Raw genomic sequence first — 1,109,318 nt, 5'->3', positions numbered from 1 at the left:
TTATGTGTGTGGACATGGCACAGGGTGGATGTGCTGTTATGTGTGGGGACATGGCGCAGGGTGGATGTGCTGTCATGTGTGTGGACATGGCACAGGGTGGATGTGCTGTTATGTGTGTGGACATGGCGCAGGGTGGATGTGCTGTCATGTGTGTGGACATGGCGCAGGGTGAATGTGCTGTTATGTGTGGGGACATGGCGCGGGGTGAATGTGCTGTCGTGTGTGGGGACATGGCGCAGGGTGGATGTGCTGTCATGTGTGTGGACATGGCGCAGGGTGGATGTGCTGTTATATGTGGGGACATGGCGCAGGGTGGATGTGTTGTTATGTGTGGGGACATGGCGCGGGGTGAATATGCTGTTATATGTGGGGACATGGCGCAGGGTGGATGTGCTGTTATGTGTGGGGACATGGCGCAGGGTGGATGTGCTGTTATGTGGGGACATGGCGCGGGGTGAATGTGCTGTTATGTGTGGGGACATGGCGCAGGGTGGATGTGCTGTTATGTGGGGACATGGCGCGGGGTGAATGTGCTGTTATATGTGTGGACATGGCACAGGGTGGATGTGTTGTTATGTGTGTGGACATGGCGCAGGGTGGATGTGTTGTTATGTGTGTGGACATGGCACAGGGTGGATGTGCTGTTATGTGTGGGGACATGGCGCAGGGTGGATGTGCTGTCATGTGTGTGGACATGGCACAGGGTGGATGTGCTGTTATGTGTGTGGACATGGCGCAGGGTGGATGTGCTGTCATGTGTGTGGACATGGCGCAGGGTGAATGTGCTGTTATGTGGGGACATGGCGCAGGGTGGATGTGCTGTCATGTGTGTGGACATGGCGCAGGGTGGATGTGCTGTTATGTGTGGGGACATGGCGCAGGGTGGATGTGCTGTTATGTGTGTGGACATGGCGCAGGGTGGATGTGCTGTTATGTGTGTGGACATGGCGCAGGGTGGATGTGCTGTTATGTGTGTGGACATGGCGCAGGGTGGATGTGCTGTCATGTGTGTGGACATGGCGCAGGGTGGATGTGCTGTCATGTGTGTGGGCATGGCGCAGGGTGGATGTGCTGTCATGTGTGGGGACATGGCGCAGGGTGGATGTGCTGTTATATGTGGGGACATGGCGCAGGGTGGATGTGTTGTCATGTGTGTGGACATGGCGCAGGGTGGATGTGCTGTCATGTGTGGGGACATGGCGCGGGGTGGATGTGCTGTTATGTGTGTGGACATGGCGCAGGGTGGATGTGCTGTTATGTGTGGGGACATGGCGCAGGGTGGATGTGCTGTTATGTGTGTGGACATGGCGCAGGGTGGATGTGCTGTCATGTGTGTGGACATGGCGCAGGGTTGATGTGCTGTTATGTGTGTGGATATGGCGCAGGGTGGATGTGCTGTTATGTGTGGGGACATGCTGCAGGGTGGATGTGCTGTCATGTGTGGGGACATGGCGCAGGGTGGATGTGCTGTTATGTGTGGGGACATGCTGCAGGGTGGATGTGCTGTCATGTGTGGGGACATGGCGCAGGGTGGATGTGCTGTTATATGTGGGGACATGGCGCAGGGTGGATGTGCTGTCATGTGTGTGGACATGGCGCGGGGTGGATGTGCTGTCATGTGTGGGGACATGGTGCAGGGTGGATGTGCTGTCATGTGTGGGGACATGGCGCAGGGTGGATGTGCTGTTATATGTGGGGACATGGCGCAGGGTGGATGTGCTGTCATGTGTGTGGACATGGCGCAGGGTGGATGTGCTGTCGTGTGTGTGGACATGGCGCAGGGTGGATGTGCTGTCATGTGTGGGGACATGGCGCAGGGTGGATGTGCTGTTATGTGTGGGGACATGGCGCAGGGTGGATGTGCTGTTATGTGTGTGGACATGGCGCGGGGTGGATGTGCTGTTATATGTGGGGACATGGCGCAGGGTGGATGTGTTGTTATGTGTGTGGACATGGCGCAGGGTGGATGTGCTGTTATATGTGGGGACATGGCGCAGGGTGGATGTGTTGTTATGTGTGGGGACATGGCGCAGGGTGGATGTGCTGTTATATGTGTGGACATGGCGCAGGGTGGATGTGCTGTCATGTGTGGGGACATGGCGCGGGGTGGATGTGCTGTCATGTGTGGGGACATGGCGCAGGGTGGATGTGCTGTTATATGTGGGGACATGGTGCAGGGTGGATGTACTGTTATATGTGGGGACATGGTGCAGGGTGGATGTACTGTTATATGTGGGGACATGGCGCAGGGTGGATGTGCTGTTATGTGTGGGGACATGGCGCAGGGTGGATGTGCTGTTATGTGTGGGGACATGGTGCAGGGTGGATGTGCTGTTATGTGTGGGGACATGGCGCGGGGTGGATGTGCTGTTATGTGTGTGGACATGGCGCAGGGTGAATGTGCTGTTATGTGGGGACATGGCGCAGGGTGGATGTGCTGTCATGTGTGTGGACATGGCGCAGGGTGGATGTGCTGTCATGTGTGGGGACATGGCGCAGGGTGGATGTGCTGTTATATGTGGGGACATGGCGCAGGGTGGATGTGCTGTCATGTGTGGGGACATGGCGCGGGGTGGATGTGCTGTTATGTGTGTGGACATGGCGCAGGGTGGATGTGCTGTTATATGTGGGGACATGGCGCAGGGTGGATGTGCTGTTATGTGTGGGGACATGGCGCAGGGTGGATGTGCTGTCATGTGTGGGGACATGGCGCAGGGTGGATGTGCTGTTATGTGTGGGGACATGGCGCAGGGTGGATGTGCTGTTATATGTGGGGACATGGCGCAGGGTGGATGTGCTGTCATGTGTGTGGACATGGCGCGGGGTGGATGTGCTGTCATGTGTGTGGACATGGCGCAGGGTGGATGTGCTGTTATGTGTGTGGACATGGCGCAGGGTGGATGTGCTGTCATGTGTGTGGACATGGCGCGGGGTGGATGTGCTGTCATGTGTGTGGACATGGCGCAGGGTGGATGTGCTGTTATGTGTGTGGACATGGCGCAGGGTGGATGTGCTGTCATGTGTGTGGACATGGCGCAGGGTGGATGTGCTGTTATGTGTGTGGACATGGCGCAGGGTGGATGTGCTGTCATGTGTGTGGACATGGCGCGGGGTGGATGTGCTGTCATGTGTGTGGACATGGCGCAGGGTGGATGTGCTGTCATGTGTGTGGACATGGCGCGGGGTGGATGTGCTGTCATGTGTGGGGACATGGCGCAGGGTGGATGTGCTGTTATGTGTGTGGACATGGCGCGGGGTGGATGTGCTGTTATATGTGGACATGGCGCAGGGTGGATGTGCTGTTATATGTGGGGACATGGCGCAGGGTGGATGTGCTGTTATGTGTGGGGTCATGGCGCAGGGTGGATGTGCTGTTATATGTGGACATGGCGCAGGGTGGATGTGCTGTTATATGTGGGGACATGGCGCAGGGTGGATGTGCTGTTATGTGTGGGGACATGGCGCGGGGTGGATGTGCTGTCATGTGTGGGGACATGGCGCAGGGTGGATGTGCTGTTATGTGTGGGGACATGGCGCAGGGTGGATGTGCTGTTATGTGTGGGGACATGGCGCAGGGTGGATGTGCTGTTATGTGTGGGGACATGGCGCAGGGTGGATGTGCTGTCATGTGTGGGGACATGGCGCAGGGTGGATGTGCTGTCATGTGTGGGGACATGGCGCAGGGTGGATGTGCTGTCATGTGTGTGGACATGGCGCGGGGTGGATGTGCTGTCATGTGTGTGGACATGGCGCAGGGTGGATGTGCTGTCATGTGTGTGGACATGGCGCGGGGTGGATGTGCTGTCATGTGTGGGGACATGGCGCAGGGTGGATGTGCTGTTATGTGTGTGGACATGGCGCGGGGTGGATGTGCTGTTATATGTGGACATGGCGCAGGGTGGATGTGCTGTTATATGTGGGGACATGGCGCAGGGTGGATGTGCTGTTATATGTGGGGACATGGCGCAGGGTGGATGTGCTGTTATATGTGGGGTCATGGCGCAGGGTGGATGTGCTGTTATGTGTGGGGTCATGGCGCAGGGTGGATGTGCTGTTATATGTGGACATGGCGCAGGGTGGATGTGCTGTTATATGTGGGGACATGGCGCAGGGTGGATGTGCTGTTATGTGTGGGGACATGGCGCGGGGTGGATGTGCTGTCATGTGTGGGGACATGGCGCAGGGTGGATGTGCTGTTATGTGTGGGGACATGGCGCAGGGTGGATGTGCTGTTATGTGTGGGGACATGGCGCAGGGTGGATGTGCTGTTATGTGTGGGGACATGGCGCAGGGTGGATGTGCTGTCATGTGTGGGGACATGGCGCAGGGTGGATGTGCTGTTATATGTGGGGACATGGCGCAGGGTGGATGTGCTGTTATTTGTGGGGACATGGCGCAGGGTGGATGTGCTGTCGTGTGGAGGTGTTACCGTCTGCTAGGACACTATTATGTCTGTGCTGCTCAGTGCTTAGCTATTATGTTATCTGGGAAATATTATTATTTATCTGTGTTTTCCCTGCAGTTCCCTGTTCCTCTCACACTGTATATATGTATGTATATATGTTACATGTATATACTGGATCAGGTGACCAGGCAGCAGCGTCTTCCACTGATGTGTAGTAGCGCTCCGTGTCCCCGGAGAGAGACGGAATGGGTGACATTTATGACCCCTCGGGGCGGATTCCCATGTGTCAGTTTTGTTGCGTTTTTAAATGTATCCAAAACGCCCTCCCGGTTTTCTTTCAGTAAAGGAATCTCCCCCTTCTGTCCGTTTTTCAGGCCTCTTCTACCTGTTTGTCGCTTTGGGCAGGCGCCACATTTACTATAGTCTGCGCCACAAAATTTGCTGAGGCCATAGACAAATAACTCTGCCAGTTCAGACCTGGTCTACTGGTTCCGGTTGCATTTGCACCCATATCCACTAAGAGCCCGGAGCAGCGGAGGGGGACATTTTAAAATTCCCACATCTCAACCCCCTAGTGATGTTTATACAATAAAGATCATTTTACTCAGTTTAATTGCTTTTTTAGCTCCTATCACTCAGTAATGGTCAGTGCAAAACCCCAGGGTGTGGGCGGGGCCTTTCTAACCAGACACATTATGATCCATCTAGTTCTGTGGGGTGACAGTGTGTTAGATTATTAGGGTACAGGTGTATATACACTTTCATCCGGCTTCTGTACTAACACACTGTCAGCACTGCTACATCTGTGTTCTCACAGATTTCTGCCTGCCTCCCCCTTCCCCCGGATCTTCACATGCAGCTTCTCTCTGCTCACGATGTGGTGCTGGCAGGAAGTAATGAGTGTGTGTGAGCTTCGCGCTAATGATGGGTCGTTCGCGAACGAGCCAGCACAAGGAGCCGGCTCGTTCGCGTGAACGACATGAGCCAGTTCATCTCAGTGAGCTGATGGCTCACTAACCCTGCCCCTAAACAACTCATCATGCCCCATTTAACTCGATAATATCAGGTTAAAAGTGGAGTGATGCGGGGCGCCTGACTGGCCTTTGGCTCCCTATTATATATTTAATAGGGAGCCGTTCAGTAGCCAGAAGAGCCGGCTCTTCTTAGTGAGCGGAGCCTAATGATCCAGCTCACAAAGAAGAGCCAGAATTCCCAACACTAGAAGTGACGAGTGTCTGTGAGCTCCGTGCTGCATTGCAGGGGGTGTGGCTAGAGGCACAGAGCCCTTCCATGCTGTAGCTCGTCTCCCCCTGCTCCCTCAGCCTGATGTATTCTCACTGCAGAAGACATGCTCTTTGATCTGTCAGTCATATTGGATTAATCCCTACCTTAAAGGACCTCTACCACCAGGATGAAGGATTGTAAACCACACACACTAACATACTGGTGTGGCCCCCCTCTGGCATGATCTGCTCTTCTTTAAGCTTCCTATGCCCTTGTTTAAAAAAAAAAAAGGCTTTAAAAATTATTTTTTTTAAGACCCCTTCAATAGAGGGCTTAGATTAACATGTAAATGTACTTGGTTTACAATCCTGCATCCTGGAGGTAGATGTAATTTAATTCAAACCTCCCACTCACGTCTGCAGGACTTCTCCTGAGCTGCAGCAATTGCCTGGATTGACCTTCCCCTAACTATTGGACTAATACCCACCCTCCAGGGCGCGTTCATAACGAGACGCTAGCGCATAGGGGGCGGGGCCCGGACCGATCGCATATGCGTTTCTCTGGAAATGCATATGCGATTGCCCCGAGCCCCACCCCCTGTGCATAACACGCCTCTAGCAGAACGCGCCCTCAAAGTTTCAAACATGCTCTTACAACCCATGCGTTTTTAAATGGACTGTAATTTCATGCTTTAACCCCTTAATGACCTGGCCCTTTTATGTTTTTTAATTTCTATTGTTCACTCCCCACCTTAAAAAAATCTATAATTTTTTATTACGTAAGAGCTGTGTGATGGCTTGTTTTCTGTGTAACACATTGCACTTCATAGAGATGGTATTGAATACTGCAGGCCGTGTACTGGGAAGCGGGAAAAAATTAAAATGCAGTGAAAATGGTGAAAAAAACACATTTGCTTTGTTTTCTTGTGGGCTTGGATTTTTTCACGGATTTCACTGTGCACCACCAATGAGAGGTCTACTTTATTCTTTGGGTCGTGGAATCAGGGAGATACCACATTTATATAGGTTTTATAATGTTTTCATACATTTACAAAAATTAAAACCTGTACAAAAAATTTGGGGGGGGATTTTGCCATCTTCTGGCGCTAATAATTTTTTCATACTTCAGTGCCCAGAGCTGGGGGTGGTGTCATTTTGTGTGACTTTTGATGACATTTTCAATGCTACCGTTTTTAGGACTGTGCGAACTTTTGATTAATTTCTATTGAATTTTATTTATATTTTTCAAAATGGCAAAAAAATGCCATTTTCGACATTGGGCGCTCTTTTCCGTTACAGGGTTAAACGCAGCGAAAAAACCTTATTATATCAGTTCTAGGGAAATGGGGTGATTTGAATTTTTACTTTTTTTTTATTTTTACTATTTTTCAGACCCCCCCCCTGGGGTACTTTAACCCTAGGTTGTCTGATCGATCCTATCATATACTGCCCTACCACAGTATAACAGTATATGGGGATTTTTCTCCTCATTCATTACAATGTGCAAATCGCATTATGTTACCAAACCAGTAGCAGCCTTGTAGAGGTGTACTAAGGACAACTGGAAGGGGGTTAGGCATCCGTTCATAACGTGACGCTAGCGCACAGGGGGCGGTCCTCGGCCGAAACGCACATGCGTTTTCCTGAAACCGCATGTACGTTCGGGCCGAGGACCTCCCCCTGTGCGCTAGCGTCACGTTATGACGGATGCCTAGCGGTACGTGTGACCGCAGCCTAATACTTGTAGGTGTGGTGTTCGCAGCCAAACGGGACACCACAGCCCTACCTGCCCAGGGGTCTCCTAACTAGTGGATATGCCCACCACATTCCCCTGCATGAATTTGTAAATCTAGTAAATCCAAACACTATTATGATATGCTGCACCAATTGTCTAAGGCTACATTCACACGAATGTATGGGGGACGTATATACGCCCCCCATTCACTGCAATGGCCTCACGGCGCCGGTGCATGTCCTATCTTTCGACAGAATACTGTGCCGCTCCCTATGTTACTCTGTGGAGAGGGGCGGGGGTGTGCGGCACTCTCCATAGGGACATATGGCGCACGGCACCGTATGTGCCCATTGCCAGCCTATGGGGTATGTATATGCATCTCCGTATATACGTCCCTGAACGGCCACGTGAATGCAGCCTAAAGGGTGATGCCACACATAAGGGCGCGTTCACATGTTCCGCTAGTGCCGCGTTCATAACGCGACGCTAGCGCACAGGGGGAGGAGTTTGGGGCGATCGCATATGCATTTCCAGATGAACGCATGCGATTGGGTTATTAATCGCATGCGTTTCCCGGGAAACGCATATGCGATCGACCCGAGCCCCGACCACTGTGCGCTAGCGTTGCGTTATGAACGCGACGATAGCGGAACGTGTGTACGCGCCCTCAGCGTTATGATTCCATTTGGAACGGAATCAAAGCGTGCTGGGGCGGCCCGCATCCGATCACATATATGTTTCTATGCACACGCATGCGATCGGCAATCAGCGCCCGATGTTTTGTATTGTGTAAATGCCAATAGCATGTGTGTCCATAGAAACGCATATATCATCACCCGTGGGCCGCCCCAGTGCACTTTGATTCTGTTACAAAACGCCACGTGTGCCACCACCCTAATGGCGCGTTCACACGTTCTGCTAGCGCCGCGTTGATAACGTGTCGCTAAGGCACAGGGGGCGGGACTCGGGCCAATCGCATATGCTTCGTCCCCCCCCCCCCCCGCGCGCGTTAGCAACGCGCCGCTTGTGGAATGTGTGAACGCACCATCATACATATTTTGTTGTCTTTCTGACTCCGTAATCCATGGCGCTTGACATCTTAGGGCGCGTTCACATGTTGCGTTTTGACCTGCGTTTTCATTGCGTTTTAAACGCATATACAACAGCTGAGGAGGGGTGATTTGCCCAATTACATCACTGTTAACATTTCCGTTTACAAAACGCATCGTAAATGTGATGTTAACGAATACGTTAACAACACGTTAACACATGCGTTAACATTGCGTTTACAAAGGTAAACAGTAATGTAATTAGGCAAATCACCTCTCATCAGCTGTTGTATATGCGTTTCAAACTGTTAAAGATATTACACTGGACTCAGACGCCATCTTACATATTGTCGGACATTTTAAAGGGCACCTACCACCACAAATCTACCTATAAAGGTAGATCGGGTGGTAGGTGGATGTATGGGACGTGAGGATAGCCCTTTTTAGAGCTAATCCTCACGTCCCCGCTAGCGTAGCATAAACTTTATTGCCCTAATATGTTAATTTAATTAAGCGGCTACCGGGGCGTGGAGTAGCCGGACACGAGGCTACACGGCGCGGCTACTCCACGCCCCAGTAGCTGCTTTCCCCCGCCTACCCTGTGATCTTCGGCGCGCAGCTCCTGGCAGCTGCGCGTCCTCGTCCGAGAAGCCGGAGTTCTGCGCATGCGCAGTAACTCCGGCCAAGATGCGCGATCTCGGGAACGAGGCCGGAGTTACTGCGCATGCGCAGAACTCCGGCTTCTCGGACGAGGGCGCGCAGCTGCCAGGAGCTGCGTGCCGAAGATCACAGGGTAGGCGGGGGAAAGCAGCTACTGGGGCGTGGAGTAGCCGCGCCGTGTAGCCTCGTGTCCGGCTACTCCACGCCCCGGTAGCCGCTTAATTAAATTAACATATTAGGGCAATAAAGTTTATGCTACGCTAGCGGGGGCGTGAGGATTAGCTCTAAAAAGGGCTATCCTCACGTCCCATACATCCACCTACCACCCGATCTACCTTTATAGGTAGATTCGTGGTGGTAGGTTCCCTTTAAAGACTCAGCATTCATTTCATATAACTTTGTGTAGTGATAACTAAGTTTGGGTGTTTCCCTCTGCAAACAAAGACTTAGTGCTCGCTAGCACCACCTAGTGGACGGTATCCAGGTGAACATCTGGACATTTGGTTTATGTGAAAACAGCCAACGGTTCTACATTCCTTTGTGTGCTTACATCCAATAGTGTTACATTTCCTGGGTGAGAACACCCAATTATAGTTGCTGCTTTCCTAATTACACGCCTTATGTAAAGTACCTTATGGTTTTCTATAAATGTGTCAGTCCCACAATAAAGTAACAGTCTTGTCGCTAACTTCCTGCAAGGACAGGTCTTGTCTTTCCTTCAAGTTAGTCAAATTCCAGCGCTGGACACAGACTCATTTAATTTGAAAGTCACCTTACAATGATTAGGGGTTTGAGCCCCAGATATAAATCTATAAGAATTGGCGTTTCCTGGGTGGCCATACTTTTATGGACATCTAACCATCGAGGTGACCTCCGCAAGAGTCCAGGCGGCCAGTGACCAGAACTGACAATGAGCGCTCATCGGGGTAAGTCAAGTCTATTTTTGTCTACCTTGACTATAGTTCTGTTTCACTGGCTGAAAGGGACTGGGTAAGGTCATCTCCTTGTGTGATATTATGTACTTTGCCTTACATGTCCATATATAATAGTATGTTCACTATAATTTCGGCAAATGATATCTTGTAAGGTGATGGACAGAGACTGGACGTGACAATGTATGTTGTAGAAAAAGGTCTGCAGTGCCCTCTTGTGGATTGTTGAGATAGTTCAGAAAGTTTGTGATGGTGTTGAGATTTTTGTTCATGTAAGTGCTGATAGAATCTGGAAGTTTGCAGAGACAAATTCTGGCCAAATTTACGTATCGTTCCTTCGGGATTGATGCGGCCCTGTGATGCGGAAAGGACAGTAGAGACAAGAGGGACACTGACGGGAATTTTACAGTTGAGCGTTAACGCCTTGATTTCTGAAATATTGTGTGAAGGTCTCTAATTTGTACTTACTGATAGGTAGTGGGGTAGTCTGGAGCTGTATGTACGGAGGATATCTATAGCCCTTGAACAAAATCAGGTATTCCACAGATTCCACAAAATGGGTAGTTAGCAAAGTAAGACTGTAGCTGGACACTGCAGACCTAAAAAGGCAACTGACATAGTGTCACACGGGAAAGGTAAAGAGTGGGTTAAAGGAAGTTATGAGGTATTGAATTTTTTGGGTATGTTAGATGATTCCCTGAGTGTGCAGAGGTAGGAGACAGCACTTGATGTAAATGGTGGCTGGCTCAAAGACAAAAAGTGGCACACCCAGGCAGAAGGTTGTTTTGATGTAAGTAGAGAGTTAATGACAAAGGAAAGTGGATGGGGTTGATTGCTGGAGACTTAGACCAGTGACTACGGACGGACCAGGACAGAGGGACAGGAATCCTAGAGAGTGCTCATTAAAAAAAAAAAAAAAAAAAAAAAACTTTTGGAATGCAGACCAGCACCCTCTTAGACTCCACCCCCGTATCTGGGGGTTAGAGAAGATGACACGCCCTACCATTTTTCAGTGGGGCTATCTTAAGACAGTATATTCTTTTCAAGTCCCTGAAAGTTAATTGCCTATAACTCTACACTGTAGGCTGGTTGTAGGATAGCAGCCGAGTCACCCTTGAGGCATCCTGGCGGATGTTTGAAATAAATGCCGGCAGGTGAATATTTTCACCAATTTCAAACATTTGCTAAGGGTCTTGAGTGTGCAACGCTGTTTGTTTATTTTATTTTTTATTTTTAAAACTTATTTGATCTTGACAATTGCAGAAAAATTACTAGAAAAAGTGTTGCAATGTCTCTGGTACCTGCTTTCTGGAGTTGAAAGAGTTAATCAGGGGGAGATATCTGTGCAGATGGGCTTTGTTTTGTCTTATCTGTGTCTGTGAGAAGTGGCCTTAAAGCACACAGAAAGCATCTGTGTTGAGTGGGGGAGACAGAGCTGACAATCTAAAAGACTTAAAGGAATTTGCTTGTGATAAGAATATAAAGAGACACACTCTAGGAAACGTAGACGGCCCCAACAGGGTGGGACAAGGGGGGTGGTAATGGACAAGGATGTCAGCAAGAATAGTCCCCCTCTTCTGAAAGCCCCCCCCAAATAGAGTTAGTGCCTTTCATTGTAGAACTCTTCCCTGTTGGCAAATGTTTTCCTCTCTGTGCCCCTGCATGAGGATTGCCGGTACCTATTTGCCTTTACCAGTGTAGTATTCCAGTATACCTGATGTAGATTCCCACAAGGGGGGTAAAACTCCCCCAGCCAATACCCCACGGCCCTACAGGGAGTAGACTGGCAGACTAGCCCCTTACTGGATGTTCTCCTTTTCAGTATGCAGAGGACCTACTGTTTTTGTTTGCCAGGATGCATTTATTGACCTTATGTGTTTTCTGTTCCAGAAGGGTTGTAAAGTTTCCAAAGACAAACTCCAGTACTGCCAGGAGAAGGTGGTCTTCCTAGGCCACTGCTTCTCAGCCACAGGCAGACACCTGACAGAGGGAAGAAAGCTGGCAGTCCAGAATATGCCCCTGCCCTGAGGCCCTAAGCCTCTTCACATGTTTCTAGGACTGGCCAGCTCCTGCAGCCTGGGATAAGGTCTGCCTCCAGCCTGATGTTGCCCCTTGATAATTGAATTGCCTCTTCTCCATTTGCCCTTAGTCAAGAGGCAATTGATGCATTCTATAGCCTTAAGGTGGCAAATCCTGTCTGCACCGGCCCTAGGCACATTCCACTGGATCAAACTTTTGTTTTATTTTGCACTGAGTATCTAGGCCAGGCCACAGGTGTCAAGTCCAGGAACGTGGTGGCCTCCCCAGTGGCCAACTATTAGGCCCGGTTAGACTCAGTCATGAGGGGAGCCCCTCAGGTGTCAGTAGCTGCAGCCAGCAATCTGCTCAGCAAGGCCAGTGAGTTGATCCTAGAGCCTAGACCCTAGATCACTCAGTTACAGTGCAAACCCCACATACCTTGCACAGTGTCCTCACCCAATTACAGCCCAAGCATGTGAGCCAAGGCCAGACAGCTCAGACTCCAGTGTGCACTCCTGATGCCCCAGGATACACTGATAAGGTGCACAGCTCTGAATCCTTCATTCTGTCGCCAGTCTTCCAGGATTCAGAGGGGGGGGGGGGGGGAAAGAAGGGTGATTAATGCAGATGTTGAGTTTTTTTTCTCATAGATGGCTCCAGGTCTGCAGGAGAAGACACTAATTTAACGCGAAACACCGGCGTCTCGGTCCCGATCGCAGGCGTTTCCATAGAAACGCCGATGCGATCAGGCCGAGGCCCGCCCCGGTGGGCGTGACTTTGTCTGCGTTTGTGTTTGCAAACGCAGACAAAAGCGCCACGTGTGGCGCCGGCCTTAGAGAGATCAGAGGGTGCTGATCCTAGAGTCATTAACAAATAAAGTCATAGCAAACACAAGTTAAAGGTAAAAAAGAAACGTATATGTCCTCAAAATCAAACTGACTAGGTCCTAAAACCGGAAAGCTACCTCTCATCAGGCTGTGTTCACGGGAGGCGTTTCAGTGAGCGCGTGCACACGTTCCACTAGCGTCGCGTTCATAACGCAACACTAGGCACAGGGGGCGGGGCTCTTTCATATGCCTTTCCTGGAAACGCATATGCAATCGCCCCGAGCCCCGCCCCCTGTGTGCTATCGTCGCATTGCGAACGTGACGCTAGCGGAAAGTGTGCACGCGCCCTGACGTGTTTTCATTACGTTTTGAATCAGTCCACCAAAAAATGGTGTCTTTTGCAGTAAACACATGCTTTTATGGGATGCGTTTTATTTTGATGCATTTCAAAACACAGCAAAAAACGCAAAGTATGACCATGGCCTCAGCAAATAGTAATGTAAACTGCCCATCACAGATTCTCCTCATGAGACATGACCCTGCAGGTCTGTCATATCAGCTGCTGCTGCTGCACTTTCCCGCTCGCAGTGACGTCACTATCTGCCACACACAGACCACAGTCCGAACTATTGCGCTCATTCCAAACACAACCGCGCTTTAAACATCCCGCGCTTTTTCAACCAACCCACCGACTCTGGTTGGCTACTTCGGCCCGGCCCGCCGCGTTGTCATTGGCTGCAGCCGAGTCTGCTGTGCTCTGATTGGCCCAGTCCCTGAAGCTTATATATATCGGTCAGTGTTGGCGCCGCTCATAGCTGGTGTGTCAGTGCTCGGCGCGGTTCTCTGTACGATTTCTCTCAATCATGGCGACTCCGCCAAAAAGGACGTGTTACAGCCCCGCCATGGACCTGAGCTTCCACAAGCGCTGCAAGAAGCTCTCCATAGAGGGCAACATCGGTGAGTGCGGTGTGAACGGGGCCCGAGTGTAAGCTGCGGCTTTACTGCCGGACATAACGTCCTCCCGCCACTTAACACTTTGATTTTATTGGAGCAGCGGGCTGGCGGGAAGATGTGACATTTTATAAACTTACATGATTCTAAATTATTTATATACTTGCACATTTCAGATGCCTTTTATTTATTTTTGGCTATTTATTTAGTTTTTAAGAATCAGATCTCTAGTATTTTACTGGGAAATATTGAGGCCCCACAGAAATGTGATCTTGTACCATATATTTTTTATTTTATATTATTGTGCTGAGTATCTGAACACCCTGGTTATTGTGGTTTTTTGTAGATTTTGTGGAAGTTTTTGGTGTTCCATAAGTTTCTCTCGCTTTGTTCATCCATTGGGGGAGGTTTTGGACCTGCGTCTCCCACACATATTTTGCCACTACAAAGAATAAAGCTGCATGTATAACTTTCTATTGTCTACTTAATGTCCTTTTATAAAATTCCCTTTTGCGAAACCACGGGATTGTGGTTCTCTGAGCTACAGAATCAGAGATCCAAGCAGCTAAATACATAGAAAATGCAGGTTGCAGATAAAGATCCAGCCTGTTTAACTGTTTAATGCTCTGTATGTGCAGTTCTGTAGCTCACAGAACCATAAGCCATAATGGGGTCGGGAAGATGAGCTCCAAGTGACACTAACATTGCAACCACTAAACATCACTCATCTCACAGAACCATAAGCCATAATGGGGTCGGGAAGATGAGCTCCTTAGCTTTAATATGATGGCAGCAGCGTGTTTCTATGTGCTATAGAACAGAAGATCGGGGCTTCTGAAGTGACACTAACATTGCAACCACTAAACATCACTCATCTCATGTGAAAATTCTGAGACGAGTCATATTTGCCTGACTTTGGGGTAGATATTTGGCCAGCCCCTCCCATCTACTTCTTAACTGGGCAGTTTGCAGCAGCATCATGGCCCTCATAGAGATCTAGGGCTCCTGATAAAAGTGCCGCCATGTGGTCAAGCGACTGACCTGCAAAATGTTGAACACTTATCTATTGCCATATGTATGGTGGTGATCAGCTTTCAATGGGGGTTGTGAGAAGCGCTCACCCTTCCTACACCTGGCTGTGTGGCCACATTCGTGTGCACGGGACCTAAGCCTGGGCATGTCTCCCTTTGCCCCATACAGAGAACATTGTTTGACTTCCTTTTTTTTTTTTTTTTTTTTTTTAATATCGCCAGCTGCTGGGAAATCGACTTTTGTCAGGATTCTCGAAAAAGCCAATGATGAATGGGAAGTTGTTCCTGAACCCATTGCCAAGTGGTGTAACGTCCAGACAACTGAAAACGAGCATGAGGTACTGTGACCCATCATACAGCGCAGCACATGTAGCATATTGGTGTAATACTACAGCAGTGTATGAATTTATCCAAATCCCTCAAAAATCTTGCACTCTAAAACTGTTAGCGATATAGAAGTAAACGATCCTTCAATTTGCTACAGAATAAGTGAAGCCGCACTTTGCATTTGTAGAGTAACTTCCCTTTCTGTAAGAAGGTTATAGTGCTGGGGCTGCTGTGCGACTGGCAGAGAGTCTTTGCATTATATTTCTGTATGATGCAAGGCCTCTCATCCAATGTAGTCTGAGATCTGACCAACAGACGGGTCGGTTTCCATGAGCCGCATACTCTAGTGCCGTGATGGCGAACCTTTTAGAGACCGCGTGCCCAAACTACGGCCACAACTTTTATTTATTGCAAAGTGCCAGAACGGCAATTTAAGTGGTATATTGCTACCTGTTCTACCAAAATATTCAATCATATTGGCCTCTCGAGGACAACAAAACAGTTGAAAGAAGGGCAAATTTTGACTGTTGTAGCATCTCTCTATGGTCCCCCTGTACAGGACGAAATGTGGGGCCAAGAGGAGTTCTAAAGATAATCCTCCCTTTTCCACATGGTCTACCTCTTCCTACAGTCCCACGCAATCAAGAATGTATTTCTTTAAAATGGCACTGAGAGCAGCATTTCTTGAGTCTCCTGGACTGCAGGATGTTTTTTTGAGTTCTGTTGATGGCTTGCATGCCCAAAAAGAGGGCTCTGAGTGCCACCTCGTGCACCCGTGCCATAGGTTCGCCATCACTGCTCTAGTGCACAGCTGGCCTTAAAGTTTAGGCTCTTATCAGTCTTGTCTATATAAACTTGTCATTTTATTTTTCCTATTTCTTTTCAAGGAATTGTCAACTTCCCAAAAGAGTGGTGGGAACCTCCTTCAGATGTTGTATGACAAGCCGACGAGATGGGCCTACACTTTCCAGACTTATGCTTGTTTGAGCCGTGTGAGGGCTCAGCTGAAGCCGGTGTCTCCCAAGTTGAGCGAAGCTGAGCATCCTGTACAGTTCTTTGAACGCTCAGTGTACAGTGATCGGTGAGCCTCTTATGCAAATCATCTTATATTTGGAATAAGTTTCTCAAGTGCAGGGGTGTATGACACTATTTATTGCCCATCTAGGTACATCTTTGCATCAAGTTTATTTGAATCTGGGAACATCAATGAGACGGAGTGGGCGATCTATCAGGACTGGCACACGTGGCTTCTAAAACAGTTTGAGGGTGAAATTGAGCTGGATGGGATCATATATCTCAGAGCATCCCCACAGGTACAGTTTACTTGATAAAAGGGGTTTACTCCAATACCTGTCTCCCAGATGTGTAATAACTTGTGGTCTAAGAATTGGACAATAACAAGCTGTTGCCTGCTGCATGCAATCTTTATGGGAGATGGTAGAATCTGATGCTTTGTCAGTCTTGTGGGGGTCACATGCATGCTACCTTTCCATTCAGGCTTCCTGATCAAAGTTTTTATGGAAGGGGGACTTGTAGCTTTTTTAGTTTCAATAAGATTTTATTGAATTAAAAGCATAATAGTGCCTTTCAATAGGTCATGGCATAACATCTGCCCCTTGCAGGGGGGTCTCGTGAAGTGATTTCAGAGTGATGCATGTACTACTGTATTAAACAAACTGAACAAAGACTTCTAACTTTAGAATTTTTTCATTGTATAATATTATATAGGCAGATGACTATTAAATAGAACTCAAAACATTCTTTCCATCTTCAGAAATGTATGGGTAGACTTCACTCACGAGGCAGAGAGGAGGAACAAGGAATAGAGCTGGAATACTTGGAAAGTCTGCATTACAAGCATGAGAAATGGCTGTATGACAGAACTCAACAGTAAGTTGTAATTAATTTCAATGTACAGGCAGTCCCCAAGTTGCAGACAACCCTAGTTAGACAGACTGCTCTGGCAACCTCTTAACTTTTCTTGATGTAAATAATTTGCCGAAATTTAGTCCAAAGCTACAATGATCGTCTGTAAGGAGTCTTCAATGAAGCTTTATTGGTTAATCCCTGAATTTTTAAAACCCCTTTGTCACAGGGACAAAGAAACTTGGCTGGAGTTACTCTTACAAAATGTGCCTCTTCGGATGAAACCCCACTTGAGTTTTTCAAGTTTAAATTTGTTTGCAAGTCAAAGTGTCTAAGAACTGTTCTAGTTGCCCATAGCAATTTCTGCCTTGACAACTGTGGGAATATGAAAGCCGAGCTCTGATTGGTTGCTACAGACAGCTAGGACCGTTTTTGCTCTGACACTACTTCTGCTAAATCTCCCCATAGAGCCTATATACGAGACTGCCTGTTGGATTTTGTTGCAATATCAACTGCAGTGTACATTAAAAACTTATTTTTGGTAAATCCAAGGGCTACATTTAACTTCTGGAAGGAAACAAACCTCTTGTGCAAACAATTGACTGCATGAATTTTTATTCTTAATCCTTGCCGTTCATAGACAGAGAAACTTGGTTTCACATCAATACAAGTGGGAGCGAGAGAAACCAAAAAACAAATATAAAAAAAGCATATAACTAATGGACTTGGTAGAATCTCTTTGTAAAGGGACACTAAAGAGGTTTTGGTTGGGGCAAACTGCAAAACATCTTAATTTGTTTTTGGTTTTTTTTTTCCCCCCCTAGGTTGGATTTTGAGTCTCTCCGACACACGCCGATTCTGGTCTTGGATGTCAATGATGACTTCAAAAATGACAAGATCCAACAAGAAGCATTACTTGATAAAGTAAGGGCCTTTATACAGTCTAAGGATTTCCATCATTATCAGTGGGGAGCTGGTCTTTGGAATTCAGTAAACTGGCTCTTTGATGGGGCCATGGCCTCTGTTCACATTGGTCCAGCTACCTTCATGCTGTAGGGTAGGCATACAGTTCAAGTGACTGCTGGCTGCAATGAAGAGGCTGCTGTGCTGCACCCTTTTTGTACATTTCTTTTGGTTATCGATAGATCTAACATACAGAGCAGAACTTCAACTGGAAATAGTTTTGTACAGCATGTCCTTATCGCTTTTCAGGTTCTGGGTTAGTAATGAGCTGCTGCAGCACCTGGAGACTAGAGGCCAAGGCAGGACTAGAAACTCCAACACAATGTAAAGACCAGGAAAATCTAAGACACACTGCTTAGTAGTCAGAATTAATTTGGAACTTGACAATATCAGACAATGGGCCACATGTATCACTCGTTTTTTCTGTTGTTTTTGCGCCTTTTCATTCAGGCGCACCATTTTTGTGATTAAACGTCAAATTAGCCGCGCAGCTAAAATAACCAGCTTTCCCTCATCTATCTTACCAATCCAGATGTTTTGCTGCGCCTAATGATATTCATCACTTGCAACATTTTCATTTAGGCGCAAAAACGGGCGCAAAAACACTCCAGCCCGAAGGTGGCGTTATCTGAGAAGAAAGCACTGAGCCCCTTTGCAGAAGAGCTCATTTATAGCAGCAGAGCTCAGCCAGACACTGGGACATAAAATAGATACATTAGATACATTACAGACAGGAGCTGCAGACTCTATTTACAGTTCATCACCTTCTATTTACAAAACATTCTGCAGAATCCTCAGCTCAGAGCAAGAGAGAAGAGAACTTTGCACACAGAATGTTGCAGATACGACATACAAGTGTCCCCCATGTAATTCTGCACAGAATCCCCCTCAGACACCAGTGTTTCTGAGGGGGATACTGTGCAGAATTACAGGGGTACAGCAGGAGACCAGCACTGGGGGATCCCCTCCAGGAGAAGCCCCTGCTGAGGTCGTCGCTGGGTGTCACACACCTGGGTGCTGCTGTGAGTGTTATCTTCATTCTGGGCTGTGGGAGAAGCAGAGAGGAGCTTGTAGCAGGATCACATGTAAGTGCCTGAATCTAACATTGCGCCTAAACTGCGCCAAAATTGCGCCTAAACTGTTTTAAAGTAAAGTGATTAATAAGAGTCAGGAAATTACCTTATCACAGATGGTTGTAGCTTGTGATAATTGATCATATGATACTCACTGTACTTTTTGCTCACCAGCTGTTAATGTGTGTAATATTTGTCTATCTATCCTAACGAAGGCAGCTGTTTGCCCCTGAAGGTGTTGTCTGATGTTGTACAGCTTCTAAATTGTAATTACTGAGCAGCGTGTCATGTATTTTCCTTGGCTAGTCATAAACCAGACAATGCAATACCTCTTGGCCTATACTAACGATTCTGGAAAACCCATTTAAATTCTCTGTAAGCGGTGCTGAATATTACAGGTCATGTAGTGATTTCTCTGTAACTTATCTGATTTATTTCCATTTGTCTTGTTCTAGGTGAAGGATTTCCTCATGTCTGTATAACCACTACATAAACTTCTCTCTCAAAACTTGACTTCTGGCGGCTAGCTGAGCTCTGGAGAGCAATCAAAGTTGGCATCATAGTTTACCTCCATCTAAGTGTTTTTATATATCTTTGTGTTTTTATGACTATTTAAATGAGGCGCTTTTAGCATTTTGTATATATCTGCGTGTAAATATGCGCTTCTGCTTTAGTTTTGTAGAAATCTGCTGCAAGATTGTGATTTTGTTTTATGTAGCCTAACCACTTGCTAGACGTTGTTACAGAAGTGTACAATATACATCAAGGAATTCAGTTTGTGGACAGATTTTACAAAAAAACATGCTGGATTTTGGAGCTTGTCCTCCTATGAATTGTGTGACTTGTATTTCAAAAACTCCAAAGCGTGTGTATGTGCTTCATACCATACAATATCTTCTAAGAAGGTGATCATTTTATTGCTGCATTAAATAAATACAGCGAAATACTACTAGTGTTTTACTTATTAGAGCGATGATGGTTATATGAAATGTATACAAATAAAGGGGGCCCCCATCTAGGTTCTTCCTCCACTATGACCCGTCCAGGTTATTCCCACACTTTAATTTTCAATTTTTTTTTTTTTCAAAAGATCAATGTGTAATAACTGCAGGTATTTACAATTCACTTGGGAGCTTTTTGGATACTGTCATGTTGATGCCACCAATTTCAAGAAGGGGAAACCACATTGAATGAGATTCTTGTGGAGGTCACATTTTTCTATAGTGAAAGCAGTGACAAACAGAATTATGATGTGCGAACAAAATCTAAAGACCCGTTCCTTCAAGATCTCTAACACTGTTACACCTTTATAGAAGAACCATTTATCTGTCACTCTACAAAAGTCATCAGCTTCCCACAATTCAATTTCTGAATTTCAAGATATTACACTTGGAAAATTAAAACATTTACCATGAGGAATTTACTTTCTGAGAAATTTTCCTATCTGGGCAGCTGCTGCAGAAATAGTTTAACTTCTCAATATGCAAATTCATTTCCAAAGCTACTGGGGGTGTGGACTAGCCTCTACTGACCTGCCTCTACCCACCTAAAGCATTTAAGGTCTGGGAAACGGTTCCCTAGCAGCTGGCACAGCAAAGAGCTCAACTGATGCCGAAGAAAGGTGCGATTAGTAACAGCTACTAGGGGTGTGGAGTAGCCTTTACCGCCCCCCCCCCCTGGAGCGATCTGAGACTACTCCATGCCCCCAGAAGACTTAATTAGCCCAGTCATACCATAAAGTCAGTTCCTGTGGGCAAATTCCTCCACCTAAGACTCTGATTTGGTACAATATTCTCAAATCTTCTAAACACTTATGAAATCCACAGATAAGTAAAATGGACACATTTTAGGTGGTACAGTATTGCAAGGGTGAATAGGCCTTATAGAGGAGGAAACTGGAAAAGGGCCTTGCTCCGGAGGGAAACTTTTTGGATCTCCCAACTCAATTAATGGCATCCTAATGGTCTAAATTAAGATTGATTTGAAGGGGTATTCCCATAAAGAACATTCACTGCCATTAATAAATACAGCATTTCACAAATTCCAACCGGTCTGTCATTCTGGGTGTGTACAATTTTGGTTGTCCCTGGATACGACTGTAAATTTGATAAAGATGGTCAGAATCTTTTCATGAATAGCTTCTCCTATCTGCATGCTGCAGTGCTTTCTGCCTCCTGCATTAAAGACCAGCTTGGGCACAGGCACTTCCTGTCGCTTAGCAGAGACTACCTCTTCTAGCTAGAGACAGATAAGGTCTTTATAGCAGGACTTACTTTATTTTATTGATTAGGTGAGGGAGCTGAGTGGTCATTGTGTTTTGTATCCATCTCTGATCTGTCTCGTATCTTTTTTTCTATATGTCTGATACCAGTACAATGTTCAGAAGCAAAATAAAATTATATATAAACCTGGACCCTGGCAATCTAAACACATTGTCAGCACACAGCATCTCGTAGCACAGAGGGTATCATGAAGTGTCTTCTAGAGTCCCCACCCACACTCTGGATTCTAGGGAGTGATGGGACCAAAATTGGCAACAGCTGACTAAAATTGCAAAGTAAGAGGTTTGTTTCATGGGAACCTAACTGCCTCTCCGCACCCCCTTTCGGGTTAAAAATGGTGTGCGGGGTAACTGACTGGACTGAGGCTCCCTATTGTATACTTAATAGGGAGCTAGACTTCCCATCACTTCTAAGGAGAGTCATTTCTTTCCAAGGTGGACAGGAATTTGCTGCCCTCTAATGAAATTAGCCGTTAGCGTTCATTCTCTCAGCTGTGAAACTATTGAATAGTAATTAGAGATTTTTGTTTATGGTATATTATGAACATGAATAACCCCAGAAATCTTCTTTCTGCATATAATAATACAGGCGGTCCCCTACTTAAGAACACTCGACTTACATATGACCCCTAGTTACAAACGGACCTCTGGATGTTGGTAATTTATTGTACTTTAGCTCTAGGCTATAATAATCAGCTGTAACAGTTATCACAGGCGTCTGTAATGAAGCTTTATTGTTAATCCTGATTCTTATGACAACCCAAAATTTTTTAAATCCAATTGTCAGAGACCAAAAAAGTTCTGGCTGTGATTACAATGATAAAATATACAGTTCCGACTTACATACAAATTCAACTTAAGAACAAACCTACAGATTCTATCTTGTATGTAACGCGGGGACTGCCTGTATGTTAATTGTGATTTGTGTAACTTTTTATTGAAATGTTACATGGCTGTGATTGATTTGTTTGTTTGAAACACACCCACATTTGGGGGAGGGCTTAATCTGTGGTTTCCAGATCAACCAGTGTGTATATGTGTGTGTGTGTGTGTGTGTGTATGTATGTGCTGACACTGTCTTAGCAAATAGGCTTTGACTGTCACAGCAGGTTAACTATTGCTCGACCAGGGCAGAGCCGTGATGGGTGTGGTGCAATTAAATCAATCCAAACTGCGAGGCAGCTTCCCCTGTGTTCATGCACATGCACTACTGTGCATGAACACAGGGGAAGCTGCCTCGCAGTTTGGATTGATTTAATTGCACCACACCCATCACGGCTCTGCCCTGGTCGAGCAATAGTTAACCTGCTGTGAATGACAGCTCTGCTACAGTCATCTGGGGCAGAAGCTTTTATCCCTTGTGCGAGAAACTCTGCTGTATTTCTGGTATTCCAGTCTTGGCTCCTGTTCAGACAGTTCTGCTTTCATGTACTGGTTCTTGGTAGCTCTCTGTTGTGACCTAGCTAGCTGACTATTCTTCTTTGTTTGTGTTGGTCTTGTTACGTATCTACACTTTGGTGTGGGGAGGGACTGTCGCCAAGTAACGGGCTACAATGTAGGGCAGCTTGTGTGAGCAGACAGGGCCCATTGGGGTTCTTTCCTACTTGCCTTCCCTGAACCTTGTCCCTTTATTACATAAGCCTCATGATTTCCAGTTTAGGCACCATGTAGGTATGCCATCTTTATTTTATACTTCCCCCAAGTATTCTAGTTTGCATATTTAAAAAAATAAAGGTCAAAATAAGAAAAGGAAATTGTATATATACCCAGAAAAGCGCTTTAATAAAACCTGGCAGAGCAACATAACCAGTGAAACGTTATATATCCCAGTGTTACATACAAGATCTTTTTTTCTGCAGATCCTATTACACCTGGGTTGCAAAGATGTATTTGTGCCTTCTCTCAGTATTTTCATTACAATATAATTGTGTGTTTTACATTACCTAGCTTCCCATGCTGAGTCCCAGGCTTTGCTTTGGATGCATTTAAAAAAAGAAATAGATGTTTTTGTCTGTGTTGCTCGATCTCTCCTCAGCTCTCAGCCCCCACCTTTGTGCTCCTTCACTCACCCAGGGTCAAAGCTCACAGCTGCCATCAGTGGGAGAGAGAAGAAAGGTGGAGGCTAAAAGCTAAGTGAGTGAGCAGCACAGACAAGTCACTTTTTTTTTTTTTTAATGCATCCAAAACAAATCTAACCCTGGGGCTCAGCACAGGATTGTGTCAGGAAGCCATGTAAGTTAAAACATACTATTAGGCTGCATTCACATGATCATATGGGGGATGTATATACAGCCGCAAGCTTGCATCCGTACATACGTCCCCCATAGAAGGCAATGGGCACACGGAGCGGTGCACAATGGATCGCTATGGGGTGGGGTCACTTCCGTATCCGTGCGTGCATACGTCAGTGTGCATGTAGCCTAATATTGTAATGCAAATACTGAGAGAAGGCACAAAGACATACTTGCAATGCAGCTGTAATGGACTTCTGCAACCTGTCTTTAGTGAAAATGAGGTCCCTGATGACGGGTTCCCTTTCAGTTAAAGTGTTAGTCCAGACATCATTTTCATAATTTTGGGCTGTCATGGGATTATCAATAAAGCTTCACTGCAGACAACTGGCATAACTCTTATGACCTCTGCAGCCTGGGGTCAAAGTTCAGTAAATTACCAGCATCCAGAGAGTTTCATCAGAGTAGACAGGGAGGTACGTCTGTAACTAAGGGTTGTCTGTAAGTTATGTGTCCTTAAGCAGGGGAATGTTTGTATATATTAATATATGTAAAGTTTTATGATATGGATATATTCTCTTCAGTACATGGAAACATGATCTTTTTTACCCCTCTTTAGGTGCAGAACAGAATTGGAGTTTGTCCTGGTTTCAATGAATGAGCTTTGTTTGTTGTGAATTCTCTGATGTATAAGAAGCTGGGACTTGCTCATAAAGCGCTTCCCACACTCAGAACAAGTATACGGCTTCTCTCCTGTGTGGACCCTCTTATGGACTAAAAGATTTGATTTGAGAGCAAAGGCCCTGCCACATTCTAAGCAGGGATACGGCCTCTCCCCCGTGTGGATCCGATGATGCCGAAGAAGATCGGAATTCCGCTTGAAACACTTTCCACACTGCGCGCACGAATAAGGCCGATCCACCGTGTGAATTTTCTGATGCCGGATAAGATCCGACCTCGTGATGAAACACTTTCCACATTCCGGACAAGAAAATGGCTTTTCTCCCGTGTGAATTTTCTGATGTTTGACGAGATGGGAATTGCTTGTAAAACTTTTACCGCACTGCGTGCAACAAAACGTCTTTTCTCCTTCGTGAACTCTTCCGTGGCTTACGAGATTTCGTTTTAGAGAGAAGGCTTTCCCGCAGATAAAGCACATGTAGGGTTTGTCTCCCGTAGGGTGGATCCTCTGATGCGAAACATATTCTGAAAGGCATTTACAATATTTCCCGCATGTTGTGCACAAAATCGGTTTCTCTTTACGATTTTCCGTGTTCAGATTTGACGGATGTTCGGCACAAGCACTTGCGGGCGTTCGCTTGTCACCAATGTCTTGATACAAGCCCAGCTCTTCCTTATTATGTATAGAGGAGCGATATTCTGCAGGACTAAGTCTGTCCAGGATTGTGCCATTCCCTCCCTCCCAAGAGGAAGATTCCTTCTTAATATAAGAACTATACGGTGTTGAGTTTATGACTGGACACGTAGAAGGGTTTGCAATATCTTTGAGCAGTGGCGTCTTCGTAAAACGTGTTGAATGTTTTTTCTGGGTTTCAGTATCTAAGATACTTCCTTTCTGTAGAGAGATCTTAATAGGAGACGATGAATCTTGTGTAGGAAGTTTGGATGTATAAGAATCGGCGAGGTTCAGTTTTCCTCCATCACACGAGAGAGGGTCTACATCAGTGTTAATAACTGGACAGTGCCGTGTAGGACGGGTATACATTCCCATTTCTGATGACAATTTCTCTGTCCTTCCAGGTCTGGTCAAGTTTTCAGTGAATGCTGTTGGGAGAAATAAAAGAGGAAATTAGGTCATTATATAGCAATGGTGCTGCAGCGATCTAGACTTACCATGTAAGGGTTTATATGTTGGTAATGTGTTTGTCCATTGAATGTATAAAATGGTTTTGTTTTAGATCAATGTTTTTAACAATGTTTTTGCCTCTAGATGCTGAGATACCCAATCACATTTTCATTAAGGATATCAATGTACAGGCAGTCCCCGGGTTACGTACAAGATTGGTTCCATTGTTCTTTTTTCCTTTTAGTCTGCTAAGTTCCATTAACTTTAATAAAACAGAACATAGATACAGTAATAATAATAAGAGAGAAAACTAACAACTTTGGGGATCCATTTCTAACTACGCATTAGAGACTGTGACAAAGTAGGATAAATGGATGGACCCATTCCAGATAACCCAAATTTAGCTGAACATTAATAAAGATCTACCTAATGTACGACTAAGTGATCAACTCAGTTGTAATGTTCAAAATATATGTCCATTGTTCACTAAGCAATCAAGTATGTTGTTAGGTTGCAACACAAATTACTGTATGTAACCTTATTGTTTTGTTAAAATAAATAAAAAAATACTTAAAAAAAAAAAAAAAGATTGGTTCCATTGGTTTGTACTTAAGTTGAATTTGTATGTAAGCCAAAACTGTATACTTTATAATTGTAGGTCCAGACAAAATTCTTTTTTGCCCCAAGTGACAATTGGAGTTTCAAATTTTTTTTGCTGTAATGGGACCAAGGATTATCAATAAAGCTTCATTACAGACACCTTACAGCTGATCATTGCAGTCTGGGACTATAGTAACATCCAGAGAGGTCACAGGGGGCAGAGGGGTCCGTATTTAACTAGGGGTCATCTGTAAGTCGGGTGTCCTTAAGTAGGGGACCGCCTGTACTTTTCTCCATTTTTCTCCAGACATAATACTTGGAACTGAGTTAAAAAAAAATCTTAGTTTAAATAACTGGTGGGGGGGGGGGGGGGGGGGGGGTTATCCCATTGTTCAACTTCAGTTGGTGATCAAGTATCATTGGTGATAGGGAAACCGCTTTTTGGGTCTTTTTTACCAGATCTGGGCCTCTATGAGCAGTTCTCTCCTCCTGGTTGCTTGGTTTTTGCTCTGCTGCAATGTCAGCTGTGAGATCTTATCTAGGAAGGGAGGAGGATCTTTTCAAATTATGTCCAAACAATGACATTTACCAGGGGGAAGGGGGGTACCAATATAAGCTGTAGAGACATCTCAAAGATGATCAAGAGAAATAGGGAGCTACGTAAGAGAATTCAAAAGCATGTTTCGACCATCAACAATGCGACACAAGATGCCTCAAATGGGAAGCAATTATCTACAGTAGCAAAACATTTCCTCCAAGCCCATCGGGGAAACCCAATGGGCTTACGAGTGGTGGGTCTGGACAAATTTCAACAGACTATACGTGGTGGTGATGTCACGCCAGCACTTCTGCGTTTAGAGGCAAAATGGATTTTTGATCTGACATCCTTGGCTCCGGATGGGATAAATGAGGACATGCTGTTCTCGGGTTTCTATAAGAAATAAAGGAATTGAATACACTCATCTACCATGCTCCAAGGAGGTATGATACTTCTGGTTTTTCAGGTTCTATTTTCTGTGCACCACTTCTTCACGTTTGGTCATCTTCTTTTTTGTTTGGTTTTTGACCCTTACTAGGTTTGGCACATTCTTGCACATTTGCTCACGGACCTTCCATCTGGCACTGCTCCTACTAACACCAGTTGTTCCTGGTGGCACTCGTTCACTCATGTACACATTATTATGCTACACCCGACCCTGGGTTTGTTCACTTTCACCCCTCACGTCTCCTCTCTCTTTTCTTCATGTACTTCACTTTCCCAATCCCCTCTTTCCACACTTACCTCCATCACTCCACCTTAATTTACTCACGACCTTCACATTCATCACCAGTCGTACACTCTATTCACGGGCCACTCCGGCTTTTCCCTTTTTTCCCTTTTTCTTTACTCTTCTCTGTTTCCATTCCTTTTGGCTAGGTACTCTGCCATCAAATATTATTACTCAATACATCTCTTATTTATTTATTTCCATCCGCTTTTTTCCTCCAACTTTAGGCCATCGTCATAGAGTCCAATCATCTCCCTTTCCATTCATTACCTATATGTTTCCTCGCCTGTCAGTCTACCCACCTTGTCCTTCCTGACGTACAGGGGCAAAAGAAGCAAGAATTTTTGACCACTTGATAAATTTACTAATAGGAATAGGTGTCCGTTTATCCTGTCATCATGTGTATATATATGCGCTTCCAAGTGTATGTGTGTCACGGGTGTCTGTGCATGGGCCCATGCGTGTGAGTGCAGGGTATGAATGAACATGTTTGCTTATGTATTGTATTATATCTATGCATTATCGTTATCTAGTTATTTAGATATTTATTTATTTATTGATATTTCCCATTATATAATATTCATATCTATGCCAGGTTTTATACTTACTTACTATTATTGTTATTTAGCTATTCAGATATGTATTCATTCATTTATTGTAGTTCCTCACTATATAACATTACCATTATGAATTATACTATGCACTTTAGTTTCTGGACATCTGTCCAGCTGTACTATTGCACTGACACTTTGATTGTATATCCATTAGCGTTTATACTGCAGACGTTCACATCATATTTTATTTCACTTTATCTCATTTTCTGTCTTGATCGATACAAATACACATACTTCTATTATTATTACCTTTTGGCTGGCGATATTGATGGATCGGGTATCTCTTACACTTTTTGCACACGCACGCGCGAGCACATACGTCACCGGAAGTGACGTCACTCGATCATGTGACTCGCCCTCGGCTTGCCGGCACGGACGCCGCCATGACACCAGGGCTACACACCGGCAGCGCCTTTCTCATTACAAACAGGTACTTATACACGGACACTACACCTTTTGGGCACCCCTGAGGAAGCCGCCCTTTGCGGCGATACGCGTGGGGTACTTTTCGGACTCCCTCTGGACCGTCACTTATCGGGTAATTATTTGCTTCCCAGACTTTTATGCAGCAGTTTGCCAGTTATCCTCCACCTTCATTTGATAGCCCTTGTCTGTTTCACTGCTGTTTATTATGTGCATTTTGTCTGCTGCTACTGGGGCACACCAGTTATTTCTCCATTTTAGGGCAGGTCCTAGAGGGGTCCTTTGTAGGTTGTAAGCCATTATTGCATGACTGCACCTACTATGTCTTCACCACGAAAGCACTTGTCCTGCTTTTCGTGTTTTTAATTGTTTTTATCGTTTGTCCAATTGAGTTTCCTATGTCTGTACTTATAAATAAAGGATTTATTTTTTCTTAGCTACTTGACACATGGCTCTGTTTTCAGTATCCACATTTATTATTTTTTCATGTGTGTAGCACCACTCGATGTGGTTATTTTGTTTGGATTTGATTCCGTTCTGGTTAAATCAAGAGAAATAGGGAGTCAGTGAAATACATTTCCAGGTCTAAAATCTTATTTCAATGGGAAAGTTTAGAATTCACTTTTTGATACATTTTTGAAATTCTGCTTTTAATTTAATAATAAGGTATAAATGTAATTCTAGGGTCTTTGGCTGTGTCTGACATCCAGAGATCTGGTCTTGCTCCTGCAATTGGCACGGGAGCAGAAGAAACTGCAGCAATGTCGAAAGGCTCAAGTCCTGTCCCTGCTAACGTCTTTTGTCAGTGGGTTGTAGGGATCGAGTTAAAAGGCTTGGCCGCTCTTCAACATAAGTTGCCCATGTGTCTTTACTGACTTGATAATAATCCCTGTATTGTTCATCAAGTGGTTCAGCAGTACTGCTACTTACTTTAGTGCTGTCTGCAAACTCTCCGTGGATCTTTGTTACATGTATGAGCTCTGATGAATAAGAGGAGCTGTAACAGGAAAGTTATGACTCATCCTGTTTTTCCCTGACCTCCTTTGTCAGTGAGACAGACACGCAGTGGGTGACAACATTAGAATGGACTGAAGGAGTGAGAAACAGGAAGTTGTGTGTGTGTATACAGAGGGCAGCATGAGGAGAACAGGGGAAGGCTAAAGCCCACAAAGGAGGCAATAACACAGGTACATATACAAGCAGACAAATGTCTAATGAAACAGATTTATTGAAAATTGGTCAACCCCTTTAAGTATTCCAGGTAGTGCAACTCTTTATGTGCTAGTTAGGTTTATTCTACTTTACCTTAATATATATATCTGAACCAGTTACGTATACCGCGATGCTCTATGATAAATAATGTCTACATAATGACCACAAGATAAGTCATTTCACCACAGCAACTTCAGAACCAGGACAAATACAGAACATCTTCTTACCAAATGATGTGAGGGGCGGGTGGTCCTCCATCATGAGGTCCTTGTAGAGGTCCTTGTGCTCTTCTATGTAGTCCCACTCCTCCATGGAGAAATAGATGGAGACATCCTGACACCTTATAGGGACCTGACACCCACAATGACACAGTCATCACCCAGACACATCACCCCTTGTATAATGTCCCAGCATCCCCTGCAGTGCTCACCTCTCCGCTCAGCAGCTCCAGGATCTGGTTAGTGGATTTTAGAGCCATCTGCTTCTGCACCGAATAAGGTAAAGGCAACGTGTCCGGGCTCTGAATGTCCTTCATTGCTGATTTTGAGTCTTGCTTGTTGGCTGTTACAATGTGGCCAGAATTTTTCAAAGGTCCATAATCCTGAGTAATAAGAAAACATTGATGTTAAATACTTTTAATATAATATTTTTTCAAAATTTTATCTTTTACTCATTTGAGGTACATTTTTTTAAAAGTGTGTGAGGGTATATGTGGTGGCCACATGAATGAAACCTAATTCTCAACATCAGTGTAACGGCAAAGACAATGGCAATAACAATACAAGTCTGAGGAATTTAGAAAACAGTATACTGTTCAACTTTCAACAAAAGAAAATATGGATTGATGGATACCTCAGTGTGCAGGACACTAAGACCTGATATTTAGTCCCCACTGTGAAGTGTGTTCCTGAGTGTGTGTGTATAGCAGTGCTGGGTGTGTTCCTGTGTGTATATAGCAGTGATGAGTGTGTGTCTGTATGTATGGCAGTGATGTGTGTGTATAGCAGTGCTGGGTGTGTTCCTGTGTGTATATAGCAGTGATGAGTGTGTGCCTGTATGTATAGCAGTGCTGGGTGTGTTCCTGTGTGTGAATAGCAATGCTGGGTGTGTTCCTGTGTGTATATAGCAGTGATGAGTGTGTTCCTGTGTGTATATAGCAGTGATGAGTGTGTTCCTGTGTGTGAATAGCAATGCTGGGTGTGTTCCTGAGTAAGTATAGCAGTGCAGAGTGTGTTCCTGTGTGGGTGTCTAACAGTGCTGGATGTGTTTCTGTGTGTGCACACCACATAGCTGAGTCTGTTGCTTTGTGTGTGTGTGTGTGTGTGTGTGTGTGTGTATAGAAGTGATGAGTGTGTTCCTGTGTGTGAATAGCAATGCTGGGTGTGTTACTGTGTGTGTGTATAGAAGTGATGAGTGTGTTCCTGTGTGTGAATAGCAATGCTGGGTGTGTTCCTGAGTAATTATAGCAGTGCTTAGTGGGTGGGTGTGTGGGTGTTTAACAGTGTTGGATGTGTTTCTGTGTGTGCACCACATAGCTGAGTCTGTTGCTTTGTGTGTGTGTGTGTGTGTATAGAAGTGAGTGTGTTCCTATGTGCGTGTATAGCAGTGAAGAGTGTGTTTCTGTGTGTGTATAGCAGTGATGAGTGTGTGCCTGTATGTATAGCAGTGATGTGTGTGTATAGCAGTGCTGAGTGTGTTCCTGTGTGGGTGTTTAACAGTGCTGGATGTGTTTCTGTGTGTGCACCACATAGCTGAGTGTGTTCCTGTGTGTATAGCAGTGATGAGTGTGTTCCTGTGTGCATGTATAGCAGTGAGAGTGTGTTCCTGTGTGTGTATAGCAGTGATGAGTGTCTTCCTGTGTGCATGTATAGCAGTGAGAGTGTGTTCCTGTGTGTGTATAGCAGTGATGAGTGTGTGCCTGTATGTATAGCAGTGATGTGTGTGTATAGCAGTGATGAGTGTCTTCCTGTGTGCATGTATAGCAGTGCTGCATACACATGGATGAGTATGTGTGTGTAGAGTGTGAGTGAATGTATGTAGAAGAGCTGTGTGTATGAATGAATGGATGTAGCAAAGATTATTGTGTGTATGAATGCAGCAGAGCTGTGTGTGCTGTGGTTGTGTGTGGCTGATAGGGAAATACAAATTGGTGCAAAATATTTTTTTTTCTATTTAAATCTGCACCTTATAGTCTGAAGAATATGGTACAACACCTTCAGGTCATTTTGATGGAATGGATTCTCCACATCTATGGGGTAATAGCTTGGCCAGGAAACAAGCTCCAAGTGCTGCAGCGGAGGTAGCTAGCCCTTCTCACCTCTCCTGTCAGCACATAGATGATCTCCAAGGTGAGATTCACGATTCTGGTAGTCACATGGTTCCAGCCCTTTTCCATTTCTGAAAGTCAGTGAAGAAAATCTTAATTTTCCCCTTGGTGACCGGTTTTGCATTAAAAGGGCCCAATAGTTGAATCTAAAAATATAAACAGAATATTATATAGATAAATATTGTACCAAATATTATTATTTTACATGATGATTTGATCAGGGATTCTCGGTCCTCATCTTCTTCCACGATGGGCTCCATATTGGCCTTTTTGCCATAAAACTCAACTTTGAAGTGAGATGTAAATCGGTTGTATAAAGTCAAAGTAGGAGGAGAGTTTCACATTGAAGTCAAGATGGAAAGCTCCGAACGGCTCCGGCTCTGTGATTGACATCATGCATCGGACTTCAGGAGATCTGGTTATTGATGTCTCTGGATGTAGGACCATCAATTACAGTGACGGGGCTTCCTGGGGAAGAGAGAGCTTGACTTCAGTGCTAAACTCCCCACCCCCTTGACTTTATACAACCACTGATGCCTCCTCCTGTGTGATTGATATCATGCATCGGACTTCAGGAGATCTGGTTAGTGATATCTCTGGACTTAGGACCATCAAATACAGTGAAGGGGCTTTCTGAGGAAGAGAGAGCTTGACTTCAGTGCTAAACTCTCGGCCTCCTTGACTTTATACATCCAAATTACATCTCACTTCAAAGTAGATTTTTCCTATGATTTCACCACAGCAGCCCATGATAGAAAAATGATCTGGAAGGTGTTCGGCTGCTGGACAATATACTGGTAGCGGTTTATTAGGTAAATTTCTGATGACATGTTCCCTTTAAAACAAGTCAACTTTATGAACTTTATGATGAGAGATCCCTGCATGATACAGACAGAGGATACCTTCTCCCTCTCTCAGTCCTCGGGGATGTCAGGCTCCTATCCTCGGTACATGTGAGCACCGAGCTCGCATATCAGGACAAGACAACAATGGTAGATCACCCACAATTCCCTGCAGTTGTCCGGAGGATATCAGTGTGTGACACCAATGCTATAACGGACACAGCGGCCGCCGTTACCTCGTATGACAGCAGAGACATCAACAGAACCGCCTCTTTCTCTCAGCATGCTTCCGAACCGGAAGTTTACGTCTCCATACAAATCACTTCCTGGTTGCGCGTTCCACGTTGCGTTCCACTTGACGCACGACCCTCTCCCTCCGCTTCCGGAGTCTCTTTGCCAGCTTGACTTCCGCTCTTGCGCATCAGCTGCCGATGTCATAGAGAAAGCTGCATACAGCTCAGCAGCGCCCCTTGTGGTGCTTTATCAGCAGGATAAAGGGTAAAGTCATAGGATATATAGATATGTCCTTAGATTTTGCAAATTATGTGATACTGGAAATTCTCCTTTAATTTTAGCCTTATAAGCAGTAGCTTTATTATAGGGGTTACATTTTATGGAAAGGTATTCTCCCTTTTTCAGGTACTCTACATGTCAAGATGTGACACGCATGTTGTGGTTCCCATGTGCTGGACGCCTCCTGATGTTCTCCGAGACACCTGCTGAGGCTGTCCTCACAGGAACCGCCACAGCGAGGCCCAGTAAGATCCAGGTAACTGGACTGCCAGGGACTTTTAAGGCCACGGTCACACGTTCCGCTAGGCGTCCGTTCATAACACGACTCTAGCGCACAGGGGGCGGTCCTCGTCCCCAACGCACGGGCGTTTCCAGAGAGCCGCATATGCGTACGGGCCGAGGACCGCCCCCTGTGACCGCGGCCTAAGAAGTTAGGTCAATTTGTAATAATGGAATGCTCTTTGACCTGGTTCACACAGTCTACACTTAAAATGCATTTTAAATGCAAGGGGGAGGAGCTACTCCTGAGTGCATGATCGTGTAACACGTAAACCCATTCCATCTGCAGCAACATCCACATGTTTTGTATGAAAAAAATGGAAAACACGTGGAGCTTGTTCCACATATGTTAAGGCATAAAATGCATATCCTCCCCCCTGCACAATGTGAACCAGGACTTAGGGTGATGGCACACGTGGCGTTTTGAACACGTTTTTGGCCCGTTTTTAAGTAGTCCGTCAAAAAACGCATCCGTTTTTGACAGGTTTGAGCAATTATCTTAATTCAAACTGGTCAAAAACAGATGCGTTTTTTGACAGACTGCCTAAAAAACGGGCCAAAAACGTGTTCAAAACGCCACATCTGCCATCACCCTTAGGGTGCAGTCACCGTTAACACTGCACAAATGCAGAGCTAGGGTACGAGTGTGGGCCTTTGCCCGATCGCATATGTGTTTCTATGGAAACATATGCAATTGGTAATCAGAACCTAGTGACTTGTATTTAAACAAAGACCCATGGTTCTAACTGCTGTAAAACCCAGGATATGAACATTAAAATTAATGTTACATTGCGTTTTAGTAGATGCAGTGGTAATGTAACCTCAGCATGGGATCCAGGCTGAAGCGTTTGGAATGGGTCAAGAAAACGGGACGCATCATGTGAACACGCCCTGAGAAAGCATATTAGAAATGTGTAGCGTGTACACTGTATTTTACCATTGTCTTCTATGTTTGAGACCCATCACTAACCTCTATCTGCTCTTTTGTTATTTTTATGAAGTTTTTTATTTCCACCAGAGACTGGCCGGTGTCCAGCCGTTCCCAGGCAGTTGTCTTCCTGTGTATGACAATGGCACTTTTCTTGAGCAACCTCCAGGAGATGGATAAAGAAAGGAATAAGATGGCTGAGAAGATATTAAATCTATCACTGGAGATCATCTACCTGGTGACTGGAGAGGTGAAAGATTGTCTAAAAATTGAAGAGAAACCCTCCACAGTTTTATTGATCTACTCTGTTACTAAAGATCCAGTCATGGAGGGGGAGGGAGCTCCAGCGTAAGTCAATCTACCCCGCCTTCTGACACTTCTAGCCCGGCCCACCTCAGAGTTCAGAGATGTTGGCTGTGTGTGACTTCGCTGAATAGAAAACTTGCTTCCTCATTCCCCTTCTGTCAAGAATTCTCTTCAGCGAGTCACACAGCCAACATCTCTCTCAACTCTCTCGTTCCTGAGGTGGGCCTGGTTAGCAGTGTCAGGAGACTGGGAACTGTTTAGATACTCCTGTATTGATGTATATGACATTTTTACACAGGTGCATTGTAACGAATCTCCAGAAGCCATACAGCCTCTTTCTTCCAAAGACCCGAGACTGTTGTGGCAACTGATTGCTGCTCCCCGATGACGTCACAGGGAGCAGCAATCTCAACAAGGATGTGACCCATGTGCCGCTGTCTTTTAAATGCCACCGGAGGCTCTGCGATTAAGGTGATAATACTCCTGATCGGTGCTAGTACCACTAGTATTAGTGGTGGGTGTTTGCTGCAATATGCAGAAAACCACTCCTCTGTATGACGAGGGCTCATCCCGTGAGCCGTCTTCATACACCTTTAGTAGCTTTGCATCGTACACGTGTGAAGAAGTTAATAATGTGGAACATCCTTCTTCGGGCGGTGACACACGTGGCGTTTTTAGGCCGTCTTTAGATGTGCGTTTTCAGATTGTAAAAAACGCATGCGTTTTTGACAGGTTTGACCAATTATCTTAATTCAAATTGGTCAAAAATGCATGGGATTTTTACGAGCTGAAAACGCACGACTAAAAACGGCCTAAAAACGTCATGTGTGTCACCACCCTTTAAGTAGTTTTCCTTTAATTTGGCTCACCTGGGAATGTGGTGTACACATACCCACCCCCACTCCTCTTCATCCTGACCCCGGTGGTATTCTTCTTTAATGTTGATACGCAAAGATCGCCTAGAAAAAAAGACTTCTAATTACCAGGCCAAAGTGCAGGGAGAAGATGTCTGGCGCTCCATACTGCTATTTATGCACGCCCTGCTAATTATGCACGCGAGAGCCGTGTATTCCCTTCCCTGTCTCCGCACGGGAGAGGTGGGTGCGGGGGCGTGCATAATTAATAGACGGTGCATCGGACATCTTGTCCACCTGCTAGGTGCTGCTAATAAGAAGTCCCGGCATGTAAACAATACAGAAGAGCCTTATCTTTTATGCAAATCATCGACCAAGTAGCCGCGGGAGATGATTTGCCTTACTAAAGGATACGTTGTTCTTAGGTTCTTCTAAGCTCTTAGATAAGCAATGGCTACTCCACACCCTTATAGCTGTGGCCTATCCCGCTTATAAGCGTGTCCCCGCTGCGCTCCTATCTTCATTTCAGCACTCTTAATGTGAAGCCGGAGTTCTGCACGTGTCTGCACAGTTGTTTAAAGGCAATCTGTCCGCAGTGTTGGCTAGCAGCCTTGGAGAGCCATGTAACTCACTTCTCCTATTTCACTTGATCAGAAAGGAGGAAAGGGAAGGTTTGAGGCCACTAGCAGCATTTTAGTTTATCATCTTGGCTCTCACAGACAGTGATCTGCCTTTCTGATTATATACATGTCGCATTTAAAACAAGTGAATAGTGATTTAGGCGCTGCTTGACTTACATACAGGATTACACAGTAATAAAGAAGATGCCTGGTGAGAGTGTGGAGAGGACTTACATCCCCATCACAATGCCTCACCCAGTGCTACATGATGGCAGCAGTAAACAGAAGATCCTCGACGTGACCAACAAAATCCTGGAGATGCTGAGCGGAGAGGTAAGCGCTGCTGGGAATGCTGTGAGCAGAGATGTAGCTAGGGGTTCAGCGTAGGGGGGCAAGAACCACCAAGTAGGCCCCCAACCCTAGAATACCAATGCTTTGTATTTATATACAGGAGTAATAGTGCTGTGCCCATATATGCTGGATATGAGTAGTAGTACTGTGCCCATATATGCTGGATATGAGTAGTAGTACTGTGCCCATATATGCTGGATATGAGTAGTAGTACTGTGCCCATATCTGCTGGATATGAGTAGTAGTACTGTGCCCATATACGCTGGATATGAGTAATAGTGCTGTGCCTATATATGCTGGATATGAGTAATAGTGCTGTGCCCATATATGCTGGATATGAGTAGTAGTACTGTGCCCATATACGCTGGATATGAGTAATATTGCTGTGCCCATATATGCTGGATATGAGTAATAGTGCTGTGCCCATATATGCTGGATATGAGTAGTAGTACTGTGCCCATATATGCTGGATATGAGTAGTAGTACTGTGCCCATATATGCTGGATATGAGTAGTAGTACTGTGCCCATATATGCTGGATATGAGTAATAGTGCTGTGCCCATATATGCTGGATATGAGTAGTAGTACTGTGCCCATATATGCTGGATATGAGTAGTAGTACTGTGCCCATATATGCTGGATAGAGTAGTAGTACTGTGCCCATATATGCTGGATAGAGTAGTAGTACTGTGCCCATATATGCTGGATATGAGTAGTAGTACTGTGCCCATATATGCTGGATATGAGTAGTAGTACTGTGCCCATATATGCTGGATATGAGTAGTAGTACTGTGCCCATATCTGCTGGATATGAGTAGTAGTACTGTGCCCATATATGCTGGATATGAGTAATAGTGCTGTGCCCATATATGCTGGATATGAGTAGTAGTACTGTGCCCATATATGCTGGATATGAGTAGTAGTACTGTGCCCATATATGCTGGATATGAGTAGTAGTACTGTGCCCATATATGCTGGATATGAGTAGTAGTACTGTGCCCATATATGCTGGATATGAGTAGTAGTACTGTGCCCATATATGCTGGATATGAGTAATAGTGCTGTGCCCATATATGCTGGATATGAGTAGTAGTACTGTGCCCATATATGCTGGATATGAGTAGTAGTACTGTGCCCATATATGCTGGATATGAGTAATAGTGCTGTGCCCATATATGCTGGATATGAGTAGTAGTACTGTGCCCATATATGCTGGATATGAGTAGTAGTACTGTGCCCATATATGCTGGATAGAGTAGTAGTACTGTGCCCATATATGCTGGATAGAGTAGTAGTACTGTGCCCATATATGCTGGATATGAGTAGTAGTACTGTGCCCATATATGCTGGATATGAGTAGTAGTACTGTGCCCATATATGCTGGATATGAGTAGTAGTACTGTGCCCATATCTGCTGGATATGAGTAGTAGTACTGTGCCCATATATGCTGGATATGAGTAATAGTGCTGTGCCCATATATGCTGGATATGAGTAGTAGTACTGTGCCCATATATGCTGGATATGAGTAGTAGTACTGTGCCCATATATGCTGGATATAAGTAGTAGTACTGTGCCCATATATGCTGGATATGAGTAGTAGTACTGTGCCCATATATGCTGGATATGAGTAGTAGTACTGTGCCCATATATGCTGGATATGAGTAGTAGTACTGTGCCCATATACGCTGGATATGAGTAATATTGCTGTGCCCATATATGCTGGATATGAGTAATAGTGCTGTGCCCATATATGCTGGATATGAGTAGTAGTACTGTGCCCATATATGCTGGATATGAGTAGTAGTACTGTGCCCATATATGCTGGATATGAGTAGTAGTACTGTGCCCATATATGCTGGATATGAGTAATAGTGCTGTGCCCATATATGCTGGATATGAGTAGTAGTACTGTGCCCATATCTGCTGGATATGAGTAGTAGTACTGTGCCCGTATCTGCTGGATATGAGTAGTAGTACTGTGCCCGTATCTGCTGGATAGAGTAGTAGTACTGTGTCCGTATCTGCTGGATAGAGTAGTAGTGCTGTGCCCATATCTGCTGGATAGAGTAGTAGTGCTGTGCCCATATCTGCTGGATAGAGTAGTAGTACTGTGCCCGTATCAGCTGGATAGAGTAGTAGTACTGTGCCCATATCTGCTGGATAGAGTAGTAGTACTGTGCCCATATATGCTGGATATGAGTAGTAGTACTGTGCCCATATATGCTGGATATGAGTAATAGTGCTGTCCCCATATATGCTGGATATGAGTAATAGTGCTGTGCCCATATATGCTGGATATGAGTAGTAGTACTGTGCCCATATATGCTGGATATGAGTAGTAGTACTGTGCCCATATTTGCTGGATATAAGTAATAGTGCTGTGCCCATATATGCTGGATATAAGTAATAGTGCTGTGCCCATATATGCTGGATATAAGTAGTAGTACTGTGCCCATATATGCTGGATATGAGTAGTAGTACTGTGCCCATATACGCTGGATATGAGTAGTAGTACTGTGCCCATATACGCTGGATATGAGTAGTAGTGCTGTGCCCATATATGCTGGATATGAGTAGTAGTACTGTGCCCATATCTGCTCAATATGAGTAGTAGTGCTGTGCCCATATCTGCTGGATATGAGTAGTAGTACTGTGTCCATATCTGCTGGATAGAGTAGTAGTGCTGTGCCCATATCTGCTGGATAGAGTAGTAGTGCTGTGCCCATATCTGCTGGATAGAGTAGTAGTGCTGTGCCCATATCTGCTGGATAGAGTAGTAGTGCTGTGCCCATATCTGCTGGATAGAGTAGTAGTGCTGTGCCCATATCTGCTGGATATGAGTAGTAGTACTGTGCCCGTATCTGCTGGATATGAGTAGTAGTACTGTGCCCGTATCTGCTGGATAGAGTAGTAGTACTGTGCCCGTATCTGCTGGATAGAGTAGTAGTACTGTGCCCGTATCTGCTGGATAGAGTAGTAGTACTGTGCCCATATCTGCTGGATATGAGTAGTAGTACTGTGCCCATATATGCTGGATATGAGTAGTAGTACTGTGCCCATATATGCTGGTTATGAGTAATAGTACTGTGCCCATATATGCTGGATATGAGTAGTAGTACTGTGCCCGTATCTGCTGGATAGAGTAGTAGTACTGTGCCCATATATGCTGGATAGAGTAGTAGTACTGTGCCCATATATGCTGGATAGAGTAGTAGTACTGTGCCCATATCTGCTGGATATGAGTAGTAGTGCTGTGCCCATATCTGCTGGATATGAGTAGTAGTGCTGTGCCCATATATGCTGGATATGAGTAGTAGTACTGTGCAGTGTATTTATATCTTGTTCCCACATGCACAGGATGTGATTACTAATACTGTGCTGTACCCGTATATACAGGATAGGGGTGTTAGTAATATGAAATAGTCTAATATAGGATAGGTGTAGTAGGGATGTCTTATGCCCAAAGCAGGAAAAGAGTTACAGAGACGACCTAAACAAAGAGACAGAAAACACAGAGACACACAGGAAACTCATACTTACCTTACACATATGCTCCAACTCTCCCTCGTCCTTCTGTGCTGACCAAAAAGGACCTTTGGAGGACTGTCACCGGTCCTAGAAGGACAGTAGTAATACATTTATTACCAGACAGACTAGAGCAAGTCTGTGCCTGTCACTGTATACAACTCTAGGGACACAGAGTGTAAAGCTAGGGCCCTTCACAGCTCTAGGGCCCGGAGCCACTGCCCATTTTGCTCCCCTGGTAGATACGCCTCTGGCTGGGACATTATACAAGGGGTGATGTGTCTGGGTGATGACTGTGTCATTGTGGTTGTCAGGTTCCTATAAGGTGTCAGGACGTCTCCATCCATTTCTCCATGGAGGAGTGGGACTACATAGAAGAGCACAAGGACCAGTACAAGTACCTCCTGATGGAGGACCACCCGCCCCTCACATCACTGGGTAGGAAGACCCTTTGATTTTAAAGAGAGGATTACAAAAATACATCTGTAATAATTGTGTATTATCTATTTATTCAGTCACTGGGTGTTTTATTACAGATGAGCCCCCCATGAGAAGCCCACAAGAGAGATGTCCCAGTCCTCGGTATTCCCAGGAGTGTCAAGAGGAACATCGTGATGAGCTGTGGAGTCAGGTTGATCCTATCATCTGTATGGGAATAGTATGGACATTCTCCTTTACAGCTGAAGGCCAAGGCTAAATGTTCTAGTTAAAGGGGTTGTCCGAGACTTGACAGAAAAACAAAGGTGGCCGGGAGGGGGCTGCTTAAAAAAAATAAACATGTCCTTACCTTCTGGGGCCCTCCGGGTGTCCCGCACAGGATTCGGCTTCAGGCCGGACCCAACACCCATCCGTCCCGCATATACAGTGCTGTGAATAGGGACGGGTGGGCGTTGCTGGCGGGAAGCTGAGTCCAGCGCTGCTCCGGCGGCCATGTTTGTTTACATGGCGCACGGACCGGAGCGACAGCAGTGCGGGACACCCGGAGGGCGCCGGGAGGTAAGTACATGTTTATTTTTTTTTAAGCAGCCCCATCCCGGCCACCTTTGTTTTTTTTTTTTATAAAGTCTTGGACAACCCCTTTAATAGAAAATTTGTATTGTATTATTAACTATTTATTATCTGTGAAACAACAGTTCTGGAGCATATTTTCTTTTAAAGGATATCTCCCATTAAAATCTATCATGATCAACCAGGGGCACTTACTAATAGATCCTAAAATCTACTATTGTCATTATGCTAATAATCCTGAAGGGCTCCTGGGGGAGCCCTTCCCTACTGATGCTAGGCCATTACATTGCCTCCTCCTGCTCCCTTAGTACTTTCCCCCTCCCTCCCATAGTGTAATAACCTGTGAAGCTACAGCAGGGAGGAGCTCTGGTAACACACCCATAGCCCACTGACTCATTAGCATAATTTAACAGTTGATTTTAGGACTAGGCAATGTTTCCAGCTTGTGCAGGCCAAACCCAAACGGAAACATCGGGTACGCTTAGCTCTAGTCAGACGGAGTTACACAAGACTACAACAGAGGAACAAAATTCACAGCGGGGGGTCAGCTGTATAACACAGCCGCTCATGGGCTATGTTTTTTACCATTTTTCCACCCATAAATTTTTGGATAAAATATGGCGAAACACCAGCACGTACCACAAAAGATGACACCTTACACAGCTTCATACACCAAAATATGAAAAAGTTATTGGCCCCAGTTACAGAGGGAAACGACCTTCACAAAGGGAACTGAGTATGATCAGTACTGGACCTGATCAGACCCATCAGCCCTGATTAACCCCTGCAGACCTGGTATCAGGTGACTGATGTGTCTATACAGATTGCACCAGTGTCAGCTCCTGTATTCCCTGTATATTGCTACTTCAGTGCTCTGGCTGTGCACCTTCTACCTTCTCCCCAATATTAATAATAATCCTTTATTTATATAGCGCTGAACAGAACTTGCCAAATCGATCCCTGTCCCCAATGGGGCTCACAATCTAATCAACTTACCAGTATGTTTTGGAGTGTGGGAGGAAACTGGAGGAAACCCACACAAACACGGAAAGAACATACAAACTCTTTGCAGTTGGGGACCTGGGTGGGACTTGAGGCCAGGACCCCAGCGCTGCAAGGGTGTAGTGCTAACCACTGACAGCTAGAGACCTGGTCACACTCCCACGATTAGCGGGGGAGGAGAAACTAGAGTGACGTCAGTGCTAGGACAGGATGGGGTTAAACTGTTTATCACATTAATTATTAGGGTGAAGACTTGGCTGACATTAAGCACGAGCGTGAAAAGATGGACGTAGAGGATGAGCAGCAGAGGAAAGAGGAGGAAATTCCTGCTGATTTATACACAGGTAATTGAGGGTAAGAAGGTTCTGGTCAGCAGCATCTTATGGTATTCAGTTTCTCTTGTAAAGATTATATTTTTCAGTATTTTTACGATACTTCATGTTGAGTAAAAACTCTTTATTCTCAGTAGGGGACTGCACCAGGGTCTTAAAGGAAGAAGACCATAGCATAACCCTGGATCGGAAAGAAGAGCGAATCGGGCTAGACTCCGCCCCTGGGACTCTTGTCCAAAATGTATCATCAGGCCTTCAACAGAACAAGCTCCCACGTTCTTATGATAAAGCTTTTCCTGATACATCAAGGATTTTGAAAGACACAGGTTTGAGATATTATGTGCACAAGAGACCCAAGAAGCCGTTTTCATGTGTGTACTGTGGGAAATGTTTTGTCAAGAATTCAGACCTCATGAGACATCACAGAGTCCACACGGGGGAGAAGCCCTATCCATGTTCACAATGTGGAAAGAATTTCACGCAGAAATCCAGTCTGGTTCAGCATCAGAGAATTCACACGGGGGAGAAGTCCTTCTCGTGCTCAGAATGTGGGAAGGGTTTTGTCATGAAGCCGTATCTTATTAAACATCAGCGCGTGCACACGGAAGGGCGGACGTTCACCTGCCCGGACTGCGGCAAAAACTTTACTATGAAATCTGATCTCATGAATCATCAGATCAATCACACACGGGAGAAGCTGTTTTCCTGTTTTGGATTGTGGGTGATGTCATTTCTGATCCCTCATTGAAGAACTCACACAGGGGAGAAGCCCTTCCCATGTAAATAATGTGCGTGATGTAACACAAGGGAGAAGCCCTTCCCATGTATATAATGTGGGTGATGTCACACAGGGGAGAAGCCCTTCCCATGTGTATAATGTGGATGATGTCACACAGGGGAGAAGCCCTTCCCATGTGTATAATGCGGGTGATGTCACACAGGGGAGAAGCCCTTCCCATGTATATAATGTGGGTGATGTCACACAGGGGAGAAGCCCTTCCCATGTATATAATGTGAATGATGTCACACAGGGGAGAAGCCCTTCCCATGTGTATAATGTGGGTGATGTCACACAGGGGAGAAGCCCTTCCCATGTGTATAATGTGGATGATGTCACACAGGGGAGAAGCCCTTCCCATGTGTATAATGCGGGTGATGTCACACAGGGGAGAAGCCCTTCCCATGTATATAATGTGGGTGATGTCACACAGGGGAGAAGCCCTTCCCATGTATATAATGTGGGTGATTTCACACAGGGGAGAAGCCCTTCCCATGTATATAATGTGGGTGATGTCACACAGGGGAGAAGCCCTTCCCATGTGTATAATGTGGGTGATGTCACACAAGGGAGAAGCCCTTCCCATGTGTATAATGTGGGTGATGTCACACAAGGGAGAAGCCCTTCCCATGTGTATAATGTGGGTGATGTCACACAGGGGAGAAGCCCTTCCCATGTGTATAATGTGGGTGATGTCACACAGGGGAGAAGCCCTTCCCATGTGTATAATGTGGGTGATGTCACACAGAGGAGAAGCCCTTCCCATGTGTATAATGTGGGTGATGTCACACAGGGGAGAAGCCCTTCCCATGTGTATAATGTGAATGATGTCACACAGGGGAGAAGCCCTTCCCATGTGTATAATGTGGGTGATGTCACACAGGGGAGAAGCCCTTCCCATGTGTATAATGTGGGTGATGTCACACAGGGGAGAAACCCTTCCCATGTGTATAATGCGGGTGATGTCACACAGGGGAGAAGCCCTTCCCATGTGTATAATGTGGGTGATGTCACACAGGGGAGAAGCCCTTCCCATGTGTATAATGTGGATGATGTCACACAGGGGAGAAGCCCTTCCCATGTATATAATGTGGGTGATTTCACACAGGGGAGAAGCCCTTCCCATGTGTATAATGTGGGTGATGTCACACAGGGGAGAAGCCCTTCCCATGTGTATAATGTGGGTGATGTCACACAGGGGAGAAGCCCTTCCCATGTGTATAATGCGGGTGATGTCACACAGGAGAGAAGCCCTTCCCATGTGTATAATGTGGGTGATGTCACACAGGGGAGAAGCCCTTCCCATGTGTATAATGTGGGTGATGTCACACAGGGGAGAAGCCCTTCCCATGTGTATAATGCGGGTGATGTCACACGGGGGAGAAGCCCTTCCCATGTGTATAATGTGGGTGATGTCACACGGGGGAGAAGCCCTTCCCATGTATATAATGTGGGTGATGTCACACGGGGGAGAAGCCCTTCCCATGTGTATAATGTGGGTGATGTCACACAGGGGAGAAGCCCTTCCCATGTGTATAATGTGGGTGATGTCACACAGGGGAGAAGCCCTTCCCATGTGTATAATGCGGGTGATGTCACACAGGGGAGAAGCCCTTCCCATGTATATAATGTGAATGATGTCACACAGGGGAGAAGCCCTTCCCATGTGTATAATGTGGGTGATGTCACACAGGGGAGAAGCCCTTCCCATGTGTATAATGTGGGTGATGTCACACAGGGGAGAAGCCCTTCCCATGTGTATAATGTGGATGATGTCACACAGGGGAGAAGCCCTTCCCATGTGTATAATGTGGGTGATGTCACACAGAGGAGAAGCCCTTCCCATGTGTATAATGTGGGTGATGTCACACAGGGGAGAAGCCCTTCCCATGTGTATAATGTGGGTGATGTCACACAGGGGAGAAGCCCTTCCCATGTATATAATGTGGGTGATGTCACACAGGGGAGAAGCCCTTCCCATGTGTATAATGTGGGTGATGTCACACAGGGGAGAAGCCCTTCCCATGTGTATAATGTGGGTGATGTCACACAGGGGAGAAGCCCTTCCCATGTGTATAATGTGGGTGATGTCACACAGGGGAGAAACCCTTCCCATGTATATAATGTGGGTGATGTCACACAGGGGAGAAGCCCTTCCCATGTATATAATGTGGGTGATGTCACACAGGGGAGAAGCCCTTCCCATGTATATAATGTGGGTGATGTCACACAGGGGAGAAGCCCTTCCCATGTGTATAATGTGGGTGATGTCACACAGGGGAGAAACCCTTCCCATGTGTATAATGTGGGTGATGTCACACAGGGGAGAAACCCTTCCCATGTGTATAATGTGGGTGATGTCACACAGGGGAGAAACCCTTCCCATGTATATAATGCGGGTGATGTCACACAGGGGAGAAGCCCTTCCCATGTATATAATGTGAATGATGTCACACAGGGGAGAAGCCCTTCCCATGTGTATAATGTGGATGATGTCACACAGGGGAGAAGCCCTTCCCATGTATATAATGTGAATGATGTCACACAGGGGAGAAGCCCTTCCCATGTGTATAATGTGGGTGATGTCACACAGGGGAGAAGCCCTTCCCATGTGTATAATGTGGGTGATGTCACACAGGGGAGAAGCCCTTCCCATGTGTATAATGTGGATGATGTCACACAGGGGAGAAGCCCTTCCCATGTATATAATGTGGGTGATGTCACACAGGGGAGAAGCCCTTCCCATGTATATAATGTGGGTGATGTCACACAGGGGAGAAGCCCTTCCCATGTGTATAATGTGGGTGATGTCACACAGGGGAGAAGCCCTTCCCATGTGTATAATGTGGGTGATGTCACACAGGGGAGAAGCCCTTCCCATGTGTATAATGTGGGTGATGTCACACAGGGGAGAAGCCCTTCCCATGTGTATAATGTGGGTGATGTCACACAGGGGAGAAGCCCTTCCCATGTGTATAATGTGGGTGATGTCACACAGGGGAGAAGCCCTTCCCATGTGTATAATGTGGGTGATGTCACACAGGGGAGAAGCCCTTCCCATGTGTATAATGTGGGTGATGTCACACAGGGGTGAAGCCCTTCCCATGTATATAATGCGGGTGATGTCACACAGGGGAGAAGCCCTTCCCATGTGTATAATGTGGGTGATGTCACACAGGGGAGAAGCCCTTCCCATGTATATAATGTGGGTGATGTCACACAGGGGAGAAGCCCTTCCCATGTGTATAATGTGGGTAATGTCACACAGGGCTGTATTAATTAATTCTTATTGTTCTAATTCTTATTTTTTAATAATTGAAGGTTTTTTTTCCTAATGTGAGCGTTGACATTTGATTGAATTCATCTCCCATATATAGATACATTTCTTCAGTTATTAAAAAATGTAACTGTATGAAGATGATTTTCATAAATGAAAATTAAATTTTATCCTTTACAAACGAGATATACATACCACAACTGCCGCAGAACCTCTTCATACACACCTCAGCTTCCACAGAACCTCTTCATGGGGGCAGTGTCTGGCATATATTACTGGTGGCTGGCTATATACTGGGGGCAGGCTGGCTATATACAGGGAGAAGGGGTCTGGCTATTTAATAACTGGGGGGTAGGCGACTGGCTAGCTATATACTGGGGGACAGGAAGCTGTCTGGCTATATACTGGGTGGCAGAGGGCTGGATGGCTATATACTGGGGGACAGGAAGCTGTCTGGCTATATACTGGGGGACAGGAAGCTGTCTGGCTATATACTGGGGGACAGAGGGCTGGATGACTATATACTTGGGGGCATGGGCTGGCTGGCTAAACACCTGATGGGTAAGGCCTGGCTATATACTGGGGGGCATGAGCGGGCTGGCTATATACTGGGGGGCATGAGCGGGCTGGCTATATACTGGGGTGCATAAGTTGGCTGTCTATATAGTGGGGGGCAAGAGATTAGCTGGCTAAATACAGGGGCTGGCTGGCTATATAATGGGTGGAGGCTGTGACCAATGCATTTCCCACCCTATGCTTATACTCCACTCATTAGGTTTTCCAAGTTTTTTTTGTCTTGGGCACCTCAACTTACACTCAGGTCAGCTTATACTAAAGTATATACAGTATGTGTCCCTGGGCTACAAGGGTAGTAGCCCAGAATCCCCTTGAAAACACCACCTAATGGTTAAAGGAAATCTACCACTTAGTAATGCAGCATCTAAACCAAACATACTTGGTGTTTTGGGGTTAGATACTGATCCCGGATCACAGCTTCTTTAGGCATAAAAACACTTGGTTTCTGCAGAAAATGTCTTTATACAATATGCAGATAAGGTTCGGGCGCTCTGGCCCGGCACTCACATAGGGGCTCGGTCTTGCTATGGGGCCCGCAGTGTCAGGGGGCCTCGGCATCTGCAGTATTGGGTGTGTATGTGTGTTGTATGTATATATGGTGTGAATTTACTGTATGTTCATGCTGTATTTGTGTATATGTGTGTATATACTGTGTGAGTATACAAATATGTATATTTTTTAAGGGGAAAGTGGGCCCCATTCAGAAGGGCCCTGTCTCTCCTAGTTACACCCCTGCTATTAATTACTCACGCGTCTAGCCTGCATATAGAACTGCTCTGAGGGCCGGCTCTGGTAAGAGGAGGGGGCCTCCGGAATGTGATGCACGCTAGAGGCGCGCATAATTAGTGGTTGCGCAGAGCAGAGAGCGTGAGTGCCGGAACGTGGGAACGTAATCTGCATTTTTTAATAAGACATTTTCTGGAGAAACGAAATGCTTTTTTTTTGCCTAAGAGAGATCTGATCCAACATCAGTATCTGAACCCTAAACAGCAGGAATGTTTGGTTTAGATACTGCATTACTAAGTGATAGGTTCCCTTCAAATCACTAAATGTATACAAATCTTAAAAATGTATATACTGTACTAGTAGATTTGTGCAAAAGAGCAAATAATACTTTCGAAAACGCTATCACATGATGTAAAGGCCATACAAACCCATGTGGAAACCTGCAATGTATAGGCACAAGTAAGGGGGGGGGGAGAGGACCCCACATGTATCATCACACACTGGTGACTTCCTCAGAGGTCAGTGAGAATTGCACTATAACCTGCGCCTGGAGCTATAACTAATGCACAGACTCTGGAGAGGGGAGGGGTGAGGAGCTTTTACCTCTCCTCCTTTGTCCTCTCGCACCGTAACCTGGACAAGGACACGTTCAGGTGCATTAGCCCTTATTCTATACGATAATATGTATATAACAATGCACATCCTTGATTCTTTAGTGTGGGAGGTCCGGTGACCAGGGTTTAGATACTGATACTGGATCAGTTTATCCAGAAAATGTCTTTATACAATATGCAGATTAGTTTCAGGTGCTCAGCTCAACTACTAATTATGCACACTCCTAGCGTGCATCACATTCCGGCTGTCCCCTCCCCTTTCCAGAGCAGTTCGGCTCCTGATAATGAACACCCACAGCCTTCATTTGAAACCACCCACTCCCTCCATTTCCCAAGAGCTGGTGACGTCAAGGGGAAACGGAGGGGGCGGAGGGAATGTCATGCACGCTAGAGGCGTTAGTAGCAGGGGCGTAACTAGGAGAGACTGGGTTCCATAGCAGACTTCTAAATGGGGCCCACTTGCCCCTTAACAAAAATATTTGTATACTCATGGAGTATATACACACTATATACACAAATACAGCATAAAGATAATTACAGTAAATACACACCATATATACATACAGCATATTCACTTATATACAGTCTATATGCAACACACATACACACCCAGTACTGCAGATGCTGGGGCCCCATTGTAGCTGCTAAGGCTGCTGCCTCTGTAGTTACGCCCCTGGTGGACAGTATCACGTGTTGTCCGTAAGGATGAACACTGAGCTGAAGGCACTCGATTTTTGTGAACCTGCATGAGATCCTATAGAGCAGGGGGGTCAAACTCCTTTTCACTCAGGAACACATCAGCCTTATTGTTGCCTTAAAAGGGCTGAATGGCCATCTCTCCCAGGGGCAGCCATCTCTCCCAGGGGCAGCCATCTCTCCCAGGGGTAGCCCAGGCAGCCATCTGTCGTGGGGGCAGCCATCTCTCACAGAGCATCTCTCGCGGGGGCAGCCATCTCTCCCAGGGGCAGCCATCTCTCCCAGGGGTAGCCCAGGCAGCCATCTGTCGTGGGGGCAGCCATCTCTCACAGAGCATCTCTCGCGGGGGCAGCCATCTCTCCCAGGGGCAGCCATCTCTCCCAGGGGTAGCCCAGGCAGCCATCTGTCGTGGGGGCAGCCATCTCTCACAGAGCATCTCTCCCAGGGGTAGCCCAGGCAGCCATCTGTCGTGGGGGCAGCCATCTCTCACAGAGCATCTCTCCCAGGGGCAGCCATCTCTCCCAGGGGCAGCCATCTCTCCCAGGGGTAGCCCAGGCAGCCATCTGTCGTGGGGGCAGCCATCTCTCACAGAGCATCTCTCGCGGGGGCAGCCATCTCTCGCGGGGGCAGGCATCTGTCACAGGGGCAGCCCAGGTAGCCATCACTCGTGGGGGCAGCCATCACTCGTGGGGGCAGCCATCTCTCACAGGGGCAGCCATCTCTCACAGGGGTAGCCGGGTAGCCATCCCTCATGGGGGTATCCATCTCTCACAGGGGTAGCCTAGGTATACCATTTCTCACAAGGGTCACGTGTGTGAAACTCGGTGCAATTTTCTGGCAGAATGATTTGTTGCGCCCATGAAGCTTTATTCCCTTTGCTGCATTTTAGATGAATAAACACACGTGGGGCAGGGATGAACGGCTTTATTTTAGTGTTTTCTTTACAAAGCTATTCTGGATGATATACAGGTTTTAGTGGCGCCTTTACATTTTAATCTGTTTAATTGCTGTATATTTTACAGGTTGTGACTGTCTTAAAAATGTTGAAAAGCAGATTTTTTATTTTTTTTTCTGTTTTAGTGATGATTTATTCGTGTCAACATATAACTATGAGGCGTCTATGGACTCATCTTCATCTTTGCCCAATAACCTGACAAAGTTTCCAGAAATCCCTGGAGGGGGATGGACCTGCTGCTGAAACTTGACTCCGCCCCTCATGTGACTGATCACATGACTATGACATCACCAAAGGTCCTCGAGTCTGCAGAATCCAGGAGACACGGATAAGTTGTAATGTTATTGTTTCTCGTATTTGCGATGTTTGTGCCGGGTACTTGTGTAGAATTGTATGTTTGTCTATATATATATAGGTATGTGTATTCTTATAAGCGCATGGATCTATCATATATTATAGATTTTTTAATATATATAATACAGGCAGTCCCCGGGTTACGTACAAAATAGGGTCCTTTGGTTTGTTCTTAAGTTGAATTTGTATGCAAGTCGAAACTGTATATTTTATAATTGTAGTTCCAAACAAAAATGTTTTGCCCCAGTGAAAATTTTCAAAATTTTGGCTAAAATGGGACCAAAGATTATGAATAAAGCTTCATTACAGACACCTTACAGCTGATCATTGCAGCCTGGGAATATAGTAACATCCGGAGAGGTCACCAGAGGTCACAGTGGGCAGAGGGGTCCGTCTGTGAGTCGTCTGTAAGTCGGGCGTCCTTAAGTTGGGGACCGCCTGTATACAGATGCGCATTATGGGAGAGATTTAGGACAAGTCTCATAAATCTTCATCTTTCATGCCTTAAACTTATTGATTATAATACATCGAATATTTAGGAGGGGCAGAACGGGAAAAAATGTTCTCGTGTTTTTTGTTTTTTTACAATGTCCCATCATTCAGTGGTTTGGGTTTTTTTTGGGTTTTTTATTTTTGTGGTGGTTACCAAACAAGTGTGTATTTATCTTACTTACCGTATATTACTTATTATAGGGTTTTTTTTTTCCCACAATTTCGTATATTTTAAAAAAATATTTTTAGTGCACATTGGGGCTCATTTACTAAGGGTCCGTCGGACGAATTTTCGTCGGGTTTCCCGACGATTTCCGTTTTGCGCCGAATTGTCCCGGGGATTTTGGCGTACAGGATCGGATTTTGGCGCATCGGCGCCGGCATGCACGTGACAGAAATAGGGGGCGGGCCATCGGACGACCCAACGGATTCGGACAATACGCAAGATTTAACATTTAGAATTGTGTCGCAAGAGACACGCTTACAAGCACCGGGAAGTAGAAGGTGAACTCCGGCGGACCTTGTGACACAATTATAAATGTTAAATCCCGCGCGTTGTCTGAATCCGTAGGATCGTCTGTCGGCCACGTCTGTCTGTATGAATTAATATTTTCATCTATTTGTTCTCCTTTACCACTTTTGCACGTTTTTGTCTGACCAAACCTTAAAAAGCTTTAATAATTTTCAGCCATAACTTTTTTTTTTTTTTTGCTGCTATACCTTAAAAGAATTGGTGCATAATTAATATACCATATGTGTGTTTTAATTAGCTTTTTTTTTTTCAATGTTACGGCATTGAAATTTGTCAGCCACCTAATAATACAACACCATAAAATTCAATTTCGAATGGTCCCTTCTTTCTGGACACCAACCAGGAGCCCGTGTTTTGTTGTGTTCACACTATTCAGTTGTAGTTGTAACTACTAGGACATACTCCTCCTGGCACATGCTATCAGGCGTGATATACTTGGCTGCCCTGGGGGCCTTTGTTAGATCTCCATAATGCCATTTGGCCCCCGGAAATTGCAATTTCAGGGTTTTTTTTAGCTAAAAAGGAAATTCTGGATGTAATGGTGATGTGTGTATTGTAAGTTATGTGTAAGATGTTTTTATATATCCTATGTGCAATACAGAGAGCTCTTCTGCCCTGTTGCTTCACCTCCTAGGAGAGATACAGTGAGGCCCACAGATTCCATTCCATGTGACAATTTTTTTATGTTTTTTTTTTTTTTTTCAAGAAAATAAAATCTTACAATCATTAATTTTGTGTAGGACCCTCCACAAGATAATGGTCCTTTTCCTGACTGACCCGCTGTTCGTGGACAAGGACTGGAACGCAATGGCTGAAAGGATACTAACACTGACCCTAGAAATCATCTACCTGGTGACTGGAGAGGTAAACCGTTCTGGAAATCATTTCATTGTCAGGGCAGGATGGGAAGCGGATAGCGAGCCCTAGAACTAGACTCCACAACCTGTCCCTGCCTACCTGCCGCTTGAGATCCCCGAAAGCACATTGTCCGACTCCAATGCCCTGTGCTACGTTTTATCTTTGTTTTTTTTTATAAAATCTTGGGCAACCCCTTCAACTAGAACATATAGGGGCACATTTACTTACCCGTCCCGTTGCGATCCCCGAGGTGCGTTGTCCGACGAGGATTCGAAGCTGCCGTGATTCACTAAGATCGTGCGCCCAATATCCTGCATGTGTTGCTCCCCACTCAGGTCCCGGAGTTCACCTTCTTCTTCCTGGTGCATGTAAGTGCATTGTCTGTGTATAATGCGCTGTGCGGGGAGTCACTAAGATCCTGCGCCCGATATCCTGCATGTGTCGCTTCCCCGCTCAGGTCCTGGAGTTCACCTTCTTATTCCTGGTGCATGTAAGTGCATTGTCTGTGTATAATGCGCTGTGCGGGGAGTCACTAAGATCCTGCGCCCGATATCCTGCATGTGTCGCTTCCCCGCTCAGGTCCCCGGAGTTCACCTTCTTCTTCCTGATGCATGTAAGTGCATTGTCCGTGTATAATGCGCTGTGCGGGGAGTCACTAAGATCGTGCGCCCGATATCCTGCATGTGTCGCTCCCCCGCTCAGGTCCCCGGAGTTCACCTTCTTCTTCCTGGTGCATGTAAGTGCATTGTCCGTGTATAATGCGCTGTGTGGGGGTCACTAAGATTGTGCGCCCGATATCCTGCATGTGTCACTTCCCCGCTCAGGTCCCCGGAGTTCACCTTCTTATTCCCGGTGCATGTAAGTGCATTGTCCGTGTATAATGCGCCGTGCGGGGAGTCACTAAGATCGTGCGCCCGATATTCTGCATGTGTCGCTTCCCCGCTCAGGTCCCCGGAGTTCACCTTCTTCTTCCTGGTGCATGTAAGTGCATTGTCCGTGTATAATGTGCTGTGCGGGGAGTCACTAAGATCGTGCGCCCGATATTCTGCATGTGTCGCTTCCCCGCTCAGGTCCCCGGAGTTCACCTTCTTCTTCCTGGTGCATGGGATGCAACACAATTTGAATATTAAATTCTGTGCTGAGTCTGAATCATCTGACTACTGCCCTCCGATTTCTGTCGCATTAAAGCTGGCGCCATGCGCCAAAATCCGGTCACGTGCGACACAATCCCCTTCTAAATCCCTGTCACAGCGGCGCAATCCCCGAAAACCATGAACAGTCCGACGGCTGGCAGTGCTTAGCACCTGGAATTTTACAAAAATAACAAAATAAGGGAATGGGGTCCCCTTTTCCCTTAAAAATATACGTATTTGTACACATGTGTGGATTACAATCACACACATTTATATGTGTATATACATATAGCTTATACACACCATATGCACAGATACCGCATACAGTCATATATATATGTGTGTGTACAACATAAATGCAATAGATACACTATCTTATACACACATATATCATATACACATCAGCATATACACACCCAATACCCCAGATGCCAGGGCCCCCTGACACTGCGGGCCCCATAGTAGCTGCTACCACAGTAGATACACCCCTGGGAATGTGTCTGACCAGTAATCTGCCTGCCTCTCGGTCTCATACTACCAGCTCGAGACATGACAGTCATAATACACTGCTGAACCGTGTTTTTTTTCTATAAACAGGAATTCATAGTGGTAAAGAAAACTTCTGATAAATGCGCGGCGTCCAGGAGCCAATCCCATTTAACAAAGTGTTGCAACTGGATGCCGAACCCCATGAAGATGCCTCAAAAGGAATCAATTATTAGTAATGGAAACAAAGAGGAAATGATTCTGGAGATCACCAACAAGATCCTGGAGCTGCTGAGCGGAGAGGTGAGCGCTGCAGGGAATGCTGGGACATTATACAAGGGGTGATGTGTCTGGTGATGACTGTGTCATTGTGGTTGTCAGGTTCCTATAAGGTGTCAGGATGTCTCCATCTATTTCTCCCTGGAGGAGTGGGACTACATAGAAGAGCACAAGGACCTCTACAAGGACCTCATGATGGAGGACCACCCGCCCCTCACATCACCAGGTAAGAGGAGATTTCCTTTAATTGTAGAAGATAGAGAGGTTTTTCAGGTACAATAATAATAATTCATTCAAGTCATTGTGTATGTTTTGTTTGCTGCAGATGGACCAAGCAAGAAAAATTCGCCCCAGAGATGTCCCGGTCCAATCTCTCATCAGGATTTTCTAGAGAAAGATCAGGTAGATGGAGCCAGGATCTCACTAGATTCTGTATTTTAACTTTATATGAGCTTCCAGGACTAGAGATGAGCGGAGCTGAGGGTCTGGTTTACCCGAACGTTGAGCTCAGCTGCACGACCTGGACTTATTGCCGGCCATACAGCCAATCCGGCAACTTGATGTCTGTGATTGGCCAGCTGGACACCAAAACCAGGGCTCATTTACCAGATTGGCTGTTGGGCCGGCAATATGTCCAGGTTGTGCAGTTGAACCTGAACGTTGGGTCTTCTCATCTGTATCCAGGACCTTCTGTATATGTGTAAATATTCCTTGCGTGGACGTTATATTAAGGAATAATCTGATTGGTTCAACTCAATGGAGGCAATTTATTGTTTCACCTCTTTAATCAGGGGGAAAAACCCACAAATACCAAGACAGAAGCAATTGTAGAAGAAGATGTGTTAGCATCTGGTGATCAGCCTTGTAAGGAGGAGGAAGCTTCTGTAGATATTAAGGCAGGTAAGTAGCGACCGTTTATTATGACTTCCCGGGAAATGCGACTATGAGGGGTAAAAGGGGGAAACCAGGTTTAACTTCTTAACCCCTTCTCTCCGCATCTGTTTTCCATATTAATGCCCAAGCCATTTTCCTCACCATGAAGCCAGATTACTGTTCATACCAGTGGCTTAACTAGGAGAAGCAGGGCCCCATATCAGGCTTCTGCATGGGGCCCCCCTTCTTAAGAATTATACATATTTATATACTTACACATGCAAGTTACAATCACACATTTATACACACATATAGAACATATATGTTATATACATGTTATGCTGTACAGTGTGCAGCATAATATGTATATAATGGTGCACATCCTCCACTCTTTAGTATGTCAGGTAGGATGACGGGGCCCCCTGACACTGTGGGCCCCATAGGCGGCTGCTACCACTGTAGTTACGCCCCTGGTTCATACGCACAATCCATGTGCTCTGTATAACGTGTGCTTTTCCTATAGATCAGTCTTTGACGAAGAACTTGCCTAAAGGTTGTCCCAACACTTCTGATTCCAGGGATTCTTTGGAAGAAAATAATAACCTGTGGGAGAATCAGGTAGAGATCTATCGCTCAGGTCTAGTGTCATTATTGTCGGATTCCTGTAGTTACCACTTTATTATTAAAGCTGATTGAATACGTCTCCTATTCTGTTATCATGGATGTGAAAGGGTTTATCATGATATTTGTCACAGGATTACCGGGATGTGACCTCTGAGACGCACAAAGATCACTACAGCAGCATCTGTATAGAAGCGACCGGGATCTTTGAGAGCAGCATTAGGCCGTGTCTCTCAGTCCTGTGGGGGGAGGGGTGGGCGGTTGTCAACTGTGCCGTAGGATGAATGTTCATCAAGTGATTTAGCAGTCCTTCTTATTACTTTAGTGCTGTCTGCAGACTCTACGTGGATCTTTGTTTACATGTTGTTGTGTATATCAGTACATACAGTATACGTGCAGAGACATGTCTAATAGAAGAGATTTACTGAAAAGTGGCCAAACCCTTTAATTACTTACAGCTCTTTTTACACTATCTTTCCTGCATATTAATTGTACTTGAAATATACCTATGGGCTTGGATCTGATGAAATTCTTTTGATTGAGAGTTGGGATTTCTGTTTTTGTCTTGCACAAGTAGAACCCATGCTTTCATTATCTGATATTTGTCCTGGTAGAATCCTTTTAACCTCCGCCAGTATATGCTCTGAATTTCAAGTTATTTGCTTCAACTTTTGCAACAGGTTAAAGATCTAACAACCATCAAAGTTGATGTTATCGGAGAAGAAGAAGAGACATATGTTTGGGGTCATCGATCGTATAAGGAGGAAGAAATTCCTCTAGATATTTGCTTAGGTAAGTAGTAACCACTAGACAGAATATTTAAATATTGTACATTACAGAACAGATAACGGGTACAGGTATATAACAGATTTACATGACCATTCAGGATCTAAATTGAAAAAAAGAAAGGAAGTGGGAGTCCTATTCATATAATATGAAATTTGTGGACATTGACTGCTGCCAGGTATAGAGACTACTTATTTTCTTAAAGGGATCAACTACTTGTCCCCTCTGGTAGTGGGCTTGGCCCAATGGCACATGCATTGCAACTGATTGGAAACAAGCCCCATGTGCTATGCATGTAAACCACATGTGCAATCGGGCCAAGTCCCACATATGAACGCAAGTCAACCAGAACAAGATAGGGCCTTAAAGTCAAAGGGGGAAATTTATCAGAAGTGTCTGAGGTCGAAATGCTCTGTCACGGGTGCTCCTGCGACCCATGTCGCAGGCACACCCGTGCCCCTGTCTGCTCCCCAGGACCCAAGTGGATGGCAGTCTCACCTCGCCGCGTTCCAGTTCCGGGCGTACATACCGGCTTCCGGAGATTTAAAGGGCCAGCATGTCGCTAATTGGCGCTGGCCATCTTGTATCCGTTAACTAGCCGGCCTCTTCCTACAGTCCCAGCTGGATCTTGTGCATCTTGTCTGAGAGAAAGCTGGTTCCCTATGCCTTGCATGCCCTGCTGGATTCCTGTTATGACTCCGGTTCCGTTCCTGACTTCGCTCCTGTGCTGCCTGACCTGAGCTTCCGCTACGTCCCCGACTCTGATCCCGTGCTGCCTGTCCTGACCTGAGCTTCCGCTATGTCCCCGACTCTGATTTCGTGCTGCCTGTCCTGACCTTCTGCTGTGTCCCCGACTCTGATCCCGTGCTGCCTGTCCTGATCTGAGCTTCCGCTACGTTCCCCAACTCTGATCCCGTGCTGCCTGACCTGACCTGAGCTTCCGCTACGGCCCCAACTCTGATCCCGTGCTGCCTGTCCTGACTTTCTGCTGCGTCCCCAACACTGATCCTATGCCGCCTGTCCTGACCTTCTGCTGCGTCCCCAACTCTGATCCCGTGCCGCCTGTCCTGACCTTCTGCTGCGTCCCCAACTCTGATCCCGTGCTGCCTGTCCTGACCTGAGCTTCCGCTACGGCCCCAACTCTGATCCCCTGCTGCCTGTCCTGACTTTCTGCTGCATCCCCAACTCTGATCCCGCGCTGCCTGTCCTGACTTTCTGCTGCGTCCCCAACTCTGATCCCGTGCTGCCTGTCCTGACTTTCTGCTGCGTCCTCAACTCTGATCCCGTGCTGCCTGTCCTGACATTCTGCTGCATCCCCAACTCTGATCCCGCGCTGCCTGTCCTGATCTCCTGCCTGTCCTGATCTCCTGCCTGTCCTGATCTCCTGCCTGTCCTGATCTCCTGCCTGTCCTGATCTCCTGCCTGTCCTGATCTCCTGCCTGTCCTGATCTCCTGCCTGTCCTGATCTCCTGCCTGTCCTGATCTCCTGCCTGTCCTGATCTCCTGCCTGTCCCAACTCTGATCCCGTGCTGCCTGTCCTGATCTCCTGCCTGTCCCAACTCTGATCCCGTGCTGCCTGTCCTGATCTCCTGCCTGTCCTGATCTCCTGCCTGTCCTGATCTCCTGCCTGTCCTGATCTCCTGCCTGTCCTGATCTCCTGCCTGTCCTGATCTCCTGCCTGTCCTGACCTTCTGCCTGTCCCAACTCTGATCCCGTGCTGCCTGTCCTGATCTCCTGCCTGTCCCAACTCTGATCCCGTGCTGCCTGTCCTGATCTCCTGCCTGTCCCAACTCTGATCCCGTGCTGCCTGTCCTGATCGCCTGCCTGTCCCAACTCTGATCCCGTGCCGCCTGTCCTGATCTCCTGCCTGTCCCAACTCTGATCCCGTGCCGCCTGTCCTGATCTCCTGCCTGTCCCAACTCTGATCCCGTGCCGCCTGTCCTGACCTCCTGCCTGTCCCAACTCTGATCCCGTGCTGCCTGTCCTGACCTCCTGCCTGTCCCGACACGCCGCAGCAAGTCCAATCCGCTTTTAGGCGGGCTCTGATGAAACCAGGTACCACTTAGACTCCAGGATGTCGGCTTACGTCATGGTCTGTGGTGATCCAGTGGATCCACCACCCCTGAATCCTGACAATCAGAGCTCAGCTTTCATTTTCCCACAAGCTGAGCTCTGATTGGTTTCCATGGTCAACTAGAACAGTTCTACATCAGACACTTCTGAAAAATTTCCTCCAAGATGTCTAAATACATAAAGGAAATAATTGTACTGTTATTAATGTAACAATTCTCTTTCCCAGTAGATGACTACATTTGGGAGAGTCGCCCCTCTGTTTCCTCAGCTCATGAAGTGGCAGAGAACCTTGACACACAAGATCCCTATGGGGAACATGTCATTACTCCGACTATGTCCTTAGATCTTTACAGCAAAGGTTTAGCTAATGCACCATATCATCTAGAAGGTCCTCCCTGTGACTTATTTAAGATTTCAAAGCAAAGGAAAGACCTTAAAGAAGGTAAAATATTTCCGTGTTCCGAATGCGGGAAACATTTCAAAAAGAACTCTAATCTCTCGATGCACAAGAGAATTCACAGCGACGAGAAGCCGTTTTCCTGTTCAGATTGTGGGAAATGTTTCATCCAGAAATCCGATCTTGTGACCCATCAGAGAATCCACACAGGGGAGAAGCCGTTTTCTTGTTTGGAGTGTGCCAAATGTTTTACCCAGAAATCGGCTCTTCTTGAACACCAGAGAATTCACACGGGCGAAAAACCACATTCGTGCTCGGAATGTGGGAAACGTTTTACCCAAAAATCAGTTCTCGTTAAACACCAACGAACTCACACGGGAGAGAAGCCATTTTTGTGTTTTATTTGCGGGAAAAGCTTCACCCAGAAGTCAATCCTTGATCAACATCAGAGAACTCACACCGGGGAGAAGCCCTTCTCATGTCCCGTGTGCGGGAAATGTTTTACCAGCAAGTCAGGACTTGTTACCCACGAGAGAACCCACACGGGAGAGAAGCCATTTGCATGTTCTGAGTGTGGGAAATGTTTTAAAAAGAAATCTAATCTGAATAAACACGAGAGAATTCACAGAGAGGAGAAGCCATTTTCATGTTCACATTGTGGGAAATGTTTCACCGAGAAATCACAACTTAATAAACACCTAAGGATCCACACGGGGGAGAAGCCATTTTCATGTTCGGAATGTGGGAAGTGCTTCACCCAGAGATCACATCTTCTGACACATTATAGGGTTCATACTGGCAATCATTCGCAAAATGCTGATTTTGCAGAAATCCTTTTAGAATGACATAATAATAATAAAGGTGTTTCTATTACCGGTAGTTCCCTGGATTCTGTGCTCAGTTAATGAATGTTTATGAATACAGGCGGTCCCCTACTTAAGGACACCTGACTTACAGACGGACCCCTCTGCCCCCTGTGACCTCTGGTGACCTCTCTGGATGTTACTATAGTCCCAGGCTGCAATGATCAGCTGTAAGGTAATGAAGTGTAATGAAGCTTTATTGATAATCCTTGGTCCCATTACAGCAAAAGTTGTTGAAACTCCAATTGTCACTGCGACAAAAAATGTTTTTGTCTGGATCTACAATTATAAAATATACAGTTTCGACTTACATACACATTCAACTTAAGAACAAACCTCCGGACCTTATGTTGTATGTAACCTGGGGACTGACTGTATTCCTAGCCAATCCTCTGAATAGGAAACCAAGTTCACACACGTGTTAGGTACAAGATCTCCCCTGTTCATAGCGGGCAGAATAGTACAGCAGTCTGTATTTTTTTACTTACCCGGTCCAGTCGCGATCCAGCTGCGCGTTCTCCGACGAGGATTCAGGTTCTGCTGGGATTCACTAAGGTCGTGCGCGCGATATCCAGTAGGTTTCGCTGCTGTTCCCAGGTCCGCCGGAGTTCACCTGCTTCTTCTCGGTGCATGTAAGTGCTGATCTTGCGACACATTTCGTTTTTTAAATTCTGCGTTTTTTCTGAATCCGGCGGGTTGTCTGATGGCCAAGCCCCCCCCCCCCCATTTCTGTCGCGTGAAAGCCGATGCGCCACAATCCGCTCGCGTGCACCAAAATCCCAGCGGAATAAGGCGCAAAACGGAAAAATTCTGGGAAACCCGACAGAGATGTGGCTGCGGACCCTTAGTAAATGAGCCCCAGGATGTCATTTAGTCCAGTGATCAAAATGATTATCTTTGTTACCTACATGCAGCAGTTTCTCAATTTAGCCCAGTCCTAAAGTAGCTCCTTCCCCTCCCTGTACGGACAAGACCTGTGAATCCGTCCTGTAAACAAATCTACAAAAACTACGGAAACACAGGTGGGAAGGGGCTGCTGCTCCCTGCTCACAGAGGGGGAAGTCATGTGACCTGTGTGTATGTAGCAGAGCTGAGCACTTATACACAATATAATGAGGTACAAGATCTCCCCTGTTCTCTATCAGTCCCTCCATCCCAGTTTGTGATTCTACAGAACCTTCTCTGTCTTTCTCTTCACCTCATGCTGCACCCCTTCCACTACCTTGTACTCAGCACTTTGTGCACTGTGCAGAGAAGCTATTAAAGGGGTTGTCCTTTGAAAAATACATATGTGGCCTTTGGGGGGCTGCTTAAAAAAAATTAAGCAGTACTTCCCTCCACTGTCCCTCCTGGTGTCCCGTGCTCGTCTTACCTCCACGTCTCTGGTCCGTGCTCCTGTTTGTCCACAGTGCAGCTTCTTCTCCTGTAAACAAATTCCGCCCAGCCGACAACACTCCCAGCGCAGTTTCAGATGCTGAGATGCAAATAAAAACATTTGCATTACAATATAATTGTGTGTTATAACTTACCTGGCTTTGTGACAGAATCCCCTCGTGAGTCCCAGTATGTTTCGGTTTGGATGCATTAACAAAAAACACTTGACTTGTCTGTGCTGCTCAGTCACTCCTCAGCTCTCAGCCCCCACCTTTCTGCTGGTGTACAGCTCCTCCCTCCTGCACCTTCACAGGGACAGAGGTCACAGCCTGGTGAGCTGACATCACTGGGGGAGGGACGAGTGCTTGTCTGGTTGGTTTGGTGACCTGTCGTGGCCACTTTATTTGATGCCACGACTATAGCCACAGTGAGACTCCTGTGAGGTTTAAGGGGGTTGGAGGAATGAGTCGGACGCTTTTTTCGTTAGATAGCTTCTGACATCCCAGGCTGGTCAAGGAGAATGTCCGCTCTCCCCTTTACATGGTCACATGATAAATTATATAATTCAATGGGTCAGGTGGAATTAATGAGCCTCCAAAACAATCATTGTGGAAAGAGGAAAGGGATTGGGCTGCAGCACAATAGATGAGAGTTGTCAGGCTTACAGGTCTGTAATTGCCTGGTGAAGTTCTAGAACCTTTTTAAATATTGGCCCCACTTTCACCTTGCGCCAGTCACTTGGCACTCGTAAGAGTCATTAGGGAATTGCATTTCAAGATTTCAACTCTTTATTGTTTCTGTTGATATCAGGGGAAATAAGTGCTTTTTCTTATTATATCTCAAATAACTCAGGAGAAGGACCCTGTAGATCAGTGGTGCTGAACCCATTGCACAGTGGGTGCCCAGACTGTCACCCCAGCATAGAGCTTGCCAGAGGTTCCTATTAACTACATTATATTTGATCCTTTGGTAATGAGCTAAGGGCACACTGGGTGTACGGACAGGTTTCCAAAAACATATTTTGGTATAAACTATAAACTACATTTTATGGAAACTTACTGAAGGGGTTTTCCAAGTTATTTTAAAAAAATTTAAAAATTTAATCTGCATAACTCAGCACAAATATTTAATCTATTTCTGAATGTTTTATTAGTTCCCTGCAGATACTATTTACATCCTGCAATGCTTACACACTGAGACTACAAATTCCATAAAGCTTTACTTCCATTGTGGGGAAAATATTGGAAGAATTAGTAAAAGACTATGGGGCAGATTTACTTACCCGGTCCATTCGCGATCCAGCGGCGCATTCTCTGTGCTGGATTCGGGTCCGGCCGGGATTTATTAAGGTAGTTCCTCCGCCGTCCACCAGGTGGCGCTGCTGCGCTGAAAAGCATCGGAACGCGCTGGAGTTCACCGGCTCGGGCTGAGTGAAGGTAAGTGCAAGCTCCGCGACAGATTTTTTGTTTTAAATGCAGCGGTTTTTCCGAATCCTTCAGGTTTTCGTTCGGCCACGCCCCCCCATTTCCGTCGCTTGCGCCAAAATCCCGGGGCAACACAGGGAGAATCGGCGCAAATCGGAAATATTCGGGTAACACGTCCTTAGTAAATGACACCCTATATACTGGAGTATGTGACATCACACGGTGTAATAACTGACAGCCCGCCAGAAAGCCCCCAGTAGCATACAGCCAGCCTGCCTCCTGTAGCATATAGCCTGCCAGCCCCCAGTAGCATACAGCCAGCCTGCCTCCTGTAGCATATAGCCTGCCAGCCCCATGTGGTATACAGACAGCCAGCCCCTGTAGTATACAGCTAGCCTGTCCCCTGTAATATACAGCCAGCCCACCAGCCCCCTGTAGAATATAGCCTGCCCCCAGTAGCATATAGCCTGCCAGCCCCATATGGTATACAGCCAGCCTGCCTCCTGTAGCATATAGCCTGCCAGCCCCCAGTAGCATACAGCCAGCCTGCCCCCTGTAGTATATAGCCACCGAGCCCCCTGTAGTGTACAGCCAGCCCACCAGCCCCCTGTAGTATACAGCCAGCACAGCCTCCTGTACTATATAGCCTGCCAGCCCCTGTAGTATACAGCCAGCCCCCTGTAGTATATAGCCTGCCAGCCCCCTGTAGTATACAGCCAGCCCCCTGTAGTATACAGCCTGCCAGCCCCCTGTAATATATAGCCAACCCAGCCTGCCCCCTGTAGTATACAGCCTGCCAGCCCCTGTAGTATACAGCCTGCCAGCCCCCTGTAGTATATAGCCTGCCAGACCCCTGTAATATATAGCCAACCCAGCCTGCCCCCTGTAGTATACAGCCTGCCAGCCCCCTGTAGTATATAGCCTGCCAGCCCCCTGTAGTATATAGCCTGCCAGCCCCCTGTAGTATACAGCCTGCCAGCCCCCTGTAGTATACAGCCTGCCAGCCCCCTGTAGTATATAGCCTGCCAGACCCCTGTAGTATATAGCCCACCAGCCCCCTGTAGTATACAGCCTGCCAGCCCCCTTGTGGTATATAGCCTGCCAGCACTTACAAAAAATAAACTTACATACTCACCCTTCGGTGCCCCCGATGTCGGGGCGGCTCCTCTTCTTTCTTCGGTCTTCTGTAACAGTCGGCAGAGATGCGACCGGCAGATAACACGGCCACGTCTATGCCGGCTGCTAGAGAAGACCAAAGACAAAAGAGGAGACGCGCTGAGTATCGGGGCCGCCGGAAGGTCAGTATGTAAGTTTATTTATTTTTTTTTACTTGTGTGTAAGCCGAGGTGAGGATTTTCAGCACATTTTTATACGGTATATTATTTCAGAATTCATATTTGGCGGAAAGTCTTAAACTACAACATTATAACAGGATTGGATGTTTTTAGCAATGTCAGGGGCAGCCAGAGGTTTATTAGAGCTTCTGCCTTCTCCTTTCCTCACTGCATAGCATACGGAATAACAGGAGCCGGCGCTACATATCATATCTGACACAAGCATCCATACATGATCATTTATTTATGAAACCACAGCAAAGTTAAAGGGAACCTATAACCACATTTTTCACAAATACAGCTGGTGACGGGTTCCCATCTTTCAGCTAAAAATTATTTCCCTCACATCCCCAGAAAATCAACTTTATTGTATACTATTTCAAAGTCAAAAGTTCCAGTACCAACAAGATTTAAAAATATCAGTTGGACGACTAGAACTTAGCATTGTTCTTAGGCTATATTCACAGGAGCGTGTGCCCGCCGTACCATAACGTTGGCGCTCGGGCGCACTGCTCGGCACCGCCCTTCTCCATAGAGAAACATGGCACATGGCGTCGTATTCTGGGGAAAGATAGGACATTTTCCCCGACTACAGAACGGTACGGTGCAGCATCTGTGCGGCACCGTAACGCTCCGTGCGCATGACAAATTTGCGATTTATACTTTCCCTTATGGTTCTCTCATTGAGGGAAGGGGAATCATAGAGCCCCTAAGTGCTGGAGCTTTACAGGCTGTTACACTGTGCAGAAGAACTACCCCCCTCACACTGTGTGCTGAAACATCCTCTCCTGCAGTGAGATTACATCAAGCAGAGGGAGGGGAAATTCTGAGGGAGCAGAGGGGGGGGGGGGGCAGTGTAATAGCCAGTGAAGCTGCAACACAAAGGGGCTCTGGTAACTTCAGAATTTATTTTAGTTTTGCTGTGGACATCTTGTAAATTCTGTCCCATTCATTGAAACGTAATCGATTTTAGAAAAAGATGCAGATTCCATGGACGCGTCGAGTGTAAATTCACCCCAATAATAGTTTATTTGTAAATAAATAAATTACAGAATTAATTATAACACTACAAAACAACCAGAAAATCAGTCATGAGTCTGTGTGTGAAACTAATGGACCTTTAGGCTCCACATTGCAAAAAATCTGCATGAAAATCCACATCCAGTGCACACAGTTTTTATTGTCTCTTTAGTATTGTGTGTGTGGTTTTTTTTCCTTTATGCGGCTATTTTTCCTTTTTTCTCCCCATTCCTTTAGGCCGTCTGCACACATTGCTGATTTAGTGTCATTTTTGGTGGGGAAAATCTGTAGCTTAATTAAAGTAAATGTGATTTGTGGAAAAGTAATGTAGACAATGGGGCAGATTTACTAAGGCCCTTGCGCCATTTTTTTTTTTGTCGGACTTTGCGGGTTCTTTTTGGTATAAACTGCTTGCACAGGTATATAAGAAGTGTCCGCAACACAATTATGTCCCTTCTGACCCTTCTGTGCCGCATCCGCACTAGTCATCATGGGGCGCAGATTAGGGGGCGCTTTGGCGCTCAGCCGGATAGTGCGCCTGTGAGTCTGTCGCACGTCCTATGTTAGAGGTGCGCTACAAAAAAGTTGGTGAACTCTGTGGGACCAGTAAGGGGAAATCGACAGATCCACGTTCTTCATGAATCTGGCGCACGCTGCATAATACACAGGCAAAACCACTATTGGTGCAGTTTGCACCACTCTTAGTAAATGTGCCCCAATTTTTTTTTTTCAGCGCAGAAATTGTTGCTCAGTTCGGAAAATAAAATAACGATCATGTTACTTTTCTTGTACGTTCTCGTGGATTTTTGCATGTGTTTTAATTCATTGAAGACTATGGGAGAGGGAAAATCTACATCAAATCTGCATCATATCTGCACCACGTGGCCGTAGACTATCTGCACATGTTGCGGATTCTGGGCGCATAAAACCCCCCAAAGCCTACATTACTTTTTCCAAATCACATTCACTTTAATACTACTGTATCATGCTGCGGATTGCACAATGTTTGCATACAGCCTGATAGCTTGGGCCTGATAAAAACAGAAAAAAAAATAGATGCAGAAAAATCGATATAAACAAGGCAACAAATCCGCATGAAAGACGCACATAACAACTGTGCGGATTTTCCACATGACAAACTGCAACATGTGCACGTGGCCTAAGGCCGGTGACACACGTGGCGTTTGCTGCTGCAATTTCAAACGCGTTGAAAACGGATAGTTTTTTAAAAAAACTTGCTTGCGTTTGCATTTTGAAAACCGCCATACTTGATGTGCAGGCCACGGTGTCTCTGGGAATTTGTAAAAAACGCAGCGATCTTGTTCTCCCTGCTGTTTGTGCAAGTAATTGCATGCGTTTCAAAAGGTAGCCCACAAACACAAGCGTTTTTCAAAAAAGGTGCAGTGAAAACGCACCTCAAAAACGCAGACAGAGAGAACGCCAAGTTAAGACACTTTAACCTAAAACCCATTGAAAAAGGCAAAATGCAAATATGACACGTTTTTCAAGGATGCAAAAAACACATTGAAAAAAAATTCAACAAAAACGCCACGCGTGTCACCGGCCTTAGGCTAAGGGAATTCTGCATGAAAACCTCATGTTGCAGATTTGATGCGGATATTCACACTTTACTACTACTGTATTACGCTATTGTAATGCGCACGGAATCCGCAGCCTGAGGGTGATGCCACACAGGGTGTTTTGAAACCGTTTTTGATCCGTTTTTAAGCAATCCGTTAAAAAACTCATGCGTTAAAAAGCATCAGTTTTTGACAGGTTTTCCAAATTTGCGCAATTAAAAACGGACAAAAACGGAAGCATTTCCAAAAACCGAATGCCTTTTTTAACAGACTGCTTAAAAACGGACCAAAAACGGTTTCAAAACGCCATGTGTGGCATCACCCTTAGAGGAAACTATTTCCAGCTCGCAGACTCGCTTGATTCGCCAAGAGGGTTTGGATACAAATGAAGTTGCTGATGTTTAATGAGATGAGACTTCTGAGTGAAGCATCGGCCACATTCAGTGCAGGGAAAGGGCCTTTCGCCCGTGTGAGTTCTCCGGTGTTTAGTGAGAGTCTCTTTCCGTGTGAAACCCTTCCCACATTCTATACATGAGAAGAGTTCTTCCCCCGTGTGAATTCTCCGGTGTATTACTAGATTAGACCTGCGTTTAAAGTACTTTCCGCAATCGGAGCACGACAGCGTATCCCGATCGTTGTGAACCTCCTGATGCACATCGAGGCTCGACTTCATAGTGAAACACTTTCCGCACACCAGACATGCAAAGGGCTTTTCTCCTGTGTGGACTCTCAGGTGCTGGACAAGTTTTGCTCTTTGGACGAAACCTTTTCCACATTCGGAACATGAGTACGGATGTTCGCCGGTGTGTACTTTTAGATGATTGTCCAGATTTGATTTATTTCGGAAATATTTCCCGCAATGGGAGCAGAAAAACGGCAGCTCGCCGGTGTGTATTCTCTGGTGTTTGAGGAGAGCGGTTTTTTGAGTAAAACTCTTCCCGCATTCAGAACACGGAAACGGCTGCTCGCCCGTGTGGATTCTCTGGTGACTGACAAGATTGGATTTTTTGGTAAAGCATTTGCCACATTCCAAACAAGGGAACGGCTTCTCCCCTGTGTGGACAATCTGATGGGCATCGAGATTCGATTTGATTGTGAAACGTTTCCCACACACGGGACAAGGGAATGGCTTCTCCCCCGTGTGAGTTCTCTGGTGTAAAATTAGTTTCGCTTTTTGTGGGAAACATTTTCCACAATCGAGACAAGAAAACGGCTTTTCCCCCGTGTGAATTAATTGATGTCGGAGAAGGTGGGATTTCTGCTTAAATCTTTTCCCGCACTCGGAGCAAGGATATATTTTGTCATTGTCAAGGTGATGTGTGATAATATCCAAGTTCTCCAGATCAGAGGGATCCGATGGTTGTCGGATGAAGGAATGTCCCAGTGAGGAATAGTGTTTGAAGTCGTCTTCTTCAGTGTCCTGATATAGATTTGAGTGTTGCTCAGAAGTCTCGTCATTGTCACCTTGAGAAGATATAAAATTACGTTAAATATAGAAAAAGAGCAGGAAAACGGTGGCACCAAGACTAGATTTCATTCTTATATTTTTCACTCTATTTTTTAAAGATTCTGTTGCGCATACGTCCCCCATACATCGCAATGGCCTCACTGCACCGTACAGGAGGGGTACGGCACACGTGCGGCACCGTACCATTCTAGAGCCCATAGAAAGATAGGACATGTCCTGTCTTTCTACGGAAAACGGCGCCATACGCTGTGTATTCCTATGGAGAGGGGCGGGGGAGAGCAGCGTTCCACTTGCGAGTGTGATGCAATAAACTCGCATCACACTCGCAACGCATGCTGCCTGTCTCTCCCGGCCCGAAATCTGCAAACTGGAACTGGACTGACATGCTGAGTTCAGTTCTGGTTTGCAGAGTTCGGGCAGCACGCGTTGCGATTGTGATGCAAGTTCATTGCATCACACTCGCGAGTCGGATGGGGCCTAAGAGATTTCTATATTCACCTGCAAAAGCTTCGGAGCTCTGATGTAGCGGGGAGTTATCTCTCAGGGACTAAACCCTGGTGCCACTCTGGATAACATCTACCATACAGCGGCACTGGTGCATGCCCCAATGCAACGGCCGCCAGGCAACACTATGGGAGGTCCAACCTGGCGTAGTTTTACATCAAAACCTGTGAAATGTTTGCAGGGTTTTCAAAAATTACGCAGGTAAAGGGCTGGAACGCCCTGTGCCCGCCCACTCCGCCAGCCGCTGCGTCCCTCTGCGCCCCCTCCCCACCAACATGGAGTAGTCGCTAGAATAATCACTGCATGCAAGAATTTGTAATCCCTTCAATGTTTCATTGCCCGAAAACTGTCGTAGAAGCAGTGATACATCTCCCCCCGGTGTCTGAGCGCGGCTGTAGAGACAATGGGGCTCATTTACTAAGGGTCCGCAGAGCGCATTTTTGTTGGGTTTCCGTTTTGCACCGTATTTAACAGGGGATTTTGGCGCATTGGCGCCGGCTTGCACGCGACAGAAATCTGGGGCGTGGCCGTCGGACAACCCAACGGATTCGGATAACGAGCAAGAGTTAACATTTAGAATTGTGTCGCAGGACATGCACTTACATGCACCGGGAAGAAGAAGGTGAACTCCGGGGACCTGAGCGGGGAAGCGACACATGCAGGAACTCGAGTGCGCAATCTTCATGAATCGCGCCGGACTTCATCCTCGTTGGATCGTCCGGACTCGTCGGGGATCGCGACAGGACCAGGTAAGTAAATTTGCCCCAATATGGATCCTTACTATACACAACATTACTGACCTGCGGTGGGATCCGAGGGGCTTCCCTCCTCCTTCCACAGCAGCTCTCCCCTGGCGTACTCCTCGTCATCAGCGAGATCTTCGATTTTAACTATAACTAAATCTTTACCCTAAAGAGCGACAAAATAAAAGAGAAAAGCGGTCATCCCGGAACGCCCATAGGAGGAGATATAACTGTGTATCATGTGCATCACTATCTGCAGATTGTATCGGAGCCCTACAGTAAAATTCTGGTGGAACTGCAGTCGGGTCTCGGGCCGGCGGCACCCGTGGCGTTTTGAACCCGTTTTTGGGCCATTTTTAAGCTGTCCGTTAAAAAACGCTTTCTTCCAGTTTTTCATCGTTTTTGTTCGTTTCCCATTTATCCTCATTAAGATAATTAGAAAAAATTGAGTTTTTTAACTGCTTAAAATCGGCCCAAAAACGGGTTCAAAACGCCAAGTGTGCCGTCGGCCTAAGCCCAACAAATGCAGAAAATTAAGTAATCGCTTCATTTATTTTCTACCATTCAGGCTGCGTTCACACATGGCGTTTACATTGTGTTTTTTAAAGAAGATTTGCCCAATTAAATGACTGTTAACAGTTGTGAACACTATGTTAACACATGTGTTCTAACAAAATGCCTACATTAAAGAGAACCCGTCAGGCAAAATAACCCCCTAAACTAAATATATTTTCATAATCTGCCATTAGAGAGCATTGCCTCTATCCCTTCATTGTCCCTCTACATGCCTGTAAACCTAAGCAATGAGGTCCTAAAGCTGTATGCAAATGACCTGTGAAATGTCCAATGAAGCATTAGCATATTCAAGCTGTCCACTCTATTCATGAGTGGGAGGCACAGCCACGCCCCCAGTGCTTGACTGACAGCCTGTATAATGATGTGAGGCTGTATAATGATGTGCTTCCTGGTGCTGGTGGCCACGCCCCCTGCAGCCTGTGTGTGCATGTGTGTGTGTGTATAGGAGAGATACAGCAGCTCCAGGATGCAGCCATGTTATAGCAGAACATGTCAGGTACTTGTGTAGCTGATGTCTGTGTCTCTGTGTATTAGGAGGGAGAACATGTCAGCAGGTAAAGCACAGACACCAGCAATGCTTTACTATACATTACACACAGACATGAGCAGGGGGAGGAGAGGGGAGGGGTAACAGGGGTGACATCACTGCGCCTGACCATGTGACCAGCCTCATTTACATAATAAAGAATAGATGATTTTACAATGATTAATGTATGAAATAACTAGATAAAGGCTGGGATGGGATCCTTGTGAGCTGCTCCAACAGGTAAAGGTGACAAGACTAGTGACCCAGACCTGATGACAGGTGTCCTTTAACACAGTGTGTTAACATTGTGTTAACATAGCTTTTGTAAACACAAATATTAACAGCAATGTAATTAGGTAAATCTCCTTTTCTTTGCTATAAACACCACGTGTGAACGTAGCTTCAGAGGGTGGGTGGAAATATGTGATCATGGAATAACCCTTCTACCAATAAGGAAATCTCCCATGAGAATCCATCATAAAAAAAACCAGGGACATTACTCCTAGATCCAGGCTCCGTGACTGTAATAATCTGCTTATATGTGTTATCCATGGCCTCCTTCCTTCTTGAATTATGCTAATGAGCTTGAAGGGCTCTGGGGGTGTTACCAGAGCTCCTCCGTGCTGCAGCTTCCCAGGTTGTTCCACTCCTCCTCCTGTGCTCCCGCAGCACTTCTCCCTTCTCTCTGCCTGATGTAATCTCACTGCAGCAAAGTTTTTATAAACCAGTAGCAGAGGGGCCGTGTAACAGCCATTGAAGCTTCAGCACAGAGTTGTCAAGTAACAGCCCCCAGGTTCATTAGTATAATTTTAAAAGTTGATTTTAGAAGGAAGGAGGCCATGGATAACAAATATAAGGAGATTACCACAGTCCTGGTGCCTGAATCAGGATGGATTTTGATGGTAGATTTCCTTTAAAACTACTTTGTGATAGAACAAGTGCAGTGCCTCCCCCTCCCACATCGTGTACCTCGTCATCCTGTCGGGCATCGGGATTTTCCTCTGTACTATCCCAGGAATAATGTGGACTTGAGCTCCTCTCCGGTGAATTACTATTACTGGATCCATCTGGGAACACACAGAGGCTAAACATTGCTCAGGATACACGGACAGTGACTGTATCACACATCTGCTCCCCGCTGCTTTTGTGCCCCGTGTGGCCGCACCCTGACACTGCAGCCGATGTGCCCTGTGTGGCCGCACCCTGACACTGCAGCCGATGTGCCCCGTGTGGTCGCACCCCGACACTGCAGCCGATGTGCCCCCTATGGCCGCACCCTGACACTGCAGCCGATGTGCCCCGTGTGGCCGCACCCTGACACTGCAGCCGATGTGCCCCGTGTGGTCTCACCCTGACACTGCAGCCGACGTGCCCCGTGTGGCCGCATCCTGACACTGCAGCCGATGTGCCCCGTGTGGTCTCACCCTGACACTGCAGCCGATGTGCCCCGTGTGGCCGCACCCTGACACTGCAGCCGATGTGCCCCGTGTGGTCGCACCCCGACACTGCAGCCGATGTGCCCCGTGTGGCCGCACCCTGACACTGCAGCCGATGTGCCCCGTGTGGTCGCACCCTGACACTGCAGCCGATGTGCCCCGTGTGGTCGCACCCTGACACTGCAGCCGATGTGCCCCGTGTGGCCGCACCCTGACACTGCAGCCGATGTGCCCCGTGTGGCCACACCCTGACACTGCAGCCGATGTGCCCCGTGTGGCCGCACCCTGACACTGCAGCCGATGTGCCCCGTGTGGCCGCCCCCTGACACTGCAGCCGATGTGCCCCGTGTGGCCGCACCCTGACACTGCAGCCGATGTGCCCCGTGTGGCCGCACCCTGACACTGCAGCCGATGTGCCCCCTATGGCCGCACCCTGACACTGCAGCCGATGTGCCCCGTGTGGTCGCACCCTGACACTGCAGCCGATGTGCCCCGTGTGGTCGCACCCTGACACTGCAGCCGATGTGCCCCGTGTGGTCGCACCCTGACACTGCAGCCGATGTGCCCCGTGTGGTCGCACCCTGACACTGCAGCCGATGTGCCCCGTGTGGTCGCACCCTGACACTGCAGCCGATGTGCCCCCTATGGCCGCACCCTGACACTGCAGCTGATGTGCCCCGTGTGGTTGCACCCCGACACTGCAGCCGATGTGCCCCGTGTGGCCGCACCCTGACACTGCAGCCGATGTGCCCCGTGTGGCCGCACCCTGACACTGCAGCCGATGTTTGTGATGCCTGGTCCTTACACATCGGGAGGCTGGAGGTCAGGACTCACCTCTGCTGCCGTCTCTCAGCTTTTCCTCTTCTTTAAATTCCTGTAAAACCTTCACACAAATCTCCCCGTCATCTCCTTCCGCAGCTTCATGCTTGATCAGGATCTCGCCCTGAGGCTCCTGCATTGTCACTTTCTTTTAGTACGGATTGGCTTGTTCTGTGTGGGCGACATATTTCCCAGAACCTCTATTGCGCTGGTCGCCCTGTGCACGGAAATAAGTGATGATGAGGGTTATACTTCGCTTATATCCTGCAACATTCTAACAAAGAATGACCTAGACCAGTGCTGCTGGACCTTTAAGGGTCCTGTAAGATGATAAGAGTTTTATATAGAAGTTTTGCGTTTTGTGGTCTGCGTTTTGAAACACATGTGATTACTTGCACAAACAGAAGATGGAGAACAAAAGAGGCACGACTGCCTGCATTGCGGTTTTTAAAAAAGCAAGCAAACATTTGAAAAACGCATGCGGTTTTGACAGGTTTTACCAATTATCTTAATTAAAACTGGTAAAAACGGACCAAAAACGGGTTCAAAATGCTGCGTGTGCCTCTGGCCTTAGGGCGCGTTCACACGTTGCGTTTTGGCCTGCGTTTTCATTGCATTTGAAACGCATTACAACAGCTGAGGGTGCGCTCAGGGTGCAGTCATATGTGGCGTTTTATGCACATATGTGACTGCAGCCTCAAAAACCGCATGAATTGTGTTTAGAAAAGTGATTCCAGCACAGCGGCTTCTCCCAATCACAGAGGTCTTTATATCTGTATTAGGACAAGCTCCTCCCTACTGGAAGCGGAATACAATCGCAGTGTGTGAACGTTACGTGACACAGGCTGCGGTTATGGGGACAGATAATTAGGGGCAGGTGCCCGGGCTGACAGGTAGGGGCGTGGCCTACATGACACAGGCTGCGGTTATGGGGACAGATAATGAGGGGCAGGTGCCCGGGCTGACAGGTAGGGGCGTGGCCTCCTGTGGGGGAGGAGCAGTCGGCGTTGGACAGGCATGCGGTGGGGGAGGGGCATAGCCTATGATAATGGTCTTGTCTCACGTGACTGCGGTACCGGCCACCGGCAGGACGTTACCCGCTGTGAGCGATGAGGATCCGGGAAAGGCTCATCCGACACCAATGAGCAGCGAAGACGCGAGGCAAAAGGACCTGCGCTGACGTCACAGTCATGTGACCAGACTCGTGGGAGGAGAGAATGGAGATAGCCGAGAGTGTTGTCATGGAGATGGAGTGTGAGGAGGAGGAGGACATGGGGGTGCGGGCTGTGTGAGGAGGAGGAGGACATGGGGGTGCGGGCTGTGTGAGGAGGAGGAGGACATGGGGGTGCGGGCTGTGTGAGGAGGAGGAGGACATGGGGGTGCGGGCTGTGTGAGGAGGAGGACATGGGGGTGCAGGCTGTGTGAGGAGGAGGACACGGGGGTGCGGGCTGTGTGAGGAGGAGGACATGGGGGTGCGGGCTGTGTGAGGAGGAGGACACGGGGGTGCGGGCTGTGTGAGGAGGAGGACACGGGGGTGCGGGCTGTGTGAGGAGGAGGACATGGAGGTGCGGGCTGTGTGAGGAGGAGGAGGACATGGGGGTGCGGGCTGTGTGAGGAGGAGGAGGACATGGGGGTGCGGGCTGTGTGAGGAGGAGGAGGACATGGGGGTGCGGGCTGTGTGAGGAGGAGGAGGACATGGGGGTGCGGGCTGTGTGAGGAGGACATGGGGGTGCGGGCTGTGTGAGGAGGAGGACATGGGGGTGCGGGCTGTGTGAGGAGGAGGAGGACATGGGGGTGCGGGCTGTGTGAGGAGGAGGAGGACATGGGGGTGCGGGCTGTGTGAGGAGGAGGAGGACATGGGGGTGCGGGCTGTGTGAGGAGGAGGAGGACATGGGGGTGCGGGCTGTGTGAGGAGGAGGAGGAGGACATGGGCGTGCGGGCTGTGTGAGGAGGAGGAGGACATGGGCGTGCGGGCTGTGTGAGGAGGAGGAGGACATGGAGGTACGGGCTGTGTGAGGAGGAGAATGTGGGGGTGCGGGCAGTGTGAGGAGGAGGACATGGGGGTGCGGGCTGTGTGAGGAGGACATGGGGGTGCGGGCTGTGTGAGGAGGAGGACATGGGGGTGCGGGCTGTGTGAGGAGGAGGACATGGGGGTGCGGGCTGTGTGAGGAGGAGGACATGGGGGTGCGAGCTGTGTGAGGAGGAGGGGTACATGGGGGTGCGGGCTGTGTGAGGAGGAGGGGTACATGGGGGTGCGGGCTGTGTGAGGAGGAGGAGGACGTGGGGGTGCGGGCTGTGTGAGGAGGAGGAGGACGTGGGGGTGCGGGCTGTGTGAGGAGGAGGAGAATGTGGGGGTGCGGGCTGTGTGAGGAGGAGGAGAATGTGGGGGTGCGGGCTGTGTGAGGAGGAGGAGAATGTGGGGGTGCGGGCTGTGTGAGGAGGAGGAGAATGTGGGGGTGCGGGCTGTGTGAGGAGGAGGAGGAGAATGTGGGGGTGCGGGCTGTGTGAGGAGGAGGAGGAGAATGTGGGGGTGCGGGCTGTGTGAGGAGGAGGAGGAGAATGTGGGGGTGCGGGCTGTGTGAGGAGGAGGAGGAGAATGTGGGGTTGCGGGCTGTGTGAGGAGGAGGACATGGGGGTGCGGGCTGTGTGAGGAGGAGGACACGGGGGTGCGGGCTGTGTGAGGAGGAGGAGGACACGGGGGTGCGGGCTGTGTGAGGAGGAGGAGGAGAATGTGGGGTTGCGGGCTGTGTGAGGAGGAGGACATGGGGGTGCGGGCTGTGTGAGGAGGAGGACACGGGGGTGCGGGCTGTGTGAGGAGGAGGAGGACATGGGGGTGCGGGCTGTGTGAGGAGGAGGAGGACATGGGGGTGCGGGCTGTGTGAGGAGGAGGAGGACATGGGGGTGCGGGCTGTGTGAGGAGGAGGAGGACATGGGGGTGCGGGCTGTGTGAGGAGGAGGACACGGGGGTGCGGGCTGTGTGAGGAGGAGGAGGACACGGGGGTGCGGGCTGTGTGAGGAGGAGGAGGACACGGGGGTGCGGGCTGTGTGAAGAGGAGGAGGACACGGGGGTGCGGGCTGTGTGAGGAGGAGGAGGACACGGGGGTGCGGGCTGTGTGAGGAGGAGGAGGACACGGGGGTGCGGGCTGTGTGAGGAGGAGGAGGACACGGGGGTGCGGGCTGTGTGAGGAGGAGGAGGACACGGGGGTGCGGGCTGTGTGAGGAGGAGGAGGACACGGGGGTGCGGGCTGTGTGAGGAGGAGGAGGACACGGGGGTGCGGGCTGTGTGAGGAGGAGGAGGACACGGGGGTGCGGGCTGTGTGAGGAGGAGGACGACACGGGGGTGCGGGCTGTGTGAGGAGGAGGGCATGGGGGTGCGGGCTGTGTGAGGAGGAGGAGAATGTGGGGGTGCAGGCTGTGTGAGGAGGAGGAGGACACGGGGGTGCAGGCTGTGTGAGGAGGAGGAGGACATGGAGGTGCGTGCTGTGTGAGGAGGAGGCATACTCCAATGAGCAGCTCTGATTTTTCTGGATTGATACAGAGATCGCTGGATGGGAACGTTAGGGGGTTCTGTCAGATCCTGCACACTGAGCGCCATTGGGGTCCCTTCAGCAGTAATTGAGTGAACTGTGTGTATTTTCCCTCATTGTATGAAGTGTAGCCGCCTCCTCCGCTCCACCCAGGACTGACATGTATTCGGTATAACAACTGGGGGGATTTCTATGCCCTGTGCAGAAAAAGCAAAGGGGGGCATCCTGCGCACATCACTAGGGGAAAGAATTGGTATCAACGCTAAGGCTTCGGTCCATTGTTCCTTTGTAATAGGTCCCACGTCTCTATATCCCATTGGAACTGAATTGTTGAGCAATACAGTATAAGAGTAGGAAATTAACCCTTTGGTAGAGTTTGCTCTTAATATCCCATTCAACGCCCCACTGGAGCCCCCCTCAATAGGTCCCACTCTGACCTGTCCATCAAATACCTGATGAAGGGGTGGATGCTGGTAGAACCACGCATGCGGCAATTGAAATTTTGTTTGTAATTGGTCAAATTCTTTGCATCTACCCTCTAAACGCAAATGTTTTAACGTCTTCACCCACATAAACTCTTCCAGCCGGAATATTTCTGACAAGGCTGGATTTCGCCATAGTGGAGTATCAGAGGTAAATTTGGGAATGCCTGTAATATTCCTGACCTTTGACACTGGGATAATGTTAGTTTACTGCCCATAACCCCACCTCCAAATCTCACCTCACTCTCTACTGGTGTTGTGTGTTTCGTCCATAGATTTATTAGCCGACTTGCAGAATTCGCCGATCCCTCTTCTGTATTTTGCCCCTCCCCCCCCATCCTTTAAAAGTATCTATTGTTTCAGTTGCTGCACATCTCATACCTTCACAGCATAGACATAAGTTTACATGAAGTGAGATGCTCCAGGATGGCCACTCTAACAAACCCCTCAAATATTTTCCCTACAACAGAAGTTAGACTCGCAGGTCTGTAGTTTCCAGGATTGCTTTTTGAGAGTGCTGTAGCTACACAGATGCAGAAACATATCTTGTTTAATCTCTGAACTGAAAAAAACAACTATAAAATTATGATAATGAGGCTCACTCGCTCCTTTGGCTGGCTCAGTGCTTTCTCCTCTCCCTTATTATGCACAATGTTCCAGCCTTGTCCCGCCAAGCAGAAGTAATTAATCGCTGCACCATCCCCCAGCTGCAGTGTATGGGTGATGGCACACGTGCTGCTTTGTCTGCGTAGGCAAACACAGACAAAGCCGCACCCATCGGGAACGAGCCGCCGGTGTTTTGCATTAACACTGGCGGCTCTTCCCGATCGCAGGCGTTACCATAGGTACGCCGATGCGATCGCACGTTTGCACATCTATGGTCGCCATGAGCTAGCTGGTGTCTTTGTGGCTAGCTTATGGATGCTACATGTGGATTTGTGCATGCATGCTAAGTGGGGAACATTGAATGGCAAGACGGGTACGTGCAAATGGCATCAATTTCATTACTTTTTGCACAACTTGCTGTTCTTTAACAGCGCGTTCCACGGGTGTTTTATCCTTGAATCCTGGTTCAATTAGGATTGATGAGACATTGTGAGACCAATATGACACCTAACAATTGAACAGTCCCTCACCATTGCAATAGAAATACAGAGAGAACAGAAGAGTCATACGAATGCATAAAAATAGATGTCCTTTGGCCACATCGCTCACTGACGACCTCTGCATTGTGAGCGATTCCTTGCAGAACCAGGTGATGATTGCTTCAGAACTACAAGAGGCACCGAAGTGTCATGTTAGACCAATCCAAATAATTTACAACAACGTAGACTGCGTTCTAGACATTTGGCAAGGGGACCCGACCACACAGTGGCCTCAGTGCTGGTTATTGATAAGTTTATTCATGTTGGGCTAAATGGAAGTTTGCCAACATCTGAAAACCCACCGCAAGTTTTAAGATAGACAATAATTGCACTGTTCTCCCTATTCTTGTATCTCCATCTACCCTCCATATAGATTGTGAGCCCTCACCTTGCGTCTTCATTTACCCTCCATATAGATTGTGAGCCCTCGCCTTGCGTCTTCATTTACCCTCCATATAGATTGTGAGCCCTCACCTTGCGTCTTCATTTACCCTCCATATAGATTGTGAGCCCTCACCTTGCGTCTTCATTTACCCTCCATATAGATTGTGAGCCCTCACCTTGCGTCTCCATTTACCCTCCATATAGATTGTGAGCCCTCACCTTGCGTCTCCATTTACCCTCCATATAGATTGTGAGCCCTCACCTTGTCTCCATTTACCCTCCATATAGATGGAGGCCTCACCTCGCATCTCCATCCACCACTCACCTCGCGTCTCCATCTACCTTCTATACAGATTGAGCCCTCACCTCGCGTCTCCATCTACCCCTCCCATATACATGGTGAGCCCTCGCGTCTCCATCTACCCCTCCCATATACATGGTGAGCCCTCACCTCGCGTTTCCATTTACCCCTCCCATATACATGGTGAGCCCTCACCTTGCGTCTCCATCTACCCCACCCATATACATGGTGAGCCCTCACCTCGCGTCTCCATCTACCCCTCCCATATACATGGTGAGCCCTCACCTCGCGTCTCCATCTACCCCTCCCATATACATGGTGAGCCCTCACCTCGCGTCTCCATCTACCCCTCCCATATACATGGTGAGCCCTCACCTCGCGTTTCCATTTACCCCTCCCATATACATGGTGAGCCCTCACCTCGCGTCTCCATCTACCCCTCCCATATGCATGGTGAGCCCTCGCGTCTCCATCTACCCCTCCCATATACATGGTGAGCCCTCACCTCGCGTCTCCATCTACCCCACCCATATACATGGTGAGCCCTCACCTCGCGTCTCCATCTACTCTCTATACAAATTGAGCCCTCATCTCTTTAGTGTGCATTGGCCATGTGTTTCCAATCAATAAAGCATATTGTAAGGAATGATTCAGACAACTGCTGATTCAAGTCACACGTGCTACTGCCCTGGGCAAAAATCAGCACTGCGCAGGTTTATTTGGTTTCACAAGTCTATATAGAAAAGTAGGAAAGGAGGAGCGTATAAAGCATAACAATATCAGACATCTTCTTTATTGGAGAGTTGCCGCGCTGTCGCACGTTGACTTTGCCATAGTGAATGTCAGAAATTCCTCAGCCTCGATGTTTGAGGCGTGGTCTAAGATCTCGGCTCCATCTTGAGTTCATTGTTTCTATTACAATACTTTTCAGGAAAATAAAACAAGTAGAAATGACAGGATTTGATCTATCAGCTAGGTTTACCTTAACATCGCGTCTCTATCTACCCTCCAAATAGATTGAGCCAACGCAGTGTAAATTTTTAAAGTTTTTCATAAATTTTACCCAAAAGACAAATATGTATATCATTACAAAAACGTGTTCATTCCCCATTGAGGACGCTTGTTACACCATTTTACATGTGTAATATATGTTCTTTCCACTATAATCTACATATATAAACTGCTCACTCCCCATCTAGGCCAATTATAGCCATAGCTGGTTGCTACGGGCATCAATTTGGCAGATTGGCTGTTCGGTCTCCAAACTGCTAATAAATTCGGGTCACACGGCCGAACCCGAATGCAATTGTTCGGATCGCTCATCTCTAACCACAAGTTTAAAGATCTGCCCTTAAATCACACACAGATAGTCCCTCCCTATGCCAAAGTCCAGACACGAAACAAGACAAACAGATAAACACAAAAAGGGCTGTAAATAATCTGGATCATAACTGAGACCTTGGGGCACATTTACTCACCTGTACCGTTGACGCCGGCGATCCGGAATGTCCGACGAGGATTCGGCGCTGCCACAATTCACTAAGATTGTGCGTCCAATTTCCTGCATGTGTCGCTTCCCAGTCGAGGTCCGCCGGAGTTCACCTTCTTCTTCCCGGTGCACGTGACTGCTGATTTTGCCACACAATTTGTATCTTAAATTCCTCGGTTTGTCCGAATCTGTCGAGTCTGCCCCTCCCCGATTTGTGTCGCATGCAAACCAGCGCCGATGCGCCACAATCCGATCGTGCGCCAAAATCCCGGGGAAATACAGGGCAAAAATGTAAAAAGTCGGGAATCCCGATGGACCCTTAGTAAATGTGCGCCAGTGCATCAAGTACAGAAACGCATAGTCAAGAACGTGAGACAAATACTGCAAAGAAATGTAGTGAAATTCCTGTAAAATACATATTTTTTTTAATTAGAGCTGAGAATACCGACCACCTTTTCACTATGTATCGGGTAAAAGTTACATTTTTATTTTGAGGGACAATTTATCAGTGGCATAAATAAGAAAGAAAGAAAATGCTATTTTGGTGGCGGAAATGCACAGCCGTGTGAATGAAGCCTAAGGCCGCGGTCACATGATCCGCTAGGCGTCCGTTCATAACGCGACGCTAGCGCACAGGGGGCGGTCCTTGGCCCGACCGCACATGCGTTAACAGGGAAACGCATGCGATTGATAAGCCGATCGCATGCGTTTCCCTGTTAACGCATGTCCGTTCGGGCCGAGGACCGCCCCCTGTGCGCTAGCGTCGCGTTATGAACGGATGCCTAGCGGATCGTGTGACCGCGGCCTAAGGGTGAAGACACACATGGCGTTTTTAGGCCGTTTTTGGACCGTTTTTAGTTAGTGCGTTTTCACATCGTTAAAAACGCATGCGTTTTTATCGATGTGAAAACGCACTAACTAAAAACGGCCTAAAAACGCCAAGTGTGTCTTCACCCTCAGGCTACATTCACCCTACAGTATGGGGGACGTATATACGGCCGATATACGTCCCCCATAGACGGCAATGGGCGCACGGCGCCCTACGGGAGCGGTACGGTGCGGCACCGTACCCGGGAAAGAGATAGGACCTGTCCTATATTTACCCGTAATACGGCGCTGTGCGCCATTTATCCCTATGGAGAGGGGCGGGGGTGAGCGGCGCTCACCTCCTCCTCTCCCCATGCACTGCCGTTGCTCGGTATGGGCGGGCAACGGCAGTGTAAATGTAGCCTCAGGGCGCGTTCACACGTTGCGTTTTGACCTGCGTTTTCATTGCGTTTGAAACGCATATACAACAGCTGAGGAGAGGTGATTTGCCTAATTACATCACTGTAAACGTTTCAGTTTACAAAACGCATTGTAAACGCGATGTTAACGCATGCGTTAACAAAGCGTTAACACACGCGTTTTGTTAACGCATGTGTTAACATTGCGTTTACAAACGTAAATGGTAATGTAATTAGGCAAATTACCTCACATCAGCTGTTGTATATGCGTTTCAAACGCAATGAAAACGCAACCAAAACGCAACGTGTGAACGCGCCCTTAGGGTGATGCCACACGTGGCGTTTTGAACCCGTTTTTGGTACGTTTTTAAGCAGTCCGTCCAAAAACGCATGTGTTTTTGACCAGTTTTAATTAAGATAATTGGTAGAACCTGTCAAAAACGGATGCGTTTTCAAAAAACGAATGCATTTTTGGACAGACTGTTTAAAAACGCACCAAAAACGGGTTCAAAACGCCACATGTGGCATCACCCTAAGCAGAATTTTTTTTTAATGACGTATATCAGAAAAATGTTCAGCTCAATCGCCCCCCCCCCCGCACCCCGCACCCCGCACCCCGCACCCCACCCCCCTCACCAATATCAAAAATCAACTGAAATCGTGGTCACTCTTTAACCCCGTGGTGACTGATCCAGCATTGATGCACACGTCTCTTAGAACCGTTCTAGTTTCCCATGGCAGCCAATCAGAGCTCGGCTTTCATTTTCCCACATAAAACCTGACTTGGCCCCTGAAGTGTAACCCTAACGTGATGTCAGTGCCTGGGCTGCCTAACTCCGCCCATTATGACTGATCACATGACCATGACCTCATCAAAGGTCCTGTACCTTTTCAGCCGCACAGCTTGGAGCATGACTCCTCCCCTCCTACACATCTTTGCAGGTCCTTTCTCCTCCAGGTACGTGTCACTTGCATCATTGTTATATTTTATATTGTACATCTGTAGTGATGATAAAGGTGGATACATTGTATGTGCACAATATACAGAGTATCTCTATAACCTATATACAATATGTGTATGACTACCTGTATAGTAGCATCTACAGGACCTAAGGTGTCCAGGGGCCCGGCAGATCCCCATTAGTGATGAGTGAGTGATGCCCGGCATTACTGGGTACAGCGTTTCCTCCACGTGATCAGTTTGTGGAAATGGACCTGTGCGCTGATCTCGCATACCGAGCACAGTGCAGGGGACAAAGTCCTTGCATCATAGTGGGATATGATGCATGGAGCCCCTGTCTGCCAGCGGAAATGTAACATCTGGAAGGGGCTACTCACCCCTCCCCTCTCCGTAGAAAGTCCAGTGCTGGTCGCAGTGTGGTGAGACATTGGGGCTCATTTACTAAGGGTCACATTTGTGTGCATTAGGCCTAACTTTTCAACAGTTCTGTACATTATGGTACTGACAACTGTTGTGCGGTCGTAAGAAGAGAAACTTAGTGTTTTTTTGTTAAATCTTGAGTATATACGTCAAAAGTGTTGTATACCTGAACAGTTTAGCTGCTATTTTGCTGTTGTTTTTAACCCCTTACCGCTCTGCGCCGTAGCTCTACGGCACAGAGGTGCGGGGGATGTATGAAGAGGGCTCACGGGCATATTGCAAAAACACCCTCACCGCTAATAACCGCGGTCGGTGCTTCCATTAACCTTTCTTATGTCGGTGGCATATGGGTGTCGCCATCTTTCCTGAGATCGTCACTACCCCAAATGTCATCAGGGGGCATCAATTGGTTTCCATGACAGTCTCGGGTCTCTGTCAGACCCGAGGCTGCATGGTTTCTGGAGATTCGTTATAATGAGCCAGTAGCTCACTGTAATGAATCCTATTAAACAACTGCATATACTGCAATATTTCAGTATATGGTTGGAACGATCAGACCCTCTAGGGCAGCGGTGGCGAACCTTTGGCACGTGTGCCAGAGAGGGCACGCAGAGCCCTCACTTCTGGCACGCGGGTCCTTTGAATTTAACTCAGCTTTAAGCAGTATCGGAGCCGTGCTCCGATACTGCTAAAAGCCATGACAGAGCAGGGCGCTGACACTGCCTGCTCTGTCACACTGATCACTGCAGCGCACAGGACGGTAAGCGTCCAAGTGCTGGCAGCGTAATGATGTCATTACACTGCCAGCGCTGGGCACCTTACTCCGTGTGCAGAACAGAAGAAGCCGGAGGAACGCAGAGTCTGAGGTAAGTTTATTTTTTTTATTCGGGGCATAATATACCAGCAGGAGGGATGATTTCCTGCTCGCTCCTGCCCCTCCCCTAAAACTCCGCCCGCAAGCCGCCAAAACTACCAGCACAAACTGCGCCCGCAACCACTAACTTTAGTGCACGGAGCTGGGGAGGGGTGATTTTTTTTTTTGCTTAATGAGCCGTTGTTTTCATTGTGACCTTTTGATAACTTTTTATTACTCTTTTATGTGATGTAAAATGGTGTAAAAGTGGCGTTTCAGTGTGTATAGGACTGCTGCCTCTTCCTCAATGTCACACGTATGAAACAAGTGTAGGAGTGTTGAAATGCAAATAAAACGCAATGGGAGGGAAGCTTCCTCTGATCGGGAATGTATCATTTTATTGATTCTAAACTAAACCGTCAGTTTTCAGGTTAAATTGCCGTACTGGCACTTTGCGATAAGTAATTAGGTTTTGGGTTGCAGTTTGGGCATTCGGTCTCTAAAAGGTTCGCCATCACTGCTCTAGGGTATCCTCGAGGGTCTAAGAAATAGTGGAAAAAAAACAAGTTTTTTTTTTTTTTTTTTAAAAAGGTAAAAAATTAATAAAATATTAAAAATTCAAATCCCCTCCCTTTCCCTAGAACTGATATAAAGCATAATAAACATAGAAGAAAAATTGCGGCCGTTGCCGCACGTATGCCCCCCATGGGCCAGCAATGGGCGCACAGGGCGATACGGTGCGGCACCATACCGCTCCGTACACAGGGAAAAGGTAGGATATTTCCTATCTTTCCACGTATTACAGCGCTGTGCATGGCTATGGACAGGGGAGGGGTCATCCAACCTCCTCTCCATCGTGATGAACGTTCGTGTGAATGTCGCCTTACAGAAAGAGAACTCGTCTGTATTTGTGGTATTTTATAGGATCATCTGAGCCACGACTCGTATGGTTCTCATCAGCAGTGTTCTCCTTTTAGGGGGTAGTACTATTCTTTTTGTGAAGTTCTTTGACTCCATTTCCTTTTTTTTTTTTATCCATTTTGATACCTAAAGATAAAAATTGTTATATTGAGGATGGAGAAGGAGGAAAAACGGATGACTAGGAAAATATTGAACCTCGCCCTAGAGATCATCTACCTGCTAACTGGAGAGGTGAGAGCTTCTGGACCTCAACATGTGTCCTGCATCATAGACCTGCCTGAGAAAACCCATGGCCTGAGTGCAGAGAAATATTCATTTTTAGCTATATGCAAATGAGCATTTTCCATTTCCAATCAATTTTTTTGCCCCAAAATACATACATTTTTTAATTATATAATTTCTAGGTGACTGGAGAGATGACAAATTCCTTTTAATAATAAACTAACAGAAGAGGTGAAGGGAATGTTGAAAGTGACGCCCATCTTTTCGTGCACAGGATTACGTAGTAGTAAAGAAGATCCGTGAGGAGGATGAAGGACGGAGCAGGAAGCAGGATCGCATCAGGTTGTCTCCACCCGAGAGAAACCGTTACCAGGAGATCTTGGACCTCACCAACAAAATCACTGAACTACTGACCGGAGAGGTGCGAGGGGAGGTGTCTGGATGACTTACAATGGCACTGTGTGTGTGTGTGTGTGTGTGTGTGTGAGAGAGTATTTAAATCAAAATTTAAAGGACATCTTCCACCAGATTTAGCGGTGGTAGACTGTCACCAAATGCTCATTACCTTAGGGGTTAATCACCTTTAACCTCAGTTTCTGTCTTTGTTCTATATCAGATCCCTATAAGGTGTCAGGACGTCTCCATCTGTTTCTCTATGGAGGAGTGGGACTACATAGAAGAGCACAAAGACCAGTACCAGGACATTATAAAAGTGACCCATTGGACTCCTACATCACAGGGTAAGAGCAGTTACTGTATAGATTATGATTGTGGTGTTATTATATACTACAGGTATTATAGCGCCGCTAATAGGCAAATATTAATATTACACTGACATTATATATAGGTCTACAGTATTATATTTAGAGTAACCCCTCCACAGTTACTTATTAAGGGCCCGAATCGCGTTTTTCTGTCGAGTTACCTGAATATTACCGTTTTGCGCCGTTTTTTCCCTGAATTGCCTTGTTTTTTTGGCGCACACGAACAGATTGTGGCGCATCGGCGCCGGCATGCACGCGACAGAAATCGGGGGGCGTGGCCATGTGTTTTAAAAAAAAAAAAACTGTGTCGCTTGACACGTGCTTACCTGCACCTAGCAATGAATGGTGAACTTCAGTGAACTCTGACGGACTTCAGCGCAGCAGCGACACCTGGGGGACATCGGGGGAACTGCCTTAGTGAGTCGCCGGAAGACCCGAAACCTCCACAGAGAACTTACACAGCATGGAGAATTTCATTTTCCATGCTGTGTACTGGGAAGTGCGAGAAAGATCCAAATGCAGTAAACTTGGCAGAAAAACCACTTTCGCGCCATTTTCTTGTGGGCTCTGTTTCTCTATGGAGGAGTGGGACTACATAGAAGAGCACAAGGATCAATATGAGAACATTATAAAAGTGACCCATTGGACTCCTACATCACAGGGTAAGAGCAGTTACTGTACAGATTATGATTGTGATATACTACAGGTATTATAGCGCCGCTTATAGGCAAATATTAATATTACACTGACATTATATATAGGTGCACAGTATTATATTTAGAGTAACCCCTCCACAGTTACTTATTATATACATTATTTTATATAGAATAGAACTGATAACCCCCCCCCCCACACACACACTCTCCATGAATCAACATCAGCAAATGGCATCAAGGACATTACTCATAGTTCCAGGCACCGTGACTGTGGTGATCTTCTTATGTTTGTTATCTATGGCCTCCTTCCTTCTAAAATCAACTTTTATGATTATACTAATGCGTCTGTGTTACCAGAGCCCCTCCACGCTGCAGCTTCACAGGTTATTACACTATATCAGCTCTTTCCACCCCCTTTGCCTGATACTGCAGCAAAGGAAGTTCCAGCACACAGAGGTGGAGGCGTGCTCCTGCAGTGTAATAGCCTGTGAATCTGTAGGTACTGGTAAAGCCCTTATACAGAACCCTTTTGGTTCATTAGCATATGGATAATTTTAGAAGGAAGGAGGCCATGGATAACAAATATAAGCAGATGACCACAGTCCCGGTGCCCGGATCTATGAGTAATGTCCCTGGTTTATTATGATGGATTTTGTGGTGGATTTACATATCAAATTAAAAATGTTGCAGCCATAAAACTAAAATAAATGACATCATTGTGCAGGTGGTGTGATGATGTCATTGTGCCACTTGTATCAGGGCATATAGCTGTGCTGGCGGGGGGTATCAGTCTTACCAGTACATAAAGAAACTAACTAAGGCTGCATTCACACAACCGAAGGGGGACGTATATATGGGTGCAATCTTGCGGCTGTACATATGGCCCCCCTAGGCCAGCAATGGGCTCACGGAGCGATACAGTGCTGCACACGTGCGGCACCGTACCGCTCCTATCTTTCCCCGTGTTAGATCGCCGTGCACCATTCACCCCTCCTCCTCTCCATCGCAGCAAACGTATGCCGTATACGTTGAATGTGAATAGTTTCCTAGTTTGTAGCCAAATCGAGTGCTAAAGAAGCGACATTGGGGGTCATTTACTAAGGGCCCGAATCGCGTTTTTCCGTCGAGTTACCCGAATATTACCGTTTTGCGCTGTTTTTTCCCTGAATTGCCCTGGGTTTTTGGCGCACGCGAACAGATTGTGGCGCATCGGCGCCGACATGCACGCGACAGAAATCGGGGGGCGTGGCCGTGTGTTTTAAAAAAAAAAACTGTGTCGCTTGACACGTGCTTACCTGCACCCAGCAATGAATGGTGAACTTCAGTGAACTCCGACGGACTTCAGCGCAGCAGCGACACCTGGTGGACATCGGGGGAACTGCCTTAGTGAGTCGCCGGAAGACCCGAAACCTCCACAGAGAACTTACACAGCATGGAGAATTTAATTTTCCATGCTGTGTACTGGGAAGTGCGAGAAAGATCCAAATGCAGTAAACTTGGCAGAAAAACCACTTTTGCGCCATTTTCTTGTGGGCTCTGTTTTTTTGCGCTCCAAATGACACCCTATTACATCAGTTTGCTGTACAGGGGTTAATCACCAAAGATTGCTTAGATCAGCAGACAGTTATTCACTCCTGCTCCTGGGATTATCTTATCGCTGGTGCTATAGGAATCCTCAGCTGAGCCACTTTTTAGATGCAAGGATGGACGGGTGGTGCTGTATACTGTATGATGCTATTGTTGGCATCTACAGGGTTAAACAGCTCCTTATAGACATCTTCCGCATAACTTATCACTTCGGCCATACATCCTTCTATTTGTTAATATTTTGTAACCTGGCGAAAATGTGCAGTTTTCTCTCTAGCAAATGATGTAAAATGTCAGGTATTGAGTTTATTTGCTGTATGTGTTTGCTTTCTACAGATGAAGTGAGTAGAGAAGGAATAACCAACTCTCCATATTCCAAGAATTATCCGAAAAACTATCAAAAAGTCTTACCGGATCATCGGGTGCATTATATTATTATAATCGCTATACATGAGACCTCTGGTCAGAAATGTCAACATTATTCTAAGTGTTTATATTTGGGGGAAAAAAAATGAAATACCTGTAGATACTCGAGTATAAGCCGACCCAAGTATAAGCCGAGGCCCCTAATTTTACCACAAAAAAATGGGAAAACCTATTGACTCGAGTATAAGCCGAGGGTGGGAAATTTATTGGTCACAGCCTCCCCAGTATATAGCCTGCCAGCCCCTGCCCCAGTGTATGTAGCCTGCCAGCCCCTGCCCCAGTGTATGTAGCCTGCCAGCCCCTGCCCCAGTGTATGTAGCCTGCCAGCCCCTGCCCCAGTGTATATAGCCAGCCAGCCCCTGCCCCAGTGTATATAGCCTGCCAGCCCCTGCCCCAGTGTATGTAGCCTGCCAGCCCCTGCCCCAGTGTATGTAGCCTGCCAGCCCCTGCCCCAGTGTATGTAGCCTGCCAGCCCCTGCCCCAGTGTATGTAGCCTGCCAGCCCCTGCCCCAGTGTATGTAGCCTGCCAGCCCCTGCCCCAGTGTATGTAGCCTGCCAGCCCCTGCCCCAGTGTATGTAGCCTGCCAGCCCCTGCCCCAGTGTATGTAGCCTGCCAGCCCCTGCCCCAGTGTATGTAGCCTGCCAGACCCTGCCCCAGTGTATGTAGCCTGCCAGACCCTGCCCCAGTGTATGTAGCCTGCCAGACCCTGCCCCATAGTATATAGCCAGCACCTGCCCCCCAGTATATAGCCTGCCAGCCCATATCCCCCAGTATATAGCCTGCCAGCCCATATCCCCCAGTATATAGCCTGCCAGCCCATATCCCCCAGTATATAGCCTGCCAGCCCATATCCCCCAGTATATAGCCTGCCAGCCCATATCCCCCAGTATATAGCCTGCCAGCCCATATCCCCCAGTATATAGCCTGCCAGCCCATATCCCCCAGTATATAGCCTGCCAGCCCATATCCCCCAGTATATAGCCTGCCAGCCCATATCCCCCAGTATATAGCCTGCCAGCCCATATCCCCCAGTATATAGCCTGCCAGCCCATATCCCCCAGTATATAGCCTGCCAGCCCATATCCCCCAGTATATAGCCTGCCAGCCCATATCCCCCAGTATATAGCCTGCCAGCCCCTGCCCCCCAGTATATAGCCTGCCAGCCCATATCCCCCAGTATATAGCCTGCCAGCCCCTGCCCCCCAGTATATAGCCTGCCAGCCCCTGCCCCCCAGTATATAGCCTGCCAGCCCCTGCCCCCCAGTATACAGCCTGCCAGCCCCTGCCCCCCAGTATATAGCCTGCCAGCCCCTGCCCCCCAGTATATAGCCTGCCAGCCCCTGCCCCCCAGTATATAGCCTGCCAGCCCCTGCCCCCCAGTATATAGCCTGCCAGCCCCTGCCCCCCAGTATATAGCCTGCCAGCCCCTGCCCCCCAGTATATAGCCTGCCAGCCCCTGCCCCCCAGTATATAGCCTGCCAGCCCCTGCCCCCCAGTATATAGCCTGCCAGCCCCTGCCCCCCAGTATATAGCCTGCCAGCCCCTGCCCCATAGTATATAGCCAGCCCCCTGCCCCAGTATATAGCCAGCAGTGGGGGAAGCTGGAAAGATGAGTTTTGATATATTTTTTTTACTCGAGTATAAGCCGAGTTTGGGGTTTTCAGCACATTTTTTTGTGCTGAAAAACTAGGCTTATACTCGAGTATATATGGTAGTTTCAGGTCTTTCTGATATAAAATCAATTCCATTAGGATACTGAAAGAGAACCTGTCACCAGGTTTTACCCCACTAAATTACTAGTCCCTCAGGTCAGGGATGAAATGTCCTTTCTAGAATTCCCTCTTATGTGAAATTTCATACTTTTACTTAAAAAAAAAGAGGTAAATATGACTCTTCTCACCTCATTTATACATGAGATGAGTCAAGTTTAGTGGTTGCAGGGGCAGTGTCACGTTAGAAGCCCCCATCTTCTGTTCTATTCTGACCTAGAAACATACAAATTTCATCTTTCAGATCAGGTTTATGGCTTTGTGAGCTACAGAACCAGAGATACAGACAGCTAAGTGAGCTACAGATACAAATCCAGTTTCACCTATTTTTGAACTGCCCGTCTGTCCAGTTCTGTAGATCACAGAACCATCGGATGTGCTCTGAAAGATTAGATTCTTATCTTTAATATGACACCAGCAGCATGTTTCTAGGCCCTATAGAACAGAAGATGGGGGCTTCTGAAGTGACACTACCGCAGAAACCACTAAACTTGACTCATCTCATGTGGAAATGAGTCGTATTTGCCTGACTTTGGGGGGGGGGGATTTTCTTTATAGATAAACAGATGAGATTTCCCATAAAACAGGGAATTCTAGAAATGACATTGCACCCGCGACCTGAGGGGTGTAGTAGCTTAGTGGGGTAAAACCTGGTGACAGGTGCCCTTTAAATTGACACGATTTCTTCCATTTGTTGTAATTAGGGAACAGATGTGAGTGATATCAAAGCGGAAGACGAGACAGAATATGAGATTTACACAGGGATAACCCAACTGTGTACCGAGGAGAAAATTACCCGACAGAACAGCACCGGTGAGTCATATCACTGTATGATGCAAGGATTCCCTGCACAACCCAACAGTCCTTATAGTACTGGCACTGCAGTCTGGCAGACAGGGGATCCTTGCTTCATATTTCTGTATAAGGCAAGGCCTCCGTCCTATACAATGTGTGTGTCCTCTACAGATGGATCGCTAGTGGGATGTCCCGGTGCTCTGTATTCTAGAGAATATCCAGATCAGAATCCGGACGTTCTGCCGCAGTGTAAGGTAGTTGTTACTGCTAAAATGTTGTTGTTCTCATCAGGGCGCGGTCACACGTTGCGTTTTCATAGCGTTTTGAAACACATTACAACAGCTGCGGAGAAGTGATTTGCCGAATTACCTTAATGTTAACATTTGTGTTAACAAAACGCAATGTAAACATGAGTGTTAACAGTGTTTACTTTTGAGTTTTGTTAACGCATTGCATTGTGAATATGTGCGTTAACATCACGTTTACGATGCATTTGTCAAAGCAAATGTTAATAGTTACGTCATTCGGCAAATCGCCGCCTCTCCTCTGTTGTGATGTGTTTCAAAACGCAACCAAAACGCACCGTGTGGCCGCGCCCTCATGACAATTACTAGTTGAGTTTTTTCACTTTAGTAATTTTACATCATTTGTCCCATATGTGGTGGATGGGGTCACACGTGTGAACGACATAAAAGTTGAAGACGTAACAGAAAAAGAGACGAGCGCAGGAGTGACGGAGGACGAAGTCTCTGAAGACATCACTGCTGGTGAGCGCGACTACAGGATGACAGGATTACCGTATATACCCGAGTATAAACCGACCCGAGTATAAGCCGAGGCCCCTAATTATAACACAAAACCTGGGAAAACCTATTGACTCGAGTATAAGCCGAGGGTGGGAAATGCATTGGTCACAGCCTCCCAGTATATAGCCTGCCAGCACCTGCCCCCCAGTATATAGCCTGCCAGCCCATATCCCCCAGTATATAGCCTGCCAGCACCTGCCCCCCAGTATATAGCCTGCCAGCCCGTATCCCCCAGTATATAGCCTGCCAGCCCGTATCCCCCAGTATATAACCTGCCAGCCCGTATCCCCCAGTATATAGCCTGCCAGCCCGTATCCCCCAGTATATAGCCTGCCAGCCCGTATCCCCCAGTATATAGCCTGCCAGCCCGTATCCCCCAGTATATAGCCTGCCAGCCCGTATCCCCCAGTATATAGCCTGCCAGCCCGTATCCCCCAGTATATAGCCTGCCAGCCCGTATCCCCCAGTATATATAGCCTGCCCCAGTATATATAGCCTGCCAGCCCCCTGCCCCAGTATATATAGCCTGCCAGCCCCCTGCCCCAGTATATATAGCCTGCCAGCCCCCTGCCCCAGTATATATAGCCTGCCAGCCCCCTGCCCCAGTATATATAGCCAGCCTGCCCCAGTATATATAGCCAGCCAGCCCCCTGTTCAAGTACATAGCCAGCAGCGGGGGAAGACGGAATGGTGAGTTTTGATATATATTTTTTTTACTCAAGTCGAGTTTGGGTTTTCAGCACATTTTTGTGCTGAAAAACTAGGCTTATACTCGAGTATATATGGTACTTGATAATATATGTGTTAATTTGAAATACAGGCGGTCCCCTACTTAAGAACACACTCAGCTTACAGACGACCCCTAGTTACAGACGGACCTCTGGATATTGGTAATTTACTTTATCCTTAGGCTACAATAATCAGCTGTAACAGTTATCACAGGCGTCTGTAATGAAGATTTATTGTTCCTGGTTCTTATGACAACCCAACATTTTTTAAATCCATTTGTCACCGAGGCCAAAAAATTTTTTGTCTGGGGTTACAATTATAAAATATACAGTTCCAACTTACATACAGTTTCAACCTAAGAACAAACCTACAGAACCTATCTTGTATGTAACCCGGGGACTTCCTGTATTGAAAAATAAATATCCTGCTAATAAAAAATAAAAAATTATAGCCACTCGCCTCAGGCGGCAGAAAGTTTAGATTCCCCCTAACTTGCACCACAATGTAAGATCCTAAGTCTAATAAACCACACAAAAAAATGGACTGATGAATGCCCCCCCCCCCCTCCCCCCTATATGTTTTAGTCATGGCATGGAAAACCTTGAGTGTTTTAAAAACATCTATTGTGTTTTTTTAAAATTTTTAAGCAAAATCTCTCTCCATTTACGCCAGGCGACTGCATCGAAACCGTCGCGGGAGACAATTGCGACATAAAATACGACCACATCGCGGAATATAACCGTGAAAAACAATCGACTCTTCCTTCCACCAAAAAAACTTTGGTCCTTCACGGCACAGATCTAAATCCCACATCTACTGCCCCCGGGGAATCACCGGATAATCCGCCGCACGTTATTATCCCAAATACAGATGAGGCCGGGGGTAAAATATTTCCCTGCTCTGAATGTGGGAAATGTTTTAAGAAAAAATTTATTCTGTCCATGCACGAAAGAATTCACCGGGACGAGAGGCCCTTCCCGTGCGCCGAATGCGGGAAAAGTTTCAAAAGGAAATCGAGTCTCGTTGAACATCGGATCACTCACACGGAAGAGAGACCACACACGTGTCCGGAATGTGGGAAACATTTCAAAAAGAAATCCATTCTATCGATGCACGAAAGAATTCACCGCGACGAGAGACCGTTTTCGTGTTCGGAATGCGGGAAAAGTTTTCGCCAGAAGCCGGCACTTTTTAAGCATCAGAGGAGACACCGGAAGGAGGAGCCGTATTCATGTCCAGAATGTGAAAGAAGTTTCCAACAGAAATCCGATCTGGTTATACATCAAAGAAGCCACACAGGGGAGAAGCCATATTCATGCGCCGAATGTGGGAAGTCTTTTTGTCAAAGAGCGTACCTTGTCGCGCATCGTTGGACCCACACGACAGAGAAACCCTTCTCGTGTTCTGAATGTGGGAAATGTTTTACGCAGAAATCGTTACTTGTCCTGCATCGGAGAACTCACACGGGAGAGAAACCCTTTTCGTGCTCCGAATGCGGGAAAGGTTTTCTGCAGAAAGCGGCTCTTTTTATGCATCAGAGAATTCACACGGGGGAGAAGCCGTTTTCGTGTTCAGAATGTGAGAAGTGTTTTCGCTACAAGTCAGATTTGATTGTACATGAAAGGAGGCACAGAAAGGAGGAACCATTTTCATGTCCGGAATGTGACAGGGGTTTTCGGCAGAAATCGGATCTCATTGTACATCAGAGAACTCACACAGGAGAGAAGCCGTATTCATGCTCTGAATGTGGGAAGTGCTTTACCCAGAGATCCTCCCTTTATGCACATCAGAGAATTCACACAGGAGAAAAGCCGTTCTCATGTTCTGAATGTGGGAAAAGTTTTATGCAGAAATCGGTTCTTCTTATGCATCAGAAAATTCACACAGGGGAGAAGCCATTTTCATGTTCAGAATGTGACAAATGTTTTCGTCAGAAGTCAGATCTGATTGTACATCAGAAACGGCACCGGAGGGAGGAGCCATTTTCATGTCCGCAATGTGGTAGAGGGTTTTTACAGAAATCGGCTCTTGTTGTACATCAGAGAACTCACACGGGGGAGAAACCATATTCCTGTTCGGAATGTGGCAAATGTTTTACCCAAAGATCATCCCTTGTTAGACATGAATTAATCCACAAAGGGGAGAAGCCATTTTCATGTTCTGAATGTGGGAAATGTTATAGCCATAAGTCAGCAGTTGTTCAGCATAAAAAACGAAGCCATTTTCAGACTGCGGAGCATGTTTTACCGCCGATCAGTGAGATTAAACCGACTATCATCTGAATTCTCTTTGTCTAAGTGTATTTCCTATGCTCTGACAATTGAACACCACAACTTTGTTGCAGGACGTGGCGCAGCAACAATTTTCTTTCCCTGATGGAACTGCTTCTTCTTTATCGTTGTTCTAGATAAAACTGATATTTTGGATTGATGGTCTAGCAATCATCAAAGGCCTGAATACACTGTAACAATGTGAGCCAGCTACATGGCACACAACCATGCTTACTTTCCCTGGCGCCCACTTAATTTTTTTTGCTATATAATGTGCTCGATTCCCTCCTCTATTTACAATACAAGCAATGAATATACCACCCACATAAATATATACCAGCAGGAACCATACCACACAGGGAAATAAGTGTACTGCACACAAGGCGGCCATCGGGCAGATCTAGACATCACTTATGTATAAAGATACATTCCCACGACCGTAGGGGGACGTATGTACGGACGCAAGCTTGCGCCCTTACATGCATCCCCCGTAGGCCGGCAATGGGCGCACGGAGCTATATGGCAGACTTAGAAATGGGGCCCTTTCCTCTTAATAAAAATACACATATCATAGAATGATGTTCATAGAATTTATGCACTGATATATACATTTATATAATTATACATACAGTATATACACATCAAATACTCACACATAGCATATACACACATACAGAACCCTATACACTGTATATAATGCTGCACATCCTCCATTTTGTCATCTGGCAGGCATGGTGGCTGGGCCCCCTGACAACATGGGCCCGTAGCAGCTACTACGACGTGCTGAATGCTGAAGACTTCTTGGTAGGAGGGATTAAAAAAGACTCCTGGGGGGGGGGGCGGGGTTGTGGCCTTATCCGCCCCAGTAGCCTCTAAACAAAATTTGCATATACATAAGATTATAGTTTTATAAAGTTCTGGGCCACTAACAGTTTTATTAAAACAAAAGCATGAAACTATAATACATTAAAGGAACCTACCACCCGATCTTCCTTATGAGATAGATCCTTGATGGTGGGTTTCCTTTAACAAAATTTTTACAAATGTGAGAGGTGCACTAACTTTGGTGGGATACTGTAAGAGACGACAGAATAAATGAAATATTCCAATTTGTGGTCTACAGAGTGAACCTCATAGGATCCTATATATTTTAGGTTTAATAAGTTCAAGACTTTCTAGAATGTAAGTGATAACTGGAAAAAACTCCTGTGAGCCGACGTGGTCTGTAGGGAGAACGTCCCAGGCGCTTGTAGGTGTTCCTATTAGACACTCAAAGGAGTCCGTACATTCTAGGCTCTTCAGTACAGGACTTGCCATAGTACTCAACGGGGGACATTTACTGACCCGCCCGATTTGCGATCCCCGATCCGGACTGTCCGACGGACATGCACTGTGCCGCAATTCACGTAGATCGTGCACCCAATATCCTGCATGTGTCACTTCCCCGCTCAGGTCCCTGGAGTTCACCTTCTTCTTCCTGGTGCATGTAAGTGCATTGTCCGTGAATAATGCGCTGTGCGGAGAGTCACTAAGATCCTGCACCCGATATCCTGCATGTGTCACTTCCCTGCTTAGGTCCCTGGAGTTCACCTTCTTCTTCCTGGTGCATGTAAGTGCATTGTCCGTGTATAATGTGCTGTGCGGGGAGTCACTAAGATCGTGCACCCGATATCCTGCATGTGTCGCTTCCCCGCTCAGGTCCCCGGAGTTCACCTTCTTCTTCCTGGTGCATGTAAGTGCATTTTCTGTGTATAATGTGCTGTGCGGGGAGTCACTAAGATCCTGCGCCCGATATCCTGCATGTGTCACTTCCCCACTCAGGTCCCTGGAGTTCACCTTCTTCCTGTTGCATGTAAGTGCATTGTCCGTGTATAATGCGCTGCGCGGGGAGTCACTAAGATCGTGCGTCCGATATCCTGCATGTGTCGCTTCCCCGCTCAGGTCCCCGGAGTTCACCTTCTTCTTCCTGTTGCATGTTAGTGCATTGTCCGTGTATAATGCGCTGTGCGGGGAGTCACTAAGATCGTGCGCCCGATATCCTGCATGTGTCACTTCCCCGCTCAGGTCCTCGGAGTTCACCTTCTTCTTCCTGTTGCATGTAAGTGCATTGTCCGTGTATAATGCGCTGTGCGGGGAGTCACTAAGATCGTGCGCCCGATATCCTGCATGTGTCACTTCCCCGCTCAGGTCCCCGGAGTTCACCTTCTTCTTCCTGGTGCATGTAAGTGCATTGTCCGTGTATAATGCGCTGTGCGGAGAGTCACTAAGATCCTGCACCCGATATCCTGTATGTGTCACTTCCCTGCTTAGGTCCCTGGAGTTCACCTTCTTCTTCCTGGTGCATGTAAGTGCATTGTCCATGTATAATGTGCTGTGCGGGGAGTCACTAAGATCGTGCGCCCGATATCCTGCATGTGTCGCTTCCCCGCTCAGGTCCCTGGAGTTCACCTTCTTCTTCCTGGTGCATGTAAGTGCATTGTCCGTGAATAATGCGCTGTGCGGAGAGTCACTAAGATCCTGCACCCGATATCCTGCATGTGTCACTTCCCTGCTTAGGTCCCTGGAGTTCACCTTCTTCTTCCTGGTGCATGTAAGTGCATTGTCCATGTATAATGTGCTGTGCGGAGAGTCACTAAGATCCTGCACCCGATATCCTGCATGTGTCACTTCCCTGCTTAGGTCCCTGGAGTTCACCTTCTTCTTCCTGGTGCATGTAAGTGCATTGTCCGTGTAAAATGCGCTGTGCGGGGAGTCACTAGGATTCTGCGTCCGATATCCTGCATGTGTCACTTCCCCGCTCAGGTCCCCGGAGTTCACCTTCTTCTTCCTGTTGCATGTAAGTGCATTGTCCGTGTATAATGCGCTGTGCGGGGAGTCACTAAGATCGTGCGCCCGATATCCTGCATGTGTCACTTCCCCGCTCAGGTCCCCGGAGTTCACCTTCTTCTTCCTGGTGCATGTAAGTGCATTGTCCGTGTATAATGCGCTGTGCGGAGAGTCACTAAGATCCTGCACCCGATATCCTGTATGTGTCACTTCCCTGCTTAGGTCCCTGGAGTTCACCTTCTTCTTCCTGGTGCATGTAAGTGCATTGTCCATGTATAATGTGCTGTGCGGGGAGTCACTAAGATCGTGCGCCCGATATCCTGCATGTGTCGCTTCCCCGCTCAGGTCCCTGGAGTTCACCTTCTTCTTCCTGGTGCATGTAAGTGCATTGTCCGTGAATAATGCGCTGTGCGGAGAGTCACTAAGATCCTGCACCCGATATCCTGCATGTGTCACTTCCCTGCTTAGGTCCCTGGAGTTCACCTTCTTCTTCCTGGTGCATGTAAGTGCATTGTCCATGTATAATGTGCTGTGCGGAGAGTCACTAAGATCCTGCACCCGATATCCTGCATGTGTCACTTCCCTGCTTAGGTCCCTGGAGTTCACCTTCTTCTTCCTGGTGCATGTAAGTGCATTGTCCGTGTAAAATGCGCTGTGCGGGGAGTCACTAGGATTCTGCGTCCGATATCCTGCATGTGTCGCTTCCCCGCTCAGGTCCCTGGAGTTCACCTTCTTCTTCCTGGTGCATGTAAGTGCATTGTCCGTGTATAATGCGCTGCGCGGGGAGTCACTAAGATCGTGCGTCCGATATCCTGCATGTGTCGCTTCCCCGCTCAGGTCCCCGGAGTTCACCTTCTTCTTCCTGGTGCATGTATGTGCATTGTCCGTGTATAATGCGCTGTGCGGGGAGTCACTAAGATCGTGCGTCCGATGTCCTGCATGTGTCGCTTCCCCGCTCAGGTCCCCGGAGTTCACCTTCTTCTTCCTGTTGCATGTAAGTGCATTGTCCGTGTATAATGCGCTGTGCGGGGAGTCACTAAGATCGTGCGCCCCATATCCTGCATGTGTCGCTTCCCCGCTCAGGTCCCTGGAGTTCACCTTCTTCTTCCTGGTGCATGTAAGTGCATTGTCCGTGTATAATGCGCTGTGCGGGGAGTCACTAAGATCGTGCGCCCTATATTCTGCATGTGTCGCTTCCCCGCTCAGGTCCCAGGAGTTCACCTTCTTCTTCCTGGTGCATGTAAGTGCATTGTCCGTGTATAATGCGCTGTGCGGAGAGTCACTAAGATCCTGCACCCGATATCCTGCATGTGTCACTTCCCTGCTTAGGTCCCTGGAGTTCACCTTCTTCTTCCTGGTGCATGTAAGTGCATTGTCCGTGTATAATGTGCTGTGCGGGGAGTCACTAAGATCGTGCGCCCGATATCCTGCATGTGTCGCTTCCCCGCTCAGGTCCCTGGAGTTCACCTTCTTCTTCCTGGTGCATGTAAGTGCATTGTCCGTGTATAATGCGCTGTGCGGGGAGTCACTAAGATCGTGCGCCCGATATCCTGCATGTGTCGCTTCCCCGCTCAGGTCCCCGGAGTTCACCTTCTTCTTCCTGGGGCATGTAAGTGCATTGTCCGTGTATAATGCGCTGTGCGGGGAGTCACTAAGATCCTGCACCCGATATCCTGCATGTGTCACTTCCCCGCTCAGGTCCTGGAGTTCACCTTCTTCTTCCCGGTGCATGTAAGTGCATTGTCTGTGTATAATGTGCTGTGCGGGGAGTCACTAAGATCGTGCGCCCAATATCCTGCATCCGTGGCTTCTGCGCTCAGGTCCCCGGAGTTCACCTTCTTGGTCCTGGCGCATGCAAGTGTATTGTCTTGCAACACATTTTAAAAGTTAAATCCAGCACTCAGTCCGAATCAGTCGGATCATCCCCCGATTGTCCACGCCCCCGATTTGTGTCGCATGAAAACTGGCGCCGATGCGCCAAAATCCCCTTCTAAATGCGGAGCAAAACGGAAATTGCTGAAACATCTGTGGACCCTTAATAAGTAAATGAGCCCCAATGAGACCTCAAAGAAACAAGTCCATTCTGGGCTTTTCATTGAGAATGTCTGGAATCCTTTGAGGTCCAGGTTTCTTGTACTGAAGAACCTACAATGTACATGCTGAGGAGCTCTCCACAATCCCTGTACATTCGAGCAGTTCCTGGAGGCTCTACAATGTCTGTCGTTCAACTGTTCAGCTTTTCAGATGCAGTTTTTGATGTCCAAACCAGGAGTGGAGTGAAGATAAAGGAGGAGCGGCTTCTCCCAATGATATGTTTCTCATCCATTATCACCCACACCTGCTTTTGGCTTAAAAAAACTAAACTGCATCTGAAAACCTGAACGTGTGAACGCAGCCTTGAGGTCTCTACAAATTTCTGGACTGAAACATCTGGAATGTACATGTTTCAATGGTACAATGTAAGAGCTGACTGTATGACGCGTCTATGGTGCAGCGCCCTCTACAGCTGCGCATCACTCAAGGTCCTTGACTACCTCCAACAGCACAGACTGCTGCTTGACCCCAGCAACACATGTGACTGATCACATGATCATGACATCAATAAAGGTCTTCTTCCCTCCTACACGTGACTGATCACATGATTATGACATCATTAAAGAGCTTCTCCAATAGACGTGACTGATCACATGATCATGACATCGTTAAAGGTCTCCTTCCCCTCCTACACATGTGACTGATCACATGATCATGACATCGTTAAAGGTCTCCTTCCCCGCCTATACATGCGACTGATCACATGATCATGACATCATTACAGGTCTTCTCCTATACACGTGACTGATCACATGATCATGACATCATTACAGGTCTTCTCCTATACACGTGACTGATCACATGATCATGACATCATTAAAGGTCCTCTACCTCACTGAGCTCTATCTTTATTGATAGTAATCAGGTGAGTGTGGCTTCTCTTTATTGTCCATTCCCCCTGGATTATTGCATTACTCTCCCTCCCTATAGCATATATATATATATATATGTGATGACGTGTTTATAGCTTTGTGTGTAGGGACATTATACAGTTCATTCCAATTATTCTGATCCCCAGCAGAAATAAGGAATATTAGGATCTGATAGCAAAGACGAGGAATATGAGGACAGTATCTGGAGCATCTGCTGTGTGTATGTATGTATGTATATATATATATATATATATATATATATGTCTCTTACACCCTATCAGCTACTGAGAATTTGGGGGACATTCATCATGAAGCCCCTTCTGGCACCGGCAGATACATCAGGAGCAGGGGCTGTACTAGGAGAGGCTGGGCCCCTTGGCAAACTTCTGCATGGGGGCCCCAACCCTTAAAAAATATATACATATTTATAAACATCTATCTCCTTCACGCTCTGCACCATACGGAGAGGCACACAGGGTGTATGATGAGGGTGCACAGGGTGAGCCCTCTTCATACAGAGGTTGGGTTCGCTGCATATTGCTGCAAACACACGCGATTGGCTGCCATGACCGCCTCGGTCTGCTATGCTATGTAAAAATGGCACATACTGCAATAACTTTAAAATTCTTAAACCCCCCCCCCCCCCCCCCCCCTTTTCCTTATAACTGATAAATAGTAAAAATCACAAACATGTTGGGTATCACTGCGGTATCAACATATAATAATGGTTAATACCGATGGTGAAGCCCTTAACGGAAAATAGCCAAATGTCGGAAACGCCACTTCTACACCATTGTACATCACATAAAAATGTAAGGTCACACAGTCCTCAAAATGTTAGCAATGAAAACGTCGGCTCAGGTAGCAAAAAAAAGACGCCTAACACAGATCCATGCACCGAAGTATGAAAAAGTTATTAGCGTCAGAAGATGGCGAAACAATTTTCTTTTTTCGTACACATTGTTTTAATCATTGAAAAAGTATTGAACAGCTGCGTAACTAGAAGCTGATGGGCCCCGGTCTGTGCCGGGCCCCCGACTATAATGTATGGTTTATAGTAATAGTCTTCTCATATGGGAAAGGGACACCATAAGGGCCCCCTAAACCTCTTGGGCCCGGGTGCGATCGCAACCTCTGCACCCCCTCAAGTTACGCCCCTGGTATTGAAACACAATAAAACTGATATAAATCTGGTATCACCGTGATGGTACCGAACCAAAGAATAAAGGAGACAAATCATTTGGATCGAACAGCGAAAGTATTAAAATCTGAGCCCACAAGACACTGATGCAAATGTATTTATCTGCCACTTTCACCCCATTCTTTCAGGGGTGTCGGGCTGAATGGATCGATCTGAGGAAACCTTGTATCATCCCTTCAGTGATGGAAATATCACCACCAGACAATGACTTTAAAGTAATATAGGGAGATTTATCATCCGTCTCTCAGAGCAGAACTGTTCTAGTTGCCTTTTGCAACCAATCAGAGCTCAGCTTTCATTTTCCCACAGCTGTTTATAAAATTAAAGCTGAGCTCTGATTGGTTTCCATGGGCAACTAGAACAGTTTTACCTTAGAAATGAGATGATAAATCTCCATCATAATGTCCAACAGAAAGCAATCCAAAAGACTTTCTACTAAAAGATGGCTTACCTGCATTAAACTATTAAACTCCAAGACAAACATTAGGTACAAACTGCTGGCACAGGTATTTGTTTCGAGCGCGACTGTTATTCTTCATGCGACACAAACTTCTGCAATGGGCGTTCCGGTGCTCAGTCAGATCGTGCGCCACATTTATCACACAGAGTATGTCAGAAGTGTGTCGCATTTCCAGTGTTAAAGGTGTAACAAAAAAGATGTTGGTGCCCTCTGTCGGGGCAGTGCAGGGGGCGCCAGATTCATGAAGAACGTGTGCCAGAAATCCTGAAACTGCATATAGTACACAGGACCCGGCACATAATACACAGGACCCGGCACATAATACACAGGACCCGGCACATAATGCACACGGCACATAGTACACAGGAAACGGCACATAATGCACACTGCACATAGTACACCGGACACGGCACATAATACACCGGACACGGCACATAATACACCGGACCCGGCACATAATACACAGGACCCGGCACATAGTACACAGGACCCGGCACATAGTACACAGGACCCGGCACATAATGCACACTGCACTGCTCTTAGTAAATGTGCCCCAGCGTCTGCCCTTGTGTTCTCTAAATGGAGAAGAAGTACATCATCAGATTGCTTCCATTAGTTCCTCCAGGTGTTATTTGACCTTTCCCTTTGTCTCCCTATAGAAATAATAGTTATTTTTCTGACAAAAGATGGACAAGAAGAGAAAACCGATGGCGGAGAGGATATTAGACCTCACCCTAGAGATCATCTACCTGATAACTGGAGAGGTGAGAGCTTCTGGACCCCATGTCATGTCTGGTAGAGATGAGGGGGATGTATAACATGACATCAATGTCTCTCTCCATGCACAGGACTACATAGTAGTGAAGAGGATCCCTGAGGAGGGGGCAGGGTGGAGCAGGATCCGGGATCTTATTAGGACGTCTCCTCCGCACTCACTGATACACGAGGGGAACCGCCATCAGGAGATCCTGGAGGTCACCAACAAGATCACCGAGCTGCTGACTGGAGAGGTGAGGGGTGCTGGAAAGTATTTAGATATTGGGGGACATTCACTAAGGGTCCGTCAGACGCATTTCTGTCGGGTTTCCCAAATATTTCCGATTTGCCCTGAATTGCCCCGGGTTTTTGGTGCACGCGATCGGATTTTGGTGCATCACCGCCGGCTTTCATGCGACAGAAATTGGGGTAGTGGCCATCGGACAAACCACGGAATTTAAAATTCAAATTGTGTTGCAAGACATGCACTCACATACACCGGGAAGAAGAAGGTGAACTCCTGCGGACCTGAGCGGGGAAGCGACACGTGCAGGATATTGGACGCACGATCTTAGTGAATCGCGGCAGCTCCGAATCCTCGTCGGACAACTGACCTCGGGGATCGGGACGGGTCAGTAAATGTACCCCAGTGACTTTGTTTAGTGTTTGGAAGTAGTTAAGCAAAAATGTTATTTCAAAAAGCAGTCGACATCCGGTGCCAAACCATTGAAAACATTAAACTGATTAGTAATTCTTTTGATAACTCATGTCGTTTTACAGTAACACTTGCACTTTGGAAAGATTGTAAGGGTTAAATTCTGCGCATAGTTTTATCCGTGTTTGTATTCCCCTAAATAACGAAACTTTTAACAAAACTACATACATCACTATTGATTGTAGTAAACTGTGTAAAATACTTTTTTTTAAATCTGACCTTCTTTTTTTTGCCCCTGCCTTTCTTTCTTAGTTGAGCAGTCTGTGTAAATCCGATAAGGATAATTGTAGTGTTGTGCGCCCACACCTCCTCATCCAAAAGGCCACATAAACACATTTTTGGGTTAAGTTTAATTGTTTGCCCCAATACACCAGTAAGGACATCTACAACCTCCTTCCAATAAGTTTGTAATATGGGTCATTCCCAGATCACGTGCCAGAATGAGGCAGGAGCAGATCTACATCTATGACCACCGGCATCAGGCATAGGATCGGAGTTGGATAACATTGATGGGGGATGTCTAACAGAATCCATTTATTATTTTCTGCTGGTGATGAGTATGTACGCTCCTCCAGTAATTCAGTATCCTCCTCCTCACTTGGGGATGACCGCATGGACTTCACTCTATGTGTGGCAGGGTGTTGCATGAGACTTGACCTGTAGGAGACGGGAGTAGATGGTGGAAATGAACCCTCCCAGTCACTCCTATTAGGGGGCACTTGGACCCCCTAATGCAACCCATGCCGTGGCTATAAGAACCCATAGAGACTCTGCCGAGCAACCTGGTACTTGGTCATAACCTGGTCAAATGCTAAGAGCGACGTGTCATCCCACATATCCTCTATAGTCTGCACCCTAAAAATGTAAACCTAACTCCAAGACCTGTAAGACCTGGGAAAAGCGGAGTCTCCAGAGGTGTATCGGGATGGGCTGTAACCCGCTTACTTGTCTCCAGACTGTTCTGGCCAACAACCTGGGACGAGACCAGGGGGGGGGGGGGGAGTTTAATATGTGCCACAGGGGCGTAACTAGGAGAGGCAGGGCCCCATAGCAGAATTCTGAATGGCGCCCCCTCCCCCTTGGAAAATATACATATTTGGTTACTTTTATACAGATTTATACACATTTATGTACCACACATTTATATGCTCTTACACAGATTTATACACTTTCACAGATCTGTCCCAGTAGCTGCTGACCACATGGTCCCTAGTCCTGTCCTTCTGCTTTTTCCTTCTTGCCAATTGTGTACTGTTATATACATATTAAATAAACTGTACAATGTGCAGCATAATATGTATATAATGGTGCGCATCCTCCATTCTTTATTGGGTCAGTTCAGATGACTGGGCCCCCTGACACTGTGGGCCCCATAGCAACTGCTATGGCTGCTACCACTGTAGTTACACCCTTGATGTACCACAATGAGGGGGATTAGAGATAAGAAAGCGGCACTGGCCCGCTAAATAGTATCAGTGCAGATGAGGCAGAGCTCCTATGTGTGTTTCTCCACCGTGTATGTATATTTGTGTTTGTGTGTCAGGTTCCTATAAGGTGTCAGGATATCATTATCTGTTTCTCTATGGAGGAGTGGGACTACATAGAAGAGCACAAGGACCAGTATGAAGACCTTATTATGGAACATCATCAGACTTTCTTATCAGCAGGTAAAAGGAGACATTTGTTGTTTTGTTCATCCTCCACAGCGTTGCCTCCTTAGGCTTTATCTGCAGGTCTCTCTCTCTCGTTGCAGTTGTTTTGCTCTGATTTTATACAATATGTTCCTGCATTTATTCTATAATGATGTAAATACAGTATGTGGTTACATTATGTAACAGAGAAAAACTCCGTCTAGAATGTTTGCTCCATACAGGCAGTCCCCGGGTTACATACAAGATAGGTTCTTTAGGTTGAATTTGTATGTATGTAAGTCGGAACTGTATATTTTTACACTTTTGTCCATGTAACAATTGGGTTTTCAAAATATTTTGCTGTAATGGGGCCAAGGATTATCAATAAAATTCCATTACAGACACCTTACAGCTGATCAGTGCAGCCTGGGACTGAAGTAACATCCAAAGATACTCGCCAGATGTCAGAGAGGTCCATCTGTAACTAGGGGTCGTCTGTAAGTCGGGTGTCCTTAAGTCTGAGACTGTCGGTGAAATAAATATGCACTGATTAAAAAGGATCTTTCTATACATTCAGTATTGTTATAATCTCGACAAAAAGTTTCCATGTAGTTTTACTGCAAATAAAAACCATAAACTAAATGACAGTATTGCCTATCCAAAAAAACTAACTGGAAGCTAAACAAGACATTAAAGGGAACCTGTCACCAGGAATGTCGTTCTTAGTGTCAGGTTCCAGTAGCCTCTACTATGCTGATTTTAAAATTGCCTTTGTCAGCATTCTGAATCGTTTCAGTACTTTATATAAGTTGAATTCAAATTACCTGGCTCCCTGCCAGCACCATGTGGCGAGTCCCGGGGAATGGGCGGCTGCAGCCTGTGTCTCCTCATACATTCTTCTTCTGCTCCACACCATCCCCCACCTTCCCTTGTCCGCTCAATACACATGACTTCTCGTTACCTGGCTCCCTGCCAGCAGTGGGAAGGGGGTTCCGCTGCAGCCTGTGTCAGTCTACTCTCATCCACACTAATCCAGCTCCCTCCCCCATTCCTGTCATGTGTATTGAGCGGACAGGGGAGGGTGTGGAGCAGAAAAAGAATTATGAGGCTGCAGCCGCCCATTCCCCGGGACTCGCTACATGGTTCTGGCAGGGAGCCAGGTAATTTGAATTCAACTTATATAAAGTACTGAAACGATTCAGAATGCAGCCACACAATTTTATAGCATCAGCATAGGCCATTGGAACCTGTTACCAGCTAAAAATGTCATTCCTAGTGACAGGCTCACGTTGAATGTACCGGACGACATAAATTCAGCTTTAAAAGTACAATTGTGAACAAATCTTGCAATGTGGACCATTGTGATGAGTAGCTTTGTGCATCTTCTGCAGATGAATCCAGTAAAGTAGCAACAACAGAGAGATTTTGCAATCGGAGCGATCCACTGGATGATCCGGTAGGTGTATCATAGTATCCAGTCACTAATTTAAAGTAAACCTGTCACCATTGATGTCATTTATAGCTGGTGACAGGTTCATGTGATCCATGCTATGTTGGTTTTAATAATTGCCCTTGTCCGCATTCTGAAAAAAATTCAGTGCATCATAAAACTTTATTACACATTCCAGTTGTGTGGTGAGTCCTGGGGAAGGGGCAGTTGCAGCCGCTGTCCATCTCCTCATGCATTCTTCCTTTCCCCCAGACTATCCCCCTTCCCTGGCGGCTCAATGCACATGACTGGAGATGTGGTGGGGGGTTGTTGGATGAGTGTGGCAGAGAGGAGACTGACACAGGCACACACAGGATGCAGCTGCTCCTCCTCCAGGACTCACCACATGCTGCTGGCAGGGAGCCAGGTAATGTGAATAAAACTTATATAAAGTACTAAATTGATTCAGAATGTTGACATTAAAATCAGAATAGCATAGACTATTGGAACCTGTCACCAGCTAAAAATGATATTCCTGGTGACGGGTTCGCTTTAACGTCATTTTAGTTGTCATCCCTTTTTATGTTCCGTTTTATCGGCTCTGTATTTAGCATGCACACATTTTTTTGGCCTTTGTAATCTTTTCCAATCGTCTTCTTGTACATCATGTGGTCAACTAGGTAACAAATCATCTGAATGAAATGAAAGATGAAACGATAACAGATGAAGCCGAGACCTATGCAGACGTATCTCCGCTCTGTGTGGAGGAAGAATCTCCCGCAGATATAAGCGCAGGTGAGCGATCCCCAATGTTCACTGCAAAGAGTGAAATCCATACAAATCTGTACTTTGACACCATAGACCAGTATAATTATCTACCGTGCAGGAATATTTACCCGATCGTGTGTGTTAACCCTGTGATTGCCGCCGGCAAAGCTACCAGCACATCTTTGTTTTGATTGTCACTCCATGTGACGTCATTGGGGGACGACGATCTGTCGTTATAGGTCCCGATGCCGTCTTGTCTCGCCAGACCTATTACATTTTTGCGATTTGCACATTGTAATAGAAGATGTGGCAGCACATGGTGGGATCGGAGTAGCTTTGGGGGTCTGAAAAATGGTAAACAAAAATTTTTTTAATAAAATCTAAAAGTTCAAACTACCCCCTTTTCTCTAGAACTGATACAAAAAATAAGTAAAATCATAAACATATTGGGTATTGCTACGTTCCACAATGTCCGATATATGAAAATTTAAGAACCTGCGATTCCTGGCGTTGAACCCTGGAATGGAAAATGGCGCCCGAATGTCCAAAATGGCAAATCGGCTCACTCACCTGTGCTGCGTCCCGCGATCTGGTGTGTGCGTCCCCGCCTCCTAGGACGCGTGCGCACGGCTTCTCGAGATTTAAAGGGCCATCGTGCTGCTAATTGTCGCTGGCCACATCGCAATTTAATAAATAGCTAGCCACTTCCCTTCTACCCCGCCGGATCTTTGTGCCTTGTACCTTTGAGAAAGCTTAGTTCCTGATTCCCCGTGCTCGTGTTGCGAATTCCCGTTGTGACCCCGGTTCCGTTTCTGTTTTTCTGACTCCACCCCTTGCTGCCTTCCCTGACCTTCTGCTACGTCCACCACTCTGGTCCTGTGCTGCCAGTCCTGACCATCTGCCTGTCTCTGACTACGATTCTGCTCAACGACTCTGTACTGCACCTTGGCTGCCAAAGTTGCGCCTGTGGAGAGACCTGGTGGTACCACGCTGCAACAAGTCCAACCTGCTTTGCGGTGGCTCTGGTGAAAAACCGGGTACAACTTGGACTCTGCTCCCAGGTGTCGGCTAACGTCATCGTCCACGGTGGTCCAGAGGGTCAACTGCTGCCGATATGAATCACGTAACAAAATTCCTGAGGGAGCAGATTGAGAGAGTCATTGGCTGAAGAAAAATCGTCTCAACCCTCCCTGAGGAATTCTATTCCGCTAGAAGATTGCGCTGGTGGTGCACTTTAGCAGGCATTAATTAAAAGGAACCTGTCATCAGACATTGACCTAATAAACCACTACCAGTGTGTGGTCAAACAGCGGAGCAGCTTCTAGATCATGTTTCTTCCATGGCCTGGTCTGCTGGCATCATCCAGAAAATCAGCTTGAAGTGAGATGTAAATTAGTTTTATGAAGTCAAGGAGGCGGAGAGTTTAACACTGACTGGGGAACTTTTACAGGCATGGATAGGAACAATATAGGGATAGTGGCACTGGTGTATAATAGCATTCTCATTAGTTTGGGTGGTATTTTGCACCTGACAGACGTAGGGTACATTTACATGAACACGTACTTGCCTGGGTGAGCACGCATTGGCGCGCTGGAGAGGAGGGGGGATGAGCTTTGCTTACCCTTCATCGTAAGAATCGATACCGCACGGCCTCGATAACGCATGCTACCAAATCCTTATCTTCTCTGTAGTTGTAATCTTAGTTGCTTTCCTCTGTTCTTGAGCTTTGTCCCTCTTCTACACCTGTACTCTCCTTCTCGTGTGGTCTGACCAGTGATGTACAAGGGCAAAACTATTACGAGCATCTATGCTTCTAATGGAATTGTACTTATATTTTTTTTAATTTTTTTTTATTTTTCAGAAGAATCTGGGCAAAAAAATCCACCACAGAGATCTCCTAGTCTATTGTGTTCCCAGAGTGACTCACAAGGAAATCAGAATGTCCAACATAATTATCAGGTACATGGAACAGAAATTGCATCTAAACTAAAATACAGATTTTTGAACTATGAAAAAGACTAAAAAAAAAAAAAAAAAACCTTGCTGCTCACTTGGAGTAGTTGTGCTACATAGTCGGGGGAAAAAACGTCCTCCACTTCCAAGGTGCGTGGCATTCTGGTACAGCGAAAGGTTGCTAGCACCAAAAAAATGCCGAAAAATTTTAAAAATACCATTGGTAAACACGTGATACAAACAGGTAATGCATTTCAGACCTTACTCATAGGTCCTTAATCCTACCTGAGGCATGAGGTGTGATTAAAGGGAACTTGTCACCACATTTAACACACATACAGCAAGTGACAGGTTCCCATATAGCCCTATTTACTAAAGGACAAAAAAATTGTACCCCCCATTCCCATAAAATTAACTTTATCTTTCCCGAAAGACATTTAGATCTAGCAGGAGTCGGAGGGGTGTGTCTTGCTCAAGCGGCTCCTCCCCATGGAAGCACAGAATTTCTCCATGTAGACACTGCATGTCATGTGACCAAGGTGACATCATCTAAGGTCCTTTGGTCACTTATTTTTGCAAAATCTACTCCATGTATGTATCTGATCACATGAAAGCACAGCAGCTTCCAGGAACTTCCTCTCCTCCCCGTGTTTCATAATTTCAAATATATTATAAAATGTATGAAAAGACAGCACTCCACACAAATCTAGAAGTTAAATAAAGTTGGTGGCAATGTTTCGGCTCAAAATTCCCTGATAATTTCTCAAGCCGATATAGAATATTGGAAATTTGTCGTGTAACGGGTGTAAATGCATTTTGGCTTCTTATCCTTCTGTCTTAATAATTGTCGATTATTTGTTCCATTTTATGGTGGATTAGGTCCAACGTTTGGTAAAGTTTAAGGATGATTTTACTATGGAAGAAGAATATGCAGGAGGGACCCAGCAGTGTAAGGAGGAGGAATCTCCTAGAAACATCAGCTCCGGTGAGTGAAACGGCTGACAGACGTGACTGGTAAGAATGATGAGAGTAGTCACACACACAGGGCGGGGGGTTGTACGAAGCCTTGTCCCGATCCCAGCTTTTTCGTCTGCAGTTAGCTCCCCAAACCCCACTTTGGGTGTGATGTGGCAAATGGGTGGGAGCAGGGCTGGGGGGCGACCCAGCCCACCTAAGTTACTGAAAACGGCAGAGACTACTCCTGCTTTGTAGACCAGGTTTGACTTGGTCTAAACAATTCAGACCTGAATCATTAGATCGATGACTATGAATTCTTTATCATGAATTGGTATATGGTAAGTGTATGAAGTGTTAACTGCTTAAAGGGGTTGTCTGGGAGCATCAGGGAGTGGTCGCGCATAATGTCAGGAATATGTTTAGCAGTGGCCTATATCAAGACAGGAAATGCTCTAATATTTCTCCCTAAGTAAAAGTTGATTCAAATGCTATAATCTCAATTTTGGTTGTTTGCTGGAGAATTTGGGGAACATTTACTTACCCAGTCCGGAGGAGTTTGCGGAAAGTTCATTTTCCGTGTATAAGATCGCTAAGATTGTCCATCTATAGATTCACTAAGATCCTGCACCCGATATCCTGCATGTGTCGCTTCCCCGCTCAGGTCCCTGGAGTTCACCTTCTTCTTCCTGGTGTATGTAAGTGCATTGTCTGTGTATAATGCGCTGTGTGGGGAGTCACTAAGATCCTGCACCCGATATCCTGCATGTGTCGCTTCCCCGCTCAGGTCCCCGGAGTTCACCTTCTACTTCCTGGTGCATGTAAGTGCATTGTCCATGTATAATGCGCTGTGCGGGGAGTCACTAAGATCGTGCGCCTGATATCCTGCATGTGTCGCTTCCCCGCTCAGGTCCCCGGAGTTCACCTTCTTCTTCCTGGTGCATGTAAGTGCATTGTCCGTGTATAATGCGCTGTGCGGAGAGTCACTAAGATCGTGCCCCCGATATCCTGCATGTGTCCCTTCCCTGCTCAGGTCCCTGGAGTTCACCTTCTTCTTCCTGGTGCATGTAAGTGCATTGTGCGTGTATAATGCGCTGTGCGGGGAGTCACTAAGATCCTGCACCCGATATCCTGCATGTGTCGCTTCCCCACTCAGGTCCCCGGAGTTCACCTTCTTCTTCCTGGTGCATGTAAGTGCATTGGATGTGACACAATTTAAATCCGGCGCTCAGTCCGAATCAGTCGGATCGTCCGACGGCCCGCCCCCTATTTCTGTCACATGGAAGCTGCGCCAAAAACCTGTTTTGCCATATTTTACCAACCGCTTGCACTTTTTCATTTTATTATTTCTATTATATTTTTATACTATTTCTATTAGTGTTGTATTTATTTTAATAAATGACATTAAAATCCCTTTTTATATCCCAACAGATTTATGTTCGGAAAGCTTAGTAAGACGTCTCATTTTACCGTCAGATTATGATGTAAACTATAACAACGGCGCAGAGGACATTCACAGAGAACTTTCGGATACGCCTTTTACCTCCGCCATGTCCTCCATTCTTTATAACCGAGATCCAGCAGCGGAGTCAATGAATCATCAGGAATTTTCTTCTAACCAATCACACCTTGATAATCAAAATAATGGAGAGGCGGGGAATAAACTATTTCCATGTCCGGAATGTGGGAAACATTTCACAAAGAAATCCAATCTGTTTATGCACGAAAGAATCCACAGGGATGAGCGCCCATTTTCATGTTCGGAATGTGGGAAAAGTTTTCGACAGAAATCGGTTCTTTTCAAACATGAAAGAAGACACCGAGGGGAGGAACCATTCTCCTGCTCGCAATGCGGTAGAGGCTTCCAACAGAAATCGGATCTCATTGTACATCAGAGAACTCACACGGGGGAGAAGCCGTATTCGTGTTCTGAATGTGGCAAATGTTTTATGCAGAAATCGGTCCTTGTCACGCATCAGAAAATTCATTCTGGGGTGAAGCCGTTTTCCTGTTTGGAATGTGGGAAATGTTTTACTCGAAAACAAGATCTTTTTAAACATCAGCTCACTCACACCGGCATGAAGCCCTTCTCTTGTCCAGAATGCGGGAAATGTTTTACCACAAAATCAAATCTTGTCGAACATCAAAAAACTCACACGGGGGTGAAACCTTTTTCCTGTCCTGAATGTGGGAAATGCTTTATCCAGAAGTCCGATGTTGTTAAACATCTAAAATGTCACACGGGAGAGAAGCCGTATTCCTGTTCCGAATGTGGAAAGTGTTTTGCGAGGAAATCGTGTCTCGTTGAGCATCAGAGAACTCACACGGGAGAGAAGCCATTTTCCTGTCCTGAATGTGGAAAATGCTTTAGTCATAGGTCCGCCGCTGTAAAACATCAGGTCACTCACACAGGGGAGAAGCCATTTACATGTTTAGAGTGCGGGAAATGTTTTCCTAAGAAATCCCATCTTTTGGAACATGGTATAAGCCACACGGGGCAGGAGCTATTTTCATGTTCCGAATGCGGAAAATCCTTTCATCTGGAGTCAAATCTTGTGACACATCAGAGAACTCACACAAGTGCGAAGCCTTTTTTATGTTCTGAGTGTGGGAAGTGCTTCACCAGGAAATCAAGTCTTATGGAGCATCTGAGAAGCCACACGGGGGAGAAGCCATTTTCGTGTCCCGAATGTGGCAAATGTTTCAGCCAGAAGTCGGATCTGGTTAAACATCACAGAACTCATACAGGGGAGAAGCCATATTCGTGTTCTGATTGTGGGAAGTTTTTTAGACAGAAGTCGGTGCTAGTTAATCATCAGTTAATCCATACAGGGAAGAAGCCATTCTCGTGCTCGGAGTGCGGGAAATGCTATAGCCATAGGGCGGCTCTTGCTCAGCACAAGAAGCGAAGTCATTTTAATGTTCAAACTGTAGCAAATATTTTACCTCAAATATAGCGAGTAATAATGTGGATGTTAACATTAAATTTCATCAAACCTTTGTGGTTCCGGATGGTGCATAAGCCCCTCGAGAGCTCGGCATCATCCATCGCAACCATCATTTTCTATATGGATTGACTCAAGTTGGATTACACCTACCTCCTCAGATCTCTAGACCTTGTACAAATGAATGATTTTCCTGCAAACTCTTGTTGAGGGTGTTTCTTTTTTTTTTTTAAAGGACACCTGTCATCAGGTCTGTGTCACTTGTCCTGTCACTATTTACCTGTTGGAGCAGCTCACAAGGATCCATCCCAGGCTTTATCTAGTTATTTCATACATTAATCATTGTAAAATCATAATTTCTTAATTATGTAAATGAGGCTGGTCACATGGTCAGAGGCAGTGATGTCACCCCTGTTACCCCTCCCCTCTCCTCCCCCTGCTCATGTCTGTGGGTGATGTATAGTAAAGCATTGCTGTTGTCTGTGCTGCATCCTCCTAATATACAGAGACACAGACATCAGCTACACAAGTACCTGACATGTTCTGCTATAACATGGCTGTCTGGTGCTGTTGTATCTCTCCTATACACAGACACATGCACACACAGGCTGCAGGGGGCGCCAGCACCAGGAAGCACATGGAGGAGCCATTACACCATTATACATCATATCACTATACAGGCTGTCAGTCATGTGTATAGGAGTATCTCCTGGGGGTGTGGCTGTGCCTCCCTCTCATGAATAAGCTGGACAGCTTGAATATGATAATGACTCATTGGACATCTCACAGGTCATCTGCATACAGCTTTAGGACCTCATTGCTTAGGGTTACAGGCATGTAGAGGGACAATGAAGGGATAGAGGCAATGCTCTCTAATGGCGGTTTATGAAAATAGATTTAGTTTAGGGGGTTATTTTGCCTGACGGGTTCTCTTTAAAGACTCTAATTCATCAGTTCCACTTTTGTGCTCCATCAAAATCATAACTTGTTTTCCCCATGTTTAAACCATACCGAAAAAATTTACTCTGGACCTCTAGCAGTGCTTATACTTTCATCTTTCTGCCGCAGTACTGTAAGGCTACATTCACACGAACGTGTGCCCACCCTACTGTAGCACAGCGGGCACATGTCGCCGCCCAGGAGAGGAGGAGCGCTGATCACCCCCGCCCCTCCCCATAGCGCTGTATGGCGCACGGCGCCATACACCTGGGAAAGATGGAACATGTCCTATCTTTCTCCCGGCTACGGAACGGTACGGCACCACACATGTGCAGCATCATACCGCTCTGGTACGGTGCCGTCAGCCGATTGCCGTCTATGGGAGACATATATGTATATACGTCCCCCATACGGCAGTGTGATTGTAGCCTAAGAGTAGAAATGCTGAAACACATGCACTCACAGTTAACAAGTTCAAAGAGTCTACAGTAAAAAAGGACTGTACCGCAGCAGTTGGGAGCAAATGGAAGGAACAATATATTTAAAGTGAACCCATCACCAGGATTGTAATTTTTAGCTCCTGACAGGTTCAAATATCCTTTGCTGTGCCGATTTTAAAATCCCTTTGTCAGCATCCTGACCAATCGCAGTATTTTGTAAAAATTTTTACATTACATTAATAGCTTGTGGTGAGTCCTGGGGGAAATCAGCTGCAGCCTGTGTGCTTATGTCTCAGTCTCCTCTCCACCACACTTATCCAGCCCCCCCATCTCAGTTCCTGTCGTGTGGAGGAGAGGATAAAAAGACACAGGCACACACAGGCTGCAGCTGCCCCATCCCCTGGGACTCCACACACGCTGCTGCCAGGGAGCCAGGTAATGTGAAATAAATGTTTATAAAGTACTGAAATTATTCACAATGCCTGGTGATGGGTTAGTAGTTTCCAGATTTCATTTTAAGCAAAACTAAGTAGTATCATAGTTTGTACGGAAAAAAAGACACATGTTCAACCAAGGAAGGGATTTAACATAACATAACCATCAATTTTATTTAGGTGTAAAGGCATCTAGACCCTTCTCTCCTGTCCCTGCTGTGACCAGCGCCTGAGCTCTCTGCTGTCCCTGCTGTGACCAGCGCCTGAGATCAGCTATTCCACAGATTGACAATTCTCTTAGTAAAAAAAGCCCTGTGGCCCTGATTAAACCTTGTTTTCTCCAGATGGAGACAGTGCCCCCTCGTCTTTTGATTTGATTTAATCTGGAATAACTTTCCACCATATTCTATGTATGGACCTTTCATATATTTATATAGATAAATCATGTCTCCTCTAAATAAATCTAGTTGTTTTAATCTTTCCTCATAACTAAGACCCTCCATACCCCTTATCAGTTTTGTGGCTCTACATTGAACCCTCTCCAGCTCCAGGGCCTCCTTTTTATGGACCGGAGCCCAGAACTGGACAGCATATTCCAGGTGAGGCCGAACCAATGCCTTGTACAGGGGTAATATTATATCCCTATCCCCAGAGTCCAGACCACTGCTGATACATGACAAGTTCTTGCTGGCTTTAGAGGCAGCTGACTGACATTGTGCTGTTATTCAATTTATGATCTACTAGTCACCCAGCTCCTTCTCAACCAGGGACTCTCCCAGATTTATTCCCCCAAGGACATATGTAGCCTGTGGATTATTAGCCCCCAGGGGCATAACCTTACATTTATCCACATTGAACCTCATCTGCTAAGTGGATGACCAAACACTCAGTTTGTCCAAGTCACCTGCAGCTACTACTCCCATCCTCCATAGTCTGTATTACACAACACAGCTTGTACTACTCCCATCCTCCATACACTGTATTACAGTACACAGCTTCTACTACTCCCATCCTCCATACACTGTATTACACTACACAGCTTGTACTACTACTCCCATCCTCCATAGACTGTATTACACTAGACAGCTTGTACTACTCCCCCATCCTCCATAGACTGTATTACACTACACAGCTTGTACTACTCCCATCCTCCATACACTTGTAGTATTGGGTCCAGCACGGAGCCCTGGGGGTCCAGCACTTATAACTGGTGACATTCTGAGTAGGAATCATTGATCTCTGGATCCTTCAGTTCTCAATCCAACTGCCAATGGTTCCTGCCAAACCACTAGACCTTATGTCACCCATCAGCGTCTATGAGGGACACAATATCCACAGCGGCTCCTCCATCCAGGCATCTGCTCACCTCTTCATAGAAGCAGATCAGGTGAGTCTGACAACTTCTATCCCTAGTAACCCCTCGCTGGCTGTCACTTATTACACCATGTGATGTCACATACTCCAGTATATAGTCTTTTACTAACCAATATTTCCCCCACAATGGAAGTTAAGCTTACAGGCCTGTAATTACCTGCAGATGTTCTAGAGCCCTTTTTTAAATATTGGCACCACATTCGCCTTGTGCCAGTCACTTGGCACCGCACCAGACATTAGGGAAAAATGGCATATTCCACTGGGTACAATGATGCTGTATCTCCTCCTCCTTACGTCCTCCTATGTCCATTTTTTAAATATGCATATTAACAGATGTAAATATACAGGATTTTGTTGCTCGGCCCGAGCATCGCTGGAGCTGGCGTCGGAGGATATGGCAGATGTGCACAGGGCGTCTCAGCAGTGATCTGGGGCACATGTTATAGCCATAGTCCTCATAGCTCACATGGGCTACGGTGCATAAGATGGTGTTTTTTAAGCACAAGTGTGGCCGTAAATTCACTGATGCAGCATCACCGTGTCCTGGGGAATCTGCCACTTGAGCTACTTTGGTAAGTAGTTTCCAGATGGATCATTTTCTTTAATTTACTGTAATTGCCAGTAAATTATCAGGTTTTATACTTCTATAATACATGGAGGAAATGGCATATAATGTACAGTATATCTTGTCATTTTCTCATGAACTCTTGTCTATTACACAAGAAATACAGAAAAGGTGCAAAGCTGTACACATTACAAATTTATCTAACAAAATCAGGTAGTAACTAATGTTAAGGAGATCGCACTGGTTTCGGACGCCATCTTGACTACTGTCCGCTATTTTAAGTATTAGCCGGGGGTCACGCCGGGGGTCAAGCACTGTCCAGTTAATGTCATGATTCAAACTTCATTTTTTTTGTAACCTGTTTGCTCGCCGGCCAACTGGTTCCCTTGACATTAAATGAGAAGCCAGTCTGTCCTTCACCTTTTGTTATATATCTTCTAGCGCCAGCTTATCATCTTCTTCTCAGGGAAATTAGTATGAACATGTCTGTGAATAAGGCCTATTAACCTTTTTCCGAGAATGTGCTGGTAAATTCATTATGGCCAATAGCATTACAGTATTCTTATCTCCTTTTCCACGCCCCCCATTGCTGCTTTTTTGATATATGACTGTGTTTTTGGAAAATAAACAGTGCGATTTGAGTGCATCGGAAGACCGTGTCTGCGTCTTGGGTTCGTTCTCTCCTCCCTGGTACCAGGAACCATGAAAGATTTAATTTGAAAGTCATCATGCAATGGGGGGGTTTGAGCCCCAGATAAAAATCTCTAACATTAATTGGCGACCCTTGGGTTGGGCATACTATTATGGACATCTGACCATCGAGGTGACCTCGCAGGAGTCCAGGCGGCCAGTGACCAGAACTGACAATGAGCACAATGTCTGCCTTGAATGTCAATTCTGTTTCACTGGCTGGATGGATTGGGGTAAGGTCATCTCCTTGTGTGATATTATGTACTTTTTAAATGTCCATATATAACAGTATGCTCACTATAATGTGGCAAAGGACCACTTGTATGGTGACCGACAGAGACTGGACAGTGACGGATGGTCAGACAGTCTGTGATGTTAGCTGAAGCTGTGAGATGGGAAGGATTAACCGTTAGGTGTCTGCAATGCTAGAGTGGGAGATATTCTGTTGTGATTGTCATAGTGTCAGTGATACAGTTTTGTCATTAAGGGTTACCCACAGAAGTGAATCTCAGAGATTTGCGGAGACCCGCCCTGGCCAGGTGTGCATTCAACTCCCTCCGGGGAGTATAACGGTCTCGTATGACTGTAAGAACTAGTCGAGTCTGAAGGAGAGCAACTTGGAGAGTCAGTCTGAGGACAGTGACCTGAGAGTCAGACCAGTCAGGCAGTGATCCAGTGTAGAAACCTTTTTGGACTTGGAGGGTCAGTCCAGTCAGGCAGTGACTCAGTGTAGGGTCCCTTGTGGAAGACTCCGGTGTCTAGTTTCTTTTGGGGCAGTAAATTTAAGGTATCGGCATCCGTTGTGAAACCCTCTTGAGTCTGTGGGGACAGGGTCCTTTGACAGTATTGTGGTTGTGGACACTTATGATGAGTAGTGAATTGGAATTGAGCCAAGTGCATTGCGGGCAAGGAGGGAGATTGTTTTGTTTGTTTGTTTGTCACAAAAAAAAGAAAAGGTTTGAAAGTTTTGGGATGTGTCAGATGATCTGATGATTGTATAAGTGAGAAGACTTGATCAGATTTGCAAACAGACACTAAGGGTTTCTGACTTTGATGGACGGACCAGAACAGAGTGACAGAAGTCCTTCAGAGTGCCCATTGAAGTAAGAGACAGGCGATCAAAGTTTTTGATGTGGAGAGAATTTGAGAGAAAAAGATTTTATTATATTTTCTCGGGAGGGAAAGATGGCGTCTGGAATGCAGACTCCACCCCTGTATCTGGTGGTTAGAGAAGATAACACGCCCTATCATCCTTCAGCGGTGGCCATCTTAGAACAGTTATATTCCCTTCAAGTCACTGAAAGGTAATTTACTATGACTCTACTCTGTTGGCAGCCATAAAGGCTGGTTGTGGGGCTTTCTTGTAGGATAGCAGCTGAGCACCCTTGAAGCGTCCTGGCAGATGTCTGAAATAAATGCCGGCTTTAAGTAATATTTCACCAATTTCAGACCATGGGGGCAGACTTCTGCACGGTTTGGATTGGAATTCTGTGTCTGTCTTCTCTACGAGAGAGAGTGACCTTCTGATTGTTTACAGAAGGTGGGAGGGAGCAGCGCTGCTCCGATGTCTTCTACTGACAGCCTAAAAAAAAAAACTTGAAGGAACTTGCTTGTGATACAAGAATACAGTATGATGTGATGTCCTCCTTTGTACCCCACAAACAGACCAAGCAAGAACAAGCCCCCAAACTGTATTACAGAGCCTATGACTGACTTTTTATTCCTTTCTGACTAAAAATTAAAACAAGTGTACCTGACTTCTGTTTGAGACGTTGCAGACTGGCCAGAACTTTGTAGATGGCGTAGAGCGCTGAGCTGGAGATGGTGAAGGGAGAGTCCCGTGTGTATAGATGAGATAAAGTGGAAACATCAACGACAATAGAGGAGTTCCACAGGAACTGTTTACAGCTTTAGGACACATGCGGGATGACTTGACAGTGTATTGTACATCTTATTTGTAACGGATTGTTACCAAAAGTGTTAACGGACTAGAGACATCTCTACCAGACTCTCTTCCAGAGGTATCAATAAGACTCTGACAGAGGGAACAGAGACCAGGGTCGTTAGTTTAACAGACCACGCCAAAGTAAGACTGACAAAAGTTTCAATCCTGGACAAGCCCAGCTCAAGGGGGCGTACTTCCACTTGCGGGGAGGAGACATGACTGAGGTGACTAAAGTGAGTGGCCACATTCTAATAGCGGGGGTGGTAACTAACCAGGACGTCAGCAAGCCCCCCCCCCCCCCCCAGAGAGCGTTAGCTCTTCTCATAGCAGAACTGATGTGTGACTTTCCCCTGCTAGCCCGATGATGATTTTAACCCATTCCCAGTCAAGAAAAAGACCCAAAAAGAACAGCCAGATACATGTAGGATGGTCTATGACCTCCAAGCGGCCAATGAGTGTGTTGAAGCCCAGTCCCCGAGAGTGACATATTATTCACTGTTATTGATTTGGCAAATGTTTTCCTCTCTGTGCCCCTACATGAAGATTGCCAGTACCTATTTGCCTTTACCAGTTCGATATTCCAGTATACCTGGTGCAGATTCCCACAAGGGGGGTAAAACTCCCCCAGCCAATACCCCACGGCCCTACAGGGAGTAGACTGGCAGACTAGCCCCTTACTGGATGATGTCCTTTTACAGTATGGTCTTCCTAGGCCACTGCTCCTCAGCCACAGGCAGATACCTGGCAGAGGAAAGAAAGCTGGCAGTCCAGAATGTGCCCCTGCCCCGAGGCCCTAAGCCTCTTCACATGTTTCTAGGACTGGCCAGCTCCTGCAGCCTGGGATAAGGTCTGCTGCCTCCAGCCTGATGCTGCCCCTTTAAGACTGCATTGCCTCTTCCCCATTTGCCCTTAGTCAGGAGGCAATCAATGCATTCCATAGCCCTAAGCCGGCAAATCCTGTCTGCCCGGCCCTAGGCACATCCCACTGAACCAGACACTTTATTTTATTTTGCACTCAGTATCAGTAGCTGCAGACAGCAATCTGCTCAGCAAGGCCAGTGAGTTGATCCAAGACCCTAGATCACTCAGTTACATGACATGCACAGTGTCCTCACCCAAGTACAGCCCAAGCATCTGAGCAAAGGCCAGACAGCTCAGACTCCAGTGTGCACTCCTGATGCCCCAGGATACACTGATAAGGTGCACAGCTCTGAATCCTGCCGTTCTGTCACCAGTCTTACAGGATTCAGGGTGATTAACCCAGATGTTGAGATTTTTTCTCATAGATGGCTCCAGGTCTGCAGGAGAAGACAGACGGCTCTACACTGGATATACAGTGGTCAGTGGTGCACATGAGGTAGTACACGCAGAACCACTCCCTCCACACAGGTCAGTGCAGGAGGTGAAGTGACGGCACTCAGGGAAGCGCTACAGCTGGCAGAAGGTAAAAGGGCAAACATCTATACTCAAGGTATAGTTCTGGGGTCTAAACACGACTATGAACCCATATGGAAGGCTAGAGATTTCCTCACCCCTGCAGGGACCCCCTCTAAGCATGGCACGCTGGTTATAGAGCTCATGGATGCTCTCCTACTTCCACAAGAGGTGGGGATAGTAAAAGTAAAAGTGCACGCAATTTGGTAACTCCACAAGCCAAGGGCAGGTATGTGGCTGACGGGATGGCGAAGGCAGCTGCACAGATGGAGCCCGGAGACTGTCCTGAAGTCTCAGCGGTGAGTTCTGAGCTGAAAGTTTGATCCACAGGTGTTCCAGTCCCTGGTGGCCCGAGAGTCATCAGAAGAGAAGGAAGTGTGGAGGAAAGCTGGAGCCCAGATGCCTATGGGACCTGGATGCTGGGAGAGAGGGTGTGCCTGCCCAGAGCCCTGCACCCGACAGTAAGTCAAGTAGCCCACGGACACACACACATCCAAAATGGCCGTGCTAGCGCCAAGCCGCTGTATCCCTTCCAGAGACTGCAGATGGATTTTATCCAGCTACCAAAAAGTGGTACGTAGGATTACGTGCTTGTGTGCATTGATCTCTTTCCAGGGTGGCCAGAAGCTTCTCCCATGACCAAGGCTACTGCCAGAGCCGCAGCCAAGAAGGTGGTGAGTGAGATTTTTCTGCAGGTTTGGACTTCCAGAGACCATAGAGTCCGGTTGCAGAGACCACTTCACTGGACAGGTAAAGACTCAAACCTTGTCCCTGTAGAACAGGCCCAGCACACCCCTTGCCCTTCCCAAGTTAGTGGTGGGATTGAAAGGCTAAATGCCATTAAATTAAGTTAGAGATCCAGGAGGCCATGGAAGAAACAGGGAAACCATGGCGCGAGTGCCTTCCTGCTGCCCACCATTTAGTTAGGACCACCCTGAACAGAAAGACAGATTGTCCCCCTTTGAAGTCCAGGGAATTAAAGAGAAACTCTGGGGTGGACACTTTGTCCTTCACTTTGTGGTTGGGGGATTGGAAGGGTTTCCATTAAGTGGGGGTGATATTGGGGATTGTGATTTTGCTCTTATCACTTATAGCGCGTTGTGTGGTCCCCCTCAAGTCCACCATGTCCCAGATGTCCATCCAGGTGGTAAGAACCACAACAGGAGAAGTGCCCGGAGCGGAGGAGGATGCTGCCTGTTTACAAACCTATGAACTATGGGAACTCAGTGATGTGATGTGAGTGTGCAGGCCTGTAACCCCTGAGTGACTGGCCTCCAGGGGATCTGGTGAAGAGTTAACAAATCCAGCAGGTACGGGCTTAGCCTACCTGGAGCTTGAGGAGGTCGCTCAGGATGTTACAGGCCAGTAAAGCTCTAAGGGGGGATTTGTTAAGAAGATTGCACTGGTTTGGACGCCATCTTGCATACTGTCAGCCATTTTAGATACAGCAGCCATCTTGAACCAAGAGAACCAAACAGCGGCCATGTTAGGTCTGAACTGGGAAGCTATATGGTGCAAAGTCACTATTCAAACTTCATCCAGTGTGAAAGTGTTATGACAGAGCTGACACAAGGCCAGTTAGTCTGAGAAACAGGGAGGCCTCTGAGAACAGGGAATAGTTTACACTTCATTAACCTTTTCAGAGGATGTCCTGGTAAATTCATTATGGCCAATAGCCTTACAGTATTCTATCTCCTTGTCACGCCCCTTTGATGATGAGGTTTGTCTTTTATATATGCAATTGCGGACTAATCAACTAGGAGAAGATTTTCTACATACACTAGAGACTGATGTGTGTAGGTTTGTTCTCATCCTGGTACCAGGGAGCCATTTTTGGCCATAAAAGAGTTAATTTGAAAGTCACCTGTACAACTGAAGTAAGGGTGGTTAAGCCCTAGATAAAAATCTCAGGCACTTTACTCAGACCCATCCGCCTCTATTAAATTGCCTCATGTTCATTCGCCTCATGAAATTAGAAATGGCACCCGTCAAGGTTGCCCGCTGTCTCCTCTCCTGTTTGTGCTTTGTAATGAAGCCCTGGCAGCGGCCATACGACACTCAACGGACATCCAGGGTATTTGGATACGGTACAGGGAATTCACTTTCTCACTTTTTGTGGACGATGTCCTCTTGACCTTTACCCAGCCCTTGCTATCCCTTCCCAATCTACATAAACTATTACGCCACATAATCGGGAAATAAGGTAAATTTGACCAAGACTGAGGCGTTACCTATTGACATTCCAGAGGATACCCTGGCCCAACTCTGTTCCTCCTTTAAATATAGATGGCCGACATCTGCCCTAACATACCTCCTATAACTCCTATACTACTTTGAAACTCTTCCGGTTCCAACCCCCTACACATACTAAGGACCTTCCAGGTCTCTCTGGAGTCACAAATGTCACAGAGTATCTGGACAAATAGTGACCTTACCCAAGGACAGGGGAGGGCTAGCCTTCTCAAATACTACTGTACCGCGCATCTGAGAAGGATGGAGCCCCGATTCACCCAAATGCTTTTCTATGGGCCACGGCCCCCACCCCTCCACCCTGCAGATTGCTAGGCCCCATGACCCACACTAGATCAATTTGGAAATACTGTACCTCAAAATTCCAATAGCAATCGAAACGCTCTCCAATTACTTTCTTCCTCCTTAACCCCAGCCTAAGGTCCAGCCTTGAGGGTTCAGCATCAGTCTCAGCACCAACCAAGTTTGAGATATTATGTAAAGCAGGTACTTCTACCGCAGGCCTTATATCAGCATAGGATACTCATGACGGGATGGATCTTTAGAGTAAGGGTCAATAAGTATATGGTCAAGTGGGAGGAGTTTCTGCACAGAACATCCCCCCACTCCCAGTGTGGAGCTCCATATGGGACAAAGCAGCTAAGACCTCAAAGTGCATTCAATATAAGGAAAACGAACTACTCCTATCATACCCCTGCACTTCTTCATTAGATTTACCCGTCGTCCCCTGATATTTGCTGGAGGTGTGGAAAGGGGGGAGCGGACGTACCCCATGGGCCACATTTATCACTTGTTTTTTCTGTTGTTTTTGCGCCTTTTCGTTTAGGCGCACCGTTTTTGCGCCATTTTTGCGATTAAACGTCAAATTAGCCGCGCAGCTAAAATAACCACCTTTCCCTCATCTATCGTTCAATTCCAGATGTTTTGCTGCGCCTAATGATATTCATCACGTGCGACTTTTGCATTTAGGCGCAAAAAACGGGCGCAAAAGCACCCCAGCTCGAAGGTGGCGTTATCTGAGAAGAAAGCACTGAGCCCCTTTGCAGAAGAGCTCATTTCTAGCAGCAGAGCTCATCCAGACACTGGAACATATAATAGATACAATTAGATACATTACAGACAGGAGCTGCAGACTCTATTTACAGTTCATCACCTTCTATTTACAAAACATTCTGCAAAACGCTGAGCTCACAGCAAGAGAGAGCAAGAGAAGTTTGCACAAGTTTGCAGAATTTTGCAGATACTACAAACAAGTGTCCCCCATGTAATTCTGCACAGAATCACCAGTGTCTGAGGGGGATATTGTGCAGAATTGCAGGGGTGCAGCAGGAGACCAGCACTGGGGGATCCCCTCCAGGAGAAGACACTGCTGAGGAGATCACTGGGTGCAGGGTGTCACACACCTGGGTGCTGCTGAGGAGGTCACTGGGTGCTGGGTGTCACACACCTGGGTGCTGCTGTGAGTGTTATCTTCATTCTGGGCTGTGGGAGAAGCAGAGAGGAGCTTGTAGCAGGATGACATGTAAGTGCCCGAATCTAACATTACGCCTAAACTGTGTTAAAGTAAAGTGATTAATGAGAGGCAGAAAATATACTTATCACAGATGGTTGTAGCTTGTGATAATTCTAGCAAAACAGTGCGCCCGCATTTAGGCGCAACTACTACACTTAGGCGCACAAAAGTGATAAATGTGGCCCCATATGTTTTGGACCTGTGCATCTATTATTCCTTTATGGCGCATTGTCGAAAAACTTGCTGGAGACAGTAATGGGTAGCGCAATACCCGTGGACCCAGCTACGTATCTACTCAATGGGGCTCATTTACTAAGGGTCTGAATCGCGCACTTTTGTTGGGTTTCCCGGCGATTTCCGATTTGCGCGGAATTGCCCCAGGATTTTGGTGCACGCGATCAGATTTTGGCACATCGGTTTAAATTACCATTCTTGTATGTCTTTTGCTGTTGTACTCAATGGAAAAATGGAAAAAATCTTATCAATAAAAATACAGTTGAACAAAAAAAAAAGAAAAGCGCAGCGGTACCACTGAGTGCAGGGCTTGATTTAGATTGTAGAAAGCTCCGTGCATGCTATAAGGTTGGAGAGAGAGGGGAGGAGCCTGCCTCCAGCCAATCCCCGCTCTGCATGTCAGCATGGCGGGAAACTTCATACAGAGAAGAGGGTGAACGTCCAGCAACTGAAGAGAAGCCTCAGCCTCCTCCTTATCACAAATGTGATGCAGTCGGTAATAAATGTGGTGCAGTCGGTAATAAATGTGATGCAGTCGGTAATAAATGTGGTGCAGTCGGTAATAAATGTGATGCAGTCGGTAATAAATGTGGTGCAGTCAGTAATAAATGTGATGCAGTCGGTAATAAATGTGGTGCAGTCGGTAATAAATGTGATGCAGTCAGTAATAAATGTGATGCAGTCAGTAATAAATGTGGAGCAGTCAGTAATAAATGTGGAGCAGTCAGTAATAAATGTGGAGCAGTCAGTAATAAATGTGGTGCAGTCGGTAATAAATGTGGAGCAGTCGGTAATAAATGTGACGCAGTCGGCAATAAATGTGATGCAGTCGGTAATAAATGTGATGTAGTCGGTAATAAATGTGGAGCAGTCAGTAATAAATGTGGAGCAGTCAGTAATAAATGTGGAGCAGTCAGTAATAAATGTGGTGCAGTCAGTAATAAATGTGGTGCAGTCAGTAATAAATGTGATGCAGTCAGTAATAAATGTGGTGCAGTCAGTAATAAATGTGGTGCAGTCAGTGATAAATGTGATACAGTCAGTAATAAATGTGGTGCAGTCAGTGATAAATGTGGTGCAGTCAGTGATAAATGTGGAGCAGTCAGTAATAAATGTGGTGCAGTCAGTAATAAATGTGATGCAGTCAGTAATAAATGTGATGCAGTCAGTAATAAATGTGATGCAGTCAGTGATAAATGTGATGCAGTCGGTAATAAATGTGGTGCAGTCGGTAATAAATGTGATGCAGTCGGTAATAAATGTGATGCAGTCAGTAATAAATGTGGAGCAGTCAGTAATAAATGTGATGCAGTCGGTAATAAATGTGGAGCAGTCGGTAATAAATGTGGAGCAGTCGGTAATAAATGTGATGCAGTCAGTAATAAATGTGATGCAGTCGGTAATAAATGTGGAGCAGTCGGTAATAAATGTGATGCAGTCAGTGATAAATGTGGTGCAGTCAGTAATAAATGTGGAGCAGTCAGTAATAAATGTGGAGCAGTCAGTAATAAATGTGGTGCAGTCAGTAATAGGTTTGATACTGGCTGGAATACAGCTGGTGAGTCCAAACGGCATGACGAGATACTCGAAGTGTCCATCACAAGTATTGAAGGCGGTCTTCCACTTATCACCTTCGCGGATGCAGATGAGGTTATACGCCCCACCTAGGTCTAGTTTGGTAAAGAGCTTGGCTCCACGTAGGCGGTCGAAAAGTTCAGTGATGAAAGGCAATGGCTAGCGATTCTTCACAGTAATTTTGTTAAGGCCGCGATATTCTCCTTTTTGGTCACAAAGAAGAACCCTGGACTTGTGTATGCAGGTTCTCCTTCATGTAGGAACCAATAAATGCCCAACCATCCTTATCCAAGTGGCAAGACACGAAAAACACAATTCAAAATATTTAAACCACAATAGGAGTCTTACTATATGATGTAAAAATATCAGTTCTTTATTGCAACAACAATCATAAAAAGCAAAAATTTATCATCTCACAAAATAAGTAAAAAGCAGGTGAACTCCGGCGGACCCCGGTGCAGAAGTGACGGATGCAGGAACTCGGGCGCACGATCTTAGTGAATCGCGGTAGACCCGAATCCTCGTCGGACAACGCACCGCGGGAACGCGACAGGACCGGGTAGGTAAATCTGCTTCTATCAGGCTGCACAGTAAGTTATATTGTAATGCAGGAAGCATTAGAGAAAGCAGAAAGACATCTGTGCACTGCAGGTGTCTTGGGCTTCTGTAACCGGTCCTTAGTGAAAATTAGGTCCCTGGTGACAGGTTCCCCCTAATGCTGTCTGTTTATCTTTTCTACTTTACAAATCTATTGAAGTCATCTTAGTTCTACCTTTCCAAATGTGTTTCATTGAGCTAAGTCTGCTATGGGCATGAGGCACAATTTATGATGATACTGAAAAAACTGAAAAATAGGTGTGGAGGGGCCACATGTATCACTAGTTTTTTCTGTTATTTTTGCGCCTTTTCATTCAGGCGCACCGTTTTTGCACCATTTTTGCGATTAAACGACAAACTAGCTAAAATAAGCAGCTTTCCCTCATCTATCTTACCAATCCAGATGTTTTGCTGCTCCTAATGATATTCATCACTTGCAACTTTTCATTTAGGCGCAAAAACGGGCGCAAAAACACTCCAGCCCGAAGGTGGCGTTATCTGAGAAGAAAGCACTGAGCCCCTATTTACAGTTCATCACCTTCTATTTACAAAACATTCTGCAAAACCCTGAGCTCAGAGCAAGAGAGAAGAGAACTTTGCAGAATGTTGCAGATACTACAGACAAGTGTCCCCCATGTAATTCTGCACAGTATCACCAGTGTATCTGAGGGGGATATTGTGCAGAATTACAGGGGTGCAGCAGGAGACCAGCACTGGGGGATCCCCTCCAGGAGAAGCCCCTGCTGAGGAGGTCACTGGGTGCAGGGTGTCACACACCTGGGTGCTGCTGAGGAGGTCACTGGGTGCAGGGTGTTACACACCTGGGTGCTGCTGAGGAGGTCACTGGGTGCTGGGTGTCACACACCTGGGTGCTGCTGAGGAGGTCACTGGGTGCTGGGTGTCACACACCTGGGTGCTGCTGTGAGTGTTATCTTCATTCTGGGCTGTGGGAGAAGCAGAGAGGAGCTTGTAGCAGGATCACATGTAAGTGCCCGAATCTAACATTGCGCCTAAACTGCGCCAAAATTGCGCCTAAACTGTTTTAAAGTGAAGTGATTAATAAGAGGCAGAAAATTACCTTATGTGATAAATGTGGCCCTAGATATTCTAAAAAATTGAAAAGAAAACAATAATCAAGTTATCCAATTCATTTATGTTCAGCACAACATCTAAGATGAAACCTTCGCTGTGGTATGAACATTGACGTGGCTTCGCTTTATGTGTTGAGCAACCGCGGATCTATGGTTATAACATTTCCCACATTGTGGACATGAAAACGGTTTCTCCCCCGTGTGGATTACTTGATGTTTAATAACATCCGACCTGTGTCTGAAACATTTCCCACATTGTGGACATGAAAATGGCTTCTCTCCCGTGTGAATTCTCCGATGTGTCACAAGGGTAGATTTATGTCTAAAACATTTCCCACATTCTGGACAAGTATAAGGCTTCTCTCCCGTGTGATTTCTCTGATGTTTGACAACATCAGACTTATGTCTAAAACATTTTCCACACTCCGAACATGAAAATGTCTTCTCTCCCGTATGGATTACTTGATGTTTAATAAGATCAGACTTTTGACTGAAAAATCTGGTGCACTGTGGACATGAAAATGGTTTCTCTCCTGTGTGCGTCATCTGATGTATAGAAAGCACCGATCTTTGCGTAAAACATTTCCCACATTCAGAACACGAATATGGCTTCTCTCCTGTGTGAGTTCTCTGATGCGTTAAAAGAGAGGATCTTTGTGTAAAACACTTCCCGCATTCAGAACACGAATACGGCTTCTCCCCCGTGTGAGTTCTCTGATGTGCAACAAGATCGTATTTCTGTAGAAAGCTTCTACCGCATTCTGGACACGAAAACGTATCTCCCCTCCGGTGCTTTGTTTGATGTAAGAGAAGATCTGATCTCTGGCGAAAACTTTTCCCACATTCAGAACATGAATAGGGCTTCACCCCTGTGTGAGTTCTCTGATGTGTTACCAGTGTTGATCTTTGGGTAAAACACTTTCCGCATTCGGAACAGGCGTACGGCTTTTCTCCTGTGTGAGTTCTGTGGTGTGCTACAAGATCGGACTTTTGTATGAAACACCTTTTACATTCTGGACACGAGTACGGCTTCTCCTTCCTGTGTCTCCGTTGATGTATCATCAGATCCGATTTCTGACGGAAACATTTCCCGCATTCTGAGCAGGGAAACGGTCTCTCGTCTCTGTGAATTCTTTCATGCATGGATAAAATAGATTTCTTTTTGAAATGTTTTCCACATTCTAGACACGGAAAAATCTTTTCTTTGGTGTCTTCAGTTTTTGGTGGTTGACTGGATAGAGGTTCCTTGTTAGGAGATGGAGCTCTGCTGGAAAGTTCTGAGAAGATGTTGGATGTAAGAAATGTTGAAGATTGTTGGTCACAATTATCTTGTGTGGTGCAGTCATCTGAAATAGAAAAAGGATTTCGTTCAGTTGAGAGCTGAGGACAAGTCACATGTTGTTTTTTGAAATGCATCCAAACCAAAGCCCAACCCCTGGGTCTACACAGAGGATACAAGGTAATTTATAACACAAAATTATATTGTAATGCAAATACTTAGAGAACGCAGAAAGACAATGCAATGCAGGTGTCATGGGCTTCTGTAAAATTAGTCTTTAGTGAAAATTAGGTCATCTGAAATAGAAAAAGTATTTAGTTCATATCAAACATCCATCCCCGGCCTCCGATGAGTGTATCCTCAAGGATTTCATTGTCATTTAGTGATGTAATTGTCCATATAAGGACAGTGGGGCAAATTAACTTACCTGGTCCTGTCGCGATCCCCGAGGTGCGTTGTCCGTCGAGGATGAAGTCCCCGGAGTTCACCTTCTTCTTCCTGGTGCATGGAAGTGCATTGTCCGTGTATATTGCACTGTGTGGGGAATCACTAAGATCCTGCGCCCAATATCCTGCATGTGTCGCTTCTCCGCTCAGGTCCCTGGAGTTCACCTTCTTCTTGGTGCATGTAAGTGCATTGTCCGTGTATAATGCGCTGTGCGGGGAGTCACTAAGATCGTGCGCCCGATATCCTGCATGTGTCGCTTCCCCGCTCAGGTCCCCGGAGTTCACCTTCTTCTTGGTGCATGTAAGTGCATTGTCCGTGTATAATGCGCTGTGCGGGGAGTCACTAAGATCGTGCGCCCGATATCCTGCATGTGTCGCTTCCCCGCTCAGGTCCCTGGAGTTCACCTTCTTCTTCCTGGTGCATGTAAGTGCATTGTCCTTGTATAATGCGCTGTGCGGGGAGTCACTAAGATCGTGCGCCCGATATCCTGCATGTGACACTTCCCCGCTCAGGTCCCCGGAGTTCACCTTCTTCTTCCTGGTGCATGTAAGTGCATTGTCCGTGTATAATGCGCTGTGCTGGGAGTCACTAAGATCGTGCATCTGATATCCTGCATGTGTCGCTTCCCCGCTCAGGTCCCCGGAGTTCACCTTCTTCTTCCTGGTGCATGTAAGTGCATTGTCCGTGTATAATGCGCTGTGCGGGGAGTCACTAAGATCGTGCATCTGATATCCTGCATGTGTCGCTTCCCCGCTCAGGTCCCTGGAGTTCACCTTCTTCTTCCCGGTGCATGTAAGTGCATGTCTTGCGACACAATTCTAAATGTTAAATGTTGCGCGTTGTCTGAATCCGTCGGGTTGTCCGACGGCCAACCCCCCTCCCCCCCCCATTTCTATTGCACGCAAGCCGGCGCAGGTTCACCAAAAACCTGGGGCAATTCGGAAAAATTCTGAAAACCTGACGGAAATGCGTCCAAGTGACTTCAGCCCGGGAATCACCCTGAAAATCAGTAGCAGCCAATCAATGACTACTGTTGATGTATACTCCTCCTTCTTTCAAGGGGAAGGGCTGGAACGGGACAACGTATCCTACTGTATGAGCATATAGTGGGATATGTCACACCCCTCCATTTTAAGGGTATCCTCCGGACATATCCTTACAATGAGAAGCTATAAAGTTGTGTGAATGCAGACTAAGTAGGTGAAGCTGCTAGAGGGGGCTTTAATATGAGGGGGTGCTGGGGGGGCTCAGTATCAGAGGGACTACAAAGCGAAATGATGGGGGGGACACAATATAGAGGGAAATGGAGGCACTTAGGGAGAAATCATGCTATAGGGGGAGTAAGAGGCAGAGCAAAATGTGTGGCTTATAGAAAAAAAGCTTTGTGCCACATTTTTGTCTCTACTTTATGATGGGTCCAGCCCCCAATTCATAAACTGAACAGAAGATATGTGACTTTACTTTTTTTTTAGCATTCATTAGTAATCACTCACCTGTACTGATATCTCTAGGAAGGTTCTCCTCCTCCTTACACAGCCGGGCTACACCCACAACTGTCTGCTTTACTTCAGTCATTTCTTCAAGTTTAACGATTGTAACCTACAGTAATAACAAACAATATACCGTTAAGACAGATGGATAAAAGGAACCTATCAGCAGGAATGTCATTTTTAGCTGGTGACAGATTCCAATAGCCTATGCTAAGCTGAATTTAAAAAATGCCTTTGTCGGCATTCTGAATCTTTTCAGTACTTTTTAATAGTTTTTTTCACATTACCTGGCTCCCTGCCAGAAGCATGGCTTTTATCTCTAGTTTACAGTGTTGGGAGAGAAAGCTCAATTACACAAACTTCTTCAGGCCAGCTGCACACAAACCCGTATGTCCGTCCGATCCCACGGAATGTACACATCTGTCAGAATGGGAGTCCTTGTATCATACTGAAATATGATGCAAGGACTGCAGACAGGAAGGCCTGGCATTATATTTCTGTCCCGTCCAGTCCATATTACAAAATTTACTCTCATCATCGAGTGATTTCTCACATTTTGACCCAAATTTCTAATTTTGGTTATTATTTTGTGCTTTAACCTACCTGACGATCCAGCGGGGAATGAAACTTGGTACACGGAGGGCTGGGACATCTCTCTGGTATTTCCTCCTTAATGGATTCTTCTGTAGAAGACGCAGACGGTGAGTGAGAAGAAAGTGTGAATCATTGTGCATAGAGAGGATGCAGGTAATAGAAGTGCACACAGTCAGGCTGGAGACATAGTAGCACGACCATCAATGGTAATAACTAGAGTCAATGGGGGTTATTTACTAAGGGCCCGATTCGCGTTTTCCCGACATGTTACCCGAATATTTCCGATTTCCCCTGAATTGCCCCGGGAATTTGGCGCACGCAATCGGATTGTGGCGCATCGGCTCTGGCATGCACGCAACGGAAATCGGGGGGCGTGGCCGAACGAAAACCCAACGGATTCGGAAAAACTGCCGCATTTAAAAAATAAAATCTGTTGCGGAGCTTGCACTTACCTTCACTCAGCCCGAGCCGGTGAACTCCAGCGCGTTCCGATGCTTTTCAGTGCAGCAGCGCCACCTGGTGGACGGCGGAGGAACTACCTTAATGAATCCCGGCCGGACCCGAATCCAGTGCAGAGAACGCGCCGCTAGATCGCGAATGGACCGGGTAAGTAAATCTGCCCCAATGAAACTTCTGATCCCTGCTATTTAGTGACTGCATCATCTACGGAGCTTGTGACACGCAGGACCCCTCAAGGCCACGCAAGGTCAAGTAATTATTAAACGCACAGGTTCCAGGGAGACCCACTCCGGTATGACAACACTTGTCCCCAACAGTTGAAACTCCTCTTTCACTCGCCTTGTGACTTTGTCACGTAACAAAAATAGACAATGGTGGAAAAATGTGAGCATCATATGAAATGACATTTTAGAGAATTATTGGTCCTGATTCCACATCTGGATATGGCCTCTATATACTTCCCCCTCTCACTGTGAGCATTTACAGCAGGCAGAGAGAGGGGGAAAGTCCTGAGGGAGGTGAGACAGTGTAACAGCCTGAGAAGCTACAGCACTGAGGGACTATGGTAATGCCCCCCAGAGCCCTTTTGGCTCATTTGCATAAATATTTTTTAGAAGGAAGGAGGCAATAGATAACAAATATAAGATTATCACAATCATGGGTTCAAAAAATGTTCTCCTCCTACCTAGACATCTTGCACTCTGGTGGTCCTCCATCATAATGTCCTGGTACTGGTCCTTGTGCTCTTCTATGTAGTCCCACTCCTCCAGGGAGAAATAGATGGAGACGTCCTGACACCTTATAGGAACCTGACACCCACAATGACACAACAATTATTATGACAAAAAGTCAACCAGAAAATGATTGAACCCTCCAGGCATAATAACCATCGCATAATAAGACTAAACTTACTGATTTTGGGAATAGGAGTGGATCAGGCCTCTACTATAGGAGATCAACTCCCATCAAAAACAAATACAGGCAGTCCCCGGGTTACATACAGGATAGGGTCTATAGGTTTGTTCTTAAGTTGAATTTGTATGCAAGTCGGAACTGTATATTTTATCATTGTAACCCCCAGCCAAATTTTTTTTGGTCTTGGTGACAATTGGATTTTAAAAATGTTGGATTGTCATAAGAACCAGGAATAACAATAAAGCTTCATTACAGACGCCTGTGATAACTGTTACAGCTGTTTATTGTAGCCTAAGGATAAAGTACAGTAAATTACCAACATCCAGAGGTCCGTTTGTAACTATGGGTCGTATGTAAGTCAGGTGTTCTTAAGTAGGGGACCGCCTGTATATCTGGTCATTTCCTCAGTAAGCTGGTGGTCCATGCAGTATTTTTGGGGGTCAGGTCCTTTTGTAGCTAAAGATCACGATCACAGGGACACAGCCAATCAGTTTTCTCCTAAGATCAAGGTCCTCGGTTTTCTATATTCATATATATGTCTAATATACTGATATATGAACTCCCAGGCCACTTGCTTGTTGTGTGTCCTGCGAAAGCTAAGGTCAGGTAATACCAACAATAGGTGATGATGGTCTTTAGGGAAGAGGTGCAGCTTCAACTTTTTAAAAAAAAAATCACATTTCTAAGAGTATTACAGTAATTTACAGTGTGGATCCAGGGAGGCTGATGCTGATTAGTCCGATTGGGAAAGCCCCACAGAATTGGGCTAACCCCTGGATGCAAACCTATGTAATAGTGTGTAGGTGGGGGGTGTATGGAGAAGGCTCAGGGGATGATATCTCTCCATAAAGAATGGGTGTTTTCTGCATATTACAAGCAAAACCTAGTGCTGAAACCTGTGATAAGTGCTGGCACTGATCTTGGGTGTTCTGTCCCCCAGAATATCATTTTTGGCTGGTGACAGGTACCAAAAGACTATGCTATGCTGATTTGAAAAATACATTTGCTAGCATTCTGGATTATTTCAGTAGTTTATATTAAGTTATTTTACATTACCTGGCTCCCTGCCAGCAGCATGTAGTTAGCCCAGGGGGGGAGCAGCAGCCTGTGTGTGTCTGTGTCTCCATCCTCCTCCCGCCCCGGCCTGCTGAATGCACACGATAGAAAGGGGGTGAGGGAGCTGCATGAGTGTGGAGGAGAGGAGACTGAGACACAGGCACACACAGGCTGCAGCTGCCCCTTCCCGGGACTCATCACACGCTGCTGGCAGGGAGCCATGCAATGTAAAATAACTTATTAACAACTATTAACAATGATTCAGAATGCTGCCATTTTTTAAATCAGCATTGGGTGTTGGAATCTGTCACCCGCTAAAAATTACACTCCTGATAACAGGTTATATGCCACCGGCAAAGCATGAGGATCCATTGCCTTGTCAGCCTGGCAATGTCATTTCTGATAGTCTGTTACAATCATCAGTAAAATCTGTCAAATACTGCAATACAAGTGTGTAACCCCCAAGGGTTAAAATCACCTCCTTTCCCTATAACTGATAAAAATAAGCAATAATAATCCGAAACACTAGTTATTGCCACGTCTCGGCTTATCAATATATAAAAACAGTTATTCCAGGCGGAGAGCCCTGTAACAGAAAATGACGTCCAAATGTCTGAAACGCCACTTTCTTGCAATTCGGAAAAATGGAAATAAAAAAGTGATCAAAAAGGTCATACAGCCCCACAAAGGTCATACAGCCCCACAAAGGCCATACAGCCCCACAAAGGCCATACAGCCCCACAAAGGTCATACAGCCCCACAAAGGTCATACAGACCCACAAAGGTCATACATCCCCACAAAGGTCATACAGCCCCACAAAGGTCATACATCCCCACAAAGGTCATACAGCCCCACAAATGATATCAATGTAAACGTCATTTCATCCTGAAAAAATTGGGACAATAGACAAAGCTCCATACATCAAGTGTGTCAGAATATGGCAAAATGGTGAGCGACGTAAAAACAGGGCCCACCAAAAAATGGCGCAAAAGTGTTTTATTCTTCAAGTTCCCTGCATTTGGAATTTCTTTCCTGCTTCCCACTACACGGCATGGAATATTAGATACCGTCCAATAGAAAGTACAATTTGTTACACAGAAACAAGACCGCATAAAGCTCCGTACATGAAAGTGTTATGGATTTTTAAAGAAAGAGCAAAAATTGAAAAAACCATCAGAAACTACGGCATGAAACCTGGAAGTGTCAGTAAGAAGTTAATCTAAGTAACTCTGCATCAATAAAGCTCCTTCTCTTAGCAGGACAGATGACGGATGTCCCACAGTCAGCATCCAGTAGTGCCAAACTTTTTCAGTGTATTACGTTTTGCATAGATATATTTCTCCAAATTTATAGTGTCATCGATATGCATTTTTTAAATACGTTTTGGTATCGCCGTCAATGGTAAATCAGTGACATAACCTAATGCACCCCAAAGGAGGGTTCTGAATGGTAATGGCAAAGAGCCAGGTTAAAAACTTTGATCCAGAAATTGTTCCAGAACAGTTTGCCTCCTCATCTGGACAGCAGGGACGGTGTGTATGCCTGTGCTATGTCATAGTAGGGACTGTCTCTAGCACGTCTTTCCATACCTCATCTGTGATCATAATTGTAAAAAATAGATTGCTTGTACAGGTGGTCCCCTACTTACAGACAACCCATAGTTACAGACGGACCCCTGTGACCTCTGGTGACCTCTCTGGATGTTACTATAGTCCCAGGCTGCGATGATCAGCTGTAAGGTGTCTGTAATGAAGATTTATTCATAATCCTTGGTCCCATTACAGCAAAAAATGTTTAAACTGCAAATGTCACTGGGGCCAAAAATTTTTTTTGTCTGGATCTACAATTATAAAATATACAGTTTCGACTTGCATACAAATTAAACTTAAGAACAAACCTCCGGACCCTATCTTGTACGTAACCCGGGGACTGCCTGTATATGTTGCTCTAATCTTTTATGCTTTTTGGCATAAGGTCCAGGACTGAAATATCTTGGGACTCTTATTATTCCATAGAGATTAATTCCCATTCTCAGATACAACCCCTACTCCCCCAGCACCCCTCACCTCTCCAGTCAGCAGCTCGGTGATCTTGTTGGTGAGGACCAAGATATCATGATAGCAGTTCCCCTCGTGTATCAGTGAGTGCGGAGGAGACGTCCTTACATGATTCTGCTTCCTGCTCCACCCTGCCCCCTCCTCAGGGATCCTCTTCACTACTATGTAGTCCTGTGCATGGAGAGAGACATTGATGTCATGTTATACATCCCCCTCATCTCTACCAGACATGACATGGGGTCCAGAAGCTCTCACCTCTCCAGTTATCAGGTAGATGATCTCTAGGGTGAGGTCTAATATCCTCTCCGCCATCTCTTCTCTCTTCTTGCTTCTCCTTAATGTTTATTCAGCAAAGACTTTTTGGTTTGAGAGATCAGAGAAGGAAAGATAACTTCCAGTAAGTGGGATACTTGCACGTCCTGTGTGTTCTGTATCCACTCCTGCTTTTGGTTATCAGTCCTGAGGCTTTTCATCCTTCTGGCAGATGAAATGAAGGGGGAAACCAAACACTGGCAACGTCTATGGAGATTCACAATATTCCAATTACAAGAGCACAACAACAAGTCTCACCCACCAATAACATTAGTAAATGCAGGGTCCTGGAAGCCCCCCCCCCCTGATGATCATGTGATCAGTCACATGTGCGGCTGGAGAAGGTGAAGGACCTGTGATGATGTCATGCATCACATGTGTGGGAGGAGTCAGTCTCCATGTGTAGTCTATCATGTGTCTTGTATACTGTCTCCGGGCGGTTTCTCACTTCTATTTTTCAGACGGGGGGAGGCTGTTTGTTATGTGAGGACATTATTTAGGACGTACTTGATCTTACAGGGGATTCACTTAAGTGCACGACCTGAGTTATATCAGAATGTAGCATCATAGAACATGCCCTTGAAATCATCATCTTCTGCCATCTCTAGCAATAGCAATAGGCAGGTGTGAAAGTCTAATTCCCTTCTGGAGACTTTCGGCTTTCTTCTCTGTGTCCTCACCTCGTGTCTCCATCTACCCTCCATATAGATTGTGACCTCACCTCATGTCTCCATCTACCCTCCATATAGATTGTGACCTCACCTCATGTCTCCATCTACCCTCCATATAGATTGTGACCTCACCTCATGTCTCCATCTACCCTCCATATAGATTGTGACCTCACCTCATGTCTCCATCTACCCTCCATATAGATTGTGACCTCACCTCGTGTCTCCATCTACCCTCCATATAGATTGTGTCCTCACCTCATGTCTCCATCTACCCTCCATATAGATTGTGACCTCACCTCATGTCTCCATCTACCCTCCATATAGATTGTGTCCTCACCTCCTGTCTCCATCTACCCTCCATATAGATTGTGTCCTCACCTCCTGTCTCCATCTACCCTCCATATAGATTGTGTCCTCACCTCGTGTCTCCATCTACCCTCCATATAGATTGTGTCCTCACCTCCTGTCTCCATCTACCCTCCATATAGATTGTGACCTCACCTCGTGTCTCCATCTACCGTCCATATAGATTGTGACCTCACCTCGTGTCTCCATCTACCCTCCATATAGATTGTAACCTCACCTCGTGTCTCCATCTACCCTCCATATAGATTGTGTCCTCACCTCGCATCTCCATCTACCCTCCATATAGATTGTGTCCTCACCTCATGTCTCCATCTACCCTCCATATAGATTGTGACCTCACCTCATGTCTCCATCTACCCTCCATATAGATTGTGACCTAACCTCCTGTCTCCATCTACCCTCCATATAGATTGTGTCCTCACCTCGTGTCTCCATCTACCCCCCATATAGATTGTGTCCTCACCTCGTGTCTCCATCTACCCTCCATATAGATTGTGGCCTCACCTCGTGTCTCCATCTACTCTCCATATAGATTGTGGCCTCACCTCATGTCCCCATCTACCCTCCATATAGATTGTGACCTCACCTCGTGTCTCCATCTACCTCCATATAGATTGTGTCCTCACCTCATGTCTCCATCTCCCCTCCATATAGATTGTGACCTGACCTCATGTCTCCATCTACCTCCATATAGATTGTGTCCTCGACTCGTGTCTCCATCTACCCTCCATATAGACTGTGTCCTCACCTCGTGTCTCCATCTACCCTCCATATAGATTGTGTCCTCACCTCGTGTCTCCATCTACCTCCATATAGATTGTATCCTCGACTCGTGTCTCCATCTACCCTCCATATAGACTGTGTCCTCACCTCGTGTCTCCATCTACCCTCCATATAGATTGTGTCCTCACCTCGTGTCTCCATCTCCCCTCCATATAGATTGTGACCTCACCTCGTGTCTCCATCTACCCTCCATATAGATTGTGTCCTCACCTCATGTCTCCATCTACCCTCCATATAAATTGTGACCTCACCTCATGTCTCCATCTACCCTCCATATAAATTGTGACCTCACCTCGTGTCTCCATCTACCCTCCATATAGATTGTGTCCTCACCTCGTGTCTCCATCTACCTCCATATAGATTGTATCCTCGACTCGTGTCTCCATCTACCCTCCATATAGACTGTGTCCTCACCTCGTGTCTCCATCTACCCTCCATATAGATTGTGTCCTCACCTCGTGTCTCCATCTACCCTCCATATAGACTGTGTCCTCACCTCGTGTCTCCATCTACCCTCCATATAGATTGTGTCCTCACCTCGTGTCTCCATCTACCCTCCATATAGATTGTGTCCTCACCTCGTGTCTCCATCTCCCCTCCATATAGATTGTGACCTCACCTCATGTCTCCATCTACCCTCCATATAGATTGTGTCCTCACCTCATGTCTCCATCTACCCTCCATATAGATTGTGTCCTCACCTCGTGTCTCCATCTATCCTCCATATAGATTGTGACCTCACCTCGTGTCTCCATCTACCCTCCATATAGATTGTGACCTCACCTCATGTCTCCATCTACCCTCCATATAGATTGTGACCTCTCCTCATGTCTCCATCTACCCTCCATATAGATTGTGACCTCTCCTCATGTCTCCATCTGCCCTCCATATAGATTGTGACCTCACCTCATGTATCCATCTACCCTCCATATAGATTGTGACCTCACCTCATGTCTCCATCTACCCTCCATATAGATTGTGACCTCACCTCATGTCTCCATCTACCCTCCATATAGATTGTGACCTCACCTCATGTCTCCATCTACCCTCCATATAGATTGTGACCTCACCTCATGTCTCCATCTACCCTCCATATAGATTGTGACCTCACCTCATGTCTCCATCTACCCTCCATATAGATTGTGACCTCACCTCATGTCTCCATCTACCCTCCATATAGATTGTGACCTCACCTCATGTCTCCATCTACCCTCCATATAGATTGTGACCTCACCTCAGGTCTCCATCTACCCTCCATATAGATTGTGTCCTCACCTCGTGTCTCCATCTACCCTCCATATAGATTGTGTCCTCACCTCATGTCTCCATCTACCCTCCATATAGATTGTGACCTCACCTCATGTCTCCATCTACCCTCCATATAGATTGTGACCTCACCTCGTGTCTCCATCTACCCTCCATATAGATTGTGACCTCACCTCGTGTCTCCATCTACCCTCCATATAGATTGTGACCTCACCTCGTGTCTCCATCTACCCCCCATATAGATTGTGTCCTCACCTCTTGTCTCCATCTACCCTCCATATAGATTGTGACCTCACTTCATGTCTCCATCTACCTCCATATAGATTGTGTCCTCACCTCGTGTCTCCATCTACCCTCCATATAGATTGTGTCCTCACCTCATGTCTCCATCTACCCTCCATATAGATTGTGACCTCACCTCTTGTCTCCATCTACCCTCCATATAGATTGTGACCTCACCTCGTGTCTCCATCTACCCCCCATATAGATTGTGTCCTCACCTCATCTCTCCATCTACCCTCCATATAGATTGTGTCCTCACCTCGTGTCTCCATCTACCCTCCATATAGATTGTGTCCTCACCTCATCTCTCCATCTACCCTCCATATAGATTGTGTCCTCACCTCATCTCTCCATCCACCCTCCATATAGATTGTGTCCTCACCTCTTGTCTCCATCTACCCTCCATATAGATTGTGACCTCACCTCATCTCTCCATCTACCCTCCATATAGATTGTGTCCTCACCTCGTGTCTCCATCTACCCTCCATATAGATTGTGTCCTCACCTCATCTCTCCATCTACCCTCCATATAGATTGTGTCCTCACCTCATCTCTCCATCTACCCTCCATATAGATTGTGTCCTCACCTCTTGTCTCCATCTTCCCTCCATATAGATTGTGACCTCACCTCATCTCTCCATCTACCCTCCATATAGATTGTGTCCTCACCTCATGTCTCCATCTACCCTCCATATAGATTGTGACCTCACCTCGTGTCTCCATCTACCCTCCATATAGATTGTGACCTCACTTCATGTCTCCATCTACCCTCCATATAGATTGTGTCCTCACCTCGTGTCTCCATCTACCCTCCATATAGATTGTGTCCTCACCTCATCTCTCCATCTACCCTCCATATAGATTGTGTCCTCACCTCGTGTCTCCATCTACCCTCCATATAGATTATGACCTCACCTCATGTCTCCATCTACCCTCCATATAGATTGTGACCTCACCTCGTGTCTCCATCTACCCTCCATATAGATTGTGACCTCACCTCATGTCTCCATCTCCCCTCCATATAGATTGTGTCCTCACCTCGTGTCTCCATCTACCCTCCATATAGATTGTGACCTCACCTCGTGTCTCCATGTTCTTCCTGGAAGGTATATAATTAGGGGGAATCACTCCTGGACTGTATATTATAAGGGGGGTAGAGGGTTCCTGCATAGTATATTATAATAGAGTGGGTGCGTTCCTGGACCATATAAACATTGTCTAGTAGCCTCCAATTGTCCAACAGTCTTCTGTTATTATAACTGATGAGCTTAGCAGTGTAATAGCTGAAGTAACTAGTGAGAGGGGCTGCTGTGCTACATATTATTTACTAGGGACGCTGCTGTCTACATATGGAAGAAGCCAAAGATCACTGTGGCCAAGGTAGAGGTACAGCTTCAGCGGGCAGTCTCAGAGTCAGGCAGGTAGTCAGGACAGGCAGCAGAGATGCAAGGTCAGCGTACAGGTCCGGAGTCAGCAACAGGGAACCAAGGCAGAAAGGAGCAGGAACAATAGCAGGGAACAGGAAGCCTTCTCTTAGGCTAATGAGCTCAACGATCCGGCGGGGAGTAATGGGAGCCGCCAGTCTTTATGGGAAACCCGGAAGTGCCAGGGCCAATCAATGGTGTGCTTTGCCTTTATATCTTCGAGTGTTGTCTGCACCCTAGGGATCGGGGAGGCGCACAGGAGCCTGGAGAGGCGAGCGCGGGCCGGGGGCGCAGCACCACAGAGAGGGGCAAGGGTGTGCCCACGATCCGTGACATCTTTCATCAGTCTGACTGAAGGTGGATGGTAGCACTTACAGGCTCGCCGGGTGATGCCATTCCTGGAACTGTTTGTAGTAAGAACAGGAAGAGTTTGGTTGGTACGGGTCAATGGCATCCCAGCTCGCTGGCGTACTACTGAGTCTCCCACATTGCACCAGTGGTTGGCACGGGTCAACAAATTGCATAGAATGGAGAGTCTCTAGAGCACGGGTGTGAAACGGGCCACTAGAGTACAGAAAACCTGGTCTTACTGGAAATCTTTCATTGCCTCTTCTCACTTCCAGGAGCTGACAGGTGAGATATCCTTGCAGTAAGGGCCGAGTAAAGCTCACACGACCTCAGGTACTAGGTGGGGGAGGGGGGGGCTTCCCCCTGTTCCTCCCTTTCTCTCTCCCCCTAATATCCCCATACTTTTAATCTTGGATCTTGCAACTCGATATCAATGCGAATAAGCCTAAGATGCGAGGCTGAAGCCTTTTGAGGATCAGGCTATTCTTACGTTGTTCAGCTTATTGTCTTTCCTGTGTATGTGATGTTTCTGTATGTTTATTGAAAAATTGAATAAAATTTAATACATAAAAAAAAACAGGTTTTACAAATATGTAAATTAGCCGAAGGCCAGTGACGTAGAAGTTGATGGGCCCCAGTGCAAAGTCTGTGCCGGGCCCCCGACTATAATGTATGGTTTATAGTAATATTCTTCTCATATGGGAAAGTGACACCTGAAGGGCCCCCTTAACCTCTTGGGCCTGGGTGCGACCGCAACCTCTGCGCCCCCAAAAGTTACGCCCCTGCCGAAGGCGCTCAGGCTGTCGTTACTTGAGCACCTCTCAGCATGGCCTTCTTTTAATTTGTTCTCGCGCAGCTGCCTGCTCCCGCCCTAGGAACTGGGGCTTGGGGAGAGCGAGGCGTGAACTCTCTACTAGCTGCTTGGACGGGACAGGCAGGACTTGCAGGCCGGGGGGTGGATAAATTAAAAGATGGCGATGCCGAGAGGTGCTGAGGCGACGCTACCCTGAGCGCCTCCAGCTAATCCTGTTAATGATCCTGGTCTTACTACGAACAGTTCCAGGACCGGCACCACCCGGCGAGCCAGTAAGTGCTTCCACCTAACATCAGGCACCATAAATGCATAAGAGACTGTTTAATTTTTTTTCTTTTTCTTTTATTTTTTTCTGTTATACCCTCCATTTTAGAAGAACCTAACAGAACTGTTGCAGATGTGACCTGAGCCTAAATGGCCAGATATGTGTCATCACCTCAAGTCATAGACAAGGCAGTAAAAGTCTCTCGGGAGCAAATTTAAGGAAAAAAGGTCCTTAACATTTTCTTAATCCCATTGATTTCCTTTGACACAGTCTACAGTCTGAACATGAACGTGGCTTCGTCTCTGATGCTGAGCAAGAGCCGATCTCTGCTTATAACATTTCCCACATTGTGAACATGAAAACGCTTTCTCCCCCGTGTGGATGAACTGATGTTTAACAACATCCGACCTGTGTCTGAAACATTTCCCACAATCCGAACACGGAAATGGCTTCTCCCCTGTGTGAATTCTCTGATGTGTAACGAGGGTCGATTTTTGTCCAAACCGTTTCCCGCATTCGGAGCATGAAAATGGCTTCTGTTCTACGTGATTTCTTTCATGTTTTACAAGATCAGACTTCTGGCTATAGGAATTCCCAGATTCGGAGCATGTATATGGCTTTGCCTCTGTGTGACTTCTCTGATGTTTCACAAAATCAGACTTGTAGCCGAAACACCTCCCGCATTCTGGACATAAATATGGCTTCTCCCCTGTGTGGCTTCGGAAATGTTTAACCAGATCGGACTTGTGGCTAAAACATTTGCCACATTCTTGACATGAAAATGGCTTCTCCCCGGTGTGAGTCATTTGATGTACGGTAACGCTTGATTTTCTGGTGAAGCGTTTCCCACATTCGCTGCATGAGAAGGGCTTCACGCCGGTGTGAGTGATACAATGCTCCATCAGATAGGATTTCCTACTGAAACGTTTCCCACATTCTGAACATGAAAATGGCTTCTCCCCGCTGTGAATTGCCCGATGTTTGACAAGATCTGACTTCTGGATGAAACATTTTCCACATTCCGGACATGAAAATGGCTTCTCTCCTGTGTGAGTTCTCTGATGTTCGACGAAAAGCGATTTCCTTATAAAACATTTCCTACATTCCGAGCATGAATACGGCTTTTCCTGTGTGTGATGTACAATGAGATCCGATTTTTGTTCACTTTTTGGCTTTTCTTTTTTGTGCCTTTTCTCGTGTACAATGAGATCTGATTTCTGTCGAAAACCTTTCCCACAATCTGGACATGTAAATGGCTTCTCCCCTGTGTGAATTCTCTGATGCATAACAAGGACGGATTTCTTTGTAAAGCATTTCCCACATTCAGAACATGCGTAGGGCTTCTCTCCCGTGTGAGTTCTCTGATGTACAACCAGGTCAGATTTTTGTTGAAAACCTTTGCCGCATTCTGAACATAAAAACGGTCTTTCCCCTTTGTGTCGGCTTTGATGTTTACAAAGATCCGATTTCTGTCGAAAACTCTTGCCGCATTCTGTACACGAAAATGGTCTCTCGTCCCGGTGAATTTTTTCATGCATTGATAGAACGGATTTCTTTCTGAAATGTTTCCCGCACTCAGAACATGAAAATATTTTGTCTCCTGTTCTTTGGCTTCCAATCTGTGACTGCCCAGATGAAGGTTCCAGGTAAGTAGTGGGATCAGTATGTAGGTATCTGCTGTAAAGGACTGATGGTACATTTGTGGTGGGTTCTCCATGACTATCGCCTGTGATTTTACTATAATTTATTTCATTTTTTGTAGATAAAAGGATCTGTTCTGGAAAGTTTATGCTGCGGTCATCTACTGGGGGAAAAAAAAAAACAGATTTTATTTCATCTTTTGCAAAATAAAAAAAAATTGATATTTTAAAGGGAACCTGTCATCAGGAAGGTCATTTTACAGGATAATAAATTACAATAGTCTCTGGAACCAATCATCATGTAAAAATTACCTTCCTGATGACAGGTTCCCTTTAAAACCTTCTTACTCAATAATTGAAACAGTGTGTGACTCACTAAAGAGAATTCCTGACGATGGGGGATGAGAGAGACGCCTGCTGTGTTGTGTGTGACTCACTAAAGAGAATTCCTGACGATGGGGGATGAGAGAGACGCCTGCTGTGTTGTGTGTGACTCACCGAAGAGAATTCCTGGCGAAGGGGGGGTGAGAGAGACGCCGGTTGTGTTGTGTGTGACTCATCGAAGAGAATTCCTGACGATGGGGGATGAGAGAGACGCCTGCTGTGTTGTGTGTGACTCACCGAAGAGAATTCCTGGCGAAGGGGGGATGAGAGAGACGCCTGCTGTGTTGTGTGTGACTCACCGAAGAGAATTCCTGACGATGGGGGATGAGAGAGACGCCTGCTGTGTTGTGTTTGACTCACCGAAGAGAATGCCTGACGATGGGGGATGAGAGAGATGCCTGCTGTGTTGTGTGTGACTCACCGAAGAGAATTCCTGGCGAAGGGGGGATGAGAGAGACGCCTGCTGTGTTGTGTGTGACTCACCGAAGAGAATTCCTGACGATGGGGGATGAGAGAGACGCCTGCTGTGTTGTGTGTGACTTACCGAAGAGAATTCCTGACGATGGGGGATGAGAGAGACGCCTGCTGTGTTGTGTGTGACTCACCGAAGAGAATTCCTGACGATGGGGGATGAGAGAGACGCCTGTTGTGTTGTGTGTGACTCACCGAAGAGAATTCCTGACGATGGGGGATGAGAGAGACGCCTGCTGTGTTGTGTGTGACTCACCGAAGAGAATTCCTGACGATGGGGGATGAGAGAGACGCCTGCTGTGTTGTGTGTGACTCACCGAAGAGAATTCCTGACGATGGGGGATGAGAGAGACGCCTGTTGTGTTGTGTGTGACTCACCGAAGAGAATTCCTGGCGAAGGGGGGTTGAGAGAGACGCCTGCTGTGTTGTGTGTGACTCACCGAAGAGAATTCCTGGCGAAGGGGGGATGAGAGAGACGCCTGCTGTGTTGGGTGTGACTCACCGAAGAGAATTCCTGACGATGGGGGATGAGAGAGACGCCTGCTGTGTTGGGTGTGACTCACCAAAGAGAATTCCTGGCGAAGGGGGGGTGAGAGAGACGCCTGCTGTGTTGTGTGTGACTCACCGAAGAGAATTCCTGGCGAAGGGGGGATGAGAGAGACGCCTGCTGTGTTGGGTGTGACTCACTGAAGAGAATTCCTGACGATGGGAGGATACGAGAGGAACTGACTCTGTTTAGTCTGACTCGCCGAAGAGGGAGGAGGGAAGAAGAATATCTCTTCACCATCACACACAGCCAACATCTCTCTTACCCCCCTAATTCTCTGTTCCTTTAGGAATTCTCTTCAGCGAGTCACACACAGATGTGTGGTTTGTGGGATGGGGGGGGTCTCTGGTTGCCTTTAGGAATGTAAATGGAGAACCTACTATCAAGTCCCACAAAAAAATATATATAACAGTCTTATAAATATGTTTTCTAAATATAAGTCAGTATTGTCCTTATACGAACATATAGGGACCATACAGGATATTATTTTGGAGGTCGTTGTAACATTTTTCATAATTGACACATGATATATTTATAAACTGTGATTTCTGCCTCATTAATGTCCCCCCCTATGGGCATTCTCCATGCTGCAGCGCTCAGTGTAGTGGCTAAAATAATCGGAGAACACACAGAGGATGGCGCCGTCTTCCCTCTTCATTGCCGTTTATCAGGTGCTGATAGGTGGGAGTGCTGGTTATTGGAGCGTCAAAGAATTATTATAAAGTATTTCATGGACACGTTTGCATGGAAATGGCTTTTTTTTTACTTACCATTGTTGACATCTGCATTGATTTCCTCCTCTTTGCAGAGTTGGATGACACTGATATCTGTCTCTTCTTCTGCTGCAACTTCAACTTTAATATCACTCACATTGGTGACCTAATTACAACAGATAATGGACAATTAATATAATGCGTGTTAGAGACGCAAGGGGGGGGGGGGGGGGTTACAAGGTCACCCGAGTTCACTAAAAGTGCATGGTCACACCCGATGTTACTATCTTGTTATTATTATTATTATTATTATTATTATTATTATTATTATTATTATTATTATTCTAAATGATTACCCGCCCCTTCCTGGCGGCACGGTGGCTGAGTGAGTAGCACTTCTGCCTTGCAGCGATGGGGACCTGGGTTCGAATCCCAGCCAGATCAACATCTGCAAAGGGTTTGTATGTTCTCTCTGTGTTTGTGTGGGTTTCCTCCGGGTCCTCCGGTTTCCTCCCACAATCCAAAACATACTCTTAGGCTGTTTAGATTGTGAGCCCCATGGGGGACAGGGACCGATTTGACATGCTTTGTGCAGCGCTGAGTAATCTGTGTGCGCTATATAAATAATAATTATTATTATTACAATAAAGCTTTTATGCATTGTCCGTGTATAATGCTGCCTGTGATTTCCTTCCTTGGCTGAACTTTGAGGAAATGTGTTTTTTGTTCATCCTGACTTGCTATGTACGGCTGGGTTCACATCACGTTTTTGCAAACGTTTTTCCCTGAAAAAAAAAAGGTTAGAAACATGTGCTACTTCGTCTATAGACATGACGGACGCCCAAACAGTGATTGATGACGGCAGCGGTTTTCACCAGAGCCCGCCGCAAAGCAGGTTGGACTTGCTGCAGAGGGGTACCACCAGGTCACTACACAGGCGCGGTGGCAGCCAAGGTGAAGTACAGAGTCGTGGGGCTTGAGGCGAGGTCAGGACAGGCTGGAGGTCAGGACAGGCTGGAGGTCAGGACAGGCTGGAGGTCAGGACAGGCTGGAGGTCAGGACAGGCTGGAGGTCAGGACAGGCTGGAGGTCAGGACAGGCTGGAGGTCAGGACAGGCTGGAGGTCAGGACAGGCTGGAGGTCAGGACAAGCTGGAGGTCAGGACAGGCTGGAGGTCAGGACAGGCTGGAGGTCAGGACAGGCTGGAGGTCAGGACAGGCTGGAGGTCAGAACAAGCTGGAGGTCAGGACAGGCTGGAGGTCAGGACAGGCTGGAGGTCAGGAGAAGCTGGAGGTCAGGACAAGCTGGAGGTCAGGACAGGCTGGAGGTCAGGACAGGCTGGAGGTCAGGACAGGCTGGAGGTCAGGACAGGCTGGAGGTCAGGACAGGCTGGAGGTCAGGACAGGCTGGAGGTCAGGACAAGCTGGAGGTCAGGACAAGCTGGAGGTCAGGACAGGCTGGAGGTCAGGACAGGCTGGAGGTCAGGACAGGCTGGAGGTCAGGACAGGCTGGAGGACAGGACAGGCTGGAGGTCAGGACAAGCTGGAGGTCAGGACAAGCTGGAGGTCAGGACAAGCTGGAGGTCAGGACAAGCTGGAGGTCAGGACAAGCTGGAGGTCAGGACAGGCTGGAGGTCAGGACAGGCTGGAGGTCAGGACAGGCTGGAGGTCAGGACAGGCTGGAGGTCAGGACAAGCTGGAGGTCAGGACAGGCTGGAGGTCAGGACAGGCTGGAGGTCAGGACAGGCTGGAGGTCAGAACAAGCTGGAGGTCAGGACAGGCTGGAGGTCAGGACAGGCTGGAGGTCAGCACAGGCTGGAGGTCAGGACAGGCTGGAGGTCAGGACAGGCTGGAGGTCAGGACAGGCTGGAGGTCAGGACAGGCTGGAGGTCAGGACAGGCTGGAGGTCAGGACAGGCTGGAGGTCAGGACAGGCTGGAGGTCAGGACAGGCTGGAGGTCAGAACAAGCTGGAGGTCAGGACAGGCTGGAGGTCAGGACAGGCTGGAGGTCAGGACAGGCTGGAGGTCAGGACAGGCTGGAGGTCAGGACAGGCTGGAGGTCAGGACAAGCTGGAGGTCAGGACAAGCTGGAGGTCAGGACAGGCTGGAGGTCAGGACAAGCTGGAGGTCAGGACAAGCTGGAGGTCAGGACAGGCTGGAGGTCAGGACAGGCTGGAGGTCAGGACAGGCTGGAGGTCAGGACAGGCTGGAGGTCAGGACAAGCTGGAGGTCAGGACAAGCTGGAGGTCAGGACAGGCTGGAGGTCAGGACAGGCTGGAGGTCAGGACAGGCTGGAGGTCAGGACAGGCTGGAGGTCAGGACAAGCTGGAGGTCAGGACAGGCTGGAGGTCAGGACAGGCTGGAGGTCAGGACAGGCTGGAGGTCAGAACAAGCTGGAGGTCAGGACAGGCTGGAGGTCAGGACAGGCTGGAGGTCAGGACAGGCTGGAGGTCAGGACAAGCTGGAGGTCAGGACAAGCTGGAGGTCAGGACAGGCTGGAGGTCAGGACAGGCTGGAGGTCAGGACAGGCTGGAGGTCAGGACAAGCTGGAGGTCAGGACAGGCTGGAGGTCAGGACAGGCTGGAGGTCAGGACAAGCTGGAGGTCAGGACAGGCTGGAGGTCAGGACAGGCTGGAGGTCAGAACAAGCTGGAGGTCAGGACAAGCTGGAGGTCAGGACAAGCTGGAGGTCAGGACAAGCTGGAGGTCAGGACAGGCTGGAGGTCAGGACAGGCTGGAGGTCAGGACAGGCTGGAGGTCAGGACAGGCTGGAGGTCAGGACAAGCTGGAGGTCAGGACAAGCTGGAGGTCAGGACAGGCTGGAGGTCAGCACAGGCTGGAGGTCAGGACAGGCGGAGGCAGGAAACAAGGCAGAAGGTCACATCACTATAACGCAGAAGTGCACAACTGGAAAGCTTCGCTCAGGCACGAGGCTGAAAGATCCGGCAGGGGACACAGGAAGGGGCCGCATTAACAAGGAAGGCGGCCGGCCAGCAATCATTGGCGCGCTCGGCCTTTAAATCTTACAGAGACGGAGCGTAGGGACCGGCGCTGGACCGAGGACAGGTGAGAGAAGCTGCTGCTGGCTTGGAGGGGCACCCGGAGGCACACAGGGGCGCCTGCAGGAGCACCCATGACAGGCCACATGCACACAAAGTGCCGAGGCAGTGCAGCCGCATCCCCTGCACCACAGCTACAGCAGAAGGGGTTTGCAAATTGACTCTGCAATGCAAGAACTAATGAATCAAATGAATCTGCCCCACAGCAGTGTATTAGCCGCAGAATATAAAGACACTAAATTAAACTCCACATTTCAAGAGAAAATCTTAAAATAATTGCATGAATTCTGTAAAGCGTTTTCAGACTTTCTACCTTGTGATCCTGTTGGATATTTAAACTTTCCTCTTCATTGTCTTTGTAGAGTAGAAGGCCTCTCTCTGGTGCTTCTTCCTTACTAAATGTATCTGCAAAAGACGTACAGGTCAAAAAGTCGTATCTGTATCTGCGCCAGAAAACGGTGAATACCGTAATGTTATATCTGTGTTATCAGCAAAACCACTCAGCTCAGGGATTAACCAACATATGATCCTGCATCAGTGTAGCTGCAGCATTCTCAGGGTATGTTTGCTTCATACTGCATCAAATCCTTTAAAGAACACATCATTTTAATCAGTATTTTCTGTATTTCTTATTACAGAAAATTTCTTAAAGGGAACCTGTCACCAGATTTGAAACTTGGTGGGAGATGAAATGTCCCGCAAATGTGACTCTTCTCATTCCATTTTCACAAGAGATGAGTCAAGTTTAGTGATTGCAGGGGTAGTGTCACTGTAGAAGCCCCTATCTTCTGTTCTATATCACTCAGAAACAGGCTACTGGTGTCATTTTAAAGATACAATCTCTTCTTTCAGAGCAAGCTTATGGCTTTTTAAGCTACCACGCACCTACCACAACCTGCAACCACGCACCTACCATTACCTGTTACCACGCACCTACCACAACCTGCTACCACGCACCTACCATTACCTGTTACCACGCACCTACCACAACCTGCTACCACGCACCTACCACAACCTGCAACCACGCACCTACCATTACCTGTTACCACGCACCTACCACAACCCGCTACCACGCACCTACCATTACCTGTTACCACGCACCTACCACAACCTGCTACCACGCACCTACCACAACCTGCAACCACGCACCTACCATTACCTGTTACCACGCACCTACCACAACCCGCTACCACGCACCTACCACAACCTGCAACCACGCACCTACCATTACCCGCTACCACGCACCTACCATTACCCGCTGCCACGCACCTACCATTACCCGCTGCCACACTCCTACCATTACCCGCTACCACGCACCTACCATTACCCGCTACCACGCACCTACCACAACCTGCTACCACGCACCTACCACAACCTGCTAACACGCACCTTCCACAACCTGCTACCACGCACCTACCATTACCCGCTACCACGCACCTACCATTACCCGCTACCACGCACCTACCATTACCCGCTACCACGCACCTACCATTACCCGCTACCACGCACCTACCACAACCTGCTACCACGCTCCTACCACAACCTGCTACCACGCACCTACCATTACCTGCTACCACGCACCTAACACAACCTGCTACCACGCACCTACCACAACCTGCTACCACGCACCTACCACTACCATGCACCTACCATTACCCACTACCACGCACCTACCATTACCCGCTACCACGCACCTACAACAACCTGCTACCACGCACCTACCACAACCTGCTACCACGCACCTACCACAACCTGCTACCACGCACCTACCATTACCTGCTACCACGCACCTACCACAACCTGCTACCACGCACCTACCACAACCTGCTACCACGCACCTACCACAACCTGCTACCACACACCTACCACAACCTGCTACCACGCACCTACCATTACCTGCTACCACGCACCTACCATTACCTGCTACCACGCACCTACCATTACCTGCTACCACGCACCTACCACAACCTGCTACCACGCACCTACCACTACCTGCTACCACGCACCTACCACTACCTGCTACCACGCACTCTCTCACTAATAATCTTATTATGGATTTTGGCTTGTGAAGCTCATTAGATGCTGCTCTAATCATATGTGGGAGTCTCCAACTTTAGAAAAGTTTTAAAGCGTTTCAACTTCAATACAAATTCAACTTACAGAAACAAACATACAGAATCTGTCTTGTATGTATCCCAGGCAGTGTACACTTACTAGGGGAGTGGTAAGTCTTGTGATTTTCCATGAGAATATCCTCATACAGATCCCAGTGTTGCTCTATGTAGTCCCACTCCTCCATAGAAATATGGACCGTGACATCGTGGCACCTTATAGGAACCTAAAAAACACAGATACACAACATGTAACCATGAAAAGGAGCAGCAGCAGAATATTTTAAAGATCCCACAAAATTCCTAGAGGTGTACTCCATGCTTCTTTTCTTAATAATGACTTGTACATTATTGATAATGTAGGTTAGTGTTGGGTAAGACAATGTGACGGGCATCCCCGCCACGTTATTCATGGTATATTTTGAACCAAAGGGTTATAAAAATGCCTTTGTCAGAATTGTGCATCATTTCAGCAGCGTGTGGCGAGTCCTGGGGGAAGGGGGTACAGCTGGACCCACCAAACACTGCTGGAAGGTAGCCAGGTAATGTGAAATAAATTTTATAAAGTAGTGGCAGTATTTACAATAGTGAAAAGGCATTTTTAGAATCAGAATAGCTTCAGCTATAGGAACCTGACACCTACGACCGCAACTAAGGATTTTTGTGGGGCCCCCCCCACCGGTGTCCATTCCCACATTGATACATAACATTATACACTATTTTATTTTTTGACCATAGCATTTTTGAGCCATGACAAGCTAGACTCTGGAGGTGCCCACTCAGTATATAGATAGCCCCTGCACGTGCCCCCTAGTATATAGATAGCCCCTATATGTGCCCCCTAGTATATAGATAGCCCCTGCACGTGCCCCCTAGTATATAGATAGCCCCTGCATGTGCCCCCTAGTATATAGATAGCCCCTGCACGTGCCCCCTGGTATATAGATAGCCCCTGCATGTGCCCCCTAGTATATAGATAGCCCCTGCATGTGCCCCCTAGTATATAGATAGCCCCTCCACGTGCCCCCTAGTATATAGATAGCCCCTGCACGTGCCCCCTAGTATATAGATAGCGCCACTAGGCCACAGTCAACAGCAGACGCCCCCCTTTAATGAAATGTCCTCCCTGATGCCCTCCTTTAATGAAATGTCCTGCCAGACACCCCCCTTTAATAAAATGTCCTCCCCAACGCCCCCCTTTAATGAAATGTCCTGCCATACGTCCCCCTTTAAGGGGCCCTTGAACACAGTCCCACTAGACCACCCCATGATGGCGGCCCTGCCGTCACCAGCCTAAAATAAAATTTTAAGGGGCAACTAAAAATCTAGAGACAAGGAAACTAGTCATCTGTCCTAAATTTGCTCTTCTTAGATGGGTATGATAAAGAGAAAGGTAAATCACAGTGTGTTCTGCTTAAATATATTGCCTCTAAGATAAATTATTACACAGTTTAGAAAACTGTACAATATAGCACAGTAACCCCTTAATGACATGCAAGGTACTGGGAAAAAATATAAAAAATAAAAAATATATTAATATATTCTCCCCAATGTGTTATGCAGAAAACAAGCCTTATACTGCTCTGTACAAAGAAAAAGTTGTGGATTTTTAAAGGGAGGGCAGAACTTGTCATATCTCACCCTATCGAGCTTTGATTGACTCCATATTTGTATCCAAGACGACAGACAACCTAGGAGGATGATTCCCGCCATCACTCACCTCTCCAGTCAGCAGCGCGGTGATCTTGTTGGTGAGGTCCAAGATCTCCTGGTTCCGCTCATGTATCAGTGAGTGCGGTGAAGACAATGTGATAGGATCTTGGTTTCTTCTCCATCCTTCACCCTCCTCGGGGACCTTCTTCACTACCATGTAATCCTGTATATGGAGACATTGATGTCACTTTATACATTCTCTTCCCCCCTACAGTCATGCCCTTATTACATGTCGTGTCTCTTATGTATTATCAGACACGGATGACTGGCATATTGGATGGGCCTCGCTCCCAATTGGCCGTAGGGCTGCACCGATACCAGAATTTTGAGTCCTGGAGAATTGGAGGGACCACAAAGAGATAAGCACCAAACATAGGCGCCAATGATAAAATATGATAGGACTCTCACCTGATGTCAGGCGAATATCAGCCTTAAATAAGTACAGTGGCAGCCAGTCCAAAAGAATCCAAAGAACCAGGAACCCAGAGACTGGGGACTGGCGGTCAGATGTCCAATGGATCACTGAAGACTCGTCTGTATTATGATGATTTATTAAGGAAAAGCGACGCGTTTCAGCTCCGAACCGTAGCTTTCATTAGGCCATCAGTTGCCTGATGAAAGCACCGGTCGGACCTGAAATTGCTGTCTAATTCAAAGGATTCCCCGACACTTCTATTCCCCTGCAGACAGCTAGTCGGAGAGTGTGACGCGGCCAGGAGCCTGCATGTGTCTATGTGGCTACTTGGGAGGCTCCGTTACTATATTAGCTAATGTGAGGCCACGGTTTCTATATTGTCTACTATGGGAGCACGGTTTCTATATTGTCTACTGTGAGGCCACGGTTACTATATTAGCTAATGTGAGGCCACGGTTTCTATATTGGCTAAGATGGGACCACGGTTTCTATATTGTCTACTGTGAGGCCACGGTTACTATATTTGCTACTGTGGGGCCACGGTTACTATATTAGCTAATGTGAGGCCACGGTTTCTATATTGGCTACTATGGGAGCACGGTTTCTATATTGTCTACTGTGAGGCCACGGTTACTATATTAGCTAATGTGAGGCCACGGTTTCTATATTGGCTAAGATGGGACCACGGTTTCTATATTGTCTACTGTGAGGCCACGGTTACTATATTTGCTACTGTGGGGCCACGGTTACTATATTAGCTAATGTGAGGCCACGGTTTCTATATTGTCTACTATGGGAGCACGGTTTCTATATTGTCTACTGTGAGGCCACGGTTACTATATTAGCTAATGTGAGGCCACGGTTTCTATATTGGCTAAGATGGGACCACGGTTTCTATATTGTCTACTGTGAGGCCACGGTTACTATATTTGCTACTGTGGGGCCACGGTTACTATATTAGCTAATGTGAGGCCACGGTTTCTATATTGGCTACTATGGGAGCACGGTTTCTATATTGTCTACTGTGAGGCCACGGTTACTATATTAGCTAATGTGAGGCCACGGTTTCTATATTGGCTAAGATGGGACCACGGTTTCTATATTGTCTACTGTGAGGCCACGGTTACTATATTTGCTACTGTGGGGCCACGGTTACTATATTAGCTAATGTGAGGCCACGGTTTCTATATTGGCTACTATGGGAGCACGGTTTCTATATTGTCTACTGTGAGGCCACGGTTACTATATTAGCTAATGTGAGGCCACGGTTTCTATATTGGCTAAGATGGGACCACGGTTTCTATATTGTCTACTGTGAGGCCACGGTTACTATATTTGCTACTGTGGGGCCACGGTTACTATATTAGCTAATGTGAGGCCACGGTTTCTATATTGGCTACTATGGGACCACGGTTTCTATATTGTCTACTGTGAGGCCACGGTTACTATATTTGCTACTGTGGGGCCACGGTTACTATATTAGCTAATGTGAGGCCACAGTTTCTATATTGTCTACTGTGGGGCCACGGTTACTATATTTGATACTGTGGGGCCACGGTTACTATATTTGATACTGTGGGGCCACGGTTAGTATATTTGATACTGTGGGGCCACGGTTACTATATTTGATACTGTGGGGCCACGGTTACTATATTTGCTACTGTGGGGCCACGGTTACTATATTTGCTACTGTGGGGCCACGGTTACTATATTTGCTACTGTGGGGCCACGGTTACTATATTTGCTACTGTGGGGCCACGGTTACTATATTTGCTACTGTGGGGCCACGGTTTCTATATTGGCTACTATGGGACCACGGTTTCTATATTGTCTACTGTGGGGCCACGGTTACTATATTTGATACTGTGGGGCCACGGTTACTATTTCGACTAAAGGAAAAAGAACAGTATTAAGTTTGTGATAAAAAGGTGGAGGAGGTGATGAAGTAAGGAACCTAAAAAGTTTTCTAATACAGCCGTTTTCTTTGCACATCCCATTTGTCTTTTTTGAATATGAACCTAAAAAGTTTGTGATGCTAAATCTGCAGAGTCCCGCAGATGAAGAAAATGAAATAAAACTCCGTTGATGAAAACATCATTTGTACGTTACCCGATTTACAGTATGTGCTGGTATTAACCCTGAGTTGACAATTCTCACACATCTAAGTAGTAAAATTGGTTCTGGTACTGTCCCCATGTATAACGTCTTGTTATATTAGTGATTTTAAATGATCTGACGTTTAGGGCATAAAAACTCTAGAATAGATCATTGGGGAGACCACAATCTCGCAGACCTATGGTAAATCTAAAACTTATGTATGCAATGTGGTGTAGAAGTATAAGATGAGAAACTAAATTGGGGGGGGGGGGGGGGTAGCAGCCACATTACACTGGGAGAGAGGGGAGGAGAAAGGTGTTACTCCCCCACAAGTACCAAGAAATTCCGGGACTATTGCAATATAGATCATTTTTAGAGTGGACCCCTAGAATGAATTAGAGGGGTGGTACTATGCACCTTAGTCCGGTTCTGTGTAACATGATTACAGGCGGTCCCCTACTTAAGAACACTCGACTTACATACGACCCCTAGTTACAAACGGACCTCTGGGTATTGGTAATTTACTGTACTTTAGTCCTAGGCTACAATAATCAGCTGTAACAGTTATCAAATGTATCTGTAATGAAGATACCTCTCCAGTTATCAGGTAGATGATCTCTAGGGTGAGGTTTAATAATCTCTCCGCCATCTCTTCTCTCTCCTTGTCCATCCTTAGTTTGTCATTCAAGAAACAACTTATATAAGAAACTAAAAGGGAAAAAAAAGCAAAGAACAGGTGACAAATTCAGATTTCACATAAATCCCATCCATACACAGAAGATAAACATATAAATTGGGGAGATTTAGCAGAAGTGTCCGACTGAAAACTGCTCTAGTTTCTCATGCAAACCAATCAGAGCTTAGCTGTAATCTTATAAACCGCTGTGGGAAAATGAAAGCTGAGCTCTGATTGGTTGTCACGGGCAACTAGAACAGTTCTGCTCTCAGACACTTCTGATAAATCTCCATTGGTTGCACATGGGAAAGTTAGTTCTTGAGGAGAAACAATTTAAAGATGGCTGCTCTGCTTTCTTTTTTTTTCAAAATATGGGAAACATTCGATCCTGCCATTTTTTTTTTTTTTTTGCATTGAAATTGAAAACGTGTTCATGGTCTTGTCATAACTTTTAATTTTGGAAACAACTACTTTGTATGATTGGTAGATGCCATGATGATGCTTGTTTTTATTAGCCCCCGTTAGTTCACTGTTGTGTATTATTCCTCTTGGTGGGCTATTGGACACAACCACCTTACTGTTCATGACAACATTGCATGAGAAAACCTGAATGTTGGTCGTCTCTGTGATTGAGTTCTGTTCTCATTCTCCAGTCTTGATATGTCGTTAGCCTCTGGACTAATCAGATGGAACTGTCTTGTAGGATCCTTCAGGAAATATTTGAAAATACACGGGTGCCACCCGGGTGCCTCAGGAAGCCACATATTAATTAATCAATTAAAATACTAGGCTTTCTGAGGCACTCGGTGACATAGCCTGAGCACCCCAGGGTAATTAGCATAACTGTTAGAACTCTATTATATTATATTTAATAAAAGAAGTCCAGAGGAACATCATTCCTCAGGAACATCTTATTAGCACCCGTCTAGCATCAGTAAACTAATGGTAGAAGTCCTTTATTATGCAGGTCAAAAAATGTGGAACTTAAAGGACATTTACCACCAGGATGAAAGACTGTATGCAAATGAGCCTGAGGGGCTCCAGGCTCCATTAACACCTATGGAGCCTGGAGCCCTTCAAGCTCATTTGCATGCAGTCTTTCATTCTTGGTGGTGGATGCACTTTAACTATCAGTAAAATGTTATGATCACTCAATGTATCTGTTGTAATACATAAGCATGAAATTGTATATTTACCATGTGCGTATGCGGCATCTGTTCTGCACATGTGTCGTTCTGCATCTTTGTCCTTTCAGCATACAAAAGATCTGCGATCCATTAAAGGGGTTGGTCCCATTAAATACATCTCTATCAACTATATACATCTATATGCACCTGTGTCTTTGTCTCCTTTGAAAGCTGCAGTCTTTCCCTGTTCTCAGCATGCTGCCCTCTGCAGACTTTCACAACTGCCGTCTTTCTCACTTCTCTAGGTCCTCCATGTCACGTCACCCTCTGTGTCTCTTCTCACAGTCTGTCCACACTGATGAAGACAGGAAGGGGGGAGGGAGAGAGAGCAGGATGAGTCATACCTCTGCTGGAGCTCAAAGATATAAAGAGAGAAGCATGGTCTGCACACAATAGAAAAGTAAGTAGCAGGACTGCTGAATCACTTGATGAACATGCAGGGATTATCTACAAGTAAAGGCACGTGGGCCAACCCCTTTAATAGATGTATAGAAGGCCTGTTTTCCAGTCAACACCTCTAGGACATTCTGTTTTAAATTTTAAAATTTTAGGGAAATCAACCATTTGAAGAAAAAATATAGAAATACTCACCTCCGCTCCTCTTGATGCTAGTTGGTCCCCGGGTTGTCAAGACTAGCGACATACAGAGCCGGGATCAACATCAATAGGAGCGGAGGGGAGTAATTCTACTTTATTTTTGTTTTTTTTTCCAAATGGTTGATTGCATTTCACAGTATCTTCTTCAATCAATCACCTCCTCAACTTCTTAGATGTGAATTGAAAGATGAGATTCTCATCTTCAAACTTATACCAGAACCATGGTGACACCTGCTACAGAGCCCAAGACATAAGCACCTAAACTGATGCTCCTTCTCCAACCCAATTCAGATGCCCATATATTGGGCTTTATAGTACTTAGAACCATGGTTCTGGTATCAGGAGCTCATCCTGGATCTGGGATCTCATGAAATCCTGCCAACAAAACTTCCTTAGATGCAGAATATTATGTTTTGATAATTTATAATACAAATCTATGAATAATAAAGTATAACATTGTATTATAGGCACAGTCTTCACATATACATTACTACACATTACTATATACACATCATATACAATCCTACACACAATACACATGGCCGGTATACAATACACACATCGTATGCATAAAATGATCATCCGCATAATAATAGTATATATCCTCACTAGTGACGTAGAAATTGCATAGAAGGATACAGGACGGTGTGAAGGTCATGTGATCAGTCACGTGAGCAGGATGAGGCTGAAGGACCTTCGGTGATGTCAGACGCATGTGGGAGGAGTTTCCGTGCAGTGTTGCCGGTCGGAGCTCCGTGCTCTTCCGCGCCTGCGCTGTGTATAGAGGGACTGTGTAATGCCCCCTTGTGGACACCATGTATTATAACTTCCTAATGCAAGTAACATCTAACACCCCCATCCCTTATAATATCCACATTTATGCAGCCCCCCATCTATCACATCCTGACCTCCTCCTTATCACAACCTGACCTCCCCATCAGATCCTGACCTCCCCATCAGATCCTGACCTCCCCATCACATCCTGACCTCCCCATCAGATCGTGACCTCCCCCCTTACATCCTGACCTCCCCCCATCACATCCTGACCTCCCCCCATCACATCCTGACCTCCCCCTTATCACAACCTGACCTCCCCCTTATCACAACCTGACCTCCCCATCACATCCTGACCTCCCCATCACATCCTGACCTCCCCATAACATCCTGACCTCCACCCCACATCCTGACCTCCCCCTCACATCCTGACCCCTCATCACATCCTGACCCCCCCCTATCACATCCTGACCTCCCCCTTATCACAACCTGACCTCCCCATCAGATCCTGACCTCCCCATCACATCCTGACCTCCCCATCACATCCTGACCTCCCCATCAGATCCTGACCTCCCCATCACATCCTGACCTCCCCATCACATCCTGACCTCCCCATCAGATCCTGACCTCCCCATCACATCCTGACCTCCCCATCAGATCCTGACCTCCCCCCTTACATCCTGACCTCCCCATCACATCCTGACCTCCCAATCACATCCTGACCCCCCCCATCACATCCTGACCTCCCCATCAGATCCTGACCTCCCCCCTTACATCCTGACCTCCCCATCACATCCTGACCTCCCAATCACATCCTGACCTCCCCATCAGATCCTGACCTCCCCCCTTACATCCTGACCTCCCCATCAGATCCTGACCTCCCCATCAGATCCTGACCTCCCCATCACATCCTGACCTCCCCATCACATCCTGACCCCCCCATCACATCCTGACCTCCCCATCACATCCTGACCTCCCCATCAGATCCTGACCTCCCCATCACATCCTGACCTCCCCATCACATCCTGACCTCCCCATCAGATCCTGACCTCCCCATCACATCCTGACCTCCCCATCAGATCCTGACCTCCCCCCTTACATCCTGACCTCCCCATCACATCCTGACCTCCCAATCACATCCTGACCCCCCCCATCACATCCTGACCTCCCCATCAGATCCTGACCTCCCCCCTTACATCCTGACCTCCCCATCACATCCTGACCTCCCAATCACATCCTGACCCCCCCCATCACATCCTGACCTCCCCATCACATCCTGACCTCCCCATCAGATCCTGACCTCCCCCTTACATCCTGACCTCCCCATCACATCCTGACCTCCCAATCACATCCTGACCCCCCCATCACATCCTGACCCCCCCCCTTATCACATCCTGACCTCCCCATCACATCCTGACCCCCCCCTTATCACATCCTGACCTCCCCATCACATCCTGACCTCCCCATCAGATCCTGACCCCCCCCCTTACATCCTGACATCCCCATCACATCCTGACCTCCCAATCACATCCTGACCTCCCCATCAGATCCTGACCTCCCCCCTTACATCCTGACCTCCCCATCAGATCCTGACCTCCCCATCACATCCTGACCTCCCCCCTTACATCCTGACCTCCCCATCACATCCTGACCTCCCAATCACATCCTGACCCCCCCCCCCATCACATCCTGACCTCCCCATCACATCCTGACCTCCCCATCAGATCCTGACCTCCCCCCTTACATCCTGACCTCCCCATCACATCCTGACCTCCCCATCACATCCTGACCCCCCCATCACATCCTGACCTCCCCATCACATCCTGACCCCCCCCCCTTATCACATCCTGACCCCCCCCCCTATCACATCCTGACCTCCCCATCAGATCCTGACCTCCCCCTTATCACATCCTGACCTCCCCATCACATCCTGACCCCCCCCCCTATCACATCCTGATCTCCCCATCACATCCTGACCTCCCCCCTTACATCCTGACCTCCCCATCAGATCCTGACCTCCCCATTACATCCTGACCCCCCCCCTTATCACATCCTGACCTCCCCATCACATCCTGACCCCCCCTTACATCCTGACCTCCCCATCAGTTCCTGACCTCCCCCCTTACATCCTGACCTCCCCATCAGTTCCTGACCTCCCCCCTTACATCCTGACCTCCCCATCACATCCTGACCTCCCAATCACATCCTGACCCCCCCATCACATCCTGACCCCCCCCTTATCACATCCTGACCTCCCCATCAGATCCTGACCTCCCCATTACATCCTGACCCCCCCCCCTTATCACATCCTGACCTCCCAATCACATCCTGACCCCCCCCCCCCATCACATCCTGACCTCCCCATCACATCCTGACCTCCCCATCAGATCCTGACCTCCCCCCTTACATCCTGACCTCCCCATCACATCCTGACCTCCCCATCACATCCTGACCCCCCCATCACATCCTGACCTCCCCATCACATCCTGACCCCCCCCCCCTTATCACATCCTGACCCCCCCCCCTATCACATCCTGACCTCCCCATCAGATCCTGACCTCCCCCTTATCACATCCTGACCTCCCCATCACATCCTGCCCCCCCCCCTATCACATCCTGATCTCCCCATCACATCCTGACCTCCCCCCTTACATCCTGACCTCCCCATCAGATCCTGACCTCCCCATTACATCCTGACCCCCCCCCTTATCACATCCTGACCTCCCCATCACATCCTGACCCCCCCTTACATCCTGACCTCCCCATCAGTTCCTGACCTCCCCCCTTACATCCTGACCTCCCCATCAGTTCCTGACCTCCCCCCTTACATCCTAACCTCCCCATCACATCCTGACCTCCCAATCACATCCTGACCCCCCCATCACATCCTGACCCCCCCATCACATCCTGACCTCCCCATCAGATCCTGACCTCCCCATTACATCCTGACCCCCCCCCTTATCACATCCTGACCTCCCCATTACATCCTGACCCCCCCCCCCCCTTATCACATCCTGACCTCCCCATCACATCCTGACCCCCCATCACATCCTGACCCCCCCCCTTATCACATCCTGACCTCCCCATCAGATCCTGACCTCCCCATTACATCCTGACCCCCCCCCCCTTATCACATCCTGACCTCCCCATTACATCCTGACCCCCCCCCCTTATCACATCCTGACCCCCCCTTATCACATCCTGACCCCCCTTATCACATCCTGACCTCCCCCTTATCACATCCTGACCCCCCCCCCTTATCACATCCTGACCTCCACCCCACATCCTGACCTCCCCCTCATCACATCCTGACCCCCCCTTATCACAACCTGACCCCCCCTTATCACATCCTGACCTCCCCATCACATCCTGAACCCCCCCCCTTATCACATCCTGACCCCCCCTTATCATATCCTGACCCCCCTTATCACATCCTGACCTCCCCATCACATCCTGACCTCCCCCCCCACATCCTGACCTCCCCCATCACATCCTGACCCCCCCCCCCTATCACATCCTGACCTCCACCCCACATCCTGACCTCCCCCTCATCACATCCTGACCCCCCCTTATCACAACCTGACCCCCCCTTATCACATCCTGACCCCCCCCATATCACATCCTGACCCCCCCCCTTTATCACATCCTGACCTCCCCCTTATCACATCCTGACCCCCCCCCCTTATCACATCCTGACCCCCCCCCCTTTATCACATCCTGACCTCCCCCTTATCACATCCTGACCTTCCCCTCACATCCTGACCTCCCCCTTATCACATCCTGACCTCCCCCTCATCACATCCTGACCTCCCCCTCATCACATCCTGACCTCCCCCTTATCACAACCTGACCTCCCCCCATCACAACCTGACCTCCCCCTTATCACATCCTGACCTCCCCCATCACATCCTGACCTCCCCCTTATCACATCCTGACCTCCCCCTTATCACATCCTGACCTCCCCCCATCACATCCTGACCTCCCCCTCACATCCTGACCTCCCCATCACATCCTGACCCCTCATCACATCCTGACCCCCCCCCCCTATCACATCCTGACCTCCCCCTTATCACATCCTGACCTCCCCCTTATCACAATCTGACCTCCCCCTCACATCCTGACCTCCCCATCACATCCTGACCTCCTCTCCTCACATTATGGACTTTCTTGTTTCCTTCCCCTCATATTGTGGCCCCTCTTCACCTCCCTCTTACATTGTGACCTCTCCTCCTCCCTGTCACATCCTGACCTCCCCATCACATTATGGCCCAACTTCATCTCTCCATCACATTGTGACCTCACCCTTATCACATCGAGGCATCATTGTGGCCCCTCTTCACTTCCCCTTCACATTGTGGCCCCTCTTCACTTCCCCTTCACATTGTGGCCCCTCTTCACTTCCCCTTCACATTGTGGCCCCTCTTCACTTCCCCTTCACATTGTGGCCCCTCTTCACTTCCCCTTCACATTGTTGCCCCTCTTCACTTCCCCTTCACATTGTGGCTTTTCTCATCTCCTCTTCACATTGTGGCCCCTCTTTTCCTCCCCTTCACATTGTGGCCCCTCTTCACCTCCCCCTCATTTTGTGGCCCCTCTCCACCCCTGCCCATCTTATTGTGACCTCCTCCCCATCACATTGTGGTCCCCTCACATTCTGCGCCCCGGACATCAGAGAAGAAGCTGTAGGGGCAAAAAAAACCTCTGGGAGACATCTGGGAACTGTGAGATTATTTTCCGCATCCGGTGCTGTGATCCCGGGAGACAGCAGAATTGGGAGCCCCTGACTGCTGCAGGAGAGGCTCCAGGGGTGCTGGTGGGTGCCCTGGGTGTTGGAGACAGCCACGACAGGGATTTCCTGCACCCTGGAGGGAGTTCTGTGACTTCTCTTTGGAACAATAATCTTTCTGGTGTAACACTTTCGCTCTTTTTCACTCCAGGCTCAGTTTTGGACTTCATAAACTGCACCTGAATGTGGAACGCAGCCTGACCATGTAGGAAGAGCTGGTTTCAGATATTTCCATGATAGCCTTGTGTGAGGCCTGCCCCTGTAATACCTCTTCATGCTTTTTGGATGCATACTAGCAGTTACTTGCAATTGTTCTCCTCCCCTCACATTGTGGCCCCTCTCCACCCCCCCCCCTCACATTGTGGCCCCTCTCCACCTCCCCCTCACATTGTGGCCCCTCTCCACCTCCCCCTCACATTGTGGCCCCTCTCCACCTCCCCCTCACATTGTGGCCCCTCTCTACCTCCCCCTCACATTGTGGCCCCTCTCCACCTCCCCCTCACATTGTGGCCCCTCTCCACCTCCCCCTCACATTGTGGCCCCTCTCCATCCCATTGTGGCCCCTCTCCACCTCCCCCTCACATTGTGGCCCCTCTCCATCCCATTGTGGCCTAACCTACTATTCCTTACACTGTAGCCTCTTCACTTCCTTCCCCTCATATTGTGGCTCCTCTCCACCTCTCCATCACATTGCGCCCCCCAGACATCAGAGAAGGCACATAAACTTTTTGTACACAGGGAAGAGGAGACAGACGGGACCGGCAGTATTCTATCAGCTTTTCACGGTCCGTGCAGATAATTTTATGAATATGTTTTTTTACCCGGTGTGAATTCTCTGATGTTCAATAAGACACAATTTTGTTGCAAAGCGTTTTCTGAACATAAATATGGCTTCTCCCCCGTGTGAATTCTCTGATGTGCAACAGCAGCTGAAACCTGGGTAAAGCATTTGGCACATTCAGAGCATGAATACGGCTTCTCCCCTGTGTGAATTTTCTGATGAATAACAAGACACAATTTCTGCATAAAATATTTTCCACCTTCGGAACATAAACATGGCTTCTCCCCTGTGTGAGTTCTCTCATGTGCAATAAGGTCGGATTTCTGATGAGAACCTCTCTCACACTCTGGACAGGAAAATTGTTCCTCCCCTCTGTGCCTTCTATGATGTCTAAAAAGAACTGATTTCTGGCGAAAACTCTTTCACAATGATGAGAGACCTTTTCAGTGCTCCGAATGTGGAAGTCTTTCATGCATTGACAGATTATACTTATTCTTAAAATGTTTTCCACATTCAGAACATGAACTCTCGTCTATGGGGTTACCTTGGTTTTCAGTAAGATCAGATTACTTTCTAAAGTATTTTCAACTTTGAGTATATGGGAATATTTCATCTCCTGTAATGCCCCTTTGCAGGTGGCCATGTGTCGTACAGCCGGGTGCAGGAGAGAGAATGGGGGGGGGGGCACAGTATGAAGGGGAGCTGCTGGGGGCACAGAATGGAGGAGAGCTGCTGGGGGAGGAGCACAGTATGAAGAGGAGCTGCTGAGGGCACAGAATGGAGGGGAGCTGCTGGGGGAGGAGCACAGTATGAAGAGGAGCTGCTGAGGGCACAGAATGGAGGGGAGCTGCTGGGGGAGGAGCACAGTATGTAGAGGAGCTTCTGGGGGCACAGAATGGAGGGGAGCTGCTGGGGCAGGAGCACAGTATGAAGGGAAGCTGCTGGGGGCACAGAATGGAGGGGAGCTGCTGGGGGAGGAGCACAGTATGAAGGGGAGCTGCTGAGGGCACAGAATGGAGGGGAGCTGCTGGGGGAGGAGCACAGTATGTAGAGGAGCTTCTGGGGGCAAAGAATGGAGGGGAGCTGCTGGGGGAGGAGCACAGTATGAAGAGGAGCTGCTGAGGGCACAGAATGGAGGGGAGCTGCTGGGGGAGGAGCACAGTATGAAGAGGAGCTTCTGGGTGCACAGAATGGAGGGGAGCTGCTGGGGGAGGAGCACAGTATGAAGGGAAGCTGCTGGGGGCACAGAATGGAGGGGAGCTGCTGGGGGAGGAGCACAGTATGAAGGGAAGCTGCTGGGGGCACAGAATGGAGGGGAGCTGCTGGGGAGGAGCACAGTATGAAGGGGAGCTGCTGAGGGCACAGAATGGAGGGGAGCTGCTGGGGGAGGAGCACAGTATGAAGGGAAGCTGCTGGGGGCACAGAATGGAGGGGAGCTGCTGGGGGAGGAGCACAGTATGAAGGGAAGCTGCTGGGGGCACAGAATGGAGGGGAGCTGCTGGGGGAGGAGCACAGTATGAAGGGAAGCTGCTGGGGGAGGAGCACAGTATGAAGGGAAGCTGCTGGGGGCACAGAATGGAGGGGAGCTGCTGGGGGAGGAGCACAGTATGAAGGGAAGCTGCTGGGGGCACAGAATGGAGGGGAGCTGCTGGGGGAGGAGCACAGTATGAAGGGGAGCTGCTGAGGGCACAGAATGGAGGGGAGCTGCTGGGGGAGGAGCACAGTATGAAGGGAAGCTGCTGGGGGCACAGAATGGAGGGGAGCTGCTGGGGGAGGAGCACAGTATGAAGGGAAGCTGCTGGGGGCACAGAATGGAGGGGAGCTGCTGGGGGAGGAGCACAGTATGAAGGGAAGCTGCTGGGGGCACAGAATGGAGGGGAGCTGCTGGGGGAGGAGCACAGTATGAAGGGGAGCTGCTGACGGCACAGAATGGAGGGGAGCTGCTGGGGGAGGAGCACAGTATGAAGGGAAGCTGCTGGGGGCACAGAATGGAGGGGAGCTGCTGGGGGAGGAGCACAGTATGAAGGGAAGCTGCTAGGGGCACAGAATGGAGGGGAGCTGCTGGGGAGGAGCACAGTATGAAGGGAAGCTGCTGGGGGCACAGAATGGAGGGGAGCTGCTGGGGAGGAGCACAGTATGAAGGGAAGCTGCTGGGGGCACAGAATGGAGGGGAGCTGCTGGGGGAGGAGCACAGTATGAAGGGAAGCTGCTGGGGGCACAGAATGGAGGGGAGCTGTTGGGGGAGGAGCACAGTATGAAGGGAAGCTGCTGGGGGCACAGAATGGAGGGGAGCTGCTGGGGGAGGAGCACAGTATGAAGGGAAGCTGCTGGGGGCACAGAATGGAGGGGAGCTGCTGGGGGAGGAGCACAGTATGAAGGGAAGCTGCTGGGGGCACAGAATGGAGGGGAGCTGCTGGGGGAGGAGCACAGTATGAAGGGGAGCTGCTGAGGGCACAGAATGGAGGGGAGCTGCTGGGGGAGGAGCACAGTATGAAGGGAAGCTGCTGGGGGCACAGAATGGAGGGGAGCTGCTGGGGGAGGAGCACAGTATGAAGGGAAGCTGCTGGGGGCACAGAATGGAGGGGAGCTGCTGGGGGAGGAGCACAGTATGAAGGGAAGCTGCTGGGGGCACAGAATGGAGGGGAGCTGCTGGGGGAGGAGCACAGTATGAAGGGGAGCTGCTGAGGGCACAGAATGGAAGGGAGCTGCTGGGGGAGGAGCACAGTATGAAGGGAAGCTGCTGGGGGCACAGAATGGAGGGGAGCTGCTGGGGCAGGAGCACAGTATGAAGGGAAGCTGCTGGGGGCACAGAATGGAGGGGAGCTGCTGGGGGAGGAGCACAGTATGAAGGGAAGCTGCTGGGGGCACAGAATGGAGGGGAGCTGCTGGGGGAGGAGCACAGTATGAAGGGGAGCTGCTGAGGGCACAGAATGGAGGGGAGCTGCTGGGGGAGGAGCACAGTATGAAGGGAAGCTGCTGGGGGCACAGAATGGAGGGGAGCTGCTGGGGGAGGAGCACAGTATGAAGGGAAGCTGCTGGGGGCACAGAATGGAGGGGAGCTGCTGGGGGAGGAGCACAGTATGAAGGGAAGCTGCTGGGGGCACAGAATGGAGGGGAGCTGCTGGGGGAGGAGCACAGTATGAAGGGAAGCTGCTGGGGGCACAGAATGGAGGGGAGCTGCTGGGGGAGGAGCACAGTATGAAGGGGAGCTGCTGAGGGCACAGAATGGAGGGGAGCTGCTGGGGGAGGAGCACAGTATGAAGGGAAGCTGCTGGGGGCACAGAATGGAGGGGAGCTGCTGGGGGAGGAGCACAGTATGAAGGGAAGCTGCTGGGGGCACAGAATGGAGGGGAGCTGCTGGGGGAGGAGCACAGTATGAAGGGAAGCTGCTGGGGGCACAGAATGGAGGGGAGCTGCTGGGGGAGGAGCACAGTATGAAGGGAAGCTGCTGGGGGCACAGAATTGAGGGGAGCTGCTGGGGGAGGAGCACAGTATGAAGGGAAGCTGCTGGGGGCACAGAATGGAGGGGAGCTGCTGGGGGAGGAGCACAGTATGAAGGGAAGCTGCTGGGGGCACAGAATGGAGGGGAGCTGCTGGGGGAGGAGCACAGTATGAAGGGAAGCTGCTGGGGGCACAGAATGGAGGGGAGCTGCTGGGGGAGGAGCACAGTATGAAGGGGAGCTGCTGAGGGCACAGAATGGAGGGGAGCTGCTGGGGGAGGAGCACAGTATGAAGGGAAGCTGCTGGGGGCACAGAATGGAGGGGAGCTGCTGGGGGAGGAGCACAGTATGAAGGGGAGCTGCTGAGGGCACAGAATGGAGGGGAGCTGCTGGGGGAGGAGCACAGTATGAAGGGAAGCTGCTGGGGGCACAGAATGGAGGGGAGCTGCTGGGGGAGGAGCACAGAATGAAGGGAAGCTGCTGGGGGCACAGAATGGAGGGGAGCTGCTGGGGGAGGAGCACAGTATGAAGGAAAGCTGCTGAAGGCACAGAATGGAGGGGAGCTGCTGGGGGAGGAGCACAGTATGAAGGGAAGCTGCTGGGGGCACAGAATGGAGGGGAGCTGATGGGGGAGGAGCACAGTATGAAGGGAAGCTGCTGGGGGCACAGAATGGAGGGGAGCTGCTGGGGAAGGAGCACAGTATGAAGGGAAGCTGCTGGGGGCACAGAATGGAGGGGAGCTGCTGGGGGAGGAGCACAGTATGAAGGGAAGCTGCTGGGGGCACAGAATGGAGGGGAGCTGATGGGGGAGGAGCACAGTATGAAGGGAAGCTGCTGGGGGCACAGAATGGAGGGGAGCTGCTGGGGGAGGAGCACAGTATGAAAGGGGAGCTGCTGAGGGCACAGAATGGAGGGGAGCTGCTGGGGGAGGAGCACAGTATGAAGGGAAGCTGCTGGGGGCACAGAATGGAGGGGAGCTGCTGGGGGAGGAGCACAGTATGAAGGGGAGCTGCTGAGGGCACAGAATGGAGGGGAGCTGCTGAGGGCACAGAATGGAGGGGAGCTGCTGGGGGAGGAGCACAGTATGAAGGGAAGCTGCTGGGGGCACAGAATGGAGGGGAGCTGCTGGGGGAGGAGCACAGTATGAAGGGAAGCTGCTGGGGGCACAGAATGGAGGGGAGCTGCTGGGGGAGGAGCACAGTATGAAGGGAAGCTGCTGGGGGCACAGAATGGAGGGGAGCTGCTGGGGGAGGAGCACAGTATGAAGGGAAGCTGCTGGGGGCACAGAATGGAGGGGAGCTGATGGGGGAGGAGCACAGTATGAAGGGAAGCTGCTGGGGGCACAGAATGGAGGGGAGCTGCTGGGGAGGAGCACAGTATGAAGGGAAGCTGCTGGGGGCACAGAATGGAGGGGAGCTGCTGGGGGAGGAGCACAGTATGAAGGGAAGCTGCTGGGGGCACAGAATGGAGGGGAGCTGCTGGGGGAGGAGCACAGAATGAAGGGAAGCTGCTGGGGGCACAGAATGGAGGGGAGCTGCTGGGGGAGGAGCACAGTATGAAGGGAAGCTGCTGAAGGCACAGAATGGAGGGGAGCTGCTGGGGGAGGAGCACAGTATGAAGGGAAGCTGCTGGGGGCACAGAATGGAGGGGAGCTGATGGGGGAGGAGCACAGTATGAAGGGAAGCTGCTGGGGGCACAGAATGGAGGGGAGCTGCTGGGGGAGGAGCACAGTATGAAGGGAAGCTGCTGGGGGCACAGAATGGAGGGGAGCTGCTGGGGGAGGAGCACAGTATGAAGGGAAGCTGCTGGGGGCACAGAATGGAGGGGAGCTGATGGGGGAGGAGCACAGTATGAAGGGAAGCTGCTGGGGGCACAGAATGGAGGGGAGCTGCTGGGGGAGGAGCACAGTATGAAAGGGGAGCTGCTGAGGGCACAGAATGGAGGGGAGCTGCTGGGGGAGGAGCACAGTATGAAGGGAAGCTGCTGGGGGCACAGAATGGAGGGGAGCTGCTGGGGGAGGAGCACAGTATGAAGGGGAGCTGCTGAGGGCACAGAATGGAGGGGAGCTGCTGAGGGCACAGAATGGAGGGGAGCTGCTGGGGGAGGAGCACAGTATGAAGGGAAGCTGCTGGGGGCACAGAATGGAGGGGAGCTGCTGGGGGAGGAGCACAGTATGAAGGGAAGCTGCTGGGGGCACAGAATGGAGGGGAGCTGCTGGGGGAGGAGCACAGTATGAAGGGAAGCTGCTGGGGGCACAGAATGGAGGGGAGCTGCTGGGGGAGGAGCACAGTATGAAGGGAAGCTGCTGGGGGCACAGAATGGAGGGGAGCTGATGGGGGAGGAGCACAGTATGAAGGGAAGCTGCTGGGGGCACAGAATGGAGGGGAGCTGCTGGGGAGGAGCACAGTATGAAGGGAAGCTGCTGGGGGCACAGAATGGAGGGGAGCTGCTGGGGGAGGAGCACAGTATGAAGGGAAGCTGCTGGGGGCACAGAATGGAGGGGAGCTGCTGGGGGAGGAGCACAGTATGAAGGGAAGCTGCTGGGGGCACAGAATGGAGGGGAGCTGCTGGGGGAGGAGCACAGTATGAAGGGAAGCTGCTGGGGGCACAGAATGGAGGGGAGCTGCTGGGGGAGGAGCACAGTATGAAGGGGAGCTGCTGACGGCACAGAATGGAGGGGAGCTGCTGGGGGAGGAGCACAGTATGAAGGGAAGCTGCTGGGGGCACAGAATGGAGGGGAGCTGATGGGGGAGGAGCACAGTATGAAGGGAAGCTGCTGGGGGCACAGAATGGAGGGGAGCTGCTGGGGGAGGAGCACAGTATGAAGGGAAGCTGCTGGGGGCACAGAATGGAGGGGAGCTGCTGGGGGAGGAGCACAGTATGAAGGGAAGCTGCTGGGGGCACAGAATGGAGGGGAGCTGCTGGGGGAGGAGCACAGTATGAAGGGAAGCTGCTGGGGGCACAGAATGGAGGGGAGATGCTGGGGGAGGAGCACAGTATGAAGGGAAGCTGCTGGGGGCACAGAATGGAGGGGAGCTGATGGGGGAGGAGCACAGTATGAAGGGAAGCTGCTGGGGGCACCGAATAAAGGGGAGCTGCTGGGGGAGGAGCACAGTATGAAGGGGAGCTGCTGAGGGCACAGAATGGAGGGGAGCTGCTGGGGGAGGAGCACAGTATGAAGGGAAGCTGCTGGGGGCACAGAATGGAGGGGAGCTGCTGGGGGAGGAGCACAGTATGAAGGGGAGCTGCTGAGGGCACAGAATGGAGGGGAGCTGCTGAGGGCACAGAATGGAGGGGAGCTGCTGGGGGAGGAGCACAGTATGAAGGGAAGCTGCTGGGGGTACAGAATGGAGGGGAGCTGCTGGGGGAGGAGCACAGTATGAAGGGAAGCTGCTGGGGGCACAGAATGGAGGGGAGCTGCTGGGGGAGGAGCACAGTATGAAGGGAAGCTGCTGGGGGCACAGAATGGAGGGGAGCTGCTGGGGGAGGAGCACAGTATGAAGGGAAGCTGCTGGGGGCACAGAATGGAGGGGAGCTGATGGGGGAGGAGCACAGTATGAAGGGAAGCTGCTGGGGGCACAGAATGGAGGGGAGCTGCTGGGGGAGGAGCACAGTATGAAGGGGAGCTGCTGAGGGCACAGAATGGAGGGGAGCTGCTGGGGGAGGAGCACAGTATGAAGGGAAGCTGCTGGGGGCACAGAATGGAGGGGAGCTGCTGGGGGAGGAGCACAGTATGAAGGGAAGCTGCTGGGGGCACAGAATGGAGGGGAGCTGCTGGGGGAGGAGCACAGTATGAAGGGAAGCTGCTGGGGGCACAGAATGGAGGGGAGCTGCTGGGGGAGGAGCACAGTATGAAGGGGAGCTTCTGAGGGCACAGAATGGAGGGGAGCTGCTGGGGGAGGAGCACAGTATGAAGGGAAGCTGCTGGGGGCACAGAATGGAGGGGAGCTGCTGGGGAGGAGCACAGTATGAAGGGAAGCTGCTGGGGGCACAGAATGGAGGGGAGCTGCTGGGGGAGGAGCACAGTATGAAGGGAAGCTGCTGGGGGCACAGAATGGAGGGGAGCTGCTGGGGGAGGAGCACAGTGTGAAGGGAAGCTGCTGGGGGCACAGAATGGAGGGGAGCTGCTGGGGGAGGAGCACAGTATGAAGGGAAGCTGCTGGGGGCACAGAATGGAGGGGAGCTGCTGGGGGAGGAGCACAGTATGAAGGGAAGCTGCTGGGGGCACAGAATGGAGGGGAGCTGCTGGGGGAGGAGCACAGTATGAAGGGGAGCTGCTGAGGGCACAGAATGGAGGGGAGCTGCTGGGGGAGGAGCACAGTATGAAGGGAAGCTGCTGGGGGCACAGAATGGAGGGGAGCTGCTGGGGGAGGAGCACAGTATGAAGGGAAGCTGCTGGGGGCACAGAATGGAGGGGAGCTGCTGGGGGAGGAGCACAGTATGAAGGGAAGCTGCTGGGGGCACAGAATGGAGGGGAGCTGCTGGGGGAGGAGCACAGTATGAAGGGGAGCTGCTGAGGGCACAGAATGGAGGGGAGCTGCTGGGGGAGGAGCACAGTATGAAGGGAAGCTGCTGGGGGCACAGAATGGAGGGGAGCTGCTGGGGGAGGAGCACAGTATGAAGGGAAGCTGCTGGGGGCACAGAATGGAGGGGAGCTGCTGGGAGAGGAGCACAGTATGAAGGGAAGCTGCTGGGGGCACAGAATGGAGGGGAGCTGCTGGGGGAGGAGCACAGTATGAAGGGGAGCTGCTGACGGCACAGAATGGAGGGGAGCTGCTGGGGGAGGAGCACAGTATGAAGGGAAGCTGCTGGGGGCACAGAATGGAGGGGAGCTGATGGGGGAGGAGCACATTATGAAGGGAAGCTGCTGGGGGCACAGAATGGAGGGGAGCTGCTGGGGGAGGAGCACAGTATGAAGGAAAGCTGCTGGGGGCACAGAATGGAGGGGAGCTGCTGGGGGAGGAGCACAGTATGAAGGGGAGCTGCTGAGGGCACAGAATGGAGGGGAGCTGCTGGGGGAGGAGCACAGTATGAAGGGAAGCTGCTGGGGGCACAGAATGGAGGGGAGCTGCTGGGGGAGGAGCACAGTATGAAGGGAAGCTGCTGGGGGCACAGAATGGAGGGGAGCTGCTGGGGGAGGAGCACAGTATGAAGGGAAGCTGCTGGGGTCACAGAATGGAGGGGAGCTGCTGGGGGAGGAGCACAGTATGAAGGGAAGCTGCTGGGGGCACAGAATGGAGGGGAGCTGCTGGGGGAGGAGCACAGTATGAAGGGAAGCTGCTGGGGGCACAGAATGGAGGGGAGCTGCTGGGGGAGGAGCACAGTATGAAGGGAAGCTGCTGGGGGCACAGAATGGAGGGGAGCTGCTGGGGGAGGAGCACAGTATGAAGGGAAGCTGCTGGGGGCACAGATTGGAGGGGAGCTGCTGGGAGAGGAGCACCGTATGAAGGGGAGCTGCTGAGGGCACAGAATGGAGGGGAGCTGCTGGGGGAGGAGCACAGTATGAAGAGGAGCTGCTGAGGGCACAGAATGGAGGGGAGCTGCTGGGGGAGGAGCACAGTATGAAGAGGAGCTTCTGGGGGCACAGAATGGAGGGGAGCTGCTGGGGGAGGAGCACAGTATGAAGGGAAGCTGCTGGGGGCACAGAATGGAGGGGAGCTGCTGGGGGAGGAGCACAGTATGAAGGGGAGCTGCTGAGGGCACAGAATGGAGGGGAGCTGCTGGGGGAGGAGCACAGTATGAAGGGAAGCTGCTGGGGGCACAGAATGGAGGGGAGCTGCTGGGGGAGGAGCACAGTATGAAGGGAAGCTGCTGGGGGCACAGAATGGAGGGGAGCTGCTGGGGGAGGAGCACAGTATGAAGGGAAGCTGCTGGGGGCACAGAATGGAGGGGAGCTGCTGGGGGAGGAGCACAGTATGAAGGGAAGCTGCTGGGGGCACAGAATGGAGGGGAGCTGCTGGGGGAGGAGCACAGTATGAAGGGAAGCTGCTGGGGGCACAGAATGGAGGGGAGCTGCTGGGGGAGGAGCACAGTATGAAGGGGAGCTTCTGAGGGCACAGAATGGAGGGGAGCTGCTGGGGGAGGAGCACAGTATGAAGGGAAGCTGCTGGGGGCACAGAATGGAGGGGAGCTGCTGGGGAGGAGCACAGTATGAAGGGAAGCTGCTGGGGGCACAGAATGGAGGGGAGCTGCTGGGGGAGGAGCACAGTATGAAGGGAAGCTGCTGGGGGCACAGAATGGAGGGGAGCTGCTGGGGGAGGAGCACAGTATAAAGGGGAGCTGCTGGGGGCACAGAATGGAGGGGAGCTGCTGGGGGAGGAGCACAGTATGAAGGGAAGCTGCTGGGGGCACAGAATGGAGGGGAGCTGCTGGGGGAGGAGCACAGTATGAAGGGAAGCTGCTGGGGGCACAGAATGGAGGGGAGCTGCTGGGGGAGGAGCACAGTATGAAGGGGAGCTGCTGAGGGCACAGAATGGAGGGGAGCTGCTGGGGGAGGAGCACAGTATGAAGGGAAGCTGCTGGGGGCACAGAATGGAGGGGAGCTGCTGGGGGAGGAGAACAGTATGAAGGGAAGCTGCTGGGGGCACAGAATGGAGGGGAGCTGCTGGGGGAGGAGCACAGTATGAAGGGAAGCTGCTGGGGGCACAGAATGGAGGGGAGCTGCTGGGGGAGGAGCACAGTATGAAGGGGAGCTGCTGAGGGCACAGAATGGAGGGGAGCTGCTGGGGGAGGAGCACAGTATGAAGGGAAGCTGCTGGGGGCACAGAATGGAGGGGAGATGCTGGGGGAGGAGCACAGTATGAAGGGAAGCTGCTGGGGGCACAGAATGGAGGGGAGCTGCTGGGGGAGGAGCACAGTATGAAGGGAAGCTGCTGGGGGCACAGAATGGAGGGGAGCTGCTGGGGGAGGAGCAGAGTATGAAGGGGAGCTGCTGACGGCACAGAATGGAGGGGAGCTGCTGGGGGAGGAGCACAGTATGAAGGGAAGCTGCTGGGGGCACAGAATGGAGGGGAGCTGATGGGGGAGGAGCACAGTATGAAGGGAAGCTGCTGGGGGCACAGAATGGAGGGGAGCTGCTGGGGGAGGAGCACAGTATGAAGGGAAGCTGCTGGGGGCACAGAATGGAGGGGAGCTGCTGGGGGAGGAGCACAGTATGAAGGGGAGCTGCTGAGGGCACAGAATGGAGGGGAGCTGCTGGGGGAGGAGCACAGTATGAAGGGAAGCTGCTGGGGGCACAGAATGGAGGGGAGCTGCTGGGGGAGGAGCACAGTATGAAGGGAAGCTGCTGGGGGCACAGAATGGAGGGGAGCTGCTGGGGGAGGAGCACAGTATGAAGGGAAGCTGCTGGGGTCACAGAATGGAGGGGAGATGCTGGGGGAGGAGCACAGTATGAAGGGAAGCTGCTGGGGGCACAGAATGGAGGGGAGCTGCTGGGGGAGGAGCACAGTATGAAGGGAAGCTGCTGGGGGCACAGAATGGAGGGGAGCTGCTGGGGGAGGAGCACAGTATGAAGGGAAGCTGCTGGGGGCACAGAATGGAGGGGAGCTGCTGGGGGAGGAGCACAGTATGAAGGGAAGCTGCTGGGGGCACAGATTGGAGGGGAGCTGCTGGGAGAGGAGCACCGTATGAAGGGGAGCTGCTAAAGGCAAAGAATGGAGGGGAGCTGCTGGGGGAGGAGCACAGTATGAAGAGGAGCTGCTGAGGGCACAGAATGGAGGGGAGCTGCTGGGGGAGGAGCACAGTATGAAGAGGAGCTTCTGGGGGCACAGAATGGAGGGGAGCTGCTGGGGGAGGAGCACAGTATGAAGGGAAGCTGCTGGGGGCACAGAATGGAGGGGAGCTGCTGGGGGAGGAGCACAGTATGAAGGGGAGCTGCTGAGGGCACAGAATGGAGGGGAGCTGCTGGGGGAGGAGCACAGTATGAAGGGAAGCTGCTGGGGGCACAGAATGGAGGGGAGCTGCTGGGGGAGGAGCACAGTATGAAGGGAAGCTGCTGGGGGCACAGAATGGAGGGGAGCTGCTGGGGGAGGAGCACAGTATGAAGGGAAGCTGCTGGGGGCACAGAATGGAGGGGAGCTGCTGGGGGAGGAGCACAGTATGAAGGGAAGCTGCTGGGGGCACAGAATGGAGGGGAGCTGCTGGGGGAGGAGCACAGTATGAAGGGAAGCTGCTGGGGGCACAGAATGGAGGGGAGCTGCTGGGGGAGGAGCACAGTATGAAGGGGAGCTGCTGAGGGCACAGAATGGAGGGGAGCTGCTGGGGGAGGAGCACAGTATGAAGAGGAGCTGCTGAGGGCACAGAATGGAGGGGAGCTGCTGGGGGAGGAGCACAGTATGTAGAGGAGCTTCTGGGGGCACAGAATGGAGGGGAGCTGCTGGGGCAGGAGCACAGTATGAAGGGAAGCTGCTGGGGGCACAGAATGGAGGGGAGCTGCTGGGGGAGGAGCACAGTATGAAGGGAAGCTGCTGGGGGCACAGAATGGAGGGGAGCTGCTGGGGGAGGAGCACAGTATGAAGGGGAGCTGCTGAGGGCACAGAATGGAGGGGAGCTGCTGGGGGAGGAGCACAGTATGAAGGGAAGCTGCTGGGGGCACAGAATGGAGGGGAGCTGCTGGGGGAGGAGCACAGTATGAAGGGAAGCTGCTGGGGGCACAGAATGGAGGGGAGCTGCTGGGGGAGGAGCACAGTATGAAGGGAAGCTGCTGGGGGCACAGAATGGAGGGGAGCTGCTGGGGGAGGAGCACAGTATGAAGGGGAGCTTCTGAGGGCACAGAATGGAGGGGAGCTGCTGGGGGAGGAGCACAGTATGAAGGGAAGCTGCTGGGGGCACAGAATGGAGGGGAGCTGCTGGGGGAGGAGCACAGTATGAAGGGAAGCTGCTGGGGACACAGAATGGAGGGGAGCTGCTGGGGGAGGAGCACAGTATGAAGGGAAGCTGCTGGGGGCACAGAATGGAGGGGAGCTGCTGGGGGAGGAGCACAGTATGAAGGGAAGCTGCTGGGGGCACAGAATGGAGGGGAGCTGCTGGGGGAGGAGCACAGTATGAAGGGAAGCTGCTGGGGGCACAGAATGGAGGGGAGCTGCTGGGGGAGGAGCACAGTATGAAGGGGAGCTTCTGAGGGCACAGAATGGAGGGGAGCTGCTGGGGGAGGAGCACAGTATGAAGGGAAGCTGCTGGGGGCACAGAGTGGAGGGGAGCTGCTGGGGGAGGAGCACAGTATGAAGGGAAGCTGCTGGGGGCACAGAATGGAGGGGAGCTGCTGGGGGAGGAGCACAGTATGAAGGGAAGCTGCTGGGGGCACAGAATGGAGGGGAGCTGCTGGGGGAGGAGCACAGTATGAAGGGAAGCTGCTGGGGGCACAGAATGGAGGGGAGCTGCTGGGGGAGGAGCACAGTATGAAGGGAAGCTGCTGGGGGCACAGAATGGAGGGGAGCTGCTGGGGGAGGAGCACAGTATGAAGGGGAGCTGCTGAGGGCACAGAATGGAGGGGAGCTGCTGGGGGAGGAGCACAGTATGAAGGGAAGCTGCTGGGGGCACAGAATGGAGGGGAGCTGCTGGGGGAGGAGCACAGTATGAAGGGAAGCTGCTGGGGGCACAGAATGGAGGGGAGCTGCTGGGGGAGGAGCACAGTATGAAGGGAAGCTGCTGGGGGCACAGAATGGAGGGGAGCTGCTGGGGGAGGAGCACAGTATGAAGGGGAGCTGCTGAGGGCACAGAATGGAGGGGAGCTGCTGGGGGAGGAGCACAGTATGAAGGGAAGCTGCTGGGGGCACAGAATGGAGGGGAGCTGCTGGGGGAGGAGCACAGTATGAAGGGAAGCTGCTGGGGGCACAGAATGGAGGGGAGCTGCTGGGGGAGGAGCACAGTATGAAGGGAAGCTGCTGGGGGCACAGAATGGAGGGGAGCTGCTGGGGGAGGAGCACAGTATGAAGAGGAGCTGCTGGGGGATGGGCACAGTATGAAGGGAAGGTGCTGGGGGGACAGTATGAAGAGGGCCTGAATTTGGGGAAAATCACTATTTTAGGGGCGCCCAAATGTAAGTGGACCACAATGTGACAGGAAAATGGGGGCCACTAAGGGGTGAATTATAGGTGACCATGACAGCATAGGGTCATATAAAGACCTAAGGATGTCTAATTTTAACTCATCACTTACAATGTGCGATTTAGCCATGTTGACTATTTCCCATCACATTGCGCAGGTCTTGTAGCTGCTCTCAGCTCTTGTTGCCTTTCCCTTTTTTATTCAATGTTTGAAATATTTGGTTTCCCTTCATTCCTGTAGTTGTTGCATCTTGTAGGGGGGGAAAAAAACAGAGAAACAAAATAAACAAGAAAAAAAAAAAAAAGAAGTAGTGACCCTATGTCACCGGGGGGCATTTACTGGACACAAACTTGTTAAAAATGTATTTTTTAATTTCAGTCTTTCAACAAAAATGCACAAAACTGCAGCATGAAAAGAGCGTAATAAAGCAGAATAAGATGGACCAGCTCCACAATGAGTGTATAGACTGGATGCTTACAATCAGTCATTTTACAGGCCCTTACAATTAAAGGGCACCTGTCATCAGGTCTCTGCCACTAGTCCTGTCACCTCTTCCTGTTGGAGCAGCTCACAAGGATCCCATCCCAGCCTTTATCTAGTTATTTCATACATTATTCATTGTAAAATCATCTATTCTTTATTATGTAAATGAGGCTGGTCACATGGTCAGAGGCAGTGATGTCACCCCTGTCACCCCTCCCCTCTCCTCCCCCTGCTCATGTCTGTGTGTAATGTATAGTAAAGCATTGCTAGTGTGTGTGCTGCATCTGCTGACATGCTGCATCCTCCTAATATACAGGTGAGAGACACAGACATCAGCTACACATGAATCTGACATGTTCTGCTATAACATGGCTGCCTGGAGCTGCTGTATCTCTCCTATACACACACACACATGCACACACAGGCTGCAGGGGGCATGGCCACCAGCAAGCACATCATTATACAGCCTCACATCATTATACAGGCTGTCAGTCATGCACTGGGGGTGTGGCTGTGCCTCCCACTCATGAATAGAGTGGACAGCTTGAATATGCTAATGCTTCATTGGACATTTCACAGGTCATTTGCATACAGCTTTAGGACCTCATTGCTTAGGTTTACAGGCATGTAGAGGGACAATGAAGGGATAGAGGCAATGCTCTCTAATGGCAGTTTATGAAAATATATTTAGTTTAGGGGGGTTATTTTGCATGACGGGTTCTCTTTAAACTTTTCCTTGCAGACTGTTTCCATAGGGACTGCATAAACAACTGCGGCTACCATCGGGACCTTTAGCTTCCTGCATCTTTCCTCTGTAGAATGGGAAGTGTTTATTTGAATTTTTTGATAATTTTGCAAGTTGCTTGCATTTTAATTTTCCTTCTTTGGGTTGACCGGTATATGTGGGAATTTGAGTCCCTACAAAACATGGACACATCTTTGATGCCTGTGCCCCAAAGGGATCAGTGCAAACTTTTTGGCTTGCCTTTTTCTTTCATTTTTGAGACTTTTCCGGTGCAAGTGCAGTGTTTCCCGAGTAACCACCTGAATCCAAGGGTGAAAAGTCCAACTTTTTTAAATCGCAGCCAAAATTAAAATTGGCAAGTATTGGAAAGACCCTGCCCCTCCACCTCTTGCAGAAGTAATTAGTCCACACCCTACATAAGATCCCCAACTTCCTAAATAACTGGGATTTATGGCTAAGCTCGATATACAATACTATGAACGTATAACGATGCAATATTTATACGCTTATCATAATCTCGGTACAATATCACTCGTCGCCAAGTTAACGTTTTCTTGGTTTTTCTGTTTTTACTGTTCTTTTTAGTGTTATTTTGATATTTCCTGTACAAGACAAATGGAAACATAATTGCTTTAAAGTACCGTATATTCCGGCGTATACGCGTATAAGACTACCCCTTTTCCAACGAATACAAAACACCGGTAAAAATTTAAATTATGCCCCCCCTCCCAGAAGCCATAATTAATGTCCTGCCCCTCAGTAGCCATAATTAATGTCCTGCCCCCCCCAGTAGCTATAATTACTGTCCTGCCCCCCCCAGTAGCTATAATTAATGTCCTGCCCCCCAGTAGCTATAATTAATGTCCTGCCCCCCAGTAGCTATAATTACTGTCCTGCACCCCCAGTAGCCATAAATAATGTCCCCCACCACCAAACAGGGCCCTATATATTTAAGCTAAATAAAAAACATAATTCTTACCTTATCCCGCTCCTCTTCGTGCTGCCTCTCATCAGGGGATCCGGCGCAGGCGACGGCTGATGACGCGTCTGCAGGTCAGGTGCCGGGTCATAGACCTCAGCAGACCCGGCGCAGGCAGACGCGTTACATAGCCTGCATCAGCAATGGGGTCGATGGTGGGTAAGTAGTGTGAGGTGGGTGGGACGGGGGCGGATCGGGGGCGGATCGGGGGCCCGTTCTAATTTTGAATTATGACAGCTCCGGCCACTCCCTGATCCAGCGCACAGACCAGATGCAGAACAGTCCGTGCGCTGTAACAGGCAGGCCCGCGGCTGTCACAATTCAAAACATCTGCCCGCAGTGCTGCCCCGAGTTATCAGCGCAGCGCAGGGGGTCAGGTGCGGGCCTCTGATTGACCGGCAGCGGAGCTTCGGTGGATCGCGGGAAAGGTGATAAACATTACCGGCGTATAAGACGACCCCAGACCAGACAGAAGATTTTTAAGTCTTCAAAAGTCGTCTTATACGCCGGAATATACGGCAATTTATTACACTCGCATGTAACATTATTCCTGGAAAAATCTATAAAAAATGTAATGTTCGAAAATTGCGACTTTTTTTTTTGAAAAGGTGCAAATTTGGTCACAATCTACGGCTGCCCCGGACTACGCTACCCTGACTTTTGTTTTAAAAAGACGCAAATTCACTAAAGGAAAACCTGCCAGGATACATCTGACCAGCAGAAAAGCCAAGAAAATTCCACAAAAAACAAAGGGGCACTTTGTCCCTTTGTCTTTCTGCAAGGTGTCCCCATGGCCACACATACCACCTTTGCTGTTGCTGGTCTAATCCAGATGCCCCAAGGTCCCTCATCACCAATCACCTTATATACTCGAGTATAAGCCTAGTTTTTCAGCACAAAAAATGTGCTGAAAAACCCATACTCGAGTCAAAAAAATAAATAAATCAAAACTCGCCTTTCTGGCGGCACCCGTAGATCTTCTGTGCCATCCATCCGGTATTGTTGTGCTGCACGACGGGGAAGGGGGGGCTATATACACTGGGGCAGGGGCTGGCAGGCTATATACACTGGGGCAGGGGCTGGCAGGCTATATACACTGGGGCAGGGTCTGGCAGGCTATATACACTGGGGCAGGGTCTGGCAGGCTATATACACTGGGGCAGGGTCTGGCAGGCTATATACACTGGGGCAGGGTCTGGCAGGCTATATACACTGGGGCAGGGTCTGGCAGGCTATATACACTGGGGCAGGGTCTGGCAGGCTATATACACTGGGGCAGGGTCTGGCAGGCTATATACACTGGGGCAGGGTCTGGCAGGCTATATACACTGGGGCAGGGACTGGCAGGCTATATACACTGGGGCAGGGTCTGGCAGGCTATATACACTGGGGCAGGGGCTGGCAGGCTATATACACTGGGGCAGGGGCTGGCTGGCTATATACACTGGGGCAGGGGCTGGCAGGCTATATACACTGGGGCAGGGTCTGGCAGGCTATATACACTGGGGCAGGGGCTGGCAGGCTATATACACTGGGGCAGGGGCTGGCAGGCTAAATACACTGGGGCAGGGGCTGGCAGGCTATATACACTGGGGCAGGGGCTGGCAGGCTATATACACTGGGGCAGGGGCTGGCAGGCTATATACACTGGGGCAAGGGCTGGCAGGCTATATACACTGGGGCAGGGGCTGGCTACATACTGGAGAGGCTGTGACCAATGCATTTCCCACCCTAGGCTTATACTCGAGTCAATAGGTTTTCCTAAGTTTTTTGTGGTTAAATTAGGGGCCTCGGCTTATACTCGGGTCGGCTTATACTCGAGTATATACAGTTTATGAATGTAATTGGTCCATTTTAGGCTTTTTCTCCATTAGTCCTTGGGCCATTTATCCACAACAGCCTATCGGAGCGTCTCATGCGATCATTCGTTCTCAACACTCTTTTCTCTAGCTTGTCCCTTCCTTACTTTTGGGGATCAGTATCTGTGTATAGCTCCCTCTTTTGTTTCCTAGCCAACCCATATAATGTTGTGTGGGGGCGAATCGAACATTTCGCCTAGTTCTGCACCTTGGCCTTGGCCGAGCTCGGCTCCCGGATAACGATGCGAGATTCCCTTAAAAACCAGCTGGATATAAAACAGGACTGAAAATGAACAAACTTCTCCCGGCCTCGGGTTCTCCTGTTCTCCTTTCTTCGGAGGAGCGGCTTAGTCCTTGAACTTGTGGCGCGGTGCCCGACCCTTCAACCTTCAGCATTTTCAAATTGGCCGAATCTGCAGAATAAAAAGATCTAGTTTGGAATTGCACTTTTGTCAGTGTTATTTATATTTTACTCTCATCGACATGCGTGTGCTAACGGACTGGCTTTACCTGTAGCTTTTCTTTTCGTCCTTGTGCGTTACATAATCTGTGCGTTTCTTACACAAACATTGCCTTTTTTTTCCCAAGTCCTTTAATCTTCTGGCCCAGTTTTTGGATATGGACAAATTCACATTCGATTTCACTGGCAAAGCATTAGCATTACTGTATTTTTCGGAGTATAAGGCGCACCATCAATAAATGCCTGCTAAAATGTCTAGGTCCATATATAAGGCGCACCTGATTATAAGGATGAATGAACAGCAGGTGGCAGACCTGTGCACTGTACAAGGCAGCTGTTGTCTGTAAGTACGGTTCATATATAAGGCGCACTGGACTATAAGGCGCACCTGATTATAAGGATGAATGACCAGCAGGTGGCAGCCCTGTGCACTGTACAAGGCAGTTGTTGTCTGTAAGTACGGTTCATATATAAGGCGCACTGGACTATAAGGCGCACCGGATTATAAGGATGAATGACCAGCAGGGGGCAGACCTGTGCACAGTACAAGGCAGCTGTTGTCTGTAAGTACGGTTCATATATAAGGCACACTGGACTATAAGGCGCACCGGATTATAAGGATGAATGACCAGCAGGGGGCAGACCTGTGCACAGTACAAGGCAGCTGTTGTCTGTAAGTACGGTTCATATATAAGGCGCACTGAACTATAAGGCGCACCTGATTATAAGGATGAATGACCAGCAGGTGGCAGACCTGTGCACAGTACAAGGCAGCTGTTGTCTGTAAGTACGGTTCATATATAAGGCGCACTGAACTATAAGGTGCACCTGATTATAAGGATGAATGACCAGCAGGGGGCAGACCTGTGCACAGTACAAGGCAGCTGTTGTCTGTAAGTACGGTTCATATATAAGGCGCACCTTTGATTTCTGAGAAAATCAAAGGATTTTTTGTGCGCCTTATAGTCCGAAAAATACGGGACTATTTTTTCATCGCTTGACAATGTTACAAATTTTAGTAATTTTCCCCACACCAAGTTTATCCTTTTTTTTTGGGGGGGGGGGGGGGTTCTCACTTACCGTTGTTGGCTCTTCTCTCTGATCTGGTCACACTTTGGGATCTGACTCTGCCGTTTTCTTGTCTGTAGATATGAAATATATTAATAATATACTTGCACTTGCCAAACTGCTCACTCTTTTCGCATTGTTTTAACCCCTATTTTCGCCCCTAACTTACCCAAGGCGATTTGGCGTCGGATTTTGCCAAGCATGCGTTTTTCTCGCACCTTTAAATCCGAGTAACGTTTCTGGATTTGCCGGGGACTGTGGTGGGTGCCAAATTCCTTGCTTAAGTGGCGTGCTAGGTTTTGCAAAATTGACGCTTTTTTACAATGCGAATTCCTTTTCGGCAAATCTTCATAGCCGTGGTAATCAAGGTAACGCACAATCTCCTGGAGTTCCTCTGGATGGAAAGCCTTTGCCCTTCTGGTTTGTCCAGACGCGCTTTCACCTGCAACTGCAATTTTAGGGAATTTAAATTTTACGAACCCTGTGTGTTGGCGATGTTGGCACTTTGGTGGAGGGGGACAGATTTGTTCAGTAATCCGCTCACATTCGTGTGAAAAGTTCTGCTCGATTTCACTGGTGAATTGTCCCAGATCGGCCCTTGTCAGTTGTTGGTTGACTTCCTCTGGTTGATCATCTGTGCCGATTGGCTGCAGGTTCAGGGTCACTATTTCCTTCACGTTCGGTCCAGAATTCTGTGATTGGAAGCATGGCAATATTTTACTAATTTTGGCAATTTTTACTACACCATGTTTGAACCCTTTTTTGGAAGATTGCTTTGTTTTCTCACTTACCTGTGATGGCTCTTCTCTCTGGTCGGTCACCCCTTGGGATCTGGCTTTATCCGATGGTTCAATTGGTGCCGTTATCTCGCCTGTAGGTTTGGAATATGTTGTTATTGGTTTCTTTTTTTGCATGTACCCAGCTGCTCACATTGTTCCGTTTTTAGCCCCTTTTTTCCCCCTAACTTACCTGAAGCAATACGTCGGCGGATTTTGGTAAGCATCTGCATCTCTCGCACCTTCAAATCCGAGTAACGTTTCTGGATTTGCCGAGGACTATGGTGGGTGCCAAATTCCTTGGTTAGGCGGCGTGCTAGTTTTTGCAAAATTGATGCTTTTCTCCAATGCACGTTCCTTTTCGGTTTATTTTCATAGCCGTGGTAATCTAGGTAACGCACAATCTCATGGACTTCTTTGGGATGAAAAGCCTTTGCCCTTCTTGTTTGTCCAGATGTGCATTTACCTGTAATTGAAATTTGAGGAAAGTTAAATTTCGGGAACCAAAATTTGGGTAAGTTGATTCTGGTGCAGGGAGCCGTTTGCCCCGACCCTCATCACCCACTTATTTTCATTTTGGCCAGTAGCCATTAGGTTTTCCCTGCTGCCACCGGTTCCGGTCTCTACTTCCTTTGGTTCACTTTTTGGTTTTGTGGAATAAAGGAAATTTGGTAGTTGGTCTTCTTTGGTCAGATTGTTCCCTTTTGCTTTGTCTATTCCCTTGGTTGTTGTTTTTGAATGTTTTTATGTTTTTGTTTGGCCCTTTATTTATCCCGTCTTTGCTTGTTCTTGTAGTGTTTAATTTGTTAACAGTTTTTCATTTTCTAGTTTTAGGGGATCACTTCGTTTTTGGCATTTAGGTCCCTGCCTTTTATGGGTTTTTTTTAATTTGGGGGGGGGGGGGGGGTGTGTGGAATGTTGGCCTTTGTTGGGTGTGTGGAAAATATACGGTAATATTTCGTTTTGTGGGTTGTTTGTTTTGTGTGGTGGACATTGGTCTGCCTCTTGTTTTTGTGTACAGGCAGTCCCCGGGTTACATACAAGATAGGGTCCGTAGGTTTGTTCTTAAGTTGAATTTGTATGTAAGTCGAAACTGTATATTTTATAATGGTAGATCCAGACAAAAAAAAATGTTTGCCCCAGTGACAATTGGAGTTTCACAATTTTTTGCTGTCATTGGACCAAGGATTATCAATAAAGCTTCATTACAGACACCTTACAGCTGATCATTGCAGTCTGGGACCAAACTAAAGCATCCAGAGAGGTCACCAGAGGTCATAGTGGGCAGAGGGGTCTGTCTTTAACTATGGGTCGTCTGTAAGTCGGGTGTCCTTAAGTAGGGGACCGCCTGTACTAGGTTCACTTCCCTGTGGGGTTGGTGGGTTGCTCCTCTAGTTTTTTAGGTGGATTTTGGGGAATACTGGCATCTGTGATTTATATGTTGGGGCATTCTGTCGTATAGACTAAAAGGCAGACCAAAGCTACAAGTATGAAGCCTCCATTGAGAACGGGAAAAAAATTAAAATGTCCAAATTAAACCAGAACAATCATTGGATCTAGTTCTAGTTCCAACTTTGCAATTTTCGCATTACTGCTTCTAAACAACTAACATCTCCCTTTGAAACTGTTCTATGGAAACATCTTTCTCCCTCAGTCCGTCTCACTGTCAGACACAGAGTCAGGGGAGGGAGCAGGATGAGTCGTTCAGCCCCTCCTATTCATCAGAGCTCAAGCATGTAAACATTTATATACATATAACCAATTTATAGCAGCGAGTATATTCCTCCACATCAGATGGTGATTGTGATGCTTTATTTTACCCTATCCAGGGGGTTGAATAACAAATCAATTAGAATTTGCATATATCAAATGTATCCCTTTTCTTACAATGTGAGTTGCTTTTTGGCAAATCTTCATAGACATGGTAATCAACACACAATCTCCTCGAGTTCCTCTTTTCCCTTCTTGTTTGTCCAGCTGCGCTTTCACCTGCGGAGCTCAGGCATGTAAACAAAGATCCAGGGAGAGTTTGCAGACAGCACTAACATAGATAGCAGAGCTGCTGAATCACTTAATACATGAATGTTCATCAAGGCAGTAAAATTGCATGGGGAAACTTATATAAAAGAGCGGTCAACCCCTTTAACACCCTAGAAACGTGGCCCTTTTTCGTTTTTGCGTCTTTATTTTTCACTCCCTACATTCAAAAAATCTATAACTTTTTTATTTTTCCATGTAAAGAGCTCTGTATGGGCTTGTTTTCTGCGTAACAAATTGCACTTCATAGTGATGGTATATAATATCATGTACTGGGAAGCGGGAAAAAAAATTCTAAATGCAGTGAAAATGGTGAAAAAACATATTTGTGGGCTTGGACTTTACGTCTTTAACTGTGCGCCCCAAATGACAGGTCTACTTCATTCATTGGGTCAATACGATCACGAGGATAACAAATTTGTATAGGTTTTATAATGTTTTCATACATTTCCAAAAATTAAAACCTGTAAAAAAAAAAAAAAAAAATTTCTTCATTTTGCCATCTTCTGGCGCTAATAACTTTTTCATACTTCGGTGTACGGAGCTTTGGGTGGTGCCATTTTTTGCGACTTATGATGCTTATATTTTTAGGACTGCGGGGGGCGCTACGGGGAAAAAACACTTCTCTTGAATTTGTTCTGTCTGAAATGTCCGGAAAATGATTTCTTCAAAGTGGTCCAGCCACAGTTGGAGGAAGTGCCTCTGGGTATATTTGTGCATTTTTTGCCCTGCATCCCAAGCAGGCATCATGTCATCTTTTCACCCTCTCTAATATGTACCATATATACCCGAGTATAATCAGAGACCCCAATTTTAACACAAAAAAATGGGAAAACCTATTGACTCCGAGGGTGGGAAATGCATTGGTCAGCCTCCCAGCATATAGCTTGCTTGCCCCTGACCCCCAGTACAGGCGGTCCCCTACTTAAGGACGCCCGACTTACAGATGACCCCTAGTTACAGACGGACTCCTCTGCCCCCTCTGACCTCTCTGGATGTTACTATAGTCCCAGACTACAATGATCAACTGTAAGGTGTCTGTAATGAAGCTTTATTCATAATCCTTGGTCCAATTACAGCAAAAAATGTTTAAACTCCAATTGTCACTGGGGCCAAATTGTCTAGATCTACAATTCTAAAATATACAGTTTCGACTTACATACAAATTCAACTTAAGAACAAACCTCCGGTCCCTATCTTGTACGTAACCCGGGGACTGCCTGTATATAGCCTGCAGCCCCTTTCCCCCCCAGCATATAGCCTGCAGCCCCCCCCCCCCAGCATATAGCCTGCAGCGCCCCCCCCCCCCCAGCAGGTCCTCTTCTATACATTGATACTTTCGGCATCAGCTCCGTGTCCCGGCACTGTCCGTCGCAAGCATTATGACGTCATGATGCCTGCGTCGGAATGAGCAGGGACACAGAGCAGATTCTGGAGCATCGATGTATAGAAGAGGACCTGCCGGTGGTGGTGGGGCGGGGGCGGGGGTGAGGGAAGGTGAGTAAGTTGTTTGTTTTTTTACTTGACTCGAATATAACCCAAGGTGAGGTTTTTCAGCACATTTTGAAGGGTGGCATACATTGGCACACCAGGACATCACCACCGCACACAAGCTTGAGTTGTCGCCCCGAAGCAGAAGAGCCCACGTCCCGGTCTGAACAGAAGAAGCAGAGAAAATACACTGATGTAAAGAGACCCACACAACAGACCCAAAAACTGGACAGAACTGGCACCGACTCCAACTGTGACTCGATGTAGAGAGATTTCTGCGGGAGGAGAAGCTGAAGGAGATGAAGAAGGAGAAGAATAAACACGCCCCTCGTGACTCGGGGAGGCTGCCGGCAGGGAGCTTTTTTAAAAATTAATTTAATAAAAAGATATAAATTTTGGATTTTTATAATAAAAGCTGAATGGGACTTCTGTGGCAACACTAAGCTCAATGGTGGAAATCTGTTAAGATGTCCCCTTTAAGACAAAAACCAGACTGTATCCTTGGATACGACCACCTCTGCTGGGTGATTGCACAAAGAAACAAAAGGTTTTTGTTCGCGAAATGTCCGGGAGTTACTGCAGGTCCCACGGTAATGATCGCTGGATCCAGGAGGTCAGGCAGGGCTCAATAGCGCATGTCTGGCCACTGCTGTCGGAGTGCGGGGTGGTCGTATCTGTGGAAGCTTCTTAGGCACATTTATGAAAAATTATCTTCACACAGGAAAAATTTTTTTTTAATAACATCCAATTGAAGAAATGTTTACATATGGCAAATGAATTACATTAAATGTGACTGCCCAGATGGGAATACCCCCATTTAAAGCCGTTTGTATGTTATGAGTTTAATCAGTCTGGTGGCTTGTAATTGTGACGTAAAAAACCCTCCTTTCACATCCTATTAATTATCAACGCAGAAACTCTAGGAAAAGAAAAAAAAAAGGAAAATCTGAATGTCCAGAAGGGAAAATCTATTTCATTAATTGAATTCATCTCGCATTTACCAGCATTTCTTCAATTGGATGTAAAAAAAAATAAAAAAACCTTCCCCATAAATGTAGCCACGTTGTCCCTTAGAAATGATATTATCCATGGCCACACAGAAGCTATTGAGGTGCCAGGACGAAGGTGGGATATGTAGTAACTCCCGGCCATTTCATATGAATAAACGTTCAATCCCTCCAGCAGGAGTGGTCGTATCCAAGGACAAACAAACTTGTTTTTAAGGAACAACATCTTCATAAAGGGTCAATTTTACTTTAATAACATCAAATTGAAGAAATGTATTTATATGGAAAATGAATTCAATTAAATGTTAAAGGGATTGTCCGAGATAATTAAAACTTTACTGGTGGGGTTAAAGTCCCTTGATGCTTCCGTGTCCAGTGCCGTCGTCCATCGCTGCCATGTCCATGTTCGTTTACAGCGGCACGGCAGCTCAGCTTCGGCAACTTCCGGCAACCTGGCATTGTTGGTAGGTCGGAGCTGCCATGCCCTGTAAATAAACAACAAATAAACAATATGGGCGGCGGCGCGGGACACGGGAGCGCAGAGGGGCGGTTTATCGGTTTATAGAGGAGCTCAGTCTCTATTGTGCTGTTCAATTTAGCCAAACCTATCATCAGCAATCTACCTATGGAGGCAAATACCTAGTGACCTTCTAAACCCTAATCTAATTTTCCCTAATACTTTTTAAACTAAGCTACACTTTATCTAGCTAATATGCAAATTTTCGCCAGTGTCTACTGGGGGGGGTGTAGTAGCCTCTCTGGGCCGTTGGAACAACTGCTACTCCACACCCCAGTAGCCTCTGCGATCCCTCCTACCTGCACGCCTTGGCGCACTCCTGACGCTATTGCTGTGGTCCTGGATGCTTCGGAGCTCTGCGCATGCGCAGGGGCTCTGGCTCACGACCAACAGGCATGCAGCTTTGCGTGTGCTCTCTGAAGCCAGAGCTACTGCGCATGTGCAGCATCCAAAAGAGCTCGGGACGCAGAAGTGCCAGGGTGTGTGCTGAGGGCATCCAGGTAGGAGGGACTGCAGAGGCTACGGGGCGTGGAGTAGCACAGAAAGCCTCTGCCGAAAAGTTTAGATTAGAAAGTAATGGATTCCTGATTGTAGGTTTCCTTTAAAAGATTTAGTTATACAGATGTCAATTCTGTCTATAACAATTAATCCAATTTATTTTCACACAATACTACCGTATTTTTCCAGACTATAAGGCGCACCTTCAATAAATGCCTGCTAAAACGTCTAGGTGCACCTAATAATAAGGATGAATGACCAGCAGGTGGCAGACCTGTGCACAGTACAAGGCAGCTGTTGTCTGTAAGTACAGTTCATATATAAGGCGCACTGGACTATAAGGCGCACCTGATTATAAGGATGAATGACCAGCAGGGGGCAGACCTGTGCACAGTACAAGGCAGCTGTTGTCTGTAAGTACGGATCATATATAAGGCGCACTGGACTATAAGGCGCACCTGATTATAAGGATGAATGACCAGCAGGTGGCAGACCTGTGCACAGTACAAGGTAGCTGTTGTCTGTAAGTACGGTTCATATATAAGGCGCACTGGACTATAAGGCGCACCTGATTATAAGGATGAATGACCAGCAGGTGGCAGACCTGTGCACAGTACAAGGCAGCTGTTGTCTGTAAGTACGGTTCATATATAAGGCGCACTGGACTATAAGGGGCACCTGATTATAAGGATGAATGACCAGCAAGTGGCACACCTGTGCACAGTACAAGGCAGCTGTTGTCTGTAAGTACGGTTCATATATAAGGTGCACTGGACTATAAGGTGCACCTGATTATAAGGATGAATGACCAGCAGGGGGCAGACCTGTGCACAGTACAAGGCAGCTGTTGTCTGTAAGTACGGTTCATATATAAGGTGCACCGGATTATAAGGCGCACCTGATTATAAGGATGAATGACCAGCAGGTGGCAGACCTGTGCACAGTACAAGGCAGCTGTTGTCTGTAAGTACGGTTCATATATAAGGCGCACTGGACTATAAGGCGCACCTGATTATAAGGATGAATGACCAGCAGGTGGCAGACCTGTGCACAGTACAAGGCAGCTGTTGTCTGTAAGTACGGTTCATATATAAGGCGCACTGGACTATAAGGCGCACCTGATTATAAGGATGAATGACCAGCAAGTGGCAGACCTGTGCACAGTACAAGGCAGGTGTTGTCTGTAAGTACGGTTCATATATAAGGTGCACCGGATTATAAGGCGCACCTGATTATATGGATGAAGGACCAGCAGGTGGCAGACCTGTGCACAGTACAAGGCAGCTGTTGTCTGTAAGTACGGTTCATATATAAGGCGCACTGGACTATAAGGGTCACCTGATTATAAGGATGAATGACCAGCAAGTGGCAGACCTGTGCACAGTACAAGGCAGCTGTTGTCTGTAAGTACAGTTCATATATAAGGTGCACTGGACTATAAGGCGCACCTGATTGTAAGGATGAATGACCAGCAGGTGGCAGACCTGTGCACAGTACAAGGCAGCTGTTGTCTGTAAGTATGGTTCATATATAAGGCGCACTGAATTATAAGGCGCACCATTAATTTTTTAGAAAATCAAAGGATTTTGCGCCTTATAGTCCGAAAAATACGGTATATCAGAGGTCAAATTTCTGCGCCACCCTGAACATTGAAATGACTTCTCTTCTTGTGCTGAGCAAGAGTTGATCTATGATTATAACATTTCCCACATTGTGAACAAGAGAATGGCTTCTCCCCTGTGTGGATTACCCGATGTTTAACGAGATCGGCCTTCATTCTAAAGCATTTCCCACATTCTGAACATAAATATGGCTTCTCCCCTGTGTGAGTTCTCTGATGCTTAACAAGGTCAGACTTATGGCTAAACAATTTCTCACATTCTGAACATGAAAACGGCTTCTCCCCTGTGTGAGTTCTCTGATGTTTGAGAAGATCAGATTTTTTGCTAAACCATTTCCTACATTCTGAACATGAAAATGGCTTCTCTCCTGTATGGACCAGATGATGTTTAAGAAGATCATATTTCAGGCTAAAACACTGCTCACAATCTGAACATGAATATGGCGTCTCTCCTGTGTGGATTCTCTGATGTTCATAAAGACTCGATTTCCTTGTAAAGCATTTTCCACACTCAGAACAGGAAAATGGCTTCTCCCTTTTGTGAGTTACATGATGTTCAAGGAGATAGGATTTCCTAGTAAAACATTTGCCGCACTCTAAACATGTAAATGGCTTTTCCCCTGTATGAATTGCTTGGTGGTTAATGGCGGCGGACCTATGGCGAAAGCTTTTACCACATTCTGGACAGGAAAATGGCTTCTCTCCCGTGTGAGTTCTCTGATGCTCAACGAGACACGATTTCCTCGCAAAACATTTCCCACATTCAGAACACGAATGTGGCTTCTCCCCCGTGTGCCTCTTTCGATGTATCAGGAGATCGGATTTTTGGCGAAAACTTTTCGGACATTCTGAACATGGAAATGGCCGCTCGTCTCTATGGATTATTTCGTGCTTAGAAAGATTGGATTTCTTTCTAAAACCTCTTCCACATTCAGAACATGAAAATGGCCGCTCGTCTCTATGGATTTTCGCGTGCATGGTTAAAATAGATTTCCTTTTAAAACTTTTTCCACATTCAGAACAGGTAAATATTTTTCCCCCTTTATCTCCTGTACCGTGTCCAACCTTCTGTGATCGATGACCTGAAGGCTCCTTATGACCGGCGGGGTCAGCGTATCGACCTCTACTGTTGTGGACTGATGGGATCGTTGTTAGAAGGAGTGTGGACTGATCTTCACCATTGTCCTTGGAGACATTGTTACATTTTACTGTATGATGCGGAGTCTCCAGGACATCTGTAGTGCAGCCACCTGTTGAAAATATAAAAAAAAGGGTTTTATAAAACCAAAAAGTAGACATTTTATTAAAGTTCTGATACAAATCAATGATCAAAACATGGAGGACATCAATCATAAAGGATACAGCATACAAGTCATGCACTTTCTGCCTGATCCTTGAAATTTTAATAAAGTATTGAATAGGTCTTGACCAACAAGGGGAGAGAAAAAAGGAACTGGCCGGCACATCCACACGTCACACAATGATCTCCTGCCGCTATTCTACATTATATAACAGTGGTGGCGAACCTATGGCACGTGTGCCAGAGGTGGCACTCAGAGCCCTCTCTGTGGGCACCCAGGTCCTCAGCATAGAGTTCATAAGACAGGACACATGGCCTCCTCCTGCAGTCCCAGGACATTGAGGACTATTTTAAAGCAACACATCCTTGGCTGCCTGGGACTGCAGGAGGAGTGAGAAGTTGTGGACAGAGCTGGATTATAATTCGATCTCCTGCCACAGGCCCTGCATTCTTCTTGTACAGGGGACCCTGGAGGGACGCTACATTAATAATCTGAATTTCTCCTCTTTCTACTGTATTGATGTCCTCAGGATGCCAATACGATGAAAGCTTTGACAAAGCAGTGAGCAATAAGTTATTGCTTAAATTGTCGTGTTGGCACTTTGAAATAAATTAGTGGGTTTTTGCTGTCGTTTGGGCACTCGCTCTCTAAAAGGTTCGCCATCACTGTTATATAACAAACTCCAGGTTCTTAGTTACATTTTGATCAAATTGTATAAGCCGCCAACCACTTCACGGTGACCTCTTTATGGCGGGTCCTTAGGCTATTATGTGCGGCATCACATGGCGTCCACCACCGCCGCAGCACAGCGCCGGCAGGGACCAAGACCCGGGTTGACCCCCAGCACCCATAATGGCAGGCATAGCCCCCATGGCTCCGGGTCCCCAACATGAGCCCATCCTGCTACGGTACGGCGGGCACACGTCATGTGAATGTAGCCCAAGGAGAATTTTTTAATGAAGTATATTAGAAAAATATTAACAACTGCCACCCCCCCCCCCCCCCCCACACACACACACAATATCAAAAAATATCTTAAATGACGTTACTCTTGAAGCATGGCTGAACATGAATATACATAGATGGGGAGTCAACTTTACAAATGGACTGTGAAGGTTTTAAGGCATGGAAAATAACAATTTATGGATAGTTGTCCTGCTGTATGATCACAGTTTTCAAAGAAATGTTTAGTTAGTGTAGGTTAAGTGTAACTGACTTGTTCCTTTTAGAACAAACCTTCAGAACCAGGGAACTGCTCATACATCATTTTACTATATTAAAGTGAAAGCTGACATTTTATCTACATGAGATGTGCACCAGGAGATACCTTAGGGGTCACAAACAAAGATGTGGATGTTGCAGGCGCACCAGTGTACCTCCGTGCACCCCCTTTCGCCAGCAGGTGCACTTACCTCGCCACACTTCCAGCTGACGGTCTCCTCGATCCAGCGCGTGCGTCGTCTGTCCGAGATTTAAAGGGCCAGCACACTGCTAATTGGCGCTGGCCACCTGGCGGTCTATAAATGGCGGCCTCTTCCTTTATGCCCTGCCGGATCTTTGTGCTTTGTGCCTGAGAGAAACCTCTGTCCCTATGCCTTGTGATTGATTGCTGAATTTCCATTATGACCCCGGTTCTGCTCCGGACCTCGCTCCTGTGCTACCGGTCCTGACCTTCCTCTATGTCCTCGACTCTAATCCCGTGCTACCTGTCCTGACCTTCCGCTATGTCCTCGACTCTGATCCCGTGCTGCCTGTCCTGACCTTCCGCTATGTCCTCTACTCTGATCCCGTGCTGCCTGTCCTGACCTTCCCCTTTGTCCTCGACTTTGATCCCGTGCTGCCTGTCCTGACCTTCCGCTATGTCCTCGACTCTGATTCCGTGCTGCCTGTCCTGACCTTCAGCTATGTCCTCGACTCTGATCCCGTGCCGCCTGTCCTGACCTCCTGCTTCTCCCAGGCTACGATTCTGCTGTACAACTCTGCACTTCACCTTGGCTGCCACCGCGGACAAGGTCACGTCTCTGGAGCGACCTGGTGGTGCCACGCCGCAGCAAGTCCAACTCTGGTAAAAACCGGGTACCACTTAGACCCCGCTCCCAGGTGTCGGCTTACGTCCTCGTCCGTGGTGGTACCGAGGGTCCACAACTCCTGAACCGGACACTGGACAAAACTAGATTTTTTTATTTACCCTCAGATAAGAGAAACAAACTTCAATTATCTGTTATTTTCACTTTTTTTTGAGTGCAAAGTTTGAGGAGTAAAAAACAAAAAGCAAATTCATTTTCCAAGTTACCATTGGTCTGTGATATTGTACTAGATGAAGGAGCCTATAGAACAAGTTATACTATGCTTAATAAGTGATTTTCAGTTTTCGATAGTTATCCCTTACCTTCTATAGTAACTTTCTCCTCCTTACACTCATGGGAACTTACACAGTCCATAAACGTCTCTTCTTCGAGCGTCACATCTTCAATTTTGATAATATTTAGATTTGCAACCTTATTCCCCCAAAGAAAGAACAAAGGATTGGGGCGTTGAAGAAAGAAGACACGAGAATTATTATTATTATTATTATTATTATACATTGTGACCAGTAACTATAATGTATATCATGAGATTCAACAAAATTAGTAACCAGTAACCGGGTATAATAGAGGATTTCGCCATTTTAATCATCTCATTCATACTTTAACAGAAAACAAAATACAGCTTAACCCTTAAAAGGCTTTAGTGACCAGTTTTTTACTGAATTTTCATACTTACATAACTTCCTTCTTTGTGCATTACCTTAAAAAAATTGCAGTTTCTATTTATAGGAATATCCCGGAAAAAATGGAGCAAATATGGAGATGTTTTTTTATAGTGTAGTGTAGAGGGATTTTCTAAAGATTTAGAAATATTTATTATTATTTTGTGTTTGTGGGTTTTTGCCTTATAATAGTTCCATGAGGGGACCTCTATAAGACTCCCCAATAAGAGGAGGAAGTGACCCCTTGCAGAGGCAGTGATCACGTGACCAATGGTTCTATAGAGCTGGCGGCAGTGGCGGCTTCTGTAGTAACTGCACAGAGCTACGCCAGCGTTAAAGGAAACCTATTAAGGTAGATCCGGGGGTAGGGGCATCTTACATATGTAAGGATAGTCCTTTTAGGGCTCATCCTTTACTCCCCTCTATCTTTTCTAATCTTTCTAATCTCAGGGAATATGCAAATTTTCTAAAGAGGCTACTGGGGCGTGGAGTAGGCGGAGCTGAGGCTACACGGCACGGCTACTCTACACCCCAGTAGCCTCTTTGATCCTCCTACCTAGACATCTTCAGCGCACAGCTACAAGGAGCTGCGCGCCCTCGCCCGCGAAGCTGGAGCACTGCACATGCGCAGCGCACAGGCCAGCGACTGCGCAATCTCAGCTCCAAAGCCGGAGCTACTGCACATGCGCAGAACTCTGGCTTCACGGACGAGTGCACACAGCTCCATCTACCTGCGCGCTGAAGATGTCTGGGTAGCAGGATCAAAGAGGCTACTGGGGCGTGGAGTAGGCTCCGCCTCTTTAGAACATTTGCATATTACCCTGATTAAAGATTAGAAAAGATAGAGGGGAGTAACAGGTAGATCCGTGGTGGTAGGTTTCCTTTAAGCAGTAGAGCAGCAGCAGCAGTCAGACCTCACAGGTCCTGCTCCCGTGATTAGTGGGAACAGAGGCAGCCAGAGACCCTGGAGAGAAGGCAGAAGGAGTTAATTACTGAGCAATTACAGCTATGTACTTAATACAATCATGTGACCGCAGGGTCTGAAAGTGTTAATCAGCGCTGCTGGGTCTTATCAGACATCAGCCCCCATACTGGGTCACTTCCCCCTGTAAGTGGGGCTTTTATAGATGCCCAGGGAAAAGCTAAATAAAAAAAAAAATAATAAAATACAAATGTCTTCCACTTTTCCACCCCCTAGAAAACTAAAAATGAAAAAAATAAAAACTCTTTAACATTTGTTACCTATGCGTCACGAAACAAACACCACAAACATTTTTTTAAGGTAACAAACAACAGTAAGAAGTTATGGCCCCTGAGCCACTGCAAACATTACAAATATGCAAAAATTCCCCCGGTCCTTAAAGGACACCTGTCATCAGGTCTCTGCCACTAGTCCTGTCACCTCTTCCTGTTGGAGCAGCTCACAAGGATCCCATCCCAGCCTTTATCTAGTTATTTCATACATTATTCATTGTAAAATCATCTATTCTTTATTATGTAAATGAGGCTGGTCACATGGTCAGAGGCAGTGATGTCACTCCTGTTACCCCTCCCCTCTCCTCCCCCTGCTCATGTCTGTGTGTAATGTATAGTAAAGCATTGCCAGTGTGTGTGCTGCATCTGCTGACATGCTGCATCCTCCTAATATACAGGTGAGAGACACAGACATCAGCTACACATGTACCTGACATGTTCTGCTGTAACATGGCTGCAGCCTGAAGCTGCTGTATCTCTCCTATACACACACACACACAGGCTGCAGGGGGCGTGGCCACCAGCACCAGGAAGCACATCATTATACAGCCTCACATCATTATACAGGCTGTCAGTCATGCACTGGGGGTGTGGCTGTGCCTCCCACTCATGAATAGAGTGGACAGCTTGAATATGCTAATGCTTCATTGGACATTTCACAGGTCATTTGCATACAGCTTTAGGACCTCATTGCTTAGGTTTACAGGCATGTAGAGGGACAATGAAGGGATAGAGGCAATGCTCTCTAATGGCAGTTTATGAAAATATATTTAGTTTAGGTGGGTTATTTTGCATGACGGGTTCTCTTTAAATCCTTTTCTGGTCTCCTTATGGTTTTTCCAGAATTTTGATCTTATGAACTCATATCAGATTGGTTATAGACCATCAAAATCCATCATGATAAACCAGAGCCACTTACTGATAGATCTACGCACCAGGACTTGTATTTGTTATCCATGCCATCCTTCCTTTTAAAATCAACTTTTAAAATTATGCTGCGGTTGTTACCAGAGCCCCTCTGTGTTTACAGCCTGTTTTCAGCCTATTACAGTGTGCAAGAAGCACTTCCCCCCCCCTCACACTGGGAGCTGGAACTTCCTCTGCTGCAGTAAGGTTACATCAGGCAGAGGGAGGGGGAAGTGCTGAGGGAAAGACAGTGTAACAGCCAGTGAAGTCACAGCAAGGAGGAGCTTTGTAACACACTTTAACTTAATTATAAAAAGTAGATTTTAGAAGGAAGAAGACCCCAAATATAAGAAGATACCACAGTCCCGGTGCCTGAATCTATGAATAAGTGTCCCTGGTTTATCAGGATGGAATTTAAAAGGGAGATTTCCTTTAAGCTTTTATACAGGCAGTCCCCGGGTTACCTACAAGATGGGGTCTGGAGGTTTGTTCTTAAGTTGAATTTGTATGTAAGTCGAAACTGTATATTTTATAATTGTAGATCCAGACAAAAAAAATGTTTGCCCCAGTGACAATTGGAGTTTAAACATTTTTTGCTGTAATGGGACCAAGGATTATCCATAAAGCTTCATTACAGACACCTTACAGCTGATCATTGCAGTCTGGGACTATAGTAACATCCAGAGAGGTCACCAGAGGTCAGAGGGGTCTGTCTGTAACTATGGGTTGTCTGTAAGTCGGGTGTCCTTAAGTAGGGGACCGCCTGTATTCTGCTCATATCAGTGTCTGGGAAAAGGGACGCAGAAGCAAAACCTGATTGAACTGAAGAAAGCGCTTTCTTCCATAACCCCCCCAGGGTCCGGGCTGCAGCATCAGGTCCTAGTTCAATGGATAATTGATAATATCAGAAATACCTGAGAACCTTGTGACACATTCTCATGTTCCTCTGTATAATCCTCCTCATACGCACGACTCGAGGTCTCTGGTGTTTCTTCCTTAATTGATTTATCTGTAAAAAAAAAAAAAAAAAACACAGTCACAGAATATAAATGACCCATTCACTTAATTTAGTTGCTAAAATCTTAAAACATCATAAAAATGGAAAGGTAGTTGGAGGTTCTTAAAGAGTATCAGTCATTTCAGATGATTTGTGATAGTGGGGGTCATTTATTTACCCGGTCCTGTCGCCATCCAGCGGCGCATTCTCCGACGAGAATTCGGGTCTTCCTGAACCACTCAGCTCAGGGATTAACCAAGATTTGATTCTGCATCAGTGTAGCTACAGCAGTCTCAAGGTATGTTTGCTTCATAATGCATCACATCACATGGTAGGTTTCCTTTAACCCCCAGAATTCACCGTTTTATATATTGACAGATTGTTAGATGTGGCGATACATGTTTATGAGTTTCACAGTTTATTTTTATATTAGTTCTAGGGAAAGGTGATGATTTTTAGGTTTAGGTTTTTGACTACTATTTTTCAGACACCCTAGGGTATTTTAACCCTAGGTTGTCTGATCTATCCTGCCTTACTACACTATGGCAGTCTATGGGGATTTTGCACACGATATGTTACAATGTGACTTGTAATTGTATACTATAATACATCTTCAGGAATAACAAGTCTTCAGTTCTGATAAAGACCTGAGGCTTTCATGGTGACTTGGCATTGCTCCCCTATGACAAGCCAGGGGGTGTTGGTCAAAGCCAAGATGGCGGGGCCCATGTACTGGCTGTTACGTCGATTTGCACCAAGGGGTTAAAGACATAGGGGCACATTTACTTACCACTCCGAGTCGCGATCCCTGATCCGTACAGTCCGACCATGATGCACTGTGCTGCGATCCACGTTGATCCTGCGCCCGATATCCTGCATGTGTCGCTTCCCCGCTCAGGTCCCCGGAGTTCACCTTCTTCTTCCTGGTGCATGTAAGTGCATTGTCCGTGTATAATGCGCTGTGCGGGGAGTCACTAAGATCGTGCGCCCGATATCCTGCATGTGTCGCTTCCCCGCTCAGGTCCCCGGAGTTCACCTTCTTCTTCCTGGTGCATGTAAGTGCACTCTCCGTGTATAATGCGCTGTGCGGGGAACCACTAAGATCGTGCCCCGATATCCTGCATGTGTCGCTTCCCCGCTCAGGTCCCCGGAGTTCACCTTCTTCTTCCTGGTGCATGTAAGTGCACTCTCCGTGTATAATGCGCTGTGCGGGGAGTCACTAAGATCGTGCACCCGATATCCTGCATGTGTCGCTTCCCCGCTCAGGTCCCCGGAGTTCACCTTCTTCTTCCTGGTGCATGTAAGTGCATTGTCCCTGTATAATGTGCTGTGCGGGGAGTCACTAAGATCCTGCGCCCGATATCCTGCATGTGTCGCTTCCCCGCTCAGGTCCGCTGGAGTTCACCTTCTTCTTCCTGGTGCATGTAAGTGCATTGTCCGTGTATAATGCGCTGTGCGGGGAGTCACTAAGATCCTGCGTCCGATATCCTGCATGTGTCACTTCACCGCTCAGGTCCCCGGAGTTCACCTTCTTCTTCCTGGTGCATGTAAGTGCATTGTCCGTGTATAATGCACTGTGCGGGGAGTCACTAAGATCGTGCACCTGATATCCTGCATGTGTCGCTTCCCCGCTCAGGTCCCCGGAGTTCACCTTCTTCTTGGTGCATGTAAGCGCATTGTCCGTGTATAATGCGCTGTGCGGGGAGTCACTAAGATCGTGCGCCCGATATCCTGCATGTGTCGCTTCCCCGCTCAGGTCCCTGGAGTTCACCTTCTTCTTCCTGGTGCATGTAAGTGCATTGTCCGTGTATAATGTGCTGTGCGGGGAGTCACTAAGATCGTGCCCCGATATTCTGCATGTGTCGCTTCCCCGCTCAGGTCCGCCGGAGTTCACCTTCTTCTTCCTGGTGCATGTAAGTGCATTGTCCGTGTATAATGCGCTGTGCAGGGAGTCACTAAGATCCTGCGCCTGATATCCTGCATGTGTCGCTTCCCCGCTCAGGTCCGCTGGAGTTCACCTTCTTCTTCCCGGTGCATGTAGGTGCTTGGCTTGCGACACAAATTTAAATGTTAAATCCTGCACTTAGTCCGAATCCGTCGATCGCCTGACGGCCCGTCCACCAATTTGTGTTGTGTGAAAGACAGCGTGATTGCGACACAAACGGGACATATAGTAAATAAGCCCCATAGTTAGGAATATGAGCTGTTGAAGCCAATTCCCAGCTTATTCCTTAACTGTCTACGTCTCTGGCTCTGTAGGTCACATAACTTCTCTCTAATGTCCTCCTGCTCCTATGATCCCTATCGCTGTTCTTTTGTATTCATAATAAATGGTGCCCAACTGGTCAGAAATGTTATCATTATGGGATCATTGACACTTCTCTCATCACTCCAGTGTCTCCAGTTTGGTAATGCAGTTTCTTTCTATGGTGATGGATGATATCGTCCACTCTTACCTGTATAGAGGTAATTTTCCAGAAACATATCCTCATACAGATCCTTGTGTCCTTCTATGTAGTCCCACTCCTCCACGGAGAAATAGATGGAGACATCCTGACACCTTATAGGAACCTGACAAACAAAAAATAAAAACTCAGTGGGGAAAATTAGCCGTCTATAGTAATCCTGAATATGCCTGATAATTTGGTGGTGTCTTAATGCTATTATTTTTATGACTTCTATATACTACTAATATGGAATCTCTAAGATAGCACAAATTACGATTACCTCCGCACAAGTTACGGGGGCCGGATCGTCTCCACGACAACCCTGGGGTCCAATGAAGGACCCCTGGGCTGCTTTGTCCGAGTACCTGCTGGGTCCTGCTAAGCATGTGCTATGAAGGACCGTTCTAATCCACTGCCACTGATCAGTCCCAGAGGCGGACAAAAAATGTAATCTTAGGACCTCAGTCAATGCAACATAGAACCTGAGATCTGTTACTGCAAAATCTCCTCTCCAAAAGACAATAGTCGCTCCTTCCCTTCTGAGCCCTGCAGTGCCCCCCCCCTACAGCAGTTTGTGATCACGTGTGGGATATTACTGCACTAGGAGAATCTGGGTAACAAACTATAGCAGTGATGGCGAACCTTTTAGAGGCAGAGTGCCCAAACTGCAACACAAAACCCTTATTTATCGCGTGGTGCCAACCAAAAATTGAAGCAGTAACTCATTGCTCCCTGTTCAACAACTTTCAATCATATTGGCCTCCTGAGGACAGCAACACAGTAGAAAGATGGAAAATTTTCATCATTTTAGCTTCTTTCCAGTGTCCCTCTGCACACACAGAAAAACGCGGGGCCAGCGAGGGGTCCTCCAAAAATTAATCCAACCCTGTCTAATTCTCCCTCTTCCTACAGTCCCAAGTAGCGAAGTCAGACATCTTTTATGTTGCTTGGAACTGCAGGACGATTCTTTGAGTCCGGTCTGGTGTGCTGGGGCGATGGCCCGGGTGCCCACAGAAAGGGCTCAGAGTGCCATAGGTTCGCCACCATCGAACTATAGGGTGCATTTACTTCTTAAATCCCTTCTAAAAATTTAGGGACCAAACAAGGTTTTAATGGAAAAAGATTTTCACTTACATGAGACAATTGTGGGGAATTGCTCTGGTAGTTGACAGGTAGCAGTGCAGGAAGCAGTGACACACGCAGGTTTAAAAGTCCAACTTAAGTGTTTATTCACACTTGCAAAACAGAACACAAATTCAGCCTTGGTTTAGGCACATGCAAAAACATTACAAAAGTAATTCCTGCCCGGCTAGGCGCTGTCTAATACAATTGTCGGACCCTAGCTATCCGGGTACCAGGCTGCCTGGCACACGCTCTTGGCCAGCAGCAAGACAGGAGACCCTCAGTTACCTTTGCTGTGAGAATGCAATCTCGCTTTCAGCTCTCCAGGTAGGGCCTCTCCTACTGCTTCTGGCCTGCAGACTAAATCAAGCCCTAACGAGGCCTGTGACCCGCACCTGTGGGCTATACAAAAGCCCAGGACCGAAGCCCGGGTGGAGTAGGAGTCCCACTACCAGCCTACCCCTACTCCATAATAAGCAGGCCCAGTACGGACATTACAAATGTGTCTGTGTTAGCTAGGCCAACACAGACAAAACAGACTATTCCTGCTTATCATGTCTGCATTAACCCTTGGGTTACTGCAGACAAACCCAGGGCTTTTACCACATGTATTTCATCTGCCTGTAGGACAGATAGCGGTTTTCCCACACAATACCTCTTACTTTCTCACATACCCTCCCCCTCAGTTCAGACCCACCGGGGCGAACTCCTGACATTAAGCAATGCGTTCGGGACAAGGCATCCGCATTGCCCTGTAGCTTCCCGGCTCTGTGCTCCACCGTAAAGCTGAAATTTTGGAGGGACAAGAACCACCTAGTGACCCTGGCATTCTTCTCCTTAGTTCTACTCATCCACGTGAGAGGAGAGTGGTCAGTTATTAGACGGAACCGTCGTCCCAGCAAGTAGTACCGTAGGGACTCTAATGCCCACTTTATCGCCAGACATTCCTTCTCTACGATACTGTAATTTTTCTCTGCTGGCGTGAGCTTCCTGCTCAGGTAGGTAATGGGATGTTCTTCTCCATTCACCTCCTGAGACAGGACAGCTCCCAGCCCTACATCTGATGCATCCGTCTGCATAATAAACTCTCTCTTGAAGTTTGGCGTAATGAGGACGGGAGATCCACACAATGCAGACTTCAATGCCTGAAAAGCACCTTCTGCTTGTTCATTCCACCGCACCATGACAGGCCTTTTACCCTTCAGCAGGTCTGTCAAGGGAGCGGACACGGTGGCAAAGTTTGGTATAAACCGTCTGTAGTACCCGACAATGCCCAGGAACGCCCTGACTTGTTTCGTGCTCACTGGTTGAGGCCAACCCTGTATAGCGTCAATCTTGTTGACCTGAGGTTTAATTATACCTCGACCAATCACATACCCCAAATAGTGTGTCTCCTCCATTCCCAGCGCACACTTCTTGGGGTTTGCAGTCAGGCCCGCTGCCCTTAGCGAGTTCACTACGGCCTGTACCTTGGCCAAGTGACTCGCCCAGTCTTGGCTGTAGATGATAATGTCATCTAGATAGGCTGAGGCGTATCTCCTATGCGGCTTTAACACTATGTCCATTAACCGTTGAAAGGTAGCGGGGGCCCCATGAAGCCCAAATGGTAACACAACATAGTGAAAAAGGCCCTCAGGGGTAACAAAGGCTGTCTTTTCTTTATCCCTATCTGTCAGGGGTACCTGCCAATATCCTTTAGTTAGATCCAGGGTGGTGAAGTACCGAGCACTCCCTAGTCTCTCAATAAGCTCGTCCACCCGGGGCATGGGGTAGGCATCAAACTTAGACACCTCATTCAATTTTCTAAAATCGTTGCAAAATCGCAACGTCCCATCCGGTTTGGGAATTAGAACAATTGGACTGGCCCACTCACTGGTATCTCCAGCTATTCACTCTTTGAGCGCGTAGATGCTGATCAACTCCTAGTCGGGCCAAGATCTCTGCCTTTACCTTGGAGTAGTCCCGGGCATACTCCTCGCTCAGGTCGTAGTATGCCTGCTGGGGATCAGCGACGAGGAAGGGGGCCAACACCTCTGCCCAGTGCTGCTGTGGCAACCTCTCTCGGGTGGCCACCCTCTCAAAGCCTGTCAGATAGGCCTCCACATCATCCTCGGCGGTCATCTTGGTCATAGCTTTGCGGACCTCTTTCCTGGCGTCCTTCACCGTCATTGCTGGGACAGTCCTTTGCTGAGCAGCGGTCAGGGCTGTTACCTGCTGGAGCAGCAATCTGTTTGTCTCTTGCTGCTGCACGTTGGACTGGACAAGCTGCTTGATTAACTCCTCCATGGCTGTGGCTTGCAGCTTCAGTGCTGTCCAGGACATGCACTAGTGTATACTTCACTGCACTATGCCCGCATCCTCCACCATGTGTGGGGAATTGCTCTGGTAGTTGACAGGTAGCAGTGCAGGAAGCAGTGACACACGCAGGTTTAAAAGTCCAACTTAAGTGTTTATTCACACTTGCAAAACAGAACACAAATTCAGCCTTGGTTTAGGCACATGCAAAAACATTACAAAAGTAATTCCTGCCCGGCTAGGCGCTGTCTAATACAATTGTCGGACCCTAGCTATCCGGGTACCAGGCTGCCTGGCACACGCTCTTGGCCAGCAGCAAGACAGGAGACCCTCAGTTACCTTTGCTGTGAGAATGCAATCTCGCTTTCAGCTCTCCAGGTAGGGCCTCTCCTACTGCTTCTGGCCTGCAGACTAAATCAAGCCCTAACGAGGCCTGTGACCCGCACCTGTGGGCTATACAAAAGCCCAGGACCGAAGCCCGGGTGGAGTAGGAGTCCCACTACCAGCCTACCCCTACTCCATAATAAGCAGGCCCAGTACGGACATTACAAATGTGTCTGTGTTAGCTAGGCCAACACAGACAAAACAGACTATTCCTGCTTATCATGTCTGCATTAACCCTTGGGTTACTGCAGACAAACCCAGGGCTTTTACCACATGTATTTCATCTGCCTGTAGGACAGATAGCGGTTTTCCCACACAATACCTCTTACTTTCTCACATACCCTCCCCCTCAGTTCAGACCCACCGGGGCGAACTCCTGACATTAAGCAATGCGTTCGGGACAAGGCATCCGCATTGCCCTGTAGCTTCCCGGCTCTGTGCTCCACCGTAAAGCTGAAATTTTGGAGGGACAAGAACCACCTAGTGACCCTGGCATTCTTCTCCTTAGTTCTACTCATCCACGTGAGAGGAGAGTGGTCAGTTATTAGACGGAACCGTCGTCCCAGCAAGTAGTACCGTAGGGACTCTAATGCCCACTTTATCGCCAGACATTCCTTCTCTACGATACTGTAATTTTTCTCTGCTGGCGTGAGCTTCCTGCTCAGGTAGGTAATGGGATGTTCTTCTCCATTCACCTCCTGAGACAGGACAGCTCCCAGCCCTACATCTGATGCATCCGTCTGCATAATAAACTCTCTCTTGAAGTTTGGCGTAATGAGGACGGGAGATCCACACAATGCAGACTTCAAGGCCTGAAAAGCCCCTTCTGCTTGTTCATTCCACCGCACCATGACAGGCCTTTTACCCTTCAGCAGGTCTGTCAAGGGAGCGGACACGGTGGCAAAGTTTGGTATAAACCGTCTGTAGTACCCGACAATGCCCAGGAACGCCCTGACTTGTTTCGTGCTCACTGGTTGAGGCCAACCCTGTATAGCGTCAATCTTGTTGACCTGAGGTTTAATTATACCTCGACCAATCACATACCCCAAATAGTGTGTCTCCTCCATTCCCAGCGCACACTTCTTGGGGTTTGCAGTCAGGCCCGCTGCCCTTAGCGAGTTCACTACGGCCTGTACCTTGGCCAAGTGACTCGCCCAGTCTTGGCTGTAGATGATAATGTCATCTAGATAGGCTGAGGCGTATCTCCTATGCGGCTTTAACACTATGTCCATTAACCGTTGAAAGGTAGCGGGGGCCCCATGAAGCCCAAATGGTAACACAACATAGTGAAAAAGGCCCTCAGGGGTAACAAAGGCTGTCTTTTCTTTAGCCCTATCTGTCAGGGGTACCTGCCAATATCCTTTAGTTAGATCCAGGGTGGTGAAGTACCGAGCACTCCCTAGTCTCTCAATAAGCTCGTCCACCCGGGGCATGGGGTAGGCATCAAACTTAGACACCTCATTCAATTTTCTAAAATCGTTGCAAAATCGCAACGTCCCATCCGGTTTGGGAATTAGAACAATTGGACTGGCCCACTCACTGGTATCTCCAGCTATTCACTCTTTGAGCGCGTAGATGCTGATCAACTCCTAGTCGGGCCAAGATCTCTGCCTTTACCTTGGAGTAGTCCCGGGCATACTCCTCGCTCAGGTCGTAGTATGCCTGCTGGGGATCAGCGACGAGGAAGGGGGCCAACACCTCTGCCCAGTGCTGCTGTGGCAACCTCTCTCGGGTGGCCACCCTCTCAAAGCCTGTCAGATAGGCCTCCACATCATCCTCGGCGGTCATCTTGGTCATAGCTTTGCGGACCTCTTTCCTGGCGTCCTTCACCGTCATTGCTGGGACAGTCCTTTGCTGAGCAGCGGTCAGGGCTGTTACCTGCTGGAGCAGCAATCTGTTTGTCTCTTGCTGCTGCACGTTGGACTGGACAAGCTGCTTGATTAACTCCTCCATGGCCGTGGCATGCAGCTTCAGTGCTGTCCAGGACATGCACTAGTGTATACTTCACTGCACTATGCCCGCATCCTCCACCATGTGTGGGGAATTGCTCTGGTAGTTGACAGGTAGCAGTGCAGGAAGCAGTGACACACGCAGGTTTAAAAGTCCAACTTAAGTGTTTATTCACACTTGCAAAACAGAACACAAATTCAGCCTTGGTTTAGGCACATGCAAAAACATTACAAAAGTAATTCCTGCCCGGCTAGGCGCTGTCTAATACAATTGTCGGACCCTAGCTATCCGGGTACCAGGCTGCCTGGCACACGCTCTTGGCCAGCAGCAAGACAGGAGACCCTCAGTTACCTTTGCTGTGAGAATGCAATCTCGCTTTCAGCTCTCCAGGTAGGGCCTCTAAATCAGACCCTAACGAGGCCTGTGACCCGCACCTGTGGGCTATACAAAAGCCCAGGACCGAAGCCCGGGTGGAGTAGGAGTCCCACTACCAGCCTACCCCTACTCCATAATAAGCAGGCCCAGTACGGACATTACAAATGTGTCTGTGTTAGCTAGGCCAACACAGACAAAACAGACTATTCCTGCTTATCATGTCTGCATTAACCCTTGGGTTACTGCAGACAAACCCAGGGCTTTTACCACATGTATTTCATCTGCCTGTAGGACAGATAGCGGTTTTCCCACACAATACCTCTTACTTTCTCACACAATGTAAATACTTTCCATAAAACATCTGTGGTGGTAAAAAGCTCAACATAAACTTTGACAAATTCTACAAACGGTCTAGGATCCCGTGCGTTTAACCCCTTTCACGCCATGGTCAAGCATAACCACGCCGTGTAAGTATGTCCTCCGTGGCTCTGAACCCCCTGGTGAGCTTACCGGGGGATCCGATCCCTTCTGCCGCAGCCCCGGGGTCCAGCGAGTGCTCAGAGGCTGCCGGCTCCTCTTCACGCCGGGTTCCACCTCCTGGCAGGACCGGGCTGTAAGTAAGTGAGCATGTACACTGTACACTGCAATACAAGTGTATTGCAGTGTAAAGGCTTGAACAAGTGATCGGATGACCACTTGTTCAAGCCCAAGTCTTGTTCAAGACCCCTAAAATTAATTATCTATACATTGTATCTCACCTCCAAATAACAAGCCTCATATGTTCCCATTACCAAAAAAATATTAAATTTATAGCCTGTACAATGTGACAATACAAATCTGCTGTGAATGGCGCTGCTTTGATCCTTGTACCTGTACAGCAGTTTACCACCACATATGTGGTGTCGTTACACTTGGGAGAACTTGGGCATCAAACGTTGCAGAGCGTTTCATCACTTTATTTATTATGAAATTGTCAGTTTTGGCCTAAATGAATGTACCATATATACTCGAGTATAAGCCTAGTTTTTCAGCACAAAATAATGTGCTGAAAACCCAAACTCGGCTTATACTTGAGTAAAAAAAATATCAAAACTCACCTTTCCGGCTTCCCCTGCTGCTGGCTATATACTGGGGGGCAGGTGCTGGCTATATACTAGGGGATATGGGCTGGCAGGCTACATACTGGGGGGAAGGTGCTGGCTATATACTATGGGGCAGGGTCTGGCAGGCTATATAATGGAGAGGCTGTGACCAATGCCTTTCCCACCCTCGGCTTATACTCGAGTCAATAGGTTTTCCCAGGTTTTTGTGGTAAAATTAGGGGCCTCGGCTTATACTTGGGTCGGCTTATACTCGAGTATATAGAGTATTTCCCCAAAAAATTCTAAAGTTTCTAGATCGCACTTCCATTTTGTTCTAACCCATTTGAAAAACTTAAAGGGTCAATAGACTAAACAGAAGTTGTTTTACATACGTTGAGGGGTGTAGTTTATATAGTGGGGTAATTTATGGCGTTTTACTATTATTTAGGCTTTTCAAAGTCACTTGGAAGCAGAGTTGTCCCTCAAAATGTGAGTTTTAACGATTTTCACGAAAATGAGAAAGTTCTGCGCCTCATAACATCCGAGAAAAAGGAGAGGAAGCATAAAATATCATCGCAACATGAAGCAGACAATCCGGAAATGTTACTTATCAAGCTTTTTGGGTAGTTTTACTTCCTGTCTGGAAAGCAGAACATTTCAAACTTGAAAAAATGAAGAATTTTTACGAACTTTGGCCAAATTTAAACTTTTTTTCAGAACGAAACGCAAAACTTATTATTTAAATTTAGCAACTAACATGAAGTACAATGGGGCTCATTTACGAAGGGTCCGAATGCCGCACTTTCGTTGGGACAACCTGACGGATTCGGAAAAAACGCGGAATTTAAAAAAGAATTTGTGTCACAAGATCGGCACTTACATGCACCTGGATGAAGAAGGTGAACTCAGCCGGACCTCGGCGCAGCAGCGACACCTGGTGGATATCGGGCGCACGGACCTTAGTGAATCCTGGCAGACCCAGGATTGCGACTGGACCGGGTAAGTAAATGTGACCCACTGTGTCACTAAAAAATCTCAAAATCACCTGGATATGTTACAGCGTTCCGAAGTTATAACACATGTCAGATTCTAAAAATCGAGTCTGGTCATTGAGCTAAAAACAAGCGCCGGTGATAAGGGGTTAAACTACTATTAGATATCATGAATATATCATTGTTTTATATCGTTATAACGTATAAAGGACACACTGTCCTGCCTTCTTGGCGCCATCACTAGCACCATATATAGTGCATATCCTTATACAAAGCAACAATATATATCCAGAAACCTCCCTCCCGGCACCCCTCACCTCTCCAGTCAGCAGCAGCGCGGTGATCTTGTTGGTGAGGTCCAAGATCTCCCGGTTCCGCTCATGTATCAGTGAGTGCGGTGAAGACAATGTGATAGGATCCTGGTTCCTGCTCCATCCTGCCCCCTCCTCGGGGACCTTCTTCACTACCATGTAATCCTGGATATGGAGACATTTACGTCACTTTATACTTTTCATACACATTTCCAGTTATGACCTTGCTTTATTAAAGGGGTTGGCCACTCGTCTACAGGAGTTGCCCATGTGCCTTTACTTCCTTAACCCCTTAAGGACGCAGGGTTTTTTCCGCTCATTTCTCACTCTCCATCTTCAAAAATCCATAACTTTTTAATTTTTCCATGTACAGAGCTGCTTGAGGCTTATTTTGTGCGTAACAAATTTTACTTTCCAGTGATGTTATTTATTATTCCATGCCATGTACTGGGAAGCCGGAAAAAAATTCCAAATGTGGAAAAATTGAGAAAAAAAAACCCACGTGTGCATCACGTTCTTGTGGGCTCAGTTTTTACGACTTCCACTCTGCGCTCCAAATAACACGCCTACTTTATTTTTTGGTTCGGTGCGATTGCGGTGATACCAAAATTATGTAGGTTTTATTGCGTTTTAATACATTTTCAAAAATTAAACAAATGTGTACAAAAATGGAAAAAAAAATTTGCCATCTTCTGACGCTAATAACTTTTTCATACTTTGGGGTACGGAGCTTGGGGAGGGGTCATTTTTTGCGAAATCAGTTGATGTTTTCGTTGCTCTCATTTTGAGGACTGTGCGACATTATGATAATTTTTTATTACATTTTTTATGTCATGTAATAAGGTGTAAAAGCCGCGTTTCGGACATTTGGGGCGCCATTTCCCGTCTCGGAGGTCACCGCCGTCAATAACCGTTTTTATATTTTGATAGATAGGGCATCTTGGGACGCGGCGATACCTGATGTGTCGGTGATTTTTACTGTTTAATATGATTTATATCAGTTCTAGGGAAAGGGGGGAGATTTGAACTTTTAATATTTTATTCTTTTTTTTTTACATTTTTTAACCTTTTTTTTTCACTATTTCTTAGACCATCTAGGGTACATTAACCCTAGGTGGTCAGATCGTTCCTACCATATACTGCAATACAACCGACCGCGGGTCGCAATATACAGCAGAGCCCATCTCTGTATGAAGAGGGCTTAGCCCGTGAGCCCTCTTCATACACCCTTCACAGCTCCGTGGCGGATAGATCCGTCACAGAGCGTGAAGGGTTAATAATAAACCCGGAATGTTCATCAACTGAGGCAACAGTCCTGCTACTTACTCTAGTGCTATCTGCAAACTCTCTGGATCTTTGTTTACATGCCTGAGCTCTGATGAATGGTAGGAGCTGTAGCAGGAGAGTTATGACTCATCCTGCTCCCTGCCCCTCCCCTCTTCTTGTGTCTGTCATTTGAGACGGTCTGTGAGACACAGTGAGTGACGCCATGAGGACAGGCACAGAGACATGAAGTTGTGTATATAAGCAGAGGGCAGCACGGAAAGACACAGGTGATATACATGCAGAAATATGTTTAATGGAAAAGATTGAAAAGTCGCCGACCCCTTTAAGAGTAACATGTGATTTCATGTGCGGAAGTTCTCACCTCTCCAGTTATCAGGTAGATGATCTCTAGGGCGAGGTTTAATATTCTCTCAGCCGTCAGTTTTCTGTCCTTGTCCATCCTAAGGAGAACAATTTGGTAAAGACCCATTATTTTGGAAGGGGTCAGGAGAGCCAGGCACATAAGGAAGTGAATGACATTCATTTTGTAAGTGGCTCCACATATCACACCAAGCCATCAATTAAATCTAGCCATCCAATATATGCAAATCTATATACAGTATATGTAGATGTTACATACAGAAGTGGTACCAGCACCCAGTGCGGTTGATGTGCCGATTCTTGCGCTCCAATACAGTGGGGCTCATTTACTTACCCGGTTCTGTCCCAATCCAGCGGCACGTTCTCCGACAAGGATTCGGGTCTTCCGGTGATTCAGCAAGCACGTGCGTCCAACTTCCCGCAGGTGTCGCTTCTGCGCTGAGGTCCACCGGAGTTCACCATCTTCTTCCCGGTGCATGTCATTTTAAGACACACTTTGCTTTTAAAATTCCACGGTTTTTACGAATCCGTCGGGTTGTCCGGCGGCCACGCACCTGATTTCTGTCGCATGAAAGCCGGCGCCGATGCGCCACAATCCAATCCGATCTTGTGCGCCAAAAACCCGGGCAAATCGGAAATATTCGGGAAAACCCTGATGGATTCGCGTCTGCGGCCCCTTAGTAAATGTGTCAAAGTCAAAGTTTATGAATTAAAACTCATACACACTTATTTCAGAAGGTTTATTGTTCATCTGTTTCTCGTTACCTTCACTGCAGTTCGCGGAGTCCACCAACTTTGGTCGCACAAATTGTTCCTTTCCCAGGATACACCCACTAATAACAGTGCCATATAGTAGTGGAACAAAGACCTTATAGCTTTACTGAGCTGGGAAATACTGGTCTTATAATAATGTGGTAACACTGACCCTATAAGCTCCAGTTCTGTCACAATTCATTTCAGGCTCAAGTCTTCTAGAGGGCGTGCGGCCATCCAAAGCGCCCAGTTTGGTTCCTGTGCTGTACATATAATAGGGAGAGGAATCTGAAGCCCTACAAGCCATATACACCAGTGCCAGGGTATTAGACTGAAGTTTGCCACCAGATACAATGAATTTGGATCATGAATTTCAATCTCTCCATAAGGAGAACACCTACTGTCTGACCCTAGTCAGCAGCCTCTCACTCAGCCAATCCAGTTCCCTACACTGTACTGACGAGGCAAAACCAGGTGGAAACAGCGCTGTCTACAGTCACCAACTCTGGTTCTTCTTCAAAACGCAAAAATCTTTCGCCTTGAAGACTGGAGGATTTCTGCAGATTAAGCGCAGTGTTGTTCTTTTAAGAACACAGAGCAAGCACTCGCTTAGATCTAGATTCACCTGAAGAGAACCGGAGAAGAACAAGCGCCTCGAGAAGAAACTCTGCTGGGAAGATTTGCATAGCTCCGCACCCTTCTTAGAAGCCGAGCAAAGCAAGCCTCCCTGGAAGTTCTTCACACCTCCGGAGCAAGCCTGAAAGAAGCCATGGCCTCTTCAAGCAAAGCCACCGGAACAAAGAAACAGAAGAAAAGCAAGCACACCCAGGAAGAAAGGATGGAAGAGGAGCCCCAGGCCCCAGCGGCTGCTTCTACCCCTGAAGCCTCCTCCTCTGAGCAGCAGCCTCCAGCGGCTAAGCAGACCAGCCAGGAGCCCCCCAAGCTCCCGCCCTACATGAGGGACACGGTGGCGCTGCGACTGAAGGAGGTAGACGGAAGGGTGCCGGACATGACCAAGGAAGTGTTCTGCAAGAAAATGCTGCTGGACCAGGGGGTGAAAGCCTCGGACATCTTCGGAATCCAGGCCATGGTCACCGGTCTCTTCTACGTGACGTTCATCTCGGTGAACGTCTGCAGAAGGTACTGGGAAGCGATCAAGGCGGCGGCCCCGGACTCTCCCTTCTCCAACTTTGTCGGCAACTGCTTGCTGCAGAGGGAAGAGAGGAAGATTACGGTGTCCATGTGGAACCTCCGGACCCCCGGAAGCGACATCAACACCCTCCTCTCGAGGTACTGCATAGTGGTGAAGGAACCGGCCAAGATCCTGAACTGCTACGGCCTCTGGATGGGTAAGTGGACGGCGACCGTCCGGCTCCTGCCGGACCCGGAAGCCAAGGACGGACTCAAGCACCTGCCCCAGTCCTTCACGCTGGGGAACTCCTACGGCCTGATTTTCTACCCGGACATGCCGCGGACCTGCCGGAAATGCGGACAAGAAGGGCACGTGATCAAGGCCTGCAAGGAGGAGGCGTGCAAGAACTGCCGGGTGACGGGCCACGTCTCTAAGGACTGCCCGAGGAGAACAACCTGTAACCTCTGCGGACTAGCTGGACATCTCTACAAGGATTGTCCAGAGAGGAAAAGGACCTGGGCAGACGTCGCCGCACTGGCTCCGGCCAAGGGCTTTGAAGCTCGGACGCCCGCTGTGTCGACACCTCAGCCCAGGAAGAAGGCGTCAAAGAATGCGAACAAGCAGTCGGAGGCGCCAAAACCCAGGTCTGGTAAGACAAAGAAGGTGACACCTTCCACCTCCCAGCCCTCCCTGACCTCCCATAACCCTCCCTCCCCCCTCTCCCCAGCTGAGATTGCCATCCCCTCCCTAGCCAGCATCTCAGAAATTCTGTCACCAGCCCCTAGGGCAACACTCCCGCCCCAGTCCATCCCCACCTCCTTTGGAGAGGCGGCACTAATGACCTCCTCCCCCGCCGCCTCTCCTCTTGCCATGACAGAGACAAACTTCCCCTACCTCTCCCAGGCCCTTGTCTCCAACCCTGTCTCCCCAGAGCCAAGTCGGCGGAAGAGGAAACAGAGGGACAGCCCCGTCAGCGACTCCACCAGCAAGAAACCGCTGGAGGAGGCGGCGGAGCCGCCCCAGGCGGCCGAACAGGACGCAGAAAAGGAGGAGTTCTTCGAGGAGATGGAAGCCGGTTTCAGGGAACACTGCCCCCTCTCCAGCTCCATCGACCTGACCGCGGAGGAACAGCACCTGGACGAGGTGCTGGAGAACCTCAAAAAGGTCCCGGACGGAACCGAAGGCAAGCCGCCCGACCGGACAGGTAACTAAGGCGGTATCGTCCCAACCTAACCCTCTTTTTCTTCCCTCATGATGGCTAACCTAACCGTTTTTTCCATCAATGTTAGAAGCATTAGAGATAAGTTTCGTTGTCAGACTGCACTAACTTACCTTGCCTCCCAGTCGTGTGATGTTTACATGTTACAGGAATGTGGTATCCCCTCCTCTAGGTCCTACGACCATCTGGCCAGGGGCTGGAGTCACGGTCCTTCCTACTGGTCCGGTGGGGGCGATTGCAGGTCTGCTGGTACCGCCATCCTTCTCAGGGGGAGCGCTTTCACGCTTGATTCCGTCCAGGAGCTAGTCTGCGGCCGACTTCTGGTCGTAGACGGCTCCTGGGCGGGTGAGCCCGTGCGGCTCTTCAGCGTGTACGCTTCCCCTGACAGGGGTGAGCGACTGGAGCTTTTCCAGAACCTCAGGCCGCAACTCGCCACCACTAGGGCAGTGGTGCTGGCCGGCGACTTCAACTGCGTCATAGAGGAAGAGTGGCGCAAGCTGGACGCCACGTCCAAACTGCTGATAGAGGTAGTGACGGAAGCATCCCTGAGGGACGCCGTCGGGGCCGGCTCCGTGAATTACACTTGGAGCAGCTCCGACGGCGCTTCCCGTTCTAGGATTGACTTTGTGTTCACCTCCAAGGCGATCAGGCAGTGCGGGTCCTCCACGGTCCCCTGCTTCTTCTCCGACCACAGGGCGGTGCAGGTAAGGTGCGCCCTGGGCCACGGCTTCCCGCCGGGCCCGGGCTCCTGGAAGCTGAACTGTGCCCTGCTGGCTGAGGAGGGAGTGCAGGCGGAGCTGAGGGACATCTACATGGTCCTGAGAAACGACAAATGTTTGTTTGAAACTGTAAGCGAATGGTGGGAATACGCTAAAGTTGAAATCCGTTCTTTCTTTCAGGACAAAGGCAGGCGGCAGGCGGCCGCGGCCAAGAGGGGCCTCAGAGACCTCCAGCGCCAGCTGAGATCCCTGCAGGACCTCCAGCGCTGCGGCTGGGACGTCAGAGAGGAGCTGGAGGACACCAAGAAGGGCCTGAAGAGGCACTTTGAGGAGGAATCCAGGCGAATCATCTTTCGTGCCAAAGTGGACAACCTGGAGAAGGGTGAGAAGTGTAACTCTTTCTTTTTCAGGAAAGTCCACGCAGGCCACACGCCCCTGAACGAACTACGTGACGAAAGCGGATGCGTGCAGAGGGGGAAGAACGCCGTCATGGGAGTCGTCAGCGACTTCTACGGCGACCTCTACTCCCGCAAGCCCACGGACGACGAAGCCGCCGAGAGGTTCCTGTCAGGTATCGCTAACACCCTCGATCCTGCAGGTGCCGAGGCCACGGACGCCCCTCTGACGGCGGCCGAGCTGCTCTCTGCCGCTAAATCCTTCAGACCCGGCAGGACCCCGGGCGGTGACGGTCTCCCGGCCGAGCTCTACGTAGCGCTGGGGGACCTCATCTGCCCGGACCTGTTGGAGCTCTACGGGGAGATGGTGGTGGAGGGTAGGATGCCGCCGTCCCTGAGGCAGGGACTGATCACGGTCTTGTACAAGCACAAGGGAGAGAGATGCGACCTGCGGAACTGGCGTCCCATCTCTCTGCTCAACGTGGACTACAAGATCCTGGCCAAGGTGCTCGCCAACAGGCTGAAGGGAGTCATCGGAGGGATCGTTCACCCGGACCAGACCTGCGGCGTTCCGGGCCGCCGGATCGCGGACAACCTGGCCCTGGTGAGGGACACCTTGCACTACGTCGGAAGCCGCCGCGTCCGCGCGGCCCTGGTCAGCCTGGACCAGGAGAAGGCCTTCGACCGTGTCTCTCACCGCTTCATGAGCCAGGCCCTGCGCAGGTTCGGGTTGGGTAAGACGTTCTGCTCCTACGTTGAACTAATGTACCTTGATATCCACAGCTCGGTGCTGGTGAATGGCTGGAAGACTGACCCCTTTCCTGTGCTTTCGGGGGTCAGGCAAGGCTGCCCTCTTTCACCCCTTCTTTTTGTTTGCGTTATAGAGCTGTTCGCAGAGTCTATCCGGCAGAATCAAGGGATCAGAGGGATCACCGCACCTGGACCAGGGCGCGACGAGGTCAAGTGCTCGCTGTACATGGACAACGTGACCGTCTTCTGCTCCGACCGGAGCTCGGTGACGGCGCTCGTCCAGACCTGCGAGGAGTTCGGACAGGCTTCGGGGGCAAAAGTCAACTGCGGGAAGTCGGAGGCCATGCTTTTCGGAGACTGGCAGCTTGCTTCTTCTGCCCCCTTCCCCTTCACCATTCAGCAGGACTTCATGAAGGTCCTGGGGGTTTGGTTCGGGAAGGAAGGCGCAGCCCTGAAGACCTGGCAAGAACGCTTGGCCAAAGTCAACACCAGAGTCACCCTGTGGAGCCTCAGACAGCTCTCCTTGGAGGGGAAGACGCTCATCCTGCGTAACGAGGTGCTGCCCGTACTCCAGTACGCGGCCCAGGCGTGGCCGCCCCCGGCCCCCGTCTGCAAGGCCGTTACCAGGACTGTTTTTCATTTTGTTTGGGGCTCAAAGATGGACCGGGTCAAGCGAGCGGTCATGTTCAAGGAGCCAAGTAAGGGGGGCAAAGGTGTCCCCGACATCTCCACTTTGCTCTGGATCTTCTTTGTTTGCGACTGCGTGCGCAGGACCCTGAGGAACTCTGCAAGGTCTGCGGGAAAGTCCATGTCCCGTTTCTTCCTCCTGCCCCTCTGGAGGGGGCTGGGCTGGGACAAGTGGGACAGCTCCATCCCTTACAACTGGGACGCGCCCTGGTACTACGGCCAGGCCGTCCGCTTTGTGAGGGAGCACCAACTGGAGGGACTCAAGCCCGACCTGTGGAAACGAAGACCGTGCACAAGCTCATCCGAGCCAAAGACTTGTTGGAATTTGTCCCAGGAGTCACCCAGGACACGGCCCAGGCGGTCTGGGCCAACGTGTCCTGGGCCCGACTGCTCAACAGGCACAAGGACATCTCGTGGATGGCCATCCAAGGGGGGCTGCCCCTGCGGGCCGTCACATATGCCCGGAGACTGAGCAACACCCCCTATTGCCCCAGGTGCCCCTGGTCGGAGGAGACTCCCCTGCACCTGTTTTGGGGGTGCCCCTTTGCTCAGAGCCTGTTGGACACCCTGGAGCCCCATTTCCAAGACTCTGTGCCAAGGAGCTCCATGACCCACCAGGCGGTGCTTTATGGGCTGTTCCAGGGCACTCATGCCATTGAGGATATCCAGGCCGCCTGGCTCCTTATAAATTGCTATAAGGACGCCATCTGGTACGCCAGGAGACTCCTCACTTGGCACAAGACAGCCTTGACGACGCCAGATTGCTACAGACTTGTCCTCAACAGCCTGCTGGATTACTCCCTAGCAGGGAGACAATGACAAGAAAGAGAAGCCCCCTTCACAGGAAGCTCCTCCCCCCTCTGCTGAGGTATACCGAGCAGCGGCAATGACATTACATTGCCTCAGTAGGAGTCAATGTCTTATCTGTGTGAGGACACAGTAAGAGCAAGACAGGATAAAGCTTAGCTGGACTTAGACCCCCTGCTGTGAGCTAGGATCGCCTCCCCAGGCCCCCACCGCCTCCCTCAGGGAGAATCCAGGCGAAAGCCGCTTTTTTTGGACTTTGCAAGACATCTACACTTTGCACATGTTCAGGACTTTTGTATGAAATGCTGGACTTTGCTTAGATTAGGTGTCTTAGGAATTGCAGGCTGTGTTTATCTGGCAAAGGCCAGAAAACACTCACTTTCCACTAGATTTGGACTTTTACAGGGGTTTCTGGGTCACGCATACATTATGCAAACGACCCAAACCAGGAAGTGGACTTTTTGCTAGGTTCCCTTCCTTGTTTTTCCCCCTTCTGTGTCTGTCTTTCAATAAAGCTTTGGGCAAGTGTTACCCCCACCCCTTCCCCTTCCACCCCGCACCCTTTTCCGTTTTTACACTTTGTCGTCGCCGTAAGTGAGATGCAATGCGTGTTTAGTTAGGTCAATTGAGCGAGCTGTGTGCTAGTATAGTGTTTTCATGGCACAGTTGAGGATTATACTCCTGTGTGCTGTCAACACTACGTGTGAATCTTAATTTATTGTATATGTTGTGTTGCGGTCTGTGCTGCGACACAGTATACGCTGTATGTCTGTTGAAATGTATGTAACTTTGACTTATGCTTATTCAATAAAGTTGTCTACAGTTAGGAGTCTGTTCCTTCTGGAATAGATATCCTGGCTTGGCCTAATCCCACACCATGTTATTAGACTTCTTGTAGGCCATGCTTGGTGTTAAAGGGGTTATCCGGGTTTAAAAAATTTCTTATGGCCGGGCTGGGGAGGGCTAGTTAAACATAATAAACATGTACTTACCTCGTCCGGCACTGCTGATGTCCCGCGCCGCGGTCCCTTCAATCCGTGCCCCTGTTTGTTTACAGGGGCACGGAAGCCGCGCACAGGGAGCTTTCGGTCCGCGATGTGGACGGCTCCTCCCATCCGTCCCTATCTCTCCGCGTTGTAAGCGCTGGGAGATGGTGCACATGGGAGCATCCGGCCGGCCGGAAGCTCCCTGTGCGCCGGTGTAATGACACCGGCGCACAGAGAAGACCGGCCGTGGCACGGGACATCGGCAGCACCGGAGGAGGCAAGTACATGATTATTGTGTTTAAATAGCCCTCCCATAAGAAACTTTTTAAACCCGGATATCCCCTTTAAGGGGCTGCATTACTAAGTAGCAAAAGGAGGTATTGTTTTCCATTTAACCCCTTGTAAAACGTTTTTGCATACTTCCCACTAATCATGAACTCATTGTAGTTTTTAAATTAGTTAACGAAAATTGCCAGAATGTCTGAAGGTTATTATTACATTACAGGCTGGCCCGACCAGAAGATCCTTTCGAACTCTAGGGGGAGGCCACACGTATACCAGGGCTATGGCAGGAGCGAGAACCAAAGAAGTTCCTTTCTCAAAAAGCTGTTTTGGTCCTGTATGTAGGTAGGTAGTAAGGGTCAAACAGGCTGTGGCAAACAAATCCTATGTGGCAGCAGGTTTATGAAGAGGGCTCACGGCTGACCCCTTTTCATACACACTATCTGAATAATGAAGAAAATATCCACCGCTAACACCCTCCATCAAGGAAATCTACCATTTGTTTTTAGGCATTGTGAACCAAACATACCTTTCATACATGGAATCAAATGGAAATTTCCTTTAAATGGCACCGCTAGCAAGTACAATTTGCTTATATGAAGCTTTGTATATGGAAATATGAAAAAAAACCTTATGGAATTTTAAAAAAAGGGGAGTGAAAAACGGAAAGTTTGTTTTCCGTATCCAATCCTGGAAAACATGTTCGCATGTAACCCCTTAACCCCTAGTATGTTGGCATGTAGCAATGGGTGTATAGAGCCAAGGGCACACTGGCTAAGCCCTCTCTATTGCCGGCATGTAACAGCCAGTGGCGGAGGGGCGCTGCCATCTTGCCTGTAATCTCTGCGCCCCATGACGTCATCAGGAGTGACGATCCATTGCCATGACAGCCTTAAACCCGAGTAGAGAAGAACGTAGCACACATCCCGTGTTGAATTTTTAAATTTTCATTTAATTCATATCTTATACTTTATAGTTACAGCTCCACCACAAGGTTTATGAAAATCATGTACAGGCGGTCCCCTACTTAAGAACACTCGACTTACATACGACCCCTAGTTACAAACGGACCTCTGGATATTGGTAATTTCCTGTACTTTAGTCCTAGGTTACAATGATCAGCTATAACAGTTATCACAGGCGTCTGTAATGAAGATTTAGTGTTACTCCTGGTTCTTATGACAACCCAACATTTTTAAAATCCAATTGTCACAGAGACCAAAAAAGTTCTGGCTGGGATTACAATGATAAAATATACAGTTCCGACTTACATACAAATTCAACTTAAGAACAAACCTACAGACCCTATCATGTATGTAACCCGGGGACTGCCTGTATTTGTAACAACAGATCATAGAGTTTCTTTGGCGACGTTTTGGTCCAAATCGACCTTTGTCAAGCACGATCTGAAAGGTCAAGGGTAGCTGTGTTCTGGCTCTGGTGGAGAGAGGACAGCCTTAAACCCGAGGACTTGTCATTTATGAAGATTTGTTACAATAGTATGGCCATATATGGTAGATCGATCAGAGAACTTAGGGTTAAAGTGCCTTATTAAAAAAAAAATTTAATGAATGAATGAAATAAAAACTGATATAAAAATCAGTAAAAATCATCTGTTCCGGAGTGTGACAAGCACGAGTGTTACCATAAAGCAAAATGGCAAATAACAAGGGAAGAGAAAGGAAAGAGTGCAAAGAAAAAGAAACAAATCTCCATTATCAAAACTCAGCAGAACTAATATCTGTTTTTCTGCTTACCATCCATCCCTCCCTCCCTCAGTGTCCTCCCTCCACATCAGCTCTCCCATCACCGCTGTCCTCCTCTCATGCACTTTATGTCGCTGCCTCGTCACGTGACTTGGGGTGCGGCTGTACCTACTCAAACTTGTGCTCAGCTTTCACTCAGGACACAAATAGAGCATAAATCCACTCTTGCTTCACTAGCAGTCACCTTGTTACACCACTAGACATGCACGCTCAGCTCTCTAGCAGACACCTTGTTACACCACTAGACATGCACGCTCAGCTCTCTAGCAGACACCTTGTTACACCACTAGACAAGCACACTCAGCTCCCTAGCAGACACCTTGTTACACCACTAGACATGCACACTCAGCTCTCTAACAGTCACCTTGTCACACCACTAGACATGCACACTCAGCTCTCTAGCAGTCACCTTGTTACACCACTAGACATGCACACTCAGCTCTCTAGCAGTCACCTTGTTACACCACTAGACATGCACGCTCAGCTCTCTAGCAGTCACCTTGTTACACCACTAGAGATTCACGCTCAGCTCTCTAGCAGTCACCTTGTTACACCACTAGACATGCACACTCAGCTCTCTAGCAGACACCTTGTTACACCACTAGACATGCACACTCAGCTCTCTAGCAGTCACCTTGTTACACCACTAGACATGCACGCTCAGCTCTCTAGCAGTCACCTTGTTACACCACTAGAGATTCACGCTCAGCTCTCTAGCAGTCACCTTGTTACACCACTAGATATGCACACTCAGCTCTCTAGCAGTCACCTTGTCACACCACTAGACATGCACACTCAGTTCTCTAGCAGTCACCTTGTTACACCACTAGACATGCACCCTCAGCTCTCTAGCAGTCACCTTGTCACACCACTAGACATGCACACTCAGCTCTCTAGCCGTCACTTGTTACACCACTAGACATGCACACTCAGCTCTCTAGCAGTCACCTTGTTACACCACTAGACATGCACGCTCAGCTCTCTAGCAGTCACCTTGTTACACCACTAGAGATTCACGCTCAGCTCTCTAGCAGTCACCTTGTTACACCACTAGATATGCACACTCAGCTCTCTAGCAGTCACCTTGTTACACCACTAGACATGCACACTCAGCTCTCTAGCAGTCACCTTGTTACACCACTAGACATGCACGCTCAGCTCTCTAGCAGTCACCTTGTCACACCACTAGACATGCACACTCAGCTCTCTAGCAGTCACCTTGTCACACCACTAGACATGCACGCTCAGCTCTCTAGCAGACACCTTGTTACACCACTAGACAAGCACACTCAGCTCTCTAGCAGACACCTTGTTACACCACTAGACATGCACACTCAGCTCTCTAGCAGTCACCTTGTTACACCGCTAGACATGCACGCTCAGCTCTCTAGCAGTCACCTTGTTACACCACTAGACATGCACACTCAGCTCTCTAGCAGTCACACAGCTAACCAAACTTTACAAGGCAGAGCATACAGGGACCAAAATTAAAGAGAATCTTTAATTAAAAAAGGCGTTTAGTGCTTCCAAATAAAGATGTTGAAATAACCCTGTATACACACAGTACATGTACATCTATAACCCTGTATACACACAGTACATGTACATCTATAACCCTGTATACACACACAGTACATGTACATCTATAACCCTGTATACACACAGTACATGTACATCTATAACCCTGTATACACACACAGTACATGTACATCTATAACCCTGTATACACACAGTACATGTACATCTATAACCCTGTATACACACAGTACATGTACATCTATAACCCTGTATACACAGCACACGTGCATCTATAACCCTGTATACACACAGTACATGTACATCTATAACCCTGTATACACACAGTACATGTACATCTATAGCCCTGTATACACACAGTACATGTACATCTATAACCCTGTATACACACAGTACATGTACATCTATAACCCTGTATACACACAGTACATGTACATCTATAACCCTGTATATACACACTGTACATGTACATCTATAACCCTGTATACACACAGTACATGTACATCTATAACCCTGTATATACACACTGTACATGTACATCTATAACCCTGTATACACACAGTACATGTACATCTATAACCCTGTATATACACACAGTACATGTACATCTATAACCCTGTATACACACAGTACATGTACATCTATAACCCTGTATATACACACAGTACATGTACATCTATAACCCTGTATACACACAGTACATGTACATCTATAACCCTGTATATACACACACAGTACATGTACATCTATAACCCTGTATACACACAGTACATGTACATCTATAACCCTGTATATACACACACAGTACATGTACATCTATAACCCTGTATACACACAGTACATGTACATCTATAACCCTGTATATACACACACAGTACATGTACATCTATAACCCTGTATACACACAGTACATATACATCTATAACCCTGTATACACACAGTACATGTACATCTATAACCCTGTATATACACACAGTACATGTACATCTATAACCCTGTATACACACAGTACATGTACATCTATAACCCTGTATACACACAGTACATGTACATCTATAGCCCTGTATATACACAGTACATGTACATCTATAGCCCTGTATACACACAGTACATGTACATCTATAGCCCTGTATACACACAGTACATGTACATCTATAACCCTGTATACACACAGTACATGTACATCTATAACCCTGTATACACACAGTACATGTACATCTATAACCCTGTATACACACAGTACATGTACATCTATATAACCCTGTATACACTGTACATGTACATCTATATAACCCTGTATACACTGTACATGTACATATATATAACCCTGTATACACTGTACATGTACATCTATAGCCCTGTATACACACAGTACATGTACATCTATATAACCCTGTATACACACAGTACATGTACATCTATATAACCCTGTATACACTGTACATGTACATCTATATAACCCTGTATACACTGTACATGTACATCTATATAACCCTGTATACACTGTACATGTACATATATATAACCCTGTATACACTGTACATGTACATCTATAGCCCTGTATACACACAGTACATGTACATCTATATAACCCTGTATACACACAGTACATGTACATCTATATAACCCTGTATACACTGTACATGTACATCTATATAACCCTGTATACACTGTACATGTACATATATATAACCCTGTATACACTGTACATGTACATCTATATAACCCTGTATACACTGTACATGTACATCTATATAACCCTGTATACACTGTACATGTACATCTATATAACCCTGTATACACAGTACATGTACATCTATATAACCCTGTATACACACAGTACATGTACATCTATATAACCCTGTATACACAGTACATGTACATATATATAACCCTGTATACACTGTACATGTACATCTATATAACCCTGTATACACACAGTACATGTACATCTATATAACCCTGTATACACACAGTACATGTACATCTATATAACCCTGTATACACTGTACATGTACATATATATAACCCTGTATACACTGTACATGTACATCTATAACCCTGTATACACACAGTACATGTACATCTATAACCCTGTATACACTGTACATGTACATATATATAACCCTGTATACACTGTACATATATATAACCCTGTATACACTGTACATGTACATCTATAACCCTGTATACACACAGTACATGTACATCTATAACCCTGTATACACTGTACATGTACATCTATAACCCTGTATATACACACACAGTACATGTACATCTATAACCCTGTATACACACAGTACATATACATCTATAACCCTGTATACACACAGTACATGTACATCTATAACCCTGTATATACACACAGTACATGTACATCTATAACCCTGTATACACACAGTACATGTACATCTATAACCCTGTATACACACAGTACATGTACATCTATAGCCCTGTATATACACAGTACATGTACATCTATAGCCCTGTATACACACAGTACATGTACATCTATAGCCCTGTATACACACAGTACATGTACATCTATAACCCTGTATACACACAGTACATGTACATCTATAACCCTGTATACACACAGTACATGTACATCTATAACCCTGTATACACACAGTACATGTACATCTATATAACCCTGTATACACTGTACATGTACATCTATATAACCCTGTATACACTGTACATGTACATATATATAACCCTGTATACACTGTACATGTACATCTATAGCCCTGTATACACACAGTACATGTACATCTATATAACCCTGTATACACACAGTACATGTACATCTATATAACCCTGTATACACTGTACATGTACATCTATATAACCCTGTATACACTGTACATGTACATCTATATAACCCTGTATACACTGTACATGTACATATATATAACCCTGTATACACTGTACATGTACATCTATAGCCCTGTATACACACAGTACATGTACATCTATATAACCCTGTATACACACAGTACATGTACATCTATATAACCCTGTATACACTGTACATGTACATCTATATAACCCTGTATACACTGTACATGTACATATATATAACCCTGTATACACTGTACATGTACATATATATAACCCTGTATACACTGTACATGTACATCTATATAACCCTGTATACACTGTACATGTACATCTATATAACCCTGTATACACTGTACATGTACATCTATATAACCCTGTATACACAGTACATGTACATCTATATAACCCTGTATACACACAGTACATGTACATCTATATAACCCTGTATACACAGTACATGTACATATATATAACCCTGTATACACTGTACATGTACATCTATATAACCCTGTATACACACAGTACATGTACATCTATATAACCCTGTATACACACAGTACATGTACATCTATATAACCCTGTATACACTGTACATGTACATATATATAACCCTGTATACACTGTACATGTACATCTATAACCCTGTATACACACAGTACATGTACATCTATAACCCTGTATACACTGTACATGTACATATATATAACCCTGTATACACTGTACATATATATAACCCTGTATACACTGTACATGTACATCTATAACCCTGTATACACACAGTACATGTACATCTATAACCCTGTATACACTGTACATGTACATATATATAACCCTGTATACACTGTACATATATATAACCCTGTATACACTGTACACCTGCTGTGTACAATCTCCATACTCTGTGGAAATACTGACCTCTTATTTCTTGTTTTCCATTTCCATTAGACCTATAGGACCTGTGATGACGTCATAGTCACGTGATGCAAACAGCCACCTGTGTGGGTGGAGTCAGGCTACGGATTGTGCCACTTGATAACGTAAAGGACCTGTGAAAGATGTCAGGACCACGTGATCATCCACGTGGGGGGGGGGGGGAGTCACACCAGAGGCTGCTGTGACCCTGGTGTCCAGTGATGGCGTGTGCCAATACAAGCAGTAACTTATTGCTCTCAGGTTCCAATTGTATCAGCATCCAATATAGAAGTAAGGAGGAGAATTTTGGATTATCATTGTATCTTCCATTCACTGTCCCTCTGAACAGTGGTGCGCAGGTGCACAGTTGCCGAGCGCGTATCATGGTGCGCCGAGCACGTATCATGGGGCGCCGAGCGCGTATCATGGTGCGCCGAGCACGTATCAGGGGGCGCCGAGCGCGTATCATGGGAGCGCCGAACGCGTATCATGGGGCGCCGAGCGCGTATCATGGGACGCCGGGTACGTATCATGGGAGCGCCGAGCGCGTATCATGGTGCGCTGAAGCGTGGTTAAAATGTAAAGAATAAAACGGTTTATAAGGAATACGGCGGTTTCTGCAAATAACGAAGTTATGCTCCGGCATCCGCTCACCCTGACCTGGTGCAAGGTATTTCAGGGTTATAACTGCCATTATAAAGTGGAAGGTTTCCTTTAATGCAATGATATATAAAGAGGGATCTTCTCAGAGATTATTATTGTAATTATGGAGACAATTTTTATTATTGTTATTAATCATCGTCTCCATAATGACAATAGTAATCTCTGAGAAGATCCGTCTCTATGTATCAGTGGGTTAAGTCTGTGTCACAATGTAACAGTAACAGCTCTTACTTACCAAATACCAAATTACCTGCCAGGTAGAGGCTCCTGTCTCTATGGCATCGGGTCTGGGGTTCGAATGCTGGGCAAAAAATTATTTAAAGGGGTATTCCAGGAATCAGCATAATTCATATACAAATGGGTCCTTATATGTAATTAGTTGCTATTTAAAATTTTGCTCCCGTTAGTAGAAAAATGCCGGTGACATAGACTGTAATGAAGAATTAAAATGCTACCGGCCCTTTAATCAGTCCGTTAATTTCCTCCGCGCGGGCATGAAACCTGACGTCCACCTTCTTTACCTGACTTTTTTTTCTTCTCCTTATTCTAGTCTGTTCTGTACAGACTACAATTAAGGTAATGTAATGGGAGGAATCAGTAACACAGTGGGGGTCATTTACTAAGGGCCTGAATCGCGTTTTTTCGTGGGGTTTCCCGAAAACTACCGATTTGCGCCGAATTGCCCCGGGTTTTTGGCTCACGCGATCGGATTCTGGCATGCACGCGATGGAAATCGGGGGGTGTGGATGTCGGAAAACCGGACGGATTTGGAAAAACCGGCATATTTTTTTAAAAAATGTGTCGCTCGACATGCACTTACCTGCACCCAAGATAGCTTGGTGAACTCCGATGGACTTCAGCGCAGCAGCGACACCTGGTGGACATCGGGCGCAGTACCTTAGTGAATCGCCGGAAGACCCGAATCAGCGTCCGAGAACCCGCTGCTGGATCGCGAATGGACCGGGTAAGTAAATCTGCCCCAGTGTGTCCCAGGTATCTGGAGCAGGGATCTAATCTCTTTCCGAAGTGTTTGGCTCTTTATATCTCTGGTCATGTGATGTCACACAGGTGCACAGCTTGTTATATCCCTGGTCATGTGATGTCACACAGGTGTACGGCTCATTATATCTCTGGTCATGTGATGTCACACAGGTGCATGGCTCGTTATATCTCTGGTCATGTGATGTCACACAGGTGCATGGCTCGTTATATCTCTGGTCATGTGATGTCACACAGGTGCATGGCTCGTTATAGCCCTGGTCATGTGATGTCACACAGGTGCAGGGCTCATTATATCTCTGGTCATGTGATGTCACACAGGTGCAGAGCTCTTATATCTCTGGTCACGTGATGTCACACAGGTGCATGGCTCGTTATATCTGGTCATGTGATGTCACACAGGTGCATGGCTCGTTATATCTCTGGTCATGTGATGTCACACAGGTGCATGGCTCGTTATATCCCTGGTCATGTGATGTCACACAGGTGCAGGGCTCATTATATCTCTGGTCATGTGATGTCACACAGGTGCAGAGCTCGTTATATCCCTGGTCATGTGATGTCACACAGGTGCAGAGCTCGTTATATCCCTGGTCATGTGATGTCACACAGGTGTATGGCTCGTTATATCTCTGGTCATGTGATGTCACACAGGTGCATGGCTCGTTATATCTCTGGTCATGTGATGTCACACAGGTGCATGGCTCGTTATATCTCTGGCCATGTGATGTCACACAGGTGCAAGGCTCTTTATATCCCTGGTCATGTGATGTCACTCAGGGGCACGGCTCGTTATATCCCTGGTCATGTGATGTGACACAGATGCACGGCTCGTTATATCCCTGGTCATGTGATGTCACACAGGTGCACAGCTTGTTATATTCCTTTTCATGTGATGTCATGCAGGTTCTCAGATCATTTTATTCCTGGTCATGTGATGTCACACAGGTGCATGGCTCGTTATATCTCTGGTCATGTGATGTCACACAGGTGCATGGCTCGTTATATCTCTGGTCATGTGATGTCACACAGGTGCATGGCTCGTTATATCTCTAGCCATGTGATGTCACACAGGTGCAAGGCTCTTTATATCCCTGGTCATGTGATGTCACTCAGGGGCACGGCTCGTTATATCCCTGGTCATGTGATGTCACACAGGTGCACAGCTTGTTATATTCCTTTTCATGTGATGTCATGCAGGTTCTCAGATCATTTTATTCCTGGTCATGTGATGTCACACAGGTGCATGGCTCGTTATATCTCTGGTCATGTGATGTCACACAGGTGCATGGCTCGTTATATCTCTGGTCATGTGATGTCACACAGGTGCATGGCTCGTTATATCTCTAGCCATGTGATGTCACACAGGTGCAAGGCTCTTTATATCCCTGGTCATGTGATGTCACTCAGGGGCACGGCTCGTTATATCCCTGGTCATGTGATGTCACACAGGTGCACAGCTTGTTATATTCCTTTTCATGTGATGTCATGCAGGTTCTCAGATCATTTTATTCCTGGTCATGTGATGTCACACATCTATTACTGGGAGGGGCTAGTGGGGGGACATATATGGGTGGAGGGACATCCATTGAAGAGGAGGCTCTTGGTGACATCAATTGCTGGGGGACATTATAGACCTCAGTTTAGAAATAACTACCAAAAGAACATGAGACTTGCCACATCCGTTATAAAACATATAAATTTATTGTTATCTCATTAAAATGAACAAAATCAACAATACGGGTGAAAGCCTAAAAGCAAATGCCGGGGCCGCAGGACCATACAAATAATACATAGTATAGACAAGTGCACAGAAACCGAAGTACAGACCAAAAATAGCCATAAAGTGCAAGATACAACCCATAAGAGGGCAAAGCGTATTACCTGCGATGAAATAACGGACCGCGCTGCTCGGCACCAGCCCCGACGCGTTTCGGTCACAGACCTTTGTGAATCTGGGAGATTCCAACCACATTAAAAAGGGCCCAATCATAGATCCAGTATAATGTAGACACATGTAATGGTCACAGGCGGTAGAATTATTTTTTCTTCATTTCGCTGGCTTCAATGCATATTTCTTCGAAACAGTAAATACTGAAAAATGGTAAATACCCGTCCTTTTCCTTTGCCTGAAGCCTTTGAGTCTTAGGGTGATGCCACACATGGCGTTTTGAAACCGTTTTTGGTCCGTTTTGAAGCACTCTGTTTTTGTCCGTTTTTTATTGCGCAAATTCGGAAAACCTGTCAAAAACGGATGCGTTTTTTATTGCATGCATTTTTTAACGGATTGCTTAAAAACGAACCAAAAACGGTTTCAAAACGCCGTGTGTGGCATCAACCTTACTCATTGAAAATTCATTGGGGCATATTTACTAAGGGCCCGCAGACCGCATTTCTGTCGGGTTTCCCAACTTTTTATGTTTTGCGCCGCATTTAACAGGGGTTTTTGTCGCACGCAATCGCACCGGCTTTCATGCGACACAAATCGGGGGACGGGCCGGCAGACGATCCAAGGGATTCGGACAAACTGCAGGACTTAACTTTAAAATTGTGTCGCACTTACATGCACCGGGAAGAAGATGGTGAACTCCGGCGGACCTGAGCGGGAAGCGACACATGCAGGATATCGGGCGCACGCTGTAAGCGAATCACGGAAGCTGTGCGTTCTTGTCAGGTAAGTAAATGTGCCCCTTTATGTTTGGTTCCGTCTGATTTTTGCCCCAGTATCTCCTGTTCTTACTGTCAGTATTGGTGTGGGGTGGCATTTATTTCGAGGGCCACAAAGCCCATGTGCTCTCCTGTAATATGTGATCATGGAGCAGAGCGTCCGGTTGTTATCAATGTTCTCCTGTAACAGTATGTTTGTGATCACATGATGCCTCCATGTAGGATGGGGAGGAGTAGAAGTCCCTGTGCAGGATACGCCCCCTACGACTCACCAAGTATGCCAAGTAAGATAACAAAGTTGATTTTATGGGGATGTGAGGGAAAAAAAAAATGTAGTTTACTAGGGCTCTATCGGAAGCCGTCACAGCTGAATTTGTGAAAAAATGTAGTGACAGGTTTTCTTTAAATAGTTTTGAATGATAACAGTGTCGGCTCTGCTGCATATTGGTGAAGCTGAATGATGAATATAATATGATGCATGGATTTCCGCCCTTGGCGGCCCTTGTGGTCAGTCTATGACACTGCACTTTCCAAGTTCCATGATCCCTGACATAAGTACGGTAGGTATAGACTGGGAGGCCAACATCTCTTTTGGAAAGAGGTAGGTGTCTCTATATATTTCACCACAAGGCTAAGAAACCAGGGTAGTCTTCTGGAAAGTTATGAAGTGTGGTCAGTCTTGTAGCTCCCAATTTCAATAGATCGCCGAGATATCAGGAACTTCTGGAATGATGATCTGTGGGAAATGTCATATTTACAAAGCTATTTACCTACCGGTGGGCAATGGCAAGAAAGGTGACATGTTTGGTTTTTCAAGCTCTAGAGAAGATAAGAAATCGTAATTGCAATGCTTGACTACATGATGAAAAAACACTATGGGGCACATTTACTAAGGATCCACGGACCGCATTTCCATCGGGTTTCCCGACTATTTCAGTTTTGCGGAACATAGGGGTTTTTGGGACACGTGATCAGATTTTGGTGACTTTCATGCGACATAAATCAGGGGGCGCAGCTGTCGGACAACCCGGCTGATTCGGACTGAGTGTGGGATTTAAAATTCAAATTGTGTCGCAAGACAAAGCACTTACATGCACCAGGAAGAAGAAGGTGAACTCCGGGGGACCTGAGCGGGGAAGCAACACATGCAGGATATCGGGCGCACGATCTTAGTGACTCCCCGCACAGCGCATTATACACGGACAATGCACTTACATGCACCAGGAAGAAGAAGGTGAACTCCGGGGACCTGAGCGGGGAAGTGACACATGCAGAATATCAGGCACAGGATCTTAGTGTCTCCCCACACAGCGCATTATACACGGACAATGCACTTACATGCACCAGGAAGAAGAAGGTGAACTCCGGGGACCGGAGCGGGGAAGCCACACATGCAGGATATCAGGCACAGGATCTTAGTGACTCCCTGCACAGCGCATTATACAGGGACAATGCACTTACATGCACCAGGAAGAAGAAGGTGAACTCCAGGGACCTGAGCGGGGAAGAGACACATGCAGGATATCGGATGCAGGATCTTAGTGACTCCCCGCACAGCGCATTATACACGGACAATGCACTTACATGCACCAGGAAGAAGAAGGTGAACTCCGGGGACCTGAGCGGGGAAGTGACACATGCAGGATATCGGGCACAGGATCTTAGTGACTCCCTGCACAGCGCATTATACACGGACAATGCACTTACATGCACCAGGAAGAAGGTGAACTCCGGGGACCTGAGCGGGGAAGTGACACATGCAGGATATCGGACGCAGGATCTTAGTGACTCCCCGCACAGCGCATTATACACGGACAATGCACTTACATGCACCAGGAAGAAGAAGGTGAACTCCGGGGACCTGAGCGGGGAAGTGACACATGCAGGATATCGGGCGCAGGATCTTGTTCAATTGTGGCAGCTCCGAGTCCTTGACGGACAACGCACCTCGGGGATTGCGCAGGGACCAGGTAAGTGATGTGTCCCGATGAGGTTCTTCATTTCAAACAACAATCAAACAGAAGCACCCGATGAAAACTTTTAATGCATTTGACTTCCCTGGAGCACAACATCTGAAGGTAAAACACTTTCCGCTGTCTGAACATTAAAATGAATTTGCTTCTTATGATGAGCAAGAGTTGATCTATGATTATAACATTTCCCACATTGTGAACAAGAGAATGGCTTCTCCCCTGTGTGGATTACCCGATGTTTAACAAGATCGGCCTTAAGTCTAAAACATTTCCCACATTCTGAACATAAGTATGGCTTCTCCCCTGTGTGAGTTCTCTGATGCTTAATAAGATCAGACCTATGACTGTAGCATTTATCGCATTCTGAACATGAAAACGGCCTTTCCCCGGTGTGAGTTCTCTGATGTTTTATAAGATCAGAATTTTTGTTAAACCATTTGCCACATTCAGAACATGCGAATGGCTTGTGCTCCGCGTGGTTGATGCAGTGTTTGACAAGGTCGTATTTCAGGCTAAAACACATCCCGCATTCTGAACAGGAATATGGCGCCTCTCCTGTGTGGATTCTCTGATGTTCAATAAGACTTGATTTCCTTGTGAAACATTTACCACATTCAGAACAGGAAAACGTATCCTCCTTTTGGTGATGCACTCGGTGTTCCGTAAGATAAGATTTTCTTGTAAAACTTTTCCCACAGTCCAGACACGTAAATGGCTTTTCCCCTGTATGAACTACTTGATGGTTAACAGCAGTGGACCTATGGCGAAAGCATTTCCCACATATAAGACATGTAAACGGTTTCTCCCCCGTGTGACTTTTCTGATGTTCATTAAGACACGATTTCCTTACAAAACATTTCCCACATTCCGAACAAGAATATGGCTTCTCTCCTGTGTGAATTCTCTCATGTTCAACAAGAAGTGCTTTCCTAGTGAAACGTTTCCCACATTTGGAACATGGAAACACTTTAGCCCCTTTATCATTCCGTTTAACACTTTCAGAAGAAGAACATTCCTTAGGACTGGACGGATGGATGTATAGATCTCTGCTGTGAAGGTCTGATATAAGGAGCGGGGAAGGATCTTCACTATAGTCTTCTGAGAAATTGCTATATTTTACTTTATAATCTGGAGATAAGAGGAGATTTTCCTCGATGTCTTTGGTGGAGTCATCTGAAATTATAAACATGTTTTCTTTAATATTTAGCCAATCTACATAACTTGCATGCTTTTGTTTTTTTTAATTAAGTTTTGATATTACATACATAGTCACAAAAGACAGACATGAAAAAGAAATAAATACAATAAATATCAAGTCCCCCCCCCCCCCCAACCTTCCTTGAACACTACGGCACCTAACTAATGCGCCTCAGTGATGGTTATGTCATTAGGCCTATCTGGATTCTATTTCCTCCAATAACTTACCATATGCACTCGAGTATAAGCCGAGGCCCCTAATTTTACCACCGAACACTGGGAAAACCTATTGACTTTATTATGAGTATATTGAGTATGTAGCCAGCCAGCCCCCTGCGTTATGTAGCCAGCCAGCCAGCCCCCTGCGGTATGTAGCCAGCCAGCCCCCTGCGGTATGTAGGCAGCCAGCCCCCTGCGGTATGTAGGCAGCCAGCCCCCTGCGGTATGTAGGCAGCCAGCCCCCTGCGGTATGTAGCCAGCCAGCCCCCTGCGGTATGTAGCCAGCCAGCCCCCTGCGGTATGTAGGCAGCCAGCCCCCTGCGGTATGTAGCCAGCCAGCCCCCTGCGGTATGTAGCCAGCCAGCCCCCTGCGGTATGTAGCCAGCCAGCCCCCTGCGGTATGTAGCCAGCCAGCCCCCTGCGGTATGTAGCCAGCCAGCCCCCTGCGGTATGTCGCCAGCCAGCCCCCTGCGGTATGTAGGCAGCCAGCCCCCTGCGGTATGTCGCCAGCCAGCCCCCTGCGGTATGTCGCCAGCCAGCCCCCTGCGGTATGTCGCCAGCCAGCCCCCTGCGGTATGTCGCCAGCCAGCCCCCTGCGGTATGTCGCCAGCCAGCCCCCTGCGGTATGTCGCCAGCCAGCCCCCTGCGGTATGTCGCCAGCCAGCCCCCTGCGGTATGTCGCCAGCCAGCCCCCTGCGGTATGTAGGCAGCCAGCCCCATGTTTGCCCAGCACATAAAAAAAAATAAACTTACATACTCACCTTCTGACATCCCCGATGCTCGGCACTGCTGTTCTTCTGTCTTCTCCGCAATGCTCTCATCACCGCGGCTCCTCTTCTCTATGCTGTAGTAGCCAGCAGAGACCCGGCCATACAGTGACACCGCCGCATCATAGTGAGCACCTGGCATAGCCTCGCCTCTGCCAACTACTGCAGCATAGAGAAGAGGAGCCGCGGTGACAGGAGCATCACGGAGAAGACAGAAGAAGAGCTGCACCGACCATCGGTCCCGGAAGGTGAGTATGTAAGTTTATTTTTTTATAGACTCTTGGCTTTTTTGGCTGCTGATAGATTCCTATGGATCTTCTGAGGTCATAATGAAATAGACAAAATCAGGAGTCTATTTAAAAAAAATTTTGTTTTATCTTTTTAACTTTGACCAGTAGCTTCTTATGAATGGACAGCTCCAAAAACTGTGGGTGGTGTTTGCATTTGTTTTTTTTCACATTTTGAGCAAAATTTCAGATTGTTTAAATTGTCTGTCCACATTAAAGACTCTGTGGACTGTGTAAAATTGTATTTCCCTCCATATCTGGGAGTTAGTTGCTCCTCTTATCATATTCATACCTCTTATCATCCTTTGCAAAACATTCCTTACAAAATTTCCTCCTTCCACTTAAAGGAAACCTACCACTCTAAAATGACATTTATAAGCCAAAAATACCTTGCACCAGCTCAGGGTTAGCTGATGCCGGAGCATATCTTGACTATTTGCATAAACCGCTGTAGTCTGTGTAAAACATTTTTAATCGTTATATTCAAACCCCTCTTCGGCGCACCACTATATAGCTGGGCGCACCATGCGTGCGACCGTGCGTGCACCTTATTATGAGGTGCCGGAGAGCTGGTGACATCACCAAGCTCTCGGGCACACTTGCGCCTGCGCAAAATCTAATTTTTATCGCGGCCGCTTCGAACGTCCGCGCGCATGGTGCGCCAAGCACAAATTGTGGTGCGCCGAAGAGGGGTTTGAATATAACGTTTTATAGCGGTTTATGCAAATAGTCAAGATATGCTCCGGCATCAGCGGGTGCAAGGTATTTTTGGCTTATACATGTCATTTTAAAGTGGTAGGTTTCCTTTAAGGCTGGTCTCTTTGTTGTTTAGAGATATCAAATTGATATAGCGAGTTTATGATTTGGTGTGCTTAATAGTTTTTCTACTATCAATTTAGATAGCTTAACCTGAGGCTATCCATAGAATAGTCAAAAGATGATTCTGAATATTGTAATAATTTAAAAAAAAAAAAAAAAACACTTCTGGAAAAAGTTAATACATCAGCTTAATCCTGTTTAAAAGATCAAAGTGTAGCTGTAAAGTTTATGCAATAGCTGAAAACTAACATTTTTTCCAATGTACATTTATCAGCTTATTACAGCCGTTTGCCTGCTATTGCTCTGCTTTCTGCCGGCCTCGGCCCCTCTTCCTTCATTCTGGTTGGCAAGAAGAAACAGAAGATAACCAGGAGGAGGTAAGGAGTGGGGCTATGCAATGTGCTTGTTATGTCTGTGCTAGTGATGGGAAGTCCGGCTCGACTTAGTGCGCTGGACCATTAGGCTTTGCTCACTAAGAAGAGCCGGCTCTTCTGGCTCCTGAACAGCTCCCTATTACATTATATAATAGGGAGCCTCAGTCCAACTATTCCCCAATTCCACACCACTTTTAACCCGATTTTATCGGTTGAAACGGGGCGTGGTGAGCCTTTAATCAATGGATCCCCAAACAAAAATAGCACGGCACACAGATCACATCCATTTGAAGTCCGTTTTTACTCTAATATTCACAGGCAACCAGCTTGGCTGAGCAGAAACTACATTAGAAAACCATAGTTTTTTTTTTTTTTTTTCTGCAGATGTGGAAAAAAACCAAAACGGATGCAGATACAATACTGAACATGGACATCACACAGCAGCATTGTTTGTGGACGGGCCCATCCAAATAAGCTCTTAGTATGGATGTGTGGATGAAACTGCCTTTGAATTCATCTGTCCACATAGGGTCACAGCTTTGTTGTGAGTCACTAAGGCTGCATTCACACTGCCATATGGGGGACGTATATACGGACTATATATGTCCCCCATAGACGACAATTGGCGCCCCTACGGGAGTGGTACGGTGCTGCACAAGTGCGGCCCTCGTACCCCGTGAAAAGATAGTACATGTCCTATCTTTGCTCAGCATACGGCGCCGTGTTCCTCTATGGAGAGGGGCGGGGGTGAGAAGCGTTAACCCCCTCCTCCTCTCCCTGGCGCCGGCGAATGCCTGCCATGCTACGGTATGGTGGGAAACAGCAGTGTGAATGCAGCCTAACTCTGAGGGCCTGAGATTCTGTATGCTGATTAGCTGGACTGCTTGAGCATGTGAGCAGAGCTCAGCATTATGGGAAGTGAGGGAAGCTGCTCTGGCCTCAGTTCTATTAGCTGATTCACAACCAGAAGTGCCCACCTATTGGAGAGGATTTTAGGCTGGATCTCAGGCTAGGAAGAAGCCAGCAGTATGATAGAAGTACCGTTGGAATTGTTGTCAAAGGCTCTCTCCAGTTATACTAAAACTATTTTTATTTTGCCAGGTAACTTCATAGTTATGCTTTACATATACACATACATTTATGTGCTGTTACATATCCACATGCCTTCTCCACCAGATATGTGTTAATGCCGATACTGTTGTATAGGTGCTATGACTGGATATTATACCTGTATGATTGTATCCTTTTACTTGTATGAGTAGTTTTGGCTTAAATCCACACGTAACACAGGAAATCCTGTGCTTTTTAAAGAGAAACCAGCACCGATGCTACTCCTATACGTTAAAGGAGTGAAATTAATTGTGAATCTGTGACATTATGGATTGAAAAAATCTACAGCATTCTGTAGTTGTTTTACCACAATTTTACTGTCACTGTTGCGCTCATACTATGAGATTGGGTAATGTAGAGGGTGACGCTTGCAGGGGAGCAGGAGGACAATTTCACATACAGCAGGTTTATTCCAGGACATTGTGCAGCTGCCCCACTCATCATCTATCTGCAACATAAATGGCGCTGACAAAGGAGACTGTAGAATGAAAGAAACAGCACAGACAAAATCAAGATATTTTCAGTATCTAATAACTCACCTGTGTCCCTGTTGGCAGGAATTTCATCCAGCTGGGTTATATTCACGTATGTCTCTTCTTCTCCCGTTACGTCTTCAACTTTCATAACCTTATTCACAAAAGAAATAATTACAAACTGAATTTCATGGCTCCAACTAAAGGAACATATTGATCAACTTATTTAATATCAGGAATCTATCTATTAAGGGAGATCTGATGGTAGGGCCCTGATATTTCTTTCCCACATCCTGTAATACTTTCTAAAATAATCTACACCTTATCTACTTAAAGGGGAACTACCGTCATTGTGCCTTCAATTTTTTTTTCCCTCCAATGTTATGTACTATGCATCTGTGGAACTACCAGCCTCAGATATATCTTTTAAAAATGTATTTCTTAGAGTTACTCTCTCTTATTGCTGCCGACCTCCAAGATGGCCGCCACACCATGCCTTGCTGCCAGTGCTCACTCACGAAGTGCACTGTGTGGCACCTGGCTGCGTGTGTCGCTTCCCGCACGCATGATCCCTCCTATAAGTAGAGGGAAGTGTCCTCCCCTCGCTGCTGTAAGCGGTCAAGAGCAGAATTTTGCATTAGTCGCGGGCTCGTTCCCAACTCGTAGCACACATGCGAGCGAACGCGAAAGCTGGCAGGGAAAACGCTGAGATCACCAAGCATGCACGACAGAAAATGGACTCGTATTCCCTTGGAAATGTAAATGTATACAAAGGGTGGTCTGTTCTAACATATATTTTATATCTTTATAATGTTTGATGACTTATCATTTGTTAGGTGTACAATGCTGCAGTAGTGTGCCCCTTCCGGCAGAGGCTTCTCCGGGGCCTGGGAGCAAAATGCTACTCCGCACCACAGCCGCCTTTGCATTCCCTCCCTCTCTGAGCTCCTTCCACTGCAGCTCTGCGGGTGCACAGTGTATGCACAAAGCTCCTACAGAGCCAGGACCGCAGTAACAGGAGCGGGCTGAGGACATGCAGGTAGGAGGTACGGAGGGCATGGCCTTTGCTCCCAAGGCCTGGAGAGGCTACTCCACTCTCCACTGGCCTCTGCTAAAAATTAGCATACTATCTAGATAAAGTGTAGCTTAGCTAAGAAAGTATTATAAGATTAGGGAATAGTAGATTAGGGCTTACAACAGTGGTGGTGAACCTATGGCACGGGTGCCAGAGGTGGCACTCAGAAACCTTTCTGTGGGCACTCAGACCATTGACCCCAGCACAGAGTTCACCAAACAGGACCAAATTCAGCAAACCTTCCTGCAGTCCCAGGCAAATTAAGAGATGCTGCTCTTGGCACTATTTTAAAGTGACACTTCATTGGCTGTTTGAGTGAGAAGGTGTTGATAGAACTGCAGTATCTTTCTAGGTCATCCTACTGGACCCACCACTCTTATTGTACAGAGAGACCCTTTAGAGAAGCTACAATGATAGTCGGAACGTGCCCTCCTTATTTAAGAACAGGTAGCAACAAATGGAACGCAGTATCAGATTGGTGGGGACCTCTATCAGAAGTCATAGTACAAAAGAACACAGACACAGCAGATGAAATCTGTGTACACGGTGGGCATGGCGAGCCTGTGTTGTGGGCAGACCTGTGCTGTGCGAGACAGCAATACAACCCCAATACCCAGTGTCCCCTTCACCTACCTCCGATAATCACCTTCCCTCTGCCGTCGGTGTTGGTTCTCACTGTGTCCATTACCCGTCATTACACATGGTGGTTGGAGTGGCAAAGGGGGCCTCCCAATATTGGGTATGGATGGCTGCTCTCACTTACACGAGTCTAGAGAGTATTGCCGGCTCCACTTGCTGCCAGTGGCTGGTGATTGGCCCATGATCGAGCTTACTCTTCTGGACGTGTCAGCCAAAGAAATTCAGAAGAACTGATGGAGGAGAACATGCGGAGGCCAAAACGCATGACTAATGACGGAGAGCAAGTCAGCGAGTCAGTTCATCTACAGTCTTCCACCTCAGCGAACATTCACAAGACCGAACCAGCTCACAGTACCCGCTCACCACATTGTGACCCAGCCAGGCAACGACTCCCGGCTTTTTATGGAGATGAGAGGTGTGACTCATGTACCAAAGCAACAAGCACAATTCTCAGATAGACTTTTCATCGGGACTGATCCATTGCCACCCCTGCGCTTTCTATTTTTGTGTTTCTGTTTTTTTGTCCTTATCATAACTTAAGTTCTCCACTTACACAGATGTTGGAGAGCGTATTTTCTATGTACTTCCAAGTGGCAACATTTAATAGAATGTACCGGAAACTGGAAACAAAATTCCAAATGATGTGAAAATTATGAAACACTTTGGGGCAGATTTACTTACCCGGTCCATTCGCGATCCAGCGGTGGATTCGGGTCCGGCCGGGATTCACTAAGGTAGTTCCTCCGACGTCCACCAGGTGGCGCTGCTGCGCTGAAGTCTGCCGAGGTCCACGATCCTATTCCTGGTGCAGGTAAGCGCGAGTCCAGCAACACTTTTTTTTTTTTTTTTAAATGCGGCGGTTTCTCCGAATCCATCGTTCTGCCACGGCCCCCGATTTCGGTCACGTGCATGCCGGCGCCGGTGTGCCACAATCCCGGGGCAATTCAGGAAAAATCGGCGCAAATCAGAAATATTCGGGTAACACGTCGGGAACACACGCAAATCGGGCCCTTAGTAAATGACTTTGTGTGGACTCTGTTTCTATGGCCTTCGCTGTATGCAGCAAATTCATTTTCATTGTTTCGGTCTAGTGCCGGCGGCAGTCAGGGGCAGGTGTTTGCTGTGTTATACAGCAGACACCGGCCGTGTATGTTGAGAGCAGGGTTGATATCAATGCAGTTTATAGAATAATGACTTATCTTAACAATTTTTCACTGATGACCAAGATGGTAATACTTATCAAACATCTGCAGATTACAGATGATTTACAGTATTTCATAATTACCTGATAATCCTGGGAAACATTCTCATTGTCCTCTGGATAATCGGGATAATATGGAGGACTACATCTCTCTGGTGTTTCTTCCTTCCTTCCTGTAAAAGACATACACATAGTGACTGACTTCATCCGCCCACATATAATCTATCACTACCTTCGCCATCCCAGGGGTGTACATAATGCTAGAATCGAAACGTCGCGCCTGTTATGCCTGGATGATATGTGAATAAAGCCTTTTGGCCACATTTATGCAGGTTTTATTGCGTTTTTAGACATTTTCAAAAATTAAAACAAATGTGTACAAAATAGAAAAAAAAAAAAATGTTGACATCTTCTGACGATAATAACTTTTTCATACTTTGGGGTACGGAGCTGTGTGCAGGGTCATTTTTTCTGAAATGAGGCAACATTTTCATTGCTACTATATTGAGGACTGTGCAACATTTTGATCACTTTTTATGTCATGTAAAATGGTTTAAAAAATTTTTTTTTTAAATTTTCTTTTTACTATCTTTCTTTACTACTTTAACCCAAAGTTTTCTTATTTATTCTACCATATACTGCAGTCATACTACAGTCATCACACGCTGTCTGGATGGGGCGTGTAAGATGTATTTAGCCGTATGGCAGTCGTGAAGGGGTTAAAGATAATGGTAATCGAATGGAAAGCGCTCTTTGTGTCATAGTTACATCTTCCCTGCATGTTCTCCTTGGTGACGTCATGACTCTTGTCAATTTAAAGGGGTTTCCCCACTAACTAAAGTTAGGCCCTATCCATTAGCCGCTCCGAGTAATACAACAGACGGCCGCGCATGATCGTTCCGCTCCATTAGTCTCTATGGAGCTGGTGGAGATCAGTGGGCGCAGCGCTCAGCAATTTCCGTCAGCTACATAGAGATTAATGGAGCAGAAAGCTCATGCGCGGCCGTCACACACACAGTACAGGCTTTCATGCCTCATGATATTCTGAGTTCAGTAGCAAATGTACCGTACTCGACCAAAGGGCTGGAGGATGAAGCATTATTTTCATTACCAACTGATATTACCTGAGTATATAAGAGCCAGGGGGGTTTCCTTAATAATGTCTTCATACCGATCCTTGTGCTCTTCTATGTAGTCCCACTCCTCCAGGGAGAAATAGATGGAGACGTCCTGACACCTTATAGGAACCTGACACCCACAATAGATACAAAACATGAAGGTCACTAATGATGGTCATACAGATACCGACCCTTATAAAGGGAAACAGAATGGTAGTCGGGCAGAGAAAGAACTGATTGATATAGGAAAAATGTACTTCACGTAAAACGTTCTACTGCATGTAGTTTATGATGAAGTATTTTGAAGCTTTAAAGTGTCAAATGGTGTCAGAAAAGTTACAATACAAAGAAAAGTATGTAACTAAAGCAATCGGCTGCCATTTAAAATTCATTATAAATGTGGGATTTGCACATTGTAATGAATGAGAAGGAAAATCACCATATACTGCCATTGAGTAGTATTGGCAGTATATGGTAAGATATACTTTAACCTAGGGTTAAAAGTACCCTAAGGGGGTCTGAAAAAAAAATAGTAAAAAAAAAAATAATAAAAACTAAAAATTCCCTAGAACAGATATACCTTATATACTCGAGTATAAGCCTAGTTTTTCAGCACAAAATTTGTGCTCAAAAACCCTAACTCGGCTTATACTCGAGTCAACTAAAAACATAAAGACAAAACTCACCTGACGTCACCCATAGGTCCTCTTCTGTCTGAGACAGAAGAGGACCTATCGGGGACGTCGGAAAGATGAGTACAGTGTTATTTTTTTTCCTACTACAGGGGCTGGGCAGGCTGTATGCTACAGGGGCTGGCAGACTATATACTGGGAGGCTGTAACCAATGCATTTCCCACCCTCGGCTTATACTCGAGTCAATAGGTTTTCCCAGTTTTTTGTGTTGAAACTAGGGGTCTCGGTTTATACTCGGGTCGGCTTATACTCGAGTATATACGGTAAATATGAATAGACTAAAAATAGAATAAAACTAGAATAAAAATCCTAAACACATTAGGTATCGCCGAGTCCAAAAATGTCAATGATCAAAATATAATAACGGTTTTTCAATGCTTTTAAACCCGTAACGGAAAATAGCGCCTAAAGTCGGAAATTGCCACTTTTTGCCATTTTGTAAAATATAAAAAAATTCTATAAAAAGTGATCAAAAGGCAACATAACGGTGGAAACGTCACCAAAAGTGGCAAAAAAATGACAGCTCTGAAGTAACTGAAGTACGAATAAGTTATTAGCGCCAGAAGATTGAGAAATGAAGAATATTTTTTTGGTACAGGTTTTAATTTATGTAAATGTATGAAAACATTATAAAACCGATACAAATTTATTATCCCCGCGATCGCACCGACCCAAAGAATAAAGTAGACATGTCATTTGTGGCGCACGGTGAAATCCGTAATATCCAATCCCACAAGAATACGGCACAAATGTGTTTTTTTTACCAATTCACTGCATTTGGAATTTATTTCCCGCTTCCCAGTACACAAAATGGAAACAAAAACGGGATAGGGCCAAACTTGCTGATCAGTGGGGGTCTCTGTGATCGCGAGAACGGGGGTCCATGAGCTGCACATGACCGTTCTGTTCCATTAATCTCTATGGAGATGACGGAGATCAGTGAGCGCAGCTAATCAGCTCCATAGAGATTAATGGAGCAGAACGGTCTGCTCCATTAGTCTGACTGAGCAATGAGGGACAGACCCCTCGTTCTCGCGATCTGTGGGGGTCTCAGCGCTGAGACCCTCCTACACTGATCAACAACTTAGGTCCTATCCTGTAGATAGAACCAAACTTTAGTTTGTTGGAAAACCCGTTTAAGTCTCCACATGCCTGCATGGCGGCCTTACTATAAGGAGAGCTCTTGCTTCCTAATTACTGACATGTACACCCCTCACCTCTCCAGTCAGCAGCTCGGTGATCTTGTTGGTGAGGACCAAGATATCATGATAGCAGTTCCCCTCGTGTATCAGTGAGTGCGGAGGAGACGTCCTTACATGATTCTGCTTCCTGCTCCACCCTGCCCCCTCCTCAGGGATCCTCTTCACTACTATGTAGTCCTGTGCATGGAGAGAGACATTGATGTCATGTTATACATTCCCCTCATCTCTACAAGACATGACATGAGGTCCAGAAGTTCTCACCTCTCCAGTTATCAGGTAGATGATCTCTAGGGTGAAGTTTAATATTCTCCTGGCCATTTGTTTTCTGTCCTTCTCCATCCTTAGTTGATCAATCAAGAAGTAACTATTTTCTAGGTTATAAACCAGAGGAAAAGAGGGAGTATGTTATTGATCATATGCCCACATGCATAGGAATAGAGCTACAATTGTAACTATTTTGAAATACTTCTATGACCACAACTTCATTTTGTAGCACTGCATAATACTAGAGCCTAAGGAAGTAACATGTACATACTGCTCTCCATGTTGTATTTGTTGGGTTTGTAAAAAAATGTTCAATAAAAATATCCAATTTTTTTTAAAAAAAAGGGGTTGGCCACACTTTTACATATGTTGTGCCTTCACTGCACTGTAGATAATACCTGAATGTTCATCAAGTGATTCAGCATTCCTGCTACTTACTCTAAGGCTACATTCACAAACATGTATGGGGGACGTATATACGGCCGACGTATATACGGCCGATATACGACCCCCATACACTTCTATGGGCTCACGGCCCTGTACAGGAGCGGTACGGTGCAGCACACGTGCGGCACCGTACCGCTCCGTAGCCCGGGGAAAGATAGGACATGTCCTATCTTTCCCGGAATTACGGCGCCGTGCGCCATTAATTCCTATGGAGAGTGGCGGGGGTGAGCTACGCTCACCTCCTTCTCCTCTCCCCGCGCTGCCGTGTGCCCGCCGTGCTACGGGGCGGCGGACTCACGGTATTGTGAATTTAGCCTAAGACTGTGATTCTTTATTTACAGAATAGGATGAGCTGCAGCAGGAGAGTTATGACTGTGTCTGTCAGCGAGACCGACTGCGAGTAGAAAGATACAATGGGTGACATCATGAGAACGGCTAAGAGCAGTGAGTAGTTATGTAATATGCAGAGGGAGGTGAGGAGAGGGAAAGGCTGAAGTTCTCGCAGGAGGCAAAGTAACAGACACATGTACATGCAGAGACATGTCCAATGGAAGAGATTTATTGAAAAGTGGCCAATCCCTTTAATACTTTAGGTTAAACTGATGGACCTGCATCTCCTTCCAACCTTAAATACTATGATATTATGAAATAACATTTGGAAGAACGCTAAAAACGTATCATTTAGTTTAATTATATAATAAAGGAGTGCTTCCCAAAATAACACTCCAATAACACCATACCAGACGTGAGTGAATAAAATACATCATCAAATCATAAATTTAAATCAAATTTATAAACCTATGGAGGCCTGGATTTGGAGACTCCCCCCAAAACTAAAGTGGCTGAACCAACTGCATGTTTTTACAGCGCCTCCAGCTGTAGTGTACCCCTCATAATAGCCAACTGACTGGCTGTAGTGCTGACACCATAGCAGCGCAGAAACAACAATATACAGGGACTTTATACTATGTAGCTTTAAAGTAAAAATAAAAAAATTCCTCTGTGATGGGTAAGTAGAAATCTATTTACCTATAGGCGTAGGATTATAAATAGGGTAAAGGTTATATGATAAATCATAGAAACATTACGTGACTGGTTCTAGAATATACAAATATGTATAAAGTTGCACAGATCTGTACAATAATAACATTGTATACAATACTGACCGCCTACTTGCTGCTTCCCAGAGAGCTGCAGGACCTTTGATGATGTCACAGTCATGTGATCAGTCACATGTATGGGAGGAGCTATGCTCCAGAGTTTGTTACCGGAAGTCATAAAAGGACCTTTGATGATGTCACAGTCATGTGATCAGTCACATGTAAGGGGGGTTTCTATGCTCCAGAGTTAGTTACTGGAAGTCATTAAGGACCTTTGATGATGTCACAATCACATGATCAGTCACATGGTCGATATTTTTTTTTGGTGTATACAGCACTAGTGATGGGAATTCCGGCTCTTCTTAAGGAGCTGGCTCATTAGGCTCCGCTCACTAAGAAGAGCCGCATGCCAGTCAGTCACCCCACATCAATTTTAACCCGATATTATCGGGTTAAAGGGGGTGTGGTGAGCCATTTAGGGGCGTTTAGAGCCGGCTTATGTCGTTCACAGGAATGAGTCGGCTCTCTGTGCCGGCTCGTTCGCGAACACCACATCACTACAAGGCACAAGCTTTCTCAGTATAGCTGTGTGAAGGCAGAACAAATTGTAATTCCCAGTGCGATTATCTTACCTGGTTATAGAACCAGGAAAAAAAATCCAAATGTGGTGAAATTGACAAAAAAATGTGTTGGGGACTTTGTTTTTATGGCTTTCACTGTGTGTGCTCCAAATGACACCTCTACGTTACCCGTTGCTTCGGGATACTTAATTTATATACAGAGCCTTGCGAAATTATCCCCCCCCCCCCCCTTGGACTTTTCTACCTTTTGACACATTTCAGGCTTCAAAGATAAAGATATAAAATTGTAATCAATTTGGTGAAGAATCACGTGGGACACAATTGTGAAGTGGAATTTAATTTATTGGATATTTTACAAACTTTTCATAAAAAATAATAAACTGAAAAGTGGGGCGTGTAATATTATTCGGCCCCTCAAGCCCTTATAGTGATTACAGCTGCAGGCGCTTGGGGTATCAGGTCTCTAGCAGTTTTGCACACAGAGAGACCCAAATTCTTCGGGTTCTTCCTTGGAAACATCCGGAGCTCCGGGAGGTTGGATGAAGCGTCTGTGAGCAGCAGTTTTTAGCTCTTCCCTCAGATTCTCCATTGGATTCGGGTCTGGATGTGACTCGTTCTAACACCTGGATTCGGTTATTTGTGAACCTTCCATTGTGGATTCTGCTTTATGTTTGGGATCTTTGTGTTGGTGGAAGATAAATCTCCGTCCCAGTCTCAGGTCTTCTGCAGACTCCAACAGGTTTTCTTCCAGAATGGTCCTGGATTTGGCTCCATCCATCTTCCCATCAATTTTAACCATCTCTCCCCCCCCCCCCCTTCCTTCCTTGCTGAAGAAAAGCCCAAACCATGATGCTGCCCCCACCTGGGGTGTGTGACAGTGGGGATGGTGCCTCCACCATGTGTGACAGTGGGGATGGTGCCCCCCGCCGTGTGTGACAGTGGGGATGGTGCCCCCGCCGTGTGTGACAGTGAGGATGGTGCCCCCCGCCGTGTGTGACAGTGGGGATGGTGCCCCCACCGTGTGTGACAGTGGGGATGGTGCCTCCACCATGTGTGACAGTGGGGATGGTGCCCCCGCCGTGTGTGACAGTGAGGATGGTGCCCCCCGCCGTGTGTGACAGTGAGGATGGTGCCCCCCGCCGTGTGTGACAGTGGGGATGGTGCCCCCGCCGTGTGTGACAGTGAGGATGGTGCCCCCCGCCGTGTGTGACAGTGGGGATGATGCCCCCGCCATGTGTGACAGTGGGGATGGTGCCCCCACCATGTGTGACAGTGGGGATGGTGCCCTCCACCATGTGTGACAGTGGGGATGGTGCCCTGACAGTGGGGATGATGCCCCCACCATGTGTGACAGTGGGGATGGTGCCCCCACCATGTGTGACAGTGGGGATGATGCCCCCACCATGTGTGATAGTGGGGATGGTGCCCTCCACCATGTGTGACAGTGGGGATGGTGCCCCCCGCCATGTGTGACAGTGGGGATGATGCCCCCGCCATGTGTGACAGTGGGGATGGTGCCCCCCGCCATGTGTGACAGTGGGGATGGTGCCTCCACCATGTGTGACAGTGGGGATGGTGCCTCCACCATGTGTGACAGTGGGGATGGTGCCTCCACCATGTGTGACAGTGGGGATGGTGCCTCCACCATGTGTGACAGTGGGGATGGTGCCCTCCACCATGTGTGACAGTGGGGATGGTGCCCCCCGCCATGTGTGATAGTGGGGATGGTGCCTCCACCATGTGTGACAGTGGGGATGGTGCCCTCCACCATGTGTGACAGTGGGGATGGTGCCCCCGCCATGTGTGATAGTGCGGATGATGTCCCCACCATGTGTGACAGTGGGGATGGTGCCCCCACCATGTGTGACAGTGGGGATGATGCCCCCACCATGTGTGATAGTGGGGATGGTGCCCCCCGCCATGTGTGATAGTGGGGATGGTGCCTCCACCATGTGTGACAGTGGGGATGGTGCCTCCACCATGTGTGACAGTGGGGATGGTGCCCCCCGCCATGTGTGACAGTGGGGATGGTGCCTCCACCATGTGTGACAGTGGGGATGGTGCCCTCCGCCATGTGTGACAGTGGGGATGGTGCCCCCACCATGTGTGACAGTGGGGATGGTGCCCCCACCATGTGTGACAGTGGGGATGATGCCCCCACCATGTGTGATAGTGGGGATGGTGCCCCCCGCCATGTGTGATAGTGGGGATGGTGCCCCCCGCCATGTGTGATAGTGGGGATGGTGCCTCCACCATGTGTGACAGTGAGGATGGTGCCTCCACCATGTGTGACAGTGAGGATGGTGCCTCCACCATGTGTGACAGTGGGGATGGTGCCCCCCGCCATGTGTGATAGTGGGGATGGTGCCTCCACCATGTGTGACAGTGGGGATGGTGCCCCCGCCATGTGTGACAGTGGGGATGGTGCCCCCCGCCATGTGTGACAGTGGGGATGGTGCCTCCACCATGTGTGACAGTGAGGATGGTGCCTCCACCATGTGTGACAGTGAGGATGGTGCCTCCACCATGTGTGACAGTGAGGATGGTGCCTCCACCATGTGTGACAGTGGGGATGATGCCCCCATCATGTGTGATAGTGGGGATGGTGCCCCCCGCCATGTGTGATAGTGGGGATGGTGCCTCCACCATGTGTGACAGTGGGGATGGTGCCTCCACCATGTGTGACAGTGGGGATGGTGCCCCCCGCCGTGTGTGACAGTGGGGATGGTGCCCCCGCCGTGTGTGACAGTGGGGATGGTGCCCCCACCATGTGTGACAGTGGGGATGGTGCCCCCACCATGTGTGACAGTGGGGATGGTGCCCCCCGCCATGTGTGACAGTGGGGATGGTGCCCTCCACCATGTGTGACAGTGGGGATGGTGCCCTCACCATGTGTGACAGTGGGGATGATGCCCCCACCATGTGTGATAGTGGGGATGGTGCCTCCACCATGTGTGACAGTGGGGATGGTGCCCCCACCATGTGTGACAGTGGGGATGATGCCCCCACCATGTGTGATAGTGGGGATGGTGCCCCCCGCCATGTGTGATAGTGGGGATGGTGCCCCCCGCCATGTGTGACAGTGGGGATGATGCCCCCACCATGTGTGATAGTGGGGATGGTGCCCCCGCCATGTGTGACAGTGGGGATGGTGCCCCCCGCCATGTGTGATAGTGGGGATGGTGCCTCCACCATGTGTGACAGTGGGGATGGTGCCCCCACCATGTGTGATAGTGGGGATGGTGCCTCCACCATGTGTGACAGTGGGGATGGTGCCCCCACCATGTGTGACAGTGGGGATGATGCCCCCACCATGTGTGATAGTGGGGATGGTGCCCCCCGCCATGTGTGATAGTGGGGATGGTGCCCCCCGCCATGTGTGACAGTGGGGATGATGCCCCCACCATGTGTGATAGTGGGGATGGTGCCCCCGCCATGTGTGACAGTGGGGATGGTGCCCCCCGCCATGTGTGACAGTGGGGATGGTGCCCCCCGCCATGTGTGATAGTGGGGATGGTGCCTCCACCATGTGTGACAGTGGGGATGATGCCCCCACCATGTGTGACAGTGGGGATGGTGCCTCCACCATGTGTGACAGTGGGGATGGTGCCCCCACCATGTGTGACAGTGGGGATGATGCCCCCACCATGTGTGATAGTGGGGATGGTGCCCCCCGCCATGTGTGATAGTGGGGATGGTGCCCCCCGCCATGTGTGACAGTGGGGATGATGCCCCCACCATGTGTGATAGTGGGGATGGTGCCCCCGCCATGTGTGACAGTGGGGATGGTGCCCCCCGCCATGTGTGACAATGGGGATGGTGCCCCCCGCCATGTGTGATAGTGGGGATGGTGCCTCCACCATGTGTGACAGTGGGGATGGTGCCTCCACCATGTGTGACAGTGGGGATGGTGCCTCCACCATGTGTGACAGTGGGGATGGTGCCCTCCGCCATGTGTGACAGTGGGGATGGTGCCCCCACCATGTGTGACAGTGGGGATGGTGCCCCCACCATGTGTGACAGTGGGGATGGTGCCCCCGCCATGTGTGACAGTGGGGATGATGCCCCCACCATGTGTGATAGTGGGGATGGTGCCCCCCGCCATGTGTGACAGTGGGGATGATGCCCCCACCATGTGTGATAGTGGGGATGGTGCCCCCGCCATGTGTGACAGTGGGGATGGTGCCCCCCGCCATGTGTGACAGTGGGGATGATGCCCCCACCATGTGTGATAGTGGGGATGGTGCCCCCCGCCATGTGTGACAGTGGGGATGATGCCCCCACCATGTGTGATAGTGGGGATGGTGCCCCCCCGCCATGTGTGACAGTGGGGATGATGCTCCCACCATGTGTGACAGTGGGGATGGTGCCTCCACCATGTGTGACAGTGGGGATGATGCTCCCACCATGTGTGACAGTGGGGATGGTGCCTCCACCATGTGTGACAGTGGGGATGGTGCCTCCACCATGTGTGACAGTGGGGATGGTGCCCCCGCCGTGTGTGACAGTAGGGATGGTGCCCCCGCCATGTGTGACAGTAGGGATGGTGCCCCCGCCATGTGTGACAGTGGGGATGGTGCCTCCACCATGTGTGACAGTGGGGATGATGCCCCCACCATGTGTGATAGTGGGGATGGTGCCCCCCCGCCATGTGTGACAGTGGGGATGATGCTCCCACCATGTGTGACAGTGGGGATGGTGCCCCCGTCATGTGCGACAGTGGGGATGGTGCCCCCTCCATGTGTTACCGTGGGGACGCTGCCCCCGTCGTGTGTGACAGTGGGGATGGTGCCCCCCACCATGTGCGACAGTGGGGATGGTGCCTCCACCATGTGTGACAGTGGGGATGGTGCCTCCACCATGTGTGACAGTGGGGATGGTGCCTCCACCATGTGTGACAGTGGGGATGATGCTCCCACCATGTGTGACAGTGGGGATGGTGCCTCCACCATGTGCGACAGTGGGGATGGTGCCCCCACCATGTGTGACAGTGGGGATGGTGCCTCCACCATGTGTGACAGTGGGGATGATGCTCCCACCATGTGTGACAGTGGGGATGGTGCCTCCACCGTGTGTGACAGTGGGGATGGTGCCCCCGCCGTGTGTGACAGTAGGGATGGTGCCCCCGCCATGTGTGACAGTAGGGATGGTGCCCCCGCCATGTGTGACAGTGGGGATGGTGCCTCCACCATGTGTGACAGTGGGGATGGTGCCCCCACCATGTGTGACAGTGGGGATGGTGCCTCCACCATGTGTGACAGTGGGGATGGTGCCCTCCACCATGTGTGACAGTGGGGATGGTGCCCTCCGCCATGTGTGACAGTGGGGATGGTGCCCCCACCATGTGTGACAGTGGGGATGGTGCCTCCACCATGTGTGACAGTGGGGATGATGCTCCCACCATGTGTGACAGTGGGGATGGTGCCTCCACCATGTGTGACAGTGGGGATGGTGCCCCCGCCGTGTGTGACAGTAGGGATGGTGCCCCCGTCATGTGCGACAGTGGGGATGGTGCCCCCTCCATGTGTTACCGTGGGGACGCTGCCCCCGTCGTGTGTGACAGTGGGGATGGTGCCCCCCACCATGTGCGACAGTGGGGATGGTGCCTCCACCATGTGTGACAGTGGGGATGGTGCCTCCACCATGTGTGACAGTGGGGATGGTGCCCCCACCATGTGTGACAGTGGGGATGGTGCCTCCACCATGTGTGACAGTGGGGATGGTGCCCCCCGCCATGTGTGACAGTGGGGATGGTGCCCTCCACCATGTGTGACAGTGGGGATGGTGCCCCCCACCATGTGCGACAGTGGGGATGGTGCCTCCACCATGTGTGACAGTGGGGATGGTGCCTCCACCATGTGTGACAGTGGGGATGGTGCCCCCCACCATGTGCGACAGTGGGGATGGTGCCTCCACCATGTGTGACAGTGGGGATGGTGCCCCCGCCGTGTGTGACAGTGGGGATGGTGCCCCCACCATGTGTGACAGTGGGGATGGTGCCCCCACCATGTGTGACAGTGGGGATGGTGCCCCCCGCCATGTGTGACAGTGGGGATGGTGCCCTCCACCATGTGTGACAGTGGGGATGGTGCCCTCACCATGTGTGACAGTGGGGATGATGCCCCCACCATGTGTGATAGTGGGGATGGTGCCTCCACCATGTGTGACAGTGGGGATGGTGCCCCCACCATGTGTGACAGTGGGGATGATGCCCCCACCATGTGTGATAGTGGGGATGGTGCCCCCCGCCATGTGTGATAGTGGGGATGGTGCCCCCCGCCATGTGTGACAGTGGGGATGATGCCCCCACCATGTGTGATAGTGGGGATGGTGCCCCCGCCATGTGTGACAGTGGGGATGGTGCCCCCCGCCATGTGTGATAGTGGGGATGGTGCCTCCACCATGTGTGACAGTGGGGATGGTGCCCCCACCATGTGTGATAGTGGGGATGGTGCCTCCACCATGTGTGACAGTGGGGATGGTGCCCCCACCATGTGTGACAGTGGGGATGATGCCCCCACCATGTGTGATAGTGGGGATGGTGCCCCCCGCCATGTGTGATAGTGGGGATGGTGCCCCCCGCCATGTGTGACAGTGGGGATGATGCCCCCACCATGTGTGATAGTGGGGATGGTGCCCCCGCCATGTGTGACAGTGGGGATGGTGCCCCCCGCCATGTGTGACAGTGGGGATGGTGCCACCACCATGTGTGACAGTGGGGATGGTGCCTCCACCATGTGTGACAGTGGGGATGATGCCCCCACCATGTGTGACAGTGGGGATGGTGCCTCCACCATGTGTGACAGTGGGGATGGTGCCCCCACCATGTGTGACAGTGGGGATGATGCCCCCACCATGTGTGATAGTGGGGATGGTGCCCCCCGCCATGTGTGATAGTGGGGATGATGCCCCCACCATGTGTGATAGTGGGGATGGTGCCCCCGCCATGTGTGACAGTGGGGATGGTGCCCCCCGCCATGTGTGACAGTGGGGATGGTGCCCCCCGCCATGTGTGATAGTGGGGATGGTGCCTCCACCATGTGTGACAGTGGGGATGGTGCCTCCACCATGTGTGACAGTGGGGATGGTGCCCTCCGCCATGTGTGACAGTGGGGATGGTGCCCCCACCATGTGTGACAGTGGGGATGGTGCCCCCACCATGTGTGACAGTGGGGATGGTGCCCCCGCCATGTGTGACAGTGGGGATGATGCCCCCACCATGTGTGATAGTGGGGATGGTGCCCCCCGCCATGTGTGACAGTGGGGATGATGCCCCCACCATGTGTGATAGTGGGGATGGTGCCCCCGCCATGTGTGACAGTGGGGATGGTGCCCCCCGCCATGTGTGACAGTGGGGATGATGCCCCCACCATGTGTGATAGTGGGGATGGTGCCCCCCGCCATGTGTGACAGTGGGGATGATGCCCCCACCATGTGTGATAGTGGGGATGGTGCCCCCCCGCCATGTGTGACAGTGGGGATGATGCTCCCACCATGTGTGACAGTGGGGATGGTGCCTCCACCATGTGTGACAGTGGGGATGGTGCCTCCACCATGTGTGACAGTGGGGATGATGCTCCCACCATGTGTGACAGTGGGGATGGTGCCTCCACCATGTGTGACAGTGGGGATGGTGCCCCCGCCGTGTGTGACAGTAGGGATGGTGCCCCCGCCATGTGTGACAGTAGGGATGGTGCCCCCGCCATGTGTGACAGTGGGGATGGTGCCTCCACCATGTGTGACAGTGGGGATGATGCCCCCACCATGTGTGATAGTGGGGATGGTGCCCCCCCGCCATGTGTGACAGTGGGGATGATGCTCCCACCATGTGTGACAGTGGGGATGGTGCCCCCGTCATGTGCGACAGTGGGGATGGTGCCCCCTCCATGTGTTACCGTGGGGACGCTGCTCCCGTCGTGTGTGACAGTGGGGATGGTGCCCCCCACCATGTGCGACAGTGGGGATGGTGCCTCCACCATGTGTGACAGTGGGGATGGTGCCTCCACCATGTGTGACAGTGGGGATGGTGCCTCCACCATGTGTGACAGTGGGGATGATGCTCCCACCATGTGTGACAGTGGGGATGGTGCCTCCACCATGTGCGACAGTGGGGATGGTGCCCCCACCATGTGTGACAGTGGGGATGGTGCCTCCACCATGTGTGACAGTGGGGATGATGCTCCCACCATGTGTGACAGTGGGGATGGTGCCTCCACCGTGTGTGACAGTGGGGATGGTGCCCCCGCCGTGTGTGACAGTAGGGATGGTGCCCCCGCCATGTGTGACAGTAGGGATGGTGCCCCCGCCATGTGTGACAGTGGGGATGGTGCCTCCACCATGTGTGACAGTGGGGATGGTGCCCCCACCATGTGTGACAGTGGGGATGGTGCCTCCACCATGTGTGACAGTGGGGATGGTGCCCTCCACCATGTGTGACAGTGGGGATGGTGCCCTCCGCCATGTGTGACAGTGGGGATGGTGCCCCCACCATGTGTGACAGTGGGGATGGTGCCTCCACCATGTGTGACAGTGGGGATGATGCTCCCACCATGTGTGACAGTGGGGATGGTGCCTCCACCATGTGTGACAGTGGGGATGGTGCCCCCGCCGTGTGTGACAGTAGGGATGGTGCCCCCGTCATGTGCGACAGTGGGGATGGTGCCCCCTCCATGTGTTACCGTGGGGACGCTGCCCCCGTCGTGTGTGACAGTGGGGATGGTGCCCCCCACCATGTGCGACAGTGGGGATGGTGCCTCCACCATGTGTGACAGTGGGGATGGTGCCTCCACCATGTGTGACAGTGGGGATGGTGCCTCCACCATGTGTGACAGTGGGGATGATGCTCCCACCATGTGTGACAGTGGGGATGGTGCCTCCACCATGTGCGACAGTGGGGATGGTGCCCCCACCATGTGTGACAGTGGGGATGGTGCCTCCACCATGTGTGACAGTGGGGATGATGCTCCCACCATGTGTGACAGTGGGGATGGTGCCTCCACCATGTGTGACAGTGGGGATGGTGCCCCCGCCGTGTGTGACAGTAGGGATGGTGCCCCCGCCATGTGTGACAGTAGGGATGGTGCCCCCGCCATGTGTGACAGTGGGGATGGTGCCTCCACCATGTGTGACAGTGGGGATGGTGCCCCCACCATGTGTGACAGTGGGGATGGTGCCTCCACCATGTGTGACAGTGGGGATGGTGCCCTCCACCATGTGTGACAGTGGGGATGGTGCCCTCCGCCATGTGTGACAGTGGGGATGGTGCCCCCACCATGTGTGACAGTGGGGATGGTGCCTCCACCATGTGTGACAGTGGGGATGATGCTCCCACCATGTGTGACAGTGGGGATGGTGCCTCCACCATGTGTGACAGTGGGGATGGTGCCCCCGCCGTGTGTGACAGTAGGGATGGTGCCCCCGCCATGTGTGACAGTAGGGATGGTGCCTCCACCATGTGTGACAGTGGGGATGGTGCCCCCGCCATGTGTGACAGTGGGGATGGTGCCCCCGCCGTGTGTGACAGTAGGGATGGTGCCCCCGCCATGTGTGACAGTGGGGATGGTGCCCCCGCCATGTGTGACAGTGGGGATGGTGCTTGTGGCAAACTTTTAACAAGACTTTCTATGGATATCTGTGAAATGGCCGGACTCTCCCACCTCAGCTGCAGATCTCAGCAGTTCATCCAGAGGGATCAGGGGCCTCTTTGCTGCCTCTCTGATCAGTCTTCTTGCTTGAGATGAAAGTTTAGAGGGACGGCCGGGTCTTGGAAGATTTGTAGTGGTCTCATACTCCTTCCATTTTAATATTATTGCCTTTACACGGCTCCTTGGGATGTTTATATTTGTGAAATCTTTTAGTATCCAAATCCGGCATTAAACTGTGTTCCTTGGTCTCCGTGATACAGAACCCTGAGGCTATCACAGAGCAGGTGGATTTATACCGAGACCTGATTACACACAGGGGGATCATAGTTATCATCATCAGTCATCTAGGACGACATTGGACCATTCACAGATCCTCCCTGAACTTCTGGAGAGAGTTTGCTGCACTGAAAGTAAAGGGGCCGAATAACATTGCTCTCCCCACTTTTCAGTTTTTTTTTTTTTTTTTTTTACAAAAGTTTACAATATCCAATAAATTTTATTCCACTTCACAATTGTGTCCCACTTGTTGATTCTTCACCAAAAAACTACAATTTTATATCTTTATGTTTGAAGCCTGAAATGTGGCAAAAGTTATAGAAGTTCAAGGGGTTAAATTTTACTATATTCTGAATAATAACTTTTTCATACTACAGCATACAGACCCGTGTAATGTGTTATTTGTCGCCGGGATCGGATGACATTTTCATTGCTATTTTGGGGAATGTACGACCTTTTGACCAAATTTTGTTCCATAAACTTGATGTCCAGAGCCCAGCTAGATTCCCTCTCATGCTATTATCCCCGATGCTTTTGAAGCTATTGATAGGGTGAGATGGCCATACATGGGGGAAGTCCTCTGCAGTTTTGGCCTCAGGATCCAACTAAGCATTAGAGTAAATGGCACCCTTTCCACCATTAGTCTTTTTACATTCTATTGAGCCCGGAGGAATGCAGATATCACAGGCACCGACAGTTGGAGTCTTTCTTCAGTTTTAAATGGACCCCACAAAGCATTAAAGGGGTGTTCCAGGAATCAGCATAATTCATATACAAGTGGGCACTCAAAATATAAGCTAATGTGTAATTAGTTGTTATTTAAAATGTTGCTCCCCTTAGCAGAAAATGCTGGTGACATAGACTGTAATGAAGAATTAAAATGCTACTGGCCCTTTAATCAGTCCATTAATTTCCTCCGCGCGATCCGTCGCAGAAAAGAAGATGGCCGCTGGTCACATGTCAACATCACATGTCCTGTACCTGCCTGGGCAGGGTCATGTGATCACCACTACGTTTGGCTGTAGTGGGTTGGTTGCAGTGCATCCAGTATGGCCAGTGTGGTGTGGTGATGGCCAGGGGCGGACTGGGAATTTAAAATGGCCCTGGAAAAAACTATAAAAGTGGCCCCATTTTATGGGCGGAGTCAAAACAAGTAGGTGTCGTCAGATAATGTGGGTGGGGTTATAACAGACAAATTGTTGGTAGATGGCCTTAATGCAAAACAAGAACATCTTTTGCTAGTAAGTGAATCTAATGTGCAAAGAATGTGACCTGTCGATCAGTAAATGATGCAAACACACAACCCGATCAGCCTTATATAACTTTCCCCTGTGCCATACATGTGCAATTCGGAGAAAGAGTAGATTGATACTGCCTCCTATGTACAGGAATATAACTACTATAATACTGCCCCCTATGTACAAGAATATAACTACTATAATACTGCCCCCTATGTACAAGATTATAACTACTATAATACTGCCCCCTATGTACAAGATTATAACTACTATAATACTGCCCCCTATGTACAGGAATATAACTACTATAATACTGCCCCCTATGTACAGGAATATAACTACTATAATACTGCTCCCTATGTACAAGAATATAACTACTATAATACTGCCGCCTATGTACGGGAATATAACTACTATAATACTGCCCCCTATGTACAAGAATATAACTACTATAATACTGCCCCCTATGTACAGGAATATAACTACTATAATACTGCCCCCTATGTACAAGAATATAACTACTATAATACTGCCCCCTATGTACAGGAATATAACTACTATAATACTGCCCCCTATGTACAGGAATATAACTACTATAACACTGCCCCCTATGTACAAGAATATAACTACTATAATACTGCCCCCTATGTACAGGAATATAACTACTATAATACTGCCTGCTATATACAAGAATATAACTACTATAATACTGCCCCTATGTACAGGAATATAACTACTATAATACTGCCCCCTATGTACAAGAATATAACTACTATAATACTGCCCCCTATGTACAAGACTATAACTACTATAATACTGTTCCCTATGTACAGGAATATAACTACTATAATACTGCCCCCTATGTACAGGGATATAACTACTATAATACTGCCCCCTATGTACAAGATTATAACTACTATAATACTGCCCCCTATGTACAAGATTATAACTACTATAATACTGCCCCCTATGTACAGGAATATAACTACTATAATACTGCCCCCTATGTACAAGAATATAACTACTATAATACTGCCCCCTATGTACAGGAATATAACTACTATAATACTGCCCCTATGTACAGGAATATAACTACTATAATACTGCCCCTATGTACAGGAATATAACTACTATAATACTGCCCCCTATGTACAAGATTATAACTACTATAATACTGCCCTCTATGTACAAGAATATAACTACTATAATACTGCCCCTATGTACAAGAATATAACTACTATAATACTGCCCCCTATTTACAGGGATATAACTACTATAATACTGCCCCCTATGTACAAGAATATAACTACTATAATACTGCCCCCTATGTACAGGAATATAACTACTATAATACTGCCCCTATGTACAGGAATATAACTACTATAATACTGCCCCTATGTACAGGAATATAACTACTATAATACTGCCCCCTATGTACAAGATTATAACTACTATAATACTGCCCTCTATGTACAAGAATATAACTACTATAATACTGCCCCTATGTACAAGAATATAACTACTATAATACTGCCCCCTATGTACAAGATTATAACTACTATAATACTGCCCCCTATTTACAGGGATATAACTACTTTAATAAGACATATATACACAGAATCGAACACAGAAAAAATCAGTATTTATCATATACAGCTACAGAAAACACATGAGATCCTCACCTATTGCATCCAGTGACATCAGGTGACGTGTCCTCGGATTGTTCTCGTTCCTCATCTTCTCCATTAGTTCCACCATCTCCTTGTCTCTTCCTCCAGGTACACAGCTTTCCTGCAGAGTTTACCACACAGACGTCTTATGTTCTGCACTTTCCCATTGTCCCTTCTTCTGCTACCACCAATACTGTGCCCTAAATACTGTAATAGAGCCCCCTACAATATTAGTACCACACAAATAGTGCCCCATAATGTAACACACTGTAATGGTAAGGATAATTTATTTCTTCTTTCTCTCCTTTAAACCCCTTAACCGCCCCACCACGCCACCCCAGTATGGATAGAGCTCCTACTATGACCCAGTCATAAAATTAATGCCCCCAGCCTGCCTCAGAAAAAGAATCAATGCCCCCAGCCTACCCCAGACATAGAATTAATGGCCCCAGCCATAGAATTAATGGTCCCAGCCTACCCCAGACATAGAATTAATGGCCCCAGCCTACCCCAGACATAGAATTAATGGCCCCAGCCATAGAATTAATGGTCCCAGCCTACCCCAGACATAGAATTAATGGCCCCAGCCTACCCCAGACATAGAATTAATGGCCCCAGCCTACCCCAGACATAGAATTAATGGCCCCAGCCTACCCCAGACATAGAATTAATGGCCCCAGCCTACCCCAGACATAGAATTAATGGCCCCAGCCTACCCCAGACATAGAATTAATGGCCCCAGCCTACCCCAGACATAGAATTAATGACCCCAGCCTACCCCAGACATAGAATTAATGGCCCCAGCCTACCCCAGAAATAGAATTTATGCCCCCAGCCTAAACCAAACATAGAATTAATGGCCCTAGCCTACCCCAGAAATAGAATTCATGGCCCCAGCTTACCCGGACATAGAATTTATGCCCCCAGCCTACCCCAGACATAGAATTAATGGCCCCAGCCTACTCCAGAAATAGAATTATGACCCTAGCCTACCCCAAACATAGAATTAATGATCCCAGCCTGCCCCAGACATTGAATAATGTGCCCAGCCCGCCCCAGAAATAGAATTAATGGCCCCAGCCTACCCCGGACATAGAATTTATGCCCCCAGCCTACCCCAGACATAGAATTTATGCCCCCAGTCTACCCCAGACATTGAATAATGTGCCCAGCCCGCCCCAGACATATAATTAATGCCCCATGCTTGCCCGACATAGAATAATGTGCCCAGCCCGCCCCAGAAATATAATTAATGCCCCCTGTCTGCCCCAGACATATAATTAATACCCCCTGCAAGCCCCAGACATGGGATAATGCCCCGCCCCAGACATGTAATTAATGCCCCCTGCCAGCCCCAGATATAGAATAATGTCCCCCCCTGCCCCAGACATATAATTAATGCCCCTGCCTGCCCCAGACATAGAATAATGCACCCCCCCCACCCCAGACATATAATTGATGCCCCCTGCCAGCCCCATATATAGAATAATGTTCCCCCCGCCCCAGACATATAATTGATGCCCCCTGCCAGCCCCAGACATAGAATAATGCCCCCCCCCCCGCCCCAGACATATAATTAATGCCCCTGCCTGCCCCAGATATCAATAATGCCCCCCCCAGACATATAATTAATGTCCCTGCCTGCCCCAGATATCAGTAATGCCCCCTGCCAGCCCCAGATATCAGTAATGCCCCCTGCCAGCCCCAGATATCAGTAATGCCCCCTGCCTGCCCCAGATATCAGTAATGCCCCCTGCCAGCCCCAGATATCAGTAATGCCCCCTGCCTGCCCCAGATATCAGTAATGCCCCCTGCCAGCCCCAGATATCAGTAATGCCCCCTGCCAGCCACAGATATCAGTAATGCCCCCTGCCAGCCCCAGATATCAGTAATGCCCCCTGCCTGCCCCAGATATCAGTAATGCCCCCTGCCAGCCACAGATATCAATAATGCCCCTGCCAGCCCAATATATCAATAATGCTCCCTACCCATACATAGAATTTATGCCGTCTGCCAGCTCCACATAGATAGAATAATGCCCCCCATTCTATCATTCAAAAAAAAAACAAAAAAAACATAATACTCACCTCTGGCGCAGGTTCCATCCTGTCTTCCCTCGGTCTTCGCCGGTAGCTTGGTGTAGAGGCGCGGGATAGTGACGTCACTGCTCCGCGCCTCCACACCAAGCCGCGGAGCTGCAGGGAGGGCCGGACAGCTGACATGTGGTGAGTGTCAGCCTCCTCCAGGCTACACAGGTCGCGCAATTACGTCAATTGCGCGACCTGTGTAGCTGCGGGTATACACAGACGCAGAAGCAGCGGTGCTGCGCTGCGTCTGTGTAGCGATTAATAGTACCTGCATCGTACGATCGTACGATGCAGGTACTATAGGTCAAATCAAAAGTTGAAAGGGGGGAGTACGGACCGGCCCCGGACAGGCCCCAGACTGGCCCAGGACCGACCGGCCCACCGGGAAAATTCCCGGTGGGTACAATGGCCAGTCCGCCCCTGGTGATGGCAGTTACACATCATTACTATGGTAACAGCGCAAGAAAACCTGTTACATCATCACTGGGGGCAGAGCATAAGTGGTAGGAGGAGTTACTGAGAACTAAAGGATCATGGAACTTGTAGTTTCCAGTGGCGGCCATCTTAGTGATAACTCCACCTACTTTAGAGAGGTCATAAATTTTGTAAATCATAAAATCATATTATTTAAGCTCCGTTTTGTGACTAATGACATTGAGTATTGTTACATTCATTTATTTATATCATCAAGGGTTTTTGTGTCAGAAGTTCATATTCCCGGAATACCCCTTTAAGTACCTGCCTGCGGAACTCTCTAAACTCTATGCCGTGAATTTGACCATATTGCTTAAGGGCGTCTAGGGCTCTAGATTGTCTAAAGGGATTTTCTTATGGGTGAGTTTAGAGTTACCACATTGTGGCCCATCTGGCCATGTTTCTTGACCAGTGTTGCAATGCTAACCTGAAACCCTGGGCCAGTCTGGAGCAGTCCTTCACCCCTCTGCCTTTACAGGTAGGACCGTGGCATGACTCGACCAAAACGACATCTATGAACGTTCACCCCGCGGTTGGGAGAACCTTTAGTTGTCAAATGGAGGAACGTCTCCTGACATTAAATTCACCCAGACTTCTCCCCAGGATGTGAAGATCTTGTCTTCAGACAGTGGAGAAGGGCTGGCTCAGTTTAGAGCTCAGTCGCTGGTGCACATTACGGACTCTCTTCCCCTTGAATATAGAGCCTGTCAACTGAGGCATTACTTTACCCCCTGGTTCTCAATTCTCCAGGAGAAAGCCTTTGAAAGCGCGTGCTCCGCTTCCGGGGATCTTCACCACATTCTATCTTCTGCTTACTCTTAGTTGCAAACTATCCCAGGCGACCCCCAGGTGGGAATCTGATCTGAACATTACCTTGACAGAAAACTAGGATATTTGAACTTTGCCATGGCACATCCTTGGCTTGCCATGGCTCTCGATACCAGAAAGCAGCCTATAAGTTATCGTCTAGATGGTACAGGGTGCCCACCAGATTACATACCATTTTCCTGCAGGTGCTTGAGATGTGGCGAAAGGGGGATACCTTCTTGCACGTGTTTTGGACCTGTTGTCTGCTTTGACCATTCTGTTAGGAGTTATTTCTCAGGAATGCAGAACTTTGATCACACTGAACCCTCCTCCATCACTGTGATATTCCGGCCAGGGTCTAAATTTGCAACTTTTTGATTATCGCTGCAAGATCTTGCATCCCAACCCTTTGGAAGCAATCTTCTCCCCCCCAAATAGCAAATTGGATAGCCATGGTCTGTGAAAAATTCCACAAAACTTGCTTAACTTTTCTATACCTTACTTTCCCATCCTATGCTGTCCTTTACCACATTTATCATACTATTCCCTCCTTGGGAATATTTGGCCCTCTTGGGTCCCTGCGGGGACATGGAGCTTGCTTCATTTTTCCTTAGTATTCATTAAATGGAGGGTGGGCAGAGCATGGCTGTATGTTCTTTATCTTAGATGACTCATTGTTATAATATATGATGAAAGATGTACCATTATTTGTTCTTACCATTGTATACTTTTATACTTGTCTGCCTCTTTTGTCACAATCTCACAAAATGAGGAGAATTATAAAAAAGAAAAACTGTCAATGCAAATCTGCACTGAATGGCGAATCTTTCCTTCAAAGCAAGTTTCTATACAGCAGTTTACCACCACATATGGGGTATTGGCACCGTACCACTCCGTACCCTGTGAAAAAATAGGACATGTCCTATTTTTTCAGGGCATACGGCGCTGTGCGTATCCCTATGGAGAGGGGCGGGGGGTGAGCACACAACGGTCGTGTGAATCTTGCCTAAACATGTCGAGAATCCTATATATAAAATGTTTATATTATAAAAATATTCCTATTGTATTGCTGTATGTTTATGTAAATAGTGGCCATAATAACTTTTTATTTCTACTTCAGTATAGCTTTTCTCTTTCTTAATGCCCTCAGTGTACTGATCAGAATGATACTGATGGACAGATGATGTACTTCCCGAAACAGGAACGAACCTGACGAAGGTGCTAGTTATTTATATATATATACTCGTGTATAAGCCGAGTTTTTCAGCACAAAAAATGTGCTGAAAAACCTAATCTCGGCTTATACACGAGTTAATTAAAAAAAAAACACTCACCCTCCGGCTCCTGGTCCTCGGCGGCAGCTCCCGATCCTCTGCGGCGGCTTCTCTCTTCGATCTTCACGTGCCGGCAGTCGCGTCTATGCGACTTGCCGGCGGGCGCACAATATGATGTAGCGGTGTCGCCGCTGATGACGTCATCAGCGGCGACACCGCCGCATCGCACTGTGCGCCCGCTGGCAAGTCGCATGGACGCGACTGCCGGCACGTGAAGATCGAAGAGAGAAGCCGCCGCCGAGGACCGGGAGCTGCCGCCGAGGACCGGGAGCCGCCACTTCAAATCAAAGGTGAGTATCGTCGGAGGGTGAGTATTAAGTACTAAGTATTATACTGAGGGCAGGCTGTATACTTTTTGGGGCAGGCTGTATACTTTTTGGGGCAGGCTGTATACTTCATGGGGGCAGGCTGTATACTTCATGGGGGCAGGCTGATTGTATACTACTTGGGACAGGCTGTATACTACAGGGGGCTAGCTGGCTGTATACTACACCCTCGGCTTATACTCGAGTCAATAGGTTTTCCCTTTTTTTGTGGTAAAATTAGGGGTCTCGGCTTATACTCGGGTCGGCTTATACTCGAGTATATACGGTACTTACTACAATAAAAAGATTTAATGGTAGAGAATACGCGCTGAGAATGTGGAATCCATTTACTTGCTAATCCAATTCATTTACCTCTACGGGACTGACCGATGGACGCCAACTCCTCGTGGCTCCTGTACTCCACTGGCAGCTCTTCTCAACCATTATAGCCACAGGCTCGATAAACCAAGATAAGGCACATTTGCCCTTGAATACATTTGAGTCTTTGCGCCCTGTGTCTCTCTTCCATCCCTCCATTCAGTGAAATCTGTCCATCTCTGCCTTTGTCTTCCAAGGTTAGAACCACTTATAGTGGCATAGGTCAGGTTTGAAAAAAAATGGGCCGTGTCCGGAAAGTGAAAAATGGCAAAGTCTATTGCATAGCCACGTGGTTAGGAGGAATTGCAGTGCGGCAATCTTCTTTCTGTCCTGACAGATCCAATTGACTCTGCCCTCACTTCCCAGAATGCCCTGTGTTCTTTTATTCAGTAATTCATTAGCAAATCCAGTGAGAGGCTTACAAGTAAATCCAGTGCACAGTGCACATGCAGGATGTATATACTGACTAGCCTGGCAGCTTTCATCAAAAGGAGAAGTATGGAACTTGTAATAAGTGGAATAAATCATAAGTAAAACAGCAACATAAAGTTACATAAAGTGGCATGTAGCGTGAGCACTAATGGTTAATAGCTTCTCTGCACGGTGCATAAAGTGCCGGATACAAGGTAGGGTAGGGGATGAGGTGAAGAGACACAGAACAGAAAGTTCTCTAGAACTGGGAGGTCTTGTACCTCACTATTCTGTGTAGGAGACATCTGTATTCACAGCACTAAACACACTCAGCTCTGCTACATACACAGAGAGTACAGTCACATGATTTCCCCCCCTTCTCTGTGAGCAGGGAGCAGCAGCCCCTCCGCTCTACCACTCTATATATTGTTTACAAATGTATAATTCATAAGAAAAGAAACTTGGATTAGGGAAAGATAATAGGCAAAGTTGTTCGACATCCAAACTGCTTTTGATTTGTGCAAAACAAATGTTACAGCTGTGTCCAAACAAATATTCTGTCATCAATATACAAAGTTTTTAACATTTTGTGTTACATCTTTTGGTAAGTGCACTAAAACAAGTTTTTAAATAGCTTTTATTTTAGGACGTGCATCACATGAAGTGAAACTCGATCGATGTGATTAGAGTGATACAAAATTTATATTGCTGTTTATGTTTTACTACTTTGCCCAAAAAATTTATTAAAAACATAATTTTATTCCCATATTTGGAGAGCTCTACTAAACCATGCAAAATAGTGAGAATTAAAAAAAATAATAGAGTTTAATTGGTATGCATAAAAAAAAAAAACTTACAGCGCCCAGGAACAAACACAGTGCTCATTTAATGGGACAGTTTTAGCCTAATTGCTTCTAATTAGAACCTTTCAGTTTGGAGTACCCCATAGTATACCAAACATGAAGGCAGAACTATACACTGCCACGCCCCCAAATTATCTCCTGCCCTGACAAGGGCAGTCCCACCAACTGTACCCTACAGCCCGCCTCCCCCACCCTGACGTGTTTCTTTCGGACGCTAATGGAGCAAGCAGAGGGCTCACAGGTCCACGCCACAGTGGCTTATGGAAATACCAAGAAATATTATGGAAATTACCAAGTACTGGCAGCCCGGTGATTGGAGTGTAACATGTGTAAGCTGTCTGCCTTATACTCAGGGATAGACGGTCTGCCATGCGATCCCTGTGTGGTCGCTACATATGATTGTACAGGGTATGTACTGTCCCTTTAAATTGGCACTGTTGTGATATAGGGGTTTTACACTGTTTGTTCCCCCAAGGGGGTGTTGGTTCAGTTATTGTCCTCCCCCTTCCCTCAGCCTCTCCCCTGCTCACTCCCTCGCTTACGTCTCATTGGAACTGCCTCCTCCCCGGGCCTAACCGCACGCTGCTGGCAGGGAGCAGTTAATGCAAAATAACTCATTAAAAATCTATGGAATTATTTAGATGCACCACAAGGGGATTTTTTAAAATCAACATGACGTAGGCTACTGGAACCGATCATCAAGTAAAAAAATGACATTCCTGAAAACAGGTTTCCTTTAAGTTTAGTGCTTTGTTTATAGTGAGGTACAGGTGTCTGTCAGATGTGACTCACCTGTGCAGTTCAGGGAACTGTCGACCTAAATTTGATGGCTTTTTGCCATGTGGGCGGCACGGTGGCTGAGTGAGTAGCACTTCTGCCTTGCAGCGATGGGGACCTGGGTTTGAATCCCACCCAGGTCAACATCTGCAAAGAGATTGTATGTTCTCTCCGTGTTTGCGTGGGTTTCCTCCGGTTTCCTCCCACACTCCAAAACATACTGGTAGGTTGTTTAGATCTGGCTGCTTTGTGCAGCGCTGCGTAATCTGTGTGCGCTATATAAATAAAGGAATTATTATTTGATTTAAAAAAAACTTCTTTAACTTTGATGACTAGCTTTTTGTTGTTAGATAATTAGCACTTTTCGATGAAGCCATTTTGGAGTCCTGTCCTGTGTTCTGAAAGCAGGACCGGAAGCTCCGTGGTTATATAGTATTTACTCTGCTGCACTACTGACATTCATAATTATGACCCCATGTTTGAGGTGATAAAATATTTGCTACAGTCTGAACATTAAAGTGTTTTCGCTTCTTATGTTGAGAAAGCGTTGACCTATGATTATAACATTTTCCACATTCGGAACATGAAAATGGTTTCTCCCCTGTGTGGATTAAGTTATGATTCACAAGATCTGACTTCTGGCTAAAGCATTTCCCACACTCTGTACACGAATGCGGCTTCTCCCCCGTGTGAGTCTTCAGATGTTCAACAAGAAAAAATTTCCGTGTAAAACTTTTCCCACATTCAGAACACACATATGGCTTCTCTCCCGTGTGAGTTCTCCGATGCATAATAAGGCCTGATCTCTGGGTAAAACATTTCCCACATTCTAAACAGGAAAACGGCTTCTCCCCAGTGTGGATGACCCGATGAGCAACTACTTCGGACCTCGCGCTAAAACATTTCCCACATTCTTTGCATGCAAATGGCTTCTCCCCCGTGTGAGTTCTCAGATGTTTTAGAAGAAGTGATTTCCTTTTTAAACATTTTCCACATTCAGAGCATGAAAATGGCTGCTCCCCCGTGTGGGATCTCATATGTTCAATCAGATACGATTTCCTCGTTAAGCATTTCCCGCATTCACAACATACATAAGGCTTCACCCCGCTGTGTATTCTCTCGTGTACAGTCAGATCCGTCTTCCAGCGAAATCTTTTCCCGCAGTGCGCACACGCATAGGGCCTCTCGTCCGTGTGAATTCTCTTATGCAGCGATAAAACGGATTTCCTTGTAAAAAATTTCCCACATTCCGAGCATGGATACACGCTCCCCTCCTTCTTTCGCACTCTTTTCTTCCGGACAACCGGTGATCGATCAGATTCTACACGGACGTCTTCCAAGATACTTTGATATTTTCTTTCATGATCTGGACATAAAACATTTTCTATATGATCCTTAGTGCCGTCCTCTACACAAAGCGAGTATCTTAAAAGTTTTCTACATGAAACTTTCTATACAGTGATTACAACATAAGTTAGGGCAGTGATGGCGAACCTTTTAGAGATCGAGTGCCCAAAATGAGACCCAAAACACACGAGCTTTTCCCAAAGTGCCAACACAGCAATTTCGGCAGCAACAAACTTATTGCTACCAGAATCTTTGAGCTCCAATCCGACCCGGTCCAGACCTTCTCACTCTTCGGACAGGACCAAGCAGCACAGGATGGGTCACTTCAAAATAGCAGGGCACTATTTGGACTGCCGGAGACTGCAGGAAGGTGCCAAACTCGGTGCCTGGGAGACAGCCCGTGTGCCCACAGAGAGGCCTCCAAGTGCCATCTCGGGCACCAGTGCCATAGGTTCGCCACCACTGACTTAGGACATCAACGATATCAACACCCAAAGGGCACATGCAGGGTACAACAAAATGGTTGGAACGGTAGAATATCTCACAAGGTACACATCGGATTGTAAAACTAAAGATATTTAAAAGTCTATCCAATGATACCACACTCGGCCCCCTGGGGGGCAACTTAAAAAAAATCCTAATTGGGAACACCCATTTTTTATTGAAGTTTCGGATTCCCCAGAAAAAAAGTATATTGATTTGACCTTGGTCTATTTCAATTTTGGTGATCAATGGTGCCGTAATCAGCAAAAATCGAAATGTGTGCAAAAACGGGGGAAAAGAGGGACCATTTCAGAACCAAAGTCTGGAAATAGAGGTCTGAATTATTTGTCTAAAATTCAAGCACTTAATGTAGCTGTAAAGTCACCGACAAAAAAATAATGTTCCCGCGGCTGGAGAAAGCCTTTGATAACAATTCTAACGCTGCCTGTATCATGCGGCCGGCATCTGCCTGAGATATATCTCGTATATATATATAAAATTAGATTCAGCTAATTCTGATGTGGGTGGGCACTTCCTGGTCGTGACATCAGCTCACCCTACTGAAGCCAGGAGAAGAGAGCATGTTTGTAATTGGCTGATTTGAAGCATGTGATGAGTCACATGCCTGTGACATCACTACAGGTCCTTTGCATCAAACTAAGTACTTTCAAATAATGCAGGACCGCTCATCTGTAACTGGCCGGGCTGAAGCATGTGATGAGTCACATGCTTGTGACATCATGTCAGGCCGTACAGACTATCAACAAGCCTCCTGTTATCTCTATATTGTTTCCCATGGCAACCAGAAAGCATGACAAATGGAGATTTGCCTGAGGGGAAAAGGTAAAACCCCTGCTAGCAGGTAAACACCTGCAGATAGTAAATTAGAGAATTGCTTATTTTTGCTCAGTGCAGAGTTAGGCAAAATGTTTTTAGACTTTACAGTTGCACTTTCAAAGCTTTGTAGGCAACGACGAAGATCCCCATCATCAGAAGGGAAGAGACTATAGTTAAGCATCGCTCCGATGTGTGTGAGACGGGGGACTTACGCTGCTTGTGGTTTCTACATACAAAAAATTTTATTCCCCCACCTCACGCACAGGAAAATGAAAACACACGGCCGACTTTATCACTGGATAAATATTCATTAAATATTTGTCAAATTGTTTTGGGGTTTTTAGCCATTTTTTAGCCATTTTAAGATTTTAAAGTTGCCCAGCCCCACTCCCAGAGGGTGAGAGTAGGGCGGCAAGTTTGGTATCATTGGATAGATTGTTTTTTTTTTGTGTATTTTGCAAGATATTCCACCATCCCAACCATTTTGTTACACCCTGTACAAGAACAGGGCCACCACCTAAGTGTCTGATTTGGGGTCATTAGCATGAACATCCCCTGTAACAGTCAATACAGCGTAAGATCTGAAGCACAAATGATCTGCATTGGTTTGCAGAGACCTGCGAATATTCAGACAATAAATCCACTGTGTGTGAACATATCCTAATAGGGAATAACGGGAGGACCTTTTTATAGTTCAAAAAAATATGTAAATGAGGAGATTCTTTAAAGGGGACCTACCACCACGAATCTACCTATAAAGGTAGATGGGGTGGTAGGTGGATCAATAGGACTTGAGGATAGCTCTTTTAATTGCTAATCCTCACGTCCCCGGACTGTTTCGTGAACTTATATTAAAGGTTTATGCTAATTTTGTTATGAGGCTACTGGGGTGTGGAGTAGCCGCAGCTGTGGCTACACGGCGCGGCTACTCCACGCCCCAGTAGCCACTTTACCCCTCCTACCCACAATCTTCGGCGCGCAGCTCCTTGCAGCTGCGCGCCCTCGTCCGGCGATCCTGCCGTCTGCGCAGAACAGCAGGCCCGCGCCTGTGCGGTCACTGCTCCAAAACTGGCGCGGGCCTGCTGTTCTGCGCAGATGGCAGGATCGCTGGACGAGGGCGCGCAGCTGCAAGGAGCTGCGCGCCGAAGATTGTGGGTAAAAGGTCTATCCTCACGTCCTATTGATCCACCTACCACCCGATCTACCTTTATAGGTAGATTCGTGGTGGTAGGTCCCCTCAAAGGTTCCGTTCACATGTGGCGTTTACATCGTGTTTTACAAAATGTTAGTGTTTTGTTAACATATCTGTTAACAGCAGTGTCATTGCGCACATTTTCTTTCCTCAGCTGTTATATCGCATTGTAACACATGATGGAAATGCCACATTTCAGTATTTTAGGGCAATCACTCACCAGTGCCGCCATCTATGAGGCTTTCCTCCCCCTGCGCTCCTGCACAGGTCCTTTCATCTTCCGTCATGTGTTCAACTTTCACATCACTCAGATCTGTAACCTAATTCACCACAAATTGAACAAATTGATTTACAATTAAGATGACAAGAAAAAATCTAAAAAGGTGCAAGGCAAACAAACAATTCAATTATAGAATATCTAAATTATGTAGAAGCGATGCTTCAATCTCAGATTTTTTTTGTATATTTATGTAACATCTCTAGAAGATAGCGGTTCTACCCTTAGGCTGGGGGGACATGTGGCGTTTTGAACCCGTTTTTTTGGCCGTTTTTAAGCAGACCGTTAAAAAACTGCATGCGTTTTTGACCGGTTTTACCAATTATCTTAATTAAAACAGGTAAAAAACGCATGCGTTTTTTAACGGACTGTTTAAAGATGGCCCAAAAACGGGTTCGACACGCCACGTGTGCCGCCGGCCTTAAAGTGCGGTCACACATTGCGCTGAGAATGAGATTGGTAACCAGCACCAGGTGTCTTGTATTGTTAAAATACACCACACCGGGTGCTGGTTACCAATCCCATGCTTTTCCATCTAAACACATATGCAATCGGGCTGTGGCGCGCCCACGTACACTTTGATTTAATTTCTAAACAGAGGCGATTTGAACCGATTTTTGGTCCGTTTTTAAGCAGTCCGTCCAAAAACACATGCGTTTTTGGCCAGTTTTAACTAAGATAATTGGTAAAGCCCGTCAAAAAATGCATGCGTTTTTTTGACCGGCTGCTTAAAAACGGGACCAAAATGCGTTCAAAACTCCATGTGTGGCATCACATTTTTGGATTGTTTCAAAGCATGGGTTTTTAGTCCGTTTTAAAAACGCATGCGCACGTTTTCCATGTGTTTGGCTGGTTTTTATCTGTTTCACAGCTGCCTACACTTCTAGAAATGGAGATAAACAGGTTCAAAGCAGCCAAACGCAGGGTTAACATTAAAAAAAAAAAAAAAATCGTGTCCTAACAGACTGAAAACGCATGCTTTAAATTGGTCCAAAATCGTGTCGTGTGGCATCACCCTTACATCTGAATGGGAGCCTAGGGGTTCTCCAATCATTCTCTGTCTGCATGGAGTGACCAGCAGCCGGCTCATCAAGCAGGACTGGAGCCGTATCAGATATCTTATACATTTCTGATAAATTGTAATACCAGGTCATTCTTACTACCTGATGATCTTGTGAGGAATTGGGAGTTCCCTCTGGACAATAGTTGGCGCACAAAGGACTCGGACTCGGCTCAGGTGTTTCCTCCTTAATGGATTCATCTGTTAAAGACACATCGGGGGAAATGTATCAATCCGTCCAAACCAGAAAACTGGAGTCACCACATTTATGGAGGGTTTTCCAACTTTTTGGAAAAAAGGGGTTTATATTGTAACTTGGGTGCGTGGCCGGACAGAAAATATCCGGTGCACCAGAAAATTCTATTTTGTACATAGCAAACTAGACCAACTAAGGGCGATGCCACATGCTTTTTTTGACCGGTTTTAATTAAGATAATTGGTAAAACCTGTCAAAACTGCCTGCGTTTTTTAACCACCTGCTTACAAAACGGACCAAAAACAGGTTCAAAACGCCACATGTGACATCACCCTAATAGGAGGTGCAGGACTCTCCAGGCTCAGTTCACGCTACCAACCCCATTCCTTACCTCCATAAAAAAAAAGTTAAAAAAAATTGAGGTTTAATGTAGCAATTAAAATTCCTGTTCATCCAATGGTCATCCATTATGTTCTGTTATACAGGCAGTCCCCTACTTAAGGACACCCGACTTAGAGACAACCCCTAGTTACAGACGGCCCCCTCTGCCCCCTGTGACCTCTCTGGATGTTACTATAGTCCCAGACTGCAATGATCAGCTGTAAGGTGTCTGTAATGAAGCTTTATGGATAATCCTTGGCCCCATTACAGCAAAAAAAAAAAAAAATGGAAGTCCAATTTTCACTGGGGCAAAAAATGTTTTTGTCTGGAACTATAGAGATATAGATTTATACAAATTCAACTTAAGAACAAACCTATGGAACCTATCTTGTATGTATCTGTACATCCATTTTTTTGGGAACAGAGAAAAAAAGCACTGCAGTTAAGAGAGCCACCAGCTGACTGAGGGGAGCCGGCTCCCGTCGTAGACAAACAAGAGTCGGCTCTTAGAACTAGCTTGTTTGTGAACGTCACACAAAGGAGACAATCCAGCCTAGTTAACCATTAGGTCCAGGGCTGTAAAATGTTCCTACAATTAAGGATTACTGCAGTAGAAGCAAGCCGATAGACAGACCTGCCAGCCATAGAAGCAGCTGTTGCCAGCCTGTAATCTGAAACTGTTTTCCATTAAACTATACGTTTTCCCCATATTACTCCAGTGCCTCCAGTGTGCACCCCTGGCCTGCCGCCAACATCTAGAGCCTCCCTTGATGGCAGAAGGGATTGACCACCGTTATAGACAAGGAATGCCCCAGGAGGACCATCTGACATGCTACAGCCTCCCCCTCGTTTGCAGGCCTAGGACGGTTGAGGCCTAGTTTAGGACTAAGCCACCGTGACACCGGCCACAAGGCCACTATCAAGCCAGAACCCCAAGTCCAACCCAGGAGTGAACCTGAAGTTTCAGCTGTCTGCAGCGAGCCCCCTTACACTCTATCCAGTATATCAGGTTATTGTTTTTAGTATGTGGGTTCTCCATGCAGTGTTTCACCACCATACTGACATCTGGTATCAAGAAACACAATTTTTAAGTGTCAAGGTCTAAGCTGACTGCCCCCCTGATGCTGCCCTCCATTATGCTGCAGATGGTGTTGCCTGAGTCAAGAGGCTCAACTCGCCTCATGGCTGCTGCATCCCTGGTCCTACCATCTAATTGCCGCCATCCACTGTCAGTCTCTGATGGGGCAAGTTGCACATGGAGATTTTGACCATTTAGGAGCAGGTATGTAGTCCTATTCACAGGATATTCACAAATATTGACCTAGGACCTATAGAAAAAAAAAAGTTTGCATACAAAGGACATATAAAGACTCTTCTTACCTGTATATATTATAGTGTTATGACTTTCTATTACAATATCCTCATATACATCCTTGTGCTCTTCTATGTAGTCCCACTCCTCCAGGGAGAAATAGATGGAGACATCCTGACACCGTATAGGAACCTGACAACCACAATGACACAGTGTAAACTGCAGTGTAAATTTCACTGCTTTCATTTCAAAGCAATTTACATAGGACAACACCATTCACAGTGATGGCTGGTTTTTTTCTATTGGTTATCATTATGTAAAGGGAAACTGTCCGCATGATCCAACTACTACTCTTAAGGTAAACCTAGCTGATAGATCAAATCCTGTCATTTCTACTTGTCTTATTTTCCTAAAATGTACTGTAATAGAAACAATGAACTCAAGATGGCGCCGAGATCTTAGGCCGCACCTAAAATTTAGAGGCTGAAGGAATGCGGGCGTGACGTCAACGTGCGGCAGCAGGGAAACTCTCCAATCAAGAAGATGTCTGATATTGTTATGCTTTATACATTTTCCTACTTTTCGACTTGTGGACCCAAATAAACTTGCGCAGTGCTGATTTTTGCCCAGGGCAAGTCTTGCATCAGCAGTTGTCGGACTCATTTCCTTATGACCGTGCATTTAACTGTTTTGGAACACAACAATTGACACACTATAAAGAGGATATCTTAAATCCTACCCTAACACTAGAACTAATATGTATAAGATAGCATGTATAACCGAAGGACATATCTATGTGTGTGTGTGCATTATATATATATATGTGTGTATGTGTGTAGTGTATATATGTATTTTCAAGTATAATGTGCGGGGAGAGGATATCTGCAAGGGTTTTGGTATATGAGGGTCCAATATAGTTTGCACCAGGGCCCATTGGAGTTTTATGACTATGAACAGAAGGGTGGCTGCACAGGCAGGGGCGTAACTTTAGGGTGTGCAGAGGTTTAGGGGGCCCTTATGAGAAGACTACTACTATAAACCATACATAATAGTCGAGGGCCTGGCACCGACTTTGCACTGGGGCCCAACAGCTTCTAGTTACGCCACTGTGCACAGGTGCACTGCTCCCAACACAAAGCTGTGGAAAATGCATCATTTAGTAAAGTACACAGTTTAGGCTATTTTTAGTATTCCCATGGATTTAAAAAGAGATTGCACCTTCATTCTATCCAGCAGTATCAGGGAAACCATAGACCATGCAGAGTCCGACAACCCTGCTGGGGATAAAAATCCTTACATCATAGAAATATTTGATGCAAGGAGTCCCTGCTTCTTCACTAAACAGCAGTGATAAACATGATTTTAAGCTGCAGTTTACTGGGGACCAAGCATCTTTTTGCATCATATATCGCTATGATGTAAGTGTCACGGGGGCTCCTGCGACCCATGTTCCCCCTCCAGCCAGCAGCAGCCTCACTTACCTAGCCGCGCTCCAGTGACGATCTCCTCGCTGTCTAAAATTTAAAGGGAAAGCGCACCGCTAATTGGCGCTGGCCACCTGACAACCTATAAATGGTCAGCCTCTTCCTGTGACTACTGATCTTTGTGCTCTATGCCCGAGAGAAAGCTTTGTTCCATGCCCTTTGCAAGATTTCCTGTTGTGACCTCAATTCTGTTCCTGACTTCGATCCCGTGCTGCCTGTCCTGACCTTCCGCTACGTCCCTGACTGTGATCCTGTGCTGCCTGTCCTGACCTTCCTCTACGTCCCCGACTCTGATCCTGTGCTGCCTGTCCTGACCTTCCTCTACGTCCCCGTCTCTGACCCTGTGCTGCCTGTCCTGACCTTCCTCTACGTCCCCGACTCTGATCCTGTGCTGCCTGTCCTGACCTTCCGCTACGTCCCTGACTCTGATCCTGTGCTGCCTGTCCTGACCTTCCTCTACGTTCCCCAACTCTGATCCTGTGCTGCCTGTCCTGACCTTCCGCTACGTCCCCGACTCTGATCCTGTGCTGCCTGTCCTGACCTTCCGCTACGTCCCTGACTCTGATCCTGTGCTGCCTGTCCTGAGCTTCCGCTATGTCCCCGACTGTGATCCTGTGCTGCCTGTCCTGACCTTCCTCTACGTCCCCGACTCTGATCCTGTGCTGCCTGTCCTGACCTTCCTCTACGTCCCCAACTCTGATCCTGTGCTGCCTGTCCTGTCCTTCCTCTACGTCCCTGACTCTGATCCTGTGCTTCCTGTCCTGTCCTTCCTCTACGTCCCCGACTCTGATCCTGTGCTGTCTGTCCTGAGCTTCTGCCTGTCCTCGACCACGATTCTGCCTCACGACTTTGTTCCTTGTCTTGAGCACCAAAGGGGACCAAGTTGCAACTGTGGAGCGGCCTCATGGTGCCACGCTGCAACAAGTCCAACCTGCTTTGTGATGGGCTCTGGTGAAAACCAGGTGCCACTAAGACTCCACTCCTAGCTAACGTCATCATCTGCGGTGGTCCAGTGGGTCCACTACCCCTGGTGCCTGACTATGCTGCACTATGGTGTGAGCTCTGCATGGCCTTCACACTGAAAACACCAGTGTGGTACTGCCCTTATCCTGTGGAAATGTTAAATACCCCCCCCCCCCCAAAAAAAAAAACCCAACAAGCTTCATATAATTCATTGGCTTCACATACAAAGCAGCAATAATGATCTCCCTCCCGGCACCCCTCACCTCTCCAGTCAGCAGCTCGGTGATCTTGTTGGTGACCTCCAGGATCTCCTGATGGCGGTTCCCCTCGTGTATCAGGGAGTGCGGAGGAGACGTCCTAATAAGATCCCGGATCCTGCTCCACCCTGCCCCCTCCTCAGGGATCCTCTTCACTACTATGTAGTCCTGTGCATGGAGAGAGACATTGATGTCATGTTATACATCATAATGTGACACGATATCCAGAACTGCTCCCCTCTAGATGAGCCAGAAATATGTTCGGTTTAGGTGGTGGAACCCGAACTTAAGCTCATCTCTACTCACCTCTCCAGTTAGCAGGTAGATGATCTCTAAGGTGTAGTTCAGTATCTTGTGAGCCGTCCGTTTTCTCTCCTTTGGCATCTTTTATATGTCAGTCAGAGAAAAAAACCTAAAAGGTCAATAAATAGTTTAGTAAAAGTTGTAAAAGTTTACACTACACCCTACAATTACGGCCTCTTTCTAATCATGTGCAGTGAAATGAGCCACCTAACAATCCCCTACAGCCCCAGTATCTAATGTCCCCCACAGCCCCCAGCATATAATGTCCCCCACAGCCCCCAGCATATAATGTCCCCCACAGCCCCCAGCATATAATGTCCCCCACAGCCCCCAGTATCTAATGTCCCCCAACAGCCCCCAGCATATAATGTCCCCCACAGCCCCCAGTATATAATGTCCCCCACAGCCCCCAGTATCTAATATCCCCCACAGCCCCCAGTATCTAATATCCCCCACAACCCCCAGTATCTAATGTCCCCCAACAGCCCCCAGTATATAATGTCCCCCACAGCCCCCAGTATCTAATATCCCCCACAGCCCCCAGTATCTAATGTCCCCCACAACCCCCAGTATCTAATGTCCCCCAACAGCCCCCAGTATCTAATATCCCCCACAGCCCCCAGCATATAATGTCCCCCACAGCCCCCAGCATATAATGTCCCCCACAGCCCCCAGCATATAATGTCCCCCACAGCCCCCAGCATATAATGTCCCCCACAGCCCCCAGTATATAATGTCCCCCACAGCCCCCAGTATATAATGTCCCCCACAGCCCCCAGTGTATAATGTCCCCCACAGCCCCCAGTGTATAATGTCCCCCACAGCCCCCAGTATCTAATGTCCCCCACAGCCCCCAGTATCTAATGTCCCCCAACAGCCCCCAGTATCTAATGTCCCCCACAGCACCCAGTATATAATGTCCCCCAACAGTCCCCAGTATCTAATGTCCCCCACATCCCCCAGTATCTAATGTCCACCAACAGCCCCCATTATATAAAGTCCCCCACAGCCCCCAGTATATAAAGTCCCCCACAGCCCCCAGTATATAAAGTCCCCCACAGCCCCCAGTATCTAATGTCCCCCACAGCCCCCAGTATCTAATGTCCCCCACAGCCCCCAGTATATAATGTCCCCCACAACCCCTACTATATAATGTCCCCAACAGCCCCCAGTATATAATGTCCCCCGACAGTCCCCAGTATCTAATGTCCCCCAACAGCCCCCAGTATCTAATGTCCCCCACAACCCCCACTATATAATGTCCCCCACAGCCCCCAGTATATAAAGTCCCCCACAGCCCCCAGTATCTAATGTCCCCCAACAGCCCCCAGTATCTAATGTCCCCCACAACCCCCACTATATAATGTCCCCCACAGCCCCCAGTATCTAATGTCCCCCAACAGCCCCCAGCATATAATGTCCCCCAACAGCCCCCAGTATCTAATGTCCCCCACAGCCCCCAGTATCTAATGTCCCCCACAGCCCCCAGTATCTAATGTCCCCCAACAGCCCCCAGTATATAAAGTCCCCCAACAGTCCCCATTATATAATGTCCCTCAAAGCCCCCAGTATATAATGTCCCCCACAGCCCCCAGTATCTAATGTCCCCCAACAGCCCCCAGTATATAAAGTCCCCCACAGCCCCAGTATATAATGTCCCCCACAGCCCCCAGTATCTAATGTCCCCCAACAGCCCCCAGTATATAAAGTCCCCCAACAGTCCCCATTATATAATGTCCCTCAAAGCCCCCAGTATATAATGTCCCCCACAGCCCCCAGTATCTAATGTCCCCCAACAGCCCCCAGTATATAAAGTCCCCCACAGCCCCCAGTATATAAAGTCCCTCAAAGCCCCCAGTATATAATGTCCCCCAACAGTCCCCATTATATAATGTCCCTCACAACCCCCAGTATATAATGTCCCCCACAGCCCCCACATGGGATAGGGCCTAACTTGCTGATCAGCAGGGGGTCTCAGTGCTGAGACCCCCACAGATCTCGAAAACACTCCATCAGAGTAATGGAGCAGACGGCCCACCTGACCGTTCTGCTCCAATAATCTCTATGAGCACCGGCTCAATAATTTCCTTCAGCTTCATAGAGATTAATGGAGCAGAACGGTCATTCACGTCCGTCTGCTCCAATAGTCTGACGGAGCGACGAGGGGTCCGATGGACAATCCGTTTTCGTGATCTGTGGGGGTCACAGCACTGAGACCCCCACTGATCAGAAAGTTAGGCCCCTTTCAATGGGTAGGGCTCAACTTGTTGTCGCGGGAAAACCCCTTTTAAACTTGATCAATATAAAAATGCAGCCCTAGGTCCAATAAAAGTTCACCTCTGGCCTAAATCCTTAGATCAGGAATAGAATAGACGGACACATCGGACACTTCATAATGTTATCCTATGAAGAAATATTCAGTCCTTACAGCATTGTAACTCCGATTACAGGCAATAGACTCAATCCTAGTGGTGCATGAACATGGGGGGGTCTGTAAAACAAATAATGGGTGGTGGTCACATTTCAAGAACTGCATCCTGGTCCATGGGAAGCAACAGAGTCATAAATAATTTAAGCAGTCCCTTCTTTATCACAAAGAAACACAGGGGCACATTTACTTACCCGTCCCGTCGTGATCCCCGAGGTGCGTTGTCCGCCGAGGATTCGGAGCTGACGCAATTCACTGAGATCGTGCACCCAATTTCGTGCATGTGTCGCTTCCCCGCTCAGGTCCCCGGAGTTCACCTTCTTCTTCCTGGTGCATGTAAGTGCATTGTCCGTGTATAATGCACTGTGCGGGGAGTCACTAAGATCCTGCACCCGATATCCTGCATGTGTCACTTCTCGCTCAGGTCCCAGGAGTTCACCTTCTTCTTCCTGGTGCATGTAAGTGCATTGTCCGTGTATAATGCGCTGTGCAGGGAGTCGCTAAGATCGTGCGCCCGATATCCTGCATGTGTCGCTTCCCCGCTCAGGTCCCCGGAGTTCACCTTCTTCTTCTGGGTGCATGTAAGTGCATTGTCCATGTATAATGCGCTGTGCGGGGAGTCACTAAGATTGTACACCTGATATCCTGCATGTGTCGCTTCCCCGCTCAGGTCCCTGGAGTTCACCTTCTTCTTCCTGGTGCATGTAAGTGCATTGTCCGTGTATAATGCTCTGTGCGGGGAGTCACTAAGATCGTGCGCCCGATATCCTGCATGTGTCGCCTCCCCGCTCAGGTCCCCGGAGTTCACCTTCTTCTTCCTGGTGCATGTAAGTGCATTGTCCGTGTATAATGCGATGTGCGGGGAGTCACTAAGATCCTGCGCCCGATATCCTGCATGTGTCGCTTCCCCGCTCAGGTCCCTAGAGTTCACCTTCTTCTTCCTGGTGCATGTAAGTGCATTGTCCGTGTATAATGCGCTGTGCGGGGAGTCACTAAGATTGTGCTTCCGATATCCTGCATGTGTCACTTCCCTGCTCAGGTCCCCGGAGTTCACCTTCTTCTTCCTAGTGCATGTAAGTGCATTGTCTGTGTATAATGCGCTGTGCGGGGAGTCACTAAGATCGTGCGCCCGATATCCTGCATGTGCCGCTTCCCCGCTCAGGTCCCTGGAGTTCACCTTCTTCTTCCTGGGGCATGTAAGTGCATTGTCCGTGTATAATGCGCTGTGCGGGGAGTCACTAAGATCGTGCGCCCGATATCCTGCATGTGTCGCTTCCCCGCTCAGGTCCCCGGAGTTCACCTTCTTCTTCCTGGTACATGTAAGTGCATTGTCCGTGTATAATGCGCTGTGCGGGGAGTCACTAAGATCCTGCGCCCGATATCCTGCATGTGTCGCTTCCCCGCTCAGGTCCCCGGAGTTCACCTTCTTCTTCCTGGTGCATGTAAGTGCATTGTCTTGCGACACAATTTTGAATGTTAAATCCCGTGCTCAGTCCAAATCAGTCGAGTTGTCCGATGGCCACGCCCCCTGATTTGTGTCGCATGAAAGGCGGCGCGAATGTGTTAAAATCCGATTGCATGCGCCAAAACCCCCAGTTAAATGCGGCGCAAAACGGAAAAAGTCGGGAAACCCAACGAAAATGCGGTCCGCAGACACTAAGTAAATGTGTCCGAGTAAGTGTTTGGTCCGTGAAATGGGGCCACCATGTATGTTTTAGGGACTAAATATTTGTTTGCAATTCTGCCCTTACAGAGATTAGACCTTTACAGTCAACTGGAGTTTTAAAGGTGATGCACTGCAGATTGCAGGGAAGTAATATGCAAATATGTTTTCCAGGGTGGGATAAGGATAATTGTGGAGGTCATTTATCTGAAGTTGGGAACTTGCAACTTTTACAACTTTTTCCCTACAAATCAAATGCTTAAAGGAAACATGTCACCAAATTTTCACTAATAAACCTAATAACAAGTTAAAATAGCACTATATTAACTTGTGCTCACACTGTACTTAACTAAAAAAAAAATGCATAGCTTCTATTCCCAGAAAATTAAGTTTGTAAGACTACCTGGCTGAAGTAGGCTTATTACTGCATCCGGTGACAGGTTCCCTTTAAAGGAAATCTCCCATTAAAACCCATCATTATTTCTGGTTATTTGTGTTATTCCTGGCTTCCTTCAATCTAAAATAAACTTTTACTATTATTTTTATTATTATGTTACTCAATGCTGCAGCTTCACAGACTTTTACACAGTCCCTTCTCTCTAAGCACTACTCCCTCCTCCTGCCTAATGTCACAGCAGCAGAGGAGGAAGTTTCATCACAAAGCAGGAGGGGGAATTGCTCATGCACAGTGTAACAGCCTGTGAAGCTGTAGCATGGAGGGGCTCTGGTAACACTCATTAGTATGTTAGAAGGAAAGAGGCTATGGACAACACATGTATGAAACTACAGAAAAATTATGCCATGCACTGAAAATACAAACCTCAAATATTTGTTAATTTATCAACTAAAAATAGATGTCAAAGTTCCAAAGGCAAGATTTTTTTTAAAGGTTTTATTTATGCATTTAGAAAATAAAGAACTTTACAAACGAACAAGCAGTGATTAATTGTACAGAGATCCCCAACCGCCTTGACCAAATTTTCCCACACATTTCCGACTTTCATAAAAGGATTTGGAAAAGGATGGACGTGGCTATTGTCTAGGTTCAGCGTTGGTTTTTCAGAAGAGTAAAAATCTAAAAAATATTTTGTCATAGTGGTCCCCAATGACACCCAACAAACATACCTGAGAGCCAGTCACAGCAAAGAGCTAAGAGAACCCCAGACCAAAAACCAGACACCCTTGGACAATCCGAAACACAATGGAGAAATGTTCCCACAACGGAAACATAAATCCGATAGAGATGCAAAATATATACCATGCAAAACTGCAATTGAATTAGGAAGTCTCTGGCACTAACCACTGAGTCACACAAAGTACGTCCCCACTTCTTTCCAGTCCTCCATACACCACTTGCTGCAGGACTGGAGGACGTAGACTGGAGCAATGTATAGTCCGGCGAAAGTATGTTGTCCCTGTCTGATGTTGCGGTTTGGGGTCCGGAGGAGTGTACGTCATGCTGTACAAGTGCAATGTAACTCCCTGACTCTCCAAGCTTCAGGGGCTCTTCAGGGCTTGGGAAGGGCCAGAGCCCAGAGGAGCCCCTGAAGCTTGGAGAGTCAGGGAGTTACATTGCACTTGTACAGCATGACGCACACTCCTCCGGACCCCAAACCGCTCACCAACATCAGACAGGGACAACAAACCAGAGTCAGCTGCGTGTAAGTGACCCAAGAACCTAACCCAGGCTCTTGCCCAAATACCAGCACAAGGAAGAGATTGCAGGTGTGTAAAGTTGGGATTAGCCCAAAGATGGGCTCGAAGAGAGTATGACCCTGAGCCACGTGTGCAAGTTTCCACACCCTGGCCACCGTACAGGGACATTTCTATTTCATAGGAACCCATGAGACCACCTGCCAGAGCCATAGCTGCATTACTCCAGTGAGCATACACTAGCTGAGATGCTAAGAAGTATAAATTACGAGCGGCCATACCCCCCCGTGCCAATGGAGCCTGGAGCAAGGCAAGACTAAATCGAGGCATCCCGCCCTGCCCATATAAGTGCCATAGAGTGCTGTCCAACAACTGGATCATACTTTTTGGGAGAATAATTGGGCATACATGAAATAGGTACAGACAGTTGGGGAGATAAGTCATTTTAAATATATTAATCCTCCCATAGAGAGACAAAGGCAAAGACTGCCATGAACTCAGCTGTTTCTCAGTCTTTGCGGGTCTAAGTTCAAAGCTTTGAAGCCTTGATGATTACGTGAGACCTGAATTCCCAAATCAAAGGCAAGATTTATATGGAAAAAAACCCATATTTTATGGACGTTACCTTTGACATATATTTTTTGTTAATTATTTAAGATTTTGACGTTTGTATATTTAGTGTATGGCATCATTTTGTCTGTAGGTTAAAGGAAACCTACCATGTGATTTGATGCATTATGAATCAAACATACCTTGAGAATGCTGTAGCTACACTGATGCAGGATCAAATCTTGGTTAATCCCTGAGCTGAGTGGTTTTGCTGAAAAAACTATTATAAATATGATAACGAGGCTGTGGCTGCTCCAGTGCTTCTCCTAACACAGTGATGGCGAACCTTTTGGGGACCAAGTGCCTAAAGTACAACCAAAATCCACTTATTTACTGTGAAGTGCCAACATGGCATGACATTGCTACCTGCTCTTCCACATATTTTAATTGTATTGGCCCCCTGAGGCCACCAATACAGCTGGAAGAGACCCTGTAGCTTCCCTCCAGGGTCTCTCTGTAGATAAAGAATGATGGGTCCAGTTGGATGACCTCCAAAGACATTGCAGTTCTGTCAACACATTCTCACTTTTCCCGCAGTTCCAAAGAAGTGTCACTAAAGTTGCCTGGGACTGCAGGAAGATTTGGTCCTATTTGCTGAACTCTGTCCTGGGGCGATGGTCTGAGTGCCCACAGAAATGGCTCTGAGTGCCACCTCTGGCACCCGTGCCATAGGTTCGCCACCACTGTCCTAGCACATTAGTTATACACTGAACCAAAGGATGATGTAATCCCTGAAGGCAGAATAATCAATTGCTGCACCATCCCCCAGCTGCTGTGTATGAGTGCCCCAGCTCAGGTTGATTAGTCCTGTGTGGACTAAGCTCTGTGTAGAATAACTTGGAACTTGTGCAATCATGTAATCCAGCTTTCCCAAGGTCGTGAATGTTTATAAAAATAAGATGGTAGACTTCCTTAAAGTGTTAAGGTAAACCTAGCTTATAGATAAAATCCTGTCATTTCTACTTGTCTTATTTTCCAAAAATATACTGTAATAGAAAAAATGAACTCAAGATGGCGCCGAGACAGAAAAGTTTTGAAGCTAAGGAATGTCAACATGAGGTCAATGTGCGACAACAAGGAAACTCTCCATTCTCTGAGAACCTGATTTGTTATGCTTTCTATGCTCTTCCCTGTCTATTTCTTTTTCCTATTTTTCTATATACCGTATTTTCCGGGCTATAAGGCGCACTTAAAAGCCTTGGATTTCATTGGAAATCCAAAGTGCGCCTTATAGTCCGGTGCGCCCTATGTATGGCGCTGGGCAGCGGACTCTAATTACATAGGTCCCCGCTACCGGAGACAGCAGATCTCCAGCGGGAACTGCAGACCACGCGGCACGAACAACTTCTGCCGCGTGGTCTGCAGTTCCTGCTGGAGATCTGCTGTCTCCGGTAGCGGGGACTTATGTAAGTATGGTCCGCTGCCCTCCTCCACCTCCCCCTCACCTTCCCCACTCACCTTCCCCGCGTCGCCGTGTCTCTTCTCCGCGTCGCGTTCCGTCGCGTCGGGTCTCCGCTCCGCCCCCGGACCTCCGCCACACACCCGGACCCCGCGCCTTATAGTCCGATGCGCCTTATATATGGAATTATTACATAAATAAGGCGCATCGGACTAATGCGCCTTATATTCCGGTGCGCCTAATGGCCCGGAAAATACGGTAGTTTTGTGAAGCCAAATAAACCTGTGCAGTGCTGATTTTTGCCCTGGGCAACATCATTGGACAAATTGCTGATGCAAGATTTGCTGAGTCATGCTTTGCATGCTTATTGATTAGAAACATGCAGCCAATGAATCCTACCCCAACATAAATAACCCATTCCAAACATTTGCCTACGTCTGCTTGGGCACAAACAGAAGCTAATATCTTACTGGGATTGCAGATAATTTTGCAACTTTTTCAAACGTCCACATCCGGATTCTAAAGTATTATCATTATCAGGCGCAACACGTTGAGCTTTCGGGGTGATTGAAAAGGTTGTCCACTTTCAGCAAATATTTTGTGTAAAGAAAAACTACTGATGTTCCAATATCCTTTCTGTATCGATTCCTCATGGTTTGCTAGATCTCTGCTTGCTGTCCTTCTACAAATACTTCTGTAATCTGTCCATGTGATGTGATGGAGGTGCACATCTCCTATTACTCTCTGTGATGATAACGGCTCCTACACCTGCGCTTCCATCACATCACATGGTCAGATTTTTGTCCGCTTGGAGCATGACAGCAAGCAGAGATCTAGAAAACTATGAGGAACTGATACAGAAAGTATATTGGAAAATTGGATAACATTAACTGAAGCCAATTTAAAGGGGTTGTCCACTTTCAGCAAATATTTGATATGGTTTATCAGATTGGCTGTCCGGGGTTGAGAGGCTGAACGCAAACGTCAGGTCCGCTCATCTCTAGTTAAGAGGTTAAAGGACACCAGTCATCAGGTCTCTGTCACCATCTCTGTCACCACTGCCTGTTGGAGCAGATCCCAGCCTTTATCTAGTCAATTCATACATTAATCATTATAAAATCAACTTTTCTTTATCATGTAAATGAGGCTGTTCACATGGTCAGAGGTAGTGATGTCACCCCTGTTACCCCTCCCCTCTCCTCCCCCTGCTCATGTCTGTGTGTAATGTATAATAAAGCATCGCTGGTGTCTGTGCTTTATCTGCGGACATGCTGCATCCTCCCATACACATGTGAGAGACACAGACATCAGCTACACAAGTACCTGACATGTTCTGCTATAACATGGCTGCCTGGAGCTGTTGTATCTCTCCTATACACAGACAGGCTGCAGGGGGCACCAGCACCAGGAAGCACATGGAGGAGCCATTACACCTTTATACCTCACACCATTATACAGGCTGTCAGTCATGTGTATAGGAGTATCTCATACACACACAGGCTGCAGGGGGTGTGGCCACCAGCAAGCACATGGAGGAGCCATTACACTATTATACAGGCTGTCAGTTAAGCACTGGGGGTGTGGCTGTGCCTCCCACTCATGAATAAGCTGGACAGCTTGAATATGCTAATGACTCATTGGACATCTCACAGGTCATTTGCATACAGCTTTAGGACCTCATTGCTTAGGTTTACAGGCATGTAGAGGGACAATGAAGGGATAGAGGCAATGCTCTCTAATGGCAGTTTATGAAAATATATTTAGTTTAAAGAGAACCCGCCAGGCAAAACTAAAGTTTTATCACACAAAAGTAATTTTTTAAAAATGTTTTAACATAGGAATTTCTGCTTTCTCTGAGGGTGCGGTCACACATTGCGTTTAAAAACGCATTGCAATAGCTGGAGAGTGATTTGCCTAATTAAACAGCTGCTAACACCTGTGTTTACAAAACGCACGCGTTAACATCGCGGTTAACGCATGCGTTTTGTAAACACAAGTGTTAAGAGGTGTTTAATTAGGCAAATCACTCTCCAGCTATTGCAATGCGTTTTTAAACGCGACGTGTGACCGCACCCTTACACAGATGCCTAAAAAAGGGTTAACAAAAAAAAAAAAAACGTTACTAAACAAAGCGTCAAATATTCCAGAGATAAAGAAAAGTAAAAAAAACAAAAGAACACACAACATACACACAGGGTTAATAATGCCACATGCTGACAGTTACTATATATACACTTATACAATGTAACAATGATACAAATCACAGTGATCCCCACTCACAGATTCTCTAGTGCTGTAAAGGACCTTGAATGATGTCATGATCATGTGATCAATCACGTGTGTGGGAGGAGTCATGCTTTTGCTCACTTTTTGAGAGGATAAAAGACCTTTGATGACGTCAGTATAATCATGTGATCACCAAAAAAAACTAATTTTACTTCTTTCACACAGAAGTTGTGAGGCCCCTAGAGGCCAGGATGGCATATAACATACTGATACATCCTTTCTCTTTTAAATGGAACAATAAAATATAAGAAAACTGTTAAACATGAAACAATAATAAAAAAAAAAAACCGTAATAAGTCTATTGAGGGGTAATCCTTGAGGCCGACTTTTTATCATCCTGCCGGCTCATGTAACATCTGAGTGTTCTTCTGATACTGTCACACTGGGGCAGATTTATTTACCCGGTCCATTCGCGATCCAGCGGCGCGTTCTCTGCGCTGGATTCGGGTCCGGCTGGGATTCATTAAGGTAGTTCCTCCGCCGTCCACCAGGTGGTGCTGCTGCGCTGAAAAGCATCGGAACGCACTGGAGTTCACCGGCTCGGGCTGAGCATTTTTTTTCACGCACGTTTAAATCTCGACATGCTCTACTTTTGACATGGTCAAGACAATCTCCTGCAATTCTCCCGAGCATCAGTATGGGGAAGAAAGGTGATTTGTGGCCTGTGAACGTGGCATGGTTGTTGGTGCCAGAAGGGCTGGTCTGAGTATTTCAGAAACTGCTGATCTACTGGGATTTTCACGCATAACCATCTCTAGGGTTTACAGAGAATGGTCCGAAAAAGAAAAAACATCCAGTGAGCGGCAGTTCTGTGGGCGGAAATGCCTTGTTGATGCCAGAGGTCAGAGGAGAATGGGCAGACTGGTTCGAGCTGATAGAAAGGCAACAGTGACTCAAATCGCCACCCGTTACAACCAAGGTAGGCAGAAGAGCATCTCTGAACGCACAGTACGTCCAACTTTGAGGCAGATGGGCTACAGCAGCAGAAGACCACACCGGGTGCCACTCCTTTCAGCTAAGAACAGGAAACTGAGGCTACAATTTGCACAAGCTCATGGAAATTGGACCGTAGAAGATTGGATAAACGTCGCCTGGTCTGATGAGTCTCGATTTCTGCTGCGACATTCGGATGGTAGGGTCAGAATTTGGTGTCAACAACATGAAAGCCTGGATCCATCCTGCCTTGTATCAGCGGCTCAGGCTGGTGGTGGTGGTGTCATGGATCCATCCTGCCTTGTATCAGCGGGTCAGGCTGGTGGTGGTGGTGTCATGGATCCATCCTGCCTTGTATCAGCGGCTCAGGCTGGTGGTGGTGGTGTCATGGATCCATCCTGCCTTGTATCAGCGGTTCGGGCTGGTGGTGGTGGTGTCATGGTGTGGGGAATATTTTCTTGGCACTCTTTGGGCCCCTTGGTACGAGATCCACCCATCATGCCAACCCCCCGAGCATCGGGACAACCCCAGGTTAGAAGATGGTAAGATTTGTGGCTAGCATGACATCATGTAGAGATAATATAGTGTGGCTATGCCCTTTGGTGTTATCTGTATTGTTAGGTTTACCGCTTGAAACTTCAATTTTAATAAAATTGATTGAACATTAGAGGATACAATATCAGTGGAGAAAAAGCAGAGACTGATGTACAATGATGGCACAAGATCTCATCTAAAGGTAAAAAAATGCCCACAATGTTGGGGTATGAAAAGACTCCTGTTGCATCACAAAGCTCTTTCAGCGTAAGCTCCGTGTCCCCGTTTATCTTTAGTGCTCCCCCAGTTCTTCTTTTCCTTCTCTCTCTAGATCCCGGTCACTGTTGTACACCGTTCATTATATTTTGGGGTGTGGGGGAGATCCAGGTTCATTCTACTTATGAGTGAGAAAACAATATTAAAGCAGCATTTCACTTATTTTTCTTGTACACATTTTAGGGATCTACTTTTAAATATCTTATATAATTTATAAGGGGAATCTGTGAGTTTTTATTTAAAATCTACCTTGAAAGCTTCTCCTGGCCTCTGTAAAAGTCTTCATCCTTTGCTATACTGAATGTGTGATGTCTGCACTCTCCCTGCTGCTGCCTACATGTATGTTTATAGCTAAATCTTTCCCAGTAAGTAAACTATTCATTCTTTATGTATTTAGCCTGTCATCTCTGATGGCCGACATCGTCCCTTCACACACTAGCGATCTGCCGGAAGAGAGGAATCGGATAGGGTCATCAGAAGTCACTGTGTGTCACAGGAAAATTTCAGATTTACAATGACATTTTATAGTAAATCTTTAGCTTCCCTCTGACTGTGACACACGGTGACCACTGATGACTGACTGTCCCGTCTCTTCCGGCAGATCGCTAGTGTGTGAAAAGACGATGTCGGCTGTCAGAGCTGACAGTCTAAATACATAAAGAATAAATTGTTTGCTTAGTAAACGTGGGCCGATGTGTAATGTCTGCACTCTCCCTGCTGCTGCCTACATGTATGATTCTAGCTAAATATTTCCCTGCACTAAGGGCCGTTTGACAGTTTTCTGTCGAACTTTGCCTGTTCTTTTCAGTGCAAACTGCTGGCACGGGTATTTAAGAAGTGTCTGAGATCCAAATCCTGAATCTGGCGCCCCCTGCACACTACACAGGCAAACTGTGTATATTGCAGTTTGCACTGCTTTTAGTAAATGTGCCCCATTGTCTTCATTCACTATAGCACAGGATGAAGACGGCTAGTGCATAGCAGGACAGGTGAAGCTTTCAATGTAGATTTTTAATAAAAGCTCACAAAATCCCATAATAAACTATATTAGAAAAATGTTTGAAACCAGCAGGCTGCAGCCAAAATAACTTACGATATAAAGCTGTATACTTACCTGCAGCACTCTTCCTCTCCCCGTGGCTCCAGCTTCTTCTTCTCGCCACAGCTTGGACAGCAGAACATCTATGACACGGGGGCTACATAAAAGAGAGCACTACAAAGGAGGGCCTACAGCAAGGGAAAAGGAGGGCCTACAGCAAGGGAAAAGGAGGGCCTACAGAAAAGGGGGCATTTTAGTTTAGGGGCTATGGATGGTTTTAGATATGGGGTATTTTTTTTTTACCAGGGACCATGGGTTAAGGGGGTTCCCCGACCTGGTCCTTAGGAAAAAATTTTTGGGTGCAGTCGGTCCCTGGATATAAGAAGGTTGGGGACCTCCCTAAGACATATAAGAAAAATAAGTAAAACGACGGTTACACTTTAAGTAGCCATTCACCGTGAGTGAAGAACCTGATGTCGCAAAAGTCCTGTCTTGTTCCGAAAACATTTGCCACATACTACACAAGGATACGGCCTCTCTCCTGTGTGAATTCTCTGATGTTCCACAAGATCAGATTTCTGAGTGAAATGTTTCCCACATTCTGAACACGGATACGGCTTCTCCCCGGAGTGGAATCTCTGATGTTTAACAAGGTACGATTTCTTAACAAAACTCTTCCCACATTCGAGGCATGGATAGGGTTTCACACCCGTGTGAATTCTCTGATGGGTAATGAAGTACGTCCTGTGCTTGAAGCGCTTGCCACATTCTAGACATAGAAATGGCCTCTCCCCTGTGTGACTTCGCTGGTGCTCAATGAGAGAAGACTTCTGGTTAAAGCCTTTGTCACATTCGGAGCACATAAAGGGTTTCTCTCCTGTGTGAGTTCTCTGATGGTGCTGGAGTTTGGCTCTTGTAATAAAACATTTCTCACATTCAGAACAAGGAAAGGGCCTCTCTCCTGTGTGAATTCTCTGATGCTCAACAAGACCTGACTTCTTGCCGAAACCTTTCCCACATTCAGAACACGGATAGGGCTTCTCGCCCGTGTGGCTCAGTGTGTGCCTGGAAAGCAGCGATTCATAAATGAAACATTTGCCACATTCTGAACACGAAAAGCGTTTCTCCCCCGTGCGATTGGGCTTATCCGAGGAAAGTGCTGCCCACGTGGCACCGGCCGGCGGCTGACCACGGATTACATCTATAGTGGGAACGAAGGTTTCTCCAGGTGACAATTGCTCGGTATCTTCTGCTTTAACATTTGGAGATAAAGCAGATTTCTTGTTATAGACATCTGCAAAATATAATATGGGTTTGGGTAATTTTTTTGCTCTATTGGAACAGAATGACAATGTTTACAAGTTGCGGTTCAGTATCAGCGGACAGTCACGTGGTATGCAAGGCCAGGAGATACTGACTGCTCATTACCTTCAGAAGACAATATAAGAATGACTATAGCAGTACATTGGTTCAGCCCAATACACAAGAGAACATTCAAACCTACTAACCCTGGTTCTGCAGGTACTGACCCGAGGCCATAACCGGTGTAGAATTTACTTATGTAGAGAGAAACCCCATAGGGATCGTCTCATACATGGGGGTTAGCTCCATAGGGATCGTCTCATACATGGGGGTTAGCTCCATAGGGATCGTCTCATACATGGGGGTTAGCTCCATAGGGATCGTCTCATACATGGGGGTTAGCTCCATAGGGATCGTCTCATACATGGGGGTTAGCTCCATAGGGATCGTCTCATACATGGGGGTTAGCTCCATAGGGATCGTCTCATACATGGGGGTTAGCTCCATAGGGATCGTCTCATACATGGGGGTTAGCTCCATAGGGATCGTCTCATACATGGGGGTTAGCTCAATAGGGATCGTCTCATACATGGGGGTTAGCTCCATAGGGATCGTCTCATACATGGGGGTTAGCTCCATAGGGATCGTCTCGTACATGGGGGTTAGCTCCATAGGGATCGTCTCGTACATGGGGGTTAGCTCCATAGGGATCGTCTCGTACATGGGGGTTAGCTCCATAGGGATCGTCTCGTACATGGGGGTTAGCTCCATAGGTTGCGCAGGGTCACTTTTCCTTAAGATGGGCATGCGTTACACCATGGTGGGGTGAATTTCGGATACACCTGAATGAGTCAGGTTGAGGTCACACCCCAGATCTGCTCACTTTTATCCAGGCAGTTTCTGTGTTTGAAAATCACCGCTTTGTGTGGAAGCATCTGGTTCATAGTTTATACGGTTGAAAAAAAGAAACATCCATCAAGTTCAACCAAGGAAGGGAAGGGATTGGATGAAGAAAGGATTTAGGGCAGTGGTGGCGAACCTATGGCACGGGTGCCAGAGGCGGCACTCCGAGCCCTTTCTCTGGGCACCCGGGCCATCACCCCAGCGCACCAGACAGGAATTAAATAATTATCCTGCAGTTCCAAGCAACTTGGAAGCAAAGATCCTGCTTTCAGTGATATATTAAAGTGATACTTACTTCACTACTTGGGACTGTAGGAAGAGGGAGAATGAGTAGACAGGGCCAAATTATCTCTGAAGGACTTCCTGCCGGCCCCATGATTCTCTGTGTACAGAGGGAAACTGGAAAGAAGCTACAATGATGCAAATTTTCCTTCTTTCTACTGTGTTGGTGTCTGCAGGAGGCCAGTATGATTGAACATTGTTAAAGGACAGGGAGCAATATGTTACTGCTTTAATTTTTGGTTGGCATCTTGCGATAAATGAGGGTGTGCGGTTGCAGTTTGGGCACTCGGTCGCAAAAAGGTTCGCCATCACTGATTTAGGGGAAACAATTCTATATAACATAACCATAAATGGTATTTAGGTGTAAAAATGCATCTAGACCCTTCTTGAAGCTCTCTGCTGTCCCTGCTGTGACCGGCGCCTGAGCTCTCTGCTGTCCCTGCTGTGACCGGCGCCTGAGCTCTCTGCTGTCCCTGCTGTGACCAGCACCTGAGCTCTCTGCTGTCCCTGCTGTGACCAGCGCCTAAGCTCTCTGCTGTCCCTGCTGTGAGCAGCGCCTGAGCTCTCTGCTGTCCCTGCTGTGACCAGCGCCTGAGCTCTCTGCTGTCCCTGCTGTGACCAGCGCCTGAGCTCTCTGCTGTCCCTGCTGTGACCAGCGCCTGAGCTCTCTGCTGTCCCTGCTGTGACCTGCGCCTGAGCTCTCTGCTGTCCCTGCTGTGACCAGCGCCTAAGTTCTCTGTTGTCCCTGCTGTGACCGGCGCCTGAGCTCTCTGCTGTCCCTGCTGTGACCGGCGCCTGAGCTCTCCGCTGTCCCTGCTGTGACCGGCGCCTGAGCTCTCCGCTGTCCCTGCTGTGACCGGCGCCTGAGCTCTCTGCTGTCCCTGCTGTGACCAGCGCCTGAGCTCTCTGCTGTCCCTGCTGTGACCAGCGCCTGAGCTCTCTGCTGTCCCTGCTGTGACCAGCGCCTGAGCTCTCTGCTGTCCCTGCTGTGACCAGCGCCTGAGCTCTCTGCTGTCCCTGCTGTGACCAGCCCCTGAGCTCTCTGCTGTCCCTGCTGTGACCAGCCCCTGAGCTCTCTGCTGTCCCTGCTGTGACCAGCCCCTGAGCTCTCTGCTGTCCCTGCTGTGACCAGCCCCTGAGCTCTCTGCTGTCCCTGCTGTGACCAGCCCCTGAGCTCTCTGCTGTCCCTGCTGTGACCAGCACCTGAGCTCTCTGCTGTCCCTGCTGTGACCAGCACCTGAGCTCTCTGCTGTCCCTGCTGTGACCAGCCCCTGAGCTTTCTGCTGTCCCTGCTGTGACCAGCACCTGAGTTCTCTGCTGTCCCTGCTGTGACCAGCACCTGAGCTCTCTGCTGTCCCTGCTGTGACCAGCACCTGAGCTCTCTGCTGTCCCTGCTGTGACCAGCACCTGAGCTCTCTGCTGTCCCTGCTGTGACCAGCACCTGAGCTCTCTGCTGTCCCTGCTGTGAGCAGCGCCTGAGCTCTCTGCTGTCCCTGCTGTGACCAGCGCCTGAGCTCGGCTATTCCACAGATTGACAGTTATCATAGTAAAAAAGCCCTTTCGCCTCTGGTGATTAAACCTTGTTTTCTCCAGACGGAGACAGTGCCCCCTCGTCTTTTGATTTGATTTAATCTGGAACAACTCCACCATATTTTTTGTATGGACCATTCATATATCTATATAAATTAATCATGTCCCCTCGTAGTCGTCTCTTTTCCAGACTAAATAAATCTAAAGCACATTATTAGTTCCATAAAACTAAATGGAGTTATGTAGAGAGTTTAAGGTAACGCTGAGAAGGAGCTTTCCACCATTATTACTCACCTGGGTTGAACTCTACAGGAATCTTCTCCCCCTCCCACTGCTCATCACCTCTCACATCGGTCTCTTCTTCCGATTTAATCTCTATTTTAATATAAGCCAGATCTTCCCCCTGAGTCAAGAGAAGACAGGTGTAGAAATCTTATATAACCTTCTGAGGAACCACCAAATCCAAATGTGGGAGAGATTTATGAAGATCAACTTTTTCACAAAGTCACACATTTAGGCAAAAAGTCCCTCCAGTTCCCTCCTGACGTAAAAAAAACAATCCACTATGGTAAATACGATATACAAAAAACTTCTGTCTAAATAACGGACACAAGAAGCATATGCCAAATAATAACCCCCTCCATCTAGATATGAAGAAGAGGCCTTCACTCCACCTGATCATCCTGGAGGACATGTTCATCTTCTTCTGTGGCTCTTCTCTCGCTGGATTCATCTGTAGGAGACAGAGTGATGATCAGATGATGAAGGTAACCCTGCAACGCTCATCTATTACAAGCTATGGCGGCCTTACACTGCCCATAGTCGCTCTTATACATCTCCTCCTCTTCATCTAGAACTTCTACCTTAATATCGAGTAGATCTTCACTCTAAGCAGACAAAGTGGACAATAGTTACATTTTGCTCTTGTGACTTGCGGACAATCATAATGTAGTTTTCTACCTGCTGGTAAAGTGGGACGTCACCATTGTCCTCTGGATGTCCTGTAAGAAGTGGCTTCCCGGATACATCTGTAGGAGACACATAGTCATCTTACAATACAATGTAGTTACACTCCATGTTACTGATAATAGGACACAATACAAGGCAGCCACAGATAGAAAACGAGTGTTGCAGAAATAATCGGAAAGGCAAAGAATATCTGATGACTTTCTGGGGATGGAAGGCGCTCACACCCAGAACTTACCTGAGTGAAGTTGGCCCCCCCCCCACCTTGTTCAAATCAAACAAAATTGGTGTCAAACGTTTGTGCAGCAAAAATTTTCAATTGTGCCGCTATCGTTTTTAAGATTTTAATGAAAGTTATCAGAGGTCAACCAGCCTCCCCCCCCCCCCCCCACATTGCCCAAACCAAACAAAAGCTGGTGACAATCAATTCTGCGACATTTGTGCTGCTCAAATTTTTGTTTGTGCTGCTTTTGTTTTGAATATATGAACAAAAAATTAAAGGTCAAAAGTTCAAGCAGCCCCCCCCCCCCACACACATTAAAACAATCGAACAAAACTGGTGTCAAACGTTAGTGCTACGTTTGTGCAGCAAAAATTTTCGTTTGTGCCGCTATCATTTTTAATATATTCATACTTTTTTCCAGAGGTCATCCGAGGTCATTTCTTTGAAAGTACGATGTGTTTACTAGCTCCCCCTGGTGATCAAACCAGGGAAGTGTCACTAGGTTTGTTTTTTACCAGTTCATCCTAAACACCTTTAACCTATGTAAACACCGGAACATACCTTAAAAATGATAGCGGCACAAATGAAAATTTTTGCTGCACAAAAGTAGCACTAACGTTTAAAACAATCGAACAAAACTGGTGTCAATGTGGGGGGGGGGCTGCTTGAACTTTTGACCTTTAATTTTTTGTTCATATATTCCAAACAAAAGCAGCACAAACAAAAATTTGAGCAGCACAAACGTAGCAGAATTGTTCGGTCCCAGTTTGGTTTGCTTTGGGCAATGGGGGGGATGGAGGGGCTGGTTGACCTGTGATGACCTCTGGACACTTTCATTAATATCTTAAAAACGATAGCGGCACAAATGAAAATTTCTTCTGCACAAACGTAGAACAAACGTTTGACACCAATTTTGTTTGATTTGAACAAGGGGGGGGGGGGGGGGGCAACTTCACTCAGGTCCAGAACTTGCCCTGCATCTTGCCACTATTCACACCTTGCACGTTTCATCAGGTGCTAATAATTGTTCTTAAACAAGGTCTATTGCAAAGGGTTAATTGTGTATTAAAATTACACAATACACCCCAAGACGTCCTAACCAGAAGTTGCGCTGATGGAGGGGATCCGCAGCTCGTGTTGGTCTGGACGCTGCGGGCACTTCACGCTATTTCTCGTGATGTGCTAACAACATCCTATACTCACCCCTCTCTGGCGCACCAGGGCTGCCACCTGCCTCTGTATTACAAAGACATCCCCTTTAACCTCTTCACGCTCCACACAATACATGGGGTGAGCGCTCAGCGTACAGAGGTGGCTGCATATTGCAGCAAACACCAATCACTAATACCCACCATCGCTGCTTGTATTAACTATTTGCCACCATTTAGAAGACACCGGGGCCTGGGTACCTCCATCTTGGTGGAGATCATCGAACCCTGTGACGTCATCGGGGAGCAGTGATTGGTTGCTATGTCTTTGTAAGACCCAAGGCTGTTTCGCATCTGCAGATTCGTTACAATGCACCTTTGGCTCATTGTACTGAATTCAATGTAAAAACGCCATATACTGTAATATAACAGTACAATAGTATTAAAGTGTATGGTAGAAATGATCAGACAATCTAGGGTTAAAGTGCCCAAGAGGGTCCAAAATATAGTAAAAAAAAAAAAAGCAATAAAATAAAAATTCTGATATAAAGCTAAAAAGTGAGGCGGCGGGGGCGGGACCAGGTGTAGCAGCTGGATACATTAGGAGGCGGAGCCACAGCCAGCGCCTGATAATTGCCCCTCCATCAGATGGAGACACAACCACTGCCATCACTGCTACCAATAAGACTGACCCTGCAGAGAGCACAGAACACAGCAGTGTGAGGTCTGATTACACATCTTTCCAGGGAGAATACATAACACTGGCTGCAGAGAGCACAGAGCACAGCAGTGTGAGGTCTGATTACACATCTCTCCAAGGACAATACATAACACTGGCTGCAGAGTGCACAGAGCACAACAGTGTGAGGTCTGATTACACATCTCTCCAGGGACAATACATAACACTGGCTGTAGAGAGCACAGAGCACAGCAGTGTGAGGTCTGATTACACATCTCTCCAGGGACAATACATAACACTGGCTGCAGAGAGCACAGAGCACAGCAGTGTGAGGTCTGATTACACATCTCTCCAGGGACAATACATAACACTGGCTGTAGAGAGCACAGAGCACAGCAGTGTGAGGTCTGATTACACATCTCTCCAGGGACAATACATAACACTGGCTGCAGAGAGCACAGAGCACAGCAGTGTGAGGTCTGATTACACATCTCTCCAGGGACAATACATAACACTGGCTGCAGAGAGCACAGAGCACAGCAGTGTGAGGTCTGATTATGAATCTCACAACACTGTCTGCAGCAAACACATGAAATAGAAGCAGGCTATTTAGTGGTCTATCATGGTTAATTTGTCTCTTACCCAGGGATGTGATGGGCTGGTGGTTCTCCATCAGGAGGTCTTTTTTATAGATTCCTTTATCCTTATAATGAAAACACAAAGAGATTATTACATTTAGACAGCGGAAAATGAGAAAGAAGAAGAAGGCAGGAACTACCCTGGAAGAGAATAGATCTTCATATATCTGCAATGAAAGTTACCAAAACAGATGAAAACCTCTTCAAGCCAGAGGTGGAGGCTGGTAAGAGGTGCGAGAACATAAAGCAGGCGCCTCCTGTATTACTGATTACACTCACCTTCTCACACTCTACTACAATGTGGCTGTATACCTGTCGTACACACACACACAAACACACACTCAGCTGTATACCTGTCGTACACACACACTCAGCTGTACACATGTTGTACGCACACACACGCACGCAGCTGAACACATGTTGTACGCACACACACGCACGCAGCTGTACACATGTTGTACGCACACACACGCACGCAGCTGTACACATGTTGTACGCACACACACGCACGCAGCTGTAAACATGTTGTACGCACACACACGCACGCAGCTGTACACATGTTGTACGCACACACACGCACGCAGCTGTACACATGTTGTACGCACACACACACACACACAGCTGTACACATGTTGTACACACACACACACAGCTGTACACATGTTGTACACACACACAGCTGTACACATGTTGTACACACACACACACACACACAGCTGTACACATGTTGTACGCACACACACGCACGCAGCTGTACACATGTTGTACGCACACACACGCACGCAGCTGTACACATGTTGTACGCACACACACAGCTGTAAACATGTTGTACGCACACACACGCACGCAGCTGTACACATGTTGTACGCACACACACACACACACAGCTGTACACATGTTGTACACACACACACACACAGCTGTACACATGTTGTACACACACACAGCTGTACACATGTTGTACACACACACACACACAGCTGTACACATGTTGTACACACACACACACAGCTGTACACATACACACAGCTGTACACATGTTGTACACACACACACAACACAGCTGTACACATGTTGTACACACACACACAGCTGTACACACACACACAGCTGTACACATACACACAGCTGTACACATACACACAGCTGTACAAATACACACAGCTGTACACATGTTGTACACACACACACAGCTGTACACATGTTGTACACACACACAGCTGTACACATGTTGTACACACACACAGCTGTACACATGTTGTACACACACACAGCTGTACACATGTTGTACACACACACAGCTGTACACATGTTGTACACACACACAGCTGTACACATGTTGTACACACACACAGCTGTACACATGTTGTACACACACACAGCTGTACACATGTTGTACACACACACAGCTGTACACATGTTGTACACACACACAGCTGTACACATGTTGTACACACACACAGCTGTACACACACACACAGCTGTATACATGTTGTACACACACACAGCTGTATACACATGTTGTACATACACGCAGCTGTATACACGTTGTACACACACACAGCTGTATACATGTTGTACATACACACAGCTGTATACATGTTGTACACACACACTCAGCTGTATACAAGTTGTACACACACACAGCTGTATACATGTTGTACACACACTCAGCTGTATACAAGTTGTACACACACAGCTGTATACAAGGTGTACACACACACAGCTGTATACATGTTGTACACACACACAGCTGTATACATGTTGTACACACACACAGCTGTATACAAGGTGTACACACACACAGCTGTATACAAGGTGTACACACACACAGCTGTATACATGTTGCACACACACTGTGTATAGAGATGTTATACATAGACAGGACACTTATTGTTCTGTGGCTGCAGTGATGTCACACGTACCCGGCACTGCTGGAGGGGAGCGCAGGACCTGCGGGATGTCACAGTCATGTGATCACAACATGCAAATAGGCGGGGCGCAGGTATGAAGTGAACTATAGGAGGAGGCAAAGGACCTGTGATGATGTCATTGTCATGTGATCAGTCAGATGGAGATTACAGGCTGCAATGTACTCCGGAGGGAGGAGAAGCCTGAGCACAAGGAGGAGGGTACTTTATGGCTCCTCCCCCAGCACAAGGACCTCAATAGTGTCCAGCAGGTGGCAGTATCGCACTGCCCACATTTACTGTAGTGTATACAAGGACGTGTAATTATAAAGTGTCTGCACCAGTTTTCTGGTACTTTGTGCTGATACAATGACCAGTGGTGTAACTAGAAGCTGATGGGCCCCAGTGCAAAGTCTGTGCCGGGCCCCGACTATAATGTGTGGTATATAGCAGTGATGGCAAACCTTTTAGACGCCGAGTGCCCAAACTACATCCAAAACCCACATATTTTTTGCAAAGTGCTGATGCGACAATGTAAACATTACTCCCTGCTCTATCACAGGATTAAATTGTATAGGCACCTGAGGACACGATACAGTACAAAGAAGGAGAAAAGGCTTTGGTTATCATTGTAGCTTCCTTCTAGGGTCCTGGGACTGCAAGAGGCCTTGAGTCCTGTATGGCAAAGTGTGCGGTGGGGTGTTTGCCCATAGAGAGGGCTCTGAGTGCCCATAGAGAGGGCTCTGAGTGCCACCTCTGGCACCCGTGCCATAGGTTCGCCACCACTGGTTTATAGTAATAGTCTTCTCATATGGGAAAGTGACACCATAAGGGCCCCCTAAACCTCTTGTCCCCTGGTACCCAGCACAGAAAATCGCTAGGAACAATAAGAGGGGAAACTGCTGGGGAAGCACAATAAAAAAGGGCACAAATAATAGGGGGAACTGCTGAGGAGGGGGTACAAAAAGAAAGGGACCTCCTGGGGGCACTATAAAAGGGGGACCTCTTATGCACGCCTCATCTTTCTATTCACTATTTCATTCATGCATATTGCATGGGCCACATGCCATCTTGCCAAGGATCGTCGCTCCCAGTGACATCATCTTCCGAAGACCCGAGGCTGTTTTAACGCTTTCATTACAACGTGCTATCAGCACATTGTAATGAATGAGGAGGAAGATCCCCATATACTGCTACTGTAGACAGACAAAGTACCCCTGGGGTCTGAAAAATAATTAAAAGAAAAAAAAAAAAAAGTCCTCTACTCACATTGAGGCAACATTTATCTGTTCATTAGGGAAACCTTTACAAAGGCTACATTCAGACGACCGTATGGGGGATGTATATACAGCGACCTATATACGTCCCCCATAGGCTGGTAATGGGCTTGCGTCGCCGTACCGTACTGTTCAGTAGCAGAAAAAGATAGGACATGCCATACCTCCCTATGGAGAGGGTCGGGTGAGCAGCGCTCACCTCCTCCCCCTCTCCCTGGTTCCGACATGTGCCCGCTGTGCTACGGTACGGCGAGCACACGTGTGTCTCAATGCAGCCTAAGAGTGGTGCAAACTGCACTAAATGCGGTTTGCTTATGTATAAAGCTCGGTGCGCCAGATTCATGAAGAACGTGTGCCAGAAATCATGAATCTGTCTCTATCCTGCACTGGCCCGACAGAGTTTACCAACTTTTTTGTGTGCACCTTTAAGATAGGGCGTGCAACAGACTTTGCATGATAAATCGGGTGCACGGTCCGACTAAGCGGAATGACCTCTAAACTGTGTTGCATGATGGCTAGTGCAGCCACGCCACAAAAGGGTCACGAGCGACACAAATGTGGTTCAGGCACTTCTTAAATACCCCTGTGTTACAGGTGCTCCTGCGACCCATATCCTGGATCGCAGCCGCACTTGTGTGCCTCCCCGTGCCCCCTCTTGCCTGCAGCAGCTCTGCTTGCCTTCCTTGGCTCCAGCGGCTGTCCCCGCACTCTGGCCTGCGCATCCCCGCCTTCTAGTGCATGCGCCAGCTCTCTAACATTTAAAGGGCCAGCGAACACCAATAATTGGCGCTGGCCGACCTCCTGTCCTGATAAATTGCCTGCCCCTTCCTGTGTCCCCTGCCAGATCTTTGAACCTTGTGCCTTCGAAAAAGCTTGTTCCCTATGTCCTGTGCTTTTAAAGTGATTTCCAGCTGTGACCTTGATACCATTCCTGACTTTGCTCCCGTGCTGCCTGTCCTGACCTTCCACTACGTCCCCAACTCTGATCCAGTGCTGCCTGTCCTGGACTCCTGCCTGTCCACGACTCCAACTCTGCCTTACGATTCTGCACCTCGCCTTGGCCACCACTGCGGTACCACGCCGCAGCAAGTCCAACCCTCTTTTTAACGGGCTCTGGTGAAAATCGGGTACCACTTAGACTCTGTTCCCAGGTGTCGGCTTACGTCATCGTCCGTGGTGGTTCTTTGGGTCCACTACCCCTCAAACCTGACACCGTGCAATGAGTTTGCACCTAAAAAAATTTGCAAAGTCCGACAGAAAACCGGCGCAGTCTTTAATGAATCTGGGCCATTGTGTAAAGCAAGGGACTCTTTAACTTTAGTGTCAAAGAGAAGCATTTCTGTTTGCAGTGACCCGACCTGCTGTAATCTATGGCCAAGGTGCTTAATGTCCATTTTAATTTCTGACTAGTCCTGTGCAATAGGGTTGAGAGCCTGAAAAATGATTTTGGTAATAAAGCCCCTTAAGGTAGGTACCTGTGGAGCTTCATCTCCTGTGCCCGAGAAGCCTCCTGCACTCTGAGCTTCAGCACTGTGGTGTGGCGGTGTGCAGCTGCTGGTGCCATCTTGGGAGCGCGAGCTGACGAGGTGAGTTTTTTTGAAGATATTTTTCAATGTCTGCTGACTGCTTCGTCTCTCTTGCAGTGTCCGTAGCCTTTGCTCTAGCTATCCAAAGATTTGCCCATTTTGCAGCTGGTTGCATGGGCTAGTAGTGGGCCGTGAGGAGCTCTCAGCTAAGCGTCCAACGCCATGTGGCCAGGCTCCGCCCCTTTTATTGAATTTTCTGTATTGATGACATTATGTATTCCACCTTATTTTAATTTACAGTATAAGTATTTTGTACCTGATGAAGGGAGCAGTATACCCCCGAAACGTGTTGTCCATGCACATGGATAAAATAAAAATACTTGTGATACGAGAGCAGCGTGTCTTGAGCATGAGTACGAGAAAATGATTGTCTATAATAATAATAATAATAATTCTTTATTTATATAGCGCACACAGGTTACACAGCGCTACATAGAGCTTGCCAGATCAGTCCCTGTCCCCATGGGGCTCACAATCTAATCAACCTACCAGCATGTTTTGGAGTTGGAGGAAACCGGAGGACCGTGAGGAAACCCACGCAAACATACAATCTCTTTGCAGACGTTGACCCTGGGAGTTAGAGCCCAGGACCTCAGCGCTGCAAGGCTGTAGTGCTAACAAGTGAGCCACTGTGGTGCCCTCATTAAGTGATGGTATATTAACGTTTATAGCTGTAGAGGTTGGCAAAATATGGAGCCAAAAAGTTAAAAGTTAAAAACATTGTTACCCTTTGTATTGTTCTGGTGCTGTATTTCTGTAAAGAGAACAGGGTGCTATCCCTGCATCTGTTGTTTTTACCCTGGATCTGGACTTTTGTGGGGAGAGATCACAAATCCCAGCGGGCACAGCGATGCCAGTGCATTAGACCAGAACATTACACAGGATTAAGCTAGGGAATAGTAAGAAACAGTCCATAGTCAGAGCAAAACAGCAAAATCAAGAGAGTTCAGAAGACGGGAGCTCAGGTCCTACAAAAAACCTTCACGCTTGTGCAACTATTAATAGGGGCAAAGTCTATTCCAAGGTTATGTTTTTTATGTATTAAATAACCCAAACTCCCAGAGCACTGGTCAATCTGACAGCCCAGACAAGAGGCCCAGGGTCACTCTGGATGAGCCACAGAGATCCTCAGGACGACCATTAGTCGTGTCCTCTACAAAAAATTTCCCTTATGGAAGAACAGAAACATCTTTGAAAGCTACAATAAGTCTTGTTTGCTGTTATTACAAAGCTGTGGGGGGACATTAAGCATATGGAAAAGGAGGCTCTGAGCAGAGGAGGCCAAAATGGAACATGATGGCCGCATGATGCTTGGGGAGCCAGAACTTCTGATTTGAAGTTGAAGCTTAATCGTGGAGGAAATCGTAGAAGAGGCTACAGAAGACCTAAGACGGGGTCCACTTTCCAACAGGATGACCTCCCTAACCATACATACAACGGCTTCATTAACAGTCTCCAACCAATGTGACTAATAAAGAGTTTCACTGCATAGAAAAAGCTTCATCCTCTAAATGTACAAGGAACAAAGGGGGAACCTCCAGCCTCTAGATGTACAGAAAAGAATTGGGGAACCTCCAGCCTCTAGATGTACAGAGAAGAATGGAGGAACCTCCAGCCTCTAGATGTACAAAGAAGAATGGGGGAACCTCCAGCCTCTAGATGTACAAAGAAGAATGGGGGAACCTCCAGCCTCTAGATGTACAGAGAAGAATGGGGGGAACCTCCAGCCTCTAGGTGTACAGAGAAGAATGGAGGAACCTCCAGCCTCTAGATGTACAAAGAAGAATGGGGGAACCTCCAGCCTCTAGATGTACAGAGAAGAATGGGGGAACCTCCAGCCTCTAGATGTACAGAGAAGAATGGAGGAACCTCCAGCCTCTAGATGTACAAAGAAGAATGGGGGAACCTCCAGCCTCTAGATGTACAGAGAAGAATGGGGGAACCTCCAGCCTCTAGATGTACAGAAAAGAATTGGGGAACCTCCAGCCTCTAGATGTACAGAGAAGAATGGGGGAACCTCCAGCCTCTAGATGTACAAAGAAGAATGGGGGAACCTCCAGCCTCTAGATGTACAAAGAAGAATGGAGGAACCTCCAGCCTCTAGATGTACAAAGAAGAATGGGGGAACCTCCAGCCTCTAGATGTACAGAGAAGAATGGAGAAACCTCCAGCCTCTAGATGTACAAAGAAGAATGGGGGAACCTCCAGCCTCTAGATGTACAAAGAAGAATGGAGGAACCTCCACCCTCTAGATGTATAAAGAAGAATGGAGGAACCTCCAGCCTCTAGATGTACAAAGAAGAATGGGGGAACCTCCAGCCTCTAGATGTACAGAGAAGAATGGAGAAACCTCCAGCCTCTAGATGTACAAAGAAGAATGGGGGAACCTCCAGCCTCTAGATGTACAGAGAAGAATGGAGAAACCTCCAGCCTCTAGATGTACAAAGAAGAATGGGGGAACCTCCAGCCTCTAGATGTACAGAGAAGAATGGGGGAACCTCCAGCCTCTAGATGTACAGAGAAGAATGGGGGAACCTCCAGCCTCTAGATGTACAGAGAAGAATGGAGGAACCTCCAGCCTCTAGATGTACAGAAAAGAATTGGGGAACCTCCAGCCTCTAGATATACAGAGAAGAATGGGGGAACCTCCAGCCTCTAGATGTACAGAGAAGAATGGAAGAACCTCCAGCCTCTAGATGTACAAAGAAGAATGAAGCCTCTACATGTACAGAGAAGAATGGGGGAACCTCCAGCCTCTAGATGTTCAAAGAAGAATGGGGGAACCTCCAGCCTCTAGATGTACAGAGAAGAATGGGGGAACCTCCAGCCTCTAGATGTACAAAGAAGAACGGAGGAACCTCCAGCCTCTAGATGTACAAAGAAGAATGGAGGAACCTCCAGCCTCTAGATGTACAAAGAAGAATGGAGGAACCTCCAGCCTCTAGATGTACAGAGAAGAAAGGAGAAACCTCCAGCCTCTAGATGTACAAAGAAGAATGGGGGAACCTCCAGCCTCTAGATGTACAAAGAAGAATGGAGAAACCTCCAGCCTCTAGATGTACAGAGAAGAATGGAGGAACCTCCAGCCTCTAGATGTACAGAGAAGAATGGAGGAACCTCCAGCCTCTAGATGTACAGAGAAGAAGGGGGGAACCTCCAGCCTCTAGATGTACAGAAAAGAATTGGGGAACCTCCAGCCTCTAGATGTACAGAGAAGAATGGGGGAACCTCCAGCCTCTAGATGTACAAAGAAGAATGGAGGAACCTCCAGCCTCTAGATGTACAGAGAAGAATGGAGGAACCTCCAGCCTCTAGATGTACAAAGAACAATGGAGGAACCTCCAGCCTCTAGATGTACAAAGAAGAATGGAGAAACCTCCAGCCTCTAGATGTACAGAGAAGAATGGGGGAACCTCCAGCCTCTAGATGTACAAAGAAGAATGGGGGAACCACCAGCCTCTAGATGTACAAAGAAGAATGGAGGAACCTCCAGCCTCTAGATGTACAGAGAAGAATGGAGGAACCTCCAGCCTCTAGATGTACAAAGAAGAATGGGGGAACCTCCAGCCTCTAGATGTACAGAGAAGAATGGGAGGAACCTTCAGCCTCTAGATGTACAGAGAAGAATGGGGGAACCTCCAGCCTCTAGATGTACAAAGAAGAATGGGGGAACCTCCAACCTCTAGATGTACAGAGAAGAATGGAGAAACCTCCAGCCTCTAGATGTACAGAGAAGAATGGGGGACCTCCAGCCTCTAGATGTACAGAGAAGAATGGGGGAACCTCCAGCCTCTAGATGTACAGAGAAGAATGGGGGAACCTCCAGCCTCTAGATGTACAGAGAAGAATGGGGGGAACCTCCAGCCTCTAGATGTACAGAGAAGAATGGGGGAACCTCCAGCCTCTAGATGTACAGAGAAGAATGGGGGGAACCTCCAGCCTCTAGATGTACAGAGAAGAATGGGGGAACCTCCAGCCTCTAGATGTACAAAGAAGAATGGGGGAACCTCCAGCCTCTAGATGTACAAAGAACAACGGGGCAGATTTACTTACCCGGTCCAGTCGTGATCCTGCGGTGCGCTGATTCGAGTCTGCCGGGATTCACTAAGGTCGTGCGCCTGATATCCTGCAGGTGTCGCTTCCCCGCTCAGGTCCCCGGAGTTCACCTTCTTGGTCCCAGTGCTGACAAATTCTTGCGATTCAAATCCGTCAGGTTGTCCGACGGCCACGCTCCCCAATTTCTGTCGCGTGCAAGCTGTTCGGAACCTTAGTAAATGAGCCCCAATGGGAGAACCGGCTGCCTTTAGATGCACAAAGAAGAAGTGGGAAATCGTGCAGCCTCTGTATGTGTAAAAAATAATTGGGGAAAACTTCAGTTCTTTACTCATTTTCCTCCTGGAACTCGTTCTCTTAGTAATTTTTCTTTAACCCCTTATCACCGACGCTTGTTTTCAGCTCAATGACCAGACTCGATTTTTCGAATCTGACATGTGTCACAATAATTGGTTATAACTCTGGGATCCTTTAACATATCCGGGTGATTTTGAGATGGTTTTCTCGAGACAGATTGGATCACATTTACTAAGGGTCCGCACACCGCATTTCCATCGGGTTTCTCGACTATTTCTGATTTGCGCTGCATTTAACAGGGGTTTTTGGCGCACACAATCGGATTTTGGTGCAATCGCGCCGGCTTTCATGGGACACAAATCGGGGGCGCGGCTGTTGGACAACCCGACTGATTCGGACTGAGTGCAAGATTTAAAATTCAAATTGTATTGCAAGACAATGCACTTACATGCACTGGGAAAATCGGAAATAGACGGGAAACCCGGGGGAAATGCGGTCCGCGGACCCTTAGTAAATGTGCCCCCTTGTGCTTCATGTTAGTTATAAAAGTTAACTGATAAGTTTTGCGTTTCATTCTGAAAAAAAAATTAAAATTTGGCAAAATTTCTTAGAAATTCAGCATTTTCAAAGTTTGCAATGTTCTGCTTTCCAGACAGGAAGTTAAACCATCCCAAAAGCTTATTAAGTAACATTTCCGGAATGTCTGCTTTATGTTGGGATGATATTCTATGCATCCTCTCATTTTTCTAGGATGTTATGAGGCGCAGAACTTTCAAATTTTCATAAAAATCGCCAAAACTCACATTTGGAGGGACAACTTAGCTTTCAAGCTAAATAATAGTAAAACCCCATAATTTACCCCACTATAGAAACTTCACCCTCAACGTATGTAAAATAGCTTCTATTAACCCCTTAACGACCTGGCCCTATTTAGTTTGTTCATTTCCATTTTTCATGCATTTTTCCATGTACGGAACCGTTAGACGGCTTGTTTTCTGCGTAACAAATTGCACTTCATAGTGATGTCTACTTCAAATGACATGTCTGCTTTATTGTTTGGGTCGGTACGATCACAAGGATTACACATTTGTATAGGTTTTATAATGTTTTCATACATTTACAAAAATTAGACGCAGCGATACCTAATGGGGCACATTTACTTCCTGTCGTGAACCCTGTTGCTCGACGATCATGGCCTCTGGCACGATTCACTAAGATCATGCGCCCAATATCCTGCATGTGTCGCTTCCCCGCTCAGGTCCCCGGAGTTCACCTTCTTCTTCCAGGTGCATGTAAGTGCATTGTCCGTGTATAATGCGCTGTGCGGGGAGTCACTAAGATCGTGCGCCCGATATCCTGCATGTGTCGCTTCCCCACTCAGGTCCCCGGAGTTCACCTTCTTCTTCCTGGTGCATGTAAGTGCATTGTCCGTGTATAATGCGCTGTGCGGGGAGTCACTAAGATCCTGCGCCCGATATCCTGCATGTGTCGCTTCCCCACTCAGGTCCCCGGAGTTCACCTTCTTCTTCCTGGTGCATGTAAGTGCATTGTCCGTGTATAATGTGCTGTGTGGGGAGTCACTAAGATCATGCACCCGATATCCTGCATGTGTCGCTTCCCCGCTCAGGTCCCCGGAGTTCACCTTCTTCTTCTTCCTGGTGCATGTAAGTGCATTGTCCGTGTATAATGCGCTGTGCAGGGAGTCACTAAGATCCTGCACCCGATATCCTGCATGTGTCGCTTCCCCGCTCAGGTCCTTGGAGTTCACCTTCTTCTTCCTGGTGCATGTAAGTGCATTGTCCGTGTATAATGCACTGTGCGGGGAGTCACTAAGATCGTCCCCCCGATATCCTGCATGTGTCGCTTCCCCGCTCAGGTCCCCGGAGTTCACCTTCTTCTTCCTGGTGCATGTAAGTGCATTGTCCATGTATAATGTGCTGTGCGGGGAGTCACTAAGATCCTGCACCCGATATCCTGCATGTGTCACTTCCCCGCTCAGGTCCCTGGAGTTCACCTTCTTCTTCCTGGTGCATGTAAGTGCATTGTCCGTGTATAATGCGCTGTGCGGGGAGTCACTAAGATCCTGCACCCGATATCCTGCAAGTGTCACTTCCCCGCTCAGGTCCCCGGAGTTCACCTTCTTCTTCCTGGTGCATGTAAGTGCATTGTCCGTGTATAATGCACTGTGCGGGGAGTCACTAAGATCGTGCACCCGATATCCTGCATGTGTCACTTCCCCGCTCAGGTCCCGGAGTTCACCTTCTTCCTGGTGCATGTAAGTGCATTGTATGCGATACAATTTAAATGTTAAATCCTGCGCTCAGCCGCAAAAAAGCCACCGCGATTCGTGCACCACAACACCCTTTTAAATGCGGCGCAAATCGGTAATCGTAGAAACATCCGACTTTTGTGCAGTCCACGGACCCAATGGGGCAAATTTACTTACCCGGCCCATTCGCGATCCAGCGGCGCGTTCTCTGCTCTGGATTCGGGTCCGGCCGGGATTTAAGAAGGTAGTTCCTCCGCCGTCCACCAGGTGGAACTGCTGCGCTGAAAGTCATCTCATCGCGCCGGAATGCACCACCTCGGACCAGGTGAAGGTAAGCGCTCCCCAAGCGACATTTTTTCGGTTTTTAAATGCGGCGGTTTTTCCGAATACGTCGGGTTTTCGTTCGGCCACGCCCCCCCGATTTCCGTCGCGCGCATGCCGGCGCCGATGCGCCACAATCCGATCGCGTGCGCCACAATCCCGGGGCAATTCAGGTACAATCGGCGCAAATCGGAAATATTCGGGTAACACGTCGGGAAAACGCGAATCGGGCCCTTAGTAAATGACCCCCAATGTGTTTATGATTTTTACTGTATATCTATAATTATATCGCTTTTTTTTTTTTACTATTGTTCAGACTCCCTAAGGTGATTGATCCTATACTATACTATACTAAAGTATGGCAGTGTATGGAGATTTTCCTCCTCATTCATTACAATGTGCTAGCACATTATAATGAAAGGGTTAAAACGAGACAGGCTTGGGTCTTCGAGGAGTGACGATCCTCGGCAAGATGGTGGCGTCTCTTTAAAGCCACTGGCAGAAGCCCGGCATAGCACCCCGTGAGCCCTCTTCATGCACTGGGACCCAAAGTGCGCCGTACTACTATGGCGTGCGTCATGAAGGGGCTAAGTCTTTTAACCCTTTAATTGTTTCACCTGGGTTTAAACAAAATGGAAGTGACATTTAAAAACTTTTGAAATTTTTCGGAAAATACATTCATTTAGGCCAAAAATGACAGTTTCATAATGAATAAAATGAGGAAATGCTCTGCAAAGTTTGATGCCCAAGTTCTCCTGGGATTTGTGTTGTCACATTATACAGGTTATTATTTGCCTTATTTATTTAGTTTTTCTTATCTTATCAAAACCAATATTGGAGAAAATCCCTTTTTTTTTTTCCCCAACAACTTTTCAGCGGCAGAACTTCTGTATTTTTCTGTTGTCAGATCTGGTTGAGGGCAGTTGTTCTTTTCAGTTGTATTATATTAGGGTGTGTAACTTTTTTGGATCACTTTTTAGAACATTTATTGTGAAGGTTTCTCATGTGTTTTTTTTTTTTTTACGCCGATCACCGAGTGGGTTCGATATTGTTTTATATTAATTGTACAGATTGATACGGACGCAGTGATACCAAATATGTATTTATTTTGTGTGTTTTATATACTTTATTTGGATTGTACGTGTAATTGGGCTGATTAGGGGACTTTTTATATTATTTATTTAATTATCATAAAATTATTTTTACGTTTGTTTTTTTTTTTTGTTTGTTTGTTTCTTACATTTTTGTACAATTTTCCAGACTTGGGCTTGAACAAGAGTTCATCTACTCGCTTGTTCAAGCCCATACACTGCAATACAAGTGTAAGTAACCGAGCTGACGTTGAGGCTGATGCTGCGCATGCTCAGTTACATACAGAAGAGAAGCCGGCAGTCCTGGGGCACACGCCAGACCCCGGAGCTGCCAGAGGAAGGATCCCCTTTTAGGCACAAGAGGGGGGTCACGGACGATGGGGGACACTTACACTCGCGGTCATGCTTGACTGTGGTGTATAAGGTGTTAAACACCCGGGATCAGAGTTTTTCCAGAGTGTTAGGGCCCAGTCTGGGATGTGATGTCCCAGTCCGACACTGGTACCAGAGAGACCCGATGTCCTGTAATCTTCTTCTGATGCGCCGCCGTAGAAAGGCTTTGTGTCAGAAGTACCCTTTATGACCGACGTAGAATGGGGCAGTCATTAAGGGGTTAAATCAACAGGTAACATAATCTGCTGCACCATTTCTACATGTTACATTGTTGTCTGACAATGGAACTGAAGAGGACAATAGAATACGGAGTCAAGCGTGACTAGAAATCCTATCTGCACTAGAAACTTTGTGCTTGTGGCTTCTGTTCCTTCCTCCCCGTCCTTGTAGATGTGAGTGGTTGTGTGCAGCGCTCCCTCCACCCTCACTCCCTCCCGCGCTGTCACAGCCTCCTCAGCTCGCTGGGTCCTCTAGTCATTCCAGAGACAAGGATGCGAAGAGACGACAAGATCCCCCTGCGAGGTAAGGGGGAAGCTCCGGAGGACACACTCGGATAGTACTGGATCTAAGATGGGGACATTGCTACACTTTATATTAGATGTTGTACAATGTCTTCTCCAAAGAAGGCAAAACTTTATTGAGGATGGGCAACTGGTGCATGAGACCAATGGTGGGGACCCGAGGAGTGGGAGAGGGGGCTGTCAGCCAGGGGGTGTAGTATCCCAGGTACCCAAATATTTTATAGAGGGGATTCAGATTATTACGAGACAGGAGAGAGTTGGGACGTTATTTCCTAATGTGTAGAGTCTGGGAGCGGACAAATTACTGGAAGTTATAATGTTATTACAATATTATTATATTATATTATATTATTATAAAACACCCTGAGAGGATCCCGAGTCTTGTGTGTCTGTGTCCATACTATATTTATAGCGAGTCATGAACAATGCGTGTCCTGGTCACATCCTCATCGTCTTATCATGTCACCCATTCATACATTTTACCCCTGCTTAACTATTTAGTTGTCTTTAATATTGATAGTCAGAACCCAAATGGACCTTAATAAAATCAATGGGTGCGTATAGGGGGAGAACTGCCGGCCATTAGTCTTATATGTACACTTGTACATATGTTATATGTTCTATATAGAGGGGCACATTTACTTACCTGTCCATGGCGCGATCCCCGATCCGGACTGTCCGACCGGAATACTCTGTGCCGCGATTCACTAAGATCGTGCGTCCGATATTCTGCATGTGTCGCTTCCCACGGTCAGGTCCCTGGAGTTCACCTTCTTCTTCCTGGAGCATGTAAGTGCATTGTCCGTGTATAATGCGCTGTGCGGGGAGTCACTAAGATCGTGTGTCTGATATCCTGCATGTGGCGCTTCCCCGCTCAGGTCCCCGGAGTTCACCTTCTTCTTCCTCGTGCATGTAAGTGCATTGTCCGTGTATAATGTGCTGTGCGGGGAGTCACTAAGATCGTGCGCCTGATATTCTGCATGTGTCGCTTCCCCGCTCAGGTCCCCAGAGTTCACCTTCTTCTTCCTGGTGCATGTAAGTGCATTGTCCCTGTATAATGCGCTGTGCGGGGAGTCACTAAGATCGTGCGCCTGATATTCTGCATGTGTCGCTTCCCCGCTCAGGTCCCCGGAGTTCACCTTCTTCTTCCTGGGGCATGTAAGTGCATTGTCCCTGTATAATGCGCTGTGCGGGGAGTCACTAAGATCCTGCGCCCGATATCCTGCATGTGTCGCTTCCCTCTCAGGTCCCCGGAGTTCACCCTCTTCTTCCTGGTGCATGTAAGTGCATTGTCCGTGTATAATGCGCTGTGCGGGGAGTCACTAAGATCGTGCGTCCGATATCCTGCATGTGTCGCTTCCCCGCTCAGGTCCCCGGAGTTCACCTTCTTCTTCCTGGTGCATGTAAGTGACGTGACTTATCGTCCGGCTTCTCATGTGTAAATTGTAATCTGGATTATGTGGGATGCACAAACCGAAACCTTAAGGAAAGGGAACATCTAAATGGAACAACTAATCCAGAATGTATCCGAAAGGTTTGAATGTCAGAAATGATTTTATCTTAAACTATTAGCAGATTTACCAATGTTTTTAGTTGTAATTTTTGTTCTTCTGAAGATTTCTTAAGTATATTGGGTATAAAATAGTGCCGACACCTGATCATGTGTAGCCATTTGCACCATTTTCTCCTATAATATCTGTGACTTAAGACCTGAAACGCGTCAGCTGGCATCCATTTCTTTATGTATTGTGTCTGTGCTGCCCGTCTTCATTCGATGAATAAAGTGTTACTAAATTTTTAACCAGATAAAGTGAGTGCCGATCTGTCTTTCTACAAGTTTCCTGTTTAACAAGGGATACAAAGACTTCCCCTTGTGATTGTGCACCTCAATGTGAGCAGGATCATTGCCTTTTTTTGATGGCTCTGAGATCTCTGTATTCACCCCCATGACTCCACCTGTAGCTTCTCTTGGTGGCCTCTACCAGCATTGCACATCTAGAGGCTGGAATTTTTTGCCTATTTTTCATTTTAGCACAATCACATTGGTGGACAGCAATTTTCCTTTCACACCAGAGATTCTCAATGTGAATTAGGTCTGCACTGCGACTAGACATTGCACACATGAATCCGCTGTGATGTAGACCCTTCCATTGTAGCTGTAGTCGTATGTTTATGGGGTTGTCCTGCTGGATGGTGGAAGTCTCAGGTCTTCTTCGGCTTCTAGAAGGTTTTACTCCAGGAATGTCCCATATTTAGTTCCATTCTTGCTCTGAGCATCTTCCTAGTTTCGGCTGAAGCTCCCACCAACATGATGGATTCCCCCACGATGGAGATGTAGACAGGGGAATGTGCAGTGCTCCCCCCACATAATGGGTTTGGCTATATTAGTTGTGGTCTCCTCCGAGCCTCTTCTTCCACTGTACTTGTTGTGCCCTCTAAATAGGTCAGCAATACTTATGGCTTCCAGTAACTGTTTCTACTTGCCCCATAAAGGGCATATTTGTGAGGGACATGACTAATAGTAAACCTATAGACAGATTCAGTCTGCAGATTCGGTGTAAGTTGGTGGTGGGTGGCCATGTCTTAGTAGGTTAGCAGTTGAGCCAGACTTCTTCCAATTACAGATGATGGATTGAACACTGCTCCGAGTCCCCTGCAGTACTCTGTGCCACAACTTTATCTCGAATCTGTTGATTCGATGCAACCCATGGTATCAGGGCCGGATTAAGGGTGGTGGGGGCCCAAGGGCTCGAGCCCCAGGAGCGCCTCCCTTAATCCGGCCCTGCATGGTATGTACCCAAGCTCAAGGGGAAAGACAGGTTGAGGTATTGGCCCACTAGAGCACTTTTGGTGCTCCCTGGATCTGAACGAACCATAGGTCCAGAAAAAAAGTTTGTGTTAATTTACATGTTACCCTTAACCTGGTATTGATCATTGGCCAAAAAAAGCCAATCCATTGCTAGGTGGAGGAGTCAATGTTCTGTACTGAACTTCCCTTCCATGGAGGTTTTTTTGGTCATAGTCTAGATTGTATGAATACTTGCTGTGCTGATAACTTGTATTAATTGTTGCATTTATTTTCTTCTTCTTCCTTTCCTCCTGCATTTGTCTGTTTTCCCCACCCCCTCCAATCCATCATAGGCTCCCTCCTGCACCTCCTTGGTTTTTTCCTCCTCCTCCCCCTTTCACTTTCTTACCCCTTTTCACTTTCCCCTTGTCCTTCTCTTTGTACGTGTTATCCCTCTCCCCCGACCGCCAGCTGCCAATCACACAACCTATCCCGTGTGCCCTCACCTCTACCCAGACAGGCACGAAGAGTCTTCCTGCAAAATAACCAGATCTCTGCTCTTGGCCCAGGGCTGTTTTCTCCATTCACGTCTGTACTTTGGCTTTTTTCCAACCGTATTTCTGTCCTGCGTCCTGGGACATTCCAAGGTTTGGAGCATCTTGAGGAGCTAGACCTGGGCAAAAATCCCAACTTACCGCCTCTTCAAGCAGATTCCTTCAGTGGCCTCAACTCCCTGCTGTCCCTGCACTTGTATCAGTGTAATATCCAACGACTACCTGCCGAGCTGTTCCGAGGCCTCAACTCATTGCGCTACCTCTACCTTCAACACAACCGCCTGACAGGCCTGCCGGTGAGATGCATGCTTATGTCTACTGTCCTTGCGCTCTTCTACCATAATGTCTACATTATACATAGATTTTCTGGTTTCACTTCAACTTCTGATACTTTTCTCCTTGAGGAACGGCTGGATTTATCATGAAACTGCTGTTCCCCTCCCCAAATATAGAATCTGTACCAAACAAAAATGCATCATGGGTCCCTAACAAGATCATCTATAGATCATCAATATCATCTATCATCACAAAGATCGCCTATAGATCATCAATATCATCTATCATCACAAAGATCACCTATAGATCATCAATATCATCTATCACATCAAAGATCATCTATACATCATCAATATCATCTATACATCATCAAAGATCACCTATAGATCATCAATATCATCTATCACATCAAAGATCATCTATACATCATCAATATCATCTATCATCACAAAGATCACCTATAGATCATCAATATCATCTATCATCACAAAGATCACCTACAGATCATCAATATCATCTATCACATCAAAGATCTATAGATCATCAATATCATCTATCATCACAAAGATCATCTATACATTATCAATATCATCTATCATCACAAAGATCACCTACAGATCATCAATATCATCTATCATCACAAAGATCACCTATACATCATCAATATCATCTATCATCACAAAGATCACCTATAGATCATCAATATCATCTATCATCACAAAGATCTATAGATCATCAATATCATCTATCATCACAAAGATCATCTATAGATCATCAATATCATCTATCATCACAAAGATCTATAGATCATCAATATCATCTATACATCATCAACATCATCTATAGATCATCAATATCATCTATCATCACAAAGATCACCTATACATCTTCAATATCATCTATCATCACAAAGATCATCTATAGATCATCAATATCATCTATCATCACAAAGATCTATAGATCATCAATATCATCTATCATCACAAAGATCATCTATAGATCATCAATATCATCTATCATCACAAAGATCTATAGATCATCAATATCATCTATCATCACAAAGATCACCTATAGATCATCAATATCATCTATCATCACAAAGATCATCTATAGATCATCAATATCATCTATCATCACAAAGATCTATAGATCATCAATATCATCTATCATCACAAAGATCACCTATAGATCATCAATATCATCTATCATCACAAAGATCATCTATAGATCATCAATATCATCTATCATCACAAAGATCACCTACAGATCATCAATATCATCTATCACATCAAAGATCTATAGATCATCAATATCATCTATCATCACAAAGATCATCTATACATCATCAATATCATATAGAATCTGTACCAAACAAAAATGCATCATGGGTCCCTAACAAGATCATCTATAGATCATCAATATCATCAATCATCACAAAGATCACCTATAGATCATCAATATCATCAATCATCACAAAGATCATCTATAGATCATCAATATCATCTATCATCACAAAGATCATCTATAGATCATCAATATCATCAATCATCACAAAGATCACCTATAGATCATCAATATCATCAATCATCACAAAGATCATCTATACATCATCAATATCATCTATCATCACAAAGATCTATAGATCATCAATATCATCAATCATCACAAAGATCATCCATAGATCATCAATATCATCAATCATCACAAAGATCATCTATACATCATCAATATCATCTATCATCACAAAGATCTATAGATCATCAATATCATCAATCATCACAAAGATCATCCATAGATCATCAATATCATCTATCACATCACAGATCACCTATAAATGTGTAGCCTGGTCGTGTTCCAAAGCTGATATTACATTTATCTGTGATTAGAAACCAAATACAAAAGGGAGGAGCAGGAAATGCTATAAATCCAGCGGTACACAAATTATCAGCAGTGATATCCAAACTATCAATTTATGCTTCGATTTTACCAAGCATAGAAGCAAAAAGTCTTACTTTTTGAAACTGGGGTCTCTCTGTCTCTGTCTGTCTCTTTGTCTGTCTGTCGCTCTCTCTCTCTATCTATCTATATAAGTGACAGAACCAGGGAAAGTGTTGCAGTGTGTGTGTTCCCCCAGGTTTCTGTCCCAGTCTGTCGGACCTTGCTGCTGGAGTATGGGGGCGCAGTCACACGTGACAATCGGCTTTGAGGGGGGGTTTTGGTGCAGTTTTGTTAATGTAACAGGTGAAAGACATTTATTGAACAGGTTTCCCTTTCAAAATCAAACTCAACCGTTCAGCTCATGTCTTTTACCTGTTAAATTAACAAAACTGCGCCTAAACCACCTAACAACTGATTGTGTGATGCAGCTGTAACTACAACATGTGACCGCACCCAGAAGAGATGGGTTTGATCCCTACTCTACGTAGTCATTCCCGGTAATTGAGGTGATTGGGGCTCTGGGGTTTGGTTCTAGAATGCCATTGCTGTGTTTGTGAAGCGACACACGGGGCCAATGTTGGAGGGTCAAACTGAGTAGTTGCCCAGGGCCCCCAAGCTTCTAGAGGGCCCCCTGACAGGATTCATCAATCTGACTGTATCTTCAGTTTTTAGGGGCTGGGGAACAGCAGTTGCAGTCTGCAACATCTAAAAGACCTCTGGCTGACAGGATCCCGGCAAAGTTCTGCTATCATTGTGTACGGCCAGCACCTCCCTGTCCTGATGACTCCGTGGGGACATGTATCTTCATTTCTGCTTGTTTTTTCTTAGTTTTTTTTTGCGACTTTTGCTGTCGTTTCTCAAGGATACCTTTGTCTGCACCTTGTGCCTTATCTTTGTTTTCCAGACGTCACATGTAACTTTTCATTTATGTCTAATTCTTCTCCTTTTTGGGGACTTTTTGGGGACAAAGCTGCACCTGGTCCAGGGCAGGTGCAGAAGAAGTTTTTTTTTTTTCTCACGGACCCTGTTTAACATGTAAATTGTATTTAAAAATTTTGCTGAAAGTTTAGGATGTTTTTTTTATTTACATTTTTGCAATTTACAGTTTATTGAAATTATTGATTACCCTATATACTCGAGTATAAGCCTAGTTTTTCAGCACAAAAAAAAATACTGGGGAAGCTATGACCAATGCATTTCCCACCCTCGGCTTATACTCGAGTCAATAGGTTTTGGAAGCATTTTTCTGCCTACACTTTCAACAATGAAGAAGAAATGGTATCACACCAACCAAACACAGGGTAACACGTAAAATATGCAGGGTAACGGGACGTAAGTGTGCCCCATAGTGTCTTATAGAGCAATAATAATAACTGTCTGATCGCCTAAATTTGCGCCTAAAAATGACGGCAAAATACACATAAACGTGAAGGAAACTGTGTAAACGGTAGGCCACGCCCACTTGCGCCATAGTCGGGATAGTCGGAAACTCTCTGGCGCAAACTCATTATAAATGATCTGCAACAATTCAGCAGATACGATAATACATGTCCCCCATAGTGTCTTATAGAGCAGTGATAATAACTGTGTCTGATCCCCATAGTGTCTTATAGAGCAGTGATAATAACTGTGTCTGATCCCCATAGTGTCTTATAGAGCAGTGATAATAACTGTGTCTGATCCCCATAGTGTCTTATAGAGCAGTGATAATAACTGTGTCTGATCCCCATAGTGTCTTATAGAGCAGTGATAATAACTGTGTCTGATCCCCGTAGTGTCTTATAGAGCAGTGATAATAACTGTGTCTGATCCCCATAGTGTCTTATAGAGCAGTGATAATAACTGTGTCTGATCCCCGTAGTGTCTTATAGAGCAGTGATAATAACTGACTGATCCCCATAGTGTCTTATAGAGCAGTGATAATAACTGTGTCTGATCCCCATAGTGTCTTATAGAGCAGTGATAATAACTGACTGATCCCCATAGTGTCTTATAGAGCAGTGATAATAACTGTGTCTGATCCCCGTAGTGTCTTATAGAGCAGTGATAATAACTGTGTCTGATCCCCGTAGTGTCTTATAGAGCAGTGATAATACCTGTGTCTGATCCCCGTAGTGTCTTATAGAGCAGTGATAATAACTGTCTGATCCCCATAGTGTCTTATAGAGCAGTGATAATAACTGTGTCTGATCCCCATAGTGTCTTATAGAGCAGTGATAATAACTGTGTCTGATCCCCGTAGTGTCTTATAGAGCAGTGATAATAACTGTCTGATCCCCGTAGTGTCTTATAGAGCAGTGATAATAACTGTGTCTGATCCCCGTAGTGTCTTATAGAGCAGTGATAATAACTGTGTCTGATCCCCATAGTGTCTTATAGAGCAGTGATAATAACTGTGTCTGATCCCCATAGTGTCTTATAGAGCAGTGATAATAACTGTGTCTGATCCCCGTAGTGTCTTATAGAGCAGTGATAATAACTGTGTCTGATCCCCGTAGTGTCTTATAGAGCAGTGATAATAACTGTGTCTGATCCCCGTAGTGTCTTATAGAGCAGTGATAATAACTGACTGATCCCCGTAGTGTCTTATAGAGCAGTGATAATAACTGTCTGATCCCCGTAGTGTCTTATAGAGCAGTGATAATAACTGTCTGATCCCCATAGTGTCTTATAGAGCAGTGATAATAACTGACTGATCCCCGTAGTGTCTTATAGAGCAGTGATAATAACTGTGTCTGATCCCCATAGTGTCTTATAGAGCAGTGATAATAACTGTGTCTGATCCCCATAGTGTCTTATAGAGCAGTGATAACTGTGTCTGATCCCCATAGTGTCTTATAGAGCAGTGATAATACCAGTGTCTGATCCCCATAGTGTCTTATAGAGCAGTGATAATAACTGTGTCTGATCCCCATAGTGTCTTATAGAGCAGTGATAATAACTGTGTCTGATCCCCGTAGTGTCTTATAGAGCAGTGATAATAACTGTGTCTGATCCCCATAGTGTCTTATAGAGCAGTGATAATAACTGTCTGATCCCCATAGTGTCTTATAGAGCAGTGATAATAACTGTGTCTGATCCCCGTAGTGTCTTATAGAGCAGTGATAATAACTGTCTGATCCCCGTAGTGTCTTATAGAGCAGTGATAATAACTGTGTCTGATCCCCGTAGTGTCTTATAGAGCAGTGATAATAACTGTGTCTGATCCCCATAGTGTCTTATAGAGCAGTGATAATAACTGTGTCTGATCCCCGTAGTGTCTTATAGAGCAGTGATAATAACTGTGTCTGATCCCCATAGTGTCTTATAGAGCAGTGATAATAACTGTGTCTGATCCCCCTAGTGTCTTATAGAGCAGTGATAATAACTGTGTCTGATCCCCGTAGTGTCTTATAGAGCAGTGATAATAACTGTGACTGATCCCCGTAGTGTCTTATAGAGCAGTGATAATAACTGTCTAATCCCCATAGCGTCTTATAGAGCAGTGATAATAACTGTCTGATCCCCATAGCGTCTTATAGAGCAGTGATAATACCAGTGTCTGATCCCCATAGTGTCTTATAGAGCAGTGATAATAACTGTGTCTGATCCCCATAGTGTCTTATAGAGCAGTGATAATAACTGTGTCTCATCCCCATAGTGTCTTATAGAGCAGTGATAATAACTGTCTGATCCCCATAGTGTCTTATAGAGCAGTGATAATAACTGTCTGATCCCCGTAGTGTCTTATAGAGCAGTGATAATAAATGACTGATCCCCGTAGTGTCTTATAGAGCAGTGATAATAACTGACTGATCCCCATAGTGTCTTATAGAGCAGTGATAATAACTGTCTGATCCCCGTGGCGTCTTATAGAGCAGTGATAATAACTGTGTCTGATCTCCATAGCGTCTTATAGAGCAGTGATAATAACTGTCTGATCCCCATAGCGTCTTATAGAGCAGTGATAATAACTGACTGATCCCTGTAGTGTCTTATAGAGCAGTGATAATAACTGTGTCTGATCCCCATAGAGTCTTATAGAGCAGTGATAATAACTGTGTCTGATCCCCATAGTGTCTTATAGAGCAGTGATAATAACTGTGTCTGATCCCCGTAGTGTCTTATAGAGCAGTGATAATAACTGTCTGATCCCCATGGCGTCTTATAGAGCAGTGATAATACCTGTGTCTGATCCCCATAGTGTCTTATAGAGCAGTGATAATAACTGTCTGATCCCCATAGTGTCTTATAGAGCAGTGATAATAACTGTCTGATCCCCGTAGTGTCTTATAGAGCAGTGATAATAACTGACTGATCCCCGTAGTGTCTTATAGAGCAGTGATAATAACTGTCTGATCCCCGTGGCGTCTTATAGAGCACTGATAATAACTGTGTCTGATCCCCATAGCGTCTTATAGAGCAGTGATAATAACTGTCTGATCCCCATAGTGTCTTATAGAGCAGTGATAATAACTGACTGATCCCTGTAGTGTCTTATAGAGCAGTGATAATAACTGCCTGATCCCCGTAGTGTCTTATAGAGCAGTGATAATAACTGTCTGATCCCCGTGGCGTCTTATAGAGCAGTGATAATAACTGTCTGATCCCCGTAGTGTCTTATAGAGCAGTGATAATAACTGTCTGATCCCCATAGTGTCTTATAGAGCAGTGATAATAACTGTCTGATCCCCGTAGTGTCTTATAGAGCAGTGATAATAACTGTCTGATCCCCATAGAGTCTTATAGAGCAGTGATAATAACTGTGTCTGATCCCCATAGTGTCTTATAGAGCAGTGATAATAACTGTCTGATCCCTGTAGCGTCTTATAGAGCAGTGATAATAACTGACTGATCCCTGTAGCGTCTTATAGAGCAGTGATAATAACTGTCTGATCCCCATAGAGTCTTATAGAGCAGTGATAATAACTGTGTCTGATCCCCGTAGTGTCTTATAGAGCAGTGATAATAACTGACTGATCCCCGTAGTGTCTTATAGAGCAGTGATAATAACTGTCTGATCCCCGTGGCGTCTTATAGAGCAGTGATAATAACTGTGTCTGATCCCCATAGCGTCTTATAGAGCAGTGATAATAACTGTCTGATCCCCATAGTGTCTTATAGAGCAGTGATAATAACTGACTGATCCCTGTAGTGTCTTATAGAGCAGTGATAATAACTGACTGATCCCCGTAGTGTCTTATAGAGCAGTGATAATAACTGACTGATCCCCGTAGTGTCTTATAGAGCAGAGATAATAACTGTGTCTGATCCCCGTAGTGTCTTATAGAGCAGTGATAATAACTGTCTGATCCCCGTAGTGTCTTATAGAGCAGTGATAATAACTGTCTGATCCCCATAGTGTCTTATAGAGCAGTGATAATAACTGTCTGATCCCCGTAGAGTCTTATAGAGCAGTGATAATAACTGTGTCTGATCCCCATAGTGTCTTATAGAGCAGTGATAATAACTGTCTGATCCCCATAGTGTCTTATAGAGCAGTGATAATAACTGTCTGATCCCCGTAGAGTCTTATAGAGCAGTGATAATAACTGTCTGATCCCCATAGAGTCTTATAGAGCAGTGATAATAACTGTGTCTGATCCCCATAGTGTCTTATAGAGCAGTGATAATAACTGTCTGATCCCTGTAGCGTCTTATAGAGCAGTGATAATAACTGACTGATCCCTGTAGCGTCTTATAGAGCAGTGATAATAACTGTCTGATCCCCATAGAGTCTTATAGAGCAGTGATAATAACTGACTGATCCCCGTTGTGTCTTATAGAGCAGTGATAATAACTGTCTGATCCCTGTAGTGTCTTATAGAGCAGTGATAATAACTGTCTGATCCCCATAGCGTCTTATAGAGCAGTGATAATAACTGACTGATCCCTGTAGTGTCTTATAGAGCAGTGATAATAACTGACTGATCCCCGTAGTGTCTTATAGAGCAGTGATAATAACTGACTGATCCCCGTAGTGTCTTATAGAGCAGTGATAATAACTGTCTGATCCCCATAGTGTCTTATAGAGCAGAGATAATAACTGTGTCTGATCCCCATAGTGTCTTATAGAGCAGTGATAATAACTGTCTGATCCCCATGGCGTCTTATAGAGCAGTGATAATAACTGTGTCTGATCCCCATAGTGTCTTATAGAGCAGTGATAATAACTGTGTCTGATCCCCATAGCGTCTTATAGAGCAGTGATAATAACTGTGTCTGATCCCCATAGTGTCTTATAGAGCAGTGATAATAACTGACTGATCCCCGTAGTGTCTTATAGAGCAGTGATAATAACTGACTGATCCCCATAGTGTCTTATAGAGCAGTGATAATAACTGTGTCTGATCCCCATAGCGTCTTATAGAGCAGTGATAATAACTGTCTGATCCCCATAGTGTCTTATAGAGCAGTGATAATAACTGTGTCTGATCCCCATAGTGTCTTATAGAGCAGTGATAATAACTGACTGATCCCCGTAGTGTCTTATAGAGCAGTGATAATAACTGACTGATCCCCATAGCGTCTTATAGAGCAGTGATAATAACTGTGTCTGATCCCCATAGCGTCTTATAGAGCAGTGATAATAACTGTCTGATCCCCATAGTGTCTTATAGAGCAGTGATAATAACTGTGTCTGATCCCCATAGCGTCTTATAGAGCAGTGATAATAACTGACTGATCCCCGTAGTGTCTTATAGAGCAGTGATAATAACTGACTGATCCCCATAGTGTCTTATAGAGCAGTGATAATAACTGTGTCTGATCCCCATAGCGTCTTATAGAGCAGTGATAATAACTGACTGATCCCCGTAGTGTCTTATAGAGCAGTGATAATAACTGTGTCTGATCCCCGTAGTGTCTTATAGAGCAGTGATAATAACTGTCTGATCCCCGTAGTGTCTTATAGAGCAGTGATAATAACTGTCTGATCCCCGTAGTGTCTTATAGAGCAGTGATAATAACTGTGTCTGATCCCCGTAGTGTCTTATAGAGCAGTGATAATAACTGTCTGATCCCCGTAGTGTCTTATAGAGCAGTGATAATAACTGTCTGATCCCCGTAGTGTCTTATAGAGCAGTGATAATAACTGTGTCTGATCCCCATAGCGTCTTATAGAGCAGTGATAATAACTGACTGATCCCTGTAGTGTCTTATAGAGCAGTGATAATAACTGTCTGATCCCCGTAGTGTCTTATAGAGCAGTGATAATAACTGTCTGATCCCCATAGTGTCTTATAGAGCAGTGATAATAACTGACTGATCCCCGTAGTGTCTTATAGAGCAGTGATAATAACTGACTGATCCCCGTAGTGTCTTATAGAGCAGTGATAATAACTGTCTGATCCCCGTAGTGTCTTATAGAGCAGTGATAATAACTGTGTCTGATCCCCGTAGTGTCTTATAGAGCAGTGATAATAACTGTGTCTGATCCCCGTAGCGTCTTATAGAGCAGTGATAATAACTGTGTCTGATCCCCGTAGTGTCTTATAGAGCAGTGATAATAACTGTCTGATCCCCATAGTGTCTTATAGAGCAGTGATAATAACTGTGTCTGATCCCCATAGTGTCTTATAGAGCAGTGATAATAACTGTGTCTGATCCCCGTAGCGTCTTATAGAGCAGTGATAATAACTGTGTCTGATCCCCGTAGTGTCTTATAGAGCAGTGATAATAACTGACTGATCCCCGTAGTGTCTTATAGAGCAGTGATAATAACTGACTGATCCCCGTAGTGTCTTATAGAGCAGTGATAATAACTGACTGATCCCCGTAGTGTCTTATAGAGCAGTGATAATAACTGTCTGATTCCCGTGTAATGTCCCACATGTATAGGTTGGGGTGTAATGTACCGCATGTATAGGGCGGCGTGTGATGCGGCACATGTATAGGGCGGCGTGTGATGTGGCACATGTATAGGGCGGCGTGTGATGCGGCACATGTATAGGCCGGCGTGTGATGCGGCACATGTATAGGGCGGCGTGTGATGCGGCACATGTATAGGGCGGGGTGTAATGTACCGCATGTATAGGGCGGCGTGTGATGCGGCACATGTATAGGGCGGGGTGTAAAGTACCGCATGTATAGGGCGGCGTGTGATGCGGCACATGTATAGGGCGGGGTGTAATGTACCGCATGTATAGGGCGGCGTGTGATGCGGCACATGTATAGGGCGGGGTGTAATGTACCGCATGTATAGGGCGGGGTGTAATGTACCGCATGTATAGGGCGGCGTGTGATGCGGCACATGTATAGGGCGGCGTGTGATGCGGCACATGTATAGGGCGGCGTGTGATGCGGCACATGTATAGGGCGGCGTGTGATGCGGCACATGTATAGGGCGGCGTGTGATGCGGCACATGTATAGGATGGCGTGTGATGCGGCACATGTATAGGGCGGCGTGTGATGCGGCACATGTATGGGGCGGCGTGTGATGTGGCACATGTATAGGGCGGCGTGTGATGCGGCATATGTATAGGGCGGCGTGTGATGCGGCACATGTATAGGGCGGCGTGTGATGCGGCACATGTATAGGGCGGCGTGTGATGCGGCACATGTATAGGGCGGCGTGTGATGCGGCACATGTATAGGGCGGGGTGTAATGTACCGCATGTATAGGGCGGCGTGTGATGCAGCACATGTATAGGGCGGCGTGTGATGCGGCACATGTATAGGGCGGCGTGTGATGCGGCACATGTATAGGATGGCGTGTGATGCGGCACATGTATAGGATGGCGTGTGATGCGGCACATGTATAGGGCGGGGTGTAATGTACCGCATGTATAGGGCGGCGTGTGATGCAGCACATGTATAGGGCGGCGTGTGATGCAGCACATGTATAGGGCGGCGTGTGATGCGGCACATGTATAGGGGGTCGTGTGATGCGGCTCATGTATAGGGCGGCCTGTGATGCGGCACATGTATAGGGCGGCGTGTGATGCGGCACATGTATAGGGCGGCGTGTGATGCGGCGCATGTATAGGGCGGTGTGTGATGCGGCACATGTATAGGGCGGCGTGTGATGCGGCACATGTATAGGGCGGTGTGTGATGCGGCGCATGTATAGGGCGGCGTGTGATGCGGCACATGTACAGGGCGGCGTGTGATGCGGCACATGTATAGGGCGGCGTGTGATGCGGCACATGTATAGGGCGGCATGTGTTCTGGCACATGTATAGGGCGGCGTGTGATGCGCCACATGTATAAGGCGGCGTGTGATGCGGCACATGTATAGGGCGGCGTGTGATGCGGCACATGTATAGGGCGGCGTGTGATGCGGCACATGTATAGGGCGGCGTGTGATGCGGCACATGTATAGGGCGGCGTGTGATGCGGCACATGTATAGGGCGGCGTGTGATGCGGCACATGTATAGGGCGGCGTGTGATGCGGCACATGTATAGGGCGGCGTGTGATGCGGCACATGTATAGGGCGGCGTGTGATGCGGCACATGTATAGGGCGGCGTGTGATGCGGCACATGTATAGGGCGGCGTGTGATGCGGCACATGTATAGGGCGGCGTGTGATGCGGCACATGTATAGGGCGGCGTGTGATGCGGCACATGTATAGGGCGGGGTGTTATGCGGCACATGTATAGGGCGGCGTGTGATGCGGCACATGTATAAGGCGGCGTGTGATGCGGCACATGTATAGGGCGGGGTGTGATGCGGCACATGTATAGGGCGGGGTGTGATGCGGCACATGTATAGGGCGGCGTGTGATGCGGCACATGTATAGGATGGCGTGTGATGCGGCACATGTATAGGGCGGCGTGTGATGCGGCACATGTATAGGGCGGCGTGTGATGCGGCACATGTATAGGGCGGGGTGTGATGCGGCACATGTATAGGGCGGCGTGTGATGCGGCACATGTATAGGGCGGGGTGTGATGCGGCACATGTATAGGGCGGGGTGTGATGCGGCACATGTACAGGGCGGCGTGTGATGCGGCACATGTATAGGGCGGGGTGTGATGCGGCACATGTACAGGGCGGCGTGTGATGCGGCACATGTATAGGGCGGCGTGTGATGCGGCACATGTATAGGGCGGCGTGTGATGCGGCACATGTATAGGATGGCGTGTGATGCAGCACATGTATAGGGCGGCGTGTGATGCGGCACATGTATAGGGCGGCGTGTGATGCGGCACATGTATAGGGCGGGGTGTGATGCGGCACATGTATAGGGCGGCGTGTGATGCGACACATGTATAGGGCGGGGTGTGATGCGGCACATGTATAGGGCGGGGTGTGATGCGGCACATGTACAGGGCGGCGTGTGATGCGGCACATGTATGGGGCGGGGTGTGATGCGGCACATGTATGGGGCGGCGTGTGATGCGGCACATGTATGGGGCGGCGTGTGATGCGGCACATGTATAGGGCGGCGTGTGATGCGGCACATGTATGGGGCGGCGTGTGATGCGGCACATGTATAGGGCGGCGTGTGATGCGGCATACGTATAGGGCACATCCATAGGGTGGGATAGAAAGCTTCTAAACGACCCACACCTATGACAATCCTGGGGCCGGGGCGAGTAATAAGTGACTATACAGTCGGGACCTGTGCTGACAGGGGTAGCGTTACATGCCATTAATAAATTAGGTGGAAAGTTGAGCTCCGGTGACTGGGGATGTGAGACACAAAGTCCTCAATGATTTATATTTAATGACCTGATGAGGGAGAAATGTTCTGTGATGTGACGAGCGGCCACAGACTCATAAATATCCTCCCAGGCAAACGAGTAAAGACCTGGGACTCGTGAGGGTGACTGCGTTCACTTATTCAAATCCCTAAAAACTGAGCCCCGAACAGGAAACCCGAACCAATAGTCACTTAAAATGTAACTTTTATTATATCGGCCCCGGTAAAGTCTGCATGACATTACAGCAGAAACTTTTTATTATAACATGTGCAGTCAGACATCCATCATCCCTTCTCCTAGCTCCCAGAAGGCCACACCCCCTAACTTCCTGTCACATGTTCTCATGTATGCTTCCTGTATGTTACATCACCCCCTTTTTTTTAATGAATAATAATCAAAATAATAAAACAACATTTAAAAACTGCTAAAACAACTGAAACTTTAATGTTGCAATTTAAGTCATTACTGGATAAGCAGAATCTAAACCCCAAATTCCGCCTCCTCAATGGCGCAGATTTACTTACCCGGTCCATTCGCGATCCAGCAGCGGGTTCTCCGACGCTGATTCGGGTCTTCTGGCGATTCACTAAGGTGGTGCGCCCGATGTCCACCAGGTGTCGCTGCAGCGCTGAAGTCCGTCGGAGTTCACCATCCTATTCCTGGGTGCAGATAAGTGCCTGTCGAGCGACATTTAAAAACAAAAATAAATACGGCGTTTTTTCCGAATCCGTTGGGTTTTCCGGCGCCAACGCCCCCGATTTCCGTCGTGTGCATGCTGATGCGCCACAATCCAATTGCGTGTGCCAAACACCCGGGGCAAATCGGTGCAAAATGGTAATATTCGGGAAACCCGACGGAAAAACGGGATTAGGGACCTTAGTAAATGACCCCCAATGAGTCTAGATGGGGCTCTTCTTTCTCTCACTGGATAACGTCTAGGTCAGTGATGGCGAACCTTTCGTAGATAGAGTGCCCAAGCTACAACCAAAACCCACTTATATGTCACAAAGTGCCAACAAGACAATTTAAGTGGTAACTTATTGATCCATTGCTGTATCATAGGTTTAATCGTATTGGCGTCCTGAGTTCATCAATACAATAGAAAGATGATGGAGAAATTTGGATTGTATCTTCCCTCCAGGGTGCCCTGAAGAGGAAGAATCAGAGGACCCAGAGTGGGAGTTCCAATGACAAACCATCTCTATCCACACCTTCTTGTTCCTCATGTAGTCCTGGCAGCCAAATAGCGCTGAGCTCGGCACGTCCTGGGCTGTATTGGATCACATGAGAAAGCCTTAAGTAATAGCTGGCAACCTCTGTGTTGGAGTGAAGGCCTGGGTGCCCACAGAAAGGGTTCCGAGTGCCACCTCTGGCACCAGTGCCATAGGTTCGCCACCACTGGTCTAGGTTGTTGAAGAACACTGTTATCTGAAGAGCTGGACATGTCCTGTTGAGAACTGTCTATGTGGGTCTCAGAGGCTTCACCAGGCATTCCAGGTAATAGAATGTCCCTCTCGCTCAGCGGTGACCATACTCGCTTTCTTGGCCGTTCCATGGAGTTCTGCTGGGTCATACATTGGACAGGTCTTGTTGTTCTGTTTGTGACACTTTGTCACCCCTCTCTATAAAAGATGGCGGGGAGTGGCGTCTCTTGTCTGCATACTGTTTCATTTTCAGCTCGTTGTGGAAGTCTCATGGTAGATTCATCAGGAATGATGTGGCTGGTCACATCAGGAATACGGATACAAGGAGTTCTGTTGAATAGTAGGTGGGCAGGAGCAGCATTAGTAGTTGAATGATTTGTACTCCTATAGTTTCAGTGGTTTGTTCTCCAAGTAAGAGGCTTTAGAGGGTTTTCCCATCTGGGCAGTCACATTTAATTAAATTCATTTGTTATATGTAGACATTTCTTCAGTTGGATGTTATTACAAAAAATTTTCCTGTGTGAAGATAATTTCTCATAAATGTAGTCATGTTGTCCCTTAGAAACGAGATAGCGTCCTTGGTTACGACCACCTCACATTTTGGCAGCGGAGGCCAGACATGCGCTATTGAGCCCTGTCTGACCTCCTGGATTCAGCGATCATTACTACAGGACGGATGTGGGACCTGCAGTAACTCCCGGACATTTCATATTCAGAAACTTTTTGTTTCCTTGTGCAATCCCTCCAGCAGAGGTGGTCGTATCCAAGGACGCAGTCTTGTTTCTAAGGGACAACATGGCGACATATATGAGAAATTATCTTCACACAGGAACATTTTTTTAAAAATAACATCTAATTGAAGAAATGTTTATATGGCAGATTAATGAATCTTTCCACAATCCCATTTGCTTGTGGCCAGCACAGTGTTAGCTTTCGGTGCGTGAACCCCAGATATTCAGAGAACCGTACAAATGTATGGCCATTAAATGGAGGTCCATTATCTGTTTTGACTACTCTGGGAATACCATATGCTGAGAAAATGTTGGCCAACTCTGGAATTACACTGTTTGCTGGAGTCGGAGAAATAAATGCAATTGCAGGGGATCTTGAATATTCATCAATTGCTATAAGAATGTATTTCCCATAAGGCAGTGGCCCAAAGATATCAACTGCTATTTCTTCCCTGTAGGTAAAAGAGACATTTGTAAGGGCTCAGGTTTTGATGATTGGGTCACCAGCTGATCCATGTTTGGGAACCAGACTTTTTCACTTAGGCCTCTTCCACACTAGCGTTGCGTTTCACGTCAGGGTGCAATGCGTGAAAAACTGACGTTTTGGCTGCGTTTTTGTTCCATTTTTCCTTGGAGTAATTAGCGTTTTTGCGTTTTTCACGCGCGTGTTGTTAGCGTTTTTTTTTGCGTTTTCGGCGCATTTTTCACGCGCGAGTCAATGGGAGACTCGAGCATTTTTCAAAGGGACCATGGTTTGGGATTAAAATGGGTTATTTAATTAAAAAATAATGTCTTCTGATAAGTTGCAAACATCTGCGATCTATTCTTCACTGTTCCGCGTGTATATTATCTCCCGACAAGTTAGCAGATGTGAAGAACAGTGAAGAATAGAATAAAATCATTGTACACAGTGAAAACAGTGACCACAGGATCATTTAAGAGAAAAACACAGTGCAGAACACAGTGCAGAATAGATTACAGATGTTCGGCACATCTGCTTACTTGTCGGGAGATACGCGCGGAACGGCGCGAACAAAATAGCATGTGAAGAACAATATATATGTGTGTGAAGAACAAATTGCAGATGTTTAAATACATCTGCAATGTGTTCTTCACACATATATATTGTTCTTCACATGCTATTTTGGCCGCACCGTTCCGCGCGTATCTCCCGACAAGTAAGCAGATGTGCCGAACATCTGTAATCTATTCTGCACTGTGTTCTGCACTGTGTTTTTCTCTTAAATGATCCTGTGGTCACTGTGTTCACTGTGTTCACTGGTTTTATTCTATTCTTCACTGTTCTTCATTGTGTTTTTTTAATTAAATGCTCGATCGCGAGCAGGGGAAATACTGTTATTCTGGTCACCTAGCAACCCTTACGTTTAAAACGCATTGCACTCGCATTGCACTTGCAATGATTGCGAGTGCAATGCGTTCTTGATGCATCTCCATAGACTTGAATGGGGCGTGAAAATTGCGCGTGACTCGCAAAAATAGAGCATGCTGCGATTTTGACGCGCGTGCAAACGAACGCAAGCACGCGCGTCAAAAACAACGCTAATGGAGAAAGAGCCATTGAATACAATGGGACAGAGTGCAATGCAAGTTCTGCGCGTCAAATGCACGCGCAGAACTCGCGCGTGAAAAACGCCAGTGTAGAAGGGGCTTTAGAAGTTTCTTTGTGCCAACTATTTCCAGGTGCCCTTCATGAGCAATCTGTATTCAGGGGCGTAACTAGAGGGGGTGCAGAGGGTGCGATCGCAACCGGGCAACCGAGCTTATGGGCCCATAAGGTGTCACTTTCCCATATGAGAAGACTAGTACTATAAAACATACATTATAGTGGCACAGACTTTGCACTGGGGCCCTTCAGCTTCAAGTTACACCAGTTTCTGTATTACGGAGTGACGCAATGTTTTGGGAACATTGGGGCACATTTACTAAGGGTCCGAACACCGCACTGTCGTCGGGCTTCCCGAATATTTCTCTTTTGCACCGAATTGCCCCGGCTTGCATGTGACGAAATCGGGGGGCATGGCCGTCGGACATTCCGACTGATTTGGACAAACCGCAGAATTTAAAAAAGGATTTGTGTCACAAGATCAAGCACTCACATGCACCGGGACGAAGAAGGTGAACTCCGGCGGACCTCAGCGCAGAAGAGACACATGCAGGAACTCGGACGCACGATCTTAGTGAATCGTGCCGGACCTGAATCCTCATCGGACAATGCGCCGCAGGATCATGACGGGACCGGGTAAGTAAATGTGCCCCAATCAGTTTGGTGCCTCTAAGAATAAGGTGCTCCCCTGTGACTGACAGATCTGCTCTCACACATGAAAAGGATTTGAGCTCCTTGAGACTTATTTCAGGATCCGGAAATTTTGCTTTCTGAATCTCATGCCATTTGCCATTCTGAATATTGTGTATCAAGGCACAGAGGGGGACATTAATCATAGGGGGTCTCAGGTTCGCCTATTTTTGCGCCTGGTTTGCTCTTCTTTTTGGCTCCTGATCTATGATGGATCTGGTTCTGCCTTAGTAAATGCACTTTGGAATTGTCTCATGTCCTATTCATTTGCGCCTAAATTAGCGCCAAATTTGTCTCAAATTGTTAGATCTCATTTGTGTCCAATAATGAAAGGAGACTGAGAAAATGTGACAGAACGTTCAGGGCTTCATCTCTGCACAAAAAACCTATCATTGTGATGTAACTGCAGGGACTAAAAGCTACAGAGATGGAAAAAAAAAAATAATAATTCTTGCTGAAATGAGTCTTTGCCTTTTTTATTATAATTTACATGAAATGGAGACTGATAATATTCTCAGATCTGTACAATAAGACAATAATCACTCCCAGAGATGATCCCATAGACAATAATCACTCCCAGAGATGATCCCATAGACAATAATCACTCCCAGAGATGATCCCATAGACAATAATCACTCCCAGAGATGATCCCATAGACAATAATCACTCCCAGAGATGATCCCATAGACAATAATCACTCCCAGAGATGATCCCATAGACAATAATCACTCCCAGAGATGATCCCATAGACAATAATCACTCCCAGAGATGATCCTATAGACAATGATCACTCCCAGAGATGATCCCATAGACAATAATCACTCCCAGAGATGATCCCATAGATAATAATCACTCCCAGAGATGATCCCATAGACAATAATCACTCCCAGAGATGATCCCATAGACAGTAATCACTCCCAGAGATGATCCCATAGACAATAATCACTCCCAGAGATGATCCCATAGACAATAATCACTCCCAGAGATGATCCCATAGACAATAATCACTCCCAGAGATGATCCCATAGACAATAATCACTCCCAGAGATGATCCCATAGACAATAATCACTCCCAGAGATGATCCCATAGACAGTAATCACTCCCAGAGATGATCCCATAGACAGTAATCACTCCCAGAGATGATCCCATAGACAGTAATCACTCCCAGAGATGATCCCATAGACAATGATGAAGTCGTTACTGGAGAAATGTTACATTATAAAACTGCTCCGAAGTATTTTCCATGTTGCATGGAGGGAATTCTTCATTTGGGAACCTAAAATGTATGTTTTTAGTAATGAAAAGGGAAGTTTTTTGGAAGTGCAGTTGCTCATAGTAGGTGCATTTTTGCACCTTTTTTTGCGCCTTTTTAGGCGCAAATTTGTGATAGATCCCGTGCAAACATCGGTATAGCAGCCGCTCACTATGTCAGATAGTACCGTATATACTCGTGTATAAGCCGAGATTTTCAGCACAAAAAATGTGCTGAAAAACCTCGCCTCGGCTTATACACGAGTCAATGATAAAAATAAATACATTAATACTCACCCTCCGGTGTCCCCGATGTTCCTCGCGGCTCCCGATGGCTTCTTCCCTCTTCACTGGCCGGGAGATCGCGCTGGCCGTCGCACACTGTGATGCGATGCTGTCGCCGCGGATGACGTCATCGGAAGCCGCGACGAACATCGGGACAACGGAGGGTGAGTATTAAGTTTATTTCTTTATATGTATGGGGACTGTGCTGTATACTACTGCAAGGGGACTGTGATGTATACTACTGCAAGGGGACTGTGCTGTATACTACTGCAAGGGGACTGTGCTGTATACTACTGCAAGGGGATTGTGCTGTATACTACTGCAAGGGGACTGTGCTGTATACTACTGCAAGGGGACTGTGCTGTATACTACTGCAAGGGGACAGGCTGTATACTGCAAGGGGGCAGGCTGTATACTGCAAGGGGGCAGGCTGTATACTACATGGGGGCTGGCTGTATACTACATGGGGGCTGGCTGTATACTACATGGGGGCTGGCTGGCTGTATACTACACCCTCGGCTTATACTCGAGTGAATAGGTTTTCCCAGTTTTCGGTGGTAAAATTAGGGGTCTCGGCTTATACTCGGGTCGGCTTATACTCGAGTATATACGGTATGTCTTTCTGTATTTGTTAACCCTTTACTGGCATGTGAAATGATACATGGATCTGAACTGTTGGGTTTGTGTTGTACTAGTATAACTCCCAGTCCCACTGGACTCGCATCTACAATCAGTTCAGTGCTCAGACCAAAAAAGATGATTCCACCATACAATGATCCAATACTAATCAATTTTATTGACGGCTTGACAGCTGAAACGTGCGTCGGGGTCATTGTGCGGCTCCCTCTATTATGGGTAGGGACACTTGTATTTCTAGGATATTTTACTATTTGTAGCATCAAGTGCTGTTATCATTACACCTTAACCTGTATATTTGTCCCAAGAACACCCGACTTACAGACGACCCCTAGTTACAGACGGACCTCTGGATATTGGTAATTTATTGTACTTTATCCTTAGGCTACAATAATCAGCTGTAACAGTTAGCAGAGGTGTCTGCAATTAAGATTTATTATTAATCCTGGTTCTTATGACAATCCAATGGTCTGAGTGCTTTTTGCATATTCCACATCTTTTTATATGTACTTTCTTTTGGGCCACAGCACCTAATAGCAAACATTTCTTTGTTTGGTTTAATCAGTTCTGTGTGTAAAGCTGGATCAAAATAGCACATTGGGGCTCATTTACTAAGGACCCGAATCACGTTTTTTCGTGTGAGGAAAGTCTTTTCCACGTCGGTAACATTTCTTTTGTTTCTGAGTTCTCTTTTCTGCTGTGGCTTAAAATGTTATGTTATGTATCTGGGAGACGTCACCTTTTCCCTGATGATCTGCTGATGATGTGGCCTGATGATCTGCTATTTCTATGGCACGGGCCATGCTTTATCAAGTTATCCAATGATTATAAGAAAGCAGTTTGCAAGGACCGTATTGACAACCTGTTAAGAGAGGAGAAATCCTCCTTTATGGACGAAATGAGGACCTTTATTAAAGGACAAGTCCAATGTTCATTAGCATCTCCTATAGCTAGCCTCATACCCCAAGAAGCCTTGCAAAAAGGGCAAAGGGTAGATTATATATCAGAATCTGAGGCAGAATCAGGAGAGGGATAAGTCAAAGATTCTTTAGATTTGGAACCTGTTCCATCAACATCGGCAGTAAAGATGGAGTCGGTCCTTATTTGTATCAGAGGATCTGGACTCATTGCTTTAAGCTATGAATGATACTCTAAAAATCAATGACCTAGAGGAACAAAAGTCCATCCAGGATGAACTCTTTGGAATCCTAAAAGCAAAGAAAAAAGGTGTTTTCCCCATTTAATAAAACTTTAAAAGAATTAATTCTTGAAGAGCGGAGAGATCCGGAAAATAGAATGTCATTATCAAGAGAATTCAAAAACTGACTGTCCTTTGAGACAAAAACATGAAACTCTTTCCCTAAGGTAATGTCCAAGTTACTAAAATCGCTAAGAAAACAGATCTTCCCTTTGAAGATGCGATAAAGCCTAAGGATCCCATGGACCATAAGGCAGATAGTCTATTTAAGAAAACAATGGAATCGGCCATGTGGAGCTTGAAGTCCAATACTGCCACAACATCAGTGGCACTCGTGCTTTTTTTTCTGGCTGTCAAAGTTAGAAAACAATATCACCGAGAGATGTACTTTTAGGAACCATCCCCACACTCAAGTCGGCGTCTGCCTTTGTCTCTGATGCCTCAGTGGAAGGAGTGAGATAAAGCACGAAAGAAGGGGCACTTTCAAATTCGACTAGGAAATAACTCTGGTTGAGACAGTGGAATGGAGACTTCAGGTCAAAATCTAAGCTCTGGGGGGTTCCCTTTGAAGGGGAATACCTCTTTCGACAGGAGTTGGATACCATCCTCAAAAAAAGCAGCCGTTATTCCTCAAAAGAAAACCCAACGGTTCATTCAGAATGATCTGCAACCTGAAAAACAAAAATCAATACATTCTATACAGAAAATTAAAAATGGAAATGGTGGGTTTGGCGATTACTCAGATCCACCCAGAAGCATCCATGTGCACAATCGATCTACAGGATGCCTACTACCATGTACCGATATATGGAACATCCCAAAAATTTCTCAGGTTTGCGATATTCAACCCAGAGGGAAATATAGATCATTACCAGTACAAAGCCCTTCCATTTTGGATCTTGTTAGCTCCGAGGACCTTTTTAAAAAGAGAGAGTGGCCTATTTGAGAACAAAGAGTAGTCATAATACCATACTTGGACGATCTACTAATTATCACAAGAGCAGAACAAGAGGTAATCCAACACACAGACCTTACTATTGCTACTCTCCAATGCTTAGGCTGGATCATAAATTGGAACAAATCGGGATCCCAGCAGGACTGCTACATTGCTTGGCGTCTCTCTGGATTCATCACTCCAAATGTCCTTCCGTTCAGAAGAGAAGATGCTGAGAATAGCTCAGGAAGTATCTGTTCCATAAGAGGTGCGTTGAAACTGTTGGACCAGTTAACAGCCTGTGTTCAATCAGTACAGTGGAGTCAAGCCCACACCCGTAGGCTACAAAACTGGATATTGAGTACCTGGGACAAAAACCCAGCTCATCTGGATCAGGATGGGGTGCCAAATTCAATTAGACCTTTACCCAGGGGCTATGGACCCTATCGGTTCAGGCCCGTTCTTCGGAGCTGTGTGGAAAGACCTGAAAAAAACCTCGATCTACTCCTCCTGTCAGAGAAAATTTTCAATTGAGTGGTATACAACATTCGGTCTCTATCAGCAGTTCACCTGAAAGGGGAAGAGAACAAGATAGCAGACTATCTCAGCAGGAGTCTATCGACCAGAACGCATAGTGGTTAAAAAAAACGAGGTGTTCCAACATTTAACACAGAAATAGGGGGTTCTGGAGATAGATTTATTCGCTACCCGAGCCAATTCGAAAGTAAAGTCTTTCTTGAGATACCGGAATAAAGGAAACTTCCAACAATTGGCGCAATTTTGGACGCTAAACCCTTGGAATTTACCAAGGGATATAGCAGGCACTCTGATCTCACAGACCAGTACAAAGGTAAAAATGCTATTTCTGTGCCCAGTTTGTCGTGCCAAGGTCCTGCCACTGTGGAGAGTCAACCGTATAGTTCTTTTGTTGTGGTTATGGATATTAGGAACAAGCTAAATGTGACAATTTTTTTTCTAGAACTATAACATGGCTCAGGAGTGAGACCCCACCAGACACATATGAGGCCTAATATGGGCATCTAAACCGATAACAATGTCACCTCATTCTAGAAACTGCACCCCTCAAGGTTATCTTCAATGGATAAACGTCAGAGCTAATAACAGATCCTGCGCAAATCTTCACTTCCCAAATGTCACCCATATATGCCAAGTCCAGATTGTGTCACCAAATATATCCCCCATAATCTGTTACAATTATAACAAATAATATATAATGTATAGATTAACAGCTTTACTGCCATCCACAATATCCTTTTCCTCCTGGTGTGGTGGCATTTGCTTAGACTCACCTCGTACCTCCTTGTATATTTGCAACACCCCTGCCGATGCAAGGAAGAGTGGTTGTTGCGAATACGTCCCAATCAGTAGCTCGCAACCTGTGTGGAGTCTGATCAACCCCACAGCAGGTCACTACGCAACACGGGGAACACTGCAGTGGTAGATCCTGTCTGGTAAGGCAGGAGTTAATTGTTTAATGTGATGTCAATCCATCAGCCAATCACATCTGTTCTAATATTGTATTGTAAGCTGGGATGCAATTGGAGGAGTAACCACCACCTGACCAGCGGGAGTAATAAAACCCCTGGTCAGGAAAGTTCTAGAGTGAGTCTGACAAGAGTCAGACTCACTCTGTATATATCAGAGTCAGTCAGTCAGTCAGAGCAGTGAGACAGTAGAGCTCTGAGGAGTTAGAGAGAGTAAAGGGGTATCATCCTACCTTCAAGGGTAATATCTGAAGTAACCCAGGACAAGCTGAAGCATCCTACTAGGACACAGCTACCTCCCAGCCTGCCCTTGCATCCAGGCTGGTGATCAATCCCTGTGGTTCCCTCTCCAAGTGCATCCCCAGCATTCTATCATTGTCAAGATTCATGTGGCACATTATCCCCTGTTCCTGTTGGTTCCAATAAAGAACTGTAAGTTACTTTTGTTCAAAGACTGCCGTCTGGTCCCTGCTACTACGGCTGTCACCATCACGGGCACCCTATCAACTACACAGGGACTACTCCAGAAGCCAAAGGGTTGCCCCAGGAAGAACTACTACAGCAGCCTCTCCCTTATCATTTCTTGCCAACACCACCTGCTGGATACTGCCAGGCTGTAGGACAGCCCTCTGGTCCCCATACCAAGCACCATGACCACAGCGTGCCCTAGGCCGCAATCGCCAGCCACTCAGGTATCCCGGGCCCCGGCTGTCTCCAGGCCCCAAGAGAAAAGGCTAGGCCCCAGTGGGAATGTTGCATATTTTATTAGAATACATCATTATCCATGTTTTCCTTCTGTATTGGTATAGATTATCCCGTGATTAATTTACTCTGCGGAACAGATTTTTTTTATACTTTACTGTGAATCTTCCTCCATACGTTTATTTGATACTATAATCACTGCAATCTGCTTCTGCTTTTGATCATTGTTACTACGGTGACACTATGTACCATAAAGTATATTTCATACCATATGGAATTAATTATTTGTATGTTTTGTTATCGTGCCTGACAAAAGCGAGATATTGCCGAAACATTGCACAGAAATTTTATTTTGTTGCAGAAACAATAAAATGAATTTCTGTATATATCATGTCAGGAATCTAGATTATTGATGTTTTACTTGTATTGCTAGATAAGACCTCATTCTTCTAAGAGGCTGAACTTTTTTAGTTTTTATTGTTGTTGGAGCCAATTCAGGGCTTGTTTTTTTGCGGGACAAGTTGTACTTTTAAATTGTCATCACATTGGGATAAATGTAGCTTTGTGATCAAATTTTATCCAGTTTTATTTGGTGAGACTGGGTTTGAGATAATAATTTTTTTTTTTTTTTTGTCCTTTTTTACCATTTGTGTTCAGTAGTTATTTTATTGTACAGATTGTTGCTGATGCGGCATTTGGAGAGTGTTATTACAGTATTTTAAATACATTTTTGTAAGTTTTTTTTTAAGATTTTTGGTCTAAACGTGGGGCAATCTTCTAGTCACTTGCTCAGACTAATGCAGTACTGATGTATTACAATAGTCATCCTATGCAGATGCATCGGCCTTCTTCTGCCTCCATTCTATGCCACCCCAGGGGGCAGTGATGCCGTGATGTCCTGGCAAGTCGGATTAGGAATCATAGATGCGAGGAGAACTTAGCGCATACCACCTCTACATGCTCCCCAAAGCCAGGAGTGAGCTCCCCTGAGCCACAAGTGAGTCCCCCTGAGCCAGAAGTGAGCCCCCCTAAGCCAGGCTGCTTTGAAGTTTGTGGCACCTTTTCATGTGTGTATTTCATGGTCTGGACCATTTTCATGAACATTATGTGATGGCGTCGGATGCTCTTAGTTGATCCAATCAGTTTTCAGGCTGTGACGCAGTTGCTTCTATTTTTGTACATACACCACCTCGCCCCTCTAACTGCACAGTATTAAAAAGACAAATAAATACATGTAAAGCAAACCAGGTAGACAGTAACTAGACCCAGTTCCCGGCTGACCCTTCCTATTGCCTGGCCCCCACTAGGCAGGAGGTAGACAACTAGAAGACGACCCCTCCTTATGTCTTATTGTGACAGCGATGGCAGGAGAAAACCATGACAAATATCCAATAAATCAATCCAATGAAGACATGAGAAATACAGGCCAGAGATCAGATACCAGCAGTTTATCAAATACACAAAGAGAGCAATGTGAACAGGGCTTTACATAAGTTTGACCGCCAAAGAGTGTAGCCTGTGCTGGACACTTATAGGTAGGCTAGGCTGCACATGGAAAGAGCATGCAGAGAGTTAAAGGGGTTTTCCAACAAAGAAAGTTAGGCCCTATCCATAGGTGATGAGACCCCCACAGATCATGAGAACAGGTCCTTCCATACAAGAACCCCTAGATATTATTATATATGTAGTGTGTTTTGAGACCAACACACAAAACAAATCACCAGGCACGTGTGTAACATATTTTCCGTTCACCGTTCTACCACTCAAACCTCCGCTAAAAAAAAATGAACAGAGGTTTAACGCAGTCGGTTTTTTTTATGTCATCCATGATCTTCAGTTTGAGATTCTTTGTTCGTTTGTTTTTCTGACAGAGAAAAATTACTGCAGCCCACAGTCTATATACAGCACTCACCCCCACGGTCTATATACAACCCTCCACCCACCCCCACAGTCTATATACAGCACTCACCCCCACGGTCTATATACAACCCTCCACCCACCCCCACAGTCTATATACAACCCTCCACCCACCCCCACAGTCTATATACAACCCTCCACCCACCCCCACAGTCTATATACAGCACTCACCCCCACAATCTATATACAACCCTCCCCCCATCCCCACAGTCTATATACAACCCTCCACCCACCCCCACAGTCTATATACAGCACCCACCCCCACGATCTATATACAACCCTCCACCCACCCCCACAGTCTATATACAGCACTCACCCCCACGGTCTATATACAACCCTCCACCCACCCCCACAGTCTATATACAACTCTCCACCCACCCCCACAGTCTATATACAGCACCCACCCCCACGGTCTATATACAACCCTCCACCCACCCCCACAGTCTATATACAACCCTCCACCCACCCCCACAGTCTATATACAGCACCCACCTCCACGATCTATATACAACCCTCCCCCCATCCCCACAGTTTATATACAACCCTCCACCCACCCCCACAGTCTATATACAGCACCCACCCCCACAATCTATATACAACCCTCCCCCCATCCCCACAGTTTATATACAACCCTCCACCCACCCCCACAGTCTATATACAGCACCCACCCCCACAATCTATATACAACCCTCCCCCCATCCCCACAGTCTATATACAGCATTCATCCAGTTTATATACACCGACCACCCATCCCAGTCAATATACAACACCCATCCCCACAGTCTATATACAACCCTCCACCTGCCCCAACAGTCTATGTACAACCCTCCACCCACCCCTACAGTGTTTATACAGCACCCACCCCCACGGTCTATATACAACCCTCCACCCACCCCCACAGTCTATATACAGCACTCATCCCAACGGTCTGTATACAACCCTCCACCCACCCCCACAGTCTATATTCAGCACTCAACCCAACGGTCTGTATACAACCCTCACCCACCCCCACAGTCTATATACAGCACCCACCCCCACAATCTATATACAACCCTCCCCCCATCCCCACAGTCTATATACAGCATTCATCCAGTTTATATAGACCGACCACCCATCCCAGTCAATATACAACACCCATCCCCACAGTCTATGTACAACCCTCCACCCACCCCTACAGTGTTTATACAGCACCCACCCCCACGGTCTATATACAACCCTCCACCCACCCCCACAGTCTATATACAGCACTCATCCCAACGGTCTGTATACAACCCTCACCCACCCCCACAGTCTATATACAGCACCCACCCCCACAATCTATATACAACCCTCCCCCCATCCCCACAGTCTATATACAGCATTCATCCAGTTTATATACACCGACCACCCATCCCAGTCAATATACAACACCCATCCCCACAGTCTATGTACAACCCTCCACCCACCCCTACAGTGTTTATACAGCACCCACCCCCACGGTCTATATACAGCACTCATCCCAACGGTCTGTATACAACCCTCACCCACCCCCACAGTCTATATACAGCACCCACCCCCACAATCTATATACAACCCTCCCCCCATCCCCACAGTCTATATACAGCATTCATCCAGTTTATATACACCGACCACCCATCCCAGTCAATATACAACACCCATCCCCACAGTCTATATACAACCCTCCACCCACCCCCACAGTCTATATACAGCACTCATCCCAACGGTCTGTATACAACCCTCCACCCACCCCCACAGTCTATATTCAGCACTCAACCCAACGGTCTGTATACAACCCTCACCCACCCCCACGGTTTGTATACAACCCTCCACCTACCCCCACAGTCTATATAAAGCACTCACCCCCACGATCTATATACAACCCTTCACCCTCACAATATATATACAGCACTCACCCCCACAGTCTATATACAACCCTTCCCCCCATCCCCACAGTCTATATACAGCACTCACCCAGTCTATATACACCGACCACCCATCCCAGTCAATATACAACCCCCACCTCCACAGTGTATATACAGCACCCACCCCCACGGTCTATATACAGCACCCACCCCCACAGTCTATATACAGAACCCACCCCCACAGTCTATATACAGCACCCACCCCCACAGTCTATATACAACCCTCCACCTGCCCCAACAGTCTATGTACAACCCTCCACCCACCCCTAGAGTGTTTATACAGCACCCACCCCCACGGTCTATATACAACCCTCCACCCACCCCCACAGTCTATATACAGCACTCATCCCAACGGTCTGTATACAACCCTCCACCCACCCCCACAGTTTATATAGAGCACTCAACCCAACGGTCTGTATACAACCCTCCACCCACCCCCACGGTTTGTATACAACCCTCCACCTACCCCCACAGTCTATATAAAGCACTCACCCCCACGATCTATATACAACCCTTCACCCTCACAATATATATACAGCACTCACCCCCACAGTCTATATACAACCCTTCCCCCCATCCCCACAGTCTATATACAGCACTCACCCAGTTTATATACACCGACCACCCATCCCATTCAATATACAACCCCCACAGTCTATATGCAACCCTCCACCCTCCTCCACAGTGTATATACAGCACCCACCTCCACGGTCTATATACAGCACCCACCCCCACAGTCTATATACAGCACCCACCCCCACAGTCTATATACAAACCTCCACCTACCCTCAGTCTATATACAGCACCCACCCCTACAGTTTACATACAACCCTCCCCCCATCCCCACAGTCTATATGCAACCCTCCAACCACTCCCACTGTCTATATACAGCACTCACCCCCACGGTCTGTATACAAACCTCCACCCACCCCCACAGTCTACATACAGCACCCACCCCCACAGTTTACATACAACCCTCCCCCGACCCCGACAGTCTATATGCAACCCTTCACCCACCCCCACAGTCTACATACAGCACCCACCCCCCCAGTCTACATACAGCCCTCCACCTGCCCCCAAAGTCTTTATACAGCACCCACCCCCACAGTCTACATACAACCCTCCCCCGACCCCGACAGTCTATATGCAACCCTCCACCCACCCCCACAGTCTATATACAGCACTCACCCCCACAGCCTACATACAGCCCTCCACCTGCCCCCAAAGTCTTTATACAGCACCCACCCCCACAGTCTACATACAACCCTCCACCCACCTCCACAGTCTATATGCAGCAGTCACCCCTACAGTCTATATACGGCGCCCACCCCTACAGTCTATATACAACCCACCGCCCACCCCTACAGTCTATACACAGCGCCCACCTCTACAGTCTATATACTATATAGCAGCCTGGTAGCATCATGTGGTAATTAATAAAATACATTTAATACTTACCTGCCTGTTTCCACATTGCTGCCATCTCCTCTTCTCTCAGCTCCATGCAGGGACTTGGGCCTGTCCCCCATAGTGTACAGAGCAGGCCAGACAGACAGATACAGCACTCCAATAAGGGAACAATCTAATTTTTTTTTCAACAAAGTTATTGTAGTGCTGCAACCTCTATACACATACAATACAGCTCCACTCACTGTTTATAGGACTACTATCTCTGGTATTACAGCTTAACCCCTACATGCTATTGGACATAATACTGCATCCCTGCGGGAAGATACTTCTGGCACTGGCACACTCTATTACGTCCCGCTTCTAGGTCCGCTAACGAATGAAGCCGGCACCAGAAGCAGCAGCTGTCAGCTGTATATTACAGCTGACACCATGCTGTAACACTCTCAATTGGAGCCTCCTCCGATTGCTGACCCCATACAGCCGCGGTCACCCATGACTACAGCGTGTAGGGTTCTATCCCCCTAAGAATCTTGACCCCCTGTTCCGCTTACCGGGGGTTCCGATCCACTTCTGGGCAGCCCTGGGGTCTGCCGAGTGCCCCAGAGCTGCCCGATGTCTCTGGCAGTCAGATGCCTTCCGGATCTTACTGTAAACTGTGTGCGCACCGCTAGACAGCTTACACTGCTCTACAATGTATTAGTATCGTAGAGCAGTGTATTGGACTTGAACCAGCAACCAGAAAAAAATACATAAAATATAAGCCCCTAAAATAACACTTTCCCATGCAAACACTTAATAAAGTATAAAAAACCACAAATACACAACCCCCCCCACATATTTAGTAATGTAGTATTGACGCGTCCGTAACAATCTGTAGGGTCTGAAACAGAATCGTTAATCATTTTTAATTAATGCCCTAAAATAATTTTTAATTCATGCTCTAAAAGTGATTTAAAAAGAACAACTCTTCTCACAAAAAACAAGCCCTTCTCCAGAATCGTCAGACGAAGAATAAAAACGTTTTGCATCTGAAAAGAGGATGATGGTAAAATTTAACATTTTCTCTAAATTACTTTTTATTTAGTAAAATTGGTAAAATTGTGTTTCTACTCCATTTTTAAAGACCCTCAGACTAAAATTAGTCGCCTTCCTAACTAAAGTTTTTAAGACTTTCTTTGTCTACTCTCTTCCTGCTTCAGTCGCTTATGGCATCTATCTCTGTCATACCTAATGTGTGCAGAGCACCATACAGTGTGCACTAATTACTGCCCCCATTTCTCCGAAATTGAATATTTAAATTGTATTCCAAACTCCTAGCCAATCAGTTGAGGGCAGCCCTCCATTCTGGTAACCAAGGAGATCAGGTAGGTTTCCTTCGAGGGAGGGAAGCTCGGCACAACACCAACAAGACTTTACTGTTAATCTCTAAGGCCAAAACTGCCACACAGCCGATCTGTTTTCCATCAGTGGATGCCAAAAAAGCGTTCGACCATGTGCACTGGAGCTCCTTATGGGCAGCTCTTGCCCCAAATAGGCGTGGGACCCAGGTTTATTGGTATGGTTAGGGCTCTGTACTCAGACCCTACAGCCCAAGTCAGTCACATCCTCAAAATGGAGATGATGCCCACCATCGCCACTCTACATCCAAGCAGAGGGTGAACCAGGGATTGAGCTTACCCATCCCAATCTTGGGACCGTCCCATGGCTATGAGCGGATCCTCTCTGCTCCCGTGTGAGTCAATGCGGACCTCCAATCCTGACATAGTCATCAACAACTAGCCTCTTATGTTAGCTGTGATGTGGACACTAAATTTGGATCATCCTAAATTGCCCTAGAGGCCCTTTTTTGGTCCTCATCCCCTCCTGAACATGTGTTATTCCCAAATATATGATGAGTCTTGATGAGTCTTCTTGAGGGCACCCAGGGTTAACATCCAACTGGGAGACAGAAATGTTGGTTGAACTTACTGATGCGGAATGGGAGAAAGTCTTTTTTTTCTCTGCCACAGAATACCCCGGCTCTTTAGCGCTCAGGAGAAGAATTATAAAGTGTCCAGGTGGTGCCCTCTTACGCTTCACAAAATTAATCTGGAGGTGTTGGAAATCTGTTGGAGGAGCGGTGCGGAGATGGGATCCATGTAGCACATTTGGTGGAGCTGCCCGGGAATCCAACCCTTCTGGAAATGGTGTTTGATACCTATAACCGGGTGACTGATAAGACCATACAGTCATGTACTCCAGTGGCGCTCCTCCCTGTGTTTCTGGGCTCCATCTCTTCTGTTAAAAAGGTAAATTTTTCACTCCCCACTTCAAAAAACTTTTTTATTTTTCCATGTACAAAGCTGTGTGAGGGCTTCTTTTCTGCCTAACTGATTCATAGTGATGGTATTTAATATTCCATTCCGTGTACTGGGAAGCGGGAAAAAAATCCAAATGCAGTGAAATTGGTGAAAAAAACCGCATTTGCGCCATTTTCTTGTGGAGTTGGATTTTACGAATTTTACTGTGCGCCTCAAATGACAGGTCAGCTTTATTCTTTGGGTCGGTGCAATTACGGGGATAACAAATTTGTTTTATGAGATTTTTCATACATTTACAAGAATGAAAAGCTCCTGTAGATATTTCCTCATTGCAAGGGCTAGGCATAAGCCCGGATCTAGGAATCTAGTGTATCTTTGATTAAATCAATCGAAGTCTACTAGACTTTGGTGTAAGTGTGAGGTTTTTGTTCTGCCTTTAAGGATCACATGGAAGCCCCCCCGGTGTCTGTGACGACCAAGGTACATTATTATGGATCAGTGCTAATTATATAATATTTAGAGCAGAACCTATTGTTTTAAGAGTGTTGGATGCAATACCTGATCTATGTTTCTCTGCCAGGAACTCTAATGCTTTCCATATACAGTATATCGACCGATCCTTGTAACCCCGTCTCGGTCTGCTGTGTTCTGTTAGCTCTGGGTATCTGAACAGCCTATTAATTGCGCAATCCACATCAATTGCGGAAATTGTTGTAACAGGTCCAGTGGACCCTACATGCATTCCGCTGTATTCCCCAATGGGATTTTCCTGTGTTACCACGGCCTGGACTGCCAAGATGGATGGAATAGGACGAAGATAGAAATTTTCTTCTCCTGAATTTTCCTTAGTGTGTGTGTGGAATTAAATTGGGCGGAGGGAGAAAGGCGTGTAGGCCCTGGAGACCGTGCCACGGAGAGAGGATAGTGCATCCACTCTCCATGCCAGTAGAGACCACGTTCTCACCGCAAACACTTTAGTCTGTGCTATGGTTTCTAAAGCGAACAGATCTATCTGTCACTGACCCGACTAATGAGTCACTTTTGAGCAACCTTGTTCCTTTCTACTGCCCAATTCCATAAATCTAGGGCCCAAGCATTACTGCCTGGCTCGTGTCCCCCCCCCCCACCCCCCCATTTTGTTCACATACGCTATTACTGTTTTGTTGATCTGTAGTACAATAGTCTGATGGGGACCCGTGATTGTTATCATATGAAGGCACACTTGTCTCGCTGCCCTTAATTCTAATACATTTATGCAAAACGTTATTTCCTCGTCTGACCATGTGCCCCTTTATTATGCCTTTCGCTGAAAAGGCTCCCCAACCTGAGAGGGAGGTGTCTGATGCTATAACCAGATCCGCATAATCAAAGGCTTTGGAAATAATCAGGGAGGAGCTGGAAGTTCCTCCCATCATTGCAACTCTCCTCTTACTGGGTGAGTGAGTCTCCTCCGTACGTTCCATCCTATCCCTTTCCTTAAATGGGAACATAACCACATTTGTGATTCTCTGCACCTGGTTGGAGCTAGTAACCCAGATTGTACGGCTATTAATCTTCTGATTAAGCCATTTTCCTCAGTGTGATAATCCGGCGTTTGACCTGTCCCGCCAGCCTCTGGACCTCTGCCCATTTTTCTCTGAGCACATTCGGGTGAAATAAGTCTGTGCTTATGTGAAAACCCTAAGAATATTAGGGACTGGGTAGGATCTAACACAGATTTATTTCTGTTTATGTGGAAAACCGTCTTCCTCAACAAGTCTAATGTCATGTTTCGGTGAAGAGTCAACTGGACCGGATGTAAATAGAAAATTAGTATATCGTCAAAATATACTATGCATAGGATGCCTTGAGACCTCAAGTGTGATGGGTTTTACACTCGTGTGAACGTATATACCAGTGGTGGCGAACCTATGGCACAGGTGCCAGAGGTGGCACTCGGAGCCATTTCTGTGGGCACTCAGGCCATCACCCCAAGACAGAGTTTACCAAATCCACCAAGTCCCAGGCAACTTAAGATAAGCTGCTCTTAGCGCTATTTTAAAGCGACAATTCATTGGCTGTTTGAAACTGCTGGAAAAGTGAGAAGGTGTGGACAGAACTGCAATATCTTTGGAGGTCATCCTGCCGGACCCACCGTTCTTCCTGCACAAAGAGACCCTGGAGAGAAGCTACAACAAGAGTCTGAATTTGCCCTTCTTCTTTCAACTGTATTGGTGGCCTCAGGCGGCCGATACAATTGAAAGATGTGGAGCAACAGGTAGCAATAAGTTACTGCTTAATATGCCATGTTGGCACTTCATGGTAAATAAGTGGATTTTAGTTGTAGTTTGGGCACTCAGTCTCCAAAAGTATCGCCATCACTGGTATATACGCATTCGAGATGCCGAACACATCACATTTAAGTGATAGATGTGGTCTTTCCAATAGAATTGAAGTAACCTTCTGTGTATTGGGGCAATTGAGATTGTGTGGAAAGCATCTTTTAGGCCTATTTTACAAGAAACGTGTCTTTCTCTAATAAAAGCCTCAAGTCTGTTATACTTTCCGTTTCCGAACTTTTTAAAATCGCGTTCGGCATCTTAAACTGTATGTTACATAAAATGGATTCTAGTCTATCTGGAGTACAAGAGGTTCCAACAATGGACATCAAAGCTGGATCAATATCTGGTGCAATCAGGGCTTGTGTATCAACGAATGCCGATATGATTGCGTAACACTAGATCATCCTCCTTCACTAGTGTATTCCTGGAAGCCAGACTCTCAAAATCTCGGATGTCTGAGGATTCTGCTATGGCCCAGCGCTGGTTTAATAGTTTATTGGGAAGGGATTTTCCTGCTAGTCCCACTCTGGTCATTTGTATTTCTGTCAGGCTTCAGGGGTAGTGGACTCCCAGGACCACCGCGGACGATGACACAAGCCGACACCTGGGACCGGAGTCTAAGTGGTACCCGGTTTTCACCAGAGCCCGCCACAAAGCAGGTTGGACTTGCTGCAGCGTGGTACCACCAGGCCGCTCCACAGGTGCGACTTTGTACTAAGGCGAGGTACAGAGTCGGTAGGCAAGTTAGTGGTCGGGGACGGGCAGGAGGTCAAGACAGGAGGCAAACGTTTAGAAGCGGAGCAGAAGGTCAGGCATCGGAAGAGCGTAAACGGGAACAGGCCCGGGTCACAAAGGGGAATCCAATTACAAGCACTAGGCACAGGACAAAGCTTTCTCAACGGCATAAAGCACGAAGATCTGGCAGGGAATGAAGGAAGACTCTGGCTTTTATCTATTTCCTGAAAAGGGCCAGCACCAAGCGCCCTCTGCTTGGTCCGCGTGATTCCCCCCCCCCCCCCCCCCAAACTCACGCTACACAGGCGCCTCAGGGATGTAACTGTCCATATATGTCAGAGGGTAGAGACCACACTGGTAGGGTCATACTTTTTTTGAGTTTTCTTGTATTTCTTGTAGCTTTTGTTTTTGAATGCTTACCTGACACCCTATGAACTGGCATATAGAACACAAAACACACAAAATCTTCCAAAATATTCTGTATTTCTCTTCACTTACATCAAAATCAGTGTATATTAACCCCATACAATGTGCCAGACAGCAGGGTCCATTCCATTCAGGGAGTCCATTCCCTGATATGAGGTGGCAAAGACTCTTCACTTAGCTGTGGCCGATGTACAGAGACAATGGCTTGTTTCCTCACACTGCGGTGCTCTGAACTCTCTGCAGACAGTGTTAGGTATTGTCTCGGGAACAGATGTATGATCAAACAGTTCTGTATGGTGTTAGTAGCAGCAGGATTTATTTTCTAGGTTTGTAGTTTCCCCAAGTGCAATGGAGAAGTGTCCTCACTCCTCACACTGCTGTGCTCTCTGCAGCCACTGTTCTGTATTGTCCCTGGAGAGATGAGTAGTAACCACAGCATTGTGCATGTAGTTAGCAGTAACAGGACTGCGACTCATGGATTGTGGCTTCCCTGCCAGTTTTTGAGTGGAAGTTTTCAATCAGGGATCGTGCTACAGCTTTTACCTGGAGGGGCTGTGGGGTAGGCCAATGCAGAGAGCTCAGAGCACAGCAGTGTTATCATACAGCTCCACCAGAAATTGTATTCTCATTCTGCGGGCGGGAAGCTGTGTACAGACATATTTTCTGTGATTAAATCGATGTACACCGTGTAACCATGACTCCTTGTGCTCAGGAGGGAGAGAAGGCACCATAAGCCAGGTTTTCATGGAGTGTTCCTTTAAGAGCGGCTCTGCCAGCTGCTCCATTAGACTGTGATTCTATATGTGCAACAGCATGTCAGTGATACATTCTCATATATCTGTGTATGCTGTCATATCCTATATATAAACCGCTTACTTTCCTAATGTGAGATCCTCCTACCCCACTCCTTCCACCACCTGTTACTTCTTGGTTGCGCTTATTAATTACTCCAGATGCTAATCACGGCTTCATCTCTCTTTCTAGGATGGCTTGTTCCGTGACCTGTCCAACCTCACCCAGTTGTTTTTGTATGGAAACCTGTTACAGTCTCTCCCAGCCGGCACCTTTGTCGGTCTCTCGAGCCTGGATCGTCTGTTGCTTCATAGTAATCGGCTTGTGACCGTCTCTCCGGCGGCTTTCAGTGGTTTGAGCAGCCTGACGATACTCTTCCTCTTCAATAACAGCCTGCCTTCCCTCTCCGGAGACTGTTTGCGCTCCCTGCCGTCTCTGCAGTTTTTGCGTCTGAATGGGAACCCGTGGCATTGTGACTGCAGCTGTCGATCACTGTGGGGTTGGTTTCGCTCCTCACCAGGGATATCAAGCTCCCCAGTCACCTGCTCCTCTCCAATAGCTCTCCGAGGAAGAGACCTGCGCTCTCTTGAGGAACGGGATCTACGGTTCTGCAGCTCTCATAACCCTATCCCAACAGGAAATCTTTCGGGTTTATCCTTCCCACCTAAACCTTCATCATTTTATAGGGGTCAACCGGGGCCTAATGAGAATGAAATTACAGAGTGGGAAGATAGGATAGAGGAGGAGGGGGGAGATATCGGTGACCGTTCCAATGCCGGTTGTGGTGGAGGGAGTCCAAGCTTCATACTGGTGTTGGCTTTGCTCAGGTGGAATGTGGAAATAGACTTCTGACCTACCTAAATCCTCACAACAACCCTTACTCCCTTCTTTGTGAACGCTTTCTGACAAATAAATTCTATATATTTATATCGGTGTCTGTGATGATTAATTGAACAGCTTCTCTGCGCAGGAGAAGACCACACAAGACTACAGTAACTCCACAAAGCATCAGTGTAGACCTCCAGGTCATTTATCAGGTTGCACCGCTGTTTTGAATCATCATCTCCTAGGCCAGAGATGCCGAACCGTTTAGAGACCGGGTGCCCAAACTACAACCAAAACCCACTTATTTACCATGAAGTGCCAACATGACAATTTATATAGTAACTTATTGCTCTCTGTTGTTCCACGACATTCAATCGTATCAGCCCCCCGAGGCCACCAATACAGTTGAAAGCAGGAGAGTAAATTCAGATATCATTGTAGCTTCTCTCCAGGGTCTCTCTTTACAGGAAGAATCGTGGGGCAAGCAGTAGCACCTCCAAAAATATTTTGGCCCTGTTCACACCTTCTTTCGCCTCTTGCAGTTCCAATCAGTCCGGATAGGTTACCTTAAAAGAGTGCCGAGACCTGCAGCTCAATTGTCTAGGACTGCAGGAAGATTCAAGTTCTGTCTGGTGAACTTTGTCCTGGAGCGACAGCCTGGGTGCCCAAAAAAAGATCTCCGAATGCCACCTCTGGCACCTGTGCCATAGGTTCGCCATCACTGACCTAGGCAGACCTGAGAAATACAGGTGGTCCCTTACTTCAGAACACCCAACTTACAGACGACCCCTAATTAAAAACAGACCTCTGGTAATTGGTAATTTCCTGTACTTTAGCCCTGGGCTACAATAATCAGCTATAACAGTTATCAAAGGTGTCTACAATGAAGCTTTATTGTTAATCCTGGTTCTGATGACAACCCAACATTTTTAAAAACCAATTGTGACAGAGACCAAAGAAAATTTGGCTGGGGTTACAATGATAAAATATACAGTTCCGACTTGCATACAAATTCAACTTAAGAACAAACCTAAAGAACCGATCCTGTACGTAACCCGGGGACTTCCTGTATAACTTAAAGCTGCCTGGCTTCAGTCCAAATCTTTATCATGCCCCTCAGCCATAACACTGGTCACTGGCCATACGTTACGTGGCACCATGTGGTTTTCCCATGTAGGGCCACCCCACTGCAAATGGAGCATTACATGGAACTGGTTGTTAGGTTCTCCCATATTTCACAACTCATGATCGTCTGACCTTTACCTTCCATTCTGATAATAAAGGTCATGCCTCATATTTAAACATTGCCCTCATATTTCAATTAACCCCTTCTGATGGGTTTTCACGATATTTCGGTCTATTGGGTCAGATGATGGCGACACGTGGTGGGTAGTAACACCCAAGGCAATGCCCTGCAGTTGGTGTCCTGTTCTCTGGGGCCTAGTATATTGTATTATTTATGGATGTTGTATACTATTACTGCACGTCAGCCTGTGACAGGAAGGCCACGTATAATACAGACAGCAGAAGAAAAACACTTCCTACACCGTGTCCTTCAGTTACCTGTCCTATCCATTCCTATTTGATACTTCTACTATTATTAGCTGGGAGCAAATGGAAAGTGGCGACTGAGAGCAACACTCAATATCCACAATTTTCCAGGGCTAATTATTTCCTCATGCCACCATTTAACAAAAAAATTCCAAAAATAACAAAGAAAACACTTGCACCATGTTATTCCAGGCAACTCCGTTCACAAAGCTTCTCATATCATCCCCTGTGACGCGGCAGAATTTATAAAATTGGGTTGACGCTACCAGTGGAGGCAGTGGGCATCCTCTACACTTAGAGGAGAGGCGGTTCTACCATCACCATAGACAGGGGGCATCCTCTACACCTAGAGGAGAGGAGGTTCTACCATCACCATAGACAGGGGGCATCCTCTACACCTAGAGGAGAGGAGGTTTTACCATCACCATAGACAGGGGGCATCCTCTACACCTAGAGGAGAGGAGGTTCTACCATCACCATAGACAGCGGGCATCCTCTACACCTAGAGGAGAGGAGGTTCTACCATCACCATAGACAGGGGCATCCTCTACACCGAGAGGAGAGGAGGTTCTACCATCACCATAGACAGGGAGCATCCTCTACACCTAGAGGAGAGGAGGTTCTACCATCACCATAGACAGGGGCATCCTCTACACCTAGAGGAGAGGAGGTTCTACCATCACCATAGACAGGGGGCATCCTCTACGCCTAGAGGAGAGGAGGTTCTACCATCACCATAGACAGGGGGCATCCTCTACACCTAGAGGAGAGGAGGTTCTACCATCACCATAGACAGGGGCATCCTCTACACCTAGAGGAGAGGAGGTTCTACCATCACCATAGACAGGGGGCATCCTCTACACTTAGAGGAGAGGCGGTTCTACCATCACCATAGACAGGGGCATCCACAACACCTAGAGGAGAGGAGGTTCTACCATCACCATAGACAGGGGGCATCCTCTACACCTAGAGGAGAGGAGGTTCTACCATCACCATAGACAGGGGGCATCCTCTACACCTAGAGGAGAGGAGGTTCTACCATCACCATAGACAGGGGGCATCCTCTACACCTAGAGGAGAGGAGGTTCTACCATCACCATAGACAGGGGGCATCCTCTACACCTAGAGGAGAGGAGGTTCTACCATCACCATAGACAGGGGAATCCTCTACACCTAGAGGAGAGGAGGTTCTACCATCACCATAGACAGGGGTATCCTCTACACCTAGAGGAGAGGAGGTTCTACCATCACCATAGACAGGGGGGCATCCTCTACACCTAGAGGAGAGGAGGTTCTACCATCACCATAGACAGGGGCATCCTCTACACCTAGAGGAGAGGAGGTTCTACCATCACCATAGACAGGGGGCATCCTCTACACCTAGAGGAGAGGCGGTTCTACCATCACCATAGACAGGGGGCATCCTCTACACCTAGAAGAGAGGAGGTTCTACCATCACCATAGACAGGGGGCATCCTCTACATCTAGAGGAGAGGAGGTTCTACCATCACCATAAACATGGGGCATCCTCCACACCTAGAGGAGAGGAGATTCCACCATCACCATAGACAGGGGGCATCCTCTACACCTAGAGGAGAGGAGGTTCTACCATCACCATAGACAGGGGCCATCCTCTACACCTAGAGGAGAGGAGATTCCACCATCACCATAGACAGGGAGCATCCTCTACACCTAGAGGAGAGGAGGTTCTACCATCACCATAGACAGGGGACATCCTCTACACCTAGAGGAGAGGAGGTTCTACCATCACCATAGACAGGGGGCATCCTCTACACCTAGAGGAGAGGAGATTCTACCATCACCATAGACAGGGGGCATCCTCTACACCTAGAGGAGAGGAGGTTCTACCATCACTATAGACAGGGGCATCCTCTACACCTAGAGGAGAGGAGGTTCTACCATCACCATAGACAGGGGGCATCCTCTACACCTAGAGGAGAGGGGGTTCTATCATCACCATAGACAGGGGGCATCCTCTACACCTAGAGGAGAGGAGGTTCTACCATCACCATAGACAGGGGGCATCCTCTACACCTAGAGGAGAGGAGATTCTACCATCACCATAGACAGGGGGCATCCTCTACACCTAGAGGAGAGGAGGTTCTACCATCACCATAGACAGGGGGCATCCTCTACACCTAGAGGAGAGGAGATTCTACCATCACCATAGACAGGGGGCATCCTCTACACCTAGAGGAGAGGAGGTTCTACCATCACCATAGACAGGGGGCATCCTCTACACCTAGAGGAGAGGAGGTTCTACCATCACCATAGACAGGGGGCATCCTCTACACCTAGAGGAGAGGAGGTTCTACCATCACCATAGACAGGGGGCATCCTCTACACCTAGAGGAGAGGAGGTTCTACCATCACCATAGACAGGAGGCATCCTCTACACCTAGAGGAGAGGAGGTTCTACCTTCACCATAGACAGGGAGCATCCTCTACACCTAGAGGAGAGGAGGTTCTACCATCACCATAGACAGAGGACATCCTCTACACCTAGAGGCGAGGAGGTTCTACCATCACCATAGACAGGGAACATCCTCTACACCTAGAGGAGGGGAGGATCTAATATCACCATAGACAGGGGGCATCCTCTACACCTAGAGGAGAGGAGGTTCTACCATCACCATAGACAGGGGGCATCCTCTACACCTAGAGGAGAGGAGGTTCTACCATCACCATAGACAGGGGCATCCTCTACACCAATAGGAGAGGAGGTTCTACCATCACCATAGACAGGAGGCATCCTCTACACCTAGAGGAGAGGAGGTTCTACCATCACCATAGACAGGGGGCATCCTCTACACCTAGAGGAGAGGAGGTTCTACCATCACCATAGACAGGGGCATCCTCTACACCTAGAGGAGAGGAGGTTCTACCATCACCATAGACAGGGAGCATCCTCTACACCTAGAGGAGAGGAGGTTCTACCATCACCATAGACAGAGGACATCCTCTACACCTAGAGGCGAGGAGGCTCTACCATCACCATAGACAGGGGCATCCTCTACACCTAGAGGAGAGGAGGTTCTACCATCACCATAGACAGGGGGCATCCTCTACACCTAGAGGAGAGGAGGTTCTACCATCACCATAGACAGGGGGCATCCTCTACACCTAGAGGAGAGGAGGTTCTACCATCACCATAGACAGGGAACATCCTCTACACCTAGAGGAGGGGAGGATCTAACATCACCATAGACAGGGGGCATCCTCTACACCTAGAGGAGAGGAGGTTCTACCATCACCATAGACAGGGGGCATCCTCTACACCTAGAGGAGAGGAGGCTGTACCATCACCATAGACAGGGGGCATCCTCTACACCTAGAGGAGAGGAGGTTCTACCATCACCATAGACAGGGGGCATCCTCTACACCTAGAGGAGAGGAGGTTCTACCATCACCATAGACAGGAGGCATCCTCTACACCTAGAGAAGAGGAGGTTCTACCATCATCATAGACACGGGGCATCCTCTACACCTAGAGAAGAGGAGGTTCTACCATCACCATAGACAGGGGGCATCCTCTACACCTAGAGAAGAGGAGGTTCTACCATCACCATAGACAGGGGGCATCCTCTACACCTAGAGGAGAGGAGGTTCTACCATCACCATAGACAGGGGGCATCCTCTACACCTAGAGGAGAGGACGTTCTACCATCACCATAGACAGGGACATCCTCTACACCTAGAGGAGAGGAGGTTCTACCATCACCATAGACAGGGGACATCCTCTACACCTAGAGGAGAGGAGGTTCTACCATCACCATAGACAGGGGACATCCTCTACACCTAGAGGAGAGGAGGTTCTACCATCACCATAGACAGGAGGCATCCTCTACACCTAGAGGAGAGGAGGTTCTACCATCACCATAGACAGGGGACATCGTCTACACCTAGAGGAGAGGAGGTTCTACCATCACTATAGACAGGAGGCATCCTCTACACCTAGAGGAGAGGAGGTTCTACCATCATCATAGACACGGGGCATCCTCTACACCTAGAGGAGAGGAGGTTCTATCATCACCATAGACAGGGGGCATCCTCTACACCTAGAGGAGAGGAGATTCTACCATCACCATAGACAGGGGGCATCCTCTACACCTAGAGGAGAGGTGGTTCTACCATCAGCATAGACAGGGGGCATCCTCTACACCTAGAGGAGAGGAGGTTCTACCATCACCATAGACAGGGGACATCCTCTACACCTAGAGGAGAGGAGGTTCTACCATCACCATAGACAGGGGACATCCTCTACACCTAGAGGAGAGGAGGTTCTACCATCACCATAGACAGGGGGCATCCTCTACACCTAGAGGAGAGGAGATTCTATCATCACCATAGACAGGGGGCATCCTCTACACCTAGAGGAGAGGCGGTTCTACCATCTCCATAGACAGGGGGCATCCTCTACACCTAGAGGAGAGGAGGTTCTATCATCACCATAGACAGGGGGCATCCTCTACACCTAGAGGAGAGGAGGTTCTACCATCACCATAGACAGGGGGCATCCTCTACGCCTAGAGGAGAGGAAGTTCTATCATCACCATAGACAGGAGGCATCCTCTACACCTAGAGGAGAGGAGGTTCTATCATCACCATAGACAGGGGAATCCTCTACACCTAGAGGAGAGGAGGTTCTATCATCACCATAGACAGGGGAATCCTCTACATCTAGAGGAGAGGAGGTTCTATCATCACCATGGACAGGAGGCATCCTCTACACCTAGAGGAGAGGAGGTTCTATCATCACCATAGACAGGAGGCATCCTCTACACCTAGAGGAGAGGAGGTTCTACCATCACCATAGACAGGAGGCATCCTCTACACCTAGAGGAGATGAGGCTCTACCATCACTATAGACAGGGGACATCCTCTACACCTAGAGGAGAGGAGGTTCTACCATCACCATAGACAGGGGGCATCCTCTACACCTAGAGGAGAGGAGGTTCTATCATCACCATAGACAGGAGGCATCCTCTACACCTAGAGGAGAGGAGGTTCTACCATCACCATAGACAGGAGGCATCCTCTACACCTAGAGGAGAGGAGGCTCTACCATCACCATAGACAGGGGACATCCTCTACACCTAGAGGAGAGGAGGTTCTACCATCACCATAGACTGGGGGCATCCTCTACACCTAGAGGAGAGGAGGTTCTACCATCACCATAGACAGGAGGCATCCTCTACACCTAGAGGAGAGGAGGCTCTACCATCATCATAGACAGGGGACATCCTCTACACCTAGAGGAGAGGAGGTTCTACCATCACCATAGACAGGGGGCATCCTCTACACCTAGAGGAGAGGAGGTTCTATCATCACCATAGACAGGGGAATCCTCTACACCTAGAGGAGAGGAGGTTCTATCATCACCATAGACAGGAGGCATCCTCTACACCTAGAGGAGAGGAGGTTCTATCATCACCATAGACAGGGGAATCCTCTACACCTAGAGGAGAGGAGGTTTTACCATCCCCATAGACAGGGGGCATCCTCTACACCTAGAGGAGAAGAGGTTCTGTCATCATCATCATAGACAGGGGGCACCGACTACACCTAGAGGAGAGGAGGTTCTATCATCACCATAGACAGGGGGCATCCTCTACACCTAGAGGAGAGGAGGTTCTATCATCACCATAGACAGGGGAATCCTCTACACCTAGAGGAGAGGAGGTTCTATCATCACCATGGACAGGGGAATCCTCTACACCTAGAGGAGAGGAGGTTCTATCATCACCATAGACAGGAGGCATCCTCTACACCTAGAGGAGAGGAGGTTCTATCATCACCATAGAAAGGAGGCATCCTCTACACCTAGAGGAGAGGAGGTTCTACCATCACCATAGACAGGAGGCATCCTCTACACCTAGAGGAGAGGAGGCTCTACCATCACTATAGACAGGGGGCATCCTCTACACCTAGAGGAGAGGAGGTTCTATCATCACCATAGACAGGGGGCATCCTCTACACCTAGAGGAGAGGAGGCTCTACCATCATCATAGACAGGGGACATCCTCTACACCTAGAGGAGAGGAGGTTCTACCATCACCATAGACAGGGGGCATCCTCTACACCTAGAGGAGAGGAGGTTCTATCATCACCATAGACAGGGGAATCCTCTACACCTAGAGGAGAGGAGGTTCTATCATCACCATAGACAGGAGGCATCCTCTACACCTAGAGGAGAGGAGGTTCTATCATCACCATAGACAGGGGAATCCTCTACACCTAGAGGAGAGGAGGTTTTACCATCCCCATAGACAGGGGGCATCCTCTACACCTAGAGGAGAAGAGGTTCTGTCATCATCATCATAGACAGGGGGCATCGACTACACCTAGAGGAGAGGAGGTTCTATCATCACCATAGACAGGGGGCATCCTCTACACCTAGAGGAGAGGAGGTTCTATCATCACCATAGACAGGGGAATCCTCTACACCTAGAGGAGAGGAGGTTCTATCATCACCATAGACAGGGGAATCCTCTACACCTAGAGGAGAGGAGGTTCTATCATCACCATAGACAGGAGGCATCCTCTACACCTAGAGGAGAGGAGGTTCTATCATCACCATAGAAAGGAGGCATCCTCTACACCTAGAGGAGAGGAGGTTCTACCATCACCATAGACAGGAGGCATCCTCTACACCTAGAGGAGAGGAGGTTCTACCATCACCATAGACAGGGGACATCCTCTACACCTAGAGGAGAGGAGGTTCTACCATCACCATAGACAGGGGGCATCCTCTACACCTAGAGGAGAGGAGGTTCTACCATCACCATAGACAGGAGGCATCCTCTACACCTAGAGGAGAGGAGGCTCTACCATCACCATAGACAGGGGACATCCTCTACACCTAGAGGAGAGAAGGTTCTACCATCACCATAGACAGGGGGCATCCTCTACACCTAGAGGAGAGGAGATTCTACCATCACCATAGACAGGGGGCATCCTCTACACCTAGAGGAGAGGAGGTTCTACCATCACCATAGACAGGGGGCATCCTCTACACCTAGAGGAAAGGAGGTTCTACCATCACCATAGACAGGGGGCATCCTCTACACCTAGAGGAGAGGCAGCTCTACCGTCACCATAGACAGGGGGCATCCTCTACACCTAGAGGAGAGGACGTTCTATCATCACCATAGACAGGGGGTATCCTCTACACCTAGAGGAGAGGAGGTTCTATCATCACCATAGACAGGGGGCATCCTCTACACCTAGAGGATAGGAGGTTCTACCATCACCATAGACAGGGGGCATCCTCTACACCTAGAGGAGAGGAGGTTCTATCATCACCATAGACAGGGGAATCCTCTACACCTAGAGGAGAGGAGGTTTTACCATCACCATAGACAGGTTGCATCCTCTACACCTAGAGGAGAAGAGGTTCTGTCATCATCATAGACAGGGGGCATCCTCTACACCTAGAGGAGAGGAGGTTCTGTCATCATCATAGACAGGGGGCATCCTCTACACCTAGAGGAGAGGAGGTTCTACCATCACCATAGACAGGGGGCATCCTCTACACCTAAAGGAGAGGAGGTTCTATCATCACCATAGACAGGGGGCATCCTCTACGCCTAGAGGAGAGGAGGTTCTACCATCACCATAGACAGGGGGCATCCTCTACGCCTAGAGGAGAGGAGGTTCTATCATCACCATAGACAGGGGGCATCCTCTACACCTAGAGGAGAGGAGGTTCTACCATCACCATAGACAGGGGGTATCCTCTACACCTAGAGGAGAGGAGGTTCTATCATCACCATAGACAGGGGAATCCTCTACACCCAGAGGAGAGGAGGTTCTACCATCACCATAGACAGGGGAATCCTCTACACCTAGAGGAGAGGAGGTTCTATCATCACCATAGACAGGGGAATCCTCTACACCTAGAGGAGAGGAGGTTCTATCATCACCATAGACAGGAGGCATCCTCTACACCTAGAGGAGAGGAGGTTCTATCATCACCATAGACAGGAGGCATCCTCTACACCTAGAGGAGAGGAGGTTCTACCATCACCATAGACAGGAGGCATCCTCTACACCTAGAGGAGAGGAGGCTCTACCATCACTATAGACAGGGGACATCCTCTACACCTAGAGGAGAGGAGGTTCTACCATCACCATAGACAGGGGGCATCCTCTACACCTAGATGAGAGGAGGTTCTATCATCACCATAGACAGGAGGCATCCTCTACACCTAGAGGAGAGGAGGTTCTACCATCACCATAGACAGGAGGCATCCTCTACACCTAGAGGAGAGGAGGCTCTACCATCACCATAGACAGGGGACATCCTCTACACCTAGAGGAGAGGAGGTTCTACCATCACCATAGACAGGGGGCATCCTCTACACCTAGAGAAGAGGAGGTTCTACCATCACCATAGACAGGAGGCATCCTCTACACCTAGAGGAGAGGAGGTTCTACCATCACCATAGACAGGAGGCATCCTCTACACCTAGAGGAGAGGAGGTTCTATCATCACCATAGACAGGAGGCATCCTCTACACCTAGAGGAGAGGAGGTTCTATCATCACCATAGACAGGGGAATCCTCTACACCTAGAGGAGAGGAGGTTTTACCATCACCATAGACAGGGGGCATCCTCTACACCTAGAGGAGAAGAGGTTCTGTCATCATCATAGACAGGAGGCATCCTCTACACCTAGAGGAGAGGAGATTCTACCATCACCATAGACAGGAGGCATCCTCTACACCTAGAGGAGAGGAGGTTCTACCATCACCATAGACAGGGGACATCCTCTACACCTAGAGGAGAGGAGATTCTACCATCACCATAGACAGGAGGCATCCTCTACACCTAGAGGAGAGGAGATTCTACCATCACCATAGACAGGAGGCATCCTCTACACCTAGAGGAGAGGAGGTTCTACCATCACCATAGACAGGGGACATCCTCTACACCTAGAGGAGAGGAGGTTCTACCACCACCATAGACAGGGGGCATCCCCTACACCTAGAGGAGAGGAGGTTCTACCATCACCATAGACAGGGGGCATCCTCTACACCTAGAGGAGAGGAGGTTCTACCATCACCATAGACAGGGGACATCCTCTACACCTAGAGGAGAGGAGATTCTACCATCACCATAGACAGGAGGCATCCTCTACACCTAGAGGAGAGGAGGTTCTACCATCACCATAGACAGGGGACATCCTCTACACCTAGAGGAGAGGAGGTTCTACCATCACCATAGACAGGGGACATCCTCTACACCTAGAGGAGAGGAGGTTCTACCATCACCATAGACAGGGGGCATCCTCTACACCTAGAGGAGAGGAGGTTCTATCATCACCATAGACAGGGGGCATCCTCTACACCTAGAGGAGAGGAGGTTCTACCATCACCATAGACAGGGGGCATCCTCTACACCTAGAGGAGAAGAGGTTCTGTCATCATCATAGACAGGGGGCATCCTCTACACCTAGAGGAGAGGGGGTTCTACCATCACCATAGACAGGGGGCATCCTCTACACCTAGAGGAGAGGAGGTTCTACCATCACCATAGACAGGGGGCATCCTCTACACCAGGGGTAGGGAACCTATGGCTCGGGAGCCATATGTGGCTCTTTTGTTGGCTGCATCTGGCTCTCAGACAGATCTTTAATAAATAGTGACGGCTGCTGTGTCTCTTCACTGGACTGATCACTGGACACCGGCACACAAGCCTGGGTCAAGGAGAAGAGCCTGGGAGCGATGAGGAGCTTGCTGCAGGGAGCGCTGGTAAGTAAATGATCTTTTTTTTTTTTTGTTTGCTGTGACTACCTATCTACTGGGGGGCATGTGCTGGGGCTACCTATCTACTTGGGGGCATGTGCTGGGGCTACCTATCTACTGGGAGTATGTGCTGGGGCTACCTATCTACTTGGGGGCATGTGCTGGTGCTACCTATCTACTTGGGGGCATGTGCTGGTGCTACCTATCTACTGCGAGTATGTGCTGTGGCTACCTATCTACTGGGAGTATGTGCTGGGGCTACCTATATACTGGGGGAGTGTGCTGTGGCTACCTATCTACTGGGAGTATGTGCTGTGGCTACCCATCTACTTGGGGGCATGTGCTGTGGCTAACTATCTACTGGAAGTATGTGCTGTGGCTACCTATCTACTGGGAGTAGGTGCTGTGGCTACCTATCTACTGGGAGTAGGTGCTGTCGCTACCCATCTTCTGGGACTATGTGCTGTGGCTACCCATCTTCTGGGACTATGTGCTGTGGCTACCCATCTACTTGGGGGCATGTGCTGTGGCTACCCATCTACTTGGGGGCATGTGCTGTGGCTACCTATCTACTGGAAGTATGTGCTGTTGTTACCTATCTACTGGGAGTATGTGCTGGGGCTACCTATCTACTGGGAATATGTGCAGGGGCTACCTATCTACTGGGAGTATGTGCTGTGGCTATCTACCGGGAGTATTTGTTCTGGCTTCCTATCCACTGGGAGTATGTGCTGGGGCTACCTATCTACTGGGAGTATGTGCTGGGGCTACCTATCTACTGGGAGTATGTGCTGGGGCTACCTATCTACTGGGAGTATGTGCTGTGGCTACCTATATACTGGGGGCATGTGCTGTGGCTACCTATCTACTTGGGGGGGTGTGCTGTGCCTACCTATAAACTGGGGGACATGCGCTATGGCTACCAATTTGGTAGCCGTCGGTATTTATAGGAACCCGGGAAGTTGGCAGCGCCAATCAGCAGTGCACTGGCCCTTTAAATCTGCGAGTGCCGGCCAGCCAGGACGGGAAAGGGGTGGGTTGAGTGAGATCGGAAAGGGGCGCCGCCACGGAGAGGGGCATGGGATTGTCTGCGATCCAAGACTTAGATCGCAGGGGCACCCGTGACACTGGGACTACCTATCTACTTGGGGGCGTGTGCATATGGTACGGCTCTTACGGAATAATATTTTAAAATATGTGGCGTTTATGGCTCTCTCGGCCAAAAAGGTTCCTGACCCCTGCTCTACACCTAGAGGAGAGGAGGTTCTACCATCACCATAGACAGGGGACATCCTCTACACCTAGAGGAGAGGAGGTTCTACCATCACCATAGACAGGGGACATCCTCTACACCTAGAGGAGAGGAGGTTCTACCGTCACCATAGACAGGGGGCATCCTCTACACCTAGAGGAGAGGAGGTTCTACTGTCACCATAGACAGGAGGCATCCTCTACACCTAGAGGAGAGGAGGTTCTACCGTCACCATAGACAGGGGGCATCCTCTACACCTAGAGGAGAGGAGGTTCTACTGTCACCATAGACAGGAGGCATCCTCTACACCTAGAGGAGAGGAGGTTCTATCATCACCATAGACAGGGGACATCCTCTACACCTAGAGGAGAGGAGGTTCTACCATCACCATAGACAGGGGGGCATCCTCTACACCTAGAGGAGAGGAGGTTCTGCCAGCACCATAGACAGGGGCCATCCTCTACACCTAGAGGAGAGGAGGTTCTACCGTCACCATAGACAGGAGGCATCCTCTACACCTAGAGGAGAGGAGGTTCTATCATCACCATAGACAAGGGGCATCCTCTACACCTAGAGGAGAGGAGGTTCTACCATCACCATAGACAAGGGGCATCCTCTACACCTAGAGGAGAGGAGGTTCTACCGTCACCATAGACAGGGGGCATCCTCTACACCTAGAGGAGAGGAGGTTCTACCGTCACCATAGACAGGAGGCATCCTCTACACCTAGAGGAGAGGAGGTTCTATCATCACCATAGACAGGGGACATCCTCTACACCTAAAGGAGAGGAGGTTCTACCATCACCATAGACAGGGGGCATCCTCTACACCTAGAGGAGAGGAGGTTCTACCATCTCCATAGACAGGAGGCATCCTCTACACCTAGAGGAGAGGAGGTTCTACATCACCATAGACAGGAGGCATCCTCTACACCTAGAGGAGGGGAGGATCTAACATCACCATAGACAGGGGGCATCCTCTACACCTAGAGGAGAGGAGGTTCTACCATCACCATAGACAGGGGGCATCCTCTACACCTAGAGGAGAGGAGGTTCTACCATCACCATAGACAGGGGGCATCCTCTACACCTAGAGGAGAGGAGGTTCTACATCACCATAGACAGGGGACATCCTATACACCTAGAGGAGAGGAGGTTCTACCATCACCACAGACAGGGGGCATCCTCTACGCCTAGAGGAGAGGAGGTTCTACCATCACCATAGACAGGGGGCATCCTCTACACCTAGAGGAGAGGAGGTTCTACCGTCACCATAGACAGGGGGCATCCTCTACACCTAGAGGAGAGGAGGTTCTACCGTCACCATAGACAGGGGGCATCCTCTACACCTAGAGGAGAGGAGGTTCTACCATCACCATAAACAGGGGGCATCCTCGGCAATAGGGGGAGAATACCTGTCCCTACCCTTGGCAATAGGGAGAATACCTGTCGCTTCCCTCGGCAATAGGGAGGATACCTGTCCCTATCCTCGGCAATGAGGAGGATACCTGTCCCTGCCCTCGGCAATGAGGAGGATACCTGTCCCTGCCCTCGGCAATGAGGAGGATACCTGTCCCTGCCCTCGGCAATGAGGAGGATACCTCTCCCTACCCTCGGCAATACGGGGAGAATACCTGTCCCTTCCCTCGGCAATAGGGAGGATACCTGTCCCTACCCTCGGCAATGAGGAGGATACCGGTCCCGACCCTCGGCAATGAGGAGGATACCTGTCCCTGCCCTCGGCAATGAGGAGGATACCTGTGCCTACCCTCGGCAATGAGGAGGATACCTGTGCCTACCCTCGTCAATGAGGAGGATACCTGTCCCTACCCTCGGCAATGAGGAGGATACCTGTGCCTACCCTCGTCAATGAGGAGGATACCTGTCCCTACCCTCGGCAATGAGGAGGATACCTCTCCCTACCCTCGGCAATGAGGAGGATACCTCTCCCTACCCTCGGCAATGAGGAGGATACCTGTGCCTACCATATGTAGGGGAAGGACACAGAGTATCTGTATCAGAGATTCAATAATCCCTCATAGGAGCCATCCAGTGGTCCTGCTACCACACTACCCAAGTCCACATCCAGCCACCAACCTACGCACACAGTTGGAAGGGCAAATAATACATATGTGGAGCTGCCCTGCCACCAACATATTTGTGGCCTAGAGGAGGTTAAAGGGGTTCTCTGCTTGCTGTCCTGCTATAGAAAGCTTCTATGTTTAGTCCCAGTGGATACAAACCTGTCCCTGGACATGTGATGTCAGGCAGGTGCGCGGCTCGTTAGTATCACACGGCTCTGATTACTCTCTGTGACAATAACGACTCGTGCCCGGCGTGTCCATCACAGACCATGGACAGATTTCTATCCACTGGAAGTAAACACAGAACCTTTCTATAGCAGGGCAGCAAGCAGAGGTCTAGAAAACTACAAGGAATTGCTACAGAAAGTTTATTGGAAAATTGTATAACATTTCCTTACACAAACCGTATACATTTTTTGTTGTTAATGGACAAACCCTTTAAATTGTGGAACACCGCCGTTAGAAGGACATCGTCTAATCGAAAGCAATATGGGTTAGGAGTGGAATAGACATTTAGGTACATGCTTCCTTATCATCTGGAGCCACACTGCACGTGTTTGCCTAGTGCCCCATTCATAGGGTAACTGGATCATATCCAATTCTGGGAATATCATTATGACAATGTTTTGGGTTCACAGCGATGACACAAGCCGTGGCCTCCGTACAATATTTCTCCTTCCTACTGAGTCGTCTGCTATACGGAGCAGATCGGTGATGGGCAGCTTGTGCCGATCGCCCGTCTTGGCTCGTTCAGCACCTCCAGCACAGACAGGCGAGACAGGGCCACTATGGTTCCCATCAGAGGTTGTGACAGAGACGAAGGAAGAATTAGAGAAGGATGTAGAGATTTTGGCACAGAACGAGGCGCAGAATCTGCCTCAGAAAAGTCGTTCTCTCTGCTAACAAGCAACAGATGGTGTGAAGGATGAGAGATGGCGCGGGGGAAGAGGAACAAGCAGGAAAACAAGGCCAGATTTAAAGGGCCTGTAAAATTGTGGTGAGTAAGGGAGAGACAAACATGAAAAAAGAGATGGTAACAAAATACCCCCCAAAGAGTTAAAATAAAGACAGAAAACAGAAATCCAAGGCAAAGACAGCATCAAAAACGAAGGAGGAGCAGGGAGCAGTCTGCCATCAGACGGCACAACTGAGTCATTAGCACCGATAATATGATATAATTAGTGGAGAGCACATACACGATAATCTGGAGACACGCTATACAGGGCAGCCTGCGCACCTCACACCGGACTAGCCATAGAAGGCCATACTAACAATCCTGCCACAGGTGGCGCCCTCTGCTGGAAGGGGGGGGGGGGGGGTGAGGCATCACATGCACTGTGTTACCAGTGCCCAGACTGTCAAACTGCCTAACTAATCAGATTCTGGGTGCTCTGGTCTGTGCAGAGGTTACAGGCTGCCCCTACAACCGGTCAATGTCCTGTGCAGCCAGAGGTATTAAGGTGAAGGATTTAGCTAGGGAACAGCCCTCTATCCCCCTCTTAACCTGGCCCCATATTCTTCATCCTCCTGTGACCCTGGCCCCCCTGTCCTCCATCCTCCTCTGACCTTGGGCCAACCTGTCCTCCATCCTCCTGTGACCCTGGCCCTCTGTTCTCCATTCTCCTCTGACCCAGACCCCCGGTCCTCCATCCTCCTGTGACCCTGGCCCCCTGTTCTCCATCCCCCTCTTAACCTGGCCCCCTATCCTCCTGTGACCCTGGCCCCCTGTCCTCCATCCTCCTCTGGCCCTGGCCCCCTGTCCTCCATCCCCCCCTGTCCTCCATCCTCCTCTGACCCTGGCCCTCTGTCCTCCACCGCCCCCCCCCCTGTTCTCCATCCTTCCCTGACCTTGGCCCCTGTCCTCCATTCTCCTCCGACCCTGGCCCCCCTGTTCTCCTCCGACCCTGACCCCAGGATCCCTGTGTCTGAACTCCAGAGATGCAGGAGGGAGATGGGAGTCACCTATCACTGCAGCCTCCAGCAGTCTGGGCTTTACGGAAGAGTCTGGAAGCCTCTCCTCAGTGTAAGACACATGAAAGCCGCATACAGTGTGCAGAACACATGAAGGATCCCGGACTATGAGGAGTAAGACTCTCTGCTCTGATGAGATGAAGATCGGACCGTCTGCTGATAATTCTAAGTGGTGGAGAAAACCCGGCGCCGCTCATCACCTGCCAAATAGAAACCCAGCAGCGACACATGGGGGGCAGCATCAGGCTATGGGGGGGACAGGACCACCGGGTGTAATGGAAGCAAAGATGAGTGCGGCCAAGTACGGAGATTTCCTGGATGAGAATCTCTTCTACATATATGGCTGTATATAATATAACAAACTGTGGCTGCATATAAATGAACTGGGGGGGGGGGCATCTAACATACACCTCAGCCCGCACCAGCCACGCAGTCCCATCTAACATACACCTCAGCCCGCACCAGCCACGCAGTCCCATCTAACATACACCTCAGCCCGCACCAGCCACGCAGTCCCATCTAACATACACCTCAGCCCGCAACAGCCACGCAGTCCCATCTAACATACACCTCAGCCCGCACCAGCCACGCAGTCCCATCTAACATACACCTCAGCCCGCAACAGCCACGCAGTCCCATCTAACATACACCTCAGCCCGCACCAGCCACGCAGTCCCATCTAACATACACCTCAGCCCGCAACAGCCACGCAGTCCCATCTAACATACACCTCAGCCCGCACCAGCCACGCAGTCCCATCTAACATACACCTCAGCCCGCACCAGCCACGCAGTACCATCTAACATACACCTCAGCCCGCACCAGCCACGCAGTACCATCTAACATACACCTCAGCCCGCACCAGCCACGCAGTCCCATCTAACATACACCTCAGCCCGCACCAGCCACGCAGTCCCATCTAACATACACCTCAGCCCGCACCAGCCACGCAGTCCCATCTAACATACACCTCAGCCCGCACCAGCCACGCAGTCCCATCTAACATACACCTCAGCCCGCACCAGCCACGCAGTCCCATCTAACACACACCTCAGCCCGCACCAGCCACGCAGTCCCATCTAACATACTCCTCAGCCCGCACCAGCCACGCAGTCCCATCTAACATACACCTCAGCCCGCACCAGCCACGCAGTCCCATCTAACACACACCTCAGCCCGCACCAGCCACGCAGTCCCATCTAACACACACCTCAGCCCGCACCAGCCACGCAGTCCCATCTAACATACACCTCAGCCCGCACCAGCCACGCAGTCCCATCTAACATACACCTCAGCCCGCACCAACCACGCAGTCCCATCTAACATACACCTCAGCCCGCACCAGCCACGCAGTACCATCTAACATACACCTCAGCCCGCACCAACCACGCAGTCCCATCTAACATACACATACACTCTTGCAAGCCAGGTAACCATGGTCACAAGGACCCAGACCATTACATTAGACTAATATATGCAAGTTCTATATGTATATTTCGATATTACTATATTATATTCAAATGATGAACATCATCTGTGGTCTGGTTGGATATACTTAGCAATGGTTGGTTAACTTATCAAGTTTATATGAAATATTGTTCTTGTGTACCATGGCTGCGGCTTATGTAAACTTTGGTCTCTCCTGAAGCGACAACTTTTAACATATGTTTTTATGAATTTGGATCAATAAAATATGTTTATTAATTTTCTACAATTTTGTGCATGTTATTCCTTTTGTGTTCTTTTTTGTAATGTAACATACACCTCAGCCAGCACCCGCCACGCAGTCCCATCTAACACACACCTCAGCCCGCACCAGCCACGCAGTCCCATGTATGCATGTATACAGCCACTTACCTGTAAGTTCTCTCTTCTCCACGTGTAGTTTGGTGTCATGAGGGGAAGGGGGGGGGGGGTTTGGGGTGGGAAGCAAGATGGTCGCGGCCCCGGAGCACGCACCTCAGGAGCCCTGCCTGTAATCCAACCCCATATACCTGCCTGTATTATGCTCTGGACGACTATGCATCCTCTATGCCACCCCAAAAGACAAGCAGTGAGGGGCACAGCACATGTAGGATCTGCTGCTCTATTAAGGTAGGGAAATGGGACCCCAATACTGAAGATCACAGGGTCTCCCATAAACTCCATGGGGGAGATTTATCATCAAGTTTATGATTTAAAACTGTTCTAGTTGCCAATCACAGCTCAGCTTTAATTTTATAAACAGCTGTGGGAAAATGAAAGCTGAGCTCTGATTGGTTACTTCTGATAAATCTCCCTCCATGATGGTAAGTTAGAGCAGTATATGGCAGCATTATGCGCACAATACTTTATACTGCTAAAGCTGTAAAGCCCTGCGGATAAATGCAAGCCATGCTGACACCTAGTGGTTGGTGGAAATCCTGCAATCATTCCTTTCCATGATTATTTATGTATCTCCGAAATGCATTGAGACCCATACGGTTTACTATACGAGTACAGTCACATTACAAGGTCACCGGCTGTCAAATGTCTACATGAAACCAAAAAGATACAAATCAAAAAGAGATTGGTTTATTGTACAAAAATAACATTTAATGTCCAAAAGTGAAAACTGAGGATATTATAAAGTGCCATTACTTGAGAGGAGGGGCACTATGCCCAGCACCTAAGACCAGTGGTCATCCAAAGAGTACAGGAGCAGTACAGACAAGCCGCCCAATACCAGCAGGGACGCCATCTAAGAGCGCTCTGCCAAGCCCCCCAGCTGGTGAAACCTCCCCGCCAGACGCCTGGTGGTCTTACGCAATGTAAGTGAAGACACAGGAATCTGGAAGAGCAGGAAAGCCGTCAGTATACCATGTGCGGCTCGTTCTAGAGGCAGCGGCTCCACACCAGGATCACACAGGAGAAAGAGGAGCAGAGGCAGCTGCAGCAGGATGCTGAGGAGCCAGAATCCAGCCAGCTCAGGGACCTGCAGGAAGACAAACTATATTAATGTGTTGTGCACACCCTCTCACCTGTAGTCAGTGCGGAAGGTTAGTTAGTTAAGGTTGGGGCAATGGAGCATTTGTCCTAATGTAACTTCAAAGGAATATGCTGCACCCCTGTAATCTGGGGCAGGCAGGCGCAGAATGGATGTTATCCGGGTACATGTGACTATGCTGCCGCCAGTATCCCGAGGCAGGTACATGGATGTTATCCGGATACAAGTGACTATGCTGCCGCCAGTATCCCGAGGCAGGCATGTGGATGTTATCCAGGTACATGTGACTATGCTGCCGCCAGTATCCCAAGGCAGGCACATGGATGTTATCCGGATACAAGTGACTATGCTGCTGCCAGTATCCCGAGGCAGGTACATGGATGTTATCCGGATACAAGTGACTATGCTGCTGCCAGTATCCCGAGGCAGGCACATGGATGTTATCCGGATACAAGTGACTATGTGCCGCCAGTATCCCGAGGCAGGCACATGGATGTTATCCGGATACAAGTGACTATGTGCCGCCAGTATCTTGAGGCAGGCACGTGGATGTTATCCGGGTACAAGTGACTATGCTGCTGCCAGTATCCTGAGGCAGGCACATGGATGTTTTCCGGGTACAAGTGACTATGCTGCCGCCAGTATCCTGAGGCAGGCACATGGATGTTATCCGGGTATATGTGACTATGCTGCCGCCAGTATCCTGAGGCTGGCACAAGGATGTTTTCCGGGTACAAGTGACTATGCTGCCGCCAGTATCCTGAGGCAGGCAGATGGATGTTATCCGGGTACAAGTGACTATGCTGCCGCCAGTATCCTGAGGCAGGCAGATGGATGTTATCCGGGTACATGTGACTATGCTGCCGCCAGTATCCTGAGGCTGGCACATGGATGTTATCCGGGTACATGTGACTATGCTGCCGCCAGTATCCTGAGGCAGGCAGATGGATGTTATCCGGGTACATGTGACTATGCTGCCGCCAGTATCCTGAGGCAGGCACATGGATGTTATCCGGGTACATGTGACTATGCTGCTGCCAGTATCCTGAGGCAGGCACATGGATGTTATCCGGGTACATGTGACTATGCTGCCACCAGTATCCCGAGGCAGGCACATGGATGTTATCCGGGTACATGTGACTATGCTGCCACCAGTATCCTGAGGTATGCACATGGATGTTATCCGGGTATATGTGACTATGCTGCCGCCAGTATCCTGAGGCAGGCACATGGATGTTATCCGGGTACAAGTGACTATGCTGCCGCCAGTATCCTGAGGCAGGCACAAGGATGTTTTCCGGGTACAAGTGACTATGCTGCCGCCAGTATCCCGAGGTATGCACATGGATGTTATCCGGGTATATGTGACTATGCTGCCGCCAGTATCCTGAGGCAGGCACGTGGATGTTATCCGGGTACAAGTGACTATGCTGCTGCCAGTATCCTGAGGCAGGCACAAGGATGTTTTCCGGGTACAAGTGACTATGCTGCCGCCAGTATCCTGAGGCAGGCACATGGATGTTATCCGGGTATATGTGACTATGCTGCCACCAGTATCTTGTGGCAGGCACATGGATCTTATCCAGGCACATGTGACTATGCTGCTGCCAGTATTCTGAGGCAGGCACATGGATGTTATCCGGGTACATGTGACTATGCTGCCGCCAGTATCCTGAGGCAGGCACATGGATGTTATCCGGGTACATGCGACTATGCTGCTGCCAGTATCCTGAGGCAGGTACAAGGATGTTATCTAGATACAAGTGACTATGCTGCCGCCAGTATCCACGTGCATACATCGGGATGTTATCCGGGTACATGTGACTATGCTGCTGCCAGTATTCTGAGGCAGGTACAAGGATGTTATCCAGGTACATGTGACTATGCTGCCACCAGTATACTGAGGCATGCACATGGATGTTATGTGGGTAGATGTGACTATGCTGCAGCCAGCATCCTGAGGGAGGCACATGTTATGCAGGTCCAATATCATATGTCAGCCTCTTACCTTTTCTTGCAGGTTTCCGCTGTATCCAAGGTATAAGCGAATGACTTCAATGACAGACATCAGGATCAGGAGAGTGACCAGGATGAACTTATAGTGATCAGGGAGGAGAATGTACTGCAGAAAACAAAGCAACAAACCTGCATCAATATCCAGAGTCTTAACAGATGAGGAACAAATCATTCTGCTCCAGACAAGATCTCACATGGCCAAGAGTAAGAGAGTATCCCCCAGTTACTTCCTTCCGCGAGCCAGTGTAACAGTATAAGGCAGTGATGGCGAACCTTTTAGAGACCGAGTGCCCAAACTACAACAAAGACCCGCTTATTTATCACAAAGTGCCAACACAGAAATGTAATTTATGATTTATACACCCTTCTTTGTCACAGTTTCATTGATATCAGCTCCCTGAGGACACCAATAAAGCAGAAAATAGTCCCAGGTAGCACTGTCACTTTAAAATAGCTCTGCGCACAGCAAGTCCTGGACTGTCTGGGACTGCAGGAAGATACCTGGAGTCCTCTCTGGTGATGGCCTGAGTGCCCACAGAAAGGGCTCTGAGTGCCACCTCTGGCTCCCGTGCCATAGGTTAGCCATCACTGGTATAAGGACTCCTTGTATAAGATACATGTCATAGCTGGACATGTATTTGGAGTTTTACTTGGTTTTTTTTGCTTTTTTTTGCAGGATTTTTCACCTATTGGGAATTTTTGGGTGCATTTTTGCGAGTATGCCAAGGTCTAGTGAAGATACAGTGCTGCGGTGTTCCTAAATATCTCTCCAAGAGAGAAGTTTTCTTTGTTTTGAGTTTTTTTTTTCTACAGCAAATGAGTCTAGCACTTGGAAGGTTATTGCATACCCCCATCCTCCCTTTTATACTTTTATGTCAATTTTTTAAACAAGTAAAGAAATTCTTATGAACAGTACGATGCTATTAAAATACACAGAGCGGTGAAGACAGGGAAGCAGTGAGGACTACTCCGCTGCGAATCCTCTTGTAGGCTTTTAGTCGTGTATTATGTATCGTGTGCTGCACTTTATGTACATGTTCAGAGATACAAGGAAGGGATGCATAAACTCATCTTGGAGTGACCAGATCAGGCCTCCTGGGGGCTACACAGCCTTTTCAAACCACTCATTGATTCAATATTACCCACCATATACTGGAAATACTTCGTCATGTGACCTTAAAGGAAACCTACCTCTTGCAAATGGTCATTCTGACCCACACTAACCTGCACATAAGTGGAGCTGAGCTGGTGCAGGCACATATTTTGGTTAAACGAATAACAAAACGGATGGATTCTAACTATAGATTCTTAACTTTGCTAATAATTTTCTTTGCGAGGCTTCATTTTTTTTTGTCTAGAAATATATAAAAAAAATTAATAGGGGGGGGGGAAGGTGAGGGCGGAGGCTGCGGGGACTTTTGCCGCTCCTTCCCCTCCCCCCATTTGTTTTGTCCAGAAATGAGAAAAAAAAAAAAGTGAGGTTCCCCCTATTTTCAAAATTAGCCAGATACAAAAAAGCAGCAGCCGTCTGCCATTACTGAGCTGGGATAGCCCTCTGTTTCAGCACAACAATAACAGCCTGCAGCCGCCCCACTACCAAACCATCTAGAGACGCTCAGGGACGGGTATGTAACCGGCTCTTCCCAGCACCCCTGGAGGTGGTGGGTGCTGGAGTAATGGTATTGGCATTAGGGTCAATTTGCCAAAAAAACCCAGAACAGATACATTTGAGGTGTATGGAGACAGAAAGTCTAGAGTGGGGCGCAACTACACACTTGTGAACTCTGAGATGAGCGGAGAGCGCAGGAAGGAGGAGATTTCATGGAGGATTGGTGAGAGGACAGGAAGATTACAGAGACGGGTGATGGAAAAACACACATGCACTTCACCACAACCCCCCACCACAACAGCCAGACGCAGATGTTTAACATACGTGTGACTGGTGCAGTGTATTCACACACGGCTGTAACACTGCACTATACATCAGATAGGAAACCCACCAGTCTAACACAGACACCTGTGCAACCCACTGCCTAATGATAAATCTCCCCCATAGACATCTGCCCAACCCACTGCCTAATGATAAATCTCCCCCATAGACACCTGCACAACCCACTGCCTAATGATAAATCTCCCCCATAGACATCTGCCCAACCCACTGCCTAATGATAAATCTCCCCCATAGACATCTGCCCAACCCACTGCCTAATGATAAATCTCCCCCATAGACATCCGCCCAACCCACTGCCTAATGATAAATCTCCCCCATAGACATCTGCGCAACCCACTGCCTAATGATAAATCTCCCCCCATAGACATCTGCCCAACCCACTGCCTAATGATAAATCTCCCCCCATAGACATCTGCACAACCCACTGCCTAATGATAAATCTCCCCCCATAGACATCTGCACAACCCACTGCCTAATGATAAATCTCCCCCCATAGACATCTGCACAACCCACTGCCTAATGATAAATCTCCCCCCATAGACATCTGCACAACCCACTGCCTAATGATAAATCTCCCCCATAGACATCTGCACAACCCACTGCCTAATGATAAATCTCCCCCATAGACATCTGCCCAACCCACTGCCTAATGATAAATCTCCCCCATAGACATCTGCCCAACCCACTGCCTAATGATAAATCTCCCCCATAGACATCCGCCCAACCCACTGCCTAATGATAAATCTCCCCCATAGACACCTGCACAACCCACTGCCTAATGATAAATCTCCCCCATAGACATCTGCGCAACCCACTGCCTAATGATAAATCTCCCCCATAGACATCTGCCCAACCCACTGCCTAATGATAAATCTCCCCCCATAGACATCTGCCCAACCCACTGCCTAATGATAAATCTCCCCCCATAGACATCTGCACAACCCACTGCCTAATGATAAATCTCCCCCCATAGACATCTGCACAACCCACTGCCTAATGATAAATCTCCCCCATAGACATCTGCACAACCCACTGCCTAATGATAAATCTCCCCCATAGAATCAATCATCATCACTACCTTTAACTGAAGAGTCATCACATCACAGATCCACCAGAACGGGAAATAACACGTGTTGAAGTAGAGAGACATCTGCAGAGGAAGACTGGACACGATGTCCACCTCTAGAAGAAACAAGAAAACCATCAGTCATAACACACAGTCTACAGACACACAGGGGGATCCTACGTGGCCACACACAGTCTACAGACACACAGGGGGATCCTACGTGGCCACACACAGTCTACAGACACGCAGGGGGATCCTACGTGGCCACACACAGTCTACAGACACGCAGGGGGATCCTACGTGGCCACACACAGTCTACAGACACGCAGGGGGATCCTACGTGGCCACACACAGTCTACAGACACGCAGGGGGATCCTACGTGGCCACACACAGTCTACAGACACGCAGGGGGATCCTACGTGGCCACACACAGTCTACAGACACGCAGGGGGATCCTACGTGGCCACACACAGTCTACAGACACACAGGGGGATCCTACGTGGACACACACAGTCTACAGACACACAGGGGGATCCTACGTGGACACACACAGTCTACAGACACACAGGGGGATCCTACGTGGACACACACAGTCTACAGACACACAGGGGGATCCTACGTGGACACACACAGTCTACAGACACACAGGGGGATCCTACGTGGACACACACAGTCTACAGACACACAGGGGGATCCTACGTGGACACACACAGTCTACCTGACACTTAGGGGGATCCTACGTGGACACACACGGTCTACAGACACACAGGGGGATCCTACGTGGACACACACAGTCTACCTGACACTAAGGGGGTTATTTATCATTGTATTCCTGAGCTTTTTTGCCTTAAAAAAAAGCGTACAAAAGTCACATTGAGGGTTTTTATAGGGACTTTTCTATGACTTTTTAGACCCCATGACCCGGACAACGAGGATAAATTTGAATGGCAATAGATGATGTGCATTTGTTATGGGGCTGGATGACTCTCCAAGAAAGTAAAAAATTTATTTTATTGTATAAAATAACCGATAATAAATAAAAAGAATAAATTAATCAGAACTACGCGCATCGCACTCGGGCTGAGCGCTTCATCTGGTTCATATTACGACTCCACAACACAGTGATATATAAGGTGTAGGCATAGGTCACACAAGGTCACAAGTGGTATGACCGTTTCCAGTCAGCACTGATTAGACAAGCAGGTATGACCACCATACATAATATAAGTAATATGAACAAATACAATAGATTGTGTAGTGTTGGTTTTATATATTAAGGCAGCGCAGTTGGATTTCTAAAATGCTAAACATTTCGGCTCTGCCGGATCTAAACGCTACGGACTTGAGCAGAACTGTATGGGATTACAAGTATGGAGGCTGTCTGTGGTCAAATGGAAACTACTACTACGGAAGCCGATGTGGACCAAAAAGAAACAGAAGTGAAGTTGGGGCGGCATTGAGAGATCGGAGCAAAGTCTGATGTTAGCTGGACAAGATCGCTCTGTTAGAGAATCGTTTCGTTGGCTTCATTAAGCCCTGCAGGGGATGGTGGATTCAGTTTATAGATCCCGTACACTTTGCGTCTGCAGAGTGTCTGGAATCTATTAGCCGTAGGTTTTCTGGTATATAATCTATAGGGATAACAGATATGGGAAATTTTATTTTTGGGTGTCGTGATGCACAATGTTTAGATACTCATGATGTTCTCCCTATGCTTCTTGAGACGGCTCTGTAGGGATTGAACAGTTCTGCCTACGTGTTGTAGATGGCAAATTTTACACTCAATTAGGTATATTACATATTTGGTTTGACAAGACATTTTACTATTATTAATAGTAATTGTTTCTTTTGTATTGTGGGGCCTGAAAGAAAGACCTGTTATTATAGATCTACACATCCATTTTCTTTACTAGCTACAGTTGGTTTGTGCCGTCTCATAATACTGGGTGCTAAAATATTTTTTATGATAGCAGATTTTCTGTATGTGACTCTAGGGTGTTTTGGCAGATAGTTTATTAACCCCTATGCACACCTGGACGTTATAGTATGCCCCTGCCGACACAGCGCTCAACAACCCGGGGAGCTAATTGCATGACCGCGGCGTGTAAGGGTCTTCCCCCTATGGATCGGATCCCCAGTGCCGCTTACTAAGGGATCCGGTCCTCTTCTGGGCAGCCCCGAGGTCTTCCAAGTGCCCCGGGGCTGCCCAATCTTCCAGGTCTGACTGTAAACCGTCTGCATGTCTGACAGCTTACACTGCTCTACAATGAATTAGTATTGTAGAGCAGTGTATTGGACTTGAACCAGCGATCAAAGCATCAGAGCAGTGCTAGTTTGTATAATTAAAAAAAGTTAAAAACACTAAAGTTTAAACATAAGAATAAATAAAAAATAAATACATAAAATATAAGCCCCTAAAATGTCACTTTCCCATAAAAAACTTAATAAAGTATAAAAAAAAAACCACTAACAAAACCCCCCACATATTTGGTATTGCCGCGTCCGTAATAATCTGTATAATAAAACAGAATCGTTACTGGACCTTCACGGTAAACGCCGGAAAAATACCCGGAAAAAAAAGGTAATTTTTCATTTAAAAAATGCTCTAAAATGTGATTTAAAAAAAAGTGTTATGCACTCTAAAATAAGACCACTAAAAAGAACGACTCTTCTTGCAAAAAATAAGCCCTTAACCAGATTTGTCAGCCGAAAAATAAAAAAAAGTTATGCATATGAAAGACAGTGATACTAAAAATGTACAACTTTTTCGCCTAATTACTTTGTATTCATTAAAAATGGGAAAAATTATTTTCAAATAAATGAGGTATTTTCATAACCGTGGTGACCTATAGAATAAAAGTAATGCACTATTTTTACGGTATGGAAAACGGCCAAATAAATAAAACATAAAAAAATTGATGATTTTCATTTCCTCCACCAACAAAGAGTTAATAAAATCTCACCAATTAGCTATAGATGTTCCAAAATTATGTACCACAAAAGTGCATCTCATATGGCAAAAAATAAGCCCCAATAGGTCCACAATAATAAAAAAACTAAAAAAAATTATAGCCTGTACAATGTGACATAGAAAATCTGCTCTGGATGGCGGCTCCTTCCCTTCTATGCCCCTCCCCCTGTTCTATGCCCCTCCCCCTGTTCTATGCCCCTCCCCCTGTTCTATGCCCGGCCGTGCGCCCATACAGCAGGCACCACCACATATGGGGGATCGGCACTCGGGAGGAATTGGGTGTCAAACTTTGTGGAGCCTTTTTTCATTTAATCCATTGTAAATGTTTAATTTTCCACCCAAAATGAATGTATTGTCAAAAAATATTACAATTTGCAGACCGCACCTCCGTTTTGTTTTAACCCCTTTAAAACACCTAAAGGGTTAAACAAACTTCTTTAAAGTGCTTTTCCATACGTTGAGGGGTGCAGTTTCCATAATGGGGTAATTTATGAGTCTCACTATTATTAAGGCCTCTCACAGTCAATTAGAAGTTGAGCAGGTCCATATAAATACCGGTTTTGGTGATTTTGTGAAAAATGGCCCCAAATTCTGAGCCTCATAACATTCTAGTAATATATGTGGAATCCTAAAAAACCATCCAACATAAAGCAGACATTTGGGAAATGTAAGTTATGAATTAATTAGGGCGCTGTGACTATCTGCATCAAAAGTAGGGAATTTAGAATGTTGAAAATAAAGAATTTTACAAAATTTTTGCCAAATTTTTTTTTTTTTCATAACTAAACACGAAAGGTTTCCAAATTTTTAAGGTCCCGTAGGGGTTAACTTTCTTGGAGAATCATCCAAACTTGTCTCAGGAAGATCCTACACTATAGGAGCGCCTGTTATATCTCCTATCCGGGCAATGAGGAGACATGGAGGGGCCCAGTGACCCCTGACCCCCGGGCCTCTCCCTCACCGGTCTCCGCCGTCCCCCGGCTGCCATGCGGCTGTGTCCTCCTCACATCACTGAAGACAGTCCGGGTCACGGAGTGGAGGCGGCGGCGGACGGTGGGAGGCAGCTCCATGCTGCGGCCTCGGGGATTCTCCACACAACACACGCCGCTACCATAGCAACTACCCCATCCGGCCACAAGACCAGCACTGCGCCTGCGCACTTCCGTAAGGGGAGTGCTGCAGTGTCAGATCGGTCACGTGACTCCCGCTCCTCCATCGCCGTTGGGACAGGCTAGCGATGACGTCTTATACATGACATCATCAGGTCACCGGTGACGTCATCTGTGCGGGGGTCCATAAGGTGACGCTCTCCGCCATATTTATACCTTTATCTTCATAAATGAGCTGGTACCTCCCGATGACTATTTATGACGTGTCAGGTTTCCAGGATGACGTCATTTCTGACTCTTCTTATGTTTAGAATTTTCAACTTTCTTTGTCCCTGTATTATTTTCTCATAGGACAGAAGCTACTATAGGGCACCCCATCCTATGGGGCACAATGTACTACGGGGCGCACCGTACTACGGTGCACGATGTCCCATAGGGCACCCCATCCTATGGGGCAAGATGTCCCATAGGGCACCCCATCCTATGGGGCACGATGTCCCATAGGGCACCCCATCCTATGGGGCACGATGTCCCATAGGGCACCCCATCCTATGGGGCAAGATGTCCCATAGGGCACCCCATCCTATGGGGCACGATGTCCCATAGGGCACCCCATCCTATGGGGCAAGATGTCCCATAGGGCACCCCATCCTATGGGGCAAGATGTCCCATAGGGCACCCCATCCTATGGGGCAAGATGTCCCATAGGGCACCCCATCCTATGGGGCAAGATGTCCCATAGGGCACCCCATCCTATGGGGCAAGATGTCCCATAGGGCACCCCATCCTATGGGGCAAGATGTCCCATAGGGCACCCCATCCTATGGGGCAAGATGTCCCATAGGGCACCCCATCCTATGGGGCAAGATGTCCCATAGGGCACCCCATCCTATGGGGCAAGATGTCCCATAGGGCACCCCATCCTATGGGGCAAGATGTCCCATAGGGCACCCCATCCTATGGGGCAAGATGTCCCATAGGGCACCCCATCCTATGGGGCAAGATGTCCCATAGGGCACCCCATCCTATGGGGCAAGATGTCCCATAGGGCACCCCATCCTATGGGGCAAGATGTCCCATAGGGCACCCCATCCTATGGGGCAAGATGTCCCATAGGGCACCCCATCCTATGGGGCAAGATGTCCCATAGGGCACCCCATCCTATGGGGCAAGATGTCCTATAGGGCACCCCATCCTATGGGGCAAGATGTCCCATAGGGCACCCCATCCTATGGGGCACGATGTCCCATAGGGCACCCCATCCTATGGGGCAAGATGTCCCATAGGGCACCCCATCCTATGGGGCAAGATGTCCCATAGGGCACCCCATCCTATGGGGCAAGATGTCCCATAGGGCACCCCATCCTATGGGGCAAGATGTCCCATAGGGCACCCCATCCTATGGGGCAAGATGTCCCATAGGGCACCCCATCCTATGGGGCAAGATGTCCCATAGGGCACCCCATCCTATGGGGCAAGATGTCCCATAGGGCACCCCATCCTATGGGGCAAGATGTCCCATAGGGCACCCCATCCTATGGGGCAAGATGTCCCATAGGGCACCCCATCCTATGGGGCAAGATGTCCCATAGGGCACCCCATCCTATGGGGCAAGATGTCCCATAGGGCACCCCATCCTATGGGGCAAGATGTCCCATAGGGCACCCCATCCTATGGGGCAAGATGTCCCATAGGGCACCCCATCCTATGGGGCAAGATGTCCCATAGGGCACCCCATCCTATGGGGCAAGATGTCCCATAGGGCACCCCATCCTATGGGGCAAGATGTCCTATAGGGCACCCCATCCTATGGGGCAAGATGTCCTATAGGGAACCCCATCCTATGGGGCAAGATGTCCTATAGGGTACGCTGTGGTATGGGGCACAATGTACTATAGGGCACGCTGCGGTATGGGGCACAATGTACTATAGGGCACGCTGCGGTATGGGGCACAATGTACTATAGGGCACGCTGTGGTATGGGGCACAATGTGCTGTAGGGCACGCTCGGTATGGGGCACGCTGCACCATGGGGTACACTATAGGGCACATCGGAATATGTGACACGCTGTAGTATGGGGTTTAAAAATTATGTACCATATACAGTCAGGGCCATAAGTTTTGAGAATGACACAAATATTATATTTTCACATGATGTGTTCCTCTGGTCTGTCAGATGTTTATCACATACAGAGATACAAGTGCAATCATATTATGGGGAGCAGAAGCTTTTATTGTCAGGTAGGAGGAGTTACTGAAGCGAGTCAGTATCTGCAGGACCTCTCCTTCTTCTCCAGGACCTCTGCAATTCTCCCTGGCAGCTCTCATTCACCTCCTGCACCAGATCCTGACTGATCGCCGTCCATTCCTGCACAATCACTGCTGCATTCTGTCACAATGTGTTGGGTTTTTGTTTGTCCCCCGTCTCCTGATGATTGACCACAAGTTCTCAATGGGATAAGATCTGGGGAGTTTCCAGGCCATGTCACACACAGCCCGCACCCCCCCATGTCACACACAGCCCGCACCCCCCCATGTCACACACAGCCCGCATCCCCCCATGTCACACACAGCCCGCACCCCCGCAACCCCCCCCCCATGTCACACAGCCCGCACCCCCCCCCCCATGTCACACACAGCCCGCAACCCCCCCATGTCACACACAGCCCGCAACCCCCCCCCATCTCACCAACAGCCCACACGCCCCCCCATGTCACACACAGCCCGCACGCCCCCCCCCCATGTCACACACAGCCCGCACCCCCACATGTCACACACAGCCCGCACCCCCACATCCCCCCCATGTCACACACAGCCCACACCCCCACCATGTCACACACAGCCCGCACCCCCACATCCCCCCCATGTCACACACATCCCGCACCCCCACATCCCCTCCATGTCACACACAGCCCGCACCCCCACATCCCCCCCCATGTCACACACAGCCCGCACCCCCACATCCCCTCCATGTCACACACATCCCGCACCCCCACAACCCCCCATGTCACACACATCCCGCACCCCCACATCCCCCCCCATGTCACACACAGCCCGCACCCCCACAACCCCCCATGTCACACACATCCCGCACCCCCACATCCCCCCCATGTCACACACAGCCCGCACCCCCACATCCCTCCCCATGTCACACAGCTGCCTCTTCCTCATCTCTCCTCCTCAGCAGCACATGGCTACTGCCGCCTCTCCCCGGGATCTCCAGGCTTCCTGTGTATACTCTAAAATTGCTCCTCCCACACAGGAGCATGGTCACATGGTCATGACGTCATCAGAGGTCCTTTAGACCACTAGGAAATAGCATCTACCGTCCTAGGTTTGGTATGTACTATTTCCCTCATGCCACTCTATATTATATGTCTGCACGTATACCAGGTGTGACCTAATACAGAGCATCCCCTGTAACACTATATACACAGGACTTATCCACTGCTGCCCCCCATATACACAGGACCTGTCCACTGCTGCCCCCCATATACACAGGACCTGTCCACTGCTGCCCCCCATATACACAGGACCTGCCCACTGCTGCCCCCCATACACACAGGATCTGTCTACTTCTGCCCCCCATACACACAGGAACTGCCCACTCCTGCCCCCCATATACAGGACCTGTCCACTGCTGCCCCCCATATACACAGGACCTGTCCACTGCTGCCCCCATATACACAGGACCTGTCCACTGCTGCCCCCCATATACACAGGACCTGCCCACTGCTGCCCCCATATACACAGGACCTGTCCACAGCTACCCCCATATACACAGGACCTGTCCACTGCTGCCCCTCATATACACAGGACCTGTCCACTGCTGCCCCCCATATACAGGACCTGCCCACTGCTGCCCCCCATATACACAGGATCTGTCCACTGCTGCCCCCATATACACAGGACCTGCCCACTGCTGCCCCCATATACACAGGACCTGCCCACTGCTGCCCCCATATACACAGGACCTGCCCACTGCTGCCCCCCATATACACAGGATCTGTCCACTGCTGCCCCCATATACACAGGACCTCTCCACTGCTGCCCCCCATATACACAGGACCTGTCCACTGCTGCCCCCATATACACAGGACCTCTCCACTGCTGCCCCCCATATACACAGGACCTGTCCACTGCTGCCCCCCATATACACAGGACCTGTCCACTGCTGCCCCTCATATACACAGGACCTCTCCACTGCTGCCCCCATATAAACAGGACCTGTCCACTGTTGCCCCCATATACACAGGACCTGTCCACTGTTGCCCCCATATACACAGGACCTGTCCACTGCTGCCCCCATATACACAGGACCTGTCCACTGCTGCCCCCATATAAACAGGACCTGTCCACTGCTGCCCCCATATAAACAGGACCTGTCCACTGTTGCCCCCATATACACAGGACCTGTCCACTGCTGCCCCCATATACACAGGACCTGTCCACTGCTGCCCTCATATACACAGGACCTGTCCACTGCTGCCCCTCATATACACAGGACCTCTCCACTGCTGCCCCCATATAAACAGGACCTGTCCACTGTTGCCCCCATATACACAGGACCTGTCCACTGCTGCCCCCATATACACAGGACCTGTCCACTGCTGCCCTCATATACACAGGACCTGTCCACTGCTGCCCTCATATACACAGGACCTGTCCACTGCTGCCCCTCATATACACAGGACCAGTCCACTGCTGCCCCCATATACACAGGACCTGTCCACTGCTGCCCTCATATACACAGGACCTGTCCACTGCTGCCCCTCATATACACAGGACCTGTCCACTGCTGCCCTCATATACACAGGACCTCTCCACTGCTGCCCCTCATATACACAGGACCTGTCCACTGCTGCCCCTCATATACACAGGACCTGTCCACTGCTGCCCCCATATACACAGGACCTGTCCACTGCTGCTCCCATATACACAGGACTTGTCCACTGCTACCCCCATATACACAGGACCTGTCCACTGTTGCCCCCATATACACAGGACCTGCCCACTGCTGCCCCCATATACACAGGACCTGTCCACTGCTACCCCCATATACACAGGACCTCTCCACTGCTGCCCTCATATACACAGGACCTCTCCACTGCTGCCCTCATATACACAGGACCTCTCCACTGCTGCCCCCTTATACACAGGACCTGTCCACTGCTGCTCCCCATATACACAGGACCTGTCCACTGCTACCCCCATATACACACAGGACCTGTCCACTGTTGCCCCCATATACACAGGACCTGCCCACTGCTGCCCCCATATACACAGGACCTGTCCACTGCTACCCCCATATACACAGGACCTCTCCACTGCTGCCCTCATATACACAGGACCTCTCCACTGCTGCCCTCATATACACAGGACCTCTCCACTGCTGCCCTCATATACACAGGACCTCTCCACTGCTGCCCTCATAGACACAGGACCTCTCCACTGCTGCCCCTCATATACACAGGACCTCTCCACTGCTGCCCCTCATATACACAGGACCTGCCCACTGCTGCCCCCATATACACAGGACCTGTCCACTGCTGCTCCCATATACACAGGACCTGTCCACTGCTACCCCCATATACACAGGACCTGTCCACTGCTGCTCCCATATACACAGGACCTCTCCACTGCTGCCCCTCATATACGCAGGACCTCTCCACTGCTGCCCCTCATATACACAGGACCTGCCCACTGCTGCCCCCATATACACAGGACCTGTCCACTGCTGCTCCCATATACACAGGACCTGTCCACTGCTACCCCCATATACACAGGACCTCTCCACTGCTGCCCCCATATACACAGGACCTGTCCACTGCTGCTCCCATATACACAGGACCTGTCCACTGCTACCCCGATATACACAGGACCTGTCCACTGCTACCCCCATATACACAGGACCTCTCCACTGCTGCCCTCATATACACAGGACCTGTCCACTGCTGCCCCTCATATACACAGGACCTCTCCACTGCTGCCCCCATATACACAGGACCTGTCCACTGCTGCCCTCATATACCCAGGACCTGGCCACTGCTGCCCCCATATTCACAGGACCTGTCTACTGCTGCCCCCATATACACAGGACCTCTCCACTGCTGCCCTCATATACACAGGACCTCTCCACCGCTGCCCCCATATACACAGGACCTGTCCACTGCTGCCCCCATATACACAGGACCTGTCCACTGCTGCCCCCATATACACAGGACCTGTCCACTGCTGCCCCCATATACACAGGACCTGTCCACTGCTGCCCCTCATATACACAGGACCTGTCCACTGCTGCCCCCATATACACAGGACCTGTCCACTGCTGCCCCTCATATACACAGGACCTGTCCACTGCTGCCCTAATATACACAGGACCTGTCCACTGCTGCCCCTCATATACACAGGACCTGTCCACTGCTGCCCCCATATACACAGGACCTGTCCACTGCTGCTCCCATATACACAGGACCTGTCCACTGCTGCTCCCATATACACAGGACTTGTCCACTGCTACCCCCATATACACAGGACCTGTCCACTGTTGCCCCCATATACACAGGACCTGCCCACTGCTGCCCCCATATACACAGGACCTGTCCACTGCTACCCCCATATACACAGGACCTCTCCACTGCTGCCCTCATATACACAGGACCTCTCCACTGCTGCCCTCATATACACAGGACCTCTCCACTGCTGCCCCCTTATACACAGGACCTGTCCACTGCTGCTCCCATATACACAGGACTTGTCCACTGCTACCCCCATATACACAGGACCTGTCCACTGTTGCCCCCATATACACAGGACCTGCCCACTGCTGCCCCCATATACACAGGACCTGTCCACTGCTACCCCCATATACACAGGACCTCTCCACTGCTGCCCTCATATACACAGGACCTCTCCACTGCTGCCCTCATATACACAGGACCTCTCCACTGCTGCCCTCATATACACAGGACCTCTCCACTGCTGCCCTCATAGACACAGGACCTCTCCACTGCTGCCCCTCATATACACAGGACCTCTCCACTGCTGCCCCTCATATACACAGGACCTGCCCACTGCTGCCCCCATATACACAGGACCTGTCCACTGCTGCTCCCATATACACAGGACCTGTCCACTGCTACCCCCATATACACAGGACCTGTCCGCTGCTGCTCCCATATACACAGGACCTCTCCACTGCTGCCCCTCATATACACAGGACCTGCCCACTGCTGCCCCCATATACACAGGACCTGTCCACTGCTTCTCCCATATACACAGGACCTGTCCACTGCTGCTCCCATATACACAGGACCTGTCCACTGCTACCCCGATATACACAGGACCTGTCCACTGCTACCCCCATATACACAGGACCTCTCCACTGCTGCCCTCATATACACAGGACCTGTCCACTGCTGCCCCTCATATACACAGGACCTCTCCACTGCTGCCCCCATATACACAGGACCTGTCCACTGCTGCCCTCATATACCCAGGACCTGGCCACTGCTGCCCCCATATTCACAGGACCTGTCTACTGCTGCCCCCATATACACAGGACCTCTCCACTGCTGCCCTCATATACACAGGACCTCTCCACCGCTGCCCCCATATACACAGGACCTGTCCACCGCTGCCCCCATATACACAGGACCTGTCCACTGTTGCCCCCATATACACAGGACCTGTCCACTGCTGCCCCCATATACACAGGACCTGTCCACTGCTGCCCCCATATACACAGGACCTGTCCACTGCTGCCCCCATATACAGAGGACCTGCCCACAGCTGCCCCCCATATACACAGGACCTGTCCACTGCTGCCCCCCATATACATAGGACCTGTCCACTGCTGCCCCCCATGTACACAGGACCTGTCCACTGCTGCCCGCATATACACAGGACCTGTCCACTGCTACCCCTCATATACACAGGACCTGTCCACTGCTGCCCCCCATATACAGGACTTGCCCACTGCTGCCCCCCATATACACAGGACCTGTCCACTGCTGCCCCCCATATACACAGGACCTGTCCACTGCTGCCCCCCCATATATGCAGGACCTCTCCACTGCTGCTCCCCATATTTACAGGACCTCTCCACTGCTGCCCCCCATATTTACAGGACCTCTCCACTGCTGCCCCCATATATACAGGACCTCTCCACTGCTGCCCCCATATATACAGGACCTTCCCCTGTTTGCCATACACTGCAGACATAGCTGATATATCATATATAGGAGAATTATTACCTCAGGAGATCATGTAGTCACCATGTCTCCTCATGCATCTGCTCCAGTCACCTCATACACTGCAGACATGGCTGATATATCATATATAGAGGAATTATTACCACAGGAGATCATGTAGTCACCATGTCTCCTCATGTATCTGCCCCGTCACCTCATACACTGCAGACATGGCTGATATATCATATATAGGAGAATTATTACCACAGGAGATCATGTAGTCACCATGTCTCCTCATGTATCTGCTCCCAGTCACCTCATACACTGCAGACATGGCTGATATATCATATATAGAGGAATTATTACCACAGGAGATCATGTAGTCACCACGTCTCCTCATGTATCTGCCCCAGTCACCTCATACACTGCAGACATGGCTGATATATCATATATAGAGGAATTATTACCACAGGAGATCATGTAGTCACCATGCCTCCTCATGTATCTGCTCCCAGTCACCTCATACACTGCAGACATGGCTGATATATCATATATAGAGGGATTATTACCACAGGAGATCATGTAGTCACCATGTCTCCTCATGTATCTGCACCCAGTCACCTCATACACTGCAAACATGGCTGATATATCATATATAGAGGAATTATTACCACAGGAGATCATGTAGTCACCATGTCTCCTCATGTATCTGCTCCCAGTCACCTCATACACTGCAGACATGACTGATATATCATATATAGAGGAATTATTACCACAGGAGATCATGTAGTCACCATGTCTCCTCATGTAGCTGCTCCAGTCACCTCATACACTGCAGACATGACTGATATATCATCTATAGGAGAATTATTACCACAGGAGATCATGTAGTCACCATGCCTCCTCATGTATCTGCACCCAGTCACCTCATACACTGCAGACATGGCTGATATATCATATATAGAGGAATTATTACCACAGGAGATCATGTAGTCACCATGTCTCCTCATGTATCTGCTCCCAGTCACCTCATACACTGCAGACATGGCTGATATATCATATATAGGAGAATTATTACCAGAGGAGATCATGTAGTCACCATGTCTCCTCATGTATCTGCCCCCAGTCACCTCATACACTGCAGACATGGCTGATATATCATAGATAGAGGAATTATTACCACAGGAGGTCATGTAGTCACCATGCCTCCTCATGTATCTGCACCCAGTCACCTCATACACTGCAGACATGGCTGATATATCATATATAGAGGAATTATTACCACAGGAGATCATGTAGTCACCATGTCTCCTCATGTATCTGCTCCAGTCACCTCATACACTGCAGACATGGCTGATATATCATATATAGAGGAATTATTACCACAGGAGATCATGTAGTCACCATGTCTCCTCATGTATCTGCTCCCAGTCACCTCATACACTGCAGACATGGCTGATATATCATATATAGGAGAATTATTACCACAGGAGATCATGTAGTCACCATGCCTCCTCATGTATCTGCTCCCAGTCACCTCATACACTGCAGACATGGCTGATATATCATATATAGAGGGATTATTACCACAGGAGATCATGTAGTCACCATGTCTCCTCATGTATCTGCTCCCAGTCACCTCATACACTGCAGACATGGCTGATATATCATATATAGAGGGATTATTACCACAGGAGATCATGTAGTCACCATGTCTCCTCATGTATCTGCTCCAGTCACCTCATACACTGCAGACATGGCTGATATATCATATATAGAGGAATTATTACCACAGGAGATCATGTAGTCACCATGTCTCCTCATGTATCTGCTCCCAGTCACCTCATACACTGCAGACATGGCTGACATATCATATATAGAGGGATTATTACCACAGGAGATCATGTAGTCACCATGTCTCCTCATGTATCTGCCCCAGTCACCTCATACACTGCAGACATGGCTGATATATCATATATGGAGGAATTATTACCACAGGAGATCATGTAGTCACCATGTCTCCTCATGTATCTGCTCCAGTCACCTCATACACTGCAGACATGGCTGATATATCATATATAGAGGAATTATTACAACAGGAGATCATGTAGTCACCATGTCTCCTCATGTATCTGCTCCAGTCACCTCATACACTGCAGACATGGCTGATATATCATATATAGAGGAATTATTACCACAGGAGATCATGTAGTCACCATGTCTCCTCATGTATCTGCCCCAGTCACCTCATACACTGCAGACATGGCTGATATATCATATATAGAGGAATTATTACCACAGGAGATCATGTAGTCACCATGTCTCCTCATGTATCTGCTCCCAGTCACCTCATACACTGCAGACATGGCTGACATATCATATATGGAGGAATTATTACCACAGGAGATCATGTAGTCACCATGTCTCCTCATGTATCTGCTCCAGTCACCTCATACACTGCAGACATGGCTGATATATCATATATAGAGGAATTATTACAACAGGAGATCATGTAGTCACCATGTCTCCTCATGTATCTGCTCCAGTCACCTCATACACTGCAGACATGGCTGATATATCATATATAGAGGAATTATTACCACAGGAGATCATGTAGTCACCATGTCTCCTCATGTATCTGCCCCAGTCACCTCATACACTGCAGACATGGCTGATATATCATATATAGAGGAATTATTACCACAGGAGATCATGTAGTCACCATGTCTCCTCATGTATCTGCTCCCAGTCACCTCATACACTGCAGACATGGCTGACATATCATATATAGAGGGATTATTACCACAGGAGATCATGTAGTCACCATGTCTCCTCATGTATCTGCTCCAGTCACCTCATACACTGCAGACATGGCTGATATATCATATATGGAGGAATTATTACCACAGGAGATCATGTAGTCACCATGTCTCCTCATGTATCTGCTCCAGTCACCTCATACACTGCAGACATGGCTGATATATCATATATAGAGGAATTATTACAACAGGAGATCATGTAGTCACCATGTCTCCTCATGTATCTGCTCCCAGTCACCTCATACACTGCAGACATGGCTGATATATATAGAGGAATTATTACCACAGGAGATCATGTAGTCACCATGTCTCCTCATGTATCTGCTCCAGTCACCTCATACACTGCAGACATGGCTGATATATCATATATAGAGGAATTATTACAACAGGAGATCATGTAGTCACCATGTCTCCTCATGTATCTGCTCCCAGTCACCTCATACACTGCAGACATGGCTGATATATATAGAGGAATTATTACCACAGGAGATCATGTAGTCACCATGTCTCCTCATGTATCTGCTCCCAGTCACCTCATACACTGCAGACATGGCTGATATATCATATATAGGAGAATTATTACCACAGGGATCATGTAGTCACCATGTCTCCTCATGTATCTGCTCCAGTCACCTCATACACTGCAGACATGGCTGATATATCATATATAGAGGAATTATTACCACAGGAGATCATGTAGTCACCATGTCTCCTCATGTATCTGCTCCAGTCACCTCATACACTGCAGACATGGCTGATATATCATATATAGAGGAATTATTACCACAGGAGATCATGTAGTCACCATGTCTCCTCATGTATCTGCCCCAGTCACCTCATACACTGCAGACATGGCTGATATATCATATATAGAGGAATTATTACCACAGGAGATCATGTAGTCACCATGTCTCCTCATGTATCTGCCCCAGTCACCTCATACACTGCAGACATGGCTGATATATCATATATAGAGGAATTATTACCACAGGACATCATGTAGTCACCATGCCTCCTCATGTATCTGCTCCCAGTCACCTCATACACTGCAGACATGGCTGATATATCATATATAGAGGAATTATTACCACAGGAGATCATGTAGTCACCATGTCTCCTCATGTATCTGCTCCCAGTCACCTCATACACTGCAGACATGGCTGATATATCATAGATAGAGGAATTATTACCACAGGAGATCATGTAGTCACCATGTCTCCTCATGTATCTGCACCCAGTCACCTCATACACTGCAGACATGGCTGATATATCATATATAGAGGAATTATTACCACAGGAGATCATGTAGTCACCATGTCTCCGCATGTATCTGCTCCCAGTCACCTCATACACTGCAGACATGGCTGATATATCATATATAGAGGAATTATTACCACAGGAGATCATGTAGTCACCATGTCTCCTCATGTATCTGCTCCCAGTCACCTCATACACTGCAGACATGGCTGATATATCATAGATAGAGGAATTATTACCACAGGAGATCATGTAGTCACCATGTCTCCTCATGTATCTGCACCCAGTCACCTCATACACTGCAGACATGGCTGATATATCACATATAGAGGAATTATTACCACAGTAGATCATGTAGTCACCATGTCTCCTCATGTATCTGCCCCCAGTCACCTCATACACTGCAGACATGGCTGATATATCATATATAGAGGAATTATTACCACAGGAGATCATGTAGTCACCATGCCTCCTCATGTATCTGCTCCCAGTCACCTCATACACTGCAGACATGGCTGATATATCATATATAGAGGAATTTGCAACATCCCCCACCGGGGCCTAGCCTTTTTTTTGGGGCCTGGAGGAAGCCGGGTCCAGAATACCAGAGTGGCTGACAGTTGCGGCCTAGGGCGCGCTGATGTCACGGTGCATGGTATGGGGACCGGAGGGCTGTCCTTCAGCCTGGCAGGTCTCCAATACGTGGTGTGTGCAAGAAATATGGAGGGAGAGGCTGATGTACTGGTTCTCCCTGGGGAAACCCTTGAGTGTCTGTAAGATAAGTCCCTGGGCAATGGATGGGGAAGTATGTGGTGGTAACAGCTGTATCCAGGGGTCAGACGAAGGCAACGTTGTGCAAATCAGCTTACAGTTATTTATTGAACAGCGGACAGCAAGCAAAGGGCCCAAATGGTCAAACTGCAGAATTGGATAGTGGGATAATAGAATAGAATAATAACTTTATTATCCCCATAGGGGAAATTATTGTCACTGAAAAGAGCGGCATGTTGTTACATAACTCCTCTGATTCGGATAAATACACACACATACAGATAAACATGTATAAATTACAATATAAAAATTAAAAAGAACATCAGCTAAGCCAATCACAGAAGGGATAAAAGAGAGCTTAAATCTGTTAGTTTTACATTTAAGCTAAAGAAACCTGTCACTAAAAGTTCTGCGGCGCCCATTAGGAAGGGTTAAATTCATTACTTAAAATCAAATCCATTTTTGGTCAACATTCTCGAACATAAAATTGTTTCCCACTTTCCCAACGGGGCACCCACGATGGTGCTCGGTACTTACAGCTTACCCCTGCCATTCTAAATGGTAGGTTTCCTTTAAGACAAAGGGTCACATTTATTTAGCTGGTCCTGTCGCGATCTCGTGGTGCGTTGTCCGACGACACAAATCCTTTTTTAAGTTCTGCGGTTTGTCCAAATCCATCGGGTTGTCCGACGCGCCCCCCCATTTCTGTTGTGTGAAAGCCTGCGCCGATGCGCCAAAATCCGATCGCGTGCGTCAAAATACCGGGGCATTTCGGTGCAAAATGAAAATTGTCGGGAAACCCAGCAAAAATGCGCCGACAGACCCTTAGTAAATGAGCCCCAATGTGCTCCCACTGCACAGGTGGTAGCACCTTTCCAATCACACTCCAGCTTACAATTCAGCCACAAAATTGGATAGTTTTTTTTAAATTTGAGCTTTTCTCTAAAAAGAGCTTGTAGGGGTTCAACATTGGCTGACAGTGCGTCATCGGGGAATCTAGAGAGTATCAGGTATCGGAAATTGGTATCGGAAATTGTTAGTGGCTTTTAGATTGCATATTACCTGGTCAGAGTTGGCTCTAGAAGCAGTACATGAGGCCAGACACTCCGGAACATGAGCCAAAGGTATCTATGAGTTGAATTGCTCTGGGGAGCAATATAATGCGAGGCGATCTTCTGTCTCTGTAACCTTGACCCCTTTGTAATGCGGGTCTGCTCTAATACGTAGGGTCAATGGGGCAATAGCCAGATTTATCAAAAGGGGCAACAAGGAGCACCCCTGACGGGTGCCCTGTAGAAGAGGAAAGTAGGAGGAGCACTGACCGTTTTGTCACCTGCATATTTAGGCTAGCTGCATAATATTACTGGCCTCCCACCTTAAAGGGAACCTGTCACCAGGGGCCTCATTTTCACTAAAGACAGGTTGCGGAAGTCCTTCACACCTGCAGTGCACAACTGGAGAGGGCCACCATGACCACCTACCTGGACCTCAACATAATTATAGCATTCGCTTTCTAAGTTATTATTGCACGCCCTGACACATTGTATGGACAGAAGGCCTCTGCTGTCCCCTCTGTGTATTGTCCCTTTTAAATACAGAACACCTTCTGTTGCTATATACTTATCTCTTCTGTTTCACCTATATGTAGGAAACCCTCACTGTCCTTGTAGAAGGTGGTTTAGAACATTACATTTTTTGCTTGTCCACCTCCAAGCTTTCTCTCCCATCTCCCTCATAGTCATACGTGGTTGGTTGAAAGTTTACATGCACTGAATGAATAAAATAAGCTTAACTCCCCCCCCCAACACGTTCTGTTGGAGGCACGAGTACACATCAGATTGTTACTTAGACCTAAAAATGTCAGATTTAGAAATGTTTAAGCTAAAATGTATGTGGAAATTCTGATAACATGTCTGGACATTCAGGCTCCTGCAAGAGAACAGTCATTGACACACTTCATCCAAAGATGGACCAAGAAAGAGACACCGAGAAAATATTAAACCTCACCCTGAGGATCATCTACCTGCTGACCGGAGAGGTAAGGGATTCTGGGTAATATATCACATGACATCACTCTTATCTGTAGTAATAACACAGGACATGACCGGAGAGGTGAGGGATTCTGGGTAATATATCACATGACATCACTCTTATCTGTATTAATAACACAGGACATGACCGGAGAGGTGAGGGATTCTGGGTAATATATCACATCACATCACTCTTATCTGTAGTAATAACACAGGACATGACCGGAGAGGTGAGGGATTCTGGGTAATATATCACATGACATCACTATTATCTGTATTAATAACACAGAACATGACTGGATAGGTGAGGGATTCTGGGTAATATATCACATGACATCCCTCATATCTGTATTAATAACACAGAACATGACTGGAGAGGTGAGGGATTCTGGGTAATAGATCACATGACATCACTCTTATATGTATTAATAACACAGAACATGACTGGAGAGGTGAGGGATTCTGGGTAATATATCACATGACATCGCTCTTATCTGTATTAATAACACAGGACATGACTGGAGGGGTGAGGGATTCTGGGTAATATATCGCATGATATCAGTCTTATCTGTATTAATAATCCGCAAGCATAGTATAATTTCGCCTAATTCCCCTGGGCCCCCCTCAGGCCTCTGTCGCCCATGCTACTATATGCATAGGCCCCAGGGAGGATAGAGTAGCTCTGTATGCAGACAATATGATACTGTTCCTTTCTAATCCCTCCACTTCCCTACTAAGAGCCATTGCTATCATTGATAGCAATGATTTGGCGAACTGGACCAAATCAGTCTACCTGCCACAAGGAAACTGGGTAGATGAGGGGTTTGGGGAATGTATATAGTGTTATTCATCTGGATCCCTCTATACACAGGATTACATAGTAACAAAGAAGACTTCTGATAAGTCTGTAACCCCCTGTGTATCTGGAGGATGGAGGAGGCAGAGCCCCATCATGGAGCCTCCATCACTGACCCCTGAGAGGGACATGGAGCAGAAGATCCTGGAGATCACCTATAAGATGATAGAGCTGCTGAGCGGAGAGGTGAGCGCTGCAGGGAATGCTGGGACATTATACAGGGGGTGATGTGTCTGGGTGATGTGTCTGGGTGATGACTGTGTCATTGTGGGTGTCAGGTTCCTATAAGGTGTCAGGACATCAGCGTCTATTTCTCCCTGGAGGAGTGGGACTACATAGAGGGACACAAGGACCAGTACCAGGACCTCATGATGGAGGACCACCAGAACCTCACATCTCTGGGTAAGAGGAGAATTTAAAGTAAAGTTAAAGCACGTTTCATGGTGCGCCGAGCACGTATCATGGTGTGCCGAAGCGTGCTTGAAATATAAAGAATAAAACAATTTAATAAGGAATACGGCGGTTACGAAGATATGCTCCGGCATCAGCTCACCCTGAGCTAGTTCAAGGTATTTGAGGGTTATAACTGCCATTATAAAGTGGTAGGTTTCCTTTAAGAGGTCAGGTATGAGTGCTTGTATATTACCAGAGAATTGGGACACTTGAGTGTTTGGGCACTTGAGGTTCTATGTGGTTACATGTAATGATATGCACCTGGGGCTTATAACCCACATGTAACACATGTCCCTTGTTGAGAAGGATCTAGTAGTACTTGTAGATCATCAGCAAAGACAGCAGGATCTTTTCATGTAATGTAAGAAGAATGGACCCTCAGGGGTAGGGATGTAATAGTACCACCCTCTGGTGGAGCTGGTTCTTTACTGTAAGAGCTTTGGATGTGTAGAATAGTCTCCTCAGGAGCTGGTTCTTTACTGTAAGAGCTGTGGATGTGTAGAATAGTCTCCTCAGGAGCTGGTTCTTTACTGTAAGAGCTGTGAATGTGTAGAATAGTCTCCTCAGGAGCTGGTTCTTTACTGTAAGAGCTGTGGATGTGTAGAATAGTCTCCTCAGGAGCTGGTTCTTTACTGTAAGAGCTGTGGATGTGTAGAATAGTCTCCCCAGGAGCTGGTTCTTTACTGTAAGAGCTGTGGATGTGTAGAATAGTCTCCTCAGGAGCTGGTTCTTTACTGTAAGAGCTGTGGATGTGTAGAATAGTCTCCTCAGGAGCTGGTTCTTTACTGTAAGAGCTGTGGATGTGTAGAATAGTCTCCTCAGGAGCTGGTTCTTTACTGTAAGGGCTGTGGATGTGTAGAATAGTCTCCTCAGGAGCTGGTTCTTTACTGTAAGAGCTGTGGATGTGTAGAATAGTCTCCTCAGGAGCTGGTTCTTTACTGTAAGAGCTGTGGATGTGTACAATAGTCTCCCCGGAAGTTGGTTCTTTACTGTAAGGGCTGTGAATGTGTAGAAGAGTCTCCTCAGGAGCTGGTTCTTTACTGTAAGAGCTGTGAATGTGTAGAATAGTCTCCTCAGGAGCTGGTTCCTTACTGTAAGAGCTGTGAATGTGTAGAATAGTCTCCTCAGGAGCTGGTTCTTTACTGTAAGAGCTGTGGATGTGTAGAATAGCCTCCTCAGGAGCTGGTTCTTTACTGTAAGAGCTGTGGATGTGTAGAATAGTCTCCTCAGGAGCCGGTTCTATACTGTAAGAGCTGTGAATGTGTAGAATAGTCTCCTCAGGAGCTGGTTCTTTACTGTAAGAGCTGTGGATGTGTACAATAGTCTCCCCGGAAGTTGGTTCTTTACTGTAAGGGCTGTGAATGTGTAGAAGAGTCTCCTCAGGAGCTGGTTCTTTACTGTAAGAGCTGTGAATGTGCAGAATAGTCTCCTCAGGAGCTGGTTCCTTACTGTAAGAGCTGTGAATGTGTAGAATAGTCTCCTCAGGAGCTGGTTCTTTACTGTAAGAGCTGTGGATGTGTAGAATAGCCTCCTCAGGAGCTGGTTCTTTACTGTAAGAGCTGTGAATGTGTAGAATAGTCTCCCCAGGAGCTGGTTCTTTACTGTAAGAGCTGTGAATGTGTAGAATAGTCTCCCCAGGAGCTGGTTCTTTACTGTAAGAGCTGTGGATGTGTAGAATAGTCTCCTCAGGAGCTGGTTCTTTACTGTAAGAGCTGTGGATGTGTAGAATAGTCTCCTCAGGAGCTAGTTCTTTACTGTAAGAGCTGTGGATGTGTAGAATAGTCTCCTCAGGAGCTGGTTCTTTACTGTCAGAGCTGTGGATGTGTAGAATAGTCTCCTCAGGAGCTGGTTCTTTACTGTAAGAGCTGTGAATGTGTAGAATAGTCTCCGCAGGAGCTGGTTCTTTACTGTAAGAGCTGTGAATGTGTAGAATAATCTCCTCAGGAGCTGGTTCTTTACTGTAAGAGCTGTGAATGTGTAGAATAGTCTCCGCTGGAGCTGGTTCTTTACTGTAAGAGCTGTGAATGTGTAGAATAGTCTCCCCAGGATCTGGTTCTTTACTGTAAGAGCTGTGGATGTGTAGAATAGTCTCCTCAGGAGCTGGTACTATACTGTAAGAGCTGTGGATGTGTAGAATAGTCTCCTCAGGAGCTGGTTCTTTACTGTAAGAGCTGTGACTGTGTAGAATAGTCTCATCGGGAGCTGGTTCTTTACTGTAAGTGCTGTGAATGTGTAGAATAGTCTCTGCTGGAGCTGGTTCTTTACTGTAAGAGCTGTGAATGTGTAGAATAGTCTCCCCAGGAGCTGGTTCTTTACTGTAAGAGCTGTGGATGTGTAGAATAGTCTCCTCAGGAGCTGGTTCTTTACTGTAAGAGCTGTGGATGTGTAGAATAGTTTCCTCAGGAGCTGGTTCTTTACTGTAAGAGCTGTGGATGTGTAGAATAGTCTCCTCAGGAGCTGGTTCTTTACTGTAAGAGCTGTGGATGTGTAGAATAGTCTCCTCAGGAGCTGGTTCTTTACTGTAAGAGCTGTGAATGTGTAGAATAGTCTCCTCAGGGGCTGGTTCTTTACTGTAAGAGCTGTGAATGTGTAGAATAGTCTCCTCAGGAGCTGGTTCTTTACTGTAAGAGCTGTGGATGTGTAGAATAGTCTCCTCAGGAGCTGGTTCTTTACTGTAAGAGCTGTGAATGTGTAGAATAGTCTCCTCAGGAGCTGGTACTATACTGTAAGAGCTGTGGATGTGTAGAATAGTCTCCTCAGGAGCTGGTTCTGTACTGTAAGAGCTGTGGATGTGTAGAATAGTCTCCTCAGGAGCTGGTTCTTTACTGTAAGAGCTGTGGATGTGTAGAATAGTCTCCTCAGGAGCAGGTTCTTTACTGTAAGGGCTGTGGATGTGTAGAATAGTCTCCTCAGGAGCTGGTTCTATACTGTAAGAGCTGTGACTCTGTAGAATAGCCTCCTCAGGTGCTGGTTCTTTACTGTAAGAGCTGTGATTGTATAGAATAGTCTCCTCAGGAGCTGGTTCTTTACTGTAAGAGCTGTGGATGTGTAAAATAGTCTCCTCAGGAGCTGGTTCTTTACTGTAAGAGCTGTGGATGTGTAGAATAGTCTCCTCAGGAGCTGGTTCTTTTCTGTAAGAGCTGTGATTCTGTAGAATAGTCTCCTCAGGAGCTGGTTCTTTACTGTAAGAGCTGTGAATGTGTAGAATAGTCTCCCCGGAAGTTGGTTCTTTACTGTAAGAGCTGTGGATGTGTAGAATATTCTCCTCAGGAGCTGGTTCTTTACTGTAAGAGCTGTGAATGTGTAGAATAGTCTCCTCAGGAGCTGGTTCCTTACTGTAAGAGCTGTGAATGTCTCCTCAGGAGCTGGTTCCTTACTGTAAGAGCTGTGGATGTGTAGAATAGTCTCCTCAGGAGCTGGTTCTTTACTGTAAGAGCTGTGGATGTGTAGAATAGTCTCCCCAGGAGCTGGTTCTTTACTGTAAGAGCTGTGAATGTGTAGAATAGTCTCCTCAGGAGCTGGTTCTTTACTGTAAGAGCTGTGAATGTGTAGAATAGTCTCCCCAGGAGCTGGTTCTTTACTGTAAGAGCTGTGGATGTGTAGAATAGTCTCCTCAGGAGCTGGTTCTGTACTGTAAGAGCTGTGGATGTGTAGAATAGTCTCCTCAGGAGCAGGTTCTTTACTGTAAGGGTTGTGAATGTGTAGAATAGTCTCCTCAGGAGCTGGTTCTTTACTGTAAGAGCTGTGGATGTGTAGAATAGTCTCCCCAGGAGCTGGTTCTTTACTGTAAGAGCTGTGGATGTGTAGAATAGTCTCCTCAGGAGCTGGTTCTTTACTGTAAGAGCTGTGGATGTGTAGAATAGTCTCCTCAGGAGCAGGTTCTTTACTGTAAGGGCTGTGGATGTGTAGAATAGTCTCCTCAGGAGCAGGTTCTTTACTGTAAGGGCTGTGGATGTGTAGAATAGTCTCCTCAGGAGCTGGTTCTATACTGTAAGAGCTGTGACTCTGTAGAATAGCCTCCTCAGGTGCTGGTTCTTTACTGTAAGAGCTGTGATTGTATAGAATAGTCTCCTCAGGAGCTGGTTCTTTACTGTAAGAGCTGTGGATGTGTAGAATAGTCTCCTCAGGAGCTGGTTCTTTTCTGTAAGAGCTGTGATTCTGTAGAATAGTCTCCTCAGGAGCTGGTTCTTTACTGTAAGAGCTGTGAATGTGTAGAATAGTCTCCCCGGAAGTTGGTTCTTTACTGTAAGAGCTGTGGATGTGTAGAATAGTCTCCTCAGGAGCTGGTTCTTTACTGTAAGAGCTGTGAATGTGTAGAATAGTCTCCTCAGGAGCTGGTTCCTTACTGTAAGAGCTGTGGATGTTTAGAATAGTCTCCTCAGGAGCTGGTTCTTTACTGTAAGAGCTGTGGATGTGTAGAATAGTCTCCCCAGGAGCTGGTTCTTTACTGTAAGAGCTGTGAATGTGTAGAATAGTTTCTTCAGGAGCTGGTTCTATACTGTAAGAGCTGTGAATGTGTAGAATAGTCTCCTCAGGAGCTGGTTCTTACTGTAAGAGCTGTGGATGTGTAGAATAGTGTCTCAGGAGCTGATTCTTTACTGTAAGAGCTGTGAATGTGTAGAATAGTCTCCCCAGGAGCTGGTTCTTTACTGTAAGAGCTGTGAATGTGTAGAATAGTCTCCTCAGGAGCTGGTTCTTTACTGTAAGAGCTGTGAATGTGTAGAATAGTCTCCTCAGGAGCTGGTTCTTTACTGTAAGAGCTCTGGATGTGTAGAATAGTCTCCTCAGGAGCTGGTTCTTTACTGTAAGAGCTCTGGATGTGTAGAATAGTCTCCTCAGGAGCTGGTTCCTTACTGTAAGAGCTGTGGATGTGTAGAATAGTCTCCTCAGGAGCTGGTTCTTTACTGTAAGAGCTCTGGATGTGTAGAATAGTCTCCTCAGGAGCTGGTTCCTTACTGTAAGAGCTGTGAATGTGTAGAATAGTCTCCTCAGGAGCTGGTTCTTTACTGTAAGAGCTGTGGATGTGTAGAATAGTCTCCTCAGGAGCTGGTTCTTTACTGTAAGAGCTGTGGATGTGTAGAATAGTCTCCTCAGGAGCTGGTTCCTTACTGTAAGAGCTGTGGATGTGTAGAATAGCCTCCTCAGGAGCTGGTTCTTTACTGTAAGGGCTGTGAATGTGTAGAATAGTCTCCTCAGGAGCTGGTTCTTTACTGTAAGAGCTGTGAATGTGTAGAATAGTCTCCTCAGGAGCTGGTTCTTTACTGTAAGAGCTGTGAATGTGTAGAATAGCCTCCTCAGGAGCTGGTTCTTTACTGTAAGAGCTGTGAATGTGTAGAATAGCCTCCTCAGGAGCTGGTTCTTTACTGTAAGAGCTGTGAATGTGTAGAATAGTCTCCTCAGGAGCTGGTTCTTTACTGTAAGAGCTGTGAATGTGTAGAATAGTCTCCTCAGGAGCTGGTTCTTTACTGTAAGAGCTGTGAATGTGTAGAATAGTCTCCTCAGGAGCTGGTTCTTTACTGTAAGAGCTGTGAATGTGTAGAATAGCCTCCTCAGGAGCTGGTTCTTTACTGTAAGAGCTGTGAATGTGTAGAATAGCCTCCTCAGGAGCTGGTTCTTTACTGTAAGAGCTGTGAATGTGTAGAATAGCCTCCTCAGGAGCTGGTTCTTTACTGTAAGAGCTGTGAATGTGTAGAATAGTCTCCTCAGGAGCTGGTTCTTTACTGTAAGAGCTGTGGATGTGTAGAATAGTCTCCTCAGGAGCCGGTTCCTTACTGTAAGAGCTGTGAATGTGTAGAATAGTCTCCTCAGGAGCTGGTTCTTTACTGTAAGAGCTGTGGATGTGTAGAATAGTCTCCTCAGGAGTTGGTTCTTTACTGTAAGAGCTGTGGATGTGTAGAATAGTTTCCTCAGGAGCTGGTTCTTTACTGTAAGAGCTGTGGATGTGTAGAATAGTCTCCTCAGGAGCTGGTTCTTTACTGTCAGAGCTGTGGATGTGTAGAATAGTCTCCTCAGGAGCTGGTTCCTTATTGTAAGAGCTGTGGATGTGTAGAATAGTTTCCTCAGGAGCTGGTTCTTTACTGTAAGAGCTGTGGATGTGTAGAATAGCCTCCTCAGGAGCTGGTTCTTTGCTGTAAGAGCTGTGGATGTGTAGAATAGTCTCCTCAGGAGCTGGTTCTTTACTGTCAGAGCTGTGAATGTGTAGAATAGTCTCCTTAGGAGCTGGTTCTTTACTGTAAGAGCAGTGGATGTGTAGAATAGTCTCCTCAGGAGCTGGTTCTTTACTGTAAGAGCTGTGGATGTGTAGAATAGTCTCCTCAGGAGCTGGTACTATACTGTAAGAGCTGTGAATGTGTAGAATAGTCTCCTCAGGAGCTGGTTCTTTACTGTAAGAGCTGTGAATGTGTAGAATAGTCTCCTCAGGAGCTGGTTCTTTACTGTAAGAGCTGTGAATGTGTAGAATAGTCTCCTCAGGAGCTGGTTCTTTACTGTAAGAGCTCTGGATGTGTAGAATAGTCTCCTCAGGAGCTGGTTCTTTACTGTAAGAGCTGTGAATGTGTAGAATAGTCTCAGGAGCTGGTTCTTTACTGTCAGAGCTGTGGATGTGTAGAATAGTCTCCTCAGGAGCTGGTTCTTTACTGTAAGAGCTGTGAATGTGTAGAATAGTCTCCTCAGGAGCTGGTTCTTTGCTGTAAGAGCTGTGGATGTGTAGAATAGTCTCCCCAGGAGCTGGTTCTTTACTGTAAGAGCTGTGAATGTGTAGAATAGTCTCCTCAGGAGCTGGTTCTTTACTGTAAGAGCTGTGAGTCTATACAATAGTCACCTCAGGGGCTGGTTCTTTATCATAGTATATACGGTTGAAAAAAGACACTTATCCATCAAGTTCAACCAAGGAAAGGAAGGGACTGGATGAGGAAGGGATATAGTGGAAACAATTCTAAATAACATAACCATTAATGTATATAGATGTAAAAGGGCATCTAGACCCTTCTTGAAGCTCTCTGCTGTCCCTGCTGTGACCAGCGCTTGAGGCAGGCTATTCCACAGATTTACAGTTCTCACAGTAAAACATAATTTTAATGAGAGCTATGAGTTTCTTCTTCAGGAAAAAGTATTTCTTGTTGATCTTATAGGTTGTGAAACATGTCAAGGGAAACGTAATTGGATACAATTACAATTAAGATATATTTTGTGTATCCCTTTATCCTTGCCCCATTCCTTGGTTAAATCCGATGTATTTATCTTTTTTCAGCAATAAAATGTAACAATTCATTGATTCAAGGGATAATTTATACAGTAGAGCAATAGAGATTGCTATTATTATCTGGGCTATGAATGTTGCATATAAACTATACATTTCCTACAGAAGGGTCCAGTGGGAGAAATACACCAAAAAGATGTTCCCATCCTCCGAATTCCCAGGATTGTCCAGAAGGAAAGATCGATGTCCCGTGGGATGAACAGGTAGATGGCGCTGAGGTCTTTGGGGGTATTTTGCTGGTCCAGAATATATGTCATGCATGACGTGTTGGTTTTATCTCTAGTATTTTCTTCTATGGGAGATATCACTGATCACAAAAGGCCAGCATTGGCTGCTCATGCTCTCTGACGCTCCATTCTGACGCTCCAAAAATTATTTTCCGTGTGAAAATTAGAAAAAACATTTTTTTAGTCACCTACATCTTGTGTTCTGCAGCTAGAACTGTTCTTCTGATTTCAGAATAAAGTGGGGAGTGTTTTCTTTCACATGACATCAGGTCTGTGTTGAGGTACAGGCGTGTAAACTCATATTTGGGAATGCGGGCTAGAGATCCCTTTCCTACTTTTTTCTTTAACAGTCTTTCGGTTCTGTAGCTCACTGCAGCACAAGCCTGACATGAGATTCTTATCTTTAATCCAATAGCAGAATCGTGGGCCTAGTTGCTATAGAACCCAAGATAGAGGCTTCTAAATTTCAATCCCCTAGTGATGTTACACAATAAAGACCATTTTTAACCCCTTAATTTACTATGTTAGGCTAAATTCACACTGCCGTGAGCCTGCCGCACCGTAGCACGGCGGGCACATGGCAGCGCAGGGGGATGAGGAGGAGGAGGGCGCCGCTCATCCCCGCCACTCTCCATAGAAAGTAAGGACATGCCCTATCTTTCCCCAGGCCACGGAGCTGTACGGTGCCGCACGTGTGCTGCACCGTACCGCTCCCGTACAGGACCGTGAGCCCATAGAAGTGTATGGGGGACATATATCGGCCGCATATACGTCGGCCGTATATACGTCCCCCATACTGTAGTGTGAATGTAGCCTAACTCAGTATTATTGGCTGTTCAGTCCCTGGAACCCTTGGACGCACAGGAATCCTCCACATCCCAAGCCGTTCTTGCACAGATACAGTCGAACACTGCCAAAAATACTGGCTGCCAGTGCTGCCATAACTGCTGCCAATCTCACTTTTAGCAGTGGTCTGTTCACAGCTATGATTCCCCGGCCCCCTGGCTTGCTGGAACAGTATCATCGGCCCCTCTATACGCCAGTCCAGCAGAGAAGTCTCTAAGTCTTGCCAGGTAAACTTAGAGGAAGTGTTGGTCAAACATAAGTCATAGACTCTGTCATAGGATTGGGGGTTTGTCTTTGCTTAGAGTCTAACTCTGTTGTTAAGTTTAAAGTGGAGGACAGGGGAGACATCTACACCGTCTTAGAGTGTCACTAGATGGCATGAGCAAGGCACACTGCATTCCTTTATCACAAGCAGAATTCCCTCCACCTTCCTCTATACTCCAAGCCTGCATTGTCCGCTGTCTGAGGACAAGCATTACAACACTCAGCTCCCCAAATCTCCCTCTTCAGCATGGACTACAGGCTCCAAAAGTAATACAAGGGATACTGAAACACCTTTTTACACATGGTAATGTTTCTATAATCGTCAGAATCAAATTAGTTTTAACTGTACCATAAGCAAAACAAACAACAAAACTGCCCACTCCAAGAATTCTCTCAATAAAAATCTTGAATCAGTGAAAATATTCACCTTTTGCCGGCTTTTATTCCAGACATCTATCAAGGTTCTTCAGGGTGTTCAAATACAACAAAAAAATCTTTCTATGCACATCTGAACATTTTTGGATGATCAGATACAACAAACCCCAGTTCTTTCTATTCTTTCACCACAATGCTACCAGCCTTCATGTTCCATCATGTCAACTTTGTACTTTTCCATCATTCCTACATAACTCTCACCCTCCACAATGTCACTGTCTACTTACATGAAGCCAACTGCACGTCTTTCACGTGAGACACATGAGTCGACTTCCTTTGTCCGCAGTGTCCTTTGTTCAATTTACTTTGTTCACCACCCATCATGAATGTCTACACTACGATATTCTCAAAGGAACCAGTCCCCACAGACACAGAGGCTTATCAATGGATGACAACAGCTCAATTTACTAACCCCCCAAAAACTAGACAATTGAGACTTTCACAGAAGACTTTATACCAAGTCGCTGTCCTTCAGACCCTACTAGTTTTTACAGTCCCACAAGGCCCTTCAGACACCCAAGGTCTCTGCAAATCTCTAACCACTATGGGAAACCCAGATGGCAAACATCATCACAGACAATATGACAGTCACCAACAGAATATCCCACGCTCTGGTACTGCGGACGTCTAAGGGTTACTTCCTCCTTCCCATCTCACAGCTTCAACTAACATCAGTCAGTCACTTTCCGTGGTCATGTGATGTCACACAGGTACATGGCTCCTTATATGCGCTGGTCATGTGATGTCACACAGGTTCATGGCTCGTTATATGCCCCAGTCATGTGATGTCACAAAGGTGCATGGCTCGTTATATCCCCAGTCATGTGATGTCACACAGGTGCACTGCTCCTTATATTCCCTGGTCATGTGATGTCACACAGGTGCACTGCTCGTTATATCGCTGGTCATGTGATGTCACACATGTACATGGCTCCTTATATGCGCTGGTCATGTGATGTCACACAGGTACATGGCTCCTTATATGCCCCAGTCATGTGATGTCACACAGGTACATGGCTCGTTATATGCCCCAGTCATGTGATGTCACACAGGTGCACTGCTCCTTATATTCCCTGGTCATGTGATGTCTCAGAGGTGCACGGTTTGATATATCCCTGGTCATGTGATGTCACACAGGTGCACTGCTCCTTATATTCCCTGGTCATGTGATGACACACAGGGGCATGGCTCGTTATATCCCTGGTCATGTGATGTCACACAGGTGCACAGTTTGATATATCCCTGGTCATGTGATGTCACACAGGTGCACAGCTTGGTAAATCCCTGGGCCTGTATTTATTGAACCAACTATGATATAACCTTTAGTGCCCGCAAAGTTCTTGAAGCTGCTGTGGACAGAGCCGCTACCTCCTTCTTGTTACCATCATTACTGACCTTTCTTCTTTCCATGGAATAACTACAATTTCTCTTTCAATTCTCTTTGACTCAGGATGAAAATCTCTTCCACATTAAAGTTGAAGTTATTGAGGAAGAAGAAAAGGTGGATTTGAAGAAAGAGGAGAGTCTCATTAATGCAGGTGAGGAAATGGTGGAAAGAATCCCCACGGCAGGTCAGGAGTTGCTGGGGGTGTGACCAGAGCCCCTCTGTGCTGCAGATTCACAGGCTGTTACACTGCGCAGGAGCACTCTCCCTCCCACTTCCTGTGCTGCAGTGAGACTGTGTGTATATATAAGAAGGAGCTGCAGGAAATGGACCTGTACCAGGAATGCCATACAAGGGCGAATGCCATAGATTAGCGGGGCTCAAATGAATATACAACCATCTGCTCATAGAACAGACATTACCAATAAAGAAAAATAATTGAGCACTAATGGTAATAATAAAAACAGAATATTTATTTAGTACAATTAAAAATAGAATATAACAAACCAAGGTGATTACGTAGCAAACATATACGGGTGCCGGGCAGCGAGCACATTCAGTAATCTATAATATATGAATAACAAAGTGCGCAGTGCATGTAGCTGATCCTGAGAGGTGATAGTATCAAAACATCAAAGAGCAAAGCATAATGGTGTATACCTTGTATCCGGTGACAATAAAGTGCATTAGGAGGACGCTGCCCAGCACCTCCCCGACACGTGTTTCGTCCCCTATAGGGCCTTGTCATGGTGTGGTGCTGAGGAAGTGCGGACAGGTTATAAACTATGAACTGGGGGCACGCATAGTGTGGGAGGATATGCTGCACATGTCCGGCAGCTTGTGCGGATACGTGGGCGGGACAAACGCAACATCTGGAGCAGCCATGTGATCCGGATGATGCGATGACCAGCCGCCCGCGCACGCAGGCTCATGGCGGCCACCGAGCATGCGCACAACCCACCAGCGAGAGCGGGCGCCATGTTGGAAATGGACAAAAGGTAATGCACCCAACCAGTGTTGGAAGGGGAGCGAAAGGGCCATAGGTGATATAACATGGAATAAGGGCATGTATACTGACCGAAAAATGGGAATAAAGTGCTGATTGCTAAAAATGGGAGGACATTAAAGTGACAATTGAACAAAATAGGATAAATGTAGAAAGTCCAAGTGTACATAAGTGTGAGTCACTAGAGAATACTGGCCCACTACAGATTATTCTAATCAGTAAAAAAACACATTTATGCATTTATAACCTTTTAAGCCTTAAAGTGTCAATACAAAAATTTGTGCATAGTACATAAGAATATATAAAAATTACACAATGGGATAATGTATGGATGTGTGTAAAAATAGAATAATACTGTATTACCCAATCTGCAAGGAGAGGCAGAGTAACCCACGCAATGTGGGTGCATGTGTGGCAGTGTGAGACTTGCAAAGGATCTGGAGGGAGAGCTCCTCCACCTCAAGTATTCCACCTTATCTTACTGACCTACAGGTCCATTTCACAATTTAGAATAAAGGGTTTGCTTGTGCTCCTCTAGTCCAGTCCCTAAGTCTGTCAAGTAAGAAGCTCTTTACCTGTTCATACGCTGTCCTGAGGAAGTGTCCTGAGGTTAGATCGTATTTAGCTGCCAGTTCTTGAAACGTTAACAGTCTTAGGGTGTTGGGGTGTAATAGGTTGCCTGACACTTTTAGCCCTTTGGCCTTTCAGTGTCAAAATAGGACATTATCCCTAACCTTGGGGAAATTCTAAATGATCCCATAGGGGCAGATATCTTCTTGCTAGGAAAGGCATGTGCAGCAGTTTCTACAGACCTTCTAAGTGGCTAGGGTATTGGCAAAAGCAGACTGCCTCTGAGCGGTTTAGGCATGCATGCCAGGTGGAGTAAAGCTGTCAAAGAGGTTGGTTGTGCCAGTCCCCTCTCCAGTTCTGTGTTAGATTTCTCCCCGATCCAGTCCAGGACATGCCGAAGGAGGCAGACCAAGTTAGATTTCTTCCCGATCCAGTCCAGGACATGCCGGAGGAGGCAGGCCAGGTTAGATTTCTTCCCGATCCAGTCCAGGACATGTCGGAGGAGGCAGGCCAAGTTAGATTTCTTCCCAATCCAGTCCAGGACATGTCGAAGGAGGCAGGCCAGGTTAGATTTCTTCCCGATCTAGTCCAGGACATGTCGGAGGAGGCAGGCCAAGTTAGATTTCTTCCCAATCCAGTCCAGGACATGTCGGAGGAGGCAGGCCAGGTTAGATTTCGTCCGGGTTCCAGTCCAGGACATGTCGAAGGAGGCAGGCCAAGTTAGATTTCTTCCCGATCCACTCCAAGACATGCCAAAGGAGGCAGGCCAAGTTAGATTTCTTCCCGATCCAGTCCAGGACATGCCAAAGGAGGCAGGCCAAGTTAGATTTCTCCCGATCCAGTCCAGGACATTCCGAAGGAGGCAGGCCAGGTTACATTTCTTCCCGATCCACTCTAAGACATGCCAAAGGAGGCAGGCCAAGTTAGATTTCTTCCCGATCCAGTCCAGGACATGCCAAAGGAGACAGGCCAAGTTAGATTTCTCCCGATCCAGTCCAGGACATGCCAAAGGAGGCAGGCCAAGTTAGATTTCTTCCCTAGCCAGTCCAGGACATGCCAAAGGAGGCAGGCCAGGTTAGATTTCTCCCCAATCCACTCCAAGACATGCCGAAGGAGGCAGGCCAAGTTAGATTTCTTCCCGATCCAGTCCAGGACATGCCAAAGGAGGCAGGCCAAGTTAGATTTCTCCCGATCCAGTCCAGGACATTCCGAAGGAGGCAGGCCAGGTTAGATTTCTTCCTGATCCACTCCAAAACATGCCAAAGGAGGCAGGCCAAGTTAGATTTCTTCCCGATCCAGTCCAGGACATGCCAAAGGAGGCAGGCCAAGTTAGATTTCTCCCGATCCAGTCCAGGACATGCCGAAGGAGGCAGGCCAGGTTAGATTTCTTCCTGATCCACTCCAAAACATGCCAAAGGAGGCAGGCCAGGTTAGATTTCTTCCTGATCCACTCCAAAACATGCCAAAGGAGGCAGGCCAAGTTAGATTTCTTCCCTATCCAGTCCAGGACATGCCGGAGGAGGAAGGCCAGGTTAGATTTTTTCCGGGTTCCAGTCCAGGACATGTCGAAGGAGGCAGACCAAGTTAGATTTCTTCCCGATCCAGCCAGGACATGCTGAAGGAGGCAGGCCAAGTTAGATTTCTTCCCGATCCAATCCAGGACATGCCTGAGGAGGCAGGCCAAGTTAGATTTCTTCCCGATCCAGTCCAGGACATGCCGAAGGAGACAGGCCAGGTTAGATTTCTTCCCGATCCAGTTCAGGACATTCCGAAGGAGGCAGGCCAAGTTAGATTTCTCTTGATCCAGTCCAGGACATGCCGGAGGAGGCAGGCCAGGTTAGATTTCTTCCCGATCCAGTCCAGGACATGCCAAAGGAGGCAGGCCAAGTTAGATTTCTTCCCGATCCAGTTCAGGACATGCTGAAGGAGGCAGGCCTAGTTAGATTTCTTCCCAATCCAGTCCAGGACATGCCGGAGGAAGCAGGCCAGATTAGATTTCTTCCCGATCCAGTCCAGGACATGCCGGAGGAGGCAAGCCAGGTTAGATTTCTTCCCGATCCAGTCCAGGACATGCCGGAGGAGGAAGGCCAAGTTAGATTTCTTCCCCATCCAGTCCAGGACATGCCGGAGGAGCAGGCCAGATTAGATTTCTTCCCGATCCAGTCCAGGACATGCCGGAGGAGGCAAGCCAGGTTAGATTTCTTCCCGATCCAGTCCAGGACATGCCGGAGGAGGCAAGCCAGGTTAGATTTCTTCCCAATCCAGTCCAGGACATGCCGGAGGAGGCAAGCCAGGTTAGATTTCTTCCCAATCCAGTCCAGGACATGCCGGAGGAGGCAAGCCAGGTTAGATTTCTTCCCGATCCAGTCCAGGACATGCCGGAGGAGGCAAGCCAGGTTAGATTTCTTCCCAATCCAGTCCAGGACATGCCGGAGGAGGCAAGCCAGGTTAGATTTCTTCCCAATCCAGTCCAGGACATGCCGGAGGAGGCAAGCCAGGTTAGATTTCTTCCCGATCCAGTCCAGGACATGCCGGAGGAGGCAAGCCAGGTTAGATTTCTTCCCGATCCAGTCCAGGACATGCCGGAGGAGGCAAGCCAGGTTAGATTTCTTCCCAATCCAGTCCAAGTTTGGAGAAGGTCCTTTGCCAGGACCGATAGGGGGAGTGTCTCCCATTTTTTTCAATATGGCTCCAATTGTGCGGTTAAGAAGAGGGAATTGATCTGGTAGATCTGCCTATATGGACTCCCACATACTTTAAGGAAGTATGGGTGACTCTTACAGGGAGATGTGTAATTGGCCAGGGTTCAGTCCGTTGTAGCAGGATGGTCCATATCCACATGTATAAGGTGGTGATAGGTTCCCTTTAAGCTTAAGCCCAAACCAATGATTACACAACTGTTCTTTTTTTTTTCTAGATGAGGACCACGGACACAACAACTTTTCATACACAGGAAACGAAAATAAGATCTCACATAATTTACTTGGAGAAACCAAATGTCTATGTTTAGGATGTGGGGAATGGTTTACGCACAAGTTCACGAAAAAAACTCAGATTGGAAAGATATCGATTCAATGTTCGCATTGTAATCTGCAAAACCCAGGTTCTGAGGAACATCAGAGAATTCACACAGAGGAGAACTCATTGTCATGTTTGGATTCAGGCCATGGCCTTATTACCAAGAAGCTGCATCTAGAACATAAGAAAACCAACAAAATGAAGGCGCTCTTCCCATGTTCAGAATGTGGGAAAACTTTTACCAAGAAATCAAATCTGGTACAACATCAAAAAATTCACACGGGAACGAAGCCGTTTTCATGTTCTGATTGTGGGAAATGTTTTGCCAAGAAGCATGGTCTGGATTATCATTATTGGACTCACCTGGGGGAGAAACCTTTTCCATGTCCTGAATGTGGAAAATCTTTCACCCAGAAATCAGATCTTGTCAAACACAAGAGAACTCACACACGAGAGAAGCCATATTCCTGTCAGCAATGTGGGAAATGCTTTACACAGAGCTCGGATCTTTTTAAACATCATAAGATTCACACGGGGGAAAGGCCTTTTTCATGTTCTGAGTGTTTGAAATGTTTTATCAAGAAATCAGATCTTATCAAGCATCAGAGAATTCACACAGGAGAGAAGCCATTTTCATGTCCGGAATGTGGAAAATCTTTTGCCCAGAAATCGGATCTTGTCAAACATTATAGAATCCACACTGGGGAGAAGCCCTATTCATGTATGGAGTGTGGCAGATGTTTTGCTCTGACATCAAGTCTCGTGAAACATCAGAGAACTCACACAGGGGAGAAGCCATTTTCATGTTCAGAATGTTGGAAACGCTTTACCAAGAAGACAGCTCTTATTAAGCATCAGAGAATTCACACCGGGGAGAGGCCGTTTCCATGTTTGATATGTGGGAAAAGTTTTACCCAGAATCCTATTCTCATTAGACACCAGAAAACTCATGAGAACTTGGAGGTTGTGCCCAACGACTTAGATAGTTCATCAGTTGAGGTGAAAATCGTGGGATAAGTGGTCACTTCTGTACATTCATTTGTCATACTGTGTTCAGCCTTTTGTCTTGGGACCCGCTGTAAGTCTTGCATTGTACTCTACCACTTTGACCAATAAAGAAATGATGAGAGGAGTAGTACACAATGAGGATGACTACTTTAATACTGGAAAGGACTGGAAAAAATGTTTAATTTGTAGTCAGTGTAGTTATGAGTTTTTATCCTTCTGCTCTTGTACGGTAAGAAGGAGCTACGGTATATGTGGTAAATGTGATACCGATGCACTGAGAAGTGAGGTCATAGAAGTCTATGGAGGAGGCGTGCGGGGGCGTAGAAAATCCTACAATATTCCAGTAGATTGTATCAGTATAGATCGCTGAGACCCATATCTTCTCAGTGGTGTCCGCTCTCACTCCTCTGCTTTTCCCTGGGTCATATTAGTGCGAAGTAGAGGAGATGAGCGGCCCAAACGAAAATTTTTGCTGCACAAACGTAGCACTAACGTTTGACACCAGTTTTGTTTGATTCGGTTGATGTGGGGTGGCTGGTTGAACTTTTGACCTATACATTTTTGTTCATATATTCAAAACAAAAACAGCACAGAAAAAAATTTGATCTGCACAAACGTAGCAGAATTGTTCGGCAGCAGTTTTGTTTGATTTGGGCAATGTGGGGGGGGGGGGCTAGTTGACCTCTGATGACCTCTGGAAACTTTCATTAATATCTTAAAAACGATAGCGGCACAGACGAGAACATAGCACAATTGTTTGACACCAATTTTGTTTGATTTTAGCAAGGTGGGGGGGGGGCAACTTCTATCAAATACAGACAAAACACAGATACATATATTTTCTAAAAGCAATTAAAAAGTACAAATATGCACCCAACAAAAACGGAAACACCTTTGAATCCACCACCCCTATAGCCCTAGACATTAAACCGTCTGGTAGTTCCAGATCAATTAATCACAATAGATATAACACAGGGAAATATTGTACACGATGGTACTTGTTACTGGTATACAAGCGGTCCCCTACTTAAGAACACCCGACTTTCGGACGACTCCTAGTTTCAAACGGACCTCTGGATGTTGGCAATTTACTGTACTGTATGCCCTAGAGGTATCAGAGGTGTCTGCAGTTAAGGCTTATTACTAATCCTCGTTCTTATGACAACCCAAAAGTTTTAAAATCCAGTTGGATTGTCTGTGGTTAAAATTATAAAATTTACAGTTCCGAGTTGCATACAAATTCAACTTAAGAACAAAGCTACAGAACCCATCTTGTATGTAACGTGGGGACTGCCTGTACAACAAAAACATCACCTTTTAGATAAGCAGCCACATGAGCGAGTCTCAGTCAAGAATCAAACATAACACATGAAATTCCTATAAAAGGTGTAGATTTATATTTATTTAGGATTGTTTTAATTATATTTACATTTTTTTTAAAGCTCACCGTTTTTTGTTTTCCTTTTGTTTTTGTTTTTCACTTCTGTATCTTTTTTGATGTTTCCGTGTAATTGTATGAATCAAGTTATCTTTGGGACAAATTGGGGCACATTTACTTACCCGGCCGACGGAGTTCACCCGAGTAGAATGTCCGACGACAATGCACTGTGCGGGGAGTCACTTAGATCGTGCGCCTGATATCCTGCATGTGTCACTTCCCCGCTCAGGTCCCCGGAGTTCACCTTCTTCTTCCTGGTGCATGTAAGTGCATTGTCCGTGTAAATGCGCTGTGCAGGGAGTCACTAAGATCCTGCCCCCGATATCCTTCATGTGTCGCTTCCCCGCTCAGGTCCCCGGAGTTCACCTTCTTCTTCCTGGTGCATGTAAGTGCATTGTCCGTGTATAATGCGCTGTGCGGGGAGTCACTAAGATTGTGCGCCCGATATCCTCCATGTGTCGCTTCCCCGCTCAGGTCCCCGGAGTTCACCTTCTTCTTCCTGGTGCTTGTAAGTGCATTGTCCGTGTATAATGCGCTGTGCGGGGAGTCACTAAGATCCTGCGCCTGATATCCTGCATGTGTTGCTTCCCCGCTCAGGTCCCCGGAGTTCACCTTCCTCTTCCTGGTGCATGTAAGTGCATTGTCCATGTATAATGCGCTGTGCGGGGAGTCACTAAGATCGTGCGCCCGATATCCTGCATGTGTCGCTTCCCCGCTCAGGTCCCCGGAGTTCACCTTCCTCTTCCCGGTGCATGTAAGTGCATTGTCCATGTATAATGCGCTGTGCGGGGAGTCACTAAGATCGTGTGCCCGATATCTTGCATGTATTGCTTCTCCGCTCAGGTCCCCGGAGTTCACCTTCTTCTTCCTGGTGCTTGTAAGTGCATTGTCCGTGTATAATGCGCTGTGCGGGGAGTCACTAAGATCCTGCGCCCGATATCCTGCATGTGTTGCTTCCCCGCTCAGGTCCCCGGAGTTCACCTTCCTCTTCCTGGTGCATGTAAGTGCATTGTCCATGTATAATGCGCTGTGCGGGGAGTCACTTAGATCGTGCGCCCGATATCCTGCATGTGTCGCTTCCCCGCTCAGGTCCCCGGAGTTCACCTTCTTCTTCCTGGTGCATGTAAGTGCATTGTCCGTGTATAATGCGCTGTGCGGGGAGTCACTAAGATCCTGCCCCCGATATCCTTCATGTGTCGCTTCCCCGCTCAGGTCCCCGGAGTTCACCTTCTTCTTCCTGGTGCATGTAAGTGCATTGTCCGTGTATAATGCGCTGTGCGGGGAGTCACTAAGATCCTACGCCCGATATCCTGCATGTGTCGCTTCCCAGCTCAGGTCCCCAGAGTTCACCTTCCTCTTCCTGGTGCATGTAAGTGCATTGTCCGTGTATAATGCGCTGTGCGGGGAGTCACTAAGATCCTGCGTCCGATATCTTGCATGTGTCACTTCCCCGCTCAGGTCCCTGGAGTTCACCTTCTTTTTCCTGGTGCATGTAAGTGCATTGTCCGTGTATAATGTGCTGTGCAGGGAGTCACTAAGATCGTGCGCCCGATATCCTGCATGTGTCGCTTCCCCGCTCAGGTCCCCGGAGTTCACCTTCTTCTTCCTGGTGCATGTAAGTGCACTCTCCGTGTATAATGCGCTGTGCGGGGAGTCACTAAGATCCTGCACCCGATATCCTGCATGTGTCTCTTCCCCGCTCAGGTCCCCGGAGTTCACCTTCTTCTTCCTGGTGCATGTAAGTGCACTCTCCGTGTATAATGCGCTGTGCGGGGAGTCACTAAGATCGTGTGCCCGATATCCTGCATGTGTCGCTTCCCCCCGCTCAGGTCCCCGGAGTTCACCTTCTTCTTCCTAGTGCATGTAAGTGCATTGTCCGTGTATAATGCGCTGTGCGGGGAGTCACTAAGATCCTGCGCCCGATATCCTGCATGTGTCGCTTCCCCGCTCAGGTCCCCGGAGTTCACCTTCTTCTTCCTGGTGCATGTAAGTGCACTCTCCGTGTATAATGCGCTGTGCGGGGAGTCACTAAGATCGTGTGCCCGATATCCTGCATGTGTCGCTTCCCCGCTCAGGTCCCCGGAGTTCACCTTCTTCCTAGTGCATGTAAGTGCATTGTCCGTGTATAATGCGCTGTGCGGGGAGTCACTAAGATCCTGCGCCCGATATCCTGCATGTGTCGCTTCCCCCCGCTCAGGTCCCCGGAGTTCACCTTCTTCCTAGTGCATGTAAGTGCATTGTCCGTGTATAATGCGCTGTGCGGGGAGTCACTAAGATCCTGCGCCCGATATCCTGCATGTGTCGCTTCCCCGCTCAGGTCCCTGGAGTTCACCTTCTTCTTCCTGGGGCATGTAAGTGCATTGTCCGTGTATATTGCGCTGTGCGGGGAGTCACTAAGATCGTGTGCCCGATATCCTGCATGTGTCGCTTTCCCCCGCTCAGGTCCCCGGAGTTCACCTTCTTTTTCCTAGTGCATGTAAGTGCATTGTCCGTGTATAATGCGCTGTGCGGGGAGTCACTAAGATCCTGCGCCCGATATCCTGCATGTGTCGCTTCCCCGCTCAGGTCCATGGAGTTCACCTTCTTCTTCCTGGTGCATGTAAGTGCATTGTCTGTGTATAATGCGCTGTGCGGGGAGTCACTAAGATCGTGCGCCCGATATCCTGCATGTGTCGCCTCCCTGCTCAGGTCCCCGGAGTTCACCTTCTTCTTCCTGGTGCATGTAAGTGCATTGTCCGTGTATAATGCGCTGTGCGGGAAGTCACTAAGATCGTGCTCCCGATATCCTGCATGTGTCACTTCCCCGCTCAGGTCCGCCAGAGTTCACCATCATTTTTTTCTCAGCTGTTCTTAACGCACCCTAAAAGCCACATTTCTGGATAGTGTGAACACCTCCCAAGCCAGTGGGCTGGTAAATCTCAAACTAGACACAAAATGCACAGTGTGAATACTTCCCACCTCAGTATAAATCAAAGGCCGAATACATCACTAAGTGCATATTGTGACTACTGGCCCACATACCGTGTCAGTAAATGACAGGTATAACTACCTAACATCTAATGTGAATGCTGCCCAACAGAACGCAGCGATTATTTCTACAGGTAAAATTAATTGTTGCGCACATGTGTGAACAACTCCCACTCCAAAACAATGTGTCCAATAATGGGGCACATTTACTAAGGAACGTGCGCCGGTTTTCTGTTGGACTAAGCACGTTTTTTTTAGGTGCAAAGGGAACCTATCACCAGGGACCTCATTTTCACTAAAGACAATATTACAGTATAATTGTGTGTTATAACCAGGGGCGTAACCATGAGATGCAGGGCCTCATAGCAGATTTCTGAATGGGGCCCCCTTTCCCAAATATTTGTAGTACTCACACATGCGAGCTACAATAATACATTTATACACTCATGTGGACACATATAGAGCATATACAGGCACATAAGGTGCCATATACAAACATACAGCATATATGCACACATACAGTATATAACACACCATACACATACAACATATACACATCACAGATACAACATATATGCATCACATGTATGTTATATACATATTATGCTGTACAATGTGCAGCATAATATGTATATAATGGTGCACATCCTCCACTCTTTAGTATGTCAGGTAGTGGGCCCCATAGTCATGGCTGCTACCACTGTGGTTACACCCCTGGTTATAACTTACCTTGCACCCTGACAAAATCCTGGGGTAGTCACAAGTCAAAACAACATGTGACTTGTCTGTGCTGCAGACTCCTCAGCTCTCAGCCCCCACCTTTGTGCTTCTGTACAGCTCCTCCCTTCCCCACTGATGTCATCTCACCAGGCTGTGATCTCTGTGAAGGAGCAGGAGGGGAGGGGCTGTACAGGAGCACCAAGGTGGAGGCTAAGATCTGAGGAGTGAGTAACATGTTGTTTTTTTAAATGCATCCAAACCAAAGCCTATGAGAGAACTTATCTAATAAAAGTGAGTGAAAATTTTAAAAGCGATAAAGGAGATCCAAACCTTTAATCAACACCCAGATTTCAATACCCGAGAAAAGAAACTGCTAAAGAACATTCATACGCTGACTAATGAGATTAAAGAGAAAAAACACAAGACAAGACTTTGAGTCAGGACAGATATATTTCACTAGAAACATAACTAGGAATAAACCATCAACTGGCCAAAGAAATTATTACACGGATATTTCTGAATCCGATTTCTCTGGATCTGAAGATCCTAGGTCCGACACCCTGAACAGACAACAAAAAGGAGGAACCAAACAAAAAAAATGGAGATCACCCCACCACAAATATGCACATGTCAACCAGTACAAAATTACTCACAAATGGAAACCAACATCAACAAATTCAAGCTTCCTTGATTGGCGAAGCTGGCATCCGCACAGTTTAAAGAAGGGAATACCAGTAGGCCAATACTTACGGTCCTACTTGTACAAATAAAGCCACCTTTGACAATGAATGCACCCTCAGGCCCACATTGTCAGGGGGCCCCAGCAACCAACCTGACAAACTGAAGAGTACATCTTTGTACATCATAATATGTATATAACTTATATGTGATGTGTATACGGTGTATGATGTCTGCATATACTGTACAGGCAGTCCCCGGGTTACATACAAGATAGGGTCTGGAGGTTTGTTCTTAAGTTGAATTTGTATGTAAGTCGAAACTGTATATTTTATAATTGAAGTTCTAGACAAATTTTTTTCTTTTGCCCCAGTGACAATTGGAGTTTCAAAATTTTGCTGTAATTGGACCAAGGATTATCAATAAAACCTCATTACAGACACCTTACAGCTGATCATTGCAGCCTGGGACTATAGTAACATCCAGAGAGGTCACCAGAGGTCACAGGGGGCAGAGGGGTCCGTCTGTAACTAGGGGTTGTCTGTAAATCGGGTGTCCTTAAGTAGGGGACCGCCTGTATGTGTGTATATATGCTGTGTGTATATGTCACCGCATGAGTGTACAAATGTGTTCTTGTAACTCGCATGTGTGAATATACAAATATGTATAATTTTTAAGTGTGAAGGGGGGGCCCCATACCGAAGCCAGCTATGGGGCCCTGCCACTCCTAGTTACACCACTGACACTGAATATATAAGTTCTCCAAAAACGTAATTAATGGGCACAAAGGCTCTCAACCCCTTCTTCAATAAATATAAACACAATTAATGTAAATGAAGGTTCACCTATATACAAGGTAAACAAAAACATTGTGATGATAAAAATTTTGATGCATCGCTTTCCCCACAAAAATCCATACTATGTATAAAAACGTGATAAAAGTAGACGAGCATCCTAAAGTGTAACTTTGACAACTGGAATAATTAATAATGCCAATGCTATCCAGAATACGAGATACCATCAAGTGCGGACTGTCTTGACATGGTATGTGGACAGATTTTCAATGCCGCGACTCGATGAATATAAACGATAAAAAAGTAAAAATATAAGACGAGCACATCACCATATCTAAAATATGAAATAACACGAAATACAGACCAGTGTCAGACTGGGTTTCCTTAGGCCCACCAGAGAAAATCAATCTGGGGGGCCACTCTTCATTATCCCCCAGGAAATATACTCTAGCAGCCTTCAAATTATGTTGTTTCCTGATGCACCTCTGGGGGCCCACCGGAGGATCCTCTGGTACCCTGGTGGGTCAGTCCGACACACTATACACAGCAATTCAAGATATGGTACTTACCTAGTAATCATGTAGAGAAACAGCGAACATCAAGTTCAGAAGTACGTGTGTATACCGCTCTGATATGGAGAGTAGATATATACACTCACCGGCCTCTTTATTAGGTACACCATGCTAGTAACGGGTTGGACCCCCTTTTGCCTTCAGAACTGCCTCAATTCTTCGTGGCATAGATACAACAAGGTGCTGGAAGCTCCTCAGAGATTTTGGTCCATATTGACATGATGGCATCACACAGTTGCCGCAGATTTGTCGGCTGCACATCCATGATGCGAATCTCCCGTTCCACCACATCCCAAAGATGCTCTATTGGATGAGATCTGGTGACTGTGGAGGCCATTTGTGTCCAGTGACCTCATTGTCATGTTCAAGATACCAGTCTGAGATGATTCCAGCTTTATGACATGGCGCATTATCCTGCTGAAAGTAGCCATCAGATGTTACAGGGTACATTGTGGTCATAAAGGGATGGACATGGGCAGCAACAATACTCAGGTAGGCTGTGGCGTTGTACCAAGGGGCCCAAAGACACCATGACACCACCAGCCTGAGCCGCTGATACAAGGCAGGATGGATCCATGACACCAGCACCACCAGCCTGACCCGCTGATACAAGGCAGGATGGATCCATGCTTTCATGTTGTTGATGCCAAATTCTGACCCTACCATCCGAATGTCGCAGCAGAAATCGAGACTCATCAGACCAGGCAACGTTTTTCCAATCTTCTACTGTCCAATTTCGATGAGCTTGTGCAAATTGTAGCCTCAGTTTCCTGTTCTTAGCTGAAAGGAGTGGCACCCGGTGTGGTCTTCTGCTGCTGTAGCCCATCTGCCTCAAAGTTGGACGTACTGTGCGTTCAGAGATGCTCTTCTGCCTACCTTGGTTGTAACGGATGGAGATTTGAGTCACTGTTGCCTTTCTATCAGCTCGAACCAGTCTGCCCCATTCTCCTCTGACCTCTGGCATCAACAAGGCATTTCCGCCCACAGAACTGCCGCTCACTGGATGTTTTTTCTTTTTCGGACCATTCTCTGTAAACCCTAGAGATGGTTGTGCGTGAAAATCCCAGTAGATCAGCAGTTTCTGAAATACTCAGACCAGCCCTTCTGGCACCAACAACCATGCCACGTTCAAAGGCCACAAATCACCTTTCTTCCCCATACTGATGCTCGGGAGAACTGCAGGAGATTGTCTTGACCATGTCTACATGCCTAAATGCACTGAGTTGCCGCCATGTGATTGGCTGATTAGAAATTAAGTGTTAACGAGCAGTTGGACAGGTGTACCTAATAAAGTGGCCGGTGAGTGTATATAGCAGGCGTAGACATTTGTGCTTGGCGGACATTGTAATGAAGAATCCATTGACATGCGCAGACCATCCCGATGTGCCGAATCTAAAGAACAGAAGTTCGGTGACATGCGCAGACCAGCTGGACCTATCGGGAGATCGAGACAAGTAAGTCTTACCGACATGCGCACAAACCCATGGATTGTGGGGACATTCGCACTACATCATTTAGATTTTACGAGAGAATAAGATGACTCGCATGTGCAAAAGCCAGGGAAGAGGCAAAACATGTTGGGGGGGGGGGGGGGGTAATAGCTTATGAATTTTAGATACAATGCGTGTGAGGAGAAATGGACACAATCAGCGTGTAAGAAGCTCTGTACTGCAGACAGCATTAGCTGTAGGAAAGGCTTAAAGGAAACCTACCATGTGATTTGATGCATTATGAAGCAAACATACCTTGAGAATGCTGTATCTACACTGATGCAGGATCATATCTTGGTTAATCCCTGAGTGGTTTTGTTGAAAAAAACTATTATAACATTCAGGACCGTTGGAAAGCTGGGTCAGCATGGCTGTCTTGATCAACACTGAGCTTGCAATTACAATTGGAGGCTAGTCAAGCATGACTAATCAACCTGAGCTGGATCACTCATACACAGCAGCTGGGGGATGGTGCAGCAATTGATTATTCTGTCTGGCAGGGAGAACAGTGATTGCATCATCTTCCCCTGCAGAGAAAAAATCACAGGCTAGGAGAAGCGCGGAGCCAAGCGCTGAAGGAGCAAGAGAAGGGACAGAGCTTCATTATCATAATGTTATATCTGTTTTATCAGCAAAACCACTCAGCTCAGGGATTAACCAAGATATGATCCTGCATCAGTGTAGCTGCAGCATTCTCAAGGTATGTGTGCTTCATAACGCATGAAATCACATGGTAGGTTTCCTTTATAGCATGCAACAAAGTATCAGTTTTTATTGGAAATGTGCATCTTAAGTTGTTAATATGTGTCCATAGTATCTTATAAGTAGATTTCATTTCACAGAACACAGAGTTTAAAGGGAACCTACCACCACGAATCTACCTATAAAGGTAGATGGGGTGGTAGGTGGATCAATAGGGCGTGAGAATAGACCTTTTAAGGGCTAATCCTCACGTCCCCACACTTTTTGGATAACTTTTATTAGCGAATATGTAAATTTTTTTAAGAGGCTACTGGGGCACGGAGTAGCCGGAGCTGAGGCTACACGGTGCAGCTACTCCACGCCCCAGTAGCCTCTTTGTTCCTCCTACCCAAAATCTTCGGCGCGCCCCCATCCGACGAACTCGTCCTCATCCGACTAACAGGCCCGCGCCTGTGCAGCTCCTGCTTCAGAGCAGTGACCGCATGCGCAGACAGCAGATTTGTCCGACGAGGGCGCACAGCTACGGGAGCTGCGGGCCAAGGATTTTGGGTAGGAGGAACAAAGAGGCTACTGGGCCGTGGAGTAGCCACAATGTGTAACCTCAGCTCCGACAACTCCATGCCCCAGTAGCCGATTAACAAAATGTACATATTCGGCTAATAAAAGTTATCCAAACAGTGCAGGGACGTGAGGATTAGCCCTTAAAAGGTCTATCCTCACGTCTTATTGATCCACCTACCACCCCATCTACCTTTTATAGGTAGATTCATGGTGGTAGGTTCCCTTTAAGCCTCTGTTTCTTTACCTCTTTTAATACTAAGCAGCCAACAGAATTATTTTTTTTTAACACCTTCACGACCGATCCTCATTTGTGCCTGAGTGATTATTTAAATGACACTTTTTATGCATTTATATTTGTTGTTATGACCTTTGAGACACCAACTTGCTCCTCCTTTTTTATTTTTTGCATTATTTAAGATTGTCTATACTAATATTTTTAAAGTGTTATACGGAACCGTTTTTTTTCCAAATTATTAAATTATTCTCAACTATAGTATTCATTTGTACACTATTATTCGATCACACTTTCCCATGTTCATACGCTGAGGGTGCATGTACTTCTGCAAAGTGAGAGTCTCCCGCAGCTGGAGGAGGGCGCACTTCAAACACCGATATCTCCTGAACCCTTACACATCAAAACCCGATGTCCGAGGAAACAGGAGAGTCTCCCCTTTAATATGAGCTCAGGATTGTGCACTGATGCTTCACAGACCCGGAGATATCATGTACTAATCTAAAATATGTAATTGTCTTGTATTATTTGTCAATGTATCTCTGGTACAGTGAAGCCTCCATACACAATACATACATTATATTAAAGGGGTGATCTTATTAATCTGCCACAAAAAAATAATGTTTTTTTTTTAAATTTTTCCTGGTTCCGGAGATGTAGTGGTTATATCCATGTGTAGCCCTATGGCAGTCGTGAAAGGGTTAATGGACCTTGATGTTACATTGTCACCCGTTAGTTGGGCAGGTATATGATGTTGTGATGTTTAAATGTTAGTGTGACCATTCCCCTGCATGAACTACACATGAGATTAGTAGATTTTATCTATCTACTAATAACCGTATATACTCGAGTAGAAGCCTAACTCGGCTTATACTCGAGTCAATAGATTTTCTAGTTGTTGTTTTTTTTTTTTTTCAAAATTAGGGGTCTCGGCTTAGACTCGGTAACGGCTTATACTCGAGTATATACTGTATGTGTTTTTTATGTCTCTTTTGCCTGGCGTCATCCCTTGACAACGCGCCAGGGTTACACGCCGGGTAATAGTTTGTCCCTCTGTCCTTCACATTTTGGCGATTATTTCTTCATCACTGTATGTGCCAGCGCTTGTATGACCTTGGGCTCTTACCCCCTGTATGTACAATGGCACATGGGCAGGTAAGTGTAGCCTGCATTACTGCTTATATTACTTCTATACTCACCTGGTTACTCAGGACCTATCACCTGGCATCTTCTTTTTTTTCTCTTTTGGAGATGGATTCATTTTTATAGACATTTTATTATTTTCATATGTAATAAAGATAATTTTCATAATTATTTTTGACACCTTGGTTATTTCCTCTTTCTTAGTTTTTTTTGAATTCTCAGTGATATCTGAAGAGGCTTTATCTGGTGTATGTCACATGACATATCAGTATGATTACTGTATGGTTACTTTTTCATTTTTGGTTTATATCTATCTATCTTATATTTATCTCCTTTCTATCTATCAAATATCTATCAACCAATCATCTATCTATCTCATATTCATCTATCTAGCTCATATCTATCTATCTATCTATCTATCTATCTATCTATCTCCTATCAATCTCATATTCATCTATGTATCTAGCTCATATCTATCTTATATCCATCTCCTATATATGTATCTATCTATCTGTCTCCTATCTACCGATCTCATATTTATGTCTATCAATCATTTCCTATCTATCTAGCACTTCAGCACAGCACATGAGGGGACAGCCTGAAGACTTGGAGAGTCTCTCCTGCCATTTCCTGCTGTGGAGTGTGAGGTGATGAGGAACCTTGAGATCTTCGTAGGAATTGAATCAAAATGGAGGCGAAATTTAGAATGGTCAAATTTTGACCAGGGCTCCCCCTCCTCCTTCCCTGAAGGGCTCACCAGTCCCTGTGTGGACGCTCAGTGCATCTGCTATAATTCCATTCTAGTTGCTGTTTGTAGTTCTGCGCAGGACACTGAGATTACTGCTGAGAGCAATAGTTCCTCCTCTTTTACCGTATCAACACCTACATCTGGTAACTCTGTGCACTGACCGGGCTCTGTGTCACTGGGGAGAGTGTCAGGGTTAATGGCAGCACCAGAGGTGCGGTATATGGCATTCTCATGTGTCCAGAGGGTGTCTGTGACAATGAGACCAAGCTGTCCTGGTGTACCCCTGGGGCCGTGGCGGTGAACCTATGGCATGGGTGCTAGAGGCCGCACTCTGAGCCCCGTCTGTGAGCAAACGCCCCAGCACAGGGTATGCCAAACAGATTAGGACTTGCCCCACTCAGCGCTATTGAAGTTATAGGGTCACATCCTAAGCTCTGGGATCAGATCATTGGGGCTCCCGGCCCCCGCCCCATTCTTCCTGCACTGGGGGCCCTGAAGAGAAGCTACAAAGACAAGCGGAATTTTCCCTCCTTCTGGTGAATTCAATATGGCGATACCACTGAAAGCTGTGGGAATCGCTTCAATTGGCAGATTGGGATTAATAAGTGGGTTTGGGGTTGCAGTTCCCTGCCCTATGGGGTGCAGAACGTCACAGAACATCGTGTCCTACAGGAAAACCATCATACAATATTATTTATACACGGCACTGATACAACTGGTTTGATGGAGATTAATACAAAGTTTCCTTTATTTCCTTTGAATTTAAATAAATTTGAATATTTCAATCCTCACATAAAACATGGAAAGACGGTGGGAGGATGGATGGCATTTGTACTGGGGGGGTCTTCTGGATAATGAATAAGTTCTACTCCCCAGTAATACAGAGACTTAGTGACAATGTTGTGTCTGATTGAAGTTCTGTTCCTTGAGGCAGCAGGATTAAGGGACCAGATGTAGAACTTCTGGACGGATCGGAAACGCTGAGTCCTAGATTTCATCCAGTAAATCCCACCCACAGGGACAGGACAACATGGCCTCAGCTATGGGTAACCAGCACTTGTTCTGCCGTCATTGTGATCAGGTATTGTATGATTCCTCTGGTGATGGGCAAGACTCGATTTCCTGGTAAAACACTTCCCACACTGCGAACACAAGAACGGCTTTTCCCCCGTGTGAGTTCTCTGATGAATCCCAAGCTTGACTTTAGTTATAAAAGATTTCCCACATTCAGTGCACAAAAATGGCTTCTCCTCTGTGTGAATTCTCTGATGGTCCAAGAGATCCGATTTCTGGGTGAAGCGCTTCCCGCATTCAGAGCATGGATACGGCTTCTCTCCTGTGTGAAATCTCTGATGTTTAAGAAGATTTGATTTCTGGGTAAAACACTTTCCACATTCGGAACACAAATGCGGCTTCTCCCCTGTGTGAATTCTCAAATGTTCGACAAGGACCGACTTTTGGATAAAACCTTTTCCACATTGAGAACATGCAAAAGGCTTCTCCCCTGTGTGGATTCTCTGGTGATCGCGGAGCTTGGCTTTAGTAATAAAACATTTCCAACATTCTGAACACGAGAAAGGTTTCTCCCCTGTGTGAGTTCTCTGATGTTCGACGAGACCGGATTTTTTCGTAAAACATTTCCCACATTCTGCACAGGTGAGGGCAAATGGTTTCTCCCCAGTGTGAAGGGTTTTGTGCCTCAAAAGAAATGATTTCCGTGTAAAACATTTCCCACAATCTGAGCATACAAAGGGCTTCTCCCCCGTGTGCGTCCTCTCGTGTTGGTCCAGCCCCGATTTACAGGTGAAGCACTTCCCGCATTCGGCACAGGAGTAGGGCTTCTCCCCTGTGTGAATTCTTTGGTGTACAAATAGATTGGACTTTTTTGTAAACTGTTTCCCGCATTCACCACACTGAAACATGTTCCCCTCTCTGTGCCCCGTCCTAGGGAGAACAATCTGTGAGTAATGGGTAACTTCATGATTTGGGAGATCAGGAATCCCTGGGTGTTCATTAGTGGGGAGGAGGTCTTCAGAGAATTGCTGCACAACATCTTTCTCCTCTGCTTTATAGGTTGGAGATTCACGGAAGTTTCCTCCCAAGTTGTTGCCGAAATCATTTGCTACAATGAAAAGCACGGATTTCATTACTTTACAACATGTTCTATAAGGTAATAAAAAATGAATTAACATCTTACATTGGCAAATTTGGAAGAAGAGTGCGGAGGTTTTTGATGTGGTTCTTACAGGTGATAAACTCCTTATTATTAGGTTTTGCAAAAAAAAAAAAAAAAAACAGGTGTCAGAGCCCCTGAGGCTACGGTCACACGTGGCGTTTAGCGCATGCGTTTCAAAACGCATTGCAACGGCTGAAGAGAGATTTGCCCAATTAGGAGGTTGATCTATATATCGGACGTGATCTCTTCCTGGTTCTGTGACGTCACCCGGTCTCACGGAGCGGGTCGGCATCGCTAGTCAACGCCAACCCGATGACATCACAGGACCAATCAGATTGGTCGTGTGACGTCGATTGCCGCTCTCCAACATCGCCGGGAAACCAGGGTTATGAATAATGGAGATGTCCCTGGATGTAGAATTTCTTTATTTCCCTGATGCACTCTCACAGCTTATACATCATGCCGCACCTTCACTTCTAAGCCCTGCCATGTACCAGCCTGTAGATTATTGCCCCATATGGGGTATTGCTGCACCTGGCAGAACCCGCATCATGATTTTTGGGGTGTTTGTCTCCCGTGGCAGGAGCGGGGCACAAGATGACATAATGGATATTTTGTACTGTGCATTATCCATTATCCCTAAATTAATTCATGGAGGGATGTAGTTTTCAAATCGGGTCAGTTCTCAGGGGTTTCTACTGTACTGATCCCTAAGGGCATCTACAAATGCATCATGATGCCAAAAACAAAAATATTAAAGAAAAAAAAAAATATGTACAATGTCTGTGCTTCACTTTGTATTACATTTTAGCCAGGATCTTAGGGGTTAAAATGGTCATACAACCCTAGATAAATTCTTTGAGGGGTACGCTTTCCGGAAATGGGGGTCACTTCTTGGGGCTTTCTATTGTACTGGTACCTCAGGGGCTCCCCAACACCAATCTAGTGAAAAGGGAGCTCCAAAAGCTATAATTTGCTCATACTGAGCCAATCCTGTAGATTATTGGCACATAGGGGGCACTGCAGTACTCTGTACAACCCGCAGAATGATTTTTGGAGTGTTTGTCTAAAGTGGCATGATTTGGACACAATGGGGGTCATCTACTAAGGGCCCGATTCACGTTTTCCAGACGTGTTACCCGAATATTTCCGATTTGCGCCGATATTTCCCTGTATTGCCCCGGGTTTTTGGCGCATCGGCGCCGGCATGCACGCGGCGGAAATTGGGGGGGGGGGGGGGTGGCCGAACAAAAACCCGGCGGATTCGGAAAAAACGATGCATTTAAAAAAAAAAAGTGTTGCTCGGCACGCTCTTACTTTCACTCGGCCCGGCTTGGTGTACTCCAGTGCGTTCTGATGCTCTTCAGCGCAGCAGAGACACCTGGTGAACGTCGGAGGAACTGCCTTAGTGAATCGCCGGAAGACCCGAATCCACCGCAGAGAACGCGCCGCTGGATCGCGAATGGGCCGGGTAAGTAAATCTGCCCCAATATATTTGGCACCAAAATGACATATTTGAGAATAAAATGAAATTTTTACTCTGCACCATTGACCTTGTATTACATTTTACATGTTTGGAGTTAAAATGCTCACTACAGCCCCAGATAAATTCTTTGAGGGGTCTAGTTTCCTAAATGGTGACATCTTTGGGGGGTTTCTATTGTACTGTTACTTCAGAGGCTCTTCAAGTAAACTGTGGCACCACAAAACATTTGCAGCCAAATTGGCCTTCCAAAAACAGCAGCTGACATCCACATGTCTGGTATTACCGTACTCTAAAGAAGCAGGGAAAAAATTTGGGGATGTATACTTACCTCAAATTCCTTCTGAATGTGTCCATTATAGGGCTAAATGACAATCTTAAATAAAAGTTTGAAATTTCAAAATTTCCAATCCATTTTTGTTTGCTTCCAGAGAAAGAATTACAGGGTTAACAGACTTCTCAAATGCTGATTTGAAAAAACTCTCAAAATCACAGGGATATCTTAAAGTGCTGCAAAGTTATAACCATAGGAAGAGACACTGGTCAAATTAAAAAAAAAAAAAAAGGACTGAGCCTTAACGTACCATCAGGCTGCCTCCTTAAGGGGTTAAATAGCTGTTTACATTTGTGTTTACAAAATGCACAAGTTAACACAATGTTAACATGTGTTTGTGTGTGTGTTAACAGTTGCGTTTTGTCACCACAAATGTGAACAGCTATTTAATTAGGCAAGTCTCTCTTCAGCTGTTGCCATATTTTATACGACACGCGTGGCTGCACCCTGAGGCTCTGGTAACACGTGGCGCTTAGATTGCGTTTTTGAAATGCAATTTAACTGCTGAGGAGATTTGCCTAATTACACTGCGATTTGTAAATGCAATGATAACGCAATGTTAATGTAGTTAGTTAAAGGGATTTTCCCATCTGGGCATTTAGATTTAATTTCATTCATTTGCCATATGTAAACATTTCTTCAATTGGATGTTATTAAAAAAATGTTCCTGTATATTTATGAGAAGATAATTTCTCATAAATATAGTCATGTTGTCCCTTAGAAACAAGATGGCTTCCTTGGATACGGCCACCTCACATTTTGGCAGCGGTGGCCAGACATGCGCTATAGAGTCCTGCCTGACCACCAGGATTCAGCAATCATTACCACAGGACGGCTGTGCGACATGTAGCAACTCCCGGACATTTCATATACCAAAAACCTTTTGTTTCTTTGTGCAATCTCTCCAGCAGAGGTGGTCGTATCCAAGGTAGCTATCTGGTTTATCTTCACACAGGAACATTTTTTTTTTAATAACATCTAATTGAAGAAATGTTTATATATGGCCGATTAATGAAACTGAATGTGAGTGCCCAGACGAGAGGAGAACACCCCTTTAAGTCTCCTGTTAACAGCAATTAAACTGCATTTCAAAACGGACCGTGAACGCAACGTGTGAACCACATGGAGACCGAGGGATAAAACTCTAGTATTTAGTATACAGGGACCCCTCCTGGACACTAGAAATCTACCTCACGGGTTAAATTGAATGGTCTGTAAATACAAAACAAGTAAACTCCTTGCAATCCTCATAAAGCCCTTGTCCCCTACCCCGTCCAGTCTGCGCCTAGAGATGCCACCTACTTCCCCTTCTGCTTCCCGTGGTCACGACTTTGCTTTGGAAATCCCACGAGTCGTTGTCCATTACCTGCCCCCCTCCCGTGACCTCGTCTTGCCAGCTAGAAGCCTCTGAATTCCCCTGGTTATCACTCACCTCCAGGAATATACACTGGGATTTCCTCCACCTCGTCAAAGGTCTCTCCACCCTCCGCCTTTACTTTACTGTCCATCAGTTCTTCCCCCTGAATTCATGTACAAATAAACGGATCGTCATAAGAAGCCAAACCCAAAACGTGGTAGAGACCTCAGCGCCATAAACCATCTACCTGATGATCCGGAGGAACATCTTCAGGACAGTCGTGGAGATGCAGAGGATGGAGACATCTTTCTATTGGATTTCTTTCACTCGCTCCATCTGTAGACGACACGTACAGAACAATGATGTCCACGGATCAGGTGGTTTATGCTCAGAATGTGATAATTTAGTGGTGAAAATTCTGACTTTCATGTGACAAAATGAGCAATTTCTCCAAGAAGATGGATCACATTCATGGTGGTCACAGAACACCTGGCCCGGGTTGTCAGTGCCCCAGTTTTTTTAGACCAGTTCATGGCCAAATTTACCAAAACTGTAATGTAACTAGAAAATAGTGGGGGTCATTTATTAAAGGGCCCGAATCGCTCTTTTTCGTCGCGGTTCCCGAAAATTACCGGTTTGCGCCGAATTGCCCCAATTTTTGACACACGTGATCGGATTGTGACGCATCGGCGCCGGCATGCATGCGACGGAAATCGGGGGCGTGGCCGTCGGAAAACCCAACGGATTCGGAAAAACCACGGTATTTAATGAAAGCAAAAAAAGTGTCGCTTGACACGCACTCACCTGCACCCAGGATAGGATGGTGAACTCCGGCGAACTTTGGCGCAGCAGCGACACCTGGTGGACATCGGGCGCACTACCTTAGTGAATCGCCGGAAGATCGCTGGATCGTGACAGTAAGTAAATGTGCCCCATGGTGTTTCAACGGATAATTTTTAGTAGATCCCCAAAATGCGTTTATAGAACTGGTCTCTTCGTGCAGAAAAAAAAGACACCTATGCCCACAATATCTGCGCCTCCACAAATACGGGTGTCCCCTTCAACTGCCTCTCTTACTACTTACACTGCTGCTCCGTCTCCTCCATGTCATCTACAACTTCAAGTTTAACATGAAACACATCTTCCCCCTAAACAGAAAAGCAAGAAACAAGGAGAAGTACCAAATTATTGGACCTGTGGTAATGATAATTAATGACGTGAAGACCTCCACTCCATCCACCTTAGGATCCTGCAGAAGATTGTGGTCATCCTCCTGGGGATACAGAAGACATCTCTCTGGTGGACTTCTCCTGCAGTCATCTGCAATACCAAGAGGAATTTATCAGAAAGGCCCCCACTAGGACTTCTGGGCCCCGGCCAGGACAAGGGATGTAAAGAGATTGGGCAACATTTCTCGTAGGCAGGTGGGGAGCGCGTCAGTGCAGGATGTTCCCCCAGCGCCTGGATGTATCAGTAGGATCCCGGCAGCAGAGATGCATGGCGCCGCCGGGGCACTTCCTGGTGTAGAACTGTGCCAATGCCTACGCCCAATCAGGGCAGAGCACCTCATGCCGGTCCGGAACCTCCCCTGGCACACCCAACTGGTGCAAAAGGGGAGAAGTCGCCATATCGGCCTCAGCGACAAGAACTGCTATTTAAACTCAACTTGAATGTCTGTTTTCAAGCGCATGAGCTGCGGTACACTACATAGGTAGCACCAGAACCCGGGGTACGCTACACAGGCAGCACCGGAACCCAGATTACTACATAGGTAGCACCAGAACCCAGATCACTACATAGGTAGCACCGGAACCCAGATTACTACATAGGTAGCACCGGAACCCAGATTACTACATAGGTAGCACCAGAACCCGGGGTACGCTACACAGGCAGCACGGGAACCCGGATCGCTACACAGGCAGCACGGGAACCCGGAGCGCTACACAGGCAGCACGGGAACCCGGAGCGCTACACAGGCAGCACGGGAACCCGGAGCGCTACACAGGCAGCACGGGAACCCGGAGCGCTACACAGGCAGCACGGGAACCCGGAGCTCTACACAGGCAGCACGGGAACCCGGAGCGCTACACAGGCAGCACGGGAACCCGGATCGCTACACAGGCAGCACGGGAACCCGGATCGCTACACAGGCAGCACCGGAACCCAGATTACTACATAGGTAGCACCAGAACCCAGATCACTACATAGGCAGCACCGGAGCCCAGATCACTACATAGGCAGCACCAGAACCCAGATCACTACATAGGTAGCACCAGAACCAAGATTACGGCGTTTTCATTGCTTCCATTTGTGGGACTGGACATTTTGATTACTTTCCGCTTCATGTGAGTGTTATTTTCCAGTATGTTATTCACTTCCAGGAATATCTGATTTGATATATAGATAGATTGGGACTTTTGGGACATTTTTACGGTATATTTTATAGCAGTTACAATGTAAGGGGGTGATTTGAACTTTTGGTTTTTTTAAATTTTGTATAAAAAAAGAAAAGTAAAAAAAAATGTATTTATTTCTCAGACTCCCTAGGCTACTTTAAGCATAAGTTATCTGATCAATCCTACCATATACTGCCTTACTACAGTACAGCATATAACAGTATATGGGGATCTATTACAATCTGCTACCAGCAAATTGTAACAGATGTTGAGAAATGACAAGTTCTCTGGTCTAATATAGACCCAAGGCTGTCATAGCCATGGATTGTCACTCTCTGATGACATCACAGGGAGCGACAATCACAGCCAAGATGGTGGCGCCCATGTGCCACCCGCAGCTTCGCTGGTAGCAGAGGGCACATTACTGGGGGCAGAGGGAACATCAATAAGCAAAAAAGAGCATTCCGAAAGGATGCACATCACATCTTCTCTGCTTCACCCCTGCTCTCAGTATAATGTACATGAGAAGAAAACTGCCCATTCAAGTCTCCTCTTACCTGGTGACGTGAGGTTCTGGTGGTCCTCCATCATGAGGTCCTGGTACTGGTCCTTGTGCCCCTCTATGTAGTCCCACTCCTCCAGGGAGAAATAGATGGAGACGTCCTGACACCTTATAGGGACCTGACACCCACAATGACACAGTCATCACCCAGACACATCACCCCTTGTATAATGTCCCAGCATTCCCTGCAGCGCTCACCTCTCCGCTCAGCAGCTCTATCATCTTATAGGTGATCTCCAGGATCTTCTGCTCCATGTCCCTCTCAGGTGTCAGTGATGGAGGCTCCATGATGGGGCTCTGCCTCCTCCATCCTCCTGACACACCGGGATTGCTATTAGGGGCCACACACTTGTTAGATGGTTTCTTCACTAAAGTGTGATCCTGTGTAAGATAAAATCATTCCCTGATAAATACTTTCCCAGAATCCCTCACCTCTCCAGTCATGTCCTGTGTTATTATTACAGATAATAGTGATGTCATGTGATCTATTACCCAGAATCCCTCACCTCTCCAGTCATGTCCTGTGTTATTAATACAGATAATAGTGATGTCATGTGATCCATTACCCAGAATCCCTCACCTCTCCAGTCATGTCCTGTGTTATTAATACAGATAAGACTGATGTCATGTGATCTATTACCCAGAATCCCTCACCTCTCCAGTCATGTCCTGTGTTATTATTACAGATAATAGTGATGTCATGTGATATATTACCCAGAATCCCTCACCTCTCCGGTCATGTCCTGTGTTATTACTACAGATAAGAGTGATGTCATGTGATCTATTACCCAAAATCCCTCACCTCTCCGGTCATGTCCTGTGTTATTAATACAGATAAGAGTGATGTCATGTGAGATATTACCCAGAATCCCTCACCTCTCCAGTCATGTCCTGTGTTATTACTACAGATAATAGTGATGGCATGTGATCTATTACCCAGAATCCCTCACCTCTCCGGTCATGTCCTGTGTTATTAGTACAGATAATAGTGATGTCATGTGATCTATTACCCAGAATCCCTCACCTCTCCGGTCATGTCCTGTGTTATTACTACAGATAAGAGTGATGTCATGTGATATATTACCCAGAATCCCTCACCTCTCCAGTCATGTCCTGCATTATTATTACAGATAAGAGTGATGTCATGTGATATATTACCCAGAATCCCTCACCTCTCCAGTCATGTCCTGTGTTATTACTACAGATAATAGTGATGTCATGTGATCTATTACCCAGAATCCCTCACCTCTCCAGTCATGTCCTGTGTTATTAATACAGATAAGAGTGATGTCATGTGATATATTACCCAGAATCCCTCACCTCTCCCGTCATGTCCTGTGTTATTAATACAGATAAGAGTGATGTCATGTGATATATTACCCAGAATCCCTCACCTCTCCGGTCATGTCCTGTGTTATTAATACAGATAAGAGTGATGTCATGTGATCTATTACCCAGAATCCCTCACCTCTCCAGTCATGTCCTGTGTTATTAATACAGATAAGAGTGATGTCATGTGATATATTACCCAGAATCCCTCACCTCTCCAGTCATGTCCTGTGTTATTAATACAGATAACAGTGATGTCATGTGATATATTACCCAGAATCCCTCACCTCTCCCGTCATGTCCTGTGTTATTAATACAGATAAGAGTGATGTCATGTGATCTATTACCCAGAATCCCTCACCTCTCCAGTCATGTCCTGTGTTATTAATACAGATAACAGTGATGTCATGTGATATATTACCCAGAATCCCTCACCTCTCCAGTCATGTCCTGTGTTATTAATACAAAGAATAGTGATGTCATGTGATATATTACCCAGAATCCCTCACCTCTCCGGTCATGTCCTGTGTTATTAATACAGATAAGAGTGATGTCATGTGATATATTAGCCAGAATCCCTCACCTCTCCAGTCATGTCCTGTGGTATTAATACAGATATGAGTGATGTCATGTGATATATTACCCAGAATCCCTCACCTCTCCAGTCATGTCCTGTGTTATTAATACAGATAAGACTGATGTCATGTGATCTATTACCCAGAATCCCTCACCTCTCCAGTCATGTCCTGTGTTATTAATACAGATAACAGTGATGTCATGTGATATATTACCCAGAATCCCTCACCTCTCCAGTCATGTCCTGTGTTATTAATACAAAGAATAGTGATGTCATGTGATATATTACCCAGAATCCCTCACCTCTCCGGTCATGTCCTGTGTTATTAATACAGATATGAGGGATGTCATGTGATATATTACCCAGAATCCCTCACCTCTCCAGTCAGCAAGTGGATAATCTCCAAGGTGAAGCTTAATATCCTATTGGTAATCTTCTTTCTGACCCCGCCCCTCCTCATAGCTTCAGGCTTCAAACTCTCCATTCATGATGATGCACAGGATGCTTAGGATTACTGTGGGTATAATACAGAGAAGAGAATGCTGTGACTTTTTCCCTATAATGATGCATCTGTAGGCCTCTCCCTTCACTGTGCTGAAGAGATAGAATCACATGGAAGCAGCACTGTCCACAGCCTCTCCCTACACTGTGCTGAAGAGATAGAATCACATGCAAGCAGCACTGTCCACAGCCTCTCCCTACACTGTGCTGAAGAGATAGAATCACATGGAAGCAGCACTGTCCACAGCCTCTCCCTACACTGTGCTGAAGAGATAGAATCACATGGAAGCAGCGATGTCCACAGCCTCTCCCCACACTGTGCTGAAGAGATAGAATCACATGGGAGTAGCACTGTCCACAGCCTCCCCTACACTGTGCTGAAGAGATAGAATCACATGGAAGCAGCGATGTCCACAACCTCTCCCGACACTGTGCTGAAGAGATAGAATCACATGGGAGCAGCACTGTCCACAGCCTCTCCCTACACTGTGCTGAAGAGATAGAATCACATGGAAGCAGCGATGTCCACAGCCTCTCCCCACACTGTGCTGAAGAGATAGAATCACATGGAAGCAGCGATGTCCACAGCCTCCCCTACACTGTGCTGAAGAGATAGAATCACATGGGAGCAGCACTGTCCACAGCCTCTCCCTACACTGTGCTGAAGAGATAGAATCACATGGAAGCAGCGATGTCCACAGCCTCTCCCCACACTGTGCTGAAGAGATAGAATCACATGGAAGCAGCGATGTCCACAGCCTCTCCCCACACTGTGCTGAAGAGATAGAATCACATGGGAGCAGCACTGTCCACAGCCTCTCCCTACACTGTGCTGAAGAGATAGAATCACATGGAAGCAGCGATGTCCACAGCCTCTCCCCACACTGTGCTGAAGAGATAGAATCACATGGGAGCAGCACTGTCCACAGCCTCTCCCCACACTGTGCTGAAGAGATAGAATCAAATGGAAGCAGCACTGTCCACAGCCTCTCCCCACACTGTGCTGAAGAGAGAGAATCACATGGGAGCAGCACTGTCCACAGCCTCTCCCCACACTGTGCTGAAGAGATAGAATCACATGGAAGCAGCACTGTCCACAGCCTCTCCCTACACTGTGCTGAAGAGCTAGAATCACATGGGAGCAGCACTGTCCACAGCTGGGAATCTGCTCCTTATGTATTAGATGTTCTGGTCTGGCTCACACTTAGGCTATATTCACACTGCCGTTGCCCGCCCGCCCGTACCGTACCGTAGCGGGCAACGGCAGTGCACGGGGAGAGGAGGTGGTCAGAGCAGCTCACCCCCGCCCCTCTCCATAGCAACCTATGGCGCACGGCGCCGTATTACGGGAAAAGATAGGACAGGTCCTATCTTTTTCCCGGGTACGGAACGGTACGGTGCCGCACGTGTGCGGCACCGTACCGCTCCCGTAGGGTGCCGTGCGCCCATAGAAGTGTATGGGGGACGTATATTGGCCGTATATACGTCGGCCGTATATACGTCCCCCCTACGTTAGTGTGAATGTAGCCTAATGTTACTGCAGCACAAGGTAAGGAAGAGGTAACGCTTTCCCTACACCCTGAAAACCATGTCTGCAGGTTTACTCCCTGCACGGCTTTCACAGTACATAAACAAATAGCAGGACCTCCATAAGGAGAGCAGGAGCCTCCCTGCAGGTCACACACAGCTCACACAGTCATCCCCCACTCATATGTACCTGCAAGACGGTCATGTGATCAGGAGCTGTCTGATGTCACCGTCACGTGATCAGGAGGGGCGTGGCTCCTTTACATAGAGGATACCGGGTAGAGACAGCAGTGACCTGGAGGGGGCGGGGCTGCGCTGTGTATGGTATACTGTGTAGAGACAGGAGGACTTGAGTGGTGTCACCGTCATGTGACGTAGAAGGGGCGGGGCTACGCTGCGTAGAGGATACTGGGTGGAGACAGCAGGACCTGAATGATGTCACCGTCATGTGACCAGGAGGGGGTGGGGCTGTGTCACATTGTGTCATCATGGAGCAGGCGGTACTGAGCTCCTTAACCATCTGGAGAGTCTGCAGCTGCTGCAGAACAGCTTTACAATCCATCCTATGTGATGTTATTGCTGCTTAGAGTTTCTGTGTAATTTCTTTCCATATGAGAACCTGGAATGAGCAGAATGTGCGCTGCGCACCACATGGCAAGAAAATAACAGGCGCTAGTTTTCCTATTTCTGCCACTTAATACATTTAATTTGCTGCATTTCTCATTGGAGTAGTAAAGCATCTAAGTGCAGGAAGCAACCGCTGCTGGGAGGTAACTTCCCTGACCAGTAAGGTACGTTCCGAGTGTGATGCAATGAATTCGCAAAGCGCGCTGCCTGCAGTTCCCGGCCTGGGCACTGCAAACCGGAACTGACATGCTGAGTTCATCGCATTACACTCGCAAGTGTGGAACGGGCCTTACAATAACACATTGAGGCACATTTACTAAGGGTCCGCGCACCGCGTTTACGTCGGTTTCCCGACTGTTTCCGCTTTGCGCCGCATTTAACAGGGGTTTTTGGTGCTCACGATCGGATTTTGGCACAATCGCGTCATGCGACACAAATCAGGGGCGTGGCCGTGGGACAAATTGTGTCCCAAGACATGCACTTACATGCACCAGGAAGAAGAAGGTGAACTCCGGGGACCTGAGCGGGGAAGCGACACATACAGGATATCAAGTGCACGATCTTAGTGTCTCCCCGCACAGCGCATTATACACGGACAATGCACTTACATGCACCAGGAAGAAGAAGATGAACTCCGGGGACCTGAGCGGGGAAGTGACACATGCAGGATATCAGGGCATGATCTTAGTGACTCCCCGCACAGTGCATTATACACGGACAATGCACTTACATGCACCAGGAAGAAGAAGGTGAACTCCGGGGACCTGACCGGGGAAGCGACACATGCAGGATATCGGCGCATGATCGTAGTGACTCCCCACACAGCGCATTATACACGGACAATGTACTTACATGCATCGGGAAAAAGAAGGTAAACTCCTGGGACCTGAGCGGGGAAGGGACACATGCAGGATATCAGGCACAGGATCTTAGTGAATCGCACCGGACTTCATCCTCGTCGGACAACGCACCTCGGGGATCGCGACAGGACTGGGTAAGTAAATGTGACACATAGAGCTGTGGAGGGAAGCGGCCGGTGACGGATCACCTGAGAGTGACCATTCCAGAGGAGCCAAAACATCCGAGGTCTAGGGGCGCCCACAACCACATTACACCCGGAGGCCTACGCTATGTGACCGAGTGACACATAGAGCTGAGGAGGGGAGTGGCCGGTGACAGATCACCTGACAGGTCTAGAGGAGCGGAAACATCCAAGGTCCAGAGCCCCCACCACCTATATTACAGCTCTAGGCCTCTGCACATGATATGACACATAGAGAAAAGACCCGGTCATAGCTAATATCACCACATTCTTCTGTGAATTTATGATCCGTCTTTGAGGAACCAGCCCGGGCGTCATCTGCTGAGACCGGCCTCCTGAACTTGTACCAAGGGAACTTATTTGTCGGTGACTATGCAGTTCAATTCCGTACCCTGGCTTCTGAGCTAGCCTGGAATGGTCGCTGTCTTTAAAAAGGGGCTTTATGGGCAGGTTAAAAATGCAACGTCTGCACGAGACCTTCCTACTGCTCTGAGTGATATCATCTAATCTTTTACTGTTGATTCTGCATGTTGATATTTCTAGGTGTGGTACACAGTGAAAATCAGAATATGTGAGAGGCAAAAATTATATCTGTCAGGATTCGGGCTGAGTGGATCCTCTGGACCACCGCGGGAGGTGGTACTAGCCGACACCTGGAAACGGAATCTAAGTGGCACCTGGTCTTCAGCTTTGGGACAGGGAGACAGTTTCAAGTTTCGGCCTTCCTGGATTCCGGCTCTGCAGGAAACTTTGTGGATGCTGCCCTGGTCTCTCAGTATCGCCTTCCTGTGGTCTTGAAAATCTCGTCTGTCAGTGGGCAGATCCTCTGTGATCCAGTCCATTACTGCACCGAGCTTCAATTTCTGCAAGTTGGGGCATTGCACGAAAGAGAGACTATCATTTTATGTGCTTCCCTGGTCCACTTCTGTGATTTTGGGCCTCCTGTGTGCTCGACTAGTAGACTGGGGAGATTCTTTGTCAGGGCCAAGAGTGCCAATCCCGCTGTCTCATGGCTCTCCATCCAGTGTCCAAGTCTCTGGTGGGCCTCCCCGCTTCTTTTATGGACTATGGTGATGTCTTTTTGGAGAAGTAAGCAGAGATTCTCCCCCCACTCCATCCATTTGACTGTCCCATTGAGGTGCTCCCGGGCACAATTCCTCCCCGAGGTCGGGTGTACCCATTGTCTGTACCAAAAACAGTGGCAATGTTGGCCTACATCAAGGAGAATTTGCAGAAAGGGTTCATCTGCAGGGCATCTATTCCTGCCGGTGCTGGATCCTTTTTTGTGGCCAAGAAAGACGGGTCTCTCCACCCTTGCATTGACTACCATGGCCTTAATAAAGTTATGGTAAAGAACCACTACCCACTATCCTTCATCACAGAACTCTTTGACCGCCTCCGTGGGGCCAAGGTCTTTTAATTTGTCTACCATCCGCAGTCTAATTGCCAAGTGGAAAGAGTTAACCAGACTCTAGGCCGCTATGTCCGCCATTTTGTTTCTGCCCATCAGGACGACTGATCCACTCTGTTGCCATGGGCGTAGTTTTCTTATAACTCCTTGGACTCTGCTCTGCTCCACACCCTCCACTTCCTCTATCTGTGTCCTCGGATGTTCCAGCTGTGGAAGAGTTGGTTTGGGATCTGAAGTCTATCTGGGAGCAGACTTGACTTTCCTTTCTATGAATCTGCTCGAACCAAGACCCAGGCCAAGAAGAACCACAGGCCTCCTCCCATCTTCTCTCCAGGCGACAAAATCTGGTTATCCTCCAAGTATGTCTGCCTAAAGATCCCTAGCTACCAACTTGGTCCGCATTTCCATGTGTCTCTCCTCAAGCCAGTCATCCTGAACCGCTTCTCCCAGCAAGTTCCTCCTCCTGCTCCTGAAGCTCACTCCACCTACGTCTTTGAGGTAAAAGAGGTTCTGGACATGAAGACGGTGAGAGGTAAGTGGCTCTTCTTGGTTGACTGGAAGGGGTACGGGACTGAGGAGAGATCTTGGGAGCCCACAGACAATGGTCTCCTGCAGAGATTCCTCCAGACCAAGAAGAGGGGGAGGCTGAAGGGGCGGGTACTGTCGTGGGTACTCCCGCGACCCACGTCTCAGGTCGCGTTCTCACCTGTGTCCTTCTTCGTGCTCCAGGGGCCCCCGTACCTTCACTTACCCATCCCCATTCCTGCTCTGGCTCCGGCGGTCGTGCAAGTGCGTCCCCATCTCCTAAGGCGTGCACGTGCCAGCTCCCAAAGATTTAAAGGGCTAGCACAGTGGTGATTGGTGCTAGCCATTCCCAGCCTCTCCTTGCACACCCCGCTGGATCTTTGTGCCATTGAGAAAGCTTGATACCTATGCCCTGTGCTGATTTCCTGATGTGACCCCTGTTCCGTTATTGACTTTGATCCTGCCTGTCCTGACCTTCCATTACGTCCCTGACTATGATCCTGTGCTGCCTTACTGACCTCCTGCCTGTCCCCAACTACAATTCTGCTATACGACTTTGTACTTCACCATGGCCACCACCTCGGACAAAGTCACAACTGTGAAGCGTCCTGGTGGTACCACGCTGCAGTAAGTCCAACCTGCTTTGCAGCGGCTCTAGTGAAAACCGAGTGCCACTTAGACTCCGCTCCCAGGTGTCTGCTAACATCATCGTCCACGGTGGTCCAGTGGGTACACAACCCCTGAATCCTGACAGTACATTTGGTTGTACTATTTGTATATATATTTTAGCATTATTTTGTTGTATTTATACTTTTGTATATACCCAATATACTTCGGACATTATCTGAACCTGATTAAGGGAACGATCTGTTCCTGAAACGCATCTTATTTGCTTTTACTCCGCTATACCTTCTGAAAAAATCTGGTATTTTGCTGATACCTAAACATCAATCTATCCAATCTCCTCTCAAAATATACAATGATGAAGTTATTTTGATCTTCGCGTGCTGTGTGTATATATTTTTCACGCTCAGTTTACTCAGTTGGTTACAGGTTGTTGCTGCCCAGGAATCATTGTTGTGGCTGATGATTGGCAGCTTCCTATGTAGTGTTATGTGTGTAGTACTATGTATCTATGTATGTATGTACAGTAGTGTTATGTGCTGTGTGTAGTGTTGTGTTCTCTGTGTAGTGTCATGTGTGTAGTGTTACGTGCTGTCTGTAGTGTTATATGCTGTGTGTAGTGTTGTGTTCTTTGTGTAGTGTCATGTGTGTAGTGTTACGTGCTGTGTGTAGTGTTATGTATTGTGTGTAGTATTCTGTGTGTAGTCTTATGTGCTGTGTGTAGTATTATGTGGACAGTGGAATGTGCTGTGTGTATTATGTGCTGTGTGTACTATTATGTGTGTAGTGTTGTGTACAGTGTTATGTATGTAGTATTATGTGTCTAGTGCTATGTGTGTAGTTCTATGTGTGTAGTGTTATGTGTGTAGTATATTATGTGCTATGTGTATTGTTGTGCTTAGTGTTATCTGTGTATACTATGTGTGTAGTGTTAGGTATGTAGTATTATGTGTGCTATCTTGTGTGTGTAGTATTATGTGTTTTGTGTAGTATTATGTGTTGTGTGTAGTATTATGTGCTGTGTGTAGTGTTATGTGTGTAGTGATATCTGTGTAGTGTTATCTGTGTAATGTTATGTGATGGGTGTAGTATTATGTGTGTAGTGTTATGTGCTGTGTGTAGTGTTATCTGTGTAGTGTTATGTGCTGTGTAGTATCATGTGCTGTGTGTAGTGTTATGTGTTGTGTGTAGTATTATGTGTTGTGTGTAGTGTTATGTGCTGTGTGTAGTATTGTGTGTAGTGTTACGTGCTGTGTGTAGTGTTATGTATTGTGTGTAGTATTCTGTGTGTAGTCTTATGTGCTGTGTGTAGTATTATGTGGACAGTGGAATGTGCTGTGTGTATTATGTGCTGTGTGTACTATTATGTGTGTAGTGTTGTGTACAGTGTTATGTATGTAGTATTATGTGTCTAGTGCTATGTGTGTAGTTCTATGTGTGTAGTGTTATGTGTGTAGTATATTATGTGCTATGTGTATTGTTGTGCTTAGTGTTATCTGTGTATACTATGTGTGTAGTGTTAGGTATGTAGTATTATGTGTGCTATCTTGTGTGTGTAGTATTATGTGTTTTGTGTAGTATTATGTGTTGTGTGTAGTATTATGTGCTGTGTGTAGTGTTATGTGTGTAGTGATATCTGTGTAGTGTTATCTGTGTAATGTTATGTGATGGGTGTAGTATTATGTGTGTAGTGTTATGTGCTGTGTGTAGTGTTATCTGTGTAGTGTTATGTGCTGTGTGTAGTGTTATCTGTGTAGTGTTATGTGCTGTGTAGTATCATGTGCTGTGTGTAGTGTTATGTGTTGTGTGTAGTATTATGTGTTGTGTGTAGTGTTATGTGCTGTGTGTAGTATTGTGTGTAGTGTTATGTGCTGTGTGTAGTGTTATGTGCTGTGTGTAGTGTTATGTGTGTAGTATTATTTGCTGTGTGTAGCATTGTGTGTAGTGTTATGTGCTGTGTGTAGTATTATGTGTGCAGTATTATGTGCTGTGTGTAGTGTTATGTGCTGTGTGTAGCATTGTGTGTGTAGTGTTATGTGCTGTGTGTAGTGTTGTGTGTAGTATTATGTGTGCAGTATTATGTGCTGTGTGTAGTGTTATGTGCTGTGTGTAACATGTGTGTAGTGTTATGTGCTGTGTGTACTATTATGTGTGTAGTGTTATGTGCTGTGCGTAGTATTATGTGTGTAGTGTTATGTGCTGTGTGTACTATTATGTGTGTAGTGGTATGTGTGTAGTGTTATGTGTATTATTGTGTGTAGTGTTATGTGCGTAGTGTTATGTGCTGTGTGTAGTATTATGTGTGTAGTGTTATGTGTAGTATTGTGTGTAGTGTTATGTGCGTAGTGTTATGTGCTGTGTGTAGTATTGTGTGTAGTGTTATATGCAGTGTTGTGTGTGTAGTGTTATGTGTGTAGTATCATGTGCTGTGTATAGTGTTATGTGCTGTGTTATGTGTGTAGTATTATGTGCTGTGTGTAGTGTTATGTATAGTGTTGTGTGTGTAGTATTATGTGCTGTGTGTAGTGTTATATGCAGTGTTGTGTGTGTAGTGTGTAGTATCATGTGCTGTGTATAGTGTTATGTGCTGTGTTATGTGTGTAGTATTATGTGTGTAGTATTATGTGTGCAGTATTATGTGTAGTATTATGTGTCTAGTATTATGTGTGCAGTATTATGTGTATTGCATTATGTGTGCAGTATTATGTGTGTAGTATTATGTGTGTAGTATTATGTGTGCAGTATTATGTGTCTAGTATTATGTGTGCAGTATTATGTGTGCAGTATTGTGTGTAGTATTATGTGTGTAGCATTATGTGTGCAGTATTATGTGTGTAGCATTATGTGTGCAGTATTATGTGTGTAGCATTATGTGTGCAGTATTATGTGTGCAGTATTATGTGTGTAGTATTATGTGTGTAGTATTATGTGTGCAGCATAGCATTATGTGTGTAGTATTATGTGTGCAGTATTATGTGTGCAGCATTATGTGTGTAGTATTATGTGTGCAGCATTATGTGTGCAGCATTATGTGTGTAGTATTATGTGTGCAGTATTATGTGTAGTATTATGTGTGCAGCATTATGTGTGTAGCATTATGTGTGCAGTATTATGTGTGCAGTATTATGTGTGCAGTATTATGTGTGCAGTATTATGTGTGTAGTATTATGTGTGTAGTATTATGTGTGCAGCATAGCATTATGTGTGTAGTATTATGTGTGCAGCATTATGTGTGCAGCATTATGTGTGTAGTATTATGTGTGCAGCATTATGTGTGCAGCATTATGTGTGTAGTATTATGTGTGCAGTATTATGTGTAGTATTATGTGTGCAGCATTATGTGTGTAGTATTATGTGTGTAGTATTATGTGTGCAGTATTATGTGTGCAGTATTATGTGTGCAGTATTATGTGTGCAGTATTATCTGTGTAGCATTATGTGTGCAGTATTATGTGTGTAGTATTATGTGTGTAGTATTATGTGTGCAGTATTATGTGTGCAGTATTATGTGTGTAGTATTATGTGTGTAGTATTATGTGTGTAGTATTATGTGTGCAGTATTATGTGTGCAGTATTATGTGTGCAGTATTATGTGTGCAGTATTATGTGTGTAGTATTATGTGTGTAGTATTATGTGTGCAGTATTATGTGTGCAGTATTATCTGTGTAGCATTATGTGTGTAGTATTATGTGTGTAGTATTATGTGTGCAGTATTATGTGTGCAGTATTATATGCTTTGTGCACTCCTGTGTTGCCTCCTCAGATTCAGCACTGCCTGACTCCTCCCACACAAGTGACTGATCACATGACGATGACGTCACTGCAGGTCCTGTATCCGCTAGCTCTGTGTGTACTTCCGGGGCGCAGTGCGGGTCATTGTGTGACTTGTAGTGCTTCTCCTGTACACGGGGGCGGCCTGTGCTGTGCAGTGTGCACTCCATTCCTCCCGCGGACAGGGGGCGCTGTTACTGGAGTCCAGTCCTCAGCTCCGGAGAGCGCAGTGTCACCAGCAGCAGAGCTCAGCGTCCTCCATCACTGGCGGGCGGAGAATGGACAGAATACAGAGTCCTGCGGCGGGAGAACACAGGTAACAGACTGTGCCCAGAGCTGTGAGGAGAGAGAGGGGTAACATGGGGAGAGAGAGGAGGGGTAACATGGGGAGAGAGAGGAGGGGTAACATGGGGAGACAGAGGAGGGGTAACATGGGGAGAGAGAGGAGGGGTAACATGAGGAGAGAGAGGAGGGGTAACATGGGGAGAGAGAGGAGGGGTAACATGGGGGGAGAGAGAGGAGGGGCAACATGGGGGGAGAGAGAGGAGGGGCAACATGGGGAGAGAGAGGAGGGGTAACATGAGGAGAGAGAGGAGGGGTAACATGAGGAGAGAGAGGAGGGGTAACATGGGGAGAGAGAGGAGGGGTAACATGGGGAGAGAGAGGAGGGGTAACATGGGGAGAGAGAGGAGGGGTAACATGGGGAGAGAGAGGAGGGGTAACATGGGGAGAGAGAGAGGAGGGGCAACATGGGGGGAGAGAGAGGAGGGGTAACATGGGGGGAGAGAGAGGAGGGGTAACATGGGGGGAGAGAGAGGAGGGGTAACATGGGGGGAGAGAGAGGAGGGGTAACATGGGGGGAGAGAGAGGAGGGGTAACATGGGGGGAGAGAGAGGAGGGGTAACATGGGGGGAGAGAGAGGAGGGGTAACATGGGGGGAGAGAGAGGAGGGGTAACATGGGGAGAGAGAGGGGAAACATGGGGAGAGAGAGGAGGGGTAACATGGGGAGAGAGAGGAGGGGTAACATGGGGAGAGAGAGGAGGGGTAACATGGGGAGAGAGAGGAGGGGTAACACGTTGGGAGAGAGAGGAGGGGTAACACGGGGGGAGAGAGAGGAGGGGTAACACGGGGAGAGAGAGGAGGGGTAACACGGGGAGAGAGAGGAGGGGTAACATGGGGGGAGAGAGAGGAGGGGTAACATGGGGGGAGAGAGAGGAGGGGTAACATGGGGGGAGAGAGAGGAGGGGTAACATGGGGGGAGAGAGAGGAGGGGTAACATGGGGGGAGAGAGAGGAGGGGTAACATGGGGGGAGAGAGAGGAGGGGTGACGTGGGGAGAGAGAGAGAGGAGGGGTGACGTGGGGAGAGAGAGAGGGGAGGGGTGACGTGGGGAGAGAGAGAGGGGAGGGGTGACGTGGGGAGAGAGAGAGGGGAGGGGTGACGTGGGGAGAGAGAGAGGGGAGGGGTGACGTGGGGAGAGAGAGAGGGGAGGGGTGACGTGGGGAGAGAGAGAGGGGAGGGGTGACGTGGGGAGAGAGAGAGGGGAGGGGTGACGTGGGGAGAGAGAGAGGGGAGGGGTGACGTGGGGAGAGAGAGAGAGGAGGGGTGACGTGGGGGGGGCAGAGAGAGGAGGGGTGACGTGGGGGGGGCAGAGAGGGGAGGGGTGACGTGGGGGGGGCAGAGAGGGGAGGGGTGGGGGGGGCAGAGAGGGGTGGGGGGGGGCAGAGAGGGGAGGGGTGACGGGGGGGCAGAGAGGGGAGGGGTGACGTGGGGGGGGGCAGAGAGGGGAGGGGTGACGTGGGGAGAGAGAGAGAGGAGGGGTGACGTGGGGAGAGAGAGAGGGGAGGGGTGACGTGGGGAGAGAGAGAGGGGAGGGGTGACGTGGGGAGAGAGAGAGGGGAGGGGTGACGTGGGGAGAGAGAGAGGGGAGGGGTGACGTGGGGGGGGCAGAGAGAGGAGGGGTGACGTGGGGGGGGCAGAGAGGGGAGGGGTGACGTGGGGGGGGCAGAGAGGGGAGGGGTGACGTGGGGGGGGCAGAGAGGGGAGGGGTGACGTGGGGGGGGCAGAGAGGGGGGGGGGGCAGAGAGAGGAGGGGTGACGTGGGGGGGGCAGAGAGGGGAGGGGTGACGTGGGGGGGGGCAGAGAGGGGAGGGGTGACGTGGGGGGGGCAGAGAGGGGAGGGGTGACGTGGGGGGGGGCAGAGAGGGGAGGGGTGAGGTGGGGGGGGGCAGAGAGGGGAGGGGTGAGGTGGGGGGGGGCAGAGAGGGGAGGGGTGACGTGGGGAGAGAGAGAGAGGAGGGGTGACGTGGGGAGAGAGAGAGGAGGGGTGACGTGGGGAGAGAGAGAGAGGAGGGGTGACGTGGGGAGAGAGAGAGAGGAGGGGTGACGTGGGGAGAGAGAGAGGAGGGGTGACGTGGGGAGAGAGAGAGGAGGGGTGACGTGGGGAGAGAGAGAGGAGGGGTGACGTGGGGGGGGCAGAGAGGGGGGGGGGCAGAGAGGGCAGGGCTGACGTGGGGGGGGAGAGGGGGCTAGTGGGGTACCTGTAGATATGTGAATGGGGAGGGGCGGTTATCACATGATCTCACGCTGGTCCATGTTGTGTCTTTGTGCTTGGACACATTTAGTATTTATGAACCTAATACTCTGACATCTCTCTGCAGCCTCAGCCCAATCCTGACCAAGCACCGGAATGCAACAACGGAGAGGATCCTGGACCTCACCCTGGAGATCATCCACCTGCTGACTGGAGAGGTGAGGGATTCTGGGTGATAGATCACATGACATCAGTCTTATCTGTATTAATAACACAGGACATGACTGTAGAGGTGAGGGATTCTGGGTAATAGATCACATGACATCACTCTTATCTGTATTAATAACACAGGACATGACTGGAGAGGTGAGGGATTCTGGGTAATAGATCACATGACATCACTATTATCTGTATTAATAACACAGGACATGACCGGAGAGGTGAGGGATTCTGGGTAATAGATCACATGACATCACTCTTATCTGTATTAATAACACAGGACATGACCGGAGAGGTGAGGGATTCTGGGTAATAGATCACATGACATCACTCTTATCTGTATTAATAACACAGGACATGACTGTAGAGGTGAGGGATTCTGGGTAATAGATCACATGACATCACTCTTATCTGTATTAATAACACAGGACATAACAGGAGAGGTGAGGGATTCTGGGTAATAGATCACATGACATCACTCTTATCTGTAGTAATAACACAGGACATGACTGGAGAGGTGAGGGATTCTGGGTAATAGATCACATGACATCACTCTTATCTGTATTAATAACACAGGACATGACTGGAGAGGTGAGGGATTCTGGGTAATAGATCACATGACATCACTCTTATCTGTAGTAATAACACAGGACATGACCGGAGAGGTGAGGGATTCTGGGTAATATATCACATGACATTACTCTTAGCTGTATCAACCCCTTAATGTAATATGCCGTGTTAGCATGAGGCTGTGGGAAGGTACTAACGCTTCTGACACATCTGTACATAGAAGCTGACGCTCCGCTCGAACCCTCACTATTGGAGATAACTGAGAATCGCAGGTGTTAACCCCTACCACGCCACGGTCAAGCATGGCTGCGTGTTGTAAGGGGATTGTGTCTCATTCCTCCTGGATCAGGCCCCTCGTGATCTTACCCAGGGTTAGGGTTTAGCCCCGGGGTCTGGATGTCCCACGGCTGATTACTGCCGCAGTACTAATGTAGTAGCTTCATAATATCATCGAATGTTCATGTAATGAACCCTTTTCTATCCAGGACAATCTGAGAACACGCTTGTTCTCTGATTATAATTCGTAAATGCTTTTTTTTTTTTTTTTTTTTTTTTTTCGGAAATTGAGTGAAACGATGAACATTCCATCCTCTTCGCCTATTGTGGCTACATATAAACATCACGACCCCCATCGTGTCCATAAAGTTACACGTAACACGAAATACACACGTTCCTGAATAATGTTTTTATTTACACCCATGTTATGATCTTCGTACTCAAATTCTTATGAAGCGCGGAGGGTTCTGTTATTGTGCAGCCAATACAATGGCGCGCGTCTAAATGACCTGAGTGAAGATGAACACCCCCCCCCACCACCACCACCTTGTTCAAATCAAACAAAATTGGTGTCAAACGTTTGTGCAGCAGAAATTTTCATTTGTGCCGCTATCGTTTTTAAGATTTTAATGAAAGTATCTAGAGGTCATCAGAGGTCAACCAGCCCCCCCCCCCTCCCCACATTGCCCAAATGAAACAAAACTGGGACCGAACAATTCTGCTACGTTTGTGCTGCTCAAATTTTTGTTTGTGCTGCTTTTGTTTTGAATAAATGAACAAAAAATTATCTTTTGCCCTGGACCATTCCTGCAGTAGCCGCTCTTCCTAACCAGACTAGAAAAGCCTTTTCTCGATCCTCCCCTGTATTTCCACCACCCAACTCCTCCACTAGAACATCCCACTGAGCCAGTACCTCTTCATACGCCGATCACGTGCCCTCAGCCAGAGACCCTCTTATCAGCTTCCCCGCGCTCGAAGGCTATCCCCCACAGATGCGACGGGCAAGGAATCCCCATGTCTTCCGCGACCGGAGCCAGCTCCCGGAATCGATCCCACTGCAATGGAGATAAAGCGTCAGCATCTGAATTGTTCACACCACCAGGTCCTCCCGTATCTCCTGCCCCAGTCAGACAAAATCGGCGCCATCTTGCGCCATCCTCTCTCGTGCTCCACTCCGGAACGCCACACAGGAGGAGATAGGGCTATGTTCTTCAGCTATCCACCTTACTCCAGGGGATCTTAAGTTTTGCACCCCACCTGGTACTACATGAGCCCTCTATAAGCCCTTTGAACCCCTTTGTTGATGGGCCCTGCTATATATTAACCCTTGCAGGCGGAACTGTGTTTAAAGGGGTTATCCGGGTTTTAAAAATTACCTAGGGCCGGGCTGGGGAGGGCTAGTTAAACATAATAAACATGTACTTACCTTGTCCGGCGCTGCTGATGTCCCACACCACGGTCCCTTCGATCCGTGCCACTGTTTGTTTACAGGGACACAGAAGCCGCGCACAGGGAACTTCCGGTCCACGCTGTGGCCGGCTCCTCCCATCCGTCCCTATCTCTCAGCGTTGTAAGCTCTGGGAGATGGTGTCGCATGGGAGCATCTGGCCGGCCGGAAGCTCTCTGTGCGCTCTTGTAATGATACCGGCGCACAGAGAAGACCGGCCGCGGCGCGGGACATCGGCAGCACCGGAGGAGGTAAGTACATGTTTACAATAGCCCTCCCCAGCCGGGCCATAAGAAATTTTTTAAACCCGGATAACCCCTTTAAGGACAGCTGCTGCACCATTCCAAGTGTGCTCTGGACTTTATCTCTGCAAAATACTGGTGACCAAGTTTGCGAAAGAGCTGGCTGTTCCAATGTAAACTTGTTACCCAAGTGGATGAGCTACGGCAGGACTTTGTTATATGGATATATCACATGCATTGAGCCAAAGAACGAATCACAGAAACAGAGCGCAGAATATCTGAGGTCGAGGATGTCCAGAGGCCTACGCCAAGACAAATTAGTGATCTCCGGCGTCACATGTCGACAGAGCCGATGATCTGGAAAACCATCTAAGAAGGAACAACGTCCGGGTGGAAGTCTTTCCCGAAAAGGTCGAGTGGACGGACCCTGTATCCTTTTTTTAAAAATTTGCTCAAAATTATGCTGCCAGCAGATACCTGCTCTCCGGTTTTTCCAGTAGAAATGGCCCATCAGGTACCGTCCCACCCTGGGTCCCCAGGGGGCAATCCAAGACCCTTCTTGGCCCGGTTGCTGCATTTTAGGGACAGACACTCTTTACTTAGGGCGGTCCGCGCTAAGGGAGGAATTCTGTACACTAACAATAGAGCGCCCTTCTACCCAGATTTCTCTGCATCGGTAACAAAACAGTGGTCGCAGTTTACCAAAGTTCTTGCTCACCTCCGAGACAAGGGATATAAATACTCAGTGATCTATCCATCAAGGCTTCGTATTGTAGTTGGTCAAAAGACTTGATTCTTCACCTCACTTGTTGAAGCCCTTCACTGGGGCGATGCGGCCACTCGGCCGGTGCTGGGAGGCGCTCACCTCCTGAATGAAAATGGACCAATATCCTTTGTGGTCTAAATTTTCCTTTTGGGGTTGTTTACTCTATTCTGGTTGTATCTGTCATGTTTTTGGTGGATTGTCTGTCTTTGTGGTATGGAAGGATGATTGTTTGGTTGCTCAGGTCTCCTTCCCTACATCCATTTCCCTTCCATTTATATGACTACCATCAAAATTATGAGCTGGAATGTTAGGGGCCTCAACTCCAAATTTTAAGCGGGCCTTGATCTTGGATGTTATTAAACAGTAAGCCCCTATAGCGAGTGTCTGATTGTCTAAGCGTCAAGGTTAATTCCTGTGTAGCAAGTGATTTGGCTACAATATTCTGATTTCCTTCCTGAAGCCTGTACAGTATACCACATGTTACTTATGACTGTTACTTCATGATGTAATACTACTGCTGTAATGTGGTGATGAGTAAGGAGTAGCCGGCGGTCTTGTTATTCAGTTTTTGTTTGTTGTACTTGTACAAAAAAAAATTTGAAAAATTGCAAAAATAAAAACTTTTTTTTTTTAAAAAGAGAAGAGTGGGCTCCCTTCCTACTCTCCAGCGCGCCCCTGATCGTGTCAAATCGATAATGAACACTTACCTAAGTACTTGCGTCTGGTCCAGCATGTGCCTCTCATCACACAGTACAGTGCACTGCCGGCAGCGCCTCGTCATTGTAGTCTCCTGTAGCATTGGTCGTGTCAAACCTGAGGGTCACTTGTGTCTATTTTCTGATATTTCTTAGGGTTTGTTTTCATACACAGGGTTTCACAGTCGTGAGAAAGACCTCATGTGAGTCTGATGCCCCAAGTAGTTGTCCCGATGTGCCTGGAGCAAGCAGCAGGAGCCAGAGCCCCATCATGGAGCCTCCATCACTGACATCAGAGAGGGACATGGAGCAGAAGATCCTGGAGATCACCTATAAGATGATAGAGCTGCTGAGCGGAGAGGTGAGCGCTGCAGGGAATGCTGGGACATTATACAGTATTATACACAAGGGGTGATGTGTCTGGGTGATGACTGTGTCATTGTGGGTGTCAGGTTCCTATAAGGTGTCAGGATGTCAGCGTCTATTTCTCCATGGAGGAGTGGGAGTATATAGAAGGACACAAGGACCAATACAAGGACGTCATGGAGAACCACCAGAACCTCACGTCACCGGGTAAGAGTAAAAAGTATTTTAATGGTGACCTGGTTACACCCTTTATCCGACCCTCACATAAACATATTGGCCTAGATCTAATATTTTGGCTGTGCCAGTTTTGTATCACGGCTACTCTGTGTTGACAAGACAGAAAACTGTGCACTTAAAGGGGCATGTTAGCAGTTAGTTGGAGTTTGCAACACATTTAATACAGCAATTCAACATAATTGTGTCACACCCTGTATAGTAAAGATGGACCCCAAAAAATGGTTCACACATCCGGAGCACTGCGGGGGCGCCAGATTAATAAAGACTGTGCCCAGTATCCTGTAATCTGCTGCACCCTGCACAGCAACTGCACAGGAGGGGCGGAACATGGTACAGACTGCACAGGAGGGGCGGCACACGGTACAGACTGCACAGGAGGGACTGCACATGGTACAGACTGCACAGGAGGGACTGCACATGGTACAGGCAGCACAGGAGGGACTGCACATGGTACAGACTGCACAGGAGGGACTGCACATGGTACAGACTGCACAGGAGGGGCTGCACGTGGTACAGACTGCACAGGAGGGGCTGCACGTGGTACAGACTGCACAGGAGGGGCTGCACGTGGTACAGACTGCACAGGAGGGGCTGCACGTGGTACAGACTGCACAGGAGGGGCTGCACGTGGTACAGACTGCACAGGAGGGGCGGCACGTGGTACAGACTGCACAGGAGGGGCGGCACGTGGTACAGACTGCACAGGAGGGGCGGCACGTGGTACAGACTGCACAGGAGGGGCGGCACGTGGTACAGACTGCACAGGAGGGGCGGCACGTGGTACAGACTGCACAGGAGGGGCGGCACGTGGTACAGACTGCACAGGAGGGGCTGCACGTGGTACAGACTGCACAGGAGGGGCGGCACGTGGTACAGACTGCACAGGAGGGGCGGCACGTGGTACAGACTGCACAGGAGGGGCGGCACGTGGTACAGACTGCACAGGAGGGGCGGCACGTGGTACAGACTGCACGGGGGGGGAGGGGGGGGAGCACAGTCTGCAGTTTTCCTGATAAATCTGGGGCATTATCTTTTTGTGCCGTCTCCTACAGATGGATCCAGTCATGGAAATTCTCCTGAGAGAAGTCCAAGTCCTCTGTATTCCCAAGACGGTGCTGAGGACGATGAGAGTTCAGCTGAAGATCTTCAGGTAGATGGCTCTGAGGAGTGTTGTGTGAGATGGAGGGGACTCCCTTATTCAGTGCTGGGTTGTCAGCCGTTACATTACTAATAGTTTAAGCTGTGTCCCAGAACGACCATAATGATGTAGACATGTGGCCGGTCTATAATGACATCATGTAGAGTATCACCGTGTATAATTATCTGCAATATTCTGTCCAGGGAGAAGATCTGATAATAAAAGTTATTAAGGTTGAAGAAGAGGAGTATATGGACGAGGATGTTCCCACATATATTCCCACAGGTAAGGAGCGGTGGGTTTGCTTGGGTTGTTACAGGTAATAGTTCTGTTACTTGTAAGGCCAGTGGTGGATGTGGCCTGTGTTGTGCTGAGCCGTCTTGTTCCCCGTGTGCATAGACCCCGAGACATATGAGGAAGGCAATGAAAGTGTAATACACTAAGGGCAAAAGCTCCAAGGATCCTAGGTCCAGGCTAAGCTCTCCCCTTTATATCTCTCCGGGTGCCGGGGTCTCTCTCCTCTGTAACTCTCTGGGTGCCGGGGTCTCTCTCCTCTGTAACTCTCTGGGTGCCGGGGTCTCTCTCCTCTGTAACTCTCTGGGTGCCGGGGTCTCTCTTCTCTGTAACTCTCTGGGTGCCGGGGTCTCTCTCCTCTGTAACTCTCTGGGTGCCGGGGTCTCTCTCCTCTGTAACTCTCTGGGTGCCGGGGTCTCTCTCCTCTATAGCTCTCTGGGTGCCGGGGTCTCTCTCCTCTATAGCTCTCTGGGTGCCGGGGTCTCTCTCCTCTATAGCTCTCTGGGTGCCGGGGTCTCTCTCCTCTATAGCTCTCTGGGTGCCGGGGTCTCTCTCCTCTATAGCTCTCTGGGTGCCGGGGTCTCTCTCCTCTGTAGCTCTCCGGGTGCCGGGGTCTCTCTCCTCTGTAACTCTCCGGGTGCCGGGGTCTCTCTCCTCTGTAGCTCTCCGGGTGCCGGGGTCTCTCTCCTCTGTAGCTCTCCGGGTGCCGGGGTCTCTCTCCTCTGTAGCTCTCTGGGTGCCGGGGTCTCTCTCCTCTGTAGCTCTCTGGGTGCCGGGGTCTCTCTCCTCTATAGCTGCCCGGGTCTCTCTCTGCTACAACTCTCCGGGTGCCGGGGTCTCTCTCTGCTACAACTCTCCGGGTGCCGGGGTCTCTCTCCTATCTCTGGGTGCTGGTGTCAGATAATGGTGGTTGTACTAGTTCCCCCGGGTCGCCCTCTGTATATAGCGTCCCTCCAAAGTGTGCAGGGAGCAGCCCCATTACATAAACTCTACCTCCCTCCCGTGTGAACAGGGAGCAGCAGCATCACATGAGCTCCACCGCTCTCCCTCCAGAGTGAGAAGGGAGCAGCCCCATCACATGAACTCCACCTCCGTCCCTCCAGAGTGAGCAGGGAGCAACAGCATCACATGAGCTTCCCCCCCCCTCCAAAGTGGGCAGGTATCAGCCCCATCACCTGAGCTCCACCTCCCTCCAGAGTGAGCAGGTATCAGCCCCATCACCTGAGCTTCACCTCCCTCCAGAGTGAGCAGGGAGCAGCCCCATCACATGAGCTTCACCTCCCTCCAGAGTGAGCAGGGAACAACCTCATCACATGAGCTTCATCTCCCTCGCTCCAGAGTGAGCAGGAAGCAGCTGCATCACATGAGCTCCACCCCCTTCCCTGCAGAGTAAGCAGGGAGCAGCAGCATCACATCAGCTCCCTCTCTTTCCAGAGTGAGCAAGTATCAGCCCCATCACACAAGCTCCACCGCCCTCCCTCCAGAGGGAGCAGCAGCATCACATTAGCTCCACCTCCTTGCGTTCTAAGTAAACGGATAACGCAGAAGATGTATACTTACAGTATTCACTGCCAGCCCCCACACAGAGCCCGATGGTGTTTGTTATGAGCAGGTTATAGCAATAAAAAGCCAAATTATCCAAGAAGTCATCACTAGAGATCGCATGGAATATGTGAGTATTAAGAGCTTGTGTTTTCTTGTCTCCTCTAGATTTTGATGGATTCGACAATACACCAGATTATGACGGAGATGAATACATTTCTCCACAGCTTCATCCACAGGTTCACCCGGAACTTTATGCCAATGAATGCCAGGCTTTTGCACATTATTCACAACAAGACCTGGACACGAGTCCATTCATGTGCTCGGAATGTGGAAGATGGTTCAGCCAGAAATCGGATCTTCTCAACCACATGAAGCTCCACAGTGGAGAGAAGGTCTTCTCCTGCCCGCTATGCGGAAAGTGCTTTACCAAGAAATATAGCCTTCAGATCCATCAGAGAATCCACACAGGAGAGAAGCCATACTCGTGTGCACAATGTGGGAAATGTTTTATCCAAAAATCAGACTTGGTTAAACATCAGAAAATCCACACGGGGGAAAGTTCTCACACGGGAGAGAAACTGTTCTCTTGTATGGAGTGTGGGAAATGTTTTACTAAGAAATCGGGTCTTCAAATGCATCTGAAGGTCCACACAGGAGAGAAGCCGTACGCGTGCTCCTACTGCGGCAAATGTTTTATCCAAAAATCGGACGTGATCAAACATCAGAGAATTCACATGGGGGAAAAGTCTTACACGGGCGAAAAACTCTTTTCTTGTATGGAGTGCGGAAAATGTTTTACCAAGAAATCTGGACTTCAGATACATAAGAAGATCCACACGGGAGAGAAGCCGTACGCGTGTTCCGAATGTGGCAAATGTTTCATCCAGAAATCCGATGTGATCCGACACCAGAGAAGCCACACGGGGGAGAGGCCCTTTCCGTGTTCTGAGTGTGGGAAGTGCTTTAAGCAAAGCTCGGATCTTTTCCAGCATCAGAGAATTCACACAGGGGAGAAGCCATTCATGTGTTCTGAATGCGGCAAATGTTTCATCCGCAAAATCGACGTCCTTCGACATCAGAGAATTCACACAGGAGAGAAGCCATATTCCTGTCCCTTTTGTGGGAAGTGTTTCAGTCATAATTCAGATCTTATAACTCATCAGAGAGTTCACATGAGGGATCACCCGTTCCTGACATATAATCTGGGTCCGTGACGTTCCGTTGTTTGCAACGGCTGGGATAATACATGGCTTTGTATAACCCCCCTGTGACCTTAATGTTCATGTATTTACTTTTATGAGCCACATTTTTTTTATTATATTGTGTGTGTGATGTTCCGCAGTCCCTAGCGCTACACAAGTTCAGCTTAGTAATGTTCTCACAGACACCTGGGCTCAGGGAGGACATGAGAGAGAGTGGTCCATGCGACCTCCGGTGTGATACAACACTCGTTCACAACCCTGAACGGCTGAAAGACTCCTTCCACTCACCTCTGGAGCGAGTAGAACTGCCTCCAGCTCTCGTTAGATATAAACCAGTTTGTAAGGGGGTTATATTGGGCCAGAAGCCAGCCCAGGTAGCATATATATATACATACTACCTGGGCTGTCTTCTGGCCCGTTATCCGTTATATTTGAGAACACAGACATGTGGATTTTTGGAACAATGCAAGTTTAGGTTATTTAATTGCCACAAGGGCGAACTAAACAAACACTATACATACGAGTAATATATATATATATATGTACAATGTACTGCGTTACAGGTGTAGTAAGTCTCAGCAAGTCATTAGAAAGTTACTGTATCACTGGGGGAGGGGTGGCCAGCGGTTACAGGCTTATTCCGTGATTGTCTCTGTGTTGGACACCCCCGGCCTGTCCCTGGGATGTTGCTATTGCTCCTTATAGGTCCAGTCATTGATCCTTCAGAACACAAGATGAGTCAGAACTGGTCCATAGAGCCACAGATCTATGTATTTCGGATACGTCCAGGGCTCCTACAGTACATTGGAACATGTCCAGGGCTCCCTGTGGAGTTCCGCTCATCTGAGGATTCTAGAATAAATTGGGACCCGGCATCCGGGGTCTCTGCAGGACCCAAAATCCTATATCCATTGCCAATCTCTGGATCTGTACATGTGGCAGGGAGGATATGTCGAAGCATTTGGGGAGGAGTAGATCTACGATGTCCAAAACGTCCTAAAGCTGAAGAGGTTGTTAGTTAGGAGATAATTAGGCAGATTCTTCATTTGAATCCATTATTATTGTATTTATTGTGTATCCTCCATGGAGAGGGGACGGGCTCTTGGGTCCACGGCTTTGGGAAGATTTTTATTTTTACATTGCCCTACAGAAAACCTGCAATGATTGGTTGCTATGGGCAATAGTATCATGGAGTGCCCCACTGTGACTTCTTCATGGGAATTGCTTAGTGAATGTATCTCTATAATGCCTGTGTATATAGATGTATTGTGTCTTGTGTATTTATATCTAATCTATCAGTAAAGCATGGAAATGGTTTTCAGTAAGTGATATGTGACCAATGTGACATCAGCTCCTCCCATCAAAATCATTTTACCAAACATTGTTTTTTTTTTTAGTTTGTAAGGAAAATCCTGCTGTATTCCAGATATGTGTATTCCAGCCTGTACAGCGTGTGTCTATGGAGGCTGCACAAGCTCACATCTAATCTCCCTGTGTTTGGTTACACAGCTCTGAGAAGGGAGGTCTAACCCCTTCACTACACTTTGATAGTAACATAGAAGTTATGATACTAAGGGGCATTTTTCAGTCTGTTTCTCTACAAACTAAGCATTAATAATAATAACTCTTTATTTATATAGCGCACACAGATTATGAAGCGCTACATAGAGTTTGTCACATCAGTCCCTGTCCCCAATGGGGTTCATTATCTAATCAACTTTCCTGTATGTTTTGGAGTGTGGGAGGAAACCCACGCAAACTCGGAGAGAACATACAAACTCTTTGCAGATGTGGAACTGGTTGGGACTTGAACCCAGGACCCCAGCGCTGCAATGCCGTAATGCTAACCACTGAGCCACCTAAGCATAATTTCTTAATGAAGTATATTGGCAAAGTGTTCACAACCCCCCCCCCCCCCTCGGCCCTCCCACCCCCCAAAGATGGTAGAAATGAAAAGGTCAGCTCGTCCCGCAAAAACGACACCTTACACAGGTCCATACATTAAAATATGATAAAGTTATTGGCATTAGAATAGGGTGAAACAAAGACAATTTTTTTCTTACTAAAGGTTTTAAAATTTATTTGATATCTCCATGATTGGAGTGACCCAAAGAATAAAGCAGAGGTACAGTGTACGGCAAAGAAAATAAAAAGAACAATTTGTTACACAGAAAAAAATAGATTTGTGAAGGTGAAAAGCGAAATACAGAAAAAGTCCAAGAGGTTTCCGCAAACTGATTCTCCCTATTATCCCCCATACCTCCATCTTCATTTATACTGTACCCACCAGTTGTGATGAGGGGGGGGGTCATGATTCCTGAAAAAAATAGACTTGGCATCGGTCGCTGTGTGTATGTCAGGCAGGCTGATAATTATGCACGCCTCCAGCGCGATAGTTACCTCTCTCTCCCTTCCAGAAGCTGCTGGTGGCGTCATGCTGGAGGCGTGCATAAGAAGCCAAGAGCCCCATGTCTGACACACACAGAGAACCTGAGGCCAATCAACATCTTTTTTTTTTTTTTTTTCCGGAATCCCGGTGTGTCAAACCTAAGACACCGATGAGTAAACGGGCTACAACGTGAGTGCTAGATCTTCTTTAATGTCACTGTTACTGCGCTAAACGATGGTCTGGGTGTTGGTGAGTGGATCCGACCAGCACTGTCCGTGGTAACGGAGGCAATTAAATAATTGTCCTTTTCCAGGCAGTGGGAGGTACGGTGTGTGTTCCCAGAAGGAAGAGACCAGAGTTAAGGCATTGGTCATTTACGATGCAAAGGGTTCCTGAAGTTCCATCGGATTGTCTTAAATAAGCTCCACCTCTTTTGTGCAAAACCCTCCAATAGCAAGAACGTCTCAGCCACGGGTCGTGGAGCAGTCATTACCTCTCCTAGCTGGTATTCTGTGGCCAACCCCCTGTCTCTGCCCCAGTTACAGACATAGTGCAGTTTGCACTAATTTTAGTAAATATGCCCCTAAGTGTGGCTTACCTGTGTATAGTGCAGGAGGCGCCAGATTCATGATGTCTTGCGCCTGTTTTTCATGAATCTGGCGCCCCCTGAACTGGTGCACCACTTTTTTTTCTGGTCTATCTATAACTTGGGACGTGTGACACAATTATTTAATTTTTTTAAAGATTTTATTTTTCAGTTTTCAAGAATACAACCGCGCACAAAGGCAAACACCCGCCTCCGGGAAGTACAAGGTACAATCACGGAAAATAGGTTATCGGCATGAAAATATCAACATAGGATCAAAGCATCAACCGGTGATGCAGCAACAGAAGAGATATTTGCCCCCACAGGAGGCACCCCCTCCCCAAGGCGGAGAACACACATTGGGGCTCAAATACTAAGGGTCCGAACGCCGCATTTTTTTCGTCGGGTTTCCTGACTATTTCTCTTTTGCCCTGAATTACCCGGAATTTTGGCGCACACGATCGGATTGTGGCGCATCAGAGGGCGTGGCCGTAGGACAACCCGATGGATTCGGAAAAAAAGGCAGAATTTGAAAAAGGTAATGTGTTGCAAGATCATGCACTCACATGCACCGGGAAGAAGAAGGTGAACTCCGGCGGACCTCGGTGCAGCAGCGACACCTGCAGGAACTCAGATGCACGACCTTAGTGAATCCCGCCAGACCCGAATCCTCGTTGGACAACGCACCGCGGGATTATGACTGGACCGGGTAAGTAAATGTGCCCCATTCACACCTCACACATACGGAACTACCCCTCCTCCCCTCCCGCAGCAGTCTGGGCTGTTACCCACACATTCCAGATTGAAGAAAACCTGGAGTACCTCTAGCCGTGTCAGTGAGTTTATACATCAGAAGTTCCATATTAATCAATGAGGAGATCCATTTGGCCAACATTGGGAGCGTAGGAGGCTTAACTTCTTAAATACCTGTGCAAGGAGTTTGCACCTAAAAGAACGTCTAAAGTCCAAACAGAAAACCTGTGCAAAGCCCTTAGTACATGTGCCCCATACAGTTCCCAGATGCCCAATAGCTTGTGGGGAGTTTGAAGATGTGGACACCGGACCATCTACCATGATGATGCTGAAACCAAAGGGCTGCAGTAAGGGATTGGCGGAAGAAAATGACGGGGTAATGGAGGGGTAATGACGATGTCCTAGACCCAACATGACTCAAAGGCAATGATAGTTCGGAGGAAGAGCTGGTGGTCACAAAGCCCAGGCAGCCACTAGTATCACAGGCAGGAATGGCTCTGGTGCATATACTTCCACCACCCAGGATTGCCCTTCCCAGCTTTGTTTTGAGTTCTCTCATAAAGTAATTTGCAAATTCAGGGAGATTCAAGTAAAATCACTGAGCATGGCATAGGGCAGTGATGGCGAACCTATGGCACGCGTGCCAGAGAGGGCACGCAGAGCCCTCTCTGCTGGCACGCGTACCTTCTCCCCAGCCTCATCAATGATACCTACCCCTGCCGGGTCCCAGCACTCTGTTGACCGCTCGACCCCGGCTACCGCTGCCTGCTCGTTCGCGCCTGGCCCACCCTGCTGCCTGCAGAGTCGCGGGGTCCCGATGCCTGCTTGTCCCCGCCCTGCTGCCTGCAGAGTCGCGGGGTCCTGATGCCTGCGGGGTCCCGGTGCCCGCTGCCTGCGGGGTCCCGGTGCCCGATGCCTGCGGGGTCCCGGTGCCCCATGCCTCCTGCCTGCTCCTGTGCTCCGACGTCACTGCTCCTGTGCTCCGAGTCGCGGGGTCCTGATGCCTGCGGGGACCCGGTGCCCGCTGCCTGCGGGGTCCCGGTGCCCGCTGCCTGCGGGGTCCCGGTGCCCGCTGCCTGCGCTAAACGATGGTCTGGGTGTTGGTGAGTGGATCCGACCAGCACTGTCCGGTGGTAACGGAGGCAATTAAATAATTATCCTTTTCCAGGCAGTGGGAGGTACGGTGTGTGTTCCCAGAAGGAAGAGACCAGAGTTAAGGCATTGGTCAATTACGATGCAAAGAGTTCCTGAAGTTCCATCGGATTGTCTTAAATAAGCTCCACCTCTTTTGTGCAAAACCCTCCCAATAGCAAGAACGTCTCAGCCACGGGTCGTGGAGCAGTCATTACCTCTCCTAGCTGGTATTCTGTGGCCAACCCCCGGTCTCTGCCCCAGTTACAGACATAGTGCAGTTTGCACTAATTTTAGTAAATATGCCCCTAAGTGTGGCTTACCTGTGTATAGTGCAGGAGGCGCCAGATTCATGATGTCTTGCGCCTGTTTTTCATGAATCTGGCGCCCCCTGAACTGGTGCACCACTTTTTTTTCTGGTCTATCTATAACTTGGGACGTGTGACACAATTATTTAATTTTTTTAAAGATTTTATTTTTCAGTTTTCAAGAATACAACCGCGCACAAAGGCAAACACCCGCCTCAGGGAAGTACAAGGTACAATCACGGAAAATAGGTTATCGGCATGAAAATATCAACATAGGATCAAAGCATCAGCCGGTGATGCAGCAACAGAAGAGATATTTGTCCCCACAGGAGGTACCCCCTCCCCAAGGCGGAGAACACACATTGGGGCTCAAATACTAAGGGTCCGAACGCCGCATTTTTTTCGTCAGGTTTCCTGACTATTTCTCTTTTGCACTGAATTGCCCTGGAATTTTGGCGCACACGATCAGATTGTGGCGCATCAGAGGGCGTGGCCGTAGGACAACCCGACGGATTCGGGAAAAAAAGGCAGAATTTGAAAAAGATAATTGTGTCGCAAGATCAGCACTCACATGCACCGGGAAGAAGAAGGTGAACTCCGGCGGACCTCGGTGCAGCAGCGACACATTCAGGAACTCAGATGCACGACCTTAGTGAATCCCGCCAGACCCGAATCCTCGTTGGACAACGCACCGCGGGATTATGACTGGACCAGGTAAGTAAATGTGCCCCATTCACACCTCACACATACGGAACGACCCCTCCTCCCCTCCCGCAGCAGTCTGGGCTGTTACCCACACATTCCAGATTGAAGAAAATCTGGAGAACCTCTAGCCGTGTCAGTGAGTTTATACATCAGAAGTTCCATATTAATCAATGAGGAGATCCATTTGGCCAACGTTGGGAGCTTAGGAGGCTTAACTTCTTAAATACCTGTGCAAGGAGTTTGCACCTAAAAGAACGTCTAAAGTCCAAACAGAAAACCTGTGCAAAGCCCTTAGTACATGTGCCCCATACAGTTCCCAGATGCCCAATAGCTTGTGGGGAGTTTAAAGATGTGGACACCGGACCATCTACCATGATGATGTTGAAACCAAAGGGCAGCAGTAAGGGATTGGTGGAAGAAAATGACGGGGTAATGGAGGGGTAATGACGGTGTCCTAGACCCAACATGACTCAAAGGCAATGATAGTTCTGAGGAAGAGCTGGTGGTCACAAAGCCCAGGCAGCCACTAGTATCACAGGCAGGAATGGCTCTGGTGCATATACTTCCACCACCCAGGATTGCCCTTCCCAGCTTTGTTTTGAGTTCTCTCATAAAGTAATTTATTTGCAAATTCAGGGAGATTCGAGTAAAATCACTGAGCATGGCATATGGTGTACATACGGGACTATACAATGAGTGACCTGACAGCAGCGAAACAGTTACATGAACTGTATAGTCTGTGTGAACACTAGGATTATCAGCTTTCCTGCTGTGTAGATATGGTCTGAAGAGCAAGGCTGGATGTAGGGGGCTGCAGAGGAGTGAAGAGTCTGTGACACAGCTTAACGTGCAGAGAGAGACAAAGTGCAGAATCACAGACATATGGAGGAACTGAGTGAAACATGGGAGTTCTATTATTTGCAGGAGACTTCTGTATCCACAGAGCTGCACAGCCACATAGCTCTCCTCCTAGCTACACACAGAGGGCATCACATGACTTCCCCCAGTGTTAGCAATGAGAAGCATCTTCCTCCTCCCTCCATACTGTGAAGGAGTAACAGCCCCTACCTACAGCTGTTAGAATCCATCCATGAGCTAACAAGCTGCGGTCTGACAGAGATAAGCAGAGCCAGGTAAGACACATACTTCAAGCTAAACTAAGGAGGATAGCAAAGGAACTGCTAAACATAGGTAATGAATGTAATAGGCAAATAGTTGTAACAAATGAATCTGAGTTGCACTTTAATACAAATCATAAATATAGTCAGCCAGATCCCTGAGGTACCTGAATGGCTGGCGGAGCGCGGCCTAGTGCTTGTCGCTAGTCGTGGTGCTGAGTACCAGGGGATAGAGGTGTCATCCACAGCCTGATAGGTCTCTGACAGGAGGAAGCACAAGGAAGGAAGGAGAAGCTGAAGGAATCGGATGTTTCTCCCTGGGGCAGCCACCATGTAGGTGTAGGGACCCCTGGTGTAGGGACCCCTTGGTGTTCTCAGCCATATACAGGGATCACTCAGAGACAAAGAAATTCAATAATTCCACTTATAGTTTATTTGGAACCCGGCAATGGCCAAAACAATTGGGAAGAGATGTCCCAGGTTACTTCTAATCTCCCTCCACCATGACCCCCAGGTTATTCCTCATCTCCCTCCACCATGACCCCCAGGTTATTCCTCATCTCCCTCCACCATGACCCCCAGGTTATTCCTCATCTCCCTCCACCATGACCCCCAGGTTATTCCTCATCTCCCTCCACCATGACCCCCAGGTTATTCCTCATCTCCCTCCACCATGACCCCCAGGTTACTTCTAATCTCCCTCCACCATGGCCCCCAGGTTATTCCTCATCCCCCTCCACCATGACCCCCAGGTTACTTCTAATCTCCCTCCACCATGACCCCCCTGGTTAGTCCTCATCTCCGTCCACCATGTCCTCAGGGGGCCCACGCTCTCTGTTTTTAGTTTCTTATAGTCTATATACTTGAAAAATAATTTGGGATTATTTTTACTTTCCTTGGAAATATTTCTCTCATCTCCCTCCACCATGACCCCCAGGTTATTCCTACTTTCCCTCCACCATGACCCCCAGGTTATTCCTACTTTCCCTCCACCATGATCACCAGGTTATTCTTACTTTCCCTCCACCATGACCCCCAGGTTATTCCTACTTTCCCTCCACCATGACCCCCAGGTTATTCCTACTTTCCCTCCACCATGACCCCCAGGTTATTCCTACTTTCCCTCCACCATGACCCCCAGGTTATTCCTACTTTCCCTCCACCATGATCACCAATGGCAGGGATCAATATCACAGGACCAATCCTTTTGATCCTGACACATCCCACTGCAAAGCGCATTCTACTCATCGCCAGGCGGAACATTGGGGTGTGAAACAATATGTCTGTGCTCCAAAAGACCATGATTTGGGGCTTTTTTTTTATCAGTCCCATTAAAAGTGCTATGCCCCAAAATTTCTCCATCTCTGTTGCAATGACAGTGGCTCACCTGTGGGGTTGTGTGTAAAAAGAATTGGGGTATTGGGCAATATGTTCCGCAGCATAGAGATTGGTCTAGGACACTATCAGACCAATTAGGTCATCACTAAAAAAAATCTTAAAATAGTCCACTGGTCTGAGCCCTGCCGTGTCTATGTGTATCCACGGACTGTCCGTAAACCTAAACCAGGGACCAGAAGCCCCGGACACTTCTTCAGCACTAGTAACCAAACACAATGTTCATTGATAAAACTAATCGGCGATAATTCATATTTCCTTATAAAAGAAAGTAAAAATCTAAAAAATGTGCAGTCTTGAGGTACATGAAAACATATATAATAAACATATAATCATATAGATGTATATACAAAGCTTCTCAAAGTAAACTAAAAACAACCTAATACCAGATAAAATAAGTGTCATCACGATTTCTTAGAAGCCTGAAAGATATAATATTCTTATATGTGGACTCACTCGGGCACATTTACTTACCCGGTCCTGTCGCTATCCCCGAGGTGCGTTGTCCGATGAGGATGATGTCCGGCGCGATTCACTAAGATCATGCGTCCGATATCCTGCATTTGTCGCTTCCCCACTCAGGTCCCCGGAGTTCACCTTCTTCTTCCTGGTGCATGTAAGTGCATTGTCCGTGTATAATGCGCTGTGCGGGGAGTCACTAAGATCCTGCACCCGATATCCTGCATGTGTCGCTTCCCCGCTCAGGTCCCCGGAGTTCACCTTCTTCTTCCTGGTGCATGTAAGTGCATTGTCCGTGTATAATGCGCTGTGCGGGGAGTCACTAAGATCGTACGCCCGATATCCTGCATGTGTCGCTTCCCCGCTCAGGCCCCCGGAGTTCACCTTCTTCTTCCTGGTGCATGTAAGTGCATTGTCCGTGTATAATGTGCTGTGCGGGGAGTCACTAAGATCCTGCGCCCGATATCCTGCATGTGTCGCTTCCCCGCTCAGGTCCCCGGAGTTCACCTTCTTCTTCCTGGTGCATGTAAGTGCATTGTCCGTGTATAATGCGCTGTGCGGGGAGTCACTAAGAGCCTGCGCCCAATATCCTGCATGTGTCGCTTCCCCGCTCAGGTCCCCGGAGTTCACCTTCTTCTTCCTGGTGCATGTAAGTGCATTGTCCGTGTATAATGCGCTGTGCGGGGAGTCACTAAGATCGTGCGCCCGATATCCTGCATGTGTCGCTTCCCCGCTCAGGTCCCCGGAGTTCACCTTCTTCTTCCTGGTGCATGTAAGTGCATTGTCCGTGTATAATGTGCTGTGCGGGGAGTCACTAAGATTGTGCGCCCGATATCCTGCATGTGTCACTTCCCCGCTCAGGTCCCTGGAGTTCACCTTCTTCTTCCTGGTGCATGTAAGTGCATTGTCCGTGTATAATGCGCTGTGCGGGGAGTCACTAAGATCCTGTGCCCGATATCCTGCATGTGTCGCTTCCCCGCTCAGGTCCCCGGAGTTCACCTTCTTCTTCCTGGTGCATGTAAGTGCATTGTCCGTGTATAATGCACTGTGCGGGGAGTCACTAAGATCGTGCGCCCGATATCCTGCATGTGTCGCTTTCCCCGCTCAGGTCCCCGGAGTTCACCTTCTTCTTCCCGGTGTATGTAAGTGCATTGTCCGTGTATAATGCGCTGTGCGGGGAGTCACTAAGATCCTGTACCCGATATCCTGCATGTGTCGCTTCCCCGCTCAGGTCCCCGGAGTTCACCTTCTTCTTCCTGGTGCATGTAAGTACATTGTCCGTGTATAATACGCTGTGCGGAGAGTCACTAAGATCCTGCGCCCGATATCCTGCATGTGTCGCTTCTCCGCTCAGGTCCCCGGAGTTCACCTTCTTCTTCCTGGTGCATGTAAGTGCATTGTCCGTGTATAATGCGCTGTGCGGGGAGTCACTAAGAGCCTGCGCCCAATATCCTGCATGTGTCGCTTCCCCGCTCAGGTCCCCGGAGTTCACCTTTTTCTTCCTGGTGCATGTAAGTGCATTGTCTGTGTATAATGCGCTGTGCGGGGAGTCACTAAGATCCTGTTCCCGATATCCTGCATGTGTCGCTTCCCCGCTCAGGTCCCCGAAGTTCACCTTCTTCTTCCTTGTGCATGTAAGTGCATTGTCCGTGTATAATGCACTGTGCGGGGAGTCACTAAGATCCTGCGCCCCATATCCTGCATGTGTCGCTTCCCCGCTCAGGTCCCCAGAGTTCACCTTCTTCTTCCCGGTGTATGTAAGTGCATTGTCCGTGTATAATGCGCTGTGCGGGGAGTCACTAAGATCCTGTACCCGATATCCTGCATGTGTCGCTTCCCCGCTCAGGTCCCCGGAGTTCACCTTCTTCTTCCTGGTGCATGTAAGTACATTGTCCGTGTATAATACGCTGTGCGGAGAGTCACTAAGATCCTGCGCCCGATATCCTGCATGTGTCGCTTCTCCGCTCAGGTCCCCGGAGTTCACCTTCTTCTTCCTGGTGCATGTAAGTGCATTGTCCGTGTATAATGCGCTGTGCGGGGAGTCACTAAGAGCCTGCGCCCAATATCCTGCATGTGTCGCTTCCCCGCTCAGGTCCCCGGAGTTCACCTTTTTCTTCCTGGTGCATGTAAGTGCATTGTCTGTGTATAATGCGCTGTGCGGGGAGTCACTAAGATCCTGTTCCCGATATCCTGCATGTGTCGCTTCCCCGCTCAGGTCCCCGAAGTTCACCTTCTTCTTCCTTGTGCATGTAAGTGCATTGTCCGTGTATAATGCACTGTGCGGGGAGTCACTAAGATCCTGCGCCCCATATCCTGCATGTGTCGCTTCCCCGCTCAGGTCCCCGGAGTTCACCTTCTTCTTCCCGGTGCATGTAAGTGCTTTGTCAGTGTATAATGCGCTGTGCGGGGAGTCACTAAGATCGTGCGCCCGATATCCTGCATGTGTGGCTTCCCCGCTCAGGTCCCCGGAGTTCACCTTCTTCTTCCTGGTGCATGTAAGTGCATTGTCCGTGTATAATGTGCTGTGCGGGGAGTCACTAAGATCGTGCGCCCGATATCCTGCATGTGTCGCTTTCCCCGCTCAGGTCCCCGGAGTTCACCTTCTTCTTCCCGGTGTATGTAAGTGCATTGTCCGTGTATAATGCGCTGTGCGGGGAGTCACTAAGATCCTGTACCCGATATCCTGCATGTGTCGCTTTCCCCCGCTCAGGTCCCCGGAGTTCACCTTCTTCTTCCTGGTGCATGTAAGTGCATTGTCCGTGTATAATGCGCTGTGCGGGGAGTCACTAAGAGCCTGCGCCCAATATCCTGCATGTGTCGCTTCCCCGCTCAGGTCCCCGGAGTTCACCTTCTTCTTCCTGGTGCATGTAAGTGCATTGTCTGTGTATAATGCGCTGTGCGGGGAGTCACTAAGATCCTGCCCCTGATATCCTGCATGTGTGGCTTCTCCGCTCAGGTCCCCGGAGTTCACCTTCTTCTTCCTGGTGCATGTAAGTGCATTGTCCGTGTATAATGCGCTGTGCGGGGAGTCACTAAGATTGTGCGCCCGATATCCTGCATGTGTCACTTCCCCGCTCAGGTCCCTGGAGTTCACCTTCTTCTTCCTGGTGCATGTAAGTGCATTGTCCGTGTATAATGCGCTGTGCGGGGAGTCACTAAGATCCTGTTCCCGATATCCTGCATGTGTCGCTTCCCCGCTCAGGTCCCCGAAGTTCACCTTCTTCTTCCTTGTGCATGTAAGTGCATTGTCCGTGTATAATGCACTGTGCGGGGAGTCACTAAGATCCTGCGCCCCATATCCTGCATGTGTCGCTTCCCCGCTCAGGTCCCCGGAGTTCACCTTCTTCTTCCTGGTGCATGTAAGTGCATTGTCCGTGTATAATGCGCTGTGCGGGGAGTCACTAAGATCGTGCGCCCGATATCCTGCATGTGTGGCTTCCCCGCTCAGGTCCCCGGAGTTCACCTTCTTCTTCCTGGTGCATGTAAGTGCATTGTCCGTGTATAATGTGCTGTGCGGGGAGTCACTAAGATCGTGCGCCCGATATCCTGCATGTGTCGCTTTCCCCGCTCAGGTCCCCGGAGTTCACCTTCTTCTTCCCGGTGTATGTAAGTGCATTGTCCATGTATAATGCGCTGTGCGGGGAGTCACTAAGATCCTGTACCCGATATCCTGCATGTGTCTCTTCCCCGCTCAGGTCCCCGGAGTTCACCTTCTTCTTCCTGGTGCATGTAAGTGCATTGTCCGTGTATAATGCGCTGTGCAGGGAGTCACTAAGATCGTGTGCCCGATATCCTGCATGTGTCGCTTCTCCGCTCAGGTCCCCGGAGTTCACCTTCTTCTTCCTGGTGCATGTAAGTGCATTGTCCGTGTATAATGCGCTGTGCGGGGAGTCACTAAGAGCCTGCGCCCAATATCCTGCATGTGTCGCTTCCCCGCTCAGGTCCCCGGAGTTCACCTTCTTCTTCCTGGTGCATGTAAGTGCATTGTCCGTGTATAATTCGCTGTGGGGGGAGTCACTAAGCTACTGTTCCCGATATCCTGCATGTGTCGCTTCCCCGCTCAGGTCCCCGGAGTTCACCTTCTTCTTCCCGGTGCATGTAAGTGCATTGTCCGTGTATAATGCACTGTGCGGGGAGTCACGAAGATCGTGCGCCCGATATCCTGCATGTGTCGCTTTCCCCGCTCAGGTCCCCGGAGTTCACCTTCTTCTTCCCGGTGTATGTAAGTGCATTGTCCGTGTATAATGCGCTGTGCGGGGAGTCACTAAGATCCTGTACCCGATATCCTGCATGTGTCGCTTCCCCGCTCAGGTCCCCGGAGTTCACCTTCTTCTTCCTGGTGCATGTAAGTGCATTGTCCGTGTATAATACGCTGTGCGGAGAGTCACTAAGATCCTGCGCCCGATATCCTGCATGTGTCACTTCCCCGCTCAGGTCCCCGGAGTTCACCTTCTTCCTCCTGGTGCATGTGAGTGCATTGTCTGTGTATAATGCGCTGTGCGGGGAGTCACTAAGATCCTGTTCCCGATATCCTGCATGTGTCGCTTCCCCGCTCAGGTCCCCGAAGTTCACCTTCTTCTTCCTTGTGCATGTAAGTGCATTGTCCGTGTATAATGCACTGTGCGGGGAGTCACTAAGATTGTGCGCCCGATATCCTGCATGTGTCACTTCCCCGCTCAGGTCCCCGGAGTTCACCTTCTTCTTCCTGGTGCATGTAAGTGCATTGTCTGTGTATAATTCGCTGTGGGGGGAGTCACTAAGATTGTGCGCCCGATATCCTGCATGTGTCGCTTCCCCGCTCAGGTCCCCGGAGTTCACCTTCTTCTTCCCGGTGCATGTAAGTGCTTTGTCAGTGTATAATGCGCTGTGCGGGGAGTCACTAAGATCCTGTTCCCGATATCCTGCATGTGTCGCTTCCCCGCTCAGGTCCCCGGAGTTCACCTTCTTCTTCCTGGTGCATGTAAGTGCATTGTCCGTGTATAATGCACTGTGCGGGGAGTCACTAAGATCGTGCGCCCGATATCCTGCATGTGTGGCTTCCCCGCTCAGGTCCCCGGAGTTCACCTTCTTCTTCCTGGTGCATGTAAGTGCATTGTCCGTGTATAATGTGCTGTGCGGGGAGTCACTAAGATCGTGCGCCCGATATCCTGCATGTGTCGCTTTCCCCGCTCAGGTCCCCGGAGTTCACCTTCTTCTTCCCGGTGTATGTAAGTGCATTGTCCGTGTATAATGCGCTGTGCGGGGAGTCACTAAGACCCTGTACCCGATATCCTGCATGTGTCTCTTCCCCGCTCAGGTCCCCGGAGTTCACCTTCTTCTTCCTGGTGCATGTAAGTGCATTGTCCGTGTATAATGCGCTGTGCGGGGAGTCACTAAGATCCTGCGCCCGATATCCTGCATGTGTCGCTTCCCCGCTCAGGTCCCCGGAGTTCACCTTCTTCTTCCTGGTGCATGTAAGTGCATTGTCCGTGTATAATGCGCTGTGCGGGGAGTCACTAAGATCCTGCGCCTGATATCCTGCATGTGTCGCTTCCCCGCTCAGGTCCCCGGAGTTCACCTTCTTCTTCCTTGTGCATGTAAGTGCATTGTCCGTGTATAATGCACTGTGCGGGGAGTCACTAAGATTGTGCGCCCGATATCCTGCATGTGTCGCTTCCCCGCTCAGGTCCCCGGAGTTCACCTTCTTCTTCCCGGTGCATGTAAGTGCTTTGTCAGTGTATAATGCGCTGTGCGGGGAGTCACTAAGATCCTGTTCCCGATATCCTGCATGTGTCGCTTCCCCGCTCAGGTCCCCGGAGTTCACCTTCTTCTTCCTGGTGCATGTAAGTGCATTGTCCGTGTATAATGCACTGTGCGGGTAGTCACTAAGATCGTGCGCCCGATATCCTGCATGTGTGGCTTCCCCGCTCAGGTCCCCGGAGTTCACCTTCTTCTTCCTGGTGCATGTAAGTGCATTGTCCGTGTATAATGTGCTGTGCGGGGAGTCACTAAGATCGTGCGCCCGATATCCTGCATGTGTCGCTTTCCCCGCTCAGGTCCCCGGAGTTCACCTTCTTCTTCCCGGTGTATGTAAGTGCATTGTCCGTGTATAATGCGCTGTGCGGGGAGTCACTAAGACCCTGTACCCGATATCCTGCATGTGTCTCTTCCCCGCTCAGGTCCCCGGAGTTCACCTTCTTCTTCCTGGTGCATGTAAGTGCATTGTCCGTGTATAATGCGCTGTGCGGGGAGTCACTAAGATCCTGCGCCCGATATCCTGCATGTGTCGCTTCCCCGCTCAGGTCCCCGGAGTTCACCTTCTTCTTCCTGGTGCATGTAAGTGCATTGTCCGTGTATAATGCGCTGTGCGGGGAGTCACTAAGATCCTGCGCCTGATATCCTGCATGTGTCGCTTCCCCGCTCAGGTCCCCGGAGTTCACCTTCTTCTTCCTTGTGCATGTAAGTGCATTGTCCGTGTATAATGCACTGTGCGGGGAGTCACTAAGATTGTGCGCCCGATATCCTGCATGTGTCACTTCCCCGCTCAGATCCCCGGAGTTCACCTTCTTCTTCCTGGTGCATGTAAGTGCATTGTCTGTGTATAATTCGCTGTGGGGGGAGTCACTAAGATTGTGCGCCCGATATCCTGCATGTGTCGCTTCCCCGCTCAGGTCCCCGGAGTTCACCTTCTTCCCGGTGCATGTAAGTGCTTTGTCAGTGTATAATGCGCTGTGCGGGGAGTCACTAAGATCCTGTTCCCGATATCCTGCATGTGTCGCTTCCCCGCTCAGGTCCCCGGAGTTCACCTTCTTCTTCCTGGTGCATGTAAGTGCATTGTCCGTGTATAATGTGCTGTGCGGGGAGTCACTAAGATCGTGCGCCCGATATCCTGCATGTGTCGCTTTCCCCCGCTCAGGTCCCCGGAGTTCACCTTCTTCTTCCTGGTGCATGTAAGTGCATTGTCCGTGTATAATGTGCTGTGCGGGGAGTCACTAAGATCGTGCGCCCGATATCCTGCATGTGTCGCTTTCCCCCGCTCAGGTCCCCGGAGTTCACCTTCTTCTTCCCGGTGTATGTAAGTGCATTGTCCGTGTATAATGCGCTGTGTGGGGAGTCACTAAGATCCTGTACCCGATATCCTGCATGTGTCTCTTCCCCGCTCAGGTCCCTGGAGTTCACCTTCTTCTTCCCGGTGCATGTAAGTGCATTGTCCGTGTATAATGCGCTGTGCGGGGAGTCACTAAGATCCTGTACCCGATATCCTGCATGTGTGGCTTCCCCGCTCAGGTCCCCGGAGTTCACCTTCTTCTTCCTGGTGCATGTAAGTGCATTGTCCGTGTATAATGCGCTGTGCGGGGAGTCACTAAGGTCCTGCGCCCGATATCCTGCATGTGTCGCTTCCCCGCTCAGGTCCCCGGAGTTCACCTTCTTCTTCCTGGTGCATGTAAGTGCATTGTCCGTGTATAATGCGCTGTGCGGGGAGTCACTAAGGTCCTGCGCCCGATATCCTGCATGTGTCGCTTCCCCGCTCAGGTCCCCAGAGTTCTCCTTCTTCCCAGTGCATGTAAGTGCATTGTCTTGCGACACAATTTGAAAGTTAAATCCCGCGCTCAGTCCGAATCCGTCGGATCATCCAATGGCCCGCCCCATAATTTCTGTCGCATGAAAGCAGCGCAGCCGCCCCACAATCCGATCACATGCGCCATAATACAGTTAAATCCTGTCACAGCCGTGTAAAACCTGAAAACGGCGGAAAGTCCAACGAAAGTGCGCCCACAGACCCTTAGTAAATAAGCCCCTGTGTTTTTAAACACCAAGTAGCACGGCTACATCAGTTTTACAATTTATTATAATAAAAGCGACGTTCTAACAATACTCAACCTGTGGGCGGTTTTCCCTGCCAATGGCAGTGTCGTGTAAGATTCAGTACAGTGTAGGACGTCTTCAAGGAGGTGTCTCTGTAAGCACAATCTTATGTAAGGAGAACTTACCCTTAGCCCAAAGCCTCTCACTCAGCCAAACCAGTTCCCTACACTGTACTGAAGAGATGCATCCACATGGAAACAGCACTGTCTATCATTGGGAATCTGTTCCTTCTGGAATAGGTAGACTGGTTTGGTTTTAACAACACATCGGGGGTCATTTACTAAGGGCCCGATTTGCGTTTTCCCAACGTGTTACCCGAATATTTCCGATTTCGGCCGATTGTACCTGAATTGCCCCGCGATTTTGGCGCACGCGATCGGATTGTGGCGCATCGGCGCCGGCATGCGCGCGGCGGAAATTGGGGGGCGTGGCCGAGCGAAAACCCAACGGATTCGGAAAAACCGCCGCATTTAAAAAAAAAATTGTGTCGCGAAAATTTCACTCACCTTCATCCAGGATAGGCCGGTGTATTTCGAGGCATTCCAGCGGACTGCAGCGCCACCTGGTGGACGGCGGAGGAACTACCATCATAAATCCCGGCCGGACCCAAATCCAGCGCAGAGAACGCGTCGCTGGATCGCGAATGGGCCGGGTAAGTAAATCTGCCCCATCATGTCATTAGGCTTCCTGAAAGTCATGCTTGATGGTAAGGGGGCTGCCTACACCATAGGAAAAGAGGCGTGGTTTTCCTTTTTCCATCTAGGAAAACTTATATGCATATTTCCCAGAATCCCCCAGTGCAACATTGGCTCTAAGTCTCCACACACCTGCAAGGCCGCCTTCATCGGCAAAATCTCCACAAGGAGAACTCTTAACTCCATTAATTACAACTCCGTGGAAGGAGAATCATTTAGAGGTTTTTATTGACTCAACTGTAACGGTTCCTTCTTCCCATAGAGAAAATTCTGAAACTGGACACTTCCTAAATAAAAAGGGAGGCTGCGTAAAAGTTACATATATGTGAGTTCACCCCCTGGGGGACAGGGGTCGGCTGGTCCAACACTGCATCAGCATAGAGAAGGGGGGCTGAACACCCCATTTATGGGGAGAGTGACTAGAAGAATCAATAAATATCTGTCTCCGGGTTATACCCCACTAAACTAGCACCCCCCCCCCCCCCCATCAGTTAGGGGATAAGGTGCATTTTAAAATCCCTGTGAAATCTCACCCATTTACTTTACATAAAATTCTTCTCCAAAGTCGGGTGAATACAAGTACAGAAGAGTCATGTGTTATCAGAAAAGAGCCACTTTTAGAGGCTGCACGGGGAACGTCAATTCAGACTCCCCCATTTCATTTCTATAAAGATCTAATTTCACCCTTTTTTTTTTCCAACCACCTCTATATCTGGTTGTGTCCATCACAGAACTTGAAGCCTGAGAAAATGTGATCAATAAGATTCTTATCTTTAGTACGACATCCGTTGCGAGGACTGAAGAAAGTGTCTGACTGGGGGTGTATGAAGTGGTATTCCCCCTGCAGCCTCTAAACTTGACTCATTTCTGGTAATAAGATGACTCTTTGGGGGTGAGATTTAGTATAACTGAGGGAATTCTAGGAAGGATATTTCATATGCTACTAGAGGGGGCTGCAAGTTTACAGAGAGGCCCTGAAGTGATTCCTCCTGTATGTAACTTGGATCACAGCATCATCTACATGAAACGTGTAAGGCATACAATAGCAAGCCCGCACATATCAGTCTCTCCTTCATGGAGAAAGCTACAGGGGCATCTCACAGCCTCTCTGATGTTCAACGAGATTCGCCTTCCTGGTGTAACATTTCCCACATTGAGAACAAGAAAATGGCTTCTCCCCCGTGTGGATTCTCTGATGGGTGACGAGATTAGACTTGGACGTGAAGCATTTCCCGCAGTTGGAGCAGGAGAACGGCTTCTCTCCCGCGTGAATCTTCTGATGTTCATCGAGGTTACACTTCTTGGTGAAACACTTCCCGCACTCGGGACAAGGAAACGGCTTCTCTCCCGTGTGAACTCTCTGATGTTTCACGAGGTTATACTTCCACGTGAAGCATTTGCCACACTCGGTACACGAGTACCACTTCTGTGCCGTATGGAGGCTTTGATGCTGCATCAAGTCAGATTTTTGGGTGAAGCGTTTCCCGCACGCGGTGCAGGAGAACAGCCTCTTCCCCGTATGGTGACTTCTTTCGTGCCTAAAAAGTTCCGATTTCCTGGCAAAACATTTTTCACACTCGAAACACGAAAATGGCTTCTCTCCGGTGTGAATTCTCTGATGCTCAACAAGATTGGACTTTTTGGTAAAGGATTTTCCGCAATCGGAACAGGTAAAAGGCTTCTCCCCCGTGTGGATTCGTTGGTGTTGAATAAAGTCACATTTCTGGGTGAAACACTTCCCGCAATCGGAACATGGAAACGGCTTCTCTCCTGTGTGGATTCTCTGATGTCGCATAAGATTGGCCCTTTTCTTAAAGTACTTCCCGCACTCAGAACATGGATATAAGTTTGCAGCAATGTGATTTGTGCTCGAGTCAGGGGAGCGCTCCTCATCATTTGGGGGATTGTGTGGCGGATCTTCTCTGTCTAGAGCTGGGGACAAATCCGTCCCGATCTCCACTGGGACCTCCTCCTCCTTTACCCGCTGGTCATCTGCCATATCCATCTCCTCCTCCTCTTCCTCCATAACTTTAATATCAAGTAAATCTTCATCCTTAAAAAAAATAATCATTACTAATTAGTTTCAACAGAAATGTGGCAACGGCCAAACTCTTATACTGCACCAGCATCTAACATTAGAAAACCCACTACCAAACATCAGAAACTATGGACATCTTCCTCCCTCTCCTGGTAGATACCTTCCCTTCTGGTGGCCCAGGGAAAGACTTCATTACGTTAAAGGGCATCTACCACCAGGAGGAAGGACTGTATGCAAATGAGCCCGAGGGGCTCCAGGCTCCATAGGTGTTAATGGAGCCTCTCATGATCATTTGCATACAGTCTTTCATTGTGCCTGTAGATGTCCTTTAGCTCAATCTACCTGATGGGAGATTTTTAGGTAATCCACTCCCTCCGTATAGTCAGTTCTTCCTGTTTCCAGACTCCTTATCCTACCTTGCGCTGCACATTGTGGACCAGTTTGGCGATCCTGCTTACCCTGGCATGTAAAACCAGTGGACCAACCATGGCAGTCATTACAAAGTTCATCCCTTCTTACCCTTCCCCTCTATAGCTAATACCGGCCCCCGGCAGTCATGCGTCTCGCTGTAGTGACATCAGCAGGGAGGACACAGGAGCCACTGCTTCTACCCCATTCATAGTGATATTGGACAGGCCTTTCGGGTAGTAGTACCTGTGGATCTAGGTGGATATCGAGATCATCTTCTTCTTCTAGATCATCGGGGGAATACAAAGGGCTTGGACAGATGTCTTGCAGGTCTTGATTTGTCTTTGAGGATCCATCTACAGGGGGCACAGATACTATGAGTATTAGGGTGACCCTCATAGTGGAGCGATGTGACGCCGAGGAGTGAACCTGGCACCAAGTAGACAACATTAGAAAGTGGAGGAGGAGACTCCATAAACTCATATGGTCCTACATCTGGAAACACAAGAAACCTCGCATACAAGCCAACATCCTGTTCCAACCAGTAAATAAAGGCGGACTAGGCTGCCCCTCGGTAACACAATACTATAAGGCCAGCATACTAGACCAACTAAAGCCCATCTGCTCCTCTGACAATAAAAAACACTGGATCAATATAGAAAACAGCCATTAAAGCGTATCTCTACAGCCTATCCATCTTCGCCTCACACCCCAAACCCCCACTAGCGACTATAGCCGCAATGGTCGATATATGGACAAACCTCTCCAAATCCCAGACCCTAAGCATAACCCCCACAAGATGTTCCGATCAACAGCCTATCTGCAGGTATACATAATCCTGGCCCTATATCCTGGCTACCAGGAGACTCAAGAAACCTGGGAGATATTACATCACAAAATGGGAAACTAAAAACAATAGAATCCCGAACTCAGGATATCCAAACCACAAGAATAAACTGGCTACAATATCACCAAACCACAAGAATAAACTGGCTACAATATCACCAAACCACAAGAATAAACTGGCTACAATACCACCAAACCACAAGAATAAACTGGCTACAATACCACCAAACCACAAGAATAAACTGGCTACAATACCACCAAACCACAAGAATAAACTGGCTACAATACCACCAAACCACAAGAATAAACTGGCTACAATACCACCAAACCACAAGAATAAACTGGCTACAATACCACCAAACCACAAGAATAAACTGGCTACAATACCACCAAATCACAAGAATAAACTGGCTACAATACCACCAAATCACAAGAATAAACTGGCTACAATACCACCAAACCACAAGAATAAACTGGCTACAATATCACCAAACCACAAGAATAAACTGGCTACAATACCACCAAACCACAAGAATAAACTGGCTACAATATCACCAAACCACAAGAATAAGCTGGCTACAATATCACCAAACCACAAGAATAAGCTGGCTACAATATCACCAAACCACAAGAATAAACTGGCTACAATACCACCAAACCACAAGAATAAACTGGCTACAATACCACCAAACCACAAGAATAAGCTGGCTACAATATCACCAAACCACAAGAATAAACTGGCTACAATACCACCAAACCACAAGAATAAACTGGCTACAATACCACCAAACCACAAGAATAAACTGGCTACAATACCACCAAACCACAAGAATAAACTGGCTACAATACCACAAGAATAAACGGGCTACAATATCACCAAACCACAAGAATAAACTGACTACAATACCACCAAACCACAAGAATAAACTGACTACAATACCACCAAACCACAAGAATAAACTGGCTACAATACCACCAAACCACAAGAATAAACTGGCTACAATACCACAAGAATAAACGGGCTACAATATCACCAAACCACAAGAATAAACTGACTACAATACCACCAAACCACAAGAATAAACTGACTACAATACCACCAAACCACAAGAATAAACTGGCTACAATATCACCAAACCACAAAAATAAACTGGCTACAATATCACCAAACCACAAGAATAAACTGGCTACAATACCACCAAACCACAAGAATAAACTGGCTACAATACCACCAAACCACAAGAATAAACTGGCTACAATACCACCAAACCACAAGAATAAACTGGCTACAATACCACCAAACCACAAGAATAAACTGGCTACAATACCACCAAACCACAAGAATAAACTGTCTACAATACCACCAAACCACAAGAATAAACTGGCTACAATACCACCAAACCACAAGAATAAACTGGCTACAATACCACCAAACCACAAGAATAAACTGGCTACAATATCACCAAACCACAAGAATAAACTGGCTACAATATCACCAAACCACAAGAATAAACTGGCTACAATACCACCAAACCACAAGAATAAACTGGCTACAATATCACCAAACCACAAGAATAAACTGGCTACAATATCACCAAACCACAAGAATAAACTGGCTACAATATCACCAAACCACAAGAATAAACTGGCTACAATACCACCAAACCACAAGAATAAACTGGCTACAATACCACCAAACCACAAGAATAAACTGGCTACAATACCACCAAACCACAAGAATAAACTGGCTACAATACCACCAAACCACAAGAATAAACTGGCTACAATATCACCAAACCACAAGAATAAACTGGCTACAATACCACCAACCCACAAGAATAAACTGGCTACAATACCACCAACCCACAAGAATAAACTGGCTACAATACCACCAACCCACAAGAATAAACTGGCTACAATACCACCAAACCACAAGAATAAACTGGCTACAATACCACAAGAATAAACGGGCTACAATATCACCAAACCACAAGAATAAACTGACTACAATACCACCAAACCACAAGAATAAACTGACTACAATACCACCAAACCACAAGAATAAACTGGCTACAATACCACCAAACCACAAGAATAAACTGGCTACAATACCACAAGAATAAACGGGCTACAATATCACCAAACCACAAGAATAAACTGACTACAATACCACCAAACCACAAGAATAAACTGACTACAATACCACCAAACCACAAGAATAAACTGGCTACAATATCACCAAACCACAAAAATAAACTGGCTACAATATCACCAAACCACAAGAATAAACTGGCTACAATACCACCAAACCACAAGAATAAACTGGCTACAATACCACCAAACCACAAGAATAAACTGGCTACAATACCACCAAACCACAAGAATAAACTGGCTACAATACCACCAAACCACAAGAATAAACTGTCTACAATACCACCAAACCACAAGAATAAACTGTCTACAATACCACCAAACCACAAGAATAAACTGGCTACAATACCACCAAACCACAAGAATAAACTGGCTACAATACCACCAAACCACAAGAATAAACTGGCTACAATATCACCAAACCACAAGAATAAACTGGCTACAATATCACCAAACCACAAGAATAAACTGGCTACAATACCACCAAACCACAAGAATAAACTGGCTACAATATCACCAAACCACAAGAATAAACTGGCTACAATATCACCAAACCACAAGAATAAACTGGCTACAATATCACCAAACCACAAGAATAAACTGGCTACAATACCACCAAACCACAAGAATAAACTGGCTACAATACCACCAAACCACAAGAATAAACTGGCTACAATACCACCAAACCACAAGAATAAACTGGCTACAATACCACCAAACCACAAGAATAAACTGGCTACAATATCACCAAACCACAAGAATAAACTGGCTACAATACCACCAAACCACAAGAATAAACTGGCTACAATACCACCAACCCACAAGAATAAACTGGCTACAATACCACCAACCCACAAGAATAAACTGGCTACAATACCACCAAACCACAAGAATAAACTGGCTACAATATCACCAAACCACAAGAATAAACTGGCTACAATATCACCAAACCACAAGAATAAACTGGCTACAATATCACCAAACCACAAGAATAAACTGGCTACAATACCACCAAACCACAAGAATAAACTGGCTACAATATCACCAAACCACAAGAATAAACTGGCTACAATACCACCAAACCACAAGAATAAACTGGCTACAATATCACCAAACCACAAGAATAAACTGGCTACAATATCACCAAACCACAAGAATAAACTGGCTACAATACCACCAAATCACAAGAATAAACTGGCTACAATATCACCAAACCACAAGAATAAACTGGCTACAATATCACCAAACCACAAGAATAAACTGGCTACAATATCACCAAACCACAAGAATAAACTGGCTACAATACCACCAAATCACAAGAATAAACTGGCTACAATACCACCAAACCACAAGAATAAACTGGCTACAATACCACCAAATCACAAGAATAAACTGGCTACAATATCACCAAACCACAAGAATAAACTGGCTACAATACCACCAAACCACAAGAATAAACTGGCTACAATACCACCAAACCACAAGAATAAACTGGCTACAATATCACCAAACCACAAGAATAAACTGGCTACAATATCACCAAACCACAAGAATAAACTGACTACAATACCACCAAACCACAAGAATAAACTGGCTACAATATCACCAAACCACAAGAATAAACTGGCTACAATATCACCAAACCACAAGAATAAGCTGGCTACAATATCACCAAACCACAAGAATAAACTGGCTACAATACCACCAAACCACAAGAATAAACTGGCTACAATATCACCAAACCACAAGAATAAACTGGCTACAATACCACCAAACCACAAGAATAAACTGGCTACAATATCACCAAACCACAAGAATAAACTGGCTACAATACCACCAAACCACAAGAATAAACTGGCTACAATATCACCAAACCACAAGAATAAACTGGCTACAATACCACAAGAATAAACTGGCTACAATACCACAAGAATAAACTGGCTACAATATCACCAAACCACAAGAATAAACTGGCTACAATATCACCAAACCACAAGAATAAACTGGCTACAATATCACCAAACCACAAGAATAAACTGGCTACAATACCACCAAACCACATGAATAAACTGGCTACAATATCACCAAACCACAAGAATAAACTGGCTACAATACCACCAAACCACAAGAATAAACTGGCTACAATACCACAAGAATAAACTGGCTACAATATCACCAAACCACAAGAATAAACTGGCTACAATACCACCAAACCACAAGAATAAACTGGCTACAATATCACCAAACCACAAGAATAAACTGGCTACAATACCACCAAACCACAAGAATAAACTGGCTACAATATCACCAAACCACAAGAATAAACTGGCTACAATACCACCAAACCACAAGAATAAGCTGGCTACAATATCACCAAACCACAAGAATAAACTGGCTACAATATCACCAAACCACAAGAATAAACTGGCTACAATATCACCAAACCACAAGAATAAACTGGCTACAATACCACCAAACCACAAGAATAAACTGGCTACAATACCACCAAACCACAAGAATAAACTGGCTACAATACCACCAAACCACAAGAATAAACTGGCTACAATACCACCAAACCACAAGAATAAACTGGCTACAATACCACCAAACCACAAGAATAAGCTGGCTACAATATCACCAAACCACAAGAATAAACTGGCTACAATATCACCAAACCACAAGAATAAACTGGCTACAATACCACCAAACCACAAGAATAAACTGGCTACAATACCACCAAACCACAAGAATAAACTGGCTACAATACCACCAAACCACAAGAATAAGCTGGCTACAATACCACAAGAATAAACTGGCTACAATACCACAAGAATAAACTGGCTACAATATCACCAAACCACAAGAATAAACTGGCTACAATATCACCAAACCACAAGAATAAACTGGCTACAATACCACCAAACCACAAGAATAAACTGGCTACAATATCACCAAACCACAAGAATAAACTGTCTACAATATCACCAAACCACAAGAATAAACTGTCTACAATATCACCAAACCACAAGAATAAACTGGCTACAATACCACCAAACCACAAGAATAAACTGGCTACAATATCACCAAACCACAAGAATAAACTGGCTACAATACCACCAAACCACAAGAATAAACTGGCTACAATATCACCAAACCACAAGAATAAACTGGCTACAATATCACCAAACCACAAGAATAAACTGGCTACAATATCACCAAACCACAAGAATAAACTGGCTACAATACCACCAAACCACAAGAATAAACTGGCTACAATACCACCAAACCACAAGAATAAACTGTCTACAATACCACCAAACCACAAGAATAAACTGGCTACAATACCACCAAACCACAAGAATAAACTGTCTACAATACCACCAAACCACAAGAATAAACTGGCTACAATACCACCAAACCACAAGAATAAACTGGCTACAATATCACCAAACCACAAGAATAAACTGGCTACAATATCACCAAACCACAAGAATAAACTGGCTACAATACCACCAAACCACAAGAATAAACTGGCTACAATACCACCAAACCACAAGAATAAACTGGCTACAATACCACCAAACCACAAGAATAAACTGGCTACAATACCACCAAACCACAAGAATAAACTGGCTACAATACCACCAAACCACAAGAATAAACTGGCTACAATATCACCAAACCACAAGAATAAACTGTCTACAATATCACCAAACCACAAGAATAAGCTGGCTACAATATCACCAAACCACAAGAATAAACTGGCTACAATATCACCAAACCACAAGAATAAACTGGCTACAATATCACCAAACCACAAGAATAAACTGGCTACAATACCACCAAACCACAAGAATAAACTGGCTACAATATCACCAAACCACAAGAATAAACTGGCTACAATACCACCAAACCACAAGAATAAGCTGGCTACAATATCACCAAACCACAAGAATAAACTGGCTACAATATCACCAAACCACAAGAATAAACTGGCTACAATACCACCAAACCACAAGAATAAACTGGCTACAATACCACCAAACCACAAGAATAAACTGGCTACAATACCACCAAACCACAAGAATAAACTGGCTACAATACCACCAAACCACAAGAATAAACTGGCTACAATATCACCAAACCACAAGAATAAACTGGCTACAATATCACCAAACCACAAGAATAAACTGGCTACAATATCACCAAACCACAAGAATAAACTGGCTACAATACCACCAAACCACAAGAATAAACTGGCTACAATACCACCAAACCACAAGAATAAACTGGCTACAATACCACCAAACCACAAGAATAAACTGGCTACAATATCACCAAACCACAAGAATAAACTGGCTACAATACCACCAAACCACAAGAATAAACTGGCTACAATATCACCAAATCAAAGCAGCCCTCAATAAATCCCAATTCAACTTCAGCACAGAAAACACAGACATTACAAAATTATTAATATCTTCCGACACCAAACAAAAAGGACTGTCCACTTTTTATAAACTACTAATAGATACCCAATCAGAGGCTATGCAGTCCCACCTGAACAAATGGTCTGACAAGCTGGAGACTACAATCAGTGATAAACAATGGCTCCAGGCATTCAGAATTCCGCCAAAAGTATCCAGATGTATTAACCCTTTAGAAAACACCATAAAAATAAGATTCAGCTGGTACTACACCCCACACAGATTGTCCCAAATCTACCCAGACAACATCCAAACTTGCTGGCGTTGTCATAGCGACAACGCTGACATGTTACACATTTGGTGGCGCTGCAACCATATAAATAAATTTTGGAAAGCCATTAACGATCTGCTGACTAAAATATGTATCTTCCCAATTCAGCTATCAGCTTTGGAAGAATTCCCCCATACCCACCTAACAGTGATCACTCATGTACTTATTGCAGCCAAAATCAAAATTGCCAAATATTGGAAAGACCCCGCCCCCCCCCCCCCCCCCCCCCGCCTCTGGCAGAAGTCATTAGCTCAATAAATGAAAACTGTCTATACGAAAAAACCATCGCCCACTGTCTACATACGATCCCTAAATTCCTTAACAACTGGGATATATGGCTCAGCTCGTCATACAACACCATCACTGTATAACTATGCAATTCTTTCCATACAACCCCTGCAACTCATTGTACATTCACATTTGTCGCCAGGTTTATGTTCCTTTGGTTATTTGTTCTCTCTTTACGGTTTTCCGTTCTACATTGGCTTACTGATATTTCCTGTACGAACTATGTATAACATCCGAAACTATTTTTTTATGATTGCATTTTATTGAACATGTATGTATCATTACTCCTGGAAAAATCAATAAAAATTAAAGGGGTTTTCCCATCTGGGCATTCACATTTAATTAAATTCATTTGCCATATGTAAACATTTCTTCAATTGGATGTTATTAAAAAAAAAATGTACCTGTGTGAAGATAATTTCTCATAAATGTAGCCATGCTGTCCCTTAGAAACGAGATGGCTTCCTTGGATACGACCACCTCACACTCTGGCAGCGGTGGCCAGACATGCGTTATAAAGTCCTGCCGGACCACCAGGACTTAGCAATCATTACCACAGGACGGCTGTGCGACATGTAGCAACATCCGGACATTTCATACACAAAAACCTTTGTTTCTTTGTGCAATCCCTCCAGCAGAGGTGGTCGTATCCAAGGACACAGTCTTGTCTCTAAGAGACCATATCACTACATTTATGAGAAATTATCTTCACACAGGAACATTTTTTTTAATAACATCTAATTGAAGAAATGTTTATACATGGCAGATTAATGAAACTGAATGTGACTGCCCAGACGAGAGGAGAAGACCCCTTTAATGTTCAAAAAAAGAAAGTGGAGGAGCACAAACCTCTTCAAGACCAAAGTCTGGAGACCTCATGATATGTAGGAGAAATCTATACTGGTGCCAGGACTAGACTCACATCACAGGACTGACCAGGAGAGGCTCTGCACCAACAACCAAGTCAGAGAGGAGTCCTCTAGCTGTGCGATAGGAACTTCGCAGTCTGGACCCCATGATGTAATATGTATTAGATTGACCCCATCAACACATCCCTATCACAGAAAGGCTAACAATATGTGGACCGCACAATGTAGCTCACTATTATAGAGGAGAATAGCAGAAACCAATAGCAACACCTTAAAGGGGCTGGTCCAATCGTTTTCATTAAGCGCTAAAAACTCTCTATATTGTGTCCAAAGTGATGAAACAAATAATTACTGAAATATATATTATAATTGACAGATTATATCACAGATCTATGAAATATTATTTTTTAGAAGACGATTTGGAGACCGGATAAAATGTCTACAAGGAAAGATGTCTATAAAGCTCCGCCGGTCGTCATGTGGGAGCGGAGACAGGAACTAGCACCAGACGCTGGAAAAAACTAAAGACTACGATATAAATAGAAGGCGGGAGAGGAATGACAGCAACGTGCAGGAGGTTTATCTCGAGCAAGAAAGGAAGGGTTGGATGGGAACATGTCCCTCTGTAGGTGCTACCCACCCTGCTGGTCAGCAATCATGTACATCCACCCCATACACCTGTATGTATTACCCATTCTCCCCAGGACCGTCCTCCTCCTCACCCTGCTGGTCAGCCATCATGTACATCCCCCCCATACACCTGTATGTATTACCCATTCTCCCCAGGACCGTCCTCCCCCTCACCCTGCTGGTCAGCCATCATGTACATCCACCCCATACACCTGTATGTATTACCCATTCTCCCCAGGACCGTCCTCCTCCTCACCCTGCTGGTCAGCCATCATGTACATCCACCCCATACACCTGTATGTATTCCCCATTCTCCCCAGGACCGTCCTCCCCCTCACCCTGCTGGTCAGCCATCATGTACATCCACCCCATACACCTGTATGTATTACCCATTCTCCCCAGGACCGTCCTCCCCCTCCCCCTGCTGGTCAGCCATCATGTACACCCCCCCCCCCCCATACACCTGTATGTATTACCCATTCTCCCCAGGACCGTCCTCCCCCTCCCCCTGCTGGTCAGCCATCATGTACACCCCCCCCCCCCCATACACCTGTATGTATTACCCATTCTCCCCAGGACCGTCCTCCCCCTCCCCCTGCTGGTCAGCCATCATGTACATCCCCCCCATACACCTGTATGTATTACCCATTCTCCCCAGGACCGTCCTCCCCCTCCCCCTGCTGGTCAGCCATCATGTACATCCACCCCATACACCTGTATGTATTCCCCATTCTCCCCAGGACCGTCCTCCTCCTCCTCACCCTGCTGGTCAGCCATCATGTACATCCCCCCCATACACCTGTATGTATTACCCATTCTCCCCAGGACCGTCCTCCCCCTCCCCCTGCTGGTCAGCCATCATGTACATCCACCCCATACACCTGTATGTATTACCCAGTCTCCCCAGGACCGTCCTCCTCCTCACCCTGCTGGTCAGCCATCATGTACATCCCCCCCATACACCTGTATGTATTCCCCATTCTCCCCAGGACCGTCCTCCTCCTCCTCACCCTGCTGGTCAGCCATCATGTACATCCACCCCATACACCTGTATGTATTCCCCATTCTCCCCAGGACCGTCCTCCTCCTCCTCACCCTGCTGGTCAGCCATCATGTACATCCACCCCATACACCTGTATGTATTACCCATTCTCCCCAGGACCGTCCTCCTCCTCACCCTGCTGGTCAGCCATCATGTACATCCACCCCATACACCTGTATGTATTACCCATTCTCCCCAGGACCGTCCTCCTCCTCACCCTGCTGGTCAGCCATCATGTACATCCACCCCATACACCTGTATGTATTACCCATTCTCCCCAGGACCATCCTCCTCCTCCTCACCCTGCTGGTCAGCCATCATGTACATCCACCTGTATGTATTACCCATTCTCCCCAGGACCGTCCTCCTCCTCACCCTGCTGGTCAGCCATCATGTACATCCCCCCATACACCTGTATGTATTCCCCATTCTCCCCAGGACCGTCCTCCTCCTCACCCTGCTGGTCAGCCATCATGTACATCACCCCATACACCTGTATGTATTCCCCATTCTCCCCAGGACCGTCCTCCTCCTCACCCTGCTGGTCAGCCATCATGTACATCCCCCCCATACACCTGTATGTATTACCCATTCTCCCCAGGACCGTCCTCCTCCTCACCCTGCTGGTCAGCCATCATGTACATCCCCCCCATACACCTGTATGTATTACCCATTCTCCCCAGGACCGTCCTCCTCCTCACCCTGCTGGTCAGCCATCATGTACATCCCCCCCATACACCTGTATGTATTACCCATTCTCCCCAGGACCGTCCTCCTCCTCACCCTGCTGGTCAGCCATCATGTACATCCACCCCATACACCTGTATGTATTACCCATTCTCCCCAGGACCGTCCTCCTCCTCACCCTGCTGGTCAGCCATCATGTACATCCCCCCATACACCTGTATGTATTCCCCATTCTCCCCAGGACCGTCCTCCTCCTCACCCTGCTGGTCAGCCATCATGTACATCCACCCCATACACCTGTATGTATTACCCATTCTCCCCAGGACCGTCCTCCTCCTCACCCTGCTGGTCAGCCATCATGTACATCCACCCCATACACCTGTATGTATTACCCATTCTCCCCAGGACCGTCCTCCTCCTCACCCTGCTGGTCAGCCATCATGTACATCCACCCCATACACCTGTATGTATTACCCATTCTCCCCAGGACCGTCCTCCTCCTCACCCTGCTGGTCAGCCATCATGTACATCCCCCCCATACACCTGTATGTATTACCCATTCTCCCCAGGACCGTCCTCCTCCTCACCCTGCTGGTCAGCCATCATGTACATCCACCCCATACACCTGTATGTATTACCCATTCTCCCCAGGACCGTCCTCCTCCTCACCCTGCTGGTCAGCCATCATGTACATCCACCCCATACACCTGTATGTATTACCCATTCTCCCCAGGACCGTCCTCCTCCTCCTCCCCACCCTGCTGGTCAGCCATCATGTACATCCACCCCATACACCTGTATGTATTACCCATTCTCCCCAGGACCGTCCTCCTCCTCACCCTGCTGGTCAGCCATCATGTACATCCACCCCATACACCTGTATGTATTACCCATTCTCCCCAGGACCGTCCTCCCCCTCACCCTGCTGGTCAGCCATCATGTACATCCCCCCCATACACCTGTATGTATTCCCCATTCTCCCCAGGACCGTCCTCCTCCTCACCCTGCTGGTCAGCCATCATGTACATCCCCCCCATACACCTGTATGTATTCCCCATTCTCCCCAGGACCGTCCTCCTCCTCACCCTGCTGGTCAGCCATCATGTACATCCCCCCCCCATACACCTGTATGTATTACCCATTCTCCCCAGGACCGTCCTCCTCCTCACCCTGCTGGTCAGCCATCATGTACATCCACCCCATACACCTGTATGTATTACCCATTCTCCCCAGGACTGTCCTCCTCCTCACCCTGCTGGTCAGCCATCATGTACATTCCCCCCATACACCTGTATGTATTACCCATTCTCCCCAGGACCGTCCTCCTCCTCACCCTGCTGGTCAGCCATCATGTACATCCACCCCATACACCTGTATGTATTACCCAGTCTCCCCAGGACCGTCCTCCCCCTCACCCTGCTGGTCAGCCATCATGTACATCCACCCCATACACCTGTATGTATTCCCCATTCTCCCCAGGACCGTCCTCCTCCTCACCCTGCTGGTCAGCCATCATGTACATCCCCCCCATACACCTGTATGTATTCCCCATTCTCCCCAGGACCGTCCTCCTCCTCACCCTGCTGGTCAGCCATCATGTACATCCCCCCCATACACCTGTATGTATTACCCATTCTCCCCAGGACCGTCCTCCTCCTCACCCTGCTGGTCAGCCATCATGTACATCCCCCCATACACCTGTATGTATTACCCATTCTCCCCAGGACCGTCCTCCCCCTCACCCTGCTGGTCAGCCATCATGTACATCCCCCCCATACACCTGTATGTATTACCCATTCTCCCCAGCACCGTCCTCCTCCTCACCCTGCTGGTCAGCCATCATGTACATCCCCCCCATACACCTGTATGTATTCCCCATTCTCCCCAGGACCGTCCTCACCCTGCTGGTCAGCCATTATGTACATCCACCCCATACACCTGTATGTATTACCCATTCTCCCCAGGACCGTCCTCCTCCTCACCCTGCTGGTCAGCCATCATGTACATCCACCCCATACACCTGTATGTATTACCCATTCTCCCCAGGACCGTCCTCCTCCTCACCCTGCTGGTCAGCCATCATGTACATCCACCCCATACACCTGTATGTATTACCCATTCTCCCCAGGACCGTCCCCCTCCTCACCCTGCTGGTCAGCCATCATGTACATCCCCCCCATACACCTGTATGTATTACCCATTCTCCCCAGGACCGTCCTCCCCCTCACCCTGCTGGTCAGCCATCATGTACATCCCCCCCATACACCTGTATGTATTACCCATTCTCCCCAGGACCGTCCTCCTCCTCACCCTGCGGGTCAGCCATCGTGTACATCCCCCCCATACACCTGTATGTATTACCCATTCTCCCCAGGACCGTCCTCCTCCTCACCCTGCTGGTCAGCCATCGTGTACATCCCCCCCATACACCTGTATGTATTACCCATTCTCCCCAGGACCGTCCTCCCCCTCACCCTGCTGGTCAGCCATCGTGTACATCCACCCCATACACCTGTATGTATTACCCATTCTCCCCAGGACCGTCCTCCTCCTCACCCTGCGGGTCAGCCATCATGTACATCCACCCCATACACCTGTATGTATTACCCATTCTCCCCAGGACCGTCCTCCTCCTCACCCTGCTGGTCAGCCATCATGTACATTCCCCCCATACACCTGTATGTATTACCCATTCTCCCCAGGACCGTCCTCCTCCTCACCCTGCTGGTCAGCCATCATGTACATCCCCCCCATACACCTGTATGTATTACCCATTCTCCCCAGGACCGTCCTCCTCCTCACCCTGCTGGTCAGCCATCAAGTACACCCACCCCATACACCTGTATGTATTACCCATTCTCCCCAGGACCGTCCTCCTCCTCACCCTGCTGGTCAGCCATCATGTACATCCCCCCCCCCATACACCTGTATGTATTACCCATTCTCCCCAGGACCGTCCTCCTCACCCTGCTGGTCAGCCATCATGTACATCCACCCCATACACCTGTATGTACTACCCATTCTCCCCAGGACCGTCCTCCTCCTCACCCTGCTGGTCAGCCATCAAGTACATCTCCCCCATACACCTGTATGTATTACCCATTCTCCCCAGGACCGTCCTCCTCCTCACCCTGCTGGTCAGCCATCGTGTACATCCCCCCCATACACCTGTATGTATTACCCATTCTCCCCAGGACCGTCCTCCTCCTCACCCTGCTGGTCAGCCATCGTGTACATCCCCCCCATACACCTGTATGTATTACCCATTCTCCCCAGGACCGTCCTCCTCCTCACCCTGCTGGTCAGCCATCATGTACATCCCCCCCCCATACACCTGTATGTATTACCCATTCTCCCCAGGACCGTCCTCCCCCTCACCCTGCTGGTCAGCCATCATGTACATCCACCCCATACACCTGTATGTATTACCCATTCTCCCCAGGACCGTCCTCCTCCTCACCCTGCTGGTCAGCCATCATGTACATCCCCCCCCCCATACACCTGTATGTATTACCCATTCTCCCCAGGACCGTCCTCCTCCTCACCCTGCTGGTCAGCCATCATGTACATCCCCCCCATACACCTGTATGTATTCCCCATTCTCCCCAGGACCGTCCTCCTCCTCCTCACCCTGCTGGTCAGCCATCATGTACATCCCCCCCATACACCTGTATGTATTACCCATTCTCCCCAGGACCGTCCTCCTCCCCCTCACCCTGCTGGTCAGCCATCATGTACATCCCCCCCATACACCTGTATGTATTCCCCATTCTCCCCAGGACCGTCCTCCTCCTCACCCTGCTGGTCAGCCATCATGTACATCCCCCCCATACACCTGTATGTATTACCCATTCTCCCCAGGACCGTCCTCCTCCTCACCCTGCTGGTCAGCCATCATGTACATCCCCCCCATACACCTGTATGTATTACCCATTCTCCCCAGGACCGTCCTCCTCCTCACCCTGCTGGTCAGCCATCATGTACATCCACCCCATACACCTGTATGTATTACCCATTCTCCCCAGCACCGTCCTCCTCCTCACCCTGCTGGTCAGCCATCATGTACATTCCCCCCATACACCTGTATGTATTACCCATTCTCCCCAGGACCGTCCTCACCCTGCTGGTCAGCCATCATGTACATCCACCCCATACACCTGTATGTATTACCCATTCTCCCCAGCACCGTCCTCCTCCTCACCCTGCTGGTCAGCCATTATGTACATCCACCCCATACACCTGTATGTATTACCCATTCTCCCCAGGACCGTCCTCACCCTGCTGGTCAGCCATCATGTACATCCACCCCATACACCTGTATGTATTACCCATTCTCCCCAGGACCGTCCTCCTCCTCCTCACCCTGCTGGTCAGCCATCATGTACATCCACCCCATACACCTGTATGTATTACCCATTCTCCCCAGGACCGTCCTCCTCCTCCTCACCCTGCTGGTCAGCCATCATGTACATCCACCCCATACACCTGTATGTATTACCCATTCTCCCAGGACCGTCCTCCTCCTCACCCTGCTGGTCAGCCATCATGTACATCCACCCCATACACCTGTATGTATTACCCATTCTCCCCAGGACCGTCCTCCCCCTCACCCTGCTGGTCAGCCATCATGTACATCCCCCCATACACCTGTATGTATTACCCATTCTCCCCAGGACCGTCCTCCTCCTCACCCTGCTGGTCAGCCATCATGTACATCCCCCCCCCCCATACACCAGTATGTATTACCCATTCTCCCCAGGACCGTCCTCCTCCTCACCCTGCTGGTCAGCCATCATGTACATCCACCCCATACACCTGTATGTATTACCCATTCTCCCCAGGACCGTCCTCCTCCTCACCCTGCTGGTCAGCCATCGTGTACATCCCCCCCATACACCTGTATGTATTACCCATTCTCCCCAGGACCGTCCTCCCCCTCACCCTGCTGGTCAGCCATCATGTACATCCACCCCATACACCTGTATGTATTACCCATTCTCCCCAGGACCGTCCTCCCCCTCACCCTGCTGGTCAGTCATCATGTACATCCACCCCATACACCTGTATGTATTACCCATTCTCCCCAGGACCGTCCTCCTCCTCACCCTGCTGGTCAGCCATCATGTACATCCACCCCATACACCTGTATGTATTACCCCATTCTCCCCAGGACCGTCCTCCTCCTCCTCTACCCTGCTGGTCAGCCATCATGTACATCCACCCCATACACCTGTATGTATTACCCATTCTCCCCAGGACCGTCCTCCTCCTCACCCTGCTGGTCAGCCATCATGTACATCCACCCCATACACCTTTATGTATTACCCATTCTCCCCAGGACCGTCCTCCTCCCCCTCACCCTGCTGGTCAGCCATCGTGTACATCCCCCCCATACACCTGTATGTATTACCCATTCTCCCCAGGACCGTCCTCCCCCTCACCCTGCTGGTCAGCCATCATGTACATCCACCCCATACACCTGTATGTATTACCCATTCTCCCCAGGACCGTCCTCCCCTCACCCTGCTGGTCAGTCATCATGTACATCCACCCCATACACCTGTATGTATTACCCAGTCTCCCCAGGACCGTCCTCCTCCTCACCCTGCTGGTCAGCCATCATGTACATCCACCCCATACACCTGTATGTATTACCCATTCTCCCCAGGACCGTCCTCCTCCTCCTCACCCTGCTGGTCAGCCATCATGTACATCCACCCCATACACCTGTATGTATTACCCATTCTCCCCAGGACCGTCCTCCTCCTCACCCTGCTGGTCAGCCATCATGTACATCCACCCCATACACCTGTATGTATTACCCATTCTCCCCAGGACCGTCCTCCTCCCCCTCACCCTGCTGGTCAGCCATCGTGTACATCCACCCCATACACCTGTATGTATTCCCCATTCTCCCCAGGACCGTCCTCCTCACTCCTGCTGGTCAGCCATCAAGTACATCTCGGCCTCCTCTTCATCCTCCTCTTCTTCCTCCTCTACAACTTCCACTTTAATATCAATCAGATCTTCACCCTAAATAAAGTAATTGGAGACAAATTATGCACCTTGTTCTTGTAATTGCAGTGAAAAATGTTTTATTCATTAAAAATCATGTATCGAAAAGTTTATTTACATACAACCTTAATGGCTTAATTGTGAAAGCCTTAATGGCTTTAGGGGGTGTAAAAACAATTAAGAGCTTATACTTGTCTCTCCCCGCTACCCCCCCCCCCCCTCAGCCGTGGTGTCGTCATTCACCAACGCCCTCAGTTTGTATGAGGCTGCCATAGCTGAATACACTGTCCATGTGATACCACTGTATACTGCTGCTGTAGCTGAATGCACTGTCCATGTGATACCACTGTATACTGCTGCTGTAGCTGAATGCACTGTCCATGTGATACCACTGTATACTGCTGCTGTAGCTGAATGCACTGTCCATGTGATATCACTGCTGACCTCTGTATACTGGATTGGGCACCCTGACATATAGATTATCTTTGCGTCCTCCTGTCTTTAATCCTATTCTCAGGCTGAGTCTCCATAGTTTTCCCACTTCTGGCTGTGTCCTGTCCTCTTGCTGCCACCGGCCATGTACTGGAGTTTCTATAACGCAGACTGCTGCCGGTGTTTCCGTCTATAGGTGACACATCCCCGGTCCGTTGGTGCTGGTGATATGGAGCATGGTCATCACTTCCTGTGATATGTAGTCTCACAGTCGTCTGTAATCTAGGCCACACAACAGGATCCTCTCCCTCCAGCCTCTTCCACCTGCCCTAGGACACGCTGAGGACAAGGGAGTCCTTCCTTCTCTCCCGCCTCAATGTTCCTGGTGACCCAGATACAAGCCGGGGCTAACATGATTATCACAAGAGTCACCTACCTGATCATCCTGCAGGACCTCGTCCTCTGATGGTTCCTTGGCGCACAGAGGACTGCAGCACCTTCTCAGCGAGTCACCTGTATACAGACATATGATCACTGTTGTTTATGGCAACTATGACACTACTCCGTCCTTCTGATTGGGTTCATGCTCTGCTCTTACCCAATGATGAGAGGGGCTGGTGGTCCTCCATCATGACGCCCTTGAAGAAATGCTTCTAAATTCTCTCAGTTCTACAAAGAGACACAGACAGTGACATCCTGACACCCACAATGACGCCATCATCACCCAGTCACCACGGTGTCCTGGCAGTGCTCACCTCTCCCCTCAGAAGTTCTAGGATTTCGGTGGTAACCTCCAGGATCTTCTACTCCATGTTCTTCTCATGTCCATGGACTGATGTGGATGAAGACAGGAGGACGCCTGCTGGGGCTTACTCTCTGGACATCTTCGTCACCTTTGAGTATCCTGTGTATGGGGAAAGACCTTCTATAGTGAAACATGATGAATCTGCACCTATACAACAGCCCAGGACCCCATGGTTAGGGCAGAAGTGATCTCTATAGATGAACGTCATGGCCACCGGAGCCTCCTGAGTGTAAGAGCCGAGGGCTGTGCCCGTAGGTTCAGCGGGTACACGACGCCACGCAGGGGTAAACAACGTCACACGACGTCACACTGGGGACACAACGTCACACTGGGGACACGCGACGCCACGCAGTGGGTACACAATGCCAAGCAGCGGGTACACGACGTCACACTGGGGACACACGACGCCACACAGCGGGCACACGACGCCACACAGATAAACCATGCTATAAATTCTCAGGATAAAGTAGCAAAAGAAGGTGAGACCTGAGAAAAACAGAAAGGAATTAGAGACTTATTGAACAAATTATAACAACATTATACCCCTAGTCCCAACAGTTACAAGACCTTTAAGGACACGTCTATTCTGGCTCGGTCCCTTGTTGGGGGAAGGAAGGGGGGGGGGGCGCCCTAAGTATTGCGCAATATGATGTGTAATCCACAGGTATATAGGCCTCGCTCCAGCTCTGCATATTAGACAGACTGAATCCTCCAGTGATAAGGTGTAAGAGGTTTTTATGTAATTAGTCTATTACTTTGTGGTCTCCGTAGGTGCGACCAGCCGTCCTTACACGTCATTGGGGTCTCTCTCCCTAGAAGACTTCTGCTGCCATCAGCTGAGACCTCCACCCAGCACACAGCCCTCTGCACCCGCTCAGCACCCGCTCATCTCCCAACTAAGTCTCTTTCACTAACACCTGACTTCCTGTTAAGCAATGTAATATCTTACCTTCAATGGGGGGTCCTCAAAATCGTAAACCCTGCACACTGCCGGCCTTGTAGGAGTCCAAAATGTCCCAGTAATCACCTACAATCACATTTACATACATTAATACATACATTGTACTTATGGCAGGTGCTTCCTCTGCTGCCACCCCACTGACCACAGTTGGCTACTACAGATACAGCAATACAACCTTACATGAGCGCGATGGGTCGCTGCACCATCCGGGCAATGGATGAGGTTTACACCAGAATCTCATTTCAGAACGATGACCAGGAGAAGATGGACCTCACTACAGCCTCACAGATTGCTCCAGATGTTCCCATCTACTAGTAGACCATGATTTAACGTGTCTGCTCCATCCGTATAAGACCAACCTCCAGTCCACCCGGAGCTGTCTCCTACAAATACACCCGCAGGTTATAGAAAGAGGAGCATAAAGAGTAATATGGGGTATATGAGGAGGTGTACATGGAGTAATATGGGGTATATGAGGACGTGTACATAGAGCGTATGAAGAAATATGAGGAGGGGTATATGGAGGAATATATGCAGTATTAGGGGATACATAGAGTATATATGAGTGTTATATGGAGTAATAGGGGTAAATGAGGGGTATATGGAGTAATATGGGGTAAATGAGGAGGGGTAAATGGAGTAATATGGGGTAAATGAGGAGGAGTATATGGAGTAATATAAGGTAAATGAGGAGGGGTATATGGAGTAATATGAGGTAAATGAGGAGGGGTATATGGAGTAATATGAGGTAAATGAGGAGGGGTATATGGAGTAATATGAAGGTAAATGAGGAGGGGTATATGGAGTAATATGAGGTAAATGAGGAGGGGTATATGGAGTAATATGAGGTAAATGAGGAGGGGTATGGTATATGGAGTAATATGAGGTAAATGAGGAGGGGTATATGGAGTAATATGAGGTAAATGAGGAGGGGTATATGGAGTAATATGAGGTAAATGAGGAGGGGTATATGGAGTAATATAAGGTAAATGAGGAGGGGTATATGGAGTAATATGAGGTAAATGAGGAGGGGTATATGGAGTAATATGAGGTAAATGAGGAGGGGTATATGGAGTAATATGGGTAAATGAGGAGGGGTATATGGAGTAATATGAGGTAAATGAGGAGGGGTATATGGAGTAATATGAGGTAAATGAGGAGGGGTATATGGAGTAATATGAGGTAAATGAGGAGGGGTATATGGAGTAATATGGGGTAAATGAGGAGGGGTATATGGAGTAATATGAGGTAAATGAGGAGGGGTATATGGAGTAATATGAGGTAAATGAGGAGGGGTATATGGAGTAATATGAGGTAAATGAGGAGGGGTATATGGAGTAATATGAGGTAAATGAGGGAGGGGTATATGGAGTAATATGAGGTAAATGAGGAGGGGTATATGGAGTAATATGAGGTAAATGAGGAGGGGTATATGGAGTAATATGAGGTAAATGAGGAGGGGTATATGGAGTAATATGAGGTAAATGAGGAGGGGTATATGGAGTAATATGAGGTAAATGAGGAGGGGTATATGGAGTAATATGAGGTAAATGAGGAGGGGTATATGGAGTAATATGAGGTAAATGAGGAGGGGTATATGGAGTAATATGAGGTAAATGAGGAGGGTATATGGAGTAATATGAGGTAAATGAGGAGGGGTATATGGAGTAATATAAGGTAAATGAGGAGGGGTATATGGAGTAATATGAGGTAAATGAGGAGGGTATATGGAGTAATATAAGGTAAATGAGGAGGGGTATATGGAGTAATATGAGGAAATGAGGAGAGGTATATGAGTAATATAGGATATGTTGAGAGGGTATATGGAGTAATATGAGGTAAATGAGGAGGTATGGAGTAATATGAGGTAAATGAGAGGGTATATGGAGTAATATGAGGTAAATGAGGAGGGGTATATGGAGTAATATGGGTAATGAGAGAGGAAGGATGGAGAATGGTAATTGAGGTAATTGAGGAAGGGGTATGAGTGTATGAGGGGTATATAGTAAGTATAGAGGGATGAGGGGAGATGAGAGATGTGGTAAGGGGTAGCTCTACTCTGCAGCGGACACCGGCTCTATGAGAACCAGGGACAAGGAGGGACAGAGACATGAAGACAAGTAACAAAGGGCTTCAACAACATGGCCACCGCGCCCCTGCCTGATGTACCGTGAATGCCGCCCTCTATATGTGACAGCAGCTGTCACCATTATTATCCCGCCCGGCGGATCTCCTCCAACCGAAACCAGGGAGAGCGAGACTTATCCCGGACCACGACAACATGGCCGCTGGTAGTGTAGACAGCTGTAGTGATCACCAATCTGTATCATAAGAGGGCTAAGGATGAGAGCTAGCTCTGCATGACAGATCCTTCACGTCTGCTCAGTGTGAACTGAGCCCTAGCAGCCTCCACATAACAGGAGGAGGTATAGGAGGAGAGGACTACAACTCCCAGCATGTCCTGGTTGTTATATGATATCAGAGGACATTACAGGAGAAGGTATAAAAGAGGACTACAACTCCCAGCATGTCCTGGTTGTTATTATATCATGTCAGAGGACATAACAGGAGGAGGTATAATAGGAGAGGACTACAACTCCTAGCATGTCCTGGCTGTTATATATGATGTCAGAGAACATTACAAGAGGAGGTATAAGAGGAGAGGACTACAACTCCCAACATGTCCTAGCAGTTATATGATGTCAGAGGACATAACAGGAGGAGGTATAGGAGGAAAGGACTACAACTCCCAGCATGCCCTGGCTGTTATATATGATGTCAGGGGACATTACAGAAGGAGGTATGAGGAGAGGACTACAACTCCCAGCATGTCCTGACTATTATATATGATGTCAGGGGACAGTACAGAAGGAGGTATGAGGAGAGGACTACAACTCCCAGCATGTCCTGACTGTTATATATGATGTCAGGGGACGGTACAGAAGGAGGTATGAGGAGAGGACTACAACTCCCAGCATGTCCTGACTGTTATATATGATGTCAGAGGACATTACAGGAGGAGGTATAAGAGGAGAGGACTACAACTCCCAGCATGTCCTGGCTGTTATATATGTCAGAGGACAGTACAGGAGGAGGTATAAGAGGAGAGGACTACAACTCCCAGCATGTCCTGGTTGTTATTATATGATGTCAGAGAACATTACAAAAGGAGGTATGGGAGGAGAGGACTACAACTCCCAGCATGTCCTGACTGTTATATATGATGTTAGAGGACGTTACAGGAGGAGGCATAAGAGGGGAGGACTACAACTCCCAGCATTTGCAGGTTGGTAGGGTAACTATCTCTCCTCACTCTCAGCTCTGCGCTGAGCTCCACCCCCGTCACGTGACTGATCACATGGAGGTGACATCATCACAGGTCCTGCAGTGTCCCGGATCTCAGGCGCAGGTGTGTATGATGTGCGCTGCGCAGGTTGTGTGTGTAGGGGGCGCTCTCCTGTCTGCACCTGATGCACATGAGGGTCACAGTTATGTCATGTACAGGACAGCACTTTCTCTATGCGGGTGATACCTCAGTAAGTATGACTCTGCTGAGGTCTCTCTAATAACAGAAAGGTACATTACATGCTGCCCCCTGACCTCTGCTGCCCCCTGACCTCTGCTACCCCACTGACCACTGCTGGCTATGACAGAAAGGTGTTAGGACCCAGGACATGGCAGCTCGCTGTGTATGGGGGGTGTAGTCACAGAGAGGTCAGAGCACCCATGCTGACCCCTGACCACTGCTGGCTATGATAGAAAGTTGTCAGGACACACAGGACATGGCAGCTCGCTGTGTATGGGGGGTGTAGTCACAGAGGGGTCAGAGCACCCATGCTGCCCCCTGACCACTGCTGCTGGCTATGATAGAAAGGTGTCAGGACACACAGGACATGGCAGCTCACTGTATATGGGGGGTGTAGTCACAGAGGGGTCAGAGCACCCATGCTGACCCCTGACCACTGCTGGCTATGATAGAAAGGTGTCAGGACACACAGGACATGGCAGCTCGCTGTGTATGGGGGGTGTAGTCACAGAGCGGTCAGAGCGCCCATGCTGACCCCTGACCACTGCTGGCTATGATAGAAAGGTGTCAGGACACACAGGACATGGCAGCTCGCTGTGTATGGAGGGTGTAGTCACAGAGGGGTCAGAGCACCCATGCTGACCCCTGACCACTGCTGGCTATGATAGAAAGGTGTCAGGACACACAGGACATGGCAGCTCGCTGTGTATGGGGGGTGTAGTCACAGAGGGGTCAGAGCTCCCATGCTGACCCCTGACCACTGCTGGCTATGATAGAAAGGTGTCGGGACACACAGGACATGGCAGCTCGCTGTGTATGGGGGGGGTGTAGTCACAGAGGGGTCAGAGCGCCCATGCTGACCCCTGACCACTGCTGGCTATGATAGAAAGGTGTCAGGACACACAGGACATGGCAGCTCGCTGTGTATGGGGGGTGTAGTCACAGAGGGATCAGAGCTCCCATGCTGACCCCTGACCACTGCTGGCTATGATAGAAAGGTGTCAGGACACACAGGACATGGCAGCTCGCTGTGTATGGGGGGTGTAGTCACAGAGGGGTCAGAGCTCCCATGCTGACCCCTGACCACTGCTGGCTATGATAGAAAGGTGTCAGGACACACAGGACATGGCAGCTCCCTGTGTATGGGGGGTGTAGTCACAGGGGGGTCAGAGCGCCCATGCTGACCCCTGACCACTGCTGGCTATGATAGAAAGGTGTCAGGACACACAGGACATGGCAGCTCGCTGTGTATGGGGGGTGTAGTCACAGAGGGGTCAGAGCGCCCATGCTGACCCCTGACCACTGCTGGCTATGATAGAAAGGTGTCAGGACACAGGACATGGCAGCTCGCTGTGTATGGGGGGTGTAGTCACAGAGGGGTCAGAGGGCCCATGCTGACCCCTGACCACTGCTGGCTATGATAGAAAGGTGTCAGGACACACAGGACATGGCAGCTCCCTGTGTATGGGGGGTGTAGTCACAGAGGGGTCAGAGCGCCCATGCTGACCCCTGACCACTGCTGGCTATGATAGAAAGGTGTCAGGACACATAGGACATGGCAGCTCGCTGTGTATGGGGGGGTGTAGTCACAGAGGGGTCAGAGCGCCCATGCTGACCCCTGACCACTGCTGGCTATGATAGAAAGGTGTCAGGACACACAGGACATGACAGCTCGCTGTGTATGGGGGGTGTAGTCACAGAGGGGTCAGAGCGCCCATGCTGACCCCTGACCACTGCTGGCTATGATAGAAAGTTGTCAGGACACACAGGACATGGCAGCTCCCTGTGTATGGGGGGTGTAGTCACAGAGAGGTCAGAGCACCCATGCTGACCCCTGACCACTGCTGGCTATGATAGAAAGGTGTCAGGACACACAGGACATGGCAGCTCCCTGTGTATGGGGGGTGTAGTCACAGAGGGGTCAGAGCGCCCATGCTGACACCTGACCACTGCTGGCTATGATAGAAAGGTGTCAGGACACACAGGACATGGCAGCTCACTGTGTATGGGGGTGTAGTCACAGAGGGGTCAGAGCGCCCATGCTGACCCCTGACCACTGCTGGCTATGATAGAAAGGTGTCAGGACACAGGACCTGGCAGCTCGCTGTGTATGGGGGGTGTAGTCACAGAGGGGTCAGAGCGCCCATGCTGACCCCTGACCACTGCTGGCTATAATAGAAAGGTGTCTGGACACACAGGACATGGCAGCTCGCTGTGTATGGGGGGGGTGTAGTCACAGAGGGGTCAGAGCACCCATGCTGACCCCTGACCACTGCTGGCTATGATAGAAAGGTGTCAGGACACACAGGACATGGCAGCTCGCTGTGTATGGGGGGTGTAGTCACAGAGGGGTCAGAGCACCCATGCTGACCCCTGACCACTGCTGGCTATGATAGAGAGGTGTCAGGACACACAGGACATGGCAGCTCGCTGTGTATGGGGGGTGTAGTCAGAGAGGGGTCAGAGCGGCAATGCTGACCCCTGACCACTGCTGGCTATGATAGACAGGTGTCAGGACACAGGACATGGCAGCTCGCAGTGTATGGGTGGGGTGTAGTCACAGAGAGGTCAGAGCGCCCATGCTGACCCCTGACCATTGCTGGCTATGATAGAAAGGTGTCAGGACACACAGGACATGGCAGCTCGCTGTGTATGGGGGGTGTAGTCACAGAGAGGTCAGAGCGCCCATGCTGACCCCTGACCACTGCTGGCTATGATAGAAAGGTGTCAGGACACACAGGACATGGCAGCTTGCTGTGTATGGAGGATGTAGTCAAAGAGGGGTCAGAGCACCCATGCTGACCCCTGACCACTGCTGGCTATGATAGAAAGGTGTCAGGACACACAGGACATGGCAGCTCGCTGTGTATGGGGGGTGTAGTCACAGAGAGGTCAGAGCACCCATGCTGACCCATGACCCCTGCTGGCTATGATAGAAAGGTGTCAGGACACAGGACATGGCAGCTCGCTGTGTATGGGGGGTGTAGTCACAGAGGGGTCAGAGCGCCCATGCTGACCCCTGACCACTGCTGGCTATGATAGAAAGGTGTCAGGACACACAGGACATGGCAGCTCTCTGTGTATGGGGGGTGTAGTCACAGAGGGGTCAGAGCGCCCATGCTGACCCCTGACCACTGCTGGCTATGATAGAAAGGTGTCAGGACACACAGGACATGGCAGCTCGCTGTGTATGGGGGGGTGGGTGTAGTCACAGAGGGGTCAGAGCCCCCATGCTGACCCCTGACCACTGCTGGCTATGATAGAAAGGTGTCAGGACACACAGGACATGGCAGCTCGCTGTGTATGGGGGGTGTAGTCACAGAGGGGTCAGAGCGCCCATGCTGACCCCTGACCACTGCTGGCTATGATAGAAAGGTGTCAGGAAACACAGGACATGGCAGCTCGCTGTGTACGGGGGGTGTAGTCACAGAGGGGTCAGAGCGCCCATGCTGACCCCTGACCACTGCTGGCTATGATAGAAAGGTGTCAGGACACACAGGACATGGCAGCTCGCTGTGTATGGGGGGTGTAGTCACAGAGGGGTCAGAGCGCCCATGCTGACCCCTGACCACTGCTGGCTATGATAGAAAGGTGTCAGGACACACAGGACATGGCAGCTCGCTGTGTATGGGGGTGTAGTCACAGAGGGGTCAGAGCGCCCATGCTGACCCCTGACCACTGCTGGCTATGATAGAAAGGTGTCAGGACACACAGGACATTGCAGCTCGCTGTGTATGGGGGGTGTAGTCACAGAGAGGTCAGAGCGCCCATGCTGACCCCTGACCACTGCTGGCTATGATAGAAAGGTGTCAGGACACACAGGACATGGCAGCTCGCTGTGTATGGGGGGTGTAGTCACAGAGGTGTCAGAGCGCCCATGCTGACCCCTTACCACTGCTGGCTATGATAGAAAGGTGTCAGGACACACAAGACATGGCAGCTCGCTGTGTATGGGGGGGTGTAGTCACAGAGAGATCAGAGCACCCATGCTGACCCCTTACCACTGCTGGCTATGATAGAAAGGTGTCAGGACACACAGGACATGGCAGCTCGCTGTGTATGGGGGGTGTAGTCACAGAGGGGTCAGAGCGCCCATGCTGACCCCTGACCACTGCTGGCTATGATAGAAAGGTGTCAGGACACACAGGACATGGCAGCTCGCTGTGTATGGGGGGTGTAGTCACAGAGGGGTCAGAGCGCCCATGCTGTCCCCTGACCACTGCTGGCTATGATAGGAAGGTGTCAGGACACAGGACATGGCAGCTCGCTGTGTATGGGGGTGTAGTCACAGAGAGGTCAGAGCACCCATGCTGACCCCTGACCTTTGCTGGCTATGATAGAAAGGTGTCAGGACACACAGCACATGGCAGCTCGCTCTTTATGGGGGGTGTAGTCACAGAGGGGTCAGAGCGCCCATGCTGACCCCTGACCACTGCTGGCTATGATAGAAAGGTGTCAGGACACAGGACATGGCAACTCACTGTGTATGGGGGGTGTAGTCACAGAGGGGTCAGAGCACCCATGCTGACCCCTGACCACTGCTGGCTATGATAGAAAGGTGTCAGGACACACAGGACATGGCAGCTCGCTGTGTATGGGGGGTGTAGTCACAGAGGGGTCAGAGCGCCCATGCTGACCCCTGACCACTGCTGGCTATGATAGAAAGGTGTCGGGACACAGGACATGGCAGCTCCCTGTGTATGGGGGTGTAGTCACAGAGGGGTCAGAGCGCCCATGCTGACCCCTGACCACTGCTGGCCATGATAGAAAGGTGTCAGGACACAGGACATGGCAGCTCCCTGTGTATGGGGGGGCGGGGGGTGTAGTCACAGAGGGGTCAGAGCGCCCATGCTGACCCCTGACCACTGCTGGCTATGATAGAAAGGTGTCAGGACACACAGGACATGGCAGCTCGCTGTGTATGGGGGGAGTAGTCACAGAGGGGTCAGAGCACCCATGCTGACCCCTGACCACTGCTGGCTATGATAGAAAGGTGTCAGGACACACAGGACATGGCAGCTCGCTGTGTATGGGGGGTGTAGTCACAGAGGGGTCAGAGCACCCATGCTGACCCCTGACCACTGCTGGCTATGATAAAAAGGTGTCAGGACACACAGGACATGGCAGCTCGCTGTGTATGGGGGGTGTAGTCACAGAGGGGTCAGAGCACCCATGCTGACCCCTGACCACTGCTGGCTATGATAGAAAGGTGTCAGGACACACAGGACATGGCAGCTCGCTGTGTATGGGGGGTGTAGTCACAGAGGGGTCAGAGCACCCATGCTGACCCCTGACCACTGCTGGCTATGATAGAAAGGTGTCAGGACATGGCAGCTCGCTGTGTATGGGGGGTGTAGTCACAGAGGGGTCAGAGCACCCATGCTGACTCCTGACCACTGCTGGCTATGATAGAAAGGTGTCAGGACACACAGGACATGGCAGCTCGCTGTGTATGGGGGGTGTAGTCACAGAGGGGTCAGAGCACCCATGCTGACCCCTGACCACTGCTGCTGGCTATGATAGAAAGGTGTCAGGACACACAGGACATGGCAGCTCGCTGTGTATGGGGGGTGTAGTCACAGAGGGGTCAGAGCACCCATGCTGACCCCTGACCACTGCTGCTGGCTATGATAGAAAGGTGTCAGGACACACAGGACATGGCAGCTCGCTGTGTATGGGGGGTGTAGTCACAGAGGGGTCAGAGCACCCATGCTGACCCCTGACCACTGCTGGCTATGATAGAAAGGTGTCAGGACACACAGGACATGGCAGCTCGCTGTGTATGGGGGGTGTAGTCACAGAGGGGTCAGAGCACCCATGCTGACCCCTGACCACTGCTGGCTATGATAGAAAGGTGTCAGGACACACAGGACATGGCAGCTCGCTGTGTATGGGGGGTGTAGTCACAGAGGGGTCAGAGCACCCATGCTGACCCCTGACCACTGCTGGCTATGATAAAAAGGTGTCAGGACACACAGGACATGGCAGCTCGCTGTGTATGGGGGGTGTAGTCACAGAGGGGTCAGAGCACCCATGCTGACTCCTGACCACTGCTGGCTATGATAGAAAGGTGTCAGGACACACAGGACATGGCAGCTCGCTGTGTATGGGGGGTTGTAGTCACAGAGGGGTCAGAGCGCCCATGCTGACCCCTTACCACTGCTGGCTATGATAGAAAGGTGTCAGGACACACAGGACATGGCAGCTCGCTGTGTATGGAGGATGTAGTCACAGAGGGGTCAGAGCACCCATGCTGACCCCTGACCACTGCTGGCTATGATAGAAAGGTGTCAGGACACACAGGACATGGCAGCTCGCTGTGTATGGGGGGGGGGGGTGTAGTCACAGAGGGGTCAGAGCACCCATGCTGACTCCTGACCACTGCTGGCTATGATAGAAAGGTGTCAGGACACACAGGACATGGCAGCTCGCTGTGTATGGGGGGTGTAGTCACAGAGGGGTCAGAGCACCTATGCTGACCCCTGACCACTGCTGGCTATGATAGAAAGGTGTCAGGACACACAGGACATGGCAGCTCACTGTGTATGGGGGGTGTAGTCACAGAGGGGTCAGAGCACCCATGCTGACCCCTGACCACTGCTGGCTATGATAGAAAGGTGTCAGGATACAGGACATGGCAGCTCGCTGTGTATGGGGGGTGTAGTCACAGAGGGGTCAGAGCGCCCATGCTGACCCCTGACCACTGCTGGCTATGATAGAAAGGTGTCAGGACACACAGGACATGGCAGCTCGCTGTGTATGGGGGGTGTAGTCACAGAGGGGTCAGAGCGCCCATGCTGACCCCTGACCACTGCTGGCTATGATAGAAAGGTGTCCGGACACAGGACATGGCAGCTCGCTGTGTATGGGGGGTGTAGTCACAGAGGGGTCAGAGCACCCATGCTGACCCCTGACCACTGCTGGCTATGATAGAAAGGTGTCAGGACACACAGGACATGGCAGCTCGCTGTGTATGGGGGGGGGGGTGTAGTCACAGAGGGGTCAGAGCACCCATGCTGACCCCTGACCACTGCTGGCTATGATAGAAAGGTGTCAGGACACACAGGACATGGCAGCTCGCTGTGTATGGGGGGTGTAGTCACAGAGGGGTCAGAGCGCCCATGCTGACCCCTGACCACTGCTGGCTATGACAGAAAGGTGTCAGGACACACAGGACATGGCAGCTCGCTGTGTATGGGGGGTGTAGTCACAGAGGGGTCAGAGCGCCCATGCTTACCCCTGACCACTGCTGGCTATGATAGAAAGGTGTCAGGACACACAGGACATGGCAGCTCGCTGTGTATGGGGGGGTGTAGTCACAGAGGGGTCAGAGCACCCATGCTGACCCCTTACCACTGCTGGCTATGATAGAAAGGTGTCAGGACACACAGGACATGGCAGCTCGCTGTGTATGGGGGGTGTAGTCATAGAGCGGTCAGAGCGCCCATGCTGACCCCTGACCACTGCTGGCTATGATAGAAAGGTGTCAGGACACAGGACATGGCAGCTCCCTGTGTATGGGGGGTGTAGTCACAGAGGGGTCAGAGCACCCATGCTGACCCCTGACCACTGCTGGCTATGATAGAAAGGTGTCAGGACACACAGGACATGGCAGCTCACTGTGTATGGGGGTGTAGTCACAGAGGGGTCAGAGCGCCCATGCTGACCCCTGACCACTGCTGGCTATGATAGAAAGGTGTCAGGACACAGGACATGGCAGCTCGCTGTGTATGGGGGGTGTAGTCACAGAGGGGTCAGAGCGCCCATGCTGACCCCTGACCACTGCTGGCTATGATAGAAAGGTGTCAGGACACAGGACATGGCAGATCGCTGTGTATGGGGGGTGTAGTCACAGAGGGGTCAGAGCGCCCATGCTGACCCCTGACCACTGCTGGCTATGATAGAAAGGTGTCAGGACACAGGACATGGCAGCTCGCTGTGTATGGGGGTGTAGTCACAGAGGGGTCAGAGCACCCATGCTGACCCCTGACCACTGCTGGCTATGATAGAAAGGTGTCAGGACACACAGGACATGGCAGCTCCCTGTGTATGGGGGGTGTAGTCACAGAGAGGTCAGAGCACCCATGCTGACCCCTGACCACTGCTGGCTATGATAGAAAGGTGTCAGGACACACAGGACATGGCAGCTCGCTGTGTATGGGGGGTGTAGTCACAGAGAGGTCAGAGCACCCATGCTGACCCCTGACCACTGCTGGCTATGATAGAAAGGTGTCAGGACACACAGGACATGGCAGCTCGCTGTGTATGGGGGGTGTAGTCACAGAGAGGTCAGAGCACCCATGCTGACCCCTGACCACTGCTGGCTATGATAGAAAGGTGTCAGGACACACAGGACATGGCAGCTCGCTGTGTATGGGGGATGTAGTCACAGAGAGGTCAGAGCACCCATGCTGACCCCTGACCACTGCTGGCTATGATAGAAAGGTGTCAGGACACACAGGACATGGTAGCTCCCTGTGTATGGGGGGGTGTAGTCATAGAGGGGTCAGAGCACCCATGCTGACCCCTGACCACTGCTGGCTATGATAGAAAGGTGTCAGGACACACAGGACATGGCAGCTCGCTGTGTATGGGAGGTGTAGTCACAGAGAGGTCAGAGCGCCCATGCTGACCCCTGACCACTGCTGGGGCTATGATAGAAAGGTGTCAGGACACACAGGACATGGCAGCTCGCTGTGTATGGGGGGTGTAGTCACAGAGAGGTCAGAGCACCCATGCTGACCCCTGACCACTGCTGGCTATGATAGAAAGGTGTCATGACACAGGACATGGCAGCTCGCTGTGTATGGGGGTGTAGTCACAGAGGGGTCAGAGCGCCCATGCTGACCCCTTACCACTGCTGGCTATGATAGAAAGGTGTCAGGACACACAGGACATGGCAGCTCTCTGTGTATGGGGGGTGTAGTCACAGAGGGGTAAGAGCCCCCATGCTGACCCCTGACCACTGCTGGCTATGATAGAAAGGTGTCAGGACACACAGGACATGACAGCTCGCTGTGTATGGGGGGTGTAGTCACAGAGGGGTCAGAGCGCCCATGCTGACCCCTGACCACTGCTGGCTATGATAGAAAGGTGTCAGGACACACAGGACATGGCAGCTCGCTGTGTATGGGGGGTGTAGTCACAGAAGGGTCAGAGCACCCATGCTGACCCCTGACCACTGCTGGCTATGATAGAAAGGTGTCAGGACACAGGACATGGCAGCTCGCTGTGTATGGGGGATGTAGTCACAGAGGGGTCAGAGCGCCCATGCTGACCCCTGACCACTGCTGGCTATGATAGAAAGGTGTCAGGACACAGGACATGGCAGCTCGCTGTGTATGGGGGATGTAGTCACAGAGGGGTCAGAGCGCCCATGCTGACCCCTGACCACTGCTGGCTATGATAGAAAGGTGTCATGACACAGGACATGGCAGCTCGCTGTGTATGGGGGTGTAGTCACAGAGGGGTCAGAGCGCCCATGCTGACCCCTTACCACTGCTGGCTATGATAGAAAGGTGTCAGGACACACAGGACATGGCAGCTCGCTGTGTATGGGGGGTGTAGTCACAGAAGGGTCAGAGCACCCATGCTGACCCCTGACCACTGCTGGCTATGATAGAAAGGTGTCAGGACACAGGACATGGCAGCTCGCTGTGTATGGGGGGTGTAGTCACAGAGAGGTCAGAGCACCCATGCTGACCCCTGACCACTGCTGGCTATGATAGAAACGTGTCAGGACACACAGGACATGGCAGCTCGCTGTGTATGGGGGGGGGGGGGGTGTAGTCACAGAGAGGTCAGAGCACCCATGCTGACCCCTGACCACTGCTGGCTATGATAGAAAGGTGTCAGGACACACAGGACATGGCAGCTCGCTGTGTATGGGGGGTGTAGTCACAGAGGGGTCAGAGCTCCCATGCTGACCCCTGACCACTGCTGGCTATGATAGAAAGGTGTCAGGACACACAGGACATGGCAGCTCGCTGTGTATGGGGGGTGTAGTCACAGAGAGGTCAGAGCGCCCATGCTGACCCCTGACCACTGCTGGCTATGATAGAAAGGTGTCAGGACACACAGGACATGGCAGCTCGCTGTGTATGGGGGGTGTAGTCACAGAGAGGTCAGAGCACCCATGCTGACCCCTGACCACTGCTGGCTATGATAGAAACGTGTCAGGACACACAGGACATGGCAGCTCGCTGTGTATGGGGGGGGGGGTGTAGTCACAGAGAGGTCAGAGCACCCATGCTGACCCCTGACCACTGCTGGCTATGATAGAAAGGTGTCAGGACACACAGGACATGGCAGCTCGCTGTGTATGGGGGGGTGTAGTCACAGAGGGGTCAGAGCACCCATGCTGACCCCTTACCACTGCTGGCTATGATAGAAAGGTGTCAGGACACACAGGACATGGCAGCTCGCTGTGTATGGGGGGTGTAGTCATAGAGCGGTCAGAGCGCCCATGCTGACCCCTGACCACTGCTGGCTATGATAGAAAGGTGTCAGGACACAGGACATGGCAGCTCCCTGTGTATGGGGGGTGTAGTCACAGAGGGGTCAGAGCACCCATGCTGACCCCTGACCACTGCTGGCTATGATAGAAAGGTGTCAGGACACACAGGACATGGCAGCTCACTGTGTATGGGGGTGTAGTCACAGAGGGGTCAGAGCGCCCATGCTGACCCCTGACCACTGCTGGCTATGATAGAAAGGTGTCAGGACACAGGACATGGCAGCTCGCTGTGTATGGGGGGTGTAGTCACAGAGGGGTCAGAGCGCCCATGCTGACCCCTGACCACTGCTGGCTATGATAGAAAGGTGTCAGGACACAGGACATGGCAGATCGCTGTGTATGGGGGGTGTAGTCACAGAGGGGTCAGAGCGCCCATGCTGACCCCTGACCACTGCTGGCTATGATAGAAAGGTGTCAGGACACAGGACATGGCAGCTCGCTGTGTATGGGGGTGTAGTCACAGAGGGGTCAGAGCACCCATGCTGACCCCTGACCACTGCTGGCTATGATAGAAAGGTGTCAGGACACACAGGACATGGCAGCTCCCTGTGTATGGGGGGTGTAGTCACAGAGAGGTCAGAGCACCCATGCTGACCCCTGACCACTGCTGGCTATGATAGAAAGGTGTCAGGACACACAGGACATGGCAGCTCGCTGTGTATGGGGGGTGTAGTCACAGAGAGGTCAGAGCACCCATGCTGACCCCTGACCACTGCTGGCTATGATAGAAAGGTGTCAGGACACACAGGACATGGCAGCTCGCTGTGTATGGGGGGTGTAGTCACAGAGAGGTCAGAGCACCCATGCTGACCCCTGACCACTGCTGGCTATGATAGAAAGGTGTCAGGACACACAGGACATGGCAGCTCGCTGTGTATGGGGGATGTAGTCACAGAGAGGTCAGAGCACCCATGCTGACCCCTGACCACTGCTGGCTATGATAGAAAGGTGTCAGGACACACAGGACATGGTAGCTCCCTGTGTATGGGGGGGTGTAGTCATAGAGGGGTCAGAGCACCCATGCTGACCCCTGACCACTGCTGGCTATGATAGAAAGGTGTCAGGACACACAGGACATGGCAGCTCGCTGTGTATGGGAGGTGTAGTCACAGAGAGGTCAGAGCGCCCATGCTGACCCCTGACCACTGCTGGGGCTATGATAGAAAGGTGTCAGGACACACAGGACATGGCAGCTCGCTGTGTATGGGGGGTGTAGTCACAGAGAGGTCAGAGCACCCATGCTGACCCCTGACCACTGCTGGCTATGATAGAAACGTGTCAGGACACACAGGACATGGCAGCTCGCTGTGTATGGGGGGGGGGGGTGTAGTCACAGAGAGGTCAGAGCACCCATGCTGACCCCTGACCACTGCTGGCTATGATAGAAAGGTGTCAGGACACACAGGACATGGCAGCTCGCTGTGTATGGGGGGGTGTAGTCACAGAGGGGTCAGAGCACCCATGCTGACCCCTTACCACTGCTGGCTATGATAGAAAGGTGTCAGGACACACAGGACATGGCAGCTCGCTGTGTATGGGGGGTGTAGTCATAGAGCGGTCAGAGCGCCCATGCTGACCCCTGACCACTGCTGGCTATGATAGAAAGGTGTCAGGACACAGGACATGGCAGCTCCCTGTGTATGGGGGGTGTAGTCACAGAGGGGTCAGAGCACCCATGCTGACCCCTGACCACTGCTGGCTATGATAGAAAGGTGTCAGGACACACAGGACATGGCAGCTCACTGTGTATGGGGGTGTAGTCACAGAGGGGTCAGAGCGCCCATGCTGACCCCTGACCACTGCTGGCTATGATAGAAAGGTGTCAGGACACAGGACATGGCAGCTCGCTGTGTATGGGGGGTGTAGTCACAGAGGGGTCAGAGCGCCCATGCTGACCCCTGACCACTGCTGGCTATGATAGAAAGGTGTCAGGACACAGGACATGGCAGATCGCTGTGTATGGGGGGTGTAGTCACAGAGGGGTCAGAGCGCCCATGCTGACCCCTGACCACTGCTGGCTATGATAGAAAGGTGTCAGGACACAGGACATGGCAGCTCGCTGTGTATGGGGGTGTAGTCACAGAGGGGTCAGAGCACCCATGCTGACCCCTGACCACTGCTGGCTATGATAGAAAGGTGTCAGGACACACAGGACATGGCAGCTCCCTGTGTATGGGGGGTGTAGTCACAGAGAGGTCAGAGCACCCATGCTGACCCCTGACCACTGCTGGCTATGATAGAAAGGTGTCAGGACACACAGGACATGGCAGCTCGCTGTGTATGGGGGGTGTAGTCACAGAGAGGTCAGAGCACCCATGCTGACCCCTGACCACTGCTGGCTATGATAGAAAGGTGTCAGGACACACAGGACATGGCAGCTCGCTGTGTATGGGGGGTGTAGTCACAGAGAGGTCAGAGCACCCATGCTGACCCCTGACCACTGCTGGCTATGATAGAAAGGTGTCAGGACACACAGGACATGGCAGCTCGCTGTGTATGGGGGATGTAGTCACAGAGAGGTCAGAGCACCCATGCTGACCCCTGACCACTGCTGGCTATGATAGAAAGGTGTCAGGACACACAGGACATGGTAGCTCCCTGTGTATGGGGGGGTGTAGTCATAGAGGGGTCAGAGCACCCATGCTGACCCCTGACCACTGCTGGCTATGATAGAAAGGTGTCAGGACACACAGGACATGGCAGCTCGCTGTGTATGGGGGGGTGTAGTCACAGAGAGGTCAGAGCGCCCATGCTGACCCCTGACCACTGCTGGGGCTATGATAGAAAGGTGTCAGGACACACAGGACATGGCAGCTCGCTGTGTATGGGGGGTGTAGTCACAGAGAGGTCAGAGCACCCATGCTGACCCCTGACCACTGCTGGCTATGATAGAAAGGTGTCATGACACAGGACATGGCAGCTCGCTGTGTATGGGGGTGTAGTCACAGAGGGGTCAGAGCGCCCATGCTGACCCCTTACCACTGCTGGCTATGATAGAAAGGTGTCAGGACACACAGGACATGGCAGCTCTCTGTGTATGGGGGGTGTAGTCACAGAGGGGTAAGAGCCCCCATGCTGACCCCTGACCACTGCTGGCTATGATAGAAAGGTGTCAGGACACACAGGACATGACAGCTCGCTGTGTATGGGGGGTGTAGTCACAGAGGGGTCAGAGCGCCCATGCTGACCCCTGACCACTGCTGGCTATGATAGAAAGGTGTCAGGACACACAGGACATGGCAGCTCGCTGTGTATGGGGGGTGTAGTCACAGAAGGGTCAGAGCACCCATGCTGACCCCTGACCACTGCTGGCTATGATAGAAAGGTGTCAGGACACAGGACATGGCAGCTCGCTGTGTATGGGGGATGTAGTCACAGAGGGGTCAGAGCGCCCATGCTGACCCCTGACCACTGCTGGCTATGATAGAAAGGTGTCAGGACACAGGACATGGCAGCTCGCTGTGTATGGGGGATGTAGTCACAGAGGGGTCAGAGCGCCCATGCTGACCCCTGACCACTGCTGGCTATGATAGAAAGGTGTCATGACACAGGACATGGCAGCTCGCTGTGTATGGGGGTGTAGTCACAGAGGGGTCAGAGCGCCCATGCTGACCCCTTACCACTGCTGGCTATGATAGAAAGGTGTCAGGACACACAGGACATGGCAGCTCGCTGTGTATGGGGGGTGTAGTCACAGAAGGGTCAGAGCACCCATGCTGACCCCTGACCACTGCTGGCTATGATAGAAAGGTGTCAGGACACAGGACATGGCAGCTCGCTGTGTATGGGGGGTGTAGTCACAGAGAGGTCAGAGCGCCCATGCTGACCCCTGACCACTGCTGGCTATGATAGAAAGGTGTCAGGACACACAGGACATGGCAGCTCGCTGTGTATGGGGGGTGTAGTCACAGAGGGGTCAGAGCTCCCATGCTGACCCCTGACCACTGCTGGCTATGATAGAAAGGTGTCAGGACACACAGGACATGGCAGCTCGCTGTGTATGGGGGGTGTAGTCACAGAGAGGTCAGAGCGCCCATGCTGACCCCTGACCACTGCTGGCTATGATAGAAAGGTGTCAGGACACACAGGACATGGCAGCTCGCTGTGTATGGGGGGTGTAGTCACAGAGAGGTCAGAGCACCCATGCTGACCCCTGACCACTGCTGGCTATGATAGAAACGTGTCAGGACACACAGGACATGGCAGCTCGCTGTGTATGGGGGGGGGGGGTGTAGTCACAGAGAGGTCAGAGCACCCATGCTGACCCCTGACCACTGCTGGCTATGATAGAAAGGTGTCAGGACACACAGGACATGGCAGCTCGCTGTGTATGGGGTTGTCTTTAATTTGCACATAAGCACCATAGAGCAAGAGAGGACAACATGGATCAGATGGATTAGTATTATATTGTGTGGCTGTCCTGCTAGAAACCTCGTGTCTACCCTTTAAATGAACCCTTTAAATGAACTTTGGACAGAATAGAAAGTCCGCTACTTTATTAGGCTTGATGTAATTATGTTTCTAGATCAATTCTGGAGCAGCAATTATGGAACAGGACATGGACGGGATGACCAAGAGTATATTGGACCTGACCCTGGAGATAATCTACCAGCTCACTGGAGAGGTAACATACAGTATAAGGGGAATAAGGACACGTGGGGTTGGATGATATAAATGTGTATTGTCATTGTCATCTACAGGATTACACAATTGTCAAGAAAACCTCCAGTAAATGTTATCCCCGTGTGTCTGGAGAAAGGTTCAAGCTTGAGAGAAAGAACGAGCAGAAGATCCTAGAACTGACTAAGAAGATCCTGGCGCTGCTGAGCGGAGAGGTGAGCGCTGCAGGGAATGCTGGGACATTATACAAGGGGTGATGTGTCTGGGTGATGACTGTGTCATTGTGGGTGTCAGGTTCCTATAAGGTGTCAGGACGTCTCCATCTATTTCTCCCTGGAGGAGTGGGACTACATAGAGGGACACAAGGACCAGTACCAGGACCTCATGATGGAGGACCACCAGAACCTCAACATACCGGGTAATGGCAGACTGTAATTGATAGTTATCATGATTTTCTAAGACATAGGGGCACATTTACTTACCGGTCCTGTTGACGGCGCCGATCCGGCGAGTATTTGGAGCTGCCTCGATTCACATAGCTCGTGCTCCCGATATCCTGCAGGTGTCGCTGCTGCGCCGAGGTCCACCGGAGTTCACCTTCTTCTTCCCGGTGCATGTGAGTGCTGATCTTGCAACACAATTTCATTTTCAAATTCTGCGGTTTGTCTGAATCAGTCGGGTTGTCTGATGACCACGCCCCCCCCCCCCCCCCATTTTTTTGTCGCATGAAAGCCGATGCGCCACACTCCGATTGGGTGCACCAAAAAACCCAGGGCAATTCAGCGCAAAACGGAAACATTCAGGAAACATGACGGACCCTTAGTAAATGTGCCCCATTGTATTCATTCGCTCTCTGTCTTCTACAGACGGATCTGGTAAGAAAATATCGCCGGGAAGATGTCCTGGTCCAGTGGGAGATCAGACTGATCTACAGGATGAGCAGGTAGGTGAAGCTGAAGGCTCTTCAGATATGGTATGAGACGTTCAGCATAACATCATATGTGGGTCATTTTCCTACTGTCCTCAGCATTGACCATCAATGTCTCCGAGTGCAGCATGGACACCCAAACTTTCTTAGATCAGTCCCTGTAGAGCAGCAGAGCCGTATAGAGACTGATGGGCTACGGTGTCATCACCCTCGCCCAACAATCCCCATTCATTAGGCTCAGGCAGTGGTGTCTAGTGGTGGTATAAACATGTTACCATTTTACTCTCTACTAACTTGAGTTTTACTTCTTGAAGTCGAATCCAGGCGAAGACTTGATGGACATCAAAATTGAAGTTGTAGATGAGGATGAAGAAGACGTGAAGGAGGGTCAGCAGTATCAGGACGAGGACATTCCTGTAGGTGTCAGCCCGGGTGAGTCTCCAGCACATAATCTCTTCTCCAGTATGTGACGTATCTATAACAGCTGGGGCTTTCTCTCTCTCCAGAAGTATTAACCCTTAATGGAGGAGCACACGTTTTATGAAACTCAATCAAATATGTTTTTCACTGCTGTCGTATATTGGGTCCATGGAGGAACGAGGCCACCAGAATAGATTTTATAGGGCGCGGCACTAGGGTGACATTTTTAATATTTGATAGGTTGAAATTTTGTCTCGGGAAGGGGGGAGGTGTGAACAAATTTCTAATTTCGTACGACTATGAGCACTCAGTGTTAACCCCTTTCTGCTCTCTTCCTGGCTGGAGTTCTCACTGAGCATGATTTAGTTTTTTTTTTAAATACTTTCCTTACAAAGGAAAAGAAACTAGACGTTCAGGGCAAGAAGATCTGTCAACCTAAAAAACCCAGTTTTACCCTTGAGACACAGAGTAGAACAGCCACCAGTTTGCCGCCACCTACCCTGTAGCTATGTACAGTGGGTCTGGTGGATGGGATTTCATCATATCCCATCCAATGGCTGCAGCTTTGGACGTAATTGCTGCAGATCTCAATCTTTGAGGAGAAAGTCTAAGACCGCGCAGCGCCGCCCATTCCAGGTGATATCTTTGGTCTGTGTTTTTAGCAAACCTTTCACTCCCAAAACACCTTGTGCTGAGCTCAGTTCTACATGTGGTCCATATGATTCGGCCTTGCTTTTAACAGTGATTGAGCCAGTCAAAGATAAAATGTCTACTTCGCCGACTTCATTGACTTGCGCATAGACAGAAAGCTGTCAATCAAGTTGATACAGAGGGAGAAGAGCTGAAGAGAAGGCGCCCATTGGACACTTGTCTCTGTGTCAAAATTGGGCTTTAAGTGAAATTGGTGATTTCCCCTTTCAAAACAAGCAGAGCGATGCCCATATTTTGCTGATCACCTATTTCTCCTGCAGCTGTGAAGTGTGCAGAGCCTAACCTCTTCCTGTCTTTGCCTTAAAACTGAGTCATTTATAAGTTACCCTCACATCCCATGATGCTTTGTATTCTTTCATGAAGTAACCTGTCAGCAAATATAGTAAGTAAAACCATTGAATTCTGCATAGTGTCTGTATATAGGAGGTTATCGTGACTAGTCTGGCATCTTTTATCACATGGAATAAATAGTTGGAACCAGCAATGAAACAGTTACATAAAGTGTATAGTCTGTGTTATGTGAGGTCTAAAGGTTAATAGCTTCTCTGCATGGTAGAAGGTGGGGGAGGGAGCTGCAGGGTCTATGATGCAGCTTGAGGAGTGAGACAGAGAAAGTTCAGTTGAAACAGACTGGAGGATGATTTCGGTATCCACAGAGCTGCACAGACACAAGGCTCCACCTCCCTCCACGGTGAGCAGGGAGGAGCAGTTAGAATCTATCCAATTTCTTGTGTAAACCAGCTACAGTCTCACAGAGATAAGCAACCTAGTCAAGAGAGACAGCTACTGCAGAGACCGGCTAAACTGAGGAGGATAGCAAAAAGCTTTATTTTGAGATTGAGTGTAGATTGATTTCTTGTCCGAGCACCATTATTCTTGTTGGGACCTGACTGTGTAATTTATACTCCAAACTTTGTTTAATTTAATATAATGGCCTCCATTCTGACAATCCAAAAACATTTGCATGAGAGATGTTTTCTTCTTTTATCCTCAGATTCGGAAGAACGTCTCAGTACGACAAAGAGGATTTCGGGAGAAAACTTGACTCGCTCCAGTTTACATCCACAATGTCTCAGCAGGGATCCATTATCTTACTCTAATATGGGAGGAACTTCTCAGCAAACTCCATGTTATAGAGAAGGTAACAACATATTCCCATATTGTCAGCCCAAGGATAGTGGTGGAAGCGGCCAGCCCTCTGCGTGGGACGGCTATATCATAGAACATCAGAGGTGTCACACGAAAGACGATGGACAAACACACAGGCCACATCTACCGAATCCACCGAGGGCAAACATGGGGCCACCCCAGTTTTTATGTCTGGAATGCGGGAAGTGGTTTACGCAGGAATCAGACCTTTTTAAACATCAGAGAATCCACACGGGAGAAAAGCCATTTTCGTGTGCAGAATGCGGGAAATCTTATGCCCAAAAATCGGGTCTTTTTGAACACCAAAAACTTCACACTGGAAAGAAACCATTCTCCTGCTCAGATTGTGGGAGATGTTTTACACGAAAATCGAGTCTGGTTGAACATGGAAGAATTCACACGGGGGAGAAGCCCTTTGTATGCTTAGAGTGTGGGAAATGTTTTACCTATAAATCCGGCCTTAGTGAACACGAGAAAATTCACACGGGGGAGCGGCCATTTTCGTGTTCTGTATGTGGGAAGTGCTTTAACAAGAGAGCGGTTCTGGTTAACCATCTGAGAACTCACACAGGCGAGAGGCCATACCCGTGTCCTGAATGTGGCAAATGTTTTACTGATAAGTCGGTTCTTGTTAAACATCAGAGAATTCACACAGGGGAGAAGCCATTCTCCTGTTCAGAATGCGGGAGGTGTTTTACCCAGAAATCTGTGCTTGACAAACATCAGAGAATTCACAAAGGGGAGAAGCCCTTTTCCTGTTCAGAGTGTGGAAGATGTTTCACCCAAAAATCTGTTCTCATGAAACATCAGAGAATTCACACCGGGGACAGGCCCTTTTTATATCGCAATATGTGAAATATTTTACGTACATGTTACGTTTATTAAGACACAAGATTCTTACCATATAACAGTCACAGCAGGTCCTTAAAGTGTAACTCCAATTTCTCAATGATTTCTACCAAGTTCTCATTTGTGATCCCTCCTTGCAAAACAAACAGAACGATTCCCGTATTGTGCTGCTTGACCCTCCGCTTTCCAGAGTTTTCTGATCTGAAGCCGTGTGTCAAAAATCTTTCTCAGCAGCAGTGAAGTGGGCGGAGATTAACCTCTCATGATACCTTGTGTTCTTTCTTGCAGTAACTTAGCAGCAAATCAAGTGAGATGTTTTCAAGTAAATACACTGAGCTCTGCACAGTGAGTACATTTAGGATTCATATAGTGACAGCTTTCATCACATGGAGGAGCATACAGCATTGAATAAATAGTAGAAACCAGCAGTGAAATAGTTACATGGAATATATATAGTCTGTGCTGTGTGGGCACTAAGGGTTAACAGCTTCCCTGCTGTTTAGAAAGTGTCCAGAGAGCAGAGGCTTTGGAGAGGAGGCTACAGAAGTGTGTGTGTGACACAACTTTGAGGTGCATAGACACACGGAGAAAGTTCTGTAGAATTACAGACTGGGAAGGAGGAAGCCCTTCTACCTCACTATTCTTTGCAGTTGTCATCTGCATCCACAGTTCTGCACTGACACATGGCTCTCCTGTTAGCTACATCCCAGGATTAACCTCTTAGGACTCACTCTCCAATCCAAGACCTTCCCCGCCATGCACAGGGAGTAGGCAGCATCACATGGCCTCCCCTTCCATCCAGAGTTAACCAGGAACACGATACGGTCTCGTAGAAAGGAGCAGCGCAGCCAGGGGAGAAAGCTACTGCAGGGACGGTATAACTGAGGAGGATAGCAAAGAAACTGCTGGACATAGTTAATGAAAGTAATAGGCACATTTTTGAACCTGTAGAGTTGAATAGACTCTTCAAGCCTCGTCACAGTCTTCAACACTTTTTTTTGGCGTGATGAGCCCCACAGAGCACAGGACATGTGGTGAGGGATGGCCATGGACACGTGGTGAGCAATTGCCATGGGCACGTCGTGAGCGATGGCCCTGTGGGAGCGATGGCCATGGGCAGGTAGCGAGCGATGGCCCCGGGCACGTGGCGAGCGATGGCCCCGGGCACGTGGCGAGCGATGGCCCCGGGCACGTGGCGAGCGATGGCCCCGGGCACGTGGCGAGCGATGGCCCCGGGCACGTGGCGAGCGATGGCCCCGGGCACGTGGCGAGCGATGGCCCCGGGCACGTGGCGAGCGATGGCCCCGGGCACGTGGCGAGCGATGGCCATGAACATGCTCTGGGCAGCTACATTTCAGTAGAATGTGAAGGGTTAAAAATGTCTGTATCTATGAAGCTTCTTCATGGACATGAATAAATGCAAGCAAATCCAGGACTAACCTGGCCGTGGAGACGACTTCCCATGTCTTCTAATATTTCTTTCCTTTATGTGTTTTCTTCTCCCATAATATTATGAAAGTGCTCGGTCAATAATAATATGTCCATATGTAACGTGTATTCTGTAGTCATGTCATAAAAATATCAATAAAATGTGAAATACACTCCGTAGGCTCGGGGGCCGGAGCATTCAGCATCTCAGGGGGGTCATTTCATATGCTGCCGATATCTGCAATTCTTATCATACGTCACTTCAACTGCCAGAGACACAATGTAAGAAACATCCAGAACGTCGTATTGTGTCATCTCAAGGCTTACTATGCATTTTATTGCATGAAATATTTGATACAATAGAAGAACAGAACTTAATATTTGGTCCAGATCTTTGTAGTTCTTGTAATTTGGACTACAGCCGGGATTGTGCCGCACTTCTCCGCAGATCTTCTCCAGGCCACATGGAGTTTCAGCTCCTCCAAAGATTTCTGATTGGGTGTCCGATCTAGGGACTGGCTAGACCACTCCAGGACCTTGAGATGCTTTTTAGAGAATGGCTCCTTAGTTGTCCTGACTGTGTTTTGCGTCATTGTCATGCTGGAAGAGCCAGCTACAAGCCATCTTCAGTGCTGGAGGGAAGGAGATTGTTGGCCAGAATCTCCAGAACATGGCCCCAAGGAGGAGGGAGTAACACAGACAAGGTACATGTTGTTTTTTGAAATGCATCCAAACCAAAGCCCAACCCCTGGGACTACCCCAGGATTTTGTCAGGATGCAAATGCTTAGAAGAGGCAGAGAGGCAGATGTGCGGTGCAGATGTGATGGGGCTTCTGCAACCTGTAATTCTTTATTAGATACAGATACAATGTCGCTGTGATAAAACACATAACTGTATGTATATGGCGGCTGCATCTGAGGGGACTCTTTGTGGCGGTCACCGCAGAGTGTATAAGCGCAATGCACACATCAGGCTTAAAGTTCATGAAATCTTCTCTATTTTAATTCATGCCATAAAAAATGCGTATGAAGCCCTGGCTCGGCTCTTCATCATCACCATGGAAAACATAGACCACACAGCGGAGAGTAAATATGTATCTAGTGGTGGGAATGTTCCATCCAGAAATAGTTACATAATCCCAAAAGTTGATACTTTGCCCCCATCGTTATGTGCAGGTTACAGAGTATCCAGTGGGATTGAATCCACAGTGTAAAAAAATCTGATAAAATACACACAAAAGATAAAAACACTCCGACATTATCCTAATTAAAAGAAGCTTAGAAATATTCAGAAAATCAGGGTTTCAGGTTCACAAGATCATAAGGATGATTTATTCAGTGCAGGATATGATAAACATGGCTGCACAATGCTGGGCCCCGGATGTGGGGAATGGATCTACGGAAGCCTAGATGGGCCATCAACCGTAGGGATGGCCAATTCTTGGATGTTGGGAAAGCCTTCCACGCTTAGAAACGAAGGATCCGTTCAGAAGATTTTTTTAATATATCCTCAAAATATGAAATTAAACCACGGAAAGGAGATTTTTTAAAAATTTTAAATCGATTTTTATTGAGTTTTTTAAATTTTTACAGGTCAGATGAAGATGGATGGTAGGAGACTGCATGAACTCGGGTCTGTACTTGGCAGGCGCAGCTTTAACGCAAATACAGAAAGCGCCTGTTATTCCAAGTTTGTCTGAAACGGCCTCCATCCATCTCTAGTTCACGTTATCGTGGATGAATTTGTGTAAAAGAAAAAATTGGAAAGTGCAAATATTGTGCGGCAGGTGCGACAGTAGGGATTTGGTGGATAACTTACAAACATGAGCTCATAGTCGCACCCAACTTAAATCGTTTTATAATCAATGCAGAGGTCGGGCCTTGGTGGTCCGTGGCCCCGGGTCAGTGGCTGCAGTGCACTGCAATGTCAAGAGCGTATGGCTCATGGAGATAGAAAATCCCACTCTAATTGTAATTATATTAGGAGACGCGTTTCGAACCTGAACCGAGCGTCATCCATCCATATGATGCAACGTGACATCGAGATCAACAATAACACATGGAATAGGATAATGCAGGACTCACTGGGGCACATTTACTTACCCGGCCGACGGAGTTCACCTGAAGTGCATTCTCCGACGACAATGCGCTGTGCCGCAATTTGCAAAGATCATGCGCCCGATATACTGCATGTGTCACTTCCCCGCTCAGGTCCCTGGAGTTCACCTTCTTCCCGGTGCATGTAAGTGCATTGTCCGTGTATAATGCGCTGTGCAGGGAGTCACTAAGATTGTGCGCCCAATATCCTGCATGTGTCGCTTCCCCGCTCAGGTCCCCGGAGTTCACCTTCTTCTTCCTGGTGCATGTAAGTGCATTGTCCGTGTATAATGCGCTGTGCGGTGAGTCACTAAGATCCTGCACCCGATATCCTGCATGTGTCGCTTCCCCGCCCAGGTCCCCGGAGTTCACCTTCTTCTTCCTGGTGCATGTAAGTGCATTGTCTGTGTATATTGCGCTGTGCGGGGAGTCACTAAGATCCTGCACCCGATATCCTGCATGTGTCGCTTCCCCGCTCAGGTCCCTGGAATTCACCTTCTTCTTCCTGGTGCATGTAAGTGCATTGTCTGTGTATATTGCGCTGTGCGGGGAGTCACTAAGATCGTGCAACCGATATCCTGCATGTGTCACTTCCCCGCTCAGGTCCCCGGAGTTCACCTTCTTCTTCCTGGTGCATGTAAGCGCATTGTCCGTGTAGAATGCGCTGTGCGGGGAGTCACTAAGATCGTGCGCCCGATATCCTGCATGTGTCGCTTCCCCACTCAGGTCCCTGGAGTTCACCTTCTTCCTGGTGCATGTAAGTGCATTGTCCGTGTATAATGCGCTGTGCAGGGAGTCACTAAGATCCTGCGCCATATATCCTGCATGTGTCGCTTCCCCGCTCAGGTTCCACGGAGTTCACCTTCTTCTTCCTGGTGCATGTAAGTGCATTGTCCGTGTATAATGCGCTGTGCAGGGAGTCACTAAGATCCTGCGCCATATATCCTGCATGTGTCGCTTCCCCGCTCAGGTCCCCGGAGTTAACCTTCTTCTTCCTGGTGCATGTAAGTGCATTGGTTGTGACACAGTTTGAATATTAAATCCCACGCTCAGTCTGAATCAGTCAGATCGCCTGATGGCCCGCCCTCTGGTTTCTGTCGCATGAAAGCAACGCAGCTGCGCCAAAATCCGATCACGTGCCACTCAATCCCCAGTTAAATACCTGCCACAATGGTGCAAATCCTGAAAATTTCTAAAAATCTGACAAAAGTGCGATCCACGACCCTTAGTAAATAAGCCCCACTGTATTACATCCTCACTTTTGTCTTTAATAAAGATTTTGTATTTATAATGTGACTCAGTCTTTTCTTCTATGTGTATATTCCTGACATAGATGTTAGAGAATTGCTGTTTCTCCTCTGGGCAGATGTATAGTTTTTTTCCCCCCGGTCTATTGGGGATGTCTGAGCTTTTACTATTAGATGGCAGCAGTTTTCTCTTTCTTTAATCAAACTTTTATCAAGTAGTGTATTACTCGTTTTGTCCACAAGATGTCCTCGGTTTACCAGGGGTTTCTACTGGTTGTAGTTTCCTCTTGTCCACAAGAAGTGGTGCTGTGGTGATACATCCGGTACGGCCGGTGCTGTGGTGACACATCCGGTACGGCCGGTGCTGTGGTGACACATCCGGTACGGCCGGTGCTGTGGTGATACATCCGGTACGGCCGGTGCTGTGGTGACACGTCCAGTACGGCCGGTGCTGTGGTGATACGTCCAGTACGGCCGGTGCTGTGGTGATACGTCCAGTACGGCCGGTGCTGTGGTGAGATGTCATCTTGGGGTAATGTGCAGTGATGGCAGTTACACACATCATTACTATGGTAACCGAGCAGGACAGTCGGTTACATCATCACTGGGAGCAGAACATAAGAGGGAGGTTACTGAGAACTTATGAGGTCTACTGAGGGTTTATGGGACTTATAGTTGTAGAAGGCGATCTTGGAGATAATTATCTATTTTAGCCCCTTACATTTTGTTAATCAAAGTAAAACTATTTAAGCTCCATTTTGTGATGAATGTTACTGAGTTTTGTTGTATTCATTCATTTGTAGCATTATGGGTTTTCGTATCAGATGTTCTGGTTTCCAGTCCAGGTGCCTTGACTTTAGGGGGGAGAGAAAGTCCGCACCAAAGCCGTCACACAGAAATCCAAGATGGTTTCCCTGACCCAAATTCAGAAGATCCAGGGTCGGGTCTAGAGGCAAGGGAAAGTGTATACACCAGGACCGGTAGAGATGGGTTGGACTTGTGTGAAATACTGGATTTTTGTTAATAATAATGAATCAGAGAATGTGCTATGTTGTTATCCTCAGAACATTTAAGAAACTTATCTTGGTGGGAGGAAAACCCCTTTAAGTTCATTGACAAACTGGGGGAAGACTAAACCCAAAGTGTGCACAGAAGTCAGTAAAAGTGGTGGAGGAAGTGTCAGGGTTTGGGGAATGTTTTCTGCAGTTGGAGTTGGACCTCATTCAGCTACATTGCAGACGGAATACAAATATCAGTTTCTTCCTTGCGATCATCACTCAATCTGCAAAAATTTTCAAGCAGAATATTGTCTCCTGTCACACAGCAAAACAAGTAAAGCAGGTCCTTGAAACAGATAAGACAAAACAATGAAATGGCCACAGCCCGGAGTCCTGACATAAACCCAATAGAAAACCTGTGGAAAATCCTTGGCCAAGAAACTCACAACACTGAGACTAGTGGCATCCTGTGGCCGGGGCTGAGGGTCCTGTGTAATCATTCTGATTGGTTACTGCTGGGACCTTATAGTCTCTCTCTGTGCTTCAGTCGTTGCCGTTCTCTAATTATCATCATCACTTATTATGTTGATACTTTGGTAATTGTGTAGAACCCTGTTCTAGTGACCTGGAGACCCCTTACACATCCATCACATGTTCAGCAATGGAGGTGGCTTATTATTTCTGAGAGAAACCACTGATCAGACCTTGTTCTCTCATCATTATCTCCAGTTTGTTTGCTTTTGTCTTCTCCGATTCATTGTGGTTAATCATATCGTGACTTACCTGTACACTAATAAAGCCTATCCGTGTGAGTGTAGAGCAGACATTATTAGAGCACATTCAGAGCACTGGCGAGGAGTCGATGGATGGATGGATGGACGGACGGACAGGGGTGAGGGGTGCCGTGCCCGGGTGGGTGGACGGATGGGGGTGAGGGACGCCGTTCCTGAATGGATGGACGGACGGGGGTGAGGGGCGCCCTGCCCCAGTGGATGGACGGATGAAGGTGCCCGGGGGTGAGGGGAGCCATGCCCGAGTGGATGGATGGACAGACGGGGGTGACGGGCGCCGTGCCCGAGTGGATGGATGGACAGATGGGGGTGAGAGCACCTTACCTGAGTGGACGGACGGGGGTGAGGGCGCTGTGCCTGAGTGGAAGGACGGACGGAAGGGGGTGAGGGCGCCGTGCCTGAGTGGATGGACGTGGGGATGGCACTGTGCTTGTAGAGCAGACATTATTAGGGCACATTCAGAGCGCTGGAGAGGAGTCAATGGACGGACGGACGGGGGTGAGGGGCGCCCTGCCCCAGTGGATGGACGGATGAAGGTGCCTGGGGGTGAGGGGCGCCCTGCCCCAGTGGATGGACGGATGAAGGTGCCCGGGGGTGAGGGGCGCCATGCCCGAGTGGATGGATGGACAGACTGGGGTGAGGGGCGCCGTGCCCGAGTGGGTGGACGGATGGGGGTGAGGGACGCCGTTCCTGAATGGATGGACGGACGGGGGTGAGGGGCGCCCTGCCCCAGTGGATGGACGGATGAAGGTGCCCGGGGGTGAGGGGCGCCATGCCCGAGTGGATGGATGGACAGATGGGGGTGAGAGCACCTTACCTGAGTGGACGGACGGGGGTGAGGGCGCTGTGCCTGAGTGGAAGGACGGACGGAAGGGGGTGAGGGCGCCGTGCCTGAGTGGATGGACGTGGGGATGGCACTGTGCTTGTAGAGCAGACATTATTAGGGCACATTCAGAGCGCTGGAGAGGAGTCAATGGACGGACGGACGGGGGTGAGGGGCGCTGTGCCCGAGTGGATGGATGGAAGGGGGTGAGGGCGGTGGGACCCAAGTGGATGGACTGATGGGTAGTGAGGGCGTTGTGCCCTAGTGGACAGACGGACGGAAGGGGGTGAGGGGGCCGTGCGCAATTGGATGGATGGGGTAATGGGGGCCGTGCCCGAGTGGATAGACGGGGGTAGGGGGCACTGTGCTTGTGTGCGACCATGAGGAATATTTATTTGGTGTGTAAATCAAGGGTTAGTCTAATAAGCTGCATCTTAAAGTATGAAAAATATAGAAATCTATTTTGGGAAGGCCCTTCTGCCACCTGACTTTTTCTTCTTCTCTATATGCGTCTGCTCAATGGCGCTCATCAGGTTACATCCACACGTACTCAAGAGAAACGCCACAACAAAATGTAAGATGTTATTTTGACTTTTATTCTGCGGGAGAATTTGTCAAATTTTAGGTTTTTTTTCAAATAAATAAATGCAAAATGTAAAAATCTGCCGCACACACGAAGCACAAAATCGAGGAAACCAAATTCCACAAAGAAAAATATATAACGATTACTTTTCATTGTTAAAAAAAAATAGGACAAGAATAAAAGATGAAACAAAGCGGAGAAGAGGAACGAGCAGCGAGATTGTAACATTTCTCCTATAACCTCAGCAGATACATAGAGGCACCAGATCCCACATCGGGTCTCATCGGATCAACTGTAGTGTTTAAGAGTCACAAGCGCGGAGATCTCCGAGGTCGGTGGATGGCGATGGAGGTCATGGACTCTCCTTAGACAGAACGTCTTGACCTGCAGCATGAGCCTCGATGCTCTCAGGAAACTATGATGTGTGGGACATCGATGGCGATTCCATCCAGAAGTGACATGTTGGTGGCTTTCGTAACGTAATGAGTTCCTTGATGCCGGACAAGATTTGACTTCTGGTTAAAACATTTGCCACACTCCGGGCAGGTAAAGGGTCGCTCTCCAGTGTGACTTCGCTGATGAATCTCGTACTGACTTTTACGTGTAAAACCTCGTCCGCATTCAGAGCAGGAGTAGAGCTTCTCTCCCGTGTGAATTCTCTGATGAACTACAAGATCTGATCGATGGATAAAATTTTTCCCACATTCTGAACAGGCAAAGGGCTTCTTGCCTGAATGAATCCTCTGATGTCTTACGAGATCCGACTTCTGGATAAAACACTTTCCGCATTCCAAGCACGGAAAAGGCCTCTCTCCTGTGTGAGTTCTCTGATGGTCGACAAGACTTGATTTGTGAGTGAAGGATTTCCCGCAGACCGAGCACGAAAACGGCTTTTCCCCAGAGTGACTTCTCTGATGTCTCTCCAGACGATCCTTCAGTGTGAAGCATTTCCCGCAATCGGAGCACGAGAAAGGCCTGTCCCCGGTGTGAATCCTCTGATGCTTTATAAGACCTGCTCTCTGGGTAAAGCATTTGCCGCAGTGTAGACATACAAATGGTTTCTCCTCTTTCTCTTCTTTGTCTTGTAAGCCAACATAGTCCGTGCACGTGCACTTACACTCCCCACACTCCAAACATGAAAACAGTTTTTTCTTCCCTTCGTGAACTCTTTGATGCGCGATTAAGCCCGATTTCTGGGTAAAACATTTCTCACACTCTGAACATGCAAACGGCTTCTCCCCGGTGTGAATTCTCTGATGCGCAACAAGAACCGACTTCTTGGTAAAACTTTTCCCGCAATCCGCACATGGAAATGGCCGCTCTCCCGTGTGCGTCCGCTTATGGTCCACCAGCACAGACTTCTTCTTAAAACACTTGCCGCATTCCGTACATATATATGGACTACGTCCCATGTGACATCTCTGATGTTTGACCAACATGGACTTCTTGGGAAAACATTTGCCACACTCCAGGCACAGTAAAGGTTTCTCCTCCGCGTGCATCCGCAGGTGTTTGACCAGAACGGATTTCTTGCTAAACGGTTTCCCGCATTCGGAACAGGAGTACGGCTTCTCCCCCATGTGAAATTTAAGATGTTCCAAAAGATAAGTTTTCTGAGAAAACGATTTGCCGCATTCGGCACAGGAGAAGAGTCGGTCTCCATTGTGAATTTTCTGATGTTTGAAGAGATTCTCTCGGTACATGAAGCACTTCCCGCACTCAGGACAGGAGAAGGGCTTCTCCCCCGTGTGGAATCTCTGATGCTCAAGAAGACGGAATCGGAATGTGAAAGACTTGCCGCACTCGCCGCAGTAGAACGGCCGGGTGTGGCTTCTCTTATGTCGGAAAAGATTTGCCTTCTTTGCAAAATGCCTCCCACACTCCGAACACGGGAACATTTTAAAGACTCGGCGGCTGGAGTTTTGTGTAAAACTATGAGATTTACCAGAAAGCTCCTCAGGAGACAAGGGGGCGGAGAACGGATCGGAACTGTGGCGCATGTGTAGCATCAACGCCTGGTCATAGGATAAATCTGGGATCAGGTGGTCTTCAAATTCATAATCTGGAGGTAGAAGACTCTGCCCACCCGATCCATGGAAACCTGATGGAAACAGATACTCACATTACTACAAGTAAACCTGCACAAGCCCCCCCCCCCCCCCCGTGTCCGTGGTCAGTCTGGTGTTTGTGGGGAGCCCGGTGTCTGACATGAGACTTGGGTTCCTCTGCACTTATCATGCACACGACGACACACAGCTTCACTAAATGCACTACTGTTTAACCCCTTCACTCTGATGCCTTTTTTGTGGCTCACATTTCTGTTCCCTTTTTTTTTATTTTTCCATGTACGGAGCTTTAGGGGGGCTTGTTTTCTATGTAGCACCTCCTAGTGACTGTATCTAACACTCCATTCCGTGTACTTGAAAGTGGGGAACAAAATTCTAACGGGGTGCGGCGTGCTCGTTTTATGGCTTTCACTGTGCAGTCAAAAAGACACCTCCCCCTTTATTCTTTGGGTCGGTACAATCATGGAGATCTACCATTTTTTTTCTGCAGAATGAGCTGAAGTTTTCATTGGGGGCTGTACGACTTGTTGATCAATTTTTATAGAAGTTTTTGAGTTCCAAAATTGCGAAAAAAAACGTGGCATCTTTTACAGGGTTCACTGATTGGGAATAACCAGTAGAAAGTTTGGGATTTTTGCAAATGACAAAACCTAATCTGTTTACCATATATACTCGAGTATAAGCCTAGTTTTTCAGCACAAAAAAAATGTGCTGAAAAACCAAAGTCGGCTTATACTCGAGTAAAAAAATATAGGTTTTGCCAGGTTTTTGTGCTAAAAATAAGGGCCTCGGTTTATATTTGGGTCGGCTTATACTCGAGTATATACGGTATTTCTGTTTTTTACAATGTATTTTTACTATATTTGTAGGCCCCCTAGGGCACTTGGACCCAAGGGGGCCTGATAGCTCATCCCATATTGTGCAGTATATCAGCTCCTTGGTGCAGATCTAACACTGGGGGTGATATAGGAAGAGGGTGCAGTCCTCTCCATACATCCTTCACACCATGAGGAGCTAATCCATAAAACATGATGTGAATGTGGCCTCACTGTCACTACTTTGTGCACTCTCAGAATACATACATATTCACCAAATAGGACAAGGACGCGTTTACAGGTCATCAAATGGAGCACTGAGCTACACACTGAGTGTACTTACCTGGGCTATTATCCTGGGGCTCCTCCTCCTCCTCCGTACACTGATGAGTGCCCACCACATCATCTTCCTCTATGACTTCCACCTTAATATCAATCAAATCTTCTCCCTGAATCAGTGAGTATGAATGACAATGAATGTGGGCAGGAGGCACAAAAAAAGAAACTTTCAAGAAACTATAAGTAAAAAGTAACTTGTCCAGAAGTGTCCGGGACAGACCACAAATACCTGATCATCCTGGGGGACAGCGAGATCCTCGTCGGGACAATCCTGGGGATACCGAGGACTTGCACTCGTCTCTATGAGATTCCTCTCACTGGGTCCATCTGTAGGAGATGACAGGGACTGAGTACATTGTCCTTATGTGAGGATCGGGTGATGTGGAGATAACCCTTACATTGCTGGTCAGACATCGTGTACACTTCTTCCTCATCTATGACCTCAACCTTGATATCCGGCTGATCTCCCTTCTAGAGCCACAAAGAAAGAAAGTCATAAATCCAATGATGTAACGTTACTTATTTTTAGGGAATTGGAAAGACCTCGGCTTCTTCTACCTCCTCATCCTGAAGGACATCTGGCACGGGACAATCCAGGGAAGGACGGGGACATCTCATTGGTGGAGCCCGCGATCTGTCTGTTCAAGCAACAATTGATTTGCATTATACAATTTTGTAAGATGTGATGATCAGATGATTGGGAGATCTGCACCCTACCTGCTGACGTGAGGTCCTGGTGGTCCTCCATCATGAGGTCCTGGTACTGGTCCTTGTGTCCCTCTATGTAGTCCCACTCCTCCATGGAGAAATAGACGCTGACATCCTGACACCTTATAGGGACCTGACACCCACAATGACACAGTCATCACCCAGACACATCACCCCTTGTATAATGTCCCAGCATTCCCTGCAGCGCTCACCTCTCCGCTCAGCAGCTCTATCATCTTATAGGTGATCTCCAGGATCTTCTGCTCCATGTCCCTCTCAGGTGTCAGTGATGGAGGCTCCATGATGGGGCTCTGGCTCCTCCATCCTCCTGACACACCGGGACAACTACTAGGGACATCAGACTTGTTAGATGGTTTCTTCACTAAAGTGTGATCCTGTGTAAGATAAAAACATTCCCTGATAAATACTTTCCCAGAATCCCTCACCTCTCCAGTCATGTCCTGCATTATTATTACAGATAATAGTGATGTCATGTGATCTATTACCCAGAATCCCTCACCTCTCCAGTCATGTCCTGCATTATTATTACAGATAAGAGTGATGTCATGTGATGTATTACCCAGAATCCCTCACCTCTCCAGTCATGTCCTGTGTTATAAATACAGATAAGAGTGATGTCATGTGATCTATTACCCAGAATCCCTCACCTCTCCGGTCATGTCCTGTGTTATTAATACAGATAAGAGTGATGTCATGTGATCTATTACCCAGAATCCCTCACCTCTCCCGTCATGTCCTGTGTTATTAATACAGATAAGACTGATGTCATGTGATATATTACCCAGAATCCCTCACCTCTCCAGTCATGTCCTGTGTTATTAATACAGATAAGAGTGATGTCATGTGATCTATTACCCAGAATCCCTCACCTCTCCCGTCATGTCCTGTGTTATTAATACAGATAATAGTGATGTCATGTGATCTATTACCCAGAATCCCTCACCTCTCCAGTCATGTCCTGTGTTATTAATACAGATAATAGTGATGTCATGTGATATATTACCCAGAATCCCTCACCTCTCCAGTCATGTCCTGTGTTATTAATACAGATAATAGTGATGTCATGTGATATATTACCCCGAATCCCTCAGCTCTCCAGTCATGTCCTGTGTTATTAATACAGATAAGAGTGATGTCATGTGATCTATTACCCAGAATCCCTCACCTCTCCCGTCATGTCCTGTGTTATTAATACAGATAAGAGTGATGTCATGTGATCTATTACCCAGAATCCCTCACCTCTCCAGTCATGTCCTGTGTTATTAATACAGATAAGAGTGATGTCATGTGATATATTACCCAGAATCCCTCACCTCTCCAGTCATGTCCTGTGTTATTAATACAGATAAGAGTGATGTCATGTGATATATTACCCAGAATCCCTCACCTCTCCAGTCATGTCCTGCATTATTATTACAGATAAGAGTGATGTCATGTGATATATTACCCAGAATCCCTCACCTCTCCAGTCATGTCCTGTGTCATTAATACAGATAAGAGTGATGTCATGTGATATATTACCCAGAATCCCTCAGCTCTCCAGTCATGTCCTGTGTTATTAATACAGATAAGAGTGATGTCATGTGATATATTACCCAGAATCCCTCACCTCTCCAGTCATGTCCTGTGTTATTAATACAGATAAGAGTGATGTCATGCAATATATTACCCAGAATCCCTCACCTCTCCAGTCATGTCCTGTGTTATTAATACAGATAAGAGTGATGTCATGTGATATAATTCCCAGAATCCCTCACCTCTCCGGTAAGGAGATAGATCATCTCTAAGGTGAGGTTTATTAAGTCCTCAGACAGGGAATTCCCATGCTTATCCATTATCGGGGGATCTTTCAGGATTAGGACTATCGTCTTCTGGAAAAAGAAGAGGGAGGATCTTCTGCTATGGGAACCTAAGGAAAGAGATAAGTAATATCAGATATAAGATAATCGGAACCTCGTTATTCCAAAACAACACAAGACAATGGTGGCGCTGTATGAGCACCTTCATTGCAGGACAAGCATCAGCTGTAGCCCCACCAATCAGATGCATGAAGCATTCCCAGCAAACCAATGAGGGCATCTCTTACCGGAACCCCAACTGCCCCGGGACCTTACACATTGCTCTGGAGTCTGGGGCAACATATTTCTGTGTTGTTGCAGTTACTCCTGCTGCTCAGATGGATCGGGTCTCTGCCAGTGGGTTGGGCAGATGTCTATGGGGGAGATTTATCATTAGGCAGTGGGTTGGGCAGATGTCTATGGGGGAGATTTATCATTAGGCAGTGGGTTGGGCAGATGTCTATGGGGGAGATTTATCATTAGGCAGTGGGTTGGGCAGACGTCTATGGGGGGAGATTTATCATTAGGCAGTGGGTTGGGCAGATGTCTATGGGGGAGATTTATCATTAGGCAGTGGGTTGTGCAGATGTCTATGGGGGAGATTTATCATTAGGCAGTGGGTTGGGCAGATGTCTATGGGGGAGATTTATCATTAGGCAGTAGGTTGTGCACATGTCTATGGGGGAGATTTATCATTAAGCAGTGGGTTGGGCAGGTGTCTATGGGGGAGATTTACCATTAAGCAGAGGGTTGTGCAGATGTCTATGGGGGAGATTTACCATTAGGCAGTGGGTTGCGCAGATGTCTATGGGGGGGGATTTATCATTAGGCAGTGGGTTGGGCAGATGTCTATGGGGGAGATTTATCATTAGGCAGTGGGTTGGGCAGATGTCTATGGGGGAGATTTATCATTAGGCAGTGGGTTGGGCAGATGTCTATGGGGGAGATTTATCATTAGGCAGTGGGTTGGGCAGATGTCTATGGGGGAGATTTATCATTAGGCAGTGGGTTGTGCAGATGTCTATGGGGGGAGATTTATCATTAGGCAGTGGGTTGGGCAGACGTCTATGGTGGAGATTTATCATTAGGCAGTGGGTTGGGCAGATGTCTATGGGGGAGATTTATCATTAGGCAGTGGGTTGTGCAGATGTCTATGGGGGGAGATTTATCATTAGGCAGTGGGTTGTGCAGATGTCTATGGGGGGAGATTTATCATTAGGCAGTGGGTTGTGCAGATGTCTATGGGGGGAGATTTATCATTAGGCAGTGGGTTGGGCAGATGTCTATCGGGGGAGATTTATCATTAGGCAGTGGGTTGGGCAGATGTCTATCGGGGAGATTTATCATTAGGCAGTGGGTTGGGCAGATGTCTATCGGGGGAGATTTATCATTAGGCAGTGGGTTGGGCAGACGTCTATGGGGGAGATTCATCATTAGGCAGTGGGTTGCGCAGATGTCTATGGGGGAGATTCATCATTAGGCAGTGGGTTGTGCAGATGTCTATGGGGGAGATTCATCATTAGGCAGTGGGTTGGGCAGATGTCTATGGGGGAGATTCATCATTAGGCAGTGGGTTGCGCAGATGTCTATGGGGGAGATTCATCATTAGGCAGTGGGTTGCGCAGATGTCTATGGGGGAGATTCATCATTAGGCAGTGGGTTGCGCAGATGTCTATGGGGGAGATTTATCATTAGGCAGTGGGTTGGGCAGATGTCTATGGGGGAGATTTATCATTAGGCAGTGGGTTGGGCAGATGCCTATGGGGGAGATTTATCATTAGGCAGTGGGTTGCGCAGATGTCTATGGGGGAGATTCATCATTAGGCAGTGGGTTGCGCAGATGTCTATGGGGGAGATTTATCATTAGGCAGTGGGTTGCGCAGATGTCTATGGGGGAGATTTATCATTAGGCAGTGGGTTGGGCAGATGTCTATGGGGGAGATTTATCATTAGGCAGTGGGTTGGGCAGATGTCTATGGGGGAGATTTATCATTAGGCAGTGGGTTGGGCAGATGTCTATGGGGGAGATTTATCATTAGGCAGTGGGTTGGGCAGATGTCTATGGGGGGAGATTTATCATTAGGCAGTGGGTTGTGCAGATGTCTATGGGGGAGATTTATCATTAGGCAGTGGGTCATGCAGATGTCTATGGGGGAGATTTATCATTAGGCAGTGGGTTGGGCAGATGTCTATGGGGGAGATTTATCATTAGGCAGTGGGTTGTGCAGGTGTCTATGGGGGAGATTTATCATCAGGCAGTGGGTTGGGCAGATGTCTATGGGGGAGATTTATCATTAGGCAGTGGGTTGGGCAGATGTCTATGGGGGAGATTTATCATTAGGCAGTGGGTTGCGCAGATGTCTATGGGGGAGATTTATCATTAGGCAGTTGGTCGTGCAGATGTCTATGGGGGAGATTTATCATTAGGCAGTGGGTTGTGCAGATGTCTATGGGGGGAGATTTATCATTAGGCAGTGGGTTGTGCAGATGTCTATCGGGGAGATTTATCATTAGGCAGTGGGTTGCGCAGATGTCTATGGGGGGAGATTTATCATTAGGCAGTGGGTTGTGCAGATGTCTATGGGGGGAGATTTATCATTAGGCAGTGGGTTGCGCAGATGTCTATGGGGGGAGATTTATCATTAGGCAGTGGGTTGGGCAGACGTCTATGGTGGAGATTTATCATTAGGCAGTGGGTTGGGCAGATGTCTATCGGGGAGATTTATCATTAGGCAGTGGGTTGGGCAGATGTCTATGTGGGAGATTTATCATTAGGCAGTGGGTTGGGCAGATGTCTATCGGGGGAGATTTATCATTAGGCAGTGGGTTGGGCAGGTGTCTATGTGGGAGATTTATCATTAGGCAGTGGGTTGGGCAGATGTCTATGTGGGAGATTTATCATTAGGCAGTGGGTTGTGCAGATGTCTATGGGGGGAGATTTATCATTAGGCAGTGGGTTGCGCAGATGTCTATGGGGGGAGATTTATCATTAGGCAGTGGGTTGGGCAGATGTCTATGGTGGAGATTTATCATTAGGCAGTGGGTTGGGCAGATGTCTATGTGGGAGATTTATCATTAGGCAGTGGGTTGGGCAGATGTCTATCGGGGGAGATTTATCATTAGGCAGTGGGTTGGGCAGGTGTCTATGTGGGAGATTTATCATTAGGCAGTGGGTTGGGCAGATGTCTATGTGGGAGATTTATCATTAGGCAGTGGGTTGGGCAGATGTCTATCGGGGGAGATTTATCATTAGGCAGTGGGTTGGGCAGACGTCTATGGGGGAGATTTATCATTAGGCAGTGGGTTGTGCAGATGTCTATGGGGGAGATTCATCATTAGGCAGTGGGTTGGGCAGATGTCTATGGGGGAGATTTATCATTAGGCAGTGGGTTGGGCAGATGTCTATGGGGGAGATTTATCATCAGGCAGTGGGTTGGGCAGACGTCTATGGGGGAGATTTATCATTAGGCAGTGGGTTGCGCAGATGTCTATGGGGGAGATTTATCATTAGGCAGTGGGTTGTGCAGATGTCTATGGGGGAGATTTATCATTAGGCAGTGGGTTGGGCAGATGTCTATGGGGGAGATTTATCATTAGGCAGTGGGTTGTGCAGATGTCTATGGGGGAGATTTATCATTAGGCAGTGGGTTGGGCAGGTGTCTATGGGGGAGATTTATAATTAGGCAGTGGGTTGGGCAGGTGTCTATGGGGGAGATTTATCATTAGGCAGTGGGTTGGGCAGGTGTCTATGGGGGAGATTTATCATTAGGCAGTGGGTTGCGCAGGTGTCTGTGTTAGACTGGTGGGTTTCCTATCTGATGTATAGTGTAGTGTTACAGCCGTGTGTGAATACACTGCACCAGTCACACGTATGTTAAACATCTGCTCATTTTCTGCCTTTTTGCGATGTTTTTGCGCAGGAAATTTGCAGTCACCTCAAAACCTAAAATTGAGCAAATACTTTAGAATTGAGCAATTATTCTGCTGTGCGCTTTCTCCATTGCGCTGCATCCATCTTCACGGCTGTTGGTTTTTCTTTTTCTTGTGTTCGCCCGAATCATTTCCAACCCATTATCAGACTTGTTCTTATGGTGGTGTTAAAATATACCTACTGTAAGCAGCTTCCAGAGCACGGGCCGGCTGCCCGAGGACAGCGACTCTAACTGCAGTGTGCAGCGGGGGATGTGTAGCACAACTCTGGAGACCAGTGCAGACATTGGGGCACATTTACCAAGAACAGTGGCCCTCACCTTCCGCAAAAATTACATAGACTATGAGCATCTCCTCTCCACCTATTGGCAACAAGCATGTTCACCTTCCCCTACGGTAACAAACTATTTTTTTTTTTTTTTAAAGTCTTCCAGGACCGTGCCAGCTGTGGACTACTTCGGATTCAAAGCATTAAGTTGATGATCAGCATTTTATTAATGATTAAGGAGGATGTGCCTGCGATTTTTTTTTTTTACATTTTTTTTAATTAAATTTAATTAATTTTATATATGACTTTATATTTATAGTTTGCCATGGTAGTGGTGCACAATGCTCATTACTAAGGGCTGGCCTTAGTGTTCGCCTTTTCTGACACTGATGCCAATACCATTACCCCAGCACCCACCACCTCCAGGGGTGCTGGGAAGAGCCGGGTACTTACCAGTCCCTGAGCGTCTCTAGATGGTCGGGTAGTGGGGCGGCTGCAGGTTGTTATTGTTGCACTGGAATAGTCCCCTAGCAGAGAGCTCTCCCAGCTCAGCAATGGCAGACTGCGGCTGCTGCTTTTTTTGTATCTGGCTGATTTTGAAAATGGTTGACACCATGCAGTTTTTTCGTCCAGAGAAAAAGCTGCGAGAGTTCCAGCTGCGACCATATGCAATTTTTTTCATTTTGGTTAAAAAAAAAAAAAAAAGTTGAAAAAAAGTGGTTTGAGTCCCCGCCTCTCCCCCTATTTTTCAAACCAGCCAGATACAACAAAGCAGCAACCTGCCATTACTGAGCTGGGATAGCCCACTCTTGGGGGCTATTCCAGCCACCCCAGTACCTGATCATCTATAGACCCTCAGGGACTGGTATGTACCCGGCTTTTCCTGGCATCCCTGGTGGTGGTGGGTACTGGGCTAACGGTATTGAGATTAGTCTGAATTTGCCAAAAAAAAAGGAGAACACCAAGGCCAGCCCTTAGTAATGAGCACTGTCAACTCGACAGCACCACTACCATGGCTAACTATAAAGGGTCTCGCAAAGAGAAAAAAAAAAAAAAAACTTTATTAACACATAGAAAATTTTATTTAAAACAAAAACGCAGACACAACCTCATTGATCATTTTATTTGTTCATAAGATGCTGGTCAGTGACCTAATCTTTTGAATCCGAATTAGTCCACAGCAGGCGCGGTCCTGAAAGACAAAAAAAGAAAAAAACAAAAACACACACTGTTCACAGTAGTAAAGCTATGACGCTGGCGTGAACGTCACCTCTGGCAGCCCGACCTGACATGATCTGGGGGCTATCAATGGTTGCAGCTAGTGCTCACCCCGGCGGACAGCTGCTGGAGGCTCCTCCTCCTTACTGTGGAGATGGGACATGTCGCTACCCACTGCAGCTTCACAGGGATCGGACTCTTCTCTTGGACCTGTCTAGGGGTGAATTCATAAACACAGAGAATCAGAAGGGCGGGTGTTACAAAGGAGAGGGGCTGCTCATGGGTTTATCCAGAACTACCTACCTCATCACCCTGGGTGAGGGTATGGTCTTCTCTTAGTGGCTCCTGGAAATACAGAGAACATCTCCCTGGTGGATTTCTATCACTGGATCCACCTGAAGGAGACACATTGGGGGTCATTTATTAAGGGCCCGATTCGCGTTTTCCCGACGTGTTACCCGAATATTTCCGTTTTGCGCCGCTTGTACTTAAATTGCCCCGGGATTTTGGCGCACGCGATCGGATTGTGGCGCATCGGCGCTGGCATGCGCGCGACGGAAATCGGGGGGCGTGGCCGAACGAAAACCCGACGTATTCGGAAAAACCGCCGCATTTAAAAACCGAAAATGTGTCGCATAAGGACCGCTTACCTTCACCTGGTCCAGCTCGGTGCATTCCGGCGCGATGAGTTTACTTTCAGCGCAGCAGCGCCACCTGGTGGACGGCGGAAGAACTACCTTATTAAATCCCGGCCGGACCCGAATCCAGAGCGGAGAAGCCGCCGCTGGAACGCGAATGGACCGGGTAAGTAAATTTGCCCCATTGTGTAGATGTGACGACCACAAGACGCTCTGCTCCTGACTGCTTCACAAATCACAACACAAGTCTTACCTGGTGCCGTGAGGTTCTGGTGGTCCTCCATCATGAGGTCCTGGTACTGGTCCTTGTGTCCCTCTATGTAGTCCCACTCCTCCAGGGAGAAATAGATGGAGACATCCTGACACCTTATAGGAACCTGACACCCACAATGATACAGTCATCACCCAGACACATCACCCCTTGTGTTACTGTATGAAGTCCCAGCATTCCCTGCAGCGCTCACCTCTCCGCTCAGCAGCTCTATCATCTTATAGGTGATCTCCAGGATCTTCTGCTCCATGTCCCTCTCAGGGGTCAGTGATGGAGGCTCCATGATGGGGCTCTGCCTCCTTCTGCTTGCTCCAGACACACAAGGGCAGATTCTGGGGGCCATAAATTTATCAGATGTTTTCACTAATGTGTAATCCTGTAATGAGAGAACCACAAATATCACTAGATACATTCCCAAAGAGTGATGTCATGTGATCTATTACCCAGAATCCCTCACCTCTCCGGTCATGTCCTGTGTTATTAATACAGATAAGAGTGATGTCATGTGATGTATTACCCAGAATCCCTCACCTCTCCGGTCATGTCCTGTGTAAGTAATACAGATAAGAGTGATGTCATGTGATCTATTACCCAGAATCCCTCACCTCTCCAGTCATGTCCTGTGTTATTAATACAGATAAGAGTGATGTCATGTGATCTATTACCCAGAATCCCTCACCTCTCCAGTCATGTCCTATGTTATTAATACAGATAATAGTGATGTCATGTGATCTATTACCCAGAATCCCTCACCTCTCCAGTCATGTCCTGTGTTATTAATACAAATAAGACTGATGTCATGTGATCTATTACCCAGAATCCCTCACCTCACCAGTCATGTCCTGTGTTATTAATACAGATAAGACTGATGTCATGTGATCTATTACCCAGAATCCCTCACCTCTCCAGTCATGTCCTGTGTTATTAATACAGATAAGAGTGATGTCATGTGATCTATTACCCAGAATCCCTCACCTCTCCAGTCATGTCCTGTGTTATTAATACAGATAATAGTGATGTCATGTGATATATTACCCAGAATCCCTCACCTCTCCGGTCATGTTCTGTGTTATTAATACAGATAAGAGTGATGTCATGTGATCTATTACCCAGAATCCCTCACCTCTCCAGTCATGTCCTGTGTAAGTAATACAGATAAGAGTGATGTCATGTGATCTATTACCCAGAATCCCTCACCTCTCCGGTCATGTCCTGTGTTATTAATACAGATAAGAGTGATGTCATGTGATCTATTACCCAGAATCCCTCACCTCTCCAGTCATGTCCTGTGTTATTAATACAGATAAGAGTGATGTCATGTGATCTATTACCCAGAATCCCTCACCTCTCCAGTCATGTCCTGTGTTATTAATACAGATAAGACTGATGTCATGTGATCTATTACCCAGAATCCCTCACCTCACCAGTCATGTCCTGTGTTATTAATACAGATAAGACTGATGTCATGTGATCTATTACCCAGAATCCCTCACCTCTCCAGTCATGTCCTGTGTTATTAATACAGATAAGAGTGATGTCATGTGATCTATTACCCAGAATCCCTCACCTCTCCAGTCATGTCCTGTGTTATTAATACAGATAATAGTGATGTCATGTGATCTATTACCCAGAATCCCTCACCTCACCAGTCATGTCCTGTGTTATTAATACAGATAAGAGTGATGTCATGTGATCTATTACCCAGAATCCCTCACCTCTCCGGTCAGCAGGTGAATGATCTCCTGGGTGAGATTGAATATACAGTCTCTGATCTTGTTTTTGCACCGGTCCATCTTCTGTGAGTCACTCATCTTGTTTCTCTTGTGAAGGAGACTGTGAGGAGTCTTCTCCATGTCGGCCCCGATCCTGAAGAAACATTAATGGATATACATCTCCCCAGCGCTGCAGAGGAAGGAGATCACAAGAAGATTAACAGTCTATAGTCAGTGTCCTCCTCCTCCTCCCTCTATATAGCGCACAGTCTATAGCCAGTGTCCTCCTCCTCCCTCTATATAGCGCACAGTCTATAGTCAGTGTCGTCCTCCCTCTATATAGCGCACAGTCTATAGTCAGTGTCCTCCTCCTCCCTCTATATAGCGCACAGTCTATAGCCAGTGTCCTCCTCCTCCCTCTATATAGCGCACAGTCTATAGCCAGTGTCCTCCTCCTCCTCCCTCTATATAGCCACAGTCTATAGTCAGTGTCCTCCTCCCTCTATATAGCGCACAGTCTATAGTCAGTGTCGTCCTCCCTCTATATAGCGCACAGTCTATAGCCAGTGTCCTCCTCCTCCTCCTTCCTCTATATAGCGCACAGTCTATAGTCAGTGTCCTCCTCCTCCTCCCTCTATATAGCCACAGTCTATAGTCAGTGTCCTCCTCCTCCTCCTTCCTCTATATAGCGCACAGTCTATAGTCAGTGTCCTCCTCCTCCTCCCCCTATATAGCCACAGTCTATAGTCAGTGTCCTCCTCCTCCTCCTTCCTCTATATAGCACACAGTCTATAGTCAGTGTCCTCCTGCTCCCTCTATATAGCGCACAGTCTATAGTCAGTGTCCTCCTCCCTCTATATAGCGCACAGTCTATAGTCAGTGTCCTCCTCCTCCTCCCTCTATATAGTGCACAGTCTATAGTCAGTGTCCTCCTCCCTCTATATAGTGCACAGTATATAGTCAGTGTCCTCCTCCCTCTATATAGTGCACAGTCTATAGTCAGTGTCCTCCTCCCTCTATATAGCGCACAGTCTACAGTCAGTGTCCTCCTCCCTCTATATAGCGCACAGTCTATAGTCAGTGTCCTCCTCGTCCTCCCTCTATACAGCACACAGTCTATAGTCAGTGTCCTCCTCCCTCTATATAGCGCACAGTCTATAGTCAGTGTCCTCCTCCCTCTATATAGCGCACAGTCTATAGTCAGTGTCCTCCTCCCTCTATATAGCGCACAGTCTATAGTCAGTGTCCTCCTCCCTCTATATAGCGCACAGTCTATAGTCAGTGTCCTCCTCTCTCTATATAGCGCACAGTCTATAGTCAGTGTCCTCCTCGTCCTCCATCTATATAGCGCACAGTCTATAGTCAGTGTCCTCCTCCCTCTATACAGCGCACAGTCTATAGTCAGTGTCCTCCTCCCTCTATATAACGCACAGTCTATAGTCAGTGTCCTCCTCCCTCTATATAGCGCAGTCTATAGTCAGTGTCCTCCTCCCTCTATATAGCGCAGTCTATAGTCAGTGTCTTCCTCCCTCTATATAGCGCACAGTCTATAATCAGTGTCCTCCTCCCTCTATATAGCGCACAGTCTATAGTCAGTGTCCTCCTCCCTCTATATAGCGCACAGTCTATAGTCAGTGTCCTCCTCCCTCTATATAGCGCACAGTCTATAGTCAGTGTCCTCCTCCCTCTATATACCGCACAGTCTATAGTCAGTGTCCTCCTCCCTCTATACAGCGCACAGTCTATAGTCAGTGTCCTCCTCCCTCTATATAGCGCACAGTCTATAGTCAGTGTCCTCCTCCCTCTATATAGCGCACAGTCTATAGTCAGTGTCCTCCTCGTCCTCCCTCTATATAGCGCACAGTCTATAGTCAGTGTCCTCCTCCCTCTATATAGCGCACAGTCTATAGTCAGTGTCCTCCTCCTCCTCCCTCTATATAGCGCACAGTCTATAGTCAGTGTCCTCCTCCTCCCCCCTCTATATACCGCACAGTCTATAGTCAGTGTCCTCCTCCCTCTATACAGCGCACAGTCTATAGTCAGTGTCCTCCTCCCTCTATATAGCGCACAGTCTATAGTCAGTGTCGTCCTTCCTCTATATAGCGCACAGTCTATAGTCAGTGTCCTCCTCGTCCTCCCTCTATATAGCGCACAGTCTATAGTCAGTGTCCTCCTCCCTCTATATAGCGCACAGTCTATAGTCAGTGTCCTCCTCCCTCTATATAGCGCACAGTCTATAATCAGTGTCCTCCTCCCTCTATATAGCGCACAGTCTATAGTCAGTGTCCTCCTCGTCCTCCCTCTATATAGCGCACAGTCTATAGTCAGTGTCCTCCTCCCTCTATATAGCGCACAGTCTATAGTCAGTGTCCTCCTCCCTCTATATAGCGCACAGTCTATAGTCAGTGTCCTCCTCCCTCTATACAGTGCACAGTCTATAGTCAGTGTCCTCCTCCTCCTCCCTCTATATAGTGCACAGTCTATAGTCAGTGTCCTCCTCCCTCTATATAGTGCACAGTATATAGTCAGTGTCCTCCTCCCTCTATATAGTGCACAGTCTATAGTCAGTGTCCTCCTCCCTCTATATAGCGCAGTCTATAGTCAGTGTCCTCCTCCTCCTCCCTCTATATAGCGCACAGTCTATAGTCAGTGTCCTCCTCCTCCCTCTATACAGTGCACAGTCTACAGTCAGTGTCCTCCTCCCTCTATATAGCGCACAGTCTATAGTCAGTGTCCTCCTCATCCTCCCTCTATATAGCGCACAGTCTATAGTCAGTGTCCTCCTCCCTCTATATAGCGCACAGTCTATAGTCAGTGTCCTCCTCCCTCTATATAGCGCACAGTCTATAGTCAGTGTCCTCCTCCCTCTATATAGCGCACAGTCTATAGTCAGTGTCCTCCTCCATCTATATAGCGCACAGTCTATAGTCAGTGTCCTCCTCCCTCTATATAGCGCAGTCTATAGTCAGTGTCTTCCTCCCTCTATATAGCGCACAGTCTATAATCAGTGTCCTCCTCCCTCTATATAGCGCACAGTCTATAGTCAGTGTCCTCCTCCCTCTATATAGCGCACAGTCTATAGTCAGTGTCCTCCTCCCTCTATATAGCGCACAGTCTATAGTCAGTGTCCTCCTCCCTCTATATAGCGCACAGTCTATAGTCAGTGTCCTCCTCGTCCTCCCTCTATATAGCGCACAGTCTATAGTCAGTGTCCTCCTCCCTCTATATAGCGCACAGTCTATAGTCAGTGTCCTCCTCCCTCTATACAGCGCACAGTCTATAGTCAGTGTCCTCCTCCTCCTCCCTCTATATAGTGCACAGTCTATAGTCAGTGTCCTCCTCCCTCTATATAGTGCACAGTATATAGTCAGTGTCCTCCTCCCTCTATATAGTGCACAGTCTATAGTCAGTGTCCTCCTCCCTCTATATAGCGCAGTCTATAGTCAGTGTCCTCCTCCTCCTCCCTCTATATAGCACAGTCTATAGTCAGTGTCCTCCTCCTCCCTCTATACAGCGTGCAGTCTACAGTCAGTGTCCTCCTCCCTCTATATAGCGCACAGTCTATAGTCAGTGTCCTCCTCCCTCTATACAGCGCACAGTCTATAGTCAGTGTCCTCCTCCCTCTATATAGCGCATAGTCTATAGTCAGTGTCCTCCTCCCTCTATATAGCGCACAGTCTATAGTCAGTGTCCTCCTCCCTCTATATAGCGCACAGTCTATAGTCAGTGTCCTCCTCCTCCCTCTATATAGCGCACAGTCTATAGTCAGTGTCCTCCTCCTCCCTCTATATAGCGCACAGTCTATAGTCAGTGTCCTCCTCCTCCCTCTATATAGCGCACAGTCTATAGTCAGTGTCCTCCTCCTCCCTCTATATAGCGCACAGTCTATAGTCAGTGTCCTCCTCCTCCCTCTATATAGCGCACAGTCTATAGTCAGTGTCCTCCTCCTCCCTCTATATAGCGCACAGTCTATAGTCAGTGTCCTCCTCCTCCCTCTATATAGCGCACAGTCTATAGTCAGTGTCCTCCTCCTCCCTCTATATAGCGCACAGTCTATAGTCAGTGTCCTCCTCCTCCCTCTATATAGCGCACAGTCTATAGTCAGTGTCCTCCTCCCTCTATATAGCGCACAGTCTATAGTCAGTGTCCTCCTCCCTCTATATAGCGCACAGTCTATAGTCAGTGTCCTCCTCCTCCCTCTATATAGCGCACAGACTATAGTCAGTGTCCTCCTCCTTCCTCTATATAGCGCACAGTCTATAGTCAGTGTCCTCCTCCCTCTATATAGCGCACAGTCTATAGTCAGTGTCCTCCTCCTCCTCCCTCTATATAGCGCACAGTCTATAATCAGTGTCCTCCTCCCTCTATATAGCGCACAGTCTATAGTCAGTGTCCTCCTCCCTCTATATAGCGCACAGTCTATAGTCAGTGTCCTCCTCCCTCTATATACAGCACAGTCTATAGTCAGTGTCCTCCTCCCTCTATATAGCGCACAGTCTATAGTCAGTGTCCTCCTCCCTCTATATAGCGCACAGTCTATAGTCAGTGTCCTCCTCCCTCTATATAGCGCACAGTCTATAGTCAGTGTCCTCCTCCTCCTCCCTCTATATAGCGCACAGTCTATAATCAGTGTCCTCCTCCCTCTATATAGCGCACAGTCTATAGTCAGTGTCCTCCTCCTCCTCCCTCTATACAGCGCACAGTCTATAGTCAGTGTCCTCCTCCCTCTATATAGCGCACAGTCTATAGTCAGTGTCCTCCTCCCTCTATATAGCGCACAGTCTATAGTCAGTGTCCTCCTCCTCCTCCCTCTATATAGCGCACAGTCTATAATCAGTGTCCTCCTCCCTCTATATAGCGCACAGTCTATAGTCAGTGTCCTCCTCCCTCTATATAGCGCACAGTCTATAGTCAGTGTCCTCCTCCCTCTATATACAGCACAGTCTATAGTCAGTGTCCTCCTCCCTCTATATACCGCACAGTCTATAGTCAGTGTCCTCCTCCCTCTATATAGCGCACAGTCTATAGTCAGTGTCCTCCTCCCTCTATATAGCGCACAGTCTATAGTCAGTGTCCTCCTCCCTCTATATACCGCACAGTCTATAGTCAGTGTCCTCCTCCCTCTATATAGCGCACAGTCTATAGTCAGTGTCCTCCTCCTCCCTCTATATAGCGCACAGTCTATAGTCAGTGTCCTCCTCCCTCTATATAGTGCACAGTCTATAGTCAGTGTCCTCCTCCCTCTATATAGTGCACAGTCTATAGTCAGTGTCCTCCTCCCTCTATATAGCGCACAGTCTATAGTCAGTGTCCTCCTCCTCCCTCTATATGCCGCACAGTCTGTTACCTCAGGGTTCGGTCCATCTCTTCACCTGGACCTAACCCGGAAATGTGGGCACGACTACAGGATGTTGATGACGTCACGGCCATGTGACAAGTGGGAGGCGGGGTCCGGCCTGTACGTGAGTCCATCCCTCCTCTCGGTGTCCGAGGCTTCGCGCAGCTGATCACGTGACACTGCTGTGGGCCTCCTTGTAGTGCTGCAATGCATGGCGGGAGTTGTAGTCCGAGGGCTATAAGTGGCTCTCAGGTGTGAAGGTCCCAGTGAGCGCACATTACTGGGGGCAGAGAAGAGGGCACACTACTGTGTGGGGGGGGGAGGGAGAGCACACACTATTGTGGGGGGGAGAAGAGCACACACTATTGTGGGGGGGAGAAGAGCGCACACTATTGTGGGGGGGGGAGAAGAGCGCACACTACTGGGGGGGGGGAGAAGAGCGCACACTACTGGGGGGGGGAGAAGAGCGCACACTATTGGGGGGGGGGAGAAGAGCGCACACTACTGTTGGGGGGGTGGGGGAGAAGAGCGCACACTACTGTGGGGGGGGGGGGGAGAAGAGCGCACACTACTGTGGGGGGGGGGGGGGAGAAGAGCACACACTACTGTGGGGGGGGGGGGAGAAGAGCGCACACTACTGTGGGGGGGGAGAAGAGCGCACACTACTGTGGGGGGGAGAAGAGCGCACACTACTGTGGGGGGGAGAAGAGCGCACACTACTGTGGTGGGGAGAAGAGCGCACACTACTGTGGGGGGGAGAAGAGCGCACACTACTGTGGGGGGAGAAGAGTGCACACTACTGTGGGGGGGAGAAGAGCGCATACTACTGTGGGGGGGAGAAGAGCGCACACTACTGTGGGGGGAGAAGAGTGCACACTACTGTGGGGGGGAGAAGAGCGCACACTACTGTGGGGGGGGAGAAGAGCGCATACTACTGTGGGGGGGAGAAGAGCGCACACTACTGTGGGGGGGGAGAAGAGCGCACACTACTGTGGGGGGGAGAAGAGCGCACACTACTGTTGGGGGGAGAAGAGCGCACACTACTGTGGGGGGGAGAAGAGCGCACACTACTGTGGGGGGGAGAAGAGCGCATACTACTGTGGGGGGGGGGGGAAGAGCGCACACTACTGTGGGGGGGAGAAGAGCGCACACTACTGTGGGGGGAGGGGGAAGAGCGCACACTACTGTGGGGGGGAGAAGAGCACACACTATTGTGGGGGGGAGAAGAGCGCACACTATTGGGGGGGGGGGAGAGCACACACTATTGTGGGGGGGAGAAGAGCGCACACTACTGGGGGGGGGGAGAAGAGCGCACACTACTGGGGGGGGGAGAAGAGCGCACACTACTGGGGGGGGGGGAGAAGAGCGCACACTATTGGGGGGGGAGAAGAGCGCACACTACTGTGGGGGGGGGGGGGGGGAGAAGAGCGCACACTACTGGGGGGGGGGGGGAGAAGAGCGCACACTATTGGGGGGGGAGAAGAGCGCACACTACTGTGGGGGGGGGGGAGAAGAGCGCACACTACTGGGGGGGGGGGAGAAGAGCGCACACCACTGTGGGGGGGGGGGGGAAGAGCGCACACTATTGGGGGGAGAAGAGCGCACACTACTGTGGGGGGGAGAAGAGCGCACACTACTGTGGGGGGGAGAAGAGCGCACACTACTGTGGGGGGGGGGGGAGAAGAGCGCACACTACTGTGGGGGGGAGAAGAGCGCACACTAATGTTGGGGGGAGAAGAGCGCACACTACTGTGGGGGGGAGAAGAGCGCATACTACTGTGGGGGGGGAGAAGAGCGCACACTACTGTGGGGGGGAGAAGAGCGCACACTACTGTGGGGGGGGAGAAGAGCGCATACTACTGTGGGGGGGGGGAGAGCGCACACTACTGTGGGGGGGGGAGAAGAGCGCACACTACTGTGGGGGGAGGGGGAAGAGCGCACACTACTGTGGGGGGGAGAAGAGCACACACTATTGTGGGGGGGAGAAGAGCGCACACTATTGGGGGGGGGGAGAAGAGCACACACTATTGTGGGGGGGAGAAGAGCGCACACTACTGGGGGGGGGGGAAGAGCGCACACTACTGGGGGGGGGGAGAAGAGCGCACACTATTGGGGGGGGGAGAAGAGCGCACACTACTGTGGGGGGGGGAGAAGAGCGCACACTCTTGGGGGGGGGAGAAGAGCGCACACTATTGGGGGGGGGAGAAGAGCACACACTATTGTGGGGGGGAGAAGAGCGCACACTACTGGGGGGGGGGGGAGAAGAGCGCACACTACTGGGGGGGGGAGAAGAGCGCACACTATTGGGGGGGGAGAAGAGCGCACACTACTGTGGGGGGGGGGAGAAGAGCGCACACCACTGTGGGGGGGGGGGAGCGCACAATATTGGGGGGGGAAGAGCGCACACTACTGTGGGGGGGGGGGGAGAAGAGCGCATACTACTGTGGGGGGGAGAAGAGCGCACACTACTGTGGGGGGGGGAGAAGAGCGCACACTACTGTGGGGGGGAGAAGAGCGCACACTAATGTTGGGGGGAGAAGAGCGCACACTACTGTGGGGGGAGAAGAGCGCATACTACTGTGGGGGGGGAGAAGAGCGCACACTACTGTGGGGGGGAGAAGAGCGCACACTACTGTGGGGGGGGAGAAGAGCGCATACTACTGTGGGGGGGGGGAGAGCGCACACTACTGTGGGGGGGGGAGAAGAGCGCACACTACTGTGGGGGGAGGGGGAAGAGCGCACACTACTGTGGGGGGGGGGGGAGAGCGCACACTACTGTGGGGGGGGAAGAGCGCACACTACTGTGGGGGGGGGGAAGAGCGCACACTACTGTGGGGGGGGGGGGGGGAAAGAGCGCACACTACTGTGGGGGGGGGGGGTGAGAAGAGCGCACATTACTGTGGGGGGGGGAGAAGAGCGCACACTACTTTGGGGGATGGGGGAGAAGAGCGCACACTACTGTGGGGGGGGGGGGAGAAGAGCGCACACTACTGTGTGTGTGGGGGGGGAAGAGCGCACACTACTGGGGACAGAGAAGAGCGCACACTACTGTGTGTCTGGGGGGGGGGGGGAGAAGAGCGCACACTACTGGGGGCAGAGAAGAGCGCACACCACTGGGGGCAACTAGAGGAGAGGAGGTTCTACCATCACCATAGACAGGGGCATCCTCTACACCTAGAGGACAGGAGGTTCTACCATCACCATAGACAGGAGGCATCCTCTACACCTAGAGGAGAGGAGGTTCTACCATCATCATAGACAGGGGGCATCCTCTACACCTAGAGGAGAGGACGTTCTACTATCACCATAGACAGGGGCATCCTCTACACCAGGGGTCAGGAACCTTTTTGGCTGAGAGAGCCATGAACACTTCATATTTTAAAATTTAATTCTGTGAGAGCCATACAGTATGCACATTCCTACCAGTAGATAGGTAGCCATGGCACATGTCCCCCAGTAGATAGGTAGCCCCATTACATGTCCCCCAGTAGATAGGTAGCCATGGCACATGTCCCCCAGTAGATAGGTAGCCCTAGTACATGTCCCCCAATAAATAGGTAGCCACCGCACATGCCCCCCAATAGATAGGTAGCCACAACACATGCCCCCCTGTAGATAGTTAGCCCCAGTACATATCCCCCAGTAAATGGGTAGCCACAGCACATGCCGCCAGTAGATAGGTACCCCCAGTAGATAGATAGCCCCAGTACATGCCCCCCCCAGTAGATAGGTAGCCCCAGTACATGCCCCCCAGTACATATGTAGCCACAGCACATGCACCCAAATAGACATCTAGCCCCAGCACATGCCCCCAAGTAGATAGGTACCCACAGAACATGTCCCCTAGTATACTGGTAATCACTTCACATGCCCCCCTAGTAGATAGGTAGCACCATCACATGCCTGCTAGTAAATAGGTAGCCACAGCACATGCCCCCCAGTAGATAGGTAGCCCCAGTGCATGCCCCCCAGTAAATAGGTAGCCACAGAACATGCCACCCGTAGATAGGTAGCCCCAGTAGGTACCCCCAGTAAATAGGTAGGCACTTCACATGGCCCCCAGTAACTAGGTAGCCACTGCACATACCGCCCCAATAGATAGTTAGCCCCAGCACATGCCCCCAGTAGATAGGTAGCCGCAGCACATGCACCCAGGCCCCAGTAGATAGGTAGTCACAGCACATGCCTCTCAGTAGACAGGTAGTGCAAGCACATACTTGCACCCAGTAGATAGGTAGCTCCAGCACATACCCCCAGTAGATAGGTAGTCACAGAAAAAAAGGGAATACTACCTGCTCTTCAGCAGCTTCTTATCACTCCCTCACTCTTCTCTATGACCCAGGCACCGCTGCCATCGTTGCTTAGGCAATGGATGAGTGGAGAGGAGTGGATGCTGCTCTACTCTATGACACAGGTGCTGTCACCTAAGCAACGGTGTGGCGATGGCGCCTGGGTCACACAAAGGATACAGGCAGTGGTAACATCCCTGCCTGCATCCAGTGATCATCGCTGTGTGTGTCTTAGATGTACACACTGCCGATCCCTATTAATCAATGATTTATCAGAGAGCCAGATGCTGCCATTAAAAGAGCCACATATGGCTCCCGAGCCATAGGTTCCCTACCCCTGCTCTACACCTAGAGGAGAGGAGGATCCACCATCACCATAGACAGGGGGCATCCTCTGCACCTAGAGGAGAGGAGGTTCTATCATCACCATAGACAGGGGACATCCTCTACACCTAGAGGAGAGGAGGTTCTACCATCACCATAGACAGGGGGCATCCTCTACACCTAGAGGAGAGGAGGTTCTACCATCACCATAGACAGGGGACATCCTCTACACCTAGAGGAGAGGAGGTTCTACCATCACCATAGACAGGAGGCATCCTCTACACCTAGAGGAGAGGAGGTTCTACCATCACCATAGACAGGGGGCATCCTCTACACCTAGAGGAGAGGAGGTTCTACCATCACCATAGACAGGAGGCATCCTCTACACCTAGAGGAGAGGAGGTTCTACCATCACCATAGACAGGGGGCATCCTCTACACCTAGAGAAGAGGAGATTCTATCATCACCATAGACAGGGGGCACCCTCTACACCTAGAGGAGAGGAGGGTCTACCATCACCATAGACAGGGGGCATCCTCTACACCTAGAGGAGAGGCGGTTCTACCATCACCATAGACAGGGGACATCCTCTACACCTAGAGGAGAGGAGGTTCTACCATCACCATAGACAGGAGGCATCCTCTACACCTAGAGGAGAGGAGGTTCTACCATCACCATAGACAGGGGGCATCCTCTACACCTAGAGGAGAGGAGGTTCTACCATCACCATAGACAGGGGGCATCCTCTACACCTAGAGGAGAGGAGGTTCTACCATCACCATAGACAGGGGGCATCCTCTACACCTAGAGGAGAGGAGGTTCTATAATCACCATAGACAGGGGGCATCATCTACACCTAGAGGAGAGGAGGCTCTACCATCACCATAGACATGGGGCATCCTCTACACCTAGAGGAGAGGAGGTTCTACCATCACCATAGACAGGAGGCATCCTCTACACCTAGAGGATAGGAGGTTCTTCCATCACCATAGACAGGGGACATCCTCTACACCTAGAGGAGAGGAGGATCCACCATCACCATAGACAGGGGGCATCCTCTGCACCTAGAGGAGAGGAGGTTCTATCATCACCATAGACAGGGGACATCCTCTACACCTAGAGGAGAGGAGGTTCTACCATCACCATAGACAGGGGGCATCCTCTACACCTAGAGGAGAGGAGGTTCTACCATCACCATAGACAGGGGACATCCTCTACACCTAGAGGAGAGGAGGTTCTACCATCACCATAGACAGGAGGCATCCTCTACACCTAGAGGAGAGGAGGTTCTACCATCACCATAGACAGGGGGCATCCTCTACACCTAGAGGAGAGGAGGTTCTACCATCACCATAGACAGGAGGCATCCTCTACACCTAGAGGAGAGGAGGTTCTACCATCACCATAGACAGGGGGCATCCTCTACACCTAGAGAAGAGGAGATTCTATCATCACCATAGACAGGGGGCACCCTCTACACCTAGAGGAGAGGAGGGTCTACCATCACCATAGACAGGGGGCATCCTCTACACCTAGAGGAGAGGCGGTTCTACCATCACCATAGACAGGGGACATCCTCTACACCTAGAGGAGAGGAGGTTCTACCATCACCATAGACAGGAGGCATCCTCTACACCTAGAGGAGAGGAGGTTCTACCATCACCATAGACAGGGGGCATCCTCTACACCTAGAGGAGAGGAGGTTCTACCATCACCATAGACAGGGGGCATCCTCTACACCTAGAGGAGAGGAGGTTCTACCATCACCATAGACAGGGGGCATCCTCTACACCTAGAGGAGAGGAGGTTCTATAATCACCATAGACAGGGGGCATCATCTACACCTAGAGGAGAGGAGGCTCTACCATCACCATAGACATGGGGCATCCTCTACACCTAGAGGAGAGGAGGTTCTACCATCACCATAGACAGGAGGCATCCTCTACACCTAGAGGATAGGAGGTTCTTCCATCACCATAGACAGGGGGCATCCTCTACACCTAGAGGAGAGGAGATTCTATCATCATCATAGACAGGGGGCATCCTCTACACCTAGAGGAGGGGCGGTGCTACCATCACCATAGACAGGGGGCATCCTCTACACCTAGAGGAGAGGAGGTTCTACCATCACCATAGACAGGGGGCATCCTCTACACCTAGAGGAGAGGAGGTTCTACCATCACCATAGACAGGGGGCATCCTCTACACCTAGAGGAGAGGAGGTTCTACCATCACCATAGACAGGGGGCATCCTCTACACCTAGAGGAGAGGAGGTTCTACCATCACCATAGACAGGGTGCATCCTCTACACCTAGAGGAGAGGAGGTTCTACCATCACCATAGACAGGGAGCATCCTCTACACCTAGAGGAGAGGAGGTTCTACCATCACCATAGACAGGGGGCATCCTCTACACCTAGAGGAGAGGAGGTTCTACCATCACCATAGACAGGGGGCATCCTCTACACCTAGAGGAGGAGGTTCTACTATCACCATAGACAGGGGCATCCTCTACACCTAGAGGAGAGGAGGTTCTACCATCACCATAGACAAGGGGCATCCTCTACACCTAGAGGAGAGGAGGTTCTACCATCACCATAGACAGGGGCATCCTCTACACCTAGAGGAGAGGAGGTCCTACCATCACCATAGACAGGGGGCATCCTCTACACCTAGAGGAGAGGAGGCTCTACCATCACCATAGACAGGGGTTATCCGCTACACCTAGAGGAGAGGCGGTTCTACCATCACCATAGACAGGGGACATCCTCTACACCTAGAGGAGAGGTGGTTCTTCCATCACCATAGACAGGGGCATCCTCTACACCTAGAGGAGAGGAGGTTCTACCATCACCATAGACAGGGGACATCCTCTACACCTAGAGGAGAGGAGGTTCTACCATCACCATAGACAGGGGGCATCCTCTACACCTAGAGGAGAGGAGGCTCTACCATCACCATAGACAGGGGTTATCCGCTACACCTAGAGGAGAGGCGGTTCTACCATCACCATAGACAGGGGGCATCCTCTACACCTAGAGGAGGGGAGGTTCTACCATCACCATAGACAGGGGGCATCCTCTACACCTAGAGGAGAGGAGGTTCTACCATCACCATAGACAGGGGGCATCCTCTACACCTAGAGGAGAGGAGGTTCTACCATCACCATAGACAGGGGGCATCCTCTACACCTAGAGGAGAGGAGGTTCTACCATCACCATAGACAGGGTGCATCCTCTACACCTAGAGGAGAGGAGGTTCTACCATCACCATAGACAGGGAGCATCCTCTACACCTAGAGGAGAGGAGGTTCTACCATCACCATAGACAGGGGGCATCCTCTACACCTAGAGGAGAGGAGGTTCTACCATCACCATAGACAGGGGGCATCCTCTACACCTAGAGGAGGAGGTTCTACTATCACCATAGACAGGGGCATCCTCTACACCTAGAGGAGAGGAGGTTCTACCATCACCATAGACAAGGGGCATCCTCTACACCTAGAGGAGAGGAGGTTCTACCATCACCATAGACAGGGGCATCCTCTACACCTAGAGGAGAGGAGGTCCTACCATCACCATAGACAGGGGGCATCCTCTACACCTAGAGGAGAGGAGGCTCTACCATCACCATAGACAGGGGTTATCCGCTACACCTAGAGGAGAGGCGGTTCTACCATCACCATAGACAGGGGACATCCTCTACACCTAGAGGAGAGGTGGTTCTTCCATCACCATAGACAGGGGCATCCTCTACACCTAGAGGAGAGGAGGTTCTACCATCACCATAGACAGGGGACATCCTCTACACCTAGAGGAGAGGAGGTTCTACCATCACCATAGACAGGGGGCATCCTCTACACCTAGAGGAGAGGAGGCTCTACCATCACCATAGACAGGGGTTATCCGCTACACCTAGAGGAGAGGCGGTTCTACCATCACCATAGACAGGGGACATCCTCTACACCTAGAGGAGAGGAGGTTCTACCATCACCATAGACAGGAGGCATCCTCTACACCTAGAGGAGGGAAGGTTCTACCATCACCATAGACAGGGGCATCCTCTACACCTAGAGGAGAGGAGGTTCTACCATCACCATAGACAGGGGGCATCCTCTACACCTAGAGGAGAGGAGGTTCTACCATCACCATAGACAGGAGGCATCCTCTACACCTAGAGGAGAGGAGGTTCTACCATCACCATAGACAGGGGGCATCCTCTACACCTAGAGGAGAGGAGATCCTATCATCACCATAGACAGGGGGCATCCTCTACACCTAGAGGAAAGGCGGTTCTACCATCACCATAGACAGGGGACATCCTCTACACCTAGAGGAGAGGAGGTTCTACCATCACCATAGACAGGGGGCATCCTCTACACCTAGAGGAGAGGAGGTTCTACCATCACCATAGACAGGGGGCATCCTCTACACCTAGAGGAGAGGAGGTTCTACCATCACCATAGACAGGGGGCATCCTCTACACCTAAAGGAGAGGAGGTTCTATAATCACCATAGACAGGGGGCATCATCTACACCTAGAGGAGAGGAGGCTCTACCATCACTATAGACATGGGGCATCCTCTACACCTAGAGGAGAGGAGGTTCTACCATCACCATAGACAGGAGGCATCCTCTACACCTAGAGGAGAGGAGGTTCTACCATCACCATAGACAGGGGGCATCCTCTACACCTAGAGGAGAGGAGATTCTATCATCACCATAGACAGGGGGCATCCTCTACACCTAGAGGAGGGGCGGTGCTACCATCACCATAGACAGGGGGCATCCTCTACACCTAGAGGAGAGGAGGTTCTACCATCACCATAGACAGGGGGCATCCTCTACACCTAGAGGAGAGGAGGTTCTACCATCACCATAGACAGGGGGCATCCTCTACACCTAGAGGAGAGGAGATTCTATCATCACCATAGACAGGGGGCATCCTCTACACCTAGAGGAGAGGAGGTTCTACCATCACCATAGACAGGGGGCATCCTCTACACCTAGAGGAGAGGAGGTTCTACCATCACCATAGACAAGGGGCATCCTCTACACCTAGAGGAGAGGAGGTTCTACCATCACCATAGACAGGGGGCATCCTCTACACCTAGAGGAGAGGAGGTTCTACCATCACCATAGACAGGGGCATCCTCTACACCTAGAGGAGAGGAGGTTCTACCATCACCATAGACAAGGGGCATCCTCTACACCTAGAGGAGAGGAGGTTCTACCATCACCATAGACAGGGGCATCCTCTACACCTAGAGGAGAGGAGGTTCTACCATCACCATAGACAGGGGGCATCCTCTACACCTAGAGGAGAGGTGGTTCTACCATCACCATAGACAGGGGCATCCTCTACACCTAGAGGAGAGGAGGTTCTACCATCACCATAGACAGGGGACATCCTCTACACCTAGAGGAGAGGAGGTTCTACCATCACCATAGACAGGGGGCATCCTCTACACCTAGAGGAGAGGTGGTTCTACCATCACCATAGACAGGGGGCATCCTCTACACCTAGAGGAGAGGAGGTTCTTTCACCACCATGGGGCACTCTCAGACAGGGATGTACAAGAGGTGGTTGGAGGACAAGAGGCTACAGGAGGAGGCTAGAGGACCTGGAGGCCATAGGAGGATGCTGCAGGACAGGAGGCCACTGGAGGAAACTGGAGGACAGAAGGCTACAGGAGAAGGTTGGAAAACAAATGAGGGAGGTTGGAGGACAGGAGGTCACAGTATGAGGGAGGATGGAGGACAGGAGGCCACAGTATGAGGGAGGATGGAAGACAGGGGCCACAGTATGAGGGAGGATGGAGGACAGGAGGTTACAGTATGAGGGAGGTTGGAGGACAGGAGGCCACAATATAAGGGAGATGGAGGACAGGAGGCCACAGTATGAGGGAGGATGGAGGACAGGAGTCCACAGTATGAGGGAGGATGGAGGACAGGAGGCCACAGTATGAGGGAGGACAGGAGGTCACAGTATGAGGGAGGATGGAGGACAGGAGGCCACAGTATGAGGGAGGATGGAGGACAGGAGACCACAGTATGAGGGAGGACAGGAGGCCATAGTATGCGGGAGGATGGAGGACAGGAGGCCACAGTATGAGGGAGGATGGAGGACAGGAGGCCACAGTATGAGGGAGGATGGAGGACAGGAGGCCACAGTATGAGGGAGGATGGAGGACAGGAGGCCACAGTATGAGGGAGGATGGATGACAGGAGGCCACAGTATGAGGGAGGACAGGAGGTCACAGTATGAGGGAGGACAGGAGGCCACAGTATGAGGGAGGATGGAGGACAGGAGGTCACAGTATGAGGGAGGACAGGAGGCCACAGAATGAGGGAGGACAGGAGGCCACAGTATGAGGGAGGATGGAGGACAGGAGGTCACAGTATGAGGGAGGATGGAGGACAGGAGGTCACAGTATGAGGGAGGACAGGAGGCCACAGTATGAGGGAGGATGGAGGACAGGAGGTCACAGTATGAGGGAGGATGGAGGACAGGAGGTCACAGAATGAGGGAGGACAGGAGGATTTTATGAGTGCAGGGTTTGGGTTAGAAAAAAGGTGGAGCGAGTTTTTGTCCCTCTTTCTGTCGCCCACAAGTTTGGAGTGATGCTACAGGCGGGTGCAGCATCTACACATAGGGTATAGTATGATATATGGATGTACAGTTAGTCACATGACCCCTCTGCGGGCCACACCATATAATAATCCCGGGTAATCGGATAGCTCGGGAGAGGTGACGTCACCGCGGGGTGTACGTGGGTTTGCTGTACACTGGTTGTGGAGTTTGGTCTTTGCACAAAAAATATAAACAGCGCCCTCCTGTCCGACTCCTCCCGACCGCCCTGACCACAAATATCACCGCAGTCGGAGAACCGCACAGGAGACTACGACAAGATGGCCGCCGCCCTCGCTCTACAGGTTGGTGTATACAGCCTCAGCAGTGGTAGGAAGTGACGGAAGACAGTCACAGAGGAAGAGGCTACACGGCGAGGAAGTGTCCCAGGTAAGGGAAGCATTGCTGGATGGAGTCACATCTATTGCTATGGGAGCGGCGTACTGTGCTGTCCTGTGTGTATATATATATGTATAATGTATATACAGGAGGAGGAGACTGTGCTGTCCTGTGTGTATATATATGTATAATGTATATACAGGGGAGGAGACTGTGCTGTCCTGTGTGTATATATGTATAATGTATATACAGGGGAGGAGACTGTGCTGTCCTGTGTGTATATATGTGTATAATGTATATATAGGAGGAGGAGACTGTGCTGTCCTGTGTGTATATATATATATATATATATATATATATATATATATATATATATATATATATATATATATATATGTGTATAATGTATATACAGGAGGAGGAGACTGTGCTGTCCTGTGTGTATATATATGTGTATAATGTATATACAGGAGGAGGAGACTGTGCTGTCCTGTGTGTGTATATATGTATAATGTATATACAGGAGGAGGAGACTGTGCTGTCCTGTGTGTATATGTATAATGTATATACAGGAGGAGGAGACTGTGCTGTCCTGTGTGTATATATATGTATAATGTATATACAGGAGGAGGAGACTGTGCTGTCCTGTGTGTATATATGTGTATAATGTATATACAGGAGGAGGAGACTGTGCTGTCCTGTGTGTGTATATATGTATAATGTATATACAGGGGAGGAGACTGTGCTGTCCTGTGTGTATATATGTGTATAATGTATATACAGGAGGAGGAGACTGTGCTGTCCTGTGTGTATATATATGTATAATGTATATACAGGGGAGGAGACTGTGCTGTCCTGTGTGTATATATATGTATAATGTATATACAGGGGAGGAGACTGTGCTGTCCTGTGTGTATATATGTATAATGTATATACAGGGGAGGAGACTGTGCTGTCCTGTGTGTATATATATGTATAATGTATATACAGGAGGAGGAGACTGTGCTGTCCTGTGTGTGTATATATATGTATAATGTATATACAGGAGGAGGAGACTGTGCTGTCCTGTGTGTGTATATATATGTATAATGTATATACAGGAGGAGGAGACTGTGCTGTCCTGTGTGTGTATATATGTATAATGTATATACAGGGGAGGAGACTGTGCTGTCCTGTGTGTATATATATGTATAATGTATATACAGGGGAGGAGACTGTGCTGTCCTGTGTGTGTATATATGTATATACAGGAGGAGGAGACTGTGCTGTTCTGTGTGTGTATATATGTGTATAATGTATATACAGGAGGAGGAGACTGTGCTGTCCTGTGTGTGTATATATGTGTATAATGTATATACAGGAGGAGGAGACTGTGCTGTCCTGTGTGTGTATATATGTATAATGTATATACAGGAGAGGAGACTGTGCTGTCCTGTGTGTATATATGTGTATAATGTATATACAGGGGAGGAGACTGTGCTGTCCTGTGTGTATATATGTGTATAATGTATATACAGGAGGAGCAGACTGTGCTGTCCTGTGTGTATATATGTGTATAATGTATATACAGGAGGAGCAGACTGTGCTGTCCTGTGTGTATATATGTGTATAATGTATATACAGGAGGAGCAGACTGTGCTGTCCTGTGTGTATATATGTGTATAATGTATATACAGGAGGATGAGACTGTGCTGTCCTGTGTGTGTATATATGTATAATGTATATACAGGAGAGGAGACTGTGCTGTCCTGTGTGTATATATGTGTATAATGTATATACAGGGGAGGAGACTGTGCTGTCCTGTGTGTATATATGTGTATAATGTATATACAGGAGGAGGAGACTGTGCTGTTCTGTGTGTATATATATATGTGTATAATGTATATACAGGGGAGGAGACTGTGCTGTCCTGTGTGTGTATATATGTATAATGTATATACAGGGGAGGAGACTGTGCTGTCCTGTGTGTATATATATATATGTATAATGTATATACAGGGGAGGAGACTGTGCTGTCCTGTGTGTATATATGTGTAATGTATATACAGGAGGAGGAGACTGTGCTGTCCTGTGTGTATATATGTGTATAATGTATATACAGGAGGAGGAGACTGTGCTGTCCTGTGTGTATAATGTATATACAGGGGAGGAGACTGTGCTGTCCTGTGTGTATATATATGTATAATGTATATACAGGAGGAGACTGTGCTGTCCTGTGTGTATATATATGTATAATGTATATACAGGAGGAGACTGTGCTGTCCTGTGTGTATATATATGTATAATGTATATACAGGAGGAGGAGACTGTGCTGTCCTGTGTGTATATATATATGTATAATGTATATACAGGAGGAGGAGACTGTGCTGTCCTGTGTGTATATATATGTGTATAATGTATATACAGGGGAGGAGACTGTGCTGTCCTGTGTGTATATATATATGTATAATGTATATACAGGGGAGGAGACTGTGCTGTCCTGTGTGTATATATATGTATAATGTATATACAGGGGAGGAGACTGTGCTGTCCTGTGTGTATATATATGTATAATGTATATACAGGAGGAGGAGACTGTGCTGTCCTGTGTATATATATATGTATAATGTATATACAGGAGGAGGAGACTGTGCTGTCCTGTGTGTATATATGTATAATGTATATACAGGGGAGGAGACTGTGCTGTCCTGTGTGTATATATATGTATAATGTATATACAGGAGGAGGAGACTGTGCTGTCCTGTGTGTATATATATGTATAATGTATATACAGGAGGAGGAGACTGTGCTGTCCTGTGTGTATATATGTGTATAATGTATATACAGGAGGAGGAGACTGTGCTGTTCTGTGTGTATATATATGTATAATGTATATACAGGAGGAGGAGACTGTGCTGTTCTGTGTGTATATATGTGTATAATGTATATACAGGAGGAGGAGACTGTGCTGTTCTGTGTGTATATATATGTATAATGTATATACAGGAGGAAGAGACTGTGCTGTCCTGTGTGTGTATATATGTATAATGTATATACAGGAGGAGGAGACTGTGCTGTCCTGTGTGTATATATATATATGTATAATGTATATACAGGGGAAGAGACTGTGCTGTCCTGTGTGTATATATATGTATAATGTATATACAGGAGGAGGAGACTGTGCTGTCCTGTGTGTATATATATGTATAATGTATATACAGGAGGAGGAGACTGTGCTGTTCTGTGTGTATATATGTGTATAATGTATATACAGGAGGAGGAGACTGTGCTGTTCTGTGTGTATATATGTGTATAATGTATATACAGGAGGAGGAGACTGTGCTGTCCTGTGTGTGTATATATGTATAATGTATATACAGGGGAGGAGACTGTGCTGTCCTGTGTGTGTGTATATATGTGTATAATGTATATACAGGGGAGGAGACTGTGCTGTCCTGTGTGTGTATATACAGGGGAGGAGACTGTGCTGTCCTGTGTGTATATATATATGTATAATGTATATACAGGAGGAGGAGACTGTGCTGTCCTGTGTGTGTGTATATATGTGTATAATGTATATACAGGGGAGGAGACTGTGCTGTCCTGTGTGTGTATATATGTGTATAATGTATATACAGGGGAGGAGACTGTGCTGTCCTGTGTGTATATACGTATAATGTATATACAGGAGGAGGAGACTGTGCTGTCCTGTGTGTGTATATACGTATAATGTATATACAGGAGGAGGAGACTGTGCTGTCCTGTGTGTATATATACGTATAATGTATATACAGGAGGAGGAGACTGTGCTGTTCTGTGTGTATATATATGTATAATGTATATACAGGAGGAGGAGACTGTGCTGTCCTGTGTGTATATATGTGTATAATGTATATACAGGGGAGGAGACTGTGATGTCCTGTGTTTATATATGTGTATAATGTATATACAGGAGGAGGAGACTGTGCTGTTCTGTGTGTATATATATGTATAATGTATATACAGGAGGAGGAGACTGTGCTGTCCTGTGTGTATATATATGTGTATAATGTATATACAGGGGAGGAGACTGTGCTGTCCTGTGTGTATATACGTATAATGTATATACAGGAGGAGGGGACTGTGCTGTCCTGTGTGTATATATATGTGTATAATGTATATACAGGGGAGGAGACTGTGCTGTCCTGTGTGTATATATATGTATAATGTATATACAGGAGGAGGAGACTGTGCTGTCCTGTGTGTATATATATGTGTATAATGTATATACAGGGGAGGAGACTGTGCTGTCCTGTGTGTATATACGTTTAATGTATATACAGGAGGAGGAGACTGTGCTGTCCTGTGTGTGTATATATATATATGTATAATGTATATACAGGAGGAGGAGACTGTGCTGTCCTGTGTGTGTATATATATATATGTATAATGTATATACAGGGGAGGAGACTGTGCTGTCCTGTGTGTATATATATGTATAATGTATATACAGGAGGAGGAGACTGTGCTGTCCTGTGTGTGTATATGTGTATAATGTATATACAGGGAAGGAGACTGTGCTGTCCTGTGTGTATATATATGTATAATGTATATACAGGAGGAGGGGACTGTGCTGTCCTGTGTGTATATATATGTGTATAATGTATATACAGGGGAGGAGACTGTGCTGTCCTGTGTGTATATACGTATAATGTATATACAGGAGGAGGGGACTGTGCTGTCCTGTGTGTATATATATGTGTATAATGTATATACAGGGGAGGAGACTGTGCTGTCCTGTGTGTATATATATGTATAATGTATATACAGGAGGAGGAGACTGTGCTGTCCTGTGTGTATATATATGTGTATAATGTATATACAGGGGAGGAGACTGTGCTGTCCTGTGTGTATATACGTTTAATGTATATACAGGAGGAGGAGACTGTGCTGTCCTGTGTGTGTATATATATATATGTATAATGTATATACAGGAGGAGGAGACTGTGCTGTCCTGTGTGTGTATATATATATATGTATAATGTATATACAGGGGAGGAGACTGTGCTGTCCTGTGTGTATATATATGTATAATGTATATACAGGAGGAGGAGACTGTGCTGTCCTGTGTGTATATACGTTTAATGTATATACAGGAGGAGGAGACTGTGCTGTCCTGTGTGTATATACGTATAATGTATATACAGGAGGAGGGGACTGTGCTGTCCTGTGTGTATATATATGTGTATAATGTATATACAGGGGAGGAGACTGTGCTGTCCTGTGTGTATATATATGTATAATGTATATACAGGAGGAGGAGACTGTGCTGTCCTGTGTGTATATATATGTGTATAATGTATATACAGGGGAGGAGACTGTGCTGTCCTGTGTGTATATACGTTTAATGTATATACAGGAGGAGGAGACTGTGCTGTCCTGTGTGTGTATATATGTGTATAATGTATATACAGGGGAGGAGACTGTGCTGTCCTGTGTGTATATATGTGTATAATGTATATACAGGGGAGGAGACTGTGCTGTCCTGTGTGTATATATGTGTATAATGTATATACAGGGGAGGAGACTGTGCTGTCCTGTGTGTATATATGTGTATAATGTATATACAGGGGAGGAGACTGTGCTGTCCTGTGTGTGTATATATATATATATGTATAATGTATATACAGGAGGAGGAGACTGTGCTGTCCTGTGTGTGTATATATATATATGTATAATGTATATACAGGGGAGGAGACTGTGCTGTCCTGTGTGTATATATATATGTATAATGTATATACAGGAGGAGGAGACTGTGCTGTCCTGTGTGTATATATGTGTATAATGTATATACAGGAGGAGGAGACTGTGCTGTCCTGTGTGTATATATGTGTATAATGTATATACAGGAGGAGGGGACTGTGCTGTCCTGTGTGTATATATGTGTATAATGTATATACAGGGGAGGAGACTGTGCTGTCCTGTGTGTGTATATATGTGTATAATGTATATACAGGGGAGGAGACTGTGCTGTCCTGTGTGTGTATATATGTATAATGTATATACAGGGGAGGAGACTGTGCTGTCCTGTGTTTATATATGTGTATAATGTATATACAGGGGAGGAGACTGTGCTGTCCTGTGTGTATATATGTGTATAATGTATATACAGGGGAGGAGACTGTGCTGTCCTGTGTGTATATAAGTGTATAATGTATATACAGGAGGAGGAGACTGTGCTGTCCTGTGTGTATATATATGTATAATGTATATACAGGAGGAGGAGACTGTGCTGTCCTGTGTGTATATATGTGTATAATGTATATACACGAGGAGGAGACTGTGCTGTCCTGTGTGTATATATATGTGTATAATGTATATACAGGAGGAGGAGACTGTGCTGTCTTGTGTGTGTATATATGTGTATAATGTATATACAGGAGGAGGAGACTGTGCTGTCCTGTGTGTATATATGTGTATAATGTATATACAGGAGGAGGAGACTGTGCTGTTCTGTGTGTATATAAGTGTATAATGTATATACAGGGGAGGAGACTGTGCTGTCCTGTGTGTGTATATATGTATAATGTATATACAGGAGGAGGAGACTGTGCTGTCCTGTGTGTGTATATATGTATAATGTATATACAGGAGGAGGAGACTGTGCTGTCCTGTGTGTATATATGTGTATAATGTATATACAGGAGGAGGAGACTGTGCTGTCCTGTGTGTATATATATATGTATAATGTATATACAGGGGAGGAGACTGTGCTGTTCTGTGTGTATATATATGTATAATGTATATACAGGAGGAGGAGACTGTGCTGTTCTGTGTGTATATATGTGTATAATGTATATACAGGGGAGGAGACTGTGCTGTTCTGTGTGTATATATGTGTATAATGTATATACAGGGGAGGAGACTGTGCTGTCCTGTGTGTGTATATATGTGTATAATGTATATACAGGGGAGGAGACTGTGCTGTTCTGTGTGTATATATATGTATAATGTATATACAGGGGAGGAGACTGTGCTGTCCTGTGTGTATATATGTGTATAATGTATATACAGGAGGAGGAGACTGTGCTGTCCTGTGTGTATATACGTATAATGTATATACAGGAGGAGGAGACTGTGCTGTCCTGTGTGTATATATGTGTATAATGTATATACAGGAGGAGGAGACTGTGCTGTCCTGTGTGTGTATATATGTATAATGTATATACAGGGGAGGAGACTGTGCTGTTCTGTGTGTGTATATATATGTATAATGTATATACAGGAGGAGGAGACTGTGCTGTCCTGTGTGTATATATGTGTATAATGTATATACAGGAGGAGGAGACTGTGCTGTCCTGTGTGTGTATATATGTATAATGTATATACAGGAGGAGGAGACTGTGCTGTCCTGTGTGTATATATATGTGTATAATGTATATACAGGGGAGGAGACTGTGCTGTCCTGTGTGTATATATGTGTATAATGTATATACAGGGGAGGAGACTGTGCTGTCCTGTGTGTGTATATATGTATAATGTATATACAGGGGAGGAGACTGTGCTGTCCTGTGTGTGTATATATGTATAATGTATATACAGGGGAAGAGACTGTGCTGTCATGTGTGTATATATGTGTATAATGTATATACAGGGGAGGAGACTGTGCTGTCCTGTGTGTATATATGTGTATAATGTATATACAGGAGGAGGAGACTGTGCTGTCATGTGTGTATATATGTGTATAATGTATATACAGGAGGAGGAGACTGTGCTGTCCTGTGTGTATATATATGTATAATGTATATACAGGGGAGGAGACTGTGCTGTCCTGTGTGTGTATATATATGTATAATGTATATACAGGGGAGGAGACTGTGCTGTCCTGTGTGTGTATATATATGTATAATGTATATACAGGGGAGGAGACTGTGCTGTCCTGTGTGTGTATATATATATGTATAATGTATATACAGGAGGAGGAGACTGTGCTGTCCTGTGTGTGTATATATGTGTATAATGTATATACAGGAGGAGGAGACTGTGCTGTCCTGTGTGTGTATATATATATGTATAATGTATATACAGGGGAGGAGACTTTGCTGTCCTGTGTGTGTATATATGTGTATAATGTATATACAGGAGGAGGAGACTGTGCTGTCCTGTGTGTATATATATGTATAATGTATATACAGGGGAGGAGACTGTGCTGTCCTGTGTGTGTATATATGTGTATAATGTATATACAGGAGGAGGAGACTGTGCTGTCCTGTGTGTATATATGTGTATAATGTATATACAGGAGGAGCAGACTGTGCTGTCCTGTGTGTATATATATGTGTATAATGTATATACAGGAGGAGGAGACTGTGCTGTCCTGTGTGTGTATATATGTGTATAATGTATATACAGGAGGAGGAGACTGTGCTGTCCTGTGTGTATATATGTGTATAATGTATATACAGGAGGAGGAGACTGTGCTGTCCTGTGTGTATATACGTATAATGTATATACAGGAGGAGGAGACTGTGCTATCCTGTGTGTGTGTATATATGTGTATAATGTATATACAGGAGGAGGAGACTGTGCTGTCCTGTGTGTGTGTATATATGTGTATAATGTATATACAGGGGAGGAGACTGTGCTGTCCTGTGTGTATATATGTGTATAATGTATATACAGGGGAGGAGACTGTGCTGTCCTGTGTGTATATATATGTATAATGTATATACAGGAGGAGGAGACTGTGCTGTCCTGTGTGTATATATATGTATAATGTATATACAGGAGGAGGAGACTGTGCTGTCCTGTGTGTATATATGTGTATAATGTATATACAGGGGAGGAGACTGTGCTGTCCTGTGTGTATATATGTGTATAATGTATATACAGGAGGAGGAGACTGTGCTGTCCTGTGTGTATATATGTGTATAATGTATATACAGGGGAGGAGACTGTGCTGTCCTGTGTGTATATATATGTATAATGTATATACAGGGGAAGAGACTGTGCTGTCCTGTGTGTATATATATGTATAATGTATATACAGGAGGAGGAGACTGTGCTGTCCTGTGTGTGTATATATATATGTATAATGTATATACAGGGGAGGAGACTGTGCTGTTCTGTGTGTATATATATGTATAATGTATATACAGGAGGAGGAGACTGTGCTGTTCTGTGTGTATATATGTGTATAATGTATATACAGGGGAGGAGACTGTGCTGTTCTGTGTGTATATATATGTATAATGTATATACAGGGGAAGAGACTGTGCTGTCCTGTGTGTATATATATGTATAATGTATATACAGGAGGAGGAGACTGTGCTGTCCTGTGTGTGTATATATATATGTATAATGTATATACAGGGGAGGAGACTGTGCTGTTCTGTGTGTATATATATGTATAATGTATATACAGGAGGAGGAGACTGTGCTGTTCTGTGTGTATATATATGTATAATGTATATACAGGAGGAGGAGACTGTGCTGTCCTGTGTGTATATATGTGTATAATGTATATACAGGGGAGGAGACTGTGCTGTCCTGTGTGTATATATATGTGTATAATGTATATACAGGAGGAGGAGACTGTGCTGTCCTGTGTGTATATATATGTGTATAATGTATATACAGGGGAGGAGACTGTGCTGTCCTGTGTGTATATATATGTGTATAATGTATATACAGGAGGAGGAGACTGTGCTGTCCTGTGTGTATATATGTGTATAATGTATATACAGGAGGAGGAGACTGTGCTGTCCTGTGTGTGTATATATGTGTATAATGTATATACAGGAGGAGGAGACTGTGCTGTCCTGTGTGTGTATATATGTGTATAATGTATATACAGGAGGAGGAGACTGTGCTGTCCTGTGTGTGTATATATGTGTATAATGTATATACAGGAGGAGGAGACTGTGCTGTCCTGTGTGTGTATATATGTGTATAATGTATATACAGGGGAGGAGACTGTGCTGTCCTGTGTGTATATATATGTGTATAATGTATATACAGGGGAGGAGACTGTGCTGTCCTGTGTGTATATATATGTGTATAATGTATATACAGGGGAGGAGACTGTGCTGTCCTGTGTGTATATATATGTATAATGTATATACAGGAGGAGGAGACTGTGCTGTCCTGTGTGTATATATGTGTATAATGTATATACAGGAGGAGGAGACTGTGCTGTCCTGTGTGTGTATATATGTGTATAATGTATATACAGGGGAGGAGACTGTGCTGTTCTGTGTGTATATATATGTATAATGTATATACAGGGGAGGAGACTGTGCTGTCCTGTGTGTATATATGTGTATAATGTATATACAGGAGGAGGAGACTGTGCTGTCCTGTGTGTATATACGTATAATGTATATACAGGAGGAGGAGACTGTGCTGTCCTGTGTGTATATATGTGTATAATGTATATACAGGAGGAGGAGACTGTGCTGTCCTGTGTGTGTATATATGTATAATGTATATACAGGGGAGGAGACTGTGCTGTTCTGTGTGTGTATATATATGTATAATGTATATACAGGAGGAGGAGACTGTGCTGTCCTGTGTGTATATATGTGTATAATGTATATACAGGAGGAGGAGACTGTGCTGTCCTGTGTGTGTATATATGTATAATGTATATACAGGGGAGGAGACTGTGCTGTCCTGTGTTTATATATGTGTATAATGTATATACAGGGGAGGAGACTGTGCTGTCCTGTGTGTATATATGTGTATAATGTATATACAGGGGAGGAGACTGTGCTGTCCTGTGTGTGTATATATGTATAATGTATATACAGGGGAGGAGACTGTGCTGTCCTGTGTGTGTATATATGTATAATGTATATACAGGGGAAGAGACTGTGCTGTCATGTGTGTATATATGTGTATAATGTATATACAGGGGAGGAGACTGTGCTGTCCTGTGTGTATATATGTGTATAATGTATATACAGGAGGAGGAGACTGTGCTGTCATGTGTGTATATATGTGTATAATGTATATACAGGAGGAGGAGACTGTGCTGTCCTGTGTGTATATATATGTATAATGTATATACAGGGGAGGAGACTGTGCTGTCCTGTGTGTGTATATATATGTATAATGTATATACAGGGGAGGAGACTGTGCTGTCCTGTGTGTGTATATATGTGTATAATGTATATACAGGAGGAGGAGACTGTGCTGTCCTGTGTGTGTATATATGTGTATAATGTATATACAGGAGAAGGAGACTGTGCTGTCCTGTGTGTGTATATATGTGTATAATGTATATACAGGAGGAGGAGACTGTGCTGTCCTGTGTGTGTATATATATATGTATAATGTATATACAGGGGAGGAGACTGTGCTGTCCTGTGTGTGTATATATATATGTATAATGTATATACAGGGGAGGAGACTTTGCTGTCCTGTGTGTGTATATATGTGTATAATGTATATACAGGAGGAGGAGACTGTGCTGTCCTGTGTGTGTATATATGTGTATAATGTATATACAGGAGGAGGAGACTGTGCTGTCCTGTGTGTGTATATATGTGTATAATGTATATACAGGAGGAGGAGACTGTGCTGTCCTGTGTGTATATATGTGTATAATGTATATACAGGAGGAGGAGACTGTGCTGTCCTGTGTGTATATATGTGTATAATGTATATACAGGAGGAGCAGACTGTGCTGTCCTGTGTGTATATATATGTGTATAATGTATATACAGGAGGAGGAGACTGTGCTGTCCTGTGTGTGTATATATGTGTATAATGTATATACAGGAGGAGGAGACTGTGCTGTCCTGTGTGTATATATGTGTATAATGTATATACAGGAGGAGGAGACTGTGCTGTCCTGTGTGTATATACGTATAATGTATATACAGGAGGAGGAGACTGTGCTATCCTGTGTGTGTGTATATATGTGTATAATGTATATACAGGAGGAGGAGACTGTGCTGTCCTGTGTGTGTGTATATATGTGTATAATGTATATACAGGGGAGGAGACTGTGCTGTCCTGTGTGTATATATGTGTATAATGTATATACAGGGGAGGAGACTGTGCTGTCCTGTGTGTATATATATGTATAATGTATATACAGGAGGAGGAGACTGTGCTGTCCTGTGTGTATATATATGTATAATGTATATACAGGAGGAGGAGACTGTGCTGTCCTGTGTGTATATATGTGTATAATGTATATACAGGAGGAGGAGACTGTGCTGTCCTGTGTGTATATATGTGTATAATGTATATACAGGGGAGGAGACTGTGCTGTCCTGTGTGTATATATATGTATAATGTATATACAGGGGAAGAGACTGTGCTGTCCTGTGTGTATATATATGTATAATGTATATACAGGAGGAGGAGACTGTGCTGTCCTGTGTGTGTGTATATATGTGTATAATGTATATACAGGGGAGGAGACTGTGCTGTCCTGTGTGTGTATATATGTGTATAATGTATATACAGGAGGAGGAGACTGTGATGTCCTGTGTGTGTATATATGTGTATAATGTATATACAGGAGGAGGAGACTGTGCTGTCCTGTGTGTGTATATATGTGTATAATGTATATACAGGAGGAGGAGACTGTTCTGTCCTGTGTGTATATATATATATGTATAATGTATATACAGGAGGAGGAGACTGTGCTGTCATGTGTGTATAATGTATATACAGGAGGAGGAGACTGTGCTGTCCTGTGTGTGTATATATGTGTATAATGTATATACAGGAGGAGGAGACTGTGCTGTCCTGTGTGTATATATGTGTATAATGTATATACAGGGGAGGAGACTGTGCTGTCCTGTGTGTATATATATGTATAATGTATATACAGGGAAGAGACTGTGCTGTCCTGTGTGTATATATATGTATAATGTATATACAGGAGGAGGAGACTGTGCTGTCCTGTGTGTGTGTATATATGTGTATAATGTATATACAGGGGAGGAGACTGTGCTGTCCTGTGTGTGTATATATGTATAATGTATATACAGGGGAGGAGACTGTGCTGTCCTGTGTGTATATATATGTATAATGTATATACAGGGGAAGAGACTGTGCTGTCCTGTGTGTATATATATGTATAATGTATATACAGGAGGAGGAGACTGTGCTGTCCTGTGTGTGTGTATATATGTGTATAATGTATATACAGGGGAGGAGACTGTGCTGTCCTGTGTGTATAATGTATATACAGGGGAGGAGACTGTGCTGTCCTGTGTGTATATATATATGTGTATAATGTATATACAGGAGGAGGAGACTGTGCTGTCCTGTGTGTGTATATATGTATAATATATATACAGGGGAGGAGACTGTGCTGTCCTGTGTGTGTATATATGTATAATGTATATACAGGAGGAGGAGACTGTGCTGTCCTGTGTGTATATATATATGTATAATGTATATACAGGGGAGGAGACTGTGCTGTCCTGTGTGTATATATATGTATAATGTATATACAGGGGAGGAGACTGTGCTGTCCTGTGTGTGTATATATGTATAATGTATATACAGGGGAGGAGACTGTGCTGTCCTGTGTGTGTATATATGTATAATGTATATACAGGGGAGGAGACTGTGCTGTCCTGTGTGTGTATATATGTATAATGTATATACAGGGGAGGAGACTGTGCTGTCCTGTGTGTGTATATATGTATAATGTATATACAGGAGGAGGAGACTGTGCTGTCCTGTGTGTGTATATATGTATAATGTATATACAGGAGGAGGAGACTGTGCTGTCCTGTGTGTATATATATGTATAATGTATATACAGGGGAGGAGACTGTGCTGTCCTGTGTGTGTATATACAGGGGAGGAGACTGTGCTGTCCTGTGTGTATATATGTGTATAATGTTTATACAGGGGAGGAGACTGTGCTGTCCTGTGTGTATATATGTGTATAATGTATATACAGGGGAGGAGACTGTGCTGTCCTGTGTGTGTATATATAATACAGGAGGAGGAGACTGTGGTGTCCTGTGTATGTACAGGGGGAGGAGACTGTGGCGTCCTGTGTATGTACAGGGGGAGGGGACTGCGGCGTCCTGTGCTTTGCTTGGACAGGGGGAGGGGACTGCGGCGTCCTGTGCTTAGACAGGGGGCGGGGACTGCGGCGTCCTGTGCTTGGACAGGGGGAGGGGACTGCGGCGTCCTGTGCTTTGCTTGGACAGGGGGAGGGGACTGCGGAGTCCTGTGCTTGGACAGGGGGAGGAGACTGTGGCGTCCTGTGTATATACAGGGGGAGGAGACTGTGGCGTCCTGTGTATGTACAGGGGGAGGAGACTGTGGCGTCCTGTGTATGTACAGGGGGAGGAGACTGTGGCGTCCTGTGTATGTACAGGGGGAGGGGACTGTGGCGTCCTGTGTATGTACAGGGGGAGGGGACTGTGGCGTCCTGTGTATGTACAGGGGGAGGGGACTGTGGCGTCCTGTGTATGTACAGGGGGAGGGGACTGTGGCGTCCTGTGTATGTACAGGGGGAGGGGACTGTGGCGTCCTGTGTATGTACAGGGGGAGGGGACTGTGGCGTCCTGTGTATGTACAGGGGGAGGGGACTGTGGCGTCCTGTGTATGTACAGGGGGAGGGGACTGTGGCGTCCTGTGTATGTACAGGGGGAGGGGACTGTGGCGTCCTGTGTATGTACAGGGGGAGGGGACTGTGGCGTCCTGTGTATGTACAGGGGGAGGGGACTGTGGCGTCCTGTGTATGTACAGGGGGAGGGGACTGTGGCGTCCTGTGTATGTACAGGGGGAGGGGACTGTGGCGTCCTGTGTATGTACAGGGGGAGGGGACTGTGGCGTCCTGTGTATGTACAGGGGGAGGGGACTGTGGCGTCCTGTGTATGTACAGGGGGAGGGGACGGTGGCGTCCTGTGTATGTACAGGGGGAGGGGACGGTGGCGTCCTGTGTATGTACAGGGGGAGGGGACGGTGGCGTCCTGTGTATGTACAGGGGGAGGGGACGGTGGCGTCCTGTGTATGTACAGGGGGAGGGGACGGTGGCGTCCTGTGTATGTACAGGGGGAGGGGACGGTGGCGTCCTGTGTATGTACAGGGGGAGGGGACGGTGGCGTCCTGTGTATGTACAGGGGGAGGGGACGGTGGCGTCCTGTGTATGTACAGGGGGAGGGGACGGTGGCGTCCTGTGTATGTACAGGGGGAGGGGACGGTGGCGTCCTGTGTATGTACAGGGGGAGGGGACGGTGGCGTCCTGTGTATGTACAGGGGGAGGGGACGGTGGCGTCCTGTGTATGTACAGGGGGAGGGGACGGTGGCGTCCTGTGTATGTACAGGGGGAGGGGACGGTGGCGTCCTGTGTATGTACAGGGGGAGGGGACGGTGGCGTCCTGTGTATGTACAGGGGGAGGGGACGGTGGCGTCCTGTGTATGTACAGGGGGAGGGGACGGTGGCGTCCTGTGTATGTACAGGGGGAGGGGACGGTGGCGTCCTGTGTATGTACAGGGGGAGGGGACGGTGGCGTCCTGTGTATGTACAGGGGGAGGGGACGGTGGCGTCCTGTGTATGTACAGGGGGAGGGGACGGTGGCGTCCTGTGTATGTACAGGGGGAGGGGACGGTGGCGTCCTGTGTATGTACAGGGGGAGGGGACGGTGGCGTCCTGTGTATGTACAGGGGGAGGGGACGGTGGCGTCCTGTGTATGTACAGGGGGAGGGGACGGTGGCGTCCTGTGTATGTACAGGGGGAGGGGACGGTGGCGTCCTGTGTATGTACAGGGGGAGGGGACGGTGGCGTCCTGTGTATGTACAGGGGGAGGGGACGGTGGCGTCCTGTGTATGTACAGGGGGAGGGGACGGTGGCGTCCTGTGTATGTACAGGGGGAGGGGACGGTGGCGTCCTGTGTATGTACAGGGGGAGGGGACGGTGGCGTCCTGTGTATGTACAGGGGGAGGGGACGGTGGCGTCCTGTGTATGTACAGGGGGAGGGGACGGTGGCGTCCTGTGTATGTACAGGGGGAGGGGACGGTGGCGTCCTGTGTATGTACAGGGGGAGGGGACGGTGGCGTCCTGTGTATGTACAGGGGGAGGGGACGGTGGCGTCCTGTGTATGTACAGGGGGAGGGGACGGTGGCGTCCTGTGTATGTACAGGGGGAGGGGACGGTGGCGTCCTGTGTATGTACAGGGGGAGGGGACGGTGGCGTCCTGTGTATGTACAGGGGGAGGGGACGGTGGCGTCCTGTGTATGTACAGGGGGAGGGGACGGTGGCGTCCTGTGTATGTACAGGGGGAGGGGACGGTGGCGTCCTGTGTATGTACAGGGGGAGGGGACGGTGGCGTCCTGTGTATGTACAGGGGGAGGGGACGGTGGCGTCCTGTGTATGTACAGGGGGAGGGGACGGTGGCGTCCTGTGTATGTACAGGGGGAGGGGACGGTGGCGTCCTGTGTATGTACAGGGGGAGGGGACGGTGGCGTCCTGTGTATGTACAGGGGGAGGGGACGGTGGCGTCCTGTGTATGTACAGGGGGAGGGGACGGTGGCGTCCTGTGTATGTACAGGGGGAGGGGACGGTGGCGTCCTGTGTATGTACAGGGGGAGGGGACGGTGGCGTCCTGTGTATGTACAGGGGGAGGGGACGGTGGCGTCCTGTGTATGTACAGGGGGAGGGGACGGTGGCGTCCTGTGTATGTACAGGGGGAGGGGACGGTGGCGTCCTGTGTATGTACAGGGGGAGGGGACGGTGGCGTCCTGTGTATGTACAGGGGGAGGGGACGGTGGCGTCCTGTGTATGTACAGGGGGAGGGGACGGTGGCGTCCTGTGTATGTACAGGGGGAGGGGACGGTGGCGTCCTGTGTATGTACAGGGGGAGGGGACGGTGGCGTCCTGTGTATGTACAGGGGGAGGGGACGGTGGCGTCCTGTGTATGTACAGGGGGAGGGGACGGTGGCGTCCTGTGTATGTACAGGGGGAGGGGACGGTGGCGTCCTGTGTATGTACAGGGGGAGGGGACGGTGGCGTCCTGTGTATGTACAGGGGGAGGGGACGGTGGCGTCCTGTGTATGTACAGGGGGAGGGGACGGTGGCGTCCTGTGTATGTACAGGGGGAGGGGACGGTGGCGTCCTGTGTATGTACAGGGGGAGGGGACGGTGGCGTCCTGTGTATGTACAGGGGGAGGGGACGGTGGCGTCCTGTGTATGTACAGGGGGAGGGGACGGTGGCGTCCTGTGTATGTACAGGGGGAGGGGACGGTGGCGTCCTGTGCTTTGCTTGGACAGGGGGAGGGGACGGTGGCGTCCTGTGCTTTGCTTGGACAGGGGGAGGGGACGGTGGCGTCCTGTGCTTTGCTTGGACAGGGGGAGGGGACGGTGGCGTCCTGTGCTTTGCTTGGACAGGGGGAGGGGACGGTGGCGTCCTGTGCTTTGCTTGGACAGGGGGAGGGGACTGCGGCGTCCTGTGCTTTGCTTGGACAGGGGGAGGGGACTGCGGCGTCCTGTGCTTTGCTTGGACAGGGGGAGGGGACTGCGGCGTCCTGTGCTTCTAATATGTAAAGCTGTGTATGTATGTGTTCGCTAAAGAACCGTTGCGTTTATAATCACCAAATTTTCAGGAAATGTCATAGACCAGGGTTTGAGCCAAAATTTATATCCCACGCTTTCCAAAATACACCAATTAACCACCATATACAGGAGCGATTGTCTGCTGCTGTGGATGTTAAAAGCTGAGCCGTGATTGGTTGCTTTCCTGCCACAGGTCATATGAGCTCTGAGCTGTGATTGGTTACTATAGACAATGAGTTTAAGGTGTGGAGGCGGCTGTAGGAGGGCAACAACTCAGCAGCACCAGGACCGCTAACAGGAGAGCCCCGCAAAATGACCTCATGAGTCTGCACAAATGGTTAGACACCGGCTCCATGAGGATGGTGTGAGGGCCCGGTGTCCACAGATGGGGGGGGGGGCTTGGCATTTGCCAGAGAACACCAGGATTGGCTAATTCACCACTGGCGTCCTGTGCTCTTCACAGATGAAAGCAGGTTCACACTGAGCACATGTGACAGACGCGACAAAGTCTGGAGACGACGTGGAGAGCGATCTACCCCATGCAACTTCCTTCAGCATGACCAGTTTGGTAGTGGGTCAGTAATGTTGTGGGGTGGCATTTGTTTGGAGGACTGCACAGCCCCCCATGTGACACCCATTAGGTACTGAAAATAGATCCTCAGACCCTTTGCGTCCATGGTTGCAAAGCTGATTCGGTTGGCCATGGGTTCCTCCTTTTGCAGGACAATGCTGGAGGTCATACAGGCATGTGGAGGCCCCACACAATACTGAGCCTCATCAGGAGCATGCCCAGATGTTGTAGGAAGGTCATACAGGCATGTGGAGGCAACACACAATACTGAGCCTCATCAGGAGCATGCCGAGGTGTTGTAGGGAGGTCATACAGGCACATGGAGATCACACAATACTGATCCTCATCAGGAGCATGCCCAGGTGTTGTAGGGAGGTCATACAGACACGTGGAGATCACACACAATACTGATCCTCATCAGGAGCATGCCCAGGTGTTGTAGGGAGGTCATACAGACACGTGGAGATCACACACAATACTGAGCCTCATCAGGAGCATGCCGAGGTGTTGTAGGGAGGTCATACAGGCACATGGAGGCCGCGCATAATACTGAGCCTCATCAGGAGCATGCTGAGGCGTTGTAGGGAGGTCATACAGGCACATGGAGGCCACACACAATACTGAGCCTCATCAGGAGCATGCCCAGATGTTGTAGGAAGGTCATACAGGCACGTGGAGATCACACAATACTGAGCCTCATCAGGAGCATGCCCAGGTGTTGTAGGAAGGTCATACAGGCACGTGGAGATCACACAATACTGAGCCTCATCAGGAGCATGCCCAGGTGTTGTAGGAAGGTCATACAGGCACGTGGAGGCCGCGCATAATACTGAGCCTCATTTTGTTTTGTTTTGAGCACATCACAACAAAGTTAGATCATCCTATAGTGTTTTTCCACTTTACATTTTTGGGCTACTCCAAATCCAGGCCTCCATTGGTTAATATATTTGATTTCTATTGATGATTATTTGGGGGGGGGGTTGGATGTGTTACTTGAGTGTTCCCTTTATTCTTTGTGCAGTGATGCAGTGAGACCCCAATGTGCAGCTTTCTTGGCCTCTCACTTATCAGAACGCAGCGGCCGCCTGTGACTTACAGCTCAGGCCCAGCAGGAGCTTCTAGGTGCCACAGGGTTCTTCTTGATGGATTTTCTCTTTTCTTTGCAGGTCTTGTTTCTGGACCTCTCCTACCTGCTGATCTTGGGTCCTGCAATAGACCAGGTAGATATGACTGATGCATATATCTGGGGGAGGGGGGGGGGGTCTCGAATGCAATAAGTAGTCGAAGCCGGCATTAAAATTGTTACATGTTACAAGTTTATAGTATGTGCTGTGTAATCACTGAGAGCTTACAGCTACCCTGCTGTGTAGATTGTGTCCTGACAGCAGAAGGTGGGAGTGGAGGCTGCACAGGTTGAGCATCATCACAGGACATCCCCCACCCTCCTTTGTGAGCAGGGAGCAGTAGCCCCTCCCCTCTCGGGGATAAGCAGCGCAGCCAGGGTAGACCACTACTGCAGGGACAGGATTTACTGAGGAGGATAGCAAAGAAACTGCTGGACATGGGAAATGAAAGTAATGGGCAAAGTTGATTTGCAGAAAGAAAAACAATTATTGGAGTTCCTCTTTTTGAAGTAAAATTTAATTGTTACCCTTGTGTTGGGAGGGGCTTGTACTGACCACTTGTAATGTCTTTGCAGGATGCCCGTCTGCATTGTGAATGGCTGTCCGTCCGGAGGACGGCAGAAGGAGCATGGAGTCATTGTTCACGTGTTTCCAAAAGACAAGAACATGATCCGGGCGTGGCTCGTTCAGACAGGACAAGATTTTGGAGATTTGGAGGACTTTGTGAATAAGGTTTATGAGGGGAAGAAAACGGACAGCTACCGATTATGCTCCAAACATTTTGCTCCTGAATGTTACACCCATTTAGATGGATGGCGCAAAATTCTGCGGAAAGATGCTATCCCCACCATTTTTCATCATCCGGATTTTCCGGCTGGCAGTTTAGGAGTGAATGGGAAAATTCCTGCTAGAAAAAGGCGGAAGGTGGACAGAGACGGTCACCTGGTGCCACTCGGGTTCTGTGAGCATTGCGGACAACAGGCCCTGCGCATCCCCAGGGTGGTGTCTGTTGGAGTTAACACAGAATCTGTCATTGTAAAGTGGGACCGGTCCACAAACACAGACCCGAAAATGAACAGCAGAGCCGTGGCCGTAGAACATAAAGTAAAAACCTATCGCAAAAAAACTCAGTGCAATTTTCCCTTACTCAAAAGCAAATCAAAGCTAAGAACAGGTGATGGTGGCAAAGCTTCAAACGCCAACAATAACGTGAACGCATCAGCTGCAAAAGTGTTGCCCACCACCCGGTCGCCCACGGCTCTACTGTCCTCACCTACTGGAAAAGGAGTCAGCGCACAGATTAATGTGGAAAAGAAACAAGTCTCTGGATCCCAAAATGCTCTGAAGGCCATATCCCAAGCCTCCGATTCTGTGAAATCTTCCACCATTGATGAGAATGACGAAGCCCACCACAAAAAATCCAACCAGAAACAAGACATCGCGGTGAACACAGAAGTCCTGGATCGAAACTTAATGGCTGAAAGAAAATTTATAGTTTCTGAATCGTGTCTAGATGCCTTGATCTCGATGGTGACCTGCAAAGGTCCCGGCCCATGTGGGAAGCCCATCGCCAAGATCTTCAAGAAGAGAGTAGGAACCTTTGTTAGTGTCTATGTCACCTGTGCCGACAACCACCGCACGCATCTGTGGGAAAGCCAACCCAAGCACGGCAGCATACCAATAGGCAATCTGGCTCTCTCGGCATCCATGCTCTTCAGCGGCACCACCTTTAGGCAAGTGCACAATTTATTCTACCATATGGGTCTCGATTGCATAAGAAAATCTACCTATCACAAATATCAACGAAATTACCTATTCCCGACAGTGCAACACCATTGGAAGAAGGAGCAGGAAGAAAACTTTTCGCTTTTGGGCAACTCTTCGGTCTGTGTTGTTGGTGACGGGCAGTGTGATGGGCCGGGGTGCGGCACAAGATACGGTCTGTACACGTTGATGGATGCATCGACAAAGAAAATTTTAAACTTCCGCGTTGAGCAAATGCGACCAGGACTTACACCGGCAGACTTGGAACAAGAAACTTTCCAGAAATCCTTGGAAAAGCTTAAAAAAAAAGTTGGGATCAAAATTGTATGTACCGACAACTGCATCGGCATCCGGAAGATGGTCAAAAGTGATTTTAAGACTGTGATCCATCAGTTTGACGTTTGGCACGTCGCCAGGTCTATCGGGGCCAAGATCCTTTCTGCAAGCAGAAGAAAATACTGTGATGACCTCAGCGCGTGGGTGGGCACGGTCAGGGACCACCTGTGGTGGGCTGCCAGCACCTGTGATAACAATCCAGAACTTCTTCTCGAAAAGTGGAACTCTGTGCTAAACCACACGGCAAATGAGCACTCGTGGTCCGGGAACAAACTATACCACCGCTGTGAGCACGACTCCATCCAAGAATATAATCGGAGAAGGAAATGGCTCCCCTGGGGAAGTGCCGCCCACAACTCGCTCCGAGAAATCGTGCTCAATCCCAAGTTACAGGAGGACTTGAAGCACCTCTTCACCTTCTGTCACCCAAGTGACCTAGAACTGTTCCACAGCGCCATTTCCAAGTACCGCCCAAAGAGAGGGGACTTCATTAAGGACAGCGTGAAGGCCAGGATACGATTAGCAGGTTTGCACCACAATCATAACATTCACCGGATCCAGCAGGACATCCGCAGAGCCGCCGTGAAAGCCGCCACCCTCAGGCGTCTGACTGTGTGCAGCAGGGAGAGGAAACGCCAGCTCCTGTGTGCCGTCTACGAGACGAGTAACCAAGGATTTCTACAGGAAATTATGAAAGATGTTTTGGAGTTGGCAAATGGGAACAGAGGCGTTGGAAGTGCATGATGGGAGAATCCACCACATGAAGAAACTCTTGACCACATGTCTAGATGCCTACATGGACATGACTTTCTGTAAATGATGAATTAAGGGATCTGTTGGCAGGTGTGACCATACAAAGAGTGTGAATGCAGAGGCCATCAACAAGGAGATTCCTTTAGTGCTCCAAATCCAGCTACAATCCTGGAATAGAAATGCATATGTCATAGCTTTGCTTCTTTTTAAACCACACGGGTACGATGACACATCTCTCCGGCTTTGTATGGTCGCACCTTCTGACAGATCCTTTCAAAAACAACAAAACTTGGTGGTCCATTTTGATAAAATTTTTTTCAATATATGCATATATATTTTGTAACTAAAAAATAAATGTATAGATATAATTTCTAAACAGGTTTTTAAAATTTTTTGGGATTTTTCAAAAAAAAAATGGCTGAAGAAAAAATGTGTTTTTGTCAGAAGTGGTCCCAAACCTTGACCAATGAACGATTTATGATCCTGACTGGTGATGTGCCAGGACGTGACCTCTCTCCACCAGGGGGCGCCGGTGACCTCCCAACATGATGGGACTAACCACTGACCTCATGCCACGTTTTCGGAGCCGTAGCTGATAACGTTGCTGTGTTTTTTTTGTTTTTTCATTTTGTTTACAAGATCAATTGTATTTATTAATTGCACAAGTTAATTTGTTATAAAAAGAAAAGTTGTAATTCTTAACGTTGCTTAAAGGGGTTGTTCCAAGTTTATAAGTTATGCCCTGCAGGATAAGATCATTGGGGGGGGGGGGGAGATCGTGGGGTGCCAATTCTTGTGATCTGTTCTCCGCAGACCCTTACAGATCACTTAGGTTCTCCACCACTGCCCTATTGCTTGGGTGCCATAGGTGGCACTCAGATCCCACTCTGTGGGCACCCAGGCCATTACCCAGCCATTCAGGACTCAAGACCTCCTCCTGCAGTCACGGGCAGCCTGTGCCACGGTCAGCGTTATTTTAAAGTGACTTGAAGTGCGAGATGAGTAGGTGTGGACAGAGATGGATTATTATTGAAGCCCCTTCTCTGGGCCTGTGATTCATGTTGTTAAAGGGGTGTTCCCACTTTGGAAAATTAATATTAATGTTTGCATGATGAAGAATGGTACAATTTTCCAATATATTTTCTGTATCAATTCCTCATGGTTTTCCAGATCTCTGCTTGCTGTCATTCTAATAAGAAGCTTCTATGTTTACTTCAAGTGGACAGAAATCTGACCAGGGTCACTCAGGTGCTCGGCTCATTAGTATCAGAGTAATCAGAGCTGTGTGATATAACGAGCTGTGCACCTGTGTGATATAACGAGCTGTGCACCTGTGTGATATAACGAGCCGCGCGTCTGTGTGATATAACGAGCCGCGCGCCTGTGTGATATATAACGAGCCGCGCGCCTGTGTGATATATAACGAGCCGCGCACCTGTGTGATATATAACGAGCCGCGCACCTGTGTGATATATAACGAGCCGCGCACCTGTGTGATATATAACGAGCCGTGCACCTGTGTGACCAAGGTCAGATTCCTGTGCACTGGAAGCAAAGAAAGCTTTCTATAGTATTTCAGCAAGCAGAGATCTAGAAAACCATGAGGAATTGATACGGAAAGTATATTGGAAAATTGTACCATTTTTCATCATACAAACATTAACATTAATTTTCCATAGTGGGAATACCCCTTTAAGTGGACCTTAAAGGGAAGCTACAATGATAATCCAAATATCTCCTTCTTTCTATTGTATTGTTGTCCTTGGGCCACCAATCCGTTTGAAACCTGTGCCGGAGCAGGGAGCAATAAGCCACTTTAAATTGGAACTTTGTGACAAATACGTGGCTTATGGTTGTAGTTTGGGGACCTAATCTCCAAAAGGTTCGCCATCACTGACCTAGGGACAAACTCTTTAACTTTTTGGGTCACAGATTATTTTTGTTCTTTTTTTGGGGGGCGATGAAATGACATTCGGGCTCTGTTGGCAAGGGCAGACCCACGACGACCCCCTAACTGCTGAGATGTAAGAAAGTGGCTGAAGGTTATGATGCCTGTTTTGTAATATATATGAAATACTTTTTTTCTTTTTATAAATTCATGAAATGTTATTTTAGTGTCTTATATGGCAATAAAATTTCGTTACTTCTGTAGCTGCTTCGTCATTCGGTCATAAAAGTCATATCTTAGGTGACAAGAGAAGTTCGGCCCCAACATATGTGATGCCCTGTCTAATACAGAAGATTATATAAACCAAATACCGTAGGGGTCCTGTGGCCCCTTCACCCCTTAAAGGTGTTGTCAGTATTTTAGATGTATGGGTTTTGTGTGGTATAATAATAATAAAGAGCTCATACTCTCCAGCACTTGGCTCTGGAGGCGGCCATCACTGCAACTTTGTTGTTATACGGAGATTGGATGTAATACTGACTAGTGCCTGCAACTGCTGCTGTAGCAGACACGTGGCTGTCCACGTAGCATCACCACCAGCCTCTATGTATTAGTGGAGCTTAATTGCACTACCCATGGTCAGATGTGGCTCTTACATAGTTACAGGACGTTGCGATACAGCACAATACAGGTCACATGACACATTATATTTGGGGAAGCAATTACGGTACAAAAAAATTCTACCGGTCACAATAACACATAGACACGGACTAGACAGACATGTGTAGGGGATATTGCACGAGGGGAGACGGTGCGGCGGAGTGTTGTGGTGAGCTAGTGGTGCGCTGCTGCTGGTATTAGTTTGGCAGAAGACGCACTGTCCGTAGCTCCACTTTTCCCAAGTACCGGCACTTAAGGTGCCACTGGAGCCATGGTGTAGCGTCCTTCTGACTTGCTGTAAGGCTCACTTACATTTCAGATGCTCCGATGAAGCTGCTCCTGATGCTCTTGGCTGCCAGGATCCATTACCGGAGCTCAGTTACAACCAGTTGTGCGACATGGAGCCCCTGCTGCTGATGGTCCACTTGGGGGGGGAGTGATAGTGACTGTAAGGGCAAGTTAATGCTGCAGGACTGGTTGAGAGGCGGGGGGGAGGGGGGTTCAAAAGGACTGCTTTAAGTCCTACATTCGCTCGGACCTTAAGCCTTTATTTTAGTTTTCACTGATTTGATTTCCTAGTTTTCCATAGTTATTTTACTTGTTAATCTTCTAGGGCCTTGTACGCATGTGTGGACAGTCGACCAATCCTTTTATTTATTGGGCGTTACAGAGAGCGGCAGTCCGTCCTTGCGGAAAAAATTTTGGGTTGTCAGAAGCACAGGTGCCCTGGCGTGGTGTGCGCGGAATGCTCTGGCCTCAGGTCCTGTCTGGAATAGTTCAGATCGGCAGAAGCCAGCGGGATCGAGTACTTATTATCATCAACACAGGGGCTAATGATCCCGGACGAGTTAGAGTAGGTGAGCTGATATCCCTCACGAGGCAAGACTTCTCCAGATTTCCAACATTCTATAATTCACTTGCAAGGTCTGAAATTATTCCCAGCTGTCGTTGGAGAGGGGCTAGGGATCACGATGCAATTGAAAGAGCACGAAAATCCTCAACATCAGGATTTCCAAGCAGGTGGTTTCTCTGGGCGGAGCGTTTTTTTGCCATGTAGATTTGGAAGGCGCCATCTTTTGATTGGGGACGGAGTCCATCTAAACCCTATAGGGTTGGACATTTTCCTTCTTGGCTTCGAGGGCCATTGTCTTGGCCCATGGGGGGGGGGGGTCGCAGCCACTGCTAGGAGTTAGGAGGCTTCTTTGGGCAGAGTTTAAACAGGCACAAAGGTGATTGGAAGTTGCCCACATGCCGGCATCCATTCGGGTGGAACTTACTTGGATGGGCTTACCGGCTTTATAACTGTTATTTATTAATTTCTGTTCCTGTTAAATAAAATTCTGTGGCCTCTGCACATTACCCAAAACATTTTAAGGTTCCCTGTCCATAAATGGTAGAATATGGGTGCAGGTTACAGGGTCAAGACAAAGGTTATTGGTAGGGTTTGCCATCCCTACAATCCATCGCTTCACCTGGAGAACGAATACATTGTCTAAATAAAGTAACAAGTTGTCCTCGTACAGAGACGAATAGCAGGGGTGATAGCAGGCACCCCTGCCACACACCCCTCTCCAAAGCAGAGCTGGCGGATAAGCCGCGCCCTGGTGGTGTCATCAATGACGAGAGGATTCACTGCCAACGTGGACATCCCCACATTCATAAAGATGCACCAGGAATGGATCCCGTGTGACTTGGCTGTTTCAGGGTGTGAAGTTGGTAGAGAATGTAATACTGTATTAGGCTATAATCACACACACATATGGGGGATGTATATACGTCCCCCATACATAGCAATGGACGCATGGCGCCCTGCGGGAGCGGTACAGTGCTGCACACTGCCGCCATACCATCACAATGGAGAGGGGCGCTCATCCCCTCCTCCTCTCTTCATGCGCCGACGTGTGCCCGCCGTACTACGGCAACGTCTGTGTGAATATAGCCTTACCTGAGTTTAAACGTAAAATTCACAAGTTTTGTGGCACCAAAGTTTAAGCGCTGAGAGAGGAAGGGGGCGTGTAGTTTTTCCATTACTTCTTTAATTCTCTATGTAACTGAGTGTAAATGCGCAGACTGCAATTTTTTTATGTTATTTTTTTCAAATTACTTTTCCCTAGGTGGTCTTGTGGGTGCGGTTAACCCCATAAGGACGCAGGGTATTTTCCGCTCATTTCTCGCTCTCCTCCTTCAAAAATTCATAACTTTTTCATGTTTCCGTGTACAGAGCTGTGTGAGGGCTTATTTTGTGCGTAACTAATTTTACTTCTCAGTGATGTTATTATTTATTCCCTGCCATGTAGTGGGAAGCAGGAAAAAAATTCCAAATGTGAAAAAATTGACAAAAAAAAAAACGCATGTGCATCACGTTCTTGTGGGCTCAGTTTTTACGACTTTAGCCCCTTCTACACTGGCGTTTTTCACGCGCGAGTTCTGCGCGTGCATTTGACGCGCAGAACTTGCATTGCACTCTGTCCCATTGTATTCAATGGCTCTTTCTCCATTAGCGTTGTTTTTGACGCGCGTGCTTGCGTTCGTTTGCACGCGCGTCAAAATCGCAGCATGCTCTATTTTTGCGAGTCACGCGCAATTTTCACGCCCCATTCAAGTCTATGGAGATGCATCAAGAAAGCATTGCACTCGCAATCATTGCGAGTGCAATGCGTTTTAAACGTAAGGGTTGCTAGGTGACCAGAATAACAGTATTTCCCCTGCTCGCGAACGATCATTTAATTAAAAAAACACAGTGAAGAACAGTGAAGAATAGAATAAAACCAGTGAACACAGTGACCACAGGATCATTTAAGAGAAAAACACAGTGCAGAACACAGTGCAGAATAGATTACAGATGTTCGGCACATCTGCTTACTTGTCGGGAGATACGCGCGGAACGGTGCGGCCAAAATAGCATGTGAAGAACAATATATATGTGTGAAGAACACATTGCAGATGTTTCCATACATCTTCTTCACACATATATATTGTTCTTCACATACTATTTTGTTCGCACCGTTCCGCGCGTATCTCCCGACAAGTAAGCAGATGTGCCGAACATCTGTAATCTATTCTGCACTGTGTTCTGCACTGTGTTTTTCTCTTAAATGATCCTGTGGTCACTGTGTTCACTGTTTTTATTCTATTCTTCACTGTTCTTCACATCTGCTAACTTGTCGGGAGATAATATACACGCGGAACAGTGAAGAATAGATCGCAGATGTTTGCAACTTATCAGAAGACATTATTTTTTAATTAAATAACACATTTTAATCCCAAACCATGGTCCCTTTGAAAAATGCTCGAGTCTCCCATTGACTCGCGCGTGAAAAAAGCGCCGAAAACGCAAAAAAAACGCTAACAACACGCGCGTGAAAAACGCAAAAACGCTAATTACTCCAAGGAAAAATGGAACAAAAATGCAGCCAAAAACGTCAGTTTTTCACGCATTGCACCCTGACGTGAAACGCAACGCTAGGGTGGAAGAGGCCTTTCACTCTGCGCTCCAAATAACACGTCTGCTTTATTCTTTGGTTCGGTGCGATCGCGTTGATGCCAAATTTACAGGTTTTATGGCGTTTTAAAGCATTTTTCAAAAATTAAACGAATGTGTACGAAAAAGGAAAAAAAAAATTTGCCATCTTCTGAAGCTAATAACTTTTTCATATTTGGTGCACGGAGCTGGGGGAGGGGTCATTTTTTTTTACTGTATTGCAGTACAATGGCGTTTTTGCATGTGATTCATTACAATGAGCTCATTGTAACGACAGAAACCATGCAGCCTCGGGTCTGACGAAGATCTGAGGCTTTCAAGGCAACTGATCGTCGCCCCCGAGGGAACGATGATCGGAGGAAACATGGTGGCGCCCATGCACCACCACGTTTTAAGTGCCACCGGCGGCAAAGAAGAGGTTAACACCCGCAATTGGTGCAAGCACCGACCGCGGGTGATAGCGATGGGTCTTTGCAGCGATATGCAGTAAAGCCCATCTCTGTATGCACCCTTCATAGCTCCATGGTGGATATATCCGTTGCAGGATTTTTAACCTTAAAATAGCTGGTATGGCGCTAATCCTAGTAGTGCCGCACAAGCTATTTTAAGTTTTTTAACCGCACCCACAACTCCTCCAATGTCTAATTCTACTATGAAAGCCACGCTGGAAAAGCTGAAGGGCGGCTACCATCTCCTTTAAGGTGAGCATGTTTCTTTAGGGGGAATGTTACCAACCTTGTTTGCTTTATTTTATTTGGCCTAATAATATTACACGAGGCGCCGTCCTCTTGATGTCTCCATTTTGTATTTTTACTACCAATACCTAGACTGTTATTCCCAGCATTTTTCAGTCCTTTTCCCCATTAACTTCACTTTACTGCCTTTTTTGGGTGCTTAAATTCAGGTCCGTATTGATTTTAATGGGGTTCTGGTTCAAGCTGAACTCCAGTGCATTTCCCCACTGCGATACATCATTCAATCTCTGTGCTTTAGGGTCAGGTGGTCCAATCCTACTCCAGCCTATGTAAAGGCTTGGAAATGGGAACTCAATAAGACCTTCCCTCTAAAGATGGGTCTAAAGCGAATTAGCTGTGCCCTAAGCTCTTCATTTTACACGAATCTCAGGAAAACAAGTATAACATTTTGTTTAGATGTTATATGTGGAACACTAAATCGCACTCGATCTACCCCATCAGCCTTGCTGAGCGTTAGTGATGCCGTGATGCACCCAGCACTATTATACACATTTGGTGTGAGTGCCCCCTTGCTATAGGTTTTCTGGTCTCATGTGGGGGCACGGATCATGGAATATGACCCGGCTCCCCTCTTACTACCTATGCTCCCTATTTCCGTCCCTAAAGCTAAACTTTCCCTGATGGCTTTCCTCCTAATTGCTGCCAGAATACCTTCGCTTAGTGATTTTGTTTGCGTTCCCAACTTTATGTGAGGACATAGCTACACCTGCTGCTTCCCACTCCCTTCTTTCCTCTCTATCACCCCCACCTCTGGTTCTCACGTTATATTGTTGGCTTATGTGTATATGAGATAAAGTACATTTATCTTCTATGGCTCCGTAACCATACAGGCAGCTGACTGCACAGTCATACGAAGGAGTAATTCAAGTTCTGCTACTTTTCGATGTCGTATCATCTAATAGTATTTTCCTTTGAGGACATATTGATTTTAATTCATTGAAATCTCTGTTCTGTTCAATAAAAAAAAAACTAAACTAATTTGTGTGATCGTCCATCATGGGATTTTCCTGGGTAAAGGTACCATAGCCCCAGGTTATTCCTCATCCCCCTCCACCATGGCCCCCAGGTTATTCCTCATCCCCCTCCACCATGACCCCCAGGTTATTCCTCATCTCCCTCCACCATGACCCCCAGGTTATTCCTCATCTCCCTCCACCATGACCCCCAGGTTATTCCTCATCTCCCTCCACCATGGCCCCCAGGTTATTCCTCATGTCTCTCCACCATGGCCCCAGGTTATTCCTCATCCCCCTCCACCATGACCCCCAGGTTATTTCTCATCTCCGTCCACCATGACCCCCAGGTTATTCCTCATCCCCCTCCATCATGACCCCCAGGTTATTCCTCATCTCCCTCCATCATGACCCCCAGGTTATTCCTCATCCCCCTCCACCATGACCCCCAGGTTATTCATCATCTCCCTCCATCATGACCCCCAGGTTATTCCTCATCTCCCTCCATCATGACCCCCAGGTTATTCCTCATCTCCCTCCACCATGACCCCCCTGGTTATTCCTCATCTCCCTCCACCATGACCCCCAGGTTATTCCTCATCCCCCTCCACCATGACCCCCAGGTTATTCCTCATCTCCGTCCACCATGACCCCCAGGTTATTCCTCATCTCCCTCCATCATGACCCCAGGTTATTCCTCATCCCCCTCCACCATGACCCCCAGGTTATTCCTCATCTCCCTCCACCATGACCCCAGGTTATTCCTCATCTCCCTCCATCATGACCCCCAGGTTATTCCTCATCTCCCTCCACCATGACCCCCCTGGTTATTCCTCATCTCCCTCCACCATGACCCCCAGGTTATTCCTCATCCCCCTCCACCATGACCCCCAGGTTATTCCTCATCTCCGTCCACCATGACCCCCAGGTTATTCCTCATCCCCCTCCACCATGACCCCCAGGTTATTCCTCATCCCCCTCCACCATGACCCCCAGGTTATTCCTCATCCCCCTCCACCATGACCCCCAGGTTATTCCTCATCTCCCTCCACCATGACCCCAGGTTATTCCTCATCTCCCTCCATCATGACCCCCAGGTTATTCCTCATCTCCCTCCACCATGACCCCCCTGGTTATTCCTCATCTCCCTCCACCATGACCCCCAGGTTATTCCTCATCCCCCTCCACCATGACCCCAAGGTTATTCCTCATCTCCCTCCACCATGACCCCAGGTTATTCCTCATCTCCCTCCATCATGACCCCCAGGTTATTCCTCATCTCCCTCCATCATGACCCCCAGGTCATTCCTCATCTCCCTCCACCATGACCCCCCTGGTTATTTCTCATCTACCTCCACCATGACCCCCAGGTTATTCCTCATCCCCCTCCACCATGACCCCCAGGTTATTCCTCATCTCCCTCCACCATGACCCCAGGTTATTCCTCATCTCCCTCCATCATGACCCCCAGGTTATTCCTCATCTCCCTCCACCATGACCCCCCTGGTTATTCCTCATCTCCCTCCACCATGACCCCCCTGGTTATTCCTCATCTCCCTCCACCATGACCCCCAGGTTATTCCTCATCCCCCTCCACCATGACCCCCAGGTTATTCCTCATCCCCCTCCACCATGACCCCCAGGTTATTCCTCATCCCCCTCCACCATGACCCCCAGGTTATTCCTCATCTCCCTCCATCATGACCCCCAGGTTATTCCTCATCTCCCTCCACCATGACCCCCCTGGTTATTCCTCATCTCCCTCCACCATGACCCCCAGGTTATTCCTCATCCCCCTCCACCATGACCCCAGGTTATTCCTCATCTCCCTCCATCATGACCCCCAGGTTATTCCTCATCTCCCTCCACCATGACCCCCCTGGTTATTCCTCATCTCCCTCCACCATGACCCCCAGGTTATTCCTCATCCCCCTCCACCATGACCCCAGGTTATTCCTCATCTCCCTCCATCATGACCCCCAGGTTATTCCTCATCTCCCTCCACCATGACCCCCCTGGTTATTCCTCATCTCCCTCCACCATGACCCCCAGGTTATTCCTCATCCCCCTCCACCATGACCCCCAGGTTATTCCTCATCTCCCTCCACCATGACCCCAGGTTATTCCTCATCTCCCTCCATCATGACCCCCAGGTTATTCCTCATCTCCCTCCACCATGACCCCCCTAGTTATTCCTCATCTCCCTCCACCATGACCCCCAGGTTATTCCTCATCCCCCTCCACCATGACCCCCAGGTTATTCCTCATCCCCCTCCACCATGACCCCCAGGTTATTCCTCATCTCCCTCCACCATGACCCCAGGTTATTCCTCATCTCCCTCCATCATGACCCCCAGGTTATTCCTCATCTCCCTCCACCATGACCCCCCTGGTTATTCCTCATCTCCCTCCACCATGACCCCAGGTTATTCCTCATCTCCCTCCACCATGACCCCCAGGTTATTCCTCATCCCCCTCCACCATGACCCCCAGGTTATTCCTCATCTCCGTCCACCATGACCCCCAGGTTATTCCTCATCCCCCTCCACCATGACCCCCAGGTTATTCCTCATCCCCCTCCACCATGACCCCCAGGTTATTCCTCATCTCCCTCCACCATGACCCCAGGTTATTCCTCATCTCTCTCCACCATGACCCCCAGGTTATCCTCATGTCTCTCCCCCATGTTATTCCCCATCTCCCTCTACCATGACCCCCATGTTATTCATTAGAGTGGGCCCACACTATCATCTAGGTGTCCCTTACCGGTAATGTTCATCTTCTTTCAGGTCTGTTGGTTAAGATTTGTTTTGGGAGTGAGACACAGCCCATCTCTGCTTTAGAGCCTGTAGCCAACAGCAAAGTCAGTGAAGTTTGCCATGAACCCAAACCTCTTCTTCCTACACCAGCAATGAGCCACCTATTTACCTCTCGAAGCTTATGGCCTATGTCACTGAAATGGTTTTTGGGTACGTTCCCTCTACCTCTTAATTTATCATTGAGGTCAATGTGGACCAAAACCACTGGATTCTCACCAGCCCCACCCAATAACTGGTCAACCTAATCCCCAGTATGCCAAACCCAAGAAGACTCCCTAAGACTCTTCCCCCTACCCCCCCTCCCTCCTATATGTTGGCCAAGTATTCAGACCCTCATCATATCCTGCTTGGACTACTGTAACATTCTTCTCTCCCAGATAACTCTCTAACGCCCCTCGAATCCATCCTCAACTCTGCTGCCCAGCTAATCCATCTGTCTCCTCGTTTCTCCTCTGCCTCTCCTATCCATTGCATCCAATACTAACCAAGACGTACGAAGCCGTCCACAACCGGTCCCTTCCATATACAGGCAGTCCCCGGGTTACATACAAGATAGGTTCTGCAGGTTTGTTCTTACGTTGAGCTTGTATGTAAGTCGAAACTGTATACTTTATTATTGTAACCCCAGTAAAAAAATGTTTGGTCTCTGTGACAACTGTATTTTAAAAATGTTGGGTTGTCATAAAAACCAGGATTAACAATAAATCTTCATTACCGACGCCTGTGATAACTGTTACAGCTGATTATTGTAGCCTAGGGCTAAAGTACAAGAAATTACCAATATCCAGAGGTGCGTTTGTAACTAGGGGTCGTATGTAAGTCAGGGGTTCTTAAGTAGGGGACCGTCTGTATCTCTGAATTCATCAGCCAATACCGTCCCACACGTAAACTCCGTTCCTCACAAGACCTTCAGCTTCGCTCTACTACCATCCGCTCTTCTCAAATCTGTATACAGGACTCCTCCCGTGCACCCCCCATACTCTGGAACTTTTTACCTAAATATGTCAGACTGTACCCCACCTTCCAAACCATCAAACATAACCTGAAAACCCACCTGTTTAGGGTCTCATACAATATATAGATTGTGATCCCTCTCGGGCAGGGTCCTCCTTCCACTCGTCTCCTGATCACTGTAGTTTTGTACTTGTTTTTGTCTTAAAGTAAGTGTAAAGTAAGTGTAAAGTAAGTGTAAAGTAAGTGACCCCCTTACTGATTGTACAGCACCAGGGAATTCATGGAGCTCAATAAATGAATAATAATAAAAAGCACAATAACTGCACTGCTCTGCCACCCCCCACATAGATTGTGAGCCCTCGGGGGCAGGGTCTTCCACTCCTTATCAAATCACTGCAGTTTTTGTATTTGTACAACATGTAACATGTGAGACAAATTCTAAAATCAAAATCACATTGTGTGACTTTATTAGCATGTTATTGCATGAGAGTGCGGTCACACGTCGCGTTTAACGCATTTGTTTGTGAATGTATTGTTAACACATCAGTTAATGCAAGTGTTAACATTTGCATTTTGTAAACACAAGTGTGTTGGAAGGTCTTGGAAGGTCCCACTGCTCATGTCCAGGCACTAGGTCCCCACTGACCATCAGGATGACCCAGGGGAGGCATGAGAGAACGTCATTTGGCCAGATGAGACCAAAATAAAACATTTTAGTATCAACTGGAGTTAGACATGGGTTGAGTTGCCACATATCGCATGGTTTTGGACAAAAACCTCCTTGTTTCAGTAAGAACATTAAAGATGGATCATGTCTGGGTCTTTCCGTCGCGTGCATGCCGGCGCCGATGCACCACAATCCGCGTGCGCCAAAATCCCGGGGCAATTCAGGGGAAATCGGCGCAAATCGGAAATATTCGGGTAACACGTCGGGAAAACGCGAATCGGGCCCTTAGTAAATGACCCCCAATGTGATTTTCTGGATTTTTTTTTTTTAGATTCTGTCTCATTGGTGAAGTGACCTACAATAAAAATTACAGACCTCTCGCTTCTTTGTAAGGGTGGGGGGTGGTGGGGTCGGACTCTATATTCCCCACTAGATAAGATAATGGGGCTCATTTACTTACCCGGTCCTGTCACGATCCAGCGGCGCGTTCTCCGTCAAGGATTCGGGTCTTCGGGCGATTCACTAAGGTAGTGCGCCCGATGTCCACCAGGTGTCGCTGCTGCGCCGGAGTTCACCATCCTATCCTGGGTGCAGGTAAGCGCGTGTCAAGCGACACATTTTTTTTTTTTAAATACAGCGGTTTTTCCGACACCCACGCCCCCGATTTCTGTTGCGTGCATGCCAGCGCCGATGCGCCACAATCCGATCGCATGCGCCAAAACCCTGGGGCAATTCAGGGAAAAACGGCGCTAATCGGTATTATTCGGGTAACACGTCGGGAAAACGCGGATCGGGCCCTTAGTAAATGACCCCCAATGTCACAATTAACAACAGTTGTAATAAACAGAGTATCAATTCGTAGAAGACAAATTTACCCAACGGGATGGGGGTGGGATAGACGCCAGCAAAACACAAGAAGCGATAAAACATACAACACATAAAGTTAAGATTATAATCTAACTGGATTTCAATCCCTCTAACTCTCTGTCCCAGTTTCCTCGTATTTATGACATCTCTGATGTGTGACAAGTTCAGGCTTCCTTGTAAAACATCGCCCACAATCAGAGCAAGAAAATGGCTTCTCCCCCGTGTGAATTCTCAGATGTTTCCCAAGGTCTGATTTTTGGGTAAAACCCTTCCCGCACTCTAAACACATAAAGGGCCTCTCTCCTGTGTGAGTTCGCTGATGAGTGACCAGAGTAGACTTCTGTGTAAAACATTTCCCACAATCGGGACACGAGAACGGCTTCTCTCCCGTGTGGATTCTCTGATGTTTTACCAGTTCTGACTTCATGGCAAAGCTGTAGCCACACTCAAAACAGGAAAACGGCTTTTCGCCCTTGTGGATGCGCTCGTGTCGAATGTGTTCAGATTTGTGTGTAAACCGCTTTCCACATTGGGAACATAAAAATGGCTTCTCCCCAGTGTGAATTCGCTGATGTTTACCAAGTTCAGCTTTCCTGGCAAAATGTTTGTCACAAATTGCACATGAAAAGGGCTTTTCTCCCGTGTGGATTTTCTGGTGTTCCACAAGATTAGACTTCTGTGTAAAATATTTACCGCACTCGGTGCAGGAGAACGGCTTCTCCCCGGTGTGAATTCTCTGATGTTTAAGAAAGTCAGATTTCTGCCGGAAACTCTTCCCACACACAGAACACGAGAAGGGCTTCTCGCCCGTGTGAATTCTCTCATGACGAACAAGTTCTGACTTGTGGGGGAAACATTTTCCGCAGTCAAAGCATGGAAAGGGTTTCTCCCCGGTGTGGATTCGCTCGTGTCGCGCGCGTTCCGATTTATGGGTAAAGCATTTTCCACATTCAGCGCATGAAAACAGAGTCTTATTCGAGTGTATTTGAAGGTGGCGAAGCAGGAAAGACTGAGTGGTGAAACACTTGCTACATTCAGAACAGGCGTAGATCTTGTCCCTTTTGTGATCTAGAGTTTGATTTTCTACATACGGCTGCTCTAAAGAATGGTCCCCGTGATGTGAGGAAGCGGGAGACTGATCCGTCGTGTCAATGACTTGAGATGTCACAGAGTTTTCTCCTGGGGAATCTTCGGAAAAATCATTATCTTCACTTTTACAGTCGGAAGATAACAGGAGCTGTTCATCTGAGACATTTGTGTCCAGACCTGCATCCAAAGAAGAAAAAGAAGCAGATAACATCTCATGAAAGGCAATGATCTCCATGAATGGCTCTCCCGTGGCTATCATGCTGTGCCTGAGCAGGATGTAGTTGAAGAACAAAGACCATGACTGGTTTTACATGACCATGCATAGCCAAAAAAACATGTTTCACCCGCCAGATGCAATTACCAGACCAACCGCAGCCGTGTGCAGCCAACACATCACAAGTTTACTGCATTTAAAGGGAACCTGTCAGCAGGGAACTCATATTTCACTAAAGACAGGTTGCAGAAGCCCATGACACCTGCAGTGCACATCTGCCTCTCTGCCTTTTCTAAGCATTTGCATTACAATATAATTGTGTGTTATAACTTACATTGCATCCTGACAAAATCCTGGGGTAGTCACAGGGGCTGGACTTTGGTTTGGATGCATTTAAAAAAAACAACATGTGACTTGTTTATGTTACTCACTCCTCAGAGCTTAGCCCCCACCTTTGTGCTCCTGTACAGCTCCTCCCTCCTGCTCCTTCTCAGAGGTCACAGCCTGGTGAGATGACATCAGTGGGGGGATGGGCAGAGCTGTACAGGAGCACAAAGATGGAGGCAGCCTGCAGCTCAGACAAGTCACATGTTGTTTTTTGAAATGCATCCAAACCACTGCAGGTGTCATGGAATTTTACAGTCTTTAGTGAAAAATTAGGTCCCTGGTTACAGGTTCCCTTTAAAACTGACTATGATGCATTACTGAGGGCCTCCCATCTCCACCATCTTATAATCTTCGGGCAGCACCTTGTAGAGCAGAACATTGTAATTTCCTACAAACCTTAATTATTTCTGTCCATTATGCTGTTTCCAAGATATTCCCAGCTGGGTCTGTATGCTAATGAGACAGTGGCTGTACCTGGAGCTCTGCTAAGACGCTTCTCTCTACTCCCAGGATCATCCTAGGCTTCTCCAGTCAATCTCCTGCTTATATGATAGAGGGGGGAGTGGTCCAGGCAGGAGTAGTGTTGCTCCAGTTGCTGAGGATCCACCAAATGCTCATTAGCATATGGATTCAAATAGGAATTTCACGGAAATGGCATAACGGACATGAAAGATAAGTAGATTTTGAAGATTATAGTGAATTTGTTTGCAACATTTAGGAGGTAGAAGTTGGGTTCAAACAACAGTGGTCGTTACAGGGTGGCGATAAAATATACACTGAGCCGGACGCTACTTTACTAAGAGCCGGTCGCTCCCAGGGTGGAAGAAGATAACGTATATCACGGACCTGTGCCGATATCTACAGAAATGTCCTCTTCTTTAATTTCTCTGTCGTCCAGAAGATATGCCTCCTCCTCCTCCTCCTCCTCCTCCTGCTTATCATCCTCTTCCTCTACCACTTCGATTTTGATGTCAATCATATTATCACACTGCCAAAAAAAAGTAGGTGTCTGTAAGGTGCTAGGGTACTCATGCAATAGGCAAGACCTGGGGTTAGGGTTACCTTATTAACAGGCGGAAGATCAGGACTGTCTTCTGAACCATCTTGGGATGACAGAGGACTAGGACTTCTCTCTGCTGTGCTTCTGTCACTGGATCCATCTGAAAGGAACGTTGTTCATTATACAGGGCAGATCCAGGTCACCAACAAAAGCAAGAAAAATTCTGTCCATTCATGGAACCAAGTACAGGCGGTCCCCTACTTAAGAACACCCGACTTGCAGACGATGCCTAGTTACAAACGGACCTCTGGATTTTGGTAACCTACTGTTCTTTAGTCCTAGACTACAACAATCAGCTATAACAGTTATCAGGGGTGTCTACAATTAGGCTTTACAGGCTGTCCCCTACTTAAGGACACCCGACTTACAGACGGACCCCTCTGCCCCCTGTGACCTCTGGTGACCTCTCTGGATGCTTTAGTTTGGTCCCAGGCTGCAATGATCAGCTGTAAGGTGTCTGTAATGAAGCTTTATTGATAATCTTTGGTCCCATTACAGCAAAAAAATTTTAAATTACAATTGTCAAAAAAATAATTTGTCTCGAACGACAATTATAAAATATACAGTTTCGACTTACATACAAATTCAACTTAAGAACAAACCTATGGACCCTATCTTGTATGTAACCCGAGGACTGACTGTATTGTTAATCCTGGTGCTTATGAAAAAATGTTAAAAATCCAATTGTCACAGAGACCAAAAAAAATTTTGCCTGGAGCTACAAATATAAAATATACAGCTCCGACGTAACAAATTCAACCTGCAGAACCTATCTAGTACATAATACGGGGACTGCCTGTAATCTTTTCCTAATCTATAACCGTATATACTCAAGTATAAGCCGAGACCTCTAATTTTACCACCAAACCTGGGAAAACCTATGGACTCGAGTATAAGCCGAGAGTGGGAAATGCATTGGTCACAGCGTCCCCAGTATATAACCTGCCGGATCCTGCCCCATAGTATATAGCCAGCACCTGCCCCCCAGTATATAGCCTGCCGGACCCTGCCTCATAGTATATAGCCAGCACCTGCCCCCCAGTATATAGCCTGCCAGCCCATATCCCACAGTATATAGCGTGCCCCCTGCCCCAGTATATAGCCAGCACCTGCCCCACAGTATATAGCCTGCCGGACCCTGCCCCATAGTATATAGCCAGCACCTGCCCCCCAGTATATAGCGTGCCAGCCCATATCCCCCAGTATATGTCCTGTAGCCCCTGCCCCAGAATATAGCAGTGGAAGAAGCCAGAAAGATGAGTTTTGATATATTTCTTTACTCGAGTATAAGCCGAGTTTGGGTTTTCAGCACATTTTTTCTTATAGGTGCAGATGGCTATTGCAGATATCCCAGTAACGAGAGAAAACTTTTGGAAAAAAAAATTAAAAAACATTTTATACTTGATATGTTCCCTATGAGATCACAAGTCGCTTAAAAAATACAATTTCTGGCCTACTCATTAAAGGGTTAATTATGGGGCGGCCTGAGGTGCCGTTTCCTGCATGTACAGATAGGTCTTACAGTAGTCTCATGTGAACCTGGGGATGACTCTCTGACATCTATGGGGGAGGTAAGTGGACATGTTCTCTGACCATCCCCCATAGACTTACATGGGAAGTGTTATGGGGTATGTTCTGTGTCCTGCGCCAGAGACGCATGCAGCAAGGCAGGAGGGGTGCTCAGCCATGGGTGCCGGGTGACAATGACCTGCAGCATGGTGACCATCTACTATGAGAGCTCAGTAAGCATTTATTATCAATATATTCCTTGTAGGCTCGTCCATACCTGGTGATGGGAGCGGCTGATACAGGTCGTTATCTTCTAAATAGTCATTATCCTGCATGAAAAATACACAACATTATATTAGACCAATAACAAACTAAGAAGAGACTGACCTCATCAATCAACTACAGAGAGAAAAGAAGGAAATTCCAAAAATAATAAAACCTCTCCCTATATTTATGGGATTTGTCTACGGCAGGCCATGGTTCCTTATTCCCACATATTCAACAGCTCTTACAGTAAAGAACCAGCTCCTGAGGAGACTATTCTACACATTCACAGCTCTTACAGTAAGGAACCAGCTCCTGAGGAGACTATTCTACACATCCACAGCTCTTACAGTAAGGAACCAGCTCCTGAGGAGACTATTCTACACATTCACAGCTCTTACAGTAAAGAACCAGCTCCTGAGGAGACTATTCTACAGAGTCACAGCTCTTACAGTAAAGAACCAGCTCCTGAGGAGACTATTCTACACATTCACAGCTCTTACAGTAAAGAACCAGCTCCTGAGGAGACTATTCTACACATTCACAGCTCTTACAGTAAGGAACCAGCTCCTGAGGAGACTATTCTACACATCCACAGCTCTTACAGTAAGGAACCAGCTCCTGAGGAGACTATTCTACACATTCACAGCTCTTACAGTAAGGAACCAACTCCCGGGGAGACTATTCTACACATTCACAGCTCTTACAGTAAAGAACCAGCTCCTGAGGAGACTATTCTACACATTCACAGCTCTTACAGTAAAGAACCAGCTCCTGGGGAGACTATTCTACACATCCACAGCTCATACAGTAAAGAACCAGCTCCTGGGGAGACTATTCTACACATTCACAGCTCTTACAGTAAAGAACCAGCTCCTGAGGAGACTATTCTACACATTCACAGCTCTTACAGTAAGGAACCAACTCCCGGGGAGACTATTCTACACATTCACAGCTCTTACAGTAAAGAACCAGCTCCTGAGGAGACTATTCTACACATTCACAGCTCTTACAGTAAGGAACCAGCTCCTGAGGAGACTATTCTACACATTCACAGCTCTTACAGTAAAGAACCAGCTCCTGAGGAGACTATTCTACACATTCACAGCTCTTACAGTAAGGAACCAGCTCCTGAGGAGACTATTCTACACATCCACAGCTCTTACAGTAAAGAACCAGCTCCTGAGGAGGCTATTCTACACATTCACAGCTCTTACAGTAAAGAACCAGCTCCTGAGGAGACTATTCTACACATCCACAGCTCATACAGTAAAGAACCAGCTCCTGAGGAGACTATTCTACACATCCACAGCTCTTACAGTAAGAACCAGCTCCTGAGGAGACTATTCTACACATTCACAGCTCTTACAGTATAGAACCAGCTCCTGAGGAGACTATTCTACACATTCACAGCTCTTACAGTAAAGAACCAGCTCCTGAGGAGACTATTCTACACATTCACAGCTCTTACAGTAAGGAACCAGCTCCTGAGGAGACTATTCTACACATTCACAGCTCTTACAGTAAAGAACCAGCTCCTGAGGAGACTATTCTACACATCCACAGCTCTTACAGTAAGGAACCAGCTCCTGAGGAGACTATTCTACACATCCACAGCTCTTACAGTAAAGAACCAGCTCCTGAGGAGACTATTCTACACATTCACAGCTCTTACAGTAAAGAACCAGCTCCTGAGGAGACTATTCTACACATTCACAGCTCTTACAGTAAAGAACCAACTCCTGAGGAGACTATTCTACAGAGTCACAGCTCTTACAGTAAGGAACCAGCTCCTGAGGAGACTATTCTACACATTCACAGCTCTTACAGTAAAGAACCAGCTCCTGAGGAGACTATTCTACACATTCACAGCTCTTACAGTAAGGAACCAGCTCCTGAGGAGACTATTCTACACATTCACAGCTCTTACAGTAAAGAACCAGCTCCTGAGGAGACTATTCTACACATTCACAGCTCTTACAGTATAGGACCAGCTCCTGAGGAGACTATTCTACACATTCACAGCTCTTACAGTAAAGAACCAGCTCCTGAGGAGACTATTCTACACATTCACAGCTCTTACAGTAAGGAACCAGCTCCTGAGGAGACTATTCTACACATTCACAGCTCTTACAGTAAAGAACCAGCTCCTGAGGAGACTATTCTACACATTCACAGCTCTTACAGTAAAGAACCAGCTCCTGAGGAGACTATTCTACACATTCACAGCTCTTACAGTAAAGAACCAGCTCCTGAGGAGACTATTCTACACATTCACAGCTCTTACAGTAAGGAACCAGCTCCTGAGGAGACTATTCTACACATTCACAGCTCTTACAGTAAGGAACCAGCTACTGAGGAGACTATTCAACACATTCACAGCTCTTACAGTAAAGAACCAGCTCCTGAGGAGACTATTCTACACATTCACAGCTCTTACAGTAAAGAACCAGCTCCTGAGGAGACTATTCTACAGAGTCACAGCTCTTACAGTAAAGAACCAGCTCCTGAGGAGACTATTCTACACATTCACAGCTCTTACAGTAAAGAACCAGCTCCTGAGGAGACTATTCTACACATTCACAGCTCTTACAGTAAAGAACCAGCTCCTGAGGAGACTATTCTACACATCCACAGCTCTTACAGTAAAGAACCAGCTCCTGAGGAGACTATTCTACACATTCACAGCTCTTACAGTAAAGAACCAGCTCCTGAGGAGACTATTCTACACATTCACAGCTCTTACAGTAAAGAACCAGCTCCTGAGGAGACTATTCTACACATTCACAGCTCTTACAGTAAAGAACCAGCTCCTGAGGAGACTATTCTACACATCCACAGCTCTTACAGTAAAGAACCAGCTCCTGAGGAGACTATTCTACACAATCACAGCTCTTACAGTAAAGAACCAGCTCCTGAGGAGACTATTCTACACATTCACAGCTCTTACAGTAAAGAACCAGCTCCTGAGGAGACTATTCTACACATTCACAGCTCTTACAGTAAAGAACCAGCTCCTGAGGAGACTATTCTACAGTCACAGCTCTTACAGTAAAGAACCAGCTCCTGAGGAGACTATTCTACACATTCACAGCTCTTACAGTAAGGAACCAGCTCCTTAGGAGGCTATTCTACACATTCACAGCTCTTACAGTAAAGAACCAGCTCCTGAGGAGACTATTCTACACATTCACAGCTCTTACAGTAAAGAACCAGCTCCTGAGGAGACTATTCTACACATCCACAGCTCTTACAGTAAGGAACCAGCTCCTGAGGAGACTATTCTACATATTCACAGCTCTTACAGTAAGGAACCAGCTCCTGAGGAGACTATTCTACACATTCACAGCTCTTACAGTAAGGAACCAGCTCCTGAGGAGACTATTCTACACATCCACAGCTCTTACAGTAAGGAACCAACTCCCGGGGAGACTATTCTACACATCCACAGCTCTTACAGTAAAGAACCAGCTCCTGAGGAGACTATTCTACACATCCACAGCTCTTACAGTAAGGAACCAGCTCCTGAGGAGACTATTCTACACATTCACAGCTCTTACAGTAAGGAACCAGCTCCTGAGGAGACTATTCTACACATCCACAGCTCTTACAGTAAAGAACCAGCTCCTGAGGAGACTATTCTACACATTCACAGCTCTTACAGTAAGGAACCAGCTCCTGAGGAGACTATTCTACACATCCACAGCTCTTACAGTAAAGAACCAGCTCCTGAGGAGACTATTCTACACATTCACAGCTCTTACAGTAAAGAACCAGCTCCTGAGGAGACTCTTCTACACATTCACAGCCCTTACAGTAAGAACCAGCTCCTGAGGAGACTATTCTACACATTCACAGCTCTTACAGTAAAGAACCAGCTCCTGAGGAGACTCTTCTACACATTCACAGCCCTTACAGTAAGAACCAGCTCCTGAGGAGACTATTCTACACATTCACAGCTCTTACAGTAAAGAACCAGCTCCTGAGGAGACTATTCTACACATTCACAGCTCTTACAGTAAAGAACCAGCTCCTGAGGAGACTATTCTACACATTCACAGCTCTTACAGTAAGGAACCAGCTCCTGAGGAGGCTATTCTACACATTCACAGCTCTTACAGTAAAGAACCAGCTCCTGAGGAGACTATTCTACACATTCACAGCTCTTACAGTAAAGAACCAGCTCCTGAGGAGACTATTCTACACATTCACAGCTCTTACAGTAAAGAACCAGCTCCTGAGGAGACTATTCTACAGTCACAGCTCTTACAGTAAAGAACCAGCTCCTGAGGAGACTATTCTACACATTCACAGCTCTTACAGTAAGGAACCAGCTCCTTAGGAGGCTATTCTACACATTCACAGCTCTTACAGTAAAGAACCAGCTCCTGAGGAGACTATTCTACACATTCACAGCTCTTACAGTAAAGAACCAGCTCCTGAGGAGACTATTCTACACATTCACAGCTCTTACAGTAAAGAACCAGCTCCTGAGGAGACTATTCTACACATTCACAGCTCTTACAGTAAAGAACCAGCTCCTGAGGAGAATATTCTACAGAGTCACAGCTCTTACAGTAAAGAACCAGCTCCTGAGGAGACTATTCTACACATTCACAGCTCTTACAGTAAGGAACCAGCTCCTGAGGAGACTATTCTACACATCCACAGCTCTTACAGTAAGGAACCAACTCCCGGGGAGACTATTCTACACATCCACAGCTCTTACAGTAAAGAACCAGCTCCTGAGGAGACTATTCTACACATCCACAGCTCTTACAGTAAGGAACCAGCTCCTGAGGAGACTATTCTACACATTCACAGCTCTTACAGTAAGGAACCAGCTCCTGAGGAGACTATTCTACACATCCACAGCTCTTACAGTAAAGAACCAGCTCCTGAGGAGACTATTCTACACATTCACAGCTCTTACAGTAAGGAACCAGCTCCTGAGGAGACTATTCTACACATCCACAGCTCTTACAGTAAAGAACCAGCTCCTGAGGAGACTATTCTACACATTCACAGCTCTTACAGTAAAGAACCAGCTCCTGAGGAGACTCTTCTACACATTCACAGCCCTTACAGTAAGAACCAGCTCCTGAGGAGACTATTCTACACATTCACAGCTCTTACAGTAAAGAACCAGCTCCTGAGGAGACTCTTCTACACATTCACAGCCCTTACAGTAAGAACCAGCTCCTGAGGAGACTATTCTACACATTCACAGCTCTTACAGTAAAGAACCAGCTCCTGAGGAGACTATTCTACACATTCACAGCTCTTACAGTAAAGAACCAGCTCCTGAGGAGACTATTCTACACATTCACAGCTCTTACAGTAAAGAACCAGCTCCTGAGGAGACTATTCTACACATTCACAGCTCTTACAGTAAAGAACCAGCTCCTGAGGAGAATATTCTACAGAGTCACAGCTCTTACAGTAAAGAACCAGCTCCTGAGGAGACTATTCTACACATCCACAGCTCTTACAGTAAGGAACCAGCTCCTGAGGAGACTATTCTACACATCCACAGCTCTTACAGTAAGGAACCAACTCCCGGGGAGACTATTCTACACATCCACAGCTCTTACAGTAAAGAACCAGCTCCTGAGGAGACTATTCTACACATCCACAGCTCTTACAGTAAGAACCAGCTCCTGAGGAGACTATTCTACAGATTCACAGCTCTTACAGTAAGGAACCAGCTCCTGAGGAGACTATTCTACACATCCACAGCTCTTACAGTAAGAACCAGCTCCTGAGGAGACTATTCTACACATTCACAGCTCTTACAGTAAAGAACCAGCTCCTGAGGAGACTCTTCTACACATTCACAGCCCTTACAGTAAGAACCAGCTCCTGAGGAGACTATTCTACAGATTCACAGCTCTTACAGTAAAGAACCAGCTCCTGAGGAGACTATTCTACACATTCACAGCTCTTACAGTAAAGAACCAGCTCCTGAGGAGACTATTCTACACATTCACAGCTCTTACAGTAAAGAACCAGCTCCTGAGGAGACTATTCTGCACACCCACAGCTCTTACAGTAAAGAACCAGCTCCTGAGGAGACTATTCTACACATTCACAGCTCTTACAGTAAAGAACCAGCTCCTGAGGAGACTATTCTACACATTCACAGCTCTTACAGTAAAGAACCAGCTCCTGAGGAGACTATTCTACACATTCACAGCTCTTACAGTAAGGAACCAGCTCCTGAGGAGACTATTCTACACATCCACAGCTCTTACAGTAAAGAACCAACTCCTGAGGAGGCTATTCTACACATTCACAGCTCTTACAGTAAAGAACCAGCTCCTGAGGAGACTATTCTACACATTCACAGCTCATACAGTAAGGAACCAGCTCCAGAGGAGACTATTCTACACATTCACAGCTCTTACAGTAAAGAACCAGCTCCTGAGGAGACTATTCTACACATCCACAGCTCTTACAGTAAGGAACCAGCTCCAGAGGAGACTATTCTACACATTCACAGCTCTTACAGTAAAGAACCAGCTCCTGAGGAGACTATTCTACACATTCACAGCTCATACAGTAAGGAACCAGCTCCAGAGGAGACTATTCTACACATTCACAGCTCTTACAGTAAAGAACCAGCTCCTGAGGAGACTATTCTACACATCCACAGCTCTTACAGTAAAGAACCAGCTCCTGAGGAGACTATTCTACACATCCACAGCTCATACAGTAAAGAACCAGCTCCTGAGGAGACTATTCTACACATCCACAGCTCTTACAGTAAAGAACCAGCTCCTGAGGAGACTATTCTACAGAGTCACAGCTCTTACAGTAAAGAACCAGCTCCTGAGGAGGCTATTCTACAGAGTCACAGCTCTTACAGTAAAGAACCAGCTCCTGAGGAGACTATTCTACACATTCACAGCTCATACAGTAAAGAACCAGCTCCTGAGGAGACTATTCTACACATTCACAGCTCTTACAGTAAAGAACCAGCTCCTGAGGAGACTATTCTACAGAGTCACAGCTCTTACAGTAAAGAACCAGCTCCTGAGGAGGCTATTCTACAGAGTCACAGCTCTTACAGTAAAGAACCAGCTCCTGAGGAGACTATTCTACACATCCACAGCTCATACAGTAAAGAACCAGCTCCTGAGGAGACTATTCTACAGACTCACAGCTCTTACAGTAAAGAACCAGCTCCTGAGGAGACTATTCTACACATTCACAGCCCTTACAGTACAGAACCAGCTCCTGAGGAGACTATTCTGCACATTCACAGCACTTACAGTAAAGAACCAGCTCCTGAGGAGACTATTCTACAGAGTCACAGCTCTTACAGTAAAGAACCAGCTCCTGAGGAGACTATTCTACACATTCACAGCTCTTACAGTAAGGAACCAGCTCCTGAGGAGACTGTTCTACACATCCACAGCTCTTACAGTAAGGAACCAGCTCCAGAGGAGACTATTCTACACATCCACAGCTCTTACAGTAAGGAACCAGCTCCTGAGGAGACTGTTCTACACATCCACAGTTTTTACAGTAAGGAACCAGCTCCAGAGGAGACTATTCTACACATCCACAGCTCTTACAGTAAGGAACCAGCTCCAGAGGAGACTATTCTACACATTCACAGCTCTTACAGTAAAGAACCAGCTCCTGAGGAGACTATTCTACACATCCACAGCCCTTACAGTAAAGAACCAGCTCCTGAGGAGACTATTCTACACATTCACAGCTCTTACAGTAAAGAACCAGCTCCTGAGGAGACTATTCTACACATTCACAGCTCTTACAGTAAAGAACCAGCTCCTGAGGAGACTATTCTACACATTCACAGCTCTTACAGTAAAGAACCAGCTCCTGAGGAGACTATTCTACCCATCCACAGCTCTTACAGTAAAGAACCAGCTCCTGAGGAGACTGTTCTACACATCCACAGCTCTTACAGTAAAGAACCAGCTCCTGAGGAGACTATTCTACACATCCACAGCTCATACAGTAAAGAACCAGCTCCTGAGGAGACTATTCTACACATTCACAGCTCTTACAGTAAAGAACCAGCTCCTGAGGAGACTATTCTACACATTCACAGCTCTTACAGTAAAGAACCAGCTCCTGAGGAGGCTATTCTACAGACTCACAGCTCTTACAGTAAAGAACCAGCTCCTGAGGAGACTATTCTACACATTCACAGCCCTTACAGTAAGGAACCAGCTCCTGAGGAGACTATTCTACAGTCACAGCTCTTACAGTAAGGAACCAGCTCCTGAGGAGACTATTCTACACATTCACAGCTCTTACAGTAAAGAACCAGCTCCTGAGGAGACTATTCTACACATCCACAGCTCATACAGTAAAGAACCAGCTCCTGAGGAGACTATTCTACACATCCACAGCTCTTACAGTAAAGAACCAGCTCCTGAGGAGACTATTCTACACATTCACAGCTCTTACAGTAAAGAACCAGCTCCTGAGGAGACTATTCTACACATTCACAGCTCTTACAGTAAAGAACCAGCTCCTGAGGAGACTATTCTACACATCCACAGCTCATACAGTAAAGAACTAGCTCCTGGGGAGACTATTCTACACATTCACAGCTCTTACAGTAAAGAACCAGCTCCTGAGGAAACTATTCTACAGACTCACAGCTCTTACAGTAAAGAACCAGCTCCTGAGGAGACTATTCTACACATCCACAGCTCTTACAGTAAGGAACCAGCTCCTGAGGAGACTAGTCTACACATCCACAGCTCTTACAGTATAGAACCAGCTCCTGAGGAGACTATTCTACACATCCACAGCTCTTACAGTAAGGAACCAGCTCCTGAGGAGACTATTCTACACATCCACAGCTCTTACAGTAAGGAACCAGCTCCTGAGGAGACTATTCTACACATCCACAGCTCTTACAGTATAGAACCAGCTCCTGAGGAGGCTATTCTACACATTCACAGCTCTTACAGTAAAGAACCAGCTCCTGAGGAGATTATTCTACACATTCACAGCTCTTACAGTAAAGAACCGGCTCCTGAGGAGACTATTCTACACATCCACAGCTCTTACAGTAAAGAACCAGCTCCTGAGGAGACTATTCTACACATCCACAGCTCTTACAGTAAAGAACCGGCTCCTGAGGAGACTATTCTACACATTCACAGCTCTTACAGTAAAGAACCAGCTCCTGGGGAGACTATTCTACACATTCACAGCCCTTACAGTAAAGAACCAGCTCCTGAGGAGACTATTCTACACATTCACAGCACTTACAGTAAAGAACCAGCTCCTGAGGAGACTATTCTACACATTCACAGCTCTTACAGTAAAGAACCAGCTCCTGAGGAGACTATTCTACACATTCACAGCTCTTACAGTAAAGAACCAGCTCCTGAGGAGACTATTCTACAGAGTCACAGCTCTTACAGTAAAGAACCAGCTCCTGAGGAGACTATTCTACACATTCACAGCACTTACAGTAAAGAACCAGCTCCTGAGGAGACTATTCTACACATTCACAGCTCTTACAGTAAAGAACCAGCTCCTGAGGAGACTATTCTACACATTCACAGCCCTTACAGTAAAGAACCAGCTCCTGAGGAGACTATTCTACACATTCACAGCACTTACAGTAAAGAACCAGCTCCTGAGGAGACTATTCTACACATTCACAGCCCTTACAGTAAAGAACCTGCTCCTGAGGAGACTATTCTACACATCCACAGCTCTTACAGTAAAGAACCAGCTCCTGAGGAGACTATTCTACACATTCACAGCTCTTACAGTAAGGAACCAGCTCCTGAGGAGACTATTCTACACATTCACAGCTCTTACAGTAAGGAACCAGCTACTAAGGAGACTATTCTACACATCCACAGCTCTTACAGTAAAGAACCAGCTCCTGAGGAGACTATTCTACAGAGTCACAGCTCTTACAGTAAAGAACCAGCTCCTGAGGAGACTATTCTACACATTCACAGCTCTTACAGTAAGGAACTAGCTCCTGAGGAGGCTATTCTACATTCACAGCTCTTACAGTAAAGAACCAGCTCCTGAGGAGACTATTCTACAGAGTCACAGCTCTTACAGTAAAGAACCAGCTCCTGAGGAGACTATTCTACACATTCACAGCTCTTACAGTAAAGAACCAGCTCCTGAGGAGACCATTCTACACATTCACAGCTCTTACAGTAAAGAACCAGCTCCTGAGGAGACTATTCTACACATCCACAGCTCTTACAGTACAGAACCAGCTCCTGAGGAGACTATTCTACAGTCACAGCTCTTACAGTAAAGAACCAGCTCCTGAGCAGACTATTCTACAGATTCACAGCTCTTACAGTAAAGAACCAGCATCTGAGGAGACTATTCTACACATTCACAGCTCTTACAGTATAGAACCAGCTCCTGAGGAGACTATTCTACACATTCACAGCTCTTACAGTAAAGAACCAGCTCCTGAGGAGACTATTCTACACATCCACAGCTCTTACAGTAAAGAACCAGCTCCTGAGGAGACTATTCTACACATTCACAGCTCTTACAGTAAAGAACCAGCTCCTGAGGAGACTATTCTACACATCCACAGCTCTTACAGTACAGAACCAGCTCCTGAGGAGACTATTCTACACATCCACAGCTCTTACAGTAAAGAACCAGCTCCTGAGGAGACTATTCTACACATTCACAGCTCTTACAGTAAAGAACCAGCTCCTGATGAGACTATTCTACACATTCACAGCTCTTACAGTATAGAACCAGCTCCTGAGGAGACTATTCTACACATTCACAGCTCTTACAGTAAAGAACCAACTCCCGGGGAGACTATTCTACACATTCACAGCTCTTACAGTAAAGAACCAGCTCCTGAGGAGACTATTCTACACATCCACAGCTCTTACAGTAAAGAACCAGCTCCTGAGGAGACTATTCTACACATTCACAGCTTTTACAGTAAAGAACCAGCTCCTGAGGAGACTATTCTACACATCCACAGCTCTTACAGTAAAGAACCAGCTCCTGAGGAGACTATTCTACACATTCACAGCTCTTACAGTAAAGAACCAGCTCCTGAGGAGACTATTCTACACATCCACGGCTCTTACAGTAAAGAACCAGCTCCTGAGGAGACTATTCTACACATTCACGGCTCTTACAGTAAAGAACCAGCTCCTGAGGAGACTATTCTACACATTCACAGCTCTTACAGTAAAGAACCAGCTCCTGAGGAGACTATTCTACACATTCACAGCTCTTACAGTAAAGAACCAGCTCCTGAGGAGACTATTCTACAGAGTCACAGCTCTTACAGTAAAGAACCAGCTCCTGAGGAGACTATTCTACACATCCACAGCTCTTACAGTAAAGAACCAGCTCCTGAGGAGACTATTCTACACATTCACAGCTCTTACAGTAAAGAACCAGCTCCTGAGGAGACTATTCTACACATTCACGGCTCTTACAGTAAAGAACCAGCTCCTGAGGAGACTATTCTACACATTCACAGCTCTTACAGTAAAGAACCAGCTCCTGAGGAGACTATTCTACACATTCACAGCTCTTACAGTAAAGAACCAGCTCCTGAGGAGACTATTCTACAGAGTCACAGCTCTTACAGTAAAGAACCAGCTCCTGAGGAGACTATTCTACACATTCACAGCTCTTACAGTAAAGAACCAGCTCCTGAGGAGACTATTCTACACATTCACAGCCCTTACAGTAAAGAACCAGCTCCTGAGGAGACTATTCTACAGAGTCACAGCTCTTACAGTAAAGAACCAGCTCCTGAGGAGACTATTCTACACATTCACGGCTCTTACAGTAAAGAACCAGCTCCTGAGGAGACTATTCTACACATTCACAGCTCTTACAGTAAAGAACCAGCTCCTGAGGAGACTATTCTACACATTCACGGCTCTTACAGTAAAGAACCAGCTCCTGAGGAGACTATTCTACACATTCACAGCTCTTACAGTAAAGAACCAGCTCCTGAGGAGACTATTCTACACATTCACAGCTCTTACAGTAAAGAACCAGCTCCTGAGGAGACTATTCTACACATTCACAGCTCTTACAGTAAAGAACCAGCTCCTGAGGAGACTATTCTACACATTCACAGCTCTTACAGTAAAGAACCAGCTCCTGAGGAGACTATTCTACAGAGTCACAGCTCTTACAGTAAAGAACCAGCTCCTGAGGAGACTATTCTACACATTCACGGCTCTTACAGTAAAGAACCAGCTCCTGAGGAGACTATTCTACACATTCACAGCTCTTACAGTAAAGAACCAGCTCCTGAGGAGACTATTCTACACATTCACAGCTCTTACAGTAAAGAACCAGCTCCTGAGGAGACTATTCTACACATTCACAGCTCTTACAGTAAGAACCAGCTCCTGAGGAGACTATTCTACAGATTCACAGCTCTTACAGTAAAGAACCAGCTCCTGAGGAGACTATTCTACACATTCACAGCTCTTACAGTAAAGAACCAGCTCCTGAGGAGACTATTCTGCACATCCACAGCTCTTACAGTAAAGAACCAGCTCCTGAGGAGACTATTCTACACATTCACAGCTCTTACAGTAAAGAACCAGCTCCTGAGGAGACTATTCTACACATTCACAGCTCTTACAGTAAAGAACCAGCTCCTGAGGAGACTATTCTACACATTCACAGCTCTTACAGTAAGGAACCAGCTCCTGAGGAGACTATTCTACACATCCACAGCTCTTACAGTAAAGAACCAACTCCTGAGGAGGCTATTCTACACATTCACAGCTCTTACAGTAAAGAACCAGCTCCTGGGGAGACTATTCTACACATTCACAGCTCTTACAGTAAAGAACCAGCTCCTGAGGAGACTATTCTACACATCCACAGCTCTTACAGTAAGAACCAGCTCCTGAGGAGACTATTCTACACATTCACAGCTCTTACAGTAAAGAACCAGCTCCTGAGGAGACTATTCTACACATCCACAGCTCTTACAGTAAGGAACCAGCTCCTGAGGAGACTATTCTACACATCCACAGCTCTTACAGTAAAGAACCAGCTCCTGAGGAGACTATTCTACACATTCACAGCTCTTACAGTAAAGAACCAGCTCCTGAGGAGACTATTCTACACATCCACAGCTCATACAGTAAAGAACCAGCTCCTGAGGAGACTATTCTACACATTCACAGCTCATACAGTAAAGAACCAGCTCCTGAGGAGGCTATTCTACACATTCACAGCTCTTACAGTAAAGAACCAGCTCCTGAGGAGACTATTCTACAGACTCACAGCTCTTACAGTAAAGAACCAGCTCCTGAGGAGACTATTCTACACATTCACAGCTCTTACAGTAAAGAACCAGCTCCTGAGGAGACTGTTCTACACATCCACAGCTCTTACAGTAAGGAACCAGCTCCAGAGGAGACTATTCTACACATCCACAGCTCTTACAGTAAGGAACCAGCTCCTGAGGAGACTGTTCTACACATCCACAGCTCTTACAGTAAGGAACCAGCTCCAGAGGAGACTATTCTACACATCCACAGCTCTTACAGTAAGGAACCAGCTCCAGAGGAGACTATTCTACACATTCACAGCTCTTACAGTAAAGAACCAGCTCCTGAGGAGACTATTCTACACATCCACAGCTCTTACAGTAAGGAACCAGCTCCTGAGGAGACTATTCTACACATTCACAGCTCTTACAGTAAAGAACCAGCTCCTGAGGAGACTATTCTACACATTCACAGCTCTTACAGTAAAGAACCAGCTCCTGAGGAGACTATTCTACACATTCACAGCTCTTACAGTAAAGAACCAGCTCCTGAGGAGACTATTCTACACATCCACAGCTCTTACAGTAAAGAACCAGCTCCTGAGGAGGCTATTCTACAGACTCACAGCTCTTACAGTAAAGAACCAGCTCCTGAGGAGACTATTCTACACATTCACAGCCCTTACAGTAAGGAACCAGCTCCTGAGGAGACTATTCTACAGTCACAGCTCTTACAGTAAGGAACCAGCTCCTGAGGAGACTATTCTACACATTCACAGCTCTTACAGTAAAGAACCAGCTCCTGAGGAGACTATTCTACACATCCACAGCTCATACAGTAAAGAACCAGCTCCTGAGGAGACTATTCTACACATCCACAGCTCTTACAGTAAAGAACCAGCTCCTGAGGAGACTATTCTACACATTCACAGCTCTTACAGTAAAGAACCAGCTCCTGAGGAGACTATTCTACACATTCACAGCTCTTACAGTAAAGAACCAGCTCCTGAGGAGACTATTCTACACATCCACAGCTCATACAGTAAAGAACCAGCTCCTGGGGAGACTATTCTACACATTCACAGCTCTTACAGTAAAGAACCAGCTCCTGAGGAGACTATTCTACACATCCACAGCTCTTACAGTAAAGAACCAGCTCCTGAGGAGAATATTCTACACATTCACAGCCCTTACAGTAAAGAACCGGCTCCTGAGGAGACTATTCTACACATTCACAGCTCTTACAGTATAGAACCAGCTCCTGAGGAGACTATTCTACACATCCACAGCTCTTACAGTAAGGAACCAGCTCCTGAGGAGACTATTCTACACATCCACAGCTCTTACAGTAAGGAACCAGCTCCTGAGGAGACTAGTCTACACATCCACAGCTCTTACAGTATAGAACCAGCTCCTGAGGAGGCTATTCTACACATTCACAGCTCTTACAGTAAAGAACCAGCTCCTGAGGAGATTATTCTACACATTCACAGCTCTTACAGTAAAGAACCGGCTCCTGAGGAGACTATTCTACACATCCACAGCTCTTACAGTAAAGAACCAGCTCCTGAGGAGACTATTCTACACATTCACAGCTCTTACAGTAAAGAACCAGCTCCTGAGGAGACTATTCTACACATTCACAGCTCTTACAGTAAAGAACCAGCTCCTGAGGAGACTATTCTACACATCCACAGCTCTTACAGTAAAGAACCAGCTCCTGAGGAGACTATTCTACACATTCACAGCTCTTACAGTAAAGAACCAGCTCCTGGGGAGACTATTCTACACATTCACAGCCCTTACAGTAAAGAACCAGCTCCTGAGGAGACTATTCTACACATTCACAGCACTTACAGTAAAGAACCAGCTCCTGAGGAGACTATTCTACACATTCACAGCTCTTACAGTAAAGAACCAGCTCCTGAGGAGACTATTCTACACATCCACAGCTCTTACAGTATAGAACCAGCTCCTGAGGAGACTGTTCTACACATCCACAGCTCTTACAGTAAAGAACCAGCTCCTGAGGAGACTATTCTACACATCCACAGCTCATACAGTAAAGAACCAGCTCCTGAGGAGACTATTCTACACATTCACAGCTCTTACAGTAAAGAACCAGCTCCTGAGGAGACTATTCTACACATCCACAGCTCTTACAGTAAAGAACCAGCTCCTGAGGAGGCTATTCTACAGACTCACAGCTCTTACAGTAAAGAACCAGCTCCTGAGGAGACTATTCTACACATTCACAGCCCTTACAGTAAGGAACCAGCTCCTGAGGAGACTATTCTACAGTCACAGCTCTTACAGTAAGGAACCAGCTCCTGAGGAGACTATTCTACACATTCACAGCTCTTACAGTAAAGAACCAGCTCCTGAGGAGACTATTCTACACATCCACAGCTCATACAGTAAAGAACCAGCTCCTGAGGAGACTATTCTACACATCCACAGCTCTTACAGTAAAGAACCAGCTCCTGAGGAGACTATTCTACACATTCACAGCTCTTACAGTAAAGAACCAGCTCCTGAGGAGACTATTCTACACATTCACAGCTCTTACAGTAAAGAACCAGCTCCTGGGGAGACTATTCTACACATTCACAGCTCTTACAGTAAAGAACCAGCTCCTGAGGAGACTATTCTACACATCCACAGCTCTTACAGTAAAGAACCAGCTCCTGAGGAGAATATTCTACACATTCACAGCCCTTACAGTAAAGAACCGGCTCCTGAGGAGACTATTCTACACATTCACAGCTCTTACAGTATAGAACCAGCTCCTGAGGAGACTATTCTACACATCCACAGCTCTTACAGTAAGGAACCAGCTCCTGAGGAGACTATTCTACACATCCACAGCTCTTACAGTAAGGAACCAGCTCCTGAGGAGACTAGTCTACACATCCACAGCTCTTACAGTATAGAACCAGCTCCTGAGGAGGCTATTCTACACATTCACAGCTCTTACAGTAAAGAACCAGCTCCTGAGGAGATTATTCTACACATTCACAGCTCTTACAGTAAAGAACCGGCTCCTGAGGAGACTATTCTACACATCCACAGCTCTTACAGTAAGGAACCAACTCCCGGGGAGACTATTCTACACATCCACAGCTCTTACAGTAAAGAACCAGCTCCTGAGGAGACTATTCTACACATCCACAGCTCTTACAGTAAGGAACCAGCTCCTGAGGAGACTATTCTACACATTCACAGCTCTTACAGTAAGGAACCAGCTCCTGAGGAGACTATTCTACACATCCACAGCTCTTACAGTAAAGAACCAGCTCCTGAGGAGACTATTCTACACATTCACAGCTCTTACAGTAAGGAACCAGCTCCTGAGGAGACTATTCTACACATCCACAGCTCTTACAGTAAAGAACCAGCTCCTGAGGAGACTATTCTACACATTCACAGCTCTTACAGTAAAGAACCAGCTCCTGAGGAGACTATTCTACACATTCACAGCTCTTACAGTAAAGAACCAGCTCCTGAGGAGAATATTCTACAGAGTCACAGCTCTTACAGTAAAGAACCAGCTCCTGAGGAGACTATTCTACACATCCACAGCTCTTACAGTAAGGAACCAACTCCCGGGGAGACTATTCTACACATCCACAGCTCTTACAGTAAAGAACCAGCTCCTGAGGAGACTATTCTACACATCCACAGCTCTTACAGTAAGGAACCAGCTCCTGAGGAGACTATTCTACACATTCACAGCTCTTACAGTAAGGAACCAGCTCCTGAGGAGACTATTCTACACATCCACAGCTCTTACAGTAAAGAACCAGCTCCTGAGGAGACTATTCTACACATTCACAGCTCTTACAGTAAGGAACCAGCTCCTGAGGAGACTATTCTACACATTCACAGCTCTTACAGTAAAGAACCAGCTCCTGAGGAGACTATTCTACACATCCACAGCTCTTACAGTAAAGAACCAGCTCCTGAGGAGACTATTCTACACATTCACAGCCCTTACAGTAAAGAACCAGCTCCTGAGGAGACTCTTCTACACATTCACAGCCCTTACAGTAAGAACCAGCTCCTGAGGAGACTATTCTACACATTCACAGCTCTTGCAGTAAAGAACCAGCTCCTAAAGAAGACTCTTCTACACATTCACAGCTCTTACAGTAAAGAACCAGCTCCTAAAGAAGACTCTTCTACACATTCACAGCTCTTACAGTAAAGAACCAGCTCCTAAAGAAGACTATTCTACACATCCACAGCTCTTACAGTAAAGAACCAGCTCCTGAGGAGACTATTCTACACATTCACAGCTCTTACAGTAAAGAACCAGCTCCTGAGGAGACTATTCTACACATTCACAGCTCTTACAGTAAAGAACCAGCTCCTGAGGAGACTATTCTACACATTCACAGCTCTTACAGTAAAGAACCAGCTCCTAAAGAAGACTCTTCTACACATTCACAGCTCTTACAGTAAAGAACCAGCTCCTAAAGAAGACTCTTCTACACATTCACAGCTCTTACAGTAAAGAACCAGCTCCTAAAGAAGACTATTCTACACATCCACAGCTCTTACAGTAAAGAACCAGCTCCTGAGGAGACTATTCTACACATTCACAGCTCTTACAGTAAAGAACCAGCTCCTGAGGAGACTATTCTACACATTCACAGCTCTTACAGTAAAGAACCAGCTCCTGAGGAGACTATTCTGCACATCCACAGCTCTTACAGTAAAGAACCAGCTCCTGAGTAGACTATTCTACACATTCACAGCTCTTACAGTAAAGAACCAGCTCCCGAGGAGACTATTCTACACATTCACAGCTCTTACAGTAAAGAACCAGCTCCTGAGGAGACTATTCTACACATTCACAGCTCTTACAGTAAGAACCAGCTCCTGAGGAGACTATTCTACAGATTCACAGCTCTTACAGTAAGGAACCAGCTCCTGAGGAGACTATTCTACACATCCACAGCTCTTACAGTAAGAACCAGCTCCTGAGGAGACTATTCTACAGATTCACAGCTCTTACAGTAAGGAACCATCTCCTGAGGAGACTATTCTACACATCCACAGCTCTTACAGTAAGAACCAGCTCCTGAGGAGACTATTCTACACATTCACAGCTCTTACAGTAAAGAACCAGCTCCTGAGGAGACTCTTCTACACATTCACAGCCCTTACAGTAAGAACCAGCTCCTGAGGAGACTATTCTACAGATTCACAGCTCTTACAGTAAAGAACCAGCTCCTGAGGAGACTATTCTACACATTCACAGCTCTTACAGTAAAGAACCAGCTCCTGAGGAGACTATTCTACACATTCACAGCTCTTACAGTAAAGAACCAGCTCCTGAGGAGACTATTCTACACACCCACAGCTCTTACAGTAAAGAACCAGCTCCTGAGGAGACTATTCTACACATTCACAGCTCTTACAGTAAAGAACCAGCTCCTGAGGAGACTATTCTACACATTCACAGCTCTTACAGTAAAGAACCAGCTCCTGAGGAGACTATTCTACACATTCACAGCTCTTACAGTAAGGAACCAGCTCCTGAGGAGACTATTCTACACATCCACAGTTCTTACAGTAAAGAACCAACTCCTGAGGAGGCTATTCTACACATTCACAGCTCTTACAGTAAAGAACCAGCTCCTGAGGAGACTATTCTACACATTCACAGCTCATACAGTAAAGAACCAGCTCCTGAGGAGACTATGCTACACATTCACAGCTCTTACAGTAAAGAACCAGCTCCTGAGGAGACTATTCTACACATCCACAGCTCTTACAGTAAAGAACCAGCTCCTGAGGAGACTATTCTACACATCCACAGCTCATACAGTAAAGAACCAGCTCCTGAGGAGACTATTCTACACATCCACAGCTCTTACAGTAAAGAACCAGCTCCTGAGGAGACTATTCTACAGAGTCACAGCTCTTACAGTAAAGAACCAGCTCCTGAGGAGGCTATTCTACAGAGTCACAGCTCTTACAGTAAAGAACCAGCTCCTGAGGAGACTATTCTACACATCCACAGCTCATACAGTAAAGAACCAGCTCCTGAGGAGACTATTCTACACATTGACAGCTCTTACAGTAAAGAACCAGCTCCTGAGGAGACTATTCTACAGAGTCACAGCTCTTACAGTAAAGAACCAGCTCCTGAGGAGGCTATTCTACAGAGTCACAGCTCTTACAGTAAAGAACCAGCTCCTGAGGAGACTATTCTACACATCCACAGCTCATACAGTAAAGAACCAGCTCCTGAGGAGACTATTCTACACATCCACAGCTCTTACAGTAAGAACCAGCTCCTGAGGAGACTATTCTACAGATTCACAGCTCTTACAGTAAGGAACCAGCTCCTGAGGAGACTATTCTACACATCCACAGCTCTTACAGTAAGAACCAGCTCCTGAGGAGACTATTCTACAGATTCACAGCTCTTACAGTAAGGAACCATCTCCTGAGGAGACTATTCTACACATCCACAGCTCTTACAGTAAGAACCAGCTCCTGAGGAGACTATTCTACACATTCACAGCTCTTACAGTAAAGAACCAGCTCCTGAGGAGACTCTTCTACACATTCACAGCCCTTACAGTAAGAACCAGCTCCTGAGGAGACTATTCTACAGATTCACAGCTCTTACAGTAAAGAACCAGCTCCTGAGGAGACTCTTCTACACATTCACAGCCCTTACAGTAAGAACCAGCTCCTGAGGAGACTATTCTACACATCCACAGCTCTTACAGTAAAGAACCAGCTCCTGAGGAGACTATTCTACACATTCACAGCTCTTACAGTAAAGAACCAGCTCCTGAGGAGACTATTCTACACATTCACAGCTCTTACAGTAAAGAACCAGCTCCTGAGGAGACTATTCTACACATCCACAGCTCTTACAGTAAAGAACCAGCTCCTGAGGAGACTATTCTACACATCCACAGCTCATACAGTAAAGAACCAGCTCCTGAGGAGACTATTCTACACATCCACAGCTCTTACAGTAAAGAACCAGCTCCTGAGGAGACTATTCTACAGAGTCACAGCTCTTACAGTAAAGAACCAGCTCCTGAGGAGGCTATTCTACAGAGTCACAGCTCTTACAGTAAAGAACCAGCTCCTGAGGAGACTATTCTACACATCCACAGCTCATACAGTAAAGAACCAGCTCCTGAGGAGACTATTCTACACATTGACAGCTCTTACAGTAAAGAACCAGCTCCTGAGGAGACTATTCTACAGAGTCACAGCTCTTACAGTAAAGAACCAGCTCCTGAGGAGGCTATTCTACAGAGTCACAGCTCTTACAGTAAAGAACCAGCTCCTGAGGAGACTATTCTACACATCCACAGCTCATACAGTAAAGAACCAGCTCCTGAGGAGACTATTCTACACATCCACAGCTCTTACAGTAAAGAACCAGCTCCTGAGGAGACTATTCTACACATTCACAGCTCTTACAGTAAAGAACCAGCTCCTGAGGAGACTATTCTACAGACTCACAGCTCTTACAGTAAAGAACCAGCTCCTGAGGAGACTATTCTACACATTCACAGCCCTTACAGTACAGAACCAGCTCCTGAGGAGACTATTCTGCACATTCACAGCTCTTACAGTAAGGAACCAGCTCCTGAGGAGACTATTCTACACATTCACAGCTCTTACAGTAAAGAACCAGCTCCTGAGGAGACTATTCTACACATCCACAGCTCATACAGTAAAGAACCAGCTCCTGAGGAGACTATTCTACACATTCACAGCTCTTACAGTAAAGAACCAGCTCCTGAGGAGACTATTCTACAGACTCACAGCTCTTACAGTAAAGAACCAGCTCCTGAGGAGACTATTCTACACATTCACAGCTCTTACAGTAAGGAACCAGCTCCTGAGGAGACTGTTCTACACATCCACAGCTCTTACAGTAAGGAACCAGCTCCAGAGGAGACTATTCTACACATCCACAGCTCTTACAGTAAGGAACCAGCTCCTGAGGAGACTGTTCTACACATCCACAGCTCTTACAGTAAGGAACCAGCTCCAGAGGAGACTATTCTACACATCCACAGCTCTTACAGTAAGGAACCAGCTCCAGAGGAGACTATTCTACACATTCACAGCTCTTACAGTAAAGAACCAGCTCCTGAGGAGACTATTCTACACATCCACAGCCCTTACAGTAAAGAACCAGCTCCTGAGGAGACTATTCTACACATTCACAGCTCTTACAGTAAAGAACCAGCTCCTGAGGAGACTATTCTACACATTCACAGCTCTTACAGTAAAGAACCAGCTCCTGAGGAGACTATTCTACACATTCACAGCTCTTACAGTAAAGAACCAGCTCCTGAGGAGACTATTCTACACATCCACAGCTCTTACAGTAAAGAACCAGCTCCTGAGGAGACTGTTCTACACATCCACAGCTCTTACAGTAAAGAACCAGCTCCTGAGGAGACTATTCTACACATCCACAGCTCATACAGTAAAGAACCAGCTCCTGAGGAGACTATTCTACACATTCACAGCTCTTACAGTAAAGAACCAGCTCCTGAGGAGACTATTCTACACATCCACAGCTCTTACAGTAAAGAACCAGCTCCTGAGGAGGCTATTCTACAGACTCACAGCTCTTACAGTAAAGAACCAGCTCCTGAGGAGACTATTCTACACATTCACAGCCCTTACAGTAAGGAACCAGCTCCTGAGGAGACTATTCTACAGTCACAGCTCTTACAGTAAGGAACCAGCTCCTGAGGAGACTATTCTACACATTCACAGCTCTTACAGTAAAGAACCAGCTCCTGAGGAGACTATTCTACACATCCACAGCTCATACAGTAAAGAACCAGCTCCTGAGGAGACTATTCTACACATCCACAGCTCTTACAGTAAAGAACCAGCTCCTGAGGAGACTATTCTACACATTCACAGCTCTTACAGTAAAGAACCAGCTCCTGAGGAGACTATTCTACACATTCACAGCTCTTACAGTAAAGAACCAGCTCCTGAGGAGACTATTCTACACATCCACAGCTCATACAGTAAAGAACTAGCTCCTGGGGAGACTATTCTACACATTCACAGCTCTTACAGTAAAGAACCAGCTCCTGAGGAAACTATTCTACAGACTCACAGCTCTTACAGTAAAGAACCAGCTCCTGAGGAGACTATTCTACACATCCACAGCTCTTACAGTAAGGAACCAGCTCCTGAGGAGACTAGTCTACACACCCACAGCTCTTACAGTATAGAACCAGCTCCTGAGGAGACTATTCTACACATCCACAGCTCTTACAGTAAGGAACCAGCTCCTGAGGAGACTATTCTACACATCCACAGCTCTTACAGTAAGGAACCAGCTCCTGAGGAGACTATTCTACACATCCACAGCTCTTACAGTATAGAACCAGCTCCTGAGGAGGCTATTCTACACATTCACAGCTCTTACAGTAAAGAACCAGCTCCTGAGGAGATTATTCTACACATTCACAGCTCTTACAGTAAAGAACCGGCTCCTGAGGAGACTATTCTACACATCCACAGCTCTTACAGTAAAGAACCAGCTCCTGAGGAGACTATTCTACACATCCACAGCTCTTACAGTAAAGAACCGGCTCCTGAGGAGACTATTCTACACATTCACAGCTCTTACAGTAAAGAACCAGCTCCTGGGGAGACTATTCTACACATTCACAGCCCTTACAGTAAAGAACCAGCTCCTGAGGAGACTATTCTACACATTCACAGCACTTACAGTAAAGAACCAGCTCCTGAGGAGACTATTCTACACATTCACAGCTCTTACAGTAAAGAACCAGCTCCTGAGGAGACTATTCTACACATTCACAGCTCTTACAGTAAAGAACCAGCTCCTGAGGAGACTATTCTACAGAGTCACAGCTCTTACAGTAAAGAACCAGCTCCTGAGGAGACTATTCTACACATTCACAGCACTTACAGTAAAGAACCAGCTCCTGAGGAGACTATTCTACACATTCACAGCTCTTACAGTAAAGAACCAGCTCCTGAGGAGACTATTCTACACATTCACAGCCCTTACAGTAAAGAACCAGCTCCTGAGGAGACTATTCTACACATTCACAGCACTTACAGTAAAGAACCAGCTCCTGAGGAGACTATTCTACACATTCACAGCTCTTACAGTAAGGAACCAGCTACTAAGGAGACTATTCTACACATCCACAGCTCTTACAGTAAAGAAGCAGCTCCTGAGGAGACTATTCTACAGAGTCACAGCTCTTACAGTAAAGAACCAGCTCCTGAGGAGACTATTCTACACATCCACAGCTCTTACAGTAAAGAACCAGCTCCTGAGGAGACTATTCTACAGAGTCACAGCTCTTACAGTAAAGAACCAGCTCCTGAGGAGACTATTCTACACATTCACAGCTCTTACAGTAAAGAACCAGCTCCTGAGGAGACCATTCTACACATTCACAGCTCTTACAGTAAAGAACCAGCTCCTGAGGAGACTATTCTACACATCCACAGCTCTTACAGTACAGAACCAGCTCCTGAGGAGACTATTCTACAGTCACAGCTCTTACAGTAAAGAACCAGCTCCTGAGGAGACTATTCTACACATTCACAGCTCTTACAGTAAAGAACCAGCATCTGAGGAGACTATTCTACACATTCACAGCTCTTACAGTATAGAACCAGCTCCTGAGGAGACTATTCTACACATTCACAGCTCTTACAGTAAAGAACCAGCTCCTGAGGAGACTATTCTACACATTCACAGCTCTTACAGTAAAGAACCAGCTCCTGAGGAGACTATTCTACACATCCACAGCTCTTACAGTAAGGAACCAGCTCCTGAGGAGACTATTCTACACATCCACAGCTCTTACAGTAAAGAACCAGCTCCTGAGGAGAATATTCTACACATCCACAGCTCTTACAGTACAGAACCAGCTCCTGAGGAGACTATTCTACACATCCACAGCTCTTACAGTAAAGAACCAGCTCCTGAGGAGACTATTCTACACATTCACAGCTCTTACAGTAAAGAACCAGCTCCTGATGAGACTATTCTACACATTCACAGCTCTTACAGTATAGAACCAGCTCCTGAGGAGACTATTCTACACATTCACAGCTCTTACAGTAAAGAACCAGCTCCTGAGGAGACTATTCTACACATCCACAGCTCTTACAGTAAAGAACCAGCTCCTGAGGAGACTATTCTACACATTCACAGCTTTTACAGTAAAGAACCAGCTCCTGAGGAGACTATTCTACACATCCACAGCTCTTACAGTAAAGAACCAGCTCCTGAGGAGACTATTCTACACATTCACAGCTCTTACAGTAAAGAACCAGCTCCTGAGGAGACTATTCTACACATCCACGGCTCTTACAGTAAAGAACCAGCTCCTGAGGAGAATATTCTACACATTCACAGCTCTTACAGTAAAGAACCAGCTCCTGAGGAGACTATTCTACAGAGTCACAGCTCTTACAGTAAAGAACCAGCTCCTGAGGAGACTATTCTACACATCCACAGCTCTTACAGTAAAGAACCAGCTCCTGAGGAGACTATTCTACACATTCACAGCTCTTACAGTAAAGAACCAGCTCCTGAGGAGACTATTCTACACATTCACGGCTCTTACAGTAAAGAACCAGCTCCTGAGGAGACTATTCTACACATTCACAGCTCTTACAGTAAAGAACCAGCTCCTGAGGAGACTATTCTACACATTCACAGCTCTTACAGTAAAGAACCAGCTCCTGAGGAGACTATTCTACAGAGTCACAGCTCTTACAGTAAAGAACCAGCTCCTGGGGAGACTATTCTACACATTCACAGCTCTTACAGTAAGGAACCAGCTCCTGAGGAGACTATTCTACACATCCACAGCTCTTACAGTAAGGAACCAGCTCCTGAGGAGACTATTCTACACATTCACAGCTCTTACAGTAAAGAACCAGCTCCTGAGGAGACTATTCTACACATTCACAGCCCTTACAGTAAAGAACCAGCTCCTGAGGAGACTATTCTACAGAGTCACAGCTCTTACAGTAAAGAACCAGCTCCTGGGGAGACTATTCTACACATTCACAGCTCTTACAGTACAGAACCAGCTCCTGAGGAGACTATTCTACACATTCACAGCTCTTAAAGTAAAGAACCAGCTCCTGAGGAGACTATTCTACACATCCACAGCCCTTACAGTAAGGAACCAGCTCCTGAGGAGACTATTCTACACATCCACAGCCCTTACAGTAAAGAACCAGCTCCTGAGGAGACTATTCTACACATCCACAGCTCTTACAGTAAAGAACCAGCTCCTGAGGAGACTATTCTACACATTCACAGCTCTTACAGTAAAGAACCAGCTCCTGAGGAGACTATTCTACACATCCACAGCTCTTACAGTACAGAACCAGCTCCTGAGGAGACTATTCTACACATCCACAGTTCTTACAGTAAAGAACCAGCTCCTGAGGAGACTATTCTACACATTCACAGCTCTTACAGCAAGGAACCAGCTCCTGAGGAGACTATTCTACACATTCACAGCTCTTACAGTAAAGAACCAGCTCCTGAGGAGACTATTCTACACATCCACAGCTCTTACAGTACAGAACCAGCTCCTGAGGAGACTATTCTACACATTCACAGCTCTTACAGTAAAGAACCAGCTCCTGAGGAGACTATTCTACACATCCACAGCTCTTACAGTAAAGAACCAGCTCCTGAGGAGACTATTCTACACATTCACAGCTCTTACAGTAAAGAACCAGCTCCTGAGGAGACTATTCTACACATTCACGGCTCTTACAGTAAAGAACCAGCTCCTGAGGAGACTATTCTACACATTCACAGCTCTTACAGCAAGGAACCAGCTCCTGAGGAGACTATTCTACACATTCACAGCTCTTACAGTAAAGAACCAGCTCCTGAGGAGACTATTCTACACATCCACAGCTCTTACAGTACAGAACCAGCTCCTGAGGAGACTATTCTACACATTCACAGCTCTTACAGTAAAGAACCAGCTCCTGAGGAGACTATTCTACACATCCACAGCTCTTACAGTAAAGAACCAGCTCCTGAGGAGACTATTCTACACATTCACAGCTCTTACAGTAAAGAACCAGCTCCTGAGGAGACTATTCTACACATTCACGGCTCTTACAGTAAAGAACCAGCTCCTGAGGAGACTATTCTACACATTCACAGCTCTTACAGTAAAGAACCAGCTCCTGAGGAGACTATTCTACACATTCACAGCTCTTACAGTAAAGAACCAGCTCCTGAGGAGACTATTCTACACATTCACAGCTCTTACAGTAAAGAACCAGCTCCTGAGGAGACTATTCTACACATTCACAGCTCTTACAGTAAAGAACCAGCTCCTGAGGAGACTATTCTACAGAGTCACAGCTCTTACAGTAAAGAACCAGCTCCTGAGGAGACTATTCTACACATTCACGGCTCTTACAGTAAAGAACCAGCTCCTGAGGAGACTATTCTACACATCCACAGCTCTTACAGTAAAGAACCAGCTCCTGAGGAGACTATTCTACACATTCACAGCTCTTACAGTATAGAACCAGCTCCTGAGGAGACTATTCTACACATTCACAGCTCTTACAGTAAAGAACCAGCTCCTGAGGAGACTATTCTACACATTCACAGCTCTTACAGTAAAGAACCAGCTCCTGAGGAGACTATTCTACACATTCACAGCTCTTACAGTAAGAACCAGCTCCTGAGGAGACTATTCTACAGATTCACAGCTCTTACAGTAAGGAACCAGCTCCTGAGGAGACTATTCTACACATCCACAGCTCTTACAGTAAGAACCAGCTCCTGAGGAGACTATTCTACAGATTCACAGCTCTTACAGTAAGGAACCAGCTCCTGAGGAGACTATTCTACACATCCACAGCTCTTACAGTAAGAACCAGCTCCTGAGGAGACTATTCTACACATTCACAGCTCTTACAGTAAAGAACCAGCTCCTGAGGAGACTATTCTACACATCCACAGCCCTTACAGTAAGGAACCAGCTCCTGAGGAGACTATTCTACACATTCACAGCTCTTACAGTAAAGAACCAGCTCCTGAGGAGACTATTCTACACATCCACAGCTCTTACAGTAAGAACCAGCTCCTGAGGAGACTATTCTACACATTCACAGCTCTTACAGTAAAGAACCAGCTCCTGAGGAGACTATTCTACACATCCACAGCTCTTACAGTAAAGAACCAGCTCCTGAGGAGACTATTCTACACATCCACAGCTCTTACAGTAAAGAACCAACTCCTGAGGAGGCTATTCTACACATTCACAGCTCTTACAGTAAAGAACCAGCTCCTGAGGAGACTATTCTACACATCCACAGCTCATACAGTAAAGAACCAGCTCCTGAGGAGACTATTCTACACATTCACAGCTCTTACAGTAAAGAACCAGCTCCTGAGGAGACTATTCTACAGACTCACAGCTCTTACAGTAAAGAACCAGCTCCTGAGGAGACTATTCTACACATTTACAGCCCTTACAGTACAGAACCAGCTCCTGAGGAGACTATTCTACAGTCACAGCTCTTACAGTAAGGAACCAGCTCCTGAGGAGACTATTCTACACATTCACAGCTCTTACAGTAAAGAACCAGCTCCTGAGGAGACTATTCTACACATCCACAGCTCTTACAGTAAGGAACCAGCTCCAGAGGAGACTATTCTACACATCCACAGCTCTTACAGTAAGGAACCAGCTCCAGAGGAGACTATTCTACACATTCACAGCTCTTACAGTAAAGAACCAGCTCCTGAGGAGACTATTCTACACATCCACAGCTCTTACAGTAAGGAACCAGCTCCTGAGGAGACTATTCTACACATTCACAGCTCTTACAGTAAAGAACCAGCTCCTGAGGAGACTATTCTACACATTCACAGCTCTTACAGTAAAGAACCAGCTCCTGAGGAGACTATTCTACACATTCACAGCTCTTACAGTAAAGAACCAGCTCCTGAGGAGACTATTCTACACATCCACAGCTCTTACAGTATAGAACCAGCTCCTGAGGAGACTGTTCTACACATCCACAGCTCTTACAGTAAAGAACCAGCTCCTGAGGAGACTATTCTACACATCCACAGCTCATACAGTAAAGAACCAGCTCCTGAGGAGACTATTCTACACATTCACAGCTCTTACAGTAAAGAACCAGCTCCTGAGGAGACTATTCTACACATCCACAGCTCTTACAGTAAAGAACCAGCTCCTGAGGAGGCTATTCTACAGACTCACAGCTCTTACAGTAAAGAACCAGCTCCTGAGGAGACTATTCTACACATTCACAGCCCTTACAGTAAGGAACCAGCTCCTGAGGAGACTATTCTACAGTCACAGCTCTTACAGTAAGGAACCAGCTCCTGAGGAGACTATTCTACACATTCACAGCTCTTACAGTAAAGAACCAGCTCCTGAGGAGACTATTCTACACATCCACAGCTCATACAGTAAAGAACCAGCTCCTGAGGAGACTATTCTACACATCCACAGCTCTTACAGTAAAGAACCAGCTCCTGAGGAGACTATTCTACACATTCACAGCTCTTACAGTAAAGAACCAGCTCCTGAGGAGACTATTCTACACATTCACAGCTCTTACAGTAAAGAACCAGCTCCTGAGGAGACTATTCTACACATCCACAGCTCATACAGTAAAGAACCAGCTCCTGGGGAGACTATTCTACACATTCACAGCTCTTACAGTAAAGAACCAGCTCCTGAGGAGACTATTCTACACATCCACAGCTCTTACAGTAAAGAACCAGCTCCTGAGGAGAATATTCTACACATTCACAGCTCTTACAGTAAAGAACCAGCTCCTGAGGAGACTATTCTACACATTCACAGCTCTTACAGTAAAGAACCAGCTCCTGAGGAGACTATTCTACAGAATCACAGCTCTTACAGTAAAGAACCGGCTCCTGAGGAGACTATTCTACACATTCACAGCTCTTACAGTATAGAACCAGCTCCTGAGGAGACTATTCTACACATCCACAGCTCTTACAGTAAGGAACCAGCTCCTGAGGAGACTATTCTACACATCCACAGCTCTTACAGTAAAGAACCAGCTCCTGAGGAGACTATTCTACACATTCACAGCTCTTACAGTAAGGAACCAGCTCCTGAGGAGACTATTCTACACATCCACAGCTCTTACAGTATAGAACCAGCTCCTGAGGAGGCTATTCTACACATTCACAGCTCTTACAGTAAAGAACCAGCTCCTGAGGAGACTATTCTACACATTCACAGCTCTTACAGTAAAGAACCAGCTCCTGAGGAGACTATTCTACACATCCACAGCTCTTACAGTATAGAACCTGCTCCTGAGGAGACTGTTCTACACATCCACAGCTCTTACAGTAAAGAACCAGCTCCTGAGGAGACTATTCTACACATCCACAGCTCATACAGTAAAGAACCAGCTCCTGAGGAGACTATTCTACACATTCACAGCTCTTACAGTAAAGAACCAGCTCCTGAGGAGACTATTCTACACATCCACAGCTCTTACAGTAAAGAACCAGCTCCTGAGGAGGCTATTCTACAGACTCACAGCTCTTACAGTAAAGAACCAGCTCCTGAGGAGACTATTCTACACATTCACAGCCCTTACAGTAAGGAACCAGCTCCTGAGGAGACTATTCTACACATTCACAGCTCTTACAGTAAAGAACCAGCTCCTGAGGAGACTATTCTACACATCCACAGCTCATACAGTAAAGAACCAGCTCCTGAGGAGACTATTCTACACATCCACAGCTCTTACAGTAAAGAACCAGCTCCTGAGGAGACTATTCTACACATTCACAGCTCTTACAGTAAAGAACCAGCTCCTGAGGAGACTATTCTACACATTCACAGCTCTTACAGTAAAGAACCAGCTCCTGGGGAGACTATTCTACACATTCACAGCTCTTACAGTAAAGAACCAGCTCCTGAGGAGACTATTCTACACATCCACAGCTCATACAGTAAAGAACCAGCTCCTGGGGAGACTATTCTACACATTCACAGCTCTTACAGTAAAGAACCAGCTCCTGAGGAGACTATTCTACACATCCACAGCTCTTACAGTAAAGAACCAGCTCCTGAGGAGAATATTCTACACATTCACAGCCCTTACAGTAAAGAACCGGCTCCTGAGGAGACTATTCTACACATTCACAGCTCTTACAGTATAGAACCAGCTCCTGAGGAGACTATTCTACACATCCACAGCTCTTACAGTAAGGAACCAGCTCCTGAGGAGACTATTCTACACATCCACAGCTCTTACAGTAAGGAACCAGCTCCTGAGGAGACTAGTCTACACATCCACAGCTCTTACAGTATAGAACCAGCTCCTGAGGAGGCTATTCTACACATTCACAGCTCTTACAGTAAAGAACCAGCTCCTGAGGAGACTATTCTACACATTCACAGCTCTTACAGTAAAGAACCAGCTCCTGAGGAGACTATTCTACACATCCACAGCTCTTACAGTAAAGAACCGGCTCCTGAGGAGACTATTCTACACATTCACAGCTCTTACAGTAAAGAACCAGCTCCTGGGGAGACTATTCTACACATTCACAGCCCTTACAGTAAAGAACCAGCTCCTGAGGAGACTATTCTACACATTCACAGCACTTACAGTAAAGAACCAGCTCCTGAGGAGACTATTCTACACATTCACAGCTCTTACAGTAAAGAACCAGCTCCTGAGGAGACTATTCTACACATTCACAGCTCTTACAGTAAAGAACCAGCTCCTGAGGAGACTATTCTACACATCACAGCTCTTACAGTAAGAACCAGCTCCTGAGGAGACTATTCTACACATTCACAGCTCTTACAGTAAGGAACCAGCTCCTGAGGAGGCTATTCTACACATTCACAGCTCTTACAGTAAGGAACCAGCTCCTGAGGAGACTATCCTACACATTCACAGCTCTTACAGTAAGGAACCAGCTCCTGAGGAGACTATTCTACACATTCACAGCTCTTACAGTAAGGAACCAGCTCCTGAGGAGACTATTCTACACATTCACAGCTCTTACAGTAAAGAACCAGCTCCTGAGGAGACTATTCTACACATTCACAGCTCTTACAGTAAAGAACCAGCTCCTGGGGAGACTATTCTACACATTCACAGCTCTTACAGTAAGGAACCAGCTCCTGAGGAGGCTATTCTACACATTCACAGCTCTTACAGTAAAGAACCAGCTCCTGAGGAGACTATTCTACACATTCACAGCTCTTACAGTAAAGAACCAGCTCCTGAGGAGACTATTCTACACATCCACAGCTCTTACAGTAAAGAACCGGCTCCTGAGGAGACTATTCTACACATTCACAGCTCTTACAGTAAAGAACCAGCTCCTGGGGAGACTATTCTACACATTCACAGCCCTTACAGTAAAGAACCAGCTCCTGAGGAGACTATTCTACACATTCACAGCACTTACAGTAAAGAACCAGCTCCTGAGGAGACTATTCTACACATTCACAGCTCTTACAGTAAAGAACCAGCTCCTGAGGAGACTATTCTACACATTCACAGCTCTTACAGTAAAGAACCAGCTCCTGAGGAGACTATTCTACACATCACAGCTCTTACAGTAAGAACCAGCTCCTGAGGAGACTATTCTACACATTCACAGCTCTTACAGTAAGGAACCAGCTCCTGAGGAGGCTATTCTACACATTCACAGCTCTTACAGTAAGGAACCAGCTCCTGAGGAGACTATCCTACACATTCACAGCTCTTACAGTAAGGAACCAGCTCCTGAGGAGACTATTCTACACATTCACAGCTCTTACAGTAAGGAACCAGCTCCTGAGGAGACTATTCTACACATTCACAGCTCTTACAGTAAAGAACCAGCTCCTGAGGAGACTATTCTACACATTCACAGCTCTTACAGTAAAGAACCAGCTCCTGGGGAGACTATTCTACACATTCACAGCTCTTACAGTAAGGAACCAGCTCCTGAGGAGGCTATTCTACACATTCACAGCTCTTACAGTAAAGAACCAGCTCCTGAGGAGACTATTCTACACATTCACAGCTCTTACAGTAAAGAACCAGCTCCTGAGGAGACTATTCTACACATTCACAGCTCTTACAGTAAAGAACCAGCTCCTGAGGAGACTATTCTACACATTCACAGCTCTTACAGTACAGAACCAGCTCCTGAGGAGACTATTTTACACATCACAGCTCTTACAGTAAGAACCAGCTCCTGAGGAGACTATTCTACACATTCACAGCTCTTACAGTAAAGAACCAGCTCCTGAGGAGACTATTCTACACATCACAGCTCTTACAGTAAGAACCAGCTCCTGAGGAGACTATTCTACACATTCACAGCTCTTACAGTAAAGAACCAGCTCCTGAGGAGACTATTCTACACATCACAGCTCTTACAGTAAGAACCAGCTCCTGAGGAGACTATTCTACACATTCACAGCTCTTACAGTAAGGAACCAGCTCCTGAGGAGGCTATTCTACACATTCACAGCTCTTACAGTAAGGAACCAGCTCCTGAGGAGACTATCCTACACATTCACAGCTCTTACAGTAAGGAACCAGCTCCTGAGGAGACTATTCTACACATTCACAGCTCTTACAGTAAGGAACCAGCTCCTGAGGAGACTATTCTACACATTCACAGCTCTTACAGTAAAGAACCAGCTCCTGAGGAGACTATTCTACACATTCACAGCTCTTACAGTAAAGAACCAGCTCCTGGGGAGACTATTCTACACATTCACAGCTCTTACAGTAAGGAACCAGCTCCTGAGGAGGCTATTCTACACATTCACAGCTCTTACAGTAAAGAACCAGCTCCTGAGGAGACTATTCTACACATTCACAGCTCTTACAGTAAAGAACCAGCTCCTGAGGAGACTATTCTACACATTCACAGCTCTTACAGTAAAGAACCAGCTCCTGAGGAGACTATTCTACACATTCACAGCTCTTACAGTACAGAACCAGCTCCTGAGGAGACTATTTTACACATCACAGCTCTTACAGTAAGAACCAGCTCCTGAGGAGACTATTCTACACATTCACAGCTCTTATAGTAAAGAACCAACTCTCGGGGAGACTATTCTACACATTCACAGCTCTTACAGTGAAGAACCAGCTCCTGAGGAGACTATTCTACACATTCACAGCTCTTACAGTAAAGAACCAACTCTCGGGGAGACTATTCTACACATCCACAGCTCTTACAGTAAAGAACCAACTCTCGGGGAGACTATTCTACACATTCACAGCTCTTACAGTGAAGAACCAGCTCCTGAGGAGACTATTCTACAGAGTCACAGCTCTTACAGTAAAGAACCGGCTCCTGAGGAGACTATTCTACAGAGTCACAGCTCTTACAGTAAAGAACCAGCTCCTGAGGAGACTATTCTACACATCCACAGCTCTTACAGTAAAGAACCAGCTCCTGAGGAGACTATTGTACACATCCACAGCTCTTACAGTAAAGAACCAGCTCCTGAGGAGACTATTCTACACATTCACAGCTCTTACAGTAAGGAACCAGCTCCTGAGGAGACTATTCTACACATTCACAGCTCTTACAGTAAAGAACCAGCTCCTGAGGAGACTATTCTACAGAGTCACAGCTCTTACAGTACAGAACCAGCTCCTGAGGAGACTATTCTACACATCACAGCTCTTACAGTAAAGAACCTGCTCCTGAGGAGGCTATTCTACACATTCACAGCTCTTACAGTAAAGAACCAGCTCCTGAGGAGACTATTCTACAGAGTCACAGCTCTTACAGTAAAGAACCAGCTCCTGAGGAGACTATTGTACACATCCACAGCTCTTACAGTAAAGAACCAGCTCCTGGGGAGACTATTCTAAACATTCACAGCTCTTACAGTAAAGAACCAGCTCCTGAGGAGACTATTCTACACATTCACAGCTCTTACAGTAAAGAACCAGCTCCTGAGGAGACTATTCTACAGTCACAGCTCTTACAGTAAAGAACCAGCTCCTGAGGAGACTATTCTACACATTCACAGCTCTTACAGTAAGGAACCAGCTCCGGAGGAGACTATTCTACACATCCACAGCTCTTACAGTAAAGAACCAGCTCCTGAGGAGACTATTCTACACATCCACAGCTCTTACAGTAAGGAAGCAGCTCCTGAGGAGACTATTCTACACTATCACAGCTCTTACAGTAAAGAACCAGCTCCTGAGGAGACTATTCTACACATTCACAGCTCTTACAGTAAAGAACCAGCTCCTGAGGAGACTATTCTACACATTCACAGCTCTTACAGTAAGGAACCAGCTCCTGAGGAGACTATTCTACACATTCACAGCTCTTACAGTAAGGAACCAGCTCCTGAGGAGACTATTCTACACATCCACATATCTTAAAGCACAGAACCAGCTCCTGAGGAGACTATTCTACACATTCACAGCTCTTACAGTAAAGAACCAGCTCCTGAGGAGACTATTCTACACATCCACAGCCCTTACAGTAAGGAACCAGCTCCTGAGGAGACTATTCTACACATCCACAGCCCTTACAGTAAAGAACCAGCTCCTGAGGAGACTATTCTACACATTCACAGCTCTTACAGTAAAGAACCAGCTCCTGGGGAGACTATTCTACACATTCACAGCTCTTACAGTAAAGAACCAGCTCCTGAGGAGACTATTCTACACATTCACAGCTCTTACAGTAAAGAACCAGCTCCTGAGGAGACTATTCTACACATTCACAGCTCTTACAGTACAGAACCAGCTCCTGAGGAGACTATTCTACACATTCACAGCTCTTACAGTAAAGAACCAACTCTCGGGGAGACTATTCTACACATTCACAGCTCTTACAGTGAAGAACCAGCTCCTGAGGAGACTATTCTACACATCCACAGCTCTTACAGTAAAGAACCAACTCTCGGGGAGACTATTCTACACATTCACAGCTCTTACAGTGAAGAACCAGCTCCTGAGGAGACTATTCTACAGAGTCACAGCTCTTACAGTAAAGAACCGGCTCCTGAGGAGACTATTCTACAGAGTCACAGCTCTTACAGTAAAGAACCAGCTCCTGAGGAGACTATTCTACACATCCACAGCTCTTACAGTAAAGAACCAGCTCCTGAGGAGACTATTGTACACATCCACAGCTCTTACAGTAAAGAACCAGCTCCTGAGGAGACTATTCTACACATTCACAGCTCTTACAGTAAAGAACCAGCTCCTGAGGAGACTATTCTACAGAGTCACAGCTCTTACAGTAAAGAACCAGCTCCTGAGGAGACTATTGTACACATCCACAGCTCTTACAGTAAAGAACCAGCTCCTGGGGAGACTATTCTAAACATTCACAGCTCTTACAGTAAAGAACCAGCTCCTGAGGAGACTATTCTACACATTCACAGCTCTTACAGTAAAGAACCAGCTCCTGAGGAGACTATTCTACAGTCACAGCTCTTACAGTAAAGAACCAGCTCCTGACGAGACTATTCTACACATCCACAGCTCTTACAGTATAGAACCAGCTCCTGAGGAGACTATTCTACAGTCACAGCTCTTACAGTAAAGAACCAGCTCCTGAGGAGACTATTCTACACATCCACAGCTCTTACAGTAAAGAACCAGCTCCTGAGGAGACTATTCTACACATCCACAGCTCTTACAGTAAAGAACCAGCTCCTGAGGAGACTATTCTACACATCCACAGCTCTTACAGTAAAGAACCAGCTCCTGAGGAGACTATTCTACACATCCACAGCTCTTACAGTAAAGAACCAGCTCCTGAGGAGACTATTCTACAGTCACAGCTCTTACAGTAAAGAACCAGCTCCTGAGGAGACTATTCTACACATCCACAGCTCTTACAGTATAGAACCAGCTCCTGAGGAGACTATTCTACACATTCACAGCTCTTACAGTAAAGAACCAGCTCCTGAGGAGACTATTCTACAGTCACAGCTCTTACAGTAAAGAACCAGCTCCTGAGGAGACTATTCTACACATTCACAGCTCTTACAGTAAAGAACCAGCTCCTGAGGAGACGGTTCTACACATTCACAGCTCTTACAGTAAGGAACCAGCTCCTGAGGAGACTATTCTACACATTCACAGCTCTTACAGTAAAGAACCAGCTCCTGAGGAGACTATTCTACACATCCACAGCTCTTACAGTAAAGAACCAGCTCCTGAGGAGGCTATTCTACACATCCACAGCTCTTACAGTAAAGAACCAGCTCCTGAGGAGACTATTCTACACATCCACAGCTCTTACAGTAAAGAACCAGCTCCTGAGGAGGCTATTCTACACATCCATAGCTCTTACAGTAAAGAACCAGCTCCAGCGGAGACTACTGTAAGAGCTGTGAATGTGTAGAATAGTCTCCTCAGGAGCTGGTTCTTTACTGTAAGAGCTGTGATTCTGTAGAATAGCCTCCTCAGGAGCTGGTTCTTTACTGTAAGAGCTGTGACTCTGTAGAATAGTCTCCTCAGGAGCTGGTTCTTTACTGTAAGAGCTGTGGATGTGTAGAATAGTCTCCTCAGGAGCTGGTTCCTTACTGTAAGAGCTGTGGATGTGTAGAATAGCCTCCTCAGGAGCTGGTTCTTTACTGTAAGAGCTGTGAATGTGTAGAATAGTCTCCTCAGGAGCTGGTTCCTTACTGTAAGAGCTGTGAATGTGTAGAACAGTCTCCTCAGGAGCTGGTTCTGTACTGTAAGAGCTGTGAATGTGTAGAATAGTCTCCTCAGGAGCTGGTTCTTTACTGTAAGAGCTGTGACTCTGTAGAATAGTCTCCTCAGGAGCTGGTTCTTTACTGTAAGAGCTGTGAATGTGTAGAATAGTCTCCTCAGGAGCTGGTTCTTTACTGTAAGAGCTGTGACTGTAGAATAGTCTCCTCTGGAGCTGGTTCTATACTGTAAGAGCTGTGGATGTGTAGAATAGCCTCCTCAGGAGCTGGTTCTTTACTGTAAGAGCTGTGGATGTGTAGAATAGTCTCCTCAGGAGCTGGTTCTTTACTGTAAGAGCTGTGGATGTGTAGAATAGTCTCCTCAAGAGCTGGTTCTTTACTGTAAGAGCTGTGACTCTGTAGAATATTCTCCTCAGGAGCTGGTTCTTTACTGTAAGAGCTGTGACTCTGTAGAATAGTCTCCTCAGGAGCTGGTTCTTTATTGTAAGAGCTGTGAATGTGTAGAATAGTCTCCCCGGGAGTTGGTTCTTTACTGTAAGAGCTGTGAATGTGTAGAATAGTCTCCTCAGGAGCTGGTTCTTTACTGTAAGAGCTGTGAATGTGTAGAATAGTCTCCTCAGGATCTGGTTCTTTACTGTAGGAGCTGTGAATGTGTAGAATAGTCTCCTCAGGAGCAGGTTCCTTACTGTAAGAGCTGTGAATGTGTAGAATAGTCTCCTCAGGAGCTGGTTCTTTACTGTAAGAGCTGTGAATGTGCAGAATAGTCTCCTCAGGAGCTGGTTCTTTACTGTAAGAGCTGTGGATGTGTAGAATAGTCTCCTCAGGAGCTGGTTCTTTACTGTTAGAGCTGTGGATGTGTAGAATAGCCTCCTCAGGAGCTGGTTCTTTACTGTAAGAGCTGTGAATGTGTAGAATAGTCTCCCCAGGAGCTGGTTCTATACTGTAAGAGCTGTGGATGTGTAGAATAGTCTCCTCAGGAGCTGGTTCTATACTGTAAGAGCTGTGGATGTGTAGAATAGTCTCCTCAGGAGCTGGTTCTTTACTGTAAGAGCTGTGGATGTGTAGAATAGTCTCCTCAGGAGCTGGTTCTATACTGTAAGAGCTGTGGATGTGTACAATAGTCTCCTCAGGAGCTGGTTCTTTACTGTAAGAGCTGTGAATGTGTAGAATAGTCTCCCCAGGAGCTGGTTCTATACTGTAAGAGCTGTGGATGTGTAGAATAGTCTCCTCAGGAGCTGGTTCTATACTGTAAGAGCTGTGGATGTGTAGAATAGTCTCCTCATGAGCTGGTTCTTTACTGTAAGAGCTGTGGATGTGTAGAATAGTCTCCTCAGGAGCTGGTTCCTTACTGTAAGAGCTGTGAATGTGTAGAATAGTCTCCTCAGGAGCTGGTTCTTTACTGTAAGAGCTGTGGATGTGTAGAATAGCCTCCTCAGGAGCTGGTTCTATACTGTAAGAGCTGTGGATGTGTACAATAGTCTCCTCAGGAGCTGGTTCTTTACTGTAAGAGCTGTGAATGTGTAGAATAATCTCCTCTGGAGCTGGTTCTTTACTGTAAGAGCTGTGGATGTGTAGAATAGTCTCCTCAGGAGCTGGTTCTTTACTGTAAGAGCTGTGAATCTGTAGAATAGTCTCCTCGGGAGCTGGTTCTTTACTGTAAGAGCTGTGAATCTGTAGCATAGTATCCTTGGGAGCTGGTTCTTTACTGTAAAAGCAAGGAATCAATGGGACACCTACCAGGCCTTACAATATCCTACACAATGTCCCAGTATTGCTCACCTCTCCGCTCAGCAGCTCAATGATCTTGTTGGTGAGCTCCAGGATCTTCTCCCCACTGCTCTCAGATATCATAGAGTGGGGTAGAGGCTCTATAATAGGGTTCCAGGGCCTCTTTCCTCCAGGCCCTGAGCTGTACATTTTCGCTTTACTTGAAGTTTTCTTAACAATGATGTATTCCTGTGCATCAAACAAGAGACATTGATGAGGACACGTATCATCGCCTGGTAACAATGCTAGGACTGTGTTTGGATCAGTGGCACCAGGAGATTACATGCACCCACTTGTATTAACTGCCTGCTATCCCGCAGCGCTAAGCTCATTGTGTAATCCTAGGACTGGCAGAGGCCCTCCAGGACCAGGCCCTGACTATGTCATGTACTACAACAACTAAACACTTGTATGCTGTGAGAAGTGCCAAAAGAAGAAGGGTGAGGGGCGGCCTAGAAGGTGGCTCAAAATAACAAACATCTGATCTGCGAATACTGTAACCCCTAAGGACCTGGAACAGAAATATAGGTCCAGGTCAGAAGGTTATTCCACGGTGACAGCACTGGAGGTAACATCATACCCCAGTACATCATACCCCAGCGCATCATACCCCAGCGCATCATACCCCAGCACATCATACCCCAGTACATCATACCCCAGCGCATCATACCCCAGCGCATCATACCCCAGCGCATCATACCCCAGCGCATCATACCCCAGCGCATCATACTCCAGTACGTCATACCCCAGCGCGTCATACCCCAGCGCGTCATACCCCAGCGCGTCACACCCCAGCGCGTCATACCCCAGCGCGTCATACCCCAGTACGTCATACACCAGCGCGTCATACCCCAGTACATCATACCCCAGTACATCATACCCCAGCGCGTCATACCCCTGCGCGTCATACCCCAGCGCGTCATACCCCAGCGCATCATACCCTAGCGCATCATACCCCAGCGCATCATACTCCAGTACGTCATACCCCAGCGCGTCATACCCCAGCGCGTCATACCCCAGCGCGTCACACCCCAGCGCGTCACACCCCAGCGCGTCATACCCCAGCGCGTCATACCCCAGCGCGTCATACCCCAGCGCATCATACCCCAGCGCATCATACCCCAGCGCGTCACACCCCAGCGCGTCACACCCCAGCGCGTCATACCCCAGTGCGTCATACCCCAGTACATCACACATCAGTACATTATACCCCAGCGCGTCACACCCCAGTATTAATACAGATAAGAATGATGTCATGTGATATATTACCCAGAATCCCTCACCTCTCCAGTCAGCAGGTGGATGATCTCCAGAGTGAGGTTCAGTATACCCTCAGTCACATGACTTTGGTCCATCCTCTCAGAGTCATGTGACGTTTACAGGAAGTTGCTGGAGAGGCATCAAGTGACTTCTCCCCTCCACCTGGTGAGTAATGAGATAAATATTCTTATAATAAAGAAATATCGAGCTGAGAACCTGAACACATATAATATGACATTATGTGACATTGGAAGGAGGGGGTGTCAATTGTTGTCATGGCAACTCAGGGCCTTACTGAACCCTAAGGGACGTCTTGAACAACAACTAGGTTGTGTGTGAGTTGCAATAATTGTATACCGCAACATTACAAAATGTGCATAGCTCCCAACCATCCCGAATTGGCCGGGACAATCCCGTTTTTTTAACTTTTCCCCGCGGTCAGATAGTCCCAGATATTCCCTCCAGGTCCCGCACTGGCAGAGGATTGTCCCGACTCTGTGTCCCATCTAGTAAATACTTTCAAAGCCTGAACTTGCGATACTGAATGGCTTCTACAGACATCGGGCAGGGAATCCTTTTGAGAGATGTGTTGGGTTAACAGAGAGCAGGGACCACGTCATCAGGTTCAGATCACCATCTGTCCATATATGGTCTCAACATCTCCTAGGGATTCCCCAGACACAAGGTTCAATTAAATAAATTTTTGCCTAACCCGGGATTCGAACCCCAGACCCTCTGCAGTCTGTATATATGGTGAGTGTTTGATCTCAAACCACCTCAAAAACATAAAAAATCCTAGAAATACTCACCTCTGCTGCTTTTCATCTTGATCCCGGTGCTGTCCATCGCTAGTCTTGTGACACCGGGATCACCCAGAAAAGAGTTATAATTCGCAGCACGGAGCGCAGGGACAAGATGTCCAGTGCTCCGGGCTGCTAATTTTGCACGACCTCGCATCTCCCTCTCCCATGCTGCCTGGGGCACTGGACATCTTGTCCCTGCGCTCCGTGCTGCTAATTCTAAGTTTCTTATCTAGGTGATCAAGGTGAAAAGGAGGCGAGTATTTCTAGTTTTTTTTTCTGTTTTTGAGGTGGTTGGTTTCCTTTGACAATTGGAAGCAATAAAACACCAAGTGAAACATTTATAGGGGTCTGAATACTTTCCGTACCATATTTATACACACACATAGAACATCAGTCTCCTCCCCCTGTATATATATATATATATATATATATATATATATATATACGCACATATATACATATACTGTCTGTCTCCTCCCCTGTATATATTTGTGTGTATATATATATATACACTCTGTCTCCTCCCCATATATATATACACACATATACTGTCTCCTTCCCTGTATATATATATATATATATATATATATATACACACCTGTTTATATATACGTATATATATTCTCCTCCCCCTATATATATATGTGTATATATAATTTCTCCTCCCTCCGTATATTGTGTCCCTTCCCCCTGTACATATATACACAGTCTCCTCCCCCGGTATATATGTATTTATATATGTTCAGTCTCCTCCCCTGTACATATATATACTGTCTCCTCCCCCTGTATATATATAATGTCTCCTCCCCCTTTATGTATTGCATTTTTTATGTGTATAGTCTCCTCCCCCTGTATATATGTGTATATAATGTCTCCTCCCCCTGTATATATATGTGTATATACACCCTGTGTAGCTGTGTAATAGTATGAGGTATTCTGCGCCTCCTGTGTAATGCGGGCGATCAGGAGACACAATTGCTCCCCGGTAGTGCAGCGCCCTCCTGCGGCGGGCTGAGGCAGTGCGGGTGTGAGGTGCAGGGTACATTACATGAAGTGCCGGCAGCTCTGCGATCTCTCCGCCCCGTCCGTCTTCTGAAGGATTCACCGGAAGTGACTTCTTCCATTTCCGGTCTGTGCCTGCGGCTAGTATCCTCGCTTCGCGCATGTGCGGGATGTATAGTTCTGCTGTTGCACAGATGTGGACTACATCTCCCGGCATGCAGTGCCCGCCATGATGACGTCACGGGGCCATTGTGGCTCATGGTTGGGAAATAGTTGAAACGTCTTTATACTGCAGCAGCTAAATCCCACCTCCAAACCTTTGGAGTGGTGAGGAAAGATTCCCCCTAAGCCTTTTACCCTGCCCCTTACTCTACCCCACATAGTGGCCCCTCATATTGTAGGCTCCTCTTCATACTGTGACCCCCAACAGCTTTCTTTATACTGTGACCCCTCAGCTCCCTCTCATAGTGCCCCCCAACAGCTCCTCTTTATAATGTGCCCCCCAACAGCTCCTCTTTATAATGTGCCCCCCAACAGCTCCTCTTTATAATGTGCCCCCCAACAGCTCCTCTTATAGTGCCCCCCCCAGCAGCTTCCCTTTATTATGTGACACCCTCAGCTCCATCTCAGTGTCCCCCCCGCAGCTCCCTCTTGTAGTGTCCTCCCAGCAGCTCCCTCTTGTAGTGTCCTCCCAGCAGCTCCCTCTCGTAGTGTCCCCCCAGCAGCTTCCTCTTGTAGTGTCCCCCCAGCAGCTCCCTCTCGTAGTGTCCCCCCAGCAGCCCCCTCTCGTAGTGTCCCCCCAGCAGCTCCCTCTCGTAGTGTCCTCCCAGCAGTTCCTTTTTGTAGTGTTCCATCAGCAGATCCCTCTCGTAGTGTCCTCCCAGCAGCTCCCTCTCGTAGTGTCCTCCCAGCAGCTCCCTCTCGTAGTGTCCCCCCAGCAGCTCCCTCTCGTAGTGTTCCCTTCGCAGCTCCCTTTCGTAGTGTCCCCCCGCAGCTCCCTCTCGTAGTGTTCCCCCCGCAGCTCCCTTTTGTAGTGTCCCCCCAGCAGCTCCCTCTCGTAGTGTCCCCCCAGCAGCTCCCTCTCGTAGTGTCCCCCCAGCAGCTCCCTCGCAGTGTCCCCCCGCAGCTCCCTCTCGTAGTGTCCACCCAGCAGCTCCCTCTTGTAGTGTCCCCCCAGCAGCTCCCTCTCCTAGTGTCCCCCCAGCAGCTCCCTCTCCTAGTGTCCCCCCAGCAGCTCCCTCTTGTAGTGTCCCCCCAGCAGCTCCCTCTCCTAGTGTCCCCCGAGCAGCTCCCTCTTGTAGTGTCCCCCCAGCAGCTCCCTCTTGTAGTGTCCTCCCAGCAGCTCCCTCTTGTAGTGTTCCATCAGCAGATCCCTCTCGTAGTGTCCTCCCAGCAGCTCCCTCTCGTAGTGTCCCCCCAGCAGCTCCCTCTCGTAGTGTCCCCCCAGCAGCTCCCTCTCGTAGTGTCCTCCCAGCAGCTCCCTCTCGTAGTGTCCCCCCGGCAGCTCCCTCTCGTAGTGTTCCCCCAGCAGCTCCCTCTCGTAGTGTCCCCCCAGCAGCTCCCTCTCGTAGTGTCCCCCCAGCAGCTCCCTTTCGTAGTGTCCCCTAAGAAGCTCCCTCTCGTAGTGTCCCCCCAGCAGCTCCCTCTTGCAGTGTTCCCCCGGCAGCTCCCTCTCGTAGTGTCCCCCTAGCAGCTCCCTCACGTAGTGTCCCCCCAGCAGCTCACTTTCGTAGTGTCCCCCCCGCAGCTCCCTCTCGTAGTGTCCCCCCCGCAGCTCCCTCTCGTAGTGTCCCCCCAGTAGCTCCCTTTCGTAGTGTCCCCTCAGCAGCTCCCCTCATAGTGTCCCCCCAGCAGCTCCCCTCATAGTGTCCCCCCAGCAGCTCCCTCTCGTAGTGTCCCCCCAGCAGCTCCCTCTCGTAGTGTCCTCCCAGCAGCTCCCTCGTAGTGTCCCCCCAGCAGCTCCCTCTTGTAGTGTCCCCCCAGCAGCTCCCTCTGGTAATGTCCTCCCAGGAGCTCCCTCTCGTAGTGTCCCCCCAGCAGCTCCCTCTCGTAGTGTCCCCCCAGCAGCTCCCTCTCGTAGTGTCCCCCCAGCAGCTCCCTCTCGTAGTGTCCCCCCAGCAGCTCCCTCTCGTAGTGTCCCCCCAGCAGCTCCCTCTCGTAGTGTCCCCCCAGCAGCTCCCTCTCGTAGTGTCCCCCCAGCAGCTCCCTCTCGTAGTGTCCCCCCAGCAGCTCCCTCTCGTAGTGTCCCCCCAGCAGCTCCCTCGTAGTGTCAGGGCATAGATAGCGATGAGCACTGTAGTGGTGAAGGAGCCGTCAGCTCAGTTCCCCACTACAGAGAGCAGGAGATGAAATCACACAGCATCTCCTGCTTCATGCAGCTCAGTGACTACAGCTGCCGGGAGCAGGAGACGTCAGGTGAAGACGTCACCGCTCCTGTGTCTTACAGTGAATGGCTTTGGGGTCATTACTGGGGGCTGTGGGATATATTACTGGGGGCTTTGGGGTCATTACTGGGGGCTGTGGGATATATTACAGGGGGCTTTGGGGGACATTACTGGGGGCTGTGGGGAATATTACAGGGGGCGTTGGGGGACATTACTGGGGGCTGTGGGGAATATTACAGGGGGCTTTGGGGACATTACTGGGGGCTGTGGGGAATATTACAGGGGGCTTTGGGGACATTACTGGGGGCTGTGGGGAATATTACAGGGGGCTTTGGGGGACATTACTGGGGGCTGTGGGGAATATTACAAGGGGCTTTGGGGGACATTACTGGGGGCTGTGGGATATATTACAGGGGGCTTTGGGGACATTACTGGGGGCTGTGCGGAATATTACAGGGGGCTTTGGGGACATTACTGGTGGCTGTGAAGACTTTGCAGGGGGCTGTGGCGGACATCGGAGGCTGTGAGAACATTTGGGGGACTGTGAGGACATTCGGGGGGCTGTCTGGAAATTATTGGGGGCAACGGAGGAAGCTCTGGGGACATTACAGAGTGCTGTGGGGAACTTCTTAATGGTGGCTGTGGGGGACATTACTGGACGCTATGGAGACTTTACTTAGTGTAGGTATTATTAGGTGAGGGCACGATTAGGCAGGGCATTACTTACTTTGGGGTCACATTGAGGGCAAATTAGTGTAGGTTGCATTCTTACTTCAAGATTAGGGAACATTATTAGGTGGGTGGCACAATGAGGGGGTGTAATGTAAATTATGGGGCTTCATACCGTTGTGGGGGCAGTGATTGTCAGCTTTATTATAAAGTGTGGGGGCCATAATAGGTACCATGTACTGTGTGTGTAGGGAGAATAAAGAACATGAGATGTCTGTGGGTGATCTCCACAGGGAGGACACGTGGTTGAAGAGGAGACGTGGTGATGCCGGGACCTAATGGACACATCACCTGCCGTCACTGGATGTAACAAGTAGGGATTTCTGCTGTGTTTTCTGTAGCTCTATGTGTTGTCTGTAGCTTGTATATACAGGAGGAGGCATTACTGAAAGTGATATACATATGCATTGGGGCTATTGCCCCGGATCTTTTACCACCTTAGCAACGCCCTTCGTCCTGTTCCTCGTCCTGTGTACCTGAAGATGCAGAGGTGTTCATGTTCCTTAATGGTGGTGTGTGTGTGTGTGTCCGGCTCTGATCCACCTGTTCCTTGATGTGTATTTAAATGCTTTTATCAACTTTTGATGTGTGACATCTTTTTGTGTGTTTAGTATTAATTTCGAAATAAAAATTGTTTATTTATTTAGCCCATACACGCTGGCTTTCTATTCAGATCATATATTGTTTATAGTGTGTTGGCTCTGCAATATTGTACTTTAAATTTGGTACAAATGTCCACTATAATTGATGTATACAGGCGGCCGTGTATAAAGCTAAGAGGGAATGGAGACACGGGCCTTCCTATTGGTCTCTTGCGGCCGAGCCGTATAGCGGAGTGGCGGTCCTTTTTACCGCACCGGTAGAATGCCGACGAGTTATTGAGTTGGAAATGGGGAGGAGCCTGATCCTGGATGTCCTCATGAAGGGACAAGAACTTCGCCTAATTAACATCTATGGTCCCCAGTCCAAGTGGGACAGAGAAGTGTCTCTTTATGAGGATCAAGCCCTACCTTATTCCCCAAAAAGTATGGGTCAAGGGTAAAGTGGAACATCCAAAAAATAATATGACAATATTGAAGAAAAGCCGATGTCCATAAGTAATAAATATAGCAATTTTATTAATTACATAAATACAAAGTAGGAGAGCTAAAAACAATTAAAAAAGCATCCTGGGCGCTTTACATGTCCCCATGTCCCCAGTGCGCGGCAATAAACAGATAATTAAGCCTAAACAGGCTACACTTTACATGTGTAAGGCAACATCAATACAATGTACACTATTACACTGGGACCATAATTATGGTCAAACAGATGAACAATACAGAAAGTGCCAGGGTAGCCACAGTTTACCTGAATAAAGGACGTCAGTGTTAGGCACTGGGGGCAATAATCCCCACGCGTTTCGCCTGTACCTACAGGCTTCCTCCCCTGAGGAATTCAGTACTCTCTGAGTGCCCACGGTTTGAGTGGATGAAGGGCGTTTTTATGCTTGACTGTCGCTTTCGGCAAGACCTTGTAGTGAGGATTTCAGTGGACGGAACTAGTCAGTCACTTACCAACAGACACAGCTGACTGTGAACATTAGGACAGCTCCCCCCTTCGTGAATTTTTTGGTGCTTATTAAGGGATGATTTATGGGTAAACCCTAACCCACACTGTGAACACGAATATGGCTTCTCTCCCGTATGGATCTTCAGGTGCTCCATGAGAACCGACCTCCGAGCAAAATGGCTTCCACATTCTGAGCACGAAAATGGCTTCTCTCTTGTGTGAATTCTCTGATGGATAACAAAATCGTATTTATGGGTAAAACATTTCCCACATTCTGAGCATGAAAATGGCTTCTCTCCTGTGTGGATTTTCTCGTGCCTCATAATATCCGATTTATGCGTAAAACATTTGCCGCATTCTGCACATGAAAAGGGCTTGAGTCCTGTGTGAGTTCTCTGATGTTTAATGAGAGAAGATTTCTGGGTGAAGCATTTCCCACACTGCATACATGGATAGGGCTTCTCTCCCGTGTGAGTTCTCTCGTGTTTTATCACAGCTGACTTTTGCGCAAAGCATCTCCCGCATTCCAGACACGAGAACGGTTTCTCCCCCGTGTGAATTCTCTCGTGTTCGATAAGAACTGATTTTTGGGTGAAGCTTTTCCCACAATCTGAACAAGAATATGGCCGCTTGCCATTGTGAGTTCTCTTGTGTATAGAATGACTTGAGCTGAACTTGAAATGTTTGCCACATTCGGAGCACAGGGATTTTCTCCCTCGGCCGGGACCAAACGAGGATTCGTCACAATGGCAGAAATCAGAAGGAGACAGAGATATGTCTGGGGCAATGGCTGTTTTTCCAGATGGATCATGGGCAAGATTGTCTACCGCTTCATCATTTTTAAGTCTCATGAAGGTTTCTGCAGGGAGACAAAAAAAAGTATCATTATAAATATATTTTTACATTTCTGCTGAAGATCTTCCCATAAGGCTCCTCTGATACAGTGATGACTCCTCAGACCCTCAGTGATTGTAGGGGCCGCTCTCCTGTAGTATCAGGACTACATCGTATGTGGGAGTATGAGCTGCTAGGTATAAAGCTGCTGACTGCTCAGACCCTCAGTGATTGTAGGGGCCGCTCTCCTGTAGTATCAGGACTACATCGTATGTGGAAGTATGAGCTGCTAGGTATAAAGCTGCTGACTGCTCAGACCCTCAGTGATTGTAGGGGCCGCTCTCCTGTAGTATCAGGACTACATCGTATGTGGAAGTATGAGCTGCTAGGTATAAAGCTGCTGACTGCTCAGACCCTCAGTGATTGTAGGAGCCGCTCTCCTGTAGTATCAGGACTACATCGTATGTGGAAGTATGAGCTGCTAGGTATAAAGCTGCTGACTGCTCAGACCCTCAGTGATTGTAGGAGCCGCTCTCCTGTAGTATCAGGACTACATCGTATGTGGAAGTATGAGCTGCTAGGTATAAAGCTGCTGACTGCTCAGACCCTCAGTGATTGTAGGGGCCGCTCTCCTGTAGTATCAGGACTACATCGTATGTGGAAGTATGAGCTGCTATGTATAAAGCTGCTGACTGCTCAGACCCTCAGTGATTGTAGGGGCCGCTCTCCTGTAGTATCAGGACTACATCGTATGTGGAAGTATGAGCTGCTAGGTATAAAGCTGCTGACTGCTCAGACCCTCAGTGATTGTAGGGGCCGCTCTCCTGTAGTATCAGGACTACATCGTATGTGGAAGTATGAGCTGCTAGGTATAAAGCTGCTGACTGCTCAGACTCTCGGTGATTGTAGGGGCCGCTCTCCTGTAGTATCAGGACTACATCGTATGTGGAAGTATGAGCTGCTATGTATAAAGCTGCTGACTGCTCAGACCCTCAGTGATTGTAGGGGCCGCTCTCCTGTAGTATCAGGACTACATCGTATGTGGGAGTATGAGCTGCTAGGTATAAAGCTGCTGACTGCTCAGACCCTCAGTGATTGTAGGGGCCGCTCTCCTGTAGTATCAGGACTACATCGTATGTGGAAGTATGAGCTGCTAGGTATAAAGCTGCTGACTGCTCAGACCCTCAGTGATTGTAGGGGCCGCTCTCCTGTAGTATCAGGACTACATCGTATGTGGAAGTATGAGCTGCTAGGTATAAAGCTGCTAACTGCTCCGGCCCTCAGTGATTGTAGGGGCCGCTCTCCTGTAGTATCAGGACTACATCGTATGTGGAAGTATGAGCTGCTAGGTATAAAGCTGCTGACTGCTCAGGTCCTCAGTGATTGTAGGGGCCGCTCTCCTGTAGTATCAGGTCTACATCGTATGTGGAAGTATGAGCTGCTATGTATAAAGCTGCTGACTGCTCAGACCCTCAGTGATTGTAGGGGCCGCTCTCCTGTAGTATCAGGACTACATCGTATGTGGAAGTATGAGCTGCTATGTATAAAGCTGCTGACTGCTCAGACCCTCAGTGATTGTAGGGGCCGCTCTCCTGTAGTATCAGGACTACATCGTATGTGGAAGTATGAGCTGCTAGGTATAAAGCTGCTGACTGCTCAGACCCTCAGTGATTGTAGGAGCCGCTCTCCTGTAGTATCAGGACTACATCGTATGTGGAAGTATGAGCTGCTAGGTATAAAGCTGCTGACTGCTCAGACCCTCAGTGATTGTAGGAGCCGCTCTCCTGTAGTATCAGGACTACATCGTATGTGGAAGTATGAGCTGCTAGGTATAAAGCTGCTGACTGCTCAGACCCTCAGTGATTGTAGGGGCCGCTCTCCTGTAGTATCAGGACTACATCGTATGTGGAAGTATGAGCTGCTATGTATAAAGCTGCTGACTGCTCAGACCCTCAGTGATTGTAGGGGCCGCTCTCCTGTAGTATCAGGACTACATCGTATGTGGAAGTATGAGCTGCTAGGTATAAAGCTGCTGACTGCTCAGACCCTCAGTGATTGTAGGGGCCGCTCTCCTGTAGTATCAGGACTACATCGTATGTGGAAGTATGAGCTGCTAGGTATAAAGCTGCTGACTGCTCAGACTCTCGGTGATTGTAGGGGCCGCTCTCCTGTAGTATCAGGACTACATCGTATGTGGAAGTATGAGCTGCTATGTATAAAGCTGCTGACTGCTCAGACCCTCAGTGATTGTAGGGGCCGCTCTCCTGTAGTATCAGGACTACATCGTATGTGGGAGTATGAGCTGCTAGGTATAAAGCTGCTGACTGCTCAGACCCTCAGTGATTGTAGGGGCCGCTCTCCTGTAGTATCAGGACTACATCGTATGTGGAAGTATGAGCTGCTAGGTATAAAGCTGCTGACTGCTCAGACCCTCAGTGATTGTAGGGGCCGCTCTCCTGTAGTATCAGGACTACATCGTATGTGGAAGTATGAGCTGCTAGGTATAAAGCTGCTAACTGCTCCGGCCCTCAGTGATTGTAGGGGCCGCTCTCCTGTAGTATCAGGACTACATCGTATGTGGAAGTATGAGCTGCTAGGTATAAAGCTGCTGACTGCTCAGGTCCTCAGTGATTGTAGGGGCCGCTCTCCTGTAGTATCAGGTCTACATCGTATGTGGAAGTATGAGCTGCTATGTATAAAGCTGCTGACTGCTCAGACCCTCAGTGATTGTAGGGGCCGCTCTCCTGTAGTATCAGGACTACATCGTATGTGGAAGTATGAGCTGCTATGTATAAAGCTGCTGACTGCTCAGACCCTCAGTGATTGTAGGGGCCGCTCTCCTGTAGTATCAGGACTACATCGTATGTGGAAGTATGAGCTGCTACGTATAAAGCTGCTGACTGCTCAGACCCTCAGTGATTGTAGGGGCCGCTCTCCTGTAGTATCAGGTCTACATCGTATGTGGGAGTATGAGCTGCTATGTATAAAGCTGCTGACTGCTCAGACCCTCAGTGATTGTAGGGGCCGCTCTCCTGTACTATCAGGACTACATCGTATGTGGGAGTATGAGCTGCTAGGTATAAAGCTGCTGACTGCTCAGACCCTCAGTGATTGTAGGGGCCGCTCTCCTGTAGTATCAGGACTACATCATATGTGGGAGTATGAGCTGCTATGTATAAAGCTGCTGACTGCTCAGACCCTCGGTGATTGTAGGGGCCGCTCTCCTGTAGTATCAGGTCTACATTGTATGTGGAAGTATGAGCTGCTAGGTATAAAGCTGCTGACTGCTCAGGTCCTCAGTGATTGTAGGGGCCGCTCTCCTGTAGTATCAGGACTACATCGTATGTGGGAGTATGAGCTGCTAGGTATAAAGCTGCTGACTGCTCAGACCCTCAGTGATTGTAGGGGCCGCTCTCCTGTAGTATCAGGTCTACATCGTATGTGGAAGTATGAGCTGCTAGGTATAAAGCTGCTGACTGCTCAGACCCTCAGTGATTGTAGGGGCCGCTCTCCTGTAGTATCAGGTCTACATCGTATGTGGGAGTATGAGCTGCTAGGTATAAAGCTGCTGACTGCTCAGACCCTCAGTGATTGTAGGGGCCGCTCTCCTGTAGTATCAGGTCTACATCGTATGTGGGAGTATGAGCTGCTATGTATAAAGCTGCTGACTGCTCAGACCCTCAGTGATTGTAGGGGCCGCTCTCCTGTAGTATCAGGACTACATCGTATGTGGGAGTATGAGCTGCTATGTATAAAGCTGCTGACTGCTCAGACCCTCAGTGATTGTAGGGGCCGCTCTCCTGTAGTATCAGGACTACATCGTATGTGGGAGTATGAGCTGCTAGGTATAAAGCTGCTGACTGCTCAGACCCTCAGTGATTGTAGGGGCCGCTCTCCTGTAGTATCAGGACTACATCGTATGTGTAAGTATGAGCTGCTACTTATAAAGCTGCTGACTGCTCAGACCCTCGGTGATTGTAGGGGCCGCTCTCCTGTAGTATCAGGTCTACATCGTAAGTGGAAGTATGAGCTGCTAGGTATAAAGCTGCTGACTGCTCAGACCCTCAGTGATTGTAGGGGCCGCTCTCCTGTAGTATCAGGACTACATCGTATGTGGGAGTATGAGCTGCTAGGTATAAAGCTGCTGACTGCTCAGACCCTCAGTGATTGTAGGGGCCGCTCTCCTGTAGTATCAGGTCTACATCGTATGTGGAAGTATGAGCTGCTAGGTATAAAGCTGCTGACTGCTCAGACCCTCAGTGATTGTAGGGGCCGCTCTCCTGTAGTATCAGGTCTACATCGTATGTGGGAGTATGAGCTGCTAGGTATAAAGCTGCTGACTGCTCAGACCCTCAGTGATTGTAGGGGCCGCTCTCCTGTAGTATCAGGACTACATCGTATGTGTAAGTATGAGCTGCTACTTATAAAGCTGCTGACTGCTCAGACCCTCGGTGATTGTAGGGGCCGCTCTCCTGTAGTATCAGGTCTACATCGTAAGTGGAAGTATGAGCTGCTAGGTATAAAGCTGCTGACTGCTCAGGTCCTCAGTGATTGTAGGGGCCGCTCTCCTGTAGTATCAGGTCTACATCGTATGTGGAAGTATGAGCTGCTAGGTATAAAGCTGCTGACTGCTCAGACCCTCGGTGATTGTAGGGGCCGCTCTCCTGTAGTATCAGGTCTACATCGTATGTGGAAGTATGAGCTGCTAGGTATAAAGCTGCTGACTGCTCAGACCCTCAGTGATTGTAGGGGCCGCTCTCCTGTAGTATCAGGACTACATCGTATGTGGAAGTATGAGCTGCTAGGTATAAAGCTGCTGACTGCTCAGACCCTCAGTGATTGTAGGGGCCGCTCTCCTGTAGTATCAGGACTACATCGTATGTGGAAGTATGAGCTGCTACGTATAAAGCTGCTGACTGCTCAGACCCTCAGTGATTGTAGGGGCCGCTCTCCTGTAGTATCAGGACTACATTGTATGTGGAAGTATGAGCTGCTATGTATAAAGCTGCTGACTGCTCAGACCCTCAGTGATTGTAGGGGCCGCTCTCCTGTAGTATCAGGATTACATCGTATGTGGAAGTATGAGCTGCTAGGTATAAAGCTGCTGACTGCTCCGGCCCTCAGTGATTGTAGGGGCCGCTCTCCTGTAGTATCCGGTCTACATCGTATGTGGGAGTATGAGCTGCTATGTATAAAGCTGCTGACTGCTCAGACCCTCAGTGATTGTAGGGGCCGCTCTCCTGTAGTATCAGGACTACATCATATGTGGAAGTATGAGCTGCTATGTATAAAGCTGCTGAGTGCTCAGACCCTCAGTGATTGTAGGGGCCGCTCTCCTGTAGTATCAGGTCTACATCGTATGTGGAAGTATGAGCTGCTAGGTATAAAGCTGCTGACTGCTCAGACCCTCAGTGATTGTAGGGGCCGCTCTCCTGTAGTATCAGGTCTACATCGTATGTGGGAGTATGAGCTGCTAGGTATAAAGCTGCTGACTGCTCAGACCCTCAGTGATTGTAGGGGCCGCTCTCCTGTAGTATCAGGACTACATCGTATGTGGAAGTATGAGCTGCTAGGTATAAAGCTGCTGACTGCTCAGACCCTCAGTGATTGTAGGGGCCGCTCTCCTGTAGTATCAGGACTACATTGTATGTGGAAGTATGAGCTGCTAGGTATAAAGCTGCTGACTGCTCAGACCCTCAGTGATTGTAGGGGCCGCTCTCCTGTAGTATCAGGACTACATTGTATGTGGAAGTATGAGCTGCTAGGTATAAAGCTGCTGACTGCTCAGACCCTCAGTGATTGTAGGGGCCGCTCTCCTGTAGTATCAGTTCTACATCGTATGTGGGAGTATGAGCTGCTAGGTATAAAGCTGCTGACTGCTCAGGTCCTCAGTGATTGTAGGGGCCGCTCTCCTGTAGTATCAGGACTACATCGTATGTGGAAGTATGAGGTGCTAGGTATAAAGCTGCTGACTGCTCAGACCCTCAGTGATTGTAGGGGCCGCTCTCCTGTAGTATCAGGTCTACATCGTATGTGGGAGTATGAGCTGCTAGGTATAAAGCTGCTGACTGCTCAGGTCCTCAGTGATTGTAGGGGCCGCTCTCCTGTAGTATCAGGACTACATCGTATGTGGAAGTATGAGCTGCTAGGTATAAAGCTGCTGACTGCTCAGACCCTCAGTGATTGTAGGGGCCGCTCTCCTGTAGTATCCGGTCTACATCGTATGTGGGAGTATGAGCTGCTATGTATAAAGCTGCTTACTGCTCAGACCCTCTGTGATTGTAGGGGCCGCTCTCCTGTAGTATCAGGTCTACATCGTATGTAGAAGTATGAGCTGCTAGGTATAAAGCTGCTGACTGCTCAGACCCTCAGTGATTGTAGGGGCCGCTCTCCTGTAGTATCAGGACTACATCGTATGTGGAAGTATGAGCTGCTAGGTATAAAGCTGCTGACTGCTCCGGCCCTCAGTGATTGTAGGGGCCGCTCTCCTGTAGTATCAGGTCTACATCGTATGTGGAAGTATGAGCTGCTAGGTATAAAGCTGCTGACTGCTCAGACCCTCAGTGATTGTAGGGGCCGCTCTCCTGTAGTATCAGGACTACATCGTATGTGGAAGTATGAGCTGCTAGGTATAAAGCTGCTGACTGCTCAGACCCTCAGTGATTGTAGGGGCCGCTCTCCTGTAGTATCAGGACTACATCGTATGTGGAAGTATGAGCTGCTACGTATAAAGCTGCTGACTGCTCAGACCCTCAGTGATTGTAGGGGCCGCTCTCCTGTAGTATCAGGACTACATCGTATGTGGAAGTATGAGCTGCTAGGTATAAAGCTGCTGACTGCTCAGACCCTCAGTGATTGTAGGGGCCGCTCTCCTGTAGTATCAGGTCTACATCGTATGTGGAAGTATGAGCTGCTAGGTATAAAGCTGCTGACTGCTCAGACCCTCAGTGATTGTAGGGGCCGCTCTCCTGTAGTATCAGGACTACATCGTATGTGGAAGTATGAGCTGCTAGGTATAAAGCTGCTGACTGCTCAGACCCTCAGTGATTGTAGGGGCCGCTCTCCTGTAGTATCAGGACTACATCGTATGTGGGAGTATGAGCTGCTACGTATAAAGCTGCTGACTGCTCAGACCCTCGGTGATTGTAGGGGCCGCTCTCCTGTAGTATCAGGACTACATCGTATGTGGAAGTATGAGCTGCTAGGTATAAAGCTGCTGACTGCTCAGACCCTCAGTGATTGTAGGGGCCGCTCTCCTGTAGTATCAGGACTACATCGTATGTGGGAGTATGAGCTGCTAGGTATAAAGCTGCTGACTGCTCAGACCCTCAGTGATTGTAGGGGCCGCTCTCCTGTAGTATCAGGACTACATCGTATGTGGGAGTATGAGCTGCTAGGTATAAAGCTGCTGACTGCTCAGACCCTCAGTGATTGTAGGGGCCGCTCTCCTGTAGTATCAGGACTACATCGTATGTGGAAGTATGAGCTGCTATGTATAAAGCTGCTGACTGCTCAGACCCTCAGTGATTGTAGGGGCCGCTCTCCTGTAGTATCAGGTCTACATCGTATGTGGAAGTATGAGCTGCTACGTATAAAGCTGCTGACTGCTCAGACCCTCGGTGATTGTAGGGGCCGCTCTCCTGTAGTATCAGGACTACATCGTATGTGGAAGTATGAGCTGCTAGGTATAAAGCTGCTGACTGCTCAGACCCTCAGTGATTGTAGGGGCCGCTCTCCTGTAGTATCAGGACTACATCGTATGTGGGAGTATGAGCTGCTAGGTATAAAGCTGCTGACTGCTCAGACCCTCAGTGATTGTAGGGGCCGCTCTCCTGTAGTATCAGGACTACATCGTATGTGGAAGTATGAGCTGCTAGGTATAAAGCTGCTGACTGCTCAGACCCTCAGTGATTGTAGGGGCCGCTCTCCTGTAGTATCAGGACTACATCGTATGTGGGAGTATGAGCTGCTATGTATAAAGCTGCTGACTGCTCAGACCCTCAGTGATTGTAGGGGCCGCTCTCCTGTAGTATCAGGACTACATCGTATGTGGAAGTATGAGCTGCTAGGTATAAAGCTGCTGACTGCTCAGGTCCTCAGTGATTGTAGGAGCCGCTCTCCTGTAGTATCAGGTCTACATCGTATGTGGGAGTATGAGCTGCTAGGTATAAAGCTGCTGACTGCTCAGACCCTCAGTGATTGTAGGGGCCGCTCTCCTGTAGTATCAGGTCTACATCGTATGTGGAAGTATGAGCTGCTACGTATAAAGCTGCTGACTGCTCAGACCCTCAGTGATTGTAGGGGCCGCTCTCCTGTAGTATCAGGACTACATCGTATGTGGAAGTATGAGCTGCTAGGTATAAAGCTGCTGACTGCTCCGGCCCTCAGTGATTGTAGGGGCCGCTCTCCTGTAGTATCAGGACTACATCGTATGTGGAAGTATGAGCTGCTACGTATAAAGCTGCTGACTGCTCAGACCCTCAGTGATTGTAGGGGCCGCTCTCCTGTAGTATCAGGTCTACATCGTATGTGGAAGTATGAGCTGCTAGGTATAAAGCTGCTGACTGCTCAGACCCTCAGTGATTGTAGGGGCCGCTCTCCTGTAGTATCAGGTCTACATCGTATGTGGAAGTATGAGCTGCTAGGTATAAAGCTGCTGACTGCTCAGACCCTCAGTGATTGTAGGGGCCGCTCTCCTGTAGTATCAGGTCTACATCGTATGTGGGAGTATGAGCTGCTACGTATAAAGCTGCTGACTGCTCAGACCCTCAGTGATTGTAGGGGCCGCTCTCCTGTAGTATCAGGACTACATCGTATGTGGAAGTATGAGCTGCTACGTATAAAGCTGCTGACTGCTCAGACCCTCAGTGATTGTAGGGGCCGCTCTCCTGTAGTATCAGGACTACATCGTATGTGGGAGTATGAGCTGCTAGGTATAAAGCTGCTGACTGCTCAGGTCCTCAGTGATTGTAGGGGCCGCTCTCCTGTAGTATCAGGACTACATCGTATGTGGGAGTATGAGCTGCTAGGTATAAAGCTGCTGACTGCTCAGACCCTCAGTGATTGTAGGGGCCGCTCTCCTGTAGTATCAGGACTACATCGTATGTGGAAGTATGAGCTGCTAGGTATAAAGCTGCTGACTGCTCAGACCCTCAGTGATTGTAGGGGCCGCTCTCCTGTAGTATCAGGACTACATCGTATGTGGAAGTATGAGCTGCTAGGTATAAAGCTGCTGACTGCTCAGACCCTCAGTGATTGTAGGGGCCGCTCTCCTGTAGTATCAGGACTACATCGTATGTGGAAGTATGAGCTGCTAGGTATAAAGCTGCTGACTGCTCAGACCCTCAGTGATTGTAGGGGCCGCTCTCCTGTAGTATCAGGACTACATCGTATGTGGGAGTATGAGCTGCTATGTATAAAGCTGCTGACTGCTCAGACCCTCAGTGATTGTAGGGGCCGCTCTCCTGTAGTATCAGGACTACATCGTATGTGGAAGTATGAGCTGCTAGGTATAAAGCTGCTGACTGCTCAGGTCCTCAGTGATTGTAGGAGCCGCTCTCCTGTAGTATCAGGTCTACATCGTATGTGGGAGTATGAGCTGCTAGGTATAAAGCTGCTGACTGCTCAGACCCTCAGTGATTGTAGGGGCCGCTCTCCTGTAGTATCAGGTCTACATCGTATGTGGAAGTATGAGCTGCTACGTATAAAGCTGCTGACTGCTCAGACCCTCAGTGATTGTAGGGGCCGCTCTCCTGTAGTATCAGGACTACATCGTATGTGGAAGTATGAGCTGCTAGGTATAAAGCTGCTGACTGCTCCGGCCCTCAGTGATTGTAGGGGCCGCTCTCCTGTAGTATCAGGACTACATCGTATGTGGAAGTATGAGCTGCTACGTATAAAGCTGCTGACTGCTCAGACCCTCAGTGATTGTAGGGGCCGCTCTCCTGTAGTATCAGGTCTACATCGTATGTGGAAGTATGAGCTGCTAGGTATAAAGCTGCTGACTGCTCAGACCCTCAGTGATTGTAGGGGCCGCTCTCCTGTAGTATCAGGTCTACATCGTATGTGGAAGTATGAGCTGCTAGGTATAAAGCTGCTGACTGCTCAGACCCTCAGTGATTGTAGGGGCCGCTCTCCTGTAGTATCAGGTCTACATCGTATGTGGGAGTATGAGCTGCTACGTATAAAGCTGCTGACTGCTCAGACCCTCAGTGATTGTAGGGGCCGCTCTCCTGTAGTATCAGGACTACATCGTATGTGGAAGTATGAGCTGCTACGTATAAAGCTGCTGACTGCTCAGACCCTCAGTGATTGTAGGGGCCGCTCTCCTGTAGTATCAGGACTACATCGTATGTGGGAGTATGAGCTGCTAGGTATAAAGCTGCTGACTGCTCAGGTCCTCAGTGATTGTAGGGGCCGCTCTCCTGTAGTATCAGGACTACATCGTATGTGGAAGTATGAGCTGCTAGGTATAAAGCTGCTGACTGCTCAGACCTTCAGTGATTGTAGGGGCCGCTCTCCTGTAGTATCAGGACTACATCGTATGTGGAAGTATGAGCTGCTAGGTATAAAGCTGCTGACTGCTCAGACCCTCAGTGATTGTAGGAGCCGCTCTCCTGTAGTATCAGGACTACATCGTATGTGGGAGTATGAGCTGCTAGGTATAAAGCTGCTGACTGCTCAGACCCTCAGTGATTGTAGGGGCCGCTCTCCTGTAGTATCAGGACTACATCGTATGTGGAAGTATGAGCTGCTAGGTATAAAGCTGCTGACTGCTCAGACCCTCAGTGATTGTAGGGGCCGCTCTCCTGTAGTATCAGGTCTACATCGTATGTGGAAGTATGAGCTGCTAGGTATAAAGCTGCTGACTGCTCAGACCCTCAGTGATTGTAGGGGCCGCTCTCCTGTAGTATCAGGACTACATCGTATGTGGGAGTATGAGCTGCTAGGTATAAAGCTGCTGACTGCTCAGACCCTCAGTGATTGTAGGGGCCGCTCTCCTGTAGTATCAGGTCTACAGGAGATTATCAGGTGAGAGAACATGTGGGTGTTGCCTAGAATTCACTGCCACATCATGGGGGAGATTTATTATATACATTTTCTGGGAGAGAAGGTAGATCTCCCCTTCTCCGGCAGTCCGGGCTGTGTCCCCCTTCATGACACTTTGGGTGTACACCCCGCCCGCCATTTTTAATACAGTTTCTGCCAGAAAACTAATGGAGACTATAACAGAATCTCCCCAGACCTGGTGTCCAGTTTGCGCCCAGTCTAATAATATCTGCAATCTAAAAAATGTTCAATTTTAAAAGGAGAGTTCAATACCCTGGTCTTAATAAATTCCCCAAATGTATCTGCCAGTATAAAAGCACCAAAGAGGATCTGCAAAATGTCTTTTCAATGTGTACGACCCCGAGTGCAAGTCAGGGAGCCCTCTCCATATTATAATGTACTAGAAAAAGTTAGTCAGGAGTGGGAGCTGCTTATAAAAATTATGTCCCCCTACAGTAACTTTAGAGTCTCCTCTTTGAAATGACACCAGAACTATGATTCCAGGTGCCACAGTTTAATAGAAAAAGCCATTAGTAACTGGGGCATATTGTCGGGGTCTATTTTTTTGAAGCAACATAATGGCCCGCATGTATTGAATCCCCTGCACCAGTTTTCTTTTGGACTTTGCTCATTCTTTTCGGTGCAAACTTTTTGTACAGGTATTTATAAAGTCCCGACGGCTGCTCTATACCCGACGGGACACAAGTTTCTGCACTGAAGGGGGTGACAGAATGGTGTCACATGTCCCAAGTTAAAGGGAACCTACCATCACGGATCTACCTATAAAGGTCGATCGGGTGGTAGGTCCATCTATAGGACGTGAGAATAGCAATTTTAAGGGCTAATCCTCAAGTCCCTGCAATATTTTACTCACTTTAAATTCTCTAATATGTAAATTTTGTAAAGAGGCTACTGGGGCGTGGAGTACTCTTTGATCCTCCTACCAGATGCATGCGCAGAACAGCAGGCCCGCGGCTGCACGCTCACTGCTCCAAAGCTGCAGGTTTTGCGGATGAGGGCGCACAGCTACGAGGAGCTGCGCACTGAACACATCTGGTAGGAGGGTCAAAGAGTCCACTGGGGCGTGGAATAACCGTGCAGCCTCAGCTCCGCCTACTCCACGCCCCAGTAGCCTCTTTAAAAAATTGACATATTAGGGACTTAAAAGTTATTAAAATATTGTGGGTTATGTGAGGATTAGCCTTTAAAAAGTTTTCTCCTCACGTCCTATAGATGCACCTACCACCTGACCTACCTTAATAGGTAGATCCGTGGTGGTAGGTTTCCTTTAAAGGGGCAACAACAAAAAAAAAAGTACCCCCTGTAGGAGCAGCGCATGGGGCGCCAGATTCATTACGGCAGGCCATGGCAGTATGAATCCAGCCTTAGACTAAGGTGTGGATGGTCCCTGGTGCATTAGAGCCCTGTCTATAGCTATACACTAGGACTACAAGAGGTCCTCATGGTCTCTTTATAGTGACAACCACATCCCTGTATAGGTTCAAACGTCATAAATATGGGGCATTGCAGAGCACTAAACAATCCTGGATGCTATTTTTGTAGTAAAATTGAGCAAAATCCATTAAAGTAAAGATTTTTCGAGATCGCTATTTGTAAATGGAGATAAAAATCTGCACAATTTCCTTGGGATAATGTACGTTGTCTGTGCGTCCATCACTCACCTGGGATGATGACTACAGCGATGTCCTCGGCCGTGGACTGCGGCTCTGCCTCCACCACATACATCTCCTCATCGCTGATCACATCCTCAACTTTTATCTGAATCAGATCTTCATCCTAATTTCATTATATGTGAATAATATAGTAAGTGAGGGAAAAGCACAAATCTATGACGTTCTGTGGCATCGTATTATGCAGAAGTGACTTGTGTTAGTATAGTATTATGTTCTCGGAGGTAGCCGTAGCCCGTGTAACACTCATTTCAATTAACATTAATTATTCCACTAACTTTTAAAAGTTGATGAAGTATAAACCTGGCTCCCTGCCAGCAAACTGCATTGAGACCCAGTCGTCATCATCATTATCTGCTCCCTGCCAGCAAACTGCATTGAGACCCAGTCGTCATCATCATTATCTGCTCCCTGCCAGCAAACTGCATTGAGACCCAGTCGTCATCATCATTACCTGCTCCCTGCCAGCAAACTGCATTGAGACCCAGTCGTCATCATCATTACCTGCTCCCTGCCAGCAAACTGCATTGAGACCCAGTCGTCATCATCATTACCTGCTCCCTGCCAGCAAACTGCATTGAGACCCAGTCGTCATCATCATTACCTGCTCCCTGCCAGCAAACTGCATTGAGACCCAGTCGTCATCATCATTATCTGCTCCCTGCCAGCAAACTGCATTGAGACCCAGTCGTCATCATCATTATCTGCTCCCTGCCAGCAAACTGCATTGAGACCCAGTCGTCATCATCATTACCTGCTCCCTGCCAGCAAACTGCATTGAGACCCAGTCGTCATCATCATTACCTGCTCCCTGCCAGCAAACTGCATTGAGACCCAGTCGTCATCATCATTTCCTGCTCCCTGCCAGCAAACTGCATTGAGACCCAGTCGTCGTCATCACTATCTGCTCCCTGCCAGCAAACTGCAATGAGACCCAGTCGTCATCATCATTATCTGCTCCCTGCCAGCAAACTGCATTGAGACCCAGTCGTCATCATCATTATCTGCTCCCTGCCAGCAAACTGCATTGAGACCCAGTCGTCATCATCATTATCTGCTCCCTGCCAGCAAACTGCATTGAGACCCAATCGTCATCATCATTACCTGCTCCCTGCCAGCAAACTGCATTGAGACCCAGTCGTCATCATCATTATCTGCTCCCTGCCAGCAAACTGCATTGAGACTCAGTCGTCATCATCATTATCTGCTCCCCACATGAAAACATGAGATGGCCGTGTGTCTGTATGGGGGATGTATAATGATGGCCACTCTGTGACTCCGTGCAGATTGGTGGCGGGGAGCCAGGTAGATACTTTTATCAGCTTCTAAAAGTGATAAGAAGCAGCAATGTTAATTATAAAAGCAGATAAGGAATTAGAATTAAAACAGACTATGGGAACCTTTAAAGAATCTTTATGTATGAACTGGTCAACCCCTTAGTGAGCCCCATTTACTTTACATGTTGCTAAATGACATGATGCTAGGACAATGGGGATCCCTGTATCACACCTTACTATGCTGTAACGTATGACATGATGCTAGGACAATGGGGATCCCTGTATCACACCTCACTATGCTGTAACATATGACATGATGCTAGGAGGATTAGGGGATCCCTGTATCACTCTCACTATACTGTAATGTATGGCATGATGCTAGGACTATGGGGATCCCTGTATCACACCTCACTATGCTGTAACGTATGACATGATGCTAGGACAATGGGGATCCCTGTATCACACCTCACTATGCTGTATCATATGACATGATGCTAGGAGGATTAGGGGATCCCTGTATCACTCTCACTATACTGTAATGTATGGCATGATGCTAGGACTATGGGGATCCCTGTATTACCCCCACAATACTGTAATGTATAGCATGATGTTAGGACTAAGGGGATCCCTGTATCACACCTCACTATACTGTAATGTATGGCATGATGCTAGGACTATGGGGATCCCTGTATTACCTCTCATTATACTGTAATGTATAACATGATGCTAAGAGGACTATGGGGATCCCTGTATCACCCCCACAATACTGTAATGTATGACATGATGCTAGGACTATGGGGATCCCTGTATCACACCTTAATAAAGTGCAATGTATAACATGATGCTAGGAGGACTATGGGGATCCCTAGATCACACCTCACTATACTGTCATGTATGGCATGAGGTTAGAACTATGGGGATCCCTGTATCGACCGCCACTATACTGTAATGTAGGACATGATGCTAGGAGAACTAGGGGATCCCTGTATCACACCTCACTATAATGTGATGTATGACATAATGCTAGGTCTATGGGGATCCCTGGATCACCCCTCACTATGCTGTAATGTATGGCATGATGCTAGGAGAACTAGGGGATCCCTGTATCACACCTCACTATAATGTGATGTATGACATAATGCTAGGTCTATGGGGATCCCTGGATCACTCCTCACTATGCTGTAATGTATGGCATGATGCTAGGAGGACTATGTGGATCCCTGTATCACTCCCACTATACTATATGATGCTCGGACTATGGGGATCCCTGTATTACCCCTAATTATACTGTAATGTATAACATGATGCTAGGAGGAGTATGGGGATCCCTGCATCACAACTCACTATACTGTAATGTATAACATGATGCTAGGAGGAGTATGGGGATCCCTGGATCACAACTCACTATACTGTAATGTATGCCATGAGGTTAGAACTATGGGGATCCCTGTATCGAATGCCACTATAATGTAATGTATGACATAATGCTAGGTCTATGGGGATCCCTGTATCACTCCTCACTATACTGTAAGGTATGACATAATGCTAGGAGGACTATGGGGATCCCTGTTTCACCCCCACAATACTGTAATGTATAGCATGATGCTAGGACTATGGGGATCCCTGTATCACCGCTCATTATACTGTAATGTATAACATGATGCTAGGAGGGCTATGGGGATCCCTGTATCACCGCTCATTATACTGTAATGTATAACATGATGCTAGGAGGGCTATGGGGATCCTTGTATCACCGCTCATTATACTGTAATGTATAACATGATGCTAGCAGGAGTATGGGGATCCCTGGATCACACCTCACTATAATGTAATATATGACATAATGCTAGGTCTATGGGGATCCTTGTATCACCCCTCACTATTCTGTAATGTATGACATAATGCTAGGAGGACTATGGGGATCCCTGTTTCACCCCCACAATATTGTAATGTATAGCATGATGCTAGGACTATGGGGATCCCTGTATTACCCCTCATTATACTGTAATGTATAACATGATGCTAGGAGGGCTATGGGGATCCCTGTATCACCGCTCATTATACTGTAATGTATAACATGATGCTAGCAGGAGTATGGGGATCCCTGGATCACACCTCACTATAATGTAATATATGACATAATGCTAGGTCTATGGGGATCCTTGTATCACCCCTCACTATTCTGTAATGTATGACATAATGCTAGGAGGACTATGGGGATCCCTGTATCACCCCCACAATACTGTAATGTATGACATGATGCTAGGACTATGGGGATCCCTGTATCACCCCTCATTATACTGTAATATATAACATGATGCTAGGAGGAGTATGGGGATCCCTGGATCACACCTCACTATACTGTAATGTATGGCATGAGGTTAGAACTATGGGGATCCCTGTATCGACTGCCACTATACTGTAATATATGACAGGATGCTAGGAGAACTATGGGGATCCCTGCATCACACCTCACTATAATGTAATGTGTGACATAATGCTAGGTCTATGGGGATCCCTGTATCACCCTTCACTGTGCTGTAATGTATGACCAGATGCTAGGTCTATGGGGATCCCTGTATCACCCCTCACTATACTGTAATGTATGACAAGATGTTGGGACTATGGGGATCCCTGTATCACACCTCACTATACTGTAATGTATGACAAGATGTTGGGACTATGGGGATCCCTGTATCACCCCTCACTATACTGTAATGTATGACGAGATGCTAGGACTATGGGGATCCCTGTATCACCCCTCACTATGCTGTAATGTATGACAAGATGTTGGGACTATGGGGATCCATGTATCACCCCTCACTATACTGTAATGTATGACGAGATGCTAGGTCTATGGGGATCCCTGTATCACACCTCACTACACTGTAATGTATGACAAGATGTTGGGACTATGGGGATCCCTGTATCACACCTCACTACACTGTAATATATGACAAGATGTTGGGACTATGGGGATCCCTGTATCACCCTTCACTATACTGTAATGTATGACGAGATGCTAGGACTATGGGGATCCCTGTATCACCCCTCACTATGCTGTAATGTATGACAAGATGTTGGGACTATGGGGATCCCTGTATCACCCCTCACTATGCTGTAATGTATGACAAGATGTTGGGACTATGGGGATCCCTGTATCACCCTTCACTATACTGTAATGTATGACGAGATGCTAGGACTATGGGGATCCCTGTATCACCCCTCACTATGCTGTAATGTATGACAAGATGTTGGGACTATGGGGATCCCTGTATCACCCCTCACTATGCTGTAATGTATGACAAGATGTTGGGACTATGGGGATCCCTGTATCACACCTCACTATACTGTAATGTATGACGAGATGCTAGGACTATGGGGATCCCTGTATCACCCCTCACTATACTGTAATGTATGACGAGATGCTAGGTCTATGGGGATCCCTGTATCACACCTCACTACACTGTAATGTATGACAAGATGTTGGGACTATGGGGATCCCTGTATCACCCCTCACTATACTGTAATGTATGATGAGATGCTAGAACTATGGGGATCCATTCCAGTGCTCAGCAATACTGAACGACTCACCCGAGACAATAACCCCACCATGACCCCACTGTGTGCCCCCCACCCCAACACATCTACTGCTCGGCATTTCTAATGTATCAGACCTACAAATATCACACACTCATAGACTCTCCGTCCAAAAGACTCAAAGCTCTGCTCATTGCTGCTCCACGCTGTTTGCTGCTCGTTATACCTCATGACCCGGCGCTCCGACACAAGCTCTGGCGTCCTGAGAATACATCAGCCATGTCTGCGCCGGGCTTCCATCTCCCATTTTATCTGTAAGGGACAAACACATGGACTGAATACATACATCACCTATACGTTACTGCTCATATGAGCACCCGCTGACCGCTCTACCCTTCTACAGCTGTCACTCAGGCTCCTGCTGCTAACAGTAAGTTTTTTATCTCACCTCCAGTGCTTTATCATCCCATCAGTAATTCTCTATAATGTTCTATGTTATTATTTTGCCGCTTCTGAATGGGATTAGATTGAGAGTTTTTCAGCTTTTTGTGTGCAGCATATGGGGGGCAACACGGCAACTATTCTCCAACATCTAGTGCAATACAGGCAGTCCCCGGGTTACATACAAGATAGGTTCTGTAGGTTTGTTCTTAAGTTGAATTTGTATGTAAGTCGGAACTGTATATTTTATCATTGTAATCCCAGCCAGAACTTTTTTGGTCTCTGTGACAATTGGATTTTAAAAATTTTGGGTTGTCATAAGAACCAGGATTAACACTAAGGGGCAGATTTACTTACCCGGTCCATTCGCGATCCAGCGGCGCGTTCTCTGCTCTGGATTCGGGTCCGGCCGGGATTTGTGAAGGTAGTTCCTCCGCCGTCCACCAGGTGGCGCTGCTGCGCTGAAAGTCATCACATCGCGCCGGAATGCACCACCTCGGACCAGGTGAAGGTAAGCGCTCCCCAAGCGACACTTTTTCGGTTTTTAAATGCGGCGGTTTTTCCGAATACGTCAGGCTTTCGTTCGGCCACGCCCCCGATTTCCGTCGCGCGCAAGCCGGCACCGATGCGCCACAATCCGATCGCGTGCGCCACAAGCCCGGGGCAATTCAGGTACAATCGGCGCAAATCGTAAATGTTCGGGTAACACGTCGGGAAAACGCGAATCGGGCCCTTAGTAAATGACCCCCTAAATCTTCATTACAGACGCCTGTGATAACTGTTACAGCTGATCATTGTAGCCCAAGGATAAAGTACAGTAATTACCAACATCCAGAGGTCCGTCTGTAACTAGGGGTCGTATGTAAGTTGAGTGTTCTTAAGTAGGGGACCGCCTTTAATAATACATAAGGCAGGTCGTATAGTGATCAGGAATTCACACACTGGATTAATGCTTTAACTCCTATTTTTGGGGGGGACTTGACCATGTGATCTAGGACATGGTAATATTTTACTCCCGAAGGAATATGGCAGCCCCCTCTGTGTCCACATTGAGGGGGCACCGGTGATAGGGGGAGCTCTCTGGCCAGCCAAAGTGTTTGGAAGTAGTGGTGACTATTTACCACGGCATCTGAGGAGTGAAATAACCAGGATCCGCACCGCATGTATTTATAGTGTGAGACATATACATAGGTGGTTACTGACCTGGGCTCATCTCCTGAGGGATGTCCTCCTCCTTACAATCAGTCCTCACGCTGGCGGCATCTCCTGGCACTGCCTCGGCTTTCACACCCATCAGATCTTCTCTCTAATTGGATGTGTGATAAAAATAAGCCAACGAGTACCAAAGTGTGACAAAGAAGTCATATGGGAGCACAAGGAGTGCGCAGGGGGTGCATGTAGCCGCAGGGGTCACAGCAATTACAGTCTGGATATGAATTGTGTGGATTCTTATGAAAAGCTTCAGAGACGCCGTGCTGTCACCTTTAGAGGGCTTCTCCCATGAAGGAAAGTTCTCCAACTGTAACCCCCTAGTGATGTCTATAAAGCGAATTTTTACAATATTATTGGTGTTTCAGCTCCTATCACTGGTGATGGTCATTGTAAGATCTCCAGAGTGTGAGCGGGGACTCTCTAAGCAGACTGTGCTGTGAGATGCGGTGTGCTGACAATGTGCTTAGATTATAAGGGTACAGGGTTTATCTACACTTTTACTTTGGTGATGGTCATTGTAAGATCTCCAGAGTGTGAGCGGGGACTCTCTAAGCAGACACTTCATGATTCCTCTGTGCTGTGAGATGCGGTGTGCTGACAATGTGATTAGATTATAAGGGTACAGGGTTTATCTACACTTTTATTTAGCTACTGAATAATCATTAGTATCCTACACATGATGAGAAAGATCAGATACATGATACACGTCCCCTAATGACACACTCAGAACAGATACCTCTAATAGTCAGCACTGCTATGCCTCCCCCTCCCCTGGATCCAGAGCTTATCTTGTCTGTAGAGCTGCTGGACAGAAAGTGCCTGTAGTGCTCTGCCTCCACCTGCAGTATAGGAGAACCTATCCATGAGAGGAATCTGCCAGACCATAGTCACGAGTTTATGGTCATTTAGACGGGACAGCCAAGATGTAAACACCAGGACTGATAGAGACAGTTTGGACTTATATCTGTGAAATGCTGTATTTTTGTTAATAACAGAGAATTTGTTACTTTGTTTTCCTGAGCATATTCAATAATCGTGTATTCGTGGGAGGAATACCCCTTTATAAATAATGGTGTAGAATACAGAAAAGAGGGTGGATTCCTTCGGTGTCGGGGGCAGACAAACTCATATGTCATATGAGTGCACATTACTGGGGGGGCAGAGTGCACATTACTGGGGGGGCAGAGTGCACATTACTGGGGGGGGGCAGAGTGCACATTACTGGGGGGGCAGAGTGCACATTACTGGGGGGGGGGCAGAGTGCACATTACTGGGGGGGGGCAGAGTGCACATTACTGGGGGGGGCAGAGTGCACATTACTGGGGGGGGGCAGAGTGCACATTACTGGGGGGGGCAGAGTGCACATTACTGGGGGGGCAGAGTGCACATTACTGGGGGGGCAGAGTGCACATTACTGGGGGGGGGCAGAGTGCACATTACTGGGGGGGGGCAGAGTGCACATTACTGGGGGGGGCAGAGTGCACATTACTGGGGGGCAGAGAGCACATTACTGGTGGGGGGCAGAGAGCACATTACTGGTGGGGGGCAGAGAGCACATTACTGGTGGGGGGCAGAGAGCACATTACTGGTGGGGGGCAGAGAGCACATTACTGGTGGGGGGCAGAGAGCACATTACTGGGGGGGGCAGAGTGCACATTACTGGGGGGGGCAGAGTGCACATTACTGGGGGGGGGCAGAGTGCACATTACTGGGGGGGGGCAGAGTGCACATTACTGGGGGGGGAAGAGTGCACATTACTGGGGGGGGCAGAGTGCACATTACTGGGGGGGGCAGAGTGCACATTACTGGGGGGGGCAGAGTGCACATTACTGGGGGGGGCAGAGTGCACATTACTGGGGGGGCAGAGTGCACATTACTGGGGGGGGCAGAGTGCACATTACTGAGGGGGGGCAGAGTGCACATTACTGAGGGGGGGCAGAGTGCACATTACTGAGGGGGGGCAGAGTGCACATTACTGAGGGGGGGCAGAGTGCACATTACTGAGGGGGGGCAGAGTGCACATTACTGAGGGGGGGCAGAGTGCACATTACTGAGGGGGGGCAGAGTGCACATTACTGAGGGGGGGCAGAGTGCACATTACTGAGGGGGGGCAGAGTGCACATTACTGAGGGGGGGCAGAGTGCACATTACTGAGGGGGGGCAGAGTGCACATTACTGAGGGGGGGCAGAGTGCACATTACTGAGGGGGGGCAGAGTGCACATTACTGAGGGGGGGCAGAGTGCACATTACTGAGGGGGGGCAGAGTGCACATTACTGAGGGGGGGCAGAGTGCACATTACTGAGGGGGGGCAGAGTGCACATTACTGGGGGGGGGCAGAGTGCACATTACTGGGGGGGCAGAGTGCACATTACTGGGGGGGGGCTAAGTGCACATTACTGAGGGGGGGCAGAGTGCACATTACTGAGGGGGGGCAGAGTGCACATTACTGAGGGGGGGCAGAGTGCACATTACTGAGGGGGGGCAGAGTGCACATTACTGAGGGGGGGCAGAGTGCACATTACTGAGGGGGGGCAGAGTGCACATTACTGAGGGGGGGCAGAGTGCACATTACTGAGGGGGGGCAGAGTGCACATTACTGAGGGGGGGCAGAGTGCACATTACTGAGGGGGGGCAGAGTGCACATTACTGAGGGGGGGCAGAGTGCACATTACTGAGGGGGGGCAGAGTGCACATTACTGAGGGGGGGCAGAGTGCACATTACTGAGGGGGGGCAGAGTGCACATTACTGAGGGGGGGCAGAGTGCACATTACTGAGGGGGGGCAGAGTGCACATTACTGAGGGGGGGCAGAGTGCACATTACTGAGGGGGGGCAGAGTGCACATTACTGAGGGGGGGCAGAGTGCACATTACTGGGGGGGGCAGAGTGCACATTACTGAGGGGGGCAGAGTGCACATTACTGAGGGGGGGCTAAGTGCACATTAATTGGGGGGCAGAGTGCACATTACTGAAGGGGGGCAGAGTGCACATTACTGAAGGGGGGCAGAGTGCACATTACTGAAGGGGGGCAGAGTGCACATTACTGAAGGGGGGCAGAGTGCACATTACTGAAGGGGGGCAGAGTGCACATTACTGAAGGGGGGCAGAGTGCACATTACTGAAGGGGGGCAGAGTGCACATTACTGAAGGGGGGCAGAGTGCACATTACTGAAGGGGGGCAGAGTGCACATTACTGAAGGGGGGCAGAGTGCACATTACTGAAGGGGGGCAGAGTGCACATTACTGAAGGGGGGCAGAGTGCACATTACTGAAGGGGGGCAGAGTGCACATTACTGGGGGGGGCAGAGTGCACATTACTGAAGGGGGGCAGAGTGCACATTACTGAAGGGGGGCAGAGTGCACATTACTGAAGGGGGGCAGAGTGCACATTACTGAAGGGGGGCAGAGTGCACATTACTGAAGGGGGGCAGAGTGCACATTACTGAAGGGGGGCAGAGTGCACATTACTGAAGGGGGGCAGAGTGCACATTACTGAAGGGGGGCAGAGTGCACATTACTGAAGGGGGGCAGAGTGCACATTACTGAAGGGGGGCAGAGTGCACATTACTGAAGGGGGGCAGAGTGCACATTACTGAAGGGGGGCAGAGTGCACATTACTGAAGGGGGGCAGAGTGCACATTACTGAAGGGGGTCAGAGTGCACATTACTGAAGGGGGTCAGAGTGCACATTACTGAAGGGGGTCAGAGTGCACATTACTGAAGGGGGTCAGAGTGCACATTACTGAAGGGGGTCAGAGTGCACATTACTGAAGGGGGGCAGAGTGCACATTACTGAAGGGGGGCAGAGTGCACATTACTGAAGGGGGGCAGAGTGCACATTACTGAAGGGGGGCAGAGTGCACATTACTAAAGGGGGGGCAGAGTGCACATTACTGAAGGAGGGGCAGAGTGCACATTACTGAGGGGGGGGCAGAGTGCACATTACTGGGAGGGCAGAGTGCACATTACTGGGAGGGCAGAGTGCACATTACTGAAGGGGGGCAGAGTGCAGATTACTGAAGGGGGGCAGAGTGCACATTACTGAAGGGGGGGCAGAGTGCACATTACTGAGGGGGGGCAGAGTGCACATTACTGGGAGGGCAGAGTGCACATTACTGGGAGGGCAGAGTGCACATTACTGGGAGGGCAGAGTGCACATTACTGGGAGGGCAGAGTGCACATTACTGGGAGGGCAGAGTGCACATTACTGAGGGGGGCAGAGTGCACATTACTGAGGGGGGCAGAGTGCACATTACTGAGGGGGGGCTAAGTGCACATTAATTGGGGGGCAGAGTGCACATTACTGAGGGGGGGGGCTAAGTGCACATTAATTGGGGGGCAGAGTGCACATTACTGAGGGGGGGGGGCTAAGTGCACATTAATTGGGGGGCAGAGTGAACCTTAATGAGCAAAAAAAGAACTTTATTGATCTTACCAATTGACTGCTATGAAACAGAGTGAAAAATGTTAACAGTTCTGAATACTTTCCGCACCCCCTGTATGTCTGGGATTGTGAATGTCCCATTGATTATGATAATGTGAACCTTCCATCTGAATCGCGTCCCAGCATCCCCTGCAGCGCTCACCTCTCTGGTCAGTAGGTGAATGATCTTGTTGGTGACCTCCAGGATCTTCTCGTGGTTCTTCTGGTGTAATGGGGAATCGGTGATGATGGTCTCCGCCCGGCTCCATCCTCTGGACACAGCAGAAGTCTTCACCACTGTGAAATCCTGTGTATGGAGAGACCCCCAAAAGTATCACTATATACAGTACACCCCAGGATCTGCTGCCCCATAGGACATGACGGCAGGACCTCTCCTCGCCAACACAGGACACAGTGTACATGACGGCAGCACCTCTGCTCGCCAACACAGGACACAGTGTACATGACGGCAGGACCTCTGCTCGCCAACACAGGACACAGTGTACATGACGGCAGGACCTCTGCTCCCCAACACAGGACACAATGTACATGACGGCAGGACCTCTGCTCTCCAACACAGGACACAATGTACATGACGGCAGGACCTCTGCTCGCCAACACAGGACACAATGTACATGACGGCAGGACCTCTGCTCTCCAACACAGGACACAATGTACATGACGGCAGGACCTCTGCTCGCCTACACAGGACACAATGTACATGACGGCAGGACCTCTGCTCGCCAACACAGGACACAATGTACATGACGGCAGGACCTCTGCTCGCCAACACAGGACACAGTGTACATGACGGCAGGACCTCTGCTCGCCAACACAGGACACAATGTACATGACGGCAGGACCTCTGCTCTCCAACACAGGACACAATGTACATGACGACAGGACCTCTGCTCCCCAACACAGGACACAGTGTACATGACGGCAGGACCTCTGCTCGCCAACACAGGACACAGTGTACATGACGGCAGGACCTCTGCTCTCCAACACAGGACACAATGTACATGACGGCAGGACCTCTGCTCGCCAACACAGGACACAATGTACATGACGGCAGGACCTCTGCTCGCCAACACAGGACACAATGTACATGACGGCAGGACCTCTGCTCGCCAACACAGGACACAGTGTACATGACGGCAGGACCTCTGCTCGCCAACACAGGACACAGTGTACATGACGGCAGGACCTCTGCTCGCCATCACAGGACACAATGTACATGACGGCAGGACCTCTGCTCGCCAACACAGGACACAATGTACATGACGGCAGGACCTCTGCACGCCAACACAGGACACAATGTACATGACGGCAGGACCTCTGCTCTCCAACACAGGACACAATGTACATGACGGCAGGACCTCTGCTCGCCAACACAGGACACAGTGTACATGACGGCAGGACCTCTGCTCTCCTACACAGGACACAATGTACATGACGGCAGGACCTCTGCTCGCCAACACAGGACACAATGTACATGACGGCAGGACCTCTGCTCGCCAACACAGGACACAATGTACATGACGGCAGGACCTCTGCTCGCCTACACAGGACACAATGTACATGACGGCAGGACCTCTGCACGCCAACACAGGACACAATGTACATGACGGCAGGACCTCTGCTCTCCAACACAGGACACAATGTACATGACGGCAGGACCTCTGCTCGCCAACACAGGACACAGTGTACATGACGGCAGGACCTCTGCTCGCCAACACAGGACACAATGTACATGACGGCAGGACCTCTGCTCGCCAACACAGGACACAATGTACATGACGGCAGGACCTCTGCTCGCCAACACAGGACACAATGTACATGACGGCAGGACCTCTGCTCGTCAACACAGGACACAGTGTACATGACGGCAGGACCTCTGCTCGCCAACACAGGACACAATGTACATGACGGCAGGACCTCTGCTCTCCTACACAGGACACAATGTACATGACGGCAGGAACTCTGCTCGCCAACACAGGACACAATGTACATGGCGGCAGGACCTCTGCTCGCCAACACAGGACACAATGTACATGACGGCAGGACCTCTGCTCTCCTACACAGGACACAATGTACATGACGGCAGGACCTCTGCTCGCCAACACAGGACACAGTGTACATGACGGCAGGACCTCTGCTCGCCAACACAGGACACAGTGTACATGACGGCAGGACCTCTGCTCGCCAACACAGGACACAGTGTACACGACGGCAGGACCTCTGCTCGCCAACACAGGACACAGTGTACATGACGGCAGGACCTCTGCTCCCCAACACAGGACACAATGTACATGACGGCAGGACCTCTGCTCTCCAACACAGGACACAGTGTACATGACGGCAGGACCTCTACTCGCCAACACAGGACACAGTGTACATGACGGCAGGACCTCTGCTCTCCAACACAGGACAGAGTGTACATGACGGCAGGACCTCTGCTCGCCAACACAGGACACAGTGTACATGACGGCAGGACCTCTGCTCGCCAACACAGGACACAATGTACATAACCGCAGGACCTCTGCTCGCCAACACAGGACACAGTGTACACGACGGCAGGACCTCTGCTCGCCAACACAGGACACAATGTACATGACGGCAGGACCTCTGCTCGCCAACACAGGACACAATGTACATGACGGCAGGACCTCTGCTCGCCTACACAGGACACAAGCCGTGTCCATCCTAGAGCTGTGCTGTAAAGTGATATCTCACCTCTCCCGTCAGCAGGTAGATGATCTCCAGGGTGAGTTTTAGGATCTTGTCCGCCATCTTTTCTCGGTCCAGACTCCCCAAGCAAGAATAAGGACAAAGACTGACCCGATGCACTCCTCTAAGCAGATAATAGGACATATTATTACATGGGGGAGGACAGTGCTATGAGCATGAGGGGGGACACAAGAGCTTACAGTCTATGAGGATGAGGGGGTGACACAAGAGCTTACAGTCTATGAGGATGAGGGGGGGACACAAGAGCTTACAGTCTATGAGGATGAGGGGGGACACAAGAGCTTACAGTCTATGAGGATGAGGGGGGACACAAGAGCTTACAGTCTATGAGGATGAGGGGGTGACACAAGAGCTTACAGTCTATGAGGATGAGGGGGTGACACAAGAGCTTACAGTCTATGAGGATGAGGGGGTGACACAAGAGCTTACAGTCTATGAGGATGAGGGGGTGACACAAGAGCTTACAGTCTATGAGGATGAGGGGGTGACACAAGAGCTTACAGTCTATGAGGATGAGGGGGTGACACAAGAGCGTACAGTCTATGAGGATGAGGGGGTGACACAAGAGCTTACAGTCTATGAGGATGAGGGAGTGACACAAGAGCTTACAGTCTATGAGGATGAGGGAGTGACACAAGAGCTTACAGTCTATGAGGATGAGGGGGACACAAGAGCTTACAGTCTATGAGGATGAGGGGGTGACACAAGAGCTTACAGTCTATGAGGATGAGGGGGTGACACAAGAGCTTACAGTCTATGAGCATGAGGGGGGACACAAGAGCTTACAGTCTATGAGGATGAGCGGGTGACACGAGCTTACAGTCTATGAGGATGAGGGGGGACACAAGAGCTTACAGTCTATGAGGATGAGGGGGGACACAAGAGCTTACAGTCTATGAGGAGGGGGTGACACAAGAGCTTACAGTATATGAGGATGAGGGGGGACACAAGAGCTTACAGTCTATGAGCATGAGGGGGGACACAAGAGCTTACAGTCTATGAGCATGAGGGGGGACACAAGAGCTTACAGTCTATGAGCATGAGGGGGGACACAAGAGCTTACAGTCTATGAGGATGAGGAGGTGACACAAGAGCTTACAGTCTATGAGGATGAGGGGGGACACAGGAGCTTACAGTCTATGAGGATGAGGGGGACACAAGAGCTTACAGTCTATGAGGATGAGGGGGTGACACAAGAGCTTACAGTCTATGAGGATGAGGGGGTGACACAAGAGCTTACAGTCTATGAGGATGAGGGGTGACACAAGAGCTTACAGTCTATGAGGATGAGGCTGTGACACAAGAGCTTACAGTCTATGAGGATGAGGCTGTGACACAAGAGCTTACAGTCTATGAGGATGAGGCTGTGACACAAGAGCTTACAGTCTATGAGGATGAGGGGGTGACACAAGAGCTTACAGTCTATGAGGATGAGGGGATGACACAAGAGCTTACAGTCAATGAGGATGAGGGGGTGACACAAGAGCTTACAGTCTATGAGGATGAGGGGGTGACACAAGAGCTTACAGTCTATGAGGATGAGGGGGTGACACAAGAGCTTACAGTCTATGAGGATGAGGAGGTGACACAAGAGCTTACAGTCTATGAGAATGAGGAGGTGACACAAGAGCTTACAGTCTATGAGGATGAGGGGGTGACACAAGAGCTTATAGTCTATGAGGATGAGGGGATGACACAAGAGCTTACAGTCAATGAGGATGAGGGGGTGACACAAGAGCTTACAGTCTATGAGGATGAGGGGGTGACACAAGAACTTACAGTCTATGAGGATGAGGGGGTGACACAAGAGCTTACAGTCTATGAGAATGAGGAGGTGACACAAGAGCTTACAGTCTATGAGGATGAGGGGGTGACACAAGAGCTTACAGTCTATGAGGATGAGGGGATGACACAAGAGCTTACAGTCTATGAGGATGAGGGGGTGACACAAGAGCTTACAGTCTATGAGGATGAGGGGGTGACACAAGAGCTTACAGTCTATGAGGATGAGGGGGTGACACAAGAGCTTACAGTCTATGAGGATAAGCAGGTGATAGAAGAAGACTTATATGATTCTCCAGCCATTCTTTAATGTTTAAAATATGGGACAGCGCTGTAGTCTTGTCCCTGCCAGTCCCTGTAGTAGAGATGATTGGACCTGATGATTGGGTTCAGCTGCCTGACCCAGACATGTTGCTTGTCAAACAGCCAATGTGCGGAAATAACACCCCTGGCCAATCGCAGAGCTGGCTTGTTACGGGCATCAATCGGCCCCATCCAGCCCAGCAGTATGTCTGGGTCAGGCGGTGCGCTCCTTTCTAGCGTGTAGCCTCCAGCCTGGGAGTTGAGTGCCATCAGAGTGGCAGGGACATGGAGTACGGCCACTTATCTTCTGACTATAATCTGCATCAGGTGGACGAGATCTGATTTATCATTAGTGATGCAGTAAGGCAGTCCGTACTATGTGCTGCCCCCCCCCCCCCTGTGTAGTGTGCACCATGTGCAGTTCCTCCTGTGCTGCCTGTACCATGTGCAGTCCCTCCTGTGCGGTCTGTACCGTGTGCTGTCCCTCCTGTGTAGTGTGTACCATGTGCAGTCCCTCCTGTGCAGCATGTACCATGTGCTGTCCCTCCTGTGCAGTCTGTACCATGTGCAGTCCCTCCTCTGCTGCCTGTACCATGTGCAGTCCCTCCTGTGCAGTCTGTACCATGTGCAGTCCCTCCTCTGCTGCCTGTACCATGTGCAGTCCCTCCTGTGCAATCTGTACCATGTGCAGCCCCTCCTGTGCAGTCTGTACCAAGTGCAGCCCCTCCTGTGCAGTCTGTACCATGTGCAGTCCCTCCTGTGCAGTCTGTACCAAGTGCAGCCCCTCCTGTGCAGTCTGTACCAAGTGCAGCCCCTCCTGTGCAATCTGTACCATGTGAAGCCCCTCCTGTGCAGTCTGTACCATGTGCAGTCCCTCCTGTGCAGTCTGTACCAAGTGCAGCCCCTCCTGTGCAGTCTGTACCATGTGAAGCCCCTCCTGTGCAGTCTGTACCAAGTGCAGCCCCTCCTGTGCAGTCTGTACCACGTGCAGCCCCTCCTGTGCAGTCTGTACCACGTGCAGCCCCTCCTGTGCAGTCTGTACCATGTGAAGCCCCTCCTGTGCAGTCTGTACCATGTGAAGCCCCTCCTGTGCAGTCTCTACCATGTGAAGCCCCTCCTGTGCAGTCTGTACCACGTGCAGCCCCTCCTGTGCAGTCTGTACCATGTGCAGCCCCTCCTGTGCAGTCTGTACCACGTGCAGCCCCTCCTGTGCAGTCTGTACCACGTGCAGCCCCTCCTGTGCAGTCTGTACCATGTTAAGCCCCTCCTGTGCAGTCTCTACCATGTGAAGCCCCTCCTGTGCAGTCTCTAATGTGCAGTAAGGTAGGACGTGCAGCCCCCTCCGTGCAGTTCCTCCTATGCAGTCTGTACTATGTGCAGTCCCTCCTGTGTTGTCCCTCCTGTGCCAGGTGCGTCAGGTTACCGTATCCTGGCGCAGGCTCTTGCTGAATCTGGCGCGCCCTGCACATGTGTACACGAGTGCAGCACAATTCCATCAAGTCGCAGTAATAAATGCGGCACGCGGTCCGATGACACAGAACTGGCGCAGACGCTTTAAAAATACACGTACAAACAGAATTCATGTTCTTTTCTCTGCAAAGTCCCCAGAAAACTGGTGCAGGGGCTTCTATTGATCTGGGTCAATGGTGCAAATTTATCAAGACCTCTGCACCACGTCAGGCCCCAAAATAATAGTAAATGCGAAGTTATTGCCAGCACTGGCGATTATTTGCCCCAATCCGCCACTGGCATCAAGGGGCGAGAAGGGGGGGGCCTACTCGGCCGGGAGTGGGGGAGTACTGCGCCTGTGCCGGAGCACTCGCTGCCTGGCAGGCCTGGCGTAGAATAAACGCTGCGCAGCAGCCTGCCCGATACATCAAGAGGCGGAACCCTCGGAATATGCACAAGCGCCGGCGCATGATAAATATCCCCCAATGTGTCAGAAGACAAGTCCCATTACAGGCAGTCCCCGGGTTACGTACAAGATAGGGTCCGGAGGTTTGTTCTTAAGTTGAATTTGTATGTAAGTCGAAACTGTATATTTTATAATCAAAGTTCTAGACAATTTTTTTATTTTGTTCCAGTGACAACTGAAGTTTCAAAATTTTTGCTGTAATTGGACCAAGGATTATGAATAAAGCTTCATTACAGACTCCTTACAGCTGATCAGTGCAGGCTGGGACTATAGTAACATCCAGAGAGGTCACAGGGGGCAGAGGGGGCCGTCTGTAACTATTGGTCGTCTGTAAGTCGGGTGTCCTTAAGTAGGGGACCGCCTGTATACAGACTACAAGAATATGGCGGAGGCCACAGTCCCTGCAGCATAGTCTACTATAACATAGGCTGGATATCCTCCCTCCACAAGAGGAAACACTATGTTGTGGACAGTATATGAAGAACCGCACAGGAGACAATTCACACCGAGCGGCTGCAAACTTACCCCCGGAAGTGATCAGTGCGGTCACACCTCCGGTCAGTACAATGGTCCTCGGCGCCGCTCCATCCTCTGCGACAACTGCGGATACAAGTGAGAGCGCCCTGAAGTAATATGGCGGCCAAGATGCCGGCATCCGACTGCGCGTGCTCAGAATCACCCGGCGGCCATTTTCTAGTAGTGCAGTTGCGGTCGCGGCCATTGTGTTGTAGCCAGACTCTCAGTGTTGAGGACCTGATTCCTCAGGTCTTATATGTAATGTACAGCCACCGCGTCCTGCACATTGTCCTCATACTGTTATCTCCAGAATTGTGCCGAGAATATATAACACGCCGATTGCGCTGACCCAGTGTAACCCTCACAAATCCTAATAAGATCCTGTCCCTGCTTATATATACTATATGCGTCACTGCCCCTCCAGTAGCACGGAGGTGGGGCGAGGGGGACACAACAAGAAGGGGAGCAGAGAGGGGGGGCACAATAAGAAGGGGAGCAGAGAGGAAGGGGGCACAATAAGAAGGGGAGCAGAGAGGAAGGGGGCACAATAAGAAGGGGAGCAGAGAGGAGGGGGGGGCACAATAAGAAGGGGAGCAGAGGGGGTCACAATAAAAAGAGCAGAGAGAGGGGGGCACAATAAGAAGGGGAGAAGAGAGGAAGGGGGCACAATAAGAAGGGGAGCAGAGAGGAAGGGGTCACAATAAGAAGGGGAGAAGAGAGGAAGGGGTCACAATAAGATGGGGAGCAGAGAGGAAGGGGGCACAATAAGAAGGGGAGCAGAGAGAGGGGGCACAATAAGAAGGGGAGAAGAGAGGAAGGGGTCACAATAAGAAGGGGAGCAGAGAGAGGAAGGGGTCACAATAAGAAGGGGAGCAGAGAGAGGAGGGGGCACAATAAGAAGGGGAGCAGAGAGAGGGGGGCACAACAAGAAGGGGAGCAGAGAGGAAGGGGGCACAACAAGAAGGGGAGCAGAGAGAGGAAGGGGGGCACAATAAGAAGGGGAGCAGAGAGGAAGGGGGCACAATAAGAAGAGGAGCAGAGAGAGGAAGGGGGGCACAATAAGAAGGGGAGCAGAGAGGAAGGGGGCACAATAAGAAGAGGAGCAGAGAGAGGAAGGGGGGGGCACAATAAGAAGGGGAGCAGAGAGGGGGGCACAATAAGAAGGGGAGCAGAGAGGAAGGGGGCACAATAAGAAGAGGAGCAGAGAGAGGGAGGGGGGCACAATAAGAAGGGGAGCAGAGAGGAAGGGGGCACAATAAGAAGAGGAGCAGAGAGAGGAAGGGGGGGCACAATAAGAAGAGGAGCAGAGAGAGGAAGGGGGCACAATAAGAAGAGGAGCAGTGAGGAAGGGGGCACAATAAGAAGGGGAGCAGAGAGGAAGGGGGGCACAATAAGAAGGGGAGCAGAGAGGAGGGGGGCACAATAAGAAGGGGAGCAGAGAGGAAGGGGGGCACAATAAGAAGGGGAGGAGAGAGGAGGGGGGCACAATAAGAAGGGGAGCAGAGAGGAGGGGGGCACAATAAAACGGAGAGCAGAGGGGGGCACAATAAGAAGGGGAGCAGAGAGAAAGGGGGCACAATAAGAAGGGGAGCAGAGAGGAAGGGGTCACAATAAGAAGGGGAGCAGATAGGAAGGGGTCACAATAAGAAGGGGAGCAGATAGGAAGGGGTCACAATAAGAAGGGGAGCAGAGAGAGGGGTCACAATAAGAAGGGGAGCAGAGAGGAAGGGGTCACAATAAGAAGGGGAGCAGAGAGGAAGGGGTCACAATAAGAAAGGGAGCAGAGAGGAAGGGGCACTATAAGAAGGGGAGCAGAGAGAGGAAGGGGTCACAATAAGAAGGGGAGCAGAGAGGAAGGGGTCACAATAAGAAGGGGAGCCGAGAGGAGGGGGGCACAATAAGAAGGGGAGCAGAGAGGAAGGGGGGCACAATAAGAAGGGGAGCAGAGAGAGGAAGGGGTCACAATAAGAAGGGGAGCAGAGAGGAAGGGGGCACAATAAGAAGGGGAGCAGAGAGGAGGGGGGCACAATAAGAAGGGGAGCAGAGAGGAAGGGGGCACAATAAGAAGAGGAGCAGAGAGGAAGGGGGCACAATAAGAAGAGGAGCAGAGAGGAAGGGGGCGCAATAAGAAGAGGAGCAGAGAGGAAGGGGGCACAATAAGAAGAGGAGCAGAGAGGATGGGGGCACAATAAGAAGGGGAGCAGAGAGGAGGGGGGCACAATAAGAAGGGGAGCAGAGAGGGAGGGGTCACAATAAGAAAGGGAGCAGAGAGGAAGGGGCACTATAAGAAGGGGAGCAGAGAGAGGAAGGGGTCACAATAAGAAGGGGAGCAGAGAGGAAGGGGTCACAATAAGAAGGGGAGCCGAGAGGAGGGGGGCACAATAAGAAGGGGAGCAGAGAGGAAGGGGGGCACAATAAGAAGGGGAGCAGAGAGAGGAAGGGGTCACAATAAGAAGGGGAGCAGAGAGGAAGGGGGCACAATAAGAAGGGGAGCAGAGAGGAGGGGGGCACAATAAGAAGAGGAGCAGAGAGGAAGGGGGCACAATAAGAAGAGGAGCAGAGAGGAAGGGGGCGCAATAAGAAGAGGAGCAGAGAGGAAGGGGGCACAATAAGAAGAGGAGCAGAGAGGAAGGGGGCACAATAAGAAGGGGAGCAGAGAGAGGAAGGGGTCACAATAAGAAGGGGAGCAGAGAGGAAGGGGTCACAATAAGAAGGGGAGCCGAGAGGAGGGGGGCACAATAAGAAGGGGAGCAGAGAGGAAGGGGGGCACAATAAGAAGGGGAGCAGAGAGAGGAAGGGGTCACAATAAGAAGGGGAGCAGAGAGGAAGGGGGCACAATAAGAAGGGGAGCAGAGAGGAGGGGGGCACAATAAGAAGGGGAGCAGAGAGGAAGGGGGCACAATAAGAAGAGGAGCAGAGAGGAAGGGGGCACAATAAGAAGAGGAGCAGAGAGGAAGGGGGCGCAATAAGAAGAGGAGCAGAGAGGAAGGGGGCACAATAAGAAGAGGAGCAGAGAGGATGGGGGCACAATAAGAAGGGGAGCAGAGAGGAGGGGGGCACAATAAGAAGGGGAGCAGAGAGGGAGGGGTCACAATAAGAAAGGGAGCAGAGAGGAAGGGGCACTATAAGAAGGGGAGCAGAGAGAGGAAGGGGTCACAATAAGAAGGGGAGCAGAGAGGAAGGGGTCACAATAAGAAGGGGAGCCGAGAGGAGGGGGGCACAATAAGAAGGGGAGCAGAGAGAGGAAGGGGTCACAATAAGAAGGGGAGCAGAGAGGAAGGGGGGCACAATAAGAAGGGGAGCAGAGAGAGGAAGGGGTCACAATAAGAAGGGGAGCAGAGAGGAAGGGGGCACAATAAGAAGGGGAGCAGAGAGGAGGGGGGCACAATAAGAAGAGGAGCAGAGAGGAAGGGGGCACAATAAGAAGAGGAGCAGAGAGGAAGGGGGCGCAATAAGAAGAGGAGCAGAGAGGAAGGGGGCACAATAAGAAGAGGAGCAGAGAGGAAGGGGGCACAATAAGAAGGGGAGCAGAGAGGAGGGGGGCACAATAAGAAGGGGAGCAGAGAGGGAGGGGCACTATAGGAAGGGGAGCAGAGAGGGGAAGCACTATAGGAAGGGGAGCAGAGAGGAGGGGGCACTATAGGAAGGGGAGCAGAGAGGGGGAGCACTATAGGAAGGGGAGCAGAGAGGGAGTCACAATAGGAAGGGGAGCAGAGATCGGGCATAATAAGCAAAAGAAGGAGAGCAGAGAGGGGGGGCACTGTAAGAGGGGGAGTACAATAGGAAGGGGAGCAGAGAGAAGGGGCGCAATAAGAAAGGGAGCAGAGAGGGGGCACTATAGGAAGGGGAGCAGATAGGGAACAATAAGAGTGGGAGCACAATAGGAAGGGGAGCAGAGAGGAGGGGCACAATAGGAAGGGGAGCAGAGAGGGGGCACAATAAGAGGGAGACACAATAAAAGGGGGAACAGAGAGAGGGGGACCCAATAGGAAGGGGAGCAGAGAGGAGGGGCACAATAAGAGGGAGAGCAGAGAGGGGGGCACAATAAGAGGGAGAACAGAGAGAGGGGGACCCAATAGGAAGGGGAGCACAATAGGTCACAAATTGATGTGTTATGTAATGAGAACTGCAACTTTTCAACATGCAAAACATGTGGTGCTCATTACGCAACACCATGGCCGCCATCATGGGGGGAATTGTCAACCTGCAGTCACTAGATGGGGCCCGAGCTGTCGTCCAATTCCCGTCCCTCAATAGCGATCAGCGCTGTGTGCGCCGTATACAATCACAGAGTGGAGGAAGACAAAATGATGGACGGCACTCACCAAACTTAAAAGATTCTTCTTGTCTTTATTGATGAAAAAGCACTTAAGGAGCGGTCACACGTTCCGCTAGCGTTGCATTCATAACACGATCCTAGCACACAGGGAGTGGGCCTCGGCAGCAGCTCAGATGTGTATTAAGAGGCTCTGCAGCAGCTCAGTTGTGTATTATGAGGCTATGCAGCAGCTCAGGTGTGTATTATGAGGTTCTGCAGCAGCTCAGGTGTGTATTATGAGGCTCTGCAGCAGCTCAGGCGTGTATTATGAGGCTCAGCAGCAGCAGCTCAGGCGTGTATTATGAGGCTCAGCAGCAGCAGCTCAGGTGTGTATTATGAGGCTCAGCAGCAGCAGCTCAGGTGTGTATTATGAGGCTCAGCAGCAGCTCAGGTGTGTATTATGAGGCTCAGCAGCAGCTCAGGTGTGTATTATGAGGCTCAGCAGCAGCTCAGGTGTGTATCATGAGGCTGCAGCAGCTCAGGTGTGTATTATGAGGCTCAGCAGCAGCTCAGGTGTGTATTATGAGGCTCAGCAGCAGCTCAGGTGTGTATTATGAGGCTCAGCAGCAGCTCAGGCGTGTATTATGAGGCTCAGCAGCAGCTCAGGCGTGTATTATGAGGCTCAGCAGCAGCAGCTCAGGCGTGTATTATGAGGCTCAGCAGCAGCAGCTCAGGCGTGTATTATGAGGCTCAGCAGCAGCAGCTCAGGTGTGTATTATGAGGCTCAGCAGCTCAGGTGTGTATTATGAGGCTCAGCAGCTCAGGCGTGTATTATGAGGCTCAGCAGCAGCTCAGGCGTGTATTATGAGGCTCAGCAGCAGCAGCTCAGGCGTGTATTATGAGGCTCAGCAGCAGCAGCTCAGGTGTGTATTATGAGGCTCAGCAGCAGCAGCTCAGGTGTGTATTATGAGGCTCAGCAGCAGCAGCTCAGGTGTGTATTATGAGGCTCAGCAGCAGCAGCTCAGGTGTGTATTATGAGGCTCAGCAGCAGCAGCTCAGGTGTGTATTATGAGGCTCAGCAGCAGCAGCTCAGGTGTGTATTATGAGGCTCAGCAGCAGCTCAGGTGTGTATTATGAGACTCTGCAGCAGCTCAGGTGTGTATTATGAGGCTCTGCAGCAGCTCAGGTGTGTATTATGAGGCTCAGCAGCAGCTCAGGTGTGTATTATGAGGCTCTGCAGCAGCTCAGGTGTGTATTATGAGGCTCAGCAGCAGCTCAGGTGTGTATTATGAGGCTCGGCAGCAGCTCAGGTGTGTAATATGAGGCTCGGCAGCAGCTCAGGTGTGTAATATGAGGCTCAGCAGCAGCTCAGGGGTGTATTATGAGGCTCTGCAGCAGCTCAGGTGTGTATTATGAGGCTCTGCAGCAGCTCAGGTGTGTATTATGAGGCTCTGCAGCAGCTCAGGTGTGTATTATGAGGCTCTGCAGCAGCTCAGGTGTGTATTATGAGGCTCAGCAGCAGCTCAGGTGTGTATTATGAGGCTCAGCAGCAGCTCAGGTGTGTATTATGAGGCTCTGCAGCAGCTCAGGTGTGTATTATGAGGCTCAGCAGCAGCTCAGGTGTGTATTATGAGGCTCCGCAGCAGCTCAGGTGTGTATTATGAGGCTCCGCAGCAGCTCAGGTGTGTATTATGAGGCTCCGCAGCAGCTCAGGTGTGTATTATGAGGCTCCGCAGCAGCTCAGGTGTGTATTATGAGGCTCAGCAGCAGCTCAGGTGTGTATTATGAGGCTCAGCAGCAGCTCAGGTGTGTATTATGAGGCTCAGCAGCAGCTCAGGTGTGTATTATGAGGCTCAGCAGCAGCTCAGGTGTGTATTATGAGGCTCAGCAGCAGCTCAGGTGTGTATTATGAGGCTCAGCAGCAGCTCAGGTGTGTATTATGAGGCTCTGCAGCAGCTCAGGTGTGTATTATGAGGCTCTGCAGCAGCTCAGGTGTGTATTATGAGGCTCTGCAGCAGCTCAGGTGTGTATTATGAGGCTCTGCAGCAGCTCAGGTGTGTATTATGAGGCTCTGCAGCAGCTCAGGTGTGTATTATGAGGCTCTGCAGCAGCTCAGGTGTGTATTATGAGGCTCTGCAGCAGCTCAGGTGTGTATTATGAGGCTCAGCAGCAGCTCAGGTGTGTATTATGAGGCTCAGCAGCAGCTCAGGTGTGTATTATGAGGCTCAGCAGCAGCTCAGGTGTGTATTATGAGGCTCAGCAGCAGCTCAGGTGTGTGTTATGAGGCTCAGCAGCAGCTCATGTGTGTGTTATGAGGCTCTGCAGCAGCTCAGGTGTGTGTTATGAGGCTCTGCAGCAGCTCAGGTGTGTGTTATGAGGCTCTGCAGCAGCTCAGGTGTGTGTTATGAGGCTCTGCAGCAGCTCAGGTGTGTGTTATGAGGCTCTGCAGCAGCTCAGGTGTGTGTTATGAGACTCTGCAGCAGCTCAGGTGTGTATTATGAGGCTCTGCAGCAGCTCAGGTGTGTATTATGAGGCTCAGCAGCAGCTCAGGTGTGTATTATGAGGCTCTGCAGCAGCTCAGGTGTGTATTATGAGGCTCAGCAGCAGCTCAGGTGTGTATTATGAGGCTCAGCAGCAGCTCAGGTGTGTATTATGAGGCTCAGCAGCAGCTCAGGTGTGTATTATGAGGCTCCGCAGCAGCTCAGGTGTGTATTATGAGGCTCCGCAGCAGCTCAGGTGTGTATTATGAGGCTCAGCAGCAGCTCAGGTGTGTATTATGAGGCTCAGCAGCAGCTCAGGTGTGTATTATGAGGCTCAGCAGCAGCTCAGGTGTGTATTATGAGGCTCAGCAGCAGCTCAGGTGTGTATTATGAGGCTCAGCAGCAGCTCAGGTGTGTATTATGAGGCTCAGCAGCAGCTCAGGTGTGTATTATGAGGCTCAGCAGCAGCTCAGGTGTGTGTTATGAGGCTCAGCAGCAGCTCAGGTGTGTATTATGAGGCTCAGCAGCAGCTCAGGTGTGTATTATGAGGCTCAGCAGCAGCTCAGGTGTGTATTATGAGGCTCTGCAGCAGCTCAGGTGTGTATTATGAGGCTCAGCAGCAGCTCAGGTGTGTATTATGAAGCTCAGCAGCAGCTCAGGTGTGTATTAGGAGGCTCAGCAGCAGCTCAGGTGTGTATTATGAGGCTCAGCAGCAGCTCAGGTGTGTATTATGAGGCTCAGCAGCAGCTCAGGTCTGTATTATGAGGCTCAGCAGCAGCTCAGGTGTGTATTATGAGGCTCAGCAGCAGCTCAGGTGTGTATTATGAGGCTATGCAGCAGCTCAGGTGTGTATTATGAGGTTCTGCAGCAGCTCAGGTGTGTATTATGAGGCTCTGCAGCAGCTCAGGCGTGTATTATGAGGCTCTGCAGCAGCTCAGGCGTGTATTATGAGGCTCAGCAGCAGCAGCTCAGGCGTGTATTATGAGGCTCAGCAGCAGCAGCTCAGGTGTGTATTATGAGGCTCAGCAGCAGCAGCTCAGGTGTGTATTATGAGGCTCAGCAGCAGCTCAGGTGTGTATTATGAGGCTCAGCAGCAGCTCAGGTGTGTATTATGAGGCTCAGCAGCAGCTCAGGTGTGTATCATGAGGCTGCAGCAGCTCAGGTGTGTATTATGAGGCTCAGCAGCAGCTCAGGTGTGTATTATGAGGCTCAGCAGCAGCTCAGGTGTGTATTATGAGGCTCAGCAGCAGCTCAGGCGTGTATTATGAGGCTCAGCAGCAGCTCAGGCGTGTATTATGAGGCTCAGCAGCAGCAGCTCAGGCGTGTATTATGAGGCTCAGCAGCAGCAGCTCAGGCGTGTATTATGAGGCTCAGCAGCAGCAGCTCAGGTGTGTATTATGAGGCTCAGCAGCTCAGGTGTGTATTATGAGGCTCAGCAGCTCAGGTGTGTATTATGAGGCTCAGCAGCAGCTCAGGCGTGTATTATGAGGCTCAGCAGCAGCAGCTCAGGCGTGTATTATGAGGCTCAGCAGCAGCAGCTTAGGCGTGTATTATGAGGCTCAGCAGCAGCAGCTCAGGTGTGTATTATGAGGCTCAGCAGCAGCAGCTCAGGTGTGTATTATGAGGCTCAGCAGCAGCAGCTCAGGTGTGTATTATGAGGCTCAGCAGCAGCAGCTCAGGTGTGTATTATGAGGCTCAGCAGCAGCAGCTCAGGTGTGTATTATGAGGCTCAGCAGCAGCTCAGGTGTGTATTATGAGACTCTGCAGCAGCTCAGGTGTGTATTATGAGGCTCTGCAGCAGCTCAGGTGTGTATTATGAGGCTCAGCAGCAGCTCAGGTGTGTATTATGAGGCTCAGCAGCAGCTCAGGTGTGTGTTATGAGGCTCTGCAGCAGCTCAGGTGTGTGTTATGAGGCTCTGCAGCAGCTCAGGTGTGTATTATGAGGCTCTGCAGCAGCTCAGGTGTGTATTATGAGGCTCAGCAGCAGCTCAGGTGTGTATTATGAGGCTCTGCAGCAGCTCAGGTGTGTATTATGAGGCTCTGCAGCAGCTCAGGTGTGTATTATGAGGCTCTGCAGCAGCTCAGGTGTGTATTATGAGGCTCCGCAGCAGCTCAGGTGTGTATTATGAGGCTCCGCAGCAGCTCAGGTGTGTATTATGAGGCTCCGCAGCAGCTCAGGTGTGTATTATGAGGCTCCGCAGCAGCTCAGGTGTGTATTATGAGGCTCAGCAGCAGCTCAGGTGTGTATTATGAGGCTCAGCAGCAGCTCAGGTGTGTATTATGAGGCTCAGCAGCAGCTCAGGTGTGTATTATGAGGCTCAGCAGCAGCTCAGGTGTGTATTATGAGGCTCAGCAGCAGCTCAGGTGTGTATTATGAGGCTCAGCAGCAGCTCAGGTGTGTATTATGAGGCTCTGCAGCAGCTCAGGTGTGTATTATGAGGCTCTGCAGCAGCTCAGGTGTGTAATATGAGGCTCTGCAGCAGCTCAGGTGTGTATTATGAGGCTCAGCAGCAGCTCAGGTGTGTATTAGGAGGCTCAGCAGCAGCTCAGGTGTGTATTATGAGGCTCAGCAGCAGCTCAGGTGTGTATTATGAGGCTCTGCAGCAGCTCAGGTGTGTATTATGAGGCTCTGCAGCAGCTCAGGTGTGTATTATGAGGCTCTGCAGCAGCTCAGGTGTGTATTATGAGGCTCTGCAGCAGCTCAGGTGTGTATTATGAGGCTCTGCAGCAGCTCAGGTGTGTAATATCTTGGATCTCGGATTCCTTTGTGACAGTGTGGAGTTGAGTATCAGGGACCAGGGGTAATGGACCCACTGGACCACTGCAGACGATGACGTAAGCCAACACCTGGGAGCAGAATCTAAATGGTACCCGGCTTTCACCAGAGCCCGCCACAAAGTTGACTTGCTGTGTCGGGGACGTAGCAGTAGGTCAGGGCAGACAGCAAGCTTTCTCAATTGCTATAAGGCACAAAGATCCCGAATCCCGAAGATTTAAAGAGCCATCGCACTGTTGATTGGTGCTGGACTTTTCCAGAATCCCTTATAACCCAGCCACACCCTGCCAAATCTTTGTGCCTTATAGCAATTGAGAAAGCTTGCCGTCTACCCTGACCTACCGCTACATCCCCGACTCTGATCCTGTGCTGCCTGCCCTGACCTACCGCTACGTCCCCGACACAGCAAGTCCAATCCGCTTTGCGGCAGGCGCTGGTGAAAGCCGGGTACCACTTAGACTCCGCTCCCAGGTGTCGGCTTACGTCATCGTCTGCAGTGGTCCAGTGGGTCCACTACCCCTGGTGCCTGATACTCAACTCCACGCTGTCACAAACGAATCCAAGATGGCGCCACCCGACCCGAAGTCAGAAGTTACAGGGTTGTGTCTAGGGGCAACTGAAATTGTGTACATCAGGACTGATAGAGACCGGTTGGAATTATATCTGTGAAATGCTAAATTTTTGTTAATAACAGTGAATTAGAGAATGTGTTATCCTGTTATCCCGAGTACATATAAGAAACTTGTCCAAGTGGGAGGAAAACCCCTCTAATAATAAGTCTTCACCCATTATGATCCACCTGCATCTGTGGCTACACCCCAACAAATCCAAGATCTTAAAGGGATTGTCCACTTTCAGAAAATAATTGATAGAGATTGTGTAATAAGAAAATATACAATTTTCCAATATGCTTTCTGTATAAATTCCTCTGCTTGCTGTCCTGCTATAGAAAGCTTCTATGTTTAGTCAAAGTAGAATAGAAATCTGTCTATGGTGACAGCGGTTATCATCACACGGCTCGGATTACTCTCTGGGCGCGGTCACACGTCGCGTTTAACGCACTGCAACAGCTGAAGGGAGATTTGCCTAATTAAACAGCTGTTAACACTTCCGTTTACAAAACGCAAATGTTAACCGCAATGTTAACACATGCATTAACAATGTGTTTACGGTTGCGTTTTGTAAACACACCTGTTAACAGCTGTTTAATTAGGCAAATCATTCTTCAGCTATTGCGATGCGTTTTTAAACGCGACGTGTGACCGCGCCCTCTGCGATACCAACGGCTCATGCACCTGTGTGACCACGGTCAGCTTTCTAGAGAAGGACAGCAAGCAGAGATCTAGAAAACTGTGAGGAATTGATACAGAGAGTAGATTGGAAAATGTGACAACTTTTCAACACACAACAAACAATATCAGTTATTTGCTGAAAGTGGACAAGCCCTTTAAGAACAGATGAGAAACAAGTAGTGTAGTTAATTATAGGACTGGAGGGGGCACAGGGATGTGATTTTCACCCCCTTTTTTCTTAACTCTTCGTAGATGAGGACAGGTGGTTCACTGCGGGTCCATACAAATCCCTTCCATCTGCTGCGATCACAAGACGTTACGTGGAAATACGTTTATTATTACTGCGCATGAATTGATGAGGATGAATTCCGCTTCCCGAATCTAAACGGCAGTAACTTTTCCGGGAAGTATCTCCATTCTAGGAGCGGTTACTGACCTCCGATGTGAGTACAAGGCCCAGAAGAACCTACATTTCCAGGACGGTTTCTTTATTACACTGATTGAGGTAAGAACTTACAGAGATAACATTTTACCAGAGAATTGTCCCCCGTGTATGATGTACAATGTACAACGTCATCGGACGTTACGCCAAAACATTTCCCACATTCTGAACACGGCCTCTCCTCCACGTGCGTCCTCTGATGTCTAACAAGACCCGATTTTAAGGTAAAACCTTTCCCACATTCTGAACATGAAAAGGGCTTCTCCCCCGTGTGAGTTCTCTGATGCGCCACCAGAGTTGCTTTCTGGGCAAAACGTTTGCCACATTCGGAGCACGAGAAGGGCTTCTCCCCCGTGTGGGTTTTTTCATGTTCAATAAGAACAGATTTGTAGGCAAAATACTTCCCACACTGGGCACACGAATATGGCTTCTCTCCTGTGTGAATTCTCTGATGTGCAACTAGAACCGATATCCGAGTGAAACACTTGCCACATTCCGAGCAGGGAAACGGTCTCTCGCCTCTGTGAATTCTCTGATGTCTCTCCAGATGATCTTTACGGGTAAAACACTTCCAACATTCCAGACACGTAAATGGCTTCTCCCCTGTGTGGCTTCTCTCGTGCTTAACAAGGGCCGACCTCTGCGCAAAGAATTTACCGCAGTCCGAACATGAAAACGGCTTCTCTCCTGTGTGAATTCTCTGATGCTCCACAAGAATGGAGTTCTGGGTGAAGGACTTGCCACATTGTAAACAGGGATATGGCCGCTCGTCACGGTGGATCCTCATGTGCATGGAGAGACTAGAGTTCTTCTTAAACAGTTTCCCGCATAGAGGACAGGGATAGAACCTACCGGCGCCGCCATGAATTATCTTGGAGTAAAGTTCCCTGCGATTACAGGAATCTGCTATGAAACCTCGGTCAGGAGGAAACCCGGGTATACGGGCGGCTGGAACGAGTCCTCCAGGACCTTCCTCTGCAATATTAGACTCTTCTGCTTCAAAATCCGGAAGTAAAATGATCTGTTCCTGTAAACTCCTGCCGGGGTCACCTGCCAGGAGACACGAAGGATACAAATGACTTCTGTACAGAAAACACTCGAGGGGATGGACGTTCCCTCAGCCACACAATGGTTTCCTATGAGCTTCTTCTCTATGGACCTTGTCTGGTACCATCCTCTGTAATTTATACTGGAAATATTTGACATCTGGGTGTGGCTTCTCCCCCTATTACACACCAAGCAATCAGTGCTCACTGTTTAGGGGCACATCTCCTGATATGGAGGCCCCCCAGGCCATGTCCCTAGACAATCCCGTACTATAACATCCACAGACTCCGTATTATCACAATGCGCCTATTCTGACCCAGCCCGGACAGCGCCGTGTAACGGGACATTGTGGTGCCACCGCTTACCACTCACCGGAGCTGATCTCTACAGGATCATCCTCCTCCTTACATTGCTGATATCCTTCAATACACAGGTCGTCTTCTGCCTTCATATTAGTCACTTCTTCCCTCCGATTCTGTGTGAGATGATAAAACAGAGGACAGAAGAGTCATCAAGAAACAGGACATGAAAACATGGCGGCCACCAGGTCTGAGAGCGAGATCCTGCCCATAGGAGAGGCGACACACGCTGCAAGCACACGGCCCGCCCATAGGAGAGGCGACACACGCTGCAAGCACACGGCCTGCCCATAGGAGAGGCGACACACGCCGCAAGCACACGGCCTGCCCATAGGAGAGGCGACACACGCCGCAAGCACACGGCCTGCCCATAGGAGAGGCGACACACGCCGCAAGCACACGGCCTGCCCATAGGAGAGGCGACACACGCCGCAAGCACACGGCCTGCCCATAGGAGAGGCGACACACGCCGCAAGCACACGGCCTGCCCATAGGAGAGGCGACACACGCCGCAAGCACACGGCCTGCCCATAGGAGAGGCGACACACGCCGCAAGCACACGGCCTGCCCATAGGAGAGGCGACACACGCCGCAAGCACACGGCCTGCCCATAGGAGAGGCGTCACACGCCGCAAGCACACGGCCTGCCCATAGGAGTGGCGACACACGCCGCAAGCACACGGCCTGCCCATAGGAGAGGCGACACACGCTGCAAGCACACGGCCTGCCCATAGGAGAGGCGACACACGCTGCAAGCACACGGCCTGCCCATAGGAGAGGCGACACACGCTGCAAGCACACGGCCTGCCCATAGGAGAGGCGACACACGCTGCAAGCACACGGCCTGCCCATAGGAGAGACGACACACACTGTAAGCACACAACCTGCCCACAGGAGACACGACACGCGCTGCAAGCACACGGCCTGCCCATAGGAGAGACGACACATGCTGCAAGCACACGGCCTGCCCACAGGAGAGGCGACACACGCCGCAAGCACGCGGCCTACCCAAATTTGAGGGACATTCTCCTCACGGCAAGGCCCGGATTCTGATCTTTTTGCTACGGATCCATCTGTGGTTGAGGAACAGACATCTGTAATATGTGACAATCCTCCTCTCACCTCACGGCTCCATCCTCCTCTCATAGTGATACCTGAGCTGATGTCTCCAGGACCTCCATTCCCAGGAGGCGGCTCCTCACACCTTACCGGCGTCTCCTCAGCTGCTGCCTCCATTTTAATTCCAGTCGGATCTTCACCCTGGATGCAATATTTAGAAAAGAAGCCAAAAGGAGAAATGTATTTTACTAAATCAGAATATCAGATCATAGAATATAACGCAGCGAGGGCCTACAGGAGATCTTCCATTCACTCCAGGCTTATCCGAGATGTGGAGACACAATTTCCCTGACGTGCGGCCTTCTGTCTGAATCTGATCAGAAACTAAGGTGTTCTTATTCTGTGGGCTCTGTGATCAATCCCAGAATGCCTCAGCAGACCATGTGCTGTATCTTCTCCTCGGTAAGAGATCATATCCAGCCGTGAAGGGGACATGAAGCGGCCCTCACCTCTCTGCTCAGAAGCTCGATGATCTTGTTGGTGATCTGCAGGACCTTCTCCTCATTGATTCTCTTATTGACCACTGATGGAGATGACGCGAGTAACGGGATCTGCGTCCTGCTCCATCCCCCCAGCACAGCAGGTGTCTTCCTCGTTACATTGTAATCCTGTGTATGGAGACACCTGATAATATCTATATGTACAACCTCAAAGAAAGGGCAAGTGTCACACGAGCTTCACCCGACCCCTCACCTCTCCTGTGAGCAGGAAGATGATCTCCAGGGCAAGGTCCACGACGCGCTCCGCCACATCCGATCCGTCCTTTCCCATCTCCGACAAAGAAGAAGACGATGGCGACTGAGGAGAAGACGCCAGCTCAGAGGAGACCTACTGCAAAGAGGACACGTCTCCACATCTCCATCACTGATTCCTAATCTGCATCCCCCACGACAGCGGCAACCTACGCGTCCTCCCCCACGACAGCGGCAACCTACGCGTCCTCCCCCCCGACAGCGGCAACCTACGCGTCCTCCCCCACGACCGCGTCAACCTACGCGTCCTCCCCCACGACCGCGTCAACCTACGCGTCCCCCCATAGCAGTGTCACCTACACATCCCCCATAGCAGTGTCACCTACACATCCCCCATAACAGTGTCCCCTACACATCCCCCATAACAGTGTCCCCTACACATCCCCCATAACAGTGTCCCCTACACATCCCCCATAACAGTGTCATCTACACATCCCCCCATAACAGTGTCACCTACACATCCCCCCATAACAGTGTCACCTACACATCCCCCCATAACAGTGTCACCTACACATCCCCCCATAACAGTGTCACCTACACATCCCCCCATAACAGTGTCACCTACACATCCCCCCATAACAGTGTCACCTACACATCCCCCCATAACAGTGTCACCTACACATCCCCCCATAACAGTGTCACCTACACATCCCCCATAACAGTGTCACCTACACATCCCCCCATAACAGTGTCACCTACACATCCCCCCATAACAGTGTCACCTACACATCCCCCCATAACAGTGTCACCTACACATCCCCCCATAACAGTGTCCCCTACACATCCCCCATAACAGTGTCACCTACACATCCCCCATAACAGTGTCCCCTACACATCCCCCATAACAGTGTCCCCTACACATCCCCCATAACAGTGTCACCTACCCATCCCCCATAACAGTGTCACCTACCCATCCTCCATAAGTGTCACCTACACATCCCCCCATAACAGTGTCACCTACACATCCTCCATAAGTGTCATCTACACATCCCCCCATAACAGTGTCATCTACACATCCCCCCATAACAGTGTCACCTACACATCCCCCATAACAGTGTCACCTACACATCCCCCATAACACTGTCATCTACACATCCCCCCATAACACTGTCACCTACACATCCCCCATAACAGTGTCACCTACACATCCCCCATAACAGTGTCACCTACACATCCCCCCATAACAGTGTCACCTACACATCCCCCCATAGCAGTGTCACCTACAGATCCCCCATAGCAGTAATCTGCACATACACACATGCTGCTCTGGTACCTCCAGCGCTGCGGCTCCTCAATCTATTTCCCCGGATGTTACTTCCGTTTCCATCATTTGTCTCCGTTATTGTTTAGCAGACAATAAAGACTTCCGCCCGGAGTTGATCACGTGACTGCCCCTGCGTGCGCGATTGGCTCCATTTTGCGAGAACTTCTGTCATTTTCCAAAATCAACTATGGCCGCCGCAGGATACATTCACAGACCACGCATGCGCGGCCCGCCCCCTTCAGCGGCGGCCATTTTGTTGTAGTCTCAGAATCACACAGCTGATCATGCAACGGACTAGTGCAGCTGCACCGCTACAGCGTCCCAGTGACAGGAGCTAAAATAGCATATAATGGGATTACACAGCGCTGCTTCAGGGAGACGCAGGGTGATGGCGCCGACTCTCAGGCTGCGTTCACACCTTGCATTAACATTGTCTCATTGCAATATGAATGCAGCATGTGACCGCGTTTACACTCAGCGTTTCTGTTGCGTTTTGTTATGTGACTGGAAGGAGTTGTGGTTGTAGTTATACAATGGTTCACGCAGAAGCCCTGGGGCTTGTATGGGTGCAGGAGCTCTTTACATTACAGATCGCTATGATGCAAGGAGTCCCCAGCAATGCTGACAATACAGGGCATGAGCACAGGGGCGCCCCCCTCATAGACTGTAAGCTCTTGTGTCCTCCTCTCATCCTCATAGATTGTAAGCTCTTGTGTCCTCCTGTCATCCTCATAGATTGTAAGCTCTTGTGTCATCCCCTCATCCTCATAGACTGTAAGCTCTTGTGTCACCCCCTCATCCTCATAGACTGTAAGCTCTTGTGTCACCCCCTCATCCTCATAGACTGTAAGCTCTTGTGTCACCCCCTCATCCTCATAGACTGTAAGCTCTTGTGTCACCCCCTCATCCTCATAGACTGTAAGCTCTTGTGTCCTCCTCTCATCCTCATAGACTGGAAGCTCTTGTGTCACCCCCTCATCCTCATAGACTGGAAGCTCTTGTGTCACCCCCTCATCCTCATAGACTGGAAGCTCTTGTGTCACCCCCTCATCCTCATAGACTGGAAGCTCTTGTGTCACCCCCTCATCCTCATAGACTGGAAGCTCTTGTGTCACCCCTTCATCCTCATAGACTTGTGTCACTTCCTCATCCTCATAGACTGTAAGCTCTTGTGTCACCCCCTCATCCTCATAGACTGTAAGCTCTTGTGTCACCCCCTCATCCTCATAGACTGTAAGCTCTTGTGTCACCCCCTCATCCTCATAGACTGTAAGCTCTTGTGTCACCCCCTCATCCTCATAGACTGTAAGCTCTTGTGTCCTCCCTCATCCTCATAGACTGTAAGCTCTTGTGTCACCCCCTCATCCTCATAGACTGGAAGCTCTTGTGTCCTCCTCTCATCCTCATAGACTGGAAGCTCTTGTGTCACCCCCTCATCCTCATAGACTGGAAGCTCTTGTGTCACCCCTCATCCTCATAGACTGTAAGCTCTTGTGTCTTCCCCTCATCCTCATAGACTGTAAGCTCTTGTGTCACCCCCTCATCCTCATAGACTGTAAGCTCTTGTGTCCTGCCCTCATCCTCATAGACTGTAAGCTCGTGTCACCCCCTCATCCTCATAGACTGTAAGCTCTTGTGTCACCCCCTCATCCTCATAGACTGTAAGCTCTTGTGTCACCCCCTCATCCTCATAGACTGTAAGCTCTTGTGTCACCCCCTCATCCTCATAGACTGTAAGCTCTTGTGTCACCCCCTCATCCTCATAGACTGTAAGCTCTTGTCACCCCCTCATCCTCATAGACTGTAAGCTCTTGTGTCACCCCCTCATCCTCATAGACTGTAAGCTCTTGTGTCACCCCCTCATCCTCATAGACTGTAAGCTCTTGTGTCACCCCCTCATCCTCATAGACTGTAAGCTCTTGTCACCCCCTCATCCTCATAGACTGTAAGCTCTTGTGTCACCCCCTCATCCTCATAGACTGTAAGCTCTTGTGTCACCCCCTCATCCTCATAGACTGTAAGCTCTTGTGATCAGGACCCTCCCTCCTATGACTGTTTGTAATATTATGTTGTAAATGTCATGGACTATACCAGAGCAAAGCTGTAACATTCAATTTACTACTGAATATTTCCTATAAGTCAATGATCCCCTACACATCACCCCCCCCCCCTCCACAGGGGGCGCTATACAGCTCCTGGATGCCACCGATCAGTTGCCACGCGCTGTAGATGGAGGAAGGAGCTCAGGAGACCTTGTCAGTTATACACGTTCTTTAATGTCAGACATGAGAGGCGCCGCTCCTATGTCCATGCACATAATACTGACCAGGCTACAGGAGCCTAAACCTGCGGAAACTCTACCAGTCTTTAGGTTAGGGGAAAAAAAATCTACTTTAATGTGACTGCGGAGGCCGGCGATGGGTCACATTTATGGGCCATCACTTCTATAAATCCTAGAGCCACCGGGAGGAGCATCAGGAGCTTTACCGATCCTCACACAACCCCTTTAATGGCGTAGGGTCTTTGTCCGGCGTGGATCATCTGATGTTTAATAAGTTGCGAGTTTCGGGTGAAACACTTTCCGCATTCAGCACATAAAAATGGCTTCTCTCCGGTGTGTGTCCTCTGATGTCTGACCAGCACCGAGCTATTGGTGAAGAACTTGCCACATTCAGAACACGAGTATGGCTTCTCCCCCGTGTGGATTCTCTGGTGGGAGATAAGATTGGGACTACTTCTAAAGCGTTTTCCACACACGGAACAAGCGTACGGTTTCTCCCCGGTGTGAATGCGCTGGTGCAGCGTGAGGTTTGTGCTGCTTGTGAAACACTTGCCGCAGTCGGCGCAGACGAACGGTTTCTCGCCCGTATGAGTCCTCCGGTGCTTGATGAGCGAAGCTTTCTGGTTAAACGACTTGCCACAGTCGGAACACACAAAGGGCTTCTCCCCTGTGTGAATTCTCTGGTGCGTGATCAGATGGGCGCTGACTGAGAACGTCTTCCCACAATCTGAGCAAGAAAAGGGCTTCTCCCCCGTGTGAATTCTCTGGTGCCGCACGTACAGGGAATTCTTGGCAAACGTTTTCCCACAGTCGGAACATATGATGGACTGCGCCCGTCCGTGGACCCTCTGATGTTTCAGCAGATCTGCATTTCTCGTAAAGCACTTTGGACACTCTGAGCACTTGTAGTTCTTCTGGTTGGGGGTCTTAGACCCTTGATAACACCTCCCGTTGTTCTTTATGGCGCTTCTATCTGCGCCGGGTGAATCGCTATCGTCTCCGCTACATTCATCGGTAAAAGGGATCAAATAATCGATCTGTGTGTAGGAGTCCGTGTCCTGCGCAGACTCCAGCTCCTGCTTGATGTGGGCGGAGAGATCCTGTGCGTGACTTATACTCGCCATTTCTGCATCCGGAGCGTTCTCCTCCCGAAATAAAACAGACTCCCCTTTAACACCAGGAGATGAGTGTCGCGGGGTAGGACCCGCAGCTTCGCTCACGTTAGAGTCTTTCAGATTCTCTTTCCGTGACCCAGATTCTTCCTTAACATCGTCTGGTAAATCCTGGGCCCGACTTATGACTGGAAGCAATTCTTCTTTAATAGAGAGGAGCCGCGGCCTGTACACGAGCTCGGCAGAGCCGGCACCTTCCTCCGTGTGCCCGTCCCGCGGCTTCTCTACATCAATCCCTTCTTTACGTGGAGCAGATTCTGCTTTAATTTCTGCAGAGAAATCGTCTGGAGATTCTGTTAAAAGAATAAAATCATTTACGAAGGTTTCCAGAAAAGGAGAATCATTTGCTTAAAGGAACTGTCCAGTCACGGCTGAGTCACTAAATTCAATGAGAAAGAGTCAAGCTCCTCCCCTCGGGCCCTGCATTGTTCCAGCTGTAACTCTGCCCCCTGCACGTCTTCCTGCCCTGCCCCACATTTATCCCGCTGCCTTAGACATGTTCCCACTTCTTGATAAATACAGGTGCTCACAGGAATATCAAAGATACTTAAAAACAGACAGACAATATCCCTTTAAAAGGAAATGTACTATGAAAATCCATGTCTATAAACCAGAGACAGTACTCATAGATCCAGGTACTGGGATTCTGATAATCTTCTTATATTTGTTATCAATTGCCTCCTGACTCCTAAAATCAACTTTTTATAATTATGCTAATGAGCTTGAAGGGCTCTGGGGGTGTTATTAGAGCTCCACTGTGCTCCCCCCTCAGTGCTTTACTCCTCCATCTGCTTGGTGTAATCTCAATACAGCAGTGGAAACTTCAGCACATGGTGGAAGGGATAAATTGCTGCTGCACAGTGTAACAGTCTAAGAAGCTGCAACATGAAGGCTAATTAGCATAATTATAAAAGTTGATATTAGAAGGAAGGAGGCCATGGATAACAAATATAAGAAGATACCGCAGTTCCTGGTGCCTGGATCTATCAGTAAGTGTCTCTGGGTTATCAGGATGGATTGTGACAGGACATTTCCTTTAAGGTTGGGAACTGGCTGAGAGCTATTTCTCCAGCCGTTGAGCTGAGCTGCTGGTAAAAGGGATGAGGCCCCTGCTAGACACATCTCCTTTGCACATATACAGCCAGTGACAGGTTCCTATAGAACCCATTTAACTAAATGACACCTTCTTATGCACATTCTATGGTTTCCTTCACATCCTCATAAATCTATTTTGTGTTACATTACCTGGAAACAGAGGGGGCGTGCCTTGCTTGGCTCTCCCCTCCCATCTACTCCTCCCCATGCCTTAGGCCTCCTTACTATTCAGCAGGTCATGTCATGTGACCAGGGTGATGCCATCAAAGGTACTTGTACTCTTTACATTCGCGGAATGTACCCCATGTATGCATCTGATCACATGAAATCACAGCAGCCTCCATGGACTTCTGCTCCTCCCGAACCTTGCTGGAGGCTGCTGTGATTTCATGTGCTCAGATGCATACAGCACAGTATGGGTACAGTTTGCTAATGTTAGGAGGTTAAAGGACTTGAGATGATGTCACATGACATGAATGTAACAAAAGGCAGAGCTGTCAGTCAAAGAAAAATGGGGCGTGGTTCATTGTCAGCCCAGGAGAGAGAAGAGTCAGAGCCAGAAGACATGAGTCAGGAAAGCTAATTTGCATATCAGAAAAGGTCTCCTCTTACCTACAGGTGGGATAGGTTGGTGATGCTCCGTTACTTCTGGGTCACTGTGGAGGGATGAATGACCCAAATACTTCCAGACCTGTAAATATAGACAGTTATCAGCCACCAGCCTGGCGTTACTGTGTGCCGTCCCAGCTGCGCTCACCTCTCCGCTCAGCAGATGGATGATCCGGTTGGTGAGCTCCAGGATCCTCCGCTCATTGCCCATTCCCTCTGAGATGTAGCTATGAGATAATGGCTCCAGGGGCTGGATCCCCCTCAGTCCCCCTGCGACGCAGGGAATCATGTGGTCCCCACACTTCTTCACAACCATATAATCCTGAAGATGTAACAGAATAAAGACAATTATCTGATGCCCAGAGGATTTACATCGTCTCTTCACTCGTCCGTCTTTATATTTATTCTGGATGATTAACCTCTCTAGTGCCTCGGCCACCCGCTGGCCACCACCTCCAGGACATTTCCTATCATTCACCGATTCCTTATTATGTTACCCGTTATCTATTCACAGACTTACCCGAGGACCTCACTGCACCCACCACCAGGACACAAACTACCTCAGCCTCTAACTCATCTGACACAAGGAGATCACCCTCATCCCTGCACAGGAGGAGCTGTCACAGGTAGGTACTCACCTCTCCCGTCAGCATCTGAACCACCTCCAGGGTAATGGTTATTATGTTCTCACTCATCGGACCCTGATCCAGGTACATCATCAGCCATGCAGGACCAATCACGTGGCGGCAGCCGAACAATTACCACCTGGGTGACAAAGCAGGTTACATCCTTATACAGATTATTCACTTACTGTATATACAATCATTACATACAGGTTATTATCATACAAACTACATACTATAAAACAGATCACACATCGCCCCATGTATACACCGTGTAGCATCGCCCCGCAGTCTGCGATATTATACACCGTGTAGCATCGCCCCGCAGCCTGCGATATTAGACGCCGCGTAGCATCGCCCCGCAGTCTGCGATATTAGACGCCGCGTAGCATCGCCCCGCAGCCTGCGATATTAGACGCCGCGTAGCATCGCCCCGCAGTCTGCGATATTAGACGCCGCGTAGCATCGCCCCGCAGCCTGCGATATTAGACGCCGCGTAGCATCGCCCCGCAGCCTGCGATATTAGACGCCGTGTAGCATCGCCCCGCAGCCTGCGATATTAGACGCCGCGTAGCATCGCCCCGCAGCCTGCGATATTAGACGCCGCGTAGCATCGCCCCGCAGCCTGCGATATTAGACGCCGCGTAGCATCGCCCCGCAGTCTGCGATATTAGACGCCGCGTAGCATCGCCCTGCAGTCTGCGATATTAGACGCCGCGTAGCATCGCCCCGCAGTCTGCGATATTAGACGCCGCGTTGCATCGCCCCGCAGTCTGCGATATTAGATGCCGCGTAGCATCGCCCCGCAGCCTGCGATATTAGACGCCCTGTAGCATCGCCCCGCAGTCTGCGATATTAGACGCCGCGTTGCATCGCCCCGCAGTCTGCGATATTAGACGCCGCGTAGCATCGCCCCGCAGTCTGCGATATTAGACGCCGCGTAGCATCGCCCCGCAGTCTGCGATATTATACTCCGTGTAGCATCGCCCCGCAGTCTGCGATATTATACACCGTGTAGCATCGCCCCGCAGTCTGTGATATTATACGCCCTGTAGCATCGCCCTGGGACAGCACATAAGTGAGTGATCAGGATGTAGATCTGGATGGCGCCCCCGGGTGGAGGGAGGGCCGCAGTCACCTGAGTGGCTGTGCAGATGGAGGCGGCCGCTGGGATCAGGACAGGTGGAGGTGATGCTGCCGCTGCCTCTTCTCTGGACCACATGGACCATCACCGTTACGTCTGCAGAATAATAGACACTCACGTCCGGGTCATTTACAGGTCACTTCCGGCCATGCGTGTCAAATCACTTCCGGGGAGTGCGTTCCAATTCGATATAGCGGCTAATTCCAATCCCGCAGAAGGATCCGTTGACGTCACAGAGCCACGTGACAGTTGGAAACCACGTGACTCCTTGACGGCAGCAGCTCATGCTCATGTTACCCGGAATCCGGGCAGTTACTGTGGGCGGAGTCATAGTGTCGCGCCGACACACCCACGAGGAGCTTTCACCCTGAGAAACCTGATGCCCTCGTGACCTGAATAGACTTTTATTACTTTGTAGAAGATGAAACTTCTGGCGCCAGGTCATTAGTCGGGGGTCATTCATCGTACGTATTTTTTATGGCTTTTTAAAGTTATGTGGGGACAGGTGCAGGGGATGGATCGCACCTCTCAGGAGGGTTTTTGCACCAACAAATTGCATCTGTGAAAAATTGTGATAAATCCAGTGCAAATCAGCTCATTGCGCCAAACTAGACGCACATGATGAATGTCAGACGTCTGATAAATGACCCCATTGTGTGCCCTGCGGGTGTATGGAGGGGGCTTTCCATTCAACCCTGTAAATGCCTCCGGCAAAGCTACCGCTTGCATTTAAATCACGACGGTGCGTGGACGCAGCCATACTGGATTCAATCGCCGCCCCCCTGTGAGGTAATCGGGGAAGCAATCGGTTGCATGACAGCCTTGGGTCATGCAAAGACCCGATGCTGTTTCCTTTTACACCATAAATTACAATGTGCGATCCACACATTGAAATAAATGATGCAGTAGTATGGCAGGATCAATCAGACATCCTAGGGTTAAAGTACCCCAAGGGGGTCTGAAAAACTGTAAAACAAAAAAAAAAAAATTAAATTACAAAAAACAAATTCAAATCACCCCCTCGTCAGCAGCCACCAGATACGGTCCATGCTGCGCACCATACATCGCATAGCATCTGCGCTAATGCATTAGTAATATAACATAACGGGGCTCATTTACTAAGGGTCCGAATGCCGCACTTTCGTTGGGTTTCCCGAATATTTCCGTTTTGCACCGAATTGCCCCGGGATTTTGGCGCATGCGGCCGGATTTTGGCACATCGGCGCCGGCTTGCACGCTTTAGAAATGGGGGGCGTGGCTGTGGGACAACCCAGCGGATTCGGACAAATCGCAGAATTAAAAAATGGTTTTGTGTCGCAAGCTCATGCACTCACATGCATCGGGAAGAAGCAGGTGAACTCCGGCGGACCTCGGTGCAGCAGCGACATATGCAGCTTAGTGAAACACACCAGAGCCAACGTACCGCGGGATCGCGACGGGACCGGGTAAGTAAATCTGCCCCAATGTTTTACCCCAGGATATGTCATAAATATGTGATTAATTTACTCACCACGCCCCGGCTGTGCAGAAGAAGTCAGGCGGCCATGATGCTATGTGATCTGTATGTGAGAGAGGTGGTGATACTCAGCCGTCGTGTGGGGCCCTGTAGCCATAGATAGCCATAGGTCTTTACTGTCTTGTCTACTATCAAAGTGCATAGAAAGGAAGCGGTGAAACATGGAGGAAGGTGCCCAGGTCTATCACAGGGCAGTGACGATGCTATTTACCTTGCTACATTAATACTTGCCCACCCTTAGGCCGGCGGCACACGTGGAGTTTTGAACCCGTTTTTTGGGCCGTCTTTAAGCAGTCCGTTAAAGAGCGAATTCGTTTTTTGGAAATGCATCTGTTTTTGACCGGTTTTAATTAAAATAATTGGTAAAACCGGTCAAAAATGGATGCGTTTTTTAACAGACTGCTTAAAAACGGCCCAAAAACGGGTTCAAAAGTGTGCCGCCAAGTGTTACAGCCCCACATAGGCATTGTGCCCTCCCCCCATTGCTCACACATTGGGGCAGAGCAGGGAGCAGGAGCTGGAGGAACCTGTCTGGAGTGACAGATCATGAACAGTAACACTGTGACCTGGGATGACACATGGAATGGCGAGAATAACCCATTTTGTGAAGCATAAATAGAGTAATCAACAGAAATATTCAGAGGCATCTGTGATCCTTAAAGGGGTTGTACCAAACTTTAAGGGTGTGTTCATGTGTACTGCTAACACAGCGCTAGTGTACGGGGTCTGGCCTCGGCCTGATCGCTGATTATACGCCAGTAACCAGAACCCGGTGTCTTACATTGTTTTAATGCAAGACACCGGGTTCTGGTTACCAATCGCATGCCTTTCCATAGAAACACATAATCGGTCTGTCCAAGGCCTGCATTTGTAAACGCAGCATTAGGGTGAAGACACACATGGCGTTTTTGGGACGTTTTTACTAAGTGCGTTTTCAGATCGTTAAAAACGCATGCTTTAAAAAACGCATCCGTTTTTTAAAAACGCATGCGTTTTTGTCCGTTTTTCATTGCGCAATTTCGGAAAACCGGACAAAAACGCATGCGTTTTAAAAAAACGGATGCGTTTTTTAACGTATGCGTTTTTAACGATCTGAAAACGCACTTAGTAAAAACGACCCAAAAACGCCATGTGTGTCTTCACCCTTAGGAGTATGTGTGAACGCACCCTAAGCCAATCATCTATCAATAAGGATTTGATAAGTGAGGGTCTGAATAGTGGCACAGAGATCAAGAGAACATGGGTCATCTCTTCATTCATGCGGAGGAGCACCAGATCCCAATGTTTATGGTCAGTGGGATTCTCAGGGGTTAGAACCTCAATAATCCAGAAAATATCATTTCTACAGTGTATAAAGGGGTTATCCATTAAAGCCAGGTATCTCCTAAAATAAAGCCAGAGGAGAACTTTTTTTTTAGGGTGCGTTCACACGTTTAGTTTTGTGCTACAGAAAGGCTGCTTGTGCTACTCAAAGGGTGGACGGCCTACTATTGCTTGTCACAGTGTATTATCTGTATATGTGGGGCACATTGTGGTGAGTTTGAGGCACAGATATATTTAGGAGCGCTGGGGGATATAGCTGTTATCTAGTGGACATTATATGACTGTGATTTATTTTTTGGGGACACAATAGGGCTCATTTACTAAGGGCTCAGCGGCCGCACTTTCGCCGGGTTTCCCGACTTTTTGCGTTTTGCGCCAGCTTTCACGTGACAGAAATCGGGGGCGTGGCCGTCGGAAAACCCGACGGATTCAGAAAAAACGCGAAATTTAAAAAACCAAGTGTGTCGCAGAATCAAGCACTTACATGCACCGAGAAGAAGCACGTGAACTCCGGCAGTGACACCTGGTGGACATCGGGTGCACAACCTTAGTGAATCGCCGGAAGACCCGAATCCTCTTCGGAGAACGCGCCGCTGGATCGGGACCGGGTAAGTAAATGAGCCCCACTGTGGAGATTCCAGACTCCCGAGGCCGAAGTCACCAGTTGGATAATTCTGCAGTGAGAAGTTGCCATGACGTTCTGTACCTGATGGAATTGTGTTTACCTGGAAGCCTGCACAGCCAACACATAGAGACAAAGGACTACGGTAGTTCCAACAGAAAGTGATGCCTGTGCCTATCTAATGGAAACTGCGGTGTGGAATACATTCATTACTGGTATGTATATATTTGTGGTAATTCACTGCTGATATATATTTATAAGTGCAGTATATTCATTTTTGATATATATTTATATGTGTGAGATATATTTGTTTTCATTGCTGGTAAAAATGTATACTGTCATATATACTGCAGGTATCTATGCGAATGCTACATTCAGGGGCGTAACACCATGGGGTGGTCTGGGGCTGCATCTGCTAGATAGCAAGTAGAGGGTCTATGAGGTGGAAAAATAATCAATTGTATTGTGCCTCTTTTAGGCACTTATACGGCAAGACCACATCATAGAGAACACGTGGGCATAGAAATCGGGCATAGACAAGATAGAGGGACCAAGTTCGTGCATTGAGTATTTGGGGATTACTATTGATTCCTGTCGCATGGAGTGTCGTCTGCCTTGTGCCAGGAGGTGGGGTGGGCTAGGCATTTGCTGAAGATCACCCTAAGGGACTTACAGTCTTTGTTGGGAAATGTTATTTTTCCATGCCGCATTATTCCCATGAGGAGGGTTGTCAGTAAGCGTTTGGCTATGGCGACAGCGGGAATTAGGTCTCCACATCGATTCGTAAGGTTAAAGCGAAAGGCAGGATTTGGAGGTGTGTTGGGAGTTTTTGCGGGATTATAATGGCCACTCTTTGATGTTGGGGGTGGGACACATGTGCTGCACCGTACCGCTACCGTACAGCGCTGTGAGGCCATTGCGATGTATGAGGGTCGTATATACCCTGTATATACGTCGGCTGTATATACGTCCCCCATACGTTCGTGTGAAGGTAGCCTTAGATTGTAAAGATTGACAATATCAGCATTAAGTGAATGTTGTTCTCCCTGATGAACACAGATACTACAGAAGTCATTTTTGTTTTACATACCAACCGTTCCCCAAGGTTATCTTCATCATTTCAATTATACTGTCATAGCAATCATACAAAGGATAATCCTACACTTTCATAAAGTCTTGGATGTGGGCATCCGAAAACACGAAAAGTGTCCCTGCCTGAGAATCTGGTGACAGCCCCAGAAATGTATCACTAAATATTAACTTTCTGGTTTGACGGGTCTAACCGGTGCGTTCTTAACTTAATATTGTTTGATATTAAATCTCAGGTCCAGACCTGTAGACATTGGTTAATCATCAGTGACAACTCCCAGGTTCTTGCTGCCAGCCAGAAGCTGAGAATTTTATTCCAACTTAAGAAATACTAATTAAAATGAAAGAACACTTAATGGGGCAGATATACTTTCCCGGTCCTGTCACGATCGCGTTGTGCGTTGTCCGACAAGGATTCGGGGGTCCGCCGGAGTTCGCCTTCTTCTTCCTGGTGCATGTAAGTGCTGATCTTGCGGCACAAATCCTTTTTTAAATTCCGCGGTTTGTCCAAATCCGTTTGGTTGTCCGACGGCCACGCCCCCCGATTTCTGTCGTATGCAAGCCAGCGCCGATGCGCCACAATCCGATCGTGTGCGCCAAAATCCCAGGGCATTTCACGGAAATATTCGGGAAACCCGACAAAAGTGCGGCATTCGGACCCTTAGTAAATGAGGTCCAATGTGTTCATAGGGTGGTTTTCTCGAAGGGTCCTCCTTTGAAGGAAGAAAGTGGCCAAAGTAAGTTCAAACTTAATTCCAAGATGCTACCACTGTCTATGAGAGATGAAGATGATTTATGTCATCCAGATAGACCAACTCTTAGACCACCTCTCCTGTTAGGGTGTCCCGACTCCCTTGTACTATGGACTTGACCTTTCGAAGTCACACGAAGTCACAACCTTTCACCAGAAGTAACAAGTCTTGATACATAGGAGTAGGGTCACCATTATCTTTGGCTATATTCTTAGACTCCTTTATGTTACCTATGCAGTATCAGGGGGACTTCATTATGAGAAGTAAACCATGCCAAGGCTTGTGGAGCCGGATGAAGTATGTTACAGGCCCAACGATGCCCTCCGACATCATTGAGATTATCTAATGTAGAGGATCATAATGGCGTCTCACCACACACCGGTCCACATGGAGCTTATACATCCATAAAAAACACATCTTGTATATATGTATTACAACTGGTAATGGATAAGATTGATGCAGCCAATGGCTTCTACATCTGGCAGTATCTCTCTGTATAGGTGAGGGGTAATGGCAGAACACTGGAGTCTATGGGGCCTTAAAGGGGCGTCTGACCACAATACTAAATGGTTAAGCTTGTTATGCACATTTGATATTCATTGGCCAAACATGGTGACTTGGATAGTATCAGGCAATCATCTAATGTATACAGTGTAGGGGGCAATGGGGGTCTGTAAGCAGCTTTCTGCTCTCCCACTTTCAGTTCACATACATACATACAGTATGAGTCATGAGCGGGCAGGCAAACTGTCTAAAGTGTGTGACCTGCTGTATAAGGGTTAAGTTGGGGGTCTATCTTTAGGCTAGGCCATGGGAATCATATCATAAATACACAATAGATGCAGGTCCTATGGATATGTTATAAATACTTGAGTTGGAAATACCCCTCTAAGTTACCCCACAAGTGATCTGTTTGCAGGGTATAGTTGTCACGGTTGGTCCCGCGACCCATATCTCGGGTCGCAGGCTAACCTGTGCCCCTCGCTCCCCGCAGGTGCAGCGCCAGCGCTTCTCACCTGTGCCTGCACCCGAGTTCCGGCCTTGCTCCGACGCGCGTGCCGGCCTCAGGAAATTTAAAAGGCCAGCCATTTTCCCATAAGGCTATTTAAACCTGCCTCTCCCATCACACCCTGACGGATCTTCATGCCTCAAGCCTGAGTTTGATGCCTTGTTCTATTTCTGTGATTTCCCGTTGTGACCCCGGTTCCGTTTCTGACTTTGCTCCTTTGCCGCCTGCCCTGACCTGTTGCTACGTCTCCGACTTTGACCTGTGCTGCCCGTCCTGACCTCCTGCCTGTCCCCAACTACGAGATTGCCTGCCGTTTCTGTACCTCGACCTTGGCTGCCACTGCGGACAAGTCACGTCTGTGAAATGACCTGGTGGTACCACGAGTCCAACCTGCTTTGCGGCGGGCTCTGGTGAAAGCCGGGTACCACTTAGACTCCAGTCCCAGATAGTGGCTTGTGTCATCGTCCGCAGTGGTTCAGAGGATCCACAACCTTTGAGCCTGACAATAGTGCAGTGGCCTATCTATGTTACCCAGCATTGTATTTTTCATGGCAGCTGTTCTAGCAGGAATTAAGTTTGGTCCCAGTGACCTGAAATAAAGGGGATAGGCAATCAATTCTAAAAAATATGGACACTAGTAATAAAATCATACCATGGGGTCCCAATGCTTAGGTCTCTTGGTCAATGAGGCCTTATAGGTTCTTTCTCAGATAGTAACAAAAAAAATCAAATAAGTGACTCCCGAAACAAAACAGCTTCCAAAGTTCATCATCAGCTTCTGGTCTCCACCCTACGAGACACATCCAGATGGGTGTGTGTGAGTTACAATCGTTTATATGGTAGTTTCCCAGTTTCATTGTGAGGTTATCTTCATTGATGAGAATTTCCGGTTGCAGGATTTTGGCAGATACTGCTCTATTTACTACTATGGGCTGTACACCATTATATCACTACCATCTTCTACCCAGGTGTAAATCATGTCATACGATACCCCCGAGAGTTACTGTATTGCAGATGTGTTTAAGATACAAGGCCTGATAGACTCGCATGCTGCCCATATGCCGGTAGGGCTACCTACCTTCCCGCAATAGCAAGAAGGGATTAACTGGAGAGTCTCTTGAGCTCGGACCCTAGAAGTGCGGCCCGTTTCCAAAAGACCTGGCAACATTGGATCATCTTTAAGTCATCATCGGCATATAATGCCCTGCTACGAGACGCCCCGGAGGAGACGGAGGAGACCTGAGCTTGGGGGTGTCGCTGGCTTGGAGGGGGGGGGAGGAAATCTACCCCCTCCCCCCCTGACCTCTTCAATTCCCCTTTTCCCTCCCCTCCTCCCTCTTTCCTTTCTGATCCCCCCCTTCACTCCTGTGTTTCCTTTTTCATCTATAAAATGGTTGCGATTACTGTGCCTTACCGTTTGACATTATAGACGGATGTTCGTGACTTATTGGATAATTTCAGTGAATGTCGAATTGTCTTTATCACGTAGTCGCTCCTTAAGAGCGCTGTTTGTAGAGAAAAATGTTCTATTTTTATCTATGTTTTGTTTTGTTTAGAAATGAAAAATTTCCAATAAAAACGTAATACGAAAAAAGAAGGGATTAACTGACTGCAAGATTTTATGTGGAACAGTCATGGGTACGACAGCTGCCCCATGTAGACCCAAGTCTGTCCCTATCAGTTTAGCTTCAACAAGTTTTTACTTATGGAATACAATAAAGGATGATGGCTAGAAGGCACAAGATGACAACGATCCCCATGCAGGGGGCAAAAGCACAAGTAAAATATGCAATGTATCCATGCCTTGGCACAAATAAGTGTAAAACGGCTGCACAGTCCCACACATCATAGGGAGTATAAGTAGATAGGCATCATAACAATAACCATGGTGACCATATGGCGAGTGGGAAAAACACAGTCATCAGAGAAAGAAGAATAGACAAAAGATGAGGGGAAGACACGAGGGGGTTGGGGGGGGGGGCATATGAATCCCTCCACTGAACACGGATCAATTTCAACCCACAATGAGAGATCTCTCAACATCCGGAAACACAGAATCTAAGAAGCCAAGATAACCGTCATATTGGGCAAATGTATAAAGTCAATCCACGTTTTGGTGAAGGCATCTATGTTATCTTTCCGCATCGTTGAAAAATTTTGAGAGGTCATCATCTTAACGACCCTGACCTTAACTGGGGCTACTGAAAGCAGCAGTGATTTCCAATTAGCCAGGCAGAGCTATTCGTCCCGATGTCCAGATTTGGTTCTGCCAAACATAAATGTGTTTTCGGGGACAGAAGAAAATAAGCAGTTATCAGGCTCATCTGGTGGTGGTTCATCTTCCCAAAGGACAAAACGTTTCGGCCACAGAAATTACCCGACATTGGATTCAGACAACACACAGGATTTAACAAATCAATTTGTGTCGCAACCAATGCACTTACATCTACCGGGAGGAAGATGGTGAACTCCAGGGACCTGAGCAGGGAAGCCACACATGCAGGATATCGGGTGTAGGATATTAGTGACTCCCCGCACAGCGCATTATACACGGACAATGCACTTACATGCACCGGGAGGAAGATGGTGAACTCCAGGGACCTGAGCGGGGAAGAGACACATGCAGGATATCGGGCACAGGATCTTAGTGACTCCCTGCACAGCGCATTATACACGGACAATGCACTTACATGCACCAGGAAGAAGAAGGTGAACTCCGGGGACCTGAGCGGGGAAGCGACACATGCAGGATATTGGGGGCGGGATCTTAGTGACTCCCCGCACAGCACATTATACACGGACAATGCACTTACATGCACCAGGAAGAAGAAGGTGAACCCCGGGGACCTGAGCGGGGAAGCGACACATGCAGGATATCGAGTGCAGGATCTTAGTGACTCCCCGCACAGCGCATTATACACGGACAATGCACTTACATGCACCAGGAATAAGAAGGTGAACTCCAGGGACCTGAGCGGGGAAGCGACACATGCAGGATATCGGACACACAATCTTAGTGACTCCCTGCACAGAGCATTATACACGGACAATGCACTTACATGCACCAGGAAGAAGAAGGTGAACTCCGGGGACCTGAGCGGGGAAGCGACACATGCATGATATCGGGCGCACGATCTTAGTGACTCCCCACACAGCGTATCATACACGGACCATGCACTTACATGCACCAGGAAGAAGAAGGGGAACTCCGGGGACCTGAGCGGGGAAGCGACACATGCAGGATATCGGACACACAATCTTAGTGACTCCCTGCACAGAGCATTATACACGGACAATGCACTTACATGCACCAGGAAGAAGAAGGTGAACTCCGGGGACCTGAGCGGGGAAGCGACACATGCATGATATCGGGCGCACGATCTTAGTGACTCCCCACACAGCGTATCATACACGGACCATGCACTTACATGCACCAGGAAGAAGAAGGGGAACTCCGGGGACCTGAGCGGGGAAGCGACACATGCAGGATATCGGACGCAGGATCTTAGTGACTCCCGCACAGCACATTATACACGGACAATGCACTTACATGCACCAGGAAGAAGAAGGTGAACTCCAGGGACCTGAGCGGGGAAGTGACACATGCAGGATATCGGGGCAGGATCTTAGTGACTCCCGCACAGCACATTATACACGGACAATGCACTTACATGCACCAGGAAGAAGAAGGTGAACTCCGGGGACCTGAGCGGGGAAGTGACACATGCAGGATATCGGGGCAGGATCTTAGTGACTCCAGCACAGCACATTATACACGGACAATGCACTTACATGCACCAGGAAGAAGAAGGGGAACTCTGGGGACCTGAGCGGGGTAGCGACACATGCAGGATATCGGGCGCATGATCTTCATGAATCGCGGCATTCCGGTGTACAACGCACTTTGGGAATCGCGCAGAACCGGGTAAGTAAATGTGCCCCATTATTTACTTCCATCCACATGAGGTTATCTGCAGGTCTCTCTAAATTTGACCTTTATGGGCTCACTTGGGTTTCCTAAGTATTTCTTGTATCTTGAGACCTCGCTAATATGTATTTTGTGCCTTTTTTGGCACAGTGCAATTACCCTCCATTATAGTATTTCTACAGAGAGCCCTCTTTAACCCTTTTCAGGCAATTTTGAGATTCTTTCTGATTACAAGTTGCACTTTATGTAAGTAGAAAAATGTGGGTGATATGTTTGCTTAAATGGCAACGCCAACTGTGAAGTTCTGTTTGTGCCTTCTTTTTCAGGAGCTTTTTAGATATTTCAGTTGAGTATGACTCAATGTCAGATACAATTCCACATTCAATTGGGTTGGGATGTACCATTAGGCAGGCATTGTGTGCAGGTTATTAGACTTGATGGGAATGGGCACTCTTTTACATAAATTGCCCATGTGCCTTGAAGGAAACCTACCACTTGACTTGATGCATTATGAAGCAAACATACCTTGAGAATGCTGTAGCACGGATGTTGTAATTACAAATGGAGGTAAGTCAAGACATAACTATTCAACCTGAGCTGGATCACTCATACACAGCAGCTGGGGAATGGTGCAGCAATTGATTATTGTGTCTGGCAGGGAGAACAGTGATTGGATCATCGTCTCCTGCAGAGAAAAACTCACATGCTAGGAGAAGCGCTGAAGGAGCCATAGAAGGGGCAGAGCTTCATTATCATAATGTTATATCTGTTTTATCAGCAAAACCACCCTGCTCAGGCCCTCTCTGGTAGGATCTGCTCTTTTTTTTTTTTTTTTTTAAAGACTTTTAAAATTATGCAAATGAGACTGAGGGGTTCCCAGTTCCATAGGTGTTCTGGAGCCCCTCTCAGACTAATTTACATAAAGCCCTTTTTTTCTTAATAAAAGGCATAGGAAGCTTAAAGAAGAGTGGATCCTGCCAAAGGGGGCACACACCAGTATGTAAGAGTGCTTGGTTAACAATTCTTCATATGGTGGAAGACGTCCTTTAGTAATAAACTGTTAATGTTCATCAAGTGATTCAACATTCCTGCTGCTTACATTAGTGCTGTCTGCAGACTCTCTGTGATTTTTTGTTTACATGTCTGATCTCTGATGAATAGGAGGAGCTGCAGCAGGAGAATATGACTCATCCTGTTCCCTTCCCTCTCCCTACCAGATAAGACTGACTGTGTGGGAGAGATAGAGATACAGTGGGAGATACTATGAGGACGGCCTTGAGCAGTGAGAGAGGAGGCTCTGTATATAGGACAGCATGAAGAGAACAGGGAAAGGCTGAAGCTCTCACAGGAGACAAAGACACAGACACATGTACATGCAGAGACACGTCTAATGGAAGAGATTTATTGAAAAGTGGCCAACTCCCTTGAGAGCCGTGTCGCACATCAGATTTAACCTAAAGGCTTAGACAGCTTGCTAAATCTGGTATATGAGAAATTAAGGTCTGCAATGTATTTGCATATTTACGGGACACAAAAGTCACATATTTAGGGGCTACCAGTTCTAAACTCTATATATGTATTTTATACACCAGAAAGGGACTACAGTGGATTTGCGCTGAAATGTGACTCGCATCTCCAGATCTCTTTGATGCATCGGGTGTTAGGAATAGGCGTAAAGCGGCATAGCTAAGCCTGTAGGCAAAAGTCCCAGAAAAGATGCAAATATGGTGCGAAACAGATGACACGACAATCATATGCCCGAAAGACAATAATACATTCCTAGCTGTAGTGTCAGGTTTGTGAGTCTGTGGACCCTCTGAACCACCGCAGGAGATGGTACTAGCCGACACCTGGTACCAGAGTCTAAGTGGCACCCGGTCTTCACCAGAGCCCCCCGCAAAGCAGGTTTTGGTCTTGCTGTGGCGGGGTACCACCAGGTCGTTCCACAGGTACGACTAGCCCGCAGTGGTAGCCAAGGTAGCGAAGCAGGAGACAGTAGGACTCATGTCAGGAACCTGAAGCTGGCACACGGGACAGGAACACAAGACACCTGGAGACACAGGAACACGGAGGGCTTTCTCTTCATAGGGATAGCTTGAAGATCCGGCAAAGGTCACAGGAAGGGGGAGGAACTTCTAACAGGCCAGCGCCAATTATCAGTGCGCTGGCCCTTTAACTCTTTGAGAGCCGCGGGACTTAGAGAGACCGCCACTGGAGCCAGGGGAGGTAAGTTCTGCCGGGCTTCGGGGATCGTGGGAGCACCCGTGACAAGTAGCTTCGTGCTTCATCATTCTTCTGCTTTGGAGTGACATTATTCGCTTCCACTTATGGAACCTTTGCCCAAGGAAACCAACCTTGTACCCACTTCTCTCCATCTAAAAGCTTCATGGCTGAGAACCAACCCATGTGATATCCAAGGAAAAATCTCACAAAAAGATCAAAAAAACACCTAGAGTCATACTCAAGAAGTTCGAGGGGCAACATTGAGTAAGCAATCCATTCATGATGGATCTATACATCAGAACAGATTGGTTTCCGTAGATATGTTATTCGTATCCTGAAATAATCCTGAGTTGAGGTAATTGGATGGAAGCCCAATGTGCTCCACCTGTTGCTCATGACCCGCCTACATGACTTTCCTGTCGGCCAAGATTTTATGTTACATATATATATATATATAGAAGCTCTTCTGTGTCCTTGGCCAAGACTTCCACACCTCCACCTGGCAAGACGCACTTGTCTCCTGTGTCGTGGGAGAGTCAGGTAAGATCATTTCTGGCTGTTCACATATGGACACAAAAACCGAACATGTTGTATGGACTCATGTTATATGTATATAGGCGGAACGACATCATGTGAGATATATCCATAGAACTATATCAGAGGACAGAATCTAGTCTGTATAATACAAGACATGTGACTGTGTGTAACCTCAGACTTCTCCAATGTCACACAGGTTCTCCGAATGAAGATGCAGAAAGTGTTATATCTGGTGACAGTGATTGGAGTTTTTCTCCAAATCACTGATGGTGAAATTAGCAATGGTCAGAACTGGGACACGGAGATAATGGAAAGATGTAAGTACACGTTAAGACTTGCATTACTTGGTGGAGCAGGTATCCTATTGATCTACTCATATATGTTGGACACCCCCCCCCTCCCCCCTCCAAAAGCTAGTACGGCACTGGTCCTCTTATTTTGAGGAGGGGCACTAGACCTCTTCAGACAACATTGTAGCTTTGAATGTGGGTCATGAAGTTGAGGAGTAAATCAATTTTTTTGCCGTAAGTCCTGAAGGCTCCTTGGCCACCATCAAAACCCTCCTTTCCTATCATATAAGTACGTCCTGGCCGTTAGGACTGGACCACCCAATGTATATGGTCAGTATGTGTGCTCAGCTTAGGGCTGGGCAAGGTGGCCAAACACACCTACCCATCCCTATTCCCAGTGTTGTATCATGCGGGACTGGTGGGCACGGCCCTGGCCGGAGGCTGAACACAGCGATAGAGAGATGGAGAGATCTCAGCGCTTGGGGCTGGGAGGGACCGCGGAGATAAGTACAGGCGGTCCCCTACTTAAGACCATTCAACTTACTGATGACCCTTAGTTACAAACGGACCTCTGGATGTTGGTAATTACTGTACTTGAGCCCTAGGCTACAATAATCAGCTGTAACAGTTATCAGGTGTCTGTAATGAAGCTTTAGTGTTACTTCTGGTTCTGATGACAATCAAATATTTTTAAAATCCAATTGTCACAGAGACCAAAACATTTTTGACTTGAGTTACAATGATAAAATATACAGTTCCGACTTACATACAAATTCAACTTAAGAACAAACCTGCAGAACCGATCTTGTACGTAACCCGGGGACTGCCTGTACATGGTTTTTATAACCTGCCCCATCCTGGCCACTCAAGGGGTTTTTTATACCCTTGGACAAACCCCTTTAACAATGTGCAGATCTGATTCTGAAGGTAGACAAAGTGTCAGCATTTAGGAATGGCAAAAAAAAAATTTTTAGACTTGAATTTGAAATGAGGAGATCAGTTTAAGCCAGAAACAAAAATTGGTGGTCGCTGTTTTCTGTCCCCCGACACTCATTTATAATATATCAGTCGCTTTCACGTTACAAAGTGTCACTGAACTGAGCCTCATCCGTGTCTCCTGTGATGAAGTCTCTGACTACAAACATCAAGCTCCAATTTTTCGATTATCCTTAAATTGGAAAAAAAAAAACAAAAACAACTCACCTTGCATACAATGACCCTGAGTTTCCTTACCACATTATTTGGGTTGGGTAACCCGTCCGAAGTTTATATGTTCCCATGATTTCGGTGTTTAAGGATTTGGGTGGGTCTTAGGAAGATTGCAAAAAAAAAAAACAAGGTGGAGTCCATTTCTGATAATGAGGGAGAAGATGTAGTAATAAGTGGGTGGATAATTGATGAATTCTATAAAAACAGGGAGGATGGATGCAGAGATGATGGAGTGAGATATGTCGCATCAGGAAGAATGATAAAAGCTGAGAATTCTAATGGGTAGAGGGTTGGGTGGTGGTAACTCTATTAGCCTTTATGTCCAAAAATGTAGAAGGTAATATCTAAACGTGGCCATTAGATGGGCTCAACCTGCCGATCCTAATGGGGCTGGATGAAGGTGTCACTGCAGATCAAGATTGGGCAGCTGGATTTTCTGATCCTATTGTTCAGCTGCTGCCAGACATTACACCCGACTTCCCAAACAGGACACATCCACTGATTGGCTGAGCCTTGTGCACACATGAAATAGCCATAAAGTTATTTCTCATCCGCCAGACCATCACTCAGCCAAAGATTAGCAATAATGAAATCCAACATCCTGAAAACAAAGTTCTGTATCACCAGCTGTCGGGAGAATCATATCGTTGTCTTGCACATTGGATCTCCGATCATTCATGCAAAGTTTTTTTTTTTTGGTGCTAATTTTCACCCTTTTTTAAGAAAACTTACCTTTGACTTACTACATCATTTTTCTTAAAGGTCCATGTGATAATGAAATCATAGAAGACTTTCTAGAATCTGTGGCCCAAAATTCTGCTGATGTCGAGAATGGACAAAAACTAAGGTAGATCTGAAGACCCCATCCTAATATTCTATATCCTAGTCTAAATTATGGGCAAGGTGTCTACATTTCCATTTGCAAAGACACTGGGGGTCATTTACTAAGGGCCCGATTCGCGTTTTCCCAACGTGTTACCCGAATATTTCCGATTTGCGCCGATTGTACCTGAATTGCCCCGGGATTGTGGCGCACGCGATCGGATTGTGGCGCATCGGCGCCGGCATGCGCGCGACGGAAATCGGGGGGCGTGGCCGAACGAAAACCCGACGTATTCGGAAAAACCGCCGCATTTAAAAACCGAAAAAGTGTCGCTTGGGGAGCGCTTACCTTCACCTGGTCCGAGGTGGTGCGTTCCGGCGCAATGAGATGACTTTCAGCGCAGCAGCGCCACCTGGTGGACGGCGGAGGAACTACCTTCTTAAATCCCGGCCGGACCCGAATCCAGAGCAGAGAACGCGCCGCTGGATCGCGAATGGGCCGGGTAAGTAAATTTGCCCCTTTTGTATTTCATACAACACAACACACAAAGTATTAGTATCATTTATTCCTCGTAGAACCAATAACTAAATGTACAGATGTTATTTCGGGTAAACTACTAGGGGCATTGTTAAAGCTGCCCTATGGTTTTCACACTTTATTCAATGCCCCAGGATTTCTACCAATGCAGGTTGATAGACTGATGCACAGCGGCAAAGGAACAGGCAAAAACATGGCCCAGAAACAAACCAACCTCAAGACAAATTGGGGCTTATTTACTAAGGTCCGCAGATTGCATTTCCATCGGGTTTTCGGGGATCGCGCCGCTGGAACAGGTATTTAGAAGGGGTTTTGGCGCAGCGGCACCGGCTTTCATGCGACAGAAATAGGGGGGCGGGCCGTCAGACGATCCGACTAATTCGAACTAAGAGCGGGATTTAACTTTGAAATTGTGTCGCAAGACATGCAAGATGGGGAACTCCGGCGGACCTGATCGGGGAAGCGACACATTCAGGAAATCGGGTGCACGATCTTAGTGAATCGTGGCACAGTGCATTGTCGTCGGACAATTCTTCCAGGACCTCTGGGGGATTGGGTAAGTAAATGTGCCCCATAGGGCAGACGGCTGACGGAGTTCCCGAAATACGGAGTGTCCGACGATCATGCACTGCGGCGCGATTCACTTAGATCAGGTGCCTGATTTCCTGAGTGTGTCCCTTCCCCGCTCAGATCCGCCGGAGTTCACCATCTTCTTCCTGGTGCATGTAAGTGCATTGTCTTGCGCTCAGTCCGAATCAGTCGGATCGTCTGACGGCCCTCCCCCCGATTTCTGTTGCATGAAAGCCGTCGGGATTGCGGCAAAATCCGATTGCAAGCGCCCAAATCCCCTTCTAAATCCCCTTCCCAGTGGCGCGATCCCTGAAAAACGTCAGAAAACCCGGCTGAAATGCGATCTGTGGACCCTCAGTAAATGAGCCCCAATATGTTGGATAAGCTTGGGTTGCGCATGCAGAGATGGTAGCGACAAAACATTAAAGCTATGCCATTTATTCCAACCCCCTCCCTTCATGTAATAGGAAATCTACTGCTTGACCAATCATCTATTACTAAATTTTGATTAGAAGAAGGACACAAAATTGAAAAGATAAAAAAAAACCATTGGTTGGCATCTAATACTGGGTGAAGCCTTCTATAGGGGAGGAACTCATTCATATAAAAGTCAGCTCAAAGTGAAAAGTCTATACATCATGGTCTTTGCTTGGATTTATCAATGTTCTATTATATTACAGATTAAGATTATGGCAATTAAAAACTGATGTGTGCAAGGTCAATGTCCTCGATAAATCTCCAAAGCCGGGGCAAATAGAAATCAGTATGATGTATCATGGAAGCATTCAGATCGAAAGACCAGGTGAAGGACAAGATCAGGACGGTGACGATGATGATCAACCGCAGCAGGGAATGGAAGATTACGATGGAGATGTCCAACAGGGAAATGTATATCCTCAGTACCAGCAAGGACCACAACAAGGAGCCGGAGATATTGGTCCAGAGCAATATGATGAAGATGTAGGACCACAGCAAGATGAAGATACTGGATCACTGCAAGATAAAGATATTGAGGAATTCCTAGGCAGCATAGATTTCGAACAAATGCAACAAAGTTTGGGCAATGGACAGCAGAACCAAGGTACGGATACCGGAAAACCACAGCAAGGTACGGATACCGGAAAACCACAGCAAGGTACGGATACCGGAAAACCACAGCAAGGTACGGATACCGGAAAACCACAGCAAAGTGTGGCAATCGGACACCAGCAGGAACAGGAACAGTAAGTCAAACTAAGTGATCTATGTTTTATCTTTCATTATTGGACCTCATGATGTCACAGTAGGTCTACAATCTACAACCCTCAGTAATCACCTGAATTTCTGCATTGATTTCTAATAAGATGGGCCCACAATTATATAATATTATCTATTTAGATGATAACTTTACTCCACTCACAATGGATGTCCCCTGGTCCTGTACAGTTCTCTACTGACCATATATATATATTTGTAGAGCAGATCAGAGCTAAGGCATCATGCATCATTTCCTCACAATGGGGCACATTTACTTACCCGGTCCTGTGGCAATCCCCAATCCGGACTGTCCGACGAGGATGAAGTCCGGCGCGATTCACCAACATTGTGCGCCCAATATCCTGCATGTGTCACTTCCCCGCTCAGGTCCCTGGAGTTCACCCTCTTCTTTCTGGTGCATGTAAGTGCATTGTCCGTGTATAATGCGCTGTGCGGGGAGTCACTAAGATCCTGCGCCTGATATCCTGCATGTGTCACTTCCCCGCTCAGGTCCCCGGAGTTCACCTTCTTCTTCCTGGTGCATGTAAGTGCATTGTCCCTGTATAATGCGCTGTGCGGGGAGTCACTAAGGTCGTGCACCCGATATCTTGCATGTGTCGCTTCCCCGCTCAGGTCCCCGGAGTTCACCTTCTTCTTCCTGGTGCATGTAAGTGCATTGTCCGTGTATAATGCACTCTGTTGTGATCGTGCACCCGATATCCTGCATGTGTCGCTTCCCCGCTCAGGTCCCTGGAGTTCACCTTCTTCTTCCTGGTGCATGTAAGTGCATTGTCCGTGTATAATGCGCTGTGCGGGGAGTCACTAAGATCATGCGCCCGATATCCTGCATGTGTCGCTTCCCCGCTAAGGTCCCCGGAGTTCACCTTCTTCTTCCTGGTGCATGTAAGTGCATTGTCCGTGTATAATGCGCTGTGCAGGGAGTCACTAAGATCCTGCGCCTGATATCCTGCATGTGTCACTTCCCCGCTCAGGCCCCGGAGTTCACCTTCTTCTTCCTGGTGCATGTAAGTGCATTGTCCGTGTATAATGCGCTGTGCGGGGAGTCACTAAGATCCTGCATCCGATATCCTGCATGTGCCGCTTCCCCGCTCAGGTCCCTGGAGTTCACCTTCTTCTTCCTGGTGCATGTAAGTGCATGTCTTGAGGCACAATTTGAATTTCAAATCCCGCACTTAGTCTGAATCAGTCGCGTTGTCCGACGGCCATGCCCCCGATTTGAGTTGCATAAAAGTTGATTGCGCCAAAATCCGATCACTTGTGCCAAAAACCCCTGTTAAATGCGGCGCAAATCGGAAATAGTCGGGAAACCCGACGGAAATTTGGTGTGCAGACCCTTAGTAAATGTGCCCCTGTGTTTCTGTAAGACAGACCTTCCATCCTAGTAAGTGGGACACTTATCGTTAGACCCTCTATAACTCTCCTATATTTTTTTAAAAATACATAACCTATTACTGGGTCCCATATTCAAGGCGTGGTCTCATAGAAGGGCATTGGGGTCCGTGGTGACAGCTACTCTTCATGTATTTTCCTATCTGCATGGTGGATAATACACAAAGCGCTCATGACATGAATGATACCACGGTTTTAGATTAGTTACCCTGTGCCTATACCGGTAATTGTCCAGATTTAATTAGTGATTAATGCAGAAATCCAGGTGATCCCCGAGAGATGACTCACATTTCCCTATAATGGGTCAATTGATTTACATACAGATATAAGGAAAATCTCTGATTCTCTCATTGTAAGAACTCATGTACGTGCTAACAGGACGCTGTGTATTCCTCTTATATTCACAGGTCAGGACTGTCCCAAGGCTCATCTTTAGGAAACGGGAAGGACTCTTCAGCTGAGTTTACCTTTACAATTGACGTGAATACCGGAAATCTCTCCTACTCACGGTTCGTATGAGTTCCCTCTGGACATAGGAAATGACTGTATGAGATTGTACTAAAACAGTGACTACTACTTGAAATCCGCTTGATATTCCTCATGTATAGTTATCACCGCATTTGGGCGTAATAGTCCGTCCCTGCAGGGAGATACAGCTTCCTGGACCGGTTCTCAAACTGAACGGATACCAGAAGCAGCGTGTCAGCCGTATATTACGGTGGATCTTATCTTCAGTAACACTAAAAATCCTCAAATTTGGGGGAAATAGATGTATAAAAATATGAAAATTAAGCTTGGGCACTCCTGTGAGCGTGACCCGAGCTACTCCGATGGACTATGCCGATGGAGCACCGAGTAGCTCGGATGACGCTCACAGGGGCTCCCAAGGTTAATTTTCATATTTTTATATATCTATTTCCTCCAAATTTGAGTGTGATAGACGTGTGATTACCTGAAAAGTACCTGAAGCAAGTGGTAGATTTCCTTTAAATCTTCCCAATTTGCAGCGTTTCCGGGATTTGGGGTGGGCGGTCAGGGGCATGAACACCCAGGCTATAGTCTCCACCCTCAATGCGGTGGAGAGAGGGTCAGATTAAGACGGCCCTGGGCCCTGGGATATTTGAATATTATAGCCCGACAAGTCTGGAATCACTTTCTACATCTGGTGCTAGAATCAAGAAGGGATGGAGGGTTTGTCTCTTCTGTCTGCATTCAATCTGAAGCTTCAAGATGATTGGATGACCCTGAAATGGCTCTTGTGTACACGTGTATTGAGAGCAGGAACAGAAGTACAAGGATTTCATGGGTGAAGGTCCTTCTCAGTATAAAATCTGGTGAGTGATTTGGGTGGCCTTGGGCCCCCCAGAAGGGATGCGCCCCGGGCTACCGCCCAAACCGCCTGTAATATAATCTACTTCTGTGAAGAGACTATAGACCAAGTGTGACCTGGCTTAAATTTCAACTAATTGGGGCTCATTTACTAAGGGTCCGAATAACGCACTTTCATCAGGTTTCCCGAATATTTCCGATTTGCCCTGAATTGCCCTGGGTTTTTTGGCACACGCATCGGTGCCGGCTTTCACGTGACAGAAATCGGGGGGCGTGGCCATCGAAAACAACCTGACGGATTCGGAAAAAACGTGGAATTTAAAAAAGAATTTATGTCGCAAGATCAGCACTTACATGCACCGGGATGAAGAAGGTGAACATCCGGCGGACCTCAGCGCAGCAGCGGCACCTGGTGGACATCGGGCGCACTACCTTGGTGAATCCCGGCAGACCTGAACCCTTGTCGGAGAACGCGCCGTGAGATCGTGACTGGATCCTGGTGCATGTAAGTGCATTGTCCGTGTATAATGCGCTGTGCGGGGAGTCACTAAGATCGTGCGCCCGATATCCTGCATGTGTCGCTTCCCCGCTCAGGTCCCCGGAGTTCACCTTCTTCTTCCTGGTGCATGTAAGTGCATTGTCCGTGTATAATGCGCTGTGCGGGGAGTCACTAAGATCTTGCGCCTGATATCCTGCATGTGTCGCTTCCCCGCTCAGGTCCCCGGAGTTCACCTTCTTCTTCCTGGTGCATGTAAGTGCATTGTCCGTGTATAATGTGCTGTGCTGGGAGTCACTAAGATCGTGCGTCCGATATCCTGCATGTGTTGCTTCCCCGCTCAGGTCCCTGGAGTTCACCTTCTTCTTCCTGGTGCATGTAAGTGCATTGTCCGTGTATAATGCGCTGTGCGGGGAGTCACTAAGAGCCTGCGCCCGATATCCTGCATGTGTCTCTTCCCCGCTCAGGTCCCAGGAGTTCACCATCTTCTTCCTGGTGCATGTAAGTGCATTGTCCGTGTATAATGTGCTGTGCGGGGAGTCACTAAGATCCTGTGCCCTGATATCCTGCATGTGTCACTTCCCCGCTCAGGTCCCTGGAGTTCATCTTCTTCTTCCTGGTGCATGTAAGTGCTGATCTTGCGACACATTCTGAATTTTAAATCCGGCGCTTAGTCCGAATCAGTCAGGTTGCCTGACAGCCCGCCCCCTGATTTGTATCGCATGAAAGTCGGCGCGATTACACCAAAATCCGATCGCGTGCGCCAAAAATGCGGCGGAAATAGTCGGGAAACCCTATGAAAATGCGGCGTGCGGGCCCTTAGTAAATGTGCCCCACAAGTCCCTATCCTTCTTCATAAGTTATTAAAATTACAACAACATAAACGTCTCCTATGGACAAGGTTCATGGACGCCAAGTGTTAACAGAAGAAATACTGACGAACAATGAGAAGTAATTCAAGGGCTTAAAAATTGGGTTACAAAACCCTAAAACACCAGGTGGAGAGTCTCCAGCCTGTGGGCATGATGGGTAGATTGTTTCGGTTATTTGTTGCGATGCATGACCTACCTCACTGCTGAGTTACTACCAAGGTCCCTCATCTCTCTCTTAGGATAAAGCGGAGGAGGCGAGAGCTCATGCCCTTTGAAACTGTTAAGATCAACATGGAGATAATCTTGTAAGTATAAAATATGTGCCATAAAATGCTACGTGGCACGTGGACGGTTAACTCATCGAGTTTCTCCAATCCATTTTTTTAGTGAGAAGAGTTCAGATCCAGACGTAGAAAAAAGAAACGATCAGATAAAACATTTGGTAAAGTATAATCCTGATACTTACTATTTGTAGGGATCATCTTGCCTGCAGGAGTCTCTAATCCATGAATTCCACGCTAAGGGGGAGATTTATCATCAAGTGTCTGAGGTTAAACTGTTCCAGTTGCCCATGAAAGCCAATCAGAGCTCAGCTTTAATTTTCCAAACAGCTGTGGGGAAATAAAAGCTGAGCTCTGATTGGTTGCCATGGGAAACTAGAACAGTTCTGCACTAAGAGACTTCTGATAAATCTCCCCCTGACTGTCTACCTCCAGTAGAAATGTCTTCTTTATTTATTTGGGCAACAGCCACGAGTCCTACCATGTGGATCCCTCACAATTGTTCCCTCAGAGCTAAGATTAACCCATATAGATCCCTCACAGTTGTGCCATGGGTCCTACAATTGACCCATATAGATCCCTCACAGTTGTGCCATGGGTCCTACAATTGACCCATATAGATCCCTCACAGTTGTGCCATGGGTCCTACAATTGACCCATATAGATCCCTCACAGTTGTGCCATGGGTCCTACAATTGACCCATATAGATCCCTCACAGTTGTGCCATGGGTCCTATAATTGACCCATATAGATCCCTCACAGTTGTGCCATGGGTCCTACAATTGACCCATATAGATCCCTCACAGTTGTGCCATGGGTCCTACAATTGACCCATATAGATCCCTCACAGTTGTGCCATGGGTCCTACAATTGACCCATATAGATTCCTCACAGTTGTGCCATGGGTCCTACAATTGACCCATATAGATCCCTCACAGTTGTGCCATGGGTCCTACAATTGACCCATATAGATCCCTCACAGTTGTGCCATGGGTCCTACAATTGACCCATATAGATCCCTCACAGTTGTGCCATGGGTCCTACAATTGACCCATATAGATTCCTCACAGTTGTGCCATGGGTCCTATAATTGACCCATATAGATCCCTCACAGTTGTGCCATGGGTCCTACAATTGACCCATATAGATTCCTCACAGTTGTGCCATGGGTCCTATAATTGACCCATATAGATCCCTCACAGTTGTGCCATGGGTCCTATAATTGACCCATATAGATTCCTCACAGTTGTGCCATGGGTCCTATAATTGACCCATATAGATCCCTCACAGTTGTGCCATGGGTCCTATAATTGACCCATATAGATCCCTCACAGTTGTGCCATGGGTCCTATAATTGACCCATATAGATTCCTCACAGTTGTGCCATGGGTCCTATAATTGACCCATATAGATCCCTCACAGTTGTGCCATGGGTCCTATAATTGACCCATATAGATCCCTCACAGTTGTGCCATGGGTCCTATAATTGACCCATATAGATCCCTCACAGTTGTGCCATAGGTCTCCATACAGTTTGATCCAGACTCCAGGCACATTGGGTTGAGGTAAGTATTTCTGTGTTTTTTTAATGGAGGAAGAAGATTTTTTTGACCATCTTCTGCTTTACACTGAGTCTCTGCAATCAGTATAGATAACCGTCCATTTAAGGTTCATTCTAGGTTAAACAGGACCTGTCACCCCCGAGAAATCCCCCCCACCAAATATGGGGGGAGCTGGTCTGGATTCATGAGGGGGGCGGCCGACACATCCCCTCCACGCCCCTGTCAGTCAGGGATGTGTCAGCCGCCCCCCTCATGAATACGGCCGACTGCTAGGGGACCTGTACGACGATCCGACCTCTTATTTGGTAAGAGGTCAGATCAATTCAAACTATGTTAGCACACACACATTTTAATAAAAATTGAATATATATAAAGGGGCTGGGGAGAGGATGAGGGGAAACATATTTGACGGGGGTATTTTTCGGGGGTGACAGGGCCTCTTTAAATTTTGATTTGCCTTCAGTTTGATGTCACGTAGTTGGTATAAAATACTCACCAATAGAGTGTATGCAAAATGTATGGTATATGTATATTTTAGGTCGCCGCCTACTGTATCACTTGTACCTGGAAGATCACACTATCTAGCCAGGTTGGCGTCAATCCGTTACCTAGCTACTCACTATCAGTACCCCGGCCGGGGAACGCATGCGCAGTAATTTGCCGCTATAGTTATTGAATAGTTACTTCCGGTTACACGCATATGACAACTTCCGGTCAGGTGCATATGAGAACTTCCGGTCAGGTGCATATGACAACTTCCGGTCAGGTGTATATGACAACTTCCGGTCACGCGCATACGACAACTTCCGGTCAGGTGCATATGAGAACTTCCGGTCAGGTGTATATGACAACTTCCGGTTACACGCATATGACAACTTCCGGTCAGGTGCATATGAGAACTTCCGGTCAGGTGCATATGACAACTTCCGGTCAGGTGCATATGACAACTTCCGGTCACGCGCATACGACAACTTCCGGTCAGGTGCATATGACAACTTCCGGTCAGGTGCATATGACAACTTCCGGTCAGGTGCATATGACAACTTCCGGTCAGGCTCATATGACAACTTCCGGTCAGGCGCATATGACAACTTCCGGTCAGGCGCATATGACAACTTCCGGTCAGGCGCATATGGCAACTTCCGGTCAGGCGCATATGACAACTTCCGGTCAGGCGCATATGACAACTTCCGGTCAGGCGCATATGACAACTTCCGGTTACACGCATATGACAACTTCCGGTCAGGTGCATATGACAACTTCCGGTCAGGCGCATATGGCAACTTCCGGTCAGGCGCATATGACAACTTCCGGTTACACGCATATGACAACTTCCGGTCAGGCGCATATGACAACTTCCGGTCAGGCGCATATGGCAACTTCCGGTCAGGCGCATATGGCAACTTCCGGTCAGGTGCATATGACAACTTCCGGTCAGGTGTATATGACAACTTCCGGTCAGGTGCATATGGCAACTTCCGGTCAGGTGCATATGACAACTTCCGGTCAGGTGTATATGACAACTTCCGGTCAGGTGCATATGGCAACTTCCGGTCAGGCGCATATGGCAACTTCCGGTCAGGTGCATATGGCAACTTCCGGTCAGGCGCATATGGCAACTTCCGGTCAGGCGCATATGGCAACTTCCGGTCAGGTGCATATGACAACTTCCGGTCAGGTGCATATGGCAACTTCCGGTCAGGCGCATATGACAACTTCCGGTCAGGTGCATATGGCAACTTCCGGTCAGGTGCATATGACAACTTCCGGTCAGGCGCATATGACAACTTCCGGTTACACGCATATGACAACTTCCGGTTACACGCATATGACAACTTCCGGTCAGGCGCATATGACAACTTCCGGTCAGGCGCATATGGCAACTTCCGGTCAGGCGCATATGACAACTTCCGGTCAGGCGCATATGGCAACTTCCGGTTACACGCATATGACAACTTCCGGTTACACGCATATGACAACTTCCGGTCAGGCGCATATGACAACTTCCGGTCAGGCGCATATGACAACTTCCGGTCAGGTGCATATGACAACTTCCGGTCTAGCGCTGTCATGCCGACACAGCGGCATTTCTGATTGGTTACACACATGCCTCGGAGACGCATTTAATGTGGGTGCCTTCACTCACTGGGCTACTTACCCCTGAGGAAGTCGTCTTTTGACGACGATACGCGTGGGGAGCCGGTCACCGCCTATCCTACCTACCTCTACCTGTATGCCAGTCCTTTATAGCATGTGATTCAGACTTCCACGTGGACACATGCAGTGGGTAACATCTTGACTCTTGATAGTTTACAGCTCTTTACAGTTTCTTACCAAGCACTTTATACTGAGGTAGATATATAGACATTAACTATTGTCTGGATAGGGGTGTGTTGGGGGTTGACCCACACCAGGGCCATCACGTATGAATTTCTCTGTAAAATATATTTTTTAAATGTTTTTAAATGTATGTCTTCTTTGTGTCTGTCTTTATACTTTATACATGTTGTTTAGATTTTTTGTACCTATTGCTTTATGCACATTGGTCTGTTTTTGGTGCACTCCCTTTTTTTGCTTCTTGAGACAAATTGGGGGTCATTTACTAAGGGCCCGATTCGCGTTTTCCCGACGTGTTACCCGAATATTTCCGATTTGCGCCGATTTCCCCTGTATTGTCCCGGGATTTTGGCGCACGCGATCGGATTGTGGCGCATCGGCGCAGGCATGCACGCTACGGAAATCGGGGGGCGTGGCCGAACGAAAACCCGACAGATTCAGGAAAACCGCATTTAAAAAAGAAATGTGTCACTTGGGACGCGCTCACCTTCACTTGGTCCGGGTCGGTGAACTCAGATGCTTTTCAGCGCAGCAGCAACACCTGGTGGACGGCGGAGGAACTACCTTGATGAATCCCGGCCGGACCCGAATCCAGCGCAGAGAACGCGCCGCTGGATCGCGAACGGACCGGGTAAGTAAATCTGCCCCATTCATGGTGTATTGCACTAGACCTGTCTTACATGTTGTGGCTGTGCAAACTGCTTCCTTACAATAGTACTATGCAAAATGTATAGTCACATTTCCTATGATAAATGTACTGTTTTTTCCCCTTACTGCAGCTAGAGGACGGCCTGCGCGAGTACTGGTTGGCGATGGCCTTTTGCTTACGTAAGAATTGTTCACAAATGCTTCTGAATAATGCACTTTATTTATATCCGTTAGACCGGCCCAAACTTGTCTTAGCCTTTTCATTGTATGTCTCCGATACAAGAGTATCTAATAATTACCGTATGTACTTGAGTATAAGCCGACCCGAGTATGAGACAAGACATCTCTTTCACTTAAAAACTAGGAAAACTTATTGATTTGAGAATAGGGTAGGAAATGCAGCCACTACACTTTACTAAAATGTCCAGCAGTCTCCCCTCATTAATGAAATGTCCATCAGCCTCCCCTCATTAATGAAATGTCCATCAGCCTCCCCTCATTAATGAAATGTCCTGCAGTCCCCCCTCATTAATAAAATGTCCAGCAGCCTCCGCTCATTAATGAAATGTCCATCAGCCTCCCCTCATTAATGAAATGTCCTGCAGTCCCCCCCATTAATGAAATGTCATGCAGCCCCCCCTCATTAATGAAATGTCCAGCATCCCCCTCATTAATGAAATATCCAGCCGCCTCACCAGATTAATGAAAAGTCCTGCAGTCCCCCTTAGTAATGAAATGTCCAGCAGCCTCCCCTCATTAATGAAATGTCCTGCAGTCCCCCCTCATTAATAAAATGTCCAGCTGCCTCCCCTCATTAATGAAATGTCATGCAGCCCCCCCTCATTAATGAAATGTCCAGCATCCCCCTCATTAATGAAATATCCAGCCGCCTCACCAGATTAATGAAAAGTCCTGCAGTCCCCCTTAGTAATGAAATGTCCAGCAGCCTCCCCTCATTAATGAAATGTCCTGCAGTCTCCCCTCATTAATAAAATGTCCAGATGCCTCCCCTCATTAATGAAATGTCCAGCGGCCTCCCCTCATTAATGAAATATCCAGCCGCCTCACCAGATTAATGAAATGTCCTGCAGTCCCCCCTCATTAATAAAATGTCCAGCTGCCTCCCCTCATTAATGAAATGTCCAGCAGCCTCCCCTCAATAAGCAGCTCTGTGCCCCCGCACTTGGCCTTGGCCCCCCAAAAAGAAACCTTTCCCTCCTATTCAGCCTATGAATACGTTTTATCTAAAAGAGGTTTCTCAACTTCTCCGAGGGTTACTTATGGTGTTAAATCAGGAAAACAAAAAAACCTCTAACCCCCGGGGCCCCACTTGCTCCAGAGTCCTCTCTCTGATCTCCGCTGATTCCAGATTATTAGATTATTATCTGTGTATGTAACGGCTGAGCCGATCGCTGGCCCCATATAATCCCTCATGAATGGGCACTACAGACTTCATGTCACATCCTCTAGTCCAGTGGGTCGAGAAGTCCTGGAAGAGGCTTTTCTAACTTCAAGGTTTTGTACATTTTTGTGTTTTATTTCTCAGTTATTCCTTGTATTTTCTCTTGCAGTGGGTGTGGAACAATGATCCAAAGAAAAGCAAGTTTCATGTAAATAACTGGATGAAACCAAAAATCCCTTGGTTCCCTTGGGGTGGCTTTGTGTTTAATGAATAAAATATGAAATTAATAACATTTCTAATCTGTCCTTTTTTTTGGTGGTTTTGTGTGTGGGTTCTACCAGTCATTTTGGGCTTTTAATATTTGATGACCTGTTGTTAGGACGAGGTCATTAATATAAAATTTATCAGTGGAAATGCCTGGTGTTGGACCCACAGCAGTCTCATATTGATGCCCTTTAGTAGCGGTGGCAAACCTATAGACACGAGTCTATTTTAAAAAAATTAACTTATATACTCACCCTCCCGCGTCCCGCTGCTCCACGCGGCTCCCCAATGTCCCCGCTGCCCGTCTTCTTTCTTCCCAGCAGCTCCTCTTCTTTCTTCCCAGCAGCTCCTCTTCTGTCTTCCCAGCAGCTCCTCTTCTTTCTTCCCAGCAGCTCCTCTTCTTTCTTCCCAGCAGCTCCTCTTCTTTCTTCCCAGCAGCTCCTCTTCTGTCTTCCCAGCAGCTCCTCTTCTGTCTTCCCAGCAGCTCCTCTTCTTTCTTCCCAGCAGCTCCTCTTCTTTCTTCCCAGCAGCTCCTCTTCTGTCTTCCCAGCAGCTCCTCTTCTTTCTTCCCAGCAGCTCCTCTTCTGTCTTCCCAGCAGCTCCTCTTCTGTCTTCCCAGCAGCTCCTCTTCTGTCTTCCCAGCAGCTCCTCTTCTTTCTTCCCAGCAGCTCCTCTTCTTTCTTCCCAGCAGCTCCTCTTCTTTCTTCCCAGCAGCTCCTCTTCTGTCTTCCCAGCAGCTCCTCTTCTGTCTTCCCAGCAGCTCCTCTTCTGTCTTCCCAGCAGCTCCTCTTCTGTCTTCCCAGCAGCTCCTCTTCTTTCTTCCCAGCAGCTCCTCTTCTTTCTTCCCAGCAGCTCCTCTTCTGTCTTCCCAGCAGCTCCTCTTCTGTCTTCCCAGCAGCTCCTCTTCTTTCTTCCCAGCAGCTCCTCTTCTTTCTTCCCAGCAGCTCCTCTTCTGTCTTCCCAGCAGCTCCTCTTCTGTCTTCCCAGCAGCTCCTCTTCTGTCTTCCCAGCAGCTCCTCTTCTGTCTTCCCAGCAGCTCCTCTTCTGTCTTCCCAGCAGCTCCTCTTCTTTCTTCCCAGCAGCTCCTCTTCTTTCTTCCCAGCAGCTCCTCTTCTGTCTTCCCAGCAGCTCCTCTTCTGTCTTCCCAGCAGCTCCTCTTCTTTCTTCCCAGCAGCTCCTCTTCTTTCTTCCCAGCAGCTCCTCTTCTGTCTTCCCAGCAGCTCCTCTTCTGTCTTCCCAGCAGCTCCTCTTCTTTCTTCCCAGCAGCTCCTCTTCTTTCTTCCCAGCAGCTCCTCTTCTTTCTTCCCAGCAGCTCCTCTTCTGTCTTCCCAGCAGCTCCTCTTCTTTCTTCCCAGCAGCTCCTCTTCTTTCTTCCCAGCAGCTCCTCTTCTTTCTTCCCAGCAGCTCCTCTTCTGTCTTCCCAGCAGCTCCTCTTCTGTCTTCCCAGCAGCTCCTCTTCTTTCTTCCCAGCAGCTCCTCTTCTGTCTTCCCAGCAGCTCCTCTTCTTTCTTCCCAGCAGCTCCTCTTCTGTCTTCCCAGCAGCTCCTCTTCTTTCTTCCCAGCAGCTCCTCTTCTGTCTTCCCAGCAGCTCCTCTTCTGTCTTCCCAGCAGCTCCTCTTCTGTCTTCCCAGCAGCTCCTCTTCTGTCTTCCCAGCAGCTCCTCTTCTGTCTTCCCAGCAGCTCCTCTTCTGTCTTCCCAGCAGCTCCTCTTCTGTCTTCCCAGCAGCTCCTCTTCTGTCTTCCCAGCAGCTCCTCTTCTGTCTTCCCAGCAGCTCCTCTTCTGTCTTCCCAGCAGCTCCTCTTCTGTCTTCCCAGCAGCTCCTCTTCTGTCTTCCCAGCAGCTCCTCTTCTGTCTTCCCAGCAGCTCCTCTTCTGTCTTCCCAGCAGCTCCTCTTCTGTCTTCCCAGCAGCTCCTCTTCTGTCTTCCCAGCAGCTCCTCTTCTGTCTTCCCAGCAGCTCCTCTTCTGTCTTCCCAGCAGCTCCTCTTCTGTCTTCCCAGCAGCTCCTCTTCTGTCTTCCCAGCAGCTCCTCTTCTGTCTTCCCAGCAGCTCCTCTTCTTTCTTCTGTCATGGACATGGCCATGTTATCTTCCTAGCCGGCGTATACTATGACGTCAGCAGCGGCTACGTCATAGTATACGCCTGCTGGAAAAAAAAACATGGCCATGTCCATGACAGAAAACGGGCCGCGCCGACATCGGAGGGTGAGTATATAAGTGGTTTTTTTTTTAAGTGCTGGGGGGGGGCTGGCTGTATACTACATGGGGGCTGGCTTTATACTACTGGGGGCAGTTTGGCTGTATAATACAGGAGGCTGGCTGTATACTACTTGGGGGCTGGCTGTATACTACATGGGGGCTGTCTGTCTGTATACTTCTGGGGGCTGGCTGTATACTACATGGAAGCTGGCTGGCTGTATACTACAGGGGGCTGGCTGGCCGGCTGTATACTACATGGGGGCTGGCTGTATACTACATGGGGGCAGGCTGACTGTATACTACAGGGGGCTGGCTGGCTGTATACTACATGGGGCTGGCTGTATACTACATGGGGGCTGGCTGGCTGTATACTACATGGGGGCTGGCTGGCTGTATACTACATGGGGGCTGGCTGGCTGTATACTACATGGGGGCTGGCTGGCTGTATACTACATGGGGGCTGGCTGGCTGTATACTACATGGGGGCTGGCTGGCTGTATACTACATGAGGGCTGGCTGTATACTACATGAGTGCTGGCTGTATACTACATGGGTGCAGGCTGACTGTATACTACATGGGGGCTGGCTGTAAACTACATGGGGGCTGGCTGTATACTACATGGGGGCTGGCTGGCTGTATACTACATGGGGGCTGGCTGTAAACTACATGAGGGCTGACTGTATACTACATGGGGTCTGGCTGACTGTATACTACATGGGGGCTGGCTGTATACTACATGAGGGCTGGCTGTATACTACATGAGGGCTGGCTGACTGTATACTACATGAGGGCTGGCTGGCTGTATACTACATGGGGGCTGGCTGGCTGTATTCTACATGGGTGCTGGCTGTATACTACATGAGGGCTGACTGTATACTACATGAGGGCTGGCTGGCTGTATACTACATGGGGGCTGGCTGTATACTACATGGGTGCAGGCTGACTGTATACTACATGAGGGTTGGCTGGCAGGCTATATACTACATGGGGGCTGGCTGGCAGGCTATATACTACATGGGGGCTGGCTGGCAGGCTATATACTACATGGGGGCTGGCTGGCTGAATACTACTGGGGGCTGGCTGTATACTACAGGGGGCTGGCTGTATACTACTTAGTATACTACTGTATACTAAGAGTGCTACTTTTTTTCCCTCCTTTTTGTTGTTGTTGTTCCAGATGTGCCTATGGACGCACAAAAATTAATCATCAACTACCGGGGGTGGGAAGGGGAGGGATTATAAGAAGTGCTAGGGTGTAAAATAATTAGAGATCAGTCTATTATGTATGTAGCTTTTTATGATTGCATTGTTGTATTCCTTGTCTATATATTTCAATAAAATAAAAAAGTGGATAGGAGGCAGTACAGGGTGCATAGGGGAACAGTATAGAGGGCAGTACAGGGTGTATAAATTGAGGTACAGGGTGTATAGGGGGGCAGTACAGGGTGTATAGGGGGCAGTACAGGGCGTATAGGGGGCAGTACAGGGTGCATAGGGGGACAGTATAGAGGGCAGTACAGGGTGTATAAATTGAGGTACAGGGTGTATAGGGGGCAGTACAGGGTGTATAGGGGGCAGTACAGGGTGTATAGGGGGACAGTATAGAGCAGTGATGGCAAACCTTTAGGAGACCGGGTGCCCAAACTTCAACCAAAACTCCTTATTTACCATTGAGTGCCAACTTGACAATTTATACAGTAACTTACTGCTCTATTTTGTTCCACAACAGTCAATCGTATCAGCCCCCTGAGGACACCAATACAGTAATACAGATGAAAGCAGGAGAGTAAATTCAGACATCATTGTAGCATCTCTCCAGGGTCTCTCTGTACAGGAAGAATCATCTCTAATGGCAGTTTATGAAAATATATTTAGTTTAGGGGGTTATTTTGCATGACGGGTTCTCTTTAAAAGAGTGCGGAGACCTGCATCTCATTTTTCTAGGACTGCAGGAAGATTCAATAAATAGTAGCAGAGGTACCGCACTCTACCGGGATGTGTGGTGCTCAAGAAAATTGGGATTCTCGGTCCTCTTCATACAAGGTAGATGAATTTTCGGCACACACAATGAGTTTTCTTTGCTTAATTAATTTTTATTTGTAATGAAAATATTCATAGTAATCAGCCTTCACCATGAAGTAGTTTTGTATCATAACATCTTTTTTCAAACATAAGTAGATCAACAATTAGTACGAAGGCTTCTGCCTCACCTCAACTTCATAAACCTCCACTACAAAAATAAGATCATACTTGATAAAGGTCGAGATGACCGAAACGTCGTACTAATTGTTGATCTACTTATGTTTGAAAAAAGATGTTATGATACAAAACTACTTCATGGTGAAGGCTGATTACTATGAATATTTTCATTACAAATAAAAATTAATTAAGCAAAGAAAACTCATTGTGTGTGCCGAAAATTCATCTACCTTGCAGGAAGATTCAAGTCCTGTCTGGTGAACTTTGTCCTGGAGCGACATCCTGGGTGCCCACAGAAAGGTCCCCGAGTGCCACCTCTGGCACCTGTGGGCAGTACAGGGTGTATAGGGGGACAGTATAGAGGGTAGTACAGGGTGTATAGGGGGACAATATAGAGGGGAGTACAGGGTGTATAGGGGGACAATATAGAGGGGAGTACAGGGTGTATAGGGGGACAATATAGAGGAGAGTACAGGGTGTATAGAGGGACAGTATAGAGGGTAGTACAGGGTGTATAGGGGGACAGTACAGGGTGTATAGGGGGACAGTATAGAGGGTAGTACAGGGTGTATAGGGGGCAGTACAGGGTGTATAGGGGGACAGTATAGAGGGTAGTACAGGGTGTATAGGGGGACAGTATAGAGGGTAGTACAGGGTGTATAGGGGGCAGTATAGAGGGCAATACAGGGTGTATAGGGGGCAGTATAGAGGGCAGTACAGGGTGTACAGGGAGCAGTATAGAGGGCAATACAGGGTGTATAGGGGGCAGTATAGCGGGTTGTACAGGGTGTATAGGGGGACAGTATAGAGGGGAGTACAGGGTGTATAGGGGGCAGTATAGCGGGTAGTACAGGGTGTATAAGGGGACAGTATAGAGGGGAGTACAGGGTGTATAAGGGGACAGTATAGAGGGGAGTACAGGGTGTATAGAGGGCAGTACAGGGTGTATAGGGGGACAGTATAGAGGGCAGTACAGGGTGTATAGGGGGCAGTATAGAGGGCAGTACAGGTGTACAGGGAGCAGTATAGGATACAGTACATGGTGTATAGGGGGCAGCATGGAGGGCAGTGCAGGGTGTATAGGGGGACAGTATAGAGGGGAGTACAGGGTGTATAGGGGGACAGTATAGAAGGCAGTACAGGGTGTATAAGGGGACAGTATAGAGGGGAGTACAGGGTGTATAGAGGGCAGTACAGGGTGTATAGGGGGCAGTATAGAGGGCAGTACAGGTGTACAGGGAGCAGTATAGGATACAGTACATGGTGTATATGGGCAGCATGGAGGGCAGTGCAGGGTGTATAGGGGGACAGTATAGAGGGGAGTACAGGGTGTATAGAGGGCAGTACAGGGTGTATAAGGGGACAGTATAGAGGGGAGTACAGGGTGTATAGAGGGCAGTACAGGTGTACAGGGAGCAGTATAGGATACAGTACATGGTGTATAGGGGGCAGCATGGAGGGCAGTGCAGGGTGTATAGGGGGACAGTATAGAGGGGAGTACAGGGTGTATAGAGGGCAGTACAGGGTGTATAAGGGGACAGTATAGAGGGGAGTACAGGGTGTATAGAGGGCAGTACAGGTGTACAGGGAGCAGTATAAGAGGCAGAACAGGGTGTATAGGGGGCAGTACAGGGTGTATAGGGGGACAGTATAGAGGGCAGTATATGGTATATAGGGGGGGCAGTATAAAGGGCAGTACAGGGTGTATAGGGGGCAGTATAGAGGGCAGTACATGGTGTATAGGGGACAGTATAGAGGGCAGTACAGGGTGTATAGAGGGACAGTATAGAGGGCAGTACAGGGTGTATAGGGGGCAGTATAGAGGGCAGTACATGGTGTATAGGGGGCAGTATAGCGGGTAGTACAGGGTGTATAGGGGGCAGTATAGAGGGCAGTACATGGTATATAGGGGGGCAGTATAAAGGGCAGTACAGGGTGTATAGGGGGCAGTATAGAGGGCAGTACATGGTGTATAGGGGACAGTATAGAGGGCAGTACAGGGTGTATAGAGGGACAGTATAGAGGGCAGTACAGGGTGTATAGGGGGCAGTATAGAGGGCAGTACATGGTGTATAGGGGGCAGTATAGCGGGTAGTACAGGGTGTATAGGGGGCAGTATAGAGGGCAGTACAGGGTGTATAGGGGGCAGTATAGAGGGCAGTACATGGTGTATAGGGGGCAGTATAGCGGGTAGTACAGGGTGTATAGGGGGCAGTATAGAGGGTAGAACAGGGTGTATAGGGGGACAGTATAGAGGGCAGTACAGGGTGTATAGAGGGACAGTATAGAGGGTAGTACAGGGTGTATAGAGGGACAGTATAGAGGGTAGTACAGGGTGTAAAGGGGGACAGTATAGAGGGCAGTACAGGGTGTATAGGGGCAGTATAGCGGGTAGTACAGGGTGTATAGGGGGCAGTATAGAGGGCAATACAGGGTGTATAGGGGGCAGTATAGAAGGTAGTACAGGTGTATAGGGGGACAGTATAGAGGGTAGTACAGGGTGTATAGAGGGACAGTATAGAGGGTAGTACAGGGTGTAAAGGGGGACAGTATAGAGGGCAGTACAGGGTGTATAGGGGCAGTATAGCGGGTAGTACAGGGTGTATAGGGGGCAGTATAGAGGGCAATACAGGGTGTATAGGGGGCAGTATAGAGGGTAGTACAGGTGTATAGGGGGCAGTACAGGGTGTATAGAGGGCAGTATAGGGAGGATGAGTCCTGTACACAGAGAAAAACACATCCAGCTCCCGGGTGCACTGCAGTCCCATGTGACTCCTCCAGCACTGCACTCGCTTCCTGTTTTCCGCCTGTAGTCCCAGGCCCCGCCCCTTCCTGTGACGTCACATCTTCCTGGGGCAAATCTAGTGTGGACACTGCCCTACAGTGCAGACAGGTAATGCGACTCCGAGCCGTCATCATCATCAGTGATATCATACATGTGCTGTGCTGTATAGTGTTATATATCATCAGTGATATCATACATGTGCCGTGCTGTATAGTGTTATATCATCAGTGATATCATACATGTGCCGTGCTGTATAGTGTTATATATCATCAGTGATATCATACATGTGCTGTGCTGTATAGTGTTATATATCATCAGTGATATCATACATGTGCTGTGCTGTATAGTGTTATATCATCATCAGTGATATCATACATGTGCTGTGCTGTATAGTGTTATATATCATCAGTGATATCATACATGTGCCGTGCTGTATAGTGTTATATATCATCAGTGATATCATACATGTGCCGTGCTGTATAGTGTTATATATCATCAGTGATATCATACATGTGCCGTGCTGTATAGTGTTATATCATCAGTGATATCATACATGTGCCGTGCTGTATAGTGTTATATATCATCAGTGATATCATACATGTGCCGTGCTGTATAGTGTTATATATCATCAGTGATATCATACATGTGCCGTGCTGTATAGTGTTATATATCATCAGTGATATCATACATGTGCTGTGCTGTATAGTGTTATATCATCAGTGATATCATACATGTGCTGTACTGTATAGTGTTATATATCATCAGTGATATCATACATGTGCTGTGCTGTATAGTGTTATATCATCATCATTGATATCATACATGTGCCGTGCTGTATAGTGTTATATATCATCAGTGATATCATACATGTTCTGTGCTGTATAGTGTTATATCCTCATCAGTGATATCATACATGTGCTGTGCTGTATAGTGTTATATCATCATCAGTGATATCATACATGTGCCGTGCTGTATAGTGTTATATATCATCAGTGATATCATACATGTGCCGTGCTGTATAGTGTTATATATCATCAGTGATATCATACATGTGCCGTGCTGTATAGTGTTATATCCTCATCAGTGATATCATACATGTTCTGTGCTGTATAGTGTTATATCCTCATCAGTGATATCATACATGTGCTGTGCTGTATAGTGTGATATCATACATGTGCTGTGCTGTATAGTGTTATATCATCATCAGTGATATCATACATGTGCTGTGCTGTATAGTGTTATATCATCATCAGTGATATCATACATGTGCCGTGCTGTATAGTGTTATATCATCAGTGATATCATACATGTGCCGTGCTGTATAGTGTTATATATCATCAGTGATATCATACATGTGCTGTGCTGTATAGTGTTATATATCATCAGTGATATCATACATGTGCCGTGCTGTATAGTGTTATATCATCATCAGTGATATCATACATGTGCCGTGCTGTATAGTGTTATATCATCAGTGGTATCATACATGTGCCGTGCTGTATAGTGTTATATATCATCAGTGATATCATACATGTGCTGTGCTGTATAGTGTTATATCATCATCATCAGTGATATCATACATGTGCTGTGCTGTATAGTGTTATATCATCATCAGTGATATCATACATGTGCTGTGCTGTATAGTGTTATATCATCATCAGTGATATCATACATGTGCTGTGCTGTATAGTGTTATATCATCATCAGTGATATCATACATGTGCTGTGCTGTATAGTGTTATATCATCAGTGATATCATACATGTGCCGTGCTGTATAGTGTTATATCATCAGTGATATCATACATGTGCTGTGCTGTATAGTGTTATATATCATCAGTGATATCATACATGTGCCGTGCTGTATAGTGTTATATATCATCAGTGATATCATACATGTGCCGTGCTGTATAGTGTTATATATCATCAGTGATATCATACATGTGCTGTGCTGTATAGTGTTATATCATCATCAGTGATATCATACATGTGCCGTGCTGTATAGTGTTATATCATCAGTGATATCATACATGTGCTGTGCTGTATAGTGTTATATATCATCAGTGATATCATACATGTGCTGTGCTGTATAGTGTTATATCATCAGTGATATCATACATGTGCCGTGCTGTATAGTGTTATATATCATCAGTGATATCATACATGTGCTGTGCTGTATAGTGTTATATCATCATCAGTGATATCATACATGTGCTGTATAGTGTTATATCATCAGTGATATCATACATGTGCCGTGCTGTATAGTGTTATATATCATCAGTGATATCATACATGTGCTGTGCTGTATAGTGTTATATATCATCAGTGATATCATACATGTGCCGTGCTGTATAGTGTTATATCATCATCAGTGATATCATACATGTGCTGTGCTGTATAGTGTTATATCATCAGTGATATCATACATGTGCTGTGCTGTATAGTGTTATATCATCATCAGTGATATCATACATGTGCTGTGCTGTATAGTGTTATATCATCAGTGATATCATACATGTGCTGTGCTGTATAGTGTTATATATCATCAGTGATATCATACATGTGCTGTGCTGTATAGTGTTATATCATCAGTGATATCATACATGTGCTGTGCTGTATAGTGTTATATCATCATCAGTGATATCATACATGTGCTGTGCTGTATAGTGTTATATCATCATCAGTGATATCATACATGTGCTGTGCTGTATAGTGTTATATCATCATCAGTGATATCATACATGTGCTGTGCTGTATAGTGTTATATCATCAGTGATATCATACATGTGCTGTGCTGTATAGTGTTATATCATCAGTGATATCATACATGTGCTGTGCTGTATAGTGTTATATATCATCAGTGATATCATACATGTGCTGTACTGTATAGTGTTATATATCATCAGTGATATCATACATGTGCCGTGCTGTATAGTGTTATATATCATCAGTGATATCATACATGTGCTGTATAGTGTTATATATCATCAGTGATATCATACATGTGCTGTATAGTGTTATATATCATCAGTGATATCATACATGTGCCGTGCTGAATAGTGTTATATCATCAGTGATATCATACATGTGCTGTGCTGTATAGTGTTATATATCATCAGTGATATCATACATGTGCTGTGCTGTGTAGTGTTATATATCATCAGTGATATCATACATGTGCTGTGCTGAATAGTGTTATATCATCAGTGATATCATACATGTGCTGTGCTGTATAGTGTTATATCATCAGTGATATCATACATGTGCCGTGCTGTATAGTGTTATATATCATCAGTGATATCATACATGTGCTGTGCTGTATAGTGTTATATCATCAGTGATATCATACATGTGCTGTGCTGTATAGTGTTGTATATCATCAGTGATATCATACATGTGCCGTGCTGTATAGTGTTATATCATCATCAGTGATATCATACATGTGCTGTGCTGTATAGTGTTATATCATCATCAGTGATATCATACATGTGCTGTGCTGTATAGTGTTATATCATCAGTGATATCATACATGTGCTGTGCTGTATAGTGTTATATCATCAGTGATATCATACATGTGCTGTGCTGTATAGTGTTATATATCATCAGTGATATCATACATGTGCTGTGCTGTATAGTGTTATATATCATCAGTGATATCATACATGTGCTGTGCTGTATAGTGTTATATATCATCAGTGATATCATACATGTGCTGTGCTGTATAGTGTTATATCATCAGTGATATCATACATGTGCCGTGCTGTATAGTGTTATATCATCATCAGTGATATCATACATGTGCTGTGCTGTATAGTGTTATATCATCAGTGATATCATACATGTGCTGTGCTGTATAGTGTTATATATCATCAGTGATATCATACATGTGCTGTGCTGTATAGTGTTATATATCATCAGTGATATCATACATGTGCTGTGCTGTATAGTGTTATATATCATCAGTGATATCATACATGTGCTGTGCTGTATAGTGTTATATCATCAGTGATATCATACATGTGCTGTGCTGTATAGTGTTATATCATCAGTGATATCATACATGTGCTGTGCTGTATAGTGTTATATATCATCAGTGATATCATACATGTGCTGTGCTGTATAGTGTTATATATCATCAGTGATATCATACATGTGCTGTGCTGTATAGTGTTATATATCATCAGTGATATCATACATGTGCTGTGCTGTATAGTGTTATATCATCAGTGATATCATACATGTGCCGTGCTGTATAGTGTTATATCATCATCAGTGATATCATACATGTGCTGTGCTGTATAGTGTTATATATCATCAGTGATATCATACATGTGCTGTGCTGTATAGTGTTATATATCATCAGTGATATCATACATGTGCTGTGCTTTATAGTGTTATATAATCAGTGATATCATGCATGTGCTGTGCTGTATAGTGTTATATCATCATCAGTGATATCATACATGTGCCGTGCTGTATAGTGTTATATATCATCAGTGATATCATACATGTGCTGTGCTGTATAGTGTTATATATCATCAGTGATACCATACATGTGCTGTGCTGTATAGTGTTATATCATCAGTGATATCATACATGTGCTCTGCTGTATAGTGTTATATATCATCAGTGATATCATACATGTGCTGTATAGTGTTATATCATCAGTGATATCATACATGTGCTGTGCTGTATAGTGTTATATCATCAGTGATATCATACATGTGCTGTGCTGTATAGTGTTATATAATCAGTGATATTATACATGTGCTGTGCTGTATAGTGTTATATATCATCAGTGATATCATACATGTGCTGTGCTGTATAGTGTTATATAATTAGTGATATCATACATGTGCTGTGCTGTATAGTGTTATATATCATCAGTGATATCATACATGTGCTGTGCTGTATAGTGTTATATATCATCAGTGATATCATACATGTGCTGTGCTTTATAGTGTTATATAATCAGTGATATCATACATGTGCTGTGCTGTATAGTGTTATATATCATCAGTGATATCATACATGTGCTGTGCTGTATAGTGTTATATCATCATCAGTGATATCATACATGTGCCGTGCTGTATAGTGTTATATATCATCAGTGATATCATACATGTGCTGTGCTGTATAGTGTTATATATCATCAGTGATATCATACATGTGATGTGCTGTATAGTGTTATATATCATCAGTGATATCATACATGTGCTGTGCTGTATAGTGTTATATATCATCAGTGATATCATACATGTGCTGTGCTGTATAGTGTTATATCATCAGTGATATCATACATGTGCTGTGCTGTATAGTGTTATATATCATCAGTGATATCATACATGTGCTGTGCTTTATAGTGTTATATAATCAGTGATATCATGCATGTGCTGTGCTGTATAGTGTTATATCATCATCAGTGATATCATGCATGTGCCGTGCTGTATAGTGTTATATATCATCAGTGATATCATACATGTGCTGTGCTGTATAGTGTTATATATCATCAGTGATACCATACATGTGCTGTGCTGTATACTGTTATATCATCAGTGATATCATACATGTGCTCTGCTGTATAGTGTTATATCATCAGTGATATCATACATGTGCTCTGCTGTATAGTGTTATATCATCAGTGATATCATACATGTGCCGTGCTGTATAGTGTTATATATCATCAGTGATATCATACATGTGCCGTGCTGTATAGTGTTATATATCATCAGTGATATCATACATGTGCTGTGCTGTATAGTGTTATATATCATCAGTGATATCATACATGTGCTGTGCTGTATAGTGTTATATCATCAGTGATATCATACATGTGCTGTGCTGTATAGTGTTATATCATCATCAGTGATATCATACATGTGCTCTGCTGTATAGTGTTATATATCATCAGTGATATCATACATGTGCTGTGCTGTATAGTGTTATATATCATCAGTGATATCATACATGTGCTGTGCTGTATAGTGTTATATCATCAGTGATATCATACATGTGCTGTGCTGTATAGTGTTATATCATCAGTGATATCATACATGTGCCGTGCTGTATAGTGTAATATATCATCAGTGATATCATACATGTGCCGTGCTGTATAGTGTTATATATCATCAGTGGTATCATACATGTGCTGTGCTGTATAGTGTTATATAATCAGTGATATTATACATGTGCCGTGCTGTATAGTGTAATATATCATCAGTGATATCATACATGTGCCGTGCTGTATAGTGTTATATATCATCAGTGATATCATACATGTGCTGTGCTGTATAGTGTTATATCATCATCAGTGATATCATACATGTGCTGTTCTGTATAGTGTTATATATCATCAGTGATATCATACATGTGCTGTTCTGTATAGTGTTATATATCATCAGTGATATCATACATGTGCTGTGCTGTATAGTGTTATATCATCAGTGATATCATACATGTGCTGTGCTGTATAGTGTTATATCATCATCAGTGATATCATACATGTGCCGTGCTGTATAGTGTTATATATCATCAGTGATATCATACATGTGCTGTGCTGTATAGTGTTATATATCATCAGTGATATCATACATGTGATGTGCTGTATAGTGTTATATATCATCAGTGATATCATACATGTGCTGTGCTGTATAGTGTTATATATCATCAGTGATATCATACATGTGCTGTGCTGTATAGTGTTATATCATCAGTGATATCATACATGTGCTGTGCTGTATAGTGATATATATCATCAGTGATATCATACATGTGCTGTGCTGTATAGTGTTATATATCATCAGTGATATCATACATGTGCTGTGCTTTATAGTGTTATATAATCAGTGATATCATGCATGTGCTGTGCTGTATAGTGTTATATCATCATCAGTGATATCATACATGTGCCGTGCTGTATAGTGTTATATATCATCAGTGATATCATACATGTGCTGTGCTGTATAGTGTTATATCATCAGTGATATCATACATGTGCTGTGCTGTATAGTGTTATATATCATCAGTGATATCATACATGTGCTGTGCTGTATAGTGTTATATATCATCAGTGATATCATACATGTGCTGTGCTGTATAGTGTTATATATCATCAGTGATATCATACATGTGCCGTGCTGTATAGTGTTATATATCATCAGTGATATCATACATGTGCCGTGCTGTATAGTGTTATATCATCAGTGATATCATACATGTGCTGTGCTGTATAGTGTTATATCATCAGTGATATCATACATGTGCTGTGCTGTATAGTGTTATATCATCATCGGTGATATCATACATGTGCTGTGCTGTATAGTGTTATATATCATCGGTGATATCATACATGTGCTGTGCTATATAATGTTATATATCATCGGTGATATCATACATGTGCCGTGCTGTATAGTGTTATATATCATCGGTGATATCATACATGTGCCGTGCTGTATAGTGTTATATCATCATCAGTGATATCATACATGTGCTGTGCTGTATAGTGTTATATATCATCGGTGATATCATACATGTGCTGTGCTGTATAATGTTATATATCATCAGTGATATCATACATGTGCTGTGCTGTATAGTGTTATACATCATCAGTGATATTATACATGTGCCGTGCTTTATAGTGTTATATAATCAGTGATATCATACATGTGCTGTGCTGTATAGTGTTATATAATCAGTGATATCATACATATGCCGTGCTGTATAGTGTTATATCATCAGTGATATCATACATGTGCTGTGCTGTATAGTGTTATATATCATCAGTGATATCATACATGTGCTGTGCTGTATAGTGTTATATCATCATCAGTGATATCATACATGTGCCGTGCTGTATAGTGTTATATATCATCAGTGATATCATACATGTGCTGTGCTGTATAGTGTTATATATCATCAGTGATATCATACATGTGATGTGCTGTATAGTGTTATATATCATCAGTGATATCATACATGTGCTGTGCTGTATAGTGTTATATATCATCAGTGATATCATACATGTGCTGTGCTGTATAGTGTTATATCATCAGTGATATCATACATGTGCTGTGCTGTATAGTGTTATATATCATCAGTGATATCATACATGTGCTGTGCTGTATAGTGTTATATATCATCAGTGATATCATACATGTGCTGTGCTGTATAGTGTTATATATCATCAGTGATATCATACATGTGCTGTGCTTTATAGTGTTATATAATCAGTGATATCATGCATGTGCTGTGCTGTATAGTGTTATATCATCATCAGTGATATCATACATGTGCCGTGCTGTATAGTGTTATATATCATCAGTGATATCATACATGTGCCGTGCTGTATAGTGTTATATATCATCAGTGATACCATACATGTGCTGTGCTGTATAGTGTTATATCATCAGTGATATCATACATGTGCTCTGCTGTATAGTGTTATATCATCAGTGATATCATACATGTGCTCTGCTGTATAGTGTTATATCATCAGTGATATCATACATGTGCCGTGCTGTATAGTGTTATATATCATCAGTGATATCATACATGTGCCGTGCTGTATAGTGTTATATATCATCAGTGATATCATACATGTGCTGTGCTGTATAGTGTTATATATCATCAGTGATATCATACATGTGCTGTGCTGTATAGTGTTATATCATCAGTGATATCATACATGTGCTGTGCTGTATAGTGTTATATCATCATCAGTGATATCATACATGTGCTCTGCTGTATAGTGTTATATCATCAGTGATATCATACATGTGCTGTGCTGTATAGTGTTATATATCATCAGTGATATCATACATGTGCTGTGCTGTATAGTGTTATATCATCAGTGATATCATACATGTGCTGTGCCGTATAGTGTTATATATCATCAGTGATATCATACATGTGCTGTGCTGTATAGTGTTATATATCATCAGTGATATCATACATGTGCTGTGCTGTATAGTGTTATATATCATCAGTGATATCATACATGTGCTGTGCTGTATAGTGTTATATATCATCAGTGATATCATACATGTGCTGTGCTGTATAGTGTTATATATCATCAGTGATATCATACATGTGCCGTGCTGTATAGTGTTATATCATCAGTGATATCATACATGTGCTGTGCTGTATAGTGTTATATCATCAGTGATATCATACATGTGCTGTGCTGTATAGTGTTATATCATCATCGGTGATATCATACATGTGCTGTGCTGTATAGTGTTATATATCATCGGTGATATCATACATGTGCTGTGCTATATAATGTTATATATCATCGGTGATATCATACATGTGCCGTGCTGTATAGTGTTATATATCATCGGTGATATCATACATGTGCCGTGCTGTATAGTGTTATATCATCATCAGTGATATCATACATGTGCTGTGCTGTATAGTGTTATATATCATCGGTGATATCATACATGTGCTGTGCTGTATAATGTTATATATCATCAGTGATATCATACATGTGCTGTGCTGTATAGTGTTATACATCATCAGTGATATTATACATGTGCCGTGCTTTATAGTGTTATATAATCAGTGATATCATACATGTGCTGTGCTGTATAGTGTTATATAATCAGTGATATCATACATGTGCTGTGCTGTATAGTGTTATATCATCAGTGATATCATACATATGCCGTGCTGTATAGTGTTATATCATCAGTGATATCATACATGTGCCGTGCTGTATAGTGTTATATATCATCAGTGATATCATACATGTGCGGTGCTGTATAGTGTTATATAATTAGTGATATCATACATGTGCTGTGCTGTATAGTGTTATATATCATCAGTGATATCATACATGTGCTGTGCTGTATAGTGTTATATCATCATCAGTGATATCATACATGTGCCGTGCTGTATAGTGTTATATATCATCAGTGATATCATACATGTGCTGTGCTGTATAGTGTTATATATCATCAGTGATATCATACATGTGATGTGCTGTATAGTGTTATATATCATCAGTGATATCATACATGTGCTGTGCTGTATAGTGTTATATATCATCAGTGATATCATACATGTGCTGTGCTGTATAGTGTTATATCATCAGTGATATCATACATGTGCTGTGCTGTATAGTGTTATATATCATCAGTGATATCATACATGTGCTGTGCTGTATAGTGTTATATATCATCAGTGATATCATACATGTGCTGTGCTTTATAGTGTTATATAATCAGTGATATCATGCATGTGCCGTGCTGTATAGTGTTATATCATCATCAGTGATATCATACATGTGCCGTGCTGTATAGTGTTATATATCATCAGTGATATCATACATGTGCCGTGCTGTATAGTGTTATATATCATCAGTGATACCATACATGTGCTGTGCTGTATAGTGTTATATCATCAGTGATATCATACATGTGCTCTGCTGTATAGTGTTATATCATCAGTGATATCATACATGTGCCGTGCTGTATAGTGTTATATATCATCAGTGATATCATACATGTGCCGTGCTGTATAGTGTTATATATCATCAGTGATATCATACATGTGCTGTGCTGTATAGTGTTATATATCATCAGTGATATCATACATGTGCTGTGCTGTATAGTGTTATATATCATCAGTGATATCATACATGTGCTGTGCTGTATAGTGTTATATATCATCAGTGATATCATACATGTGCTGTGCTTTATAGTGTTATATAATCAGTGATATCATACATGTGCCGTGCTGTATAGTGTAATATATCATCAGTGATATCATACATGTGCTGTGCTGTATAGTGTTATATCATCAGTGATATCATACATGTGCTGTGCTGTATAGTGTTATATATCATCAGTGATATCATACATGTGCCGTGCTGTATAGTGTTATATATCATACATGTGCCGTGCTGTATAGTGTTATATCATCAATGCGTTAGTGGTAATTGCCGATGATTACTGAACTTCTTGGGAACCATCCCTTTAAGGACGCCTATAGTTTTAGGTAACAGATAATTTTTTTTGTGATTTGCAGACACCTGATTATTAGTCGTGTCACCATCTTATATCTTCCTCTCTAGGGGTCTTCATGGTCCGACATAGGAACCAGGCCGAGCCATTAATTGTTATCGCAAAGGTCAAACAATGGACGAAAAGCCCCGGGAGATGACGGAGAGGATCCTGCAGCTCACCCTGGAGATCATCTACCTGCTGACCGGGGAGGTGAGGGGTCTGGTGACTCCATGGATTCAATCTGATCCGTAACGATCATAAATCAAGATTATTGGAGGGAGGTGGAGGCCTGGCTGGAGAGAAATCGAGCCATAATGGGGGAGATTTATCATAAGTCCATGGCAACCAATCAGAGCTCAGCTTTCACTTTCCCACAGCTGTTTATAAAATGAATGCTGAGCTCTGATTGGTTTCCATGGGCAACTAGAACAATTTTACCTCAGACACTTCTGATAAATCTCTCCCACAGATTGATTGATGATGGAGCTAATAATAAGATTCCTATCTCATCCTACGGCTACATACGCACTATGGGGAGATTTATCAGAAGTGTCTGAGGTAAAATTGTTCTAGTTGCCCATGGAAACCAATCAGAGCTCAGCTTTCATTTAATAAACACCTGTGGCAGAATGAAAACTGAGCTCTGATTGGTTGCTATTTGGAACTAAAGCAATTCTCTTCTCAGACACTTCTGATATATCTCTCCCACAGATTGATTGATGATGGAGCTAATAATAAGATTCCTATCTCATCCTACGGCTACATGCGCACTATGGGGAGATATATCAGAAGTGTCTGAGAAGAGAATTGCTTTAGTTCCAAATAGCAACCAATCAGAGCTCAGTTTTCATTCTGCCACAGGTGTTTATTAAATGAAAGCTGAGCTCTGATTGGTTTCCATGAGAAACCAGAACAGTTTTACCTCAGACATTTCTGATAAACCTCCCCATGTTGTGTAATGCCTCATGAGTATTTTATACAGAAGTCTCACATTTCCGTGTTATTCACTATATGATGGTCGCAGCTCCGTGTCACAAGTTTTCTGAAGCGGCCATATTCCTGCCCGTATTTGTGACCTGTGACTTCCCGTATAGAGACGTCTATTGATCTGTGAAAAATACTGATGCCACATGTGTCCTCCGCATGCCGTCCGTATTTGCGGATCACGTGACTGGAACAAGCCAATGACATTTGGCCGCCCTCTGCAATTTTTATTTGGAACGTAATGAAGTTTTAACGGGAGAAAAACAACACTCGTACGGAGGACAGATAGAGGCGACAGATCCGATGTTAGTCGCCCGCATAAAACCTCATCCTGCGTGGTGTTAGCCTTAAAGGAAATCAACCACTTCGAAAACATTAAAAAAAAAAATCTAGAAATACTCACCTCTGATCCTTTTCACCTTGATCCCGGTGCTGTCCATCGCTAGTCTTGTCACACCGGGATCACCCAGAAAAGAGATATAATTAGGAGTGCGGGGACAAGATATCCAGTCACGTGAGAGGTACGGGTTGCGTGCATAATTAGCAGCCCGGTGTCCCGTCACTCTGTGCTGCTAAGTATCCTCCTGAAGAGGAGCGGAGGGGAGTATTTATAACATTTTTTAAAATGTTTTTGAAGTGGTTGATTTCCTTTAAGCCTCATTCACATGCTCACCCTGACCGGATCCTGGGTGTTACACGACCTGATGGAGGAGGGCTGTGTATTCCTCACCCCTCTCCACTGAAACCCGAGCGGGGGCGAGGCTCAATCCCGTTGCAGCGAGACAATGGGGCACATTTATTAAGGGTCTGCACACCGCATTTCCGTCGGGTTTCCCGACTATGTCTGATTTGCGCCGCATTTAACGGGTTTTTGGCGCACGCAATCGGATTTTGCCGCAAATGCGCCGACTTTCATGCGACACAAATCGGGGGGTGTGGCCATCGTACAACTCGAGTGATTCGGACTGAGCGCGGGATTTAATATTCAAATTGTGTTGCAACCAATGCACTTACATGCACCAGGAAGAAGAAGGTGAACTCCGGGGACCTGAGCGGGGAAGCGACACATGCAGGATATCGGGCGCACGATCTTAGTGACTCCCTGCACAGCACATTATACACGGACAATGCACTTACATGCACCAGGAAGAAGAAGGTGAACTCCAGGGCCCTTAGCGGGGAAGCGGCACATGCAGGATATCGGACGCACAATCTTAGTGACTCCCCGCACAGTGCATTATACACGGACAATGCACTTACATGCACCAGGAAGAAGAAGGGGAACTCCGGGGACCTGAGCGGGGAAGCGACACATGCAGGATATCGGGTGCAGGATCTTAGTGACTCCTCGCACAGCGCATTATACACGGACAATGCACTTACATGCACCGGGAAGAAGAAGGTGAACTCCGGGGACCTGAGCGGGGAAGCGACACATGGAGGATATCGGGCGCACGATCTTAGTGACTCCCCGCACAGCGCATTATACACGGACAATGCACTTACATGCACCAGGAAGAAGAAGGGGAACTCCGGGGACCTGAGCGGGGAAGCGACACATGCAGGATATCGGGTGCAGGATCTTAGTGACTCCCCGCACAGCGCATTATACACAGACAATGCACTTTCATGCACTAGGAAGAAGAAGGTGAACTCCGGGGACCTGAGCGGGGAAGCGACACATGGAGGATATCGGGCGCACGATCTTAGTGACTCCCCGCACAGCGCATTATACACGGACAATGCACTTATATGCACCAGGAAGAAGAAGGTGAACTCCGGGGACCTGAGCGGGGAAGCGACACATGCAGGATATCGGGTGCAGGATCTTAGTGACTCCCCGCACAGCGCATTATACACGAACAATGCACTTACATGCACCAGGAAGAAGAAGGTGAACTCCAGGGACCTGAGCGGGGAAGCGACACATGCAGGATATCGGGGGCAGGATCTTAGTGACTCCCCACACAGCGCATTATACACGGACAATGCACTTACATGTACCAGGAAGAAGAAGGTGAACTCCAGGGACCTGAGCGGGGAAGCGACACATGCAGGATGGTGCACGATCTTAGTGAATTGTTCCGGACTTCATCCTCGTCGGGTAAGTAAATGTGCCCCACTGTGTACCCACCACACTGTGACAAAGAACCTAAGACTTCAATAGTTGGCAGAAATTGTCTTACTTACAAAGCAGCTTCTCCCAAAATGTCATCTGAAAGTCAAACATTTTAATGTACAAATTATTAGTCTAATAAATAGCGTAATGTTTTTTCCCTTGTTCCATTTTGAACAGTCCTTAACTGTGCCGCTGCAGAAGTCAAAGAGAAATGTGAGAGACAACGAGAAGATGATCCTAGAGGTCATTAACAAGATGACATCGCTGCTGAGCGGAGAGGTGAGCGCTGCAGGGAATGCTGGGACATTATACAAGGGGTGATGTGTCTGGGTGATGACTGTGTCATTGTGGGTGTCAGGTTCCTATAAGGTGTCAGGACATCGCCATCCATTTCTCCATGGAGGAGTGGGACTACATAGAGGGACACAAGGACCAGTACCAGGACCTCATGATGGAGGACCACCAGAAACAAACTTTAGTTGGTAAGTACAGGGTTTTCAGTAAATTGTGTATCAGACAAAAACTAATGATTCTAAACTTTTGTTTGTTCTTCCTCCAGACCTACCTAAAGCTTCTGCTGCTACTACGCAACGTCCATTGACTGATATTAAGGAGGAATCAATCTCATGTGATGGAGGAAACCTCAAAGGCCTGAGCCACGTCTATACATCCAATGATCTGACACAACAATACTCACCTCTCCATATAAACCATATGTCAGACTTATGTGACGGATTAAACCTTCTAAACAATCATATGTCAACAGATCCTACCCTAAATCCTGTAAAGAAAGAAAATGTCTTGTGTGAGAATGAAAACCTCACAGAAGCTAAAAACTATGTAGCCCCTGATCCTATCCATCATGATCCACCTCCTTATATTAAGGAAGAACCTACCACCTATGATGGAAGAAAGCTCATGCACCCCCAGATTTTTGCTTCCTCCAACCATACACAGCAATTTCCATCTCATATTAAGAAGGAACCAACTTCCTGTGATGGAGGACCCCTCGAAGACACCAGAGAGTATACACCCACAGATGATACACATCTGTCTCCTCTTATTAAGGAGGAACCCTTCTCATGTGATGAAAGAAACCTCAGCGCATTCACTAACCGGTCCTGTAACAGTAGTAACGCATCGACCCTCGCCACTAAACCGTTCAGTGAAGACTTTTATACGCCCTTAGTGAATTCATTCAACAACGATCCTTTCGGGAATGAAGACCACTGGAAGATCAGTAGTCAACCAGCGGATCTCAACTTGTCATTGTTGGCCTACAGCAACTGTCTAAATGACTCGAGCACAACTAGAAACAAATCGTATATATGTCTAGAATGTGGGAAATGTTTTTCCAATAATTCGCACCTCCTCCGGCATCAGAGGACTCACACCGAGGAGAGGCCTTACGAGTGTCTCGAGTGCGGCAAGTTCTTCTCCAGTAGCTCTAACCTGATCATGCATCAGAGGACACATACAGGAGAGAAACCGTTTGCCTGCAAGGAATGCGGTAAACGCTTTGCCCGTAACCCTCATCTCATCCGGCACCAGAGAATCCACACGGGGGAGAAACCCTTTGAGTGTTTGGAATGTGGAAAGAAATTCAATCAGGATTCCAATCTCCTGAAACACCTGAGGACTCATACTGGGGAGAAACCTTTCATCTGCCTGGACTGTGGCAAGTACTTCACCAGTAAACCTCATCTTCTCCGACACCGGCGGATCCACACGGGAGAGAAACCATTCGGATGCCCAGAGTGTGGAAAATCGTTCCCCAATAGTTCTAACCTTGCCAACCATCGCAAAACACATTCTGGGGAGAAATCGGACCACGTCAAGTCTCTAAGTAAAAGCTCCAACCTCGTGAACAATGAGAGAAGTCAACAACCATCATCTTACCCAGAATGTGAGACGTCTTATAGTGACCTAGTGTCCTATTCAGGAGATCCGAACGTGGACGAGGAAAATGTCTTGTTAAATTTCAAGGAATTTGCGGAAGAGACTAACAGTTTTCTGGATTACGAGATAGACAGTGGTTGGGTATAGGACTATCTATCAGGTCTAGTGTAGGCTTATCACCAGCTGAGCATTTACTACTTATCTAAATTTCTATACTATAATATAATGGTCTCCAGTGGGGTAACTAGAAGCTGATGGGCCCCAGTGCAAAGTCTGTTCCAGGCCCCCGACTACAATGTATGGTTTATAGTAATAGTCTTCTCATATGGTAAAGGGACAAATGATGGGCCCTCTAAGCCTCTTGGGCCCGGGTGCGACCGCGCCCTCTGCACCCCCTTAAGTTACGCCCCTGATGGTCTCCAATGAACTGAGTGGGTCTTAATCTCCAGACCAAAGGTCCACGACAAATGCCTAACCACATGACCAATCACAGACTAGCTGCCAGACTAAGGATGGTTGGGGGGACCAGGGTCTGTCATTCTGGTGATAAGTTGAGGGCCAGTCCAGCATGGGAAATGGATGTCAATTTCCTGGGAATATGACCAGAGAAACCCCAGTGTTCACAAGAATTGCTAAAGCTTTGACAGCCCCACCACAACTTCCTTCACATGGGGTCATTTAGGACTTCCATTTTTTTTTGAACATTGGGAGACAATTATTTATCCTATGAAGCAGCCGTAGCATCTAGTGGGGCAGTGTTTCCTGTCGGTACTACCATCTGTATGGACCTAATGGTGACCCTAAAGATGTCCTGAAAACTGCTGCATCTCTTCTTATTTCATTTTTTTTTTGTATATTTTCTTTAATAAAAAAAAAAAAAGAACCAAAATCATGCGAATGGTTATTACACTTAAAATTCTTGAGTGCTTGTGATGGTAAGTATGATGTGAGCTGCACTCCAAGAACTACCAGGGGTCTCCTGAATGAAGAAAAAAACCTTCTGCTACAACAAGAATATCAGAAATTGTATGAATAGAGATATATGACTACAGCTCTGGATGTGACTGGAGTATTAGAGATGATATAACTTAAGATTGATACTCCAGTCATATCAAATCTCCCGCTGACTGATAAATGGCTGCACACTACACCAGTGACACTTTATTACATTTTATTCATTGTCAGACAGGGAAAAAGACACATTCACCCAGTATTGCATGAGTAAAGCGCTTTCTTGTGTAGTCGCTTGGCGAAACGGCTGGGAAGTAAAATGGGCTGTCCTGCTAGTCACACCCAGAGCTGCAATCATCTATTGTTTTTTTTTAAAATCCGAAACTATTATTTCTTTAGCTTACAGAAATGTATACATTACAGAAAGCCAATGTTCAGTACACATTATTACAAATATATACCAGTACAAACACATATAACACTCCCCGGACCCCCCCTCCCCTATAACCCCCTTGGTCTGTCACCTCTCCCTTGATCCGCCACAGCTTCACACATCCTATACAGCCTTGAGTATAATAGTATATATACCCCTAACCACCCTTGCGCCCTCCCCAGATTCAGCACAGAACAACCTCTCTGCAGTTCCTCAGTTGCCAACCCCGGAAACTCCCCCCATACAGACCACTGGTTCTGAAATTTTTTGATATTTCCCCATTTCTGGTAGACTTTCATCTCCATCCATATGGTTCTATTGGTAATAGATACCACCTCTCCCAACCCTGGGGGCTCCGCATCCAACCAGTGACAAGCTATACTCTTCCTGAAATTCCTCCTCTTCCTGAATAGAGAAATTTTGCCATAGCCAAACGTTCATTTTGGGTCCCCTGCTGTCCATCCATACAACTCAATACACCAAACATAGGATCACGAGGAAGCCTTATGTTATACACCCTGTCCATTAAGTCTTCCGCCTCCTTCCACAAGCTCTCTAATACAGGATCAAAACATATGCCATCCGTCTGCTCTCTCTTCTGTACACCGAGGGCACCTCGCATCCTCCCGCAATCCCATTTTCCAGAGCACATACGGTGTCCTATACACTCTGTCTATTAAGAACAGTTGGGGTCTTCTCTGTGCAACATTGACTGATAGAATACTAGGAGAGCTCATCGCCTCCTCCGATATTTCACCAACTTCCTCCTCCCACCTCCTTTTAGTCTCTACCGTAGGATCCCCCAGGGGTTAAACACAGTGAAAAACTGTTATTATATTTTGATAGATTGGGCATTTTTGGACACGGTGATACCCAATGTGTTTATGATTTTTACTGTTTATTTATATCAGTTCTAAGGAAAGGGGGGTGATTAGAATTTTTGTTTATTTTTTTTTTTAACCTTTTTTAAATTTTTATTTTTAGTATTTTTCAGACTCCCTAGGGTACTTTAACCCTAGGTTGTCTGATCGATCCTACAATATACTGCCATACTACAGATCGCACATTGTAATGAATGGGTTAAAAACGAGACAGAAGACTCGAGGCTGTCATGGCAACCGTTCCCCGTTCCCTGATGACGCCACGGGATCGCCAATCGTCACCGCAGCTTTGCCGGCCGCAGTCATGGGAGTTACCGGTAAGCCTTCGCGGCAATATGCCGCAAAGACTTACCGGCTATGGAGAGGGCTCATCCCCTAAGCCCTCTCCATGTACCCGCACCCGACGCACGCCGTACTATTACAGCACGTGTCGGGAAGGGGTTAAAAGTCTTTTTTAAATGTGGAGCAAATATATGTAAATGCTGTTTTTTTTTGCACAACCTATTAAATCCATTACTAGTAAAATCGTAGTACACCGTATCAGGGAATGTATCAATTGTATTACATGTAATGTGGTTTACTGTGTAACCCATACAATCTGTAATATGGATTATCTAGGATGTACTAGTCGCAGGCTAAGGCTGCATGGTTTCTGCAGTTTCATTACAGCTCATTCAAGTTGGAGTTCCTGGCGTTAGTCTGGGCTGTGACCGAAAAGTTGAAAGACTATCTGGGTGCTTCCTTATTCACCATCTTCACAGGCAACAACCCCTTGGCACATCTGAACACTGAGCTCTAGAGCAGCAGTGGGCCTCCAGACTGGCCAACTTTAACTTCACCATCAAGTATCAGGTCGGCATAACCAACGTCAACGTCGATGCTCTGTCCCGTCTTCCTGACCAGGGGGGAGGGACCCTCCACGGATGCTCAGCGGGAAGACGCTGAGATGCTGGCGTTCTATGCCCGTTTTGTGCATCAAGACACCCAGAGAGTTTACTCCTTGCCCTCTGATGCAGTGCCTGCTCCGCAACAAGAAGATTCTCCGCCACCCGCAGAGAAGGACCTCTGGATGAGTCTTCAGGCTGATAGCCGCGCCATAGGAGAATTGATGGACTCTCTTTCTAGTGGGCGAGGGCCTGAAAGAATCCGTCAGCAAAGGGCTGACGGGGAATCTTCCCAACTGGCCGCAGTGGAAGGCTCTTTAGCGGGCCCCGATGCATGCTAGGAGAGGAACTTTGGATCCCATCACTTATGACCGACTGTACCAGATCGTGATCCCCAGGAGGGATGCCAGGATAGTGCTGGATATGTACCGTGACCAGTCTGGATACTTTGATGCTCAGAAGACTGAATCAAAGGGCCCCTCTACACCCAATTGTGACTGGCCGAAGCTTCTCCCGGTGCTGGTGTATCTGGACAACACCACCACCCATTGCTCCACCGGATACACCCCATACTATCTAATGTTCTGGAAATATGGCCATCTCCTCGCCAATATGGCATTGGATATGGAAGTCCCTGACTCCCAATCTCTGCTCCCCCAGACTGATTGGGTCCAGGAACACCAGAGGCGCCTGGCGGTTGCCAGAGAAATTGTAGATCTATGGGTAGAGGAGGCCTGAGATAAGCAAAAGAGGGACTTTGACCGCCATGCCTGGGCGGAGCCTCTTACCCCCGGAGAACAAGTGAGGCTGTGAAACAACCATCCCACCAGTAAGTTAGATGGGAGAGTGGGCCATACCTAGTTAGAGACAATCTCCCCTGAAGTCTACGAGATTTCAAGACCGTCCAGTACTCTGGGTGCACAGGAGCCGGCTGAAGAGATGTCTGCGTTCCTTCACCCCTGTGTCAACATCTCTGAGCCCAACACACAGTCCAAGAGACCATCTGTGTTCGTCTACCCCCAGTTTTCTTAAGCTTATGTCTGTACCCCAACTTTGTGTGCATGTCTCCACGCCAGTAAGATCCAGCTCAGAGAGGTCACCGCTCCCGCAGCAGTCCCCGATACTGCTACTACTGGAGTCTGTTGCCCCCATTGCACCTGCATCTTCAGCAGTGCCTGACACCGAGGACGATAACAACAAGACAGTGATTTTCTCCCAACAGGCACAACAGAGATCACAACGGGAGACAAGAGGGAAGGATCCTGCATACCTGCAGGAGTACCAGCTGTCCCAGCGCAAGGGTCGTAACCCTAAGAAGGTACACTTCTCGGACCCTGAGGTCCTAACCCCTTCTACAGACTCAGAGAGTGAGTAACTCCCTGATGGGCTGAGGCCCTTTTCAGGATGTAAATAGTGTACTGCTTTGATTATTCCCAGTTGGGCTGCACCCATTATCCTTTTAGAGCCAGAGACTCTCCTGGACTCTCCCTGAACTTTTCCCCAGTTATGTTATGAAAGCACCCCTCTCTACTTTTTCCTTCATTTACCAAGGACTGCCCGGAGTTTAGACTCTAATGCAGCTGAGCCCTCTGAGAGACTGATAATCACCATCTTCTTTCAAGGAAAAAAGGAGCCTCATTATTGATGTTGCATATTATGGGGCACATTTACTAAGAGTCCGCACGGCGCATTTTCGTCGGGTTTCACGATTAATTCCGACTTGCGACGCATTTCAGTGGGGTTTTTGGTGCACGCGATCGGATTCTGTCGCAATCGCGGCGACTTGCATGCGACACAAGTCGGGGGGGGGGGGGTGTTTGGCCGACAGACAACCCGACTGATTCGGACTAAGCGCGGGATTTACAATTCAAATTGTGTCGCAAGACATGCACTCACATACACCGGAAAGAAGAAGGTGAACTCCTGCGGACCTGAGCGGGGAAGCAACACATGCAGGAAAATGAACGCACGATCTTGAAGAATCGCGCCGGACTTCATCCTCCCCGGAGACCGCACCTTTGCAGATTGCGACAGGACCAGGTAAGTAAATCTGCCCCTATGCCTTTCTTTCCAGGGAAAAGACATTTCTATTGCTGCTACTATATCTAGCCATATGGTAACCAATATTATACGTTAGATTGCTCTTACCTTTAATAGGCTTTGCAGCAGAGTCAATACTGTGTCGGACCGTCTATTCATCTATACAGGCAGTCCCCGGGTTACATACAAGATACGTTCTGTAGGTTTGTTCTTAAGTTGAGTTTGGATGTTAGTCGGAACCCTATACTTTATTATTGTAACCCCAGTAAAAATAAATGTTGGTCTCTGTGACAATTGGATTTTAAAAATGTTGGATTGTCATAAGAACCAGGATTAACAATAAATCTTAATTACAGACGCCTGTGATAACTGTTACAGCTGATTATTGTAGCCAAGGACTAAAGTACAGGAAATTACCAACATCCAGAGGTCCGTCTGTAACTAGGGGTCGTATGTAAGTCTTAGGTGTTCTAAGGGACCGCCTGTATGGGTCTTTGATTATGCCAACTTGGTGCAAGGAGTGGATTACAGGACGTGACACCACCCCTTCCCTAAAGAAACAGTTGGTTTAAGGGCGATAGCTACCAACTGTAGTGTACCCATGTATGTTTTTAGTGCAACATCAACCCCAGCTCCATTAGCCAGGAACGTGGGCGGCTTGTCTCGTTCAATTACTAGGGGGTATGCAACACCCCTGTAGGTGCAAAGGGTTAGGTAGGTGTTGCAGAAGTGTTCCTCTCCATGTGAGAAGCTGTGACATGGGAGACTTAGTAAATACAGCCTGTGAATACAGTCTGGAAAGGCAACAAGTAACTATGTCTAAGTTATTAACCAATCAGTTGGCTGTATTGTAAGCTGGAGTGTGATTGGAGAGATGCTACCACCCCAGGCTGGTGCCACTCTCCATGAGCCCTCCAGTAACAGAATCTGCTGTGAGACTGTTCTGGCCCGTTGCCTGCTACCTGTTGTTCAATAAAGAACCATGAGTTAATTTGCACAACGTTGCCTCTGTCTGATCCCTGGATATGGCTGTTACCACCACGGGCTCCCCATCCATTACCCAGGGACCTATCTTACAGACACTCAGGGGTTGCCCCAGGAAGAAACAGCACATCAGCCTCTCCCTCCATATTTCTTGCACACACCACCTGCTGGAGAGCTGCCAGGCTGTAGGACAGCCCTCCGGTTCCCATACCAAGCACCGTGACCACAGCGCGCCCTAGGCCGCAACCGCCAGCCACTCCGGTATTCTGGACCCCGGCTGACTCCAGGCCCCAAGAAAAGACTAGGCCCCAGTAGGGGATGTTGCACAGGCACTGGATTGTAGGCATTAATCCTACGTATTTTGTAGCTTCCTATTATTAGTATAAATAATCTTGTCGGCCTGTGGCCATAGGTTAGTAGACACATATGCACTGGGGTCCATGGTCCGGATCTTTTATGACCCCTGCTCCCCCTATATGTTTGTGTGTAAGATGTGTAAATACTCTGTGGGGCGATTTATCAGAACTGTATGAGAGCAGAATTGTTCTGATTCCCCACAGCTCTTTGTAAAATAAAAGCTGAGCTCTGATTGGTTGCCATGGTCAATTACAACAATTCTGCTCTCTGAAAAATCTAATATATGTGTATATACTGTATGCAAGTGTACAAACATATATATGCACACGTGTCACCATAAACCATACCATACCAGAAAACAGATGGGGCATGCTCGGACTGGGGAGGGGTGAGGAGCACTCCCCTTCTCCGGACAGTTGTAGGTTACTCTCAGTCTGGATGTGTAAGGGGCATAAGGGGAAGGGTGGCCTATTCTGAAGTCTGCTATGGGGAACTACCTCTTACATCCCTGAAATTCCTATAAATTATATTTTGGTCCCTGTGACATGGTAACAAAGAGTAACAATAAAGCTTTATTGCAGACAATTCTGATAACTTTTACAGGTGATGATTGCAGCAGCAGCATCCAGAGAGAGAGGTTCGCTTGTAACTAGGGGTCGTCTGTAAGTCGGGGGACCTCTTGTATTCTTTAGTGATCATCTTCATTGATGTTTCTTACAATGTCTTCCGAGGTCACTATTCCTCATGAAACGTTCTCCACACGTGCTACAGGCGTAAGGTCTTTCTCCAACATGGAGTCTTGAATGGACGTTGAGTAAGAAACTATTGGAGAAAAATTTCCCGCACTGTTCACATTTCAAGTTCCTTCTCCAATGCGCCTTTGTATGTCCCACCAGGGATGATTTGGTGTAGAACGTTCTCCCACATATAGAACATGTCAGCAGTTTATGTTTCACCGGAGGCTCCTGGGGAGTTTGGACGAGGGCCGTGGTAAAGACGCGGGTCCCGGTTTGAAGTAACTTCTCCGCAATATGAATTCCTTGATGCGTCACCAACTCCGCCATGGACAGAAAGCATTTATTGCATTCAGAACACGCAAACTGCAGAGTGATGTTGTCACGGATTAGATTTTGTGGTTCGGGAGGATTTGGGAGATCTTCACCGACAGTAACGTGAGTTGACGGATAAGGCGGAGTGTTGCATATCCCTCCTTGAGATGGGTCCGATTCCTTACTCCCATTAGGACACTCTTGTGTTTGATCGCTGATGGTGAAGACGCTGAGGTTAGTGGGGTCTTCTCCAATTTGTAAGACCTGGTCTTCCTTGAAAGGTGAAGGTAGGGTTTGTAGCACAGCGAATAGGTTGGTGTGTTGGAGGTCTCCGGAGTCTTGTAGGACCTGGACATCCTTATGAAGAGAAGTTAGAGAATGTTCTTTAGGATCTAACAATTTAGTATATGTTTTTTCTAAAGTCACTTCGTCACTTGAACTTGCTTCCTCCTTAATACGAGTGAAAGGATATTGAGATTTATCGAGGTTTGCGATGGCTCTTCTATCGTACAAGACGGGTTCTTCCTTAATATTTTGTTGTATATGATCTTTAGGTATAAAAATATCCGGGTTTAATCTTTCTCCACATCGTTCCTCCTTAGCTTCGCGTGACCCTAGTTGAAATAACAGAAGATATTAAATCAAATATTTCAGTTTTTCTACTTACCGTATTTTTTGGACTATAAGACACTAAATAAAAAATCTTGCTAAAAAGTGGCTGCGTCTTATAGACCGAGGGTCAGGAGGATCCAGCACTGCCAGACCCTCCTGACCCCTGTAATGGAGATCGGGTGATGCCCTGATATAGAGCTGCACCCGATCTCCCAGAGAGGAGCCTCCGCACTGCTCTCTCCCTCTCCTGGGTGTCCTAAAGGACCTGCGGTGATGTCAGAATTATTTGACTGATCACATGCTTCTTAAATCAACACATACTGCTGAGAATGGGGACATGCTGCCCTGGGACAGGGTAAGAAGAAGGGGAAGAGGGTAAGTAAGGGGGGTTCTGTGTGTACAGCTGAGCTGTGTGTGCAACTGTGCGGACGATGCAGGGCTGTGTGTGCAACTGTGCGGACGATGCAGGGCTGTGTGTGCAACTGTGCGGACGATGCAGGGCTGTGTGTGCAACTGTGCGGACGATGCAGGGCTGTGTGTGCAACTGTGCGGACGATGCAGGGCTGTGTGTGCAACTGTGCGGACGATGCAGGGCTGTGTGTGCAACTGTGCGGACGATGCAGGGCTGTGTGTGCAACTGTGCGGCTGATGCAGGGCTGTGTGTGCAACTGTGCGGACGATGCAGGGCTGTGTGTGCAACTGTGCGGACGATGCAGGGCTGTGTGTGCAACTGTGCGGACGATGCAGGGCTGTGTGTGCAACTGTGCGGACGATGCAGGGCTGTGTGTGCAACTGTGCGGACGATGCAGGGCTGTGTGTGCAACTGTGCGGACGATGCAGGGCTGTGTGTGCAACTGTGCGGACGATGCAGGGCTGTGTGTGCAACTGTGCGGACGATGCAGGGCTGTGTGTGCAACTGTGCGGACGATGCAGGGCTGTGTGTGCAACTGTGCGGACGATGCAGAGCTGTGTGTGCTGTGCTTTACAACCAACAGGAATATTTTAATTGGTGTAAAATATATTTTTCCTTTTTTGGAAGGATAAATCTGGGGTGCGTCCTATAGTAAGAAGCGTTTTATAGTCCTGAAAATACGGTATATGTGGTCATTAAAATGTTTCTTACCTGTTGACATGAGGTTCTGGTGGTCCTCCATCATGAGGTCCTGGTACTGGTCCTTGTGCTCTTCTATGTAGTCCCACTCCTCCATGGAGAAATGGACGCTGACATCCTGACACCTTATAGGGACCTGACACCCACAATAGATACATTTATTATTATCGAGGAACCAGAAATAATTAGGGGATTTAATGTTGTGGACCAAAGAATGGAACCTCCTGGGAACCATTTGCAGGACATAGATTTAGAGTGATGACGTTATGGAACCATGCTGGGACCAAAGTTTAGAGAAATTTAATGCTGGGAACCAAGAATGATGGGACCATCCTGAGGTGGAGAGGTCTCCATGGCCTAGAGATTTGGGCTTGGGCTGGTGCCAGTTATGATTGGGTGGTTGGGTCTAAGAGGTCGCACAGACGCTGGAGCTCACCTCTTCCGTCAGCAGCTTAATGATCTTATGGGTGACATCGAGGATCTCTTGTCTATTCTGTGGCTCACGTATCACCGATTGACTCGTCGGTAAGTCACCATCTGTCAGCGTCCTTGTAGTTTCTCCTACAACCTGAAGATTGTTATGGACTGACCTTCCTCCGAGCTTCTTCACAACAAAATAGTCCTACATAATGAGAAAGAGCGATGACTATAACAGGGGAACCCAAGGGCACCCGGCAGGACCCCTAATACACCCGCACTGCACTGCGGCACTCCGACATGTCCCTCACCTCTCCGGTCAGCAGGAAGATGATCTCCATGGTCAGGTTTAGGACTTGCTCAGTCACGGGACTCTGCGTTTTGTCCATATTCAGTAATTTGGTAGAGGAGCGAAGACGGACCCTACAGATAAGAGAAGATTAGAAGAGGACGGTTCTAATGTTGTATCATACATGTACAGGCGGTCCCCTATTTAAGGACACTAGACTTACATACGACCCCTAGTTACAGACGGACCTCTGGATGTTGGTAATTTCCTGTACTTTAGCCCTAGGATACAATAATCAGCTGTAACAGTTATCACAGGCGTCTGTAATGAAGCTTTATTGTTAATCCTGGTTCTTATGACAATCCAACATTTTTAAAATCCAATTTTCACAGAGACCAAAAAAAGATTTGTCTGGATCTACAATGATAAAATATACAGTTCCGACTTACATACAAATTCAACTTAAGAACAAACCTACAGAACCTATCCTGTATGTAACCCGGGGACTGCCTGTATAATACACAGCGCAGCATGATAATGCCATTATGTGTGTAAACTATAACCGGGCGTAATCTGGGCGCCAGTCACCGGGTTACTAATAATTCTTAAATAATAATAATTCCTTTATTTATATAGCGCACACAGATTCCGCAGCGCTGAACAAAGCTTGTCATATCAGTCCCTGTCCCCAATGGGGCTCACAATCTAATCAACCTACCAGTATGTTTTGGAGTGTGGGAGGAAACCGGAGGACCCGGAGGAAACCCGCGCAAACACGGAGAGAACATACAAACGCTTTGCAGATGTTGACCTGGGTGGGATTAGGACCCAGTACCCCAGCACTGCAAGGCAGAAGTGCTGACCACTGAGCCACCGTGCTGCCCAACAATAGTGGTTCTGTAGTAAGTCCATAGACAAGTCCTTAGAGGCAGCGCTCCAGTAACTAAGCGAATCTTTTATTTCCAAATGTATTACTGGAAACATTTCACCTTCTCCATGACGGCATTAGCAAGTGTATGTCAGGTATTTATAGGTGACAAATTCATTATTATTGATAACAATATTGATTCTGCAGTTTAATTTGCATGTAAGTCGGATAGAGTGTAACAAAAAATTTGACCAAAAAAATTTTCACTGCAGACCCATTTGACACCTCTTACGACTGATCATTACAGCCTGGGGGGGGCATGTCGTATATACTCGAGTATAAGCCACGTTTTTCAGCACAATTGTTCTGCTCGGCTTATACTCAAGTATATTGAAAAAAAATGAAGAAATAAGATACGGCTAGTTCAAGAGGTAGAATTTTTATTTATTAAATTATTCTATACTGTTCCCTTATAAAGAATGGCTGGACCAATATACAAGTTTTTTACCTCTTGTGCCCCCCCCCCTCATCCTCATAGACTGTAAGCTCTTGTGTCCCCCTCATCCTCATAAATTGTAAGCTCTTGTGTCCCCCTCATCCTCATAGACTGTAAGCTCTTGTGTCCTCCCCTCATCCTCATAGACTGTAAGCTCTTGTGTCCCCCTCATCCTCATAGACTGTAAGCTCTTGTGTCCCCCTCATCCTCATAGATTGTAAGCTCTTGTGTCCCCCTCATCCTCATAGACTGTAAGCTCTTGTGTCCTCCCCTCATCCTCATAGACTGTAAGCTCTTGTGTCCCCCTCATCCTCATAGACTGTAAGCTCTTGTGTCCCCCTCATCCTCATAGATTGTAAGCTCTTGTGTCCTCCCCTCATCCTCATAGACTGTAAGCTCTTGTGTCCCCCTCATCCTCATAGACTGTAAGCTCTTGTGTCCTCCCCTCATCCTCATAGACTGTAAGCTCTTGTGTCCCCCTCATCCTCATAGATTGTAAGCTCTTGTGTCCTCCCCTCATCCTCATAGACTGTAAGCTCTTGTGTCCTCCCCTCATCCTCATAGACTGTAAGCTCGTGTCCCCCTCATCCTCATAGACTGTAAGCTCTTGTGTCCCCCTCATCCTCATAGATTGTAAGCTCTTGTGTCCTCCCCTCATCCTCATAGACTGTAAGCTCTTGTGTCCCCCTCATCCTCATAGACTGTAAGCTCTTGTGTCCTCCCCTCATCCTCATAGACTGTAAGCTCTTGTGTCCTCCCCTCATCCTCATAGACTGTAAGCTCTTGTGTCCTCCCCTCATCCTCATAGACTGTAAGCTCTTGTGTCCTCCACTCATCCTCATAGACTGTAAGCTCTTGTGTCCCCCTCATCCTCATAGACTGTAAGCTCTTGTGTCCCCCTCATCCTCATAGATTGTAAGCTCTTGTGTCCCCCTCATCCTCATAGATTGTAAGCTTTTGTGTCCTCCCCTCATCCTCATAGACTGTAAGCTCTTGTGTCCTCCCCTCATCCTCATAGACTGTAAGCTCTTGTGTCACCCCCTCATCCTCATAGACTGTAAGCTCTTGTGTCACCCCCTCATCCTCATAGACTGTAAGCTCTTGTGTCACCTCCTCATCCTCATAGACTGTAAGCTCTTGTGTCACCCCCTCATCCTCATAGACTGTAAGCTCTTGTGTCACCCCCTCATCCTCATAGACTGTAAGCTCTTGTGTCACCCCCTCATCCTCATAGACTGTAAGCTCTTGTGTCACCCCCTCATCCTCATAGACTGTAAGCTCTTGTGTCCCCCTCATCCTCATAGACTGTAAGCTCTTGTGTCCTCCCCTCATCCTTATAGACTGTAAGCTCTTGTGTCCCCCTCATCCTCATAGACTGTAAGCTCTTGTGTCCCCCTCATCCTCATAGATTGTAAGCTCTTGTGTCCTCCCCTCATCCTCATAGACTGTAAGCTCTTGTGCCCCCCTCATCCTCATAGACTGTAAGCTCTTGTGTCACCCCCCTCATCCTCATAGACTGTAAGCTCGTGTCACCCCCCTCATCCTCATAGATTGTAAGCTCTTGTGTCACCCCCTCCTCCTCATAGATTGTAAGCTCTTGTGTCACCCCCTCCTCCTCATAGACTGTAAGCTCTTGTGTCTCCCTCTCATCCTCATAGACTGTAAGCTCTTGTGTCCTCCCCTCATCCTCATAGACTGTAAGCTCTTGTGTCCCCCCCTCATCCTCATAGACTGTAAGTTCTTGTGTCACCCCCTCATCCTCATAGACTGTAAGCTCTTGTGTCACCCCCTCATCCTCATAGACTGTAAGCTCTTGTGTCCCTCCTCATCCTCATAGACTGTAAGCTCTTGTGTCACACCTCTCATCCTCATAGACTGTAAGCTCTTGTGTCCCCCCTAATCCTCATAGACTGTAAGCTCTTGTGTCACCCCCTCATCCTCATAGACTGTAAGCTCTTGTGTCACCCCCTCATCCTCATAGACTGTAAGCTCTTGTGTCCCTCCTCATCCTCATAGACTGTAAGCTCTTGTGTCCCCCCTCATCCTCATAGACTGTAAGCTCTTGTGTCCCCCCTCATCCTCATAGACTGTAAGCTCTTGTGTCACCGCCTCATCCTCATAGACTGTAAGCTCTTGTGTCCCCCCTCATCCTCATAGACTGTAAGCTCTTGTGTCCCCCCTCATCCTCATAGACTGTAAGCTCTTGTGTCACCGCCTCATCCTCATAGACTGTAAGCTCTTGTGTCCCCCCTCATCCTCATAGACTGTAAGCTCTTGTGTCCCCCCTCATCCTCATAGACTGTAAGCTCTTGTGTCACCGCCTCATCCTCATAGACTGTAAGCTCTTGTGTCACCCCCTCATCCTCATAGACTGTAAGCTCTTGTGTCACCGCCTCATCCTCATAGACTGTAAGCTCTTGTGTCCCCCCTCATCCTCATAGACTGTAAGCTCTTGTGTCCCCCCTCATCCTCATAGACTGTAAGCTCTTGTGTCACCGCCTCATCCTCATAGACTGTAAGCTCTTGTGTCCCCCTCATCCTCATAGACTGTAAGCTCTTGTGTCCCCCTCATCCTCATAGACTGTAAGCTCTTGTGTCCCCCCTCATCCTCATAGACTGTAAGCTCTTGTGTCACCCCCTCATCCTCATAGACTGTAAGCTCTTGTGTCCCCCCTCATCCTCATAGACTGTAAGCTCTTGTGTCTCCCCTCATCCTCATAGACTGTAAGCTCTTGTGTCACCTCCTCATCCTCATAGACTGTAAGCTCTTGTGTCACCCCCTCATCCTCATAGACTGTAAGCTCTTGTGTCCCCCCTCATCCTCATAGACTGTAAGCTCTTGTGTCACCCCCTCATCCTCATAGACTGTAAGCTCTTGTGTCCCCCCCTCATCCTCATAGACTGTAAGCTCTTGTGTCCCCCTCATCCTCATAGACTGTAAGCTCTTGTGTCCCCCTCATCCTCATAGACTGTAAGCTCTTGTGTCCCCCCTCATCCTCATAGACTGTAAGCTCTTGTGTCACCCCCTCATCCTCATAGACTGTAAGCTCTTGTGTCACCCCCTCATCCTCATAGACTGTAAGCTCTTGTGTCCCCCTCATCCTCATAGACTGTAAGCTCTTGTGTCCCCCTCATCCTCATCCTCATAGACTGTAAGCTCTTGTGTCCCCCCTCATCCTCATAGACTGTAAGCTCTTGTGTCACCCCCTCATCCTCATAGACTGTAAGCTCTTGTGTCACCCCCTCATCCTCATAGACTGTAAGCTCTTGTGTCACCCCCTCATCCTCATAGACTGTAAGCTCTTGTGTCCCCCCTCATCCTCATAGACTGTAAGCTCTTGTGTCTCCCCTCATCCTCATAGACTGTAAGCTCTTGTGTCACCTCCTCATCCTCATAGACTGTAAGCTCTTGTGTCACCCCCTCATCCTCATAGACTGTAAGCTCTTGTGTCCCCCCTCATCCTCATAGACTGTAAGCTCTTGTGTCACCCTCTCATCCTCATAGACTGTAAGCTCTTGTGTCACCCCCTCATCCTCATAGACTGTAAGCTCTTGTGTCACCCCCTCATCCTCATAGACTGTAAGCTCTTGTGTCACCCCCTCATCCTCATAGACTGTAAGCTCTTGTGTCACCCCCTCATCCTCATAGACTGTAAGCTCTTGTGTCCCCCCCTCATCCTCATAGACTGTAAGCTCTTGTGTCCCCCTCATCCTCATAGACTGTAAGCTCTTGTGTCCCCCTCATCCTCATAGACTGTAAGCTCTTGTGTCCCCCCTCATCCTCATAGACTGTAAGCTCTTGTGTCACCTCCTCATCCTCATAGACTGTAAGCTCTTGTGTCATCCCCTCATCCTCATAGACTGTAAGGACTGTAATATACCGTTATTACCTTCTAGCAGGGGGATAATATACTGCACTATTATACCGTTATTACCTTCTAGCAGGGGGATAATATACTGCACTATTATACCGTTATTACCTTCTAGCAGGGGATAATATACTGCACTATTATAGTGTTATTACCTTCTAGCAGGGGGATAATATACTGCACTATTATACTGTTATTACCTTCTAGCAGGGGGATAATATACTGCACTATTATACTGTTATTACCTTCTAGCAGGGGATAATATACTGTACTATTATACCGTTATTACCTTCTAGCAGGGGATAATATACTGCACTATTATACCGTTATTACCTTCTAGCAGGGGATAATATACTGCACTATTATACCGTTATTACCTTCTAGCAGGGGGATAATATACTGTACTATTATACCGTTATTACCTTCTAGCAGGGGATAATATACTGTACTATTATACCGTTATTACCTTCTAGCAGGGGATAATATACTGCACTATTATACCGTTATTACCTTCTAGCAGGGGGATAATATACTGTACTATTATAGTGTTATTACCTTCTAGCAGGGGGATAATATACTGCACTATTATACTGTTATTACCTTCTAGCAGGGGGATAATATACTGCACTATTATACCGTTATTACCTTCTAGCAGGGGATAATATACTGCACTATTATACCGTTATTACCTTCTAGCAGGGGATAATATACTGCACTATTATACCGTTATTACCTTCTAGCAGGGGATAATATACTGCACTATTATACCGTTATTACCTTCTAGCAGGGGATAATATACTGCACTATTATACCGTTATTACCTTCTAGCAGGGGATAATATACTGCACTATTATACCGTTATTACCTTCTAGCAGGGGATAATATACTGTACTATTATACCGTTATTACCTTCTAGCAGGGGGATAATATACTGCACTATTATACCGTTATTACCTTCTAGCAGGGGGATAATATACTGCACTATTATACCGTTATTACCTTCTAGCAGGGGATAATATACTGCACTATTATACCGTTATTACCTTCTAGCAGGGGATAATATACTGCACTATTATACCGTTATTACCTTCTAGCAGGGGATAATATACTGCACTATTATACCGTTATTACCTTCTAGCAGGGGGATAATATACTGCACTATTATACCGTTATTACCTTCTAGCAGGGGATAATATACTGTACTATTATACCGTTATTACTTTCTAGCAGGGGATAATATACTGTACTATTATACCGTTATTACTTTCTAGCAGGGGATAATATACTGCACTATTATACCGTTATTACCTTCTAGCAGGGGGATAATATACTGTACTATTATACCGTTATTACCTTCTAGCAGGGGATAATATACTGCACTATTATAGTGTTATTACCTTCTAGCAGGGGATAATATACTGTACTATTATACCGTTATTACCTTCTACCAGGGGATAATATACTGCACTATTATACCGTTATTACCTTCTACCAGGGGATAATATACTGCACTATTATACCGTTATTACCTTCTAGCAGGGGGATAATATACTGCACTATTATACCGTTATTACCTTCTAGCAGGAGATAATATACTGCACTATTATAGTGTTATTACCTTCTAGCAGGGGGATAATATACTGCACTATTATACCGTTATTACCTTCTAGCAGGGGATAATATACTGTACTATTATAGTGTTATTACCTTCTACCAGGGGATAATATACTGCACTATTATACCGTTATTACCTTCTAGCAGGGGATAATATACTGCACTATTATACCGTTATTACCTTCTAGCAGGGGATAATATACTGCACTATTATACCGTTATTACCTTCTAGCAGGGGATAATATACTGTACTATTATACCGTTATTACCTTCTAGCAGGGGATAATATACTGCACTATTATACCGTTATTACCTTCTAGCAGGGGATAATATACTGTACTATTATACCGTTATTACCTTCTAGCAGGGGATAATATACTGCACTATTATACCGTTATTACCTTCTAGCAGGGGATAATATACTGTACTATTATAGTGTTATTACCTTCTACCAAAGGATAATATACTGCACTATTATACCGTTATTACCTTCTAGCAGGGGATAATATACTGCACTATTATACCGTTATTACCTTCTAGCAGGGGGATAATATACTGTACTATTATACCGTTATTACTTTCTAGCAGGGGATAATATACTGTACTATTATACCGTTATTACTTTCTAGCAGGGGATAATATACTGTACTATTATACCGTTATTACTTTCTAGCAGGGGATAATATACTGCACTATTATACCGTTATTACCTTCTAGCAGGGGATAATATACTGTACTATTATACCGTTATTACTTTCTAGCAGGGGATAATATACTGCACTATTATACCGTTATTACCTTCTAGCAGGGGGATAATATACTGTACTATTATACCGTTATTACCTTCTAGCAGGGGATAATATACTGCACTATTATAGTGTTATTACCTTCTAGCAGGGGATAATATACTGTACTATTATACCGTTATTACCTTCTACCAGGGGATAATATACTGCACTATTATACCGTTATTACCTTCTACCAGGGGATAATATACTGCACTATTATACCGTTATTACCTTCTAGCAGGGGGATAATATACTGCACTATTATACCGTTATTACCTTCTAGCAGGAGATAATATACTGCACTATTATAGTGTTATTACCTTCTAGCAGGGGGATAATATACTGCACTATTATACCGTTATTACCTTCTAGCAGGGGATAATATACTGTACTATTATAGTGTTATTACCTTCTACCAGGGGATAATATACTGCACTATTATACCGTTATTACCTTCTAGCAGGGGGATAATATACTGTACTATTATACCGTTATTACCTTCTAGCAGGGGGATAATATACTGTACTATTATACCGTTATTACCTTCTAGCAGGGGATAATATACTGCACTATTATACCGTTATTACCTTCTAGCAGGGGGATAATATACTGCACTATTATACCGTTATTACCTTCTAGCAGGGGATAATATACTGCACTATTATACCGTTATTACCTTCTAGCAGGGGGATAATATACTGTACTATTATACCGTTATTACCTTCTACCAGGGGATAATATACTGCACTATTATAGTGTTATTACCTTCTAGCAGGGGGATAATATACTGTACTATTATACCGTTATTACCTTCTACCAGGGGATAATATACTGCACTATTATACCGTTATTACCTTCTAGCAGGGGGATAATATACTGCACTATTATACCGTTATTACCTTCTAGCAGGGGATAATATACTGCACTATTACACCGTTATTACCTTCTACCAGGGGATAATATACTGCACTATTATACCGTTATTACCTTCTAGCAGGGGGATAATATACTGCACTATTATACCGTTATTACCTTCTAGCAGGGGGATAATATACTGCACTATTACACCGTTATTACCTTCTACCAGGGGATAATATACTGCACTATTATACCGTTATTACCTTCTAGCAGGGGGATAATATACTGCACTATTATACTGTTATTACCTTCTAGCAGGGGGATAATATACTGTACTATTATACCGTTATTACCTTCTAGCAGGGGGATAATATACTGCACTATTATACCGTTATTACCTTCTAGCAGGGGATAATATACTGCACTATTATACCGTTATTACCTTCTAGCAGGGGATAATATACTGTACTATTATACAGTTATTACCTTCTAGCAGGGGATAATATACTGCACTATTATACCGTTATTACCTTCTAGCAGGGGATAATATACTGTACTATTATACTGTTATTACCTTCTAGCAGGGGGATAATATACTGTACTATTATACCGTTATTACCTTCTAGCAGGGGGATAATATACTGCACTATTATACCGTTATTACCTTCTAGCAGGGGATAATATACTGCACTATTATACCGTTATTACCTTCTAGCAGGGGATAATATACTGCACTATTATACCGTTATTACCTTCTAGCAGGGGATAATATACTGCACTATTATACCGTTATTACCTTCTAGCAGGGGATAATATACTGCACTATTATACCGTTGTTACCTTCTAGCAGGGGATAATATACTGCACTATTATACCGTTGTTACCTTCTAGCAGGGGATAATATACTGCACTATTATACCGTTGTTACCTTCTAGCAGGGGATAATATACTGCACTATTATACCGTTGTTACCTTCTACCAGGGGATAATATACTGCACTATTATACCGTTATTACCTTCTACCAGGGGATAATATACTGCACTATTATACCGTTATTACCTTCTAGCAGGGGATAATATACTGCACTATTACACCGTTATTACCTTCTAGCAGGGGATAATATACTGCACTATTATACCGTTATTACCTTCTAGCAGGGGGATAATATACTGCACTATTATACCGTTATTACCTTCTAGCAGGGGATAATATACTGTACTATTATACCGTTATTACCTTCTAGCAGGGGGATAATATACTGCACTATTATACCGTTATTACCTTCTAGCAGGGGATAATATACTGCACTATTATACTGTTATTACCTTCTAGCAGGGGATAATATACTGCACTATTATACCGTTATTACCTTCTAGCAGGGGATAATATACTGTACTATTATACCGTTATTACCTTCTAGCAGGGGATAATATACTGTACTATTATACCGTTATTACCTTCTAGCAGGGGATAATATACTGCACTATTATACAGTTATTACCTTCTAGCAGGGGATAATATACTGCACTATTATACCGTTATTACCTTCTAGCAGGGGGATAATATACTGCACTATTATACCGTTATTACCTTCTAGCAAGAGATAATATACTGTACTATTATAGTGTTATTACCTTCTAGCAGGGGATAATATACTGCACTATTATAGTGTTATTACCTTCTAGCAGGGGATAATATACTGCACTATTATACCGTTATTACCTTCTAGCAGGGGATAATATACTGCACTATTATACCGTTATTACCTTCTAGCAGGGGATAATATACTGCACTATTATACCGTTATTACCTTCTAGCAGGGGATAATATACTGCACTATTATACCGTTATTACCTTCTAGCAGGGGATAATATACTGTACTATTATACCGTTATTACCTTCTAGCAGGGGGATAATATACTGCACTATTATAGTGTTATTACCTTCTAGCAGGGGATAATATACTGTACTATTATACCGTTATTACCTTCTAGCAGGGGATAATATACTGTACTATTATACCGTTATTACCTTCTAGCAGGGGATAATATACTGCACTATTATACCGTTATTACCTTCTAGCAGGGGATAATATACTGCACTATTATACCGTTATTACCTTCTAGCAGGGGATAATATACTGCACTATTATACCGTTATTACCTTCTAGCAGGGGATAATATACTGCACTATTATACCGTTATTACCTTCTAGCAGGGGATAATATACTGCACTATTATACCGTTATTACCTTCTAGCAGGGGATAATATACTGTACTATTATACCGTTATTACTTTCTAGCAGGGGGATAATATACTGCACTATTATACCGTTTTTACCTTCTAGCAGGGGATAATATACTGCACTATTATACCGTTATTACCTTCTAGCAGGGGGATAATATACTGTACTATTATACCGTTATTACCTTCTAGCAGGGGGATAATATACTGCACTATTATAGTGTTATTACCTTCTAGCAGGGGATAATATACTGCACTATTATACCGTTATTACCTTCTAGCAGGGGATAATATACTGCACTATTATACCGTTATTACCTTCTAGCAGGGGATAATATACTGTACTATTATACCGTTATTACCTTCTAGCAGGGGATAATATACTGTACTATTATACCGTTATTACCTTCTAGCAGGGGATAATATACTGCACTATTATAGTGTTATTACCTTCTAGCAGGGGATAATATACTGCACTATTATACCGTTATTACCTTCTAGCAGGGGATAATATACTGCACTATTATACCGTTATTACCTTCTAGCAGGGGATAATATACTGTACTATTATACCGTTATTACCTTCTAGCAGGGGGATAATATACTGCACTATTATACCGTTATTACCTTCTAGCAGGGGGATAATATACTGCACTATTATACCGTTATTACCTTCTAGCAGGGGATAATATACTGCACTATTATACCGTTATTACCTTCTAGCAGGGGGATAATATACTGCACTATTATACCGTTATTACCTTCTAGCAGGGGATAATATACTGTACTATTATACCGTTATTACCTTCTAGCAGGGGGATAATATACTGCACTATTATACCGTTATTACCTTCTAGCAGGGGATAATATACTGCACTATTATACTGTTATTACCTTCTAGCAGGGGATAATATACTGCACTATTATACTGTTATTACCTTCTAGCAGGGGATAATATACTGTACTATTATACCGTTATTACCTTCTAGCAGGGGATAATATACTGTACTATTATACCGTTATTACCTTCTAGCAGGGGATAATATACTGCACTATTATACAGTTATTACCTTCTAGCAGGGGATAATATACTGCACTATTATACCGTTATTACCTTCTAGCAGGGGGATAATATACTGCACTATTATACCGTTATTACCTTCTAGCAAGAGATAATATACTGTACTATTATAGTGTTATTACCTTCTAGCAGGGGATAATATACTGCACTATTATAGTGTTATTACCTTCTAGCAGGGGATAATATACTGCACTATTATACCGTTATTACCTTCTAGCAGGGGATAATATACTGCACTATTATACCGTTATTACCTTCTAGCAGGGGATAATATACTGCACTATTATACCGTTATTACCTTCTAGCAGGGGATAATATACTGCACTATTATACCGTTATTACCTTCTAGCAGGGGATAATATACTGTACTATTATACCGTTATTACCTTCTAGCAGGGGGATAATATACTGCACTATTATAGTGTTATTACCTTCTAGCAGGGGATAATATACTGTACTATTATACCGTTATTACCTTCTAGCAGGGGATAATATACTGTACTATTATACCGTTATTACCTTCTAGCAGGGGATAATATACTGCACTATTATACCGTTATTACCTTCTAGCAGGGGATAATATACTGCACTATTATACCGTTATTACCTTCTAGCAGGGGATAATATACTGCACTATTATACCGTTATTACCTTCTAGCAGGGGATAATATACTGCACTATTATACCGTTATTACCTTCTAGCAGGGGATAATATACTGCACTATTATACCGTTATTACCTTCTAGCAGGGGATAATATACTGTACTATTATACCGTTATTACTTTCTAGCAGGGGGATAATATACTGCACTATTATACCGTTTTTACCTTCTAGCAGGGGATAATATACTGCACTATTATACCGTTATTACCTTCTAGCAGGGGGATAATATACTGTACTATTATACCGTTATTACCTTCTAGCAGGGGGATAATATACTGCACTATTATAGTGTTATTACCTTCTAGCAGGGGATAATATACTGCACTATTATACCGTTATTACCTTCTAGCAGGGGATAATATACTGCACTATTATACCGTTATTACCTTCTAGCAGGGGATAATATACTGTACTATTATACCGTTATTACCTTCTAGCAGGGGATAATATACTGTACTATTATACCGTTATTACCTTCTAGCAGGGGATAATATACTGCACTATTATAGTGTTATTACCTTCTAGCAGGGGATAATATACTGCACTATTATACCGTTATTACCTTCTAGCAGGGGATAATATACTGCACTATTATACCGTTATTACCTTCTAGCAGGGGATAATATACTGTACTATTATACCGTTATTACCTTCTAGCAGGGGGATAATATACTGCACTATTATACCGTTATTACCTTCTAGCAGGGGGATAATATACTGCACTATTATACCGTTATTACCTTCTAGCAGGGGATAATATACTGCACTATTATACCGTTATTACCTTCTAGCAGGGGGATAATATACTGCACTATTATACCGTTATTACCTTCTAGCAGGGGGATAATATACTGCACTATTATACCGTTATTACCTTCTAGCAGGCGTTGGGCTCTGTACACACTGTGGACATGATGCAGGAAGAGGCAGCGCAGACTTCTGGGAGGAGAAGTTTAGTTCCTGGCGTCACGTGACCTCGGGAGTCACATGATAAGGAGGAGGAGGAGTCAGCGTGTAACCCTTCATGTGCCACGTGGCAGCTTCTCCCCAGCAGCAGGGTCAGGATGTAGCGGTGCCGGAGAGGCCACGTGACAGGCTGATAACAGAGAGCAGTAGACTGCACACACACTACACGGGGAGATGATTGGCCCTTGTTGTGTTGATATTGGGTATTAGAGTTACTTGTCTTATACTGAGGATGAAGATAAATGTCAGAGCTGGGATCCCGCGCGTTTTATTTAACTCCTTCATGACCAGACCTTAAAAAGGTTTTTTTTAAAAAAAAAACTCTAAAGGACGGAGTTTTTTTTCACACATTTCTCGTTCTCCACCTTCAGAAATCTATATTTCTTTGCATGTTTCCGTGTACAGATCCGTGCGCGGCTCATTTATTACTTCTCAGGGAAGTTTTTTATTATTCCGTGCCGTGTATTGGGAAGCGGGAAAAAAAATCTCCGTGTGGTGAAATTGGCGAAAAACTCTTCTGCTTTATTCTGTGGTTCAGTACGATCACAGTGATACCCAATTTATATAATTTTCATTACATTTTCACAAATGAAAACAATGGGGCACATTTACTAAGGGTCCGCGGACGGCATTTCGGTCCGGTTCCCCGACTTTTTGGGTTTTGCGCCGCATTTAACTGGGGTTTTTGGCACACGCAATCGGATTTTGCTGCAATCTCGCCGACTTTCATGCGACATAAATCGGGGGGGGGGGGGCATGGCCTTCGGACAACCTGACTGATTTGGACTGAGGGCAGGATTTAAAATTCAAATTGTGTCGCAAGACATGCTCTTACATGCACCGGGAAGAAGAAGGTGAACTCTGGGGACCTGAGCGGGGAAGCGACACATGCAGGATATCGGGCGCAGGATCTTAGTGACTCCCCGCACAGCACATTATACACGGACAATGCACTTACATGCACCAGGAAGAAGAAGGTGAACTCCGGGGACCTGATCGGGGAAGCGACACATGCAGGAAATCGGGCGCACAATATTAGTGACTCCCTGCACAGCACATTATACACGGACAATGCACTTACATGCACCAGGAAGAAGAAGGTGAACTCCGGGGACGCGAAACATGCAGGATATCGGGCGCACGATCTTAGTGACTCCCCGCACAGCGCATTATACACGGACAATGCACTTACATGCACCAGGAAGAAGAAGGTGAACTCCGGGGACCTGAGCGGGGAAGTGACACATGCAGGATATCGGGTGCAGGATCTTAGTGACTCCCCGCACAGCACATTATACACGGACAATGCACTTACATGCACCAGGAAGAAGAAGGTGAACTCCGGGGACGCGAAACATGCAGGATATCGGGCGCACGATCTTAGTGACTCCCCGCACAGCGCATTATACACGGACAATGCACTTACATGCACCAGGAAGAAGAAGGTGAACTCCGGGGACCTGAGCGGGGAAGTGACACATGCAGGATATCGGGTGCAGGATCTTAGTGACTCCCCGCACAGCACATTATACACGGACAATGCACTTACATGCACCGGGAAGAAGAAGGTGAACTCCAGGGACCTGAGCGGGGAAGTGACACATGCAGGATATCGGGGGCAGGATCTTAGTGAATCCCCGCACAGCACATTATACACGGACAATGCACTTACATGCACCAGGAAGAAGAAGGTGAACTCCGGGGACCTGAGCGGGGAAGCGACACATGCAGGATATCAGGTGCACGATCTTAGTGAATTGCGGCAGTTCGGGGATCGCGACAGGACGGGTAAGTAAATGTGCCCCAATGTGTATGAAAAAAATTTCTGACACAAAAACTTTTAGACCCTTCCTACTTTCACCCCCCCCCCCCCCCCCCCCCGCCAGGCCCCTAGTTGATCCGTCAGGTGATCTTGTGAATATCAACAAACATTATTAATATTATAACAATTAACAAAACGTAAATAATAGAACATAAATTAACAAAACACATAACATTGGGAGGGATCTTTCCTGAGCGCGGAGCCGACCAAAAAGAGGACGGGAAGATCCGCGCCCGGGAATAAATATCCCCCAGCACTGCCCCCCGTGTGGCCAGCGGAAGGCACTGGCAAGGTGACTCCGGGTGGGGGGAGGTGCCAGAGAGGCCATGCTCACCTTAAAGCAACAGAGCATGGCCTGTCCTGCAACCCCCACGGCTTAGGCTGGTGACACACGTGGTGTTTTGAACCGGTTTTTGGGCCGTTTTTAAGCAGTCCGTTTAAAAAACGCATACCTTTTTTTGAAAACGCATCTGTTTTTTTCCCGTTTTAATTAAGATGATTGGTAAAACCGGTCAAAATCGGATGTGGTTTTCAAAAATGCACGTGTTTTTTAGAGGACTGCTTAAAAACAGCCCAAAAACAGGTTTAAAACCCCACATGTGCCGCCGGCCCTAAACAGCCCGCGGGTTGTGCATTCTGTATGTGATGTAAAGATATCTTTTCACGGAACCGTATCGCTCCCGTACAGCACCGTGCGCCAAATGCTGGCCTGTGGGGGACGTATATGTGACGTATATATGTTTCCGTATATACGTCCCCAGAACTGCCGTGTGAATTCAGCCTGAGATGGGATCTTCTTTCAGAAGTGGAAGGTGCCTGTGAATGATCTAATTTCTTTAAATTGGGGCCTGTATTGTGTAACCACGGTTGGAATTTTATTTATTTTTGCCTCTTGAGAATTAGTAGGTGGAAAAATAAGTTGCCTCATTGGGGCTCATTTACTTACCCGTTCGGAGGAGTTCCCCGAAAGTGCATTGTCCGAGATTGGGTGGGATAATAAGAGGGTTTTTTTTATACTGAAATTAAGTGTCTGATTGATGTTTTCCTCAATATTGTTGGAGATTAAATTTCACAGTGTAACCTGTTCAGACATATTAGGGCACATTTACTTACCCGGCCCGCAGGAGTTCCCGAAAGTGCATGTCGATGTCTCCTTTCCTGCAGCACGCCCCCTCCCACGTCCCCTTTCCTGCAGCACGCCCCCTCCCACGTCCCCTTTCCTGCAGCACGCCCCCTTTCCTGCAGCACGCCCCCCTTTCCTGCAGCACGCCCCCTCCCACGTCCCCTTTCCTGCAGCATGCCCCCTCCCACATCCCCTTTCCTGCAGCACGCCCCCTTTCCTGCAGCGCGCCCCCCTTTCCTGCAGCACGCCCCCTCCCACGTCCCCTTTCCTGCAGCACGCCTCCTCCCACGTCTCCTTTCCTGCAGCACGCCCCCTCCCACGTCCCCTTTCCTGCAGCACGCCCCCTTTCCTGCAGCGCGCCCCCTTTCCTGCAGCACGCCCCCTCCCACGTCCCCTTTCCTGCAGCACGCCCCCTCCCACGTCCCCTTTCCTGCAGCACGCCCCCTCCCACGTCCCCTTTCCTGCAGCACGCCCCCTCCCACGTCCCCTTTCTTGCAGCACGCCCCCTCCCACGTCCCCTTTCCTGCAGCACGCCCCCTCCCACGTCCCCTTTCCTGCAGCACGCCCCCTCCCACGTCCCCTTTCCTGCAGCACGCCCCCTCCCACGTCCCCTTTCCTGCAGCACGCCCCCTCCCACGTCTCCTTTCCTGCAGCACGCCCCCTCCCACGTCCCCTTTCCTGCAGCACGCCCCCTCCCACGTCCCCTTTCCTGCAGCACGCCCCCTCCCACGTCCCCTTTCCTGCAGCACGCCCCCTCCCACGTCCCCTTTCCTGCAGCACGCCCCCTCCCACGTCCCCTTTCCTGCAGCACGCCCCCTCCCACGTCCCCTTTCCTGCAGCACGCCCCCTCCCACGTCCCCTTTCCTGCAGCACGCCCCCTCCCACGTCTCCTTTCCTGCAGCACGCCCCCTCGCACGTCCCCTTTCCTGCAGCACGCCCCCTCCCACGTCCCCTTTCCTGCAGCACGCCCCCTCCCACGTCCCCTTTCCTGCAGCACGCCCCCTCCCACGTCCCCTTTCCTGCAGCACGCCCCCTCCCACGTCCCCTTTCCTGCAGCACGCCCCCTCCCACGTCCCCTTTCCTGCAGCACGCCCCCTCCCACGTCCCCTTTCCTGCAGGGGGGGGGGGGTGTGTGGCTCCTGGGCAGTACATTATATGCAGAGAGGGAAGGGGGTTGGCATCCAAATGCTTGCTCCTAGCCCATGTGCAGGTTACACTAGTCTTCTGATTCTGGTGGTTGGTCTTCTGCCTGTCTGTAGCTTGTCACCATCTTGGATAGACTTGTGTCCTGATCATTCTGTTTCCCTCTGTGTTTGTTATCCAGGGTGAGCGCTTACCCAGAGTAGGGATTGCCTTTGTGTTGTTCTTTAGGACTAGCACTGCCTGTGCAGTCAGGTAGGGACCAGGGTTGTGGGTCGCCCCTTTCTCTGTTGTCACAGGGTGATCTATGTCTGAGGTCTCCGCACTCTTATGTGTGTGAATGTCATCTTTGTTTTATATTTTAAAAAGTGCCTAAAAAGAAAGGGTCACAACGTGATGAACTGATGAGGCCAGACTCTTTGCAGAGAGTATAGATCATAATTATTAGAGTCTCTAAAACCATATGGAACAGCTGGACAGAGGGGCGTAATTACAGTGGTAGCAGCTGCTATGGGGCCCGCAGTGTCAGGGGGCCCCGGCATCCCACCTGACACTAAAGAATGGAGGATGTGCACCATTATATACATATTGGCGGTCCCCTACTTAAGGACACCCGACTTACAGACGGACCCCCTCTGCCCCCGGTGACCCCTCTGGATGTTACTATAGTCCCAGACTGCAATGATCAGCTGTAAGGTGTCTGTAATGAAGATTGATTTATAATTATTGGTCCCGTTACAGCAAAAAATTTTGAAACTCCAATTGTCACTGGGGCAAAAAAAAATAATTTGTCTGGATCTACAATTCTAAAATATACAGTTCCGACTTACATACAAATTCAACTTAAGTACAAACCTACAGACCCTATCTTGTATGTAACCCGGGGACTGCCTGTATATAACAGTGCACATCTTCCACAGGACACGTCTTGAATCGGGGGAGATGGAGAGGACAGCAGAAGGACAGGACTAGGGATCTCTTATTCCTGCCGTGTACTTCCCCCATGTGGTCCCATCTGTGTTAGTGTATAAGTGAGTATACAAATATGTATATTTTCTGAGGTGGTAGGGGGCCCCATGCAAAAGTTTGCAATGGGGCCCTGTCTTCCGCTAGTTACGCCCCTGGCTGGAGATGTAGATTTAAAAATGACTTGGCCTATGAGGCCGTTTGTTCTGACAAACTTGTTCTGTGGGGGGAGATTTATCAGAGCGTCTATGTCTGAAAACTGGTGTGAAAGCCCTGAAATAAATCGCCAGTGAGCTGCCAGTAGTAACGATTATTTCCCTTCTTCTCGCCATCTTACACTTGCTGCAGCAGGAGATCTGTTACGTACTAGAAATAAGCACCGCGCTGCCCGGCCCACCGGTACCCCAATAGGCAGGAGCCTCGGAGGGAGGGGCTTACATCATAGCACGGTGCTCAACTGAACTCCAGAAAATACAGGTGTGTGAATAAGGCCTTACAGCCGGACAATGTATACAGTACAAAGGGGGTCAGGGACCAATGTACAGTAAGGATTTATATCTATAGTAAGTGACCCAGGTGATACGTTGCTACATTCTGTGTGCAGTGTATGGGAGTCTCCAGGAACCAGCCAGAGGTAGTCAGAGTGATACATGGAGAAGTTATGGAAAGGTAGTTTTCCTGCAGCAGGTAGGTGGTCTCTCTGAAAGCCCCCAGTTCCTGTGTCATTGCTCCGATCCCCTGCAGGAGAAGGAACGGATCATGTTACCATATTTTCCGGACTATAATGCGCCTTATAGTCCGGTGCGCCCTATGTATGGCACAGGGCAGCGGACCATACTTACATAGGTCCCCGCTACCGGAGACAGCAGATCTCCAGCGGGAACTGCAGACCACGCGGCACGAACAACTTCTGCCGCGTCGGTCTGCAGTTCCCGCTGGAGATCTGCTGTTTCCGGTAGCGGGGACCTATGTAAGTATGGTCCGCTGCCCTCCTCCACCTCCCCCGCGTTGCCGCGTCTCTGCTCCGCCCCCGGACCTCCGCCACGCCCCCGACCCTGCGCCTTATATATGGAATTATTACATATATAAGGCGCATCGGACTAATGCGCCTTATATTCCGGTGCGCCTAATGGCCCGGAAAATACGGTAATTCTGCGTATGACGGATGAGCCCATCACTGCCCTCATTGTAGTCGTCTTGTGCACAAGGGACCGGGTGTCCCACCTTTTGGGTCTGATGAGTCCAGCACATCATCGCTGGAGCAGTGAACCCTAATATGGCCCTTACAATGAAGACATCACACAATCCTCTCTCATCAAGGGAACGGAGGATACGTCCATCCACGTTTATTACCAGACGTTATTATTACAGGACAAGCACCGGCATACAACGACAAATACAATGAGGTGGTCATTAAACAGTCTTTTAATAAAGACATTGTTATTTTCAATATGAAAAAAAAAAAATAACCTGAAACCGTGCAAAAGGAAAAAAAACAAAACAAAAAAAAAAACCTTGAAAACTTGGAACCGGTGTACGAGTCCCATCACAAAGTCCATGCATTTAATATCCGTCCTCTGCATTTCAGATTTGTACTGTAAAATTTCTGGCGAGGGAACGGGTCGCGGTGCAGATTTTTTATTTTTTTTTTGCGTTATTGGACACAAAAAATAATTGGCAAAATACGTATTGGTTGGAAGGACTAAAAAAACACTAACACTCAAGACTTTGGCGCAGGAACAACTAAGTTACCATAAAAGACCAACACAAAAAATAGTAGGGATTGATCAGGACCGTGAATGGTCACAGCGAGGGCCCGGTGCGACGGTAATACAAGCGCATGCTACACGTCAAGACTTCAACAGACAACAAACAGCAACATCCGGCGTCTTGTGCACATTTTAAGAAAAAAAAAAAAAATGGCTTCTCCACGGAAGAATCTTCAAGGGTCTCCAACTTGTTATCATTCTAAGGACAAGATCTGCTTTACATAATGAAAGTCCCCCACGTTTCGGGTCCCCAGGGGGCTCCTCTCCATGTGAATGGCCTGATGGACGATGAGATTGCTATTACGAGTGAAGCATTTCCCGCAGATGGAGCACGAGTACGGCTTCTCTCCTGTATGACCCGTCAGATGATTCAGAAGACTCGGTTTGTTGGAGAAGAGCTTTCCACATTCTGGACACGTCAGTCTCTCTCTTCTGTGATCTCTCCGGTGGTTGGCAAAATCCGATCTGCGGACAAATATTTCGGAGCACTCCGAGCACTTGTAATCCTTCTTCACTTGGGAGGCAGAGCCCTCCTCACCTGCCGCCTCGTCTGTTCCTGAAGACTTGGGCTGTGGCCGATCTTTGGAGAGGTGCGGCTTAGGGCTGGCCACGGCTTCCCCTTCATCGGAGACCTCTTCAATGGGCGCAAAGCTGTACTTTGTCTGGGCGTGTTTAATGAGGGCAGAGACATCCGTGTCAAAGCTACTTCCCTCGCCAAAAATAAGGAAATCCTGCTGCAGGTGGTTATCCCCGTATAGTGCAGGGGCAGGGTCTGAGTGCGCCGACGGATACGGATCTACTGGAGAAAACACGTCGGTCTCGGAGGAGGTTCCTTCTCCGCACGAATCAGTCTCTTCCTCGGAGCCATAGGGTCCATACTGTCTGCGCTCAGTGATCCTGTGCTCATCCGCATCAGCAAAGTTTCCTTCTTCATCAGACATGGACTCGTCTTTAATTTGGAAGCTTGTGTACTCGTTAGTGGATGGGTGCTCAGGCTCTGCTGTAGTGTTCCCTTCCTCGTATGACATAGGCTCCTCCTTAATCTGGACAGACGCGTTTTGTACGTATCCAGCGCTCGAGGCTTCGCTACGCTCACCATCATCGCCATCCAGCTCCGATTTTATAACAAAGGGATATTGCTGTGGTGAATTTCCCCTGGTATAAAATTGGAGATGTGTAATGTCAGGCTCCTCCTTTATACAGATCGCTCCGCCCTCGGCGTCCTCTGAGAGGACCGGATCATCATCTCCGTTTATAGGAGGCTCCTCCTTGATGGGACCAACTTTATAGCGTGGCAGGTTTTTCACAAATGGATCTGGAGGGAATGAACAAAGCCACATCAGATGCCACCTTCTAGCTCTGCATTTCAGAATCCATCCAGACGAAGAGTTCCTTACCTGGAGAGGCCTCCTTGTGAGGAGCCACCACCAAACCTTTGTCCCATCCTCCAGAATTCTCCTCCTTCTCCATACAGAAGGAGACTGTAGCGTCTTCTGGATCCTGACACAACGGATACAGTCGTTATACAAATCCTTTAAATCAAACCTGTCACCAGGAATGTCAGCTTTAGCTGGTGACAGGTTCCTGTAGCCTGTGCTGCACTTTGCCAGCATTCTGCATCATGCTGGTACTTGATGTTCACATTACCTGGCTCCCTGCCAGAAGTGTGTGGTGAGAAGGGAAGGGGCAGCCTGTGTCAGTCTCCGCCACACTCATCCAGCTCCCTCCCCACTTCCTGTCATGTGCATTGAGCAGGGGAGGGAAACAGATGGTGTGGAGGAGAGGAAGAACGCATGAGGAGACATAGAAACAGGTTGCAGCTGCCTCTCCCTGGGTAGAAAGCCAGGTAATGTGAAATAAACTTTTATGAAGTAGTGGCATAGCATCGGCAATATGTCACCAGCTAAAAATTTCTGTGGACAGGTTCACATTACAGTTGCAGCCTAATGAAGCACCATCCCCAGCAGCACTCACCTCACCAGTCAGCTGGTATATGACCCTGAAGGTCAGCTCCAGTATCTTCTGCTTATTAATAGGTGACAGCATGATGGCAGGGCCTCCGGAGATGTGTGGACTGCTGACGGGAGCAACTCTCTCACCCGAAGTCTTCTTCACCACCATACAGTCCTATCCAAAATAAAATAGAGAAGTCTATGTCTGTGTCTTACTCCACCTCCAAGATGGATGTGCAACTCCCAGGATCCCTCACCTCTCCCGTCAGAAGGCACATGATCTCCAGGGTGAGGTTGAAGAGGTTGTCAGAAACCTTGGTCCTGTCGGTTCTCGCTCGCGCCTCTGCTTGCACTTTAGTATCTGATTTTGCCTAGAAGTAAAAATTAATAAGATGAAGCAAAATAAAGATACAAGAACTGGGAACAAGAGAGAACAAATGAGACATCACTATGAGCGAGAGACACCTGACATCTCATCAAGGAACATGAGAGCGGCTAAAGAGAGAGGAGTAATGAGACATCCCCATGAGTGAGACAGAGAGACATCTCACCAGGGAACATGAGAGCAGCTAAAGAGAGAGGGGTTATGAGACATCACCATGAGTGAGACAGATCTGACATCTCACCAGAGAACATGAGAGCAGCTAAAGAGAGAGGAGTAATGAGACATCCCCATGAGTGAGACAGATCTGACATCTCACCAGGGAACATGAGAGCAGCTAAAGAGAGAGGGGTTATGAGACATCACCATGAGTGAGACAGATCTGACATCTCACCAAGGAACATGAGAACAGCTAAAGACATCACCATGAGCAAGACAGAGAGACATCTAACCAGGGAACACGAGAGCAGCTAAAGAGAGAGGGGTTATGAGACATCACCATGAGTGAGACAGATCTGACATCTCACCAAGGAACATGAGAGAACAACAAAGAGAGAGGTAATGAGATGTCACCATTAGCGAGATAGAGACATCTCACCAGGGAACATGAGAGCAGCTAAAGAGAGAGGATGATGAGACATCCGCAGGGGGGAGACTGCAGTAACACAAGGGGCACTCACCGTGTCCCCACGGTGCCGGAGCAGGGGGCTGATGACATGTTGTGGTTTGCGCTGACGCCGCATGAAGGGGTCGGCATGCAGTCTCTTACTTGGCGGCGCCCCCCACTCCTCGCAGCCCCCCTGGAACACTGAGGGCACCGCGTCTCGCTTCAGGGTCTTGCGCAGACCCCCGGGCACATAACAATCCTCAGTGAAATGTGCGGAGCAGATCCGGTAGCGCTCCCCTCTCTTGGCCTCCAGGATCCGGTGTGCAGTGTGGTCCATATTCCCGAGGTCCTGCCCGCTCTGCTCTATGCACTGCAGCCACGACCGGATCTTCTCCAGGCGGTTGGGAAAGACATGGAAGACGACGTTTGGGGAAACCTTCTTCCTGCCGGACGAGGGGCATCGCTGCACGAAGCATCGGGGCATCTTACTCCTGCAGGGACAAGATAAGATGCCAGCAGGTGCCAGGAGGGGGGAGGGCAGGGGCACAGGATGGCAGCAGGGGCCAGGAGGGGGTGGGAAGGGACGCTAAAGAGCACAGGATGGCAGCAGGGGCCAGGAGGAGGGAGGGCAGGGGCGCTACAGGGCACAGGATGGTAGCAGGGGGAGGGCAGGGGCGCTACAGGGCACAGGATGGTAGCAGGGGGAGGGCAGGGGCGCTACAGGGCACAGGATGGTAGCAGGGGCCAGGAGGAGGGAGGGCAGGGGCACTACAGGGCAAAGGATGGCAGCAGGGGGAGGGCAGGGGCGCTACGGGGCACAGGATGGCAGCAGGGGGAGGGCAGGGGCGCTTCGGGGCACAGGATGGCAGCAGGGGGAGGGCAGGGGCGCTACGGGGCACAGGATGGCAGCAGGGGGAGGGCAGGGGCGCTACGGGGCACAGGATGGCAGCAGGGGGAGGGCAGGGGCGCTTCGGGGCAAAGGATGGCAGCAGGGGGAGGGCAGGGGCGCTTCGGGGCAAAGGATGGCAGCAGGGGGAGGGGCGCTACGGGGCACAGGATGGCAGCAGGGGGAGGGCAGGGGCGCTACAGGGCACAGGATGGTAGCAGGGGCCAGGAGGGGGAGGGCAGAGCCGCTATGGGGCACAGGATGGTAGCAGGGGCCAGGAGGGGGAGGGCAGGGGGGCTTCGGGGCACAGGATGGCAGCAGGGGGGCTTCAGGGCACAGGATGGTAGCAGGGGTCAGGAGGGGGGGGGGGGGGGGAGTCCAGGGGAGCTACAGGGCACAGGATGGTAGCAGGGGCCAGGAGGGGGAGCGCAGGGGGGCTTCGGGGCACAGGATGGTAGCAGGGGCCAGGAGGGGGAGCGCAGGGGGGCTTCGGGGCACTTACCCACGCACGTCTGTGGAAGACTTCTTCATCGGTCAAGTCCAGAAGAAGCAGAGAGGTCGACAATCAGGAAGAAGCGAGATGTTCTGCGAGGACCTGAGGGAGGAGATGACAAGAGAGAACTCAAGAGGAGAAGCCAACAGACATCCAGCACCTACCACCTGCAGAGTATTACAGCCTCATAGCAGCTCTACACCAGACCTACCCTCCATCTGCAGAGTATTACACCCTCACAGCAGCTCTACACCAGACCTACCCTCCATCTGCAGAGTATTACACCCCCAAGATGTACATACAGGAGACCTACACTCTGTCTGCAGAGTATTACTCCCGCAGCATGTATATACAGGACACCAGTCCTCTGTCTGCAGAGTATTACACCCTTACAGCAGCTCTACACCAGACCTACCCTCCATCTGCAGAGTATTACACCCTCACAGCAGCTCTACACCAGACCTACCCTCCATCTGCAGAGTATTACACCCCCAAGATGTACATACAGGACACCTACACTCTGTCTGCAGAGTATTACACCTCCAACAAGTATATACAGGACACCAGTCCTCTGTCTGCAGAGTATTACACCCTGGGTACATTGGACCAAAATGAATCGGATGTTATGTGCAGATGATGACAGTCACCAGTGCAGAGTATCGCACCTGCAGGCCCCATACATCTATTTCCGCTATCTGCAGATCATTACACCCGAGTGACCTCATATCTAGCTGCAGAGCATTTTACCCCCGTGACTCCCCGCTCAGGTCTCGGTTGATGTCGCTCCCGGTGGCTCCGCCTCCTCCGTCACCTCTAACCGGAATTCCGGGTCAGGCAGGCGCCGCTGTCAGTCACGTGCGCCGCGCGCAGCCAATCCCTCTCCGCGCCCCGGACAACCGCCCTGTCGCTGGGCACGTGACCTCTGGGGAGGAGCCTGCGGGCCCATTGTGTCCTGGATGTGAAGGAACTTGCGGCCGCGCCCCCAACTACCCGACAAGAACCAATCACAATGCACCCACCGCCAACCACAGCGGACCTCCCCCTTCAGGGCGAGGCCACGTTCACACCGTGCGTTGCGTTTTTGACGCATTCTGAAGTCTTCACACGCCGAGATGACATTGCGGCCCCATTGCATTTGCTGAAACGTAACCTCAGCATGTGATCAGGGTGCAAGTCTTTGGAAAAACGCAGCAAAAAACGCAACGCATAGTGTGAAGGCAGCCTCAGGATTCTGAGGCTGCATTACCTCTTAGTGTTTTTGTAACATTTTGTAACGCATCCAAAAAATAACTGGGAGGGTTTTTGGCAAAATGTAGTTTAGAAGGAAATGGTTTAATCCTTTTATTGCTCAAATGCCTGTATTACATTTATTGCAGCTGCTGTTTGTTAAAAATCTCGACCAAAAACTGGGTAAAAGTTGTTTAGTTCATAAAAGTTTGTACCTTTTATGTGTATGAAAATAATAATTCCCACATGAGACGTATCTGTATGTCACGCGTCGGCTAAACCCTCTCCATACCAGGTGGGTGTTTGCTGCATATTGCATCAAACACCCGTGATGTCATCAGGGGGGAGCACCCATGACATAAAGAAACCTAAAAATTGACCTCACCCCCCCCCCCCCCCGTACAGTCCTTAAAATTTTCGCATTAAAAATGTTGTTAAAAGTTGCACACAATGCCACCGCCCGCAGCTCCGTGCACCGGGGGGGCAGCGGTTGGCAGGCTATATACTGGGGGGCAGGGGCTGCAGGCTATATACTGGGGATGCAGGGGCTGCAGGCTATATACTGGGGGGCAGCGGCTGGCAGGCTATATACTGGGGGGCAGCGGCTGGCAGGCTATATACTGGGGGCAGGGGCTGCAGGCTATATACTGGGGGGCAGCGGTTGGCAGGCTACATACTGGGGGGCATGGGCTGCAGGCTATATACTGGGGGGCATGGGCTGCAGGCTATATACTGGGGGGCATGGGCTGCAGGCTATATACTGGGGGAGCAGGGGCTGTAGGCTATATACTGGGGGCAGGGGCTGGCAGGCTATATACTGGGGGCAGGAGCTAGCAGGTTATATACTGGGGATGCAGGGGCTGCCAGGCTATATACTGGGGGCAGGGGCTGGCAGGCTATATACTGGGGGCAGGAGCTAGCAGGTTATATACTGGGGATGCAGGCTATATACTGGGGATGCAGCGGCTGGCAGGCTATATACTGGGGACAGGGGCTGGCAGGCTATATACTGGGGACAGGGGCTGGCAGGTTATATACTGGGGATGCAGGGGCTGCAGGCTATATACTGGGGATGCAGGCTATATACTGGGGGGCAGGGGCTGGCAGGCTATATACCGGGGGGCAGGGGCTGGCAGGCTATATACTGGGGATGCAGGGGCCGGCAGGCTATATACTGGGGGGCAGGGGCTGGCAGGCTATATACTGGGGGGCAGGGGCTGGCAGGCTATATACTGGGGGCAGGGGCTGGCAGGCTATATACTGGGGGCAGGAGCTAGCAGGTTATATACTGGGGATGCAGGGGCTGCCAGGCTATATACTGGGGGCAGGGGCTGGCAGGCTATATACTGGGGGCAGGAGCTAGCAGGTTATATACTGGGGATGCAGGCTATATACTGGGGATGCAGCGGCTGGCAGGCTATATACTGGGGACAGGGGCTGGCAGGCTATATACTGGGGACAGGGGCTGGCAGGTTATATACTGGGGATGCAGGGGCTGCAGGCTATATACTGGGGATGCAGGCTATATACTGGGGGGCAGGGGCTGGCAGGCTATATACCGGGGGGCAGGGGCTGGCAGGCTATATACTGGGGATGCAGGGGCCGGCAGGCTATATACTGGGGGGCAGGGGCCGGCAGGCTATATACTGGGGGGCAGGGGCTGGCAGGCTATATACTGGGGGGCAGGGGCTGCAGACTATATACTGAGGGCAGGGGCTGCTGGCTATATACTGGGGTAGCAGGGGCGGCAGACTGTATACTGGGGGGCATGGGCTGCAGGCTATATACTGGGGGGAAGGGGCTGCAGGCTATATGCTGGGGATGCAGCGGCTGGCAGGCTATATACTGGGGTCAGGGGCTGTTGGCTCTGTTTACTGTATATATCTATTGTGTGTACTGTTTATCTAGTGAGCCCTTAATACAATTAAATATAAAACTTAATCTGTGTTGCTCTTTTATCTAGATCCACGATTCCCTACGGCCAAGCCCCCCGATACCACCCCCCCCCCGATTTGCATGACACCAATGTGCCAAAAACCGCTGTGCAATTCAGGGCAAATTGGAAATATTCGGGAAACCCAACGGAAATGCGTCCAACAGAGCCTTAGTAAATGTGCCCCAATATCTGTAGTTAGGCGTCTTTCTTGACCTTTCATTCTGGGTGTTGCCTTTTAATATTGAGGAGTATGTTCTATCTCTTCTGTATCAATTAAAGTTATGAAGATCTAGAAGATTTCTAATTTTCAGTTTTCCATTTCTAAATGCACTCCAGTGCTCCTAAAAGCATCAGCGTTGACTGGTCAGGACACCGCCGCTCCTCAGCTTATATCCCTGTATGGCAAACCTTGGAGTTGACCCTCGCAATATCAGTCAGGCATAGAAAAAAAAACAACTCATTTGTCACTAGCAAATTCCACTCCGAACAAGATGCTTTATTTACAGACAGAGATAACGTAGTGAGAGCAGTGGTCCAAGTAGAGAAATATGGCTTCATATGGTTAACAATCTGTGATCTATACACAGAACATCCAACACACATCATCATAAACATCTCCTTTTCCAAGCAAGTCAATGCTCAACCTAATCTCCTACACAGAAGACTCACAAAATGAAGTAAAATGTAACAGTACAACAACTCGGGTTCCAGACTGCTTGGATCCCAGTTAAAGAAGAGTGAAGAAATCAGGCGAAACCTTTTTGAGGCGGAGTATATTCGATGGTGAAGTTTCGAGAATACTAGTTCTCTTCGTCAGACATGATGATGAAAATGAAAATTCACAGCATTTTATAGACACTAAACAGTGATCATCAAAGGATATTAAAAAAAACTCTAAAACAGCAGATTGATAAAAACAGGGACATCTTATTTACGACGGGACGGCAATAAAAACATTAAAAACCTGTGAGGCGAGACAAGAGAGCCCTCCCAGTTACTTTTTCTATTACTTCACTCCAGCTGAAGGGCTACACATGTGCTCAATAGGTTTGACACACAAGATGGGTCCTGTGTGCACCGAGACACATGAAAACAGGAGGAGATGCTTAATGGTCTTTCATAAAGACATGGAAATTTTCAATCTGAAAAATAAATAAAACCAAGTTATATAACCTAATGTATAGGAGAAACAATAGATAGTTACTTGCACGGCAAGAAAATTCTCCATCCCTTCCTGACTTCTAGCGCTCTCACCTTCTCCCGGAGGCTACTACTACGCTAGGAATATCGAGAAAATGATTATTTTTCGTGGATAATCTGGTGCTTGGTGAGATGGACCTTACAGACAAAGTATCGGCCACACTCTGCGCACGTAAAAGACGCCTTCCCGGAGTGAATCGTCTCGTGTGAGACCAGATTGCTTTTTCGAGCGAAACACTTTCCGCACACAGGGCAAGCGTAAGGCTTCTCCCCGGTATGGAGAGTCAGGTGGTTCTGAAGGCTGGATCTTTTGGAGAAGACCTTCCCACATTTGGAACACGTCAATTTCTCTTGTCGGTGATTCCGTCGGTGATTAATCAGTCCCGATTTCCGTGTAAAGCTTTCGGAACAGTCCGGACACTGAAAAGTCTGTGGGACGGCTTCACGCATGGCGTTCGGAGGACGCTGCAGAGGGTGATCTGATGGTGTTTGTGCTTCTGTGTCTCTCGCGTTGTCCTCTTCCTCGGAGCTAGAGCCGTCTTCGATACGAGTGAATGTATATTTGGCCTGGGCATGTTTTATAAGAGCATAAATGTCCGTGTCTAAATTGCCTTTGTCGAACACTGAATAGTTATCGCGAGAATCTTCGTTTTCACCCTCGGTATACGCAGATGAGGGGTTTTGAGCTCCGTCACACGACGCTGGGTCCACTATGTCACAATGAGAGGGATGATGCTGTGCATAATGTGTCGGGCTAGTGAGGCTTCTTCCATTGTCTGGGGTGGGCTCTGCCATGCTACCAGCAGGTGTATAGATGTCTACGAGACATTCTCCCTCATCCTTCACAAGAGGTGGACGATATCGGGTGTGATCTGTAGGGGTGTAAAGGTTGGCATCTGTGAGGTCTGCATTATCACAGGAGACAGGTTCCTCCTTAATAGGACCAGGTCCATGTTGTTGTGTATGACCCGTGGATGAATGGATATTAGGATTTGTGAGGTTTTCTTGATCACATAAGGGACATTCCTCCTTGATAGGAGGAGATGGATACTGCTGGTACTTAGGGTCACTGAAGTTTCTTCCACCAGAAGTCACAGCTTCAACCTTAATGTTACTAAACTGGTCCTGCGGTCCATGATGTGTGGTTATATGCATGTCCTCCTTTTCACATGACGATTCCTCCATAATACGGACAGATGAGGGATCGCTCAGACCATTCACCATCGTATCTAAAAATAACAAATGTAAGCGGATTTCAGCATTCAGTGTAGTCCCCTGTGTACTTACTAATGTGTATCTATACGGGAGAACTCTACCAAGAGACGAGAGGGCCTGGTGGCTGTCCGTTCTCACGTCTTTCTGATGACCCTCTACATGTTCACAATTCTGCAAAGAGAAAAGGTAAAAACAACTTGTAACACCCTGAAGATTCTATCAAACACCAACTATGGGACCTACTGCTGAGACTAAACAAGCCAGGGAGTCGCCAATCATAGCCATGACTAGGTGTGTCGAATTGACTGTTCAGCCACCAATCTGGCAACAAGTCCAGGTCACGTGGCCAAACCCAATCAGCTCTACTTGTTCTGCTTCCTTGGATACCCAATAGGCTTATTCTTTTTTTTTTTGGGTGCCTTGTTGTAAGAATGTGAAGTTGGGGCCCTGGAGAGTGACCCAAAACATATAGAACAAGGAGCTCAACCAGTTTGTTTTTCTGAGCAACGATATACAAAAGTCTATCGGCCTTGCCAGAGGAACCATCCACTACAAATCCAAGATACGATAGTAGAGATGAGAGGATTGCAAGTTTAAGGGGTTATCCGGGTCTTACAAATTACTAAGGGCCGGGCTGGGGAGGCCTATTTAAAAATAATAAACATGTACTTAGCTCATCCGGCGTCGCCGATGTTCCGCGCCGCGGACGGTCTCCTCTGTGTATACAAGGGCGCATAGGGAGCTTCCGGCCGGCCGGATGCTCCCATGCGCACCATCTCCCAGCGCTTACAACGCTGAGAGATAGGGACGGATGGAAGGAGCCGGCCACATCGCGGACCGGAAGTTCCCTGTGCGCGGCTTCTGCGCCCCTGTAAACAAACAGGGGCACGGATCAAAGGGACCACAGTGCGGGACATTAGCCGCGCCAGAGGAGGCAAGTACACATTTATTATGTTTAACTAGCCGCCCCAGCCCGGCCCTCAGTAATTTTTAAAACCCGGATAACCCCTTTCAGGTGCCCTCATCTATTGTCTCTAAAACCTTCTCTTGTAGATCATGAGGGTATAAAATGCTGCACAAGCTCTTTCCCTTTTGCCTGGACACAACACAGGGGCTCATATACTAAGGGTCCGAACGCCGCACTTTCGCCGGGTTTCCTGAATATTTCTGTTTTGCCCTGAATTGCCCCGGGATTTTGGCACACGCAATCGGATTTTGCCGCATCGGCGCCAGCTTGCACGCGACAGAAATCGTTGGCCGTGGCCGTCGGACAAACCGTGGAATTTAAAAAAGAAGAAGAAGGTGAACTCCGGCAGACCTCAGAGCAGCGTCGACACATGCAGGAACTCGGAGCCACGACCTTAGTGAAACGCTCCTGACCCAAATCCTTGTCAGACAACGCACTGCGGGATCGCGACAGGAACAGGTAAGTAAATCTGCCCCGTAGTGTCATACTATGTGTAATATCACCTCTGCCGTCACCAGCTCCAGGATCTTGGTAGTGAGCTCCAGGATCTTCTGCTTGGTACGTTTCAAGTCTATTGGTGAATCAGGTGGAGGCTCCATGATGACACTCTGGGTCCTGCTCCAACCTTCTCCATATCTAGATGTCTTCTTCACAATGATATAATCCTTTAATTCAAGAGAAACTACATATAACTAAGAAGGGAACCAACAAGAAGCATGGACATCGTATAACGTCATCACTACAAGCAGTGTCCTCACCTCTCCCATCAGGAGGCAGATGATCTCCAGGGTGAGCGTCAGGATCACATGTGGAACGTCTCTTCTATTCGGGCCCCAGTCGTAGCCTTTGCTTTTCCAGGTATTTTGTTGAAAACACTCGGTGGCTTTAGTGGTCGTCATTATGTTGGCCTACAAGTCAATAGGAGTCCATATTAGGCTGGAGCCCAGAAATAAAAATAATCAAACGTAAAGGGGGAGCGCCCACAATTATATATAAGGAAATTCTACTGTGACATTTCCAATTGGTTCGCATATTTCATCCTATTCGCAGGAGGGGGAGAGACTTCCGGAGCGCTAGGGTCCAATAATTAGGGACTGTCGCAGTTACAGGGAGTGAGTGGAGCTATTGGTCTGATATACCGAAAGCTAATGCACAGTACAAACCTACCTGTGGAAGGCGATTAGGCAGGTGGCTGGGTTCTGGGGGGACGCACAGGGCCACATCTGTAGTCACCGGTTTGGATTTCTGCCACGGACACTTCTGTGGTGGAACATCCCGGAATATCGTGGGGACGGCATCCTTCCTCAAAGTCTTCCTCAAGCCGCTGGGCTGGTAAGACTGCTCGGAGAAGTGCTCGGAGCACACGCGGAAGCGGTTGTTGGTCTTCCCCTCAAATATCCTCTCGGCCAATTCATCGATGTCACGGATGACGTGGCCGCTCCGCTCAATGCACCGCAGCCACGTCTTAATCTTATCCAGATTGTTGGGAAAGGAGTGTAAAATGATGTTCAGTCTCTTCCCCCCGTAGTTGTGGCATCGCTCAACAAAGCATCTTGGCATCTTCTTCACTTTCCGAAAAATGCGAAGCTGCGGAAAAAGATACAAGGTCACCAGGAGCTTTATCCCCTCCGAGAATAATCGTCACACCGCAAACTACAAGTCGTGTAAAGCCAAACCCCCATCTTATCCGGAACCAACCGCAGACATGATCCTTCACCTTCTACAGACACAGGGGTTATAACTGATAATACAGACCCCACACCAGGCAATAACTGATAATACAGACCCCACACCAGGCAATAACTGATAATACAGACCCCACACCAGGCAATAACTGATAATACAGACCCCCACACCAGGCAATAACTGATAATACAGACCCCACACCAGGCAATAACTGATAATACACACCCCACACCAGGCAATAACTGATAATACAGACCCCCACACCAGCCAATACATGATAATACAGACCCCACACCAGGCAATACATGATAATACAGACCCCACACCAGGCAATACATGATAATACAGACCCCCACACCAGGCAATACATGATAATACAGACCCCCACACCAGGCAATACATGATAATACAGACCCCACACCAGGCAATACATGATAATACAGACCCCCACACCAGGCAATACATGATAATACAGACCCCACACCAGGCAATACATGATAATACAGACCCCACACCAGGCAATACATGATAATACAGACCCCACACCAGGCAATACATGATAATACAGACCCCACACCAGGCAATACATGATAATACAGACCCCACACCAGGCAATACATGATAATACAGACCCCACACCAGGCAATAACTGATAATACAGACCCCACACCAGGCAATACATGATAATACAGACCCCACACCAGCTAATAACTGATAATACAGACCCCACACCAGGCAATAACTGATAATACAGACCCCACACCAGGCAATACATGATAATACAGACCCCACACCAGGCAATAACTGATAATACAGACCCCACACCAGGCAATACATGATAATACAGACCCCACACCAGGCAATACATGATAATACAGACCCCACACCAGGCAATACATGATCATACAGACCCCACACCAGGCAATAACTGATAATACAGACCCCACACCAGGCAATAACTGATAATACAGACCCCACACCAGGCAATAACTGATAATACAGACCCCACACCAGGCAATAACTGATAATACAGACCCCCACACCAGACAATAACTGATAATACAGACCCCACACCAGCCAATACATGATAATACAGACCCCACACCAGGCAATAACTGATAATACAGACCCCCACACCAGACAATAACTGATAATACAGACCCCACACCAGGCAATAACTGATAATACAGACCCCACACCAGGCAATAACTGATAATACAGACCTCACACCAGCCAATACATGATAATACAGACCCCACACCAGGCAATAACTGATAATACAGACCCCACACCAGCCAATACATGATAATACAGACCCCACACCAGGCAATAACTGATAATACAAACCCCACACCAGGCAATAACTGATAATACAGACCCCACACCAGGCAATAACTGATAATACAGACCCCACACCAGGCAATAACTGATAATACAGACCCCACACCAGGCAATAACTGATAATACAGACCTCACACCAGCCAATACATGATAATACAGACCCCACACCAGGCAATAACTGATAATACAGACCCCACACCAGGCAATAACTGATAATACAGACCCCACACCAGGCAATAACTGATAATACAGACCCCACACCAGCCAATACATGATAATACAGACCCCACACCAGCCAATACATGATAATACAGACCCCACACCAGCCAATACATGATAATACAGACCCCACACCAGGCAATAACTGATAATACAGACCCCACACCAGCCAATACATGATAATACAGACCCCACACCAGGCAATAACTGATAATACAGACCCCCACACCAGCTAATAACTGATAATACAGACCCCACACCAGGCAATAACTGATAATACAGACCCCACACCAGGCAATAACTGATAATACAGACCCCACACCAGGCAATAACTGATAATACAGACCTCACACCAGCCAATACATGATAATACAGCCCCCACACCAGGCAATAACTGATAATACAGACCCCACACCAGGCAATAACTGATAATACAGACCCCACACCAGGCAATAACTGATAATACAGACCCCACACCAGCCAATACATGATAATACAGACCCCACACCAGCCAATACATGATAATACAGACCCCACACCAGCCAATACATGATAATACAGACCCCACACCAGGCAATAACTGATAATACAGACCCCACACCAGCCAATACATGATAATACAGACCCCACACCAGGCAATAACTGATAATACAGACCCCCACACCAGCTAATAACTGATAATACAGACCCCACACCAGGCAATAACTGATAATACAGACCCCACACCAGCCAATACATGATAATACAGACCCCACACCAGGCAATAACTGATAATACAGACCCCACACCAGGCAATAACTGATAATACAGACCCCACACCAGGCAATAACTGATAATACAGACCCCACACCAGGCAATAACTGATAATACAGACCCCACACCAGCCAATAACTGATAATACAGACCCCACACCAGCTAATAACTGATAATACAGACCCCACACCAGCTAATAACTGATAATACAGACCCCACACCAGGCAATAACTGATAATACAGACCCCACACCAGGCAATAACTGATAATACAGACCCCACACCAGGCAATAACTGATAATACAGACCCCACACCAGGCAATACATGATAATACAGACCCCACACCAGCCACTAACTGATAATACAGACCCCACACCAGGCAATAACTGATAATACAGACCCCACACCAGCCACTAACTGATAATACAGACCCCCACACCAGGCAATAACTGATAATACAGACCCCACACCAGGCAATACATGATAATACAGACCCCACACCAGGCAATACATGATAATACAGACCCCACACCAGCCAATACATGATAATACAGACCCCCACACCAGCCAATACATGATAATACAGACCCCACACCAGGCAATAACTGATAATACAGACCCCACACCAGGCAATAACTGATAATACAGACCCCACACCAGGCAATAACTGATAATACAGACCCCACACCAGGCAATACATGATAATACAGACCCCACACCAGCCAATACATGATAATACAGACCCCACACCAGGCAATACATGATAATACAGACCCCACACCAGGCAATAACTGATAATACAAATCCCAAAGACAATAATAATGGACACCCTCAGGACAAAAATAACTGGAGACAACCAGAGCACAAAGATATAATAGAGAAAAGAACGTGAATGGAGACTCACGAGTATGAGCAGCAGAGGACATCTAACAAGTACTCACCTCTCCCCGGTCCTGACACTTATATGTATAGGGATGGCAGAACTATGGACCTGGTTTATATGTGTAATAATGGCCGACACCTTCCTCTCTGTATCTCCTTTATCTAAGAAAAGCTCAAAGTTCAAGAGAAAGAAAGAATCCTAACCCTAAAAATCACCTTTAAGTAGATGTATAATACACAGCTGTCTGCTTTCTATAGAATAAGCGTCTATCTGACATATACAGAGGACATATAGGGGCAGATTTATGAAGCTGTCTGAATCAATCAATCAATGAACCAATCACAGCTCAGCTTTCATTTTACCAGTGCTCATGAATATTTTAAAGCTGAGCTGTGATTGGTTCCCATCACCGCTAAGAATATTCTGACTTTCAGACAGCTGTGTAATATACTGACATGTACTGGGAAGCTTCCAAAAAATTCCAAATGTGGAAGAACTGAAAAAAAAGATCAGTTTCCTTGCTGGATTTCTCTCCACATAATCAGAAGACTCAGATACTAAAATATAACTTGGTACAGTAAAAAAAATGACTCATCTTTCTATAAGGTTTATTATTTTGTATAAAGGATCATCACAGGAAACAAAGGGACATTGCTCATAGCTCCAGGCACCGGGACTGTGGGATCTTCTTACATGTGTTATCTAAGGCCTCCCTCCCACTAAAATCAACTTTTATCATTATGCTAATAAGCTCGAAGGGCTCGGCGGGTGTTACCAAAGCCCCTCAGTGCTGCAGAGTCACAGGCTGATACAATGAGCAGAACATGTCTCATGCCTGTGCAGGAGGAGGGGAGATTTGCTCTGCTCATTGTAACAGCCTGTGAAGCTACAGCACCGGGAAGCTCTGATAACACCTTCCAGGTTCATTGCCCTTCTAAAATCTACTTTTAATATTATGGTACAGGCCATAGATAATATATAAGAAGATCCCACAGTCCCGGAGCCCGGATCGATGAGTAATGTCCCTGGTTTATCAGGAGGGATTGTGATGGGAGATTTCCACTAAATAAAGAGAATCCAACACGGGGGGAGATGTTCCTTCACTTCCATTTAATGAATGTAAAAGTAATGATACAGGAGGGGAACGACCGCCACATCTGAGGGGTTAATGGCAGAATTAATGACAGATCACACTGTCAGGTGGTGGTCATGGCCGCTGTACATAACCTCCATACATGTGTAGTGTTATACTGCCCCCTGCATTATACATGTGTAGTGTTATACTGCCCCCCGCATTATACATGTGTAGTGTTATACCGCCCCCTGCATTATACATGTGTAGTGTTATACCGCCCCCTGCATTATACATGTGTAGTGTTATACCGCCCCCTGCATTATACATGTGTAGTGTTATACTGCCCCCTGCATTATACATGTGTAGTGTTATACTGCCCCCTGCATTATACATGTGTAGTGTTATACTGCCCCCTGCATTATACATGTGTAGTGTTATACTGCCCCCTGCATTATACATGTGTAGTGTTATACTGCCCCCTGCATTATACATGTGTAGTGTTATACTGCCCCCTGCATTATACATGTGTAGTGTTATACTGCCCCCTGCATTATACATGTGTAGTGTTATACTGCCCCCTGCATTATACATGTGTAGTGTTATACTGCCCCCTGCATTATACATGTGTAGTGTTATACTGCCCCCTGCATTATACATGTGTAGTGTTATACTGCCCCCTGCATTATACATGTGTAGTGTTATACTGCCCCCTGCATTATACATGTGTAGTGTTATACTGCCCCCTGCATTATACATGTGTAGTGTTATACTGCCCCCTGCATTATACATGTGTAGTGTTATACTGCCCCCTGCATTATACATGTGTAGTGTTATACTGCCCCCTGCATTATACATGTGTAGTGTTATACTGCCCCCTGCATTATACATGTGTAGTGTTATACTGCCCCCTGCATTATACATGTGTAGTGTTATACTGCCCCCTGCATTATACATGTGTAGTGTTATACTGCCCCCTGCATTATACATGTGTAGTGTTATACTGCCCCCTGCATTATACATGTGTAGTGTTATACTGCCCCCTGCATTATACATGTGTAGTGTTATACTGCCCCCTGCATTATACATGTGTAGTGTTATACTGCCCCCTGCATTATACATGTGTAGTGTTATACTGCCCCCTGCATTATACATGTGTAGTGTTATACCGCCCCCTGCATTATACATGTGTAGTGTTATACCGCCCCCTGCATTATACATGTGTAGTGTTATACCGCCCCCTGCATTATACATGTGTAGTGTTATACCGCCCCCTGCATTATACATGTGTAGTGTTATACCGCCCCCTGCATTATACATGTGTAGTGTTATACCGCCCCCTGCATTATACATGTGTAGTGTTATACCGCCCCCTGCATTATACATGTGTAGTGTTATACCGCCCCCTGCATTATACATGTGTAGTGTTATACCGCCCCCTGCATTATACATGTGTAGTGTTATACCGCCCCCTGCATTATACATGTGTAGTGTTATACCGCCCCCTGCATTATACATGTGTAGTGTTATACCGCCCCCTGCATTATACATGTGTAGTGTTATACCGCCCCCTGCATTATACATGTGTAGTGTTATACCGCCCCCTGCATTATACATGTGTAGTGTTATACTGCCCCCTGCATTATACATGTGTAGTGTTATACTGCTCCCCTGCATTATACATGTGTAGTGTTATACTGCCCCCTGCATTATACATGTGTAGTGTTATACCGCCCCCTGCATTATACATGTGTAGTGTTATACCGCCCCCTGCATTATACATGTGTAGTGTTATACCGCCCCCTGCATTATACATGTGTAGTGTTATACCGCCCCCTGCATTATACATGTGTAGTGTTATACTGCCCCTGCATTATACATGTGTAGTGTTATACTGCCCCCTGCATTATACATGTGTAGTGTTATACCGCCCCCTGCATTATACATGTGTAGTGTTATACCGCCCCCTGCATTATACATGTGTAGTGTTATACTGCCCCTGCATTATAGTGGTGAGCTGAGGTACTGCACCTCCATGAGGTACATCCAGGAGGAGACAGTGAGCTCTCCTCATATTTCATGTCATGTATCCCCAGATATCACCCGCGCCCCCCACAATGCACCGGGGCTGCTGTCACCCCTCGCCCCGCCCTCTCACCCGTTACTATGGAGGAGACGTTTCCCGTGCAGATTGTTTTGTATCTTGCGATAGGATGTTGATGATGTCAGAGTCACATGATCCTGATAGTGTCATTGCACCATGTGACCTGCTAGTGGGCGGAGCGTTCCGAGGTTGTCCAATCAGTTGAAGCTGTACCGAGACGGAGGACACAGGACCTTTCATGATGTCATAACCACGTGACTAGTGGGGGGAATGTGGGGAGGAGCAGCGCCGGCTCCAGGGTTTAGTGGCCCCTTCGTGGGTCGCCCTCCAGTAGCCACACTGCCCTCCCCTCAAAGGTGTCAATGATAAAGATAATACATATCTCAGAGCTGTTCCAAAATTACTTGGGGATAGTGAGGATTAAAATAACCCTTTGTGTTCTTACAGAGGAAAGTAGTAAAAATGGAATAATATTTACGAAATTCCCAACAACTAATAGAAATATTGAAAAATATAAGTATACCGATAGCGGAGAACCTATATACAGGCAGTCCCCAGGTTACATACAAGATAGGGTCTGTAGGTTTGTTCTTAAGTTGAATTTGTATGCAAGTCGAAACTGTATACTTTATCATTGTAACCCCAGTCAAATTTTTTGGGTCTATGTGACAATTGGATTTTAAAAATGTTGGATTGTCATAAGAACCAGGATTAACAATAAAGCTTCATTACAGACGCCGGTGATAACTGTTACAGCTGATTATTGTAGCCTAAGGATAAAGTACAGTAAATTGACAACATCCAGAGGTCCGTTTGTAACTAGGGGTCGTCTGTAAGTCAGGTGTTCTTAAGTAGGGAACCGCCTGTATATATATCTGTGTAGCTGCGACGTTTCCTCCCTTTACACATGTATCCACAGAGAAAAGATGTAGAGGTAGTAGCTGACATCCTAAAAGATGATCTGGGATGATTTGAAAGCCTTAGTTTCTACTTACAACAATGGGGCTTATTTACTAAGGGTCCGCGGATCTAATTTCCATCAGACTTCTCGTCATTTTTGGTATTTGCGCTGCTGTGACAAGGATTTAGAAGAGGATTATGTCGCACGCGATCGGATTATGTCGCTGCGGCACCGACTCCCATGCGACTGAAATCAGGGGGGTGGGGGTGCCGTCTGACGATCCGACTGATTCGGACTGAGAACAAGATATAATATTCAAATTGTGTCGCAATCAATGCACTTACATGCACCGAGAAGAAGAAGGTGAACTCCGGGGACCTGAGCGGGGAAGCGACACATGCAGGATATCAGGCGCACGATCTTAGTGACTCCCCGCACAGCACATTATACACGGACAATGCACTTACATGCACCAGGAAGAAGAAGGTGAACTCCAGGGACCTGAGCGGGGAAGCGACACATGCAGGATATCGGGTGCAGGATCTTAGTGACTCCCCGCACAGCACATTATACACAGACAATGCACTTACATGCACCAGGAAGAAGAAGGTGAACTCCAGGGACCTGAGCGGGGAAGAGACACATGCAGGATATCGGCGCAGGATCTTAGTGACTCCCCGCACAGCGCATTATACACGGACAATGCACTTACATGCACCAGGAAGAAGAAGGTGAACTCCGGGGACCTGAGCAGGGAAGTGACACATGCAGGATATCAGGCGCACGATCTTAGTGACCCCCGCACAGCGCATTATACACGGACAATGCTTACTGTGCACTGCACATATATACAGGAGAAGGTAGGATGAAGGAGCACTCCAATATATAGTGAAAAAGAAGAAAGTTTATTCCACCATTGATGCGACGTTTCGCCTTATCATTAAAGGCATTTTCAAGCTTGAAAAGACCTGCACCCGACCTTTGCACGGTGCCGTTCCAATTTGTTTCCCTATACCTATATACAGGAGAAGTAGTACTGTGCACTGTATATATACAGGAGAAGTAGTACTGTGCACTGTATATACACAGGAGAAGTAGTACTGTGCACTGCACATATATACAGGAGAAGTAGTACTGTGCACTGCCCATATATACCGGAGAAGTAGTACTGTGCACTATCCATATATACAGGAGAAGTAGTACTGTGCACTATCCATATATACAGGAGAAGTAGTACTGTGCACTGCCCATATATACCGGAGAAGTAGTACTGTGCACTATCCATATATACCGGAGAAGTAGTACTGTGCACTATCCATATATACAGGAGAAGTAGTACTGTGCACTGCCCATATATACCGGAGAAGTAGTACTGTGCACTATCCATATATACAGGAGAAGTAGTACTGTGCACTATCCATATATACCGGAGAAGTAGTACTGTGCACTATCCATATATACCGGAGAAGTAGTACTGTGCACTATCCATATATACAGGAGAAGTAGTACTGTGCACTATCCATATATACCGGAGAAGTAGTACTGTGCACTATCCATATATACAGGAGAAGTAGTACTGTGCACTGCCCATATATACCGGAGAAGTAGTACTGTGCACTATCCATATATACAGGAGAAGTAGTACTGTGCACTATCCATATATACCGGAGAAGTAGTACTGTGCACTATCCATATATACCGGAGAAGTAGTACTGTGCACTATCCATATATACAGGAGAAGTAGTACTGTGCACTATCCATATATACAGGAGAAGTAGTACTGTGCGCTATCCATATATACCGGAGAAGTAGTACTGTGCACTATCCATATATACAGGAGAAGTAGTACTGTGCACTATCCATATATACCGGAGAAGTAGTACTGTGCACTATCCATATATACAGGAGAAGTAGTACTGTGCACTGCCCATATATACCGGAGAAGTAGTACTGTGCACTATCCATATATACAGGAGAAGTAGTACTGTGCACTATCCATATATACCGGAGAAGTAGTACTGTGCACTATCCATATATACCGGAGAAGTAGTACTGTGCACTATCCATATATACCGGAGAAGTAGTACTGTGCACTGCCCATATATACAGGAGAAGTAGTACTGTGCGCTGCTTGGATTTGTTGCAGCAGTGAGGAGGTTAACACTGTGTGTGGGCGTGGTTTGTCTGGTCACATGGACAGGGGGCGGGGCTTCCGAGCTGCTGCTCTTGTGCTCACTTCCAGGTCAGACTTTTCTCCCTGTTATTATATTGAAGAACTTTCTAGATTTCTATTTCCTTGTTCACATGTCTGTCCCGATCACGTTATTCCTCACAGCTGAGGGTTCGCTACAATTGTATCCAGACCAGAGAATCCTTTGAAAGTGACACAATCACCCGACACTGACACATTGTAGCAAACAGCATGGCAGTCACTGGTTTGGTTCCTGAAAGGATTGTATAAGGCTGTGATCACATGGGGCAGATTTGTGCATTTTACCCTGGGATCTAGTGAAGAGATCTGGGTCTTAAAGGGGCGTCCGCTACATAACACTGTAAAGCCAAAAATCTGAGACCCCCTCCCCTGCCCCCGCTCTTCTCATGGTCCCAGGATTCATTCCCTCCCCAGGAAACGGTGGCAATGCTGTTCAGCCAATCAATGGTTGTTATATGCAAACGAACATCCCCTTTAACTGTAGCAGAATTTAATTAAAAGTTCATTTCAAGGGCTTGTCCATGGCTTCTTCCTTCCATAGACAGCGCCACACGGGATTGTGGTTGGAGCTGTTATTGCAGCTCAGCTGTAAAGAAATGAGTGGGGCTTAGCTGTAAGGCCGCACACTGCTCAGGGTGGGCTTTTGGTAGGAAGCAGCCATGTTTTTAACACCCCTTTAAAGTGTTACCCTGTTTACATTTATTTTAATGTGAAAAAGAAAGGTCTGGCTATTTTCAGCGCTGTCCTCTTGTCATCCACCTGTCTTGAGTCCTGACACTCTTGGGCACATTTACTCACCTGGTCCTGTCGCGTTCCCCGCTGTGCATTGTCCGTGTATAATGTGCTGTGCCGCGATTCGCTTAGATTATGCACCCGATATCCTGCATGTGTCACTTCCCCGCTCAGGTCCCCGGACTTCACCTTCTTCTTCCTGGTGCATGTAAGTGCATTGTCCCTGTATAATGCGCTGTGCGGGGAGTCACTAAGATCCTGCGCCCGATATCCTGCATGTGTCTCTTCCCCGCTCAGGTCCCTGGAGTTCACCTTCCTCTTCCTGGTGCATGTAAGTGCATTGTCCATGTATAATGCACTGTGCGGGGAGTCACTAAGATCCTGCACCCGATATCCTGCATGTGTCGCTTCCCCGCTCAGGTCCCCGGACTTCACCTTCTTCTTCCTGGTGCATGTAAGTGCATTGTCCTTGTATAATGTGCTGTGCGGGGAGTCACTAAGATCCTGCATGTGTCGCTTCCCCGCTCAGGTCCCTGGAGTTCACCTTCTTCCTGGTGCATGTAAGTGCATTGTCCGTGTATAATGCGCTGTGCGGGGAGTCACTAAGATCCTGCGCCCCATATCCTGCATGTGTCGCTTCCCCGCTCAGGTCCCTGGAGTTCACCTTCTTCCTGGTGCATGTAAGTGCATTGTCCGTGTATAATGCGCTGTGCGGGGAGTCACTAAGATCCTGCGCCCGATATCCTGCATGTGTCACTTCCCCGCTCAGGTCCCTGGAGTTCACCTTCTTCCTGGTGCATGTAAGTGCATTGTCCGTGTATAATGCGCTGTGCGGGGAGTCACTAAGATCCTGCGCCCGATATCCTGCATGTGTCACTTCCCCGCTCAGGTCCCTGGAGTTCACCTTCTTCCTGGTGCATGTAAGTGCATTGTCCGTGTATAATGCGCTGTGCGGGGAGTCACTAAGATCCTGCGTCCGATATCCAGCATGTGTCGCCTCCCCGCTCAGGTCCCCGGAGTTCACCTTCTTCTTCCTGGTGCATGTAAGTGCATTGTCTGTGTATAATGCGCTGTGCGGGGAGTCACTAAGATCCTGTGCCCGATATCCTGCATGTGTCGCTTCCCCGCTCAGGTCCCCGGAGTTCACCTTCTTCTTCCCGGTGCATGTAAGTGCATTGTCCGTGTATAATGTGCTGTGCGGGGAGTCACTAAGATCGTGCGCCCGATATCCTGCATGTGTGGCTTCCCCGCTCAGGTCCCCGGAGTTCACCTTCTTCTTCCTGGTGCATGTAAGTGCATTGTCCGTGTATAATGCGCTGTGCAGGGAGTCACTAAGATCCTGCACCCGATATCCTGCATGTGTCGCTTCCCCGCTCAGGTCCCCGGAGTTCCCCTTCTTCTTCCTGGTGCATGTAAGTGCATTGTCCGTGTATAATGCGCTGTGCGGGGAGTCACTAAGATCGTGCACCCGATATCCTGCATGTGTCGCTCCCCGCTCAGGTCCCCGGAGTTCACCTTCTTCTTCCTGGTGCATGTAAGTGCATTGTCCGTGTATAATGCGCTGTGCGGGGAGTCACTAAGATCGTGTGCCCGATATCCTGTATGTGCCGCTCCCCGCTCAGGTCCCCAGAGTTCACCTTCTTCTTCCTGGTGCATGTAAGTGCATTGTCCGTGTATAATGCGCTGTGCGGGGAGTCACTAAGATCGTGCGCCCCATATCCTGCATGTGTCGCTTCCCCGCTCAGGTCCCCGGAGTTCACCTTCTTCTTCCTGGTGCATGTAAGTGCATTGTCCGTGTATAATGCGCTGTGCGGGGAGTCACTAAGATCGTGCGCCCCATATCCTGCATGTGTCGCTTCCCCGCTCAGGTCCCCGGAGTTCACCTTCTTCTTCCTGGTGCATGTAAGTGCATTGTCCGTGTATAATGCGCTGTGCGGGGAGTCACTAAGATCGTGCGCCCGATATCCTGCATGTGCCGCTCCTCGCTCAGGTCCTTAGAGTTCACCTTCTTCTTCCTGGTGCATGTAAGTGCATTGTCCGTGTATAATGCGCTGTGCGGGGAGTCACTAAGATCGTGCGCCCCATATCCTGCATGTGTCGCTTCCCCGCTCAGGTCCCCGGAGTTCACCTTCTTCTTCCTGGTGCATGTAAGTGCATTGTCCGTGTATAATGCGCTGTGCGGGGAGTCACTAAGATCGTGCGCCCGATATCCTGCATGTGCCGCTTCCCCGCTCAGGTCCTTAGAGTTCACCTTCCTCTTCCTGGTGCATGTAAGTGTATTGTCCCTGTATAATGCGCTGTGCGGGGAGTCACTAAGATCCTGCGTCCGATATCCTGCATGTGTCACTTCCCCGCTCAGGTCCCCGGAGTTCACCTTCTTCTTCCTGGTGCATGTAAGTGCATTGTCCGTGTATAATGCGCTGTGCGGGGAGTCACTAAGATCCTGCACCTGATATCCTGCATGTGTCACTTCCCCGCTCAGGTCCCCGGAGTTCACCTTCCTCTTCCTGGTGCATGTAAGTGCATTGTTCGTGACACAATCCTCTTCTAAATAACTGTCTCAGTGGCGCAATTCCCGATAATTTGTAAAAGCCGACGATCCGCAGGACCCTTGGTAAATAAGCCCCTCTGTGCTGTGCCCCCATGTTTGCTCTTGGGCGTCTGTAGAGTCAGGCGGTACAATCTCTGTATCTTTGGCTTTTATTTAGGTTATTTCCAGCCAAAAAATCTAAATGTGAAAACGTATGATCAGCCGTCGCCCCAACTACACGGAGGACGAGAGGAGTCACATGAACGTCGTCCTGCGTGGATTTCCTAACACTCCGAGTCACAGCAAAATCTGGGGAGATCCATCGAGGAATGTGGACAAGTGTTGGAGAACATTGACTGAATGGAGATGGAGATCCGGCAGGAGGAGAGATGCCGCCTCCATGGAGCGTCCTGGGAACATTGTACTGGAAAACGTTATTTACACATCGGAGAGACGAAGAAAGACTTTACCTCGAGGAAAGCAGGACCTCCACCGTGGTTAGAGAGTGGAGAACCTTTGAAGACCCAGGTATGTGGTGGAAGATCCAGGATTGGGTTTTATAAGTCATGGAAAGGTCTGTGGGAGGTCATCAAGGTTTCCTTAAAGGGGTTTTCTTGTCTTCTAACTACTAATGTCCTATCCATATCATTACCCGTCCTTTGATAGTTGATCCATCATCTGGACTTCACACTATCCCGCTAGTCCAAGATGTCCTCTCTGGCATAGTTTGGCTAGAAGGTCAGTGAGGAAGATTATAGTATGAGGACTAAAGCCACTAGTCATGTGATTCAATATTATCCTCCCTTTTCCACATTTAGGTCAAGGAACACGTTAAGACGAGATCCATCATCGACTCGCAAACCAAATCATGTGATAGGACACATCTCTATGCAGAAAAAAATAGTGATGTAGAAACTTTAACACAAAAAGTGTTAAACCTTTGCTTAGAGATCATCTGCCTTTTGAGAGGAGAGGTAAGGGACTGTACCCTATCATAGCACTGCTACTATATACAACTATATTCTGGCCCTATATACAACTATATGCTGCCCCCTATGTACAAGAACATAATCACTATAATACTGCCCCCTATGTACAAGAATATAACTACTATAATACTGCCCCCTATGTACAGGAATATAACTACTATAATACTGCCCCCTATGTACAAGAATATAACTACTATAATACTGCCCCTATGTACAGGAATATAACTACTATAATACTGCCCCCTATGTACAAGAATATAACTACTATAATACTGCCCCCTATGTACAAGAATATAACTACTATAATACTGCCCCTATGTACAAGAATATAACTACTATAATACTGCCCCCTATGTACAAGAATATAACTACTATAATACTGCCCCTATGTACAAGAATATAACTACTATAATACTGCCCCTATGTACAAGAATATAACTACTATAATACTGCCCCCTATGTACCAGAATATAATTACTATAATACTGCCCCCTATGTACCAGAATATAATTACTATAATACTGCCCCCTATGTACAAGAATATAACTACTATAATACTGCCCCCTATGTACAAGAATATAACTACTATAATACTGCCCCCTATGTACCAGAATATAACTACTATAATACTGCCCCCTATGTACAAGAATATAACTACTATAATACTGCCCCCTATGTACAAGAATATAACTACTATAATACTGCCCCCTATGTACAAGAATATAACTACTATAATACTGCCCCCTATGTACAAGAATATAACTACTATAATACTGCCCCCTATGTACAAGAATATAACTACTATAATACTGCCCCCTATGTACAAGAATATAACTACTATAATACTGCCTCCTATGTACAAGAATATAACTACTATAATACTGCCTCCTATGTACAGGAATATAACTACTATAATACTGCCCCCTATGTACAAGAATATAACTACTATAATACTGCCTCCTATGTACAGGAATATAACTACTATAATACTGCCCCCTATGTACAAGAATATAACTACTATAATACTGCCCCCTATGTACAAGAATATAACTACTATAATACTGCCCCCTATGTACAGGAATATAACTACTATAATACTGCCCCCTATGTACAGGAATATAACTACTATAATACTGCCCCCTATGTACAGGAATATAACTACTATAATACTGCCCCCTATGTACAGGAATATAACTACTATAATACTGCCCCCTATGTACAGGAATATAACTACTATAATACTGCCCCCTATGTACAGGAATATAACTACTATAATACTGCCCCCTATGTACAGGAATATAACTACTATAATACTGCCCCCTATGTACAGGAATATAACTACTATAATACTGCCCCCTATGTACAAGAATATAACTACTATAATACTGCCCCCTATGTACAAGAATATAACTACTATAATACTGCCCCCTATGTACAGGAATATAACTACTATAATACTGCCCCCTATGTACAGGAATATAACTACTATAATACTGCCCCCTATGTACAGGAATATAACTACTATAATACTGCCCCCTATGTACAGGAATATAACTACTATAATACTGCCCCCTATGTACAGGAATATAACTACTATAATACTGCCCCCTATGTACAGGAATATAACTACTATAATACTGTCCCCTATGTACAAGAATATAACTACTATAATACTGCCCCCTATGTACAGGACTATAACTACTATAATACTGCCCCCTATGTACAGGAATATAACTACTATAATACTGCCCCTATGTACAAGAATATAACTACTATAATACTGCCCCCTATGTACAAGAATATAACTACTATAATACTGCCCCCTATGTACAGGAATATAACTACTATAATACTGCCCCCTATGTACAGGAATATAACTGCTATAATACTGCCCCCTATGTACAAGAATATAACTACTATAATACTGCCCCCTATGTACAGGAATATAACTACTATAATACTGCCCCCTATGTACAGGAATATAACTACTATAATACTGCCCCCTATGTACAGGAATATAACTACTATAATACTGCCCCCTATGTACAGGAATATAACTACTATAATACTGCCCCCTATGTACAGGAATATAACTACTATAATACTGCCCCCTATGTACAGGAATATAACTACTATAATACTGCCCCCTATGTACAGGAATATAACTACTATAATACTGCCCCCTATGTACAAGAATATAACTACTATAATACTGCCCCCTATGTACAAGAATATAACTACTATAATACTGCCCCCTATGTACAAGAATATAACTACTATAATACTGCCCCCTATGTACAAGAATATAACTACTATAATACTGCCCCCTATGTACAAGAATATAACTACTATAATACTGCCCCCTATGTACAAGAATATAACTACTATAATACTGCCCCCTATGTACAAGAATATAACTACTATAATACTGCCCCCTATGTACAAGAATATAACTACTATAATACTGCCCCCTATGTACAAGAATATAACTACTATAATACTGCCCCCTATGTACAAGAATATAACTACTATAATACTGCCCCCTATGTACAAGAATATAACTACTATAATACTGCCCCCTATGTACAAGAATATAACTACTATAATACTGCCCCCTATGTACAAGAATATAACTACTATAATACTGCCCCCTATGTACAAGAATATAACTACTATAATACTGCCCCCTATGTACAGGAATATAACTACTATAATACTGCCCCCTATGTACAAGAATATAACTACTATAATACTGCCCCCTATGTACAAGAATATAACTACTATAATACTGCCCCCTATGCACAAGAATATAACTACTATAATACTGCCCCCTATGTACAGGAATATAACTACTATAATACTGCCCCCTATGTACAAGAATATAACTACTATAATACTGCCCCCTATGCACAAGAATATAACTACTATAATACTGCCCCCTATGTACAGGAATATAACTACTATAATACTGCCTCCTATGTACAAGAATATAACTACTATAATACTGCCCCCTATGTACAAGAATATAACTACTATAATACTGCCCCCTATGTACCGTATATTCCGGCGTATAAGACGACCCGGTATATAAGACGACCCCCCTACTTTCCTGTTTAAAATATAGAGTTTAAGATATATTCGCCGTATAAGACTACCCCTTTTCCAACGCATACAAAACGCCGGTAAAAATTAAAAAAAAAAACAGATTTGAATTTAACATGGTCCTTTTTTTAATTTAAATTCTTATGACATGCAGGTATATAGCAGGAAAACTGTCGCTCATATACATAAGGCATACAACAATTTTACTGTAAATGTTACCATACTGTACCTTAAATTTTTATTTTATTAAATATTCCGTGCCATGTACTCAGAAGCTGGAAAAAAATTCCAAATGCAGTGAAAATGGTGAAAAAACGCATTTGCGCCATTTTCTTGTGGGCTTGGATATTACGGCTTTCACTGAGCGCCCCAAATGACAGGTCTACTTTATTCTTTGGGTCGGTATGATTAAGGGGATACCAAATTTGTACAGGTTTTATAATGTTTTTATACATTTACAAAAATGAAAACCTCCTGTACAAAAATTATTTTTTTTATTTTGCCAAATTCTGGCGCTAATAACTTTTTCATACTTTGTTGTACGGAGCTGTGGGTGCTGTCATTTTTTGCAAAATTTGATAATATTTTCAATGATATCATTTTTAGGATTGTACGACCTTTTGATCACTTTTTATAGATTTTTTTATATTTTTCAAAATGGCAAAAAAGTGCCATTTTCGACTTTGGGCGCTATTTTCCGTTACGGGGTTAAACGCATTGAAAAACCGTTATCATATTTTGATAGATCGGGCATTTTCGGACGCGGTGATACCTGATGTGTTTATGATTTTTACTGTTTATTTATATTTATGTCAGTTCTAGGGAAAGGGGGCGATTTGAAATTTTAGGTTTTTTTATTATTTTTTTTTTAACTTTTTTTTATTTTTATTTATACTATTTTTCAGGCTCCCTAGGGTACTTTAACCCTAGGTTGTCTGATCGATCCTACAGTCTGGCAGTATATGGGGATTTTCCTCATTCATTACAATGTGCTATCAGCACATTGTAATGAAGGGGTTAAAACGAAATAGCCTCGGGTCTTCGGAAGACCCGAGGCTACCATGGAGACGGATCGCCGCCCCTGATGACGTCACGGGGAGCGGCGATCCCAGGTAAGATGGCGGCGCCCATGCGCCGCTATCTTTTTGAGGCTGCCGGCAGCTTTGCCGGCAGCCCACGCTGTGAAAACTCCCGCAATCGGTGCTAGCAATATGCAGCAAAGACTTACCGGCTATGGAGAGGGCTTAGCGCGTGAGCCCTCTCCATGCACCAGGACCCGACCGCCGCCGTGAATACACGCCGGGCGGTCGGGATTACCGACGTATAAGACGACCCCAGAGAAGACAGAAGATTTTCCAAAAGTCGTCTTATACGCCAGAATATACGGTACATAAATATAACTACTATAGAAGTGCGCCTATCACAGGGATGTGACACCTGTAGCCTCCTCTCCTCCAGCCTTCTCCTATGGCCTCCTGTCTTTCAGCCTCCACTTGCGGCCCTTCTGTCCATTGGTATTAAACAAAAAAAACCCTGTTACTTACCTTCCCTCGTTCCCCTGCAGCAGTCACTTTCTCTTCTCCCAGCTCTGACTGTGATGCGGAAAAAGGGGGCTGGGTCAGACAAGGGGAGGAGCTACTTCCTCACATGACTCCTTCAGACATCATGTGAATTGGTAGCAGGTAGTGATGGGAAGTCCGGCTGTTCATAGTTAGCTGGATCATTATGCTCTGCTCACTAAGAAGGCCGACTCTTCTGTCTCCTGAATGTCTCTCTTTTAAATATATAGTTGGGAGCCTCGGTCCAGCCAGTCCCCCTACACCACTTTTAACCCTATTTTATTGGGCTAATGGGGGCATGGTGAGCCGGTTAGTAAGCCAACGTCTCACTGAGGGGAGCCGACTCCTGTTATTCCTATAGCCAGTTCTTTCACAAATGACCCATCACTAGTAGCAGGGCAGATCACGCCTCCTCTTGGCCTTGATGCATCGCCTGCTCTGCAGCAATAATGTACTGGACCAGGAGGAGGCCGGACCTTGGGGCAGCCCAGGAATTTCTCCTAACCGCCCCAGGTTGTGGAGACAGCGCCCAAAACCTTGGATTGTCCCGCTGAATCCGGGACGGTTGGTGCTATGCCCATAGTCAGGATCTCTTGTTGGAAGAAAGCAGCCATGTTTTTCTACCCACAGACTACCCCTTTAACAGTGCAGAGACAAAAGTTTGGAGGAGAAGCATTCTAAGACACCGCTCTTATATGTGTCTGTATCACAGAACATGACTGGAGAGGTGAGGGATTCTGGGTAATATACCACATGACATCACTCTTATCTGTATTAATAACACAGGACATGACCGGAGAGGTGAGGGATTCTGGGTAATAGATCACATGACATCACTCTTATCTGTATTAATAACACAGGACATGACGGGAGAGGTGAGGGATTCTGGGTAATAGATCACATGACATCACTCTTATCTGTATTAATACCACAGGACATGACTGGAGAGGTGAGGGATTCTGGGTAATATATCACATGACATCACTCTTATCTGTATTAATAACACAGGACATGACTGGAGAGGTGAGGGATTCTGGGTAATATATCAGAATGACATCACTCTTATCTGTATTAATAACACAGGACATGACTGGAGAGGTGAGGGATTCTGGGTAATATATCAGAATGACATCACTCTTATCTGTATTAATAACACAGGACATGACTGGAGAGGTGAGGGATTCTGGGAAATATATCGCATGACATCACTCTTATCTGTATTAATAACACAGGACATGACCGGAGAGGTGAGGGATTCTGGGAAATATATCACATGACATCACTCATATCTGTATTAATACCACAGGACATGACTGGAGAGGTGAGGGATTCTGGGTAATATATCACATGACATCACTCTTATCTGTATTAATAACACAGGACATGACTGGAGAGGTGAGGGATTCTGGGTAATATATCAGAATGACATCACTCTTATCTGTATTAATAACACAGGACATGACTGGAGAGGTGAGGGATTCTGGGAAATATATCGCATGACATCACTCTTATCTGTATTAATACCACAGGACATGACTGGAGAGGTGAGGGATTCTGGGTAATAGATCACATGACATCACTCTTATCTGTATTAATAACACAGGACATGACCGGAGAGGTGAGGGATTCTGGGAAATATATCACATGACATCACTCATATCTGTATTAATACCACAGGACATGACTGGAGAGGTGAGGGATTCTGGGTAATATATCACATGACATCACTCTTATCTGTATTAATAACACAGGACATGACTGGAGAGGTGAGGGATTCTGGGTAATAGATCACATGACATCACTATTATCTGTATTAATAACACAGGACATGACCGGAGAGGTGAGGGATTCTGGGTAATATATCACATGACATCACTATTATCTATATTAATAACACAGGACGTGACTGGAGAGGTGAGGGATTCTGGGTAATAGATCACATGACATTACTATTATCTGTAATAATAACACAGGACATGACTGGAGAGGTGAGGGATTCTGGGTAATAGGTCATATGACATCACTCTTATCTGTATTAATAATACAGGACATGACCGGAGAGGTGAGGGATTCTGGGTAATAGATCACATGACATCACTCTTATCTGTATTAATAACACAGGACATGACTGGAGAGGTGAGGGATTCTGGGTAATAGATCACATGACATCACTCTTATCTGTATTAATAACACAGGACATGACTGGGGAGGTGAGGGATTCTGGGTAATAGATCACATGACATCACTATTATCTGTAGTAATAACACAGGACATGACCGGAGAGGTGAGGGATTCTGGGTAATAGATCACATGACATCACTCTTATCTGTATTAATAACACAGGACATGACTGGGGAGGTGAGGGATTCTGGGTAATATATCACATACACCTTCTGCCATCTTTATAGACTTGTTAGTATCTATGGTATCTGTTCACAGCGATGTTTATGCAAATGTTCTGCTTAATATTGTGAAGCAACAACTGAACCGCGACATGGAGCCTCCACATTACTCATTGACACATGAAGGAAAACATAAGAAGATCTTGGAGCTCGCCAACAAGATGATAGAGCTGCTGAGCGGAGAGGTGAGCGCTGCCGGGAATGCTGGGACATTATACAGGGGGTGATGTGTCTGGGTGATGACTGTGTCATTGTGGGTGTCAGGTTCCTATAAGGTGTCAGGACGTCAGCGTCTATTTCTCCATGGAGGAGTGGGACTACATAGAGGGACACAAGGACCAGTACCAGGACCTCATGATGGAGGAGCACCAGAACCTCATGTCAACAGGTAAGACATTTGGTCTGGTTTCAGTCCTGGTTCTATCCAAACATCTGTTTTTGTGGTAGTTGTGTCTCGCTAGTTCCACAGTCCTGAGCTAATTCTTTGAAACGTTTGTGACACTGTGACTGTAGAGCGATGACATCTGGTGCTGTCCGTGTCACAGATGGGTGTAGCACACGCAGCGATCTTCTCTGACCAACTATGAAAAGCATCTGAGATGTGCACAGCACAGAGACTATCAAGGAGTCAGGGTTATGTCGGCCAAGGCCGGGTCTTGGCTACAGATTGGTGATGGATTGGGGGTCTTCTGTTGAAATGGGGGTGAACCCAATTCAGCCTCAATAATTTTCAGTTTTAACACTTATCCTACATTTACACTGTCAATTGTGTATTTACAGATGACCGTTCTAATAAAACCCGACTACACACCGGGGAATCTGGGTCTGATTGGGAAAGTCTCAGAACCACCTGTCGAGGAGAAGACCTGCAGGTGGCCCGCCAAGGTATCACAGAGGATGATGAAAGAAAGGTTTCGGTAAAGGAGGTGAAATCATGTTCAGAAGGTGCGAAGGATGTCAAGAAGAGTAACTACAAGTATAGATCCACTGATCCTGCAAAACAATATTCTCATGTTTACATCGAGGAGGAACCATTCCCACCGGAAGGAGAAATCCATAGAGAAACACCTTATAGGCCTACAGATCATACATATTGTGTGCCTTTTCATATCAAGCCGGAACCTCTCTCATGTGGTGAGGAACGTCCCTTAGACACATCGGCGGGTAATGCACAGCACCATCCCACCACATATATTGAAGAGGACCCAGTCTTGCATGGTGCTGTAGACCTCACAGACCTCACCTTTGACCTGCCCATAGATTTTGCACAACTGCAGCCACCTACATATGTAGAGAAACCCATCTCACGTGAAGGAGTAGACCTTACAGACCCCAACACTGACTCACCCCTATATCATGCAAGACATCAGCAATCTTTTGATGTTAAGGAGGAACCTGTTTTATACAATGGAGAAGATATCACAGACCCCAAGATTGATGAACTTATAGAACAAACCCAACCTCAGCCATCTGCTCATATTAAGGAGGAACCTGTCTTATACAATGGAGAAGATATCACAGACCCCAACACTGATACACATATAGAACAAACCGAACCTCAGCGATCTGCTCATATTAAGGAGGAACCTGTCTTATACAATGGAGAAGATATCACAGACCCCAACACTGATACACATATAGAACAAACCCAACCTCAGCGATCTGCTCATATTATGGAGGAACCTGTCTTATACAATGGAGAAGATATCACAGACCCCAACACTGATACACATATAGAACAAACCCAACCTCAGCCATCTGCTCATATTAAGGAGGAACCTGATTTATACAATGGAGAAGATATCACAGACCCCAAGATTGATGAACTTATAGAACAAACCCAACCTCAGCAATCTGCTCATATTAAGGAGGAACCTGTCTTATACAATGGAGAAGATATCACAGACCCCAACACTGATGCACATATAGAACAAACCGAACCTCAGCGATCTGCTCATATTAAGGAGGAACCTGTCTTATACAATGGAGAAGATATCACAGACCCCAACACTGATACACATATAGAACAAACCCAACCTCAGCGATCTGCTCATATTATGGAGGAACCTGTCTTATACAATGGAGAAGATATCACAGACCCCAACACTGATACACATATAGAACAAACCCAACCTCAGCGATCTGCTCATATTATGGAGGAACCTGTCTTATACAATGGAGAAGATATCACAGACCCCAACACTGATGCACATATAGAACAAACCCAACCTCAGCAATCTGCTCATATTAAGGAGGAACCTGTCTTGTGCCATGAAAAAAACACAGAACCCAACCTTAAACTTATTTCATGGGTCAGAGGGAACCTCCCAGACCTTAATACTCACACTCCAAGTCACCTACAGTCATCATCGACTTTGGAGGAACCAGTTACAAATGAGGCTCCAAAAATGGAGTATACCATGGTGCTCTCTGAGGAGGACAGAAAGCATGTTCTAGACCGCACCAATGATTGCATACCCAAAAGTCCTGTACAGCAATGTCCATCTACTCAGATTATAGGCCTTACTGATGAAAGACCAAGCAACCCATCTTTAGTGAGGAGTGTGGTAATGGCGCACTTACTGGAGATGGCTCAAAGTAAAAAAGGTCTCATAAACGACATAAACTCCTATTCTCAGAGCCAGTTATGTCCTCCAAACACAACTACTATTAGCATGGAGTCCGATGTAGAATCTTTGACTAAAAAAGTTAAAGCAGAGAAAAGCTTTGGTGACATTTCCAATCTTACGAAATACTTACGAGTAAACTCTAAGAAGAAAACCCCCCAGTGTCTCCAATGTGGACAGTACTTTCTAAGAAAGTCTCAGCTGGAAGCTCATGTACAGGTCCATGTAAAGAAGACTTCCTTTGAATGCATGGGAGATCAACTAGGAGAACATCCGGAACCACAAGCTCCGTCAAATCTTCTCAAAGTTAATGAAGAAGAAAAACCATTTCAGTGTACGGAATGCAGTGAATGTTTTAGTATTTACTATGAGCTCTACGAACACAAGAAGACACATTCAGAAGACAAAAAATATCAAGGTCCCAAATGTGGGAAATGCTACAATTCACAGGCCCAGTGTGATGGACACCCAAGGACTGACGCTAGAAAAAGCTCCTATGGATGTAACGGATGTGGGAGACTCTTTTTGGACAGAGAAAAGCTTCTAACACATCAGAACCTCCACACTGGGCGGAATCCTTATGAATGTCCCGATTGTGGGAAAAGGTTTGAGTATAGGTCAGACCTAATTGTCCATCGAAGAACCCACAATGAACATAAACCAGCTGTATGCTACCAGTGCGGGAAAAGTTTTTCGACACATTCCTCGTTAACCCAACATATTGTTACTCATGCAAAGCCGACACAATGTAGCTTCTCCGATCTTGAGGAACGATCACAAACTGATTCCAAAGAGTGCCACCTTGTATCCCGCGTCGGCTCTGAGGGATCGGCAGTGAAAACATGGGTAGTAAAGGATGGCAAAAACACAATAGTAGAAAATAAAGTGACAAGCTAGGAAATTAATGACTGAATCGGACAGAACTGCAGAGTTTAATTATAGTTTTCTATATAAGATTGTAAAGTTAATAAAATATGGTTTGTAATTTTTAGCATACAATTTTCCATAACCAATATTTGACAACTTCACTAAAGAATTATGGTCTCTAACTCTACAATTAGTCAAAGTGGACTTATAAGGGGTTTTCTGGGTTATGAGTTAACCTGAGGTCAGGGAAGTTGTAAAATGAAACAAGTCATGCTCAATTATCCCCTTTCTGCCCACTAAGATCAACTCTGCTAAATCTCCAGGTGTTTGTGGCAATTTGTGTCTTGTCTCCAGAGTATTGAGTTGTTGGAGTAGGGAAGTTGGTTTAGCTGAGTTTTCTCTCTTCAATCTGACTCCATGATCAATGAACTGACTCCTGAGCTCGCACTTAAGTGCGTCCCATTTCATCGAGAGCAATTCAGGAGATAGTTCATGTGTCCGTAGGAAGGAGGCCGCTGTATCGTTGATGTCTTGGACACAAAGGGCGTCATTGAACAGGTTATTGTTAATAAGCTATGCCCAAGGGCGGAAAAAGAAAGGGGGTTTTGCCAGTGAAAGATAAATCAGGGCATGATAATACTATATTACCAATAGAGGCAGTTGGCTCCCAAGTCAGTCCCCTGTGTTGAAGAAAGAAGTCAATGCGATTGTTGGAATTGTGGGCCGGGGAGAAATATGTGTAGTCTCTATCACTTGGGTTTAGTATTCTCCAAATGTCCACTAACTTTAGGCCATGTAAATCCCTCTTAAGGGGCCCCAACTGTTGAAGCGAAACGTGACTTATCCCCGAGGAAGTATCAGACCTAGCGTCCAGAGGGAAATTGAAGTCACCTCCTACCACCCACATCCCATCCAAGAACTCCTAAAGGGTTGCTAGAATGCGCCTGCAAGCAGCCACTGGGGAACGGTTCGGCAGGTATAAGTTAGCAAAAGTGAAAGTTTGACCATGAATCAGAAGTTTAAGGAAGACATATCTACCTGCTTCGTTTATCTCCATGCCCAGGACCACGTGAGAAAGCGAACAGTGGACTGCAATGGACACTCCTTTAGAGCGTGACTCGGGATTAGTACCGTGGAACCAGGCTAAGAGGGTTATACCCCTGGTGGAAGCCCGAGAATGGGTTGTCGCAGGGTTCTGCAGGGTCCCCCTCTTCTTCGGACCCATATGTGGGTGCTAGTGTGCAGTACGTCTACTCACCTCCATAGCTAGGCAACTCCTCAATAAAACACAATTTAAATATGACTGGGGTGCCGTGAAAACAAACTTCTTACACTCCCCTCTTTCTGCACTCCCCATAATCCATGATGCTCCCCGTCACTACTGGTCTCCGTACATGGATGCTGGCGGTGCTGTCTCAAACACAGCTGCATGCCTGCTACAGTCTGAAACTCTTGCTGTATCAGGGACAAGGTTGTGGTCCAGACGGTACTGCCGGTGCTGGTGAACAGGAGAGAGGAGACGGGTTTTTTTATACAAAAAGACACGTGCCCCCCCCCCCCCTCCCCAGTATGCCCAAATACTTAGAATAATGGGACTTACACTAATATATTCTCACCTCTCACCATTCCCCTCCCCTCTTATTGTGGTGCCTTTCTCTGCTGCCCCTATCATTATCCCCCCCATCTGCTCCCCTTCCTTATTTTGTGATCTGAAAATTCTCTGTATCACAATAGCAATTCATCCAACTCTATTTAAGTTGATGTCCCTTGATATACCTCCTGCCGAGTGGGTCAGAGTCCAAAATCTGTGACGCTTGGGAGGTATCCAGGAGTGTAAAAGGTTTATTGTTTTACAGCCCCCAAAGTTATAGATAATTTTTGTATTCCTTGACAACCCTTTTAAATGCATCTGTGCAATACGATAGTTGGTCGTCTGCATCCTGCATTTCAGTGATCCACTGGCAGGTCCTGGAGTCTTCTGATGCTGGAGGGGGTGGCCTCGTCATGGAGAGCACATTGTACATCAATCTGTGATGTGCTGATATAGGACAATAATAAAAAAGGCTAGGCCCCAGCGAGAATTGAACTCGCGACCCCTGGTTTACAAGACCAGTGCTCTAACCACTGAGCTATGGAGCCAGTCACACCTGCTGCCTGAGGATTAGTGATGAGACGTCTGCTGACTGTGCAGAGTAAGACTACACCCAGTTTGCAAACAGCAGCTCGGAAACACGGAGCAGAGGCGACGCACCCCAGAATGCCTGGACCAAGGCATGACAAAACATTCCCGCAAGAGACTGCCGGACATTGAGAGGCGCGTCCAGGGAATTCTCGCACCTGTGAGGATTTTGCACAGATTACACATTGACATTTTAATACTAGTGGAAGTCTGAGCGGCCTTGTCAGTAGAGATCCAAGAGTCGATCCAATGATCACTTTTCAGGGACCGCTGTGCAATTAGGACATAATGGTGGCCGAATAGCCAGTCTGGCAAATTGAAGCTACTAGCCATGTCCATGTTTGGCCAATCATAGGGGCGTCAATTTTCTGGTTTGCCCGGCAATATGTGCAGGTCCCATAGTTGAACCCAAATGCGAATGTTGGGTCTGCTCATCTCTATTTGTCAGCATCATGATGTAAAACTTCCATTTAGAAACCTCCTGTGAGAAGCATGGGTTCAGGAGTTGTTCAAGTGAAAAAAATCCACCTGAAAAACGTAATTTATTTCACTTGATAATGGCCGGCTGCATATACCATGTTACATGGCTGAAGTTATGTCTCTGTACAGGGATACCACAACATGGCGGATGTTACCCAAGGACACCCCCTTTTTCCCTCTTTAGTAAAAGTGTTGCGTTTTTATTGCGTTTTAAGACGCAATCCAAAGTTTTGGAGTCTTTGGATTACATTTCAAAATACACTGGGGGACATTTACTATGGTGTTTCCGCCAGTTTTGTGGCGCTTTCACCGCATCTTCTGCTCTCCTACCTATTTATTAGCTGTCAGGGACAGAAAAAATGACTTTTTCCGCCTGCTCCGACTCTTCTCCGAAAAGGGGCGTGGCTTTGGCGGAGTGGAAACTCAGACACAATGGGGGACATTTACTATGGCGTTTCCGCCAGTTTTGTGGCGCTCTCACCACATGTTCTGCTCTTCTACCTATTTATTAGCTGTCGGGGACAGAAAAAATGACTTTTTCCGCCTGCTCCGACTCTTCTCCGAAAAGGGGCGTGGCTTTGGCGGAGTGGAAACTCAGACAGAATTAATATGTGTCGCAGCCATTTTTGGGCGCTGTAAACTGGCGGAAAGTAGACCAAAAGAAAACTGGTCTAGCAGGGACTGTTGGACACATTTCTGGTGCTTGGGACAGATTTTGGTCCCAGGGACAGAAAATGGGCTCGGGGACAGAAATGTCTCTGCACAGCTCTACAATATTAAATGTGTATCTTCTTTCCGAGAGCAGGTCGGTAACAAAGCCAATGCAGACACCGACACTCTAAGTAAATGTCCCCCAATTAATATGTGTCACAGCCCTTTTTGGGCGCTGTAAACTGGCGGAAAGTAGACCAAAAGAAAACTGGTCTAGCAGGGACTGTTGGACACATTTCTGGTGCTCGGGACAGATTTTGGTCCCAGGGACAGAAAATGGTCTCGGCGCCAGAAATGTCTCTGCACAGCTACACAATATTAAATGTGTATCTTCTTTCCCAGAGCAGGTCGGTAACAAAGCCAATGCAGACACCGACACTTTATGTAAATGTCCCCCATTGTGTGAACACGACCTCTGGTATGCCAGTGTTTTGCCCAGCTTCAAAAATAGCTGAGGCTACATACATGTTAACGTAGAATCAGTGCGCTACCAGTGTTTCCAACAGATAACATGCGTCCCATATATTTCTATAGGTTCATACACACGGATACCTCCCGACTTTCATAGTAAAGATGCCGTGTGCCAAACGTGCAGTGGAATTTTAGTGCCCTCCAGCTCCCCCTTACATTGTGTCCCCCCAAGCTTCCTGTTACGTTGTACCCTTCTGATGCTGAGTTCCCCCTCATATTAAAGCCACCTCTCATTTTGTCCCCCAGCAGCTCCCCTCTTATTGTGCAGCTCCTCATCTTATTGTTCCCACAGATCCATTGTTTTCGGCCCGAGAATAGACAAGAATCCAGGCGAACGTGGGTCAATGACCGGCGCTTGTGTGTGGGGTGGTGAAGGTAGTGGTTTTTAGGGTTACATTAGGAGTAAAATGAGGCAGGAGCGCCTGAATCAGTGCTGGAGGTGGATTTCCTGACATGTCTCACATACACACCTTCAAGTATTTGTGACATTTGTATTGATATGTCAATAACTGTGGCTGCAATTAAGATCATCACAGAAAAATCTAATTAATAGGATTAATATATTTTAATATTGTAGCTATAACACAACCCTTCAGAACAGAAGTTCTAGTCACTGTTGTGTGGCTAGAGAAGCTGAGGTTATGGCTGAGGGTGATGATCGCCATCTTCCTGTAGCCCTGCACTTGCTCATGCTGACCGCTAGGGGACGGACACGCGACACCATATGGTGCAGAGAAAAGCTCAGACAGGCAGAAGAGAAGGAGCTGTCTGTACTCATGTCCCCAGAACCCGGGTGCTGCTTTATGTGGGTGTAATCTGCCCAAACGTTCACCAGCGGAGGCCATTACACAGAAGTCCTATAAAAGGGACAGAAATAGAACACGGAGCTCTCCCTCTCCACCAACGGTCACATGACACCTCCCAGCATGCCCCGCACCATGTGATCGTTACTTCCGTGTACTCTCCCCAGAGTCACCGGACTGAGGGCTGAACGGAATGACGAGAGCAGGTGAAATAATGTATATATAGTAATACTACGTCATATCCTGTATAATAACGTATATAGCGCTATGTAATATACTGTATAATAATGTATAGTGCAGGGTCATATAGCGCTATGTAATATACTGTATAATAATGTATAGTGCAGGGTCATATAGCGCTATGTAATATACTGTATAATGTATAGTGCAGGGTCATATAGCGCTATGTAATATACTGTATAATGTATAGTGCAGGGTCATATAGCGCTATGTAATATACTGTATAATGTGTAGTGCAGGGTCATATAGCGCTATGTAATATACTGTATAATAATGTATAGTGCAGGGTCAAATAGCGCTATGTAATATACTGTATAATGTATAGTGCAGGGTCATATAGCGCTATGTAATATACTGTATAATAATGTATAGTGCAGGGTCATATAGCGCTATGTAATATACTGTATAATAACGTATAGTGCGGGGTCATATAGCACTATGTAATATACTGTATAATGTGTAGTGCAGGGTCATATAGCGCTATGTAATATACTGTATAATGTATAGTGCGGGGTCATATAGCGCTATGTAATATAATGTATAGTGCGGGGTCATATAGCGCTATGTAATATACTGTATAATAACGTATAGTGCGGGGTCATATAGCGCTATGTAATATACTGTATAATAACGTATAGTGCGGGGTCATATAGCACTATGTAATATACTGTATAATGTATAGTGCGGGGTCATATAGCGCTATGTAATATACTGTATAATGTGTAGTGCAGGGTCATATAGCGCTATGTAATATACTGTATAATGTATAGTGCGGGGTCATATAGCGCTATGTAATATACTGTATAATGTGTAGTGCAGGGTCATATAGCGCTATGTAATATACTGTATAATGTATAGTGCAGGGTCATATAGCGCTATGTAATATACTGTATAATGTATACTGCGGGGTCATATAGCACTATGTAATATACTGTATAATGTATAGTGCAGGGTCATATAGCGCTATGTAATATACTGTATAATGTATAGTGCAGGGTCATATAGCGCTATGTAATATACTGTATAATGTATAGTGCAGGGTCATATAGCGCTATGTAATATACTGTATAATGTATAGTGCGGGGTCATATAGCGCTATGTAATATACTGTATAATGTGTAGTGCGGGGTCATATAGCGCTATGTAATATACTGTATAATGTATACTGCGGGGTCATATAGCACTATGTAATATACTGTATAATGTATACTGCGGGGTCATATAGCGCTATGTAATATACTGTATAATGTGTAGTGCGGGGTCATATAGCGCTATGTAATATACTGTATAATGTATACTGCGGGGTCATATAGCACTATGTAATATACTGTATAATGTATACTGCGGGGTCATATAGCGCTATGTAATATACTGTATAATGTGTAGTGCGGGGTCATATAGCGCTATGTAATATACTGTATAATGTATACTGCGGGGTCATATAGCGCTATGTAATATACTGTATAATGTGTAGTGCGGGGTCATATAGCGCTATGTAATATACTGTATAATGTATACTGCGGGGTCATATAGCACTATGTAATATACTGTATAATGTATACTGCGGGGTCATATAGCGCTATGTAATATACTGTATAATGTGTAGTGCGGGGTCATATAGCGCTATGTAATATACTGTATAATGTATAGTGCAGGGTCATATAGCGCTATGTAATATACTGTATAATGTATAGTGCAGGGTCATATAGCGCTATGTAATATACTGTATAATGTATACTGCGGGGTCATATAGCACTATGTAATATACTGTATAATGTATACTGCGGGGTCATATAGCGCTATGTAATATACTGTATAATGTGTAGTGCAGGGTCATATAGCGCTATGTAATATACTGTATAATGTGTAGTGCGGGGTCATATAGCGCTATGTAATATACTGTATAATGTATAGTGCGGGGTCATATAGCGCTATGTAATATACTGTATAATGTATACTGCGGGGTCATATAGCGCTATGTAATATACTGTATAATAACGTATACTGCGGGGTCATATAGCGCTATGTAATATACTGTATAATAACGTATAGTGCAGGGTCATATAGCGCTATGTAATATACTGTATAATAACGTATAGTGCAGGGTCATATAGCGCTATGTAATATACTGTATAATAACGTATAGTGCAGGGTCATATAGCGCTATGTAATATACTGTATAATGTATAGTGCAGGGTCATATAGCGCTATGTAATATACTGTATAATAACGTATAGTGCAGGGTCATATAGCGCTATGTAATATACTGTATAATAATGTATAGTGCAGGGTCATATAGCGCTATGTAATATACTGTATAATAATGTATAGTGCAGGGCCTTTATGTAATGTATTTCTGTATAGTACTGTGTGTGTGTAAAATATATATATTTCCATTATCTTTCTCCCCGTGTTTGCTCGCTCATCATCTGAATAAAAAATATCATGTACCGGTAAATGTGGAGATCAGGATGAGATTTCTCTTCTAATCTTATACTTTTATCCTCTTCAGTAAAGGTTTTCTGTTGACTGATCTCTGATGGTGACCTCTGTGACCAGTATGGAGGTCAGGAACGAGGTGACAGAAGTCATCTTACAGATCACCCTGGAGATCATCCACCTGCTGACCGGAGAGGTGAGCCGCGTTATAGGGGGCGTTATAGGGGGCGTTATAGGGGGCGTTATAGGGGGCGTTATAGGGGGCGTTATAGGAGGCGTTATAGAGACGCCACTGATGGCTCCTGGGATTGTAGGGTTTCATCGCACTTATTTCCTCCCTATGCAGGATTACACAATAGTAAAAAAGAAATCCGGAGCACGCCTCCCCTCCACCAGCAATCCCAATATTTCCGCAGGGATGGAGAAGTCTCCACCGCAGTCCATGATCCATGAGAAGAACAATGAGCAGAAAATCCTGGAGCTCACTAACAAAATCATCGAGTTACTGAGCGGAGAGGTGAGAGGCCGGGATGTTATACGGTTACACAGGGGGTGATGTGTCTGAGCCATAACTATCATTCTGTGCACCAGGTTCCTATAAGGTGTCAGGATATCGCCGTGTATTTCTCCATGGAGGAGTTGGAGTATATAGAAGAACACAAGGACCAGTACCAGGACCACCAGCGACTTCCACCCCCTGGTAAGAAGATGTTTTATCTTTTATTTTGTGTGAATCTCATCCTGTAGGGATAATTACTGAGCACACATGAAGTACTGACAGTCATAATTATGAACAGAGGAAAAACAATTACCGTATTTTTCGGACTATAAGGCTCATTCATCCTTATAATCCGGTGCGCCTTATATATGAGTCGTACTTACAGACAACAGCTGCCTTGTACTGTGCACAGGTCTACCACCTGCTGGTCATTCATCCTTATAATCAGGTGAGCCTTATATATGAACCGTAATTACAGACAACAGCTGCCTTGTACTGTGCACAGGTCTGCCACCTGCTGGTCATTCATCCTTATAATCAGGTGCGCCTTATAGTCCAGTGCGCCTTATATATGAACCGTACTTACAGACAACAGCTGCCTTATACTGTGCACAGGTCTGCCACCTGCTGGTCAGTCATCCTTATGATCAGGTGCGCCTTATAGTCTGGTGCGCTTTATATATGAACCATATTTACAGGCAACAGCTGCCTTGTACTGTGCACAGGTCTGCCCCCTGCTGGTCATTTATCCTTATAATCTGGTGCGCCTTATAATCTGGTGCGCCTTATGTATGAACCTAGACATTTTAGCAGGCATTTATTGATGCCTGTAAGTTCAAAGAGTCTTCTTGTGAACTCTTCTACCGCTCAGTGATACCGAACGGAAAATTAAAGGCGGTATAACTTGTATTTTACAGGTGGATCTCAGAAGAAATTGTCCTGTTTAACCAGTAAATCCAACAAAACCAGTGAGGACGAGGAGATGGAAACATCAGAAAATGTAACTGAAGTTTTGTGTGATGAGGGAAGCGATTCGACATTCACCAATATTGTGGAGGAACCGGTGTCAGGTCACAGAGAAAGCTTCCGGGACCCTGATATGCATCCCCCCACAGATCATGTACAACATCCTGCGGCTGATTCTATTTCTATACCTACAGATGATACTGAGGGATCTGTGTTATATGAGGAAGAAAACCATCAAGACACGGATATGTGTGCCGACCCCAATCCTATACAACACGTTCCATCTCCCTGTATTAAGGAGGAGCCGGTCTCCTGCCATGAAGACAACCATCACATCCCCGATATTTATCCAGCTTCCCATCCTGTACAACATGTTCCATTGCCCTGTATTAAGGAGGAGCCGGTCTCCTGTGATGAAGAAGACCTTCCATTCCCCGCCGATCCTAGACCGTACGATCCATCTCCTTATGTTAAGGAAGAACCGACCTCATGTGATGAAGATCTGGCAGACGACAACAGACGTTCACTCTCAGACTATTTACAATGTCCTCCTGACATAAAGGAGGAACCCGTCTCTAGTGAGGAAGATTTTGCCGAACACCACTCGGACCTTTCCCAATATTCAGCTTCTCACGTCAAGGAGGAACCAACCTCAAGTGATGACAGGTACACGTTTGCCAGTCATACACTGGAACATCAGTATGCTTATATTAAAAAGGAACCGGACTGTGATTACAGAGGGACCAATGCCCATCCCGAGATTTACAACATTAGAAGTGTCGTCCCGTGTCCTTCTCCTTATATTAAGGAGGAACCTTCCTCGTGTGGTGGTGGTGGAGGCATCACGTACCCCTCCAGCAATGCACCCACATACTGTACACAGCAATACCTCAGCACATGTATCAAGAAGGAACCATCATTGTTTAATGAAAGAGACTTCCCGCAGCATATAAGTTATCACATAAAATGTCCATCTAAACCTGTGAAAGAGGAGACATCGTGTCCGGATAATGGCAGATATCTATCTTCTCTCCCGTGCGGGGAGCCAGTCACCAGTCATCTAAGATTCTTCAAAGAGACTACTCTTTCCTCCAGTTCAGAGCGCACACACAACTTGTCGCCTACTTCTGTCAAAGAAGATGTTGCTCTTAGGCATCCAGATGTGAAAACCGAGAACTCCCCGTCGCCCATGAAGGTCATTGTCCTGGCTCACTTGGTCGACGTCGACACAGAGGGCAGACATAATTCCCAAGGTCCGCAGTGCACCGCCGGCACATCAAGTCGCGTAAGACATGACCTTAAAGACTCGAGGTTGTCTTTTCTAAGTCGTCCTAGAACGATGAAAACCGGAGCCACGTTTGGTGACATTTCCAACCTGACGAAATACTTAAGGACTCACTCTAAAAAGAAAACCCCCCAATGTCCAGAATGTGGCAAGTATTTCCTAAGGAAAATTCTACTCAACGACCATCTAAGAATGCACGCGAAACAGAGGTCCGTGCAATGTGCCGAGGTGGCAAATATCTCCCGGACAATGTTCAACTTTTAGATCGGAAGAGACCCCCGCACCCCACCCCACAGGAGAAGGAAGGGGGATATATCAGTGTCCTGGTTGTAGAAACCAGTGTAATGAGGCGGATCTTCTTCATAGTCGCTGCAAAAAACCACAAAGAAGACAAAAAATTTCAGTTCCCTGAACGGAGATAGCATTTTGGTGGTGACTATGAGGCTAATATTTATAAAGGACTACTCCAAGTATCGGGTGTCCTCCAAAAGAACTGTCAAACCTAAGCAGAGGGTCCATGTAGGAAGTAAAGCCCCCAAGTGGAAACCTTATTAAATAACATTAAAGGGGTTGTCTGTAGTTTGTTTTTCATTCCGGCTCCTTTTGTAAGAGAACAGCCATGAAATAGCAATTCCCAATTCATTCTGTGGTGTTAAAGTTTTTCCTTTTGATGATCACAGCCGGGTGCATAACATGCATGAAACTGAAAATTCACGTCACGTCTGACAAAAAGAACTAGTGTTCTGGACTGTTCACCGTCAAATATACTCAAAATGGTATTCCTGGTTTGACAAATCTTCTGCCTACAGTAAGTAGCTATAGGTCGTTATACATTAGGCCGGAGACGCTGTATACAGAGCTGTGCACAGGGATGGCTACCACAGGGCTGTTTCCTTACAGAAGGAGTCTAAATGGGAAAATAATGAAAATTAATCTTCCTTGTTAAAGGGAACCTCCACCACGATTCTACCTATAAAGGTAGAGCGGTGGTAGGTGGATGTATGGGACGTGAGGATATCCCTCTTTAGAGCTGATCCTCATGTCCCCGCTATCTTTTTAAAACCCTAATATGTTAATTTTCTTAAGCGGCTACTGGGATGTGGAGCAGCCGGCTTTTCTCCTCCTACTCTGACATCTTCGGCGCGCAGCTTCTCGTAGCCGCACGCCCTCGTCCGGGAAGCCGGAGTTCTGCGCATGCGCAGTAGCTCCGGAGAAGTGGCCGCACAGCCTTGGAGCGGTCGTTATGCGCAGGTGATGTGAGGTGGAGTAGTCGCGCCGTGTAGCCTCATGTCCGGCTACTCCACGCCCCAGGAGCCGCTTAAGAAAATTAACATATTAGGGTTTTAAAAAAGATAGTGGTAACGTGAAAAGGGCTGTACTGACGTCCCATACATCCACCTACCACCCGACCTACCTTCATAGGTAGAATATTGGTGCTAGGTTTCTTTTAAAAACCTTGAATACACATAGAGATGGCACTCTCCCAGGTGAGACAGCTGATATCTTGTACCCCTTAGCAGTAGAAGTGGCCATAGAGCCCCAGGTGGATATTGCTTCAGTCCTCCATGCCTGTGCATGCTCGGTGCCTGGCCAAAAGGTATGTAAACACTTACCACTTAACTTACGGAGACTTAGATGCCCACAGAGCTTAGTCAAACAACAAGGTCTTCATGATTTCTGCCCTCCTTACCCTTCCCCCACAAGGATAACTTGTGTCTGAAAATTTGTCATTTGTCAACCATCGGGTTACATGGCAGCGTCATTACTGGGTGAACCCTCCACCCTAGACTTACCTTGTAGCTCCTCTTCCCAGGCAGGTGATGGACCAGCCTCAGGCCTTGCTCAGCAGTGAGCCTCTCGAGTTTACCCTCTCAGGGTTATTACTCTGCATTTTCATTGTTAACCACTATGAAAAGTAACTTTATTAGAAAATATATGATTTAATATTGGTTTATGACTTTGTCTACTTTATGTTTCATCAACAAGATCTAACCCAAGATGTACCTAACTTTAAAGGGAACCTGTCAGCACATATACAGCCAGTGACAGGTTCCTATAGAGCTCTAATAACTGACCAACTTCCCTTTATCAGCCCGGCCTTGTTAGTCAGGGTGGTCAAAATGTGGTGACAGGTCCTCTTTTACTCACTAATCCGGTACAGGGCTGTGGGGTCAGTAAGCCAAACCTCCAACTCCCACATACATGGGGCATGTCAACTAAAGCCTCCAGTGTTAGAACAGGATTAGATCAGACATCTATAGGACATTACATTATTTCTCCAAATACTACTAAAAAAAAAAAAAATATTTGGCACATACAGCCGTGAACTAATTGTAACAATTTATTATATATTTTTGGAGTTGGTGTCGGTCTCCGGCTCCCCAGCCCTGTTCTTGTGTGTGTACAACAGGAGTTACACTATTGCTTACCATTATATGTCGTATATGCAATTCCAAACGAAAGAAGATTATCCAGCGTCTCAGGGGGGTATGATCATAAAATCTTGCTTTTATTAAGGTTCCAAATAATACAAATTCTTCAGGCAAGGTACACAACCTCTTACATCATGGTTTCGCTCAGATGAGCTTACTCATGGTCATTTCCTACATACCATGATGTAAGAGGTTGTGTACCTTGCCTGAAGAATTTGTATTATTTGGAACCTTAATAAAAGCAAGATTTTATGATCATACCCCCCTGAGACGTTGGATAATCTTCTTTCGTTTGGAATTGCATCTAAGACCCGAAGTCCGTGGGGTCCAATCAAGGAAGGTGAGCTGAACTTTTTCGATTTTATTATATGTCTTATATTCATTATTTAACACATTTCTCCTCGGTGGGCTCCATCTCTAATTCTTAGTTCTTTCAGAGCTGGAACATCTAGGACTTTGCTGCAAAGTTCTGGTCTTGATTGGGGTCTGTGGCCTATGTCTCTCCGTATTCATTCCTCCTCCCCTCTCTGTGAGTATTGTTTAATGGCTAGCACCATGCCCCATGTGTCTCAACATGCTCATACACATGGCTCAGGCCGTAAGCTATACTTCAGGTCCTACTGTCCTCAGTGCGTGATTGGACCTCATACCTTGAGGACACACAGGCACCAAACCGTTTAGCACTGGTGTGAATGAGCCTTTACACTGTTTTTCTTGCAGAATGCTCTCAGCCCAGTCCAGATCGTCTCCATATTACTTCCTACATAGTTTGAGCCCTTGACTACCAGTCTAAGGACATGACATCTCCTTGGTCGTGTGAAGGGTTCCTGTCTTTCTGCTATATGCTCCCACCAGCTCTTTAGAAACGGATGACCAAGGAGCACTACACAGTTGCATCATGGGTCTGACAACAGGTAAGTATTTAGGTTTCTACTACTAAGAGATCTCAGTCGTCTTCTAAAACAGACAATTACAGATGATTGGAACAGATGTTTGGGCTGATCGTTCTGATCCAGTGTCCCTCTGGCCAACCGTAGCCATGGCTAGTTCCTAGTAACGTCTGTTTGCTAGAATGTGTCCAGGTCGGGCGGCCGAACCCAAACCTGACCATGGGGCCCGCTCATCTCTACTGATTACGACAAATGTAAAAGGGCTGCTTGATCTGGCACAATGTCAATGTCTGTATACTGGCATAGTATAGGGGCATCTCGTAACCGGCTCTAGAGCTGCTTCATATCAACCTGGCGGAGAAAGGTGCTGACATAATGTACGTACTGCTCTCCAGGCAGGAATAGCATGCTGTAATATCATACAGTAAGGTTCCCTACACAAGAGGGAATATGTCCGTAGTTGTGACCATACAGACTGCAGCCAGTGTTCATGATACCAAAAGATAACTTACCTGGAGTACAGGTAATTCTGGGCTTCAGTTTTTGGTAAATGAGCACAAATAAGTTACATCATGGTGATCACCTGTATACGGAGCGGAAGCCCCATGCTCAAGTCAAAAGCCAAGTAATGCATCACCCAAAGAAGAGGAGGTTCTACCATCACCATAGACAGGGGGCATCCTCTACACCTAGAGGAGAGGAGGTTCCCCCATCACCATAGACAGAGGGCATCCTCTACACCTAGAGGAGAGGAGGTTCTACCATCAGCATAGACAGGGGGCATCCTCTACACCTAGAGGAGAGGAGGTTCTACCATCACCATTGACAGGGGGCATCCTCTACACCTGGAGGAGAGGAGATTCTACCATCACCATAGACAGGGGGCATCCTCTACACCTAGAGGAGAGGAGGTTCTACCATCAGCATAGACAGGGGGCATCCTCTACACCTAGAGAAGAGGAGGTTCTACCATCAGCATAGACAGGGGGCATCCTCTACACCTAGAGGAGAGGAGGTTCTACCATCAGCATAGACAGGGGGCATCCTCTACACCTAGAGAAGAGGAGGTTCTACCATCACCATAGACAGGGGGCATCCTCTACACCTGGAGGAGAGGAGGTTCTACCATCACCATAGACAGGGGGCATCCACTACACCTAGTGGAGAGGAGGTTCTACCATCACCATAGACAGGGGACATCCTCTACACCTAGAGGAGAGGACGTTCTACCATCACCATAGACAGGGGGCATCCTCTACACCTAGAGGAGAGGAGGTTCTACCATCACCATAGACAGGGGGCATCCTCTACACCTAGAGGAGAGGAGATTCTACCATCACCATAGACAGAAGCATCCTCTACACCTAGAGAAGAGGAGGTTCTACCATCACCATAGACAGGGGCATCCTCTACACCTAGAGGAGAGGAGGTTCTACCAGCACCATAGACAGGGGCATCCTGTACACCTAGAGGAGAGGAGGTTCTATCAGCACCATAGACAGGGGCATCCTCTACACCTAGAGGAGAGGAGGTTCTACCAGCACCATAGACAGGGGAATCCTCTACACCTAGAGGAGAGGAGGTTCTACCATCACCATAGACAGGGGGCATCCTCTACACCTAGAGGAGAGGAGGTTCTACCATCACCATAGACAGGGGGCATCCTCTACACCTAGAGGAGGGGAGGATCTACCATCACCATAGACAGGGGCATCCTCTACACCTAGAGGAGAGGAGGTTCTACCATCACCATAGACAGGGGGCATCCTCTACACCTAGAGGAGAGGAGGTTCTACCATCACCATAGACAGGGGCATCCTCTACACCTAGAGGAGAGGAGGTTCTACCAGCACCATAGACAGGGGCATCCTGTACACCTAGAGGAGAGGAGGTTCTACCATCACCATAGACAGGGGGCATCCTCTACACCTAGAGGAGAGGAGGTTCTACCATCACCATAGACAGGGGCATCCTCTACACCTAGAGGAGAGGAGGTTCTACCATCACCATAGACAGGGGGCATCCTCTACACCTAGAGGAGAGGAGGTTCTACCATCACCATAGACAGGGGCATCCTCTACACCTAGAGGAGAGGAGGTTCTACCATCACCATAGACAAGGGGAATCCTCTACACCTAGAGGAGAGGCGGTTCTACCATCACCATAGAAAGGGGGCATCCTCTACACCTAGAGGAGAGGAGGTTCTACCATCACCATAGACAGGGGGCATCCTCTACACCTAGAGGAGGGGAGGATCTAACATCACCATAGACAGGGGGCATCCTCTACACCTAGAGGAGAGGAGGTTCTACCATCACCATAGACAGGGGGCATCCTCTACACCTAGAGGAGAGGAGGTTCTACCATCAGCATAGACAGGGGGCATCCTCTACACCTAGAGAAGAGGAGGTTCTACCATCACCATAGACAGGGGGCATCCTCTACACCTGGAGGAGAGGAGGTTCTACCATCACCATAGACAGGGGGCATCCACTACACCTAGTGGAGAGGAGGTTCTACCATCACCATAGACAGGGGACATCCTCTACACCTAGAGGAGAGGACGTTCTACCATCACCATAGACAGGGGGCATCCTCTACACCTAGAGGAGAGGAGGTTCTACCATCACCATAGACAGGGGGCATCCTCTACACCTAGAGGAGAGGAGATTCTACCATCACCATAGACAGAAGCATCCTCTACACCTAGAGAAGAGGAGGTTCTACCATCACCATAGACAGGGGCATCCTCTACACCTAGAGGAGAGGAGGTTCTACCAGCACCATAGACAGGGGCATCCTGTACACCTAGAGGAGAGGAGGTTCTATCAGCACCATAGACAGGGGCATCCTCTACACCTAGAGGAGAGGAGGTTCTACCATCACCATAGACAGGAGGCATCCTCTACACCTAGAGGAGAGGAGGTTCTACCAGCACCATAGACAGGGGAATCCTCTACACCTAGAGGAGAGGAGGTTCTACCATCACCATAGACAGGGGGCATCCTCTACACCTAGAGGAGAGGAGGTTCTACCATCACCATAGACAGGGGGCATCCTCTACACCTAGAGGAGGGGAGGATCTACCATCACCATAGACAGGGGCATCCTCTACACCTAGAGGAGAGGAGGTTCTACCATCACCATAGACAGGGGGCATCCTCTACACCTAGAGGAGAGGAGGTTCTACCATCACCATAGACAGGGGGCATCCTCTACACCTAGAGGAGAGGAGGTTCTACCATCACCATAGACAGGGGGCATCCTCTACACCTAGAGGAGAGGAGATTCTACCATCACCATAGACAGGAGGCATCCTCTACACCTAGAGGAGAGGAGATTCTACCATCACCATAGACAGGGTGTTAAGGTAAACCTGCTGATAGATCAAATCCTGTCATTTCTACTTGTTCTATTTTCCTAAAATCATTGTAACAGAGACTTCATTATAAGATGGCGCCGGCATCGTGATCATAACGAAAACAATTGAAGCTAAAGAATGTCAACAAGACTTCAATCCTGACGTCAATAAGAAACAGCAAGGAAGTTCTCCAATCAAGAGACTACACGAGCTGGGAATTCTCCGCCCCTTCTGCTTCTTCCATAATTTCTATATAGTTTTGTGAAACCAAATAAAGTTCTAGCAGTGCAGATTTGCCATGGCCATGATCGCATGAGTGAGATTTAAATCAGCAAATGTGTCTGAATTAATTTCTTATGATGTGCACACATGCTTATTGATTAGAAACACGCAGCCAACGCACACTAAAAGAGGATGTCTTGAATCCTACCATAACATTGGAGGCACTGCTGAGATTTCGCGATCAGGATGACCAGGACGCCCCCTCGTTCCAGCACCGTTTGCAGCCTCGGGGTCACCACTTCCCGACTGGGTCTGATCAGCCCACGATCACGGTAAGTTTCAGATAACATATGTTAACCTGTGACTTGCCTGTGACTCGGGGAGTGGTGATACCTGTGGCTGTAGACAGCTGGGATTGGAGGGTAAATATGTATAGCCACCTGGTGTCCTGCATCGGGGTCTGAATTGTTATATAGCTCTGTATGAGAAGTGCCTTGGCTGCTGTGTGTATGCGCTTTGCTGAGCCAGAACAGAAAGGGAGGGGGGGGGACGTTCGAAGTTCATATAGAGAGGAGTATAGCGAAGCCGCAGTGAAGATCAGACATATGGCCGTTAGAATTAGGAGAAAAAGGACGGATGTCTGCACACAGACATAGGCCGCCAGAATAAGGAGAAAAAGGACGGATGTTTGCCCGCCAAACATAGGCCGCCAGAATAGGAGAACGGGTAAAGAACGGGTGTCTGGGGATTTGACAGGAATTAGGAGAAAAAGGGAGATCGTTAAGCGGGGACCTTCTGATAAACCTCTAACCGACACGCAGTGAGCTAAGTCTCTATAACTGGTGATCGGGGAGCTTGAAGGTCAGACCTTCTGATAAACCTCTAACCGACACGCAGTGAGTTAAGTCTCTATAACTGGTGATCGGGGAGCTTGAAGGTCAACCCTTAAGCCGTGAGCAGCTGCACGGTAAGGGTCTCGGACAAATTATGCTGCGGTTTCGGAATAGAAAGGACGTCCTCCCAGAGGGAACCACTGGTGCGCTAGCGATAGTTCAGTGCAAAGAAGGGAAAAATGTAGGTAGACAGAAGATTGGCTTGATGTAAGTAGACAGAAGGCGGTAGAGTTAAGTAGGACTGATGGAAAAGTGCAAAGTTGATATAATGGGACATAAGGGCTGGTAGCATGTGCTGGAAAGAAAAGTAATAGTGAAGGTTTGAGAGTTTTGGGATGTGTTAGAGGATCTGATGATTGTACAAGTGAGAAAACTTTGCAAACAGACACTTAGAGACTCTGACTGACGGACGGACCAGGACAGAGTGACAGGGATCCTTCAGAGTGCCGTTTAAGAAAGAGACAGGCGATAAGGGACATTTCAAAGCTTTTGATGTGGAAAGAATTTGAGAAAAAGAGATATTATTATATTTTCCTTGGAGTGAAAAATGGCCCCTGTAATCCAGACTCCACCCCTGTATCTGGTGGTTAGAGAAGATGACACGCCCTACCATTCTTCAGTGGCGGCCATCTTAAGTCAGTTTATTTTTCAGTGGCGGCCATTTTAAGTTATATTCCCAAGTCCCAATAAGTTGATTGCTGTTGGAAGCCATAAAAGCTGTTGTGGGGCTTTGGAGGATAACAGCTGACCATGCTTGGGGCGTCTGCTAGGGGTCTTGGAGTGAGGGATGGAGGTTGTTTGAGTATTATTCAAATTTATTGATCCCGACAATTAGAGAAAAATTACTATAAAAAGTGTTGCAATGTCTCTGGTACCTGCTTTCTGGAGTTTAAGGGGTTAACAAAACGGTGGGGGCTGTTGGAGCTGCGTTTTGTTTTGTGAAGACATGTACATGGCCTTGACGCTGAAGTTCTCCAAAAATCTTGGGCTCTGTCTGAGCTGTGTTATCACTTTGTGTTCTGTTCTGACCTTGACGCTACAGTAAGCTGAAGTTGTTTACAGAAGGGGGCAGATCGCTGCATTTAGACTTCTCCCTGACAATCTAAAAAAGACTTGAAGGAATTTATTTGGTTGTGGAAGAAGAATACAGTATGATGTGATGTCCTCCTGTGTACCCCATGAACAGACTAAGCAAGAATGAGCCCCCCAACTGTATTACAGAGCCTATGACTGACTTTTGTTCCCTTTTGATTAAAAACCATCTTAAGTGTACCTGGATTTTATTGAGACGTTGGAGTCTGGCCAGAACTTTATAGGAAGCGCAGAACACTGGACTGGAGATGTGGTGGAGGGACTCTGACATTGACATACAGAGGGAATAGAGGATGTTTCACAGACCACGCCGAAGTGAGACTGACAACATCTCCGGAAGTCTCAACCGACCAACCCAAGTGGGTTTTGCGGGGAGGAGACATTACTGTAGTGAGTGGCGGAGACGGCCCCCACAGGGCAAGACAAGGGGGGTGGTTACGGACAAGGATGTCAGCGAGAACAGTCCCCCTCCTGAACGCCCCCCCAGACAGAGTTTTCGCCTTTCATTGTAGAACTCTCCCCTGCTAGTCCGATGATGATTTTAGCCCATTCCCGGTCAAGAAAAGACTCTGAAGCCCAGTGGTCCCTAGCCCAAACTGGCAGCAGTCCCTGAGAGTGACATATTATTCACTGTTATTGATTTGGCAAATGTTTTCCTCTCTGCGCCCCTACATGAAGATTGCCAGTACCTATTTGCCTTTACCAGTTTAGTATTCCAGTATACCTGATGTAGATTCCCACAAGGGGGGGTAAAACTCACCCAGCCAATACCCCACGGCCCTACAGGGAGTAGACTGGCAGACTGGCCCCTTACTGGATGTTCTCCTTTTCAGTATGCGGAGGACCTACTGTTTTTGTTTGCTAGGATGCATTTATTGACCTTATGTGTTTTCTGTTCCAGAAGGGTTACAAAGTTCCCAGAGACAAACTCCGGTACTGCCAGGAGAAGGTGGTCTTCCTAGGCCACTGCTTCTCAGCCACAGGCAGATACCTGACAGAGGGAAGAAAGCTGGCAGTCCAGAATGTGCCCCTGCCCTGAGGCCCTAAGCCTCTTCACATGTTTCTAGGACTGGCCAGCTCCTGCAGCCTGGGATAAGGTCTGCTGCCTCCAGCCCAATGCTGCCCCTTTCTGACTGCATTGCCTCTTCCCCATTTGCCCTTAGTCAGGAGGCAGTTGATGCATTCCATAGCCTTAAGCTGGCAAATCCTGTCTGCCCCGGCCCTAGGCACATGCCACGGAACCAGACCTTTTATTTTGCACGGAGTATATAAGCCACAGGTGTCCTAGCCCAGGAACGTGGTGGCCTCCCCAGTGGCCCACTATTAGGCCCGGTTAGACTCAGTCGTGAGGGGGGCCCCTCATGTGTCAGTAGCTGCAGCCAGCAATCTGCTCACCAGGGCCAGTGAGCTGATCCTAGACCCTAGATCATTCAGATGCAGTGCAAACCCCACATACCTTGCACAGTGTCCTCACCCAAGTACAGCCCAAGCATGTGAGCCAAGGCCAGACAGCTCAGACTCCAGTGTGCACTCCTGATGCCCCAGGATACACTGATAAGGTGCACAGCTCTGAATCCTTCGTTCTATCACCAGTCTTCCAGGATTCAGAGAGGGGGGAGAGAAGGGTGAGTAACGCAGATGTTGAGTTTTTTCTCATAGATGGCTCCAGGTCTGCAGGAGAAGACAGACGGTTCTACACTGGATATACAGTGGTCAGTGGCGCACATGAGGTAGTACAAGCAGAACCACTCCCTCCACACAGGTCAGCGCAGGAGGTGAAGTGACGGCACTCAGGGAAGCGCTACAGCTGGTGTAAGGTAAAAGGGGCGAACATCTATACTCAAGGTATAGTTCTGGGGTCTAAACACGACTATGAACCCATATGGAAGGCTAGAGATTTCCTCACCTCTGCAGGGAACCCCTTTAAGCATGGCACGCTGGTTAAAGAGCTCATGGATGCTCTCTTACTTTCACAAGAGGTGGGGATAATAAAAGTAAAAGCACACACAATTTGGTAACTCCACAAGCCAAGGGCAAGTATGTGGCCGACGGGATGGCGAAGGCAGCTGCACAGATGGAGCCCGGAGACTGTCCTGAAGTCTCAGCGCTGAGTTCTGAGCTAAAAGTTTGATCCACAGGTGTTCCAGTCCCTGGTGACCCAAGTGTCATCAGAAGTGAAGGAAGTGTGGAGGAAAGCTGGAGCCCAGATGCCGATGGGACCTGGATGCTGGGAGAGAGGGTGTGCCTGCCAGGAGCCCTGCACCCGAAAGTAAGTCAAGTATCCCACGGACACACACACATATCCAAAATGGCCATGCTAGTGCTCATAAACCATAAGTGGTTTGCCCGGGCGTTACTACCCCTGTCACTAGACTAGTGAAAGCCTGTATAGTCTGTGCCCGCCACAACCCGGGTAAGGTGGAAAAGACCCCACAGAAGGTGACACCCAAGCTGCTGTATCCCTTCCAGAGACTGCAGATGGATTTTATCCAGCTACCAAAAAGTGGTGCGTAGGAATACGTGCTTGTGTGCATTGATCTCTTTCCAGGGTGGCCAGAAGCTTCTCCCATGACCAAGGCTACTGCCAGAGCTGCAGCCAAGAAGTTGGTGAGTGAGATTTTTCTGCAGGTTTGGACTTCCGGAGACCATAGAGTCCGGTCTCAGAACCCACTTCACTGGACAGGTAAAAACCTAAAGCCTTGTCCCTCCTGGGTGTAGAACAGGCCCAGCACACCCCTTGCCCTTCCCAAGTTAGTGGTGGGATTGAAAAACTAAACAGCACTCCTAAGTTAGAGATCCAAGAGGCCATGGAAGAAACAGGGAAACCATGGCGCGAGTGCCTTCCTGCTGCCCCCTATTCAGTTAGGACCACCCTTAACAGAAAGATGGGATTGTCCCCCTTTTGAAGTACTTTTTGGCTGTGCACCCAGACAGGGCCCCTACTACCCACAGATCCTATAATTGATGGCAGGAACCCAGGTGGAACATGCCATACAGTTGAGCCAGGCCTTGAAAAAGGTCAGCAAAAGTGTTTCTGATTCCTTTTTCAGATGCAGACAGAGACCTCAGGATGCATAACCTGAAGCCTGGAGACTACATGGTGGTAAAGAGACACCAGGGAGAGAGTCTGGAGCCTCGCTACGATGGTCCTTTCCAAGTCCTGCTGACCAGTGCCACGTCTGTGCAGCTAGAGGGAAGTCAGCATGCTTCCACGCTTTCTATTGCAAACTTACTTATTCTTCTTGCTAGCTGGTCTCTTCTAACTGACTGTATGCTCAGGGGCACCCCAACCATGACTATCACTGTAACTATAGGGGTGACCAGGATGCCCCCAGGGTAGGAGACTTTACCTACGGTTGGTGCAACACGACAATGACCTTCTTTAACATTGACAGCACAGATAACCCTGTATTAGCAGTGTCTGATGTGTACTGGATTTGTGGGGATAGGAGAGTCAGGTCAGGCCTAGAGGCTGGGAAGGTGAGTGTACGGTGATAAAACTTGTGCATTCCTTCCTCGTGATCCCCAGGGATAAGGTTGATCAGACACATAAAGAAAAGGTGGAGAATCCCAAATGATACTGGAGGTCTGAGAGAAGTGCCTAGATGACAACGTTTATATGGATACAGTGGGAGCACCAAGGGGGGTCCCAGATGAGTACAAGGCCCACAATCAGATATGGGCAGGTCTAGAGTCCATTATTCCCCAGATTGCTATGAGCAAAGATATTGGTTGGGTAACTGTTTTTATTGTAATCAACAGAGATTTGTGAATTATATCCGAGATGCTTTCCAGAACCGCATGGCTTTGGACATGATCCTTGCTGAGAAGGGAGGAGTCTGTAAGATGGTGGGAGTGGCTTGTTGCAAGTACATCCCGGATGACATCGCCCCCTATGGATCCATTACCCATGCACTTGAAGAGATTGAAGGGCTGTCCAGGGAACCCAAGAGAAACTCGGAAGTGGACGCTATATCCTTCACTTTGTAGTTGGGGGATTGGAAGGGTTTCCTTTAAGTGCGGATGATATTGGGGATTGTGATTTTGCTCTTGTCACTTATTATGTGTTATGTGGCCCCCCTCATCAAGTCGACCTAGTATCATGAGTATCAGTAGTTAGACAAGCCAAAGACCCCTTACTCAAGTTACCTAAATTTGCATAATTAAGATATCCCTCTAAGATTAACCCCTGAAACATATCAAGCAGCCCCCTGGAGTAGGGAGAGGTAGAGTAGAGATTTGATTCCCATATGTGAAAGTCCACTAAATGGGGGCGCACCCACCAGGGGTCTGCTGTCATCCAACTGGTGAAGAGGAGAGCGAAGCACATATGGGCAGATCTATAGGTCCTTCTAGACTAAGAGTAGCTGAGAGAAATTCCAGGATTTAGGGGGGACTGTTAAGGTAAACCTGCTGATAGATCAAATCCTGTCATTTCTACTTGTTCTATTTTCCTAAAATCATTGTAACAGAGACTTCATTATAAGATGGCGCTGGCATCGTGATCATAACGAAAACAATTGAAGCTAAAGAATGTCAACAAGACTTCAATCCTGACGTCAATAAGAAACAGCAAGGAAGTTCTCCAATCAAGAGACTACACGAGCTGGGAATTCTCCGCCCCTTCTGCTTCTTCCATAATTTCTATATAGTTTTGTAAAACCAAATAAAGTTCTAGCAGTGCAGATTTGCCATGGCCATGATCGCATGAGTGAGATTTAAATCAGCAAATGTGTCTGAATTAATTTCTTATGATGTGCACACATGCTTATTGATTAGAAACACGCAGCCAACGCACACTAAAAGAGGATGTCTTGAATCCTACCATAACAAGGGGACATCCTCTACACCTAGAGAAGAGGAGGTTCTACCAGCACCATAGACAGGGGAATCCTCTACACCTAGAGGAGAGGAGGTTCTACCAGCACCATAGACAGGGGAATCCTCTACACCTAGAGGAGAGGAGGTTCTACCATCACCATAGACAGGGGGCATCCTCTACACCTAGAGGAGAGAAGGTTCTACCATCACCATAGACAGGGGGCATCCTCTACACCTAGAGGAGAGGGAGCTCTACCATCACCATAGAAAGGGGGCATCCTCTACACCTAGAGGAGAGGAGGTTCTACCATCACCATAGACAAGGGGAATCCTCTACACCTAGAGGAGAGGCGGTTCTACCATCACCATAGAAAGGGGGCATCCTCTACACCTAGAGGAGAGGAGGTTCTACCATCACCATAGACAGGGGGCATCCTCTACACCTAGAGGAGGGGAGGATCTAACATCACCATAGAAAGGGGGCATCCTCTACACCTAGAGGAGAGGAGGTTCTACCATCACCATAGACAGGGGGCATCCTCTACACCTAGAGGAGAGGAGGTTCTACCATCACCATAGACAGGGGGAATCCTCTACACCTAGAGGAGAGGAGGTTCTACCATCACCATAGACAGGGGGCATCCTCTACACCTAGAGGAGAGGAGGTTCTACCATCACCATAGACAGGGGGCATCCTCTACACCTAGAAGAGAGGAGGTTCTATCATCACCATAGACAGGGGCATCCTCTACACCTAGAGGAGGGGAGGCTCTACCATCACCATAGACTGGGGACATCCTCTACACCTAGAGGAGGTTCTACCATCACCATAGACAGGGGACATCCTCTACACCTAGAGGAGAGGAGGTTCTACCATCACCATAGACAGGGGACATCCTCTACACCTAGAGGGGAGGAGGTTCTACCATCACCATAGACAGGGGTCATCTTCTACACCTGGAGGAGAGGAGGTTCTACCATCACCATAGACGGGGGACATCCTCTACACCTAGAGGGGAGGAGGTTCTACCATCACCATAGACAGGGGGCATCCTCTACACCTAGAGGAGAGAAGGTTCTACCATCACCATAGACAGGGGGCATCCTCTACACCTAGAGGAGAGAAGGTTCTACCATCACCATAGACAGGGGGCATCCTCTACACCTAGAGGAGAGGAGGTTCTACCATCACCATAGACAAGGGGAATCCTCTACACCTAGAGGAGAGGCGGTTCTACCATCACCATAGACAGGGGGCATCCTCTACACCTAGAGGAGAGGAGGTTCTACCATCACCATAGACAGGGGCCATCCTCTTTACCTAGAGGAGAGGAGGTTCTACCATCACCATAGACAGGGGCCATCCTCTACACCTAGAGGAGAGGAGGTTCTACCATCACCATAGACAGGGGACATCCTCTACACCTAGAGGAGAGGAGGTTCTACCAGCACCATAGACAGGGGAATCCTCTACACCTAGAGGAGAGGAGGTTCTACCATCACCATAGACAGGGGGCATCCTGTACACCTAGAGGAGAGGAGATTCTACCATCACCATAGACAGGGGCATCCTCTACACCTAGAGAAGAGGAGGTTCTACCATCACCATAGACAGGGGACATCCTCTACACCTAGAGGAGAGGAGGTTATACCAGCACCATAGACAGGGGAATCCTCTACACCTAGAGGAGAGGAGGTTCTGCCATCACCATAGACAGGGGGTATCCTCTACACCTAGAGGAGAGGGGGTTCTACCATCACCATAGACAGGGGGCATCCTCTACACCTAGAGGAGAGGAGGTGCTACCATCACCATAGACAGGGGGCATCCTCTACACCTAGAGGAGAGTAGGTTCTACCATCACCATAGACAGGGGGCATCCTCTACACCTAGAGGAGAGGAGGTGCTACCATCACCATAGACAGGGGTCATCTTCTACACCTAGAGGAGAGGAGGTTCTACCATCACCATAGACAGGGGGCATCCTCTACACCTAGAGGAGAGGAGGTTCTACCATCACCATAGACAGGGGGCATCCTCTACACCTAGAGGAGAGGAGCTTCTACCATCACCATAGACAGGGGGCATCCTCTACACCTAGAGGAGAGGAGCTTCTACCATCACCATAGACAGGGGGCATCCTCTACACCTAGAGGAGAGGAGCTTCTACCATCACCATAGACAGGGGGCATCCTCTACACCAGAGGAGAGAAGGTTCTACCATCACCATAGACAGGGGGCATCCTCTACACCTAGAGGAGAGGAGGTTCTACCATCACCATAGACAAGGGGAATCCTCTACACCTAGAGGAGAGGCGGTTCTACCATCACCATAGACAGGGGGCATCCTCTACACCTAGAGGAGAGGAGGTTCTACCATCACCATAGACAGGGGGCATCCTCTACACCTAGAGGAGAGGAGGTTCTACCATCACCATAGACAGGGGACATCCTCTACACCTAGAGGAGAGGGAGTTCTACCATCACCATAGACAGGGGGCATCCTCTACACCTAGAGGAGAGGAGATATTACCATCACCATAGACAGGGGACATCCTCTACACCTAGAGGAGAGGAGGTTCCACCATCACCATAGACAGGGGACATCCTCTACACCTAGAGAGGAGATTCTACCATCACCATAGACAGGGGACATCCTCTACACGTAGAGGAGAGGAGGTTCTACCATCACCATAGACAGGGGGCATCCTCTACACCTAGAGGAGAGGAGGTTCTACCATCACCATAGACAGGGGACATCCTCTACACCTAGAGAGGAGATTCTACCATCACCATAGACAGGGGACATCCTCTACACCTAGAGGAGAGGAGGTTCTACCATCACCATAGACAGGGGACATCCTCTACACCTAGAGGAGAGGAGGTTCTACCATCACCATAGACAGGGGGCATCCTCTACACCTAGAGGAGAAGAGGTTCTACCATCACCATAGACAGGGGGCATCCTCTACACCTAGAGGAGAGGAGGTTCTACCATCACCATAGACAGGGGGCATCCTCTACACCTAGAGGAGAGGAGGTTCTACCATCACCATAGACAGGGGGCATCCTCTACACCTAGAGGAGAGGAGGTTCTACCATCACTATAGACAGGGGGCATCCTCTACACCTAGAGGAGAAGAGGTTCTACCATCACCATAGACAGGGGACATCCTCTACACCTAGAGGAGAGGGAGTTCTACCATCACCATAGACAGGGGGCATCCTCTACACCTAGAGGAGAGGAGGTTCTACCATCACCATAGACAGGGGGCATCCTCTACACCTAGAGGAGAGGAGGTTCTACCATTACCATAGACAGGGGGCATCCTCTACACCTAGAGGAGAGGAGGTTCTACCATCACCATAGACAGGGGGCATCCTCTACACCTAGAGGAGAGGAGATTCTACCATTACCATAGACAGGGGCCATCCTCTACACCTAGAGGAGAGGAGGTTCTACCATCACCATAAACAAGGGGAATCCTCTACACCTAGAGGAGAGGCGGTTCTACCATCACCATAGACAGGGGGCATCCTCTACACCTAGAGGAGAGGAGGTTCTACCATCACCATAGACAGGGGGCATCCTCTACACCTAGAGGAGAGGAGGCTCTACCATCACCATAGACAGGGGGCATCCTCTACACCTAGAGGAGAGGAGGTTCTACCATCACCATAGACAGGGGGCATCCTCTACACCTAGAGGAGAGGAGGTTCTACCATCACCATAGACAGGGGGCATCCTCTACACCTAGAGGAGAGGAGGTTCTACCATCACCATAGACAGGGGGCATCCTCTACACCTAGAGGAGAGGAGGTTCTACCATCACCATAGACAGGGGACATCCTCTACACCTAGAGGAGAGGAGGTTCTACCATCACCATAGACAGGGAACATCCTCTACACCTAGAGGAGAGGAGGTTCTACCATCACCATAGACAGGGGGCATCCCCTACACCTAGAGGAGAGGAGGTTCTACCATCACCATAGACAGGGGACATCATCTACACCTAGAGGAGAGGAGGTTCTACCATCACCATAGACAGGGGGCATCCCCTACACCTAGAGGAGAGGAGGTTCTACCATCACCATAGACAGGGGGCATCCTCTACACCTAGAGGAGAGGAGGTTCTACCATCACCATAGACAGGGGGCATCCTCTACACCTAGAGGAGAGGAGATTCTACCATCACCATAGACAGGGGGCATCCTCTACACCTAGAGGAGAGGAGGTTCTACCATCACCATAGACAGGGGGCATCCTCTACACCAGTGATGGCTAACCTATGGCACTGGTGCCAGAGGTGGCACTCAGAGCCCTTTCAGTGGGCACTCAGGCCATCCCCAGAGATGACTCCAGGTATCTTCCTGCAGTCCCAGACAGCCCAGGACTTGCTGTGCACACAGGTATTTTAAAGTGACAGTGCTACCTGGGACTATTTTCTGCTTTATTGGTGTCCTCAGGTGCTGATATCAATAAAAACTGTGACAGAGCAGGGAGTATGAATCACAAATTAAATTTCTGTGTTGGCACTTTGCGATAAATAAGCAGGTCTTTGTTGTAGTTTGGGCACTCAGTCTCTAAAAGGTTCGCCATCACTGCTCTACACCTAGAGGAGAGGCCGCTCTACCATCACCATAGACAGGGGGCTTCCTCTACACCTAGAGGAGAGGCTGCTCTACCATCACCATAGACAGGGGGCATCCTCTATACCTAGAGGAGAGGAGGTTCTACCATCACCATAGACAGGGGGCATCCTCTATACCTAGAGGAGAGGAGGTTCTACCATCACCATAGACAGGGGGCATCCTCTACACCTAGAAGAGAGGAGATTCTACCATCACCATAGACAGGGGGCATCCTCTACACCTAGAGGAGAGGAGGTTCTACCATCACCATAGACAGGGGGCATCCTCTACACCTAGAGGAGGGGAGGTTCTACCATCACCATAGACAGGGGGCATCCTCTACACCTAGAGGAGGGGAGGTTCTACCATCACCATAGACAGGGGGCATCCTCTACACCTAGAGGAGGGGAGGTTCTACCATCACCATAGACAGGGGGCATCCTCTACACCTAGAGGAGAGGAGGTTCTACCATCACCATAGACAGGGGGCATCCTCTACACCTAGAGAAGAGGAGGTTCTACCATCACCATAGACAGGGGGCATCCTCTACACCTAGAGAAGAGGAGGTTCTACCATCACCATAGACAGGGGGCATCCTCTACACATAGAGAAGAGGAGGTTCTACCATCACCATAGACAGGGGACATCCTCTACACCTAGAGGAGAGGAGGTTCTACCATCACCATAAACAGGGGGCATCCTCTACACCTAGAGGAGAGGAGGTTCTACCATCACCATAGACAGGGGCATCCTCTACACCTAGAGGAGAGGAGGTTCTACCATCACCATAGACAGGGGGCATCCTCTACACATAGAGAAGAGGAGGTTCTACCATCACCATAGACAGGGGGCATCCTCTACACCTAGAGGAGAGGAGGTTCTACCATCACCATAGACAGGGGACATCCTCTACACCTAGAGGAGAGGAGGTTCTACCATCACCATAGGCAGGGGCATCCTCTACACCTAGAGGAGAGGACGTTCTACCATCACCATAGACAGGGGGCATCCTCTACACCTAGAGGAGAGGGGGTTCTACCGTCACCATAGACAGGGGGCATCCTCTACACCTAGAGGAGAGGAGGTGCTACCATCACCATAGACAGGGGGCATCCTCTACACCTAGAGGAGAGGAGGTTCTACCATCACCATAGACAGGGGCATCCTCTACACCTAGAGGAGAGGAGGTGCTACCATCACCATAGACAGGGGGCATCCTCTACACCTAGAGGAGAGGAGGTTCTACCATCACCATAGACAGGGGGCATCCTCTACACCTAGAGGAGAGGAGGTTCTACCATCACCATAGACAGGGGGCATCCTCTACACCTAGAGGAGAGGAGATTCTACCATCACCATAGACAGGGAACATCCTCTACACCTAGAGGAGAGGAGGTCCTACCATCACCATAGACAGGGGACATCCTCTACACCTAGAGGAGAGGAGGTTCTACCATCACTATAGACAGGGGCATCCTCTACACCTAGAGGAGAGGAGGTTCTACCATCACCATAGACAGGGGACATCCTCTACACCTAGAGGAGAGGAGGTTCTACCATCACCATAGACAGGGGGCATCCTCTACACCTAGAGGAGAGGAGGTTCTACCATCACCATAGACAGGGGACATCCTCTACACCTAGAGGAGAGGAGGTTCTACCATCACCATAGACAGGGGGCATCCTCTACACCTAGAGGAGAGGAGGTTCTACCATCACTATAGACAGGGGGCATCCTCTACACCTAGAGGAGAGGAGATTCTACCATCACCATAGACAGGGGGCATCCTCTACACCTAGAGGAGAGGAGGTTCTACCATCACCATAGACAGGGGGCATCCTCTACACATAGAGAAGAGGAGGTTCTACCATCACCATAGACAGGGGACATCCTCTACACCTAGAGGAGAGGAGGTTCTACCATCACCATAAACAGGGGGCATCCTCTACACCTAGAGGAGAGGAGGTTCTACCATCACCATAGACAGGGGCATCCTCTACACCTAGAGGAGAGGAGGTTCTACCATCACCATAGACAGGGGGCATCCTCTACACATAGAGAAGAGGAGGTTCTACCATCACCATAGACAGGGGGCATCCTCTACACCTAGAGGAGGGGAGGTTCTACCATCACCATAGACAGGGGGGCATCCTCTACACCTAGAGAAGAGGAGGTTCTACCATCACCATAGACAGGGGGCATCCTCTACACCTAGAGGAGGGGAGGATCTAACATCACCATAGACAGGGGGCATCCTCTACACCTAGAGGAGGGGAGGTTCTACCATCACCATAGACAGGGGGCATCCTCTACACCTAGAGAAGAGGAGGTTCTACCATCACCATAGACAGGGGGCATCCTCTACACCTAGAGGAGAGGAGGTTCTACCATCACCATAGACCGGGGCATCCTCTACACCTAGAGGAAAGGAGGTTCTACCATCACCATAGACAGGAGGCATCCTCTACACCTAGAGGAGAGCAGGTTCTACCATCACCATAGACAGGGGGCATCCTCTACGCCTAGAGGAGAGGGGGTTCTACCATCACCATAGACAGGGGACATCCTCTACACCTAGAGGAGAGGGGGTTCTACCATCACCATAGACAGGGGGCATCCTCTACACCTAGAGGAGAGGAGGTTCTACCATCACCGTAGACAGGGGGCATCCTCTACACCTAGAGGAGAGGAGGTTCTACCATCACCATAGACAGGGGACATCCTCTACACCTAGAGGAGAGGCGGTTCTACCATCACCATAGACAGGGGGCATCCTCTACGCCTAGAGGAGAGGGGGTTCTACCATCACCATAGACAGGGGGCATCATCTACGCCTAGAGGAGAGGGGGTTCTACCATCACCATAGACAAGGGGCATCCTCTACGCCTAGAGGAGAGGGGGTTCTACCATCACCATAGACAGGAGGCATCCTCTACACCTAGAGGAGAGCAGGTTCTACCATCACCATAGACAGGGGGCATCCTCTACGCCTAGAGGAGAGGGGGTTCTACCATCACCATAGACAGGGGACATCCTCTACACCTAGAGGAGAGGGGGTTCTACCATCACCATAGACAGGGGACATCCTCTACACCTAGAGGAGAGGGGGTTCTACCATCACCATAGACAGGGGACATCCTCTACACCTAGAGGAGAGGAGGTTCTACCATCACCATAGACAGGGGGCATCCTCTACACCTAGAGGAGAGGAGGTTCTACCATCACCATAGACAGGGGGCATCCTCTACACCTAGAGGAGAGGAGGTTCTACCATCACCATAGACAGGGGGCATCCTCTACACCTAGAGGAGAGTAGGTTCTACCATCACCATAGACAGGGAACATCCTCTACACCTAGAGGAGAGGAGGCTCTACCATCACCATAGACAGGGGGCATCCTTTACACCTAGAGGAGAGTAGGTTCTACCATCACCATAGACAGGGGGCATCCTCTACACCTAGAAGAGAGGAGGTTCTATCATCACCATAGACAGGGGGCATCCTCTACACCTAGAGGAGAGGAGATTCTACCATCACCATAGACAGGGGGCATCCTCTACACCTAGAGGAGAGGAGGTTCTACCATCACCATAGACAGGGGGCATCCTCTACACCTAGAGGAGAGGAGGTTCTACCATCACCATAGACAGGGGGAATCCTCTACACCTAGAGGAGAGGAGGTTCTACCATCACCATAGACAGGGGGCATCCTCTACACCTAGAGGAGAGGAGGTTCTACCATCACCATAGACAGGGGGCATCCTCTACACCTAGAAGAGAGGAGGTTCTATCATCACCATAGACAGGGGCATCCTCTACACCTAGAGGAGAGGAGGCTCTACCATCACCATAGACAGGGGACATCCTCTACACCTAGAGGAGGTTCTACCATCACCATAGACAGGGGCATCCTCTACACCTAGAGGAGAGGAGGTCCTACCATCACCATAGACAGGGGGCATCCCCTACACCTAGAGGAGAGGAGGTTCTACCATCACCATAGGCAGGGGCATCCTCTACACCTAGAGGAGAGGAGGTTCTACCATCACCATAGACAGGGGGCATCCTCTACACCTAGAGGAGAGGAGGTTCTACCATCACCATAGACAGGGGACATCCTCTACACCTAGAGGAGAGGAGGTTCTACCATCACCATAGGCAGGGGCATCCTCTACACCTAGAGGAGAGGAGGTTCTACCATCACCATAGACAGGGGGCATCCTCTACACCTAGAGGAGAGGGGGTTCTACCGTCACCATAGACAGGGGGCATCCTCTACACCTAGAGGAGAGGAGGTTCTACCATCACCATAGACAGGGGACATCCTCTACACCTAGAGGAGAGGAGGTTCTACCATCACCATAGACAGGGGGCATCCTCTACACCTAGAGGAGAGGAGGTTCTACCATCACTATAGACAGGGGGCATCCTCTACACCTAGAGGAGAGGAGATTCTACCATCACCATAGACAGGGGGCATCCTCTACACCTAGAGGAGAGGAGGTTCTACCATCACCATAGACAGGGGGCATCCTCTACACATAGAGAAGAGGAGGTTCTACCATCACCATAGACAGGGGACATCCTCTACACCTAGAGGAGAGGAGGTTCTACCATCACCATAAACAGGGGGCATCCTCTACACCTAGAGGAGAGGGGGTTCTACCATCACCATAGACAGGGGCATCCTCTACACCTAGAGGAGAGGAGGTTCTACCATCACCATAGACAGGGGGCATCCTCTACACATAGAGAAGAGGAGGTTCTACCATCACCATAGACAGGGGGCATCCTCTACACCTAGAGGAGGGGAGGTTCTACCATCACCATAGACAGGGGGGCATCCTCTACACCTAGAGAAGAGGAGGTTCTACCATCACCATAGACAGGGGGCATCCTCTACACCTAGAGGAGGGGAGGATCTAACATCACCATAGACAGGGGGCATCCTCTACACCTAGAAGAGGGGAGGTTCTACCATCACCATAGACAGGGGGCATCCTCTACACCTAGAGAAGAGGAGGTTCTACCATCACCATAGACAGGGGGCATCCTCTACACCTAGAGGAGAGGAGGTTCTACCATCACCATAGACCGGGGCATCCTCTACACCTAGAGGAAAGGAGGTTCTACCATCACCATAGACAGGAGGCATCCTCTACACCTAGAGGAGAGCAGGTTCTACCATCACCATAGACAGGGGGCATCCTCTACGCCTAGAGGAGAGGGGGTTCTACCATCACCATAGACAGGGGACATCCTCTACACCTAGAGGAGAGGGGGTTCTACCATCACCATAGACAGGGGGCATCCTCTACACCTAGAGGAGAGGAGGTTCTACCATCACCGTAGACAGGGGGCATCCTCTACACCTAGAGGAGAGGAGGTTCTACCATCACCATAGACAGGGGACATCCTCTACACCTAGAGGAGAGGCGGTTCTACCATCACCATAGACAGGGGGCATCCTCTACGCCTAGAGGAGAGGGGGTTCTACCATCACCATAGACAGGGGGCATCATCTACGCCTAGAGGAGAGGGGGTTCTACCATCACCATAGACAAGGGGCATCCTCTACGCCTAGAGGAGAGGGGGTTCTACCATCACCATAGACAGGAGGCATCCTCTACACCTAGAGGAGAGCAGGTTCTACCATCACCATAGACAGGGGGCATCCTCTACGCCTAGAGGAGAGGGGGTTCTACCATCACCATAGACAGGGGACATCCTCTACACCTAGAAGAGAGGAGGTTCTACCATCACCATAGACAGGGGGCATCCTCTACACCTAGAGGAGAGGAGGTTCTACCATCACCATAGACAGGGGGCATCCTCTACACCTAGAGGAGAGGAGGTTCTACCATCACCATAGACAGGGGGCATCCTCTACACCTAGAGGAGAGTAGGTTCTACCATCACCATAGACAGGGAACATCCTCTACACCTAGAGGAGAGGAGGCTCTACCATCACCATAGACAGGGGGCATCCTCTACACCTAGAGGAGAGGAGGTTCTACCATCACCATAGACAGGGGGCATCCTCTACACCTAGAAGAGAGGAGGTTCTATCATCACCATAGACAGGGGGCATCCTCTACACCTAGAGGAGAGGAGATTCTACCATCACCATAGACAGGGGGCATCCTCTACACCTAGAGGAGAGGAGGTTCTACCATCACCATAGACAGGGGGCATCCTCTACACCTAGAGGAGAGGAGGTTCTACCATCACCATAGACAGGGGGAATCCTCTACACCTAGAGGAGAGGAGGTTCTACCATCACCATAGACAGGGGGCATCCTCTACACCTAGAGGAGAGGAGGTTCTACCATCACCATAGACAGGGGGCATCCTCTACACCTAGAAGAGAGGAGGTTCTATCATCACCATAGACAGGGGCATCCTCTACACCTAGAGGAGAGGAGGCTCTACCATCACCATAGACAGGGGACATCCTCTACACCTAGAGGAGGTTCTACCATCACCATAGACAGGGGCATCCTCTACACCTAGAGGAGAGGAGGTCCTACCATCACCATAGACAGGGGGCATCCCCTACACCTAGAGGAGAGGAGGTTCTACCATCACCATAGGCAGGGGCATCCTCTACACCTAGAGGAGAGGAGGTTCTACCATCACCATAGACAGGGGGCATCCTCTACACCTAGAGGAGAGGAGGTTCTACCATCACCATAGGCAGGGGCATCCTCTACACCTAGAGGAGAGGAGGTTCTACCATCACCATAGACAGGGGGCATCCTCTACACCTAGAGGAGAGGGGGTTCTACCGTCACCATAGACAGGGGGCATCCTCTACACCTAGAGGAGAGGAGGTGCTACCATCACCATAGACAGGGGGCATCCTCTACACCTAGAGGAGAGGAGGTTCTACCATCACCATAGACAGGGGCATCCTCTACACCTAGAGGAGAGGAGGTGCTACCATCACCATAGACAGGGGGCATCCTCTACACCTAGAGGAGAGGAGGTTCTACCATCACCATAGACAGGGGGCATCCTCTACACCTAGAGGAGAGGAGGTTCTACCATCACCATAGACAGGGGGCATCCTCTACACCTAGAGGAGAGGAGATTCTACCATCACCATAGACAGGGAACATCCTCTAGACCTAGAGGAGAGGAGGTCCTACCATCACCATAGACAGGGGACATCCTCTACACCTAGAGGAGAGGAGGTTCTACCATCACTATAGACAGGGGCATCCTCTACACCTAGAGGAGAGGAGGTTCTACCATCACCATAGACAGGGGACATCCTCTACACCTAGAGGAGAGGAGGTTCTACCATCACCATAGACAGGGGGCATCCTCTACACCTAGAGGAGAGGAGGTTCTACCATCACCATAGACAGGGGACATCCTCTACACCTAGAGGAGAGGAGGTTCTACCATCACCATAGACAGGGGGCATCCTCTACACCTAGAGGAGAGGAGGTTCTACCATCACTATAGACAGGGGGCATCCTCTACACCTAGAGGAGATTCTACCATCACCATAGACAGGGGGCATCCTCTACACCTAGAGGAGAGGAGGTTCTACCATCACCATAGACAGGGGACATCCTCTACACCTAGAGGAGAGGCGGTTCTACCATCACCATAGACAGGGGGCATCCTCTACACCTAGAGGAGAGGAGGTTCTACCATCACCATAGACAGGGGGCATCCTCTACACCTAGAGGAGAGGAGGTTATACCATCACCATAGACAGGGGGCATCCTCTACACCTAGAGGAGAGGAGGTTCTACCATCACCATAGACAGGAGGCATCCTCTACACCTAGAGGAGAGGAGGTTCTACCATCACCATAGACAGGGGACATCCTCTACACCTAGAGGAGAGGAGGTTCTACCATCACCATAGACAGGGGACATCCTCTACACCTAGAGGAGAGGAGGCTCTACCATCACCATAGACAGAGGGCATCCTCTACACCTAGAGGAGAGGAGGTTCTACCATCACCATAGACAGGGGGCATCCTCTACACCTAGAGGAGAGGAGGTTCTGCCATCACCATAGACAGGGGGCATCCTCTACACCTAGAGGAGAGGAGGTTCTACCATCACCATAGACAGGGGGCATCCTCTACACCTAGAGGAGAGGAGGTTCTACCATCACCATAGACAGAGGACATTCTCTACACCTAGGGGAATAGAAGTCCTCTGCTACACGCACACTACATTACATGCACGGCTCTGCTACACGCACACTACATCACATGCACGGCTCTGCTACACGCACACTACATCACATGCACGGCTCTGCTACACGCACACTACATCACATGCACGGCTCTGCTACACGCACACTACATCACATGCACGGCTCTGCTACACGCACACTACATCACATGCACGGCTCTGCTACACGCACACTACATCACATGCAGGGCTCTGCTACACGCACACTACATCACATGCACGGCTCTGCTACACGCACACTACATCACATGCACGGCTCTGCTACACGCACACTACATCACATGCACGGCTCTGCTACACGCACACTACATCACATGCACGGCTCTGCTACACGCACACTACATCACATGCACGGCTCTGCTACACGCACACTACATCACATGCACGGCTCTGCTACACGCACACTACATCACATGCACGGCCCTGCTACACGCACACTACATCACATGCACGGCTCTGCTACACGCACACTACATTACATGCACGGCTCTGCTACACGCACACTACATTACATGCACGGCACTGCTACACGCACACTACATCACATGCACGGCTCTGCTACACGCACACTACATCACATGCACGGCTCTGCTACACGCACACTACATTACATGCACGGCTCTGCTATATGCATGACAGTTGCCCCTATGGCCCCTCCCATGTGACCAGTCACATGACCTGACATCACGTCCTCTGTATTGTCTGCAGCCATGATGCTGGAGCAGTGGCGGCCATTTTGTCGTGGCTCATCCTGTGTCCATCACTCCCACAATCCCCTGGGCTCGCTGCTCTGCACTTCCAGCTTAGGGGGAGATTTTTTTTTGTTCTCTCTGAGGTGCATCCCTGTTCTGCACAGCAGGTAAGTGACCAGGGGGAGGGGGCACGTACTTATCACATGAAGCCGGACAATAGGAAGAGGGAGGTCTCTCTGAGGATGATGAGCTCAGGATTCATGAGGGATGAGACGGCAATGACCTGGGCACAGGGAGGGAATTCATCCCTCCAGGGGGCCTGCGGGGGTCCCCTTACCACATTACATCATCACCAGTGACTAGACCGTGGGGACTGCAGGGGGGTCACAACATCCGCAATACCCCTGGGTGCAGGGACTACAGGGGGGATCACAACATCTGCACTGCCCCCCGGGTGCAGGGACTGCAGGGGGTCACAACATCCGCACTGCCCCCCGGGTGCAGGGACTGCAGGGGGGTCACAACATCCGCAATACCCCTGGGTGCAGGGACTACAGGGGGGGTCACAACATCTGCACTGCCCCCCGGGTGCAGGGACTGCAGGGGGGTCACAACATCCGCACTGCCCCCCGGGTGCAGGGGCTTCAGGGGGAGTCACAACATCCGCACTGCCCCCCGGGTGCAGGGACTGCAGGGGGGTCACAACATCCGCACTGCCCCCCGGGTGCAGGGACTGCAGGGGGTCACAACATCCGTACCGCCCCCGGGTGCAGGGACTGCAGGGGGGTCACAACATCCGTACCGCCCCCCGGGTGCAGGGGCTTCAGGGGGGTCACAACATCCGCACTGCCCCCCGGGTGCAGGGACTGCAGGGGGGTCACAACATCCGCACTGCCCCCCGGGTGCAGGGACTGCAGGGGGTCACAACATCCGTACCGCCCCCCGGGTGCAGGGACTGCAGGGGGGAATCACAACATCCGCACTGCCCCCAGGATCCAGGGACTACAGGGGGTCACAACATCTGCACTGCCCCCAGGATCCAGGGACTGCAGGGGGGGGGGGTCACATCATCCACACTGCGCCCCGGGTGCAGGGGGGTCACAACATCCACCCTGCCCCCCGGGTGCAGGGACTGCAGGGGGGTCACAACATCCGCACTGCCCCCCGGGTGCAGGGACTGCAGGGGGGTCACAACATCCGCAATACCCCTGGGTGCAGGGACTACAGGGGGGGTCACAACATCTGCACTGCCCCCCGGGTGCAGGGACTGCAGGGGGGTCACAACATCCGCACTGCCCCCCGGGTGCAGGGGCTTCAGGGGGAGTCACAACATCCGCACTGCCCCCCGGGTGCAGGGACTGCAGGGGGGTCACAACATCCGCACTGCCCCCCGGGTGCAGGGACTGCAGGGGGTCACAACATCCGTACCGCCCCCGGGTGCAGGGACTGCAGGGGGGTCACAACATCCGTACCGCCCCCCGGGTGCAGGGGCTTCAGGGGGGTCACAACATCCGCACTGCCCCCCGGGTGCAGGGACTGCAGGGGGGGTCACAACATCTGCACTGCCCCCCGGGTGCAGGGACTGCAGGGGGGTCACAACATCCGCACTGCCCCCGGGTGCAGGGACTGCAGGGGGGGGGGGGGTCACAACATCCGCACTGCCCCCGGGTGCAGGGACTGCAGGGGGGGGGGTCACAACATCCGCACTGCCCCCGGGTGCAGGGACTGAGGGGGGGGGGGGTCACAACATCCGCACTGCCCCCCAGGTGCAGGGGCTTCAGGGGGGTCACAACATCCGCACTGCCCCCGGGTGCAGGGAATCAAGGGGGGGTCACAACATCTGCACTGCCCCCCGGGTGCAGGGACTGCAGGGGGTCACAACATCCGCACTGCCCCCCCCCCCCCAGGTGCAGGGACTGCAGGGGTCACAACATCCGCAATGCCCCCCGGTGCAGGGGCTGCAGGGGGGGTCACAACATCCGCACTACCCCTTGGTGCAGGGACTGCAGGGGGGTCACAACATCCGCACTACCCCTGGGTGCAGGGACTGCAGGGGGGGGGGGTCACAACATCCGCACTACCCCTTGGTGCAGGGACTGCAGGGGGGTCACAACATCCGCACTGCCCCCCGGGTGCAGGGACTTCAGGGGGGGGGGGATCACAACATCAAGCACAGTTATTTTTGGGATTATTTTGGATAATATGTCGTGAGGGGTTACCCCCAGTGTCGTTAGGGGTCTGGAGAGTTTCCCCCCTCCTGCGGATAAAAATAGGCGTGACAACTCTTCTGCTGAAAGTGCAGTGTGAACAGCAGCTTTCTTACCTCCATCAGTTAAGGGCACTGCAGCCGGAGAGCTGAGCAGCCTACGGTCATCAAAAAATGTCACAGCATGTCACTGCTGTCATATGTGTCATAAGTTAGCCATCTCTGGTTTAGGGGTTACCTGCTGTGTTATTAGGGGCCAAAGGGTTATCTAGGGGTTAACTGCAGTGTTTATAGGAGCCTAGGGTTCGCCTGCAGTGTTGTTAGGGGCCAAGGGGTCATATAGGGGTTACATGCAGTATTGCTAGGGGCTTGGTGGTTGCCTGCAGTGTCACTAGGGGCCTAGGATTTATCTAGGGGTTACCTGCAGTGTCGTTAGGGGCCTAGGAGTTATCTAGGGGTTACCTGCAGTGTCGTTAGGGGCCTAGGAGTTATCTAGGGGTTACCTGCAGTGTCGTTAGGGGCCTAGGAGTTATCTAGGGGTTACCTGCAGTGTCGTTAGGGGCCTGGGGGTGACCGGCAGTGTCGTTAGGGGCCTAGGAGTTATCTAGGGGTTACCTGCAGTGTCGTTAGGGGCCTGGGGGTGACCGGCAGTGCCGTTAGGGGCCTAGGAGTTATCTAGGGGTTACCTGCAGTGTCGTTAGGGGCCTAGGAGTTATCTAGGGGTTACCTGCAGTGTCGTTAGGGGCCTAAGGTTTACCTGCAGTTTGGTTAGTGGGCTAGGGGTTATCTAAAGGTTACATGCAGTGTCGCTAGGGGCCTGGGGGTGACCTGCAGTGTCGTTAAAGATCTAGGAGTTACATGCAGTGTTCTTAAGGGTCTAGGGCAGTGGTGGCGAACCTATGGCACGTGTGCCAGAGGTGGCACTCAGAGCCATTTCTGTGGGCACTCAGGTTCTCACCTCCGGACAGAGTTCATCAGACAGGAACAAATCCACCAAATCTTCCTGTAGTCCCAGGAGAGATGCTGCTCTCAGCACTATTTTAAAGCAACACTCTATTGGCTGTTTGGAAATGTGTGAAAAGTAAGAAGGTGTGGAAGGGGCTGCATTGTCTTTGGAGGTCCTCCTGCTGGGCCCTTCATTCTTCCTCTGGAGAGAAGCTACAATGATAGACTGAATTTTCCCTCCTTCTGATATGATTTAAATATGTGGAAGAAGAGGTAGCAATAAATTACTGCTTAAAATTCCATGTTGGCACTTCACGGTAAATAAGTGGATTTTAGTTGTAGTTTGGGCACTCAGTCTCCAAAAGGTTCACCATCACTGGTCTAGGGGTTAGCGTTAAGGGTCTGGGGGTGACCTAGACTAGTCAGCGAATAATACATATCCCAGACTTCACAGATATAAATAATACCGACTTTAGGCCAGACAATAAAAAATATAGACCTGAGACCAACAATTAATAACAATGTAGACGACGGACCAGACAATTAATCCCAGACAAGGAAACAATGGAGACCCCTAGGTTTTGGTTGGAGTTTGGGCACTCGGTGTCTTAAAGGTTTGCCATCACTGGTCTAAGGGATACTTGGTGGCAGCCATGACACCACATAGCAGGTAATGGGGCCCCGGAGCCTCTGGTCGCTCTTCTCACCATTGCTTCATTTTGTAAGACAGTTCACCAGCCACAGATGATGGATGAGGATGAGATGGCGAACACGATCTTCCACCTGGCCGTGGAGATGATCTGCGTGCTGGCTGGAGAGGTGAGGCATTCTGGGAATGGTCAGTCACCCGTCACGTGACATCTCTGATACTTCTAGTGATGGGGGGTCTCTCCGTACACAGGACTGCACTGTAGTGAGGACCACGTCTGGTGAGAGGGTGACTGACATCACTCATCCCAATGTGTCCAAAGTACGGAGCAGGGACAAGGGAAAGAAGATCCTGGAGATCAATCACCAGATCCTGGAGCTGCTGAGCGGAGAGGTGAGCGCTGCGGGGGATGCTGGGACATGACACAAGGGGTGACGGGTCCGGGTGCTGACTGTGCCATTGTGTCCGTCAGGTTCCTATAAGACATGAGGACATCATTGTATGTTTCTCCACGGAGGAGTGGGAGTATGTAGAAAGACACAAGGACCGATACAAGGACATCGAAATAGAGAAACAGCCTCCCCTCAAATCCCCAGGTAAGAGGAAGACTCCGTGTTATAGGGAATCTGCACAAAGAGGTAGGTACATTGTGCAATGGAAAGTTCTACAGTTTCCCATATACTTTCTGTATCAATTCTTCATGGTTTTCTACATCTCTTCTTGCTGTGAAGCAACAGGAAGCTGCAGTGTTTACTTCCTGTAGATAAACACCGGTCCATGGTCATGTGATGTCACACAGGTGCACGGCTCGTTATATCCCTGGTCATGTGATGTCACACAAGTGCACGGCTCGTTATATCCCTGGTCATGTGATGTCACACAGGGGCACGGCTCGTTATATCCCTGGTCATGTGATGTCACACAGGGGCACGGCTCGTTATATCCCTGGTCATGTGATGTCACACAGGGGCACGGCTCGTTATATCCCTGGTCATGTGATGTAACACAGGTGCACGGCTCGTTATATCCCTGGTCACGTGATGTAACACAGGTGCACGGCTCGTTATATCCCTGGTCACGTGATGTCACACAGGTGCACGGCTTGTTATATCCCTGGTCATATGATGTCACACAGGTGCACGGCTCATTATATCCCTCGTCATGTGATGTCACACAGGTACACGGCTCGTTATATCCCTGGTCATGTGATGTCACACAGGTGCACGGCTCGTTATATCCCTGGTCATGTGATGTCACACAGGTGCACGGCTCGTTATATCCCTGGTCATGTGATGTCACACAAGTGCACGGCTCGTTATATCCCTGGTCATGTGATGTCACACAGGGGCACGGCTCGTTATATCCCTGGTCATGTGATGTCACACAGGGGCACGGCTCGTTATATCCCTGGTCATGTGATGTCACACAGGGGCACGGCTCGTTATATACCTGTTCATGTGATGTCACACGGGCACGGCTCGTTATATCCCTGGTCATGTGATGTCACACAGGGGCACGGCTCGTTATATACCTGTTCATGTGATGTCACACAGGGACACAGCTCGTTATATCCCTGTCATGTGATGTCACACAGGTGCACGGCTCGTTATATCCCTGGTCACGTGATGTCACACAGGTGCACGGCTCGTTATATCCCTGGTCCCGTGATGTCACACAAGTGCACGGCTCGTTATATCCCTGGTCATGTGATGTCACACAAGTGCACGGCTCGTTATATCCCTGGTCATGTGATGTCACACAGGTGCAGAGCTCATTATATCCCTGGTCACGTGATGTCACACAGGTGCACGGCTCGTTATATCCCTGGTCACGTGATGTCACACAAGTGCACGGCTCCTATATCCCTGTCATGTGATGTCACACAGGTGCACGGCTCATTATATCCCTGGTCATGTGATGTCACACAGGTGCATGGCTCGTTATATCCCTGGTCATGTGATGTCACACAGGTGCACGGCTCGTTATATCCCTGGTCATGTGATGTCACACAGGTGCACGGCTCGTTATATCGATGCTTCTCCATAAGAAGGAAACACTCAAGCTGCCTGTTGCTTCACATTAGAAAACGCATAAGGAATTACCACAGAAAATATATTGGAAAAATGTAGAACTTGTAATTACACAAACAATATCAATTATCTGCTGAAATATGCATGAAGTGGAAAACCCCTTTAACTCCTTAGTGCTCCATGTCTGATATAGCGGACACAGAGCTGATACCAGCATCATAAGTAGGGGCCTGCTAGGGGTCTCTCTCCCACGATCGTCCCCTCCCCGCACGCAGTCTTCAGGGGGCGCCGATCACTGTCATGGCAGCCCTGAGGTCCGATCAGGACCCCAGGACTGTCCGCTGGCAGTGTCTGTAAGTTCCCATATGTGCATAGGCTGACACATCACTATTGCAGGGTGTTATCATGAACAAGCAATCAGATGATTGCTTTGTCATGTCCCATGGTGGAAGATATAAAACTTTTTTTTTTTTCCAAAAAGTTATTCAATAAGAAAATAAATTAGTAAATTATAACATTTTAATGGCCCAAATCACCATTAATATATAAAATGAAATCTAATTTGAAAAATCCCCACAAAAATAAAATTAAATAATTATTGAACCCGCACGATGAACGCCGTAAAAAAACTGTTGAAAACCCGCCAAAAATTCTGATTACCTATTATATCCCACAAAAATGCAATAAAAAGTGATTAAAAAAAAAAAACATGTACCCCAGAATGATACTGGTGCAAAGTACAAAATGTCCTCCAAAAATCAAGCCAGCTCCAGAGCCAAAAAATTGGAAGACAGCGATGCAAAAATGATGGACTTTCTCCCCATATTAAATATTTTTTCTTATTTTTTTTACAAAATTTCTAAAAAAACTATGAGTATCCACATATCCGTACTGACCTGTTACTTAGGGTATACGGTGAACACCAAAAAAAAAAAAATAAAGTCAACAATCAATTACATAATTGATGTTTTGGTACTCCTCCGCGTCCATAATAAGTTAATGGGGTTTATTTACTAAGGGTCTGCGGAACGCATATCCGTCAGGTTTTCCGACGTTTTCGGGGATCGCGCCGCTGGGACAGGTATTTAGCAGGCGATTGTCTCACATGCGATCGGATTTTGGCCGTCAGGATTTTGGCGGGGTGTGCCGTCAGAAGATCCAACGGATTCGGACAAACCGCGGGATTTAACTTAAAAATTGTGTCACAGGACAATGAACTTACATGCACCAGGAAGAAGAAGGTGAACTCCGGGGACCTGAGCGGGGAAGTGACACATGCAGGATATCGGGGGCACGATCTTAGTGACTCCCCGCACAGCGCATTATACACGGACAATGCACTTACATGCACCAGGAAGAAGAAGGTGAACTCCGGGGACCTGAGCGGGGAAGCGACACATGCAGGATACTGGGTGCAGGATCTTAGTGACTCCCCGCACAGCGCATTATACACGGACAATGCACTTACATGCACCAGGAAGAAGAAGGTGAACTCCAGGGACCTGAGTGGGGAAGCGACACATGCAGGATATCGGGCGCACGATCTTAGTGACTCCCCGCACAGCGCATTATACACGGACAATGCACTTACATGCACCAGGAAGAAGAAGGTGAACTCCGGGGACCTGAGCGGGGAAGCGACACATGCAGTATATCAGGCGCAGGATCTTAGTGACTCCCCGCACAGCGCATTATACACGGACAATGCACTTACATGCACCGAGAAGAAGAAGGTGAACTCCGGTGGACCTGAGCGGGGAAGCGACACATGCAGGATATCGGGCGCAGGATCTTAGTGACTCCCCGCACAGCGCATTATACACGGACAATGCACTTACATGCACCGGGAATAAGAAGGTGAACTCCGGGGACCTGAGCGGGGAAGCGACACACGCAGGATATCGGGCGCAGGATCTTAGTGACTCCGCGCACAGCGCATTATACACGGACAATGCACTTGCATGCACCAGGAAGAAGAAGGGGAACTCCGGAGACCTGATCGGGGAGGCGACACATGCAGGATATCGGGCAGAGGATCTTAGTGACTCCCTGCACAGTGCATTATACGTGGACAATGCACTTACATGCACCAGGAAGAAGAAGGTGAACTCTGGGGACCTGAGTAGGGAAGCGACACATGCAGGATACCGGGCGCAGGATCTTAGTGACTCCCCGCACAGCGCATTATACACGGACAATGCACTTACATGCACCAGGAAGAAGAAGGTGAACTCTGGGGACCTGAGCGGGGAAGCGACACATGCAGGATATCGGGTGCACGATCTTAGTGACTCCCTGCACAGTGCATTATACGTGGACAATGCACTTACATGCACCAGGAAGAAGAAGGTGAACTCCGGGGACCTGAGTAGGGAAGCGACACATGCAGGATATCGGGGCACGATCTTAGTGACTCCCCGCACAGCGCATTATGCACGGACAATGCACTTACATGCACCAGGAAGAAGAAGGTGAACTCCGGGGACCTGAGCGGGGAAGCGACACATGCAGGATATGGGGCGCACGATCCTAGTGACTCCCCGCACAACGCATTATACACGGACAATGCACTTACATGCACCAGGAAGAAGAAGGTGAACTCCGGGGACCTGAGCGGGGAAGCGACACATGCAGGATATGGGGCGCACGATCCTAGTGACTCCCCGCACAGCGCATTATACACGGACAATGCACTTACATGCACCAGGAAGAAGAAGGTGAACTCCGGGGACCTGAGCGGGGAAGAGACACATGCAGGATATCGGGTGCAGGATCTTAGTGACTCCCTGCACAGCGCATTATACACGGACAATGCACTTACATGCACCAGGAAGAAGAAGGTGAACTCCGGGGACCTGAGCGGGGAAGCGACACATGCAGGATATGGGGCGCACGATCCTAGTGACTCCCCGCACAACGCATTATACACGGACAATGCACTTACATGCACCAGGAAGAAGAAGGTGAACTCCGGGGACCTGAGCGGGGAAGCGACACATGCAGGATATGGGGCGCACGATCCTAGTGACACCCCGCACAGCGCATTATACACGGACAATGCACTTACATGCACCAGGAAGAAGAAGGTGAACTCCGGGGACCTGAGCGGGGAAGCGACACATGCAGGATATCGGGCGCACGATCTTAGTGAATCAGAACCTCCTCTGGACCGGGTAAGTAAATGTGCCCCAATATCTTTTCAACAATAGGGGAAACCAACCCCAAAATGGTAATACTGGAAAATACATCTCATCCTGCAAAAAAAATTGCCCACAAATGTCCCTAATAACGGAAAAACTAAAATTTTATAGCCTACAAAAGAGCGGCAATGTCTATAGGACAAAACTGGCAGCTGCAGGGCGCTCCTTCCCTTTTGCGCCTCACTGTGCACGGCTGACAGATGCTTTTATGTTGCTGATAGTCCCAAGAGTACTGATGTATCAAAATAAAAAATGGTTATTGCTGGCAATAGAACACAGTAACAGAGAGGGTCCTTTTTCGCCATTTACAGCAAAAGCCTTAAAAACACAACCCACAAAAAAACGGCATAACACTTTTTCATCAATTTCACTAAATTTGGAATGTTTTTCTCGCTTTCCAGTACACGGCGTGGAATATTAAATACCATCACTACAAAGTACAAGTTACACAAAAAAACAAGCCCTTACACAGCTATATAAATAATAAATTTATAAATAAATAAAAAAGTTATAGATTTTTCAAAAGAGAGGAACAAAAAAGGGCATCGGCAGGAAGGGGTAAACACAAAATCAATAAACTAAAACTAAACATGAAAATTTTTTTAAATTTATTTCAATTATAAACAAACTATGCTACAAGTGGTGTGTTTTGAAGAAAATGATGAAATATAATGCTTTTGGAACATGCCAAATGGAAAAAATAACATTTAAAAAAAAATGTCTCAAAACCTGGAAAACTTGTAATAAACCCACTAAAATTGATCATTTATGGAGTGCTCACACTCCGATTCAGGAAAAAAACTACCCGCATATACTCGAGTATAAGCCGAGGCCCCTAATTTTAGCACAAAAACCTGGTAAAACCTATATATTTTTTTACTTGAGTATAAGCTGAGTTTGGGTTTTCAGCACATTTTTTTTTGTGCTGAAAAACTAGGCTTATACTCGAGTATATATGGTATCTATCCATCTTATCTATCCTAATACTTTTCTTTTACTGCAAAACTACGGATGCCCAAAATATGTCTGTTTATGGGATCTTTCTGTCTGTCTTTTTTAGATGTTTCTAAGAAGACAACTGTTCCTGTAGAATCTCCTCCCCCAGGATCTTCTTCAGAATCTGTAAAGACGCAGCCGTCACCACTGAAACCAAATCCGAGCCAGTCGTCTAGAGAAGCACCTTCCCCTATATCCGTCAGTGATGATACGTCTGATCTATCCATTGACGATGCACAACTATATCCATCCACTCTCGAGAACGACAAAGTAGTCTCCCATATGACAGACACAAGCCCTCGTACTCGCACACCTCATACACAACATCTTTCCATTGCGGAGGAATCTATCTCAAGCCAAGAAGAAAGCCTCCCCGAAGTCATGATCCATTCCTCCAGTTATCCATCTATAGATATCAAGGAGGAGTCTTCATGGGATGAAGAAAATCTTATTTACGTGCCCACTGATGACTTACAGTATTCATCTGGTCATATTAAGGAGGAGCTGGTCTCATGGGATGAAGAAGAAGAGCACTTTAACGACGACCCATACACTCACACAGATATCACACAGCAATATCTATCGAATCACATTGGTGTCAAATCCGTCTCGTTTGACCAGCTAGCCTATCGCAGCTATAACCAGTTTCCCAAATATCAGAAAAGTCCCATGAGTCAGGAACTGTATGAATGTAGTGAATGTGAGATGTATTTTCTAAGCAGCTCTCAGCTTGTGATCCATCAGAGATCGCAATGCCGAGAGAAGTCCTACGGCTTTTCCGAAAAGGACAACACGATACATCAAGGAAGAGATCCCTACGGCCAACGACCCTTCCAGTGCTCCGAATGCGGCAAACAATTCCTTGAGAAAGGGAAGTTAGTCCGTCACATCAAGTCTCACACGGGGGAAAAACCATACGCGTGCTCGCAATGTGATAAGAGGTTCCTCGAAAATTGGAAGTTGATCAGGCACCAAAAAACCCACATGGGAGAAAAGGCTTACTGCTGCTTCGAATGCGGAAAATTGTTTTCCGAGAAGCTGTCATTGATGAACCATCAAAAAATTCACATGGAGGAGAACTCGTTTACATGCACAGAATGCGGCATGGATTTCATGGATCAGTCCACGCTTCTGGTCCACCTGATGGAGCACTCAGGAGAGAAACCATACAGATGTTTGGAGTGCGGAAAACTTTTTGCTTACAAGTCCTCACTCTCCGAACACAAGATGATTCATGCCAGGGAAAATCACTACCTTATCCCCAACTGTAACAAGCAGCTAAGCGACTTCCCGGAAACATCCGATGCCAAGAAGAATGAGCTAAAACACAAGCTCCATGAGTGCTCCGAATGCAGGAAGTGTTTCTCCAGCAATTCCTTACTCATCATTCATCAACGATCTCATACCGGAGAAAAACCGTTCCGATGTTCCGAATGTGGCAAATGTTTTGCCATTAACGCTCAGCTTGTGAAACATCTGAGGACACATACTGGAGAGAAGCCATTTGAATGCTCCGAATGTGGAAAAGGCTTATCGTCGAATGCCGAGCTCGTCGCGCACTGGAGAAGCCACACGGGAGAGAGACCTTATAAATGCAGCGAGTGCGACAAGTGTTTTAGCATGAAGGCATCGCTGACCGAACATGTGAGAGTCCACACTGGAGAGAAACCCTATCTCTGTCCTGAATGTGGAAAATGTTTTGCCGGGAAGTCGACGTTGCTCAAGCACAAGAAGATCCACAAAGAAGAGAAGGAGCAGATGTGTTCATTCTGCGGGATGTGTTTCATGGATAGGTATTCGTTAGCCATACACAGAAAAACACACCAGATCATAGACAAGGAGGTCAAGCTGTACATATGCTCCGAATGTGGCAAATGTCTAAGGCACAAGTCTTCTCTTGTTATACACCAGCGAAGTCACACGGGGGAGAAACCGTTTGCTTGTCTAGAATGTGGGAAATGTTTTATAAGTCAGTCAAAACGGGCGGCCCATCGGAGAATCCACACCGGAGAGAAACCATACGAGTGCACTTTGTGCAGGAAACGGTTCAGACTTTCTTCACATCTCAGCAGACATAACAAAATCCACACGCAGAAGAAATAATTGGTCTCGTCTGTTGAGATGATGTGACTCGTAAAAGCTGGAAGAAAAGCCTTCTGATCTAAATTGGAAGGGTCTTTCTTTTGGTCCAGACTAGATATTTGACTAAGCCATCCTTGAGTTCAGTGGTCCAAGGGTGAAAATGGAATTTAGTCCAGACTGTTACTAGGATAGAAGCTGAAATAGCGCTAGAGAATTAACCATTGTAGGACTTCGTGTAGCACCAGTGACCAAGACGGACGATGAAACCTGAACTTTTCACTTAAACTTTCTCAGATGACATTGCTCAGCAGGTTTCTCACGTCTTTATGATGAAGATCAGACACAAAGCTTTTTGCCTCTTCATCAGGGAGTGTATATAAGTATAAGAATTACCTGTGATGCCCCCATGTGGTCGTCATGTGGCACTGGCTGGAGGTGCAGCAGGATGACTCCATATTAATACTAACTCTAATAAGACAAGTATTCTGTACCTGAGTAATAACAATAAAATAACTTGTAGCTGCCTACTCTAGGGTTACACCAATAACCTCCTTACATATCTCCTAATTCCTTCTTCAACTGAAACTGGTGCCATCAGCAGTGGTTCTCTATACTGTCTGTACCAGTGATGCTCAAATTGAAAATGAGTCCATTTTTAATTTTTTTTAATTTTTTTTTGATTGATTGATCAATATTATATCCGCAGTTTTCCGATAGCTGGCACTCCACCAAAATTTAGTTTGAAAAGGCAGCAGAATTTGGATAAACACTGCAGCCTTTTATACACTACACGGCAGTTTTAGGTAGTATTGCAGCTCAGTTGCATTACCTACGTAAAGGGAACCTGTCAGCAGAAATTGACCAATTGACCCAATAAACCATTATCAATATGTTGTCTAGCAGATTAACACATGTTAGATCATGTTTCTTTCATGACCCAGTGTGGTGGCAGTATCCAGAAAATCAACTTTGAAGTTAGATGTAAATTGGTTGTATAAAGTCATGGAGGTGGAGATTTTAACACTGAAGTCAAGCTCTCTCTTCCTCCGAAAGCCCGGTCACTGTAATTGCTGCTCCTACATCTCCTGGAGTCTGATGCAGAATGTCAATCACAGATGAGGAGGCATTCACTGCTCCTCCCCTTGACTTCAGTGTTAGGCCCCTTCCACACTAGCGTTTTTCACGCGCGAGTTCTGCGCGTGCTTTTGCCGCGCAGAACTTGCATTGCACTCTGTCCCATTGTTTCCAATGGGTCTTTCCTCATTTGCGTTGTTTTTCACGCGCGTGCTTGCGTTTGCTTTGGCGCGCGTCAAAATCGCAGCATGCTCTACTTTTGCGTTTCACGCGCGTTTTTCCCGCCCCATTCAAGTCTATGGAGACGCATCAAAAATGCATTGCACTCGCAATCATTACAAGTGCAATGCGAGTGCAATGCGTTTTAAATGGATGGGTTGCTAGGTGACATGAATAATTCCCCTGCTCGAGATCGCGCATTTAATTAAAAAAACACAGTGAAGAATAGAATAAAAACAGTGAACACAGGATCATTTAAGTGAAAAACACAGTAAAGAACACAGTGAAGAATAGATTACAGATGTTCGGCACATCTGCTTACTTGTCGGGAGATACGCGCGGAACGGTGCGAACAAAATAGCATGTGAAGAACAATATATATGTGTGAAGAACACATTGCAGGTGTTTCCATACATCTGCAATGTCTTCTTCACACATATATATTGTTCTTCACATGCTATTTTGTTCTCACCGTTCCGCGCGTATCTCCCGACAAGTAAGCAGATGTGCCGAACATCTGTAATCTATTCTTCACTGTGTTCTGCACTGTGTTTTTCTGTAATCTATTCTTCACTGTTCTTCACATCTGTAAATTGTCGGGAGATAATATACGCGCAGAACAGTGAAGAATAGATTGCAGATGTTTGCATACATCTGCTAACTTATCAGAAGACATTCTTTTTCAATTAAATAAGACATTGTATTCCCGAACCATGGTCCCATTGACTTAAAAAACATGCGTGGAAAACGCACCGAAAACGCAAAAAAACGTGAACAACACGTGCGTGAAAAACGCAAAAACGCTAATGACTCCAAGGAAAAATGGAACAAAAACTTCAGTTTTTCACGCATTGCACCCTGACGTGAAATGCAACGCTAGTGTGGAAGGGGCCTTAAACTTTCCGCCTCCTTGACTTCAATTTACATCTCACTTGAAAGTCAATTTTGTGGTTGATGCCATCATAATGGACCATGAAAGAAACAAAAACTAGAAGGTGTTACACTATTTGATAACACGCTGTAAGTGGTTTAGTAGGCCAATTGCTGATAGCAGGTTCCCTTTAAACAATCTTGAGGTACAAATGGTCTAGGTAGGGAATCGGTGTGATGTCACTGGCCCGGAAGTCAATAGATAATCTGCATCTGTGTGGCAGACCCTTGAAATAATTCACCTGTCCTTATGGTTGGTCAGAATAAAAGTGGTACATGGAAAGCTGTAGAACAAGGGACTTGGAGTGTGAATGTAGACAGTATTACGCGTGCATGGACGTTGACCCTTCATAAAAGTAACAAAGCAGCGTATTTGGTGACCTCAGTCAGCTGAAGTTGACCTGCAGTGATCTCAAAATCATTAGCCATTGTAGAAGGTGATTCGGCTGCACATGGCTAAGCTTCTGTGCTTGGCAAACAACATGGCGTGCTACTCCAGCTAACACCTTAGCTCTCTGTATTCAATATATTGGACACGGATTGCTGTGACTTAGCTCTCAGTGTCAAATATATCGGACATTGGCGCTCCCTGAATTTTCAACATCATGCTGAGGAATAGTTGTAGTGGGGAGAAGTAGTTGTAGTGTCCACCCTCCATTATCCCTTTTTACAGGTCAGGGAAAATCATGGCTCGGAAAACATACACAGTATTGGAGGCATATAGTTATATTTCCTCCGATACCGAGTCTGCTAGAGGGGACGAGTGTCCATTTTATTTGTCCACCTTGCCTCCAAAAATGACCCTAAGGAACCCCCTAGAAGGCACCTTCGTACTAGTGCTTAAGTGCCTGGAACTTGTGACCACACATGGGTGACCCCCAATAACTACAATAACCCCCCCCCCCCCCCTCAGGTCCCTAATTTTATGGGCAGTCCTAAGTCCAGTGGACTTAGTGAGGACCCAATTGGTCTAATTCTATCCCAGACCAATCTCTATGCTGCACAATATATTGCAGAAAACCCCAATTCTTTTTACGCACAACCCCACAGCTGGACCCCTGTCAGTGCAGCAGAGATGGAGAAGTATTGGGGCATAGTACTTCTTGTGGGACTGGTAAAAAGAAAAAAAAAAGCACATTCGGGACTACTGGTCAGGAAGTAAGAGTTCTTCTTACGGGGACTGCCAATTAAGGCCACCATGTAGGTGTGTGGAGTCTTATAGCCATGGATGCGCCACTAAGGGGATTCTGGAAAAATATGCAAAGTTTTCCAGGATAGGATAAGGAAAACCCAAACTCACTTTTTGGTTTTCCTTATCCCATCTTAGAGAACTTTGCATATTTTCCCAGGGACTACTGGAGCACAGACAAACTTGGCACAGACAGCATGGCGATGAGGGATACCGACAACACACAGTGCCCACCCAGAGATGACCCCATATTAGACTGAGTGCCCGATTTATGGAAGGATATACCCCAGAGAGGCACAAATCGATAGATGAGTCCCTGGTACATTTCAAAGGGAGACTTCAGTTCCGCCAGTACCTGCCCAATAAGAGGACAAGGTATGACATGAAGATGTATAAGCTGTGTGAGAGGGCATGAGGGTACACTTATAGGTTCAGGGTATATGGAGGGAAGGACTTCAGAATGCTCCCCCATCCTGGGAATTGCTGTAAAGATAGTTTGGGATGCGGTGCACCCACTACTGGACCAGGGCTACCACCTCTATGTAGACAATTTTTATAAATTTTACACCACCACTACTCAGTTAAAGAGCCTCGCTTCCAGACAAACTGCAGCATGCAGCACTGTACGCAGAAATCGTAGAGGTCTCCCTAAGTCGCTGCTACGGGAGAAGCTCAGTAGGCACGAAAGCCGAGCACAAAGAAGTGACTCCGTACAGGAGAGCCGAGCACTATGCAGCGACTCTGTACAGGAGAGCCGGGCACTATGCAGCGACTCTGTACAGGAGAGCCGGGCACTATGCAGCGACTCTGTACAGGAGAGCCGGGCACTATGCAGCGACTCCGTACAGGAGAGCCGAGCACTATGCAGCGACTCCGTACAGGAGAGCCGAGCACTATGCAGCGACTCTGTACAGGAGAGCCGGGCACTATGCAGCGACTCTGTACAGGAGAGCTGAGCACTAAGAAGTGACTCCGTACAGGAGAGCCGAGCACTATGCAGCGACTCCGGACAGAAGAGCCGAGCACTATGCAGCGACTCTGGACAGGAGAGCCGGGCACTATGCAGCGACTCTGGACAGGAGAGCCGGGCACTATGCAGCGACTCTGGACAGGAGAGCCGGGCACTATGCAGTGACTCTGTACAGGAGAGCCGGGCACTATGCAGTGACTCTGTACAGGAGGCCCGAGCACTAAGCAGCGACTCTGTACAGGAGAGCCGGGCACTATGCAGCAACTCTGTACAGGAGAGCCGGGCACTATGCAACGACTCTGTACAGGAGAGCCGGGCACTATGCAGCAACTCTGTACAGGAGAGCCGGGCACTATGCAGTGACTCTGTACAGGAGAGTCGGGCACTATGCAGCGACTGTGTACAGGAGAGCCGAGCACTATGCAGTGACTGTGTACAGGAGAGCCGGGCACTGTGCAGCGACTCTGTACAGGAGGCCCGAGCACTAAGCAGCGACTCTGTACAGGAGAGCCGGGCACTATGCAGCGACTCTGTACAGGAGAGCCGGGCACTATGCAGCGACTCTGTACAGGAGAGCCGGGCACTATGCAGCGACTCTGTACAGGAGAGCCGGGCACTATGCAGCGACTCTGTACAGGAGAGCCGGGCACTATGCAGCGACTCTGTACAGGAGAGCCGGGCACTATGCAGTGACTCTGTACAGGAGAGCCGGGCACTATGCAGTGACTCTGTACAGGAGAGCCGGGCACTATGCAGTGACTCTGTACAGGAGAGCCGGGCACTATGCAGTGACTCTGTACAGGAGAGCCGGGCACTATGCAGCGACTCTGTACAGGAGAGCCGGGCACTATGCAGCGACTCTGTACAGGAGAGCCGGGCACTATGCAGCGACTCTGTACAGGAGAGCCGGGCACTATGCAGCGACTCTGTACAGGAGAGCCGGGCACTATGCAGCGACTCTGTACAGGAGAGCCGGGCACTATGCAGTGACTCTGTACAGGAGAGCCGGGCACTATGCAGTGACTCTGTACAGGAGAGCCAGGCACTATGCAGCGACTCTGTACAGGAGAGCCGGGCACTATGCAGCGACTCTGGACAGGAGAGCCGGGCACTATGCAGCGACTCTGTACAGGAGGCCCAAGCACTAAGCAGCGACTCTGTACAGGAGAGCCGGGCACTATGCAGTGACTGTGTACAGGAGAGCCGGGCACTATGCAGTGACTGTATACAGGAGAGCCGGGCACTATGCAGTGACTGTGTACAGGAGAGCCGGGCACTATGCAGCCACTCTGTATTGTGTGTTATGTACAAGGACCTCTTTTCTCCATCTCAGACTGATGGCCATTCAGATCTACTTGGTAATGTGACATAGGATGAATTGTTACCTGATCATATTGCCTAATGTATTAAGTAAATAATTGTGTTATATCTTGCTCCCAAACACTCAACTGTACATATAGAGCATTGCCATAACCGGGATAACCCGTAGAATGATTTTTGACGTGTTTGTCCTCAGTGGTCTGATTTGGGCAAAATACAGTGGCACTAACATAGCATAGATAAGAAATATATGTAATTTTACTCTATTCTATGCATTTGCATTACATTTTGGCCTGGTTAAAATGCACACTACAACCCCAGATAAATGCATTGAGGGGTGTAGTTTCCAAACCTCACGCACCCTGCTAACATGACATGGTACTCCAAAACTAAACCTGCGTAAACAGAGCTTGTTCAATTCTGAGCCCTACTGTGTACCCATCCTGTAGATTATTGCCACTTATGGGGTATTGCCGTATCTGGGACAACCCGCAGAATGATATTTGGGGTGTTTGTCTGTAGTAGCATGAGTTGGGAAAAATATATTTAGCACTAAAATGGCATATTTGAAAAAAAAAATGCAATTTTTACTCCATTTACTTTGCATTAGATTTTGGCCAGCACCCCCAGATAAATTCTTTGAGGGGTCTAGTTTTTCTAAATGGTGACATCTTTGGGGGGTTTCTATTGTACTGTTACTTCAGGGGCTCTTCATGTACACTGTGGCACCACAAAACATTTGCAGCCAAATTGGCAGCCAAAATCTCAATAGCACGAACTGTGTTCCGGACATCTCTGTGCGACGAAACAGCAGCTGACATCCACATGCCTGGTATTACCGTACTCTATAGAAACAGGGCAAAAATTTGGGGATGTATATTTACCTCAAATTCCCTCCCAATGTGTCCATTATAGGGCTAAATGAGAATAATCTTAATCAAAATTTCCAACCCTTTTTTGTTTATTTCCAGAGAAAGAATTAAAGGGTTAACAGACTTCTCAAATGCTGATTTGAAAGTCTAGTTTGAGATGTTGGGTTCATAAAATGGTGTTACTTGTGGGGGTTTCACAGGGCACTTCCAAACTGAATTGTTCACCAAAAAATTTAGCATCTGATCACCATTCTGTCGAACTTTGCATGTTAAATCTGGCACACGGTCCGACTGAGCACCAGAACGCCCCCTAATCCGTGACGCATGATGACAAGTGCGGCCGCCTCAAAAGGGTCCCGTGCGTCACAAATGTGGCGTGTCACTTCTTCTATACGTGTGCAAGGAGATTGTACCTAAAAGAAAGTGCAAAGTCCGACAGAAAACCAACACCCGCTCCTAAGTAACCCAGGGCGAAATTTACTAACTCTACGAGTATATGCTTGGTGGAGTATATTCTGCCCCACAGGTTGGGGGGAGGCCAGCTTCGGCGAAAAGATGGCAAGATCCCACTCCCTGTCCGTCAAGGAACCAAGGTCCTTTCCCGCCGTGCCCTCGCCAGTTTAGGTTGTTTGTTTGATGTGAGTGGATAGTAACTCTCTACAACCAGGATACGACGGCCCTTCCTGGGGTCTGCAGGAGGATGAGGGGGACAGGAAAGGAGTTTCTAACTGATCCCCGGAAACTGTGTGTTTTGTAGCATGGCGGAGTTGAAGATATATAACAGTGACGGCAAACCTTTTAGAGAGCGAGTGCCCAAACGACAACAAAAACCCACTAATTTATTTCAAAGTGCCAACGCGACAATTTAAGCAATAACTTATTGCTTACTGCTTTGTCAAAGCTTTCATCGTATTGGCGTCTTGAGGACATCAATACAGTAGAAAGAGGAGAAATTCAGATTATTAATGTAGCCTCCTTCCAGGGTCCCCTATACAAGAAGAATGCAGGGCCTGTGGCAGGAGCTCAAATTATAATCCAGCTCTGTCCCCATCTTCTCACTCCTCCTGCAGTCCCAGGCAGCCAAGGATGTGTCGCTCTAAAATAGTTCTCAATGTCCTGGGACTGCCGGAGGAGGCCATGTGTCCTGTCTTATGAACTCTATGCTGAGGACCTGGGTGCCCACAGAGAGGGCTCCGAGTGCCACCTCTGGCACCCGTGCCATAGGTTTGCCACCACTGATATAGAGGGTGGAAGGAATTTGGCAAGTCATAGGAATCCTTTAACTGCCGAAATGAGCGGAAGATTCCATCTATACAGACATCCCCAATATAGAACACCTCCTGGCCCTCCACCTAGCCCCATTAGGCAGTAGGGAAAGTTCAAAAAGAGCTGGTGTGAAGGAAACGTTTCAGACCCCTGAATGGTACGCAAGGTCACTTAGTTATCCTTTTTAGACACTCCCAGAAAGCACGGGCTCTGAGAGGGGCAGGAAGTGATTAAAAGTTGTCCACACAACTTCTAGATGTGGCACAACAACAAATTACAACCCTGAATGGCTACAAGATCCCTCTCACTAACCTCAGTGAGACAGAATATTATCAACCCAATTAAGCTGCCACCAGTTCTTCTTTAATATAAGCCCGGTCTGTCGTGGGATTATATAGGATGAAGAGCAAACCCGGTAGCATGTATATAACTGAGACAAACTGGGGTTTGTGGATCAAGATAAAAGGGCAACACAGATTACATTTTATATTTAATCTCCTTAAGGGCTCACTAGACAGACAGTACACACTATAGATAAATATATACAGTTAAGCAGAATACAAATACACAGGTTAAACTACAAGTATCAGCAATCCGTGTGTTACCTTAAGTGTGGGCCTAATGGAACCTGATAGATCTTTCCTCTGCACTTGATGGTAAATGGTTTCCCAGACAAAAGATGAAAGCATCAGGGGTTTTCTGCTTATATAAGGTGCGGACACCCCTCTGCACGCCCCCAGTAGGGTTCATAGGTCCCTCCTACCTGGTATTAAGTCCAGAACCTTGGAGAAGTCATAGCGTGAGAGATCCGGGTGACCCATTTGTTATGGTCCCATCCTGAGATCTGTATATCTCTGGACCCAAGGGTGCTAGAGCCTTGGGAATTGGGGCACGGTGATCACCATGACGATGATAAATCTTAAAATGTAGTTCCCCTTGGGGTGAGATAGACCATAACTCCATAACCAACATATTGGTCTGAAAGCTTTATGACTCATTGAAGCACAAGGGTCCGCGTACTGCATTTCCGTTGGGTTTCTCGACTATTTCCTATTTGCGCCGCATTTAACAGGGGTTTTTGGGGCACGCGATCGGATTTTGGCGCAATTGCGCCGACTTTCATGCTACACAAATGGGGGGGCATGGCCGTCGTACAACCCACGACTGATTAGGACTAAGCTCGGGATTTAAAATTCAAATTGTGTCGCAGGACAATGCACTCACATACACCGGGAAGAAGAAGGTGAACTCCAAGCAACACATGCAGGATATCGGGCTTACGATCTTGGTGAATCGCACCAGACTTCACCCTCGTCGGACAGTCCGCATCGGGGATTGTGGCAGGACCGGGTAAATGTGCCCCATTGTCTCTTGTTAAAGAAGTGATAGTTAACACCCTAGCTAGCTCAACTAGGCTTTTTAAGCGGATGCTGGGGGAAGTAAGGGATATGGGTGGATTGATGAACAGAACTAAATCTGGCATGTGGATCTCCCTTGTTCATCACAGTTGGGTTATTCCACAAACCCAGTGGTAAAGTAGTGGGAGCGAACTGTCGCCCACAGCAGAAGGACCTGCCGTTGCAAGGAGGTTGCCCCTCTGGTCCTTCCGTCTTCCCCAAATAGATGTTCAGGTGAGGTATGTAGACTACAGTAGAAGATTACAAAAGGCTCCACAGTGTGTTGGTTTTCAAGGGAAGTGGGAAGCCGCCCAATAGTATAGCTAAAAATTGGGATGACCAATCCCCCCCCCCTCCTCCCAGGAGCAAAACAGCAAGCTGATGGCTATCCTTGAGCTTCCACTCCCCAAGCAAATAAGGCTATGCAACTATGAAGCTTCTGAAAGAATTGTCACGGTACATACACTGGGGACTGAAGCAGGACATTCAGGATTTTGACTAAGTTAACACTTACAGTAACCATGCCCCCGTGTGCTAACACACCAAGGCCAGTAGGGGGAATACATTCAGTGAGTAGTAGTCCACAATAGAGCGAATAACCCACATTCCCAAGTATGTCATCTCCAGTGTCACACAAAGAGATTGAGCAGTCAATAGGGAGTATATGCAATTTAGTCCAGGCCTGAGTGGGTGCCAAACTCCATAATTACACTGAGCACAGAGCTCAGAGAGGGCCCTGAGTCTTCCAAATAAAGCGAGATATCATCAGAATATAGGCTGATCATCTCCACCCAACCTAACCCACTAACACCAGGCGAGCCCTGAAGTTTCACGAACCTCACACCCCAAAGTAGGGGCAGAGTCGGGACACATAAGGGTGAGGTGTAACAGATCGACAGTGGTCGTAGGTGCAAAACACAGAGATAATACAGGCATAAACAACGCCCCCCTCCCCAGCACATACCAGGTGGCATAGGGTGTTAGCATAGGTTGACTGTGATAAATATGGCCATGGGGGTCTTATGCTGCTCAAATCCCCCACTTCCCTCCAGCCTCATCCCAATTGACCTTATGGAGCTAGCTAACACTACAAAGGCTGGTGAGGAACTCTGGCTCTGCAGCGGGTAAGTTGTGCAGCCACGGCGTCTCCAAAGGCTGGAGCTGATTTTACCCCCATTTTCAAACAGGAGTCAATGAGTCCTAAAAAGTTATGGTCCATCTCAGCCCAAGGGGAAATACATTTTTGGATTTGTTAGGGGATCACAGTTCCCTAATTCCCAAGGCTCTGGCACCCTTGGGTCCAGAGATATACAAATCTCGGGATGGGACCATAGCAAATGGGTCAGATTTGGTATCAATGCGATCCAGGGAATTCACCCAGATCCAATGATACCAGAACCCTGAACCTATGACTTCCCCTTGGGAAGCTATGACTTCTCCAAGGTTCTGGACATAATACCAGACCAAAGCGACCCATGACTCCTCCTGGGGTGGACAGAGGTGTGTCTGCATCTAATATATTCAGAAAACCCCTGATGCTTTTGTCTGGGAAACCATTTACCATCAAGTGCAGAGGAAGATCTTAAAGTGTGGACTATCAGGTTCCATTAGGCCCAAAAACAAGGTAACTTTCTGAACTGCTGATACCTGCAGTGCTACCTTTTTATTTTGTACTCTGTTTAACCGTATTTATATTTATTGTGTGTATTGTTTGTCTTGTGTGCCCTTAAGGCAAATACCATATTTTTCGGACTATAAGACGCTTCTTACTATAGGACGCACCCCAGATTTAGGCTTCCAAAAAAAGGAAAAATATATTTTACACCAAAGCACAGAACACACAGACATACATTTATACACTCCGCTCTGCATCATCCAGCCACATACACACTCCGCTCTGCATCATCCAGCCACATACACACTCCGCTCTGCATCATCCAGCCACATACACACTCCGCTCTGCATCATCCAGCCACATACACACTCCGCTCTGCATCATCCAGCCACATACACACTCCGCTCTGCATCATCCAGCCACATACACACTCCGCTCTGCATCATCCAGCCACATACACACTCCGCTCTGCATCATCCAGCCACATACACACTCCGCTCTGCATCATCCAGCCACATACACACTCCGCTCTGCATCATCCAGCCACATACACACTCCGCTCTGCATCATCCAGCCACATACACACTCCGCTCTGCATCATCCAGCCACATACACACTCCGCTCTGCATCATCCAGCCACATACACACTCCGCTCTGCATCATCCAGCCACATACACACTCCGCTCTGCATCATCCAGCCACATACACACTCCGCTCTGCATCATCCAGCCACATACACACTCCGCTCTGCATCATCCAGCCACATACACACTCAGCACTGCATCATCCAGCCACATACACACTCAGCACTAAATCATCATCCAGCCACATACACACTCAGCACTACATCATCCAGCCACACTCAGCTCTGCATCATCCATCCACATACACACACAGCTCTGCTATACACACACACACACACACAGCTTAGCTACACACACACACATACTTCCCCCATTCTCCTTCTTCATACCCTGTCCCAGCCATGGCAGTATCAGACCTGTAGTGATGTTAGAAGCATGTGATCAGTCCTGTACCTGTAAGAAGAGAGCAGTGCGGAGGTTCTCCTCTCTGGGAGATCGGGTGCAGCTCTGTATCAGGGCATCACCCGATCTCCATTGCAGCGGTCAGGAGGGTCTGGCAGTGCTGGATCCTCCTGACCTCTGGTCTATAAGACTCAGGGACTTTTTAGCAAGATTTTTTCTTACTAAAAAGTGCGTCTTATAGTATAGTAAAGAAAATACGGTAAATATAAAATCTAACGTTTGTTGCTCTTTTATCTCGATCCACGAACCCCTTGTCCGTGTCTTGCTTATATACATTCTACCGGGCTTATATTAAAGGAGAACTGGTGGCAGCTTAATTGGGTTGATAATATTCTGTGTCACTGAGGTTAGTGAGAGGGATCTTATAGCCATTCAGGGCTGTGATTTATTGTAGTGCCATATGCAGAAGTTGTGTGGACAACTTTAAAGGGAACCTACCACCACCATTCTACCTATAAAGGTAGATCGGGTGGCAGGTGAATGAATGGGACGTGAAGATAGCCCTTTTTTGGGCTAATCCTCACATCCCGGCTATCCTTTAGTAAACTTAATAAAGTGGGTATGTAAATTTTTTTAAGCGGCTACTGGGGCGTGGAGTAGCTGGACATGAGGCTACACATCGCGGCTACTCCACTCCCCAGTAGCCTCTTTTCGCCGCCTACCATGTCATCTTTGGTGCGCAGCTACCAACCTACTGTCTGATCCTAGTCAGTAGCCTCTCACACAGCCAAACCAGTTCCCTACACTGTACTGACGAGGCCCAACCAGGTCGTAACGGCGCTGTCTACAGTGGGGAGTCTGTTCCTTCTGGAGTAAATAGACTGGTTTGGCTTAATCCCACATCATGTTATTAGGCTTCTTGTAGGTCATACTTGGTGGTGAAGACGTTGCCTTTCAAGGTAGTAAAATGAGGCAATGTTTTCCATTTCACACCTTGGAAAACATATTTGCATTCTTCCCAGAATTCCCTAGTGGAGCATCTATGGCTTTAAGTCTCCACATGCCTGTAAGGTGGCCTTGATTGGCAAGATCTCCATAAGGAGAACACCTACTGTCTGACAACAGGAGTACAGGCGGTCTCCGACTTAAGGACACCCAACTTACAGAAATCTCTAGTTACAGACGGACCTCTCTGCCCCCTGTGACCTCTGGTGACCTCTCTGGATGCTTTACTTTAGTCCCTGACTGCAATGATCAGCTGTAAAGTGTCTGTAACTAAGTTTTATTGTTCCCATAAAAGCACAAAAGTCAGAGGGACAAAAATATTTTTTTCAGCAGTGACAATGATAGAATTTTCCTGTTCTGACTTACATACAAATTCAACTTAAGTACAAGTCATTGTTTACTCTAATTACAGTTTCGTCATAACTGTATCTCTATAGCGGGGTCTACATTACAGAGTGGAGACTACAATGCATGAGGAGTTCAGAGTTGCTCATAAAGTAGGTGTCGCACTTGAGGCATTGGAAGGGTTTGCTGACATTATGAAGTTCTTGGTGCTTGAGGAGCGAGTTGTTGTATCGGAATGACTGACCACATTCGGCGCAGACATATGGTTTTTCCCCTGTATGAAGTCTATGATGTCTCGACAGACTGGATTTATCATTGAATCGTCTCCCACATTCGGAGCACACAAACGGCTTCTCACCGGTGTGGATCCTGATGTGACGGATGTAGTGCGAGCGGTCGGAAAAGGACTTCCCACATTCTGTGCAGGAGAACTGCTTGTCTTTGGAGTGGTACTGCTGGTGCTTCACCAGGAGGGCATTATTCCTAAAACACGTCCCACACTGAGAACACAGGAAAGGCACATCCCCAGTGTGGACCTTCTCGTGCTTGAGAAGTTGATAATTTCTAGTAAATCCCTTTCCACACACCGAACATTCGAAAGGCTTCTTCCCGCTGTGGATTTTGCAATGAGCCACCAGTTCATACTGGGTCAGGAACGGGATATCGCACTCTGTACACTTCAGTGTCTTGGATAGGAGATCCGTGTGCATCCGCTGATGTCTGCTGAGGTACGAGCGGTCGCTGAAGGACTTCCCACACTCGGGACACGTGTATGGCTTCATCCCCGCGTGGACACTCTGGTGTCTAATGTAGTGAGTGACCTTAGAGAAAGATTTTCCACATTTCGAACACAGAAGTAGTTTCTCCCGGATGTGCGTCTTTTGGTGGAGGGTGAAGAGTGGTTTCGTTGGGAAATGTTTTTTGCACTTTAGACACGTGAACGTTTTTAGCTTTTGTTCCTCGGTTTCTGCATGGATATTGCTTCCTGTGTGTCTCTCGAGAGGAGCAGAGTTCTCCATGTTTGTAGCCATTGGAGCTACGTCTTTCATGGAGTGGTCGGGTGAAATCCCAACTTCCGGGGGTTCATCTTTTACGTTTTCACTAGATGTAGCCGTGTGATTGTTTTTCACGTCTACAATTGTCGGGTTTCTTTGGTCGCGTGCCACCGATTCCTCATTGATGTTAAGAGATGGATATCGCTGTGTCTGGTCCGTGGGGGCCAATATTTTGTGGTCTTTGCAGTTTCCTTCATCAGAGGACATTGGTTCCTCTTTAACATGAGGGGATAGATCTGGTTGCCCATATTCTTTGGGTGCATGTGGGTATGATGTGGTGGGCTCCCGATTTCCCAATCTGTGGGATGTTGATTCCACTGCCCTTGTTCTCTTCTGTTTCGAATTGCTGAATCTTTTGACTCTGTTACGGATCCCGTTGGATGCAGGACCATGATCTCCTGCAAGTAGATATATTAGAGGTCTTTACATCTTTATTAGACACACAATGGGGCAGATTTATCAAGCTGTAAAAATATTCTTAGTTGCCCATCGCAACCAATTACAGCTCAGCTTTCATTTTACCAGTGCTCATGAATATTTTAAAAAGGGGAGCAGATAAAGTGAGAGGCAGATATACAGAGAGAGAAGAAAATAAAGGCATTATATGGTATTTTATACTATTTTCACCAACGCAGAGGTGTATCAGTAGCCTGTATGGTATACAAATATACTTTACTAAGATTGGTGATATATTTGAACATCCTTGATCCATGATGCACCATTAAGTCCATGTCATTTTTTTTTTTTTAAATCAATTTGGCAAGAATTGAAAACCAAGAACTTCCGCCGATTAACTATGAAGCATTCAGACAAGGATCTCTGCATAGTCAACCGGGAACAGCACCTTACGTTGTATAGTGGCCATATGACCAATGTCTATGATGTCATAGGGACATAGGGTTCAGTGGGAGAGCTGGGTGCTGGACCCTGTGTATATAATACTTATCATCTATCTTAGGATGAGGTGATTTTTAAGTTTTCATATTTTTCGATGGAGAAGATATTACCTGAAGATACTTGGTCTTCCATCATGAGGTCCTGGTACTGGTCCTTGTGTCCCTCTATGTAGTCCCACTCCTCCATGGAGAAATAGACGCTGACATCCTGACACCTTATAGGAACCTGACACCCACAATGACACAGTCATCACCCAGACACATCACCCCTTGTGTATAATACTGTATAATGTCCCAGCATTCCCTGCAGCGCTCACCTCTCCGCTCAGCAGCTCTATCATCTTATAGGTGATCTCCAGGATCTTCTGCTCCATGTCCCTCTCAGGGGTCAGTGATGGAGGCTCCATGATGGAGTTCTTGGTCCTACGCCATCTTCCTGACATGGAGGTCACAGTCTCACCAGATTTCTTCTTTACAATGGTGGATTCCTGATAAATATAATCTTATACAGTTGGCAAAAAAAGTCTTTAATCAGACACCAATTATACAAGTTCTCCCACTTATAAAGATGAGAGGCCGGTAAGTGACGTCACAGGTAGAACCTCAGCTATAAAAGAGACAAAATGTGATAAGAAATTCAGAAAATCTCATCGAGAATTTATTTGCAAATCATGGTGGAAAATAAGTATTCGGTCAGCTACAAACAAAACAGATTTCTGGCTCTCACAGACCTGTAACTTCTTCTCTGTCCTCCACTCATTACCTGCAGCAATGGATCCTGTTTCAACTTTTTCAGTATAAAAGACACAACCTCAAACAATCACAAACTCCAAATCCCACCACGGTGAAGACCAAAGAGCGGGCGCAGGACACCAGAAACTAAATAGTGTCCCGCACCAGACTGGGGAGACTCAATCTGCAATAGGGAGCAGCTTGTATTAGAGAATGGAAGACATACAAGAAGGAGAAGGAAGGGGTGGGGGTAGGAAAATATGATGTTTTTGATTATGTAAGTCATTGTTTTTGTACTGAATGTGTCTTTTGCATATAAAAAAAAATAAAAAAAAATAAGATGAGACATGGCTGGGTGTTTCCGCATTACAAGGACCCCAAGCACCACTACAGCAACAAAGGAGCAGCGTCATAAGGAGTATTTCAGGGTCCTGGAGTGGCCTAACCCGTTTCTAGGTCTCAACCCCATAGAAAACCTTTGGATGTAGTTGAAATTATGTGTTTCCGGGCAACAGAGGATCTGCCTAGGGGAACGACCCAACATACCGGCAACAGTGTGTACCTACCTTGTGAAGACTTAGAGAAAACATCTGACCTCTGTCATTGCCAACAAAGGAAATAGCAAAGTAATGAGATGAACGTATGTTATTGACCGAATACTTATTTTCCTCTATAATTTGCAAATACATTATTTAAATATCAAACCATGTAATTTTCTGGGTTTGTTATCACAGTATGGGACATGAAGGGTCCGCGGACCACATTTCCGTGGGGTTTCCTGACTATTTCCGATTTCCGCCATATTTAACTGGGGTTTTTGGTGCACGCGATCAGATTCTGGTGCAATCACGCCGACTTTCATGCGACACAAATCTGGGGGCGTGGCCGTCGGACAACTCGACTGATTCGGACAAAGTGCGGGATTTAAAATTACAAATAGTGATGCAAGACAAAGCACTCACATATACTGGGAAGAAGAAGGTAAACTCCGGGGACCTGAGCGGGGAAGCGACACATGCAGAATATCAGGGCACAGGATCTTAGTGACTCCCCGCACAGCACATTATACACAGACAATGCACTTACATGCACCAGGAAGAAGAAGGTGAACTCCGGGGACCTGAGCGGGGAAGCGACACATGCAGGATATCGGGCGCAGGATCTTAGTGACTCCCCGCACAGCACATTATACACAGACAATGCACTTACATGCACCAGGAAGAAGAAGGTGAACTCCGGGGACCTGAGCGGGGAAGCGACACATGCAGGATATCGGGCGCCGGACTTCTTTCTCGTTGGACCTCAGGGACCGCGACAGGACCGGGTAAGTAAATGTCCCCCTTTGTCTCTCATAGTTGAGGCTCCACCTATGATGTCAGTTACTGGCTCCTCTTATCTTTATAAGTGGGAGAACTTGTACAGTTGGTGGCTGGATGTTGATAATTTACTAAACTTTAACCCCAGCACTCCCCTATCTTACTGACAGTAAACTGGGGGGGGGGGGGGGGACGTATTAAGGGTGGGTGGCGCATGAATGCGTTTTGGTTGCGATTGATAGATGGGATGACGGTAAAGGACCGCTTGAAGGAATATTTGGAATATAATGAGGGATCTGTGTCTAGAGTGGTTCTATGGGATGCCATGAAAATGTTCCTGCAAGGGGCCTTGGCGAGAGAAATAAAAAAGGTTAAAACTAAATCTAGAGGAATTGGAGTGGAGCTACAGTATAGAGTGAGGGAAGCAGAGGAACAACATGTTCGCAGTGGCACACGAGAGACGGAGGAGAGGTGGATAGCAGCGCAAAAACAGTTGAAAGAGCATATGCTGGAACAGGCAGAGAACAAGCTTATGTTTCTAAAAGAACAATTCTATGCCGAGGGGGAACAAACGGGGAAATTGTTAGCTAGGATGGCAAATGCCCGGAGGACTAACTCATATATATATGCATTACAGAATGTTGAAGGGAGGGAAGTGACGAATGCGGAAGGGATATTAGAGGTACTGTGTACTTATTATAAACAACTGTATTCTTCCCGGGCTAATTATTCTAGGGAACAACTGGACTCTTATTTGGGAGAGGTGCGCATGCCCAGGCTAAATGCAGAGGCACGGGAAATGTTGGAAAGCCCAATAACTCTAGAGGAGTTGGAACAGGCAATGGGGAGTATGGCCAATGACAAGGCGCCAGGAATGGATGGCCTCCCCATAGAAGTGTTTAAGGAGTTTGGGGAGATACTACTACCGCAATGGTTAGAAACGCTGAAAGACAGTATGGAGCAGGGTAGCCTGCCAGCCTCCTGTTATGAGGCACTGATAGTGGTGCTCCTTAAAGAGGGGAAGGATACAAGACTGCCAGAATCATACAGGCCGATCTCTCTTCTGACGGCAGATGTTAAATTGCTAGCCAAGGTACTGGCGAACCGGTTGGGTATAGTAGTAGGGTCTGTGGTACACAGGGATCAATCAGGGTTTATTCCCTCCAAATCAACGGCGTTAAATCTCCGGAGATTATTTTTGAATTTACAGGCTGTTGAGGGTGATAAGGATAGAGCTGCGGTGGTGTCACTAGATGCCGCCAAGGCTTTTGATAGTATAGAATGGGAGTACTTATGGGCAGTATTAGAAAAGCTAGGGTTTGGTCCCAATTTCATACAGTGGGTCCGGTTGCTATATAAATCACCGGTGGCGAATGTGAGGGCGAATGGGGGGGTCTCGGAACAATTTCAGTTACAGAGAGGTACAAGGCAGGGGTGCCCCCTATCGCCCCTTTTGTTTGCTCTCGCTATTGAGCCCCTGGCTTGTATAGTCCGACAACATCCAGCCTTGAAAGGGTTCAGTTATACAGGGGGGGAAGAAAGGATTGCACTGTATGCGGACGATGTCCTTTTATTCTTGGCGGAGGCACAGACTGCAATGCCAATAATAATGGAGGTGCTGGAGCACTTTGGGAGTTTCTCCGGTATCCGGATTAATTGGCCGAAGTCGGCGTTGCTTCCTCTGTCCAGCAACTGTCCGGAACTGTTGCAGGTGGGGGAAATTCCAGTGGTGGAGGAATTTAAATATTTGGGAATCCGGGTTACTAGGAACATACCGGATTACGTTGAGTTGAATTTAGTGCCACTGCTAAAGGAGGCACGCTCTAGGGTCCAGGTATGGAATAAATTACCTATATCGGCCCTAGGTCGGGCAAATTTAATTAAGATGATCTTAATGCCACAATTTTTATATATTTTACATAATGCTCCGGTGTGGATACCGAAAGTTTGGTTCAAAAAGATTCATAGCCTGTTTCGGGATTTAATTTGGAAGCAGGGTGTGCCTAGAATAAAATTAGAGAAACTGCAATTACCTAAGCATAGAGGGGGGTTGGCAGTCCCGGATGCGTGGGCATATTATATGGCAGCTCAATGCCAGCACTTCGGAGGATGGGAGAGACCGGGTGAGGAGTCCTGGTGCCCGGTGGTAGTTAGGCATTATGGGGAAGCGTTGGATCCAGTGGCTGTATTAGAGGCGGGTAAATTGGGGAATAAAGGGAGTCGCTACCCAACACTAGTATTGATGCAAAAAATTTGGAAGGTCTACAAACAGATAATGGGGATAGGATCTTGGACAAAATATACTCCGCTATGGGATAATCCATATCTGGGGGAGGTGTACATGCTGGATAATACTCAAAGTTGGAAACAGAAGGGGGTAAAATATTTAAGCCAGGTATATGACGGATCCAACCTTAAATCTTTTAGTCAACTGGAGGAGGAATTTGGGGTGCCCAGGAGTATGTTTTACCAGTATTTGCAGTTGAGACATAGCTTGCAGGCGCAGTTTGGACCTGAAGAGATTGGGATTTCGTCACTGGGGGCTATGACAGGGGTAGTACAAGCCCAGAATATGAGGAATCTTATATCGATACTGTATGGGGCGATATTGGATAAACGGCTGGGTGATTTGATGAACACAACAAAGAGGAAATGGGACCTTGAGGTCGGGGAATTGCCGGATGATGAATGGGAGGAGATTTTAGAATCTCTGCATAAAATATCCTTGAATGTAGCACAGAGACGGTCCCAACTATTTCTTTTACACAGGGCATATAGAACCCCGTTAGTGTTGTATAAGATGGGATTGAGGGCGGACTCAAAATGCCCACGATGCCTAGCTGAGGGGGCGGACATACTACATATGTTCTGGACATGCCCGGAGTTAAGGGGGTTGTGGAACAAGATCCAGCGGTTAATACAAAAGGTTTATGGCGTTCAAATTCAGCAAGATCCTAAAGTGTGTGTATTGGGATTCGTGGGTGAGGTAGATGTCACTAGGGCAGAACAGACGGCAGTGGCTAAGGTGTTGTATCAAGTACGTAAGACCATTGCAAGGCATTGGTTGGATGCTGATCCCCCGAGGATGTCAGAAATCAAAAGCTCACTGAATAATACAATTAAGATGGAATTGGGAGTATATCTAAAGAGAGATGCAGTTAAGAAGTTCGGGAAACAATGGAAAAAATGGCTGGAATGCCCAGGAATGGGAACAGAAGATCTGATCCGGAGATGGCAAAGAGTATGCCCTGTAGGATAGTTGAAATTGGGAGGGAAAAGGTGAACTGAGGTTAAAAAGGAGATAGCTCTTTGGGAGATAGAATACGGAATGCCTCTTGAGGAACATGGTACAGCCAGACCTGGGAGGGGGGAGTTGGGGGGGGGGGGAATGTTTATATGTTCAGAATCAATGCTTTATATTTACAGTTGAACTGGTGCTATTTGTATATGTATACTGTAATACACATATGCTTTAATAAAAGTTACCTGATTTAAAAAAAAACTTTAACCCCAGCTTTATTATACACCCCTGTTCCCTTGACAACCCAATTTTTTTAAAAATCCAATTTTAACTGGGAAACAAAAAATAATTTGTCTGACGTGACCTAAACTGCATGTATGTAACAAAACAAGAAGTTCTAGAAACCCCCCATCGTGTATTTACCCTGCTCCGGGTCCTGTCTTGAAACTGGAACCTGTTCACAACATTCTGGCCTTGGCCAAAAATGTTGTCCATCACGGGTCTCGCTTTGGCCGATAAGTGGCCTCCATGGCCCTGCAGGTGTATAACAATGGACGTACAATTTCCTCACCTCTCCAGTTACCAAGTAGATGATCTCCAAAGTGAGGTTAAGGACCCTCTCAGTCACCTCGTCCTTTGCCATTGTCAGTGCTATGGCCTCATGGCATCACCAGACGATCGTCCTCCTGTGAACTAAGGAAAGGGCTCAGCTTGTACCTTGTGTCTCCCTGAGAAGCAGATAAGGGGACCTCGCTTTAGTCTTCTCATGAATGGTCCCATCACAGATTGTTTCCTTTGTGGAGTCCCAGCACTTGAACCCCCAATCTTACAATTTTGGTACATTATATCCCACCATTGGCATAACTAGGAGGGGCAGGGCCCCATAGCAGACTTCTGAATGGGGCCCCCTTCTGGCATAAAATACACATATTACACTCATATATACACATTGATTTACATATATACACTCACACGCACACATATAAAGCATGTACACATCACATATACACACATACAGTGCCATATACAGACATACAGCATATAAACACAAATACAGTGTATACAAACCATACTCCGTATACTCACACAGCAAATACACATCACAGATACACACACATATACAGCATATGTACATCACATATATTTTATATACATATTATGCTGTACAATGTGCAGTATAATATGCATATAATGGTGCACATCCTCCATTCTTTAGTGTCCGGTGAGATGATGGGGCCCCTTGACACTGTGGGCCCCATAGCGGCTGCTATGGCTGCTTCCACTGTTGTTACGCCCCTGTATCCCACCTCTAAGTAGCATAAGGCTCATTACATCTCTTGTATTGTAAACATGTAAATTAGAGGGCTCTGTACATATGTAAAATAATTTGAGATACTGTATATATGTATTGTTAAGGAGGTCGCACTGGTTTCGGACGCCATCTTGACTACTGTCCGCCATCTTAGATACAGCGGCCATGTTCCCTGACCATTGTCAAGTTAATGTCATGATTCAAACATCATTTTATGTAACATGTTTGCTCGCCTGTCAGCTAATACCCTTTGACATTTAATGAGAAGCCAGTCTGTCCTCGAAGCTGCATAATAAGATGATTCTGGAGCCACTTATCTTCTTCTTAGTATAAACAATATCTGTGTACAAGGTCTCTGAGAACTGAGCACAATTAATTCACTTTTTTTTCCTAGAATATGCTGATGTCCAATAGCTTTGCAGTATACTATTCACACCCCTTTGATGACTCTTCTGTCTGATATATATTATGCATTTTGATTATTAAAGGGAGGGAGATCTTGACTAAGACTTCGACGTGTGTGGCTTAGTCTTTATGTTCAATCATGAAAGGGTTAATTAGGACTCACCTTACAAAAGTCAAGAGGGCTGTTGGGGCCCTGCATAAAAATCCCTAACATGTATATAGGTACAAGGACAAGGTCCGGATGCTGTTTCTGTATGGAGCTTGGTTCTAGTGCTGTACTTATGTATTAGACTCCATACTGGTGCTGTATTTATGTACAAAGCTTTGTTCTGGTGAAGTATATATGTAAATCACTGTTCTAATAAATTCATGACAGACACAATATTATAATATGGAAGACGCTGTACATTTTAATTAAAGGTGGGGGACACTTATGTGGGGGGCTGTTTATGGTAAACTGGGGGAGCATTGTATATACTTCAATGACCTCCGCTACAGACTGGTATTACAGTGCACATCTCCCAATATTACAATACACGTATCACCTGCTTCTAGTGGTGACTGACCCCTTACACGGTCTCTCCCGCTGATATTATCGTATAATGCACCTGTTATCACACACAATATATCAGACCTCTCATTATTACCTTCCTCTGTAAGTTGGATTGTGTAGCACATGCAGCCGGATAACCTGGAAGTAGATGCTGAAGCAGAGGGTCATGGGAGTTGTAGTTCACTGCTGTATCTTGCAATAACCACTAGAGGGAGGGCGTTACGTTGTCTCTTGTGCTGTGTCGAGCAGCCATCTTGGGTGTGACATTCTCATGTTGGAGAATATATGATGATTGATGGATGGGGAAGACCTTTTCAGGGATATCCAAGCATTTTGTGACGCAACACAAGGGGGATGTGAGCCTGCTAACTGGTTGCGCCATAGAAAATGTGTTTAGATCTTGTAGAGGAGGAGATAGAAATCAAAAACTTAAAAGAGCAGCATATTGTCTTCTCACCCTGGACACTCAGCAACCAAAAGGAATTCTTATATCATTGTTAATGTTCTTTATTTCCACATTGTGTTGTAACTATTGTATTGGGATCTGAGCCTAGTAATAAATTGGTTGGTATCTTACACACGGTTGAGTCAATTGCATACAACTGCGGTTTAATCCTTCTCTCTATGGAACATATACACTCGGCCACTTTATTAGGTCCACCATGCTAGTAACGGGTTGGACCCTCTTTTGCCTTCAGAACTGCCTCAGTTCTTCGTGGCATAGATACAACAAGGTGCTGGAAGCTCCTCAGAGATTTTGCTCCATAGTGACATGATGGCATCACACAGTTGCCGCAGATTTGTCGGCTGCACATCCATGATGCGAATCTCCCGTTCCACCACATCCCAAAGATGCTCTATTGGATTGAGATCTGGTGACTGTGGAGGCCATTTGTGTCCAGTGACCTCATTGTCATGTTCAAGAAACCAGTCTGAGAGGATTCCAGCTTTATGACATGGCGCATTATCCTGCTGAAAGTAGCCATCAGATGTTACAGGGTACATTGTGCTCATAAAGGGATGGACATGGGCAGCAACAATACTCAGGTAGGCTGTGGCGTTGTACCAAGGGGCCCAAAGACACCATGACACCACCACCACCAGCCTGACCCACTGATACAAGGCAGGATGGATCCATGACACCACCACCACCAGCCTGACCCGCTGATACAAGGCAGGATGGATCCATGACACCACCACCACCAGCCTGAGCCGCTGATACAAGGCAGGATGGATCCATGACACCACCACCACCAGCCTGAGCCGCTGATACAAGGCAGGATGGATCCATGACACCAGCACCACCAGCCTGACCCGCTGATACAAGGCAGGATGGATCCATGACACCACCACCACCAGCCTGAGCCGCTGATACAAGGCAGGATGGGTCCATGCTTTCATGTTGTTGACGCCAAATTCTGACCCTACCATCCGAATGTCGCAGCAGAAATCGAGACTCATCAGACCAGGCAACGTTTTTCCAATCTTCTACTGTCCAATTTCGATGAGCTTGTGCAAATTGTAGCCTCAGTTTCCTGTTCTTAGCTGAAAGGAGTGGCACCCGGTGTGGTCTTCTGCTGCTGTAGCCCATCTGCCTCAAAGTACGACGTACTGTGCGTTCAGAGATGCTCTTCTGCCTACCTTGGTTGTAACGGGTGGCGATTTGAGTCACTGTTGCCTTTCTATCAGCTCGAACCAGTCTGCCCATTCTCCTCTGACCTCTGGCATCAACAAGGCATTTCCGCCCACAGAACTGCCGCTCACTGGATGTTTTTTCTTTTTCGGACCATTCTCTGTAAACCCTAGAGATGGTTGTGCGTGAAAATCCCAGTAGATCAGCAGTTTCTGAAATACTCAGACCAGCCCTTCTGGCACCAACAACCAAATCACCTTTCTTCCCCATACTGATGCTCGGTCTGAACTGCAGGAGATTGTCTTGACCATGTCTACATGCCTAAATGCACTGAGTTGCCGCCATGTGATTGGCTGATTAGAATTTAAGTGTTAACAAGCAGTTGGACAGGTGTACCTAATAAAGTGGCCGGTGAGTGTATACCGTATATACTCGAGTATAAGCCGAGGCCCCTAATTTTGCCACAGAAACCTGGGAAAATCTATTGACTCAAGTATAAGTCGAGGGTGGGAAATGCATTGGTCACAGCCTCCCCAGTATATATCCCTGCCCCATAGTATATAGCCAGCACCTGGGGAAGCCAGAAAAAGACCTTTTTTTCCATATTTTTTTTTACTCGAGTATAAGCCGAGTTTGGGTTTTCAGCACAATTTTTGTGTGCTGAAAAACTAGGCTTATACTCGAGTATATATGGTAACTATGTTGTGATCAGTAACATTTAGTTTGATTTTCTTGGGAATACCAGATTAAATCATTCAAAATATTTCTGAATTATTAGCTCTGCCTTTTTCAGGCACCCGGCAGCCATCTGATGCAGATCCAACAAATCTACCATAGAAATACACTTGTGCTTCGGGAATACGCTTGTGTGTGTTTAATATTCTTAGAAGGGCAGACAGGATGTTGTTCATCCCTGTCATTATCCAATAGGAAGCTTTCTATGTGCTACACTTCCACCAGCAGCCACTAGGAGGAGATGTTGTGACGGAATGAATTGTGTCTCACGGCTATTCCTAGAAAGCAGTTCACACGGATTGGAAGCGGATGTCACCTATTCATGATGGAATGTGTCATTGACCTTAGCATTTTCTGTGATACATACTGAGTGTTTTTGCTTTTTCTAACATGTGATTTTATAAATGTAATGTGTTATTTATTATAACACCTCGGCATGCATCTGATGAGGCTCAGTATTGTGTGTGGCCTCCACGTGCCTGTATGACCTCCCTACAATGCCTCGCCATGTTCCTGCTGAAGCTCAGTATTGTGTGTGGCCTTCACATCCCTACAACACCTCGGCATGCTACTGCTGTGGTTCAGGATTGTGTGTTGCCTCCACATGCCTGTATGACCTTCCTGCAATGCCTCAGTATGCTCCTGCTGAAGCTCAGTATTGTGTGTGGCCTCCACGTGCCTGTATGACCTCCCTACAATTCCTCGGCATGCTCCTGATGAGGTTGTGGATGGTCTCCTGAGGGATCTCCTCCCAGACCTAGACTAAAGCATCCGCCAACTCCAGCCACATGAGGTCTAGTATTGTCCTGCATCAGGAGGAACCCAGGGCCAACTGCACCAGCATATGGTCTCACTAGGAGTCTAAGATCTCGGTACCTAGCGGCAATCAGGCTACCTCTGACGAGGTCTGTGCGGCCTCCTCAACATTACTGCTCCACTGCCAGACTGGTGATGCTGAAGGATGTTGATCGCTCTCCACGGCCTCTCCAGTCTGTCACATGTGCTCAGTGTGAACCTTCTTTGAGCACAGGGTCGAATTTGCCAATCCTGGTGTTCTCTGGCAAACGCTAGCGAGTTAATGGATCCCGGTTACATCCACTTTTCTTTCTGCTGTTTTCTTAATTATATTTTCCTGTCAAATGCAGCTAGGATTTGAAAGGTGTTTCTTATATTGGAAGTACCATATGGTTTTTCCTCCATATATCATCATACATTGTTATCTTCATGGGATTGATCAAACGATGGACGATGTATTTCGGACCTTTAGACGGTCACCTCTCTGGGAACATGAGATGCTTGTTTATCAGTATTGGGACCGGAGCACGGCATTCCCTGGGAGGAGCTGAGGCCCTGATCACATCACTTTTAATATATGTATATATCTATATACAGAACTGGCATATAGCCATAAAATAACCCTCCGCTATTTCTTAACTTCTGTTATATTCTTTACCTTTTTTCCTCATATCGATTGTACAATGAAGCAGTTTTGAAGAACTTTTGAGCTTACTTGCCCTCATTAAAGATGGTGCCTAGTGACTTGGGCTTATGTACTGCACAGAATCAGATAGTATCCAATTAACAGTACTGAACAGTACTTCCGTACTCAAACACGCGCACACGCAAGTGGAACGTGGTCGGATGAAGGAAACGGGCGATTTAATAGCTCCGGCACAGACGTTCACATAATTTAGTCGTTGCACTATTATATGATTTTGTATGTTTTCTAATGGACACTTATGAACAATATTTCACTTTAATTTGATGGTGTAATATGCATATATTAGATATGAATATGCAATGAGATTATTGAATTATGTCATTTCCATGAATGTATATAAACCCACCTGGGAAACCAGAGGAATTACAACAGATTGGAAAAAGTAATACCGCACCCACCAAATTTCCGATCCTGGAGTAGCTAAAATGACGACACCAGCTTATTAAGGACCGAACCTGGGTGGAACAATGGCTACTAAAAGGACAAAGGCGCAATCTCCAGGTTTTATAGATTTCTTCTGACAGAGAATAGCGGCATCACACCAGGATATTTGACACAATGGGAATTAGAATTGGATATGACGACACTCTCTGACACACAGGTCAGAACCAAACACAAACCTTCACATGGTTTCTCCGAAGAAGAATTCGTACAAAAGCATAACTAGATGGTACAATACCACCTCGGTCTTAAAGATGAAAGGTCTAGCATCAGATGACAAATGCTGGAGATGTGAAGGGAGGGAGGCACTCGGGGGCATATTTTATGGTCATGTGATAAACGTACCCACTTCTGGAACAATTTCCACTATCACCACGAAAGCCATCCACCTCACCCCGGCTACGGTGCGCTTCTATGGTAATCAAACAACTCTTGGAAACCTAACAAGGGGGATCTTTGCACATTACTAGTCCAAGCAGCTTACACAGTAATCCCCTTTGAAATGGCTGCAAACTGATGGACCCACACTCGCAGGTTGGCTAGACAAGGTGGACTTTATCCAAATGATGGAGGAACTAGCTAGTTGGGAAACGAGACAGCATGAGAGACAAGTTAAGTTATGGGCACCGTGGTTAACCTTTGGTAATCTTCCCTGACATTGGTTGTCCACACATGGTTGTTTACCAGGTGTGGACAAAATGTTTTGAAGCATGGCAGACATGTGGACGGGGTTCCTTCTGGACCTTGCTATGTGGACCAAATTAAATTACATATTATGCTTATGAAATATACACTGACAAGAGACAACCTTGAGGAATTTGTGGACTTATGAGCAAACAAGTTACCTTCTGTGAACTTTTCCTAGTTAAATGTTTAGTTACAATTTGACGTCACTATGTTGAAATCCCATCTACATGCTCTACCCAATTCCACCGTGTCCTCCCTCACTTCCCCAGAACCTCTTATCTCCCCCTCCCTCCATTCATATATATACACCCCCCTCCAGCCACCCTCATCCCCACAAAGAGTATATAGGAGATCATTTATATTGTCATTGTAATGGACTCGATGATACTCGTTCTAGACAACTTGTACAATCACCATTGTGGAAGAAGTGTCTGGAATGTGCAAAAAAGACTTCATACTAATGTACATAAAGATTGTAATTATTGGTGCTTGTGAAAATTTCTTGGAAAACCAATAAAAACAAAAGATGGTCATGGGCTCTAATTTCAGCAGTCCTTTGGAAATGTATGAAGATACATCTCTGGACATCCCACAGATGGAATTCATTTTCAAATGAAGGAAATGGACAAAAGAAGAAAAAGAACAGCGGAATTCAGAGAATACTTTGGGAAGGAAAAAGGGATAATGGGGCACATTTACTAACAGCGTCGCAGTTGCCTGTGTGGTGCGCAGGGGCCGCCAGGATTCAGGATTTGTGGTGTAAGCTGCATGAATCTGACGCCCCTTGTACTGCTCCGACAGAGTGCAGAACTTTTTTTGGAGCACCTTTAACATGGGACGTGAAACACATGTCTGTTGAACTTTGCATGTTGAATTTGGCGCACGGTCCAACTGAGCACCGGAATGGCCCGCACTCTGTGTCGCATGTTGACAAGTGCGGTCACGCCTCAAAAAGGGTCCCGTGCGACACAAATGTGGCACAGGCCCTTCTTAAATACCTGTGCAAGGGGTTTGCACCTAAAAGAACGTGCGATGTCCGACAGAAAACTGCCACATGGTCCTTAGTAAATGCGCCCCAATGTTTGAAGATTATAGAATCCTCTCGGATGCAATGGTATGGGGCTGACTGAAAACTTAGATTTCCCCAACCCTACTAGCAGTAGAAATGGCTAGAAAGAAAAAAACTGTCCTCAAGCTAAGTAATCGGAAAGAACAGAGAGAGGACCTAGAAGGGATCAAAGGAGCAGGTTTAGGTTCCATGGAGTCACAGACATCGGACTCTGAGGAAGAAGTCTAGAAGCACCCTCAAGAGATCGCCAAAAGATTCCTGTGCCAGCATGGAAGAAGGCAGCGAGCTAGACTTTAAGGGTAGAAACCATGAGCCTCTTATCTAATCCTGCCAGGAGAAATTCTAGGACAATACAAATATCAGGGGAACTAATCATCATCTCATAGGAAGGGTGGAAATGACCTTATTCCCAAGGAGGGAACATTCAGTCTAGAGCAGTGACAGCAAACCTTTTAGACACCGAGTGCCCAAACTACAACCAAAACCAACATATTTTCCGCAAAGTGCCAATGCGACAATTTAAACAGTAACTCATTACTCCCTGCTCTTTTATGGGTTTAAATTGTATAGGCACCCGAGGATCCCAATACAGTAGAAAGAAGGAAAAGAAGTTTGGATTATCATTGTAGCTTCCTTCTGGGGTCCTGGGCTGCAAGAGGCCTTGAGTCCTGTCTGGTGAACCCTGCCCCGGGGTCATGGCAAGGGTGCCCATATAGGGGGCTCCGAGTGCCACCTGTGGCACCCGTGCCATAGGTTCGCCACCACTGGTCTAGAGACCGTGAAGGTGATGAAGAGCTGGATGCAGCAATGGTCCCTGGAGCAGGAGGATCCAGATCTTCAGGGAGAAGTTCTCTCTGCACATCTCAGTAGAGGAAACCGGGATCTTTTTGGTCAATAGGTGGGGGGTGGGGATCTTTTTGGCCAAGATTACCTGTGCAGCGAGTTCTTTTACTTCTCGAGATCAAATTGTTATAAGAAAGAAAGGAGGAAACAAATAGAGAAGACCCTTTGGCCAGGGTCATAAGTTTGGACCTGTCCGTTTTATCTGCCATCGAGTCCCCACTTCTTTACTAGCCCTTTGAAGATTTTATTTCAGACACCACTCTCCTTCCTTTAAAAGGAAATCTACCATCGGAATCTATCATGATAAACCAGGGACATTACTCATAGATCCGTGACAAGCTCTATGTAATCTGGCAGCAGAAGGAAGTGCAGGAGGAGGGGAAACCTGTTCTGCTCATTGCAACAGCGAGTGAAGAGACAATCACTGAGGGGCTCTGGAAACACCCCCCAGAGCCCTCTGACACAGCATTATTAGAACAGTTGATCTTAGAAGGAATAAGGCTATAGATAACAAATGTAAGAAGATAGCGCAGTCCCGGTGCCTGGAGCCATGAGTAAGCGCCTCTGGTTTCTCATGTTTGATTTTGATGACAGATTTGTCACCCCTCATATTTTTCTCAGGCATGAGACGAGACTCGCAAGATAGCTAGGAGTTCGCTAACATTTGATGAAGCAGCTGAGAGCTTGGGTTCCAAAGCCCCTGGAATCGGCGCCCCATCCAGCTCTGCTCCCCATCCAGCCCTGCTCCCCATCCAGCCCTGCTCCCCATCCAGCTCTGCTCCCCATCCAGCTCTGCTCCCCATCCAGCCCTGCTCCCCATCCAGCTCTGCTCCCCATCCAGCCCTGCTCCCCATCCAGCTCTGCTCCCCATCCAGCACTGCTCCCCATCCAGCACTGCTCCCCATCCAGCCCTGCTCCCCATCCAGCCCTGCTCCCCATCCAGCCCTGCTCCCCATCCAGCCCTGCTCCCCATCCAGCCCTGCTGGCATTATAACAAGAAAAAAGCGTCCCCTCAATGCGGCTTTCTTGAAATAGCTGGAGATACTCTACCAAAAGAGAGATTGTCCCCATTATAGAAACTACACCCCTCAACATATGTAAAACAACTTTTAGAAAGTTTGTTAAACCTTTAATTGTTTTTACAGGGGTTAAAAGTAAAAATCGAACACAATTTATGTGTTTTTCAAAAAATTTTAAAATTCTCGCTGGATAAAATACCAAAACGCTCCACAAAGTTTGATCCCCAATCTCTCCCGAGTATAACAATCCCCCATATGTGGTGGTGACTGCTGTATGGGCGCACGCCAGGGCATGAGGCGGAAGCCGCGCCATTCACAGCAGATTTGCATTGTCCCTTTTTATTGGCTGTACAATTTTTTTTATGTGGGCAATTTGGACAAATAAGGGCTTATTTAATGTGACATGAGATGCACTTTACAAATACGTCATTTTAGTGGGTCATTAGTGTGCGCTCCTCACCCCTCTTCATAGAAAGGCCAGCAGCTGACTCAGTGTGGTCAGACACATTGGGGCTCATTTACTTACCGTTTTGACGGATTTCACAGAAAGTGCATTGTCCGTATATAATGCGTGGTGCGGGGAGTCACTAAGATCGTGCGCCCGAGATCCTGCATGTGTCGCTTCCCCGCTGAGGTCCCCGGAGTTCACCTTCTTCTTCCTGGTGCATGTAAGTGCATTTTTCGTGTATAATGCGCTGTGCGGCGAGTCACTAAGATCGTGCCCCGATATCCTGCATGTGTCACTTCCCCGCTCAGGTCCCCGGAGTTCACCTTCTTCTTCCTGGTGCATGTAAGTGCATTGTCCGTGTATAATGCGCTGTGCGGGGAGTCACTAAGATCGTGCCCCGATATCCTGCATGTGTCGCTTCCCCCGCTCAGGTCCCCGGAGTTCACCTTCTTCTTCCTGGTGCATGTAAGTGCATTGTCCGTGTATAATGCGCTGTGCGGGGAATCACTAAGATCGTGCGCCCGAGATCCTGCATGTGTCGCTTCCCCCGCTCAGGTCCCTGGAGTTCACCTTCTTCCTGGTGCATGTAAGTGCATTGTCCGTGTATAATGCGCTGTGCGGGGAGTCACTAAGATCGTGCGCCCGATATCCTGCATGTGTCTCTTACCAGCTCAGGTCCCCGGAGTTCACCTTCTTCTTCCTGGTGCATGTAAGTGCATTGTCCGTGTATAATGCGCTGTGCAGGGAGTCACTAAGATCGTGTGCCCGATATCCTGCATGTGTCACTTCCCCGCTCAGGTCCCTGGAGTTCACCTTCTTCTTCCTGGTGCATGTAAGTGCATTGTCCGTGTATAATGCGCTGTGCGGGGAGTCACTAAGATCCTGTGCCCGATATCCTGCATGTGTCACTTCCCCGCTCAGGTCCCTGGAGTTCACCTTCTTCTTCCTGGTGCATGTAAGTGCATTGTCCGTGTATAATGTGCTGTGCGGGGAGTCACTAAGATCCTGCGCCCGATATCCTGCATGTGTCACTTCCCCGCTCAGGTCCCTGGAGTTCACCTTCTTCTTCCTGGTGCATGTAAGTGCATTGTCCGTGTATAATGCGCTGTGCAGGGAGTCACTAAGATCGTGCGCCCGATATCCTGCATGTGTCGCTTCCCCGCTCAGGTCCCCGGAGTTCACCTTCTTCCTGGTGCATGTAAGTGCATTGTCCGTGTATAATACGCTGTGCAGGGAGTCACTAAGATCGTGCGCCCGATATCCTGCATGTGTCACTTCCCCGCTCAGGTCCCTGGAGTTCACCTGCTTCTTCCTGGTACATGTAAGTGCATTGTCTGTGTATAATGCGCTGTGCGGGGAGTCACTAAGATCGTGCACCAGATATCCTGCATGTGTCACTTCCCCGCTCAGGTCCCTGGAGTTCACCTGCTTCTTCCTGGTGCATGTAAGTGCATTGTCCGTGTATAATGCGCTGTGCGGGGAGTCACTAAAGAGTCATTAAAAAAAAATTGTGCGCGACACAATCCCAGCGCATACACCTGTCATATAGCTGTCACAGCCGCGCAACCCCCCAAAAAGACAAACAGTCTGACAAAAATGAGCAGTGCGACCCTTAGTAAATGACCCCCAATATGCTCACTGCACTATGACCAGGTGCCATAGAGCTGAATAGAGGTCAAACAATTGTGCGGAGAGATCGAGGTCCACATTATGGTCGTGTGAATATATCAACCAAATTCTTTCAACAAAAAAGTTACGAAAAAAAAAAAAACCCTCTCAATATCACCTGCGTTATATCATACCAAAGTTATCACCACATAAAATGACAAAAGCGCAGGATAAAACTGGCTTCAGCGCCAAAGGTTCAACAGTATTTTTAGGGTTTCTGTAATTTCTTTCCTTACACATTGGCAATTTCCTAGCTGTGGATTACCAGACAGGATATCTGGGTATTAAATAATAATTCTTTATGTATATAGCGCACACAGATTACGCAGCGCTGCACAAAGCTTGGCAAATCGGTCCCTGTCCCCAATGGGGCTCAGAATCTAAACAACCTCACAGTATGTTTCGGAGTGTGGGAGGAAACCCATCCAAACACGGAGATGGGTGTTTTGGGTCCTATATTATTCACAGGATCCAATTGTCACAGAAACCAAAAAATGTTTTGGTTGAGGTTACATTGATAAAATATACAGTTCAGATTTACATACAAATTCAACTTAAGAACAAACCTACAGAACCTCTCCTGTACAGTATATATGTACAGTATCTACTATATAGTACAGTCATGGCCATAAGTTCTGAGAATGATACAAATGGTAATTGTTACAAAGTCTCCGGCATCAGGTTTTATAATGGTAATTTGCATAAACTCCAGAATGTTATACAGAGGGATCAGCTTATCAGCAATTCATTGCAAAGTCAATATTTGCCTAGAAAATTAACTTTTTCCCCCAAAACAGATTTCAGCTTCATTGCAGGTGCCTTAAGCGGAGCAGCTGCCATGGTGTCAGTGATTGCTCCAGTAACACAGGTGCGGGTGCTGATGAGGACAGGGCTGGAGATCAATCTGTCAGGATTAAGTAAGAATCGCACCACTGGACACTGGAGGAGGAGGCTTGTGCTTGGCATCATTGTTTCTCTTTTGTTAACCATGGTTATCTCTAAAGAAACACGTTCAGTCATCATTGCACTGCACAAATCTGGCCTAACAGGGAAGAGTATCGCAGCTAGAAAGATTGCACCTCAGTCACCGATCTATCGCATCATCAAGGAATTCAAGGAGAGAGGCTCCATTGTTACCAGAAAGGCTCCAGGGGCCAAAGAAGGACCAGCAAGCGCCAGGAGCGTCTCTTACAAGTGTCTCAGCTTGGGGATGGGGCTCCCAGCATCGCAGAGCTCAGGAATGGCAGCAGCAGGTGTGAGGCATCTGCACGCGCTGTGACACTGCGGAGACTCCTGGAGCAAGGCCTGGTGTCCAGGAGGGCAGCACAGAAGCCGCTTCTCTCCAGGAACCATCAGGGACAGACGGATATTCTGCAGGAGGTGCAGGGAGTGGACGCTGAGGACTGGGGGAAAGTCATTGTCTCTGATGAATCCCTTTCCGATTGTTCGGAACATCTGGAAAACAGATTGTTCGGAGAAGACAAGGTGAGCGATGCCACCAGTCCTGTCTCCTGCACCTGTAAAGCCTCCTGCAGCCATTCATGTGTGTGTGTGTGTGGAGGGGGGGGGGCGGCTTCTCAGCCAAGGGAATCGCCCTAAAAACACCTCCATGAATAAAGAATGGGAGCAGAATGTCCTCCAGGAGCCGCTTCTCCCGACCCTCCAGGAGCAGATGGTGATGAGCAATGCCTTCTCCAGCATGATGGAGGACCTGCCATAAGGGGAGAACTAAATGGCTCCGGGAACAGAACACAGAGATTCTGGGTCCATGGCCCGGGAACAGAACACAGAGATTCTGGGTCCATGGCCTGGAGACTCCCTGGATCTTATCCCATTGAGAACTTGTGGTCAATCATCAAGAGACGGGGGACAAACAAAACCCAACACATTGTGACAGAATGCAGCAGTGATAGTGCAGGAATGGACGGCGATCAGTCAGGATTGGGTGCAGGAGGTGAGTGAGAATTGCAGAGGTCCTGAAGAAGAAGGAGAGGTCCTGCAGATACTGACTCGCTGCAGTAACTCCTCCTACCTGACAATAAAAGCTTCTGCTCCCCATAATATGATTGCACTTGTATCTCTGTATGTGATAAACATCTGACAGACCAGAGGGACACATCATGTGACAATAGAAGATTTGTGTCATTCTCACAACTTTTGGCCAGGACACTACGTAACCCGGGGACTGCCTGTACATCAATATCCTTCTTTACATGTAAAGATCTGGTTTGAGAAACACAGAAGCTTTAACCTTGAGGTAGGCGAATCTTACTAGTAGTGATTTTACACGTATATTGACATACCTATACCCTATCTGAATTATGGGAAGGACTACTTCTGTCCCAGGTATTAAGATATCGGAGGAGAATGGGGGTGGGAGTTACTTATTCAGACTGTGGTCCGCTTGTGACTACAATTCATCTCCTAAAAATCCATCCACTTTACGGTAGATGACAATGCCATCCTCCCTTATATCCAGCGTCTCTCCTCTTATATACCTCCCCCCCCCCCCAATATAAGTCTCTTCGACCTCTTCTTATCCATCTATCACTATCCCATAGCCATGTATACATCTTTATGGCCCCCACAAGACCTTTCTGTTCATCCTCTTATCTCATCAAAGTAGCCTCACATATTTCTTAGGCTAAAAACACATGAACATGCTCGGTGCGGGACTCGAGGATTTCACTGATCAAACACTGTGCCGAGGACGGGACTCCAAGCATCAAAGTCATATATGATGAAAGGAGTATCTGCTTCCCCATGAAACCTCAGGATTACAGTACGACACGGTTGTCTTCCAACTTTTATCTGAAAATTCCAGGATGGATGGACAATTGATTTCGGAAACAATATATCTTGTGATGAGCAGGACTCTAGGACATGGAAACACAAATGAAGGGCTCTTACACAGGGACGTGACTCTTACCCACAGGAGTCCCTGCACTATATAGAAATACACCGCAACGACGTTCCCTCGGCCGGCCGAACAGCCGCAGGGGGAACTATAATAGTAAATACAGTCCAGACGCAGCTGTGCCGCCGGCAGACGGAACGTATTTTCATTATATTTCTCTATTGTGCAGGGAGACTCGCATCCATAGCCCGAAAATGTATCATACAGGCAGTCCCCTACTTAAGGACACCCGACTTACAGACGACACCTCTGCCTCCTGTGACCTCTCTGGATGTTACTATAGCCCCAGGCTGCAATGATCAGCTGTAAGGAGTCTGTAATGAAGATTTATGGATAATCCTTGGTCCAATTACAGCAAAAAATTTTTGAAACTCCAATTGTCACTGGGGGAAAAAAAAAAAAAAAAAAGTCTAGAACTTCAGTTATAAAATATACAGTTTCGACTTACATACAAATTCAACTTAAGAACAAACCTCCGGACCGTATCTTGTACGTAACCCTGCCTGTATTATATACACCTAAACAAGCTCTGATTATTGTACATAATTTATCAAAGCTAAATTGGAATTTTTCATGGACATGGAGAGACATGGTCAGATATTGGGGGGGAAAAAAAAAAAATTATTATATGTTATTTTTTTCAGTGACAGATTACTGTGGCAATAGATATTTTCCAAGTTACTCAGAACAGAATTCCTTACCAAGATCATTGCTCATTGGCAGAAAATGGTGCAAAGTTTGTTTACTGTTAATAACCCTGTAAACATATTATGGGTACGTTCACACAGACGTATGCCAGCCCGGCTACGGCGGCACGCTGGAGAAGAGGAGGGAGGAGCGCTGCTCAACCCTCCCCATAGATAACAGCGCCACACGGCCGCACACACGGGGTAAGATAGAACACGCAGAGGTTTGCAGCGTGTCGTAAACTGTGCTTTTCAGAAGTATTAATACTAGCGGTACAAAAGGGAAAGGGGTCAATACTATTGGAGAACTTTTCCAAACTACTTGGTGAGGGAGACTTAAAGGAAATCTACCACCAGGATGAAGGATTGTAAACTGAGCACACTGACATACTGGTGTGGGCCCACTCTGGGAGAAGCTGCTCTTCTTGTAGCTTCGTAGGCCTTTGTTTTTAAGAAAAAGAGGTTTTAAAAATTATGCAGATGAGCCTTTGGGGCTCCAAGCTCCATTGACATCTATAGAGTCTGGAGCCCCGGAGGCTCATTTGCATAATGTGTTAAACCTTTTTATTGTAAAAACAAAAGGTCCTAAGAAGCTAAAAGAAAAGCTGAAACTGCCAGAGGGGGCACTCACCAGTATGTCAGTGTGCTTGGTTTACAGTTCTTTATCCTGGTGGTAGATTTCCACCAAAATTTTCGAGACTAGGACTAGTGCTTGAGACTAGGACTAGTGCTTGAACAAACGCTGCAGTGTTAGAGTGATAGCGTTACCAGAAACCTCCGGTAACGCTATCTAACCCTGCGGCGGGGTACAGTGTAATTGTCGGACAGCTTGCAAAGCTGTCCGGCGTATTCATGAGGGGGCGGGGTTGGGGTGTAGCTAGGGGCGGTGACTGTCGCCTGGCGCACGGCAGTCACCACTGGCCTAAGGAGCGAGCGGGGTGGTCCGGGGAAGAGGCAGCGCCTCGGACCGCCTCCTCAGGAATACGTCGGACAGCTTTGCGAGAGGTCCGATAATTACACTGTACTCTGCTGCAGTGCTAGATAACGCTTTCAATATTGCGGCGTTTGTTCAAGCACTAGGAGCTGCTTACTTTAGTAACATCTCCTAGTGCCGAAAATTTGGGTGACAGGTCCTCCTTAAGCCACACAAGGCAGAGCAAGCACACGGATGCGTCATATACCAGACTCATGATTTGCTCCATCTATTTAATGTACAGTCCTGTGAAACAGGTGATGCTAAAACCCGTCTTCTAAAACATCTCCTTTACCCAGAGGTTAAAATCTTCGCAAAAAGGTAAGCAGGAATACAGGCAGTCCCCTATTTAAGAACACCCGACTTACATAAGACCCCTAGTTACAAACGGACCTCTGGATGTTGGTAATTTCCTGTACTTTACCCTTAGGCTACAATAATCAGCTGTAACAGATATCACAGGCGTCTGTAATGAAGATTTATTGTTACTCCTGGTTCTTATGACAACCCAACATTTTTAGAATCCAATTGTCACAGAGACCAAAAAAAAGTTTGACTGGGGTTACAATAATAAAGTATACAGTTCCGACTTACATACAAATTCAACTTAAGAACAAACCTACAGAACCTGTCTTGTACGTAACCCGGGGACTGCCTGTATACAGCTAGTTAATCCTCACTTTACCAGTACATAATCTGAGGACATTGCAGATCATCTCTAGGACTTGTTCCCGCACTGCCGCCTGATCTGTCTGCTTATTGATGAGGCAACGTCGAAATTTCAGAAAACTGGAGGTACAAGTCAGAGAGCACCTCCTAAAGATGGAGTATTTCCTGAGCCGTCGGTGCACAGTGGCATTGTGGGCCAGGATGGCCAGCTTCGTCCTCGTCATTAGAGCGTCTGATTTGTAACGTGCCTGTTCGGGCCGGTATTTTAAAATGTAGTTTTGATAGAGTTGAATTTCTCCTCTGTGACAAAACTGTGACATCCGAGACAGATCCTTAGATAACCTTCTGCTGAGCACAAATTGTCGGAGTTCCTGGAAAGCTGGACTGTCCCTTTTCAGGATGGTATGGGGACTAGATTTATTGGGATTGAATGGTTTATGCAGACAGGCCTGACTACAATCACCCGCAACGTGAGGAAGCAAGGACCTCCAGCGCTCACGCAAAACATGAACATTTCCCTGGCTTGTATACGAGGACCAACACAGATGATTGGTAACAGAAGGAATGCACCTTGTTAGTTCTGAGCAAAAACTTTTCCGACCAGCAGAACGCAGGTTGCTCCGGAGACGTTTGACATATTGCCAAACATCATATTCATGACGTAGGTGAGGGAAATCTTCAGCCATTGCTTTCTTTATGCTGCGATGACGGTCAGTGGCAACGGCTTGGATATTGAAATTTGCGTTTAGTAGTCTGGAGAGGCACATATGGAAGGCTCTTCTTTCTACAGCAAATGGCGATGTGTTTGGTTGCAACTTCTCGATCTGAAAGTCCACAATCCGTTTTGTAGCAGTGTCCAGTAAGACAAGTGTGCAGTGTCTAGCAGAAGGAACCACCCCGCCGTGATGACTACAGGCTGATAAGGTCAGTGGGGTTTCTTTAAGGGCTTCCTTCAGCCACAGACGCTCTTGCTGCCAGTGTAAATCTACTGCAGGAAATAGGAACCTCTGCTGGTATGTACTGTAGGTGGAAGCACTTATTTGTTGGAGTCCCATCAGTCGGCTCATCTCCTGAACTTTGCCAAAACTTGAGCCACTGAACAAGACAGCCGAGGCACAGAGAAGATTCCCTACCGCAATGTTTTTGGTGAAAGGTTGGCTGTTCCACAGGTGGAAGCGGTGACCCTTATCACAGAGTCCATTAACAGACAAGAAAGTGCCATCGATATACTTCTGCAGCTCCACTATAGGAGCTCTACAACCATCTCCAAACTGACAAGGAAGTTTGTAAAAGAGGTCATCGAGACAAGACTCAAATACTAGAAACTTCCTTTCCAATGCCATGTTTTTCTCTGGAAAAACTCGAGTCGGCTTAAGGGTGGCAGTTCTCGATTTCTTATTGTATCCCTTTTTATCAGTGAAAGCAGCGTTCAATTCAGAGTCGTCCGATGGCTGCATCACAACAAAAGATTTCTCTCTGTCAAAATTACCCTCTGGATATTCTGTATTTTTCTTGTGTTTTTTAGCACCTTTTCGCCCTGGCTGGAGGATGGATGGGTAAAAATGATCATGGTGAACCTTCCAGGTCTCACCCTCAAAATTAAACTCATATTCCGGCCACTGTGTGCCCATGTCAACCTGAAACAGATGTTGATCTGTAGACGTGGAGGCATCAACCATCTTTTTTGGCATTGTGGTGAATGAAGAATGAAGAACAGAGGTGTCACGGGTGCTCGCCCCCCTTCCTTCTGCCCTTGTGTGAGGTTTTTTCGCTTTTTCTAAGAATAACATTTTGGTCGCAGGACACAGGCGCCATTGTGTTGGTGGAGAACTTTCCTCTCCATCTGATGAGGTTTCAGTCTTTACCCTTTTTGCGGGTGGGAGATCACCCCGATTCTGAAGGCGACCTTCACATTTGCATTCTTCGAAAATTGTAGGAACGGCATCTTCACCCAGGACCATTTTCTTGCCTTCCCAAACGTAACATTGAGGCGAAAAATGCTCTGAGCAAACACGGAAAATAGTCCTTTCCCTGGCATCTAGGACTTGCTGAGCAAAGGCATCAAGATCCTCCAAATCTGTGGCCATCTCCTGCAGCCACATTTTTATTCTAGCCACATTGTTGGGAAAGCTGTGTAAGGCGACTCCGGTGCCGTGACTGTTCTGGGGGCTGCTGTTGGGACAACCTTTGACTATGCATCTCAACATTTTAGATCCTGCAGATAGAAATCAAATATAATTTACCAAGCAGCTCCTGCCCGCATCCCCTACACCAAAGGTCATCCAAAGCTATTTTGCACAACCAATTAGTAGTAAAACACACTACATACATTAATATTTTCCCACAAACATGTCACTGTTTATAAAGGAAGTGGGGTCTGTAGAAAAGAGGTTTTCAACAAAAAACCGAGCAGAGGTGACCAGGTAAGAAAACATTCTCAACTCTAACAATAAAGAAGCGATGTACACTGCATGTCAGATTACTAATGAGTGAGGAGTGTGCGCTCCCCCGCTCCATCACGGTCTAAGACTACATTCACACGTTGTACGGCGGGCATACATCGGCACTGCGGAGAGGAGCAGGGGATGAGCGCGGCTCACCCCCTCCCCTCTCCATTGGAATATACAGGGCACGGCGCCGTATTACGTAGAAAGATAAGACACCTCCTATGTTTCTATGGGCTATGGAGCGGTACGGTGCCGCACCCGTACAGGGCCGTGGGCCTATAGAAGTGCATGGGGGGTGTGTGTATATACACCATATATACGTCAGCCGCATATACATCCCCCATACATTCGTGTGAATGGACGGCAATGAGGCCGCACTACTACCTGCGGAGCAGTAGAGCGCACACTCCACCTGACATTCCAATCATTAGGGAGATCGGGACCTTATTCTCATGGGAGGTTATAGCTGTAGGACCCTACACAATCAGCTTCTTGTGTCCGGTCCTGTGAATAGGGATTAACAGTTAACCCTTTTATCACCCCAAAGATATATCTGATGGTCACTGAGGTGCCACACCCTCACCTTGCAAAATTTTTCATATATTCATTTTGCATAACTTTTCCATATTCCCATCTTGGCAGTGATCATCGCTCCATGTCACATCATCAGGGAGCGGCGAACTGTCACCATGACACAGAAGCAAAGAGTTTGTATGATCTCTCCTTAGGTTTCCTCCGGGTCCTCCTGTTTCCTCCTACACTCCAAAACATACTGGTAGGTTGATTATATTGTGAGCCCCATGGGGGACAGGGACTTATCTGGCAGCTCTAATAATATAATTATTATTATTATAACACTCAAGGACTTGTCATTTCTAAAGATCTGAAAAATGAATGGGTGAAGGGTCATAAAAAACATAAAGATTTCAAGTCACTCTCCTTCCCCTAGAACTGACCTAGAATTAAGTATAAAAATCAGAAATATGTCAGGAATCGCCACATAAGTCCCGATCGATAAATAAAAACGTTTTTTCCCCCCGGCGGTGAACCCCATAAACGTGACGCCGTACGCCAAAGTATAAAATAAAGTTTTCAGCGTCAGAACGTGGCAATTTTTTTCTACACAAGGTTTTTTTTAAAAAAAAAAAGGATTAAACCCTATATTATTAATGTGGAGTCTCTGTGATTGTACCGACCAAAGGATGAAAGGGGGCGCCATTAGGGACACAGAAAGGAATGAGGGCGCACAATACATGGGGGTGGGCCGTGAGGTAAGTAGTGACAGCAGCACACACAGGTTAGGACACAGCTATAGCGCACACCTGAGGTGGACCTGGGGACTGCACGCCCTCACACACCGTCACCCCTGCGTCTCACCGGCAGCTGAAGTTTCCCGCCTTCCCTCCGGCCTCCCTGGTGCCGCCGCTCAGAGTCTCGGGGGGGGGGCTGGTAAAGAATGGCAGTGACGTCACCAGCTTCGTCACATGACCACGACGGGGCGGCGCGCGGGAACTAAGCTGCTGGAACGCAGGCCGTGGAACGCAAACAGGAAGTGTCGGGTGGGGAGGATGACAGGGGACGACTTCCGGGAGACAGAATGGCTTCGCTGGGGCAGGAGACGCAGAGCGGGTCTGTGTCCTTATTATTCATGTGTTGTATATGTTCTGGTGTCTCGTTACCCATCATGCTCCTGTCACTTTTTGCCTCTTTGTAATTACCCGTCATGCACCCGTAGACATGTACACCCTTCTGTATAATCACCTCATTACCCCCACCAGGACCATGGGGACCCACAAGACTTCACTGGGTTCTGTTATTTTCCTGAGCAGGAAGGTGGGCGGATACAGGACTTCATTCAGGAGCCTAAAATTACTCCACAAAAACAACATATATCAACGTCCTCCAGAAAGCATCGCACTCACATCACACAACGCCCAAATAACCCGGGGTAGAGCCATTGCTACCCGAAAACTAGAAAACTCTCTAATAACAGCCCCCATGTAATACAGCACTGCACCCCGAATACTACCCCCTATAGACCCCACTATATGACTCCTCCACCAGTAGCACATAGTGCGGCCATACACCGCAGAAATAATACTGTATTATCCTTATATAATGACCCTACAGCCCCATGTAATACTGCACCCCCGAATACTACCCCCTATAGACCCCTCTACAGACTCCTCCTCCAGTAGCACATAGTGCGGCCATACACTGCAGAAATAATACTGTATTATCCTTATATAATGACCATACAGCCCCATGTAATACTGCACCCCTGTATACTACCCCCTATAGACCCCTCTACAGACTCCTCCTCCAGTAGCACATAGTGCGGCCATACACTGCAGAAATAATACTGTATTATCCTTATATAATGACCATACAGCCCCATGTAATACTGCACCCCTGTATACTACCCCCTATAGACCCCTCTATATGAATCCTCCACCAGTAGCACATAGTGCGGCCATACACTGCAGAAATAATACTGTATTATCCTTATATAATGACCATACAACCCCATGTAATACTGCACCCCCGTATACTACCCCCTATAGACCCCTCTATATGACTCCTCCACCAGTAGCACATAGTGCGGCCATACACTGCAGAAATAATACTGTATTATCCTTCTATAATGACCATACAGCTCCATGTAATACAGCACTGCACCCCCATATACTACCCCCTATAGACCCCTCTATAGACTCCTCCTCCAGTAGCACATAGTGCTGCCATACACTGCAGAAATAATACTGTATTATCCTTATATAATAACACTATAATGACCATACAGCCCCCATAAGACTCTGCCCCACATTGTAGAAATAATACAGCAATGCACCCTAAGTACTGGCACCATATAGACCACACAACCTCTATATAACCCTGTCTAACCACTACCAGTGCCTCCTAAAGCCTTTGGTTGGGACGGAGACAGATGGGCACTTCCATCAGTGAACGTTTGCTCTGGGGGTCTCCAGTATTTGGCTGCTCAGGGGTCTCTCCATTATTCTTATTGCGTGTTGTGCACCCTAATAGAAACCATAAGTCACCTGTATAACCCTGACCTTCACTGCATTCTGATTAATAAACAAAATATGCACTGTTAGAGGTCGCATTGCTACCTGTATGAGCCTCATAGACAGGCGTCATGGCGCTCTGGAGTTCCTCTGTGACGTTTGAATCAGCAGAAGGCGCATTATTGCTCTGCGATTGTGACTTGTCTGTCCCTGACCATAGACTAGATGCCCACAACTAGGCCACTTGTTAACCATGAAACCATCTGACATTAAAGGGGTTTTCCCACAAATAGAAATTCGCCCCTCCAGACCTTGTGTTCACCTGGGATGTGGTCCTGCCAAGCCCCGAGCCGTCTGAATGCACCATGACATGCATGTCTCTCTGTCTCTCAGCATCTGCTTGGCTTCAGATTTTCAGGGATTCTCATGAATTAGACCTGGACATGCGCTACTATTTAATGAAACAGAATCATTGTCCTTACATATCATGTCCATGGGCACTGATCATATTAAACAGTATTACATTGCATTCAGCTGCCTGCCAGGAAGGTTCTGTGTGACCGCCAGGAAGGTTCTGTGTGACCGCCAGGAAGGTTCTGTGTGACCGCCAGGAAGGTTCTGTGTGACCGCCAGGAAGGTTCTGTGTGACCGCCAGGAAGGTTCTGTGTGACCGCCAGGAAGGTTCTGTGTGACCGCCAGGAAGGTTCTGTGTGACCAACAGGAAGGTTCTGTGTGACCGCCAGGAAGGTTCTGTGTGACCGCCAGGAAGGTTCTGTGTGACCGCCAGGAAGGTTCTGTGTGACCGCCAGGAAGGTTCTGTGTGACCGCCAGGAAGGTTCTGTGTGACCGCCAGGAAGGTTCTGTGTGACCGCCAGGAAGGTTCTGTGTGACCGCCAGGAAGGTTCTGTGTGACCGCCAGGAAGGTTCTGTGTGACCGCCAGGAAGGTGCTGTGTGACCGCCAGGAAGGTTCTGTGTGACCGCCAGGAAGGTTCTGTGTGACCCAATTCAGTTTTCTATTGTGATAATAATAAAGGTTGTGGATAGAGAACAGAATAGACCAGACATATTACTACTAAATATTATTACTCTGCCAGAAAACCCATTAGTGTACACCATACACCCCCTATATAACCTTCCACCCTAGAAGACCTCCCTTCCCCTCTTTCCCGTCTCCCGTAGCTTAGATTTCTTTCTTCTGTGTTTCTCGTATTAACTATATAAACAATTTTCCTCCTATAGAAGCCGTGCAGCGAGGTGCAGCAAGGACCCTGAGAAGTCAGGTAAGTTCCCAAAATACTAGAGCAACCAACTTTATATCTATTTTATAGAATAATCTCTATTAAAGGAAACCTATGACCAGGGGCCATTTTTAGCTGGTGGCAGGTCCTGTATTTCCCACAAATGTCTGTAAAATATATATCGTGTTATATCGTCATTGAAATAATCAATCTCACACATTACCTGGCTCCCTGCAGCCTCTTCCCAGGGCAGGGGAACATATTCTAACGTCTGCTCCTGGATGCCTCAGCCACTTGGTGGCGCTCCTCTAGCCTCCCCCACATTCTTCTCCACCTTCCTCCCTGATTTTGGCTTACTGCAGCAGCAGGGGCCGCTCAGGGAGAGTGCCAGAGGGAGAGGACTCACCTGCAATAGCTGGAATAGCTTGATGCTGCAGTGAGCCAACATCGGGGGAAGGCGGAGAAGAGAGGATGTGGGAGGGGCTGTAGGAGCACACCTATGAGGAGCATACATTATGAAATGCACCCAATAGGGTAACGGCTCGCTGGGCCTAGAAGTATCAACATGTATTATAGGAAATCTACCATCAAAATCCATCATGATAAATTGGGGACACTTACTCATAGATACAGGAACTGTGACTGTGGTATCTTCTTTTACTTCTTATCAATGGCCTCCTTTCTTTTAAAATTTTGCTCCTAGGGGTGTTACCTGAACCCCTGCGTGCTGTAGTTTCACAGGCTCTGTTAATCCCCCTTTTTGCTTATTACCATAATTGTAAACATTGATTTTAGAGGAAAGGTTAGAGGCCATGGATAACAAATATAAGAAGATTACCAAAGTCACAATGCCGGGGTCTATGAGTAAGGCTGCCCAGGCTTAGCACATGTTCAGCTGGAGAGGCGGAGGGATGAGCATAGGAAGCAGTGCCGCACAGCCATAAATAAAGCATGCCCTATCTTTTTTGCATGCTGTGCACCCTGCACTTCAATGAAAGCCCCATTATAGCTGCCATACGTCCGGCTGTCATATATGGTCACATGAAAGTGGCCTAAGTGATGAGGGAATAATGGAGGTGGCGCATACTCACATGAAATGTGTACAACACAGGGTGGAGGCAGGGCACACATATGTTCTGCACTTAAAGGACATCTACCACCAGGATGAAAGACTTTATGCAAATGAGCCTGAGGGGCTCCAGCTCCTTTATCCTGGTGGTAGATACTTCTTGTTTCGTAGAAGAGCGCTCTGTGTCCATCCCCCATCGACACACCTCTGAATATCCAGCATAACCACTCAATATCCAGATGCAGGAGGAAGGGTAGTGACCACTATATAAATGTGTGGTGATCTGCTGCACACAGTGACACTTACTAATGACTGTCCCATGGTATGTCTAGAGTTCTACTATTGTGTAAAAGATGTCTGATGGACGTCGGAGAATAAGCATCACCCGGACCATTGCTTTCACCTGACTTAGAGAGACAATGTAGTGGAAATCCTAGGAACTGGCCAACAGGATCCGAGAGCTGCGGACCAGAGAGGTGAGCGCGGGGCCTCATAAACTAATGATGAGATTGCATTACTGTAAAATGTCTAAAGGTTTTCCCTCTTAAAGGGGTTGTCCAGCCGGGTGGGGGACAGGTGGGCTTACAAGGCACCCACAAGTAGCCGGAGCTGCGCTGCCGTTCTCCCGTAGGATCTTTATGTAAGGCTTCTTATTTCAGTGCTATCATTTTGGGGGTAGAACATTTGATGTAAAGTTTTGTTCTTTTAATGGTGTAAACTGTGCAGGTCCAACAATGCTTTGGATTTTCTGTACTGAATGCTACAGATGTGGGAATACCTAAGATGCTGGTTTTTGCGCATTCACACCCTCCGCTCTCTTCAGTGCGCCTGCGCTGCACTTGCGCGATGGATGTCTGGTGCGTCGGGGCTGCTCTTTGATGAAGCGCTCATGTGACTCCCCAGCAATGTCCATTTTCTGGACGGACGAAGGACCAAAGGTGCCCTGGTAGGATTTTTCTCTGAGCTAACAGCACAACATTAGCACCTTTTTGTGAATATTTCTAAGCCCATCTGCAATTCGATAATAATAATAGAGGATATTGTAGTGGAAAGGTGGGCAATGCCTTTAATACATTGCAATACATCAGTGTTGTATTGTATAGTAATGATCAGTTACAGTCAGACGTGCAGATGCCTCTTGTCTTGCTTGATCGCATCCAGAGTTATCTTCTTTTGGGGGTGTTGGAGGAGAGTGCCAGCTATGATATATGGCTGATGCCCAAATTTTATGGCACCGAATCCACTTGTGAGTCAGTGCCATAAGCCGCTTGTTGCGGCAAGTACTATTACCTCTGATGCTGACAAGGGGTTTATAATAGGTATTGGCGTTGTACAAGGACATTTGTTTGATGCCTTTCTTTGTCTTTTATATTTTTTATTATAGAGAATGGAACATGCATCAGATCATAGAGATCAATTTCATAGGCGTCATGGACATTCGGGTATGTAGAATTTACTTCTATCTTTATGTGAGTGAGAATTTTAACCCGATGAGAAATTGTAAGAAATCTAAAATGCAAATTGTATTGGAAGATTCCTTGTATATTTACAGTAAAGTTACTAACTTATATATGACTCCCAAACTGGTGGGGTTGGAGAATAAAACTCATCACACTAAACAAAAGCCCTCATGTGTCTATGAGGATAAGGAAATAAAGCACAATTTTTGTGCTAAGAAAGCTCCACTTGGCTTATACTTGAATATATAAAAAATTATATATAAAAATAAAGGTAGTACTCACCCTCCGGCGTTGACCCCTGACATCCTTTTCTCCCCGCAGAGCCTCTTTGGGTTCCCCCGAAGATGCTTGTCTATGCAATCTGCCGGCACACAAACTATGACGCGACAGTGTCGCCACCATCGCATAGACAAGCATCTTCTGGTCTGGCCGGAGAGGCTCTGCGGGGAGAAGAGGACGTCAGGGGTCAGCGACGAAGGGTCAGTACTATGTTTATTTTATTAAGGGGACACTCAGCAGGACATTTTATTAATGAGGGAACACTACTGGACATTTTATTATTGAGGGGAGACTACTGGACATTTTATTAATGAGGGGAGACTACTGGACATTTTATTATTGAGGGGAGACTACTGGACATTTTATTAATGAGGGGAGACTACTGGACATTTTATTAATGAGGGGAGACTACTGGACATTTTATTAATGAGGGGAGACTACTGGACATTTTATTAATGAGGGGAGACTGCTGGACAATTTATTAATGAGGGGAGACTGATGGACATTTTATTAATGAGGGGAGACTGCTGGACATTTTATTAATGAGGGGAGACTGATGGACATTTTATTAATGAGGGGAGACTGATGGACATTTTATTAATGAGGGGAGACTGCTGGACATTTTATTAATGAGGGGAGACTGCTGGACATTTTATTAATGAGGGGAGACTGCTGGACCTTTTATTATTGAGGGGAGACTACTGGACCTTTTATTATTGAGGGGAGACTACTGGACCTTTTATTATTGAGGGGAGACTACTGGACCTTTTATTATTGAGGGGAGACTGCTGGACCTTTTATTATTGAGGGGAGACTGCTGGACCTTTTATTATTGAGGGGAGACTGCTGGACCTTTTATTATTGAGGGGAGACTGCTGGACCTTTTATTATTGAGGGGAGACTGCTGGACCTTTTATTAATGAGGGGATACTGCTGGACCTTTTATTATTGAGGGGAGACTACTGGACCTTTTATTATTGAGGGGAGACTACTGGACCTTTTATTATTGAGGGGAGACTACTGGACCTTTTATTAAGGAGGGGAGACTGCTGGACCTTTTATTGGAGAGTAGTGGCTGCATTTCCCACCCTCGGCTTATACTCAAATCAATAGGATTTCCCTGTTTTTAGTGGTAAAATTTGGCCCCTTGGCTTATACTCGGATCAGCTTATACTCCATTATATACAGTACTTATTGTGACAGCAAAGAAAGGAAAGAAACATGGCAAAATTAACTGGGGGAGGGGGGTCATCCAGTAATGCGGTAGTTGAAGTAGTAGTAAATGTATGCGGAGCAGCAAGACATGGTCTTGGGGGGGGGGGGGGGGCTTATTTTAGAGATGGCGCTGAGATCCACTTCTATCAGACATTTAGGGCAATCTGGGGTTGTAGTTTAGGTTGAAGACTGGAAAAACATTGTTCTTGGTCTCTTTAAAATTTTAAAACAATAACCTTCCATTTTACTTTTTGTAGACAAAAAACTGTGCAGAGGATTTTATAATATCACACCTTTGGACCACGCGCCTGCAAACACCGGCTCTACGGAGGGTCATCGGAGACGCGCTATCAAAAATGTACAAAACGAGTGTTTGTTACTCAAGGAAAGTAAGAAAAAACTTCCACGTACAGCACACAACACTGGTTATATCAAAGAAGAGTCGCAGGACACGATACTGACCCGACACGTGTCTCCTTATGATGAGCTGGATCTGTTGGCTGGCGAGGAGGGACATGTGAAAAGCTCTGACATTGCTGATTACACCCCTCGTGTGCCGGCTCCTAAGACTAGAGAATATACAGGAACATATCTATCTACTCATATTAAAGAGGAGTCTAGTGCAAGTGAGGAGGGAAGCCTCCCAGACGCTGACCCTTACTCCCCCACATCTGGTGCCAATCCAGAGCAAACATCTAACCAAACTAATGGGGATCCAAGCGCCAACACAGACCATAAACAGTGTAATAAACCTTCCATCTTTAAGGCTGAGTTAGACTCTACTGAAGAAGGGGACAGCTCTGATCCTAAGCGTTACCCCTCCGCAGATTATATCCCTGTGATCATCAAGGAGGAATGGGCCTCGTGTGATGAAGAGGACTCCACAGATGGAGACATTTATTTGCCGGAGGAGGAACTTTCTTGCTCTATAGGTGGAAAGACCATTCGTGCAACACTGGAACTGTCCGGGAACCAGCAGATTCACATCCGGGGGAAACCCTTCCTGTGTTATGAATGTGGTAAAAGTTTTAGCAAAAAATCAGACGTTGTCAGGCATGAAAAGATCCACACGGGGGAAAAACCATTTTCCTGTCCCGAATGTGGGAAGTGTTTTAGCCGGGACTCGCATCTCATGAGACATCAGAGAATACACACCTTAGAGCGCGGCTTTACGTGCTCCGAGTGCGGCAAAATTTTCTTTCGAGAATCCGAGCTTATTCGACACTTGAGAATTCACACGGGAGAGAAACCATTCTCTTGTTCCAAGTGCGACAAGTGTTTCCGCAAGAAATCCGACGTTGTCAGACACGAGAAAATTCACACGGGCGAGAAACCGTTTATCTGTTCGGAATGCAGCAAGCGGTTCAGTCGCCATTCACACCTCGTCGTCCATCGGCGCGTACACACGGGAGAGAAAACCTTCTCGTGTACAGAATGCGGCAAGTGCTTTACTCAATATTCAACCCTTATGTCGCACCGCAGGATACACACAGGGGAAAAGCCTTTCACTTGCACCGAGTGTGGAAAATGCTTTGCCCAGAAAAGAGATCTGAATAAGCACACGACTCTTCACACCGGGGTGAAACCTTTCCCTTGTTCAGAATGTGGTAAAAGCTTTGTGTTAAAATATGAGCTTAGAAAGCACGTGAGAATCCACACAGAAGAGAAACACTTTGTCTGCTCCGAGTGCGGCAAGTGTTTCATCACCAAGTCTGACCTGGTGCGTCATCAGAGAATTCACACAGGAGAGAAGCCTTTTGCGTGTTCCGAGTGTGGCAAGTGTTTCAGTAGACATACTTACCTGGGCATCCATCAGCGCATTCACACCGGGGAGAAGCCATTTGTCTGTACAGAGTGCGGCAAGTGTTTTGGTCAACGGACCGCCCTGGCAGCGCATGGGAGAACTCACACAGGCGGTCGGCCATTTGCCTGCTCAGAGTGCGGCAAGTGTTTTAGAAAAAAGTCCGATCTTCTGCGACATCAAAGAACCCACACGGGGGAGAAGCCGTTTTCTTGCCCAGAGTGTGGCAAATCCTTCAGCCGTCACACGTATCTCATTATACACAAGAGGATGCATACAGGGGAGAAGCCTTTCCCATGTTCTGAGTGTGGCAAACCCTTTACTTACAAGTCCCATCTGATCCGCCATCAGAGAATCCATGCAGCCGATGAGGCCTTCCCTTTTTCTGGGTGTCCATAGGCAGAAGTAGACAAGGCTGGAGACGTTGACGGAGTAAATTAATATTAAAGTAGGGTGATGTAAGGGGTCCTGTAAATAAGATTCTGGGAGGAGGTATTAAGGGTTACAGCTATGAAACCTGGGATCCCACCGAAACATAATTACATCCTGTTTGTAAGGAATAATGTGCAGACGTTAAAGAAATAAAGGGTAACAATGTAATTCAGGCTCCATATTCCATTTAATAGAAAATTATCTTGGCTATCTCCTTAAAGGGAACCTGTCAGCAGGGACCTCATTTACACTAAAGACAGGTAGCAGAAGCCCATGACACCTGCAGTGCACATCTGCCTTTCTGCCTTTTCTAAGCATTTGCATTACAATATAACTGTGGGTTATAACTTACTCTTGCTCCATGACAAAATCCTGGGGTAGTCACAGGGGTTGGGCTTTGGTTTGGATGCATTTAAAAAAAAACAACATGTGACTTGTCCGTTACTCACTCCTCAGAGCTTAGCCCCCACCTTTGTCCTCCTGTCTAGCTCCACCTCCTGCTCCTGGTCAGCCTGACATCAGTGGGGAATGGAGGAGCTGTACAGGAGCACAAAGATGGAGGCAGCCTGCAGCTCAGACAAGTCACATGTTGTTTTTTGAAATGCATGCAAACCAAATCCAAGCAAACACGGAGAGAACATACAATCTCTTAGCAGATGTTGGACTGGATGGAATTTGAACCCAGAACCCCAGCGCTGCAAGGCTGTAGTGCTAACCACCGAGAACAATGAGATCAAAGTCATAAAACTGGGATCTGATGGATGAAAATGAGTCTCAAAACCATTGAAATAACTGTCAGGTTTGGTGGAGGAAGCCTGATGATGTGGGGTCGTTTCACAACCAATGTTGAGCTATACAGTTGAAACCAGAAGTCGACATATATTATATAAAAATACAGATGTCAGAATAATGAGGGAGAATTTTTCAAGGCATTTTATTACTTTCTGCGAGGTCAAAAGTTTCCATCCATTTCATTAGTGTTCGGTTCCATTGCCCTTGGACTGTGTGACTTCTGATCTCCTTCCACAACCTTCTCACTATAGTTGGTAGCAATTTCACCCCGTTCCTCCTCACATGTTTGTAGCTGCCTTTTCAGCTTTGTCCATAAATTTTTCATATGATTGAGATCAGGACTTTGTGATGACATTGACTTTGTTATCCTTAAAGGGGTTTTCCTCCCACAAAGCGAAGGTTCTTAAATATACACAGGATAAGATAATAACACATTCTCTAATTCACTGTATTAACAAAAATCCAGTATTTGGCAGATATAACATCAACCTGTCTCTATCAGTCCTGGTGTACTCAATTTTGGTTGCCCCTGGATCCGACCATTCATTTTCTGACTTGGGGTCGGGCAGGGCAGATTGTTCTCATGAACAGTTTCTCCCGTCTGCACACTGCAGTCTCTGCCTCCTGCCCCTGCACTCCAAGACAAACTCACACACAGACATTTCCTGTTGGCTAGCAGCAGTGTGAGGAGACTCAATCTACAAGCTACAGTCAGATGAGATCTTTATAGCAGAGGTGTGTAGCTGAGATGCAGCAGAGCTGACTGTGTCATTGTGTGTTATATCCATCTCATGGATCTCGTCATCTCTGATCCGTCTCATCTCTCTTTTTCTATGTATTTGATACTAGTGAAATTTCAGAAGGTAAATGAAAGTGTAGATAAACCTGTACCCTGATAATCTAAGCACATTGTTAGCACACAGCATATCACAGCACAGACAAAGCTTGTCATATCAGTCCCTGTCCCCAATGGGGCTCACAATCTAATTATCCTACCAGTATGTTTTGGAGTGTGGGAGGAAACCCACACAAACACTGAGAGAACATACAAACTCTTTGCAGATGTTGACCTGTGACCTGATCCCAGGGTCACGAGATGTTTCTTTAGGATGGCGCCATCAGATGATGCCATCTATTTTGTGAATTCCCTCCTGCAGCAAAACAACCCCACATTATGCTGCCTCCCCCAGGTGTCACAGTTGTGAGGGTGTTCTAAGGCTTGCAAGCTTCTCACTTTTCCCACCAAACGTAACGATGGTTATTATGGCCAAACAGTTCAATTTTAGTTTCATCAGACCACAGGACGTGTCTCTAGATATTAAGGTCTTTGTCCCTATGTTCATTTGCAAACATGAATCTGGATTCTGATAATTGTACCCAAGGATGAACCAGACTTGTGCAAGTCTAAAATTCTCAAATCTTAGCTGAATTGTGTTTCAGGTGTGCTTTAAAATACATCCACATGTGTCTCTAACTCAGATGTTGTCTACAAACAATAAATTAGAAGCTTCCAAAGACATGACTTCATCATATGGGCCGTCCCAAATTGTTTACAGACATAGTACTCATAGTGCATGTAAACTTTTGACCTTCAAAATTCACACTCACTCTCCTCCCTTCTTTATTCTGGTATTTGGAAAACTATAAATAATTTTTGTAATCCTAATTGCCCTAAAATGGGAAAGGTTTATTCTGCTTTTATGTCACACAGTGGGAAAAATATGTAGATGTATTTTTTATATAGTAAATGTAAACTATATTTATATGTATGTGAGTATCCGACGAGAGGAGCTTCTTCCGCTCCAGTACTACGGGTCTGAGTTGGATGACACTGAGGCACATTTACTAAAGGTCCGCAGACCACATTTCCATTGGGTTTCCCGACTATTTCAGATTTGCGCAGCATTTAACTAGGGTTTTTGATGCACGCGATCAGATTTTGCCGCAATCGCGCTGACTTTCATGGGACACAAATTGGGAGCGTGGCCGTAGGACAACCCCGACTGATTCGGACTGAGCGTGGGATTTAAAATTCAAATTGTATTGTAAGACAATGCTCTCACATATACCGGGAAGAAGATGAACTCCGGGGACCTGAGCGGGGAAGTGACACATGCAGGATATCGGGTGCAGGATCTTAGTGACTCCCCGCACAGCGCATTATACACGAACAATGCACTTACATGCACCAGGAAGAAGAAGGTGAACTCCGGGGACCTGAGCGGGGAAGCGACACATGCAGGATATCGGGTGCGGGATCTTAGTGACTCCCGCACAGCGCATTATACACGGACAATGCACTTATATGCACCAGGAAGAAGAAGGTGAACTCCGGGGACCTGAGCGGGGAAGCGACACATGCAGGATATCGGGTGCGGGATCTTAGTGACTCCCGCACAGCGCATTATACACGGACAATGCACTTACATGCACCAGGAAGAAGGTGAACTCCGGGGACCTGAGCGGGGAAGCGACACATGCAGGATATCGGGTGCACGATCTTAGTGACTCCCCGCACAGCGCATTATACACAGACAATGCACTTACATGCACCAGGAAGAAGAAGGTGAACTCCGGGGACCTGAGCGGGGAAGCGACACATGCAGGATATCGGGTGCGGGATCTTAGTGACTCCCCGCACAGCGCATTATACACGGACAATGCACTTACATGCACCAGGAAGAAGGTGAACTCCGGGGACCTGAGCGGGGAAGCGACACATGCAGGATATCGGGTGCGGGATCTTAGTGACTCCCCGCACAGCGCATTATACACAGACAATGCACTTACATGCACCAGGAAGAAGAAGGTGAACTCCGGGGACCTGAGCGGGGAAGCGACACATGCAGGATATCGGGTGCGGGATCTTAGTGACTCCCCGCACAGCGCATTATACACGGACAATGCACTTACATGCACCAGGAAGAAGGTGAACTCCGGGGACCTGAGCGGGGAAGCGACACATGCAGGATATCGGGTGCAGGATCTTAGTGACTCCCCGCACAGCGCATTATACACGGACAATGCACTTACATGCACCAGGAAGAAGGTGAACTCCGGGGACCTGAGCGGGGAAGCGACACATGCAGGATATCGGGGGCAGGATCTTAGTGACTCCCCGCACAGCGCATTATACACGGACAATGCACTTACATGCACCAGGAAGAAGAAGGTGAACTCCGGGGACCTGAGCGGGGAAGCGACACATGCAGGATACCGGGTGCAGGATCTTAGTGACTCCCCGCACAGCGCATTATACACAGACCATGCACTTACATGCACCAGGAAGAAGAAGGTGAACTCCGGGGACCTGAGCGGGGAAGCGACACATGCAGGATATCAGGTGCAGGATCTTAGTGAATCTCGTTGGACAACGCAACTCGGGGATCAGGCAGGGACCAGGTAAGTAAATGTGCCTCATTGTGTTCCAGCAGGACAACGATGTGAATCATACCACGAGATTGGCAAGGATTGGTTCAGTGATAAGTTGCTTCATTGGGACCAAATCAAACAAAATAACTAAAAATTAAAATGTAGAGCAAATCGGTAACAATGCAGTTAAATTATGAGAATGTCCATAAATAATTCTATGCTAAATAGTTGTATGTCGAATGTATGTATTAGGTCGCCCAGATGATTGGCTCATGTATTCTTGCTGTAGCATTGGCACCGAAGAGACAGTCATAAATATTTTCTAAAAACCTGATTGACTATTGTTATATACTTTGTGTGCACACAAACAGCATTGTCTGAACATCAGTCTTGAATGATATCCAGAGAAAACATAATGGGGCATGTATACTTACCTGATCCACGGAGCTCACCGAAAGTGCATTGTCCAACGATAAGTGCCGTGATTCACTAAGATCATGCGCCCGATATCCTGCATGTGTCGCTTCCCCGCTCAGGTCCCCGGAGTTCACCTTCTTCTTCCTGGTGCATGTAAGTGCATTTTCCGTGTATAATGTGCTGTGCGGGGAGTCACTAAGGTCGTGCACCCGATATCATGCATGTGTCGCTTACCCGCTCAGGTCCCCGGAGTTCACCTTCTTCTTCCTGGTGCATGTAAGTGCATTGTCCGTGTATAATGTGCTGTGCGGGGAGTCACTAAGATCCTGCGTCCGATATCCTGCATGTGTCACTTCCCCGCTCAGGTCCCAGGAGTCCACCTTCTTCTTCCTGATGCATGTAAGTGCATTGTCTTGCAACACAATTTGAATTTTAAATCCCGTGCTTAGTCTGAATCAGTCCGGGTTGACATGCACCGGGAAGAAGGTGAACTCCAGGGACCTGAGCGGGGAAGCGACACATGCAGGATATCGGGCGCACGATCTTAGTGACTCCCCGCACAGCGCATTATACACGGACAATGCACTTACATGCACCAGGAAGAAGAAGGTGAACTCCGGGGACCTGAGCGGGGAAGCCACACATGCAGGATATCAGGCGCACAAGCTACGTGATTTGCGCCACAATGCAGGATCGTCGGACAGTCTGGATCGGAGATAGCGCGCAGGACAGGTATTCCACACATGCAGTGGGGAAAAAAGGATTCAAGGATTTGAAGGATGTAGAACCTCAACTATGAGAGACAAAACGTGAAAACAAACCCAGAAAATCACATTGTCTGATACTATTTGCAAATTATAGAGGAAGATAAGTATTTGGTCAATAACAAAATCTCATTAATTTGTTATTTCCTTTGTTGGCAATGATAGAGGTCAGAAGTTTTCTGTAAGTCATCACAAGGTAGGTACACACTGTTGCTGGTATGTTGGTCCGTTCCTCCAGGCAGATCCTCTAGAGCAGTGATGTTTTGGGGCTGTTACTGTGCAACATGGACTTTTAACTCCCACCAAAAGGTTTTCTATGGGATGAGATCTGGAGACTCCAGGACCATGAAATGCTTCTTGTGAAGCTGCTCCTGCGTGGCCCGGGCGGTGCAGAGGATCCAGCCACGTTTCATCTTCAATCCTATAGGAGGTTTGGACTCAAAATCTCGCGATACGTGGCCCCTTTCCTTCTCTCCTGCACTCTGGTGCTGGGATTTTTGCTCACAGTTCTGGAGTAATTACTACAGGTAATGAGAGGAGGACAGAGGAGCCATTACTACAGGTAATGAGAGGAGGACACAGGAGCCATTACTACAGGTAATGAGAGGAGGACACAGGAGCCATTACTACAGGTAATGAGAGGAGGACACAGGAGCCATTACTACAGGTAATGAGGGGAGGACACAGGAGCCATTACTACAGGTAATGAGGGGAGGACAGAGGAGCCATTACTACAGGTAATGAGAGGAGGACACAGGAGCCATTACTACAGGTAATGAGAGGAGGACAGAGGAGCCATTACTACAGGTAATGAGAGGAGGACACAGGAGCCATTACTACAGGTAATGAGAGGAGGACAGAGGAGCCATTACTACAGGTAAGGAGAGGAGGACACAGGAGCCATTACTACAGGTAATGAGAGGAGGACACAGGAGCCATTACTACAGGTAATGAGGGGAGGACACAGGAGCCATTACTACAGGTAATGAGGGGAGGACACAGGAGCCATTACTACAGGTAATGAGGGGAGGACACAGGAGCCATTACTACAGGTAATGAGAGGAGGACACAGGAGCCATTACTACAGGTAATGAGAGGAGGACACAGGAGCCATTACTACAGGTAATGAGGGGAGGACACAGGAGCCATTACTACAGGTAATGAGAGGAGGACACAGGAGCCATTACTACAGGTAATGAGGGGAGGACAGAGGAGCCATTACTACAGGTAATGAGAGGAGGACACAGGAGCCATTACTACAGGTAATGAGGGGAGGACACAGGAGCCATTACTACAGGTAATGAGAGGACACAGGAGCCATTACTACAGGTAATGAGGGGAGGACACAGGAGCCATTACTACAGGTAATGAGGGGAGGACAGAGGAGCCATTACTACAGGTAATGAGGGGAGGACAGAGGAGCCATTACTACAGGTAATGAGAGGAGGACACAGGAGCCATTACTACAGGTAATGAGAGGAGGACACAGGAGCCATTACTACAGGTAATGAGAGGAGGACAGAGGAGCCATTACTACAGGTAATGAGAGGAGGACACAGGAGCCATTACTACAGGTAATGAGAGGAGGACGGAGGAGTCATTACTACAGGTAATGAGGGGAGGACAGAGGAGCCATTACTACAGGTAATGAGAGGAGGACAGAGGAGCCATTACTACAGGTAATGAGAGGAGGACACAGGAGCCATTACTACAGGTAATGAGAGGAGGACAGAGGAGCCATTACTACAGGTAATGAGGGGAGGACACAGGAGCCATTACTACAGGTAATGAGGGGAGGACACGGGAGCCATTACTACAGGTAATGAGAGGAGGACACAGGAGCCATTACTACAGGTAATGAGAGGAGGACACAGGAGCCATTACTACAGGTAATGAGAGGAGGACACAGGAGCCATTACTACAGGTAATGAGGGGAGGACACGGGAGCCATTACTACAGGTAATGAGAGGAGGACACAGGAGCCATTACTACAGGTAATGAGAGGAGGACAGAGGAGCCATTACTACAGGTAATGAGAGGAGGGACACAGGAGCCATTACTACAGGTAATGAGGGGAGGACACAGGAGCCATTACTACAGGTAATGAGAGGAGGACACAGGAGCCATTACTACAGGTAATGAGAGGAGGACACAGGAGCCATTACTACAGGTAATGAGGGGAGGACAGAGGAGCCATTACTACAGGTAATGAGGGGAGGACAGAGGAGCCATTACTACAGGTAATGAGGGGAGGACACAGGAGCCATTACTACAGGTAATGAGAGGAGGACAGAGGAGCCATTACTACAGGTAATGAGGGGAGAGAGGAGCCATTACTACAGGTAATGAGAGGAGGACAGAGGAGCCATTACTACAGGTAATGAGGGGAGGACACAGGAGCCATTACTACAGGTAATGAGAGGAGGACACAGGAGCCATTACTACAGGTAATGAGGGGAGGACACAGGAGCCATTACTACAGGTAGTGAGAGGAGGACAGAGGAGCCATTACTACAGGTAATGAGGGGAGGACACAGGAGCCATTACTACAGGTAATGAGAGGAGGACAGAGGAGCCATTACTACAGGTAACGAGGGGAGGACACAGGAGCCATTACTACAGGTAATGAGAGGAGGACAGAGGAGCCATTACTACAGGTAATGAGAGGAGGACACAGGAGCCATTACTACAGGTAATGAGAGGACACAGGAGCCATTACTACAGGTAATGAGAGGAGGACACAGGAGCCATTACTACAGGTAATGAGAGGAGGACACAGGAGCCATTACTACAGGTAATGAGGGGAGGACAGAGGAGCCATTACTACAGGTAATGAGGGGAGGACAGAGGAGCCATTACTACAGGTAATGAGAGGAGGACAGGGGAGACATTACTACAGGTAATGAGGGGAGGACACAGGAGCCATTACTACAGGTAATGAGGGGAGGACAGAGGAGCCATTACTACAGGTAATGAGAGGAGGACAGAGGAGCCATTACTACAGGTAATGAGAGGAGGACAGGGGAGACATTACTACAGGTAATGAGAGGAGGACAGAGGAGCCATTACTACAGGTAATGAGGGGAGGACACAGGAGCCATTACTACAGGTAATGAGAGGAGGACAGAGGAGCCATTACTACAGGTAATGAGAGGAGGACACAGGAGCCATTACTACAGGTAATGAGAGGACACAGGAGCCATTACTACAGGTAATGAGAGGAGGACACAGGAGCCATTACTACAGGTAATGAGAGGAGGACACAGGAGCCATTACTACAGGTAATGAGGGGAGGACAGAGGAGCCATTACTACAGGTAATGAGAGGAGGACACAGGAGCCATTACTACAGGTAATGAGGGGAGGACAGAGGAGCCATTACTACAGGTAATGAGAGGAGGACAGAGGAGCCATTACTACAGGTAATGAGAGGAGGACAGGGGAGACATTACTACAGGTAATGAGAGGAGGACAGAGGAGCCATTACTACAGGTAATGAGGGGAGGACACAGGAGCCATTACTACAGGTAATGAGGGGAGGACACAGGAGCCATTACTACAGGTAACGAGGGGAGGACACAGGAACCTCTTACAGATTAAGTCTGTGAGAGCCAGAAATCTTTTTTTGTTTGCAGGTGACCATCTTCATCTTCCAGCATAATTTGCAAATACATTCTTTAAAAAGAGACAATGTGATTTTCTGGATTTGTTTTCACATTTTGGCCCACACTTATTTAAGCGTTTGTATCAGTCTTCTGTCTGACTTTGCACCAAAATGAATGTGTAAGTTGCACAGCGCCCGTCACATTGGGCGTTCCGGTGCAGTTGGACCGGGCGTCACATTTATTACAGAATTGTCTCACATGCTCAATGTTAAAGGTGCACCATAAAAGTTTGTCTGTACCTCCCAAGCAGTGCAGGGGGCGCCGGATTTTTGACATCCGTGAAACACTTTCCATTACTCTGGCGCACTCTTTACACCCGACTGTACATTTTGCGCTACATTTGATAAACGTGGCCCTTTGTCTCACACGAGGTTCTACCTATAATGTAAATTATTCACCTTTCTGTGGGAAAACTTGCACAATTGGTGGCCGACTAAATACTTTTTTCCCGCAATGTAAATCACTAGTCACAAAAAAGAGCGGGGAACCTAAGCGCACGGCCACCGTATGTACCACGTCACTTCCTCCACACCGTGACCACGTTTGGCACCTTGACATTGGTGGCCGGGGCTTTGTATGAAGCGTGAATCCATACAAGCAGAACTACAAGCATCATAGACCTCCATCTCCTCCAGGGAATCACCCGGGTTCCATCTACAACCTTGGAAATATAGAACAACCACCAAAACCACATTTTTTCTCGGTTTATTTACCCGATCTCCTTTTTTTTGGGGGGGAATGTGAGTAACTGATGCTTCAAATTAATTGCATTTTGTGTTTTTTTTTTTTTAAACCATTCCTTAAAAGGAAAACATAAAGATGGCAAAAACAACAGCACTAAAAAAAAAAAAAAAAGTTAAATAACTCCACTTTTAGCCAGTCTAAAAACCCAAAATAATGCCATCCCGGTTTTACAACTTCATTAGAAATTCATTACAAACAGATCTTGAAAATAATTTAATATAAACTAACGAATGTACCAGACGTCAAAGTAACGTGCCGCTCCGTCTCACCGCCACCCTCCCTAGATCGGGGAGGGTCTTAAAATCGACTCGCTTCTTTTTTGTGGATCTTTACATGTCTATTGAAATGGCTCTTACTCCCAAAGCATTTCCCACACTTGGTGCAGCCGTACGGCCGCTCTCCTGTGTGAATGCGGTTGTGAGTTGTTAGATTGGACTTTTTAGTGAAACACTTCCCACAATGGAAGCAGACGTAGGGGCGCTCGCCGGTGTGTATGCGCTGGTGAGTGACCAGGGTCGAGTTATGTGCGAAGCGCTTCCCGCAGACGGAGCACGCGTAGGGTCTCTCTCCGGTGTGGATTCTCTGGTGGGTCATTAGATGTGTGTAATACACAAAGCCCTTGCCGCAGTAGGAACACGTAAAGGGGACCTCCGAATTACCAATCCGACGGTGGCTGAAAAGGGCAGAAGGTTCAGAATAACACTTCCCGTATTTGTACAGTGGGTATTGTTGTGCCGGGATCCTTCTGGACTTCATCAGCTTAGAACTGAAGAACAACTGGTCGCCATAGTCTCCATAGTTGTGCGTCTTTGCTTTGTGTATACTTAGGTATTCTAGAAATTCGGAACCATTAATATCCTGAGGAGCGCTAAAGTCAAAATGTGCGTTACTGGAAGGTATGGCAAGACTTTCCTCTGGCCAGAACACTGGTTCCTCCTTGATATGGATAAAGGGGTACTGTTGTGTGTGTTCTCTGGATGTGTAAATGTTGGGATCTGCGAGCATCGTGTCATCACATGAGGCTGGTTCCTCCTTAATGTCTATGATTTTCGGATTTGTGAGCGCGTAGATGGCCGGGCATTCTCCTTCGTCTCCTGTGTCTGGTTCCTCCTCCATAAGGATAGACGGGTAGCGGTGACTGGGATTGATGGGTACGTAACTATCCGTATCCATGGTATTTTCATCACACGACAATGGTTCCTCCTCGATATGAATGGAGGGATAGAAACCGGCGCGTGTAATGAAGTCATTGTCTATGATGTTCTCCCGAATACCCCGGAGCTGCCTGGGAGGTTTGTGCTTATAACTTGCAGTATCTGCGCCATCTTCTTCATCACATGAGATTGGTTCCTCCTTGATAGTCAGTGGATACTGTTCTGTATAGTCTGTGGGGTTATAGGTGTTGTGGTCTCCGTCCTCATCAGGCAGACATTGTGAATACGGCCTGCGACAAACAGATGGATTCCTGTAAATGTCTGGATCAGAGGAAATCTTTCCTTCACTCCCCGATTCTTCCACTTCAGTTCTCCTCTTATTTTCGGTCACCGGTGGTAAGTGTCCAGCGTCCTTCTCACTGTCGCCAGGAATTTTATGACCACGTTTACCATCCGTGGCTCCGGCAGTAACACAGGGCGAGTCATCTGCCGGACAAAGTACAGTATGATTAGATCACTGAGCATTTATAAAATGTATTTCCCCCATAAGACACAAGGCTGTCCCCGTGCTACTATCACTGTGGTCCCCGGCCATGTAAACAAACATGGGAGCAGTGCTGGATCCAACTTCCATCCATCCTATGCTGTAAATAGGGATGGGTGGGAGTGGCTGACCACGGCCAACCGGAAGCCGAGTCCAGCAATGCTCCCGCGACCATGTTTGTTTACATGGGGCCCAGACCAGAGCAACACCCGGAGGGCGCCGGAAGGTAAGTACATCTTTATTTTATTTAAGCAGTCCCCTTCCAGCCACCTTTTGTCTCGGACAACCCCTTTAAAGGGCACCTGTCATCAGGTCTGTGTCACTTGTCCTGTCACCTCTACCTGTTGGAGCAGCTCACAAGGATCCCATCCCAGCCTTTATCTAGTTATTTCATACATTAATCATTGTAAAATCATCTTTTCTTTATCATGTAAATGAGGCTGGTCACATGGTCAGAGGCAGTGATGTCACCCCTGTTACCCCTCCCCTCTCCTCCCCCTGCTCATGTCTGTGTGTAGTGTATAGTAAAGCATGGCTAGTGTGTGTGCTGCATCTGCTGACATGCTGCATCCTCCTAATATACAGGTGAGAGACACAGACATCAGCTACACATGAATCTGACATGTTCTGCTGTAACATGGCTGCAGCCTGGAGCTGCTGTATCTCTCCTAATCACACACACACACACACAGGCTGCAGGGGGCGCCAGCACCAGGAAGCACATCATTATACAGCCTCACATCATTATACAGGCTGTCAGTCATGCACTGGGGGTGTGGCTGTGCCTCCCACTCATGAATAGAGTGGACAGCTTGAATATGCTAATGCTTCCTTGGACATCTCACAGGTCATTTGCATACAGCTTTAGGACCTCATTGCTTAGGTTTCCAGGTATGTAGAGGGACAATGAAGGGATAGAGGCAATGCTCTCTAATGGCAGTTTATAATATATTTAGTTTAGGGGGTTATTTTGCATGACGGGTTCTCTTTAACGGTGGGAGGTGTATGAACACGTGCCTAAAACACTAGAAAGAGAAATTATCCCCACAAACCCAGTTTCTATCTTTTGGATCTTGGAATTTGTAGAAATAAAATAAAACTTGAACGGATTAACAATGAAGATAATGAAATGGCTTGTGTGTAACCAGAGGAAGGGCTCAACCGCTCGTAGAATCACGACAGATGAAACGAGGGAAAATTCATACGTAGAAAAAAACTTGGAAGAGTTGGAAATGAATTTGGGTGTGTATGAATTTGTTGATATAATAATGTAGTTGTGTGATTTATAAGGTTCTGCTTATTAACCATTTGTTACCTGGTGCTGTGAGGGGCTGGCGCTCCAACACAATAGCTTCATTGTAGAGGTCCTTGTGCTCTTCTATATACTCCCACTCCTCCAGGGAGAAATGGACGCTGATGTCCTGACACCTTATAGGAACCTGACAACCACAATGACACAGTCATCACCCAGACACATCACCCCTTGTATAATGTCCCAGCATTCCCTGCAGCGCTCACCTCTCCGCTCAGCAGCTCTATGATCTTGTTGGTGATCTCCAGGATCTTCTGCTCATTCTTCCTCTCTGGTATTGGTGATGGAGGTGTCTCCGGGTTCTGGGTCCACCTCCGTCTTCCACACTCACCAGATGTCTTCTTCACTGGGGCGTAATCCTGCGCAGCAACAAATAATCACACATTTCTGAACAGACACATATTTTATTACACTCAGGTTCATCCACAAAAAAGCAGCCCCTCCAGTGACCCAGCAATGGGGACGCGCCCCTCCAGTGACCCAGCAATGGGGACGCGCCCCTCCAGTGACCCAGCAATGGGGACGCGCCCCTCCAGTGACCCAGCAATGGGGACGCGCCCCTCCAGTGACCCAGCAATGGGGACGCGCCCCTCCAGTGACCCAGCAATGGGGACGCGCCCCTCCAGTGACCCAGCAATGGGGACGCGCCCCTCCAGTGACCCAGCAATGGGGATTCCCAGCATCACTCACCTCTCCGGTCAGCAGGTAGATGATCTCCAGGGTCAGGTTCAATATCCTCTCATTCTCCATCTTCAGTCCGGCTCCTGGTTACATCCGCTCTACAATCTTTCTTTACCATTATCAGTTTTTACACTGTTCCTATAAATACTTCAGCACCTGCATGGAAAAAAAATACCTGTAAAACCCTTGAAAGCAGCTCAAAGACTGATATATACTCCATATACTTTGGTTCTGTCCGGAAATCCTGCCAGCCCCCTGTAGTGTATAGCCTGCCAGCCCCCTGTAGTGTATAGCCTGCCAGCCCCCTGTAGTGTATAGCCTGCCAGCCCCCTGTAGTGTATAGCCTGCCAGCCCCCTGTAGTGTATAGCCTGCCAGCCCCCTGTAGTGTATAGCCTGCCAGCCCCCTGTAGTGTATAGCCTGCCAGCCCCCTGTAGTGTATAGCCTGCCAGCCCCCTGTAGTGTATAGCCTGCCAGCCCCCTGTAGTGTATAGCCTGCCAGCCCCCTGTAGTGTATAGCCTGCCAGCCCCCTGTAGTGTATAGCCTGCCAGCCCCCTGTAGTGTATAGCCTGCCAGCCCCCTGTAGTATATAGCCTGCCAGCCCCCTGTAGTATATAGCCTGCCAGCCCCCTGTAGTATACAGCCTGCCAGCCCCCTGAAGTGTATAGCCTGCCAGCCCCCTGTAGTGTATAGCCTGCCAGCCCCCTGTAGTGTATAGCCTGCCAGCCCCCTGTAGTGTATAGCCTGCCAGCCCCCTGTAGTGTATAGCCTGCCAGCCCCCTGTAGTGTATAGCCTGCCAGCCCCCTGTAGTGTATAGCCTGCCAGCCCCCTGTAGTGTATAGCCTGCCAGCCCCCTGTAGTATATAGCCTGCCAGCCCCCTGTAGTATATAGCCTGCCAGCCCCCTGTAGTATATAGCCAGCCCGTAAAAAAAATAAACTGACTACTCACCATTCCGACGTCCCGCCCAGTTGTTGTGGACCTGGCGCCAGCCTGAAGAAAGAATAGACGCTGTCGCGGACCCGCCGCGAACTTGGAAATAGAAGAGGAGCTGCCCGGGACGTCGGAATAGTGAGTACTCAAATTTATTTTTTTTATATACCCGAGTATAAGCCGAGTGGGAATTTTCAGCACAAAAATTGTGACTGGAGTATCCATCTATATCTATCATCTGTCGGTATCTATTACCATCTATCATATTACCTCACAGATAACTTATCTTATTCTCATTGCCTATAGTAACCAATCAAAGCCCAGAGCTTTTAATGACCTGTGACAAAATAGAAACTGAGCTGTGATTGGCTGTTAACTGCAAAAGCAGATTATGTTTCCTGTCTATGGTGGCTAATAAGGGTATTTAGGAAAGAGCGGGGTGAAAATTTCAACTGAAAACCAAATCTCTGATGTCGGCGCAGATTTTTTTAGCGGACGAACACAGACCCTCACACATACACTCAGTATATATATATATATATGCTCAGAGCAGGGAAAATAGAAGTTCTATCAGACAGTGAAAAGAGAATAACCCGCGGTTATATCTATATAATGTTATATAATGGGGTGACAGTAGATGAGCAGTTTGCCAGCAGATCAGGGTAGAGACAATGGATGACTTTAGCAGCAAGGAAAGGGTTACATGGATTTCTCCCATCATCTCCTCTCCTCGCTCTCCCATCATCTCCTCTCCTCGCTCACCGTACACAAATGAGAAGATTAGCCGCTGGGGATTTCAGCCTGGGATTGTATGATTGGTCACAGGGATTGTCCGTGGGGGACAGGAGGCCCATCACCGCCCGGGAGTCAGGGACAGGAGGCCCATCACCGCCCGGGAGTCAGGGACAGGAGGCCCATCACCGCCCGGGAGTCAGGGACAGGAGGCCCATCACCGCCCGGGAGTCAGGGACAGGAGGCCCATCACCGCCCGGGAGTCAGGGACAGGAGGCCCATCACCGCCCGGGAGTCAGGGACAGGAGGCCCATCACCGCCCGGGAGTCAGGGACAGGAGGCCCATCACCGCCCGGGAGTCAGGGACAGGAGGCCCATCACCGCCCGGGAGTCAGGGACAGGAGGCCCATCACCGCCCGGGAGTCAGGGACAGGAGGCCCATCACCGCCCGGGAGTCAGGGACAGGAGGCCCATCACCGCCCGGGAGTCAGGGACAGGAGGCCCATCACCGCCCGGGAGTCAGGGACAGGAGGCCCATCACCGCCCGGGAGTCAGGGACAGGAGGCCCATCACCGCCCGGGAGTCAGGGACAGGAGGCCCATCACCGCCCGGGAGTCAGGGACAGGAGGCCCATCACCGCCCGGGAGTCAGGGACAGGAGGCCCATCACCGCCCGGGAGTCAGGGACAGGAGGCCCATCACCGCCCGGGAGTCAGGGACAGGAGGCCCATCACCGCCCGGGAGTCAGGGACAGGAGGCCATCACCGCAAGGGAGCCAGGGACAGGAGGCCCATCACCGCCCGGGAGCCAGGGACAGGAGGCCCATCACCGCCCGGGAGTCAGGGACAGGAGGCCCATCACCGCCCGGGAGTCAGGGACAGGAGGCCCATCACCGCCCGGGAGTCAGGGACAGGAGGCCCATCACCGCCCGGGAGTCAGGGACAGGAGGCCCATCACCGCCCGGGAGTCAGGGACAGGAGGCCCATCACCGCCCGGGAGTCAGGGACAGGAGGCCGTCACTGCCGAGGAGAATGAGGAATGAGAATATAATACTCACCTGCTGCATTATTATCCTGAACTCCAGGGCCGAGCGTGTCCTCCCGATCACATGACCGCACCATGTGATCGCGGTGACTCCTCCCGCGCATGCTCACTGCTGACACAGGGCCTGTCACTAGAGGGAAAGGGAGCGCCGCCATGTTTGGTAGGACCATACAATTCACTGCATTACAGAAAAAATATACATTAAACGGTGAAATAACCCCCTCCTTATATTATAGAGGACTTACAAGGTATATAATAATAACAACGACTACTCGTGGTCTCATCATCATATTTGGTGAACAAAAACTTTTTTTTACATATGTGAATATAAGAACCATTTGAATATGTGTGTGCTGAATTATTCGGCATGGGGAGACAAAAATCATGTATATATATATATATATGTATAATATAACGGCAAGGATAAGACTGCAGCTCTGGATGTGACTGTGGTATATAATGGCAGGATAGGACTGCAGCTCTGGATGTGACTGGGGTATATAATGGCAGGGACAGGATAAGACTGCAGCTCTGGATGTGACTGGGGTATATAATGGCAGGGACAGGATAAGACTGCAGCTCTGGATGTGACTGGAGTATATAATGGCAGGGACAGGATAAGACTGCAGCTCTGGATGTGACTGGGGTATATAATGGCAAGAATAAGACTGCAGCTCTGGATGTGACTGGGGTATATAATGGCAGGGATAGGGTAAGACTGCAGCTCTGGATGTGACTGGGGTATATAATGGCAGGGATAGGGTAAGACTGCAGCTCTGGATGTGACTGTGGTATATAATGGCAGGATAGGATAAGACTGCAGCTCTGGATGTGACTGGGGTATATAATGGCAGGGATAGGATAAGACTGCAGCTCTGGATGTGACTGGGGTATATAATGGCAGGAATAGGATAAGACTGCAGCTCTGGATGTGACTGGGGTATATAATGGCAAGAATAAGACTGCAGCTCTGGATGTGACTGGGGTATATAATGGCAAGAATAAGACTGCAGCTCTGGATGTGACTGGGGTATATAATGGCAAGGACAAGACTGCAGCTCTGGATGTGACTGGGGTATATAATGGCAAGGACAGGATAAGACTGCAGCTCTGGATGTGACTGGGGTATATAATGGCAGGGATAGGATAAGACTGCAGCTCTGGATGTGACTGGGGTATATAATGGCAGGATAGGACTGCAGCTCTGGATGTGACTGGGGTATATAATGGCAGGGATAGGATAAGACTGCAGCTCTGGATGTGACTGGGGTATATAATGGCAGGGATAGGATAAGACTGCAGCTCTGGATGTGACTGGGGTATATAATGGCAGGGATAGGATAAGACTGCAGCTCTGGATGTGACTGGGGTATATAATGGCAGGAATAGGATAAGACTGCAGCTCTGGATGTGACTGGGGTATATAATGGCAAGGATAGGACAAGACTCCAGCTCTGGATGTGACTGGGGTATATAATGGCAAGGACAAGACTGCAGCTCTGGATGTGACTGGGGTATATAATAGCAAGGACAAGACTGCAGCTCTGGATGTGACTGGGGTATATAATGGCAGGGATAAGACTGCAGCTCTGGATGTGACTGGGGTATATAATGGCAGTATAGGACTGCAGCTCTGGATGTGACTGGGGTATATAATGGCAGTATAGGACTGCAGCTCTGGATGTGACTGGGGTATATAATGGCAGTATAGGACTGCAGCTCTGGATGTGACTGGGGTATATAATGGCAGGAATAAGACTGCAGCTCTGGATGTGACTGGGGTATATAATGGCAGGATAGGACTGCAGCTCTGGATGTGACTGGGGTATATAATGGCAGGGATAGGATAAGACTGCAGCTCTTGATGTGACTGGGGTATATAATGGCAGGGATAAGACTGCAGCTCTGGATGTGACTGGGGTATATAATGGCAGGGATAAGACTGCAGCTCTGGATGTGACTGGGGTATATAATGGCAAGGACAGGATAAGACTGCAGCTCTGGATGTGACTGGGGTATATAATGGCAGGATAGGACTGCAGCTCTGGATGTGACTGGGGTATATAATGGCAGGGATAGGATAAGACTGCAGCTCTTGATGTGACTGGGGTATATAATGGCAGGGATAAGACTGCAGCTCTGGATGTGACTGGGGTATATAATGGCAGGGATAAGACTGCAGCTCTGGATGTGACTGGGGTATATAATGGCAAGGATAGGATAAGACTGCAGCTCTGGATGTGACTGTGGTATATAATGGCAAGGATAGGATAAGACTGCAGCTCTGGATATGACTGGAGTATATAATGGCAGGGACAAGACTGCAGCTCTGGATGTGACTGGAGTATATAATGGCAGGGATAAGACTGCAGCTCTGGATGTGACTGGGGTATCTATCTATATCTTACTGTCCGTCTCTACCTATTTTTATATCTATCTATCATCTATTTATTTATCTATCAATCATCTATCTCTATTCATCTGGCTGGCTATATACTGTAGAAGGCAGGCTGGCTAAATACATGGGGGACTGGCTATATACAGGGGGCTTCTGGCTATATACTGAGGGTGGCTGGCTGGCTATATATTGGGGGCTGGCTGTATACTGGGGGGGCTTCCAGACTCTTGCGGCTCTCACCAGCCTAGGAAGGGCCATGTCGTTAACGTATGCCTGTATTCTCTCCTGCTCCCTGGCCCTGGCTGACTCAGACAACAGGCCTTGGAGGTTCCTTGTAATAAGTCTGGAAGGTAGCATTAATGTCACCCGGGTCATGAGTCAACCCGTCCGTACATGTCTCTAATATGTGGAATGTAAGTACCGGTTGAATCGGGGTAAAGGTACCTTGCCAGGGGTTTCCCGCACTTATTAGAATATTCATAGAAGAAACGTTTGTTCCTATCCTGAGATCTCAAATACTTCTGATTCAGGAGTTCCTTCAATTCCTGTTATTCAATTTCAATTATTAGTGTTTAATAATTTGTTCAGAACCACCTGGGACTCACCTTTCTTATGGTCCTGCTCCAGGGCACTAATTATAGATAGGAGTGCCAGGGTTTTGGCCGATCTCTTTCACTTCAGACAGGCTCCATGTCTAATAAATACTAGTTGGAGCATGCCCTTAAAGGGGTATTCTCCTCTCGTCTGGGCACTCACATTCAGTTTCATTAATCGGCCATATATAAACTGGATATATCAATTGGATGTTATTAAAAAAAATGTTCCTGTGTGAAGATAATTTCTCATAAATATACTCCTATGGTCCCTTAGAAACGAGATGGCTTCCTCGGATACGACCACCTCTGCTGGAGGGATTACACAAGGAAACAAAAGGTTTTTGTATATGAAATGTCGGGGAGATACTGCATCTCCCACAGCCGTCCTGTGGTAATGATTGCTGAATCCTGGTGGTCCGGCAGGACTCAATAGCGCATGTCTGGCCACTGCTGCCAGAGTGTGACGTGGTCGTATCCAAGGAAGCTGTCTGGTTTCTAAGGGACAACATGGCTACATTAATAGGAAATTATCTTCACATAGGAACATTTTTTTTTTAACATCCAATTGAACAAATGTTTATGTATGGCAAGTGAATTTAATTAAATGTAAATGCCCAGATGGGAAAATCCCTTTAAGGCTCTCCCACTGCATTGGAAGGGACGGCTGCTGACCCCGAGTGGGTAGTAAAAAAGTTGGCAATTTGCCTACGGACATCTGCAAGGCAGACAGAGTCTTTGAGCAAATTGTCTTTGAGGCGCCACCGCCAGGGCGAGGCGTGAGGGCTTGGGATATCCAAGGTGAGACAGACCAGCGCATGGTCGGACCACAGATAGGGAGCTATAGAAGCCTCAGGCTTCCAAGTGAGGACATGATGGCTTAAGAAGAAAATGTCCAACCGACTGTAGGACCAGTGCGCTGGAGAGTAACTTGTGTAGTCTCAAGACCGCAGGTGGAGGATTCTCCAGACACCTTCCAGCTGTAAGTCCCAAACGAATTTCCGCAGCTTCCATAGAATTTGGGCTGGGGCTAAGGAGGGTCGCGCTGCAGAACAGTCGACCAGCGGGTGCATCGGGAAATTAAAGTCCCCCCTTAAACAACTATGCCCACTGAGAATTCCCGTAGCCGGGTCAGAATCTGACCTCTGTTGGGAAGGTACACAGAGGCCAGCAGATGGCTCCACAGCCTTATTTTAACAAAGACGTATCTACCATCTGGGTCAGTTAGGGAGTCTATGACTTCATGCAATAGGTGTTTATGGATGGCGATATATACCCCCCTTAACTTAACTTAGTATCTGTCCCTAATATGGGGGATGCTGTCGGTGCGGAAGTGGGTCTTCTGTAAGAATAGGAGGTCAGCCCATAATGTATGCATGTGGAACAGGACTTGACTGTGCTTTTGGGGGATGTTCAAACCCTTAGCTTTTAGGAAATAACAGGTGATAGGCGCCTTGTTGGGATCTACTGTGCGGAGGAGGAATGAAAGCCTTAAGTGGGTACAGAATAACAAGGGGAAGACACAGACAAGAAGACAATAGGATAGTGAGGCAAAAAGAGAGGCGATTCAAAAAATAACAGTTGAACAAAAAAAAAAATAGTAGTAGTATAGCAGCCTAAAAATCCGCTAAGGTCTAGGATCAGACGCTGTTGTTGATGACAGTGAAAAGCTGATTGGGATCAAGTTATACCACAAGCAGACCAGCTGGTTGTGGGGCATGATCAGAAATGCACTGTCTATGCAGGGCACCCCCGGGGACAGGGACCGCCAGAGGAATGATGTATATGTATCCATGCCTAAAGAGAATAACAATGCAAAATGAACCTAAATACAACTACATCAACAGCTAAACATTGTGGAAATGCAGTGGAGTAACCAACTATGGGTCATTGTAAAGAACACTGCAGGGGTCGACTAAAGACCAGTCTGAGGAAGGAAAAATGAAGAAAAAAGAAGCGCAAGTGATCCTGTTCATCTCAGTTGAGGGGGACACTGGACACCCTCTTCACGCCTATTTGGAGAGCATCTCCTGGCTCTTCGTCGAGGAAACCTCTACGGGAGGTCCAGGCAGATGGGAACGGGAACACAGGAACACACAGGAGCACAGGAACACACAAACACACAGGAGCACGGGAACGCAGGAATATCGCAGGGGAGCTTTCTCTAAAGCATAGGCACATAGATCTGGCACGGAGTGTAGGAAGAGGCAGGCTTAAGTAATTTTCAGAAAATTGCCAGCGCCAATTAACGGCACGCTAGGCTTTTAAATTTACTGAAGGCGGTGTGCACACAACCTAGGGGAAGGGCGAACCGCGCTGCCGGAGTCAACGCTGGATCGCGGCGAGGTGCGTGACTGGCCAGGGGACCGGAACAGGGAAGAGGAGCACAGGTGCGCCTGCGACCTGGGAGATAGACATGGGAGCATGGCGAAGTACAGAATCGTGAGACAGAATAGTGGTCGGAGACAGGCAGGAGGTCAGGACAGGTGGCAAAGGATTGGAGTTCGAAGCAAGGCAAAAGGTCAAGGCAGCGGAGTCAAGAACCATTGGAGACAGGGACTGACTCTCTCTGTGCAGCGCTGTGTAATCTGTGTGCACTTTATAAATAAAGAAATTATTCTTGTTTGGAACGGAACCAGGGTCACAACAGGAATTCAGCAAACAGTTGCAAGGCATAGGGATAAAGCTTTCTCTCAGGCACGATGCACAAAGATCCTGCAGGGGGCAGGGGAAGAGGCAGTCCATTTAATAGGGCAGGTGGCCAGTTAGCGCGGGATGGGCGCATTAGAGCACAGGAGACGCAGCTGGATCCAGGAGAGGTGAGAGACGCCGTGACCGGGCTGCTGGGGCACAAAGGGGCACAAGTTTCAGGAATTAAAAGATGAACATGGTTTAACTTTAATGTTTAGCGTGTAGGAGAAAAAAAACAGAGTCATTAAAAGGTTTGGCAGATTTTTCTTTACAGTATTTGCTTGACACAGTTTTTTCGAGAGGCCACGTATTTTCTTCCTTTTTGATTCGAAAGATGCAACGTTTCTTATGGTTAGAGGAAAAAACTTTACTTGCCGGGTGCTGTGGCGCGCACCTGTTATCCAAGCCAATGTGGGAGGCTTAGGCTACGGGATTGCTTGAGTTTGGGAGTTCTGGTCCATCTTGTGCTGTGTAGACCAGGTGTCTGCACTATGCTCAGCATCAATATGGTGACTCTGAGGGAGCTTGGAGGCACCAGGTTGTCTAAGGAGGGATGTACCAGCCCAGGTCAGAAATGGAGCAGGCAAAAGTCCCCATGCTGTTCAGTAGTCAGATAGCACCTGTGAACAGTTTCAGTTGAACAAAATAGTGAGACCTAGTCTTTTAATCTTTTCGAGAAATGTTCGTACTATTTGCATAGACTTGTGAAATCGGAGTCATTTCTCAGGTTTCCTGGCACCATCTTTTACACTAGATTCAATAGAATGGATACCGCAAGCTCTATGAATATGAAAAAAGAAGAAAAGCGATGGGTCCAAAATGTCTCAGGAATTAAAAGATGAACATGGTTTAACTCATAATTTGGTAAAATGTTTAGCGTGTAGGAAAAAAACTAATATAAGAGTTATTAAAGGTTTGGCAGATTTTTCTTTACAGTATTTGCTTGAGACAGTTTTTTTGAGAGGCCACGTATTTTCTCCCTTTTTGATTCGAAAGATGAAACGTTTCTTATGGGTAGAGGAAACAACTTTACTCGCCGGGTGCTGTGGCGCGCACCTGTTATCCAAGCCAATGTGGGTGGCTTAGACTATGGGATTGCTTGAGTTTGGGAATACTGGTCCATCTTGTGTTGTGTAGACCAGGTGTCTGCACTATGCTCAGCATCAATATGGTGACTCTGAGGGAGCTTGGAGGCACCAGGTTGTCTAAGGAGGGATGTACCAGCCCAGGTCAGAAATGGAGCAGGCAAAAGTCCCCATGCTGTTCAGTAGTCAGATAGCACCTATGAACAGTTTCAGTGGAACCACCTGAACGACATAGTGAGACCTAGTCTTTTAATCTTTTCGAGAAAAGTTCGTACTATTTGCATAGACTTGTGAAATCGGAGTCATTTCTCAGGTTTCCTGGCACCATCTTTTACACTAGATTCAATAGAATGGATACCGCAAGCTCTATGAATATGAAAAAAGAAGAAAAGCGATGGGTCCAAAATGTCTCAGGAATTAAAAGATGAACATGGTTTAACCCATAATTTGGTAAAATGTTTAGCGTGTAGGAAAAAAAAATAATATAAGAGTTATTAAAGGTTTGGCAGATTTTTCTTTACAGTATTTGCTTGACACAGTTTTTTCGAGAGGCCACGAATTTTCTTCCTTTTTGATTCGAAAGATGAAACGCTTCTTATGGGTAGAGGAAACAACTTTACTCGCCGGGTGCTGTGGCGCGCACCTGTTATCCAAGCCAATGTTGGAGGCTTAGGCTACGGGATTGCTTGAGTTTGGGAGTTCTGGTCCATCTTGTTCGGAGTAAACCAGGTGTCTGCACTATGCTCAGCATCAATATGGTGACTCTGAGGGAGCTTGGAGGCACCAGGTTGTCTAAGGAGGGATGTACAAGCCCAGGTCAGAAATGGAGCAGGCAAAAGTCCCCATGCTGTTCAGTAGTCAGATAGCACCTGTGAACAGTTTCAGTGGAACCACCTGAACAACATAGTGAGACCTAGTCTTTTATTCTTTTCGAGAAAAGTTCGTACTATTTGCATAGACTTGTGAAATCTGAGTCATTTCTCAGGTTTCCTGGCACCATCTTTTACACTAGATTCAATAGAATGGATACCGCAAGCTCTATGAATATGAAAAAAGAAGAAAAGCGATGGGTCCAAAATGTCTCAGGAATTAAAAGATGAACATGGTTTAACTCATAATTTGGTAAAATGTTTAGTGTGTTCGAGAAAAAAAACAAAAAAATAAGAGTTATTAAGGGTTTGGCAGATTTTTCTTTACAGTATTTGCTTGACACAGTTTTTTCGAGAGGCCACGTATTTTCTTCCTTTTTGATTTGATAGATGAAACGTTTCTTATGGGTAGAGGAAACAACTTTACTCGCCGGGTGCTGTGGCGCGCACCTGTTATCCAAGCCAATGTTGGAGGCTTAGGCTATGGGATTGCTTGAGTTTAGGAGTTCTGGTCCATCTAGTGCTGTGTAGACCAGGTGTCTGCACTATGCTCAGCATCAATATGGTGACTCTGAGGGAGCTTGGAGGCACCAGGTTGTCTAAGGAGGGATGTACCAGCCCAGGTCAGAAATGGAGCAGGCAAAAGTCCCCATGCTGTTCAGTAGTCAGATAGCACCTGTGAACAGTTTCAGTGGAACCACCTGAACAACATAGTGAGACCTAGTCTTTTAATCTTTTCGAGAAATGTTCATACTATTTGCATAGACTTGTGAAATCGGAGTCATTTCTCAGGTTTCCTGGCACCATCTTTTACACTAGATTCAATAGAATGGATACCGCAAGCTCTATGAATATGAAAAAAGAAGAAAAGCGATGGGTCCAAAATGTCTCAGGAATTAAAAGATGAACATGGTTTAACTCATAATTTGGTAAAATGTTTAGCGTGTAGGAAAAAAACTAATATAAGAGTTATTAAAGGTTTGGCAGATTTTTCTTTACAGTATTTGCTTGACACAGTTTTTTTGAGAGGCCACGTATTTTCTCCCTTTTTGATTCGAAAGATGAAACGTTTCTTATGGGTAGAGGAAACAACTTTACTCGCCGGGTGCTGTGGCGCGCACCTGTTATCCAAGCCAATGTGGGTGGCTTAGACTATGGGATTGCTTGAGTTTGGGAATACTGGTCCATCTTGTGTTGTGTAGACCAGGTGTCTGCACTATGCTCAGCATCAATATGGTGACTCTGAGGGAGCTTGGAGGCACCAGGTTGTCTAAGGAGGGATGTACCAGCCCAGGTCAGAAATGGAGCAGGCAAAAGTCCCCATGCTGTTCAGTAGTCAGGTAGCACCTATGAACAGTTTCAGTGGAACCACCTGAACGACATAGTGAGACCTAGTCTTTTAATCTTTTCGAGAAAAGTTCGTACTATTTGCATAGACTTGTGAAATCGGAGTCATTTCTCAGGTTTCCTGGCACCATCTTTTACACTAGATTCAATAGAATGGATACCGCAAGCTCTATGAATATGAAAAAAGAAGAAAAGCGATGGGTCCAAAATGTCTCAGGAATTAAAAGATGAACATGGTTTAACCCATAATTTAGTAAAATGTTTAGTGTGTTCGAGAAAAAAAACAAAAAAATAAGAGTTATTAAAGGTTTGGCAGATTTTTCTTTACAGTATTTGCTTGACACAGTTTTTTCGAGAGGCCACGTATTTTCTTCCTTTTTGATTCGAAAGATGAAACGTTTCTTATGGGTAGAGGAAACAACTTTACTCGCCGGGTGCTGTGGCGCGCACCTGTTATCCAAGCCAATGTGGGAGGCTTAGGCTACGGGATTGCTTGAGTTTGGGAGTTCTGGTCCATCTTGTTCAGTGTAGACCAGGTGTCTGCACTATGCTCAGCATCAATATGGTGACTCTGAGGGAGCTCGGAGGCACCAGGTTGTTTAAGGAGGGATGTACCAGCCCAGGTCAGAAATGGAGTTGGCAAAAGTCCCCATGCTGTTCAGTAGTCAGATAGCACCTGTGAACCGTTTCAGTGGAACCACCTGAACAACATAGTGAGACCTAGTCTTTTAATCTTTTCGAGAAAAGTTCGTACTATTTGCATAGACTTGTGAAATCGGAGTCATTTCTCAGGTTTCCTGGCACCATCTTTTACACTAGATTCAATAGAATGGACACCGCAAGCTCTATGAATATGAAAAAAAAAGAAAAGCGATGGGTCCAAAATGTCTCAGGAAATAAAAGATGAACATGGTTTAACCCATAATTTGGTAAAATGTTTAGCGTGTAGGAAAAAAAAATAATATAAGAGTTATTAAAGGTTTGGCAGATTTTTCTTTACAGTATTTGCTTGACACAGTTTTTTCGAGAGGCCACGAATTTTCTTCCTTTTTGATTCGAAAGATGAAACGCTTCTTATGGGTAGAGGAAACAACTTTACTCGCCGGGTGCTGTGGCGCGCACCTGTTATCCAAGCCAATGTTGGAGGCTTAGGCTACGGGATTGCTTGAGTTTGGGAGTTCTGGTCCATCTTGTTCGGAGTAAACCAGGTGTCTGCACTATGCTCAGCATCAACATGGTGACTCTGAGGGAGCTTGGAGGCACCAGGTTGTCTAAGGAGGGATGTACCAGCCCAGGTCAGAAATGGAGCAGGCAAAAGTCCCCATGCTGTTTAGTAGTCAGATAGCACCTGTGAACAGTTTCGGTGGAACCACCTGAACAACATAGTGAGACCTAGTCTTTTATTCTTTTGGAGAAAAGTTTGTACTATTTGCATAGACTTGTGAAATCGGAGTCATTTCTCAGGTTTCCTGGCACCATCTTTTACACTAGATTCAATAGAATGGACACCGCAAGCTCTATGAATATGAAAAAAGAAAAAAAGCCATGGGTCCAAAATGTCTCAGGAATTAAAAGATGAACATGGTTTAACTCATAATTTGGTAAAATGTTTAGTGTGTAGGAGAAAAAAAACAAAAAAATAAGAGTTATTAAAGGTTTGGCAGATTTTTCTTTACAGTATTTGCTTGACACAGTTTTTTCGAGAGGCCACGTATTTTCTTCCTTTTTGATTCGAAAGATGCAACGTTTCTTATGGGTAGAGGAAACTACTTTACTCGCCGGGTGCTGTGGCGCGCATCTGTTATCCAAGCCAATGTGGGAGGCTTAGGCTACGGGATTGCTTGAGTTTGGGAGTTCTGGTCCATCTTGTGCTGTGTAGACCAGGTGTCTGCACTATGCTCAGCATCAATATGGTGACTCTGAGGGAGCTTGGAGGCACCAGGTTGTCTAAGGAGGGATGTACCAGCCCAGGTCAGAAATGGAGCAGGCAAAAGTCCCCATGCTGTTTAGTAGTCAGATAGCACCTGTGAACAGTTTCGGTGGAACCACCTGAACAACATAGTGAGACCTAGTCTTTTATTCTTTTGGAGAAAAGTTTGTACTATTTGCATAGACTTGTGAAATCGGAGTCATTTCTCAGGTTTCCTGGCACCATCTTTTACACTAGATTCAATAGAATGGATACCGCAAGCTCTATGAATATGAAAAAAGAAGAAAAGCGATGGGTCCAAAATGTCTCAGGAATTAAAAGATGAACATGGTTTAACTCATAATTTGGTAAAATGTTTAGTGTGTTCGAGAAAAAAAACAAAAAAATAAGAGTTATTAAGGGTTTGGCAGATTTTTCTTTACAGTATTTGCTTGACACAGTTTTTTCGAGAGGCCACGTATTTTCTCCCTTTTTGATTCGAAAGATGAAACGTTTCTTATGGGTAGAGGAAACAACTTTACTCGCCGGGTGCTGTGGCGCGCACCTGTTATCCAAGCCAATGTGGGAGGCTTAGGCTACGGGATTGCTTGAGTTTGGGAGTTCTGGTCCATCTTGTGCTGTGTAGACCAGGTGTCTGCACTATGCTCAGCATCAATATGGTGACTCTCAGGGAGCTTGGAGGCACCAGGTTGTCTAAGGAGGGATGTACCAGCCCAGGTCAGAAATGGAGCAGGCAAAAGTCCCCATGCTGTTCAGTAGTCAGATAGCACCTGTGAACAGTTTCAGTGGAACCACCTGAACAACATAGTGAGACCTAGTCTTTTATTCTTTTCGAGAAAAGTTCGTACTATTTGCATAGACTTGTGAAATCGGAGTCATTTCTCAGGTTTCCTGGCACCATCTTTTACACTAGATTCAATAGAATGGATACCGCAAGCTCTATGAATATGAAAAAAGAAGAAAAGCGATGGGTCCAAAATGTCTCAGGAATTAAAAGATGAACATGGTTTAACTCATAATTTGGTAAAATGTTTAGTGTGTTCGAGAAAAAAAACAAAAAAATAAGAGTTATTAAGGGTTTGGCAGATTTTTCTTTACAGTATTTGCTTGACACAGTTTTTTCGAGAGGCCACGTATTTTCTTCCTTTTTGATTTGATAGATGAAACGTTTCTTATGGGTAGAGGAAACAACTTTACTCGCCGGGTGCTGTGGCGCGCACCTGTTATCCAAGCCAATGTTGGAGGCTTAGGCTATGGGATTGCTTGAGTTTAGGAGTTCTGGTCCATCTAGTGCTGTGTAGACCAGGTGTCTGCACTATGCTCAGCATCAATATGGTGACTCTGAGGGAGCTTGGAGGCACCAGGTTGTCTAAGGAGGGATGTACCAGCCCAGGTCAGAAATGGAGCAGGCAAAAGTCCCCATGCTGTTCAGTAGTCAGATAGCACCTGTGAACAGTTTCAGTGGAACCACCTGAACAACATAGTGAGACCTAGTCTTTTAATCTTTTCGAGAAATGTTCATACTATTTGCATAGACTTGTGAAATCGGAGTCATTTCTCAGGTTTCCTGGCACCATCTTTTACACTAGATTCAATAGAATGGATACCGCAAGCTCTATGAATATGAAAAAAGAAGAAAAGCGATGGGTCCAAAATGTCTCAGGAATTAAAAGATGAACATGGTTTAACTCATAATTTGGTAAAATGTTTAGCGTGTAGGAAAAAAACTAATATAAGAGTTATTAAAGGTTTGGCAGATTTTTCTTTACAGTATTTGCTTGACACAGTTTTTTCGAGAGGCCACGAATTTTCTTCCTTTTTGATTCGAAAGATGAAACGCTTCTTATGGGTAGAGGAAACAACTTTACTCGCCGGGTGCTGTGGCGCGCACCTGTTATCCAAGCCAATGTTGGAGGCTTAGGCTACGGGATTGCTTGAGTTTGGGAGTTCTGGTCCATCTTGTTCGGAGTAAACCAGGTGTCTGCACTATGCTCAGCATCAATATGGTGACTCTGAGGGAGCTTGGAGGCACCAGGTTGTCTAAGGAGGGATGTACCAGCCCAGGTCAGAAATGGAGCAGGCAAAAGTCCCCATGCTGTTCAGTAGTCAGATAGCACCTGTGAACAGTTTCGGTGGAACCACCTGAACAACATAGTGAGACCTAGTCTTTTAATCTTTTCGAAAAAAGTTCGTACTATTTGCATACACTTGTGAAATCGGAGTCATTTCTCAGGTTTCCTGGCACCATCTTTTACACTAGATTCAATAGAATGGACACCGCAAGCTCTATGAATATGAAAAAAGAAAAAAAGCCATGGGTCCAAAATGTCTCAGGAATTAAAAGATGAACATGGTTTAACTCATAATTTGGTAAAATGTTTAGTGTGTTCGAGAAAAAAAACAAAAAAATACGAGTTATTAAAGGTTTGGCAGATTTTTCTTTACAGTATTTGCTTGACACAGTTTTTTCGAGAGGCCACGTATTTTCTTCCTTTTTGATTCGAAAGATGAAACGTTTCTTATGGGTAGAGGAAACAACTTTACTCGCCGGGTGCTGTGGCGCGCACCTGTTATCCAAGCCAATGTGGGAGGCTTAGGCTTCGGGATTGCTTGAGTTTGGGAGTTCTGGTCCATCTAGTGCTGTGTAGACCAGGTGTCTGCACTATGCTCAGCATCAATATGGTGACTCTGAGGGAGCTTGGAGGCAGCAGGTTGTCTAAGGAGGGATGTACCAGCCCAGGTCAGAAATGGAGCAGGCAAAAGTCCCCATGCTGTTCAGTAGTCAGATAGCACCTGTGAACAGTTTCAGTGGAACCACCTGAACAACATAGTGAGACCTAGTCTTTTAATCTTTTCGAGAAAAGTTCGTACTATTTGCATACACTTGTGAAATCGGAGTCATTTCTCAGGTTTCCTGGCACCATCTTTTACACTAGATTCAATAGAATGGATACCGCAAGCTCTATGAATATGAAAAAAGAAGAAAAGCCATGGGTCCAAAATGTCTCAGGAATTAAAAGATGAACATGGTTTAACTCATAATTTGGTAAAATGTTTAGTGTGTTCGAGAAAAAAAACAAAAAAATAAGAGTTATTAAAGGTTTGGCAGATTTTTCTTTACAGTATTTGCTTGACACAGTTTTTTCGAGAGGCCACGTATTTTCTTCCTTTTTGATTCGAAAGATGCAACGTTTCTTATGGGTAGAGGAAACAACTTTGCTTGCCGGGTGCTGTGGCGTGCACCTGTTATCCAAGCCATTGTGGGAGGCTTAGGCTACGGGATTGCTTGAGTTTGGGAGTTCTGGTCCATCTAGTGCTGTGTAGACTGGGTGTCTGCACTATGCTCAGCATCAATATGGTGACTCTGAGGGAGCTTGGAGGCACCAGGTTGTCTAAGGAGGGATTTACCAGCCTAGGTCAGAAATGGAGCAGGCAAAAGTCCCCATGCTGTTCAGTAGTCAGATAGCACCTGTGAACAGTTTCAGTGGAACCACCTGAACAACATAGTGAGACCTAGTCTTTTATTCTTTTCGAGAAAAGTTCGTACTATTTGCATAGACTTGTGAAATCGGAGTCATTTCTCAGGTTTCCTGGCACCATCTTTTACACTAGATTCAATAGAATGGACACCGCAAGCTCTATGAATATGAAAAAAGAAAAAAAGCCATGGGTCCAAAATGTCTCAGGAATTAAAAGATGAACATGGTTTAACTCATAATTTGGTAAAATGTTTAGTGTGTTCGAGAAAAAAAACAAAAAAATAAGAGTTATTAAAGGTTTGGCAGATTTTTCTTTACAGTATTTGCTTGACACAGTTTTTTCGAGAGGCCACGTATTTTCTTCCTTTTTGATTCGAAAGATGAAACGTTTCTTATGGGTAGAGGAAACTTCTTTACTCGCCGGGTGCTGTGGCGTGCACCTGTTATCCAAGCCAATGTGGGAGGCTTAGGCTACGGGATTGCTTGAGTTTGGGAGTTCTGGTCCATCTAGTGCTGTGTAGACCAGGTGTCTGCACTATGCTCAGCATCAATATGGTGACTCTGAGGGAGCTTGGAGGCAGTAGGTTGTCTGAGGAGGGATGTACCAGCCTAGGTCAGAAATGGAGCAGGCAAAAGTCCCCATGCTGTTCAGTAGTCAGATAGCACCTGTGAACAGTTTCAGTGGAACCACCTGAACAACATAGTGAGACCTAGTCTTTTAATCTTTTCGAGAAAAGTTTGTACTATTTGCATACGCTTGTGAAATCGGAGTCATTTCTCTGGTTTCCTGGCACCATCTTTTACACTAGATTCAATAGAATGGATACCGCAAGCTCTATGAATATGAAAAAAGAAGAAAAGCGATGGGTCCAAAATGTCTCAGGAATTAAAAGATGAACATGGTTTAACTCATAATTTGGTAAAATGTTTAGTGTGTTCGAGAAAAAAAACAAAAAAATAAGAGTTATTAAAGGTTTGGCAGATTTTTCTTTACAGTATTTGCTTGACACAGTTTTTTCGAGAGGCCACGTATTTTCTTCCTTTTTGATTCGATAGATGAAACGTTTCTTATGGGTAGAGGAAACTACTTTACTCGCCGGGTGCTGTGGCGCGCACCTGTTATCCAAGCCATTGTGGGAGGCTTAGGCTACGGGATTGCTTGAGTTTGGGAGTTCTGGTCCATCTTGTGCTTTGTAGACCAGGTGTCTGCACTATGCTCAGCATCAATATGGTGACTCTGAGGGAGCTTGGAGGCACCAGGTTGTCTAAGGAGGGATGTACCAGCCCAGGTCAGAAATGGAGCAGGCAAAAGTCCCCATGCTGTTCAGTAGTCAGATAGCACCTGTGAACAGTTTCAGTGGAACCACCTGAACAACATAGTGAGACCTAGTCTTTTAATCTTTTCGAGAAAAGTTCGTACTATTTGCATACACTTGTGAAATCGGAGTCATTTCTCAGGTTTCCTGGCACCATCTTTTACACTAGATTCAATAGAATGGATACCGCAAGCTCTATGAATATGAAAAAAGATGAAAAGCCATGGGTCCAAAATGTCTCAGGAATTAAAAGATGAACATGGTTTAACTCATAATTTGGTAAAATGTTTAGCGTGTTCGAGAAAAAAAACAAAAAAATAAGAGTTATTAAAGGTTTGGCAGATTTTTCTTTACAGTATTTGCTTGACACAGTTTTTTCGAGAGGCCACGTATTTTCTTCCTTTTTGATTCGAAAGATGAAACGTTTCTTATGGGTAGAGGAAACAACTTTACTCGCCGGGTGCTGTGGCGCGCACCTGTTATCCAAGCCAATGTGGGAGGCTTAGGCTACGGGATTGCTTGAGTTTGGGAGTTCTGGTCCATCTTGTGCTGTGTAGACCAGGTGTCTGCACTATGCTCAGCATCAATATGGTGACTCTGAGGGAGCTTGGAGGCACCAGGTTGTCTAAGGAGGGATGTACCAGCCCAGGTCAGAAATGGAGCAGGCAAAAGTCCCCATGTTGTTCAGTAGTCAGATAGCACCTGTGAACAGTTTCAGTGGAACCACCTGAACAACATAGTGAGACCTAGTCTTTTAATCTTTTCGAGAAATGTTCGTACTATTTGCATACACTTGTGAAATCGGAGTCATTTCTCAGGTTTCCTGGCACCATCTTTTACACTAGATTCAATAGAATGGATACCGCAAGATCAATGAATATGAAAAAAGAAGAAAAGCGATGGGTCCAAAATGTCTCAGGAATTAAAAGATGAACATGGTTTAACTCATAATTTGGTAAAATGTTTAGCGTGTTCGGGAAAAAAAACAAAAAAATAAGAGTTGTTAAAGGTTTGGCAGATTTTTCTTTACAGTATTTGCTTGACACAGTTTTTTTCAAGAGGCCACGTATTTTCTTCCTTTTTGATTCGAAAGATGAAACGTTTCTTATGGGTAGAGGAAACAACTTTACTCGCCGGGTGCTGTGGCGCGCACCTGTTATCCAAGCCAATGTGGGAGGCTTAGGCTACGGGATTGCTTGAGTTTGGGAGTTCTGGTCCATCTTGTGCTGTGTAGACCAGGTGTCTGCACTATGCTCAGCATCAATATGGTGACTCTGAGGGAGCTTGGAGGCACCAGGTTGTCTAAGGAGGGATGTACCAGCCCAGGTCAGAAATGGAGCAGGCAAAAGTCCCCATGCTGTTCAGTAGTCAGATAGCACCTGTGAACAGTTTCAGTGGAACCACCTGAACAACATAGTGAGACCTAGTCTTTTATTCTTTTCGAGAAAAGTTCGTACTATTTGCATAGACTTGTGAAATCGGAGTCATTTCTCAGGTTTCCTGGCACCATCTTTTACACTAGATTCAATAGAATGGACACCGCAAGCTCTATGAATATGAAAAAAGAAGAAAAGCCATGGGTCCAAAATGTCTCAGGAATTAAAAGATGAACATGGTTTAACTCATAATTTGGTAAAATGTTTAGTGTGTTCGAGAAAAAAAACAAAAAAATAAGAGTTATTAAAGTTTTGTCAGATTTTTCTTTACAGTATTTGCTTGACACAGTTTTTTCGAGAGGCCACGTATTTTCTTCCTTTTTGATTCGAAAGATGAAACGTTTCTTATGGGTAGAGGAAACAACTTTACTCGCCGGGTGCTGTGGCGCGCACCTGTTATCCAAGCCATTGTGGGAGGCTCAGGCTACGGGATTGCTTGAGTTTGGTAGTTCTGGTCCATCTTGTGCTGTGTAGACCAGGTGTCTGCACAATGCTCAGCATCAATATGGTGACTCTGAGGGAGCTTGGAGGCACCAGGTTGTCTAAGGAGGGATGTACCAGCCCAGGTCAGAAATGGAGCAGGCAAAAGTCCCCATGCTGTTCAGTAGTCAGATAGCACCTATGAACAGTTTCAGTGGAACCACCTGAACAACATAGTGAGACCTAGTCTTTTAATCTTTTCGAAAAAAGTTCGTACTTTTTGCATAGACTTGTGAAATCGGAGTCATTTCTCAGGTTTCCTGGCACCATCTTTTACACTAGATTCAATAGAATGGACACCGCAAGCTCTATGAATATGAAAAAAGAAAAAAAGCCATGGGTCCAAAATGTCTCAGGAATTAAAAGATGAACATGGTTTAACTCATAATTTGGTAAAATGTTTAGTGTGTTCGAGAAAAAAAACAAAAAAATAAGAGTTATTAAAGGTTTGGCAGATTTTTCTTTACAGTATTTGCTTGACACAGTTTTTTCGAGAGGCCACGTATTTTCTTCCTTTTTGATTCGAAAGATGAAACGTTTCTTATGGGTAGAGGAAACAACTTTACTCGCCGGGTGCTGTGGCGCGCACCTGTTATCCAAGCCAATGTGGGAGGCTTAGGCTACGGGATTGCTTGAGTTTGGGAGTTCTGGTCCATCTAGTGCTGTGTAGACCAGGTGTCTGCACTATGCTCAGCATCAATATGGTGACTCTGAGGGAGCTTGGAGGCAGCAGGTTGTCTAAGGAGGGATGTACCAGCCCAGGTCAGAAATGGAGCAGGCAAAAGTCCCCATGCTGTTCAGTAGTCAGATAGCACCTGTGAACAGTTTCAGTGGAACCACCTGAACAACATAGTGAGACCTAGTCTTTTATTCTTTTCGAGAAAAGTTTGTACCATTTGCATAGACTTGTGAAATCGGAGTCATTTCTCAGGTTTCCTGGCACCATCTTTTACACTAGATTCAATAGAATGGATACCGCAAGCTCTATGAATATGAAAAAAGAAGAAAAGCCATGGGTCCAAAATGTCTCAGGAATTAAAAGATGAACATGGTTTAACTCATGATTTGGTAAAATGTTTAGCGTGTTCGAGAAAAAAAACAAAAAAGTAAGAGTTATTAAAGGTTTGGCAGATTTTTCTTTACAGTATTTGCTTGACACAGTTTTTTTCGAGAGGCCACATATTTTCTTCCTTTTTGATTCGAAAGATGCAACGTTTCTTATGAGTAGAGGAAACAACTTTACTCGCCGGGTGCTGTGGCGTGCACCTGTTATCCAAGCCAATGTGGGAGGCTTAGGCTTCGGGATTGCTTGAGTTTGGGAGTTCTGGTCCATCTAGTGCTGTGTAGACCAGGTGTCTGCACTATGCTCAGCATCAATATGGTGACTCTGAGGGAGCTTGGAGGCACCAGGTTGTCTAAGGAGGGATGTACCAGCCCAGGTCAGAAATGGAGCAGGCAAAAGTCCCCATGCTGTTCAGTAGTCAGATAGCACCTGTGAACAGTTTCAGTGGAACCACCTGAACAACATAGTGAGACCATGTCTTTTAATCTTTTCGAGAAATGTTCGTACTATTTGCATAGACTTGTGAAATCGGAGTCATTTCTCAGGTTTCCTGGCACCATCTTTTACACTAGATTCAATAGAATGGATACCGCAAGATCAATGAATATGAAAAAAGAAGAAAAGCGATGGGTCCAAAATGTCTCAGGAATTAAAAGATGAACATGGTTTAACTCATAATTTGGTAAAATGTTTAGCGTGTTCGGGAAAAAAAACAAAAAAATAAGAGTTGTTAAAGGTTTGGCAGATTTTTCTTTACAGTATTTGCTTGACACAGTTTTTTTCGAGAGGCCACGTATTTTCTTCCTTTTTGATTCGAAAGATGAAACGTTTCTTATGGGTAGAGGAAACAACTTTACTTGCCGGGTGCTGTGGCGCGCACCTGTTATCCAAGCCAATGTGGGAGGCTTAGGCTACGGGATTGCTTGAGTTTGGGAGTTCTGGTCCATCTTGTGCTGTGTAGACCAGGTGTCTGCACTATGCTCAGCATCAATATGGTGACTCTGAGGGAGCTTGGAGGCACCAGGTTGTCTAAGGAGGGATGTACCAGCCCAGGTCAGAAATGGAGCAGGCAAAAGTCCCCATGCTGTTCAGTAGTCAGATAGCACCTGTGAACAGTTTCAGTGGAACCACCTGAACAACATAGTGAGACCTAGTCTTTTATTCTTTTCGAGAAAAGTTCGTACTATTTGCATAGACTTGTGAAATCGGAGTCAATTCTCAGGTTTCCTGGCACCATCTTTTACACTAGATTCAATAGAATGGACACCGCAAGCTCTATGAATATGAAAAAAGAAGAAAAGCGATGGGTCCAAAATGTCTCAGGAATTAAAAGATGAACATGGTTTAACTCATAATTTGGTAAAATGTTTAGTGTGTTCGAGAAAAAAAACAAAAAAATAAGAGTTATTAAGGGTTTGGCAGATTTTTCTTTACAGTATTTGCTTGACACAGTTTTTTCGAGAGGCCACGTATTTTCTTCCTTTTTGATTCGAAAGATGCAACGTTTCTTATGGGTAGAGGAAACTACTTTACTCGCCGGGTGCTGTGGCGCGCACCTGTTATCCAAGCCAATGTTGGAGGCTTAGGCTATGGGATTGCTTGAGTTTAGGAGGTCTGGTCCATCTAGTGCTGTGTAGACCAGGTGTCTGCACTATGCTCAGCATCAATATGGTGACTCTGAGGGAGCTTGGAGGCACCAGGTTGTCTAAGGAGGGATGTACCAGCCCAGGTCAGAAATGGAGCAGGCAAAAGTCCCAATGCTGTTCAGTAGTCAGATAGCACCTGTGAACAGTTTCAGTGGAACCACCTGAACAACATAGTGAGACCTAGTCTTTTAATCTTTTCGAGAAATGTTCGTACTATTTGCATACACTTGTGAAATCGGAGTCATTTCTCAGGTTTCCTGGCACCATCTTTTACACTAGATTCAATAGAATGGATACCGCAAGCTCTATGAATATGAAAAAAGAAGAAAAGCGATGGGTCCAAAATGTCTCAGGAATTAAAAGATGAACATGGTTTAACTCATAATTTGGTAAAATGTTTAGCGTGTAGGAAAAAAACTAATATAAGAGTTATTAAAGGTTTGTCAGATTTTTCTTTACAGTATTTGCTTGACACAGTTTTTTCGAGAGGCCACGTATTTTCTTCCTTTTTGATTCGAAAGATGAAACGTTTCTTATGGGTAGAGGAAACAACTTTACTCGCCGGATGCTGTGGCGCGCACCTGTTATCCAAGCCAATGTGGGAGGCTTAGGCTACGGGATTGCTTGAGTTTGGGAGTTCTGGTCCATCTAGTGCTGTGTAGACCAGGTGTCTGCACTATGCTCAGCATCAATATGGTGACTCTGAGGGAGCTTGGAGGCAGCAGGTTGTCTAAGGAGGGATGTACCAGCCCAGGTCAGAAATGGAGCAGGCAAAAGTCCCCATGCTGTTCAGTAGTCAGATAGCACCTGTGAACAGTTTCAATGGAACCACCTGAACAACATAGTGAGACCTAGTCTTTTAATCTTTTCGAGAAAAGTTCGTACTATTTGCATACACTTGTGAAATCGGAGTCATTTCTCAGGTTTCCTGGCACCATCTTTTACACTAGATTCAATAGAATGGATACCGCAAGCTCTATGAATATGAAAAAAGATGAAAAGCCATGGGTCCAAAATGTCTCAGGAATTAAAAGATGAACATGGTTTAACATTTGGTAAAATGTTTAGCGTGTTCGAGAAAAAAAACAAAAAAATAAGAGTTATTAAAGGTTTGGCAGATTTTTCTTTACAGTATTTGCTTGACACAGTTTTTTTCGAGAGGCCACGTATTTTCTTCCTTTTTGATTCGAAAGATGAAACGTTTCTTATGGGTAGAGGAAACAACTTTACTCGCCGGGTGCTGTGGCGCACACCTGTTATCAAAGCCATTGTGGGAGGTTTAGGCTATGGGATTGCTTGAGTTTGGGAGTTCTGGTCCATCTTGTGCTGTGTAGACCAGGTGTCTGCACTATGCTCAGCATCAATATGGTGACTCTGAGGGAGCTTGGAGGCACCAGGTTGTCTAAGGAGGGATGTACCAGCCCAGGTCAGAAATGGAGCAGGCAAAAGTCCCCATGCTGTTCAGTAGTCAGATAGCACCTGTGAACAGTTTCAGTGGAACCACCTGAACAACATAGTGAGACCTAGTCTTTTAATCTTTTCGAAAAAAGTTCGTACTATTTGCATACACTTGTGAAATCGGAGTCATTTCTCTGGTTTCCTGGCACCATCTTTTACACTAGATTCAATAGAATGGACACCGCAAGCTCTATGAATATGAAAAAAGAAAAAAAGCCATGGGTCCAAAATGTCTCAGGAATTAAAAGATGAACATGGTTTAACTCATAATTTGGTAAAATGTTTAGTGTGTTCGAGAAAAAAAACAAAAAAATAAGAGTTATTAAAGGTTTGGCAGATTTTTCTTTACAGTATTTGCTTGACACAGTTTTTTCGAGAGGCCACGTATTTTCTTCCTTTTTGATTCGAAAGATGAAACGTTTCTTATGGGTAGAGGAAACAACTTTACTCGCCGGGTGCTGTGGCGCGCACCTGTTATCCAAGCCAATGTGGGAGGCTTAGGCTACGGGATTGCTTGAGTTTGGGAGTTCTGGTCCATCTTGTGCTTTGTAGACCAGGTGTCTGCACTATGCTCAGCATCAATATGGTGACTCTGAGGGAGCTTGGAGGCACCAGGTTGTCTAAGGAGGGATGTACCAGCCCAGGTCAGAAATGGAGCAGGCAAAAGTCCCCATGCTGTTCAGTAGTCAGATAGCACCTGTGAACAGTTTCAGTGGAACCACCTGAACAACATAGTGAGACCTAGTCTTTTAATCTTTTCGAGAAAAGTTCGTACTATTTGCATACACTTGTGAAATCGGAGTCATTTCTCAGGTTTCCTGGCACCATCTTTTACACTAGATTCAATAGAATGGATACCGCAAGCTCTATGAATATGAAAAAAGATGAAAAGCCATGGGTCCAAAATGTCTCAGGAATTAAAAGATGAACATGGTTTAACTCATAATTTGGTAAAATGTTTAGCGTGTTCGAGAAAAAAAACAAAAAAATAAGAGTTATTAAAGGTTTGGCAGATTTTTCTTTACAGTATTTGCTTGACACAGTTTTTTTCGAGAGGCCACGTATTTTCTTCCTTTTTGATTCGAAAGATGAAACGTTTCTTATGGGTAGAGGAAACAACTTTACTCGCCGGGTGCTGTGGCGCGCACCTGTTATCCAAGCCAATGTGGGAGGCTTAGGCTACGGGATTGCTGGAGTTTGGGAGTTCTGGTCCATCTTGTGCTGTGTAGACCAGGTGTCTGCACTATGCTCAGCATCAATATGGTGACTCTGAGGGAGCTTGGAGGCACCAGGTTGTCTAAGGAGGGATGTACCAGCCCAGGTCAGAAATGGAGCAGGCAAAAGTCCCCATGTTGTTCAGTAGTCAGATAGCACCTGTGAACAGTTTCAGTGGAACCACCTGAACAACATAGTGAGACCTAGTCTTTTATTCTTTTCGAGAAAAGTTTGTACCATTTGCATAGACTTGTGAAATCGGAGTCATTTCTCAGGTTTCCTGGCACCATCTTTTACACTAGATTCAATAGAATGGATACCACAAGCTCTATGAATATGAAAAAAGAAGAAAAGCCATGGGTCCAAAATGTCTCAGGAATTAAAAGATGAACATGGTTTAACTCATGATTTGGTAAAATGTTTAGCGTGTTCGAGAAAAAAAACAAAAAAGTAAGAGTTATTAAAGGTTTGGCAGATTTTTCTTTACAGTATTTGCTTGACACAGTTTTTTTCGAGAGGCCACATATTTTCTTCCTTTTTGATTCGAAAGATGCAACGTTTCTTATGAGTAGAGGAAACAACTTTACTCGCCGGGTGCTGTGGCGCGCACCTGTTATCCAAGCCAATGTGGGAGGCTTAGGCTACGGGATTGCTTGAGTTTGGGAGTTCTGGTCCATCTAGTGCTGTGTAGACCAGGTGTCTGCACTATGCTCAGCATCAATATGGTGACTCTGAGGGAGCTTGGAGGCACCAGGTTGTCTAAGGAGGGATGTACCAGCCCAGGTCAGAAATGGAGCAGGCAAAAGTCCCCATGCTGTTCAGTAGTCAGATAGCACCTGTGAACAGTTTCAGTGGAACCACCTGAACAACATAGTGAGACCTAGTCTTTTATTCTTTTCGAGAAAAGTTTGTACTATTTGCATAGACTTGTGAAATCAGAGTCATTTCTCAGGTTTCCTGGCACCATCTTTTACACTAGATTCAATAGAATGGACACCGCAAGCTCTATGAATATGAAAAAAGAAGAAAAGCCATGGGTCCAAAATGTCTCAGGAATTAAAAGATGAACATGGTTTAACTCATAATTTGGTAAAATGTTTAGTGTGTTCGAGAAAAAAAACAAAAAAATAAGAGTTATTAAAGTTTTGTCAGATTTTTCTTTACAGTATTTGCTTGACACAGTTTTTTCGAGAGGCCACGTATTTTCTTCCTTTTTGATTCGAAAGATGAAACGTTTCTTATGGGTAGAGGAAACAACTTTACTCGCCGGGTGCTGTGGCGCGCACCTGTTATCCAAGCCATTGTGGGAGGCTTAGGCTACGGGATTGCTTGAGTTTGGGAGTTCTGGTCCATCTTGTGCTGTGTAGACCAGGTGTCTGCACTATGCTCAGCATCAATATGGTGACTCTGAGGGAGCTTGGAGGCACCAGGTTGTCTAAGGAGGGATGTACCAGCCCAGGTCAGAAATGGAGCAGGCAAAAGTCCCCATGCTGTTCAGTAGTCAGGTAGCACCTATGAACAGTTTCAGTGGAACCACCTGAACAACATAGTGAGACCTAGTCTTTTAATCTTTTCGAAAAAAGTTTGTACTATTTGCATACACTTGTGAAATCGGAGTCATTTCTCAGGTTTCCTGGCACCATCTTTTACACTAGATTCAATAGAATGGATACCGCAAGCTCTATGAATATGAAAAAAGAAGAAAAGCGATGGGTCCAAAATGTCTCAGGAATTAAAAGATGAACATGGTTTAACTCATAATTTGGTAAAATGTTTAGTGTGTTCGAGAAAAAAAACAAAAAAATAAGAGTTAATAAGGGTTTGGCAGATTTTTCTTTACAGTATTTGCTTGACACAGTTTTTTCGAGAGGCCACGTATTTTCTTCCTTTTTGATTCGATAGATGAAACGTTTCTTATGGGTAGAGGAAACTACTTTACTCGCCGGGTGCTGTGGCGCGCACCTGTTATCCAAGCCATTGTGGGAGGCTTAGGCTACGGGATTGCTTGAGTTTGGGAGTTCTGGTCCATCTTGTGCTTTGTAGACCAGGTGTCTGCACTATGCTCAGCATCAATATGGTGACTCTGAGGGAGCTTGGAGGCAGCAGGTTGTCTAAGGAGGGATGTACCAGCCTAGGTCAGAAATGGAGCAGGCAAAAGTCCCCATGCTGTTCAGTAGTCAGATAGCACCTGTGAACAGTTTCAGTGGAACCACCTGAACAACATAGTGAGACCTAGTCTTTTAATCTTTTCGAGAAAAGTTCGTACTATTTGCATACACTTGTGAAATCGGAGTCATTTCTCAGGTTTCCTGGCACCATCTTTTACACTAGATTCAATAGAATGGACACCGCAAGCTCTATGAATATGAAAAAAGAAGAAAAGCCATGGGTCCAAAATGTCTCAGGAATTAAAAGATGAACATGGTTTAACTCATAATTTGGTAAAATGTTTAGTGTGTTTGAGAAAAAAAACAAAAAAATAAGAGTTATTAAAGTTTTGTCAGATTTTTCTTTACAGTATTTGCTTGACACAGTTTTTTCGAGAGGCCACGTATTTTCTTCCTTTTTGATTCGAAAGATGAAACGTTTCTTATGGGTAGAGGAAACAACTTTACTCGCCGGGTGCTATGGCGTGCACCTGTTATCCAAGCCATTGTGGGAGGTTTAGGCTATGGGATTGCTTGAGTTTGGGAGTTCTGGTCCATCTTGTGTTGTGTAGACCAGGTGTCTGCACTATGCTCAGCATCAATATGGTGACTCTGAGGGAGCTTGGAGGCACCAGGTTGTCTAAGGAGGGATGTACCAGCCCAGGTCAGAAATGGAGCAGGCAAAAGTCCCCATGCTGTTCAGTAGTCAGGTAGCACCTATGAACAGTTTCAGTGGAACCACCTGAACAACATAGTGAGACCTAGTCTTTTAATCTTTTCGAAAAAAGTTCGTACTATATGCATACACTTGTGAAATCGGAGTCATTTCTCAGGTTTCCTGGCACCATCTTTTACACTAGATTCAATAGAATGGATACCGCAAGCTCTATGAATATGAAAAAAGAAGAAAAGCCATGGGTCCAAAATGTCTCAGGAATTAAAAGATGAACATGGTTTAACTCATAATTTGGTAAAATGTTTAGTGTGTTCGAGAAAAAAAACAAAAAAATAAGAGTTATTAAGGGTTTGGCAGATTTTTCTTTACAGTATTTGCTTGACACAGTTTTTTTCGAGAGGCCACGTATTTTCTTCCTTTTTGATTCGAAAGATGAAACGTTTCTTATGGGTAGAGGAAACAACTTTACTCGCCGGGTGCTGTGGCGCACACCTGTTATCCAAGCCATTGTGGGAGGTTTAGGTTATGGGATTGCTTGAGTTTGGGAGTTCTGGTCCATCTTGTGCTGTGTAGACCAGGTGTCTGCACTATGCTCAGCATCAATATGGTGACTCTGAGGGAGCTTGGAGGCACCAGGTTGTCTAAGGAGGGATGTACCAGCCCAGGTCAGAAATGGAGCAGGCAAAAGTCCCCATGCTGTTCAGTAGTCAGATAGCACCTGTGAACAGTTTCAGTGGAACCACCTGAACAACATAGTGAGACCTAGTCTTTTATTCTTTTCGAGAAAAGTTTGTACCATTTGCATAGACTTGTGAAATCGGAGTCATTTCTCAGGTTTCCTGGCACCATCTTTTACACTAGATTCAATAGAATGGATACCGCAAGCTCTATGAATATGAAAAAAGAAGAAAAGCCATGGGTCCAAAATGTCTCAGGAATTAAAAGATGAACATGGTTTAACTCATGATTTGGTAAAATGTTTAGCGTGTTCGAGAAAAAAAACAAAAAAGTAAGAGTTATTAAAGGTTTGGCAGATTTTTCTTTACAGTATTTGCTTGACACAGTTTTTTTCGAGAGGCCACATATTTTCTTCCTTTTTGATTCGAAAGATGCAACGTTTCTTATGAGTAGAGGAAACAACTTTACTTGCCGGGTGCTGTGGCGTGCACCTGTTATCCAAGCCAATGTGGGAGGCTTAGGCTTCGGGATTGCTTGAGTTTGGGAGTTCTGGTCCATCTAGTGCTGTGTAGACCTGGTGTCTGCACTATGCTCAGCATCAATATGGTGACTCTGAGGGAGCTTGGAGGCACCAGGTTGTCTAAGGAGGGATGTACCAGCCCAGGTCAGAAATGGAGCAGGCAAAAGTCCCCATGCTGTTTAGTAGTCAGATAGCACCTGTGAACAGTTTCAGTGGAACCACCTGAACAACATAGTGAGACCATGTCTTTTAATCTTTTCGAGAAATGTTCGTACTATTTGCATACACTTGTGAAATCGGAGTCATTTCTCAGGTTTCCTGGCACCATCTTTTACACTAGATTCAATAGAATGGACACCGCAAGATCAATGAATATGAAAAAAGAAGAAAAGCGATGGGTCCAAAATATCTCAGGAATTAAAAGATGAACATGGTTTAACTCATAATTTGGTAAAATGTTTAGCGTGTTCGGGAAAAAAAACAAAAAAATATGAGTTATTAAAGGTTTGGCAGATTTTTCTTTACAGTATTTGCTTGACACAGTTTTTTCGAGAGGCCACGTATTTTCTTCCTTTTTGATTCGAAAGATGAAACGTTTCTTATGGGTAGAGGAAACAACTTTACTCGCCGGGTGCTGTGGCGCGCACCTGTTATCCAAGCCAATGTGGGAGGCTTAGGCTACGGGATTGCTTGAGTTTGGGAGTTCTGGTCCATCTTGTGCTGTGTAGACCAGGTGTCTGCACTATGCTCAGCATCAATATGGTGACTCTGAGGGAGCTTGGAGGCACCAGATTGTCTAAGGAGGGATGTACCAGCCCAGGTCAGAAATGGAGCAGGCAAAAGTCCCCATGCTGTTCAGTAGTCAGATAGCACCTATGAACAGTTTCAGTGGAACCACCTGAACAACATAGTGAGACCTAGTCTTTTAATCTTTTCGAAAAAAGTTCGTACTATTTGCATACACTTGTGAAATCGGAGTCATTTCTCAGGTTTCCTGGCACCATCTTTTACACTAGATTCAATAGAATGGATACCGCAAGCTCTATGAATATGAAAAAAGAAGAAAAGCCATGGGTCCAAAATGTCTCAGGAATTAAAAGATGAACATGGTTTAACTCATAATTTGGTAAAATGTTTAGTGTGTTCGAGAAAAAAAACAAAAAAATAAGAGTTATTAAAGGTTTGGCAGATTTTTCTTTACAGTATTTGCTTGACACAGTTTTTTCGAGAGGCCACGTATTTTCTTCCTTTTTGATTCGAAAGATGCAACGTTTCTTATGGGTAGAGGAAACAACTTTGCTTGCCGGGTGCTGTGGCGTGCACCTGTTATCCAAGCCATTGTGGGAGGCTTAGGCTACGGGATTGCTTGAGTTTGGGAGTTCTGGTCCATCTAGTGCTGTGTAGACCAGGTGTCTGCGCTATGCTCAGCATCAATATGGTGACTCTGAGGGAGCTTGGAGGCACCAGGTTGTCTAAGGAGGGATTTACCAGCCTAGGTCAGAAATGGAGCAGGCAAAAGTCCCCATGCTGTTCAGTAGTCAGATAGCACCTGTGAACAGTTTCAGTGGAACCACCTGAACAACATAGTGAGACCTAGTCTTTTATTCTTTTCGAGAAAAGTTCGTACTATTTGCATAGACTTGTGAAATCGGAGTCATTTCTCAGGTTTCCTGGCACCATCTTTTACACTAGATTCAATAGAATGGACACCGCAAGCTCTATGAATATGAAAAAAGAAAAAAAGCCATGGGTCCAAAATGTCTCAGGAATTAAAAGATGAACATGGTTTAACTCATAATTTGGTAAAATGTTTAGTGTGTTCGAGAAAAAAAACAAAAAAATAAGAGTTATTAAAGGTTTGGCAGATTTTTCTTTACAGTATTTGCTTGACACAGTTTTTTCGAGAGGCCACGTATTTTCTTCCTTTTTGATTCGAAAGATGAAACGTTTCTTATGGGTAGAGGAAACTTCTTTACTCGCCGGGTGCTGTGGCGCGCACCTGTTATCCAAGCCAATGTGGGAGGCTTAGGCTACGGGATTGCTTGAGTTTGGGAGTTCTGGTCCATCTAGTGCTGTGTAGACCAGGTGTCTGCACTATGCTCAGCATCAAAATGGTGACTCTGAGGGAGCTTGGAGGCAGCAGATTGTCTAAGGAGGGATGTACCAGCCTAGGTCAGAAATGGAGCAGGCAAAAGTCCCCATGCTGTTCAGTAGTCAGATAGCACCTGTGAACAGTTTCAGTGGAACCACCTGAACAACATAGTGAGACCTAGTCTTTTAATCTTTTCGAAAAAAGTTCGTACTATTTGCATACACTTGTGAAATCGGAGTCATTTCTCAGGTTTCCTGGCACCATCTTTTACACTAGATTCAATAGAATGGACACCGCAAGCTCTATGAATATGAAAAAAGAAAAAAAGCCAGGGGTCCAAAATGTCTCAGGAATTAAAAGATGAACATGGTTTAACTCATAATTTGGTAAAATGTTTAGTGTGTTCGAGAAAAAAAACAAAAAAATAAGAGTTATTAAAGGTTTGGCAGATTTTTCTTTACAGTATTTGCTTGACACAGTTTTTTCGAGAGGCCACGTATTTTCTTCCTTTTTGATTCGAAAGATGCAACGTTTCTTATGGGTAGAGGAAACAACTTTGCATGCCGGGTGCTGTGGCGTGCACCTGTTATCCAAGCCATTGTGGGAGGCTTAGGCTACGGGATTGCTTGAGTTTGGGAGTTCTGGTCCATCTAGTGCTGTGTAGACTGGGTGTCTGCACTATGCTCAGCATCAATATGGTGACTCTGAGGGAGCTTGGAGGCACCAGGTTGTCTAAGGAGGGATGTACCAGCCTAGGTCAGAAATGGAGCAGGCAAAAGTCCCCATGCTGTTCAGTAGTCAGATAGCACCTGTGAACAGTTTCAGTGGAACCACCTGAACAACATAGTGAGACCTAGTCTTTTATTCTTTTCGAGAAAAGTTCGTACTATTTGCATAGACTTGTGAAATCGGAGTCATTTCTCAGTTTCCTGGCACCATCTTTTACACTAGATTCAATAGAATGGACACCGCAAGCTCTATGAATATGAAAAAAGAAAAAAAGCCATGGGTCCAAAATGTCTCAGGAATTAAAAGATGAACATGGTTTAACTCATAATTTGGTAAAATGTTTAGTGTGTTCGAGAAAAAAAACAAAAAAATAAGAGTTATTAAAGGTTTGGCAGATTTTTCTTTACAGTATTTGCTTGACACAGTTTTTTCGAGAGGCCACGTATTTTCTTCCTTTTTGATTCGAAAGATGAAACGTTTCTTATGGGTAGAGGAAACTTCTTTACTCGCCGGGTGCTGTGGCGCGCACCTGTTATCCAAGCCAATGTGGGAGGCTTAGGCTACGGGATTGCTTGAGTTTGGGAGTTCTGGTCCATCTAGTGCTGTGTAGACCAGGTGTCTGCACTATGCTCAGCATCAATATGGTGACTCTGAGGGAGCTTGGAGGCAGCAGATTGTCTAAGGAGGGATGTACCAGCCTAGGTCAGAAATGGAGCAGGCAAAAGTCCCCATGCTGTTCAGTAGTCAGATAGCACCTGTGAACAGTTTCAGTGGAACCACCTGAACAACATAGTGAGACCTAGTCTTTTAATCTTTTCGAAAAAAGTTCGTACTATTTGCATACACTTGTGAAATCGGAGTCATTTCTCAGGTTTCCTGGCACCATCTTTTACACTAGATTCAATAGAATGGACACCGCAAGCTCTATGAATATGAAAAAAGAAAAAAAGCCATGGGTCCAAAATGTCTGAGGAATTAAAAGATGAACATGGTTTAACTCATAATTTGGTAAAATGTTTAGTGTGTTCGAGAAAAAAAACAAAAAAATAAGAGTTATTAAAGGTTTGGCAGATTTTTCTTTACAGTATTTGCTTGACACAGTTTTTTCGAGAGGCCACGTATTTTCTTCCTTTTTGATTCGAAAGATGCAACGTTTCTTATGGGTAGAGGAAACAACTTTGCTTGCCGGGTGCTGTGGCGTGCACCTGTTATCCAAGCCATTGTGGGAGGCTTAGGCTACGGGATTGCTTGAGTTTGGGAGTTCTGGTCCATCTAGTGCTGTGTAGACTGGGTGTCTGCACTATGCTCAGCATCAATATGGTGACTCTGAGGGAGCTTGGAGGCACCAGGTTGTCTAAGGAGGGATGTACCAGCCTAGGTCAGAAATGGAGCAGGCAAAAGTCCCCATGCTGTTCAGTAGTCAGATAGCACCTGTGAACAGTTTCAGTGGAACCACCTGAACAACATAGTGAGACCTAGTCTTTTATTCTTTTCGAGAAAAGTTCGTACTATTTGCATACACTTGTGAAATCGGAGTCATTTCTCAGGTTTCCTGGCACCATCTTTTACACTAGATTCAATAGAATGGACACCGCAAGCTCTATGAATATGAAAAAAGAAAAAAAGCCATGGGTCCAAAATGTCTCAGGAATTAAAAGATGAACATGGTTTAACTCATAATTTGGTAAAATGTTTAGTGTGTTCGAGAAAAAAAACAAAAAAATAAGAGTTATTAAAGGTTTGGCAGATTTTTCTTTACAGTATTTGCTTGACACAGTTTTTTCGAGAGGCCACGTATTTTCTTCCTTTTTGATTCGAAAGATGAAACGTTTCTTATGGGTAGAGGAAACTTCTTTACTCGCCGGGTGCTGTGGCGCGCACCTGTTATCCAAGCCAATGTGGGAGGCTTAGGCTACGGGATTGCTTGAGTTTGGGAGTTCTGGTCCATCTAGTGCTGTGTAGACCAGGTGTCTGCACTATGCTCAGCATCAATATGGTGACTCTGAGGGAGCTTGGAGGCAGCAGATTGTCTAAGGAGGGATGTACCAGCCTAGGTCAGAAATGGAGCAGGCAAAAGTCCCCATGCTGTTCAGTAGTCAGATAGCACCTGTGAACAGTTTCAGTGGAACCACCTGAACAACATAGTGAGACCTAGTCTTTTAATCTTTTCGAAAAAAGTTCGTACTATTTGCATACACTTGTGAAATCGGAGTCATTTCTCAGGTTTCCTGGCACCATCTTTTACACTAGATTCAATAGAATGGACACCGCAAGCTCTATGAATATGAAAAAAGAAAAAAAGCCATGGGTCCAAAATGTCTCAGGAATTAAAAGATGAACATGGTTTAACTCATAATTTGGTAAAATGTTTAGTGTGTTCGAGAAAAAAAACAAAAAAATAAGAGTTATTAAAGGTTTGGCAGATTTTTCTTTACAGTATTTGCTTGACACAGTTTTTTCGAGAGGCCACGTATTTTCTTCCTTTTTGATTCGAAAGATGAAACGTTTCTTATGGGTAGAGGAAACTACTTTACTCGCCGGGTGCTGTGGCGCGCACCTGTTATCCAAGCCATTGTGGGAGGCTTAGGCTACGGGATTGCTTGAGTTTGGGAGTTCTGGTCCATCTTGTGCTTTGTAGACCAGGTGTCTGCACTATGCTCAGCATCAATATGGTGACTCTGAGGGAGCTTGGAGGCACCAGGTTGTCTAAGGAGGGATGTACCAGCCCAGGTCAGAAATGGAGCAGGCAAAAGTCCCCATGCTGTTCAGTAGTCAGATAGCACCTGTGAACAGTTTCAGTGGAACCACCTGAACAACATAGTGAGACCTAGTCTTTTAATCTTTTCGAGAAAAGTTCGTACTATTTGCATACACTTGTGAAATCGGAGTCATTTCTCAGGTTTCCTGGCACCATCTTTTACACTAGATTCAATAGAATGGATACCGCAAGCTCTATGAATATGAAAAAAGATGAAAAGCCATGGGTCCAAAATGTCTCAGGAATTAAAAGATGAACATGGTTTAACTCATAATTTGGTAAAATGTTTAGCGTGTTCGAGAAAAAAAACAAAAAAATAAGAGTTATTAAAGGTTTGGCAGATTTTTCTTTACAGTATTTGCTTGACACAGTTTTTTTCGAGAGGCCACGTATTTTCTTCCTTTTTGATTCGAAAGATGAAACGTTTCTTATGGGTAGAGGAAACAACTTTGCTTGCCGGGTGCTGTGGCTCGCACCTGTTATCCAAGCCAATGTGGGAGGCTTAGGCTACGGGATTGCTTGAGTTTGGGAGTTCTGGTCCATCTTGTGCTGTGTAGACCAGGTGTCGGCACTATGCTCAGCATCAATATGGTGACTCTGAGGGAGCTTGGAGGCACCAGGTTGTCTAAGGAGGGATGTACCAGCCCAGGTCAGAAATGGAGCAGGCAAAAGTCCCCATGCTGTTCAGTAGTCAGATAGCACCTGTGAACAGTTTCAGTGGAACCACCTGAACAACATAGTGAGACCTAGTCTTTTAATCTTTTGGAGAAAAGTTCGTACTATTTGCATACACTTGTGAAATCGGAGTCATTTCTCAGGTTTCCTGGCACCATCTTTTACACTAGATTCAATAGAATGGATACCGCAAGCTCTATGAATATGAAAAAAGATGAAAAGCGATGGGTCCAAAATGTCTCAGGAATTAAAAGATGAACATGGTTTAACTCATAATTTGGTAAAATGTTTAGTGTGAAGGAGAAAAAAAACAAAAAAATAAGAGTTATTAAAGGTTATGCAGATTTTTCTTTACAGTATTTGCTTGACACAGTTTTTTCGAGAGGCCACGTATTTTCTTCCTTTTTGATTCGAAATTTGAAACGTTTCTTATGGGTAGAGGAAACAACTTTACTTGCCGGGTGCTGTGGCGCGCACCTGTTATCCAAGCCAATGTGGGTGGCTTAGGCTACGGGATTGCTTGAGTTTGGGAGTTCTGGTCCATCTTGTGCTGTGTAGACCAGGTGTCTGCACTATGCTCAGCATCAATATGGTGACTCTGAGGGAGCTTGGAGGCACCAGGTTGTCTAAGGAGGGATGTACCAGCCCAGGTCAGAAATGGAGCAGGCAAAAGTCCCCATGCTGTTCAGTAGTCAGATAGCACCTGTGAACAGTTTCAGTGGAACCACCTGAACAACATAGTGAGACTTAATCTTTTCGAGAAAAGTTCGTACTATTTGCATAGACTTGTGAAATCGGAGTCATTTCTCAGGTTTCCTGGCACCATCTTTTACACTAGATTCAATAGAATGGATACCGCAAGCTCTATGAATATGAAAAAAGAAGAAAAGCGATGGGTCCAAAATGTCTCAGGAATTAAAAGATGAACATGGTTTAACCCATAATTTGGTAAAATGTTTAGTGTGTTCGAGAAAAAAAACAAAAAAATAAGAGTTATTAAAGGTTTGGCAGATTTTTCTTTACAGTATTTGCTTGACACAGTTTTTTCGAGAGGCCACGTATTTTCTTCCTTTTTGATTTCGAAAGATGCAACGTTTCTTATGGGTAGAGGAAACAACTTTACTTGCTGGGTGCTGTGGCGCGCACCTGTTATCCAAGCCATTGTGGGAGGCTTAGGCTATGGGATTGCTTGAGTTTGGGAGTTCTGGTCCATCTTGTGCTGTGTAGACCAGGTGTCTGCACTATGCTCAGCATCAATATGGTGACTCTGAGGGAGCTTGGAGGCACCAGGTTGTCTAAGGAGGGATGTACCAGCCCAGGTCAGAAATGGAGCAGGCAAAAGTCCCCATGCTGTTCAGTAGTCAGATAGCACCTGTGAACAGTTTCAGTGGAACCACCTGAACAACATAGTGAGACCTAGTCTTTTATTCTTTTGGAGAAATGTTCGTACTATTTGCATACACTTGTGAAATCGGAGTCATTTCTCAGGTTTCCTGGCACCATCTTTTACACTTGATTCAATAGAATGGATACCGCAAGCTCTATGAATATGAAAAAAGAAGAAAAGCCATGGGTCCAAAATGTCTCAGGAATTAAAAGATGAACATGGTTTAACTCATAATTTAGTAAAATGTTTAGTGTGTTCGAGAAAAAAAACAAAAAAATAAGAGTTATTAAAGGTTTGGCAGATTTTTCTTTACAGTATTTGCTTGACACAGTTTTTTCGAGAGGCCACGTATTTTCTTCCTTTTTGATTCGAAAGATGCAACGTTTCTTATGGGTAGAGGAAACAACTTTACTTGCCGGGTGCTGTGGCGCGCACCTGTTATCCAAGCCAATGTGGGAGGCTTAGACTACGGGATTGTTTGAGTTTGGGAGTTCTGGTCCATCTTGTGCTGTGTCGACCAGGTGTCTGCACTATGCTCAGCATCAATATGGTGACTCTGAGGGAGCTTGGAGGCACCAGATTGTCTAAGGAGGGATGTACCAGCCCAGGTCAGAAATGGAGCAGGCAAAAGTCCCCATGCTGTTCAGTAGTCAGATAGCACCTGTGAACAGTTTCAGTGGAACCACCTGAACAACATAGTGAGACCTAGTCTTTTAATCTTTTCGAGAAAAGTTCGTACTATTTGCATAGACTTGTGAAATCGGAGTCATTTCTCAGGTTTCCTGGCACCATCTTTTACACTAGATTCAATAGAATGGATACCGCAAGCTCTATGAATATGAAAAAAGAAGAAAAGCGATGGATCCAAAATGTCTCAGGAATTAAAAGATGAACATGGTTTAACTCATAATTTGGTAAAATGTTTAGTGTGTAGGAGAAAAAAAAACAAAAAATAAGAGTTATTAAAGGTTTGGCAGATTTTTCTTTACAGTATTTGCTTGACACAGTTTTTTCGAGAGGCCACGTATTTTCTTCCTTTTTGATTCGAAAGATGCAACGTTTCTTATGGGTAGAGGAAACAACTTTACTCGCCGGGTGCTGTGGCGCGCACCTGTTATCCAAGCCATTGTGGGAGGCTTAGGCTATGGGATTGCTTGAGTTTGGGAGTTCTGGTCCATCTAGTGCTGTGTAGACCAGGTGTCTGCACTATGCTCAGCATCAATATGGTGACCCTGAGGGAGCTTGGAGGCACCAGGTTGTCTAAGGAGGGATGTACCAGCCCAGGTCAGAAATGGAGCAGGCAAAAGTCCCCATGCTGTTCAGTAGTCAGATAGCACCTGTGAACAGTTTCAGTGGAACCACCTGAACAGCATAGTGAGACCTAGTCTTTTAATCTTTTGGAGAAAAGTTCGTACTATTTGCATACACGTGTGAAATCGGAGTCATTTCTCAGGTTTCCTGGCACCATCTTTTACACTAGATTCAATAGAATGGATACCACAAGCTCTATGAATATGAAAAGAGAAGAAAAGCGATGGGTCCAAAATGTCTCAGGAATTAAAAGATGAACATGGTTTAACTCATAATTTGGTAAAATGTTTAGTGTGTAGGAGAAAAAAAACAAAAAAAAAGAGTTATTAAAGGTTTGGCAGATTTTTCTTTACAGTATTTGCTTGACACAGTTTTTTCGAGAGGCCACGTATTTTCTTCCTTTTTGATTCGAAAGATGCAACGTTTCTTATGGGTAGAGGAAACAACTTTACTCGCCGGGTGCTGTGGCGCGCACCTGTTATCCAAGCCATTGTGGGAGGCTTAGGCTATGGGATTGCTTGAGTTTGGGAGTTCTGGTCCATCTAGTGCTGTGTAGACCAGGTGTCTGCACTATGCTCAGCATCAATATGGTGACTCTGAGGGAGCTTGGAGGCACCAGGTTGTCTAAGGAGGGATGTACCAGCCCAGGTCAGAAATGGAGCAGGCAAAAGTCCCCATGCTGTTCAGTAGTCAGATAGCACCTGTGAACAGTTTCAGTGGAACCACCTGAACAGCATAGTGAGACCTAGTCTTTTAATCTTTTGGAGAAAAGTTCGTACTATTTGCATACACTTGTGAAATCGGAGTCATTTCTCAGGTTTCCTGGCACCATCTTTTACACTAGATTCAATAGAATGGATACCGCAAGCTCTATGAATATGAAAAAAGAATAAAAGCGATGGGTCCAAAATGTCTCAGGAATTAAAAGATGAACATGGTTTAACTCATAATTTGGTAAAATGTTTAGTGTGTTCGAGAAAAAAAACAAAAAAATAAGAGTTATTAAAGGTTTGGCAGATTTTTCTTTACAGTATTTGCTTGACACAGTTTTTTCGAGAGGCCAAGTATTTTCTTCCTTTTTGATTCGAAAGATGCAACGTTTCTTATGGGTAGAGGAAACAACTTTACTCGCCGGGTGCTGTGGCGCGCACCTGTTATCCAAGCCAATGTGGGAGGCTTAGGCTACGAGATCGCTTGAGTTTGGGAGTTCTGGTCCATCATGTGCTGTGTAGACCAGGTGTCTGCACTATGCTCAGCATCAATATGGTGACTCTGAGGGAGCTTGGAGGCACCAGGTTGTCTAAGGAGGGATGTACCAGCCCAGGTCAGAAATGGAGCAGGCAAAAGTCCCCATGCTGTTCAGTAGTCAGATAGCACCTGTGAACAGTTTCAGTGGAACCACCTGAACAACATAGTGAGACCTAGTCTTTTAATCTTTTGGAGAAATGTTCGTACTATTTGCATAGACTTGTGAAATCGGAGTCATTTCTCAGGTTTCCTGGCACCATCTTTTACACTAGATTCAATAGAATGGATACCGCAAGCTCTATGAATATGAAAAAAGAAGAAAAGCGATGGGTCCAAAATGTCTCAGGAATTAAAAGATGAACTTGGTTTAACTCATAATTTGGTAAAATGTTTAGTGTGTTCGAGAAAAAAAACAAAAAAATAAGAGTTATTAAAGGTTTGGCAGATTTTTCTTTACAGTATTTGCTTGACACAGTTTTTTCGAGAGGCCACGTATTTTCTTCCTTTTTGATTCGAAAGATGAAACGTTTCTTATGGGTAGAGGAAACAGCTTTACTCGCCGGGTGCTGTGGCGCGCACCTGTTATCCAAGCCATTGTGGGAGGCTTAGACTATGGGATTGCTTGAGTTTGGGAGTTCTGGTCCATCTTGTGCTGTGTAGACCAGGTGTCTGCACTATGCTCAGCATCAATATGGTGACTCTGAGGGAGCTTGGAGGCACCAGGTTGTCTAAGGAGGGATGTACCAGCCCAGGTCAGAAATGGAGCAGGCAAAAGTCCCCATGCTGTTCAGTAGTCAGATAGCACCTGTGAACAGTTTCAGTGGAACCACCTGAACAACATAGTGAGACCTCGTCTTTTAATCTTTTCGAGAAATGTTCGTACTATTTGCATAGACTTGTGAAATCGGAGTCATTTCTCAGGTTTCCTGGCACCATCTTTTACACTAGATTCAATAGAATGGATACCGCAAGCTCTATGAATATAAAAAAAGAAGAAAAGCGATGGGTCCAAAATGTCTCAGGAATTAAAAGATGAACATGGTTTAACTCATAATTTGGTAAAATGTTTAGTGTGTTCGAGAAAAAAAACAAAAAAATAAGAGTTATTAAAGGTTTGGCAGATTTTTCTTTACAGTATTTGCTTGACACAGTTTTTTCGAGAGGCCACGTATTTTCTTCCTTTTTGATTCGAAAGATGCAACGTTTCTTATGGGTAGAGGAAACTACTTTACTCGCCGGGTGCTGTGGCGCGCACCTGTTATCCAAGCCAATGTTAGAGGCTTAGGCTACAGGATTGCTTAAGTTTGGGAGTTCTGGTCCATCTAGTGCTGTGTAGACCAGGTGTCTGCACTATGCTCAGCATCAATATGGTGACTCTGAGGGAGCTTGGAGGCACCTGGTTGTCTAAGGAGGGATGTACCAGCCCAGGTCAGAAATGGAGCAGGCAAAAGTCCCCATGCTGTTCAGTAGTCAGATAGCACCTGTGAACAGTTTCAGTGGAACCACCTGAACAACATAGTGAGACCTAGTCTTTTAATCTTTTCGAGAAATGTTCGTACTATTTGCATACACTTGTGAAATCGGAGTCATTTCTCAGGTTTCCTGGCACCATCTTTTACACTAGATTCAATAGAATGGATACCGCAAGCTCTATGAATATGAAAAAAAGAAGAAAAGCGATGGGTCCAAAATGTCTCAGGAATTAAAAGATGAACATGGTTTAACTCATAATTTGGTAAAATGTTTAGTGTGTTCGAGAAAAAAAACAAAAAAATAAGAGTTATTAAAGGTTTGGCAGATTTTTCTTTACAGTATTTGCTTGACACAGTTTTTTCGAGAGGCCACGTATTTTCTTCCTTTTTCATTCGAAAGATGCAACGTTTCTTATGGGTAGAGGAAACTACTTTACTCGCCGGGTGCTGTGGTGCGCACCTGTTATCCAAGCCAAAGTGGGAGGCTTAGGCTACGGGATTGCTTGAGTTTGGGAGTTCTGGTCCATCTTCTGCTGTGTAGACCAGGTGTCTGCACTATGCTCAGCTTCAATATGGTGAATCTGAGGGAGCTTGGAGGCACCAGGTTGTCTAAGGAGGGATGTACCAGCCCAGGTCAGAAATGGAGCAGGCAAAAGTCCCCATGCTGTTCAGTAGTCAGATAGCACCTGTGAACAGTTTCAGTGGAACCACCTGAACAGCATAGTGAGACCTAGTCTTTTATTCTTTTCGAGAAAAGTTCGTACTATTTGCATAGACTTGTGAAATCGGTGTCATTTCTCAGGTTTCCTGGCACCATCTTATACACTAGATTCAATAGAATGGATACCGCAAGCTCTATGAATATGAAAAAAGAAGAAAAGCGATGGGTCCAAAATGTCTCAGGAATTAAAAGATGAACATGGTTTAACTCATAATTTGGTAAAATGTTTAGTGTGTTCGAGAAAAAAAACAAAAAAATAAGAGTTATTAAAGGTTATGCAGATTTTTCTTTACAATATTTGCTTGACACAGTTTTTTCGAGAGGCCACGTATTTTCTTCCTTTTTGATTCGAAAGATGCAACGTTTCTTATGGGTAGAGGAAACAACTTTACTCGCCGGTTGCTGTGGCGCGTACCTGTTATCCAAGCCATTGTGGGAGGCTTTGGCTACGGGATTGCTTGAGTTTGGGAGTTCTGGTCCATCTTGTGCTGTGTAGACCAGGTGTCTGCACTATGCTCAGCATCAATATGGTGACTCTGAGGGAGCTCGGAGGCACCAGATTGTCTAAGGAGGGATGTACCAGCCCAGGTCAGAAATGGAGCAGGCAAAAGTCCCCATGCTGTTCAGTAGTCAGATAGCACCTGTGAACAGTTTCAGTGGAACCACCTGAACAACATAGTGAGACCTAGTCTTTTATTCTTTTGGAGAAATGTTCGTACTATTTGCATACACTTGTGAAATCGGAGTCATTTCTCAGGTTTCCTGGCACCATCTTTTACACTAGATTCAATAGAATGGATACCGCAAGCTCTATGAATATGAAAAAAGAAGAAAAGCGATGGGTCCAAAATGTCTCAGGAATTAAAAGATGAACATGGTTTAACTCATAATTTGGTAAAATGTTTAGTGTGTAGGAGAAAAAAAAACAAAAAATAAGAGTTATTAAAGGTTATGCAGATTTTTCTTTACAGTATTTGCTTGACACAGTTTTTTCGAGAGGCCACGTATTTTCTCCCTTTTTGATTCGAAAGATGAAACGTTTCTTATGGGTAGAGGAAACAGCTTTACTCGCCGGGTGCTGTGGCGCACGCTTGTTATCCAAGCCAATGTTAGAGGCTTAGGCTACAGGATTGCTTGAGTTTGGGAGTTCTGGTCCATCTAGTGCTGTGTAGACCAGGTGTCTGCACTATGCTCAGCATCAATATGGTGACTCTGAGGGAGCTTGGAGGCACCAGGTTGTCTAAGGAGGGATGTACCAGCCCAGGTCAGAAATGGAGCAGGCAAAAGTCCCCATGCTGTTCAGTAGTCAGATAGCACCTGTGAACAGTTTCAGTGGAACCACCTGAACAACATAGTGAGACCTAGTCTTTTAATCTTTTCGAGAAATGTTCGTACTATTTGCATACACTTGTGAAATCGGAGTCATTTCTCAGGTTTCCTGGCACCATCTTTTACACTAGATTCAATAGAATGGATACCGCAAGCTCTATGAATATGAAAAGAGAAGAAAAGCGAAGGGTCCAAAATGTCTCAGGAATTAAAAGATGAGCTCTATGAATATGAAAAAAGAAGAAAAGCGATGGGTCCAAAATGTCTCAGGAATTAAAAGATGAACATGGTTTAACTCATAATTTGGTAACATTTTTAGTGTGTTCGAGAAAAAAAACAAAAAAATAAGAGTTATTAAAGGTTTGGCAGATTTTTCTTTACAGTATTTGCTTGACACAGTTTTTTCGAGAGGCCACATATTTTCTTCCTTTTTGATTCGAAAGATGCAACGTTTCTTATGGGTAGAGGAAACTACTTTACTCGCCGGGTGCTGTGGCGCGCACCTGTTATCCAAGCCATTGTGGGAGGCTTAGGCTATGGGATTGCTCGAGTTTGGGAGTTCTGGTCCATCTTGTGCTGTGTAGACCAGGTGTCTGCGCTATGCTCAGCATCAATATGTTGACTCTGAGGGAGCTCGGAGGCACAAGGTTGTCTAAGGAGGTATGTACCAGCCCAGGTCAGAAATGGAGCAGGCAAAAGTCCCCATGCTGTTCAGTAGTCAGATAGCACCTGTGAACAGTTTCAGTGGAACCACCTGAACAACATAGTGAGACCTAGTCTTTTAATCTTTTCGAGAAATGTTCGTACTATTTGCATACACTTGTGAAATCGGAGTCATTTCTCAGGTTTCCTGGCACCATCTTTTACACTAGATTCAATAGAATGGATACCGCAAGCTCTATGAATATGAAAAAAGAAGAAAAGCGATGGGTCCAAAATGTCTCAGGAATTAAAAGATGAACATGGTTTAACTCATAATTTGGTAAAATTTTTAGTGTGTTCGAGAAAAAAAACAAAAAAATAAGAGTTATTAAAGGTTTGGCAGATTTTTCTTTACAGTATTTGCTTGACACAGTTTTTTCGAGAGGCCACGTATTTTCTTCCTTTTTGATTCGAAATATGAAACGTTTCTTATGGGTAGAGGAAACAACTTTACTTGCCGGTTGCTGTGGCGCGCACCTGTTATCCAAGCCAATGTGGGAGGCTTAGGCTACGGGATTGCTTGAGTTTGGGAGTTCTGGTCCATCTAGTGCTGTGTAGACCAGGTGTCTGCACTATGCTCAGCATCAATATGGCGACTCTCAAGGAGCTTGGAGGCACCAGGTTGTCTAAGGAGGGATGTACCAGCCCAGGTCAGAAATGGAGCAGGCAAAAGTCCCCATGCTGTTCAGTAGTCAGATAGCACCTTTGAACAGTTTCAGTGGAACCACCTGAACAACATAGTGAGACCTAGTCTTTTAATCTTTTCGAGAAAAGTTCGTACTATTTGCATAGACTTGTGAAATCGGAGTCATTTCTCAGGTTTCCTGGCACCATCTTTTACACTAGATTCAATAGAATGGATACCGCAAGCTCTATGAATATGAAAAAAGAAGAAAAGCCATGGGTCCAAAATGTCTCAGGAATTAAAAGATGAACATGGTTTAACTCATAATTTAGTAAAATGTTTAGTGTGTTCGAGAAAAAAAACAAAAAAATAAGAGTTATTAAAGGTTTGGCAGATTTTTCTTTACAGTATTTGCTTGACACAGTTTTTTCGAGAGGCCACGTATTTTCTTCCTTTTTGATTCGAAAGATGCAACGTTTCTTATGGGTAGAGGAAACAACTTTACTTGCCGGGTGCTGTGGCGCGTACCTATTATCCAAGCCATTGTGGGAGGCTTTGGCTACGGGATTGCTTGAGTTTGGGAGTTCTGGTCCATCTAGTGCTGTGTAGACCAGGTGTCTGCACTATGCTCAGCATCAATATGGTGACTCTGAGGGAGCTTGGAGGCACCAGGTTGTCTAAGGAGGGATGTACCAGCCCAGGTCAGAAATGGAGCAGGCAAAAGTCCCCATGCTGTTCAGTAGTCAGATAGCACCTGTGAACAGTTTCAGTGGAACCACCTGAACAACATAGTGAGACCTAGTCTTTTATTCTTTTCGAGAAAAGTTCGTACTATTTGCATAGACTTGTGAAATCTGAGTCATTTCTCAGGTTTCCTGGCACCATCTTTTACACTAGATTCAATAGAATGGATACCGCAAGCTCTATGAATATGAAAAAAGAAGAAAAGCGATGGGTCCAAAATGTCTCAGGAATTAAAAGATGAACATGGTTTAACTCATAATTTGGTAAAATGTTTACTGTGTTCGAGAAAAAAAACAAAAAAATAAGAGTTATTAAAGGTTATGCAGATTTTTCTTTACAATATTTGCTTGACACAGTTTTTTCGAGAGGCCACGTATTTTCTTCCTTTTTGATTCGAAAGATGCAACGTTTCTTATGGGTAGAGGAAACAACTTTACTCGCTGGGTGCTGTGGCGCGTACCTATTATCCAAGCCATTGTGGGAGGCTTTGGCTACGGGATTGCTTGAGTTTGGGAGTTCTGGTCCATCTAGTGCTGTGTAGACCAGGTGTCTGCACTATGCTCAGCATCAATATGGTGACTCTGAGGGAGCTTGGAGGCACCAGGTTGTCTAAGGAGGGATGTACCAGCCTAGGTCAGAAATGGAGCAGGCAAAAGTCCCCATGCTGTTCAGTAGTCAGATAGCACCTGTGAACAGTTTCAGTGGAACCACCTGAACAACATAGTGAGACCTAGTCTTTTAATCTTTTCGAGAAAAGTTCGTACTATTTGCATACACTTGTGAAATCGGAGTCATTTCTCAGGTTTCCTGGCACCATCTTTTACACTAGATTCAATAGAATGGATACCGCAAGCTCTATGAATATGAAAAAAGAAGAAAACCGATGGGTCCAAAATGTCTCAGGAAATAAAAGATGAACATGGTTTAACTCATAATTTAGTAAAATGTTTAGTGTGTTCGAGAAAAAAAACAAAAAAATAAGAGTTATTAAAGGTTTGGCAGATTTTTCTTTACAGTATTTGCTTGACACAGTTTTTTCGAGAGGCCACGTATTTTCTTCCTTTTTGATTCGAAAGATGCAACGTTTCTTATGGTTAGAGGAAACAACTTTACTTGCCGGGTGCTGTGGCGCGCACCTGTTATCCAAGCCAATGTGGGAGGCTTAGGCTACAGGATTGCTTGAGTTTGGGAGTTCTGGTCCATCTTGTGCTGTGTAGACCAGCTGTCTGCACTATGCTCAGCATCAATATGGTGACTCTGAGGGAGCTTGGAGGCACCAGGTTGTCTAAGGAGGGATGTACCAGCCCAGGTCAGAAATGGAGCAGGCAAAAGTCCCCATGCTGTTCAGTAGTCAGATAGCACCTGTGAACAGTTTCAGTGGAACCACCTGAACAACATAGTGAGACCTAGTCTTTTAATCTTTTCGAGAAATGTTCGTACTATTTGCATACACTTGTGAAATCGGAGTCATTTCTCAGGTTTCCTGGCACCATCTTTTACACTAGATTCAATAAAATGGACACCGCAAGCTCTATGAATATGAAAAAAGAAGAAAAGCGAAGGGTCCAAAATGTCTCAGGAATTAAAAGATGAACATGGTTTAACTCATAATTTGGTAAAATGTTTAGTGTGAAGGAGAAAAAAAACAAAAAAATAAGAGTTATTAAAGGTTTGGCAGATTTTTCTTTACAGTATTTGCTTGACACAGTTTTTTCGAGAGGCCACGTATTTTCTTCCTTTTTGATTCGAAAGATGCAACGTTTCTTATGGGTAGAGGAAACTACTTTACTCGCCGGGTGCTGTGGCGCGCACCTGTTATCCAAGCCAATGTTAGAGGCTTAGGCTACAGGATTGCTTGAGTTTGGGAGTTCTGGTCCATCTAGTGCTGTGTAGACCAGGTGTCTGCACTATGCTCAGCATCAATATGGTGACTCTGAGGGAGCTTGGAGGCACCTGGTTGTCTAAGGAGGGATGTACCAGCCCAGGTCAGAAATGGAGCAGGCAAAAGTCCCCATGCTGTTCAGTAGTCAGATAGCACCTGTGAACAGTTTCAGTGGAACCACCTGAACAACATAGTGAGACCTAGTCTTTTAATCTTTTCGAGAAATGTTCGTACTATTTGCATACACTTGTGAAATCGGAGTCATTTCTCAGGTTTCCTGGCACCATCTTTTACACTAGATTCAATAGAATGGATACCGCAAGCTCTATGAATATGAAAAAAGAAGAAAAGCGATGGGTCCAAAATGTCTCAGGAATTAAAAGATGAACATGGTTTAACTCATAATTTAGTAAAATGTTTAGTGTGTTCGAGAAAAAAAACAAAAAAATAAGAGTTATTAAAGGTTTGGCAGATTTCTCTTTACAGTATTTGCTTGACACAGTTTTTTCGAGAGGCCACATATTTTCTTCCTTTTTGATTCGAAAGATGCAACGTTTCTTATGGGTAGAGGAAACAACTTTACTTGCCGGGTGCTATGGCGTGCACCTGTTATCCAAGCCATTGTGGGAGGCTTAGGCTATGGAATTGCTTGAGTTTGGGAGTTCTGGTCCATCTTGTGCTGTGTAGACCAGGTGTCTGCACTATGCTTAGCATTAATATGGTGACTCTGAGGGAGCTTGGAGGCACCAGGTTGTCTAAGGAGGGATGTACCAGCCCAGGTCAGAAATGGAGCAGGCAAAAGTCCCCATGCTGTTCAGTAGTCAGATAGCACCTGTGAACAGTTTCAGTGGAACCACCTGAACAACATAGTGAGACCTAGTCTTTTAATCTTTTCGAGAAATGTTCATACTATTTGCATACACTTGTGAAATCGGAGTCATTTCTCAGATTTCCTGGCACCATCTTTTACACTAGATTCAATAGAATGGATACCGCAAGCTCTATGAATATGAAAAAAAGAAGAAAAGCGATGGGTCCAAAATGTCTCAGGAATTAAAAGATGAACATGGTTTAACTCATAATTTGGTAAAATGTTTAGTGTGTTCGAGAAAAAAAACAAAAAAATAAGAGTTATTAAAGGTTTGGCAGATTTTTCTTTACAGTATTTGCTTGACACAGTTTTTTCGAGAGGCCACGTATTTTCTTCCTTTTTGATTCGATAGATGAAGCGTTTCTTATGGGTAGAGGAAACTTCTTTACTCGCCGGGTGCTGTGGCGCGCACCTGTTATCCAAGCCAATGTGGGAGGCTTAGGCTACAGGATTGCTTGAGTTTGGGAGTTCTGGTCCATCTAGTGCTGTGTAGACCAGGTGTCTGCACTATGTTCAGCATCAATATGGTGACTCTGAGGGAGCTTGGAGGCACCAGGTTGTCTAAGGAGGGATGTACCAGCCCAGGTCAGAAATGGAGCAGGCAAAAGTCCCCATGCTGTTCAGTAGTCAGATAGCACCTGTGAACAGTTTCAGTGGAACCACCTGAACAACATAGTGAGACCTAATCTTTTCGAGAAATGTTCGTACTATTTGCATACACTTGTGAAATCGGAGTCATTTCTCAGGTTTCCTGGCACCATCTTTTACACTAGATTCAATAGAATGGATACCGCAAGCTCTATGAATATGAAAAAAGAAGAAAAGCCATGGGTCCAAAATGTCTCAGGAAATAAAAGATGAACATGGTTTAACTCATAATTTGGTAAAATGTTTAGTGTGTTCGAGAAAAAAAACAAAAAAATAAGAGTTATTAAAGGTTTGGCAGATTTTTCTTTACAGAATTTGCTTGACACAGTTTTTTCGAGAGGCCACGTATTTTCTTCCTTTTTCATTCGAAAGATGCAACGTTTCTTATGGGTAGAGGAAACAGCTTTACTCGCCGGGTGCTGTGGCGCACGCTTGTTATCCAAGCCAATGTTAGAGGCTTAGGCTACAGGATTGCTTGAGTTTGGGAGTTCTGGTCCATCTAGTGCTGTGTAGACTGGGTGTCTGCACTATGCTCAGCATCAATATGGTGACTCTGAGGGAGCTTGGAGGCACCAGGTTGTCTAAGGAGGGATGTACCAGCCCAGGTCAAAAATGGAGCAGGCAAAAGTCCCCATGCTGTTCAGTAGTCAGATAGCACCTGTGAACAGTTTCAGTGGAACCACTTGAACAACATAGTGAGACCTAGTCTTTGATTCTTTTGGAGAAAAGTTCGTACTATTTGCATACACTTGTGAAATCGGAGTCATTTCTCAGGTTTCCTGGCACCATCTTTTACACTAGATTCAATAGAATGGATACCGCAAGCTCTATGAATATGAAAAAAGAAGAAAAGCGATGGGTCCAAAATGTCTCAGGAATTAAAAGATGAACATGGTTTAACTCATAATTTGGTAAAATGTTTAGTGTGTTTGAGAAAAAAAACAAAAAAATAAGAGTTATTAAAGGTTTGGCAGATTTTTCTTTACAGTATTTGCTTGACACAGTTTTTTCGAGAGGCCACGTATTTTCTTCCTTTTTGATTCGAAAGATGAAACGTTTCTTATGGGTAGAGGAAACAACTTTACTCGCCGGGTGCTGTGGCGCGCACCTGTTATCCAAGCCAATGTGGGAGGCTTAGGCTATGGGATTGCTTGAGTTTGGGAGTTCTGGTCCATCTTGTGCTGTGTAGACCAGGTGTCTGCACTATGCTCAGCATCAATATGGTGACTCTCAGGCAGCTTGGAGGCACCAGGTTGTCTAAGGAGGGATGTACCAGCCCAGGTCAGAAATGGAGCAGGCAAAAGTCCCCATGCTGTTCAGTAGTCAGATAGCACCTGTGAACAGTTTCAGTGGAACCACCTGAACAACATACTGAGACCTAGTCTTTTATTCTTTTCGAGAAAAGTTCGTACTATTTGCATAGACTTGTGAAATCGGAGTCATTTCTCAGGTTTCCTGGCACCATCTTTTACACTAGATTCAATAGAATGGATACCGCAAGCTCTATGAATATGAAAAAGAAGAAAAGCGATGGGTCCAAAATGTCTCAGGAATTAAAAGATGAACATGGTTTAACCCATAATTTGGTAAAATGTTTAGCGTGTTCGAGAAAAAAAACAAAAAAATAAGAGTTATTAAAGGTTATGCAGATTTTTCTTTATAATATTTGCTTGACACAGAATTTTCGAGAGGCCACGTATTTTCTTCCTTTTTGATTCGATAGATGAAACGTTTCTTATGGGTAGAGGAAACAACTTTACTCGCCGGGTGCTGTGGCGCGCACCTGTTATCCAAGCCAATATGGGAGGCTTAGGCTACGGGATTGCTTGAGTTTGGGAGTTCTGGTCCATCTAGTGCTGTGTAGACCAGGTGTCGGCACTATGCTCAGCATCAATATGGTGACTCTGAGGGAGCTTGGAGGCACCAGGTTGTCTAAGGAGGGATGTACCAGCCCAGGTCAGAAATGGAGCAGGCAAAAGTCCTCATGCTGTTCAGTAGTCAGATAGCACCTGTGAACAGTTTCAGTGGAACCACCTGAACAACATAGTGAGACCTAGTCTTTTAATCTTTTCGAGAAATGTTCGTACTATTTGCATACACTTGTGAAATCGGAGTCATTTCTCAGGTTTCCTGGCACCATCTTTTACACTAGATTCAATAGAATGGATACCGCAAGCTCTATGAATATGAAAAAAGAAGAAAAGCGATGGGTCCAAAATGTCTCAGGAATTAAAAGATGAACATGGTTTAACTCATAATTTGGTAAAATGTTTAGTGTGTTCGAGAAAAAAAACAAAAAAATAAGAGTTATTAAAGGTTTGGCAGATTTTTCTTTACAGTATTTGCTTGACACAGTTTTTTCGAGAGGCCACGTATTTTCTTCCTTTTTGATTCGAAAGATGAAACGTTTCTTATGGGTAGAGGAAACAACTTTACTCGCCGGGTGCTGTGGCGCGCACCTGTTATCCAAGCCAATGTGGGAGGCTTAGGCTTCGGGATTGCTTGAGTTTGGGAGTTCTGGTCCATCTAGTGCTGTGTAGACCAGGTGTCTGCACTATGCTCAGCATCAATATGGTGACTCTGAGGGAGCTTGGAGGCAGCAGGTTGTCTAAGGAGGGATGTACCAGCCCAGGTCAGAAATGGAGCAGGCAAAAGTCCCCATGCTGTTCAGTAGTCAGATAGCACCTGTGAACAGTTTCAGTGGAACCACCTGAACAACATAGTGAGACCTAGTCTTTTAATCTTTTCGAGAAAAGTTCGTACTATTTGCATACACTTGTGAAATCGGAGTCATTTCTCAGGTTTCCTGGCACCATCTTTTACACTAGATTCAATAGAATGGATACCGCAAGCTCTATGAATATGAAAAAAGAAGAAAAGCGATGGGTCCAAAATGTCTCAGGAATTAAAAGATGAACATGGTTTAACTCATAATTTGGTAAAATAATTAGTGTGAAGGAGAAAAAAAACAAAAAAAATAAGAGTTATTAAAGGTTTGGCAGATTTTTATTTACAGTATTTGCTTGACACAGTTTTTTCGAGAGGCCACGTATTTTCTTCCTTTTTGATTCGAAAGATGCAACGTTTCTTATGGGTAGAGGAAACAACTTTACTTGCCGGGTGCTGTGGCGTGCACCTGTTATCCAAGCCAATGTGGGAGGCTTAGACTATGGGATTGCTTGAGTTTGGGAGTTCTGGTCCATCTTGTGCTGTGTAGACCAGGTGTCTGCACTATGCTCAGCATCAATATGGTGACTCTGATGGAGCTTGGAGGCACCAGGTTGTCTAAGGAGGGATGTATCAGCCCAGATCAGAAATTGAGCAGGCAAAAATTCCCATGCTGTTCAGTAGTCAGATAGCACCTATGAACAGTTTCAGTGGAACCTCCTGAACAACATAGTGAGACCTAGTCTTTTATTCTTTTCGAGAAAAGTTCGTACTATTTGCATACACTTGTGAAATCGGAGTCATTTCTCAGGTTTCCTGGCACCATCTTTTACACTAGATTCAATAGAATGGATACCGCAAGCTCTATGAATATGAAAAAAGAAGAAAAGCGATGGGTCCAAAATGTCTCAGGAATTAAAAGATGAACATGGTTTAACCCATAATTTAGTAAAATGTTTAGTGTGTTCGAGAAAAAAAACAAAAAAATAGGAGTTATTAAAGGTTTGGCAGATTTTTCTTTACAGTATTTGCTTGACACAGTTTTTTCGAGAGGCCACGTATTTTCTTCCTTTTTGATTCGAAAGATGCAACGTTTCTTATGGGTAGAGGAAACAACTTTACTCGCCGGGTGCTGTGGCGCACACCTGTTATCCAAGCCATTGTGGGAGGCTTAGGCTACAGGATTGCTTGAGTTTGGGAGTTCTGGTCCATCTTGTGCTGTGTAGACCAGGTGTCTGCACTATGCTCAGCATCAATATGGTGACTCTGAGGGAGCTTGGAGGCACCAGGTTGTCTAAGGAGGGATGTACCAGCCCAGGTCAGAAATGGAGCAGGCAAAAGTCCCCATGCTGTTCAGTAGTCAGATAGCACCTGTGAACAGTTTCAGTGGAACTACCTGAACAACATAGTGAGACCTAGTCTTTTATTCTTTTCGAGAAAAGTTCGTACTATTTGCATACACTTGTGAAATCAGAGTAATTTCTCAGGTTTCCTGGCACCATCTTTTACACTAGATTCAATAGAATGGATACCGCAAGCTCTATGAATATGAAAAAAGATGAAAAGCGATGGGTCCAAAATGTCTCAGGAATTAAAAGATGAACATGGTTTAACTCATAATTTGGTAAAATGTTTAGTGTGAAGGAGAAAAAAAACAAAAAAATAAGAGTTATTAAAGGTTATGCAGATTTTTCTTTACAGTATTTGCTTGACACAGTTTTTTCGAGAGGCCACGTATTTTCTTCCTTTTTGATTCGAAAGATGCAACGTTTCTTATGGGTAGAGGAAACTACTTTACTTGCTGGGTGCTGTGGCGCGCACCTGTTATCCAAGCCAATGTGGGAGGCTTAGGCTACGGGATTGCTTGAGTTTGGGAGTTCTGGTCCATCTAGTGCTGTGTAGACCAGGTGTCTGCACTATGCTCAGCATCAATATGGTGACTCTCAGGGAGCTTGGAGGCACCAGGTTGTCTAAGGAGGGATGTACCAGCCCAGGTCAGAAATGGAGCAGGCAAAAGTCCCCATGCTGTTCAGTAGTCAGATAGCACCTGTGAACAGTTTCAGTGGAACCACCTGAACAACATAGTGAGACCTCGTCTTTTATCTTTTCGAGAAAAGTTTGTACTATTTGCATACACTTGTGAAATCGGAGTCATTTCTCAGGTTTCCTGGCACCATCTTTTACACTAGATTCAATAGAATGGATACCGCAAGCTCTATGAATATGAAAAAAGAAGAAAAGCGATGGGTCCAAAATGTCTCAGGAATTAAAAGATGAACATGGTTTAACTCCTAATTTAGTAAAATGTTTAGTGTGTTCGAGAAAAAAAACAAAAAAATAAGAGTTATTAAAGGTTTGGCAGATTTTTCTTTACAGTATTTGCTTGACACAGTTTTTTCGAGAAGCCACGTATTTTCTTCCTTTTTGATTCGACAGATGAAACGTTTCTTATGGGTAGAGGAAACAACTTTACTCGCCGGGTGCTGTGGCGCGCACCTGTTATCCAAGCCAATGTGGGAGGCTTAGGCTATGGGATTGCTTGAGTTTGGGAGTTCTGGTCCATCTAGTGCTGTGTAGACCAGGTGTCTGCACTATGCTCAGCATCAATATGGTGACTCTGAAGGAGCTTGGAGGCACCAGGTTGTCTAAGGAGGGATGTACCAGCCCAGGTCAGAAATGGAGCAGGCAAAAGTCCCCATGCTGTTCAGTAGTCAGATAGCACCTGTGAACAGTTTCAGTGGAACCACCTGAACAACATAGTGAGACCTAGTCTTTTATTCTTTTCGAGAAAAGTTCGTACTATTTGCATAGACTTGTGAAATCGGAGTCATTTCTCAGGTTTCCTGGCACCATCTTTTACACTAGATTCAATAGAATGGATACCGCAAGCTCTATGAATATGAAAAAGAAGAAAAGCGATGGGTCCAAAATGTCTCAGGAATTAAAAGATGAACATGGTTTAACTCATAATTTGGTAAAATGTTTAGTGTGAAGGAGAAAAAAAACAAAAAAAATAAGAGTTATTAAAGGTTTGGCAGATTTTTCTTTACAGTATTTGCTTGACACAGTTTTTTCGAGAGGCCACGTATTTTCTTCCTTTTTGATTCGAAAGATGCAATGTTTCTTATGGGTAGAGGAAACAACTTTACTTGCCGGGTGCTGTGGCGCGCACCTGTTATCCAAGCCATTGTGGGAGGCTTAGGCTATGGGATTGCTTGAGTTTGGGAGTTCTGGTCCATCTAGTGCTGTGTAGACCAGGTGTCTGCACTATGCTCAGCATCAATATGGTGACTCTGAGGGAGCTTGGAGGCACCAGGTTGTCTAAGGAGGGATGTACCAGCCCAGGTCAGAAATGGAGCAGGCAAAAGTCCCCATGCTGTTCAGTAGTCAGATAGCACCTGTGAACAGTTTCAGTGGAACCACCTGAACAACATAGTGAGACCTAGTCTTTTAATCTTTTCGAGAAATGTTCGTACTATTTGCATACACTTGTGAAATCGGAGTCATTTCTCAGGTTTCCTGGCACCATCTTTTACACTAGATTCAATAGAATGGATACCGCAAGCTTTATGAATATGAAAAAAGAAGAAAAGCGATGGGTCCAAAATGTCTCAGGAATTAAAAGATGAACATGGTTTAACTCATAATTTGGTAAAATGTTTAGTGTGAAGGAGAAAAAAAACAAAAAAAATAAGAGTTATTAAAGGTTTGGCAGATTTTTCTTTACAGTATTTGCTTGACACAGTTTTTTCGAGAGGCCACGTATTTTCTTCCTTTTTGATTCGAAAGATGCAACGTTTCTTATGGGTAGAGGAAACTTCTTTACTCGCCGGGTGCTGTGGCGCGCACCTGTTATCCAAGCCAATGTGGGAGGTTTAGGCTACGGGATTGCTTGAGTTTGGGAGTTCTGGTCCATCTAGTGCTGTGTAGACCAGGTGTCTGCACTATGCTCAGCATCAATATGGTGACTCTCAGGGAGCTTGGAGGCACCAGGTTGTCTAAGGAGGGATGTACCAGCCCAGGTCAGAAATGGAGCAGGCAAAAGTCCCCATGCTGTTCAGTAGTCAGATAGCACCTGTGAACAGTTTCAGTGGAACCACCTGAACAACATAGTGAGACCTAGTCTTTTATTCTTTTGGAGAAAAGTTTGTACTATTTGCATACACTTGTGAAATCGGAGTCATTTCTCAGGTTTCCTGGCACCATCTTTTACACTAGATTCAATAGAATGGATACCGCAAGCTCTATGAATATGAAAAAAGAAGAAAAGCGATGGGTCCAAAATGTCTCAGGAATTAAAAGATGAACATGGTTTAACTCATAATTTGGTAAAATTTTAGCGTGTAGGAAAAAAAAATAATATAAGAGTTTTTAAAGGTTTGGCAGATTTTTCTTTACAGTATTTGCTTGACACAGTTTTTTCGAGAGGCCACGTATTTTCTCCCTTTTTGATTCGAAAGATGCAACGTTTCTTATGGGTAGAGGAAACAACTTTACTCGCCAGGTGCTGTGGCGTGCACCTGTTGTCCAAGCCATTGTGGGAGGCTTAGGCTACGGGATTGCTTGAGTTTGGGAGTTCTGGTCCATCTAGTGCTGTGTAGACCAGGTGTCTGCACTATGCTCAGCATCTATATGGTGACTCTGAGGGAGCTTGGAGGCACCAGGTTGTCTAAGGAGGGATGTACCAGCCCAGGTCAGAAATGGAGCAGGCAGAAGTCCCCATGCTGTTCAGTAGTCAGATAGCACCTGTGAACAGTTTCAGTGGAACCACCTGAACAACATAGTGAGACCTAGTCTTTTAATCTTTTCGAGAAATGTTCGTACTATTTGCATACACTTGTGAAATCGGAGTCATTTCTCAGGTTTCCTGGCACCATCTTTTACACTAGATTCAATAGAATGGACACCGCAAGCTCTATGAATATGAAAAAAGAAGAACAGCGATGGGTCCAAAATGTCTCAGGAATTAAAAGATGAACATGGTTTAACTCATAATTTGGTAAAATGTTTAGTGTGTTCGAGAAGAAAACCCCAAAAATAAGAGTTATTAAAGGTTTGGCAGATTTTTCTTTACAGTATTTGCTTGACACAGTTTTTTCGAGAGGCCACGTATTTTCTCCCTTTTTGATTCGAAAGATGCAACGTTTCTTATGGGTAGAGGAAACAACTTTACTTGCCGGGTGCTGTGGCGTGCACCTGTTATCCAAGCCATTGTGGGAGTCTTAGGCTACGGGATTGCTTGAGTTTGGGAGTTCTGGTCCACCTTGTGGTGTGCAGACCAGGTGTCTGCACTATGCTCAGCATCAATATGGTGATTCTGAGGGAGCTTGGAGGTACCAGGTTGTCTAAGGAGGGATGTACCAGCCCAGGTCAGAAATGGAGCAGGCAAAAGTCCCCATGCTGTTCAGTAGTCAGATAGCACCTGTGAACAGTTTCAGTGGAACCACCTGAACAACATAGTGAGACCTAGTCTTTTAATCTTTTCGAGAAAAGTTTGTACTATTTGCATACACTTGTGAAATCGGAGTCATTTCTCAGGTTTCCTGGCACCATCTTTTACACTAGATTCAATAGAATGGATACCGCAAGCTCTATGAATATAAAAAAAGAAGAAAAGCGATGGGTCCAAAATGTCTCAGGAATTAAAAGATGAACATGGTTTAACTCATAATTTGGTAAAATGTTTAGTGTGTTTGAGAAAAAAAAAAAAAAAATAAGAGTTATTAAAGGTTTGGCAGATTTTTCTTTACAGTATTTGCTTGACACAGTTTTTTCGAGAGGCCACGTATTTTCTTCCTTTTTGATTCGAAAGATGAAACGTTTCTTATGGGTAGAGGAAACAACTTTACTCGCCGGGTGCTGTGGCGCGCACCTGTTATCCAAGCCAATGTGGGAGGCTTAGGCTATGGGATTGCTTGAGTTTGGGAGTTCTGGTCCATCTTGTGCTGTGTAGACCAGGTGTCTGCACTATGCTCAGCATCAATATGGTGACTCTGAGGGAGCTTGGAGGCACCAGGTTGTCTAAGGAGGGATGTACCAGCCCAGGTCAGAAATGGAGCAGGCAAAAGTCCCCATGCTGTTCAGTAGTCAGATAGCACCTGTGAACAGTTTCAGTGGAACCACCTGAACAACATAGTGAGACCTAGTCTTTTATTCTTTTGGAGAAAAGTTTGTACTATTTGCATACACTTGTGAAATCGGAGTCATTTCTCAGGTTTCCTGGCACCATCTTTTACACTAGATTCAATAGAATGGATACCACAAGCTCTATGAATATGAAAAAAGAAGAAAAGCGATGGGTCCAAAATGTCTCAGGAATTAAAAGATGAACATGGATTAACTCATAATTTGGTAAAATGTTCAGTGTGTTCGAGAAAAAAAACAAAAAAATAAGAGTTATTAAAGGTTTGGCAGATTTTTCTTTACAGTATTTGCATGACACAGTGTTTTCGAGAGGCCACGTATTTTCTTCCTTTTTGATTTGATAGATGAAACGTTTCTTATGGGTAGAGGAAACTTCTTTACTCGCCGGGTGCTGTGGCGCGCACCTGTTATCCAAGCCAATGTGGAAGGCTTAGGCTACGGGATTGCTTGAGTTTGGGAGTTCTGGTCCATCTAGTGCTGTGTAGACCAGGTGTCTGCACTATGCTCAGCATCAATATGGTGACTCTCAGGCAGCTTGGAGGCACCATGTTGTCTAAGGAGGGATGTACCAGCCCAGGTCAGAAATGGAGCAGGCAAAAGTCCCCATGCTGTTCAGTAGTCAGATAGCACCTGTGAACAGTTTCAGTGGAACCACCTGAACAACATAGTGAGACCTAGTCTTTTATTCTTTTGGAGAAAAGTTCGTACTATTTGCATACACTTGTGAAATCGGAGTCATTTCTCAGGTTTCCTGGCACCATCTTTTACACTAGATTCAATAGAATGGATACCGCAAGCTCTATGAATATGAAAAAGAAGAAAAGCGATGGGTCCAAAATGTCTCAGGAATTAAAAGATGAACATGGTTTAACCCATAATTTGGTAAAATGTTTAGCGTGTTCGAGAAAAAAACAAAAAAATAAGAGTTATTAAAGGTTATGCAGATTTTTCTTTATAATATTTGCTTGACACAGAATTTTCGAGAGGCCACGTATTTTCTTCCTTTTTGATTCGATAGATGAAACGTTTCTTATGGGTAGAGGAAACAACTTTACTCGCCGGGTGCTGTGGCGCGCACCTGTTATCCAAGCCAATGTGGGAGGCTTAGGCTACGGGATTGCTTGAGTTTGGGAGTTCTGGTCCATCTAGTGCTGTGTAGACCAGGTGTCGGCACTATGCTCAGCATCAATATGGTGACTCTGAGGGAGCTTGGAGGCACCAGGTTGTCTAAGGAGGGATGTACCAGCCCAGGTCAGAAATGGAGCAGGCAAAAGTCCCCATGCTGTTCAGTAGTCAGATAGCACCTGTGAACAGTTTCAGTGGAACCACCTGAACAACATAGTGAGACCTAGTCTTTTATTCTTTTGGAGAAAAGTTTGTACTATTTGCATACACTTGTGAAATCGGAGTCATTTCTCAGGTTTCCTGGCACCATCTTTTACACTAGATTCAATAGAATGGATACCGCAAGCTCTATGAATATGAAAAAAGAAGAAAAGCGATGGGTCCAAAATGTCTCAGGAATTAAAAGATGAACATGGTTTAACTCATAATTTGGTAAAATTTTAGCGTGTAGGAAAAAAAAATAATATAAGAGTTTTTAAAGGTTTGGCAGATTTTTCTTTACAGTATTTGCTTGACACAGTTTTTTCGAGAGGCCACGTATTTTCTCCCTTTTTGATTCGAAAGATGCAACGTTTCTTATGGGTAGAGGAAACAACTTTACTCGCCAGGTGCTGTGGCGTGCACCTGTTGTCCAAGCCATTGTGGGAGGCTTAGGCTACGGGATTGCTTGAGTTTGGGAGTTCTGGTCCATCTAGTGCTGTGTAGACCAGGTGTCTGCACTATGCTCAGCATCTATATGGTGACTCTGAGGGAGCTTGGAGGCACCAGGTTGTCTAAGGAGGGATGTACCAGCCCAGGTCAGAAATGGAGCAGGCAGAAGTCCCCATGCTGTTCAGTAGTCAGATAGCACCTGTGAACAGTTTCAGTGGAACCACCTGAACAACATAGTGAGACCTAGTCTTTTAATCTTTTCGAGAAATGTTCGTACTATTTGCATACACTTGTGAAATCGGAGTCATTTCTCAGGTTTCCTGGCACCATCTTTTACACTAGATTCAATAGAATGGACACCGCAAGCTCTATGAATATGAAAAAAGAAGAACAGCGATGGGTCCAAAATGTCTCAGGAATTAAAAGATGAACATGGTTTAACTCATAATTTGGTAAAATGTTTAGTGTGTTCGAGAAAAAAACCCAAAAAATAAGAGTTATTAAAGGTTTGGCAGATTTTTCTTTACAGTATTTGCTTGACACAGTTTTTTTGAGAGGCCACGTATTTTCTTCCTTTTTGATTCGAAAGATGAAACGTTTCTTATGGGTAGAGGAAACAACTTTACTCGCCGGGTGCTGTGGCGCGCACCTGTTATCCAAGCCAATGTGGGAGGCTTAGTCTATGGGATTGCTTGAGTTTGGGAGTTCTGGTCCATCTTGTGCTGTGTAGACCAGGTTTCTGCACTATGCTCAGCATCAATATGGTGACTCTGAGGGAGCTTGGAGGCACCAGGTTGTCTAAGGAGGGATGTACCAGCCCAGGTCAGAAATGGAGCAGGCAAAAGTCCCCATGCTGTTCAGTAGTCAGATAGCACCTGTGAACAGTTTCAGTGGCACCACCTGAACAACATAGTGAGACCTAGTCTTTTAATCTTTTCGAGAAATATTCGTACTATTTGCATACACTTGTGAAATCGGAGTCATTTCTCAGGTTTCCTGGCACCATCTTTTACACTAGATTCAATAGAATGGATACCGCAAGCTCTATGAATATGAAAAAAGAAGAAAAGCGATGGGTCCAAAATGTCTCAGGAATTAAAAGATGAACATGGTTTAACTCATAATTTAGTAAAATGTTTAGTGTGTTCGAGAAGAAAACCCAAAAAATAAGAGTTATTAAAGGTTTGGCAGATTTTTCTTTACAGTATTTGCTTGACACAGTTTTTTCGAGAGGCCACGTATTTTCTCCCTTTTTGATTCGAAAGATGCAACGTTTCTTATGGGTAGAGGAAACAACTTTACTTGCCGGGTGCTGTGGCGTGCACCTGTTATCCAAGCCATTGTGGGAGTCTTAGGCTACGGGATTGCTTGAGTTTGGGAGTTCTGGTCCACCTTGTGGTGTGCAGACCAGGTGTCTGCACTATGCTCAGCATCAATATGGTGATTCTGAGGGAGCTTGGAGGTACCAGGTTGTCTAAGGAGGGATGTACCAGCCCAGGTCAGAAATGGAGCAGGCAAAAGTCCCCATGCTGTTCAGTAGTCAGATAGCACCTGTGAACAGTTTCAGTGGAACCACCTGAACAACATAGTGAGACCTAGTCTTTTAATCTTTTCGAGAAAAGTTTGTACTATTTGCATACACTTGTGAAATCGGAGTCATTTCTCAGGTTTCCTGGCACCATCTTTTACACTAGATTCAATAGAATGGATACCGCAAGCTCTATGAATATAAAAAAAGAAGAAAAGCGATGGGTCCAAAATGTCTCAGGAATTAAAAGATGAACATGGTTTAACTCATAATTTGGTAAAATGTTTAGTGTGTTTGAGAAAAAAAACAAAAAAATAAGAGTTATTAAAGGTTTGGCAGATTTTTCTTTACAGTATTTGCTTGACACAGTTTTTTCGAGAGGCCACGTATTTTCTTCCTTTTTGATTTGATAGATGAAACGTTTCTTATGGGTAGAGGAAACTTCTTTACTCGCCGGGTGCTGTGGCGCGCACCTGTTATCCAAGCCAATGTGGGAGGCTTAGGCCACGGGATTGCTTGAGTTTGGGAGTTCTGGTCCATCTAGTGCTGTGTAGACCAGGTGTCTGCACTATGCTCAGCATCAATATGGTGACTCTCAGGCAGCTTGGAGGCACCAGGTTGTCTAAGGAGGGATGTACCAGCCCAGGTCAGAAATGGAGCAGGCAAAAGTCCCCATGCTGTTCAGTAGTCAGATAGCACCTGTGAACAGTTTCAGTGGAACCACCTGAACAACATAGTGAGACCTAGTCTTTTATTCTTTTGGAGAAAAGTTCGTACTATTTGCATACACTTGTGAAATCGGAGTCATTTCTCAGGTTTCCTGGCACCATCTTTTACACTAGATTCAATAGAATGGATACCGCAAGCTCTATGAATATGAAAAAAGAAGAAAAGCGATGGGTCCAAAATGTCTCAGGAATTAAAAGATGAACATGGTTTAACTCATAATTTAGTAAAATGTTTAGTGTGTTCGAGAAAAAAAACAAAAAAATAAGAGTTATTAAAGGTTTGGCAGATTTTTCTTTACAGTATTTGCTTGACACAGTTTTTTCGAGAGGCCACGTATTTTCTTCCTTTTTGATTCGAAAGATGAAACGTTTCTTATGGGTAGAGGAAACAACTTTACTCGCCGGGTGCTGTGGCGCGCACCTGTTATCCAAGCCAATGTGGGAGGCTTAGGCTATGGGATTGCTTGAGTTTGGGAGTTCTGGTCCACCTTGTGGTGTGCAGACCAGGTGTCTGCACTATGCACAGCATCAATATGGTGACTCTGAGGGAGCTTGGAGGCACCAGGTTGTCTAAGGAGAGATGTACCAGCCCAGGTCAGAAATGGAGCAGGCAAAAGTCCCCATGCTGTTCAGTAGTCAGATAGCACCTGTGAACAGTTTCAGTGGAACCACCTGCACAACATAGTGAGACCTAGTCTTTTAATCTTTTCGAGAAATGTTCGTACTATTTGCATACACTTGTGAAATCGGAGTCATTTCTCAGGTTTCCTGGCACCATCTTTTACACTAGATTCAATAGAATGGACACCGCAAGCTCTATGAATATGAAAAAAGAAGAAAAGCGATGGGTCCAAAATGTCTCAGGAATTAAAAGATGAACATGGTTTAACTCATAATTTGGTAAAATGTTTAGTGTGTTCGAGAAAAAAAACAAAAAAATAAGAGTTATTAAAAGTTTGGCAGATTTTTCTTTACAGTATTTGCTTGACACAGTTTTTTCGAGAGGCCACGTATTTTCTCCCTTTTTGATTCGAAAGATGCAACGTTTCTTATGGGTAGAGGAAACTACTTTACTCGCCAGGTGCTGTGGCGCGCACCTGTTATCCAAGCCATTGTGGGAGGCTTAGGCTACGGGATTGCTTGAGTTTGGGAGTTCTGGTCCATCTAGTGCTGTGTAGACCAGGTGTCTGCACTATGCTCAGCATCAATATGGTGACTCTGAGGGAGCTTGGAGGCACCAGGTTGTCTAAGGAGGGATGTACCAGCCCCGGTCAGAAATGGAGCAGGCAAAAGTCCCCATGCTGTTCAGTAGTCAGGTAGCAACTGTGAACAGTTTCAGAGGAACCATCTGAACAACATAGTGAGACCTAGTCTTTTAATCTTTTGGAGAAATGTTCGTACTATTTGCATAGACTTGTGAAATCGGAGTCATTTCTCAGGTTTCCTGGCACCATCTTTTACACTAGATTCAATAGAATGGATACCGCAAGCTCTATGAATATGAAAAAAGAAGAAAAGCGATGGGTCCAAAATGTCTCAGGAATTAAAAGATGAACATGGTTTAACCCATAATTTGGTAAAATGTTTAGTGTGTTCGAGAAACAAAAACAAAAAAATAAGAGCTATTAAAGGTTTGGCAGATTTTTCTTTACAGTATTTGCTTGACACAGTTTTTTCGAGAGGCCACGTATTTTCTTCCTTTTTGATTCGATAGATGAAACGTTTCTTATGGGTAGAGGAAACTACTTTTCGCGCAGGGTGCTGTGGCGCGCACCTGTTATCCAAGCCAATGTGTGAGGCTTAGGCTACGGGATTGCTTGAGTTTGGGAGTTCTGGTCCATCTAGTGCTGTGTAGACCAGGTGTCTGCACTATGCTCAGCATCAATATGGTGACTCTGAGGGAGCTTGGAGGCACCAGGTTGTCTAAGGAGGGATGTACCAGCCCCGGTCAGAAATGGAGCAGGCAAAAGTCCCCATGCTGTTCAGTAGTCAGGTAGCAACTGTGAACAGTTTCAGTGCAACCACCTGAACAACATAGTGAGACCTAGTCTTTAATCTTTTCGAGAAATGTTCGTACTATTTGCATACACTTGTGAAATCGGAGTCATTTCTCAGGTTTCCTGCACCATCTTTTACACTAGATTCAATAGAATGGATACCACAAGCTCTATGAATATGAAAAAAGAAGAAAAGCGATGGGTCCAAAATGTCTCAGGAATTAAAAGATGAACATGGTTTAACTCATAATTTGGTAAAATGTTTAGCGTGTAGAAAAAAAAAAATAATATAAGAGTTATTAAAGGTTTGGCAGATTTTTCTTTACAGTATTTGCTTGACACAGTTTTTTCGAGAGGCCACGTATTTTCTTCCTTTTTGATTCGAAAGATGCAACGTTTCTTATGGGTAGAGGAAACAACTTTACTCGCCGGGTGCTGTGGCGCGCACCTGTTATCCAAGCCAATGTGGGAGGCTTAGGCTATGGGATTGCTTGAGTTTGGGAGTTCTGGTCCATCTAGTGCTGTGTAGACCAGGTGTCTGCACTATGCTCAGCATCAATATGGTGACTCAGAGGGAGCTTGGAGGCACCAGGTTGTCTAAGGAGGGATGTACCAGCCCAGGTCAGAAATGGAGCAAGCAAAAGTCCCCATGCTGTTCAGTAGTCAGATAGCACCTGTGAACAGTTTCAGTGGAACCACCTGAACAACATAGTGAGACCATGTCTTTTATTCTTTTCAAGAAAAGTTCGTACTATTTGCATAGACTTGTGAAATCGGAGTCATTTCTCAGGTTTCCTGGCACCATCTTTTACACTAGATTCAATAGAATGGATACCGCAAGCTCTATGAATATGAAAAAAGAAGAAAAGCCATGGGTCCAAAATGTCTCAGGAATTAAAAGATGAACATGGTTTAACCCATAATTTGGTAAAATTTTAGCGTGTTCGAGAAAAAAAACAAAAAAATAAGAGTTATTAAAGGTTTGGCAGATTTTTCTTTACAGTATTTGCTTGACACAGTTTTTTTGAGAGGCCACGTATTTTCTTCCTTTTTGATTCGAAAGATGAAACGTTTCTTATGGGTAGAGGAAACAACTTTACTCGCCGGGTGCTGTGGCTCGCACCTGTTATCCAAACCAATGTGGGAGGCTTAGGCTACGGGATTGCTTGAGTTTGGGAGTTCTGGTCCATCTTGTGCTGTGTAGACCACGTGTCTGCACTATGCTCATCATCAATATGGTGACTCTGAGGGAGCTTGGAGGCACCAGGTTGTCTAAGGAGAGATGTACCAGCCCAGGTCAGAAATGGAGCAGGCAAAAGTCCCCATGCTGTTCAGTAGTCAGATAGCACCTGTGAACAGTTTCAGTGGAACCACCTGAACAACATAGTGAGATCTAGTCTTTTATTCTTTTGGAGAAAAGTTCGTACTATTTGCATACACTTGTGAAATCGGAGTCATTTCTCAGGTTTCCTGGCACCATCTTTTACACTAGATTCAATAGAATGGATACCGCAAGCTCTATGAATATGAAAAAAGAAGAAAAGCGATGGGTCCAAAATGTCTCAGGAATTAAAAGATGAACATGGTTTAACCCATAATTTGGTAAAATGTTTAGTGTGTTCGAGAAAAAAAACAAAAAAATATGAGTTATTAAAGGTTTGGCAGATTTTTCTTTACAGTATTTGCTTGACACAGTTTTTTCGAGAGGCCACGTATTTTCTTCCTTTTTGATTCGAAAGATGAAACGTTTCTTATGGGTAGAGGAAACAACTTTACTCACCTGGTGCTGTGGCGCGCACCTGTTATCCAAGCCAATGTGGGAGGCTTAGGCTACGGGATTGCTTGAGTTTGGGAGTTCTGGTCCATCTAGTGCTGTGTAGACCAGGTGTCTGCACTATGCTCAGCATCAATATGGTGACTCTGAGGGAGCTTGGAGGCACCAGGTTGTCTAAGGAGGGATGTACCAGCCCAGGTCAGAAATGGAGCAGGCAAAAGTCCCCATGCTGTTCAGTAGTCAGATAGCACCTGTAAACAGTTTCAGTGGAACCACCTGAACAACATAGTGAGACCTAGTCTTTTAATCTTTTCGAGAAATGTTCGTACTATTTGCATACACTTGTGAAATCGGAGTCATTTCTCAGGTTTCCTGGCACCATCTTTTACACTAGATTCAATAGAATGGATACCGCAAGCTCTATGAATATGAAAAAAGAAGAAAAGCGATGGGTCCAAAATGTCTCAGGAATTAAAAGATGAACATGGTTTAACTCATAATTTGGTAAAATGTTTAGCGTGTAGGAAAAAAAAATAATATAAGAGTTATTAAAGGTTTGGCAGATTTTTCTTTACAGTATTTGCTTGACACAGTTTTTTCGAGAGGCCACGTATTTTCTTCCTTTTTGATTCGATAGATGAAACGTTTCTTATGGGTAGAGGAAACTACTTTACTCCCTGGGTGCTGTGGCGCGAACCTGTTATCCAAGCCATTGTGGGAGGCTTAGGCTATGGGATTGCTTGAGTTTGGGAGTTCTGGTCCATCTTGTGCTGTGTAAACCAGGTGTCTGCACTATGCTCAGCATGAATATGGTGACTCTGAGGGAGCTTGGAGGCACCAGGTTGTCTAAGGAGGGATGTACCAGCCCAGGTCAGAAATGGAGCAGGCAAAAGTCCCCATGCTGTTCAGTAGTCAGATAGCACCTGTGAACAGTTTCAGTGGAACCACCTGAACAACATAGTGAGACCTAGTCTTTTATTCTTTTGGAGAAAAGTTCGTACTATTTGCATAGACTTGTGAAATCGGAGTCATTTCTCAGGTTTCCTGGCACCATCTTTTACACTAGATTCAATAGAATGGATACCGCAAGCTCTATGAATATGAAAAAGAAGAAAGCGATGGGTCCAAAATGTCTCAGGAATTAAAAGATGAACATGGTTTAACTCATAATTTGGTAAAATGTTTAGTGTGTTCGAGAAAAAAAACAAAAAATAAGAGTTATTAATGGTTTGGCAGATTTTTCTTTACAGTATTTGCTTGACACAGTATTTTCGAGAGGCCACGTATTTTCTTCCTTTTTGATTCGAAAGATGAAACGTTTCTTATGGGTAGAGGAAACAACTTTACTCGCTGGGTGCTGTGGCGCGCACCTGTTATCCAAGCCATTGTGGGAGGCTTAGGCTATGGGATTGCTTGAGTTTGGGATTTCTGGTCCATCTTGTTCGGTGTAAACCAGGTGTCTGCACTATGCTCAGCATCAATATGGTGACTCTCAGGGAGCTTGGAGGCACCAGGTTGTCTAAGGAGGGATGTACCAGCCCAGGTCAGAAATGGAGCAGGCAAAAGTCCCCATGCTGTTCAGTAGTCAGATAGCACCTGTGAACAGTTTCAGTGGAACCACCTGAACAACATAGTGAGATCTAGTCTTTTATTCTTTTGGAGAAAAGTTCGTACTATTTGCATACACTTGTGAAATAGGAGTCATTTCTCAGGTTTCCTGGCACCATCTTTTACACTAGATTCAATAGAATGGATACCGCAAGCTCTATGAATATGAAAAAAGAAGAAAAGCGATGGGTCCAAAATGTCTCAGGAATTAAAAGATGAACATGGTTTAACCCATAATTTGGTAAAATGTTTAGTGTGTTCGAGAAAAAAAACAAAAAAATATGAGTTATTAAAGGTTTGGCAGATTTTTCTTTACAGTATTTGCTTGACACAGTTTTTTCGAGAGGCCACGTATTTTCTTCCTTTTTGATTCGAAAGATGAAACGTTTCTTATGGGTAGAGGAAACAACTTTACTCACCTGGTGCTGTGGCGCGCACCTGTTATCCAAGCCAATGTGGGAGGCTTAGGCTACGGGATTGCTTGAGTTTGGGAGTTCTGGTCCATCTAGTGCTGTGTAGACCAGGTGTCTGCGCTATGCTCAGCATCAATATGGTGACTCTGAGGGAGCTTGGAGGCACCAGGTTGTCTAAGGAGGGATGTACCAGCCCAGGTCAGAAATGGAGCAGGCAAAAGTCCCCATGCTGTTCAGTAGTCAGATAGCACCTGTGAACAGTTTCAGTGGAACCACCTGAACAACATAGTGAGATCTAGTCTTTTATTCTTTTGGAGAAAAGTTCGTACTATTTGCATACACTTGTGAAATCGGAGTCATTTCTCAGGTTTCCTGGCACCATCTTTTACACTAGATTCAATAGAATGGATACCGCAAGCTCTATGAATATGAAAAAAGAAGAAAAGCGATGGGTCCAAAATGTCTCAGGAAATAAAAGATGAACATGGTTTAACTCATAATTTGGTAAAATGTTGAGTGTGTTCGAGAAAAAAAACAAAAAAATAAGAGTTATTAAAGGTTTGGCAGATTTTTCTTTACAGTATTTGCTTGACACAGTTTTTTCGAGAGGCCACGTATTTTCTTCCTTTTTGATTCGAAAGATGCAACGTTTCTTATGGGTAGAGGAAACAACTTTTTTTCCCGGGTGCTGTGGCGCGCACCTGTTATCCAAGCCAATGTGGGAGGCTTAGGCTACGGGATTGCTTGAGTTTGGGAGTTCTGGTCCATCTTGTGCTGTGTAGACCAGTTGTCTGCACTATGCTCAGCATCAATATGGTGATTCTGAGGGAGCTTGGAGGCACCAGGTTGTCTAAGGAGGGATGTACCAGCCCAGGTCAGAAATGGAGCAGGCAAAAGTCCCCATGCTGTTCAGTAGTCAGATAGCACCTGTGAACAGTTTCAGTGGAACCACCTGAACAACATAGTGAGACCTAGTCTTTTAATCTTTTCGAGAAAAGTTCGTACTATTTGCATACACTTGTGAAATCGGAGTCATTTCTCAGGTTTCCTGGCACCATCTTTTACACTAGATTCAATAGAATGGATACCGCAAGCTCTATGAATATGAAAAAAGAAGAAAAGCCATGGGTCCAAAATGTCTCAGGAATTAAAAGATGAACATGGTTTAACTCATAATTTGGTAAAATGTTTAGTGTGTTCGAGAAAAAAAACAAAAAAATAATAGTTATTAAAGGTTTGGCAGATTTTTCTTTACAGTATTTGCTTGACACAGTTTTTTCGAGAGGCCACGTATTTTCTTCCTTTTTGATTCGAAAGATGAAACGTTTCTTATGGGTAGAGGAAACAACTTTACTTGCCGGGTGCTGTGGCTCGCACCTGTTATCCAAGCCATTGTGGGAGGCTTAGGCTACGGGATTGCTTGAGTTTGGGAGTTCTGGTGCATCTTGTGCTGTGTAGACCAGGTGTCTGCACTATGCTCAGCATCAATATGGTGACTCTGAGGGAGCTTGGAGGCACCAGGTTGTCTAAGGAGGGATGTACCAGCCCAGGTCAGAAATGGAGCAGGCAAAAGACCCCATGCTGATCAGTAGTCAGATAGCACCTGTGAACAGTTTCAGTGGAACCACCTGAACAACATAGTGAGACCTCGTCTTTTATTCTTTTGGAGAAAAGTTCGTACTATTTGCATAGACTTGTGAAATCGGAGTCATTTCTCAGGTTTCCTGGCACCATCTTTTACACTAGATTCAATAGAATGGATACCGCAAGCTCTATGAATATGAAAAAAGAAGAAAAGCGATGGGTCCAAAATGTCTCAGGAATTAAAAGATGAACATGGTTTAACTCATAATTTGGTAAAATGTTTAGTGTGTTTGAGAAAAAAACAAAAAAATAAGAGTTATTAAAGGTTTGGCAGATTTTTCTTTACAGTATTTGCTTGACACAGTTTTTTCGAGAGGCCACGTATTTTCTTCCTTTTTGATTCGATAGATGAAACGTTTCTTATGGGTAGAGGAAACTACTTTACTCCCTGGGTGCTGTGGCGCGAACCTGTTATCCAAGCCATTGTGAGAGGCTTAGGCTACGGGATTGCTTGAGTTTGGGAGTTCTGGTCCATCTTGTGCTGTGTAGACCAGGTGTCTGCACTATGCTCAGCATGAATATGGTGACTCTGAGGGAGCTTGGAGGCACCAGGTTGTCTAAGGAGGGATGTACCAGCCCAGGTCAGAAATGGAGCAGGCAAAAGTCCCCATGCTGTTCTGTAATCAGATAGCACCTGTGAACAGTTTCAGTGGAACCACCTGAACAACATAGTGAGACCATGTCTTTTATTCTTTTCAAGAAAAGTTCGTACTATTTGCATACACTTGTGAAATCGCAGTCATTTCTCAGGTTTCCTGGCACCATCTTTTACACTAGATTCAATAGAATGGATACCGCAAGCTCTATGAATATGAAAAAAGAAGAAAAGCCATGGGTCCAAAATGTCTCAGGAATTAAAAGATGAACATGGTTTAACTCATAATTTGGTAAAATGTTTAGCGTGTTCGAGAAAAAAAACAAAAAAATAAGAGTTATTAAAGGTTTGGCAGATTTTTCTTTACAGTATTTGCTTGACACAGTTTTTTTGAGAGGCCACGTATTTTCTTCCTTTTTGATTCGAAAGATGAAACGTTTCTTATGGGTAGAGGAAACAACTTTACTCGCCGGGTGCTGTGGCTCGCACCTGTTATCCAAGCCAATGTGGGAGGCTTAGGCTACGGGGTTGCTTGAGTTTGGGAGTTCTGGTCCATCTTGTGCTGTGTAGACCAGGTGTCTGCGCTATGCTCAGCATCAATATGGTGACTCTGAGGGAGCTTGGAGGCACCAGGTTGTCTAAGGAGGGATGTACCAGCCCAGGTCAGAAATGGAGCAGGCAAAAGTCCCCATGCTGTTCAGTAGTCAGATAGCACCTGTGAACAGTTTCAGTGGAACCACCTGAACAACATAGTGAGACCTAGTCTTTTAATCTTTTGGACAAAAGTTCGTACTATTTGCATACACTTGTGAAATCGGAGTCATTTCTCAGGTTTCCTGGCACCATCTTTTACACTAGATTCAATAGAATGGATACCGCAAGCTCTATGAATATGAAAAAAGAAGAAAAGCGAAAGGTCCAAAATGTCTCAGGAATTAAAAGATGAACATGGTTTAACTCATAATTTGGTAAAATGTTTAGCGTGTAGGAAAAAAAAATAATATAAGAGTTATTAAAGGTTTGGCAGATTTTTCTTTACAGTATTTGCTTGACACAGTTTTTTCGAGAGGCCACATATTTTCTTCCTTTTTGATTCAAAAGATGCAACGTTTCTTATGGGTAGAGGAAACAACTTTACTCGCCGGGTGCTGTGGCGCGCACCTGTTATCCAAGCCAATGTGGGAGGCTTAGGCTATGGGATTGCTTGAGTTTGGGAGTTCTGGTCCATCTTGTGCTGTGTAGACCAGGTGTCTGCACTATGCTCAGCATCAATATGGTGACTCTGAGGGAGCTTGGAGGCACCAGGTTGTCTAAGGAGGGCTGTACCAGCCCAGGTCAGAAATGGAGCAGGCAAAAGTCCCCATGCTATTCAGTAGTCAGATAGCACCTGTGAACAGTTTCAGTGGAACCACCTGAACAACATAGTGAGACCTAGTCTTTTATTCTTTTCGAGAAATGTTCGTACTATTTGCATAGACTTGTGAAATCGGAGTCATTTCTCAGGTTTCCTGGCACCATCTTTTACACTAGATTCAATAGAATGGATACCGCAAGCTCTATGAATATGAAAAAAGAAGAAAAGCCATGGGTCCAAAATGTCTCAGGAATTAAAAGATGAACATGGCTTAACTCATAATTTGGTAAAATGTTTAGTGTGTTCGAGAAAAAAATAAAAAAAATAAGAGTTATTAAAGGTTTGGCAGATTTTTCTTTACAGTATTTGCTTGACACAGTTTTTTCGAGAGGCCACGTATTTTCTTCCTTTTTGATTCGAAAGATGCAACGTTTCTTATGGGTAGAGGAAACAACCTTACTCGCCGGGTCCTGTGGCGCGCACCTGTTATCCAAGCCATTGTGGGAGGCTTAGACTATGGGATTGCTCGAGTTTGGGAGTTCTGGTCCATCTTGTGCTGTGTAGACCAGGTGTCTGCACTATGCTCAGCATCAATATGGTGACTCTGAGGGAGCTTGGAGGCACCAGGTTGTCTAAGGAGGGATGTACCAGCCCAGGTCAGAAATGGAGCAGGCAAAAGTCCCCATGCTGTTCAGTAGTCAGATAGCACCTGTGAACAGTTTCAGTGGAACCACCTGAACAACATAGTGAGACCTAGTCTTTTAATCTTTTCGAGAAATGTTCGTACTATTTGCATACACTTGTGAAATCGGAGTCATTTCTCAGGTTTCCTGGCACCATCTTTTACACTAGATTCAATAGAATGGATACCGCAAGCTCTATGAATATGAAAAAAAGAAGAAAAGCGATGGGTCCAAAATGTCTCAGGAATTAAAAGATGAACATGGTTTAACTCATAATTTGGTAAAAGGTTTAGTGTAATCGAGAAAAAAAACAAAAAAATAAGAGTTATTAAAGGTTTGGCAGATTTTTCTTTACAGTATTTGCTTGACACAGTTTTTTCGAGAGGCCACGTATTTTCTCCCTTTTTGATTCGAAAGATGCAACGTTTCTTATGGGTAGAGGAAACAACTGTACTCGCTGGGTGCTGTGGCGCGCACCTGTTATCCAAGCCAATGTGGGAGGCTTAGGCTACGGGATTGCTTGAGTTTGGGAGTTCTGGTCCATCTTGTGCTGTGTAGACCAGGTGTCTGCACTATGCTCAGCATCAATATGGTGACTCTGAGGGAGCTTGGAGGCACCAGGTTGTCTAAGGAGGGATGTACCAGCCCAGGTCAGAAATGGAGCAGGCAAAAGTCCCCATGCTGTTCAGTAGTCAGATAGCACCTGTGAACAGTTTCAGTGGAACCACCTAGACAACATAGTGAGACCTAGTCTTTTATTCTTTTCGAGAAATGTTCGTAATATTTGCATAGACTTGTGAAATCGGAGTCATTTCTCAGGTTTCCTGGCACCATCTTTTACACTAGATTCAATAGAATGGATACCGCAAGCTCTATGAATATGAAAAAAAGAAGAAAAGCGATGGGTCCAAAATGTCTCAGGAATTAAAAGATGAACATGGTTTAACTAATAATTTGGTAAAATGTTTAGTGTGTTCGAGAAAAAAAACAAAAAAATAAGAGTTATTAAAGGTTTGGCAGATTTTTCTTTACAGTATTTGCTTGACACAGTTTTTTTGAGAGGCCACGTATTTTCTTCCTTTTTGATTCGAAAGATGAAATGTTTCTTATGGGTAGAGGAAACAACTTTACTCGCCGGGTGCTGTGGCGCGCACCTGTTATCCAAGCCATTGTGGAAGGCTTAGACTATGGGATTGCTCGAGTTTGGGAGTTCTGGTCCATCTTGTGCTGTGTAGACCAGGTGTCTGCACTATGCTCAGCATCAATATGGTGACTCTGAGGGAGCTTGGAGGCACCAGGTTGTCTAAGGAGGGATGTACCAGCCCAGGTCAGAAATGGAGCAGGCAAAAGTCCCCATGCTGTTCAGTAGTCAGATAGCACCTGTGAACAGTTTCAGTGGAACCACCTGAACAACATAGTGAGACCTAGTCTTTTAATCTTTTCGAGAAATGTTCGTACTATTTGCATAGACTTGTGAAATCGGAGTCATTTCTCAGGTTTCCTGGCACCATCTTTTACACTAGATTCAATAGAATGGATACCGCAAGCTCTATGAATATGAAAAAAAGAAGAAAAGCGATGGGTTCAAAATGTCTCAGGAATTAAAAGATGAACATGGTTTAACTCATAATTTGGTAAAATGTTTAGTGTAATCGAGAAAAAAAACAAAAAAATAAGAGTTATTAAAGGTTTGGCAGATTTTTCTTTACAGTATTTGCTTGACACAGTTTTTTCGAGAGGCCACGTATTTTCTCCCTTTTTGATTCGAAAGATGCAACGTTTCTTATGGGTAGAGGAAACAACTGTACTCGCTGGGTGCTGTGGCGCGCACCTGTTATCCAAGCCAATGTGGGAGGCTTAGGCTACGGGATTGCTTGAGTTTGGGAGTTCTGGTCCATCTAGTGCTGTGTAGACCAGGTGTCTGCACTATGCTCAGCATCAATATGGTGACTCTGAGGGAGCTTGGAGGCACCAGGTTGTCTAAGGAGGGATGTACCAGCCCAGGTCAGAAATGGAGCAGGCAAAAGTCCCCATGCTGTTCAGTAGTCAGATAGCACCTGTGAACAGTTTCAGTGGAACCACCTAGACAACATAGTGAGACCTAGTCTTTTATTCTTTTCGAGAAATGTTCGTAATATTTGCATAGACTTGTGAAATCGGAGTCATTTCTCAGGTTTCCTGGCACCATCTTTTACACTAGATTCAATAGAATGGATACCGCAAGCTCTATGAATATGAAAAAAAGAAGAAAAGCGATGGGTCCAAAATGTCTCAGGAATTAAAAGATGAACATGGTTTAACCCATAATTTGGTAAAATGTTTAGCGTGTAGGAAAAAAAAATAATATAAGAGTTATTAAAGGTTTGCCAGATTTTTCTTTACAGTATTTGCTTGACACAGTTTTTTCGAGAGGCCACGTATTTTCTTCCTTTTTGATTCGAAAGATGAAACGTTTCTTATGGGTAGAGGAAACAACTTTACTCACCGGGTGCTGTGGCGCGCACCTGTTATCCAAGCCAATGTGGGAGGCTTAGGCTACGGGATTGCTTGAGTTTGGGAGTTCTGGTCCATCTAGTGCTGTGTAGACCAGGTGTCTGCACTATGCTCAGCATCAATATGGTGACTCTGGGGGAGCTTAGAGGCACCAGGTTGTCTAAGGAGGGATGTACCAGCCCAGGTCAGAAATGGAGCAGGCAAAAGTCCCCATGCTGTTCAGTAGTCAGATAGCACCTGTGAACAGTTTCAGTGGAACCACCTGAACAACATAGTGAGACCTAGTCTTTTAATCTTTTCGAGAAAAGTTCGTACTATTTGCATAGACTTGTGAAATCGGAGTCATTTCTCAGGTTTCCTGGCACCATCTTTTACACTAGATTCAATAGAATGGATACCGCAAGCTCTATGAATATGAAAAAAGAAGAAAAGCCATGGGTCCAAAATGTCTCAGGAAATAAAAGATGAACATGGTTTAACTCATAATTTGGTAAAATGTTTAGTGTGTTTGAGAAAAAAAACAAAAAAATAAGAGTTATTAAAGGTTATGCAGATTTTTCTTTACAATATTTGCTTGACACAGTTTTTTCGAGAGGCCACGTATTTTCTTCCTTTTTGATTCGAAAGATGCAACGTTTCTTATGGGTAGAGGAAACAACTGAACTCGCCGGGTGCTGTGGCGCGCACCTGTTATCCAAGCCAATGTGGGAGGCTTAGGCTACGGGATTGCTTGAGTTTGGGAGTTCTGGTCCATCTAGTGCTGTGTAGACCAGGTGTCTGCACTATGCTCAGCATCAATATGGTGATTCTGAGGGAGCTCGGAGGCACCAGGTTGTCTAAGGAGGGATGTACCAGCCCAGGTCAGAAATGGAGCAGGCGAAAGTCCCCATGCTGTTCAGTAGTCAGATAGCACCTGTGAACAGTTTCAGTGGAACCACCTGAACAACATAGTGAGACCTAGTCTTTTATTCTTTTGGAGAAATGTTCGTACTATTTGCATAGACTTGTGAAATCGGAGTCATTTCTCAGGTTTCCTGGCACCATCTTTTACACTAGATTCAATAGAATGGATACCGCAAGTTCTATGAATATGAAAAAGAAGAAAAGCGATGGGTCCAAAATGTCTCAGGAATTAAAAGATGAACATGGTTTAACTCATAATTTGGTAAAATGTTTAGTGTGTTCGAGAAAAAAAACAAAAAAATAAGAGTTATTAACCCCTTCGCGCTCCGCGGCGGATATATCCGCCACGGAGCGCAGTGACTTAGCGCTCAGTGGCGGATATATCCGCCACGGCTCCTATGCCGGCTCGGCTCTGGATCAGAGCCGAACCGGCATCGGGAAACACGGGGTGCCGGCTGTAACTAATAGCCGGCACCCCAGTGTAACACCCGCGATCGGAGTTGTCTCCGATCGCGGGTGCTTAACCCGTTAGATGCCGCGGTCAGCGCGACCGCGGCATCTAACAAGTATCTGGGGGGTCTTTCCCCCACGATCGGCCCCCCCGAACCGTTTTCGGGGGGCGCCGATCGTTGCTATAGTAACTCTGGGGTCCGATCTGGACCCCAGAGTTACTAGCAAGAATTGCCAGTAAGATGGCGTCTGTGACGTCATCTTACTGGCAAAGTGCCAGCCTATGCAAGTGTATAGGCTGACACTGATAATACTCTGCAATACATGAGTATTGCAGAATATTATCATGAAGAAGCAATCAGAAGATTGCTTCTTCATGTCCCATGGTATAAAAGTGAAAAAGTAAAAAAAAAAGTTATTCAATAAAAAAATAAAGTCATAAATCACTAAAAATGCCCCAAACCCCCAAAACATATAAAGAGACATATAACTCAAAAAAAAAGTCTAAATCATAACACAAACCCCACATATATAGTATCACCGCGTCCGTAACAACCCGTAGAATAAAAGTAAATCATTATTGAACCCCCACGATAAACGCCGTAAAAAAAAACTGTTATAAACCCTCCAAAAATTATGATTTTTACCTTTTCAATCCCACAAAAAATGATATAAAATGCGACCAAAAAACCATATGTACTCAGACATGATACTGGTGCAAAGTACAACATGTCCCGCAAAAAACAAGCCATCAACCAGCTCCGTAGCCAAAAACGTAACAAAGTTATGCCACTTGGAAGATGGCAATACAAAAATTATAGATTTTTCCCCACATTAGGGTTTTGTTTGACAAATTTAGTAAAATGTAAGAAAATATATTCAAGTCTGGTATCCCCGTAATCGTATCAACCCATAGAATAAAGATAACATGACTATTAGTCTATACGGTGAACACCAAAAAAAAAAAAGTCAAAAATCCAGTACAGAATTGATGCTTTTCTACTCCTGCCCTCAAAAAAAGTTCCTAAATTTTCAACAATAGGTGATACCAACCCCAAAATGGTAACAATGGAAAAAGCATCTCATCCCGCAAAAAAAATGCCGTCACATGGCCCCAATAACGAAAAAGCGAAAATTTTATAGCCTTCAAAAGGGGCCAATGAGGAAACTAAATTCCTGGCAGCTGCAGCGCCCTCCTTCCCTTCTGCGCCTCGCTGTGCCCCCATAAAACAAGTAACGGCCACATGTGGGGGGTCTTTGTACTCAGGAGAAATTGCAGAACAAATTGTATGGTGGGTTTTCTCTTTTTATATTTTGGAAATGTGTAAATTTTGGTGCTAAATGAACGTATAAGGGAACAATATGACCATTCTAAATTTCACCTCCATTTTGATTCAATTACTATGAAGATCTCAAGGGGTTAACAATCTTCGTAAAAGCTGTTTCTGATAGCTTGAGGGGTGCAGATTTGAAAATGGGTTGGTTATATAGGGGGTTTTGATGCTAAATATGTAAAATTTCATTCAAAACTGTATTTATCCCCAAAATAGTCAATTCTGAAAATCCGGAAAAGCGATATTCTATTTGCAAGCCGCGTGACGTCAAAATAAATTATCCAGATATTTCAGAAATTATGAAAATGTAAAGTAGACAAATGGGAAATGTTATTCAGCAACTTATTTAGCTGGTAAATCTATCTGCCTGAAAACGTGATGATTTAGAATTTCGAAAATGGCAAATTTTTCAAAAAATTCATCACATTTTCTTTTTTTTGTAAATAAACGCAAAACTTATCAGCCAAAATTTACCACTAAAATGAAGTACAACATGTGGGGAAAAAACAATCTCAGAATCGTTTTGATAAGTAACAGTGTTCAAAAGTTATAACCATATAAAGCGAAGCAAGTCAGAATCCAAAAAATCGGGCTGAGCCTTAAGCTGTAAAATGGCTGCGTCCTTAAGGGGTTAAAGGTTTGGCAGATTTTTCTTTACAGTATTTGCTTGACACAGTTTTTTCGAGAGGCCACGTATTTTCTTCCTTTTTGATTCGAAAGATGCAACGTTTCTTATGGGTAGAGGAAACAACTTTACTCGCCGGGAGCTGTGGCGCGCACCTGTTATCCAAGCCAATGTGGGAGGCTTAGGCTACGGGATTGCTTGAGTTTGGGAGTTCTGGTCCATCTAGTGCTGTGTAGACCAGGTGTCTGCACTATGCTCAGCATCAATATGGTGACTCTGAGGGAGCTTGGAGGCACCAGGTTGTCTAAGGAGGGATGTACCAGCCCAGGTCAGAAATGGAGCAGGCAAAAGTCCCCATGCTGTTCAGTAGTCAGATAGCACCTGTGAACAGTTTCAGTGGAACCACCTGAACAACATAGTGAGACCTAGTCTTTTATTCTTTGGGAGAAAAGTTTGTACTATTTGCATAGACTTGTGAAATCGGAGTCATTTCTCAGGTTTCCTGGCACCATCTTTTACACTAGATTCAATAGAATGGATACCGCAAGCTCTATGAATATGAAAAAAGAAGAAAAGCGATGGGTCCAAAATGTCTCACGAATTAAAAGATGAACATGGTTTAACTCATAATTTGGTAAAATGTTTAGCGTGTAGGAAAAAAAAATAATATAAGAGTTATTAAAGGTTTGCCAGATTTTTCTTTACAGTATTTGCTTGACACAGTTTTTTCGAGAGGCCACGTATTTTCTTCCTTTTTGATTCGAAAGATGAATTGTTTCTTATGGGTAGAGGAAACAACTTTACTCGCCGGGTGCTGTGGCGCGCACCTGTTATCCAAGCCAATGTGGGAGGCTTAGGCTACGGGATTGCTTGAGTTTGGGAGTTCTGATCCATCTTTTGCTGTGTAGACCAGGTGTCTGCACTATGCTCAACATCAATATGGTGATTCTGAGGGAGTTTGGAGGCACCAGGTTGTCTAAGGAGGGATGTACCAGCCCAGGTCCGAAATGGAGAAGGCAAAAGTCCCCATGCTGTTCAGTAGTCAGATAGCACCTGTGAACAGTTTCAGTGGAACCACCTGAACAACATAGTGAGACCTAGTCTTTTATTATTTTCGAGAAATGTTCGTACTATTTGCATAGACTTGTGAAATCGGAGTCATTTCTCAGGTTTCCTGGCACCATCTTTTATACTAGATTCAATAGAATGGACACCGCAAGCTCTATGAATATGAAAAAAGAAGAAAAGCCATGGGTCCAAAATGTCTCAGGAATTAAAAGATGAACATGGTTTAACTCATAATTTAGTAAAATGTTTAGCGTGTAGGAAAAAAAAATAATATAAGAGTTATTAAAGGTTTGCCAGATTTTTCTTTACAGTATTTGCTTGACACAGTTTTTTCGAGAGGCCACGTATTTTCTTCCTTTTTGATTCGAAAGATGAAACGTTTCTTATGGGTAGAGGAAACAACTTTACTCGCCGGGTGCTGTGGCGTGCACCTGTTATCCAAGCCAATGTGGGAGGCTTAGGCTATGGGTTTGCTTGAGTTTGGGAGTTCTGGTCCATCTTGTGCTTTGTAGACCAGGTGTCTGCACTATGCTCAGCATCAATATGGTGACTCTGAGGGAGCTTGGAGGCACCAGGTTGTCTAAGGAGGGATGTACCAGCCCAGGTCAGAAATGGAGCAGGCAAAAGTCCCCATGCTGTTCAGTAGTCAGATAGCACCTGTGAACAGTTTCAGTGGAACCACCTGAACAACATAGTGAGACCTAGTCTTTTAATCTTTTCGAGAAAAGTTTGGACTATTTGCATAGACTTGTGAAATCGGAGTCATTTCTCAGGTTTCCTGGCACCATCTTTTACACTAGATTCAATAGAATGGATACCGCAAGCTCTATGAATATGAAAAAAGAAGAAAAGCCATGGGTCCAAAATGTCTCAGGAATTAAAAGATGAACATGGTTTAACTCATAATTTGGTAAAATGTTTAGCGTGTAGGAAAAAAAAATAATATAAGAGTTATTAAAGGTTTGGCAGATTTTTCTTTACAGTATTTGCTTGACACAGTTTTTTCGAGAGGCCACGTATTTTCTTCCTTTTTGATTCGAAAGATGCAACGTTTCTTATGGGTAGAGTAAACTACTTTACTTGCCGGGTGCTGTGGCGCGCACCTGTTATCCAAGCCAACGTGGGAGGCTTAGGCTATGGGATTGCTTGAGTTTGGGAGTTCTGGTCCATCTAGTGCTGTGTAGACCAGGTGTCTGCACTATGCTCACCATCAATATGGTGACTCTGAGGGAGTTTGGAGGCACCTGGTTGTCTAAGGAGGGATGTACCAGCCCAGGTCAGAAATGGAGCAGGCAAAAGTCCCCATGCTGTTCAGTAGTCAGATAGCACCTGTGAACAGTCTCAGTGGAACCACCTGAACAACATAGTGAGACCTAATCTTTTATTCTTTTGGAGAAAAGTTCGTACTATTTACATACACTTGTGAAATCGGAGTCATTTCTCAGGTTTCCTGGCACCATCTTTTACACTAGATTCAATAGAATGGAAACCGCAAGCTCTATGAATATGAAAAAAAGAAGAAAAGCGATGGGTCCAAAATGTCTCAGGAATTAAAAGATGAACATGGTTTAACTCATAATTTGGTAAATTTGTTTAGTGTGTTCGAGAAAAAAAACAAAAAAATAAGAGTTATTAAAGGTTTGGCAGATTTTTCTTTACAATATTTGCTTGACACAGTTTTTTCGAGAGGCCACGTATTTTCTTCCTTTTCGATTCGAAAGATGCAACGTTTCTTATGGGTAGAGGAAACAACTTTACTCGCCGGGTGCTGTGGCGCGCACCTGTTATCCAAGCCAATGTGGGAGGCTTAGGCTATGGGATTGCTTGAGTTTGGGAGTTCTGATCCATCTTGTGCTGTGTAGACCAGGTGTCTGCACTATGCTCAGCATCAATATGGTGACTCTGAGGGAGCTTGGAGGCACCAGGTTGTCTAAGGAGGGATGTACCAGCCCAGGTCAGAAATGGAGCAGGCAAAAGTCCCCATGCTGTTCAGTAGTCAGATAGCACCTGTGAACAGTTTCAGTGGAACCACCTGAACAACATAGTGAGACTTAGTCTTTTAATCTTTTCGAGAAAAGTTCGTACTATTTGCATACACTTGTGAAATCGGAGTCATTTCTCAGGTTTCCTGGCACCATCTTTTACACTAGATTCAATAGAATGGATACCGCAAGCTCTATGAATATGAAAAAGAAGAAAAGCGATGGGTCCAAAATGTCTCAGGAATTAAAAGATGAACATGGTTTAACTCATAATTTGGTAAAATGTTTAGCGTGTAGGAAAAAAAAATAATATAAGAGTTATTAAAGGTTTGGCAGATTTTTCTTTACAGTATTTGCTTGACACAGTTTTTTCGAGAGGCCACGTATTTTCTCCCTTTTTGATTCGAAAGATGCAACGTTTCTTATGGGTAGAGGAAACAACTTTACTCGCCGGGTGCTGTGGCGCGCACCTGTTATCCAAGCCAATGTGGGAGGCTTAGGCTACGGGATTGCTTGAGTTTGGGAGTTCTGGTCCATCTAGTGCTGTGTAGACCAGGTGTCTGCACTATACTCAGCATCGATATGGTGACTCTGAGGGAGCTTGGAGGCACCAGGTTGTATAAGGAGGGACGTACCAGCCCAGGTCAGAAATGGAGCAGGCAAAAGTCCCCATGCTGTTCAGTAGTCAGATAGCACCTGTGAACAGTTTCAGTGGAACCACCTGAACAACATAGTGAGACCTAGTCTTTTAATCTTTTCGAGAAATGTTCGTACTATTTGCATACACTTGTGAAATCGGAGTCATTTCTCAGGTTTCCTGGCACCATCTTTTACACTAGATTCAATAGAATGGATACCGCAAGCTCTATGAATATGAAAAAAGAAGAAAAGCCATGGGTCCAAAATGTCTCAGGAATTAAAAGATGAACATGGTTTAACTCATAATTTGGTAAAATGTTTTGTGTGTTCGAGAAAAAAAACAAAAAAATAAGAGTTATTAAAGGTTTGGCAGATTTTTCTTTACAGTATTTGCTTGACACAGTTTTTTCGAGAGGCCACGTATTTTCTTCCTTTTTGATTCGAAAGATGCAACGTTTCTTATGGGTAGAGGAAACAACTTTACTCGCCGGGTGCTGTGGCGCGCACCTGTTATCCAAGCCAATGTGGGAGGCTTAGGCTACGGGATTGCTTGAGTTTGGGAGTTCTGGTCTATCTTGTGCTGTGTAGACCAGGTGTCTGCACTATGCTCAGCATCAATATGGTGACTCTGAGGAAGCTTGGAGGCACCAGGTTGTCTAAGGAGGGATGTACCAGCCCAGGTCAGAAATGGAGCAGGCAAAAGTCCCCATGCTGTTCAGTAGTCAGATAGCACCTGTGAACAGTTTCAGTGGAACCACCTGAACAACATAGCGAGACCTCGTCTTTTAATTTTTTCGAGAAAAGTTCATACTATTTGCATAGACTTGTGAAATCGGAGTCATTTCTCAGGTTTCCTGGCACCATCTTTTACACTAGATTCAATAGAATGGATACCGCAAGCTCTATGAATATGAAAAAAGAAGAAAAGCGATGGGTCCAAAATGTCTCAGGAATTAAAAGATGAACATGGTTTAACTCATAATTTGGTAAAATGTTTAGTGTGTTCGAGAAAAAAAACAAAAAAATAAGAGTTATTAAAGGTTTGGCAGATTTTTCTTTACAGTATTTGCTTGTCACAGTTTTTTCGAGAGGCCACGTATTTTCTCCCTTTTTGATTCGAAAGATGCAACGTTTCTTATGGGGAGAGGAAACTACTTTACTCGCCGGGTGCTGTGGCGTGCACCTGTTATCCAAGCCATTGTGGGAGGCTTAGGCTACGGGATTGCTTGAGTTTGGGAGTTCTGGTCCATCTTGTGCTGTGTAGACCAGGTGTCTGCACTATGCTCAGCATCAATATGGTGACTCTGAGGGAGCTTGGAGGCATCAGGTTGTCTAAGGAGGGATGTACCAGCCCAGGTCAGAAATGGAGCAGGCAAAAGTCCCCATGCTGTTCAGTAGTCAGATAGCACCTGTGAACAGTTTCAGTGGAACCACCTGAACAACATAATGAGACCTAGTCTTTTAATCTTTTCGAGAAAAGTTTGTACTATTTGCATAGACTTGTGAAATCGGAGTCATTTCTCAGGTTTCCTGGCACCATCTTTTACACTAGATTCAATAGAATGGATACCGCAAGCTCTATGAATATGAAAAAAGAAGAAAAGCGATGGGTCCAAAATGTCTCAGGAATTAAAAGATGAACATGGTTTAACTAATAATTTGGTAAAATGTTTAGTGTGTTCGAGAAAAAAATAATATAAGAGTTATTAAAGGTTTGGCAGATTTTTCTTTACAGTATTTGCTTGACACAGTTTTTTCGAGAGGCCACGTATTTTCTTCCTTTTTGATTCGAAAGATGAAACGTTTCTTATGGGTAGAGGAAACAACTTTACTCGCCGGGTGCTGTGGCGCGCACCTGTTATCCAAGCCAATGTGGGAGGCTTAGGCTACGGGATTGCTTGAGTTTGAGAGTTCTGGTCCATCTTGTGCTTTGTAGACCAGGTGTCTGCACTATGCTCAGCATCAATATGGTGACTCTGAGGGAGCTTGGAGGCACCAGGTTGTCTAAGGAGGGATGTACCAGCCCAGGTCAGAAATGGAGCAGGCAAAAGTCCCCATGCTGTTCTGTAGTCAGATAGCACCTGTGAACAGTTTCAGTGGAACCACCTGAACAACATAGTGAGACCTAGTCTTTTAATCTTTTCGAGAAATGTTCATACTATTTGCATACACTTGTGAAATCGGAGTCATTTCTCAGGTTTCCTGGCACCATCTTTTACACTAGATTCAATAGAATGGATACCGCAAGCTCCATGAATATGAAAAAAGAAGAAAAGCGATGGGTCCAAAATGTCTCAGGAATTAAAAGATGAACATGGTTTAACTCATAATTTGGTAAAATGTTTTGTGTGTTCGAGAAAAAAAACAAAAAAATAAGAGTTATTAAAGGTTTGGCAGATTTTTCTTTACAGTATTTGCTTGACACAGTTTTTTCGAGAGGCCACGTATTTTCTTCCTTTTTGATTCGAAAGATGCAACGTTTCTTATGGGTAGAGGAAACAACTTTACTCGCCGGGTGCTGTGGCGCGCACCTGTTATCCAAGCCAATGTGTGAGGCTTAGGCTACGGGATTGCTTGAGTTTGGGAGTTCTGGTCCATCTTGTGCTGTGTAGACCAGGTGTCTGCACTATGCTCAGCATCAATATGGTGACTCTGAGGGAGTTTGGAGGCACCAGGTTGTCTAAGGAGGGATGTACCAGCCCAGGTCAGAAATGGAGCTGGCAAAAGTCCCCATGCTGTTCAGTAGTCAGATAGCACTTGTGAACAGTTTCAGTGGAACCACCTGAACAACATAGTGAGATCTAGTCTTTTAATCTTTTCGAGAAAAGTTCATACTATTTGCATACACTTGTGAAATCGGAGTCATTTCTCAGGTTTCCTGGCACCATCTTTTACACTAGATTCAATAGAATGGATACCGCAAGCTCTATGAATATGAAAAAAGAAGAAAAGCGATGGGTCCAAAATGTCTCAGGAATTAAAAGATGAACATGGTTTAACTAATAATTTGGTAAAATGTTTAGCGTGTAGAAAAAAAAAAATAATATAAGAGTTATTAAAGGTTTGGCAGATTTTTCTTTACAGTATTTGCTTGACACAGTTTTTTCGAGAGGCCACGTATTTTCTTCCTTTTTGATTCGAAAGATGAAACGTTTCTTATGGGTAGAGGAAACAACTTTACTCGCCGGGTGCTGTGGCGCGCACCTGTTATCCAAGCCAATGTGGGAGGCTTAGGCTACGGGATTGCTTGAGTTTGGGAGTTCTGGTTTATCTTGTGCTGTGTAGACCAGGTGTCTGCACTATGCTCAGCATCAATATGGTGACTCTCAGGGAGCTTGGAGGCACCAGGTTGTCTAAGGAGGGATGTACCAGCCCAGGTCAGAAATGGAGCAGGCAAAAGTCCCCATGCTGTTCAGTAGTCAGATAGCACCTGTGAACAGTTTCAGTGGAACCACCTGAACAACATAGCGAGACCTAGTCTTTTAATCTTTTCGAGAAAAGTTCGTACTATTTGCATAGACTTGTGAAATCGGAGTCATTTCTCAGGTTTCCTGGCACCATCTTTTACACTAGATTCAATAGAATGGATACCGCAAGCTCTATGAATATGAAAAAAGAAGAAAAGCCATGGGTCCAAAATGTCTCAGGAATTAAAAGATGAACATGGATTAACTCATAATTTGGTAAAATGTTTAGTGTGTTCGAGAAAAAAATAATTTAAGAGTTATTAAAGGTTTGCCAGATTTTTCTTTACAGTATTTGCTTGACACAGTTTTTTTGAGAGGCCACGTATTTTCTTCCTTTTTGATTCGAAAGATGCAACGTTTCTTATGGGTAGAGGAAACAACTTTACTCGCCGGGTGCTGTGGCACGCACCTGTTATCCAAGCCAATGTGGGAGGCTTAGGCTATGGGATTGCTTGAGTTTGGGAGTTCTGGTCCATCTAGTGCTGTGTAGACCAGGTGTCTGCACTATGCTCAGCATCAATATGGTGACTCAGAGGGAGCTTGGAGGCACCAGGTTGTCTAAGGAGGGATGTACCAGCCCAGGTCAGAAATGGAGCAAGCAAAAGTCCCCATGCTGTTCAGTAGTCAGATAGCACCTGTGAACAGTTTCAGTGGAACCACCTGAACAACATAGTGAGACCTAGTCTTTGATTCTTTTGGAGAAAAGTTCGTACTATTTGCATAGACTTGTGAAATAGGAGTCATTTCTCAGGTTTCCTGGCACCATCTTTTACACTAGATGCAATAGAATGGATACCGCAAGCTCTATGAATTTTAAAAAAAGAAGAAAAGTGATGGGTCCAAAATGTCTCAGGAATTAAAAGATGAACATGGTTTAACTCATAATTTGGTAAAATGTTTAGTGTGTTCGAGAAAAAAAACAAAAAAATAAGAGTTATTAAAGGTTTGGCAGATTTTTCTTTACAGTATTTGCTTGACACAGTTTTTTCGAGAGGCCACGTATTTTCTTCCTTTTTGATTCGAAAGATGCAACGTTTCTTATGGGTAGAGGAAACTACTTTTCTCGCCGGGTGCTGTGGCGCGCACCTGTTATCCAAGCCAATGTGGGAGGATTAGGCTACGGAATTGCTTGAGTTTGGAGTTCTGGTCCATCTTGTGCTGTGTAGACCAGGTGTCTGCACTATGCTCAGCATCAATATGGTGACTCTGAGGGAGCTTGGAGGCACCAGGTTGTCTAAGGAGGGATGTACCAGCCCAGGTCAGAAATGGAGCAGGCAAAAGTCCCCATGCTGTTCAGTAGTCAGATAGCACCTGTGAACAGTTTCAGTGGAACCACCTGAACAACATAGTGAGACCTAGTCTTTTAATCTTTTCGAGAAATGTTCGCACTATTTGCATACACTTGTGAAATCGGAGTCATTTCTCAGGTTTCCTGGCACCATCTTTTACACTAGATTCAATAGAATGGATACCGCAAGCTCTATGAATATGAAAAAAAAAAAAAAAGCGATGGGTCCAAAATGTCTCAGGAATTAAAAGATGAACATGGTTTAACTCATAATTTGGTAAAATGTTTAGCGTGTAGGAAAAAAAAATAATATAAGAGTTATTAAAGGTTTGCCAGATTTTTCTTTACAGTATTTGCTTGACACAGTTTTTTCGAGAGGCCACGTATTTTCTTCCTTTTTTATTCGAAAGATGCAACGTTTCTTATGGGTAGAGGAAACAACTTTACTCGCCGGGTGCTGTGGCACACACCTGTTATCCAAGCCAATGTGGGAGGCTTAGGCTACAGGATTGCTTGAGTTTGGGAGTTCTGGTCCATCTAGTGCTGTGTTGACCAGGTGTCTGCACTATGCTCAGCATCAATATGGTGATTCTGAGGGAGCTTGGAGGCACCAGGTTGTCTAAGGAGGGATGTACCAGCCCAGGTCAGAAATGGAGCAGGCAAAAGACCCCATGCTGTTCAGTAGTCAGATAGCACCTGTGAACAGTTTCAGTGGAACCACCTGAACAACATAGTGAGACCTAGTCTTTTATTCTTTTGGAGAAAAGTTTGTACTATTTGCATAGACTTATGAAATCGGAGTCATTTCTCAGGTTTCCTGGCACCATCTTTTACACTAGATTCAATAGAATGGATACCGCAAGCTCTATGAATATGAAAAAAGAAGAAAAGCGATGGGTCCAAAATGTCTCAGGAATTCAAAGATGAACATGGTTTAACTCATATTTTGGTAAAATGTTTAGCGTGTTCGAGAAAAAAAACAAAAAAATAAGAGTTATTAAAGGTCTGGCAGATTTTTCTTTACAGTATTTGCTTGACACAGTTTTTTCGAGAGGCCACGTATTTTCTTCCTTTTTGATTCGAAAGATGCAACGTTTCTTATGGGTAGAGGAAACTACTTTACTCGCCAGGTGCTGTGGCGCGCACCTGTTATCCAAGCCATTGTGAGAGGCTTAGGTTACGGGATTGCTTGAGTTTGGGAGTTCTGGTCCATCTTGTGCTGTGTAGACCAGGTGTCTGCGCTATGCTCAGCATCAATGTGGTGACTCTGAGGGAGCTTGGTGCCACCAGGTTGTCTAAGGAGAGATGTACCAGCCCAGGTCAGAAATTGAGCAGGCAAAAGTCCCCATGCTGTTCAGTAGTCAGATAGCACCTGTGAACAGTTTCAGTGGAACCACCTGAACAACATAGTGAGACCTAGTCTTTGATTCTTTTGGAGAAAAGTACGTACTATTTGCATAGACTTGTGAAATCGGAGTCATTTCTCAGTTTTCCTGGCACCATCTTTTACACTAGATTCAATAGAATGGATACCGCAAGCTCTATGAATATGAAAAAAGAAGAAAAGCGATGGGTCCAAATTGTCTCAGGAATTAAAAGATGAACATGATTTTACTCATAATTTGGTAAAATGTTTAGTGTGTTCGAGAAAAAAAACAAAAAAATAAGAGTTATTAAAGGTTTGGCAGATTTTTCTTTACAGTATTTGCTTGACACAGTTTTTTCGAGAGGCCACGTATTTTCTTCCTTTTTGATTCGATAGATGAAACGTTTCTTATGGGTAGAGGAAACAACTTTACTCGCCGCGTGCTGTGGCGTGCACCTGTTATCCAAGCCATTGTGGGAGGCTTAGGCTATGGGTTTGCTTGAGTTTGGGAGTTCTGGTCCATCTTGTGCTGTGTAGACCAGGTGTCTGCACTATGCTCAGCATCAATATGGTGACTCTGAGGGAGCTCGGAGGCACCAGGTTGTCTAAGGAGGGATGTACCAGCCCAGGTCAGAAATGGAGCAGGCAAAACTCCCCATGCTGTTCAGTAGTCAGATAGCACCTGTGTACAGTTTCAGTGGAACCACCTGAACAACATAGTAAGACCAAGTCTTTTAATCTTTTCGAGAAAAGTTCGTACTATTTGCATAGACTTGTGAAATCTGAGTAATTTCTCAGGTTTCCTGGCACCATCTTTTACACTAGATTCAATAGAATGGATACCGCAAGCTCTATGAATATGAAAAAAGAAGAAAAGCGATGGGTCCAAAATGTCTCAGGAATTAAAAGATGAACATGGTTTAACTCATAATTTGGTAAAATGTTTAGCGTGTAGGAAAAAAAAATAATATAAGAGTTATTAAAGGTTTGGCAGATTTTTCTTTACAGTATTTGCTTGACACAGTTTTTTCGAGAGGCCACGTATTTTCTTCCTTCTTGATTCGGAAGATGAAAAGTTTCTTATGGGTAGAGGAAACAACTTTACTTGCCGGGTGCTGTGGCGTGCACCTGTTATCCAAGCCAATGTGGGAGGCTTAGGTTACGGGATTGCTTGAGTTTGGGAGTTAGGGTCCATCTAGTGCTGTGTAGGCCAGGTGTCTGCACCATGCTCAGCATCAATATGGTGACTCTGAGGGAGCTTGGAGGCACCAGGTTGTCTAAGGAGGGATGTACCAGCCCAGGTCAGAAATGGAGCAGGCAAAAGTCCCCATGCTGTTCAGTAGTCAGATAGCACCTGTGAACAGTTTCAGTGGAACCACCTGAACAACATAGTGAGACCTAGTCTTTTAATCTTTTCGAGAAATGTTCGTACTATTTGCATACCCTTGTGAAATCGGAGTCATTTCTCAGGTTTCCTGGCACCATCTTTTACACTAGATTCAATAGAATGGATACCGCAAGCTCTATGAATATGAAAAAAGAAGAAAAGCGATGGGTCCAAAATGTCTCAGGAATTAAAAGATGAACATGGTTTAACCCATAATTTAGTAAAATGTTTAGTGTGTTCGAGAAAAAAAACAAAAAAATAAGAGTTATTAAAGGTTTGGCAGATTTTTCTTTACAGTATTTGCTTGACACAGTTTTTTCGAGAGGCCACGTATTTTCTTCCTTTTTGATTCGATAGATGAAACGTTTCTTATGGGTAGAGGAAACAACTTTGTTCGCCGGGTGCTGTGGCGCGCACCTGTTATCCAAGCCAATGTGGGAGGCTTAGGCTATGGGATTGCTTGAGTTTGGGAGTTCTGATCCATCTTGTGCTGTGTAGACCAGGTGTCTGCACTATGCTCAGCATCAATATGGTGACTCTGAGGGAGCTTGGAGGCACCAGGTTGTCTAAGGAGGGATGTACCAGCCCAGGTCAGAAATGGAGCAGGCAAAAGTCCCCATGCTGTTCAGTAGTCAGATAGCACCTGTGAACAGTTTCAGTGGAACCACCTGAACAACATAGTGAGACCTAGTCTTTTAATCTTTTCGAGAAATGTTCGTACTATTTGCATACACTTGTGAAATCGGAGTCATTTCTCAGGTTTCCTGGCACCATCTTTTACACTAGATTCAATAGAATGGATACCGCAAGCTCTATGAATATGAAAAAGAAGAAAAGCGATGGGTCCAAAATGTCTCAGGAATTAAAAGATGAACATGGTTTAACTCATAATTTGGTAAAATGTTTAGCGTGTAGGAAAAAAAAATAATATAAGAGTTATTAAAGTTTTGGCAGATTTTTCTTTACAGTATTTGCTTGACACAGTTTTTTCGAGAGGCCACGTATTTTCTCCCTTTTTGATTCGAAAGATTCAACGTTTCTTATGGGTAGAGGAAACAACTTTACTCGCCGGGTGCTGTGGCGCGCACCTGTTATCCAAGCCAATGTGGGAGGCTTAGGCTACGGGATTGCTTGAGTTTGGGAGTTCTGGTCCATCTAGTGCTGTGTAGACCAGGTGTCTGCACTATACTCAGCATCGATATGGTGACTCTGAGGGACCTTGGAGGCACCAGGTTGTATAAGGAGGGACGTACCAGCCCAGGTCAGAAATGGAGCAGGCAAAAGTCCCCATGCTGTTCAGTAGTCAGATAGCACCTGTGAACAGTTTCAGTGGAACCACCTGAACAACATAGTGAGACCTAGTCTTTTAATCTTTTCGAGAAATGTTCGTACTATTTGCATACACTTGTGAAATCGGAGTCATTTCTCAGGTTTCCTGGCACCATCTTTTACACTAGATTCAATAGAATGGATACCGCAAGCTCTATGAATATGAAAAAAGAAGAAAAGCGATGGGTCCAAAATGTCTCAGGAATTAAAAGATGAACATGGTTTAACTCATAATTTGGTAAAATGTTTTGTGTGTTCGAGAAAAAAAACAAAAAAATAAGAGTTATTAAAGGTTTGGCAGATTTTTCTTTACAGTATTTGCTTGACACAGTTTTTTCGAGAGGCCACGTATTTTCTTCCTTTTTGATTCGAAAGATGCAACGTTTCTTATGGGTAGAGGAAACAACTTTACTCGCCGGGTGCTGTGGCGCGCACCTGTTATCCAAGCCAATGTGGGAGGCTTAGGCTACGGGATTGCTTGAGTTTGGGAGTTCTGGTCCATCTTGTGCTGTGTAGACCAGGTGTCTGCACTATGCTCAGCATCAATATGGTGACTCTGAGGGAGCTTGGAGGCACCAGGTTGTCTAAGGAGGGATGTACCAGCCCAGGTCAGAAATGGAGCAGGCAAAAGTCCCCATGCTGTTCAGTAGTCAGATAGCACCTGTGAACAGTTTCAGTGGAACCACCTGAACAACATAGCGAGACCTCGTCTTTTAATCTTTTCGAGAAATGTTCGTACTATTTGCATAGACTTGTGAAATCGGAGTCATTTCTCAGGTTTCCTGGCACCATCTTTTACACTAGATTCAATAGAATGGATACCGCAAGCTCTATGAATATGAAAAAAGAAGAAAAGCGATGGGTCCAAAATGTCTCAGGAATTAAAAGATGAACATGGTTTAACTCATAATTTGGTAAAATGTTTAGTGTGTTCGAGAAAAAAAACAAAAAAATAAGAGTTATTAAAGGTTTGGCAGATTTTTCTTTACAGTATTTGCTTGTCACAGTTTTTTCGAGAGGCCACGTATTTTCTCCCTTTTTGATTCGAAAGATGCAACGTTTCTTATGGGGAGAGGAAACTACTTTACTCGCCGGGTGCTGTGGCGTGCACCTGTTATCCAAGCCATTGTGGGAGGCTTAGGCTACGGGATTGCTTGAGTTTGGGAGTTCTGGTGCATCTTGTGCTGTGTAGACCAGGTGTCTGCACTATGCTCAGCATCAATATGGTGACTCTGAGGGAGCTTGGAGGCATCAGGTTGTCTAAGGAGGGATGTACCAGCCCAGGTCAGAAATGGAGCAGGCAAAAGTCCCCATGCTGTTCAGCAGTCAGATAGCACCTGTGAACAGTTTCAGTGGAACCACCTGAACAACATAGTGAGACCTAGTCTTTTAATCTTTTCGAGAAAAGTTTGTACTATTTGCACAGACTTGTGAAATCGGAGTCATTTCTCAGGTTTCCTGGCACCATCTTTTACACTAGATTCAATAGAATGGATACCGCAAGCTCTATGAATATGAAAAAAGAAGAAAAGCGATGGGTCCAAAATGTCTCAGGAATTAAAAGATGAACATGGTTTAACTAATAATTTGGTAAAATGTTTAGTGTGTTCGAGAAAAAAATAATATAAGAGTTATTAAAGGTTTGGCAGATTTTTCTTTACAGTATTTGCTTGACACAGTTTTTTCGAGAGGCCACGTATTTTCTTCCTTTTTGATTCGAAAGATGAAACGTTTCTTATGGGTAGAGGAAACAACTTTACTCGCCGGGTGCTGTGGCGCGCACCTGTTATCCAAGCCAATGTGGGAGGCTTAGGCTACGGGATTGCTTGAGTTTGAGAGTTCTGGTCCATCTAGTGCTGTGTAGACCAGGTGTCTGCACTATGCTCAGCATCAATATGGTGACTCTGAGGGAGCTTGGAGGCACCAGGTTGTCTAAGGAGGGATGTACCAGCCCAGGTCAGAAATGGAGAAGGCAAAAGTCCCCATGCTGTTCAGTAGTCAGATAGCACCTGTGAGCAGTTTCAGTGGAACCACCTGAACAACATAGTGAGACCTAGTCTTTGATTCTTTTGGAGAAAAGTTCGTACTATTTGCATACACTTGTGAAATCGGTGTCATTTCTCAGGTTTCCTGGCACCATCTTTTACACTAGATTCAATAGAATGGATACCGCAAGCTCTATGAATATGAAAAAAGAAGAAAAGCGATGGGTCCAAAATGTCTCAGGAATTAAAAGATGAACATGGTTTAACTCATAATTTGGTAAAATGTTTAGTGTGTTCGAGAAAAAAAACAAAAAAATAAGAGTTATTAAAGGTTTAGCAGATTTTTCTTTACAGTATTTGCTTGTCACAGTTTTTTCGAGAGGCCACGTATTTTCTCCCTTTTTGATTCGAAAGATGCAACGTTTCTTATGGGTAGAGGAAACAACTTTACTCGCCGGGTGATGTGGCGCGCACCTGTTATCCAAGCCATTGTGGGAGGCTTAGGCTATGGGTTTGCTTGAGTTTGGGAGTTCTGGTCCATCTTGTGCTTTGTAGACCAGGTGTCTGCACTATGCTCAGCATCAATATGGTGACTCTGAGGGAGCTTGGAGGCACCAGGTTGTCTAAGGAGGGATGTACCAGCCCAGGTTAGAAATGGAGCAGGCAAAAGTCCCCATGCTGTTCAGTAGTCAGATAGCAACTGTGAACAGTTTCAGTGGAACCACCTGAACAACATAGTGAGACCTAGTCTTTTAATCTTTTCGAGAAATGTACGTACTATTTGCATACACTTGTGAAATCGGAGTCATTTCTCAGGTTTCCTGGCACCATCTTTTACACTAGATTCAATAGAATGGATACCGCAAGCTCTATGAATTTTAAAAAAAGAAGAAAAGCGATGGGTCCAAAATGTCTCAGGAATTAAAAGATGAACATGGTTTAACTCATAATTTGGTAAAATGTTTAGTGTGTTCGAGAAAAAAAACAAAAAAATAAGAGTTATTAAAGGTTTGGCAGATTTTTCTTTACAGTACTTGCTTGACACAGTTTTTTCGAGAGGCCACGTATTTTCTTCCTTTTTGATTCGAAAGATGCAACGTTTCTTATGGGTAGAGGAAACAACTTTACTCGCCGGGTGCTGTGGCGCGCACCTGTTATCCAAGCCAATGTGTGAGGCTTAGGCTACGGGATTGCTTGAGTTTGGGAGTTCTGGTCCATCTTGTGCTGTGTAGACCAGGTGTCTGCACTATGCTCAGCATCAATATGGTGACTCTGAGGGAGTTTGGAGGCACCAGGTTGTCTAAGGAGGGATGTACCAGCCCAGGTCAGAAATGGAGCTGGCAAAAGTCCCCATGCTGTTCAGTAGTCAGATAGCACCTGTGAACAGTTTCAGTGGAACCACCTGAACAACATAGTGAGATCTAGTCTTTTAATCTTTTCGAGAAAAGTTCATACTATTTGCATACACTTGTGAAATCGGAGTCATTTCTCAGGTTTCCTGGCACCATCTTTTACACTAGATTCAATAGAATGGATACCGCAAGCTCTATGAATATGAAAAAAGAAGAAAAGCGATGGGTCCAAAATGTCTCAGGAATTAAAAGATGAACATGGTTTAACTCATAATTTGGTAAAATGTTTAGTGTGTTCGAGAAAAAAATAATATAAGAGTTATTAAAGGTTTGCCAGATTTTTCTTTACAGTATTTGCTTGACACAGTTTTTTCGAGAGGCCACGTATTTTCTTCCTTTTTGATTCGATAGATGAAACGTTTCTTATGGGTAGAGGAAACTACTTTTCTCGCAGGGTGCTGTGGCGCGCACCTGTTATCCAAGCCATTGTGGGAGGCTTAGGCTACGGGATTGCTTGAGTTTGGGAGTTCTGGTCCATCTAGTGCTGTGTAGACCAGGTGTCTGCACTATGCTCAGCATCAATATGGTGACTCTGAGGGAGCTTGGAGGCACCAGGTTGTCTAAGGAGGGATGTACCAGCCCCGGTCAGAAATGGAGCAGGCAAAAGTCCCCATGCTGTTCAGTAGTCAGGTAGCAACTGTGAACAGTTTCAGTGCAACCACCTGAACAACATAGTGAGACCTAGTCTTTAATCTTTTCGAGAAATGTTCGTACTATTTGCATACACTTGTGAAATCGGAGTCATTTCTCAGGTTTCCTGGCACCATCTTTTACACTAGATTCAATAGAATGGATACCACAAGCTCTATGAATATGAAAAAAGAAGAAAAGCCATGGGTCCAAAATGTCTCAGGAATTAAAAGATGAACATGGTTTAACTCATAATTTGGTAAAATGTTTAGCGTGTAGGAAAAAAAAATAATATAAGAGTTATTAAAGGTTTGGCAGATTTTTCTTTACAGTATTTGCTTGACACAGTTTTTTCGAGAGGCCACGTATTTTCTTCCTTTTTGATTCGAAAGATGCAACGTTTCTTATGGGTAGAGTAAACTACTTTACTTGCCGGGTGCTGTGGCGCGCACCTGTTATCCAAGCCAACGTGGGAGGCTAAGGCTATGGGATTGCTTGAGTTTGGGAGTTCTGGTCCATCTAGTGCTGTGTAGACCAGGTGTCTGCACTATGCTCACCATCAATATGGTGACTCTGAGGGAGTTTGGAGGCACCTGGTTGTCTAAGGAGGGATGTACCAGCCCAGGTCAGAAATGGAGCAGGCAAAAGTCCCCATGCTGTTCAGTAGTCAGATAGCACCTGTGAACAGTCTCAGTGGAACCACCTGAACAACATAGTGAGACCTAATCTTTTATTCTTTTGGAGAAAAGTTCGTACTATTTGCATACCCTTGTGAAATCGGAGTCATTTCTCAGGTTTCCTGGCACCATCTTTTACACTAGATTCAATAGAATGGAAACCGCAAGCTCTATGAATATGAAAAAAAGAAGAAAAGCGATGGGTCCAAAATGTCTCAGGAATTAAAAGATGAACATGGTTTAACTCATAATTTGGTAAATTTGTTTAGTGTGTTCGAGAAAAAAAACAAAAAAATAAGAGTTATTAAAGGTTTGGCAGATTTTTCTTTACAATATTTGCTTGACACAGTTTTTTCGAGAGGCCACGTATTTTCTTCCTTTCGATTCGAAAGATGCAACGTTTCTTATGGGTAGAGGAAACAACTTTACTCGCCGGGTGCTGTGGCGCGCACCTGTTATCCAAGCCAATGTGGGAGGCTTAGGCTATGGGATTGCTTGAGTTTGGGAGTTCTGATCCATCTTGTGCTGTGTAGACCAGGTGTCTGCACTATGCTCAGCATCAATATGGTGACTCTGAGGGAGCTTGGAGGCACCAGGTTGTCTAAGGAGGGATGTACCAGCCCAGGTCAGAAATGGAGCAGGCAAAAGTCCCCATGCTGTTCAGTAGTCAGATAGCACCTGTGAACAGTTTCAGTGGAACCACCTGAACAACATAGTGAGACCTAGTCTTTTAATCTTTTCGAGAAAAGTTCGTACTATTTGCATACACTTGTGAAATCGGAGTCATTTCTCAGGTTTCCTGGCACCATCTTTTACACTAGATTCAATAGAATGGATACCGCAAGCTCTATGAATATGAAAAAGAAGAAAAGCGATGGGTCCAAAATGTCTCAGGAATTAAAAGATGAACATGGTTTAACTCATAATTTGGTAAAATGTTTAGCGTGTAGGAAAAAAAAATAATATAAGAGTTATTAAAGTTTTGGCAGATTTTTCTTCACAGTATTTGCTTGACACAGTTTTTTCGAGAGGCCACGTATTTTCTCCCTTTTTGATTCGAAAGATGCAACGTTTCTTATGGGTAGAGAAAACAACTTTACTCGCCGGGTGCTGTGGCGCGCACCTGTTATCCAAGCCAATGTGGGAGGCTTAGGCTACGGGATTGCTTGAGTTTGGGAGTTCTGGTCCATCTAGTGCTGTGTAGACCAGGTGTCTGCACTATACTCAGCATCGATATGGTGACTCTGAGGGACCTTGGAGGCACCAGGTTGTATAAGGAGGGACGTACCAGCCCAGGTCAGAAATGGAGCAGGCAAAAGTCCCCATGCTGTTCAGTAGTCAGATAGCACCTGTGAACAGTTTCAGTGGAACCACCTGAACAACATAGTGAGACCTAGTCTTTTAATCTTTTCGAGAAATGTTCGTACTATTTGCATACACTTGTGAAATCGGAGTCATTTCTCAGGTTTCCTGGCACCATCTTTTACACTAGATTCAATAGAATGGATACCGCAAGCTCTATGAATATGAAAAAAGAAGAAAAGCGATGGGTCCAAAATGTCTCAGGAATTAAAAGATGAACATGGTTTAACTCATAATTTGGTAAAATGTTTTGTGTGTTCGAGAAAAAAAACAAAAAAATAAGAGTTATTAAAGGTTTGGCAGATTTTTCTTTACAGTATTTGCTTGACACAGTTTTTTCGAGAGGCCACGTATTTTCTTCCTTTTTGATTCGAAAGATGCAACGTTTCTTATGGGTAGAGGAAACAACTTTACTCGCCGGGTGCTGTGGCGCGCACCTGTTATCCAAGCCAATGTGGGAGGCTTAGGATACGGGATTGCTTGAGTTTGGGAGTTCTGGTCCATCTTGTGCTGTGTAGACCAGGTGTCTGCACTATGCTCAGCATCAATATGGTGACTCTGAGGGAGCTTGGAGGCACCAGGTTGTCTAAGGAGGGATGTACCAGCCCAGGTCAGAAATGGAGCAGGCAAAAGTCCCCATGCTGTTCAGTAGTCAGATAGCACCTGTGAACAGTTTCAGTGGAACCACCTGAACAACATAGCAAGACCTCATCTTTTCGAGAAATGTTCGTACTATTTGCATAGACTTGTGAAATCGGAGTCATTTCTCAGGTTTCCTGGCACCATCTTTTACACTAGATTCAATAGAATGGATACCGCAAGCTCTATGAATATGAAAAAAGAAGAAAAGCGATGGGTCCAAAATGTCTCAGGAATTAAAAGATGAACATGGTTTAACTCATAATTTGGTAAAATGTTTAGTGTGTTCGAGAAAAAAAACAAAAAAATAAGAGTTATTAAAGGTTTGGCAGATTTTTCTTTACAGTATTTGCTTGTCACAGTTTTTTCGAGAGGCCACGTATTTTCTCCCTTTTTGATTCGAAAGATGCAACGTTTCTTATGGGGAGAGGAAACTACTTTACTCGCCGGGTGCTGTGGCGTGCACCTGTTATCCAAGCCATTGTGGGAGGCTTAGGCTACGGGATTGCTTGAGTTTGGGAGTTCTGGTGCATCTTGTGCTGTGTAGACCAGGTGTCTGCACTATGCTCAGCATCAATATGGTGACTCTGAGGGAGCTTGGAGGCACCAGGTTGTCTAAGGAGGGATGTACCAGCCCAGGTCAGAAATGGAGCAGGCAAAAGTCCCCATGCTGTTCAGCAGTCAGATAGCACCTGTGAACAGTTTCAGTGGAACCACCTGAACAACATAATGAGACCTAGTCTTTTAATCTTTTCGAGAAAAGTTTGTACTATTTGCACAGACTTGTGAAATCGGAGTCATTTCTCAGGTTTCCTGGCACCATCTTTTACACTAGATTCAATAGAATGGATACCGCAAGCTCTATGAATATGAAAAAAGAAGAAAAGCGATGGGTCCAAAATGTCTCAGGAATTAAAAGATGAACATGGTTTAACTAATAATTTGGTAAAATGTTTAGTGTGTTCGAGAAAAAAATAATATAAGAGTTATTAAAGGTTTGGCAGATTTTTCTTTACAGTATTTGCTTGACACAGTTTTTTCGAGAGGCCACGTATTTTCTTCCTTTTTGATTCGAAAGATGAAACGTTTCTTATGGGTAGAGGAAACAACTTTACTCGCCGGGTGCTGTGGCGCGCACCTGTTATCCAAGCCAATGTGGGAGGCTTAGGCTACGGGATTGCTTGAGTTTGAGAGTTCTGGTCCATCTAGTGCTGTGTAGACCAGGTGTCTGCACTATGCTCAGCATCAATATGGTGACTCTGAGGGAGCTTGGAGGCACCAGGTTGTCTAAGGAGGGATGTACCAGCCCAGGTCAGAAATGGAGAAGGCAAAAGTCCCCATGCTGTTCAGTAGTCAGATAGCACCTGTGAGCAGTTTCAGTGGAACCACCTGAACAACATAGTGAGACCTAGTCTTTGATTCTTTTGGAGAAAAGTTCGTACTATTTGCATACACTTGTGAAATCGGTGTCATTTCTCAGGTTTCCTGGCACCATCTTTTACACTAGATTCAATAGAATGGATACCGCAAGCTCTATGAATATGAAAAAAGAAGAAAAGCGATGGGTCCAAAATGTCTCAGGAATTAAAAGATGAACATGGTTTAACTCATAATTTGGTAAAATGTTTAGTGTGTTCGAGAAAAAAAACAAAAAAATAAGAGTTATTAAAGGTTTAGCAGATTTTTCTTTACAGTATTTGCTTGTCACAGTTTTTTCGAGAGGCCACGTATTTTCTCCCTTTTTGATTCGAAAGATGCAACGTTTCTTATGGGTAGAGGAAACAACTTTACTCGCCGGGTGCTGTGGCACGCACCTGTTATCCAAGCCAATGTGGGAGGCTTAGGCTACAGGATTGCTTGAGTTTGGGAGTTCTGGTCCATCTTGTGCTTTGTAGACCAGGTGTCTGCACTATGCTCAGCATCAATATGGTGACTCTGAGGGAGCTTGGAGGCACCAGGTTGTCTAAGGAGGGATGTACCAGCCCAGGTCAGAAATGGAGCAGGCAAAAGTCCCCATGCTGTTCAGTAGTCAGATAGCAACTGTGAACAGTTTCAGTGGAACCACCTGAACAACATAGTGAGACCTAGTCTTTTAATCTTTTCGAGAAATGTACGTACTATTTGCATACACTTGTGAAATCGGAGTCATTTCTCAGGTTTCCTGGCACCATCTTTTACACTAGATTCAATAGAATGGATACCGCAAGCTCTATGAATTTTAAAAAAAGAAGAAAAGCGATGGGTCCAAAATGTCTCAGGAATTAAAAGATGAACATGGTTTAACTCATAATTTGGTAAAATGTTTAGTGTGTTCGAGAAAAAAAACAAAAAAATAAGAGTTATTAAAGGTTTGGCAGATTTTTCTTTACAGTACTTGCTTGACACAGTTTTTTCGAGAGGCCACGTATTTTCTTCCTTTTTGATTCGAAAGATGCAACGTTTCTTATGGGTAGAGGAAACAACTTTACTCGCCGGGTGCTGTGGCGCGCACCTGTTATCCAAGCCAATGTGTGAGGCTTAGGCTACGGGATTGCTTGAGTTTGGGAGTTCTGGTCCATCTTGTGCTGTGTAGACCAGGTGTCTGCACTATGCTCAGCATCAATATGGTGACTCTGAGGGAGTTTGGAGGCACCAGGTTGTCTAAGGAGGGATGTACCAGCCCAGGTCAGAAATGGAGCAGGCAAAAGTCCCCATGCTGTTCAGTAGTCAGATAGCACCTGTGAACAGTTTCAGTGGAACCACCTGAACAACATAGTAAGATCTAGTCTTTTAATCTTTTCGAGAAAAGTTCATACTATTTGCATACACTTGTGAAATCGGAGTCATTTCTCAGGTTTCCTGGCACCATCTTTTACACTAGATTCAATAGAATGGATACCGCAAGCTCTATGAATATGAAAAAAGAAGAAAAGCGATGGGTCCAAAATGTCTCAGGAATTAAAAGATGAACATGGTTTAACTCATAATTTGGTAAAATGTTTAGTGTGTTCGAGAAAAAAATAATATAAGAGTTATTAAAGGTTTGCCAGATTTTTCTTTACAGTATTTGCTTGACACAGTTTTTTCGAGAGGCCACGTATTTTCTTCCTTTTTGATTCGATAGATGAAACGTTTCTTATGGGTAGAGGAAACTACTTTTCTCGCAGGGTGCTGTGGCGCGCACCTGTTATCCAAGCCATTGTGGGAGGCTTAGGCTACGGGATTGCTTGAGTTTGGGAGTTCTGGTCCATCTAGTGCTGTGTAGACCAGGTGTCTGCACTATGCTCAGCATCAATATGGTGACTCTGAGGGAGCTTGGAGGCACCAGGTTGTCTAAGGAGGGATGTACCAGCCCCGGTCAGAAATGGAGCAGGCAAAAGTCCCCATGCTGTTCAGTAGTCAGGTAGCAACTGTGAACAGTTTCAGTGCAACCACCTGAACAACATAGTGAGACCTAGTCTTTAATCTTTTCGAGAAATGTTCGTACTATTTGCATACACTTGTGAAATCGGAGTCATTTCTCAGGTTTCCTGGCACCATCTTTTACACTAGATTCAATAGAATGGATACCACAAGCTCTATGAATATGAAAAAAGAAGAAAAGCCATGGGTCCAAAATGTCTCAGGAATTAAAAGATGAACATGGTTTAACTAATAATTTGGTAAAATGTTTAGCGTGTAGAAAAAAAAAAATAATATAAGAGTTATTAAAGGTTTGGCAGATTTTTCTTTACAGTATTTGCTTGACACAGTTTTTTCGAGAGGCCACGTATTTTCTTCCTTTTTGATTCGAAAGATGAAACGTTTCTTATGGGTAGAGGAAACAACTTTACTCGCCGGGTGCTGTGGCGCGCACCTGTTATCCAAGCCAATGTGGGAGGCTTAGGCTACGGGATTGCTTGAGTTTGGGAGTTCTGGTCTATCTTGTGCTGTGTAGACCATGTGTCTGCATTATGCTCAGCATCAATATGGTGACTCTGAGGGAGCTTGGAGGCACCAGGTTGTCTAAGGAGGGATGTACCAGCCCAGGTCAGAAATGGAGCAGGCAAAAGTCCCCATGCTGTTCAGTAGTCAGATAGCACCTGTGAACAGTTTCAGTGGAACCACCTGAACAACATAGCGAGACCTAATCTTTTAATCTTTTCGAGAAAAGTTCGTACTATTTGCATAGACTTGTGAAATCGGAGTCATTTCTCAGGTTTCCTGGCACCATCTTTTACACTAGATTCAATAGAATGGATACCGCAAGCTCTATGAATATGAAAAAAGAAGAAAAGCCATGGGTCCAAAATGTCTCAGGAATTAAAAGATGAACATGGATTAACTCATAATTTGGTAAAATGTTTAGTGTGTTCGAGAAAAAAATAATTTAAGAGTTATTAAAGGTTTGCCAGATTTTTCTTTACAGTATTTGCTTGACACAGTTTTTTTGAGAGGCCACGTATTTTCTTCCTTTTTGATTCGAAAGATGCAACGTTTCTTATGGGTAGAGGAAACAACTTTACTCGCCGGGTGCTGTGGCACGCACCTGTTATCCAAGCCAATGTGGGAGGCTTAGGCTATGGGATTGCTTGAGTTTGGGAGTTCGGGTCCATCTAGTGCTGTGTAGACCAGGTGTCTGCACTATGCTCAGCATCAATATGGTGACTCAGAGGGAGCTTGGAGGCACCAGGTTGTCTAAGGAGGGATGTACCAGCCCAGGTCAGAAATGGAGCAAGCAAAAGTCCCCATGCTGTTCAGTAGTCAGATAGCACCTGTGAACAGTTTCAGTGGAACCACCTGAACAACATAGTGAGACCTAGTCTTTGATTCTTTTGGAGAAAAGTTCGTACTATTTGCATAGACTTGTGAAATAGGAGTCATTTCTCAGGTTTCCTGGCACCATCTTTTACACTAGATTCAATAGAATGGATACCGCAAGCTCTATGAATTTTAAAAAAAGAAGAAAAGTGATGGGTCCAAAATGTCTCAGGAATTAAAAGATGAACATGGTTTAACTCATAATTTGGTAAAATGTTTAGTGTGTTCGAGAAAAAAAACAAAAAAATAAGAGTTATTAAAGGTTTGGCAGATTTTTCTTTACAGTATTTGCTTGACACAGTTTTTTCGAGAGGCCACGTATTTTCTTCCTTTTTGATTCGAAAGATGCAACGTTTCTTATGGGTAGAGGAAACTACTTTTCTCGCCGGGTGCTGTGGCGCGCACCTGTTATCCAAGCCATTGTGGGAGGCTTAGGCTACGGGATTGCTTGAGTTTGGAGTTCTGGTCCATCTTGTGCTGTGTAGACCAGGTGTCTGCACTATGCTCAGCATCAATATGGTGACTCTGAGGGAGCTTGGAGGCACCAGGTTGTCTAAGGAGGGATGTACCAGCCCAGGTCAGAAATGGAGCAGGCAAAAGTCCCCATGCTGTTCAGTAGTCAGATAGCACCTGTGAACAGTTTCAGTGGAACCACCTGAACAACATAGTGAGACCTAGTCTTTTAATCTTTTCGAGAAATGTTCGCACTATTTGCATACACTTGTGAAATCGGAGTCATTTCTCAGGTTTCCTGGCACCATCTTTTACACTAGATTCAATAGAATGGATACCGCAAGCTCTATGAATATGAAAAAAAAAAAAAAAGCGATGGGTCCAAAATGTCTCAGGAATTAAAAGATGAACATGGTTTAACTCATAATTTGGTAAAATGTTTTGGTGTGTAGGAGAAAAAAATAATATAAGAGTTATTAAAGGTTTGGCAGATTTTTCTTTACAGTATTTGCTTGACACAGTTTTTCGAGAGGCCACGTATTTTCTTCCTTTTTGATTCGAAAGATGCAACGTTTCTTATGGGTAGAGGAAACAACTTTACTTGCCGGGTGCTGTGGCGCGCACCTGTTATCCAAGCCAATGTGGGAGGCTTAGGCTACGGGATTGCTTGAGTTTGGGAGTTCTGGTCCATCTAGTGCTGTGTAGGCCAGGTGTCTGCACCATGCTCAGCATCAATATGGTGACTCTGAGGGAGCTTGGAGGCACCAGGTTGTCTAAGGAGGGATGTACCAGCCCAGGTCAGAAATGGAGCAGGCAAAAGTCCCCATGCTGTTCAGTAGTCAGATAGCACCTGTGAACAGTTTCAGTGGAACCACCTGAACAACATAGTGAGACCTAGTCTTTTAATCTTTTCGAGAAAAGTTCGTACTATTTGCATACACTTGTGAAATTGGAGTAATTTCTCAGGTTTCCTGGCACCATCTTTTACACTAGATTCAATAGAATGGATACCGCAAGCTCTATGAATTTTAAAAAAAGAAGAAAAGCGATGGGTCCAAAATGTCTCAGGAATTAAAAGATGAACATGGTTTAACTCATAATTTGGTAAAATGTTTAGTGTGTTCAAGAAAAAAAACAAAAAAATAAGAGTTATTAAAGGTTTGGCAGATTTTTCTTTACAGTATTTGCTTGACACAGTTTTTTCGAGAGGCCACGTATTTTCTTCCTTTTTGATTCGAAAGATGCAACGTTTCTTATGGGTAGAGGAAACTACTTTTCTCGCCGGGTGCTGTGGCGCGCACCTGTTATCCAAGCCATTGTGGGAGGCTTAGGCTACGGGATTGCTTGAGTTTGGAGTTCTGGTGCATCTTGTGCTGTGTAGACCAGGTGTCTGCACTATGCTCAGCATCAATATGGTGACTCTGAGGGAGCTTGGAGGCACCAGGTTGTCTAAGGAGGGATGTACCAGCCCAGGTCAGAAATGGAGCAGGCAAAAGTTCCCATGCTGTTCAGTAGTCAGATAGCACCTGTGAACAGTTTCAGTGGAACCACCTGAACAACATAGTGAGACCTAGTCTTTAATCTTTTCGAGAAATGTTCGTACTAGTTGCATACACTTGTGAAATCAGAGTCGTTTCTCAGGTTTCCTGGCACCATCTTTTACACTAGATTCAATAGAATGGACACCGCAAGCTCTATGAATATGAAAAAAGAAGAAAAGCCATGGGTCCAAAATGTCTCAGGAATTAAAAGATGAACATGGTTTAACTCATAATTTGGTAAAATGTTTAGTGTGTAGGAGAAAAAAATAATATAAGAGTTATTAAAGGTTTGGCAGATTTTTCTTTACAGTATTTGCTTGACACAGTTTTTTCGAGAGGCCACGTATTTTCTTCCTTTTTGATTCGAAAGATGCAACGTTTCTTATGGGTAGAGGAAACAACTTTACTTGCCGGGTGCTGTGGCGCGCACCTGTTATCCAAGCCAATGTGGGAGGCTTAGGCTACGGGATTGCTTGAGTTTGGGAGTTCTGGTCCATCTAGTGCTGTGTAGGCCAGGTGTCTGCACCATGCTCAGCATCAATATGGTGACTCTGAGGGAGCTTGGAGGCACCAGGTTGTCTAAGGAGGGATGTACCAGCCCAGGTCAGAAATGGAGCAGGCAAAAGTCCCCATGCTGTTCAGTAGTCAGATAGCACCTGTGAACAGTTTCAGTGGAACCACCTGAACAACATAGTGAGACCTAGTCTTTTAATCTTTTCGAGAAAAGTTCGTACTATTTGCATACACTTGTGAAATTGGAGTCATTTCTCAGGTTTCCTGGCACCATCTTTTACACTAGATTCAATAGAATGGATACCGCAAGCTCTATGAATATGAAAAAAGAAGAAAAGCGATGGGTCCAAAATGTCTCAGGAATTAAAAGATTAACATGGTTTAACTCATAATTTGGTAAAATATTTAGTGTGTTCGAGAAAAAAAACAAAAAAATAAGAGTTATTAAAGGTTTGGCAGAATTTTCTTTACAGTATTTGCTTGTCACAGTTTTTTCGAGAGGCCACGTATTTTCTCCCTTTTTGATTCGAAAGATGCAACGTTTGTTATGGGTAGAGGAAACAACTGTACTCGCCGGGTGCTGTGGCGCGCACCTGTTATCCAAGCCATTGTGGGAGGCTTAGGCTATGGGATTGCTTGAGTTTGGGAGTTCTGGTCCATCTTGTGCTGTGTAGACCAGGTGTCTGCACTATGCTCAGCATCAATATGGTGACTCTGAGGGAGCTTGGAGGCACCAGGTTGTCTAAGGAGGGATGTACCAGCCCAGGTCAGAAATGGAGCAGGCAAAAGTTCCCATGCTGTTCAGTAGTCAGATAGCACCTGTGAACAGTTTCAGTGGAACCACCTGAACAACATAGTGAGACCTAGTCTTTAATCTTTTCGAGAAATGTTCGTACTATTTGCATACACTTGTGAAATCAGAGTCGTTTCTCAGGTTTCCTGGCACCATCTTTTACACTAGATTCAATAGAATGGATACCGCAAGCTCTATGAATATGAAAAAAGAAGAAAAGCGATGGGTCCAAAATGTCTCAGGAATTAAAAGATGAACATGGTTTAACTCATAATTTGGTAAAATGTTTAGCGTGTAGAAAAAAAATAATAATATAAGAGTTATTAAAGGTTTGGCAGATTTTTCTTTACAGTATTTGCTTGACACAGTTTTTTCGAGAGGCCACGTATTTTCTTCCTTTTTGATTCGAAAGATGAAACGTTTCTTATGGGTAGAGGAAACAACTTTACTCGCCGGGTGCTGTGGCGCGCACCTGTTATCCAAGCCATTGTGGGAGGCTTAGGCTACGGGATTGCTGGAGTTTGGAGTTCTGGTCCATCTTGTGCTGTGTAGACCAGGTGTCTGCACTATGCTCAGCATCAATATGGTGATTCTGAGGGAGCTCGGAGGCACCAGGTTGTCTAAGGAGGGATGTACCAGCCCAGGTCAGAAATGGAGCAGGCAAAAGTCCCCATGCTGTTCAGTAGTCAGATAGCACCTGTGAACAGTTTCAGTGGAACCACCTGAACAACATAGTGAGACCTAGTCTTTTATGATTTTCGAGAAATGTTCGTACTATTTGCATAGACTTGTGAAATCGGAGTCATTTCTCAGGTTTCCTGGCACCATCTTTTACACTAGATTCAATAGAATGGATACCGCAAGCTCTATGAATATGAAAAAAGAAGAAAAGCGATGGGTCCAAAATGTCTCAGGAATTAAAAGATGAACATGGTTTAACTCATAATTTGGTAAAATGTTTAGTGTGTTCGAGAAAAAAAGCAAAAAAATAAGAGTTATTAAAGGTTTGGCAGATTTTTCTTTACAGTATTTGCTTGTCACAGTTTTTTCGAGAGGCCACGTATTTTCTCCCTTTTTGATTCGAAAGATGCAACGTTTCTTATGGGTAGAGGAAACAACTTTACTCGCCGGGTGCTGTGGCGCGCACCTGTTATCCAAGCCATTGTGGGAGGCTTAGGCTATGGGATTGCTTGAGTTTGGGAGTTCTGGTCCATCTAGTGCTGTGTAGACCAGGTGTCTGCACTATGCTCAGCATCAATATGGTGACTCTGAGGGAGCTTGGAGGCACCAGGTTGTCTAAGGAGGGATGTACCAGCCCAGGTCAGAAATGGAGCAGGCAAAAGTCCCCATGCTGTTCAGTAGTCAGATAGCAACTGTGAACAGTTTCAGTGGAACCACCTGAACAACATAGTGAGACCTAGTCTTTTAATCTTTTCGAGAAATGTTCGTACTATTTGCATACACTTGTGAAATCGGAGTCATTTCTCAGGTTTCCTGGCACCATCTTTTACACTAGATTCAATAGAATGGATACCGCAAGCTCTATGAATTTTAAAAAAAGAAGAAAAGCGATGGGTCCAAAATGTCTCAGGAATTAAAAGATGAACATGGTTTAACTCATAATTTGGTAAAATGTTTAGTGTGTTCGAGAAGAAAATAATATAAGAGTTATTAAAGGTTTGCCAGATTTTTCTTTACAGTATTTGCTTGACACAGTTTTTTCGAGAGGCCACGTATTTTCTTCCTTTTTGATTCGAAAGATGCAACGTTTCTTATGGGTAGAGGAAACAACTTTACTCGCCGGGTGCTGTGGCGCGCACCTGTTATCCAAGCCAATGTGTGAGGCTTAGGCTACGGGATTGCTTGAGTTTGGGAGTTCTGGTCCATCTAGTGCTGTGTAGACCAGGTGTCTGCACTATGCTCAGCATCAATATGGTGACTCTGAGGGAGCTTGGAGGCACCAGGTTGTCTAAGGAGGGATGTACCAGCCCCGGTCAGAAATGGAGCAGGCAAAAGTCCCCATGCTGTTCAGTAGTCAGGTAGCAACTGTGAACAGTTTCAGTGGAACCATCTGAACAACATAGTGAGACCTAGTCTTTTAATCTTTTGGAGAAATGTTCGTACTATTTGCATAGACTTGTGAAATCGGAGTCATTTCTCAGGTTTCCTGGCACCATCTTTTACACTAGATTCAATAGAATGGATACCGCAAGCTCTATGAATATGAAAAAAGAAGAAAAGCGATGGGTCCAAAATGTCTCAGGAATTAAAAGATGAACATGGTTTAACCCATAATTTGGTAAAATGTTTAGTGTGTTCGAGAAACAAAAACAAAAAAATAAGAGCTATTAAAGGTTTGGCAGATTTTTCTTTACAGTATTTGCTTGACACAGTTTTTTCGAGAGGCCACGTATTTTCTTCCTTTTTGATTCGATAGATGAAACGTTTCTTATGGGTAGAGGAAACAACTTCACTTGCCGGGTGCTGTGGCGTGCACCTGTTATCCAAGCCATTGTGGGAGGCTTAGGCTACGGGATTGCTTGAGTTTGGGAGTTCTGGTCCATCTTGTGCTGTGTAGACCAGGTGTCTGCACTATGCTCAGCATCAATATGGTGACTCTGAGGGAGCTTGGAGGCACCAGGTTGTCTAAGGAGGGATGTACCAGCCCAGGTCAGAAATGGAGCAGGCAAAAGTCCCCATGCTGTTCAGTAGTCAGATAGCACCTGTGAACAGTTTCAGTGGAACCACCTGAACAACATAGTGAGACCTAGTCTTTAATCTTTTCGAGAAATGTTCGTACTATTTGCATACACTTGTGAAATCAGAGTCGTTTCTCAGGTTTCCTGGCACCATCTTTTACACTAGATTCAATAGAATGGATACCGCAAGCTCTATGAATATGAAAAAAGAAGAAAAGCGATGGGTCCAAAATGTCTCAGGAATTAAAAGATGAACATGGTTTAACTCATAATTTGGTAAAATGTTTAGCGTGTAGAAAAAAAATAATAATATAAGAGTTATTAAAGGTTTGGCAGATTTTTCTTTACAGTATTTGCTTGACACAGTTTTTTCGAGAGGCCACGTATTTTCTTCCTTTTTGATTCGAAAGATGAAACGTTTCTTATGGGTAGAGGAAACAACTTTACTTGCCGGGTGCTGTGGCGCGCACCTGTTATCCAAGCCAATGTGGGAGGCTTAGGCTACGGGATTGCTTGAGTTTGGGAGTTCTGGTACATCTTGTGCTGTGTAGACCAGGTGTCTGCACTATGCTCAGCATCAATATGGTGACTCTGAGGGAGCTTGGAGGCACCAGGTTGTCTAAGGAGGGATGTACCAGCCCAGGTCAGAAATGGAGCATGCAAAAGTCCCCATGCTGTTCAGTAGTCAGATAGCACCTGTGACCAGTTTCAGTGGAACCACCTGAACAACATAGTGAGACCTAGTCTTTTAATCTTTTCGAGAAAAGTTCGTACTATTTGCATAGACTTGTGAAATCGGAGTCATTTCTCAGGTTTCCTGGCACCATCTTTTACACTAGATTCAATAGAATGGATACCGCAAGCTCTATGAATATGAAAAAAGAAGAAAAGCCATGGGTCCAAAATGTCTCAGAAATTAAAAGATGAACATGGATTAACTCATAATTTGGTAAAATGTTTAGTGTGTTAGAGAAAAAAAACAAAAAAATAAGAGTTATTAAAGGTTTGGCAGATTTTTCTTTACAGTATTTGCTTGTCACAGTTTTTTCGAGAGGCCACGTATTTTCTCCCTTTTTGATTCGAAAGATGCAACGTTTCTTATGGGTAGAGGAAACAACTTTACTCGCCGGGTGCTGTGGCGCGCACCTGTTATCCAAGCCATTGTGGGAGGCTTAGGCTATGGGATTGCTTGAGTTTGGGAGTTCTGGTTCATCTAGTGCTGTGTAGACCAGGTGTCTGCACTATGCTCAGCATCAATATGGTGACTCTGAGGGAGCTTGGAGGCACCAGGTTGTCTAAGGAGGGATGTACCAGCCCAGGTCAGAAATGGAGCAGGCAAAAATCCCCATGCTGTTCAGTAATCAGATAGCAACTGTGAACAGTTTCAGTGGAACCACCTGAACAACATAGTGAGACCTAGTCTTTTAATCTTTTCGAGAAATGTTCGTACTATTTGCATACACTTGTGAAATCGGAGTCATTTCTCAGGTTTCCTGGCACCATCTTTTACACTAGATTCAATAGAATGGATACCGCAAGCTCTATGAATTTTAAAAAAAGAAGAAAAGCGATGGGTCCAAAATGTCTCAGGAATTAAAAGATGAACATGGTTTAACTCATAATTTGGTAAAATGTTTAGTGTGTTCGAGAAGAAAATAATATAAGAGTTATTAAAGGTTTGGCAGATTTTTCTTTACAGTATTTGCTTGACACAGTTTTTTCGAGAGGCCACGTATTTTCTTCCTTTTTGATTCGAAAGATGCAACGTTTCTTATGGGTAGAGGAAACAACTTTACTCGCTGGGTGCTGTGGCGCGCACCTGTTATCCAAGCCAATGTGTGAGGCTTAGGCTACGGGATTGCTTGAGTTTGGGAGTTCTGGTCCATTTAGTGCTGTGTAGACCAGGTGTCTGCACTATGCTCAGCATCAATATGGTGACTCTGAGGGAGCTTGGAGGCACCAGGTTGTCTAAGGAGGGATGTACCAGCCCCGGTCAGAAATGGAGCAGGCAAAAGTCCCCATGCTGTTCAGTAGTCAGATAGCACCTGTGAACAGTTTCAGTGGAACCATCTGAACAACATAGTGAGACCTAGTCTTTTAATCTTTTCGAGAAATGTTCGTACTATTTGCATAGACTTGTGAAATCGGAGTCATTTCTCAGGTTTCCTGGCACCATCTTTTACACTAGATTCAATAGAATGGATACCGCAAGCTCTATGAATATGAAAAAAGAAGAAAAGCGATGGGTCCAAAATGTCTCAGGAATTAAAAGATGAACATGGTTTAACCCATGATTTGGTAAAATGTTTAGTGTGTTGGAGAAACAAAAACAAAAAAATAAGAGCTATTAAAGGTTTGGCAGATTTTTCTTTACAGTATTTGCTTGACACAGTTTTTTCGAGAGGCCACGTATTTTCTTCCTTTTTGATTCGAAAGATGAAACGTTTCTTATGGGTAGAGGAAACAACTTTACTTGCCGGGTGCTGTGGCGCGCACCTGTTATCCAAGCCAATGTGGGAGGCTTAGGCTACGGGATTGCTTGAGTTTGGGAGTTCTGGTCCATCTTGTGCTGTGTAGACCAGGTGTCTGCGCTATGCTCAGCATCAATATGGTGACTCTGAGGGAGCTTGGAGGCACCAGGTTGTCTAAGGAGAGATGTACCAGCCCAGGTCAGAAATGGAGCAGGCAAAAGTCCCCATGCTGTTCAGTAGTCAGATAGCACCTATGAACAGTTTCAGTGGAACCACCTGAACAACATAGTTAGACCTAGTCTTTTAATCTTTTCGAGAAATGTTCGTACTATTTGCATACACTTGTGAAATGGGAGTCATTTCTCAGGTTTCCTGGCACCATCTTTTACACTAGATTTAATAGAATGGATACCGCAAGTTCTATGAATATGAAAAAAGAAGAAAAGCCATGGGTCCAAAATGTCTCAGGAATTAAAAGATGAACATGGTTTAACTCATAATTTGGTAAAATGTTTAGTGTGTTCGAGAAAAAAAAAAAAAAATAAGAGTTATTAAAGGTTTGGCAGATTTTTCTTTACAGTATTTGCTTGACACAGTTTTTTCGAGAGGCCACGTATTTTCTTCCTTTTTGATTCGAAAGACGAAATGTTTCTTATGGGTAGAGGAAACAGCTTTACTCGCCGGGTGCTGTGGCGCACACCTGTTATCCAAGCCAATGTGGGAGGCTTAGGCTACGGGATTGCTTGAGTTTGGGAGTTCTGGTCCATCTAGTGCTGTGTAGACCAGGTGTCTGCACTATGCTCAGCATCAATATGGTGACTCTGAGGGAGCTTGGAGGCACCAGGTTGTCTAAGGAGGGATGTACCAGCCTAGGTCAGAAATGGAGCAGGCAAAAGTCCCCATGCTGTTCAGTAGTCAGATAGCACCTGTGAACAGTTTCAGTGGAACCACCTGAACAACATAGTGAGACCTAGTCTTTAATCTTTTCGAGAAATGTTCGTACTATTTGCATACACTTGTGAAATCGGAGTCATTTCTCAGGTTTCCTGCACCATCTTTTACACTAGATTCAATAGAATGGATACCGCAAGCTCTATGAATATGAAAAAAGAAGAAAAGCCATGGGTCCAAAATGTCTCAGGAATTAAAAGATAAACATGGATTAACTCATAATTTGGTAAAATGTTTAGTGTGTTCGAGAAAAAAATAATTTAAGAGTTATTAAAGGTTTGCCAGATTTTTCTTTACAGTATTTGCTTGACACAGTTTTTTCGAGAGGCCACGTATTTTCTTCCTTTTTGATTCGAAAGATGCAACGTTTCTTATGGGTAGAGGAAACAACTTTATTCGCTGGGTGCTGTGGCGCGCACCTGTTATCCAAGCCAATGTGGGAGGCTTAGGCTATGGGATTGCTTGAGTTTAGGAGTTCTGGTCCATCTAGTGCTGTGTAGACCAGGTGTTTGCACTATGCTCAGCATCAATATGGTGACTCAGAGGGAGCTTGGAGGCACCAGGTTGTCTAAGGAGGGATGTACCAGCCCAGGTCAGAAATTGAGCAAGCAAAAGTCCCCATGCTGTTCAGTAGTCAGATAGCACCTGTGAACAGTTTCAGTGGAACCACCTGAACAACATAGTGAGACCTAGTCTTTTAATCTTTTCGAGAAATGTTCGTACTATTTGCATACACTTGTGAAATCGGAGTCATTTCTCAGGTTTCCTGGCACCATCTTTTACACTAGATTCAATAGAATGGATACCGCAAGCTCTATGAATATGAAAAAAAAAAAAAAAAGCGATGGGTCCAAAATGTCTCAGGAATTAAAAGATGAACATGGTTTAACTCATAATTTGGTAAAATGTTTAGCGTGTAGGAAAAAAAAATAATATAAGAGTTATTAAAGGTTTGGCAGATTTTTCTTTACAGTATTTGCTTGACACAGTTTTTTCGAGAGGCCACGTATTTTCTTCCTTTTTGATTCGAAAGATGCAACGTTTCTTATGGGTAGAGGAAACTACTTTTCTCGCCGGGTGCTGTGGCGCGCACCTGTTATCCAAGCCATTGTGGGAGGCTTAGGCTACGGGATTGCTTGAGTTTGGAGTTCTGGTCCATCTTGTGCTGTGTAGACCAGGTGTCTGCACTATGCTCAGCATCAATATGGTGACTCTGAGGGAGCTTGGAGGCACCAGGTTGTCTAAGGAGGGATGTACCAGCCCAGGTCAGAAATGGAGCAGGCAAAAGTCCCCATGCTGTTCAGTAGTCAGATAGCACCTGTGAACAGTTTCAGTGGAACCACCTGCACAACATAGTGAGACCTAGTCTTTTAATCTTTTCGAGAAATGTTCGTACTATTTGCATACACTTGTGAAATCGGAGTCATTTCTCAGGTTTCCTGGCACCATCTTTTACACTAGATTCAATAGAATGGACACCGCAAGCTCTATGAATATGAAAAAAGAAGAAAAGCGATGGGTCCAAAATGTCTCAGGAATTAAAAGATGAACATGGTTTAACTCATAATTTGGTAAAATGTTTAGTGTGTTCGAGAAAAAAAACAAAAAAATAAGAGTTATTAAAAGTTTGGCAGATTTTTCTTTACAGTATTTGCTTGACACAGTTTTTTCGAGAGGCCACGTATTTTCTCCCTTTTTGATTCGAAAGATGCAACGTTTCTTATGGGTAGAGGAAACTACTTTACTCGCCAGGTGCTGTGGCGCGCACCTGTTATCCAAGCCATTGTGGGAGGCTTAGGCTACGGGATTGCTTGAGTTTGGGAGTTCTGGTCCATCTAGTGCTGTGTAGACCAGGTGTCTGCACTATGCTCAGCATCAATATGGTGACTCTGAGGGAGCTTGGAGGCACCAGGTTGTCTAAGGAGGGATGTACCAGCCCCGGTCAGAAATGGAGCAGGCAAAAGTCCCCATGCTGTTCAGTAGTCAGGTAGCAACTGTGAACAGTTTCAGTGGAACCATCTGAACAACATAGTGAGACCTAGTCTTTTAATCTTTTGGAGAAATGTTCGTACTATTTGCATAGACTTGTGAAATCGGAGTCATTTCTCAGGTTTCCTGGCACCATCTTTTACACTAGATTCAATAGAATGGATACCGCAAGCTCTATGAATATGAAAAAAGAAGAAAAGCGATGGGTCCAAAATGTCTCAGGAATTAAAAGATGAACATGGTTTAACCCATAATTTGGTAAAATGTTTAGTGTGTTCGAGAAACAAAAACAAAAAAATAAGAGCTATTAAAGGTTTGGCAGATTTTTCTTTACAGTATTTGCTTGACACAGTTTTTTCGAGAGGCCACGTATTTTCTTCCTTTTTGATTCGATAGATGAAACGTTTCTTATGGGTAGAGGAAACTACTTTTCGCGCAGGGTGCTGTGGCGCGCACCTGTTATCCAAGCCAATGTGTGAGGCTTAGGCTACGGGATTGCTTGAGTTTGGGAGTTCTGGTCCATCTAGTGCTGTGTAGACCAGGTGTCTGCACTATGCTCAGCATCAATATGGTGACTCTGAGGGAGCTTGGAGGCACCAGGTTGTCTAAGGAGGGATGTACCAGCCCCGGTCAGAAATGGAGCAGGCAAAAGTCCCCATGCTGTTCAGTAGTCAGGTAGCAACTGTGAACAGTTTCAGTGCAACCACCTGAACAACATAGTGAGACCTAGTCTTTAATCTTTTCGAGAAATGTTCGTACTATTTGCATACACTTGTGAAATCGGAGTCATTTCTCAGGTTTCCTGCACCATCTTTTACACTAGATTCAATAGAATGGATACCACAAGCTCTATGAATATGAAAAAAGAAGAAAAGCGATGGGTCCAAAATGTCTCAGGAATTAAAAGATGAACATGGTTTAACTCATAATTTGGTAAAATGTTTAGCGTGTAGAAAAAAAAAAATAATATAAGAGTTATTAAAGGTTTGGCAGATTTTTCTTTACAGTATTTGCTTGACACAGTTTTTTCGAGAGGCCACGTATTTTCTTCCTTTTTGATTCGAAAGATGCAACGTTTCTTATGGGTAGAGGAAACAACTTTACTCGCCGGGTGCTGTGGCGCGCACCTGTTATCCAAGCCAATGTGGGAGGCTTAGGCTATGGGATTGCTTGAGTTTGGGAGTTCTGGTCCATCTAGTGCTGTGTAGACCAGGTGTCTGCACTATGCTCAGCATCAATATGGTGACTCAGAGGGAGCTTGGAGGCACCAGGTTGTCTAAGGAGGGATGTACCAGCCCAGGTCAGAAATGGAGCAAGCAAAAGTCCCCATGCTGTTCAGTAGTCAGATAGCACCTGTGAACAGTTTCAGTGGAACCACCTGAACAACATAGTGAGACCATGTCTTTTATTCTTTTCAAGAAAAGTTCGTACTATTTGCATAGACTTGTGAAATCGGAGTCATTTCTCAGGTTTCCTGGCACCATCTTTTACACTAGATTCAATAGAATGGATACCGCAAGCTCTATGAATATGAAAAAAGAAGAAAAGCCATGGGTCCAAAATGTCTCAGGAATTAAAAGATGAACATGGTTTAACCCATAATTTGGTAAAATTTTAGCGTGTTCGAGAAAAAAAACAAAAAAATAAGAGTTATTAAAGGTTTGGCAGATTTTTCTTTACAGTATTTGCTTGACACAGTTTTTTTGAGAGGCCACGTATTTTCTTCCTTTTTGATTCGAAAGATGAAACGTTTCTTATGGGTAGAGGAAACAACTTTACTCGCCGGGTGCTGTGGCTCGCACCTGTTATCCAAACCAATGTGGGAGGCTTAGGCTACGGGATTGCTTGAGTTTGGGAGTTCTGGTCCATCTTGTGCTGTGTAGACCACGTGTCTGCACTATGCTCATCATCAATATGGTGACTCTGAGGGAGCTTGGAGGCACCAGGTTGTCTAAGGAGGGATGTACCAGCCCAGGTCAGAAATGGAGCAGGCAAAGGTCCCCATGCTGTTCAGTAGTCAGATAGCACCTGTGAACAGTTTCAGTGGAACCACCTGAACAACATAGTGAGACCTAGTCTTTTATTCTTTTCGAGAAATGTTCGTACTATTTGCATAGACTTGTGAAATCGGAGTCATTTCTCAGGTTTCCTGGCACCATCTTTTACACTAGATTCAATAGAATGGATACCGCAAGCTCTATGAATATGAAAAAAGAAGAAAAGCGATGGGTCCAAAATGTCTCAGGAATTAAAAGATGAACATGGTTTAACTCATAATTTGGTAAAATGTTTAGTGTGTTCGAGAAAAAAATAATATAAGAGTTATTAAAGGTTTGGCAGATTTTTCTTTACAGTATTTGCTTGACACAGTTTTTTCGAGAGGCCACGTATTTTCTTCCTTTTTGATTCGAAAGATGAAACGTTTCTTATGGGTAGAGGAAACAACTTTACTCGCCGGGTGCTGTGGCGCGCACCTGTTATCCAAGCCAATGTGGGAGGCTTAGGCTACGGGATTGCTTGAGTTTGAGAGTTCTGGTCCATCTTGTGCTTTGTAGACCAGGTGTCTGCACTATGCTCAGCATCAATATGGTGACTCTGAGGGAGCTTGGAGGCACCAGGTTGTCTAAGGAGGGATGTACCAGCCCAGGTCAGAAATGGAGCAGGCAAAAGTCCCCATGCTGTTCTGTAGTCAGATAGCACCTGTGAACAGTTTCAGTGGAACCACCTGAACAACATAGTGAGACCTAGTCTTTTAATCTTTTCGAGAAATGTTCATACTATTTGCATACACTTGTGAAATCGGAGTCATTTCTCAGGTTTCCTGGCACCATCTTTTACACTAGATTCAATAGAATGGATACCGCAAGCTCCATGAATATGAAAAAAGAAGAAAAGCGATGGGTCCAAAATGTCTCAGGAATTAAAAGATGAACATGGTTTAACTCATAATTTGGTAAAATGTTTTGTGTGTTCGAGAAAAAAAACAAAAAAATAAGAGTTATTAAAGGTTTGGCAGATTTTTCTTTACAGTATTTGCTTGACACAGTTTTTTCGAGAGGCCACGTATTTTCTTCCTTTTTGATTCGAAAGATGCAACGTTTCTTATGGGTAGAGGAAACAACTTTACTCGCCGGGTGCTGTGGCACGCACCTGTTATCCAAGCCAATGTGTGAGGCTTAGGCTACGGGATTGCTTGAGTTTGGGAGTTCTGGTCCATCTTGTGCTGTGTAGACCAGGTGTCTGCACTATGCTCAGCATCAATATGGTGACTCTGAGGGAGTTTGGAGGCACCAGGTTGTCTAAGGAGGGATGTACCAGCCCAGGTCAGAAATGGAGCTGGCAAAAGTCCCCATGCTGTTCAGTAGTCAGATAGCACCTGTGAACAGTTTCAGTGGAACCACCTGAACAACATAGTGAGATCTAGTCTTTTAATCTTTTCGAGAAAAGTTCATACTATTTGCATACACTTGTGAAATCGGAGTCATTTCTCAGGTTTCCTGGCACCATCTTTTACACTAGATTCAATAGAATGGATACCGCAAGCTCTATGAATATGAAAAAAGAAGAAAAGCGATGGGTCCAAAATGTCTCAGGAATTAAAAGATGAACATGGTTTAACTAATAATTTGGTAAAATGTTTAGCGTGTAGAAAAAAAAAAATAATATAAGAGTTATTAAAGGTTTGGCAGATTTTTCTTTACAGTATTTGCTTGACACAGTTTTTTCGAGAGGCCACGTATTTTCTTCCTTTTTGATTCGAAAGATGAAACGTTTCTTATGGGTAGAGGAAACAACTTTACTCGCCGGGTGCTGTGGCGCGCACCTGTTATCCAAGCCAATGTGGGAGGCTTAGGCTACGGGATTGCTTGAGTTTGGGAGTTCTGGTTTATCTTGTGCTGTGTAGACCAGGTGTCTGCACTATGCTCAGCATCAATATGGTGACTCTGAGGGAGCTTGGAGGCACCAGGTTGTCTAAGGAGGGATGTACCAGCCCAGGTCAGAAATGGAGCAGGCAAAAGTCCCCATGCTGTTCAGTAGTCAGATAGCACCTGTGAACAGTTTCAGTGGAACCACCTGAACAACATAGCGAGACCTAGTCTTTTAATCTTTTCGAGAAAAGTTCGTACTATTTGCATAGACTTGTGAAATCGGAGTCATTTCTCAGGTTTCCTGGCACCATCTTTTACACTAGATTCAATAGAATGGATACCGCAAGCTCTATGAATATGAAAAAAGAAGAAAAGCCATGGGTCCAAAATGTCTCAGGAATTAAAAGATGAACATGGATTAACTCATAATTTGGTAAAATGTTTAGTGTGTTCGAGAAAAAAATAATTTAAGAGTTATTAAAGGTTTGCCAGATTTTTCTTTACAGTATTTGCTTGACACAGTTTTTTTGAGAGGCCACGTATTTTCTTCCTTTTTGATTCGAAAGATGCAACGTTTCTTATGGGTAGAGGAAACAACTTTACTCGCCGGGTGCTGTGGCACGCACCTGTTATCCAAGCCAATGTGGGAGGCTTAGGCTATGGGATTGCTTGAGTTTGGGAGTTCTGGTCCATCTAGTGCTGTGTAGACCAGGTGTCTGCACTATGCTCAGCATCAATATGGTGACTCAGAGGGAGCTTGGAGGCACCAGGTTGTCTAAGGAGGGATGTACCAGCCCAGGTCAGAAATGGAGCAAGCAAAAGTCCCCATGCTGTTCAGTAGTCAGATAGCACCTGTGAACAGTTTCAGTGGAACCACCTGAACAACATAGTGAGACCTAGTCTTTGATTCTTTTGGAGAAAAGTTCGTACTATTTGCATAGACTTGTGAAATAGGAGTCATTTCTCAGGTTTCCTGGCACCATCTTTTACACTAGATGCAATAGAATGGATACCGCAAGCTCTATGAATTTTAAAAAAAGAAGAAAAGTGATGGGTCCAAAATGTCTCAGGAATTAAAAGATGAACATGGTTTAACTCATAATTTGGTAAAATGTTTAGTGTGTTCGAGAAAAAAAACAAAAAAATAAGAGTTATTAAAGGTTTGGCAGATTTTTCTTTACAGTATTTGCTTGACACAGTTTTTTCGAGAGGCCACGTATTTTCTTCCTTTTTGATTCGAAAGATGCAACGTTTCTTATGGGTAGAGGAAACTACTTTTCTCGCCGGGTGCTGTGGCGCGCACCTGTTATCCAAGCCATTGTGGGAGGCTTAGGCTACGGGATTGCTTGAGTTTGGAGTTCTGGTCCATCTTGTGCTGTGTAGACCAGGTGTCTGCACTATGCTCAGCATCAATATGGTGACTCTGAGGGAGCTTGGAGGCACCAGGTTGTCTAAGGAGGGATGTACCAGCCCAGGTCAGAAATGGAGCAGGCAAAAGTCCCCATGCTGTTCAGTAGTCAGATAGCACCTGTGAACAGTTTCAGTGGAACCACCTGAACAACATAGTGAGACCTAGTCTTTTAATCTTTTCGAGAAATGTTCGCACTATTTGCATACACTTGTGAAATCGGAGTCATTTCTCAGGTTTCCTGGCACCATCTTTTACACTAGATTCAATAGAATGGATACCGCAAGCTCTATGAATATGAAAAAAAAAAAAAAAGCGATGGGTCCAAAATGTCTCAGGAATTAAAAGATGAACATGGTTTAACTCATAATTTGGTAAAATGTTTAGCGTGTAGGAAAAAAAAATAATATAAGAGTTATTAAAGGTTTGCCATTTTTTTCTTTACAGTATTTGCTTGACACAGTTTTTTCGAGAGGCCACGTATTTTCTTCCTTTTTTATTCGAAAGATGCAACGTTTCTTATGGGTAGAGGAAACAACTTTACTCGCCGGGTGCTGTGGCACACACCTGTTATCCAAGCCAATGTGGGAGGCTTAGGCTACAGGATTGCTTGAGTTTGGGAGTTCTGGTCCATCTAGTGCTGTGTTGACCAGGTGTCTGCACTATGCTCAGCATCAATATGGTGATTCTGAGGGAGCTTGGAGGCACCAGGTTGTCTAAGGAGGGATGTACCAGCCCAGGTCAGAAATGGAGCAGGCAAAAGACCCCATGCTGTTCAGTAGTCAGATAGCACATGTGAACAGTTTCAGTGGAACCACCTGAACAACATAGTGAGACCTAGTCTTTTATTCTTTTGGAGAAAAGTTTGTACTATTTGCATAGACTTATGAAATCGGAGTCATTTCTCAGGTTTCCTGGCACCATCTTTTACACTAGATTCAATAGAATGGATACCGCAAGCTCTATGAATATGAAAAAAGAAGAAAAGCGATGGGTCCAAAATGTCTCAGGAATTCAAAGATGAACATGGTTTAACTCATATTTTGGTAAAATGTTTAGCGTGTTCGAGAAAAAAAACAAAAAAATAAGAGTTATTAAAGGTCTGGCAGATTTTTCTTTACAGTATTTGCTTGACACAGTTTTTTCGAGAGGCCACGTATTTTCTTCCTTTTTGATTCGAAAGATGCAACGTTTCTTATGGGTAGAGGAAACTACTTTACTCGCCAGGTGCTGTGGCGCGCACCTGTTATCCAAGCCATTGTGAGAGGCTTAGGTTACGGGATTGCTTGAGTTTGGGAGTTCTGGTCCATCTTGTGCTGTGTAGACCAGGTGTCTGCGCTATGCTCAGCATCAATGTGGTGACTCTGAGGGAGCTTGGTGCCACCAGGTTGTCTAAGGAGAGATGTACCAGCCCAGGTCAGAAATTGAGCAGGCAAAAGTCCCCATGCTGTTCAGTAGTCAGATAGCACCTGTGAACAGTTTCAGTGGAACCACCTGAACAACATAGTGAGACCTCGTCTTTTATTCTTTTGGAGAAAAGTTCGTACTATTTGCATAGACTTGTGAAATCGGAGTCATTTCTCAGTTTTCCTGGCACCATCTTTTACACTAGATTCAATAGAATGGATACCGCAAGCTCTATGAATATGAAAAAAGAAGAAAAGCGATGGGTCCAAAATGTCTCAGGAATTAAAAGATGAACATGGTTTAACCCATAATTTAGTAAAATGTTTAGTGTGTTCGAGAAAAAAAACAAAAAAATAAGAGTTATTAAAGGTTTGGCAGATTTTTCTTTACAGTATTTGCTTGACACAGTTTTTTCGAGAGGCCACGTATTTTCTTCCTTTTTGATTCGATAGATGAAACGTTTCTTATGGGTAGAGGAAACAACTTTGTTCGCCGGGTGCTGTGGCGCGCACCTGTTATCCAAGCCATTGTGGGAGGCTTAGGCTACGGGATTGCTTGAGTTTGGGAGTTCTGGTGCATCTTGTGCTGTGTAGACCAGGTGTCTGCACTATGCTCAGCATCAATATGGTGACTCTGAGGGAGCTTGGAGGCACCAGGTTGTCTAAGGAGGGATGTACCAGCCCAGGTCAGAAATGGAGCAGGCAAAACTCCCCATGCTGTTCAGTAGTCAGATAGCACCTGTGTACAGTTTCAGTGGAACCACCTGAACAACATAGTGAGACCAAGTCTTTTAATCTTTTCGAGAAAAGTTCGTACTATTTGCATAGACTTGTGAAATCTGAGTAATTTCTCAGGTTTCCTGGCACCATCTTTTACACTAGATTCAATAGAATGGATACCGCAAGCTCTATGAATATGAAAAAAGAAGAAAAGCGATGGGTCCAAAATGTCTCAGGAATTAAAAGATGAACATGGTTTAACTCATAATTTGGTAAAATGTTTAGCGTGTAGGAAAAAAAAATAATATAAGAGTTATTAAAGGTTTGGCAGATTTTTCTTTACAGTATTTGCTTGACACAGTTTTTTCGAGAGGCCACGTATTTTCTTCCTTCTTGATTCGGAAGATGAAAAGTTTCTTATGGGTAGAGGAAACAACTTTACTTGCCGGGTGCTGTGGCGCGCACCTGTTATCCAAGCCAATGTGGGAGGCTTAGGTTACGGGATTGCTTGAGTTTGGGAGTTCTGGTCCATCTTGTGCTGTGTAGACCAGGCGTCTGCACTATGCTCAGCATCAATATGGTGACTCTGAGGGAGCTTGGAGGCACCAGGTTGTCTAAGGAGGGATGTACCAGCCCAGGTCAGAAATGGAGCAGGCAAAAGTCCCCATGCTGTTCAGTAGTCAGATAGCACCTGTGAACAGTTTCAATGGAACCACCTGAACAACATAGTGAGACCTAGTCTTTTAATCTTTTCGAGAAAAGTTCGTACTATTTGCATAGACTTGTGAAATCGGAGTCATTTCTCAGGTTTCCTGGCACCATCTTTTACACTAGATTCAATAGAATGGATACCGCAAGTTCTATGAATATGAAAAGAGAAGAAAAGCGATGGGTCCAAAATGTCTCAGGAATTAAAAGATGAACATGGTTTAACTCATAATTTGGTAAAATTTTTAGTGTGTTCGAGAAAAAAAACAAAAAATAAGAGTTATTAAAGGTTTGGCAGATTTTTCTTTACAGTATTTGCTTGACACAGTTTTTTCGAGAGGCCACGTATTTTCTTCCTTTTTGATTCGAAAGATGCAACGTTTCTTATGGGTAGAGGAAACAACTTTACTCGCCGGGTGCTGTGGCGCGCACCTGTTATCCAAGCCAATGTGGGAGGATTAGGCTACGGGATTGCTTGAGTTTGGGAGTTCTGGTCCATCTTGTGCTGTGTAGACCAGGTGTCTGCGCTATGCTCAGCATCAATATGGTGACTCTGAGGGAGCTTGGAGGCACCAGGTTGTCTAAGGAGGGATGTACCAGCCCAGGTCAGAAATGGAGCAGGCAAAAGTCCCCATGCTGTTCAGTAGTCAGATAGCACCTGTGAACAGTTTCAGTGGAACCACCTGAACAACATAGTGAGACCTAGTCTTTTAATCTTTTCGAGAAATGTTCGTACTATTTGCATAGACTTGTGAAATCGGAGTCATTTTTCAGGTTTCCTGGCACCATCTTTTACACTAGATTCAATAGAATGGATACCGCAAGCTCTATGAATATGAAAAAAGAAGAAAAGCGATGGGTCCAAAATGTCTCAGGAATTAAAAGATGAACATGGTTTAACTAATAATTTGGTAAAATGTTTAGTGTGTTCGAGAAAAAAAACAAAAAAATAAGAGTTATTAAAGGTTTGGTAGATTTTTCTTTACAGTATTTGCTTGACACAGTTTTTTCGAGAGGCCACGTATTTTCTTCCTTTTTGAGTCGAAAGATGCAACGTTTCTTATGGGTAGAGGAAACTACTTTACTCGCCGGGTGCTGTGGCGCGCACCTGTTATCCAAGCCGATGTGGGAGGCTTAGGCTACGGGATTGCTTGAGTTTGGGAGTTCTGGTCCATCTTGTGCTGTGTAGACCAGGTGTCTGCGCTATGCTCAGCATCAATATGGTGACTCTGAGGGAGCTTGGAGGCACCAGGTTGTCTAAGGAGGGATGTACCAGCCCTGGTCAGAAATGGAGCAGGCAAAAGTCCCCATGCTGTTCAGTAGTCAGATAGCACCTGTGAACAGTTTCAGTGGAACCACCTGAACAACATAGTGAGACCTAGTCTTTGATTCTTTTGGAGAAAAGTACGTACTATTTGCATACACTTGTGAAATCGGAGTCATTTCTCAGGTTTCCTGGCACCATCTTTTACACTAGATTCAATAGAATGGATACCGCAAGCTCTATGAATATGAAAAAGAAGAAAAGCGATGGGTCCAAAATGTCTCAGGAATTAAAAGATGAACATGGTTTAACTCATAATTTAGTAAAATGTTTAGTGTGTTCGAGAAAAAAAACAAAAAATAAGAGTTATTAAAGGTTTGGCAGATTTTTCTTTACAGTATTTGCTTGACACAGTTTTTTCGAGAGGCCACGTATTTTCTTCCTTTTTGATTCGAAAGATGCAACGTTTCTTATGGGTAGAGGAAACAACTTTACTCGCCGGGTGCTGTGGCGCGCACCTGTTATCCAAGCCAATGTGGGAGGCTTAGGCTACGGAATTGCTTCAGTTTGGGAGTTCTGGTCCATCTTGTGCTGTGTAGACCAGGTGTCTGCACTATGCTCAGCATCAATATGGTGACTCTGAGGGAGCTTGGAGGCACCAGGTTGTCTAAGGAGGGATGTACCAGCCCATGTCAGAAATGGAGCAGGCAAAAGTCCCCATGCTGTTCAGTAGTCAGATAGCACCTGTGAACAGTTTCAGTGGAACCACCTGAACAACATAGTGAGACCTAGTCTTTTAATCTTTTCGAGAAAAGTTCGTACTATTTGCATACACTTGTGAAATCGGAGTCATTTCTCAGGTTTCCTGGCACCATCTTTTACACTAGATTCAATAGAATGGATACCGCAAGCTCTATGAATATGAAAAAGAAGAAAAGCGATGGGTCCAAAATGTCTCAGGAATTAAAAGATGAACATGGTTTAACTCATAATTCGGTAAAATGTTTAGTGTGTTCGAGAAAAAAAACAAAAAAATAAGAGTTATTAAAGGTTTGGCAGATTTTTCTTTACAGTATTTGCTTGACACAGTTTTTTCGAGAGGCCACGTATTTTCTTCCTTTTTGATTCGAAAGATGCAACGTTTCTTATGGGTAGAGGAAACTACTTTACTCGCCGGGTGCTGTGGCTTGCACCTGTTATCTAAGCCATTGTGGGAGGCTTAGGCTACGGGATTACTTGAGTTTGGGAGTTCTGGTCCATCTTGTGCTGTGTAGACCAGGTGTCTGCGCTATGCTCAGCATCAATATGGTGACTCTGAGGGAGCTTGGAGGCACCAGGTTGTCTAAGGAGGGATGTACCAGCCCAGGTCAGAAATGGAGCAGGCAAAAGTCCCCATGCTGTTCAGTAGTCAGATAGCACCTGTGAACAGTTTCAGTGGAACCACCTGAACAACATAGTGAGACCTAGTCTTTTAATCCTTTCGAGAAATGTTCGTACTATTTGCATAGACTTGTGAAATCGGAGTCATTTCTCAGGTTTCCTGGCACCATCTTTTACACTAGATTCAATAGAATGGATACCGCAAGCTCTATGAATATGAAAAAAAGAAGAAAAGCGATGGGTCCAAAATGTCTCAGGAATTAAAAGATGAACATGGTTTAACTCATAATTTGGTAAAATGTTTAGTGTTTTCGAGAAAAAAAACAAAAAATTAAGAGTTGTTAAAGGTTTGGCAGATTTTTCTTTACAGTATTTGCTTGACACATTTTTTTCGAGAGGCCACGTATTTTCTTCCTTTTTGATTCGAAAGATGCAACGTTTCTTATGGGTAGAGGAAACTACTTTACTCGCCGGGTGCTGTGGCGTGCACCTGTTATCCAAGCCATTGTGGGAGGCTTAGGCTACGGGATTGCTTGAGTTTGGGAGTTCTGGTCCATCTTGTGCTGTGTAGACCAGGTGTCTGCGCTATGCTCAGCATCAATATGGTGACTCTGAGGGAGCTTGGAGGCACCAGGTTGTCTAAGGAGGGATGTACCAGCCCAGGTCAGAAATGGAGCAGGCAAAAGTCCCCATGCTGTTCAGTAGTCAGATAGCACCTATGAACAGTTTCAGTGGAACCACCTGAACAACATAGTGAGACCTAGTCTTTTATTCTTTTGGAGAAAAGTTTGTACTATTTGCATACACTTGTGAAATCGGAGTCATTTCTCAGGTTTCCTGGCACCATCTTTTACACTAGATTCAATAGAATGGATACCGCAAGCTCTATGAATATGAAAAAAGAAGAAAAGCGATGGGTCCAAAATGTCTCAGGAATTAAAAGATGAACATGGTTTAACTCATAATTTAGTAAAATGTTTAGTGTGTTCGAGAAAAAAAACAAAAAATAAGAGTTATTAAAGGTTTGGCAGATTTTTCTTTACAGTATTTGCTTGACACAGTTTTTTCGAGAGGCCACGTATTTTCTTCCTTTTTGATTCGAAAGATGCAACGTTTCTTATGGGTAGAGGAAACAACTTTACTCGCCGGGTGCTGTGGCGCGCACCTGTTATCCAAGCCAATGTGGGAGGCTTAGGCTACGGGATTGCTTGAGTTTGGGAGTTCTGGTCCATCTAGTGCTGTGTAGACCAGGTGTCTGCGCTATATTCAGCATCAATATGGTGACTCTGAGGGAGCTTGGAGGCACCAGGTTATCTAAGGAGGGATGTACCAGCCCAGGTCAGAAATGGAGCAGGCAAAAGTCCCCATGCTGTTCAGTAGTCAGATAGCACCTATGAGCAGTTTCAGTGGAACCACCTGAACAACATAGTGAGACCTAGTCTTTTATTCTTTTGGAGAAAAGTTTGTACTATTTGCATACACTTGTGAAATCGGAGTCATTTCTCAGGTTTCCTGGCACCATCTTTTACACTAGATTCAATAGAATGGATACCGCAAGCTCTATGAATATGAAAAAAGAAGAAAAGCGATGGGTCCAAAATGTCTCAGGAATTAAAAGATGAACATGGTTTAACTCATAATTTAGTAAAATGTTTAGTGTGTTCGAGAAAAAAAACAAAAAATAAGAGTTATTAAAGGTTTGGCAGATTTTTCTTTACAGTATTTGCTTGACACAGTTTTTTCGAGAGGCCACGTATTTTCTTCCTTTTTGATTCGAAAGATGCAACGTTTCTTATGGGTAGAGGAAACAACTTTACTCGCCGGGTGCTGTGGCGCGCACCTGTTATCCAAGCCAATGTGGGAGGCTTAGGCTACGGGATTGCTTGAGTTTGGGAGTTCTGGTCCATCTAGTGCTGTGTAGACCAGGTGTCTGCGCTATATTCAGCATCAATATGGTGACTCTGAGGGAGCTTGGAGGCACCAGGTTATCTAAGGAGGGATGTACCAGCCCAGGTCAGAAATGGAGCAGGCAAAAGTCCCCATGCTGTTCAGTAGTCAGATAGCACCTGTGAACAGTTTCAGTGGAACCACCTGAACAACATAGTGAGACCTAGTCTTTTAATCTTTTCGAGAAAAGTTCGTACTATTTGCATAGACTTGTGAAATCGGAGTCATTTCTCAGGTTTCCTGGCACCATCTTTTACACTAGATTCAATAGAATGGATACCGCAAGTTCTATGAATATGAAAAGAGAAGAAAAGCGATGGGTCCAAAATGTCTCAGGAATTAAAAGATGAACATGGTTTAACTCATAATTTGGTAAAATTTTTAGTGTGTTCGAGAAAAAAAACAAAAAATAAGAGTTATTAAAGGTTTGGCAGATTTTTCTTTACAGTATTTGCTTGACACAGTTTTTTCGAGAGGCCACGTATTTTCTTCCTTTTTGATTCGAAAGATGCAACGTTTCTTATGGGTAGAGGAAACAACTTTACTCGCCGGGTGCTGTGGCGCGCACCTGTTATCCAAGCCAATGTGGGAGGATTAGGCTACGGGATTGCTTGAGTTTGGGAGTTCTGGTCCATCTTGTGCTGTGTAGACCAGGTGTCTGCGCTATGCTCAGCATCAATATGGTGACTCTGAGGGAGCTTGGAGGCACCAGGTTGTCTAAGGAGGGATGTACCAGCCCAGGTCAGAAATGGAGCAGGCAAAAGTCCCCATGCTGTGTAGTAGTCAGATAGCACCTGTGAACAGTTTCAGTGGAACCACCTGAACAACATAGTGAGACCTAGTCTTTTAATCTTTTCGAGAAATGTTCGTACTATTTGCATAGACTTGTGAAATCGGAGTCATTTTTCAGGTTTCCTGGCACCATCTTTTACACTAGATTCAATAGAATGGATACCGCAAGCTCTATGAATATGAAAAAAGAAGAAAAGCGATGGGTCCAAAATGTCTCAGGAATTAAAAGATGAACATGGTTTAACTCATAATTTGGTAAAATGTTTAGTGTGTTCGAGAAAAAAAACAAAAAAATAAGAGTTATTAAAGGTTTGGTAGATTTTTCTTTACAGTATTTGCTTGACACAGTTTTTTCGAGAGGCCACGTATTTTCTTCCTTTTTGAGTCGAAAGATGCAACGTTTCTTATGGGTAGAGGAAACTACTTTACTCGCCGGGTGCTGTGGCGCGCACCTGTTATCCAAGCCGATGTGGGAGGCTTAGGCTACGGGATTGCTTGAGTTTGGGAGTTCTGGTCCATCTTGTGCTGTGTAGACCAGGTGTCTGCGCTATGCTCAGCATCAATATGGTGACTCTGAGGGAGCTTGGAGGCACCAGGTTGTCTAAGGAGGGATGTACCAGCCCAGGTCAGAAATGGAGCAGGCAAAAGTCCCCATGCTGTTCAGTAGTCAGATAGCACCTGTGAACAGTTTCAGTGGAACCACCTGAACAACATAGTGAGACCTAGTCTTTGATTCGTTTGGAGAAAAGTACGTACTATTTGCATACACTTGTGAAATCGGAGTCATTTCTCAGGTTTCCTGGCACCATCTTTTACACTAGATTCAATAGAATGGATACCGCAAGCTCTATGAATATGAAAAAGAAGAAAAGCGATGGGTCCAAAATGTCTCAGGAATTAAAAGATGAACATGGTTTAACTCATAATTTAGTAAAATGTTTAGTGTGTTCGAGAAAAAAAACAAAAAATAAGAGTTATTAAAGGTTTGGCAGATTTTTCTTTACGGTATTTGCTTGACACAGTTTTTTCGAGAGGCCACGTATTTTCTTCCTTTTTGATTCGAAAGATGCAACGTTTCTTATGGGTAGAGGAAACAACTTTACTCGCCGGGTGCTGTGGCGTGCACCTGTTATCCAAGCCAATGTGGGAGGCTTAGGCTACGGAATTGCTTCAGTTTGGGAGTTCTGGTCCATCTTGTGCTGTGTAGACCAGGTGTCTGCACTATGCTCAGCATCAATATGGTGACTCTGAGGGAGCTTGGAGGCACCAGGTTGTCTAAGGAGGGATGTACCAGCCCATGTCAGAAATGGAGCAGGCAAAAGTCCCCATGCTGTTCAGTAGTCAGATAGCACCTGTGAACAGTTTCAGTGGAACCACCTGAACAACATAGTGAGACCTAGTCTTTTAATCTTTTCGAGAAAAGTTCGTACTATTTGCATACACTTGTGAAATCGGAGTCATTTCTCAGGTTTCCTGGCACCATCTTTTACACTAGATTCAATAGAATGGATACCGCAAGCTCTATGAATATGAAAAAGAAGAAAAGCGATGGGTCCAAAATGTCTCAGGAATTAAAAGATGAACATGGTTTAACTCATAATTCGGTAAAATGTTTAGTGTGTTCGAGAAAAAAAACAAAAAAATAAGAGTTATTAAAGGTTTGGCAGATTTTTCTTTACAGTATTTGCTTGACACAGTTTTTTCGAGAGGCCACGTATTTTCTTCCTTTTTGATTCGAAAGATGCAACGTTTCTTATGGGTAGAGGAAACTACTTTACTCGCCGGGTGCTGTGGCTTGCACCTGTTATCTAAGCCATTGTGGGAGGCTTAGGCTACGGGATTACTTGAGTTTGGGAGTTCTGGTCCATCTTGTGCTGTGTAGACCAGGTGTCTGCGCTATGCTCAGCATCAATATGGTGACTCTGAGGGAGCTTGGAGGCACCAGGTTGTCTAAGGAGGGATGTACCAGCCCAGGTCAGAAATGGAGCAGGCAAAAGTCCCCATGCTGTTCAGTAGTCAGATAGCACCTGTGAACAGTTTCAGTGGAACCACCTGAACAACATAGTGAGACCTAGTCTTTTAATCCTTTCGAGAAATGTTCGTACTATTTGCATAGACTTGTGAAATCGGAGTCATTTCTCAGGTTTCCTGGCTCCATCTTTTACACTAGATTCAATAGAATGGATACCGCAAGCTCTATGAATATGAAAAAAAGAAGAAAAGCGATGGGTCCAAAATGTCTCAGGAATTAAAAGATGAACATGGTTTAACTCATAATTTGGTAAAATGTTTAGTGTTTTCGAGAAAAAAAACAAAAAATTAAGAGTTGTTAAAGGTTTGGCAGATTTTTCTTTACAGTATTTGCTTGACACATTTTTTTCGAGAGGCCACGTATTTTCTTCCTTTTTGATTCGAAAGATGCAACGTTTCTTATGGGTAGAGGAAACTACTTTACTCGCCGGGTGCTGTGGCGTGCACCTGTTATCCAAGCCATTGTGGGAGGCTTAGGCTACGGGATTGCTTGAGTTTGGGAGTTCTGGTCCATCTTGTGCTGTGTAGACCAGGTGTCTGCGCTATGCTCAGCATCAATATGGTGACTCTGAGGGAGCTTGGAGGCACCAGGTTGTCTAAGGAGGGATGTACCAGCCCAGGTCAGAAATGGAGCAGGCAAAAGTCCCCATGCTGTTCAGTAGTCAGATAGCACCTGTGAACAGTTTCAGTGGAACCACCTAGACAACATAGTGAGACCTAGTCTTTTATTCTTTTCGAGAAATGTTCGTAATATTTGCATACACTTGTGAAATCGGAGTCATTTCTCAGGTTTCCTGGCACCATCTTTTACACTAGATTCAATAGAATGGATACCGCAAGCTCTATGAATATGAAAAAAAGAAGAAAAGCGATGGGTCCAAAATGTCTCAGGAATTAAAAGATGAACATGGTTTAACTAATAATTTGGTAAAATGTTTAGTGTGTTCGAGAAAAAAAACAAAAAAATAAGAGTTATTAAAGGTTTGGCAGATTTTTCTTTACAGTATTTGCTTGACACAGTTTTTTCGAGAGGCCACATATTTTCTTCCTTTTTGATTCGAAAGATGAAATGTTTCTTATGGGTAGAGGAAACAACTTTACTCGCCGGGTGCTGTGGCGTGCACCTGTTATCCAAGCCATTGTGGGAGGCTTAGGCTACGGGATTGCTTGAGTTTGGGAGTTCTGGTCCATCTTGTGCTGTGTAGACCAGGTGTCTGCACTATGCTCAGCATCAATATGGTGACTCTGAGGGAGCTTGGAGGCATCAGGTTGTCTAAGGAGGGATGTACCAGCCCAGGTCAGAAATGGAGCAGGCAAAAGTCCCCATGCTGTTCAGTAGTCAGATAGCACCTGTGAACAGTTTCAGTGGAACCACCTGAACAACATAATGAGACCTAGTCTTTTAATCTTTTCGAGAAAAGTTTGTACTATTTGCATAGACTTGTGAAATCGGAGTCATTTCTCAGGTTTCCTGGCACCATCTTTTACACTAGATTCAATAGAATGGATACCGCAAGCTCTATGAATATGAAAAAAGAAGAAAAGCGATGGGTCCAAAATGTCTCAGGAATTAAAAGATGAACATGGTTTAACTAATAATTTGGTAAAATATTTAGTGTGTTCGAGAAAAAAATAATATAAGAGTTATTAAAGGTTTGGCAGATTTTTCTTTACAGTATTTGCTTGACACAGTTTTTTCGAGAGGCCACGTATTTTCTTCCTTTTTGATTCGAAAGATGAATTGTTTCTTATGGGTAGAGGAAACAACTTTACTCGCCGGGTGCTGTGGCGCGCACCTGTTATCCAAGCCAATGTGGGAGGCTTAGGCTACGGGATTGCTTGAGTTTGGGAGTTCTGATCCATCTTTTGCTGTGTAGACCAGGTGTCTGCACTATGCTCAACATCAATATGGTGATTCTGAGGGAGTTTGGAGGCACCAGGTTGTCTAAGGAGGGATGTACCAGCCCAGGTCCGAAATGGAGAAGGCAAAAGTCCCCATGCTGTTCAGTAGTCAGATAGCACCTGTGAACAGTTTCAGTGGAACCACCTGAACAACATAGTGAGACCTAGTCTTTTATTATTTTCGAGAAATGTTCGTACTATTTGCATAGACTTGTGAAATCGGAGTCATTTCTCAGGTTTCCTGGCACCATCTTTTATACTAGATTCAATAGAATGGACACCGCAAGCTCTATGAATATGAAAAAAGAAGAAAAGCCATGGGTCCAAAATGTCTCAGGAATTAAAAGATGAACATGGTTTAACTCATAATTTAGTAAAATGTTTAGCGTGTAGGAAAAAAAAATAATATAAGAGTTATTAAAGGTTTGCCAGATTTTTCTTTACAGTATTTGCTTGACACAGTTTTTTCGAGAGGCCACGTATTTTCTTCCTTTTTGATTCGAAAGATGAAACGTTTCTTATGGGTAGAGGAAACAACTTTACTCGCCGGGTGCTGTGGCGTGCACCTGTTATCCAAGCCAATGTGGGAGGCTTAGGCTATGGGTTTGCTTGAGTTTGGGAGTTCTGGTCCATCTTGTGCTTTGTAGACCAGGTGTCTGCACTATGCTCAGCATCAATATGGTGACTCTGAGGGAGCTTGGAGGCACCAGGTTGTCTAAGGAGGGATGTACCAGCCCAGGTCAGAAATGGAGCAGGCAAAAGTCCCCATGCTGTTCAGTAGTCAGATAGCACCTGTGAACAGTTTCAGTGGAACCACCTGAACAACATAGTGAGACCTAGTCTTTTAATCTTTTCGAGAAAAGTTTGGACTATTTGCATAGACTTGTGAAATCGGAGTCATTTCTCAGGTTTCCTGGCACCATCTTTTACACTAGATTCAATAGAATGGATACCGCAAGCTCTATGAATATGAAAAAAGAAGAAAAGCCATGGGTCCAAAATGTCTCAGGAATTAAAAGATGAACATGGTTTAACTCATAATTTGGTAAAATGTTTAGCGTGTAGGAAAAAAAAATAATATAAGAGTTATTAAAGGTTTGGCAGATTTTTCTTTACAGTATTTGCTTGACACAGTTTTTTCGAGAGGCCACGTATTTTCTTCCTTTTTGATTCGAAAGATGCAACGTTTCTTATGGGTAGAGTAAACTACTTTACTTGCCGGGTGCTGTGGCGCGCACCTGTTATCCAAGCCAACGTGGGAGGCTTAGGCTATGGGATTGCTTGAGTTTGGGAGTTCTGGTCCATCTAGTGCTGTGTAGACCAGGTGTCTGCACTATGCTCACCATCAATATGGTGACTCTGAGGGAGTTTGGAGGCACCTGGTTGTCTAAGGAGGGATGTACCAGCCCAGGTCAGAAATGGAGCAGGCAAAAGTCCCCATGCTGTTCAGTAGTCAGATAGCACCTGTGAACAGTCTCAGTGGAACCACCTGAACAACATAGTGAGACCTAATCTTTTATTCTTTTGGAGAAAAGTTCGTACTATTTACATACACTTGTGAAATCGGAGTCATTTCTCAGGTTTCCTGGCACCATCTTTTACACTAGATTCAATAGAATGGAAACCGCAAGCTCTATGAATATGAAAAAAAGAAGAAAAGCGATGGGTCCAAAATGTCTCAGGAATTAAAAGATGAACATGGTTTAACTCATAATTTGGTAAATTTGTTTAGTGTGTTCGAGAAAAAAAACAAAAAAATAAGAGTTATTAAAGGTTTGGCAGATTTTTCTTTACAATATTTGCTTGACACAGTTTTTTCGAGAGGCCACGTATTTTCTTCCTTTTCGATTCGAAAGATGCAACGTTTCTTATGGGTAGAGGAAACAACTTTACTCGCCGGGTGCTGTGGCGCGCACCTGTTATCCAAGCCAATGTGGGAGGCTTAGGCTATGGGATTGCTTGAGTTTGGGAGTTCTGATCCATCTTGTGCTGTGTAGACCAGGTGTCTGCACTATGCTCAGCATCAATATGGTGACTCTGAGGGAGCTTGGAGGCACCAGGTTGTCTAAGGAGGGATGTACCAGCCCAGGTCAGAAATGGAGCAGGCAAAAGTCCCCATGCTGTTCAGTAGTCAGATAGCACCTGTGAACAGTTTCAGTGGAACCACCTGAACAACATAGTGAGACTTAGTCTTTTAATCTTTTCGAGAAAAGTTCGTACTATTTGCATACACTTGTGAAATCGGAGTCATTTCTCAGGTTTCCTGGCACCATCTTTTACACTAGATTCAATAGAATGGATACCGCAAGCTCTATGAATATGAAAAAGAAGAAAAGCGATGGGTCCAAAATGTCTCAGGAATTAAAAGATGAACATGGTTTAACTCATAATTTGGTAAAATGTTTAGCGTGTAGGAAAAAAAAATAATATAAGAGTTATTAAAGGTTTGGCAGATTTTTCTTTACAGTATTTGCTTGACACAGTTTTTTCGAGAGGCCACGTATTTTCTCCCTTTTTGATTCGAAAGATGCAACGTTTCTTATGGGTAGAGGAAACAACTTTACTCGCCGGGTGCTGTGGCGCGCACCTGTTATCCAAGCCAATGTGGGAGGCTTAGGCTACGGGATTGCTTGAGTTTGGGAGTTCTGGTCCATCTAGTGCTGTGTAGACCAGGTGTCTGCACTATACTCAGCATCGATATGGTGACTCTGAGGGAGCTTGGAGGCACCAGGTTGTATAAGGAGGGACGTACCAGCCCAGGTCAGAAATGGAGCAGGCAAAAGTCCCCATGCTGTTCAGTAGTCAGATAGCACCTGTGAACAGTTTCAGTGGAACCACCTGAACAACATAGTGAGACCTAGTCTTTTAATCTTTTCGAGAAATGTTCGTACTATTTGCATACACTTGTGAAATCGGAGTCATTTCTCAGGTTTCCTGGCACCATCTTTTACACTAGATTCAATAGAATGGATACCGCAAGCTCTATGAATATGAAAAAAGAAGAAAAGCCATGGGTCCAAAATGTCTCAGGAATTAAAAGATGAACATGGTTTAACTCATAATTTGGTAAAATGTTTTGTGTGTTCGAGAAAAAAAACAAAAAAATAAGAGTTATTAAAGGTTTGGCAGATTTTTCTTTACAGTATTTGCTTGACACAGTTTTTTCGAGAGGCCACGTATTTTCTTCCTTTTTGATTCGAAAGATGCAACGTTTCTTATGGGTAGAGGAAACAACTTTACTCGCCGGGTGCTGTGGCGCGCACCTGTTATCCAAGCCAATGTGGGAGGCTTAGGCTACGGGATTGCTTGAGTTTGGGAGTTCTGGTCTATCTTGTGCTGTGTAGACCAGGTGTCTGCACTATGCTCAGCATCAATATGGTGACTCTGAGGGAGCTTGGAGGCACCAGGTTGTCTAAGGAGGGATGTACCAGCCCAGGTCAGAAATGGAGCAGGCAAAAGTCCCCATGCTGTTCAGTAGTCAGATAGCACCTGTGAACAGTTTCAGTGGAACCACCTGAACAACATAGCGAGACCTCGTCTTTTAATTTTTTCGAGAAAAGTTCATACTATTTGCATAGACTTGTGAAATCGGAGTCATTTCTCAGGTTTCCTGGCACCATCTTTTACACTAGATTCAATAGAATGGATACCGCAAGCTCTATGAATATGAAAAAAGAAGAAAAGCGATGGGTCCAAAATGTCTCAGGAATTAAAAGATGAACATGGTTTAACTCATAATTTGGTAAAATGTTTAGTGTGTTCGAGAAAAAAATAATATAAGAGTTATTAAAGGTTTGGCAGATTTTTCTTTACAGTATTTGCTTGACACAGTTTTTTCGAGAGGCCACGTATTTTCTTCCTTTTTGATTCGAAAGATGAAACGTTTCTTATGGGTAGAGGAAACAACTTTACTCGCCGGGTGCTGTGGCGCGCACCTGTTATCCAAGCCAATGTGGGAGGCTTAGGCTACGGGATTGCTTGAGTTTGAGAGTTCTGGTCCATCTTGTGCTTTGTAGACCAGGTGTCTGCACTATGCTCAGCATCAATATGGTGACTCTGAGGGAGCTTGGAGGCACCAGGTTGTCTAAGGAGGGATGTACCAGCCCAGGTCAGAAATGGAGCAGGCAAAAGTCCCCATGCTGTTCTGTAGTCAGATAGCACCTGTGAACAGTTTCAGTGGAACCACCTGAACAACATAGTGAGACCTAGTCTTTTAATCTTTTCGAGAAATGTTCATACTATTTGCATACACTTGTGAAATCGGAGTCATTTCTCAGGTTTCCTGGCACCATCTTTTACACTAGATTCAATAGAATGGATACCGCAAGCTCCATGAATATGAAAAAAGAAGAAAAGCGATGGGTCCAAAATGTCTCAGGAATTAAAAGATGAACATGGTTTAACTCATAATTTGGTAAAATGTTTTGTGTGTTCGAGAAAAAAAACAAAAAAATAAGAGTTATTAAAGGTTTGGCAGATTTTTCTTTACAGTATTTGCTTGACACAGTTTTTTCGAGAGGCCACGTATTTTCTTCCTTTTTGATTCGAAAGATGCAACGTTTCTTATGGGTAGAGGAAACAACTTTACTCGCCGGGTGCTGTGGCGCGCACCTGTTATCCAAGCCAATGTGTGAGGCTTAGGCTACGGGATTGCTTGAGTTTGGGAGTTCTGGTCCATCTTGTGCTGTGTAGACCAGGTGTCTGCACTATGCTCAGCATCAATATGGTGACTCTGAGGGAGTTTGGAGGCACCAGGTTGTCTAAGGAGGGATGTACCAGCCCAGGTCAGAAATGGAGCTGGCAAAAGTCCCCATGCTGTTCAGTAGTCAGATAGCACCTGTGAACAGTTTCAGTGGAACCACCTGAACAACATAGTGAGATCTAGTCTTTTAATCTTTTCGAGAAAAGTTCATACTATTTGCATACACTTGTGAAATCGGAGTCATTTCTCAGGTTTCCTGGCACCATCTTTTACACTAGATTCAATAGAATGGATACCGCAAGCTCTATGAATATGAAAAAAGAAGAAAAGCGATGGGTCCAAAATGTCTCAGGAATTAAAAGATGAACATGGTTTAACTAATAATTTGGTAAAATGTTTAGCGTGTAGAAAAAAAAAAATAATATAAGAGTTATTAAAGGTTTGGCAGATTTTTCTTTACAGTATTTGCTTGACACAGTTTTTTCGAGAGGCCACGTATTTTCTTCCTTTTTGATTCGAAAGATGAAACGTTTCTTATGGGTAGAGGAAACAACTTTACTCGCCGGGTGCTGTGGCGCGCACCTGTTATCCAAGCCAATGTGGGAGGCTTAGGCTACGGGATTGCTTGAGTTTGGGAGTTCTGGTTTATCTTGTGCTGTGTAGACCAGGTGTCTGCACTATGCTCAGCATCAATATGGTGACTCTCAGGGAGCTTGGAGGCACCAGGTTGTCTAAGGAGGGATGTACCAGCCCAGGTCAGAAATGGAGCAGGCAAAAGTCCCCATGCTGTTCAGTAGTCAGATAGCACCTGTGAACAGTTTCAGTGGAACCACCTGAACAACATAGCGAGACCTAGTCTTTTAATCTTTTCGAGAAAAGTTCGTACTATTTGCATAGACTTGTGAAATCGGAGTCATTTCTCAGGTTTCCTGGCACCATCTTTTACACTAGATTCAATAGAATGGATACCGCAAGCTCTATGAATATGAAAAAAGAAGAAAAGCCATGGGTCCAAAATGTCTCAGGAATTAAAAGATGAACATGGATTAACTCATAATTTGGTAAAATGTTTAGTGTGTTCGAGAAAAAAATAATTTAAGAGTTATTAAAGGTTTGCCAGATTTTTCTTTACAGTATTTGCTTGACACAGTTTTTTTGAGAGGCCACGTATTTTCTTCCTTTTTGATTCGAAAGATGCAACGTTTCTTATGGGTAGAGGAAACAACTTTACTCGCCGGGTGCTGTGGCACGCACCTGTTATCCAAGCCAATGTGGGAGGCTTAGGCTATGGGATTGCTTGAGTTTGGGAGTTCTGGTCCATCTAGTGCTGTGTAGACCAGGTGTCTGCACTATGCTCAGCATCAATATGGTGACTCAGAGGGAGCTTGGAGGCACCAGGTTGTCTAAGGAGGGATGTACCAGCCCAGGTCAGAAATGGAGCAAGCAAAAGTCCCCATGCTGTTCAGTAGTCAGATAGCACCTGTGAACAGTTTCAGTGGAACCACCTGAACAACATAGTGAGACCTAGTCTTTGATTCTTTTGGAGAAAAGTTCGTACTATTTGCATAGACTTGTGAAATAGGAGTCATTTCTCAGGTTTCCTGGCACCATCTTTTACACTAGATGCAATAGAATGGATACCGCAAGCTCTATGAATTTTAAAAAAAGAAGAAAAGTGATGGGTCCAAAATGTCTCAGGAATTAAAAGATGAACATGGTTTAACTCATAATTTGGTAAAATGTTTAGTGTGTTCGAGAAAAAAAACAAAAAAATAAGAGTTATTAAAGGTTTGGCAGATTTTTCTTTACAGTATTTGCTTGACACAGTTTTTTCGAGAGGCCACGTATTTTCTTCCTTTTTGATTCGAAAGATGCAACGTTTCTTATGGGTAGAGGAAACTACTTTTCTCGCCGGGTGCTGTGGCGCGCACCTGTTATCCAAGCCATTGTGGGAGGCTTAGGCTACGGGATTGCTTGAGTTTGGAGTTCTGGTCCATCTTGTGCTGTGTAGACCAGGTGTCTGCACTATGCTCAGCATCAATATGGTGACTCTGAGGGAGCTTGGAGGCACCAGGTTGTCTAAGGAGGGATGTACCAGCCCAGGTCAGAAATGGAGCAGGCAAAAGTCCCCATGCTGTTCAGTAGTCAGATAGCACCTGTGAACAGTTTCAGTGGAACCACCTGAACAACATAGTGAGACCTAGTCTTTTAATCTTTTCGAGAAATGTTCGCACTATTTGCATACACTTGTGAAATCGGAGTCATTTCTCAGGTTTCCTGGCACCATCTTTTACACTAGATTCAATAGAATGGATACCGCAAGCTCTATGAATATGAAAAAAAAAAAAAAAGCGATGGGTCCAAAATGTCTCAGGAATTAAAAGATGAACATGGTTTAACTCATAATTTGGTAAAATGTTTAGCGTGTAGGAAAAAAAAATAATATAAGAGTTATTAAAGGTTTGCCAGATTTTTCTTTACAGTATTTGCTTGACACAGTTTTTTCGAGAGGCCACGTATTTTCTTCCTTTTTTATTCGAAAGATGCAACGTTTCTTATGGGTAGAGGAAACAACTTTACTCGCCGGGTGCTGTGGCACACACCTGTTATCCAAGCCAATGTGGGAGGCTTAGGCTACAGGATTGCTTGAGTTTGGGAGTTCTGGTCCATCTAGTGCTGTGTTGACCAGGTGTCTGCACTATGCTCAGCATCAATATGGTGATTCTGAGGGAGCTTGGAGGCACCAGGTTGTCTAAGGAGGGATGTACCAGCCCAGGTCAGAAATGGAGCAGGCAAAAGACCCCATGCTGTTCAGTAGTCAGATAGCACATGTGAACAGTTTCAGTGGAACCACCTGAACAACATAGTGAGACCTAGTCTTTTATTCTTTTGGAGAAAAGTTTGTACTATTTGCATAGACTTATGAAATCGGAGTCATTTCTCAGGTTTCCTGGCACCATCTTTTACACTAGATTCAATAGAATGGATACCGCAAGCTCTATGAATATGAAAAAAGAAGAAAAGCGATGGGTCCAAAATGTCTCAGGAATTCAAAGATGAACATGGTTTAACTCATATTTTGGTAAAATGTTTAGCGTGTTCGAGAAAAAAAACAAAAAAATAAGAGTTATTAAAGGTCTGGCAGATTTTTCTTTACAGTATTTGCTTGACACAGTTTTTTCGAGAGGCCACGTATTTTCTTCCTTTTTGATTCGAAAGATGCAACGTTTCTTATGGGTAGAGGAAACTACTTTACTCGCCAGGTGCTGTGGCGCGCACCTGTTATCCAAGCCATTGTGAGAGGCTTAGGTTACGGGATTGCTTGAGTTTGGGAGTTCTGGTCCATCTTGTGCTGTGTAGACCAGGTGTCTGCGCTATGCTCAGCATCAATGTGGTGACTCTGAGGGAGCTTGGTGCCACCAGGTTGTCTAAGGAGAGATGTACCAGCCCAGGTCAGAAATTGAGCAGGCAAAAGTCCCCATGCTGTTCAGTAGTCAGATAGCACCTGTGAACAGTTTCAGTGGAACCACCTGAACAACATAGTGAGACCTCGTCTTTTATTCTTTTGGAGAAAAGTTCGTACTATTTGCATAGACTTGTGAAATCGGAGTCATTTCTCAGTTTTCCTGGCACCATCTTTTACACTAGATTCAATAGAATGGATACCGCAAGCTCTATGAATATGAAAAAAGAAGAAAAGCGATGGGTCCAAAATGTCTCAGGAATTAAAAGATGAACATGGTTTAACCCATAATTTAGTAAAATGTTTAGTGTGTTCGAGAAAAAAAACAAAAAAATAAGAGTTATTAAAGGTTTGGCAGATTTTTCTTTACAGTATTTGCTTGACACAGTTTTTTCGAGAGGCCACGTATTTTCTTCCTTTTTGATTCGATAGATGAAACGTTTCTTATGGGTAGAGGAAACAACTTTGTTCGCCGGGTGCTGTGGCGCGCACCTGTTATCCAAGCCATTGTGGGAGGCTTAGGCTACGGGATTGCTTGAGTTTGGGAGTTCTGGTGCATCTTGTGCTGTGTAGACCAGGTGTCTGCACTATGCTCAGCATCAATATGGTGACTCTGAGGGAGCTTGGAGGCACCAGGTTGTCTAAGGAGGGATGTACCAGCCCAGGTCAGAAATGGAGCAGGCAAAACTCCCCATGCTGTTCAGTAGTCAGATAGCACCTGTGTACAGTTTCAGTGGAACCACCTGAACAACATAGTGAGACCAAGTCTTTTAATCTTTTCGAGAAAAGTTCGTACTATTTGCATAGACTTGTGAAATCTGAGTAATTTCTCAGGTTTCCTGGCACCATCTTTTACACTAGATTCAATAGAATGGATACCGCAAGCTCTATGAATATGAAAAAAGAAGAAAAGCGATGGGTCCAAAATGTCTCAGGAATTAAAAGATGAACATGGTTTAACTCATAATTTGGTAAAATGTTTAGCGTGTAGGAAAAAAAAATAATATAAGAGTTATTAAAGGTTTGGCAGATTTTTCTTTACAGTATTTGCTTGACACAGTTTTTTCGAGAGGCCACGTATTTTCTTCCTTCTTGATTCGGAAGATGAAAAGTTTCTTATGGGTAGAGGAAACAACTTTACTTGCCGGGTGCTGTGGCGCGCACCTGTTATCCAAGCCAATGTGGGAGGCTTAGGTTACGGGATTGCTTGAGTTTGGGAGTTCTGGTCCATCTTGTGCTGTGTAGACCAGGCGTCTGCACTATGCTCAGCATCAATATGGTGACTCTGAGGGAGCTTGGAGGCACCAGGTTGTCTAAGGAGGGATGTACCAGCCCAGGTCAGAAATGGAGCAGGCAAAAGTCCCCATGCTGTTCAGTAGTCAGATAGCACCTGTGAACAGTTTCAATGGAACCACCTGAACAACATAGTGAGACCTAGTCTTTTAATCTTTTCGAGAAAAGTTCGTACTATTTGCATAGACTTGTGAAATCGGAGTCATTTCTCAGGTTTCCTGGCACCATCTTTTACACTAGATTCAATAGAATGGATACCGCAAGTTCTATGAATATGAAAAGAGAAGAAAAGCGATGGGTCCAAAATGTCTCAGGAATTAAAAGATGAACATGGTTTAACTCATAATTTGGTAAAATTTTTAGTGTGTTCGAGAAAAAAAACAAAAAATAAGAGTTATTAAAGGTTTGGCAGATTTTTCTTTACAGTATTTGCTTGACACAGTTTTTTCGAGAGGCCACGTATTTTCTTCCTTTTTGATTCGAAAGATGCAACGTTTCTTATGGGTAGAGGAAACAACTTTACTCGCCGGGTGCTGTGGCGCGCACCTGTTATCCAAGCCAATGTGGGAGGATTAGGCTACGGGATTGCTTGAGTTTGGGAGTTCTGGTCCATCTTGTGCTGTGTAGACCAGGTGTCTGCGCTATGCTCAGCATCAATATGGTGACTCTGAGGGAGCTTGGAGGCACCAGGTTGTCTAAGGAGGGATGTACCAGCCCAGGTCAGAAATGGAGCAGGCAAAAGTCCCCATGCTGTTCAGTAGTCAGATAGCACCTGTGAACAGTTTCAGTGGAACCACCTGAACAACATAGTGAGACCTAGTCTTTTAATCTTTTCGAGAAATGTTCGTACTATTTGCATAGACTTGTGAAATCGGAGTCATTTTTCAGGTTTCCTGGCACCATCTTTTACACTAGATTCAATAGAATGGATACCGCAAGCTCTATGAATATGAAAAAAGAAGAAAAGCGATGGGTCCAAAATGTCTCAGGAATTAAAAGATGAACATGGTTTAACTAATAATTTGGTAAAATGTTTAGTGTGTTCGAGAAAAAAAACAAAAAAATAAGAGTTATTAAAGGTTTGGTAGATTTTTCTTTACAGTATTTGCTTGACACAGTTTTTTCGAGAGGCCACGTATTTTCTTCCTTTTTGAGTCGAAAGATGCAACGTTTCTTATGGGTAGAGGAAACTACTTTACTCGCCGGGTGCTGTGGCGCGCACCTGTTATCCAAGCCGATGTGGGAGGCTTAGGCTACGGGATTGCTTGAGTTTGGGAGTTCTGGTCCATCTTGTGCTGTGTAGACCAGGTGTCTGCGCTATGCTCAGCATCAATATGGTGACTCTGAGGGAGCTTGGAGGCACCAGGTTGTCTAAGGAGGGATGTACCAGCCCTGGTCAGAAATGGAGCAGGCAAAAGTCCCCATGCTGTTCAGTAGTCAGATAGCACCTGTGAACAGTTTCAGTGGAACCACCTGAACAACATAGTGAGACCTAGTCTTTGATTCTTTTGGAGAAAAGTACGTACTATTTGCATACACTTGTGAAATCGGAGTCATTTCTCAGGTTTCCTGGCACCATCTTTTACACTAGATTCAATAGAATGGATACCGCAAGCTCTATGAATATGAAAAAGAAGAAAAGCGATGGGTCCAAAATGTCTCAGGAATTAAAAGATGAACATGGTTTAACTCATAATTCGGTAAAATGTTTAGTGTGTTCGAGAAAAAAAACAAAAAAATAAGAGTTATTAAAGGTTTGGCAGATTTTTCTTTACAGTATTTGCTTGACACAGTTTTTTCGAGAGGCCACGTATTTTCTTCCTTTTTGATTCGAAAGATGCAACGTTTCTTATGGGTAGAGGAAACTACTTTACTCGCCGGGTGCTGTGGCTTGCACCTGTTATCTAAGCCATTGTGGGAGGCTTAGGCTACGGGATTACTTGAGTTTGGGAGTTCTGGTCCATCTTGTGCTGTGTAGACCAGGTGTCTGCGCTATGCTCAGCATCAATATGGTGACTCTGAGGGAGCTTGGAGGCACCAGGTTGTCTAAGGAGGGATGTACCAGCCCAGGTCAGAAATGGAGCAGGCAAAAGTCCCCATGCTGTTCAGTAGTCAGATAGCACCTGTGAACAGTTTCAGTGGAACCACCTGAACAACATAGTGAGACCTAGTCTTTTAATCCTTTCGAGAAATGTTCGTACTATTTGCATAGACTTGTGAAATCGGAGTCATTTCTCAGGTTTCCTGGCACCATCTTTTACACTAGATTCAATAGAATGGATACCGCAAGCTCTATGAATATGAAAAAAAGAAGAAAAGCGATGGGTCCAAAATGTCTCAGGAATTAAAAGATGAACATGGTTTAACTCATAATTTGGTAAAATGTTTAGTGTTTTCGAGAAAAAAAACAAAAAATTAAGAGTTGTTAAAGGTTTGGCAGATTTTTCTTTACAGTATTTGCTTGACACATTTTTTTCGAGAGGCCACGTATTTTCTTCCTTTTTGATTCGAAAGATGCAACGTTTCTTATGGGTAGAGGAAACTACTTTACTCGCCGGGTGCTGTGGCGTGCACCTGTTATCCAAGCCATTGTGGGAGGCTTAGGCTACGGGATTGCTTGAGTTTGGGAGTTCTGGTCCATCTTGTGCTGTGTAGACCAGGTGTCTGCGCTATGCTCAGCATCAATATGGTGACTCTGAGGGAGCTTGGAGGCACCAGGTTGTCTAAGGAGGGATGTACCAGCCCAGGTCAGAAATGGAGCAGGCAAAAGTCCCCATGCTGTTCAGTAGTCAGATAGCACCTATGAACAGTTTCAGTGGAACCACCTGAACAACATAGTGAGACCTAGTCTTTTATTCTTTTGGAGAAAAGTTTGTACTATTTGCATACACTTGTGAAATCGGAGTCATTTCTCAGGTTTCCTGGCACCATCTTTTACACTAGATTCAATAGAATGGATACCGCAAGCTCTATGAATATGAAAAAAGAAGAAAAGCGATGGGTCCAAAATGTCTCAGGAATTAAAAGATGAACATGGTTTAACTCATAATTTAGTAAAATGTTTAGTGTGTTCGAGAAAAAAAACAAAAAATAAGAGTTATTAAAGGTTTGGCAGATTTTTCTTTACAGTATTTGCTTGACACAGTTTTTTCGAGAGGCCACGTATTTTCTTCCTTTTTGATTCGAAAGATGCAACGTTTCTTATGGGTAGAGGAAACAACTTTACTCGCCGGGTGCTGTGGCGCGCACCTGTTATCCAAGCCAATGTGGGAGGCTTAGGCTACGGGATTGCTTGAGTTTGGGAGTTCTGGTCCATCTAGTGCTGTGTAGACCAGGTGTCTGCGCTATATTCAGCATCAATATGGTGACTCTGAGGGAGCTTGGAGGCACCAGGTTATCTAAGGAGGGATGTACCAGCCCAGGTCAGAAATGGAGCAGGCAAAAGTCCCCATGCTGTTCAGTAGTCAGATAGCACCTATGAGCAGTTTCAGTGGAACCACCTGAACAACATAGTGAGACCTAGTCTTTTATTCTTTTGGAGAAAAGTTTGTACTATTTGCATACACTTGTGAAATCGGAGTCATTTCTCAGGTTTCCTGGCACCATCTTTTACACTAGATTCAATAGAATGGATACCGCAAGCTCTATGAATATGAAAAAAGAAGAAAAGCGATGGGTCCAAAATGTCTCAGGAATTAAAAGATGAACATGGTTTAACTCATAATTTAGTAAAATGTTTAGTGTGTTCGAGAAAAAAAACAAAAAATAAGAGTTATTAAAGGTTTGGCAGATTTTTCTTTACAGTATTTGCTTGACACAGTTTTTTCGAGAGGCCACGTATTTTCTTCCTTTTTGATTCGAAAGATGCAACGTTTCTTATGGGTAGAGGAAACAACTTTACTCGCCGGGTGCTGTGGCGCGCACCTGTTATCCAAGCCAATGTGGGAGGCTTAGGCTACGGGATTGCTTGAGTTTGGGAGTTCTGGTCCATCTAGTGCTGTGTAGACCAGGTGTCTGCGCTATATTCAGCATCAATATGGTGACTCTGAGGGAGCTTGGAGGCACCAGGTTATCTAAGGAGGGATGTACCAGCCCAGGTCAGAAATGGAGCAGGCAAAAGTCCCCATGCTGTTCAGTAGTCAGATAGCACCTGTGAACAGTTTCAGTGGAACCACCTGAACAACATAGTGAGACCTAGTCTTTTAATCTTTTCGAGAAAAGTTCGTACTATTTGCATAGACTTGTGAAATCGGAGTCATTTCTCAGGTTTCCTGGCACCATCTTTTACACTAGATTCAATAGAATGGATACCGCAAGTTCTATGAATATGAAAAGAGAAGAAAAGCGATGGGTCCAAAATGTCTCAGGAATTAAAAGATGAACATGGTTTAACTCATAATTTGGTAAAATTTTTAGTGTGTTCGAGAAAAAAAACAAAAAATAAGAGTTATTAAAGGTTTGGCAGATTTTTCTTTACAGTATTTGCTTGACACAGTTTTTTCGAGAGGCCACGTATTTTCTTCCTTTTTGATTCGAAAGATGCAACGTTTCTTATGGGTAGAGGAAACAACTTTACTCGCCGGGTGCTGTGGCGCGCACCTGTTATCCAAGCCAATGTGGGAGGATTAGGCTACGGGATTGCTTGAGTTTGGGAGTTCTGGTCCATCTTGTGCTGTGTAGACCAGGTGTCTGCGCTATGCTCAGCATCAATATGGTGACTCTGAGGGAGCTTGGAGGCACCAGGTTGTCTAAGGAGGGATGTACCAGCCCAGGTCAGAAATGGAGCAGGCAAAAGTCCCCATGCTGTGTAGTAGTCAGATAGCACCTGTGAACAGTTTCAGTGGAACCACCTGAACAACATAGTGAGACCTAGTCTTTTAATCTTTTCGAGAAATGTTCGTACTATTTGCATAGACTTGTGAAATCGGAGTCATTTTTCAGGTTTCCTGGCACCATCTTTTACACTAGATTCAATAGAATGGATACCGCAAGCTCTATGAATATGAAAAAAGAAGAAAAGCGATGGGTCCAAAATGTCTCAGGAATTAAAAGATGAACATGGTTTAACTCATAATTTGGTAAAATGTTTAGTGTGTTCGAGAAAAAAAACAAAAAAATAAGAGTTATTAAAGGTTTGGTAGATTTTTCTTTACAGTATTTGCTTGACACAGTTTTTTCGAGAGGCCACGTATTTTCTTCCTTTTTGAGTCGAAAGATGCAACGTTTCTTATGGGTAGAGGAAACTACTTTACTCGCCGGGTGCTGTGGCGCGCACCTGTTATCCAAGCCGATGTGGGAGGCTTAGGCTACGGGATTGCTTGAGTTTGGGAGTTCTGGTCCATCTTGTGCTGTGTAGACCAGGTGTCTGCGCTATGCTCAGCATCAATATGGTGACTCTGAGGGAGCTTGGAGGCACCAGGTTGTCTAAGGAGGGATGTACCAGCCCAGGTCAGAAATGGAGCAGGCAAAAGTCCCCATGCTGTTCAGTAGTCAGATAGCACCTGTGAACAGTTTCAGTGGAACCACCTGAACAACATAGTGAGACCTAGTCTTTGATTCGTTTGGAGAAAAGTACGTACTATTTGCATACACTTGTGAAATCGGAGTCATTTCTCAGGTTTCCTGGCACCATCTTTTACACTAGATTCAATAGAATGGATACCGCAAGCTCTATGAATATGAAAAAGAAGAAAAGCGATGGGTCCAAAATGTCTCAGGAATTAAAAGATGAACATGGTTTAACTCATAATTTAGTAAAATGTTTAGTGTGTTCGAGAAAAAAAACAAAAAATAAGAGTTATTAAAGGTTTGGCAGATTTTTCTTTACGGTATTTGCTTGACACAGTTTTTTCGAGAGGCCACGTATTTTCTTCCTTTTTGATTCGAAAGATGCAACGTTTCTTATGGGTAGAGGAAACAACTTTACTCGCCGGGTGCTGTGGCGTGCACCTGTTATCCAAGCCAATGTGGGAGGCTTAGGCTACGGAATTGCTTCAGTTTGGGAGTTCTGGTCCATCTTGTGCTGTGTAGACCAGGTGTCTGCACTATGCTCAGCATCAATATGGTGACTCTGAGGGAGCTTGGAGGCACCAGGTTGTCTAAGGAGGGATGTACCAGCCCATGTCAGAAATGGAGCAGGCAAAAGTCCCCATGCTGTTCAGTAGTCAGATAGCACCTGTGAACAGTTTCAGTGGAACCACCTGAACAACATAGTGAGACCTAGTCTTTTAATCTTTTCGAGAAAAGTTCGTACTATTTGCATACACTTGTGAAATCGGAGTCATTTCTCAGGTTTCCTGGCACCATCTTTTACACTAGATTCAATAGAATGGATACCGCAAGCTCTATGAATATGAAAAAGAAGAAAAGCGATGGGTCCAAAATGTCTCAGGAATTAAAAGATGAACATGGTTTAACTCATAATTCGGTAAAATGTTTAGTGTGTTCGAGAAAAAAAACAAAAAAATAAGAGTTATTAAAGGTTTGGCAGATTTTTCTTTACAGTATTTGCTTGACACAGTTTTTTCGAGAGGCCACGTATTTTCTTCCTTTTTGATTCGAAAGATGCAACGTTTCTTATGGGTAGAGGAAACTACTTTACTCGCCGGGTGCTGTGGCTTGCACCTGTTATCTAAGCCATTGTGGGAGGCTTAGGCTACGGGATTACTTGAGTTTGGGAGTTCTGGTCCATCTTGTGCTGTGTAGACCAGGTGTCTGCGCTATGCTCAGCATCAATATGGTGACTCTGAGGGAGCTTGGAGGCACCAGGTTGTCTAAGGAGGGATGTACCAGCCCAGGTCAGAAATGGAGCAGGCAAAAGTCCCCATGCTGTTCAGTAGTCAGATAGCACCTGTGAACAGTTTCAGTGGAACCACCTGAACAACATAGTGAGACCTAGTCTTTTAATCCTTTCGAGAAATGTTCGTACTATTTGCATAGACTTGTGAAATCGGAGTCATTTCTCAGGTTTCCTGGCTCCATCTTTTACACTAGATTCAATAGAATGGATACCGCAAGCTCTATGAATATGAAAAAAAGAAGAAAAGCGATGGGTCCAAAATGTCTCAGGAATTAAAAGATGAACATGGTTTAACTCATAATTTGGTAAAATGTTTAGTGTTTTCGAGAAAAAAAACAAAAAATTAAGAGTTGTTAAAGGTTTGGCAGATTTTTCTTTACAGTATTTGCTTGACACATTTTTTTCGAGAGGCCACGTATTTTCTTCCTTTTTGATTCGAAAGATGCAACGTTTCTTATGGGTAGAGGAAACTACTTTACTCGCCGGGTGCTGTGGCGTGCACCTGTTATCCAAGCCATTGTGGGAGGCTTAGGCTACGGGATTGCTTGAGTTTGGGAGTTCTGGTCCATCTTGTGCTGTGTAGACCAGGTGTCTGCGCTATGCTCAGCATCAATATGGTGACTCTGAGGGAGCTTGGAGGCACCAGGTTGTCTAAGGAGGGATGTACCAGCCCAGGTCAGAAATGGAGCAGGCAAAAGTCCCCATGCTGTTCAGTAGTCAGATAGCACCTGTGAACAGTTTCAGTGGAACCACCTAGACAACATAGTGAGACCTAGTCTTTTATTCTTTTCGAGAAATGTTCGTAATATTTGCATACACTTGTGAAATCGGAGTCATTTCTCAGGTTTCCTGGCACCATCTTTTACACTAGATTCAATAGAATGGATACCGCAAGCTCTATGAATATGAAAAAAAGAAGAAAAGCGATGGGTCCAAAATGTCTCAGGAATTAAAAGATGAACATGGTTTAACTAATAATTTGGTAAAATGTTTAGTGTGTTCGAGAAAAAAAACAAAAAAATAAGAGTTATTAAAGGTTTGGCAGATTTTTCTTTACAGTATTTGCTTGACACAGTTTTTTCGAGAGGCCACATATTTTCTTCCTTTTTGATTCGAAAGATGAAATGTTTCTTATGGGTAGAGGAAACAACTTTACTCGCCGGGTGCTGTGGCGTGCACCTGTTATCCAAGCCATTGTGGGAGGCTTAGGCTACGGGATTGCTTGAGTTTGGGAGTTCTGGTCCATCTTGTGCTGTGTAGACCAGGTGTCTGCACTATGCTCAGCATCAATATGGTGACTCTGAGGGAGCTTGGAGGCATCAGGTTGTCTAAGGAGGGATGTACCAGCCCAGGTCAGAAATGGAGCAGGCAAAAGTCCCCATGCTGTTCAGTAGTCAGATAGCACCTGTGAACAGTTTCAGTGGAACCACCTGAACAACATAATGAGACCTAGTCTTTTAATCTTTTCGAGAAAAGTTTGTACTATTTGCATAGACTTGTGAAATCGGAGTCATTTCTCAGGTTTCCTGGCACCATCTTTTACACTAGATTCAATAGAATGGATACCGCAAGCTCTATGAATATGAAAAAAGAAGAAAAGCGATGGGTCCAAAATGTCTCAGGAATTAAAAGATGAACATGGTTTAACTAATAATTTGGTAAAATATTTAGTGTGTTCGAGAAAAAAATAATATAAGAGTTATTAAAGGTTTGGCAGATTTTTCTTTACAGTATTTGCTTGACACAGTTTTTTCGAGAGGCCACGTATTTTCTTCCTTTTTGATTCGAAAGATGAAACGTTTCTTATGGGTAGAGGAAACAACTTTACTCGCCGGGTGCTGTGGCGCGCACCTGTTATCCAAGCCAATGTGGGAGGCTTAGGCTACGGGATTGCTTGAGTTTGAGAGTTCTGGTCCATCTTGTGCTTTGTAGACCAGGTGTCTGCACTATGCTCAGCATCAATATGGTGACTCTGAGGGAGCTTGGAGGCACCAGGTTGTCTAAGGAGGGATGTACCAGCCCAGGTCAGAAATGGAGCAGGCAAAAGTCCCCATGCTGTTCAGTAGTCAGATAGCAACTGTGAACAGTTTCAGTGGAACCACCTGAACAACATAGTGAGACCTAGTCTTTTAATCTTTTCGAGAAATGTACGTACTATTTGCATACACTTGTGAAATCGGAGTCATTTCTCAGGTTTCCTGGCACCATCTTTTACACTAGATTCAATAGAATGGATACCGCAAGCTCTATGAATTTTAAAAAAAGAAGAAAAGCGATGGGTCCAAAATGTCTCAGGAATTAAAAGATGAACATGGTTTAACTCATAATTTGGTAAAATGTTTAGTGTGTTCGAGAAAAAAAACAAAAAAATAAGAGTTATTAAAGGTTTGGCAGATTTTTCTTTACGGTACTTGCTTGACACAGTTTTTTCGAGAGGCCACGTATTTTCTTCCTTTTTGATTCGAAAGATGCAACGTTTCTTATGGGTAGAGGAAACAACTTTACTCGCCGGGTGCTGTGGCGCGCATCTGTTATCCAAGCCAATGTGGGAGGCTTAGGCTATGGGATTGCTTGAGTTTGGGAGTTCTGGTCCATCTAGTGCTGTGTAGACCAGGTGTCTGCACTATGCTCAGCATCGATATGGTGACTCTGAGGGAGCTTGGAGGCACCAGGTTGTCTAAGGAGGGATGTACCAGCCCAGGTCAGAAATGGAGCAGGCAAAAGTCCCCATGCTGTTCTGTAGTCAGATAGCACCTGTGAACAGTTTCAGTGGAACCACCTGAACAACATAGTGAGACCTAGTCTTTTAATCTTTTCGAGAAATGTTCATACTATTTGCATACACTTGTGAAATCGGAGTCATTTCTCAGGTTTCCTGGCACCATCTTTTACACTAGATTCAATAGAATGGATACCGCAAGCTCCATGAATATGAAAAAAGAAGAAAAGCGATGGGTCCAAAATGTCTCAGGAATTAAAAGATGAACATGGTTTAACTCATAATTTGGTAAAATGTTTTGTGTGTTCGAGAAAAAAAACAAAAAAATAAGAGTTATTAAAGGTTTGGCAGATTTTTCTTTACAGTATTTGCTTGACACAGTTTTTTCGAGAGGCTACGTATTTTCTTCCTTTTTGATTCGAAAGATGCAACGTTTCTTATGGGTAGAGGAAACAACTTTACTCGCCGGGTGCTGTGGCGCGCACCTGTTATCCAAGCCAATGTGTGAGGCTTAGGCTACGGGATTGCTTGAGTTTGGGAGTTCTGGTCCATCTTGTGCTGTGTAGACCAGGTGTCTGCACTATGCTCAGCATCAATATGGTGACTCTGAGGGAGTTTGGAGGCACCAGGTTGTCTAAGGAGGGATGTACCAGCCCAGGTCAGAAATGGAGCTGGCAAAAGTCCCCATGCTGTTCAGTAGTCAGATAGCACCTGTGAACAGTTTCAGTGGAACCACCTGAACAACATAGTGAGATCTAGTCTTTTAATCTTTTCGAGAAAAGTTCATACTATTTGCATACACTTGTGAAATCGGAGTCATTTCTCAGGTTTCCTGGCACCATCTTTTACACTAGATTCAATAGAATGGATACCGCAAGCTCTATGAATATGAAAAAAGAAGAAAAGCGATGGGTCCAAAATGTCTCAGGAATTAAAAGATGAACATGGTTTAACTCATAATTTGGTAAAATGTTTAGTGTGTTCGAGAAAAAAATAATATAAGAGTTATTAAAGGTTTGCCAGATTTTTCTTTACAGTATTTGCTTGACACAGTTTTTTCGAGAGGCCACGTATTTTCTTCCTTTTTGATTCGATAGATGAAACGTTTCTTATGGGTAGAGGAAACTACTTTTCTCGCAGGGTGCTGTGGCGCGCACCTGTTATCCAAGCCATTGTGGGAGGCTTAGGCTACGGGATTGCTTGAGTTTGGGAGTTCTGGTCCATCTAGTGCTGTGTAGACCAGGTGTCTGCACTATGCTCAGCATCAATATGGTGACTCTGAGGGAGCTTGGAGGCACCAGGTTGTCTAAGGAGGGATGTACCAGCCCCGGTCAGAAATGGAGCAGGCAAAAGTCCCCATGCTGTTCAGTAGTCAGGTAGCAACTGTGAACAGTTTCAGTGCAACCACCTGAACAACATAGTGAGACCTAGTCTTTAATCTTTTCGAGAAATGTTCGTACTATTTGCATACACTTGTGAAATCGGAGTCATTTCTCAGGTTTCCTGCACCATCTTTTACACTAGATTCAATAGAATGGATACCACAAGCTCTATGAATATGAAAAAAGAAGAAAAGCCATGGGTCCAAAATGTCTCAGGAATTAAAAGATGAACATGGTTTAACTAATAATTTGGTAAAATGTTTAGCGTGTAGAAAAAAAAAAATAATATAAGAGTTATTAAAGGTTTGGCAGATTTTTCTTTACAGTATTTGCTTGACACAGTTTTTTCGAGAGGCCACGTATTTTCTTCCTTTTTGATTCGAAAGATGAAACGTTTCTTATGGGTAGAGGAAACAACTTTACTCGCCGGGTGCTGTGGCGCGCACCTGTTATCCAAGCCAATGTGGGAGGCTTAGGCTACGGGATTGCTTGAGTTTGGGAGTTCTGGTCCATCTAGTGCTGTGTAGACCAGGTGTCTGCACTATGCTCAGCATCAATATGGTGACTCTCAGGGAGCTTGGAGGCACCAGGTTGTCTAAGGAGGGATGTACCAGCCCAGGTCAGAAATGGAGCAGGCAAAAGTCCCCATGCTGTTCAGTAGTCAGATAGCACCTGTGAACAGTTTCAGTGGAACCACCTGAACAACATAGCGAGACCTAGTCTTTTAATCTTTTCGAGAAAAGTTCGTACTATTTGCATAGACTTGTGAAATCGGAGTCATTTCTCAGGTTTCCTGGCACCATCTTTTACACTAGATTCAATAGAATGGATACCGCAAGCTCTATGAATATGAAAAAAGAAGAAAAGCCATGGGTCCAAAATGTCTCAGGAATTAAAAGATGAACATGGATTAACTCATAATTTGGTAAAATGTTTAGTGTGTTCGAGAAAAAAATAATTTAAGAGTTATTAAAGGTTTGCCAGATTTTTCTTTACAGTATTTGCTTGACACAGTTTTTTTGAGAGGCCACGTATTTTCTTCCTTTTTGATTCGAAAGATGCAACGTTTCTTATGGGTAGAGGAAACAACTTTACTCGCCGGGTGCTGTGGCACGCACCTGTTATCCAAGCCAATGTGGGAGGCTTAGGCTATGGGATTGCTTGAGTTTGGGAGTTCTGGTCCATCTAGTGCTGTGTAGACCAGGTGTCTGCACTATGCTCAGCATCAATATGGTGACTCAGAGGGAGCGTGGAGGCACCAGGTTGTCTAAGGAGGGATGTACCAGCCCAGGTCAGAAATGGAGCAAGCAAAAGTCCCCATGCTGTTCAGTAGTCAGATAGCACCTGTGAACAGTTTCAGTGGAACCACCTGAACAACATAGTGAGACCTAGTCTTTGATTCTTTTGGAGAAAAGTTCGTACTATTTGCATAGACTTGTGAAATAGGAGTCATTTCTCAGGTTTCCTGGCACCATCTTTTACACTAGATGCAATAGAATGGATACCGCAAGCTCTATGAATTTTAAAAAAAGAAGAAAAGTGATGGGTCCAAAATGTCTCAGGAATTAAAAGATGAACATGGTTTAACTCATAATTTGGTAAAATGTTTAGCGTGTAGGAAAAAAAAATAATATAAGAGTTATTAAAGGTTTGCCAGATTTTTCTTTACAGTATTTGCTTGACACAGTTTTTTCGAGAGGCCACGTATTTTCTTCCTTTTTTATTCGAAAGATGCAACGTTTCTTATGGGTAGAGGAAACAACTTTACTCGCCGGGTGCTGTGGCACACACCTGTTATCCAAGCCAATGTGGGAGGCTTAGGCTACAGGATTGCTTGAGTTTGGGAGTTCTGGTCCATCTAGTGCTGTGTAGACCAGGTGTCTGCACTATGCTCAGCATCAATATGGTGACTCAGAGGGAGCGTGGAGGCACCAGGTTGTCTAAGGAGGGATGTACCAGCCCAGGTCAGAAATGGAGCAAGCAAAAGTCCCCATGCTGTTCAGTAGTCAGATAGCACCTGTGAACAGTTTCAGTGGAACCACCTGAACAACATAGTGAGACCTAGTCTTTTATTCTTTTGGAGAAAAGTTTGTACTATTTGCATAGACTTATGAAATCGGAGTCATTTCTCAGGTTTCCTGGCACCATCTTTTACACTAGATTCAATAGAATGGATACCGCAAGCTCTATGAATATGAAAAAAGAAGAAAAGCGATGGGTCCAAAATGTCTCAGGAATTCAAAGATGAACATGGTTTAACTCATATTTTGGTAAAATGTTTAGCGTGTTCGAGAAAAAAAACAAAAAAATAAGAGTTATTAAAGGTCTGGCAGATTTTTCTTTACAGTATTTGCTTGACACAGTTTTTTCGAGAGGCCACGTATTTTCTTCCTTTTTGATTCGAAAGATGCAACGTTTCTTATGGGTAGAGGAAACTACTTTACTCGCCAGGTCCTGTGGCGCGCACCTGTTATCCAAGCCATTGTGAGAGGCTTAGGTTACGGGATTGCTTGAGTTTGGGAGTTCTGGTCCATCTTGTGCTGTGTAGACCAGGTGTCTGCGCTATGCTCAGCATCAATGTGGTGACTCTGAGGGAGCTTGGTGCCACCAGGTTGTCTAAGGAGAGATGTACCAGCCCAGGTCAGAAATTGAGCAGGCAAAAGTCCCCATGCTGTTCAGTAGTCAGATAGCACCTGTGAACAGTTTCAGTGGAACCACCTGAACAACATAGTGAGACCTCGTCTTTTATTCTTTTCGAGAAAAGTTCGTACTATTTGCATAGACTTGTGAAATCGGAGTCATTTCTCAGTTTTCCTGGCACCATCTTTTACACTAGATTCAATAGAATGGATACCGCAAGCTCTATGAATATGAAAAAAGAAGAAAAGCGATGGGTCCAAATTGTCTCAGGAATTAAAAGATGAACATGATTTTACTCATAATTTGGTAAAATGTTTAGTGTGTTCGAGAAAAAAAACAAAAAAATAAGAGTTATTAAAGGTTTGGCAGATTTTTCTTTACAGTATTTGCTTGACACAGTTTTTTCGAGAGGCCACGTATTTTCTTCCTTTTTGATTCGATAGATGAAACGTTTCTTATGGGTAGAGGAAACAACTTTACTCGCCGGGTGCTGTGGCGCGCACCTGTTATCCAAGCCATTGTGGGAGGCTTAGGCTATGGGTTTGCTTGAGTTTGGGAGTTCTGGTCCATCTTGTGCTGTGTAGACCAGGTGTCTGCACTATGCTCAGCATCAATATGGTGACTCTGAGGGAGCTCGGAGGCACCAGGTTGTCTAAGGAGGGATGTACCAGCCCAGGTCAGAAATGGAGCAGGCAAAACTCCCCATGCTGTTCAGTAGTCAGATAGCACCTGTGTACAGTTTCAGTGGAACCACCTGAACAACATAGTGAGACCAAGTCTTTTAATCTTTTCGAGAAAAGTTCGTACTATTTGCATAGACTTGTGAAATCTGAGTAATTTCTCAGGTTTCCTGGCACCATCTTTTACACTAGATTCAATAGAATGGATACCGCAAGCTCTATGAATATGAAAAAAGAAGAAAAGCGATGGGTCCAAAATGTCTCAGGAATTAAAAGATGAACATGGTTTAACTCATAATTTGGTAAAATGTTTAGCGTGTAGGAAAAAAAAATAATATAAGAGTTATTAAAGGTTTGGCAGATTTTTCTTTACAGTATTTGCTTGACACAGTTTTTTCGAGAGGCCACGTATTTTCTTCCTTCTTGATTCGGAAGATGAAAAGTTTCTTATGGGTAGAGGAAACAACTTTACTTGCCGGGTGCTGTGGCGTGCACCTGTTATCCAAGCCAATGTGGGAGGCTTAGGTTACGGGATTGCTTGAGTTTGGGAGTTAGGGTCCATCTAGTGCTGTGTAGGCCAGGTGTCTGCACCATGCTCAGCATCAATATGGTGACTCTGAGGGAGCTTGGAGGCACCAGGTTGTCTAAGGAGGGATGTACCAGCCCAGGTCAGAAATGGAGCAGGCAAAAGTCCCCATGCTGTTCAGTAGTCAGATAGCACCTGTGAACAGTTTCAGTGGAACCACCTGAACAACATAGTGAGACCTAGTCTTTTAATCTTTTCGAGAAATGTTCGTACTATTTGCATACACTTGTGAAATCGGAGTCATTTCTCAGGTTTCCTGGCACCATCTTTTACACTAGATTCAATAGAATGGATACCGCAAGCTCTATGAATATGAAAAAAGAAGAAAAGCGATGGGTCCAAAATGTCTCAGGAATTAAAAGATGAACATGGTTTAACCCATAATTTAGTAAAATGTTTAGTGTGTTCGAGAAAAAAAACAAAAAAATAAGAGTTATTAAAGGTTTGGCAGATTTTTCTTTACAGTATTTGCTTGACACAGTTTTTTCGAGAGGCCACGTATTTTCTTCCTTTTTGATTCGAAAGATGAAACGTTTCTTATGGGTAGAGGAAACAACTTTACTCGCCGGGTGCTGTGGCGCGCACCTGTTATCCAAGCCAATGTGGGAGGCTTAGGCTATGGGATTGCTTGAGTTTGGGAGTTCTGGTCCATCTAGTGCTGTGTAGACCAGGTGTCTGCACTATGCTCAGCATCAATATGGTGACTCTGAGGGAGCTTGGAGGCACCAGGTTGTCTAAGGAGGGATGTACCATCCCAGGTCAGAAATGGAGCAGGTAAAAGTCCCCATGCTGTTCAGTAGTCAGATAGCACCTGTGAACAGTTTCAGTGGAACCACCTGAACAACATAGTGAGACCTAGTCTTTTAATCTTTTGGAGAAATGTTCGTACTATTTGCATAGACTTGTGAAATCGGAGTAATTTCTCAGGTTTCCTGGCACCATCTTTTACACTAGATTCAATAGAATGGATACCGCAAGCTCTATGAATATGAAAAAAGATGAAAAGCGATGGGTCCAAAATGTCTCAGGAATTAAAAGATGAACATGGTTTAACTCATAATTTGGTAAAATGTTTAGTGTGAAGGAGAAAAAAAACAAAAAAATAAGAGTTATTAAAGGTTATGCAGATTTTTCTTTACAGTATTTGCTTGACACAGTTTTTTCGAGAGGCCACGTATTTTCTTCCTTTTTGATTCGATAGATGAAACGTTTCTTATGGGTAGAGGAAACAACTTTGTTCGCCGGGTGCTGTGGCGCGCACCTGTTATCCAAGCCATTGTGGGAGGCTTAGGCTACGGGATTGCTTGAGTTTGGGAGTTCTGGTCCATCTTGTGCTGTGTAGACCAGGTGTCTGCACTATGCTCAGCATCAATATGGTGACTCTGAGGGAGCTTGGAGGCACCAGGTTGTCTAAGGAGGGATGTACCAGCCCAGGTCAGAAATGGAGCAGGCAAAACTCCCCATGCTGTTCAGTAGTCAGATAGCACCTGTGAACAGTTTCAGTGGAACCACCTGAACAACATAGTGAGACCTAGTCTTTTATTCTTTTGGAGAAAAGTTTGTACTATTTGCATAGACTTATGAAATCGGAGTCATTTCTCAGGTTTCCTGGCACCATCTTTTACACTAGATTCAATAGAATGGATACCGCAAGCTCTATGAATATGAAAAAAGAAGAAAAGCGATGGGTCCAAAATGTCTCAGGAATTCAAAGATGAACATGGTTTAACTCATATTTTGGTAAAATGTTTAGCGTGTTCGAGAAAAAAAACAAAAAAATAAGAGTTATTAAAGGTCTGGCAGATTTTTCTTTACAGTATTTGCTTGACACAGTTTTTTCGAGAGGCCACGTATTTTCTTCCTTTTTGATTCGAAAGATGCAACGTTTCTTATGGGTAGAGGAAACTACTTTACTCGCCAGGTCCTGTGGCGCGCACCTGTTATCCAAGCCATTGTGAGAGGCTTAGGTTACGGGATTGCTTGAGTTTGGGAGTTCTGGTCCATCTTGTGCTGTGTAGACCAGGTGTCTGCGCTATGCTCAGCATCAATGTGGTGACTCTGAGGGAGCTTGGTGCCACCAGGTTGTCTAAGGAGAGATGTACCAGCCCAGGTCAGAAATTGAGCAGGCAAAAGTCCCCATGCTGTTCAGTAGTCAGATAGCACCTGTGAACAGTTTCAGTGGAACCACCTGAACAACATAGTGAGACCTCGTCTTTTATTCTTTTCGAGAAAAGTTCGTACTATTTGCATAGACTTGTGAAATCGGAGTCATTTCTCAGTTTTCCTGGCACCATCTTTTACACTAGATTCAATAGAATGGATACCGCAAGCTCTATGAATATGAAAAAAGAAGAAAAGCGATGGGTCCAAATTGTCTCAGGAATTAAAAGATGAACATGATTTTACTCATAATTTGGTAAAATGTTTAGTGTGTTCGAGAAAAAAAACAAAAAAATAAGAGTTATTAAAGGTTTGGCAGATTTTTCTTTACAGTATTTGCTTGACACAGTTTTTTCGAGAGGCCACGTATTTTCTTCCTTTTTGATTCGATAGATGAAACGTTTCTTATGGGTAGAGGAAACAACTTTACTCGCCGGGTGCTGTGGCGCGCACCTGTTATCCAAGCCATTGTGGGAGGCTTAGGCTATGGGTTTGCTTGAGTTTGGGAGTTCTGGTCCATCTTGTGCTGTGTAGACCAGGTGTCTGCACTATGCTCAGCATCAATATGGTGACTCTGAGGGAGCTCGGAGGCACCAGGTTGTCTAAGGAGGGATGTACCAGCCCAGGTCAGAAATGGAGCAGGCAAAACTCCCCATGCTGTTCAGTAGTCAGATAGCACCTGTGTACAGTTTCAGTGGAACCACCTGAACAACATAGTGAGACCAAGTCTTTTAATCTTTTCGAGAAAAGTTCGTACTATTTGCATAGACTTGTGAAATCTGAGTAATTTCTCAGGTTTCCTGGCACCATCTTTTACACTAGATTCAATAGAATGGATACCGCAAGCTCTATGAATATGAAAAAAGAAGAAAAGCGATGGGTCCAAAATGTCTCAGGAATTAAAAGATGAACATGGTTTAACTCATAATTTGGTAAAATGTTTAGCGTGTAGGAAAAAAAAATAATATAAGAGTTATTAAAGGTTTGGCAGATTTTTCTTTACAGTATTTGCTTGACACAGTTTTTTCGAGAGGCCACGTATTTTCTTCCTTCTTGATTCGGAAGATGAAAAGTTTCTTATGGGTAGAGGAAACAACTTTACTTGCCGGGTGCTGTGGCGTGCACCTGTTATCCAAGCCAATGTGGGAGGCTTAGGTTACGGGATTGCTTGAGTTTGGGAGTTAGGGTCCATCTAGTGCTGTGTAGGCCAGGTGTCTGCACCATGCTCAGCATCAATATGGTGACTCTGAGGGAGCTTGGAGGCACCAGGTTGTCTAAGGAGGGATGTACCAGCCCAGGTCAGAAATGGAGCAGGCAAAAGTCCCCATGCTGTTCAGTAGTCAGATAGCACCTGTGAACAGTTTCAGTGGAACCACCTGAACAACATAGTGAGACCTAGTCTTTTAATCTTTTCGAGAAATGTTCGTACTATTTGCATACACTTGTGAAATCGGAGTCATTTCTCAGGTTTCCTGGCACCATCTTTTACACTAGATTCAATAGAATGGATACCGCAAGCTCTATGAATATGAAAAAAGAAGAAAAGCGATGGGTCCAAAATGTCTCAGGAATTAAAAGATGAACATGGTTTAACCCATAATTTAGTAAAATGTTTAGTGTGTTCGAGAAAAAAAACAAAAAAATAAGAGTTATTAAAGGTTTGGCAGATTTTTCTTTACAGTATTTGCTTGACACAGTTTTTTCGAGAGGCCACGTATTTTCTTCCTTTTTGATTCGAAAGATGAAACGTTTCTTATGGGTAGAGGAAACAACTTTACTCGCCGGGTGCTGTGGCGCGCACCTGTTATCCAAGCCAATGTGGGAGGCTTAGGCTATGGGATTGCTTGAGTTTGGGAGTTCTGGTCCATCTAGTGCTGTGTAGACCAGGTGTCTGCACTATGCTCAGCATCAATATGGTGACTCTGAGGGAGCTTGGAGGCACCAGGTTGTCTAAGGAGGGATGTACCATCCCAGGTCAGAAATGGAGCAGGTAAAAGTCCCCATGCTGTTCAGTAGTCAGATAGCACCTGTGAACAGTTTCAGTGGAACCACCTGAACAACATAGTGAGACCTAGTCTTTTAATCTTTTGGAGAAATGTTCGTACTATTTGCATAGACTTGTGAAATCGGAGTAATTTCTCAGGTTTCCTGGCACCATCTTTTACACTAGATTCAATAGAATGGATACCGCAAGCTCTATGAATATGAAAAAAGATGAAAAGCGATGGGTCCAAAATGTCTCAGGAATTAAAAGATGAACATGGTTTAACTCATAATTTGGTAAAATGTTTAGTGTGAAGGAGAAAAAAAACAAAAAAATAAGAGTTATTAAAGGTTATGCAGATTTTTCTTTACAGTATTTGCTTGACACAGTTTTTTCGAGAGGCCACGTATTTTCTTCCTTTTTGATTCGATAGATGAAACGTTTCTTATGGGTAGAGGAAACAACTTTGTTCGCCGGGTGCTGTGGCGCGCACCTGTTATCCAAGCCATTGTGGGAGGCTTAGGCTACGGGATTGCTTGAGTTTGGGAGTTCTGGTCCATCTTGTGCTGTGTAGACCAGGTGTCTGCACTATGCTCAGCATCAATATGGTGACTCTGAGGGAGCTTGGAGGCACCAGGTTGTCTAAGGAGGGATGTACCAGCCCAGGTCAGAAATGGAGCAGGCAAAACTCCCCATGCTGTTCAGTAGTCAGATAGCACCTGTGTACAGTTTCAGTGGAACCACCTGAACAACATAGTGAGACCAAGTCTTTTAATCTTTTCGAGAAAAGTTCGTACTATTTGCATAGACTTGTGAAATCTGAGTAATTTCTCAGGTTTCCTGGCACCATCTTTTACACTAGATTCAATAGAATGGATACCGCAAGCTCTATGAATATGAAAAAAGAAGAAAAGCGATGGGTCCAAAATGTCTCAGGAATTAAAAGATGAACATGGTTTAACTCATAATTTGGTAAAATGTTTAGCGTGTAGGAAAAAAAAATAATATAAGAGTTATTAAAGGTTTGGCAGATTTTTCTTTACAGTATTTGCTTGACACAGTTTTTTCGAGAGGCCACGTATTTTCTTCCTTCTTGATTCGGAAGATGAAAAGTTTCTTATGGGTAGAGGAAACAACTTTACTTGCCGGGTGCTGTGGCGTGCACCTGTTATCCAAGCCAATGTGGGAGGCTTAGGTTACGGGATTGCTTGAGTTTGGGAGTTCTGGTCCATCTTCTGCTGTGTAGACCAGGCGTCTGCACTATGCTCAGCATCAATATGGTGACTCTGAGGGAGCTTGGAGGCACCAGGTTGTCTAAGGAGGGATGTACCAGCCCAGGTCAGAAATGGAGCAGGCAAAAGTCCCCATGCTGTTCAGTAGTCAGATAGCACCTGTGAACAGTTTCAATGGAACCACCTGAACAACATAGTGAGACCTAGTCTTTTAATCTTTTCGAGAAAAGTTCGTACTATTTGCATAGACTTGTGAAATCGGAGTCATTTCTCAGGTTTCCTGGCACCATCTTTTACACTAGATTCAATAGAATGGATACCGCAAGTTCTATGAATATGAAAAGAGAAGAAAAGCGATGGGTCCAAAATGTCTCAGGAATTAAAAGATGAACATGGTTTAACTCATAATTTGGTAAAATTTTTAGTGTGTTCGAGAAAAAAAACAAAAAATAAGAGTTATTAAAGGTTTGGCAGATTTTTCTTTACAGTATTTGCTTGACACAGTTTTTTCGAGAGGCCACGTATTTTCTTCCTTTTTGATTCGAAAGATGCAACGTTTCTTATGGGTAGAGGAAACAACTTTACTCGCCGGGTGCTGTGGCGCGCACCTGTTATCCAAGCCAATGTGGGAGGATTAGGCTACGGGATTGCTTGAGTTTGGGAGTTCTGGTCCATCTTGTGCTGTGTAGACCAGGTGTCTGCGCTATGCTCAGCATCAATATGGTGACTCTGAGGGAGCTTGGAGGCACCAGGTTGTCTAAGGAGGGATGTACCAGCCCAGGTCAGAAATGGAGCAGGCAAAAGTCCCCATGCTGTGTAGTAGTCAGATAGCACCTGTGAACAGTTTCAGTGGAACCACCTGAACAACATAGTGAGACCTAGTCTTTTAATCTTTTCGAGAAATGTTCGTACTATTTGCATAGACTTGTGAAATCGGAGTCATTTCTCAGGTTTCCTGGCACCATCTTTTACACTAGATTCAATAGAATGGATACCGCAAGCTCTATGAATATGAAAAAAGAAGAAAAGCGATGGGTCCAAAATGTCTCAGGAATTAAAAGATGAACATGGTTTAACTCATAATTTGGTAAAATGTTTAGTGTGTTCGAGAAAAAAAACAAAAAAATAAGAGTTATTAAAGGTTTGGTAGATTTTTCTTTACAGTATTTGCTTGACACAGTTTTTTCGAGAGGCCACGTATTTTCTTCCTTTTTGAGTCGAAAGATGCAACGTTTCTTATGGGTAGAGGAAACTACTTTACTCGCCGGGTGCTGTGGCGCGCACCTGTTATCCAAGCCGATGTGGGAGGCTTAGGCTACGGGATTGCTTGAGTTTGGGAGTTCTGGTCCATCTTGTGCTGTGTAGACCAGGTGTCTGCACTATGCTCAGCATCAATATGGTGACTCTGAGGGAGCTTGGAGGCACCAGGTTGTCTAAGGAGGGATGTACCAGCCCATGTCAGAAATGGAGCAGGCAAAAGTCCCCATGCTGTTCAGTAGTCAGATAGCACCTGTGAACAGTTTCAGTGGAACCACCTGAACAACATAGTGAGACCTAGTCTTTTAATCTTTTCGAGAAAAGTTCGTACTATTTGCATACACTTGTGAAATCGGAGTCATTTCTCAGGTTTCCTGGCACCATCTTTTACACTAGATTCAATAGAATGGATACCGCAAGCTCTATGAATATGAAAAAGAAGAAAAGCGATGGGTCCAAAATGTCTCAGGAATTAAAAGATGAACATGGTTTAACTCATAATTCGGTAAAATGTTTAGTGTGTTCGAGAAAAAAAACAAAAAAATAAGAGTTATTAAAGGTTTGGCAGATTTTTCTTTACAGTATTTGCTTGACACAGTTTTTTCGAGAGGCCACGTATTTTCTTCCTTTTTGATTCGAAAGATGCAACGTTTCTTATGGGTAGAGGAAACTACTTTACTCGCCGGGTGCTGTGGCTTGCACCTGTTATCTAAGCCATTGTGGGAGGCTTAGGCTACGGGATTGCTTGAGTTTGGGAGTTCTGGTCCATCTTGTGCTGTGTAGACCAGGTGTCTGCGCTATGCTCAGCATCAATATGGTGACTCTGAGGGAGCTTGGAGGCACCAGGTTGTCTAAGGAGGGATGTACCAGCCCAGGTCAGAAATGGAGCAGGCAAAAGTCCCCATGCTGTTCAGTAGTCAGATAGCACCTGTGAACAGTTTCAGTGGAACCACCTGAACAACATAGTGAGACCTAGTCTTTTAATCTTTTCGAGAAATGTTCGTACTATTTGCATACACTTGTGAAATCGGAGTCATTTCTCAGGTTTCCTGGCACCATCTTTTACACTAGATTCAATAGAATGGATACCGCAAGCTCTATGAATATGAAAAAAAGAAGAAAAGCGATGGGTCCAAAATGTCTCAGGAATTAAAAGATGAACATGGTTTAACTCATAATTTGGTAAAATGTTTAGTGTTTTCGAGAAAAAAAACAAAAAATTAAGAGTTGTTAAAGGTTTGGCAGATTTTTCTTTACAGTATTTGCTTGACACATTTTTTTCGAGAGGCCACGTATTTTCTTCCTTTTTGATTCGAAAGATGCAACGTTTCTTATGGGTAGAGGAAACTACTTTACTCGCCGGGTGCTGTGGCGTGCACCTGTTATCCAAGCCATTGTGGGAGGCTTAGGCTACGGGATTGCTTGAGTTTGGGAGTTCTGGTCCATCTTGTGCTGTGTAGACCAGGTGTCTGCGCTATGCTCAGCATCAATATGGTGACTCTGAGGGAGCTTGGAGGCACCAGGTTGTCTAAGGAGGGATGTACCAGCCCAGGTCAGAAATGGAGCAGGCAAAAGTCCCCATGCTGTTCAGTAGTCAGATAGCACCTATGAACAGTTTCAGTGGAACCACCTGAACAACATAGTGAGACCTAGTCTTTTATTCTTTTGGAGAAAAGTTCATACTATTTGCATACACTTGTGAAATCGGAGTCATTTCTCAGGTTTCCTGGCACCATCTTTTACACTAGATTCAATAGAATGGATACCGCAAGCTCTATGAATATGAAAAAAGAAGAAAAGCGATGGGTCCAAAATGTCTCAGAAATTAAAAGATGAACATGGTTTAACTCATAATTTGGTAAAATGTTTAGTGTGAAGGAGAAAAAAAACAAAAAAATAAGAGTTATTAAAGGTTATGCAGATTTTTCTTTACAGTATTTGCTTGACACAGTTTTTTCGAGAGGCCACGTATTTTCTTCCTTTTTGATTCGATAGATGAAACGTTTCTTATGGGTAGAGGAAACAACTTTGTTCGCCGGGTGCTGTGGCGCGCACCTGTTATCCAAGCCATTGTGGGAGGCTTAGGCTACGGGATTGCTTGAGTTTGGGAGTTCTGGTCCATCTTGTGCTGTGTAGACCAGGTGTCTGCACTATGCTCAGCATCAATATGGTGACTCTGAGGGAGCTCGGAGGCACCAGGTTGTCTAAGGAGGGATGTACCAGCCCAGGTCAGAAATGGAGCAGGCAAAACTCCCCATGCTGTTCAGTAGTCAGATAGCACCTGTGTACAGTTTCAGTGGAACCACCTGAACAACATAGTGAGACCAAGTCTTTTAATCTTTTCGAGAAAAGTTCGTACTATTTGCATAGACTTGTGAAATCTGAGTAATTTCTCAGGTTTCCTGGCACCATCTTTTACACTAGATTCAATAGAATGGATACCGCAAGCTCTATGAATATGAAAAAAGAAGAAAAGCGATGGGTCCAAAATGTCTCAGGAATTAAAAGATGAACATGGTTTAACTCATAATTTGGTAAAATGTTTAGCGTGTAGGAAAAAAAAATAATATAAGAGTTATTAAAGGTTTGGCAGATTTTTCTTTACAGTATTTGCTTGACACAGTTTTTTCGAGAGGCCACGTATTTTCTTCCTTCTTGATTCGGAAGATGAAAAGTTTCTTATGGGTAGAGGAAACAACTTTACTTGCCGGGTGCTGTGGCGTGCACCTGTTATCCAAGCCAATGTGGGAGGCTTAGGTTACGGGATTGCTTGAGTTTGGGAGTTCTGGTCCATCTAGTGCTGTGTAGACCAGGTGTCTGCACTATGCTCAGCATCAATATGGTGACTCTGAGGGAGCTTGGAGGCACCAGGTTGTCTAAGGAGGGATGTACCAGCCCAGGTCAGAAATGGAGCAGGCAAAAGTCCCCATGCTGTTCAGTAGTCAGATAGCACCTGTGAACAGTTTCAATGGAACCACCTGAACAACATAGTGAGACCTAGTCTTTTAATCTTTTCGAGAAAAGTTCGTACTATTTGCATAGACTTGTGAAATCGGAGTCATTTCTCAGGTTTCCTGGCACCATCTTTTACACTAGATTCAATAGAATGGATACCGCAAGTTCTATGAATATGAAAAGAGAAGAAAAGCGATGGGTCCAAAATGTCTCAGGAATTAAAAGATGAACATGGTTTAACTCATAATTTGGTAAAATTTTTAGTGTGTTCGAGAAAAAAAACAAAAAATAAGAGTTATTAAAGGTTTGGCAGATTTTTCTTTACAGTATTTGCTTGACACAGTTTTTTCGAGAGGCCACGTATTTTCTTCCTTTTTGATTCGAAAGATGCAACGTTTCTTATGGGTAGAGGAAACAACTTTACTCGCCGGGTGCTGTGGCGCGCACCTGTTATCCAAGCCAATGTGGGAGGATTAGGCTACGGGATTGCTTGAGTTTGGGAGTTCTGGTCCATCTTGTGCTGTGTAGACCAGGTGTCTGCGCTATGCTCAGCATCAATATGGTGACTCTGAGGGAGCTTGGAGGCACCAGGTTGTCTAAGGAGGGATGTACCAGCCCAGGTCAGAAATGGAGCAGGCAAAAGTCCCCATGCTGTGTAGTAGTCAGATAGCACCTGTGAACAGTTTCAGTGGAACCACCTGAACAACATAGTGAGACCTAGTCTTTTAATCTTTTCGAGAAATGTTCGCACTATTTGCATAGACTTGTGAAATCGGAGTCATTTTTCAGGTTTCCTGGCACCATCTTTTACACTAGATTCAATAGAATGGATACCGCAAGCTCTATGAATATGAAAAAAGAAGAAAAGCGATGGGTCCAAAATGTCTCAGGAATTAAAAGATGAACATGGTTTAACTCATAATTTGGTAAAATGTTTAGTGTGTTCGAGAAAAAAAACAAAAAAATAAGAGTTATTAAAGGTTTGGTAGATTTTTCTTTACAGTATTTGCTTGACACAGTTTTTTCGAGAGGCCACGTATTTTCTTCCTTTTTGAGTCGAAAGATGCAACGTTTCTTATGGGTAGAGGAAACTACTTTACTCGCCGGGTGCTGTGGCGCGCACCTGTTATCCAAGCCGATGTGGGAGGCTTAGGCTACGGGATTGCTTGAGTTTGGGAGTTCTGGTCCATCTTGTGCTGTGTAGACCAGGTGTCTGCGCTATGCTCAGCATCAATATGGTGACTCTGAGGGAGCTTGGAGGCACCAGGTTGTCTAAGGAGGGATGTACCAGCCCAGGTCAGAAATGGAGCAGGCAAAAGTCCCCATGCTGTTCAGTAGTCAGATAGCACCTGTGAACAGTTTCAGTGGAACCACCTGAACAACATAGTGAGACCTAGTCTTTGATTCTTTTGGAGAAAAGTACGTACTATTTGCATACACTTGTGAAATCGGAGTCATTTCTCAGGTTTCCTGGCACCATCTTTTACACTAGATTCAATAGAATGGATACCGCAAGCTCTATGAATATGAAAAAGAAGAAAAGCGATGGGTCCAAAATGTCTCAGGAATTAAAAGATGAACATGGTTTAACTCATAATTTAGTAAAATGTTTAGTGTGTTCGAGAAAAAAAACAAAAAATAAGAGTTATTAAAGGTTTGGCAGATTTTTCTTTACGGTATTTGCTTGACACAGTTTTTTCGAGAGGCCACGTATTTTCTTCCTTTTTGATTCGAAAGATGCAACGTTTCTTATGGGTAGAGGAAACAACTTTACTCGCCGGGTGCTGTGGCGCGCACCTGTTATCCAAGCCAATGTGGGAGGCTTAGGCTACGGGATTACTTGAGTTTGGGAGTTCTGGTCCATCTTGTGCTGTGTAGACCAGGTGTCTGCGCTATGCTCAGCATCAATATGGTGACTCTGAGGGAGCTTGGAGGCACCAGGTTGTCTAAGGAGGGATGTACCAGCCCAGGTCAGAAATGGAGCAGGCAAAAGTCCCCATGCTGTTCAGTAGTCAGATAGCACCTGTGAACAGTTTCAGTGGAACCACCTGAACAACATAGTGAGACCTAGTCTTTTAATCCTTTCGAGAAATGTTCGTACTATTTGCATAGACTTGTGAAATCGGAGTCATTTCTCAGGTTTCCTGGCTCCATCTTTTACACTAGATTCAATAGAATGGATACCGCAAGCTCTATGAATATGAAAAAAAGAAGAAAAGCGATGGGTCCAAAATGTCTCAGGAATTAAAAGATGAACATGGTTTAACTCATAATTTGGTAAAATGTTTAGTGTTTTCGAGAAAAAAAACAAAAAATTAAGAGTTGTTAAAGGTTTGGCAGATTTTTCTTTACAGTATTTGCTTGACACATTTTTTTCGAGAGGCCACGTATTTTCTTCCTTTTTGATTCGAAAGATGCAACGTTTCTTATGGGTAGAGGAAACTACTTTACTCGCCGGGTGCTGTGGCGTGCACCTGTTATCCAAGCCATTGTGGGAGGCTTAGGCTACGGGATTGCTTGAGTTTGGGAGTTCTGGTCCATCTTGTGCTGTGTAGACCAGGTGTCTGCGCTATGCTCAGCATCAATATGGTGACTCTGAGGGAGCTTGGAGGCACCAGGTTGTCTAAGGAGGGATGTACCAGCCCAGGTCAGAAATGGAGCAGGCAAAAGTCCCCATGCTGTTCAGTAGTCAGATAGCACCTATGAACAGTTTCAGTGGAACCACCTGAACAACATAGTGAGACCTAGTCTTTTATTCTTTTGGAGAAAAGTTTGTACTATTTGCATACACTTGTGAAATCGGAGTCATTTCTCAGGTTTCCTGGCACCATCTTTTACACTAGATTCAATAGAATGGATACCGCAAGCTCTATGAATATGAAAAAAGAAGAAAAGCGATGGGTCCAAAATGTCTCAGGAATTAAAAGATGAACATGGTTTAACTCATAATTTAGTAAAATGTTTAGTGTGTTCGAGAAAAAAAACAAAAAATAAGAGTTATTAAAGGTTTGGCAGATTTTTCTTTACAGTATTTGCTTGACACAGTTTTTTCGAGAGGCCACGTATTTTCTTCCTTTTTGATTCAAAATTTGAAATGTTTCTTATGGGTAGAGCAAACAACTTTACTCGCTGGGTGCTGTGGCGCGCACCTGTTATCCAAGCCAATGTTGGAGGCTTAGGCTACGAAATTGCTTGAATTTGGGAGTTCTGGTCCATCTTGTGCTGTGTAGACCAGGTGTCTGCGCTATGCTCAGCATCAATATGGTGACTGTGAGGGAGCTTGGAGGCACCAGGTTGTCTAAGGAGGGATGTACCAGCCCAGGTCAGAAATGGAGCAGGCAAAAGTCCCCATGCTGTTCAGTAGTCAGATAGCACCTGTGAACAGTTTCAGTGGAACCACCTGAACAACATAGTGAGACCTAGTCTTTTAATCTTTTCGAGAAATGTTCGTACTATTTGCATAGACTTGTGAAATCGGAGTCATTTCTCAGGTTTCCTGGCACCATCTTTTACACTAGATTCAATAGAATGGATACCGCAAGCTCTATGAATATGAAAAAAGAAGAAAAGCGATGGGTCCAAAATGTCTCAGGAATTAAAAGATGAACATGGTTTAACTCATAATTTGGTAAAATGTTTAGCGTGTAGGAAAAAACAAAAAAATAAGAGTTGTAAAGGTTTGGCAGATTTTTCTTTACAGTATTTGCTTGACACAGTTTTTTCGAGAGGCCACGTATTTTCTTCCTTTTTGATTCGAAAGATGCAACGTTTCTTATGGGTAGAGGAAACAGCGTTGCTTGCCGGGTGCTGTGGCGCGCACCTGTTATCCAAGCCAATGTTGGAGGCTTAGGCTTAGTTGTTCGAGAAAAAAAACTAAATTTAAGAGTTATTAAAGGTTTGCCAGCTTTTTCTCTCCGCGACACAATTTCCTTTTTTAAATCCGTTGGGTTTTCGTTCGGCCACGGCCCTCGATTTCCGTCGCGTGCATGCCGGTGCCGATGCGCCACAATCCGATCGCGTGCGCCAAAATCCCGGGGCAATTCAGGTACAATCGGCGCAAATCGGAAATATTCGGGTAACACGTCGGGAAAACGCGAATCGGGCCCTTAGTAAATGACCCCCAGTATGAGAGAGCGGCGCGCTTTGCTGCAGGCAACAACCAATCAGAAATTACCCTGCTGGGGACCCCAGCACTACTAGAAACCTGCTTTACGTCAGATAGCCCAGAGGTCAATGCAGAGGAGGTGAGCCAATCTGACAGGGAGCCCATATTGAGGGACGTGCTGCTGGCAGTTATTTCCTGCAAAGTTGGTATGACTATCTGGACAGCCTTACAGAAGAGGTAGTGCTGATAAGCCATGATATGCATAAAGTCAGAGAACGAGTGAAGGAGGTGAACGAGTGAGCAAAGTAGAATTCCAGTATCCCCCCATGTTTCGGGACATGTGAAGAGTTGTATCTACCATGCAAACCCTCCTGTCAAAGACAGGCGACATAGAAAATAGGCTACATAGAAATAATGTCAGAATAGTGGGAGTAAACTGAAGGCAGCCAACCGGCGGGGCTTTATTACTATCCCCACATCGGCACACTCGCTGCAGCCAGTGCAAATTAGTGGATCCTCTGGACCACCGTGGGAGATGGTACTAGCTGACACCTGGGACCGGAGTCTAAGTGGCACCTGGTTCTCACCAGAGCCCGCCGCAAAGCGGGTTGGACTTGCTGCGGCAGGATACCCCCAGGTCGTTGCACAGGTTTGACTAGCCCGCGGTGGCAGCCGAGGTCGAGGTACCTTAGTGGAAGACAGTCTCGAGGTCAGTTCCAGGCTCTAGGTCAGGGCAGGTGGCAGAGATGCAAGGTCAGGTCCAAATCTGAGGTCAGCAACGGGAGGTCCAAGCAGAAGGGAACGGGCACACAATACAGCAACACAGAGGAACTCGGGTAACACAGCAACATGGAGGAACTCGGGAGCAGCAACACACAGGAGTACACAGAAACGCAGGAACACACAGGAGTACACAGGAATGCAGGAATAATCGCAAGGAAGCTTTCTTTCAGACTGTAAGGCTCAAAGATCCGGCAAGGCAGGAAGGGAGGTGCCAGATTATAAAGTGGAAGCGCTTAGCCAACGCACCAATCAGTGGTGCGCTGACCCTTTAAATTTTCTGCAGCCAGCGCGCGCCCTAGGAGGCGGGACAGGTGAGTCCAGGGAAACGGGGGCCACGGGAGCACTCGGAGGAAAACGGGTGCGACCGCGATCCGAGACAGGGATCGCGGGAGCACCCCTGACAACGACTTATAAGTTGCCGGCTCCAGGCCCTAACCCAAGGGACAACTAATTTTTCGAGATATCATGGAGTGGCTGGATGTACAAGAAAACCGACTTCAAGCTGAACGTCGCAGGTCACCGGTACACTGACTCTCAAAGAAACTTGAAGCGTACTGTGAGATAAGTTTAAAGCTAGGGTCAAAATTTACATTTAGTTGAACCAAATGGCGGGATTTTTCTTGTTATTTGAGCAATGGTTCATACATTTGTAGGATTGCGAGCTATGGGAGACACTCATTCCCCGACTCCCACATTCGGTGGGAAATGTTGATGGTGTCGATGGTATTTCTTTTTTGGATGTATGTTAATATATGTTCTTGGGTAAGGGAAGTGGGGAGGGGCTCAGACCGAGATACAGTAAAATCTATTGGGAAACTATTAATTCTCCACCCATTCTGGGAACAAATATAGCAGATACCTTTAGATATGGCTAATATAAATATATTGGCATGGAACGTGAGAGGAACAGGGGATGCCAATAAGAGATATTTTCAGAACCTTACTAAGTCTACAGCCCGGAATACTGTGCCTCTCTGAGACGCATCTACTGAAGGAAAATATTCCCCTTCTGAATAGAGCATGGGTGGGACATCAATACCATTCAGTCTACTCCACACATTCACGGGGAGTTAGTATCCTAGTACACCACAATAGACCGGGAGCTGTATACAGTGATTGCTTGGGGGGCTGTATACAGTGATTGCTGATGGAGCTGTATATAGTGATTGCTCGTGGAGCTGTATATAGTGATTGCTGGGGGAGCTGTATATAGTGATTGCTGGGGGAGCTGTATATAGTGATTGCTGGGGGAGCTGTATACAGTGGTTCCTGGGGGAGCTGTATATAGTGATTGCTGGGGAGCTGTATACAGTGATTGCTGGGGGAGCTGTATACAGTGATTGTTGGGGGGCTGTATGCAGTGATTACTGGGGGAGCTGTATATAGTGAATACTGGGGGAGCTGTATACAGTAATTGCTGCAGGAGCTGTATATAATGGTTGCTGGTGGAGCTGTATATAGCGATTGCTTGGGGAGCTGTATACAGTGATTGCTGGGGGGCTGTATACAGTGATTGCTGGGGGAGCTGTATATAGTGAACACTGGGGGAGCTGTATACAGTAATTGCTGGGGGAGCTGTATATAATGGTTGCTGGTGGAGCTGTATATAGTGATTGCTGGGGGGCTGTATACAGTGATTGCTGGGGGAGCTGTATATAGTGAATACTGGGGGAGCTGTATACAGTAATTGCTGGGGGAGCTGTATATAATGTTTGCTGGTGGAGCTGTATATAGTGATTGCTGGGGGAGCTGTATACAGTGATTGCTGGGGGAGCTGTATACAGTGATTCCTGGGGGGCTGTATATAGTGATTGCTGGTGGGCTGTATACAGTGATTGCTGGGGGAGCTGTATACAGTGGTTGCTGGGGGAGCTGTATATAGTGATTGCTGGGGAAGCTGTATACAGTGGTTGCTGGGGGAGCTGTATATAGTGATTGCTTGGGGGGCTGTATACAGTGATTGCTGGGGAAGCTGTATATAGTGATTGCTCGGGTGCTGTATACAGTGATTGCTGGGGAAGCTGTATATAGTGATTGCTGGAGGAGCTATAGATAGTGATTGCTGGGGGGCTGTATACAGTGATTGCTGCAGGAGCTGTATATAATGATTGCTGGGGGAGCTGTATACAGTGATTGCTGGGGGAGCTGTATACAGTGATTGCTGGGGGAGCTGTATATAGTGATTGCTGGAGGAGCTATAGATAGTGATTGCTGGGGGGCTGTATACAGTGATTGCTGAAGGAGCTGTATATAATGATTGCTGGGGGAGCTGTATACAGTGATTGCTGGGGGAGCTGTATACAGTGATTGCTGGGGGAGCTGTATACAGTGATTTCTGGGGGGCTATATACAGTGATTCCTGGGGGGGCTGTATATAGTGATTGCTGGGGGGCTGTATACAGTGATTGCTGGGGAGTGTATATAGTGATTGCTGGGGGAGCTATAGATAGTGATTGCTGGTGGAGCTGTATATAGTGATTGCTGGGGGAGCTGTATACAGTAGTTACTGGGGGCTGTATATAGTGGTTGCTGGGGGAGCTGTATACAGTAGTTACTCGGGCTGTATATAGTGATTGCTGGGGGAGCTGTATATAGTGATTGCTGGGGGCTGTATACAGAAATGACTGGGGCTGTATATAGTGAATACTGGGCGCTGTATATAATGATTACTGGGGAGTGATATATACCGATTGCTGTTCCCTGTCTAGACTACATTAGATGGGGGCCCCCACCGTGTTTTGCGCCCAGGTGCCCCCCACCAACCTTAATCCGGCCCTGATTGCTGCTGTATACTTCCCCTCCGTATACTAGAACAGGACTAAAAAAGTCCTCTCATTTGTGGCTGGTTCCCTACTATTGCCGGTGTTGATAGTCGGTGACTTTAATAATTATTTACATCCCTTATGGCAGTGATGGCGAACCTTTTAGAGGCCGAGTGCCCAAAATGCAACCCAAACCCTTCTGACTTGAAGCGAAGTGCCACCACAAAAATGTAACTAGAATAACAAGGTTTTAATTAAGAAAACATAGCTCAAACGTTACAATCTTTTGTATTACAATAAAAACACTATCAACAGCGTACCGCTTTGTAGTATAAAATGCATACAACTTGTCGCCATGTAGTATAAAATGCATACAGCTTGTCGCCATGTGGTATAAAATGCATACAGCGTGTCACCATGTGGTATAAAATACATACAGTGTCGCCATGTAGTATAAAATGCATACAGCATATCGCCATGTAGTATAAAATGCATACAGCATATCACCATGTAGTATAAAATACATACAGAATATATATATATATATATATATATATATATATATATATATGTATATATATATATGTGTGTGTGTATATATATGTATATGTATACACATATAAACACCTATGCACATCACATACATATACACATTACATACACACATTACATACATATACACATTACATACATATACACAGATAAACTTACTTTATTTTCTTTTATTCTACAGGAAAGTTCTCCAGGAATACATGCAGGTTACGCTGTATGCATTCTGCACTCCCACCTGGAGCGGAGGTTGGGGAGCTGAGCGGAGGAGAGGGGGGCTACGGAGCGGAGGAGAGGGGGGCTACGGAGCGGAGGAGAGGGGGGCTACAGAGCGGAGGAGAGGGGGGAGCGGAGCGGAGGAGAGCGGGGCTACGGAGCGGAGGAGAGGGGGGAGCGGAGCGGAGCGGAACGGGACAGAGTAAGCAGAGCAGTGCGGAGCGGACCAGGACAGAGCAGAGCGGACAGGGAGGGAGCAGAGCAGTGCGAAGCAGACCGGGAGGGAGCAGAGCGGAGCGGACCAGAGCGGACCGGGAGGGAGCAGAGCAGAGCGGGAAAGAGGATTTGCCAGCCGGCATGCATGGGGTGTCAGCCATGGTGGCGGCACAGGCTGGCCGGCAGGCGGGCGCACGTAGCACGGGCGGGGATTTCCGGTGCAGCATAGGCGGACTGGCGGCAGGCAGCATGGACGGCGGGCGCAGGTGCGCCCCTGGTTCTAAGGGAGCGGAAATTCAGTCAGCGCATAAATACAATAAATACTGCGCATGCGCGAAAACTCTGCAGTTCTGTCTATGGAGCGGCGCGTAGTTCCGCCGCTCACTTAGACAAACTTTTACAGGCAGCGGGCAGAGGCTCACCGGCGACGGTACGCGTGCCAACAGAAACGGCTTCGCGTGCCGTCTGTGCCACGCGTGCCATAGGCTCGCCATCGCTGCCTTATGGGATAAGTTTCACGCTGGCACCATCGCGGAATCGGCCTCACTACTATTCTGTCACGTATGATGGATGAGGTGGGTTTGTGTGACATTTGGAGGAGCATAAATGTTAGAATTAGACCGTATTTATGTTATGCTACCTCTCCAGGATAGACCTGGCACTGGGATCCCAACTCCTCCTTTCCTATGGGGGAGACGTTAAATATTTAACTCATAGCTGTAGGACAGCGGCTGGAAAGGTAATAGATGGTGTATATATTCCTTTCAGGTTACTTCCATACCTGGGGTAAAGGGTTAATGCACTGACCAGAGACTGCACAGCCCTAATTACCAAGTGCAGCTGGGAGAAGGGGTTTTATCCCAGAGCTGGAGCTGGAGCTCTGTGTGAGAGACATTGCTCTGGAAGGCTTGCCAGCCGTGTGTCACTAGCCGCTGTGAGTACGCTGTTTTGCTAGAGAGGGACTTACCGATATACAGGTAGTGCTCAGACGAGCCCGTTTTTTGTTTCCCCGCTTTGTTTTATTTTACTTGCCTGTAAAGCTGCATTGTTTTGGCTGCCAATAAAAGCTGCAAGGAAACCGCATTTCTGCTGTCAAGCCTGTCTGTGTCTCTGGACTTTGTCACATTAAAACTGACCCCGCTACATAGCATATCAGATCACTCTCTGCTCCTGTTCTCCTTAGTCCTGGGGCCGGAGGTGGGACCCAGGGGGGGCTATGGGAAGATTGATCCATACTGGCTGCAGAGAGTGGGATCTATCTTTCCAGATGCCCTACAGAGGTATTTCATTACTAATTATGGGTCGGTCCCAGGGCTTGCTAATTGGGACTCCATGAAAACACAAATAATAAGGTTTAACTAATAATTTGGTATTATTTGGTATTAATACATGGCCCTCTGGGTATTATTTTATGATTTATATGATTTTAAAGGGGTTTTGCCCATGAAAGAAAATTCTCAAATTTCAATCCCCTAGTGATGTTTACACACTAAAGATCATTTCCAACCCTGTACTTTACAATTTTATTTCTGTTTTAGTGACGGTCAGTGAAATATTCTAGGGTGTGGGCGGGGACTCTCTTAGCAGACACTTCATGATCCATCTAGTTCTGTGAACTGACAATGTGCTTAGATTATCAGGGTACAGGTTTATATACACTTTTATTTAGCTTCTGAACATTGTACTAGTATCTGACAAATAGAAAGAGAGATGAGACTCAGAGATGGGAGATGATGAGATCCATGAGATGCCTATTGCACACAATGAAAGTCATCTCTCCTTCATCTCTGCTATTCTACACCACACTAAATCTGCTGTGAATTCCTGCTGTGCCTCCCCAGATAAAGAACTTATCTGTCAGTAGCTTTGCACTCCTAACGCTGCTGCCCACAGGAATTCAATGTCTGTGATCTCTGTCCTGGACTGAATGGGGGTGTGGCTAGGGTGAAGGGGCGGGGATAGAGTGCAGGGAGCAGGGAGAGAGAAACTCAGCTCCAGGCCATCACACAGAAATCCTAGATGACTTCCCCGACCCTAAGTTAGAAGTTACAGGGTCGTGTCTAGGGGCAACTGAAATTGTGTACACCAGGACCAAGGGTGGCGACTTGACCACGAGTGTTGTGATTGGTTGAGCGGGATGTGCTTACCTTGGTGACTCATCACAAGTATACAGAGGCATGACTGTGTCTGAGTGAAGCCCCATTGGCAGAACCCTCCTCCAGTGGGCGGATTTTAAAGTTGTGTGCACGTGGGACGCGCGTCCATATTTCTTTAGTTAGTCAACACACTGTAAAATGAATGAGTCAGTCAGATACTGTACGTAGCATCAATGCACTGATTTTTGGTGTTGCTTAACTTAAGTAGTTTAGAGCAGCAAGTAAAATAAGAATCCGACAGTCAGTGTGGTGCTATGAAACGCTGTTGTTATGCGCTATGCTCCAATGAGAGGAGTTTGGCACCTCTGATGAACTGCTATAATTATTGTTAGCAGGGAAACGCGTTAGCAGTTATTTGGTGCTGTGTGTACTGGGGTGTAGTTTGAACATAAAACACCATTAGGCCGGCGGCACATGTGGCGTTTTGAACCAGTTTATGGGCCGTGTTTTAACCAGTCCGTTAAAAAACGCATGCGTTTTTGACCGGTTTTACCAATGATCTTAATTAAAACAGGTCAAAAACTGATGCGGTTTTCAAAAATGCATGCGTCTTTTAATGGACTGCTTAAAAAACGGCTCAAAAACGGGTTCGAAACGTTTGCCGCCGCCCTTACACAACACCTGAGTTAATAAATGTAACTAAATTGGAGTTGTCAAGCATAACGGAGCCTACTTTCCTCTAATGGCTCTGTTCTAGCAACTCAGTAGGTCTACTTATTGGATTCATGGGTGTCGACATACAAAAAATTGTCCATATAACTAGTATCACATTACAGTGTTGGCAAAAAGTATTGGCACCCCTGCAATTCTGTCAGATGACACTCCAAAAACTGATTGCAATAAGAAATTCTTTGATATTATTAGCTTCATTTAATGTGTCTTCAATGGAAAAACCACAAAAAGAATTGTCAAAAAACAAATATAATTCCACACCAAACATAAAAAAGTATTGGCACTGTTTGAAAAATCATTTGATGCTTCTCTAATTTGTGTAATTAACAGCACCTGTAACTTACCTGTGGCACCTAAAAGGTGGTGGCAATAACTAAATCACACTTGCAGACCAAAGATCTGTCTGAGGCCTTGAGAATCAAAATTGCAGGGGTGCCAATACTTTTGGCTACCATTGTATATTCAGGGCAGTCATTGTAGCTATGATAGATCACCCTGATGCAGACCACCTCTTACCCCAATACTTATGGATCTGGCTAGTTATGGACACAAATGATCCTTAGTGGATCTAAGCCTGTATTAGTGATACATTTTTGGGCTTTTTGACTATTTCTTTGGGCATAGTTTTTAGTGATGGAAATAAAGATGTGGGGGCACATTTATCAGGGCCCTGAAATAATCACAAATGCTAGCTTATTACAAGCACTTGCAATTATTTGCCCCAATCCGCCAGTGGGGCGAGAATGGGGGGGGCGCGTCCAGCCGAGCGGAAGGCGGGGCTGGCCAGGAGTGGCACGGCTCGCGGCGTTACTGTGCCTGTGCATTCGCTGCTTGCTCCAACCCACTTTGCGGCGGGCTCTGGTGAAGACCGGGTACCACTTGTACCAGGTGTTGGCTTACGTCATCGTCCGTGTTGGTTCTGTGGGTCCCCTGGAGCCTGACAGCCATTGTGGTCCAGCAGTCTCAACAGAATGCTGCACAAGGACAGCAACTTGGACAAGTCACCGCCACCCTGCAGCAACTTTTGGCTACTCAGCACCAGCTTCTAGTACCTACGAAACCACCTGTTACTATGGCTGCATTGTCTCCTGCTGAACCCAGGTTGCATCTTTCCATGCCCTCAAAATATGACGGTGAAGCGAAGTTATACAGAGGTTTCATTACTCAGTGCTCCCGTTGTCAGCCTTCTTTCCGAGAAAGCCCTGGCATGGGCTACTCCCCTCTGGGACATGAACAATCCAGTCACGGCTACTCTCACTGCGTTCCTCGCTGAATTCTGGTCCGTCTTTGAGTAACCTGCCCAGGCGTCTTCAGCTGACGCCGTACTGCTGAACCTGCGTCAAGGGGATTCATCCGTTGGTGACTATGCGGTTTAATTACGTACTCTGGGCTCTGAGCTAGCTTGGAATGAAGCAGCCATGATTGCAACCTTTAAAAAAGGGACTTTCGGGAACACTAAAAGACGCGCTGTCTGCATGTGATCTGCCGTCTACTCATCTCTCTGGCCACTTGGAATGATATCCGGTTTTCTGAGCCATCTGAGGAGCAATGTCTGGAACAACTGAAAACCAGGACCTGACGTTTGCCCAGTCTGGCTCCTGTCTTCCAAAGACCATGTCTGCCACCTGCAGTGTCTGCTACAGAAGAACCAGTGCAGGTAGATAGAACTTGTCTGAACCCCCCCCCCCCCCCGAAGCGTTCCAGATGAAGACAGGAGAACCTCTGCCCTTATTGTGCCAGTTCAGAGCACTTTCTTGAGACTTGTCCTGTCCGTCCACAGCTTCCGGGAAATCCCGAGCCTAGGGTTCTTGGTAGAAGTGTCCCTAGGTGAGAGCAAAGCTTCTCCTCGTCTGAATGTTCCTGTTCTTCTCAGTTTTGGAACAGGCAACCCAGTTCTAGTTTCTGCCTTCCTGAACTCTGGCTCTGCAGGAAATTTTGTGGATGCTGCCTTGGTCTCCCATCATCACATTTCTGTGGTTCGCCTAGAGAAGCCGCTGGTTATCTCTTCCATCAGTGGACAGATTCGCCATGACCCGGGTCCAGTATCATACGGAGCCTCTGTCTCTGCAAATTGGGGCGTTGTACAAGGGGAGAATGTCATTTTATGTGCTCCCCCGGTCTACGTCCTTAGTGCTTTTGGGCCTCCCGTGGTTGCAGCAACATGCTCCAGTGCTCGCCTGGAAGATTGAGGAAATCCTTCGTTGGGGACCAGAGTGCCATTCTCGCTGTCTCATGGCTCTATATCCGGTGTCCGTCATGACTTTTCTAGATTCCTCCAAGCAGCTGACAGGTCTTCCCACTTCTTATAAAGACTATGCAGATGTTTTCTCTGAGAAGCAAGCGGAGATTCTGCCTCCGCACCGTCCCAACAGCTACCCCATTTACCTGCTGCCGTGTACATCTCCTCCCTGTGGTCAGGTATACCCGTTATCTGCGCCTGAAACAGCGGCTATGTCGGCCTACATCAAGGAGAATTTGCAGAAGGGATTCATCCGTTAGTTGTCTTCCCCTGCTGATGCTGGATTCTTTTTTGTGGCCAAGAAGGATGGTTCCCTCCATCTGTGCATCGACTACCGCGGTCTCAATAAAGTCATGGTGAAAAACCCTTTGCCTCTCCTCATTGAACTTTTTGATCGAATACGGGGTGCCAAGGTTTGGACTCTGCAATGCTCCAGTGGTGTTCCAGGAATTTGTAAACGTTATCTTCCCAGACTTGCCCAAAGGTGGAACCCACACCTGCGGTTTCTTCTCTAAGACCTTCACAGCCGCAGAGAGGAATTATTCCATTGGTGATCTGGAACTTTTGGCCATAAAGCTAGCTTTGGAGGAATTGCGGTATCTTCTGGAAGGAGCTCATCATCCGGTCTATTTCTGCACTGACCACATGAATCTTCTGTACCTCCAGACCGCTCATCATCTCAATCCTCGACAGGCTCACTGGTCCCTCTTCTTTTCTCAGTTTAACTTCTTGATTCACCTCCGTCCAGCGGAGAAGAAGGTCAAAGCTGATGCCCTCTCTCGTGCCTCTGATGTCATTGGGGAAGAACCGGCTCCTTGTCATATTATTCCTCTGGAACGTCTGGTTGTTGCTGCTCCTGTGGACCTACGGCAGCTTCCTCCTGGCAAGATCTATGTCCGACCAGCTCTTTGGAAGAGGATTCTAACTTGAGGACACTGCTCTCCTGTGCCTGGGCACCCTGGGGTGCAGAGATCTGTCGCTCTCATATCTCGTTACTACTGGTGGCAGGATCTGGTCAAGGACATTTGAGATTTTGTGAGTCTCTGTGATTCCTGTACCTGTAACAAGTCGTCACGTCTCGAGCCAGCAGGTCTGCTGCTGCCATTGCCATACGCAGTCATCTGGGTGGTAACGGATTGGTTCTTCAAGATGTCCCACTTTGTGCCTCTGCTAGGTCTGCCGTCGGCTCCACGTCTTACCAGCTTGTTCCTTCTTCACATCTTTCGGCTTCATGGGCTTCCTCAACACATCGTCTCGGACTGACGGGTCCAGTTTGTTTCCAGGTTCTGGTGTTCATTGTGCAGCCAACTGCAAGTCAAGCTGGACTTCTCTTTTGCCTATCATCGGCAGACTAAATGTAGAGGGTCAACCAGACTCTGGGCTGCTATCTACGGCAATTTGTCTCTGCTCGTCAGCACGATTTGTATACCATCTTACCTTGGGCAGAATTTTCATATAATTTTCTGGAATCTGCCGGTGGTGCTCCCTTCTTTGTTGCCTTTGGACGACAATCACGCCCACCTCTTCATCTGTCAGTAGCTTCTGATGTTCCTGCCATATAGGAATTTGTTCACCTCAGATCCATCTGGGAGCAAACACGACCCCACACCAAAGCCCAGGCCGAGGAGGGTCTCCTCCAGTCTTCTCCCCGGGTGATAAAGTGTGGCTGTCTTCAAGATACGTCTGGCTGAAGATTCCAGGCTACAAGCTTGGTCCTCGCTATTTGGGTCCATATGAGGTGCTAAAAATGCGTCATCCCTGTGGCCTATAAGCTGCGCCTTCCCAAACTCCTTACATATCTCCCTTTTGAAGCTTGTCATCCTGAACCGCTTCTCCCGGCAAGTACCACCTCCAGCTCCTGAGGTGGACTCCACCGATGTCTATGAGGTGAAAGAGGTCCTGGGTATAAAGTCAGTCAGAGGGAAACAGTTCTTTCTTGTTGACTGGAAGGGGTCGGAGGAGAGGTCTTGGGAGTCAGAACACAACCTTCTGGATCATA

General features: G+C 46.8%; 28 protein-coding genes, 2 long non-coding RNA genes, 1 other non-coding gene and 1 pseudogene across 79 annotated transcripts; 16 read left to right on the top strand and 16 right to left on the bottom strand.

Moving 5' to 3' along the window:
• Positions 1 to 13,647: 13,647 nt before the first annotated feature.
• Positions 13,648 to 20,010, top strand: LOC140106144 (deoxycytidine kinase 2). The gene is made up of 7 exons (XM_072130405.1): positions 13,648 to 13,807; positions 15,055 to 15,170; positions 16,047 to 16,240; positions 16,325 to 16,472; positions 16,934 to 17,049; positions 17,850 to 17,949; positions 19,517 to 20,010. The coding sequence occupies exons 1-7, from the start codon at positions 13,714 to 13,716 to the stop codon at positions 19,541 to 19,543; spliced, it is 795 nt and encodes a 264-aa protein (XP_071986506.1). The 5' UTR covers positions 13,648 to 13,713; the 3' UTR covers positions 19,544 to 20,010.
• A 3,086-nt stretch (positions 20,011 to 23,096) lies between these two features.
• LOC140106071 (oocyte zinc finger protein XlCOF7.1-like) lies at positions 23,097 to 33,125 on the bottom strand. Of its 7 annotated transcripts, none has more exons than XM_072130269.1 (5): positions 32,902 to 33,125; positions 31,815 to 31,894; positions 29,928 to 30,098; positions 29,725 to 29,848; positions 23,097 to 25,358 (listed from the first exon to the last, which is right to left on the bottom strand). In XM_072130269.1, exons 1-5 carry the CDS (start codon positions 33,101 to 33,103, stop codon positions 24,154 to 24,156), a joined length of 1,782 nt encoding a protein of 593 aa, XP_071986370.1. In that variant the 5' UTR covers positions 33,104 to 33,125; the 3' UTR covers positions 23,097 to 24,153. The 7 variants fall into 7 exon arrangements, with proteins under 7 accessions (XP_071986370.1, XP_071986371.1, XP_071986376.1 ...); XM_072130270.1 differs by having other exon boundaries at positions 31,815 to 31,969; positions 32,902 to 33,009; XM_072130275.1 differs by having other exon boundaries at positions 31,682 to 31,894; positions 32,902 to 32,957.
• On the top strand, positions 33,060 to 44,018 carry LOC140106122 (gastrula zinc finger protein XlCGF66.1-like). Of its 4 annotated transcripts, none has more exons than XM_072130371.1 (8): positions 33,060 to 33,163; positions 33,305 to 33,434; positions 34,476 to 34,635; positions 36,349 to 36,498; positions 40,357 to 40,480; positions 40,558 to 40,673; positions 42,297 to 42,396; positions 42,522 to 44,016. In XM_072130371.1, exons 3-8 carry the CDS (start codon positions 34,522 to 34,524, stop codon positions 43,130 to 43,132), a joined length of 1,215 nt encoding a protein of 404 aa, XP_071986472.1. In that variant the 5' UTR covers positions 33,060 to 33,163; positions 33,305 to 33,434; positions 34,476 to 34,521; the 3' UTR covers positions 43,133 to 44,016. The 4 variants fall into 4 exon arrangements, with proteins under 4 accessions (XP_071986472.1, XP_071986471.1, XP_071986473.1 ...); XM_072130370.1 differs by having other exon boundaries at positions 33,061 to 33,163; positions 42,519 to 44,015; XM_072130372.1 differs by having other exon boundaries at positions 33,061 to 33,163; positions 40,579 to 40,673; positions 42,519 to 44,014.
• Positions 44,019 to 50,201: 6,183 nt separating this feature from the next.
• Positions 50,202 to 113,095, top strand: LOC140106444 (uncharacterized). Its single transcript, XM_072130893.1, has 28 exons — positions 50,202 to 50,341; positions 52,125 to 52,248; positions 53,973 to 54,164; positions 54,243 to 54,366; positions 54,466 to 54,542; positions 54,932 to 55,040; positions 55,537 to 55,631; positions 56,315 to 56,426; positions 58,720 to 59,734; positions 63,745 to 63,849; positions 67,434 to 67,626; positions 82,007 to 82,069; positions 84,399 to 84,497; positions 84,763 to 84,909; positions 85,105 to 85,228; positions 87,832 to 87,917; positions 90,396 to 90,504; positions 90,658 to 90,742; positions 91,147 to 91,253; positions 92,694 to 94,300; positions 102,431 to 102,508; positions 102,593 to 102,754; positions 104,759 to 104,882; positions 106,238 to 106,302; positions 106,956 to 107,070; positions 108,905 to 109,002; positions 109,876 to 109,981; positions 111,382 to 113,095. The coding sequence occupies exons 2-28, from the start codon at positions 52,141 to 52,143 to the stop codon at positions 112,905 to 112,907; spliced, it is 6,831 nt and encodes a 2,276-aa protein (XP_071986994.1). The 5' UTR covers positions 50,202 to 50,341; positions 52,125 to 52,140; the 3' UTR covers positions 112,908 to 113,095.
• Positions 64,890 to 73,760, bottom strand: LOC140106097 (uncharacterized). 3 transcript variants are annotated; one of them, XM_072130323.1, is made up of 5 exons: positions 73,655 to 73,760; positions 72,573 to 72,774; positions 71,272 to 71,369; positions 69,258 to 69,366; positions 64,890 to 67,949 (listed from the first exon to the last, which is right to left on the bottom strand). In XM_072130323.1, the coding sequence occupies exons 2-5, from the start codon at positions 72,694 to 72,696 to the stop codon at positions 66,820 to 66,822; spliced, it is 1,461 nt and encodes a 486-aa protein (XP_071986424.1). In that variant the 5' UTR covers positions 72,697 to 72,774; positions 73,655 to 73,760; the 3' UTR covers positions 64,890 to 66,819. The 3 variants fall into 3 exon arrangements, with proteins under 3 accessions (XP_071986424.1, XP_071986423.1, XP_071986425.1); XM_072130322.1 differs by having other exon boundaries at positions 73,621 to 73,758; XM_072130324.1 differs by lacking the exon at positions 73,655 to 73,760 and adding an exon at positions 73,393 to 73,611.
• Positions 113,096 to 126,662: 13,567 nt separating the features above from the next.
• On the bottom strand, positions 126,663 to 157,916 carry LOC140106171 (uncharacterized; annotated as a pseudogene).
• Positions 157,917 to 189,494: 31,578 nt separating this feature from the next.
• LOC140106026 (uncharacterized) lies at positions 189,495 to 771,826 on the bottom strand. Of its 14 annotated transcripts, none has more exons than XM_072130188.1 (14): positions 544,716 to 544,911; positions 539,372 to 539,558; positions 537,850 to 538,032; positions 537,639 to 537,762; positions 537,051 to 537,142; positions 536,859 to 536,961; positions 531,251 to 531,402; positions 432,278 to 432,460; positions 432,075 to 432,198; positions 430,362 to 430,441; positions 430,206 to 430,269; positions 429,369 to 429,457; positions 429,197 to 429,284; positions 424,493 to 425,893 (listed from the first exon to the last, which is right to left on the bottom strand). In XM_072130188.1, the coding sequence occupies exons 2-14, from the start codon at positions 539,507 to 539,509 to the stop codon at positions 424,812 to 424,814; spliced, it is 2,502 nt and encodes an 833-aa protein (XP_071986289.1). In that variant the 5' UTR covers positions 539,510 to 539,558; positions 544,716 to 544,911; the 3' UTR covers positions 424,493 to 424,811. The 14 variants fall into 14 exon arrangements, with proteins under 14 accessions (XP_071986293.1, XP_071986294.1, XP_071986292.1 ...); XM_072130184.1 differs by lacking the exons at positions 424,493 to 425,893; positions 429,197 to 429,284; positions 429,369 to 429,457; ... (5 more) ...; positions 539,372 to 539,558; positions 544,716 to 544,911 and adding exons at positions 525,537 to 527,645; positions 528,769 to 528,874; positions 528,994 to 529,091; ... (5 more) ...; positions 758,343 to 758,454; positions 771,678 to 771,826; XM_072130183.1 differs by lacking the exons at positions 424,493 to 425,893; positions 429,197 to 429,284; positions 429,369 to 429,457; ... (5 more) ...; positions 539,372 to 539,558; positions 544,716 to 544,911 and adding exons at positions 525,537 to 527,645; positions 528,769 to 528,874; positions 528,994 to 529,091; ... (5 more) ...; positions 758,343 to 758,454; positions 758,544 to 758,596.
• Positions 226,585 to 238,415, top strand: LOC140106176 (uncharacterized). The gene is made up of 3 exons (XR_011850712.1): positions 226,585 to 226,669; positions 236,244 to 236,346; positions 236,728 to 238,415. It is a non-coding gene; the product is annotated as an uncharacterized lncRNA (long non-coding RNA).
• Positions 265,399 to 299,109, bottom strand: LOC140106415 (uncharacterized). The gene is made up of 14 exons (XM_072130854.1): positions 299,019 to 299,109; positions 297,098 to 297,158; positions 294,400 to 294,467; positions 294,251 to 294,326; positions 294,114 to 294,172; positions 293,734 to 293,842; positions 289,879 to 290,716; positions 289,498 to 289,579; positions 276,606 to 276,683; positions 276,306 to 276,467; positions 273,664 to 273,787; positions 271,810 to 271,907; positions 270,590 to 270,689; positions 265,399 to 267,876 (listed from the first exon to the last, which is right to left on the bottom strand). The coding sequence occupies exons 1-14, from the start codon at positions 299,064 to 299,066 to the stop codon at positions 266,960 to 266,962; spliced, it is 2,820 nt and encodes a 939-aa protein (XP_071986955.1). The 5' UTR covers positions 299,067 to 299,109; the 3' UTR covers positions 265,399 to 266,959.
• LOC140106124 (reticulon-4 receptor-like 2) lies at positions 310,704 to 350,727 on the top strand. Its single transcript, XM_072130375.1, has 3 exons — positions 310,704 to 310,812; positions 313,953 to 314,449; positions 349,993 to 350,727. Exons 1-3 carry the CDS (start codon positions 310,782 to 310,784, stop codon positions 350,650 to 350,652), a joined length of 1,188 nt encoding a protein of 395 aa, XP_071986476.1. The 5' UTR covers positions 310,704 to 310,781; the 3' UTR covers positions 350,653 to 350,727.
• TMEM17 (transmembrane protein 17) lies at positions 369,791 to 379,444 on the bottom strand. The gene is made up of 4 exons (XM_072130436.1): positions 379,185 to 379,444; positions 375,264 to 375,367; positions 372,227 to 372,340; positions 369,791 to 370,206 (listed from the first exon to the last, which is right to left on the bottom strand). Exons 1-4 carry the CDS (start codon positions 379,291 to 379,293, stop codon positions 369,973 to 369,975), a joined length of 561 nt encoding a protein of 186 aa, XP_071986537.1. The 5' UTR covers positions 379,294 to 379,444; the 3' UTR covers positions 369,791 to 369,972.
• On the top strand, positions 382,596 to 411,861 carry LOC140106080 (uncharacterized). 2 transcript variants are annotated; one of them, XM_072130291.1, is made up of 7 exons: positions 382,596 to 382,671; positions 394,297 to 394,409; positions 395,273 to 395,443; positions 395,536 to 395,659; positions 403,077 to 403,171; positions 406,191 to 406,278; positions 410,618 to 411,861. In XM_072130291.1, the coding sequence occupies exons 2-7, from the start codon at positions 394,338 to 394,340 to the stop codon at positions 411,733 to 411,735; spliced, it is 1,668 nt and encodes a 555-aa protein (XP_071986392.1). In that variant the 5' UTR covers positions 382,596 to 382,671; positions 394,297 to 394,337; the 3' UTR covers positions 411,736 to 411,861. The 2 variants fall into 2 exon arrangements, with proteins under 2 accessions (XP_071986392.1, XP_071986391.1); XM_072130290.1 differs by having other exon boundaries at positions 403,074 to 403,171.
• On the top strand, positions 444,041 to 456,873 carry LOC140106081 (uncharacterized). The gene is made up of 7 exons (XM_072130292.1): positions 444,041 to 444,330; positions 446,675 to 446,765; positions 450,938 to 451,123; positions 451,215 to 451,335; positions 452,418 to 452,515; positions 452,707 to 452,788; positions 454,508 to 456,873. Exons 1-7 carry the CDS (start codon positions 444,293 to 444,295, stop codon positions 455,554 to 455,556), a joined length of 1,665 nt encoding a protein of 554 aa, XP_071986393.1. The 5' UTR covers positions 444,041 to 444,292; the 3' UTR covers positions 455,557 to 456,873.
• Positions 473,139 to 495,281, bottom strand: LOC140106117 (uncharacterized). Of its 5 annotated transcripts, none has more exons than XM_072130360.1 (8): positions 495,034 to 495,281; positions 494,847 to 494,924; positions 493,848 to 493,996; positions 493,691 to 493,761; positions 493,529 to 493,605; positions 492,583 to 492,678; positions 475,621 to 475,731; positions 473,139 to 474,981 (listed from the first exon to the last, which is right to left on the bottom strand). In XM_072130360.1, the coding sequence occupies exons 4-8, from the start codon at positions 493,722 to 493,724 to the stop codon at positions 474,013 to 474,015; spliced, it is 1,287 nt and encodes a 428-aa protein (XP_071986461.1). In that variant the 5' UTR covers positions 493,725 to 493,761; positions 493,848 to 493,996; positions 494,847 to 494,924; positions 495,034 to 495,281; the 3' UTR covers positions 473,139 to 474,012. The 5 variants fall into 5 exon arrangements, with proteins under 5 accessions (XP_071986461.1, XP_071986460.1, XP_071986462.1 ...); XM_072130359.1 differs by having other exon boundaries at positions 495,039 to 495,281; XM_072130361.1 differs by lacking the exons at positions 494,847 to 494,924; positions 495,034 to 495,281 and adding an exon at positions 494,653 to 494,787.
• Positions 497,018 to 519,178, top strand: LOC140106072 (uncharacterized). 3 transcript variants are annotated; one of them, XM_072130276.1, is made up of 8 exons: positions 497,018 to 497,149; positions 498,178 to 498,267; positions 513,426 to 513,524; positions 513,601 to 513,735; positions 513,815 to 513,938; positions 514,387 to 514,463; positions 514,763 to 514,880; positions 516,574 to 519,178. In XM_072130276.1, exons 1-8 carry the CDS (start codon positions 497,033 to 497,035, stop codon positions 517,581 to 517,583), a joined length of 1,770 nt encoding a protein of 589 aa, XP_071986377.1. In that variant the 5' UTR covers positions 497,018 to 497,032; the 3' UTR covers positions 517,584 to 519,178. The 3 variants fall into 3 exon arrangements, with proteins under 3 accessions (XP_071986377.1, XP_071986378.1, XP_071986379.1); XM_072130277.1 differs by lacking the exon at positions 498,178 to 498,267; XM_072130278.1 differs by lacking the exons at positions 497,018 to 497,149; positions 498,178 to 498,267 and adding an exon at positions 498,276 to 498,394.
• Positions 556,062 to 579,453, top strand: LOC140106040 (uncharacterized). Of its 2 annotated transcripts, XM_072130217.1 has the most exons (4): positions 556,062 to 556,339; positions 574,249 to 574,360; positions 575,523 to 575,576; positions 576,056 to 579,453. In XM_072130217.1, exon 4 carries the CDS (start codon positions 576,057 to 576,059, stop codon positions 578,322 to 578,324), a length of 2,268 nt encoding a protein of 755 aa, XP_071986318.1. In that variant the 5' UTR covers positions 556,062 to 556,339; positions 574,249 to 574,360; positions 575,523 to 575,576; position 576,056; the 3' UTR covers positions 578,325 to 579,453. The 2 variants fall into 2 exon arrangements, with proteins under 2 accessions (XP_071986318.1, XP_071986317.1); XM_072130216.1 differs by lacking the exon at positions 574,249 to 574,360.
• Positions 589,209 to 637,877, bottom strand: LOC140106078 (uncharacterized). Its single transcript, XM_072130288.1, has 7 exons — positions 637,790 to 637,877; positions 635,962 to 636,100; positions 634,691 to 634,867; positions 595,914 to 595,965; positions 594,130 to 594,227; positions 593,914 to 594,055; positions 589,209 to 592,643 (listed from the first exon to the last, which is right to left on the bottom strand). The coding sequence occupies exons 2-7, from the start codon at positions 636,031 to 636,033 to the stop codon at positions 591,487 to 591,489; spliced, it is 1,698 nt and encodes a 565-aa protein (XP_071986389.1). The 5' UTR covers positions 636,034 to 636,100; positions 637,790 to 637,877; the 3' UTR covers positions 589,209 to 591,486.
• On the bottom strand, positions 641,955 to 674,275 carry LOC140106109 (uncharacterized). The gene is made up of 7 exons (XM_072130350.1): positions 674,152 to 674,275; positions 669,612 to 669,729; positions 667,039 to 667,182; positions 662,443 to 662,545; positions 661,025 to 661,110; positions 655,973 to 656,087; positions 641,955 to 643,266 (listed from the first exon to the last, which is right to left on the bottom strand). Exons 2-7 carry the CDS (start codon positions 669,666 to 669,668, stop codon positions 642,401 to 642,403), a joined length of 1,371 nt encoding a protein of 456 aa, XP_071986451.1. The 5' UTR covers positions 669,669 to 669,729; positions 674,152 to 674,275; the 3' UTR covers positions 641,955 to 642,400.
• Positions 685,265 to 697,005, bottom strand: LOC140105782 (uncharacterized). Its single transcript, XM_072129870.1, has 12 exons — positions 696,850 to 697,005; positions 695,727 to 695,853; positions 695,237 to 695,410; positions 695,092 to 695,170; positions 692,428 to 693,677; positions 689,922 to 689,963; positions 688,609 to 688,713; positions 688,365 to 688,523; positions 687,951 to 688,056; positions 687,805 to 687,869; positions 686,810 to 686,912; positions 685,265 to 686,440 (listed from the first exon to the last, which is right to left on the bottom strand). Exons 2-12 carry the CDS (start codon positions 695,805 to 695,807, stop codon positions 685,440 to 685,442), a joined length of 3,165 nt encoding a protein of 1,054 aa, XP_071985971.1. The 5' UTR covers positions 695,808 to 695,853; positions 696,850 to 697,005; the 3' UTR covers positions 685,265 to 685,439.
• Positions 697,163 to 725,149, top strand: LOC140106132 (uncharacterized). Of its 3 annotated transcripts, none has more exons than XM_072130387.1 (9): positions 697,163 to 697,319; positions 710,051 to 710,171; positions 712,116 to 712,200; positions 713,964 to 714,506; positions 716,337 to 716,438; positions 718,866 to 718,931; positions 719,014 to 719,068; positions 723,587 to 723,635; positions 725,027 to 725,149. In XM_072130387.1, the coding sequence occupies exons 2-9, from the start codon at positions 710,060 to 710,062 to the stop codon at positions 725,041 to 725,043; spliced, it is 1,029 nt and encodes a 342-aa protein (XP_071986488.1). In that variant the 5' UTR covers positions 697,163 to 697,319; positions 710,051 to 710,059; the 3' UTR covers positions 725,044 to 725,149. The 3 variants fall into 3 exon arrangements, with proteins under 3 accessions (XP_071986488.1, XP_071986487.1, XP_071986486.1); XM_072130386.1 differs by lacking the exon at positions 697,163 to 697,319 and adding an exon at positions 709,723 to 709,857; XM_072130385.1 differs by lacking the exon at positions 697,163 to 697,319 and adding an exon at positions 709,885 to 709,949 and having other exon boundaries at positions 710,031 to 710,171.
• On the top strand, positions 732,293 to 749,177 carry LOC140106068 (uncharacterized). Of its 2 annotated transcripts, none has more exons than XM_072130265.1 (5): positions 732,293 to 732,411; positions 743,379 to 743,520; positions 746,591 to 746,692; positions 746,772 to 746,895; positions 746,973 to 749,176. In XM_072130265.1, exons 2-5 carry the CDS (start codon positions 743,443 to 743,445, stop codon positions 748,457 to 748,459), a joined length of 1,791 nt encoding a protein of 596 aa, XP_071986366.1. In that variant the 5' UTR covers positions 732,293 to 732,411; positions 743,379 to 743,442; the 3' UTR covers positions 748,460 to 749,176. The 2 variants fall into 2 exon arrangements, with proteins under 2 accessions (XP_071986366.1, XP_071986367.1); XM_072130266.1 differs by lacking the exon at positions 732,293 to 732,411 and adding an exon at positions 743,211 to 743,302 and having other exon boundaries at positions 746,973 to 749,177.
• Positions 771,827 to 778,135: 6,309 nt separating the features above from the next.
• Positions 778,136 to 783,830, bottom strand: LOC140106060 (uncharacterized). 2 transcript variants are annotated; one of them, XM_072130251.1, is made up of 7 exons: positions 783,657 to 783,830; positions 782,919 to 783,011; positions 781,604 to 782,021; positions 780,799 to 780,912; positions 780,564 to 780,716; positions 779,987 to 780,089; positions 778,136 to 779,904 (listed from the first exon to the last, which is right to left on the bottom strand). In XM_072130251.1, the coding sequence occupies exons 2-7, from the start codon at positions 782,945 to 782,947 to the stop codon at positions 778,784 to 778,786; spliced, it is 1,938 nt and encodes a 645-aa protein (XP_071986352.1). In that variant the 5' UTR covers positions 782,948 to 783,011; positions 783,657 to 783,830; the 3' UTR covers positions 778,136 to 778,783. The 2 variants fall into 2 exon arrangements, with proteins under 2 accessions (XP_071986352.1, XP_071986353.1); XM_072130252.1 differs by lacking the exon at positions 783,657 to 783,830 and adding an exon at positions 783,575 to 783,648.
• Positions 783,831 to 786,547: 2,717 nt separating this feature from the next.
• Positions 786,548 to 797,661, bottom strand: LOC140106055 (uncharacterized). Of its 2 annotated transcripts, XM_072130243.1 has the most exons (6): positions 797,567 to 797,661; positions 790,622 to 791,041; positions 790,213 to 790,362; positions 789,958 to 790,119; positions 788,589 to 788,658; positions 786,548 to 788,501 (listed from the first exon to the last, which is right to left on the bottom strand). In XM_072130243.1, exons 2-6 carry the CDS (start codon positions 791,012 to 791,014, stop codon positions 787,372 to 787,374), a joined length of 1,905 nt encoding a protein of 634 aa, XP_071986344.1. In that variant the 5' UTR covers positions 791,015 to 791,041; positions 797,567 to 797,661; the 3' UTR covers positions 786,548 to 787,371. The 2 variants fall into 2 exon arrangements, with proteins under 2 accessions (XP_071986344.1, XP_071986343.1); XM_072130242.1 differs by having other exon boundaries at positions 786,548 to 788,658.
• Positions 797,662 to 800,551: 2,890 nt separating this feature from the next.
• Positions 800,552 to 816,863, top strand: LOC140106024 (uncharacterized). Of its 2 annotated transcripts, XM_072130179.1 has the most exons (6): positions 800,552 to 800,655; positions 804,066 to 804,415; positions 804,706 to 804,861; positions 812,014 to 812,124; positions 812,204 to 812,327; positions 812,720 to 816,861. In XM_072130179.1, the coding sequence occupies exons 2-6, from the start codon at positions 804,248 to 804,250 to the stop codon at positions 815,461 to 815,463; spliced, it is 3,303 nt and encodes a 1,100-aa protein (XP_071986280.1). In that variant the 5' UTR covers positions 800,552 to 800,655; positions 804,066 to 804,247; the 3' UTR covers positions 815,464 to 816,861. The 2 variants fall into 2 exon arrangements, with proteins under 2 accessions (XP_071986280.1, XP_071986281.1); XM_072130180.1 differs by lacking the exon at positions 804,706 to 804,861 and having other exon boundaries at positions 812,720 to 816,863.
• A 636-nt stretch (positions 816,864 to 817,499) lies between these two features.
• Positions 817,500 to 817,572, bottom strand: TRNAT-UGU (transfer RNA threonine (anticodon UGU)). The gene has a single exon. It is a non-coding gene; the product is annotated as a tRNA-Thr (tRNA).
• A 2,440-nt stretch (positions 817,573 to 820,012) lies between these two features.
• Positions 820,013 to 827,450, top strand: LOC140106058 (uncharacterized). 2 transcript variants are annotated; one of them, XM_072130247.1, is made up of 5 exons: positions 820,013 to 820,293; positions 822,830 to 822,952; positions 823,103 to 823,273; positions 823,348 to 823,456; positions 824,173 to 827,450. In XM_072130247.1, exons 2-5 carry the CDS (start codon positions 822,857 to 822,859, stop codon positions 825,768 to 825,770), a joined length of 1,974 nt encoding a protein of 657 aa, XP_071986348.1. In that variant the 5' UTR covers positions 820,013 to 820,293; positions 822,830 to 822,856; the 3' UTR covers positions 825,771 to 827,450. The 2 variants fall into 2 exon arrangements, with proteins under 2 accessions (XP_071986348.1, XP_071986347.1); XM_072130246.1 differs by having other exon boundaries at positions 820,014 to 820,283.
• Positions 827,451 to 828,214: 764 nt separating this feature from the next.
• On the top strand, positions 828,215 to 839,215 carry LOC140106174 (uncharacterized). The gene is made up of 3 exons (XR_011850710.1): positions 828,215 to 828,467; positions 828,659 to 828,852; positions 832,267 to 839,215. It is a non-coding gene; the product is annotated as an uncharacterized lncRNA (long non-coding RNA).
• Positions 839,216 to 852,787: 13,572 nt separating this feature from the next.
• On the top strand, positions 852,788 to 865,449 carry LOC140106036 (uncharacterized). 2 transcript variants are annotated; one of them, XM_072130207.1, is made up of 5 exons: positions 852,788 to 852,934; positions 856,649 to 856,737; positions 856,820 to 856,960; positions 857,040 to 857,163; positions 862,858 to 865,449. In XM_072130207.1, the coding sequence occupies exons 2-5, from the start codon at positions 856,663 to 856,665 to the stop codon at positions 864,894 to 864,896; spliced, it is 2,379 nt and encodes a 792-aa protein (XP_071986308.1). In that variant the 5' UTR covers positions 852,788 to 852,934; positions 856,649 to 856,662; the 3' UTR covers positions 864,897 to 865,449. The 2 variants fall into 2 exon arrangements, with proteins under 2 accessions (XP_071986308.1, XP_071986309.1); XM_072130208.1 differs by having other exon boundaries at positions 852,789 to 852,934; positions 856,645 to 856,737.
• Positions 865,450 to 877,979: 12,530 nt separating this feature from the next.
• On the bottom strand, positions 877,980 to 906,800 carry LOC140106075 (uncharacterized). Of its 7 annotated transcripts, none has more exons than XM_072130282.1 (5): positions 906,687 to 906,800; positions 885,875 to 885,996; positions 880,332 to 880,502; positions 880,126 to 880,240; positions 877,980 to 879,516 (listed from the first exon to the last, which is right to left on the bottom strand). In XM_072130282.1, the coding sequence occupies exons 2-5, from the start codon at positions 885,944 to 885,946 to the stop codon at positions 878,162 to 878,164; spliced, it is 1,713 nt and encodes a 570-aa protein (XP_071986383.1). In that variant the 5' UTR covers positions 885,947 to 885,996; positions 906,687 to 906,800; the 3' UTR covers positions 877,980 to 878,161. The 7 variants fall into 7 exon arrangements, with proteins under 7 accessions (XP_071986383.1, XP_071986385.1, XP_071986382.1 ...); XM_072130284.1 differs by having other exon boundaries at positions 885,875 to 886,031; positions 906,632 to 906,793; XM_072130281.1 differs by having other exon boundaries at positions 906,632 to 906,793.
• Positions 902,650 to 906,136, bottom strand: LOC140106043 (uncharacterized). Its single transcript, XM_072130220.1, has 2 exons — positions 905,893 to 906,136; positions 902,650 to 905,077 (listed from the first exon to the last, which is right to left on the bottom strand). The coding sequence occupies exon 2, from the start codon at positions 905,067 to 905,069 to the stop codon at positions 902,859 to 902,861; it is 2,211 nt and encodes a 736-aa protein (XP_071986321.1). The 5' UTR covers positions 905,070 to 905,077; positions 905,893 to 906,136; the 3' UTR covers positions 902,650 to 902,858.
• A 35-nt stretch (positions 906,801 to 906,835) lies between the features above and the next one.
• On the top strand, positions 906,836 to 916,747 carry LOC140106051 (uncharacterized). Of its 3 annotated transcripts, XM_072130233.1 has the most exons (6): positions 906,836 to 906,938; positions 909,579 to 909,619; positions 910,979 to 911,122; positions 911,197 to 911,286; positions 912,033 to 912,088; positions 913,858 to 916,747. In XM_072130233.1, exons 5-6 carry the CDS (start codon positions 912,034 to 912,036, stop codon positions 915,798 to 915,800), a joined length of 1,998 nt encoding a protein of 665 aa, XP_071986334.1. In that variant the 5' UTR covers positions 906,836 to 906,938; positions 909,579 to 909,619; positions 910,979 to 911,122; positions 911,197 to 911,286; position 912,033; the 3' UTR covers positions 915,801 to 916,747. The 3 variants fall into 3 exon arrangements, with proteins under 3 accessions (XP_071986334.1, XP_071986335.1, XP_071986336.1); XM_072130234.1 differs by lacking the exon at positions 911,197 to 911,286; XM_072130235.1 differs by lacking the exons at positions 906,836 to 906,938; positions 909,579 to 909,619; positions 910,979 to 911,122; positions 911,197 to 911,286 and adding an exon at positions 911,469 to 911,592 and having other exon boundaries at positions 912,031 to 912,088.
• A 9,039-nt stretch (positions 916,748 to 925,786) lies between these two features.
• Positions 925,787 to 932,132, bottom strand: LOC140106079 (uncharacterized). Its single transcript, XM_072130289.1, has 5 exons — positions 931,999 to 932,132; positions 929,287 to 929,433; positions 928,803 to 928,955; positions 928,600 to 928,723; positions 925,787 to 927,226 (listed from the first exon to the last, which is right to left on the bottom strand). The coding sequence occupies exons 2-5, from the start codon at positions 929,344 to 929,346 to the stop codon at positions 925,884 to 925,886; spliced, it is 1,680 nt and encodes a 559-aa protein (XP_071986390.1). The 5' UTR covers positions 929,347 to 929,433; positions 931,999 to 932,132; the 3' UTR covers positions 925,787 to 925,883.
• Positions 932,133 to 1,109,318: the final 177,186 nt, after the last annotated feature.

The sequence above is a fragment of the Engystomops pustulosus genome, chromosome 11 (assembly GCF_040894005.1).
Source record: "Engystomops pustulosus chromosome 11, aEngPut4.maternal, whole genome shotgun sequence".
NCBI classification, from domain to species: Eukaryota; Metazoa; Chordata; class Amphibia; order Anura; family Leptodactylidae; genus Engystomops; species Engystomops pustulosus.
The sequence above is the reverse complement of the archived record's forward strand: the minus strand, read 5'-3'. Positions and strand labels throughout refer to the sequence as shown.

Coding starts and splice junctions, on each gene's coding strand:
- LOC140106122 (XM_072130370.1), top strand. CDS start 34,522: ATGACAATGGCACTTTTCTTGAGCAACCTCCAGGAGATGGATAAAGAA. Junction 40,481..40,557: donor CCCGCCCCTCACATCACTGG/GTAGGAAGACCC, acceptor CTATTTATTCAG/TCACTGGGTGTTTTATTACA. Junction 42,397..42,518: donor TCCTGCTGATTTATACACAG/GTAATTGAGGGT, acceptor CTTTATTCTCAG/TAGGGGACTGCACCAGGGTC.
- LOC140106079 (XM_072130289.1), bottom strand. CDS start 929,346: ATGGAGAATGAGAGGATATTGAACCTGACCCTGGAGATCATCTACCTG. Junction 928,956..929,286: donor TCTACCTGCTGACCGGAGAG/GTGAGTGATGCT, acceptor GTTGCTGCGCAG/GATTACGCCCCAGTGAAGAA. Junction 928,724..928,802: donor TAGAGCTGCTGAGCGGAGAG/GTGAGCGCTGCA, acceptor TGTGGTTGTCAG/GTTCCTATAAGGTGTCAGGA.
- LOC140106072 (XM_072130276.1), top strand. CDS start 497,033: ATGCCGCCCTCTATATGTGACAGCAGCTGTCACCATTATTATCCCGCC. Junction 497,150..498,177: donor CCACGACAACATGGCCGCTG/GTAGTGTAGACA, acceptor CCTCACTCTCAG/CTCTGCGCTGAGCTCCACCC. Junction 513,525..513,600: donor TCTACCAGCTCACTGGAGAG/GTAACATACAGT, acceptor TGTCATCTACAG/GATTACACAATTGTCAAGAA.
- LOC140106024 (XM_072130179.1), top strand. CDS start 804,248: ATGGAGATGGAGATCCGGCAGGAGGAGAGATGCCGCCTCCATGGAGCG. Junction 804,416..804,705: donor GAGAACCTTTGAAGACCCAG/GTATGTGGTGGA, acceptor TTCCACATTTAG/GTCAAGGAACACGTTAAGAC. Junction 804,862..812,013: donor TCTGCCTTTTGAGAGGAGAG/GTAAGGGACTGT, acceptor AATATTGTGAAG/CAACAACTGAACCGCGACAT.
- LOC140106075 (XM_072130282.1), bottom strand. CDS start 885,946: ATGGCAAAGGACGAGGTGACTGAGAGGGTCCTTAACCTCACTTTGGAG. Junction 880,241..880,331: donor TAGAGCTGCTGAGCGGAGAG/GTGAGCGCTGCA, acceptor TGTGGGTGTCAG/GTTCCTATAAGGTGTCAGGA. Junction 879,517..880,125: donor GGAAGACCAAGTATCTTCAG/GTAATATCTTCT, acceptor ATCTACTTGCAG/GAGATCATGGTCCTGCATCC.
- LOC140106132 (XM_072130385.1), top strand. CDS start 709,910: ATGGACTCATGTTATATGTATATAGGCGGAACGACATCAT. Junction 712,201..713,963: donor GAGAATGGACAAAAACTAAG/GTAGATCTGAAG, acceptor ATTATATTACAG/ATTAAGATTATGGCAATTAA. Junction 714,507..716,336: donor CACCAGCAGGAACAGGAACA/GTAAGTCAAACT, acceptor TTATATTCACAG/GTCAGGACTGTCCCAAGGCT.
- LOC140106415 (XM_072130854.1), bottom strand. CDS start 299,066: ATGACTGTGACATCCCGCAGGTCCTGCGCTCCCCTCCAGCAGTGCCGG. Junction 294,468..297,097: donor CCAGCCCATCACATCCCTGG/GTAAGAGACAAA, acceptor TGTCTCCTACAG/ATGTATCCGGGAAGCCACTT. Junction 293,843..294,113: donor ATGTCCTCCAGGATGATCAG/GTGGAGTGAAGG, acceptor CTCTTGACTCAG/GGGGAAGATCTGGCTTATAT.
- LOC140106124 (XM_072130375.1), top strand. CDS start 310,782: ATGCGAAGAGACGACAAGATCCCCCTGCGAG. Junction 310,813..313,952: donor CGACAAGATCCCCCTGCGAG/GTAAGGGGGAAG, acceptor AATCCATCATAG/GCTCCCTCCTGCACCTCCTT. Junction 314,450..349,992: donor ACCGCCTGACAGGCCTGCCG/GTGAGATGCATG, acceptor CTCTCTTTCTAG/GATGGCTTGTTCCGTGACCT.
- LOC140106109 (XM_072130350.1), bottom strand. CDS start 669,668: ATGGCGGACAAGATCCTAAAACTCACCCTGGAGATCATCTACCTGCTG. Junction 656,088..661,024: donor TCGGAGCGCCGGGTCATGAG/GTATAACGAGCA, acceptor TAATGAAATTAG/GATGAAGATCTGATTCAGAT. Junction 643,267..655,972: donor CGCTGTAGTCATCATCCCAG/GTGAGTGATGGA, acceptor GTCTCCCTGCAG/AAACCTTCATGAGACTTAAA.
- LOC140106058 (XM_072130247.1), top strand. CDS start 822,857: ATGGTGACCTCTGTGACCAGTATGGAGGTCAGGAACGAGGTGACAGAA. Junction 823,274..823,347: donor TCGAGTTACTGAGCGGAGAG/GTGAGAGGCCGG, acceptor TCTGTGCACCAG/GTTCCTATAAGGTGTCAGGA. Junction 823,457..824,172: donor CCAGCGACTTCCACCCCCTG/GTAAGAAGATGT, acceptor TGTATTTTACAG/GTGGATCTCAGAAGAAATTG.
- LOC140106040 (XM_072130216.1), top strand. CDS start 576,057: ATGCCCGTCTGCATTGTGAATGGCTGTCCGTCCGGAGGACGGCAGAAG.
- LOC140106060 (XM_072130251.1), bottom strand. CDS start 782,947: ATGAAGAAGTCTTCCACAGACGTGCGTGG. Junction 780,717..780,798: donor TGTGCCTTCTGACGGGAGAG/GTGAGGGATCCT, acceptor TATTTTGGATAG/GACTGTATGGTGGTGAAGAA. Junction 780,090..780,563: donor TATACCAGCTGACTGGTGAG/GTGAGTGCTGCT, acceptor CCGTTGTGTCAG/GATCCAGAAGACGCTACAGT.
- LOC140106055 (XM_072130242.1), bottom strand. CDS start 791,014: ATGCCAAGATGCTTTGTTGAGCGATGCCACAACTACGGGGGGAAGAGA. Junction 790,363..790,621: donor TGCCTAATCGCCTTCCACAG/GTAGGTTTGTAC, acceptor ATTGACTTGTAG/GCCAACATAATGACGACCAC. Junction 790,120..790,212: donor TCTGCCTCCTGATGGGAGAG/GTGAGGACACTG, acceptor CTTGAATTAAAG/GATTATATCATTGTGAAGAA.
- TMEM17 (XM_072130436.1), bottom strand. CDS start 379,293: ATGGAGCTGCCTCCCACCGTCCGCCGCCGCCTCCACTCCGTGACCCGG. Junction 375,368..379,184: donor CCGGGGGACGGCGGAGACCG/GTGAGGGAGAGG, acceptor TGTTTCTTCTAG/AGGTGGACATCGTGTCCAGT. Junction 370,207..372,226: donor GCGGAAACCTGCAAGAAAAG/GTAAGAGGCTGA, acceptor GTCTTCCTGCAG/GTCCCTGAGCTGGCTGGATT.
- LOC140106068 (XM_072130266.1), top strand. CDS start 743,443: ATGGACGAAAAGCCCCGGGAGATGACGGAGAGGATCCTGCAGCTCACC. Junction 743,521..746,590: donor TCTACCTGCTGACCGGGGAG/GTGAGGGGTCTG, acceptor CATTTTGAACAG/TCCTTAACTGTGCCGCTGCA. Junction 746,693..746,771: donor CATCGCTGCTGAGCGGAGAG/GTGAGCGCTGCA, acceptor TGTGGGTGTCAG/GTTCCTATAAGGTGTCAGGA.
- LOC140106043 (XM_072130220.1), bottom strand. CDS start 905,069: ATGTTGAGATGCATAGTCAAAGGTTGTCCCAACAGCAGCCCCCAGAAC.
- LOC140106081 (XM_072130292.1), top strand. CDS start 444,293: ATGGACAGAATACAGAGTCCTGCGGCGGGAGAACACAG. Junction 451,124..451,214: donor TAGAGCTGCTGAGCGGAGAG/GTGAGCGCTGCA, acceptor TGTGGGTGTCAG/GTTCCTATAAGGTGTCAGGA. Junction 452,789..454,507: donor TCCCACATATATTCCCACAG/GTAAGGAGCGGT, acceptor TGTCTCCTCTAG/ATTTTGATGGATTCGACAAT.
- LOC140106036 (XM_072130207.1), top strand. CDS start 856,663: ATGATGGATGAGGATGAGATGGCGAACACGATCTTCCACCTGGCCGTG. Junction 856,738..856,819: donor TCTGCGTGCTGGCTGGAGAG/GTGAGGCATTCT, acceptor CTCCGTACACAG/GACTGCACTGTAGTGAGGAC. Junction 857,164..862,857: donor GCCTCCCCTCAAATCCCCAG/GTAAGAGGAAGA, acceptor TGTCTTTTTTAG/ATGTTTCTAAGAAGACAACT.
- LOC140105782 (XM_072129870.1), bottom strand. CDS start 695,807: ATGATGTACCTGGATCAGGGTCCGATGAGTGAGAACATAATAACCATT. Junction 688,714..689,921: donor GGTACCAGAGCAGCATGTGT/GTATGTGCAGAT, acceptor TCTTCTCCTCAG/TCGCCATCGTCTTCTTCTTT. Junction 686,913..687,804: donor AGAATGTCCCTCAAATTTGG/GTAGGCCGCGTG, acceptor CATCTCACACAG/AATCGGAGGGAAGAAGTGAC.
- LOC140106144 (XM_072130405.1), top strand. CDS start 13,714: ATGGCGACTCCGCCAAAAAGGACGTGTTACAGCCCCGCCATGGACCTG. Junction 13,808..15,054: donor CTCCATAGAGGGCAACATCG/GTGAGTGCGGTG, acceptor TAATATCGCCAG/CTGCTGGGAAATCGACTTTT. Junction 17,950..19,516: donor AAGAAGCATTACTTGATAAA/GTAAGGGCCTTT, acceptor GTCTTGTTCTAG/GTGAAGGATTTCCTCATGTC.
- LOC140106444 (XM_072130893.1), top strand. CDS start 52,141: ATGGTCCTTTTCCTGACTGACCCGCTGTTCGTGGACAAGGACTGGAAC. Junction 55,041..55,536: donor TTCTGTAGATATTAAGGCAG/GTAAGTAGCGAC, acceptor CTTTTCCTATAG/ATCAGTCTTTGACGAAGAAC. Junction 102,509..102,592: donor TCTACCTGATAACTGGAGAG/GTGAGAGCTTCT, acceptor CTCCATGCACAG/GACTACATAGTAGTGAAGAG.
- LOC140106071 (XM_072130269.1), bottom strand. CDS start 33,103: ATGACATCGGCAGCTGATGCGCAAGAGCGGAAGTCAAGCTGGCAAAGA. Junction 30,099..31,814: donor TCTATGTGCTGACAGGAGAG/GTGAGAAGGGCT, acceptor CTTATTACTCAG/GATTATGGACCTTTGAAAAA. Junction 25,359..29,724: donor CCCGCCCCTCACATCATTTG/GTAAGAAGATGT, acceptor TTCTCCCAACAG/CATTCACTGAAAACTTGACC.
- LOC140106078 (XM_072130288.1), bottom strand. CDS start 636,033: ATGGACCAAAGTCATGTGACTGAGGGTATACTGAACCTCACTCTGGAG. Junction 594,056..594,129: donor ATCTTCCGCCTGTTAATAAG/GTAACCCTAACC, acceptor TTTTTTTGGCAG/TGTGATAATATGATTGACAT. Junction 592,644..593,913: donor TTCTGTAGATATCGGCACAG/GTCCGTGATATA, acceptor CTTTGGATGCAG/GTCTGGACACAAATGTCTCA.
- LOC140106080 (XM_072130290.1), top strand. CDS start 394,338: ATGGACCAAGAAAGAGACACCGAGAAAATATTAAACCTCACCCTGAGG. Junction 394,410..395,272: donor TCTACCTGCTGACCGGAGAG/GTAAGGGATTCT, acceptor CTCTATACACAG/GATTACATAGTAACAAAGAA. Junction 395,660..403,073: donor CCAGAACCTCACATCTCTGG/GTAAGAGGAGAA, acceptor CATTTCCTACAG/AAGGGTCCAGTGGGAGAAAT.
- LOC140106117 (XM_072130360.1), bottom strand. CDS start 493,724: ATGATGGAGGACCACCAGCCCCTCTCATCATTGG. Junction 475,732..492,582: donor ACTTGATGGCTGACCAGCAG/GAGTGAGGAGGA, acceptor GTGCCCCCTGTA/GATGGATCCTCAAAGACAAA. Junction 474,982..475,620: donor ATATCCACCTAGATCCACAG/GTACTACTACCC, acceptor ATTTTTTTTAAG/GATGAAGATTTACTTGATAT.
- LOC140106026 (XM_072130182.1), bottom strand. CDS start 539,509: ATGGAGAAGACTCCTCACAGTCTCCTTCACAAGAGAAACAAGATGAGT. Junction 537,763..537,849: donor TAGAGCTGCTGAGCGGAGAG/GTGAGCGCTGCA, acceptor TGTGGGTGTCAG/GTTCCTATAAGGTGTCAGGA. Junction 528,875..528,993: donor CTGTCCCCCAGGATGATCAG/GTATTTGTGGTC, acceptor TCACTGATTCAG/GGAGAAGATTTGATTGATAT.
- LOC140106097 (XM_072130323.1), bottom strand. CDS start 72,696: ATGCAGGAGCCTCAGGGCGAGATCCTGATCAAGCATGAAGCTGCGGAA. Junction 69,367..71,271: donor ATGCCCGACAGGATGACGAG/GTACACGATGTG, acceptor GTCGCTCTTTAG/GGTAAAGATTTAGTTATAGT. Junction 67,950..69,257: donor CCCCTCGGATCCCACCGCAG/GTCAGTAATGTT, acceptor TATCTTCTCAAG/GTGACAATGACGAGACTTCT.
- LOC140106051 (XM_072130234.1), top strand. CDS start 912,034: ATGGAACATGCATCAGATCATAGAGATCAATTTCATAGGCGTCATGGA. Junction 912,089..913,857: donor TAGGCGTCATGGACATTCGG/GTATGTAGAATT, acceptor TACTTTTTGTAG/ACAAAAAACTGTGCAGAGGA.